Raw genomic sequence first — 975,175 nt, 5'->3', positions numbered from 1 at the left:
TGTTGCCAGATTGGTGGGGGAAAGCCAAGGAAAAAATGAGGAGGAGCTCGATCTTCATTCGCTATCAAGGCTGTGCGCAGATTGACCAGGTCGATGGCCAATGGGCGAGGTGATTCCTTCCATATTGCATGAAACCCGTCGCTAGGGAGCAACCAGGAGACGCAACGCCTTGTGTTCGCCAGGAAACGGCGACTAACAACTTGAGCCTGTGTGAGAAGAAAGCGGACAGCTCCTCGGCTTTCCCCAACTTCAACACAATTACAACAAAAGTGTGTCATCCGCAAGTTACATTCGGGAAACATTAGATATCCAGTTTTTTTTTAAAAAAGTTTTCTTTCATTTTTTTTTCTTTCTTTACAATTTTCGTCTCTTATTTGAAAATAAAAAAAATAATAATTACCCCAGCATTTGTAGCACAGAGACACGGGAGGATATTTTTGATGGCGTCTCAGCAGTCTCGAATTCAAACCTACCTGGAGAAAAACAAGATTGGTCCTCTGTTCGAGGTGAGACTGATGATCACATTTGAAATGGGTGAGAACCGGGTACATGAGAAGCGAAAGGTGAGCAGAGTAGGCGTTGGAAACTGGAGTTACTCGAGATGTCAATTTAGAAAGGGTAACACAAAAACACTTGGAGTATTAGAGCAGTTTACATGTAATGTGTAGCGTATTCTTGGCAGAGAAGGGGATCTCTGTGAAATGTTTGATCTCTTGAAATCTACTGTCATCTCTCCCTGAAAGTATTGGACAAGCCGCCTTAAATGTGGCTGCATGTTATGTGGGGATCCTTATCACTGGAAGGTCTTTTAGCAACCTGGTAGTGTAAATTGTTCTTGACAATTCAGCGATATTTAAAGTAGGAATTGGTTACTGGATCGTGCAGTAGTTTTATTTTCTTTCTCGCCGAAGTTACCATATTAAACTTCCTTACGTTAACAAATCACCACCTTATTTAAAAAAAAGAATGTTAAATATCTCAGACGTTGTGAACTTCTCGTTTTGTCAGAGAGACAAACATGTCAGCACTAGAAAGGGAGATACGGCAAGTGGAGAAACGGTACTTTGATGAGTAAAGCTTTTCCCTGCCCCAGCACTTTCACAATTTTGCTGATCTACACATCATCTCGCTAGGCTTTTATCCAATTACTGTCTTTATTTTCCATGCTTTAATTTCTGGTTTTAAAAAACCTCCATGATCACCGACAGAATAACCTGTCCCACAGCCTGCGGGAAACATCCCTTTTTTTTATTAAAAAGGGATATTTCTGCAGCAAGTAGGTTGAAGAAACCAGCACAAAGTGCAGAGAGAGTCCCTTCAGTGGAAATGATGGGCTGTGGGAATCGTGTGTGTGCGCGCACGCGTGTTTCAGCAGCAGCAGCAGTAAGGGCTACAAGTCAATTGGATTGTGTTTTAAAGGGATACTGACTTTATGAAATAACTGAATATTTTTCGTTTGTCTTCTGGAGTGGGCTGTTTTTAAAAGGTCAGTGCCTTCCTGACGAAATGGTGACACTTTCCTTGAAAGGAGAACAAAACGTTTGTCAAACACTTCTGAATGCGATGTCCTTTTATCTGTTTCCTTTTTATTCAGTATTTTCAGAGTCAGCAATCGCACAGTGCTAAGCACATGCTGTTTTAGTAATTAAAATGAGCAGACGCAGTCATTTATATAAGCGCAACAGCTAAAATGCCATTACAGATAAGACTGTAGTTTCCTTTGGTGTTTTTCTTTGCTTCTCCTACTTTCCAATTTTTCCCCCAGATTGTTATTAACTTTTGTTCGTAAAGATCGTGGGATTTACTTTAAGTTCCTTGTCAAGATCCTCTTCGTTTTATTTGTGTTGAATTATTTAAGGGATAGATTTATTTTTAAAAGTAAGACTAGTTGTGTGCGTGTTTTAAAGACGTTAAAATTGTTGGTGAATTGCCTGATTTTCAGTTTTGAAGTCTTTAATTAGTAAATTTGAACACTTATCTTTGGGACAGGGATGTTCTGGCATTTTTGGTAGTGTTAGTGATGGTAACACCGTCAATCAATTGTAATAAAATGTTACACTATTACTGGCGAGGATAGCATAAGGCAGCAATTCTGTGCTCTGGACAAGACTAAGGTGCTTTTGTTGCTAAAGGCTCCAGAGCAATAGAAACCTGTAAGTATGTTCTGTTATTTGTCACAGTAGGAGGACCTTTGGTGTGCATTCTGCAATGGTACTGTTACCTGTGAATAACATACTCCTGTTAGTTAATTGTGATCAATCATAATCACAATAATAATGGACTTCTAGTAAATTTTGTAAAAAGTGACAACACGCCTGGTTGCATGTTGTGAATGTACTGTGAATAACACCTATAGTGAACAAACTCATTGGAGTAATATAATTAGAACATTGCACAAATTGCATTGCAGTAGTACACATCTTGAGCAGCAAGCTAGTTTTTGGAGAGGGGTGAAATGTGGTACTTTAATTTGTGTTCTGTAACATTTCACAAAGACTAAATAATTGTGATTTTTTAAGTACAGTATATCGAAAACTAATCCTATAACAGCTACCATTATGAATGATAAACTAGATTTCATGCAGATGAAGGTTTACTGGAAAGATTACTCGAAACAACTTCCAGAGAACAGCTTATTATGTCTCGCTCATGTTTTGCTCGCCTACAAAACATAATGACTGCACTTCAGAAGCAAATTATTGGTTGTATTGTGTTTTGAAGGCAAGCAAAACAGCCAATTTGCATACAGCAAACAGTAACTGACCAGAAAATAATTTTTTTTTTTTTAGTTAAGGATGGCTGGCACCCAAAGCTTTCTGATCAAAAATAGGATTTATTTTCTATTTATGAAATGATTTCATGTCCATCTTTCTAAAACGCAGCTTCAAAGCCTGCTGTACATATTCACAGAGCCACTGTCCAAACTATTTTCACAGTATTGTTACGAAGATCTGGTTCATGGTTTGTATGTTTTAGAATATAAATTTTAGCTTGAGGAAGTAATGTTTTAACTGTGGACAAATGGGGACATCTGATTTGAGAAACTGATAAGTAATCCTTAAGTCAATGCAATTTAAACAAGTTTGGAGTTAATTAAACTTAAAGATAACTTAAGGGGGAAGAGTAACAAGTGAAACTTGTGTTTATAACATTTTAATCCTATAGTATTAAGGCTTGTGGTGTTTGTTTTGTTTAACAGTTAAGTTTGTTTAAAGATGTGAAAGCTTGTGACGTAGTTCTGTTAGTTAATTACTGGGTGTTGGGTGTTTGGATTTCTTCTTTAAATGTTAACGGTCCGTAACAGGATTGTAACAGTGTCAAGGTTTTTCCTTTTAACCTGCAGTTTCACTTTGGATGTAGGATGTTTGAGGTTAAGAGTTTTGCATGCTAATAATAGATATGACCAATTAAAACCATTTTACCTACTGGTATTACCACCTTATGGTCAAAGGAAGAATAGATAACTGATTACATTTTGTCAGATTTCCTGATTGTAGCAGAAATTTTTTCAAGATAGAAACTGTATTTTTTCCTTTCACTTGGATTGATCTGTTTTGTCTTGGAGGCATGAGTTGTGCAATTTTAAGGGTGTTTACAGTGGCAGTCAGGAAAAAGGTTTGTGAGAGACTTTACCTATTGCATGTTGGCCTTTGTAATTTGACCATTGTCCAACACACTCTTAACTGTGTTTAATGGGAAAAGGTAGCTTTTAGAGTTCTCCACTTATAAACCAAAAGTTAATCGTGTGTAGTGAAAGGGAATATCATTCAGGATTAATGATCTACCCTGGCTCTTTTCAGAAAAAGTACTGGTTGATACAGTGCTGCTTACCTAAGTGAAAAATCATCATAATGACAGGTCATATAATTGAGACTAAGACTACTTGGTCAACTTCATTGTAAGACAAAACTTAAGATGAAAGCAAACCAATCAAATGGCAATGCAGAACTAATAATTTAAACTGAAACCAAATAACAAGTCTTAGGAAGACATGTTTCTAGCTCAGTGTAGCTCAACAACTCTACATTGACATAGATTTGCCGTCCAAACAAGTGAGTTATGATCCCTGAAGAGACATGTGTGAATTTCCAGTGACCTACGCAAAGAACCACAGAATGAGATTTCTCGTTTTAAGACTTTTACTGTAAGAAACCAAATGAAATTAACATTGACTAAATATTACTTAGGCAAGCAATGCACTAAACTACAAAGATCTCCCCCTACCACAACTCCTTAACTTATTAACACAACTGAAAACCCCATGCTATGTTTATACATTATACCGCACGCTCCTTAGACATGTAATCTTAAATTTAAAGTCCTCCTGACGTTAACAGGATGTCTTCTCCCTGCTTTGCCAAAGTGAATCTTTGTGTCCTTTAGAACCAAGCCGTCTTCACTCAAATCTTTGAGCATAAAAAAATGGACTCTAGATTGTAAGGTTGTAGACACCGTGGCTCCAACTTTTCACAATCTTTTGTCTCCTCAATCATGGGTTCCGTCCTCACCAGCCCTCTGCTTGATGTTTAACCCACAAGTAATCCTTTCTTCTGCTTGGCATAGCAACACCATTTGTGGGTTCTCTTTTCCCAACTCCTTCTGTCTGACTGATTCTGAGAGACTACAGCAGTAAGGCCAGCTGCCTTTTCCTTTATGTCCAGTTGTTAAAGCGCTCATTTATTTTTGAATAAAATTTCAATTTGGGTTTCTGTCTCCATAATAAGCCAGTTATATGGGGTTTGTCTCTGGGCAGAATGAGAAGCTCGCATTCCCCTCGCTATTACTTCATTTTACCTTGAGACAGTTTAAACATGACCATCGTATAAAGCCTCACATTCAGGTTATTTGAAGAACATCAAGCATTTTTATGTCAACTTTTTATGCCACTGACACTAGTCTAGAGACTACCACAGTTTTACCATCAGTTACCACCCTGATAGATCACTCAGTATGGCTAAAGACTGTCCCATTGTCTGATAATTTATTTAAACAATTTTGTTTTTCCAAAGGCAGTTTGGACTTGTTGTTGACTGGTGCTTTTATGAGGAAAGACAATTTTATTTCCAACCTAGTTTGTTTCTTTTTGTACTTTAATAAAACATACATTTTCAGTTATAATCTGCAGCAGGATGAAGTCTCACTTCTGCCACAGGCCCAACTTTTCTACTCAGCTGGAAATTCTACCATTACATTACCTGCAATTCTGGCTGCATTTATCCTCGAGGCACTCAACTGGATCTGAGAGTACCATGCAAAGTGAAAAGTGCAGTATAAAGAATTTGGCAACCGAGTAATCTGGAAACACACACTGACTGTAAAATGTAATTCTTGGTCTACAGTTTTGAGCTTATGGCTGGTGTAAATTTTAAATATTTATGGTCAAGGTGAGGGACATTAGTGCTGGGCAATGGAACACCCGAAATAAATATAAAACAAAGATCCTTCCAACTATTATTAATCTCCCCGGGATTATCAATTCTGTGCTGAATTTGATGCAACTTTGAGTTAGGGGTTAATTCCCAATGGGAATTGGATGGAGACCCCCTGAACACATTCAATATAAATAGTCTTGCTGTCAGCTAAATGTTTCTGAGGCAGATACTATAGGTAGATTTTGAACATGGAATTTCAAACTCACTCTCATTGTAATTAAGAAGCCTTTATGTCGGTGCATGTGTTAATTGACTGGAGATGGGACTTCCATCCCTCACTCGAAATACTGCCTCCGAGAGCTTCCAGCTAATCAGATTGACTGGGATAAAAGTAAAATACTGCGGATGCTGGAAATCCAAAACAAAAACACCTGGATAAACTCAGTAGGTCTGACAGCATCTGCGGAGGGGAATACAGTTTACGTTTCGAGTCCATATGACTCTTCAACAGTTCTGTTGAAGAGTCATACAGACTTGAAATGTTAACTGTATTCCTCTCCGCAGATGCAGATTGATTGGGAACTCTGTTATCCCATCAGCGCCAGTGGCAGTAGTGGCCAGGACTAGAATTGCAAGCATTCGGCAGACTCTAAGTCCCGGAGTCCAGGATCAAATAAGTGCAGGGGATTTTGCAGAGGGGAGGTGAGGCCTGGGCTTGGGGGTGGAGTGGAGGGGGAGAGAGAGTAGTGGGGTTGGTGGCAGTGGGAGCTTCGATGGAGAGGCCAGGGGATCTGGTAGCACCCGCAGGAACAGACCTTGGCAGGGGTGGGGGTGTGTGTCTTTGATGTGGAAAGGGGATTGTTGAGCGAGGCGTCCTTTCTCCCCGGAACACCTGAGACCCAAGCATGGTGACCTGCCAGGCTCCATCCTGACCCTGCAATCCTTCCACCAGCCTCAAAATTGAGGTTGGATGGGAACCAGCCCTCAAGACCACTTAAGGGGCTCAATTGGGACAAGGGCAAACCCACCCCATGTGAACTTGTGGATAGGTCAGGGCAGGTGGGAAAGTGGTTGGTTGGTCACCTGGGGAATTTTATGGCCCCACTTCCTACCAGCTGCCAGCAGGGGACCATAAAATTCAGCACATAAACTTTCAAATTATTTTTCCCCTTAGGACTTTATAAAATGTAACTTATGAATTCTTCCCTATCCGTTACATCTGTCAAAGGAAATTCTGCATAAGCTCTCTTTCTCTTTCTTTCGCGCTCCCCTCGCGCTCCCCCTTGAGGGTTATGTTTTATAAAAATTATTTGGCAAAGATCCTTTCTAATTAGCCTTTGCAACATTTCCTTTATGATTTTGACATCCCAGGTGCACATTGGAAAGCGCCATGATGTAGTGGCCAGGGCCTTCAACAAAGCATTTGGTAAAGTCCTACAGACTTGAGGATATCCTGGATGTATCAGTGGACAGTGATGTGAGGCTGGAACAATACACTAATGGAGTGGGCCCTTGTTTTTCCTTTAATCAGTTTTAAAAGCACAAGTTAGGTCTACTTATTTAAATAGCAGTACAGAGTATGCATGGGTTTGTGTGTGTAACCGCCCAAGGGACTATAGAAGGACCTAAATAAACTTATAAATTGGGTACAGCAATGGCAGGTGAAGTTAAATATAAGTACAGGTTTTGCATATCAGAAGAAAGAGATTATATTGCAGGACAGTGCTGCTGGTTATTACATGTGTCTATCTTCTGCTTCCAAATCTCATCCTGTGTTCTCCATTTGGAGGATATTAGGTTTTAGAGACAGTTTAAGTAAGCCATATTTGTATTTGTGGGTTTTAGGGATAAATTTTAGCTTTAAAGCTTAAGTTCTATTTGTATTTTTGTATTTGTATTGGGAAAAGTTCAAGTTGAGTTTAGTTTCACTTTAAAAGGTGAAACCTGGGATCTAGTTTCATTTGAGGAAGACAGGCCTAAAGTTGATTGTATACCTACATTTCTAATGAGTTTTATGATTCTTGGGGAGATGTTAAAGCCAGCACGAGTAGCTGTTGCCTAGCACCAGAGAGGCAGGCCAGACACACACTAAAGGAAGCAATTTTAAGTTCAGCTGGAAGAAGGTTCCAGGACATGCAGGACATGAAAAGGGACAGATAGCAAGTTCCACACTAAAAAAGAAAGTTCCCGTATACAGGGGAGTGGAACAGGAGAAAGTCCCAAGAAGATCTTCTAGTCAAAGGAAGGACAAAAACCTGGAAAAGTTCCTGTTAAGAATGAGAAGCAGAGGAAGGCTTCAAGCTTAGAGAGAAAAGCTGCAGGAAGCAGACTTAAAGTGAGAATGGCTTGTGAGAAGCCAGAAGGTCCAAAGAGATAGCTGAAGGTTTGTAGCTCTTTGCTGTGGGCATGTGAAGCAGTGGTGTACTGTTGATGGCTAAGTCGGTGAGCAAATGCATGGAGGAAAGCTTGAATGCATGTGTAGACCCAGGGGAGAGGAACATCAGAAGGAGAGTTTGAAACCCTGGAGGTGGACCCTTGCAAAAGGCTTCTGAGAGAAAGCATCGGTTTGGGGGAAGACTACAAATCGAGTTCTTGGAGAATGGACATTGGATGGAGTGAAAAATGGAGTTCAGTGAGACTGGCTAGCTCATGGTGTGACAAGTGTCTGGGGGAGCTGATTAAATATCCATAGCATCTGTTTGGAGTGGCATCTGGCACTTGGTTTCAGAGTGTGACGCCTGACCCCAGGTTGCCAATTGGTTTACATGGACTGTGTGCTTACTGTGAATGTTCGAGTGTTATCCTTACAAATCTGTATATATCCATAACGGTATAGTTGTGGGTGAAGAAGTATTGTAATATAGTTCATCTTGTTAAATAATTGGTTTATTCTTTTGTTAAAAGTTCATCCGCTGTCTCCTGTGACTCTGTTCTGTTGCTACTCTCCACGTATCTAAACAAAAAACAAAAGTTAGGATCTATCGAGCCGGGTTCCACCCTGGGATCAGGCTTGTTCAGTTGAAACATCAGCTGGGATCATAACAAGGAGAAGTAAAGTGAACAACTGCTTGATGCCAATGAATGACTGCTTGGTGCCAGTACTTGCCTAGCATCTAGACATGACTGACCGTTGCAAGGACAGTTAATTCCTATATATTGGCACATGGATTGCAGCAGTTCAAGAAGGGCTACCACTTGCTTCTCAAGGGCCACTTGGGCTAAACAGTAAGTACTGGCCCTGCAGAGATGCTTGCATCCCAAGAATGAATAAAAGTAAAATTATTTAGCACTCCTAGCAAGCATTCATGGCTTGTTGAAAACAGGCCACAATTTCAGGATTGGGATTTATGGTGCTAACAGCTCTTGCTTGTTGTTCTTAAAATTTTACTTTATTTTTGACAGAAAAATTGTGGAGTAAGAATGCTTCCATTCCATAATCAGACATTTGAAGTCCTGCTGCAGGAGAGAGATTGAAAGGCACAACCAATTTATTTCCTTATTTATAACTTTATTTCTTTAAGTTGTATTTTGAAGGCAAGCAAATCCTCTTTGAAGGAACCGGATAGGAAGGGAGGGTAGCAGAGGACCTCTGGCATGTGGCTGCCTGCCTTTTTGAGGGGTGAAGGGAGGGGATGATATTGGAGTCATAGTTGGTGATGGGCATGAGGAGAAACTAGAAGGGCAACCCAGGTGGAAGGTAGGATTGTTTTTTTTTGAAGGGTTGGGAATTACAAGAGGAAAGGGAGGGTAAAGAAGGTATTCTGGACTGACTGTCCCATTTTCCCTTTCATATTCACTGCAGTCAGTAATTTCTTAGCCTGCTATTATACAATGGCACCCACCAGTTCTGATTGAAAGGGAAAAAAGAGAGATAGAAGACTGAGGAAAAAATAAGTAGAGCCAGCGAGAATGAAGAGGGATAAGTGGTACAAAGAAATAGCAACATGACGATAGCAGATCAGACAGAGTCCGTATTTGCTGACTTTCAGTGTGCAACGCTATGGAAAATTGACTAGCGATAAAAACACTTGAATACAGAAGACAAACTATTCTAACCATGTATCTTAACTTTCCCTATTCCATTATTTACACAGCAGTTTTAAATGTCTTCAAATACTAAATATAGCCAAAAGCCACTATTGTATTTTGTAAATTTATTTTTCTTGCTGTCTCAGCATTACTAGGTGCTATTATTTTGTTATGAATATGCTGGTGTCCCAAATTAATTCGATAAGTCTGTTTATGTTAATCCAGACCATTCCAGTTTATGGGATGTAAGGGATGATTTTGCTTGATGATCTTGTTAAGACAACACACAATGGAAATCTTTCCTAATATTTGTTGAGGAAATCTTCCCCTTCTGTGTAAACAAAAACCAAGCGCAGAGAGGTGTTGATGCTAATGAAGATAAATGTGGGTCAGACAACTGCAGTGAAAACCAAATGCATTTCTTTCTTATTAACACAAAGGAAGCCATTCCAATTGTGTTGTATTATTCCCAGTGGCTCAAAGTTTGCAAGTAAAAAATTTCTGCTTTAAATTGGAGGGCATTGCACAGGGGTATCTGAAGAAGACTTCGACAAAATACAATACATTAATAAACTTGCAGAATGAATGTATAAATGGCAAATTAATTCAATAGAAGTGTGAGGTGCATTTTGGTTGGAGGAATAAACATATGTAATCTTTGGAAAATAAGTTTTTACATGTGTAAAGGAGCAAAGGGATCTAGGAAGTATGGATGCACAATATTAAAAGTAGGAACATAAGTAACAATGTCAGTTTAAAAATATAATTGCAATAAAAGCACTTGGTTCATTTCTAAACAAATGGAAATAGAAAGCAGGGAACATACGGCTTAGATCCTTGGTTTGACCAACTCGTGCACTGAGCCATTCTGGTGTCCATATTGCAAAAATGACAGAGGCACTAGAGAAGGTGCCAAAAAGATTTACAAGGTTAGTACCAGAGTGAGATGATGCCTATGGGTGGAAACTTGCGAAGGCAACAGGAGTCTCATCCACTGCCTGGCGAGCTGTGTTGTCTCTTTTATGAAGGCCCACTGTATCTTCTGCCACCTGAGAAATTTAATAGGTCAATGTCAGGCCTTCCTCTGTGGGCTGAAGTACTGCCCACTGAGCATTGCTGGCCAATCAGAGGCCGGCAGCTCTTCTGTAATAGCAGCACCACTCAGGAGGTGGTGGCTGCTGTCGGTACTACATCCACCCATGGCCTCTGGTCATCGAGGGACCCAGCTACAGGTGAGTGGAAGGAAGGAGGTCGTGGGGATGGGAATTCGGCAGCAAATGGAGGGGGTGGCTTTTGTGGGCCACTGATGCCAGGTCCCTCAATCAGGCACTGAGTACCTTTTGAATGAGGTATCCCAGCCCTGGGAATCCATATCCAAACATTTTTTGCATTCCCCGTATCACAAGTCTCCCGCCCATCGCTGGGCTAATACCAGTGGCAGTGGGTGGGACCCTTAAATGGACATTAATTGTCCACTTAAGCACCTCAATTGGTGGTGAGGCTAGAAGGCCACCCATGGGCCTTCCCACCCTGAACTTAACTGAGGTGGAGGTAGGAAGGTGATGGGGTTCCCACCTGCTGCCCTCTCACCACCAAACTCACGATTGGAGGGGGCACAAGATTCCACCTTATGTGTCTGCCAAATGGGAAGACTGATTAGGCTGGGATTCATTTTCCTAGAAAAGAGAAGGATGAGGGGTTTGCTTAATAATAGAGATCTTTTAAAGTTATAAAGTTGTTTGCTAGGGTAGATGTTGAGAAAATATTTCCACTTGTGGCCATGAATATAAGATGGTTCCGAATAAACCTGGATAAAGAAGTTTCTCTTAATTCTTTATAGGAGTGTGGTGAAAATGTAGAACTTGCTATCACATGGACTAGTTTGTCCAATGAGATAACACCTTTTAAGGGCAGATAAGTAGATAAAAGGTCATGGATCTGGAACATTAACTCTGGCTTGGATTTTCACTCTGGAGTCGGGTAATTTCCCAGCTTGCAACATCCACCTCGGGAGAAACTTCCCCTGAATAGTCTGATCTTTGCTCTGGGGGTGCAGGTGCAGCATGGAATGCACCCCGCCTCCAAAGAAAGATTGGAAGCAGCCAACTTGGTGGGCTGTTTAAATGCCCACATTTGTTCTCTGGGACTTTGTCCCAGTTGTTTGCTCATCTTTTAGGCCTTCTAACCCTCAATCATCACACCCTACACTCTGTACCACCTCATACCTGCACCCACCCTCAATGGCCCCTCATAGCCTCCATATAAATTCATGCCCCCACCTGAACCCCACGGGCCCTTATGGCCTCCATGCCAACTCATGTCCCCCACCCAAAGCCCTGGTCCCTTAGAGATCACAATGCCAACTCATGAAAACCCACCCACCATCCTTTACACTTACACTGTCCATGCCAGCTCACCAGTGTCCACCATTGTTAGACCTCAGGAGCCATTTTGAGATGAAATGAAATAAAATGGAGTTCTAAATATTTATTACAGCCTTCACCCTTTTTAAATAAAAAGTCTCTGTTTATGAAAACCTGTTCAAAACTTTTAAATACGCTTAAGTACTTAATCCTTTATTTAAAAACAGATTTGAATTCATAATCCCACATCAAAGTCGGTAAGTCCTTTAATAACCTCTTTTGAGCTGTCAATCAAACTTAGAACCCCCTACAGAGATAGTGATAAGTTGTGGAAAGCAGCCAAGCATTAATAATGGCAGAATGATAACCCTTGGGTGCAATAGCTGTTTGCTGACATTGCCCTGCTAGACTAGATTTTTTTTTGATTCTTTCAAGGGGCATGGGCATCACTGTCTAGACCAGTAATGTCATTGTCTATCCCTAATTATCCTTGAGAAGGCGGTGGTGAACCACCTTCTTGAACCAGTACAGTCCATGTGGTGTAGGCGCACCCATAGTGCTGTTTGGGAGGGAGTTTTAGGATTTTGATCCAGCAACAGTGAAGAAATGGTGATATACTTCAAAGTATATTTTGGCAGGTGGTAGTGTCCCCATGCATCTGCTGTCCTTGTACTTCTAGGTGGTAGAGGTCACAGGTTTGGAAGGTGCTGTTGAAGGAGTTTTGGTGAGTTACTGCAATGCATCTTGTACATTGATGTACAGTGGCAGCAATGTTTAAAGTGGTGGAAGGGTGCCAGTCAAGTAGGCTGCATTGTCCTGGATTGTGTGGAATTTCTTGAGTGATGAAGCTGCACTTATCCTGGCGAAGGAGAATATTCCATCATATTCCTGACTTGTGCCTTGTAGATGGTGGACAGGCTTTGGGGAGCCAGGAGGTGAGTTAGTCTCTGCAGAATTCCCAGCATCTGACCTGTTTTTGGAGCCACAGTATTTATATGACTGGTTCAGTTTATGGTCAATGGTAACCCCCAGGTTGTTGATAGTGGGAGATTCTGCGATGGTAACATCAAGGGGTGATGGCTGCATTCTCTCTTGTTGGACATGGTCATTGCCCAGCACATATGCCACGAATGTTACTTGCCACTTATTGGCCCAAGCCTGAATATTGTCCCGGTCTTGCTGCATTTTGACATGGACTGCTTCGGTATCTGCGGTGTCGTGAATGGTGCTAAACATTGTGCAATCATAAGTGAACATTCCCGCTTCTGACCTTATGATGAAGGGAAGGTCATTAATGAAGCAGCTGAAGATGGTTGGGCCTAAGGAACTCCTGCAGTGGTGTCCTGGGACTGAGATGATTGACCTCCAACAACCACAGCCAACTTCCTTTGAGCTAGGTGTGACTCCAACCAGCAGAAAGTTTTCCCCCTGATCCCTATTGACTTCAGTTTTGCTAGGGCTCCCTGATGCTACCCTCAGTCAAATGTGACCTTGATGTCAAGGGCAGTCACTCTCCCTTCCCCTCTGGAGTTCAGCTCTTTTGTCCATGTTTGAACTAAAGCTGTAATGAGGTCAGGAGCCGAGTGGCCCTGGCAGAACTCAAACTGAGCATCAGTGAGCAGGTTGTTTGAGTAAGTGTCGCATGATAGCACTGTCGACAACACTTTCCATTACTTTGCTGATGATCAAGAGTGGACTGATGGGACGGTAATTGATTGGGTTAGATTTGTCCTGCTTTTTGTGGCCAGGACATAGCTGGGCACATTTCCACTGCTGGGTAGATGCCAGTGTTGTAGCTGTACTGGAACAGCTTGTCTAGGGTTGCAGCTAGTTCTGGAGCACAAGTCTTCAGTACTATGGCTGGAGTATTGTCAGGGCCCACAGCCTTTGCAGTATCCAGTGCCTTCAGCCATTTCTTGATATCACGTGGAGTGAATCAAATTGGCTGAAGACTGGCATCTGTGATGCTGGGGACCTCTGGAGGAGGCCGAGATGGATCACCATCCACTTGGCACTTCTGGCTGAAAATTGTTGCAAATGCTTCATTGTTGTCATTTGCACTGATGTGTTGGGCTCCCCCATCATTGTGGATGGGGATATTTGTGGTGCCTTTTCCTCCAGTTAGCTGTTTAATTGTCCTCCACCATTCATGACTGCATGTAGCAGGACTGCAGAGCTTAGATCTAGTCCGTCAGTTGTAGGATCGCTTAGCTCTGTCTATCACGTTGCTTCTGCTGTTTGGCATGGAACTAGTCCTGTGGCTTGACCAGGTTGACACTCATTTTTAGTCTGTTGTTCCTAGCATGCCCTCCTGCACTCTTCGGTGAACCTGGGTTGATACGCTGGTTTGATGATAACGGTAGAGTGGGGAATATGCCGGTCTACGAGGTTACAGATTGTGATTGATTACAATTCTGCTATTGCCGATGGCCCACAGCACCCCATGGTTGCCCAGTCTCAAGTTGCTAGACCTGTTTGAAATCTTTCCTATTTAGCGCAATGATAGTGCCACACAACACTATGGCGGGTATCCTCAGTGTGAAGATGAGGTATCCTCATTGTGAAGATGAGGGTTCGTCTCCCCAAGGACTGTGCAGTGATCACTCTTACCAATTGTGTCATCAACAGATGCACCTGTGACAGGTTGATTGGTGAGGATGAGATCAAGTATGTTTTTCCCTCTTGTTGGTTCTCTCACCACCTGCCTCAGACCCAGCCTGGCAGCTACGTCCTTTAGGACTTGGTCAGTAGTGGTGCTACTGAGCCATTCTTGGTGATTGACATTTGAAGTCCCCTGCCCAGAGTACGTTCTGTGCCCTTGCCACCCTCGGTGCTTCCTCCAAGTGGTGTTCAACATGAAGGAGAGGGAGGACGGTAAATGCTGATCAGCAAGAGGTTTCCTTGCTCAAGTTTGACCTGATGCCATGAGACTTCATTGGGTCCGGAGTCGATGTTGAGTACTTCCAAGGCAACTCCCTCCCTACTGTATGCTACTGTGCCGCCACCTCTGGTAGGTCTGTCCTGTCAGTGGGACAGGACGCACCCAGGGGTGGTGATGGTGGTTTCTGGGACATTCTGTAAGTTATGATTCCGTGAGTATGACTGTCAGGCTGTTACTTGACTAGCCTGGGAGACAGCTCTCCCAATTTTGGCACTAGCCCCCAGGTGTTAGTAAGGAGGACTGGCAGGGTCGACATGGCTGGGTTTGTAGTTGTCGTTTCTGCTGCTGAGGTTGATGCTGGGTGGTATGTCCAGTGTCATTCCTTTTAGACTTCGTAGTGGTTTGATACAACTGAGTGGCCTGTTGTTCTGTTTGAGGGCAGGTAAAGAGTCAATCAAGTTGCTGTGAATCTGGAGTCACGCGTAAGCCAGGTAAGGATGGCAGATTTCCTTCCCTAAAGGGCTTTGATGATCCAGATGGGTTTTTACGATAATAGAGAATGGTTACTACTACTGAGTCGACTAGCTTTTAATTCCAGATTTATTCATTCAAATTAAATTCCACTGGCTGCCATGATGGGATTTGGTCCCATGTGCCCAGAGCATTCGCTTGGGCCTCTGGAGTACTAGTCTGGTGACATTACCACCACCTTCCCAATTCTCATTGATACAGGCAGGCTTTCTAAAAAATTATTTTTAAAGGGTTACAGATTTAACGAGCTTGACAGTTTTACAGACCACCTCTGCCCTTCAGGAGCATTTACATCTACTCTTAAAAATTCGTAAGAGTTGAGGCCCTTACAACAGCAGAGATGGGGTCTGTTTGAACTCCGCACTGAACTCAGCCCATTTCCTCTACTGGCGGAAATGTGATCTGGTGGAAATGGGGGCTGGATTAATGAATTGGGACCCCACCTACCATTTTTTTAAAGGTTTGCAGACTCTCCACAACTTTGCGAAAATCCAGGGCGCACTCTCACTTGCTCTTGCACTCTAGCTCGCACGCACTGGCTCACTGTACGGATGCTGCTGGACCTACTGAGTGTTTCCAGTATTTTCTTTTTATTTAAGAAGCATACAATTTGCTTTCCATGAAGTCGGATGTAAGGAGGCTCACGTGGAGCATTATCAGCAGTGTCAACCATGCAGGTCAAATGGTCAATTTCTATGCTGTGAATTCCATGTTACTTGTCAGGAAACCACAAAGTGAAATTCAGAACAGAAACAGAACACTAGAAATATTCAACAGGTAAAGTAGCATCTGTGGAGAGAAAAAACTTAGCGTTTCAGGCTGCCAGTTCTGACGAAAGCTCATTGACTTGAGACATTTAAGTTTGTTATGTTATCCACCAATGCTATCTGGTCTGCTCAGTGTTTCCAGCATTTTCTGTTGTTATGTAAGGTTTCTAGCATCTGCAGCATTTCTTCTATTTTTAAGGTGGTTCTCTTCTAGTGAATAATTTTGCTAAACTCAGGAAATCAGTGTTTGAGAATGGAATACTTTTGCCCAGGTTAGTCTTCATCTTCAGTTTAGTTATGGTATGGCAATATGTAATACATAAACACTCTACCATTTTTAGCAATGGGGTAAATTCCCAGATCTCAGTAATGTTTCATGAAGGCTAGTAACTCATTGAAAGTATTGCAGTTTACATCAACTTAGTGTACCATTATGAATGGAGCTTTTCATTTTTGAACATAAGGAATTGTTTTATGAAATTGTTAGGAAATGGCAGTGCAGTCCCTTAACCAGTGAAGGATTAAATCCAATTCCATATTGTTGGCAGTTTCTGATTACTAAGGGGATGTACTCAGAAAAAAGCTGCCATCCCAACTTCATCCTTCATGCGCAGTAAATGTAATTATGCGGCAAAAGTTAATTTGCTGTTGTGATTAATCAAAATGGATTATTTGGCTTGGTCAGATTGAAGAAATACTCCCCTTTTTAATTACTTCTCTCCAATTTGGCTTCCTACAGTGTTACATAAAATGCAAACATCTGTCATGAGTTTGGCATTCAACTGACAGCCTGCATGATTTTAAATCCATTCACTTTCATTGCCTGAAGCTCTATACTCAACACTACCTCACTTTTATGCCCATATGCAGCAAAACCTGGACAACATTCAGGCTTGGGCTGATAAGTGGCAAGTAACATTCACACCATACAAGTGCCAAGCAATGCCCATCTCCATCCACAAGAGAGAATCTAACCATCTCCCCTTGACATTCAATGGCTTTACCATTGCTGAATCCCTCACTATCAACATCCTGGGGGTAACCATTGACCAAAAACTGAATTGGCCCAGCCATATAAACACTGTGGCTACAAGAGCAGGTCAGAGGCTGGAAATTCTGTCTCCTGATTTCCCAAAGCCTGTCTACAAGGCACAAGTCAGGAGTGGGATGAAATATTCTCCACTTGCTTAGATGACTGCAGCTTCAACAACACCAAAGAAGCTCAACACCATCCAGGACAAAGCAGCCCACTTGACTGGCACCCGTTCTACCACCTTCAATATCCACTCCCTCCACCACCAATGCACAGTGACAGCAGTTTGTACCATCTACAAGATACACTGCAGCAACTCCCCAAATCTCCTTCGACAGCACCTTCCAAACCTGTAACCTCTACCACCTAGAAGGACAAGAGCAGCAGATGCATGGGAACATCACTACCTGAAAGTTCTGTTCCAAGGGGCACACCATCCTGATTTGGAACTATATTGCCATTCCTTCACTGTCGCAGGGTCAAAATCCTGGAACTCCCTTCCTAAAGCACTGTGGGTGTACCTACACCACATGGACTGCAGCAGTTCAAGAAGGCAGCTCACCGCCACCATCTCAAAGCCAATTAGGGATGAGCAATAAATGCCAGAGATGCTCACATCCCATGAAAGAATTTTTTAAAATTAAATTTACCTCTTTAAGAAAGCAGTTATGAAGTTGCTACTCATAGCTCTTTGTCAAGTGGAGAGTATTTCCTTTTCTGATTTTAAGATTGGTTTAGTGTATGTATGACTAATCATTTTTTTAAAAAAATCTTGAACTTTATCCATGAACACCTTGAAAATATCATGCTGTGATGTGTTTTTTGAATGTTTGTGAAGTGGCCTTGAATTAGGATGATAGGTTTCCATACGATGTTACATTAACAATGACAAAATGAAAACCTTCAAGGGGTAGAAACATTCAAGCAAATTAGAAGTACACTGTGTATGAAGCATCCAAATTTTAAAACTGCACCAATTTCGATCCTTTGCAGTTGGTAGATGCAAGTTGCAAAATTGCAGTGTACTGAATTTTGCAAGGTGTAATTTGGTTGGGGGAAAAGACACTATAGAAAAGGCCACTCCTAATGTAAATTCTCTAATTGCTCAAATGCTAAATTTCATATCTGAACAAAGCTCCACCTAGCGTGCACCTCTTTGTATAAAATGGATGCTTTACGCTTTAACATAATAGTGAAAGCACACTTGCTGTTATTGGATGCAGTGATGCACTAACTGAGCATTTACCCACCACCTGTATTTAACATTTTACAACACTGCTCTGTAAATGTTTTCACTCTGCAGTCTTTTTCATTTACTGCTGTATTGCAAGTTTCCATCCAAACTGATGATGGGGATCTCTTTTTTTAAGTGTTCTCACTGTGCTGAATGAATTGAATGAGAACAACAGTTCCAAGGATTCATAAATGTATTTACCAGGCATTGATTTCAGAATCTCAGAATGATTACAGCAACAACCATTACCCAGGAACACTTTGCATTTCCACTCCTCTCACCTCACCTTCCCTGTCCCTTTGCAATAAATCATCACCCTTAACATTTGCAAGATCATCTTACTCTTGTCTAAACAAGTGTATTCCGCTTCATAGCACATTTGTTAAATCTGCTTTACAGATACAGAAACTGTCAGAACAGGATTGCTCTGCTGGCATTACTTCATGGAAATTGAAAGATGATCAGTACTCTGTATTTTCAAAGACAATGCCCGCCTGAACAAATGTTTCAATGTTTCTAAACAATGACAATTGATTTGGAAGCATGTATTCATTCTAAAGAAAAGTGAAATTATTTAAAATCAACTAAAATATAATCCACTTAAGCTAAAAGATGTCGGTAAATTCAGCAATCCTACTATTAAAGCAGGTAGCCATATGCTGGTGCTTTCAAGTGTGTTGTAGCTGTCTCTCCGGTCCATGCTCCCTTTGAGAATAGTTTCTTGCTGGGAGGGAATCATTGACATCTGCCTACTCTGGGTACCAGAAGGCTCTGGGATAAGTGTGGTTAAGTGTACTGGTTCACATTTGAAAATCCAAAGTCATTTTCTTTTACTCTCTTGGGTTGATTGCCTCATGCCTGAAATCAGACTGCTCTTCAGGAATCTACATTGTTAAAACATAAGCCCATCATGAGTTTTGAATTGTGGATGTACTAATATTTGAATATATATTTGGTTATTTCTTAATCTTATAGTCTGACAAGTATGCACAGCCATAGAATATTCATGAACAAATGTGGGCCCGTTATAGGCAGAGTCAGGACAATTTATAAGGGGGAATAAGGAAATGGAAAAGAAACTAAACAAATGCTTTGTGTCTGTCTTCATGGAGGAAAATACTAAAAACATCCCAGAAATAATGGAGAATCAAGGGACTAGTGTAAATGAGGAACTGCAAGACATTAGTATTAATTTTAAAAAGCACTAGAGAAATTATTGGACTTAAAGTTGATAAATCCCCTGGACCTGATGATCTACATCCAAGAGTGTTGAAGAGGTGGCTGCAGAGATGGTAGATGCATTGGTAGTCATCTTTCAAAACTCTGTAGACTCTGGAATGGTTCCTGATGATTGGAAGGTGGGAAATGTAACCCCACTATTTAAGAAAGGAGAAGAGAAAATGGGGAACTACAGACCTGTTAGCCTGACAACAGTAGTAGGGAAAATGCTAGAATCGATAATAAAGGATGTGATAATAGGGCACTTGGAAAAAAAATAATGGCAGGATTGGGCTGAGTCAACATGGAGTTATAAATAGGAAATCATGTTTAACAAACCTGTTGGAGTTTTTTGAGGATGTAACTAGCAGAATAGATAAGGTGGAACCAGTGGATGTAGTATATTTAGATTTCCAGAAATCTTTTGATAAGGCCCCACACAAGAGGTTAATAAACAAAATTAGAGCACATGGGATTGAGGGTAATATACTGGCATGGATTAAGAACTGGTTAATGGACAGAAAACAAAGTAGGAATAAATGGGTAATTTTCAAGTCGGCAGGCTCTGACTAGTGGGGTACCACAAGGATCAGTGCTTCGGCCCCAGCTATTCACAATCTATATCAATAATTTGGATGTGGGGAATGAATGTATATTTCCAAGTTTTCAGATGACATGAAACTAGATTAAAGTGAGAGTTGCAAAGAAGCTTCAAGGAGATCTGAAGAAGCTAAGCGAATGGGCAAAAATTTGGCAGATGGAATACAATGTGGAGAAATGTGAGGTTATCCACTTTGGTAGGAAAAACAGAAATACAGATATTTCTTAAATGGTGAGAGGCTGGGAAGTGTTGAACTTGAGGGGTTTGGGTGTCCTTGTTCATGAGTCACTGAAAGCTAACATGCAGATACAGCAAGCAATTAAGGCAAGTGGTATGTTGCCTATTATTACAAGAGGATTTGAGTCTTGGAGTAAAAATGTCTTACTGCAGTTATGTAGATACTTAGACCACACCTGGAATGTTGTGTGCATTTTTGGTCTCTTTACCTAAGGAAAGATATGCTTGTCATAGAGGGAGTGCGTCAAAGGTTCACCAAACTAATTCCTGGGATGGAGGGATTGTTCTATGGGGAAAGATTAAATAAACTGGGCCTTTTATTCTCTGGAGTTTAGAAGAATGAGAGGTGACCTCATTCAAACATACAAATTTCTTACAGGGCTCGACAGGGTATATGCAGGAAGGATATTTCACTTAGCTGGTTGGGGGAGGGTGGTCTAGAACCAGGGGACATGGTCTCAGAGTAAGGGGCAAGTCATTTAGGACTTTGAAGGAATTCCTCCACATCTGAGGGTGGTGAATCTTTGGAATTCTCTGCCCCATGGGGCTGTGGAGGCTCAGGCATTATTATGTTCAAGACAGAGATCGCTACGTATTTAAGAACATTAAGAGATATGAGGGATAGTGCCGGAAAATGGTGTTGAAGTGGAAGATCAGCCATGATCTAAATGAATGGTGGAATGGGTTTGAAGGGCTGAATGGCCTACTTCTGTCCCTAATTCTTATATTCTTTCTTAAAAGCTTGCATTTATATGCTTGATCATAAAAGTTAAGAGGCGTTTAACAAGTGAATGGGAATATTGAAACTGAACCAAGGGAGAGATTGGTTTCTAAAACTTGCATAACCCCTGAAAATGGACTTGGGGATTGTGATGTGCAATTAACCTGCACCTGTTGATTGAGATACAGATAAGCACCTGAATTTCATGATGCCCACTCATTCTACATACTGGCAACACTAACTACAGTTCATTGCCTGCATGTATCAGCAGGGTCCCAAACAATCATAACTTCCTAGTACTTTAATAAAGCTAACCTGCACCTCTTAAATAGGAGGTGGCTAAAAGGTGCTGCAAGTCACGAAGGAAATGATTCTATCTTGGGGAATTGTGCAATTTCTTACTATGTGAATGAGTTGGCTCCAAGGTTTTTGGATGCTGCACTCGAGGTCCTGGTAGAGAAGGTAGAAAAAGTGGGACATGTCTTGTATCCACAGGGAAGAAGGAGGTCCTCCAGGCCTACTGTCAAATGGCAGGAGGAGCAGATAGCTGTGGAAGTTAATAAAAGGAGTCAAGCCCCACAGACATTGTTTCAAGTTCAATGATTGAGTGCTTTCCAGTCTGAAGTCTTTCGTTGAGCTGATCTAAAACGGCAGCCTACAGACTGAGTGCCTTGTGGCAGAGGTCACATGACTATGGAAAGCCAGATAGGACATGTAGTACTGTTGCATTTCAAAACCCAAATATTCCCCCTTTTCCTAATGGACCGAAGACATATTTATATGCGTGATCATGTGTAACTAAGAGTTGCCTAAGTTATACACTATACATCCACTATTCTCCGGCATTAACAACTCTTTTTCTACTAGTCAGTCTCTGCAACTGCATTGCATACATAGTCTTTAAATCATGCAGGTCTCTTAATGGTAGTGGTGACTTTGGCTGTTCGCCTGGGTGATGTTCATTGTCCGGAATGTGCCATTCACGTGGCACTTGTTGCCATGGTAGCCGTTGTTCCATTTCCATTGTTGGTGACACGCGGACGTCTGGGATTGAGAACTTTTAAGTTCTGTGCTCTACATTTGGTGAGATCCCATCTTCCTGACTGGCCAACTGAGGTGAAGGAACAGCTTTGCTGGTTGTTTGTATATGTCTGCCTTTGCGCTACTATATTTGGTCATTCGCTTACTCCATGTACAATCAAGGTGACAGTTTCTCTATGCATATCTCAAGTTGCCATGTGGGCTGACTCATGCTGAGAGCTTTAAAGGTTTGCACCCTGACTGGCTTTGCAATGCTCAGCTCTGGCAATGGTTTGGCAGTCTTGTCAAAATGAAATTTGGCTTTCTGCTATTTCACTTTCATTTTTCACTTGTGCCTGTTCCTACTTCTGGTTTCAGTAGTTTTTTTTTGCAATTGGAAGAATAGTTTGTGTGCGGCATGGCATTAGTCTTTGGACTGGACTACATTTCATGCCTTTAGCCAGTGTGTTTCTCCACTTGAGGATTGCTTGATTTGCTCGACTTCTTGATGATTCCTTTGGAGATTTTCACTGCCGCCTCAGCCTTCCCATTTGACTGGGGATAGTGCAGAGATGATGTATAGTGTTGAATTTCCCAATCCTCTGTGAAGCGACTGAATTCTTCACGCATGAACTGAGGGCCATAATCACTCATCACAATATCTGGAATGCCATAATGACTGAAATGTGTTTTTAGGCATTTTACTATTTCCCCTGTTGTCGTTAAAGTCAGCTAGACTATCTCCCAGTAGTCAGAATAGTAGTCTACAGTGACAAGATATTCAGACCCTGCCATAGTGAAGAGGTCTACTCCCAGCTTCATCCATGGTCTGTCTGGGATGTCATGTCATCAACGGCTCTCTAGCTTGCTTAGCTTGGTACTCTGTTACAAGCACCGCACTGGCCGATGTGGTCTTTAATTTCATTGCTCATGTTTGGCCTGTAGAGTACTTGTCTTGCCTTTCTCAAACTTGATTCAATTCCTTGATGGCTTGCATGAATGTGCTTCAGCATTTCTCCTCTCATCTCCTTAGGGATGCTGACTCTATTTCCTTTTGTACGAGACGCCATCTTGGGTTATTGATTTATCTCAGTGTGCCCAATGTGCTCTTGTGACCATGGGTGTGTCCTTGATGCTCTTAGACCATCCTTTCATCACTACTTCTTGTAGCATCTTGTTGGATAGTTCTCTTGATTTGAGCAAGATGCTTGTCTCTGAGATTCAATGTCTTCGTTGGGTTGATGACTTCTTCTAGAGTATGTCGAGTTCATGCTTCATATCGAACCTCTCAGTACGTTTAGGGTTACCAGCCCAAGCTTTAGACTTTAGTTGAGGTGAGTGGCTGTTGCATCCCATCTATCATCTGGAACTCTAGATCTTCCATCTTGCCATTGTATTGGGCTCTGATTAATTTGTCCCCTCAGTATGAATATCGTGCCATCATATTAGGTAGAAAGTTAAAAAACAGGACCTTTAGGGTTGTAATCTCAGGATTGCTCCCTGTGCCACATGCCAGTGAGGCTAGAAATAGGAAGATAGTGCAGCTGAACACAAGGCTGAACAAATGGTGTAGGAGGGAGGGTCTCTGATATCTGGATCAGTGGGATCTCCTCCAGGGCAGGTGGGACTTGTACAAGAAGGACGGGTTGCATCTAAACTGGAGGGGCACCAATATCCTGGCTGCGAGGTTTGCTGGTGTCACTCGGTAGGGTTTAAAGTAGTATGGCAGGGGGATGAGAACCAGAGCAATAGGTCAGCAGGTGAAATAAATGACTGGGAACCAGTGAATATGGCCAGTACGACTAAGAGGAAGGGCAGGCAGGGAGAAATTACTGAACACAGTGAGACTGGGGGTCTGAAATGCATTTGTTTCAATGCGAGAAGTATAACAGGCAAGGCAGATGAGCTTAGAGCTTGGATTAGTACTTGGGACTATGATGTTATTGCTATTACAGAGACTTGGTTGAAGGATGGACAGGATTGGCAGATAAACATTTCAGGATTTAGATGTTCCAGGCAGGATAGAGAGGGATGTAGAAGAGGTGGGGGAGTTGCACTGCTGGTTAAGGGGAATATCACAGCTGTACGACAGGAGGACACCTCATTGGGCTCATGCAGCGAGGCAATATGGGTAGAGCTCCGGAATAGGAAGGGTGCAGTCACAATGTTGGGGGTTTACTATAGGCCTCCCAATTGCCGGCGGGAGATTGAGGAACAGTTATGTAGGCAGATTTTGGAAAGATGTAAAAGCAATAGGGTTGTTGTGGTGGGTGATATTAACTTTCCCTATATTGACTGGGAATCACTTAGTGCTAGTGGTTTGGATGGTGCAGAATTTGTAAGGAGCATCCAAGAGGGCTTCCTGAGACAATATGTAGATAGTCCAACTAGGGAAGGGGCAATCCTGGACCTGGTATTAGGGAATGAACCCGGCCAGGTGGTCGAAGTTTCAGTAGGGGAGCATTTCGGGAAAAGTGACCATAATTCAGTAAGTTTCAAGGTACTGGTGGATAAGGATAACTGGAGTCCTCGGGTAAAGGTGCTTAATTGGGGGAAGGCTAATTACAACAATATTAGGCAGGAACTGAGGAATCTATACTGGAGGCGGATATTTGAGGGCAAATCAACAACTGACATGTGGGGGGCTTTCAAGCGTCAGTTGATAAGAATTCAGGACCGGCATGTTCCTGCTAGGGTGAAGGATAAGCATGGCAAGTTCCAGGAACCTTGGATAATGAAGGATATTGTGAGATTAGTCAAAAAGAAAAGGGAAGCATTCATAAGGGCTAGAAGGCTGGGAACAGATGAAGCCCGTGGAGAATATAAAGAAAGTAGGAAGAAACTTAAGCAAGGAGTCAGGAGGGCTAAAAGGGGTCATGAAAAGTCACTGGCAACCAGGATTAAGGAAAATCCCAAGGCCTTTTATACATATGCAAAAAGCAAGAGGGTAGCCAGGGAAAGGGTAGGCCCACTCAGCGACAGAGGTAGGAATCTGTGTGTGGAGCCAGAAGAAATGGGAGAGATACTAAATGAATACTTCTCATTAGTATTCACCAAAGAGAAGGACTTAGCGGTCGATTTGTCTAGGGAAGAGTGTGTAGGTAGCCTGGATCATGTTGAGATCAAAAAAGAGGAGGTGTTAGGCGCCTTGAAGAATATTAAGGTGGATAAGTCCCCAGGGCCAGATGGGATCTACCCCAGAGTACTGAGGGAGGCAAGGGAGGAGATTGCTGGGGCCTTGACAGAAATCTTTATATCCTCACTGGCTACGGGTGAGGTCCCAGAGGACTGGAGAATGGCCAATGTTGTTCCATTGTCTAAGAAGGGTAGCAGGGATAATCCAGGAAATTACAGGCTGGTGAGCCTTACGTCAGTGGTAGGGAAATTATTGGAGAAGATTCTTCGTGACAGGATTTACTAGGTCGTGTCTCACTAACTTGATCGAGTTTTTCAAGCAAGTGACAAAGATGATCTACGATGGAAGGGCAGTGGTTGTTATATACATGGATTTCAGTAAGGCCTTTGACAAGGTCCCTCATGGCAGACTGGTACAGAAGGTAAAGTCGCACGGGATCAGAGGTGAGCTGGCAAGATGGATACAGAATTGGCTTGGTCATAGAAGACAGAGGGTAGCAGTGGAAGGGTGCTTTTCAGAATGGAGAGCTGTGACTAGTGGAATTCCACAGGGATCAGTGCTGGGACCTTTGCTGTTTGTAGTATACATAAATGATTTGGAGGAAAATGTAACTGGGCTAATTTAGTAAGTTTGCAGATGACAGTAAGGTTGGAGGAGTTGCAGATAGTGAAGAGGATTGTCAAAGGATACAACGGGATATAGATCGGTTGGAGACTTGGGCGGAGAAATGGCAGATGGAGTTTAATCCGGATAAATGCGAGGTAATGCATTTTGGAAGGTGTAATACAGGCAGGAGTTATACAGTAAATGGCAGAACCCTTAAGTGCATCGACGGGCAGAGGGATCTGGGCGTACAGGTCCACAGGTCACTGAAAATAGCAACGCAGGTGGATAAGGTAGTCAGGAAGGCATATGGCATGCTTGCCTTCATTGGCAGGGGTATTGAGTATAAAAGCTGGGAAGTCAGGCTGCAGCTGTATAGAACCTTGGTTAGGCCAGACTTGGAATATTGCGTGCAATTCAGGTCGCTACATTACCAGAAGGATATGGAGGTGTTGGAGAGGGTGCAGAGGAGGTTTACAAGGATGCTGCCTGGTCTGGGGGTTATTAACTATGAGGAGAGGTTGGCGAAACTCGGATTGTTCTCACTAGAGCGACGGAGATTGAGGGGCGACTTGATAGAAGTTTACAAAATGATGAGTGGCTTGGATAGAGTAGATAGTCAGATGCTTTTTCCCAGGGTGGAAGAGTCAATTACTAGGGGACGTAGATTTAAGGTGAGAGGAGAAAACTATAGAGGAGATGTGTGGGGCAAGTTTTTTATGCAGAGGGTAGTGAGTGTCTGGAATTCGCTGCCAGAGGAGGTGGTGGAAGCAGGTACGATAGTAGGGTTTAAGAGGCAGCTTGACAAATACATGAATAGGATAGGAATAGAGGGATACGGACCCCGGAAGTGCAAAATGATATAGTTGACGGGCAATATGATTCGGCGCAGGCTTGGAGGGCCGAAGGGCCTGTTCCTGTGCTGTACTTTTCTTTGTTCTTTATATAACCTCAGCCTTACTTTTGAGTGTTTCAGTTTTGGATTGCCATGTTGAGCCACTTCACTCAGGTCTGTGAAGGTCATTATGTTGCATGATGCACCAGTGTCTAACTAACTGTTCTTGTTCATTTGATACACTCCTCTTACAATCATCATTGTAACAGTCATGAACCATTTCTCACCTATAGACTTGACAGAACCAACCTGTTGTATCGTGTGTAGTTCATCAAACTCTTCTGATAACTCTCCAGTGGCTATTTGTATTGGCTTGTTTTGCTTATCTCTCGCTAAACATTTGTTTGCGAAACGATTTCGCTTCTTGCAATTAAAACGCTGGATTCTCCATGCTGGGCAATCCTTCTTTTCCTTTATGTGATGTCCTCTGCGGTATTTACATCCTACCCTTTGTGATTTCTCTGCTCCTTCAGCCTGGAATGTGTCTCAGCATAATGTATCTCCTGGACTACTCTGCCATACATATGCTTTAGCTGATGTTTTACAAGCTCTGCCTGTCTACACACATCTACACTTTCCTGACATTAGTTTCCCCTCTTTTAGTTGACATTCTCTCACTGAGGTGCCTCGTATGCCTAAGAATATTCTATCTTTAATCAGATCATCCACCAGCTTTCAAGGGCAATTAGGAATGGGCAATAAATGCTGGCCTGGTTCATTTATGTTTATGTGCAATATGGCATGATTTTGTTTATAAAATTGGTTTGAAATATTTTGTGGTGGCTTTTATTTTTGCATTGTAGCCGAGTGGATGCTGTAATGGTCAGTAACAGAGAGCAGGTAAAGTATGGGGCTGTTGGAGGATTGGGGAATTTGGGTTGCTGTTACTGTTATTCCATGTGAATTCATTTTTCACAGACTATGCAGAAAGAGGCAGTCTCGGTTGCCTCCTTGTCTTCCTTCACTCCTTCCCACCTCCCCTCTTTCAGCAGCTTGTCCTGTTTTGAGTGGCCTCAGTTCATTCTCCCAGTTATGCAGTATGGCACCCGGAAAGATTCACAGCAGAAATGCACATGCACATTAGGTGCTATTTTGGTCTCTGAAAGACAGGCAACACATTCAATTTTATGCCCAGGAACCCAGAGATGTTTGAAAGATCCACCTCCAATAGTGAGACAAAGGGAGGATGAGGCACAATAAGCAGATATTTAAGGAATGGAATTTCCAGGGAAGACATAGGTCTGAAGGTGATTGTAGAAATTGATGAATGAAATCATTGAAAAAGTCAAAGGGTGATTTTTTTAAATTTAAGTCTTGGGGGTGGGGAAGCTAACTTAGGTTAGCAACAACCAGGCTAAATAGCAGCAGGACTCTGGGGCTGGGTATATGTGGCAGAGTTTTGGGCAGGTTGTAGTTTGAATGTTACAAAAAGGGAGGGCAGCCAGTACTGTGCTGGAATAATTTGTCTTGCATTCACAAAGATTATGCATGTGTTTAGAATGGTGAAGAGGCTGAACTAAGTACATGCTTATTACATGCCTGAATTTTTTTTGGATCATAAAATAAGGCGTAATAAGGGTTAGGAACAATGAAAATTTGAATAGTAACAAAGGACCTTTTGACTCAGTAACTTCCTCTTTTACTTTATCTCATTTGCCTTCTCACTACTTCCCTCAATTCCTTTCTCCAAAAATACACCATTGTTTCTATTTTTGATTGTTTATTTTGCATACTTATCACCCTTTGTGAAATAGTTCTGCAAGAATTCCCATCTCTTCCTAAATTTTAAAATATGTTCCCTTTTTAAAATTTGACAAAGGACTCAATGTCCTGGATTTCATAGTTTGTGGCAAAGCAACCGCGCACACTGCTGACCTCCTAAGAAAGCTGCCCACAAGAATTAACTCCCCTCTCTTCTATGAATTTCCCATTTCCCTGTTCCTGACTTGATATTTAAACTGTCAAGGCAGCCAGGCATTCAGTAACAGTGCACTGGGTTTAACTCTGTTCTGCTGCTGGATTGTAAGGCGGGGAGCAAGCTAAATCCATTGGGTGGCATGCTGTCCCTACCCCAACTGCAATTTTACCTGCATTGGAGGGTGTCGGGTAGCCTGCTTCCCAGTGGGTCAATTGAGGTCCTTAAGTGAGCATTAATTCCCTCCTTAAGGGCCTCAATCCTCCACAGCTGGGATTTGACTGATGACAGGAGAGGCCCATGCCAGGTGCCTAGCCCTGGAGAGTTCCCTGGACTGCTGGCGGGCAGGGGTGTTTCTCCTTAACGGGTCTCCCCCAGGTCCCCCTCCCTTTCCCACCCCTCTTATTTCTGCCTCCCACTTCTCTGGGGCCAAACTGTGAGGCCCCAGCGAGACCCCCAAACACTCACCAGCTTGGATCAAGCACCTCATGCCGTCTCCTGGCATGAAGTATTGGAGAGCTGCTGGTCTCTGTCTTCCTGACCTTGAGAGGCAGAAGTCCTACCTCCAGGCTATTGATGACCATTGACTGTTAAATGGCTGTGGGGCAGTCGTTCCTTTTTCTGGGTGGGCTCTGACCAACATTTTAGTTGGTGGTGGGGACTGGAGCGCTCCATTAAATTCTGTCCTGTGATGTCATCAAATAGGATAAACAGCCAATCACATAATCAAGTTGTAGCATTCTTACAGGCAGCAAACAAGGAAGTAACTGAACTTATCATCCATCATTTTAAATGTTAGAGAGTGAAACAGATGATTGAGTCAGACACTTGTGATTAAGATAGAAGGTGAAATATCACAAACTTAGGGAAAAAATCAAAAATGCATGGAATTTCTTATCATACTTGGTGGAGTTTCAAATTTCTCCATTATGAAAGTAATTTTTCAAGGCCAGTGAGACTGTTTTAACACTCAAAGTTAATATGTTGTTATAAGTCCAGCTGTGCGTCATTAAATTGTTGCACGTTGTTGAATGAGGTAAAGGATTTTTGCAGCAAGATTATTAGTGTGGAAAAGCATGTTTCGTCAGTTCAGTGACTTCTAATTGCAGTCTGCTGTGACTCCAACATTGCAAACAATGGAGAAGCATAGGATCACTGACGACAACTTCTGGATTTAATGTTTGCCCATCTGTGGACTACAGAACTCTGTTGATTTCAGTGGAGTAATGACATCACGATCATGAAAGATCCAGGCTATTATTTTTTAATTTTGAAGAAGCTATATTGGGTCACTTGGAATTCCCTTTCCTCTGAGAACAAGTCCAAGCCAAATTGTCTTATTCCTTTGTTCATATCTTTACAGTTGTCTTTGACAGAATTTTTTTAATGTTCTTCCATTACAGCGTTTTCTATACTTTGGGACATCCTGAGGTCATAAAGCATTTATATTGCAGGCCCATCCTTTTCCTCTTTTCCTACTTGCGGTCTTTCTTTCTCATCCTCTCCGCCCCTGCTCTGCCCTCTCAGTCTTATACACTTGTGCTTTCTCTTGCTTTTGTGCATATTTTTCCTATCTCACGTGCTCCTGGTGGTGGAGCACTTTAAGACTTGAGATGTTGAAGAGACCAGAATTGGAAGAGTACACAACCTCTGACAACCAAAACTGCACACAAATATTCAGAGTGCGGGTTGCTTAAATGTTTTATTAAATTGTAGGACAGCTACACTATTTTGGTTCAATGTTGACCTTTTTGTACATTCCATCATTTGATTTGCTTCACTTGTTGCTGTTGGGCTTTGACAATAAATGAAACGATTACAACAATCACTTATTTTCCACGCATGTTAACTTTTTTCCGAGTAACAGTTCCTTGATTGTTACGTCATCATGTTAAAAACATTGGAATTGGGCAGAAATTCAAAGTAATTCCACATCCTCTTGTAGGTTATAGTTTTGGAGTCTACCACTATCCTTGCATCATCTGAAGATTTATCCATTTTACTTGTGACATTCCTACAGGTCATTTGAGGTGGTATATAACCAGAAATTAAACATCTTGTCTTTTAGCTATTAATTTGGATTTTTTATTACTGGGTAATGATAAATGAGCTAAAAGCCTGAGTTCTCAAACTCTCAGCTTTTTCAATGAACACAAGCTCCTTGTGTGCTGTTTTACTAGATTCGATGGAACACTCAAATCTGTTGGTTCTATCAAACATAAGATGGATTTAAAATGTGTAATGTACTGTCGGTATTAATTGAGTAGTAACCATGATAACTGTGTGGATGGTTCAAACTTGTGGACAATACCTTACAGAATTTGCAAATAATAATTGTCCGTTTAAGTTTATGACATAGGAAGAGGCCACTTGACCTAGCTTGTTTGTGCTGGGCTTATCAGAGGACCTAAAACTATCTTCACTACCCTACTGATTCCCTACTGTTCTATGTATTATACTTCAAATTTTTATCAATTTTTCCCTAAAAGATTAAATAATTTTCACCTCAATTTCTCCCTCTGGTAATTAAAGCATGCCATGCTCCAACAATGTTACGTAAGAAATTTCTTCTCAGACTTAACAAGAACTTTAAATTGATCACTTCTTGTTGTTGATTCCCTTTTCCCATTCATTCTATCAAAATCCTTCTTAATTTTAATTAAACAACAGTTAAATCGTTTGGATGCCTCTACTCAAGTGGAAATAATCCCAGTATCTCCAGTGTCTCCTCGTGACAATGGTTTCTGTATCATTCTAGTGAGGCTATGATGCAGTTAAGGAAAATGCTGCATTTTCTTTAATAGTGGGAGTGCAGAGTGTGTGGGAGGCAGGAGTCTGGTTCTTTATTTCAGTATGTTTTCAAAGCTTTTGGAAAGATCTTTCTGTGGCTGAATTTACTTTTGGAGTTGGCCACCAAAGCAAGCAGAGGGTCTGGGCCAGTTTGATTCTGGAAGTGTTTCATTGTGGTTTCATCATGTAAGAAGCGAACAGACATTTGGAACGAGGATTAACATTCAAAGATGGCTGAGTGATTTTTGTTTTTGTTGTTCTGACACATTGAGATTAGTTACCAGAAACTCGTGTAAGCACACAGATTTCTTTTATCCGTTCTCTGCTGAATAAACTATTGGTTTTTCCTCTGGCTTTAGTTCGATTTAGAGTTTGCATACAACATGCCTAACAAAGATAAAGGATCACATGCAGAAATGTGATATATTTTAAAACAGTAGCAAGGGTGCTCTGGCCAATAGCTACTTAAGCAACAGCAAGCCCTGACAATTGAATAGTGAAAAGCGCATTGTTGCAGATGTGAGGTCAGCTTACATGAGTGATTAATAATGCTGAATCCCAAGTAGAATAGCTGCATATAAACCCGAAAATAACTTGTACAGTGACAAAAGCATTTAATTTTGCTCTGTATTGTATTGTATTGCAAATACAGCTATTCCCGTTGACTTCTTTCCTCAAATGCGACCATCAAGAAGATGTTTTGTGTAGAAACATCACAAAGCTTTTAAATCTTTTCTGATCTTAAGTGTTCTAGAACCATTCAATACATTTCACATGTATTGCAAAGACAGCTTGTTAAGTAAAATAGCCCTGAAAATAAAGATTAGGAGCTGGATTTTCCCTCCAGGGTGGGATTAGAAGTTGGGACTGTTTATAGGTCCCAAATCTGTCCTGAAGTGTGGGTGGGGGGTGGTGGGGATGGGGGTGGTGAAGGGACCAGTCAGTCATTGGGCTTTTCACTGAGGTACCCCCTTATAGGCCTGGAGACAGGCTCCCTGCCCAATTAAGGGTGAGGGGTGGATTCATGAATCTGTAAGGCCAACCAGCTAAATGGATGCGGACTCCTAGCAGCAGACTGGGGTGGGGATGGTTTTGTGGAATGAAAATGGGACCATGGCCAGGGCAGGCAGTCCCAATGACTTCCCTTAAAGTGTTTCCTCTCTGATACTGGCTCCCTTGAGGTTTTTTTTTTACTTACTTACTTAGTTGATGAGGTCTCCTGCATACCTCAGCAGCAACTATCTCTCTTGTTGGCACTGTTGAGGCTTCAGAGCTTCTAGTCCTCTGAATGGGCTGGCAGCACCAGGAGCCTGTTTTCCATCCTTAATTGGATGGCAGACCCACAGGCAGCCAATTAGGAAGCCAACTGTAGTTCAAATTGCCAATCAGCTCCTTCTGCCAGCAAGTACAGGCTCAGGAACCACAATTTACCTTAGTATCAAGGTCAGACACCTCTTGTAAAATTCAGACCATAGGGCACTAAAGGAGGTTGTGCAGAACCTTCATGAAACACTGGATAGGCCCCAGCTGCAGTACTGTGGCCAATTCTAGATATCGCACTTCAAGAAGGATGCCAAGGTCTTGAAGAGAGTGAAGAAAAAATTATTAGAATGGTATCAGGGATGAAAGACTTCAGTTTCATGGAGAGACTGGAAATTGTGGATTGCTCTTACTAGAGCAGAGGAGGTCATTAAGGGAAAATTTCGTAGAGATGGTCAAAATCACAAATGGTTTCGATAGAGTAAATCAGTGGCAGAAGAATGTATAACCAGAGGACACAGATTTAAGGTAAATGGCAAAAGAACCAGAGCCAACATGAAGATTTTTTTTAAAAGCGGAGTTATTATCTGGAATGCAATGCCCAGAAGGGTGGTCCCTAGAATGGAAGAGTTTCAACAGTAACTTCCAAGAGGCAGTTGGTAAAATACTGGACAAAATATTTTCAGGGGTATGGAGAAAGAGTAGGGGTGTGAGACTCATTGGATATCACTTTCAAAAGAACCAGTACATGCATTATGGGCCAAATGATCTCATGTTCTTATCCATCCAAGAATCTGTGAATCAACAATCTCCTGCCTTGACCCCAATTCATGAGTCCAGATCGAGGAAAATGGATCCTGCAGAATGAGCTCCTGTAAGTGCCTTTGCTCTGTGGAACTGAGGGAGCCCACCACTGTTAATGCTAAAATGAACCAGGGGCAGAATTTTACCCTCAGGTGAGCTCGTTGGGGTGGGGGGGGGGGGGTGGCGGGACCGGTTGGGAAGCCGACCGCCACCCGCGATCGGGGCCGGACCGCGATTTCACGCTGGTGGACCAATGAAAGCCCACCCATTGTGAAACACGTGCTTTAGTGCTTCCTGAATGGGGGTTGGGGGAAGAGGGCAAGCGCAAACTTCCATGCATGTGTGCACAGGAAATGCTCCCTGAGGCATGGGGCTGTTCATTCATTAGCTACAATGGCTGTATCATTAAGGAGAGATGGCCTGTATGTATATGTATGTGATATTTATATAGGCTGAGATGCATCGGAGTGCATTGTAGCACAGAACTGCCTCGGAGATGAAGATGTGAAAAATTAAAAATAAAGCATTGTTAGAAGTTAAAAAACATGTCCCCTCATGTGACTGTCACATGAGCAGGGACATGTTAGAAATTAGTGTGAAAATTTTTAATTTTTTTTAATGACTGATCGAAACCTTACCCCGCCCGTGGATGAGGTTTCGCAAAAATACAAAGGCCGCTTGGCCTTTTCACTTGCCAGCCAACCGTAAGGTTGGACAGGCAGAAAATATTTAAATCAATTGGATTGTTAATGGCCTTAATAGGCCTTTTGATTGTCGGCGCGTGCATTGCCAACTCCCGCGTGCGCCCACCGAGCGAAATATCATGAATGTGTGATGACGTTGGGGTGCTCGCCCAACGTCATTGTGCATCATTTTACACTCATTTGGTCAGGCACGCACCCGCCCGACAAGCGGAAAATTCTGCCCCAGAGCTCCAGTAGGACACTCACTGCAGCTGAACTTTAGAAAGGCCAGTCATCCTAATAATGCCAACAATCTTTACTTCTAATTGTTTTGCATTGAGCTCATTAGAGGCTGCAGTCATGGAGCATGCACTCATGAGAAGGAGTTGATCAGGACCAGGTTCTCTTCCTCCTTCAGTCCATTCAGCACCAAGGTACCACCTTTGTTCTAACCTGGTGGTAGTAGCACACAACTGCAGGAAGGCAGGGGCTTGATTTCCAAGCCCCAACTGCCCTGCGCCACCACTGCAGCTTAATGTGGGGTCAGCAGCAGAGGTCCCTATTTGGCGGGTGAGGGAAGAGACGAGTGAAGAAAATTTCCTGTGCTAATTTAAGGTTCAGGATCCAGTGGCAGATCACCACCCCCTTTTCCAAACAAAATAAAATAAATTCTGCAGACATATATTTTTGTTTAAAAGTCTCCTTGTGTTATTGTAACATTATTTTACAATCTGGAGTTTGTCCTTTGTTTAGGGTCACTTTTCCTTCATTTTGAAGTTAAAATTGCCTATCAAGCTTAATTAATCTGAGTCTTGAAATAAAAATATTTGACCTATGCAATACTGCAGACTTCCATCTATTTATTGAAGTTTAAAATACATGAGAATCTCCATAACTACTGTATTCTTGCTTCTCGTGGACCTTTTTAAAAATAGTGATACTAAGTAAGTGCTTGGTGAAAAGGACAGAGCTTACAATGGAGTTATCAGAATGTTTGCTAAGGTGCTAACACCTTGCACTCCAATTGGTATTTCAAGCCAGGTGTACCAAAGCACATGGTAAATCAAAGGCAACCTTTTGGCAGTCCCTGCGAACAAGTTCACAGCAGTCTGCATGTCAACAACCCAAAAGCACACTCTTGCGCTCATGGAAACATCATTGCCTGCACATTTTCCTGAAAATCAGACATGGTTTTGACTTGGACGCACATTCCCATTCTTTCACCACGAGTAGATCAGAATCCTGAAATCTTCAACCTTGCACTATTGTAGAAAACTGCAGCTGTTCAAGGAAAAAATCCTCCATCGCTCCCCAAGATGGGAATTAAATACAGCTTTGCCAGTGTTGCCCAAATCTGAGAGTGCCTCACATAAAAGAATTAGTGTCTTGGCAGATAGTGATCCTATCTTGTAAATATCAAGGCAATAAAAAGTTAGGATTATTTTTAAATTGTGTATTTTTACATTAGATTACAAGTGTTGGTGTCAACTTAAACAAATGCTGCAGGGCAACATTCAGATTTCTTGTGTGAAATATAAAACTTTCCAAATAATTATTCCAAGTCCTAGTGCTAGTTTTTTTTTAGAAGTTGGTAGAAGATTATTAGATGTGTTACATATTTCAAAGTATTAAAATGCTCCAGATGATTGAGTATTACACAATTCTCATGGTCTCTGAACTAAACTAACTACTGTTTAAAATGGTTCAATAAGTCTAAGGATAGAACAATCATTTGGTTAAGAAGTTACTGTAAAGATGAAAAGGAGGGAGAGAATGCCTGACACCAGAGAGGATTACAGCAATTAGAAACATAGCTGAATGCTTAAAGGTGAACTGTGGAATTTTAATATTTGAACTTGAACACAATGTGTTTTTTAATTTTAATTTGTAGATGCAATTGAACTGATTTGAAACATCAGACATTTTAAGCACAAATTGATAGAGCAACAAAATGAAATAGACAAAGAGTTGGAGTTGGCACAGGAGTATCACATTTGTTATGGACAGGAGAGGGAGGCAAAACCAAACTCCTTTATTTTCTCAATGTCTGTCCATAAGCAGAGGTGTTTTACTTTTTGAAATAGGTTGTGGCGTGTTGCCCCAAACCGTCGGTTTACGAGGTCAATTTTTAAAGTGGTTCGCAGCAAACTCTCCTTAGGGTTAAATCAGAAGTATAGTTTATTCACACATTGAAACCCGAGGAATAGTCGCAATTTTATACGCACGCACACACACAAGCGCACAATAAGGAGATAAGAAAGAAAAGGGTTTTACAACTGAAAAAAACAAAGATATGGATATTAATTCATGTGATTGACTTTCTGGACTCTGGCAGAGTCTAGTGAGATTCCTTCACGGAGGAACTACAGTTTAGGCGAGTTCAGTTAGCTGAAGCAGGATTTCACAGAATTTCTTTAAAGTTGATGGTGATGCAGTGAGATGAGGTTGGTGTACAGAGACCTGGTCTGCTCGGCAGATGATGGCAGAAATCTACCAGAGAAAATAGGCACTGAAGACTTAGACTTGGTGCAGGCTGTTGGTCAGCCTGGAGTCCTGCTCTGATGTTTGCAGGCTGGAGTTTAAACAGCAGACTGAGCTGAGAGTCTGAAATGTAATAACGAATCATAACTTCCAAGCTCCAGGGCAGTGTAAGTGGGGACTATCCAAAGATGCACTGGGGAATGCCCACCCCCAGAAGTTCCCAGGTAAGGGTTGCATAGTAATTGCCTGGGATTTATCTCCAACAACCCCCGCCCTCCCCCAGGCCAGACTTGTGAAGCTGTCCCCTCCAGGCCTGAATCTGACTTGGTCTTCCCCCACACCCAACCCACAGCCCAATTCTCTTCTCTTTTTTTCCCACTCCCCCTGGCCCAGCCAGGCTGGTGCCCTCCCTCCCTCTCTCCCTCTCGGACTCACACCCTCCTTCTCAGGCTCCTGGGCTCTTTTCCCACCCAAACCCTTGCTTTCTCCCTAGCTTGTCAAAGACCTTTAAACTTTGCTGGACTTTTAACCTTACTTGGTTTATGGCAGCTAGTGCCGTACAAAAAGGGGGCGCGGGTTACATACCATTCAACTGAGCTGATCTCGACTGTAGGTCCCAGGAACATGCTGCACTGCATAGATCTCACCTGGCCTAAGTCAGAATGCCAGGGGAGATAGGTAAGTAATTTCAAGCAAAGCAGCGATCTGACTCAATTGCCACTCCATCGGAAGCTACGGCCCATTAAAATGTTCCGTTGGCCAGAGACTTCGGTCATGTGATGCCCACTAATGAGGCAGTTGTAGGCTAGCAAGCAGTTTCTATGTTTCTTGTCAAAATCCATTGTTCACTTTAGGAGATAGATGGATGGCTTTTAGTGCCCCTGCAGGTATAACGAGTTTCAATGGCTCTCCCTTTGTTACAGTCCAGGCTAGGGAGGCAAATTATCTGCCGGTCCCTGGTTTTTGTTGATTGTAAAGTGTCCTCACAATGAGAGGTGGGAGATTCCACAAGGATGAGGGTTGAGTTTTTGTCTTGTAACTGCTATTGAACATTTTCAGAAACTGTAGCCAACTTGTGAATCATGTCCTGTTGGAGCCATCTTTTGGTTCAGCAAGGTCCACTTTCTAAATTAGCAAAAACGTAAGGTTTGATTTAAACAGTTTATGATCCCTTTCATGTCTTAGGGACCTGACACATGGTTACAGTGACAATCAATTGATTTATTTATTTTTGAACAAAAGGTCAAGTATCAGTTCATGGATATAAAGGGAGTATCTTTGCAGACTGGTTTAAGAAGAAATTCAACTCCAGGCTGCTTGCATGTTTTGTGTCTGCAGCTGAAAATTGGGGGTGTGGCTTAGTTTGTGCCCTAGCATCCCCTTTGTCATCTGCAATGTTCAACTGGACCTGTAAGTAGGCAAGTAGCATGTCCTGAAAGAGGTTCAAAGCTGCTTACATAAGCAAATCTGAATCCTATGCTGGCTGTAGTATCCAATTGCAAAATTCAGGTCCATGTGGGCAGAATGCACATTACACGTGTGTGGCCTAATTGTACAAGGCATTGAATGGCCAACCTGGGCCAAAAAAGAAGTGTTTGAGGCTGAGGCCACACCCCCACCCAGACTGAACACTGAGCCAGCTGTTAGGGTATGTGCTGACTGTTGTTCTGCCCTCCCACCACTGGCAAACTGCAACAGAATGCTGATTTGGTGCTAGCAGCATTTAAGTGAAGCCACAAGTGAGTGAAGGGGTCGCTTCACCAATCTTGTGCCCATTTTAGATGGAGGTCCAATATCTCAGTGTTCCATCCTTTCATTGGTGACATTGGGGTGGGGAAGGGGGAATTTTCCACTAGCATTTTTGGTGGTTGCATTTCCCTGACAGCAACACATACTTGTAAAATTGCTTCCATTGTTCAAACAGATATTCCTTCCTGCAGGAAAATATCTCCAATTGTGCATATTAATTTCCCCCAGTTTGAACTGTTACAGACCAGAGGGGGATTAATTTGAACAGACCCCATTTCTCCTCTCTCTACCCGTCCGTAAACAGAAAGGTGTTTTTGATCTTTGATTTCTCCCCTTTATAAGTGGTGATGTATTTTCCCCAACCCTTCAGTTTGGAGTGATCCAATCCTCTACTAATAACCTGACGGCAAACTCGTGGTAAGCTAAAATAAGAGGGTTGGTTTATTTCTCTCCCTCACACACACAAATGTGGGGAAAGGGTTTTGCAATGTCTGCCTCTTCTTGTACTCATACAACACAAAAGGGATAAAGAAAAGAAAGGGGTACAAGGGCAAGACTGCAATATACATAAGTTATGGTTTCACATGAGTCCAGAATCAAAAGTCCAATGACGTGTTCCTTCACAGGGTAAGAGGCTGACTATTGCAGGGTGATCCATTTTTACAGAATTGCAGACTTCCACATTGGGAAAAGGCACATAGGGATGGTTTAGTCTTGAAGGCAAAGATACAGAAGTTCCAATGTTCCAGTAGTTTAGTGTAGATGAAGGCCAAGCAATTTTAAACCTGGTCAGAGCTCTTCCTGTTGCTACCTGTTAGATGATAAAATGGCAACTGCCTGGGTTCAGTTCCACACAGCAATATTACTGGTTCTAGCAGCTTGGGGGGAGGTCATGTGACATACCTCCCACCACTTCTCCTGGGTGTTGGATAAAAGATGTATTTTCCCAAGTCTGGAATCTTGAGGTGTTTAATAGAGGAGTCAGGGTCCCTTTTGACTTTTGCACACATACCATCTGTGGCTGGTGCATTTCTTTGGAATTTGATTGTCGACAGTCACAGGGGGCATTAGCGCCTCATTAAAGATAACGAGGTTCCTGCTGGTTTCTGAGGGTTAGAAATTCTTCTGGTATGAGTCATGGCTAATTACGGTAAAGCCCTTGTGCATTTTCAAAATAAAAAAAATAACAATTTTATGAAGTAGCCAGGTTGACATATATATTTTCCTTCCTGTCTTCTGGTTGGGACATCTGTTGTATTTATCAACGATGAAGGATTTCTAGTGCCCAATAGGAGTGAATACAGAAGTGGGCAGGCATAAAAATTCACATCGCTGGCCTGCATGCAAAGTGGTCAGCTCTATCTTGCCCCTTGGCCCTTTTCCTGGAGGTGGGATGAGGTGGAGTAAGGCAGAGCCACCCACCTGAAGGCAACAATACCGAATTAAGCTACTTAAAGGCTACTTGAGAACCAAGCCAGCTGTCTAGAGGTGACTTTCCAGTGGAAGCCAGGCTAGCACCCAAGCCAGTCTTTAAGGCCCTCCCCACCTGCCTAGCTTCAGCTATATCTGCAGGCCACCCAGCTGCTGATTCTATTTTTTAATTTAAAAGGTAAAGTTGGAGAAAAGGTGCTTCCATTTCTCTCTCTCTCTCACCTGAAAAGGCAGCCTGCTGGTTCTTCATTGCTGAAGGGCTTCCTATTGGCCAACAGGGGTGGGAATTTAGCACTTAATTGGCATAATTAATTGGTTTCCTCCATTGGTAATATCCCATGGTAGTGGAAAAACGATCTTCCCTCTCGCTCCCATTTTACCAGCCCTCCCGACACCCAGCCAGCCTCTATCTCCCAGCCATTGACAGAGTGCTGGTAAAATCTAGCCCATAGTTTGAGGAATGCAAACAGGAATGTACTTGCACTGGAAGCAGATCAGATGGCTCACTAGGTGGATTTCTGGGATGAAGGGGTCGTGTTCTGAGGAAATGTTGAACAGGTTGTGCCTATACTCACTCATTAGAGTTTAGAAGAATGAGAGTGATCTTATTGCAAAATATAAGCTCCTGAGAGGGCTTGACAGGATAGAGGCTGAGAGAAGCTTCCCCTCGTGAGGGAATCTAGAACTAGGGGAGGTAACTTAAAAATAAGGAGCTCCCATTTAAGATGAATGTGAGGAGGAATTTCTTATGGGGGTCATTAGTCTTTAGAATTCTCTTCCACAAGAGAACAGTGGACGCTGGATCATTGTATGTATTCAAGGTTGACTGAGACAGATTTTTGATTGATTGACAAGAGAGTCGAGGGTTATGGGAGAAAGGCAGGAAAGTGGAGTTAAGGCCACAATCAAATCGATGGGCCAAATGGCTTACTCTTTATCATCTTGCAAGTTGATTTTTAAGGAAAAAATGTTGAAAGTTTGTTTCTGCTGTTTGAGCTATTGCATTGTTAGGTTAAAGATTCTCATATATTGGCAGAATTTGGAAGTACTTGAATGATGTTTGGCAAAGCAGAATTTCCAGGTTATTCCTGGGTCTCCTTTTGCCTGAACCTCTTTGAATTCAGTACCAAAAATTCCGTGATCTGCATTTCTGTGGAAATAAATTCTGATGAGTTTCAGCAGTGTTTGTTTTGTAGACTATTTCTGGAAAAGACACTTAACTAAATGTTGATGCTCACAGTAATACTGAATAGTTAGAAACCAGCAATCTTTGGAGTGCACATGAGTGTAAGATGGACTTTCCTTTTTATTAGTGTGTGCTTGATATGGAATTTTTTTATCCCAGGGATTAAAGGCTATGTGTTAATTCACTTTGGCATCAAAATTCTCCTAGCGTCTCGTATCAACAACTCGATAAAGGGAAAGAAATTGTATAAGCGTGGAAAAAGCAGTCTCTTGTGACTTAAAAGATTCAATGAAAAAGAAAAACCTCCTTTGACAAAGATTTAATTTTTTTTGACTTATGCAGTGAGATTTGAACTGAGTCTGTAGACAGGAGGGCACTTGAAATAAAATGGCAAGTGCGGTGCTTTCTCGCCATTTTCACCAGGGCCTTCTGGACAGCGAGGGATATTGTATTCCACAAAGCCAGTTGAAGGATTATACTGGAGCCAGTCTATGCTCGTCCTTATATTTATTTACAAAGTGAAGAATACACCTCCTACCTCAACCGCATCACAGTTTGTGTCTTTATAAATGCTCACATAAAACTCCAACTAATGCCCACCACCTGCATGTAATTAAACACAATTGATATGCAATTAATAAAGAAGCCCTCTTGAATCGGGTCAGAGGCTCATTAATCTAAACGAATTTGGGTCCTATAATGTACATGTTACCCTGATGCACGTTTAAGGATCTAGTGAGAGTGAGCAGAATGCACACTATGGATGTACCTCAGTAACTACTGATGGTACAGAAGATGTCCTAAAATGGTAAGTTTAAAACTATTTTTGTGGGCCCAGGATGTGCAGGAATGTTCCTCCCCTACAAACAGGAATAATGTTTAGAGGTGCTGTCCTGGGTTCCACGCCCACCTCTCCATGATGATGTTCACCAATGGGCTTACCTTCCTGTTGAGTACCATGTTGTCCAATGATGCACTGACTGAGAGCTGGCAAGCTGAATCAACACCAATGCCCCTGCTGTTGCACATCAGACAGCCAGTGAAGACTGCTGCGCCCCATCCTGACATGGTGCAGTCTGAAGCTGGGCCTTCTAGGCCAAGAGCTACTAGAGACCATCCTCCAGGGCCATCAGGTTTAGCCCCACCTAAAGCTAGCTTTGCATCAGACATGCTGCAGCTCCTGGGATAGTTTGTTTTCTAAATTTGGTTTGGAACGGTTATGCTATAATGGCTTTTAGTACAAACAATAACAGTAGGACTGTTGACGAATGGTGAATTGGGATTACGTTTATTGGTGGAGGATGCAGCCTGCAAAAGATAGGCAGGAGTGGGCAAGAACGCAGAAGGTTCATATAATTTGGGGAAATATGAAGTTATTTACTTCGTGGAAAAACAGAAAATGATTTTTTAAAAATAAGACCATAAGACATAGGAGCAGAAATTAGGCCATTCGGCCCATCGAGTCTGCTCCGCCATTCAATCATGGCTGATAAGTTTCTCAACCCTATTCTTCCGCCTTCTCCCCGTAACCTTTGATCCCCTTGCCAATCAAGAACCTATCTATCTCGGTCTTAAATACACTCAATGACCTGGTCTCCACAGCCTTCTGTGGCAATGAATTCCATAGATTCACCACTCTGGCTAAAGAAGTTTCTCCTCATCTCTGTTCTAAAAGGTCTTCCCTTTACTCTGAGGCTGTGCCCTCGGGTCCTAGTCTCTCCTACTAATGGAAACATCTTCCCCACGTCCACTCTATCCAGGCCTTTCAGTATTCTGTAAGTTTCAATCAGATCCCCCCATATCCTTCTAAATTCCATCGAGTATAGACCCAGAGTCCTCAAACGTTCCTCATATGTTAAGCCTTTCATTCCTGGGATCATTCTCGTGAACCTCCTCTGGACCCTCTCCAGGGCCAGCACATCCTTCCTGAGATACGGGGCCCAAAATTGCTCACAATATTCTAAATGTGGTCTGACCAGAGCCTTATAAAGCCTCAGCAGCACATCCCTGCTTTTATATTCTAGTCCTCTCGAAATAAATGGGGAGAAACTATTAAATTTTGATGTTCAGAGGGATTTGGGTGTCCTTGCAATTAGCATGTTGATGTCTGTTGCAATGGGGTTGGAATACAATTCGAAGTCTTGCTGCAAATTTACATGGCTTTGGTGAGGCTATACCTGGCGGTCTCGTGTACAGTTTTAGTCTCCATACCAAAGTACTAAAGAAGGATATACTTGCCTTAGATAGGGGTGTATGAAAGTTCTAAATTGATTCTTGTGAGAGAGTGAGTAGAATGGGCCTATGCCCTTTGGAGTTAAGAAGAATGAGAGATTATTTCATTGACCAGGCTAGATGCAGAGAGGCTGATTTTCCTGGCTGGAGATAGTCTAGAACTTTTGAGGGAATCGATATTTCTGGGAATTTTTTTGTCTTGTGTGTTTTATAAGTTAGCACCTGTCGGGAGTAACCTTTGGTTGATTGGAGATTGTAACATTTAGGGTACAGAATGTACTCAGCTTGGATACATTAGACCCTGCTTAGGAACAGGGGTGGAACCTGTTTGGAAATGTTAATACGTCGTTATAGATCAGCTCAAGGGGCAGAATGAACCCATTGAATGCAGACAGAGTGGAGAGTCAGCTCCATGTAGCTGAAGTGCTGCCATTAGCTCCAGGCTGCTGAAGGGATTGGGGCTCTCAGTTGTCCCGGGAGCATTTGGTAGCTCTGTGCTGCTAAGAGTTGGGGCTCAAGGAAGCCTGTGAGCAGTATTTGCTTGGTGCAATTGAGAATTGGGGTTCAGGAGACCAGCAGCAGTGTGATGAGAAGCTGGGAATGGGCTGGTGTTTAGGTGCTAGAGTGAAGCCTGGCCAACACCAAGGGAGTGGGGGGGGTGGGGAAATGCAGTCTCGGTAAGAGGTCAGCTCAGCTGGAAAAGAAGACCGAGGAGTCTGGGCCTAGGAGCAGATTTGAGAGAAATCTCTGGAATGGTGTGCCTTTTGAATTAAGATTGTACCTGTGGAACTCAGGTACAGTGGATCTGCTGTTGGCTGGGGAACAGACTAGTTCTTTGAAGGAGAGGAGCTGAAATCTCTCGGGAGGAAGACTGAGTTTTGAAGAATTTTTGTGACCGTGATGACTGACATTTGGATGAATTCCTGAGAAATTTTGTGACCTGTCTTAGTTGTATCTGCTATTTAATGTGCAGTTTATGGTGTGACTGACTGTAGTTTTCCTGTTAATTCATGTTTACCTTATGTTAATTCTTAATTAGAGTATAAAATAGTTGGTATTGATTGCTTCACTGACTTTTGTATAGTAAAATTTCTTGTGTTTGTGGCTTTATTCCCTTTAGTGAGTACCTGGGATTTCAAATTTTGCTTACCTTAACAAAGAAAAAGTTATTGGTCCCTAAATGGATCAAAATGAAATTTGGGGGTCTCATCTGGGATCGTAAAAAAATTTGAGGGCCTGGTCTGGTAACAAGCTAGAAACACAGGCCCAGATTTTCACTCCTGAGGTGGGTGCGCAGAGTTGAGAAATCTTGCAGCTTGCCTTGCCCAACTCGAGGTGTGTGTGTCTGTGTGTGTTTTGTGGTGGGGGGTGGGGGGCAGTGGCAGTGGTGGAAATGTACCACAAATGGTAGAAATTTTGTTCCATGGGAATGGGTGAGGGATGGATGCGGGCTCACTAGCCCCAGAACCAGAATGAAGTTGGCCACAGGTGCTGCTGAATGTTGAGGTGACTGTTTAAAAGGCCCACCTTGGTTCCCTGGGACTTGATCCCAGTTGCTTCATTAAATTTTAGGCTCTAGCTCTCGTCATGCCCCATAACCCCACCCTCATGCCAACATAATTCCAAGTCATATCAATCCACCCACCACCCTTGGCCCTTACACCATCCATGCCAACTTACCCAGTATCCAACCTGGGCAGACCTCAAGAGTGCACGTTGGATTAAATAAAAATAAAGGTCCAAATATCTATTGCAGTGTTCACAATAATAACATACCCATTCTTGAAAGCCCATTCAATAATTTTAAGTCTCCTCATGCTGAATCCCTTATAAAAACAAACTTCTATACATAATCCCACATCAAGGACAGAATCTTCCAATAACCTCTTTGATCTGTCAATAAATCTGTGAACGTGGAACTCCCGCTGAAATAATTATAGCTTGTGGAAAACAGCGAAGCATTCATAATGATATAGGCCTGGATTTTCACAAGAGTCGTGGAGACTCCATGGTGTAGCCAAAATGGCAGATGGGACCCAGAAACAGAAGTCCCATTCCCATATCTATCTGGCAGTAACCAATTTTGCCAGCAGTTGGGGAGGTAGAGTAAAATGAGGAAGGATGTGACTGCCATATGTGGGAAACCTAAATCGGGGCCATTTGAACTCTGCTGTGTTCAAAGAGACCCCATTTTCACTGCAGCAAGGGTCTTGTCCCATAGTGTGGGAGTTATGAAACTTTAGTGAATGTAAATGCTCCTGTAGGGTAGAAAGGTATGTAGAACTGTCAAGTTATTTAAATACACAACCTTTTAAAAGTTGAAAAAAAAACCTGCTGGTATACGAGTGTTGAAAAAAATCTGTTCTAGCAGTTTCAATAGTTGTTTGTTGACATCACCCCAAGGTTCATCGATATGTCATTATGAATGTTTGGCTGCATTCCACAACCTACATTTATCACATTGTGGGGTTTTAAATTCAGTTTTATTGACAGTTCACAGAGCTTATTTAAAGGATTAGTTGTTTTTGATGTGGATAAGGTCTGTTTGTTTTGGTAACTGATTAAGTACTTGAGGAGATTTAAAAGTTATGAATGGCCTTTCATGAATGGGAGTGTTTTTGTATTATAGTGAAAGCCATAATAAATAATTAGATCTTTATTTAATCTCAACATGGTTACTGGTCTGCCCATGGTGGATATTGGTGATTTGGCATAGTGCGTATGTAAGGGCAATGGGTGGTCTATGGGCAGGCACAAGTTGGCATATGGATTATAAGGGGCTGTTGAGATGGGGGTATTTATTGGCAGGGAGGGTATGAGGGGCCATTGGGGTGAGTGGGGAGCAAGGGTTGGCATGTATGGGCAGGTTGCGTGTGTGGAGGGGCACAGAGTTTGAGGATTATGGGGTCTTACGTTTAAGAAAAAACCAGGACGAAGGCCTAGAGAACTGAGGTGGGCCTTTTAAACAGCCTGCCTCTCACTTGGCGACCCCTGTTGTCACTTTTTTGATCTGCATCCAGGGATGGTGGGCCCAACTCCATCCAACACCCACCCATTCCATCCACCGACCCCTACCACCCCCCCCAACAGCACAGAACGAAGATCCTGCCATTCGTGGCCATTCCCAAGGCAGGTGTGTTGTGCCAGGAAATTTCCCGACTTCCACTATCTGATTTGGGAGCGAAAATCCAGGCAATAATAATCGTTGGAGAAAATGTCAACAAACAGCCATTGTAACTGCTAGAACAGTTTCTTTTTAACTTGCACTGACACAGGCAGACTTTTTTAAAACTTTTCAAATGGTTAGAGATTTAAATAACTTCACACCATGTCAATTCTACAGACCTTATCTGCCCTTCAAGAGCATTTGTCTACTCAAAATTGTGACTCTGACACTATAGGTTAAAGCTCTTGCTACAGCAAAAATGGCGTCTGTTTGAACTCTGCACTGAATGGCCCTGCTGAGTTTGGGCTTCCCTCATGTGTGAATCACTACCTGTCCCTTTACCCTACTGGAGAAAATGAGATCTGTTGGAAATGGAGGTAGAATTTCCACATGTCAAGGGCAGTCCATGTCCATGCTTGGACCAAGGCCGAAATGAGATCAGGAGCTGAGTGACTCTGGCAGAACCCAAGCTGAGTACGAGTGAGAAGATTATTGTTGAGTAAGTGCCGCTTGATAGCACTGTCAATGACATCCTCCGTCACTTTGCTGTTCGAGAACTGAGGTGGTAATTGGCTGGGTTGGATTTTTCCTGCTTTTTGTGGGCAAGACAAACCTGGGTAATTTTCCAGATACCAGTGTTGTAGCTGTACTGGAACAACTTGGCTTGGAGTTGAGCTTGTTCTGGAGCACTGAAGTCTTCAGTACTACTGTGGCAATGTTGTCAGGGCCCATAGCCTTTGCAGTATCCAGTGCCTTCAGCTGTTTCTTGACATCACGTGGAGTGAATAGAATTGGCTGAAGACTGGCAACTATGATGCTGCGGACCTCAGAAGGAGGCTGAGATGGATCATCCACTCAGCACTCCTGGCTGAGGATGGTTGCAAATGCTTCAGCCTTGTCTTTTGCACCGATGTGCTGGGCTCCCACGTCATTGGGGATGGGGATATTTGTGGAGCCTCCTCCCCCTGTTAGTTATTTAATTGTCCACCACTACTCAAATTTGGATGCAACAGAACTGCAGAGTTTGGATCTGATCCGTTGGTTGCGGGATTGCTTAGCTCTGTCTATCGCATGCTACTTGGCAGGCAAGTAGTCCTGTGTTGTAGCTTCACCAGGTTGACACCTCATTTTAGGTATGTCTGGTGCTGCTCCTGGCATGCCATTCTGCACTCTTCATTGAACAGTGTTGATCCCCCAGCTTGATGATGGCAGAGTGGGGGATGTGCCAGGACATGAAGCTACAGATTGTGGTTGAATACACTTTTGCTACTGATAGCCTACAGCGCTTCATGGTTGCCTAGTTTTGAGTTGCTAGATCTGTTTGAAATCTATCCCATGTAGCATGATGGTAATGCCACACAACACGATACAGTATGCTCAGTGTGAAGACAGGACATTGTCTCCACAAGGACTGTCTGGTGGTCACGCCTACTGATACTGTCATGGGTCAGACAGATTGGTAAGGATGAGATCAAGTAGGTTTTTCCCTCTTGTTTCCCTCACCACCTGCGGCAGACCCAGTCTAGTAGCAATGTCGTTCAGGACTTGGCCACCTTGGTCTATAGTGGTGCTACCGAACCACTCCTGATGATGGACATTGAAGTCCCACATCCAACGTACTCTCAGTGCTTCCTCCAAGTGGTGTTCAACATGGAGGAGCACCGATTCATCAGCTGAGGGAGGAGGGGGCAGTAGGTGGTAATCAGTAGGAGGTTTCCTTGTCCATGTTTGACCTGTGCCGTGAGACTTCATGGGATCTGGAGTCAGTGTTGAGGTCTCCCAGGGCAACTCCCTCCCTACTGTATACCACTCTGCCCCCACCTCTGGTGGGTCTGTCCTGTCAGTGGGACATGGAGTCACTTAGGCTATACCAGTTAAGGAGGGCAGGTTTCCTTCCCTAAAGGGCATTAGTGAACCAGATGGGTTTTTACAACAATCGACAATGGTTTCATGGCCACCATCACTGAGACTAGCTTTTTTAATTCCAACTTTATTAATTTAATTTAAATCCCATCAGTTGCTGTGGTGGGATTTGAGCCTGTGTCCCCAGAGCATTGGCCCGGGTCTCTGGCTTGCCAGTCCAGTGACATTATCATTATGCCATTGCCTCCCCATTTTTACTGCGATTGGAACCAAAACACATCTGACTGATATTACCAGAGTACTTTATATATAATTTATATATGTTTTTCCTGAACACCAGTACGTGCCAACTAAAATATCATTATTAGGCAAATAATGAGAAAAAGTTTATTTCTTCTTCCTTCCTACATACTTTCAATTAACCTATCTGGCTTCTTTCTCTTTCAGTCTGGGTATCTCTCTCCATAGCTGATTCTGTGCTCTCAAAAACTCTGCCAACTCTGAAAGTCAAACCTGAACTGTTTTTGACTACCAGCTCCACTCAATGGTTGGGCATGTGACATTTGACTTGCCTTAACCAAAGACCCTGACTCACTTTGCTATAGCGATAGATTCTGTGATATCAGCAAACTTTCAGTCTCTTTTTGACTTTCACTTTCTTTCTGACTTTCGCTTCACTTTGGACTGTAGGAGGAATTTTGACTCTTGGAGGCTTATTATGCTTTCCATTTGTCAACTTTCCTCTTTCAAGCAAATGATCTATATGACATTGATGGAGTCTCTCTCCAATCTTCATTTAGATATGTGAATGCACCTAGTCTCTTTATAGTATTCCAATTACACTTCTCCTTTTCTCCTCAGTGGATTTTCACCATGACCTTCTGACCAGCACTGGACTCTCTAAAGCTTCATGACTCATATTCACCTTGTCTTGCTTTTCTCTTACTTTGCTATTGATGTCAGGCTTAGGCAAACTAAACCTTGTCCTAGGAGCATGTTTAAACACTAACTCGTAAAATGAACAATCTGTTGTAGAATGTGGGGTTATTCTATAAGAAAACAGAAAATTTCCTACTCTTGTTTTGAAGAGAAACATGGAAATTACTGCCTAGTTCTGTCACCTAGCAAATACTTCTGCAAAGACCTCTTCACAATTGGTACACTTTTTTCTGCAGCACCAGTCGATACCGTAAGATATGGTGGTATTGGAGAGTGTTTGAGTCCATTCTTACTCAGAAATATTTCACACTTTTGTAACATAAACTGTGGGTTATTATCTGATACCAACACCTCTGACAGCCCCTATGTTGCAAAACAACTTCTCAAAACCTTAATGTTTTTGGCATTTGTGGTATGGGGCATAGCCTAAACATTTATCCACTTGCTATATCTACTGACCAAAACAAGGTACTCTTTCCTTTGCATTTCGAGGAAATTAACTTGTGCTCATTCCCACTCATGACATAATTGAACACTTTACTGAGCAGCACATCCTTGCAAATTTCTTTGTTAATTTATTTGGCAGACACTGGCATGTTATTTGTGCAAGTAAAGTACTTCACAGGTAACAGTGGCTAGAAAAGAACCAGTCTTCATGGGAAATATTGAAAGAACATCTGCATTTGCATGATCTGACTTATTTACAATATTTATTATCACACTGCCTAATTTTATCATTTCGTCCTCCTTGCTCAAAGACCACTTTGTCATTAAAGAAGTGTGAAGAGACCATAGATGTACTCCTACTGATCCCTACCGTAAATAACTCTGCCCAGTTCAACCTTAACTTCTTAAACCAATTTCTTCCCATTAGGTAAACTTTGTTCCCTCTGACTGCAGTTAATGATAAGAAATAGGATGCATCATTGTAGTCCACTCTAACAATAACTTCACCTAACACTGGAATACTGTTATTGGAATAATTAGTCCGTTTTGCACCATTTTTGTGTTAGGGGAGTGTGACTTGGGGATTTCTTCCTTCTGTGATAACAAACACTGCTGCAACTGTATCTATGATGAAAGTAAGTTGTGAATGTCTGACTTTAATTTTTACAACGGGCGCTGGAATTGTATCATCAGCAGTTTTACTCATCTTCCATGTGCTGTTATGTTTTTTGTGCTCTTTGACTGAGTACAACTTTTCACCTTTCACCTCCTATAACATCAACTTCTGTTTCAACATCTAGCATGTGCATATTTGAGGATTTTGAGACTACTGAGCTAGTTCCAGATATACCACAGCCTTGACCTGGTGCATGGCTTTGATCTGGAGCTTTACCACACCCTGGAGCATTCTTGTTTCCCCTACTCCTGCATGCTGTCTGAATATGACCCACTTTCCCACAGAAATGGGGATATCATAATTACACAATTGTGGCACTACAGATTTTAAAGACAACTATTTGAAAGGTACATTTCTGAATTCAAGCATTTACATTGAGTTTAAAAGACTTTTTCAAAATGAAAGTATGAACAGACAACATGGCACCTTTCTGTCTTAGTTCAAACCTTGTCAGACTCTTATCTCTAGAGCTTAACTATGGAGAGTCATTAAAATGCAAAAGGCTTCTCTAGAGGTGTCCTCTGCACCCTCTAAAAGGTGTGAAAATTGCTCGACTTCTGAAAGAACAGGAGACAGAACGAAACTTTAAAGAATCGCAACGTAATTAACTTCTATGCCTGGTGGAACAATGATTCATCAAAATTACCACAGCAGCCATTTTGTTCTTGGTTGTGATAGACAGACTGTAAAAACCATGGCCTGAATCTTACCTTTGGTGGGCGCGTGCGATCGGCGGGCCCGAGAGTGGTTGGGAAACGGGCCCCTAACCGCGATGGACCCCTGATTGCAATTTCACGCTGGCTGGCCAATTAACAGCCAGCCAGTGTGAAACACACACTGCAAAGCTTAGCGCTGCTTGAGTGGAGGCAGGAAAAGGTCAGGTAATGACATTTCTGCAGGCACGGGTGAGTGCTGCAAGAGAGCTCCCTGAAGGTAGACAGCTGTCTCAGGGAGCTGCAGACCTGAAAAAGCTTAAATAAATGTTTAATAAACTGCAAAAAAATTTCCATGCATCGCAATCAATCACCTGAAGATATAGCTGATAAAAACACTGTTCACAAATGTTTATTTTTATGTTATTTCATAACAGAAGTTTCATCCCGCCCTTGGGGGAGGTTTGATAAAAAATGCAAAGGCCGGCTGGCCAATTTGCCTGCCCGCCAACCGTAAGGTTGGACGGACCACGAAAAATTGGAGACAATCGCATCATTAATGGGCTTAATTGCCTGCTTAATTATCGGTGGGCACGCTTCTGAATTTTGTACACACCGGCCGAGCGAAACATTGCGCAAATGCGCAATGACTTCAGGACGCTCGCCCGATGTCTTCTTGCATGATTTTATGCCCAATTGGGTCGGATGTACACCCGCCCACGGGCCATAAAATTCAGCCCCGTGTGTGCAGAACCCCCAGGAAGAACTGGAGAGACATCAGAGGAGTTTTCTCTCTGTCACCGAGAGTCGAAGATGAAGGTATTCAGAAATCAACTGCTATTCTGCTGAAAGAGTCCAGGCAATCTTTGAGTGTCGTAACCACAGAACTAGTGAGGAACAAGAAACCTCTCTCTCTCCCAGAACCTGCTTGACCTGCTGAGCCCATTTGACAAACACTGATTAGTTGACTGCAGAAGCCATCACAGTTGCTAAACAAAATCTCAAGCTTCAGTCCCTTCACTTTGGAAAGAAGGAACTCGAGTAATGGGCCTGCAGCAATATCTGTCTGATTTGAAAATCTAATCTTTAAGTATCTGCATTCTAATCTTTGTGCCTGTATTAAGTAATAACTTTATCATTTTTACTTCAGTAACTTAAAGCAGTAGTATCATAATAAACTAACCTTTTACCTTTAAGAATAAAGCTTGAGTGCTGCGTTATTTTTTTTTAGATTGAATCACTTGCAAATTAAAAGGGGCTGCATGTGCATGCACATGCATTCTTAGCTCTCCACTTAGGGGAAACTCATTTTTTGTGGCTGTGTCAGGGGGCATTAACATTGTTGGTGGTGACCATGGTAACAGCAGCATCGAAATTTACGACTGAGTCTGTGAACTTGGCTGCCTTGGCTTGGATCCCATTGAAATCCAATGGACCACCTCTGCTGGCTCAGGAAAAGAGTCACCTTGCATTTTGCAACTTTCTATTATTTCCATGGTTGTGACCTCATCACAGGCCTTTTTACACGTTAGCTTATTACCTTTGTTCAAAATCTTGGCCTGGATTTTACTGTTCCTCCAGCAAATGTATCCCTAAGGTAAATTTCTGAGCTTGCACCATATCCACAATGTCGGGAGAATGTCTTTAATTCAGAATGGTCCATAGCACTGGGGTCTTCTAGGCAACATTGGTTAGACAGCACCTCCAAAAACAGTTTGCCCCATCATGGTGAGGAAACACCTACTTGATCTTCATCTCCAATTTTATTCCCTCCCAGCTAAATGTGTAACCTTCTTTCTTAATAATTGCAGTCCTCTCTTTGTTAGGATTGAATTCCCCATTGTCCCCAAATATCCTTCAGTGTTTTTTTTTAGTTATGTTCTGTGCTGATTCACTTATACCTGAGTATGATGTGCACACAGCTCAACTTTTAAATTGTTCAAAAGTCCTCAAAATCAACTTTGAGTTCCAAAAACGTGTCACAATGTTCTTCAATCCTTAATTTCTCAAATGAAATGGAAAAGAAAATTCCATCCCTGTCTCGTTGTCAGCTTTGTTGTGTATTGCACTGAGAGGAACTCACCAATGTGGATTGACTATAAGCAGCCATTATTGAACTAACTTCATTTACACCTCCCCAGAAGAAAGGGAAATATAAAGTGCTCAGATCTTGCAGTATACTACAGTAATGCTGATAAACCAAATGCCAAAGAGCTGAATTTTGTGGCCTCCATTTTTTTTTTCTGAGTAAGAATTCCACACCTGACTCCTGGCACTCTCCGCCCTACCCCCAACCACTAACCTGTCCTGAGTGGATGTGTGAACACGTTTTTGAAAAAAATTTCTATCCCCAGCAAAGGACTGCACGTCATCTTTTAACATGAAGTCAGTGCGCAGTCGACAACCACAGAATCTTAATGGATTGGCAATCTTTATCCAATGGCAAGGCAAGCCATATCAACTAGTGTGTCAGCCTCACTGCTTCTTCATCTACTTTCACAGTCATTGATGTGCGCATATGCCTCACTCATCCACCAGTTCTGCCGTTGAGATCTTGGTTTGTGTTTTAATAAAGGTTCAACCATCTTGATGATGCAGATGAGAGTAGCAAGCTTACCTTGTTCAGGTTTTAGCTGTGACAGTCTTGGTGGTACATGAATAAACATTTAACCAATTTTACAAATTACTTTCATTATATTTGGCACATTGAATATTTTGTCCACCATGGAATGAAGCTGTTTAGGGACCAAATCAAATCTCTTATCTCCTAGAGTTTACTTGGTCTGAGTTGGGAGAGATTAATGGCTCAACATTTGGAAATCTGTTTCAGATCATAAGGGAGTTTCATAAGTACATACTTGGGTTCAGTTACCACCCTGGCATAGACAGGGCACTGAGAGTCATGTTCAGTTGTTTTTACAGAAACAAAAGTAGACAACAAGACCATTTAAGAAAGTGACTGAAACCACTGAGTTTGAGTAAATAGCAGACCTTTTAAAATTGCTCAATCCTGGAGTAAAGTTAATTTTAGAAGCTGCTTTATATCCTTTGTGGATAACGTTATCCCCCTCACAACAGGTGGGAAACAGACAGTGGGGGTGGTTAAATTGACAAATTTGCAAAACTTGACTCCAACCTACCACAAATACGCTTTCTTCTGTTTTGACTGTGGCAGCTTTTGGTCATCCAAATAGCCTATTCTGGAGAAATGGATCTGTCGTTGAAGTTAAATAGGGGCCATTCTTGATATTTTGGCAGCTATTTGAAATATGAGGGTGGTTGGCTGGCCATAATATCCAGTTCTTGGAAACTGCAAGATTACATGGAGATGGGAGTAGCTGGATCCTACAGCAAAGTGCTTCAGTACTGCTTCAATGCCAGAAGGAGCAGGAATGTTCTTTCCGCTATCCACCTGCTGCTGCCATTGACTGTTGGTCTCCACTTTCTTTCCAACCAGCCAGCCACCAATGTGGATTTTTTTCTGGATGCCAGGGACTGCCCCAAAATTCTACCTCTGGCTTTCCTATCTAGCAGCTGGACACTCTGTCAATATTTCCAGGTATTGGAGGAAAATAAATACAGTGGAGGTCCTGCTGTTGAATTTGCCGGGATTTTTGCAGAGTCATGGAGAATCTGTGCATATCTAAAATGGCAGAGGGACCCCAGATCCTGAAGTCCTGCACCATATCCAGCAGAAACCGTTTTTGATGGGGGATTGGGGAGTGACTCCCATACGTGGGGAAACCTGAATTCAGCAGAGCCATTTGAATGCAGTGCTGAGTTCAACTGACTTAATTTTCTCTGGAGCAAGAACCTTATTACTCAGTGTATGTATCATGCATTTTTAGAGTGGACATAAGTGCTCTTGAATGGCAGAAAAGACCTGTAGAACTATCCAAGTTATGTCAATCCCCTGCCCTTTTCAAAGTTAAAATAAACTGCCCGCCTGTGTCCGAGTGTAAAGAAAACTGTTCTATCAGGTTCAATAATTGTTTGTTGACAACTCAAAGTGCTATCATTACAGCATTATTAATGCGTGACTGCTTTTCACAACCTATCATCACAGTGAGAGGTTGTAGGTTCACAGTTTGCATGGCAGCTGAAGTTGTTAAAGGACTAGTTGTCTTTGATGTGGGGTTATGAACGCTTTGTTTTGGTAAGGGGCTAAATACTTGAGAGGATTGAAATGTTTTTTTAAATATCTGTTAGTTGTCCCCTTAAGCTTCTCTGCTCTGAGGGAAAAATCTTAGCTTTTCCAATCTCTCCACATAACTGAACTCCCTTTGCCATAACATTGTCCTAGTAAACCCCCTCTGTCAAGGCCTTGACTTCCTTAATATGTGGTGTCAAAAATTGTACATAGTACCCCACCTGAGGACTATTAAACATAGCTCAACAAGCAAAAATAATGCAAATGCTGGAAGTACTCAGTGGGTCAGGCAGTATCTGTGGTGATCTAGAGTTAATAAATTAACTGCTGGGGTGGGTTTGGGCGCAGGTGGGAGTTAAAACTCCGAAATGTGGCATCAGGTGTGGAACCGATTATCCCACCCACTTCTGGGTTTAACATTCGTGGGTTTGCAGATGATCAGGGAATGCCCATGCAGCTGTTTCAGAAGTAATTAAAATACTTAAATTCCCAATGAAGTCAGGATTTAACCCAGCATTCTGGCTTTAACAGCTAGCACATGGGCTTCCTGAGCTACATGGACTTGCCAGGATCAACCAGATGAGAATACAAAGGGGAAGGCTTGTTCACTGAAACTGACAGACTGGGAAGCCTTCAAACAGTGAAACTGAAGAGCTGTAGCCCTGACCTACTCGCACTTCTGAGGGCGTGTTCTTCCTGCTTGACAGGTGATTTCCAACTTTTTGAAAGTCAGTTCACTTGTTTTGAACTTCACTCACCTTTAAACTGCACTCCCCTGATGTCAGCCTTCACTGCACCATGGAACAGCTTATGCAGTTCTACCTTTTACCTCTGCAGCAGCAACAACACCAACATCACCAGCTTCCTTCTCATCCACATGCCATCCCATGTGTTGCCATCCTTCCACCACCCAGAGATAATGGACACGCAGCAAACAGTCTATTTAGCTGGAGTGCCTTCTCTTGGTGCACCTTTGCTAATGGCTGTGAAGGCCAACCCTTGAGAGGCACGTTCTGCCACAAGGGGTACACATGAAGTTGACAAGTTACATTGTGGGTTGTTGTTGTTTTTGGCATTGCCAAGCGGCTGTAGCCACTGGCTGTCATGGTGGTGCACACCAGCCCAGAGGAGGTGTCGCCGTTTCCTGCTTTCACCCACTAGTGACTCCCAGGTGATGTTAAGGCCTTCCTATCATGCTCGCAATTTTCCTTGAAGGCATCTGGCTGAGTCTGCCTCACTATGCAGAATGTCCTTGGGTGTGCGACTGTCTTCCATCCTGCGGACGTGTCCAATCCACCAAAGCTGCCTCCATTTAATTACTGCCAGCACACTTGGAGCTTTGCCTTTGACAGGACTGCTGCATTTGTGATTTTGTCCTGCCAGGATCTACCCATAATGTGCCGTAGACAGAGAAGATGGAAATTATTGACCTTTTCCTTGTTGTCTCTCATGATTCATAACGATACAGCAAGGTGCTACAGCAAGATAACACCAAGCTGATGGTTTGTAAGGTCAGCTTGGTGTTATCTCATGTGTGTTTTGCGAGTCAGCCAAAGGTGGTAGCTGCTTTCCCTGTGGGTGGAATTGTCCAGTCCTGTCATACTCCTCCACTGTCTCTTGCAATCTGAGCGCACCAGATATCCCTTCCTGATGTTCCCATGATTGCCTTTGCAGCTCCACCAGCTGATTGAGGACCGAGTCCAGAGGCTCATCATCTGACTCGCTCAGCAGATTCCTTGGCTCCAGCAGTGCTCCGTGTGCTGGTGTCCAAGGATGTCCCTGCCTCCACTTGCTGTGGATCAGATTGTGTGCTGTGCTCCCCAGATAGTGAACCCAAGGCTACTCTACACCTTGGTCCCACTGAGGTATATGTGGCTGCACTGGTGGAGGATGTGGATGAGTGCCATGACAGGTTTTCAATGGTGCTGCCCTCAGTGTCTTCATTAGAGGTCGGCTCTGGGGTCATGGTCACAGTTGCCTGAGGGTGCTGTGTCAGATATGCCTAGGACAGAAAGGGAGATTATTAGTGCTTGGCAGCTGCGTCGAACACCGAGCAGTGGACTCAGTAGTGTTCAGAGAGGGATGATGCGATGCAGGATCCTCACATGGGCATCCACCGCTGGCCTCAGTCACTGCAGGAACGGTCGAGGTCCTCTCCAGCCAGTTTCAAAGCTCAACTCTCGAATAAAGTGAAGACCTTTGATGTCCGACACTCCACCCCCAGCCTGGGACCTCTCCAGGCATTTTGTGTGTGTTCTTGTCCTGCATAAAGACAGGTGGAGAGGGTGAGCAAGGCGCATGCCAGGACAAATGAGAAGGCTGGTAGGCGTGCGTGTGGGCTGAGTGGAGCCATGGGCAGGATGAGGAGGCAGTCTTCAGAGGTGATGAGGCCAGATGGAGATGCGAGGGTGTGTGTAAGAGAGTGAGTGGTGATGTCCCTTGAGCTGGCAGTGAGCGAGATGAGAACGATGTGTGGTGGGTGAGTTTAGGGTGATGAGATGGTTGCCTTACCCTGGTGGCCTGGGTGAGATCGTTCACCCGTTTTCTGAACTGGATGGCCAAGCGCTATGCAGTGTTGGCACTGACCACCACTGCCACCGCCTCCCAAGCTGGAGTAGTGAGACTGATGGGCCTCCTGCAGCCAGAGCTGTGGTTGAGGACTTCATGGCATCCAGAAGTTGTCCCAGGGATGCGTCACTGAATTGGGGGGCTGAGATTTTCCTGGCTTTTGGGAGCCATATCTTCACTGGAGGAGTCCTGGGCTGCAAGCATTGAGAAGTGTGCACACTGCAGCATTTTAAATATGGTGCCTGGCGTGAGGACGCGATGAAGTAACGGCATGGTGGGCCAATTGGAGACCTGCCACCAGCAATCTGCCATGTTTCCCGCGACTGTATATTTTGAGGCGGAAAGGGGACGAAACGACACGAAAACCTGCCATCGCAGACGGCAAGTAAAACAACTTAATTCACGCCCACTATCACACGTAGGGTGGAATCATCCTAGATTTTCACTGTGTGTTTATTGAGCTCTGCATCAAGGAACAGATTGTCTGTCACAGTGGACCCAAGGTCACAGAATTTGCTAACCGTTTCCAATGGGATGTTATTTAGTCTTATCAGGGGCAGAAATGCAACACCTTGTTTCATGACTGCAGTTTTCTTTATGTTCATAGTCAGGGAGAACACGTTACAGGCATGGGAGGGGCAGTAGCTGAGTTTCCATGTGGATGACTAGCACAGCATTGTACAGGAGTTTCCTGATCAGGGCACTGATTTTGTCTTTGTTGTCAGTCTTACTAGATTGCTTGCCATCTGACCAATTATTATCCAAGGTTTACCAGGAAACCAAGAGTTGTATGGATAAAGCTCGGAAGACACTAAGCTCCATATCTGCAGCAAAGGTGAAAGCCTGGAGCTTGGAGCAGTAGATACCAAACAGAGTGGCAGCTTGGACACAGCGCTGTTTCACTCTATTCTTCACTAGAGCTGCCAAGAATGGAGCTATCAAACTGTAAAGTGCAGTGCATGTTGTCATGGAAGAAGTGGATGATGCTAAGGAGCTTTGGTGGACAGTCAATTTTTCCAAAAATCTTTTATAGCCCTGCTCTAGTGATGGCGTTGAATGTCTTAGTGAGATCTATGAAAATGAAGTGAAGGGGAATTCCCTGCTCCCTACACTTCTCTTGTCACTGGCGTCTGAAGAAGATCAGTCCATGGTAGGATCTGCCGGCACGGAAACCACACCATGCTTCGGGGTAGACTCTGTCTGCAAGTTGATGGAGCCTTTTAAGTATGACCCTAGCAAAGGCCTTCCCAGTGACACTGAGGAGTGTGATAGTTGTTACAGTCTCCTCTGTTGCCTTTGATTTTGTTTTGTGTGATGATTTTAGTTTCATGCATTTCCTGTGGAATTTTCAGCAGAGAAGGAGAAAGTCATAAAGTTGTGGCAATAGGTGGGACTTTCTGTGCTTGAGAAGCTTGGCTGGCATTCCATACTTGCTGGATGCCCTTCTGTTTGCTGGGTAGTCTATGGTCTTCTGGAGCTCAAATAATGAGGGTTCTTCATTTAGCTCACTCATGATAGGAAGCTGAGGGAGAGTGTCAAGTGCAGACTGGGACATGTCCGACACTCGAGCACAGCTCTCAGTAGTGTTCAGCCCAGCAGAATATATTTACTTCTCTCAGTAAGTACTTCACCATCTGCCGACTTTAGAGGAGCAACTTTGGTGATGTCAGGGCGTAGCGCCTTCTTGATCCCTTCATACATAGCTTGTAGAATTCCATTGTCACAGTTTGGATTTCTTGATGCAATTTTATCCAGTGTTTATTTGCACTGTATTTTCCTGTCTTTTGTACGGCTGTCTTGGCTACCTTAAGGTTGTGGAGTGTTTCAGCTGTTCAAGGTTTATTTTATTTATTTATATATTTTTTGAGATCATAGCTTCTTTTATTTAACAAAGAAAGTGGCAAGCAATTAATATGATAATGTTGGAATACAAATTAACTTCTTCCTTTATGTTGTGCATCATGTAGGCTTTGTTTTATTGAATCAATCACAGGTGTCATCTCAGCTGAATTGGTCTCAAACCAGTCCTGGTTGCAGATTCCTCCTTTTACCAAATGATGCTTCTGCTGTTTCATGACTTAGTGACATCCAGGCTTCATCCATACCAACATTGGCGCTTCCTGTTAAACCTTTGTTCTAGTGATGGTGCAAAGTGCTGGCATTTGACATCATTATTTGTGCAAGAGATGTTGTTTAGTGACCATAGTTTTTGGAATTGTGAAACTCTGGGGAGTGCACCTTCCCCTACTGACGAGAGATAAGGTCAGTGTCGCAATCGTTGCCGTGGTAGATGTGGGTGTGGAGAACAGTGGTCAGATTGTGCCTTCCTGTGATGACCAGGTCTAGTTGATGCCAATGTCCAGACTTTGGGTGACGCCATGATATGTTACAGTGATGTTGGCACAATAGAAGGTGTTGGTAATGCAGTGTTCATTCAGTGCACAAAGCTCAAGAAGGTGTTCCATCAGAGAAAGGGAATAGACACAAAGATTGAACTTGAAGGAGGTGAGACTTCCAAAATAGGTTGTACAGGCAGAGGAGGATCAACTCTTTCAACATATGTGAGCATCCGTGCCTCAGGAGATTCAGGCTCTCCTGACTGGTCATTGCTGGCATCAGCAACCACCTGGAGGAAGACCTCCTTCCCAGTGACCATCAAGGTGCCTTTCACTGTCACAATAGTCCATTTCCCCCCTGGTTCTCCTACCTCTCCCTTGGAGTTCTACACTATCTTCTGCAAGGAGAGACAGTAGAGGAGACAGTGTTTGTGTCTGTGTGTGTGTGTGTCGCTGTGTGTGTGAAATGACCAATGCAGTTGGTAAAGCAGAGTTATTTAAAAATCTCAGGGAAACTTCAAACAACTGTCATAACCTATAATTTTAAGTGTTATGTTTGAGATGCAACTCTAAATTCAGGAATCAGACCATCAGTTCTCGAGATTTTACATTAAACTAAGTGAAATATTTTATTATTTTATACAGGTTAAAATATATGTACACGTGGCTACAAATTACTACTATCATAACTTTTAACAAATTCCCAAGCTAATCTCCATTAAGGCAACAGCAACCCATAGACTTAACTAAACACCAGGCAAAGCATTTTCACTTCATGAATTCAAAATGAGGTTCTTTTCACTGTGGAGCCAGTTGGAGGCTTGCAGCTGCCTTTTGATCTTACATTGCCTCTGCACACCCGAAAACTACTGAAGTTATACCTACCACCACTGAATTCAAATTCTCATTGTCTCACCAGTCTCTTTGAACTTTTACCTTTTAACAATGAAACCTCATTCATTGTACCAATTTTATTAATAATATAAACATATTTCTTGGCAACTGTTAGAAAGGCGTCAAGTTTTCACCCCACTTCTTGAATGCTCTATTCATAAAATGCAAATGCACGCTATTTCTCTTACATATCAAAACTAATAAATATCAAAGCACCCAGACTAGCTGGTTTTAAGCCAGTTAAGACACGCCCGCAGATAAAACTATTTTAAAAGAATATTTTCCAAAATATTATGTGCATTAATAGCTTCATGACTGTGTGTGTGTGTGTGTGTGTCTCTCTTTCTGTGTCTCTGTGTGTGTGTGTGTGTGTGTGTGTCTATTTGGAGAAGAGAGAAGTAGAACTTTTGTGGAGTGTAATTTTGAGTCAAGGTTGAGTGCGAGTGTTCATTGTTCAGTCAGGGATGTAAGCAGATGCCTGGAGCGAGAGAAATGAATGTAGCTACAGGGTGTGTTCTGAGGAGTTTTGTGCAAGGAGAAGTCAAAGTGCGAGAGTTGGCACCTACAAGTGTTAAGTGTTTCACATTTTCTGTCCTCCTGAGGTCCATGAATCTTTGTGCACTGTCTCCAGGCACCACACTCTGCTACTCACTTCCTCAACAACTTTAGCTTGAAAGGCTAGCCTCCCCCACCCATCTTTGGCAAACATAACCTCATTTCAGGCCCTCAGATCTCACTGCAGGACCTGCAGGTAAGAGTCAGAGATTTTGGAGGCAACTGTCCCAGATCTCCTTTCCATTACTGTGCTTGCTGAAGGTTCAGGAATTAATGTACAATTCAGCTATTCTGACCCTTGTGGGATGCCTTTAACAAGAAATCCTTCCTTCACAGATTCAGTGCATCATTTCATCCACTCTGGTTGGGAAACTCAGAAGTAGGATGCTGTAGGCATGGTTGACTTAAAGACTAACGGCAAAGCCTGCGTCAATGACAAATGGGTTCCCAACTGGCTACTGGCCCTCCCGTTGTGTCAGGGTCTCTTTAACTAAAAGTCTGCTCAATGTTTCAGGTCAGAAGCGGTTATGGGAGCATGGGTTCTGGCTCAATCAGAGGTGAGGAAGTGACCAGAGTCTAGGGGCACCTCAGAGAGTCCTCATTGCCACCATGCCTGCCTCCCTCTGACCTTTCTGGGCCCACTTACACTTCCCTGCTAACCAAGAGCAAGAGGGCACTTGTCTGCATTTCCAAGGGGTTCTGAGCCATCAAAGCAACTGACTGATCAATGCTACCCAGAGTTGCCATCATAGTGGGAGGCCATAGCGTTGTTCCTGCATCCTCTCATTGGCCTGTCACATATGACTGTCCATTAGGTTGGCCACTCACTCAACGTAGGAGGTCATGTGCTCACATGCCTGAGAGATTGTGGCACTCATGGCATGGTTGAATTCCTCCATCTTTTGCGCAAGGGGCTGCGTTGTCTCAGGAAACTCTGACAGATGGCCACACGTCTCCCTTTGTTCTCCACAAGTACCCACTTTGTGTATGACCCCCAATATTCAGCATCTCTGTGGAGCTGGCAGAAGTTGTCCTTATTTCTCCAATGGGTACTCTCCACAATTTTCACTGCCTCCATTACCTGCTCCTCTTCATACTTGAAATGTTAACAGGCTTGTGCCATCTGTAAACCATGGGATTGAGGCTCCATACCCAGAACGAAAAAACAGTAAAAACTGGGAAATAAGGATACTACTCTGAACTGGTTTTCTATACCTTAAAACGGAATACCAGTGAAAACTGGGAAATAAGTGCGCTGGCCCAAACTGCTTTGTCCTATTGGGTAGAGGTAAGTGCATCTGCACTAGTGGAGGGTATGCATGAAACTCATGTCACACTACTTCCTCGGAGTGTGCTGCTCCCTCTCTTGAGGTCCACGTTCCCTCCACATGTCACTCCAGCTGCCTCTGGCATTGTCCCTGTGGGAGAGGTAAGACCCTAGTGAAGCAATAGTGGTTTCACAACTTTGCATGTTGCTAGGCTTGTAATGTATACTCATGGAGACAACTGCCAGTTCAGCTCAGATCTATTTCCATGATTGCAATGTCACGCTTTCACTTTCTCTTTGCTGCACCCTACCTCTCCTTCGCTGAGCTGGCCTGCTGCCAGCCTGCCAATCTCCAGCTCGTCTTCCTCCATTGGCATCAGGATTGGAAGAAACAGGATGCCTCTCTCAGGAGTTATGTGCGTTCAGTTGTAATGAAACAGGAAATAGTACAGCCTTTAAACAAGTATTTTGTATCTGTCTTCACAGTAGGAAACACAAAAAACATCCCCAAGAATAGTAGAAAAGCTGGGTGCAAACGGGAGGTGGGGGGGAACTTAAAACAATCACGATTACTAGAGAAAAAATTCTAGGAAAACTAATGGGACTGCAGGCTGACGGGTCCCCTGGACCTGATGGTCAGCAGCCTAGGGCCCTAAAAGAAGTAGCTGCAGAGACTAGATGCATTGGCTGTAATCTTCCAAAATTCCCAAGATTCTGGAAAGGTCCCAGCAGATTCGGAAAACCACAAATGTAACACCACTGCTTAAGAGAGCAGGGAGACAAAGAAGAAGGAGACAGAAAGCAGGAAATTATCAGCCAGTTAGCCTAACATCTGTCATTGGGAATAGATAGAATCCATTATTAAGGAGGTTATAGGATACTTAGAAAATAATAATACACTCAGGCAGAATTGACCTGGTTTTGTGAAAGGAAAATAGTGTTTGACAAATTTATTAAAGTTCTTTGAGGATTATAACAAGCAGGGTGGATAAAGAGGAACCAGTAGATGTAGTGCCCTTGGATTTCTAAAAGGCATCCGATAAGCTGCCACATAAAAGGTTACTGGACAAGATAAGAGCTTATGGTGTTGGGTGTGATATCTTAACATGGATAGAGGACTGGCCAAATAACAGGAAATGGAGAGTTAGGATAAATGGGTGATTTTCAGATTGGCAACTGTAACTAGTGAAGTGCTATAGGGATCAGTGCTGGGGCCTCAACTATTTATGATCTAAATGAATGACTTGGATGAAGGAACTGACTGTATTCTAACCAAATCTTCTGATAATATGAAGATATGTTGGAAAGCAAGTTGGGAGGAGGATACAAAGAGTTTGTAGAGGGATACAGGTTGGGTAAGTGAGTGTGCAAAATTTAGCAGATGGAAAAATGTGAGGTTGTCCACTGTGTCAGGAAGAATGGCGTTATAAGGGGCAGGCATGAAAGTGGAGTTAAGGCAATCAGATCAGCCATGATCTTATTTAGCAGCAGAGTAGGACTGATGAGCCAAGTGGCCTCCTGCTCCTATTTCTTATGATCTTTTGATTTATGAGAGAAAGCAGTGTGTTAGTAATATAAGGGGTGCAATGTGCAGGTCACAAGGTGATGCAACATTTGTTGGACCCCACCGTGGATTGGGGTGTGCAAGGTCACGCCTTTAGGGATGAATGTGAGCTCAGTGTATATGACCGTATATGAAGGATGATGAAGGGACCTTGTGAGACAATCTCCTTGTTGCTGTAAATAATGTGCCTTAAAGACTTCCTGGAGACTGCTAAAGGTATGAGGGGGTAATGGCTGCAAATTGAGAGTTGCAGGGCACATCTTCCTAACCCTCGATTGTTAAAGTGCTTCCTGCACTCTATTCAGGTCCTGTTCATCACGCTACAGCTGCTGACTACCTCAGCTCCCTTCAGCTTTGCCTGCTTGGTCATGCTGGCTGGCCTGCTTGTTCCATTCTCCGGAAACAGCACCTGCTTCAATGCCTTCACCACTTGTAATGTAACTTCCAGAGAAGCAATGGCGAAATGTGGTGCAGCCCTTCTTGCTTCTATTTCCTGCATAAGGCACTTGTCACTGCACCACTGTGAGGCTGCTGGTGAATTTAATATAAAAGAAAATGTATGCCATAAATAATGTCCTGTATTTTTGAGAACCCTACAGTCTCTGGAAACCCCCAAAGCTGGTTATCGATAAAGAAAAGCATTAGTCACCTGGCTGATACTTGAGTGATGACTGCATTGCTCATTAATTATGCCCACTTGGCAGCCTGGAAACAGCCAGGGGCAAAAGTACACAGCCGCCTTTCTTGCAGCAGCCTGTGCCATATTTGCCTAGAGGATGGCTGCAGGTGACAAGTATCTTACTGCCTTACTGGAGAAGCATACACTCAAGAATTGCTATTCAGTTAAGTAAGGAACGCAGACTGTACATTTAGTTGGGAGAGTGGAGGTGGGAGCAATCAAGCTCCCTGACACCCTGTCAACAGCTTTCCTGTGTTCTTCCTCTTACTGCAAATACAAAAAAAGTGAGATACCAGGAGGGAAGGGGCAGTTAGCTCAGTTGGCTAACTGGCTTGCGTGTGGTTCAGAATAACACCAATACCGTGGGTTTGATTCCTGTTCTGGCTGAGCTAGACTTGGGACCTGCCTCCTTGTGCCTAAGAGTGGAAGGCAATGGCAAACCACCACTGACAAAAGCTGCTAAGAAAATGATTCTGGATGAAGTATCAGCAATTAGTCAAGGACCTGCCTTTGGGCAGAGCATATATAGATGAATGAACCTGGAGGGACCAAAGGGGTAAACGGCTTGCAACAATGGACCTTGGAAAATTTGCTCCTGGAAATGCTTTCACACACCCAGCTGCCTCTGTTCATCAAATTGCTTACTGCAGACAAACATAAATTCAAACTTACTGTCTACGTTTTTGGGTTATTCTAGTGTTCAGCATCACTGGTCCATTATGTAGATATCCCAAGTAGACAACATGACTTGACAACAGAGCATCAGACTGGATAATCACACTTACTAAATTGAAACTACAGGCTATGAACCAGAGTGGGTGGTGGGGGGGGGGGTTATTTACATGAAATAGATGAACAAATTGTACAGTTTAACAGTGAAATATATTTTTGTGCTTCATATATAAAACAAAGAAGCAATTTTCTTTCTTTCTAAACAACTGATCTAAGTCTATATGAAGTCACTGGTCACACAAGCATCAAATCAGAGGACTTGAGGGACCTGCCCTTTTCCCAAAGGTCCCAAACAATCTGCCAATCGAAGGCAAACCCTGCCTATCCTTTTGGTGTGAGCTTCCTGCAGTGATGTGATTGCATGACATGTTGGGGGAATTGAATAGAACAACAGGTTAACCTTATGGGTGTTCCTGAGCACTGCTGAAATGCAATGTGAATTTGACAGTAGCACAAGATGTTTTGGATTGCAAATAATTGCCCTCTGCATTGGTCAACCAACTTCAGACCACCTTAGTCTTTTCCCAGACAGCACATCTGTATTGAGCTGAAACATGTGCGGATGTGAATGCCCTGAGGGACCTTGAAGGTTAACTTTACCTGTTGCTTCAGGCAGAACAAAATATAAGCTCAATTTAAGAAAAAAATTGAAAGTAGACAAAAATAAACTTTATTGCAGTAACTTAATCTCGTAAATCCTCTGCATAGATTCACACCCCAGAAGTAAATAAACCATTTGGCCTATCCTGGCTGTTCAGGCTATTTGAAAGAGCTGTCCAGTTACTTGCTTCCCAGTAGTCCTGCAAATCTTTCCTTCTTAAGTTCTATCCACTTCCTTTTGATAGTTACTATTGAAATCTCTTCCACCACATGTTAGGAACTAGAGATTGTTTTAAGTAAGTTGTATTTGTGGGTGGTTAGGAACAAGTTATAGCTTTAAGTTTTTTTATATTTCTGTACTTGTGTGTTAAAGGAACCTGAGTTTTTTAGTTTCACTTTTAACTGGTGGCTGCAATTCTGAGGGGTTTGTTTGTATACCTGCATTCTAATGAGGTTTTATGATTCTTGAAGTAGAAAAACTATGCTGTTGCCTAGTAACAGGAGGATCCACAGAGACAGAACAGCAGTTTTAGTTCAGTTGGAAGCAGATGCCAGGAGAAGCTGGGCACAGGAGAGGGTACTGCAGGAAGCAGGTTCCAAAGAATGAAAAGTCCCAAAACCAGGGAATGGAACAGGAGAAAGGTCCCAGAATGTCAAGTGAGAAGAACAGGAACTGAGCAAGGTCCTGTTCAGTGAAGTTAAAGTAAGGAGCGGAGGAGAAAACTCCAAATTAAAGATAAAGCTGCAGGAAGCAGACTTGAAGCAAAATAGGTTTGTGAGAAGCCAGAAGATCCAAGGAGGCAGCCAAAGGTCTGTAATTCTTTTTACTATGGGCATGTGAAGCAGTAGTATTCTGTGGGCATGGCTGACTATCTGAGTGAGAGTGCATGGAAGGCGAAGCTTGAATACACATAGCGATCCGGGGAGAGGAACCTCTGAAGGAGAGATCAAAACGCTGGAGGTCCTTATGGAAGGTGTGCGAGAGAAAGCATTGTTTTGGGGAAGATTCTAAAGTGAGTTCTTTGAGAGTAATGATTGGAAACCTTGTGCAACAGACGGAGTTCAGTGAGACCAGTTGGCTCATGGTGTAACAAGCATCTGGGGAGAGCTGATGAGAGGTCCATTGCATCTGTTTGGGGTGGCACCTTGGGCAGAATTTCCCCTTTGGCATGTGGGGGTGGGACCCGCACGCCGATGCATAAAATGATGCATAGTGACGTCGGGTGAGTGTCCCGGCGTCACTGCACGCCATTGCGATATTCCATTGGGCGGGCGCATGATGATATCCGATGCGTGCCCGCCATTAATTAACAGGCCACTTAAGACCCTTGAGGCGCCAATTGACGGCGATTTTTCAGCGCCTGTGTGATCTTCGGGTCGTCACACGGGCGCAACAGGCATTGGGTAGGAGACGTTTGTATAAAACTCATCCACAGGTGGGATAAGAGGGCTTAGTGGGGCCGCGGGTGTGGTCTGTCAAATATTTAATTTGTAAAGTTATTGATAGTTGCCTATGTGAGCTGCAATACTTCAAAACACATATCAGCTGCTTGGACTGGACTCACAACCTTCAGATCAGCACTGCAGTGAAGAATCGTTTCTGGACCCGCAGGTTTCAGAAAGCCTTCCCTCAGCCTGGGAATGGAAGTTGAACTCTCCACTGGAGGCACCTCCTCTGAGGAGGAAGGGAGGGCTAGAAGGAGGAGGAGGCCAGGATTGCACATTAAGACTCCAGGGGAGCCACCTTTGGGAGGAGGGGCACAAGGGGCGCAGGGCCAAGAGGTAGTCCAAGGCAGAAGGGACCGCAAAAGACGGTACTATCCTGCTGCCAGGGTTTACAGGTGGCGAAGCAGCTACCTCAATATGGCGGAGGTGCAGTGCCGAAGGAGGCTCCATCTCAAGGGAGATAGCCAACTATATCTGTCAGATGATTGGGCCTGAGATCTTCGCTAACTGTGTGGGTGGACACTCCATGCCAGTGGCTCTAAATGTCACAGCTGCCTTCAACTTCTATGCCTCTGGCTCCTTCCAGGGGTCGGTGGGTTATCTTTGCAGTGTCTCCCAATCAGCTGTCCACACTTGTGTCAAGCAGGTTACAGACGCTCTGTTCAGGTGTACGTTGACCCTCATCCACTACTGTTGGGACAAGGCAAGCCAGACACAGCGAGCCAGAGGCTTCGCGGCGATTGCTGGCTTCCCCCCACGTCCAGGGTGCAGTAGGCTGCACACATGTGGCCATCAAGGCGCCAGCAGGTGAGTCTGGTGCCGCCTTCAATAGGAAAGGCTTCCACTCCATGAACGTGCAGATAGTGTGTGATCACAGGATGCAGATCCTGCAAGTCTGCACAAGGCACCCAGGCAGCTCCCACAATGCCTACATACTCAGACATTCCCAGGTTCCAGGGCTCTTCAGTGCTCCAGCCCGGCTGGCTGGACGGCTGCTGGGTGACAAGGGCTATCCCCTCAGAAGGTGGCTCATGATGTCTCTCTGCCACCCAAGAACAGAAGCAGTGGTATAATAGGAGCCACACCTCCACAAGGGCTGTGATGGAGAGAACCATCGGTCTTCTCAAAACACACTTCTGATGCCTGGACCGTTCAGGGGACACACTCCAGTACCCACCAGATTGTGTGTCGGTGATAGTGGTTGCATGCTGTGCTTTCCACAATCTTGCGCTGTAAAGGGGGGGATGCTGTGGACAAAGAAGATGTAGACACTGGCTGCGGCTGCACATGAGTCCAGCAGTGAGTCCGAGGATGAGCACGCACAGGGAAATGCTGAGGAGGTAGATGCTGACCCGGGCATGCTCCAGGGAGGCAGGGATACCGGGAGACTTGAATCCAATGAACCTTCAGCTAGCGCACCACATATGGACCTCCCAGGACAAGCCTGTGCTGCAGGCTCCATACAGGAACATGAACTAAGGGCCTTGTCAATAAAGCTGAATGTCCCACAAATCATTCATAACATTATTGGTAACCATCCACCTGCAGAAGAAAAGAGACACCCTCAGTCATGGTGACATGTCTGAATTTAATGGTATAACAAAAGGAACTTAAGAGAACAAAATGACAAAGGTGTTCAGCATCACACCAACTCAAAGACCTCATTGCGGGCCAACACAAAAGCACCAGTGATAAACCCGTGGTGTGCCTAAGGTGCCTTAAGCTTATGCTTTCAGTTGCTACATCTTGGTGCTGCCCCCCCGCTGGGACTGGCACTTGACACAGCCTGCTTACTCTGTCCTGTTGGCCTCTGACCTTGGCGGACGTCCTCTGGCCTGTGGAGCCTGTGCTGGCCCTGCTTAGGAGGGAGCTGCCAGTTCCACAGCTAGCACTTCCCCAGTCATTGCAGCCTTATCGGATGCAACAGTCACTGGCAGAGGGGTGGAGGAGTTGCTGCCCTCATCCGGAGTGCCCTGAGAGGAGCCTGCAGAGACAACAGGCAGCTGCTGTGCTGACGTGAGGTTGCTTCGGACCTCCCTGCTCACTGTGGATGGATGGACATCGAGGTAGGAAACTTGGTGCCCAGACCATCTCCCACACTAACGCTGATCAGCCAAGGTTAATGCCGATGTGAGGGCTTGCTTGTCCGAGCGCATCCCTCGGAAGCCCTGATTTGGTCTCCTAGAGGAGCCTCTCCACAAGAGTCGCCAGTCTCCATGGAAGATGCATGGTGCTCGGCCACGTGGCTCATTTCATCAGCGATGGTCCGCGTAGACTCCTCCACCACGGACACCAAGCCAAGCATAGCCTCATGTATCTCCTCCAGATGCTCCCGCACACCGTGTTTGCTGTGTCGTGAACGACTACAGAGGCACATCATCAGCCACCGACTGAGCATGTGCCTGGTCTCCTGCAGTCCTCCGACTGCTGGAGCCATGGGCACTCTGTCTCTGCCAGCTCTTCCAGCGACTGTGAAGTGCCCTCACCACTGTGCCCCGGGACACTAGCCGATGATCTAATTCCCACCGAGGTGCTAGTATCTGCGCTGGTGCCTGCCTGCCTGGCAGAAATGGTGTGATGCTGGTGACTCTGAGACTTCAGGGCCCTCAGGTGTGAGAGGGGGCCTCTGCTGCTCCTCCTCCTGGCCCTGCTCCGCTGATGCTGAAAGGAAGAACAAGGATTACTTAACGTGTTGACAATGTCAACGTGCATCCCTCTTTCCTGGATCGTTATGCGCTCATCCTTCCATAAGCAATGGTCAAGCCATGTTGCAAACTTCAATCACTGAGCATTCAGCACTGCCATGGCTGTTGGGAGACAATGGTGACCTCAGTGCTGGGCAAACATACCTGCCCGTGGCACCCCAGCCTCACTGACACTGGTCGACCTGGGTGCATGGCGCCTCTCCAAATCTAGGGCCTCCTCGAACCAGCTAAACATTGCCATCTGGACTGGCCCTCCGCCAGTCCTCACCCACTCCTCGACATTATGTGCATTCTTCTCCTGAAAAGAAGAGCTTTGATTAGTGCTACTTGTACCTGAATTCTCTTTGTGGCTAGCCCACCCCAAACAGAGTGGGACATTGCAGGGCTTCAGTGCTGCTGCTGAACACACACAAAGATGCCAAGCCTGTACCTCCACCCCCCAGCCAAATGCTGCCTACATCATATTTGGCACCACACGGTCTCACCTTACATAGCAAGGAAGCGCAAGCACGTGGAGAGCAGAATGCAGCAGATTGATCGGTGCCATGCCACCTTGAAGCTCCCGTCCCAGCCCTATATTTATAAGGCAGTGACCTTAACAACTTTACTAACTTGACCAGCTACCTTCAAAGGTTTTTTGTGTGATCCCATTTAAAATTGTTCTATTCAATTTAAACTGCTTAGGTTCATTTTTCTTTTAAAAAGAAGCGCTTCATACTATTTGCATTAAATTGCATCTGCCATTTGTCTGCCCGTGTCACTAGATTGTATGCCCTTCTGAAGTCTGCTCCTGTTCTCCTTATTGTTTACTACATTTCCAAGCTTTGTATCGCCCACAAACTTTGAAATTATGCTCTAAACCCACGTCCAGGTCATTAACATCTATCAAAAAGAGCAATAGTCCCAATGGTGGAGGATATTACTGAAAATGAATGATTCACCATTGTCCTCTGCTTTCAACCAATTTCACATCAATGTTGCCATTGCTCCTTTCAAGCTCGTGGGCTTCAATTTTGCAGCAAGTGTAATGTGGCAGTTCTCAAAGATCTTTCAAAAGTCCATATATGCACCATTTAAATGCATTATATAAATCCATATATACCACTACCTTCAACTCTTTCCATTTTTTCATTAAATAACTCGATCAAATTTTACTTGCTTTGGCTTTAAAAATCCATGTTGACTGTAATTAATCCATGTCCTTCTAAATGACAGCTAATTTTGTTTTGAATTATTATCTCAAGTTTCCCCACCACCAATATGGGGTTGATTGGCAAGTAGTTTGCTGGTATTATCCCCTCTTGTTTTCTGTAAGGGATTTAATGTTTGCCTCCAGTCCTCTGGCACTGTTCCCACATACAAGAAAGACTCAAAGATTGTATGGCTAAATCTTTCTCAAACATAATGGTTAACTGTGTCCCATTCTAAAGAAAAATCAGACTTTAACTATGCTCTTGGTTTGAGGGCAGGAACTGGCATTATAGGAGAATAATCAAAGTAAGCCACTGTTGATGTCATTTTGGCCATGTTTAAATAAATAGCTGAAGTTCCCATCATTTTCATTTGAGGGCTTTCACCTTCCCCGATCAGAAATTGAAGCATTAGAAACCCAAAAACCATCTGAACATTAACACTGTTAATTTCTGTAGATAGGTGACTGGCTTTGTGTTCCAAATCTAAACAAATCCAAATTAAATAATCTTGTACAATCTTGTAATCTTAGAGTCTGATCTGCAGACCTTAGATTATGTAGAAATTTTGAGTTGGTAATGGTCAGGGGCAGGAGGGTGTGACTGTGACTGAGAGGCAGGTATGGAGATCCAGCATGTAGTGGTGGAGGAGCCTTCGCTCTTGTTTTTGATTAACAGTTGCAAGGTACTTGCTACCTGTGTGGGTGAGAACAAGGAGTAGTGTGGATGAGCAAACTGACCATGGCACCATGATGCAGCATTCAAGTGGGGTAGTGAAAAGAAATGTGGCAGTCATAAGGGACAGCATAGTCAGGGGATTAGATACTGTTATCTGCAGCTGAAACCAGGAGTTCCAAAGGTTGTGTTGCCTGTCTGGTGCCAGGGCTAAAGATATCTCCTTGTGGGCTGGGGGTGAACTTGGAATGGGAGGAAGAGGATCAGCTGTTGTGGTTCATGCAGGAACCAATGGTATAGGTAGAATTAGGAATGTTCTTCTGAGAGTTAAGGTCCAAATTAGAATGTACCTCAAAGATTCTCTGAATTGTTACCTGAGCCATGCACCAATTAGCATAGACCAAGCAGATCAGAGAATGGATTGTGTGGCTCCAAGAGTGGTATGGGAAGAGGGGGTTTTTGATTCATGGGGCATCGGCACCAATACTGGGGAAAGAAGGTGCTGTTCATTGGGATGGTCTCCACTTAAACCTGCCAGGAATCAGCATCTTGGCAAATTGTGTAACTAAGGCTGTGGATAGGGCTTTAAATTAAAAGAGGGATGGAGGGATCAGGTGAAGGAACATCTAGAAATCTAAAGAAAAAAGCTGAGGCAATAGAACAGTGTAGCAATTTGGGTAAAGAGAAGCAGAGTATGACAGGAAGAGATAGAGAATGTAATGTAAGAGTGCACCAGCAAATAGGGTCAATGCAAAGAATAGTGGTTAAAAGCAATTTAAAGCTCTTTATCTGAATGCAGAAAGCATTGGCAACAAAACGTGTGAACTAGTGTCACAAATGGAGGTAAATTGGTTTGAGATAATCACCATTATAGGGACATTAGAGGGTGACCAAGGTTGAGAAATGAATATTTTTGGGCTTCACATTTTGAAAAGATAGGCAGAATGGAAAATGAGGAGGAGAAGACCTGAAAGTGAAGGATGACATAAGGACAGTAATAAGGTCTTGGCTCAGAAAAGGTAGAGTAGAGGAAGTAAGAATCAGTTTGGGTGAAGATTTGGACTAACAACTATCAATTGATGCTGATGGGAGTAGTTTATTGATTCCCTTACAGCATTAAGCAAGAAAAAAATAGTTTTTAATCAAGGCAATGTCATAATCATGGGGCACTTTAATCTTCATATGGACTGGATAAATTAAAATGGCAAAGATAGTCAGAAAGATGAGGTTGTGGAATGCTTTCACAACCGTTTCTTGGAACAATATGTTGCAGAACCACTAGGGACAGTCATTTTAGATCTAGTATTGGGCGATGAGGCAGGGTTAATTCATAACCTCATAGTAAAAGATCCACTGGGAAAATGTCAGCATGATACAATTGAATTCTATATTAAGTTTGAAAGCAAGACATTTAAGTCCAAAACAAGAATGGTCAAACATGGAAGTGGGGGGGATCAGGTCAGGTTCTTAACCTCATGCCACTTCAAGAATTTAACCTCGCAACTCGGTCCCCTGACAGTTAAAACTTGCCCCAAGAGTTTTCTGATTTCTATTTACAACTGCCATGTTTTCTGGGTAAATTGCTTTTGACAAATTGCCAGTCTTGGGGCTGCAGTTAACTTTGTTAGAGTTGACTGGTGCACTGTATGAACCATTTTGCATTTTGCTGCAGGAAGGATAATTACTGACCGGTACGTAGATATTGTAATTCCTGAAAGTGAAGGAAACCTTAAAACTCCAGGACTGAGAAACAATACATTTAGATCTTTTAAAGTATTTATCAAATTCAAGTTCCTCTTGAATAAACCTGCTTTCATCCAGTTATTTAGACATTTAACATGAAAATAACAGAAATTAAGACACTGATGTATACAGTCAGAGCATTAATACTCAACACTTGCCTCTTTCTTGAGCATTGTTTGTGGAAACAATTGTCCTGCTATTGGCAGTGAAGAAACAGGGCACAGGCCATGAAAGCTGGGAATGCAGAGAGCTTGCTGCATTTAATGACAGGACCTCATTAACATTTATTTACTCATGTTTTGATCCAGCAGCCAGCCAGATAGTGAAGCTGGCGAGAAAGGCAGAGGGGCACAGATGCAGCTGTGGACCACTGTCGACAGAACAAAGCGATCATAAGATCATAAGAAATAGGAGCAGGAATCGGTCATTTGGTCCGTCAACACTTCTCTGCCATTCAATAAGTTCATGGTTGATTTGATTTTGGCCTTAACTCCATCTTCCTGTATGCACCAACACCTGCCCCCCTACCCCCCTTTACCCTTGTAGATCAAAAATCCATCAAACTCAGCCTTATTCAACGATCCAGCCTTCATTGCTGGCTGGGGAAGAGAATTACAAAGACGAATGACCCTCTGAGAAAAGACATTTCTCTTCATCTGTCTTAAATGGTAGACCTCTTATTCTTAAACTGTGCCCTCCCCCAAATTCTAGATCCCTCCCATGAGGGAAACATCCTCTCAGCATCTAGTCTGAAAAGCCCCCTCAGAATATTATACATTTCAATCAGATCACCTTTTGTTCTTCTGAACTCCAATCAGTATAGGCCCAACCTGCTCAATCTTTCTTCGTAAGACAACCCCTTCATCACAGGAATCAGCCTTCTCTGAACTGCTTTCAATGCAAGTATATCCGTCCTAAAGGATGGAGACTAAAACTGCACACAATACTCTTTGTGTGGTCTCACCAATGCCATGAATAGTTGTAGCAAGACTTCCCCACTTTTATACACCATTTCCCTTGTGATAAAGGCCAACATTCCAGTTGCCTTCCTAATGATTTGCTGTACCTACATGCTAACTTTTTGTGATTCAGCTACAAGGACACCCAAAGCCCTATGTACTGCAGCCTGTCTCCATTTAAATAATAGAAATAAAGAAGATTTGGGTGGGAAGGTGGGTGATGTGTTAGTTGATCCATGGTGTGGTAGAGATTCCGACAGAAAAGGTTTGTTTGTCTGGTGGAAAGCATTCCTGCTCCACCTGCAGTGCTGGAAAGGCACTTGCCTCCTGAATCCGATAGCTCCCAACTCCCTGTAGCTGCTGGGTAGCCCCCAAAGCCTTTGCTGAAGTAAGCATGCTCCTGGTCAGTTGGGATTGGTTCAAACATTTGTAATATCATCTGGGTTTTTTTGACCTCCCCCTGGCTCTCTACAGCCTGTCATGGGAAGATGAACATTCTTCTCTTGTGTGTTTGTGAAGTATTTTCAAGGTAACTATTTAAAATGTTTTCAAATGTAGCCAATGCACTGTTAAATAGGAGGATAGAATATGTGGAGTCACAAGGTTGAAGAGGCAAAATAAACTTTTTTATGCATTTTTAGTAATTCCATTTCTTTCCTCACAATGCCTTTTGTTTCATTCTTGGTGGATTAGTAACTCATGTACATAGTGAAATATTGAATGCACTTTTAGATAATGATCTTCCCATTGGTTTCTTGACCCTGTCAGCCCATGGGAGTAAACACCAGACATAATTTTGGTGCTGTATAAAATGTATTAATGCCACATTGTGTGGTGCTTACTTTGTACCACTGGAAAAATAAAGTGCTGTTTTTCCAACACTGTTAACAGCAATGTGCTTTGGTGCTCAAAGTGACAGGACAGGAACATCAGTCACTGTTTGAGCTGATGTGTCATAAACTGGATCCTTTATTTTAAAGTCCATAGGCGTTGACACGAAGAAGGCTGCATAAATATATTTTGTTTTAAATAAAATAGCTTGACTTAACTATATCAGTGTTCTCAAATGGATAAAGGTTGAAAAGATTTTGATGCAAACCTTTTTGGGCATCCATTCAGTGTTTCACCACTAAGGAGGAATATTAACTCCAGGGTGTTAAGCTATCAGAATGTTCATCTGGGGACATTGGGGCTGAAATTCAACTTGCCAAAAGAGCAATAGAACCAACCCTTTTTCTGTTCCGTTAACTACATGAAAAACTGGGTGGGATATAAAATGGACAGCTGATTACAACCAACTGTTTTGCACCCCTGCAGAAGTTGAATTTCATCTCCATTAACTACTGGGCCTTATTTATATCCCACAAACCAATTTCCCATCCACAATTGGTGTAAAGAGAAAGCTGGCTGATACTTGGATAAGTCATCGGGAGTAGGGGTGGAGTGGAGGTAATGTGTGGTAACGGGCTGGCAGGGTTTTATAGATGAGAATTGGGGTGCTAGTGGCAGCAGAGGCCACACCTTTTACAGTTTTAACTTCTACCTCAACAGACCTTACTGAGCTGGACACCCTGCTTAGTAAGTCATTGAAATGCAAATGTATGTCATAGGACCCCATGTACCATATATTAATTGGCTAGTTAGTCACCAGAAAAGATAGCAGTTTCAATTTCTGGGTGGGGGTGTGAAATGGAGTAGTTAATAAAACCACTCTATTTTAACTTTCATTCTGCCTGTTTTCTACTGGGTGGAGGGAGTTAAAATTATCAGTCTAGTGTTAAGTTAAAAATGAAACTTGGCACTATTTCTGTGAATGATTGAGTATATTAAAATTAGAAAACTGAAAACTTCAATGAGCTGGTAGATGTTAGCAGTTCAAGAAATATTAAAATGTTATAGATATAGAGATATAATATATCTACTTGGTAATAAATATTTTCATTTGATATAATTTTGGAATTCTTGGAACATCTGAATGGATTATTAATTTATGAAAGTGAAGAAAAATATTCTTTTTTGGCTGTCAATATTTGTATTCCAGAAAATGTTGCTTCCAACTTTTGGATTCACTTGCCTGAATATTATACATATTTTAGCTCATTTTATTTACGACATTCATTCAGATTTAATACATTCACTTCATTTTGGTGTGTGAATGCTTTATCTATTTATAATGTAGTTCAATGTATGATATAAAGTGATAATTTTTGAATTAAACCTACTGAAGTAATGAGCATAGTGCAGGAAACTTGGTAAATGAACATTATTTGCTTATGATGTAATTACACTTCAATATTAGACTTCTGTTTACCTTAGTTACAGTTTTTAAAAAAACTTGGTACTATATTTAAAGTTTGTATTTTATCAACTAAACTCATTGGAGAAGAATTATCAGATTACATTTAGCTTCATCCTCATTATAAGCTTTCATTGTATGGTTTCAACAACTGAGCAAGATCTGCAGAAATCCTTTTGGAAAAACTCTGTTCTCTTTATTTTAGCATAATTGATGTTGGAGAATTGTTTCATCTTAACAATAACCATTTTGATCAAATAATGCTTTCTCACTACATTTGAAGGTTCTAATCTTTCTTTTCAACTAATCCTCACAGTAATTTCATTGTAACGAATTGAATCATAATTGGATCACGCAAGAAGTTAATTATCCTTTTAATTAAAATAAATACTTGAATTTATATAGCGCTTTTCATGGCCACTGGACGTCTCGAAACACTTTACAGCTGATGAAGTATTTTTGAAGTGTGTCACTGTTCTAATGTGGGAAATATATAATGCTAGTACATAATTATAGAACATAAAGATCTAAACTTTGAAATAAAAATCAAATGCTGGAAATACTTAGCAGGTCAGATTTACATCTGTGGAGAGCGAAAAAAAGAAGAATCTTCTCTTAGGGCAAGATCTTACCTGTGTCGGGCAGGCTGGGCGGGAGTGGGTGGGTGTGGAGCCGATCGGCTACGTATCGCCATTTTATGTGGGCGGGCCAATTAAGGCCAGCCCATCGTGACGCACGGCCGGTAGCACTCAGCGCTACCTGTGATGGCAGAGGGAGGAGCGAGAGTCGGGGCCTGCGGAGCTGCCTCAGGGAGATTGAGTTGATAGTACAAATTTTTAATAAAGGATCTGAAAAATTATTTAAACATGTCCCCTCATGTGACAGTGTCACATGAGTTGGGACATGTTTCTGCATTTCGCAAATTTTATTTAATTATTTTATTAAACTTTCAGGAAACCTCATCCGCCCGTGGATGAGATTTCCTGAAAAACGCAAAGGCTGCTTGGGCTCTTCGCCTGCCTGCCAACCTTAAGGTTGGACGGGCAGCGCTGTTAATTAGCTAAATTACTTTCCTAATGGCCTTAATAGGTCATTCAGCAGGCGCGCACCAGCCAAACAAAATATCTAAATGACATGCGATGATGCCAGGATGCACGCCGAACGTCATTGCGTGTCGGCATGTCGGGCCCACCCCCACACGCCAACAGCAATATTCTGGCCTTAGTTTTCAATTTTCAGGTCCGGAACCCATCTCGCTGATGTGCACACCTGGCTGTTGCACTGTTCCAGGGCAAACTACTTATCATCCCTGGGCCCTGTAACCAATTAGGGAGGGCAAGATAATAAGTCTACCCTGTTAAAAGAAGGATTTCTAATTAAAGTCAGCATTTGTTACAAGGACTCACCAGCACTTGAATTTGTGAGGCTGCAGCAATCAGTCATGGAGAGGGGACCTGAGAAGGCTGTCTCAATTTTAGCTGGAGTTCCTGCTATTGGATCTGAAGGGCTGCAGTGAGGTGAGCTCTTCCAAGGATGCGAGGAAGAAAACAACCTCTCCAAAGAAGCAGATGTGGCTGGAAATGGCCGAGGAAATCAGCAGCAGGAGTGTGGTTGCTCCAAACTGGAGACAGTGCACCAAGAGGATGCAGGACCTCAGGATGGGAGGTAAGGTGAGTGGCAGAAACTGTCAGGTGCCAAGCCACACACACTGACTTTCTTGGCATTTGATTGCAGAGCACGTCTCAGGCCAACACATCTTGCAGCTCCACGTATTCCTTTCTCCTGGCATCTTTCATCCCCAAATGCTGAAGCATTCGCAACAATCTTCAGCCAGAAGTTCAAAGTGGAAGATCCATCTTGGCCTCCTCCAGAGGTCCCCACATGACAGATGCCAGTTTTGAGCAAGTGGCAAGTAACATTCGTGCCACACAAGTGCCAGGCAACGATCATCTAACCGTCACCCCATGACATTCAATGGCATTACCATCACTGAATCCCCCACTATCAACATTTTGGGGGTTACCATTGACCAGAAACTGAACTGGACTAGCCTTATAAATACTATGCCTACAAAAGCAGGTCAGAGGCTAGGAATCCTGCAGCGAGTAACTCGTTTCCTGACTCCCCAAAGCCTGTCCACCATTTACAAGGCACAAGTCAGGAGTGTGATGGAACACCCTCCACTTGCCAGGGTGAGTGCAGCTCCAACAACACTCAAGAAGCTTGACACCATCCAGGACAAAACTTGATTGGCACCCCATCCACAAACATTCACTCCCTCCACCACCAACGTACAGTGACAGCAGTGTGTACCATCTACAAGATGCACTTCAGGAAATCACCAAGCCAGCTTAGCATCTTCCAAAACCATGACCACTACCACCCAGAAGAACAAGGGCAGCAGATACATGGGAATACCACCACCTGGAGGTTCCCCTCCAAGCCACTCACCATCCTGACTTGGAAATATATTGCTATTCCTTCATTGTCACTGGGTTAAAATCCTGGAACTCCTTCCCTAACAGCACTGTGGGTGTACCTACACCACATGGACTGCAGCAGTACCAGAAGGCAGCTCATCACCACCTTCTCAAGGGTAATTAGGAATGGGCAATAGATGCTTGCCTAGCCAACGACACTCTCATCCCATGGATGAATAAAAAAAAAAGTAGCCAAGACTCAAACTCCCCCTCACTTTTTTCCCTCTCACCTATGGCTCACAGCCACTTCCACAAATAGTGTCTTTCCCTTCTCTCCACACAAGTCATAATGGATATTCACTGCTCTCTGCTTTTTCTCCGGCACAGGAAAACAGCACAGAACTTGGCAAGAGGCAGGGACCAGTGGGTGGTGAGTGGCCTTGTGTTGTCAGGCATCTTGTTGGCCACTGGCAGTGTGACAATGTCACACGAGATGGAACATGTTAATAAACACAAAATTTATTAAATTTTTAAAAAACGGACATGAAACTTCATCCCGCCAGTGGATGAAGTTTCATTAATAATCTGCAGCCTGCTGGGGCTCCTGGCCTGCCCGCCAGCCTTAAGGTTGGCCGGGCAGGGTGTTTAATAAGGTTAATTAGCCTGTCAATGGTCTTAATTGGCCATTGACAGGTAGGTGGGCGGACAACTGATTTCGCTGTCTGCCCGCCTTCGTGAATATTTAAAGGGACCGAGATGACGTCAGGGGTTCCTCCTGACGTCATCCCGCATCATTTTCCCCTCGGTGAGTGGGCCCCGCCCCCAAATCGCCAAGGGGAAATTCCCGGCCTTTCTCTCAACACTACTCCCGCTCTCTCCCCATAACCTTTGATGCCTTAGAGTCTAGAAATCTATTTCCTCCTTAAATATATTAAGTGACTTGGCCTCCGCAGCTTCTGTGGTAAAGAATCCACAGGTTCACCATCCTTTGAATGAAGTTTCTCCTCATCTCAGTCCTAAATGGCCTGCCCTGTATCCTGAGATTGTGACCCCTTGTTCTAGATCCCAAGCCAGAGGAAACATCATCCCTGCATCCAGTCTGTCCAGCCCTGCCAGAATTTTATACGTTTCAATGAGATCCCCTTTCATTCTTCTAAACTCCAGTGAATACAGGCCTAGTCGACCCAATCTCTTCTTATACGACAATCCTGTCATACCAAGAATCAGTCTGGTGAACCTTCACTGCACTTCCTCTATGGCAAGTATATACTTTCTTAGGTAGGGGGACCAAAGCTGTGTACACTACTCTTGGTGTGGTCTCACCAAGGCACTTAAGACCATAAGGCCATACAGCGTAGGAGCAGAAATAGTCCATTCGGACCATCGAATCTGCTCCACCATTCGATGAGATCATGGCTGATCTGAAAATCCTCCACTTTCCTGCCTTTTCCCCATAACCCTTGATTCCCTTACTGATTAAAAAACTGTCTATCTCAGCCTTGAATATACTTAACAACCCAGCCTCTACAGCCCTCTGTGGTAAAGAATTCCACAGATTAACAACCATCTGAGAGAAGAAATTCCTCCTCATCTCTGCCCTGTACAGCTGCAGTGAGACATCCTTGCTCCTGTACTCAAGTCCTCTCACAATGAAGGCCATGATGCCATTTGCTGCCTTAACAGCTTGCTGCATCTGCATGTTTATTTTCAGTGATTGGTGTACAAGGTCACTCAGGTCCCTTTTGTAAATCAACATTTCCCAATCTATCACTATTTAAATAATACTCTGCCATTCTGTTTTCCTACCAAAGTGGATAACTTCACACTTTTATCCATGTTATACTGCATCTGCCATGTATTTGCCAACTCACGCAACCTGTCTAAATTGCCTTGAAGCCTCTTAACATCCTCCTTACCACTCACATTCCCACCCAGATTCGTGTCGTCAGCAAACTTGGAAATATTATATTTGGTTCCTTCATCCAAATCATTGATATATTGTGAACACCTAGGGTCCAAGTACTGATCCCTGCGGTACCCCACTAGTCACCGCCAACCACTCCAAAAAAGACCCATTTATTCCTACTCTATTCCTGTTTGCTAACCAATTCTCAATCCATGCCAATATATTACCTCCAATCCCATCTGCTTTAATTTTACACACTAACCTCTTACGTGGGACTTTATCAAAAGCTTTCTGAAAACCCAAATACACCACATCCACTGGTTCTCCCTTATCTATTCTGCTAGTTACATCCTCAAAGAGCTCTAGTAGGTTTATCAAACATGATTCCCCTTTCATAGATCCATGTTGACTTTGTCTAATCCCATTGATATTTTCTAAGTGTCCTGTTATCACACCCTTTATAATAGTGTCTAGCATTTTCCCTATGACTGATGTTAGGCTAACTGGTCTGTAATTCCCTGTTTTTTCCCTCCCTCATTTTTTAAATAGTGTGGTTACATTTGCTACCCTCCAATCTGCTGGGACCGTTCCAAAATCTACAGAATTTTGGAAGATGACATCCAATGCATCCACTATTTCCATGGCCACCTCCTTTAGCACCCTGGGGTGTAGATTATCAGGTCCTGGGGATTTATCGGCTTTCAGTCCCATTAATTTTTCTAGCACTTTTTTTTAGTAATTCTAATTTCCTTCAATTGCTCCTTCTCACTAGACCCTTGGTTCCCTAGCATTTCTGGGAAGTTATTTGTGTCTTCCTCCATGAAATCAGAGCTAAAGTAGTTGTTTAATTGCTTTGCCAATACAGATGCTTCGGGGGGAGGTGCAAAAGTATATTAGAGAAGCGAAAAGGGATTATGAGAAAAGACTGGCAACCAACATAAAGGGGAATCACAAAATCTTCTATAGGCATATAAATAGTAAAAGGGTGGTAAAAGGAGGAGTTAGGGACCTAAAAGAGAATTTAGACATGGACAAAGGGCCATGGCTGAGGTATTAAATGAATACTTTGCATCCGTCTTTACCAAGGAAGTAGATGCTACCCAGGCCATGGTGACAGATGAGGAAACTCTATCACTAGAAGGGTTCAAAATTGATAAGGAGGAAGTGATGAATAGACTGTCGGTTGACAAGGAACCAGGACCGAACGAGATGCATCCAAGGATATTGAAGGAAGTGACAGTAGAAATTGCAGGGGCACTGGCAATAATTTTTCAGTATTCCCTAGACTTGGGAGGTGCCAGAGGACTGGAGAATTGCAAATATGTTGTTCTTGTTCAAAAAAGATTGTAAGGATAGGCCCAGCAATTACAGACCAGTCAGTTTAATTTCAGTGATAAAAACAAAAAGCTAAAAGCTACTGCGGATGCTGGAAATCCAAAACAAAAACAGAATTACCTGGAAAAACTCAGCAGGTCTGGCAGCATCGGTGGAGAAGAAATCAGTTAACGTTTCGAGCCTTCACGGCCCTTCAGCAGAACTGAAGCATAGTTAGGAGAAAGGAGAAATATAAGCTGGTTTAAGGTGGGGGGGCGAGGGGGGGGGGAAAGAAGTTGAGGGTGTGGTGATTGTGGAGATAAGCAAGCAGTGATAGGAGCAGATAATCAAAAGATGTCACAGACAAAAGGATCAAAGAGGTGTTGAAGGTGGTGATATTTGTCTTAAGAAAAGTGCTAATTAAGAATGGAAGACAGGACACTCAAAGTACAGCTCTAGTGGGGGTGGGGTGGAAAGACTAACAAGGTTTTAGTTTTAGATTTAAAAATAATGGAAATAGGTGGGAAAAGAAAAATCTATATAAATTATTGGAAAAAAAGGGGAGGGGGGAGAAACGTGGTGGGGATGGGGGGAGGGGGAGTTTAAGATCTAAAGTTGTTGAATTCAATATTCAGCCCGGAAGGCTGTAAAGTGCCTAGTCGGAAGATGAGGTGCTGTTCCTCCAGTTTGCGTTGGGCTTCACTGGAACAATGCAGCAAGCCAAGGACAGACATGTGGGCAAGAGAACAGGGTGGAGTGTTAAGATGGCAAGCGACAGGGAGGTTTGGGTCTTTCTTGCGGACAGACCGCAGGTGTTCTGCAAAACGGTCGCCCAGTTTGCGTTTGGTCTCTCCAATGTAGAGGAGACCGCATTGGGAGCAACGAATGCAGTAGACTAAGTTAGGGGAAATGCAAGTGAAATGCTGCTTCACTTGAAAGGAGTGTTTGGGCCCTTGGACGGTAAGGAGAGAGGAAGTGAAGGGGCAGGTGTTGCATCTTCTGCGTGGGCATGGGGAGGTGCCATAGGTGGGGGTTGAGGAGTAGGGGGTGATGGAGGAGTGGACCAGGGTGTCCCGGAGGGAACGATCTCTACGGAATGCCGTCGGGGGGGGTGAAGGGAAGATGTGTTTGGTGGTGGCATCATGCTGGAGTTGGCGGAAATGGCGTAGGATGATCCTTTGAATGCGGAGGCTGGTGGGGTGATAAGTGAGGACAAGGGGGACCCTATCATGTTTCTGGGAAGGAGGAGAAGGCGTGAGGGAGGATGCGCGGGATATGGGCCGGACACGGTTGAGGGCCCTGTCAACGACCGTGGATGGAAAACCTCGGTTAAGGAAGAAGGAGGTGGGCAAGATTCTAGGAACAATTATTTGGGATAGAATTAGTAGTCACTTGGAAAAATATGGGTTGATAAGGAAGAGCCAGCTTGGATTTCTGAAGGGGAAATCATATTTAACTAACTTGCTGGAGTTTTTTGAAGAGGAACAGAAAAGGTCGATAAGGGTAATGCTGTTGATGTGGTGTACATGGACTTTCAAAAGGCACTTGATTCAATAGACTTGAGAAAAGTTATTGCTCATGGGAAAAAAAGGACAGTAGCAACATGGATACAAAATTGGCTGAAAAATAGGAAGCAGAGAGTAATGGTCAATGGATATTTTTTGGGCTTGGGGAAGGTTTGTAGTAGAGTTCCCCAGGGGTAGGTATTGGGACCCTTGCTTTTCCTGATATATATTAATGATCTAGATCTTGGTTTGCAGGGGACAATTTCAAAGTTTGCGGATGATACGAAGCTTAGGAGCGTTGTAAACTGTGAGGAGCTCAGTGTAGAACTTCAAAAGGACATAGACAAGCTGGTGGAGTGGCCAGATAGATGGCAGACGAAGTTCAATTCCGAGAAATGTGAAGTGATGCATTTTGGTAGGAAGAACATGGGTAGACAATATAAAATAAAGGGTGAAATTTTGAAGGGGGTGCCGGAGCAGAAAGACCTCGGTGTATATGTGCAGAGATCATTGAAGGTGGCAGGACAGGTGAAGAGAGTAGTTAATAAAGCATACAGTATCCTGGGCTTTATTAATCGGGGCATAGAGTACAAGAGTAGGGAGGTAATGCTGAATTTATATAAGACACTCAATAGACCTCAGCTGGAGTATTATGTACAGTTCTGGATGCCACATTATAGGAAGGATGTGAGCACATTGGAGAGAGTGTAGAAGAGATTTACAAGAATGTTCCAGGAATGAGAAACTTTAGTTACGAAGATAGATTGGAGAGGCTGGGACTGTTCTCCTTGGAGAGAAGGCTAAGAGGAGATTTGATGGAGATGTTCAAAATCATGAGGGGACAGAACAGAGTAGATAGGGAGAAAGGATCAAGAACTAGAGGGCACAGGTTTAAAGTGATTTGCAAAAGTTGCAAATGTGATGTGAAAAAAAGCTTTTTAACACAATGAGTGGTTCGAGACTGGAATGCACTGCCTGGAAGCCTGGTGGAGGCAGGTTCAACTGAGGTATTCAAGCGGGCATTAGATGATTATTTGAATAGAAACAATGTGCAGGGGTATGGGGAAAAGGCAGGGCAATGACATTAGGTCATAATGCTCATTTGGAGAGCCGGTGCAGACAATGGGCCAAAAGTGAATTAGCAACCCAGAGCTTGTTTTCTACCATGACAATTTGTGAGACTGAATTCTGAGGTCGGTAATTTGTGGGTTAGAATTAGAAGAATAACTATGAAAAGCTTCCAGATTATTAATAGCCAACTGGTTCATTTTTTTATTCATTTTTTTATGCCCGAGTCACTGGCAAAGTCAGTATTTATTGCCCATCCCTAATTGTCTACATCCACAATTTCTTCCATGGAATGGAGCCTCTACCAGCCTCATCTGGTCTGGCCTACATGTGACCCCAGTCCCACAATAAATGTTGAGACCCTCTGTCTTCTGAAGTGGCTATGTAAAAGAAAAACTACTACAAAACTAAACCACCATCACTGTAAGACTGCAGCAGTTCAAGGCTTCAGTAACCACCAGCTCCTCTAATCAGCTGAGTAAAGGCAATGAATGTCTGCATCACCCACATGGCAAGAACAAATTAAACATTTATAGTTCAGGTATAGCTGCACACCTTGCATTCGGAGCAAAATTGGAACTGTAGTTTTTATCAGCTCGGTTTTAGCTCGAAGCTTCCCCAAACCATGTTCCTCTTTGTTCACGATGGACCTGCTGTGAAATGGAAAGTAGACATTGAGATTTTCAAGGTCATTTAATGCAAAACTGAAAAAAAAAATAGAATTAATATCTGGGCTTCAGACTGAAGTTTAACCACTATGTGGCTTTAATTTTGGTGGCTGCAATAAATATGCATAACTTACAGGGCATTCAGAGAGAAGTTCAAGAAATGTAGCTGCCAGATTGACAGAAACTAATTGGGGCTCTCATATACACTGCCGCACGGGTGAAGGTTAGAGAGGAATACAATTACCAGGTAGGCCCATAATCTTGAAATATCCTAGAACAAATAATAAAATAATCACTGTAGTACTTATGAACAAATTTTTTTAAAAATAACATTTTATTCAGTGAATGTTGAGAGTTAGGAAATAGTTGATTTTTTATCAGTATCTGTGACTCAATTTTGGAAATACTTAATATTAATAGCCAACAGAAGGATCTACGCCATTAGATTTAGGTAAACTCACTACCTGATGAATGGAATTAAGACCATGAGAATTCCAAAATTATGCTGTAAGCTATTGGATCTAGGACAGAGTTGCCTTTATTATTCATCAGCTTCCTAACACTTTGTGACTTCATTAGGTTCCCTAATGAAGAATTGCCACTTGAGTGAGATTCTTGAAACTTCTATTGCTTGTGGAACAGTACCTCAACACGAGTTACTCCATTTGGAAGAGGCAAAGAAATTGAAGAAGAAAAGTAAAGAAAGAAGATATAGGAACCAACTAGAGACAGTTTTCTTAAAAAAATTCTAGAATGCAATAATGCACTTGTAACATAATGCTACCATCCTGTATTTGTCAATTTACTAAAGCTAATGGATACTCGAGCTGTTTTCAGTATGTACCATGAATAAAAATCAAAGTTTAAAATGGTAAATAATGTGAATAAATATATTTTTGAAAGTGGCAGGGTTATTTCAAACAAGAAACAATAAGCTAATGCAACATCTATTTTGCTAAATCTGCCAAATGCATACCCCACATTTGCACCATAAATTGAATAATTCAGCCCATAATAGTATCATTTCAGCTTCTACTACATGATGTAATAGAAAATGCTGATAAAATCATTTGCTGTTTTGAAATTCTGAGTTCTCGAAGAATTGTTTATAAATTAGTGAAACATCTCTAAAGCTGTCATTTCTATATGAGAGGGAAGGAATATTTGATTTTTTTTTTTAAAGAGACTGTCTAAGACACAAATTAGGTTTTGTTTATTTGTTTTTTTCCAAATACAGTAGTAATCTTAAAAAAAAAGTCCAACAAGGAAAGCAGCACGAAAATTGTTCTTTGATCCAATGAAGATATGGATTTGAGTTTTGTGGCAAAGGGAAAGAGGTAGCTGCACAAGATGGAATAGAACCAGGATAAAGAAGTGTTCGGAAGGTGACCGACAGAGCAAATGTAGTGAAGCAAAATTGGATAGTTGTTGATGTTGAACATGACAGAGGAAGTGCAGTAAGTCCCATCACTTGGATTACCAACATTGGCTGGAGGTATCCCTGGATAAAAACAGAATTACCTGGAAAAACTCAGCAGGTCTGGCAGCATCAGCGGAGAAGAAAAGAGTTGACGTTTCGAATCCTCATGACCCTTCAGCGGAACTGAGTAAAGTTAGGAGAGGGGTGAAATATAAGCTGGTTTAAGGTGGGGTGGGGGGAGAGAAGTTGGGGGGGATGGGGTGGTTGTAGGGACAAGCAAGCAGTGATAGGGGCAGATAATCAAAAGATGTCACAGACAAAGGAACAAAGACGTGTAAAAGGTGGTGATATTATCTAAGAGAATGTGCTAATTAAGAATGGATGGCAGGACACTCAAGGTACAGCTCTAGTGGGGGTGGGATGGAAAGACTGACAGGGCATTACAGTTATAGATTTAAAAATAATGGATATAGGTGGGAAAAGAAAAATCTAAATAAATTATTGGAAAAAACAAAAGGGAGGGGGAAGAAACGGAAAGGGGGTGGGGATGGGGGAGGGAGTTCAAGATCTAAAGTTGTTGAATTCAATATTCAGTCCGGAAGGCTGTAAAGTGTCTAGTCGGAAGATGAGGTGCTGTTCCTCCAGTTTGCGTTGGGCTTCACTGAAACAATGCAGCAAGCCAAGGACAGACATGTGGGCAAGAGAGCAGGGTGGAGTGTTAAAATGGCAAGCGACAGGGAGGTTTGGGTCTTTCTTGCGGACAGACCGCAGGTGTTCTGCAAAGCGGTCGCCCAGTTTACGTTTGGTCTCTCCAATGTAGAGGAGACCACATTGGGAGCAACGAATGCAGTAGACTAAGTTAGGGGAAATGCAAGTGAAATGCTGCTTCACTTGAAAGGAGTGTTTGGGCCCTTGAACGGTGAGGAGAGAGGAAGTGAAGGGGCCGGTGTTGCATCTTCTGCGTGGGCATGGGGTGGGGGTTGAGGAGTAGGGGGTGATGGAGGAGTGGACCAGGGTGTCCTGGAGGGAATGATCCCTACGGAATGCCGCCAGGGGGAGTGAAGGGAGGATGTGTTTGGTGGTGGCATCATGCTGGTGTTGGCGGAAATGGCGGAGGATGATCCTTTGAATGCGGAGGCTGGTGGGGTGATAAGTGAGGACAAGGGGGACCCTATCATGTTTCTGGGAGGGCTGACAGTATGATGTCTGATCATATGACTCTGAAAATGCTATGGGGCTAAATTTTCCCAGAAATGCATTAAGTGCAGTAGCGGGCGGGTAAAATGGAGTCCTACCCGATATTGAAATGGCGGGTTTTCACGCCATATCTTCCCGAGTCCGCATCATTATACATTCACTCATGTGAAACATGCCGTTTTCATGGCAGGCGGGCTCTCATTTGCCTGCTCGCCATCACCCCGCTGTTGCATCATGCCGGCCGCCATCTTTAAAAGGTAGCCGCCAGCAAAGCACTCATTGCCACCAGCTCACCACCGCTGCCTGGGAGACCTCGCCAGCAAAGGCAAAAAGACTGCAGCACCCCCCACCCCCCGGGATGTCCTCTACCCCAGCTCTGGCTGCAGGATGGGCAGCAATGTCACCAACCCAGCTTGGGAGGCGGTGGCCAGTGCCAACGCCCTGCAGAGGAGGACAGCCACCCAGTGCAGCAAAAGGATGAATGATCTCCTCCGTTCCGCCAGGGTAAGTCACTCTTTTCATCACTCCCAACTCTCTCACTCACAAACCCACAGGGCCCTCACTCATTGCCAGTGCAAGGGACATCACCATTCACTCTTTCACACACACCATCATTGTCCTCATCCCGTCCATGGGATCACACACCCCCACACAGGCCAGGCATACTTATCATCTGGCCCGGCAGGTGATACACACTCCCCATCTCTATCCATGCAGGACAAACTGTCTCACGACAGGAGGGAAAGGTCGCAGACAGGTGGAAGGATGCCGGAATTAAAAGTTCTGACAGAATTTGAAAATAGAGCCATCCCGCTGGCTGGCGATGACCGGGACCGGTCCTGTGCTGACGGTGAGGTCGGCGCTGCTCTATCAAGTGAGGATCCAGCAGTGCAACATCCATCAGATAACCATGCTGTGAGCGATGTGTCCTGTTTCACATATCACTGCCATGCACTAATTACCTCCCTTTGCTTTCATAGCCACATCTGGGAAGCAGCAGACTGAGTTCACGACCCGGAGCCTCCAAGCAACCTCTGAAGAAACCTCCGAAGAGGAATCTGAAGGCACCCTCCCTGAAGTCCTGTCACAGCGCTCACCGACACCCTCCACCAGCGCAGAGACACACATCTCAGTGGGACCTAGCTTTAGAGTAACCTCGGGACCGCAATCTGTTGAGCACATCGCACTGTCTGATCCACAGCAGGTGGAGGCAGGGACTTCCCAGGTCCCTGGCACTCGGAGGACTGCTGGAGGCCAGAATGTTGCTGAGTCCGTGTCAGATGACGAGTCTCTGGACTCGGTCATGGCACAGTTGCTAGAGCTGCAAAGGCAAGCTCGGGAACATCAGGAAGGGACGGCCGCTGGACTCCTCAGATTGCAAGGCACAATGGAGGAGTCTGTCCATCTTCAGGCTGAGGTCATAGCGCAGGCATTGCACCGAGGTCAACACTGGCAGGATGGCGGTCACATGGATTCCTTGGTCCAGGAGGTCATTGCTGCGCGGGCTTAACTCCATCGCTGATGCCATAGTAGGCCTCCAACAGTGTTTACATGAGAAGGGTAGTGGGCAGCTCGATCTCACTCCAGCTACCCCTTCCACTCACGGAGTCAGCCAGGGTCCCTCGGGCACCCGTAGGGAGAAGACTCAGCAGGTGCATACTCTGGGGCTCTCTGCCCAGGTGCCTCTGGGAGTGACCGGCCCATCTGACTCCCCTCTTCCTGTGACCTCCGCAGATCCCGCTTCAAAGACCAAGGAGGATGCCATGGCCACACAGCAGGACCCTGAAAGCAGACCGGGGCCCTCCTAAGTCTCGGCCCTCCAGAGGATGCCCACCAAAGTCATCACATACAGGCGTCACAGTCAGCAGGCTGCCTCCACTTCTGTTGCGAATGTCTGGGGAGCACCAAGATGTAGTGGCAGGGTTAGTAAAGTTAAGGAGAATTAGTTGCACAGCCTTGACACGGGTGTTAATCACTTGTATATAATGTTCATTATTGTCAATAAACTCCCAAGAATGTCTCCCTGTCTATGGCTCCTTGTTCTGATGAGCAGTGTCCTTGTCACTCAGATGTGAAACCTTTCTGCACAAGATAAAAGGCAGGTGTCTCAGTCCAGGGCCTCTTCCCTGTGCTCTGTGCAGCCTTCAGACCAAAGTGATGGTCCAGCCTCACATTCCCTGGAAACATTACTGATGCCTGCACCTCGGCAGTGCTGGTCATTGCTGCCAGAATGTAGTGGGCAGGCGCCACAGAGTTCCCTCGTTCTTTCTGTGTGCTCTCAGCACTTTTAAGGTAGGGCTGGCCCCGATCACACCAGCACCTGCGACCAGTGATGCTGTGCACCAGCTCCTGAAGGGCTGAGGTGCTGAAGGTGGACACAGCATCAGATGCATTTAAAGTTTCATGGCTGCATCTCTGAGATGGCCCTGATCATGGAGCACAAGCGAGCTGTCCTCAGCCGACAAGAGTCAGACATTCTCAGAGGCTATGTGAAGATCTCTGGAATGTCCTCACTGCATGTTGTCATCATCCTCCTGCGATCGAGCGACTAATAGAGACTATTAGTCTTCATGAGAGGAGCATTCCCTCTGGGGGTATTGGCACTGAGATAAGTCTGACTGGAGTCAAATGTTCACAACTGCGATGTGAGGATCTACGGGGACACCTCACTGCATATTGTCATCATCCTCCACAAATCTGGCAGTTATAAGGGCCTCCCATGGGCGCCTGCCAGTCATACCCGTCATTGTCAACACCGAGGACCCCCTCGCCCTCATCCCTGTCAACGTTCTCCTCATTGGAGGAGACGTGCAGCTCCTCCATCTCCTCAGCCAGTTCCTCACCCCACTGCAGCACCAGGTTGTAAAGTGCGCAACAGAGGACAATGATGTGTGACACCATCTGCGGACTGTATTGCAGGGCTCCACCAGACCGGCCCAGGCACCAGAACCGCATCTTCAGCATCCCGATGGTCTGCTCCACCAATTTACGAGTTACAGCATGAGCCTCATAATAGCGCCAATGTCATCAGCCACGGACTCTGTGGGTAGCCCTTGTCCCCAAGGAGCCAACCCTGCAGCCTCTGTGGACCCTGGAAGACTGCAGGGATCTGCGAGTGACTCAGGGTGTAGGCGTCGTGCACACTCCCTGGAAACTGTGCGCATACCTGCAGGATACATTTCTGGTGGTCGCATACCAGCTGCACGTTCAGTGAGTGGAAGCCCTTGTGGTTGATGAAGTCCACTGAGTGTAGCGATGGAGACCTGAGCGCCACATGAGTGCAGTCAATCGCACCGTGCACCTGTGGGAATCCTGAGATCAGGGTTAATCCAATGGCCCTTGCATCCTGGCTGTCCCAGTCCTGGGCAAAATGCACAAAGTTGTGTGCCATGGAGAAGATGGCATCCTTGACCTCATGGATGCATTTGTGGGTGACAGATTGTGAAATTCTGCAGAGGTCACCTGTGGAGCCCTGAAAGGAGCCACTGACATAGAAATTGAGCGCTGTGATCACTTTCACAGCCACTGGCAGTGATGCTCTCCATGTCCACTTGGCGCCAAGTCCTGCAGTAAGTAGCAAATGTGAGCCACCAGGTCCTTAGACATGTGCATTCGTTGGCAACACTGGTTCTCAGTCATCTGCAGGAATGGCAGGCGGCATTTATAGACCCTGGGTGCCGCTAGGCGCCGACCAGCATGGCTCGCTGTTGTTCCTGGGCAACATGTGCAGGAGCCCCTGCTGCCCCTTCTCCATGAGGTTGCTGCTCCTGCCTTTCCACAGCCAGGTACCTCAGTCGCTCTCTCCTCTGTCTTCTACGGTCTCTGTAGGCCATCAGGCATACAGCTAGGTCACCAGGATCCATGATCCTGACGCTGTCCTCCTCCAGCATGAAAGAGAGAGAGACGTGGGTGACAGATAGTGAAATTCTGCATGGCTGTACTTAGCACCTTTCCTGACCCTGTGTAACCGCCCCTTAATGCTTCCCGGAGAGTGCTGCTCACCCCTCGAATGGCCAGGGATGAGTGCGTTGCATGGGTGCCTGTCAACCTGCGACATGGGGTACACTGATCCAAACCAGGATGTGAGCACATCCAGCAGTGACTGCTACATGGCTAGCGTTGGTGAGAAGATTGTGCAATGTCTGTAGTCCAACTGCTCTGTGGTCCAATAAAGCAGTAGCGGACTCAAAATCTGTGCCGGTGGGGGTGTTTGGGGGAGTGGGGGGTAAGGTATGGAGTGCTTGGTGGACCTTGGTGCCACTGTGTTGTTTGCATGGGTGGGCAGGCTAGGAGCCTGACCCCAATCATATCACTGTGGCTGTGCCTGACCTGTCTTAGTGGCTGAGGCATGGTCAGTTTATACAGGTGTTCCTAATGCGTGGCCGTTTCCCTCGCTTACCCTGCCCATCACACCCACCACCAATGGGCTTGGAAACTTCAGCCCATTTGTCTTTGCTTTAAAAAAGTGTTGGATCCTCTCTAGTTTAATATCTTTGTGAGTGCCAGCAGCTGTTTTTTGGTGAGTAGTTCAGAGAACCAACAAGCCACCCAAGAGCAGGTAAAGAAAGGAAACCAAAGGACGGGGGAAAGATTCTATGTAAAACCAACAACTCTGAACTGGGAGCTTCGGTTAAAAACACTCTGTACATGGACTTCCCATGTCAAAACCACTTTAGAGTGTGACTTGGACCAAGCAGATTGCACAAAGAGCACTGGGCTTAATGTTTGGGGCTCTTCCCAAAGGGCATGTCATCCTAAACTCAGTTCAGCACCAACATTTATAAACCACTGCCTGGGCTCAGGCTTGAAAGGAGAGTTTCCATAATATTATAGAAATTACAGCACAGAAGGAGGCCATTCGGTCCCTTTTGCCTGTGCTGGTTCATGTTCATTCCGATTCGTTTGTAAATGATCTAGTCGGTGCCTCTATAGCTGAAATTGGTGAAGCATTCCTTGGTGTAATAACTCTTCCATTTCCCTTCCTTCTTTGCTTTTCTGGTGAGAATCTTCAATTTTTGCCCTCTTGTTCCCCATATATCCACCAGTGGAAATGATTTCATTATTTGCCCACAGTAAAATCCTAGCTTTCACTCATCATTTTATGGGCTGTTCCTCTCTAGTCACTAATCCCACTCATCACATTGCTGTTCCTGATTCTGCAGGAAATGCTGAGCCCTGGCCCACCCCATCCACATACCTTTTATCACCCAGAGCTCAGGCTTGCCTTCTCCCACCATTCTCCCGTTTGCAGATGACCTCTTGAGCCCCAGTCTCCCCCTCTCACCCCCTTGTCACTATTCCCTCGATCCCTATTGTGTTTACCCATTCTTCTTTTGTGTCTCTTTCTCCCCCTTTCTCCCTAGACACCTGCAATCGGCCAGTTTTGGATGCTCCTAAGTGGGGTCTGGCTGTCTACTGAGGTGGGAAGCAGATGATGTTACCTAGCAGGAGTCTTTGCAGTAGCAACCAGTAATATCCAGAGCAAGGAGACCCTGCTGCAGTTGGAAAATTAGAGAGCTAAGTTCTAGCGGCTGAGCATGCCCTGTTCAGGAAGATTCACAAACAATGCAGTCGATGTCTGGACCACACCTTATCTATTGCACAAGATGTCAGAGGTAACTTTAACCAGCCTGTGATATGGATACTCAAAAAAAAAAGATCAGAGGATTTAAATTGGGAAAGATGAGTATAGATCTATACTTGAATGGTAGAAGTGTTCAAGACATTGAGAAGAAAGATCAGTTTGGATACAAGCAAAAATTCAAGAACAATGAGAGACTATTTTGAGAATAAATCATGGTGATTTTGGATAGGTGAGGATAATGCCAATGGAAAGGGGCATGTTGGCAGACATAGGACAGAAGTTTAGGTAAACTGTAGAACAAGGAAATACCTGTACAACAGACAGCACATGGATGTGAAAATTCTTATGCTATGCTACTGTGCTGCAAATTTGTTTAATCAAAATCATCTTTTGTGTACTAACCTAGTAAAATAGTCTTTCAGAGTAGTGCACAAGAAGGCAGCACCTCCTTAAAGAAAACAGGCCCAGGACAAATTTGTTGTCAAGAAAGAAACCGGGAATACCGAGCAAAGCTATCTCAGCAAAATTAGGTCACAGGAAATCAGTTGTATAAAATGTTGCAAAGTGGTTAATGGGATGCACACCTAAAGTACTGAAATAGTTTTTATGCTATTTGCCAAAAAAACCACGAAAATTTAAATGCAAGTTAATTTTCAAAGATTTTTAATGTTTCCAATTTAATGTAATCCAAAGATACAAAAACATTTTGGGTAGGATCTTCCCCCCCACCCCCCCCCATCAGGGGGGTTGTGCGTTGACGTGCGCCAGGAAGCGCTATGTGCTCCCTGTGCGGGCGGGGGGGCGGGGAGGATTCCCTGATCCGGGAGTGCCCTCTTTCGCGTATGCGCGCAAAAGAGCGCACAGATCTCCCTGAGGCAAAGTGCTCAGGGAGATCGGTTCAGGTTTGAAAGTTTCAATGTAGAAGGGGAAAAAAATTACTGACGTGTCCAGTCGTGCCACTGTCACATGAGCTGGAATATGTCAATTTCTTTTATTTAAACATTTTATAAAAATTTAATACCCTCATGAATCCTCATCCTGCCTGTAGATAAGGTTTCATGTTTTTTCAGAAGCCCACCTGGGCTCCCGGCCTGCCTGCCAACTGTAAGGTTGGATGGGCAGGTCCATTAATCATGTTAATTACTTTTTTAAATGGCCTTAATACGCCTTTGACAGTTCGACGGGCCCTGCTGCACGCCCGCCAAACTGAAAATCTAAATGACGTGGGGTGACATCGGAACGCATTGGCAAGCGGCCCCCACCCCCCTACCCCCCCAGCTCGCTGAACAGAAGATTTTGCCCTTCAATTTTGAAGCATTTTTAAGAAAAACAAATTATAAACTCAGCTGCGACAAGCCGATGGTAAATTTGGGTAAATTTGGGTAAATCAGTCAGAAGGTAACCCTTCTGAATGACATACACTCAAAAAGCTGTCTAGAGGTTAAGATTGTGAGCGAATGCTGGTGGTGCTGTTCATGGGAAATTGAATTGTTTGTAACCTGCAGTCTTAAGACTCAACTAATAGCTTTGGGTTACCAAGACTGTGTTTTTCTTTGTTTCTAGTCTGAGGATTTTAAGTTTATATTCTCTCTCCTTTACCATGGACTTCAAATATATCCATAAACTCAACTCAACGGTGTAGTTATCCAGAATGTACAACCTTCAGGAGTTTTCTGTAAGCACACAGCTCTCTTTTATGTTTATTTTTATACTCATGATGGATGCTTGTCTACTTCCTGGAAAAGGAGGGAACATTTTCCTTTACTTGATCATCTTTCATTCCTTTAAGTTAAGCCATACCATTTAAACTAGACATCACTTTCTGTCTCTGATTCCAAGATGTGTCGGATTCAATAGAAAACGCTGAATGTTTGAAAATGAGCTCATTTCTGTAGCTGAGTACAGTGGCTAAGATCCATGATCCATCACTATAACAAATTTTCAAAATCCTTAATAATTAATATCTATTTCAGTCAAAATATGGTCAACTATTTTGACATCTCAAACCATGTGTTTGTGTATGTGTAAGTATTTATAATGACTATTCTATTAAGCATGTCAGAAATGTACAGAGAACTATTTTCAAAGATCACAGCTTTTAAAGTCATCCATTTGCATAGAATATGCAATACTCAAAATATCAAGCACAAAGTATGAATAAGTGAACTGTTTAGAGGTTTTTGCGTTAAGTTTTAAACAAAATAGGGGACTGAAGAAAAATACGAGTCTTGGCTAGGTATGGGAATTGTCTGTTAATTAATCAATATGTGAGGGGAGTAACATTTTATACCGCTTTGTATTTCATTGAATCAGTACCACCTTGTGGAATAACAGACATTTGTATGCTGCTAAGTTTGTTGTTCACAAAAAAGGAATAGAAAAGCTCTGCTACACAGCAGCGGCCCACTGAATATCGACTATCAGGGATAGTTACTTTTTTAGCGTTCCCTCAGTACTTGATCCTTTAGCTGTAAATTAGATTAAAAAATGCATTCTGAATAAATATTAATTTATGGGAAGTGAATTACATATTGGAAATCTGGGGAAAGGAAAGCAAGTTTTTTTTAAGCATTAGATCCTTTGGCAGAATTAATTTGAACCTGGCCAGTTGCTTGAGCCCAATATTGCGGCCTTCAAACAGCTTGGACTTTCACATTGTTGCAACATCCATTCATCCCAATATGAGCCTCTCCATTATAGGGGGTGTGATCAGATTTGTATTTCTTTGCCCACAGCCTAGCATCTGCTATGCTGCTAGTTTACCAGGTAAAAGGACTCTTGAAGTTTCCCCACTTTTTTACATTTTGCTACTTTCCCTTATTAAGGGGACCATCTTCTGGACTATTGGCACTGGCTGGCCTACAAGTGACTCTCCATAAACTCTTCCACATCCCCCCCCGCCCTATCAAAAAAACTGTACTGTGTACCTAGCATTTGTCATAAACCCCTCTTGCGTTTTATTTTAAGCTATATTTTCTTTGCCATCCAGGAAGCGCTAGCTTTGGATGCCCTGTTTATCCTCCTTATGGGAATCTGCTTAGTCCCCAATCTATCTCCAGCTTGAAAGTTCAATTAGTGTTTTCATGGCCAATCTTTGATTCCAGTAGACCTGTGCTAGATCCCTTCTCAAATCACTGAAATTGGCTTTCTTCCAGTTGGGCATTTTTTTTTACCTTATCAAATGGTAGAGCAGGCTTGAGGGGCCCAAATGACCTACTTCTGCTCCTAATTTACGTAACCACTTTATTATGTTATGACCTCTATTATCCAGAAGTCATCCCAGCCAAAAGTTCACTTGCACTATCTTCTTGTTTCTGCACCCATTAGCATTTGCCACTGGGAGTAATCCACGGATTGCCATCTGTTGAGGTTCTGTTCTTTAATCTTTTTATCTTTTTACTAGCTCCTGGAACTCAAAGGATGTTAAACCTTTTCCTCCTGATGCCAATGCCCCCAACATGAACCACGACTTCTGGCTGTTCCACTTACCCTCACAGAATGTTCTGAACCTGTTCAGTAATAGTCTTTATCCTGACATCAGGAGGTAGCACAGGACTCCATTGTGTGTCTATTCCTATAACAATTTTATTTCTACACTTTCTTATGCCCTCCCGTACAACCATGTCTCCCTCAGGGCTATGGATTTATTTCTGACTCCACTGACCTGAAATCTCTCTCTATTATTCAACACTGATTTCTAGGGGTATTGCCTACCTGTTCTTCCTTGTCTGCCTAATGGTCACCAATTCCCTCTCCTGAAATCTCTCGCCACGGGGTGACCATCTCCTGAAATGTGCTATCTATAAACTTCTCAACTTTCAGTATGCACTATAGTGATGCCAACTGCCTCTCAGGCTCTGAAACTCTTATATTGTTTTCCAGGACACAGTGTTCTGGAGTTTTTACATGGCACAAGATGTACTGACAATAGACCCTAGCTGTGTTGCCATATCGTAAATTATTTAAAACAGTTTGTTTAACTTTATGGCTACTTAACTGTTCAGTTAACACTAACACATTAACCACTAAAATCACTAACCACTTAATAAAGCACTAACCACTTAGAAAAATGAACCTATGAATTAAATACACTGACTTACTATTTGCTGCTGCTCCTTGTGTTGTGACAATTTTTTTGCTGTCTCTTTGAGAATCATCATTTCTTGGTGCTCTCATGCTGCTCTGCCGTTGCTGGTTCTCTCCTCCTCACATTGCTGCACTGCAGGCCTTTTGCAATGACCATAAAGTATTCCATTCCCATAAATTCAGAAATTGACCAGGTACTGAAACTCAGATTAAACGTGTGACCCTGGGAGATCCCAGAGAGAGGGCCAAGACTGTAAAGGAGACCTCTTACCGGCATTTCTGACTTTTTTCAGATATATGCAAATTTCTATTACTTTAAAAATGTTGCTTTTAACTGTATATGTGCTGACCTAACTGGAGAAGAAAATAGTGCATTGGAAGCAATTACGTAAGTGATTTGATTCATTTTGTGGTGCTGGTTTCTACATTTGAAAAGTAATTGTGTGACTTGAATGAGTAATGATGCTCAGCAAAGTTTCCTTGTTCCTGATTTCCTGATTCGTAGCTTTTCTTACCCATCAGCAGGGTTAGTTAGCTCAACAGACAGAGGGAACCTCCAAAAACATGATTTTAATGCTACAGAAAGATATAAAGTATGGTGTACTTTGAAACACAAGAATTGTAATTTTATAGACAGATTGGACTGAATTTTCCTGGCCCCCTGAAGGCAGATTGGGAGATATGGGGCATGAGGAAAAATGGGTGGGCGGGGGGTGGGGGGGGGGGGTGGGGTGGGGGGGCTGCGGGAGTCGACTGGGGGTGTCTCCCCACTGCTTTCCTGTCGCCAGGGAACTTTCTCAGGGCAGCCTGGGAAGTGGATAGCCTGTCTGCTCCATGCAGGGGAAAAGCCAATTCACGCAGGGTCTCAATTAGGGGAGATCTTGCAGCCTCACGGGCAATTGGTGGCAGCTGAGTGGTGCCACCAGCTGGATGGAGGCGGCCACCCGACAGCAGGGCTGAGGCATCACCGGATCTGGAGGCTTTGTGCTGCAGAGAGTGGACTGAACCAATGTAGCTAAGGGATTTCCCCCCCCTCTTCATACCTACCTACCAGCCTGGATCCTTTTTATCTGCTTACTGTTAAGCCACCCTCGTGGTTTATTGCCGGCAGCACCTGTCCCGGCTGCGCTGCCGAGGCTGCCTCTTTGACTGGGCGGCCACCATGGAGGGCCCGCCTGCTGGACGTAACTGGAGCAGCCAATGAGGAGGCCACCTCGGGAAGATTGCTCTGCCGGTCTTGCTCCTGGCAAGTGCAGGCTCGAGACTCTCCGTTTGGTTCCGATACTGGGATCCCGAATCCTGCAGTAAAGTTCATCCCATTGAGTTGAAATTTGGGGGAGCTTCTTGGGGTCCCTAGTACTCCATCTTAAAATCAGAAGGTGTTCGCTTTTATTACCTGTAGGACATGATCTGCCTACTAGAGGTGAGATGATATGCATGTTGGAGCCATGCAGACACCCGTGTTATTTTCAGCACATCTGGAGCACATGCCTCAAATACGGAGGGTTATTTTGCTCTGATACTTTGTTACTTTGTTATTTGGCTTCCTGTGCTAGCTGAAGATGTTCAAAAAATGGGTGGCTGTTTAATCAATTACAGTAGGAATTCAGCTTTTATAATTTTCTCTTCATGGTCCCTTTGCAGTGCTGGAGTGGTGCACAGCAATGTCATCACACATGCCAGGAAAGCAACATAAAATGTATTTCCCTCATTTAGACCATAAGATATAGGAGCAGAAATTAGGCCAATCGGCCAATCGAGTCTGCTCCGCCATTCAATCATGGCTGATAAGTTTCTCAACCCCATTCTCCCACCTTCTCCCTGTAACCTTTGATTCCCTTACCAATCAAGAACTTATCTATCTCGGTCTTAAATACACTCAATGACCTGGCCTCCACAGCCTTCTGTGGCAATGAATTCCATAGATTCACCACTCTCTGGCTAAAGAAGTTTCTCCTCATCTCTGTTCTAAAAGGTCTTCCCTTTACTCTGAGGCTGTGCCCTCGGGTCCTAGTCTCTCCTACTAATGGAAACATCTTCCCCATGTCCGCTCTATCCAGGCCTTTCAGTATTCTGTAAGTTTCAATCAGATTCCCCCTCATCCTTCTAAACTGCATCGAGTATAGACCCAGAGTCCTCAAATGTTTCTCATATGTTAAGCCTTTCATTCCTGGGATCATTCTCGTGAACCTCCTCTGGACCCTCTCCAGGGCCAGCACATCCTTCCTGAGATACGGGGCCCAAAATTGCTCACAATATTCTAAATGTGGTCTGACCAGAGCCTTATAAAGCCTCAGCAGCACATCCCTGCTTTTATATTCTAGTCCTATCGAAATAAATGCCAACATTGCATTTCCCTTTCTAACTACCGACTCAACCTGCAAGTTAACCTTAAGAGAATTCTGGACTAGGACTCCCAAGTCCCTTTGCACTCCAGATTTCTGAATTCTCTCCCCATTTAGAAAATAGTCCATGCCTCTATTCTTCCTACCACTTCCCCACGTTGTATTCCATCTGCCACTTCTTTGCCCATTCTCCTAACCTGTCCAAATCCTTCTGCAGCCTCCCCGCCTCCTCAATACTACCTGTCCCTCCACCTATCTTTGTATCATCTGCAAACTTAGCCAGGATGCCCTCACTTCCTTCATCTAGATCATTAATGTATAAAGTGAAAAATTTTGGTCCCAACACTGATCCCTGCGGAACTCCACTAGTCACCGGCCGCCATCCTGAGAATGACCCCCTTATCCCCACTCTCTGCCTCCTGCCAGACAGCCAATCTTCTATCCATGCTAATACCTTGCCTCTAATGCCATGGGCTCTTATTTTACTGAGCAGCCTCCTGTGCGGCACCTTGACAAAGGCCTTCTGGAAGTCCAAGTAGATAACATCCATTGCCTTTGTCTAACCTACTTGTTACCTCCTCAAAGAATTCTAACAGATTTGTCAGGCATGACCTCCCCTTGATGAAACCATACTGACTTTGCCCGATTTTACCATGCACTTCCAAGTATTCTGAAATCTCATCCTTAATAATGGACTCTAAAATCTTACCGATGACCGACGTCAGGCTAATCAGCCTGTAATTTGCCTCACTCCTTTCTTAAACAGAGGGGTTACATTAGCGATTTTCCAGTCCTCTGGGACTCTCCCTGACTCCAGTGATTCCTGAAAGATCACCACTAACGCCTTCGCTATCTCTTCAGCTATCTCCTTCAGAACTCTGGAGTGTAATCCATCTGGTCCAGGTGATTTATCCACCTTCAGACCTTTCAGTTTTCCTAGCACCTTCTCCTTGGTAATGGCCACCATATTCACCTCTACCCCTCCGACTCTCTTGAACTTTGGGGATGTCACTCGTGTCTTCCACTGTGAAGACTGACGCAAAGTACCTATTCAGTTCCTCCGCTATTTCTTTGTTCCCCACTACTACTTCTCCAGCGTCATTTTCCAGTGGCCCAATGTCCACTTTTGCCTCTCTCTTACCCTTTATATATCTAAAAAAGCTCTTGCTATCATCTTTTATATTACTGGCTAGTTTACCCTCATATTTAATCTTCTCCCTCCTTATTACTTTTTTAGTTGTCCTCTGTTGGTCTTTGCAGGCTTCCCAATCCCCTGGTTTCCCACTGCTCTTCGCCGCATTGTATGCTTTCTCTTTAGCTTTTATGCTGTCCCTGACTTCCCTTGTCAGCCATGGTTGCCTCGTCCTCCCTTTAGTATGCTTCTTCTTCCTAGGGATGAATTTTTGCTGTGTCTCCCAAATTACTCCCAGAAACTCCTGCCATTGCTGTTCCACTGTCTTTCCTGCTAGGCTCATCTCCCAGACAATTCTGGCCAGCTCCTCCCTCATGCCTCTGTAGTTGCCTTTATTCAACTGTAATACCGTTACATCTGATTCCAGCTTTTTCCTCTCAAATTGCAGGGTAAATTCTATCATATTATGGTCACTTCCTCCTAAGGGTTCCTTCACCTTAAGCTCCCTTATCAAACTGCCTCATTACACATCACTAAATCTAGAATTGCCTGTTCCCTAGTGGGCTCCACCACAAGCTGCTCCAAAAAGCCATCTCGTAGACATTCCACAAATTCCTTGGGATCCACTACCAACCTGATTTTCCCAGTCTGCCTGCATATTGAAATCCCTCATGATCACTGTAACCTTGCCTTTCTTACACACCTTTTCTATCTCCTGGTGTATCTTGTGCCCCACATCCTGACTACTGTTCGGAGGCCTGTACATAACTCCCATTATGGTTTTTTTACCTTTGCGGTTCCTCAGCTCTACCCACACAGATTCTACATCATCTGACCCTACATCATTTCTTGCTATCGATTTAATTTCATTTCTTACTAACAAAGCAACCCTACCCCCTCTGCCAACCTGCCTATCTTTTCGATAGGATGTATATCCTTGGATATTTAGCTCCCAATCCTGATCCCCTTGCAGCCATGTCTCCGTGATGCCCACCACATCATACCTGCCAATTTCAATCTGTGCCACAATCTCATTTACCTTATTTCGTATACTGCGTGCATTCAGATACAACACCTTCAGTCCTGTATTTCCCGTCCCCCTTCTCATTGTCGTCCCTTTATCTGATGTGCTTGAAGTTAGATTCCTAGCCCTTTCCAAACACTCTGTCCTATTTTGTGTTCTGGAGACTTTAATAGCCTCTCCTGGGCTCTCCTTTCTTTTCAGTTTTTTCATAATTTTCCATGAAGTTGAATCTACTCCCCCACACGCTAACCTGCTGCTTTGTTTCCCATTAGTAATGCTTCTTGGAGTTTTACCCTTCCCTTCCCCACCACTTTCTCGTTTAAGGTCCTGTTGACCACCCTATTTACTCTTTTCGCTAGAACATTGGTCCCAGATTGGTTCAGGTGGAGACCGTCCCAACGGTACAGATCCCTCCTGTTCCAATACTGATGCCAGTGCCCCACGAAATGGAACCCCTCTTTCCCGCACCACTCCTTTAGCCACATGTTTACTTCCCTTATTCTCGCGTCCCTATGCCAATTTGCACGTGGCTCGGGTAGTAATCCGGAGATTATAACCCTTGAGGACCTGTTCTTTAATTTAGTTCCTAGTTCCTGATAATCCCCAAACAGGTCCTCTTTCCTAGTCTTACCTATGTTATTTGTCCTGACGTGGACCACAACAACTGGATCCTCCCCCTCCCTCTCCAATATCCTTTCAAGCCGGTCAGAGATGTCCCTCACCCTGGCACCGGGCAGGCAACATACCATGCGGGACTCTCAATCCTGCCTGGTTCATCCTACAGCCCTGTTCCTCATCCACACAGGGAGCAAGTACCTCGTATCTGTTGGACAAGGTCAAGAGCTGAGGCTCCTCTGTTCCTGAACACAGGATCCCTCTACCTGCCTCACTTGCAGTCACACCCTGCTAACCCTGACCACTGACCGGACTTGAGGTACTTAATCTACCAGGTGCCTCCTGATACAAAGTGTCCAGGTAACTCTCCCCCTCCCGGATGTGCCGCAGCGTCCGGAGCTCGGACTCCAGCTCATTAATTCTGAGCCGGAGTTCCTCCAGCAACCAAAACTTGCTGCAGATGTGGTCACTGCGGCTCATAATGGGATCTACCAGCTCCCACATCATACAGCTACAGCAAATCATCTGCCCAGCCATCTCTACTTAGATAATTAATTTATTAATTAGCTTTGCAATTTTTTTGTTCAAATTTGGTGCAGATTTCCTACCAACCAATCAGGTTACAGCATTCCTGTGACGTCACTTTTTCAGTTTTGGCTTCAGTTCCTCTGTGCCCCGAGGTCACCGCTCCGGTGCTCCTCCCTCCGAGTCTGCTCCCTAGAGACAAGGCCGCGAATCCTCGAGGTAAGCTAGATTTATACTCATCGCTCCGGTGCTCCTCCCTCCGAGTCTGCTCCCAGGATTACTCACCAATCAGCTGCTTTTTCTTTAAAATCCACTTTCAGAAGAGTGTCCCTCGCAGGTCTGGTGCACTCCTGAAGGCACTGCCTCTTCCTCTCTTTTTAGGTTTGAGGAGGAGGGAGGGATGGAAACACTACAGCAACGTAATGTTTGGGGCTATTCCATTCTTTGACGGTGGGTCCTCCTCGGTGGCTGCGATGACTTCTCCCAGAATGCTTCAGTCACTTCTCACCAGCACCCTCTGTTGGATGTATTTGTATCCCATCTTAATTATCTCACATGAGGATAGGTATCAACCTCAAATACACCAGAATTCCTCCATGTGCACCCAGAAAATACTCATTTTACAGTCTCAAAGCTGTGGAATTTTGGACCCTTTTTGTATTAAAGAAGGGAAAATAAATAAATAAATCCCCACTGACCTCAGCCGCCATTTCACACACGATTGAACATCAGTTGGCTGCAGGTGGGACTTCTGCCCCTCACTCAGGAGGGAATCCTGCCTTAAAGAACTGCCAGCCAAACAGGTTGGCCAGCAGCTCTCTAGTCCCTGCAGTGACAAGAACTGCAGTGGACAGAAGAGGAACTTCAGGAAGATGCCTGAGCCAAAGTCCTGGAACTGGAAGGCAAGGCAAGTTTAGGGGGTCCCTGGGCGGGGAGGGTCGGGAAGGCTGGGGGGGTGGGGAGATCCAGCGGCCACTGGACCTTTGTTGGGGTGCCCAAAGTCAGAAGGAGGCTTCTAATGGAGCACCACCCCCCACTTTCTCACCTGAGATCTAAGCCTGTTTATTTTTGGGCTTCTCCCATGCCAGGTAAATCCTCCTGCTAAAAATTGCGGCTGGGTGGGAAACGGTCCTCAAGTGGTTGCCTCAATTGGGGCAAGAGCAGGAATCCCATCTGAGGCCTTGCCTGCCCCAGCATAAAATCGCTGTGAGGTAGGGGCGGGCGGGAACCTAGAGGGAATCCCGTTCTTGTATTTCAGACTCCCCACCTGCCCCATGCACCTGACCTAAGAACCTGCCAGCTTGGAAGCGTGAAATTTAGGTCTTGGAATAAGTGTCACCCAGTTCGAGATGCCAACTCTGCCAGATACCTACCAGTGAACCAAGATCTCTTAATAATTGCCATATCGTCCATATGTGACCGCATCCAAGAAACCAGCTAACCAAATCAGCCGCAGCAATTAAAATCTAAGCCTCAAGCACAAAGGACACTTAACTGTATATTCTTTTACCTTTTCTTTATTTGACTCTATTCCCCTTATTTCTGATACCTGTGTGTGTGGGCCCAAATGATTGCATGAGGGTCAAATGTTTGACATTGCGTTTTTATTATTTTTCTCTGGTTTCGTGGTTAATAAGATTGTTCAATGACAAAACCTTGTTTGATTGACTCATTATTGCTCACAACTTAGTGAACTAAATATATTCTGATTTTGAAAAGGCATATCCTCAAGGAAAAGAAACTTAAACCTTTGTTGTGACCAACCGAGAAGCTTGAATCGAGGGGAACCAGATCATCCCTTCTCACCTGGTCATAAAGGTATGTAAGTTTCTAAGTATGAAGGGTAAGAAACTTTGGGTTAGCACAGTTATTCTGTGAGTTTGTCGTCCTTTCAATAACTATTAGTAAAGTATTTGATGGGGTTCGGTCTTTTGCATAAAAGATCTTGTGTGAATGACAGTTATGACTGTGGTATTTCCATGATAACTGGAAGTTCTTGATTCCTGCCTTATCAGTCTTGTAAAAGTCCCCAGAGAGGAAGCACAAGTTCAGCTACAAACACTGGCCCTGACTCACGATTAGATTCCACACAGCTTTTACATCTGAATGCATTACACCACCGATTGTTTTAAAATAAAAGATACATTTGTTAAGAATTGAATTGTGCTGCTTTGATAGTGTGGAAGTGGCACCAAATAGATGATCATTCATTAAGATCAATGTGGCTAAGTAACAATCTGTGGATATTATTCAGTCTTTCATACTGTTAATGGAGCATAAATTAACTTTTCCATGCAGCATTATTTACCACATTTAAAGTGTCATCCTTGTGTCTGTGGCAGCGCTCTTGCATCTTGAGTTAGACGGTTATGGGTTTCCAGCCCCTTTCTGGAGCACGTATCTAAATGACACTAGAATGCTACACTGTTGGAAGTGTAATCTTTCAGATGAAACATAAGGCCCCTTGTCTGGTAGATATAAAAGCTCCTGGTACTGTTCAAAGTAGAGCATGGGAGTTTTCCCATCCCAGCCAACAGTTATCCTTTTAGTATTTGTGAAAACTCGCTGATTTGTCCAAGGTGTCTGATTCCCAGATCACCGCTGGATAAAAACTGCTGAGGGAAACAGCAGCTGCCGCACAGCCATATAACAGCCAAATATAGTGGAGGCAGGACTATTGCCATCCTGGATCAGGAAGTCCTGCCTCAGAGTGCTACTGGCCAATGTCGCTGGGTGCCAAGCTGTCAGGCCCGGGCAGGGGGGATGGGTGGCTGGGGGTTTTAGAGGCCATAGGGGAGGGGAGGGCAACCTGGGGGAGCATAAAATATTGGGGTGAGGGGCCTCCGATGAACCCAGGTGGCCTGTTATGGAGGGACACCCCTCCCTCCCCCCCGGTTGACCACCTGCCACCAGCCCACACAGGAAAACCTGTCAGGCTACCCACTTGACATGAGCCTCACCCGCTGCCGGCCAGTGGGCCACCTGACACCACTCCAGCTGCTAGCATAATTGGGTTGGGGAAAGGGGTGGTTGGGTAGGTAGTGGGCAGGTTATCAGTGGGGGAGCGTAAAATCCAGACCTGTGTTTTATAAAAGTGTCTACACTTCTAAAACTATTTAGTTGTCTATGAAGTACTTTGACATGTCCTGAAGTCATGAAAGCATCTATAAAAAAATCTTTTTTTCTATCTCTCTCTCATAGACATCTGTGTGTGTGTGTGTGTGTGTGTGTGTGTGTGTGTATATATGTTATATATATTATTCATTATCTATGCTGTATCTCATTTTAAGCATCTGCATCCTCCCTGTAACTCACACCCAGATATCTATAATTGCAAAAAAGCTCACAGCAAATATTTCTATTGTTTAGTTTCAGTTATTGCCTCATTTGAAATGTAATCATGACATATATCCATTCATGTTACCCAATGTAACAATGATCCATCTCCCTTATTAAAATTATGAGATTTGTAAGATTATATTTTGGGATTGTAGCTTTAAATTTAGTGTAGATGAAGTGGGTAATATGACCTGTTCTGTAGTCTGTTTGATAGTAAGCCTGGATGGTTTTATTGTTAGAGATCAAAGGAAGGCTTAGATTGTTTCACTGAGAAGAAGGTGCAAAATATTTACACTTGGAGACAATGGCAGCAGCCTCTGACTTTGCAGTGAACTTACTCTGAGTCTCCCAGTCACAGAAACGGGGAGGTACTGGGTTGCATATAGTTATGCTGTAAACTATCCATTTACTTCTAGGATGAAAGGAAGTTGGGATCAAAGGTAGCTAATTAGCATTTCTATCTGGGTGCAAGGTTAATATGTTTCACATTGCGGTGGGGAAGAGGGCAGAGGAAGCCATTTTGAGATCAGGTTACAAGCTTCCCTACAAATCAATGAATATCACAGACAGCAGAGAGAAAAGGCTGCTTGATTTTGCAAACCACCACAGCCAGATGTGGGAGGGAGACAGTCTGCAGTCAAAAGGATGTATCCTGCAGTCTTCTATGGATTCCAAGAAATTTGTTCTGGCATGGGAAGGGGAAGAAGAATATTTGGAACAGGCTTTACTACTGGTGGTGGATTTAAGAAATTCTCTGAAAACTGAGAAAAGCACCTGGAGACGGTTGGTCACTTGAAGTTAGTACTCAGCAAAATCGGGATACGGGAACCCATTGGAAGCTGGGAGTAACTGTGGATTGTTTGGTAAAAGGGCTGTAATTCTGTGGAGAATACACTGGGTGCTAAGTATGCAAGGGGAGTGTCATTTACTGTAGTTTAAAATATAAGTTGGCTACAAAATGAAAATAGTGTTTAGTTAATAGCTTTCTTTTTAGTCATTTCTCACAGTAAAAGTGTTAAAACGTGAAATTTTGTCAGGTAATTCTTTAAGTTAATAACTGGAAGTTTGAATCTCTTTTGGTCCCTACAGAGATCTTAACAACCCCAACCTCCAGAGAATCATTCTTGGGTTCCCATTAGCTCACTTTCAGGGATCCATTCGATCCACTATAAATCAGTTTCCGGCATCTGTTATAGAATTACATAGAAATGACAATCTGGAAATTGCAAGTTTGACCAAATCAGCCTGTATTGATGATAAAGATCTACATGAGCAATGGAATCCCATGTACACAACCTATTCCCAAAATCCCTTTATTCTCCATTACTTTGAACATTTATTCTTTAAAGTTGCCATGGTTTTGGTTGTGCATTCTGCAGTGCCTCAACCCTCTGTTTATGATTTTTAAAAAAAAGTTCATTCTATTCTCTCTCCTAAATATCTTGCATCTAATCTTGTACCTAAATTCCCTCATTCTAATCCCCTCTACCATTGAAAATAGACTGTTTCTAAATATATTCTATCCCTTGAATTCATAATTTTTATACATTTGATTCAAATTCTCCATTCTAACAAAAACTGCCCAAGTTCAAGCGTGGCTGTGTATTTGTATTTCCTTATCAGGCAGTACCCTCATGAATCTGCACTGGACCCTCTCTAGTGCATCAACTGTACTAGTCTCATTACAGTTTTTAATGCTTTCACCATCACATTTTGACTTTTATATTCTATACTTTTGTGCATTCCATTAGAAAGGCCCTTGACCTGAAATGTTAACTCTGTTTCTCTCTCCACAGATACTGCCACAACTGCTGAGTATGTTCCGTTTTTATTTCTGCATTCCATTAACTTTTTTCATGGCCTTATCCACATCAGGTGGTGTTTTTAATGTGTTGTGAACCTAAACCTTCAAGTCCTCTGATCTGCCATATCACTGAGCCATCCCCCATTCAAATCCTACTTCTTACCTTATATTTTTTAAATAGAACTACCATTTCACATTGAGTGAAATTAAAATTTTGCACTTTTTATGGTTTCATCAGTAGACAATTGCAGTTTCCTTTGATGTTCAATTATTTATCATACCTGCTATTTTAGTGTCATTTGCAAGTTTGGACACCACTCCTTATAGTTCTATATCGGTTCATTAATGTATATAGTGAATGGAAGAGGCCCCAGAACAGAAGTCTGAGCGACACTGCTAACCACTTCCAAACACTGAGAAATTATTCATATCTCCGACCTGCTGTTTCCTCCCTTTTAACCAGTCTTTAAGCCAATTTGCTACCTTCTTCCTAATTCCATGCCCTTAATCTTCTCTGATGGACCCCTGTGTGATAATTTTTTTAAAGGTTTCCTGAATATCCATGTATGCAACATCCATTGCCTTTTCCCCATCCCGTCATATCTGTTATCCCCTCACAGAGCTCTTATCGGGTTTGTTGGGAATAATCTTCTTTTCTGAAACCCAAGTTGGGTTACTTCTAATTATTTTCTCTTTCTGTATTATTAATAATTGCAACTTTAAATAAATATTCCATACTTTTCCCTACCATAGATGTTAAACTAACTGGTCTGTTGTTATCTAGGTTAGTCTTGCTTCCCTTTTTAAAAATGGGTACTACACTCGCCACATACCACTCCTCCACATATGTACTCCCAATGGAATCCTGAAATATAACTTCTTGGCCCTATGCTGCTTCCTCTTATCTGCTTTATAATTCAATCCCCAATATAATAATTCCAATTTATTTTTTCATTTTCTCCTAAGTTGTGGGTGACATGCCTAGGTCACATTTATCGCCCATCCTGTCTCCCCTGAAAAGGTGGTGGTGGGTCACATTTTTTAACCTTATGGTAGTAGAAGCCCCATAATACTCAGATATTTACCCTCCTCTATTTAATTAAGTTCCAGGAGAATATATGCTTCAAGTCAAATGATATACAATAAAATATGTTTTGTTCCACACACTAAATTTTGAAGATAGGCCCATAAATCTTAGGAAAAACTCTACTGCATAAGAAAATTTGGAACTGGTGTTTAAACAAATAAATCTGAGCCTGTTTTACACTGATGCCACCCAGCAATCTAAAAATAGCATGTGGTTGTGTTTCTTCTTGCCGTTAAAAGGTGCTGTGGAACAGCTCAGTGGAACCTGTTCATTGATATGATCTCTTTTCAAATCTGGGCACATGGGTTTTCAGTTGAAAAATTTGAATTGGGAGGAGTGAGGTGGATAAAGGTCCATCAGCATAGAGCTATTAAACAATTTCCTTCATGGTCTGAATGATTATGAACAGTTTAACATGAAGCAAGGCAGGAACTTAATGGCCAAACAAGAAGCCATTGACTAGATTGTTGTTTCTACAGCAGCATGCAGGCAGAGAGAGAATGGGTGACTGCCAAGCAGTCCAAGAGAACTAGGCAGATAGTGCAGGAGTCTCCTGAGTCAATCTCGCTCGCTAACCAGTTTCCCATTTTGGAATACTGGTGAAGGTGATATTTCCTCAGAAGAATGCAACAAGAGCCAAGCCTGTGGCACCATGGGTGGCTCAGCTGCACAGGAGGGGAGAAAGAAGAGTGGAAGAACAATAGTGATAGGGGATCCATTAGTTAGGGAAAAAGAGAGGCATTTCTGCAGCTGTAGATGTGACTCCAGGATGGCATGTTGCCTTCCCGATAGCGGGCTCAAGGATGTCAGAGTGGCTGCAGGACATTCTTCTTGGGGAGGATGAACAGCCAGAGGTTGTGGTCCACATTGGTACCAGCAACATGGGTAGCAAGAAGGATGAGGTCCTGAAAGCAGATTTTAGGGAGATAGGAAAGAATTTAAAAAGCAGGACCTCAAAATCGGTAATCTCAGGATATACTCTCAGTGCCACGTGTTAGCATAGGAATAGGAAGATTGAATGATTGAACACATGGCTGGAGAATTAGTGTAGGAGGGAGGGCATCAGATTTCTGAGGTGGTGGGACCTGTACAAGATAAACAGGTTGTACCTCAGCAGGACCGGGACCAACATACCTACAGGGAGATTTGCTGGTGCTGTTGGGGAATGCTGGCAGGGGATGGGAACCTGAGAGGGAGCTCAGATTGGAGGGAAGCAAAACTGGTAACTGGAAACAGAAAAGTAGTAAGTGAAATTAGAAGGCAGATGAAGTGAAGACAAGTATCAAATAGTGTCATACTGCAGAATAATGTCAAGAAGACAAAGTTAAAGGCACTCTATCCGAATGCACACAGCATTCACAACAAGGTAGATGATTTGAATGTACAAATAGATGGATATGATTTAATTGCCATTGCAGAGACATGGTTATAGGGTAACTGAGACTGGAAACTGAATATTCAAGGATGTTCGTTGTTTAGGAAGGATAGGCAAAAAGGAAAAGGGGGTGGGGTAGAGCTGTTAATAAGGGACAGGATCAGTACATTAGTGAGACAGGATCTTAGATCGAAGGATCAAAATATAGAATCAGTTTGGGTGGAGCTAAGAAACAGCAAGGGCCAGCAAGCATTGGTGGAAGTTGTTTTTAGGCCACCAAACTGTAGTGATAATGTTGAGTACGGTATAAATCAGGAAGTTAGAGCTACAGATAACATGGGTAATACAGTGATAATGGGCTACTTCAATTTAAATATAATGTGGAATCACCTAGCCCTGTTGGCATCGGGCGTCATGACGGGGTGGGGGGAGGAAACCAGTTTTCTGCTCCACGCGTCAATGGCAGACCGAGTTTCCCACCACTGCACGCCGGGAACCTAATTTCAATACTTTAGCATCTCATTATAAGCCCTGCTTGCCGGAATCATCCCTCCACACTATCGTCCGGGCACGCCGGCTTGATTGCACGCCGACATGTTTCACAACTGTACATGAGCGACGTGCACCTGGCAACCTGAACTTAGAGGGGAACTCAGAGGTGACTGCACACAACCTTGCACAGCACTTGCAAGCATCACCCGTAGGAAGAAGCACCATGCATTCGGGGGTGGGATGGTGTGTGGGCGCACAGGCGAGTTGCTTAATCCCGGCTGGCTTTCAGTGCAGTGCTGGGGCAAGGGCTCCAGTACAGGTCAGGCTGGAGGAGGGAGTTGGTGGGGGGCAAGGCAGCACAGACTGAAGGAAGTACACAAGCACATGCGGAGGATGCGGGAGGGGAGTGAGGGAAGCGGCCACACACTTGGAAAAGCTTGTCAAAAGTGAACATTCTTCTGCAGCTGAGACTGTTCAGCTGCAGCTCCATTGACATGCCTGGAGTCAGGCCTCTGAAACTTTTCTGCTCACTCAAGCAACACAAATACATGAATGTGCCACCAAATGCTCCAAAACTTTTCACCCCTCGGGCACAGATTGCAAATTAATGTACATTTTTAGGGGGCAGCAGAACAATTGCCGACTGGCCAAGTTGTAGTATCCCCTTGCGAAAGCTGGCCATGGTGCAGTCACTGGTGGAGGTGCTCAAAGACCCTTGCAATGCCTTTATTAAGGTGTGGACCAGTATCCTTTGTTGTTCAAGCTAACAGCACGGCCTTGCAGTGCGGATTAGGAGAATGCCTGAGCTGAGAGCACAGCATGCAGTCTAGTGGCCGAAGCTGTTGCCAATTGGTCGTGGAGTGGGATGGAGGTGGGTGGGGTTTCGGACAGCCAAAAAGTGCACTTTGTGCATTTCACCTGGGATCAGGAAAGCCAGGAAGCATGAGCGCTGGGATTTGCGCAGATATCTGGTTTCCCACAGGTGCAGAGTGCCATCGACGACACTCGTGGCGCTTAGACCTCCATGGCAACAAGCCATCAGCTATGTCAACCGCAAGGGCTTCCACTCGCTGAATGTTCAGCTGCTGCGACCACAACAAATGCATTCTACAGGTCTGTGTACGATTCCCAGGGAGCATCCGTGACCCTACATCCTTAGCAGGTCTCGGATCCTTGACGTCTCCCAGGGTCCACAGAGGCCACAGGGTTGTCTCCTCGGGGACAAGAGCTACCCACAGAGGACGTGGCTGATGACGCCTGTGCAGTGGCCTCAGACTGTAGCAGTGAGATGATATAACGAGGCTCTTGCCGCCACCCTGACTTTGGTGGAGCAAACAATAGGCATTTTGAAAATGATGTTCCAGTGCCTCGACAGGTCCGGTGGAGCACTGCAATACAGTCCCCAGAGGGCGTCGCATATCACCTTCACTTGCTGTGCACTACAGAAGCTGGCGCTGCAATGGAACGAGGACCTGGCTGAGGGAGAGGTGAAAGAGTTGCACGTCACCTCTGATGAGGAGGACGTTGAAGGGGATGACGGTGATGAGGCCCTTGAAGGCGAGGATACTGGTGATGAGGCCATTGCACTGGCCAGACGAGCCAGGTATGCTCGGGAGGCCCTCAGAGCAGATTTGTGGAGGGTGCCTCCAGCAACCCTCCGAGTACTGGAAACCTGGGGAGTGAATAAGACAGTGCAAAGTGCTCACCAAATTGTGACCCCAAGGCTACCCTAGAACTAAGTCCCACCAAGGTGTGTGTCTCTGCGCTGGTGGAGGGTGTGGGTGAGCACTTCGACAGGTCTTCAATTAGAGTGTCATTAAATTCTTCCGGAGCTTGAGTCTAAGACCTGGCTTGTGGACCCCCTTGGCTGGTTCCCAGATATGCCTGTGAAAGTAAGGAGAGATAATTAGTGCATAGCAGGGGACTGCGGAACAGGGGAACTCATTCACAGCATAGTTGCCTGATGGATGTTGCACAGCTAGTTGAGCACCGCCGATCTCACCATCAGCACAGGAATGGCCCAGATCATCACCAGATGGATGACTCCTTTCTCAAAGTCTGTGAGGACCTTGAAGTTAGGTTTTCTTCCACCAGTCTGCAACCTCTCTCTTTTGTTGTGGCCCACTTGTCCTGCATGAATACAGGTGGAGAGAGTGAAAGCAGGGCACCAGCCAGGCCAGATGAGAAGGATGCCTGGCATTTGTGGCTGATGAGTGGTGCCATGGACGGGATGAGGACACAATCCGCGGGGCTGATGAAGGTGTGTGTGAGAGAGTGAATGGCGATGTCACTTGGACTGGCAGTGAGTGAGATCCCTGTGGATATGTGATGGGTTTGTGTGTGTGTGAGTTGAGAATGATGAGAAGAGTAACTTACCCTGGCGGAATGGAGATCATTCATCCTCTTTCAGCACTGGGCAGCTGTCCTGTTTTGCAGGGCATTGGCGCTGACCACCACTGCTACTGCCTCCCATGCTGGATTGGTGACCTTGTTTGCTGATCTTCATCTAGAGTGGGGGTAGAGGATTTCACGGCCTGCCTATAGTGTATCCAATAGGTGCCCGAGGGAGGCGTTGCTAAATTTGGGGGCAGCATGTTTCCTTCCTTTGGCTGCCATGACTTTGCAACTGCTTCCGATCCCTGAGAGAATGTTAGCTCTGCGTCCTTTAAATATGGCGCCCAGATTACTAAATGCCTGATATGATGGCAGGGCGGGCGAATCAAAGGCTGCCCCACCAGCGACCTGGCGTGTTTCCCGTGAATGCATTATTAATGAGCGAAGTGCACTGGAAATGGGATGATATGGTGTGAAAACCCGTCATTGCGGCCAGCGATTAAAACTACTTTTTTCATGCCAGCTACCACACCTAGTGCAAACCTGGGATGATTCCCCCCCATAAACCTAATTCGCACTAATGCTGTAGAGGATGAATTCCTGGAATGTGTGCAAGGTGGATTTCTGGACCAATGCGTTGAAGAACAAACTAGGGATTGGGCTGTTTTAAATTTGGTATTATGTAATGGGAAAGGATCAATTAATAACCTTGCTGTAAAAAAGCTTTTAGGAAATAGTGATCATAATATGATAGGATTTTACATCAAGTCTGAAAGTAATATAGTTCATTCTGAAACTAGGTTCTTAAATCTGAACAAAGGATGCTATGAAGGTATGAAGGATTGGGAAAATGCACAAAGATTTAATATTAGACAGGCAATGGTCATTATTTAAAGAAGTATCACATAGCCTGCAACAAATAGATATTCCTCTAAGACCCAAAAACTCAACAGGAGAGGTGAATCAACCGTGGCTAACAAAAGAAAGTAAAGGTTGCATTAGATCAAAGGAAGTGGCTTATAAAGTTGCCAGAAAAAGTGGTAAGCCCAAGGATTGAGAGCAATTTAGAATCCAGCAACGGAGGACCAAGAAACTGATGAAGTGAAAAGTGAATATGAATGCAAGCTAGCGAGAAACAAAAACAGACTGTAGAAGCATCTATACATAAGTGAAAAGGAAAAGATTAGCAAGGACAAATGTAGGCCCATTACTGGTGGAGACTGGAGAATTTATAATGGAGAAACTAAACAATTACTTTGTGTCTATCTTTCCAGAGGAAGATATAGAAAATCTCCCAGAAATACTGGGAACTAAAGAGCTTGTGAAAATGAGGAACAGAAATAAAACAGTATTAATAAAGAGGTATTACTCGCAAAATTAATTGGATTGAAGGCTGATAAATCGCCTGGACCTGATGAGCTATATCCCAGAGTGTTGAAGGAGGTGTTTATAGAGAGAATGGATGTATTGGTGGTTATCTTTCAAAATTCTATAGATTCTAGAAAGGTTCTTTTAGACTGGAAAGTAGCAAATGTAACCCTCATTGTTTAAGAAGGAGAGAGAAAAGGGAGAACTGCAGATCTGTCAGTTTGATGTCAGTAGTAGGTTATATGTTAGAATCTATAATAAAGGATGTGATAACTAGACACTTGGAAAACAATATTATTGGGCAGAGTCAACATTGATAGATGAAAGGGAAACCATGTTTGACAAATCTTTTGGGGGTATTTTGAGGATGTTGTTTGCAGCATAGGTAAAAGAGAACCAGTGGCTGTGGTGTCTTTGGATTTTCAGAAGACTTTTGAAGGAGGTTAGTAAACAAAAAAAATAGAGCACATGGGTTTGGGAGTAATATACTGAAATGGATTGAGAATTGCTTAACAGACTGTTATGAAGCCCAACATACCTTAGTCTTGAGCTCAGAGGTCAGAACTCAAAGTCCTGACAGTATTCAAACTTTCTGCACATACACAGGTCAGGAGTGGGCTGCACATGCGCAGTTCAACACCTTTACGTTCTTCAGGGCCAGGACAGGTCCCAGGTGCCCGCACATGGAAAAAAAAGAAGGGCATGAAAACCTAGGTCAGGTGATCTGGTGTGGAGTGCCATAGCCAGCAAGTGTCCCAGAGAGAGGAACAAGGGAGGGGGACAGGGAGAGGTCCCAAAAGGAAGTTCCAGGTAAGGGACAATGACAGGAGACAGAAACAGGCCCCAGTTAAGTTCAGTTAAAAGAGAGGAGCAGAGAAATTGGCTCCAAGTTAGGAAAAGGGCTGCAGGGAGCAGACTTTAAGTGAAGTGGGCTCGGGAGAAGCCCTGAAGATCCAAGAAAGCAGCTGAAGGTTGGCAACTCTGTGCTTTGGGCCATTGGGGCAAAGGTACACATTGGGCTGAAAAGCTGAAATTATGCTTGTGAATTAGTGTTTGACTGTACTCGGGAATCCAGGGGAATGGAATCTTGGAAGGTGAGATTGAAACCCTGTGAGGTAGCTGTCATTGAAGCTATTGAGTTGGAGCAACTTTTGGAGAGAATTCCAAGGTGGGATCTTTGAACGTGAACATTGGAAACCCTCGTGAGAGAGACGGAGCTTCAGTGAGATTGGTGGACTCTGTGTGACTAACATCTGGATGGGTTGTTGAGAAATTCATGGAATCTGTTTTGGTAGCATCTGTCAACTATTGTGTAGTGTGGTGTGTCTGACCACAGTTTACCTGTTAATTGACATATACCTCGTACTTGCCCTGAATGTTAAAATATTTGATAGATATTGTAAATTGTTTTACCTTTCTGACCTTGTATAGTAAAGTTTATTTTTGTTTGTTTAAAACCCATGGACTCTTGTGGCTTTATTCTATTCGTAAGTGTCTTGAATCTCAAACTTTGTCTACATACCAAAACATTATTGGTACCTAACCAGATCTCACCAACAACTTGGGGGATCATAACAAGACAGAAAACAGAGAGTAGGAATAAACGAGTCATTCTCAGGATGGCAGCCTGTTACTAGTGGGGTACCACAAGGATGAATGCTGGGGCCACAGCTGTTCAAAATCTATATCAATGACTTGGATGTGGGGACCAAATGTAACATTTCCAAATTTGCTGATGACACAAAATTAGGAGGGAATGTGAGCAATGAGGAGGATGCAAGGAGGCTTCAAGGGGTCTTGGACAGGCTAAATGAATGGGCAAGAACACAACGGATGGAATATAATGTGAGTAAGTGTGAAATTATTCACTTTGATAGAAAAAAAAGGCAGAGTATTTCTTAAATGGTGAGAGGTTGGGATGTGTTGGTGTCCAAAGGGACCTGGATGTCCTTGTTCATGAGCCACCAAAAACTAGAATTAGGTGCAACAATCAATTAGGAAAGCAAATGGTATGTTGCCCTTCATTGCAAGGAGATTTGAGTACAGGAATGAGGGAGTCTTAGTGCAGTTGTATGGAGCCTTGTTGAGACCGCACCTAGAGTATTGTGTATAGTTTTGGTCTCCTTATCTAAGGAAGGATATACTTGCCATAGCGGGACACAACGGAGGTTCGCCAGACTAATCGTTGGGATGTCGGGATTGTCTTATAGGGAGAGATTGAGGAAACTGGGCCTGCATTCTCTGGAGTTGTGAAGAATGAGAGGTGATCTCACTGAAACCTAATAAATTCTTAGTTTGTGACAGGGTGGATGTATATAGGATGTTTGCTCTGGCTGATGAGTCAAGAGCCAGGGGACATAATCTCAGAATAAGAGGCAGGCCATTTAAGACTGAGATTAAGAGGAATTTCTTCCCTCAGAGGGTGGTGAATCTTTGGAATGCTCTACCCCAGAGGGCTGAGCATGTTCAAGACAGAAATCGATAGATTTCAGGATACAAATGACATCACGGGATATGGGGATAGTGCAGGAACGTTGAGATGATGATGATGATCTGTCATGATGTAACTGAATGGCAGAGCAGGCTCGAAGGGCTGAATGGCCTACTCCTGTTCTTATCCCAAAGCCAGGATGAATTCTGAGTCAGGAACCCGGAGATGCGGCAGTGGGAACTTGGAAGTGATTTTCAAGGAGGCAGGCAATTAAGTAGCCACCTCCAGGAGACTCATCTAATTAAGGAGTGTGGGCAGGCTCATGAGGCTGGGGGCAAATAAGATGCCCTCAAGAACTGAAAGATCAGCACCCCACAGTCAAAGATGGGAGCTGATGTCACGTGTCAGTGCAGACTCGATGGGCCGAAGGGCCTCTTCTGCTCTGTTTGATTCTGTGATCTCAAGATGGAAGCACCCTCTGGAGACATTTGTACAACTTTATAAATACTAAGAGGCCACATCTTCCAGGCCATCATAAGCTGCAGCTTTGGCAATGGTGGATGGAGTTGTGCCACCTCATTCTGCCTCTGGGAGGCTGCCCCTTGTCTTTTGGTGAAGGTCACACAGAAACCTGAGCATTACTTAGACAAAAAAGTCACACTGTAGGCATCTGTAAAACCTATGTTTCAGTAAGTAATCAGAGAGGCAACAAAGGCACTAATAAAATACCAAATTAGATATAAAAGAAAAACAAAAATGAATACCATAATCCGAAGAAACATTGATCACAATTAATACAAACATATTCCGCTTTCAAAGGAGCAAGAAGAATGTAGAATTAGGTGTTCTCTTTTATAATTCGTTGTATCGATAATCATTTTAAAAGCTGCTTTTATATATGGTATACTAGAATTCCATACACTGCAATTCTTCAGTGACATTTAAATGCTACGCTTCGCTCACTCTTTGCATGACTAACTTTTTACTAAATTGATCACTGTTGGCTTTATAGTAACAGGATTTCAGGATATACAGGACTTACAGCGCTCCTAAACCTCTGATTCATTGCAAGTTCCTATAAGGTTTGTAGCACATATTTTCAGTCATCAATCCTGGCTCAGCAGTTTTGGGAGCTTAAACTGTGGTGTAGGAATTGAGCCTGAGTGATCTGTATATTTATTCCCAAGTCAGGTTTTTCCTGCACGCTAGTGTTTTCTCTTCTTCTCTACTTCTCCCTGGGATGTCTTGCTGTATACCTTGGCCAATCTCTGCAACTGTTGTAGCCACACCATACTTTGCCAGAATCGCTGTTTTTCATTTGTGAACATAGGTGATAAGTGTCAGAGAACTAGTTAGCATTGCACATCCTGACCAGTTGTCAGACAGTAAGCATCTGCAGATTGTCTGCAAAATATTTCAAGTACAGGAATCTGGATTGACTTGAGCAGGGGACTGCATTTAATGGATGTTCGATAACTGAATGAAGGAGAAAAAAAATTATGGCAATAGGGTTAGATGAAGATGATGGGAAGAGATTCTTCTGGAGCAGAATCATTGGCACAGACCAGTTGAGCTGAATGACATGTTTCTGTGCTGTATATTCTATGTAACCACAACTGAACTCTATTTTATCCTCACCTGCGAAGATTATTTCTTCTTGTCACTATGGACCAAAAATCCGGGGTTCTGGCAGTGCTGGCAAAAAATGTAGTCCCTGTCTGTCCAAGTATAAGATATAACCCTGTCCCAAATTGATGGGTCAGCCTGGCCTGTTAGTACCTGCAAAGGCATTTTGGCAGCACCTGCCTTTACTTATATTTGCATCCCACACTTCAATACCCATACACACACCACTTGCTCCCACACCCACGCACACACTCACTCCCACACCTGCACCTCACTCCCATACCCCCACACACGCACAAACACACACACTCCCATACCCACACACACACTCACTTACTCCCATACCCATACACACTCACTCTCTCCCACACGCGCACTCACCGTCACACCCGCACTCACTCCCGTAACCATGTACGCACTCACTCCCACTCCCACAATCATGCACATATTCACTCACTCCCTTATCCACACACACACTCACCCCCCACACCCATGCCCACACTCACTCACACCCACACCCTCGTGCATACAAACTCACTCACACACCCACATTCGCACTCACTCACTCCCACACTCACACTAAATCACACACACTAACTCTCCCGTACCCTTGGGCAGTGTATCGTTTCATCCTCACCACGCACCCCCACCACCCCGCTTGCATCCTTGCATCCAACCCCATCATTTCATCCAACCCCTTCCCGCCTGGAGTGAGTCCCTCCCCACTGCCTTGGCCTTGCCCACTTGTAAGCCAATCAGCAGCAAATGCGGGAGAGCAACAGCCTGTGATTGGAGGAATACGTTCTTTAAGAATCTTTCACTGCGCTTACTTCGGCGGGCCACATTGTGGGGCTTCGTCCCATGGGCCGGAGGTGGATAAGCCTTTTCTATATTATCTCATTTTAATCTTAAATCTACATTGAAACCAAAATAAGCAGCAGTCGTTGGGCTGTATTATCTTACAAAGCTCTTGGATTTATAGTGCATCCTGCGTTTTGGCGCTCCCCTGTCATTTGGGGCCCCTGTGCCATGACACGGTGTGTTTCATTGTAAATCTGCCCTGTTAAGCTCTTTTTCTCCTATAAAGGGAATGTGTTTATGATGGGCCGAAGGCGGGGGCACAGCACGATCAGCTGTCCACCTACCGATCTGTCAATGGCCAATTGAGGTCATTGACAGGATAATTAAAACAATTAAAGGACCTGCCCGTCCAATCTTAAGGTTGGTGGGCAGGCCAGGAGCCCCGGCGGGCTTCTGAAAAAACATGAAACCTCATCCACCGGCGGGATGAGGTTTCATGTCGATTTTTAAAAAGTTTATTAAAGTTTTTGTGAAATTTATCAACATGCCCCATCTCGTGTGACATTGTCACATGAGGGGGACATGTTAATGATTGTTTTATTTTTCTATTTTTAGAGTTTCAAAAACTTTCAGTAATCTCCCTGAGGCAGCACTTAGTCTCAGGGAGATGTGCGCTCTTTCGCGTGCATGCGCGAAAGAGCGCACACTCGCACTTGGGGAATCTCCCCCCACCTGCACAGGAAGTGCATAGTGCTTCCCGTCGGGCATCATGCTGGGCGGGCCTTAATTGGCCCATCCACTTAAAATGGCAGCGGGGCCCGTTTTGGCAGCGGTGATCAGCTGCCCGCCCGCTGCCGAGTCGGTCTGGCCCGCCCACCGTCAAGGGCAAAATTCAGCCCAATGTTGTCGTACGGGCTGTCAGGGGAAATCATCCATGCTGATGTCAAGACTTGTATGTTTTCTCAAAGAGGTCAATAGGTAGTGATCATGAGCAGAAAATCTGCCTGATTTTTGCCCTCCCTAGACCAGATGCACCGAGGACAACTAATGTTCACTGACTGAGTTCACCTCTTCCAGTATAGACGGGGTATCAGGAAGACATTCTTGATGTCTGTAGCTCAATGATAAACTGGATAATGCATCGAAACATTGAGCCTTTGGAGTAGCTGATGTGTCTTTCATTATATACAGTCATAAAATATGCACTAGGACAGTTATCAAAGCATTGGGTCAGAATTTGCTGACAAAGTAATGGCACAGCTAACGGTACTCCTCATTATTTATGGATAAATGGTACAGCAACATCAAGCAAGCAGCAGACATGAATGTGAATAAATGTGAATACCCAAAAGTTGCTTTACAAATTGTGCCACTTCACTGTTATCTTTGCGAGAGTGGCATTTTGTGCTTAACCTCCCAATTGTATTTAGAAATCTCCTTTCTTACTCCTTAATTATCCATTAAGCTTGCCACAAAGTTAAATCTTGTCACTAATAGCTTAAGTAGCCTTTCAATTTTGTGATAAGTGTTATCATAGAATCATAGAACAGTTACAGCTTAGAAGGAGGCCATTCTCCCTGTCAGGTCTGTGCTGGCTCTCTGCAGAGCGATTCAGCTAGCCTCACTCATGTGCCCTTTCCCTGAAACAGTGCATTTTTCTTTCCCTTCAGGAGCTCATCTAATTCTGTTTTGAAAGCTGTAATTGAATTTGCCTGCACCATGCTCTCAGACAGTGCATTCCAGATTCTAACCACTTGCTACCTAAAAAAATGTTTTCTCATGTCACCTTTGGTTTGTTTGTCATTCATTTTAAATTGATGTCCACTGGTTCTCGACCCTTCTGCCAATGGGAACAGATTATCTCTATCAGCGCTATCTGAGCCCCTCATGATTTTGAAAAACTTCTATCAAATCTCTTCTTAGTCTTCAATAAGGAGAACAATCCCAGCTTCTCCAATCTATCCTTTTAACTGAAGCCCCTCATCCCTGGAACCATTCTCATCAATCTAAATAACTGCCAGTGAACCACTCGAGCACCAAAAATTTAACTCCTCCCTGTGTGGAGTCTCATACCATATATTAGATTTTTGGATGAAACGCAATTGGAATCAACCCAATTCACCAGTAATTCATTTTAACTCTTGGGTTTCGAATGAGACTTTAGACCATTAGTATAAGACAAGACTGTTCAGATAATGAATTCAAAGAGGTTTAGTACAGAGTTGTAGTATAGAATTATGGAATTACAATACAGAATTAATTAAATAAAAATATATAAGAATCATACAGCCATACAATTAAACCTTCCCATAAGTATCATTCTATGTCTTCTTTCCATGCTAAACGAATTTCAAGTACATCACCCAAAAGGATATAAGCAGACTCTTCATATCCAAAAGACTTCCACGACTTTTGACGGGTGATCAGTTCCACAAAAGCATGTATCTTCTTATCTTCAATCAGAATACAGATAGCTAACGGTGTCTCTGGAGATGGGATTTTTAATCTTTAGAAGGTTCAAGACCCTCGCTCTCCACGTGTTAATGGGATCTTGTCACCCATTGATTGGCTGACATATTCTTTAATTTAGCTTAATTGGACTTAGCCTTTGTGTGTAATTAATCTTGATAATAGAATAATGAACTTGTTCATTGTGTTCTTTTAATCTAATTTCAGACATGTGACTTCATATTTTGTAAAACTTTGGTTTCTAAGATTTCTTCTAATCTGATTTAAATACATTCTTTTGTAACCATTTTGTGTCTAATTTTAACTTAAAGTTTGTGAGAAGACTTTATTTCAAACATAAGATCTCTTTGGAACATACCTTTATTAATTTGTGTAAGTTTAAAGACCAATATTGTGATAAAACTACCAATTAATTAATAGTTATTTAATTATAAACTTAGATTCAATCTTAGTTTCTGGGCTGTGATCCAATCATTCATATGAGTTGATGCACCAAGTTCTCACCTGTCCTTTTCTCTTGTTTCCATAGCTACGTACATTCTAATAGTGCAGATCTGTATTGTTCATTTAAAACTACAAGAAGTAATTGTAGCAAATTAATCTTATTTTTTCTTTACATTTAAATTAATATAACATAGCTAAAGTTATATACCTATAAAAGGTAAACTAATAATGCCAATTCTCTTAATGATCCAGAGTTAAATCTTTGTTTTTAAGAGTCACACTGTTTGCAATTTTGACATTACTGGCACACGTTTCTATACATTGTTATACATTGTATCATTGTAGGGTACATGATGCAATTATGTTAAACTTGGCAAAAGTTATCATTTTTTCAGTGTGTCAGGAAGAGATATTAATGTATATAATGTTATTGGAAATTATTTTTTAAAAATAGAGGTTTAGTCTGTGTGTTTGTGTTAATTAGATTAAAGCTAGCTAGTCTGGGTGCTTTGATGTATAGTATTTTTGAGATGTAAATAGAGGTAGAAGGTGCATTTGTATTTTATTGAATAGAGCATTCAAAAGTGGGAGTGAAATCTTGCACCTAGCTAGGAGACACCAGGCAATGTTTATCTTACTAATAAAATTGATGCTATGAAAAGGGTTCAAAAGGCCTGGTGATACAATGAGAATTACATTCAAAGGGGAGTGCTGGGTATAACAGAAGGAGTTTTGTGTGTGCAGGTCAGAGTCAAGATCTAAGCCTGTAAGTCTACAACTGTCTGCAAAGGAGCCAAATTGAAAGGAACCTCATTTTGAATTTGTAAGGTGAAAATGCTTTGCTTGGGGTCTGGTTAAGTCTACTGGTTATTGTTGCCTTAGTGGAGAATAATTTGAGAATTTGTTAAAAGTTATGATAGTACTGATTTGTAGCCATGTGTATGTGTTTAATTTGTTGTAAATTAATAAATGTCTAATTTAGTTTGATATAAAAACCTCTTGCGAACTGGTGGTCCTATTGCTGAATTTAGAGCTGCAACTCAAAACATACCAATTGAAAATATAGGTTATGATAGTTGTTTAAAGTTTCCCTCTGGGGTTTTAAATAACTCAGCCTTTAACAACTGCTGTGTTATAACAAATGGGGGCTCTTCGCGGGATAATATTTGTAATTCCTTGATTGGTTTGGAATTGGTGAATCTTAATGTTACGAGTACGAGAAGCACTTTGAATTCAGGAGTTGGTGGGGTATTTCAGAAGTGGTGAGACTGCAAGATGGCTTTGGCAATTGCTAAGACTTGTCTGGGAGTAGAAGAGATAATTCTGATTGGGTTGCAACAAATAACCAAGGGTAAGTTAGCAGAGTTGGCAGATAAGTTAAAATTGGGGCTACCTGTGGGGACTAAGAAATCAGATATAATTAAAGTATAGCACAGCATCTACAATTGGAAGTGAAACCTGACACTGGTGAGTCACAGCTGGAGGTAGTGAGACTTCAGTTACAAATGAAGACGCTTGAATTTGAATAAGCAAAGGAACTGAAAAAACTTGAATTAGAAGCAAAGGACGGAGAAATGGCTTTTATAAGGGAGCAGGTAGAAAGGCAGGAGGGAGAAAGAAAACAGGAAAGGGAATTTGAAATTGTGAAGGTAGAGAGGGAGGAAAGAAAAAAAAAGAGAGGGACACTTCCAACTGAGAATATTGGCAGTTAAAAAAAGATGTCAGGTGGTAAGGAAAGACTTGTCTCCAGAGTAGAACCCAGTGGGGAGATGTTTAGATTTGTACAAGCCCTTCCAAAACAGAGAGTGGGTGAGCATGTGGACTTTATTTAAAACAGAGCACGGGGTGAGTGAGGATTTCATTTAAAACAAAGAGCAGGTGAGCATGTGGACTTTATTTAAACAAAGAGTGGGTGAACGTGTGGACTTTATTTAAAACAGGGAGTGGGTGAGCGTGTGGACTTTATTTAAACAAAGAGTGGGTGAGCGTGTGGACTTTATTTAAAACAGAGAGTGGGTGAGCGTGTGGACTCTATTTAAAACAGAGAGTGGGTGAGCGTGTGGACTTTATTTAAAACAGGGAGTGGGTGAGCGTGTGGACTTTACTTAAAACAGAGAGTGGATGAGCTCGTGAATTTTATTTAAAACAGAGAGTGGGTGAGCGTGTGGACTTTACTTAAAACAGAGAGTGGATGAGCTCGTGAATTTTATTTAAAACAGAGAGTGGGTGAGCGTGTGGACTTTACTTAAAACAGAGAGTGGATGAGCTCGTGAATTTTATTTAAAACAGAGAGTGGGTGAGCATGTGCACTTCATTTGAAACAAAGCAGGGAGACTTCAATTAAAAAGAGTGCGGAGAGTAGCTGATTGGTGAGTTGGATTGGTGAGTATTTCTAGTCTTTAGATTAAAATTAAGGTCTATAGTTAGTGTTTAGATCTCTAGTCTTTATTTTCTGTTTCGTAAAAATAGCTTGTTAAGTACTGGTGTAAATAATTAATTTCAATAAAGAGCAGGAATACTAGAGTAATTAAGTAATAGACTAAATAAAAATAAGATAGCGATGGCAGGACAGGCGATGTGTTGCTGCTACAACATGTGGGAGCTGTTGGATACCAAGGTGATCGGGAGCAAACGCACCTGTAGTAACTGCTCGCAGCTCGGGGAACTTCGGATCCGAGTTAAGGAGCTGGAGTCAGAGCTGCAGACATTGCGCTACATCAGGGAGGGGGAAAGTTACCCAGACACTTTGCTCGAGGAGGCGGTCACACCCTACAGGTTAGATCATTCGAATTTGGCCTGTGATCAGGGGCAGGAGGGTGTGACTGCAGGTGAGGCAGGTATGGGGACCCAGCGGGTAGCATTCAAGGAGCCTCAGCCCCTGCAATTGTCCAACAGTTATGAGATTCTTGCAAGCTGTGTGGGCGAGACTGGGAACTGCAGGGAGGATGAGTGAACTGACCATGGCACCGTGGCTAGCAAAAGCAGAACCTTCAAGGTAATAATCTTGGGATTACTACCTGAACCATGGGCAAACTGGCATAGGGCAAATAAAGTCAAGGAGTTAAATGCGTGGCTCAAAGATTGGTGTGGGAGGAATGGGTTTCAGTTCATGGGGCACTGGCATCGGTACTGAGGTAGAAAGGAGCTGTTCTGGCGGGATGGGCTTCACTCGAACCATGCTGGGACCAGTGTCCTGGCGAATCGAATAACTAAGGCTGTACAGAGGGCTTTAAATTAAATAGAGGGGCGGAGGGTTCCGGATAGGGGATAAGTAGGTTTACAAAGCAAAAGGACATGGTGGCATTGCAGGGCAGCTACTTATGTAATGATACATAGAGTGTGACAGGAAGGGACAGAGTACACAAACATTTTTTAAAAAAGCAGCAAAGAAGGTCAAAGGGGGAAAAAAATGGTAAAAATGCAAAATTAATGGCTCTTTACTTAAATGCACATAGTATTCTGAACAAAATAAATGAATTAACGGCACAAATAGAGGTTAATAGGTACGATCTTATACCATTACGTAGACATGGTTACAAGGGAATAAAAGTTGGGAACTAAATACTCAAGGGTGTGTGACTGTTTGAAACCGTCAGACAGGAAGGAAAGAGTGGTGGGGTAGCTTTGTTAGTATGAGATGGAATAAGTACGATAGCAAGAAATGATCTTGGATCGGAAGATGTAGCATCCATATGGGTGGAGGTAAGAAATAACAAGGGGAAGAAGACCCTGGAGGGAGTAGTCTACAGGCCCCCGAACAGTAGCTATGCTGTCGGACAGAGAATAAATCAGGAGATAATGAGGGCATGTAAAAAAGGCAGTATATTAATCATGGGTGACTTTAATCTTCATGTAGACTGGGAAAATCAAATTGGCAGAGGTAGCCATGAGCTAGAATTCATAGAGAGTATTTGGGACTGTTTCTGAGAACAATATGTTGTGGATCCAACCAGGGATCAGGCTATTTTTGATCTGGTAATGTGTAATGAGGCAGGTTTAATAAATGATCTCAGAGTAAAAGATCTCCTAGGAAACGGTGACCATAGCATGGTGGAATTTAGCATTCAGTTTGAGAGTGAGAAACTTAGTTCGGAAACAACTGTGCTAAACTTAAATAAGGGTAATTACAAAGGAATGAGGGCAGAGTTGGCTGGAGTGGACTGGGAAAGGAGATTAGCAGAAAAGATGGTTGATGAACAATGGCAGACGTTTAAGAAAATGGTTCATGACTCACAACAAAGATATATCCCAGTGAGGAAGATGGATTGTGGTAGAGATAAACCAACCATGGTTAACCAAGGAAGTTAAAGATAGTATCAAAGTGAAAGAAAAAACATACAATGTGGCAATGATTAGTGGCAAACCAGAGGATTGGGAAAGTTTTAAAAACCAACAGAAGGTGACCAAAAAAAAGAGGGAGAAAATAAAATTGAGGGTAAACTAGCAAGTAATATAAAAACGGACAAGAGCTTCTTTAAATATATAAAAAGGAAGAGGGAGGCCAAAGTCAGTATAGGCTCCTTAGAGAATGAGGCTGGAGAAATAATAATGGGGAACCAGGAAATGGCAGAGGAGTTGAATAAATACTTTGCATCAGTCTTCACGGTAGAAGACACTAATAGCATTCCAAAAATTCTAAATAATCAAGGGGAAAAAGGGCGGGGTGGGGAAATAAATGCAATAATTATCACTAGGGACAAAGGAAAACTAATGGGGCTAAAGGCCGATAGATCACCTGGACCTGATGAGTTGCATTCTTGGATATTAAAGGAAATAGCTGAAGAGTTAGTGGATGCACTGGAAAAGGCCCAGAGGATTGGATAACTGCCAATATAACACCCTTATTCAAAAAGTGAGGGAGACAAAAAACAGGTAACTATAGGCCAGTTAGCTTAACATCTGTCATTGGGAAAATTTTAGAGTCTATTTAGAAAAGCATAATATAATCAAGCAGAGTCAGCATGGCTTCATAAGGGGGAAATCATGCCTGCCAAATTTATTAGAATTCTTTGAGGAGTTAACAAGCAAGATAGATAAATGGGAACCAGTAGATGTAATATATTTGGATTTCCAAAAGGCGTTTGATAAGGTACCACACAGGCTACTTAAGATAAGAGCCCATGGTGTTAGGGTAGAATATTAGCATGGATAGAGGACTGGCTAACTAATAGAAGACAGAGATAAAAGCAAAATACTGCGGATGCTGGAAATCTGAAACAAAAGCAGAAAATGCTGGAAAAACTCAGCAGGTCTAGCAGCATCTGTGAAGAGATAAACAGAGTCAACGTTTCGAGCCTGTATCACCCTTCTTCAGAAGACAGAGTGTGGGGATATGGGGGGCATTTTCAGGATGGCAACCTGTAACTAGTGTAATGCCACAGGGGTCAGTGCTGGGGCCACAATTGTTTGCAATATATATTAATGACTTAGATGAGGGAAATAAATGTACTATCACCAAGTTTGCGGATGACACAAAAATAGGTGGGAAGGCAAGTGGTGAGGATGACACAAAGAGTCTACAGAGGGATATAGACAGGTTAAGTGAGTGGGAAAAAACTTGGCAGATGGAATATAACGTGGGAAAATATGAAGTTATGCACTTTGGCAGGAAGAATAGAGAAGTTGAATATTACTTAAATGGAGAAAGACTGCAGAAAGCTGCAGAAGAGGGATTTGGGGGTCCTCGTGCATGAATCACAAAAAGCTAGGATATAAGTTCAGAAAGTAATAGGGAAGGCAAATGGAATGTAGGCCCTTATTTCAAAGGGAATGGAGTGTAAAAACAGGGAAACTATATAAGGCACTAGTTAGACCACACCTAGAATACTGTGAACAGTTTTGGTCCCCTTATCTAAGGAAAGATACACTGGCATTGGAGGCAGTCCAGAGAAGGTTCACTAGGTTGATCCTGGGTATGGAGGGAATTTCTTATGAGGAGAGATTGAGTAGGATGGGCCTGTACCCATTGGAGTTTAGAGGAATGAGAGGCAACCTTGTTGAAACATATAAGATTCTTACGGGGCTAGACAGGGTAGATGCTGAGAGGTTGTTTTCCCTTGTGGGAGAGTCTAGGACCAGAGGGCATAAACTCAGAGTAAGGGGTTGCCCAATTAAAACAGAGATGAGGAGGAATTTCTTCTCTCAGAGGGTATTTAATCTGTGGAATTCTTTACTGCAGAGGACTGCAGAAGTTGGGTCGTTAAGTATCTTCAAGGCAGAAGTAGACAGACTTTTAATCAGTAAGGGAATCAAGGGTTATGGGGAAAAGGCAGGAAAGTGGAGTTGAAGATCATCAGGTCAGCCATGATCTCATTGAATGGCGGAGCTGACTCGATGGGCTGAATGATTTACTTCTGCTCCTACGTCTTATGGTCTTAAAGTTTGCGAAAAAGATATTGAAGCATTCTTTATTTCATTTGAGGAGCTAGCTAAACAGATGAAATGGCCACAGGAAAACTGGATGTCACTATTACAGTCTAAGTTAATGGGTAGAACGCATGAGGTATATGCTTCGCTATCAGAAGAAATATTGGTGAATAATGAATAATGATGTGGTGAAAAAGACTATTTGGAGAGCATATGAGTTGGTTCCTGAAGCCTACAGGCAGAAAGTTAGGAATATGATAAAACAGCCTGGGCAAACTTGTATTGAGTTTGAAAGAGTAAAACAAACTAATTTTGACCGGAGGATACAGGCGTTAAAAATAGAGACAACATGTGCAGCTCTAAGGGAAGTAATTCTTTTGGAAGAATTTAAAGATTCAATCCCTTCAGTAGTGAGAACTCATGTGAAGGAACAGAGGGTTGATTCTGTAAGACAAGCAGCAGAGATTGATGATGATTATGAATTCGTTCATGGAGTTAAATCTTTTTTTCATCACCCTTTCAAATTGGAAAAGGATAAAAAGTGAGAAGGTGAAAGGAAGGTAGGTAGTCAGGGAAGAGAAGGAGTAGCTGGAAGTTCCCAGGAAGTTTTTTCTCAGAATAAAAAGGAAGGTGCTGAAGGTGAAAGTGACATTCGAAAATTGATGTGTTTTCATTGTAATAAAGTGGGGCACACGAAGTCAGTGCATTGGAGATTTCAGGAAAAATCTGTTGGAATTTTTGGGGTACAGAAAAACTCTGGAAGTAAAAGTACTGTGGGTTCTGAGGTTCAGGCACAGGAGAAACCAATGGTTTGTGTACAGGTAAAACAGGGAGAATCAATGACGGGTGAAGAAGTGGGAATATGTTCATAGTTTACTCCAGAGAATTCTGAAGAGCAGGCTGCAGAAATGTTTAAAGATTTTGTGTGTGAAGGGAAAGTCTTTCCACGTGTACAGGGTGGAGTAGGTAAATTTGTTAAAATGTTAAGAGACATGGGGTAGTCAATCCTTAATGTTGTGGGATAGTCACATTTGCTGTTCCGAGGGAGTATTGCAGGAGCAGGGAATAATAAGTGGGGTTCATGGAGATGCTAAATCTATTCCATTGTGGAAGGTAAATTTGAAGAGCAAATGGAGGACAGGTGAAGTTATAGTTGGAGTGTTGGAGAAATTGCCCATTGCAGGGTTTCAATTTATTCTGGGTAATAATATAGCTGGATCACAAATGTGGGTGATGCCTATGGTAGTTGAGCAGCCTGTAGAAGTGTTTTCAACTGAGATGTTACAGAAGGAACATCCTGGATTGTTTCCTGATTGTGTTGTAATGAGTTCAAAGGATCACAGTAAAGAACAAGATAAACAAGAAGGGCAGGCGGTTCAAAGGCTAGAAGAAGATGTCAAAATCCAATTAGCTGGCACTATGTTTGATAACAGTGTTCAGGAGAAAAGAATAAAGGACAATCCAGTTGAAGTGCTTAACTCAAGGAGATTAGTGGAGTTACAGAAAAAATGATTTGCAATTAAAGCAGTATTATCAGAAAGCTTATTCAGAAACAGAAGCAAAATGTATTCCAGTAAGTTATTATCTTCAGGGAGATATTTTAATGAGAAAATGGAGGCCAGATCATGTCTCAGCATGTCTGAGACCATGTCTGAAAGCTAGAGTGAGGTGCATCAGATTGTTATCCCAGTTGGGTATAGAAATGAGATTCTGATGATTGCTCATGAAATTGCAACGGGGGACATTTAGGAATTAGGAAAACACAGGAAAAGACACATAGGTATTTTTCTTTTGGTCAGGATTGCATAGGGATGTAGTCAAATTCTGTAGAACTTGTCATACATGTCACGTAACAGGAAAATCACAAGAAGTGATTAAGCCGGTGCCTTTAATCCCAATACCAGCATTTGAAGAACATTTTACCAGGGTCATGACTGATTGTGTAGGACCCCTCCTTAAAACTAAAAGTGGAAGTCAGTATTTACTGACGACAATGGATGTGACTACCAGGTTTCCTGAAGTGATGCCTTTGAGAAATATTACAAGCAACAAGATTGTGAAGGAGTTAATTAAATTTTTTACAAGGTATGGTTTACCTAAGGAAATACTATCAGATCAGGGGTCAAATTTCATGTCACAGCTGTTTAAGGAAGTAATGAACAGTTTGAGGATAAAACAGTTTATGCTAACAGCTTATTTTCTGGAGTCACAAGGAACTTTGGAAAGATGACATCAAACTTTAAAATCTATGATGAGAGTGTCAGGATTATCCACAGGATTCGGACACAGGAACTCCATTTTTGTTATTTGCTATTAGAGATGCTCCTAATGCATCGACTGGTTTTAGCCCTTTGGAACTTGCTTATTGCCATGAGGTAAGGGGACCACTGAAACTGATTCATGAGAAATTGCTAGGTCAAAATTCAGAAACTGTTCTCCTGGATTACTATCAAATTTCAGGGAAAGATTGAACAGATCATGTGAGTTGGCTAGGGAACATTTAAAGATATCACAGCAAGTGATGAAAATTAAGGCAGATAAGAAGCTAAAACTCGCAGTTTTGTTTCTGGAGAGAAAGCACTAGTTTTGTTACCAGTACTAGGTGATTCATTGAATGCAAGATTTAGTGGGCTTTACAAGATTGAAAAGAAGTTTAATGAAGTAAATTATTTAATAAGTACTCCAGATAGAAGAAAAAAGCAGAGGGTGTGTCATTTAAATATGCTTTAAAAGTACTTTGACAGGGAAGAAGAACAAAAAGAGATATTAGTGATGGTGGATGATGAGAGTGAGGTAGAAATGCAGGACTCTGAAATTGATTTTCCTCTAATCAAATTGAATAATGAGAAGATGCTTGAAAATTTAAATGAAATAATGAGTTATCTTCCAAACAAGTGTCAAAGTGATTTGGAAAAGCTATTGCAGTCACACAAACCTATTTGTGGAAATAAATTGGGAAAGACACATTTAACTATACGTGATGTCTCGGTACAAGTTTTATCTTCAATAAGGCAATATCCTTATCGATTAAGTCTGGTAAAGTTATCACAAGTATAAAAAGAAATTGATTTCATGCTTCAAAATGATATCATTGAGTCTAGTTGCAGTAACTGGAGTTTGCCTATTGTACTGGTGCCAAAACTGGATGGAACACAAAGACTTTGTGTGGACTATCGAAAGGTGAATGCGGTGACAAGAGCAGATTCATATCCTATACCATGGTTGGAAGATTGCATTGAGAAAGTGGGACAATCAAAATTTATCATAAAGATTAACTTGCTAAAATGATATTGGCAGGTACCGTTGTTGAAGAGAGCAAAGGAGATATCAGCTTTTGCAATGCCAAGTGAACTATTTCAGTTTAAAGTCATGCCATTTGGTATGAAGAATACACCTGCGACATTTCAAAGACTGACAAACAAAGCAATTGTGCTGTTTATATTGATGATCTAATAGTTTTCAGTCAGGCGTGGTAGGAGCATTTACAGCATCTGGAATAATTATTTACTCAACTATAAAAAGCTAATTTGGTGATGAACTTGGCTAAAAGTGAATTTGCAAAAGCACAAGTTACATATCTAGGCCATAACATGGGACATGGTAAGGTGGCTTCAAGAGATGCAAAAGTCAAGGCTATCATGGATTTCCCAGTGCCGACAACAAAATGAGAAGTTTTGAGATTTCTGGGCATGAGTGGGTTTTACCAGAGATTTGTATCAAATTTTAGTCGAGTGGTTGCTCTACTGACTGAACTATTAAAAAAGAATATGAAGTTTCAGTGGACACTGGAGTGTCAGAAGTCATTCGATAGTTTGAAAAATGTATTAACTATGACACCAGTTTTGGCAGTACCCAATTATGCCAAGCAATTCAGATTGGCCATTGATGCAAGCAATATAGGCATTGGGGCTGTACTGTTACAAGAAGATGACACTGGAATTGAAAAACCGATAGGGTATTTTTCAGGGAAGCTGAATGTACAACAGAGAAGATATTCAACGATCGAAAAAGACACCCTGGGTTTGGTGTTAGCATTGTAGCATTTTGAAATTTATGTTGCAAACATTCATCAGAAACAATTGTTTATACAGACCATAACCCTTTAAAGTTTCTGGACAAATTTCGAGACAAAAGTGCAAGGCTTTTCAGGTGGACTTTATTACTACAACTATTTAATCTATGGATTATACATGTTGCTGGAAGAGAGAATCTGTTCGCAGATGCGTTATCAAGGGCAGAATTTTACGAGTGGGCGAGTGGGGGCAGGGCCTGTTCGCCGACGCGTCAAATGACGCGCGGTGACGTTGGGCGGAACTCCCGACGTCACTGTGTACTATTTAAATTTTCAGGAAGGCGGGGGCGCAGCAAACTCAGCTGCATGCCCGCCGACCTGTCAATGGCCAATTAAGGCCATTGACAGATCAATTAAAGTAATTAGTGGACCTGCTCGTCCAACCTTAAAGCTGGTGGGCAGGCCAGGAGCCCTGGCGGCAAGTAGAAAAAACATGAAACCTTATCCACTGGCGGGATGAGGTTTCATGTAGGGTTTTAAACATTTTAATGAAGTTTTTTTGGAAATTATGAACATGTCCCAACTCATGTGACATTGTCAAATGAGGGGACATGTAAGTGAATATTTTTTTTTCGATTTTTAATATTTTTGAACGTAGAGGCAATCTCCCTGAGGCAGCACTTATCCTCAGGGAGATGAGCACACTCTTTCGTGCGCATGCGCGGAAGAGCGCACTCTCGATTTTAGGCATTTCCCCCGCCTGCAAAGGGAGAGCGTAGCACTTCCTTGCGGGCTTCACGCTGGGCGGGTCTTAATTGGCCCGCCCATGTAAAATGGTGCCGTGCCTCCGATCGGGGGCGCTGATCGGAAGCGCACCCACACACGCCCCCCCCATCAACTTCCCCCCTGACAGGGGGAAGATTCAGCCCCAAGAGTTTGAAGTTTAAAGGAAAATTGGGCATTTTTAAAACCTGAGTGACCTGGAGTGATTTCTGTTGATACCAAGGACTTGTGTATATATATTATGTTAATTCATGCATCTGGTAATGTAATAGTGTAATAAGTATAAAAGATAATGTGAAGTGGGTTATTAAAAAATGAAGCCATCTTCTTAAATTATGATGTTTCATTTTTCGATAGGAAGGGCGATGTCAGGAAGAGATATTAATGTATATAATGTTATTGATATTTTTTAAAAATTGGAGTTTTAGTCTGTGTTTGTGTGTGTGTTAATTGGATTAAAGCCAGCTAGTCTGGGTGCTTTGATGTTTAGTAGTTTTGAGATGTAAACAGAGGTAGAGGGTACATTTGCATTTTGTTGATTAGACCATTCAAGAGTGGGAGTGAAATATTGCACCTAGCAATGTTTATATTACTAATAAAATTGGTACTATGGAAGGTGTTTAAAGGGCCTGGTGATACAATGTGAATTTACATTCAAAAGGGGAGTGCTGGGTACAACAGTAGGAGTTTTGTGTGTGCAGGTCAGAGGCCCACAAGATCTAAACCTGCAAGCCTACAACTGTCTGCAGGAATCAAATTGAAAGGAGCCTCATTTTGAATTCGTAAGGTGAAAATGCTTTGCCTGGGGTGTGGTTAAGTCTATTGGTTATTGTTGCCTTAGTGGAGTGTACTTTGGGAATTTGTTATAAGTTGTGACAGTAGTAATTTGTAGCCATGTGTATGTGTTTAATTAGTTGTAAATTAATAAATGTCTCATTTAGCTTGATATAAAAAACCTCTCGAGAACTGATGGTCTTATTGCTGAATTTAGAGCTGCAACTCAAAACATACCAATTGAAAATATAGGTTATGACAATTGCTTAAAGTTTCCCTTTGGGACTTTAGATAACTCAGCCTTTACAAACTGCTGCATCATAACACAGTGTCATGTATTTTGTCAAAATACTTTTAAAAAGGGAGTTAATATAGTCAAGCCTTTTTTAAAAAAACTATTGATTCACCTTAATGTCTTCATTAACTTAATTGAGGTTCACTGTCTTAAGATCATCTGTTGCCGACTTGTCTAACTGATTGTCAGTATAACAATGTATAAAGTGATTACCTTCAAGGAATCACATGTTACTTTTAAGATGGCTTCCTTTGGCCCTGTTAATTTATTCAGTAAATCTAAAAAAATCACCATCTAAGCTTACTTCCACTTCAGGTTTTGAACTTTTTTATTAAGAGCTTTGCAAATGCCTTTTTAAAAATATTTATTTTAAATTTTATTTTCCTTTCTGTCTCTTATTCAATATTTGCTTCTTTCTCGTTCAGTAGCCTGGTGTGACATTGAATTCATTCCCTTTAATTCATTCTCTTTCTCAGCATTTCCTGGGTTTATTTTCCAATCCTTAAAAATCGTTGGTTAAGGAGATAACTTAGATTCACTTGGGTTTTACTGTCAACAGCTTTGTGGACAAATATATTTTGGAGCTGGAAGGATATAGGGAAAGTCTTAATTAATGGCAGACTTCATGCCCTGTCACTGAAAATTCTGATCCAAATTTCTGTAGTTGTAATAATAACACTAAGAATATCCTGAGGCCTTAAAACTAATATTTGAGATGCAGTTGCAACTTAATGCATTATTGTAACTTGTGAACATGAGGCAGATTGTAAAATTGTGTCTGTCAATATTTTTGAAGTTTCAATCAAATAGATTGATATTGTTGGAAGTTTGATTTATAGGGAGCAATTGGTGGTTGGGGGTGCATTCACAATGCAGCTATAGAGTTGGTGAATGTGATTCTGTTTTACACTGATGATGCTATTGTTATCGTGTAAATGCAGCTGAAATCTAGAACGTGACCTGACACCAGAATAAGGAAGAGTGAGAACTCCTGGAATAGGCAATCTCGCGCTGCTTTGCTCTGACATTTGCTATAGGCAGGACGGGGGTTAATTTAAACAGCACTAATTTCTCCTCTCAGCACTCATCCATATACAGAAGGGCATTTTGATTTGTTTCACTTTTTATAAGTGATGGTGTGTTTCCCAATCCCTTGGTTTTGGTGCGATCAAATTTTTAATCAGTAACCCCACAGCAAACTTGAGATAGGATGAACTAAAGGGTTAGTTTATTGCATACATTCAAAACATGAAAGGTGGGTCACAGTGTTGCCTCCACATCAGACAGTAAAGAGATGGATAGAGAAAAGAAGGTTTTATAGTATAGAGACCACAGAGAAAATAAATATTGTTTCATGTGGGTTCCAGATCCCTGAATCAAAGCCCAATGAGGCAATACTTCATGGAGGTTGGTGGGTTGAAAACCGATGCTGGATAATTCATTTTTCTGGTGATGCTGACTTCACACGATGAGATATGCATGCAGAGATGAATCAGTCTTGTCGGTGATGGTACATCATTTCCAGCAGAAGCAGTGTAGATGGGGGCCAGGTATTCCACCTGGACAGAACCCCTAGTTTGTGAGGCTATTAGTTAGATGGTAAATGGCAGACTGAGCTATGCAATTCAGCATGGCAATATTACTTGTTCCACAAGCCAGAGGCCCATGTCACATGACTTCCACGTCTCCACCAAGTCTTTGACAAAGGATTTTAATCCATTGTCTAGATTCCAAAGATTGTTAAATGCCTCAGCCATTAGGAATTGAAAGGAAGGTTGTGGGGCCTTTGTGTGAAGAGATGATTCATCTCCTTCTGGCAGCCTGGGTTACTAAATGAAGATAGCCTTTGTATAGCTTTCTTTGAAGTTGGCCTGTACAGCCCACAGGTGATTAGGGGAGAAAAGAGTTTTCCATAGAATTACATAGAATGCACAGCACAGAAATAGGCCATTCAGCCCAACTAGGCTGTGCAGGTATTTATGCTTCACATGAGCCTTTTTCCACCCGACTTCATCTAACTCCATAAGTATAACCTTTCATTCTGTTCTCCATCATGTGTTTAAACTCAACATGCAGTTTTATCCAAGATTTGTTTTTTTTTATATGAGGCTTTTGTAATAATTTGTTCTATAACTTTGCATTACTGGACAACATGGAGAACAAATTGCTTTATTTTATTTTCATTTACCAGATTTGTTTTTTATGAGGCTTTTGTAATAAAGGTATGAGTTTCTATGTTGTTATATGACTTTGCATTACTGGACAACATGGAGAACAAATTGCTTTCTTTTATTTTCAATTGCCAGAAGTAAGAATATTTGTTTAAAGGTGGCATGGTCTGGCATCTTTATTTTTGCCTCTTTATTTTCCAGCCAGTTTTCATCCCTCTCCTCTTCAGGTTTGAAGGCGTTACCACTTGGTATTCTTCCGCACGTGTTGTCTGATTTCTGGAAATTTATTCTACTGAGCTTTGCTGGAAGTGTACGTATGTAGATCGTATACATGCCAACTTGCAAAGCTTGGAAAAGCTAATAAACAGTTTCAAAATAGCTGATAACTCAAAATGAAAGTGCACAACTGAAAAATGATCCTGACTAAAGACCAATAAATAAGTGCACTATTTCAAGACAACTGTATTAATTGCATTTGTATTACCAATAGATTTCAAGGTCTTGATTAGAAATTTGGGATCTTATTCCAGAGTTCAAGATAATCTTCTGTTAAAACCAAAAACTAGTGGTTTCAAGTATGATGTCTGAATATATTTAGTTGAAATTGAAGTGTCATGGGGCATGAACTTGTCATGACTTAAGTTTGCAGTTATTTCCAATTTTGTAGGTGTATTATCGAGGCGGCGAGGTGGGGAGTGGGGGAAAGGAGAAAACACTGAGGTACGCAAGTACAATTTTTATATTTAGTAATTTTCTGGAAATTAACCTGAGGTCTGGACTTTTGTGGAGTTATGGAGACTCCATAGACTTTTACAAATGGTGGGCAGCACCCGAATGCAGCAGTGCTGCCCCCATTTCCACAGATTCCATTTTCTCCAGTGGAGGAAAGGGGGCGTGACATGACTCACATGAAGGGAAACCCATACTCAGCAGGGGCATTTAAAATGCTTGATTCAGATAGACCATATTTTTTCTGTAGCAAGGGGCTTAACCCACGGTGTGGAAGTCCTAGACATAAATGCTCTTGAAGGGCGAATAAGTTGTGTAGAATTGTCATGATGTGCAATTATTTAAATCCCCAGTCCTTTAAATATTAAAAAAATACAGGCGGGCTGTGTCAGTGAGAGTTGAAGAAAACTGTTTTATCAGCGACAATAGCTGTCTTGTAACAAATACCCAACAGCATCATTATGTCATTATGAATGCTTGGTTGCTTTCCAACGAGTTATAATTATCAGGGGGCCATAAGTTCACAATGTGATTGACAACTCATAGGTTATTAAGTATTAGCTGTCTTTGATGTGGGGTTATGAATAAAAGTTTTTTTTTAATAAAGGATTAAATGCCTGAGGAGATTAAAAATTTTTGAATGAGCTTTCATGAATGAAGGTGGTTTTTAAATATAGTGAAGGCTATAATAGATAGTTAGATCTTTATTTCATTTCAATATGGCTCCTAAGGACTGCCCATGGTGGATACTGGGTAAGTTGGCATGGAGGGTGTAAGGGCCAGGGGTGGTGGGTAGGTTGGCATAAGTTAGTATTAAATTGGTATAGCAATTATTGGGGGTCATGGGAGTGAATTGCAGGCATGGGTTGGCATTAAGTTGGCATGAGGGTATGGAAGTGACATGGGGAGTGGGTGAGGGTGGTGTTGGGGTGCGAGAGATGAGGGCTAGAGGTCCTGAAATGTAAGCAAACAACCAGAACAAAATCCCAAGAGAACCAAGGTGGGCCTTTTAACCAACCTGCCTTGACATTACCTTCGATATAATTCTGGGGGTGGTGGGGAGGACTCTATCCCACCCCCCTCCTCATTGGAGGAAAAGTTGGCTGTGACGGGGCACTTTCTACCCAGGCAGGTAGCTGTAAATTTTCCTACTCAAGCTACCTGCCTGGGTAGAGAAAATCCAATGCCGAGCGTTGCAAAATTCATTTCCTGGCGGGGTCTGTGAACAGGTGAAGTTGACACTGAACTTTTTGTACAGGTGTGCTCTTCACTTGCATGCGAGTGTGCTGTACTGTCCAGGAGTCTTTGACACCAAAGAGAGAAAACAAACGTTGTACCAGCTTTTCAACATGGCTGGTTCTGTGATTACCAGTCTGAAATGGGTTATGTGTTGTTCGGACAGTGTCAGCAAGATCTACCCCAATGCATATAGAGCTTGCCCCTAAATGAGCAGTGATTTGTTTGGAGAGAGCAGCAGTTGATTCCATATACAAAGCATTAATGAGTGCGCCAGGTGACCCTGAGGATGATGATTTCCAGTAACTGTGAACAGTGGTGCTGATGGCCTATAGCTCTTAATGTACGTGTATTTCCAGTGCATTTTTACTGCAGCCACAAATCTCCTCTAGCTTTATAGGGCACTGAGCTTGAAGTGCTTGAAAATGGCAATTTTAACGAAAGAGAAAAAATGAGCCTTCGGTGTACCGTTACTTGGTTCCAAGAATGTTTCATTTGAAATCAGCTAAGGGAACTGAAAATTAGGAAAAAAGATCAATAACAGCACAGTTAGTGCTTTTTTAAGTGTGAAAGGTAATCCTTTGCAAATCTGAGAAAAAAAAATTTTCTTCAGTACTTGGCGAATAACAAATCAGAGTTGTCCACACTGTTAGGAAATGCCAAACAGCTGTACATACTACCAATTTCCAGGCCCTTTACACACAAACTGAAAAGCTTGATGAGCTGGCTCAAGGTTAGCCTCAAACCCTGCAATAGACTATGAGGTGACTTGCCAGTGAAAATTAGCTGTGTTTCAGGTCCCAATCTGAACAGCACCAGGTAAAGCTGATGCCCATATCAAATGAGGATGGTTGGAGTTGACATAAATGCTATAAAGTAGAGGATAAGGCTCATGAAGAAAGTGCTGCCTCTTCAAATAAGTGATCAATAGAGCTGTAAATCAGGAAAGAATGTAGAATGATAAAAGGAATTAAATTCACAGGAATAGAGATTAGAAAGAATGGAGCATAGACAAAATGAAGATAAGCAAATGGAGGCAGAGACAAACAAAGATAACAACCTGGAACAATGCAACACAACAAAAGGGGACAGGAATCAAATTAACAAGTAAAAAAATGGGCCTGAACTTTCTCGGAGTGGCAATCGGCGTCAGATTGCCACTCCATTCCCAGTTTCTTACCTGATTTTCTTCCCCTGCCTATCTCGTCCAAACCATCCAAAAGTTCCTTCGCCTCCATCGCATCTGTTCTGATGATGCCACTTTCAAAAACAGTTCCTCTGACATGTCTTCCTTCTTCTTTAACCGAGGTTTTCCACCCACGGTGGTTGACAGGGCCCTTAACCGTGTCCGGCCCATCTCCTGCGCATCTGCCCTCATACCTTCCTCTCCCTCCCAGAAACATGATAGGGTCTCCCTTGTCCTCACTTATCACCCCACCAGCCTCCGCATTCAAAGGATCATCCTCCGCCATTTCCGCCAACTCCAGCATGATGCCACCACCAAACACATCCTCCCTTCACCCCCCCCTACCCCGGCGGCATTCCGCAGGGACCGTTTCCTTCGGGACACCCTGGTCCACGCCTCCACCACCCCCTACACCTCAACCCCCTCCCACAGCACCTTCCCATGCAACCGCAGAAGGTGCAACACCTGCCCCTCTCCCCTCTCCTCACCGTCCAAGGGCCCAAACACTCCTTTCAAGTGAAGCAGCATTTCACTTGCACTTCCCTCAATTTAGTCTACTGCATTCGCTGCTCCCAATGCGGATTCCTCTACATTGGAGAGACCAAACGCAGACTGGGTGACCGCTTTGCAGAACACCTTCGGACTGTCCACAAGCATTACCCAGACCTCCCCGTCACTTGCCATTTCAACACTCAACCCTACTCTCATGCCCACATGTCTGTCCTTGGCCTGCTGCATTGTTCCAGTGAAGCTCAACGCAAATTGGAGGAACAGCACCTCATCTTCCGACTAGGCACTTCACAGCCTTCCGGACTGAATATTGAGTTCAACAATTTTAGATCATGAACTCTCTCCTCCATCCCCACCCCCTTTCCGATTTTCCCCCTTTTTTTTTCCAATAATTTATATAGATTTTTCTTTTCCCACCTATTTCCATTATTTTTAAATGTATTTCCATCCATTGTTTTATCTCTACCTTTTAGCCTATTTCGATCCCTTCCCCCCATCCCACCCCCACTAGGGCTATCTGTACCTTGCTCGTCCTGCTTTCTACCCTTAATTAGCACATTCCTTAGATAATATCACCACCTTCAACACCTCTTTGCCCTTTTGTCTCTGACATCTTGTGGTTATCTCCGCCTATCACTGGCCCTCTATCCAGCTCTACTTGTCCCATCCCCTCTTAAACCAGCTTATATTTCACCTCTCCTATTTTTACTTAGTTCTGTTGAAGGGTTATTCAGACTGGAAACGTTAACTGTGCTCCCCTCCGCAAATGCTGCCAGACCTGCTGAGTTTTCCAGGTATTTTTGTTTTTATCTCGTCCAAACGTTTGACTCAGGCCGGGCTAGATCCAGGCAGTGCAGCACACCCCAGGGTCCAGTGTCGAAGTGCAGGACAGTTAAAGTGAAGGAAGCCATGTCCCCTTTTTTTAATGGTACTACTAATTGCCCTGTAGAGAGTGGGATGGGGATGGGGGAATGTCCTGACAGGTTGGTGGGAAGAGCCTCCTGTGGGGTGATCGGGGTTAGCTGGCAGGTGGGCAACCCCCCCCCCCCCCCCCCCCGCCACCCCCAGCCCCCCCCCGCGCCCCCTGGGGGAAATTGGGGTTAGTTAGGCTGGTGGGAGGTGTCCACTGGAGGGAGTTCCCTCCACTCCCCCTCCCCTCCCATCCTTCTCCTCCCACCCCTCCCCTCCTTCTCCTCCCTCCCCTCCCCCTCCCCTCCCCTCCCTGCCTTCTCCTCACTCCCCTCCCCTACTTCTCCCTCCCCTCCCTTCCTTCTCCTCCCTCCTCCTTCCCCTCCCCTCCTTCCGTTCCCCTCCCCTCCCCTGGCCTCCTCTCCCCAACTTCCATTTCCCTCCACTCCCCTCCCTTTCCCTCCACTCCCTTCCCTACACTCCCCTCCCTTCCCTCCACTCCCCTCCTTCCCCATCCCTCCTTTCGCTCCCCTCCTTCCCCCCTTCACCCTCTCCCTTCCCCACTCCTTCCCTCCCCCTTCACCATTCCTTCCCTCCCCCTCCCTCCCCTCCCCCCTACCCTCCCCTCCCCTCCCCTACTTCCCCTCCCCTCCCCTCCTACCCCTCCGCATCCCTCTCCTCCTTCCCTCCCATCCTTCTCTCCCCTCCTTCCCCTCCCCTCTTTCCCCTCCCCCTCCTCTTCCCTCCTCTCCTTCCCTCCCCTCCCTTCCCCTCTCCTCCTTCCCCTCCCTCCTTCCCCCTCCCACTTCAGCCCTCCCCCTCTCCCTCCTTCCCCTCCCTCCTCCCTCCTTCTCACCTCCCGCTCCTCCTTCCCTCCTCCCCTTCCTTCCCTCCTCTCCCTCCTACCCCTCCTTCCCTCCTCTGCCTCCCTCTCCCTCCTTCCCCTCCCCTCCTTCCGCTCCCCTCCCCTCCTCTGCCCTCCTCTCCCCTACTTCCATTTCCCTCCCCCTCCCCTCCATTTCTCTCCCCTCCCTTTCCCTCCCCTCCCTTCCCCTCCACTCCCCTCCTTCCCCTCCCCTCCTTTCGCCCCCCTCCTTCCCTCTTCACCCCTCCCCCTTCCCACTCCTTCCCTCCCCCTTCCCCCCTCCTTCCCTCCCCCTTCCCTCTCCTCCTTCCCCTCTCCTCCTTCCCCTCTCCCTTCACCCCTCCCCTCCCTCTTCCCCTTCCTCCCTCCCTCCTTCTCACCTCCCGCTCCTCCTTCCCTCCTCCCTTCCTCCCCCTTCCTTCCCTCCTCCCCTCCTCTCCCTCCTTCCCCCTCCTCCACCCCTCCTCCCTCTCCCTCCTTCCCTCCTCCGCCTCCCTCTCCCTCCTTCCCTCTTCCCTCCCTCCTTCCCTCCTCCACTTCCCCCCCTTACCCCTCCCTCCTCGCCCTCGCACCTCCCTTCCTCACCCACCACCCTCCCACTCATCCTCCCTTTCCACCTCCTTCTGACTCTCCACCTCCTCTCCCTCTCAACCCTCACCCTCTCCCTCCCTCTCCCTCCCCTCCCCCTCCCTCTAACAGCCTCCCTGTCCCTCCATCACCCTCCCTCCTCCCTTTCCCATCCCTCCTCCCGCTCCCACTCCCTATTCCTCCTTCTCCCTCCCCCTCCTCTTCCCTCCTCCCTCCTCCTTTCTCCCTCACCCTCCCTCTCCTCTTCCACCTCCTCCACCGCTCCCTCCTCCCCCTCCTCCTCCCTCTTCCTCTTCCCCTCCCTCTTCCCTACTTCCTCCTCCCTCTCCCTACCTTGTCCCCTACCTCCTCCCCAACACCTCCCTGACCCTCCAACCTCCCCACACTCCTTTCCCTCCACCAGTCCTTTCCCTCCCCCTACTCCTTTCCTTCCCCCAACCCCTTTCCCCCTCTCTGTCCCTCTTCCTTCTCCCTCCTCCCCTATCTCCTCCTCCCCGTTCCTCTCCTTCCCCTTCCTCTCACTCGCCCCTCCCTCTCCCTCTCCCCTTCCCCATCACCCTCCCCTTCTCCCTCCCTCTGCCCCTCCCTTTCCCTCTCGCACACTCCCTCCCTCTCCACACCCCTCCCACTCCCTCCTCTCCACCTCACTCTCCCTCCACCCCCTCCCCTCCCCTTCCACGTTCCTCCCCTCCCCACTCACCCTCCTCTCCCCCACCCTCCTCCCCCTCCGTCTACCCCTCCATCCCCCACTCTCCTCCTGCTCCCCTTCCCCCCTCCTGCTCCCTCTCTCTGCTCCTGCTCTCCCTCTTCCTCTCTCCCTCCTCCGCCTCTCTCCTCCCCCTCCCTCCTTCCTCCCCCACCCCTCTCCTCCCCATCTCCCTCCTCTCCTCTCCCTCTCTCCCTCATCCCCTCTCCCTCCCCTTCCTACCCCTCTCCCTCCTTACCCCTCTCCCTCCCTTTCCACCCTCCACCTCACTCCTCCATCCTTCCTCCTCCCTCTCCCTCCTCCCTCTCTCCTCCTGCTTCCACTTCCCCTCTTCCCCCTCCCGTGCTGTACTCCTGCTCCCTCTCCCTCCTCCTGCTCCCCTTCCCCTCTTCTCCCTATCCCCCTCCCCATCCCCTTCCCCCTCCCTTCCTGTTCTCCTGCTTCCTCTCCCTCCTCCCCCTCCCTCACCCTCCTCCTGCTCCCTCTCCCTCCTCCACAGCCCTGATCTCCAGCCACTGCAGTGATTTTAATATTGAGCATGAGATGTAAAGCACAAGATGTTAGTGATGTACTTGGATCATCACAAATTCCCTAATTACAGCACAAAACTCACTAGATCATTCATCGCAACCAGTGGCATAGAGAAGTCTCATGCTGTTTGATTTGAAATTCAAATTGTGTTCTCAGAATACAGGTCTTTAATATGGTTTAATAGTTGTATCAGTGTCAAGCCAATTAGATTCCATTTATTTACTAATCTGTCTTGTAGTGTTAAGGAAGTGAGAATTCAGGGTATTATGAAGAGTTATTTACTTATCCTCTTTGGGACGGTCTCTGACTATAAAGTTATCATGTGATTGGAAACGGCAATGGTTGTATTTTGTTTAGATTTATGCAATATAACCAAATATTACTTAGAAAGTGGTAAATAATACCTTCTATTATCATTTTTCACTGAATTAATTTTTTACACTTTGTTAATTGTTGAATAAAAATAAAATTTTAAATTCTGATCCTGCTTTCTGATATGCTTTAGTTGGTCCCTAACTGACGCAAGAGATGGACTAACAAGCTGTGTACTCTGCATCATGAATCTCTGGAAAAGAAAGGGAATAATGGAAGGAAATGAGTGTCTACCCAAGTCAGTTGATATGGGTTTCCATAGTTGAGCCCCTTGCACCAGCGTTTGCTGTCTTCAGATGCTTGCAGGCTTCCCATCCCTTATCTTACATGAACTCCAACTTATACAAAACCCTGCTGCACTTTTTTCTGACTTGGTCCAAGTTTTGTTTAGCTCTCAGTCCAGTCCTACACTGCCCTCTGTCTCCCAATGAAATATTTGAAATATAAAGTAAATCAAATACAGTAATTAGGGAACATGGTCATTTTATTAGTACATGCAACACAATGGCCAAGATTTTCCATTCTGGGCCTAAGTCCCGTGGTGGGGATAGGAACTAGGGGTGTTTCCCGCCGTGGACCCCGGTGGGAATTCGCACCAAATTGGGCACTGCTGGGCTCATTAATAATGCAGTTGGGGGTTTCCTGATGTATTGCACGTCGGGTGGGCTGGATGACGCACACCCCTCCGTCATATCCAGCTGCCATATTTAAAAGGCACCCGGATATCAACTTCTTTGTCGCGAACCCACCATGGAAGGAGAAGGTGGCCCAGCAATCCAATGGAGCTCTGGCCCCCAGATTCAGCGGCACTTCCCTTGATGTGCTGCTCAATGTAGTGGAGGCCAGGAGGCCTGTCCTGTACCCCAAGCCTGGAAGGAAGAGGCTGAGCCATGTGACCAGCCCTGCAAGGGTGAAGTCGCCAGGGTGGTCAGTGCCCATGGCCTCTACTGGAGGACTGCCCTGCAGTGCCAGAAACAGATGAATGACCTCATGCGCACCACCAGGATAAGTGAACCTTCAACTGCTCACACTCACCATACTGAATGAGAGGGAGAACATGAATCTCAGTGGCACAGGCACCATCCATGTGGTCCGTGCATAAAAGAGGTACCTAAATTGATAAGGTGATTGCTCATTGATCCACTGCAGTCCACTAATCTGCAGGCGGAGAGGCCCTGACCTTTCCACACACAGAGCACAGATGCTATCTGGGGGCGGGGAGGGGCGGGTGTGTGATAGTGCGGGGTGAAGGAGTTAGGCATTGAGGGCACCAGCAAGTGCTGCTACTGACATGCCTCTGTGAGCCTTATCCTTCTAAATGCATGAGCTCACTACTCTGGAGGGTGCAGCCCCAGAGCCCTTGTGGACCTTGCTGCAGTTGGATCACACGGCATCTCAACCTCAATCACATGGCACACAATCCAGTGGGTTATTTGTAAGAGTGGAAGCATGAGAGAGATACCTGAAACCCAATTGCTCCCAATCCCATCTTTAGTCTTTGTGGAGAAAAAGTTACAGCACAACAGGAGAGATAGAGAAGATGAGAGGAACCTTACAGAGTTCAAGGAGTGGGCAGCCTGAGCCTATGCAGATGGCGAGATCAGCGGGTGGCCTCCATCCAGTAAGGGTCCATGCATAATGTAGTCATATGGAAACCTAAGGGTCATGTTGGATGCAGCTCATGCAGTCACTTGCTCTCTCTCATCTCTCCCTTACAGGTGCCAGCAGGAAGAGGGGTAGGCCTAAAGAGGGAGCCCTGTCCACGAGGTCCTCCAGCCCATAGAGGACCAAGGACATTGGGGAGGAGGAAGAAAGTGCACCTGTAGAGGCGTCACAGCAGTCGCCTACGCTCTCCACCAGACCAGAGAAACACACATCAGTGGGTACTAGATATAGTTCAGGCAGTGTCTCACATTCTGGTGGTCACCTCATGGACACATGTCCGAACAGGAGGAGGCAGGATCAGCCAAGCTCACTGGCACTCAGAGGACTGCTGGAGAAGAGGCATCTGCAACACCCAAGTTGGATGACGAGCCCCTGGGATTGGCCCTGCATGAGATGCTGGAGACGCTGCGAGAGGCGGGGAAATGTCAAGTGGAGGTGTCAGAGGCCCTTAACAGAGTGGCAGTTGAGGCAGAGGGGTCAACCTGCATGGTCTCTGATGAAGTGGTCCTCCTCAAAGACTCAAGCAGGGACCCTCAGGCACCCAAAGGGAGGAGGAGCAGCTGTTGGACACCCCTAGGGCCTGCACTCAAAACTCTCTGAGGGTGTCCGGCCCTTCAGAATTCCCCTTGCCTGTGGCCCCCTTCAGCTTTGTCCTATGTGACCGCAGAGGGAGCAGCTGCCCCACGGCAAGACAGCCAAAGAAAACCAGGGCCCCCCAGAGGACGCCCGCCAAAGTCATCCAAGACAACAGGGCACACTGGTCAGCAGGCTACCTCCACCCCTGCTGCGGATGTCAGGGCATCCCCTAGAAGAAGCAATAGGGAATGAAAAATTATGATTTCTCATGTGTTTGCACTATAATTGTTAATATCCTTACACTTTTGTAAATAGACTACATTTGCATTTTACTGAGATCTGATGTGGTTTGATTGTGATTTGGAATCATTAAGTTCCCTCCCACCTCTTCCCCCTCCCCCAATCTTGAGGGGGCACCCCTGGCTGGGTCTAAGTACCCTAGAATCATGATGTGCAAGGAAGCAAGGATCGTTGCCAGGGCCCTTGATGGCCCTGTGCAAGAAGCCTCCATGCATGGTGAGCCTTTGCCCTTCACTCACTCATCCGTTGAAATGCCTTAGCATTATCAGTGTTACATGCTGGGATTCCCCTTTAGTTGTCCAGTTGAATTGACCTGTTGCTCCCCCCACACCCGCTGACCCAACTTCCATACAACATCACGAGATCTCCACTTTGGGGCTGTAGATAGTTGCAAGCAACAATGTGTCACTTTTCAGGTAGAGTCCAATGCCTTCCAACCTCCCCCCCCACCGTGACCTGCACCCTCTCCCCATAAACCTCCTGGTGTGACCTTAGACCTCCCCACAGTCACCCTACAATCCTCCCCATCACCTTTTGTCCCAGACAGGTGAATGTCCATGTCCCCTACCTTCCCGAGGAACCCGTTCATGTGACACTAGACTTGCACCCCCCCCCTCATCCTGCTGACCCTCAGAATCCAGTTTTACTTCTGTGTTGCCTCCAACAGCCCTCTGCGTTTCTTCATTCGTCATCACAGGAAACTCACCCTCCCACCCAACCCGCTCCCACTGCCCCCTTTAACCTTCACCATCCCTTCCTACCAACAATTCCCTCAGTGTACACCCCAGGAATCATCAGTTGACACCACAGACCCCCTCCCTCTAAACCCCTTTCACCTCTTTCCCCCCCATGCCCATTTAGATTTGCACATCCCCCATACTGCTTCACACTCCCCCATTTCCGTTCATACTCTCCCATACTGTTCCACACTCCCCATGCCACTTCACACTCTCCATACTGCTTTACACCCCACCATGTCCCTTCACACCCCCCTTGCAGCTTCACACCCCCCTTGCAGCTTCACACCCTCCTTGCTGCTTCACACCCCCCCTTGCTGCTTCACACCCCCCTTGCTGCTTCACACCCCCCCTTGCTGCTTCACACCCCCCTTGCTGCTTCACACCCCCCTTGCTGCTTCATACCCCCCTTGCTGCTTCACACCCCCCCTTGCTGCTTCACACCACTTGCAGCTTCACACCCCCCCTTGCTGCTTCACACCCCCCCTTGCTGCTTCACACCCCCCCATGTCCCTTCACACCCCCCCATGTCCCTTCACACCCCCCTTGCTGCTTCACACCCCCCTTGCAGCTTCACACCCCCCCTTGCTGCTTCACACCCCCCATGCGTCTGCACACGCCCCCATGCGTCTGCACACGCCCCCATGCGTCTGCACACACCCCCATGCGTCTGCACACACCCCCATGCGTCTGCACACGCCCTCATGCGTCTGCACACGCCCTCATGCGTCTGCACACGCCCTCATGCGTCTGCACACGCCCTCATGCGTCTGCACACGCCCTCATGCGTCTGCACACGCCCCATGCATCTGCACACGCCCCATGTCCCTTTACACCCCACCATGTCACTTCATATCCCCCCATAGTGCTTCACAACTCCCATGCTCTGCAAAACCCCCCATTCCCCTTTGTGTCCCCCCAAGCCCCTTCACACCCCCTCATTCCCCTTCACACTTGCACCCCGCCCCATGCCTGCTCACACCTTCACAACCCCACCTCCCCAACGCGCACTCCACCATGGCCCTCCCCACCTTCCTGCTCCATAAACCACCTCACCCATTCCACAAGCCCCACAGCATCTCTCTCTTTCCCCAACCGCCCCAACCTCCCCTGTCCCCCTCTGAGCCTACACGTCCACCCACATCTTCATTCTTCTCCTCCCCGTGTTATCCCACCCCAACCCCCCAGCACAGACCATTGCCTCCCAGCAGTACCTATGCAGCCAACTGCATGCAGTGAGAAAATCCACATCCTGGAAATTCCAGCAGCCCAAAGATCCACATCCTGGAAATTCCAGCAGTGCAAAGATCCACATCCTGGAAATTCCAGCAGTGCAAAGATCCACCTCCTGGAAACTCCAGCAGTGTAGAGATCCACATGGCAGATGCTCCATCCACCCACTGCTGCACATGATGTCCCAGGTTCCATGGTCGCTCTATCTTCCACTCTCTGCAAGGTGCCCCAGGCTGCCTTCCAGGTGAATCCTGACATGTCTAGACGTGTTCTGGACCAGCATGATATCCCGCTGGCGACGTGGATAATTGGACAAGGGGGTCAATTCCAATTGGGGCTTCATCTGCATCCCATTAATGGGATGCAAAATGGCTTAATGATAGTTCTGGCAGGAATGGCGACCACCCCCATGATGGGTGGGAGTACAGGTTCCTACCGGCATTTCACGCTAGCAGGAAACCGATTTTTCAGCTGCCGCCACATTGATCCCCCCTCAGCCACCTTTACACCCATCGTTGTTGGGACTGGAAAATCCTGGCCATTGGATTCAAACCACGTTCTTTTTTCAATTCATTCATGGGATGTGGGCTTCACTGGCTAGGCCAGCATTTATTGCCCATCCCCAGTTGCACTTGAGAAGGTGGTGCTGAGCTGCTTTCTTGAACTGCTGCAGTCCATGCAGTAGGTACACCCACAGTGCTGTTAAGAAGGGAGTTCCAGGATTTTGACCCAGCAACAGTGAAGGAACGATGATTTATTTCCAAGTCAGGATGGTGAGTGGTTTGGAGGGGAACTTTCAGGTGGTGGTGTTCCCATCTGTCTGCTGCCTCTGTCCTTCTAGATGGTAACAGTCGTAGGTTTGGAAGTTGTTGCCTAAGGAGCCTTGTTGAGTTCCTGCAGTGCATCTTCTAGATGTTACAGACTGCTGCTATTGTGTTGATGGTAGAGTGGATGTGAAAGTGGTGGATGGGGTGTCAATCAAGCAGGCTGCTTTCTCCTGATGCTATCAAGCTTCTTGATTGTTGTTGGAGCTGCACACATCCATGCGAGTGGATAATATTGCACCACACTCGTGACTTGTGTCTTGTAGATGGTGGACAGGCTTTGGGGAGTCAGGAAGTAAGTTATTTGCTGCAGGTTTCTGAGCCTCTAACCTGATCTTATAGCCACAGTATTTATATGGCTAGTCCAGTTCAGTTTCTGGGAAACTTTAACCCCCAGGATGTTGATAGTGGGGGTTTCAGTGATGGTAATGCCATCAAATGTCAAGTGGCGATGGTTAGATTCTCTCTTGTTGGAGATGGTCATTGCCTGGCACTTATGTGGTGAGAATGTTACTTGCCACTTGTCAGCCCAAGCCTGGATATTGTCCAGTTCTTGCTGCATTTGGACACGGGCTGCTTCAGCATCTGAGGAGTCACTAATGGTGCTGAACATTATACAATCATCCGCAAATATGCCCACTTCTGGCCTTATGATGGAAGGAAGGTCATTGATGAAGCGGCTGAAGATAGACAGGGCCTTGGTGAGACCACACTTGGAGTATTACATGCAGTTTTGATTTCCCTAGCTAAGAAAGGATATACTTGCCATAGAGGGAGCACAGCGAAGGTTCACTAGGCTGATATCGTGGATGGCAGGATTGTCATATGAGGAGAGATTAGGCCTATATTCACTGGAGTTTAGAAGAATGATTGGAACATATAAAATTCTAACAGGGCTAGACAGACTGGCTGCAGGGAGGATGTTTCCCCTGGTTGGGGAGTCTAGAACCAGGGGCCACAGTCTCAGGATACGGGGCAGGCCATTTAGGACTGAGATAAGGAAATATTTCTTCACTCAGAGGGTGGTCAACCTGTGGAATTCTCTACCACAGAAGGCTGTGGAGGCCTGGTCACTGAGTATATTCAAGAAAGAAATTGATAAATTTTTGGATATTAGGGGCATCATGGGGTATGGAGAGAAAGTGGGAATATGGCATTGAGGTAGAGGAACTGCCATGATCCTATTGAATGGTGGAGCAGACTTGAAGGGTCGAACGATATATTCCTGTTCCTAGTTTCTATATTTCTATGATGGTTGGGTCGAAGACACTACCCTGAGGAACTCCTGCAGTGATGACTTGGATCTGAGATGATTGACCTCCAACAACCATCTTCTTTTGCACTAGGTAAGACTCCAACCAGTGGAGAGATTTCCTCCTGATTCCCATTGACTCCAGTTTTGCTAGGGGTCCTTGATGCCACACTTGGAAAATTGCTGCCTTAATGTCAAGGGCAGTCACTTTCACTCGGGAGTTCAGCTTTTTTGACCATGTTTGAACCAAGGCTGTAATGAGGTCAGGAGTTGAATAACCCTGGCGCAACCCAAACTGAGTGTCAGTGAGCAGGTTATTGCCAAGCAAGTGCTGCTTGATAGCACTATTGATGACCCCTTTCATCACTTTACTGATGATGGAGATTAGACTGATGGGGGTAATTGGTGAGGTTGGATTTGTCTTGCTTTTTATGTACAGGACATATCTGGGCAATTTTCCACATAGCCAGGTAGATGCCAGTGTTGTAGCTGTACTGGAATAGCTTGGCTAGGGGCGCGGCAAGTTCTGGAGCACAAGTCTTCAGTACTGTTGCCGGAATATTGTCAGGGCCCATTGCGTTTGCAGTATCCAGTGCCTTCAGCTGTTTGCTGATACCACATGGAGTGAATCAAATTGGCTGAAGACACACCTGTGATGCTGGGGACCTCTGGAGGAGGTTGAGATGGATCACCTAATTGGCACTCCTGGCTGAAGATTGTTGGGAATGCTTCAGCCTTATCTTTTGCACTGCTTATGCTGTTTGGCACGTAAGTTGTCCTGTGTTGTGGCTTCACTAAGTTGAGACCTCATTTTTAGGTATGCCTGGTGCTGCTCCTAGCATGCCATCCTGCACTCTTCAGTGAACCAGAGTTCATCCCTTGGCTTAGTGGTAATGTTAGAGTAGATGATATGCCGGGCCATGAGGTTACAGATTGTGGTTGAGTACAATTCTGATGCTACTAATTGTCCACAGTGCCTCATGGTTGCCCATTCTTGAGTTGCCAGAAGTGTTTGAAGTTTATTGAATTTAGCACAGTGATAGTGCCACACAACATGATGGAGTGCATTCTCAGAGTGAAGACAGGACTTCGTCTCCACAAGGATTATGTGATTGTCACTCCTACTGATACTGTCATAGACAGATGCATCTGTGGCAGGCAGGTTGGTGAGGATCAGGTCAAGTATGTTTCTACCATTTGTTGGTTCCCTCACCACCTGCCACAGACCCAGTCCAGCAGCTAGTCCTTTAGGACTTGGCCAGCTCTGTCTGAAGTAGTGCTACTGAACCACTCTTGGTCATGGACATTGAAGTCCCCCACTCAGAGTACATTTTGCACTCTTTCCATCCTCAGTGCTCTCTCCAAGTGGTGTTCAACATGGAGGAGTTATTGTAATATTAGCAGGTACACGGGAATACCATCACCTCTCGGTTCCCCTTCAGGTCTCACATCATTGCAATTCAGTTTGGGTTCCACCAGGGCCACTCAGCTCCTGACCTCAATACAGCCTTGGTTCAAACATGGACAAAAGAGCTAAACTTCAGAGGTGAGGTGAGAGTGACTGACATTGACAGCAAGGCAGCATTTGACTGAGTATGGCATCAAGGAGTCCTAGCAAAATGGAGTCAATGGGAACCAGTGAGAAAACCCTCTGCTGGTTGGAGTCATACCTAGCATAAAGGAAGATGGTTGCAGTTGTTGGAGGTCAATCATCCCAGTTCCAGGACATCACTGCCAGAGGCTAGGAATCCTGCAGCAAGTAACTCACCTTCTGACTCCCCAAAGCCTGTCCACCATCAAAAAGGCACAACTCAGGAGTATGAGAGAATTCTCTCCACTTGCCTGGATGAGTGCAGCTTTGAAAACACTCAAGAAGCTTGGCATCATCCAGGGCAAAGTAACCTGCTTGATTGGCACCCCATCCACAAACATTCACTCCTTCCACCACTGATACACTCTGCTGCCACTGTGCATCATCTACAAGATGCACTGCAGGAACTCACCAGGACTCTGTAGCCAACACCTTCCAAACCCACATCCACTACCATCTAGAAGGACAAAGGCAACAGATAGATTGGAACACCACCACCTGGAAGTTCCCCTCCAAGCCATTCACCATCCTGACTTGGAAATATATCACTGTTCCTTTGCTGGCACTGGGTCAAAAACCTGGAACTCCCTCCCTAACACCACTGTTGGTGTGCCTACAACACACGGACTGCAGCAGTTCAAGAAGGCAGCTCACCACCACCTTCTCAAGGACAGTTCGGGGTGGTCAATAAATGCTGATCTTGCAGTGATGCCCACATGCCATGAATGAATTAAAAAAAACTTGGACATATATTGACCAGCAGATCATGAAGACTGTTGAGGTGCTGCCATATAAGAGTGGCAGTGACCACGTGGAGGACAGATCTGCTGTCCTCTCTCAGGATGACATTATCTGTGGTGTCACTATGGCCACAATGGCAGTCATACATGGCAAGGTAATGCAGTCCAAAACTGGGCCGCCTTGGCCCAGATTTGACCGAGGTGGCCCTATAAGGCTATCTGTAGACTCCCCCGGTAAAAATCGGTAGCCTTTGGCTAACTATGCTGCTGCTATGGGGAGCACTCTGTAGGGTAACTAGGACAGGCAAGAGCAACTGCACAATAGGCACCAAAGCAATGTACAAGAGTGAATAATGCATTGTTGCTTGTATAATTAGATATGTTGTTGGATAAAGATGTTTTGTAAAGATTTTTATTGCTGAACATTGGGCAAGGTGATATTGTGATATGGAGCATGAAATGGATGTATAGGTGGTTATCTGTGGGTCCAGATTGGGTAGTGGAGTTTGTTTGAGGAAGCAGAGGCTCACATTCTACTTTGTCATGTGGAGTCCAGTTATACAGAGTCCATGATGCATCCTCCCTGCTTCCTTCTATTTCTGCTCTTTTTTTCCTCCTCATAATGGCCTCTCTACCATCTCTGTGCCATTCCTTGGTGCTGTTGCAGACCTAGAGGCAATGAAAGAACTTCCACCATACCTGGGTCGCATAGTCATCTGTCATCCTTGGCTGCTGTCCTAAAGTGGCACAAAATACTTCCAGGAAACAAGCACAGAGTACAACAAACACAGCATAAGGAAACGTTCATGAAAACCACCTCACTTGCAACTTGTGGAGTAACCCTTTCATTTGTACAGGCTCAGGTCTCATCTTGCAGCTGCACGCTTGATCTTTGTTGAATGATGTATAAATTTGTGGGTTGGCCTTCCGTAAAGAAAGTTTTGAATGCTGGTGTTCCATCAGCTAAGTTAGGTGTGTGACATCAGGATAGCGTGGGATCAATCTGTACATACACAGCTGCATGTGCCTGCTTTTTGCCACAAGCCATGCAGGCCATATTTGGGAAGCAGTGCAATGCCACCACAATGCTGATGAATTTCTAGCCCTTTAATTGTGATTTTGACTCATTTGAGAGAAGTGCTACTCTTACAGTTCACTGAATGTTAAAAATTAGGCACTTATAGAATGGAGATATGAAGCCACCCAGTCAGCATAGAGCACCATTAATTTGGTCTGCCAGCTGTACTTGGTATTCTTCTGGTCTGAAAATGGTGCACTAATATAACTGCAGCTTATGGGCAGAAATTTTCGTTTGGCGGATGGGCACGCCCAACCCGCTCGAGCGTGAAATGATGTGCGTTTACGTCAGCCGAGCGTGCCAACGTCAATGCACAGTCGTGCCATAGTTCGGTCAGCGGGTGTGCGCCAGAGCCGGCAGTGGGCCCAAGGACAACTAAAAGACTTGATAAGGTCATTAAATAATCAATTAAGTTAAAACTTTTGCTGCCTGTCCAACCTAACGGTCAGCGAGCAGGCAAAATGGCCAAGTGGCCTTTGCATTTTTTTGGAAACTTCATCCACGGGCGGGATGAGATTTCCAAAAGCAAAAAAAAAATAAAAGTTTTAAAATTTAATTAATATCATGTCCCTGCTCATGTGTCATGAGGGGACATGTTGTATTGCATTTAAAAATTTGGCCTGCCAGTGTGAAATTGCGGTCTGGTGCCGATCATGGATGGCGGTCGTCCCCGCCGAGCACCCCAGCCAAGGGCACAATTCTGCCCTATGTGTTTCCGCAGTATCTCTTACTCAGCTATTACAGAAGGTCCCCTTCACAGATGTAACAGCTTGCATTTGGTGACCTGGTCTCAATTAGTCTCACCTACTGCATTTGGTTGAACTCAAATCCATATACTTCCCTATAATACTTTGTAATTTTTTAACTGTACTGCTGGTAAGTACTTCTGGGGGAGAATTTTCCCCCCTTCCGGGGGGGTTGTGCAGGGGCAGGCGCGAACCTGATCAGGTCCGCGCTGCCATTTTACATGGGCGGGCCAATTAAGGCCCGGCCAGCGTGACGCGCACCCAGAAGCGCTGTGCGCTCCTGGGGGGAGGGGTTCCCTGAGTTGGGGCCTGCGCTCTTTTGCACATGCCCGCAAAAGAGCACAGAAATCTCCCTGAGGGGCGCCTCAGGGAGATTAGTTTAAATTTTAAACATCTAAATAAAGAAAATAAAAAATTTTAAGACATGTCCCCTCGTGTGACAGTGTCACATGAGCTGGGACATGTCAATGAATTTTTTTGAAAATTTTTATTCAATTTTTAAACACTTCATGAAACCTCATCCTACCCATGGATGAGGTTCCATGAAAAATGCAAAGGCCACCTGGGCTCCTTGCCTGCCCACCAACCTTAAGGTTGGACGGGCAGCTCAGTTTATTAGTGTAATTAGTTTTTAACAGGCCTTAATAGGCCTTTGACAGCTCGGTGGGCGCACAGCCAACTCGGCTGCGCGCCTGCCAAACTGAAAATCTAAATGACGTGTGGTGATGTCGGGTTGCACGCCCAACGCCACCCTGCGTCATTTATCACCTCGGCGAGCAGGCCCCACCCCCACTAGCTGAGCCGAAGATTCTGGCCCTGGTGTGTAGGCACTGAATTTGTCTGTACATGTGTAAAATATAGTAGCTTTGGTTTGCAATGGACGTCTTTCATGTAATCAGTGAGGTAGGCAGATTAGTTTGTTTTGAACTGATAGGGTGGGGTCAGGCACAGTCATTTTATGTGAGAGACTCACCATAATTTTCACAATCTTATATAGGTATGGTATCCTGTACATTGATGGAGTGGAGTAGGACAAGGTTTGGGGATAGTGTTGTGAATATACTGGAGGATAAACTGGGCCAAGTTGCTGCAGGGCTTCTCCATACTCCTTGACATTATGCACAGGCTTTATCAGTGGGTTTTCCAGTTTACCAAGCATTTGGTTGTGAAAGTTGATGGGCCTACTTTTGGAGCCAGGCCTATCAAAGACATCATCTGTTTTTTCTGCAGCAGAACCAGTGTGCAACCTTGCCATTCGGAGAGCTGACTCCTGCGCTACCTTGCTCTGTCCTGATTCTTGCACACCTGTGCCTATTATTTCACTATTTCACTCCTCTACCTTAATCTCTGCACATGAAGTGTCAGCACTTGAACTGGTGGCTGCGAGTGATCATCACCTTCATTGTCATCTTCCTCTTCCTCTTCCTCCTCTGGGAAGGTTCCAGCTGTCAGGTATCTGAAATGAAAAAAGGACAAGGGTTGGAACATGACAGGTAAAAACAAAAATGCATGCTGACACCATCTGCAGCTTAAAAGTCAAGATAATTTGAGGTGAAGGAAAAGTGGGAAGAGAGAAGAGGGATTAGGTATGAGGATGCCCTCACCATCAAGTTGTTCATTGCCACCAGTGGTCATGACCTCCGTGATGACACTTCCCATGATGGCCAGCACTGTGGGTTAAAACGTGCAGGCATGTTTGTCCTACTCCAGCTCTTTTCTGCTGCCTTCTGTTATACACCACTTAATCCTGTAAGAAAGAAGGAAGTGTGTCAGTGAGTGTCCTGCACTATGTTTGGATGATGAGGCTGCCCTGATAGAATTGTTGCCATTGTTTGAGAGCTGTGGATTATGGATGACAGGTTTGCATAAGTGCTGTGTATGAATATGAGGCAAAATATAAGAACTGAAGAGTTGAATACTGCTTGATTGATGATGTTGGTAGGTGGGTGAGGTGGTGTAGTGAATTGGGCAGTGGATGAGGCTAGTGGTGCAGTTGGTAGGATATGCCATTTGAAGATTGAACTCTCTCATCTTGACAACTTTTTTCAGATTGTTAAATTTCTACCTGAGCTTCACTACTGTTTCAAGGCCTCCAAGACATTGTCAGAAAACCTTGGTGCACACATTATTGAATTGAGCAATCATAACAAAAACTTTCAAAATAACTTATTTCCTGACACCATTCCTAGCAGCCACAATGCACCACCCACCCGTTCAAGAGGTGCAGGTACTTTAAGTAGCATGAACCATCCACAGTATCAGGTCCCTTGCTGATGCATGCAGCCAATGAAGAGCCCAGATCATCCTGTCTGTTCGCAGAAACTATGGAAATCAGCAGGCAGCACAAATTTAACATTCAGCCTGCAGCATAATGAATGGGTGTGGGTTGGTCACATACAGGTATCCCCTTTTTATTTCCCTCTTGTCTAACTTAGCCCCAGTTGAGATTACTTAAGGCCTGGCAGAGACACTGTGATAAATCGGAATTTAACCAACTTTTGGATTATTGCATGTTTGGTTACTTGAATTCTCTCCAGATTCTTCAAAATGAAGGAGCACAACTGCTGTCACTGTTCATACTGGGAACAAATACTTGTCCAGAATCAATCCTGTACACCTGTAGTTTGGTAATACAGTCCTTTGTTTTGAGTCAAGCATGAGATTTACTGAATTGCATTCCAGTGATTTTCTTGCTGTTTGTACTTCTTCCAGTCTACTTTCAATTCAAGTTGAACTGATGCCCATTCTTGATTCCTTTGTATTCTTGTTTTCCTTGTTGGCTGAAATTCAAGTCAACTAATTAAGCAATGTATTTTTGTTTTATCTTTGTCTTTTTATTTAAGTATTTGTTGATAATAATATTGTATAGTTTGAAGGAGTTGATGAGCCTTGGCTGAGTAAGCAGGTTGAATTGATAGCCTTAGTTGGGAGGAGTAGCACTGTTAACGTTAATTAATTTCCTTCACACAGATTACCAGTGACGTAATACGTGCAATCAATGTTTAAAGATAAATTTGTTTTCAAAAAATAACATACATTGTCCAGAGAAAGAATATCTAAGATGTTCAGAATTCTTAAGCATTTAAAAGGAGGAATGATAATGGCAGATTAGTGCTGATATACAGGCCACTCATGCTTGCTCTATAGAAAAAATATATAATTGGATGCAATGCATTAGAATGCTTTCTGAATAACACAATTAAGATCAAAAACCACACGGGAGGATTTTGCCACAGGCGCTAAAATCAATCCTAATTATCAACAGCAGGGTAATCTTGGCTTAATTCTATTCTGTAATATTTAGTAATGAATACTTTACACTTGCTACTTAAATATGTTAAACACCTTAAACTGGATAATTCTTTCAACTAGGTGTAAAAATGCTGCTGCTGCTCTCCTTGGAGTGTCAATGCAACTGACATCAGAAAGTCAGAATTTATGGCCTGAATTTTTCAGGCGTTGGGCGGGCTTGGCGGGAGCAGGCAGCGTTAACAGGCCATTTAAATATTGGTGGACGTGCAGCCGACTTGAGACAGCACGAAGACGTTGGGACGCATGCCTGATGTCATCGTGCGTCATTTTCCGCATCGGCGTGTCGGGCCTGCCCCTGCATGCTGACTGAAAAATCCTGCCCTATGTTTCATTCTGTTAGTAGCACAACAAATGGTTAAATTATGTGACTGCATAGAATAATTCCAAAAAGAAATTTCCTGGCTGTTTTGCTGTTAAATACTGTGAATAACTTGTATAGAACTCAATGGGCATATTTATAAAATTAATGTCCCTACGTTTTTATAAAATAATTGTTGAATGGAGATGGTTGAATGTAAAGCTGTTGATGTTTGAAATTGGAATCAGATTTACTGTTGTCACTGGCAACACTGGTAGAGCTGCTTTGTCTGAATGAAACACAAACATAAGGTGATTATTTTATGTTGTGTAAAAACAAATTGTAATTGATATCAGAAAATCTGCACATGAATCAAAAGCTGAATTTCACACTCCCCCGCTGGCAGGATTGAAGGTTGCAGGGGGGCCACCTAAAATCCAATGGGTGGCCTTCCTGCCCTCCCCTGACCTGTTTGAAACTTTACCGTTGGCAGGCGGAGGCCCATACCGTGCGAGAATCCCAGCAGCTTTAGCTGCACGGGCTGGTGTCAGGCAAGATTGGAAAGGGTACCTCCTTTGCTCCCCTTAACACCCCCCTAATGCCATGCCTCCAACCCCCCAGGCCCCCACAACAGACCACCTGAACTGAGAAAGGGATGGAAGCCTTGCCTTGTAGCAATTAATGCTGCTCTGAGCACTAAATTGCTGGGGGGCAGCCATCGGGATTGTTGACGGGTGTCAGGGGTCGGGGCGGGGTGGGGGGCTAGTGTGGTGTGGAGCGGGAACCACGATAAACCATTGTATCTAGCCCAAAGTATTGCAATAGACAAACTTTATGGGTTGAGTGGTTAGAATGTTTTAAAAAAGCTAAATATTAGTCTTTAAAGATTCCCTTGAAAGTGATGGTTTGCAGTTATTTGTTTGGAGCAGAGGAAACTATGGTAAACGTAACACAGCAGCAGACGCAAAAGAATAGTTGCACCATTTATCAAAAATGCATTTGATTTATTGTTGCTACTCAATGTTATGCAGCAAAATGCATTATATTAATTGGTTTTAAACCAATATAATTTAAACATAATTTTATGTGCTTTCGAAGCAAACTGATTTAATTAATGAGTGAACCTGAGATCTATTGAAGCAGTCTGATGTGTAAGACATATAAGAGGGATTTCAGCTCCCTCCTCCCAGTGGAAATCAGGCAGTACCTAAGTTAAATTCAGAGTGGTAGACATACAGTTGGTTATCTGTCACTTTGCTATCTTCCTTCCACAGGCATAACAGCAGCTGAGGCAGCTGCCTGATTCAGGTGAAAACCTCATGAATACATCTAATTCAGGATCCTGTTATTCATAGATAGCACACTGAAGGAATGTTTATGGGCCACTGGGTAAAGCATCTGCTGCAGTCACCCTATTCAGTAAAGCCTATCAGCAAAAAAGCAATGGCTCTCAAGTTAGGAAGAAACATTATTTTGTGGTCAGCTTGGCAAGCCCCAGCGAGGGGGATGGGGGCTAGGGTTTGAGAGGCCATGGGGGGAAGATCAAGGGGCGAGTATGACTTTGAGGGAGACGTCTCCGATGGACACAGGGGACCCACAAAGGAAGCCCCCTCACAACTTGCCAGACACCAGCCCATGTAGAAAAAGCCAGTGGGCTTCCCATATGGCATGGGCCTAACTCTGCTACAGATAAAAACTGCTGGGGGTGGGATAGGCCCAAGCGTGGGCAGGCCACCCAGTGGATTTTATGAGCCCCCTGCCTTCAAACCCACCAGCAAGGGAACTTAAAATTCAACCTGTGAAAGCACCCTGAAAGCAATCCAAGTGCCTTTATGTGATTTTGTACTTTTTCATTTTTATTGACCCAGAGAATATAAAGTGCTGAGAAGATAGAATACTCTTGCATCAACAATGTACATTCCAGCCATATATGAGAGTGTCTTCCATGGATTAGAATAGTCATTCCTAATTAGTTATGAGGGCTGCAATGATTTATTAGTTCAATGATTTATTTGGAATCATGGAACAAGGCAACAGAGGTAGTGAGGGGTGAAGCTATCCCACCCATACCTCACCAAAGCAAAACTTCTAAGTACCCTGTACCTCACAGTGTTATTCTTGAATTCACCTCATCTTGTTTAAGTTCAGGGTTCTTTTTAACTTTTAAGTTCATTGCCATGATTTAAGCCTTTGGTTTTCTTTTCCAGGAGATGTAAATTTAGTACTGCACCCTTTTGTGCAAGCAGTTCATTTTCCTGTCAAGTAAAAGCCTCTTTAGCTGCTTTAAGAACTTTGTTAAGGTCATTTTGGTCCTTAGCAGCTAAGAAAACTTGATACTCCTTTTTATTCAGTTCACTAATTTTCTTAATTTCTTTTTGGTTTTCTTCCTCTCATTGAGTCTGAGTTTTTGTTCTAGCCAGCGCAATTTCCTATTTGTTTTGAAGTTTTATATTCAAGAACACATATTCTCCCTTGCAGCTCTATAGTGTTAGCACTGGATTCAGCTTTTGCATTCTCTAAAACATTTATTTCCTTTGTTTCATCATTAGCTTTGATTATTGTTGTTATCTGCTTTACCACACATTGCTTATGTTTTCCCTGCTTTTTTAATTCAGATGGCTCTAAATTGTCTCCAACTGCCGTTAACTCTCCCTTCTCAGCCTGATGTTCCAATATCCTTTTTAAATTAGGAAGCGAAGTCTCTTGACTCTTTGGACACATCTTGAGTTGAAACATTAATTCCCTCAGTAGTTTGACAGTAAATCATAGATTTGTTTCTGTCACTTGACTTTTCCTGTACAATTTCAGTTTCAACAGCCTCAGCGGACTTTCCTGAAACTACTGGAGCTGGCAATACCTTATTCCCAACCGAATCATTTCCAAACAAGAAATCTAAACCTTCAAAAGGAATATTATGAGCAATACCAACAATTACAGTACCAGCAATTGAGTCACATTTTAAATTAACTCTAATTCTGTACAAAAAAGGTGTAAGCAATTTCTATCAATACCTTTTTATTTGGCGAACCTTCTGGAAGGAAATTCCCATTACTTGCCAAATTCTGTGACTGTGCTGATCCTGGACCACTAAGAATAACAATTGATTTCCTTGCCTCACCAGACAAAAGTGAGGACACTTCATCATTAAACAGAAAACTTACATAATTTCCTGCATCCTGATCCACTCTTATAGTAAACACAGAACTTATAAGTTGCCATAAACTTTATGCACTGGGGCAATGTTTTCATGGGTACAGATGCTACTGTCTTGATTTTTTTGAGTTCCAACATTCAGCCTTCTCATGCCCTTTTCTATGACAAAGATAACATGTCGGTCCTTTTGAATCAAACTTATCTTCAGACTGTCTCTCTTACTGCTCTAACAAGGCCTCTTTCTTCACCCTGGACTTTATCTTCACTTTGAAAAGATTTCTTATCTCTCCAGTTTCTCTGGAGTTCCCAAACAAAGGTCTGTTATTAACTTGTTTGTAGATAATTTGCACTCGTTTACCATTATTATATACCATTATTATAGTCTCCTTTATCTTAGAAACATTTTGATTGTTCCAAGTGGGACCTTATTCCCAAAGGGACACTATTATTTAATTCTTCCATCAGAATCACCTCTCTATGGTTTTTAAAATCTTGTTCAACCTTCATTGGCTGTACCATTTATCGAACACCATTTCCTTTTCCCTAGCACATTCCACAGAAGTCTGACTCTGTTTCTTCTCTAAATTTCTGTCTGTAAGCCTCTTGGCAGTAATGCATAGGCATTGAGAACAACAGTTTTCACCGCATTATAGTCACCAGACTGTTCATCTGAAAGAGATGAGTACATCTCCAAAACTTTCCCAACGAGTACACTCTGTAGAAAAATACTCCAATTTTCTTAAGGCCACTGCAGCTTTGTGGCAATTTTCTCAAGTGATACTAAAATACATTTTCACTTCTTCCTTACTGAACATTAGCACTTAGTGAATATTCCTTACCAAATCTGAACTAGGTATTAATTCTGAGTAATCCGCAATCTTTACTGTCACCCAATGTTCACGTAAGCTAGGTTTTCCTCTGTTCAATTCAAATTTTGTCTCCTCTGGGGGAGGCAGTGGCATAGTGGTATTGTCACTGGACTAGTATTCCAGAGGCCAGGGTATTGCTCTGGGGACCAGGGTTTGAATCCCACCACAGCAGATGGTGAAATTTGAATTCAATAAAAAAAAATCTGGTATTCAAGATGATGACCACAAAACCATTGCCGATTGTTGTAAAAACCCATCTGGTTCACTCCATATAGGGGAGGAAATATGCCATCCTTATCTGGTCTGGCCTACATGTGACTCCAGACCCACAGCAATGTGGTTGACTCTTAAATGCCCTCTGAAAGAGGGCAATTAGAAATGGGCAATGAATGCTGGCCTAGCCAGTGACACTCACATCCCACGAACGAATAGATAATTTTAAAAATTCTCTCTTTCTCTTTGGAGTACTAATTCAAGTTTTTGCATTCCTTTTTCCACTCTTTCCAATTCAAGTTTTGCTCTTACTAACTCCAATTTAAATGAAACAACTTAATTTGAAGTCTAGCCAATTCAACTTGAATGCTATTAGTAAACCTTTTCCTCCTCAAGATTGAAGTGTTGAGTCATTGCTTTGACAATCTCTTCCTCCCTTGTCCCTGATGTCAAGTCGACCCTTAATTCCTCTGCCACAGCCTTTAAGTTAACCTTTGTTAACTGTAGTACAGCAGCAACAATGCTTGAGCATTGAAAGCAGCTATGCTGATCTCCCATTTAATATGGCAAAAGTAAATGGGAAATCTTGTTTGTTTAAAAAAAAAAGATTTTTGGAATCTTTTTTGAAAATTCCAGTGTGCCTATTTTACAGCCTCTGGGTTCTATCCTGCAAGAATCCCCAGTTTGATGCAATCCCCGTAGAGACCGATTAACTTTAAAAAAAAAGACAGGAATTTCCCAGTGACCAACGTAAAGAACCAAAGAACAAGATTTCACTTTTAAGACTTTTACGAAAACAATCTAAAATGATCAAAGATCAAACATTAATTAAATTCCAACTAATCCATCAACCTAGAGAGAAATGTAAGTTTTGCATTCACTAACAAAGGCATCCAAAATATGTTTTACAAAATGTTTTTCCTCAATGTCACGCTTCTGGCAGATAAGTAGCATTAAAGAACAGTCCCACAGTCACTCCCAGCTCTCTAGCGGAGGTTCACTTCTCCCTGCCAGGCCAGGTTGAAACTTCCAGTGTCCTTAGACAATCGTTCTACTCTGCCCGAGTTTTCCTGGCAATGCTTATCATCAACAAATCGCACCTCGAAGACTCCCTGTTCCTTAACTCTTCAAGAGCCGGTGTGTTCTGTTCCCCTTCTCTTGATTGGAAACCAAACTCTGAAAAGCATGCTGTTTGGTCGCTAACACTAAAACAGCTCTTCCTTCTTTTCCACAGCAGTAGCTTCTTTGTTCCTGCGACTCAAACAGCAGTTGACCTTTTTTTCTGTGAGATACTGTGAAAGGTGTTAAAACTACCATCAGTGGGGTTCTATTTAAGTTTCTCTCCCCAAGGCAACCAGTTCACTTGGGCATTTCTCTGAATTGAGGTGATTAAAGGGGACATAATCGCCTTGTAAAGTTCTGTGTTTGTGACACTATGAAAAGTAAAAAGCAGACCAATACAGTCATAAGATGAAGAGAAAGAACTCACTGTACATTTAAAGCTGTTGCTGTCGAGTGTCTCGATATAAATTGTTTCATTCTGGGCTGCATTCAATGACTTACAGTTGCCCAGACAATCCAAAAGACAGCCTGCTAATTTCATAAGCTTATTTTGAGTCTTAGTGTTATGAAAGAACTAATACTCGCACGTCTTCCTCGTCACATTAAAAGTTGTCCACCCAGAGAGTTGACCTCTGTGCATGTCTTCCAAGCACACCAATACAATATGGTTTTGTTAAGATCAATGCAACCAGTAGTGAGATGTAGTCAGCAGTATGAATTAGATTTGGCATTTTCAAAATTTGATCTGTAGATACTTTGAGGTCACTAACTGTGGTATTATGGCCCAAGAGACTGAAGTTGAAATTGTTAGCAAAGTATGAAGTGTATCCCTGCTCATGCCTTAAAATGAAAACATGCCAGAGTAACCAGCTGAAGCTACAACATGAACACACATTTCAGTTTTGATCTTCCCAGAGCTGGAGAAATGCTTAAAGCATCAAGTTCTGAAGCACACAAACAATATTTTCTGACCATGAACTGCTCACAATTAGCAGATCTGCCAAAGCATTGCCATTGGTGAGCCAGAAGTAGTACTCAGATGTGGGGTTGGGAGAGGGGTCACTAATGTACTTGTAAAGAAGTTGGTAAGTGATGTTCACTAAGGATAGTCACTAAATTAATAATCTGGGTTGAGAAGCTTGAATTAAGTGGAGGTACTAGAGTAACTGGACTCTTATAATTAGAAGATTAAGAAGAGACCTGTTCAAAATTTTGAGGGTTTTGATCTAGTCAATAATAATTTCTACTGGCTAGTAATTTGATGAAGGCATAAATTTGAGATTCTGTGCTCTCCCTTTGCTCTTTTGATGGTTAGAACATGTGAATAAATACTTGGACAAGAAACACTTGAAAGAGAATGGAGAAAGAACACTGAAATAGGACCAAATGGATATTTCATTTGGACAGCCAGCATGGGTACTTTATTCTTTATGATACCTGAACATCTTTTGGACATCTTAAGGATTTTTCTGACTTTGACCATCAATCAGGTGTTTACTGATAGCCAATGGTAGAAATGTTTCAGTACATTTTGCAAACATTTCAATTTACAATGACATTTGCCTCTGTCACACTCTTCCTATCATATTTGGACTGCAAATTGTTGCCAGTTCTTTAAATTATTAGTTAAAACACTGTTTATCAACATTTCTCAACGGAGATGTTTGCTAGTTCTGGTTACTATTACTCCTTAAGGTAGGGCTGCAATGTAATATTTTAAAAAGCACTTTTTCACATTTGTGTGGTTTCATGCATGACTCTTCATCAAAAACACATTTTGGTCAAAACCTTCACTTCCAGACACTATATAGTGCTTATGAAGATGGGGTAGGGGCTCCAACAGCAATTTAATATGGCTAAGGGAGGAGCCTTGCCATGAATCATCTTAAATAGTTAAGTTTTATTTGTTCTATTTCCTTTTTATTGTTGCCATAATTGGTAGGCCTCATATAAGGAAATTATTTCAGTTATTCAGCCTAACATGAGGAAACTGAATTAATGTTAACAAAGAGGCTTCCAAAATTTTGTCTCCAACGTTTAAAATAATTCAGTTCCTCCTGTAATCTTTTGTCTTCCTCCACTGGAAGATTCCTTTTCCATGCTTCCTCCAAATCAGTTACATTGAATTGTTTTCAAACAAAAAAATACAAATGAAAGAAAAACGAGATGTTCAAGACAGTCATAACGTATTTAAAGCATTTGGCTTTTAACCAATGCAAAAAGTTGTTTTTGATGGTTTGTAATGAATTCTAGCATGAAGATAAGCGTCCTTTTTTTTCCCTCTGAGTCATGTTATGGCCTGATGAGAAGTGTTAGAATGGCTCCTCTCTCTTTCCGCCTCTCAGTTAACTGCAAGAGACACTTAAAAAATAATTTGCTTGTCAAATTAGTGGGTGTTTAATTGTTTAAGGGATGTCCCTATAAAAGACACATACAGGCAGATGTTCTGGTAAATTTTAAAGGAAATGCATTTGACGTAGTCTACTTGGACTTCAGCAAGGTTTTTGATAAGGTCCTGCATGAGAGACTGATAATGAAGGTAAGAGCTCATGGGATCCAAGGCAATTTGGCAAATTGGATCCAGAATTAGCTGAGTGGCAGGAAGGAGAGGTTGATGGTCGAGGGTTGTTTTTGTGACTGGATGCCTGTGTCCAGTGGAGTTCCACAGGGATCGGTGTTGGGCCCCTTGCTGTTTGTGGTATATACAAACGATTTAGACTTGAATGTAGGAAGGTTGATCATTAAGTTCGCGGATGACATGAAAATTGGTGGGATGGTAAATAGTGAGGAGGATAGCCTGAGATTATGAGAGGATATAGACGGGCTGGTCAGATGGGCTGATCAGTGGCAAATGGAATTTAATCTGGATAAGTGTGAGGTGTTGCGCTTGGGCAGGTCAAACAAGGCACGGGAATACATGATGAATGGTAGGACCCTAGGAAGTACCGAAGATCAGAGGGACCTTGGTGTGCATGTCCACCGGTCCCTTAAGGTAACGGGACAGGTAGATAAGGTAGTTAAGAAGGCATATAGAATACTTGCCTTTATTAGCCGAGGCATAGAATATAAGAGCAGGGAGGTTATGCTGGAAAATGCTGGTTAGGCCACAGCTAGAGTATTGCATGCAGTTTTGGAATCCGCATTATAGGAAGGATGTGATTGCACTAGAGAGAGTGCAGAGGAGATTTACCAGGATGTTGCCTGGGCTGGAGAGTTTTAGTTATGTGGAGAGATTGGATAGACTGGGGTTATTTTCCCTGGAGCAGAGGAGAATGAGGGGGGACATGATTGAGGTCTATAAAATTATGAGGGGCATAGATAGAGTAGACAGGAAGGAACTTTTCCCTTTGGTGGGGGGTCAATAACCAGGGGCATAAGGTAAGGGGCAGGAGGTTTAGAGGGGTTGTGAGGAAGAATTTTTTCACCCAAAGGGTGGTGGGAATTTGGAACTCACTGCCTGAAAGGGTGGTAGAGGCAGATACCCTCATAACATTTAAGAAGTATTTGGATGTGCACTTGCGATGCCATGGCGTACAAGGCTATGGGCCTAGTACTGGAAAATGGAATTAGAATAGTTAGGTACTTGTTTGACTGGCACAGACTCGTTGGGTCAAAGGGCCTCTTTCTGTGCTGTAGACCTCTATGACTCTGTGACTCTATGAAGAGGAAATAATGTTTATTGTCCTTAATAACGGATAAATTAAAAATCATAGAAACGCTCCAACTCAGACATGCGCCCACGAGTCTCACACATGAGCCCATGAGTCTCACACACACGAAGAAGTAGGCTACAAAGAAGGAGGGTAGGTTAAATTGTTTGAGTGTCCTAAAGGAAGTCAGTCATATATGGATCTTTAGGTTGATGCATTTGATGATTTCAGGCTTTGCTTGATTAATTTTCCTGGATCCTGCATAGAGATGATTTAAAGTCTTGATGGATGATGTCTGCCTTATCTTCTGAAGTCAGCAGTTGTTTGGTGTACATTAATGATGCTGCCTGCAGTGTTTGACTGGCCATATACAGGCAGGGCACATGCTTGCAGAACGGCTGGAGAGGGAGAGGAACCACGAGTTCTCTTATCACTGTTACTCACTCACTCAGGGTGGAATTTTATGCCAGCAGGATTTTACAGTCCTGCTGAAGTCAGTGGGCTTTTGAACGGCTCGCTGCATTTTACGGCCCTGCCCCAGCTGCGACGGGGCTGTACACCCGCTATCTGTGACTGACTCAGTCTGGAAAAGCAGTATACTTTTAACACAAAGGGTTAGCTTGCTGCCACATGACCTCTATTCACAATTAAGCCAGCTAATAAATATGGCCACGGCAAGCTGGGAAACTCTTATTTCAGGTCCATTGTTTATGTGTTAATTGCTTACTGCAGTGAGTTGTCTCAATGATCCAGGGTGGAGACCCTCCTCAGCTGGGATCCATTGTCTAAAGTGATCAGATTAAATGGTTGGTGGAGCCCTGTCTCAGGCAGGGTCCATTGTCTAAAGTGATGAATTTAGCTGATCGGTCCACAGCCACTTGGATAAACAAATTGGCCAGAATTTTATGCTGAATCACGTGAAATCACATGAGAAGACATCAAGCACGTGTCCCGACGTCATCACGCTCGCACGCAACAATATGGTCGGTGGGAGTCGGAAAAGCACCCGCCGACAATTAAGCGGGCAATTAAGCACATTAAGGAGCCACTTGTCAGTGATTTTACGCCGCCCATCCACTTTTACGGTTGGTGGATGGGCCAAACGGCCAGGCGGCTTTCACGTTTTCACCACAAACTACATCCAGGATGGGATGACATGCCCGGGGTTAATTAAAATAAAAGGAGATGTTTGAGGGATGATCTGCTATGTAGTCTGCTGCCAGGTGCTCACATTTACAGTGTTGTCACAGTTTGCAGCAGTTTATTGAGCTCATTTCACTTTTAAATTACTGCAGCTCCCTGAGGCAGCTCCACAGCAGCCGTCAGCCTCCAGGGAGCGTAAGCCCACACCTTCCCTTCTCTCAGCGGCTGCCCTCTTCCCGCACTCTCCTGGCAGAGCGTTTCTCGCTGACTGGTCATTAATTGGCCAGCCAGCGTGAAATTGCGTTTGAGGGCCAATCATGGGCAGAAGCGCATTTCACGTCCGCTTCCGTTCCCGCTGACCGTGTGCGCTCGACGAACATAAGATTCAGGCCATTATGTCGGGATGTTTATGACTAGTTCAGTGGAAGAGCCATTCACGCTCATTTAAGCCAATTGTTCTAGTCCATTTCCAGATGGCATGTGTCCTTTCTGAAGGCTTTATAATTTGCAAGGTGAAGTTATATAAATATTTGACCATGTTAAGAATGCTGTTTAGGCTAGTGAAAAATACTGTTGTAATTCTTTTTAAAACTTATCCTATGGTATCAGTCTACTCAATAAATAATAATCAGTTCTGTTGAAGGGTCATTCGGACTCGAAACGTTAACTGTGTTCCTCTCCGCAGATGCTGCCAGACCTGCATAGTTTTTCCAGGTATTTTTGTTTTGGATTTCCAGCATCCGCAGTTTTTTGCTTTTACTCAATAAATAAAGTTATTTTCTGATAAAAAATACATGGTTTTATAACAGTCACAATAAGTAAACCTGTCCCTTTTTGCTGCTGCCTCTCACAGGTGCAGCTCTATGTTTGTAATACTTTGCCTTCAATTGAGCATATGCTTGTCATTCCATGAGAAATTAATGTATACAATGTTTACTGTGCAAGCACTCGACACATTTATATGCAAATCCTTTCCCTATTATAAAATATATTAACTCATTAACTTGAAGTAGATTAATAAAAAAGGAATTGCATAGGAATTGGTATGATCCTAGATCAGACTCCCAAGGTCTTGGTAAAATCTGGTTAGGGACCAATAACATTTTGTTAAAAACAAAAACAGAATTACCTGGAAAAACTCAGCAGGTCTGGCAGCATCGGCGGAGAAGAAAAGAGTTTACGTTTCGAGTCCTCATGACCCTTCGGCAGAATTGAGTAAAGTTAGGATAGGGGTGAAATACAAGCTGGTTTAAGGTTTGGGGGGGGGGTGTGGGCGGGGAGGTGGGGTGGGGGGAGAGAAGTTCGGCGGGGGGTGGGGTGGTTGTAGGGACAAGCAAGCTGTGATAGGAGCAGATAATCAAAAGATGTCACAGACAAAAGGAACAAAGGGGTGTTAAAGGTGGTGATGTTATCTAAGAAAATGTGCTAATTAGGAATGGATGGCAGGACACTCAAGGTACTGCTCTAGTGGGGGTGGGGTGGAAAGACTGATGACAGGGTATTACAGTTATTGATTTAAAAATAATGGAAATAGGTGGGAAAAGAAAACACATCTTCCCTTCACCCCCCCGGTGGCATTCCGTAGGGATCATTCCCTCCGGGACACCCTGGTCCACTCCTCCATCACCCCCTACTCCTCAACCCCCACCTATGGCACATCCCCATGCCCACGCAGAAGATGCAACACCTGCCCCTTCACTTCCTCTCTCCTCACCGTCCAAGGGCCCAAACACTCCTTTCAAGTGAAGCAGCATTTCACTTGCATTTCCCCTAACTTAGTCTACTGCATTCGTTGCTCCCAATGCGGTCTCCTCTACATTGGAGAGACCAAGCGCAGACTGGGCGACCGCTTTGCAGAACACCTGCGGTCTGTCCGCAAGAAAGACCCAAACCTCCCTGTCGCTTGCCATTTTAACACGCCACCCTGCTCTCTTGCCCACATGCCTGCCCTTGGCTTGCTGCATTATTCCAGTGAAGCCCAACGCAAACTGGAGGAACAGCACCTCATCTTCTGACTAGGCACTTTACAGCCTTCCAGACTGAATATTGAATTCAACAACTTTAGATCTTAAACTCCCTCCCCCATCCCCACCCCCTTCCCGTTTCTTCCCCCTCCCTTTTGTTTTTTCCAATAATTTATATAGATTTTTCTTTTCCCACCTATTTCCATTATTTTTGAATCTAACTGTAATACCCTGTCGTCAGTCTTTCCACCCCACCCCCACTAGAGCTGTACCTTGAGTGTCCTGCCATCCATTCTTAATTAGCACATTTTCTTAGATAATATCACCACCTTTAACACCCCTTTGTTCCTTTTGTCTGTGACATCTTTTGATTATCTGTTCCTATCACTGCTTGTTTGTCCCTACAACCACCCAGGTGTGGACCTGATCCAATTAAGACCTGCCCAGCATATTTGCTGACTCCCATGGAGAGCGGGAGTGTGCGGGCGGTGGCGGGTGTGCACAGACCACTGGGCCCAATGGCGACCCGGCAGTCTGTTTAAAAGAAGGCCTGGCAGCCTCCTGTAGGCTGGTGACAATGGCCAGTTCGAGGGCGCACCACAGGTGGTCAGCTGAGCAGGCCAGGCTGGAGGGAAGGGCAGAGGAGCAGGACAGGCTGCAGGGTCTGCCACAGGAGCAGGCCAGGCCGGAGGGAAGGGCAGAGGAGCAGGACAGGCTGCAGGGTCTGCCGCAGGAGCAGGCCAGGCCGGAGGGAAGGGCAGAGGAGCAGGACAGGCTGCAGGGTCTGCCGCAGGAGCAGGCCAGGCCGGAGGGAAGGGCAGAGGAGCAGGCCAGGCTGCAGGGTCTGCCACAAGAGCAGGGCAGGCTGCAGGGTAGGCCAGTGGGGGGGCTAATGCGCGTTTTTCGGATGAATGCCTTGCTGCCCTCGAAGAGGTGGCCGCATGGCGGGAGGTGTTGGTCCCCCGGGATGGGAGGAGGAGGCCCCTCCACATGACCAAACGTGCCTGGGAGGAGGTGGCGGAGGTGGTGAGCTCCCGCGATGTGGTGCGGCGCACCTGGATCCTGTGCCATAAGCACTTCAACGATTTGTTGCGCTCTGTCAGGGTGAGTACTACGTTGGCATTGGGCATTTAACCCAGCATGTAGCCTTAGCCTTTGGGGACTCCCCCACCCCCCCAAGTCTTACTGTCGTGACTGCATTGAATCATGTTGGGCATGTTTCCTACGCTGGGTGGGCAAGCAGATAGTGCCCATGCTTAGATCAGCCTGAGTGGTTCATGAGGAGATGAGTTCTCCCCCGCACCGTGTGTTGCTGTTAGTCGCACATGACTAGTTTGGGGGCAACCTGCAGGAGATGCAGCTAGGCGCATACTCAGAACCCCAATGCATGTCCTATTCAGGGTGATGAGATGGTGGAGGGGGAGCCTCAAGGTGTCATGGCCAAGAACCATCTGCTGCCCTCGACGCTGCATGTAGGTGCACTTCGTTGCTATGGGAGCGAAGACCGTGTGGTTCCTAAAGTTATGTACGCAGCATGTGTCCAAGGGGCCGTTGGGGGGTTGGAAGCAGGCGAACTATCTTTGTGTGAATGATCAGTGGGGAGAGGAGGCATTGGAGGCCTGATATGGCCCACTGTGGTTGGAGTGCGGTGTGCGTGTGCAGAGACCATGTGAAATTTGCCATAATGAATGGTGTTCTTTCTTTCCCAGGAGAAGAATGCTCGTAATGTCTCAGAGCGTGCGAGGACTGGAGGCGGCCAGACACACCTCCTCATGTTAAGCCGCTTTGAGCAGGACGCCCTTGAGCTTGAGAGGCGCCATGCGCCCAGGTCAGCTGGTGTCAGTGAGGCTGGGGTGGAACGGCCAGGTATTTGAGGCCAACAGTGAGATCCGCAATGTCCTCCCAACATCCATAGCACTGATGATGGTTAGAATTGTTATTGTTGCAACATTGCTCGGTCACAGAGTGATAGAATCAGAGGTGTGGAGCATAGAAAAAGGCCCTTTGGCCCATCGAGGATGCGCAGGTCAAACATGTACCTAACTATTCTAATCCCATTTTCCAGCACTAGGCCCATAGCCTTGTATGTCATGGCATCACAAATGCACATCCAAATACTTATTACATGTTAGGAGGGTTTCTGTGTCTACCACCCTTTCAGGCAGTGCGTTCCAGATTCCCACCACCCTCTGTGTACAAAAGTTGCTCATCACATCCCCTGTAAACCTCATGCCCCTTACCTTAAATCTATGCCACCTGGCATAGATCCCTCCACCAAGGGGAATAGTTCCTTTCTGTCGACTCTATCTATGTCCCTCATAAGTTTATACACCTCAATAATCTCGCCCCTCAATCTCTTCTGCTCCAGGGGAAATAACCCCAGTCTATGCAATCTCTCCTCATAAGTGAAACTCTCCAGGCCAGCCAACATCCTGGTAAATGTCCTCTGCACTCTCTCCACTGCAATCACATCCCTCCCATAAAGTGCATTTCAGAACTGCACGCAGTACTGTAGCTGTGGCCTAAGCAACGTTTTCTGCAGTTGGAACATTACTTCCCTGCTCCTATATTCTATGCCTCGGTTAATAAAGGCAAGTATGCCATATGCCTTCTTAAAAATCTTATGTACCTGTCCCGCTACCTTAAGGAACCAGTTGACATGCACACCAAGGTCCCTCTGACCCTCATTACTTTCCAGGGTTTCTCACTGGTGCTTTTGTGTTGGCCCGAGATTAGGTCCTTATAATTTATTTTTGCTTGTGCCAATTGTTTTGCAATTGGGAGAACATCTGATGTTAAAATTAAAATTCAGATGTGTGACCATGGCTGAGGGCGGCTCGTTTGTTTTGCATGTGTATGTTTAAGAAAAATGTCATGAATGTTTGTTTGGACATGCAAATTTATGTCCAAGGCCCTTAGTTCCTGCTGATGACCTGGCAGATTTTGCACTTAGGTGCTGAGTAAGGATGCGCCAGGCAAGGCTGGTCCTGTTGATCCATTTGTGGTGTGCTAGCTGAAGTTTCATTGGATTAAAGCTTCCTGGGTGTCCCTGTCTCCTTGGTGTAGTCCCAGGTCAGCGTCTACCCCCTCATCATTCCCCTATGCATGCTCATCCTCAGAATCAGTGTTGGACTCATCGAGTGCAGCCGCAGACAATGTGTCGACATCTTCATCGTCTACTGCTTCCCCCCTTTCCAGCACAAGATTGTGGAGAGCGCAGCATGCAACCACTATCAGCGACACACAATCTGGGAGGTACTGGAGTGCGCCCACTGAGTGGTCCAGGCATCAGAAGCGCATCTTGAGAACACTGATGGTTCTCTCCACCACAGTCCTTGTGGAGCCTCGGCTCCTATTGTACCGCTTCTGATATTGGATGACGGAGAAGCATCATGAGCCTGACGCTTCTGAGGGGATAGGCCTTGTCACCCAACAGCCATCCATCAAGCTGGGCTGGAGCACTGAAGAGCCCCGGCACCTGGGAGTGTCTGAGGATGTAGGCGCCGTGGAAGCTGCCTGACGCTCGCCCGACGTCACTGCGCGTCATTTTATGCTCGGACATGCGGGGCCCACCCCCGCACGTCAAACTGAAAATTCTACCCACTGTTTCCTTGATATGCTGTATAACATGAGGTAAAGTTAATGTTTTGCCCACATATGTAAGCTCTGAGTGCTTGATTTTTCTCCAGAAGTATGACCATACAAGATATGAAAGGTCCATGGAATAATTTCTATGGCCAGGATTTTCCTTGCCTGCCGGTGTTGGGCATCTTCAGTGGTGTGAGCGGACAATGTGGCGAAAAGGCCAAAAATTGGTTTCACAACGTCATGAAACCAGTTTTCAACCATCCGCTCTGCCCGTCAATGGCAGGCTGCGTTCCTGTCCATTGGACATCGGGAACCTGATTGTAATACATCAGCATATCATTATAATGCCAGCCCGCCGGACTCATTCCCCCCCCCCCCGCTAGTGTGTTTTTCCATCGATGGGTTTCACAACAGCATATATAAGGCGTGCACTTGGCGGGCTGCACTTCGCTTGGGACTTGAAGGTTTGTGTGCCTACCTTACCTCGGTCAGTATGCGTAGTGTCAGTGTCAGGCTTTACAGACAAAACTGCATCACTTTTAGGAGGGGCTCATGGGTAGGTCTCTACCTATCAGTTCAACCGTTTGTGGGTGGCTTTTCAATGGCTGCAGGACAAGGTCTTGCTTGGGGAAGAGGGAGAAGTGGCCTCAGGCAAGGGAAGAGGTGAAAGGATGAGAACTGTACTGGGGAAGGAGGGTTTCCAAGGGTGTGTGTGGGGCACATGTTCATCTGTGCAAGTATCCTCAAGATTGTGAAGGCTGAGGAGGTAGTCTCCACTGGAGATGAGGCCAGATGGACATGTTAGGGAGGGTATGTGTGTGAGAATGGGTGGTGATGTCCCTTGAGCTGGCAGTGAGTGAGATGACAGTGAAAATGTGATGGATTTGATTGTGTGAGTTTAGAGTGATGATTGCCATACCCTGGCTGCACAGATGAGACCATTCATCTCGAACAAAAACAAAAATACCTGGAAAAACTCAGCAGGTCTGACAGCATCTGCAGAGAGGAGTACAGTTAACGTTTCGAGTCCGTATGACTCTTCATTCATCTCTATCTGTATTAGATGGCCAACTACTCCTGTGCAACATTGGCACTTATAACCACTGCTTTGGCCTACCAAGCTGGTGTGGTAATGTAGTTGCCCACCTGCAGCCAGTGCAGGGGTAGAGAACATCCCGGTGGGCCTTCACAGCGTCCAAAAGGCACTCGATGGCTGCAGTCCTCGGCTGGAAGGACTAAGCGCGGCCGTACTTTAAATGTGGTGCCTGGCACGATGAAGCGGCGAGGTGATAGCGTGGCGAGGGAATCAGAGATTGCCCACCATCGAAACAACGTGTATGCCGGGAATGCATAATTAATGCGGCGGGTTTGGGATGATACATCATGTAAAGCTCCCATTGCAGCTGGTGGGTAAAAGCTTGCTGCTGCATTTAGCGCAAATCTGGGTTGACTCCGCCCTATGGACGGGATTTTCCGCACCCACCCGCTGCCATGACCTTCCGGTCAAGTCAATTGATTCCCTGGCTGGGGCGCTGCCTCGCCGCAGCGGGTCCCGCCCGCAACGGGGCTGGAAAATCCCAGCCCATGTCTTTTGTGTGGTGATATTTTAGCTAGTTGAAGCATATTTGCTTATGCATTTTAACTTGTAATTTTTAGGCAAAGTAAATGAAGTCAAGTAAATGTCGTGCAATACTAGGGAAGAGTATTCACAACATAAAAAGGTTTAAGATAATGGTTGAGAAAGCCATAAGGAAGAATCAAGTGATAGATTATAAGATTATATGGGGGGATGAGAAATGAACTGGGAATAATATTGACAGGGATTAGCAGTGGGAAATATTTTAAAAGGTGATAGTGTTATGATCCCAGCTTGATAGATCCTAACTTTTAATTTGTTTGTTTAGATACGTGGCGCCTTCTGCAAGGGTTCACCTCCAGGGTTTCGAACACTCCTTCCAATGTTCCTCTTCCCTGGGTCACCACATGCATTCAAGCTGTCGTCCACACAATCTCTCTCACCAACTCAGCCATCAACAGCACCACTGCTTCACATGGCCATAGCAAAGAATTACAGACCTTCAGTTGTCTCTTTGGACCTTCTTGCCTCTTGCAAGCTGTTTTCTCTTTAAATCTGCTTTCTGCAGCTTCAAACTTTAAACTTGAAGCTTGGAGCCTTTCTCTGCCCCTCACTCAACTTCACTTAACAGGACCTTTTCCAGATTCTTGTCCTCCCTTTGAATATAAGGCCTGCTTTGGTCTTTCCCCTCTTCCACTCCCCTGGATTTTTTGGGGTTTTCCTTAGCTTGGAGTTGGTTATCAGCCTTCTAGGCTGCTCCTGCCTGGCAGCTATCTTCAAAATCTGCCGAACTCCAACAGCTTCCAAATCAAACTGCTGTCTTTCTTCTGTGTGTATCTGTGGGAGAGATCTGCCTCTCGGACCCCTTGTTGCTAGGCAACAGTCCAATTCTTCTACCCTTGTTTGTTTAACCTAGCTGCAACAGTCGTAAAAAACCTCATTAGAAATGAAAGCACCTTGATAAAAGTGAACCTAAAACTCAGTTTGGCCTTTTCTTAACACACACATACAGAAATACAAATCAAACTTTAACTGTAAAGCTAAAACCCATGCCTAACACCTACAAATACAAATATAATTTACTTGAACTATCTCTATTTCCTAACAATAGAGTTCAGCAGGAATATTCCACTGAAGAAATTCACCACCAATAAGGAAACACCATGGATGAATAGAAAGATTAAGGTAAAATTGAAACTAAAGAAAAGGCAGACGCTAAGTAGATAGACAGTAAAGGAGAGGACGACAAAGGGAATATGAAGAGATTAAGGAAGAAGTCAAAAAATAATTAGGAAGATGTTGAAATTAAATTATCAAAGAATATAAAAATGAATAGTGCAATATTCTACACACACATGAATTACAAAAGGAATATTAAAGTGGGAATACAGCCACTAAAGGATGCATAAATAAAGTCACAGATAATAACAGGGAAATGGCAGAAATATTAAGTTACTTAGCCTCGATATTTACCAGGGAAACTAACAAGGTGAACATGACATTAAAAAAGGAGATAAAAAAAATAACAAAATATTAAAGTTACAAAGGGGGAAGATAATAAATGAGTGAAGCATAGAGAGGATCCAAGCATATTAAAAGAAGCTAGGGAAGAGATAACAGAGGTATATGTTAAAAGGTAGATATATGGTTAGGAAACTAGAAACCAGTTAGCTTAAGATCAATGGTAAGAAAGATAATGAAATATTTACTCAAATATGAAGTAAAAAAAACATTTATTCATCAAAAATATAATAAATGGTCAGCCAGATTTTAAAAGGAAGGTCATGTTTGACCAACCTTATTGAATTCTATGAAGAAATATAAAGAGTAGATAATCGCCCGCCCGCCCGCGCCCATACCTACCCCTGACGTGAGGGACATGTTTCCCATAGACAAAATAGTAGAGCATAGGTCTTAAGAAGTTATGATGAAGCATTATAACTTGATTATAATATGGGTCATTCATTTGGAGCACTGTGTGGTTTTGGTGACCATACTTCAAAAGGACATCAATGTAGTGGAGGGAAGCTAGAGGGAAGGTTAATCTTTATAGCCAGAAGGTCATATATTCAAGTCCTACTCCAGGATTTAGCACATAATCTAGGCTGACAGTTCAGTGCCATACTGTATGTTGACCTACATTCTTCCTTCAACGAACAACACCAAAAGGGTCATTTATCTTATTTCTCTTTGTGGGACTTTGATGTATGCTACTAACGTAAACCAAAATAACTAGCTAGCGGTTCTGTGTATTTTTTTTAAGTCATTTTCAGTTATTTAAAATGGGGTTACAAATGGTGGAGTGGACATTGATTAAAGTGTTTAATTTTTGTGATAAGCCCATTTTCAACAATATTAATCGAACTGCAGAGATTTACCACTCTTAAATATGGTTAAGATTTTTTTCAAGCAAAAACATTTACTTTAAAAAAAGCTTCTTAAAATACTGTCTACTTGAACATAGGAACAGAGGAACATAGGACTTAGGACCTGGAGTAGGCCATTCAGCCATTTGAGCCTGCTCCGCTTTCTTGTTTACACCCTCCTCCCCCCTAATAACCCTTGACTCGCTTGTCTATCAAACATCTGTCTAACTGAGCCTTGAATAAATTAAATGACCCAGCCTCCACTGCTTTCTAGGGAGGATAATTCCACATACTAACCTTTTGAGAGAAAAAAAATTCTCCTCATCTCCGTCTTAAAAGGGAGACCTCTTAATCTTAAACTGCATCACCTAGCTAGTTCTAGTCTCCCTCACAAGAGGAAACGTCCTCCTGGTGTCCAGTCCATCAAGTCCCATCAGGATCTTATATGTTTCAATAAGATCACCCTTTATTCTTCTAAACTTCAATGGGTATAGGCCTAACTTGTTCAACCTTTATTTGTGAGATAGGTCCTTTATCCCAAGAATGAATCGAGTGAACCTCCTTTGAACTACAACAATGTCCTTTTTCAAATAAGGAAACTGTACATGGTATTCCAGATGTGATCTCACCAAGGTCTTGTACAGCTGCAGTAAAACTTCCCTACTTTTATATTCCCTTTCCCTGGCAATAAAAGCCAATATTCCATTTGCCTTCCTAATCATATGCTGTACCTGCATACTTACTTGTTGTGATTCATGTACCAGGACATCCAGATCCCTCTGTACTGTAGAGTTCTGCAATCTCTCTACACTTAAGTACTATACTGTTTTTCTATTCTTCCTGCCAAAGTGGACAAGTCCAAATTTTCCCAAGTTGTACGCCATCTGCCAAATTTTTGCCCACTTACTTAACCAATCTATATCCCTTTGCAGACTCTACCTCCTCTTGACAACTTACTTTCCTACCTATCATGGTGTCAACGGAAAATTTAGCTACCATACATTTAGTCCCTTTATCCAAGTCATTCATGTAGATTTTAATAGTTGAGGCCTCAGCACTGTTCCCTGTGGCACTCCATTAGTTACAGCTTAGTAACCCCAAAACAAACATTTATCCCTACTCTCTACTTCCTGTTAGCTAGCCAATCCTTTATCCATGCTAGTATGTTACTCCTGACATCATGTGCTCTTTTGAAGTAATCTTTGATGTTACACCTTATCAAATGCATTTTGGAAATCCAAGTATGCCACAGCTATAGGTTCCCCTTGTTTGTTACTTCCTCAAAGAACTCTAATAAATTAGTTGAATGCAATTTCTCATTCACAAAACCATGTGGCCTCTGCCTCTCCCCATTATGATTTTCTAAGTATCCTGCTATAACCCCCTTAATGATGGATTCTAGCAATTTTCCTATGACAAATGTTAGGCTAATTGGCCTACAGTTTCTTGCTTTCTGTCTCCCTCTGTTCTTGAATAAAGGTGTTACATTTACTATTTTGCAATCCATTGAAACCCTTCCTTGGAAGATTATAACCAATGCCTCTACTATCTTTGAATCCACTTCTTTTAAGACCTAGGATGCAGGCCATCAGGTCCTGGGGACTTGTTAGCCTTCAGGTCCAATAGTTTTCCCAGCACCTTTTCCCTGGTGATGGTGATTGTTTTGAGTTCCTCCCTCCCATTCATCCCTGATTTTCATGCATCTTTGGGGAGTTTTCTAAATCTTCTATAGTGAAGACAGACAAAAATTACCTGTTCAATGCTTCCACCGTTTCCTTGTCTTCCATTATCAATTCCCCAAACTCTCACTCGAGGACCAAACTCGGTTTAGTTACTCTTTTCCTATTCGAATACTTGTGGAAACCCTTTCTATCTGTTTTTATATTTTCAACTAGCTTTCTCTCATACTCTGTTTTCCCCCTCTTTATTTTTTTAGTTATTCTTTGTAAATGGTTCTTAAAATCTGTCCAATCTTCTGACCTACCATTAATCTTTGCAGATTTGTACAGTGTTACTTTCAATTTGACACAATCCTTAACTTTCATATTTAGCCATGCATGATGCATTCTTCTCAGAGTCTTTCTTTCTCACTGGCAAAAATCTTTGCTGAGAGTTATTGAATATCTCCTTAAAAGGCTGCCACTGCATCTCTACTGCCCTACCTTTTAACCTCGTTTCCCAGTTCACTTTAGCCAGCTTTGCCTTCATACCCTCAGAGTTACCTTTATTTAGGTTTAAAACATTAGTCTCAGACCAACACCTCTCCCCTTCAACTGAATGTGCTTGCACTGGTTCATGATAAATTTTATGTTCAGCGATATGCAAATTAGTTTGATCAGAAACTTGAAGGGGAAAAAACACTTTTCAGAACTAGCTTAAATACTACCTGAATCACTAATTGTGCCAGAAGCAGAAACTCCATGCTACTATATTTTATTCTACAACATGTATTTAATACTCTCACATGTAGTTAAAGCAGAAAGTTTTAATAGTTTTATCAAACTTCTGTTTACTTCAACCCATTTGATGAACCAATCACACTTCATTAGGGTTACAATTAATTAAAACTACATGGGGATGATTTTTCCCTGATACTTTGGACAATAAAGAATCTCCGAGGAGGCCAAGATTGGGTTTTAGCTGAAATGCCAGTTTAGTCCACATCTAGCGCAAGCTGTTTTCTTATTAAAGGAGTTGAAGCTTGCAGTAGGAATAGCTGCCTGAAGGATTGTTAAGCACCTGATTGCCACTGAAATTGCCTTCTACATGGCAAATGCTTGATCTAATGCCTTCCCTTACAAACGAACATACAAAATAGGAGCAGAAGTAGGCCATTTGGCCCCTCAAATCTGCTCTGTCATTCAATAAGATTCAATGGCTGAATTGTTTATGTTTTGAATTCCACATTCCCATCTACCCCCGATAATCTTTGATTCCCTTGCCTAACAAAAATCTATCTACCTCTGCCTTAAAAATATTCAATGACCCCACCTTTGGATGCAGAGAGTTCCAAAGTTGCACAACCCTCAGAGAAAAAATTTCTCCTCACCTCTGTCCTAAAAGGGTGGCCCCTAATTTTAAAACAGTGCCCCCTAGTTCTGGACTCACCCAACAGAGGAAACATCCTTTCAATGTCCATCTTGTCAATACCGTTCATAATCTTATATACTTCAATCAAGGCACCCCTCACTCTTCTAAACTCCATTGGAAACAAGCCCAGTCTGTCTAATCTTTCCTCATAAGACAACCTGCTATTTCCAGGTTTCAATCTAGTAAACCTCCTGTGAACCACCTCCAACACATTTACATCCTTTTTTAAATAAGGAGACCAAAACTGCATACAGTATTCGAGATGTGGACTCACCAGTGCCCTGTATAACTGAAGCATAACATTCTTATTTTTATGTTCAATTCCTCAAGTAATCAAGGATAGCATTTCATTAGCCTTCTTAATTACTTGCTGCACCTGCAAACTAACTTTTTGTGACTCATGCACTAGCACATCTAGATCCCACTGCATCTCTGAATTCTGCAGCTGTTTTCTGTTTTAAGTTAATACTTTGCTTTTTTATTCCTCCTGCCAAAGTGAACAACTTCACACTTTCCCACATTATGGTCCATCTGCCAGATTTTTTCCCACTTACTCGACCTATCTATATCCGTCTGCAACCTCCTTATGTCTTCTTCACAACATACTTTCCTACCTACTCTGTGTCATCTGCAAATTTAGCTACCATTCCATTGCTCCCCTCATCTAAGTCATTGATAGAAATTGTAAAAAGTTGAGGCCCCAGCACAGACTCCTGTGGGACTCCACTTGTCACGTACTGCCAATCAGAAAAAGACCCATTTATGCATACTCTCTGTTTTCTTCCAGACGACCAATCTTCTACCCATGCTAGTATGTTACACCCTACATCATGAGCTTTTATTTTCTGCAACAACCTTATGTGGAACCTTACCAAATGCCTTCTGGAAATCCAAGTACAGTGTGTCTACAGACTCCCCTTTATCTACAGCACATGTTACCCCTTCAAAGAGCTCCAATAAATTGGTTAAACATGATTTCCCTTTTACAAAGCCATGCTGACTCTTCCAAATTACCCTGAGTTTCTCTAAATGTTCAGCTATAACCTCCTTACTGATCGATTCTGACACCTTCCGCACAACAGACGTGAAGTAACTGGCCTGTAGTTTCCTGTTTTCTGCCTCCCTCCCTTCTTGAATAGAGGGGTTATATTTGCTACTTTCCACTCTGATGGAACCTTTCCAGAATCTAGCAAATTTTGGAATATTAACACCAGCACATCTACTGCCTCATCTGCCACCTCTTTCAAGACCCTAGGATGAATTCCCTCAGGACCTGAAGACTTGTCAGCTCGCAGCTCCATCAGTTTGCTCAGTACCACTTCCTGATTGATTGCAATTTCACCAAGTTCCCCTTTCCCTTCCACCTGCTCTGTAGTTGGTTCCAGAATGTGTTGGTCTAAAAAACTATCTCAAAAGCATTCTATGAACTCCTCATCCAAGCTACTACTGCCAGTCTGATTTTTCCAGTTTATATGTAGATTAAAATTACCAATGATTATTGCTGTCCTTTCATCACAAGCACCCAATATTTCTTCTTATATACTTTGTCCTACATTGTGGTTACTGTTTGGGGGCCTACAGACCATTCCCACTAGTGACTTCTTTCCTCATCTCCACCCAAATGAATTCTACATCCTGATCTCCTGAACCAAGATTATCTCTAAATATTGCACAATTGCCATCCTTGATCAACAGTGCTACCCCACCACCTTTACCTAACTTCCTATTCTTCTTGGATATCATATACCCCTCAATATTCAGGACCCATGTCTCCATAATGGCTATCAGATCATATTTATTTTCTTCAATGTGCACTATCAATTAATTTGCTTTGTTATGAATGCTATATGCATTCAGATACAGGGTGTTTAATTTTCTCTTTTTGTTATCTTTGTAACATCTAGTCTTGACTATTGGTGTATTCTTAGGTTTTATCTTTCTGTCCCTTCCTGCTATTCTATGACCCTCATTTCCCATACTACTATTATGGTCTCCTGCTATTAATCTACCCCTTAATTTGCCACATCTACCCAAGCTTGATCCCTCACCTCGCCTTTTTGAGTTTAAAGCCCTCTCTACGTCCCTAGTTATGCGATTCGCAAGAATACACGCCCCAATGGTCGAGCTCCCACTTTCCCCAGTTCTGGGGCCAGTGCTCCACGAACTGGAACCCACTTCTCCCACACCACTCTTTGAGCCACGCATTCATATCTCTAATCTTGTTTGCCCTGTGCCAATATGCACATGGCTCAGGTAATAATGCAGAGATTATTACCTTTGAGGCTCTGCTCCTTAATTTGGTACTTAGCTTCTCTCATTGACTATGCAGAACATCCTTTCTTGTCTTGCCTATGTCATTGGTATCTACATGGACCACGACGACTGGATCTTCCCCCTCTCCAGCAGTTGTCCCAAACTCTGGCACTGGGCAGGCAATACAGCCCTCTGGACTCTTGCTCTTTGCTGCAGAGAACAGTGTCAATACCCCTCACTATACTGTCCTCTATTACTGTGACATTCCTGTTTGCTCTCCCCGCTTGAATAGCTTCCTGTACCCTGGTGCCATGGCCAGCCTGCTCATTCACCTTGCAGACCTCACTTTCATCCACATAGGCTGTGAGCACCTCAAACCTGTTTGACAATTGCAAAGTCAGAATCTCCTCAACTACTGTCTGCTCTGTCCCATTACCTGCCTCACTGATGGTTATATCTTCCTGACAAAAACAGATGACCCTATTCTAAGAGGCATGACTGTCTTCTGGAACAAAGTGTCCAGGTATTTCTCCCTCTCCCTTATGTTGCACAGTGTCTGCAGTTCGGCTTCCAGATAAATAATCCTGATCTGGAATTCCTCTAGTGCTTACACTTTCTGCAGACATGTTTGTCACGGATTGCCTTGGCATCCAAAAGGCCCCATATTCCACAGCTGCAACATAATATCGGTCCTGCTTTTATTGTTCCTTATGTTATTTAGTTAACTTAATTTAGTTGATCATTTAATTAACTTAGAATCATTCCTAAGTATGCCACACCTCTTTCCCCTGTGCACCAAATTCCCACGTGAACCTAATTCGCTACTCACTCAGTCTCCGTCTCACTCTAGTGTAGTCGCCTGTCTCCTCACGTGTCACTTAACAGTGACATGCAGGTTGTGAGTAAACAAGCCATTGCAGAGAATTTCACTCGCTACCTAAAGATATATCACTTTTTATTGTTCACTTCCTGCTGGAGGTTTGAAGAGAGCTTTCACAACATTTCTGGGGAATTCTGTCAAGATTTTGCTCACCAACATGCTATCAACATTTACTCTGGAAACCATTTGAGAATTTCACCTAAAAAGATTAAATGTTGTGTTACTATACCTTATTGGGTAACTTAGAGGAGCCACCATGAAAAAGGCAGCATCTTGCTAGAGGTCCCCCTTGGTATATAGGAACGGAAGGGTGACATGAGGCTATCAGGGCAGTGACAGCTGCTGGAGGAGAGAGGAATAGGAGGGCGAGGTGAACCCTTTCCCTCCTGTGGGTAGGGGGCTTCCTCCCGTGGCCTCCAGTGCTGCATCCAAGAGCCTGTGGACCCCCTCACCCGATATAAGCAAAGAACTGCGGATGCTGGAAATCCAAAACAAAAACAGAAACAGAAATACCTGGAAAAACTCAGCAGGTCTGGCAGCATCGGCAGAGAAGAGCACAGTTGACGTTTCGAGTCCTCATGACCCTTCAACAGAACCCCTCACCCGATCCTTGAACTGCTTTGAAATGTGCTGTTGAGTATCAGCTATCAAAGTCCACCCCTTCAGTGGAGCCCAAATATATTATTTCACAAATATTGCAACTAATAAGTAATGAGTGCTAAACCTGCAGGCTTCTCTGTTTTAGTACCTTAGGCAAGTTCAAATTATGGTAATCAACAATTAGAACCAATATTGTGCCAAAACAGATTTTCAAACGAGTACAGTATTCATTTAGCATCTGTTTTCACCCTTTCACCAAAGTAACCCCCTATACATTTATAAAATTGAAGTGTCTCAATAACTTACCTGTTTTATTGGAAGTTAGCAAATACTTTTCTCTAGAAAAGAGAAAACTGAGGGGTGAGCTGATAGAGCTCTTTAACATTCAAGAAAGGGTTTGATGGAGTAGACATGGAGATGTTTCCACCTCTGGAAGAGACCATTACTAGGATCTATAGAAATATGGTGGTCACTGATAAATCCAATGGGGAATTTAGGTCAAACTTGCTTACCTTGAGAATGGGTAGAATGTGGAATTCGCTCCCACAGAGTAGATGAGGAGCTCTCTTGGAAGTTAGGACATACAGGCACATCTGTTCCCTGCTGGTTATGTGCTGCTGGTTATGTGCTACTGCTTGCAGTTGTGTGCCACCTTGTTCTTTAAGAAAGAGGGAAGTCCATCAGTGAGCGTCATGCAATCTTTTTTGGGTGATGTGGTTGTCATTGTTGAATGGCTGACAGTGTGTAGGTGGAGAGATGTGGGTTTGAGGCTTGCATCATTGCCAAATGCATGCGGGTGAGGCAAAGCTATGAATGTTATCCATATCCCCTGGTTGACAGAGGTTGTTGCTGAGTGAGTGATGGTGTGGTGATTTGAGCAGTGACTGAAGCTAGTGATGCTAGTGATTGCATTCAATGACCTTGACTATTTGTGTGAGGTTATTGAACTTCTTGTGTACCACCTCCAGGTCCTTGAGTCTTGAATCCTGGCATTGACATCTATAGCTGGTCCCATGCCTTTTGAGCATATGTCTGAGGGCCTCTGGGCCCCCAGTGGATGCATGTCATCTCTCACACTTTGCACCTCCTCCGTGCAGCATCTGAAATTCTTGGAGCCCGTGGTCTTCCATGTTGTGCCATTTTTCACTGTTGCCCAGGTCAGATTCACTTCCTGCAATGACAATCAGCACCTGCTCCAGATACTGCATCTCCCCTTTAAGAGGTGCAGGCTCACTTTATTTGGGGCTGGAAAGTTACAATTTTGGACCCTGTGTTGATGCATGCAATCAACAAACAGCACAGTTACTGCTGACTGTATGCAGCAACCATTAAAATGAATAGGCAGCTTGAACTTTCTATGCTGTCAGCATTATATCGAGCAGACACAGGTAACTGAGCATCATGATCCCTGCTTCCTTTCTCGGAGGCTATTCTATTTAGCCCCCAAAGTATCGGTGGTTTAATTATTGTTGTGTATTGTGTTGGCTGATCTCATTCAGGACAGCAATTGGGATGTTACAACTGACCACAGTGCCATAGCTTGGTGACAGGAAAAATAATCAGACAGGATCCCTGCTCCTAACACCACTAACCAGCGATTCTTGTTATAAAGAGTATTTGTGTGGACATATGGCTAGAAAATCAGTAAACTGGATTGTAATGTTCTGCACTGATGACTAGCCTCTTGACACTTACTGCTTGAGCTTATATATAAAGAATGATTGTTTGGACAATGTACTGTTAAGGACCCATATTTATTCCAGCAAGGTCTTCAGTGTGAGGAAAATAAGAATAGAAAATTGGCAAAAATAAACATCACACAAAGTTATGATATCTCTGAACTGCTTAAATCTGTTGACATAAGATCTTTGGACAATTTAAGACTAAATTATATTGGAACATTTGATTGACTGTGAAATGGTTACCAATAGTATTTTTTTCAATGGGTTTATCCATGTTCTAATCACTCCTATAGAAATGGATGGTTGATGATTGGATGGCATCAGTTGCTGTGGCACCAATTGTGATCCTGAGTGAAAAGTCTGAAATATGAGGAAAAATTAGAGGGGAAAAATGGTAGGAGTAAAAAAGATTTAAACAATTGAAGAAAAGAAGAACTCAGAGAAACATATCATTCTTATTTACAAAATGAAATATTTTGTTTACCACACAAGTGGTAATAATTTCCTGAAAAATTTCTACTCAGATTTAACCAAATTATAATGCTTTGTGCTACTAGTTTTTGCAATGATCTATTCATATAGACTTACATTAACACATCAGAGAACATCTGCATTAAGTGACTACGATTCATGAAGGAGACAGTGAGAGAAGTATGTAGTTTCCTGGAGTGAAATCTTGTTGCAGTGGTGAGTGCGCCAGAAGTGAATGGGACTTCTGCTCAGAGACAGAACTAATACATGTAGCTGTTTTTACATAAATTGCAGGGCATTATTGATGGCATAAATTCTATTTCATTGGAACAAAAGTAGATTATTCACTCCCTTTGAACCTGTTTCACAAATCTTAGTGATCTCAGTCTTCAGCATTTCAATTGACCCAATATCCACACGCGCTTGGAAGAGAAAGTTCCAAATTTCCACTACCGTTTTTGTAATGAGATTGCTTCGCGATTCCAGTCCATTTACCCTTCGTTTTAAGATTGTCGGGCACATCCAGAACATGGGACAGAGGAAATAGGTTCTGTTCATTTATCCAGTTGAATTCCTTTATCATTTAAAAAAAACTTTATTAAATCATCCCTAACATTAGAAAATCAAGGAAATATACAAGTGATATTTGTGCAACCTGTCCTCTAGTCAGGCCTGCAATTAAAATAGCATTCAGACCCTAATAATATAAACAGAGCCCAACCTGCAAATTTAAAGAAGGGCCTCTTGTGTTTGGGGAGAATTTTTCCTATGGTGGGCGGGCTGGGCGGGAGCGGGCACAGAGCCGATTGCCGCCTGCAATTGGCTGCGCGCCGCCATTTTATGCGGGTGGGCCAATTAAGGCCTGCCCAGCGTAACACGCAGCCAATCGTGCTCACTTGCAATTTCTACCTGTGCGGGCGGCGGGAGGAGGGACAGTCAGGGCCTCCACTCTTTCACGCATGTGCACGAGAGAGCGCAGAAATCTCCCTGAAACACGGAGCTGCCTCAGGGAGATTGAATAGATTAGAAAACTTTTTAATAAATAAAGTAAAAATTTATTTAAACGTGTCCTCTCATGTGACAGTGTCACATGAGCTGGGACATGTTTGTGAAGTTAGGAAAAATTATTTATTTATTTTATAAAAGCTTCAGGAAACCTCATCCCGCCCATGGATGGGGTTTCCTGAAAAATGCGAAGGCCGCTTGGGCTCTTTACCCACCTGCCAACCTTAAGGTTGGACGGGCAGTGTTCTTAACAAGTTTAATTACTTATTTAATGGCCTTAATAGGCCGTTGACAGTTTGGTGGGTGTGCAGCCACCTCTAGCGCTTGCCCGCCGAATGAAATATTGAAATGATGCTCGATGACGTTGGGACGCACGCCTGACATCATCGCGTGTCATCTTACGTGTCAGTGTGTCAGGCCCGCCCCCGCACGGCGACTGGAGGATTCAGCACTTTGTGTCTGCTGACCTTACCGCCTGCTCAGAAGAGCAGAATAAGATTAAAGTCTGCGGGATGAGAATTGGGCCTCAGTTGGTAAGTCTCCTGACCAATTTTAATTGCCTATCTGATGTGCAAAAAATACTCCATATGATTTTAATATGGGTAATTGAATAAAAAGAACCTAATATGTAAATATTAAAATACACATAGCTTAATTTTGCAATAGGTAAGTATTTTAACATTAATTCAATGGCATCCATTGCAATAATGTCCACACTGGATGGCAGACATTGCCACATGTTATGAGGCACAAGTTTTTGTGGTTCAAAGTTTGCAATTTGAACAATAAAGCTTAAAAAACAAATGATACAGTTGCTAAAAGAATTTTCTGGGGGAGGGGTGGCATGCAAATAATTGTACCATTGCACTAGAAATAAAGCTGCTAAAGAGCATAATAAAAAACAAGTAATGCTGGGAATACTCAGCAGGTCAGACAGCATCTGTGCAGAGTTAATGCTTCACACCTTTCATCAGAACAAAGGTCACTGATCTGAAATTCTGCTTTCCACAGATGCTGCCTGACCTGAGTATTTCCTTCATTTTCTGTTTTATTTCAGATTTCCAGCATCTTCAGCATTTTTTTTATTAGCTCTGCTAAGGAGCAAGTTTATTGAGGGAGGAACATGGGAGCCCAGAATCTTAGGATCGTGTACAGTTTTACTGAAATATACAATATAATTTTGGGATTTCTTTGTGACATTACCAAGAATCATTTGGTTGGTGTGTGTGTACCTTTACAACTGAACAGGTAACTTAGAAATAGTTTGTCAGTAAGGCAGAAGAAAGATGAAATCAGCTTATTAGTAGAGTGGGACATACTGGGATGGGATGAGTAGTCTTTCTCATTACTGCATTGTCTCGCACATTTTTATCGTATATTATTGTGTGGTTGCCACACGGATAAAGGGAGTGAGCAGTACTCTAACTATAAAGCATGAAAACTACTTATCATATTGGAAAAATGCCTATATTGAGATGCAACATTGCAGTATTGAGGACATTTGCTTGATAAAGCTATTGCCTTTGGCTAAAGTCACAGTAGAGTCCTGGGGGATAAACTTGGCTTTGTGGTGTTTGTTTTGTAGGTGCTAATTGGCTTCCCAAAGGTCAAAAATTGGGTCCTAGATGCCCACACATTTCTGATGGGAAGTTAGCTGTCAATTTACACATTTAATACACTGTGAATCTGTCAGCGCCTGGCAACGTAGCTGTGGGGAAAACTACCACTGCATCTCTCATTTCACAATTCTCGTGAGCAGCACAACTCCTAATAGGCAAGTCAAACATGGCATTAGTGTTGGAAGCAACAAGATGCCTCTGATCCATTCTCTTATTATCTGAGCTAAATTTTCAAAAAGTAGAAATTTAATGCTGAGAATATCCATTCAAGAAAAAAAGGGAAATTACACATCGAGGTTTATGTTTAATTCTGATAAGAGATTTTTAGGAAGGGTGATGGTTTACATGCTCACTTATTTGCTGCTTTCTAAAAGTCAGTCATGGATGAGAACAGAATGATGAATGTTCTCTTCATAGACTGTACTTGACAGGTGTCATGAATGCAGCACCAGCAGGATAGATGTTTCTTCTGACAGAAGACCCAGTTAGACTGCTGGGCACTCAGTCAAAATAGTTGAAGGTTGACGAAGAAGGTTGGCACAAGCTACTTAGAGGTGGAGTAAAAGACATTTCTTATTTACAAAATGAAATATTTTGTTTGACACACATGTTTATCACTGTTTTGAATTGATTAAATTTATTTCCCAACACTGCCTCATTTAGCTGTAAAATGCTTTGGAATGTCCTGAAATACTGAAAGATACTATATAAATGCAAGTCCTTTCTTTTTTTTCATTATTTAGTAATTTTGTCAGAATTCAATATTGTCTTACAGCTCTTAATTGGTGAGACATGCAGTCTGTTTTTTTATATTGGTCAATTATTCCAAATTGGAAAACCGTTTGAGGTGCACTGGCCATGTTATTTTTATAATTTTATATGTTCTAGCAGATATACTGTGGTGTTGCTCATGGTAAGTCACCAGTTATACTGGGTTATATCTTGGAGTGCACATTGTATTACTTAGCTGCTAAGACAAATCTGCAGATGAATCTAATTTCTATAAATAGGTATATTTGAGTGCTAATTCGTGGCAATTATTCCTGTGAATATTGAATGTCAATTAAATAACAATAGTTTTGCTTTTGATTGGCAGTTGATTGTAAGCTATTGCTCATTTTCCTCTGCCCATCACTAACTTCAGAAAGAAAAACAGGACCTACCGGCACCGTTTCACAATTAAGACTCTTTCTATTAAAAATTGCTTTTACATCTCTGACTAAATATGGTGCTTTGAAGTGTGACAGATTCAAAACTTGAATATGTAATATTAAAGTATTATGTGCACAAACACTCCCTACTTCATATTTACCCCTATAATCACAATTTTCTCATATTTCTATTAGTTTTGTCACTCCTCACCTCTCTAAACTACCCAGATGTACCGTTACACTTGTTTTTCAGTCATTCGACTACTAGGCGGTGTTGTTTTCTCCAAACTGCTCAGCCTTGCCCATGATAAACATTTCTGCTTGTTTTTAATATTCAGATATGCCAAATCTTGGGAATTTATAATGAGACATGGAGCATGAGTTTTGTCTCAGGCTTGAGAAACCCAAGTCGGGGACATTCCTGACTTCAGAAACCAAAGCCCATCACCTCTGCCCAAACCCACCATATTTTCATCTCCTGAAGATGCAGGCAAGTGGGATTTAATTTTTCTGAGTCATGAGGCAGTGTCAGAGGAATGTGGGTGCCAAGGTGGGCCTAGTTAGTAGGCCTGCCTCGGTTCGCTGGGACATTTCCACATTGTTCTTATGCCCCTCACCCTCATCCCCTCCCACCCCAATGCCGTCTCATATTCCCCATGTCACCTCCACGCCCCACATGTATCCTCCATAGCCACTCAACTATGTCCTCAGGAGCCCTGAAATAGCAATAGGAATCCTATGAAATGGATATTTAAAAAGGACACGTCTAAGAATCTAATACATCTGTAAGTGAAAAAAAACAACCGTCCATATTTTTAAAAAACCCTGACACAATGAAAAAACCTTAAATTCCCTCTAGTGGTCAATCTTTTGTAAAAACAAACAAGCTTCTATTCAGCAACCACATCAAAGACAAATAACCCTTTACTAATCTCTTAAAATTGTCAAAGTCAAACCGTGTACACAGCATTCTGCTGAGATAAGTGGTTCTATAGCATTAAGACTTAGTGGGCGGGTGTACAGGGTCATGACCCAAGTATTCCCGACCAGCGAAATGGAAAAATAAAAATGAACTGGGGTCAGGAAGGCACAAGAAATTCAAAATTGTTTTGAGAAGAACAAAGATTTTGCACTCCTGACCCCATTCCCGCCTCCATAAAGGGCCAGAAATTTCTAAGTAAAACTAAAGGAAAAAAAATTTCCCCGTGGGGGGGGGGGGGGGGGGGGGAGTGCGGGAGTGGGTATGGGCGGGCGTACCTCCGATTGATGCCCCCAATTGGGGGCGCACCGCCATTTTACATGGGTAGGCCAATTAAGACCCACCCAGTGTGACGTCCGCCTGGAAGCTTGCGCTTCTTGTGGGGGGTGGTGGGGGGGATTCCCTGAGCCAGGAATGCGCTCTTTTGCACATGCATGCGAAAGAGTGCACTCTTCTCCCTGAGGCTAAGTGCTGCTTCAGGGAGATTGGCTCCAAATTAAAATTTGCACTAAAAATTATAGAAAAATTTCTCCCCTCATGTGACACTGTCCGTAACTTTAACTGAAACCTTTATCAAAAATTTAAATACCCTCAGGAAACCTCATTCCGCCCGTGGATGAGGTTTCATGTTTTTTCTTAAGCCTACCAGGGCTCCCAGCCTGCCTGCCAACCTTAAGGTTGGACGGGCAGGTCCATTAATGATTTTAATTAGTTTCTCAATGGCCTCAATAGGCCGTTGACAGGTCGGCGGGCGCACAGCTGACTTGGCTGTTCCCCCACTGACCTGAAAATGGAAATGACACAGGGTGACATCGGGAGTTCCACCCAACGTCATCCCGCGTCATTTTACGTGTCGGCGATTGGGGCGGGGACCGGAAGATTCTGCCCTTAATCTCAGTTGCGACCTCATGAGAAGGCTCTAAAATCTCTGGATTTTTCACAGGCGTTTCCAAACTGGATTGATTACTTATCAATCCTTCTGTGCATGTACACTCAATTATTCACATCTCTGCATGTACCTGAGCTCTGGAGAGCCAACTACAGAGGAAACCTGAAGTCTGCTGAAGCATAGTGCTTTACTGAGTTTAGAGCCCCCTTGTCTGAAGTGTGTGGAGCCTGGGGCCTGAATTTGCTGTGATTGTGCTGGTCTTTAAAGTTGTTTGCTGTTTGAAACTTGATACCTTTGGCTGAGTTTTGTTTTGTAGTCAACCACGTAAGTGTTGTATGTAGTTTGCGGCTTTAATTGTTAACTTTAATAGTAATTTGCAGTGTTATGGATTGCTGCTTTAATCGTTAACTTTAATAGTAAATTGTAGTGTTGTGGATTGCTGCTTTGATCATTAATCTCAATATTAATAGGTAGTAGTATTGCTAGAAATCAATCATTGTGCTTAAATTGTGGATTGTTTGCTGCTTTGATAACAACAGTACTTTATGAGTTTATAGTTGGTGAATGTTAACATAAGTGGTGGGGTGATGAGACACGTGGTTTTGTACTGGACAGCTCGGTTTCACTGCAGCAGGGTCATCTGGTACTGGATGACCTTCTGTCCAGTTTTTCACAAGCTGAGACTGAAGCATGACCATTACTGAAGTTCACTATTACACGACATTGGTACACTGAGGATGATGATGAAAGATCCATGTAAAACTTTTCCAGCTTATTTATTTAAATTAAAAGATTGTCACTTACAAAACTTTTATGTCAGAAATACTGTTCCATGATAAGATCTAGAATGCACATTTGGGCTGTTAGTTGTTCCATTGATCCCAGTGTTAGTCTAAGAGATCAATGGTTGATTGTACACTCATTTTCTTATTCACTCTGATTAAGTTAAAATAAAAAAAACTACTTTTTAACAAATCAAATAACATTTTCTGGTAATCCTTCAATTTGTTTAGTGTAGGTGTATAGCACTGTAGAATTATTAAGAATTTCTAGATTCGTCATCTCGGATTTTTCTTTTTAATTCACAGCTGAACTTTCAAGTTTATTGCTGGGTGAAAACCTTTATTTTCTCCTTCAAGAAACATAAAAGCTTGTCTTGTTCTCCTTATCTGTGACTCTTGTTACAATACCTGTAGAGACCAATAACTTTTAAAAGAAAGAAATCGCCACAAAGCCAGCGGAAAGAAAACTGCTGGACAAGATTTCACTTTTTAAATCTTTTACTGTAACGAGCAAACTAAAATCAGCTTAATTCAAACATTAATTAACAGGTGAAGGATATTTCAAATAAAAAGCTAGATTTCATTTTGAACAGGCGATACAATAAAGATATGCCTCATATAGTTACAAGCACTCGTATTACTTCCCATAAATGTGGGACAACATGCAATCTGTCTTTCCAACTCAGGTATCATTTTTTAAGATCCCTCACTTCCTCTCCAATCATTTTGGCCCTTGAGTTGCATTTACCATCCATAGTCCCTAGAAACGGTTACCACCAATAAGGCACCCGTCTACGAACCCTGGGCAGTCTGGTGGGCTCTAGCAACACAAACAGCAGCAATGGGTATTGTCTAATCCACAATCCCTCACCTGTTCTGTCTTTAGGATTCTGTCCTTTCCATTTGTAGAACACACAGTAACACAGTCTTTGCCCTGTTCTCAGAGCCCTGCTTCAATACCAGGGGCAGGATTCTTACCTCGTCGGGTGAGCCCAGGAGTGGTTGTGAAACTGACCGCCACCTGTGATCGGGCCCCGACCACGATTTCACGCTGGCTGGCATATTCACAGCCAGCAAGCGTGAATCACGCGCTGCAATGCTGAGCGCTGCTGGGGTGAGGGGGCGGAAGGGGGATAAGTGCAGACGTTTGCGCGTTTGCGCAGGTGCACACACTAAAAGCTCCCTGAAGGCACAGAGCTGTCTCAGGGAACTGAAGATTTTTAAAACCATAAATAAAGACTTCAAAAATGTTAAAGATATGTCCCTTCATGTGACCCTGTCACATGAGCAGAGACATGTTATAAATGAGATTTCAACATTTTAATTTTATTTTTAATTCCTGTTGGAAACCTCATCCCACCCGTGGATGAGGTTTCATAAAACATCCACAGGCCTCTTGGCCTTTACACCCGCCCGCCAACCGAACGGTTGGACGGACAGCGGAAAATCAGATTTAATTAATTGATTAAGGGCCTTAATAGGCCTCTTAATTGTCGGCGGTGTGTGCTGCCGCCTCTGTGTGTGCCCGCCGAGCTCGGCAGGCCACCTCTTGTTTGGGTCGGGTGCGCACCCGCCCGACGAGAGAAAAATTCTGCCTAAGGATCTGTTCTTAAACTGCCAAATAGGAAACCATTCTATTTGGCAAGAACCTTGTTTGTTTTCTCTTTAAATGAATTCTATGTGTTCTGAACTGCCAAACAGAAAACACTGACTAAAACCAAACCCACTGCAATTAGCTTTCTATTTCCCTTTGCTTCTTAGCTTTTTATCCCCATGGCAACCCCATGTCACATGTGCATTTCTTGGAACCAAATGATGTCATAATCAGAAAACTAATTAACCCGCCACTGAATACTTCCCAAGCCCTCTTGGGGCACCTCACAAAAAGAAAATACAGCTTCCCGAGGCAGATGAGTCATCACACACTTTTAAAATTGGATGTCCACACTGAAAAAGCTTTGGTACGTTTTTGATAGGAAACCTCAGATATACAAGCAGTTTTATAGGGCACAAGAGCCCAGTGCATTTGAGTGCAATGGTCTGCCTGATGAAAATGAATTACCTTCTGGCTTTCCACAAATTATGTGAGATCATGTACCAGAGGAGAAGTACCTGTGCAGCTTTTATCAAAATGTCTTGGAGAAAGCATAACAAACATTGTGTGGACATTGATACTGTTGGGCATGTGTCGAGCAGACTAATTACAATAGTAAGCTAACCTCGTAGCCATTTTTACATTTGCGCATGTGTGGGGGTCGGTGGGCCAATGGTGTATGGTTTGATTGGGTATTTCTGGCTTTCGCTACCTTAATAAGTAGTAATCTTTGGCAGCTAACAATGAATTGTTTGCTTGCATTTTTTTGTGTTACACATGAGGTGATTGTGCACTGCTTGCTGCTTTAATCACAGTAATGATTTGAGGCTTCCTTACAGTTGAATCACTGTCATTAAAGCAGCAATCGATCCTTAATTTAAGCACAAAGATTGATTTCCAGCAACACTACTATGAATTACTACTGATGTTTACTATTAAAGCAGCAACCTACAACACTAGTAATTACAATCGAAGGTACTGAAAAAAAACTTTAAGAATTTCTTCTTACTGGATTTGCCATTTCCTTTGCTTTTACACCTTAGCCATCCTTTTAAATTACAATTGGCCTAGATTTCCATTCCCCGGTGGGAGTCGTTCCCCAGAGGTACCCCAGAAGATGCGCTGGGGGGACCCCCTGGAAGTCCCAGTGCAAGGACTGCATGGGAATTGCTCGGGAATTACCTGGAAAATTAAAGCATCCGATGGGCAATTACCTGATACCACCTGGAACCACCTGATACATCGATTTAAGTCGGAGACATAGGATGATTCCAACGCACTCATCAGATTAATTACCCAGGAAAGGTTAGACGGATTGAAACCACTTATAACTCCTGGGTAACCATGGTACTGACCCCCTAACCACTCTCTCCCCCCGATCCCTCACCGGACACCTAGACTACCCCTGCTGACCAGACCCCCTGGACTAACCCCACACACACCCAACTACCCCCTTGGCACCCACCCCAAAACAACCGATTTCTTTCCCCCCGACATCCAAACTCCCCCGACTACACCCCACCCCACCCCTACCCAGCCATCTGACTACACCCCCACCTCTCCCAACCAACCCCCCACAGAGCCTCCCAGACCCAACCCCTCACCCCTACAGACTACACTTCTGACCACCCTCCCCCCCGACGACTGTCTAGAACCCCCAACCACCCGACTACACCCCTACACCTCCCAAACCCCCACCCTTCCCCAAACTCCACCTCATCTCTCCTAACTAGCCCCCCACCCCTCCAAACTACCCTTCCGACCACCCCCCTCCCAACCACCAGACCGACCCTCTGTCCACCCAAACCCCTCACCCACTTTGCATAATTACCTTCTCAGGGTGGCTGGGCCCTTTACACTACCGCTTTACAGCAGCTAGTGCCATAAACAAGGAGCGTGGCTTCACTTCCGCTGATGCTGCTGCCCTACACAGAATGAATTCTAGGAGCTGCTGTGCTGCACATTTCTCGCCAGGCCCAGGGTGGAAGCTCGAGTGAGAAATGTGCAGCTCCTGGCCTGGGTAAGTTAAAAGGAGCAGAGTGGCAAACTGCCAGTGATTGCTACTCCATGTAAGTTCTGGGCCAATAAATTTCTGGCACTTCTAACCTTTTGCGCTACAGTGAGAAGAGATTTGGTGAACTAGCAAAAGCGACTCATATCCAGTTTTAGGAAGTTTTTAGCTATAATACTATCAAAATAGAATATTCCTAGAAATCTGCCTCATTCACCAGCTCTACAAACCAGAGATATTCGACCAGAAACCATGACCCTATGTTAAGACAGTATGGATAACAGGTAGAATTTTGAAAAAGATTTTTGTGCAGCATTTTAGATGCAGCAATATAATTTTTTAAGAGCTCTGACCTGTTAGAGATTAAATAAGTCACTAATGAGGTTTATGAATCAACTCAAAAACAAAAATACCAGGAAAAACTCAGCAGGTCTGGCAGCATCTGCGGAGAGGAACACAGTTAACGTTTCGAGTCCGTATGACTCTTCAACAGAACTAAGTAAAGATAGAAAAGAGGTGAAAGATAAGCTGGTTTAAGTTGGGGGGGGAGGGTAGAGCTGGATAGAGGGCCAGTGATAGGTGGAGATAGCCAAAAGATGTCATAGACAAAAGGACAAAGAGGTGTTGAAGGTGGTGATATTATCTAAGGAATGTGCTAATTAAAGGTAGAAAACACGACAAGCAAGGTACAGATAGCCCTAGTGGGGGTGGGGTGAAGGAATCGAAATGGGCTAAAAGGTAGAGACAAAACAATGGATGGAAATACATTTAAAAATAATGGAAATAGGTGGGAAAAGAAAAATCTATATAAATTATTGGAAAAAAAAAGGGGGGGGATAGGAAAGGGAGTGGGGGTGGAGGAGAGAGTTCATGATCTAAAATTGTTGAACTCAATATTCAGTCCGGAAGGCTGTAAAGTGCCTAGTTGGAAGATGAGATGCTGTTCCTCTAGTTTGCGTTGAGCTTCACTGGAACAGTACAGCAGGCCAAGGAAAGACGTGGGCCCATGTCTGTCCTTGGCTTGATGCATTGTTCCAGTGAAGCTCAACGCAAACTGGAGGAACAGCACCTCATCTTCCGACTAAGCACTTTACAACCTTCCAGACTGAATATTGAGTTCAACAATTTTAGATCATGAACTCTCTCCTCCATCCCCACTCCCTTTCCGATCCCCTCCTTTTTTTTCTCCAATAATTTATATAGATTTTTCTTTTCCCACCTATTTCCATTATTTTTAAATGTATTTCCATCCATTGTTTTGTCTCTACCTTTTAGCCCATTTCGATTCCTTCACCCCACCCCCACTAGGGCTATCTGTACCTTGCTTGTCCTGCTTTCTACCCTTAATTAGCACATTCCTTAGATAATATCACCACCTTCAACACCTCTTTGTCCTTTTGTCTATGACATCTTTTGGCTATCTCCACCTATCACTGGCCCTCTATCCAGCTCTACACCCCCCCTCCCCTTAAACCAGCTTATATTTCGCCTCTTTTCTATCTTTACTTAGTTCTGTTGAAGAGTCATACGGACTCGAAACGTTAACTGTGTTCCTCTCCGCATATGCTGCCAGACCTGCTGAGTTTTTCCACGTGTTTTTGTTTTGGATTTCCAGCATCCGCAGTTTTTTGCTTTTATCTATGAATCAACTATCCATCTATATTGGTTTATATTTGAAAAACGCAACAACTTATATTGATCCCGAATCTCTTGAATAAGAGCTTGCCTCTTAATTTGAGAAATATGATTGATATGTCTATATATGTTTTTAAATTAATGAAACTTTTAATTGTGGAACCAGTCTCAAATTAGTGAAACAAAGATACCTTCCAACAAATAGAATGAGGCTTCAGGTGAGCTGGGCCAGCTGTAAATAAATTAAATAAACGTGGCCTCAGAATTCAAGATGGAATTCTGTAGGGTGAACAAACTGCAGATTAGGCCAGCCATGAAATAATGAAACAAATACGCCCTTAATTTAAAAAAATTCATTCACAGGATATGGGCTTCGCTGGCTGGGCCAGCATTTATTGCCCATCCCTAGTTGCCCTTGAGAAGGTGGTGGTGAGCTGTCTCCTTGAACCACTGCAGTCCATGTGATGTAGGTACAACCACAGTGCTGTCAGGAAGGGAGTTCCAGGACTTTGATTCAGCAACAGTGAAGGAATGGTGGTATATTTTCAAGTCAGGATGGTGAGTGACTTGGAGGAGAACTTCCAGGTGGTGGTGTTCCCATCTATCTGCTGCCCTTGTCCTTTTAGAGGTTAGTGGTCATGGGTTTGGAAGGTGCTGTCTAAGGAGCCTTGGTGAATTCTTGCAGTGCATCTTGTAGATGGTACACACTGCTGTTACTGTGCATTGGTGGTAGAGGGAGTGAATGTGGATGTGATGCCAATCAAGCAGGCTGCCTTAATATCTGGCCTTGAAATAAATAAATAAATATGCCTGTTCTAATCTGACTTCATGCCGGATAGGCCATTTGCAAATTAATAAGTTAAATACAGATAAGTGTGAATGGGCTACTGGGGGAACAGGCAGCTAGAATTTAATGAGTTAAATGTGCTCTGAATAACTGCAAAACAAATCAAATTGGCTTTTTGGCAAGCATCAGAAAAGCCAAATATTAATTAACTAAATGTATCCTTAATATATGCAGTGTGATTTTGAGAGCAGAGTAGCTGCAAATTAATTAGATAAATAAATGGAGGTTGAATAAATAAAATTGAACTGTCCTTTCACCCAATCTTTACTCCTCTCTCTTTACTCCAAAGTCTCACCTTAATGTGTAAGAAGAATTCCTTCCGCACACCTTCAACCTCTACAATTTTACTTCATCCCTGAGCTGCCCCATCCTCTCTTTAGATATTTTTTTGATTTTTATGTGCTTATAAAAAGCCTCACTAACTTCTTTCATATTCCCTCTAAACCTTTTTAATTTCTTTTCATTTCCCTGCTACACTTCTATATTCTCCCTAATTATCTTTATACTTATGGCCCTAACTTTTATCATAGGTATTCCTTTTAAGTTTCTGTTGCTGTTTAATCACTCTGTTTATCCATGAAATTCTCTACTTTGATGTACCCCCTATTTAGTTTGTAGAATATTTATTTTGTCCTCTATTTATCTTGTACTTCAAAATTTCCACTGCTAATCCATTGGCTTATTTTGCTAACTTTTTTTTGCAGATCCTTCCTTACCTCACTGAGCATTGTTTTATTCGGTTCACCAGTCATCTTTTACTCTTCATCCTTTTATCCTTTTCTTGTAAAAAAATTTTTTTTGGCCTATTCACCATTCTTTACATGGCCTGGTGATACTGGATTCCTCCGGGGACGTCAAAACGATGCCCAGCTTAGTGAGGATGCCTGATCGGCATAGTCCACAGCAGCGCAGAGCTCCTGGCCTTAAACAATCCGATAGCCTCAGCCTCTGAGTCGCCGGATTACAGGCGCGCGCCACTGCGCCCGGCTAAGAGTCGCATGCTTTCTTGACTGAGCTAACTGAGCATCCTAAAGCATGAGCACTGCTCACGCAGCACACAGCTGGAACAAGGGCTTTCCTTCCCGTCGGGAAATTGAACCCTGGTCTCCCGCGTGAGAGGCGAGGATACTAACAACTATACTAACAAGGAGAGGCCTCTAAAGATACCAGTTTTACAGTCACCTACAGTTCTCTGCTCTACCAGCTGAGCTGTTGAAGGGAGCCTAGATTCAGCGACAAGCATGAATTATACAAATCACCCTCATTATTTAATGAGTAAGTTTTGATAATGTTTCTGCCTGGTTATGAACCGGGGACTTTTCGTGTGTTAGGCGTACGTGATAACCACTACACTACAGAAACTATTCTTACATTTTATGTAATGGTCACAATTTCCAATTGTTCTACTCTGACATTGGCTATTTGCCTCATTTAAGCTCCAAGAATTAAATTAAATGATGCTTCTTATTGGACCAGAGACATAATGATCTAGAAAGCATCCTGGATGCATTCAACAAATTTTCCTCATATTTGATAACATCCATTGCCTTTATTTTGTCAAAATAATGATGCAGCTAATGCGCTGTCATATATGTGCAAATGGTACAGAAACTTCAGGCACAGTTCAACTCAAATGTTCAAAAGTTGCTATCTAACTTGCTTTGCTAGCTTCGCAAAAACAAGATCTTATTGTCTGCCTTACCAATGAGTGTGTGAAGTTGCTGTTTTTGCATGGTAGACATGAATGAAACTCACCACAGAAATTTAAATTTTGATCAATTCATTCTAAGTACATTTTTAATGATGTGATAAGCCTTAGTTACTGCCAATTACTGGTGCTAAAAATTAACTCATCCAGGTGGGAAGTCTCATTCCTTCAGGTTTTAATTGTTGGAGATGTTACAAATGGAAAATTTTTAATGCTTTTACTTTTCTGTCTCTTTTTGTTGTCTCTCCTAAATTAATCCCTGGATCGGACTCTATTTCTTTCTCTGTACCTGATTTGACATTGAATTCACCCACAGTTCTTCAGACTTCCATTTTAGTTCTTGCACTGTTAATTATTTCACAATTCTTCAATCTGATTGCTTATCCTGTTCACTGAGCTCCCAGATGCCCAGTTTCCCTTACTGTGACATTACCAGCTTGCACTTTAAGCAAATTGACATGAAAAAATCTCACCATACAAGAGCAATCTAATTAATGGTAGACACTGTTAGATGCCCTGCCACAGCAAATTATGGCCCCTTATGTTCCAGTGCTGTTTTAGAACTTTTAATTAATGCAGCTACCCATTCCTCTCCCCTCACCACCAACCCCCAAGCCTCCTGAGAATGCTATAATTAGGAATGTGAGTTTTCAGTCTTGCCTGCAAGCCTCAGCCTAATCTCCATTATAACTACTATGTCATACCCCTGTATTGTGATTGGTGCTTCTCACAATTTTATTTTGAATGCTTTGTGCATTCACATACAAATCAATTAATCATAAGTTAATTTTTTGATAATTGTTAAAATCTGGAAAAAATAATTTGACCTTTTGAAGACCTTTGGTCCTTCTGCAACAATGCTTTTATCACCAAATGACTCAGCACTTGTTAATTTCTCTTTCTTCACTAACAATATCTTCTCAAATTCATTTCAGCAAAGCCTGCCGTCTATATTCAGAGTTTTCTTCAAACTGCTCTGCCCCTCTAGCTTCAGAAATAAACTAACATGGCAGGTGTGGGTTTTCTTTTATTTGTTCATGGGATGCAGGCATCGCTGGCCAGGCCAGCATTTGTTACCCATCCCTAATTGCCCTAGTTCAAAGGACATTTAAGAGTCAATCACATTGCTGTGGGTCTGGAGTCACATATAGGCCAGGTAAAATTTCCTTCCCTAAAGGGCATTAGTGGACTGGATGAGTTTTTACAACAATTGACAATGGTTTCATGGTCATCATTAGACTTTTAATTCCAGATTTTTATTGAATTCAAGTTCTACCATCTGCCAGGGCAGGATTTGAACCCTGGTCCCCAGAGCATTACCCTGGATTACTAGTCTAGCGACAATACCACTACGCCATCCAGAAGGACAAGGGCAGCAGATAGATGGGAATACCACGACCTGGAGGTTCCTCTCCAAGTCACTCACCATCCTGACTTGGAAATATATTGCCGTTCCTTCACTGTCGCTGGGTCAAAATACTGGAACTCCCTTCCTAATTGCACTGTGGGCGTACCTACACCACATGGACTGCAGCAGTTCAAGAAAGCAGGTCACCACCACCTTTTCAAGGACAACTAAGGATGGGCAATAAATGCTGGCTCAGCCAGCGAAGCCCACATCCTGTGAACGAATAATAAAAAAAAAACCCAGACTTTGGGAAGACCTGGATACTGTGGTAAATTCCATCTCAAAGACTTCAAATGTACTTCTATTTATGTCATTGGTTCCACATGGACCATGACTCTCATCTGTTCCTCCCTCCCTTTCACTTTAACTACTGCAGCCTCACACTGCCAGAGGAGGTGCTTCATAGGTTGATCTAGCAAAGGGGGACAATCTAGCCTCTATCTGATGCATAGTAACCAATTGTGCTTACACAATAAATGACTCTCATAGATCAAGCATCCACTTCAAGAGAAACAGGAAGGATCCAAACATCCCATACTGTGCTGCTATCACCCCATCTCTTTTGGCTATTTCGATATCTTCCTGATCTCCTTCAACCTTGCAACCACCTGAGATTTCTGCACTCCTCCAATTCAAGCCTCTTGCTCCACCTTTGGTAGTGATGCCTTTAGTTGCCTAGGCCACAGACACTTAAATTCCTTGTCTAAACCTTTTCACCTCTCTACCTCCCTCTCCTGCTTTGAGATGCCACTTAAAACTACCTCATTATGACGTGGCAGATGACGTGTGCCAGGCGGACCAAATCCACAAGGGAAATTTGGTCGCGCTATCACAACGGTTTTGCAATTTGTATTTATTATGAGAAGATGTGTGCACTGAATTCAGAAGTAATGAGTCCACCAAGATCTTTACCAGTTGCTTTAAAAATTAAATTAAAATATTTATTAACAAAATAAAAAATTTCAAGCACATACATACGACTACAATTACTTACTACTATAACAAATCCTAGGGGAGGATTTTTCACTCATTGGGTGGGCTCAGCAGGAGTGGTCGGGAAACTGACTGCCGCCCGCAATCGGGGCCAGACCATGATTTCATGCTGGCAGGCCAATTAAGGCCCACCCAGCATGAAATGCAAGCGGCAGCTCAGCGCTGCCTGTGCTGAGGGTGGAGGAGGGCGAGCGCGAACTTCGCGCGTGTGTCCGGGTGCACGCTGGAAATACTCCCCGAGGCACAGAGCTGCCTCAGGGAAATGAACAGTTTAAAACATTAAAAATAAAGATTTTAAAAATGTTATATAACGTGTTCCCTCAGGTGACTCTGTCACATGAGCAGGGACATGTTATAAATGAAATGTTAAAATTTTTGTTTTATTTCTATTTGCTGTTGGAAACCCCATCCCGCCCATGGTTGAGGTTTCCAAAAAAATGCAAAGGCATTTGGCCTTTTCGCCTGCCCGCCAGCCATAAGGTTAGATGGGCAGTGAAAAAATTCTTCAATTACACCTTTAATGGCCTCAATAGGCCTTTTAATTTTCGGCGGGTTCGCTGCCAACTCCGGCACGCGACTGCCGACTGAAATATCATTCGAGTGCGAGATGACGCTGGGATGCTCACCCAACATCATCGCGCGTTGTTTTATGCTCAGTTCAGAATCACAGAATCACACAGTGCAGAAGAGGCCCTTCGACCCATTGAGTCTGCAGTGACACGTGAAACACCTGAGCTACCTAACTAATCCCATTTACCAGCACTTGGCCCATAGCCTTGAACGTTACGATGTGCCAAGTGCTCATCCCCAGGTACTTTTTAAAGGATGTGAGGCAACCCGCCTCCACCACCCTCCCAGGCAGCGCATTGCAGACCGTCACCACCCTCTGGGTAAAAAAGTTTTTCCTCACATCCCTCCTAAACCTCCTGCCCCTTACCTTGAACTTGTGTCCCCTCGTGACTGATCCTTCAACTAAGGGGAACAGCTGCTCCATTTCCATCCTGTCCATGCCCCTCATAATCTTGTACACCTCGATCAGGTCGCCCCCTCAGTCTTCTCTGCTCCAGCGAAAACAACCCAAGTCTATCCAACCTCTCTTCATAACTTAAATGTTTCATCCCAGGCAACAACCTGGTGAATGTCCTCTGCACCCCCTTCAGTGCAGTCCATCGTATAATGTGGCGACCAGAACTGCACACAGTACTCCAGCTGTGGCCTCACCAAGGTTCTATACAACTCCAACATGACCTCCCTACTTTTGTAATCTATGCCTCGGTTGTCCCATATGCCTTTTTCACCACCCCACTAACATGCCCCTCCGCCTTCAGAGATCTATGGACACACACACCAAGGTCCCTTTGTTCCTCAGAACTTCCTAGTGTAATGCCGTTCATTGAATACTTCCTTGTCAAATTACTCCTTCCAAAGTGTATCACCTCACACTTTTCAGGGTTAAATTCCATCTGCCACTTATCTGCTCACTTGACCATCCCTTCTATATCTCCCTGTAGCTCAAGACACTCAACCTCACTGTTAACCGCTCGGCCAATCTTTGTGTCATTTGCAAACTTACTAATCCTACCCCCCACATTGTCATCTATGTCATTTATATAAATGACAAATAATAGGGGACCCAGCACAGATCTCTGTGGTACACCACTGGACACTGGCTTCCAGTCACTAAAGCATCCTTCTGTCATCACCCTCTGTCTCCTACAACTAAGCCAATTTTGAATCCACCTTATCAAACTATCCTGTATCCCATGTGCATTTGCCTTCTTTATATGTCTCCCATGTAGGACCTTGTCAAAGGCTTTGCTGAAATCCATATAAACTACATCAACTGCATTACCCTCATCTATACACCTGGTCACCTCCTTAAAAAACTCAATCAAATTTGTTAGGCATGACCTCCCTCTGACAAAGCCATGCTGACTATCCCTGATCAAACCTTGCCTCTCCAAGTGGAGATAGATTTTCTCCTTCAGAATTTTCTGCAATAGTTTCCCTACCACTGACGTGAGACTCACTAGTCTGTAATTTCCTGGCTTATCTCTATAACCCTTCTTAAATAGCAGAACCACATTAGCTGTCCTCCAGTCTTCTGGCACCTTCCCCGTGGCCAGAGAGGAATTAAAAATTTGGGACAGAGCCCCTGCGATTTCCTCCCTTGCCTCCCTCAGCAGTCTGGGACACAAATCATCCGGACCTGGAGATTTGTCCACTTTTAAGCCTGCCTCCAATACCTTGTCACTCCCTATATCAATTTTCTCAAGAACCTTGCAGTCTCTTTCCCCGAGTTCCATACCTTCATCCTCATTCTCTTGGGTGAAGACGGATGTGAAGTATTCATTCAACACTCTACTGATGTCCTCTGGCTCCACCCATAGATTTCCCCCTTGGTCCCTAATAGGCCCTACTCTTTCCCTGGCCATCCTCTTCCCATTGATATACTTCTGGAATATTGGGTCAGGTGCACACCTGCCAGACGAGCTAAAAATTCTGGCCCTAAAATTCCTAACTGACCTGACTACCAGTTACATACCCTCTGTAAAACAACAGCCCAAAAATAGATTTTAGATTTAAAATGAACCCAGCAAGTCAACACAGTACCCACTTGACAGTGGAATTCCAAATTGGTGTCTGCAACTTCAGTTGCTTTACATAGCAGACTTATGCACAAACGGCTGGAAATTTCTTGAAGGTTGTTTCACACACTCCTGTTAGATTTTACATGGCCTTCCCCACATAGCCTTTCATTCTCCTTTATATATGTTATTCTCTTTTTAATATGTAAGTTCTATTGTTCCATATGTCTTTAAACCATATCTTCCTCATAATTTAAAAACTTTCATGTTGCCAATACTGTCAGTAACCTTTGAGAAAAATAAACACACTCCTTAGTCTTGCTTATCTGGCTAGTGATAAACAAACTAAGATCCCTTTGAAATCCAAACAATCCCTTCATTAATCTAAAAATGCAAATTCCCTTCACACCTTACATGCTAAGCCAGCATCCATGTTTATTCATTAGCATATCAAGCACATTTCTATACCTAGCTTCTTTTGATGATTTCAAGCTTGCAGTCTACTTGACTCCAAATATAATTAAACCACACATATTGAACAACCTATATTTACCCCCATAAACCTACGTCACAATAAGCCAGAAAAATATTATGAAAATTATTATACTTGTGTCACAAAGTTTTTGGTCACTCAATATCATGTTATGTGAGTTTGTGTGCAATTTTATTAACAAATTATCGTTGTTATGTGAGACTGCATCAATGACTCTTCTTCTGGACCAAACTGTCCTCCTATGCCCTCCCTCCCGATTACCTCAATGTGCCCTTCCCTCCCCCATACCCCATCAGGGAGGCCTGCTCCTCCTCTCTAGTTTGGAAACTGCTGATCTACTGCATAGCTGTAGATATTTTGTCTGAGTTAAAAAGTGCACACTTGCACATTAACAATGCCCTTCACACTGTAAAAATCATGGCTCTTATAAATTACTTCCAGTAGGAAATGTATAACCATGTTATCTCCTATAAACAATCTAAAAGGAATGGGATCAAATTGTGTTGAGAGACCTAAAATCACTTTCTGATTTGCTACCTTTGCCTTGTCAAAAGTTTTGCGGAGATAGATTACTGTATGGTTTGTATTGGGTGATTGCAGGCTGTGAAAGCGCACTGTCTGTTTTCATCAAGAAGTGCATAATTCACCATGCCTCAGGGATTCAGCACAGTGCCAAATGAAGGAATTATTTATCATGACCAATCCTCATTTGAGGGTGGTGTCTATTTTAGTCATCTTCTAATAAATTATCAATGAGACGTGAGCAGTGACAGTTTTATTGTGCTTTAGGAGAATTTAAATTTATTTACTAAACGCCTAATTAAACAGCCATATCTGATTAGTTTTATTTCCAGTTGCATCTTTATGTAACTATTTTAAAATGTATTAAGCCAGCAAGTAATGCGAAATAATCATCCTGGAAAATAAAGCTGCATCAGTTAAGTGGTATGTAATTGTACATTAGTGGTAGTCTCACTGTGTTAGCACTGAATGCTAAGCATTGTATTCAATCCGAGTACTTATGTTTTTTTCTTTTATGGAAAGCCCCTTTTTATAAACTTTACTCTTTGCTCAGATAGAAAAGGGTATTTTGTTTAATTCTAATTAAAACAGTTCATTCATTACAAACCAGAAACGTAATTATATTTGTGCTATTCTGAGCTGATGCTATGTGATAATTGGATGTAATTTAACCTGTACACTTCAATTACATTGAATTGAATGGTAGAAACAGTGGATTATTGATGAATGGTTAGTTAAGATGGTCGATTCACTGCCCCTATGCCTGATGCCTTTCACAGAGAAAGTTTTTATTAGCTCTTTTTTGCCTTTCCTTCTCTTGTGGTGGCAGTCTCAATGATTGCATTAACTCCTGAGGTGTGAAGGTGGCAAATGATCTGTTCCAGAAACCTCCCCCAGTGGTGCTTCTTGATCACCCAGAAAGTAGCAGACAACAGGGAGTCAAATGGAGCCAAATTAGAACAGAGACAAATGAGAGAGGGAGGAAAATGAACCCAGACATCAGGGGGAGAGAAGCAACCAATAACAGAGGGAGAAGAGCAAAAATGCTGGAAATACTCAGCAGGTCAGGTAACATCTGTGGAAAGATAAACACAGTTAACCTTCCAGGTCAGTGACCATTCATCAGAGCCGGGAGCGCTTATAGATGTAACAGTTTTTAATAAAAGGCAGTGAAGGTTGGGAGGGGAGGAAAGAACTAACTGAAAGGTCTGAGATACGGTGAAAGAACATATGGACATAAGAAATAGGAGCAGGAGTAGGCCATTCGGCCCCTCAAGCCTGCCCCATCATTCAATAAGATCATGGCTGATCTACCCCAGGCCTCAACTCCTCTTTGTGCCAGCTCCTCATAGCCCTCAGCTCCCTGATATTTCAGAAATCTATCTACCTCCACTTTAAGTACTTTCAATGATCTAGCTTCCACAGCTCTCTGGGGTAGAGAATTCCAGACATTCACCACCCCCTGAGAGAAGAAATTCCTTAGCATCTCAGTTTTAAATGAGTGTCCCCTTATTCTGTAACTATGTGCCCTAGTTTGAGATTCCCCCACCAGTGGAAACATCTTCTCAACATCCACCCTGTCAAGCTCCTTCAGAATCTTGTACGGTTCAATAAGATCACCCCTCATTCTTCTAAACGCTACTGAAAAATGCTTAACCTGTTTAGCCGTTCTTGATAATTCAAACCCTTCACCCCAGGAATCAGCCTAGTGAATCTCTTTTGAACTGCCTCCAATGCCAGTCTATCCTTTCTTAAATACGGGGACCAAAACTGTACACAGTACTCCAGGTGTGGCCTCATCAACACCCTGTACAGTTGTAACAAGACTTGCCTATTTTTAAACTCCAAGCCCCTAGCAATGCAGGCCAAAATTCAATTTGCCTTCCTAATTATTTGCTGTGCCTGCATGCTAACTTTTGTGTTTCATGCACAAGAACACCCAGATCCCTCTGTGCTGCGCTTTTTTGGAGTCTCTGTCCATTTAAATAATAGTCTGTCTTTTGATTTTTCCTACCAAAGTGCATGACCTCACACTTTTCTACATTAAACTCTATCTGCCAAGTTTTTGCCCATTCATTTAACCTAACTATATCCCCTTGCAGACTCCTTATGTCCTCATCTCAACATGCCCTCCCACCCATTTTTGTATCGTCAGCAAATTTGGATACATTACACCCTTCTCCTTCATTAACATAGTAAATAATTGAGTCCCTAGGACTGATCCTTGTGGCACTCCACTAGTTACATCTTCCCAACCTGAAAAAGACTCATTAATCCCGACTCTCTGTCTTCTATGTGTTAACCAGTCCTCAATCCATGTTAATACATTACCCCCAGTACCGTGAGCTCCTATCTTGTGCAATAACCTTTTATGTGGCGCCTTACTGAGTGCCTTCCGGAAATCCAAATATACTACATCTACTGGCTCCCCTTTCTGCTCGTTATATCCTCAAAGAGCTCTAGCAAATTTGTCAAACATGATTTCCCTTTCACAAAACCAGGGAAACCCTTTCACAAAAAAAGGGAAAATATTGGAGCCAATGTGTAACAAAACAAACAAATAGGGGGAGATAAACAGACTGATGGGTGAGAAATGTGAAGACAAATGTAGAGACTCAAAATATAAGTAAAAAGTAGAGCTATGGAATATAAGATTTAAAAATAGGAATAAACAAGGCAGTGGATAAGATTAGGCAAGCATGACAATTTATAAATAGCAATAAAGCAATTGGGCAGACAATAAGTATTTATTTAAGTTGTATCAAAAGACAGCCCAAAAACCTCTACTTTCTATATGTTATTCAGTGATCACTTACAGATAAGAATGAGTGCAACTTAAAAAAAATGTTTGCTCAGCTCTGTTGGTAGCCATCTTCACTCCGAGTTATGACTTATTATGCACTTCAGTACTTTACTGAGTCAGTGCTGTCGTTGAAGGTGACGGGCTTTGGAAGAGGTATTTGAGGCAATGGGCTGGATTTTCATTTTGGGTTCAGGAAATGCAAATAAAGGCAGTTCCCCACTTTGCCAACCTGAACCATCACCACCTCCCATGCACACCATATTTCCATCTTCTAGAGATGTGGGTCTGCTGCCTTATTGGGTAAGCCTGAGGCAGTGTTGGAGTAGTGCAGATGCCAATGTGGGCTGATTAAATGGCCTACCTCCATTCTTGGGGACATTGGTCCAGCTCTCCAAATTATTCCTATGCCCCCCATGTATCCTCCACTCCATAGCCATTCACCCAGTATCCACTATGGGTAGACATCAGGAGTAATGTAATAGCAATAGGAAATCTTTGAAATTGACATGAAAATAAAATTAAACCTCTAACAATCTAATAGAACTGTCACTCAAATACACAGCTATTAAACATGAAAAATCTCCAAAATTGAAAAAAAAATGTTTAATTCCCTCAAGTGGCCATTCAGTTGTAAAAACAAACATCTATTAAGAAACCACATTGAAGACAGATAATCCTTTAATAGCCTTGACAAACAGTTGATCAAATTATGTACACAAACCCCTGCTGAGCTAAGTGGGTTATAAGCTTTTGAAACTCAGCCAAGCATTCATAATGGGTTCCGTTGTCAAAACAAACAATTACAGCTCCATATAATGGAGCCTATTGAAACTGCAATAACAGATGGCTCGGTTTTTTTCTCTCTAAACTACACCAGATGGCCTGTCAATCAAAGAATTCCAGGAACATATTGCTTTTTTCATTCTAGGTTAAAGCATCAGGCTATATTAAAGCACTGTGGACATTTAACTCACTTCAGATCATGACACGAGAGTTCCTAGGCACTGTTTCCTATAGCTTTTAACCAATAGTAGCACTTTTCCTTTGGGAAAATATTCTAATGTATCTCAACACTTACACAATGCTGTCAATGTAATTGTCCACTTAACTTTTCAGGACAAAGCTCTATGATCAATCACTGTAGAGAAACACATATAATTTATAAGACAGCATCTAATAATGAAATTTGAAGTTGTCAAAGGATTTAACACTTACCTGTCAGAATATTCCTGGTTCCTCAGCAGGTTCCTGAACACCATTACCTGATGGCGTTCCCAAAGTCTTTCAAAATCCGCCTGACCTGATAAAAATTCTATGGGACAGGAAAAACAAATTTCCCTTAGGCCTGTCAATGGCGACTCTGCATCATAGGTCGTGCATGCGGGGTCACGTCCTGAACATAGCCAAAACCTTTTTGTGCCTATGGGAAGTTTGTGTGGGTCTCTTTTTGAGGAGCAAATTCAAATTTCCAGGCCTGCGGCCTTAGTTTTTTCAATTTCTGCACCCATTCCCAACTTCCTTGGAGCATGAAAATCTGGCCCCATGTTTTCTTGTCCAGATAGATCTAAAAGACTCCAAGGCATACCTTAGAAAAGAGTGAGGGGCAGGGGAGGGGCTGGTTCCTCCAGTATCCTGACAAATATTAATCTCTCAATCATTGTCACCAAAACAAATTTAAGTAGTCATTTTTTTTAAAAAATGTATTCGTTCACAAGAAGTGGGTGTTGCTGGTTAGACCAGCATTTATTGCCCATCCCTAATTGCCTATCGGAAGGTGCTAGTGAGCCACCTTCTTGAACCGCTGCAGTCCATGTGATGTAGGGACACCCACAGTGCTCATTTATCTCACTTTCCTTTTCTTTAGGACCTTGTATGTAAATTGGGTTCTGCATTTGTTAACTTAAAAGTCGTCACTACATTTCAAAAAAAGTAATTAATTGGCTATGAAGCATTTCAGAGCATCGAAAATATATTTTAAAGTGAACCTTGTGGGAAGCTTATTTTTGTTGGAAAGGAGAAGCAGGGACATAGAAACATAGAAACTAGGAGCAGGAGTAGGCCATTCGGCCCTTCGAGCCTGCTCCGCCATTCATTATGATCATGGCTGATCATCCAACTCAATCATCTTCTCCCGCTTTCTCCCCATACCCTTTGATCCCTTTCACCCCAAGAGCTATATCTAACTCCTTCTTGAAAGCATACAATGTTTTGGTCTCAACTACTTTCTGTGGTAACTAATTCCACAGGCTCACCACTCTCTGGGTGAAGAAATTTCTCCTCATCTCAGTCCTAAATGGTCTACCCCATATCCTCAGACTGTGACCCCTGCTTCTGGACTCCCCCACCATCAGGAACATCCTTCCTGCATCTACCCTGTCTAGTCCTGTTAGAATTTTCTAGGTTTCTATGAGATCCCCCCCTCATTCTCCTGAACTCCAGCGAGTATAATCCTAATCGACCCAATCTCTCCTCATATGCCAGTCCCGCCATCCTAGGAATCAGTCAGGTAAACCTTCACTGCACTCCCTCTATAGCAAGTACATCCTTCCTCAGATAAGGAGACCAAAACTGCACACAATATTCCAGGTGTGGTCTTACCGAGGCTCTGTACAATTGCAGCAAGACATCCCTGTTCCTGTACTCTAATCCTCTGGCTATGAAGGCCAACATACCATTTGCCCTCTTTACCGCCTGCTGCACCTGCATGCTTACCTTTAGTGACTGGTGTACATGGACACCCAGGTCTTGTTGCACATTCTCCTCTCTCAATTTATAGCCATTCAGATAATAATCTGCCTTCCTGTTTTTGCTACCAAAATGGATAACCTCACATTTATCCACATTATACTGCATCTGCCATGCATTTGCCCACTCACCCATCTTGTCCAAATCACACTGAAGCATCTCTGCATCCTCCTCACAGCTCACCCTCCCACCCAGTTTTGTGTCATCTGTAAATTTGGAGATATTACATTTAATTCCCTCATCTAAATCATTAATATATGTTGTGAATAGCTGGGGTCCCAGCACCGATCCCTGCGGTACCCCAATAGTCACTGCCTGCCATTCAGAAAAAGACCCGTTTATTCCTACTCTTTGTTTCCTGTCTGCCAACCAGTTTTCTATGCATCTCAATACACTTCCACCAATCCCATGCGCTTTAATTTTACACGCCAATCTCTTATGTGGGACTTTGTCAAAAGCCTCCTGGAAGTCCAAATGAACCACATCCACTGGCTCCCCCTCATCAACTCTACTAGTTACATCCCCGAAAAATTCCAGTAGATTTGTCAAGCATGATTTCCCTTTCATAAATCCATGCTGACTCTGTCCGATTCTGCCACTGTTTTCCAAGACAGAGCCAGCTGAAATAGATGGTTTGAATCATAGTAACAAAGATGTACATGGGCTCTGCATGTTTTAGAGGTGAGGGTAGAGGATACAGGGGAGGGGTGCTTAAGCAGATTGGAGAAAAGATCATAACATCTGCTCCCTTTTTTTGTTTTTCAACAGCAACTGTTGATAATCATGCTGTGATTTCCCATTAACACCTATATTCATATCTGTTGCCTCTTTACTGTGCCATACCACCCTTTTTTTGCCTTGCACTGCCATTTCTTCTGTCTTGGAATCTCGCCTGTTTTCCACCCTCTTACAGACCTTCTAGTTTTTGTTTTCCTCTCCTCCCCCATTCCTAGCCTCTGTGCATGCTTTAAGTCTGTTACATCTCTAACTTTTTGCAGTTCTAATGACTTTCTCACTTCACAGATCTGACAGACCTGCTGACTATTTCCAGCATTTTGTTTTTATTTTTTTTGCTTTTGTAAAGGAAGACAGGCATTGGTTTTGCATTCTAGGATGATCCTGGAGCAGTAAGTAGCTTTGGCAGAGGGGAGCAGGTTCTGATAGTACTTCATGTGGTTCAGTCTGATCCTGCAATGAATGGCTAAAGCAGTTATGCACCATGTTCCATTATGTTATGTTCCAGTCTGGGCCCCTTGGATGAGGGAGCTAAGATGGAAGAGCAACAGTTTTACTGTGGGTAAGAGCATCAAAGCCCTGTAAATCTGTCATAGATGACAGCATCCTGCAGGAGGAGCTTTCCACAATACAAACACTCGGATCAATACTTGATGAGGATATTCACTGGCTTCTATCAACAAGTCTGGTTTGCATTAATAACACCATCAGAATCCACACGGGCTGCTGAGTTAATGGATGAAACCTTTATGCCACCATCAAAAAAGGCGGCTGATAATAAAGTAATAAACTGGCAAGTGTTGATTAACCTCAGAATCATTAACAGTACTTAAACATTAAATATGCAGATATTTAATAGAAAGTTTTATATAACAAAATGAATAACAGAGGCTACAAACAGTTCAGTAATATAGTTTGTAGCTGGCATTTTGTAGTTTGATTTGTGATCTGATTCCTTTCATAATGAGTTTCTTGCACAATATCTCTCAAACTTAATTGGAAAAACTCATCCTTAAGAGCTTGTTGTCTGGCCTCCCTCTGGAATAATGGTTTTAACCTTCTGAGACTTCTCATTGATGAAACTACCTCTGTAAAGTTGATAAAAGCAAAATACTGCGGATGCTGGAAATCTGAAACAAAAACAGAAAATGCTGGAAAATCTCTGCAGGTCTAACAGCATCTGTAGAGAGAAAGATAGAGTTAACGTTTTGAGTCAGTGTGACTGACTCTTCAGAGCTAAAGAGAAGTAAAAATGTGATGAAATTTATACTGTTTAAGGGGGGGGTAGAGCAGGTGAAGCTGGATAGAAGGCCAGCAATAGGTGGAAGCAAAAGGGAAATTGCCAGAGATGTCATGAACAAAAGAACAAAGGGGTGTTAATGGTAGTGGCACTGTCTAAAGGAGGTGCTGATGTGGCATTAAGGGTAGAAAGCAGAATGTGGTAATAGCAGGACAAGGTTAAGCACTCTGGAAAGAACAACATGAACAGGGGTGGGCTGGGGGGAGGGACGGTGGTGGGAAAAAAGTTCGAAAATAGGATAAAAGGTGGGGATAAAACAATGAATAAAAATGAAAATAAATAAAAAATGGATAAAAAATATTGAATATTGAAAAAAGGGGACAGGGAGGACACTGTCACATGAGCTGGGACATATCAAAGAATTATTTTAAAAGTTTTGATTGAATTTTAAAACACTTTATGAAACCTCATCCTGCTCGTGGATGAGGTTTCATGAAAAATGCGAAGGGCTCTTCGCCTGCCCACCAACCTTAAGGTTGCACGGGCAGCTCATTTAATTGCTTAAATTAGTTTTCAACAGGCCTTACTAGGCCTTTGACAGTTCCGTGTGCGCACAGCCGACTCGGCTGCGCACTCGCCGACCTGGAAATATAAATGACGCGCTGTGACATCGTGATGCCCGCCTGACGTCACCGCATGTTATTTTACCTGTCGGCGAGTGGGCCCCGCCTCCTATTTCTCAAGAATTCAGCCCATGGAGTATTCTGTGCAGTATTATGTCACACGCTAAAGTGAGTGTTTTGAGGCTTTAAAGCACATACAACACTGATTCACTAGAATGCTGCCTGGTATGAAGAAATACAAATATGGAAAAAGTTCAAATGTGGTGTTTTTTTTCATTGGAGTAATGCAGATTATGGGAGAATATTATAAAAGTGTTTAAAAATATGAAAGCATGGGATTAGGTAGATTGAAGCAGATCTTTTTCAGTAGTTGAGGGATCATGAACAATTGGCCATAGAGATAAGATTAAATGCAAGATATTTAGAATCGAGAGCAGAAACAACACCTTTACACAGAGTTGCAAAGCTGTGAAATTCACTTCAAAGGTTAGCAGTTGAGGCTGAAACTACATGAACATTGAATGACAGGTGGACAAAGGAGGCAAAGGGATTTGGGGGCAAAGCAGTTAAATGTGATTAGAACTATTTTCTCACATAGTGTCTATGGACTGGTTGAGCCAAGTGGTTTGTTTCCTTAAAAACAAAAAACTACTACGGATGCTGGAAATCCAAAACAAAAACAGAATTACCTGGAAAAACTCAGCAGGTCTGGCAGCATCGGTGGAGAAGAAAAGAGTCGACGTTTCGAGTCCTCACGACTCTTCAACAGAACTGAGTATAGTTAGGAGAGGGGTGAAATATAAGCTGGTTTAACGTGGGGAGGGGGGTGGAGAGAGAAGTTGGGTGGGGGGGTGGTTGTAGGGACAAGCAAGCAGTGATAGGAGCAGATAATCAAAAGATGCAACAGACAAAAGTATCAAAGAGGTGTTGAAGGTGGTGATATTATCTAAGAGAATGTGCTAATTAAGAATGGATGGCAGGACACTTAAGGTACAGCTCTCGTGGGGGTGGGGTGGAAAGACTGACAAGGTATTAGTTGTAGATTTAAAAATAATGGAAATAGGTGGGAAAAGAAAAATCTATATAAATTATTGGAAAAAACACAAGGGAGGGGGAAGAAACGGGGTGGGGATTGGGGGAGGGAGTTTAAGATCTAAAGTTGTTGAATTCAATATTCAGCCCGGACGGCTGTAAAGTGCCTAGTCGGAAGATGAGGTGCTGTTCCTCCAGTTTGCGTTGGGCTTCACTGGAACAATGCAGCAAGTCAAGGACAGACATGTGGGCAAGAGAGCAGGGTGGAGTGTTAAAATGGCAAGCGACAGGGAGGTTTGGGTCTTTCTTGCAGACAGACCGCAGGTGTTCTGCAAAGCGGTCACCCAGTCTGCGTTTGGTCTCTCCAATGTAGAGGAGACCGCATTGGGAGCAACGAATGCAGTAGACTAAGTTAGGGGAAATGCAAGTGAAATGCTGCTTCACTTGAAAGGAGTGTTTGGGCCCTTGGACAGTGAGGAGAGAGGAAGTGAAGGGGCAGGTGTTGCACCTTCTGCGGTTGCATGGGAAGGTGCTGTGGGAGGGGGTTGAGGAGTAGGGGGTGATGGAGGAGTGGACCAGGGTGTCCTGGAGGGAACGATCCCTACAGAATGCCGTCAGGGGGGGTGAAGGGAAGATGTGTTTGGTGGTGGCATCATGCTGGAGTTGGCGGAAATGGTGGAGGGTGATCCTTTGAATGCGGAGGCTGGTGGGGTGATAAGTGAGGACAAGGGAGACCCTATCATGTTTCTGGGAGGGAGGAGAAGGCGTGAGGGCGGATGCGCGGGAGATGGGCCAGACACGGTTGAGGGCCCTGTCAACGACCGTGGGTGGAAAACCTCGGTTAAGGAAGAAGGAGGACATGTCAGAGGAACTGTTTTTGAAGGTAGCGTCATCAGAACAGATGCGACGGAGGTGAAGGAACTGAGAGAATGGGATGGAGTCCTTACAGGAAGTGGGGTGTGAGGAGCTGTAGCTGAGGTAAAGGGACTCCTGGAAACCTTTGGTTAATGAAGCCTCAGTATTCAAATGTGCCAGGCCATGCTTGCACTCTTCTTGCTTCTCTTTCTTTAAATGAGCTACATACTTATATCCGCCCGAATGTGAAGTTTTAGGGCCTGTTTATGAATTTTGCTTCCCTGTAACAATGAGGAATTCTTTATTTTTAAAGGCTTTCATGTTTTTAATTCGCATTAGCCATTTTTATTTCCCAATGTTTAAGCCCAACAACTGACCTCAATTTAACGAAGATATTAATGGACCGGTCAGGTGGGTAGGAAAGTGGTAATTGGAACTCAGCCCAGAGATAATGAGGTAATGCATTTGGAGATGGTGACCAAGGCCTGGGAATACACAATAAATGGTGAGATACTGAGAAGACTAGAGGAGCAGTAGAAGCTTGGAATGCATGTCCACAGATCCCTGAAGGTAGAAAGACAGTAAATAAGGTGCTTAGGAAGGCATATGGGACACTTGATTTTATTAGCTGAGGTATAGAATATAAGAACAGGGGGGTTATGCTAGAACTGTATAAAATACTAGTTAGGCCAAAGTTAGTGTATTGCATTACAGGAGGGATGTGATCATACCAGAGAGAATACAGAGCAGATCGGCAAAGATTTTGCCAGTAATGGAGAACTTTAGTTATGAAGAAAGATTTAATAAGCTGTGGTTGTATTCTTTAGGATAGAGGAAGCTGAAGGGAGGTTTAGTTGAGGAACATAAGTAGAGTGGTAAGAAGGACCTATTTCTGTTAATCGAGAGGTCAATAACCAGGAGGAAAAGATTTAAAATAATTGGTAGAAAGAGAGAGGAGTTGAGGAGTAATTTATTTCACTCAAAGTGTGGTGGAAAGTTCTTGAAGCGCTCTAGCCTATGAGGATTCAGACAAAGAACTGGAAAGACCATATTGCTTTTTCTTATAACTGCCATAGACACGACAGGTCAAATAGTCTCCCTCTGTGCTGTAATGTTAACTCTGTTTCTCTCTCCACAGATGCTGGCAGACCTGCTGAGCTTTTCCAGCATTTTCTGTTTTTATTACAACAAAATTTTCTGTGTACAAATCTGTGGTAATGCCTACCTTCCTATATGCCAGTTCTACATGAGATGCCTTTGGAACATCATGGGCATCAAATAGGAGGACAAAATGCCCAACACTGAGGTACTTTAAAGAGCAGAAATGTCTGGAATTGAAGCTCATCATCAGAGCCCAGCTCAGATGGAGTGGACATGCAGTATGTGTGACCGATGATAAAATTCCTAAAGCAGTCACATATTCACAACCTAATCTTGGACACCACCTGTGAGGTCAGCTGAGGTTAAGGTTCACGGACCTGTTGATGGTGAGCTTCAGGAAATATGGCATATCCACACAGGCTGAGAAATGTTGCATAGGAAAGAACGACCTGGGGAGCAATCTCAAGTAATGGCATTGTTTCTTTCGAACAGCAAAGAATACAGCTAGCAAAAGACAAAAGGCAAATAGAAAGACTGAGTAGTCCCAACAAAATCAGACAATTCATCCTTGCCCATATTGTGGAAAATCATCCACTTGTTCCCCTTTATCTACAGCACATGTTCTTTCCTCAAAGGACTCCAATAAGTTGGTTAAACATGATTCCCTTTCACAAAACCATGCTGACTCTGCCTGATTACCTTGAACTTATCTAAGTGCCCTGCTATAGCTTCTTTAATAGTAGCTTGTAACATTTTCACCATGATAGATGTTAAGCTAACTGGCCTGTAGTTTCCTGCTTTCTGTCTCCTCCCCTGTTTGAATAATGGAGTTACATTCACTATCTTGCACTCTAATGGGAACTTCCCCGAATCTAGGGAGTTTCAGAAAATTATAATCAATACATCAATCATCTCACCAGCCACTTCTTTTAAGACCCTAAGATGAAGCTCATCAGGAACTAAGCACTTGTTAGCCTGCAGCTCCAACAATTTACTCAGTACCAATTCTCTGGTGATTGTTAATTTCCTGAGTTCTTCCCTCCCTTCCAGTTCCTGATTTATAGCTGCTTCTAGGATGTTACTTGTATCCTCTATAGTGAAGCCTGTTGCAAAATACCTATTCAATTCATCTGCCATTTCCTTGTTTTCCATTATCAATTCTCCAGACTCACTTTGTATAGGACCAACGCTCACTTAGTTAACTTGTTTCTTTTTTAAATAGTTATAGAAACTCTTCCTGTCTGTTTTATATTTCTAGCTAGCTTTCATTCATACTCAAACTTTTCTCTCCTTATTAATCTTTTATTCATCCTTTGCTCTTCTTTATATTCTGTCCAATCTTCTGACCTTCCACCTATCTTTGCACAATTACATGCTTTTTCTTTAAGTTTGATACTATCTTTAACATTTCTTGTTAACCACGGATGGTATGTTCTTCCCTTAGACTTTTTCTTTCTGGTTGGAATGTGTCTATTCTTTGTATTCTGAAATATCCCCATAAATGTTTGCCACTGCATCTCTATTGACCTATCCCTTAACCTAATTTGCCAATTTACTTTAGCCAGCTCTTCTTTCGTGCCCTCATACTGCCCTTACTTAAGTTTAAAAACATTGTCTCGGACCCATTCCTCTCTCCCTCAAATTGAATGTAAAATTCAATTATATTATGGTTGCTGCAACCTTCACTATGAGATCATTAATTAATCCCATCTCATTGCACAATATCAGGTCTAGTATAGCCTGCTCTGTGGTTCCAGAACATGCTATTCTAAGAAACTAACCTGGAAACATTCTAAGAACTCCTCAGACAGGGCCTTTTGCCCATCTAGCTTTTCCAGCCAATCTGTAGATTAAAATCTCATATGATTATCATTGTGTCTTTCTGACAAGCTCCCATATTTCTTCCTTTATGCTCTACCCTACCATGTGGTTACTGTTAAAGGGCCAGTACACGACTCTGACAAGTGACTTCTTGCCTTTACCATTTCTCATCTCTACCCAAACCGTTTCCACATCCTGGTTTCCTGAACTTAGGTCATCCCTCTCTATTGTGATAATACTATCATTAACTAACAGAGCCAACCCTCCATCTTTTCCTCGCTCCCTGTCCTTCCTAAATGTCCTATACCATTTAACATTCAGGCTCCAGTCCATGTCTTCCTGCAGCCATGCCTCTGTAATGGCTATCAAATTGTACTTATTTATTTCTATGTGCACTCTCAGTTCGTCTGGTTTGTTTCAAATGCTTCATGCATTCAGATACAGAGTCTTTAGTTGTATCCTATTATTCTTTTTATAACTTCTAGTCTCATCTGTTGATTTACTGTTAGATTTGTACTCTCTATCCCTTCCTGTCAAGTCTGTTTTTCACTTCCTGTAATACCTTTCTCTCTTGCCTTGCCTCTTTGATTTACCACATCTTCCCAAATTTGATCCCTTGCCCCCACTACTTAGTTTAAAAGCCTCCCTACTTCCCTAGTTATATGGCTCACAAGAACACTGATCCCAGCACGGTTCAGGTAGACGTTCCAACGGTACAGATCCCACTTTCTCCACTACTGGTGCCAGTGCCCCATGAACCGGAGCGCACTTCTCCCACACCAGTCTTTGAGCCATGCATTCATCTCCCTAATCTGATTTGTCCTATGCCAATTTGCACATGGCTCAGGTAATAATCTAGAGATTATGACCTTTGAGGTTCTGCTTCTTATTTTGGTGCCTAGCTCATCATACTGACTATGCAGAACCTCTATCTTTGTTCTGCCTATGTCATTGGTACCAACTTGGACCATGACAACTGGGCCATCCCCCTCTCACTGCAAGTTCCTCTCCAGCCCTGAGCTGATGCCCCAAACCTTGGCATCCGGCAGGGAACAAAGCCGTCTGGACTCATGCTCTTTGCTGCAGAGAATGGCGTCAACCCCTCTGACTATACTGTCCCCTACTACCACTACATTCTTTGTAACTCCCCCGTCTTGCATGGCGTCTTGTACTACGGTGCTATGGCCAGTCAACTCACACACCCTGCAGCCCCCACTCTCATCCAAACAAGTTGAAAAAACCTTAAACCTGTTGGACAATTACAAGGGCCGAGGCTCCTGCACTCCTGCCCACTGGGTCCCCTTACCTGCCTCACTTGCATTCACACCCTCCTGTCCCTGATCACTGACCAAATCAGAAGACCCTACCCTAAGGGATGTGACTGCCTCCTGGAATAAAGCGTCCAGGTAACTTTCCCCCTCCCTGATGTGCCGCAATGTTTGCAGCTTGGCTTCCAGCTCAGTAACTCGGAGCCAGATTCTTGCAGCCGCAAACACTTGCTGCATATGTGTTTGCCCTGGATCACACTGGTATCCAGAAGCTCCCACATCCTGCCATCACAGCGTATCAGCTGCGCTGCCAAGTCCAATACATGTTAATTAATTAATTATTGCTAATTAATTAATTATAATCAATAAAGTTTATGCCTCCCAATAGGTTTTGGCACTGCCAGTAAACTTTACAATACTGATAAAACTAATAATTCCAGTTACTGATTTATCTGCACCACCTTCTGCACCAAAGTAGAAATCAAATACTGGAGGCTGAAGAAGAATAGAAGAAAAAACACCTTCTCCCTGCCCTTCACCGAACTCCCCACTCAGCATTCTCTACTCCTTGCAGTAAACCTAATCTAAAACACCTCTTTCCCCCTATGCACCAATTCCCACTTTGAAGCAAATTCCCAAATATACTCACTCGGTCTCTGGCTCACTCTCACTCAAGCCGAAGTGTCCTCTCACTGACCATGTGCCTCTTACTGACAAGTTCCAGCATTTACAGCTTTCAAGTCAAAAGCCACAGTCTTCATTTCAATACCTAAACTACAAGCTGCAATTTCCAGCCTAGACAATGAACATTTTGCACACAAAACTTGTCTCAATGTTATTAAACATATTCAATAAGATTTTTGTAATAAAGTATTCTTAAACAATCAATCTAATAGAATCTGTACAATAAAGATAGCTGAAGTTATATTTAGAGTTAAGTAAAAAAAAAGGTTTGTTGTGATCAGATTATTTAAAGATTTATTTCAAGTAACAGCTTGAGTGTAAATGTGCAATAGTTGTTCATTGTACTTTAAAGTTTGAAGTTATTCTTGAGACAGGGATTTGTGGCATTCTCAGTGGCCCACTTATACGACACATTCCCTCAATGCCAGCAAGTTTGCCTTTGAATCAAGGTAATTAAGATTAAGTCAGCAGAGAGTGTTGCAGAACTGGCAATGTATCTCAAGCCAGGCCAATCATGTCATTCGAAGAGGTTACAAGTTCCAATGGGTGGAATTTAACTGCCTCCTCTGCCCCCAGAGGTCAGGGGTGGGGGGTGGGGTGGGGTTTGGGCTGTACAATCAGGAGCAAAGGCAGGGATGGAATGAGGTCAGTGGTGGGGAAGGTCAAGGACAGCCTTCCTCAGAGGCAAATTGAAGCTCTTACTGGGCAGTAACAGCTAGCAGCCTCTTGGGGGTGGCTGGGGTGGGGAATGAGTGGTTGGAAGTAGGGGACTGGGAGTGGATTTCTTTGGGCCCCTGCTGAAAAATCGTATTTGCTCACCTCAGTGATATTCCCCCTCTACCCTGCCAACTCCCCCAGAGTGCCTGACAAATTCCAGCAAGCCCTACCAACTTGCTACACTCCAGGGCCTCAGGGCCTTCTCCATGGATGTGGTTCCCGGTAATGCTGCTGGGACTGAGCAACCACCAGCACTCTGATAGATGGCAGCTCTTGGAGGTGGGATTGCTGGCCTTGAAGGCACAGAAGCCCCAATGGCAGGCAGTTAACTTCCTTAATGGCATCGAATTCCTGTGGGGCCAAGGTGGGGTTTACGGCCCAGCTTTCCGGCCAGAGGACAGGGCCTCCACTGTGGCCATTAAATTCAGCCCAATGAGTGCCCTGAGATACCAGCTGAACAGTAATATAGGTTGGAGTCCTGTGAATACAGTCTTAGAATAATCAATTGTATGGCAGTAGAAAGAAGGAGCCACTCCATTTTGACATCTAATTTATGGATTGGTCCTTGTTTTTAACTGGTGCCTGAGAATCACTGGGAAAGTACTGGCTCCTGCGGTGACTTCTAACATCAGTAATATTTGTGCCACGTTTTCTTCTTCTTATTTCACTATAAGTCAGCAATTTATATATCAGAAGTATATAAATATGATCGCTATGTTACTGAATCTTTAACTTGTGATTCCAATTGATTTGTTTTTACTCGCCCTGATCCCAACTGGATTCTTCAGCCATTGTACATAGCCTCCATTATGTGCCAACCTGAGTTATGTCCCTGCATTCATGTAGCCATAATGATATATTGTGTGAATAAGTTTTATTGGTCGGCATTGCTACAGGGCTCTAGAGAACAGACACATTTGTACGTGTTTGGCAAATAACAATGTGGTAAAAGATGTACACCTGGTGGCACTAAGTAACAATGACTTCAAATAGTCATTTTTCTTTTCCCTTTTTCACTCAGGAAATGATGACAAAACTGATAACAGAAACACCAGACCAGCCAATTCCTTTTCTAATAAGTCACCTACAAAATAAGCAAGGAAGTCGCAGCCAGCTACAAAGAACACTTTCAGGCTCAGCTGCTCTGTGGGCTCAAACTGGTAATGGCACAATTGTCTTCAGCACAGTTCTTCAAACATGTAGAGTCTTAGTAATTCTTGAATGTTTTTTTCTTTGTTTAAGAGTTTAGTTCATACATAACAGGTCATTTTACTATCTTATGCTTTGTTGTAAAGTTAAATTATGTAAAAGAACACTGAACTAGAAATTTCACACCATCATGAACATTACGCCCTGTTTACCGACCAGGGAAGAACAGAAATTTGAGGCAGTACCCACTTCTGCTGGGTTTTTTTGCACTTTATTGGCACCCATATGAACTTCTGATGGAAGTAGGAGTTGAGTGTTTCTTCTTCCCTGTTCCTTTGAAGCTGTCAGGATCTCAGGCTCTCCCGGATATCCTTCCATTTGCAACTTCTGCAAACAACATTAAATTCTGCTACATAAAGCAGATGTACCTAATGTATATTGGGCTGAGGCTATTATTGAAGAATGGGAGAGTGTTCCAGGGACATAGGGCCAGCCGAAGGAGATCAGAGGTAGGAAGAGGTAGTTAAAGGTGAATACAAGAAGTTTAAAATTGTGTGAGTGGGATGCAGAAAGCCAATGGAGCTTGATGATGGTAGGGGTGATGGGAACACAGTCCTTACTGTGAGCAAAGACACTAGCTGTAGCATTTTGTGTAACTATTCAAAGTAAGGAGACCAGCAAGGGAAGTTCTATTGAGTAAAAACATGGGGCGGAATTTTACGGCCCTGTCACGGTGAGGCAGGGCCCAGAAATGCGGCAAGCCGTTACAAAGCCCATTGACTTCAGTGGGACCGGAAAATCCCACCAGTGGGAGGGGCCGTAAAATTCCAAGGATGGATTCTGATTTCAGTAGCAGAGGTGAGAGATAAGGGCAGTGGGGTGGGTGACAGTGGAGGGGAGTTGATTTGTGGTTTTTTTTGTGTATTCTTTCATGGGGTGTGGGCACGGGATGATCGCTGGCTATGCCAGCATTTATTGCCCAAGCCTAATTGCCCTTGAGAAGGTGGTGGTGGTGAGCTGTCGCCTTGATACGCTGCAGTCCATGTGGTGTAGGTACAGCGACAGTGTTGTTAAGGAAGGGTGTTCCAGGATTTTGACCCAATGACAGTGCAGGAGCGGCGATATATTCCAAGTCAGGTTGGTGTGTGGCTTGGACGTGAACTTGTAGGTGGTGTTTCCATGCATCTGTTGTACTTGTCATTCGAGGTGGTAGAGGTCGCAGGTTTGAAAGCTGCTGTCGATGGAGTCTTGGTGAGTTGCTGCAATGCATCTTGGAGATGTTTCACACTGCTACCACTGTGCGTCAATGGTGGAGGGAGTGAATTTTGAAGGCAGTGGATAGGTTGTCAGTCAAGTGGCTGCTTGGTACTGGATGGTGTCAAGCCTCTTGGTGTGGACCAGCAAGCATAGCTTGGGGGTGACCATTGTGCCAATGTTACATCTCACCAGAGATGACAGCTGGAGAGCGAAATGGAGCCAAGGCCAATAATGCGTAGGTGTTTGTGTAAGTCAGAGAATAGTTTCAATTTTATGAACATTAATCTGGAGGAAGTTTTGTTTCGGGCTTTAAAGTCAGATGGGCAGTTGGTGAGGATATGATGGCAACAGGTATGGGTTGTTGGAGGAAGTGATGAAGTAGTGCTGGAAGCTGTCAGTATAGACATGATGGCTGACCCTGTACCTCTGGATAACATGTCCAAAAGATAAAATGTAAATGATGAAGAGGATGGGGCGGGACAAGAATTACACCTAATGTGGGGATGGAAGGCGAAACTTCGGAGTTCAATTTGAGGTGAAAATTGGAGGTGGAGTAATGTGTATAGAGTGACTGATAGAAGTAGAATCAGGAGAGAGCAATGCCACACAGTGGGTTGTGGAGGAAAGATATTTGAAGTGCGTAGAGTGATCGACAGTGCTGAATGCAGAGAATGGAAGCCTCCAGCAGCACTTAAAAGGGCAAAAAATTTCAGGGCTGACCATTGGCAGGTTCCCTCATACTAGTGGGGATCCTAATGGGAATCCACCATGCAAATTCAGCCATGCATGTTTATCCATCACCAACTCCAGAGAAAGGCTCAGGGTTGAGACAGCTTCATGGGATGTCTACCACATGGAGGTAGACAGGTGGATGCCTACCCCATGGAGGTAGACAGGTGGATGCCTACCCCATGGAGGTAGACAGGTGGATGTCTACCCCATGGAGGTAGACAGGTGGATGTCTACCCCATGGAGGTAGACAGGTGGATGTCTACCCCATGGAGGTAGACAGGTGGATGTCTAGCACATGGATGTAGGCAGGTGGATGCCTACCCCACGGAGGTAGACAGGTGGATGTCTACCCCATGGAGGTAGACAGGTGGATGTCTACCACATGGAGGTAGACAGGTGGATGTCTACCACATGGAGGTAGGCAGGTGGATGTTTACCACATGGAGGTAGAGAGGCGGATGTCTACCCCATGGAGGAGAATCCAGCCTATATATTCTGATGATATCTGGTGTAATAAAGAAATTTTATAATAACAGGTAGCTGGAATATTGAACAGTTTGAGAATACATTTGGGCCCTTAAATAATTTAATGCCAAAACCTCCGAGTGTAACAAGCAATAATAAACATTCACAGGTTTCTTACTAAATAATTATTCAATTAGCTAGTTTCCAGTTCCTCTTTGCTGATTTAATGTTTGCTTTTCTCCCAGAAAACAAAGGGTCACGGCGAGATTCTAGAGGTTATGATAAACCATGGCTAACAAATGCCAAAAAACCAAAAAAGTCTAAGAGCGACCTTGCTGTCTCCAACATATCGCCACCATCACCAGAATCAAAGTCCTGTAAGCATCATTTTATTTAGCTACTCTTGCTTTGGATTATTTATTTCATTTCAATGGTTAGTGCTGCAGCTCTTGTGACCTCTTGAAATGAACCCGGATATGTCCATACGTCTAATATTTTGGGATTACTGGAACTCTGTACAATATCAAAAAACAGAAGTCTCTTACGACTGGTTGTTTAGTAAGTTCATTTCTGGCTCTATTCCAGATCAATCTAATGATGTGAGCTAGCTTTAATTTACCAATGATACTGTTGATACTGATAGTGAACCAAGTGATGTATAAGCTGTCATTCAGACTCAAAATTGAATTGTATTGTCGATGTCTGAAATCTAGGGAAAAGGAGCTTCTGAAAATATTATAACCAGCAGGACAGTGTTTGAGATAAAAAGAAGACAATCCACATAGATAAAATAATGTATATACCGTGTAAAGCAGAAATTGGTATCTTTTAAACAACATTCTCACCTAAATGCAAATGTTTACAGATAAAATGAATTTAACAATTCTTCTTTCCAATTGGGATTCATGTTCCAGATCATGTATTATTTAGTTAAATTAGTTGGTGGACAGGGTCAAACAAAGTTAATGAGAAAATGTGCATAATTCAGTGAGAAATAGTTGCTGACTTGAATTTACAATTTTCTTAATGTTTGCAGTGCCAAGGTCAATAGAACATGCTGCATGGGACTGGCGAACAAAACCAGAAAGCCAGAACTTTGATGAACTGAATCACATCCTTCAGGAAAGCAAAAAGTTAGGCAAGGCCCTGGAGAACCTTTCTCGCAGTGAGTATTATTTGTGATGGTTAACATAGTGACAGGAAGTCATACTCAACCTTTTTAAGAGGAGATCACAATCATTTTATTTATGTTCTACAGTATTGTTACAAAATACTGTTACACTGGGCCGGAGTTTCATTTTAGTACATTTAAGAATAATTTACGTTGTGATTTTTTAAAAAGCTTTCTTTGTACCTGTGATTGGGTGAGAAGGGATAAAAGACATAAGAATAACCACATAACAGGATCACTTAGCCCCTCGAGCCTATTACAGCATGTGATAAGATCATGGCTGTTCCATGTCATAACTCCATATACCTGCCTTTGTCCCATATCCCTTCATATCTTTGATTAATAATTTTAAATCTGAGATTGACATTTAACATTTGACCTTGAATCAGTTGCCATTTGTGGAAGAGTGTTCCCAACTTCTACCACTGTGTGTGTGGACGTGTTTCCTAATTTCACCCCTGAAAGGTCTAGCTCTAATTTTTAGATTCTGCCGCCTAGCACTTGACTCCACAACCAAAGTAGTTTCTCTGCATCTATTCCCTATCTGTTCCCCTTAATATTTTGATAACATCTATCAAATCACTCCTTAACCATTTAACGTTCCAAGGAATATAATCCTAGTTTATGTAATTTCTCCTCATACCTTAACACTTTAAGGCCAGATAGCATTCCTGTAAATTTATGCTGCACCCCCTCCAAAGCCATAATATCTGCCAAAAAAGTGGTGTTCAAGGTGACTTCTACTTCCTTGTATCTTAGACCTCGAGATATAAAGGCCAGCATTCTCTTCACCTTTTGATCATTTTCTTTAACTGTTCATACATTTTAATGATCTATGTACCTGAACCCCCAAGACTCTTTGGTCCTCTACTGTTTCCAGTGGAACTACTCTGTTCCATCCTTTTTAGGTTCAAAGTGAATGGCCTCACATTTACCTGAATTGAAATCCATTTGCCACAGTTTTGCCCATTTGTGTAATTGATCAATGTTTCTTTGCAATGCAATGCTTCCATCTATACTGCTTACAAATTTGGCAAATTTGAATATGTGGCTTTCTATCACATCATCTATGTCATTAATAAATATGGTGAATACATGAGATCCCAACATAGATCTTTGTGGGAACAACTAGTCACATCTTGCCAATTGGTATTCCTGTCCTTTATCTCTACTCTGCTTCCTACTGCTCAGCCAATTTCCTAACCAGGAAGAAAATGGTATTAACCCTTAGCTTGGCAGAAAGCTTCAGCTTCACCATGTCCTTGATATCCTTCTAGGCAGGAAGTTTAAGAGGATTACTCAAGGAAATCAAGAGTTTGGTAACCTTCTCCATTTTGGGTGTTCCCCTTTAGTATGTGCCATCTGATCTTGCAACCAGAGACAGCAGTTTTGAATGTTGTGAATTTAAGGAACACGTGCAGTGACTGACCAACATGCAGCCCAACTTGTGTCATTAACTGAAAATACAGCTAGTATGTGCTGCAGTAAGTTCCTTTAAGATTTCATTGTGACAGTTTTAGACGTAAATTTCAGCCTGTTAATGTGCCATGCTACCACATAGCTATGCATGTTATGCATTGAATGGGCTGAGAAAGATGAATAGAAGCAGGTCAGACTTTCGCAGAGTGAGAAGTGCCTCCCTTATTCCCAGGGAAGTCTAGGTAATAGTCTAACATTATAAACTCTTTCATTTGACTAGGCCCAACTGTGTTCCACAAATGCACTTCCATAATCCCAGCATCATAGAGCACTTGCTTGTCTATGTCTCTATTTATGCCAATGTCCTTTAAACCATACACATGCTTTTTCCTAAGGGCCAAATCAACAGAATATTAGCTAGCTTTGCTGGGAGTCTATTATACCATTGCTTCTAATCCCTCATCTCACTTAAGTGATAATTTTCTACTTGTGCCTTCCGGTTCTGCAGCCACAGTTTTAATAACCTGCTTACATCTGGGAAATCTGCTTACATCTTTGGCTCTCTCATGTAGGCAGCTGATACACTGCTGCAGTCGCTTGGGTTTTTATTTAATAAATCAGGATTTAGAGAGCCAATTAAACCGCTTACGCTTTTTAAAATATTTGTTCATGGGATGTGGGTGTCGCTGGCTCGGGCAGCATTTATTGCCCATCCCTAATTGTCCTTGAGAAGGAGGTGGTGTGCTGCCTTCTTGAACCGCTGCAGTCCATTTGTTATAAGAACACCCACAGTGCTGTAAAATTACTTTCCTGGCAAATGCTATGGGTTAGCATTTTCAGGTTTTTTTTTAGTTCTGAGTGCTTTTTTGACATGCAGTTGCTTTATGTGTCCTGTACATGATCTGATATCTTCAACAGTTCCTTCAGTATATAACCATCATGCACATCAGTACCTGGATGCTAGTAAGGGATCTCACTAGATTTATTGATGTCATTAAAATCAATATTACCAACAATTTTATACTGAGCCTGGCTGAAATATTGGGCCTGATCTTCCTCAGAGTGGCAATCAGTGTCAGATTGCCACTCTATGCCCAATTTCTTACCTGAATTTTTTTCCCAGTCTGTCTTGTCTGACTTTCCAACTCAGGCTGGGTGAGATCCAGGCAGTGCAGTGCGTCCCCAGGGCCTAGTGTCGAAGTGAAGGAGGCCATGCCCCTCCTTTTTTTCTACAGCACTAGCTGTCATAAAGCAGGTGAGTTTAAAGGTCCATTGAAATGTAAAGGTCCTTGAAAGGCCAGGCAGAAGGTAAGTGTCTAAGGTCAGTGGATAGGATTTGGGAGGTAGGGGGGAATCAGAGTTTGGGATGGTGTGGAGGGAGGGGGTTGTGGGGGGTCGGGTCTCAAGTCAGACCTGTTGGGGGTGGGGAAGAGTCCACTGGGGAGAAATACCATTGTCTTGTGCAGGGGGAGGGGTGTTGGGGGGAGACCCCTGGGGGGTCAAGGTGTTGAGGTGGGTGGTGGGGGAGTACCATGGGGATGGGGGTGGGTCTGGGTCTGTACAATAGTTACCCAGAAGTTAGAAGTGGTTTTATTCCTTCTAAACTTTTCTGGGTAACTATTAGTGTAACCTAATTGGAACCATCCGAAGTTTATGATTTAAATTGCATTTTCCAATGGTTCCCAGTGCCAGGCAATTGCCCGGGGGAAATTTGCTTTTCTGGGCAATTGTTGTGCAGAACTCACCTGGGAGCTTCCAAAAGGGATTTCCAGCGCATCTTTGTGGTACCCCTCCCAATACGATGCTGGGGAGCTTGGAAATTACGGCCCATTGGGCACCCTAATTATCTCAACAATGCTGTTTATTTCAATAAAAAATGTACCCTTGTCTGTAATCGGGTTTATATTACTTGAAACTGCCAGCAGTGAGACCACTCATTCCATCCCAAACCATATGTAATTCCAAGTGCACAAGACAGCATCTGTTAGACCAGTCCTGGGGTTTGTTAAAATAGATATGTAATAGGAACTCAACAGACCAGCAGCATCTTCCCATCAAATTGATAAATTAGCAAAAGTGGTTACATTATCCATCAGACTGTTTGACTTTCTAGCTCCTTTACTAATGAAATAAGATTTTCACTGCAATTGGTGTTCTGATTGTTTTTGCATACTCTATTACTTTTCATTAATTAAGTAATTTAAAGGATTTACTGGAATTCAAGTTAATAAAGATTCCAGAGATTTGGAACAATGATGCACACTGCATTTCAATAGCACTGCTACAATTTTATGTTTTCAATTACAGTCATAGTAAATGTGAAAGCATGGGCTGAATTTTACCAGCCACCAATGGGCGACAAAAATTAGGGCACTGTGGCATTAGGGGTGTGCTCGGTGTTGGCTAGCCCATAACCCCCCACTACCGCTGTGATTTTGAGTGGCGGGGAGGAATCAGGTAGGTCACCCACCTGCAGCCCAATTGAGGTCCTTAAGTGGGCAATTAATGTCCAATTAAGTACCTCATCCACTTTGATTTAACAGGTAGTGGGAGAGGTTGGGGCTCAATATGCAGCCCGGCAGCTTTCACTCTGCAGACTATGGACCAATTAAAGGGGGTGGGTTGCCTCTTGTCAGACCCCTGGTGCCAATCAGTGCACTCTCCTCACAGTTTTACCTCCCCATGTGCACCCCTCCCCCATTGCCCTGTCCAGCATGCTCCCCAACAACTTTTGTTGGGGCTTGTTGGCTCATAGCCCCAGTGAGACCCCAGCCTCACCTGAATGTCTAGATCCATCACTGAACGCCACTTGCTTGACCTACCTGCAGCACCAGCAGTGGCCACTGCTACTGCAGGCATGTTGCTATGTAGAGCTGCTAGCCTCCGATTGGCTGGCATCTCTATGAAGTGAGATTTCCTCCTGGAGACAACTGGAAGTCCCGGCTCATACTAATTAAAGGGCCATCGCCCAAAAAATAAGAGTAGGGTGAGGCGGCTAAGCAGTGGTGGACTTGCCCCTGTCTTTTACGCTGGGATGCAGGAACCCTGCCCTCAGCGTATAATCCAGCCCCATGTTTTGTACAAGGGAGGTTGGCAATTGATGCTTTAATCAGTTTTCAGTCCTCTATCCCAGTGCAAAACATGGAATTTTCAGTGTTCCCATGTTAGCACATAAAATATTTTAAACCGTATACTCCCAGTGATGATGAAATATTTTAAGCTGGTCCACTTAAGTATCAATATTTGTGTACAATCTATGAACTCAGAAGCTGAATTTTAAGTATCCAGTTTATCAAGTTTAATTCTTAGTGTGTAAACTGAATTGTGGGAATACTTTTTGCAACTGAAGGACAGTGAATTACAACACATCATGCCATAGTACCGAGATGGGACATGAACTTTACTACCTATCACATAATTGATTCCCTGATCTCTCATTTCTGAAGGAGCAAAGGCGACATTTTCTCATAGCAAGGGAAGGAAAATAATCTAGAGCAGGCATGTTTGAACATTTTGCTATCATGGGCCATGTTGGTGTTTGTAGTAACTGAAGGAATAGGCTCTCCTACTGCCTATCGGGGTCATGTGATTGTTCTTGAAGGCTCCGATCAATGAGCCCTAAGTGCGGGTAATCTGGGGGGCGGGGCCTCTTGTCGAGGACCTGGTTCAAGCATGTAGCATCTGAAAAGCTCTCTGTAATAAAGTTATCTGTTTCTTGTTGCAACCTGCCTGATATGTCAAGTCATTATATTTGGCGACGAGGGTAAAATGTCTCCAACACTGCACCTCGCCTTGTCAACGTGAGTACATCAAATCTTAAGAGAAAAGGAAAAAACACTCACCAGTCATGCCACTCTTCGGCAGAATCGATCCTGTCGAGCACCTTGGTTTTTATTTCGTAGCGAACAAAATTACCACGGAAGAAAAGCAGAAAGCAATCTTTTTGAGTGTATGTGGCAGCAAGATATGCAATCTCATCCGCAGCCTGACGGCCCCAATTCTAAGTCCTTTAATGAATTAGTGGACCTCGTCAAAATGCATTATCAGCCGAAGCCATCCATAATAATGCAGAGGTATAAGTTTAATTTCAGAGTAAGGGCCCCGGGGGAGTCAACTGCAACCTATATAGCGAAGTTGAAGCAGTTGACAGAGCACTGCGACTTCGGAGACACACTCAATGATATGCTATGGGACCAATTTGTTTGTGGAGTTTATACTGATGCCATTCAGCACCGTTTACTTGCAGAAGTGGACATTGATTTGAATCATGCCCTGGAAATAGCACTAGCCATGGAAAGTGCTGTGAGAGACTCGCAGGCTTTACAACACAGACAACATGGCGCTACTCTATGTGGGGTGGGAACCTACCACCGGGTGTGGTGTGAAAACCAGAGACTCAGCAGCGAAACGAGAAGCAATCTCCAATGTTAGAAACATGACAAGGCCTAGAAGAAACACTGCAGCAGCGACTCCAAGGTTAACCTATTATAGATGTGGGGGTGACCACGTACCGGACACCTGCAGATTCAAGGAGGCAGAATGCTTTTACTGCCATAAGAAAGGTCACGTAGTAAAACAATGCTGGGCAAAGTCGAAACAGCCCGTAAAGCAGCAAACCATTATGATTGAATTAAGTAATACAACAGAACCTGAAGCTGCCGACACTTACATATATTCCCTATATAACATTACTGCTGTAAAAACCGAACCTATTACTGTCACAATCCAAGTTAAGGGGAAGCCACCAATAATGGAGGTGGATATGGGAGCCTCAACCACAGTGTTGGAGAGCGCACATTCAAGTACTTAAATGAAGGTACCCAGCCACTGAATCTGGATTAGACAATGGCTCAATTGAAGACATACATTGGAGAATCCATACAGGTAAAGGGCATTGCCACAGTACCTGTGTCTTATAGGCAACAGACAACCCAGCTTCCAGTGATAATAGTGACAGGTGAAGGACCTAGTCTTCTGGGCTGAGATTGGTTACAAAAAATCAAGCTTAACTGGTCTGAAATATTTCACTGAGATCAGGAGGAGTCCCTGAACTGCTAAGGAAATACAACAGTGCATTTCATGACGAATTAGGGAAGTTAAAAGGCTTGCAAACAAAAATATATGTGGATTCTCAGGCTACACCCCATTTCTTTAAGGCCAGACCTGTGCCTTATGTCTTAAAGGAGAAGGTGGATGCAGAACTCTGCCAGTTAGAAAAGCTGGGCATTGTCTTACCAGTCCAATTCTCGGAATGAGGAGTGTCCATAGTCTCAGTGATGAAGCCCGGCCTAACTATACGCATTTGTGGGGACTATAAATTAACCGTGAACAAGGCAGCCAAACTAGATAAATATCTTATCTCGAGGATAGACAACTTGCGTGCAAAGCTAGTTGGAGGGAAATCCTATACAAAACTGGACATGAGCCATGCTTACCAACAATTAGAGTTGGATAGCACATCTAGAGGTTATGTAACCATTAACATGCACAAGGGTCTTTATCAATATATTTGTCTACCCTTTGGAGTATCGTCTGCATGTGCAATCTTCCAAAGGACAATGGAGAGTTTTTTGCAAGGACTTCCCTGAGTGTAGTGTAGAGTGTAGATGATGTTCTGATCAGAGGGTCAACTGAAAACAAACACTTAGCCAACCTGGAAGAGGTGCTAAGAAGGTTCATGGAAGCTGGCGTACGATTAAAGAAAGAGAGAGAAATATACATTCCAAGTGCCAGAAGTTACTTACCTGGGTCACAGGGTGGATGCTATAGGCTTCCATCTGGTAGAAGAGAAAGTTAGGGCAATCAAAGATGTGCCCTCTTTGTCCGGTGTAACTGAACTCAAGTCTTTCCTGGGTATGATCAACTATTACAGCTACTTCTTGCCAAACTTGTCAACAGTGTTAACACCATTACACTTGTTGTTAAAAAAGAATCATCGTTGGTCATGGAATTCAGTACAGGAAGAAGCCTCTGTGAAAGTTAAGAAGCTGTTAAATTCATTGTGTTTATTGGTACACTACAACCCATTGAAAGAATTGCTATTAACATGTGATGCCTCTCCTTATGGTGTGGGAGCCACGTTATCACATAGTATGAAAGATAGATCAGAAAGGCCAATTGGCTATGTCTCCAGAACTCTCTCCATAGCGGAGAAGGGTTATTCCCAACTAGAAAAGGAAGGTTTATTGGTGATATTCGGAGTGAATTCCACCAGTATCTGCATGGACGACATTTCACCATTGTGTCGGACCACTAACCATTAATGGGTTTATTCAGTGGGGATAAGGCCATTCCATCAGCAAGAATTCAATGTTGGGCTTTGATATTATCTGCATATGAGTATACCTTTATGTACTGCCCTGGCTTACATATTGCAAATGCGAATGCACTCAGTCGTCTCCTGTTACCAGGTAGCGTTGACATGCTCCAGTGCCACAAGAAGTTGTGCTTGTACTGAATTTCTTGGATTTTCACCTGTGTGTGCAAAGCAAATTAGAAATTGGACAAACAGAAATCCAATCTTGCCTTAAGTCAGAGGCCTTGTACTGCAAGAGTGGTCAAATTCATCAGTGTCTGAAGAGATGAGGCCATTCCTTGCCCGAAAAACAGAGTTAAGTTGTCAAGATGGAATCTTGTTGTGGGGATCAAGAGTTGGCATCCCTTCGCAAGGAAGAGAACCATTCTTGACAGAGCTTCACAGTGCGCATCCAGGCATATCAAAGATGAAAGTGCTTGCGTGAAGCTGTGTCTGGTGACCAGGCATTGACAGTGACATTGAAAGCATGGTCAAGCACTGTCTCCATAGTCAGCAACAACAGAAGTTGCCTGTTTCAGCTCCACTGCATCCGTGGGAGTGGCCTGGTTGACCCTGGGTTAGATTACATATTGGTTATGTAGGACATTCTTAGGTATCATGTTTTTATTGCTCCTAGATGCATATTCTAAACGGATGGATGTGTAAGAAGTCAGATCACTAACATCGAGCGCAACTATCGATAAACTACGTCCTTGTTTTACTTATACATGGCCTACTGGAAGTCGTTTCTGATAATGGTACAGTCTTTACCAGTACAGAGTTTCAGAGATTCATGAGTTTAAATGGAATCAGACATATTAAAACAGCACCATATTTCCCTTATCAAATGGTTTAGCTGAGAGAATGTTTAAACTTTCAGGTCTGGAATCAAGAGGTTATCAGAAGGTACTCTAGAAACTCGACTTTCCTACTTTATTCTCAGTTATCATATGACGCCTCATTCAACTATGGGTTCAATGCTGTCTGAATTGTTGATGAAATGCTGCCTATGTACAAGGTTAAGGCTGGTGTTTCCAAACTTAGAGGGGAAGGCAGAGAAGAATCAGAGTAATCAAAAATTGAATCATGATATTCATACCAAAGCTTGCAAATTAACTGTAGGAGACACAGAGCAGGATTTTCCCTCATTGGGCGGGCGCGGCAGGCGGGCCTGGGAGTGGCCGCGAAATGGACCACTGCCTGAGATCAGGCCCCGACCGTGATTTCACACTGGCTGGCCAATTAATGGCCAGCCAGCATGAAACACACACTGATAACCTCAGCGCTGCCGGGGTGGGGGCGGGAGGAGTGCAAGCGCGAATGTGTGCACGTGCATGGGGGAGTGCACACTGAAAGCTCCCTGAAGGCACAGAGCTGCCTCAGGGCGCTGAAGAATTTTACAATGAGAAATAAAGATTTTAAAAATGAAGAAATCATGTACCCACATGTGACTCAGTCTCATGAACAGGGACACATTAAAAATTATGTTTAAATTTTTTAAAATTACTGTTGGAAACCCCATCCCACCCGTGGATCAGGTTTCCTAAAAAAGGCAAAGGCGGCCTGGCCTATTCATCCGCCCACCAACCATAAGGAAAATGCAAATCAATTGCTAGTTTAGTCTGTCAGGGGTCATGTGATTTTTCTTGGAGGCTCTGACCAATGACCCCTAAATGTGGGTAATCTGTGGGGTGGGGATTCTTGTTGAAGACCTGATTCAAGCATATAGCACCTGAAAAGCTCTCTGCAATAAAGTTATCAGTTTCTTGTTGAAACCTGTCCAGTACATCAAGTCATTACAGTGTTCTACCGGGGATCCCTGTGGACTGTATGTAAAACTTAAATCAATGTCCCTCTTATTTTGCATGGACCTCAGACAGAACCTTGATGTTCAGAGTTAGATGTATCTACTAACAAGAGACTAATGCTAAAAACATATCCTTCCCAAGCTGACGGCAGTGAAATTTAAGCTAGATAGCAATGAAAGAATATAAGCATGAATAGAAACTGGATGCACGTGTTGTTGAATCCAGGCTTGTGAGCCATATGTGGTTGTGCTTTTCTTCTTCTTGTGCTTACTTGGTAGATAAACTATCAAGGTACCAACACTGGTTAACACAAACATATGTAGGTTTGTTCATTAAGGATCTGAGAAGTTAGTAGCAGTGTTACATAGCTGGAGAACTTTTACACATGTAGCTTGAGCAAAAGTAGCTTGAGATTGTTGAATTTTCTCAGTGGTCTGTGGGAGCGTCAGGCTTGGATGTTGCTTTTAGATTTTGCCTTAGGTTTTGTCCCAGATGCAACGGAATTGCATGGTGGTTGACGATCTGGTGCTTCCTTGATTTGTTCCTCTGTTTCATCTGATGACCTCATTTAACCTCGGCTCCGGACAGAACCTTATCTCTTCAGCTGGTTGCCATCCATCTTCCGTGGGGTGCTGAATTTGAACCTTGCTTTAAACTTGGTAACTAAAAGCGTTATATAAATGCAAGTTGTTGTTGCCTGTGACCTCTCTTCAAAAGGGTTGAGAGTTAGGAATTTTGGAAAGCCTATGAAGACTGCAGATAGTGTTGTGTTTTATGTTTCAGGGGGCAGAATTTTCTCGTCGGTGTGCCAGGGCGTAAGATGACGCGCGGTGACGTCGGGCATGCGTCCAGATATCACCGCGTGCCATTGCGATATTTGGGAAGGCAGGCACGTTATAAGTTCAGATGCGTGCCTGCCATCAATTAATGGGCCAGTTAAGGCCCTTGAGGCAGCAATTGATTTCGATTTTTTGTAGCCCATGTGATTTTCAGGACGTCACAAGGGTGCAATGGGTAGGCGGATAGGAGACATTTGTATAAACCTCATCCATGGGCGGGATAAGAAGGATGAGTGGGGTCGCGAGTGTGATGTTTGAGGTATTTAAGCATGAAAGTAACTAATATTTGCCTATGTGAGCAAGAAGGCTTCAAAACTCATACCAGCTGCTAGGACAGGAGTAAAAGCCTTGGTCAGGACTTTACAGTAAAGATCACTTCTGGGGCCTGCAGCTTTCAGGAAGCCTTCCCTTAGCCTGGGAATGGGAGTTGTGCTCTCCACTGGAGGTATCTCCTCTGAGGAGGAAGGGAGGGTCAGAAGTGGGAGTAGGCCAGGAGTCTACATTCAGCCTCCAGGGGAGCCACCTTTGGGAGGAGAGGCGCAAGCACAAGGGGTGCACAGCCAACAGGAAGTGCAAGGCGGAAGGGGCTGCAGAAGACGTCAATATCCTGCTGCCAGGGTTTACAGGCGGCGAAGCAGCTATCTCAATATATCTGAGGTCCAGTGTTGAAGGAGGCTCCGTCTCCCAAGGGAGTCAGTCACCTCCCTCTGTCAGATGATTGGGCCTGAGATCTCCGCAAACTGTTTTAATGGGCAACCCATGCCAGTTGCTTTTAAGGTCACAGCTGCCCTCAACTTCTATGCCTCCGGCTCTTTCCAGGGGTTGGCGGGTGATCTTTCTCTTCCAATCCGTTGTCCACACTTGTGTCAAGTAGGTGACGGATGCTCTGTTCAGGCGTGCATTGACCTTCATCCACTTCCGTTGGGACCAGGCAAGCCAGACACAGTGAGCCAGAGGCTTCGCAGCCATTTCTGGCTTCCCCCGCGTCCAGGGTGCAATAGACTGCACACATGTGGCCATTAAGGTGCCAGCAGGTGAGCCCGGTGCCTTCGTCAACAGGAAGGGCTTCCACTCCATGAACATGCAGATCGTGTGTGATCGCAGGATGCTGATTCTACAAGTCTGTGCAAGGTACCCAGGGAGCTCCCATGACGCCGACATCCTCAGACACTCCCAGGTGTCGAGGCTCTTCAGTGCTCCCGACCGGCCTGATGGATGGCTGCTGGGTGACAAGGGCTATCCCCTCAGAAGGTGGCTCATGGCGCCTCTCTGCCATCCAAGATCAGAGGCTGAGCAGCGGTACAATAGGAGCCATGACTCCACAATGGCTGTGGTGGAGAGAGCCATCGGTCTTCTCAATATGAGCTTCTGATGCCTGGACCACTCAGGAGGCGCACTCCAATACCCGCCAGATCGTGTGTCGCTAATAGTGGTTGCATGCTGCACACTCCACAATCTGGCGCTGGAAAAGGGCGACGCAGTGGATGAGGAAGACATAGATGCAGTTGCTCTGGATGCACACGATGAGTCCAGCAGTGAGTCCGAGGATGAGCACTCACAGGAAAACACTGAAGGGGGTAGACGCTGACCCGGGCATACTCCAGGGAGACAGGGACACTCGGGAGGCTTTAATCCAAAGAATCTTCAGCTAGCCCACCACAGATGGACCTTCAGCACATGCCAGGGCTGCAGGCTCTACACTCGATACCTGAGTGCTAAAGCAGCCTGGATGCTAACATTAACTAAGGCCCTTGTCAATAAAGCTCAATGTCAAAAAACTCACTCATAACATCATGGCTTCTCCTACATTTGCAGAAGTAAGGAATCACCCTGAGGCATGGCAACATATCAAAATTTATTGAGTGAACAAATGTAACTTCATAAAGCAAATCAAAAACAGTGCTGGACATCACACCGAGTCTTCGTCAAAGTACTATGGGCAAACATAAAAGCATCAGTGAGAAACCCGTGGTGTGCCTAAGGTGCCTTAAATTTATGCTTACGGGTGCTACATCCAGGTGCTGTCCCCTCGCTGACACTGGCATTTGAGACAGCCTGCTCACTGTGCCGTCCTGTTGGCCTCGATAACCTTGGTGGATGTCCTCTGGCCCCCGGAGCATTTGATGGCCCCGCCTGGGAGGGAGCGGTTAGTTCCACAGCTGGCTTCTCCCCAGTCGCCACAGCCTCATCGGATGCCACAGTCACTGGCAGAGGTGGAGGAGTTGCTGCCCTCATCTGGAGCGCCCTGAGAGGAGCCCGCAGAGACAACAGGCAACTGCTGCATTGACGTGAGGTTGCTTCGGACCTCCCTGCTCACCGTAGATGGATGGGCACCGAGCTGGGATACTTTTTGCCCAAACCATCTCCCACACTGGCACTGACCAGCTGAAGCCAATGCCGCTGTGAGGGCTTTCTGATCTGAGTGCAACCCCAGGAGGCTCTGATTGTTCTCCTGGAGGAGCCTCTCCACGAGAGTCACCACTGTCTCCATGGAGGAAGCATGGTGCTTAGCCATGAGGCTCATTGCATCAGTGATGCTCTGTGTGGACTCCTCCAGCATGGGCACCATGCCATGCATAGCTTCACATGTCTCTGACAGATTGTCCCGCATACCCTGCTGCACTTCCAGCATTCGCTGCCTCACGATGTGCCTCTGGAGTCGTTCATCAGCCACCGACTGAGCATGTACCTGGTCGCCAGCAGTTCTCCGACTGCTGGCGCCCTGGGCACTCTCTGTCTCTGCCCGCACCTCAAGCGAGTGTGAAGTGTCCTCACCGCCATGCCCCGGGACATTAGCTGAAGCTCTAATTTCCAGTGAGGTGCTAGTTTCTGCGCTGGTGCCTGCCTGGCAGAGATGGTGTGATGCTGGTGAGTGGATTTGCTCTGGGGCTTCAGGGGTGAGAGGTGGCCTCTCTGCCTCCTCCTCCTGGCCCTGCTCCGGTGATGCTGAAAGGAAGAAAAAGCACATTTGATTAGTTACAGTGGAGACAATGTCAATGTGCATGCTGCTCCCCCGGATCATTATGCGCTCATCCTTCCATAATCAAGAGTAAACCCATGTTGCTAACTTCAATCACGGAGCATTCAGCAGTGCCATGGCTTTTGGGACACACATGGTGACCTGACTGCTCGGCAAACATACCACCCCTTGGCACCTGAGCGTCACTACCACCAGTGGACCTGGGGGCATGGCGCCTCTCCAGATCCATGGTCTGTTGCTCGAAAGCCGTTAGGATGGCCAACTGGGCCTGCCCTCAGCCAGTCCGCTTTCGTTCAGAGGCATTGTGCACAGTCTTTTCCTGAAAAGGAGAGAGGAGTATTGATTAGTCCAGCCTGCACCTGAATTCCCATCGCATCCCTGCCAACCCAGCCAGAGTGGGGCATTGCAGGACTCCAGTTCTTCGACACCCCGCAGCTACCGCACACTCACCCAAACAAGCCAGGGCTGACCCCCCTCTTGCCCAAATGCTGCCTCCTTCACATGTGGCACCACAAGGTGTAACTTTGCTAAGCAAGGAGGCACAAGCACGTGGAGCGCAAACACCAGCAGGTGGATTGGTGCTCTGCCAACTGGAAGCTCCCCTCCCAGCATGTTAGCACCCTGACTTTGACATGCTTCACAGTTCCAGCACTCTGCCTAGGTACAGACCCTTGACTTTCAAACCCATTCTGTACTTTGGGTGTCAGTGTCACACATGCTCTGGATGCAGAACACATCCTAGCTCAACCCTCTCAGGGTGAACTGGGCATGGGCAATCTCTGCTGTCACACCCAGTGAGGGATACATGCCGTGAGGGATTCAATGCCGTTACTGTACTCAGAATTGCTGGAAGGGGTTTGAGAGAAAGGGTGACGGCTACATGAAGTGACTTGAGGCAACATGGCACCCTTGCCAAGCACAGGAGATTATTGAACCTTTTGTGGCACTGGAGCCATATGTGCTGCACCACATCATGGGAGCTAACACTCTTGGCCATCTCCTCCCACGCACGTTTGGTCAGGTGGGGAGGCCTCCGCCTCCCATCCCTCGGAAGAAGGACCTCCTGCTGCGCTGCCACCTCCCCCAGGAGGGCAGCTAGGTACTCATTTGATAAACGAGGGGCACACTGCCCCTATGGCCTACCCTCTGGCCTGGCCTGCCCCGACGGCCTACCCTCTGGCCTGGCCTGCCCCGATGGCCTACCCTCTGGCCTGGCCTGCCCCTCTGGCCTACCCTCTGGCCTGGCCTGCCCCGATGGCCTACCCTCTGGCCTGGCCTACCCCGACGGCCTACCCTACAGACTTGCGTCATGAGCATTGCCCCTCTGCTGAGCCCTTCTTCCAGCCATTGTGAGCAACCTTTCTAAGGCTGCCAGGCCTTCATATATACAGGCCACAGGGTCGCCATTAGACCTGGCGCCGCCTGCCCACTCCTGCTATTCATGGGAGTCGTGAACTACGCTGGGCGGGCCTTAATTCGCCCGCCCACGTAAAATGGTGGCGCGGACCCAATCGTTGGCGGCGTTCGATCCACCGCTCCCGTACGGCCCGCCCGACATGGGGAAAATTCTCCCCAGAGATGTGTAGAGATGACATACATCAGTTTCTATGTCTGAACAGGAGTTTATTTAATGCTTTAATGTGTCTGTTCTCATGCTTACAGCTTCTTGCTTCAATTTGGTTTCTCTTTCTCAGTAACCATGCCCTGGCTTGACTAACAGGACATAGAACAGAGCAGAGACAACAAGCACACACAAACACCAAACAATTGAACAATTCAATATTACATCGGGCAGAATTATCCCAGATTTGCACAAAGTGTGGTAGCCCAAAGCAAGGTGGGTAAACAAACCTCGAAGTCTCGAATGAAGTGCAGCTCACCAGGTGCACGTCACTTGTGTACAGTTGTGAAACATGTCGGTGTACAATCACACTGACCTGCCCAGACGATCCAGTATGGGCGGATGATTATGGCAAACAGGGCTTAAGTATTGAAATTAGGTTCCCAATGTGCAGTGGTGAGAAATACGGCCCACCATTGACAGGTGGAGTGGATGATCGCAAATTGGTTTCACAATGGCATGAAACTGATTTTTGGCCTTCTCGCCACGTTGTCCCCCCCAACCTGCCATGACGCCCAATGCCAACGGGGCCGGAAAACTGCAGCCATCATTTCTTCCTTTTAGAACAAAACCTGCCTCATTTTAAATTAAACCATCATTAACAACATACATATATGCATTGAGTCATTTCCTAGAGTTCAGTGTATCTGCTTTCTCTAAGTACGGAATTAAGGTTGTCGATGACGGTGCTGAGATCTATGAATATGAGAGAATTTTTTCCTTATTCATTCTTGGGATGTGGGGGTCACTGGAAAGGTCAGCATTTATTGCCATCCCCAATTGCCCGTGAACTGAGTGGCTTGCTAGGCCATTTCAAAGGGCAGTCAAAAGCCAACTACATTGCTGTGGGTCTGGAGTGACATGTAGGCCAGACTAGGTAAGGGTGGTAGATGGCATCGTGGTATTGGGAGGCAATGGCGTAGTGGTATTGTCGTTGGACTAGTGATCCAGTGATCCCGGGTAATGTTCTGGGGACCCGTGGTTCGAATCCTGCTGTGGTGGAATTTGAATTTAATGTCTAATGATGACCACAAAATTATTGTCGATTATTGTAAAAACCCAACTGGTTCACTCATGCCCTTTAGGGAAGGAAATCTGCACTCCCTTATGTCGACTGGCCTACATGTGAATGTGGTTGACTCTTAAATGGCCTAGCAAGCAGTCATTCAGTTGTAACAAACTGCTACAAAGTCACAAATGGGAATGAAAGCAGACAGACCATCCAGTTTCACAGAAACGACAACAGCAATCTCAGCCCTGTCAACCCTGCAAAATCCTCCTTACTAACAGCTGGGGGCTAATGCCAAATTGGGAGAGCTGTCTCACAGACTAGTCAAGCAAAAGCCTGACATAGTCATCCTCACGGAATCGCACCTTACACATAATGTCCCAGACACCACCACATCCCTGCACAGTGGTATACAGTCGAGAGGGAGTTGCCCTGGGAGTCCTCAACATCGACTCTGGACCCCATGAAGTCTCATGGCATCAGGCCAAATGTGGGCAAGGAAACCTCCTGCTGATTACCACATACCACCCTCCCTCAGCTAATGAATCAGTGCTCCTCCATGTTGAACACCACTTGGAGGAAGCACTGAAGATGGCAAGGGCGCAGAATATACTCTGGGTCAATGTCCACTAATGTCCTTTAGGGAAGGAAATTTGTCCAAGAGTGGCTCGGTAGCACGACTACTGACCAAGCTGGCCAAGTTCTAAAAAATAGCTGCTAGACTGGGTCTGCAGCAAGTGGTGAGGAAACCAACAAGAGGGAAAAACATACTTGACCTCATCCTCACTTCCCTGCCGCAGTTGCATCTGTCCATGACAGTATAGGTAGGAGTGACCACCCCACAGTCATTGTGGAGACGAAGTCTCGGCTTCACACTGAGGATACCCTCCATCGTGTTGTGTGGCATCACCGTGCTAAATGGGATAGGTTTCGAACAGATCTAGCAACTCAAGACATGAGGCGCTATGGGCCATCAGCAGCAGCAGAATTGTACTCACACACAATCTGTAACCTCATGGCCTGGCATATCCCCCACTCTACCATTACCACCAAGCCAGGTGATAAACCTTAGTACAATGAAGAGTGCAGGAGGGCATGCCAGGAGCAGCACCAGGCATACCTAAAAATGAGGTTTCAGCCTGGTGAAGTTATAACACAAGACTGCTTGCATGCCAAACAGCATAAGCAGCAAGTGATAGACAGGGCTAAGTGATCCCACAACCAATGGATCAGATCTAAGCTCTGCAGTCCTGCCACATCCAGTCTTGAATGGTGGTGGACAATTAAACAGCTCACTGGAGGAGGAGGCTCCACAAATATCCTCATCCTCAATGATGGAGGAGCCCAGCACATCAGTGCAAAAGATAAAGCATTTGCTACAATCTTCAGCCAGAAGTGCAGAGTGGATGATCCATCTCGGCCTCCTCCGGAGGTCCCAGCATTACAAATGCCAGTCTTCAGTCAATTCGAGTCACTCCACGTGATATGAAGAAATGGCTGAAGGCACTGGATAAATTTCAGTTTAGTTCAAGAGTATAAGCTAACATGACTTCTGTTGGTTAAATGTTGTATAGTTTGGAGAATGGTGGGATAGAGATTCTGAGTTATTATTAAGATAATTATAATTCCTAATTAAAGACTGATTTAAGGTGTTAAACTTCTTTTGAGCCGTAAAATCAGAAAACAGATGATAAAATATGAATAGCTGGCAGTAATGATATTGATCTGGTAATGGCAAGTTAATTATGTAGCTTGTAGCATCTTAGAATATACAGCTGTTAAATGGAATGAAAACACTTTTTATCAATATCTTTCAAGTAAAAATGGGAAGGTTGGTTTGAATTAGGGTCCTGCTTCTTCTATCTATTCCACTTTACAAATCTGTAACCAACTTTTAACCTGGACAGTGATGAAAAATTAGAACTTAGAAAAATTGAAAGAAAACATGGGATAAAGGTGGAGAAGTGCAAAGGTTTCAGGACTAAGTTCCAAAAAATAGCATCAATGTGATTAAGACTGCTATCAGTGGTGGACAAATGGAGAGAGGACTGCAGTCAATGAAACAAAAGATTTGAGAATCGGGGGAGGTGCGGGGGAGGCTTTTAGGCTGGAGGAGATAAAATGGTGCAAGGTCACAAATGGATTTATAGATAAGGACAAGGATTTCAAATTTAATGCTATTTGAAAATGGATAGCAAATGTAAGTCTGCAAGGGTGAGTATGATTAGCATGTGGTACATATTGAAATATGGGATACTTGTGGGATAGGACAAGTTGTGGAGGTGGAAGATGAGATGTCAGCAAGCAGAGCACAGGAGCAGTTCAGTCTAAAAGGCATGTATCAATGTTTCAGTGATAGAGAAGATGAGTTGCATGAGGAAGTGAGTAATGAGAAAAAATTAGAAAAGTACCAGGAAGCCTGAGTCTCCCTTTTAAAAAATACAAAAGATTACATTTTGCAAAGTATTAGTTGTTAAAAGCAGAAAACTAAATAAATTGACAGAAGCGTTGTCAAAATAGAAGGCACCCTGGAGGTAATTCTTCTCTTGAAATTACAGGTGCAAGATGTAAAAGGAACGCTACCTGTCAAATTAATTCATTTTTCAGGAGAAAATGTTATCATCCATTAAATTTTGATTACCTTGCATGTTAGGAGAAGTGCAAAGATTTCAGGAGGGAGTTTCAGAAAGTAGCATCAACATAATTGAGACCGCCACTAGTGGTGGATAAATGCTCATCTCTGCAATATAATGCAAGAAAGTTGAACACTGAATAAGCTTTTTTTCAGCTCTTACCAGGTTTGAAATCTGACCTATATTTCGCAGTTGCAATATCAGCTCTGCATTGTACTCCAGATTGCTAATATGCCAGTCACTTCTGAATGGCAGAATTTATGCCGTTTAATTTGATGCAGGCATTGAGTACAGAAAATGTTATAAGTTACTATCCATGAACCCTATTTTCAAATTGTTATTGCGATGCAATCAAATTTTGCCTTGCTTTAACCATCATTTCAAAGCTCCATGTTGTAGCCTGCCAACTAATTTACGTAGGTTGTGAGCTTCTGAAAACTGCAATAAATCTTTGGATTATGTATTGGAAAGAGAGCAGAGGTGGACCCTGAGAAAAAAAAATCTTTGATGGATAAAATATTATTTTAATTTCAAAAACATTCATGGTTGCAAAATTTCTTAAATACGATATGGAGAAATGAGCAATAGGTTTGCAGTTTGATTTGGCCTTTGATGTTGGCATAGGGTCTCTTCCCAGTACCACAGTAGCGACATCTGTGTAATGAAAAAGGTTGAAATTTTTTAAAATGATAATTTTTTTACAGATCTGGGACCTAGTAATTCGTATTTCATCACAGTTTTTCTGCTGAAAGGAATAACACTGCCACTGACATTGCTTACAGTTCATGTCAATTTATTAAACTTAAAATACGAATTTAAAAATGATCCAGAAATAATGCAGTCCATTTGTCATAAGGATACAGCCTTTTCAATTTGCTTTTATTTTAATTTATCTTTTGTTTGTTTGGTCAGGTATTGCCACTGACGAATTCGATCAGGTAAGTGTTATTTTTTATTCTGTTTTCCTTGTATAAAACAGCAATAAAAATTGTAAAGGACTAATTATTTTCACTGGTACAATCTAGTTATGCTGAAAACTTATAAGCCTGGATTTTAGTGACTAAATATTATGAACCAAGAATATATTTTCATTTTTAACAACTTGCATGAACTGTACGAATAATACTTTTAAGCATTGCGCAGGATTATTTTGTGGGTAAGGAACTGGAAGATGATACTTACATTAACAGCTGCCAATAAATATTGTTGATGCTCCAAACATTGACTGGTTTTATCTAACATAAATTCAAATACAAGAATAATAGAAAACTGGCCAGTCATTGCATATGTTTATTAATCCTCATCTCAAGCAGCTTCATTGATGGCTAATTGGTGTAACTGGTGAATATGTTGCTCATTTAGTTGCTGATTGTGAAAGCTTAGTTAAATGATTAAGAAAGAAGTTTATATCATAGAGCAGAGGGTGATTTTAACCAAATATTTAAATATGAAAGAACCTCTGAGGTGGCTAAGATGGCAGGGTTTTAAGCTTCAACTGTGGTTTAGCCTGTATTAAACACAAGACTTCTTGGAATTGAACGCAGCAATAGGTACAGCAGCCAGGAGACTTATTAAACAGCTGATTGCCACTTAAAATGCCTGCTAGCACTCATTAGAAATGCTGCACATAATTTTGGTAGCTGCTGCTTCAATTAAAGCCCTCTCCTAATAATGGCCAGCTGATTGGGGGTAACCACGTCGTTGCTGAGGATTTTGCACACCACTTAAAGGCATATCACCGTTTAATGCTCGCTTGCTGCTGGAGGTGAATGGAACATCATGAAAGGGTACAAATAGACAATTTAAGTTACCAGCCTCTTAAAGATCATCCAGGTGCCGTGGAGCCTCTTTAATGCCTGAAGGAACCATGGAAAATTGTCCTTTGTATGTCATATGGAGTTGTTGACTACCCTGGAAACATACAAATGGTAAAGAATAAAGTTTGTAAGTGAGTTTTGTGGATCTTATTAAATGGAATAACTGTCTTATCTTGTACTGTGCTATATCTGTATGCATTGTAGTTTTATTTTATTGAAATAATTAAAATAATAAGTTTTTAGTAATGGAGTTGTAGTCAGATATGATAGTTTTTGTTGTGCAGAGCCAGAGTTGATTTTAGTTATGTCAATGGCAGCCTCTGTTGTAAGGTGTTGGTTATAGTTCAGTAGGTCTGAAGAAGCCTTCCTCATCATATGTAGGTTAACTATAAGTCTTTACTGACTCTTAGAGCTACTTGCAAATATACAGTAAAGGCTACAAGCTAGGAGCTATCTCCATGCTTGCTGGTGTACACTGCTCTATCCAACACCACACTGACCCTGGATGTTGGTCAGGTGCACACTTACATCACTGTGTGGGCGATACTGGCTCAGTCCCACATTAACCCATTATGTGCCAGATCCTTACACTTTACCTACCTCCCAAGTCTTTATCCAATGCATTTTAAGTGATTATAGTTTACCTTATGCCTTACATTATGATTACTATCATACGTTTACATTGTCATTAGTACATTATCACTATCCCATCTCCACCCTTCAATTCCTCGGATTCAAAGGTTCAGGCGGTCTGGAGGCCTTGTAACCCTTCCATATCTCATTTACATTACTGTCAGAGGAGTGGTAGGCTCTGTTGCTGCTGGTTCTTCATATAAGTTTGGAGGTTGTTCTGGAATCTGGGCATGTTCTCATCCTTTTCTTCCATTCTCTTGTGTTGAATCACACTTGGTCGGCTCGGCTGTTGCGCTGGTTGGTGGTTGCTATCCTAACTGGTTTCTTGCGGAATGGATGACCATTGTGCTTATCTCCATGCCATATTTTTCATCTGTCATTCTGTGGTTTGTGGCGATGTCCTCTGTGGCAGAGGACAAGCATTCCTGTGAATAGAATGAGGTTTAGTGGTATACTCACCTCTGTGTTTTGCTGTTGGTGGCTACTACCAGGTTCCAGCATCTTTTGTGGCTTTGGCATGCTGGCTGGGAGTTGCAGCATATATTTGGTGGTTGCATTGTTGACCTGCTGCACTGTCATCGCAGCTGGAGGTGAGGTTCAGCAGAATGCTGGTTGCTCTCATTTACATCCTCCATTGGAGACAACGTGGTTACCTCTTGGGTGATTGACTGGTCTCACCATTGAAGGTTTTCTGGCAGCTATAATGAAAATGGACAAACCTGCTCTACAAAGAGGGAGAATGGTTCAGAACTGAAGTCTTAGTCAGGATACGCCTTTTTTAGTTTGTATACTCAGGAACTTGCAGTTCTGTATGATTAATGACAGTCGTTGCCTTGACATCTGCCATTTTATGAAGGTCCAGGGCTACACATACATCTCTGTTCAAGAGAAAGAAAAGCTGGTTATGGCTGACGAACTTCAGCTCGAAGATTTGTTTGTTGCCATGCCTTAGTGGTTCCAGAATCATACCAATGAAGTTGGATTCCTCTGGGGCCCATTGTGTCTGTTGTTTGAAGCTAGAGGTCTGTTAGTCATAGTTATTTGTCTGACAGGACTGTTATCCTGACTCCTGTGTCTAGGGCTGAAATTGGAGGACATTGGTTTCACCTGCAGGGACACTTTTCTACGCAATGGTGGCATGGTCACTCTGAATCAAAGAATTTTAATGGCACAGAAGGAGGCCATTCAGCCCATTGTGTCTGCACCGGCTCTCCAAATGAGCATTATGACCTAGTGCCATTGCTCTACCTTTTACCCATACCCGTGCACTTTGTTTCTATTCAAATAATCATCCAATGCCCTCTTGAATGCCTTGATTGAACCTGCCTCCACCACACTTCCAGGCAGCGCATTGCAGACCCAAACCATTCGTTGTGCGAGAAAGGTTTTTCACATCATAATTTGCTTAATTTGCAAATCCCTCTTGTTCTTGATCATTTTACAAGGGGGAAAGCTTCTCCCTATCCAGCCCCCTCGTGATTTTGAAAATCTCTATCAAATCTCCTCTTAGCTTTCTTCTCTCCAAGGAGAACAGTCCCAACCTCTCCAATCTTTCTTTATAACTGAAGTTTCTCATCCCTGGAACCATTTTTGTAAACCTCTTCTGCACTCTGTCCAATGTGTTCACATCCTTCCTATAGTGTGGTGCCCAGAGCTGTACACAATACTCCAGCTGAGGTCTAACAGGTGCCTTATATAAATTCAGCATAACTCCTTGCTCTTGCTCTGCTGACTGGTTCGGTTATTGCTTCCCCTGGCCTAGAATGTCCCTGTGTCTTTGTTGCTTAACAAGCTGAACTGTGGGTTGGCCTCTGCACCATGATTTATTCACTCCCCTTAAAATGGTTCTGTGCTGCTCACAGAATTCTGACTGTCTAACTATCTGGATTGCTTTTTCCAGGGTTAGACCTTCCTTTGCTTGCATGAGGTCAGAGAATGCATCGTCCACTACTCCTACCACTATCTCTATTTAAATCTCTGTATTTGCAACCTTCTGCAATCCTGTACAGATCATTGATGAATGAATCAACAAGTTCTCCTGGCTGCTGGACTCGCTTGCTAACTTTAGCTCTTTCAAGTCTTTTATTGCTTTTTAGATTAAAATAAATGTGGAATCATTTTAGTACCTCTTCAAATTTAGCTGATGATTCATTGATTCCCTGCCTTACAATAATGTTGCCCACAATTGGGCTTACCGAGTAAAGCAGTGTGTTAATCTGCTCTGCTTCTGACTTGTTGTCTAAACCTGAAACTATGCTGTAACTTAGGAATCTTTTCCTCCAAAGTCCCCAATTATGTGATTGATCTGGGCCTTGGATTAACCTGAATTGATTTGGAAGTGTGGAATTTTGATCCATTGTTAAATTTTTAAAAGTGTAGGTTCTGCTTTAAGAGCTTTCAGAATTTTAAGTTGCAGAATTTTCACTATGGAGACAAAGGGATTTCCCACACTGGCTGGTTTTGGCGGGGCCCACAACAATGGCGATCGTGCTCAGCTTGAAAAGATTTTAAATCATGGCTGCTTGGATCGACTGGCTGCAGACTCCTCCGTTTCAGTGCTCTGCTTTCGGGTCGTGAAATCACCGACTTCTGGCCATTGCTGGTCTTTAAAGCTGATTCTTTAGTCACAATTTTTCCAAATTAATCAATTACTTTTTCCTTTTTTGGAGCTAGCACCGATTCGTTTGGGTGCAGACTCGGAATCTGGTTTTTCTGACGAAGTATTTAAATGGCAATTTCTGACCACTGAACTATTTAAGTTTCTCAGGACTTGCTCTGTCCTGGAATTTAAAAGTTTTAGCTCACCTCTGCAAGGCCTGCTGATTCTGCACTCTGGGATCTGAAGCTGAACTTCCAAAGGATATTCCATGGAGTCTTCCGTTTTTCCTCAGAAGACAAAACCTTCATCCCAGAATCAGCCTAGTGAGCCTTCTCTGAACTACTTCCAATGAAAGTATGCCCCTCCTTAAGTAAGGTGACTAAATCTGTACACGGTACAATGTGGTCTTACCAATGCCCTGTACATTTGTAGAAAAACTTCCCTACTTTTATACTCCAATCCCCCCCTTGCTGTAAAGGTCCATCTTGTATTTACCTTCTTAATTACTTCCTGCACCTGCATGCTGACGCTTTGTGATTCATGTACATGAGGACACCCCGATCCCTCTCTCCATTTAAATAATATTCCACATTTCTATTCTTCCTGCCAAAAATGAACAACCTCACATTTTCCCACATTATACTCCTTCTGCCAAATTTTTGCTCACTCACATAACCTATTTACATCCCTTTGCAGAGGCTTTGCACCCTCCTCACAACTTGCTTTCCTACTTATATTCATATCATTGGCAAATTTACAATGCAGTTAGTCCCTTCATCAAAGTCATTAATACAAATCGTAAATAGTTGAGGCCCCAGCATTGATCCCTGTGGCACTTCACTAGTTTCCATCCTGAAAACAAACCATTTATTTCTGCTCTCTGTTTTCTGTGAGTAAGCCAATCTATCTATGCTAATACATTGCCCTCAACACCATAAGCTCTAATCTTTGTGTAGTAACATTTTATGTAGCACCTTATTGAATGTTTTTGGAAATCCAAATACACGACATCTATTGATTCTCTTTACTCACCCTGTTACATCCTCAATGAACTCTAATAAATCTGACAAACACAAAACCATGTTGACTCTGCCTGATAGTATTATGATTTCCTAAATGTCTTGCTCCTATCTCTTTAATAATGGAGTCTAGTATTTTCCCAATGACAGATGTTAGGCTAACTGGGCTTTAGTTTCCTGCTTTCTGTCTCACTCATTTCTTGAACAGAAATGTTACATTTGAGGTTTTCCAATATGCTGGGATTTTCCAGAATCTAGACAATTTTGGAAGATTACAACCAATGCATCCACCACCTCTGAAGTCACTTATTTTAAGGATACAAGCCATCAGGTCCAAAGGACTTGTCAGCCTTAAGTTCCATGAGTTTCATTAATTTTACCATTACTTTTTGCTCTAGTGATTGTGAAGTTCCTCCCTTGCTATTTCCTCTTGATTTTCTACTATTCCTGGGATGTTTTCTATTGTGAAGACCGATACAAAATATGGGCAGAATTTTACACCTCACGAGCGGGTGCGCGCCCGACCCCAATCGGGTGTAAAATAGCACGTGAAGGCATTGGGAAAGCATCCCGATGTCTTCCCACACGCGCGCAATCTTCAGATCAGCAGGCACCCACGGGTGTCGGAGTTGCGCCTGCCGTCAATTAAAAGGCCATTAAAAACCCAATGGAACACAATTTTACGTTACCCATGCGATTTTGAGCTCGTCGCACGGGTAAAATGGGCAGGCAGGCAGCCCACGTTTTGCAAAACCTCATCCAAGGGTGGGATAAAAAGGGTCAGCAGCATTGCCAGTGTGAGTAGTGAGGAGTTTAGGAGATAGTTTTCTGCTGGTTGCTTATTCGAACTTTACAGCTTCATCTCAGTTCTATGCTTCATTCTTAGCATTTCTAGGCTTCATTTCAGGACTCATTGGTGTCTCCAAGGTCCCCGGAGGATTTTACGTGTGGACCCTTCAAGGTATCAGACAGCCTTCTGTTACCGTGGTAATGGGGATTGTGATCTCTGCTGGAGGCATCTCCTCTGAGGAAGAGGGAGAGAAGGGAGAGGATGCCAGGTGTCCCAATGATGCTTCCAGGGGAGCAACCTGTGGGAGGAGAGGCACAGGCACAAGGGGCGCAGAGCCAGCAGGTAGTCCAAGGCAGAAGGGGCCGCAGAAGACGTCACTATCCTGCTGCCAGGCAGCAATGCAGTTACCTCAATATGTCCGAGGTGCAATGCCGAAGGAGGCTCTACCTCTCCAGGGAAATCGTGAACTCCATTTGTCAGATGATTGGGCCTGAGATCACCTCTAACTGTGTGGATGGAAACTCCATGCCAGTGGCTCTAAAGGTCACAGTGGCCCTCAACTTCTATGCCTCCGGCTCTTTCCAGGGGTCAGTGGGGGATCTTTGTGGAGTGTCCCAATCAGCTGTCCACAGCTGCATCAAACTGGTGACAGTAGCTCTGTTCAGGTGAGTAATGACATTCCTCCATGTTGAGCACCACTTGGAGGAAGCACTGAGGGTGGCAAGAGCGCAGAATTTACTCTGGGTGGGGGACTTCAATGTCCATCACCAAGAGTGGCTAGGTAGCACCACTACTGACTGAGCTGGCCGAGTCCTAAAGGACATAACTGCTAGGCTGTGTCTGCGGCAGGTGGTGAGGGAACCAACAAGAGGGAAAAACATACTTGACCTCATCCTCACCAATCTGCCTGCCACAGATGCATCTGTCCATAACAATATCAGTAGGAGTGACCACCGCAAAGTCCCGCCTTCACGTTGTGTTGTGTGGCACTACCACCATGCTAAATGGATAGATTTCGAACAGATCTAGCAATTCAAGACTGGGCATCCATGAGGCGCTGTGGGTCATCAGCAGCAGAATTGTACTCGAACACAATCTGTAACCTCATGGCCCGGCATATACCCTACTCTACCATTACCATCAAGCCAGGGGATCAACCCTGGTACAATGAAGAACGCAAGAGGGCATTCCAGGAGCAGCACCAGACATACCTAAAAATGAGATGTATAACTTAGGACTACTTGCATGCCAAACAGCATAAGCAGCAAGTGATAGACAGAGCTAAGAGATCCCACAACCAATGGATCAGGTCTAAGCTCTGCAGTCCTGCCACATCCAGTTGTGAATGGTGGTGGACAATTAAACAACTCACTGGAGGAGGAGGCTCCACAAATATCCCCATCCTCAATGATGGGGGGGCCCAGCACATCAGTGCAAAAGATAAGGCTGAAGCATTTGCAACAATCTTCAGCCAAAAGTGCCGAGTGGACAATCCATCTCGGCCTCCTCCAGAGGATCCCAGCATCACAGATGTCTTCAGCCAATTCAATTCACTCCACATGATATCAAGAAATGGCTAAAGGCACTGGAGAATGCAAACGTTATGGGCCCTGACAATATTCCGGCAATAGTACTGAAGACTTGTGCTCTGGAACTTGCTGCACCCCTAGCCAAGCTGTTCCAGTACAGCTACAACACTGGCATCAGCCGGCTATATGGAAAATTGCCCAGGTGTGTCCTGTACACAAAAAGCATGACAAATTCAATCTGGCCAATTACTGCCCCATCAGCCTAGTCTCGATCATCAGCCAAGTAATGGAAGGGGTCATCAACGGTAATATCAAGTGGCACTTGCTTAGCAAAAACCTGTTCACTGAAGCCCAGTTTGGGTTCCGCCAGGGCCACTCAGCTCCTGACCTCATTACAGCCTTGGTTCAAACATCAGCCTTGGTTCAAACATCAACAAAAGAGCTGAACTCCCGAGGCGAGTTGAGAGTGACTACCCTTGACATCAAGGCCTCATTTGACCAAGTGTGGCATCAAGGAGCCCTAGTAAAACTGGAGTCAATGGGAATCGGGGAAAGCTCTCCACTGGTAGAAGTCATACTGGCACAAAGGAAGATGGTTGTTGTTGTTGGAGGTCAGACATCTCAGCTCCAGAACATCACTGTAGGAGTTCCTCCGGGTAGTGTCCTTGGCCCAACCATCTTCAGCTGCTTCATCAATGACCTTCCTTCCATAAGGTCAGAAGTGGGGATGTTCGCTGATGATTGCAGTGTTCAGCACAATTTGTGACTCCTCAGATATTGAAGCAGTCTATGTCTAAATGTAGCAAGGTCTGGACAATAACCAGGCTTCGGCTGACAAGTGGCAAGTAACATTCGTGTCACACAACTGCCAGGCAATGACCATTTCCAACAAGAGAGATTTTAACCATCGTCCCTTGTTGTTTAAAGGCATTACCATCACTGAATCCCCCACTATCAACATCCTGGGGGATACCATTGACCAGAAACTGTACTGGACCAGCCATATAAATACTGTGGCTACAAGAGCAGGTCAGACGCTAGGAATCCTGTGACAAATAACCCACCTCCTGACTCCCCAAAGCCTGTCCACTATCTACAAGGCACAAGTCAGGAGTTTGATAGAATTCTCCCCAATTACCTGGATGAGTGTAGCTTCCACAGCAGTCAAGAAGTTTGACACCATTCGAGGACAAATCAGCCCACTTGATTGGCACCACATTCACAAACATTCACTCCCTCCATCATTGACGCACAGTAGCAGCAGTGTGTACCATCTACAAGATGCACTGTAGGAATTCACCAAGGCTCCTTAGACAGCACCTTCCAAACCTACAACCATTACCATCTAGAAGGACAAGGGCAGCAGATAGATGGGAACACCACTACCTGGAAGTTCCCCTCCAAGTCACTCTCACCATCCTGAATTGGAAATATATCGCCATTCCTTCAGTGTCACTGTGTCAAAATCCTGAAACTCCCTTCCTAACAGCACTTTGGGTGTACCTACACCCCATGGTCTGCAGTGGTTCAAGGAGGCAGCTCACCACCACTTTCTCAAGGGCAACTAGGGATGGCAATAAATGCTGGCCCAGCCAGCAAAGCCCCCATTCCATGAATGAATTTTTAAAAAAAATCGATCAACTGCATACATGTGGCCATCAAGGCGCCAGCAGGTCAACCGGTTGCCTTCATCAATGGGAAGGGATTCCACTCGATGCACATGCAGATAGTGTGTGACAACAGGACGCAGATTCTGCAAGTCTATGCAAGGTGACCTGGCAGCTCCCATGACACTTATATCCTGAGACGTTCCCAGGTGCCAATGCTATTCAGTGCTCCACCCTACTGATGGGTCACCAGGGCTATCCATTGAAAAGGTGGCTTATGACGCCTTCCCGCCACCCAAGGGAAGAGCAGCGTTATAATAGGAGTCATCCCTCCACAAGGGCGGTGATAGTGAGGACCACAGGTCTTCTGAAGATTCGCTTCCGATGCCTGACCTCTTCAGGGGGAGCACTACAATATTCTCCAGAGCGGGTGTCACTGATAGTGGCTGCATGCTGCTCTCTCCACTATCTGGCACTGGCAAGGGGGGACCCACTGGAGGAAGAAGATCTTGAGGTGGATAAACAGGCCACAGAGGATAAGTCCAGTAGTGAATCAGGAGAGGAGTACAGTGAGCAGAATACTGAGGGCGTTGTTGCAGACCTATATCTCTTTCAGGAAGGTAGCGACACCAGGGATGCCTCGATCCAACGCTCCAAAGATCTGCTTACACCTCATGCCAGGGCTGCCGCTTCCATCCCAGATGTCTGAAATGACACTTTCATTTGAACCCAAAGTCCACTCAGTGCCTGAGCAATAAAGTTTAGAGCCACCCACATCCAGCATTACATACTGGCGTGCCCTGCACCAAAAAAATTAAAATGTGATGCATACTCAGGCCTTTACGACAAAAACAAAATTTATGTCATTTTCACAATCCAAACAAATTAATAGAACCTTCTCTGGTCTTCATTCCTAGGCCAGTAAACATAAGTAAAACATTATAGAATAAAAGATCACCCATGACCAGTTGTTATTATGCTCCTGGTGCCTTAAAGTTACGTTTGCAAGTCCTCCGTCTTGATTCCCTCCCTCGCTGGCATCGGAATTGGAGACAGCCTGCTGACTCTGCTGTCTTGTTGGCCTTGATGACCTTGGTGGTTGTCCCCTGGCCAGTGGAGCCTGTGCTGGCCCCGCCTTGGAGGGAGCAGCCAGTGCATGGCTGGCATCTCCCGAGTCACTGCAGCCTCATCAGATGCCATGGTCACTGGCAGAGGGGCGGAGGAGCTGCTGCCATCATCCAGAGTGCCCTGAGAGGAACTCGCAGAGACGACAAGCAGCTCGTGTGCCAATGTGAGATCACTTTGGAGCTCCCTGCTTGCCATTGACGGACGGACACATAGCTGAGATACTGGGCGCCTCATCCATCTTCACACTGGCCACCTGAGGCTATTGCCTTCGTGAGGGCTTGTAGGTCCGAGCGCAACCCCAGGAATCCCTGATTCTGTTCCTGGAGCTGCATCTCCATGAGAGTTGCCAATCTCTCAATGGAGGAGGCAATGTGCTTAGCCATGAGGGTCAACGCAGTGCTTATGCTCCACATGGACTTCTCCACAACAGAGAGTATGGCAAGCATACCCTCATGGATCTCCACCAGATGGTCTCGCACATCCTGTTGGACACCCAGCATCTGCCACCTATTGGATGACTCCAGAGGCTTGTCACCTGCCTTCAACTCAGCATTGTCCAGGTCTCTAGCAGTCCTCCGACTGCAGGCACCCTGGGCACTCTCTGCCTTCGCCTGCTCCTCAAGCGAGTGTGAAGTGCCCTCATCACTGTGCTCCAACGTTCTAGCCGAAGATCTAACGCCCACCAAGGTACTTGTATCTGCGTTGGTGCCTGGTTCAGAGAGCGGGTGTGACACAGGTACAGCCAAAGCCCAGCAGTCCTCTGGCGTCATGGGTGGCTCATTGGGATCCTGAGAATGAGTGCGTGCTGGTGAATTTAAGGGAGAGCAACGACGTGTCATTAGTTTAAATTATCACACTGTCACTGTGCATGCCAGGCACCCTGGCGAGACAATGGAGATCTGCATCACGGTGCCATCGTCTTTCAGTGATCAATGGGGACTCCAGTTTTGATGCTCCCATTAATGAAGAGACTACACAAGTATGTTTGCACCATCCAAAACTCTCACCTCTGTACACTGCACTCTTAACTTTGTCTGATATCTCTGTCTCTCCATGACCAGCTGACTGAGGTGCGTGGTGCCTCTCCAGCTGCAAGGCGTCCTGCTCAAACCTTGTCAGGATTAGGAGGTTTGGGGGGCCTCCGCCTGTCCACGACTTCTCTATGTTTTTATGGCTCATCTTCTCCTGAAAGGACAGAGGAGCATTGATTAGTCCACTCTCTACCTGCAGCACCATTGCAACATGGCCAACCCTACCTAAGGAACACCTTGCAGGGCACATCAAGTCGTGGCCCTCGAGCCACAAGGCACTCAGTCCAAGCAGCCAGGGCTCGCCCCATTGGCCAGCTCCAGCATCATTAACGTTGGCACTCAGACTCTAGCACCCCTGAGCTCCATGGGGGATGGCCAGACCTTAACACTTCAACATACTGATCCATGCCAACATGGTACTCGCCCTTGCCGAGCGCAGCAGGTCATTAAACCTTTTGTGGCACTGCACCCATGTGCGCTGCACAACGTCGTGGCTGCTGACCTGCGCTGCCACCTCATCCCAAGCTCTTTCTTTCAGGTGCAGTGTCCTCGTCCTTCCATCTCTGGGGACGAGGGTGTCCCTCCTGGCAGCCACCTCCTCCAGGAGGACCGCGAGGCACCCATCCGAAAACCGGGGGGCTGAGTGCCCACCTGACCTGCCCTCCCACCTGGCATCTCCAGCCTCATTTTAAGCCATAGTTTCATTCTTCAGCACACAGAAGATATGTTCTTCCCTGGCAGCCTTCAAGGAGCTGCCTGTTCCGTTTTTAAACTGCCTGCCAGGTCGCCATTGGACCCGGCGCCCAACAGACATCCACCCCTGCCCAGCCCTTCCCACCCATTAGGAAGATGCATTTTATGCTGGGTGGGCCTTAATTGACCAGCCAGCGTGAAGTCATGGTCGGGGCCCGATCGCAGGTGGCAGCCCGTTTCCCGACCGGTCCTAGGCCTGCTGATCACGCAAGCCAGAAAGGGTAAAAATTAGGTCCCTTGTTTAAAGCCTCTGCCACTTTGTCATTTCCCATTATTAATTTCCAAGTCTCACCATCTAAAGATGAATGCTCACTTTAGCTACTCTTTTCTTTTTTATATACTTGTAGAAGATTTTACTGTTTGTTCTTATATTTCTTGCTAGTTTTCGCTCATACTCCAACTTCTCCCTCTTAATTACGTTTTTAGTTATCCTTTGCTGGTTTCTATAACTTCCCAAACCTTCTGGCCTGCCACTAATATTTACAGCATTTTGTGTCTTTTCTTTCAATTTGATACCACCCTTAACTTCCTTAGTTAGCCACAGATGGTGCATCCTTCTGGTAGTGCCTTCCTTCCTCAATCCTTGTTGAGGGTTATGAAATATTTCCTTAAATGTCTGCCACTGCTTTCCTACCAATTTTACCTTTTAACCCATTTATCCAGTCCAATTTAGCAAACTCTGTATTCATACCCTTATAATTGCCTTTATTTAAGTTTAATACACTAGTTTCAGACCTATATTTCTCACTCTTAAACTGAATGTGCAATTCTATCATGCCATGAACACACTTGCCTGGAGGATTCTTTACTATGAGGTATCAATCCTGTCTCATTACTAGCTCCAAAATGGCCTGTTCCCTGGTAGGTTCCAGAACATATTGTTCTAAGAAACTGTCCCAAACACACTCTATGAATTCATTCTCCAGGCTACCTTTGCAGATTTGATTTGTCCAATTGATATGAAGATTAAAATCACCCACGGTTATTGCAATACCTTTCTTGCAAGCCCCCATTATTTCTTCATGTATACTCTGTCCTATTATGTAGCTACTGTTAGGGGGCCTATAAAATACTCCCATCAGTGACTTCTTTCCTGTGCTATTTCTTATCTCCATCCAAACTGATTCTACATCTTGATCTTCTGAACCAAGATCATTTCTCACTACAGTACTGATCTCAACCTTTATAAAAAAAGCTATGCCACCTCTTTTTACTTTCCTCCTGTCCTTACAAAATGTAAAATACCCTTAAATATTCAGGTCCCAGCCTTGGTCACCTTGCAACTATGTCTCTGTAATGGTTATTATATCATACTCACTTGTGCTATCAATTCATCTATGTTGTTATATATGTTATGAGTGTTCAGATAAAGAGCTTTTAATCCTGTATTTTTATCATTTTTGCCTACTCTGACCTTAGTTTCTGGTGCTCTTTTCTGTCTCTTCCTGTTACACTCTGGTTAACATTACTCATATCATTACCCTGCATTATTACCTTGTCTTTTCTCTTTAACTTTCCAAATCTCCCCTCATGTGAACTCTCCCCACCCACATTTAAGTTTAAAGCCTATAATGAAACCATTTTGGAGAAACAGGCGACTGGCCATCTGTCTCTGTTGACGTAATTCATAGATGGTCTCATTATGAATGCTTGGCTGAGCTCCAAGACCCTTGAATGGATTCGCTCAGCAGAGTTTTGTTTTGACAGGTAGAAATAGACAGTTTGGTTTGATTTAACAAACATTATTAAAGCCTGATAAATATGTGTGTTTATTTGGATAAGATTAAGATGTGTGAAGTGAAAGAAAGCTTCTGTGATTTGATATTATGAAAGTCTCTTTCTGATTGACACTTTAGGGACAGCATCTTTTTTAAAGCAGATTTCTGAATGGGTGTTTTTTTCCCTCAGCATTTCAACTCTTGCCATTGTTATTAGATGGCTCATTTGTTCTGTACATGGTGCATACTGGTGAGTGAGCATGGAAGGGCCATGAAGGACAATGAAGTAGCACAGGAATCTGGAGGGGGCATCGGGATGGGGAGTAGGTGGGTGATGACAAAGTGTGAGGGTGTGGGCCAGAGCTTTTAAAACAACTGGGACAAAGTTCCAGAGAACCAAGTTGGGCCTTCCAACTAGGCTGCTTTGGCACTTGTCGCCCCCCATAACCACCTCCGATCTGCTTCCAAGCTCAGCGGGCCTGACTCAATCATGCCCCTGCCTTCCCAGAGTGAAAATTGCATGTGATGGAGCCCTTTATATTGAGGCTAAGTTGGGAAATTTCCTGACTCGAGCCACCTGCCTCGGTTGTGAAAAACTGGCCCTTAAACTTAATATCTCGAAAAACCTGCTAACTGAAATGAAGAAGAAGTGCCGTATTCAGCATGTTAATGCCTTTCCAGCACTGCTTGTGGGCCAGGAGGAGCATGAGCCATTCCCACAGTCCAATTGGCAACCATTCTCCCGTGATCCAAACTTTCACCTCTCTATTTTCTACTACACCCCTTCCCGTTCCAGATTCCATCCATAATCTACCCTGACCTTACGTACATGATCCCTCCCTGATCTTTACCATGATCTCCCTCTCACCTATCATTTCACCACCTATCATCTGCCCCTGCAATCTTTGATCCTTGACTTTCCATCCAAGATCACCTCCCCAGCCTTTTATTCATGATCTCTTCTGATCTTAGATTTAAAATCCCCATTGACTTTTCATCCATGGCCTTCGCCCACCCCCAAACTAATAGCCATGATCTCCCCCTGATCTTCCATTCACTATCTCACACCAAGCCTCCCATCCAGGATCTCCCTCCCCAAACCAGCCCCCCATGACATTCCTTTCAGGATCTCCCCTCTGACCTCCTGTCCATGATCTCCCATGCCTCGACCTTCCATTCACAAATTCCCCTGGATATTCCATCCAAGAATGGTGGAGCAGACTCGATGGGCCGAATGGCCTAATTTCTGCTCCTATGTCTTATGGTCTTATGTTCTTATGATCTCCTTCTGACTTCCATCAACTGTTTCCCCTGCCTGAATCTTCCATCCAGGATTTTCTCCCCTGGTGCTCCATGCATGATTTCACGCCACCTGCCCCCTCCCCAACATAATATCCATGATATTCCCATGAACTTCCATTCACAATCTGCCTTCTGACCTTCAATTCCCAATTCCTCTTCCAATGTTCCATCCACAATGTAGTCTCGGAACTTCTACCCATCATCCCCTCCCCTGACCTTCCAGTGATGATTTCTCCATCCACAATGTCCTCCGAGCTTCCATCCACCATCTCTTTTTGGACTTCCTTGGAATCTCCCCCCTGCCTTCCAACACCACATGGCCATTCATCCATCTTGCCCTCTGACCTTCCATCCTGACCTTGATTTTTCCCTGACCTACCATCCATGACCTTTCCTCTGACCTTTCATCCATTATCTCTCCTTTGACCTTCAATCCCTTCCCAAATCTTTTTGCAGCTCCACCTCTCTTTCCTCCTTTAAAACTCTTCTTGAAACAGATATTTTGTGACCAAGAGTTTCGTTCTCAGTCCTAATGCCTCCTCCTTTGGCGTGGTGTCATTTTTGATTAATTATTTTCCTGTGAAGTGCCTTCAGGCTTTTTATTATGTTAAAAGTGCTATGTGAGATGCTGTTGTTTTGAATGGTATTTCATACACTGCAATGAGTCAGCAACTTCAGTAGACAAGGAAGGTTAACCATGAAGGGAAGGAATTGGTCAAATATTGCATTTATTATCTCCAAATTAAATACTAAAATACAAAGTCAAAAGTGATTAGTTTATCCAAGGTGTTATTTTGATTTCCTGATGAATTTATTTTGAGTGGACTATGATTCACCCACCAGTCTTTATTGATGATGAGCTTTGAATACTTGCAACTACAGTTGCAGACTATATATAAGTTAACTTTCACTGACTGATTTTCTGAAGGCTTATCTTAAAACTGCACCTTAAAGCAGATGAATGCAATCTATCAATACTTCTTCAGTAACCTCACCACTGGTATTATATATAGTACGGTTTTTTTCATAGTTTTATACTGGCACCAGTACTTTATTTTCCTCTTAAACCAACCCCACCTCATCAATTTTCCATATTGGTCACTCTGCAGAGTCCATGAATTTATTGGATTAATTCAAATATGTGGCACAAGTCAAGGAGATAATACGAGCTCTTTTTTGCATAAGGTTGCTTGAGTGGATTTATAGGCAAATTAGGAATGATGTCTCATCTATAAATGATTACTTCAAGAGGAAGTTCTATTTGATTATTGATTGCTTTTTCATGCTCAATGCACACTAAGATGTTCCAACACATCACTATCAGAAGGATTTCAAACCAAATAAAACAAATGAGTCTGAACTTAAATTGGTGTCTTAATCTTTCCTAACTAGTGCTGACAGAGCTTGAAGGACAGTGTTTCAAAGCCAGAAAATTGCAAAATTTAGATCTGTTTATCAAAATGAAACAGCATTTTTTTTTGTTGGGATCCCCTTCTCTTACATTGTACTATTGGCCCTCATTTGCAGCCTGTGACTAAACAGATTGTCTTGCTTTTGGGAACAGCTGCTGCAAGCATTAACCAGAATAGCAAATATCAACTTAAGACAGGGGTGTCAAACGTCCAGCCCATGAGACAGTTTTATCTGGTCTGCAGTGTGCTGGGCTGAGTCACCTGGAATTGGTCATGCATTTCCCAGTCACTGCTTCTAGCAGTCCAGGATGACTACATGGGTTGAATGTTTTGACCTCCCTGCTGGCGTATTTGAATGCGTAAAATAAAGCAGGTTGCCAGCCTGCCACCGCCTTGCCCATCCCCGACCTGTCCCGCATAATACGAGGGTTGGGTAAGGCATCAGGCAAGACCACCTGCCTTTAGACCTATTGAGGCCTTTAAGTGGACAATTAACTGCCACTTAGGGCTTTAATCTGCCTCCATTGCAATTTTTTGGCCTGCAAGGGAATGAGGGGCAAGGCAACCAACCCGACATCTTGGACGTGGGCTGCTGTTGGGCAGGAAGGGGGCTGGAGGGACTACCTCTTTAGGGGGGGAGTCCCCTGCTCCTGTTGGAGCAACCCCCGAAGATCATACCCGCCCCTTCTATCTTTTTCCCCCACTGGACTCTCTAACCTGATCCCCGCTACCCTCCCCCGCTACCCTCCCCCGTCCCTCATTGGTGTCTCCCAGCCAGGCCTGTCCAAAATCCCCGGACTTGCCTCAAGACCAGGAGACATCTTTTCTTCTTTGGGGCTGCTTGTAGTCCCAACAGTGGCCACTGCTCTTTTCTGGCACTGCTGGGACTACAGAGCTTCCAGCCAATCAGATTAGCCTGCAGCTCTCTAGAGCTCCCTAGCTTCCTGATGGGGCTGGTAGTCCCACTCTGACCCAATTAAAGCTGCTCCCAGTGTAATATCACTGTGGGGCAGCTGGATTTCTGGTTGGCAAAGAGCCGGCCAACTTTTAGGTTTTGGGGGTGGGTAATCCGTCCCCCTGCAAAATTAACCCCCATCATTTAAATGTTATGCTGCAGCAGCCCGCACTCTGCATCTCACCATGATGTCTCCAACACTAGGAGCCGCCCAAATGGCTTGACACAGAGAGCCAGCACTCATTCAGGATTGATCAGGAATAGAACAGGTTGGTGGGGGGTCAGAAAGATTGAACAGGGAAGAGGGTGTGGACTTGCGGCTGGGTTGAGCTGGAAGAAGGTAAACAAGGACTTGAAGTGGATTGGGATTTTGGGGACACCAGTGGGAGTGTTTGGGAGAGTGGGGATAATAGATTTGAGAGATTGGGGCTCAGAACGTGGAAGGGTTACAGGGGTTTGGACATGGAGTCAGAGAGGGTGATGGACTGAAGATTGGGGTGAGGGCCAAGGGAAGTAATAGAAACTCGCAAACAGAGGTTGAGAGATGGCCCAGCAGGGTCAGAAACTGGATAATAGGTGTTGAGAATGGAGGTTTGGTGGAGAGGATGGAGACTAATGAATGTGGCTTGGGACATCAGAGCTCAAGTGGTTTGGGAGAGGAAACTGGGGATTAAGGGTTGGAGGATTGGGTTTGAGTGGGGAGAGGATGGTGGGCATGAGAAAGGACTGAGGAATAAGTGGGTGAAGTAGGTGTATGACAGAGCAGGAGTAGCAACATGGTGCAAGGGAGGGCTGCTGAAAGAGAGACAGCCAGTAAAGGGGTAAGTGAAACCTTGGGAAAGACCATTACTGCTGCTGGGTGAATGGCAAACAAGCAGACAGAGGCTAAGATTTTCCATGCACGGAATGGGAAGTAAAAAATAGATTCCCTACTGTCTCTTCAGAGGCTTCCAGGGTTTCTTTTAAGAGCTGCTATTCTGGCTGCTGTAGAATTACATGGCACATATTCCACATAGTTTTTCATGCATTTTACAAAAGGACTCTAAAACAGGCACATGACTCTTCTTTGTTTAAATTAATCCAACATATATTTCAGGTGGCTGACAGGTGCACCTAAAATAGTGAGGACCAGTGTGGCAGCAGCCATACTGATGCACAAAAAAGGCCCAGAAGCCCAGAAATTGGTATGTATTGGGCTGGATTTTTATAGAGTTGTGATGACTCGGGGGCCGTTTAATAATAGTGACCGGGACCCGATTCCAGGATTCTCCACTCCATTCCCAGGGCACTGAATGGTTTGGGTCAAAAGCCTGCACCCTGCAATCTCAACTTGGCTAGCTCCATTGTGGGAACAGGCATGTCCTGGACCTCCACAATTTTCATGGAGTCAGGCCAGGGTTTCAATTAGTTGTGACTGGGTGCCATGAACCATAGTCTGAATGAGGGAACCTATTAAAAGATACGTTCAATAGGTGTTTCTAATGCCCTCCATGCCAAGGTATGCCTCCCATACAACTCCTATGGTCCCTCATGACCCCATGCCAATCTGTGGCACTTCCATGCCCACTGACACACAGAAACTGTATAGAACCAGTGAACCCTATAGTGATAGTAGGATCTCATCGTGATTTCATTGAAACCTACAAAATTCTGAAGGGGCTTGATAGGGTGGATGCTGAGTGATTGTTTCAACTGGTCGGGGAATCTAAAACATGGGGGCGCACTCTCTCAATAAGGGACCAATCATTTAGGACTGAGATGAGAAGAAGTTACTTTACTCAAAGGGTTGTGAATCTTTGGAATTCTCAACCCCAGAGGGTTGTGGATGCTCCATCGTTGATTATATTTTAGGCTGGGATGGATATATTTTTGGTCTCCCAGGGAATTAAGGGATATGGGAAGTGGGTGGGAAAATGGAGTTGAAGCCCAAGATCAGCCAATGTCGTATTGAATGGCGGAGCAGGCTTGGTGGGCCATGTAGTCTACTCCTGCGCCTATTTCTCGTGTTCTTGTGATATATCAAAAAAAGCTTTTAAAAAGCAGTCATTCATTCATAATTTTTCCATAATGTTAAAATGAAGTCCTTTTACTGCAGGGCAATAAAAGTATCAATGATCCACAAACTTTAACATTTCAATTGCTAAAACTGCATGCACTGGAAACCTCTTACCCTTGTGTAAATAAACATTGTCTGGAATCAGAGATCAGAGAGCCAGAGGTTTGAGTCAAGCAATTTCTTTTTCTGGGGCTCAGATGTTTCAGTACTCTAATGGATGCCATGATTCTGATGCTGGGGACCTCCTCCAGAGGTCCCCAGCACCACAGATGCTAGTCTTCAGCCAATTTGATTCACTCCATGTGATATCAAGAAATGGCTGAAGGCACTGGATACTGCAAAGGCTACGTGCCCTGACAATATTCCAGCAATAGTACTGAAGACTTGTGCTCCAGAATTTGAAGTGCCCTAGCTAAGCTGTTCCAGTACAGCTACAACACTGGCATCTACCCAGCAATGTGGAAAATTGCCCAAGTATGTCCTGTACACAAAAAGCAGGACAAGTCCAAACCGGCCAATTATTGCCCCATCAGTCTACTCTCGATCATCAGTAAAGTGATGGGAGGGGTCATCAACAGTGCTATCAAGCAGCACTTGCTTAGCAATAACCTGCTTACTGACGCTCAGTTTGGGTTCTGCTAGGGTTACACAGCTTCTGACCTCATTACAGCCTTGGTTGAAACATGGACAAAAGAGCTGAACTCCAGATGTGAGGTGAGAGTGACTGCCCTTGAAATCAAGGCAACATTTATGTGGCATCAAGGAGCGCTAGCAAAACTGGAGACAATGGGACTCAGGGAGTCATACCTTGCACAAAGCAAGGTGATTGTAGTTGTTTAGCACATTTGCAATTCCTCAGATACTGATGCAGTCCAAGACCAAATGCAACAAGACCTGGACAATATCCAGGCTTAGCCTGGCAAGTGGCAAGTAACATTCACGCCACACAAGTTGACAAGGCAATGACCATCTCCAACATGAGAGAATCTAACCATCGTCCCTTGATATTCAATAGCATTACCATCGCTGAATCCCCCACTGTCAACATCCTGGGGGTTACCACTGACCAGAAACTGATCTGCACTAGCCATCTAAATACTGTGACTACAAGAACAAGTCAGAGGCTAGGAATCCTGCAGCGAGTAACTCGCCTACAGGCTCCCCAAAGCCTGTCAACCATCTACAAGGCACAAGTTAGGAGTGTGATGGAATACTCTCCACTTGCCTGGATGAGTGCAGCTCCAACAACACTCCACAAGCTTGGTATGTTTCAGAACATAGCAGTCTGCTTGATTAGCACTCCTTCCACAAACATTTAGTCCCTCTGCCGCTGACAAACATTGGCAATAGTGTATAACATCTTCAAGATGCATTGCAGAAACTAACCAAGGCTCCTTAGGCAGTTCCTTCCAAACCCACGAGTGCTACCATCTAGAAGGACAAAGACAGCAGATACTTGGGACTACCACTACCTGGAAGTTCCCTTCCAAGCCCCCCACTCACCATCCTGACTTGGAAATATATCGCCGTTCCTTCACTGTTGCTGGGTCAAAATCCTGGAACTCCCTTCCTAATAGCACTGTGGGTGTACTTATACCACAGGGACTGCAATGGTTCAAGAAGGCAGCTCACCACCACCTTCTCAAGGGCAATTAGGGATGGGCAATAAATGCTGGCCTAGCCAGTGATACCCACACCCCATGAATGAATAAAAAAACTCTCAGCCAGGAAAACATAACAAAGAAAACATTGGTTAATTGACAGCTCTGACTCTCTGACCTCTGCTGTCAACTACACTATTTATTTACAAAGGTGAAGAGGTTACAGGTGCTTGCAGTTTCAGCTATTGAAACTTTAAAGGGTCTGGGTAACACATTTATTGCCCTGTAGTAAAGAGGAGTTTTGTTTTTAACACAGTGGATACTTATGAATGAATTGCTGTTTGTTAAAAACATTTTTATACATCCTTTTGTCACTTTGGGGTTGATTGGTTCTGTACTGTATATAGCGGGCCAATGGGCATGGAAGTGCCACAGCTTGAAAGGAGGCACAAGGGTTTATGGGGGGTAGTGGGTGGAGGAGCCTGGAATAAGGGACCATTGGGGTTGGCATGGGAGCATGGGCAATAGGGGTAGGTGGCGTGAGGCAGAAGTGTATAGATGGTGAGGGACTGTGAGGGTTAAAGAGTCTTCCCGTTTTTATTTTCATTGGGACAAAGTCCCACAGAACTGAGGCAAGCCTTTTAAACAGCCAGCCTCAGCACCTGGCAGCTCCTGTGACTGCCTCCATACATTTTTCCTGGATTGGTTGGCCCGACTGCAGTCTTCACCCCTCCCCCCATAATGAAAATCCCATCCTTTCTCCCGAGGCAGGTGGGCCAGCCGGGAATTTTCCTGACTCCCGCTACCCGCCTCGAGAATGAAAATCCAGGCCACTGAACGTGCTTATGTTCAAAATACCAGATCTCAAAGCAATTTCGGTGTTTCAAAATATTGTTTGCTGAATGTGGCTGATATCAAGCGCCAGAATGTCTGACGCCTAAATTAAGTACTTCACCCTGGTATAACATCTTCATCATGGCACCTGCAATAACAACACAGACTTGCATTTGTTTGGTGCCTTTAACATAGTAAAAAGTCCCATGGTGCTACACAGCAGCATTATCGAATGAAATCTGACACTGAGCCACATTAGTGAATATTAGACACACGACATTAGAAGATATTAAGGTAGATGACCTAAAGCTTGATCAAAGAGGTCGGTTTCAAGGAACATCTTAAATGAGGAGAGGTAGAAAGAGCCAAAAGAATATCAAACCAAGGCGGGGAACATGTTATAAAACTTTGGAGCAGGGGAAACTCCTTATAAAGCACATTGTTGTGGAAGAGGCAATGTGATGCTCAATCCAGATGCTGTGGCTTCAAAATGGTACAGAAGATCTGAAAGGAGATCCTTGTGATTTTTTTTCTGCGAGAACATTATCTAGTGCTGGCTCATTGCAGAGGTGTGTGGGGGGTCTGTGATGAAAAATTACTTTGATGTGATCATGAACTTTTGATTCGCTTTAATGAAACAAAACATTGATTCACTACAGTGGAATTATAAATATTTAGCTCACTCTGGAGAAATTAAACACATTAAATCACTGAAGCTGAAATTAAAAATGCTATTCAACTGGAATAAATCAATGCAAATTAACTGCAAATAAATATTGTTAAATAATCTCCTCCGCAAGCTATATTTCAAAACTAGATCCTTAACCTACTACATAATTGTACATGTACGTTACTATTTCTTTTCATTGCTGCAAAAGTGATCATAATCTTGCCTATAGTTCTTGCACATAACGGCTATTCACGTACATGATTACATTGCAGAACGAGCCATCCCTGGCCAGGTACATTTATTTTTTTGATTTGTGTGCTATCATGCGGGAAAGCACTGCGCAAAGGCTTTGTTAGGTTTTGCTACTGTATTGAGTATTATCAAGTCTTGAGTCTGTGATATATTCCCTTATACTAAAATAAATAAACCACACTACTGAATCATACAATCACACAGCACAGAAGGAGGCCATCGCTTGTGCTGACCTCCTTGAAACAGATATCCAAATAGTCCCATTCCTCTACCCTTTCCCCATTGCTGGCAAATATTTCCTTTTCAAGTATATACCCAATTCCCTTGTGAAGGTTATTGTTGAATTTGCTTCCACCCTTTTCAGGCAATGCATTCCAAATCATATCAACTCACTGCATAAACAACTATCTCTACTGTTTTAATATACTTACTAACATTTTATGAAATAACTGAGGCAGTTGTTATAGATGGTGTTGAATTCTATGGCATTATTTGCTTACACCAAAGAGTGTTGTTTATTTCCGGTTTCAACTCAAAACATGTTAAACCTGCCCAACAGCAATATTTCTTTCATCTCTTGGAGTAATTAAGGAGCAAATTTTAGGAAATCAGGACACCAATACAATACAATGAGCTGAAACACAGCAGTAATTACATTTATGAATAATGTATTTTCATAGTGTTTTGTTTTGCCTAATCTGACAGTCTTATCCAAGAATGCAAGCCTGCCATTATTTGTTTAATAAGCTATATCAGATTTTGACTATCTGATGATTGTTAAAGTTAAGAACAGCAAATTTTCAGACTAAAATGATAACATTTAAAAGTTATCTTGAGAATTTTTCAAACTCGTTATGATTTTCCTGAAAAGTCAAAGTGATTTGTTTGGGTTAAGATGAAAAGACAGGGATTGTTTAGTTTGTGTTGGCATTGCTAGTGGTAAGGCAAGTTGTCTCAGGTATCTCAGCAGTCCTAGCTCCTCTTGCAATTTATTTATTATTTGCATATGAAAGCTTTGATTACAGTTGTTTCCTATTGCCTGATTTCTGCTCGCTCTTGATTTATTCAACTTGGTGGCTCCAACATAGATTTCACATCCCCCATCTCATCCTATAACTTCCCAAAATTCAAAACTGTATCCTACAGCACTTGAGATTGTGTCTCGGGTTTTTTAAGTATTTTTGTCGGCTGCCTTTCTCCCTTCATCTCTGAGAACAGTATGGTCTTGGGAATCTAACACTCCTATTACAATTACACCCAACCACATTTGTATATTTAAATAAACATGAGACTGGATTTTCATCTTGGAGACAGGAATTGGAAGTCGGGAGATTTCCTGATGTCGCGATCCCACCTCTTGACCAGCAGTGCCTGCCATGTCATTTTCATGGCAGGGGGTCGGGGATGGGATGGAGTCGGACCTGCTGCCTCTGGCAGCAGCTTGAGGCAGAGATGGAGGTGGGCCAGTACCAAGGTGGCCAGATTAAAAGGCCCGCCTTCATTTGCTGAGACAACAACCCAGTTCTGGAGATGAGTGTGAAATGAGCAGAGATGTGACAGATGGAATTTATCACAAAGAAGTGTAAAGTGATAGATTTTGGTAGGAAGAATGGGGGGAGGTAATAAGAACTTAATGGAACAATTTTAAAGGCTGTGCAGGAATAGTGAGACCTATGGGTATATGCTCAGAAATCTTTGAATGTGGCAGGACAAGTTGAGAAGGCTGTTACATATGCATATGGGGTCCGTGGCCCTCCTTACCTCTGTTATCTCCTCCAATTATCCAAGATAACTGCTTCTCTAATTCAGACTTCTTAAGCATCCCTGACTTTAATTGTTTCACCATAGTGGGCATGTCTTCGGTTGCCAAGGCCCAAAGCTCTGGGATTCCCCATTAAAGCTCTCTGCAGCTTAATCACTCTTTTTTCCTTTAAACTGCAAATTAAAACCTACCCCTTTGACCAAGCTTTTGGTTATCTTCCTATTATCTCTTTATGTGACTCACCATCAAACTTTGCTCTTGTGAAGCATCTTGAGACATTTTACTAAGCTAAAGGTGCCACATAAATAATACAAGTCACTGTTATTGTTGAATAGACTACAAAAGCAAGAAAGTTCTGCTAAACCTTTAAAACACTGGTTAGGTCTCAGCGTGGAGTATTGTGTTCAATATAGAGCACCACATTTTAGAAAAGATGTCGAGGCCTTGGAGAGAGTGCAGGAGGGATTTACCAGAATGGGACGAGAGTTGAACGACTTTAGTTACGTTGAGAGATTGAAGAAGCTGGGAAGGTTAAGCGGAAATTTGATAGTGGTGTTCAAAATCTGGATAGAATAAGTAATTTTTTCCAGTGGCAGAATGGGTGGTGCAGGTACAGATTTAACTTGAGAATTTTTTCACCTTGACACAGAGTAAATATTCCTATACTCTGCCCTAGCACGCTACCTGAGACCCAACCTAGGAACAAACATAGCAACAGCTCGATCCTCTTCTCTGATCTCACACTTAAGCCATCAGCCTGCTCCATGAGTTTAATTTTAGTAACAACTTTTTGAGGTGGGCCTACCCTATTCAGCAATGGGTTGAGATAACTCCAGCCCATTTCACACTCATCAGTAAAAGTCAAATTTAATTTCCACTCACACACCAGCCATCTCTCAGCTTGCCAATTCACATAATGCTACAGCACAGCTAAAAGCTATTCATTCATTATATCTCTGCCGATTCTTAGTGCTTCCCAACTAATCCCATTCCCATGCCTGTTTCCCATTGCCCTGTAAATTTTTCCCTTCAATTATTTGTCCAATTTCTTTCTGAACGACACCATTGAATCTGCTTTCATCACCTTGTCAGGCAGTGCTTTCAAGAGCAAAACAACTTGCTAATTTAAAAAAAAATTCTCATGTAGGGTTGTTTGAGGTCATCAAGTTTGAAGCCAAGATAGTTCAGAGTAATTTTTAAATCGTGAGAAGCTATGAACTGTGGAGGAGTATGGAGATTTAAGGGTCCATTGTAAAGAATCACTGAAAATGAATTAACAGGTTCCTGAAAACATAATTTAAAAGGATAATGGAACATTAGCCTTTATATCAAAAGGGCTGGAATATAAATTGGTGGAGTCATGTTGCAATTATATGAAGTTTTGCTTAAACCCCATTTTGAGTACTATGCTCAGTCCTAGGCACTGTATCTTACAGGATATGTTGGCCTCAGAGGTGTGCACGAGGGTTCACGAGAATGAGACCAGGTTAAATTATTAGGAGATATTACATAGGGCAGAATTTTTCGCTTGGCGTGCAGACATGCACCTGACAAGCTCGAGCGTGAAATAGCGCGTGATGACATCGAGCGAGTGTCCCAATGTCATCACACACTCGCGTGATATTTCAGTCGGCGGGCGCGCACAAGAGTTGGCAGAACACCCAACAACAATTAAGAGGCCTATTAAGGCCATTAACATTGCAATTACCAGGGATTTTTCATTGCATGTCGAATGTTACGGTTGGCAGGCGGACGAATCGGCCAGGCGGCCTTTTTGAGGAAACCTCATTCAAGGGTAGGATGAGGTTTCCAAGATTAATTTTAAAAAAGATAAAAATGTTCGGACAGAATTTTCAGCATCCATATGTTTAGGTGACTCATTCTGATGTGTGGACACTTTTTTGCGGCATTTTGAAATCTTTATTTATCTTTATTTTGGATTCTTCAGCTTCCTGAGGTAGCCCTCTGCCTTTAGGGAGCTTTCTGTTAGTGCTCCCCCTCGCCTGTGCTGACTTCAGCGCTCGCCCTCCCCCTGCCTCCACCCCGGCAGCGCTGAGCATTTCAGCGCGCCTTTCACACTGGCTGGCTGTTAATTGGCCAGCAGCGTGAAATCGCAGCGGGAGACCGATCGTGGGTGGCGACCCGTTTCCCGGCTGCTCCCGGGCCCACTGACTGCGCTCGCATGCCGAACTCAAAATCCTGCCCATAGACTAGTCTTGTATTCCAAAGAGTCTAAAAGATTATGTGGTGATCCACTTGAGGTGATTAAAATGATTTAATCAAGTAGATAGAGAGAGAACCCATTTCCTTTGGTGGGGTGTCCAGAGCAAGAGGAACAACCTTAAACATTAGAGCTAGGCCATGCATGGGTGAAGCTATGAAGTATTTTTTCATGCAAAGAATAGTAGAAGTTTGGAACTGTCGTCCCCCAAAAGGCTTTTGAAGCTCAGTCTTTTCAAAATTTCAAAACTTCATCGATAGATTTTTATTATACAAATGTGTTAAAGGATATGGAACCAAGGTAGGTGAATGGGGCTCAGGCACAAATTATCCATAATCTCATCAAATGACAAAATAGGCTTTTGGGGCCTACTCATGTTCTGATGTTCCAAAATCATTTCTACCTGTTAGGACCCTGCGTAAAATACAGTGTGCTTTGGATGAGTGTTCAATAGGAATGGTGAGACTGTCCAAACTGATTTCAGTTCAAACCTTTACAACCTGAAGGGATTCATGGCCTCTGTCCGGATGAATAACAAAAAGGAAAAGTTCCAGCTGACGATCTTTGAGGAAGTTATTGAGAAAGTAAATAGCAGAACTCCCAGTGATATTCTGGTGAGTCTACACTAAATGGTTTCTGTGCATCCCCTTTCTATAATAGGGAATACAAAACTGCACACAGTATTCTGACTGTGACCTAAGCAATATTTTATACATATTGGGCGTAATCATCTCATATTTGCACTAAGTGCGGTAGCGGGCAGGTAAAACGACATTTTACCTGCCGGCCGCGATGGTGGGTTTTCACGCCGTATCATCCCAAACCTGCCACATTATTTATGAATTTCTGGAAAACACGCCGTTTCCATGGTGCACGGACACTCATTCACCCGCCTGCCATCAACTCACTGCTTCTTCACGCCGGACACCATATTTAAAGTCCAGTCGCGCGCACATATCGCAATGCTTCCAGCCCATGACTGCTGCAGGGAAGATGTCCACGAAAGTCAAAAAGACTGCAGCCTCCAAGTTCAGCGACACATCACTGGAATGTCTTTTGGATGTCATGGAGGCCCGCCCCGATGTCCCCTACCCCCGCTCTGGCCGGATGGGCAGTGGCATGACCAACCAGGCTTGGGAAATGGTGGCAGTGGTGGTCAGTGCCAACGCCCTGCAAAAGAGGACAACCACCCATGTGCTGCAAGAGGATGAATGATCTCCTCTGTTCTGCCGGAGTAAGTCACACTTCTCATCACTTTCAAACTCGCACACTCACAAACCCATCACACATCCACAGAGCCCTCTCTCACTGTCGATTCAAGGGACATCACCATTCACTCTCTCACACTCACTGTCATTGTCCTCATCCTATCCATGGGAACACTCACTGCCACCGACACAGGCCAGGCATACTTATCATCTGGCCTGGCAGGCGTCCTGCTTACACTTTCTCCATCTCTATTTATGCAGGACAAGCTGGCACAGAACAGCAGTGAGAGGTGGCAGACCAGTTAAAGAATGTCCAAAATCAAGGTCCTCATGGACTTTGAAAAGGGAGCCATCCAGTTGGCCGACCATGATCTGGACCGTTCCTGTGCTGACGGTGAGGTCGGTGGTGCACTACTAACTGAGGGTCCAGCAGTGCAACATCCATCGGACAACCATGCTGCGAGTGATGTGTCCTGTTTCACAGGCCACTGCCATGCACTAATTAGCTCTCCTTGCTTCCACAGGCACATCTGCCCAACAGCTGCAGAGTCCATGACTCAGGGCCTCCAATTAAGCCCCAAAGAAAGCTCTGAAGAGGAATCTGAAAGCACCTTCCTTGAAGTCCCGTCAAAGCACTCACCCACACCCACCACCAGCGCAGGGACATATGCCTCAGTGGGAGCTAGCTTTAGAATAGCCTTGGGATCACAACCTGGTGAGTACATCACACCGTCTGATCCACAGCAAGCAGCGGCAGGGACTTCCCTGGTGTCCAGCACTCAGAGGACTGCTGGAGGTCAGAAATTTGCTAAGTCTGAGTCAGATGACGAGCCTCCAGAGTCCATCATGTTACAGTTGCTGGAGCTGCAAAGACAAGTTCGGGAACATCAGGAAGGGATGTCAGCTGCACTCCTCAGATTGCAAGGCACGATGGAGTAGTCTGTCTGCCTTCACTCTGAGATGATAGCTGCGGCATGCCAATGCACCGAGGTCAACACTGGTAGGATGGTGGCTGCCATGGAGTCCTTGGTCCAGGATGTCACTCCTGCACTGCTGCGCAGGATGAACTCAATTACTGATTCCATAGTTGACCTCTAACAGTGTGTAGGCGAGAGGGGTACATGGCAGCTCGATCTCACTCCAGCTACCCCTCCCCTTCAAGGAGTCAGCCTGGGGTACTCGGGCACCCACAGGGAGGAGGATCAGCAGGTGCACACTCCAAGGCCATCCATCCAGGTGATTCCAAATCACCTCTTCCTGTGACCTCAGCAACTCCAGCTCCACAGGCCGAGGAGGGTGCCACTGCCACATAGCAAGATCCCGAAAGCAGGCCGGGGCCATCCAAGTCTCAGCCCTCCAAAGGATGCCCGCCAAGTTCATCACAGACAAGGCGTTGTAGTCAGCAGGCTGCCTCCACCCCCGCTGTGGATGTCCAGGGGGCAAGGCATAGCGGCAGGGTTAGGAAAGTTAAGAATTAGTTGAACAGCCTGGGCAAGAGGCTGAAGAGATGGGGGCCAGCCCCACCTTAAAAGTGCTGAGAGCACACAGAGAGAATGAGAGAACTTTGACGCCTGTCCACTACATTCTGGCAGCAATGATAAACACTGCCGAGGTGCAGGCATCAGTAATGTGTCAGGAAAGTTAAGAACTGGTTGAACAGCCTGTACATAATGATGACTATTGTCAATAAACTCCCAAGAATGCTTCCCTGACTATGGTTCCTTGTTCAGGTGAGTAGTGTTCTTGTCACTCAGATGTGAAACTTTTCTGCACAAGGTAAAGGCAGATGTCTCAGTCTAGGGCCTCTTCCCTGGGCTCTGTGCAGCCTTCAAACCAAATTGATGGTCCAGCCTCACACTCCCTATACACATTACTGATGCCTGCACCTCGGCAGTGTTTGTCATTGCTGCCAGAATGTAGTGGGCAGGCGTCAGAGTTCTCTCATTCTCTCTGTGATCTCTCAGCACCTTTAAGGTGGGTCGGCCCCCATCTCTTCAGCACCTGTGACCAGTGACGCTGTGCTCCTGAAGGGGTCAGGTGCTGAAGGCAGACAAAGGATAAGATGCTTCTAAAGTTTTATGGCTGCATCTCTATGAAATGACCCTGATCACAGAGCGTAAGCGAGCTGCCCTTGGCCAGACTGAAGTCAGACATTCTCAGAAGCAATTTGAAGATCTATGGAGTGTCCTCACTGCATGTGGTCATCATCCTCCTGCAATTGAGCAACTATTAGGTCCTCCACTCTGTCTCCATGATAGGGGCATTCTCACAGAGGGTATTCACGCTGCAATAAGCCAGATTGGAGTCAAATGTTCGCAGATGCAATGTGAGGATCTATGTGGTCACTTCACTGCATGTTGTCATCAACCTCCACAAACCTAGCAGCTATGAGGGCCTCCCAAGCATGCCTGCCTCATCTAGCCAGTGCGAGGGCCTCATCCCAATCATCGTCGCCTTCGAGGACCTCCTCACCCTCATCCCCCTTGGCGTCTCCCTCATCAGAGGAGACCGCCAGCTCCTCTATCTCTTCCTCAGCCTCCCCATTGGAGCGCCAAGTTGTAAAGGGTGCAACAGACAACAACGATGCATGACACCCTCTGCGGACTGTATTGCAGGGCTCCATCAGACCAGTCCAGGCACCGGAACCTCATCTTCAGCATCCTGATGGTTTGCTCCACCAAGTTGCGAGTTGCAGCATGAGCCTCATTATACCTTCGCTGCCTGAGGCCACACGCTGCATGGGTGTCATCAGCCACGGCCTCTGCAGGTAGCCCTTGTCTGCGAGGAATCATCCCTGCAGCTTCTGTGGACCCTGGAAGGATCCAGGGATCTGTGACTGACCAAGTATTAGGAGTCGTGCGCACTCTCTGGAAACCGTGCACTCAGCTGCAGGATGTGTTTCTGGTGGTTGCACACCAGCTGCACATTCAGCGAATGGAATCCCTTGTAGCTGACATAGTTAACCGTGTGCTGCGATGGAGATCTGAACACCACGTGAGGGCAGTCGTTGGCACCCTGCACCTGTGGGAAAGCTGAGATCTGGGCAAATCCAATCTCTCTTGCATCCTGGCTCTCCTGGTCCTGGGTAATATGCACACCTGTGTGCTCTCACAAAGATGGCATCCATGATCTCCTGGATGCATTTCTGGGTGGAGGCTTATGACATCCCACTGTGGAGCCCTGAAAGGAGCCACTGGCATAGAAGTTGAACACTGCGGTCAATTTCACGGCCACTGCCAGTGGATGCCCTTCATGTCCCCGTGGCACCAAATCCTGTAGTAGCTGGCAGATGTGACCGACCAACTCCCTAGACATGCACAGTCTTCGGCGACACAGGTTCTCGGCCATCTGCAGAAATGAAAAGCAGTGTCTATAGACCCTGGGTCTAGCTCGCCGCTGACCAGCGACGGCTCGCTGTGGCTCTTTGGCAGCGTGTTCAGGGAGCACCAGCTTCCCCTTCTTCTAGAGGGTGCTGCTCCTCCCTCTGCACAGACAAGAGCCTCAGTTGCTCTCTCCTCCTTTGCCTTCACTCTCTGTAGGCCATTAGGCATGCAGATAATTCACCAGGCTCCATGATCCTGATGTATTCCCTCTGCAGGATGAAAGAAAGAGACCCATGTTTAGCATGGGTTGACTAAGAAACTGTCCTGATTAAGTGTGAAGGTCCCTTAATGCATCCCACAGAGTGCTGGCCACCACTTGGATGGCCATAGATTAGTGCGCAGCATGGCTGCCCGAAACCCCACCCACCTCCACCCCACTCCACCCAACCGATTGGCAGCAGCTTTGCCCATTGGACTGCATGTTGTGCTCTCAGCTCAGGTGCAGGCATTCTCCTAACCCACACTGTAAGGCTGCGCTGTTAGCTTGAACCACGGGGGAGACTGGTCCAAACCAGGATGCTGACTTTGCAAGGGGCTGTGAACGCCCCCACCAGCGACTGCTCCATGGCCAGCTTTAACAAGGAGATTGTACAATGTACCCAGTCATCCAACTGTTCTGCAGTCCACTAAAACGCTCATGACTTTGCAGTCTGTGCCAGGGAGGGGGGGGGGGGGTGAAAAGCTTTGAAGCATTTGGTAGCACTTTGATGCCTCTGCATTGCTTGAGTGGCTAGATAAGCTAGAGGCCTGACTCCAATCATATCAATGTGGCTGCGCCTGAACTGTCTCAGCTGCTGACAAATGGTCACTTTCTACAGGTTTCCCTAATGCATGGCTGCTTCCCTCGCCCACCCTACCCTCCCACCCCGAATGCTTGTGCGCTACATTCAATGGCAAGGCAGCCCTTGCCCACCGCCCCCCGACCAACAAGTTGCCTCAACGGCAGGGCTATCTTTACCCTCCCCCTGCCCCACAAGGTGCCTAAATTGCAGGGCTTCCCTTAAACCACCCACCCCCCCACAAGTAACCTCAACAGCAGGGCTGTGCTTAACCCCATCATCATTCCCACCCCACCCCACCCCCAACACCCTTCAAACTTGAAGTCCAACAGGTGACCCTGGCGAGCGCTGAACAATGTTGCTGTGTCCTCACCTCCGGGTTCCTCTCAGAGTGCAGCCCGCTAAATGCACACCTTTTATGTGCTGTTGTGAAACGTGTCGGCGCGCTTTCCCCCCAACGTGGATGGACGACAATTCTGGTGGGCTGGCCTAATGATATGTAGATGTATTACAATGAGATTCCTGACGTCCGATGGTGGGAAGTGTGGCCTGCCATCAGCGGGCTGAGTGGACAATCACGAACTGGTTTCACGACGTTGTGAAACCAATCGTGCCATATTGCCTGCTCGTGCCACCGAATATGCATCATGCCAACGGGAACGGAAAATCCCAGCCATTGTTACGGACAGTGTTATGATCCCAGCTGAGATTACCCCTGAACAAGCCTGATCCCAGAGTGGAATCCAGCTTGATAGATCCTAACTTTTGTTTGCTTGTTTAGATATGTGGAGACTAGCTACTGAACAGAGTCACAGGAGTCAGCTGATGAAGTTTTAACAAAAGAAAAAAACATTTATTAAACAAGAAAAGCTGAACTATATTACAATACTCCTTCACGCACAACTATACCTTTGCAGATATATACAGATTTGTAAGGATAACATAAGTTACGAAAGCTATCTTATACTTTAATGTCCACAGTAAGTACACAGTCCATGTACCAATAGGCGACCTATGGTCTGAAACCAAGTGACGGATGCCACCTCAACCAGATGCTATGGATCTCTCCTCAATTTCCCCCAGTCACTTGTCACACCATGAGCCAACCGGTCTCACTGCACCCCATCTTTCACACGAGGGTTTCCAATCTCCACCCTCCAAGACCTTGCCTTGGAATCTTCTCCCAAACTGACCATGCAATGTTATAACCTCTCAGTCTTTTAAGGCATGGATGTTACTACCTTTTCTGCTGCTGTGCCTTTCTGAAAACAGAACTTAAAGGTTATAAAGGGACAAGCATGACTGCTTTACAGTGTGATTCCTCACAGTGGCAGTTCCTTTTCCAAATGTGGTGGTAGTCTTGGGTTGATTATCCCCATCCTGATTTATTGTTTAAAGACATTCATCCAGAGGAGGTTTGGACAATAACCTCCTTTGTTTCAAAAATCCCCATTCAATTTAGAAATATTTCCTGATGGTTTTAGGATGGGTGCATTGACAACTCTTAGGCCTGAATTTTTCCCATGTCAGGCAGGCTCGGTGAGAGCGGACGGGGGCGGTCGGGGAGCTGACTGCTGCCCACGATTGGCTCCTCACTGCCATTTTATGTGGGTGGGCCAATTAAGGCCCGCCCAGCGTAATACGCAAGCGGTAGCGCTGAGCGCTACCTGTGTGGGCAGGGGGAGGAGGGAGAGTTGGGTCCAAGGCTTTTTTGTGCATGGAGCTGCCTCAGGGAGATTGAGGCACTTCCGAAAAAAATAAATACATGCTATAAAAATTTAATGAAACATGTCCCCTCATGTGACTGTGTCACATGAGGAAACATGTTTTTATTTCTCTCAAAAAGTTTTTATTCAATTTGTGAAAGCTTTAGGAAACTTCAACCCTCTCATGGATGAGGCTTCCTAAAAAACATAAAGGCTGCTTGGTCTTTTCGCCTGCTCGTCAACTGTTAGGTTGGACGGGCAGCGTAAATTTGAAATTAGTTCCTTAATGGCCTTAATAGGCCTTTTAATTATCGGCGGGCACGCAGTCGACTCCGGCGCGTGCCTCCCGAATGAAACATTGCGAGACAGTGCGATGACGTCGGGACGCACGCCTGACACCATCGCGCGTCATTTTATGTGCCAGCGTGTTGGGCCCGCCCCTGTGTGCCGAATGTAAAATCCTGGCCTTAGTCTAGAATGTATCCTTTGTCCTTGTGAGACAGTGAGGCATGCAGTTCTTGAATACACAAGCCAGGTCATCTGACCTTCGGCCATCTTAACAGCACATTGAAATTGACTTTTCCTTTAAAGAGTGGACAAAGGTTTGTATCTTAAAAGTTAGGAATATGATATATCTTTACTGGGCATGGCAATATTTATTACCATTTCACTCTTGTACTCTGTTTGAACTTTTTGGTTTCTAACAGGTGAGGGTGGAAAATCGGACACATTGCCACTAATCATCCCCGCTAGGATTTCCCATCAGAACTGAAAGCAACCATCCAATAATACTACCTGCATATGGGTGGATGTGTTCAAAATACACTTAAGTATCAAGTGTGTTTGAGTGTTAGAGTTTTAATTTTTTTCTTCTCCACATGTCTCCTGATGGTGGAAACTGGATGACTGGCTATGAAGGATTCATGGGGTTGGTTGGGGAGGGGGGGCAGCAAGGGAGATATGTGGGGGCATGGAGTGGGCATGGGGTCATGGGGGTGCAGATGGGGAGGAGAGGGGTGATGGTTTGAGGGCCTGACATTCATTACTGGAACTGGGCCACTTTCTTGCCAGCCTGCCATACGCCTGCCTCCATTTGGCAGCGGGCCTGGCTCCATCCTAGCCCACTTCCCCGACATGAAAATAGACAGGTCTGCTGGGTACGGAAGTTCGAACTCCCTACCTCCTCCACAGAAATCTGGCCCTTAAAGACAAAGGGGATCATGGTGCAGGACAAATGGGGATGATATTGGCAAAGTAAAGAAACAGTTGATATGTCTAGAAGAGATGTGAAAAAAAAAATAGCAGAATCATCACCAACAACTACCACCACAAAATGGGAGCAGAGGTTATCATCTGAAATTGTTGAACTCAATCAGGGGTGTAGTGCTAAATTTTGAGGTGTCAAAGCTCTAAAAAGATATGTTGGCCATATCATTTCTAAATCTACTATTACATTATTTTCCTATGTGTTAACCATTTGAGTGCTCAAAAGTCAGTAAAACTATTCTTTTTAAGTAAAAAGTATTAATACTGGTGGGCATTTTATTTTGAACCTTATGGCATTTTGAATCACTAGTCTTTAGCATAGCTAGAATTTCATTATGCAATAGTTTAATTATTTAATTCAAGCCTATTAAAAACACGAATTACAGAAAGCTTTTCTTACTCCTGACTTGGGGATGGTATGTAGAGGGGAGGGGACACTGCTTTTCTTGATTTATATTAATAACCTAGACCTGGGTGTAGAGCGCACAATTTCAAAATTTGGAGATGATGCAAGTCTGGGAAGTATTGTGAACTGTGAGGAGGATAGTGATAGACTTCAAGAGTTTATAGACAGGCTGGTGGAATGGGCAGATTTTTGGCAGATGAAATTTAATGTAGGGAAGTGCGACGTGATACATTTTCATCAGAAGAATGAGGAGAGATGACATAAAAGGAAGGTCACAATTCTAAAGGGAATGCAGGAGTAGAGAGACATGGGTGTATATGTGCATAAATCATTGAAGGTGAGAGGACAGGTTGGGAAAGTAGTTAATAAATTATACTTAATCCTGGATTTTATAAATAGGTGCACAGAGTGCAAAAGCAAATAAGTTATGAACCTTCATAAAACATTGGTTCACCCTCAACGGAAGGATGTGAAGGTTTTAGAAAGGGTGCAGCGGAGATTTACGAAAATGGTTTAGAGGACAAAATACTTCAGTTATGTAGATAGATCGGTGAAGCTGGTGCTGTTCTCCTTGGAGAAGAGAAGGTTGAGAGGACATTTATTAGATGTGTTTAAAATCATGAGAGGTCTGGATAGAATAAATGGGGAGAAACTATTCCCACAGGCAGAAGGTCAAGAACCCTGAGATGATTAACAAAAGAATGAGAGATGACATGAGGAAAAACTTCATTATGCAACAAGTGGTTTGGATCTGGAATGCACTGCCCGAAAGCGTGGTGGAGACAGAGTCAGTTGTGGTTTAAAAAAGGGAACTAGATAATTATTTGAAGAGAAATTTTTATAGGGCTGCAGGGACAAGACAGAGGACGGGGACTAGCTGATTGTCTCTGTGTCAGTTCTCTGCAACACAATGTGTTGAATGGCTCCTTCTGTGCTGTAACCATTCTATCATTCTAGCTTAGATACATTCAAGGAACTTTATAAACACATGAGGAAGAAAGAAGCTGAAGGTTACCCTGACAGCATGATCGAGAAGGGCGGCAGGAGGCTTACGTGAAACATAAATATCAACATATTGGTCTGCTCCTGTGCTGTAAATTCTATTTAAATCTGCCAGTGGGGATTACAGTAATTATATCACATTTTACGTTCTCAGGCCATCACAGCCAATGAATTAACATTCAGTAGGCAAACTATCAATAGGTTACGATACTGCTTTAGATTCTGGTAACCTTGAGTTTCAAAGACCCTGAAATGCCTGTTTATGAGAAAGCTGTGTGTAGGGAGTTGTAACATCTGGTTTTTTTTACATTGGCTCATAGATATTCATCAGTAGCGGCGGGAGGCCTGGGACCCTGGGCCTGGCCTTCCCTCTGCTACCTCTTACCATCCCCAGGCTCCGGATTCATTGTCACACCGTGAGTTCCGGACACTCTGGTCAACTCTTACCATCTGGTCTGACTCAAACTCAAGGAACTCGTGGCCAAACTTGCCTTTGTGCCTCATATAATAACACAGCTAGAAATCACTCAACAGGGTCCCTATGCTGTCCGCCTCTGCATCACACATCACGCAGCCCCACATAGCTGCGAGAGAATTTCTCTCTAGTACTGCATGTGTTGCACCTGGAAGCAAGTAACTTCAATATTGGAGGCAATGAGGATTAAAATCAGCACCAACCATACAGATTGAAAGTCCAGCCTGACAATTAATAGAGTGGATTCCACTGAGGTCAGTGGAAAGAAAAATCAAGTGGGGCAAAATAAGAGAGGAGTTGAGATTTGGCTGACTCAATACCTGACCAATTACAGCTTCCATGGTCCCTGTATTCTGCTGGGCCAAAAGATCATTATCCATCATATATATCTTGTGAAGAGCAGAATGGAGGTTTCTGCCATGCACCTGTCAGTCAACACTTGCAGTCAAATCTTCACCAAACAGAGGCAAAAGCAAAAAGTTGAGCTGTTTCACCGAATAGGATTGAAGAAAATCACATGACAACAGTATACACACACACACACGGATCTAAAGCAGTATCGTAACCTACTGATAGTTTGCCTACTGAATGTTAATTCCTTGGCTGTGATGGCCTGAGGATGTAAAATGTGATATAATTACTGTAATCCCCACTGGCAGATTTAAATAGAATTTACAGCACAGAAGCAGACCATTTGGCCCACTTCACGTATGTTGATATTTATGGTCCACATAAGCCTCCTGCCGCCCTTCTTGATCACACAAACATACTGTATGTATTTCCTGTACATAAGAAGTGACCTTGCTTAAAAACTGCAAATTTCCCATTCAATTATCTGATAATAGGTGCTTGTTTTCAATGAAAAAAATCAAATAAGGCTTTATCTGGAAAATAGACTGATTTCTGTAATTTTATAAGACATCAGATTAAGCCACTGATATTGAAAAAACTATATCTATAGCTGAACAATAAAGATTATTGATTTGCTTAGAATCTCAATACTTGTATTATGCAGTGCACTAATTGAAAGTGTATCTATAATAAACAAAGGTATAGGTTTATGTAATTACCATGTAACAAAATTTCATGTCTAAATTATGTTGTGTTCTGCAGCACCTAATATATGAAAGCAAAGTGTTAAAATAATACATACGTACAAATAACTGTTGAGTGGAACATAGCCTGCGCTAAAAGCCAGCAAAAATTGTTGCTTGTCAAAAATGAAAGCCAAAGATCGAGACTCATTTGTACTTACGGAGAATGAATAAGACAATTAATTGTTCACCAGTGACCAGTTATTCTGCATATGCAACACAATATACTTTTAAGGTGGAAGTAAACTACCTTTTAATTTGCATTTTACTGAAAGCTAGTAAATCAATGTCCAAATATCATTTCAATTCAAATAAAGTGGGGGTTTGATTTGTAATTTGATTGAACTGGAAAAACATTTCTAACAAACAACACCTTTTTGTTGTAAAATGCTGCCCACACATTGTTTAATAAAAGGCAGAACTAAGGTGCATTCACCCTGTTTCTAATGTAATTTAATTTACTTTATACTTCTTCCATCCCAAGACAATGTTGACAAATGAACACTACCACCAGCTCTGCAACACTTGCTCCAGTGGACTGTATCAAACTGCTCCTCTTTGCTACAAATTATAAAACATCATCGCCAAGGGAATGTTTGACGGGTTCCATCTTTTATCTTTTTACCTGTGAGGTATTCACAGTGTCCAGCTGTAGACAGACAAGCTTCTTTTCCTGCTGTCAAACCTTTAATTATTGCCACTCTGGGGGACAATAGCAAGTTATGATTGATTAACTTCGAAAAGTCTAATTTGGGATGCAAATTAGGTTTCTTAAATAATGTTAGCGAGGTCAGTGGAAAGAAAAATCAAGTGGGGTATATAACAGATGGCCAATCAGCAAAGGAGAGTTTACCATTCAGCAGTGAATATTAAAGCCTATCAGTAGAAGGTGCTGGAGTGGCACTCTGGTGTGCTCCGGCAGCACTACACCCCCAAACTCGATGCTGAATCTAGAATGTTGTGCTTAATTAAATAAATTGTAATAGGGTAGCAAGAGGAGGGGTGGAGCTGATCAGACACTAAAAAGAGGATCTACTCATGGAGGCAGAGGGCATGGATGAGGTGCTAAATAAGTACTTTGCATCTGTCATTAACAATGAAGAAGATACTGTCAGAGTCACAGGGCGGATTTGCACTAAGTGCGGTAGCAGGCGGGTAAAACGACGTTTTACCAGCCAACCGCAATGGTGGCTTTACCTGCCGTATCATCCCAAATCCGGCCCATTAATTATGCATTCCCAGGAAAGGGCGCTCATTCTCCCACCACGCCATCACCTTGCCACTTCATCAGGCTGGGCGCCATATTTAAACTCCAGCCGTGCGCACGCCTCTCAGTGCTTCCAGCCCATGACTGCTGCAAAGAAGACATCTGAGAGGTAAAAAGACCGGAGCCCCCAGGTTCATTGACGCGTCCCTTGAGTGCCTTTTGGAAGCAGTGGGGGCTGGCCGTGATGTCCTCTATCCCTGCACTCACTGCAGGATGGGCAGCAACCTCACTAATCCGGCTTGGGAGGTGGTGGCAGCGGTGGTCAGTGCCAACGTCCTGCAAAAGAGTGCAGCCACCCAGTGCAGCAAGAGGATCAATGATCTCCTTCCTTCCAGCAGTGTAAGTCACTCTTCTCATCACTCTCAACTCTCACACTCACAAACTCATCACACATCCACAAGGCCCTCACTCACTACCAGTTCAAAGGACATCACCATTCAATCTCTCACACACACCTTCATTGTCCTGATCCTGTCCATGGAACCACTCACCACCCACACAGGCCAGGCCTACTTATCATCTGGCCTAGCAGGCATCCTGCCTACACTCATTCCACCTCTATACATGCAGGACAAGCTGCACACAGCAAGAGGGAGAGGTCGCAGACTGGAATGCCCAAAATCAAGGTCCTCACAGATTTTGAAAACAGAGCCATCCAGCTGGCTGGCAAGGATCTGGACCATTCCTGTGCTGACGATGAGGTCGGCGCTGCTCTATCGAGTGAGGATCCAGCAGTGCAACATCCATCAGACAGCCATGCTGGGAATGATGTGTCCTGTTTCACAGACCACTGCCAAGCACTAATTATCTCCCCTTGCTTTCGCAGACACATTTGTCAAACAGCCGACGGAGTCCACGACCCAGAGCCTCCAATCAAGCCCCGAAGACACCTCTGAAGAGGAATCTGAAGGCTCCCTTCTTGAATTCCCATCACAGCACTCACCCACACCCTCCACCAGGGTAGAGACACACGCCTTAGTGGGACCTAGCTTTAGAGTAGCCTTGGGATCACAGTCTGGTGAACACATCACACCGTCTGATCCACAGCAGGCAGCAGCAGGGACTTCTCAGGTCCCTGGCACTTGGCAGATTGCTGGAGGCCAGAAATCTGCTGAGTCCAAGTCAGGTGATGAGCCCCTGAACTCAGTCATGTCACAGTTGCTGGAGCTACAAAGGCAAGCTCGAGAACATCAGGAAGGGATGTCTGCTGCACTCCTCAGATTGCAAGGCATGATGGAGGAGTCTGCCCGCCATCACTCTGAGGTGACAACACTGGCATGCGAGGTCAACACTGGTAGGATGGCAGTTGCATTGGAGACCTTGGTCCAGGACATTGCTCCTGCACTGCTGCGTGGGCTCAACTCCATTGCTGATGCCATAGTTGGCGTCCAATTGCATGTACGCGAGATGGGTGCAGTGCAGCTCGATCTCACTCCAGCTACCCCTTCTCCTCAAGGAGTCAACCAGGAGCCCTTGGACACCCACAGGGAGGAGGATAAGCAGATGAATACCTGGGGCCATCCACCCAGGTGACTCCAGGAGTGTCCAGCACATTGAAACCCCTTTTTCCTTTGACTCCAGCAGCTTCAGCCCCACAGCTCGAGGAGGGTGACACTGCCACACAGCAGATCCCCGAAAGCAGGCTGGGGCCCTCCAAGTCTCGGCCCTCCAGAGGACGCCCACCAAGGTCATCACAGACAGGGCATATCAGTCAGCAGGCTATCTCCACCTCCGCTGTGGATGTCCAGAGAGCACCACAGCGTAGCAGCAGGGTTAGGAAGGTTAAGAAGATGTAGTTGCACAGCCTGGGCATGGGTGTTAATCATTTGTACATAATGTTTACTATTATCAATAACTGACAAGAATGTCTTCCTGCCTATGGCTCCTTGTTCTGATGAGCAGTGTGTGTGTCACTCAGATGTGAAACCTTTCTGCACAAGGTAAAGGCAGGCCTCTCAGTCCAGAGCCTCTTCCCTGTGCTTTTTGCAGCCTTCAGATCAAAGTGATGATCCAGCCTCACACTCCCTGGACACATTACTGATGCCTGCACCTCGATGGTGCTTGTCATTGCTGCCAGAATGTCTTTGACATGCGTCACTGTGTTCTTTCATTCTCTCTGTGTGCTCTCAGCACCTTTAAGGCGGGGCTGGCCCCCATCCCTTCAGCATTTGTGACCAGTGATGCTGTGCTCCTGAAGGGGGAAGCTGCTGAAGGCAGACAAAGGATCAGATGCTTTTAAAGTTTCATGTCTGCATCTCTATGATATGGCCCTGATCACAGAATGCAAGCGAGCTGCTCTCAGCCAGACAGGAGTCACTGGTGTAAAAATTGAGTGCCACTGTCACTTTCATGGCCACTGGCAGTGGATGCCCTCCATGTCCCCATGGTGCCAAATCCTGCAGTAGCTGGCAGATGTGACCGACTGGTTGCCTAGACATGCGCAGTCTTCGGCCACACTGGTTCTCGGTCATCTGCAGGAATGAAAAGCGGTGTCTATAGACCCTAGGTCTAGCTCTGCGCCGACCAGCAAGTGCTCGCTGTGGCTCTTCGACTGTGTGTGCGGGAGACCCAGCCGCCCTTTCTTCCAGAGGGTGCTGCTCCTCCCTCTCTGCAGCCAGGCACCTCAGTCGCTCTGTTCTCCGTCGTCTTCACTCTCTGTGTACCATGAGGCAAACAGCTAGTTCACCAGGCTCCATCATCCTGGTGTACTCCTCCTGCAGGATGAAAGAGAGAGTTGCATGGGTTAGCATGGATGTACTAAGAACCTCTCTTGGTTAAGTCTGAAGGCCCCTTAATGCATCCCACAGAGTGCTGGCCACCACTTGGATGGCCAGAGATTAGCGCTCTGCATGTGGGCCAAAACCCACTTTCCTCCACCCTACTCCACCTGACCAATTGGTGGCAGCTTTGCCCATTGGGCTGCATGCTGTGCTTTCAGCTCAAGCGCAGGCATTCTCCTAACCCACGCTACAAGGCTGCACTGTTAGCTTGAACCATGGGGGAGACTGGTCCAAACCAGGATATTGACATTGCAAGGGGCTGTGAGCGCCTCTACCAGTGACTGCTCCATGGTCAGCTTTAGCAAGGAGATTATACAACATGTCCAGTCATCCAACTGTTCTGCAGTCCACTAAAATGCTCATTAGTTTACTGTCTGTGCCCGAGGGCTGAAAAGCTCTGGAGCACTTGGTGGCACTTGCATACCTCCGCGTTGCTTGAGCGGGCAGATAAGCTAGAGGCCCGACTCTACACATTTCAATGTGGCTGTGCCTGAACTGTCTCAGCTATAAAGGAATGGTCGCTTTATACAAGGTGTCCTTAATTCTTGGCGGCTCCCCTCGCCCGTGCTTGTGCGCTATCGTCAACTGCAGGGCAGTCTTTGTGCCATCCCCCCCCCCGCCCCAATGCATCTGAAACTTGAAGTTCAACAGGAGTCCCTCATGATTTTAGTATTCAGGACAAATGTCCCACGCCTGTAGAGGCGTAAGCTCCAAAGAGGTGCCAGGAAATCAGAGTAGCACCCTGCCAAAAGCCATTATCAGGCCGGAGATTAATAATAAAACCAATAGCTAGTGCCATATTTCCTGCTCCTCTTACTTTGCGCTTAAGATGCACCCTTCATTCTGCATGTGCCACATTTGGTCAGACAACTGGATTCCAAGGTCATTTACGGACTGAAGATTACATGTGTTCTATAGGTGCCCATTGTTGGTGCCCATTGTTAAATTGAGCCTACATTCTTGTGCAATGGTCAAGAAAAAAACTATCTAACATTTCAATCTTTTTGTTTAAGGATCTACGGGCTTATAATTCATCCCTTGTCAGACCAAGAGTTGTTGGAGAATGGGTTGGTCGTGAGGAAACTGATGCTGATCCTTTGGCTGCAGAGATGCTGCAACCTCCAGTACCCAGGATTAAGGATGAAAATGAGGACAGCCACAGCCCAGGAAGGTAAACACTAGGAAATATGTTACCAAGGTTCCCAGTGCCTGGTATTCCCTTCTAATTTTAATTTTTAAATGGCCAGTATTTTACAGTTATAATATCAATAAATAGTATTAAATGTAACAAGATCAGATAGATAATTTTCTAAGCTTGCAAGTGGATTGAGCATCTCGTTAATGTCTTTAGCATATTATCAAAACATTTGTGTATTCACTGTGCAGCAGTTGACCGAGTGTGGCATCAAGGAACTCTAGTAAAATTGAAGTGAATGGGAAATTTGGGGAAATGCTCCTCCGGTTGTGAATACCTAGCACATAGGAAGATGGTTGTGGTTGTTGGAGACCAATCATCTCAACCCCAGAGCAATGCTACAGGAGTTCTTTAGGGCAGTGTCCTAGACCCAACTATCTTCAGCTGCCTCATCAATGACTTTTCCGCCACCACAAAATTCAAAAATGGGGATGTTTGCTCATGATTTCAATGTTCAGTAGTATTCACAACTTCTCAGATACTGCAGCAGCTTATGCAGATAGCAAGAACTGAACAACATTCAGGCCTGGGCTGAAAAGTGGCAAATAACTTCTATGTCACACAATTGCCAGGCAATGACCATCTCTAACAAGGGAGAGTTCAATTGGCTCCACATGACATTACAACGACATTACTATCGCTTAAGTCCTCATACTCAACATCCTGAGGGTCACCGTTGACCTGAAACTTAACTGGACCATCCACATAAATACTGCAGCTACAAGAGCAGATCAGATGCTGGGTATTCTGTAGTGAGTATCTCACCTCCTGACTCCATGGGCTGAGTTTTCCCAACCCTGTAGTTGCAGGTTTGGAGGCCTGAAGGAGCCAGATAAATAGCAGGAAACATTGTTGTGATGGTTCCCAATGCTTTCCCATGCTGGGGAACTTTCACTTGGGTGGGATGGGAAGCAGATCGGCTGCCTGTGCCATGGCAGCCAATTTGCTTAGCTAAGGTCCCAATGCAGGGTGATTTTATGACCTCTCCGCCATTTTTTGGTGGCAGAACAGTACCCTGGCACGTGCAGAGATGGCCTCCCTGTGGTAGGCTGGATGGCCATTGGAACCAGGAGCTTTGTGTGCAAAATGGGAACTGAATTAACAAAAAGCTGCAACTATGGCCCAGACAGATCCAATGGAGGGATGTCCTTCCAAGCCAATTGTCCTATGAGGCGAGATTGTGTAGATGAGGCCTATATTCCCTGGAATTTAAAAGGATGAAAAGAGATCTAATTAAGAGTTGAATTCTTAAGGGTCTGACAGGTGAATATTGAGAAAATGTTTACCATGGCTGGGAAATCTGGAACTCAGGGCCACAGCCTCAGAAAAGGAGGTTGGCCATTTAGGACTGAGTTTGGGAGAAATTTCATCAAAGTGTTCTGAATTTTTGCAGTTGTCTACCCCGGAAAATGTGGAAGCTCACTGACTATATTCAAGTGGTCAATAGATTTTTGGATACTAAAGGAATTGAGGGATATGTGGATAGTCTGGGCAGGCGAATTTCAGGCAAATGATCAACCATGGTCTTATTGAAGGGTGGGTCAAACATAAAGGGCCAAATGGCCTACTCCTGCTCCTAATTCTTATGTTTTTATGTAAATCTTGATGTGGCTCAGGAAGTCTGAACCAGATTAACAGGATAATGTGAGTAGAGATAAGTTCTGCCCTCCAACCTTGAGGAGGTTCTCTCAAATTTGAAAGAGATGTTGCTCTATCTGTAAATAGTTATAAACCATTACCCTTGATTGTGAAGGACACTTTAGAGTGGCATTATGCAGACTACGTAGATTCCTTGGGGTCAGACAGCACTGTGGGCTGCTAACCACATAACCATGTGTGATTCTCCATCAGTATCATGAAGAAACTCAGGTTTCACAGTTAATAACCCATAGTGCCGCCTGTCCCCAGGGAACCTGTGTTGGCAGCACTAGCCAAACAAATTTTTCCTCAGGAGGTCTTGACCAGTGTTGATGTGTTGTGCTAATTTGGGCTGACTGCAGCTATAACTAGAATTTCCCCAAACTAATTGTCACTCCTGGGTTTTCAGCATCCTCATCAATCCAATATTATCAGCAATTACTTGAAGTCTCAAATTTTGCTGAGAAGTTATTCATGAGTTAATGTTTATTCTGCTTTCACTTAAAATGATATCTGCATGATAACATTCTAAAAATATAATGTAGGGCTGGGTTTCATGTTTCCGCCCGACAGTTGGAGATTTGGTGTAAAACCTGGATCGCTTCATTGAGGAGGCCCGACTGAATTAAGTGCCTCTCAGGCACTTAACTGGCCAGCGCCAGGCCTTCTCTGGGATTTAGGACCCTGCCAAGAGCTGCCAGCCAATCAGGGCCTAGCAGTGTCACTGGGCGCAGTGGCTGCTGCTGGTAATAAAGTGAGGCATTCACCAGAGGTCATCATGGGATCCCTGGAGAGAGGTGAGTAGGGCAGGTTGAGGATTTGCGAGGAGGGGGGGGTCGCCTGTTAGGGGGAGGGGGGGTGTCACATGCAAGGGCAGAAGGGTGGCTCTCAGCGGGCACTCAATTTAGCTCATAGTTTCTAATGCTTTCATTGAAACAATGCAGAGCTCAAAATGGGTTTATTGTGACTATCTTTTAGCAGTTGATTTGAACTACCTGTTGCAGGCATTTGTTGTAGATTGGTCATTCAAAATTACCAAGTCATTCCAAAATGTTCTTGCAGCACAAAATTGGAGCAGAAGAGTAAAGGTTTAAGACAACAGCAGCAGCAGCACAAGAAGCTTTTAGCTGCAATGCTATCCCAGGAATCCTTTGATTCTGTGCATAGTGCTACACCATCTGTACCAGAAGAAGATATAGAGGATGAGGATGACGCCATGGAATTACTAGGTAAGACACCTAGCTCTATCATAACACTCAATTATAGGAATATATTTATAAGTGCCAAATTACAGATTTTGTTCAAAGCATTCCACGTAACCATCTGTAAAAAAAAAAGATATATTTCCAGAAACTGCAATGTTTTGCTTTTGTGTAAGGCTCCTGTGATCCACAAGCTCTACATTCTTACTGCTCAGTAAGAGGATATCTTTCATCTCAGCATGAGACCATGCAGTATGGTACAACATATCATAATTACAACCTTCTCTATGTCAGCTATGGTCTAAGTTTATTATGGAGTTCATAAGTTTGAAAGTGCCGGAATTACATCAGCATCTGGAAAGGGAAAATACAGTTAACGCTTTGGCTGGAGGTGTTTTCATCAGAACTCTTTCAGGAGAAGCACCTTTTGAAACCTAAGTAAAGCAAAGGAGAGGGGAAAGCAGTTCAAAATGAAAAGTGGAGCTATGCATATTGCAGCATTGCCAACTCTTTTGATTCACATGCAAGTGTCACAATTAGCAGACTGTTTTTTTTTGCCTGCCGTTCATGTGAAAAATTTAAATGTAGCTTTCTGCATATTTAATTTCCCATGTGACTCTCAGAATTAAATAAACTTTTACATTTCATAGGAATTGTATGCGATTCTGGGTTAATAGGAAGTCAGCATTTAAAAGGTGACCCACTTTATTTTGTGAAGAATCTCTGAAAAGTGGCCAAACGGCCAAATTAAAAGTAATGCATGCAATCCGAAATGAGATACCCTATCCCCCAAGATCTTTCATTGTATAAAAAGAACCTCTCCCTGTATTGAACTCGACAGCTGTGTAGTAGTGCAGCAAACTGTTCGGGTTCACCAAATTCACCAGTGAAAATTACATTATTGCCCCCTCTGGCCTGATGGGCCGAATGGCCTCCTTCTGTGCTGTAAATGTCTATGAGCCTATAAAAAAGCTCCTCAAGGAGCTAAATGATTTTCTGTTCACTCCCCCAACTTCATTTTGAAAATCAGTGTGTCCCGGAGATGCTGGGATCCAGAGACATTCTCTGCGAATGTGATTTTTAAATCCCGTCCACCCCCATTTCCAACCTGCTAGCAATTGAAAATCCAACCCAGAGTGCTTATACAAATCTGAGAGGAAAAAGGGTGCTGATGGGGGGAGGTTTGATCCGGGGTCGGGGTGGGAAGGTGGTTAACTGACAGTGGGTAGGGGGATCAATCAGGGTTGGGTGGTGGAGAGAGAAGGGAGGGTCAATTATGTGACTGATGATCCTGGGATGGGCAGGGGTTGGGATGGGATTGTCCGAGGCTTTGTGGTGGGAGTGAGTGGGATTTGGAGGCTTTGAGATGGGGTGGGAAGCCTTGAGGGAAAGATCAGTATGGGGTGCCCCATTATGGAGGCTTCTCAGGCAGGAACCTTGTTCTAGGAAATAGGAAGTATCATGTTAAATTTCCAGCCCAGCTCCTTGGATCAGATAGTTGGCTGTCCATCTTCCAGCCACAGTTAAATCCAGAAATGGGCAGGTTGGAGGCAGGTTTTGGTTGTGAATCCGATTGTTCATACCCCCACACCCAACCCAAGCCCAGCTTCTTTTTAAGTTAAAATTCCCCCTAAATTCTTTCTAGCTTAATGGAAGCTGAATGCAAAAGCCACCTTCTGGAAACCACATATAATGGAACACGATGGCCATTTTATACCTTCCTCAGCCTTACCTTTGCAGTTATTTAGGGAAGAATGTGTTAATTATATTTATAAACAAAACTAGTCCTGCTTCTATAGTAAGTCCCCTTTCAAGTTGTCACATTTTAAGTCATTCTGCTTTAATGTCAGTTAACAGAGCCCGTATTTGCATTTACTGTTGGACGTTTTGTTTTGTTGTTGTTTCATGTCAGCTCTGACATACGGTCATGTGACTTGGTTGGTGTCATTTTGGAGCAGCCTCTTCTGCTCCCTGACCCATCTGGTTGCCGCCAACCTTCCCTCTTACTGACCTTCCCTCTCGCTGCTTACAGCTCACCTCTGCAACTCAAAGCTGCACTTCCTGCCTCTCACCATTCACCTTGCACGCCCTCGCCACAGCGAGAGTTCAGGTAAGGGAAATAGTGAACAGAAGGTTCAGCGAGAATGAGGGTCAGTGAGAGGGAGGGTCGGTGAACACGATCAGCCGTAACCACGAGGTTCGGGGAGCAGGAGAGGCCGCGAGCCAGAGTGTCAGGAAGTCGGAGGTTTGGGAAGCAGGAGAGGTGGGGAGCTGGAGGTGGAGGACTGGGAGAGGCACCAAGCCGGAGGATGGAGGAGCAGGAAAGGCAGCGAGGCAGAGGGTCGGGAAGGTGAGCCAAAGGAGTGGGCAGGCAGCAGGCTAGAGGATAAAGGAGCAGGCAGGGAGCAGAAAGGTTGGGAAGCAGGAGTGGCAGTGAACCAGAAGGTCAGGGAGAGGCAGCAAGCTGGAGGATCGGGGATCAGGAGGGTCAGGAAGCAGGAGTGATGGTGAGCCAATGAGGCAGCAAGCCAGAGAGTCGGAGAACAGGAAAGGCAGTGAGCCAGAAAATCAGGGAGCAGGAAAGACAGTGGGCCGGAGAATTGGGGAGTAGGAAAGGCAGCAAGCTAGAGGATCAGGAATTGGGAAAGGCAGCCAGCTGGAAGATCAGTGAGCCGGAGAATCGGGTCGGTGGAGAGAGAGGTGATGAACTGGATGACTGGATGATTGGATGGTGGTGGTGGTGGGGTGTGGCGGCAGAGGCAGTGAGCTGAACAGGCAGTGAGCAGGAGAAGGCAGCGAGCCGGAGGTAAGTGGAAAAAGTCAGCATATTTCTTTTATATGTATAAATTTATTTTATTTTAAAAGTTATTTCATTTACAAAGATAGGAATTTAGCAACGTAAAGTATTTCAACTAACAGTGCATAATGTTTTAATTTTTTTTCTGATGAGAAAGGTCCTACAGAACCTAACTGCAGCTGTTAAATTGGTTATAATGGGAAAATCTGATTCGCTTAATATTGTTTCATTTAAAGTTGCACTTTTGAAGAATGTAACTTCAACTTTAAGTGAGGACTTACTGGGCATCTGCCTTTATGATGGTGAGGTACCTTCTATACCACTCATTATCTGCACAACATTCTGATGCAAACCCTCCTCTTATACACATTTTAAGGCAAAGCTCTCTGAAAATTTCAGTAAACTCCAAGTAGCATACCATTAATCATGGCATATAGGTCAACTCGACATATAAGATGACACAATTTTTCGGTCCACAAAATTGTGGTTTTGCTTTTTCTTGGAGTATAATTTGACCCCCTCTCCCCTTTTCAGACATGACATCCTATACTCGCATTAATAGTTGGTCTCAATCTTTCGCTTCAGAAATGCATGTTTTACTTACCTTATAACCGGGAGCAAGGGATCGAGCAGGCGAGATGGGCTGTGTTCAGAACATGCGTGGGAGTTTAAGACATGTCTGCACAGAGCAAACCCCACATGGTAAATGATGAAGAGAAATGAGCCTTCCAAATAAACACATGAAGTTTTAAATTTGTTTCCAACCTATAAGTCGTAACGTTCGCCTACTCATCAAATAACTGTACTGCAGTGAAGGAATTCGGTGTTAGTGGAAAAACTGGTGCAAGAATAGAAGAAGAAGGAATCTGCCCTGAAGAAGATGCCCAAGACCAAATGCACCATGTGAACAGGGATCAGCCACTGGCCTGACCCTGAGACGCATGTATTATAATGAATTGAAAATCGTCAGATTAGTTACATAGTCACCAGAAATGTAATGCATATATCAGCACTTAAGCGGGCAAAATCAAACCCTGAGTCCAGCAAAGATTTCAGAGTAAAAGCTAGTTGGTGTAGCCGCTTTATGAAGCAAAAATGTCTTTTGGTGCAGGAGAAGGCCAAGATCACTCAAAGACCGCTAAAAGATCTTGATGCCAAATTACAAGTTTCCAGTGATTCATCATCAGATAGCAGCAAAAACATGAGTATCCATTATGTTACATCAGCAACATGGATGAAATGTCCATGAATTTCGATATGGCCACCAACTGAACTGTAGATTGGAAAAGTTCAAACACAGTTCTAGTAAAAAACCACAGGATATGAGAAGATTCATGGTGGTACTAGCCTGCATGACCAACCGGACAAAATTAGAATCTATGGTAGTTTTCAAACATCAAACCATGCTGAAAATCAAGTTTATTGCAGGAGGTTTTGTGCACGTCCATGACAACGGTTGGATGGATAAGGATGGAGTGAAGTTGTGGATCAATAATGTGTGGAATAGGGGTCCCGCTGGCCACGTGAAGGATGCAGCTTATCAATATGGGACACGTTCAGGTCCCATGTAACTGATTGAATTCAAGAGGTGCTTGTGAAGATATAACACCCATTTTGCAGTTATTTCAGGAGGCATAATGTCTGTAGCTCAACCTTTGGATGTGTGCCTCAACAAATCATTCAAGGATCATGTTTGTGCTAAATGGAATAGGTAGGTGGCTGATGGAGAGAGAACCTTCACAGAGCGGAAATATGTGCACTACCCTGCTTAATGTTTTGTTTGATTTCACCATCAAATCATAAGATGCTATTTGTACACAAACAGTCATCAGATCATTTTAAAAATCGAATATCTAATTCAAAGGATGGAGAGAAAGATGCTTTGGCTGTGGCGGGATGATTCTGAAACCAGGTGTGCCAAATCTGATCCAAAGTGGGATCCATATAACGATGCCATAGCCAAAGTGACTCAGAATGAATTCCATGACCTCTTTGCATTGGATGCTGAAGACAATGAATTTGAAGGGTTTTAATTTTTTTTCATTGTGGCTAAAGGTATCTTTGTACAATAAATTTATTCAATAAACTGTGTCACATTAATTTAATATGAATTACAGGTGTTAAGCTTTTTTTCCCCACATTTAAAAATGGCGACCACCAATACCACTGGTTCACATTTTATACTCGCTGTATCAGTTGACTTCCATTTTTGGAGGCTTCAAAGGTTGGCTTATGCGCCAACATATACAGTAATTAAAAATCTCACATCTACCTGCACTTCCTGTCAACTTTTCCAATTTTAATTTCCTGCTTCCGTAGTTATTACAGAAATTACACATGTAAACTTGTCATTCTATAATTACATTCTCTTGCCAGTCATGGCATTGCTGGGTTGACTTGCAAAGGGCCAAGCTTATATAGGCAGTTTTAATTAAATGTCTAGCTATAGAAATTATTAATGGAAGAATTGACGAAAGTACAAGATGTACATGTATAGCCACAGAAGAGCCTGGCAAAACTACCCCATATATATTGTTCAGACAGAAATGGGTAAGGGCCACTTCAAACAGAAAGTACTTCCCTGGGTTTCATATTTAAAAACAAACACCAATTCTGAGATCCTGGCATTTGCTCTTAGCTATTCCAAATACAAAGACAGCAGAATATAAAGTGGCTTTCTTTAATTGGTAAGCCAGGAGCTTAGGAGACCTATCTTCAGTTCATTCTGTTTCCATTTCCTATTTTTAAAATTCAGGCTTAATATAGACTATTTAAGAATAACTGTATTTCAACTGATTTTCTGGGAATGCCAATGACAGGAATTATTGCTATCTAGTTTCTTTTGAAGAACACTATTCGAAGGTTGTCTGATATATATTCCTGTTCAAGGATATAATAACTTCTTTAAAAATATTTTGTAAAATATGTTTCAAATAAAGATTAAAAAGTAGTTTGGATCTGGGAACCAAATACTCTGGTCTGGTTGCTTTGATCTAAGAATAGTGTTACCTCCTGTTTTGAAAGAGATAAGATGAAATCAAACTTGCAGCTCAGAGGATTTGATTCTTTTAAAGGGCACCTTGTATTTCAATTGTTTGGCTTTTCTGGGATAAAGTAGAATAAATCTACAGCAGCAAGTTACATGGTTGTGCTTGTTAGTAAGAGCTATAAGAACTTGCTTGTTTGAGTACTCGACCAAATTCTCCACAATAATTTTCAACACTTTTGTCAGATGCACAGTTTATTGAACCCTCTATTTTTAAGTCCATACTTGTTTTCCTTCTTTCCGCGTATTGTTAAAGATATAGTTCCTGCATTCAATAAAATTGAACTGTGCCACAAAATAGAGATAAATAGGCTATGAAATTCAATATGATGTGAAAACAGGGATTATGATACATGATGCCATGCTTGTTGCTTCTGATGCATGTCGCACACAAGCTTCAGGCTGTCTGCTGATTAAAAGGATTGCAGTGTGCAGCTAGCGCTGAATATGCTGTTGAGCGGCCTCACACCAGGACAGGGGGTGCAAAATCATGACAGGATAGCATGTGTTCAAGTTAGCCTGCACTACTTAAAGCCAGCATGCACCACTTAAAGCCAGAATGCACCTCTGCTCTTGTATAAGCTTAGCCTGCTGACAAGAAGGCTCACACTTCTGGCATCATAGCTTCAGATACCAGTGTTCAAACAGACTTCTAGTGTGTCACAGCAGTCCAGCAATCTGTCCTCAAGTTCATTGCCAGGATTGGTGAGGTGCCACCCCAGGAGAGTGGCAGTGGCACCATGGAGTGCAAACCTGTTGTCCTCTGTCAGGATTCAATATTCGTTCTCTCACCAATGCCCTCGTTGTTGCCTGCCAGCAGACAGCAAAAACTGTTGTCTCCCATGCTGAGGTGGTACAGCCTGAAGTCAGGCCTTCTAGGCCAAGAGCTATTTGAGCATGTTCTGCAAGGCCATCTGACAGCCAGCAGACTTCCAAGGCAGAGCAGGTACTAAGGGAATACATAAGGGTGATTAGTTGATGTTTGTATATAATATGGCAATATTTGATTTATAAATTTGGTTTGGGATGTTTATTCTGTAGTGGCTTTTATTTTATCATTATAGTCAAGCAGATGCTGTAGGGACTTGGTAGGATAGACACAGAGGTTATTTCCCCTGGCTATGCAATCTAGAATACAGATGCACAGGCTCAAAGTAAAGGGCTGAGATGAGGAGAAATTTCTTCACTAAAGGGGTTTTGAATCCTTGGAATTCTCTACTCCTGAGGCTTGTGGATGATCCATCATTGACTATATTTAAGGCTGACTTAGATTTTTAGTCATGCAAAGAATCAAGGGACATGGGCAAGAAAATGGAGCTGATGCAGAGGATCAGTCATGATGGTATTGAATGGTGGAGCTGGCTTGAGGGTCTACTCATATGGTCTGCTCTTGTTTCTATTTTTTATGTTTTTATGTTTCTATAGTGTGATGGTCAGTATCAGAGGAAAGGTAAGAAGAGTGGGAGTGCTGTTGAATGGAGTATTGGGGTTGTGTTCACTGGTACCACAGTCAGATGAGTCGATTATGGGCAGATTAATTGTGTTGGGCCATTGGGCTGTGATGGTTGCCTCCTCCCTTCCTCTTGCTCACCCCCTTCTTCCTCCTCTTCTTCAGCAGATCACCATATTGCTGGTGGAACAGGCTGGGCCTTCATGGTGGTGAAGTTGTACAGCATGCAGCAGACCTTCATGAATCTTGACACCCACACTGCCTAGTACTGCAGGGCACCTGCAGAGCTTCAGATAATGGAAGCATTGCTTAAGCACCCCAATGCTGCTCTGCACAATCACATTCCCTGTGGCAGCATGGCTCTCATTATCTGCTCGCTGCCCACATGTGTTTGGGTTGCGCACTGGGATCATGAGCCATGTGGTCAGCTTTTGTTGTCCTATTTTGTTGCAGTGGCTCAAATGGAGCTGATACAGCAGATTGCCGCAGAATGAAGGCATCATGACTGCTGCCAGGATAGTGGGTATTGACCTGCATGATTCGCTGAGTATGGTCACACACTAGCTGGATATTGAGGGAATGGAAGCCCTGCTGGCTGTAGTACATCCCAAAATTGACATGTGGTGCTTGCAAAGCTTTGTGCATGGCATCAGTGGCACCCAGCCCATTTGGGAAGCCTGTGATCCTTATGAAGCCGCTTATTTTATCTTCCTGCTTTTCTCTGGCAACAGAAAATGAGATGTATTCTGCTCTCTTGGAATACAGAGCTTCAGTGACCTCTATACAGACCTCTATACCTCAATACAGACCTGGTGAAGTGGGAAATGTGCAAATATCCAGCCCGAAAGGAATGAGGTGTATAAAAGTTCATGACCACAGTCACCTTCACAGGAACTGGCAATGCCATCCCCATCTCCTCAGATGTCAGATTCCAGTGAGGATGTCCTTAGTGAAGTGGAGACATCTGACAAACTGTTCCTTACCGAACACCCTGAATCCCCTGGGCATATATGTCCTCCTGCTGAGAGCCCTTCTCCCCTTCCTCCTCCCTCTTCCAGCAGCTTGTCCTGCTCTGTTGCCTCTACTCGTTCTCCCTATCATGCTGAAAGGCCATGGGGGGTGCAAGCTACTGCACCAAGGTCTGGAAGCAAACTTTCTGTACAGGATACTTGAAGTAGGGACAAAGTGCTTCAGCTAGTGACACATTACTCTCTGTGGGCTCAACAACTTTAAATATCTCTAGAAATGACCAAACCCTTCCAGAATTGCAGCAAGAACTAGTATAAATCACTTAATAACTAACCTGAAAGTAATTGATGATCCCATTAAACAGTACAAGTTAGGGGGCAGAGCTGCTGGGGGGAGCGGGGGTAGTGCAGTGGTGTGGGAGGAAGTGGTGGTCCTTCCTATTGCTGAACATGTGTCCAGTTGTGCAGAGTTAGGAGAGGTCAGTGGCTGGAGTATTAAACTCCGAAATGGCAAAGCTGATGTCAAATCCATCATGATCTTCCTGCTGCATACTTCTGGCAGACCCACCTAGTATGTGTACTACTGCCCACGTCAAAATGGCGACTGCTGTGGCCAGCACCCTTAAGTGTGCATGTGTGCTGCAGACACTGTTTTGGAGACAAAACAGCATCCACAGTATTGAAGGAATGGGCGTTATGCATCCGAATTTTGCAACCATAATTTCTTTGCGTAAACTCAAAGGAAAATTTATCTTGCTAATCTTAGTGATATAATTTTCCACTAACTTTGCCTACGAGTTTTCTATGTATTTTAGTTCTGCTGAAGAGGATCATGCTGGAAGTCCATATTGTGCAGCTTGCCTGATTTTCCATCCATTTAAATTATTGAACAGAAAATTGTCTAACAGGCATGTGCCCTCTACAACTAGTATTCCTATATATGTTCTTGACAGGAAATTTTCTGCGACTGGAGTGCAGAAATGAAGATCAACCTTATACTACCATGACATTGTTTAAAAAAAAGCATCATGTTTTGCTATTCATAGTGAGGTCTATCTGTAGTGACTGCAACTTCATGGGCAGAGTCTTCTGTTTGGCGTGCGGGGGCGGGTCCTGCATGCCGATGCGTAAAAGGACACGTGGTGACGTCAGGCGTGCGTTCCAACGTCACTGCGTGTCATTTGACCTTCAGTTCAACGGGCGCACACCGGAGTCAGTTGCACACCCGCTGAACTGCCAAAGGCCTGTTAAGACCTCTAACGAGCTAATTAAAGTACTTGTCAGGGCTGTTTGTCCAACCTAAAGGTTGGCGGGCAGACAAAGAGCCCAGGCGGCCTTCGCATTTCTCATGGAACCTCATCCATGGGCAGGATGTGGTTTCATGAAGGGTATATTAATTAAATAAAATGTTTTATGAAAATTCATAAACATGTCCCAGCTCATGTGACAATGTCTGAATAATTTCTTTTTTTTCCCATCTTTATGACTGAACTTAATTTCTGCTCTCTTTCATGCGCATGCGCAAAAGAGCGCAGGCCCCGACTTCCAACTCTCCCACCTCCACCCCCCCCCCGGCCCGCACAGGTAGCGCTGAGTACTTCCGGGTGCGCGTCATGCTGGGTGGACCTTAATTGGCCTGCCCACGTAAAATGGCGGCATGCAGCCGATCGCAGGCAGTAATCAGCTCCGTGCCCACCGGCTCCCGACCCGCCCGCCCGACGGGGAGAAAATTCTTCCCATGTGTTCTTTGCTGGGGTGGTTTCCTAACACATGTTTGACTCTTAGCTCATTAATGAATTATTGAGATCCAACATTAGGTTTTCAATGTAACCCTCTGTTACTTTACAAAAGAGTCTAGTATCAGGGCTTGCATTCACATTGAGGATACCTACCATTGTGTTGTGTGGTAGCACCACCATGCTAAATGGGATAGATTTCGAACAGATTTAGCAGCTGGGCATTCATGAGGCACTGTGGGCCATCAGCAGCAGAATTGTACTCGACCACAATCTGTAACCTCAGGGCCCAACATATCCCCCACTCTACCATTACCACCAAGTCAGGGGGTCACCCCTCGTTCAATGAAGATTGAAGGAGGGCACACGAGGAGCTGCACCAGGCATACCTAAAAATGAGGTGTCAACAGGGCTACTTGCAAGCCAAACAGTGGAAGTAGCATGTGATAGACAAATCTAAACAATCCCACAAACAACAGATCAGTTCTAAGCTCGACAATCCTGCTGTATCCAGTTGTGAATGGCGGATGAATAAACAACTCACCGGAGGAGGAGGCTCCACAAATATCCCCATCCTCAATGATGGAGGAGCCCAGCAAATCAGTGCAAAAGATAAGGCTGAAATGTTTGCATCAATCTTCAGCCAAAAGTGCCAAGTGGATGATCCATCTCAGCTGTCTCCTGAGGTCCCCAGCAACACAGATGCCAGTCTGCAGCCAATTTGATTCACTGCATGGGATATCAAGAAACGGTTGAAGGCACTGAACACTGCAAAGGCTATGGGCCCTGACAACATTCCAGCAATAGTACCGAAGACATGTGCTCCAGAACTTGCTGCGCCCCTAAGCAAGCTGTTCCAGCAGAGATACAAAACTGGCATCTACCCAGTAATGTGGCAAATTGCACAGGTATGTCCTGTACATAAAAAGCAGGTCAAATCCAACCTGGCCAATTACCGCCCCATCAGTCTACTCTTGATCATCAATAAAGTGATGGAGGAGGCCATCAACAGTGCTCAGCAATAACCTACTCACTGACGCCCAGTTTGGATTCCACCAGGGCCACTGAGCTCCTGACCTCACTACAGCCTTGGCCCAATCATGGACAAAAGAGCTGAACTGGAGATTCGAGGTGAGAGTGACTACCCATGCCATCAAGGCAGCGTTTGACCAAATGTGGCATCAAGGAGCCCCAGCCAAATTGAAGTCAATTTTGAGAACTCTGCTGGTTGGAGTCATACCTAGCACAAAGGAAGGTGGTGTGATTGTTGGAAGTGAATCATCTCAGTCCCAGGACATCACTGCAGGAGTTCCTCAAGGTAGTGCCCTGGGCCCAAACATCTTCAGCTGCTTCATCAATGACCTTCCCTTCATCATAAGGTCAGAAGTGGGGATATTCGCTGATGATTGCATAATGTTCAGCACCATTCGCCACACATCGGATAATGTAGTAGTACAACCTGGACAATATTCAGGCTTGGGCTGATAAATGGCAAGTAACATTTGTGCCACACAAATTCTAAGCAATGACCATCTCCAACAAGAGAGAATCCAACCATCTCCCCCATTCAATGGCATTACCATTGCTGATTGCCACACTATTAACATCCTTGGGGTTACATTGACCAGAAACTGAATTGGACCAGCCATATAAATACTGTGGCCTCAAGAGCAGGCCAGAGGTTGGAACTCTGGTGAGTAACTCACCTCCTGACTCCACAAAACCTGTCGACCACCTACAAGGCACAAGTACGGAGTGTGATGGAATACCCTCCACTTGCCTGGATGATTGCAGCTCCAACAACACTCATGATGCTTGACACCATCCAGGACAAAGCAGCCCATCTGATTGGCACCCCATCTAGTACCTTCGACATCCACCACTGATGCACCTTGGCAGCAGTGTGTACCATCTCCACGATGCACTGCAGCAACTTACCAAGGCTTCTTCAACACCTTCCAAACCCATGACCTCCACCACCTAGAAGGAAAAGGGCAGCAGATGAATTGGAACACCACCACCTACAAATTCCCCTCGAAGACACACACCATCCTGACTATATTGCTGTTCCTTCATTATCACAGGATCCAAATCCTGGGACTCCTTTCCTAACAGCAATTTGGATTTATGATCACCATAGAAGTGCAGCGGTTGGCTCACCACCACCTTCTCAAGGGCAGTTTGGGATAGGCAATAAATGCTGACCTTGCCAGTGATGCCCACATCCTGTGAAAGAATAAAAATAAATGGAGTTTTGTTGGCTCCCTGTCGTCTCTACCACTTCCTACATTTTGCATTGGAAACAATGTCATATGGTGTATTCCCATCATTTGAATCTTGTAACGCACAGAAGTCAATGCTGAATGCCTGTAGACTGTGGAGAATAAAATTTAAAATTTAAAATCCTCAAAACGAATTGAATCAATTGCAGGTGACAGATTAATCTGCCAACCATGTGATTTGGAGAAACATAAAAGCTGTTTCACAGACATATTGTTGCCATTCTCCAGCTGCTTGCAGGCAGTTGCAGTACTGAGGGAGTGCCGCATGGTTGGAAGTACTGTCTTGCAGATGAGATGATAAACTGAGGCTTTGTCTGCCCTTTCAGGGTGGATGCATAAGATCCCATCACACTATTTGAAGAAAAGCAGGAGAGTTTTCCTGATGTCCTGGCAAGAATTAATACCTCAATCCATTACTATAAAATTGATTATCTGGTCATTTATCTCATTGCTTTTTTGATACTGCTTTTCTTGCGTTACAACAGTGACTATACTTCAAAAATACTAATTGGCTGTGAGATGATTTGGGATGTCCTGATGATGTGAAAGGTGCTCTATAAATACAAGTTCTTTTTTTCTATTCAAGTACTTCAAATGAAAGTGGTTTGATAATATTCTGAAGCTGTTGGTGCTATGACATGGTGAATGATCTAGAATCCACAGCACTATTGACAAGGCACAATTATTTGAGAGTTGTAACTTCTTCCCTTTGGCTGGACAAGATAGGTACAAATGAGCAGTTAGGATCTGCTGATCCTTGCTAAGTGTAGGTGAACAGAGCGCTTGTCTGATCCACATTTACAGCTACATTCTGCTAACAGCAGAAATGTTAAGAGAAACATTGGTCCAGATCTTCCGATGGCCAGTGGCAAATGTTAAGACTTTTCCTGCTTTTAAAAAATTCATTCATGGGATGTGGGCTTCGCTGGCTAGGCCAGCATTTATTGCCCATCCCTAGTTGCCCTTGAGAAGGTGGCGGTGAGCCGCCTTCTTGAACCACTGCAGTCCATGTGGTGTAAGTACACCCACAGTGCTGTTAGGAAGGGAGTTCCAGGATTTTGACCCAGCGACAGTGAAGGAACAGTGATATATTTCCAAATCGGGATGGTGAGGGACTTGGAGGGGAACTTCCAGGTGGCGGTATTCCCATCTATCTGCTGTCCTTGTCCTTCTAGATGGTAGTGGTGGTGGGTTTGGAAGGTGCTGCCTAAGCAGCCTTTGTGAATTCCTGCAGTGCACCTTGTATATGATACACACTTGCATGTCAGGACCCTGAGGAAGTCCAGAGACACGTAGCTGTGCAGTATTCACTCGGGAAGTTTAAACTTCCAATGGGCGGAATTACGCTGCTCCGGCCCCTCCAAAAATGTCTTTGACACTGACCTTAGCGTCAGAGACTTAACATACACAGAAAGTTACCCCAGGACACTCATGTTGTTAATCATAGGTGTAAGACCTGGGTTGACAGAGGAAGCTGTATCGGGAAGGTCTAAAAAGTTAACTAAACATGAACAATTAACACCCACCCCATGTCTTCATTTCAGTATGTTCCCTCTCTGCTGACTGGAAGGTCTGGGCCATTGGTGATGAAGGCATTGCTATCCCTTGAAACAGCTCTTGGTGCTTCTTGAATCAGCAGTCCCTCCTGATTTAACTTACAACAGTGTTGCTAAAGTCACAATTACTTTTAGCACCTGTGTAGTAACTTAAGTTACATCCATTAAATAATAGAGATGCAACATTTAAGAGCTGCACTTCAACCAGAATTATATCATTGACCAGCTGAAGTGATGTGTAAATGACATTGCGAATGATGCTGATGTAGCAGGCTTTCAACGTTCAGGTAAAAGGCTGATTATTGATAAATGGACAGTTTAAGATATTTTATTACTAAAATGTAATCCTTTCAGACTTTTCAAAAAAAACTCCTATCAAAATTCAATGGGAATGCTTGTCAGAAATGTATTCAGATTACTTTTACTCATAGGTTAATTACTGCTTTGGGGCTTAGTGCAGATGAGACTGATCTTTGTGTTCACACTGGTAAATAGTATTGTATAGCAGGTGCTTTGCAGCTCAGTAATGGTCAACCATATGAAGCTCATGGGTTGCAAATGGCTCTTCTGTTGCTGAAACACAACCTTTTGATCTTTCAGTATGATTAGTGGTAGTGCAGCTCTTTGATGTTTGGGAAGCATCATTTTTTATGATCCAGCGTTCTCAAGAATGGAGCCTGAATGTAAATGGGATGGAGCCTGCATTTATGAGCAAGACTGCAGTGCAACCTGCATTTTCAAAAGAGGAGAAAGCATCAGTCAGTGTTTTGACTAGGCAACTGTATCAAGAAAGCAGTAGCATTGTGGGAGGAGTAGCTTGCAAACCAGATAATTTTGTGATGGACAAATGTTTATAAATGACTGGTTAAGCCTCAATTGGAGTATTGTTCTCATGTCTGGTCGCTACACTTTAGGAAGGATGTGAAGACCTTGGAGAAGTTGCAGAGGGGATTTATTAGTATGTTAACTTGAGGAGTTGGAATTGTTCTCCTTCGAACAGAGAAGGTTAAGGGGAAATTTAATACGTGTTCAAAATTATGGGTTTTGATAGAATAGGGAGAAACTGTTTCCACTGGCAGGAGGGTCGAAAACCAGAGGACACAGATTCAATATAATTACGTAAGTACCAGGAGCAGATAAAGTATGAGCCATAGCTAAGTCGGTAGCACTCTCACCTCTGAATCACAAGGTCGTGGACTCAAGTTCCACTCCAGGGCTTGAGCACAAGGCTGACACTTTAGTGCAGTACTGAGAGAGTGCTGCACTGTGGGAGACCGCATAAAGGGGATTTATGCACTGTGTCCTGGCCGACGTTTATCCCTCAATGAACATCACAAAAATGGATTATCTGGTCTTTATCACATTGCTGTTTGTGGAGTTTGCTGTGCTCATTTTGGCTGCTGCATTTCCCATATTACAACAGTGACTACACTTATCACTTGATGGACTACATTTAGCACTTCATCAGCTGTAAGGTGCTTTGAGATGTCCAGTGGTCATGAAAAGGGTTATATAAATACAAGTCTTTCTTTTATTGCAGTGAGTTACAGTGATCTAGAATGTACTGTTTGACAAAGTAGTGGAAGCAAATTCAGTAGTAACTTACAAAAAGGAAAAATTGCAGGGCTATGGGGAATAGGAATGAATAAGAAAACTAACTTCTTCCTTTCTGTATGGTTCTTGATTATAAGATCAATAAGATTTTAGCTTCAAAGGCATAGCCTGTTTCTCGTAATAATTTTGTAGAGTTTTATGCTTAATATAACTGAAATGCTAAAGTGTTGAATGTCAAGTACTGTTTAATTTAAATCTTTATTGGGATTGGGAAACTGAAGTGAACCTAGTTGTAGGACATCAATAGATTAAACAAATAACATTATCAGATTATGAACTTCTGTTCCCCCGTCTCATTAAGAAACAAAATGGCTAGAAGCAGTGGGTTTAAATGATGCAAGCTGTGATAAAAAGTATTTATTGCTGGAAAAAGAAGGAGACATGCTTTTGAAGAGAGACATGCTGTTGAAGCTTTTTGTCTTGCAGTCATCAGGACAGACACAAAAATGCCAAATTTCAAAGGGAGCAACAATTTATACTGCATGAGAAAAGGGTGCTGATTGGTTTCAAAAACAATTAGGTTGAGTGAGTTGCTACAATCAGTTCTGAGTGAATTTTCCAATGAAGGATTCCTTCAACTTTGTGAAGACTATTCGCAACCTGCAAATCGTTAGCAATGCTGTGTCTATGTGCTCATTTGAAACTGTGAGCCTCTTCACTAATATGTCACTTAAGGAAGCCATAGACATTTGCGCCATATTGATGTATTATGGTAATGTAGCCACGCTGCCATTTTCTGAATTTGTATTCATCGGTGGAACTCACACAGTTGAGTTCAGCTTTAATGACTCTCTATATATCCAAATAAATGGTGTTGTCATGGAATCCCCTGTAGACCCATCTCTTGCTACATTTTTGTCAGTTTCCATGAGAAACGCGTTTTTATCGGAATGACCTTCAACCTCCTTTTTGCATATTTCCAATGCGTGGATGATATGTTTGCTATATTCAAATCTGCGGCTGCATGAAAGAATTTCCTTACACATCTTCATGTGCTCCATCCTGCGTTCACCTTTGAAATGCAGCAGTCTAACAAGCTCCCTTTCCTTGACATGCTAGTTGAGAAATCTGCTAATAGGTTCTCTACTACTGTCTACTGTAAACCTACCTTCACTAGTCAATAGACGTGTTGGGATTCCTACAGCTCCAGGCACTATAAGATTGGCTTTATCTCATAAATTGTGCCCGAAGTATTTTCTCATCGTGCTATCTTAACACCGAAATAGGGCCTTGCATTGAACCTATCCTGAGGGATAATGATACCCCGATCAGATCAATGTTCGCTGTGCATCATGCATACTCACAAATGGGCCTAAGGCCGCCACTTCATATCTAAAAAGTGGCTAGTTTACCTTAAATTACCCTTGAAGGGTAGAGTATCTCAAAAGAATTTGGGCGACAGGTGAAGCTAGCTGTTTCGCAATGCTACTATGCAGTAGCAACCCAAGTGGTATTTTCCACTAACAAGATGCTGTGGTCAAGCCAAAAAGATGTTCTGCCTACCACACAAATGAGTAATATAGGATATGAATTTTAGTGCCAGTGCAATGCCAGGTATATTGGCCATACGTCCAAATGATTGTATCAAACAGCACGCCCTTTTGGTTATTCGCTAAAGGCAGAGTACTGACCGTACTCAAGGAGCTTGTACTTGCAAAACTCTAAACTCTAATGTTAGATGTGATTCCGTCATTGGACAGCACTTGCTGAATGATCCAGATTGCACTAAGAATTGCACTAACAACCAATTTAAGATTATAAATCGAGCTCGCAATGTGGCTCACTTGCATTTCTAGAAGCTACGTATATTCACGCGCAGGGACCTGTCATCAGCAGGTAAAAGGAATGTGTCCAGGCATTGCAGCTTTTTTGAGTTAACAAGAACCTGGGGGGACATGCTATATCTGTATATGCTAGGTCTGTGGTGCTTTCTCTATGGCAATGCCTTGACAAATCAGAGTCAACTTGCCAACCAATCAGCACCCTTTTCTCATGCAGTGTAAATTGTTGCTCCCTTTGAAATTTGATATTCTTGCTTCTGTCTTGATAACTGCAAGGCAAAAATCTTTGACATATGCCTCTTTTTCCAGCGATACTCAAGTTCTGTACTACCAAGTGACTAAAGGTATTTATTAATGTTGACGCTGATCTGAGCTCTTTCCTTTATGAAGTCTATGAGCCAGGGTGGGCTGCAGATCATTTAAAAAATATTGGTTCCGAGTTGAATTTCAGATGGTTGTGTCATGTGGAAATTCCATTCAACAAAAATAATTTTCCATAGATTATGTGGAAAGTATGCATACCTTAACTTAAGGCACCTTTGCCATAATGGAGTGCCATGGGCTGCAAATGTATAGCTCTCAAACTGAGAGTGCCATGCCTAAATTTAATTGACCCAGCCCCTGTGGAGCTTCTGGCAGTGAAGATTCACTTACGTTGCACTCTCCCACAACCAGTCTTAATCTAAAAGTGCTTGAACACTTGCAGCTCCTTGATAAATAGAATTGCCTTTCTGCAGCATTTGAGCTTGTTAAGGTTGGTTACCCCTAACTTAGCTAAGTAATGATTGCTGTAATGCTTAAGTGATAGATTGAGGGCAATAAAACTACAGTGCTTCAAGACATTTTCTTCACATAAAGTTTAAACTAAAGAAGCCTATTCAAAAAAAAAGTTTTGAAAGCTAGGTGTTTTTGCATTTTTTAAATATAAATGATGTTAACCAGAGATTGTCATCAGGAACTATATGGAGCAGGATATTTCCAGTCCCAGAATGGTGGCTGAGAGGTGGGGTTGGGGAGGGGCTGGGAAAGTGATGGGGAGCAGCATTCGGATGGTTTCCTGCAGATATCCTGCTGCCGGGGACTGACTATGAAATGGCTGCTCACTGAACAGAGGTGAGCAGCCACTTGAAATACTTAGTCACCCTGTCGATTCTTCAGCCCAATTGGCATTTAGCCGGTGGTGGAGTGATCCTGCCCACTGCATGGGGAGCTGTTTGCTTTGCGGAGGCAGCCTCGCTGTGGCATCATCGGAGCTGGAGCATCCATGGCTCAAAGAGAGGCTGCAGTCAGGGGAGGCCACCTCCAATGGGCCAAACAGAGGGTCCTGCCTCCCAGGCCCCTCTAAATTTTGATTTTAAACTTAGCAGCATGCATCCATTTTGAAGTGCCCTTTTGATCTCCGACATGCTTTAGCAGTGCCCACCTCTCCCAGTCGGGCTGCTGAGGCTCTGCAGCTGCTGTACCTCTGATTCAGTGGCATCGTGATCCTGCTTGCCATCCTTAATTAGATGGTGAACTTGGAGGCAGCCAATTAGAAGGCTGCCTCGGGAAAACGAGCCGGTCTCACTGCCAGCAAACGCAGGCTCAGGGTTCACGTTTCATCCCCCAGAAGGGAAAAAAAACAATAAAAACTGGGAAATAAGAATACTGGTCCGAACTGGTCTTGTATACCCTAAAATGGAATACCAGTAAAACTGGGAAATAAGAGTACTGGTCAGAACTGTTTTCACTTTCTGGGCCTGATGTTGGGGTCCCAAAACCTGTGGGAAAATCCTGCCTGTGGTTTCTATAGGTGTGGTGCTGACCTGTCGTTTTTTTACCGATGTATTTTAGTTGATCATCATTTTGAAAAATTCAGTGGCTTTGTTTCTTAATTTTCTAACTGGACTTCGCTTTTTCTGGGATATTTAAGAGACTGAAGATCAGAAAGCACCAGGATTAAAGTCAGAACAGGTAACCACATCAGACAAAGTGGATTAAAAGTGGATTAAAACACATGGGATCACCTGCACATTCAGGAGTAGAGAATTGGAGGGAAGTTTCCCAGGCCCTTGAAGATGGGTTTGGAGGTGGTGGGGCTGGGGTTGGGGGGAGGGGGACAGGCAGGGACAAGAAAATTTAGGGAAAAAATGTGTCAGACTTGTTTACTGATTTGTTCTTGCCTCCAGCTACTTTTCCCAGGGGCAGGCTGGTGTCTGTCACGGGAAGCGAGTTAAGGTCGTTAAAGGATCAATTTTCAACAAGTTTTCTTAGCTCAAGGCAATTTTGCCAGTGTCACACAGGCCCCCTGCTGTAGCAACAACTTGGCAAATCAGAGGAGGCAGATGCATGGCGGGATATCGGAGTCATGGTGCGAGATTTCAAATCTTTTTAATGTTTACCGGCATCAAATGGCAAGGTTGATGCATTCCCATGTCAGAGGACTGCCATAGGGTGAGGATTTCCTGGAGACTGATGTTTCCAATAGTGCTGGAACTGCCTGACCATGTTGGTATCCCCCACTGTGACCTAAAGACTTGCTTGGTATCCAGCTCCCTCCTCTGGACCCCACCCACTGTCCCGAATTGGATAACAATTCTGGAACTAGGCTCTTAATTGTCTGGCTCACTTAAAATTACCCTAGGAGGTGAGCTGTTGGTTCCGACAATAATATCATTCTGAATTCATTATATTTAATAAATTTCCTCCCATCCGCTAGCATTGTCAGGGTAATGCATGATATTATTCTGTCATTATTGTCTCATTTAAATATGCCCACCAATATTGCGATGCCAAAAAATCTGACACAAATGGAATTGGATCGGACAGAAAGATTTCTGCCTCATTTTCCACCACTACCTTCCCCCTCCTCCTCCCCCTGCATCACTGGAAAACTGGCATAAACGTTGTAGAACATTTAACCCCTCATGTTTTGTGTGACCTGTTATGTTATATTTTTCTATATTTATAGTGACCATGGTATCCTAAGATTAGTGTTTATTTTGTTGATTCTTATATAATTAATGTAAACTATTGCAGACTGTTAAATGCAATTTACTTAAGCATATAAGAACACTTACAGCTATACTTATATATACACACTTTTATATTATCTATATATGTATATTTCATGTTGCAAAAATGCCCAACATGACAGCAGAAGTAATATCTGGAGGAACAAATATTAGAGTTCAAAACCACAAATTTGAATCATTGCATTTATCTTGTATGAATATCAGTGTAAAAGCCCCTTAAATATTTCTATCAACTTCCTTTTTCCACTTTTAATGCACGTTTTAGGCCGTTCATTAATTCCATTCATGTAATGCAACTTCAAAGCTTTATTGGGTTGGATTCCCTGTTCTTTACTGACATTGGTGCCACTGCCAGTGCAGAACAATGGGTGTCTAGAAACTTGGGCAGATATTCACCTTACCACATCTGTGCCTTTCTTGAACTGTATGTCATCTTGCAGCTTTCCTTTAAAGTCAGACTAGAGTGCTCTAACCTAAATTGCATGAAAATGTAATTTAAATGTAATAACACAGTATAAAGGGATTGAATTAAAGATGGCATGATTCTTTGATGCTCTTGCCAGAAATGTGCTGTGCACTTACTTTATCCATTTTAATAGGAAAGGCATGTTCTTGGTTGACAATTCATGTTTAAAAGTGGTCTAACAGAAGTTTTCTTTGGAGCACTGAGCGGGCTTACCTTTATTTCTTTGGATCTGAATTTTTCTCTCAATTTCTTTAGAGCAGCTTGTTTATTTGTAGAGATTTTTGACAGCAAGATTTATATTTGCTGCTATTACCATCATATACCTTATCTACTTGTCCAGCGGTCATGGTTTAATTTTAAATAGTGCTCAGGATTAAGCTTTCTATTCAATTTTGCATCTTGTATACCTCTGTAAAGATTCTTTCAAACCATGTGCTAAACCATCTTATTTCAAGGCCAAAGAGTCCAAGTTATTTCTGACCTCCCCTCAGATCAATTTCGCATGATAGTAGAGCCCAGATTTTCCAGTCGTATGATGGTCGTGCCCCAGATGTACCCAGGAAGATGCACTGGGGGACCACTCACAAGTCCCCATGCACTGACTATATGGGAATTCCCTGGGAAGTTTCAACTTCCATTGGGCAATTACCCTGCGTCTAGAATCCTCTGAAGCTCTGATTTAAAGTCAGACTTCGGATGGTTCCAATTTACTTGCCAGAATGGTACCTGAGGTTAAAAGGGTTAAAACCAGTTCTACCCCCTCACCCTGACCCATCCTACTTCGTCACCCACTTACCTTACACACTCACCTTCACTCCTTAGCTTGTCAAAGTGGCTTTGGGCCCTTTAAACTTACCAGTATAGGGCAGCTAATAGCGTAAAAAGGGGGCATAGCTTGGCCTCCCCCGACATGAATTACGAGGGGAGGACTCCAGGAGCACGTACGCTCCACATTTCTCAGGCAACCCAGTTCAGAAGTCTGGGGAGAAATGTGGAGCTCCTATGCGAGATAAGTAAAAAGGAGCAGAGTGGCAATCTGGTGGTGATTGGCAATCCTCGGAAGATTCGATAGGTGAAATAATTCTTGCCTGTTCTTTACACTGATTCAAGCAGTTGGATGTTTCTGTTATACCTTGGTAACCAGGATGTGAAAGGAGTGTTGAAGATGTAGCTAAATGAGATATCTATATAACTTCAGCATGCTGCCCTCAAACCTAAACAGCACTGATTTACAATGTAGCTCAGCGTTGCTTATTTTGTTTATTATTTCTTTGCAATGACTGGACATGGTATAGAGTCTACAATCATTGCCAGATTCCTTTCCAACTCTTCCCGAATTCATTCAGCACCTTTCATTCAACAAGTATATCCCTAATTTGTTTTCCAAATAATAATGCATTGCACTTAACTATTAAATTTCACATCACTGTTATGTGAACTGGATTATAATCCAAGTGCCTTTTTGGGACTATTTTGGATCAGGTGTCATCCTTGGATGATCACTCTCACTTAAGGTTGAGAAATACAGGCCTCACAGACACTAAAATGGGTCTGAAGAACTGATCTAACTCTTCCTGAAGGAAAGTAACCACCAGAGAATATTACAATCCTCCAGATAGCCTTTTTTTTTTACACGTTTTAGCTAGATTATAACAACCCGGATATTATAAGAATCCGGGCATCTCTCCTCAACAATGAACCTCTCCACTGAAGAGTGTATGGAGATGGGTTTTCGAGTTTGGATACAGAAGACTATATGAGACAATATACTTTCTAAATTTTATAGAAGTTTATAAAAGATCTGAATAGAGAGGTCAATTGCCAGGGTGCACATATTTAAGGTGATTGGTAGAAGGCTTAGAGGGGATATTAGGAAAGAAATTTCACCCGGAGGGTGGTAGGTGTCCGGAATTCGTTGCCCAGATTGGTGGTTGAGGCAGAAACCCTCAACTCATTTAAAAGGTACCTGGATCTGCACCTGAAGTGCTTTAACCTGCAAGGCTATGGACCAAGTGCTGGAAGGTGGAATTAGAATGGGTAGCTAGTTTTTTTCAGCTGGTGCAGGCATGATGGGCTGAATGGCCTCTTTCTGTGCCATAATTTTTCTATGGTTCTGTATGGGGAGCAGGCAGGAAAATGGAGTTAGGGCAAAAGATCAGCCTTGCTGGGATTTAATGCACTGCAGCTCTTTGGAAAAAAAATTGACAGGTTCCTGAATGAAAATGAAAGTTACAATTATGGAAGGTAATTAATTGGGATGATGATTATGAACACAAAAACAAAAATACTGCAAATCTGAAATAAAAACAGAAAATGATGGAAATACTAAGTAGGGCAAGTAGCACCTGTGGAGAGGGAAACAGACATGATGGTCGGGATTTTCCAGCTCTATCATGGCAGGACCCGCCGATGGGAGAATCAGCAGCCCAGCCAAAGGTCCATTGACTTTGAAGCCCTTTGAATCATCTGCTGCTGTGTGACAAAAATGGGAGCAATGGTTATATCTGAAATTGACAACAATGTAAAGTGCCTAATTGAAAGATGAGGTGCTGTTCCTTAAGCATCATTAGAACAGTGTAGGAGGCTAAGTATGCAGAGATGAGATGGGGGTTGGGAATTAAAACCTGAGAAGACTGAATACTAAAAGTCATGCTTGTGAACTGAATGGAGGCGTTCTGCAAAATGATCATCCAATCTGCATTGGTCTCCCTTTCCTAATAAAAATCCAACAATCTTACTTTGGTATTGCTGAAAAAAGAGACATGCTGTCATCTTTTTCATCTTGCACTCATCAGGACAGATTCACAAGCATATCAAATCGAAAGGGACAGCAATTTATACTACATGAGAAGACGGTGCTGATTGATTTCAAGAGGACTCTGGTTGGTAGAGGCATTACCATAGAAAATGCACCAGGGAACAATTAACTGCCTAGCTTTTGTTTAAATTCAAACCAGGCAGGTTGAGTCTGACTGGTCAAGGCATTGCAATGGGGAATGAACCAGGGAATGGCTGTCTCCTTAGCTTTTGTTTAGTTGAAAAAGGCACAATTCATGGGGCTGAAATTTCCCCCCCCCCGTTGTGAGGGGTTGTACAGGGACGGGCAGGAGCGAGCGCAAACCCGATTGGCACCCCCGATCGGGTCCGTGCTGCCATTTTATGTGGGTGGGCCAATTAAGGACCGCCCAGCGTGACGCACACCCGGAAGCGTTGTGCACTCCCTGTGCGGGCAGGGGGGAATTCCCTGAGTCGGGGCCTGTGCTCTTTCACGTACGCTCGCGAAAGAGCGCAGAAATCTCCCTGAGGCATGGAGGTGCCTCTGGGAGATTAGTTTAAGTTCTGAAAAATTTAACAAAGGAAAAAAAAATTTTGAGGACATCTCCCCTCATGTGAAACTGTCACATGTCTATTAATTTTTTCAATTTTTAAAATTTAATTAATAAACCCTTCATGAAACCTCATCTGGCCCATGGATGAGGTTTCATGAAAATTGCGAAGGCTGCCTGGGCTCTTCGCCTGCCCGTCAACCTTAAGGTTGTACGGGCAGTATTCTTGACAATTTTAGTTACTTTCTTAATGGCCTTAACAGGCCTTTGACAGTTTGGCCCTGCCGAACTGACAATCTAAATGACGCGCGGTGATGTCGGGACGCCCGCCTGACATCACCGCCCATCATTTAACGTGTCAGCGAGCGGGCCCCGCCACCACCCCCGCTCGCCAACTGGAAAATTCTTCCCATGGACAAGCTCTTTCTGTCTGCAAAGGATAGGGCCCTGTGTGAGAATATATGTAGCTTCTAGCATGCAGAATCTAGAACTGGGGGCATAGTTTCATGGTAAGGGCCTATCATTTAGAACTGAGATATAGAGAAATTTCTTAATTCAAAGGGTTGTGAACCTTAGGAATTCTCTACTCCAGAGGGTTGTCGATGTGCCATCATTGAAAAAAATAAAGGCTGAAATAAAGAAATTCTTGGTCCCTCAGGGAATCAAGGGATATGGAGAGAGGGCGGGAGAGTAAAGTTGAAGCACAAGATCAACCATGATCATAATGAATGGCAGAACATGGGTCTTCTCTCTTCTCCTGCTTCTATTTCTTATGTTCTTATCTACCCTATCAAATCCTTCAATCATTTTAATCATGACAAATGGATCACCCCTTCATCTTTCATATTCAAGGGAATACAAAACTAGCCTATGCAACCAGTCCTCATAATTTATACCTTTTAACCCTGGTATCATTCTGGTGAATATGTGTTGCACCCCTCCAAGGCCAATATATCCTTCCTGAGAAGTGAAGTCTGGAACTGAATGTAATACTTAAGCATTCTAACCAGAGCTCTGAACAGGTATAGCATGGCTTCTAGCCTCCTGTATTCCATTTCTCTTGAGATGATGGTCAACATTCCATTGGACTTCTAAAATTTTTTTGTACCTGTCCACTAACTTTTAGTTATTTTTGTCCCTGAACTCCTAAATTTCATTGCCGATCTACATTTCTTAACTTGTTGCCTTTTAGAAAATAATCTGATGCAACTTTCTTATCCCAAAGTGAATGATCTCACACTTTCCCACATTGAGTACCATTTGCCGCTCACTTAATCTATCATGTCCTTTTTGCAACTTTCTGCTCACATCTGCACTATTGCTAAGCCACCAAACTTCTTGTCATCACCAAATTTAGATAAATGACTCTGTCTTCCTTCATGCAAGTTATTTATAAATATAGTTAAAAGCTGTTACTCCAGTACAGATCATTGGGGAATACCACTAGTCATATCGTGCAAATTTGAGTATATATCCATTGTCCCAATTCTCTGTCTCCTATCTCCTAAGTAATTCTATCCAAGTCAATCCGTGTGTCCTTATTTCTGTTAACAATCTCTTATATAGAACCTTGTTAAATAACTTCTGGCCGCCCCTATAAATAAAATCCATGGACACTCCCTTATCAACCACTTTAGTGACCACTTCACAAAATTCAGCTTGATTTGTTAGACATGACCCACCCTTTACAAATCTATGCTGGCTTGCTCTGATCAGCTCATGTTTGGCCAAATGTTCAGTTACTCTGTCCAGAATAACAGATCCTCATCCCTCCTCCACAACTGACATTGAGACTAATTGGCCTAAATTTCCTAGTTTATCTTGCTTGCTCTTAAATAGTGGAGTGTACTTGGCAATTTTCCAGTCAAAGGGGATAATTCCTTTCTTATCCTTTGCCCTATTTCCTTATTTCTTGCTCTTTTTAAAATTAAATTCTTTCATGTATTATTAACAATATTTACTTTCATTGACATTTTTATTCACATTTACCTTTCTTAAGCTAAAATCAATTGAATATGTATTTCCAGCGAGAGGTTTGTTAAAGTATGCCTTAATCTTAGCTAACCGTACTTTATTTATTTTGTCTCTGTCCTATTTTCAGCTTTGGTGCTTTGGACTATTAAGATTTAACTCGTCACCAAGCTTTGTTAATTTAAAAAACCCTCATCAATTGTGGATAATGCTAAGTGTCATAATTAGACTTTTGGCATGAGTGTGGAACAATTAAAAGGCACATGTACCTTTAGCTTCCTCCTGATGAAGTAAAATACATGGTTGTTTTCTGCTTGGATGGTGGATGGTGCATCAAAATGAAATTGATCCATCATACACCTGTTCCCAGCTTTTTCATGGAGTTGTGGATCTTTAAAAATAGCAGGGGGACTCTGATCTGGAGATCCCATTGCCATTTCTAACAGATCCTATTTCCGGCAGTAGAGGAAAGGGGTAGGGCGTGACTCACACGAGTGAAACCCGAACTCCGTGCTGAGTTCAAACAGACCCCATTTTCACTGTAGCGAGGGCGTTAACCTGTATTGTGGGAGTTACAAATTTTTAGATTAGTCATAAATTACAAAACCTTTATTAAAATTTTTTAAAGCCTACATGAAACCTCATCCTGCCCGTAGATGAGGTTTTATATTTTTTCCAGTTCCCGCCAGGGCCCCTGGCCTGCCCACCAACCTTAAGGTTGGACAGGCAGGTCCTCTAATTACTTAATTGACCCTGTCAATGGCCTCAATTTCAATGCACGCCAGCAGATTATGGTCAGTGTAGATTAGTGTTTCTTGGTTATTGTGTCGGACATAAACTTCGAAGTGTTGAAGAGACAACAACAATGCTAGAGTTTCTTTTTCTACTGTAGAGTACTTCCTCTGATATTGATTTAGTTTCTTGGAAAAGTACCCCAACGGCTTCTCTATCCATAATTTATTATCTTATAATAGCACTGCACCTACCCCCAAGTCACTAGCGTCAATCGCCATTTTAAAATGTTTTGTAAAGTCAGGGGCGGCCGACACTGGTTCATTTATTAAGATTGCCTTCAGCTTTTCAAAGGCTGCTTGGCATTCTGCTGATCATACCACTTTTGCCTGTTTGCTTAACAAATTGGTGCCAGGTACATCTATTGTACTGAAGTTAGGCACAAACATCCTACAAAACCCACACATTCCCAAAAACATCATAATTTCTCATTTAGTTTTAGGAATGGGAATTCTATTAGAGCTTTCACTTTTGCTGTTCTTGGAAACACTTGCCCTTGTCCTACACTGTGACCTAGGTAAGTTACCCTTGCTTTGGCAAATTTGCTTTTGGCCAGATATATGACTAAGCCAGCCAACTACAATTGCTGAAACAGGTCCCCTAATTGCTTTGTATGTTCTTTCCACGTGTTACTATATATTACAACATCATCTAAATAAACCACACAGTTATGTACTTAAGTATGACCTGATTCATAAGTCTCTGGAATGTAGCTGGGGCATTTTTAAACCCAAATGTTACACCAATCCACTTGGTGTAACAAAGGCAGACATTTTTTTAGCCCTTGATGTTAATGGCACTTGCCAGTGCCCTTTCAATAGTTCAATTTTAGAAAGAAATGAGACACTGCCAGCCCTATCGACGCAATCTTCTAACTGAGGAATTGGGTACGAATCCGTCCTCGTTACTGCACTCACTTTCTGGTAGTCTATACAAAATCTAGTGGATCCACCCGATTTATGAACCAGCACTACCAATGAATTCCAGCTGCTTTGCCTAGGCTCAATCAATTGATTTTCCAGCATATTTTGGATCTCTGTTTCTACCTGAGCTTGTTTCTTGGGGCTCAGCCAATAAGGATGCTGTCTTATCGGCACTGAGTCTCCTACGTTCACATCATGTTTAACTAATGTATTACATCCAGTTGTATCCTTACAAATTCCTTTATACTAACTAAATAACCTTATTAGATCTTTCCATGGTCCTTCCTCTAAATATAAGAACACAGTGTCTAACTGTCCCAGTATTTTCATATTGGTTAGTCGAATTGTTGGAGGTTTGCTTTGTGCATTGTCTACTTCTACTTCTATCTTACTCTTACTGTCTCTGTCATCCTCCATTGCTTTACCACCTGGCATACTTGCTGTTTCCCATCATCTCCTCTGCAATGATATTGCTTCAACATTGTTTATGTGACATAACCGTTTCTTCTTCCTATACCAGGAGTATTTATCAGATAAGTCACTTTACTAACTCTCCTAACTACGTTGTAGGGGCCACTAAATTTCACTTTCAGGGGTTCACCCTGCAAAGGTAACAAAACCAATACTTCATCTCCTACTTGGAACGTTCTAGTTGTAGTATATTTGTCTGTCCAATCTTTCATTTTTGCTTGTGAAATTTTCAAATGCTCTCGTGCTACTATATATGCCCCTGTGAGTCTTTCTAGAAACATGGACACGTAATCCAACATGGAGCATTCGTCTTTCTGCTTTAGAAACTTTTCCTTAATCACTATTAATGGACCTTTTATTTCATGACCATAGATCAATTCAAATGGACTAAATCCAGTAGATTCATTTGGAGAATCTCTGGTAGCAAATAGTAAGAAATCTAATCCTTTGTCCCAATCCTTTGTTTATTCATGGCAATAGGTCTTAATCATAGTTTTGAGAGTCTGAAGGTATCTCTTTAAAGCTCCCTGTCTTTGGATGATAGGGGTAGACTTTAGTTGTTTGATACCCAAACTGCTGATTATGTCCTGGAAAATATTAGACATGAAGTTAGAACCTTGTATTGTATTGTATTGTATTTCAATTGGTAGGCCATAATGAGTGAAAAACTGAGTTAACTTTTCCGCTACCACCTTAGCTGTAATTGTCTTTAAAGGAATAGCTTCTGGAAATTGGGTTGTCATATCCATGATTGTAAGGATATACTGATGTTCTGCTTTTATTTTGGGTAATGGTCCTACACAATCTACTAGTGCCCGACTGAATGATTCTTCAAAAACTGGTATGTGTATTAAAGGTGCTGGTTTGATTACATTTTGAGGTTTACCTACTACCTGACATGTATGACACTTTTTACAAAATTGCACTATGTCCTTACGAAATCTTGGCCAGGTAAAATGCCTGTTTATCATTGTTTGGGTTTTCCATATTCCTACATGTCCTGCCACAAGGATTTCATGTGCTACTCGCAATATCTCCTTACGATATTTGGATGGTACCACTATCTGATGAACGAATGTCCATTCCTCATCCATAGGTCTGTGATGGTGTCTCCACTTCCTCATCAGAACTCCATTTTTAATGTAATAGCACTCCGGACCTACTTCTGTCTCAGCTTCAGTGTGAGTTGTCTGTGCTAACTTGTTTAACTCTGGATCTACTTCCTGAGTAGAAGATAATGATGATATGCCAAACACTTCCTTTGAATTATCCTCATCTTTAAAGAAAGTTTTGGCTACTCTAACATCTGCTCGTGGTATTACTTTGACGCCTGGTGATGGACTTTATTTAGTCATTGCACTGGTGACCACACACGATAGAAAAGTACCAGGAACTTGTTCTTGTAATTGCTTTGTCTCTTTAGCCTCTCTTGGACTTGCTGTAATTATGGGCAAAGCTATAACCCTCACTCCTGCCAACTCATTCCCCAGGAGTAAATCAACTCCATCCATGGGTAATTTCTTAACCACTCCTACAACCACCTATCCAGACAACAAATTACACCCCAATTGCACTTTGTACAATGGAACCGGGATATACATTCCACTTATCCCATTTACCAATACTTTTGCTTTCATTGAACTCTCTGGAGGGAAAACTAGGTCCTTCTCCAGCAGAAGAGTTTGAGTAGCTCCTGTGTCCCTTAATATAGTTATGGGTTTAGCTGCATCATTTGATGAAAAGGGGGTTATCTTTCCTTTATTCAAAAACCCTTTATCTCTCATCTACCTTATTTACTTCACCTGCATTCACAGAAGTGTTTACCTCCAGTCCCTTATTTGTAGTTAAAGCTACAATTTGATCCGTGGCATTTTCTTTTTGAGTTTCCTTTTCGGACTCACCCTTACAAACTCCAATAAGTCCCATGGGCTTCCCTCGCAACTTCCAGCATTCTGAATGAATGTGTCCCACATTATTACAATGGAAACACTTAGGCCTTCGAGTTTCACCTCCACCCTCAGTACCTTCCTTCCTGATCTGGGGAGGAGATCTCAAGCTTTTCCCAGCTATCCATTCTTTACCCTGGCTACTTGCCTTCCTTTCACTCTCCCTCTTTCTATCCTTTTCAAATTTAGGGGGGTGATGGGAAAAAGGTTTAGTTTTATGGATCAGCTCATAATCATCAGCCATTACTGCTGCCTGCCTAACAGTTGCAACCCTTTGGTCTTCAACATGGGTTCTTATTACAGAAGGTAGGGAATTTTTAAATTCTTCCAAGAAAATGGTCTCACTGAGAACTGCAAAGAGAGTTTCAACTCCTAATGCTTGTATCCACCTGTCAAAACTACTTTGCTTAACCTTTTAAAACTAAATGTAAGTTTGCCCAGGCTGTTTCCTTAAATTTTGAAACTTTTGCCTTTATGCTTAAGGGACCAACTCATAAGCACTTAAATGGCCTTTTTCACCACATCATAATCCCTAGAAACCTCCTCTGACAGTGAAACATAAATTTCCTGTGCTCTACCTGTCAATTTGCTCTGCATGGGCAATGTCCAGTTTTCCTTTGGCCAGATCATCTGTTCAGCTATCTTCTCAAATGAAATAAAGAATACTTCAACATCCCTTTCCTCAAAATTTGGAAGAGCGTGTACAAACCCACTGGGTTCTGATCTGGGAATAAGTCCTGCCTCATCTACTGGTGTCTCTTTTTTAACTACCAGCATTCTAAGCTGGAATTCTCTCTCTTTTTCTCTTTCCTCCTTTTCTAACTTCGCCATTTCTAACTCCCTTTGGAATGCCCTTTCTATTTCCTTTCCTTTTCCTTTCTTTTTCTGCTGCCTGTAGAACCACCCCTTGGAGAACTCGGTCTCTTGGGTATTCCTTCCGGGTTTAAATGCTGTGCCATCACTTTGATTATCTCTGCCTTCCTAGCTTTGGCAGGCAATCCTACTCTTAATTTACTTGCCAATTCAATTGACCTGGCTTTTGGGATCCCTTGTAAAATTGTCAGGGACATTTCTTCCACTTGCAAGAAAGTTTTAGCAGTTTCCAGTGCCATCTTATTTTTGACAGTACAAACCTGGGCCAGAATCTTACGTTCGGTGTGTGGGGGTGGGCCCTGCTTGCCAACGCATAAAATGACACACAGTGACGTTGGGTGTGCGTCCCGATGTCACCACGTGTCATTCCGATCTTCAGTTTGGCAGGCGCACACCGGAGTCGGCTGTGTGCCCGCCGAACTGTCAGAGGCTATTAAGGCCATTAATCAACTAATTAATCTGATTGTCGGGGCTGCCCATCCAACCTTAAGGTTGGCGGGCAGGTGAAGAGCCCAGTTGGCCTTCGCATTTTTCATGTAACCTCATCCATGAACGGGATGAGGTTTCATGAAGTGTTTATTAATTAAATAAAATGTCTTCTGAAAATTCATAAACATGTCCCAGCTCATGTGACAATGTCACTTGAGGGGACATGTCTGAGTAATTTTATTTTCTCTTTTTTGTAATGCTTTATTATTAAATTAATCTCCCTGAGGCAGCTCCGTGCCTCATGCTTTTGAGTGCGCGTCACGCTGGACAGGCCTTAATTGGCCCGCCCATGCAAAATGGCGGCATGGAGCCGATCACAGGTGGCGATTGGCCCCATGCCTGCTCCTGAGCCGTCTGCCCGATGGGGAGAATAGTCTCCCCCTGGTGCTTCCTTTTAGCTTTTATTACTTACTAAATCTACACCCAAATTGTTGTTGTCTTTTGTTCCAAAATATCCTGGACCCGAGATCCCAAACTTTGTCAGGACTCACTGGGGAAAATGCGCTGCAATATCAAGTCCCACTGCTCCCCGAGCTGCAACAACTGTGGAAAAGTCAGATCAACCCACCTAATTGTTTAATTTAGGTTAGTTAGGCTAGAATACGAGCACCGGGTTTGTAAACTTAATAAGTAAATAAATGTTTATTGAACAAATTGTCTTTAACCAGTGTCAAAAGAAACAAATATAAACTGCTAACTTCTAACTCTATAACCTAAACTCTACCCCTTCTTAAATCCCTATACACACATATACAAGACACATAAGACACACAAAAACATGGATTTTAAGGGTGGGATAAACCAGTTCAATAGCACCAATTCCGGAGTACAGGATTTGATGGGATGATTTTGATTGATGTCTTCCAAATTCCTTCAGTTCTTTGTTGATGACACGAGGTGCTCTTCCAGCATTTTCAGTATTTAGTTCACAGGTTACTGTCACTTGCCTTTCGATGTCTCTAATGGTGATTTTTTTCCCTTGCCTCTTGTCAGGAGTTTTCAGAGAGAGAGCAGGTTATAGTGGTATGAGGAAAAAAAGTCAGTTCGCTATTATTTTGGAACTACTGGAATCTTACATATACAGGAGCAAGAGGTTTTAGGACTTTTTCCTTTCAAGCTAGGAGCTATTCTGCTGCACTGCTCACACACAAACCCTGGTCACCTGGTCAGGAGCCAATTAAAACATTGTTGCCAGGCATTCCCCATTAGACCGGGCTCCTCCTTGGCACCATCCTGTCTTTCGTGGCACTCCCTGTTCCAGGACAGCAACATTGTATATATCCCTCATACTGTTCCAGTGGACATGTCTTTCAAACTGCAGCCATTGTAATTTTAATCCACAGTCCAACAGAAATAAAAAGATATGTTCTTTGTAGGGGGCAGTGGGGCTGGGTGGGGGGCTGGGCTGGCATAAATTGGAATGGTTGGGACATGAGGAGGGTGTGTGAGGGCTAAGGGCTAGAGGGTCTAATATTTAACAAAATAACTGGGATGAAGTCCAGAGAACGGAGGCAGGCCTTTAAATAGCCACCTTGCCACTCAGCAGACCTGTGGCTGACTTAAATCTGCATCCAGTGGCTGTGCGCTCAACTACATTCTATACTCAGGCCCACAGAATGACCTCCATGGGGCTCGCCCCACACCCCCAACCACAAGGATTCTCCCCCAACCCACAGGCCCGCACCTTTGATTGCCCCCGTGGTCCCAACCTGAACCCCGACCTCCGGTCTCCCCCAACCCCCACGCCGCTCTGACATCCGACCCCCACCCCACCAACATCCGACCCCTCCCACATCCCCCCAACATCCGAACCCCACACCCCAATATCCGACCCCCTCACTGCCCTCCGATCCTTCCACGCCCTCCGACCCTTCCACTCCCCCAAAATCCTATCCACTTACGTTAGACACTTACCTTCTCCCTGGCCTGTCAATTTCACTGAGCTTTTTAAACTTACCTGGTTTATTGCAGCAAGTGCCATAAAAAAGGGGATGTGGCCTCCTTGAATCTGCTGGAGCTGCACTTCGCTGGGGCCTGCGAGGAGTCTTTCGATGCAGACCCCAAGCAGCTCCGATGATCGCAAGTGTCAGTGTAATTTTCAAGGGCAGAGAAGTATGTAATTTTTTAATCCTAATTCCTGTGGGCCATCTCTTTCCTGCGCTAGTCTTAAATTACGGCCCTATGTTTTTTATGTATTAGTAGTCATCGCATGGTGTTGCTCATAATTAATCATTATCTACATTGAAATTTGTGTCCTTCTGGTTATTGTTGTGATTTGTTTGTGTTATTTTGTATGTCAATATATTGATTTATGTGTGTGTCTATTTCTGCTCTCTTTGTCTGTGCTCCTATCTGTCAAGAAATGGGCTAATCCCTAGGTTGGAGTGATTAAAGTACAGAGGAGGCTGTACAGGGCAGCACTGATACAGTCATCAATGTACTAATAAAAGAGGTGAGGAAGGCACCTGAGTAAGCCAGGAACAAGGAATGTTCCATGTGCCCCACAAAAAGGCAGGAAAAGCTAGGACCCATGCGGGTACCCATAGCAATACCTTTGATTTGGAGGAATGGATTTGAAGGAGAAGTTGTTCAATGTAAGAATAAGTTCAGCCAGGTGGATGAGGGTGGGGATGGATGAAGACTGGTTGGCCTCCATTCAAAGAAGAAGTGGTGGGCGCTCAGACTGTCTTGGTGGGTATGGAAGTGCAAAGGCATTGGACGCCCAGAGTGAATAGGAAATGGTTGCAGCCAGGATACTGGAAACTAAGAGGCGGGATGAGGTTTTGTGTCGGTTTTTAAAAATTTAATAAAAGTTTAATTAAAAGTGATGAACATGTCCCAACTCATGTGACAGTGTCACATGAGGGGACATGTCAGGGAAATTTTATTTCTCTACATTTACCATTTTTGAATTTGGCGCTGATCTCCCTGAGGCAGCACTTGGCCTCAGGGAGATGAGTGCGCTCTTTCATGCGCATGCACGAAAGGGTGCACTCCCAGCTTAGGGAATCCTACCCGCACAGGGATCCTTAACTGGCCCGCCCATGTAAAATGGCGGTGCATCTCCAATAGGGGGTGCCGAACGGAGGTGCGCCCGCTCCAGAACTTCCCCCACAACAGGGGGAAAATTCTTCCTTTAGAAAATACTGGTAGGATTGGGCAGAGACAAGACAACATGGATTTGTGAAAGAGAAATCATGTTTAACAAACCTGGTGGAGTTTTTGTGTCCTTGTTCATAAATTGCTGAAAGCGAAAATACAGGTTCAACAAGTAATTAAGAACGCAATGGTATGTTAGCCTTTATTACAAGAGCATTTGAGTACAGGAATAAAGAAGTCTTGCTGCAATTGTGTAGAGCCTTGGTGAGACCACACCTGGAGTATTGTGCACAGTTTTGGTCCCCTTAGGCGGGATATGCTTGCCAATGGAGGGAGTGCAACAAGGTTTACCTGACTGATTCCTCAGATGATGGGATTGTCCTACGAGGAGAGATTGAGAAGACTGGGCCTGTATTCTTAGAGCTTAAAAGAATGAGAGGCAACCTCTTTTAAGTGCGCAAAGTTCTTACAGGCCTCAAAAGGGCAGATGCAGGAGGGATGTTTCCCCTGGCTGGGCCAGAGTGGGGGTGGGGTGGTTGTCTAGAACCAGGGTATACATCAGAGGTAGGCCACTTAAGACTGAGATCAGGAGGACTTTTTTCAGTCAGAGGGTGGTGAATATTTGGAATTCCCTACTCCAGCAGGCTGCGGAGGCTCAGCTATTGATCAAATGCAAGACAGAGATGATAGATTTCTGGATATCAAGGATATCAAGGGTTATGGGGATAGTTTGGGAAAAGGACATTACAGTAGCAGATCAGCCATGATCTAACTGAATGGTGGATCAGGCTCAAGGGGCCGACTGCCTACTCCTGCTCCTGTGTTCCTCTCTTCGTATTGAAGTGATACAAACATACGAACAAAGGAACCAGGAGCAGGAGTAGGCCATTCTGCCCCTCGAGCCTGCTCTACCATTCAATAAGATCGTAGCTGATCTGATAGTAACCTCAAGTCTGTATCCCGCCTACCCATGATAACCTCTCACCCCCTTGCTTACCAAAAATCTATCCATCTCTGCCTTAAAAATATTCAAAGATACTGCTTCCCCCGAATTTCAGGAATAGAGTTCCAAAGACTCTTGGCCCTCTGAGAGAAAATCTTTCACCTCATCTCCATTTTAATTGGGCAACCTCTTATTTTTAAACAATGACCCCTAGTTCTAGATCCTCCCACAAGAGGAAACATCCTCTCCACATCCACCCTGTCAAGACCCCTCAGGATCTTATATGTTTCAATCAAGTCGCCTCTTACTCTTCTAAACTCCAGCGGATACAAGCCTAGCCTGTCCAACCTTTCCTCATAAGACAATCTGCCCTTCCCAGGTATTAGCCTGGTAAATCTCTGAACTGCTTCCAATGCATTTACATCCTTCCTTAAATAAGGTGACCAATACTGTACACAGCACTCCAGATGTGGTCTCACTAGTGCTCTGTATAACTGAAGCATAACCTCCCTACTTCTGTGCTCCATTCCCCTTGCAAAAAATGATAACATTCTATTAGCTTTCCTATTATTTGCTGTACCTGCATAGTAGCCTTTTGCAATTCATCTACTAAGACACCCAGATTCCTCTGAATCTCAGAGCTCTGCAATCTCTCACCATTTAGATATGTTTCTCTTTTATTTTTCCTGCCAAAATGGACAATTTCATATTTTCCCACTTTATACTCCACTTGTCAGATCTTTGACCACTCACTTAACCTATCTATATCTTTTTGTAACCCCTTTTTGTCCTCTTCTCAACTTACTTTCCTACCTATCTTCGTGTCATCAGCAAATTTGGCAGCTATCCCATCGATCCCTTCATTCAAGTCATTTATATAAACTGTAAACAGTTGAGGTCCCAGCGCTGATCCCTGTGGCACATCTTGCCAACCTGAAAAAGACCCATTTATGCCTTCTCTCTGCTTCCTGTTGGCCAACCAACCTTCTGTCCATGCCAATATGTTATCCCCTATATCATGAGCTTTTATTTTATTCAATAACCTCTGATGTGTCACTTTATCAAATGCCTTCTGGGGGGCAATTAATCTAAGTACTGTACCACCTTGAGTTCCCTTTTATCCACAGCACATGTTACTTCCTCAAAGACAGAGGACATCAAAGAGTCATGGATGTAGGAAGTAAGAGGCTGGACAAGGGGAGAAAAAATAGAGTCAAGGTAGGAAGAAATAAGTTGAGTAGGCAGGAACAGGCTGAAACAATGGGTCAACCAGGGCTGTCCTGTTTATGGATTTTGGAAAGGAGGTAGAACTGGGCTGATTGGGTTTGGGGGACTATGAGGTTGGAGGCTGTGGAGTGAAGATCGCTAGAGGAAATGAGGGCAATGTCAGTCCTGGCTTGATGAAGGAACGTTCACTGTGCCCTGATGTTCTGGACTCTTGCAATCAACTGAACTGATATCCATATTTGTGATGCTTTTTCTTTTAAGTTATTCATAGTTGTAAAAACTCCTCTTTCATATCTTCTGATTATGTGTTTGTTTGTGTGCATGAAGTTGGACCATTGAATGTGTGAATAAGATATATTTCTGATTTAACCCGAAAGAGAGTTTGCTGCAATTCACTTTAAAAATGGACCTCACTAACAGAGGGTTTGGGGGAACATGCCACAGCCTATTTCAAAAATTTAAACACCTCTGCTTACGGATAAATGGCGAAAAAATGAAGGAGTCCGGTGTCCACCTCAGAGGCCTTTTTAGTGCCTGAAGTATCCAGGGAAATTGCCCCCTTTATCTTTGGACCTGTAGTGTTACTTTCAGAAAATGTAAATTCAATATGAAATGCTGGTAAGTAACTTTGCAAAAATAAACTGCTTTACAGTTTTATAAGGATGTTTGTTTGTGTGAAGCATATTAAATGGTGAGCAAGGCAGCAATTCATTATTTCAAGCAACTGCTTATGTATATACAGAAATTGGAATTGCTAACATCCACAGCAGCTTCACCGTATGTGCACACCCAGTAAGCCCAGACAGCAGCTCCCTCCAATACAAAAATACCTGGAATAACTCAGCAGGTCTGGCAGCATCTGCGGAGAGGAACACAGTTAACGTTTCGAGTCCGTATGACTCTTCAGCAGAACTAAGGAAAAGTAGAAAAGAGGTGAAATATAAGCTGGTTTAGGGGGTGTGGGGGGGGGGGGTGTGGGACAGGTAGACCTGGATAGAGGGCCAGTGATAGGTGGAGATAACTAAAAGATGTCATAGACAAAAGGTCAAAGAGGTGTTGAAGGTGGTGATATTATCTAAGGAATGTGCTAATTAAGGGTAGAAAGCAGGACGAGCAAGGTACAGATAGCCCTAGTGGGGGTGGGGTGGGGGGAAGGGATCAAAATTGGCTAAAAGGTAGAGATAAAACAATGGATGGAAATACATTTAAAAATAATGGAAATAGGTGGGAAAAGAAAAATCTATATAAATTATCGGAAAAAAGGGGGATCGGAAAGGGGGTGGGGATGGAGGAGAGAGTTCATGATCTAACATTGTTGAACTCAATGTTCAGTCCAGAAGGCTGTAAAGTGCCTAATCGGAAGATGAGGTGCTGTTCCTCCAGTTTGCGGTGAGCTTCACTGGAACATTGCAGCAGGCCAAGGACGGACATGTGGGCATGAGAGCAGGGTGGAGTGTTGAAATGGCAAGTTCCCAGAGCTCAGGAAATGTGAAAAACAAACACACAGCCAGGCTGGGGATCATTGGTAGGGGGATGGGGAGGAGGGAGATACCTTATCTGCTGTTACACTGATTAAAAACTCAGCCTGGTGAACTTTGAATCAATCCATCTAACTAAAATGACATGCAACAAATTGTAGAACAGTTCTGAATGAACTTTTCTTCCAAAATCCCAGCAGCAGTGCTTGGAAGACGAACTGCTGATTTTGGGAGACTCCAGTAGGATGTTTAGGAACCATATGATAGATTGACATTGGCAAGTAGAAGAATCCTGCTGTGTCAGAGAAAATCCAGCCACATAAACATAAAGGTAGGGATGATTGCATCCCACACTCACATGCATAAATGGTCTGAGGAGAACAATACAATCTACATCTACAAATTGAAACAACATTTAAAAAACTCGATGCTTGAAGGTACATGTTAAACTCTGCAATTTGATTAAATTCTACAGTCCTGGCATTTGTGATTTGGAGATCTGTTGTGACATTTTTCATCGCATAAAAACAGTCAATACACAATGATGGAAAGGATCTGTACACACCGTCAAAGTCTTTCAGGTGTATAAAATCTGGATGAATGAAACAGCAGCATTACATCTACAATGGGTGCTGTTTAGTGTAAATAACCTTGTCGGCTACTATTTTGATCATACAAAAGTAATAATTTTGTATAACTATCAATGTTCATGCTTTATAATTTCAAATGTATGATTTTGATTATTTAAAAATTTTTCATTGATTAAATATAAATTGCAAGTACAAAATTTAGTTTGTACTTTGTCACATGGCCAAGTGATAACATTGAACAAGGAATTTATTCAAAATTTAACGGCCTAGAAATTGTATCGTGCATTGTCTGTTTTATGTGTATAAAGGATCTAAGAATCCAAAGATCTAATATTGCGGGTGGCATGTGCACACTCATTCAGTGCCAGATATGCGCTGACCACTATATTGGATCCACAGGTGTTGGAATATAAAAGCTTTATTATCATATTTAAATAAAGGTCCTATGTAGCCACAAAATATTTGAAAATCACTGGCAATTCACTGATAATTTTCCAAAAGCACTGGCTATATGCAAGGTCCTGCTGCTAGCACATGGCCTCACAAAATCTACCCTCAATGTAAAAACAGCTGAATTTTCACCATTCAGTTTAGCTTTTCTAAAACATTACTGTAGTAATTACAGGCAGAAATCCCCCCGTGTTGGGGGGATTGTGCGGGGGCGGGCATGAATGCGATCGCCGTCCCTGATTGGGGCCGCCCTGCCATTTTACGTGGGCAGGCCAATTAAAGCCTGCACAGCATGACACTTGCCCGGAAGCGAGCATTCCTTGTGCCTCAGGGAGATTAGTTTAAGCTTTAAAAATTTAAATAAAGAAAAGGAAATATTTTAAGACATGTCCCCTCATGTGACAGTGTCACCTGAGCTGGGACATGTTCATGAATTTTGATAAAAAATTTTATTTAATTAATGAAACCTTCATGAAACCTCATCCCGCCCGTGGATGAGGTTCCATGAAAAATGCAAAAGCCGCCTGGGCTCTTCGCCTGCCCGCCAACCTTAAGGTTGGACGGGTAGCCCTGTTAATTGTTTTAATGACCCTTTAAATGGCCTTAATAGGCCTTTGACAGTTCGGTGGGTGTGCAGCCAACATGGCTGCACGCTCAGCGAACTGAAAATCTAAATGACACACGGTGATGTCGGGATGCACGCCTGACATCACCGTCCATCATTTTATGCGTCGATGAGTGGTCCCCGCTCGCTGACCCGAAAATTCTTCCGTATGATTTTATTTAGTGTGTAATGTACCTTTAAGAATAATACTTGTTAGGCAAGATCTCATGATCTGTAGTAACCAATAGGAGAGTAGCAGGGGATATCTCAGCAGTCAGTGTAGAGATAGAGTTGGAGTTGAAAGCACACGTTGCTGCTGAGTATGTTGTAAATAAACTTAATGGGCAGAATTTTCCCATTGGTGTGCGGGGGCGGGCCCTGCATATCCACGTATAAAATGGCACGCGGTGATGGCAGGCAAGCATCCAGACGTCACTGTGCACCATCGCAATATTTCACTGGGCAGGCGCGCGATGATGTCCGACGTGCGCCCGCCATTAATTAATGAGCCACTTAAGGCCCTTGACTCACCAATTGATGCCAATTTTACAGTGCCCATGCAATCTTCGGGTCGGCACACAGGCACAACAGGCAGGTGGGCAGGACACATTTTTATTAACCTCATCCATGGGCGGGATAAGAGGGCTCACTGGGGTCGCAAGTGTGCTCTGTCAAATAATTATTTTTGAAAGTTTTTGAAACTTGCCTGTGTGATCTGCAGTACTTCAAAACGCATTCCAGCTGCTTTGTCTGGACTCTTAACCCTCAGGTCAGCACTCTGCAGTGAGTAATCTTTTCTGGACCTGCAGGTTTCTGGAAGCCATCCCTTAGCCTGGGAATGGGAGCTGAACTGTCCACTGGAGGCACCTCCTCTGGGGTGGAAGGGAGGGCTAGAAGGGGGAGGAGGCCAGGAGTGCACATTCAGCCTCCAGGGAAACCACCTTTGGGAGGCCAGGCACAGGCACAAGGGGCGCAGGGCCAAGAGGTAGTCCAAGGCAGAAGGGGCTGCAGGAGACACCACTATCCTGCTGCCAGGGTATACAGGCGGCGAAGCAGCTACCTCAATATGTCTGAGGTGCAGTGCTGAAGGAGGCTCCGTCTCTCAAGGGAGACAGTCAACTATATCTGTCAGATGATTGGGCCTGAGATCTCCGTTAACTGTGTGGGTGGACACCCCATGCCAGTGGCTCTAAAGGTCACAGTTGCCCTCAACTTCTATGCTTCTGGCTCCTTCCAGGTGTCGGTGGGTGACCTTTGTGGTGTCTCCCAATCAGCTGTCCACACTTGTGTCAAACAGGTTACAGACGCTCTGTTCAGGCGTGAATTGACCTTCATCCACTGCCGTTGGGACCAGGCAAGCCAGACACAGCGATTTTTAGAGGCTTTGCGGCCATTGCTGGCTTCCCCCATGTTCAGGGTGCAATAGACATGTGGCCATCAATGCGCCAGCAGGTGAGCCCGGTGCCTTCGTCAACAGGAAGGGTTTCCACTCCATGAACGTGCAGATAGTGTGTGATCACAGGATGCTGATTCTACAAGTCTGTGCAAGGTACCCGGGCAGCTCCCACGACGCCTACATCCTCAGACACTCCCAGGTGTCGAGGCTCTTCAGTGCTCCAGCCCCGGCTGGGTGAATGGCTGCTGGGTGACAAGGGCTATCCCCTCAGAAGGTGGCTCATGACACCTCTCCACCATCCAAGAACAGAAGCTGAGCACTGGTACAATAGGAGGCACACCTCCACAAGGGCTGTGGTGGAGAGAACCATCGGTCTTCTCAAGATGCGCTTCTGATGCCTGGACCGCTCAGGGGGCACACTCCAATACCCGCCAGATCGTGTGTCAGTGATAGTGGTTGTATGCTGCACTCTCCACAATCTTGCGCTGGAACCGGGGGGACGCTGTGGACGATGAAGACGTCAGTACAGTGGCTACGGCTGCACATGATGAGTCCAGCAGTGAGTCTGAGGATGAGCATGCACAGGGAAATGCTGAGGGGGTAGAGCTGACCCGGGCATACTCCAGGGAGGCAGGGACACCTGGGAGGATTTAATCCAACGAACCTTCAGCTAGCCCACCACACGTGGACCTTCAGGACAAGCCTGGGCTGCAGGCTCCATACTCAATTCCTAAGTGCCAAATCTTCCAGGTTAGGAACAGTAACTAAGGGCCTTGTTAATAAAGCTGATTGATGCACAAAGCACTCCTAACATTTTTGGAAACCATATACATGCAGAAGATAAGAGGCACTCTCTGCCATGGTGACATATCTGAATTTAATATGTCAAGCAAACCAACTTATTCCAAAAAAAAGACAATAATGTTACAAATCAAAACAAATCATAAGGGTCTCATCTTAGGCCAACACAAAAGCACCAGTGAGAAACCCGTGGTGTGCCTAAGGTGCCTTATGTTTTCGTTTCCGGGTGCTATGTCTTGGTGCCGCCCCATCGCTCGGAGTGGCATCTGAGACATCCTGCTGACTCTGCTGTCTTGTTGGCCTTGATGACCTTGGCGGTCGTCCTCTGGCCCATGGAGCCTGTGCTGGCCCCGCCTGGGAGGGAGTGGCCAGTTCCAGAACTGGCATCTCCCCAGTTGTCGCAGCCTCACTGGATGCTTTGGTCACTGAGAGAGAGGCGGAGGAGCTGCTGTCCTCATCTGGAGCCCCCTGAGAGGTGCCCGCAGAGATGCCAAGCAGCTGCTGTGCTGACAGGATGTTGCTTCAGACCTCCCTGCTCATTGTGGGTGGATGAGCACTGAGCTGGGAAAGTTGATGCCCAAACCATCTCCCAAACTGGCACCGACCAGCTGAGGTCAATGCCGATGTGAGGGCTTGCTGGTTAGAGCGCATTCCCAGGAAGCCCTGATGGGTCTCCTGGAGAAGCCTCTCCACGAGAGTCGCCACTCCCCATGGAGGACGCATGGCGCTTGGCCATGTGGCTCATTGCTTTGGCGATCGTCCACGTAGACTCCTCCACCATGGAGACCAAGCCAAGCGTAGCCTCATGTATCTCCCCCAGATGCTCCCGCACACCCGGCCGCATTTCCTGTATCTGCTGCGTTGCGGACGACTCCAGAGGCACATCATCAGGCAACGACTGAGCATGTGCCTGGTCCCCTGCAGTCCTCCGGCTGCTGGCGCCATGGGCACTCTCTGTCTCTGCCAGCTCCTCCAGCAACTGTGAACTGCCCTCACCGCTGTGCCCCGGGACACTAACTGATGCTCGAGTTCCCGCCGAGGTGCTAGTATCTGCGCTGGTGCCTGCCTCGCAGAAATGATGTGACGCTGGTGACACTTCAGGGCCCTTAGGTATGAGAGGGGGCATCTGCTGCTCCTCCTCCCAGCCCTGCTCCGCTGATGCTGAAAGGAAGAACAAGGACATTAGATCAGTTAACGTGGAGACAATGTCAAAGTGCATCCCTGTCCTCCGGATCATTATGTGCTCATCGTTCCATAAGCAATGGTCAAGCTATGTTGCAAACTTCAATCATTGAACATTCAGCACTGCAATGGCTGTTGGGAGAACAATGCTGACCTCAGTGCTGGGCATAAATACCTGGCTGTGGCACCCCAGCCTCACCAACACCAGTGGACCTGGGCGCATGGCGTCTCTCCAGAACCAGGGCCGCCTGCTTGAAGCGGCTAAGAATGGCGATCTGCGCCTGGCCGCCATCAGTCCTCGCATGCTCTGCTGCGTTATGAGCATTCTTCTCCTGAAAATAAGAGGCGAGCATTGATTAGTGCAAACTGCACATGGACTCTCTTCACGCATGGCCCACCCCAACCAGAGTGGGACATTGCAGGGCTCCAGTGCCTCCTCACCCCGCTGCTGCCGAACACTTTCACAAAGATGCTAGGCCTGCTCCCCACCGCCCCCCTTGGACACATGCTGCCTACATCACATTAGGCACCACATGATATATCCTTCCATAGCAAGGAGGCGCAAGTACGTGGAGCGCAGAGGGCAGCAGATCGATCGGTGCCACACCACCTTGAATCTCTCCTCCCAGCATCTCATCACCCTGACTTGGACATGTCCTGGAGTTCAAACACAGCGCCGAGGTGCAGCTCCTCCAGGTTGCTCCCAAACCAGTCATGTGGGACTCAGTGTAACACATGCTGCGGGGGCAAAACACATCTCTTCACCACCCTCACAGGCTGACCTCAGCATGGGAAATATCTCTGGTCTATCCTGTAAAGGACACATGCTATCAATGCTTCAATGTAGTCACTACACTCAGACTTGGGGGGGTCGGGGGGAGCAGCATGGGGGTAAACCAACCTGCTGGGTGAAATGACCAATGCCAACATGGTACTCACCCTGTCAGAGCGCAACAAGTCATTGAAGTGCTTGTGACACTGGATCCAGGTGCTTCGTCCCACGTCACGGGAGCTCACCACCTCCGCCACCTCCTCCCAGGCACATTTCGTCATGTGGAGTGGCCGCCTCCTCCCATCCTGGGGAACCAGTATTTCCCGCCGTGCTGCCACCTCCTCGGGGAGGGCAGCAAGGCAGTCATCGGAAAAACAAGTGGCACACAGGCCTCCTGCCCTACCCTCCAGCCTGGGTTGTCCCGCTGCCCTACCTTCTGGCCTGGCCTGGCCTGCTCTGCTGGCCTACCCTCAGGACTGACCTGCTCACCAGAAGCCCTCTGGTGAGCCCTTCCACTTGTTATTGTGAGCAGACTTGCAAAACCTGCCAGCGCTTCATATAAACAGGCCGCCAGGTTGCCAATGGACCTGGTGGTAAGTGCACTCCCACTGCTGCCCGCCCACTCCCGCTATCCTCGGGAGGCACGCATTATGCTGGGCGGGCCTTAATTGGCCCACCCATGTAAAATGGCGGCACAGACCCGATCACGGGTGGCGATCAGGTCCGCGCCCGCCCGCTCCTGCTCCGATCCCCCACCAACCACAAAATTCAGTTCGATGTTTCCACCCAAGAAGTATCTGCATTTCAACTTTACCATTAATAGCTCAACTTGGCCACCTCACAACAGTTACAATGTTGAAGAACATATTTTAAATTTAGAAAGTAATAATGAATATTGGATTTATAACTTTCAACTGATGTGATATATAAATCCTACTTTCTACAGAAACATCTCTCTTGTTTATGGCTTTGATTTTTGGCATGTTGACACCTCAGACAACTATTATGTAACTAAAAATCCCACACTCCTAGTTGTAATTTAACAGCACTCAGTAGTACAAGGTTATCATTTTATGGCAGATCTTAACATTGCTGACCCGTCAGGAAGCATTGCTACGATCCAGAAACTAGCTGCTGGAACGTTGAAATAAACAACAATCTAGAATCTACCAGATGGAAGGAAGTTTTCAAGTTAGGCTGGACTCAAGTGTTTAGTTAGATCAGAAGTGAACTGCCTCCCTCTGGTGGTATTATCTGGAATGGCAGCAGTACATAACTTTTTCAAAACACCCAAATAGTGCAAGAATCAGTGAGCCTGAATTTTTCTGATCACCATAATTATAGATGAGGTGGGTCATTGCACCTCGTAGCCAAGTTATAAAGGTGTCCTTGAGCAGCATTATATGTAATACTCTGCAGTTTGTTCATTAGCTTCTCTGACTTGTATGCCACTGTTTTGGCTATGTATTTCAGCATTGTATAGAGCTGTATGATGGCTGCTTTGCATTGGCTGGACGGACGTTTCAGTGTCAAAGTTGCCTTGATCTTTTTCAGCAGTATCCTTAGCTATTTAAATTGGAAAGGATGTAAATGCATTGGAGGTGGTTTAAAGGAGCTTTACTAGATTGATACTTGGAATGAGTGGGTTGTCTTATGAGGAAAGGTTGGACAGACTGGGCTTGTTTCCACTGGAGTTTAGAAGAGTGAGGGGTGATTTGATTGAAGTATATAAGATCCTGAACACCTTGACAAGGTGGATGTCAAAAGGATGTTTCCTCTAGTGGGTGAGTCCAGAACTAGGAGGCACTGTTTTAAAATTAGGGGTCGCCCTTTTAGGACAGAGATGAGGAGAAATTTTTTCTCTCAGAGGGTTGTGCGACTTTGGAATTCTTTGCCTCAGAAGGTAGTGGAGGCGGAGTCATTGAATATTTTTAATGCAAAGGTAGATAGATTCTTGTTAGGCAAGGGAATCAAAGGTTATCGGGGGTAGATGGGAATGTGGAAATCGAAACACAAGAAGATCAGCCATGATCTTATTGAATGGCGGAGCAGGTTTGAAGGGCTGTTCCTATTTCTTATGTTCTTATTTCAAGGCTAATCGTGGAGTAGATGTGACATCTATTCTTCCTTTGTGTTGTAACATTTTGCATTTTTCTCCAGTTACTTCCACCTGTTTTGTTCTATTCATTATGTAACTTGTCCAGCTCATTCTGTAATTTCTGAGCTGCTGCTTCCAATTTCACTGTCCTTCCTCATTGGGCTTTTTTTGGCAAATTTTACCACTTTGTATTGAGTTCCTGAATCAACTTCATTTATGTTAATTAGAAATGGCAGTTGTGTCAGCAGTAACATTCACGTCCTCCACTGAGTAAGTCCTGAGTACTCCATGGCCTGAATTCGATGCTTGTCGGGCCTGGGAGCAGACGGGAGACAGAACCCCGACTGCAATCGACCCCTCATTGTGATTTCCCACTGGCCGGCCAAGTAACGGCCAGTCAGTGTGCAACGCACACTGGAAAGGCTCAGCAGTGCCGATGGGGGCGGGAAGAGGGCGGGCGCCAACATCACTGTAGGCGCTAGTGAACACTGCCACTGAGCTCCCTGAAGGCAGACAGATGCCTCAGGGAGCTGCAGACCTCCAGACAATGAAAGAAATTACAAAAATTCTGCAAAAAATGCCTATGCAGCACAATCAAGCACCTGAAAGCAAATCTCATAAAAATGCTGTCCCCAGATATTTATTTTCATTTTATATCCTAACGGAGATTTCCTCCCACCCATAGATGAGGAAATGATTAAAACCTGAATTCCAACCCACCCTTTGTAACCGTGCAATGAGTTACAAATCGCACGGGCAATGTAAAATAGCGGCCAATAGACTTTTTAATGACCTTAATTGGCCCTTTAATTGTTGGCGGGCGCTGCTCCGATTCCCGTACACGCCCACTGACTTCAATACTGCATGCCTGCACGCTTACGTCGGGATGCATGCCCGACGTCATTTCGCGCTGTTTTACATGTGTTCAGGTCAGGCACGGCCCAACCTCGGAACACAAGAATCAGGCCCATAGTGTACAGCACTGGAAAAGGATGTGGTAGCTGAGGGTTCAGAAACAGAGTCTACGTGGTTAGCATTAAGGAACAATAGAGGAGTTATTATACTGCTCTGTGTACACTATACGCCACTTTAGAAGAGATAGTGGAGCAAATTTTGAGAAAGATGAAAGAACTATAGAGTACTGGTAATGGAGGAGCTTCAATTACCCAATATAGTCTGCAAAAATAACAGTGCAAAAAGCAAAGAGGGGGAAGAATTTGTGAAATGTTCACAAGAGAACTTTCTTGATCAGTATGTTTTCAGCCCAATGAGAAAGGAAATGGCGCTGGATCTTGTTCTAGGAAATGAAGTAGCATTTGGGACACAATGCTGTATTAAGTTTAGAGTCGGTTTGGGAAAGGATAAAAAAAGTCAAATGCAAAAATACTCACCTGCAGGAGGGAAAATTTCAATGAATTGAAAAGTAGGGAAGCGTTGCTGCAGCTGTGCAGAGTCTTGGTGAGACCACATCTGGAGTAGTGCACGGTTTTGGTTTTCTTACATAAAGGATAGAATTTCATTAGAAGCAGTTCAAAGAAGGTTCACGTAGTGGTAACAGTAAAGTGGACAGTAGCAAACGTGGATACAAAATTGGCTGAGGGATAGGAAACAGAGAGTAATGGTCAATGGGTATTTTTTGAGCTGGAAGAAGGTTTGTAGTGTGGTTCCCCAGGGGTCGGTATTGGGACCCTTGCTTTTTCTGATATATATAAATGATCTAAATCTTGGTGTGCAATTTCAGTGTTTGCGGATGACACAAAACTTGGGAGAATTGTAAACTGTGAGGGGTACATTGTAGAACTTCAAAAGGACATTGACACATTGGTGGAGTGGGCAGGTAAGTGGCAGACGAAGTTCAATGTGGAGAAGTGTGAGGTGATGCACTTCACTACAAAGAACATGGAGAGACTGTATAAAATAAAGGATACTATTCTAAAAGGTGTGCAGGAGCAGAGAGACCTGGATGTATATATACATAAATCATTAAAGATGGCAGGACAGGTAGAGAGAGCTGTTTTTAAAGCATTCTAGGTTTCATTAATAGGGGCATGGAATACAAGAGTAGGGAGGTTATGATAAACTTATATAAGACACTGGTTAAACCTCAGCTGGAGTATTGTGTATCGTACTGGGCATCACACTTCAGGAAGGATGTGAACGCATTGGAGAGAGTGCAGAAGAGAATGGTTCCAGGGATGAGCTTTAGTTATGTGAAAAGATTGGAGAAGTTAGGACTGTTTTCCTTGTAGAGGAGAAGGCCAAGAGGAGACTTGGTAGAATTTTTCAAAATCATGAGGGGTCTGGACAGAGTAGATCGGGAGAAACTGTTCCCGCTCGTAAACGGATCGAGAACCAGAGGACACGGTTTTAAAATGTTTTGCAAAAGAAGCAAATGCAAGGTGAGAAAAAGCTTTTTCACACAGCAAGTACTTAGGGTTTGGAATGCACTGCCTGGACTGTGTTGGAGGCAGGTTCAATTGAGGCATTCAAGAGGGCATTGGCTGATTGTTTCTGTTTAAATAATGTACAGGGTTACGGGGAAAAGGCAGGAGATTGGCACTAACTTAAAATGCTCAGAGAGATGGTGCAGACATGATGGGCTGAATGGCCTCCTTCTACACTAACAATTCTGTGATTCTATGAAGTGATTCCTGGGATGATTCCTCATCTTATGAAGAAAGATTGAGCAGGTTGGGCCTACGCTCATTGGAATTTAGAGGAATTAGAGTTAATCTGTTTGAAAGAAAGTCCTGAGGGGTCTTGACAAGGCGGATGCTGAGAGGATGTTTCCACTTGTGGGGGAATCAGTTTAAAAATTAGGTGTCTCCCATTTAAGACTCAGGTAAGGAGATTTTTTTTTCTCTGAGGATTGATACTCTGCAATTTTCTTCCCCAGAAGGCAGTGGAGGCTGGATCACTGGATACATTCAAGGCTGAGTTAGATAGATTTTTGATCAACAAGGGAGTCATGGGTTATGGGGGCCAGACAGGAAAGTGGAATTGAAGCCACAATCAGATCAGCTATGATCTTACTGAATGGCAGAGCAGGCTCCAGGGGCTAAAATGGTCTACTGCTCCTAATTCTTGTTTGCTTTGATTTGGCAAATCAGAATCAAAGATTGGCGGGTAAAATGGTGAATGAGCAAAGAGTCAATAGTTAAAGCACAGGCAAGGCACATTCCCATGTAGGGAAAAGCAAGGTTATCCAAAGAGCTCCCTGAATGACCAAGGGATAAAGATTATAATGAAACAGAAAATGAGGGTTACGATTAATGTTAGTTACCTAAAACAGTTGAGATCTAAGCTGAATATAAAAAAACAGAGGAGAACTGAAAAAGGAAATTAGAAGGGCAAAGGGAATGTGCAAGAATATGCTAGTGGGTAACCTAAAAGGGAACTGAAAAGTCTCTTAGGCTGGATTTTACGGGGTTGTGCATTGCATGCCCACCCCATTATAAAAGTCATTCATCAGCCGACTGACTTTAAAAAGGGCCGCCCCACAGAGGTAACATGCAGAGTGGCACTTTCATCCCTCAGTGGTAGGAAGTCCTGCCCTCGAGGGTTGCTGGCCAATCTGATTGGCTGGCACTCTAGCAGTTTCAGCTCAGTAGTGGGCACTGATCAGACTGCAAGTAGCCCCACAATGAAGGGAGTAATGGATGCTGGGCTCGGGTAAATCAGGGATTTTTGAGCAGGGAGTCATCAGGAAACCTGTGGAGGGGGTGGGGGTGGGGGTGGGTGAGTTTTGGAGGCTCGGCAGGGAGGCACAAAGTGGGGGTGTATCACCTTGGGGGTGCTTTAGAGACACACAGGGCACCCCCCAAAGGATGGACGCCCCTTTCTTCCCACTTTTTCACCTCAGATAGTGAAAAGGTGGACTCCCCAGTCTTGTCTGCCTGCCTATGCCAACTGCATTATGGCATGGGAAGTGTAATATTCGGGTCCATTGACTTGTTGAAAAGACCAATTACCTGTTAATGTATTTTTTAAATGGTGGGTGGGCTGCTGATTTTGACGCCCACCCACTTACTGCATTATGGGAAACCAACGTGTTGATGTCAGGCTCGTGACCCGACATCATCTCGCCGGATTTTATAAATAAGCGGGACGGCAGCAGTCCCAATTTGCAAAAGTAAAATGCCGGCCCATTTAAATAGTAAAAGGAAAGTCAAAGGAAGATTGGGGCCAATTAGGGACTGAAAAGGAGACATTCTTGTGAAGGAGGGGGGCATGGCTGAGGTACTAAATGAAAAATTGGATGGGATAAATATAAAAGTTTGGCTTGCTCAAAGTAGAAAAGTTAGCCTACCCAGATGGGATGCATCTTAGGTTACTAAGGGAAGCTGAGGTGGAAATTGTGGCAGCTTTGGCCACAATCTTTTACTCATCCTTCATTATGGGAGTGGTGCTAGGGGATGGGAGGTTTGCAAATGTTACACCCATGTTTAAAAAGGGAAGAGGGAAAAACCTTGTAACTGCAGGACAGTCAGCCTGGTGGGGAAATCTCTAGATATAATAATCCAGGTCAAAATTAATTGGCCCTAGGTGTTAATAAATGAAAGCTATCATGGGTTCGTTATAGGAAAATTGCATTTGACTAACTTGACTGAATGGTTTGAAACAATGGAGAGGGTGGATGAAGGTAGTGTGGTTGATGTGTTCATGGACTTTCAAAAGGAGCTTGACAAAATAGAATTGGAACTCATGAGATTAAAGGGCAGTAGCTTCATCGATACAAAATTGGCTAAGGGACGGAAAGCAGAATGTAGTGGTGCATGGTTGTTTTTCAGATTGGAGGTAAGTGTGGAGTGGTGTCTCCCAGTGTTCCAATATTAGGAGCACTGTTCTTTTTGATATACATTAATGACCTGGACTTGGGTATCCTCCTCCACCTCCTTCAGGTATCTATGCCCTAAGAGGGTGTTGGTGACCATGGACTTCCATCGATAAAGGCAAAATACTGCGGAAGCTGGAAATCTGAAACAAAAACAAAAAGTGCTGGAAAAACTCAGCAGGTCTGACAGCATCTGTGGAGATAAAGACAGAGTTAATGTTTTGAGTCCATATGAGTCTTCTTCAGAACTAAAGAGAATTAAAAATATGGTGAAATATATACTGTTTAAGCGGGGTGGGACAGGTGAAGCTGGATAGGCCAGTGATAGGTGGAGGCAAAGGAGAGATTGCAAAAGATGTCATAAACAAAAAATCAAAGGGGTGTTGATGATGGTGATACTGGCTAAAGGAGGTGCTAATGGTGACATTAAGAGTAGAAAGCAGAATGAGCAAGTGACAGATGGTCCTAGTCGGGGTGGGGTGGGGGGAGGGGACGATGGTGGGAAAAAAGATCGAAATAGGCTAAAAGGTGGGGATAAAACAATGAATAAAAATGGAAATAAATTAAATAATAATAATAAAAATAGATGGGAAAAAAAGGGGTAAAGACGAAGGAGAGAGTTCATGGCCTGAAGTTGTTGAACTCAATGTTAAGTCCGGAAGGCTGTAAAGTGCCTAATCAGAATATGAGGTGCTGTTCCTCCAGTTTGCGTTGAGCTTCACTGGAACATTGTAGCAGGCCAAGGACGGACATGTGGGCATGAGAGCAGGATGGGGTGTTGAAATGGCAAGCGACAGGAAGGTCTGGGTCATGCTTGCGGACAGACTGAAGGTGTTCCACAAAGCGGTCACTCAGTCTGCGTTTGGTTTCTCCAATGTAGATGAGACCCCATTGGGAGCAGTGAATGCAGTAGACCAAATTGAGGGAAGTGCAAGTGAAGCCCTGCTTCACTTGAAAGGTGTGTTTGGGCCCTTGGACAGTGAGGAGGGGGGAAATAAAGGGGCAGGTGTTACACCTTCCGTGATTGCATGGGAAGGTGCCGTGGGAGGGGGTTGAGGTGTTGGGGTGATGGAGGAGTGGACTAGGGTGTCCTGGAGGGAACGGTCCCTACAGAATGCCAATGGGGGGGTGAAGGTAAGATGTGTTTGGTGGTGGCATCATGCTGGAGGTTGGTGGAAATGGACTTCCATTGGATTGGTCCATGATTATGCTTGGCAAAGCACTGTAGTGGTTTGCTGTTGCCTTCTGCAGTATGGCTGACCAGGAAACTTTCACGCTCTTATCGCCTGCTATGAGATGCATTGGAAGGATTTACAGGCTGTTAATCAACCTGTGTGGCCATGTTATGAATGCACCTTCCCCAGAGAGGGACTTGAACCCAGAGCTCCTGGTCCAAGGTAGGGATGCTACCAATGAGTCACAAGACCTCCAGACTTGGGTATACAGGGCATATTCTCAAAGTTTGTAGATCACATGAAACTCTAAAATTTAGTAAACAGTGCGGAGGACAGTAAGACTTCAGGATGACATAGCGATGAAATGGACACACTTGTGGCAGATGCTTTAACGCAGAGCAATGTGAAGTGTCCCATTTTGGCAAGAAGAACGAGAAGAAGCAATAAAAACTAATGGATATAATTTTAAAGGGATTCTGGGACAATGAGCCCTGTGTGTGTACATAGAAAAATCTTTGAAGGTGGCCAGACAAGTTGAGTGGGGTGTCAAAAGAATGTATGGGATCTTTGGTTTTACAAATAGCGGCATAGAATATAAAAGCAAAATGAGGAAGTGAAGCCTTTATAAAACATTGGCTATGTGCCAGCTGGAATATTATGGTCTGTTCTGGGCACCACAACTTAGGAAGGATGTCAAGGCCTTGTAGAGGATGAGGAAAATATTTACTAGAATGGTAGTAGGGATGCAGAAATTCAATTTTGTAGCGTAATTAGAGAAACTGGGATTGTTCTCAGAGCAGAGATGGGGGATTTGATAGAGGTGTGCAAAATCACTATTCGGTTTTGATAGAGTAAATAAGGAGAAACTGTTTCCAAAAGCAGAAGCATCAGTAATCAGAAGAGACAGGTTTAAGGTAATTAGTAAAAGAATGAAGAGCAACATAAGAAAACTTTTTTAAATGCTGCAATTGTGATCTGGAATGTGCTGCCTATAAGGGTGGTGGAAGCAGATTCAATATTAATTTTTCCCTCTTATCGCATTTATTTTTTGCTTTAATTCATGTAAAACTCTCATTATTTAGACAACAATTGTTGGTTTTGGAATTAATTTATCCTGAATGCTCAGAATTATTCTTTTTATATTAAGTTTATTGAAGTATCAAGTAAAGTAACTTTCCTGTTCTCAAACACTCCTGCTATCTCTTCATAGAGCAAATTGTTCCCCTTATTTTGACCAGGGGTCCTGTAACATTTCCTTTTTTGTAAACATGGATTTTTTTCACATTAGAGTGTCGAACCAAAGTAGTTCGTTTCATAACTGTCTACAAGATCAACTTTTTTACTTCCTAGGCATGTCAGACATATAGGGCAAATACTTTTGATCACTCTGTCTTCTCTAAACACTCTATATCCTTGAATATTGTATTTGTTTTCATCCCCAGTATGTAGCCTTGTTTCTTATATTTAAATCATACCATTGTATAGCTGTCACATTAGACTTCAGGTTTTCTTTGGTTGTATAGATACTGAACATCCAGATAATGTACACGTGATTAGTGGCTGCTAGTTAGAAGGGACATTTTGTTTTTGTCAGTAGCATGGAGAGTTAAGTCTAATCATTAAAGGTTGATTACCAAATAAGGAAGATTGCATTTATTTTGGTCCACATTAAATAAAGCCAGTGAATAATTTAGGTTTTATTTCAGTGTACAGGGAACTATCAGTTGTGAATTATATAGAAATTTTTACATAGAAATTGACCTTTTGGGCCAACCAGCCCATGTTGGTGTTTATCATCCACACAGACAGTAGTCCTAATCCTATGAGCCCACTCAGTTTCCATATCTCTTCATTGCTTTCATGGAATCAAAGAATGGTCATGGCACAGTCGGAGGTCATTTGGCCCATCGTGTCTGTGCAAACTCTCTGGAACAGCAGCACACCTAGTCCCACTCCCCTGCCTTTTCCTCATAGCCTTGCAAATTTTTTCATTCATAATTATCCAATTCTCCTTTGAAGGCCTCAGTTGAACCTGCCTCCGCCACACTGTCAGGTAATGCATTCCAGATTCTAATCACTCGATACATGAAAATATTTCCCCTCATGTCACTGTTGCTTCTTTTGCCAAGCACCTTAAGTTGGTGTCCTTTGGTGCTCAATCCTTCTGCCTCAGACCCCTCATGATTTTGAAAATCCCTATCAAATCACTTAATCTCCTCTTCTCCAAGAAGAACATTCCCAGCTCCTCTAATATATCCATGTAACTGAATTTCCTCATCTACCACCCCATCTCCAAACTCTCGAAGGGCCGAATGGTCTACTCCTGCTCCCAAGTCCTAAGTTCCTCTCTTTCCTGTCTAAAGTCCTTGAACGTGTTGTTGCCTCCAAAATCCATGCCCATCTTTCCTGGAACTTCATGTTTGAATTCTTCCAATTAGTGTCCACTCTGCCACAGTATTAAAACAGCTTTTATCAAAGTCACAAATAACATCCTATGTGGCTATGACAAAAGTAAACAAATCCTCCTAATCCTTCTTGACCCTGTCAGCAACGTTTGACATGGTTGACCACACCATCTTCCTCCAACATCGCTCCACTGTCATCCATCTGGGCAGTACTGTTTTCACCCTTATCTATCTGATCGCAGCTAGACTAACATTTGTAATGACTTCTCTTCCTGCTCCTGCAACAAAACCTCTGGCGTCACCTAAAGATCTATCCTAGCCCCCACCTCCTATTTCTGATCCACATGTTGTCCTTGGCAGCATCATCTGAAAGCATAGCATGTACACTAATGACTCCCAACTCTACCTTAGTAGCACCACTCTCGACTCCTCCACTGTTGCTAAATTATCAAACTTATTATCCAAAATCCAGTACTGGTCGAGCAGGTATTTCCTCCAATTGAATATTGGGAAGATTGAAGTTTTCAGTCCCGGTTTCAAAATTCAATTCCTAGCTGCTCACTCCATCCCTCTCCCTGGCAACAGTCTGTGACTAAATCAATCTGTTCCCAACCTTTGTGTTATATTTGACCCCAAGATGAGTTTCAGAGCACATATTCATGCCATCACTAAGACAGCCTGTTTCCACCTCTGCAATATCACCTGACTTTGCTCTGTCTCAGTTGATCTGCTGCCGAAACCCTCATTCATGCCTTTGTCACCTCTAGATTCGACTATTCCAATGGGCTCCTGGGTGGTCGTCCACATTATACCCTCTAAATTTGAGGTCATTCAAATTTCTGCTGCCCATTTCTTAATTCCCACCAAGTCCCATTCACCTATCACTGTGTTTGCTGACATACATTGGCTCCTAGTCGAGGAATGTCTTGATTTTAAAATTCTCATCCTTGTTTTCAAAACCTTCTTCTCTTTCACCTCTCTCTATCTTAGTAATCTTCCCCAACCCCACAACCCTGTGAGATATCTGCACTCATCTAATTTTGGTCTCTTAGGCATCCCAAATCTTAATTGCTCCATCATTGTGCCTTCACTTGCCTATGCCCTAAGCTCTGGAATTCCCTCTCTGTACCTCACTGTTTCTCCCAACTCACTGAACCCACCTCAGTAGAAAGGCCTCCAAATGGCCTGATCTTCACTCTGGGATGGGGTTTGGGGTGGATGTGGAGATGGTGCGAAAGCGGGTGTGGGATGGAGCTGGACCTACTACTCTGGAAGAAGACCAGAGGTGGCCACAGGGTGCCTGAGTGCTGAGAAGTGGGTTGCTTAAAAGGCCTTCCTCAGTTCTTTTTGACTTTGTCCAGTTGTTTGGTTATATTTTAGGTTCTGCATGCCCTCACTGCTCATACCCCAACACCCCCACCAACTCACCAGGGCCCATTATGGCCCCCATGCCAACTTATGGCCCTTCTATGCCCCTTCCCCCAATATACAAGCTGTAAAGAACCAATGAACCCTATAGAAACAATGACATGTGCAAAACTACTTAGAAAAAAAGCACCCATTCATAATTCCTGGGAAGAAAACTGGTGTTCCATAACCCTAAAAAATTATCAATTAACAGACCATTACAGTTTCAATAACAAAAGATTTAAACCCTTCAGACCTCTTAATCTTACACAAATGAAAATTGAGACATTGACAAAAGAGATCACAGGGGAAATAACTTTTTATAACCACATAAAGATGTCAATCAAACAAGGTCAGTAGTTTCCTCCAGCTGTACAAACAAACTCCCGATCACATGATCCTTTCATGAGTCTGGGTCTCAGCCAAGCATGCATAATGGCTATCCTGATCAGATCATCATGCGCTGTGTATATCACACTAACTCATGAATGGGCCTATGGCTGCCACTTTCGGTCTTGAAAAGTGCAAGGTCTACCTTGGATTACAGAGTAAGATGTCTAAAAATTTTGAGCAACAGGTGAAGCTAGCTGTTTCACACTGCTACTATGCAATAGCAACACAAGCGGTATTTTCCACTAACATGATGTTGCCATCAAGCCAAAAAGACATTCTGTTTATCACACAAATGAGTAATGTGGTATGTGAAGTTCAGTGGTGATGTGATGCCAGCTATGTAGGCCGTATGTCCCAACAATTGGTGGAAGGTATCAAATAGCCCATCCCTTCAGCTATTCACAACAGGCAAAGTACTGACCATACTCAACCAGCCCGTGCTTGCAAAACTCAAAACAGTATCCAACATTAGATGTGATTCCCTGATTGTTTAGTAAGCGTTGTCCAGCCTCGGTGCTAAGAATTACACTAACAATCAATTTAAAATGATCATTTGAGCTCGCAGTTTGGCTCACTTATGCATGCTAGAAGCTACATATATTCACATGCAGGGCCCTGTCCTTTGCAAAGCAAGAGAACATGTCCACGCATTGCACTTTTTTAAACTAAACAAAGCTTGGGGGGGTCAACTGTTCCCTTGTTCATACCCCAGCGAGGAGCAGCGAGGACCACGTCAATGAGGAAAGTATTGGGGAATTTGAGGGGGGGACCGGTCGTTGTTGAAAGAGGTTGGTGAGGCCTGAGGCTCAGAGACTGGTGGGAGGGGTGGGGGGGAGGGAGTTTGGACATGGGTGGGTTAAAAAGGAGAGTTTGGAGGCTAGAGGAAGAGAGTCGATACTGAAGGGGGAGAGATTAGACCCTGATATTGGAGGCGGGGAGGGGAGGGCATGAGAGAGTTTAGACCCTGTTGTTGGGGAGAATTTAGACCCTGGGACCTGGGGTTGTGTGAGTGGAAAGTATAGGCCCTGAGATTAAAATGGATTAAGAACTGGTGGGGGTCAGCTGATGCCTTCAAGCATTACTGTGTAGCGGAATGATTCTTTTGGACAAAATGAAAAACTGAATAAAGTCATATTATTTAAGTAATTAATTTCCTTGTATTTTTCAATGCAGATTGCTGAGTGCATTTGATAGCTTTGAGCACACTATCAAATTTGATGTCAAATTTATTCCAAATTGGAGCTTATGATGTCAAATTGTAATTGAGAACATTGAGCTTACTTTAAAGCAAAAATGATGTTAAATTTTCAGGTCGAGATATCTCCATAGGTGGCTCGGTGTCAAATTTTGTTTCATAATGCTCCTGTGAACCACCTTGGGATGTTTTATTATGTTAGAGGCACTATGTAAATATAAGTTGCTGTTATGGAACTCTTTCCTAATAGCTTTAGACAGATTCTACCTACTTATGAATTTTTTTTTTCTTTCATGGGATGAGAACATCACTAGCAGACCAATATTTTTTGCTCATCCCTAATTTCTCTTGAGAACGTGATGGTGAGCTGCCTTCTTACAGTCCATCTGGTGCAGGTACATCTAAAATGCTGTCAGGAGTGGAGTTCCAGGATTTTGGCTCAGAAACCGTGAAGGAATAGCAATATAGTTCCAAGTCAGGAGGTGTGTGGCTTGGACTGGAATTACCTGGTGGTGTTCCCATGCATATACTTCCATTGTCCTTCTAGGTGGTAGAGATCTGTTAAGGTACAGCTGATGGTAAATGCTGAGCTGCTCAAATCCCAAAGGGAAACTTAAAACAACTGCCACAACTGTTTTGCAATTTGTGTATATTTCGATATGTGTGCCTTGAATTCAGTAGTAATAAGACCACCGAGACTCATAGGTTTCTTACAAAACTAAATTAAACCTTTATTAAATAAAAAAATGATTTTAAGCACATACATAGGTTTGCAAATTATTACTATGATAACTCTTAGCTCCCCTAGTTAATCTAACTCCCAGTTACACCTCTGTTAAGGCAACAGTAAAACAACATAGATTTAAACAGACCCAGGCAAAACACATACCCTGGATAGTCGAATTCAAATTGAGTTTTTCTCAGCTTTGGTTCCTTGTAGACTGCAGCTTTAGATTTAGATGCTGGAGGCTTTTCACACTTGTTAGATCTTCCTTACACACAACCTCATCTTCTTTATACAGATTTCCTCTTTGAATGCAGATTCCCATTGTTTTGCTAAGTCTTTGGACTTTACCTCTTTAATAATAAAATTTATCATAGTACCAATTTTACTAGTAATCTTTGGGAAAAATAAACACACTGTTTCTTAACTTCCCCTGGCTAGGTAAAACATTTCACCCCCTCTTTTAAATTCAAGCTAGTCTGGTTTATTTAAAAATGCAAATGTTCCCCTGACACCTTACATTCTAAAACTTCCCCCCTATTTACCTACTTAACATTTCAAACCTAGCTTATCTTCTGAGACATCAAAGCCTTCAGACCAGCTGCCTTTAATTCAACTAGGACACACACACACACACACACACACACACAAAGACAATCTGAGCATTTTGTTATTTTGCTCTTTTTACTGCCATCTCTGTTGGGGATGTACAAATAAAATTAGTTCAATAATGGCTGCCTGCTGTGAATCCACATTGGTGAGTGACTCTCAGTGCAATACACAACAGAAAGATGACGACAAGGCCGAGATTAAAATTTTCTTTTACATTTCATCTGAAGAACTGAAGGTCTGTAGAACATTGTGACACATTTCTGGAACTTCTAAAGTTGTTTCTGAGGAAGTTTGAGTAGTTTGAAAGATTGGTGTGAGCACCTAGTATTCAGGTACACAGTAAATCAGCACTGAACATAACTGGGTAGTTTGCACTGAAGAAGTATTTGGGGACAATGGGGGAATTCATTCCTCCTAACAAACAGGATGGGGGTAATTATGAATGGAAGTTACACATTTGGCTGAAAGTGAGTAAAGGAGATGAGGATAAAGTAAATGTTTTCACCACCATGATGGGTCCAGCTGCTTTTGAGATTGAGTCTAACCAATGTTGCCTGCGTGACCCCAATACCAAGGACAGTTCCAAAATTAATGATATTCTGGACTCACATTATGGCAGGACTAAGAATGAGATTGCACTGAGAGTTGCATTCCATGAAAGGAAGCAATTGTCAAGTGAGACTGTTCTAGAGTACATTCTCGAATTAAAGAAACTCTTATTGCTGTGGGTATGGCGCGAACTTAGAAATGAACCTGAGAGACACATTTGTAGCAGGTTCAAAGAACAATAAAATCTAGGCCAGCCACTTGAGCAAAATCAATAAGCTGATGTGGAATGAGGCCTGTGACAAGGCCACAGCCATGGAAATGCCAGAAAGAGATGGTTCCAAAGGGAGTTCTTTTCTTGAGTCAGGAGGAAGGTTCACTGGATTTCAATGGAATACAAGCCATGGCAGCCAAATTCACAGACTCAGGGCGGAGTCGCCCCAGATTTGCACTAAGTGCCGTAGTGGGTGGGTAAAATGACGTTTTATCCGCTGGCCAGAGCGGCGGCTTTTCAAGCTGTATCGTCCCAAATGTATTATTTATGCATTCCCGGGAAACATGCTGTTTTGATGGCAGGTGGGCTCTCATTCACCCACCATGCCACCACCTCACCACGCTTCACGCCAGGCGCCGTATTTAAAGTCCAGCCCTTCGCACATGTCTCAGTGCTTCCAGCCCACCACTGCTGCATGGAAGTCATGGCCCCTAAAGGCAAAAAGACTGTAGCCTCCAGGTTAGTGACGTGTCCCTCGAGCAACTTTTGGACACTGTGGAGGCCCGCCGTGATGTCCTCTACCCCGGCTTTGGCCGTAGGAGGGGCAGCAGCATCATCAATCCAGCATGGGGGGGCAGTGGTAGCGATGGTTAGCGCCAATGCCCTGCAAAAGAGGACAGCCACCCAGTGCCGCTATAGGATAAATGGTCTCACCCATTTCGCCAGGGTAACTCACTATTCTCATTACACTCAACTTACACATTCACAAACTCATCACACATCCACAGGGATCTCACATCTCAAGTGACAACACCACTAACTCTCACATGCACCCTCACATCTCCATCAGACTCATATCCTCTCGAGCTCGCATTTTCATCCTGTCCATGGCTCCGCTCACCACACAAACATTCCATGCAGTGCCATATGTCCTGCCCACACTCTCTCCATCTGTTTCCATGCAGGAGAAGCCTGCTCACGTCAGCAGGGAGAGATCCCAGACCAGAGGGTGGAGTGGCCCACATTAGGCCCCTCACTCACTTTGAGGAGCGTGCCATTGTGCTGACTGGTGAGGACATGGACCCTGCCTGTGGCAACAGTGAGGTCTGCGGCAAACATGCTTGTGAGGATCCTGCACCACATGATCCCTGTCTCAGTGCAACTGTGACTGCTCTCTCTCCTGCTTTTGACTCTGCTGCCATGCACTAATTATCTCTACTTCGGTTCACAGGGAGCTCTGCCAAGTGACCGACATCCTCAGCCAGCCAATCCCTCAACTCCATTCACATCCTCACCTCCAGCCAAGAGGACAGCTCCATTGGAGAGCTGTAAATAAGCAGCCTGGAAAACCCGTCAAATTACTTATCCACACGCTGCACCAGCGCAGAGACACACACTTCAGTGGGACCTAGATCTAGAGCAGACTCGGGTTCACGACCTGGTGGTCACCGCATGGACGCGTGTCCGCAGCAGGAGGAGGCGGGTTCAGCCGAGCTCGCCGACACTAGGAGGACTACTGGGGAAGAGGCAACTGTGAGGTCCAAGTCAGATAATGAACCTCTGGATTAGGCCTTCCAACTCATCCTGGAGAGTCAGCAGAAGATGGGGGAACATCACACAGAGCTGTTGGAAGCCCTCAACAGAGTAGCTCGTGAGTTGGAGGAGTGTGTCCGCCAACCCTCTGATGAAGTGGTGCCCACATGTGCACATATGGAGATCTCCATGGGGAGGATGGCGGATGCCATGGAGACCCTGGTCCAGCAGAATGCAGAGATGCACGGAGACATGCACTCCATCATGGGAGCTATTGGCAACATGAAAGGAAAACAGGGCACCTTGACATCTTTCCAGGTGTTCCTTCCCCTCAACGAGTCAGGCTGAGGCCCTCAGGCACCCGAAAGGAGGAGGAGCAGCAGCTGGACACTCCTGGGTCATCCACTCAGGAATCTCAGAGGCTGTCCTCTCCCTCCGAGTCCCCTTTGCCTGTCAGCCGCTCAACCTCATCCTCTGTCACTGCAGAGGGAGCAGCCGGTGCACAAGTGATTCTGGAGGGAGAAGCGTGTGTAAAGCAGGGCCTTTCGGAGCCTCGTGTAAGCACTCTCCCACATACGTAGACCCTTCCCGCATCACACTCATTTCGATGTCCTGAGCATTTTCAATGCTGCCTGCTGAGGTTCACTTTCAATTGTTTATCTGAGCTGACTTGCATCTCCGCTCACCCACTGATCACACTCCCATGCAGCACCTGATTTCGCCCACTATGACTCGTTTCACTTTCAATTTAGACAGCATGGTGCTAATTCAGTTTTGCTTTCGCTCCCCTGCCCTTTACCCTCCTCCGGTCACCCATTTCCTTTCCCCAAAACATTTGGCTCCTCTGGCATCACCTTCCACCTCCCCTCCATGTCTTACCAGCCGCCACCCTTTTCCTTCGGGGATGTCCAGGCGAATGTGCACGTTCCCTTCCTGCCTGAAAACCCCACCCCCAACCACATTCACCTCCCCGACCTCTTCCTTCCCATCCCCAGGGTCCGTGTCTACCTCCAAATCTCCACCAACCACCCTCGCCATTCCTTCTGCTTCTACCGTCCAACCCTTCCACCCTACTGCCTCACTCTGCCCTCGGTCATTCTCACCATTCCCCCAGGAGGCAACCATGGACCCATTAGACCCCTCCCTTGCATGTTCATCTGGACATTCCCCCACCCCCACCAGACCCCTTCCCCCGCTGGAACCTCTTCCCTCCCCCTTAGTCTTCCCACCCTCCGGACTCCCCCTCAACTTAGTCCCTCCCCCCTCCTGACTCCTCCCTCCAGCCTCACTTCTTCCTCCAGCTTTAATCCTTACCCCTTCCCAATTCCTTCACCCACCCTTACTTGTTCCTCCACCCTTACTCCCTCCCCTCTCTGCACTCCTTCCTTCCCCCCTGGACTCCCTCCCATCTCCGCACTCCTTCCTTCACCCTTATGCCCTCCCTTCTCCACACTCCATCCTCCCCCTGGACTTCCTCCTCTCTGCACTTCTTCCCTCCTCTGAACCCCTTCCCTTACACCTTCCACCTCCCTTACACCTACCTCTGCAGTTGCCATCTTCTCCCCCATTAGTCCCTCCCCCCCTCTCAACCTCGCCCCCAATACCTTCATTAACTCCTCCCAACCTCACCCCTCAATACCTTAATTTCCCCCCCTCCCAACCTCACGCCCCTCCCCTGACACCTCTTCTACTCCCAGTCAATCCTAGACCTTCCCCTCCTACCCCCTCGACTATCATCTGTTGTGAACATCAACGGTGACTTTCCAACTTCCGTGAGCTGCTTCGCAGCAGAGCCATGTCCTTGAGAATCCACCCAGCATGCCATTGGACGTTCCTACAGTGTGCCATTGCTGTTGGGCTCCAGCATCTTCTGCTCCTCGGATGTCCGCAATGTGAGCAAGGCCCTGGCGGTAAGTCCCAACTTCTGCACGTCACACTTGTGAAAATGTGTTCTGCACCGGTGTGTTTTCCTGCTGACGTGGGCAGACGATCCAGTGGGGAGGGCTTGAGTCCGGCGGGCTGGCCTTATGCTGCTGTATTACCATGAGGTTCCCAACGTCCGATTGTTGGGAATGTGGCCCGCCATCGATGGGCTGAACAGACGATCGCAAATTGGTTTCCCAATGTTGTGAAACTGATTTTTGATCTTATCGCCATATTGTCTGCCCGCGCCACCGAACATGCCCGATGCCAGCGGGCACAGACAATTCAGCCCTCAGAGCCGGAAATGTAGAAGTTACCATTTCCATGGTAGCTACCAACCACTTACATACCCACATTTCCAGTCAGTGCTATGCCTATGCTATGCCTGTGGGAAAGTCAGCCATATCCAGATAGAATGCAGGAGTAAAGGAAACAGTAATGCTTCAGGTCATGGTAAAGCTCCAGGTCACAGAAATGCACCAGGTTGAGGCTGTGGTAGATCTAAAGCTAGTTCAGGAGTCTTGAAATCCTCAAATGCACATATAAAAGATGTGGAAACAGGCATTGATGTTATTGAGCAGGAAAATCAAGAATTGTATTCAGCCAGAGAGCAAGAAAAAATGCACATGGAAGAGTAAAAGGGTTGAATATATAATTTCATCAGCCATAGTAACAATGAAAGCCGGAGATTCACAACTTAGCTTCACCATTGATACAGCTACAGCCATGTCTGCTACCTCAAAGAAAGTACAAGAAATCCTAGTTCACATTCCCTGAACGCAAACTGCTGTGAAAATGACAGTGATATAAATGATAGTTATTCTTATAACAGTATTTCAGTGTTAGGTCGAGTTAGTATTCAGGTGGAATATGATGATACATCCTATTTCTTACCATTTCTAGTAGTAGGAGAGAACAAAGTCTCCCTGATGGGAAGACATTGACTTAAGAAAATACGGTTAAACTGGGCTGAGCTATTTACATTAGGGACCAGTTACAGTACACCTGTCATTGAGAAAGTTCTAAGAGAACATAAAGTGATCTTTGAGCAAGGAGCACCAAATGATAAAATTAGGCATCACAAGGCCAAAGTCAAGATTAAGGACAATGAAGAACAATTAAGGACATTTTGCAAAGTTAGGGCAGTGCTGTATGCCTAGTTAGAAGCAGTAAGTAAAGAGCTGAATAGATAAGAAAGTAGGGCAATAAGAAGGTGAGGAGCAGTGAACAGGCTGCACCTATTATGGTAGTTCAAAAAGTAGACAGGTCCATTTGGATCTATGGAGGTTATAAGCAAACATTAAATATCGTGGTCGAGAATGATATTAACCATTGCATACCAGTGAAAATTTGTTTTCTAATTTAGCCAATGGAAAGATGTTCAGTGAGATAGATTTGTCAAATGCATATTTGTAATTAACTGTAATTGTAATTAATTAGAGTTAACTGACAAGAGTAAGGAACTGCTTACCATTCGTACAGACAAAGGGTTGTACCAATACGAAAGGTTACCATTTGGGGTGTTCACTGCTTCTGCAGTGTTCCAGAGCATCAGGGATAAATGGGATGATAGGAGTATGCTGCTTCTTAGATGACATTCTAATGAGCAGTAAGACAGAGAAAGAGCACATTGTAAAGTTGAACAAAGTCCTGGATCGACTACAAGAGTATGGCATCAAAGCTAAAAAGCACAAGTGTTGCTTCATGGTGTCAAGAGTAATATACCCTAGGGTCACCAAATAGATGGTGAAGGTATTCACCAAAATCAGATGGTTGAGGGAATTTTGAAAGCAAAGAGATCAGAAAACAAAGAAAAAATTAAAACATTCATAGGGATTGTTGTATATTATTCTAAGTTCAGTGTCAGAAAACATTTGAAGAAATGAAGAAAGTACTGACTTGTGATGCTGTTTTGACCCACTTTGATTCCAAGAAACAGTAGGTTTTAGTCTGCGATGCCTCACCACAGGGATTAAGCGCAATGGTGTCTCACATAATGGAAGACGGTGTGGCCTGTAGCATTTGCTTTACATACTTTAGTTAAGTCAGAGCAAAATTACTCAAGTTGAGAAAGAGGCATTAGCAATCCTATATGGCGTTATTAATCTCCACAAATACTTGTACGATAGGAAGTTCACTTTATTAACTGACGACCAAGCTCTTAACAATCATATTTCATTCAAAGAATGGAATACCATCCCTAGCAGTAGCAGCATGGCTTCAGAGATGGGCGTTGAATTTGATCATCCATCAGTACAATATTAAATATTGTTAGCTGGCAGATCATGTAAATGTGGACATTCTTTCAAGATTTCCCATGAAGACTGGTTCATTTCTAGCTGCTGAGTTACCTGTGAATTACTTTAATTACAAAAATGTCATGCCAGGGTCTGCCAGAGAAATTAATGAAGAAACTCACAAGTATGTGGTACTCAATAAACCACTCAATTATGTCATGAATGACTGCCTAAAGAGTGTGATAATGAGAAATTTCAGGAGTTTTTACACATAGAAATGAACTGAGTGTAGATCAAGGCTGACTCCTATGGGGTTTAATAATCATTATCCTGTCAAGGTTTAGAGAAACTTCGTCAAGCGCACACAAGGATAGTCTGTATGAAAGCAGTAGCAAGAAGCTATTTTTGATATCCCAAGGTAGATAGACATATTGAAGAGTCGGTGAATTGTGTCGCAGAATGAGAAATGATCCGACCAAGGTTCCTTTCATTCTGTGGACAAACACAAGAAAACCGTGGGAACAAGTACATCTCCATTTCTTTGAAGTGGAAGGGAAAAGTATCTTGTTTTGGTTGATAGCTTTAGCAAGTGGATAAATGTTGAGTCTCTGCCCAATACCACAAATGCCCAAACTGTTAAGGTTTTGAGAAATTGGTTTGCAATTACAGGGTTGCCAGATGTGTTGGTGTCAGATAATGGCGCACAGTTTACATCAGTAGAGTTTGAAATATTTCTGAATAAGAATGGAGTCAAACATGCTCTCAAACCACCATAACACCCAGTATCAAATGGTACTGCAGAAGGAAGTGTACAAATTGTGAAGAGATCTTAATTTCTTGTCAAGTTATGATATTTTGTTAAACATATACAGCTGTTAAGGAAAAACATATTTTTTAACATGTAAATTACTCTGGTAATATCAGTCATAAACGTTTTGGTGGGGATTACAGTAAAAACAAGTATGCAATCCAACCTGTTAAATTTTCAGGTATTGTTGATGTTGGTTTAATCATATATTCTGGGAACTTATGTACAACTACCATTTTACATTTTAATGTATAGGTTCTTTTTAAGTTGGGAGGGAGTGTGTATATTGTAAAATTTGAGCATTTTGTTGTTATATTGCTCTCTCTACTGCCCTCTCTGTTGGGGAGGTGTAAATACATTCAGTTCAGTAATGCTGCTTGCTGTAAATCCACATGGTGAGTTTTTCTCAGTGCAATACACACAGTTAGATTCTCTCTTGATGGAGATGGTTATTGCCCGACACTTGTGTTGTGTGAACGTTACTTGTCACTTATTAGCCCGAGCCTGAATGTTGTCCAGGTCTTGATGCATATGGACATAGACAGAACATTCTTCTGGTGTAGAATTAATTGAACACTCTTACCCTGTGATTTTGAAAAAGTCTGTGCTGTCCCTACTTGGATCCTTAGGTGAAGGCCAAGACCCTTCCAAAATTAATTAAAATAACCTGACCTTAGCTTACGACAAAGCCAAACATTTAGACTGCCTACTGGTAAAATTATAATAACTCATAAAGAAATCAGTGGAATTCTAAAGTATAGCACAGATTTTGCTTTTCTAAAGCATGATGTAGCTATGTGATATTGTGCTTATCTATCCAGAAGAGAAAGATTATCAATATTGTATTGGCTAAGTTAAATGAAATTGTTGCCATTAGGGAATTTTTTTAAGTAAGATATGTTTCCTTTCTTTAATTGTCATTTAAAACTCAGCTGCATGTCCCCCTGCCATTTTCATAGGGCAGGAAACTGTGCAGTTAGCATCAGGAAATTGATTAGACTAATTTTTTGAAAATGTTAATGTTTTATTTAGAATGTTCTGTTTTTAAGCTAGATTTGGGTTGCTTCTCTGACAAAACATAAATCTGTGTATGCACCTTACTCACATTTTTGAAAAAGATGAGCCCCAGCATTCTGTAAAATAGGGTATTCTGATGCTACCATTGACAGATCTCTCAACTGTTCCTTAATGTCTACCTTGCTTAAAAGCTATTTATCCTTATATTATTTCTGGTAACTCAAGTAATTTTGTACTACAGGAAGCCTTCTTAAAATGGAAATGATCTTCTTTGTGAATTTGATTACGATTGATGCAGGTTGTTAAGTTGTTGTGCTCACCCCTCTCAACAGACTTGCTGAGTGCCTTGCAAGCTGCCTTCAACAGTTGTCCCTTAGAATCACGAGAATATACCAGAGTAGAAACTGGCATGCATTCTATCTATTTTACAGGAGTAAAATGGGTGGAACGATAACAGATTTAGAGTAGATGCCTTGCACCCAATTTGTGAATGTGTTTTTTTGGCTTAGAGGACCTATTCTTTAAGACAGCCACTTGAAACAGGTGCAAGGACCCTAACATTTAAATAAAGGTCTAACGCCTGCAGAAGGACAACTCTGGAAAATTTGTTTATCATGACTGGAGCATGTCTGCCCCACTCTATTTTCTGTGGAACTAGTTGCCATTAAGAATAGGTAAGTTTTCTTAAGAGTGCTCACCCGACTCCACAATAATCACTAACACCCCGCCCTCCTCCCCCAACAATGTCCACTAAAATTGCTCTGTTCTTCAGCTCGCTTCTTGTAAGCCAAATGGCTAGACATTCTTTCCCTTCTAGGGTTAAGAGCACAGACTTCTCATGTTTGCATCAGATGGAGGCACTATAGTAAGTAACACCCAATATCATTTGTAATTAAAATTATAGCTGCTCTAAAGTTGTGCATGCAGGTATCGTTGCAAATGCTTGGGCGTTGTTTTCATCAATTGGTATGAATATGCAATCTTGGTAAGTTGCTATATACAAATGTAAACAATGCTCTATTAGTGATGGAAGGAGGAAATTGTAGGTATACTGTTAATGCAGTGACCAACATAGAAGTCAAAAGAAGATCTCTTGTTGGAGAGCATATACCAGGCTGAAGAGCAGCACTGCAAGCACATGGCACCGTACCCAGACTATACAACTGGATGTGTTGTGACATTTGTACATTGGGAAATTTCTGTAACTTAAGCCAAAACAGCTGTGTATACATGCTTCAAGCCAGTTGGAGGGCTCTGTGTCTAACAGCAGACCTTTCAGATATTTTGTGCAGCCCATTTTCATACTCACTAATGGCAGATCTTCTGAGGATATCTCCCCGTTTAGACTGTTACAGACATATACACTCAAGAAGTTGGCTAAGTTTTTGAGAGAATTCCTGCTTGCTTACTTGTTTTCCATTCATCTTTTCTGCATTTCTCTCATCATTCATTGAAAGTTATTCCCAAACGAAAGAGGTCCAAATATAGATTTCTACATTCACATAGAAACATAGAAGCTAGGAGCAGGAGTAGGCCATTCAGCCCTTCAAACCTGCTCTGCCATTCAATAGGATCATGGCTGATCCTCTATCTCAACGCCATATTCCTGCTTTCTCTCCATACCCCTTGATGCTCCTAATATCCAAAAAATTATCAATTCCTTTCTTGAATATACTCAGTGACCCGGCCTCCACAGCCTTCTGTGGTAGAGAATTCCAAAGGTTGACCACCCTCTGAGTGAAGAAATGTTTCATCTCAGTCCTAAATGGCCTGCCCGTATCCTGAGACTGTGGCCCCAGCTCTAGACTCCCCAACCAGAGGAATCATCCTCCCTGCATCCAGTCTGTCTAGCCCTGTTAGAATTTTATACTTTCAATCAGATCCACTCTCATTCTTATAAACTTTTGTGAGTCGAACCAATCTCTCCTCATACAGCAGTCCTGCCATCCCCGGTATCAGCCTAGTGAACCTTTGCTGCACTCCCTCTATGGCAAGTGTATCCTTTCTTAGGTAGGGAGACCAAAACTGCACGCGATACTCCAGGTGCAGTCTCACCAAGGACTGTATAACTGCAGTAAGACATCCCTACTTCTGAACTCAAATCCTCTTGCAATAGAGGTCAACGTACCATTTGCCTTCCTAATTGCTTGCTGCACCTGCCTATTTACTTTCATTGACTGGTGTACAAGGACACCCAGATCCCATTGTAAATCCACATTTCCCAATAAGTCACCATTTAAATAATACTCTGTCTTCTTGTTTTTCACACTGAAGCATATAACTTCACATCTATCCATGTTATACTGCATCGGCCATGTGTTTGGCCATGCACACAACTTGTTTAAATTGCCCTAAAGCCTCCTTGCATCCTCCTCGCAACTCACAACCCCGCCCAGTTTTGTGTTGTCAGCAAACTTGGAAACATTGCATTTGGTTCCCTCATCCAATTTATATATATCGTGAATTGCTGGGGCTCAAGCACCGATCCCTGTGGTACACCACTAGTTACCACCTGCCACCCGGAAAAAGAACCGTTTATTCCCACTCTCTGTTTCTGGTCTGTCAACCAATTCTCAATCCATACCAGTATATTACCCCCAATCCCATGTGCTTTAATTTTGCCCAGTGGCTTCTTAGGTGGGACTTATCAAAAGCCCTCTTGAAATCCAAATACACCACATCCACTGGTTCTCCCTTATCCATCCTACTAGTTATATCCTCAAAGAACTCCAGTAGATTTAGTTAAGCATGATTTCTCTTTCATAAACCCATGCTGACTTTCTCTAATCCCGTTAGTGCTTTTCAAGTGTTATGTTATCATGTCTTTTATAATAGACTCTAGCATTTTCCCTGCTACTGATGTTAGGCTAACTGGTCTGTAATTCTCTATTTTTTCTCTCCCACTTTTTTTCAATAGTGGGGTTACATTTGCCACACAATGTGTAGGAACTGCTCCAGAGTCTGTGGAATTTTGGAAGATGACCGCCAATGCATCCAATATTTCCAGGGCCACTTCCTTTAGTACTCTGGGGTGTAGATTATCAGGCCCTGGGGATTTTTCAGCCTTTAACCCCATTAATTTCTCTAGCACCATTTTTTGACTAATACTGATTTTCTTCAACTCGCCCCTCACACTGGACCTTGGTATCCTAACATTTCTGGGAAATTATTTGTGTCCTTTTTTGTGAAGACAGAATTAAAATATGTGTTCAATTCTGCCATTTCTTTGTTCCCCATTATAATTTCCCCTGTTTCTGACTGCAAGGGACCTACGTTTGTCTTCCCTAATCTTTTTCTCTTCACATATTTAAAGAAGCTTTTATAGTCAGTTTTTATGTTCCTTGCAAGTTTACTGTCATACTCCATTTTCCCCTTCTTGATCAACCTTTTTGTCCACTTTTGCTGAATTCTAAACTGCTCCCAATCCTCAGGCTTGCTGCTTTTTCTGGCAACTTTTTGTCTTCTCTTTCGATCTAATACTGTCCCTAATTTCTTTTGTAAGCCATGGTTGAGCCACCTTTCCTGTTTTACTTTTGCACCAGACAGGAATGAATAATTGTAATTCATGAATACGTTCGTTAAATATTAGCCATTGCCTATCCACTTTCAACACTTTTCGTAAGATTCCCCAATCCATCATTGCCAATTCGCACCTCATATCCTTGTAGTTCCCTTTATTTAGATTCAGTACCCTAGTTTTGGATTCAACTTCTTCACGCTCCAGCTTAATGAACACTTCTGTCATTTTATGGTCACTCTTCCCCAAGGCCAATGTACCATTAACAATTAACAACAAGATTGATAATTAACCCTTTCTCATTGTACAATACCCAGTCTAGGAAAGCCTGCTCTCTAGTTGGTTCCTCAATGTATTGGTCTAAAATACCATCATGTACACATTCCAGGAAATCCTCATCCACAGTATTATTGCTAGTATGGTTTGTCCAATCTATATGTAGATTAAAGTCAACCATGGTTACAGTTGTACCCTTATTGCATGCATCTCTAATTTCCTGTTTAATGCCTTCCTTTACATCTCCATTACTGTTTGGGGCCTATAGACAACCCCTACCAACATTCTCTGCCCTTTGGTGTTTCTTATTTCCAATCAAACAGATTTCACATCATGATTTTCTGAGCCAATATCCTTCCTCACTATTGCATTGATTCCCTCCTTCACTAACAGTGCTACCCCACCTCCTTTCCCTATTTGTCTATCCTTCCTAAATATTGCATACCCCTGGATGTTCAGTTCCCATCCTTGGTCACCCTGCAGCCATGTCTCCACAATTGAAATTATTTCATAACCGTTTAAATCTATTTGTGCTGTTAATTCATCTACCTTATTGCGAATGCTCCACGCATTAAGATACAATGCCTTTAGACTTGTCTTTTTAACCTTGTTAGTCATCTTAGCTTTATTTTGCACTATGACCCCATTTGTTTTTCACCCTTGTTTTTTCTGCCTTCCACTTTTGCTTCTTACTTTCCTGTCTTTTGTTTCTATACATGTTTCCCCCTCCTCTATCTCTCTGCTTAGGTTCCCATCCCTCTGCCATTCTAGTTTAAACCCTCCCTAACTGCACTAGCAAACACCACCACCCCCGTCCCCGAGGACATTGGTCCCGGTCCTGCCCAGATGCAACCCATCCTGTTTGTACTGATCCCACCTTCCCCAGAACTAGTCCCAATGTCCAAGGAATCTGAATCCCTCCCTCCCTACACCATTTATTCAGCCACATATTCATCTGATATCTCATGTTATTTCTACTCTCGCTAGCACGTGTCATTGGTAGTAGTCCTGAGATCACTACCTTTGAGGTCCTACTTTTTAATTTATGCCCTAACTCCCTATATTCAGCTTGTAGGACCTCATCCCTTTTTCTTCCTATGTCTTTGGTACCAATATGTGCCATGACCACTGGCTGTTCACCCTCCTCCTTCAGAATGCTCTGCAGCCTCCCCGAGACATTCTTGACCCTGGCACCAGGGAGGCAACATACCATCCTAAAGTCTCTTTTGCAGCCCCAGAAAAGCCTGTCTCTTTCCCTTACTATTGAATCCCCTATGATTATAGCCCTGCCATTCTTCTTCCTCCCCTCTTGTGCAACAGAGCCACCTGTGGTGCCATGGACTTGGCTCCTGCTGCCTTCCCTTGAGAAGTCGTCTCCCCCAACAGTATCCTAAATGGTATATCTGTTAGAGAGGGACTCCTGTACTGGCTGCTTTCCTGTACTCTGCCTGGTGGTCACCCATCCCCTTTCTGCCTGTTCAGTCTTTACCTACGGTGTGACCACGTCACTGAACATGCTGTCCATGATAATCTCAGCATTGTGGATGTTCCACAGTGAATCCACCTGCAGCTCATGCCCTGAAATGAGGTTAGCCAGTAGCTGCAGCTGGACACACTTCCTGTACACATGGTCACCAAGGACACTGGAAGTGTCCATGACTTTCCACATAGTGCAGGAGGAGCATATCACAGGTGCAAGCTCTGCTGCCATGATTTCCCTTTAGATTAGGCTCATCAGTTACTCCCTTTAAAGAATTCTAATTACACGAGGGGCCTCATTCCACTCCAAACACTCCCACTACAGTCCAAAGTCCTCACCTTATTTTGTTTAAGCTAATGGCTGCAGCAGTTTAATTAGTAGAAAAAGTAGAAGTACTCACCTGACCCTACTTACCAATCAGCTGCCTCCCCGCATTGCATCACTTTTTGAATCGTCATGTCCTCACGCCGCTTTCAGCCCTGAGTCCAGCTCCTACTCTTTTTAAATCTCCAATCTGACTCTCAGCTCCTGCTCTTTTTAAATCTCCAATCTGACTCTCAGCTCCTGCTCTTTTTAAATCTCCAATCTGACTCTCAGCTCCTGCTCTTTTTAAATCTTACCAAGGCCTCCGCTCCTCTCGCACTGCCTCCTGGTCCCACTCTGGGGGACCACCAGCTGTTTTATCTGCTCCCCCCTCTCGCCCTGTTTTATCTGCTCCCTCCTCTCGCGCTGTTTTATCCTCACCCTCCTCTCGCGCTGTTTTATCTGCTCCCCCTCTCGCCCTGTTTTAACTGCTCCCTCCTCTCGCGCTGTTTTATCCTCACCCTCCTCTCGCGCTGTTTTATCTGCTCCCCCCTCTCGCCCTGTTTTATCTGTCCCTCCTCTCGCGCTGTTTTATCCGCTCCCTCCTCTCGCGCTGTTTTATCCTCACCCTCCTCTCGCGCTGTTTTATCTGCTCCCCCCTCTCAACCTGTTTTATCCGCTCCCCTCTCTCGCGCTGTTTTATCTGCTCTCCCCTTTCGCGCTGTTTTATCCTCACCCTCCTCTCGCCCTGTTTTATCTGCTCTCTCCTCTCGCGCTGTTTTATCTGCTCCCCCCTCTCGCGCTGTTTTATCCTCACCCTCCTCTCGCGCTGTTTTATCCGCTCCCTCCTCTCGCGCTGTTTTATCTGCTCCCCCCTCTCGCGCTGTTTTATCCTCACCCTCCTCTCGCGCTGTTTTATCCGCTCCCTCCTCTCGCGCTGTTTTATCTGCTCCCCCCTCTCGCCCTGTTTTATCCTCACCCTCCTCTCGCGCTGTTTTATCTGCTCCCTCCCCTCTCGCCCTGTTTTATCTCCTCTCTCCTCTCGCGCTGTTTTATCTGCTCCCCCCTCTCGCGCTGTTTTATCCTCACCCTCCTCTCGCGCTGTTTTATCTGCTCCCTCCCCTCTCGCCCTGTTTTATCCGCTCCCTCCTCTCGCCCTGTTTTATCTGCTCCCTCCTCTCGCCCTGTTTTATCCGCTCCCTCCTCTCGCCCTGTTTTATCTGATCCCTCCCCTCTCGCCCTGTTTTATCTGCGCCCTCCTCTCGCCCTGTTTTATCTGCTCCCTCCTCTCGCACTGTTTTATCTGTTCCCTCCTCTCGCACTGTTTTATCCGCTCCCTCCTCTCGCGCTGTTTTATCTGCTCCCCCCTCTCGCGCTGTTTTATCCGCTCCCTCCTCTCGCGCTATTTTATCTGCTCCCCCCTCTCGCCCTGTTTTATCTGCTCCCTCCACTCGCCCTGTTTTATCTGCTCCCCCCTCTCGCCCTGTTTTATCCGCTCCCTCCACTCGCCCTGTTTTATCTGCTCCCCCCTCTCGCCCTGTTTTATCTGCTCCCTCCACTCGCCCTGTTTTATCTGCTCCCTCCTCTCGCCCTGTTTTATCTGCTCCCTCCACTCGCCCTGTTTTATCTGCTCCCTCCACTCGCCCTGTTTTATCTGCTCCCTCCTCTCGCCCTGTTTTATCTGCTCCCCCCTCTCGCCCTGTTTTATCTGCTCCCTCCTCTCGCCCTGTTTTATCTGCTCCCTCCACTCGCGCTGTTTTATCTGCTCCCCCCTCTCGCTCTGTTTTATCCGCTCCCTCCTCTCGCCCTGTTTTATCTGCTCCCCCCTCTCGCCCTGTTTTATCTGCTCCCTCCTCTCACCCTGTTTTATCTGCTCCCTCCTCTCGCCCTGTTTTATCTGCTCCCCCCCTCTCGCCCTGTTTTATCTGCTCCCTCCTCTCGCCCTGTTTTATCTGCTCCCTCCCCTCTCGCCCTGTTTTATCTGCTCCCCCCTCTCGCCCTGTTTTATCTGCTCCCTCCTCTCGCCCTGTTTTATCTGCTCCCTCCTCTCGCGCTGTTTTATCTGCTCCCCCCTCTCGCCCTGTTTTATCTGCTCCCTCCTCTCGCCCTGTTTTATCTGCTCCCTCCTCTCGCCCTGTTTTACCTGCTCTCTCCTCTCGCCCTGTTTTATCTGCTCCCTCCTCTCGCGCTGTTTTATCTGTCCCTCCTCTCGCGCTGATTTATCTGCCCCGCCGATCTCGCTCTGTTTTATCTGCTCTGCCGATCTCGCTCTGTTTTATCTGCTCCCTCCTCCTTGTGGGCAATGTGATAATAAAACTTTTGAACAGCATGACTACTTGATCTCAGAGCTGAACATGTATCATTTAACAGTTCTATTCTTGTTTGGCCACCCTGTAGCCATTGCATTCATTTGTCTACAGTTAAGATATATTTCCAACATGCCCAATCTGTAATTATTGCAAACTCAGACCCTCATGGAAGGAAAACAATAAAACATACAAATAAGTAGCTAGCTGCAGTTTCAAGAATGATTTATTAAAACTAATATATTTTAACAAATTTGTAACACTGGAAATGATGGTGATGTGCTAATATCACTGCACCATAATTCATACTGTTTCATAGAACAAAAGAGAATAGACCCAATAGATAGTAGTGTTCTTCACTAAAATCTTACAAACAGGAAAGGATGAGTAGCCATTAGGCAACTTTAATTGGATTCTGGACATTCACTATTTTTTTGAATGAGTAGGGCATAAAATATTGTACAGTGCCTTTTGATGGTTGTTACTGTGGGTGGAATTTTCTGTCCTGGAGTCTAAGTGCAGCGGCAGACAGGAAACTCAACATGATTCCCGCTGGGTGGTGGGGCAAGTTCTCGCGCCAGATTGTCCACTTTTCAGCTTATTAATTATGCATCAGCGAGGAGTTTGTCGAATCTTGGAGTGGACAGCAATTTGTTACCTCATGGGGTCAAAGGTCTGGGCACCATACTTAAATGGCACCCACACACACAATCACTCTCTGCAGGCCAGGACTTGTTGTGGTGAATATAAAATGGCCCCAAGAAGAATCAAGCCGCTGCCCCCTGGATCAGCGACAAGTGCCTTGAGAGACTCTTACCCTTGGGATGGGCTGAAGGTCCTCCAATTTCACCACGCTGGCCTGGGAGGAGGTCGCCAGGGAGGTCAGTGTGTGTAGACCTCAAGAGAACTGCAGGAAGAGGATGAATGATCTCAGCTGCTCCGCCAGGTCAGCAAACCTTCTCTTCCCTCCGAACTCTCACTTTCATAAGATCAGCAGACAGTCTAAGGGTTACAGTCCACAGGCATGTCACCCACTAGCAGCAGAAGGAACATCAGCACTGATTGTCTGAAAGACACTTTAACGTCATCGTTTCATGTAACATCCTGCACAAATGGCATCTTCAGCTCTTACTGGGGAGGACTCAGCACTCACAGCAGGCATGCATGCTTATGATCTTCTCTTCCATCCGTGGTGCTCACAGTCAAATCCATCTGTTTTTATGCTGGACAAGATCTCTCACAACAAGAGAGAGAGATCGCAGACCGGAGGTGGGATGCTGGGATTGAGGCCAGTCTTCCTTTACAAGGTTCAGGCGGCAGAGCTCATGGACCGTTCCTGCATGAAAGGTAAAATCGGTGTCCTGCACAAGCCAGTGGGAGTCCATCCAGAAGGATTCGACGACACGCAGACAATAACTGTGAGTGACCTGTAATGTAGGTGCTTGCAACCCAAATACTAATTGTATCTTCTCTTCTTGCTGGTGACTGGAATAGGTAGAGGCAGAGTGCCAGCCAGTGCATCATTCCCAGCCCCACATCACCTCCCAAAAGGATCCTGCAGAAGCATTCAAGGAAGAGCCGTCACTGCGTTCACCTGCACCCTCCACCAACGCAGAGAAACACACCTCGGTGGGTCCCAGTTCTAGAGCAGGCTGGGGGTCACAATCTGGTGAGCACCTCATAGACATGGGACAACAGCAGATCTCTGACACTTGGAGGACAGCTGGAGACTAGGCACCTGCTGAGTCAGAGTCTGATGACGAGCCTCTGGAATTGGCCCTCAGAGAAATGTTGGAGCTTTAAAAGCATGCAGAGGCCCAGCAGGCAGGGTTGTCAGAGGCCATCAGCAGATTAGAACAAAGGATGGAGAAGTCCATCCACATTCTTTCTGATGTCATGGCTCCAAAGGGTGACAGCCACCTTGAAGACCCAGGTCCAGCAGTTTCTGCTGGATTTGCACTTGGACCTACACACCATCGCTATAGCCATGAGTAGGATCCATCAGTGGCTAGACGAGAGGGAGACGGGACACCTTGACCTTCCTCCAGATGCCCTTCTCCCCAAGGAGTCAGGGAGGGGCCTTTGGACTCCCACAGGGAGGAGGGGTGTCAGCTGGACATTGTGGGGCCATCCACCCAGGACACTCCAAGGGTGACCAGCTGCTTGAAATCCCCTCTGCCTGTGACCCCATCAACTCCAACAGGTCAGGCCGAGAAGTGTGTACCCGCCCCAGAGCAAGAAACCCTTATCAGGCCAGGGCCCTCCAGGCCTTGGGCCTCCAGAGGATGCCTGCCAAGGTCTCCTCTGAAAATGGCATACCAGTCAGCAAGCTTGATCCACTTCTGCGGATGTCGGGGCTGCACCTAGACATACCTGTAAGGTTAAGAAAATCAAGAAGTGCTGAGAGCACAATGGTGGCATGGGTATTCACTCATTGTATATACTTTGAGCCTTTGTGAATATATTTTGCCTCTACCCCTAAACGTCTAGGATACTGAATGCCTCTTCCGTGTGGTACAATGTTCCGTGGTCACCCAAGGGTAACAGATGCCCCCTCCCACCCTTCCCTCACCAAGTATCTCCCATTGTGTCCCACAGATCTATGCTGTCTCACTCAATCTCAGCTCAGTCAGTCGCCTTAATGTGCACATAAGCAAAATGAACAAAGCCAGTTCCTATGTGAACAATAAAGGTCGGACAATACTTATGTAATGATGCTTAGCAATGAAAGTAGTTTTGACTGGTGACTCTTGAAATGTCTGCTAGGCTGTATGAGTATGCACCTCATGTGTGCCTAACTTCATGCTAGTTCGCACCTGAAGGTCTAGCTAGCGTGGCTTTACAGAATCCCTATGCTATGTCTCATAAGGCCAATCGACATGGATCTCTGAATGTGACAGTACCATTAGTGTATTAGGCTTCCTCATATACATTGCATTCTGGTAGAATGAAAAATGTGGAAGACAATAATGAGAGTGAAGTTCTTGCACATTTTTTTGAGTGGTCTTTAGTATTTACAAGGGTACTAAATTATCCTTAAATGCTGTGTTGGCATTGCCTTGGCATCTGGGAGAGACGTGGCCCAATGCTGGACCTGAACTTGGGAAACTCCTGACAAATGCAGGGTCATAAGTGCTTGTAAATGATCAGACAATGGCCCTGCTGAAGCACACTCTGTGCACACAAAGGTAACCTGACTCGCAGGCTCACTTCCATCCTATAGAATGACAGATCACAGCATCCTGAGGAGCAATGTCATCCTGGGGGTCAGTATCAGGATGAGGCCTGACCATTAATCATGCATGAGAGATGGCATTTGGAGTGATGCCACTGTCTGGATTTAGATCCATCCTCAAACAGCCAAGTGATAACCAGTGACTGATGATTTTCCTCCCTGAGGCGTCATGCAGTGCACCAGGCATACTGCCATGAATGCATTGATGTTTGCAGTGACCTTCCAGCCTCTTGAGGGCTGCCATAGCCAGTGAAATGTTGGCACAATGCTGAAAGGAAAGTGGCATGTCTACTTCTATCAGATTGAGCGCTGGTGGTGTTCCTATCCCCTCACTGAATGGCCATATGCTGCTTAGGCTGCTTTGCCTTCCAGTGATGAGGCCATTGTGACACACATTTGTGACTGCTCATTCTGAGATTGATGTCCTTCGTTGAGATGTTGAGGATTACAAAGAAGGTCTTAATGTCTAACTTGCATTAAAGGGACAAGTGAAATGCACTCATATGAGCTAGTCTTCATTTTAATTGCCTTGGAACCATGATGCTATAAGGGTCTCACTAGCAAGTCTGTCATATCTTTCCCGTGTAGTGGCCTCTTCCTGTGGGGCATCATCATCCTTGCCCTCTTTGATGTCATCCCTTTCTGTGTCCTCCTCACCCAAGGAGACTTGCAGATCCTCCATCTCTCCACGTGGCAACTCATTCCCCTCCCCCCTTTGCAGCACCAGATTGTATAGGGTGCAGCGAACCACAATGATGTGGGACACAATCTGTGGAGAGTACTGTACAGCACCACCTGATCGATCCAGATATCTGAACTGTATCTTCAACATTCCAATAGTCTGCTCAATTAAAGACTGTGTTGTAGAATCAGCCCCATTGTACCTCTCCTCTGATGTAGTCTATGGCCACCGAACGAACGTCATTGGCTACGTCTTTGGAGGTATCCTTTGTCATCGATGAGGCAACACTGAATACACTGAGGGCCCTTGAAGATCTGTGGGAGTGACTCAAGATTTAAGAATTGTGCAAGCTCCTAGGGTACCTTGCACAAACCTACATTATTTGCTTTCGGCGATCACAGATCAGCTGCACATTGAGAGTCCCATTCCCTTCAGAGTGTCTGTCTAGAGGTCTCCCCTACCCCTGTGCTTGCCCACTCACCCCCCCCCATTCCACCCACCCAACCTCCCACCCACCCCATCCCTCTGCATCCCCTGCCGCCCCCTCTCATTTTTTTGAATTCCTGGACTAAGGGCTCCACCACTGCATCAGAGAACCTGGGAGCCCTATCTCTGATCTGCTGCTCAATTGGTAGTCTTATTACTTCCCTGAAATCTTTTCAAAAATATTTATACCAGTTGCTGCAGGCTGAATGCACCTCCCTTTTAGAGGTGCAGGTTGACTTAAAGGGGTGTAACCGATGCTTGTCGTGCGCACACCTGGGATCCCTGCTAAGCATGCAGCCAATTAGTCAGCAGTTTTCACCCTACGGCCAAGTAAACCCCTCAATGTTTAAACTGCATAATGTTGCCACAAGAGGGAGTAATAGAATTAGTTTGCAGGAACTTTATCTGCTTTGTTATAACAGATAGAATGTCTTCATTAAAATAGTGGATGGAGAATTTCACGCAAACACATTTGTTACTAATATTTTGTGGTACAATTTTAAGGCCCAAGAGAGTGGGAATAATATGACGAGCTGGCAGCACAAAACCTTTGCTAACAGTACATTTTGGTAAAGTTGGTATAAATTGGGTGGGTGAGATTCCTTACCATCAGCACATTCTGAGCAAATTAGTCCCTTTATATACATTTTTTCTTGAAACTGAAGTGCATTTTTTCAATTTGCTCAAATTGCTTTTCTTCAATTTGCTGAAATAGTTTGTGTTTTCTATTTAGTTGCCCACGGGACATCGACTATCTTATACCTTGCTCTCTGAGGCAGTGGTAGAGCCCTTTGAATCAACAATGGCTACAGTTTGAAAATAATTGGCTGTAAAGTGCTTTGGAATGTCCTCAGCTTGTGAAAAATGTTATACAAGTGTAAGTTCTTTCTTACATGTTGAGGTGATGTGTGATAACAAGCAAGCTGCTTGCACCTAACCCTAGTCTCAGACTAATCAGTTAGAGAGTGATCTTATAGTATTGTTAGATCATAGATTGAGTTGTGAAGCTACTGTAAATTTTGTGATTTCACATTTGGAATCTTCAGACAATTTTGGGCACTTTACCTCCAAAAGGATGAGATATTGGACATAGATCGCTATGGGAAGAACTTGCTATTTCAGACTTAGAAATCTAAGTAATGGAGAAAAACCCTTAAAAAACTGAATTTGCTTTCTTTGGAGAAAGTGAATGAGAACATGGTTATGGTCTTAAAATGTTGAAACATGTAAGTTATTTGACTTGATGGTGAGCACAGAGTTAGCAGGCACAGATTTAAAACTAAGAATTTTCAAGCAAGATGGATATTAGAAGAAACACTTTCATATATGGAACAGTAGGTATGTGCAATGTGCACCTAGTAAAATCAGTTGAGGGGCAAGACCATAAAGGCATTTAAACAAGAGGATGGGAATTTTAAGTATGGGAGACCAGGAGCCAATGTAGGTCAAAAACAAAAACAGAAACAGAAATACCTGGAAAAACTCAGCAGGTCTGGCAGCATCGGCAGAGGAGAGCACAGTTGACGTTTCGAGTCCTCATGACCCTTCAACAGAACGGAAGGGTCATGAGGACTCGAAACGTCAACTGTGCTCTCCCCTGCCGATGCTGCCAGACCTGCTGAGTTTTTCCAGGTATTTCTGTTTCTGTTTTTGTTTTGGATTTCCTGCATCCTCAGTTTTTTGCTTTTATGCCAATGTAGGTCAGCAGGACCATGGTTGATGGGTGAGTGGAACTTGGTGCAATGTAAGATATGGGCGGCAGAGAGCTGAACGTGCTGAAATTTACAGAGGGTGGAGGATAACAGGGAGGTCAAGCAGGAGAACATTAGCAGTGGATGAGGATTTCAGCATTTGTATTCTGTTTCACATGAACCATTTTGTCTGTTGCCTTCTGCTTGTTCCCCATTGTCTTTAATATTTCTCTTTCTTAGGCAACTATATAACTTTAAAATAACTTATTGACTGCCTCAATAATAGTTTTTGGCAGAGAACTTTACATTCTAATTGCCCTCTGTGTAAAGACTTCATTCAGTGAAACATTTAGTGCTATTTACTTTATCAATAATCATTCATAGTCTTGATCATGTCACTATTTACACAGCAGTGCCACATTGTGAGCAGAGTGAGCAATACCACCTGAGGTATACATTTGAGACTCCTTTATGTTCAGTGACCCATCTAGTACGTTAGGCTAATAGTTGCACTGCTTCTGCTGTCAGCAGTTTAGCTGGCTCCTTGTCAACTCCTGCAGCTTTGCTGTTCTTTGGTTCATTTGATATTCTGATACTTCTGGTAAAGGTGATGAAACTCTTTCATAGTACTTGCCAATAATTTGTTATTTATAAATTGTTTCTTACGCATTTGATTGTCAGCAATAAGAGGAATTTGTAATTCAGAAGATTTTGTATTCACTGTGAATAGAAGCATCCAAATTACCTAGAAAGTAATAGCTACCTGTCACAAAGTTCAAGAGCTATTGTGATTTACTACTGTCATCTGAACACTAAGATATAATTACAACCTGAAATCATTCCAGGAAGCAGGTTTTTTTATGGTGTACACACTGAAGTCTATGGGAGAGGCATCTATTTGAGTCTTTTTCTTTCCTATCAGTGATTGTTAGTAACTTATATTACTTTGAAAAAACATCAATGACTATTTCAAGGGAAATTCTGAAAAATGTAGGAATTAAATACAAGTTCTAGGCTTATGAAAATTCATAATTTTGGGCTCCTTTCCTTCTTTAACAGTTTAAATGAAGCGAAGCCTGTGTCAAGGACAGGCCAATTCGTTTCAATAAGGGCCATAGACAGGCCTAGGAAGAGATCTAAAATCACTCGACTCTTAAGAAATCATTCCATTGTCTGAATACAATTGTATGCCCAAAGATGGTTTTGGTGGCTCGGGATCAAATTCCTATTCAGGACTGAATGATGCTCTAGGACGCCAATGACTCCTCCTTGTATCAAATTTCACTGGAACAGCTTTGGAGAGAATTGGCCTTAAATGGTGGGTCACCATGATGTCAGTGAATTGACAACTTGTACTTTTCTAACTTCTTCTTGGAAAACGATTGGGAATGTTCTTTGAATAAAAAAACTGTTTAATTCTATTTTTCTTAACCTTTAAAATGGTGATGTTACTTATAAATTAAACCTTTCTCACCGGCATCTGGCATGGGGGCCAAATTCGGAGAGCTGTTTCACAGCCTATTCAAACAACAATCTAACATTGTGATGCTCATCTAAGGTCTGATTTCCATCTGATTGGGGATGGACCTGGGGCTGAAGCACTCTCACATAATTAGGACTATTTACTGCATTTTGTGCACCCCAAGATGCTGAGTGTCCACCACTTTATTCAAATTAAGTGACATCCCTCTAAACTTCACAAGCCTTTTCAGGATTACTGCCAGAGGTCATGGGTGTTAAATATATACTAATTGTATTTAATTGTATGCAGATGGTGGGCATTAGCTGGGGATTCCCTTGTGTGCCTATAAATAGGAGCAGACAAACTTTCATTGTTGAGTAAGGAGGTGTATGTTTATAATGTGTATCTCATGAGTAAATGCTGTAGGATTGGCTCTGGTTCTAGCCTATTGGGATCATAACAACAACCCAGCATTTATGCTAGCGATAATGGCTCCATAGGTTTTTGGACCTTCTGATTTTACTAGTTATTTTTCTGTGGCCTTGAACTAGTGTCCAATCCACATTTGAATGCATATTTCTACAGTGATTGATTTTAGAATATAAATAGTAAATGAGTAACATGGCAGAATGGATTTAATTAATTTCAAAGGAATGAACATTCATCAAGCTATACAATGAGTGGCCAATCCACTTTGCCAGTGTGATACTAAATCAAGCAATCCAACAATTATTTGCTTTACCCCAATGTGGGTGTTAAAATTCTATGCAGTTCAACTGGGCTCACACCGGAACACTGGAAGGAGACGAACTGAACCCCCAAGGACAATGGTGAAGTGGCCATTTTCAGTTGTTGATGCCATTTCCCTGCTGTATAGTTTATTATATGGGATTTAGTGCTACCTGCAATATGCTACCTAATTTCATAATTTATTATGGTCCAACTAATCTGCTTTTATGCTTGACCTCGATCAGTCCCATCTTCTATTTTTCTACAGAAGTGTAGAAATGGTGGTGGTGGTGTGTTCCGATTCACTCAGAGTCAGTTGCTGTGCCAACATGAATTTTTATATGCAGTTTGTAATCTGGAGCTATGGATAGTGAAAGTAGAGGCTCCAACTTTCTTGCCATCACATGACCAAGAATCTCTCCTGCCCTTACCGCCTGCCATTGGCATGTGTTGGAAGGATTTGCAGGTTGGTAGTCTGTTTGGCCACATTATGAGTACACTTTCCTTGGCCATCAAGTCCTAGGGTGGGACTCAAACCCAGAACTTTTGGCTCAGACCCACTGCGCTATGAGACCTCTTAGAAATAGTAGATCAGACTTATTGCGCACCTAGTTTCATGCTGTAACTAAGATGTCAGTGAGTACTGCTGATATTGTGTAATGAGCAACATGACCTTTCCCGCTAAATACAGAAGGCTAGAATGCTAAATACTTTAGAATTAAAATGAGATGATTTATATGTTATGTGTATATACATTATGTAAGTTTTACCAGGTCTGATTCAATTCAAAGTTTGCAATGAAATCTTATTGCTAAATTTGTGGCCTGATTATCAGAATGGTATCAGTGCTTCAATAGAAATAGGGTGCCAATAGTGTACCTTAGTTCAAATTCAGAATGTCCCATTCACTGGTGGAAAACTTCCAGTTCCAGCACTAGCTATTTTCACAGCTTGCCTAGCATTGCCCGTTCTTTTCTGTTAAGTTTCCATTGCAGGGACTGCATCTAGCATATGTCTGACCAACAGTAACAAACATACACAGTCTGCATCAGTGGCATTTGGTACCAGTTCACATTTTTGGTCTAAACTTCTAATTTCTCAGCTGCCTGACAAACAATAACAAACACTTCCATTTATATAGTGCCTTTAATGAAGCAAAACATCCCAACGTGATTAACAAGAGTGATATTAAATAAACTTTCATGATACTGAGCCTCAGAAGGAAATATGAGGACAGATGACCAAAAGCTTGGTCAAAGAGGTAGGCTTTAAGGAGCATCTTAAAGGAGGACAGAAGTAGAGAGACAAAGAGGTTTAGGGAGGGAATTTGCAGGCATAGGGTTAATGCAGCTCAATGTATAAAATACCCATTCCCTCTTGTGGGCTGATCCTTCTGTTCTCTGAAAATTGCCACTTTCCCTATAAACCTATCTAGTAGAAATGCTGTGACTTGGTGCTAACTGCCTCTGTGAATATTATGCCTGAATTGGCCTCTTGTGGCTTTCTATGGCTTAGTCCTTGTTAATATTCTCAGCTTTATTGTTGATTAGTTAACCTTGCTTCAGTCATTCAACAGGTTACGGATTTGTAAGTTTTTTGTTTTTACATTATTTTAATTTTGATGCACTGAACGTGACCTATCTTTTTTATTCTTTTTGTACTTTTGCTCATCTTTCTTCACATGTTGCAGCTGTTCCTACCTAATTTAGAATTCTAAAAATGAAAAGTTAAAAAAAGATTGCTATCGTCAAAGAATTAAGTGAAACAGCTTAAATTCATTTCGCTTTGGATCTTTTTGTCCATCAGAGCATGTGGAAGCTTTCATCTCATCAGTGGCTGAAATCAAACCTAGATACAAAGAATTGAATGGACATGGTGTAAATCTAGTCTGCTACTCAGTGCTTGTATCTAAAAACATTTGGTGTGTGCATTCATTTCGGGGTGAAAGCATTTCAGGCATTGGGCTAGGGCATGGTTTCTAGTTTCACTACATCTTCACCCTGGATAACACTTTATTAGTGTGATGGAATGCAACGCAAAGCCAAATAAGCTCCTTTGTGGCTTTCCAGACAGCTGACTCCCAGTAATTACTTCCTTCTGGAAACCTGACAGCTCTGGTATATTCTGAAGAAACCTCTTCAAATGGTTGCTGAATGGTTTCTGTAGTTACCAAATTGCCGGTTTTCCACAATGATTCTATTTATATCAAGTCAATAATGTTGCTTTCTTTACTGACTAGTTTTTAATATCAGCAAGATAGAATTCTTTTCATCAAATCATAGGACAGATGCCTTAACACTTTTATGTAGTAGTTTCACAGAGATAAATATACTGCTGTCTGAGAGAACTTCATGGGGCTCTTTTTTAAATCAGCAGGCAGAGGGTGATTTTGCAAGGCCATTGAGTAGAAATTGGTATGCACTGTGCATTCTGTACAGGCATTTGACCAAGCTTTTGGTCATCTACCCTAATATCTCCTTATTTACCCAGGGATGTTCTTTTGTCACATCAATAAGACTTTCCAATGCCTGGTATATAAAGATCTCAACCTAAAGTTGCCATTGTAGTTGGCATAATTTGCATTTATTTATTAATCTCATTTAAAGCAGCTGTAAGATCTTTGTTAGTCCTTCATGGTTAATAGGCCTATGCCAAATCAGCCTATTCCCAATTATTACTAAAGCTATGGTTGCAGCCATAAATGTACTACCAAGTAACACATTGTCACCAATAACTTGCCTGCCAAAGCTTAGTTTGGGTTCTGCCAGGAGCACTCGTCTCATTACAGCCTTGGTGGATACAATGAGGTGAGAGCGACTGCCATTGAGATCAGCGCAGAGTTCAACAGGAATGAAGAAGTCTTAATAAAACTGAAGTCAATGGCCATCATGGAGAAGAGTTTCCAGTCACTGGAGTCAAACCTAACACAAAAAGATGGTTGTAGTTGTTGGCGGTCGATCATCTCAGCTCCAGGACACTGGTGCAGGGCAGCATCTAGGCCCAACAAGCTTTAGCTACTCCATCATATGGTCAGAAATGATGTTGTTTGCTGATGATTACATAACATTCAGCTCCGGTCAGAACTCCTCAGATAACAAAGCAGTCCATACCCGCATGCAACAATACCTGGACAACATTCAGGCTTGGGCTGATAAGTGGCAAGTATCATTCATACCACATAAGTGCCAGGGAATGACCATCTCCAACAACAGAGAGCCTCACCACCTCCATTTGACCTTTTATAACATTAACATTCTTGAATTCCTCCACCATTGATATCCTGGGGGTCACCATTGATCAGAAACCCAACTGAACTAGGCATGTAAATGTTTTATCCATCAGAGTAGGTCAAAAGCTAGTTATTCTATTGAGTGACTTACCTCTTACCTCCCCACCACCAACAGTGCACAAGCCAGGAGTTTGATACAATGTTCCCCACTTGCCTGTAAGGGTGCAGCTGCAATACAAAGCTTAACACTGTGCAGGAAAAAGCAGTGCTCTTGATCAGCGCTTCTTCTAATAATCTAAACATTCGTTCTCCTCCATCATTGGTGTATAGTGGTTGCAATGTGTTTGATATCCAGGATGCACTGCAGCAACTCACCAAGACTTCTTTAGCAGCACTTCCCAAAATTGGAGCCTTCACTACCTTGAAAGAAAAGGGCAGCAGGTGCATAAGGAGACTGTCACCTTTAAGTTGCCCTCCAAGTCACAAACCAGCCCCACTTGGACATTTTGGTTGTTTCTACATTTTCCCTGGGTCAAATTGCTAGAATTCCCTGCCTAACACATTCATTACATGGAGTGTATCCATTCAAGAGGGATGTCCAACACCATCTTCTCAAAGGTGACTAGGGATGTGCAATAAATAGCAAACTTGCAACGATGTCCACATTGCAGGAGTGAATAAAGTTAATAGGTTTGTTAACCCTTCCCTCTTTAGAGAACGTGAGGAATGGAAAATGTGCACCGTGCAGTTTAAGGGGTCAACTTTACATTCTGGTTCATGGAAGATGTACATCCCCATTCTTTTTAATGGCCCATCATCTCTTCTATTCTCCACAATTTCACTTGTTATGGTTTTGGCATCCTGATGCTTTCTAATTGATGAACCCTCAAGCCCAGACTCTCAGCCGATGCGGATATATAGATATGTCCCTGATAGAACCAGATTATAATAACAAACTAAAAGTTAACTGTTCATTGCCTTGATTATGTCCTCAACACAGATCTGGAGGTGTTTAACAGTTCACAAGACAGTAGATTGGGATGATGTTCTGTAGAGCTAATTGCAATGCTTTCTCCATCAAGTCCCTTCTTGCTCTACTCCTACAGTCAGGCTGAATGGCATGCAATATCTAGTCTAGACTGAATGGCACCATGCAATTGGCTCTTTCTTGCCTGAGTAGCTTCTTGCAACTAAACAAAATCAGTGGAAAGCAATGCTTTGGCTGCAATTGTCAAATCGCTGAGGCACCTTTTAACAAACATATCCACCAACACCTTTCATAAACTTCTGCAAAATCTATTGAAATGAACTTTGAGACTTAGTTGACCTCTTCTGAACTTGTTCCTCCTGCCCCTGAACCACTGGCGAGCCACAGGCACGTACAACTATAAAATTTAACAAAAGCTAACCAATGACTTTATATTTTGAGATTTCAGGATTTTTATGGATACTTTTGTGATGTATCCCATGACCCCCTCCATCTTTCTCTGAAAACCAAATCCCATTGCTGTTACCTTTGATTTGAAAGTTAATTGTTAATACCAGCAATGTGGTAGAAAAGGGTTAGTTGATAATAACAAGCTTCTGAAAAGTCTAACATAGGGCTGGATCTTACAGGGCACTGATCCCCGCCCTCTCCCAGCTAACAAGTCAGTCGGGTGACCGCCATTAAAAAATCCAGCTGAACTGCAGCTATTTTGCACTCAGTGGGGTGTTAATTGGCTCAGAGTGAGAGTCCTGCCCCCATCGGGTTGCAAGTCCCACCTGAGAGATCTGCCAGCCAATCCGACTGCCAGGTTCGAGCAGTGGCCACTGCTGGCACTACAGGCAGTCCCCAAAGAAGAGGAGGCCAGACTTCAGGTAAATCCAGGGTAGTGGTGAGGCCTGGCTGGCAGGTCCAATGAGGGGTGTTGGGGATCAGGTTGAGAGGCTGGGGGGAGGAGTTAAAAAGGGCTATGGTCTTAGGGAGGATGCTCGAATGGGCATGGGCCCTTCCCCTTCACCCCAAAAGACATCACACACTTCTTGCCTGACACCAGCTCGCCCCGTAAAACCTGCTGAGCTACCTGCATAGCCTGGGCCTCCCCCGTTGCGGATAAAATAGCGGTGGCCAATAATTGACCACTTAAGGGCCACATTAGACTCGAGGGCGAGCGGGCCACACAACACCTCCACGACCCGCTGTAAATGCGAGACAGGCCAGGGGTGGGCAGAGAGCCAGTGGGCAGGCTATACGCTGCACCTTATGAACCCCCTGCCTTCAGACACAGCAGCAGAGGCCCATAAAATCCTGCCCATAAAATTACATCTATTGGCAGAGTTTGAAGAAGTGTGTGAAGTTTGAATATAATTGATTTCAGCAACAAATGTGGCAAGTGAACATTGGTTGCCAAATGTTGATAGTCCAAGAAAAACGCTTGGCATGTATGCAGAATGCTAGTTGATTTGCATGCACTGTGCATCTTCTTGGTTACATTGTGCCAGAATGTATGTTATAGCAGAAACCAGCTTTTTATCTAAAGCCTTTCAATTTTAAAATTTTAAGGAAATGAGGGGTTCACTTGAAACTTGCTAAAATTGTTTAAGAATACATTCTTGATCCACATCTGCTACTTCAGTTTGTCATTTGCTATCATGTTGATCAGCGCTTTGTCCATTGAACCTAATTTATACTCCTGAACTAGAAACATGTTATGTGAGAACAGTGATGAGGTCCTCCGTGGTGGGTGGTCTATCAATGCGGATTATGTGGCCTACTTTTTGCCAACAAACTTGAACAACCTACAGAAGTTATTAAATCTTTTGCAATAATCATCCCTTTGACCTGAAGGTCACAGTAATTTGGGCTGCAATTATCTCCAATCTCCTTTTTCTCTTTATTAGATTAGGGCCTCAGTTAGAAGTACAAAATACTCCCAAAGACTGGAACTGTTCTTTCCATACCTGAGGAGGTCACAGTGATTTTAAGTTTCGATGCAATAGGATACTTTCGGGTCACTGCAGGGATATATGCCAGATACAATGATCTGCATCATCACCAAAACCAACACAAACCTCTGTAAGCTGAAGCATTTTGATATGCAACAGGAGCAAACATGCACCAGAGCAGCACGGGGCTGCAGATCCACAGGAGAAGGAAGACCTGGAGGGAATCAATGTATAGACAGGGAGACTGGTGCAGAACTCAAGAATTATTTCCTGTAAAGGAAATAGCTTGCCACAGGCCAATTTTGTTTTTGTTATGAAAACCCACACATCAGGGGCCCTTTTAAGTATTGAAGTGTGCCTAGTTGGAGTGGACGGTAGTACACTGCAAGATTTTTCATTGGAAATCTGGCAGGTTTAACTACTGGTGCTAATTTGAATGCTGCTCAGCTTGTCAGCCCAATCAGTTTACATATTTTCCTTGTGTAGTGAACATATGTAAATGATAGGATAGAGCTTGCGTGCCAATATTTACGAGGCATGTGCTCCTGCAGCTGATGTGCCTGTGCCACAGGTGGTGCAACTTGGAATTTGATGGTCTCCCAAAATCAGGGTCCTAGGCTCCAATGATCCCAACTCATGCCATATGGCTCAAAGACCTGTGCCACGCTGCTTCCTAAAAGATGTACAGTGTTAGAATCATATCTCTCAAGACTGAAGTTCTTTATTACAAAATGGAAGGACAAGGCATAATCTGGATGCTAACCTGGGATTTTTTTGTAAAATAAGGTCATAAGTTCACCTTGGAACTGTCAACAAGCAGGCCTCTTTTAAGAAATCACTTGACCTATATTGTATTTGAGAAGGAGTTGTTTGTGTTGAACTGCAAAGAACTTTAATTAATATAAAGCTGGAAGACAAAAAGGCAATCACATGGGAGAGAGGGAAAAAAATTTAAGTTGTGAACCTGCTTGTTTTGAAGGCAGTCTTGTTGGAGAACAAGCTGAGAAAGGAAGGCTACCTGACTGGTTCCCTCTCTCTACCTTGCCTAAAATTGCATGTGGTGATCAACCTGTAGCCAGAGGACCATCATCTGCGTGTAACTAATCTGAATGTAGACCTGAAAAGTTGAGACCAGTGGTGAGAACTTCCAGGCCGACAGCGTCGAGACCCTTCAGACTTTATACTTTATTTTATAACACCCATCATCCAAAGCCCATCTCTGCAGAGAGACTCTATCTATTTTTCCTTTGTTTTTCTGTGTGTGTGTGTGTGTGTCTGTGCCTATGCTGGGGGAATTCTTTAGGAAGAGTTAGATACTTATACTTCCTGATTACAATTGTGTGTTAACCAGTACTTGCAACTTGTTAAAAGATGTTTTGTTTTAAAATAAATTAATCATTCTGAATTCTGAAGAAGCCTGGTCAGATTCTCTTTTATTCTGGGTACTAGAGGTATACATACCCAATTGGCCATTTCGATGAGAAAATTAAACATTTAAATTAATGGTACAGCCTGCAGAGTAGTGAGGCTTGATAATTCGCGCATTCCTCCCATCCCGGTCCTAACAACAGATTTTAAGGATGCTAATCAAAAGCATTTACACAACATGTAGGGTTTCATTGGATAAAACAACTTTGTTTGGCTTTATTTAATTGCTTGTGGTTTTGAAATAAAAGATTGAAAGTAAAGTAAACTTTGTATAAGGAAAATTGAGGAGGAATGATCCAATGACATGGTTACTATGTAGATAAATGTCTGAAGTTCAGCTGACTCCAGCTATAACTGACCTTGGGCACTTGATGGTATCACTTGGTGCAAAATGGGGAAATCTTCCATTCCTAGCACTGTCATGTGTCACCTCAAATAGTGCATGCTACTTGCAGATTTATTTAACCTTTCCAGGAGAACAGAAATTTTTGTTAAAGCTGAATAAATTCTTTCAAGTAATAAGTACAGTGTAAGTTTTACTGAGACCCCTGAATTCTATGCAGTGAGTACATTTTGAGACATCTTTTAGTATGCCCAGTGTACAGAAAATTGTGCTCACTCAGAAGCTCTTATGATAATTTAAAACAAATTCTCAACACCTATGTGTTGTGTGATTTTAAAATCCTTGCTTTAACTATTTTTTTGGACTAATTACATCAGATGTGATTATCCCCTGTTTAAATATAATTTAGCAGAGTGTCTTATTGAAAATGGCCATTGTTTAGTTATAAAGATTAGCACTGTTGGCCTCACCGAATACTATTTCTGTTCCCTCATAAGAATTAGTAAAGTTGGCAAACACAAAGTCAGATTGTTTGACGCCAGCCCATATTGCGGGATCCAGAAAACATCTCAGTTTCCGTGAGAATTGTCCAAATAAAGTTTATCTGATTCATCTGGTCTCCGGGTTTTAGACAAGACAAATCTAAATAATCCTCAAAAATTGATGTCAAAAGAACATTGTTCAAATAAGGGGAAATCAATCACCAGAGTATATACTAAATGAAGAAAAATTCCTTTTTTGAGCCGGATGAGTCATTTTGTGTTCTTTCCTGTTTATCTAACTTGCTGAAGGAATGATGGTGACTGTAGAGATTGGTTTATAGCACCTAACTGGTTGAAAGAGGGCCTGCTAGTGATGCATTTGGACAGCTGGAATGGAAAGATCATTGTACAGTATCATACCAAAGCATTTATAAGAAGCAGATGGAAGCAGTGTCCTGTCTTGTTCCACACCTGCCTTTATTGTTAATGGTGCCTGTCACTTTTTGAGAAAACGAGTGCCGAAAAATATTTTGATATCCTACCAAAAGTCAAATATGTCAGCAGGAAAGTATGACCTCAGCACAGATTCAGTACAACCGATATATGCTTTACACACCAGAATATATTGCCTTAATTGTTCCTGTGAGGAAGCTTGGAGCAGTGTGTTCTGTTATGCACGTTTTACAAAAAAGATTTTGCCTTGAACTTTGCTTCATTTAACTTCTCGTTTGAACACAGGAGTGTTAAACTGCAGCAGGCCATAGATAGTATTAATTGTGTCCAGTATCTATAGAGCAAATGAGCTATGTGGCTAGTCTTGCCTAATCATGTTGAAAACTTCATTCCCTTTATACTTGTGGGCTGCATCAGAAAGGTCTTTAGGGATAACTATAACATTCAGGATTTAGATTACCTTTTGAAGCAAATCCGTAATCATTCCTTTTTGAAGTATTTTCACAGGAAGGACTTTTCTATAGAGTTTAAACCTTCACGAGCATATATGAAGACCTGGAACTGAGGAATGTGTGTGAAGCACAGATCTTTTCAATGAATTACAGCACATAGATGACTTTGTACACTTCCCAGTGCCATTAACTATTTGAGTACGTTCAAAATACTCCGGCTTTTCTTTCTTGCAGCATCTGCAAATACAGTTTTCTGTAATATTTTACTGCTTCAGATCATTAAATAAAACAATGGAAATCGTGGAATATTTTTTATGGATCAAACTAGGATTGCATTGTGGAATACAGAAAAAACAAATATTAAAATTTATGTGACAAATTCTGCCCATTTGAAGTTGACAGTAATGAAAAATCATGTAATTTTAAGATCAGTTAGTTGGATAATGGAATAAAAATGATTCAAATAATCCTTCCATGATTGAAAGGGACATTCAAAACTTTGATTTGCTCCCTGGGTTGAACGGCTTGAGCTCACACTATTTGCGATTCACAGCAAGCAGAGATAGAGTTTTTCTACCTGCTGACATCGCTCTTTTGGAAAGTTGTTCCCTCTCCAAAGTAGGAGAATTGTCAAAAAAATAGCAGATAAGGTCAGGAAACAAAATAGTTGTGATCTTAAAATCAGAAAATGTTTTAATTTCTTTTTATGTTCACATGAATAAACAAGCTATCCTTAAGGTCAGTGATTTTGGCATTTGAAAGAAAAGATTATGTAACAGTTTATGGGCGAATCATCCCAGATTTGCACCAAGTGCGATAGCGGGCGGAAAAAGGATGTTTTACCCACTGACTGCAATGGTGGGTTTTCGCGCCATATCATCCCAATCCCACCTCATTAATCATTCATTCCCGGGAAACACGCTGTTTCACTGGCGGGCAGGCTCTGATTCACCTGCCACACTGTCACCTCATCGCTTCCTCACGCCAGGCACCATAGTTAAAGTGCAGCTGCACGCACACCTCTCAGTGCTTCCAGCCCAGGACTGCTGCACAGAAGACTCGGCCCTGAAAGGCAAGAAGACTGAACTCCCTGGTTCAGTGATGCTTCCCTGGAATGCCTTCTGGTCACCGTTGGAGCCCGCCACAATGTCCTCTAACCCCGTTTTGGCTGCAGGAGGCCCATCAGTGTCACCACTCTGGCTTGGGTGGCGGTGGCAGTGGTGGTCAGTGCCAACGCTGCACACAAGAGGTCAGCCATCCAGTACAGAAAAAGGATGAATGATCTCATCCGTGCCGCCAGGGTAAAGCAACCATATCATCACTCTAAACTCACACATTCACACACATTCACTGGCATCTCACTCACTGCCAGCTCAAGGGGCATTGCCACTCACTCTCTCTCACACACCCTCACATCTCCATCTAGCCTCATCTCCTCTGGAGACTGCCTCCTCAGCCCTTGCCCTCTTGAGGATACCCCCCTTCACTAGTACAGCCCTTGCCCTGCTGCCTCTTCCCTTGCCTGAGACCACTTCCCCCCCTCTTCCCGAAGTAAGCCATATCCCTGCAGACATTGAAAAGCCACCCCCACCTTAGGGCTGGTCGCATAAGTAGACACCTGCCTGTGAGCCCCCCTAAAAGTGATGTGGTGCTGCCTGCAAAGCTGATGACCACGAGTGCTGCCCAAAGCAAGGTAAGTCAAGAAGCCTCAAAGTCCCGAGCGAAGTGCAGCTCGTCAGGTGCAAGTCGCTTATGTTCAGTTGTGAAACATGTCGGCGTGCAACCACAATCATGTTGGGACGATCCAGTGCGGGGGGTGATTCCAGCGAGCTGGGATTACGATGATGTGCAGATGCATTACAATGAAATCGCTGGCGTGCGGCAGCGGGAAATGTGGCCCGCCATTGACGGGCAGAGCAAACGTTTGCAAATTAATTTCACGTCGTCGTGAAACCGATTTTTGGCCTTCCCGCCATATCGTCCACTCACTCCTGCCATGGCGCCCAACGCCAGCAAGCATGGAAAATTCCGCCCTATATCTCAGAAGCATCTCAGAACATTTAATGTACAGTAATGTCCAGTGATTATAATTGTGTATGCAAGCAGGGCAGAAATTTACAGACATGTCTCCCAAACAGAAATGACCCAGTTAATCTGTTTTTATTGCTATGGGTTGGGGAAATAATATAAGCCTCTTCGAATATTGCTGCAATTTCAGAAGGAATGCTGGTGAAGTCAGAGCAGCTTGAAGGAATCTCCTGACCTTACAATTTATTAATCATTTTAGTCAGGAGTTTATTTTGTACCTCTTAAACATGTAGGAAGAATGGGAAGAATTATAATGCAAAAGATTTAATGGCCGGGATTTTCCGTTCCTGCCCACCACATGCCAGCATAGAGACAAACACAACTGCCATACAGTGAGTAATAGTCTTGTGGTGAGTGTAGACTGACTGATTTTTCAAAAGCTAAACACATTGATCTTGCATTTGCGTGAGCTATGAATCTATTCACTGGATTGGCATGGCAGTGGGAGGAATGGATTGCAAGAATGGAGATTTCCCGCACTACTAATTAAAAACACAACAGGTTTTGCATGGCCATATTTTTGCCAAATGAACCTTTTATTTGCTTGTGGAACATGGAACAAATAAGTGTCAGAAGAAGAAATCATCATGGCTCTGTTTTTAGCTACTGCAAATAAGGTACATGTGCAGGAAGTGATGGTTGCTCTCTTTGAGGCAGAAGGACACAGTCAACTGTCCAAACAACTGTTTTCAGTATGTGGGAGGAGGCTGTGGAAAAAGACTGTGGGAGTAAATGGGTTACAAATTTGGCAACCAGTGATTGCCAAGATAGATGTATTGGACATTTGGCTTCCTAAAGTATTCGTGATGTATACTACAAAGATTTTATTTTCAACCTAGTTGGCATGAAAAGTAGTCAAACAACATTTCAACTCTTTTACATATATACATTGCTTTGAAATCTTTGAAGCTCCATCCATAAAGAGAGCTTCCAACAAAAGATAGGCGGATGCTGTATCTCCAATGACTCACACCCAAATTAGAATGTGTTTTAATTTTCGATAAACTAACCATTGTAGCAAACATTATTTACTACTTTAAATATTTAAAGCATTTATTCTCAGATCAGTTCCTTGTTGAATTGCTTGCTAAAAAATGTTATCCAGACAGCTGTAGTTAACACAATCATTGCAGCTTCACACTTCACAATTGTGGTTATTAACAAATGACTGTGTTCTAGCAAATAGGTCTCTGCTTGCTGGCTCCTTACAGCTACTAGCTTCTTGCAGAGAGGTTAGAGATACAACTCTTGTTCCAAAGGTTGTAATCTCTAGATTGTTACCCGAGCCACACACCAATAGGCCTAGGTTCAAGCAGATCAGAGAATTAAACACATGGCTCAAAGAGTTGTGTGGGAAGAAGAAGTTTCAATTTATGGGGAACTTGCATCAACACTTGGGAAAAAGGGAGCTGTTCCATTGGGATGGGCTCCACTTAAACTGGGCTGGGATCAGTGCCCTGGTGAATTGTATAACTAGGGCTGTGATGTTAAAAGAAAATTCGATGCAATAGAACAGTGTAGCAATTTGAGTAAAGACAAACAGTGGCACATAGAGTTTTACAGTAATAGTGCATCAGCAAATAATGTGAGGAGATGGTGGCATAGTGCTAATGTCACTGGACTAGGCTCATGCCCTGGGGACAAAGGTTCAAGTCCCACCATAACAGTGGGTGGAATTTAAATTCAATTTAATTAATTAAATTCAATTAATTAATTCAATTGATTAATTTAAAAATTTCCAAACATTGTCACCTTGTAAACATGTCTCTGTAATGGCAATTAGACCTAAACCATTTTTCTCTATCTGTGCCACTAGTTCATTTATTCTAAAGTAAATGCTTCAAGCATCTAGATAAAGAGCCTTTAATTTTATTTTATTACAACTTTAAAAAATGTTTTTTGTGGGTTATGTGCTTCACTGGCTAGGCCAGCATTTGTTGCCCATCTGTAATTGCCCTTGAGAAGGTGATGGTGAGCTGCCATCTTGAACCACTGCAGTCTGACTGTTGCAGATACACCCACAGTGTTGCTGGGAATGGAGTTCCAGGATTTTGACCCCTGCAGCAACAGTGAAGGAATGGCGATATAGTTCCAAGTCAGGATAGTGTGTAGCTTGGAGGGGAAACTGCAGGTGGCGGTGTTCCCATGCATCTGCTGTCCTTGTCCTTCTAGATGGTAGAGATCTTGGGTTTGGAAGACACTGAAGGTGCTACCTAAAGAGCCTTGGTGTGTTGCTGCAGTGCATCTTTTAGATGGTGTGCACTGCTACCACTGTGAGACAGTGGTGGAGGGAGTGAATGTTTAAGTTGATGGATGGGTTGCCAATCAAGTGGGCTACTTTGTCCTAGATGATTATGTTGAGTAAGTGCAGAGTATTCTATCACAGTCCTGATTATGCCTTTTAGATGCTGGGCAGGCTTTGGGGAGTCAGGAGGTGAGTTACTTGCCAAAGAATTCCCAGCCACTGACCTGCTGTTATAGCCACAATATTTAGATGGCTGGTCCAGTTCTGGTCAAAGGTAACCCCTGGGATGTTGATAGAGGGGGACTCAGTGATGGAAATGCCATTGAATGACAAGGGAAGATGGTTAGATTCTCTTTTGTTAGAAATGGTCATCACCTGGTACTTGTATGCATGGCTGACACTTGCCATTTATCAGCCCAAGCCTGAAATTTGTCCAGGTCTTGTTGCAATATTGCCTTCACTACTTCAGTATCTGCAGAGTTGAGAATATGAACATATGGACAAGGAGCAGGAGTAGGCTAATCGGCCCCTAGAGCCTGCTTCGCTATTTAATAAGATCATGGCTGATCTGATAGTAACCTCAAATCTGCATCCCTCCTAACCCCGATAATCTATCACTGCCTTGCTTAACAAGAATCTATCCATACCTGTCTTAAACATATTCAAAGATTCTGCTTCCACCACTTTTTCAGGAAGTTAGTTCCAAAGACTCACGACCCTCTGAGAGAAAAAAATTCACCTCATCTCCATTTTAAATGGGCGACCCCTTATTTTTAAACAGTGACCCCTAGTTCTAGATTCTCCTACAAGAGGAAATATCCTCTCCAGACCCACTTTGTCAAGACCCCCAGGATCTTATATGTTTCAATCAAGCTGCCTCTTACTCTTCTAAACTCCAGCAGATACAAGCCTAGCCTGTCCAGCCTTTCCTCATAAGACAACCCGTCCATTCCATGTGTTAATATGATAAACCTTCTCTGAACTGCTTCCAAAGCATCCTTCCTTAAATAAGGTGACCAATACTGTACACGGTACTCCAGATGTGGTCTCACTAGTGCTCTTTGTAACTGAAGTATAACCTCCCTATTTTTGTATTCAATTCCCCTGCAGTAAATGATAACATTCTACTGGCTTTCCTAATTACTTGCTGTACCTGCATACTAGCCTTTTGCGATTCATGCACTAAGACACCCAGATCCCTCTGCATCTCAGAGCTCTGCAATCTCTCACCAATTAAGTAATATGCTTCTGTTTTATTCTTCCTGCCAAAATGGGCAATTTCACATTTTCCCACATTATACTCCATTTGCCAGATCTTTGCTGACCCACTAACCTGCCTATATCTTTTTGTAGCCTCCTTTTGTCTTCTTCACAGCTTAATTTCCAACTTACCTTTGTGTCATCAGCAAATTTGGCAAACAGCTCATCCATCCCTTCATCCAAGTCATTATATAAATTGTAAACAGTTGAGGTCCCAGCACTGATCCCTGTGGCACACTACTTGTTACATCTTGCTAACCTGAAAAAGACATACTTATGCCTACTCTCTGCTTCCTGTTAGCCAGCCAATGTCCTATCCATGCCAATATGTTACACTCTATACCATGAGCTTTTATTTTCTGCAGTAAGCTTTGATGTGACACTTTATCAAATGCTTTCTGGAAATCTAAGTACAGTACATCCACCGGTCCCCCTTTATCGACAGCACATGTTACTTCCTCAAAGAACTGCAATAAGTTGGTTAAACATGATTTCCCTTTCACAAAACCATGTTGACTCTGCCTGATTACCTTGAACTTATCCAAGTGTCCTGCTATAGCTTCTTTAATAATAACTTGTAACATTTTCCCTATGAGAGATGTTAAGCTAACTGGCTTGTAGCTTCCTGTTTTCTGCCCCCCTCCCTTTTTGAATAATGGAATTACATTTGCTATCTTCCAATCCAATGGGACTTTCCCTGAATATAGGGATTATCAAAAAAATTAAAACCGATGCATCAACTATCTCACCAGCCACTTCTTTTAAGACCCTAGGATAAAGTGCATCAGGACCCGAGCACTTGTCAGCCCGCAGCTCCAACAATTTATTCAGTACCACTTCTCTTGTGATTGTAATTTTCTTGAGTCCCTCCCTCCCTTCCATTTCCTGATTTATAGCTGCTTCTGGGATGATACTTGTATCCTCTATAGTGAAGACTGATGCAAAATACATGTTCAATTCATCTGCCATTTCCTTGTTTTCAATTTTCCAGACTCACTTTGTATAGGACCAAACCTCACTTTGTTAACTTGTTTCTTTTTAAAATATTTCTATCTGTTTTTATGTTTCTGGCTAGCTCTCTCTCGTACTCTAACTTTTCCCTCCTTATTAATCCTTTCTGTTCCTTATATCCTATCCAATCTTCTGACCTTCCATCTATCTTTGCACAATTATATGCTTTTTCTTTAAGTTTGAAACTATCTTTAACCTTTCTAGTTAAACGCGGGTGGTTTGCCCATTCCTTGGACTTTTTCTTACTCGTTGGAATGTATGTATTCTGAAATATCCTCTTAAATGTTTGCCACTGCATCTCTATTGACCTATCCCTTAACCTAATCCTGCCAATTCACTTTAGCCAGCTCTGCTTTCATTCCCTCAAAATTGCCCTTACTTAAGTTTAAAAACATTGTCTCGGACCCACTCCTTTCCCCCTCAAACTGAATAAAAAATTCAATCATGTTATGGTCGCTGCTACCTACAGCGTCTTCACTATGAGATCATTAATTAATCACACCTCGTTGCTCAGGAGGAGGAGGAGGAAGAGGGGGAGGCAACCGGCATATCCACATTCTAGTCCAGCTGTCCACGAGTACATAATTCAACTCTGGTTCCCATCAATACAACCCCAGATCTGCAGTGCACAGCAGTCCCACACCTTTCATCCCTCAGTTACGGACCATCACAGTGTCCTCTTAGCCACAATCCCAAAAAAAAGCCACCACAAAACAACCATTCTAACCAAATGTTCAGTATTCTATGAAAAACTCAAATAATTACTCTTGTGCATTCTCTTGTGCCTTGTGGATGCCTTTACCTTGACCTAGTGCTCCCAGTCATTGCTGCTTCCCTGGTGGCTGCAGCTTGGCCGATGTAAAGCTCCTGATTTTTCATGGCAGAGACTGCAGATGATCTTGCTGAATGCACGCAGAGAGCAGCGGGGACTTCAGTTTCCAAAAGGCGCTGAGAGCGGCGGGGACTTCAGTTTGGGTACCTTGGGCACCTTGCTGGGAGCCAGGGCGGAGCAGAGCAGAATGCAGGAGACAGTCGGGAGCTGAGGAGTGCGCTGTTTCACTGTTCCAGCTGCTGTGAGGCAGCAGTAGTGGAATAAAGAAGAAAAGCGACTGTGGCGTCACAGGAAGCTAGTAAGGTGATTGGCCGCTAAGTGCTCCATCTAAGGGACCGTGTGTGAGAAACCAGCTTAGGACGGGTGAGCTAAGGTAGATCTATAAATAAAAAGAACTAAAACTTTAAAATAATAAATCAAAATTCGAAAACTTTAAAATTAAAATCAACCAATAAAGATAAAAAGCTATAAAAATACAGTAATTTAAACAAGCATCTAAAATACATATCTTGTAATTAAGAAGCATATACCTTTACTTGTCAGTGGTACTAGCATTCAATAAATACACTAAATTGTAGCATAGATATGAAGAAAGTAATTAAAGTAAATTAACTAAATAACATAAGTTGGAATGGCGGAACAGGTGTTATGTTGCAGCTGTGGGATGTGGGAGCTTTTGGACACCAAGGCGATCCATGACAAACACGTCTGCAGGAAGTGTAGGCAGCTAGAGGAATTCCGGATCAGGATTATTGATCTGGAAGCCGAAATGCATGCACTGCGCAACATAAGGGAGGGTGAGAAATATCTGGATACTTTGCTCCAGAAGACAGACACACCTCTTAGAATAGGGTCATCTGTTTTGGTCACCAGTGAGGGACAGGAGAATGCGACTGTCAATGAGGCAGGTAATGGGACTGAACAGCCAGTAGGGGAGAAGCCTCAGGCTTTGCAATTGTCAAACGGGTTTGAGGTGCTCACAGCCTGCGTGGATGAAAGCGATGACTGCAAGGTGAATGAGCTGGCTGGCCTTTGCACTGTGGTATAGGAAGCCATTCAAGTGGAGGGAGTAAAAGGAGGGAGTGGCAGTAGGGGATCGTAAAGTGAGGGGGAATGACATTGTTCTCTGCAGTTAGGAGTCCAGACGACTATGTTGCCTGCCCGGTGTCAGGGTTCAGGGCATCTGCTCAGGGCTGGAGAGGAACTTGCAGTGGGAGGGGGAGGATCCAGTTGTCATGGTCCATGTAGGTACCAATAGGTAGAACTAGGAAAGAGGTTCTGCAAAGTCAGTATGAGGAGCCAGGTACCAAATTAAGAAGCAGAACCTCACAGGTAATCATCTCTGGTTTATTACATAAGAACATAAGAACTAGGAGCAGAAGTAGGCAATTCAGCCCCTCAAACCTGCCCCGGCATTCAATACGATCATGGCTGATCTCATTTCGGCCTCAACTCCAATTTCCCGCTCTCTCCCCATAACCTTTCAACCCGTTACTAATTAAAAATCTGTCTATCTCCTCCTTAAATTTATTCAGCGTCCCGGCATCCACTGCACTCTGAGGTAGTGAACTCCACAGATTCACGACCCTTTGAGAAAAGTAATTCCTCCTTATCTCTGATTTAAATCTACCACCCCTTAGCCTAAAACTATGGCCTCTCATTCTAGAATGTCCCACAAGGGGAAACATCCGCTCCACATCTACTTTGGCTATCCCCTTCAGCATCCTTATACACCTCTCATCGTCTAGCGAGTATAGGCCTAAACTGCTCAATCTCTCCTCATAAGACAAGCCCCGCATCTCTGGAATCAATCTAGTGAACCTCCTCTGAACCGCCTCTAATGCAACTACATCCTTCAAGTAAGGGGACCAAAATTGTCCTGAGCCATGTGCAAATTGGCATAGGGCAAATAAGATAAGGGTGATGAATGCGTGGCTCAAAGACTGGTGTGGGAGAAGTGGGTTCCAGTTTGTGGGGCACTGGCATAAGTACTGGGGAAAGTGGGGGCGGTTTTACACCTCAGCCATGTTGGGACGAGTGTCCTCGCAAATCGCATAACTAGGGAAGTAGAGAGGGCTTTAAGCTAAACAAGAAGGGCGTGGGATCAAGCTTGGGCAGAGGTAGCAATTCAAGATGTAGAGTCAAGACAGGAGAGCAAAATAGTAATATGAGAAATGAGAGTCAGAGAATGGCAGGAAGGGACAGCGAGAAAGAAACCTAAGAATACATCAACAGTCAAGACTAGATGTTACAAAGGTAGCAAAAAGACAAAACTGAAGGCTCTCTAGCACATAGCATTCATAACAAAGTAAATGAATTGATGGCCCACATTGAAGAAATAAATATGATCTGATGGCAATAACGGAGACGTGGCTGCAGAACGATAAAGATTGGGTCCTTAATATTGAAGCGTACATGACATTCAATAAGAATAGGAAGCTAGGTAAAGGTGGAGGGGTAGCACTGTTAATCAAAGAAGGCATTGGTGCAATAGTTAAAGATGACCTTGGTCCAGGAGAATCAGTTTGGGTGGAAAGGAGGAGTAGTAGGGGGGAAAAGTAATTAGTGGGAGTGGTCCACAGGCCTCCTAACAGTAGCCACAGTGTAGGACAAAGTTTTCAGGAGAAAATATTGTGTGCTTTTGATAAAGGGACAGCAATAATCATGAGTGATTTTAGTCCACAAATAAACTGGAAAAATCAGATTGGCAGTAGTAGCTTGGATGAGGAGTTCTTAGAATGCTTTTGAGATAGTTTCTTAGAGCAGCATGTTCTGGAACCAACCCGAGAGCAGGTTATATTAGATTTGGTATTGTGTAACGTGACAGGATAAATTAATGACCTCAGAGTAAATGCACCCCTAGATAGCAGCGATCACAATATGATTGAATTTTACATCCAGTTTTAAAGGGAGAAGAGTGGGTCTAAGACTAGTATCTTAAACATAAATAAGGGCAACTATTTGGGAATGAAAGCTGAGCTAGCTGAAGTGAACTGGGAAACTAGGCTAGAGGACAGATCTATAGAGAAGCAGTTGCAGACATTTAAGGGGTTATTTTAGAGTATTCAGAATAAGTACATTCCTACTATAAAGAAAAATTCTAAGGGGAGGACCCACCATCCGTGGTTAACTAAAGATGTTTAAAAAAGCATCAAACTTAAGGAAAAAGCATTCAACTCCGCAAAGTTGAGTGGCAGGACAGATGACTGGACAGAATATAAAGAATGGCAGAGAATGACTCAAAGGTTAATCAGGAGAAATAAATTAGAGTATGACAGGAAGCTAGCTAGAAATGTTAAAATGGATAGCAAGAATTTCTACAGGTACTTAAAAAGGAAAAGAGTAAGTAAAGTGAGTGTTTGTCCTCTAGAGAGTGACAGTGAGGAGTTAATAGCAGATAATAAGAAAATGACGGAAGAAATGAACAAATATTTTGCTTCTGTGTTCACTATAGAGGATACAAAAAACATTCCAGTACTGGCTACAAATCAGGAGGTGAACGGGAGAAAGGAACTTGGTGAAGTTGAAATCTCTAGGGAAACGGTATTGAGCAAATTGGTGAAGCTGCAGGCTGGCAAGTCTCCGGGTTCCGATGGACTACATCCTAGGGTCTTAAAAGAGGTGGCTAATGAGGTAGCTGATACGCTGGTGTTAATTTTCCAAAATTCGCTAGGTTCTGGAAAGGTTCCATCAGATTGGAAAGTAGCAAATATAATCCCTCTATTCAAGAAGGAGGATGGGGGGGAGGCAGAAAACAGGAAATTATAGGCCAGTTAGCTTGACATCTATTGTGGGGAAGTTATTAGAATCAATCATTAAGGAGATTATAGCTGGGCATTTAGAAGAGCTCAAGGCAATTGGGAAGAGTCAGCATGGTTTTGTGAAAGGAAAGTCATGTTTAACCAATTTATTGGAGTTTTTTGAAGGAGTAACATGTGCAGTGGATAAAGGGGAGCCTGTAGACGTACTGTACTTGGATTTCCTGAAGGCATTTGAAATGATGCTACATCAAAGATTATTACAGGAAATAAAAGTGCATGGTGTAGTGGGTAACATATTAGCATGGATAGATAATTGGCTGGCTAGCAGAAAGCAGAGAGTATGCATAAATGAGTCTTTTTCTGATTGGCAGGATGTGATGAATGGCATTCTACGGATATCCGTACTGGGGCCTCAACTTTTTACGATTTATATCAATGACTTAGATGAGGGGATTGAAGATATATTAAATTTGCAGATGACACAAAGATAGGTAGGAAAGTATATTGTGAAGAGGACATGAGGTTGCAGATGGATATAGATAGGTTGAGTAAGTGGGCAAAGATCTGGCAAATGAAGTTTACTGTGGGAAAAGGTGAAATTGTTCACTTTGGCAGGAGAACAAAAAGCAGAGTATTACTTAAAGTGAGAGCGGCTCATAATTCTGAGGTGCAGAGGGGTCTAGGTGTTCTAGTGTATGAGTCACAAAAAGTTAGTATGCAGGTACAGCAAGTAATTAATAAGGCTAATGGAATGCTATCCTTTGTTATGAGAGGGATTGAACATAAAAGTAAAGGATGTTATGCTTCAGTTATACAGGGCATTGGTGAGACTGCACCTCAAATACTGTGTGCAGTTTTGATCTCCTTATTTAAGGAAGAATGTAAATGCATTGGAGGTGGTTCAAAGGAGGTTTACTAGATTGATACTTGGAATGGGTGGGTTGCCTTTTGGGGAAAGCTTGGACAGACTGGGCTTGTTTCCACTGGAGTTTAGAAGGTGAGGAGCAATTTGACTGAAGTATACAAGACCCTGAACAGTCTTGACAAGGTGGACGTCGAAAGGATGTTTCCTCTTGTGGGTGAGTCCAGAACTAGGGGGCACTGTTTTAAAATTAGGGGCCACCCTTTTAGGACAGAGGTGAGAAGAAATTTTTTCTCTTAGGGTTGTGCAACTTTGTAATTCTTTGCCTCAGAAGGTGGTGGAGGTGGGGTCATTGAATATTTTTAAGGCAGAGGTAGATACATTCTTGTTAGGCAAGGGAATCAAAGGTTATCGGGGTTAGATGGGAATGTGGAAATCGAAACACAAGAAGATCAGCCATGATGTTATTGAATGGTGGAGCAGGCTCGAGGAGCCGAATGGTCTACTCCTGTTCCTAAATCCCAAAGACTAGCAGATCATATCACGGCATGTCCCAGCTGCTGTTCACAACAGGCAAGGTATAGACCGTACTCAACTAGCCTGTGCTTTTTAAGCTCAAAACACAGCATCCCACATTAGATGTGATTCTGTGATTGGACAACATTTGCTAAATAATCCTCACTGTGCCAAGATTTACGCTGACAACTAACTTAAGATTGTCAGTCTGGCTCGCAGTGTGGTGCATTTGTTTGTACTGGAAGCTACATAGATTAATACACGGGGCCCTGTTCTTTGCAGACAGAAAGAACATGTACACACATTGCACCTGTTTCAACTAAACAAAATAAATGACAGCCATTCGCTGACTCATTCCTCAGAGCAATGCCTTGACTAATCAGAGTCAAGCTGCCTGGTTTAAATGTCAAACAACGCTTGGCAGTTAACTGTCAGCCCCCTTCAATTGGTGCATTCTCCATGGCAACACCTCTACCAATCATATTTCACTTGGCAACCATTCAGCACACTCTTCTCATACAGCATAAATTGTTTTCCTCTAATACTGGTATTCTTGCAAAGTGTCCTGATGAGTGCAAGATGAAAAGCTTTGGCATGTCTCTTTTTTCAGCATTACCCAAGTTCTGTATTACCAAATGAATATTAATGATATTAATTAAATTTCTCCTACATTACAAACTGAGCATAAGATTCCACTGAAATATATATTGCACAATTGTCTCCTGCACCTGCTAAATGCATCTGAACTGTCTTTCTAAAGCTGAACCTTTCATTGAAACTTTACAGATAATACACCATTGATAATTGCTTGGGATAAAGCACCCCATGAGTTTTTTTGAATTTTTATCTTTTCTGAGTTGGAAAAGAAGCCTCACTCATTCCTTTATCTGTAATAAAAATCTAAGACCTTGAATGTTGCAATGCCATAGGCTAAAACTTGCAAATAATTCTGTTCGATACTGCAGGGACACATGGGGAAGTGGTGGAATTTTAAATATTTTTTGGTTTATTTTGGTGTGTTTGCTACATAAACTGTTTTTGTAAAAATGTTGATATTGATTTTATATATTGGTCCATTGATACATAAGACATAAAACTTAGTAAGTCCAATTTAGTTCCCAAGTGGGCATAAAGGTAGATTTTAATCATCTTCAGATCCTTTTAAATAACAGTTATTAATTTAACTTTGGCTATTGCTTTCTGTTTGATCCATGACTCAACTTTGTTCTAATGTTTTACTGTTTTGTCAGCAGAAGTATGTTATTGAGTAACACAAATGGAAGAGCTGATGTGACAACAACTAAGAATCATAATCCCCTTCAAACCTGACTAGAGGGTCAGAAACTAATGAATTGTGTGGGAAAACACATTTGGAGGAATAACAGCTGCAAAAGATAAAAGTTCTAACTATTCAGCCACATTAACCTTAATCCATCTGATCATTACAGCTGTTGAAGTTTAAAATGAGTTTTCCACACCTGTTCTTTGGTAATTTATTGGTGGATTTATTCAGATATTTCTCCACATTTCTAACATGCAGAGTAGATCCACCTTCTTCACCCAATAGGTGGTCTCACAATATTATTCTAATTCAAGTCACATTCTGCCTGAGTTTCTGAAAATGTGTTTGATCTGAAAATATTTAGGTTTATTACATATCATGCTGCGTGTCACATTTACAGCAGCAGCAACAACTTATATTTATATAGGGCCTTTAACATAATGATACATCCAAATGCGCTTCACAGGAGCATTATAAAACAAAGTATGACACCGAGCCATATAAGGCTCATCAGATGACCAAAAGCTTGGTTAATGAGGTAGGTTTTAAGAAGTGTCTTAAAGCAGGAAAGTGAGGTTGAGAGGTGTAAGGAGGGAATTCCAGATCTCTGGGCCTAGGCAACTGAAGGCACGACCATCATTGGTGGAGCGATTATGATTGAGAATACACAAGAGACCAGAATTAGAGGAGCGCAGATATCTCAGAGGATCACAGGGTTGGAGGAGATTACAGAGATAGGGAGGGGCGAGGCCACTAAACAGAATTATTTGGAAGTTTTAGCCTATGGCATTGCAGCATTCAAGATCTCACATTTTTATAAAAAAATAAAAGAGTGAGTGAGCCTTCTTTTCCAAATCAGAGAAGATAAAAATTTTTAAAAAGTGAAGAGGGGTTTGAAAACGGAAGAGAATTTTATCATTAAGACATTCCTTGACCGGGAGCCAATGAAGGTCGACAAGCACAGGCGATGGGGAAATGGCACTTGCTGTGAGTTAAGACACAGACAGCAGAGTTTTGGATGATCTCAAGTTTACAGAGAGTAGGATGTGGGAGAGCAGGAGTGTGTTGGAATAGTCACATCTAGAAGTAATGAAGGCATGGATGACAGTTTCAGCAGCAGATAAGCTGAGACAGGGGTGAAGTTGAGCAATGTTGCCAAGTTGAAAAGAGGCAGTCTCAGAGATGGCAAGAACATAAGGTTGGAAGCTTATCCCAGGATCAATTGTGACACCAAGATTGCAAACAGATTGGTTTAATTTCAGATTATTGCCAGGGAGAGGGATGGAATCAGGAGTTAGGGAATGGAGTTTGGAGTGGGGACCAAAAACAATGTCTCAGCCTTTCCAGTGTTTGCTTGGAGGAAATTTCTGCCATTCTAGTGCTGAATGTTGGATAAACTGTCTGATAACTTAGCAATAGTGAATGAGTCAAGAGAGGTGGTGGTGAGGTAGAGCTGGGTGTCATCAGCGTACATGTGAAAACTAATACTGTACCTTTGGATGATGTTGGAAAGAGGCAGCATTCACATGAGAAATAGGAGGGGGGCCAAGGATTGATCCTTGTGGCACACCAGAGGCAATGGTGCAGAGCAAGACGAGAAGCCATTGTAAGTGATTCTCACAAGTAGATTCTCACAATTGGCTACAGTTATATAGATAAGAATAGAACCAGTTGAGAGTAATCCCGCCTAGCTGGATGGTAGTGGCGAGGCATAGGAGGAGAATGGTGTGGTCAACTGTGTCAAAAACTGAAGACAGGTCAAGAAGTATGAGGAGGAAAGGTTTATCTTTAGCACAGTAAGATAGGATGTAATTTGTGACTTTGCTAAGAGCTGTTTTGGTACTGTGGAGGGACAGAAACCTGATTGGAAGGGTTCAAACCTTTAGCTCTGGGAAAGATGGGAATGAATTTGGGAGGTGACAATACTTTCATGAACTTTGAGAGGAAAGAGAAGTTGAAGTTGGGGTGGTATTTAAACTTCTGATCTTGAACCGTATAACACAAGCATACGAATATGCACAAGCCTTTCCAAAGATTGATTACATATAACTTGACCTTAATCTGCCTAGTGAGAAACTGACCAGTATAGGTATGACATTTCTATTATACTTTGTGCCATTTTTCTTTCCATTGGCTTTAAAATGATGCAAATCACAAAACGAGTGGTTAATATACATTGATTAGTTTTCTGCCAGGCGAGTTAAGTTAAAATTACACCACTTGTATTGGTGCATATTATAGAATCATAGGCAAGAAATTTCCTGTTGGCGAGCAGGGCCGGGGCCCGCTCGCAGACGCGTAAAATGACACGGAATGACGTCGGACGGAACTTTTGACGTCATCCCGCGTCATTTGCATTTTCAGGTAGGCGGGGGCACAGCCGAGTCAGCTGTGCACCCGCCGACCTGTCACAATTAAGCTCATTAGTGGACCTGCCCGGCCAACCTTAAGGTTGGTGGGCAGGTCGGGAGCGCTGGCGGCCACATGAAAAAACATGAAACCTCATCCACGGGCGGGATGAGGTTTCATTGCTGAATCGAAAAATTAAGAGACACCTTTAATTAACTTTATGTCCATGTCATTGTCACATGAGGGGACATGAATGGTGAATGAAATTTTCACTGCAGTAACTTTTTTACTTTGGGAACCAAAGGCAGCACTTAGTCTCAGGGAGATCGGAGCGCATGCGCGTGAAGGAGCACACTTCCGATTTTCGGAATATTCCCCCCCTACTCCCTGCACAGGAAGCGCATAGGGCTTCCCTGTGGATGTCATGCTGACTAAAAATGGCGGCGCCCCCCTGCCCCGATTAGGGGCGCGATCGGAGGGCCGCCCACCCATGCCCGCCCCCGCACTTCCCCCCCAACGGGGGAAAATTTTGCCCATAGAATGGCTACAGCAAAGAAGGAGGCCATTCAACCCATCGTGTCCTTGCAGGCTCTCTGCATGTGCAACTCACCTTGTCCCCTTTTCAGTGCAGTCCTGCATTTTGTTTTTCTTCAGATAATTATCCAGTTCCCTTTTGAAAGCCACTATTGAATCTTCCTCCGCCACACTCTCAGGCAGTGTTTTCCAAATCCTAACCACTCACTGCATAAAAAAGTTTTTCCTCGTGCCACTGTTGCTTCTTTTGCCAGTCACCTTAAATTAGTGTCCTCTGTTTCTTGATCCTTCCTCCAACTGGAACAGTTTCTCCCTATGTACTCTGTCCAGACCATCCACCATTTTGAACACATCTATTAAACCTCCTTTCAATCTTCTCATCTTCAATGAGAACAGCCCAACTTCACCAACCAATCCACGTCACTGAAATTCCTTATTACTGGGACCATTCTTGTGAATCTTTTCTGCACTCTTTCTAATTACCTTCACATCTTTCATAAAGTGTGGTGCCCAAAACTGGACAGAATAACCCAGTTGAAGCTGAATCAGTATTGCTGGACATGCTGTGTCAACTGAATGCACAAAAACACCAGATAGTAAAACAGTATACAATTCAGGAAATAAACAAAAAGACTTCTGAATTGATGGATGTAACCAAGCTAATAACTTTAAATCATTTCATATTTTTGGTCTGTTCCTGTAAATGCAGGGGAGGGATGATGATGTGTGGTTAAAGGATATCTTAGAGGTGGGAAAATATGGTAAGCACTTGGAAGACTGCTAAAGTGGCTAACATGACTATGATACTTGTATTGCTTATGCAGGGAAAACATTATTGCCTGCATTGCTTGTAGCTTTGCAATATCACAGCATAAGGGCCGGACTTTTGTGGACTCACGGATTTGAAAAATGATTGGTGAGACCTGGGTGCGGAAATCCCACCCCCATTTTTGACAGATCCAATTTTTGCTAGCAGAGGGAAGGAAGTATGGCATGACATACACAGAAGGGAAGCACAAACTCAAGCAGGGCCATTTTAACTTAGTGCTTAGTTCAAGCAGACTCCATTTTGGCTGGTCCAAAGGCCTTAAACCACAGTGGGAGTCACGAGTTGATGGAGTAGACCTAAATACTTTTGAAGGATGGATAAGGTCTGTTTAAGTGACATGACCTGAAGTTTTTCAAATCTCACTCTGTAAACATGAAAAAAAACAGACTGATGCTGTCAGTGAGAGTTCAAAAAAACTCCACTGGATTGCTTTGATGGACAGGCCATCTAGTATAGGTTAGAAAAAAATCTGTTTATACAGTTTCAGTAAAGGTCTTTGTTGACATTTCTCAATGGCTATTGCTACATCAATATGAATGCTTGGCTGAGTTTCAAAATCTCCAGTTATCTCAATAGGGAGTTTTGAGTTCACAGCTTGATTGACATTTTAAAGAGGCTTTTGGAGAATTAGTTTTCTTTGATGTAAGGTCTGAATAGAAGTTTATTTGTTTTTACAAGAGATGAACTAATACTTGAAGAGATTTAAAAGCTTTGAATGGGTTTCATGAATGGGAGTTTTTTTTTCATTATCAAGTGTGTATGAGTGGGAGCTATATTAGATTGTTAGTTTATTTATTTTCATCTCCGCATGGCTCCTGATGTCTGCCCATGGTGAATACTGGATGAGTGGCTATGGAGGTAGCATGGGAAGTATGAGGAAGCATGAGGGCTGAGTGAGGGGCATGAGTTGGAATGGAGGTAGCATGGGTATATGAGTGGCATGTGGTGGGTGGAGAGCATGTGTTGGCATGGGGCTTATTGGGGAGGATGATGACGTATGAGGGATGAGGGCCATAGTGCCTAACAGCTTCTAAAATAAAGTCCCAGAGAACCAAGATGGGCCTTCTAGTCAGCCTGCCTCGGCACTTACCCTCTCCTGTGGCTGCCCAGAATCTGTTTCAGGGCCACTTGACTTGATTCCAACCTGCCCCCACCTCCTTAGAGCATAAATTGGGTCTAATGGAGCCCTTTAAATCAATGCGTGTCTGCAGCGCTGGTAAATTTCCCAACTCAAACCGCCCACCTCGTTAGCGAAAATCTGATTCCTCGTGTTCGTACCCCCATTATACCAGTGGGTTTGTTGTCCATTTCTAAATGATAGAACAGTAGGATATATCAGACTATTCAAACTGCTCTATAATCAACAAATTATGTGTTGATAATAGGGAACTCTCTGCCATTTCTAATTAGCTAGGGTTACAGATTGCAAAACGATTCATTTATCAGTGTTTACTTAAGAGTGACATATATCAAAATGAGTCATCCTTTAAAATAAAATAGGTCATTGCCTTTACAAATTAATTAGCATAACCTTGTTTGTTCCATAACTCCTTTGCCGAATAAAATCAAATATTAAAATGTACTAAATACAGTTGTTCTGCACTGGCAATGAATGGGGAAATTGAATAATTCACCTTTTTTCTCCCTTGAGGTACTAGTGCAAAACTATATGAAAACTCATTGATTTAAACCTCAGTACTTATGTCAAGATTCACTTTCTAATTGATTGTAACTCACTAATTCAGATGGCCAGCCTACATCTTGGGAACTGCACACTGGTGTTCTTTGTTTAAATGCAGACCTTTGTCAGCTTCCCAATACACCCAATCCACCTCAATGTAAGAGATGCAGATTAGGAAAGGATTGCCCATAGCAAAACACAACACTCCTTCCATTCTGACTCCCAAACCTTCATTTTTATTGAATTGTAGTAGTGATCTGCTGAAGAGCACGTCCTCTGCTTATTTTTCCATTTCTTGTGGTCTTCCGCTTTCCTCTTCAGTTGCTCATAGAAACCTCCCATTTTCCATTTCAAATTGTCTAACATCATTATTCTCTTTCTCCCTCTTGGTCTACATCCCTCTAATCTTCCTTCAGTCACCTCCTTCATCACGTTCCCATGTCTTAGAACATGGTCAATCCAACCTTGCTGCCTTACTTGATGATATTCATCTTTCCTACTCCACTATCCTGAGAACTTCCTCATTGCTCTTGTTTTCTCTCCAACTGACCCACTCCATCCTTCTCCAAAATCACAATTCACAGCTTTCTAGCCTCTAGATGTCCGCTTTTCCTAAGCTCCACCTTTCAGTCCTGTACAGCAAGACACTCCAAATCAAAGTCTTGATAATTCTGAACTCATGCCTTTGCTGAGCAATTCTTTATCTTTGGAGAATGCATTCTTTGCCATTGCCACTCTAGCTCTGATTACTTCTGACAAGATGCTTCCCAGGTACTTAAATAGTGATTCCTGTTCTAGTTGTTGACCACTTATCTTGGCCTCTGCTTTCCCATCATTATTTCTTCAAACCGTCAGAACTTTTTTCATTATTTTTTCATTTCGTAAACTTTCACCACTTCATTCATTCTATCCATTAGTATCTGTAGATTCTGCTGTGCTAACCACTTAATGAATTATAATATATTAAATATTTGGTACCATGTGTAATATGAGCTAATGCTTATATAGCAACACACTAATTAGTTTATGGGCCCAGAATTTCCTTGAGGTTGCTCTCTCTCTACAGTCATAAGTTAGCTGGAAATGTGGCAGAAATATGTTCATGCCATTTCCTTTGCCAGAGTGATCAAGAGAGCCACAGTGGAATTTTAGGGCTCTTTATTTGCCTCATATCCAACCACCCCTTTAACATCAATGATGATGGATTAAGTCAATTTTATTTGAATATTTGTTATCTCAAATATGTGTGGTCATCTTCTTGATATCAATAATGTTACATAAACTGTGTGTAGCTTGGCAAAAGGTAAAGTCTTTGTAAAATGGTTTCCTTTAAAGTTGATGAGACTCTTTTCTACAACATTCAGTTCATTTAATTCCAATCTTCAGTCATGAGTTTGACTAAGTTTTTTTTAATCTAGGTTGTAATTCAGAATGCACAAAGTTTACCAGCCTGATGTGGTTGTGTTTATCCCCCTCCACCCCTACCACCAAATTTCTGCTGCTGCATTCTGGCTTATCCTTTTTCTCATTGATGACTGCTCTGAAAGTTTAACTTTTTGTGTAACAAAAGTTGAAAACATGACTTATATCAATCCAACATTACATAGATTGAAAGGCTGTTTTGATAAGTTAAGACATTTCATAGTTTCAGATACTTGAACAGCAGCCATCAATTGAAAAATGTTCATTTTGGAGAGTGGAGAGGAAATAGAATAGTTTAGAACTATAGTAAATTAAGGTATAAAAAGCCAGAATAGTAGAATTTGTCATGAGATTGTTGCCAGGAAAAATCTTTAAGCTATCTTCAGTGTACTACTTTGTCAGGGGACTGCATCGAAATATTTTACTTAAAATGTTTTATTGTTTTATTAGGGTTTCTGGATCAAGTTTCTGCTCCACTCTTAGTTGGCTTGTGCATCTGGCTGCACCAGGCATAATTCCACCTCAAGACTCTCAGAGGGTTGGAAAGATGGGAACTCCTGATGTAAGGAATTTCCACATTTCCATCCCCTCTGCTGTCAAGCTTTGTTAGGGAAAAATGAGACCTCTGACTCTGACAGACCATCTCAAAACCTCATGTGTAAGCCTACGACTTTATGTCTCAAGCCCGGGCATAATTTCCAGTCCCTTTGGTGCAGTCCTGCCAAATTAGTGGAAGCAATATACCAGATAGGCATGCAACATTGGTCTCCAAGACTATTAAAAGATTCTGGGCAGAATTGTCCGTGCCCGCTTGTGTCGGGCGTGTTCGGTGGCATGAGTGGACAATATGGTGAGAAGACCAAAGATCAGATTTACAACGTCATGAAACCGGTTTGCGATCGTCCGCTCAGTCCATCGATGGCGGGCCGCGTTTCCTGCGGGCGGATGTCAGGAGCCTCATTGTAATACATCTGCATATCATTGTAAGGCCAGCCCGCTGGAATCGTCGTGCCCTGCTGGATCATCCATCCACCCAATCATGCCAATGTGTTTCACAACAGCACATATTAAGTATGCACTTGCGTGCTGCACTTTGAAGGGAACTTGCAGATGAGTAAACAATAACGTTGCGGAGCGCTCACCTGGGTCACCTGTTTGACTTCAAGGTTGATGCACATTGGGGTGTGGGCAAGAGTTGCCTTGTGGTTGAGGTGTGCTGGGAAGGTGGGGCAAGGGCTGTCCTATGGTTGAGGCGCATTGTTTGTGGGAACAAGGCTGCTCTGCGGTTGAAGGTAGCACACAAGCTTGAGCGGGGTGGGGTGACTAGGTAAGGGAAGCATCCACACATTAGGGACCCCTTGTATAAAGTGACCATTCCTCTGCAGCTGAGGCAGTTCAGGTGCAGCCACATTGATATGACTTGAGTCCAGCCTCTAGCTTCTCTGCCCACTCAGGTAACGCAGAGGCATGAAAGTGCCACCAAGTGCTCCAGAGATTTTCACCCCTTGGGCATAGACTGCAAAGTAATGAGTGTTTTAGTGGGCTGCAGAACAGTTGGATGGCTGGGCATGTACTATCTCCTTGCTAAAACTGGCTGTGGACCTGTTATTGGTGGAGGTGCTCACAGCCCCTTGCAATGTCATCATTCAGGTTAAGACCAGTCTCCCCCATGGTTCAAACTAACAGCGCAGTCTTGCAGTGTGGGTTAGGAGGATGCATGCACCAGAGCTGAGAGCATAGCATGCAGTCCAAAGGGCAAGGGTACCACCAATCGGTCAGGTGGAGCTGGCTGCGGAGGAGATGGAGGAGCTGGACGTCTCCTTGGATGAGGAGGACGCCGATGAGGGTGAGGAGGTCCTTGAAGGCAAAGATGACGGGATGAGGTCCTCACACTGGCCAGACAAGGCAGGCGTGCTTGAGAGGCCCTTATAGCTGCTAGATTTGTAGAGGATGATGACGACATGCGGTGAGAAAACACCATAGATTCTCACATCACATCTATGAACGTTTGACTCTAGTCTGGCTTATGGCAGCACACATACATAGGCTCCTATCATGGAGACGCAGTGGAGGCCCTAATAGTTGTTCGATTGCAGTGAGGACACACCATAGATCTTCACATACCTTCAGAGAATGTCTGACTCCTGTCTGGCTGAGGGTAGCTCGCTTACACTCTGTGATCAGGGTCATGTCATAGAGATGCATCCATGAAACTTTAAAAGCATCTGACTCTTTGTCCACCTTCAGCACCTGACCCCTTCAGGAGCACAGCATCACTGGTCACAGATATTGAAGAGATGGGGGCCAGCCCCACATTAAAAGTGCTGAGAGCACACAGAGAGAATGACATAAATCTGTGATGCCTGACCACGACATTCTGGCAGCAATGAAAAGCACCATCAAGGCACAGGCATCAGTAATGTGTCCAGGGAGTATGAGGCCAGACCGTCACTTTGGTCTGAAGGCTGCAAAAGCACAGGGAAGAGACCCTGGACTGAGACACCTGCCTTTACCTTGTGCAGAAAGGTTTCACATCTGAGTGACACAAACACTGCTCAGCAGAACAAGGAGCCATTGACAAGGAGATATTCTTTGGAGTTTATTGACAAGAGTGAACATTATGTACAGGTGATTAACACCCATGCCCAGGCTGTGCAACTACATCTCATTAACTTTCATTATCCTGTTGCTTGATGCTCCCCAGCCATCCACAGCGGAGGTGGAGGCATCCTGCTGACTGCCATGCCCTGTCTGTGATGACTTTGACGGGTGTCCTCTGGAGGGCCAACAACTGGAGGGCCCCGGCCTGCTTTCGGGGCCCTGCTGTGTGGCAGTGGCACCCTCCTCGGCTTGTGGAGCTGGAGCTGCTGGGGTCACAGGAAGAGGGGAGTCGGATGGGTCGGACACTCCCAGAGTCACCTGGATGGATGGTCCCGGGGGTACACCTCCTGACCCTGCTCCCTATGGTTGCTAGGATGCAATAGGGTGGCAGGTCCAGGTGAGAGTTTGGTAGGTGAAGGTCTCATCAGGGGTGGGTCATGGTGACTTGAACAACAGGAATGGGCAGGGTCAGGGTGGGCATGGGGACAGTAATGGGTGTCAACTCTGAGGAGAGGCAGGGCATGTGGAGGTGGATTGTAGTAGAGTCCAGGGTAACGGGGAGGTTCAAGGATGACAGAGGGGAGAGGAATGGTGAAATTGGGTGGGTCTAGGGTAATGGGGGGCTCTTGGTGGGTGACAGGGGGATGATAGAAGATGGTGGACCAAGTCTGAAAGGTGACATGAACCATTTTTCCAATCTGACCTTGGCCCCGCAGTTAGTCAGTAAGTGAGATCCCTCAAAGTGGGAGGAGGGTCTTTTTGGGTGGGCAGAGTTCAAGGTCAGCATAAGTGGCCAACTAAAGGGACACCCTAATAATTATGAGGCAGCTACATTTCAACCATGCTCAGTTGTGCTCTGCTGTCTATCATGAAGCACGTTGCAGCAGGTTTGTTCCTGACTCATGGTCTCATAACATTGAGATCTCAGCAAGGTGTGGAGCTGCCGTTCATTCTGTGCCATTTGCCATCAGCTGCAGTCAGAGGCTGGGATGAAGGGAGGGAGGCACGGCTGGTGGACGGCAGCCAACTTGCAATTCCAAACCTCCATCCTCCCAAGTGAATGGTCCTGGCTGACAAGAGCTCCGGAAGATTCCGCCCAAAATCTCCCACACCCTATTCCCAGAAACTTTCAACCTTTGACTCTGTCGAACATTTTAAAATACACTGTCATTTAGCCTTAGAAACCAAAAATAATACATACTGCACACAATTTTAGGTATTAAAATAAAGCATTTGTTTTATGTAACAATTGACTCTTGATTTTTGTAATAAAAAAAATAACACATAATGAGTATAATTGGCTCCCATGAATTACGAGGGCATGAAAGTCAACACTGCAGACATTCCCCAGTCATTACTTTGAGGCGTGTACACTCAACAAAAGCTTTTATTCTCATTTACTTTTCTAGTGTATCCAAATATCTTCATTAAATATACTTTCCAGTATTTTCACCCACTCTTGCCTGGTTCACTTTGGACAAAAAGTTTTTTTTGATTTATTATGCCAGGAACCGTAGGGTCACTTCCTATATTGTATTATTATCTTTTCAAGTTTTGTTTGGTGAGTGTATGGAGGATTACAATGCTTGACCTGTTCGCCGTGTTTGGTTTGCATTTCTCATTTTTAAAACATTTCCTGTCCTCAAGATTACCATGGTTCAATTGTCGGGCTGTCTTCCAGGTGAAGTAAACTATTCAGTGTGGCAACCTCTTTAAAAATATTTTTCTGCAGTAACCAAGTACATTAAGTATAGTACTTATAAATTGAAAAGGAGAAATGTTGACTGTCAGCTTGAAGTGCAATAAATGCACTCTTGCTATTTAAATCTTGAGAACAATTGTTGGTGTGAAGAAAGAGGAAGCTGCAATGGAAGCAAATAAGGGAGACTAAGGGCTGAATTTTAACATTTCAAACCACTTGCAGCAGGGGAAGCCGACAGGTCAGGAACCTGGAAGTTTGCGCAGTGGATTTGTTGATAACTTCTTAACTGAGCCACATCATTAACACTCTGCTTCCAGGTTTCCCAACCAGTTAGGCGCACATGTGTGATGACACCTCACAACTGGCTGTTGAAGATTCACAATTTAAAGGATCCCTGCAAGGGTCAGATTGGGAGCATTTTGCAACTGTCAGGAGTGAGCCAGCTTCTTGTGTGATAGACTCTCAATGACAGGAGGCTGCCCCTCATTACTGAAGATGAGGAGAATGTTCCTTGTTGTGAACAAATTAACAGGCTATTCTTATATTTGAGCATTCTTGTCTCTGCAATTATGGACCTGGCAATGTCTAGAAATAAAATAAAGAGCAAATTGCGGTGGCCATATGTTTTATGTATTGCACTTTGAATTGCAGTAGGCTCCAAAATACCCCATATTGCACCAAATCAAGTGTCAAAAATCATAACTTTCTGCACATGGGACCAGGCTTCCTTAGAAAATAAAATCTCATTCCTTCAACACATTGCCTTTGGTAATTTCTAAATCTATTGCTGCTGTAAACCTTGCTTTTACATATTGCTTGCATAAATTGAAAGAAAGCCAAGGGATCAGTTTTCAAAAAAAATCACTGTTATCACTGCTACCGTCCATTGTTGCAAAGCTTATAGTGTTATCTATATCTCTAGAATTGTCGCTCGGTAGTACAGAACCTGAATATTGCTGAAAAGAGAGGCATGTTGCTGAAGCTTTTCATCTTGCACTCATCAGGACAAATGCAAGAATGCCAAATTTCAAACAATCACAGCATTTTATACTATTGGAGAAAAGGGTGCCGAGTGGTTGGCAAGTCAACTTTGATTGGCTGAGGCATTGCCATGGATAAAGCAATGGGGAACTATAGGATCCCAAAGTTCCCAGGTAATTTTAAAATGGTGTAAGGCTTCAACGTATTCCTTTTTGCAGAGAACAGATCCCTGCACATGAATGAATGTTGCTTTTAGCAAACGTAAATGTACCACGTACAAGCTCAACTGATTATCTTAAATTTATTGTTGGTGTAGCTATTAGCGCACTCAGGATTGTTCAGCAAGTGCTGCTCAGTTGCAGAATCATATCTAACAGTAGTCATTTAGTTTTGGGTCTTTCAAGCGCAGGCTGGTTGAGTACAGTCTATACTCTACCTATTAAGAACAGCCAAAAGAACATATTGTTTGATTCAATAAGCTAATCGCTATGGTGTGCGGCCTATGTACCTGGTATTGCATCGGCACTGATACTCATACACAACGTTATTCAATTGTGTAGTAGGTTTGTACTGACAGCAGAATCCTTTTAGCTACAGTGATATATCTCCCTTTTCAGCAATCTCTAGAATTCATTAGTAAGGATGTATGAAAATCATGACTTTAATGCAAAATCAAATCAGATCCCCATATATTAGACCTGAAAAGATGAAATTTGATAAGTTATAACTAACGGGAAGTCAGTTGGCAGAATTTAAATGGAGCCCAGGAATTATCCTTTGAAAATTGGTGCTAAATAGCTGAGCATAATTTTTTCCTTAATTCCTTTATCTTCAGGGAAAGATCTCACTTCCTCTTCTCCAACATCACCCACACTTCCCACCTCCCAGCCCAGGTCCCTGCCCCACCCACCACACTTTGGAGCTTAGACCTATAGGCCTTTTTATCAGTGTATACAGTGTACATGACACTTTCATTCCTCATAGAAATTGATCTTCATTTCTCCATGAGAGTTTCATGGTGTTTCCTTCAGGGTGTTATGATAACAATCTCATTTCTCTCAGAAATCTTCAGAGGTAATATGACAGAACATTTCTTTAACTCTAACATTGGTACTTCTAATACTGCCTGGTTACTTTAAGTTCAACAATGTGTCCTGCTTGACAGTACTTAAAACAGCTGAGTAACACATTAGTAGGGATAGGCATTTGAGTGCACAGTCCTGCGCTTCATATTATGAGATATAGAGGCATCGGAGAAGGTGCAAAAAATATTATCAATCTTGGCTGAGAACCAAAACATCCACTTGACTTTGAAACACCTGAGCCCCAGGGAAAACATTGCTTGATTGACAGCTCTGGCTCTCTGATCTTTGCTGTCAATTGCACAATGTTTATTTACACAAGGTTAAGGGGTTTCAAATGCTTGCAGTTCCTGCTGTTGCTACTTTACAGGGTCTGGATGATTGATATTTTTATTGCATTGTAGTAAGAGAACTATTTTTTTCAATATACTGGAAAGCTATGAATGAATGACTTTTAAAGATTTTTTTACACATTATCATAACTATAGGGTTCATTGGTTCTATACAGTGTATAATGTGTCAATGGGAATGGAAGTACCACAGCTGAGCATAGGGCGCATGAGGAGAGACATGGGGAGGTGAGTGGAGGGATATAGCTCGGCATAGGGGGCATCAGGGGCCATTGGGTGTTGGTGGAATGGCTTGGCATGGGTACATGGGGGGCCATGGGGGTGGGTGGAAGGCAGAACCTGGCATGGGGGCATGAGGAACCATGGGGTATGGAGGAGCATAAAGTGGCATGGATGGAGCGGGGGAGTATGTGGAGTGGGGGGGAGCGGGGTGTGGTGAGGAGGTGTGAGGATTGAGGACTAGAGGATCTTACACTTTTAATTACAGTTGGGACAAAGTCCCAAAGCACCAAGGAGGGCCTTTTAAACAGCCCACCTCGGCACCTGGAAGCACCTGTGGTTGCCTCCAAACTCTCCCAGGTCAGCAATGAAGATCCCATCTTTGCAGATACTTTATCTCAAGGCAAATAGCGGAGCTGAAAATTTTGTTGACTCCCACTACCTGCCTCAAAGCTGAAAATCCAGGCCTCTTCTATCCTTTTCTATCCCAAAACCAATTTTGCTCCTTCTGTTACTGTCACTTTCATCCCATGGATTTCAACTTTGCTAACAAGCATATTATGTATGTGGTACTTCAGCAAATGCACTTTAAAGATCTATCTGCACACCAACTACACTGGCCTCATCTGCTCTCTCTGTTATTTCATAAAAAACCTCAATCAAATTAGTCAAGCATGATTTGCCTTTAACAAATCAATGCTGATTCCCTTTTATCAGTCCATGCTTGTCCAAGTGGCTGGAAAGTTTCTCTTGAATTAATGTTTATAAAAGCTTCCCCAGCACCAATGTTACAAACTGACTTGAACTTGCCAGATTTATCCTAATCCCTTTTTTTGAACAAAGGTGTAACCTTTGCAATCTACTAGTCCTCTTGCACCACACTTCCTTCTGAAAAGGATTGGAAGATGGTGACTAAAACCTCTGCAATTTCTCCCCTCCTTACTTCAGCAACCTCTGATGCATCTCATCTAGACCAGGGGACTTATCCACTTTAAGTACCGCCAGTACCTTCTCTTTAACTATTTTGATTTTATTGAGTATCCTGGCAACCTCCTTGTTTACCGCAGTTTTGGAAATGTCCTCTTTGTTGGTAAATGCAATATCAATTTCAAAACTCAGTCAATGGAAAGGTTTTAAGTGAAGGGGAGGCAGTGGAGTAGGGGTAATAAAACTGGGTGAGTAATCCAGTGGCCCAGACTAATGCTCTGGGGACACAGGTTTGAATCCCACCACGGCAGCTGGTGGAATTTCAATCAATTAATAAATTTGGAATTTTAATAAAAAGCTATTCTCAGTAATGGTGACCATGAAACCATTGTCAAATTTTGTAAAAACCCTTCTGATTCACTAATGCCCTTTTAGGAAGGAAATCTGCCATCCTTACCTGGTCTGGCTTACATGTGACTCCAGACTCTCAGAAATGTGATTGACTCTTAAATGCCCCCTGAAAAGGGGTAGCAAGCCATTGTATCAAACCACTAGAAAGCTGACAAAAAGGAACGACACTGAATAAACCACTTGGCATCAACATAGGCACCGGAAACAACAACAACAAACCCAGCCCTGTCAACCCTGCCAAATCCTCCTTACTAACATCTGAGGGCTTGTGCCAAAACTGGGAAAGCTGTCCTACAGATGAGTCAAGCAACAGCCTGATGTAGTCATGCTCTCATGTTCATACCTTACAGACAATCCCCCTAACACCACCATCACCAGAGGTGGCGGCACAGTAGTATACAGTCAGGAGGAAGTTGCCCTGGGAGTCATCAACATTGACTCTGAACCCCATGAAGTCTCATGCATTAGGTGGGCAAGGAAACCGCCTGCTGATTACCATGTATCACCCACTTTCAGCTGATGAATCGGTACTCCTCCCTGTTGAACACCAATTGGAAGAAGCACTGAAGGTGGCAAGGGAACAGAATGTACTCTGGGTGGGAGATTTCAATGTCCATCACCAAGAGTGGCTCAATAACATTACTACAGACCGAGCTGGTCGCATCCTAAAGGACATACCTACTAGACTGGGTCTGTGGACGTGGTGAGTGAACCAACAAGAGGGAAAAGCCTACCTGGCCTCATCATCAATCTACCTGTCACAGATGCATGACAGTATTGGTAGGAGAAACCACTGCACTATCCTTGTGGAGACTGAGTCCCATCTTCACATTGAGGATACCCTCCATCATGTTGTGTTACTAACACCATAATAAGTTGGATAGTGACCTAGCAGTTCAAAACTGGGCATCCATGAGGTGCTGTGGGCCATCAGCAGCAGAATTGTATTCAACCACAGTCATGACCCGGCATATTCCCTCACTCTACCATTACCATCAAGCTGGGGGATCAACCCTAGTTCAATGAAGAATACAGGAGGGCTGGGTAAGAGCAGCACCAGGCATACCAAAAAATGATGTGGCAACCTGGTGAAGCTACAACACAGGACTACTTGCATGCCAAACAGTGGAAGCAGCATGCAATAGACAAAGCCAAGTGATCCCACAACCAATGGATCAGATCTAAGCTCTGCAGCTCTGCCACATCCAGTCATGAATGGTAGTGGACAATCAAACAAATAACAGTAGGAGGAGGCTCCACAAATATCCCCATCCTCAATGACGGGGGAGCCCAGCACATCAGTGCAAAAGTCAAGGCTGAAGCATTTGCAACAATCTTTAGCCAGAAATGCCAGATGGATGCTCCATCTTGGCCTCCTCCTGAGGTCATCAGCATCACAGATGCCAATCTTCAGCCAATTTAGTTCACATCTCGTGATATCAAGAAATGGCTAAAGGCACTGCATACTGCAAAGGCTATGGGCCCTGACAACATGGTAACTAGCTGCACACCTAACTAAGCTGTTCCAGTAAAGCTTCAATACTGGCATCTACCCATCGCTGTAGGAGTTCCTCAGGGTAGTGTCCTAGGTCCAACAATCTTTCATCAATGACCTTCCCTCCATTATAAAGTCAGAAGTGGGGATCTTTGTGGATGATTGCACAATGTTCAGCACCATTTGCGACTCCTCAGACTCTGAAGCAGTCTGTGTCCATATGCAGCAAGACCAGGACAATATTCAGGCTTGGACTGACAAGTGGCAAGTAATATTCCGGCTACACAAGTTCCAGGCAATGACGATCTTCAACAAGAGAGTATCCAACCATCTCCCCTTCACATTCAATGGCATTACCATCGCTGAATCCCTCATTATCCACATCCTGAAGGTTAGCATTGACCAGAAACTGAACTGGACCGGCCATATAAACTCTGTGGCTACAAGAGAAGATCAGAGGCTGGAATTCTGTGGAGAGTAACTGACTCCCCAAAGCTTGCCACCATCTAGAAGGCATAGATCTGGACTGTGATGGAATACTGATAACGACTGGATGAGTGCAGCTTCAACAACACTCAAGAAGCTTGACACCATCCAGGACAAAGCAGCCTGCTTAACTGGCACCCCATCCACTACCATCAACATTCAATCCCTCCACCACCGACGCACAGTAGCAGCAGTGTGTACCATCTACAAGATGCACTGCAACAACTCACCAAAGCTCCTTCGACAGCACCTTCCAAACCTGTGACCTCTCCTGCCAAAAAGCACAAGGGCATAGATGCATGGGAACACCAACACCTGCAATTTCCCCTCCAGGCACACATTTTCCTGCTTTGGAACTATATCACCGTTTCTTCACTGTTGCTGGGACAAAATCATGGAACTCCCTCCCTAACAGCACTGTGGGTGCACTTATGCCACATGGACTGCAGCGGTCCAAGAAGGTGGCTCACCACCATCTTCTTGAGGACAATTAGAGATGGGCAATAAATGCTGGCCTAGCCAGAGACACCTACATCCCATGGACGAATAAATAAATTTTAAAAATCTGACATTAATCCAGACAAGAAGATATTAGGACAGATGACCAAAAGCTCCATCAAAGAGATAGGTTTAATGGAGAAGAAAGAGGTAGAAATGTAGAAAGTTTTAGGGGAGGGTATTCCAGAGCCTAGAGCCCAGAGCTAAAGATATCGTCATCAGCGGTGGGAGGGAAGGAAACGGGATGTGTAGGAGATCAGAATCGGAAAAATACCAAGTTCTCAGAGAATTGTCGGGCTGGCAGAGGTTACAGAGATAGGGAGAGACAAGGTCATGGAGGGATTCGAAAACAAGGATGAACATTTTAATATCAAGTCATTGCCAGACTGGGAGACAAGTACATAATTTGTTTTTTGTTTTTAGTTGATACTTAGAATGTTTCACTTGTCTTGACTGCAGTAATGGAATGAACATCATGAACTGTCTCATTGCTGTTAAAAAAAGCACTCATATTGAACCTTATCACATGCTCAAGATGTCCGAAGTGCTTTGAAGTATAGTCACTGTTATAGACAAAAGGGGCAGCAAGTTGCACATAGCAAGATTCCACAAATGGGCTAGATGAATGATCAGTTAGCTAATCTGGTTTTAAGTTATGTTGGTTGAGAGAAATATTGTTCAGGAACTCTGGACAAACTATTTGAATCACACACTGATCAAACTAGGCTGTTCTTTGCATGCTGTATTATTCCACTTATTTGATAACAAGCCTACTCTAAGCAGAATGTGACTGTAACATAAATTGTGGCATCTTCTACCAGTAGAAGGAAGTGCAGTGATGTCCTGCATTGATCACTTAACACACTCACTTTGACTTTTTAAGTAAAACTTTTTAAAATTTACTTTACTCTTTACACATTTCGCTAATGATCCTTCTGTCTAACAGTAGCCCAAATTGTTATTTTACATGGCTTTTGAACTTGATAACAGGTAGCTTCCTGTTAAATTTTCAGATATCATTAGGTTCTGATTTCAGAGTTTCCGTTTTAACACTGGGTTATTTAAACTGGCTACTTGAACTAATAACTTAATTTACTAACATTCTGCATGAACAGTATTTTAATTATATAAATCCTTTAACCTGAATACTTAAGTTATTTTTTTCAGAAAATTTAAATCTAAGTTTAAATACTTGTGAAAACATCTCATCTCAGTTACACTGCACAAGCAGTACCAAAAAGGTTTCATTGTATTGCTGGTCTCTGGTACATGTTATATAAATTCAATTTATCTCCAAATAAAATCAATATTTTTTCCAAGTGTACAAAACACATGGGGGAGAATTTTCTCCCCGTCGGGTGGGCCGGACGGGAGCGGGCGAGGGCGGGCACGGAGCCAATCGCCGCCCGCAATTGGCTGCATGCCGGCATTTTACGTGGGCAGGCCAATCAAGGCCTGCCCAGTGTGATGCGCACCCAGAAGCGCTCAGCGCTACCTGTGCAAGCAGGGGGAGGAGGGAGAGTCGGGGCCTGCTCAGAAATCTCCCTGAAGCAGCTCTGTGCCTCAGGGAGATTAACTTCAGTTTTAAAGTTTAAAGACAGCGTCCCATGAGCTGGGACATGTTTATGAAATGTTTAAAGAAATTTTATTAATTTAATAAACCCTTCATGAAACCTCATCCCACCCGTGGATGAGGTTTCATGGAAAATGCAAAGGCCGTCTGGGCACTTCGCCTGCCTGCCAACCTTAAGGTTGGATGGGCAGCCCTGTCAAATTGCTTAATTAGTTTATTAATGGCCTTAATAGACCTTTTGACAGTTCAGCGGGTGTGCAGCTGATTCTGGAGCGCACCCACCGAACGAAAGATTGGAATGACTCGCAGTGACGTCGAGGGACACGCCCGACATCACCGCGCGTCATTTTTACACGTCGGCGTGTGGGGCTTTCCCTTTTCCCTTTCCTCCAGATTTAACTCTGCAAGATCAGCACTTGTATGTAGCAACACAAAAGCAACATGTGTTTATTAAGCGCCTTTTACATAATAAACAATGAACAGGATCACTATAAAACAAAATTTGGTACCGAGCCATATAAGGAGATGTTAGGACAGATAACCAACAGCTTGATTAGAAAGGTAGGTTTTAAGGAGTAACTTAAAAGGTGGAAAGAGTGGTAGATAGGTGAAGAAGATAATGGATGGAATTTCAGAGCTTTGAGTCTAGGCAGCTGAAGACATGGCCTCCGATGGTGGTGTGATTAAAATTGCAGATGCTCAAGTGACCAGAATTTGGATAGTGCAGATATTTTGGAGAATTGTGGGGCTGAAGTAACTTTATAAACTTTAAAAGTCTTTAAAACTTTAAAAAATGTTGAAAATTGTGACTAGCCTGTTACAGAATATATCCCAAATGACTTTAGATTATGATGCTATTATCTGTTATAAATGGAGTTCCACAAAAGCCTGTACTGTGATCTATTCATAATAAATTAGAGGGAGATCACTTTAAGCCATTTTATACCATTTGACAGCATTAGGCCTTGGGTTGGGTGACCAGTGTTCAGAACGTCAATGCATTCAAAAAAATCTGGCCAAATTATGTTATGGAATTGAACATGAAAAGGTATAATCCGAAAGAAATTAGTTATGGTGAACAATGGGTACCCCAACCAGGAACCCTGAGGCCAACTCAAAATTGGTCCTTGAGCCTCTTTATCATTATTTTGTTGAGTTGTCAACACCCATTACGTCTCCACATGCATCTTGCCCTTTCCTAAAGATTATTGCAAGTCAGGGGGACTGGGGTGGAGCGGCAATGGGTGGAAGTGGTTTGGGATGCTGTGTGCTGTGTTGTCAGGGAGCACACCTGCTCCTCCTGGATCCACAGCTCCAATTTCTGAATTTTAAAGGTAAGAAACTTGCCTTTGATCCTTTCATTGGTGGTTGCAGACATCACTGATGAAACGTGAGCAGAGTAGGCCTGACTTCTTTTCTGCTTATCATCTAGTTTCTGCAAGGGAACCTAAAATATGCTTTAGGCTGCTCATCTGTAAGGCTCTAATCCCTGTTTCAGACAACTTCTAAAGATGCCTCAAACATGGGCCTGACAAATTTAGCAGTGATCCAAACCTGTGTGCAGATTGAGTGCTGACAGTCCACTGCTAAATTGGTCCTTGTGCCCGTTTTATGCTTGTAAAACAGATGTGAATTTAACCTCCAATATCCTGTTGAATTATTCTAAGTTACAAAGAATTTAAATCCCTGAAGTAAAATTTGGCTTCCACTGAATATGATGAAGTATCCTTTCTTAATTCTTCAGAAGTGAATTTTTGACAGTGATATAAATCTGATGGAGAATGGACCCTGTGTATAGTTACCAGTAAAAGATTGCGTTATTGTTAAAATACGTTAATATAATTAAATTACATGAGTAGGTGTAATTGAATTTTCACTTGTTTCCTCTTGTGTTTTTATCTTATTCCATCTGCAAACAGACCTTTCATTAAATTCTCTTTGAATTACAGAGGACTTGGATGATTTGAGGATGGAGGGCATAACTGACCACGTGCCTTCTGGCAGCAGGTTTAGCCAAGGCCGAAGTTTGTATTCTGCAGAACCTCAAGCCAAGGTCACACTCAACATCTGCTCGAGGTGTGCCAGGTATAGTAGGAACCAATACAACATTATCACTGCCAACATTTTTCAGTTGTAAAGCTATTCTTTTTGCATTCCAAGTATGGAAGTCATTATGCTTTCTGTACTTTGAGCAGCACAGCGTTTAAGCTCCATCAGAATGTTTGGGTTATATTTTTAAACAAGAAATCTTCACACCCACACAATTCACTGCTATAATATGCCTAGATCTCTAGTTGTTGCCACAAAGCCCAGCTGCTGAGCACCATGTTACAGTTTTGTTTCTACAGTGTAGGGCTTTCAGGTATTCTAGCAGTAATAATTTCAGATATCACAGTGAAAAAATATCACAGAGGCCTTAATACCTAAACAATTACAAAACACTGAAGCATTATAATGTTTAGATCTTGATATTTTGAAATTCCTATGTTGATTTAACATAATTTCCAAATTCAGTTAGTAGGTCATGCTAGCCCTCCTTTTCAACTTGACGTTTTTTAAACTGAGTATCATTGTAATTCCGGCTCCCAAATCTTATCTAGAGCTAGTTCATCTCCACAGTTGTCTAATAGCATCATCAGTCTCCTCTCGAGCTACCACAGATGGCTGGTCGTATTATTATATACTTAAACATATTTAAACATAGCTGAGGACTACCATGGCATCATTGTTGTGCTTTGTTATGAATACTTTTGCATTCAGATACAGAGCCTTTAATTTTGTCTTTTTGTTATCTTTGTAACATTTAGTCTTTACTGTTTGTGTATTCTTAGGTTTTTTTTCTCTCTGGTGCTTCCTGCTATTCTCTGACTCTCATTTTCCATTTTATTATTTTGCTCTCCTGCCTTGATTCTGTCCCTTGATTTGCTACATCTACCCCAAGCTTGATCCCTCAGCCCACTTGTTTAGTTTAAAACACACTCTACTTCCCTAGTTATGTGGCTTTCTAGAACACTTGTCCCAGCAGTTCAGGTGCAGACCATCCCAACGGTATAGCTGCCACTTTCACAGGTACTGATGCCAGTACCCCACGAACCTAAACCCACTTCTCCCACACCACTCTCTGAGCCACAAATCCATTTCCCTGATCTTATTTGCCCTATGCCAATTTGCACACGGCTCAGGTAACGATCTAGAAGTTATTACCTTTGAGGTTCTGCTTCTTAATTTGTTGCCTCACTCTTCAAACTGACTAGACAGAACCTCTTTCCTATTCCTGCCTATGTCATTGGTACCTATGTGTACCACGACAACTGAATCCTCCTCCTCCCACTGCAAGTTCATCACCAGCCCTGAGCAGACATCCCAAACTCTGGCACCAGGCAACACAGACGTCTGGAGTCTTGCTCTTTGCTGCAGAGAACAGTGTCAATCCCCCTCGCTGTACTATCCCTTACTACCATTACATTCTATTTGTTCTCCCTGCTTGAACAGCTTCCTGTACCCTGGTGCCATAGCCAGACTGCTCATCCACCTTGCAACCCTCTACTCTCAATCAAGCTAGCTGAGGGTCCCTCAAACCTATTGGGCATTTGCAGAGAATGACACTCCTGCCCTCTGGGCCCCCTTACCTGCCTCAGCTGCAGTCACACTGTCCTGTCTCTGATCACGTTCCAAATCAGAAGACCCTATCCTAATGGGTGTGACTGCCTCTTGGTGCAAAACATCCAGGTAACTTTCCCCCTCCCTAATCCGTCACATTGTTTGCAGCTCAGCCTCCAGCTCAAAAGACTCTGAGGCAAAGCTCCTCAAGCCGCCGACATGGTTTTTGATAGTTGCTTTTGACAGCTCCCTTGACACTTCCAATGAGTTTATTAAATTTCAATGAACATTCATGCCCACTTTTGGTAATCACAAAAGGCACCGTACCTCTCCAAAAAGGCAGCTTACCTCTCCCAAACGGCACCTGACCTCCACCAAAGGCATCCGGGACCATACCCAAAGGGGTACCCTGCCTCTCCTAAAGGGTACTCCGCCTTTCAAAAGCACTCCGCAAAGTTTAGACCTGCTCCTACCAGGTCTAATCGGCACATCCCATGTTTCTCACTCTTGGCTAATGAAAATCAGACATGACTGGAAGCAGCTGTTATTTTATATGAAACGCGTATTCGCCAATCCTGAGCCGGCCCCATTCCCTCTGCCACGAGAACGGTAGGTAATGTTTCGGGGGGACTTCTGGATTGCCACCTCTTCTACAATTTTTTGCCATGACGGTGTGGCTCTCTGTCGTTGTGAAAGTTCAGGCCTTTGTAGTCGAGCATTGTTTACTTGACTGTTTCCAAATTACATCTATATATACATGGAGTATACCGTATTTTGCACCTCCAACTTTAGTGCAATTGGATTGGATATATTGAATTTGAACTTGGAGGTCAGTGCATGGGTTTCTATCCATTAACATCTGCAAAGGTCTGCACCAGAAATACTAAATGGTAGAACTTGCTTCTCGTGTAGCAAATGGGAATTTCTAATTTCCACAAACCAAAAAAGTTAATGCTTGATGGTAACTACCAAACAACGCATACAGGCTTGAACCAGCCCATGAGTCTTATTTCTGAAGGTTTGCTTAACCACATTTAAACAACGCAGCTGTGCTAAAGATAATGACCCAGTTAATTAAGAATATTGTACACGCAAATTCATGTTGTTTCCTACAGTTGTGAGCACCTGATTTAAGCTGTCAATTTTATTTTTGAAATTTTACTAACATAAGATTCAGCAATGATGAAATCTTGGCACTGACGGAATCATAGAATAGTACTGCACAGAAGATGGCCACTTGGCCCTCTGGGTCTGTGCCAGCTCTATTGAAGAGCAGTCCAGTTAATTCCATTCCCCTTATACCTGGGCCAGAATTTTCAGATTGGCAAGCAGAGGCGGGGCCCGCTTGCCAACACGTAAAATGACGCGTGGTGACGTCAGATGTGCATCCCGACATCACCGCGCATCATTCAGATTTTCAGTTCAGCGGGTGTGCACCGGAGTCGGCTGCGTGCCTGCCGAACTGCCAAAGGCCTATTATGGCCATTTAAATATCAATTAAAACAATAAACTTAGCTGCCCGTCCAACCTTAAGGTTGACGGGCAGGCGAAGTGCCCAGGCGGCCTTCGCATTTTTCATGAAACCTCAACCACGGGCGGGATGAGGTTTCATGAAGGTATTTAAACTTTTATAAAAATTTTTAATAGCATTCATACACATGTCCCAGCTTATGTGACACTTTCACATGAGGGGACATGTCTTAAATTTTTTTTTTCTTCATTAAAATTTTCAGAACTTAAACTAATCTGCCTCAGGGAGATTTCTGCACTCTTTCACGCTCATGTGCAAAAGAGCACACTCCCTGACTCAAGCAACCCCCCCTCCCCTTCCTGCACAAGGTGCACTCAGCGCTTCTGGGCGTGCGTCATGCTGGGCGGGCCAAAAAATGGCGGTGGCGAGCCGATCCCGGGTGATGATCGGCTGCGTGTCTGTCTGCGCCCGTTCCCGCCCAACCTCCCCCCGACGGGGAGAAAATTCTCCCCCTGCAGTGTTTTCTTCTTTAAGTATTTATCCAATTCCCATCTGAAGGCTAATATTGAATCTGTATCCACCATCCTATCAGGCAGCCCATTCCTAATTCTAATCACACATAATTTCCTCAAGTTGGGCGCCTTTCGCCAATCGCCTTAAATCTGGGTATTTTGGTTATTGACCCTTCAGCCATTAGAAACATTTACTGACTCTATCTAAATCCTTCACGATTTTAAACATTTCTATCAAACCTCCCTTTAGCCTTCTCTGTTCTAAGGACAATAATCAGGCTTCTCCACTCTATCACATAAATGTAAGGCGGAATCGTCCCAGTTTTGCACAAAAGTGCGGTAGCGGGCAGGAAAAAAGGGCAATTTACCTGCCGGCTGCAATGGTGGCTTTTCATGCCATATCGTCCTGTTCCTGGCATGTCCTGCCTCATTAATAGTGCACTCCCGGGAAACATGCCGGATCGCTGGCGGAGCGACCCCTGATTCACCGCCCTACCATCAACTCAGGCCATCAGTAAGCGGGGCGCCATATTTAAAGGGTGCCCCTGCCCAGAGCAAGCTCTCTCTAAGAGATCAGAAGCTGCTGCAAAGTCATGGCTGCTAAAGGGAGGAAACAGGCTGCCCCCAAATTTAGCGACACCTCCCTCAGTCAGAGGAGGCCCGGTGTGAAGTCCTGTACCCCCAACTCTGGGCGTAGACTGCCAGGGACTTTTCAAGTTTCCGGCACTCGGAGGGCTGCAGGAAGCCAGAAATCTGCTGAATCTGAGTCAGATGAGGAGCCTCTGGACTCGGTCATCCCTCAGTTGCTGGAGCTGCAAAGGCAAGCTTGGGAACATCAAGAAGGGATGTCCGCTGCACTCCTCAGATTGCAAGGCACAATGGAGGAGTCTGTCCACCTTCAGTCTGAGGTGATAGCACCGGCATGCCAATGCACAGAGGTCAACACTAGTAGGATGGCGGCCAGCATAGAGACCTTGGTCCAGGACATCGGTTCTCCACTGCTGCGCGGGCTCAACTACATCACTGACGCCATAGTTGGCCTCAACAGTGTCAATGCAAGAGGGCTGTGGGGCTGCTAGATCTTACTCCAGCTTCCCCTTCTCCTCAAGGAGGCAGTCAGGAGCCCTCGGGCACCCGTAGGGAGGAGGGCAGCATGCACACACCTTGGGGCCATCCGCCCCAAACCCCCTTTCAGCAGCTCCAGCTCCACAGCTCAAGGAGGATGCCAATGCCACACAGCAGGACCCCGAAAGCAGCCTTCCAGATGACACCCGTCAAGATCATCATAGACAGGGCGTAGCAGCCAGCAGGTTGCCTCCACCCCCGATGTGGATGCTCAGGCAGCACCAAGACGTAGCGGCAGGGTTAAGAAGATGTAGTTGCACAGCCTGGGCACGGGTGTTAATCATTTGTACATAATGTTCACTGCTGTCAATAAACTCCCAAGAATGCCTCCTTGCCAATGGTTCCTTGTTTTGATGAGCAGCATTCGTGGTACTCAGATGTGAAACCTTGGTTCCTGCACAGGGTAATAGGCCTCTTCTTTGTGCAGTGTGTAACCTTCAGACCAAAGTGATGGTCCGGCTTCACACTCACTGGCCACATTCGTGATATTTGCAGCTTGATGGTGCTTGTTATTGCTGTCAGAATGTCGTGAGCAGGCGTCACAGAGTTCCGTCATTCTCTCTATGTGCTTTCGGTACCTTTAAGGTGGGGCTGTCCCCCATCTCTTCATCATCTGTGACCAGTGACGCTGTTCTCCTGAAGGGTTGAGGTGCTGAAGGCTGACAGTGGATCAGATGTATTTAAACTTTCACAGCTGCATCTCTATGATATTACCCTGTTCACAGAGTGCAAGCGAGCTGCCCTCAGCTAGACAGGAGTCAGACATTCACACAGGCAATGTGAAGATCTATGGAGTGTCCTCACTGCATGCCGTCATCATCCTCCTAGAATCTAGCGACTATTAGGGCTTTCACTGCGTCTCCATGACATGAGTCAAAGCACTGAGGGTATGTGCACTGCCATCAGCCACACAGAAGTCAACCCTTCACGGATGCAAGGTAAGGATGTCAGGGCTGTCCTCATTGCATCTCGTCATCTTCCTCCATGAATCTTGCAGCTATGAGGACCTCCTGAGCACGCCAGCTTCATCTGGCCAGTACGATGGCCTCATCACCAGCATCCTCACCTTCAAGGACCTCACATCAGAGGATGCGTGGAACTCTTCCACCACCTCCTCAGTCAGGGCCTGTTGCCGTGCCAGGTTGTGGAGTACATATCAAGTGACGATGATGTGTGACATCCTCTGGGGACTGTATTGCAGTGCTGCATTGGACCTGTCGAGGCACCGGAACCTAATTTTCAAGATGCCTATCATTTGCTTTACCAAAGCCCGGGTCGCAGCAAAAGCCTTGTTATACTGTCTCTCTGCTGCAGTCTGAGGCTGCTGCATGGGCGTCATCAGCCACATCCTCTGTGGGCATCCCTTGTTCCTGAGGAGCCAACCCTGCAGCCTATCTGGACCCTGGAAGATGTCAGGGATCTGAGACCTGCTAAGGATGTAGGAGTTGTGGACGTTCGCTGGGAATCATGCGCAGACCTGTAGGCTGTGTTTGTGGTGATTGCACACCAGCTGAACATTCAGCAAGTGGAAGCCCTTGCGGTTGACGCACTGGATTGCTTGTTGCCAAGAAGATCTAAGTGCCACACGAGTGCAGTCGATGGCACCTCTCACCTGTGGGAAACCTGATATTTGTGCAAATCCCAGCGCTCTTACTTCCTGGCTTTCCTGATCCCGCGCAAAATGCACAAAGTTCTGTGCCTTTGCGAAGATGGCATCCGTGACCTCCTGGGTGCACTTGTACGTGGAGGCTTGCGAGATCCTGCACAGGTCACCTGTGGAGCCCTGGAAGGAGCCACTGGCATCGAAATTGAGCACTTTCACGACCACTGGCAGTGGATGCCCTACATATACTTGTGGCACCAAATCCTGTAGCAGGTGGCATATGTGACCGGCCAGTTCCCTAGACATGCACAGCCTTTGGCGACACTGGCTCTCAGTCATCTGCAAGAATGACCGACACCATCTATAGACCCTGGGTCTAGCGAGGTGCCTACAAGCAATGGCTCTCTGTGGATCTTCAGTTGTGTGTGCAGCAGGCCCTGCCGCCCCTTCATCTTGAGGGAGGTGCTCCTCCTTTTGCCAAGCCAGGTGCCTCCGCCACTCCCTTCTCCTTCTTCTTCTTCTCTGCTCTCTGTAAGCCATGAGTCATACCGTTAAATCACCAGGCTCCATGATCTTGATGTTCTCCTCCTACACGATCAAAGGGGGAGACGCGTGGGTTAGCGTACGTACTAAGATCCTCTCTTGGTTAAGTCTGAAGGCCGCTTCACCACTGGATGCCTAGTGTGTGGTGTGCTCATTGACTGTCTGAAACTCCACCCACCTCTTCCCCACTCCGCCTGATTGATTGGCAGCAGCTTCAGCCACTGGACTGCATGCCCGAGCTGAGAGCACAGTATTATCCTAACCCGCACTGCAAGGCTGCACTGTTAGCTTGAACCATAATGGATACTGGTCCAAACTTTAATACAGACATTTCAAGGGGCCGTAAGTGCCTTCACCAGTGACTGCGCCATGACCAGCTTTCGTAAGGGGATTCTACAACTTGCACAGTCGGCCAATTGCTCTGCTGCCCCCTAAAACACACATTAATTTGCAGTCTGCGCCCGAGGGTTGATAAGTTCTGGAGCATTTAGTGGCACTTTCATGTTTTTGCATTGCTTGAGTGGGCAGAAAAGCTTCAGAGGACTGGCTCCAAGCTTGTCAATGGAGCTGCAGCTGAACAGTCTCAGCTGCAGAAGAATGCTCACTTTTTGCAAGCTTTCCTAAGTGCATGGCCGCTTCCCTCACCCCCCCCCCCCCCCCCCCCCACCCCACTAACATGTGCTTGAGTGTTTCTTTCAGGTCTGTGCTGCCTTGGCCCCAAGCTACCACCTATCCCACCCCACCTCCCCACCCCAGCCTGACCCATGCTGGAGGTCTTGCCCCGGCACCATCTGAAATCCAGCTGGGAAAAAGCGACTTGCCTGTGCCCCCTGCAAATGTACAGCACCTCTTCCTCAATGTGCTATGGGCGATGATCATGAGTGTTGCGCAAGGTTATGTGCACTCACCTCTGAGTTCCCCTCGAAGTTCGGGTCGCCAGGTGCACATCTTTTAAAGGCAGTTGTGAAGCAAACCATTCTGAAGCCACGCCGACATGGGCAGTAAATTTGATGTGGGAGATGATTCCGGCGAGTAGGGCTCATAATTAGATGCAAATGTGTTAAAATGACGTTCCCGACATGCGTCAACAGGAAATGTGGCCCGCCATTGATAGGTGGAGCAGACAACTGCAAACTGGTGTCATGACGGCATAAAACCAACTTTTGGCCTTCTCGCCATATTGTCCCCTTACTGCCCCCATGACGCCTGACATCAACAGGGCTGGAAAATTCCAACCATACTCCCTCATCCCTGGAATTATCCAAGAAAATCTCTTGTGTATGCTCTCACATCCTTCTGAAAGTGTGGCACCAAAACTGGATGCAGTACTCAAGTTAGGGCTGTACTCATGTTTTGTATAAATTTAGCATAACTTTCTAGTTTTTGTATTCATTACCTCGACTTACAAAGGCCAGGATCCCATATGATTTATTATTTGCAAACCTGTACTATCACCTTCAAAGTATTTTCCACAAGCATCACTAGGTCTTTCTCCTCTTGTCACCTCTTTAAATTGTACCATTTAGCTTCCATTGCCTCTTCTCACTCTTCCTATCAAAATGGATCACCTCACATTTTGCTGCGTTGAATTCCACCTAGCATGTGTCTGCCCATTCCACCAGCCCATCTGTGTCCTCTTGAAATCTATTCTTATCTTCCACACTATTCACTATACATCTGAGCTTCATATGATGTGCAAATTTTGGAATTCTGCCCTGTACCACCACCCCCTGCTGCCCCCACCAACTCCCTCCACTCCAAGATCAAGTCATTAATGTATGTTGAAAGCAGCAGTGATCCTGGCACTGAACCCCTTGGGAAACACCACTGTATACCTGCCTCCAATGCAACAAAAACAACCATTCACCACAACTCTCTGTTTTCTAACCCTAAGTCAATTTTGTGTCCATGTTCCTGTCACTTTTATCCCATGTGCTTCAATTTTGCTCACAAGTCTAATATGTGATACTTTTTGAAAGTCCATATGCACACCATCAACTGCACTGCACTGCCTTCATTCACATACTCTCACCTCATCAAAAAACTTAATCAAGTTAGTCAAACATATTTTGCCATTAATAAACCTGCGCTGACTCTCCTTTATTAGTCCATGCTTGTCTAAGCGGTGTTAATTTTCTTCTGGATGAATGTTTCTAAAAGATTCCCCACCACTGGCTTTATCCTTCTCCCTTTTTTTGAATAAGGGTGTAATATTTGCTGTCTACCAGTCTTCTGTATCTAAGGAAGATTGGAAGATTGAGGTCAGCACCTCTATTTCTACCCTTACTCCCTCATCAGCTAAGGATAATCCCATTTGGACCAGGTGACTTATCTGCTTTAGGCATTGCTTGTCTTTCCAGTGCCTCCTCTTTATCTATTTTTATCTCATTTAGTTTCTTGATAACCTCCTCGTTCATCATAGTGTTGGCAAATTCCTTTTCCTTGTTAAATACCGATACAAAGTACTTGCTTAGTACCTCAGCCATGCCCTCTGGCACCAGTGACAGCAATACTTCCTTCCTCTTTGGGCAGGAAACATACTGATCAAGAAAATTCTCATGATCACACTTCAGAAATTCTTCCCCTTCTCTCCACTAAACACAATCACTGCCTCATTCAATATTGGGGCAGTTAAAGTCTCCCATTATCACTATTCTACAGTTCTTGAACCTCTCAGTAACTTTTTTGCAAATCTTCTCCTCTATCTCCTTCCCACTATTTGGTGGCCTATAAAGTACACCAAGTAGCATAACAGCTCCTTTCCTATTTAATGCCAACCAAAGATATTCTAACTTTGACCCAAGGATATTCACTCTTTCTAGCGCATGCTCCTGGAATTGATAACCTTCTAAAACTATAACAGTCACAGTCTGAAAGTATAATAGCTTTTAAATACTCATAAAACAATTTAAATGATAAGCAATAAACCACCTTTGGTATGATAAGTGAGAGAATACTCCTTTATTGTCTTTAACATTAATTGTGGAGAATCTACTTCAAGCAAAACCAGGAACCAATTAGTGTTCATCTAATTACTAAAGTTGTTTGAGGAGGTTACTAAGTCAGTAAGTAAATTTAAATCTATCCTTTCCATACGTTTTCTTAAAATCCTAAATGAGTGTTTAAACAAAAACTGAATGAGGCTCATTGAATGCTCCTCCTGGCCTTAACAGGGAGCCTTGGGCCTCCCTTGTGCCAGGGCTTCCACCTTCTGTATTAGGTCCAGAGTTCCTTTCATCACCTACTTGGGGCCTGGTTATGGCATCCTGCCACCAAATTCCCAGTCCCGCCTGCAGGTGGTAGTGGATCTGAATCTAGCCAGGTTTGGGCGGGTCAGTGAGAATACTTATAGTAATGAGGCCTGGCTGTTAAGATGGTCAGAACTCCACCTTCACAAACTCCCTGGTTCACCGCCCATCCTGTGACCTGCATACTCCATATCTGCCCTTTCTTTAAAATAAGAGCCCAAGTCTTACCCAAGTTCCATGTAAAATAATGAAATCAACTTTTCAAAGTTAACTTGAGAAATATCAATGCAGGAGTGAAATAGAAACACAAAATTTATGACACAGAAGTAGCCCATTTCACCCATTTGTGTCTGTGACAGTTGAAAAAAAGTTATCCAGTCTAACCCACTTTTCAGCTCTTGCTCCATAGCCATGTAGGTTATGGCACTTCAAGTGCATTTCCGAGTGTTTTTTAAATGTTGGAAAGAGTGGCTTCTGCCTCTTGCAGCCTTTCAGGCAATGAGTTCCAGGCTCCCCCCCCACCCTCTGGGTAAAAAATCTTTTTGTCAATTTCCATCTAATCTCTCTACCATTACTTTAAATCTCTGGCTCCTGCTTATTGACGTCACTATTAACAGAAATAAGCCCTACCTATCCACTTTATCTAGGCCCCTCATAATTTTATATACCTCAGTTAAATCATTCCTCACATCCTCTGTTCCAAAGGAAACTACTGCAGTCTATCCAATCTTTCCTAATAGCTAAAATTCTCGATTCTAGCAATATCTTCATAAACCTCCCATGTACCCTCCCTAGTGTGAGTACATCCTTCCTGTAATGCAGTGACCAGAACTGTATGAAGTACTCTATCTGCAGTCTAATTTGTAATTTGTACAGTTCTTGCATATTTTCCCTGCTCTTATTCTGTGCCTTGGCTAATTAAGGAAAATATACCATATGCCTTCCTAACCACCTTATCTACCTGCGCTGCAGCCTGCAGGGATCTGTGGACACCAAGGTCCCGCTGTTCCTCTGCACTTCTCAGTATCTACCATTTATTGTGCACATCCCTTGATTTATTTGTCCTCCCCAAATGCATTACCTCACCCTTCTCCGGATTTAATTCTATTTGCCATTTTCTGTTCACCTGACTAGTCTCTTGATATCTTCCTGCACTTTACAAACTACAACCTTCTTAATTATGACCCTTATGTTTAAGTCTAAATCATTGATATATACCATGAACAGCAAGTGACCCAGCACTGAGCCCTGCAAAATCCTACTGGAAAGAGCTACCCTATCTCAAAACAACCATTGACCATTTCCCTTTTCTTCTGACCACTGAGCCAATTTTGGACTCAACTTTCTACTTTCCCTTGGATCCTATGAGCTTTTAATTTTATGAGGAGTCTGTCATGTGAGACCTTATCAAATGCACTGCTAAAAATTCACGTAGACTACATAAAATGCGCCACCCTCAACGACCCTCCTTATTACCTTCTTAGAAAGTTCAATCAAGTTAATCAGCCACAATATTCCTTTAACAAATCAATGTTGACTATCCTTGATTAATCTAAGCAAAATAGTATGGATGTTGGATATCTGAAATAAAAACAGAAAATGTTGGAAATAATCAGCAGGTTTGGCAGCATCTGTGGAGAGAGACACAGAGTTAACATTTCAGGTCGTGACCTTTCATCAGAACTGGGAAAAGTTAGAAATGGAATATCTTTTAAGTAGGTGAAATGATGGGAAGTTAGTAAAAGAGCAAAACAGTAGATCTGTGATAATATGGAAGACAGGAGACTTTAAATGACAAAAAGAGTTGATGGGGCAGAGCCAAGGGCAGTCGTTATGAGACAAGTAAAGAAACAAAAGATGGGTCCAGTGGAAGTGCGAATGGCAGTCCTGCTGAATACTGCCTTGATGAATCCATGTCTTTAAAAATGATGATTTATACTGTCTCTCAGAACTCGTCCAATAATTTGCCCACCACAAAGGTTAGGGTGACTGGCCTGTAATTACTTGAGCTATTCCTTCTTCCCTTTTTAAAAAATGGTACAATGTTAGGGCACCACACCTGTAGCCAGAGAGGATTGGAAAATGATGGCCAGAACCTCCACTTTTTCTTGTCTTGCTTCTCTTAATTTCATCCAGGTCTGTGGATTTATCCACTTTCCAAGATGATAAACCCCTTAATATTTACTCCTTCACTATGTTTATCCCCTCCAATATTTCACACTCCTCCCCCTTAATCGCAATATCTGCTTCACCCTTTTGTTTTTTGTGAAAACAGACACAAAGGGGAAAATCTGGCTCTTCAAGGCAGGAATCGCGAGCTGAGCCATTTCCTAGCAGTTCTTGCCCATGCTATCTTCATGGCGGGGACGGGCTGGAGTTGAGGCCACCACCTCCTGAAGTAGGCCCAAGGTGGAAACAGAGGCATAGACGCCAGGTTTGGAAGGGTGAAAGGTCCCTGGGATGCTGGACCATTAGCCTAATTTGGTAGATAAGTGTGAGACCCCCTAACTCTCACCCATCTACTGTCCTCACCTCTACCCACCCCCATATCTCCTCCATAACCCCCTTACCCTCATTACCCCATGCCCCCTATACTCTCCCATATCCCCCTCACCTCATCCAGTATCCACTATGTAAATAACTCAGGAGCCCTATAATAACATTACAAAATCTTTGAATTGTTCATAAGACTGTCAAGATGAAGTGATTCAAAAACCACTTCAAAAAAAAATATCCCCTTAGGAGCTCATAAAATTGTCAATATAAATAAACTCTGGCCTGAATTTTTGCAGAGAAGGAGAGGCTCTTTGTCTTTGTGAAAATGGCGGTAGAGACATGAATCCGGAAGTCCCACTCCCAAACCTGGCTCCCTGCCATTTTCACTGCGGGAGGGGGGTGGAATTATGCTGGGTTCTAAATTGCACATCAGTGTTTCAGCTGCACATGTTAAAGTACAGCTCCCTCAGTTAGATCTGATTTTGGCTGGTGGGATGTCTAAAATATAACTTGTGCACTTTAGACCTGGTAGGAGAAGGTCTAAAGCTGCCGGAGTTCTTTGGAGAAGTAGGGTACCTTATTGGGCAGGTAGGGTATTCTTTTGTATATGGTTCAGGGGCACCCTTTGGGAGCGTTGAAGTGCCCTTTGGGAGAGGTCAGGTACGCTTTGGAAGAAGTCAGGTGCTCTTTGGGATTGTTAAAATAGACATGAATGTGCATAGAAAGTGCATAAATGCAGTGCAACTGTCAGGGGAACTGTCAAGGTATTTAAATATCCTGCCCTTCAAATATTCTGCAATGTTAAAAAATCAGTGCTTGCTATTTCACTCTGTCTTTTGACATAAGCCTGAGGGTTGTTATTATTACAGGATTAGTGCTGCAAGACTGATTTCACAAGTGTTCATGATCATAGTGGGGTGCCATTCAGTTCACAGTTTGATTGACAGCTCCAAGTGTATATAAAGTCTTTGAAGTGGGACTATGAATACAAATGCTTATTTTTATAAGGGATTAATGGAAGCTAAATGTAGTGAATGGCATTGACTCATTTTTATCAATGAGAGTGTTTTTTTGAAAAATTCAATTCATCAATAGACACTTAAGAGCTTTATTTAATCTTAGCATCGGTCCTGAGGCCTGCCCATGGTGGATTGGCATGGTAAGTGTAACGGAAAAGGGTGGTGAGTGGGGGCATGGGTTGGCATGAGTTGGCATTAAGTTGGCATGGGGGCTATAAAGGGCCATGGTGGTGGATAGAGGGGCATAGGTTCGTGTGGAGGGTATGAGGTGCATGGGGGTGAGTTGAGGGGTAGAGGTTGGCATGGATAGAGCATGGGAATGTAAGGGGTGAGGGCTGTTTTTTTTTGTTTTATTAATTTTTTCCATACCTTCGACAAAGTGCCAATGTGCCAAGGCTGGCATTTCACACAACTCACCTCTGCACCCAACAGCCTCCATGCTCTTTCTGGGTCACCCACTATGACTCCTATTTTCACCTACCAATCCCCCATTCCACCACCCCATAACCCCCACCCACCATGCCAGACTGAAAATATGACCTTCTGGGGGCACTTTTTCCCGAGTAACATTTGTGGAGCCAGAAACTGTCTCGACTCTGCACTCCTGACCCAGGACTGAAACTTCAGGCCTCATTGTTCCTTAATAGCTGTGTCAAACAACCTTGCTGAGATGAATCCATTAGGGTTTGGAGCTCAGCCAAGAATTCATAATGAGATTTCATTGCACAACTATGAAATAAAACTCCAGAGCCGAATACATTAAAGCTTTTGAAGTCATTCAGAGAGCTCAGCCATGATGATTCTATGATTCTGATCAAGCTTTGTAACAAGGAGACTGATGTCTGAGTTGTCAATCAGTGAAAAGGTGAAACACAAGGGACAGTTGATACAATAAAATCTGAATTTCAATATTGCTCAATGCATAAGAATACTTTATCCAGTGGATAATGTATGCTAATGCACCTGAAGACTTTTCCGCTTTCACAATGCTGTTCAATTTAATGGTCGTTTACATTTTCAAAACAAACCCCTATCATCAATCACTGCATTAAACATATTTAACATATCATACAACATTTCATTGTGACATGTGAAGTTGGTAACACCTTTTGAACTTACCTGTCAAAAGGTTTCCAACTCCAGAACAGGGTACCCCTATGGTACATGGCACCACTGAGCTGGTGTGAAACCCATTGCTTTCAGAAGCCAGCTCAACTCCATCAAAATTCGGGGAGTCTGAAATACCCAACTCCTCAATGGATGCCGGGACCTTTGGGTGAGGGCTCATGACCCACACCCTTATCCCACACTGTTGAAGATTGCCTGCAATGGGAATGGAGGCGCAAAAACCTGATTCCCACTCGCCATTTTTAAAGCTTGTCCGAGGAGGAATGGCAAAAGCATTCAGTAAGAACCATGCCCACTTTGTTTACTGCTGCACAAAAGACACCTTTTTGGTCTGTAATTGAATTTATTCTTTCCTTATTATCCTTTGGCTTTTTATATATTTGTGAAATATCTTTAGGTTTTCCATGTTTTTACTTGCCTCATGAAGGCATGCCTCCGTGCTTTGCCCCATGTTTAATTTGGAGCGGCATTCCTCAAGCTCTGTAACCACTTGTGTCTCTCCAGAAAAGAGAGTTGCCTCTGGTCCTCATGGGCTATGTCTAATTATCCTAAACCTTGTCATACCCTTCTTTGCATTCCTAATTTCCTTTCCACTCCTCACCACTGTGTTTTCTGTACTCCTCAAATCTTTCTCTTAGATTGATCTCTCGGTATCTGACATAAGCTTCTCTTTTTTGCCTTATCTACTCTTCATGCTCTTTGACATCCAGGGGCTGATTTGGGAGACCTACCCTTTTCTTAATGGGAACATTATTTGTTCTGAACCCTTTCCATTTTCCCCTTTGAATGCCTCCCACTGCTCTAACACTGATTTATCTTCAGGTAGCTATTTCCAATCCACTTTTGTCAAATCACATCCCCGCTTGGCAAAATTGGCCTTTCCCAATATTAAACTTTCACTCCTGGTCTATCTTTATTCTTTTCCATTACTACTCTAAAACTAATTGAATTATAATCACTGCCACTAAAATGTTCTCGCATTGATACCCCTTCCAGTTGCTCAGCTTCATTCCCTAAAACTAAGTTCAAAACTGTCCCATCTCTTGTTGTGCTTGCTTCCAATTGATAAAACCAGTATCACCTTACTTAATAAATAATAATCAGCATGGATTTCAGGATTTCAAAGACGAGAATCTTCTCTGAAACTCCTTTGAAGAAGTGAGCACCCAAAAGGACTGTGGGAATCCCTGCAACATGGTGCACATAGACTTCCAAAATGCATTGCATAAAGTTCCAAATAAAAGGCTACTAGTTAGGTAAAAGCTAAATCTGGGAAATGGAAAATAAATTAGCTGAAGAATAGAAAACAATGGATACTTGCTAGAGAAGAAAGGGGTAGACAGTTATGTCCTGTACATAAAAAGCAGGACAAATCCAACCCGGCCAATTACCGCCCCGTCTGTCTACTCTTGACCATCAGTAAAGTAATGGAAGGAGTCATCAACAGTGCTATCAGGTGGCACTTGCTTAGCAATAACCTGGTCATTGATGCTCAGTTTGGGTTCCACCAGGGCCAATTAGCTCCTGACCTCATTACGGCCTTGGTCCAAACATGGACAAAAGAGCCAAACTCCAAAGGTGAGGTGAGAGTGACTGTCCTTGACATCAAAGCAGCATTTGACCGAGTATGGCATCAAGGAGCCCTAGCAAAACTGGGGAGTCAATGGGAATCAGGGGGAAAACTCTCTGCTGGTTGCAGTCATATCTAGAACAAAGGAAGATGGCTGTGGTTGTTGGAGGTCAATCATCTCAGTTCCGGGACATCACTGTGTTTAAGAGGAATTAGCAATAGGGGTGCCACGAGAGTGCCAGGTCTCCATCTTGTTTCTTTGCTGCATTTCAAATCCCGTTTTAACCTCAAACCCATTTCTGCTCCCATTGTTCAACATCCAAGTCTGCAACAATGCTGATTTGAGACCAGAAATTGAGCTCTCGACATTTTTTGAGTGCAATTATAGGTTTGATACCCATGGATAAAAGATCACTGTGCTGGAACTTTTGTGCGTTCCGTGTGTTTTAAACCTGTGTTACATTTTGGCATAGTTGGCAGGATTCCACATTGCAGGCACCTAACCAGGGAATCTTTCTTTGAGTGTGGCCCAACAGGGCAGTCACCTCTACATAGTGGGTATCATAGGTAAAGCCAGCAACGCTCAACATCTTGTATTACGGTCAGTGTCTTAATCACGGCAGATGAGATGGAGAAGTGCTTGGCAGAAATGGAGTAGATAGTTGAGGGACTGAAAATGGCCAAGTTAATGATAGAGGCCAAAGCAGCTCCAGCGGGGACACAGGCTTGATGATGTTGTCGAGTGTTTAAGCTAAGACCAGAGAAAGGCTCCCAATGTGTCTTCTTCCCTTAATTCAGTGGAGAAGGGAACAAGTATCCCTGCATGAATATTCTATTTACAAACTAGAAGGAAGCTAGATAGATTTGGAGGGAGACCAAAAACATCAAGCGACCCTTCAACCGAAGACTGGATCAAAGACGCGCAGTTGGTTATGGCATCCAAGGACCTCCATGAGAGTGAACAGATGGCATTCTTGATGGAGCATCTGTTTGGAAGAGGTGTTCACGTCCAAAGGAGTCCGCAACAGATCTTCAATGTCCTGACAAGCGTGTTTGGTGACAGCAGTAGTCTGCCGCAGCTGCAGCAGAAATTCTACAGATATAAGAAGTCTGAAGAAGAGGACTTGGTCTCAGTATCCCTTGAGATTGTGAATTTGTTTGACTGAATCATCCTCCAAGATCATTTCTACAAACCAACAAAGGGAATGTAGCTGAAAACCTACTTAGTTGAAACAGTAAGGGAGAAGAACGTCCAGATGAAGCTGAGAAGACTTAATAGCGACAAGCCCCAACAGTTTTTCTTTGATGTGTGTGATCACATTATCCAGCTCATTGGGAAAGACAGAACTACTAAGACCAGGAGGGAGGCCTCCATCAGGGAGTGTTGGTGCTGATGGGGACATAAACCTTATGCTGAAGAGACAAGCAGAGCAGATTGCTACACAGCAAGCGCAGATCCAATCCTTGCTGTCCTACCTCCAAAGCAAGCCTTGAGGTTGATCACGTCCAACACCTCGGCCAATCATAATTGACTTGCCAATAAATCAGCACTAATTTCTTTTGTAGTTTAATTTGTTGTGATCATTTGAAATTTGGTATTCTTGCATTTGTCCTGATGAGTGAAAGATTAAAAGTTTCAGCAACATGTCTCTCTTTTCAGCAATATAGAATACTATTTCAGTGGATGAAGGGAACTTAGATTAAAACTAGTGTAAAGTAAGTTTAGGATTGATATCAAGAACTACTTCTTCATGCAAAGATGACAAACATATTTGTGGAATTCCAGGTGAAGCAAAAACCTTTGAATTATTTAAGCAACAAATAGATACTGAAATAGCAGATTGCAGGGTCTTTCTAGATGTATGAATGGGCTGTCTTCATCCATAATTATCTTGATCTTGTGATCTGTGATGTCTCTCCAATGTCTCTTCAAAATCCCATATCCCTAAAAATAATATGACTTTCCCCACAGATGTTCGAGATCAACCCTGTTTGCTAATTAAGTTATCACTCTCTTGCTAAATTTACCAGGGTTTTATAATGATTGCATTTTTGTAGTCTCAGTCTCTTCTCTCTGATTCTCTATGTCTTTCTTAGTGCTGCTTATCCTGATGCCATTCTACTCAACTGATGAGCTGAAACTTCTCTAACCATCAGCCTGCCACTTTATCTCACTATGAAACTTTGACCTAACCTCAGCACCACACCAGCCAGTTACATCAACTCATCATCAAGTGTACTCCTTCTTGAACCTCAGCCTTAGCCCTCTTTTGATGCTATGGATAACCCAAGCAAGAAAATAACTGGAGAAAGTATTAGCAAAACAAAAGCACTGAATACAATCTATACTTCTGTGCGTTTATAGGTCAAAGTGAAGGGCAACTATAAATGCCTTTAACCCCAGTAAAATTTTAACTTCCATGGGTATTTATTATTGCTTACTAGCTTTTAATATTCCATATCCAGTAGCATTGCCAAAAGTGATAATCTTCAGTACATTTATAATTTCATTTTTTAAATACAATGGCAGGGCTATTACTTGGAGTTGTATACTATCAGTGCTTCACCAGAAGTGCACCACAAAAACTGTTTACATGCATAAATTGGGTTTCCGCTACACTCTGATGAAGTAAAGGTGGTGGGTCTGATAGCAGCTCTGGTGAATGTCACAGACATTGGGCTGAATTTTACGTCCCGCAGGTGGGCACGTGCCCTACACCGATTGGGTGTATAAATACGAGAGAAGATGTTGGGCAAGCATCCCGATGTCAGCGCACATTCGCATGATATTTCGCTTGGCGGGCACGCACAAAAGTCGGAAGCGCGCCCACTGACAATTAAGAGGCCAATTAAGCTCATTAATGGCGCAATTGTCTCCGATTTTTCGTGGCCTGTCCAAACTTATGGTTGACAGATGGGCGAATCGGCAAATATTAGAGATTTAGCATTTGCAGCAATGGTTGGCTTTCCTCATGTACAGATAGTTATAGACTGCACTCATGTAGCCATCAAGGCACCGCCAGTCAGCAGCTTATATTAGTTGGAAGGGTTTAATTCTATTAATGTCCAATTGGTCTGTAAACACTGCAAAAGAATCATGCAAATCAGTGCAGTCGCGACTTCTTAACCCTGTGACAGTCAATCATCACCCTGCTACTGCACCCTCCAAGAATGTTAGAGGGATGGTACACAGGGTCAAAGGCAGAGATTCTGCGTTTAGTGTATTTATTGAGATTGGGATGATCCATGATGCAAACAGGATAGGGAGGTGTTAAATAGAAAGCAAGTGACTGGAGTGTAGGAAGCAGTCATAAGGGGACTTAATTGTTTTGCAGTTGCTAGCATGTGAGGATAGAATGCTGCTCATGGCTACTCTGAAAGGAGGAAAAAGCAAATGTAAGTGAGAGTGTGTCCTTGTGATGGGTGGAGATAAATGTGATGCGGTATAATGAATTGTTCAGAGTTGTTGAAGAGAGGGGGAGTGTCCACAGGCGCTTTTGAGAGAGGTGAAGAAATGAAGAGCTGTGCTGGCACTCACTACCTTTGTGAGGTCACTTAACATTTGCTACATTAAACCCAAGTCCTGGAGATGATGCTCTGAAACTGACTGCCACCTGATTTATGTATTTCTTGGGAATCTTCTTCTCACTTGTGGGTTACAGAACTTCCTCACTTACCTTTAATACTCGGATCTCCAGGGAGAGATCAGTGGATTTAGAGGCAGCCAACCTGCCAGAAGTTAATGCAATCTGCTTTAAATCGACCTCTGGAAGCCTGTCAGAAATTGTGCCTGGAAAGTGAATGACCTATTTCTGACATGATTGGGTGGGCAGCCTTCCAATCAGATTTAATTCCAATCCAGGAATTAAAAATAGCCTGGGCCTCAAAACAGATGGCATTAGATAAGTAGTCCCAACCCCAGTCCAAAACCTTCCCAAAGTCCTTCAATGTGTTGTTGCCTCCCAAATCTCAATTCTCTTTCCCACAACTCCCGAATTGAATCTCTGTAGTCAGGTTTCTGCCCTTATCCTAGCATGGAAATCTCCCTTCACTTGTTGCACCATTGGCAGCTGTTCTCTCAGTCACTTAGATGCCAAGCTTTGGAGTTCCCTCACCATTTGTTTCTGATCCTACCTCTGAGGCATGTTGTGATGCTTTTCTATATCAAAAAGGAACAATATAAATGCCAAGTGTTTTAGTTGCATATCCAGCAAATGTAACAAAAATATCAAACAAAAACAGAAAATGCTGGAAAAACTCAGCAGGTCTAACAGCATCTGTGGAGAGAAAAAACAGAGTTAACGTTTCGAGTCCGTATGACTCTTCTTCAGAGCTCTGAAGAAGAATCATACAGGCTCGAAACATTAACTCTGTTTTTTCTCTCCACAGATGCTGTTAGACCTGCTGAGTTTTTCCAGCATTTTCTGTTTTTGTTTCAGATTTCCAGCATCCACATTATTTTTCTTCTATCTTAATAAGAGTTTCATTCACCAACATTGTAACAAGCAAGAGAGCCGGAATATACACCAGGAACTACACCACAGCCTTCTGTTTATTGCAAGTTAGTTTTCAATCCAGTGTTCCAGTTTATCATTAGTTCCTGTCCTTTCATCTTTCTACAAGAGCTTCGTTGCAGAATTTTTTTTAATTGCTTTTGAAAATGTAAATAAATTATACCTGCTTAGATGGTCTTCTCCATCAATTTAGTTACCTCCCCAAAGAATTCTTGTAGGTTCATGAGGCATGACTTATTGCTTGTAAAACCAATTTGGTTATATCTCTTTGGAGAAATATTGGTAGTATATGCCTTAAAATTCCTTTGAGCGTTTTCCAGTATTACAACAACAACTTCAATTTATAGACTGCCTTTATGATAGACAAATAACATCAAACATTGTTTCACAGACCCATAAGGAAACAATTGATACTGACTCAAAAAAGGAAATATTGGGAATAATGATCAAAAGCTTGGTCAAAAAGATGGGTTTTACAGAAAGCCTTAAAGGTGGAGAGTTCAAGATGTGTTGTATGGCTGGAAAAGGTTACAAAGACAGAGAAGAGAAAGGCCTTGGAGGGATTTAAATATAAGGATATTTAGGGATATGGCTTGGTCATGACATCCAAGGGATTTTGGGGAAACTAAATGAATGTTTAAGGAATATCTTGTAAATCACCCCACCAGCCTCCGCATTCAAAGGATCATCCTCCGCCATTTCCGCCAACTCCAGCATGATGCCACCACCAAACACATCTTCCCTTCACCCCCCTTGACGGCATTCCGTAGGGATCGTTCCCTCCGGGACACCCTGGTCCACTCCTCCATCACCCCCTACTCCTCAACCCCCACTTATGGCACCTCCCCATGCCCACGCAGAAGATGCAACACCTGCCCCTTCACTTCCTCTCTCCTCACCGTCCAAGGGCCCAAACACTCCTTTCAAGTGAAGCAGCATTTCACTTGCATTTCCCCTAACTTAGTCTACTGCATTCGTTGCTCCCAATGCGGTCTCCTCTACATTGGAGAGACCAAACGCAAACTGGGCGACCGTTTTGCGGAACACCTGCGGTCTGTCCGCAAGAAAGACCCAAACCTCCCTGTCGCTTGCCATTTTAACACCCCACCCTGTTCTCTTGCCAACATGTCTGTCCTTGGCTTGCTGCATTGTTCCAGTGAAGCCCAACGCAAACTGGAGGAACAGCACCTCATCTTCCGACTAGGCACTTTACAGCCCTCTGGGCTGAATATTGAATTCAACAACTTTAGATCTTAAACTCCCCCTCCCCCCATCCCCACCCCATTTTTTTCCCCCCCCACCCGCTTTTTTTTCAATAATTTATATAGATTCTTCTTTCCCCACCTATTTCCATTATTTTTAAATCTAAAACTAAAACCTTTAGTCTTTCCACCCCACCCCCACTAGAGCTGTACTTTGAATATCCTGTTTTCCATTCTTAATTAGCACTTTTCTCAGACAAAGACCACCACCTTCAACACCTCTTTGACCCTTTTGTCTGTGACATCTTTTGATTATCTGCTCACACCACACCCTCAATGTGTCTCTTCCCCCCCCCCCCCCCCCCCCCCCACCCACCTTAAACCAATTTATATTTCTCCCTTGTTGAAACTATGCTGCAGTTCTGCCGAAGGGCCATGAAGGCTCGAAACGTTGACTGATTTCTTCTCCGCCGATGCTGCCAGGCTTGCTGAGTTTTTCCAGGTAATTCTGTTTTTGTTTTGGATTTCCAGCATCCGCAGCAGCTTTTAGCTTTTTGTTTTTATCTTGTAAATTATGATACATGAATAAGAGCTTAGAAAGCAGACATAAAAAAGTAAGAACATGCATGGGTATTCATTGAGAAAGGTGTATAAATGGCATGTGCTTATTCACTGATTGAGTCTAATAGAGTACTCGGCCACATTTCATTATGGTAAGCAGATTTTAATTTTTAACCTTGGATACTAATCAATGAATCAATATTTGGAACATAGTCTGTTGTTTTGGCCATCCTTAAAAAAACATTGGCGAGGAATTAGAGAAGGGCAATTAAGGTGATCTTAAAATTATAGAATTGAAACTGCTTTCATTGGAGAAAAGAGAGGCAAAGTGATTTAAAATTTTCAAATTTAGTAAATCTGTGAAATTAGAAAATAATTTAATTTAATTTGAAATAGTAAAGCTAGAATCCTAGCTAAGACCATCAATGGTCTCTGAGTACCAGCGCCTTCACTGACAATCTGGTAGGTTGGCCAGGAATTTCTGCTTGACAGTCTATTTGGGCATCATTGAGTCTTTTCCCAGACATTTTCCCAGGTTTTCTTAATCACTAGAATAGATATCAGCTGCTCAGTGAGAATGTTATATGTCTGTATATCGAATATTGAGCATATTGGTTATTTAGTGAACTAGTAAGCCTGGACTAATGATTTTGAGACATGGGCCTGAATTTTTCAGGTGGCGGGCGGGCTTGGCAGGAGTGGGCGGGGGTGGTTGCGGAGTTGATTGCCGCCCGCGATCAGCTCCGCGCCACCATTTTACGCAGGTGGGCCAATTAAGGCCCGCCCAGCATAATACGCAAGCGGTAGCGCTCAGCGCTACCTGCGTGGGCAGGGGGGGTGGGGAGGAGGGGGGACACGGAGCTGCCTCAGGGAGATTAAATCGATGTTCGAAAAATGAAATAAAAGGTTTAAAAATTTATTTAAACATCTTCCCTCATGTGTCTGTGTCACATGAGATGGGACACATTTTTATATGTAGGAATTTTTAAAAATTTATTTCATAAAAGCTTTAGGAAACCTCAACCCGCTTGTGGATGAGGTTTCCTAAAAAACGTGAAGGCTGCTTGGCCTTTTCGCCTGCTTGCCAACCTTAAGGGCAGCGTTAACAATTACCTCAATTACTTTCTTAATGGCCTTAATAGGCTGTTTACATATCGGCGGGCATGCAGCCGGCTCTGGCACGCGCCTGCCAAACAAAATACCGCAGGACTGCGCTATGACGTTGGGATAATTGTCTACTGGTAAATCTGGAAACTACCACACAGGACTACTTGTATGCTAAACAGTGGAAGCAGCAAGCATTAGTCAGAGCTAAGTAATCCCACTGCCAATGGATCAGATCAAAGTTTTGTTGTCCCCCCCACATCCAGTTATGAATGTTGATGAACAATTAAACAACGCAGCCAGAAGTATGAGTGGATGATCCATCTCTGCCTCTTCCTGAGATCCCCACTATCACAAATACCAGTCTTCAGGCATTTTGATTCACTCCATGTGATACAAAGAAACAAAGGCAGTGAATACAGCAAAGGCTATGGGCCATGACAACTTCCCAGTTGTAGCACTGAAAACTAGTGCTCCAGAACTAGCTGCACTTCTATCCAACCTGTTCCAGTACAGCTACAATGCTGGCATCTACCTAACGATGTGAAAATTTGCCAAGGTATGTCCTATCCATGAAAAGCAGGACAAATCCAGTCCAGCCAATTACTGCCCCATCAACCTACTCTCAATCATCAGCATAATGTCCAAAGGTATCAACAGTGCTGTTAAGTGGCATTTACTCAGCAATAAACTGCTTACCAATATTAAGTTTGGATTATGCCAGAGCTACTTGGCTCCATATCTCATTATAGTCTTTGTCCAAACATGGACAAAAGCGCTAATTTCCAGAGGTGAGGTGAGAGTGACTGCTCTTGACATCAAGGCAGCGTTTGACCAAATGTGGCATCATGGAGCCCCTGTAAAATTGAAGTCAATGGAATCAGGAGGAAAACTCTCCAATGGTTGGAGTCATACCTAGCACAGAGGAAGATTCTTGTGGAGGCCAATCCTCTCAGCCCCAGGACCTAGCTGTAGGAGGTCACCAGGGCTGTGTCCTAAGGCCCAACCACCTTCAGCTGTTTCATCAATGACCTTCCCTCCATCATAATGCTGGAAACGAGGATGCTCATCAATGATTGCACAATGTTTAGTTCCATTCACAATTTCTCAGATAATGAAGCAGTCCGTGTTCATATTCAGAAAGACCTAGGTAAAATTCAGGCTTGGACAGATAAGTGGCAAGTAACGTTCATGGTACACAAATGCCAGGTAATGACCATCTCCAACAAGAGAGATGCTAAGCACCACTCCTTGACATTCATAGCATTGAGATCATTAAATCCCCTGAACTAGCCACATAAATACTGTGGCTACAAGAGCAGGTCAGAGGCTGGGCATTCTGTGACAAGTTACTCACTTCTTGACTCCTCAGAATGTTTCTACCAGCTACAAAGCACAATTCATGAGTGTGATGGAATACCCTCCACTTGCCTGGATAAGTGCAGCTTATCCCAAGAAACAACACCATCTGGGGATTCTTGATTGCCATTCCATCCACCACCCTAAGCATTCATTCCCTCCACCATTCGTGCAAATTGGCAGCAGTGTGTACAGGATGCATTGTAGCAACATGCCAAGCTTTGACAACAGCTCTCAAATCTGAAACCTCTACTGCCTAAATGAACAAGGGCATCAGGTGCATGGGAACACCACCACCTGCATGTTCCCATCCAAGTCACACAACATCCTGATTTGGGAATATATTCCTATTCCATTAGCATCTATGGGTTCAAATGCTGAAAATGCCTACCAAACTACACTGTAGGAATACCTTCACCAAGTAATTTGCAAATCCCATGAATAATTCTTTTAAAAATGAGTTTTGAGGCTCCTATGTGCCTAAAAACATTAAAAGAAGTACTGCCTTCTCTGTGTTCCCAATTTCTTTAATTCAACCTCTTGCACTGTATATCGGGGCTTCTGGCTCCTTTGGGCCAAGGTGCCATGTAAGACAATGTTATTTTCAATCAGCTTTACTCTGCTATAACTTGCAGGTTTCAACGACCTAACTGTCAACTAGTTTAACCAGTTATTACCAGCTACTTTTGACTAGAAGAATTAACTTATCAAAGAGACCACATATGTCAGAATGTAGGAAGTGAATTTAGAATCTAGTCATAATTAATCAGAGCAATTTAATTATCTCCAATCATTTTTATGAAAAATAAATATAGGTATAGTTAGTTGGAAAGATATTTCAGTGAATATTTTAAAATTATTATTTGGGAGAATATTTAACAAAAAAAATGTTTTATGTACCAGAAAAGCAACTCAGCACAGCATTGGTCAGTGTAAAATACCCTAGTTGACCTTCTAACCACACTTAAAGATTAACTATGGTTTTGCATCATTGATCTTTTCAATCTAATGTCATCCAGTTAAAACTGTATCATGTTACTACACTATATTGTGTCATGTCTGGAGGACAGCATCACGTTTAACCAAACACAGTGACACAATTCTGGAATTCATGTGATTCTATGAGTGTTCCATCCGTCCAACTTAGAAACAAATTCTATAAATACGCTAAGTTGCAACCTCATATTAAGTTTTTAGTTCCAATTTATAATCAAGAATCAATGTCCTGTGATGTGCAAGGAATGTGATACAATAGCAATTCTGTCCAAATCTATGATTTCAACATAGCAGTCAATTGCCTTGCATGATTATATGACACTGTCATTTCTGATGATCTCCCACCAGTTTAACAAAGCTTGCTGAAAATGGAATTAAATTGCCCAAGAATTTCATTTGTGAAATTCAACAGTATTGTACAAGGATTGGAGTGTGTTTTACAAATATGCTCACATCAACGTGCTTTTCATTTGTCACAGTCAAGAATATTAAGAATATTAAAAACAGAATGAAAGCCTCAATCAATTGCAATATATAAACACCAGGATAGATCTGCTACTGTTACAAATAAATCTCGAGGAGGGGTATATGTATGTAAGTAAACATTGGTGCCAAAATGTTCAAGTTAAGAAACACATCTGTTTCGCTAACATTGGATTACTGTGTATGGCTTCGAGATCCTTTTATCTGTCACATGAATTCAATCAATTGCATATTATTTTGGGAACTATTCCACCGATGCACTTGTGGAGGAGGCGGCTGGAGTTGTTTATGAAACTGTCCAAGAAATGGCTGCCCCTTCTCCAGATTCACCAGAGATCATCCTTGGTGATGTCAATCACTGTGAGGGACACTCTGTAACTGCACTAGGTATGCTGACAAACCAACTCATGGAGAGATGACACTGGGTCAATGCTTTAGTTCAATTCCTGACCCTTACAAGTCTTTGACTTGACCAGGGATTGGAGTTTCAGATCATAATGTTATGCATCTCTTCCCTAAATATCAACAAAACCAAAAACAGTAAAACTCGGCGGGAAAGAGGTTAAAGTTTGGGATGATGTAGCCATTCAAAATCTGCAAATATGCTTTGATAACATGAATTGGGGTATTTTTATAGAGGGTAAAGAACTAAATGATTATATCATCTCCTGTGAACAGCTTCATGTCCAAACTAAAATGATCAAGATATATCCAAACGAGAAACCCTGGATAACAAAGGACTTGAAAGTAATAACGAAGGAAAAACAAATTGCATTCAGTGTAGGGGACAAAGACAAACTTGATGAACTAAAAATCAAGGTGAGAAAGGAAATTCAGAATACTTAAGATATAGACTCAGGCTGCATAACAGTTTTTTGGCATATAATCCTAGAGATCCATGGAAGTGTAAGCGTAACATATCAGGCTTCACATTGAAAAAGAGAAATTACCTCTTTTTGTCCACAGATAATCCTCATGGTGTTGCAAATGAATTGAATGGATTTTTAAAACAAAAACAGAATTACCTGGAAAAACTCAGCAGGTCTGGCAGCATCGGTGGAGAAGAAATCAGTTAACGTTTCGAGTCTTCACGACCCTTCGGCAGAACTGAAGAACTTGTTCAGTTCTGCCGAAGGGTCGTGAAGACTCGAAACGTTAACTGATTTCTTCTCCACCGATGCTGCCAGACCTGCTGAGTTTTTTCCAGGTAATTCTGTTTTTGTTTTGGATTTCCAGCATCCGCAGTAGCTTTTAGCTTTTTGTTTTTATATATGAATGGATTTTTAGTTGGTTAGAAAATGATGAATTTGAGGCTGGAACATATGATTCTGCAGCAGCCTTCACTTCATGAACTAGAAGGATCTCATTGCTATTGTCAATAAATGGATGGTAGAGAAACAATTCAAGCGAGTGAATTCATGGAAAGCATGCGACCCAGATCAAATCAGCGGAAAAATTCTTAAGGAATGTGTTCATCAGTTGGTAGTTCCCTTCTCTCAGGTCTTTCAGAAATTGTTCGACAGGCACACTGTTCCTTAATGTTGGAAATCAGCATTATTGTTCCAGTTGCTAAGAAGTCACAACCTGCTAAATTGAATGATCACCAACCAGTTGCTCTCAGATCAATAGTTCTGAAGTGTTTCGAGCACATTGTTTCAAAGTGTCTTTTAGATCCTCTTGTTCCACAGGTTGATCAGTTACAGCATGCCCATCAACCTCCTAAGTCAGTGGATGATGCTGTTCTGATCTTGGTCCATCTGATCCAACAGCACATGGATAGATTAGGCAACTATGCTCGTGCTACCTTTGTTGATTTCTCTTCAGCTTGTAATATTATGCAACCATTCAAGCTTATTGAAAAATTGAAAATCCTTGATGTCAATTCTACTCTCCTACTTTGGATTCGTAATTCCCTTCATATCAGGACCAAATGGACGTTAGCTTCCAGGATTTACTTGGAGCCCACATTAACACATACTGGATCTCCTCAGGGCTGTGTACTTTCACCTTTTCTTTCCATCCTCTGTACGGATGCTTATTGATTAGAGTATGACGACATAACGATCCGGAAGAATGTTCATGCTACAGTACTTGTGGATCTCATAAGGAATGATGAAGGAAACTCTGGAGAGAATTCTCCCCCCATTGGAGGAGTTGTGCAGGGGCAGGCGCGGGCGGGCGCGGACCCGATCGGTGCCCCGATCGGGTCTGCGCTGCCGTTTTACGTGGGCGGGCCAATTAAGACCCGCCCAGTGTGGCAAGAACCCGGAAGCGCTGTGTGCTCCCTGTGCAGGCGGGTGGGGTAGGGTTCCCTGAGTCAGGAGTGCACTCTTTTGAGCATGAGCACGTAAGAGTGCAGAAATCTCCCTGAGGCACAGACAACCTTAAGGTTGGATGAGCAACTTTCTCAATAGGGTTAATTAGTTAATTCATGGCCTTAACAGGCCTTTGACAGTTCGGCGGGCGCGCAGCCCACTCGGCTGAAAATCTAAATGATGTGCGGTGATGTCGGAACGCATGCCTGACATCACCCCACGTCATTTTAGGCCTCGGCGAGCGGGCTCCGCCCCCCCCTCGCCAAGCTGAGAATTCTCCCCTAAAGGAACTCGGTGGAGAAGTTTGTAAAATGGTGCAATAACAATTCTCTTAAACTGAATGAAAGCAAGATGAAAGAGCTAGTTATAGACTTTAGGAAAAAGCTAGCTAATGATATTGTTCCCATGAAGATTCATCGTGTGAACATTGAAATAGTTACTAACTCCAATTATCTAGGTAACAAAGCAGATGATAAGTTGAATTGGAGGGAACAGTGTACAGATGTGTGGCTAAGGGACGTACATGATTATACTACCTCAGAAAATTAAAATCCTTTTGAGCAGATCCCACAATCATGAAACTCTTCTATACAGCTGCAGTTATCCTTTTCTTGGCTTGGCGAGGGGGGCGGAGCCCGCTCGCCGAGGCCTAAAATGACGCGGGGTGATGTCTCACCTGGTATTTTTGTCCTAGGAAAGTAGCCTCTTTAAGGGCCCAGATATTATTGAACCAGGCAGAAAGGGTATTTCTTGGTGAAATCTGCTCTTGAAAATTTTTGGCAGAAGCAAAATGACAATCACTGTCTTGTTTTAGTATTACTGCTGGTTGCACTCAGGGAAAAGGCTTTCATCCCTCAGATGTGGGATAAATCGGTTCCTGAACTCATTTGTGCCTTTTTCCTTGAGAACTTTTAACAAGTTTAATGTATGGATGAGGATATGCACTCATGGTTGGACTCACTGACCGATTACTTTAGTACATTTGAATAGATTTTAATACATATTTTAATTGACATTAGATCCCTGTGATAGAGTAAATTTATTTATTTTTATTGGCATCATTCATTTATATGTAATATTTTAACGAATGAGCAACATACCCAAAATGAATTTCTGGATGGACAATAAAGCGAATTGATAATTGATTGACTGAACTCGAGAAGCTCATACAAAACTGAAAATAAAATTATCAGCCATCATATCTGTGGCCTCTGACTGACCTCAGCAATTACAGATAAAAGAGGAAGAAATCCAAGCTTTTAATTTTTTTAATTCTGAGTTGCAGCTTGATACTTAGAGGCAGTGATCAAAATTTCCTTACTAAGTTGTAATGAAACTCTGGTAGAGCTCACCGATATCTATTTAACAGCAACAGCTGTTAAAGGGACTTAAACTTTAGTAGCAGAGGTATGCATTATGTATTATATGATACATTCACTTGATTTAATCCCTCTATTGAGATGAAGCCGTGTATTGTTGACCATGAGCAACATCATTAGAAATCATTAGTATTTACATGAAAATGCTACATATTTGCGTGCTTTGCCGATCACCCTTCAGACATCACATTTGACTTCACTTTTACTTACATTAATTTTACAAACACTTCCATGTAATTGACTCAAATTTCATATCCATGAACCCGCAACAACATTGGATTTGAAACCAATTAAGAATTTCAAAAGTGTACAAATCAAAAATGAATAGTCAGCAACAGCTACCAATAAAAACAATCAGGCTGTTCTTAACATTAAGGAGAATTTGTCTGAGGTTTAGTAGGAACATTATGAAAGCTGGGAAACCCCTTCAGTGGCTGAAATCATAATTCACACAAAGGAAAATGGTCATGATTGTTGGGGGCAAATCATCGCAGCTTAGCACACTATTGTAGGGGTTTCTCAGAAGCATCCTTAGCCCAAACATTTTTTGCTTCACCAATGAACCTCTATCGTAAGGTTAGGGGTAGGATAGTTTCTTAATGTTTCTACAGTTTTCACCTCCATTCATTACTCCTTCAAGAATGAAGCAGCCTACAAACGGAATTGGATAACATTCAGGCTTGGGCTGACAAGTGGCAGATCGTATTCATGTCATGTAAGAGGCAGTTAATGACCACTATGGGCAGAATATTGCGCTCGTCGGGCGGACACGTACCCGACCTGAACGAGCGTAAAATGACGTACAATGATGTCAGGCAAGCGTCCCGACATCATCGCGCACAGTCGCGATATTTTGGTTGGCGGGTGCGCGCAGGAGTTAGCAGCGCGCCCGCTGACAATTAACAGGCCTATTAAGGCCATTAACGTTCTAATTAAATGAAATTTTTCACTGCCCATCCAACCTTAATGTTGGTGGGCAGGCAAAACGGCCATGCAGCCTTTGGATTTTTTGCGAAACCTCAACCACGGGCGGGATGAGGTTTTGATCAGTGATTTTTAAAAATTTAAAATTTTCAAACTAATTTCTAACATGTCCCTGTTCATGTGACAGAGTCAGATGAGGGGACATGTTATTAACACTTTAAATTCTTTATTTTTAATTTTCAAAATTCTTCAGCTCCTTGAGGCAGCTCTGTGCCTCAGGGGGCTTTTAATGCGTGCACCCCTGCGTATGCACGAACTTCAGTGCTCGCGCTCCTCCCGTCCTCACCCTGGCAGCACTGCAGCGCACATTTCACACTGGCTGGCCGTTAATTGGCCAGCCAACGTGTTATCCATGTTGGGGCCTGATCGCGGGCAGCAGTTGGCTTCGCGACCGTTCCTGGGCCTGCCCGCCATGCCCGCCTGACGAGGGAAAAATTCTGCCCTATGAGTATCAACAGCACCATCATTGCAGGGCCCTCATTGTGGCTCACTCCCGTATCCCTATTTACCATCTACATGGCTCAAGTCTGAATTGTGATGGAATATACTTCCACGCACCTGAATAGGCGTAGGCATAACAACACTCAAGAACCTCAGCACCATCCAGGACAGAACAGTTTGCTTGATCAGTGCACCCCATATCACTATCCATCCCCTTCATCATTGGTACTCTGGCAGTAGTATGTGCAACCTACAAGAGGCAATGCGGTCACTCACCAAGATTGCATTGACAGCATCTCCCTAACTGTGATCATCATTGCTGAGTCCCTGTAGGGGCTGACCTCCTGATCCCTATTCTATCTACATGGCTCAAATCCAAAGTGTGATGGAACACTCATTACACACTTGAATGGGTACAAGACAAGACACAGTAGCATGACCTGAGAAGGATAAAAACAGCAATGTTATGGGAACACCACCTCCCAGTGTGCATTCAACTCACAAACCATCCTGACGTTTGCATATATTGTAATTCCTTCATCATTACTGGATCAATATCAAGGTGCAAGCTGACCAGCATCTTCCCAGGGCAACCTTGGATTGATAATTAATGCAGATTTGACAACACCGTCATATCCTGAGAATTTTTTTTTAATGTAAATTTCTTAAAACCTTTCCAAAAATTCTTTTCACCCACGGAAACTCCATTAAACTGTGCATACTACTCGAACATATTAAAGACATAAAATGTTATAATATTTACAAGAGTAAAATTACCATCCCAGTAAAATTTTCTAGGGAACTCCATCTTTCAGATTTTTCTGAGATAAGGCTGAAAATAAAATGATGCATACTATATGCTACTTTGCCTCCATCAAACATAGTCAAGAGCTGAATACAGATAAAGAGAAATCTGGGAAATAGGAAAGTAATTGAGCAGAAATTTATCTTAGTATTTTAAAAATCCCATATATGTGCACTTTTCCTATCCACAAACTTCAACTCCCGTGGACATGAATTTTGGCCTTACTTTTGTTTCAACATTTATTACCACAGGTGCCTATGTTATAAGTTATACTGAGCAACTCCCAGTGTGTACAACAGCTGGTTGCAGGTTACAGCCAAAGGTGGGTTTGTGAAGGGTCTTTGACAACTCTATCCCTACTCCCCCTGTATAAAACTTATTTGTAGCAATTGACCATGGCCAACATCATAGCCAGTTTGCTCAGATTTATGAGTTGGACTTGGTATTTCATCATGGGGCAGAAAAAGCAATATGTATGATTTTCTCAGAGGGAGGGAGGCAAGAGCTGAGAAATGTAAGTGTCTTGAGATGAATATTTATTGCCAGGTTCCCTTTCTCTATCATCTCTCTCAGGGCCCACCTGTGCTCCCCTGCTAGATAAGATCTGGAGAGTAATTGATTGCATGTCAGAGAGATGCTATGCATCAAGCCAAGGCTTTCCTCCAACCTGTGTAAAGTGGCAGTCAGGATGGGCAGGCCACCAGTCTAGGCCAGCATGCACTCGCTTGCCTGCTGGCTCTTATTCTCCATGTAGGTAGCCACTATTTCCATCAAGGGGAACATCAGCACAAATACCTGAGGCATCAAGGTACTACACCATTCTCTCACCAAGTGTGCACACTACCTCTGGAAATGCTGACAGAAAGATACACATTTCCCTTTGCAGCTCCACAAGTTGCCTTTTCATGGATGATCCCTTAGGTTTAGCATCTATGTCCAGCTGAGTAGAGCTTGGAATGTCCTGTGCCCTGCAACGGCGACTCTCCAAACTGCCTGTCTCCAGCACCTGCTCCTGTTCACATGTTATGTCCTGCTCACCATGTGACAACCCAGCTATCTCTACTGCAATATCCACTGAGGTGTGGGTACCTGCACTGGTGAAGGGTGTATGTAAGTCAGGTGACAGTGCATCCTCAGAGTGCTTGTACTCCTCTAAGGACTCCACGGCCTCTCCCATATCAGCTCCTCCATCACCCTTCAAGGACCCTTGGGAGATCAAAGAGATGAGTTAGCACTGCCACAGGGAAAAGATTCAAATTTGATATAATACATATCATGACAATTCAGTTAGTGATAACATCAATTCAGTATGAGTGGCTGTGTCAAGTGGCTGTGCATCATTTAATGCTGTCACCAGATCTGTGGGTGATCCCCATCTTTCCATCACTGAAGTCTAACGCCTGTGTAACCCTGCTAATCTCCAAAGTATCCTCCTCCATTGTGGTCAGAGTGGCAATGGCTGCAGGACCACCCCCAGTTGTCTGCCTGGAAATGTGGGATCACTTCTCCTGCAATGAGAGAAGGCAGAGAGCTATGAGTGTGAGAAGTGGAATATGTGTTGAGGATGGAATGAGAACATTTGTTCTGACTGTGAGACATGGATGTGAGAGGGCAAAGAGGGCATGTGTCTTTTGAGGTGAAGGTTTGAGGAGGTGCCTGGAGAGAAAGGAACATGTGAATGTGCAAGATGTGGCAGTCACAGGAGTGCTGTGCAGGAGAATGCTAGGAACATCAGAGAGTGATGGTCGATGCCTGAATGTGTTGTGCCTCTCACCTTTCCTGACGTATTGAACTCATTAAACCTTTTGCAACATTGTAGCCAAGTTCTGGGCACCACATTCCTGCTGCTCACAATCTCCACTACTTCTAGTCATGCCTGATTGTTAGGGGTCTGGCCTCTTCCTCCCATCCAGGGGAAACAACTCGTCCCTTCTGGTCCTCACTGTCTTCAGCATGACCTCCAGGATAAACTCAAGAGAACTGGGGAGCCTTTTCACATCTCCCTTCCATATCTGGCTGGGAATTTCCAGCCCCGCTATGGTGGGACCCGCCGTGGGGGGTGCAGCAGGCTAGCCAAAAGTCCATTGACAGGCGGGGCTAGAAAATCCTGGCCTTTGTCTCTACAAGCCTTCACACCACAGGTTTCCTGTAGCCATTCTGACCGCGACTGGGATGCCTTTACATAGAAATTCTTCCTTTGACAGATTTGGCACATCATGCCGTCTGCCTTCTTCAAATGGTTGGGAAATCTGGAAACAGGATGTTAGTGTTGAGACTGAGTTGAAGCGTCATAGCAAAGCCCTCTTCAATAGCACATGGGTTTCTGACCCACTGCTGTCCTTCCCTCTGCATGCGGGCCTGTTTAGATAAAATTCCACCTCTAATGTCAGCCAAGATTAAAATTTGAGCTCATTTATATATCATAGATGACTCTCTCCTTTTATCACTCAGGGCCATGTAAAACTCACTTGTTTTACAAATTTCACAACATTCTCATTGTTGCATTTAAGACTTCCTCTGGTACACCCATCGGAATCTATTGTGAAAGTTTGTTTATTCCTCGGTTTCTTGCAAGATTTTCTTCTTTTATCTCTGTCAATGATCCTTGGTTGACTGGTTATTCTTTCTGCTTCATACAGTAGCAAACAGATTTGAATTTTGGTTTAATATGCTGTTTAGTTTTCTCAGTTCATGCTCTGTTGAACACTGATTCCAGAGCCTGATAATCAGTGCTGGAGATACAGGTCACTTGTGAACAGTCAGCCACATTCTCAGCAATTCATTCAACAGACAGTTCAAACGTGTTTATCTTCAGTGCAAAACGTTTGATTTTATTTACAGGCACTATTTTAAAGAACAAGAATTAAAGACTTGCCAATTTCACATGTGGTTTTACAGTTTGATTTCATTCAGGAAATGTCTTGTTTTGGGCACTTAGACTGAGCTTAGTCATCATCACTTGCAAGTGAAGACAGTTCCACAAGAATGAATAAAGTCTTTCAAAGCTGTAGTTAATAAAATAGCTCAGTAATTAAAATGTGTTTTGGTACAACATGCTTCCTTCCTCTATAGACTAATAAGTTTCTAAGTAAACTAGATAAGCAATAGCATACAGTGATTTGAATATTGACCTTAGTGTGTCAGAAAGGTTTATAGCAAAATGTTTGCTCATAATAGGCAGCAGGCAACTGTTTTGAAACCACAGATATTTGAGTAATACACTGAGCTCTGCAGTTTATTTCTTTTGGGTTTATTTTCTTTTACATATAAGAGACAAACTGCCTAACCAGATGTATAGAAAATAGGGAAAAGAGTTTTTTATCTGTAATGTGAATTCTTCTTTAACATCTGCTAACACAGCTTCTCTGTTACTTCTTTTGCAAGTTAAGCCCCGTAGAGCCAGACAGTTCAGCTTTTTTTGTGCTTTTTAATGTTTTTTTCGGCTTAAGTAAATTAAAGCTATGGGGCTGAATTTTCTGTTCCTGTTGGGAGTGGGAACGGAGGCAGGCAGGGGACGAAAAAATTGCCGCTTGTTGGAATTCCAGTTTCCCAATGTTCCGGGCGCTGATGATTTTCACGGGTGCAGGACTGGCCAGCCCCGGAACCTGTTGATCCATTAGGAAGACAAATTAACATTGTTAAAGAGCACATAGAGATCTCATTAAACGGTATGTTCTGATTTTGATGGGGGCGCTTGAGTTGCATGTGCTGTCTGGGGCAGACCAGCTGAATGGAGGTGGACACACCGAGGGGAGCCAATCAAGATTGCCTCGCTGCCTCAGGGAATTAACTGGGCCCCATGAAAAGGTGAACAGCCCAGACGGGGTTCGGCTATTGGAGAATAGGAGCCATTGGCTTAGTGCAAGTGGTGGGCAAAGTGGGCAGTAAGTGCTCGGACAGTGCTGGGGTTATCACCCTCCTGGTGTCATGGGGGCATAAGAAGAGGGGACAAGGCTGCCAAAGATAATTAGGGGACCACCTGGGCACAAGGAAAGCAGCACCTGGCAATGGGAGAATGACTCAGATTTTGGGCCCAGTGGCGATGATGAGATGAACTCACTGCAGAGAGGCAGAGCCCTGGGCATCAGGAGAGGGACGAGGGCAGGAAGGACATGGAGGCCATACCCTTAGTATAGGATCTATCAGTGAAGACAGAGCTTCTTTGGAGCTTCTTCATAGCAAAGAACCAGTGCTGCTGGAGACTGTGATTTTCAGGCAGGTGGTCACAGACATCTGTTCTTGGCCATCAAAGAGATCACACCTCACAGTACTACTCTCCATGCCCTGCCAGTAGTCATAAAAGTCACTGTGGCCTTGAACGTTTTCGTTTCTGGCTCCTTCTAAGGATCAGCTGTGGACCTTGGTAGCATTTTGCAAATGGCTGCACACCAATGTATTGTGTAGGTCACTGTGTCCTATTTTCTAGAGCTGGACAATGCATCCAATCACAGACAAATTGATTCTTGCAGGGACAAAGGATAGTGGGTTTTACTGCCATTGTAGGATTCCCCCCATGTGGCAATCAAAGCACTGACTGACTGCCCAGTCAGATTTATGAACAGGGAGAAATTCAACTTCCTCATTGTCCAATTGGTCTGAGACCACGACAAGAGCTTCCTCCATGTGTGTACTTGTTTTTCACGCAGCTGCATGACTCCTACATCCTCCTTCAATCCAGGCTTCTGCAGCTCTTCACTCCTACTGCCTCAATATATTCCACTGAGTAAGAAAGACTCTATGAGAAGGATGCACCATCCATGACTGACTAAAGAAGTTGGTATCAAATTGAAAGAAAAGACATACAATGCTGCAAAGATTAGTGGTATGCCAGAAGGTTGGGAAGACTTTAGAAACCAGCAAAGGATGGCTAAAAGAATAATAAAGAAGGAGAAATTGGAGTATGAGAGAAAACTAGCAAGATATATGAAAAACAGACACTAAAAGGTTCTACAAGTATATGAAAAGAAAAGGAGAAGCTAAAGAGCCAAGTGTGGGCAAAAGATTGGCATATGGAGTTTCATGTGGGGAAAATGCGAGGTTGTCACTTTAGTAGAAAGAATAAAAAAGCAAAATATTATGTTTGTATAGATAGATTCTTGACTAACAAGGGAATCAAAGGATACCAGGGATAGGCAGGATAGTGGCATTGAGGCCACAATCAGATCAGCCATGATCTTACTGAATGGCGGAGAAGGTTCAAGGGGCCAAACTCCTGCTCTTAATTCGTATGTTTGTATGTTCATAAGAGAGCATTGGTTGCTTAGAGGATGAGACTGGGGAAGTAATAATGGGAAGCAAGGAAATAATAGAAAGCAAGTATTTTGTATCTGTCTTCACGGTAGAAGGCACCAAAAGCATCCCAAGAATAGTAGAAAAGTAGAATGCAAGAGGGTAAGCTAATTGAATGTTATTGTTTATTGCGAGGGGAATTGAATACAAAAGTAGAGAGGTTATGCTTCAGTTACACAGGGCATTGGTGAGATCACATCTGGAGTACTGTGTACAGCATTGGTCTCCTTATTTAAGGAAGGATGTAAATGCATTGGAAGCAGTTCAGAGAAGGTTTACTAGAATAATACCTGGAATGAGTGGGTTGTCTAATGAGGAAAGGTTGGACAGGTTAAGCTTGTATCCAATGGAGTTTAGAAGAGTAAGAGGTGACTTGATTGAAACATAGAAGATCCTGCAGGGTCTTGACAGGGTGGATGTGGAGAGGATGTTTCCTCCTGTGGGAGAATCTAGAACTAGGGGTCACTGTTTAAAACCTATTTAAGACAAAGATGCAGAGAATTTTTTTCCTCCCAGAGGGTTGTGAGTCTTTGGAACTCTCTTCCTCAAAAGGCAGTGGAAAGAGTCTTTGAACATTTTTAAGACAGAGCTAGATAGATTCTTGATAAGCAAGGGGGTGAAAGGTTATTGGGGGTAGGTAGCAATGTGGAGTTGAGGTTACAACCAGATCAGCCATGATCTTCTTGAATGATGGAGCAGGATCGAGGGGCCGAGTGGCCCACTCCTGCTCTTAATTCATATGTTCATATAAGAAGGAGGGATGAACATAAAACAACACAATCACTAGAGAAAAAGTGTTAGGAAAACTAGTGGCTGGCAAGTCCCCTGGAACTCATGATGTACATCCTAGGCTTTTAAAAGAAATGGCTGCAGAGACAGTGGATGCATTGTTTGTAATCTTCCAAAAACCCCTGGATTCTCGAAGGGTCCCAACAATTTGAAAATCGCAAATGTAACAACACTATTCAAGAAAGAAAGAAGACAGAAGGCAGGAAACTATAGGCCAGTTGGCATAACATTTGTCATTGGGAAAATACTGGAATTGATTATTGAGGAGATAGCAGCAAGACATTTAAAATCATTATACAATCAGGTAGAGTCAACATGGTTTTGTGAAAGGGAAATCATGTTTGAGAAATTTATTGGAGATCTTTGAGGGTGTGACAACAGGGTGGATAAAGGGAAACCAGTAAATATAGTGTATTTGGTTTTCCAACAGGTATTCGATAAGGTATCACATAAAAGTTTACTGCACAAGATAGGAGATCATGATGCTGGAGGTGAAATTGCAGAATCACAGGCAGAACTTTACGCCTCGTGCGCCCTACCCGATCAGGCGTGAAATCGTGCAAGATGACGCCGGGCAAGTATCCCGATGTCATCCTGCATGCGAGCAACCTTCAGGTCAGCGGGCGTGCCCAGGTGTGGAAGCCATGCCCGCCATTAATTAAAAGGCCACTTAAGGCAATTATTCGCGATTTTTCGTTACCCATGTGGTTTCGTGCTTGTCACATGGGCAAAATGGACAGACAGGCAGCCCACACTTTGCAAAACCTCATCCAAGGGCAGGATAAAAAGGGTCAAAAATATTGCCATTGTGAATAGTGAGGAATTTAGGAGGTAGTTTGCTGCTGGTTGCTTATTTGAACATGACAGTTTCATCTCTGTTCTGAGCTTCATTCTTAGCACTTCTAGGCTTCATTTCAGGACTCATTGATGTCTCCAAGGCCCCTGGAAGATTTTAACCGTGTGGATTCTTCCAGGTATTAGGACAGCCTTCTGTAAGTCTGGTAACGGGGATTGTGCTCTCTGCTGGAGGCACCTCCTCTGAGGAGGAAGAGAGGAGCAGAAGGGAAAGGAGGCCAGGTGTCATAATGCAGCTTCCAGAGGAGTGACCTGTGGGAGGAGAGGCGCAGGTGCAAGGGGAGCAGGGCCAGCAGGACGCCCAAGGCAGAAGGGGCTGCAGAAGATGCCCCTATCCTGCTGCCGGGATTTACAGGCAGTGATGCAGCTACCTCAGTATGTCGGAGGTGCAATGCTGAAGGAGGATCCGCCTCTCCAGGGAGATCGTGAACTCCACTTGTCAGGTGATTGGGCCTGAGATCACCTCCGACTGTGTGGATGGAAACCCCAGGCCAGTAGCTCTGATGGTCACGGTGGCCCTCAACTTCTATGCTTCCGGCTCTTTCCAGGGGTCACTGGGGAATCTGAGTGGAGTGTCCCAACCAGTTGTCCATAGTTGCATCAAGCAGGTGACAGAAGCTCTGTTCAGGTGGGTAATGACATTTCTTCATTTCCGTACAGACGAAGCTGAGCGAGCCAGAGGCTTTGCAGTGATTGCTGGGTTCCCCCGCATCCAGGGTGCAATAGACTGTACACGTGTGGCTATCAAGGCACCAGCAGGTCAGCCGGGTGCCTTGTTAACAGGAAGGGATTTCACTCCATGAACGTGCAGATGGTGTGTGACTACAGGATGCAGATTCTACAAGTCTGTGCAAGGTACCCTGGCAGCTCCCAAGACAGTTATACCCTCAGACCTCAGACACTCACAGGTGCCGAGGCTATTCAGTGCTCCAGCCCTACTGGATGGATGGCTGCTGGGTGACAAGGGCTATCTGTTGAAAAGGTGGCTTATGACGCCTCTTCGCCATCCAAGAATAGAGGCAGAACAGCGTTATATTAGGAGTCATGCCTCAAGGACGGCGGTAGAGAGAACCATAGGACTTTTGAAGATGTGCTTCCGATGCCTGGATCATTCATGGGGAGCATTACTATACCCCCCAGAGCGGGTGTTACTGATAGTGTTTGCATACCGCGATCTCCACAACCTGGCACTGGCAAAGGGGGACCCACAGGAGGAAGAGGATCTTGACACAGCTGCACAAGGCACAAAGGATGAATCCAGTAGTAAGTCAGAAGAGGAGCGCGGTGAGGAGAACGCTGAGAGCATAGAGGCGGACCTCTGTATCCATCAGGGAAGCAGGGACACCAGGGATGCCTTGATCCAACGTTCCTTCAGCTAGGTTGCCAAACATCTGCTTCCACCTCATGCCAGGGCTGCTGCCTCCATCCCAGATGTCTGAAATTACCCCTTCATTTGAACCCAAAGTCGACTCAGTGCCTGTGCAATAAGGTTTAGAGCCACTCACATCCAGCACTACACACTGGCGTACCCTGCACCAAAAAAAAGGTGAAACATACTCAGGCCATTAAGACAAAAGCAAAATTTATGTAATTTTGACTACTGAAAACAAATGAACATTATCAAATCTGGTGTTAATGCCCACACCAGTAAACATATAAATAAAACATTACAGAACAGAAGATCACCAGTGAACAGCCCCTCTTGTGCTCATGGTGCCTTAAACTTACGTTTATGAGTGATGCGTCTTGGTGCCTCCCCTCGCTTGCACCGGCATCGGAGACAGCCTGCTGACTCTGCTGTCTTGTTGGCCTTGATGACCTTGGCGGTCAACCCCTGGCCAGTGGAGCCTGCGCTGGCCCTGCCTGGGAGGGAGTGGCCAGTGCCATGGCTGGCAACTTTCCAGTCATCGCAGCCTCATCAGATGCCACCGTCACTGGCAGAGGGGTGGAGGAGCTGCTGCCATCACCCAGAGCTCCCTGAGAGGAGCCCACAGAGACAACAAGCAGGTCATGTGCCAACGTGAGGTTGCTCTGGACCTCTCTGCTCGCCACTGATGAACGGGCACCTAGCTGGGATACTGGGTGCCTCGTCCATCTCCCATACTGGCACTGACTGCCTGAGGTCATTGCCTGTGTGAGGGCTTGCAGGTCTGAGCGCAACCCCAGGAACCCCTGATTCTGTCCCTGGAGCTGCCTCTCCATGAGGGTCGCCACTCTCTCAACGGAGGAGGCAGTGCGCTCAGCCATGAGGATCAGCGCAGTGCTCATGTTCCGCATGGACTCCTCCACAACAGAGACCATGGCACGCAGACCCTCATGGATCTCCGCCAGATCCTCCCGCACATCCCATCCCGCTGGATATCAAGTATCAGCCGCCTAATGGACGGCTCTAGAGGCTCATCATCTGCCTTTGACTCAGCATCGTCCTGGTCTCCAGCAGTCCTCTGACTGCCGGCGCCCTGGGCACTCTCTGCCTCTGCCTGCTCCTCAAGTGAGTGTGAAGTGCCCTCACCGCTGTGCATCGACATTCTAGCCACTGATCTAACACCCACCGAGATGCTAGTATCGGCGCTGGTGCCTGGTTCAGAGAGTGGGTGTGACGCAGGTGCATCTGAAGTGCACCAGTCCTCTGGCATCAGGGTGGATCTTGGGGTCCTGCTTATGAGTGCATGCTTCCGAATCTAAGGAAGGACAACATGTCATTAGGTTAAGTCATCACACTGTCACTGTGCATGCCAGGTGCCCTGGCGAGACAATGGAGATCTACATCATGGTGCCATCATCTTTCAATAATCAATGGGGACTCCAATTTTGAGGCTCCCATTAATGACGAGACTGCACAAAAACGTTTGCACCATCCAAACTGTCACCTCTGTGCACTGCAGTCTTACCTTCGTCTGATACTCCAGCCTCTACACAGCCGGTTGACTGAGGTGGATGGCGGCTCTCCAGCTCCAAAGTGTCCATTTCAAACCTTGTCATGATTAGGAGGTTTGGTGGACCTCCACCTGTCCTTGACCTCTTGAAGGTGTTATGGCTCCTCTTCTCCTGAAAGGACAGAGGAGCATTGATTAGTCCATTCTCTACCTGCAGCGCCATTGCAGCCTGGCCAACCCCGACTGAGGAACACCTTACAGGGCACATCCGAGTCGTGGCCCTCGAGCCGCAAGACACTCAGGCCAAGCAGCCAGGACTCACCCCCTTGGCCAGCTCCGGAGTCATTGACAGTTGGCACTCAGACTCTAACACCCCTGAGCTCCATGGAGGGATGGCCAGCCCTTAAAACTTATCCACACTGATCCATGCCAACACAGTACTCGCCCTTGCCGAGCGCAGCAGATCGTTGAACCTTTTGGGGCACTGCACCCATGTGCGCTTCACAATGTCGTGGCCGCTGACCTCGGCTGCTACCTCCTCCCAAGCCTTTTTGATCTGATGCATTGGCCTACCCCAGCCATCCCTGGGCAACGAGGGCGTCCCACCTGACACCCACCTCCTGCACAAGGACCGTGAGGCACTCGCCCGATAAACGAAGGGCTGAGTTCCCACCTGGCCTGCCCTCCCACCTGATGTCTCCAGCTGCTGTTGAGGCCATTGCTCTAATCCCCACAGCGCAGAATGATTCTCCCCTGGCAGTCTTCAGGGTGCTGCCTCTGCTGATTTTAAACCGCCCGCTGTGTTGCCTTCGGACCCGGCGCCCAACCGGCCCCCGCCCGGCCTTTCCCGACCATTGGGAAGACACGTTTCACACTGGGCAGGCCTTAATTGGCCAGCCAGTGTGAAATCACAGTCTTGGGCCAATCGCGGTCTGGGGCCTGTTTCCCGGCTGCACTCGGCTCTCTGAATGGGCAATTCACTTAGTGCCATTCTCCCACTTTCTCCTCATAACCCTGCACATTCTTCCTCTTCAGATAACAGTTTAATCCCCTTCTGAATGCTTTGATTGAATCTGCCTCCACCACACTCTCAGGCAGTGCATAAACATTAACCAATCACTGTGTGAAAAAGTTTTCTTCTCATATTACTTTTGCTTCTTTTGCAAATTGCTTTAAATTTGTATTAGCACTGACAGAGGATTGGGTAACTAACAGGAAACAGAGTCAGGATAAATGGATCATTTTCAGGTTGGCAAATTGTAGTTAGTGGAGTGCCACAGGGGTCAGTGCTGGGACCTCAATCTATTTTAACGACTTTGATGAAGGGACAGATTGTATTTTAGTCAAATTTGCTGATGATACAAAGAAAAGTAGGTAAACAATTTGTGGGGAGGACACTACGAGTCTGCAAAGGGATTTAGATAGATTAAGTGAGTGGGCAAAAAATTGGCAGATGGAGTATAATGTGGGAAAATGTGAGGTCACCCACTTTGGCAGGAAAAGCATGTCAGGACTCACTGGGGATGGTGCACTGCAATATCAAGTCCCACTGCTCCCCGAGCCACGACAAATGTGAAAAGGTTTGATCAACCCACCTAATTTTTAAATTTAGGTTAACAAAATACGAGCACCAGGTTTGTAAACTTAATAAGTAAATAACAGTTTATTGAACAAATTGTATTTAACCAGTGGCAAAAGAAAGAAATATGAACTGCTAACTTCTAACTCTATAACCTAAACTCTACCCGTTCTTAAATCCCTTTGCACACATATACAAGACACGTGAGACACACAAAAACATGAATTTTAAGAGTGGGATAAAACAGTTCAATAGCACCAGTTCCGGAGTACAGGATTTGATGGATTGATTTTGATTGATGTCTTCCAAAATTCCTTTCAGTTCTTAACAAAAACAAAAATACCTGGAAAAACTCAGCAGGTCTGGCAGCATCTGTGGAGAGGAGCACAGTTAACATTTCGAGTCCGAATGACCCTTCAACAGAACTAAGTAAAAATAGAAGAGATGTGAAATATAAGCTAGTTTAAGGGGAGTGGGGGGGGGGGGGGTGGGACAAGTAGAGCTGGATAGAGGGCCAGTGATAGGTGGAGATAACTAAAAGATAGACAAAAGGACAAAGAGGTGTTGAAGGTGGTGATATTATCTAAGGAATGTGCTAATTAAGGGTAGAAAGCAGGACAAGCAAGGTACAGATAACCCTAGTGGGGGTGGGGTGGGCTGAAGGAATCAAAAAAGGCTAAAAGGTAGAGATAAAACAATTTCAGTTCTTGTTGATGACACGAGGTGGTCTTCCAGCACTTTCAGTATTTAGTTCACTGGTTGAGCACTTGCCTTTCAATGTCTCTAACAGTGATTTTCCCCTTTTACCTCTTGACAGGGGTTTTCAGAGAGAGAGCAGGTTATGAGAGATACGAGAAGAAAAAACCAGCTGGCTATTATTGTGGAATTATTGGAATCTTCCACACACAGGAGAGAGAGGTTTTAGGTCTTGTTCCTTTCAGGCTAGGAACTATTCTGCTGCACTGCTCTCACACAAAACCTGGTCAATTAAAACATTATTGCCAGGCATCTCCCTTGGTCCAGGACTCCTTTCTGGCACCATCCTATCTTTCATGGCACACTCTGCTCCAGGACAGCAACATTGTATATATCTCTCATCCTGTTCCCGTGGACATGCCTTTCAAACTGCAGCCATTGTAATTTTAATCCACAGTCTAACAGAAAATAAAAAGATATGTTCCTTACAAACAGAAAATTATTTAAATGGAGAGAGATTGCAGAATGCTGGGGTACAGAGGAATCAGCTGCCCTTGTATATGAATCACAAAAATGTTAGAATGCAGGTACAGCGAGTAATTAGGAGGGCAAATGGAATGTTGGCTTTTTGTGCAAGGGGGATAGAATATAAGCGTAGGGAAGTCTTGCTGGAACTGTATAGGGCATTGGTGAGACCACACCTAGAGTACTATGTACAGTTTTGGTCTCTTTACTTAGATACAGATATACTTGCATTGGAAACAGTTCAGATAAGGTTCACTAGGCTGATTCCTGGGATGAAGAGGTCTTATAAAGAAAGGTTGAGCAGGTTGGGGCTATACTCCTCGGAATTTAGAAGAATGAGGGGTGACCTCATTGAAACATTCAAGTTTATTAAAGGGCTTGAAAGGGTAGATACTGAGACATTGTTCCCTGTGGCTCGGGAATCCTGAACAAGGGGGCACGGTTTCAGGATAAGTGGCCGATCATTTAGGACTGAGATGAGGAGAAATTTATTTACTCAAATCATTGTGAACCTTTAGAATTCTCTACCTTAGATAGTTGTGGATGCTGCATCATTGAATATGTCTAAGGCTGAGATGGACTGTTTTGCATTTTTGCTCTCAGGAAATCAAGGGAAATGAGGAACAGGAGGGAAAATGAGGTTGAAGCCCAAGACTAGACATGACCTTATTGAATGGCAGATCTGGCTCGACAGGCTGTATTTTATTCTCTTACTTGTATTTCTTATTTTGTTCACTTCTCCCTGGAGAGCTTAAATGAAGTGACTTCAATTAAAATGGTATATGAAGATCCATGTTCTCAATTAGTCTTATCAATTGAGAGTGGGAAAAGAAATCCATGTAACATTACAAGCAGATATTCCTGTGCTGATTTTTCCTCTTGACCTGTGACCCCCATTGCCCAATTTATCCGGAATGGCTAATGCAGATTCAGATAATTTGCATTTGTTGAATGAGCCCCAACCCAAAGTCAGGGCTCACTCAAATTAAGGAGAGGTTATGCGTTGCTGAAATTCCCAAAAACAAGGAGGGCTGTACAATCTTAATTTTGGTTTATTAGTTGGCAGCTTTCAGAAACAGCACGGAAGACCCATGGGGGAAAATATTGATATTTATTGTTTGGGTGGTGAACGAATGGATTTCCTGTCTGTCATAGAATGCACCTGAATTTTCAGCCTATTGAATTCATATTTTGAAATGCTGGCAAGTAATTAAAATCTCTAAAGCAAAGACCAACATATTACTCATGTTTTTAAATATCTATGGGCCGAATTTTAAAGGGACGACAGAAGCCCTGCTGTCGGGGTCAATAACAGGAGGCGACCCTGCTTTGGCGGGCAGCTGATCCCAGGGAGGCATATTCCTGGCTGTGTCAATTAAGAGACAGCCGCCGGGGCTGCCACCAGTTAAGGATGGAGGCCTGCCCCCAAGAGCTGCCAGCCTAATCACATTGCTAACGGTGGTCACTACTGAGGCTGCAGTTGCATATTGCCTCAATGGCCGGGCATCCTTAAAGAGGGGTAAAGTGGCATTGGGGATGGATTGGGGTAGAGGGAAGTGTTATACGGTGCACTGGTGGCGCCGTTGCTGTAGGGGCACCCACTGGTGCCAGGGCTCTTCTGTGGGCCATGGAGCACCCAAAAGAGGACAAACCACCCACCCACACCCCACCCTGGAGCCTGCTGAGAGGCCACCAGGTTTTTCTGGGTTGTCTCCCCATGCAGAGGTGGGCTGTCACATATGGGCAAGATGGTGTGAATGTTGGAACTAACCCTTAATTGGCCACTTAAGTGGCTTAACTCAGCTGCCGCCAGATAGCCAATCTGTCAACTTTTCTGCTGCTGGCATCTCTTTTGATTTTCATTTCCATTTGAAGTCATGTGTAATTAATAGCACTCATTTTACATTATCACCCAAAGTAACAATTACCCCCAGTGGATTTTAAGTTACAGTCTCTTGTTGCTGATTCAAAAACAATTACAAAAGAAAGAATTTTGGATTTGTTAAGAGGGATGAATTTCATGTCTTGCATATCAATTCCAAGTGCAATTTTTCATCTCAGTGCTACCAACAGTGGGAAGTACTTGATGTTTCCCCATAAAAAGAGAAAAACATGAGCTGACGAACAAAACTGTAATATTCTTCTGTTCCCCCTCATGAATGGCTCATTGCCTACCATTCTCGCTTGAATTACGGTGCCTGTACCACAACATTTTATGCCTTGTCAAAGCAGTAGAAGGTTGGTAAAATGTGTTTCTCTGACTAAGGAAAGTGCTGGAGGTTATATTGCCTGAATAGCTGTAATTTCACTACTTTAAAGTCCTGCCTTGCATTCTTTTTCCATCACTAAGTTTCTCACAGGTTCACACAAACTGACACAAGGCACTGAATTTTAACTTGCAGGAGAGCATGGATTTGGAAGTGGCTGGGAGCTTAAAAGTGGGACAATTGACACTGCATTGGGAAGCCAACTCCAACCTGCTGACTTCGACCTTTAACTGCAGCATGTTAGGCCACATGCACAGAGGCAGCTTATCAAGTTCAATACGTTAGTCACTCAATTACAGCAATGTTAATAAGGTTTTTGCAATTTAACTGTGGGTCTATTTGTTTGGCGGACTTCCTAGAACGTGCCAGAGAAAGCAAGACAAGAACACTGTGGCAATTGAAGACTGAAGACATGACAGGAAAATATGCCAATAGGTACTGACAGCTCATAGTTTCTTTCTTGCTTGTGTGAAAAGCTCACAGTACTTGTGCTGACAGGTTACTTTCACAATCTGGGATGTTACTTTGACAACTATAGCTATTTCACTTTAAACCTCAAATGAGAAGCAAAATGACAGACAGTGTCAGCAGGAGTAGCAGGAAGAGCGCCAGCATGGGTCTGCTACTCACAGACATGCAGTTCCACAGGACACAGGGGATGACAGAGAGAAGCTGATCATGGGAGCCAATAACCACAACACAGGGGGCAGAAATTTCCCCCCGTTAGGAGGGTTGTGTGGGGGCGGGTGCGAACCCGATCGGTGCTAACGATCAGGGCCACGCCGCCATTTTATGTGGGCAGGCCAATTAAGACCCGCCCAGCGTGATGCGCGCCTGGAAGCATTGAGTGCTCCCTGTGCAGGCAGGAGGGGGATTCCCTGAGTCGGGGCCTGCGCTCTTTCACGCATGCGTGCAGAAGAGTGCAGAAATCTTCCTGAGGCACTTCTGTGCCTCAGGGAGATTAGTTTAAGGCTTAAAAATTTAAATAAAGAAAAGGAAATATTTTAAGACATGTCCCTCATGTGACAGTGTCACATGAGCTGGATCATGTTCATGAATTTTGATAAAAAATTTTATTTAATTAATGAAACCATGAAACCTCATCCCACCTGTGGATGAGGTTCCATGAAAAATGCAAAGGCCGCCTGACAGCAACTAAAAATGGGAAATTCGGGAAAGTGGTGTATGTTTATGTGGATCAAAAATAAAACAGAAGATCAACATTCTAAAAATGTGTAACACAGTCATGTGTATGCCCTTGTGCAACTACACATCTTTACATTTCCTCTTCCCAGCACTTCTGCATTATGCAATCGCTGCGGTTCAATCACAAGCTGCTCAGATTCCTGCTCTGACTGCTCAGATGCTCTTGGCTGGGTTTTGGAGCTCATGAGGGTCCTGCCAAAGACTGCTCCACCTGGGGGCCGCACACTTCCCTGGTGGCAATGAGCTGGAGAATATTTTGCTGCAGATCAATAGGGTAATTAATGGCCAAGACTAGATTTTCATTCATCCTATTTAAATTAGTATTCATAGTGTGCAAACCATTGGTGAGGGCCTGCATACATTCGTTTGATGGCCACCTTTGATGCTGCATGCTGGTGACCACTCTTTCCAGGGATGAAGAAATCGTCACAAAGCTCTGCATTATCATGCACATCATACTTGAGACAAACTCCTCCAATCTCTTCTAGTGCACATTGTGTGGCTGAGAAGCCTGCGTACTTAGCACATTCTTTGCTACTGCTCCAGAAGTAGCCTCTTCTCCTACACTTCCCAAGGGTCAGCATCTGCATCCAGCTGAGGGAGCTTGGAGCATCCTGCTCCTCCCTGTCTCCATTATCTGCCATTGCTCGCTTGTGATGTGTGAGATACCAGATGAAAACACAACTATCTTTCTAACTGGTCCCACTGAAGTGTATGTATCTGAGCTGTTGCATGAGCTGCATTAGTCTTGTGATGGTGCATCCTCAAAATGAGTAACTTTCTTTGAGGAAACATCGTTCTCCCGCTCCTGGACCATCCTCTGCAGGATGGATGATGACTCTGTGAGAGATTAAAGACATGAATAAGAACTGTCAAGATAAAAGCACTATAAATGATTATCATGAACATGATCATTTTTCACTGGTTGCTGACACCAAGCTAACGTAAGTGAATGTTGGATGCTCTGTGGCTGTGTGATTTTTATCTACATCACCAAGTAGCTGGGAGGCACCTATCTCCGATGGTCACGTACACAGATTCTGTTGATGTCCAGCACCACCACCTCTGCGGCTATCAGTTGCATGATGGCTGGAGGACCATTTCTGGTTCTCTGCCTCTCCCTTATGTTCTGTGCTTTCTTCTCCTGCAAGGGAGGGGAGATGAGGAATAAATAAGAGTGATAGCATATGTTGAATGGATGGATGGTGAGCATTAGTTGAGGGTGCCTACAAGGTAATGGCATGACATTGTATAAAGGTGAGGTTGAGTGTCAGCGATGGCTAATCAGATGGGTACGTGAGAAAGTGCATAGCCAGAGAGTGGGTGCACCTGAACGGTCAGTCGGCATGAGGAGTGATGTGCTAGAATAGACTTGAGAAGGCAGAGTGAGGAGGTTGATGTGATACATCAAGATGTAGTTGAATGTGCCACTGTTCTCACCTTTTCAGGCCTGCTTAGGTTATTAAACTACTTCAGCGTTCAATCCACTAGTATGCCATCACATTCCTTTTGCTGAACTCATGAACAACCTCCAACCATGCCTTCTTTGTTTCACTGCTTGGTTTCTCCCTATCATCAATGGAGAGCAGTATCTCCGTAGGGGCCAATATAGCCCCTAGCATCACATCCAGGGAGGCATCACTAAAACGAGACGCAGTATTTGAAGTTATGCACTCTATTCTGTCAATACCTTGTGTTCTGCTCCCAAACTCCACAACTTATCAAATTTCGTATCTGCAATGACCCTTTAAATAGTGGAGTTTGAATTGAGTTATACATGTGCCATTATCATACCTACTCAAGCTAATTGGTTGGGAAACCAGGAAATAATATCGTAAAACAATGGTGGAGTTAAATTGCCACTGACAGGTACATTGCATTTGCTTCCAGGTTTTACGCAAGCTACAGATGTTTCCCCACCCCACCTGGCTCCTAGCACTTCAAGAACCTAAAATCCAGCCCACACACACTCCAAAGATACTGTAAAATATTCATGAAATAATGCATGTGGAGAACATGTACAAAAAAGTTGATAAGTACGTAATTACAACTCCAAAAACAAGCCATAATTTCTAAGACTGTTGCCTACATAGTTTCTGTCATAAATGTCACCCATGAACATGAGAATAATGCCAAAAATTTATTCTTATTGTTCATGACATCCCAACTGATTATAGCAAAATTTTCTATTATGCAGCTTTGGTGTATGTACGTCATTATTACATGCAAGATTCCCCCTAGGTTAGGTTAGATAACTGCACAGTTATAATGAACTAGCCCACTTGTATATAAGTTTGTCTTTGTGCAAAATTCTTTGTCTGATTTTATCAATTTATTGAGAAAATATTTTGGGAAGGTTCATATTGTTTGATTATTCATAATCAAATTTTATTCACTCTGCACAATCTGTTCTGGTAAGTCAACTGCTTTAAGGTACAGTGGCACTTTCAAACTCTGGCTCCTATGATTTACTAAAGCACGATGAAACTGAGCACTAAAATAATAATACATGTTTCTATTGATTTGTTTAGATTCCAGGGAGATAGTTTAATGGAAGAATCTGATGCTGGATCACAGATGTCCCACTCCCCTGAACAAGCAGTCCCTGAGGCCCAAACAGTCTGTGAGTAAGAATATTTCTATTCCAAAAAATGCTACTTCTTTTGAATAAAGCAAAGAAAAACAGAAAATGCTGGTAAAACTCAGCAGGTCTGGCAGCATCTGTGGAGAGAGAAACAAAGTTAACGTTTCGAGTCCATGTGACTCTTCTTCACAGCTAAGGAGAAGTAGAAATGTGAGGTGGTGGAGCAAGATAGAAGGTCAGGGATAGGTGTCTTGTCATGGACACAAGACAAAGGGAGTGTTAATGGTAGCGGTAAAGTGTAAAGAAGGTGCTGATAGTGGCATAAAGGTAAGATAGCAGAAGATGTTAATAGCAGAACAAGGGTCAATACTCTGTGAAAGCACAACAAAGAAACAAGTGACAGATGGCCCTGTGGGGAGAGGGGGGTTTTGGGGAAAAAGGATTTTAAAAATTAACAAATAAATAAAATAAATAAATAAACAAACATTGGATTTAAAAAGGGGTCAAGATGGAGGAGAGAGTTCTGAAGTTGTTGAACTCAATGTTAAGCCCGGAAGGCTGTGAAGTGCCTAATCTAGAGCAACAGGTAAGTTACCAACTCACAATGCTAGTCACCTCACAGAAGTTGTCCCAGAGTTAGAATATTAGGTACTACAAATCCTAAGGGTTGAGCATATGATCATGCATGTACGCTAAAAATCTTGGTCCTCAAAATCAACTCAACATCAGCAGATGAATTACTTCCACACTGTCTGTCAACCTTCATACCACCCCCACCTTCTCAAGGGCATTTAGAGATGGGCAATAAATGCTGACCCAGCCAGCGAAGCCCACACCCCGTGAATGAATTATAAATTAAAAACACAGTTAAATATTAAAATCAATGATTTGATGTCTCCAAAAGATTTGGGGAGATCTGAGATTTGCCCAAGAGTTCCAGTGGTGTTGAGTGGCAAAGCCCCTCTTATATTTTAAGCATTTCTGGAAGCAAAAGAATGACTTTCTTTGCAAGATAATGCTGCTGTTCACCTGCCTTCGGCAAGATTGTCCAGAGCCGGGAACGTGCTGGCCCACTGACCCATTGGGCTAATATGCAAGTTGCTCCCTGTCCTGCCTTTAAACCCACCTCTGCAGGCCTGGGTAGATTCCACCCTTTATTTTATACTATACATTATACATTATTATATAGAACCTTGGTTAGACCATACATGGCGTACTCTGTACGGTACTGATCCACATATGATATAAAGGCTACAGAGACACTAGAGATAGTGCTAAACAGATTTACAAGGATGATACCAGAACTGAGAACTTATACTTATCAGGAAAGATTAAAAAGGCTGGGGCTTTTTTCTTGAGAAATGAGAAGACTGAGGGATGTCCTGATACAATGGCCTTGATATTTAGAGGAAGGTAGGAAGCGTGGTGGGGAGCATGGGGGGAAAGGACAAGCCGGGAATGTGGAAAACCTGCTGAATTTAATGGCAGGGCCCCATTCTAACTTTTCTCTTCCATTTCTCAAATTGCCATCGTCAGCTGCCCCTCAATTCAAGGGTGACCTCAACTCAGTCGTGAACTTCTGCCATGGGTCTTCAAATGACCTAACAGGCTGATTCTCGACCCACAGATCTTTGATCACATGGGGCAGGACATTCCATGAGGCAGTGGGATCTGGAGTGTGGGATTTGCTTCCTATTCTTTACTTCTTTGCTGCTGCTCTGTCTCATCATTAAGGCGATTAGACTTAAAGCATGATGCAGCTTGATGAACAAATTGTCACCATTTTGAACGATTTGTAGCAAGCTCCTCCCAGTCACTGATGTCAATGCTGCTGTGCTTCAAGGAGAGTTTCAGAGTGCCTTGATAGTGTTTTCTTTGTCCTCCCATGGAATGCTGGCACTTGAGAGTTGAGAAAACAGCACCTGGCAGGGTAGACAGTTTTTGCCCAACTGGGCAAAGTGTCCAGCCCATTGAAGTTGATTTTGCAGGAGCTTTATCTGAATGCTTGTGGAGCAGGCCTCAAGAAGAGTACTAGCACTTGTTTGACGGTCCTCCCATTGAATCTGGAGGATGCAGTGGAGACATTGCTGATGGAACTCTTCTGGCGCTCTTATTTGTCGTTCTTATGCAGTCCACGACTCACTGCAGCACAGGAGTGTGGTGACGACAACTGGTCTGTACACCAGGACTTTTGTTGAGTTGCGGAGGTCTATGTTGTCAAACACTCATTGCAATAGTTCGTAGAGGTGGAACTGATGCAGCTGATTCAATAAGATAAAAACAATATACTGCGGATGCTGGAAATCTGAAGCAAAAACAGAAAATTCTGGAAAAAATCAGCAGGTCTAACAGCATATGTGGAGAGAAAAACAGAGTTAACATTTTGAGTCCGAATGGCTCCGGAGAAGAGTCATATGGACCCAAAATGCTAACTCTGTTTTTCTCTCCACAGATGCTGTTAGACCTGTTGAGTTTTTCCAGCATTTTCTGTTTCTGTTTCAGCTGATTCATTATTGGAAATCCTCATCAATGGTGGCCTTTTGAGAGAGCTGGCTGCCAAGGAATGGGAAGTATCCAACACATACAGAGTCTCTCCTTCAACATATATGGGAGGCAGAATATTTGGCTGACCAGGTGTGGGTGGATATCTGAGTTTTGTTTTGGCAGCATTCAAGGACAGGCTGAGTATCTTGAAGAACTGAAGAGATCAAGGGCAGAATTTTCTGCTCAGCGTGCAGGTGCACGCCCGTCACACTCAAGCATGAAATAGCGTGCGCCAACATTACAGTTGGCGGACGGGCAAATCGGCCTGTTGGCCTTTGGATTTTTGAGGAAACCCCAGCCAAGGGTAGGACGAGGTTTCTGATAATTTTTAAAAAATGTTTGGGCACAAGTTTTATCATCAACATGTTTAGGTCACTGCTTCTTATGCATGGATATTTTTTCCGGTATTTTGAAACCTTTATTTAAGGGTTTACAATTCTTAAGCTCCCTGAGGTAGCTCTCTGCCTTCGGGGAGCTTTCATTGCGTGCTCCCCCGTGCCAGCGCAAACTTCAGCGCTCGCCCTCCCCCCGCCCCCACCCCGGCAGTGCTGAGCCTTTCAGCATACCTTTCAGGCTGGCTGGCTGTTAAATGGCCAGCCAGAGTGAAATCATGGTCGGGGGCTGATTGCGGGCAGTGGACAATTTCCCAGCTGCTCCTGGGCCCGCTCACCGCGCCTGCCCGACGACACGAAAATCCTGCCCCAAGATTGGCTTGCAATTCTGATGCAGAGTGGGCAATGACATTGTAGTCATCCAGCAAACTGTAAATCATGTATGACTATAGTGATTAGTTTAGCTTTGGCATGGAGTTGACTGAGGTTAAAGAGTTTTCCATCTAGGTAGTTTTTAATACTCACACCAGGGGACAATTGATCTTTGATGAGATGAATAGCCACTGTCAAGTAGATTGTAAATAGTATGGGGCTATCACACAGCCTTGCTAGACCCTGGCCTGGATTTTGAAGGTGTCTGTTTCAGATCTCCCACTCGACAGTTACAATCATATCATCATGAAGCGATTGATGGATTGTAATGAAGTTTTTTTGGACATCTAAATCTTTAGAGCACAATCCACGGAGCCTTGCGATTTACTGAGTCAAATGCTTTGGTCAGGTTGGTGAATGCAATGGAGAGTTCCTGGTGTTGCTCTCAACATTTTTTGGCTTTGTCTGGCAACAATGACTATGTCAGAGGTTCCTCTGGAAGGTCTAAACCTGCACTGTGCCTCTGGGAGGATTTCCTAAGCCACAGTAAGTAGTGATTCAAGAGAATGCATGTTCAGGATTTTTCCTGCTATGGACAAGAGGGAAATAACTTGGTGGTTTCTGCAGCCTGATGTATTTACCTTCTTGGAGATAGTTATAATCGTTGCATTCCTGAGGTCAGGTGTGAGGGTGGTGGAGGGAGAGTTCTTTTTCCTCCCAAATCCGTAGGCTGAGAGCACATGGAGTCTTGATATGAACTAAAGGCCACCAGCTTTGAAGACCTCAGCTGGAATACCATCGGGACTGCAGGCTTTATTGTTTTTCATCCAATTGATTGCTTTTTGCAGTTCTTCCTTATTGGTAGTTCACCTGTGGATTCTACCACAGGGCACTGGGGGTAGCTTGGAGAGAATCAGCTACTTCCGTGGATTCATGGTTGAGGAGTTATTGAAAATGTTCTTTCTAGTGTTGGCAGATGGCATTGTCATCCTTAAGAAGAGAAGAACCATCCTGTGAGTGGAGGGGATTTTGTCCAGTTGACCTTGGTCTACAGATGGCCCTGGCGGCTTCCAAAAGGCTTTGCTTGTCATGATGATCAGCATATTATTGGATCTCTCAGGCTTTCTCTTCCCACCACTTGACCTTTATCGTCCAGGTTTGTCTTTGGGTGTCATCCTTGAGCGGTTGCAATGCTGCCTTCTTGATTTGTGACCTTGGCTTGTTCTGTCAGACAATGAAGGCTACTCATTTTTGTTCCAGGAGGTCACACATTTTAGTATTGTTTTCATTGAACCAGCCCTGGTGATGACGATGCTCAAACCCAATGGTGTGGACACAGGAGTCTAGTACAACTGACTTGATTTGTTCCCACTTTCCTGAAATGGATTTGGATGTGTGAAGGTTTTCCAGATTGGTTGTGAGCTGCATTTGGAATTCCTCTCTTTGTTCGGGTTGCTTTAGGGCTGAGATATTGATCCTCTTCCTCTTAGATTTTTGGGTTTTGCAATATCTTGGTGCTAGATAGATGTTCATCACAGATCGAACAAGTTGATGACCTGTCCAATAAGCATCAGCCCCCTGCATGTATCAAGATTTTTTTATTCGTTCATGGGTTCTGAGTGTCTCTGTCTCATCCCTTGAGAATGTGGTAGTAAGATGCCTTCTTAAACCACTGCAATCCATGTGGTGTAGGTATATCCACAGTGCTGTTAGGGAGGGAGTTCCAAGATTTTGACCCAGCGACAGTGAAGGAACGGCAACATATTTCCAAGTCAGGATGGTGTGTGGCTTGGAAGGGAACTTGCAGGTGGTGGTGTTCCCATGCATCTACTTCCTAGTCCTTCTAGATAGTAGAGTCCATGGGTTTGCAAGGTGCTGTCTAAGAAGCCTGGGTGAGTTCCTGCAGTGCACCTTGTGGGTGGTACACACTACTGCCACTCTGTATCAGTGATGGAGGGAATTAATGTTTAATGTGGTGGATGGGATGCCAATGAAGTGGGCTGCTTTGTCCTGGATGGTGTCCAGGACATCATTCTTGAGTGTTGTTGAAGCAGCACTCATTCAGGCATGTGGAGAGTATTCCATTACACTCCTGACTTGAGCCTTGTAGACAGGTTTTGGGGAGTGAGGAGATGAGTTACTCACCACAGAATTCCCAGCCTCTGACCTGTTCTTGTAGCCACAGTATTTATATGGCTAATCCAATTCAGTTTCTGGTCAATTGTAATCCTCAGGATATTGAGATAGGTGAATTCAGCTATGGGTAATGTCATTGAATTTCAAGGCGCAATGGTTAGATTCTCTCTTGTGGGAGATGGTCACTGCCTGGCACTTGTGTGGCATGAATGTCGCTTGCTACTGATCTGCCCAAGCCTGGACATTGTCCAGGTCTTGCTGCATTTGGACATGGACTGCTACAGTATCTGAGGAGTGGCAAATGGTGCTGATAGATGTTCATCACAGATCGAACAAGTTGTGAATCATCAGCGAGCATTCCCACTTCTGACATTATGATGGAAGGAAAGCCATAGATGAAGCAGCTGAAGATGGTTGGGCCTTGGGACACTACCCTGAGGAACTTCTCAGCAATACTCTTGGAGTGATTTTTTAAAATTCGTTTACAGAATGTGGGTGTTGCTGGCTGGGCCGGCATTTATTGCCTATCCCTAATTGCCCTTGAGAAGGTGGTGTTAAGCTGCCTTCTTGAACCGCTGCAGTCCCTGTGGTGTAGGTATGCCCACAGTACTGTTTGGGAGGGAGTTCCAGGATTTTGACACAGCGACAGTGAACGAACGGCAATTATTTCCAAGTCAGGATGGTGAGTGGCTTGGAGGGGAACTTCCAGGTGGCCGTGTTCCCAAGTATCTGTTGCCCTTGTCCTTCTAGATGGTAGCGGATCACTTAGATCTTTGACTTAAACTATAATAAAATCCAGGAGGTGCCAATGCTTTGATATTGGATTCCTCCATGTGGTTTTGTATTTGTCCTTCTGGTGGAAGAGGATGTTTGTTATAAATGAGGCCTTGCTGAACACACTTTGTCAGCCGGAGGACACCATTTGCATTGGCTTTTCCCAACCTGTTTTTCCCAGTGGTATCTCTCCAGACATTGGAGTCACGGCCAACCCTGGCATTAAAGTCCCCAGGAGGATGACCTTTACTTCTTTTGGGATGGCAGTGAGGACCTCATCAAGATCAGATTGGAACTTTCCCTTAACATCTCAATTGGAGTCAAAGGTCAAGGCACAAGCGTTGATGATGATGATATATTGATTCCGGCTGAGCTGTAGGTGAAGTGTCATGAGCATTTCATTTATACAACTGGGGAGTTCTGACATCTTATCCAAGATCCCATTCTGATGGTAAAATCAAGTCCTTGGACATGAGGGTTGCTGTCAGCCATTCTTTGTCAGTAGAAGGTGTATCCCCCTGCGTTTTCCTTCAGCTGCCCCTCTGCAGGAAGTTGTTGCTATTCTTGCAGATTCTGTGGACGAGAACAGGGACTGACATAGCATCATGGTGCAGGAAGCCACTCAAGTTGGGCGAATTAAACGGAATGCAGTAGGGGTAGTGGACAATATAGTTGGGGGGATAGACACTGTTCTCTGTAGCCATAAGTGTGAGTCCTGAAGGCTGTGTTGCCTGCCTGGTGCCAGGGTTCAGCATATCTCCATTTGTCCAGTGTGGCAGGAAGAATAGAAAAGCAGTATATTAGTTAAATGGAGAGAGATTGCAGAACTCTGGGGTATAGAGGGATCTGGATGTCCTGGTGCATGAATGACAAAGAGTTAGTATGCAGCTACAACAAGGATTAGGAAGGCAAATAGAATATTGCCATTTATTGCAAAGGGAATGGAATATAAAAGTAGGTAAGTTTTGTTACAATTATACAGACCACAGGCGGAATCATCCCAGATTTGCATCAAGTGCGGTGGCGGGCAGCAAAACAACATTCTACCCATTGGCCACAATGGCAATTTTCACGCCATATTGTCCCAAACCCGCCACATTAATTATGCATTCCCGGGAAACACGCCGTTTCCATAGTGGACGGGCTCTCATTCGCCCGCCACGCCATTACCTCACTGCTTCATCACGCCAGGTGCCATATTTAAAGTCCAGCCGCATGCACATCTCACAGTGCTTCTAGCCCACGGCTGCTGTAAAGAAGACATGGCCCTGAAAGGCAAAATGACTGCAGCCCCCAGGTTCAATGATGCGTCCCTTGAGCGCCTTTTGGACACAAGAGGAGGCTTGCTGCGATGTCCTCTATCCCCGCTCTGGCCACAGGTTGGGCAGCAGCCTCACTAATCAGGCTTGGGAGTCGGTGGCAGTGGCGGTCAGCACCAATGCCCTTCAAAAGAGGACAGCCACCCAGTGCCACAAGAGGATGATTGATTTCCTCTGTTCCACCAGGGTACGTCACTCGTCTCATGACACTCAACTCATACACTCAAAAACCCATCAAACATCCACAGACCCCTCATTCACTGCCTGTTCAAAGGACATTACCATTCGCTCTCTCTCACACACATCTTCATTGTCCTCATCCCATCCATAGGACCACTCACCACCCACACATGTCAGGCATACCTGGCAGGCATCCTGCTTATATTCTCACCATCTCTATTAATGCAGGACAAGCTGGCACACAACAAGAGGGAGAGGTTGCAGGCTGGTGGAGGAATACCTGAAATCAAGGTCCTCACGGACTTTGAAAACAGAGCCATCCAGCTGCACCGGTCCTGTGTTGATGGTGAGGTCAGTGGTGTTCTACCAAATGAGGATCCAGCAGTGCAACATCCATCAGGCAACCATGCTGTGAGTGAATGGTCCTGTTTCACAATTTTTTATTTGCAATAATTATCTCTCCTTGCTTTTGCAAGCACACCTGGGAAACAGCCAAGAGAGTCCACAACCCAGGACCTCCTATCGAGCCCCGAAGAAACCTCTGAAGAGGAATCTGAAGGAACCCTCCATGAAGTCCCATCACAGCGCTCACCCACAACCTCCACCAGTGCAGAGACACCTCGGTGGGACCTAATTTTGGGGTAGCCTCGGAATCACAATCACACATCGTGAGCACATCGCACTGTTTGATCCGCAGCAGGTGGCGGCAGGGAATTCCCAGGTTTCCAGCACTCAGAGGACTGCTGGAGGCCAGAAATTTGGTGAGTCTGAGTCAGATGACGAGCCTCTGGACTTGGTCATACCTCAGTTGGTGGAGCTGCAAAGGCAAGCTCGGGAACATTGGGAAGGGATGTCTGCTGCACTCCTCAGATCGCAAGGCACGATCCATTTTCATACTGAGGTGATAGCGCCGGCATGCCAATGCACCAAAATCAACATTGGTAGGATGGCGGCTGCCATGGAGACTTTGGTCCAGAACGTCACTCCTGCACTGCTGCGCAAGTTGGACTCCATTGTTGACGGCATAGTTGGCCTCCAACAGTGTGTATATGACAGGGGTGTGGGGCAGTTCAATCTCACTCCAGCTACCCCTTCTCCTCAAGGAGTCAGCCAGGAGCCCTTGGGCACCCATAGGGAGGAGGATCAGCAGATGTAGTCCCCCCACCACCCTCCCCCCTCCCCTCCAACCAAGGCCATCCATCCAGGTGACTCTGGGAGTGCCCGGCCCATCTGAATCCCCTTTTCCTGTGACCTCAGCAGCTCCAGCTTCACAGGCTGAGGATGGTGCCACTGCCACACAGCAGGACTCCAAAAGCAGGCCAGGGCCCTCTAAGTCTCGGCCCTCCAGAGGACACAGCCAAGGTCATCAGAGACAGGGCGTCACAGTCAGCAGGCTGCCTCCACTCCTGCCCAGGGAGCACCCGGATATAGTGGCAGGGTTAGGAAAGTTAAGAAGATGTAGTTTCATAGCCTGGGCACGGATGTTAATCATTTGTACATAATGTTCACTATTATCAATAAACTGCCAAGAATGTCTCCCTGCCTGTGGCTCCTCGTTCTGATGAGCAGTGTTCTTGTCACTCAGATGTAAAATCTTTCTGCACAAGATAAAGGCAGGTGTCTCAGTCCAGGGCCTCTTCCCTGTGCTTTGTGCAGCCTTCAGACCAAAGTGATTGTCTAGCCTCACACTCCCTGGACACATTCCTGATGCCTTCATCTCAATGGTGCGTGGCATTGCTACCAGAATTTTGTGGGATGGCATCATGGAGTTCCATCATTCTCTCTGTCTGCTCTCAGCACCTTTAAGGTGGGGCTAGGCCCCATCTCTTCAGCATCTGTGACCACTGACGTTGTGCTCCTGAAGGGGTCAGGTGCTGAAGGTGGACAAAGGATCAGATGCTTTTAAAGTTTCATGGCTGCGAATCTATGATATGACCCTGATCACAGAGCGCAAGCGAGCTACCCTCGGCCAGACAGGAGTCAGACATTCTCAGAGGCTATGTGAAAATCTATGGAGTGTCCTCACTGCATGTCATCATCATCCTCCTGCAATCGAGTGAGTATTAGGGCCTCCACTGCGTCTCCAAGACAGGAGCATTATCATAGAGGGTATGTGCATTGCCATAAACCAGACTGGAGTCAAATGTTCATAGGTGCAATGTGAGGATCTATAGTGTCTCCTCACTGCATGTCATCATCATCCTCCACAAATTTAGCAGCTATGAGGGCCTCCTGAGCACACCTGCCTCATCTGTTCAGTGTGAGGGCTTCATCACCATCATCGTCACCTTCGAGGATCTCCTCACCCTCATCCCCATCGGTGTCCTCCTCATCAGAGGTAGATGCTTGGAGGATGTTTTCCCAGGCTGGGGAGTGTAGAACTAGCTGTCATGGTTTCAGAATAAAAGTTGGCCACTTAAGACTGAGATGAGGAGAGATTGTTTTCACTCAAAAGGTTGTGAATCTCTGCCTCAGAAAGCTGTGGATGCCCAGTCATTCAAAACAGAGCTCGATGAATTTTATATTAAGTGAATAAAGTGGTATGGGGACAATGCGAGAAGTTGAAATTGATGTAGAAAATTAGGCATGATCTTATTGAATGAGGCATCAGGCTCAAAAGGCCGGAGGACTACTGCTACTCCTATTTCTTCGGTTCTTATAGCTTGCGAAATTAATATTAAGGCCAACACAGTTCTAAAAATCAAACTTTAGCAATTAGTTTTAAGGATAAAACAATTCAAAGTTAAAAAGTTTAAAATAAGTTATACACTTTATTTCAATGTTTAACCCATGTATAACATTATTGATCTTGATTCAAAATCAATTGAAACATGTCTAAAATTACACAAATATCCAAACTCATTCATCAGGCGGAAGATCCTATATAAAATTGATCTCTACCAGACAGCTAATATACCCACTTTCAAACAACCTTACAGGTTATTGATTTAGAAAAGCCAAACAGTACAGATTCAATCACTAAACACACTACTGATGCCATTCTTTTCCAAACAGTTGGACGGTGCAATTCTCGGAAAGAAAAATATATTTCGTGTTGTATGATTCAATCCAACTTTTCTGGTGGAAACACTGCCCTCCTTTGAATGTGATTGGTAGAAAGATTGCCAATCATTGTTTGAGGGCCATGCAGCTGGTTCGGCTTTGCTGCTGATCATTTCGTGTGCACAGAAAGGGTTTTATTTTGCTTATTATGAAGCAAAAGATGGAGAAGGATGGGTTGGATTTTGTTGAGCTCACTGGAGCGGGCAAGATGGCAGGCGAGCATGGAGAATTGCATGGGAGGTTGCATGTCAGAACCCCAGCAAAACTATATGGGATTAATTCAGTGGCAGGAAGGTGATGAATTGGGAAACTTGCCTGTTTTGGTGGGGACCTCATTGTCATTTATAATGGCCCAGTTACATGTAATTTAAATGTCCTTCGCCGGGATTTAATTCACCCTCTCCAATTTAGTGAAACTGACACATGTTTCTTGTGCCTTTAATGACCGCCCATTAAATGTCTGGGCTGCATGTGACTCCAGGCCCACAGCAATGTGGTTGACACTTAAATGCACTCTAAAACAAGGAAAATTAGGGATGGGCAATAAATGCTGGCCTAGCCAGTGACGCCCGCATCCCATGAATTAATAAGTCCCTCGGATGGAGCCCCACCATTCAGCTCAGCGGCAACCTCCATCCAGGCCACCTTGGTCATTCATGAGAGCCTTTTGCAGCCATCAGCAGGGAACGGTATTTCTCTATGCTCTTGGACAGCCTAGAGGAGACCACACAGTGAGCCTTTGCTGAACTGTGGGGCAATGTACTGGCTGGCGTTGACATCTTAGACCTCAGTTGAACTCGTTGATGCCACCGACTAAACTTGTGTGACAGTGGAGGGTTCTTCTCACTGGGCCTTGGAACATTTTTGGTTTTTGGAGCACCAAAAATTCAAATGCTGGAGACTTCAAGTTCACAGCTCCCTTAGAAATCCTGTAGGAGGAATTGTAACACAAAGCTGCCTGCCCTTTTAAATATACGCCAGCTCCTGCATGAGGATCACATGATGCAGGCTTCCCGAAGTCATAGCCGCTCTGCCACGTGATCTGGTGGCAAGCACGTGTCACCTGCATTCGTGAGTTGACTGCTATGTGATCAGGTTCAGCCAGCTGCCACCTTCTCGTGCCAGGGCCCCAACTATTTCCATGCCTGTCATTGGAGGCAGCAACGGTATGACTAAATCCAGCCCATCTTGTGTTGTTCAGGAACTCAGTGTACCAGAACTAATACATTATTTTCCATTAGTTTAGAGCACATTTAAGTGAGGTTGTGAGATGGACAATAAATCTGTGAAGCTCATGGAAAATATGTGAGAGTTGGCATCACTGCTACTAATGGTTACTGCAAACCTACCAGTGCTGTTTTACGCTACGACAGAGGAAAGAAAGACCTTGCATTTATATAGCACGTTCACAACCTCAGGAGATAAACCTTGGCCAGGACACTGGGGAGAACTCCCCTGCTCTTTTTTGAATACTGCTATTGAACTTTTTTGTTCATCCGAGAGGGGAAGTGGGGCTTTGTTCTAATGTTTCATCCAATACAAAGTGCAGAACTACACGCAGTGTCAGTCTGGATTATGTGCTCAAGTCCCTGGAGTGGGGCTTAAACTCATGACCTTCTGTCTCAGAGGTGAGTGCTATCACTGAGCCACGGCTGACCCAACAGGAACTCAAACTAATTAAAGAACTTAGCTGCAACTAGTACTCTAATGAGTTCTCTGTTCCATTCAGCATAGAACATGCTGAAACATTTACTATAACCATATAATTGCTATCCCTCGTGCCTAAAGAAAAACATGCCAGTGCAATTGCTAGAAAAACACTGTTCATCTTGATATAGTCACGTTAAACTGAAAATCCAACTGGATTGTCTGCAGCGTAAATTTGAGACATGTATTAACTACAAAGGAGTCAAAATTCCAGTGTCCAGTAATTGTAGCAAAGAAATGGACCTGAATAAAAAGTGACAGAATGAACAGAGAAAGTGTAAATGGGCTACTTTGACAATTCTTACCCACTGAAAATAGAATAGTGAACCCCAAGGAAAAATGACAAAAGCCTTTCCATGTTGAAGTCATAAAGCATTCTGCAACCGTACAGTTCAATCAAAAAGAAAAGTTATTTGACCGTATATTAGATCTATTGCTGGGTAAACTGAAGGAATAGTCAATTTTAATGACCGCTAGCTAGGCCACATGTAGGCCTGCTGTTTTCTGAATACAGTCAGCTCAGCACTGGCTGCATTCAGGGCAAATCAGGATTGCACAGAGGACATCAATCAAGTGTTAGGCTGTGTATTTGCTCATGCAAAAGGCCTAATACCTGTTTCAGATGCAGGGCCTGGGACTTTCTGTTGATGCCTGTACTAATGTAGAGGGCAATGCTTATTCAGCTCAGAGTGATCATGTGCGCATATTGCTCAGCACATTGCATGCTTCCATGCTTGTTTTGTGTTAATATAATGGATGCAGAGTTACTGAATTTCTCGGCCATGTTCTTTTAGGCACTACAAAATGATAGAAAGATATGGGGCCCGATTTTGTTCTCTGTGGTGAATGAATGGTGTCAGCGATTCATTACACTTGTACTTGCCTACAGACTTTCTATGAGATTTTGCACTTGTACTAATTGTAAATTAGAGCACTGAAATGGTGCAGCATGCTCCAAAGAGGATCATGGAGCTGCCTGAACAAAGTAAGGAATGGAGTGTCTCTTATCTAATCAGATCAAAGAATCATTAATGAGCAGTGCAAAGACTGGTCCAGGAAGTATAAGTTATAATATTTAATTGAATGACAAGCCAGCTACAGAAAATGAAATAAAGAGAGGGAAATAAAGACAAGATTAAAAGAGAACAATCAAAGAGATAGAGAGATAAATTTTTTTTTAAATCTCCAACAATAATTGAAATCTAAAGGAATAAGATTCAACACTTGTAAAAGTTAATTTGCAATATTGGAAAGTTTGTTTGGCTGTAATTAGGACATATCAAGCCAAACATTAAAATATTGCTTGTCCTGGAATGGGCAAGCCCTAACTTTTCCTAACGAGGTTACTGGGTATCTATCATGTAACTACAGCAAATTCATGCCTTTCAAGCAAACTTTCCAGTACTGAAAATGAACTTTTACAAGTGTGGAATCTCATTCCTTTAGATTTTAATTAGCATTGGAGATTTTTTTTTAAATGATTATTTCTATCTCTTTGATCCTTCTCTTTTAACCTTATGTTTATTCCTCTTTCACCATTTCACTTTCTCTACCCGATTTGACATTCAATTCAATATTACAACTTACACTTCCCGATCCAGTCTCTGCATTAATGATTCTTCAATCTGATTAGTTTAAATGCTGACTCTGCTGGCAAGTGTAGTGCAGCTTTTGGGGGAGCAAGTCAGCTCAGACAACTACTTCCTGCTTTCCACATTTAATTGTACCTGTGCAGTGACCAGAAGTTACTGTCCAATTAACATTTTAATAATGTTAAATTATTAATGTTACCCTCAATGTTATTTCTACAGCAAAATTCAACCCATAGTGAGAGTAAAGGAATTTTATCAAATTTTGTAGGGATAGTGATGTAAATATCTGACATTTCTTCCTGGTTATTTGTATTGTGACTTTCTTCAGATTGGTTGTCTACGATGTCTCAGGATCCCTCTATCACAGCTACCTGTAAGAAATCTGGGTTTTAGTATCCTGACATGCCAAGACACCAGATAATCCTTAATTCCCTTCTTTAACACTTTTCTGATGTAATATCTGGGGATCTAGCTCCCAGGGTAGGCCTAGGGATGAAGATGCCTGACTTGATGCCAACACCATCTTATGCTAACCAGTTTGGATCAAAATAAATATAATTTACTAACCCTTGATTAGGTCAACCCCTCAGGTGCTGAGTGAGTGAATTAACCCTTGCTAAATCATCAAAAAAGAAAGCAGACCACAAGTCATTCAGTAAATGTTACTTATTAGTTAAGAATCACAACTAAAAATTGAAGCTGGGTATACAAATGCTCAATAGACATGCATAAATATAATTAGAGTTAACTGGTAGTTGAGCAGCAGGTCATTTGTGGGCAGAGTTACTTAACCAAACAAGCAACAAGGCCTACACATGGAGTTCAGAGGTTTTCTGTAAATGAACACTAGCAGATGGTAAGCATTAACCACAGCAGTGTCTGAGGCTATAAATTGGTGAGATTAGTTTAAGAATATATCCTTAGGTAGCTGACAATTAGCAACTTTGAATAGCCTGTCTACCAAATAGCTCAGACCTACTTGTGTGGCTCAGAATGTTCAGAGATTGCACGTTCATCCTCACAGATGTTGTGATTCAATCAATCTCTCTCCTTCCTTGGGATACAAGTGCTGGCTTCTAGAATGTTGAATTGACAACCTCCTTTACAGTAGTGTTATCTGTTTCACTTTCATCTTTGGTTCTGACTGAACCCATCTTAAACTAGAGGGGTGATAGCTGAGCTGGCTTTCCCCTCGTCTTTCTTAATCCCTGATAAAAATTGCAATTAAGTGACACCTTTAGCTCTGTTTATAAGGGCATGTAAGAAATATTTGCCTATCAGGTGTAAGGGTACAAGGTAGCTTTATGGACAGGTAATCAGAGGAAAGAAGTTAAATTGTGGCTAAATTTAAGGAGGAGGAAGCGAGAATGCAACCAACACCACCCCTCTCCAGTGGGTTAGTCTTGATCTGACTGCGGTACCAGTGAATGTGACCCCAATTCCCCATTCAGCAACCTCTTCATCTGTTACTAATGACTACAGCATCCTCTTGACCATAATGTAAAGATAAAAGCCACAAAACAAACATTCCAAACCAACTTTATCAATCAAATGACCCAATATTCAATACAAAAGTAAACTAAAGGTCCTTGTGAATTCCCTTATTGCCTGTCTTCTATTCGTCTTTGCCTGTCCTAGTACTCCTACACTATATTACTGACTTTCTGTTGGGGAGATAGCAGATTCATGCTCCATGGTGTTACTACCAGGCTGGTGCAGCAGTACTGTTAGCAATGCATTGGAGGATAGATTGTTGGGCCATTGGGATACCTTGTAAGCCCCCTGCACACTGGTATCCACAGCTATGATAGCTGTGGTCTGGCTGTGTGTGGTAGAAAGCTGAGCTTGAATGACTTCAGTCTGAATTTCCGCTGCGGCATATAGGGTAGGCAGCTTCTACCTGTGCTGCAATGGAAGCTGAGAAATCGGCCATCAGATACTGCATCATCTTTAGATCTGCAAGTGTGTTGATGGTGTTGGCAACCACTTCCACACCGGAAGGGATGTGCTCCAAGCTCTGTGCAAAGCCTTGTGTATGTTGGTGCCAGGCTTCTCCGTCTTCTTTGATATTGACTGTAGGCTTTCTGACAGGCCTGCCAATGAACAAAGCAGTACCCATCAGCATTTTTCTGTTCAGCACACCATTTGAGTCCCCTGCAGCAGAACACATGTGCAATTTTGCCATTTGGAGGGATGGTTCCTGCTCCCTTGTCCCCTGCTCTGGCTACAAGCCATTTGTGCCTGGTGCCTCACTTCATGTAGATGCCACCTCTAAACTACACTGTAAAAGACACACATTGTCAGTATTTGAGCTGGGTGCTGCAAATGTGAGATTGAATGAGGGTTCTTCTTCATCATCCATTTTTTATAACTCTTTCTCTTCTTTCTGTTCCACCACTGCCTGGTCAGGTTGCAGCACTCAGGTACTCGAAAAAAGAAAGGTACATGGTAGGGTTGTGGTTAGTGGAGATGGGGAGAGCAAGAACTGCATGATTACACCACCTGCAGCTTGCCAATCAGAAAGAATTGTGGGATGAGTGAGGAGTGGGATGTGAGAAGGAGAATTAGGAATGAACAAGCCTTCATTTTCAGTCCTCTCAGCCTCTCTGCTAGTTATGACCACAGTCATGGCTGTTTCAGTGATGGCGACCACCATTCTGCTGCTTCTAGTTATGTGCCACCTCATCCTGCAGGAGAGAGGGATGTGTGTTAGTGAGTGCAATGTATTTAGTTGATGTACTAGTTATTGAATAGTTGGCATTGCATGCCAGCTAAATGATGCAGAGTGTGAGGCTTGTGCACTGCTAAGTATGTGAAGGTGAGTTGAAGCAATGCACGTTAGGTATGAGTTGTGATGGACAGAGATCATTGGTAGATGAGTGAAGGGGACTTATGAATTGAGGCTAGCCGTTCACTTGTAAGTATATGACATTTGAACGCACTGACCTTGACCACTCTTGTGAGGCCATTAAACTTCTTGCAGCAATGCATCCATATCATTGAGGCCACACTGCTTGTGTTGACTGCAATGGCTGTCTGGTCCTACTGCCTTCACAATATCTGTCAGGGGTGATTCCTGGCTCCCTGTGGATAGTGGATATCCCTCCTTCCCTCCAGGTGCTGCACCAAGGCCTCCATCTAAGAACCTTGAAGAATACTCTCTCTCCCCTGCTGTGCCACTAGTGACCTTTCATACTGTTACCTTTCCCAAACACTCCCAGTATCTGCTACAATCAGAATGCATCTCCTCTTTAAGAATTGTTGACTGGTTTTAATTGGTGCTAATCTCACATGAAACTGGGCCCCTCCTAAGGCATGTAGCCACTGGACATCATGTTTAGCACTGGCCTGCACACTGAGCAGGTAGCACAAAGGAACGGGCATAGGTTAATCAAACATTGTGATCATGGCGGCCACCTGAATTTGGCTCCAATACTTTTACATAGAATTTTACAATATAGAAACAGGCCATTCAAACAGGGCTACGCTGGTGTTAATGCTCTACATGAACTTCCTCCCACTTTCACCTTATTATGTCAACATCTCCTTCTATTCCTTTCTCCCTCTTACATGTCTAGCTCTCCTTAAGTACTACTATGCCATTTCCCTCAACTATTCAGTGTGATAGTCAGTTCCACATTCTCACCCCTTTTTATGTCAGCTGTGGCTTTGTTGGTAGCACTCTTGCCTCTAAATCAGAAGATTGTGGGTTCAAATCCCACTCTTGGACTTGAACTCAAAAATCAAATCTGATACCCCAGTGCAGTACTGAGGGAATGTTCCACTGTTGGAGGTGCCATCATCCAGATGAGGTGTAAAAGGTCCCATGTCAATATTTTGAAAAAAATCAGGGAAGTTATCCCCAGTGTCCTGACCAATAGTTATTCCTCAATCAATATCCGCAAAACAGATGATCACATTACTGTTTGTAGGAGCTTGCTGTGTACAATATTCGTATGATGGGAATGTGGAATTCAAAACACGAACAGATCAGCCATGATCATACTGAATGGTGAAGCAGGCTTGAGGGGCCAAATAGCCTACTTCTGCTTCTATCTCATATGTTCGTATGTTCATATGTTCATAAATTGGCTGCTGCATTTCTTACATTACAACAGTTACAACACTTCAAAAAGTACTTAATTGGCTGTCATTTGGGATGCCTGGTGGTTGTGACACGTGCTATCTAATTGCAAGACTTTTGTTTTTTTTTCTCTGAGTTAAAGAAATTTCTGAATTCCTTATTGCATTTATTAGTGACTGTCTTATATTTATGGCCCCTAATTTTGGAATTGCCCTCAAGTGGGAACATTTTCTTCCTATCAAACCCACTCATAACTTTAAAGATTCTATCAGGTCACCTCTCGGCCTGCCCTATTATAGAGAAAAGGGAGCCAGTCTGTTCAGACTTTCCTTTCAGACTTATTTGCATTTTCTTCAGCCCTTTTATATCATTTTCGTGATATGGAGACCAGAACAGTGCGTAGTATTGTAAATGTGCTCTAACCAAGCTTCTAGATAAGGTTAATATAACATCTCTGTTTGTGACTTCTGTTTCTATAGAGATGAATCCCAGTGCTTTGTTTGCAATTTTTATGGCTTTGTTAGCCTGCATTGCTAATTTTAATGGTTTGTTAACTTAAATCTGTAACCCTGAATCTCTCCACTTTTACCCAATTTAAACTCTTATTTTCCAAGATAGCAACTGGCTCCTTATTCTTCCTATCTAAATGTATCACCTCAAACATAATATATATATATTACATTCCCATTTGGCAAGTTTATTCATATATAATGATCATTTATAATTATAACAAATAATTGTTTCAATATAAAATAATATATCTTATAATTTGTCACTGTGTTCCTCAGTATTAACTGCACCTCCATTGGCATGATTCATAAATCTTGAATTTGTACATCAAATTGCAAATCATTTATTTAACTGGTGAAAAAACAATGGTTCCAGCACTGATCCATGGGCAACGCTATTTCCAACCTTTTGCAGTCTGAGTAACTTTCATCCCTACTCTTTGATTTCTGTTTTACATCCATCTCCCTATCCAATCTGCTGCTTGCCCCCTGACACAACTAAGAACATAAGAGGATAAGAAATCAGATCAGAAGTAGACCATATGGCTCCTCAAGCCTGCCCTGCAACGTAATAAGATCATGGCTTATCTTCGACCTCAATGTTACTTTCCCGTCTGATTCCTATATCCCTCAATAGTCCAAATATCTATCCATCTTAGCCTTGAATATACTCAACGACTGAGCATGCAGAGCCCTCCGGGATAGAGAATTTCAAAGGTTTACAACCCTTTAAGTGACAAAATTTCTCCTCATCTCAGTCTGAAATGGCTTACCCCTTTTCTTGAGTCTATGCCCCCTAGTTCTAGACCTTCCAGTCAGGGGAAATAGCCTCTCAGCATCAATCCTGACAAGCCCTCTTGGAATCATATATTTTTCAAAGAAATCATCTCTCATTCTTCTAAACTCTTCTACTTAGTGCCTCCTCAAAAGACAAATCCCCTCACATCAGGAATCAATCTATTGAACTTCTGTTGCGTCCCCTCTAAGGCAAGCACCTTCCTTAGGTACAGAGGCCAAAACTGCACATAATCCACCAGGTGTGATCTTACCAAGGCCCTGTACAATTTCAGCAAGACTGTCTTACTCCAAGCCCATTGCACTAAAGGGCAACATTCTGTTTGCCTTCCTAATTTCTTGTTATACCTACATGTTAACTTTTTGTGCTTCATGTACTAGCACACCCAAATCTCTCTGAACACCAGCATTTAATAATTTCTCACCATTTGAAAAATATTGCCTTTCTTTTCTTCCTGCTGTTACTTATGCCTAATTTTTTAGTTCATATATTTTAGAGGTTATAGCCTTTTCATTTTAGAAAAGGAATTTTAAATTTAAGTTCAGAGGGAAAAAACCCTGGTAAGCATCAAGAGGCTGGCAAATCACACAGACTTAAGATAATTACAATTCAATAGGTAACTTGTGTTCCCTGGATAAAGTCAGAGTAAAAGGGTGAGAGTCTTAAAATGTCAGGTGATCTGACTTAGCTAAAGAATTGAAGACATGACATCTGCAGTTATTCCAGTAAAAGAGGTAAGATTTTCATGTGTTTTCCCAGAATTAGGGGAAGCTTTGGAATTAAAAGGTAGTTAATTTGCATTTCTACTTGGAAACAGGCCGTGTGTGTGACATTGCCATGGATATGGGTAGAGCTTAGTGAGATTCTTTGTTTTGATTTATATCTGTGACTTCACTTAGAATACAGCCAGCAGCAAGACTGATTGAGAACAGCAGCTAAGAGATTGTGTCAGCTTTGGGTTTTATGTAGCTTGTAGCTCCTTGGAGGTCAAGAGATAAAGCCAGACCTACACCTGAAGTAGAGTAAATTTATCGTCCATGATGCAGTCTGTGATTGGGAATTGGTATTCAGTATAAGACAAAGTTAGAAAGGGGAAACAATGACTGGAAGATTTGTTTAGCTGGAAGCTAAGAGAAGAAATCTACAGTAATCCTCCCAATGAAAGGCAGTTAACTTTGTTGCAGTTGGGGTTCTGGAAGTAATCAGCTTGGTTCCAGATTGAAACCACAGCAAAGGGCTATTGGAAACCAAGGGTGTTTTCTGGTGTTTTAAGCCGCTGCATAGAAGTCACAGGGAGGCCTGTGCTGGAGCTGTGGAATCCAGAGTCGTGAGGTTGGTAAACAAATTGGAGGATCGCTTATCCATAAGCTAATGGAAGGATCCTCATGAAGTCTTGTACCTTAGTGAATAGACGGAATACTGAAGAGAAATCAGTGAATTCCGGAGAGCGGTGATATAGTTTTTAAATTGGTCCCAGGAAAAGGGAAAGAACCTTAAAGATTTCATAAGAAAAGGAAACTCTTGGGGATGGGAATAGAAAGTAGAACTGAGTTTATAGCATAAGTCTGTATACGCTATGATGTTAAGTTAGTAGAGCTTGCTTTGTTTAATTCTTTTTGATAAACAATAAAGTTTGCTTTTGGTAGAAAACATTAAATCTTGTGACTTAGTTCTGTCAGTTATTTACTGGGTGTTCAGATATCTTACTTAAAGGTTTACTGACCCTAACAGAATCATAACAATACCAAAATGATTAACCTCATACTTCTCCACTTTCTACTTCATCTGCCACTTTCTTATTCACTTACTTAACCTTTTTATATCCCTTTACAAACTCTTTGCATCCCCCTCACAACTTATTTTCCCAACCTAGCTTTGCATCATTAACAAACTTGGATACGTTACACTTGTTCCCTTAATTTAAATCATTGATAGAGATTGTAAACAACTGAGGCCCAGCACCGATCCTTGTAGCACCCATAGCATTACCATCACTGAAACCTCCACATCAACATTCAGGAGGTTATCATTGACCAGAACTTAACTCAACCAACCATATGTATACTGTGGTTACTACAGCAGGTCAGCGCCTGGAAATTCTGTGGTGACTAACTCACCTTCTGGCTCCCCCAAAGCCTGTCCACCATCTACAAAACACAAGTCAGGAGTGTGATGGAATATTCTCCACTTACCTGGATGAATATGGCTCCATCAACACTCAAGAAGTTTGAAACCATCCAGGACAAAGCAACCTGCTTGATCAACATCCCAGCCACCATCTTAAACATTCACTCCTTCCACCACTAAATCGCAGTGGCAGCTGTGTGTGCCAGCAATTCACCAAGGCTCCCTCAACAGCACCTTCCAAACCCATGGCCTCTACCACCTAGAAAGACAGGCTGATTCTTGACTCACGGGTCTTTAAGCACATGGGGCAGGTTGCCCCACAAGGTAGTGGGATCAGCATCTGCATCTTCTTCTTTCCTCCTCTGCCATCACTCTTCCTCATCATTAAGACATTTGGACTCAAAGTGTGATGCAACTTGATGGACAAGTTGTCACCATTTTGAATGAGTGGTAGCAAGCTCCACCCAGTCATTAATGTCAATGCTGTCACACTTCAAGGAGAGCTGCAGAATGTCTTTGTAGCATTTTCCTTGTTTCCCCACTGGAATGCCATCCATTTGAAAGTTGTGACAACAAGATCTGGTGGGGAAACAGATTTTGGCCATCCAGACAAAGTGTCCGGTCCATCATAGTTGATTTTTCAGGGATTTTGCCTGAATTCTTATGGAGCTGGCTTCAAGAAGGATACTAACATTTGTTCGACCGTCTGGAGGATGTGGTGGAGGTTTTGCTGATGGAATTTCTCTAACATTCTTAGGTGTCGCTGATACACAATTCAGGTCTCACTGCAGTGCAGGAGTGTGGCAGTTGTCACCTTCATCAAGGTCAGAGTAGAACTTTTCCTCAGCATCTTAAGTGGAGTCAAGGGTCGGGACATAAGCTCTGATGACAGTAACAAATTGATTACAGCTGAGCTGTAGTTGATGTCTATGAGCCTTTCACTTATACAATTGGGATGCTCTGGCAGTGCATCCAAGATCCTATTCCAGATGGCAAAACCAATGCCATGGACATGAGGGTCGCTATCAGCCTTTCCTTTCCAGTAGAAAGTGTGTTATCCCCTGCTTGTTCCTTCAGTTGTCCCCCCCCAGGAAGGCAGGTCTCACTGAGGTCAGTGATGTTAATTCGGAGTCCTGATAGCTTACATGATACAATTGCAGTTCTTCTTTCCAGGTGGTCACTCTTGGGGTTAACTATGAGTGTTCTAACATTCCCAGTTTCAAAATTTAAAGTTTTGTTTCTTTGACAACAAAGATGGTGTTCCAACAAGGTGTGGATCCAACCAGGAGAAAGTGGGACAGCCTATTTTTAGGGCACTTTTTCTAGTTCCCTCTCCATTTGGGTTGAGCAAAGGGTATCCTGAAGAGGACTGCTGAGTCACAGATGCTGCTGCTCAAAGACACCTGTCCCAACACTGGTGTCCAATGACCTTCATGCATTTGTTGCCTGTGTGGAGATTCTTGACTAGGGACTCCCAGGTTCACAGCCCTGTCCCTGTTGCCAATTCTCCATCACAAGACTTGGCCAATGAATTCTGGTGTTAGCCTGCACTTCACATTGTTTAAGATGGGGACCTTGAGCACCGTCATTGTCAACACAACCTTGTTGGGTTGGTGGTCAGATTTCAGTGATGTGTTGAGCCACAATGACTGGGACCACCTTGTCACTGCAGCCTTCTTCCATCCTTGCAGCCAGTGAGACACAAGGTCTTCCTTCACTTGTGCTGCCATTGAGGACTTTTTGGACTGCACTTTGTCTGGCATCTCCCCCTTACTTTGTGCCATAGGTGGCCCTACCAAGGGCAAGGAGCTCCTGATGGCATCACACGAGGGATCATTGGAGGACCTGGGCATGTCCCACACTAATAAGCTGCATTCTTTAAGTAGGTCACTAGGATGGCTATTCCACACATTTTCGATCCACAACTTCACTCCACCCTCATCCATCCAACCGTTGTCATGGACATGCAGAAAAATTCCAGCAGGGAACTGATGTTTGACATGGTTTTACATTTGAAAATTACCATAGGCTTTAATTTCATTCTGTCAGCCATGCAGGCTAGTACCACTGTGAACTTTGTCTTCTCATGTCCTGTGGTTTTCACTGGAACTGTTTTCAAATATTACCACTTCATAGTTTGGCTGCTGGGCATATCGAAAGTCATGGTCACTTCATCCATGTTGCCAATGTGACTTAATGACTTGTATTTTTGCCACTTCCTTTTTGCATAAATATAGAGGCTCTTACAATCTGTTTTTATATTTCTTTCTAGTTTACTCTCATATTCCATTTTCTCCTTTATCAATTTTTTGTCGTCCTTTGCTGGTTTCTAAAACTTTCCCACTCAGGCTTATTAGTCTTCTTGGTAATATAATAAGCCTCTTCTTTTAAATGAACACCATCCTTTACCATGAAGTTATTTCTCAATGGAATGTATAATCACTGAGAATTACAAAGTATTTCTTTAAATGTTCACCATGTTGGACATGGTTCTACTATGTGGTATCTTACTAAAGGCCATTTGAAAGTCCATTTATGTTACATCCACTACATAACCCTTGCCTATTCTTTCTGTTACTTCTTCAGAATTCAGTAAGGTGTGTCAAGCATGACCTTCACATCTGAAATCTATTCTATTTATGTTTTTAGTATCTAGACTTTTTTGTTGCACGTTTGAGTAAGGATTCTAAATCTGAGTAAGGATTCTAATTCAACTTAATTTTTAATACGACTTCATGATTTAATTGTTTAAAAGCCTATATTAACTATTTATTTCCCATAATTGAGTTCAACGGTTGAACTCCATATTGTATGGACACACTCAGACACTTTACAAAATTATTGCTCTTATGAATCTTGAAAGCAACCCAAGGTGCAATTTTATGTGGCACTGCTCCGATAAACTATGACAACTGTATCTTGCAGATTAGACCTGCCAGGCATCATAGCAGCAATGGAAGTGTGTCCTTGGTCTGCCTGAAATCGATACTGGAGATGTCACTGGTGTTGCATTTTGCTCAATAACAGATTGCAGTGCAGACAGCTTTTTCTTCATGACATTATTTGTGGCAGAAGAACAATATATTGGATGCTGATTTCCCCTCCTCCATCCAGACTATGCAAGCAAGCATGTCCCTCCACATTATAGCCTGGATTTCCTTGGCAAAACTGCTAATATTTGGATGGTTTCAAAGTGCACCAAATACTGAAGGAAAAGGGGATGATCTGCCAGAACTCCGCCATGCCCACAAGCATATTGGACGGAATTTTACTACCCCGTCGCAGTGGGGCCGGGGCCATAAAATACGTTGAGCCGTTCAAAAGTCCATTGACTTCGGCGGGACTGGAAAATCCTGCTGGTGGGAGGGACTGTAAAATTCTGTCCCTTGTCTATTGTAAACATGCCAGTGATTTAAGTTGCCTGTTCTGAGCCTACCTCACCACATGTAACTGGCTGCAGACTTATGCATTCTTACCCATGTGCCTAGTAGTAGCTAAGAAAATTGTGACTGATTTGAATGGCAGATAAGAATAGGATGTCAGCTAATAATAGGATATAAATCTACAACGAGAGGATTATGAAATGTGCATTTTATCTGTTATCCAATCAACTCCAATTACACCAGGTTATTATAGCAGCAGCATGTGTGTAAAGCAGGAGGCTGAAAGAATATCTAACTGATCTAAGCTAAATCCTGAACCAAGAGTAGAATTACAATGGCTTGTACACGTAAATCTCATTTCTAAACATTGAAGTCTTGATCTAGGCACAACATTCATCCAAACGGGTTATTGATTTCTCAATATTTGAATGGATATGTGCTGTAAACATTAAATATATCATTTAAACTATGTTCCCTTTTATACTGGAATCCATAAAGTATTCTGCAACCATGTTTCCCAGATTTTTGTTAGCATTGTTTTAGAAAAGCAAATGAATGTGAAACTGACAATATAGCTTATCACAGCAACTTGTAAATATGAACTATATACTGTTGTTGATGTTATTTAAAATAAACACGTTACCTACATTAAAATAGCAGAGAGAGGAATTTGGTACATAAGAACTAGAAACTTAAGTCAGCCTTCGGGCCCATTGAACCTGCTCTGTCTTTTGATATGATCGTGACTGATCTTCTGCCTCAACTCCACTTTCCCACGTTACCTCCTAACCCATGATTCCTTCGTATCCAAATGTCTATTCATGTTGAATATATTCAAATACTGAGCATCCATAGCCCTCTGGAGTAGAGAATTATAAAGATTCAAATACCTCTAAATGAAGAAGGTTTTCCTCATCTCAGTCCTAAATGGGTGACCCCTTATTCAGGTACTCCCCAGCCAGGAAGCCCTTAAGAATTTCATATGTTTCAATAAGATCTCTTCCCATTCTTCCAAAATCCAGAGAACATAGGCCTAGTCTACACAGTCGCTCCTCGTAGGACAAAGCCTCTCATCACAGGAATCAGTCTAGGTGTAACTTCTTTGCACTCGCTCTATGACAAGTGTATCCTTCCTTAGGTACACAGCAGTCAGGGTATGGTCTCATCAAGGCTCTATATCATTGTAGTGAGACTTCCTTACTTCTATTCCCTAATTCTTTTGTAATAAATTCTAACATATCATTTGCTTTCCAAATTGATTGCTATATCTGCATGTTAACTTATTGTGATTTACCCACAAGGATACCAAAGTCCCTCTGAGTACCGACATTTCCAAATCTCTCACTTTTAAAAGTATTATGCTTTTCTATTTTTCCCACCAACGTGGATAGCATTACATTATATTCTATCTACCATGTTGTTGCCCACTCACTGAACCTGTGTATATCCCTTTGCAGCATCTTTCTGTCCTCCTTACAGCTCACTTTCTCACCTAGCTTTTTATCATCAGCAAACTTGATACATTATTCCATGACCTCATCTAAGTCATTAATATAGATTGTAAATAACTGAGGATCAAGGTCTGATCCTTACGTTACTACAATGGTTGCGGTCTGACAATCCAAAAATGATCCGGTTATTCCTACTCAATGTAACCTGTCCTTTAACCAGACGTCAACCCTTGCTAATATGTTACCAACAATCCCATGAGCCTTAATTCTGTCTAATAACCTCTATTTAGTACTTTATTGTATGCTTATTAAATCCAAATACACTACATCCCCTTATTCCTTCCCCTTATCTACCCTGTTGGTTACAACCTCAAAAAATTCTTAACAGATCTGTCAAATACAGTTCCCTTTCGATAGATGTGTGTTGACTCTGCCCAATTATAATATTATTAATTGCCCTGTTGCCAACTCCAAAATAATAGATTCCAGCATTTTCCCTACTGTCCAACTAATTGACCTATTGGGCAGAATTTTGCCCTCGGATGGCGTGCGGGCCCCACCGACTTGGCGGCAGGCGGCCAGCCGACCCCCGCCACTGAAACGGGGCCCACCGCCATTTTAAGTGGGTGGGTCAATTAAGGCCCGCCCAGCGGCATCCCCGACAGGAAGCACTATGCTCTTCCTGTTCCGGGGTGAGGAGGGATTCCCCATCTGTCAAAGTGTGCTCTTTCGCGCATGTGCGAAAGAGCGCAGTTCTCCCTGAGGCAAAGTGCTGCCTCAGGGAGATTCGTGACAGGTAAGCTAAGTGTAAAAATAGAAACATTAAAAAATTATTAACATGTCCACCTCATGTGACAATGTCACACGAGATGGGACATGTTAATAAAAAACACATAAACTTTATTACTTTTTTACAAAACGGACATGAAACTTCATCCCGCTGTCCGCCCGCCTTCCTAAAAATTTAAAGGGACCGGGATGACTTTGGGGGATTCCTCCTGACGTCATCCCGCATCATTTTCCCCTCGGCGAGCGGGCCCCGTCCGCAAATCGCCGAGGAGAAAATCCTGGCCATAGTTCTGGTTTCTCTCTTCCTCCCTTCTTAAATAGCAGGGTTATTGCTACCTTCCCTTCTGCAGGGACCATTCTAAAATCCAGGGAATTTTGGAAGATCAAAAACAGTGCATGTCTCTGTAGCCACCTCTTTTAAAACCTGATGATGTAGACCACTCGGTTCAGGGGATTTGCTGGCTTTTAGTGCCATTAATATCTTCAGTACTGTTTTTTGCTAATGCTAATTTGTTTAAGCTCCTCATTCTAACTATACCTTTGGTCCCCCATCACGAACTCAAGATTGTTTAATGGTGCTGCCATTCCCTTATTCGCCATTATAATTTCTCCTGCCTCTACTTGTAACGGATGCACATTCACTTTTACTAATCTCTTCCTTTTTACATATCTATAGAAGTTTTTAAAATCTATTTTTATGTCTCTCACTTGTTTATTCTCATATTCTATTTTTCTCTTTTTTATTCCTTGGCCATCCTTTGCTGAAATTTAAAATCCTCTCAATCCTTTGTATTAGATTTAACTCAGAGACTTATGATGATACCAAAATAGTAATGAGCCTATCTTGCAATTCTCTTGTTAGGCACAGTTGAACAACTCCTCCCATGGGTCTTGTTATTCCATAAGGGAATCTGTGTCCATTGAAATTTATTTATTAGTTCATTAAATGTTTTCCATTGATTATCTATCGTCATATTTTAACCTTTAACCTATTTTCTCAATCTACCTTAGCCATTTTTAAAATTCATTCTTGGGATGTGGGCATCGCTGGCTAGACCAGCATCTATTGCACATCCCTAATTGCTCTTGAGAAGGTGGTGGAACTGCCTTCTTGAACCGCTGCAGTCCCTATATTGTAGGTACACCCACATTGCTGGTAGGGAGAGAATTCCAGGATTTTGACCCAGCGACAATGAAAGAACGGTGATATATTTCCAGGCCAGGATGGTCTGTAGCTTGGAGGGGAACTTCCAGGTGGTGGCGTTCCCATGTGTCTGCTGCCCTTGTCCTTCTAGATGGTAGCAGTCGTGGCTTTGGAAGGTGCTGTCTAAGGAGCCTTGGTGAATTCCTTCAGTGCATCTTATAGATGGTACCCACTGCTGCTACTATGTGTCAGTGGTGTAGGGAGTGAATGTTTGTGGAAGGGGTGTCAATCAGGCTACTAGTCTCTTGCTAATTTACCCTGTACTGTGTACCATTTTGGTCTCTGTGCCTACGGAAACATATACTTGCCTTAAAAGGGAAGGCTCTAAAGGCAAATGCTCACAAGATTGATTTCTGAGGTGAAAGGGTTGTCCTATGAGGTGAGATTGTGTGTCCCTATACTCTCTGGAGTTTAGAAAAGAGGTGATTTCATTCTCATTCTGAGAAGGCTTGACAGAGTAGATGCTAAGGCTATTTCCACTGGCTGAAGAGTCTAGAACTAGGGGGTACAGTCTCAGAATAAGGAGATTGTAATCTCAGGCTAAAATGAGAGGAAACTTCTTCATTTAGAGGGCTGTGAACCTTTGGAATTTTCTACTCCAGTGAGATGTTGATGCTCAGTTATTCAGTACATTCAAGGCTGAGATAGATACATTTTGGACTATCAAGATATATAGGGATCAGATGGGAAAATGGAGTTGAGGTCGATGATCACCCATGATCATATGAAATGGCAGAGCAGGTTCAAGGGACTCCTGTTCTTATTTCTTATGTTCTCCAGTTGCAAGGTGATGTCTTTAATCCCCCTGGCACAAGACAAGCAACATAACCATCAGAGCTCCCGGTCACAACTACAAAGAACACTATCAATGTCCCTGACTATACTATCCCCTACCACTACAACATTCCTTATTAGTCCTCCCTCTTGAATGGCCTCCAATGCCACAGTGCCGTGGTTAGTTTACTCGCCCACCCTGCAGGGATTTTCCTCATCTACGGAGGCATCAAGAACCTTGAACTGAGGACACTACAACTGAGTTCCCTTAGCTGCCTGACTCGCAGTCTCACCCTACAGTACCTAACCAGTAACCAGACCAGTACCGCTGCCTAACCTAAGGGGTGTGACTGCCTCCTGGATCCAAATGTCCAGTAACTCTTCCCCTACCTGATTCCACGCAATGTCTATACCTTGGACTCTAGCTCAATAACTCTGAGCTGAAGTTCCTTGAGATTCAAATGTTTACTGTGGTTGTCCAGATTGGCAACGTTCTCTACAAACTCCCACATGCTTTAGTTGAGGCAGGCTACCTGAACTTTACCTAATGGTTTTTATTTACATAGGCCAGGATTTTCCGGTCATCGGGCAGGCTCAGCGGGGGCGAGTGGGAGCGGCTGCGAATCAGACCGCCGTTTGCTATCGGGCCGTGACCGCCATTTCATGCTGACTGGCCATTAATTGGCCAGCCAGAGTGAATTGCATACTGCAACGCTCAGCGCTGCCTGTATGGTGGGGGGGAGGAGGGCGAGCGCGGAACTTCACTCGCGCGCACGAGTGCGTGCAGGTAAAAGCTCCCTGAGGCTCCTCAGGGAGCTGAAGCTTTTTGAACATAAAAAATAAAGTATTTACAATGTTAATAACATGTCCCCTCATGTGCCTCTGTTACATGAGCAGGGACATGTTACAAATTAGTTTGAAATTTTTTAATTTAAAAAAAATCAGTGATCGAAACCTTATCTTGCCCGTGGATGTGGTTTCGCAAAAAAATCCAAAGGCCGCTTGGCCTTTTCGCCTGCCAACTAACCATAAGGTTGGATGGGCAGCATTGTAATGGCCTTAATAGGCCTGTTAATTATTGGCGGGCATGCTGCTGGTTCCTGCGCACGACTCCCGACCAAAATATCACGTGGTTTCACGATGATGTCAGGATTCTCACCTGGCCTCATCGCGCGTCATTTTATACTTGTTCAGGTTGGACGTGCGCCTGTCCGACGAGCTCAATATTCTGCCCATAAAGTTTGTTTTTAATCAGCTCAGCACATAATTATGGGTTTAAACTAATTCATCTAGCTTGTTATAGGGAGATTAAATTCAATATTTACCTGTAACAACCTTGCCGTCCCTGCTTGTGACACCAATTTGCCATTTCTCTCCTGTCCCATTCACAGATCACCCTGTTCTCGAGCTCCTCTCTCAGCTTTGGCCTTTTCTGCCACTTTGCTCCTGGCCAGTCCCTTGTCTTACGTATGTTGCACATGAGATAGCATAAACTTGAGCTGATTCAAAACTCTGCTGTCCATATCCTAGCTCACACCACATCCTGTTCACCCATTACTCCTGTGTTCACTGATCTACAATGACTCCTGGTCAAGCAATGCGTTAATTTTAAAACTTTTATCCTTGTTTTCAAATCCTGCATGACTCTCATCCCTCCCTATCTCTATAGACTCCCTCAGCCCAAAACTTCTGAGATCTCTGCACTGCTCCAATTCTGATGTCTCACACATACACACAATTTTAATAGTTCCACCATTGACAGCTGTGCTTTCAGCTATCAGCTGCCTGTACCCTAAACTCTGGAATTCTTCATTTCTCTCCCTCTCCTCCATTCAGATACTCTTTAAGACACACCTCTTTGTGAAAACTGTTCATTATTATTGTTAAAATTATAAATATATTCTTTGTAATTACAGTTATGAGATCCTTGTAAGTGTTAAAAGCTTCCTCCAGTATGAGGAATTCAAGGCAGGAACTTGGATGTTAATACTCTGTGTCATACTGTATTACATCCCTCCCCATGTATTGTTAGAAAGGGTATGACAAAAGGCAAAGTACTGCAGATGTGGAAATCTGAAATATAAACAAAAAAAGCAAGCAGCAGTTTCCTGACCTGCTGAGTATTTCCAGAATTTTCTGTTTATATGTGTTGTAAATGGAATGTTCTAAACTGCGCCAGACAAGTTCTTTGCTTCATGGTACTGTTTAGTTATCTACAGTTAGGGATAAAAATGGGTAACTCTAGTGGTGGAAAACAGGTTAATGGTGAATCAGCAGCTGGTTTTACATCACAATCAATTATTTTATCCCATTGAAAATCAGTGACGAAACATGATTGAAAGCTGGCTGCTAATTCACTGTCAGGGCATTTTGAGTTACTGGCATTGAACAAATAACTCCCAGTTATAATTAATGCCTAAAATGGAAGCCGTGAGGATACTAATGTAAACAGCACTGTGACTACCCCACATTATTCCACACAAGGGTGATTCCTTTTGAATTGAAGAAAAAAGTAATTTTTTTCAAATTGGAAATTAACTTTTGTTGATGTTAAAGAAAACAAATTAAAAGCATTGGTTGATGCTGATGCATGAAAGTTTACCCCATGCAAGTTAGATCTGGGCTGATTTTTCAGGTTTGGGAATAAGTCAGTTCTAAATAGTTAAAGCAAATCTCACAAGGATAGTAAAGCCCTGATGGAACTCAGTTCTCCTGGAGGTGAAAGTTCCACCCTCCAGGTGCTGCCAGGCAGCTAGAGGTTGGCAGCTCTTCTGTACTCAGCAGCACAGCCGGGGAGACAATGGCAGCTGCCGCTACCATGTCCAACCCAGACCTCAGATCGAGGAAGGACCCAGCTACAGGTGAGTGATAAGGAGGGCATCACAAGGGAGGTGGAGAGGGGTGTCAGCAGCAAAGGCAGGGAGGGTAACTTTAGTGGGTACCCGTACCCTGCCCCCTGGTTCCCAATGCTGGGTCCCTCAATAGGCAATGAGCACCTTTGAACAATGGGCCTGTCCTCAGGAGTCCACAAACAAACACATTAGGGTTTGCTTGTTGTGCTCCCCATTTGGCAAACCCCTGCCAGCAGCTGGGCTAATACAAATTGGTGGCGGGGTGGGAAAATTGCCTATCAGCCTTACCGCCCCAGACTTAATCGGGTGGAGACAAGAATGTGGCGGGGCCCTCACCTGCCACCCTTTCACCCAAGTAAATGCCCCTAGCCACCAATTTTGCCATGGGGGTGGATGCAAGATTTGGCCCTGTGACCCTGGGAGGATTTCGTTAGCCACAGGAAGTAGGCAATTCAAGAGAATGAGTGTCAGGATTTTTCCTGCAACGGACATGAGGGAAATACCTCAATAGTTTGCACAGTACGATTTATGTCCCTTTTTAAAGACAGTTACAATTGTCACATTCCTGAAGTTGGGGAAGAGTTCTTTTTCCTCCCAAATTCGTAGGATGAGTGCATAGAATATTAATGTGAGGAAAAGACCACCTGCTCTGAAGACCACAGCTGAAATACCATTGGAGCCGCAGGCTTTGTTGTTCCTCATCCATTTGATTGCTTGTTGCAGCTCTCCCATTGAAAATGGTTCACCCACAGGGTATAGCCTAGAGAGTTTCAGCTGCCACTGTGGATTCACAGTTGAGGAATTGTTGAAAACGTTCTTTACAGCATTAACAGCTGGCATTGTCATCCTTAAGAAGAAAAACACCAAACTGTGAGCGAAGGGGATTTTGTCCATTTAGCTTAGTCTTTAGATGGCCCTGGTGACTTCATAAGAGTGTTGCATGTCATGGTGGTCAGAATATTGTGGTATCTCTCAGGTTTTCTCTTCCCCATGTCCTTTTCCGTCTGGATTTGTCTTTGGCTGTCAGGCTGAGCTGTTAGAATGCTGCTGTCTTGACTTGCCACCTTGGGTTGTTCTGTCAGGCAATGAAAGATGCTCATTTTTGTTCTAGGAGGTCATGTATTTCAGCATTGTTTTCACTGAACCAATTCTGGTGACAACGATGCTTATACCCAATGGTTTGTACACAGGAGTCTAGGACAGTTGACTTTATTTGATCCCACTGTCCTGGGATTGAGTTGGATGTGTTAAGAACCATCTAATATACTATCAGGCCTTCAAATATCACACCTGAGCCATCAGACCTTTTTTTACATCTTTCCTTGCGTGTTGGAGGCTGTGAGGCACCTAACCTTTCACCTATTCTTTTATCTGACCTTTGCTGGAAAAAGAGTTGTGAGGAATCTCCATTAGAAAGTTGATGGGAAGCACCACTGGAGCTGAGAGAAAAGGAAGCAGTGGAGAAATGACCACAAAGATTATGAAAGTCTAGGTGGAAGCAGGAAATAAAGCAAAAATTCAGAAAATCAGTGCACAAATTACCTTCAACAGCAGAATGAATCTTATCATTCATCTCCATATAGAGTCCAGCAGCCTGGATTGCCAGATATATAGTATCCTCATTAGCAAGTTCTGCTAAAAGAGCCAGAAATCACATTAGGACCTTAACTTCAACATTATATAAATATTATTAAAAAGCTCCCGCCAGATTTTTGTGGGAAGTTCTATCACCTGCCTCAAATCTCTCCAGAAACTTTTGGCACACAAAATGGGTGTATGTCCATTACGACACGGATCATGGGCCATTTTTACATTCCCATGCAGCCTTTCAGTGCTCATATCGAGAAAGCCAGAGACTAATCCTGAAAATACCCTTTAATGTACTCATTTGGGTCTTATTTATTTAACACACATGTTTATGACTATCTTGTTTGAGATTAATTATTGCTTAAAGATGATACGAGTGTTTAGAAATGAGTTATGTATTCTTTTGGAACAGCTCCATTGCTTGGGGTGGAAAAAGTGATGCAAGATGAAGAAGAATTTGAGAGTGCTTCTCAAGTGTCAGGGCCTGTAAGTAGATTGAATTACAGATGACTTTGTCTATCGTGATGGATGATCTGTCATGATAAACCTGCTTGCAAAATCCATTACCAGTCTGAAATTTTGCTTGAATTGAATATTTAGTTAAATTTTATTGCAAGTATTATGCAAGCCTAAGGGGGGAAATCTGTATAGATTTTTGCATGATAAAGTCAGTAATATCTGCAGACTATTTGCTGAAAACAGCTTGATTACAGGAAATTGATAAAGAAGCTCCGGAATCTTTGAAGATTAATTATCTTTTTTCAGATTTCTTTTTCACAGATTAAGCATTTTTTGTCTATATGTTTATTTTGTTAACATAAATGTGTAGGAAACACATGTCATACCCTCAGTTATTAAATTTTTGTCCAGATATTTTGTGCCAGCATTTCATGACTTAATTTTGTTTATGTGCATTTAAAAAAATAAACATTAAAGAAAGATCTTCCATTTATATTGCACTTTTCATCTCCTCGGGACCATCTAAAGCACTCCACAGCCAATCAAGTATATTTTGAAGTGTAGGCACTGTTGTACTGTGGGCAAATATGGCATCAATTAACAGCAAGGCTCTACAAATAGCAATGATATAATTGACGAGCTAATCTAATTTAATATTGAAGGCTGAGGAATAAATGGTGGCCAGATCAGCAGGAGACCTCCCCAGCTCTGTTATCATTAGATAGGGTCTTCGATAGGGTTGTTCATGGTGTGCGTTTACAGATGTTGCTCGAGGCAAGGCTGTTGGTAAATTGTACCTTTTATTTAATACTATACTAACAATGTACAACACGGACTTAGCACAAGGCTCCACATAGAACTAGCTCACTCCATGCTCTGTTGTCATGTGATCTTATATCACTGATGATGTAGACTATATATTTATATATTTAACAATGACCCTTTATACTACTTAGCCACCCCTCTCCAACACCCCCCAACTCTCTGATTCCCCTAAATACTATTTACATTATCTTACATCTCCCCCTGAAGTGTCTGCCTTCATCTCTGGTTTACAGAGATAAACGCGGTGGTTTCACCAATTTGCCGAACCTTGTTCTCTCTCGGATGTTGCATAGGATCCAAGTTCTCCATGCTCTGTCTTGAACTATCAGAGATAGTTCAGGGTTGTCTTCCTGATCATATGGATAGGTAGTCTATTCCATTGATGGCCGTCTTGTTGTCGATACAAGTGCGCTTCTGTTTCGTCTCACTATCCCGTTCATAGGGCGGGATTTTCCGCACCCGCCCGCCGCCATGATCTTCCGGTCCCGCCCAATTCAATTGACTTCTGGCTGGGGCACTGCCTCGCCCATGTCGGGGCCAGAAAATCCAGCCATAGTCGCAACAAGATAGGATCTCGGGTTTTTTATCTTTTCCAGTACTTGGCCTTCTTGATTCTGGTCTCTAACCCAGACTAATTCACTTAGTTGGAGTTCTGGTAAATCATACACTCTATGGCGTTGATTGTAGCTTCTGGTTTTATTTTCATAATATTCCTCCTCCTTCTCCCTTACTGCCTCAAGATCAGTTGCTTTTAAGACATAGAATGAGGATGTGCGGAAGAAAAAGGATTTGAATCCATAGTCTTTTTCCCATTAGAAGATCTGACAGAGCCAACCCACTCTGAAGTGTGTGGAATGGTAGCTCAACAGCGCTAAGTTGATATCATCATTCTTTTCCAACAAAGCTTTTCCCGTTTTTACGCCTTTTGGCCTTTCCATTTGCTTGTGGGTGAACTAGTTACATGGACAAATTCATAGTCTTCTGTAAATTTCTTGAACGATTCATTCACAAACTGTGGACCATTGTCTAAAATGACAAGATCTGGAATGCCATGTGTGGCAAAAATTTATTTTAGTGAATTACTGACTGATTCTGAGGTTGTACCGTGAAGACGTTTAACCTCAATCCATCTGGAGTAGAAGTCAACAACTATGAGGAATGTCTTCCTCTTGAGCTCAAAAAGGTTCATTCCAAGATGTTACCACAGTCTAGATGGAAAGGAGGATACCATCAATGGTTTCTTTTGCTCTTGGCAATGAATTGCATAGGTAATGCAGCTCAAAATCATTTCCTCTCGAAATTTTGAGACTCCTGCCCACCAGACTGAATTTTGCACTCTAGCACGGCAATTTGTAATTCCGAGGTGTCCGTGGTGTATTCTATGAAGGACCTCGAGTCTGAGCACTCCTGGTATGACCAACCTTTCATTATAAATTATTAAGTCATCCACAACACTGAGACGTATGCATTGCTCGAAGTATTGTTTCAGGCAAGTATTGTTTGTAACATATTCTGGTCTTCCATCTGTGCAGTATTCTCTCATTTTAGACCATTCTTCACTTGCTTTTTGTGCTTGTCGGATTTCATTCAGCCTCTGTATTGTTGCTGGTCGGAATTTTGTAGTCAACGAGGTACATGATTCTACATCCTCAATGAAATTTTTGTCCTGTTCAAGCTTCTCAATAGGAATGCATTTGTTGTTGTTTATTGTTTGCCTTGGACATATTCATCTTTTGGCTTCTTGCTTGATGAAAGCTGCTATTCCATGTGAAGGATTTGTGATTCCTTCACCTGCTGTTCATGGGAAATCTTCCGCCTGGCTTTCTCCAGGTTTTCACATTAGGCTTCAGTGCTCCCTCTTCAGAAGACTAGTTTCAGTCTACTCAAAATCGGAGAGTAGTTTTCGGAATTATGACCTGAATTCTGTCGACTTTTCTGGGCTTCTTAATTCGTCGACTTTGTAGATGAGTTGTAGAAGTGTGCATGCTTTTTGACTTGTGAACAATCTTGGTTGAGGATCACATACAAAGTTTATGTGATTTCTCTTTCTTCATACTGGAGTTTAGCAGTCAACTGTCCCTTGACCTTCAGTTGAATGCCTCCTGGACCAGGGAATCTTACAGTCAATGGCTTGAGGAATTCTGGCTTCAGCCACTGTTTGTTGTCTGAAAGAATTGGAACTCCTGTCCCAGTGTCTAATTTGAAATTTGTTTTGTGTCCATTGACCACAATGGCTGTGCTCCAATAGTTCCCATTTGTAATACCAGTGATCAGAGTATGACCTCCAGCAGTCGAGCAATCTGTCTACCAGTACGTTGGGTTATTTCTGAGCTGCAGCCCTGGAGGAGTGGCATTAGCTCCAGGGACCATGAACCAGCTGTCCTCTCGCAGGATGATACATTTGTCCTCCCACCACTGCCATTCTGCCAGTACTCTTGCAATTGCCTCATAGCTAGTCTATCCATGTTGAGATGATGCAGTCCAAAACTGGGCCTTCTAGGCCAAGAGCTACACAAGATCATCCTGCAAGGCCATCTGCAGTCTCTCCAAGTGAAAGACATAAGAACATAAGAAATAGGAACAGAACTGGACTATTCAGGCCCTCGAGCCAGCTCCACCATTCAATAAGATCATGACTAATCTCCTTGTGTTTCGATTTCCACATTCCCATCTATCCCTGATAACCTTTGATTCCCTTGACTACAAGAATCTGTCTTAAAAATATTCAATTTTCCCGCCTCCACCACCTTCTGAGGCAGAGAGTTCCAAAGTTGCACAACCTTCTGAGAGAAAAAAAGTCTCCTCACCCCTGTCCTAAAAGGATGACCCCTAATTTTAAAACAGTGCCTCCTAGTTCTGGACTCACCCACAAGAGGAAACATCCTTTCAAAGTCCACCTTGTCAAGGCTGTTCAGGATCTTGTATGCTTCAATCAAATCACCCCTCACTCTTCTAAACTCCAGTGGAAACAAGCCCAGTCTGCCTAACCTTTCCTCATAAGACACCCCACTCATTCCAGGTATCAATCTAGTAAACCTCCTTTGAATCACCTCCAATGCATTTACATCCTTCCTTAAATAAGGAGACCAAAACTGCACACAGTATTTGAGGTGCGGTCTCACCTGGAAGACAGCAGTCTTCCACCAGCCACTGGGGAAGCACTGAGTACTAGGACAGGCAAAGGCATATAAAAGGCAGGCACTGAGGGAGTGCACAAGGATGACTTTTGCGTGGAATTTTGGCTGTTTTGATTGAAAAATTTGGTTTTGAATGGTTGTTTTGCAGTGCCTTTTATTTTGGCATTGTGACCAAGAGGACACTGTGATGGTTAATGACAGAGGGAAGGGGAGGTGTGGGACTGTAGTGGAATGGGGAATTGGGGTTGTGTTCACTGGTACTGCAGTCGAATGAGCTGATCATGGACAGCCAGCTGGAAAAGGGACATGCTGGTTGCCTCTTCACTCCCTCCTCCTCTCTCCTTCCTTCTCATCAGCTGCTTACCATATTCTGGGTGGCAAGATCCATAACCCTGTGATGGCAATGTTATTGAGAAGGCAGCAGACCACTACAAATCACGACTCACATTATGGAGAGTACTGCAGGGTTCCTTCAGAGTGGGTTCAGGCAGTGGAAGAGTTGCTTAAGCCGTCAGTGATCTACTCAATGAAGTTTCAGATAGTAGTATATGGCTTTTGTTATAAGCATGCCTCACACCAATACATGGATTACACCAATGGAGTTATGAGTCAGGTCGTCAATGGATAACCCTTGTCGCCCAGTAGCCACCCTCTGGTTTCTCGTGATGGCTCAAACACATGGTACAGCAGACTGGCGGAAAGATAAAGGATCATGACTGCAGCCAGCATACCGGGCATTGATCTGCATGATACACTGAACCCCAGCTCCGCTTTGAAAGATTTAACTGTATCCACTCAAATTGGACAAGGTTGGACTCAGGCAAGCATTTCCGATCATAACAACTCACTGCGTGAAATGCTTTTCCTCATGTTGCTTTTGAAAAGGAATTAAGTAAATAGTTGAAATAGTTCGAGTTCATAACTTTGCAGGACTTTTGAGAAAGGGCAGGGGAATGGGATTAATTGGACAGTTCTTTCAAAGAGCTGATACAGGCACGATGGACCGAATGCCCACCTGCTATGCTGTATCATTCTATGATTCTACATGGGCACTCCTTTTGAATTTACTCTCTAAATAGCATAAACATTGTTTTCCTCAGGTTCCCTCTGGTTCTTTGTTTCTTCATATATCCATGTCCCCTGGCTACTGACCTTCCTGCCAAATGGGCTAATTTTCCTGGTTCTGGATAGCGAGCTTGGAGAAGGGGAGCCAGGGAAATAGGGGACAGTCTTGTCGGGATGGCTCCCTAACACACACTGCTCACCAATGAGTTTTCCCAGAGGTGGGCTGCAAATCAGATCAGCTTCCTGCCAGAGCTGGGCAACCAATTACATTGGTCAAGACAGCAGTGAGGGGGGAGTTTTGTAGCCTCAGTGGCAGTTTGGCGCTGATGGGGTGGCCACCTGCCACCAGCGGAGGCAGCCAGCCCAAAGGAAGCAGCCTCCCTGCAGCAAGTTGACATCAGAGCTGGAGGCTGCATGCCCCTTTCACAGGGCTATGAGCAGGGAAGACTGCAATCACATCTGAGCTCGATCCAGCAGAGGAATTTCCCCTTCATTCCAATGGACCTGCTGCCCCCGAGCTTCTTTATTTCTTCACTGCTGTGCACTGTGTTAAGGTGCCTCGCTGTCCCCGACCTGCCTCAGCAACACCCACCTCTCCTGGCGGGACTCGCAATACTTCAGAGCTGCTGGGACGTTGATTGGCCCAGCAGCACCAAGAGCCACCCGGGGGAATGTGGAAATGGCAGATTAGAAAGCTGCATCCTGGAAGATTACTGAGCCTGTCTCACTGCCTGGAGGTGCTGACTCAGAATCCCTATTTAATCCTGATGTCAGGGTCCCAAAGACCAGTGAAATATCCAGCCCAGTTTCTTATTGTTTACTCCATCAAAACCTTTCATAATTTTTAATATCTATATCAGATCTCCTCTTAACCTAAGCACACTACTGCAAATGTCGGAAATCTGAAATAAAACAGATAACATTGGAAATATTCAGCAGGTTTGGCAGCATCTGTTGAGAGAGTAAAACGGAATCATTGGGGGAATTTTACAGCCCTCGCCACCAGGGTATTTGCAGGTATGGAGGGGTGGGCATGTAAAATAAAACAGGTGGCTAGCCCATCGTCTTCATGCCCACCCCTGACATGTCCTTCATATTATGGTGAGCAGGTAAAGTGTCAGCCAGCCCACCCACCTTTAGGCCAATTGAGGTCCTTACGTGGCCAATTAATGGCCAGTTCAGGGCCTCATTCTGCCTCTGCCTCAATATCCAGAAGGAAAAAAACAGCTTGGAGCAGTACTCTTATTTCCCAGTTTTTACTGGTATTCCATTTTAAGGCATGCAAGGCCAGTTCGGACCAGTACTTTTATTTTCCAGTTTTTACTGTTTTTTCAATCTGGGTAATATGTGTGGCTTGGGAAAGCAGAATGAAGGAGGCCAGCCCGCTACTTTTGCAATTCGGGCTAAAAGGCGGGAAGGGGGCTACCTCCTTTGGGGTGTCCCCTGTGCTTATATTCCAGAACTCACTGGATTTCAGGAGGGTCCCAGCGGATTGGAAAACTGCAAATGTGATGCCCCTGTTCAAGAAGGGAGGGAGACAAAAAGCAGGAAACTATAGGCCAGTCAGACTAACATCTGTCGTTGGGAAAATACTAGAGTCCATTATTAAGGAAGAAATAGCAGGACATTTAGAAAAGCTTAACACAATCAAACAGAGTCAACATGGTTTTGTGAAAGGGAAATCATGCTTGACAAATTTGCTAGGGTTCTTTGAGGATATAACAAGCAGAGTTGCTAAAGGGGAACTGGTAGATGTAGAGTATTTGGATTGCCAGAAGGCATTTGATAAGGTGCCATATTATAGGTTATTGCACAAGATAGGAGCTCACAGTATCGGGGGTAATGTATTAGCATGGATTGAGGATTGGTTAATACACAGAAGACAGAGAGTCAGGATTAATGGGTCTTTTTCAGGTTGGAAAGACGTAACTAGTGGAGTGCCAAAGGATCAGTCCGAGGCCTCAATTATTTACTGTTTATATTAATAACTTAGAGGACAGGGCAGAGTGTAATATATCCAAATTTGCTGACGATACATAAATAGGTAGGAGGGCATGTTGTGATGAGGACATAAGGGATCTACAAGGGGATATAGACAGGTTGAGTAAGTGGGCAAAAATTTGGCAGATGGAGTTTAATACAGGAAAGTGTGAGATCATGCACTTTGGTAGGAAAAATCAAAAGGCAGACTATTATTTAAATGGACAGGGACTCCAAAAAAGCGCAGCACAGAGGGATCTGGGTGTTCTTATGCATGAAACACAAAAAGTTAACATGCAGGTTCAGCAAGTAATTAAAAAGGCAAATGGAATTTTGGCCTGTATTGCCTGGGGGTTGGAGTTTAAAAATAGCAAAGTCTTGTTACAACTGTACAGGGTGTTGTTGAGGCCACACCTGGAGCATTATGATCAGTTTTGGTCCCCGTATTTAAGAAAGGATATACTGTCATTGGAGGCAGTTCAAAAGAGATTCACTAGGCTGATTCCTGGGATGAAGGGGTTGAGTTATCAAGAACAGCTAAGCAGGTTAGGCCTTTATTCATTAGAGTTTAGAAGAATGAGGGGTGATCTTATTGAAATGTACAAGACTCTGAAGGGGCTTGACAGGGTAGATGTTGAGAAGATGGGGAAATCTTGAACTAGGGGACATAGTTACAGAATAAGGGGACACTCATTTAAAACTGAGGTGCGGAGGAATTTCTTCTCTCAGAGGGTAGTAAATGTCTGGAATTCTCTACCCCAGAGAGCTGTGGAGGCGAGATCACTGAAAGTATTTAAAGAGGAGGTAGATAGATTTTTGAAATATCAGGGAGTTGAGGGCTTTGAGGAGCTGGCACAAAAGAGGAGTTGAGGCCTGGGGCAGATCAACCATAATCTTATTGAATGGTGGGGCAGGCTTGAGGGGCCAAATGGCCTCCTCCTGCTCCTATTTCTTATGTTCTTATGTACTCCAGGCAGGGCCTAACCAATGTTTTCTAAAGGTTTAGTGCACCTTCCTGAACTCTACGCCTCCAGTAACAAAGGCAAAAATTGCCTATGCCTTTTTAACAACCTTTTCAAAGTATCCTGCCGCCTTCAAAGACATGTGTATGTGCATCCCCAAACTCTCTGTTCCTGCGCCCCCGTTAAAATTATACCAATTAGTTCATATTGCCTCTCCTCATTCATCCTACCAAAATGAATTCATTCTCACTTCATTGTGTTAAATTTCGTCTGTCATGCGTCTGCTCATTTCACGAGAACTCCTGGGCTGAAGTCTGAGCTCATTTTGTGGGTCCGGTGGGTGGAAGCGGACATAAAGGCTGCTCCCACCCACTCCCGACCGCTGACTTCAATCACAGGCTGGTAGGCCAGGGGCAAATGATGCTGGCAGTGGGAGATTTAAAAGGATGCCGACAGTGTCAAATCACATAGGGAGAGGGAGGAGGAGAAGACCTGAAAAGAAAACATTTGCATGAGAGCTGTTCTCAAAGGGTTTATTGTTGCCCTGTCAGCCCCATTGCAGCTGGGAGACTTTGTACAAAGGAGAGAGGCTTAAATGTTTTGAGGAGATTCACACACAAACGCTATCCTTCGGCAATGTCACAGGGCCCTGTACGTACGGCCCTATGGTTTACCGACGAATCCTACGTAGCCGCCTCCTGGCTGTTAGCAAAAGGCTCACCTCCTTTCTTTTTCCTCTCTCAGAGAAGGAGAGGGCACACAATGACATGAACGGTCCATGACCGATGGTGGAGTGCCCAACTTGGCAGTGCTGACCTCTGTGGAGGAGTACACATTTGAACTCGTCAGTCAGCAGGAGCCAGATCGTATGAGATGGGTGAGTGCGATAGGGAGCCACTTTTGGCAATCGGGGGGGTGAGGGACTTTGATGAGCACAGGGGAAGGGATGGGTAATTGTTGCACACCGTTTTGGGATTTCCAGAACGTCCTTCGATCTAGAGGGTCTGGCACTGACCTCTGTGGAGGAGGAAGGGACCTCAGAGGGTGCACCATCCCTTCCTTGCCCTGCACCTAGTACCAGCTCAGATATAGCACCTGGGTGGGGTTCTGCACATCTGGTGAAACAGTTGGAGCACTGCAGAATCGCTGGAGCAGCTGCCGGAGGCTACTGTAGCCCAGGCCTCTGACTCTCAGAGGAATGTGGGAGATAGGTGAGTGCACATCTACAATGGGGAGTAATATTAAATAAAAGGAGTGTGGGAGACCAGGAAGATGTTGATCCCCAGGCAGATGATGAGCCTTTGGTGTCATCCATCAGGCTGCAAATGTTGGATGTCCAGCAGGAAGTGCATAGAGATCTGGTGGAGCTTCAAGAGGGTATTTGCACCTTGGCAAGGATAGTGGAGGAGTCCAAACTAGGCATGAGTGCTGCAATCATCCTCTCCTTGGAACACATGGCTTCCTCCATCGAGAGATTGGCAACTCTCATGGAGAGCCAGACCCAGCAGCTTAATCAAGGGTTTCTAGTTATACGTTTGGATCTTCAAGTCCTCGCATTGTCAATGACCTCAGTTAGGTATTGCCAGTTTGAGAGAAGGACAGGGCACCTGGAGTCCCAGCCAGCTTCTGGTTTATCTACAGTGAGGAGGAAGGTCCAAGTGAACCTCACAATAGCAGATGGGCAACAGTTGCCTGCATCTGGGGACTCCTCTCCAGGTGCCTTTAATGGTGATGGTGGCTCCTCCATTCCTCTGCCAGTGATACCAGCACCTCAGAATGCCATGGTGACAGAGGAGGCTCCTGTATCTGTGCAAGAGTGTCATGCAAGGCCTCGGCCCTCACAGCCTCAGGCGACCACGATCATCCGGGCCAAGGGAGCATCAGTGTCAGCAGCCTGCCTCCAGCACAGCTGATAGTGATAGGCCATTCCTGTACTTGGGAAAAAATGAATAAAACACTTTAGATACATAAGGGCCATCACAGGTGATATATAAGTGTGTAATTGGAGTGTGATGTTGTTCAGCTGTTCTTTATTAAATTTTTGTTTTCCACTAGGTGTTTTTGTGATACTTATGAGTGGAATGAAGGCTCTCTTGTAGGGTTGCAAAACAATGGCATATCCACACTAAGATTCAGAGGCCCTTGAGACAGATGTGCATGTAGAGAACCCTAAGAAGGTTCAGCAAGGGTCTTCTGGCCAAAGGTCTTAATGTGGCACCTTTGAGATGTTTGAGCAGGCCTGTGACATCCTATTGGAAGCACCTCAGAATCAGGGTCTCCCCTGTCTCCCGAGCATCACGAACTTGCTTCCCTGCTTATTCTTCCACATTGTGCTGGCACTCCTCAGGTTCCTCCTCTGAGTCACTGGATGACTCTTCCTGTGTTGTTTCATGGTGACCCTCCATGTCCTCATCCTAAATGTGCTCACCCTGTGAAAGAGCAAGAGCACAGCAGAAGGCAATGATTAAAAATGAACAATTAGGTTGCCACCCCCTTAGGCCTCCTGCTTGTTACTGTGGAGGTAATGACATTCATCTTCCTGGTGTCAGCTGTGGCTCAGTTCATAGCACCCTCGCCTTTGAATCAGAGGGTTGTGGGTTCATGTCCCACTCCTGGAAACCAAGAACTGTGAATGTACTCGAAAAGAGTTACATGCGATCTGTTGATAACGCGAAAGAATTTTTAGAGGTGTCAGCTGTGGCTCAGTTCATAGCGCCCTCACCTTTGAATCAGAGGGTTGTGGGTTCATGTCCCACTCCCGGAAACCAAGAACTGTGATTGTACTCAAAAGAGTTGCAATCTGTGACTGTTGATAACTCGAAAGAGTATCCCCCTATAATTTTTGGAGGTGTCAGCTGTGGCTCAGTTCATAGCACCCTCGCCTTTGAATCAGAGGGTTGTGGGTTCATGTCCCACTCCCGGAAACCAAGAACTGTGATTGTACTCGAAAGAGTTGCAATCTGTGACTGTTGATAACTCAAAAGAGTTTCCTGGTGTCAGCTGTGGCTCAGTTCATAGCACCCTCGCCTTTGAATCAGAGGGTTGTGGGTTCATGTCCCACTCCTGGAAACCAAGAACTGTGAATGTACTCGAAAAGAGTTACATGCGATCTGTTGATAACTCGAAAGAATTTTTAGAGGTGTCAGCTGTGGCTCAGTTCATAGCGCCCTCGCCTTTGAATCAGAGGGTTGTGGGTTTGTGTCCCACTCCCGGAAACCAAGAACTGTGATTGTACTCAAAAAAAGAGTTGCAATCTGTGACTGTTGATAACTCGAAAGAGTTCCTGGTGTCAGCTGTGGCTCAGTTCATAGCACCCTCGCCTTTGAATCAGAGGGTTGTGGGTTCATGTCCCACTCCTGGAAAAACCAAGAACTGTGATTGTACTCGAAAGAAGTTGCAATCTGTGACTGTTGGTAACTCGAAAGAGTTTCCTTGTTCCTGAAGGGAAAGAGGGCCCACAATGCAAAAGAAAGGGCCCAGACTGGTGGCAGGATCCCAATTCTTGCCATTCTGATGCCCAGGAAGAGGAGGCTCTTTACCTGGCAAGACAGCAAGGTGGCTGCTCCATTGTGAGCGGTGAGCCATGAGTGCAGTCACAGGATAGTGAGTAGCCTCATGAGTGGGCACAAGGGAGCCTTAGGTGAGCATGAGGGATGCTATTCCTGTGTCATGCATTGCACACACATCGATCTGAACACGAGCCAATTCTGAAGGCTTATGTTTGGAAGATCAATACTCTTTGATCAATCAGTTCTTTCCCATGGGTCAATGACAGGAACGGAGAACTGCTATCTCTAATGGTCAGTTAGTTGTCTCAGAGGAGGAGGAGGGAAGCTCAGAAGCTGCAACACCACATTGTTCCCCCACACCCCCCACCAGCGCAGATACTCTTATGGTGGTGGGTATGCACTCACACTTAGGTTTGAGCTCACAAAATGACAGAAGCACCAAAAACGCACCCAACCAGCTGTTGGAGGCTGTGACAGCCAAGGCCACTGACATTTGGAAGATGATGGGGGGGCCAGGCTCATGCTGATGACATGCCTTCTGGAGTCACCTGTGAGGTAGCAGATGCTGGAAGTTCAGGGTGAGGTGCATGATGACCTGGCAGAGATTCCAGAAGGTATGTGCACCCTGGCTTGGACAGTGGAGGAGCCCCATCTCAGGTCAGTAGGGAGTTACAAGTCTGCCATGCAAGGGAGAAGGGGTGACTGCCTTCTGCTCCTGAGAACTCCTGTTAGGGAGCTTCAAGTGTGGACACCGGCTCCTCAGCCTCTCTGCCAGTGACACCAGCCCTTCAATGGCAGAGGAGGCTCCTGCATCTGTCCAGGACTCCTCATCATGCCAGGGCTGCCAGCCAGGCCTCAGGCAACCAGAGCATGGCCCCCAAGGTCAACTCAAGCCATGGGACAGCAAGCTCAGCATTCTGCCTCTACCACAGCTGGCAGCAAAGGGGGAGAACCACATAACAGCACTCATAAAAGAACTAAGAAAGCACTGTAGATGCACTTGGGCTAACAGCTGAATAGATAGTGAAGGTACTACTGCCTGTATGTCCCAAATTTTGTAATAAAGGTTTTCTTCATTTTGTCGACATTTCCATCCATTGTTGGAAGCCCCCTGGAAGTGCAGGAGTCACATGACACGCCCCAGTGGCTGTTTGGGAAAGACCATAGCATTTGTTATTGTCTTTATAACTATGCAAAAGCACCAGGTGGCACTGGTTTCAGAAGCCTGGGCTTATACCTGAGGTGAATAGCAAGAGTGGGAGGGTGAAATGGGTCTTTATTTGGCTGGAAGGATGATGTGGGAAGGGTAATCTGAAAGGTGTATGTATGAGCACTCCTGACCCTTCCTATGACATTGCACCCTCTTTGTGGTCCCTCATATACTTGTGCTTGCTGCAGCTGGTAATCAGCTTCCTCATCAGCTTCCTTAACTGAGGATGCCTCATACTCCTCTTTATGCTCATTGGCCAGGCATACCCTCTCTGCAGCCTAAGGCTATGTAAAGCACAGCAGACCACCACAATCTGGGAGGCCCTTGCTGGGGCAGATTGAAGTGCCACAATGGAACAATCCAGGCACCTGTATCTCATCTTCAGGAGACCTATGGTCTGCTCAATGGTGGCTCAGGTTGCCATGTGGCTGGTGTTTTATCGCTCCTCTGCCTCTGTCCTAAGGTTCCTCCATGGAGTCAGTAGCCATCTCTTTAAAAGGGAGTCCTTATCACCAAGAATCCAATGTTGAAGGCCTGCAATTAGGGGTTGGGGGAGAGTGGGAGTAGTGAAAAGCTTGGACATCTGAGAGTGTCTGAGTCTGTAGGTATTGTGGTTGCTCTCAGGCTACTGAGCACACACTTGCAGGATCTGTTGATGGTGGTCACAAACCAGTTAGACATTGATGGAATTCCTATCCCTATTAATGAATAATTAATGGGAGTGTTGATGGCCACAGTGTGTGCAGAAATTCCCACCTTGCACTTGGGGGAATCCAGTGAAGGCCCTGAATCCTCTGGCTCTCTCAGCCAGACTGACTGGATCAGTACGATACTGTATGTATCGAGTGGCCCTCCTGAAGAGGGCATAGGTCATCACCATGATGTGTAGCTGATTGAAAGATGCCACACATATTTCCAGTGGGCACATGAAATGAACAAGGGTCACAGTGACCTTCATTGGCACTGGCATTAAGTGACCACCAATGCCAATAGAGCTCAGCTCATTCTTCATTGTGGCACAAACATCTGTGATGGCCTCTTGGGAGAGGCACAGCCTTCACTGACACTGCCTTTCTGACAACTACAGGTAGCTCATCCTCTGTATGTATACCCTGGCCACAGGAATCTTTCTCTCCGTGCTGGCACTTGCTCGCAGTCCCCTCTGTGGCCTTCCACACTTCCACACCCTGAGGCTGCCCCTGCAGGTGGCCATGAGGTTGCTGCTGTCCAGATCCCTGTGGCTGCAACCCCCTTCTTCTCAGGTGCACCTCCTTGCTGGAGGACCCACTTCCTGAGTGGACAATGCTTATGGAGGGTGGACATTGTCACTGTTACGGGCTACACTCCCAGATGCTTCCTTCAACCACCTCACCAGCTTTTCTGAGCTTCCTTTCAGTGCACCCAGGTGGTACCATGGAGGCTCGACCCCAAAACCATGGCACCTGAACTCCATCACCTCGTTGCAAAATACTGTGGCTGCACTGCCCTAGCCTTCCTGTGAAGGTGCACTGCCTCACCTGACGGCTGCCAAATGCAGCAACGATCTGACCTGCCACCTCATTGCTGCCCTGATATACCTGTTAGAGCTCTGGTACCCTGTGCCGCCAGTGCACTTCTCGGAAAATTGGAATGGGCCCATAAAATACCAGCCAATTGCCTTAACAACCTTGTTTTCAGAACTGCACGTTGTTCCCACTAAACCCCAATCCTAATATTTGGATCTGGCACAATGACATCAGAACAGAGTTCCAACGCCACCCCACCTGCACCCACATAGCCTCCAAGGCCATACGTGAAAGGGCTGGAAAATCCAAGCCTATGTTTTTAAGTTTTTAATGCTTCTTCTTTATCTATTTTAATCCTATCCAACTACCTCCTCTTTTATAATGACATTGGCTGTTTCCTCTTTAGTGAAGACAAGTGCAAAGTACTGAATTAGTCTCAACCATCCCCTTTTCCTCCATAGAATGATCTGATTTTTGTCCCTCATCAGCCTCACTCTCCTTTTTACCATTATATATTCTTAAAAGAGTTTTGGATTTCCTTTTAGGTTACCCGCTAACCTATTTTTAGAAATTCTCATTGACTCTCTGATTTTATTTTTCAGTTTTTCCTGTACTTTTTGTGTTCAGCTTGTTTCGCTGCTGAATTATGAACTCAACATATTTTAAATTAATTTAAGGGACATGGGTGTCGCTGGCTAGGCCAGCATTTATTGCCCATCCCTAAATGCCCTTGAGAAAGTGGAGGTGAGCTGCTTTCTTGAGCCGCTGCAGTTCCTGTGGTGTAGGTACACCCACGGTGCTGTTAGGAAGGGATTTCCAGGTTTTTGACCCAGCAATAGTGAAGGAACAGTGATATATTTCCAAGTCAGGATGGTGAGTGGTTTGGGGGGGTAACTTCCAGGTGTTCCCATGTACCTGTTGCCCTTGTCCTTCTAGCTGGTAGCAGTCATGATTTTTGAAGTTAGTGCCTAAGGAGCCTTGGTGAGTTCCTGCAGTGCATCTTGTAGATGGTACACACTGCTGCCACTGTTCATCAGTGGTGGAGGGAGTGAATGTTTGTGGGAAGGGTGCCAATCAAGTGGACTGCTTTGGTGTCAAGCTTCTTGAGTGTTGTTGGAGCTGTAGTATTTATGTGGCTAGACCAGTTCAGTTTCTGCCAAGTCCACTCAGTCCCTGACCTCATTACAATCTTAATTCAAACATGATCAAAAGAGCTGAACTCCAGAGGTGAAGTGAGAGTGACTGCCCTTGACATCAAGGCAGCATTTGACCAAGTGTGTCATCAAGGAGCCCTAGCAGAACTGAGGTCAATGAGAATCAGGGGGAAAATTCATCATTGGTTGGAGTCATATCTAGCACAAAGGAAGATGGTTGTGGTTGTTGGAGGTCAATCATCTCAGCCTCGGGACATCGCTGCAGGAGTTCCTCAGGGTCGTGTCCTCAGCCCAATCATCTTCAGTTGCTTCATCAATGACCTTCCCTCCTCCTTAAGCTCAGAACTGGGGATGTTCACTGATGATTGCACAATGTTCAGCACTATTTGCGACTCCTCAGATACTGAAGCAGAATGTGCAACAAGACTGGGACAACAGTCAGACTTGGGCTCATAAGTGGCAAGTAACATTTGTGCCACACAAGTGCCAGGCAATGACCATCTCCAACAAGAGAGGATCTAATTTTCCCTTGACATTCAATGGCATTACCATTGCTGAATCCCCCACTATCAACATTCCTGGGTTACCATTGACCAGAAACTGAACAGGACCAGCCACATAAATACTGCGGCTACAAAAGCAGGACAGAGGCTGGGAATTTTGCAGCAAGTAACTCACCTCCTGACTCCCCAAAGGTTGTCCACCATCTATAAGGCACAAGTCAGGAGTGTGATGGAATACTCTCCACTTGCCTGGTTGAGTGCAGCTCTATCAACACTCAAAAAGCTTGACACCATCAAGGACAAAGCAGCCCACTTGATTGGCACCCCATCCACCATGTTAAACTTTCACTCCGTCCACCACCGATGCACATTGGCAGCAGTGTGTACCATCTACAAGAAGCACTGCAGCAACACACCAAGGCCTTTTCAACAGCGCCTTCCAAACCCGTCACCTCTACCATCTAGAAGGACAAGGGCAGCAGATGCATTGGTACACCACCACCTACAAGTTCCCCTCCAAGCCACTCACTGTCCTGACTCGGAACCATATCATCGTTCCTTCACTGTCACTGGGTCAGAATCATGGAATTCCCTCCCTAACAGCATTGTGGGTGTACCTACACCAGATGGACTGCAGCTCACCACCTCCTTCTCAAGGGCAATTAGAGATAGGCAATAAATACTGGCCTAGCCAGCAACGCCCACATCCTGTGAATGAATAAATAACAAAAAACACAAATGCTGTCACCCTGAGAGAGATCAGCAGGTCCATGTTCCATGGAGCCACTGCCACTCCCGTCTATTTTGTTATTTAGTGTGTGCATAGTCACAGAGCCAAGCAATAGCATTGTCAATGGCTAGATGGAGTTCTTTAAACCCTCCTTCAGGTTTAGTCAGTGGACACTCCTCAACAATGTGAGTTATTGTTTGGACTGCACCATAGCTGCAGCCTGGATGGTCTTGGCGACTCCACAGATGTTGGGTGGCTACACAAGGGCCTTTGCCATTTTGGAAAATGTTCATATAGGCCCCCTGTTGCTGGTGAGATCAAAGCCATGTGGATGAGCAGAGGGGTCTACAATGAAGACGTGATTTCTAGTGGATGTTTTCTCCTGCCAATCATCCTGCCATAGGTCCTCATCTGTTACTCCTTGACATGGTGGGTTTACCCATATAGGGTGATGTGAGGGAAGGGGTACTGCTGGTGGATTGAGGAGGTCATTGAATAAGGGAGGCTTGGGTTGGAATAGACGTTCTCCAATGGTTTGCCTGTTGCAATTATCCTCCTGGGGTTGGGCAATGTTGCTTCCGAGCCATATAACCATAGAAAAGTTACGGCACAGGAAGAGGCCATTCAGCCCATTGTGTCTGCGTTGGCCAAAAAAAAGTAAAAAACTAGCTGCCCATTCTAATCCCACCTTCCAGAACCCGGTTCATAGCCTTGCAGGTTACAGCACTTTAGCTTTTTGAATGAGTTGAGGGTTTCTGCCTCCACCACCAAACCAGGCAACAAATTCCAAAAACCCACCACCCTCTGGGCGAAGTTTTTCCTCACGTCTGCTCCAAGCCTTCGACCAATCACCTTAAACCTGTGTCGCCTGGTAATTGACCTTTCCGCTAGGGGAAACAAGGCATCTCTGTCTACTCTATCAAGGCCCCTCATAATCTTGTACCCCTCAATCAGGTCACCCCTGTGCCTCCTCAGTTCCAAGGAAAACAATCCCAGCCTATCCAATCTTCCCTCATAGCTGCAATTTTCAAGCACTGGCAACATTCTTGTAAATCTGCTCTGTTCTCTCTCCAGAGCAATTATGTCCTTCCTGTAATGTGGTGACCAGAACTGTAGACAAAATTCCAGCTGTGGCCTAATCAGTGTTTTATACAGTTCCATCATTACATCCCTGCTTTTGTATTCAATACCTCATCCAATAAAAGAAAGCATTCCATATGCTTTCTTTACCACCATATCTACCTGTCTTGCCACCTTCAGGGACATGTGGACATGCACACCAAGGTCTCTCACTTCCCCTACTCCCCCCCACCAATATCCTCCCAGGTATTCCCTAGTTTTGTTTGACCTCTCCAAATGCATTACTTTGCACTTCACTGGATTGAATTCCATCTCCCACTTTTCTGTCCACTCAACCAAACCATTGATATCATTCTGGAGACAACAACTATCATTTTCACTATCAACTACATGGCCAATTTTTGTGTCATCTGCAAATTTTCCCACATTTATGTCCAAATCATTAAGATATACCACTGGGAGCCAGAGGAGGTGAGTTGGTGGAAGAGTAACTGTGATAATGCGCAATGAATCAACGTTCTTGCCTTGCCACCCATCAGTTCCCAGCCTATACAGCCTATACCAGTGATCGCCCTAGCAACCGAATTCAACAAGTCTGCACTGGAGGAATCCTAGTATCACGGAATCAAAAGCTGCCACTCCCCTGGGGTAGCTTTTCGGCAACCTTAGTAATCTGATGGAGCACTGATTGCTGAACTGTTGCAAAAGCCTGCATGCCTTTGAGCACTGAGATCCACAACCATGATGACAGCAGCCTGAGTCTGTTTCTTATGATCTCCATCTGAGCTTCCGTTGCAGCACTGAGATGTTGGTGGCTTCCATTGTGTCTCAGTGGAAGCTGAGACAATGGCCACCAGATGCTGCATCAAAGGCGCATCTGCAAGTGCTGTCATGGAGTTGACCACTACTCCCACAGTGGAAACGATGTACTCCAAGCTACATGGTGCCTTGTGCCATGTTGGAGCCCACTCCTTCAATCCCCTTGATAGTGACAAGAGGCTGTCTGGCAGTCTTGCCAATGCACCAAGCCTCCTGTTGTGCATCATCATCAGTGTTTACTTTAGGCCATTCCATCAAAGTCCTCATCTGAGTTCCCTGAGTAGCAGAATTTGTGTCTGACCTCGCCCGCCGGTGAACTGGCACACAAGCTACTTACTCACAGATTAGATATTTACTTACAGATCTGTGATCTGGGTATGCCTGCTTCTCACAGGTGAGTCTGCCTGCCCTTGTGCACTTCCGTCCAAGGTGAGACAGCCGGCCTACTCTGTACTGCACATGTGTGGCTGCACTCAACTCCAGTTTCCCAGCTTCCGTGTGCCATTCTTCTACAGACCCCCTGAAAAGTCTCTATGGACCACCCAGGGGTTCACAGACCCCAGTCTGAAAACTACTGCTAAAGTACATGCAGTGCCAGTATCTGAGCTGGTGGCTGCAAATGTCTGGCCAAGTCATGGTGTTTCTTCATCAGTGATGTGATGTTTCTCTTGGTTTTCCTCCCAACTCTGTGACTGTTCTTGGATGTCTGAAAGAAGAAAATCAGAAGGAGAAAGTTGGGGTGAGGGAATGGGGTTTGGGGTGCAAAGTGAGTGGTCACCTATCAGTAGCTTGTACCAAATGCTAGTTAGCAGGAGTTGAGAAGGGGTATAAGGCAGCAACATACCATCATCCTCAATGCTTTCAGCAAAGTCAAATGCAATTCTGTCACCGCTGGCTCCATGAAGTGGAGCACCATGTCTTCTGTAGGGACTAGGAGATGTAGGCATGCAGTCTCCTGCTGATTCTGTTCTACTGCCCATGATTGTGGGCGACCTAATCCTGCAAGAGAGAGAGCCAAATGTCAGTAATTATATTGCAATGTGTTTGGGTTATGCTATAGCTGAATAGCCGAGTCGACCTATCTTAAAATGGGGGGTGGAAGTATAGCCGAGTCAAGCTATGTTATAATGGGGGGTGGAGGTGTAGCCGAATCAAGCTATCTTAAAATGGGGGGTGGAGGTGTAGCCGAGTCGAGCTATGTTATAATGGGGGGTGGAGGTGTAGCCAAGTCGAGCTATGTTATAATGGGGGGTGGAGGTGTAGCCGAATCAAGCTATCTTAAAATGGGGGGTGGAGGTGTAGCCGAGTCGATCTATGTTATAATGGGGGGTGGAGGTGTAGCCGAGTTGATCTATGTTATAATGGGGGGTGGAGGTGTAGCCGAGTTGAGCTATCTTAAAATGGGGGGCGGAGGTGTAGCCGAGTTGAGCTATCGTAAAATGGGGGGTGGAGGTGTAGCCGAGTCGATCTATGTTATAATGGGGGGTGGAGGTGTAGCCGAGTCGAGTGTTTGTGGAAACCGTGAGGGTGATTGTGATATTTGAATCATTGGAATATGCATGAGAGTGAGTTGAAGGATCTGATGGTAGACCTGATTGCTGACTTTTGTGGACTGCTGATGAGTGAATGATGGGGGTGTGGTGCAAAGAACAGTGTGAGAGGTTGGTGTGTAGTGGGTAGGAGATTTCCATTCTAAATGCATCCGCTGACTTTGATCATCCGTTTGAGGTCATTGAATGTTTTGTGGCACTGCTGCCAGGTCCTCAGGGCCAGACACAGGAAGTTGACCGCCTGGGCTATAAGGTCCCATTCCCTCCTACGGGTGTTCTTTGAAGGCCTCCAGACCTCTTTCTTTCTGTTGACCCCTATCACTAAGGCATTGGTTTTTGATATAGTTTTATATTAATTGTTTAGCTTAAAAGGGGATAAAAAAATATCCTTTGTTAGGATGGATGAAGTAAATAGAGTGAGGAGTCTTGTGCGGGGCATAAATATCAGTTGGGCCGATTAGCCTGTTTCCGTGCTCTAAATTCAATGTAAAAAGAAGAGTAGAATGTATCTCATAGATCAATGGAATCTGGAGTCTCTTGGTAGAATGTGCTTAATCTCTGTCTACAGATCGACAGATCAATAGAAACTGGTGTCTCCAGGCAGAATACGCATAATCTGTGACTGTGTGCCAACTGATCTGTCGATTACATTTTTTTTAAAAAGTGTTCATTTCAGTCTCAGGATTGCAATCTTCTTAAGAAGCACACCATTAGTTTCAGTAAGGAGTCAGAGCTGAACCTAATTGTTTGCTTGACTAAATGGTTGCAATGGCCATGTCATGTGTTTATGACTTCAGAGTAACTCCACATGCACAATCCTTGCACATGTTCAGTTCCTTAGGGTTACCAAATCCCCTTCACAGAAATAGAAGCAGTCTAATACTTCAGTACTTCAATACTCAGTTCAGTACTTGAAGTAATTTTAATAAAACTCTTTAAACTACCATTTATACTGATTTTTTAAAAATTCATCCTTGGTAATGTGATCGCTGCTGACAAGGCCAGCATTTATTGCTCATCCCTAACTGCTCTTGAGAATGTGGTGTTCAGCCATCTGCTTGAACTGCTTTAGCCCATCTGGTGTATGTATACCCACGGTGCAGTTCGGATGGGAGTTCTAGAATTTTGACCCAGCAACATTGAAGGAACGGCGATATATTTTCAAGTCAGGATGGTAAGGGATTTAGAAGAGAACTTGCAGGTGGTGATGTTTCCAAACATCCTTATGTGGTCACAGGTTTGGAATGTGCTATCAAAGGAACCTTGGTGAGTTACTGCAGTGCATCTTTTAGATGCTATATACTGCAGCTACTAGGTGCTGCTAGTGGAGGGAGTGAATGTTTAAGGTGATAAATGGGGTACCAATCAAGTTAGCTGCTTTGTCCTGTTGGTGTTAAGTTTCCTGAGTGTTTTTGGAGCTCCACTCATCCAGGCAAGTGGGGAGTATTCCATCACACTTCTGCCTTGTGCCTTGTAGATGGCGGACGGGCTCTGGGGAGTCAAGAGGTGAGTTACTCGCTTCTTTCCTGCTCTTGTAGCCACAGTATTTATATGGCTAGTCCAGTTCAGTTTCTGGTCAATGGTAACTCCCCCAGAATGTTGGTAGCGGGGCATCAGCAATGGTAATGCTGTTGAATGTCAAGGGGAGGTGGTTAGATTCCCTTGTTCAGGACCGTCACTACCTGGCAATTGTGTGGCACAAAAGTTTTTTGCCACTTATCAGCCCAAGCCTGAGTGTTATCCAGGTCTTTCTGCACATGGCCATGGACTGCTTTAATGTCTGAGGAGCTGCTTTGTCCTGTTGGTATTAAGTTTCCTGAGTGTTGTGAGAGCTTCACTCATCCAAGCAAGTGAGGAGTATTCCATCACACTTCTGCCTTGTGCCTTGTAGATGGTGGACTGAACATTGCAATAATCAGCAAAAATCCCCACTTCTGATCCCATGATGGAGGGAAAGTCACCAGCTGAAGATCTTTGGACCGAGTACATTATCTTTCTTTCTCCAATATTCTTTATTACTCCGGTGAAGGCAGTGTTACATTTCAGGCTACAATTGCACGGGTGCCAGCAGCCCTCTGATGTATTACCCAAGTGGCCATCTTTTGTGTTTTTTTTTCATTCCTTCAAGGGATGTGGGCTTCGCTGGCTGGGCCAGCATTTATTGCCCATCCCTAATTGACCTTGAGAAGGTGGTGATGAGCTACCTTCTTGAACTGCTGTAGTCCATGTGGTGTAGGTACACCCACAGTGCTGTTAGAGTGGGATATATTTCCAAGTCAGTGAGCCTAATTAGTTTTAGAAAGCAGAAGACATCATAATAAGCCTAATCCTTGATGTCCATCTTTTCACTTTCAAGGAGAGGTAACAGAATCACAACCAGGAACTCTGGCTGAATTTTGTCACACCCATTGTCAATTATAGTGTCCATGTCACACCAATCCCAGCTCAGATTAGTTCATCAAGCAGTTGATTAAGGTATACTGTTGCTTAAATACAACAAAGTTGCTTTTCCTCCTGAGTATTACAAATATGAGATTTGTAAGAATGTTATGTTTTGACACTGCGTCTTTAATTTATGTAAGATGAAGGGAGTCATGTGACCTGTTCTGAAATCTGCCTCATAACAGGCCTGGGTGATGGGACTGTTAAAGATTAAATGAAGGCTCAGATTGTTTTACTGGTAAGGTGCAAGATGGTTGTACTAGGAGACAATGGCAGCAGCATCTGTGATTACAGTGGACAGACTGCTAGTCTCCAAAGTCCCAGGAAGTTGTTGAAAATATCAGGTTGTAAACAGTTGTGCTTTAAACAGTCCATTTTATTCAATGACAAAATAGAGTTGGGCTCTATAAGAATACCAAATCAGCATTTCTAACTGGATAAAAAACCCACATGATTCATGTTGCCATGGTGGTGGCGTTTGAAAGGAAAAGGATGCAGAGGAAGCTATTGTGATATTGGGGTACAGCTTTCCTAAAATATCACTGATTATCACAGACAAATTAGTCTGCCAGTGTCTGGGAGAGAGGGCGCATCTAGAGGCCTAAAGTCTCTATGCTTCCCCATGCAGGAACGCAAGGGGGGAGCTTGTGCTTGGATTGAAAAGACCAAATATGTGAGGATTTGAAACGAGGCTGCAAGATTTGCCTACCTTGCGCTAAAGGGAGAATTGGCAGGAGAAACCCTCACTGTGAAAGACAGTTTTAGGGCTAAAAGTTACCAGGTTGTTAAAGGAAAGGAACGGAAGAAACCCTTGAGAGCTAACAATCACTTAGGACTGGGTACACTGTGAATGGATATGTTAATAGAATCCAAGCCGGGTGGTGAAACAGAAACCAAGACACAGAGCTTTTTTTTATTCAGATAATTTATTGACTTGTGCAGTCTCACAGCTCTCCTCTCAATCAACCCAGTGTCCCACTTATCTCCTATGTATATGTGCTCAACTAATACTCATCACCTGTTTCTTTTAATCTGAACAATGTAATTAACAAACCTTAACAATGTAATTTGACAAGACATTAACAGACAACTTGTACAGAGCTACCACTGCTCAATAGGTGCCTTGAAAGTCACTCTTAAGATGACACTTCTACAAGCTTCTCACACTGACCAATAGCACCTATGAACCTGTGCTCAGAATCAGTGGGCTGTAAAGGCAATAGATATCATTGTGTCACCATTTCCTTAAAGTCATTTTCAATGACAGATTATGAAGGAAGTTCAGACTCAAGTCTAGCACCCAACAATATTACGAGAATGGGAGCTGGGCCCTTAAGGACAGCAACTTTATTGGGATCTGAGTCATGTCAGTTTTCAAAGATCCTGGGGAAATGTGTCTAGCTACTCACTTATCAACTAGAAATACTCAGCATGTCTGGCAGCATCTACAGAGAAAAACAGAGTTAACATTTCAGCTCTATGACTTTTCGTCAGAAACTTGAGGGGTATTTCTTTGAAGCAGCAGACTAGGAACTTGTGCATTGCACTGAGAAAAATTCACCAGGCATTAAGTGTGGTTGCAGGCGAGAAAAAGGACATTTTACATCCCCAAACCGCCCCGCGCCACCCGGATGCAATGGCGGCTTTTCACACCTTAACGCCCCAATCCCACCTCGTTAATTATGCATTCCCGGGAAACATGCCTTTTCGATGGGGGGGCAGGCCCCTATTCACCCGCCACACCGTCACCTCGCCGCTTCATCATGTCATCCGCCACGTTTAAAGTGCAGTTGTGCGCACACCTAATAGTGCTTCCAGCCCAGGACTGCTGCAAAGAAAACATGGCCCCGTAAGGCAAGAAGACTGCAGCCCCCCCAGTTTAGTGACGCGCCCCTTGACTGCCTTTTGGGTGCCCTGGAGGCCTGCTGTGATGTCCTCTATCCCCGCTCTGGCAGCAGGAGGGGCAGCAACATTACCACTCTGGCTTGGTAGGCAATGGCAGTGGTGATCAGTGCCAATGCTGCACAGAGGAGGATGGCCATCCAATGCAGATAGAGGACGAATGATCCAATCCGTGCAGCCAGGGTAAGGCAACCATCTCATCACTCTAACCTCATACACTGAAGCCCATCACACATTCACTGACATCTCATTCACTGCCAGCTCAAGGGAGATCACCACTCACTCTCTCACACACACCCTAACATCTCCATCCGGCCTCATCTCCTCTGGAGACTGCCCTCACCATCTTAAGGCCACTTGCACAAGTCAACTTGTGCCCCCACACACACCCTGAGATACCCCCCCGTCCCCAGTACAGCCCTCACCCTGCAGCCTCTTCCCTTGCCTGAGGCCACTCCTCCCCTTTCCCCAAGCAAGCCCATGCCCTGCAGCTGTTGAAAAGCCACCCCTGCCTTACCGCTGGTCTGGTAGGTATAGACCTGCCTGTGAGCCCCCCTAAAAGCGACTGTCTGCGAAGCTTGTCACTGATGACTGCGAGTGCTGCCCGAAGCAAGGTAGGCAAACAAACCTCGAAGTCCAGAGCAAAGTGCACCCCGCCAGGTGCACCTCGCTTATGTACAGTTGTGAAACACGTCGGCGTGCTATCACACCGACATACTCAGATGATCCAGCTGGGGTGGTGGGGGGGAATGATTCCAGTGAGCTGGGATTATAATGATATGCAGATGTATTACAACGAGGTTCCCAACATTCGACGGTGGGAAACACAGCCCACCATTGAGCAGAGCCGACAATCACAAACTGGCTTCATGATGGCTTGAAACCGATTTTTGGCCTTCTCGTCATATTGTCCGCTCATGCCGCCAAATACGCCCGACTCCAGTGGGTACGGAAAATTCCACCCACCATGTGGATTCACTGCAAGCAGCCATTGTTGAACTAACTTTTATTTATAACCCCCAACAGAAAGGGCAGTAAAGAGGCAGTATAGCAAAATGCTCAGATCTTGCAATATACTACACTCCCTCCCCACTTAAGAAATAACATGCCATTAAAATATAAAATGGTACATGTACATAATTTCCCAGAATACAATATGACTAAACCAACCAGGTAGATAAGGTGGTTAAGAAGGCATATGGGATACTTGTCTTTATTAGCCGAGGCATAGAATATAAGAGCAGAGAGGTTATGCTGGAACTGTATAAAATGCTGGTTAGGCCACAGCTAGAGTATTGCGTGCAGTTCTGGAATCCGCATTATAGGAAGGATGTGATTGCACTAGAGAGAATGCAGAGGAGATTTACCAGGATGTTGCCTGGGCTGGAGAGTTTTAGTTATGAGGAGAGATCGGATAGACTGGGGCTATTTTCCCTGGAGCAGAGGAGATTGAGGGGGGGCATGATTGAGGTGTATAAAATTATGAGGGACATAGATAAGGGAGACAGGAAGGAACTTTTCCCCTTGGTGGAGGAATCAATAACCAGGGGGCATAGATTTAAGGTAAGGAGCAGGAGGTTTAGAGGGGATGTGAGGAAGAATGTTTTCATCCAGAGGGTGGTAGGAATCTGGAACTCACTGCCTGAAAGGGTGGTAGAGGTAGATACCCTCATAACATTTAAGAAGTATTTGGATATGCGCTTGCGATGCCATGGCATACAAGGCTATGGGCCTAGCGCTGGAAAATGGGATTAGAATAGTTAGGTACTTGTTTGACCGGCGCAGACTCAATGGGCTGAAGGGCCTTTTTCTGTGCTGTGGACCTCTATGACTCTATAACATCAACAATACCTGAAAATTTAACAGGTTAGATTACATATTTGTTTTATTGTACTCATAAGCAAAACATATATGACTGATTCAAAAGTAATTTGCATGTAAAACAAATTGTGTTTCCTTACCACCGGCACTTGACAAGAAATAATGAAAAGAGCAACTTATTTCTTCCTCCTTCCTACATATTTTCAATTAACCTCTCTGGCTTCTTTCACTTTCAATCTGAGTATCCCCTTAGTTTCTCCATTAGTTTGTCTCAACATTCTTAACATCATACATGTATCAAATATGAAATTTGACTTTGACTACCAACTCCACTTACTTACTGGGACTGTGATATTGATTGATTTTGTGATGAGGCCCAAAGAGAAAGGAAAAGAAAACTTATCTTTTAAAAACGGAGACAGGGCCTCAGAGTTTGGGAACTACAGTTCCTATTGGGCCCCAGCAGTCTCTGTGCAAGTGCCAGCCCTGGAATGGCCGCACATGCGCAGATCATTTTTTTTTACCGTTCTTCGGGTTCTGCGCACGTGCTGGCTGGAGGCTTGGTGAGGAATCTGTAGAAACTTGGTTTTGGAGTGTGGTGTGGCCAACCACAGTTCGCCTATTGGTTTACATGGGCTGATAGATTTTGTAACTTGCATTAACTTTACAAATGTGTATATATCTATAAAGGTATAGTTGGGGTGAAGGAGTAGTGTAATATAGTTTATCTGTCCTTGTTTAATAAATGTTTTATTCTTTTGTTAAAATTCATCAGCAGGCTCTTGTGACTCTGTCCAGTAGCTGCTCTCCACATTTCTAAATAAAAATAAAAGTTAGGATCTATCAAGGCAGGTTCCACCCTGGGATCTGACTTGTCTAGTGGTAACATCAGCTAGGATCATAACGCTTTGGAAACTCTCTTCAATCTTCACTAGATATATGAATGCACCTAATCTTTTTACAAAAACTCCAATCACATACTTCTCCTTATCACCTCGGTGGTTTTTCATGATAACCTCTGACCAGCACTTAAGTTTCATGCCTGGTGTATCATGACTCATCTTCACTTTGTCTTGCTTTTCTCTCACTTTGCTATTGACGTCAGGTTTAAGCAAACTAAATCTTGTCCTAGGATTGTGTTTAAACACTAACTCATAATGTGAGCAACTGTTGTAGAATGTTGTAGGGTGGAATTTGCTGATAGATCTGTTACTTGCCATTGGAAGTAGTTGGAGGGAACAATGTTTTTCTTCAGTTCTTAATTTCTCAAATGAAGTGTAAAAGAAAACTCAATTCCAGTCTCGTCATCATTTTTCTGTTCTTTATTGTGCTAAGAAAAACTCACCATGGCGATTCATAGCAGGCAGCCATTGTTGAACTAATCTTATTTACGCCAGCCCAACAAAGAGGGCAGCAGAGAGGCAGTATAACAAAATGCTCAGATCTTGCAACACACTTCAAAACTAGAGCAAATAAGTCAGCTGCCATAACAGGTAGCCTCAGTAGTATTGTATAGAATGTATAGCACAAAAACAAGCCATTCGTCCCAACTAGTCTATGCCAGTGTTTATGCACCACTCAAACCTCTTCCCATCCTTGCTTATCTAACTCTATCAGCCTAACACTATTCCCTTCTTCCTCATACGCTTATCTACATAATCTGCATCAACTATTCCCTGTGGCAGTGAGCTTCACATTCTCAATACACTCAGGGTAAAGATATTCCTATTTGATTTCTTGCTGACAATCTCATAATGATTGCCTCTATTTTTCTCTTCAATAGAAGTGAGCCCTCGTCCCTCACCCCAAGCCCTCACCCTTTACACCCTGTCACACACTCCCCCCTCCCCATCCATGCCAACCCGTGCCACCTCATGCCCCCCACCCACTCCCCATAGCTCCATTACACCCTCCATGCCAGCCTATGCCCCTCCGCCCACCCCCAATGGCCCTTTACAGCCTCTGTGCCAACTCATGCCAACCCATGTCCCCCACTCACTGCCCTTTTTCCTCACACCCACCATGCCAGCTTACCCAGTATCTACCATGGGCAGATCTCAGGACCCATGCTGAGATTCAATAAAGTTATTAAGTGTCTATTGATGAATTCACTATTTAAAAAAAACACTCTTATTGATAAAACCCATTCACTACCTTGAACTTCCTTCAATCCCTTATGAAAACTAGCATTGGAATTCATAGTCCAACTTCAAAGAGTTTATAGCCATTTGGAGCTGTCAATCAAATTGTGAACTGACAGGCACCCCACTGATCATGAAAAGTTATGAAATCAGTCATGCAGTACTAATCCTGTAATAACAACCCTCAGGCTTTTGTCAACAGGCAGATTGAAATAGCAAGCACTGATTTTTTAACATTGTAGGTTTTTCCGATTATTTAAAGGACAGGAGTTTTAAATGCCTTGACAGCCTGACTGCTCCCTTTGACAGCTCTGTTGATAGCTCCTTTTGACAGTTCCTTTTAACACTTCTCTTAACAGTTCCCTTTGACAGCTGTCTTGACAGTTCCAATGAGCTTGACAGTTCTAATGAGTTTATGCACTTTTAATGCACATTCACGTCTAATTTTAACAATTCCAAAGGGTACCTTACTCTGGAAAAGGATGCCTTATCTAATAGCAGCTTACCTCTCCCAGAGGGCACATGACCTCCTCCAAAGATGTCCCTGGACCATATCTAAAAGGGTACCTTACCTCTGCAAAAGGGTACCATACCTCTCCAAATAAATCTGGCAGCTTTAGACCTTCTCCCATTAGGTCTAAAGTGCACAAGTTGTGGTTTGGGCACCCCATTAATGAAAATCAGATCAGCCTGAAGCAGCTGCACTTTAATGTGCAGTTGCTTCCGTGAACCACGGATGTGCAACTTTGAACCTGCCCCCATTCCCCCACTGTGAAAATGGTAGGTGCCGTGTTCCAGGGTGGGACTTCCGGATTCAACCCTCCACCGTCTTTTTGGTAGTGATGGAGAGACTCTCAATCTTTATGAAAATTCAGGCCACTGTCTCACCTTACTCTATCAAAACATTTTATAATTTTAACTGTCTGTATTGGGCCATCCCTTAGTCTTTTGTTTCAGGAGGAAAGGAAACAGTCTGATCATCCCTTCCTGATAGATATAATCTCGCTATTCTGGTAGTGTCCTGGACCACACTGACTTCAGTGTTAATTTTTCTTATACGCAACTTAGTAAACTGAGCTGATGAAATGTGGGACTTCTACTGTTGAGATATAGTGCAGATGTTTCTGATAATGCAGGCCTTAATGAAGTAATTGAGGTTGGGAGGGAAAGTAGCCAAGTGAGAAGGATTTTTAATTTGTCATCTAAGGAATTTTTTTTTAATATTGAAAACAATTAACAATAAATTTTCCAGCTATGCATTTGCTCCACCGCTGAAGCCTCCTTCTGATGAAAGGAGCCTCAGCCTGTTCAGAATTTCCGGATCATTCTAACCTCAGTTCAGACATTATCCTTGAAAATCCCTGTTACACCCTCTCTAATGTCTCCAGAACTTTTTTGTTATTTGGAGACCAGAGCCGTGCACAGGACTTTAAGTGCTCCCTAAACAAATTCTGTACAAGTTTAACATAACTGCTTTTCAATTCTATTCCCCTAGAAATGAACAGCAGTGCTTTGTTTGCATATTTATGGACTTATTAACCTGTGTTGCTACTTTTAATGGTTTGTGAATCTGTACCTTTAGATCCCTCTGCTCCTCTACCCAATTCAAATTCTTATTTTCCAAGAGGTCGGTTGCTCATTTAAGACAGAGATACGGAGAAGTTTTTTTCTCCCAGACATTCGTAGGTCTTTGGAACTCTCTTCCTCAAAAGCCAGAGCTAGATAGATTCTTGATTAACAAGGGGGTGCAAGGTTGTTGGGAGTAGGCAGGAATGTGGGGTTGAGGTTACACTCAGATCAGCCATGATCTTATTGAATAGTGGAGCAGGCTCAAGGGGCCAAGTGGCCTACTCCTGCTCCTAATTCGTACATTTGTATGCCTACTAATTCCTCCTACCAAAATCTCAGTTATCTATATGAAAATTCATTTGCAATTTGCATGCCCATTCTGCAAGTTATATCAATGACTTCTTGCATTTTGTTGCAGTCTTTCTCAGCATTAACTACAACCCAATTTTGTTTTATCCACAAATTCTGAAATTGAACTTTGGTTTCCTGAGTCCAATGCTTTTATGAAAATAGTGAACAACAGTGGTCCTTATGGAACATGATTTCCCACCTTCTGCCAGTCTGAGTACATATTTTTATTCTGCTATTCTTGCCAATATTTATATATTATTGGTAATTATTATGCTGAAAATTTTAAGGACAGTTTGATCATGCTCATTTGCATCCATTCTTATGTAGTGGGGCAGGCTCAGGTTAAATCACATTAGCAAATTGTGGGTTTTCTATGATCAAATGATGGTGATAATTTGTTTGAGGCAAGGGTTTGGCAGTAAGATCCAACAGCTCATTTTATTCTTTTTACTGTTGGATCCTGGTCACCAGTTTGTTGGGACTTGTGGATCCTGATTGCACGCTTGTTTTGGGATGGCTGAGTTGGTACAATAGACAGAGTAGGTCAGTAGACACTTCTTAGGTGAAACATATTCTGTTTATTTACAAAGTTGTTCAGCAGCTACACTTGTGTACTTACAACTCAAACTCTGTCTCCACATTAACTAAGACTCTAACTATAGACTACTGACTACTAACTACTGAGGTAGCCCACGCTACTCTTCTATTGGACACTAAGATCAGGTGATCCTCCATTATAACATTCTTCTTAAAAGTATATTTCACATCAGATTACCATATCCCTCCCCCTTTACACAGAATTACAATTACAATTTTCTCAAAATATCAAATTATTTACACAGATAAGTAATTTACACATTCAGTCTTTCAGGGGGTTTCCTTATGCGTGTAGAGCGTCTCAGCTCTACAGCTCAGATGCTTTGTCAGGAACCTCCTTTTCTGGAGCTTTCTGAACATCAGGTTCTTCAGTGGGCACCTGCAAATCTGTTTCCTCAACTCTTGCAGGTACAGCCGACCCTTCAGACACATCTGTACTTGGTTGAGTTCTCTCAACAGGAAATGTTGACTCAGTCATGGAATCATTTCTTGGCGGATGGTTTCTCTCCTCGTTATATGATCCACAAGTCTCCGTATGACCCAGTCTTCCACCTTCACGTGGTAAGAAAGAGGTCCAGTCACTGCACTTATTTCACCTGATAGCCACTTTGGTCCTTCTCTAAAATTCTTTACATATACCGTTTCTCCTACTGTAAACTTCCTGTCATGATTATGCCAGTTGTGTCTAGTTTTCTGACTTCCCTGACTCCTTTCCACATTCCCCCCTAAATTTGGCATTATTAAGCTCAATCTCATCCTGAGATGGCGTTTCATCAATAATTCCGCAGGTGTGACACCTGTTGTTGTGTGAGGGGCAGTCCTATAATGGAAAAGAAAGTATGCTAGCTTGGTTGCTATGGAATCTCCAGTTAATTTGTTCATACCAGGCTTAAATGTTTGAACCGCCCTTTTGCCAGTTCATTTGATGAAGGGTGGTACGGTGAGGTTTTTACATGAGTGATACCGTTAAGGTTGATTAACCATTGAAACTCAGCACTCGTAAATGTCGTGCCGTTATCAGAAACGAGCACTTCTGGTATCCGTGAATGGCAAAACTTTGATGTAGCTTCTCAATTGTAGCAGAAGACATTGGTGACTTCACCTCATATATGTCCATCGATTTTGAGTGGGCATCAACAATAAGCAGAAATATTGTTCCCATGAAAGGTCCCACATAGTCAATGTGTAATCATACCCATGGCCTTCCTGACCACTCCCAAGGGTGTAACGGAGCTGTTGAAGGTAACTTTTGCACTTGCTGACACTGAATACAATTCTTCACTAAGCTCTCTGTTTTCCCATCTATCCCAGGCCACCATAGATAGCTATGCTGTGCATTGGTATACTGCCTCCTTGTTATGTCACAGCAGTTGGTAAAGCTGAGTTATTTAAAAATCCCAGAGGGAAACTTTAAACAACTGTCATAATCTATATTTTCATTTGGTATGTTTGAGATGCAGCTCTGAATTCAGGCATAAAACTACCAGTTCTTGAGAGGTTTTTATATCAGATTACATGAGACATTTATTAATTTACACAAGTTAAACACACACACATGGCTACAAATTACTATCATAACTTTTAACAAATTCCCAAACTAATCCCCACTAAGGCAACAGCAACCCATAGACTTTAAGCAGACACCAGGCAAAGCATTTTCACCTTACAAATTCAAAATGAGGTTCCTTTCAATTTGGTTCCAGTGCAGATAGTTTGTAGGCTTACAGCTGCTTTGATGTTACATGCCTCTACTCTGCACACAGAAAACTGCTGTCTGTTATACCCAACACATCTCTTTGAATGTAAATTCTCATTGTGTCACCAGCCCCTTTGATCTCCACCTCTTCTAACAATAAAACCCCTATCATAGTACCAATTTTATTAATAATATAAACATTGTTTGGTCTGTGTTATCTAGGTGCCAGATTTCACTCCCCTTCTTGAATGCTCTATTCAACAAAATGCAAATGCACTCTACCTCTCTTACGTCTCAAAACTAGTATACATCAAAGCACCCAGACTAGCTGGCTTTAATCCAATTAAGACACACCCACAGACTAAACCTCTTTTTAAAATATAATTTCCAACAATATTATATACATTAGTAGCTTCATGACACTCCTGAAAAATTAAGCATTGTTGTGTCTTCTCTGCCAACTCATACTTAGAGAAGTGCAGAACTCTGTTGCTCTTCATACTTTTCCAGAGGTACATACTTAGACAGGAGGGAAACTGGTAGTGTGCGAAGGTCTTTTGGCAGGTTTTCACTTTTCTTTCGGAGGATGTTCACCTTGATTTGGACTCTGTCCCTCAGGATGGTCTCTCCTAGTTCTTTTTGCTGTTCTCCCGTGCCTTTGTTTGAAACATCTTGTATTTTTTTAGGTTGTTGAACCTTTACACACTCCGTTTCCAAAACAGGAGCGTTTTCATCTTCCTTTTGGAATCTCTGTGACAAATCAAGGTTGATTTCCCTTATATAAAAACAAAAAGCTAGGGTCATGAGGACTCGAAACGTTAACTGTTTTCTTCTCCACCGATGCTGCCAGACCTGCTGAGTTTTTCCAGGTAATTCTGTTTTTGTTTTTGATTTCCCTTAGCCAGTTTCATCCTAGGAGGCTTGGTCCTCTGCCTCTCAACACCAACACTGGTAACTTTACTGATTGGCTTCTGTAATGAACAGTAACTCTGCTTATGACTTTGACTTGTATGTCTTCTCCCATGTAAGTTTTTTATTTGGCATCTGTTACTTCCAAATTTAAATTATGTTCACCATAATTCAGATATTTGAAGATGTGTTCACCAATCACTGTAGTGGAAGCTCCTGTGTTCACTTCCATTCTAACAAGTCTGCTATTTATCTTCACTGTTACATATATTGGGTCTGTTTTCCTAACCTTCAAGTTATACAATGAATAAATATCTGAATCTGTTACTTCAAGCTCTTCTACATTGTAGATCTCACAGGGATTTTTTCTTTTGTTTGAAAGTCTGCCTGATTCTTTCCTTGCACTGTCTCATTAGGTGCCCGTGTCGATCATAATAAAAACATTCAATTTTTTTAAACTGCCAAGGTTGTCTGTTTCCACCTCTGTTACCATTATTCCATATTTTCACTGCTAAATCACTCCTTTTTATTTTTCTGCTAGCGGTGGCTGTTTCCTGCTTCTTGGCAGAGCTTTGTATTTTTGCGTCCTTTTTGGCTGAAGCTTCCCATCCAGTGAGGAGGACGGCGCCATTTTGCACTCCCTGTATGGCTTTTGAATTCCTTACTGTGCTTTCCATGGCCAGTGCTATCTCTAGCGTCTTCTTAAAATCCAAATTTGTTTCAGACAGCAATCTCTTCTGAATCGTGTCCTCATTTACACCGCACACTAAACGATCTCTGAGCATGTCATTTAAAGGTGTACCAAACTCGCAATGTTCTGTTAATTGTTTCAAACTTAGCACATAACAAGCAACTGGCTCCCCCATGGCTCTATTTCTTGAGTTAAATTTCAACTTTGCATTGTTACCAGGGGCTTTGGCTAGCAATGACTTTTTACGAGGTCCACCAGTTCATCAAAACCTTTTAAATCAGGGGCACCGGGTGCCGTCAGACTTTGAATCAATCCATAGGTTTTAGTCCCACACATGGATAAGAGGGTTGCTTGCCTCTTCTCTACCCCGCAATATTGTTTGCTTGGAAAAAGAATGTGAGGCTCTCAATATGATGGGACCAATCGTCTGTGGCTGGATCGAAAGGATCAATTCTTCCAAAGTGCGGCATTCTGTGAGGGGATTGCTTCGCCGATTAGGATGGAAATTCTACTTACAATTCCCATGCGAGGTTCAGCCTGATTTCATTTCTCTTGATTTCGTTTGTTAACTTGTTTTATTCTTGAAGATAGTTTATTGTATTTTCGCTGTTTTCCTCACTTTTTTCTTGCTTTTTCCTCATCGCCAGATTGTTGGATCCTGGACACCAGTTGTTGGGACTTATGGATCCAGGTTGCATGCTTGTTTTGGGATGGTCGGGTTGGTACAATAGACAGTGTAGGTCAGTGGACACTTCTTAGGTGGAACACATTCTGTTTATTTGCAAAGGTATTCAGCAGCTACAGTTGTGTGCTTACAATTCAAACTCTGCCTCCACACTACAGACTCTAACTATAGACTACTGACTACTGAGGTAGCTCGCGCTACTCTTCTATTGGATACTAAGATCATGTGATCTTCCATTATAACATCCTTCTTAAAGTTCTATTACCCATCAGATGACTAAATTTACCAACTACCAATTGTTTATTTTCTAATGGAGGATGCAGCTTTTGTATTCTACTCTTCTGGCAATAGACCCCAGCATTTTCTTTGATGTTTTAATTGCTCCACCATTCTTGTTATTGAGAGTGATATGACAATCAACACTGCCAGGCTGCTTGTTAATTCAATCCCATCCACTGTATATTTATGATGCTCATTTTTGGCCAACGTGCTGTAGAGCAAATAGGAACTTTCCATAGGTTATTCCACTTAGTCACATGATGAAGGAATTTGGATCCTCACATTTTTTCTTCACAATAAATTTCACATTATTAGTTTTCATTTTAATTATGTTCTACTGGACATTTTACAGCATTAACGGAAACAAATCTAATTTTCATGGTTCCACACCTTTAAGCAAGGTCAAAGCTGTAATTGGATCTACTTTGATCACTGCCTGAAGCAAACAAAAGTAGAGGCAAGGTTTTGCTCTCACTATCATATTATGTGCTCTGAGACTTGATGGTAACTTTCTACTGTGGGATTTGGAGGAAGAATGAGAAAGCTGGATTTAAAATGACAGAGTGCAAACAACTTTTCCCATTTACTACCGACAGAAAAATGCATGTCTCTGAAATTGTGCAAGGGATTCTCCTGGTCTCCTAATTTAATCCTGGCAGGAGGCTTGTGAATGCTGAAGGTACATGAAGTCAATAATTGAAAAGGACCCTGCTGGAAAGTGTTCCCTTATGAATGGCAAGTGAGGACAGAACTAAGCAAAGCTGTGATTCCATGCAGTTTGCCAGCATTCCAGCCCTAAAACCCTGTGGGGATGGCCATAAAAACATAAGAAATAGGAGCAGGAGTAGGCTATTTGGCCCCTGGAGCCCACTCCACCAATCAACAAGATCGTGGCTGATCTGATGTGGCCTTAACTCCATTTTCCTGCCTGTCCTCCATAATCCTTGACTCCCTTGTCAATCAAAAATCTGTCTAACTCAGCCTTGAATATATTCAATGATCCAGCCTCCACTGGTCTCTGGAGGAGAGAATTCCGAACAATAACAACACTCTGAGAGAAGAGATTTCTCCTCATCTCTGTTTTAAATGGGAGACCCTTTATTTTGAATCTGTACGCCCTAGTGTGAGATTTCCCCACGAGAGGAAACATTCTCTTAGTATCTACCTTGTCAAGCCCCCTCAGAATCATATAAGTTTCAATAAAATCACCTCTCATTTTTCTAAACTCCAGTGACTATAGGCCCAACCTGGTCAACCATTCTTCATAAGATAACCCCTTTACCCCAGGAATCAGCCTAGTGAATCTTCTCTGAGCTGCCTCCAATGCAAGTGTCTCCCTCCTTAAGTAAGGAGACCAAAACTATACATTGCAGTGCAGGTGTGATCTCACTACCATACGGTTGTAGTAGGACTTCCCTACTTTTATACTCAATCTCCCTTGCAATAAATGCCAACATTCTGTTTGCCTTCTTAATTGCTTACTGCTGACTTTTTGTGATTTATATGCAAGGATACCCAGGTCACTCTGTACCACAGCATTCTGCAGTCTCTCCATTTAAATAATATTCTGCTTTTCTATTTTTCCTGCCAAAGTGGACAATCTCACATTTTCCCTCATTATACTTCATCTGCAAAGTTTTTTGGCCACTCACTTAACCTATCTATATCCCTTTTCAGGCTCTTTGGGCTGAATTTTACCCCCGTTGGGGGGGGTTGTGCGAGGACAGGTGGGAGCGAGCGTGAACCCGATTGGTGCCCCCATTTCACGTGGGTGGGCCAATTAAGGCCCGACCAGCGTGATGTTCGCCCGGAAGCGCTAAGCGCTCCCTGTGTGGGTTGGCAGGGGGGTGTTCCCTGAGTACGGGCCTGTGCACTTTCGTGCATGCACGCAAAAGAGCGCAGAAATCTCCCTGAGGCACCTCTGTGCCTCAGGGAGATTTGTTTAACTTTTAAACATCTGAATAAAGTAATTAAAAACTTTTAAAACATGTCCCCGCACATGAGCTGGGACATATCAATGAATTTTTAAAATAATTTTTATTGAATTTTTAAACACTTCGTGAAACCTCATCCCGCCCGTGGATGAGGTTCCATGAAAAATGTGAAGGCCGCCTGGGCTCTTCGCCTACCTGCCAACCTTAAGGCTGGATGGGCAACTCATTTAATTATATCAATTAGTTTTTAACAGGCCTTTGACAGTTTGGCGGGCAGGTAGCTGGCTGAACTGAAAATCTAAATGATGCATGGTGATGCAGGGACGCCCGCCTGATGTCACCGTACGTCATTTTACGTGTCAGCGAGCAGGCCCTGTCCCAGCTCGCCAACTGGAAAATTCTTTCCATTGTATCCTCCTCACAACTTGCTTTCCTACCCATCTTTGAATCATCAGCAAATTTGGCTACAATACAGTCAGTTCCTTCATCCAGATCATTGATATAGATTGTAAATAGTTGAGCCTCAACACTGATCCCTACAGCACTCCATAAGCTACGACAAGTTTGCCAAGCTGAAAATGACCCATTTCCAGAATACAGGAAATTTTATACAATTACAACCAATGCATCCACTATCTCTACAGGCCATAGGATGCAAGCCTCCAGGTCCTGTTAGTATTCCATTACTTTTTCTCCTGTGATATATTGTTCTAAGTTCCTCCCTCCCTTTTGCCTCTTAATTTTTAACTATTTTTGGGATGCTTTTTATGTTTTTACTGTGAAGACAGATACAAAATACTTGTTCAAAGTCACTGCCATTTCCTCATTTTTCATTGTTATTTCACCAGTCTCACCCTCTAAGGGATGAATCTTCACTTTAGCTACCCTTTTCCTTTTCATATGCTTGCAGAAGCTTTTACTGTCTGTTTTTATATACCTTGCTAGTTTTCTCTCATACTCCAATTTCTGCTTATTATTTTTCAGCTATCCTTTACTGGTTCCTATAACTTTGCCAATCATCTGGTTTACCACTAACCTTTTTGGCACTATGTGCCTTTTCTTTAAATTTGATACTACCCTTAACTTTCTTAGTTAATTTTAATAACTTCCCTTTATTCTATTTCTCTGGGGGTTCCACTGGTCCTCCAATTAAGTTACAGGGGAAGATTAGTTGAACCTCTTTGGAATTTCAGAGCCTCCCTGTCTAGGTTCATCTAGGGATAAGATATCAAAGAATGGCTGGCATAGGTGGAATTGTGCTCCAGTACAAATCAGCTCCCTTCTATAGAGGAGGAGAACATAGGAGCAAGAGTAGGTCATTTAGCCTCTTGATCCTGTTCCGCACCATCATTGAGGTCATGGCTGATCCTTGATCTAACGCCTTTGCCCATATCCCTTAATACCTTTGGATGGCCAGAGATTAGTGCGCTGCATGGTTGCCCGAAACCCCACCCACATCCACCCCAAAGCACCTGACCAATTGATGGCAGCTTTGCCCATTGGACTGCATGCTGTGCTCTCAGCTCAGGTACAGGCATTCTCCTAATCCACGCTGCAAGGCTGCACTGTTAGCTTGAAGCATGGGGGAGACTGGTCCAAACTGGGATGATGACATTGCAAGGGGCTGTGAGCGCCTCCACCAGCGACTGCTCCATGGTCAGCTTTCGCAAGGTGATTGTACAACGTCCCTAGTCGTCCAAACTTTTGGCAGTCCACTAAAACATTCATTAGTTTGCAGTCTGTGCCCCAGGGGTGAAAAGCTCTGGAGCACTTGATGGCACTTTCATGCCTCTGAGTTGCTTGAGTGGGCAGATAAACTAGAGGCCCAACTCCATGCATGTCAATGTGGCTGCATCTGAACTGTCTCAGCTGCAGAGGAATGGTCACTTTATACAAGATTTCTCTAATGCATGGCCGCTTCCCTCCCCACTTCAACTTTGCACGTGCTTGTGCACTACCTTCAACCACAGGGCAGTCCTTGCCCCCCCCCACCCCCCAAATGCACCTCAACCGCAGGGCAGCCCTTGCCCCCACGCCTCCAAAGCACCCCCAGCTTTAAGTCCAACAGACGACCCGGGTGAGCGCTGTGCAACATTACTGTGTACTCACCTCCGAGTTCCCTTCAAAGTGCAGCCCGCCAAGTGCCCGCCTTATATATGCTGCTGTGAAACATGGCACGCAATCACGCCAACGTGGGCGGATGATCCGGCGGGAAAGGGGAATGTTTCCGGCGGGCTGGCCTTATAATGATTTGCAGATGTATTAGAACGAGGTTCCCAATGGGAAACACGGCCTGCCATCGATGTGCAGAGCAGACAATCGCAAACTGGTTTCACGACGTCGTGAAACCGATTTTTGGCCTTCTCACCATATTATCCTGTCACACCACCGAACACACCCAAAGTCAGCAGGGACGGACCATTCCGCCCCTTGTGTTCTATTCCTCTAGATCAGGCTTGTCCAACCTTTTCCCGTGGGGGGCCACATTTCAATTTTTCTCACACTCCGGGAGCCAATGAGCAAATTTCAGAAAGATAAAGTTTGGCACAACATTAAACATGAATTTCATAAAAAAAAGATGATGTATGAAAAGAAAAAACTTGCTGAGCAAAAAAAAGGTCACAACAATAAATTGGTAATTAAAAAAATTAGTAATAAATATAGGTGACCATTAGAGTGTGAAAGGGTGAGAGGGAAGTGGGTGTCTGGCTCACTCCCAGTCTCATGGTGCTCACTCATTCACCCTCACTCACTGTGAGAGTGGGTGAGAGCGCCTGTTGGTGTGTAGGAATGAGGGTGAATGAGAATGCTGAGGCTGGGAGTGATTTAGACACACACACTTCCCTCCCTCTCACCCCCCTCACACACACACACATTCACCCTCACACACACACCCTCTCCCTCACGCACGCACACACACACTCACCCGCTCCCCCTCACACATGCACACCACACTCACCCTCACACATACGCGCACACACACTCACCCTCTCCCTCACCCCCCTCATACTCACACTCACCTTCTCCCTCACATATACACACTCACACACCCTCACACACGCGCACACACACACTCACCCTCTGCCTCACACAAACACACACACTCACACAAGTGCACACACACTCACCCTCTCCCTCACCTGCACACACACACCCTCTCCCTCACATGCACACACACACACTCACCCACATACACACACACTCACTCTCTCCCTCACACACACATTCACCCTCTCCTTCACATGCACACACTCACTCTCTCCCTGGCACACACACTCACCCTCTCCCTCACATGCACACACACACACTCGCCCACATGCACACACTCACACTCACCCACATACACACACACACACTCACCCTCTCCCTCACCTGCACACACTCACCCTCTCCCTCACCTGCACACACTCACCCTCTCCCTCACATGCACACACACACACTCACCCACATACACACACTCACTCTCTCCCTCACACACACACTCACCCTCTCCTTCACATGCACACACTCACTCTCTCCCTCACACACACACTCACCCTCTCCCTCACAGGCACACACACACACTCGCCCACATGCACACACTCACACTCACCCACATACACACACACACACTCACCCTCTCCCTCACACGCACATACTCACCATCTCCCTCACACACATACAAACACACACACATGCTCTCACCCTCCCCTCTCCCTCACACACACACACATTCATCCCTCACAAACACTTAAACCCCCGCCACACACACACACGCCCCTCACTAACACTCACCCCTCACACATACATTACTACACACACAGTCACCCCTCACACACACACACACCCCTCATATACACTCAGGCAACACACACACACACTTACAATTAACATTTTAAGAATGGGCAGTCCTGTGTTTGGATGAGTAATTACGGTAAACATTAGGTCAGTCAGGTATCTGGATTGGATATTTACAGTAAAAGTTATGTCAGTAATCCACATGGACGGGTGTGCAATGCTCAAGTTTTACTAAGACAAAATGTATTGTTCTGTAACAGACAATCTTAGTTGAAAATCCACCTATTTCAAGGTTCAGGGACATTGTGTGTAAACCATCCACCCTCACCCACCTACCCTCATCCTCACTCAGTCAACCGCTTACCCTCACCCTCACTCACCCACTCACCCTCACCGTCACTCACCCACACACCTTCACCCTCACTCAACCACTTACCCTCACCCTCACTCACCCACTCACCCTCACTTACCCACTCACCCTCACCCTCACTCACCCACACACACCCACTATCAGACTCACCCACTCACTCACACCCTCACACTCACTCACTGACCCACCCTTACACTCACTCACCCGTGCCCCCCCCCACCCCACTCACCCACTTTCACACTCACCCACACATCCTCACTCAGTTGGGGGGATGGGGGTAGGTGCAATGAGAGCAGAAGAGAGACCTGGGCGAGGCCTGAGGCCTAGCGGCACCCAAACACGGGTCCCTGCTGAGGGGAGGGCTGAGGCAGAGAGCCGGAGGAATACGGGGAGAGCCAGGGGAACATGGGAAGAACCAGGAGGAAAGCAATGAGGGCCCTGGACAGAGCAGATAGGAATAAACTGTTCCTGCTCATAAACAGATCGAGAACCACAGGGCACAGTTTTAAAGAAGCACATGCGAGGTGAGATAAAACTTCTTCTCACAGTGAGTAGTTAGGGTTTGGAATGCAGTGCCTGGAAGTGTGGTGGAGGCAGCTTCAATTGAGGCATTCAAGAGGGCATTGGATGATTATTTAAATAGAAACAATGTGCAGGGTTTTGGGGAAAAGGCAGGAGATTGGTGCTAAGTTAGAATGCTCAGAGAGCCGGTGCTGACATGATGGGCCAAATGGCCTCCTTCTACACCGTAACGATTCTATGATCCTGTGAACCTCTTTGATTATTTCAATAAATTATTTAAATAATTAAAATAGTCAAATAAAACTCACAAAATTGAATTGTAAGATGTATTCCCTATTTTCTGTATGTACAGCGCCAACCATTCTGGGAATCCTGCACGTTGTCTAGCCAAAGTGGAGGGTCTTTGAATCAGAAAGAGTCAAAAGATTTCACAGCCTCAAAGGAACTGTTAGCAGTGGAGAAGTATCTCATTGGTATGTATGAATTCCTCCTGTATATAGTTTTTTTAAATAGAATACCCTGGTAAGATATTATTAATGTTCACCTGTGAGTACTTCAATAATTATGAAAAATGTGCATGACAAATTATAGATTATTATACAAAAACAGAACAGCATTATTTCCATTTGTAAAGATATTGGCCCTGAGGGTTCTCTGGCTCATCGTCCAGCTTCAATGAGGCAGCATTGCTGCTGCTGACCCTGCCTGAGTGGAACAGGATCAACTTGGTGTTAATACATTAACATATATTAGGATGGCTGTAAGATTCGAGTTTGGGAGTCACATGTTGCCCAAAAAAGGGGGCAGAGTTCATAACTGATTTTAAAATGGTTTATATAGAAGCAACAGTTTAAAAATGATGAATAATCTAAATAAAAGGGAAAATCATACCACCCGTGACAGGTGAGAATGGTTTATCGGACCCGGAGGACAAATGGAAGAATGGCGCGGAGTGAGCATCGATCTTTGCAGCTGGTGACGGCAGCCTTCTGCTCTCCAGCCAAAGTGTTAGGCAGCTCTTCCTCTGATCTTCCTCGCTCTTCCCTGGTGTTGCTCCATCTGAAAAAGGCAGCAACCTTCCCTTATAAGCTCCAGTTTATATACTTTATTTCTAGGGGCTGGTGGCTTACCCCATGTCAATCATTTGTTCGATCCCATCTGACAAATTACCCAGGATGAGTATCCAAGGTAAACTCTCCCCTTATCCATTGCTTTGACTCGAGGTCATCCTTCAGCTAATTGCATGCTAGGTGCCACTAGTTAACTCTAGCCAGGCATTGGTCTCAATCAGAGGGAACAAGACTCTGTCCGATTGGCTTAGGACTGTCCAGGAGACCCCGATATGAGACCCTTGAAAGCACCATTTGCCTTGGCTATTATCTTTGTTACCTCTGTCGCTGACTGCTAAGAACTATTTTTTTCACAGAGAAAAGAAACAATATTCCGTCAGTTGATCACAATACGATGGACAGAATCGTCCCAGATTAGCACTGTTATCCGCTGGCCGCAATGGCGGCTTTTCACACCGTATCGTCTCACACCCACTGCATTAATTATGCATTCCCGGGAAACATGCCGTTTCCATGGCGGCCTGGGCTCTCATTCACCCGCCACACCATCACCTCGCCGCTTCATCATGCCGGGCACCATATTTAAAGTGCAGCCACGCGCACACATCTCAGTGCTCCCAGCCCATGACTGCTGCACGGAAGACATGGCCCTGAAAGGCAAGAGGACTGCAGCCCCCAGGTTCAATGACACGTCCCTTGAGAACCTTTTGGACGCAGTGGAGGCCCGCCTCCACTCTGGCTACAGGGTGGGCAGCAACATCAAAAATCCGGCTTGGGAGGTGGTGGCAGCGGTGGGCAGTGTCAACGTGCTGCAAAAGAGGACAGCTGCCCAGTGCCACTACAGGATGAATGATCTCCTCCGTTCTGCCAGGGTAAGTCGCTATTCTCATCACTCTCAACTCACACACTCACGAACTCATCACACATTCACAGGGCCCTCACTCACTGCCAGTTAAAGGGACATCACCATTCACTCTTTCACACACACCTTCATTGTCTTTATCCCATCCATGGGACCACTCACCACCCACAGATGTCAGGCATACTTATCATCTGGCTTGGCAGGCATCCTGCTTACACTCTCTCCATCTCTATTCAGGCAGGACAAGCTGGCACACAACAAGAGAGAGAGGTCACAGACAGGTGGAGGAATGCCTGAAATCAAGGTCCTCACGGACTTTGAAAACAGAGCCATCCAGCTGGCCGGTGAGGATCTGGACCGTTCCTGTGCTGACGGTGAGGTCGGCGGTGCTCTACCAAGTGATGATTCAGCAGTGAAAAATCCATCAGACAACCATGCTGTGAGTGATGTGCCCTGTTTTACAGGCCACTGCCATGCACTAATTAGCTCCCCTTGCTTTCGCAGGTACATTTGGGGAACAGCTGCCAGAGTCCATGAGCCAGAGCCTCCAGTCAAGCCCCGAGAGAAACTCAGAAGAGGAATCCGCTAAAACCCTCCCTGCAGGCCCCTAACAGCGCTCACCCACACCCTCTACCAGCGCAGAGACACACACCTCAGTGGGACCCCGCTTTAGAGTAGCCTCGGGATCACAGTCTGGTGAGCACATCACACTTTCTGATCCACAGCAGGCGGAGGCAGGGACTTCCCAGGTGTCCGGCACTCAGAAGACTGCTGGAAGCCAGAAACCTGCTGAGTCTGAATCAGATGACGAGCCTCTGGACTCAGCCGAGTCACAGTTGCTGGAGCTGCAAAGGCAAGCTCAGGAACATCAGGGAGGGATGTCTGCTGCGCTCCTCAGATTGCAAGGTACATTGGAAGAATCTGTCCGCCTTCAGGCTGACGTTATAGCACCGGCACGCCAATGCACTGGTAGCATGGTGGCCGCCATGGAGACCTTGGTCCCAGATGTCGCACCTGCTCTGTTGAATGGGCTGAACTCCATCACTGACGCCATAGTTGGCCTCCAACAGTTTGTACACCAGAGGGGTGCGGGGAAGCCTGATCTCACTCCAGCTACCCCTTCTCTTCAAGGAGTCAGTCAAGAGCATTTGGGCACCCTTGGGGATGGAGGATCAGCAGGTGCCCCGGGGTCATTCATCCAGGTGACTCCGGGAGGGTCCAGCCATTCCGAGTCCCCTCTTCATGTGACCTCAGCAGCTCCACCTCCACAGCTCGAGGAGGGTGCCACTGCCACTGAGCAGGACCCCGAAAGCAGGCCAGGGCCCCCAGGTCTCAGCCCTCCAGAGGATGTCCATCACGGTCATCACAGACAGGGTGAGCAGTCATCAGGCTGCCCCCACCTCTACTGTGGATGTCCAGGGAGCACCAAGACGTAGCGGCAGGGTTAGGAAAGTTAAGGTGAATTAGTTGCACAGCCTGGGCACAGGTGTTAATCACTTGTACATAATGTTCACTATTGTCAATAAACTCCCAAGAATGTCTCCCTGTCTATGGTTCCTTGTTCTGATGAGCAGTGTTCTTGTCACTCAGATGTTAAACCTTTCTGCACAAGATAAAGGCAGGTCTCAGTCCAGGGCCTCTTCCCTGTGCTTTGTGCAGCCTTCAGACCAAAGTGATACTCTGGCCTCACACTCCCTGGACATATTACTGATGCCCGCACCTTGATGGTGCTTGTCATCACTGCCAGAATGTAGTGGGCAGGTGTCACAGAGTTTCATCATTCTCTCTGTGTACTCTCAGCACCTTTGAGGTGGGCCTGGTCCCCATCTTTCCAGCATCTGTGACCAATGATGCTGTGCCTCTGAAGGGCTCAGGTGTTGAAGGCAGACAAAGGATCAAATGCTTTTAAAGTTTCATGGCTGCGTCCTCATGCTATGACTCTGATCACAGAGCGCAAGTAAGCTGGCCTTGGTCAGACAGGAGTCAGACATTCTCAGAGGCTATCTGAAGATCCATGGAGTATCCTCACTGCATGTCGTCATCATCCTCCTGGAATCGAGCGACTGTTAGGGTCTCCACTGCATCTCAATGACAGGAACATTCTCACAGAGGGTATGTACGTTGCCGTTCGCCAGACTGGAGCCAAACATTCATAGATGCAATGTAAGGATCTATGGTGTCTCCTCACTGCATGCCATCATCATCCTCCACATATCTAGCAGCTATGAGGGCCTCCTCACATTCATCACTGTTTACATCCTCCTCATTGGAGGAGACCTCCAACTCCTGCATCTTGTCCTCAGCCAGCTCCTCTCACTTTTGCAGCGCCAGGTTGTAAAGGAAGCAGCAGGCAACGACGTTGTGTGACACCCTCTGTGGACTATATTGCAGGGCGCCACCAGACCAGTCCAGGCACAAGAACCTCATTTTCAGCATCCCAGTGCTTTGCTCCATCAAGTTGCGAGTTGCAGCATGAGCCTCATTGTACCTTCGCTCTGCTGCAGTCTGAAGCCTCTGCATGGGTGTCATCAGCCACGTCCTCTGTGGGTAGCCTTTGTCCCCTGGGAGCCAAACCTGTAGCCTCTGTGAATGTTGGAAGACATCAGAGATATGTGACCGACTGAGAACGTAGGAGTCATGCACACTCCCTGGGAATTGTGCGCAAGCTCACAGGATGCGTTTCTGGTGGTCGCACACCAACTGCAAATTCAGCTAATTGAATCCCTTATGGTTGACATAGATCCCTTCTTGTGACGGAGATCTGAGCGCCACATGAGTGTAGTTGATGGCACCCTGCACCTGTGGGAAACCTGAGATCTGGGCAAATCCAATTGCTCTTGCATCCTGCCTCTCTTGGTCCCGGACGAAACACGCTAAGTTGTGTGCCCTCACAAAGATGGCATCTGTGACCTCATGGATGCATTTGTGGGTGGAGCCTTGTGATATCCCACAGAGGTCACCTGTGGAGCCCTGAAAGAAGCCACTGGTGTAAAAATTGAGCACCCCAGTCATTTTCACAGCCACTGGCTGTGGATGTCCTCCATGTCCCCTTGGCGCCAAATCCTGCAGTAGCTGGCAGATGTGAGCCACCAGGTCCCTAGATGTGCACAGTCTTCGGTGACACTGGTTGTTGGTCATCTGCAGGAATGAAAGGCAGCATCTATAGACCCTGTGTCTAGCTAGGCGCCAACCAGCGATGGCTTGCTGTGGCTCTGAATGCCCCTTAACACATTCCAGAGAGCGCTGGCCACCACTTGCATGGCCAGAGTTTAGTGCGCTGCATGGCTGCCTGAATCCTCAACCACCTCTGCCCCACTCCACCTGACTGATTGGCAGCAGCCTTTCCCACTGGACTGCATGTTGTGCTCTCAGCTCAGGTGCAGGCATTCTCCTAACCCACACAGCAAGGCTGCACTGTTAGCTTGAACCATGGGAGAGACTGGTCCAAACCGGGATGATGACATTGCAAGGAGCTGTGAGCACCTCCACCAGTGACTGCTCCACAGCCAGCTTTAGCAAGGAGATTGTACAACGTACCCAGTTGTCCAAGTGTTCTGCAGTCCACTAAAACACTCATTAGTTTACAGTCTGTGCCCAAGGGGTGAAAAACTCTGCAGCACTTGGTGGCACTTTCATGCCTCTGCGATGCTTGAGTGGACAGATAAGCTAGAGGCCCAACACCACACATGTCAATGTGGCTGCGTCTGAATTGTCTCGGCTGTAGAAGAATTGTCACTTTATACAAGGTTTGCCTAATGCCTGGCAGCTTCCCTCCACCCACCCACCCTGCACGTGCTTGTGCACTACCTTCAACCGCAGGGCAGCCCTTGCCCTCACTCCCAAGCTGCCTCAACCGCAGGGCAGCCCTTGCCCCATCCCCAAGTTGCCTCAGCTACAGGGCAGCCCTTGCCCATCCCCAAGTTGCCTCAACCTCAGGGCAGCCCTTGCCCCCACGTGCCTCAACTTTGAAGTCCAACAGGCAACCCGAGCGAGCGCTGCGCAACATTACTGTGTACCCACCTCCGAGTTCCCCACAAAGTGCAGCCCACCAAATGCCCACCTTATATATGCTATTGTGATACAAGTCAGCGTGAAATCATGCCAATGTGGGCAGACAATCCAGTGGGGGAGGGTGGGGATAATTCCAGCAGACTGGCCTTGTAATGATATGTAGATGTATTACAATGAGGTTCCCGACGTCCGATGGTGGGAAACGCAGCCTGCCTTCGATGGGCTGAGCAGACGATCGCAAACTGGTTTCACAATGATGTGAAACTGATTTTTTGCTTTCTCACCATATTGTCCGCTCACATCACCGAGCATACCTGACGCCAGCAGGCATGGATGATTCCGTCCTATGCCTGCTAATTCTATTATATTCTTAAAGATACCATTTCTTACATGGCATGTATCCCAGTGTGTTGGGCTCCTGATGCAGAAGGGAAGGCAGGAAGCATGGCACCAACAGGTCACTTTGGGAACTCTTTGTGGCCATCCATGGACTATAGGCCATCTCACCAATTGGTCTCCTTTCCAACAAGGCCTAACTAAAACTTTCCATTGTTTGATTTCAACCCTGTCAAGCCCTGCTTCCATCCTTGGCTAATCTGTGTATTGGTTCCATTTCAAGTCATTGGGCAATAAGAAGGTAATGGTTGAGGAAATTCATTGTGTATAAAATCCTTTCCCTCAGCTATACTTCCTGTGCTATCAGAGGCCATGTTCAGGGGATTGCCAGTTTCATCTATCCCAGACCCTGCACAAATTGGAAGGCAGCAGTCTTCTAGATGGAGAATTTGTCCATTTCTGGTCCTGCTCAAATTTAGGATGGAAAATCAAATGTACACTGCTTGCTACATGCATGTAATCCTCCCGTTCACATTTCCTCTGTGTATATTAACATAGGTGATCCATCATGACCAATCACAGTAAGTAGAAAATATGCTCCATTGTGTTTTGTATTGCTTTTATAACATTCTTCATTTCATTGTGCTAACACAGAATATTTACAGAGTTTGCTGAGGTAAGGAAAACATTAATGTTATTGGAACACCTAGTACCGTAGGTTTCCTTGTCATGAAGTCTACAAGAGAGAGCACGATCATGAGACATTGCATCACTTCCTGTGACGGTGTATGTTGTGTCTCATTAGCATATCGCACAATTAGAATTAACCCCTTATACTACAGTTTTAGTCTGATAAACAGCAAGGATTCTTTTCATTGTGGTGCTAAAATCATACTGGTATAATGGAAATTTGAAACAAAAATACAGGACTATTGATGTAAGTAATATGTTGTATTGATAAGAGCACTGAATGCCACAAACAATATTAAAACTTAGTTAAGAATTAAGTTATTGATTTCTCCGGTTTAATCATGGTGGTTCAAGATTGACCTATGCATAGGGAAGTTTTGGAAACAGAAATGCAAATATTAACTGCAAACCATTGTAAAAATTTGTATTGCCACAATGGTGTTTTCTAGTCTTGAAGGAATGGTGTTAAACTGGAGTCTGTCCTGCAAGTATGATAGCAAGGGTATACATACACATATATGGCTGATGAGAAGATTATTACCCATTACAAAAGCTTTGGTCCCTGACAATAGTACTGAAGAACTGTGCTCCAGAACTAGCTGTGTCCCTAGCCAAGCTGTTCCAATACAGCTATAACACTGGCACCTATCCGACAATGCGGAAATTGCCCAGGTACGTCCCTGTTCACAAAAAGCAGGACAAATCCAATTTAGCCAACTACATCCCCATCAGTCTCCACTCTATCATCAGCAAAGTGATGGAAGGTGTCGCTGACAATTCTATCAAGCAGCACTGACACAGCAATAACCTGGGCACTGAGGTTCCTCCAAGACCACTCAGCTCCTGACCTCATTACCTTGGTTCAAACATGGACAAAAGAGCTGAACTCGTGAGGTGAGAGTGACTGCCCTTGACATCAAGACATCATTTGACCAAATATGGCATCAAGGAGCCCTTGCAAAACTGCCAGTGGGAATCAGTGGAAAAACTCTCCACTGATTGGAGTCATACCTAGCACAAAGGAAGGTGGTTGTCGTTGTTGGAGATCAATCATATCAGCCCTAGGACATCAACGCAGGAGTTCCTCAGGGTAGTGTCTTAGACCCGGCCATCTTCAGCTGCTTCAACATGACTTTCCCTCTATCATAAGGTCAGAAGTGGAGATTCGCTGATGATTGCACAATGATCAGTACCATTTGCGATCCTCAGATATTGAAGCAGTGCATATGCATATGCAGAAAGACCTGGACAACATTCAGGCTTGTGTGGCTTGCTAGGTACTTGCCACTTATCAGCCCAAGTGCCAGGCTTGGCCATCTCCAACAAGAGAGAATTTAATCATCTTCTGTAGACATTCAACAGCATTACCATCGCTGAATCCCCCGCCATCAATATCCTGGGGGTTACCATTGACCAGAAACTTAACTGGACCAGCCATTTATATAATAAAAACAGAAAATGCTGGAAAAACTCAGCAGGTCTGACAGCATCTGTGCAGAGAGAAACAGAAATAACATTTTGAGTCCATATGACTCTTTTTCAGAGTTAAAAAGAGGTAGAAATGTGATGGAATTTATACTGTTTAAGGGGGTGGAGCTGTTAAAGCTGGATAGCAGGCAAGCGATAGATGGGGGCTAAGGAGAGATTGACAAAGATGTCCTGGACACAAGACAAAGGGAGTTTTACTGGTAGTGGTGAGGGCTAAAGAAGGTACTAATAGTGGCATAAAAGTAAGAAAGATTCTGTGGCTACAAGAGCAGGTTAAATGCTGAGAATTCTGTGGCAAGTAGCTCACCTCCTGAGCCTGTCCATCATATAAAGCACAAGTCAGGAGTGTGATGGAATACTCTCCACTTGCCTGGATGAGTGCAGCTCCAACAACACTCAAGAAGCTTGACACCATCCAGGACAAAGCAGCCCACTTGATTGGCAGCCCTATCCACCATCATAAAGATCCACTCGCTCCATCACCAGTGCACAGTGGCAGCAGTATGTACTACATACAAGATGCACTGCAGCAACTCTTCAAGCCTCCTTTGACAGCATCTTCCAAACCCGTGACCTTTACCTCTAGAAGGACAAGATCAGCAGATGCATGGGAACACTACCGCTTGCAGCTTGCCTTCCAAGCCACGTCCATCTTGACTTAGAACTATATCACCATTTTTTCACTGTTGCTGGGTCAAAATCCTGCAACGCCTTCCCTAACAGCACTGTGGGTGCTACACCACATGGACTGCAATGGTTCAAGAAGGTGGCTCACCACCACCTTCTCAAGAGCAGTTAGGATGGGAAAGAAATGCTGGCCAAGCCGGTGATATCCCATATCCTTTGGAAGAATAAAAAAGAAGTCACAGTACGAGAACTCTGTGCCATTGCCTTCAGATAAAATGTCCAAATTCAATAATGTGCATTAGCTCTCTTTAATTAACTGTGTCTGGAAGCCCTTTCTTTAGCTGTTGTAACCTAGATGTAGCAGAGCTAACCAATAAATCAACTAAAGGAAATGCAGCGCTCATAAAATGATCCACAAGGCACTCTAAATATGGTTGTTCTATCTCACACTAACATAGCATTCCATCTAGCTCAAGCATCAGGCTCTCAATTAAACTGGGAATTTTAGGATTGATAGCCCTTTCCAAATGAGACAAATCACAATTATCTTGCATATTCTTTTATCCTTTGCATACTTTGGCATAATCTGTAAGTACTGACAAACATTATCAGGGTAGATGCATTTATTAATCCAGTTATTTCAATATGTTTTTAATTTGATTGAATAGTATATGCCAAGGGCTCCATACTTACATCATCGGGAAAACAAAGTTACAGAAGTGGCAGGTCCTTACAGTGAATTTTAAAATGGAGCTGGAAGTGAACAATACTTTATGTTGCCAGATAACCCTATTTTTCAATTATCAAATTGTTAACTAACTCTTGTCCAATTTCACATATTTTTCCAAGTATAAAAGCTGGGAAGTCATGCTGCAGCTGTATAGAACCTTGGTTAGGCTACACTTGGAATATTGCATGCAATTCTGGTCGCCACATTACCAGAAGGATATGGAGGCATTGGAGAGGGTGCAGAGGAGGTTTACCAGGATGCTGCCTGGTCTGGAGGCTATTAGCTATGAGGAGAGGTTGGAGAAACTCGGATTGTTCTCACTAGAGTGACGGAGATTGAGGGGCAACTTGATAGAAGTTTACAAAATGATGAGTGGCATGGACAGAGTAGATAGTCAGAAGCTTTTTCCCAGGGTGGAAGAGTCAATTACTAGGGGACATAGATTTAAGGTGAGAGGAGAAAACTTTAGAGGAGATGTGTGGGGCAAGTTTTTTACGCAGAGGGTAGTGAGTGTCTGGAATTTGCTGCCAGAGGAGGTGGTGGAAGCAGGTACAATAGTGGTGTTTAAGAGGCAGCTTGACAAATACATGAATAGGATAGGAATAGAGGGATACGGACCTGGAAGTGCAAAATGTTTTAGTTTGGCAGGCAATATGATCGGTACAGGCTTGGAGGGCCAAAGGGCCTGTTCCTGTGCTGTACTTTTATTTGTTCTTTGTTCTTTGTTCTAATGATAAAAACCCCCAAAAAATGACCCATTAAAATAAATCTTATGATACCAAGGGTTTCTGTAGTTCCTGAAGCAACCATTTTTTTAAACACTAGTTAATCTCTCATGGAATTAGGACAGCATTTTCTTAAAGGTCCCTTTCTTCCTCTTTTTCTTTCTCTCTGACTCCCTCTCTCTGTTTATCTCCCATCATAACCAATTTTAATTAGAAAGATAAAAGCAAAATACTGCGGATGCTGAAAATATGAAATAAAAACAGAAAATGCTGGAAAAGCTCAACAGGCCTGACAGCATCTGTGGAGAGAGAGACAGAGTTAACGTTTCGAGTCCATATGACTCTCCTTCAGCTCTGAAGAAGAGTCGTGCGGACTCAAAATGTTAACTCTTTCTCTCACCACACATGCTGTCAGACCTGTTGAGCTTTTCCAGCATTTTCTGTTTTTATTAATTAGAAAGATTTTCATCATAATGTGTTGCTCTTGAAATGTTCATTTTGTTGCTTTCTGGTGCTATGACTAAAGAAAACAAAACTGTTCCTATTTCAGAACTTGACAAGGATCTTGCTACAAAAGTGTTAACAATTGAATCTGAAGTGCAGAGGAATTCGAATATCCGAAGTACATTAAACATGTCAAATTACCACGGAAGTCTGTCACGGACATTACTGGGCCAAAGTTCTAGACCTCAAACACCACCAAGTCTTTTTTGGAAAGGACTTCCACCTCAGAGCCAAAGAAATGAATTACCACGGAGCTCCAGTAACCAAAACAGTAGACCTGAGTCTCCCAAAAGCCAGTATAACAGGCCTCAGACATCATTAGCTCAAGGAAGTAGGCCTGGAACTCCTAACAGTCAAACTGCAATTTCTAACAACCCTGGCCGTAAAGAAGAAACCTTCAGCAATCCAAATAGAATGGCAACACCTACCCGTCAAGTTGGAAGACAACTTAGTTCTCCAGCTAACCAGCCTGGCATTAGTATTGAGAATCTTTCACAAAGGAGCCATTTGTCTGAGGTAAGAAAATATATAGATGCTTTTGATCATTGGTAATAAATGATTAAAAGAGTAAAGAAGCCTGCAAAACAGATTTGGAAATTAAATTTTTTACTATGCAAATAAACTTATGAGAATGCTGTCAGAAAATAATTGAAGGGTGAGGAAACTTTGGAGAAAGGGTGTCGTTTTGATGTGAGCATTGCAACTAAATCAACCTAAGTTGATATTAATGAGAAGCATTGCCTCCCTGCAATGTTGCCAAGGAGTGCAAGTGGCTCAAGCATACTTTGAAAGTACAATCTGAACATTTACTTTCACATGGGATATGAAAAATAAAAGTATAAATTACAGAAAATAAAGTGCTCTTATGTTTGATGACTTCACCTTTAATCCCCATTCATCTATTTTACCTCTTCATGTTCTTATACCTCATCTCAAATGCAACACTCACATCAACAGCATAACTCCATGGGCAGAATCTTGTGCTCACGCCCATGGCAGGTTTGGTGGCATGGGGAGCATTTACTCGGGCAGGAGGGTGATGGGTGGGGATCCCACCTCTACCTCAATTAAGCCCGTGGTGGGAAGGCCCATGGATGGTCTTCCTGACCTGCTGCCAATTGAAGCCCTTAAGTGAGCAATTTATGCCCTTTTAAGTGCCTCATCCTGTTGCTCCCAGTGGAGTTTGGGAGACGCACCATGTGGGGAGCATGACAAGCAAAGACTGGTGTGTTTTCTTGCAGGCTCCTGGGTAGGGGCGTGAGGTCCCTCGTTCAAAGGCATTCAGTGCCTAATTGAGGGACACAGCATCAGCAAAAAGTGGGAGGTGGTGCAGCTGAAAGCCACACCCCTGTCCTTGATGCTGACCCCCTCCACCCCCCATCCCCATGACTGCCATCTCGCGATCCCCCTCCCGCTATCATTCAGCTGTACCTGGGGTCCCCCCCTCGATCCAAGGCCTCAGGTGGGTGTAGTGCTGACAGTAGTCACCGCCTCCCTGGTGGTGCTGCTGAGCACAGGAGAGGTCTCAGCAGATGGGACCTATGCCCTTGGGGTCCTTAATCTGGCCTGTTAAGTACCTGAATGGCACAAGATTTGGCAGGCCTTCTTGAAAAGAGGTGACATAAGGGTCTCGCCGACTTTCGAACCAGCAGCCAAGATCCCCTTGCTTCCATAAGATTCCGCTCATGTGTCTCTGGGAAACCTTCTTTCTCATGCTAAAAGTTAGGATGATTACAAGATCAGCTTGTCAGCCATGACTCGGTGGTAGCACTCTCATCTGTGAGTCAGAGCTCATGGGTTCAAGCCCCAGTCCAGAGATTTAAGTACATAACCTAGGATGACCCTTCATAACAGTACTGAATGAGTGCTGTGCTGTTTGAGGTGCCTTCTTTTGGATGAAACATTAATCCAATGGCTCAGTTGCCTTCTCAGCTGACATAAAAGATCCCATGGTAATTTCCAAAGAAGAGCAAGGGAGTTCTCCCAATGTCTTGGCCAGCATTAATTTGTCAATCAACATCTAAAAAATTATCTAATTATTATCTAATTTCTGTTTGTGGGACTTTGCTACTTGCAAATTGGCTCCCACAATCTTTACATTACTTCAAAAATTGGCTGTAAATCACTTTGGAGCACTCAGCAGTCATGGAAGATCTTATATAAATATTACTCTTTGATTCTTTGGTGCATCCATCCACAAAAGTCCTACACCATCCCCACTGTAGCATTAAATTGTTTCTTGTATGTTTCCAAGGCAGTCATCTCTATTTGGGAGTAGATCCCATATGTTGAGCATTCCATGTGTGAAAACAAGGTTCTTAATGTCCTTTCTAAATTTGTCTTCTGACAGGTTGAATCTGTCCTTGTTGAACATATTTTTATTCTTTCATTGAACATGAGCATTGCTGGCAAGAACAGCATTTGTTGCTCATCTCTAATAGACCCTGAGAAGGTGGTGATGAAACGCCTTTTTGAAGGGCTGCAGCCCATTTGATTTAGGTACACCTATTGTGTTGTTCGGAAGGGAGTTCCAGGGTTTTTACCCAGTGACAATGAAAGAATGGTGATAAAATGCCAAGTCAGAATGGTGTGTGGATTGGAGGGGAATTTGCAGGTGATGATGTTCCCATGATTCTGCTGTCCCTGGTAGAGGTCGTAGGTTTGGAAGGTGCTACCCAAAGAACCTTGATGAGTTTCTGCAGTGCATCTTGTGGATGGTACACGCTGCTGCCACTGTGTCTCAGTGGTGGAGGGAATAAATGCTTAAGGTGGTGGATGGGGTGCCGATCAAGCAGGCTGCTTTGTCTTGGATGGCGGGAAGCTTCATGAGTGTTTGTGAAGCTGTATTCATCTAAGCAAGTGGAGAGTATGCCATCACACACCTCACTGGTGCCTTGTAGATCGTGGACAGGCCTCGGGGTGTCAGGAGGTGAATTATTCGCTCCAGAATTCCCAGACTCTAATCTGCACTTGTATCCTTGGGGAACATTTTCTCCCTGTTGGGCGGGAGCGGGTGGGCGCGCAGCCGATCACTGCCCGTGATTGGCTGTGTGCTGCCATTTTACGTGGGCGGGCCAATTAAGGCCCGCCCAGCATGGCACGCACCCGGAAGCGCTCAGCGTTACCTGTGTGGGCGGGGGGAGGAGGGAGAGTCGGGGCCTGCGCAGAAATCTCCCTGAGGCACGGAGCTGTCTCAGGGAGATTAGTTTGATTATGAAAACTTGCAAAAAAGAATTTAAAAAATTATTCAGACATGTCCACTGATGTGGCAGTGTCACATGAGCTGGGACATGTGAATGAATTTTAATAAAAATTTTTATTAAAGTTATAAACCCTTCATGAAACCTCAACCCACCCGTGGATGAGGTTCCATGAAAAATGCGAAGGCCGCCTGGGTGCTTCGCCTGCCCACCAACTGTAAGGTTGGACGGTCAGCCCTGACAACTACTTCAATTAGTTGATTAATGGCCTTAATAGGCCTTTGACAGTTCGGCGGGCGCGCAGTCGACTCCGGGCGTGCTCGACGAAATGAAAATCGGAATAACGCGCAGTGACGTCAGGACGCACGGCCGACATCACCGCGCGTAAATTTACTTGTCAGCGTGCAGGGCCCGCCCCCACACTCCGACCAGAAGATTCTGCCCATAGTTTTTATATGGCTGGTCAAGTTAAGTTTCTGTTCAATGATAACCCCCAGGCATACTTGCTTAGATGAATACAGCTCCACAAACACTCATGAAGCTTCCTGCCATCCAAGACAAAGCAGCCTGCTTTGTTGGTGTGGGGTTCAGCAATGGTAATGCTGTTGAATATCAAAGGAGATGGTTAGGTTCTCCCTTATTGGAATGATCATTGCCTGGCACTTAGGTGGCATGAATATTAATTGCCACTCATCAGCCCAAGCCTGAATGCTGTCCAGGTCTTTCTGCACATGGACATGGACTGCTTCAGTATCTGAAGAGTTGCGAATGGTACTGAATACTGTGCAATCATCAGCGAACTTCTGACCTTATGATGGAGGGAATCTTATTGATGAAACAGCTCAAGATGGTTTGACCTGTGACACTACCCTGAGGAACTCCTGCAGTGATGTTCTGCAACTGAGATGATGGGCCTCATATAACCATCTTCCATTGTGCTAGTTATGGCTCCAACCAGTGGAGAGTTAGCCTCCTGATTCCTATTGATTTCAGTTTTTCAAAGGGCTCCTTGATGCCACCTTCAGTCAAATGTTGCCTTGATATCAAGTACAGTCACTCTCACCTCACCTCTTGAGTTCAGCTGTTTTGTCCAAGTTTGGACTAAGGCTGTAATGAGGTAAGGAGCTGAGTGATCCTGGCAGAACCCAAATTAAGGGCGGAATTGTCCATGCCTGCTGGCGTCGGACCTGCTCGGAGACGTGAGCAGACAATATGGCGAGAAGGCCAGAAACTGGTTTCATGGCATCATGAAACCAGTTTTCGATTGTCCACTCAGCCTGTTGATGGTGGGCTGCGTTCCCCTTCATTAGAGTTGGAAACCTCATTGTAATACATCTGCATATCGTTATAAGGCCAGCCCGCCAGAATCATCCCCCCAGCTGGATCGTCCATCCAATCACGCCAACGTGTTTCACAACAGCATATACAAGGCGTGCACTTGACTGGCTGCACTTTAAGGGGGATTTGAAGGTGAGTGCACAGTAATGTTGTGCAGCGCTTGCCCAGGTCACCTGTTTGACTTCAAGGTTGGGGCGTGTTGGACGGGGGGTGGGGGCGGCTCTGCAGTTCAGGCATGTTGGAGGTGGGGACAAGGGCTGCCCTGTGGTTGAACAGAGTGCACAAGCATGTGCGTGGTGTGTGGGTGGGAGGGAAGTGGCCACGCTTTAGGGAAATTTTGTATAAAGTGACCATCCCTCTGCAGCTGAGATAATTCAGACGCAGCCACATTGACATGCGTGGAGCTGGGCCTCTAGCTTATCTGCCCACTCAAGCAATGCAGAGGCATGAAGGTGCCACCAAGTGCTGCAGAGATTTTCACCTCTTGGGCACAGACTAATGAATGTTTTGATTTCGCCCAGGACTAGGACAGCCAGGATGCAACAGCGATTGGATTTGTACAAATATTGGGTTTCCCACAGGTGCAGGGTGCCATTGACTGCACTCTCCTGGCGCTCAGATCTCCGTTGCAACAAGAGGTCAACTATGTCAACTGTAAGGGCTTCCATTCACTGAATATGCAGCTGGTGTGTGACCCCCTGCAGGTCTGTGCAGGGTTTCCAGGGAGTGTCAATGACTACTACATTCTCAGTCAGTCACAGATCCCTGACATCTTCCAACATCTACAAAGGCTGCAGGGTTGGCTCCTAGGGGGCAAGGGCTACCCACAGAGGCCATGGCTGATGACACCCATGCGGCGGCCTCAGACTGCAGCAGAGTGAAGGTAATAAGGAGGCTCATGCTGCAACTCATAACTTGATGGAGCAAACAATCGGGATGCTGAAAATGAGGTTCCGATGCCTGGACCAGTCTGGCGGTGCCCTGCAATATAGTCCACAGAGGGTGTCACGCATCGTCGTCGCCTGCTGCACCCTTTACAACCTGGCGCTGCAACGGGGGAGGTTATCTGGCTGAGGAGGAGATGCAGCAGTTGGAGGTCTCCGCCGATGAGGAGGACGTAAACAGTGATGAGTGTGAGGAGGTCCTCAAAGGCAAAGATGATGGCGATGAGGCCCTCACACTTTCCAGACGAGGAAGGCACGTTCGGGACGCCCTCATAGCTGCTAGATTTGTGGAGGATGATGACGACATGCAGTGAGGAGACACCATAGTTCCTCACATTGCACCTATGAATGTTTGACTCCAGTCTGACTTGTGGCAGCACACAAAGCCTCTGTGATAATGCTCCTGTTATTGAGAAGTGGTAGAGGCCCTAATAGTCGCTCGATTGCAGGAGGATGATGACAATGTAGTGAGGATACTCCATGTATCTTCACATAGCCTCTGAGAATGTTTGATTCCTGACTGGCCAAGAGCAGCTCGCTTGTGCTCTGTGATCAGGGTCATATCATAGAGACGCAGCCATGAAACTTTAAAAGCATCTGATCCTTTGTCGGCCTTCAGCACTAAGCCCTTCAGGAGCACAGAGTCACTGGTCACAGATGCTGATGAGATGGGGTCCAGCCCCACCTTAAAGGTGCTGAGAGTACACAGAGAGAATGAGAGAACTCTGTGACATCTGCCCACGACATTCTGGCAGCAATGACAAGCACCATCGCGATGCAGGCATCAGTAATGTGTCCAGGGAGTGTGAGGCCGGACCATCACTTTGGTCTGAAGGCTGTACAAAGCACAGGGAAGAGGCCCTGGACTGAGATACCTGCCTTTCTCTTGTGCAGAAAGGTTTCACATCTGAATGACATGAACACTGCTCATCAGAACAAGGAGCCATAGGCAGGGAGACATTGTTGAAAGTTTATTTACCGTAGTGAACATTATGCACAAGTGATTAACAACCATGCCCAGGCTATGCAACTACATCTTCTTATCCTTCTTAACCCTGCTGCTACGTCTTGGTGCTCCCCGGACATCCACAGCGGAGGTGTAGGCAGCCTGCTGACTGCAGCGCCCTGTCTGTGATAACCTTGGCGGTCGTCTTTTAGAGGGCCGAGGCCTGGAGGGCCCCGGCCTGCTTTCGGGGTCCTGCTGTGAGGCAGTGGCACTCTCCTCGGCCTGTGAAGCTGGAGAAGCTGAGGTCACGGGAAGAGGGGATTCAAATGTGCCGGACACTCCTGGATGGATGGCCCAGGACTGTGCACCTACTGATCCTCCTCCCAATAGGTGCCCTGGGGCCCCTGGCTGACTTCTTGAGGAGAAGGGGTAGCTGGAGTGAGATCAGGCTGCCCCGCACCCCTCTGGCATACACACTGTTGGAGGCCAACTATGGCATCAGTGATGGAGTTCAGCCCGCGGAGCGGTGTGGGAGCGATGTCCTGGACTAAGGCCTCTATGCTGGCCGTAATCCGACCAGCATTGATCTCGGTGTGTTGGCATGCCGGCGTTATCACCTCAGCCTGAAGGCGTACGGACTCCTCTATTGTGCCTTGCACTCTGAGGAGTGCAGCGGCCATCCCTTCCTGATATTCCTGAGCTTGCCTTTGTAGCTCCAGCAACTGTGACATGGCTGAGTCCAGAGTCTCGTCATCTGGCTCGGACTCAGCAACGTTCTGGCCTCCAGCAGTCCTCCGAGTGCTGGAGACCTGGGAAGCCCCTGCTGTGCCTGCTGTGGATCAGAAAGTGCGATGTGCTCACCAGATTGTGATTCAGAGGTTACTGTAAAGCTAGACCGCACCAAGATTTGTGTCTATGTGCTGGTTGAGGGTGTGGATGAGTGCTGTTTTTTTTTAAGCCCAAAGAGTTTAATACAATATGTACAAAGATATTCAGAGTGCATTATAATCTCACAGCTCGTCTGTTCCCAGTCGGTTCACGTCTACAAGAATTACATGACACTCAAAGGGGACATCTATGAGGGTGCCTTAAAATTCCTCTTCAGAGGTTTCTTCAGGGCTTCATTGGAGGCCCTGGGTTGTGGATTCCGTCAACTGTTTGGCAGATGTGCCTGTGAAAGCAAGGGGAGATAATTGGTGCATGGCAGTGGCCTGTGAAACTGGACACATCACTCACAGCATGGTTGTCTGATGGATGTTGCACTGCTGGATCCTCACTTGACAGAGCAGCGCCGACCTCACCGTCAGCACAGGAATGGTCCAGATCCTCGCTGGCCAGCTGGATGGCTCTGTATTCAAAGCCTGTGAGGACCTTGATTTCAGGCATTCCTCCACCAGTCCATGACCTCTCCCTCTTGTTGTGTGCCAGCTTGTCCTGCATGGATAGAGATGGAGAGAGTGTAAGCAGGATGCCTGCCAGGCAGATGATAAGTATGCCTGGCATTTGTGGGTGGTGAGTGGTCCCATGGACGGGATGAGGACAATGAAGGTGTGTGTGAGTGAGTGAATGGTGATGTCCGTTGAACTGGCAGTGAGTGTGGGCCTTGTGGATGTGTGATGGATTTGTGAGTGTGAGAGTTGACAGTGATGAGAAGGGTGACTTAGCCTGGCGGAACAAAGGAGATCATTCATCCTGTTGCGGCACTGGATGGCTGTCCTCTTGGCGCTGACCACCGCCTCCCAAGCTAGATTGATGATGCCACCCATCCTGCAGCTAGAATTGGGGTAGAGGACATCACGGCGAGCCTCGACAATGCCAAAAAGGCGCTCGAGGGATGCATCATTGAACCTGGGGGCTGAAGTCTTTTTGCCTTTCAGGGCCATTCCTTCTTTGCAGCAGTCCTGGTCTGGAAGCACTGAGATGTGTGTGCGCAGCTGCATTTTAAATTTGGCGCCTGGCGTGATGAAGTGGCAAGGTGATGATATAGCAGACAAATGAGAGCCCGCCCCCCATGGAAACAGCGTGTTTCCCAGGAATGCATAATTAATGTGGCGGGTTTGGGATGATACGGCGTGAGAAGCCACCATTATGGCCAGCACTTAGTGCAAATCTGAGATGATTCCACCATGAGTGTCAGTGAGCGGGTTATCACTGTGTAGGTTCAGCTTGATAACCTTCCATTACTTTTGTGATGATAGAAAGTAAACTGATGAGGCAGTAATTGGCCAGGCTGCACTTGTCCTATCTTTTATGGACGGGACATACCTGGGCAATTTTCTACATTGTTGGGTGGATTCCAGTTTTGTAGCTGTACTGGAACAGCTTGGCTAGGGGTGCAGCAAGTTGAGGAGCCCAATGCCTCTGTACTACAGTCGGGTTGTTGTCAAGCCGCTTTGCTGTATCCAGTTTAAAGTAACTTTTCAGATTTACATTTTCTGTACTGTTTTAGATCTTATATTCCTAAGATTGCATCTCAGATGTCTCTTTACAATGGTGAAAACTTGATGGGCGGAATTTTATGGCCCTGTTTCGGCGGGGACGGGGCCATAAAATGCAACGGGCCGTTATAAATGCCATTGACGACAGCGGGAACGTAAAATCCCGATGTCGTAAAATTCTGCCCGATGTTTCTCCCGGTTTCCTCATAACTCCGACTGTTGAAACGTTGTACAGGACATCCAGGGCTTGAAGATTTCCCATCATTCTTAGTGATCAAAGCTGAATATTTAAACATTCAATTGTTGTCAATGATTGCTGTTTTCTATTACTAGGGATATTCTAAACATTAAGGCCCAGATTTTCATGGAGGTGTGAAACTCTGTGGACCTTTGAAAACAGCGAGCAGGACCACGATCTCGAAGTTTTGCCCCCATTTCTGACAGATCCCATTTTCACCAGTAGGGAAAGGGGGTGGGACGGGAGTCAGACATGAGGAAACCTGAACTCAGGAAGGCCATTTGAATTCAGTGCTGAGTTCAAACAGACCCCAGTTTCACTCTACCAAGGGCCTTAACATGTAGCGTGGGAGTTACAAATTTTTAGAGTGGACCTAAATGCCCTTGAAGGGCAGATAAGATCTGTAGAACTTCCAAGCTGTGAAGTTATTTAAATCTCCAGCCTTTTAAAAATTAAATAAACAGCATGCCTGTGTCAGTGAGAGGTAAAAGAAAATCTAGTCTAGCAGTTACATTTTCAGTTACTGTTTATTCACATTACCCTAAGGGCTATCATTATGTCATTGTTCATACTTGGCTGCTTTCAACAACCTATAATTATCTCAGCAACGGGTCCTAATTTCACAGTTTGATTGCTAGCTTATCGAGGTTATTAAAGGATATAACAGCTTTGTGCTGTTGAAACAGTGGGGCGAATGTAATAGTTCGAGGAATTCTCTACCCCAGAGAGTTGTGGAGGCTAGAGCACTGAAAGTATTTAAAGAGGAGATAGATAAAATTTTGAAATATCGGGGAGTTGAGGGCTATGAGGAGCTGGCACGAAGGAGGAGTTGAGGCCCGAAACAGATTAGCCATGATCTTATTTAATGGTGGGGCAGGCTTGAGGGACTGAATGGCCTACTCCTGCTCCTATTTCTTATGTTCTTACAATAATACACAACAATTCCCGTGAATCTTCTAAGTTCTTGTTTGTTCTTGATCTCTTTGCTTTCAAATTCCACTCAACCTTCTCCTGAGTTGTGTGGATCTCTTCACCATCTATTTGGCAACCCCGGTATGTTACACTAGGTACCATGAAGCAACTCTTATGCTTTTTAGCTTTAATGCCATAGTCGTAGGGTGGAATCATCTGTTGCCATTGGCGGTGGGCATCATGGCGGGCGTGGGCGGACAATATGGTGAGAAAGCCAAAATTTGGTTTTACGCCATCGTGAAACCAGTTTGTGATTGTCCGCTCCACCTGTCAATGGCGGGCTGCATTTCCAGCCACCGCATGTTGGGAACCTAATTTCAATACTTTAGCATTTAATTATAAACCCTGCTGGATGGAATCAATCCCCCATGCTGGGTCATCCGGGCACGTTGCTGTGACTGCACGCTGTGTTTCACAACTGTACATAAGCGACGTGCACCTTGTGAGCTGCACTTCACTTGGGACTTCAAGGTTTGTTTGCCTACTTTGCTTCAGGCAGCACTTGCGGCCATCAGCGCCAAACTTCACAGACAGCACCACACCACTTTTAGGGAGGCTCGGGCATGTTTCTACCTACCAAACCAGCTGAAAGGCTGTGGTGGCTTTTCAGCGGCTGCACAGCTAGGGCTTGCTTGGGGAAGAGGGAGAAATAGCATCAGGCAAGAGAAGAGGCTGCAGAGCGAGGGCATTACTGGGCAAGGGGGATATCCCAGGGTGTGTGGTGGGGTACATGTTGATTTGTGCAAGTGGCCTCAAGATGGTGAGGGCTGAGAAGGCAGTCTCCAGAGGAGATAAGGCCAGAAGGAGATGTGAGGCTGTGTGTGAGGGAGTGAGTGGTGTTGTCCCTTGAGCTGACAATGAGTGGGATGCCTGTGAGTGTCTGATGGGTTTGAGTATGAGAGTTTAGAGTCATGAGATGGTTGCCTTACCCTGACAACACAGATGAGATCATTCATCCTTTTTCTGTACTGGATAACCGACCACTTGTGTGCAGCGTTGGCACTGACCACCTCTGCCACCACCTCCCAAGCCCGAGTGGTGAGACTGATGGGCCTCCTGCATCCAGAACAGGGGTAGAGGACATTGGGGCAGGCTTCCAGGGTGACCAGAAGATATCCCAGGGAAGTGTCACTGAATCGCGGGGCTGAACTTTTCTTGGCTTTTGGGGCCATGTCTTCACCAGAGCAGTCCTGCGCTTCAAGCATTGAGAGGTGTGTGCATGGCTGCAGTATAGTAGCATTGAGCTTCTGGCTCTGAGACTGTGAACCTGGCTGCTGCAGCCTGGATCTCACTGAAATCATCAATAAAGTGATGGAAGGGATCATCAACAGTGCTATCAAGCGGCAGTTGCTTAGCAATAACCTGCTCACTGACGCCCAGTTTGGGTTCCACCAGGACTACTCAGCTCCTGACCTCATTACAGCCTTGGTTAAAACATGGACAAAAGAGCTGAACTCCCGAGGTGAGGTGAGAGTGACTGCCCTTGACATCAAGTAGCATCAAGGAACCCTAGCAAAACTGAAGTCAATGGGAAAACGGGAAAACTCTCTGCTGGTTGGAGTCATACCTAGCAAAAAGGAAAATGGTTGTGGTTATTGGAGGTCAGTCATCTCAGCTCCAGGACATCACCACAGGCGTTCCTCAGGGCAGTGTCCTTGGCCCAACCATCTTCAGCTGCTTCATCAATGACCTTCCTTCTATTATAAGGTCAGAAGTGGGGATGTTCACTGATGATTGCACAATGTTCAGCACCAATCGCAACTCCTCAGATACTGAAGCAGTCCGTGTCCAAATGCAGCAAGACCTGGACAATATCCAGGATTGGGCTGAAAAGTGGCAAGTAACATTCACACCACACAAAAGTGTCAGGCAATGACCATCTCCAACAAGAGAGAATCCAACCAACGCCCCTTGATGTTCAATGGCATTACCATCACTGCATCCCCCACTATGAACATCCTGGGAGTTACCATTGACCAGAAACTGAACTGGACTAGCCATACAAATACTGAGGCTACAAGAGCTGATCAGAGGCTAGGAATCATGTGACGAATAACCCACCTCCTGTCTCCCCAAAGCCTGCCCACCATCCACAAGGCACAAGTCAGGAGTGTGATGGAATACTCCCCACTTGCCTGGATGAGTGCAGCTCCAACAACACTCAAGAAGCTTGTTACCATCCAGGACAAAGCAGCCCACTTGATTGGCACCCAATCCACAAACATTCATTCCCTCCACCACCGATGCACAGTAGCAGAGTGTGTACTATCTACAAGATGCACTGCAGGAATTCACCAAGGATCTTTAGACAGCACCTTAAAAACCCACGACCGCTACCATCTAGAAGGACAAGGGCAGAAGATACATGGGAAAACCACCACCTGGAAGTTCCCCTCCAAGTCACTTACCACCCTGACTTGGAAATATATCGCTGTTCCTTCACTATCACTGGGTCAAAATCCTGGAACTCCGTCCCTAACAGCACTGTGGATGTACCTACACCACATGGACTGCAGTGCTTCAAGAAGGCAGCTCACCATCACCTTCTCAAGGGCAATTGGGGATGGGCAATAAATGCTGGCCCAGCCAGCGAAGCCCGCATTCCGTGAATGAGTTTTTAAAAAATCCAGTAAACCTCCCCTGGTGGCTTGGGAAAAAGATTGCCTTGCAATTTGCAACTACCTCTTACTGCCATTGCCATGGCTGTGACCTCATTGCAGATCTCCTTCCACATCAGCCTATTGCCTTTATTAAGTGCGTCCATGCCAGATGGTGGAGTACAAAACAAGACACAACTCTTTTTCTTGGTGTATGTTTATTCACAGTATGCAGCCTTACAAATCACTGCCTCCTAACTACTACCCTAGAGGCCCAGCTGACTCTCTTTATACTCTTTTCAAGAAATAAAATACACTAATTTATTAATGGGCAGCCCCTTAGTTTAAGGGGCACTGTAACAAAAAGATAAAACTTTAAAGGAAACTTATCCAATCAAATTGAAATGTTGTTTCCTGGGCTGGTGATGAAATCCAGCCCCTGTGGTGCCACTGGTTGTGGAAGGCCTCAAGCATACTGGAGGACACCGTGCTCTCCCTCTCCATGACCACCCTGGCCTAAATATAGCCATGGAAGAGGAGCAGACAATTGGGTCAGATGACCCCCCTCAATCATTGACTATCTTTATACTCTTTTGAGTACAACAATTAAACAAATGGGAAAATTAATAAATTAATCAAAGTGACAGCCCCTTAAAGGGGCATTGTAACAGAAACAAAGCTCCAAAGGGATTTTGTCTAATTAAATCAAAATGTTGTTTTGGGGTCTGATGAAGCACTCCAGCCCCTGTGATGCCCACCAGTCATGGAAGGCCTCAAGCATACCAGTGGACACCACATGCTCCCTCTCCAGAGACAACCAGGTGCGAATGTAGCTGTGGAAGAGGGGCAGACAGGATTACCCCCTCAATCCTTGACTGCCTTTACATGTGATCCCAGTCCTTAATCAAACAATGCCCATCACCTGTATATCTTTAACAACATAATAAACAAACTATTAGCAGATTTACCTTTCTTTCTTTAAGCAAAAAAATCTTTATAACATACTTAAACATAGAAAGCAAACAAGGAGAAGAAGTTGTTTTTCCTTAATTCTTATAACTCATCATAACACAAGACGTCCCTCTTCGAGGACATCCAATAATTTATTGGAGCAAACATTTCTTTTTGTATAACAGTCTGATAATTGGTGACTGGGGTCAACCTATTTTCTTTTAGAAATCTCGTTTCTTTCCAACCTTCCCTTTATACTAGCAAGGTCAATCTTCAACCTATTTTCAGTGGCACTCTTTCTTGAATGAACATTATCCCAAAGAGAACAGTTATCCACAAAGTATTCTATGGGTAAACTTTTTTCAGAATGCTCCTTGTATTGGATTTACTTTAGAATGTTAGATAAATCCAATCCTATATCTATCCCTTCTATTAGTGCCAGTGGTAGGGATTTTCCGGCCCTGTCATGGGCGGGACCAGCCACGGGCGATGCAGTGCCCCAGCCAGAAGTCCATTGACTTATGGCGGGACTGGAAGATCGCGGCGATGGGCGGGTGCCGAAAATCCCGCCCAGTGTTTCTGCACCTGGGCTGTTTTTAAGCACTGTTTTTATTTTCTTGGCTTCCCAGGCCAAGGGACAACTCTTTCTATTTTTCCCCACCAAGAGTATGAGAAAGCCAGCCATATTTGAAAATCCATCTGGACAATTGGTATGGGAAGCATCACTAAAAAGGACTAACTTCATATTTTTCGTGTCACCCAAGGCTGGGAACTTAAATGCACATTTCTCTGAATTTAATTTTTTTAAGGTTTTATTTACCCTCAGAGCCTCCTCAACTGTAGCGTGTTTCATTATAGTACTCAGTTCCAATGTGTTATAACTGGCTTCAGGTCTTGTCTTAGTGCACAGCCAGTTTAACCGTCCAATCAAACTTCATAAGTGGCCTGTTTCTTCCCTGGATGCAAGATTATCTTTGTATGGGGATCTGGCCTGATTTATGGGGATACAGTTAAACACTTTCTAGATATGATCTTTGATTTAAGGTTACTCCCGACCTAGTCTGATTAATGTCCAACCCTATATATTTAAAAGCCCCAAAGCCAAACTCACAATCTTATGTTCCTCTTTCATCTTATCTGTAACAAATTTCTCAAATTCTGCAGAACCTCCCCATAGAAAATCATCAACGTGCATCATAATGATACCTGCGGGTTTCTCTTTGTGATGCCAGTTGAACATTGCTGGGTCTGCTTTCAGCTGAATAAAACCTACTTACAGAAAGACAGACCTAACAGAGAAATACTATATCCTTGATGTGTAATTTAATCCACAATTACATTTATTTAATTTCCACTGCTTGTTTCTGTACCACCTGCTTCTTTAGATGGTTTCAAAAACTCTTCTCTTTGAAATTTTTCACTCTGAAAAATGCGGCTTTTATATCGATCAACTTACATCCCCAAAAATATGTGGCTAAGAGAGCTAAGAAAATCTTCAAGATCACTTTTCCTGCAATGGGGGAGTCCACTCTAACATCTTGATCAGTAAGCCTCTCTTCACTGCAACAACTCACCCGTGCTCCCGCAACAGCACCTTCCAAACCCACAACCCCCACCACCTAGAAAGACGAGGGAAGCAGATGCATGGGAACACCACCATCTGCAAATTCACTTCCAAGCCACTCACCATCCTGACTTGGAACTATATGGCCATTCCTTCACTGTCGCTGGGACAAAATCCTGGAACTCTTCCTATTAGCATGGTGGGTTTACCCTATACCAAGTGGACTGCAGCGGTTCAAGAAGGCAGTTCACCACCAACTTCTCAAGGGTAATTAGGATGGGCAATAAATGCTGACCTGGCCAACAACTCCCACATACATAGAAACAGGAGTAGGTAATTTGGTCCTTGGAGCCTGCTCCACCATTCAATATAATCATGGCTGATTCTCTGTCTTTTCCCATACTCCTTGACGCCTTTAGAATCCAGAAATCTATTTCCTTCTTAAATATATTCATTGACTTGGCCTCCACATCCTTCTGTGGTAGAGAATTCCACAGGTTCACCACCCTCTGAGTGAAGAAGTTTCTCCTCATCTCAATCCTAAATGGACTACCCCATATCCTGAGACTGTGACCCCTTGTTCTAGACCCCCAGTCAGAGAAAACATCATCCCTGCATCCAGTCTGTCCATCCCTGTCATAATTTTAAACATTACAATGCGATCCCCTCTCATTCTTCTAAACTCCAGTGAATACAGGCCTAGTCGGCCCAATCTCTCCTCATATTACAATCCTGCCATCCCAGGAATCAGTCTGGTGAACCTTCGCTGCACTCCCTCTACGGCAAATATATCCTTTCTTAGGTAAGGAGACAAAAACTGCACACAATACCCCAGGTGTGGTTTCACCAAGGCCCTGTACAGCTACAGTAAGATATCCTTGCTCTTGTACTCGAGTCCTCTCGCAATGAAGGTCATTTGCCTTCTTAACTGCTTGCTGTACCTGCATGCTCACTTTCAGTGCTTGGTGTACAAGGACACCCAGGTGCCTTTGTACATCAATATTTCCCAATCTATCACCATTTAAATAATACTCTGCCATTCTGTTTTTCCTACTGAAGTGGATAACTTCACACTTATCCACGTTATACTGCATCTGCCAGGTATTTGCCCATTCACTCGACCTGTCTAAATTGCCTTGATATTTGCCACCCTCCGATCTGCCAGGACTGTTCCAGAATCTACAGAATTTTGGAAGATGACAACCAGCACATCCACTATCTCCATGGCCATTTCCTTAGTACCCTGGGATGTAGATTATCGAGCCCTTGGGATTTATCAGCTTTCAGTCCCATTAATTTCTCCACTTCTATTGTTTTAGTAATACTAATTTCCTTCAATTCCTCCTTCTCACTAGACCCTTGGTTCCTTAGTTTTTCTGGGAAGTTATTTGTGTCTTCCTCTGTGAAGACAAAACTAAAGTAGTTCTTTAATTGCTTTGCTATTTCCTTGTTTTCTATTATAAATTCTCCCGTTTTGGACTATAAGGGACCTACTTTTGCGTTCACTACTCTTTTTAATTTTACACACTTATTGAAGCTTTTACAGTCTACTTTTATGTTCCTTGCAAGTTTACTCTCATACTCTATTTTTCTCCTCTTAATCAATTTCTTGGTCCACCTTTGCTGCATTCTAAGCTGCTCCAAATCCCCAGGCTTGCTACGTTTTCTAGCAACTTTATATGACTCCTCTTTAGATCTAAAACTATTCTTAATTTATTTTGTTAGACATGGCTGGGCTGCTTTTCCTGTTGTGTTTTTGCACCAAAAAGGAATATATAACTGTTGCCATGCATACATTCATTCCTTAAATATTAGCCATTGTCTATCCACCAGCATGCCTTTTAATGAAGTTTCCCAATATATCTCAGTCAACTCACACCTCATACCTTTGTAGTTTCCTCCGTTTAGATTTTGGACCCTAGGCCAGAATTTTACATCTCGTGGGCGAGCTGAACAGACGTGAATAGTGCAAGATGATGTCGGGCAAGCGTCCCAACGTCATCCTGCACGCGAGCAACCTTCAGGTCAGTGAGCGTGCGTGGGTGTCAGAGCCACGCCCGCCAACAATTAAAGGGCCACTTAAGGCCATTAAAAAGCCAATTGATCTCAATTTTACATTGGCCGTGCGATTTCGCGCTTGTCGCATGGGCAAAACGGCCACTTTTAACGAAATCTCATCCCAGGGCGGGATAAAAAGGGTCTGCAGCATTGACATTGGGAGTAGTGAGGAGTTTAGGGGATAGTTTACTGCTGGTTGCTTATTTGAACTTGACAGCTTCATCTCTGTTCTGAGCTTCAGTCTTAGCATCTCTAGGCTTCATTTCAGGACTACTTGGTGTCTCCTAGGCCCCCGGAGGATTTTGACCATGCGGACCCTTCCAGGAACTAGACAGCCTTCTGTTACCCTGGTAATGGGGATTGTGCTCTCCACTGATGGCACCTCCTCTGAGGAGGAAGAGAGGGGCGGAAGGCAGAGGGGATCAGGTATCCTTATGCAGCTTCCAGGGGAATGACCTGTGGGAGGAGAGGCGCAGGCACAAGGGATGCAGGTCCAGCAGGTAGTCCAAGGCGGAAGCGACAGCAGAAGGTGCCACTATCCTGTTGCCAGGGTTTACAGGCGGCGATGCAGCTACCTCAACATGTCCGAAGGAGGCTCCATCTCTCCAGGGAGACCGTGACCTCCATTTGTCAGATAGTTGGGTCTGAGATCACCTCGCACAGTGTGGATGGACACCCCATGTCAGTTGCTCTGAAGGTCAAGGCGGCCATCAACTTCTATAACTCCGGCTCTTTCCAGGGGTCAGTGGGGGATCTTTGACCCAATCAGCTGCCCACAGTTGCGTCAAGCTGGGGATGGAAGCTCTGTTCAGGTGGGTAATGACATTTATTCATTTCTGTATGGACAAGGCCAGCCAGGCTGAGCGAACCAAAGGCTTTGCAGTGATTGCTGGGTTCCACCGCAACCAGGGTGCAATAGACTGCACACATGTGGCCATCAAGGCGCCAGCAGGTTAGCCAGGTGCATTTGTCATCAGGAAGGGCTTCCACTCGAGCATCTAGATAGTTTGTGACCACAAGATGCAGATTCTGCAAGACTGTGCAACAAGGTACCCTGGCAGCTCCCATGACACTTATATCCTCAGACACTCACACGTGCCAAGGCTGTTCACTGCTCCAGCCCGACTGGATAGATGGCTGCTGGGTGACAAGGGCTAACCCTTGAAAAGGTGGCTTCTGACCCCTCTCCGTCACCTAAGAGCAGAGGCAGAGCAGCATTATAATAGAGTCATGCCTCCACAAGGGCGGTGACAGAGAGAACCACAGGCCTTCTGAAGATGTGCTTCCGATGCCTGGACCATTAAGGGAAAGCACTACAATACCCCCCAGAGTGGCTGTCACTGAGAGTGGTTGCATGCTGCACTCTCCACAATCTGGCTCTGGCAAGGGGGGACCCACTGGTGGAAGAGGATCTTGAGGCAGCTCCACAAGCCACAGATGATGGATCCAGTGGTGAGTCAGAAGAGGAGCCTGGTGTGCAGCATGGTGAGGACTTGGAGGCAGACCTCTGGATCCTTCAGAGAGGCCTGGACACCAGGGATGCCTTGATCCAATGTTCCTTCAGCTAGGCTGCCAAAGATCTGCTTGCACCTCATGCCGGGGTGCCACCTCCATCCCAGATATCTGAAATGACCCTTTCATTTGAACCCAAAGTCCACTCAGTGCCTGTGCAATAAAGTTTAGAGCCACTCACGTCCAGCATTACATACTGGCGTGCCCTGCACCTACAAAGCAAGCGAAGTGCACTCAGGGCATTAGGACAAAAACAAAATTTAAATCATGTTGGCACTCACAACAAATGTACATAACAAGATAAGGTGTTAATGGTCACACCGGTAAACTTATTAACAAAACTTGGCAGGATAGAAGATTACCCATGAACAGTCCCTTTTGTGCTCACAGTGCCTTAAACTTATGTTTGTGAGTGCTGTGTCTTGCTGCCCCCATCTCTCTTTAAATTATCACACTGTCACTCTCTGGCAGCGGCATTGGACACAGCCTGCTGACTGTGCTATCCTGTCGGCCTTGATGACCTTGGTGGTCATCCTCTGGCCAGTGGAGCTTGTGCTGGCCCCACCTGGGTGGGAGCGGCCAGTGCCATGGCTGGCATCTCCCCAGTCATTGCAGCCTCATCAGATGCCACGGTCACTGGCAGAGGGGTGGAAGAGCTGCTGCCATCATCCAGACCGCCCTGAGAGGAGCCCGCAAAGATGACAAGCAGCTTGTCCGCCAATGTGAGGTCGCTCTGGACCTCCCTGCTCACCATTGATGGACAGGCACCTAGCTGGAATACTGGGTGCCTCATCCAAGTCCTACACTGGCACTGACTCCCTGCAATCATTGCCTGTGTGAGGGCTTGCAGCCTGAGTGCAACCCCAGGATCCCCTGATTCTGTCCCTGGAGTTGTCTCTCCATGAGAGTTGCCACTCTCTCAATGGAGGAGGCAGTGCACTCGGCAATGAGGGTCAACACAGTGCTCATGTTTCGCATGGACTCCTTCATAACAGAGACCATGGCACGCATATGCTCATGGATCTCCGCCAGATCCTCCCAGACATCCCGCTAGACATCCAGCATCTGCCGCCTAATGGACGACTCCAGAGACTCATCATCTGCCTTCGAATCAGCATCGTCCTGGTCTCCAGCAGTCCTCCGACTGCCGGTGCCCTGAGCGCTCTCTGCCTCTGCCTTCTCATCAAGTGAGTGTGAAGTGCCATCACCTCTGTGCAACGACGTTCTAGCCGACGATCTAACGTCCACCAGTGCTGATATCTGCATTGGTGCTTGATGCAGAGGGGTAATGTGACACAGGTGCACCTAAAGTCCTGTGGTTCTCTGGCTCTTCGGGGTCCTGCGTTTGTGGATGAGTTGGCGCTTCTAGGGGAGAACAATGACATGTCATTAGTTTAAATTATCACACTGTCACTGCATGCCAGGGACACTGGTGAGACAATGGAGATCTGCATCATGGTGCCATCATCTTTCAATGATTAATGGGAACTCCAGGTTTGAGGTTCCCATTAATAATGAGACTACAGAAGAATGTTTGCACAATGCGATACTCTCACCTCTGTGCACTCCACTCTTACCTTCTTCAGAGACCCCTGCCTCTCCATGACCAGCTGACCGAGGTGGGTGGCAGCACTCCAGCTCCAAGGCATCCATCTTGTAGTTCATCAGAATGAGGAGGTTTGGGGGGCCTCCGTCTGTCTTAGTTCTTTCATTTGTGTTATGGCTTCTCTTCTGAAATGACAGAGAAGCATTAATTTGTCCACTCTCTACTTGTAGCTCCATTGAAGCTTGCCAAAGCCCCGCTCTGGGACACCTTGCAGAGCACATGCAAGTCGTGGCTCTCGACTCGCAAGGCACTCAGGCTAAACAGCCAGAGCTCACCCCCTTGGCTGGCGCCAGTGTCAGTGACAGTTGGCACTCAGACTCTAACACCCCTGAGCACCACGGGGGCACGTCCAGCCCTTAACACTCTGCACATTGATCCATGCCAACTTGGTACTCACCCTTGCTGAGTGCACCAGATTGTTGAACCTTTTGCGGCACTGCACCCATGTGCGCCACACAACGTTAGGGCCGGTGACTTTGGCTGCCACCTCCTCCCAGGCTTTTTTGGTCAGATGCGGTGGCCTCCTCCTGCCATCCCTAGGCACTAGAGTGTCCCACCTGATACTGACCTCCTCCACTAGGACCGTGAGGCACTCCTCCGAGAAATGGGGGACCAAGTGCCCACCCGACTAGCCCTCCAGCCTGACTTCTCCAGCTGCTGGTGAGGCCATTGTTTGAACAAAATGGTTTCCTGGACAGGCCCCAAAGATTCTCCCCCGGCAGGCTTCAGGAAGCTGCCTCTGCTGGTTTTAAAGTGCCTGCTGGGTCGCCATTGGACCCAGCGCCAGACAGGCTCCCGACCCCGCCCGGCTCTTCCCAACCATTCAGAAGATGCGTTTCATGCTGGGCAGACCTTAATTGGCTATCCAGCATGAAATCATGTTTGCAACGCAACAGCTGCCGGGAGTGGATTCCTCATCCACTTCTGCTCCCGCCAACTTGGCACGCACGCCAAGCGTAAAGTTCAGGCCCTAGTTTCAGATCAGATTACTTCACTTTCTACCCTAATGAAGAATTCTATTATGTTATGGTCACTGTTCCCTAAATGATCCTGCACAACAAGATTATTAATTAGCTCCTTCTCATTGCACAATACCAAATCTAGGATAGCTTGTTCCCTAATCGGTTCCTCAACATAGTGGCCTAAAAAAGCCATCTCGTACACATTCCAGGAATTCATCTGCCACAGTGTTATTGCTAATTTGATTTGTCCAGTCTATATGTAGATTAAAGTTACCCATGACTACTGCAGCACCCTTGTTACGTGCATCTCTAATTTCCTGTTTATTGCCGGCGCCTACCTTATCCCTACTGTTTGGAGGCCTATAGACAACTTCCACTAATGTTTTCCACCCCTTGTTGCTTCTTAACTCCACCCAGACTGATTCTATATCTCGATTTTCTGAGCCAATATCCCTTCTCACTATTGTTATTAGCTAACAACGCCACGCCATCTCCTTTTCTATTTTGCCTGTTCGTCCTAAATATTGAGTACCCTTGGATATTCTGTTCCCAGCCTTGGTCACCCCAGAACCATGTCTTTGTAATCGTAATCATATCATACCCGTTTACGTCCATTTGCGCTGTAATTCATTTACCATATTGCGAATGCTCCGTGCATTCAGATACAGTTCCATTCGACTTGTGCTTTTTTAACATTTTTACACTTTTTTTGTACTATGGCCCTGTTTGCTGCTAGCCCTTGTTTCCTCTGCCTTCCACTTTTGCTTTCTACTTTTCTGTCTTCCATTCCTATTTTTGTTTCCCTCTCTTGTGTCTCCTCGCTCAGATTCCCATTCCCCTCCCAGTCTAGTTTGAACCCTCCCCCACAGTACTAGCAAATACCCCTGCGATGATATTGGTCCCGGGAGTGGCGTTCAATATATTTCACACATGCGTAGCTCACAGAGGCAGTAGCACAGTTATAATTATCTCTCCCTTCACTCAGAAGCAATTTTAGTCACCGAATTTCTGAAACGTGACTCATGGGATTTATGAATTTGAGGAAAAGGTCTAAACCTAGTGGAGTGCTTTGGAGAGGTCAGGGACCCTTTTGGAGAGGTACGGTACCCTTTTAGGATTTTTAAGAGTAGATGTTAATGTGAGTAAAATGTAGAATCAGGTCTGTGGAACTGTCAAGTTATTTAAAGCCCCTGCTGTTTAAATTTTGGGAAAAAAACAGTCTGCTGTGTCTCTCTCAGGTGAAAAAAAATCAGTGCTTGCAATTTCAAAAACTGTTTGTTGATGTAAGCCTGTGGGCCATCATTATAGTATTCATACTGCTTGACTGCTTTCACAACCGAGGCCATTATCACAGTGGGGGCCTGTAAGTTCAAAGTTTGATTGACAGCTCGGAGAGGTTATTAAGGGATTAGCTGTCTTTGATGTGGGGCTATGAATGCAAATGTTTGTTTCTTTAAAGGATCAAGTACTTTAAGGGATTTAAATATATTGATTGAGAATTTTTTTTGTATATAGTGAAATCTGTAAGATATATCAAGCTTTTTTTAAATTTCATCACAAGGTGGCTCCTGAGCTCTGACGATGGTGGACACTGAGTGAGTTGGCATAGAGGGTGTAAGGGCAAAGAGTGGTTTGTGGGGGTTCAAGGGTTAGCATGAGTTGGCGCTTAGTTGGCATAGGGGCTTTGAGGGACCATGGGGATGAGTGGGGGAGTGGGTTGGCATGAGTTTGCACCAACTTGGCATGGAGATCATGAAGGGCTGTGGTGGGCAGGTGAGTGGGGGGAATAATATTGCACAAATTGGCATGAGTGGGGCATAGGGAGTGTGGGGGGGTGGGGGTGAGGGGGTGTAAGGTATGAGGGCTAGAGGGCCTAACTACTTTCAGTACAACTGGGACAATGTCCCAGAGCACCATGACCACCTCGACATTCAGCAGCCCAGGTAGCTGCCTCTGCACTATTTCCTTGGATGGCAGGCCCAACTCCAGCACACACTTGCTTCCTAGAATGAAAATCCAACTGCTCAGGCATGTTTCTCCTGAGTCAAGTTTGGGGAGTCAGGAAATTTTCCAACACCGCACACCTGACTCAGGAGTGAAAATTCGGGCCTTTGACTTTGGTTAGGAATATTTGAGTGGAAACTCCTTTAATTGAGAGTTCCTCATCCTTTCTTATGTCACAGGCTTTATTAAAGGTGGGTGGAGGCATTGCTCCTTAAAGGGGCCCATAGAACCTCATGTTATCTAGATACGGCTTAGTTTGCCAGTGTTATGGTAGAATTGTGTCAGAAGGGATTATTTTTGTACTTTCACTGGAGTGCTGCTTTAGAGGGCTGCATTAGAATGCTTCAGCTGGAGTTTGGTGAAAGATAGACCTTTAAGGGTTAATTTCTATCTAAAGTCTAATCCTTCTATAATTTAGCAACTAACCAAAAGTTGCTCTTTGGGTTGGGAGAAGGTGAGTTTTAGTCCAGCTTCGAATCAAGGGTTATACAGACTCTGCTTGCAGCTGCAGTTAGTTAATTAGTTAACTGGCTTAAACAGATTTTCAGAAGCTAGATTCAGATAGCATGAAAGCAAGCCATCTACAAAATGCTGTTTGTCTGCACTGGAGTGCTGCTTCTGGCGACAGTTGGAGTTTGGTGAGAGAGGGAGTTCGCTGAAGAGGGAGGGTGAACAGCCAGAGGTTGTGGTCCATATGGTTACTAATAACATAGATAAAAAGAAGGATGAGGTCCAGAAAGCAGAATATAGGGAGCTAGGAAATAAATTAAAAAGCAGGACCTCAAAGATAGTAATCTCAGGATTATCCCAGTGCTACATGCTAGCGAGATCAGGAATAGGAGAATAAACCATGTGAATGTGTAGCTGGAGAGATGGTGTAGGGGGGAGGGATTTAGATTCCTGAGGCATTGGGACCGATCCTGGGGAAGATGGGACGTGTACAAGCTGGATGGTTGCACCCCAGCAGGACCAGGACTAATATCCTCGCAAGGTTACTTTCTAGTACTGTGGGGAGGGTTTAAACAACCTGCCCTGCCATGACCTACCCTTTACCTTTAATTCCTCTAATTTAGAGAATATTAAGGACAGAAGAAATACTCACCAGGTCCTACTTACCAAAGCCACCGCTCTTCTTACTGAGGAAAGGTAGAAAATGAAAGGGTCCCTCCTGCCCTCTTCAGTGAACTCCCTCTCTCACCAAACTCCAACTTAAGCACTCTAATGGAGCCCAAAGCAGCACTCCAGTGCAGACAAAGGCAGCATTTTGTAGATGGCTTGCTTTCATGCTGTCTGAATCTAGCTTCTGAAAATCTGTTTAAGCCAGTTAACTAATTAACTAATTGCAGCTGCAAGCAGAACCGGTATAACCCCTGTTTCAAAGCTGGACTAAAATTCACCTTCTCTCAACCCAAAGAGCAACTTTTGGTTAGTTGCTAAATTATTAAATCAGGTGTGCAGTGTTGGAAAATTTCCTGACTCCCCAAACTCGACTCGGAGAAACTTATCTGAGCAGCTGGATTTTCATTCTAGGAAGCAGGTGTGTGCTGGAGTCGGACCCGCCATCCCAGGAAATAGTGCAGGGGCAGCTACCTGGGCTGCTGAATGTCGAGGCAGTCTGTTTAAAAGGCTGGCCATGGTGCTCTGGGACATTGTCCCAGTTGTATTGAAAGTAATTGGGTCCCCTAGCCCTCATACCTTACACCCCCTCACCTCCCACACACTCCCTGTGCCCCATTCATACAATATTATTCACCCCACACACTCGCCATGGCCCTTCATGATCTTCATGCCAACCTATGCCCCTCTACTTGCCCTCCATGGCCCCTAATGGCCGTTATGCCAAGTGAGTGCAAACTCATGCCAACCCTTGAACCCCCACTCATCCCCATAGCACCTTAGAGCCTCTATGCCAGCCTAGTGTGAACTAATGCCAACCCATGCATCCCACTCATCCCCATGGCCCCTATGCCAGCCTAGTGTGAACTAATGCCAACCCATGCCTTCCACTCATCCTCAAGGCCCCTCATAGCCCCTATGCCAACATAGTGCCAACTCATGCCAACCCTTGACCCCCCCCCCACTCTTTACCCTTACACCCTCTATGCCAACTCACTCAGTGTCCATGGGTGAGATCATTCATCCTCTATTTGCATTGGATGGCCTACTTCATCTGTGCAGCATTGGCACTGATCACCACTGTCACTCCCTCCCAAGCCCGGTTTGTCATGCCTCTGCCCATCCTACTACCAGAGCTGGGTAGAGGATATTGCGGCGGGCCTCCACGGCGTCCAAAAAGGCGTTCCATTGATACATCACTAGACCTGGGGGCTACAGTCTTTTTGCCTTTCTTGGACATCTTCCCTGCAGTAGTCCTAGGCTGGAAGCACTGAGATTTGTGCACGCAACTGAATATGGTGCCCGGCGTGATGAAGCGGCAATGTTATGGCGTGGCAGGCAAATGAGAGCCTGCCCGCCGTGGAAATGGCTTGTTTCCTGGGAATGTATAACTAGTTCGGCAGGTTTGGGACGATATGGCGATGTGGCAAAGCCACCATTGTGGCCAGCGGGTAAACCATCATTTTACTCGTCCACTATCGCATTTATTGCAAATCCGGAATGATTCCGCCCATTGTCTTTGGTCCCCACCACAAATGTGTTATGACCGGTCCCCAGGCGAGACACTTGAATTTGTTATGATCCCAGATGAGATACTCCAAATTGTTAACTTCCCAAATGGGACCCCAATTCTGTTATGCTCCCGGGTGAGGAGGAATGAGCTGGCTCCCCTTCTTTATTCAAACCTCTCAGTTGGTCGCAACAAGGTTAATTCAAAAAGGATCCCTTACCTCGTGGATACTTTTTCCCAGTTCAAATGTATTTATGTTCTAAAAGGAGCCTATTTAACCAGGCTTTCTTGGCTCAAAGAAAGAGTAAGTTTATTAGCTACTAAAAACCCAATAAAAATAATAAAATCACAACACATATACATACAGATCAGAAATGAGAAGTTGAGCCCAAAAATAAAAGTTAGAGAAGGTATACGAATCAGCCTTTGGCTTGTCCATGAGGAGGAGATGGCGAAACGCTACGGCTGTTAAGTTGGATGATTCTAATAGAGCTGACCTTGGCAGTTGAGCAGTTGCTTTGGAGACACTTGGTTCTGCAGGTTAGCTGAAGGAGTTGTTGTGTTCCCTTTTTGACTGTGGATTTTGCTGACCTGTGACATGCCTCAAGCAACAGAGAGACAGGAGAGAGGGACTTTCACCTGCAAGCTGCTCTTCTTCTCCTTCACAACACATACTAGCACACCAGAACTAGAACACACAGGTCAGGTTTGCAGCTGGCTTTTTAACCCCTTCTCTTATGTAATCCTGGAAGGGAAAAACAAACATGTATTTTGCCCAGAATCTGCTTTCTTTCAACTCATATCATGTCCACATTCTGAGACATAACATAACAGCAGATGGTTTCTGCTGAGTTGTGGTCATCAGTATCCATTGTCTCTGCAACCACAGGAGATAAAAGTTCAGTCTTTTGCATTGTATGTCTCCCTTTCAAGCGTCTCTGTCTGAAGTAGGCCTTGACACCTTTTTACGTGCGACATTCCATGGTTTCTCTGAACTAGTCAGTCAAGTATAATCCACATAGGAATTTCCCAGAAAGTGGTTACTTTACAGTCTCAAGCCAGCTTTTGCTTCTGTGTCCTTTTTAAAAAACGCATGTCTTCTTCAAAAAGTTCAACATATCTGTAAGTAATTCAGGCTTTGATCCACTGTCATGACAAATGCTATGCCTTTTCCCTTGATTGCATCCTCTTCTCTTGACATAAACATAAATATTGTTCACAATCTCAGCATCTTATTTGACTCCAAGCTGAGCTTCTGACCCCATATTCTCTCCATAATAACGAATGCCTACTTCTATCTCTATAACATTGCCCAGCTCAGCTGTTACTCAACCTATCTGCTGCTGAACCTTTATCCTGCTTTGTCACCTCCAGACTCAGCTATTCTAATGCTCTTCTGATCGGCATGCTATCCTCCATCTCTTTGTGCTTTCGCCCAGCAAAACCCTGCTGACTTATCATATCCCATGCCACATTCCGCTCACCTATCATCCCACCGCTTGATGAGAACCTAGTCTCCCAATGCCCCAAAAACTTACAATGCTAACTCTTGTATTTAAATTTCTTCTTGGTCTTGCCCCTCCAAAATATTGTAATCTCCTCCAGCCTGAGAATTTTGTGTGCCTCTGACACTGGCTTCTTACAAACCCTCCATTACCTTTGGTCCACTGCTGGCAACCGTCGCTTTGATCATCTAAGCCCCACACACTGGAATTCCCTCTCTAACCCTCACAATCTTACTTTACTCCTTTAAGACCAACCTTAAAACCTAACACTTTGAACAACCTATCCACTCTTTGGCTTGGCATCCATTTTTGTCTGAGTGCCTTTCTGGAAGGGTACTGGTCACTTCAGTGGTAGAGATAAGCCTTTTTGGGGTCCAGGCTTGGGTCGCTGCCTGGATCCCAAGGACTTGGGTAAAAATGACGTTGGCCGGGATTTTCCCATCCCACCCACTGCGGGACCCATAGTGGGCAAGATGGAAAACTTGTCAAACCAGCAATTGACCAACGTGACCCAGTGATCCATTGACTCTCAGTGGGAAATTCTGGTCCTGCCCCTAAATCCCAGTCATTGTTATCGCCTCTGTAATAAAGATACCAAGGGATACTTGCGGCTGGTTGCAGGGCAGCCTCCAAATTCTAGTAACCTAGTACACGTCAGCCACAGCGTGGGCAGGTATCTGCCCCAAATATGCTCTGAGTGGCCTGGATGGCTGCCAGGCTATCCAAATGAAGAGAGGTCCCCTTGACCCCCACAAACTGTGGCAGAGTTAGCGCCGGAGGTCCTGACTAAGCACATCCCTGCTTCTTATGCCAGGATACAGCTCCTATGGATTTTCAGTCCCACTAGGAAAATAACATTCATTTGTTTTAAATCGCACTTTCTGTTGATTTTATTTCAAATCTCAATCTATTAAATAAGTTCATCAGTTTTGATGTTGGTCAAGAATTGTGTCCATGAAGCAAAACCACTTCAACAGTTTCTATAAACCATTAGAATGCGCAGGAAATAAATCTGTTTCTGTGCAGCATTTTCAAAAAGAATACAAAGACATGCAAAAGCCTTCCAAAATGCCAGTCAGATAATCAATAAATATCTTCACAGTCAGCATTTTGCCACAAATTGAATTTAATAAGAAAAACGCGTGTAACTTCAGGTCTTATGAATTTTCATTTATCTTAAATCAGACAGATAAATATTTGTGAAAGTATATGTTTTATGTTTGTGAATATACATTTCACAAAATGAAACAATTATGGAGGAGAGTGTATTGATCCCCCCCTCCCGCCACTGCCCCATTGGAAAAGTTGGTCACAAACTGACTGGCTTTTAAAAAGGCTGCTCCACAGCAATAACAGACTGCGGGCGACCTAAACAAGCTCAGCATGAGGCTTCCACCCCTCAGTGGGAGGAAGTCCTGACCTCGAGAGCTGCTGGCCAATCCGATTGGCTGGCAACTCTAGCAGTCCCAGCAGTGCCAGAACTCGGAAGTGGGCACTGCTGGCGCTGCAAGCAGTCCCACAATGAAGAGAGCAATGGATCTTGGACCCAGCTAAGTCTGGGATTTGTTTTGGGAGGGAGGCAGCCTAGGGAGGGGGGGTGAGGGTGTGGTTTTGGGGGTGAAGGAGGTCGGGGTTGTGGGTTTTAGAGGCCAGGCAGGGAACCATAAAGTGGGCTATCACCTTGGGAGAGGGGTGCCCCTGATGCACACAGGGCACCCCCAAAGGATGTACCTCCCTTCCTTCCCATTTTTTCATCTCAGATGATGAAAAAGCAGACTCCCACTCTCACCTGCCTGTCCACACCACCGTATTATGGTGTGGGCAGCGTAATATTTTGGTCAATTAACTTGTTAACAAGCTCAGTGCCTGTTAATTACTCTTTTAAAATGGCGGGCAGGCTGCCAATTGCGGCGCCTGTCCACTTGCCGTATTATGGGAAGCCGGCATGTTGACATGGGGTTCAGGACCTGACATCATCATGATAGATTTTACACGCGCACATGACGGCAGCAGTCCCGATTTGCAAATGGAAAATCCAGCCAAGTATATTAGATAGAACATCATGGTGAAAATCCACTGCAGTGACAGCTTTCTGGGGAAAATAATTGCCTGTCCCTTAAGCAGTGAGCATTAATACCGTAATTCCTTTTTGCACATGTCCGATTGTACTGATCCTGTTCCAACTCATGTATTATTTAGGCTGGTTACTTCTGCATTTTAGCTGTGGGCAGTTCTTCATTTCTTTATTTTTTTAACTTTAAAGAGCTCAGAGTAGTCTTGGCCTTTGATTCTTGGTGTTATTAACTCCAGCAGAGAGCTCCAGCTTATATTCACAAACAATCTTCTCGCACAGTATTTAATCTGGGCAGAACTTTGTGATTTTGTTTAAAACAGAAACATGTGTGTTAATTTGTATGGAGAAAAGCATTCAGATGTGGTCCCTCAGTAAGGTTTGAGCCATGTCAGTGTCTGTTTTCAATTTTACATGGAAACGTATTGGGGCTTTAACCCTTTGAGAACTACACTGAAGTTTTTGCACCTTGACCAAAAAACAGAAAGTATGAGCAATCAGTTTGGTTTGACAATGCAATAGGGCCCTTTACTTCAGTTAGTCAGAGAAAAAAAAAATAGGCTGCAAAGTTGGATAGCGTCTGAAAATGGATGCAGGCATTGCAATGTGTAATTAATCCACACCCATTGCTTCCAATGCAGGCCTTGTGCTCACTGCTGATTTACACGACAACTATGTGCAGCAAGCACTAAACATGCTATTGAATGACTGCACACCTCAACAAGGGGAGAGTCAGGATTGTGTGAAGCTATAACCACTTAAAGCTAGCCTGCATTACTTAAAACCAGCCTGTTAAAGGGGTGGTACATTCTGGCTGAAGCATGGTGCTAAAACTTGTTGCAGAATTAGAGAGTGTAAGCGAAAAGAACAGGGAATTATGGCACTATGGGGAGGGAGTCAGAGTGATTTGAAGTTCTCTGACGCTTTGCTGAATGCCTGGTGCTCCACCACTCCGAGTGGAGAGGAGGAAAGAGGTTCTCTATCCGTGGGCAGCCAGAAGGCCCACCCGAGAAACTCTGCAAAGGCAGTGGGACCAGATGGTTGTGATGGTCAATGCAAGGAGCCCAGCCCAAGAACCTGGATGTAGTGGCACAAAGAGTTCAATGACCTCACATGAATAATTAAGGTCAGTGAATTCATATTCAAATGCCAAATCCCATTAACTGTACCACTAGCCTCACACATTACACAATACATGACACTCCCACCAGTCACCTCTAACATTCATAGGGTCAAATTACCTCACTTGGCATTGCTGCAAATTTCACATTTGCATCTCACAACTCGCACACAATACCAGTTATTCACGCATGACAGGCACATCATCCAATTACATTGCATCAGTGATTTAATAATACTATGTCTGGGTGAACAACTGAATAACTGGAGGCATGTGAAGAGGTGGGGCTGAGGCTTGCTTCATTGGAACCTGTATGAGGATGAGTCGGAGACTCTGAATGTTTGATTTGCTTCCTGATTGCAGAGGTCTGCTGCAGGGTGAGTGATGGATATGTGGTGTATTGAATAATGTGAGAGATTGGTGGAGCTGTGGGTATGAGAAATCTTTTGAAGTTGCATCCATTGACCTTGACCATGCACATGAGGGCATTAAACTTTTTTCAGAACAGCTGCCAGACTCTGGGAGTTGACCTCCATGGCCACCCACTCCCATTCCCTCCTGAGGGTGGTTCTTGAGGACCTCCTGGGTCCCTATGGAAACTATCCTGTCCTGTCAACTTCCATCACTAAGGCCTCCAGCACTGTATGCATGAACCTGAGAGCCCTTTCTGTTCCTGGTGTTCTATTCATTTACCAACTACTTGTAGGCACATACACTACAGGCAGCCAACAGCAGCTTCCTTCTAATGACTTTGGCCCCTCTTTAAGAGGGGCAGATTGCCTTAAAGAGCTGCAGGCTAGCTGGAACATGTTCTAGCTTTACATGCTGCGGGCTCCTTGCTCAACATTCAGCCAGCCAGCAGTGCTGGTCATGCTTGGCTGCAATCATTTTTATGAGAAGACAGCGCAAACTTTGTATGCTGTCTACCTCAACTAGACTAGGAATGGGCAGATCACAAGTTCCAACCCCCACCGCCAAAAATGAGAGGAGAACAATTTTTACCCTGTCAACTTCCCCATACCTTACAAACTCTGGCAGATCTTGATTCCTAGTCTGTCCATTCCGACATGTCAGGATCACAGCTTTGGGACCAAAATATCTCTCACAGAAGCCACAAGGATGTGGAGGAATGGGGAATCTCATTTGATACAGATGCAAGTATTTTTGTGAGGCTGTAGTTAAGGTACATTGATTTGATGTGAATACAGCCACACTTTGCACATGACTAATCTTATCTATCTTTTGAGTTCTCCATGCTAACACTGGGCACCTAAAATATTTTTATATTTCTAAGCATTAATATCCTTCACTTCAAATTTAAAAATTGAAAAGAAATGTTTCTTTGTATCATAGCCAAGACCGATCAGTTTCCATTTATGGAGCTCTAGCATAAGACTGCTAACATTCTCAATCCTCTTATCATCAGCATCTTAAGTGAAATCTCATTCTTTTGACTCTATTCTGCCATGATGTCAATGATAAGGTTCCAGACAGCATTTTACTCAGATCTGATGATGTGAATGTTTGTGTAACGAAGACTTTAGTGTCAATGCCATCCTGCAGACTGACTGATATTAAGATACAGTAATGTTAATGTAAATGTTTGTGAAATGAAAGTTTCAGCTTTGTCTCAGCAGTAGCATTCTCGCCTCTGAGTCTGCAGGTCATGGGTTCAAAGATTCAAGTTCCATTCCAAAGACTTTACCATATAAGTTAGGCTAACGTGTCAGTGCAGATGTGAAAGATGTGAAACCAAGGCCCCATCTTCCCTCTCATGTGAACATAAGAAATTCCAAAGCACACTTCAAAGAATTGGGAAATTCTCCTGGTTTCCCAGCTAACATTTACCCCTCAACAGATACCATGAAAGCAGAATGTCTGGGCATTTATCTCATTGCTCTTCATGGGAACTTGCTGTTTGCTAATTAGTTGACTCACTTCCTTACATTACACTAGTAAAGCTCTGTTTATAGCTTGATGCAGGAACTGCTCACCCAAATTGGATGCCTAAAGGCAGCTTGCTGGATTTAGGCCTGTGATGACCCAAAGGCCCTCAGGCACTCCGGTCCTCAGGCTGGCAGTCAAGGACATCTCAGGAGGCAGAGGGGCTCATTTTCAAGGGTTATATGAATCAAAAATGAGGGGAGCACAAAATAGAAGCAGCTCCAACTTTCCTTATGACATTCTGAGCTCTCATGCTGCTCCACTGGGTGTCCGCTGCATTTTACTGAGCAGCACATCTGCAGCAGATGCTTCACTCAGTTGGCACAGATGTTGCAATGGTGTTCTAATGGCATCATACGCCCAGATTTACATGTATTCATGCCTGAGTCAGAAGGGCAACTCAATCACAATCCATACCCCGACACCCCTCCCCACCACTACCTTCCCGCTCCCTAAGAATATAGCAATGTTAAAATGGCTATGGAGCAAGGCAGAGGGCATTAAAATTTCCCCTGTTTCAAATAGATGTAGCTGGCATGAATAAAAGCACAATATTGAGAATTGACACACAACAAGAATGTTGATGTCCCAATCATTTTATCTTTATTTTTGTACACTTGGCTAATTTATCTTTTCATTTCCTCCCCTAAAGTCAATATTATCCAACTATAACCTTGTATACCCCACACTATACACTAAGCAATAAATCATGTCATCTCAAAGAATTCATAGTCTACTCCCACTTTGTCACAACCATCCAAAACACTGAAGAAACTATTGTCAGCCTGAGGCCATCTTCAGAGCTATTAATCATGACTGTAGTACAATCTGAGTCAAAATAATGGTTATAGATATATTGTTTCTCAGTGGTCTGCAACTATGCTGATACTGTGTATTTCAGTGACTTCCAGAGCTGTTAACATCAGGGAAATATTAGGAATGAAATTTATTACCAAGAAGAGTGAGACAAATGCAAATCCATTTCAGCATAGAGAATAATGTTCACTTTTCATATTGGAATACATTGAAAGATTCCCATTTTTCAATTAACATGAGCGAACCTGCACAGATTTGTTAAAATGTTTGGAGGATGGATTTGCCAATGTTATTTGATGGCACTAAACTAAGCAAAATATTTTCTGGTTATAAAATTAGCCTGTCATCCTTTCAGATGGAAATTGTTTCCTAAGACGGAAAACAAGTGTGTCATTTTATATATTTTTAACTATTCCAATTTCTTTTCAGACATGTGACCCATTTGAAAGGCCTTGAAATTATACAGTGGGATGCTAGCTGAATAACACTTTCCTCTGTGCTATGTTGGCAGAGACTTTAACCTGTTTATTTTAAATGAATTAATGCCTCCACTAAAATAGCAAACTGAAGAAGTTCAGATAACCATTTAAACATTATAAAGTATACATTATACATTAGCATCATTCCATATACTAAGTATAGGGTGGAATATAATCCTGAAGGTGCATTACTATATCATCAATTTTGAGCCATTGTGTCCTTACACATTCAATATTTAAGTCATAGCATATTTTCATAATTTTTATCAGAACATTTTATTTTGGTAGACTAGAATGAATTTTTGTGGAGCAATTGTTTGTTGCTCTCCTGTCAGCTTTTTCAACTTCCAGAAACCAATTGACCTTTCATCCAAATTCACATTTAGTTCAATAAATGATTCATGTTCCACAGAGTGATTGTGTGTGTCACACAGAACTCCTGAAGTTCAATGCGCCATTGGAGTAAATATAAATCTTTTCAGCCTATCTGACATAAACATGCCAAACTATTCACCCAGTTTCTGTAAGATCAGTGTTTGGTTTTTGTGACTAGCCATCTCCAGAACCACCAGTTTGCAGTTTCTGAAAAAGTCAAATTTTCCTTTTCTTTCATGGATTATGAGATTTTTGTTTTATCAGTATTTCAGGAATTATGGGGATAATTTCCACATCAGCGTGTGGGGGCGGGCCCCGCACGTTAACATGTAAAATGACATGCAGTGATGTCGGGCGTGCGTCCCGATGTCACCGTGTGTCCTTCAGACCTTACGTTCGGAGGGCGTGTGCCGGCTGAACTGTCAAAAGCCTGTTAAGGCCATTTAAAAACCAATTAACGTCATTATCAACACTGCCTGTCCAACCTTAAAGTTGGCGGGCAGGCGAAGAGCCCAAACGGTCTTCGTGTTTTTCATGAAACCTCATCCACGGGTGGGATGAGGTTTCACGAAGGTTTTATTAAATTAATAAATAAATTTTGCTCAATTCAAAAACATGTTCCAACTCATGTGACGCTGTCACATGAGGGGACATGCCTGAATAATTTTAATCTTTTTTTCAAACTTTCAATCTGAACTTAATCTCCCTCAGGCACTTCCATGCCTCAGGGAGATTTCTGCATGCGCGAAAGAGCACAGGCCCCGACTCTCCCTCCCCCCACCGACCGCATTGGTAGCAAGCGCTACCGGGTACGTGTCACACTGGGCAGGCCTTAATCGTCCCGCCCACGTTAAATAGTGGCGCGTAGCCGATCACGGGTGGCGATCAGCTCCGTGTCTGCCCACGCCCGCTCCCGGTCCTGACTGGCCCGCCCGACAGGCAGAACATTCTGCCCTATGTTCCAAATTTCCTCCCAGTTATAATTAGGCTTATTGGTATATAGTAGCTGAATAAGTCGCTTTCAATTTTATTGCGGTATATTGTAGCATTTATGAGATTTCTACTGGTGCTTTTTGGATTTGTATTAAGCTCATGGCTGATCGCCTAACTCAGCTTCACCTTCCTGCATTATCCCATATCCCTTAATTCCCTCAGAATCCAAAAGCCTATTGTACTCTGTCATGAATGTATTGACTGAACATCCACAGCTCTCTGGGGTAGAGAATTCCAAAGATCCACAACCCTTTCAGTGAAGAAATCTCTCCTCATCTCAGTCCTAAGTGGCCGACCCCTTATTCTGAGACTGTGATCCCTACTTCCATACTCCCCAGCCAGTGGATCAGCCTTCCAGCTCTACCCTGTCAAGCCCCTTAAGAATTTCATATCTTTCAATGAGATCACTCCTCATACTCCAGGGGATATAAGTCCAGTCTATTCACCCTCTCCTCATAGAAAAACTCTGCCATCCCAGGAATCAGTCTAGTGAACCTTTGCTCTCTATAGGGCAACTATGTCCTTCCTTAGGAAAGGAGTCCAAAACTACACACAGTACTCCAGGTGTCATATAACCAAGATCCTATATAATTGCAGGAAGACTTATAGACAATTTGCTTGCCTAATTGCTTGCTGTACTTACATGTTAATTTTTTGTGATTCAAGGAAACCCCGATCTCTTAAAATCCTGGAACTCCCACCCAAACAGCACCGTGGGTGTTCCTACACCACGTGGACTGCAGTGGTTCAAGAGGCAGCTCACCATCACCTTTATTCATTTATGGGATGTGGGCATCGCTGGCCAGGTCAGCATTTATTGTCCATCCCTAATTGCCCTTGAGAAGATGGTGGTGAGCTGCCTTCTTGAACCGCTGCAGTCCATGTGGCACAGGTACACCTACAGTGCTGTTAGGGAGGGAGCTCCAGGATTTTGACCCACCGACAATAAAGGAACGGCGATATGTTTCCAAGTCAGGATGGTGAGTGACTTGGACAGGAACTTTCAGGTGGTGGTGTTCCCATGTGTCTGTTGCCCTTGTTCTTCTAGGTGGTAGCGGTTGTGTGTTTGGAATGTGCTAACGAAAGAGCCTTCTCAAGGGCAATTAGCGATGGGCAATAAATGATGGCCTAGCCAGCGAGGCCCACATCCCATGAATGAATAAAAAAAGTAATTTCCCATTCTCTCACCATTTAAAAAATATTTTGCTTTTCTATTATTCCTCCCAAAGCAGATAAAAGTAGGTAGCTTCACACTTCCCCACATTATGGGCTGAGCTTAATGGCTGCAATGGTGGCTCTATCCACCAGCTGGAAAGCCAGGGGCAAACACTCCACCATCCCCCCACCCGCCCCACACCTCCCGCCACCTCCCCCACCCAGCCATTTTCCAAAGCCCTGATAGAATTCAATGTCAATCAGGCAGCTAACTGCCTGCAGTCAGAGATTAGCTCCTTTAAGGACAAAGGTTCTACCTCCAAGAGCTGCTGGCCAATTGGAGGGCTGGCAGCACTTCAGTCCCAGCAGTGCCTTGGAGAGTGATGGCCACTGCAGGTATTGCAGCAGGCTCTGGAGAAGCCAGCTTGGAGGAGGCAGGTAAGTTGGTTGAGCTCGTCGGGGCCAGTTAGGCAGGCCCTGGTGAGACAGGCCCCAGTGAAGGGCAGAGGATATTGTAATGGAGGGTAGGGTGTTCTTTCAGGAGGGGCGGCCCTTGCTGTGGAGGGATACCCCCCCTTGACCACAGGGTGCCCAATCAGGGGGACCCCCCCTCAACGCAATCCCGCAGGGAGGCTGCCAGCTTTTACTGGATGGCATCCTCAAGCGGATTACTCCACCTGCCAACCCCTGGTAGAATACCGGCGGTGGCAGGATGAGGGGTCATTATTTGACCAGTTAAGGGCCTCAATTCGCCTCCAAACAGGAATACCATCCTCGATCTTCCCACTCCTCACTTAATTGGAGGGAACCAGGAAGGCGATGGGCTTTCCACCCTGCCAAGCCACCTGATTCTATATCACGCCACCGTCCCCACCTCCAAGCCCACTACCAGAGGTGAAATAAATTGTGCCTATATTCCACCTGCCATGTTCAGCATCATACTGAAGTGAAGCTAAAGTGCTCTCCAGCTCTTGGCAAGAAGAGGTATGGATGGGCCATGAGAGGGAAGATGAAGAAAGGGAACAAGGAAGTGGGGACTCTGCTAAAAGAGCTTCAACTTCTGATCCTTTGGCCTTGCCCTCACACCAACATTCAGAACCCCACATGAGACCTTTAATCCTGATGGCATGTCTGTCCCTGCACAACTGGAGTTTTTGGTGGGACCATCATGGCTTCCCAACTCCAGAGAACATAGGCAAAGGACACCTGAGCTGTCCAAGCAGGCATCTAAGCAGCTTGCATCTGGCTCTGCTGAGGGCAGAAGGATAGCACCATGTAGAAGTAATATGGTAGAGAAAGGATTTGAAATTGCACAAAAGTGTTCATTTGGGTGTTTACTACAGTGTTGCATTATCATATTTCTGTTTCATGTTTTTCAGTCATAAAATTTATTTCACTGGTCTGTGATCCTTTCTTGTCCATTTTTGCTTGCCCCCTGCCAAGAAGCATTCTGCTTGTGAAGAATGGTATGACAAGAGTTCAAGATGAACAATGGGTGTCAGTGAGATAGATGGGTTGCTGATTGTGGAACTGCTTCATGCTGGGGGCTGTAAGGGGGTGTAGTATATTGCAAGATCTCAGCATTTTGTTATGAATGGCTGGCCTAAATAGAGTGATGATGAGAAATTGTAGGAGTATTTCACATCCAGAAATGAACTGAATGTAGATCAAAGCTGTCTCCTATGAGGTTCAAGAGGCATTGTTCTGCCAAGGTTTAGAGAGAGATTGTTAGAGGAACTTCATCAAGAGCACAAAAGGATGGTATGTGTGAAAGCAGCAACAAGTTGCAACTTTTAGTATCCAAAGGTAGAAATATTGAAGAGTTGGTGAAAAGTTGTGAATTGTGACTTAGAATGAGAAATGATCTAACCAAGGTTTCTTTCAACCTATGGTCAAACACAAGAAAACAATGGGAATGAGTACATGTTAATTTCTTTAAAGTTTGAAGGGAAAGAGTACCTTGTTTTGGCCAATAGCTATAGCAAGTGGATAAATGTTGAGTCTGTGCCCAATACTACAAGTGCCAAAACTATTGAGGTTTTGAGAAGTTATTTTGCTATTTATGGGTTGTCAGAGGTGTTGGTGTCAGATAAATGTCCACAGTTTATGTCAGAAGATTTTGAAATATTTCTGAGTAAGAAAGGAGTCAAACTTAGTCTAATGCTACCATATCACCCAGCATTAAATGGTGCTACAGGAAGAAGTGTACTATTTGTGAAAAAGTCTTTGCAAGAGTATTTGCTTGGTGACAAGTTAGGCAGTAATTTCCATGTTTCTCTTAGACACATGGGCCAGAATTTTTCGCCGGTCGGGCAAGTGCGTGCCCAACTTGAACAAGCATAAAATGATGCGCGATGATGTCGGGTGAGTGTCCCGACGTCATCATGCACTTGCGCGATATTTTGGTTGGCGGGCATGCGTGGGAGTCGGCGGTGCATTTGCCGACAATTAACAGGCCTATTAAGGCCATTAAAGTACCAATTAAATGAAATTTTTTGCTGCCTGTCCAACCTTATGGTTGGCAGGCAGGTGAAAAGGCCAAGCGGCCTTTGGATTTTTTAGGGAACCTCATCCATGGGCAGGATGAGATTTCCAACAGCAATTAAAAATTTTAACATTTCATTAATAATGTCTCTGCTCACATGACAGAGTCACATGAGTGGACATGTTTTTTTAACATTTCAAAATGCTTTATTTATTTATGTTTAAAATCTTCATCTCCCTGAGGCAGCTCTGTGCCTCAAAGAGCTTTCATTGTGTGCACTCGCGTGCATGCGTGAACTTGCGCACTCGCCCTCCTTCCGCTGCCCACACAGGCAGCACTGAGTGCTGAAGCGCACGTTTTATTATGGGCGGGCCTTAATTGGCTTGCCCCCGCTGGGCCCGCCTGACAAGGGCAAAATTCTGCCCATGGTAAACAATTTTCTGTTCTCTTTCCGAGTAGCCCCACAGTCTACAATGGATTGTTCACTTTACGAGTTGGTGTTTAAGCATGCTTCTAGGACAAGGCTTAGTTTGATTATCCTGACATCAAAAACAAAGTAAGAGAAAGTGAAGATGAGTCATGATACAGGAGGAATGTAACTGAGAGAGTTCAGTGCTGGTCAGAATGTCAAGGTGAAAAACCACCAAGTTGTTAAGAAGCATGTGATTGGAGTTGTTGTATTGAGACTGGTACATTCACATATCTGGTGAAGATTGGAAAGGGACTCCCTCAGAATCATGCAAGTCATTTGCATGAAAGATGAAATCTGACAAAAAGAGAACCTCTTATAATCCAAATTCCTCCCATAGTCCCAAGTGAATGTCAGAAAGAAAGTGAAAGTCAAAAGATACTGAAGATTTGCTGGTATCACAGAATCGACCAGCAGAGCAAAATGAGTCAGTCTTTGATTAATTCAAATAAATCAATGTCACAGTCTCAACCATTAAGAGGAGTTGGTAGTCAAAGTCAAAGTTCATATTTGGTACAGTCAGAGATGTTGAGAGCGCAGAGTCAAGCTCATGGAAATGGAAGAAGATACCCAGACAGAAAAAAAAGAAGCCAGATAGGTTAAGTGGAAGTATAATGAAAGGAAGAAGAAATAAGTTGCTCTTTTCATTACTTCTTGTCAAATGATGATATTTTTGTTAAACACATGCTGGTGTTAAGGAAAATAATTTTTTCTTTACTCTGTCAGTAGCGATCACATATGTTTTAGTTGTGATTACAGTAAAAACAAATATGCAATCCAACCTGTTAAATTTTCAAGCATTGTTGGCATTGGTTTAGTCATATTGTATTCTGAGAACTTATGTACATGGTATAAGTTATTTTGTTTGTAATTAGGTGGGAGTGTAGTATGTTGCAAGATCTGAGCATTTTGTTATACTGCTTCTCTGTTGGGGAGCTGTAAATAAAGTTAGTTCAACAATGGCTGCTTCCAGTGAGTCCATATGGTAATTTTTCCTCAGTGCAATACACAAGTTCTTAGTCTGCTACTTCAAAGAGATGTCCCTCAGGTTTCTGTTGAAAAGTCATAGACCTGAAACGTCAACTCTGTTTCTCTCTCTACAGGTGGGGAGGGAGTATAGTGTATTGCAAGATTTGAGCATGTTTTTATACTCCTCTCTCCGCAGCCCTCTCTTTTGGAGAAATGTAAACAAAATTATTTCAGTAATGGTTACTTGCAATTGAATATGTGTTACTCCATGCAGTACACTACAGGGGCCACAGTGGGTTCAGAATTTGTGTTTCAGATATCTGCACTGTCTGAGTTTAACTGAACTGTTTATGAACCAGGCTAACTCAGGCATCCCTGGCAGCTATGTGCTACTGCTGCCCTCAGCACATCATACTCCTCCTCTGAAGGGGCAAAGCACTCATCATCTTCCTTCTGGAGATCCAGTACTCACTGCTGTGCAAGATGCACCATATCATTATCATTTCGGATACCCTTGCTGATGCACACTTAAGAGTGCACCCTGATATATCCAGACACCTGAATCACACCTTTATTTTTCAGATTTCTTCCTCAGTTGCAACTCCAGTGTTTTAGTGGCATCTACTGAAACTCTCCTAGGTGTCAGTGTTTGGACTTCTCACCAGTATCATCAGCTATGTCTTTAGTGGGTAGCCATTGTCTCCAAGGAGCCATGCCTTAACTCTGCTTTGGGGTTTGAATATCTCTAGGGGCCTTGAGTAGCGCAGGATGAATGTATCAGGCAGCTCCCTGGAAATCTGGTGCAAACATGCATGATAATACTTTGGTGGTTGGAGCTGAACATTGATGGAGTGGAATCCACTTCTGCTGATGAAGTCTCCTGGGTAATCTGGGGGCCCCTTGATAGCCACAGGTGCGCAGTTGATAATTTCCTGGACCTGTGGACATCCAACCAGTTGCAAAGTTGCACAGGTGCTGGCCTTGGCAAACATGGCATGGGTCACCTGGCAAACGTACTTGTTGGTAACAGATTGTGAAGTTCAACAAATGTCACTAGCAGATCCCTGGAAAGAGCCAGAGGCAAAGAAATTCTGAGCTGTGGTGACTTTGACCATCATTGATAATGCATACCCACTTGGTCCACTTGGCAGAAGCTCTGAGCCTCCTAAGGCACTGGTGCTCAGTCATGTCTGGGAAGCTTATCGTCTGTCTTTATAACCAGCGTTGAGGGTATCACCCCTGTGAGCTGGACCTGCATGCTCACTCCTCTGTCCTGTGGAGCGGCCTGCATTTGAGGAGAAGGTCTGAGTGGTGCTGCTCCTGCTCTCGCTGGTATTGCTGCTGCTGCTGATCCTCTTGTTCCTCTACAGACATTCAAGGCAGAGCTGCATAAGTGGCTCCCATGCTGATCTTAAACTCAAAAATGCAGATAAAAGGTAATAGAAATAACCTCCAAATCAGTGAAAACAAACTCTCAGAACAAGTGCTGTGAAGCAACTCACCAAAGCTCCTTTGACAGCATCTTCCAAATCTGCAAACTCTACCATTTAGAAGGACAAGGGCAGTAGATGAATGGGAACACCACCACCTGCAAGTTCCTCTCCAAGCGACACACCATCTGAAACTATATGGCTGTTCCTCCACTGTCAATGGGTCAAAATCCTGGAACTCCCTTCCTAACAGCAGTGTGCGTGTATCTACACCACACGGACTGCAGCAGTTCAAGAAGGAAGCTCACCACCATCTTCTCAAGGACAATTGCGGATGGGCAATAAATGCTGGCCCAGCCAGCAATGCCCTCAACCCACGAAAGAATTAGTTGTCAGATCTCAATATTTAACACATTTCTTGCTTGTCAATTGCTCAGCCTATCAAATCCAGCTGCGCTCTTGCCTTGTTTTCCCTGGTGAGTTCCAAGAAGCTTGGGAAACCTGTGCATGCAGAGTTAAATTCAGAATCCTGGGTAAAAGAAGCAGCTAATGAGCAGTTTACAATAGCAGACCCATGGAGGTTGCCCATGTGTTCCAGATCGCACTCAGGTTAAAGGCGGAAGTCAGCAAGTACTTGTCAATTTCCTGACATGCTGGCAGTTTCAGCTGTTTTAACTTGTCAGCTGGTCCGAAACTCACCCACCTTGGCAGGTTAAAATTCCCCTCTAAAACCTAGATATTCTGCTCCTGCCTGGCCGTTGTAACAGACAGTAAGAACTAGAAAATGAACTCTATTAGTTTTGCACATGTGATGTTTTCCATGTTTTCCATTTCTGACGCTTCCATTATTTTGGGAAAGTAACTAATATTTTTGGGAAGTTTCTATTGTGAAAAGGAGGGAATGGCATTGTGATCGTATATTTTTCACCCTTTCCAGTTCATTAACATCACCCAAATAAAGCAAATGTTACTAAGTGCTGCTAAAATGGTGGCTGTGAGCTTAAAGAGCCCAGCAAATGTATATTGAAGCCTTGATGAATTATTATTTCTCATTTGATTTTGGACTTTTCTTTGAATTTTTATTGTTACAGGCTTAACCTCCCTCCCAGGGGCGATGTTTGCTTTTTGGTAGCCCTGTGAAAACATTCAGTTTGTGGCCCTACCTTTTAATAGATAACGATATTAAATACTACGTACTTAATCTAGTGTCAAACCTGAATCAGCATCTGGGCAGAGAAAGCATTCTCTATTCTCTAAAAAGGTCTCCACTCAAACATTAAAACCGAAAGATTTGCCAAAGAAATTCCAGCATTTTATGGTTTGTTTTTTGAGTTCTAACTAGTCTGTGTGTGTTTTGTTTTTAGTTTGACTCAATTTTAGAGACATACCTTCATACTTCTCCTCTTTAGATAAAGTAGACGACCAAACTGAAAATTGGCAGACTGGTCAGGGGATGCTCGAGGCAGAATGCACCAACCCACTTCAGTACCTGTAGGCAGTGTTACTCCTACCTTCACATGTCCAAAGATTAGTGCAAGTGGAGATTTATAACAGACACTTTCAATGTATTATGGCACATACAGCAACCCAATCTATAGCCCAACTCCACCACAGCATCTGTTAAGGTCATAGCTACCCTGAAATTTAAGCTATGGGATCAGATATAAGTAGGAAACAATTTTGTACCAAATTTCTGTGGGGTTAAAGCATCATGGTTAAGTAAAGGAACATTTTCAGATATGAAGAACACTTTAAGGTAATATGACAGGGAAATCATTGTTTGTGGCTTCAATGGAAAAGAATGTAAGGTGCAGTGTAAATTAGGCATTCACTGTGGCCCTATTTTGAGCTGCTGGCAAAGACCACTTTCACTTTCTGCTCCCCCAACCACAAGGCTTTCCTCCTTATTTAGCTGTTGCAGTCAACACTAGCCAAACATTGTAACACAGGCAGCTGACCTAAGTTTTGAGTAATGTAATTTTTCTATAAGCTACAAAAACTTGCCAGTGGTGCGCAGTTTCAGTAGGTGGAAGCATTTATCATTTATTTGAATCCCTCCCTGGACATGTTACATGAATTCTATAATAGGTGTTTTAATACATTTAACTCTCTCCTATTTAATAAATTCTGCACTTTTTTGAATATATGTAATTTTGGTGAATGTAAGTGCTTATTTAGCTGATGGTGTTAGTGTTGGGAAATTGAATATTTCTGATTTTTGTTCTTCCGAGTCAACATGAAGTAGTCTCAGGTCAGGTATGGATTGTCTGATGTAAAGTAAAGCTCCCTATTATCCATCAACCGAAATGAGCTTCTGACAGTCATCACTAAGACTGCCTATTTCCATCTCCATGATATCGTTTGACTTTGCCTCTGTCTCAGCTCATCTGCTGCTGAAACCTTCATTCATGCCTTTGTTACACCTAGACTTGAATATGCCAACACATTCCTGGCTCACCTCCCACATTCTACCTTCTGTAAACTTGAGGTTATCCAAAATTCTGCTGCCCATGCCCTTACTTGCGCCGAGTCCCGTTCCCCAATAATCCCTGTGCTCACTGACCTACATTGGCCCCAGAGGCAGAATCTTCTGTTCGGTGTGCGGGGGTGGGCCCTGCACGCCAATGCGTAAAATGATGCACAATGATGTCGAGCGTGTGTCCTGACGTCACCATGTGTCATTCTGATCTACCGTTCGGCGTGCGCACACTGGAGTTGGCTGCGCGCCCGCCGAATTGTCAAAGGCCTGTTAAGGCCATTAATCAAACAATTAAGCCAATTGAGAAAGCAGCCTGTCCAACCTTAAGGTTGACGGGCAGGCAAAGAGCCCAGGCGGCCTTCGCATTTTTCATGAAACTTCATCTATGGGCGGGATGAGGCTTCATGAACGGTTTATAACATTAATAAATATTTTTTGAACATTTGAAAAACACGTCCCAGCTCATGTGATGCTGTCAAATGAGGGGTCATGTGTAAGTGATTTTTCAGCTTCTTTATCTAAAAGTCACATTATCACATTAATCTCCGTGCCTCAAGGAGATTTCTGCGCTCTTTCGCGTGCATGCTGAGCGGGCCTTAATTGGCCCACCCACGCAAAATGGTGGCACGCAGCCGATAGCGGGCGACGATCGGCTCCGCGCCCGCTCCCGACCAGCCCGCCTGATGGGGAGAAAATTCTGCCCCAGGTGAAACAAGGTCTCGATTTTAAAATTCTCATTCTTGTTTTCAAATCTGTCCATGGTCTCAATCCTCCCTACCTCTGTAATTTCCTTCAGTCCCGCAACCCTTCAGGATATCTGCAGTGCTCTAAATCTGGCCTCTTGGGCATTCTCGATTTTAATCACTCCACCATTGGTGGCCATGCCTTCAGTTGTCTAGGTCCTAGGCTCTGGAAAACCCCCCTACACCTCTCCACCTCTCTACTTCACCTACCTCCTTCAAGGCATCTCTTGAAACCTACCTCCGTGACCAAGCTGTTGGTTATCTGCCTCTAATATCTCCATATGTGGCTCAGTATCATGCTTTCTTTTATAATGCTCCTGTGAAGTGCCTTGGGACATTCTATTATGTTAAAGATTCTATATAAATATAAGTTTCTGTTGTTGTTAACCCTAAACTCTGAAGAGCAACCAGTACTTTTCCAATGTAATTTTGTCAGCATCCCTTTTAGCTAATGTGAGCAATGTTGACAATTTTGTGCCAAAATGTGGAAGATTTATAGATACTTGGAACTGGCTGCGGGTGTTGAATTTCTTTTCATGTCAGGCCCTTACAGCCAGCAGATATGTAGAAGACTTTTAGCTAACTTGTCTGGCTTGGTTTTAAATACAAGTACCGAGGCTCACTGTTCAATTGCTAATCCACTATGCCACCCAGTCTCTCCATTAAATACATTTTAAGCTTATTTATGGACAGTTTAAAATGTTAGATCCTGATGAATTAATAAGAAAGTACGAAAAAGGAAAATCTATTTATCTTATGATCCCACTGCCTCCGACATATAGTGCATAATTTCTATTATCAGCATCAACACTTCATTTATTTAATTACACTGAGGACGATGAGTAAATATATATAACTTCCAAAAATCCAAAACAACAATCATCCTCGAGATAATAATGCCTTTCCCTGAATAATAATGGGTCAATGTTACACAGTAACATAAGAAAGTACATTACAGCAATTATGAAACTTTTAAAAGTAATTGTGAAATAGATTTTGAAATGAAATGCAAAATTATTTATTGCTCATATGCATGATAAAGAGTTGATGACTACTGTGTTTTTTCAAAAGCATTGTAATTATATTACAATCATGTCAACTGAGTTCCAGCAGGGATTTGGGGCAAAAAGGGGCCTCGGGGTTAGCACTCCTATCAGTGCTTCAGAAGATTTTAGTTTCAAGTCACACTCCAGGACTTGAGCACATAATCTAGGCTGATACTTCATTGAATTACTGAGGGAGAGCTGCATTGTCAGAGGTGCAGTCTTTCATGTCAAATGCTAAACTGAAGCCCAGCCTGCCCTCTCAGGCAGATTCCAGGACACGACTTAAGGAGGTGTAGGAAAATTATTCTGGCCAACATTTATCCCTCAAACACCAGCAGCATAAAATATTAACCAGTTACTATAATATAAAAGCAAAATACTGCAGATGCTGGAAATCTGAAACAAAAACAGAAAATGCTGGAAAAACTCTGCAGGTCTAACAGCACCTGTGGAAAGAAAAACAGAGTTACATTTCAAGTCTGTATGACTCGATTGAGTTTTGACGAAGAGTGCGGATAGGGATTCGAAACGTTAACTCTGTTTTTCTCTCCATAGATGCTGTTAGACCTGATGAGTTTTTCCATCATTTTCTATTAACCAATTACTTACCTCCTTGCTGTTCTGGAACCTTTGCACATCATAAATAATTAATTGCTGAAGAAGAGACATGATGTTGAAGCTTTTCATCTTACATGCATCAGGACAGATGCAACAATTTATACTGCATGAAAAGAAGATTCTGATTGGTTGGCAAGTCAACTCTGTTTGGTCGAGGCAACTCTGTTTGGTCGAGGCATTGCCATGGCAGATACACCTAGGGAACTATTATTTCACATTCTTTTGTTTAATTCTAAAAAGGTACAATGCCTGGACATATTCCTTCTACTTGCAAAGGACAGGTCCCTGCATATGAATATATATAGCTTCTAGCAAGCATAAGTGAGCTACATTTTGAGCCCGACTGATAATCCTAACTTGGTTGTTAGTGTCATTCTTAGCACACTCAAGATTGTTCAGCAAGTGCTGTCTAATCACAGAACATAATGTCTAATGTTAGATATGATTCTAAGTTTTGCAAGCTTGGGCTGATATAGTCAGTATATATGGTAGTATATATTTTATATATATATATATACATATATATATATATATATACACACACACATATATATTAAATACCACATATATATGTGGTCAGTACTATTGCGAACTGATGAAGAAAGATGCTGTTTGATATAACCCGCCAGACATTGGGACATATGGGCTGTGTACCTTGCATCGCACTGGCACTACAATTCCTATACCACATTATTTGTTTGCCACTCATGTTGCTACTGCATAGCAGCAGAGTGAAATAGCTAACTTCACCTGTTGCTCAGATGTTTGAGACACCTTACCCTTCCAAGGTTTGAGGTATACTGGGAAACTTTCAGGTCTGAACGTGATGTCCTAATTAATTAACAAAAAAACAAAGAACAAAGAAAAGTACAGCACAGGAACAGGCCCTTCGGCCCTCCAAGCCTGCGCCGATCATATTGCCCGTCAACTAAAACATTTTGCACTTCCGGGGTCCATATCCCTCTATTCCCATCCTATTCTTTTTTTGTCAAGCTGCCTCTTAAACACCACTATCGTACCTGCTTCCACCACCTCCTCTGGCAGCGAATTCCAGACACTCACTACCCTCTGCGTAAAAGACTCGCCCCGCACATCTCCTCTAAAGTTTTCTCCTCTCACCTTAAATCTATGTCCCCTAGTAATTGACTCTTCCACCCTGGGAAAAAGCTTCTGACTATCTACTCTGTCCATGCCACTCATCATTTTGTAAACTTCTATCAAGTCGCCCCTCAATCTCCGTCGCTCTAGTGAGAACAATCCGAGTTTTTCCAACCTCTCCTCATAGCTAATAACCTCCAGACCAGGCAGCATCCTGGTAAGCCTCCTCTGCACCCTCTCCAACGCCTCCATATCCTTCTGGTAATGTGGCGACCAGAATTGCACGCAATATTCCAAGTGTGGCCTAACCAAGGTTCAATACAGCTGCAGCATGACTTCCCAGCTTTTATACTCAATACCCCTGCCAATGGAGGCAAGCATGCCATATGCCTTCCTGACTACCTTATCCACCTGCATTGCCACTTTCAGTGCCCTGTGGACCTGTACACCTAGATCCCTCTGCCCGTCGATGCACTTAAGGGTTCTGCCATTTACTGTATAATTCCTGCCTGTATTAGACCTTCCAAAATGCATTACCTCGCATTTGTCCGGATTAAACTCCATCTGCCATTTCTCCGCCCAAGTCTCCAACCGATCTATATCCCGTTGTATCCTTTGACAATCCGCTTCACTATCTGCAACTCCTCCAACCTTAGTGTCATCTGCAAACTTACTAAATAGCCCAGTTACATTTTCCTCCAAATCATTTATGTATACTACAAACAGAAAAGGTCCCAGCACTGATCCCCGTGGAACTCCACTAGTCACAGCTCTCCATTCAGAAAAGCACCTTTCCACTGCTACCCTCTGTCTTCTATGACCAAGCCAATTCTGTATCCATCTTGCCAGCTCACCTCTGATCCCGTGCGAATTTGTTATAAAGTACTTTGAGATGAGGTGCTATGTAAATGTAAATTCTTCCATTTTTTAATGCCAATCTGCTCCTTATCATGATATATGAAATAAATTAAATGAATGCTTCAGGATGCAAATAAGATAAATCTAATTTGGTTTGCAGTTTAATGCAAATGTAAAGTATAAATAAATTTCTCATGGCTACAGTGAATAAAATAATTAAAATGAAATGATAGTCTTATCATATTGATGGTGTTTAATATTAATAGGTGCATAGGTTCTAAGATATATTTTAACCTTTTTTAGGATGCATCTTTTCAACAGCTGTTAATTACTCGCCAGCCATGGACATTACCAAGTGATACTGACAGTGAAGGTGTGGATCTAGGTCCAGATAAAGGTGAGTATAGTTCACAGAGACCTGGGACACAAGGGAATGGTTATGCTCTTTATATTATTGCCAGTGGAAGTCCCAACTTTGATGGCAGCTGTATAATAAAACTGATGTAGCCTGCCTCTCCGATCTTTGGTAGCTTGGAGCACCACTTTAAAAGCTGACATTTGCATATACTACCAGAGCTACAGCACTAATGGTAAAAAGTATTAAGTGTTCAGTTCAGTCTTTTTTGCCCCACACCCTTTGGTGGAACTCAGGTCTCTCATTGCTGGTCTGTATGAACCTTCTATATACAACGGGGAGAGTCTGCAGCCAGATAATAAAAGCCACAATTAATACTGTTAAGCAGCTGCATTTGTGCAAGCTTGTATGTGCCCTCCATTGTTGCTTGTGCTGTGGAGTCCCCTAACAATGTTAGTATAGGCAGACTCCTGAGCAACAGGAGCCCTTGCTGAACCATTTTAGATGAGAGCAGTTTTATAATGAGGTGAGAAAAAGCAATAAAACTTATGTCACTGTTTTGAGATATTTATGCTTTAGCATTTCCTATAAGGTATACTGCGTGAGCTCTAAATGTTTGATGAGGCTGATATTGTTCATATAGAATCTAAAAGGAAGTTAACTATCCTTTATCATTGAGATTTATCTACATTCACTGCCAAGGGATATAGAGGATTATCTTACCTGGTGAATGATGGTGTTGAAAATCAGTCACTATATTAGCAAGGATAGACATACCTGCATATCCCAAGACAACCTGAGGCGTTCAGTAAAGCAGTCAGTAATTGGAGATAAATCTTACTACCTCCAGCAAGTTTATAGGTATCTGTCACCTCGAGACTGGATTATTCCGGTGCTTTTCTGGCTGTCTTCCCAACCCTATTCTTTCAGCTCATCCAAAATTCTGCTGCCTATTTCCTATTCCACACAAAGGGCAAAATTTTTACCTAACTAAATGTACAAGATTCTGAAGGGGTTTGGCAGGTAGACACTGAGAGGCTGTTTCCCCTGGCTGGGAAATCTAGAACATAGGAGAACTGTCTCAGGATAAGGGGCCAATCATTTAAGACTGAGATGAGGAGAAATTTCTTCACTCAATTGTGAATCTTTGGAATTCTCGACTCCAGACCCTTTTGATGCTCCATTACTAATTATATTTAAAGCTGGGATTGACAGATTTTTAGTCTCTCAAGGAATTAAGGGATATGGGGAGTGGGTGGGAAAGTGGAGTTGAAGCCCAAGATCAGCCATTATCGTATTGAATGGCAAAGCAGGCTTAACAGGCCATATTGTCTACTCCTGCCCCTGTCTCTTGTGTTCTTGTGTTATTGTGGCCCACTCTCAGAGTTGGGGGTGGGGGGAATGGGAGCATTGGCAACCTGTTTGGGTTGACAACCTGTTTCTCAGACAAGCTGGCTTTGCCGACACTGTTCAATTCACCATGGTGCGAGCATCCCACCTCCAGACTTCCTGACCAATCAGAGTGCAAGTGTGATGATGACCTGCATCTGTTAATGGAAAGATTTCTAATTAAGGGGATCCTGGCGTGGGGTCAGAATGTCTGCATTCTACATCAATTCTTCATGCTTCAGCAAGCTACAGAATGGAAGAATGCTGTAGGCTGTGAGGGCTGGCAGAAAAGTATTGCTTCCCGCAGACAGGAAGAAAAGACCAGCATCTCAGACCAAGCATGCATGGATGGAAGTGGTGAATGCAGCCAGCACCAGGAATAAAGTCCCTCACACCTGGATTCAGTGCCGCAAGAGGTTCCAGAGCCTCATGGTGGCAGGAAAGGTGAGTGGCAAAGTACTTCAGATTCCATCCCTACACACTGACTTTTCCAACATTCTCCTGCAGGGTGCTCCTCAGACCAACACACCTTGCAACTGCAGCCATTCCTCTCTCGGGGTACCTCCTCACATCCCGATCTGAACAACCAACACCCTCATCTTATTGACATCTCACATCCAACCCACACAGTCACCCTCCACACACGCTCTCACTCCATCCTCTCCACTAAATCCATTTCTCACGCTCATAACTCTGCTTTCTCTCCATGCAGGACTCCACGGAGAGGCAGAGAGCTGGGGATTGCCCTCCAGTGATCGCTACTCTAACTGCTGCAAAGGAAGAGGCCTTGAAAATCAGCAAGGTAACAGAATGCTTGGCCATTGGTCATGGAGAAATGGGGGTCTCACAAGTGACTGGTGTCAGAATTGAAAATTAATGAAAAGAGAGACAGGTTGCTGAAGCTTTTCATTTTGCAAGAGTCAGAACAAATGCAAGAATGCCAAATTTCAAATGACCACAACAATTTATTCAACATGAGAAAAGGGGCACTAATTGGTTGGCAAGCCAACTGTGATTGACTGAGGTGTTGCCATCGAGAAAGTGAAGGGAAACTTTTGGCTCCCCAGGCTTCCAGGTAATTCAAAAAAGGCAGCAGGCTTGAACTCCGTCCTCTCGTTTGCAGACAACAGGCCCCTGCATAAGAATATATGTCGCTTCTAGGAAGTCTAAATGAGCCACATTATGAGGTCGACTTCTACGAATTACGTCATGCTCCAGTCCTTGCACCTTCAGACAATGTCAGTGATTGGCTCTTGGAGACAAGGCTACCCTCTAAGGATGTGGATGATGGCAACTGTGAGGAACCCAATATTGATGCTAAGGGAAAATTCAACCGGAGCAATATGAGCATAAGAATGATCACAGCACAAACTATGATCTGGGGGCACCCTTCATTTTTTACCAGCAAGAGTGTCCAGAATTGTTGTGGTCTGATGTACCTTGTACAAAATTGTCTTACGGAAAGGACGGGAGCTTGCAGGAGGAGGATGGTGATGATGGCTCTGTACCATCAGGGAGGGGAGGAGGAGGAGGAAGATGAGTGGGGGAGCAGCAGCACATGAGGAGGAGCCTGTTGTGTCCAGCTTCTTGCAGCTGCTCACCTAGCTGCCAGAGAAGCCTGTGGCAGATTCATCCAGGCAAGATTCAGCTAACCTAAGGCTGTGAAGCCTTATGGCACAACAATGCTGAATCAACTGTAACCATTATGCTGCCCCCAAAACACAAACATTTCCACAGCCAGAAATTCCTCCATCTCATTGCTTGTCTTCCACTCTGGTCATGCCATTCTCCTCAAAGCTAATGTCCAAAGCTGATGGGAGGAAACAGTCGAATGACTGGACAATGGAAATTTGAGATAAAGTGCATTATTAATTGAGAAGAAACCCCACTTCCATGTGCCTTTTTTCCATCTTTCCTTTCATGGCCCACCTACACTTCCCTGCTAGCCAAGAGCTGGAAGCATTTTGCTTCACTTCAGTGAGGTACTTAGCAGCGAAGGTGAGGCTTTCCCCCAGCCTATTTAAAGTGATAGATTGAGTCTGCAGGCTCATTGCACAGAGCAAGCATGTAGTGTCTGGTTCTCCATGTAGGTGACCACTCTTTCCATGGAGGTAGACATCAACACACAGTCTGAAACATGCTTCTTGGGTAATTCAAAAACATACCTTGAGCATATTCATTTTGTTTGCCATTCAGGTTGAAGTAGCTCTGGAAAGAAGGGATTTCTGCCCACCAGTGAACTAGTTCATTGATCGTGCTGCAATTCCCAGAATCAGCTTATTAGTATAATAGGCCATGAGTGCAACCTCTGTGTAACAAGGGAATGAAAGCCTTTTGGGAGATGGGGAGGAGAGGAAACTTGTTGCTGCTGACACTTGCACCCCGGGAATGTCGATAGAGTAGATGAAGATATTTGAGCAAGTGACTCGTGAGGCACAAGGGAATGGGAGGAGCACAGAGTGGCTGAGCACTTCCCAAGGTGTGCAGAAGTTGAGGAGGGATAGCCGGACCCACAGCTGCAGCTGCACTCTGTTTTGTTTTGCTGTTTTGAGACAATGGGTCGTAACTTCTGAGCTCCAGAACAGTGTAACTGGGGAGTACCCCAAAGATGCTCTGGGGAACACCCCCGCCACTCCCCCAGAAGTTCCCCGACAAGATTTTCATGGCAATTCCCCGGGAAGTGCAAACTTTCCCTGGGCACTTGCCCTGCATTGGGAACCATCCAAAAATGTGTTTAAATCACAAACTTTGGGTGGTTCTGACTGTGTAACATCAATAGTTATCCAGAAAGATTAAAACCACTTTTAACTTCTGGGTAACTATTGTACAGACCCACACCGACCTCCCCAACCCACCCCCCACCCCGAATCCCCAGGGGACTTCCCCCTGCCCCCCTCCCCCGATGAACTCAGGGAATCTCAATCCCCACAAAGACTCCCCGCTGCCACAGAATCACAGGATTGTTACGGCGCAGAAGGAGGTCACATGGCCCATCATGCCTGCACTGACTCTCCGAATGAGCATTATGACACAGTGCCATTCTCTTGCCTTTTCCCCGTAACCCTGTTTCTATTTAAATAACCATCTACTGCCCTCTTGAATGCCTTGATTGAATCTGCCTGCACCACACTTCCAGGCAGTGCCTTCCAGACACAAATCGTGGGATTCCCCTCCACAGGATTTTCCCGCATGGGAATCTCTCCCTATGGAACCTGCCCCACCCCCTCCACCCTCCACAGAACTCCCACAGGATTCCATCCCCACCCCTGGGACTCCTCCTACGCACCACCCCCCCCCCCCACCCCCAACCACCACCAGCACCATTGGGACTGCAACCCCCAAGACCCGACTCCCAACTTTTGTTGTCCCTCTCCACCCCCGAGGTCCGACCCGACCCCCACCGAGGCCCAACCCAATCCGACCTACCCAGCCCACTGAGGCCTGAACCCCTCCCCCAATGAGGCTCAGCCCGACCTGCCCCTCCCCTGAAACCTGGCTCGACATCCACCCCCAGAGCCTTCCAAATCCTCTCCACTTACTTTATACACTTATATTATCTCTGGCCTGACCTTTAAATTTGGCTGGACCTTTAACTTACCTCGTTTACAGCAGCTAGTGTCATAATAAAGGGGGCTTGGCCTCCTTACGTCCAACTGAGCTGCCCTTGTTTCTGGGCCCCGAGGATGCACTGCCCGGATCTCACCTGGCCTGAGTCAAGAGGTTGGGCGAGATAGGATCGAAAAACATTTTAGATAAGGAAGTATGGGCTGAGTGACCCAGGATGTCTTTCCAGGGGCAGTCCTATAGCAGAGGTGTCCTGGACCATGTTCACAGACTCAGACATGATAATCAGCCGCAACTCGGCCTAAACAGGCGCAGTGCATTTGGATGCATTGTGCCTGTCCAGCACCATGCAGAGAAAGGCCAGGAAGGTCAGTGCCATAATGTCATATGGATTGTGGAAATATGGTTCAACTCACAAGGTCAGAATGAATTCAATATGTATTCATGTTCGGAAAATACAGAAAAGCCAGCAGGATATGTTCAAAAGAATTAGGATTTCAAAGAAATTGAAAGAAAAGAGGAAAAAGATGCATACTGCTAGAGCTAAAGCATGTTAGAGCACTGGGTTAACAAGAGGAATGTGTGACAGACATCTGGTGCATATGAGATGAAATAAGAAAGAGTAATATGGTAAATAATGTTGCAATAATAGTTGACCCCCAACCTACTCAATATTAATGGACGTGTAACTATAGCATCTCAGCTTGCAAACATGGTACAAGGGTGCTTCCTTGGGGATGATTTTCACTTTAGATAGATTTTGGGCTGGTGGTGAGTAGAGGTCTCGCACTGCCCACCCAAAGTCCTGACTGGGAGGCCAGATCCATTTAGAGGCCTGATTTCCTTATGTAGGGTGAGCTGTGACATTAGGACCAGTACTGAAGGGCAACTGTAGGTTTTATGGGGGAAGGGGGCAACTGGAGGGAGTTGGGGTGGTAAAATCTAGAACCTCCGATATGGAACCAAGCTGGGTGTTGGGATTTAAAGGGGAAGGAGGCAATTGTGGGGAAGTGATGCACATCTGTTCGTGCTTCTCTTGGTCCCACATACATTCCTAATGAAAGGTTTTGTTTATCTTTTTCTGAGGTCTGCAGCAGTCCCTTTAAAGACTGCTGTCAGGTCACTCAATACCAAGTACAAATAAAATAGGTAGTACAAGTCCTTATGATGTTGTTTATTGGATTTTCAGATGGCCTTTGACAAAGATCCACATCACAACAGGTAGGGTAGAGTAATAGTCATGTTAGGTGACCAAAAACCCATAGAACTTGTGTTCAAACCCCACCATACTTCTTAATGGGGAAAAATTGAGAATTTGAATTCAGTTAGAATAAATGTAGAAATAAACTGATATCAGAAAACAACTGTTCTTTATGTCCTTATTAATGTCCTTTTATGTCCTTTAATTAATGTCCTTTAGGGAGGGAAACTCAGTGTCTTATCAGGTCTGACCAATATATGATTCCTGTCCCACACGCGTGCTTGGTTTTTAAACTGCCCCCTGATGTGGCAAAGCAACCACTCAGTTGAATCAAACTAGACCATCCAAGGATGGACAGGATATCAGGTATGATAGCACAGTAGTTATGTTACTGGACCGGTGATCCAGAAGCCTAGAATAATGATTCAGTGTCAGGAATTAAAATCCCTTTATGGAGTTATGGAATTTAAATCCACATAATTAATTAAATCTGAACAAAACAACCATCAGTAATGGTGACCATGAAACAACTGGATTGTTGTGAAAACTTGAACAAAAACAAAAATAACTGGAAAAACTCAGCAGGTCTGACAGCATCTGCGGAGAGGAAGACAGTTAATGTTTTGAGTCCGTTGTGAAAACTTATCTGGTCCACAAATGGCCTTTGTGGCAGGCGTTCTTAACCATTTTGCTTTTAAGGTGCCACCTCCACCCCTCCCCCACCCCCAACACCCCACCCCCACCACTGTGTTATGAAAATTCTACGGACCATTGTAACATAAGTATTTTTCTCTATAAAAATAGTTCTACAATTAAACACACATTTATTTTTATTTTAGTTACTTAACATTAAAATTAGTCCTGGTGATGAGCAACAATTCTGTCAAGATATGGAGTTATCAACAAGCACACATATATGTCCTGGTCAGTACTATCCTGGCTTGTACTTCTTTCCATTAGTATCATTGCTGAAAATCCAGCTTCAATTACATAGGTTATACTAAATAAAACTAACACTTCCAATGCTGAAAAAAGCAGTGGATTTTCAGCAGTGATGCGACAGAAGGTGGCAGTTTAGCTTCAATTTTCTTACTAATGGGTTTTGTACCCGATAGTGTGAAACAGATTGTTCCATTGTGAGTTCAGCCAGCCAGTAATGCCAGCTTTATCCAAGAATCAAAATATATATTACAAATATTCCTGCCCTCATCCAAACCCTGAATGGGTCAATATATCATTAAATACTCAACATGTTGGACAAAGCAAGACTGGAATTTACCTGGAAGTCATGGCTTTATTTTCTTCACGCGAGTTGCTCCTACTGCATGCACTTCCGTCTCTAGGTGTGTCCATCACTTTTTTGCACCACTTTACAGTGACTCACCTTTGTGAAAATTGAGGCTGCTGCTGGTGACTTGGTGTCTACTTTCCAGTGACCTCACAGTACCCCAGTATGGAGTTGTACCAATTTAAGAATGGCTGCCATTATATTTCATTAGTCAGAAAAGGTATTACTTTTACCTACACTTTGGTGAATACCTTGAAACCATCTCATGGGCCGTGGAGCCCCAGTTGAGAATGTCTGCTTTAGGGAATGAAACCTGTCCTACTTACCTGGTCTGGCCTATATGTGACCCTGGACCCACAGCAATGGTCAACCATTGACTTTTAACTGCCCTCTGAAATGGCCCAGTAAGCCATTCCATTGTAGTAAAACTGCTATGAAAAAGTATAATAAGAATAAAATTGGATGGACCACCTGGCACCAACCTTGGTATCGCATTCGGACATGACAAAGGCACATCCAGCCTAATCGATCCTGCAAAGTCTTCCTAACGTGTTAAAATTGGGAGAGCTGCCCCACAGACTAGTTAGGTAACAGCCTAATATAGTTAAGGTCAAAGTCACTGATACTGAAAAGGATATGGACCCTAACAACATCTTAGTTTTAGTACTGAAGACTTGTGCTCCAGAACTAAATGCACCTATAGTCAAGCTTTTCCAATATAGCTACAACACTGGCATGTGCTCAACAATGTGGAAAACTGACCAGGCATATCCTGTCTTCAGAAATCCAATTTGGCCAAACCCACCCCATTAGCCTACTCTCAATCCTCAAAAAAGTGATGGAAGGTGTCATCAACAGTGCTATCAAGAAATGCTTAGGCCTAAATTTCACGCTTGGCATGTGCGCTAAGTCGGCGAGAATGGAAGCGGATGTGGAATCCATCTCGGCCGGGCAGGTGTGGGAGCCTGTCGGGCACCGGGTCCAATGGTGACCCAGCAGGTGCTTTAAAACTGGCAAAGGCAGCTCCCTGGAGGCTGCCAGGGAAGGATCTTTGGAGTCTGCGCAGAAGACTGGCCTCACCAGTGGCTGGAGACATCAGGCGGGAGGGTAAGTCTGGTGGACACTCGGCCCCCCCGTTTCTCAGATGAGTGCCTCGCAGTCCTTGTGGAGGAGGTCAGTGTCAGGCGGGACACTCTTGTACCCAGGGATGGCAGGAGGAGGCCACTGCATCTGACCAAAAAAAACCTGGGAGGAGGTGGTAGCTGAGGTCAGTGGCTACGACATGCAGTGCACACGGGTGCTGTGCCGCAAAAGGTTCAATGACCTGCTGTGTTCAGCAAGGATGAGTATTGATTTGGCATGGATCAGTGTGGAGAAGTGATAAGGGCTTGCCACCACCACTGCATCCCACCCCTCACCCCCGCCCTCCCCTTGGAGCTCAGGGGCGTTAGAGTCTGAGTGCCAACTACCACTGACACCGGAGCTGGCCAAGGGGATGAGCCCTGGCTGCTTGGCCTGAGTGCTTTGCAGGTCGAGGGCCATGACTCAGATGTGCCCTGCAAGGTGTTCCTCTGGTGGGGTTGGTCAGGCTGCAATTAAGCTGCAGGTAGAGAGTGGACTAATCAATGTTGCTCTGTCCTTTCAGGAGAAGGGAAACCATAACATAACACAACATAAGCCATAACATTGAAAGGTCAAGGACAGGCAGAGGCCCCCCCCAAACCTCCTAATTTTGATGAGGTACAAAATGGATGCCTTGGAGCTGGAATGCCACCCACCTCGGTCAGCTGATCATGGTGAGGCAGGGGTCTCTGACAAAGGTAAGAGTGCAGTGCACAGAAGTGAGAGTGTTGGATTGTGCAAACATTCTTGTGTAGTCTCATCATTAATAGGAGCCTCAAACTTGGAGTCTCTATTAACCATTGAAAGACGATGGCACCATGATGCAGATCTCCATTGTCTCACCAGTGCCCCTGGCATGCACAGTGACAGTGTGATGACTTACATTAATGACATGTCGTTGTTCTCCATTAGAATCGCCAGCTCACCCATGAACGCAGAACCCCGAAGAACCACCCTTGATGCCAGAGGACCACAGGGCTTTAAATGCACCTGCGTCACACCCCCTCTCTGAACCAGGCACCAGTCCAGATACCAGCACCTCGGTGGGCATTAGATCATCGGCTAGATTGTTGGTGCACAGCGGTTAAGGCACTTCATACTCGCTTGAGGAGCAAGCGGAGGCAGAGAGTGCCCAGGGCGCCGGCAGTTGCAGGACTACTAGAGACCAGGACAATGCTGAACCGAAGACAGATGATGAGCCTCTGGAATCGTCGATCAGGTGGCAGATGCTGGATGTCAAGCAGGATGTGTGGGGGAGGTGGTGGCATAGTGGTATTGTCACTGGACTAGTAATCCAGAGACCCAGGGTAATGCTCTGGGGTCCCCGGCTCAAATCCCACCACGGCAGATGGTGAAATTTGAATTCAATAAAAATCTGGAATTAAAAGTCTGATGATGACCACAAAACTATTGCCGATTTTTGTAAAAGCAAATCAGGTTCGCTAATGTCCTACAGGGAAGGAAATCTGCTGCCCTTACCTGATCTGGTCTACATGTGACTCCAGACCCACAGCAATGGCTCTGATCAGGGCAATTAGGGAAGGGCAATAAATGCTGGCCTAGCCAGCGACGCCCACATCCCATGAACGAAAAAATCTGGTGGAGATCCATGCGTGCCATGGTCTATGTTCTGGAGGAGTCCATGTGGAGCATAAGCACTGCCTCTTCCATTGGGAGAGTGGCGACTCTCAGGGAGAGGTAACTCCAGGGACAGAATCTGGGGTTTCTGGGTTGCGCAAGCCCTCACACAGGCAATGACCTCAGGAGGTGAGTGCCAGTGTGGGAGATGGATTAGGTGCCCGTCCATCCCTGTAGAGGCGGAGCATCCTTTGGCATTGCCCCCTCAGACATATTGAGGTAGCTGCAACACCGCCTGTAAACCCTGGCAGCTAGATAGTAGCGCCTTCTGCAGCACCTTCACCTTGGACTACCGGCTAGCCCTGTGCCTCCTGTGCCTGTGCCTCTCCTCCCACAGGTCGCTCCCCTGGAAGCATTATTGGGACACCTGACCTCCCCTCCCTTCTGCCCCTCTCTTCCTCCTCAGAGGAGGTGTCTCCAGTGGAGAGCACAATCCCCAATAGCAGGCTTACAGAAGGCTGTCTGATACCTGGGAGGGTCCACACGGTCAAAATTCTCCTGGGGCCTTGGAGACACCGATGAGTTCTGAAATGAAGCCTAGAAATGCTAAGACTGAAGCTCAGGACAGAGATAAAGCTGTCAAGTTCAAATAAGCAACCAGCAGCAAACTATCCCCTAAACTCCTCTCTACTCATAATTCCAAGGCTGCAGACCCTTTTTATCCCACCCTTGGATGAGATTTAGTTAAAAGTGGACTGCCCATCTGCCCATGCGATGAGCGCAAAATCGCACGGGCAATGTAAAACCGCAAACAATTGCCCTTTTAGTGGCCTTTTAATTGCTGGTGGGCATGGCTCCGACACCCGCGACTGCCCACTGATCTGAAGATTGCTCACTTGTGAGATGATGTCGAGACACTTGCCCAATGTCAGCTCACGCTATTTCACATTCGTTCAGGTCAGGCACATGCCTGCCCGCAAGGCATAAAATTCTTCCCTCACTCACCAATAACTTGTTAACTGATCCCTAGTTTGAGTTCTGCCAGGATCACTCAGCTCCAGGCCTCATTACAGTCTTAGTACAAATGTAGGCAAAAGAGCTGAATTCTAGCAGTGAGAGGAGAGTGACCCTTGACATCAAGGCCATTCTTAACAGAGTATAGCATCTAGGAACCAGTGCGGGTGGAAAGCTCTGCACTGGTTGGAGTCATACCTATCCCAAAGGAAGTTGGTTGTGGTCGTTGGAGGCGAATCATTTCAGCTCAGGACATCATTGCAGGGACTATCACATGGACAAATGCAGGTTGATTAAGGAAATCCAGCATGGATTTCTTAAGGGAAAATGATGTTAACTAACTTGCTGAAGTTTTTTGAAGTGGTAACAGAGAGGGTCCATGAGGACAATGCTATTGATTGGTGTACGTGGACTTCCAAAAGTTGTTTGATACAGTGCCGCACAACAGACTTGTGAGCAAGGTTGTAGCTCATGGAATAAAGAGACAGCAGAAACACAGATACAGAATTAGTTGAGTGACATGAAACAGAGGGTAGTGATTAATGGGTGTTTTTTGGGCTGGAGGGAGGTTTGTAGTGGAGTTCCCCAGGACTCAGTGTTGGGACCCTTGCTTTACCTGATATATATTGATGACCTAGGCCTTGGTGTACAGGGGACAATTTCAAGCTTTGCGGATGATACACAATTTGGAAGCATTGTGAACTGTAGAACTTCGAAAGGACATAGAAAAGTTGGTAGAATGGGTGGACAGATGGCAGATAGAGTTCAATGTGGAGAAATGTGAACTGATTCATTTTGGTAGGAAGAACATGGAGAGACAATATAAAATAAAGGGTACAACTTTAAAGGGGACGCAGGAGCAGAGAGACCTGGGTGCTTATGTGCATAAATCATTGCAGGTGGTAGGGCAGGTTGACAGAGCAGTTAGTAAAGCATATAGTATTCTGGGGTTTATTAATAGGGGCATAGATGCAAGAGCAAGGAGGTTATGTTGAATTTGTATAAGTCAATAGTTCGGCCTCAGCTAGAGTATTGTGTCCAGTTCTGGGTGCCACACATTAGGAGGGATGTGAAGGCATTGGAGAGGGCGCAGAAAAGATTCACGAGAATGTCTCCACAGCTGAGGAACTTCGGTTATGACGATAGATTGGAGAATTTAGGACTGTTTACTTTAGAGAAAATAAGGTTGAGAGGAGGGCCAGGATTTTCCCCACGCGATTTGGGGGTGGGGCCCGCTCGCCGAGGGGAAAATGATGCGGGATGACGTCAGGAGGAACCCCCGACGTCATTCCGGGCCATTTAAATCTTAAGGAAGGCGGGCGGACAGCGAAATCAGCTGTCCGCCCGCCAACCTGTCAATGGCCAATTGAGGCCATTGACAGAGTAATTAAGATAGTTAAATGCCCTGCCCGGCCAACCTTAAGGCTGGCGGGCAGGTAAGGAGCCAGCAGCCTGTAGATTATTAATGAAACTTCATCCACTGGCGGGATGAAGTTTCATTACTGTTTTGTAAAAATGTAATAAATTTTATGAGTTTGTTATCAACATTATCACAAGAGGGGGACATGTTAATAATTTTAAAATGTCTCTATTTTTTGACTTTACTTACCTTTCACTAAGCTCCCTGAGACAGGACTTTGCCTCAGGGAGCAGTGTGCTCTTTCGTGTGCAGGCGTAAAAGAGCGCACTTTGACATTTGGGGATTCCCTCCCCCCCCGGAACAGGAAGCGCATAGCGCTTCCTGTCGGGCAGGCCGCTGGGTGGGCCTTAATTGGCCCGCCCACTCAAAATGGCGGCAGGTCCTGTTTCGGCAGTGGGGTTCGGCTGCCCGCCTGCCACCGAGCCGGTGGGACCCGCCCGCCAGCCAAGGGCTAAATTCTGCCCGAGATGTGATAGAGGTATTCAAAATCATGAGGGGTCTGGACAGAGTAGATTAGGAGAAACTGTTCTCACTCATGAAAGGATCAAAAACTAGAGGGCACAGGTTTAAAGTAATTAGCTAAGCAAAAATGACATGGGGAGAAATTTTTTACACTGTGTGTGGCCAGGGTTTGGAATACATTGCCTGAGAGTGTGGTGGAGGCAGGTTCAATTGAAGCATTCAAAAGGGAATTAGACTGTTATCTGAAAAGGAATAATGTTCAGGGTTAAGGGGAGAAGGCGTCGGAATGACACTTGGTGAGTTGGTCAATTTGGAAAGTCAGTGCAAACGCAATGGGCCAAATAGCCTCCTTCTGCACTATAACAATTCTGAATTCCTCAGGGTAGGATAGGTAGGCCCAATCATCTTCAGCTGCTTCATCAATGACCTTCCCTCTATCATAAAGTCAGAAGTGGAGATGTTCCCTGATGATTGCAAAGTGCTCAGTACCATTCGTAACTCCTCAGATAATGATGCAATCCATGCTTACATGCAGCAAGATCTGGATAACATTTAGGCATGGGCTGATAAGTGGCAAGAAACATTTGCACCACACAGGTGCCAACAAGAGACACCCGTGCTAATTTGCAGTCCATAGCAGGGCCCAGAGCTGCTCAATGTTGTCCTGCAAGATCATCTGTATTCTTCCCCAGTGAAAGTCAGCAGCATTCTACCAGCCATGCTACAACCACCCAGGTAGCACTGTGCAAGAACACTCGGACAGAACAGCACGTGAAAGGCAGGCACTAATGGAATGCACATGGGATGATTCCATTTATGAATTTGGTTTTGGATGTTTATTTTGTATGACTTTTATTTTGGTGTTATGGTTAAGCGGACACCATAATGGCCAATTACAGAGGGAAGGTCAGGTGTCGGACTATTGCAGTTACTGGGGATCACACTCAGATAAGCCCAGCCAAAAAGGGGCTGCTAGATTGCCTCTTCACTTCATCTTGCTCTTAATCCTGCTGCTCCTCTTCATTGTCCTGTTCCTCAGCTGCTCGCCATTAGCTGGTAGTAAGGGCTGCCCTTTCATGATGGTGAGGTTGTGCAGCATGCAACAGACCACCACGAATCTTGACACCTGCTCTGCCAAGTACTGCAGGGCTCCTCCAGAACAGGCCAAGCATTGTTTCTGCATGCCAGTGGTTTGCTCTGTCACATTTAATGTAGCAGCATGGCTTTCATTGGATGCATGTTGCACATTTATCCATGGGTTGTGCACTAGGGTCATCAGCTATATCATCAGTAAATAGCATTTGTCACCCAGTAGCCATCCTTTGGCTTGCCCTATTAGCTCAAATGCAGTTGGCATGGTGTGAATGAAGGCACCATGACTGCTGCCAGGATACCAGGCATTGACCTGCATGACTCACTGCCTATGGCCACACACCAGCTGCATAGTGAGGGATAGAATTCCTTTCAGCTCCATTGTGGGGCAGAGTTGACATGCTATGCCTGTAAAGCAATGTATGTACAGTCAGTGGCACCCTGCAATCCTCACAAAGCAGTGTGATCACTCTGCAAGGTTGTCTCTGGCAAGGAAGGATGAAACATAGCTAGCTCTCAGTGGATAGAGATTCACAGTGAATCCCTTACACAACAGTGGATGGAAAGCCTCGAGTGTTGCAAAGACCTTCAGCGCCAACCTGGAAGGAGCCAGGCACATTAGCTAGTCTGGCCGACATGTGACTCCAGAACCACAGCAATGTGGTTGACTCTTAAATGCCCTCTGAACAAGGGCGATTAGGGAGGGGCAATAATTGCTGGCCTAGCCAGTGACGCCCACACCCCATGAACGAATAATTTTAAAAAAGCAGTTTATCACCATGGTCACCTTCATCACTACTAGCAATGTAGTCCTTACCTCACCCTAAGGATTCAGTTGTGGCTGTAGCAGGCAAATTTCAGTGAGGATGTACTAAATGAAGAGCAGACATCTCACTCCTCACTGTGATTTAGGTGGGAGAATTGCTCTCTGTTAACTCTGGACAGATGTGGCCCCTCGCTGACAGCCCTCTCCCTCCTCCTCCTCTTCCCTTTTCTAGCAGCTTGTCCTGCTCTGGGTAGCCTGTGTTCATTCTCAAGTCCTACTGTATTCCAGGGAGAATGGATACTAGTGCACGCATGTTTTGGAGCAACTGGTTTATGCAAAGGCCTTAAAGTGAGTAAATAGCCTTCAACATCTGCCACACCACTTCCTGAAGATTTTTGCAACTTGAAACTCCTACTTGTAGAATCATAGCAACAGCCAGAAGAAATCAACCAGCTACTAAACTGTAATTATTTGATGATACTTTTAAATATCATTAGCGGGGCATCCTTCCTACTGCTGAGCATGTGTCCAATTATGCAAAGTTACGAGAAGATTAAAAGAAAAACTCAGGAACACCATTTAAAAATTAGGGGTCTCCCATTCAAGACTGAGATGAGGAGAAATCTTTTCTCTTAGATGGTCATTAGTCTGTGGAATTCTCTTCCCCAGAGAGCAGAAGAGGCTGGGTCAGTGAATATATTGAAGGCTGAGTTGGATAGATTTTTGATCAACAAGGGACTCAAGGATTATCGGGGGCAGACAGAAAAGTGGAGTTGAGGCCACAGTTAGATCAGCTAAGACCTTATTGAATGGTGGAGCGGGCTTGAGGGGCTGAATGGCCTACTCCTGCTCCTAATTTTTGTGTCTTGTAAGCTGAAGCATTCAGCTCCAAAATGACATTGCTGTCTGCAAATCAGCATTGCATACTGATTGACATCATGACCTGACGGCAAAGCATTCTTCTGGTAGCCATTCACTGCTAATGCCCTCACTGATGTGATTCCAATGATATATGCTCCGTAAATGGGCACGCATATTTTAGTTGCCATTTTGGAGTTCTAAGGGCACTCGTAGCACTCTAAAAATAAGTGCTAACAACCGAATTTCACATCTATTCTTTTTCATGATCCATAAAGAGTACTGGATTTCACCCCTAATGATTCCATTTGTGGATGGTTTTTGCCAGGGCTTGAGTCTTTTATTTAATGCTTTTGATTTGAAGGCAAAGCCATAATATGATCCAGTATTGTGTGGGCTTAAGAAGCTGTCATTATCACAACTTGAATCCATCAATTTTCTATTATGCTTTATAGAGGTTAGAAACCTCTTTTTTGTATTTTGTATTCAAGTATCATACAATGTAGATTAAGTTTGACTTATATAATTAAGAAGAGAGGTAAACTTATCTAGAATTTATAGCCAATCAGCTATTGCAAGTGGTTTAGGTTTACTGTGGAAGGTGGCATTTTAGATGTTAAGTAGAAGTTTTCACATTCAAAGGAATTAAGTAGCATCTACCTATCTCCCACCAGAACTGCTTACCACTTTATGTATAACTGTCTTACATCACTACTAATGTTTGTCAATGCAATTTGTAATTTTCCTGATCAGCACCCAGCATAAGTGGAATGGCTAGAGTCTGCTTTCATATACCTGTCCTCCTCTGCTGATGATGGTTCATTTAACCTTTCCAAACAACTTGTTCAAATGCTTGCTCATTTGCTGTGAAGACGCAGTACCAGATTGCACACTAGCTTGCAATGTCGATATAGTCTGCTGAATAGTCATTCGAGTATTCAGGAGCTCTAGAATTAGGGTATCCTTGGTCCTAAGAGGTTCACAGGTGGATCTCAGGTAGCACCTTGGTACATCACCAGAATAGTTTAAAAACAGCACATTGAGACACCACCACAGGCATACTGATAAGACAAAACACCTGATTTAAGTATATATGTGCATAGTAAAACCACTTTGTAATAAGTAGGCCATTGTTTCAAGGTGCACCTTTTTTATATTTCTGTATTTGGAACAATGGTAACACAATTAATATGTACAGTTCCTTCCATGCCATTTTAATGAGACAGTCCTCCTTAAGCAAGATCACTTCTGATGCATTCTAAAAAGAATACCACAGTTTGATACCTCCTATTTGATTGTCTTCTCCTTTGGTGTGGCTGCCTGCACATCTTTTTCATTGCTACCGCTGCCTACATCATCAGGGTATATGTGGAAATAATTATAATGAGACTGATAATAAGTGCATCATGACAAACGGTGGGAAGAAAAACATTTTTAAAGCTGATGTTTAGACAAAATTTGTGAATACTCAGAGCCTGTGAGCTCAACCACTTATGGATTACGAAGTCATGCAGGTAACTTACCCATCTTCTCCACAGGCTGAAGTTAAGGATAAGCTACAGAATTTCTGGTACAGTAGCTATTTCCCTTATTATCCTGTTCTTAGCATAAATCCACCACATTCTTCTGATAGCATCCAATCCCACTGTAATTATCACATGTTATAGAGTAGCTATGCCTCACGCATATCTGACTTTGCTTCAAATTCCAATACTTTACCTGGGACAGCACAACTTATGTCCCAGAATGATCATAGATTTTTGGATCCAAATTGTCTGACTTTGTATTTAATTTGCATACTTGCTCTAAACAATCAAATTAGTTAAAACTTGAAAGCGAGCAGAAGGCCTTTAATTATCAACTGCTGAACTCCAGCATTTTGCTGATAGTTGACAAATGCAAACATTATAATTATTGAACCCCATGAGACAGTGAGAGGCAGATAGTCTTTTTCCTTCAGTTTTGATGAAAGATCATTGATCTGAATTGATAAGAGGGATAGAAAGAAAGACAGGTAGAAATATACATCCAACATCCAAGCACCAGACACAAAGTATTTGGGCTCTGGGATTGCAAAGAGCCAGTATCCTCAAAGAAGTGGTACTGACCTAATACTTACATCCATCAATCCACTTCAGGTTTGCCCTACCATTACTCATGGGGAAGAATTTTCCCCCCGTTGTCGGGGGGAAGTGCAGGAGCGGGTGCGGGCAGGAGCGCCTCCAATTGGGACCCCCGATTGGGAGCGCGTGCCATTTTACATGGGTGGGCCAATTAAGGCCCACCCAGTGTGACGTCCGCTAGGAAGTGCTATGTGCTCCCTGTGTGGGCTGGGGGGGTGGGGGGGTGGAATTCCCTCAGCCGAGAGTGCGCTCTTTCACGCGCATGCGCGCGAAAGAGCGCACTGATCTCCCTGAGGCTAAGTGCTGCCTCGGAGATAGACTCCAAATTTAAAAATAGTAAAGGTACAAAAACAAAATTGCCCTGACGTGTCCCCTCATGTGACACTGTCACATGAGTTGGGACATGTCCATCACTTTAAATCAAACATTTAAAAAATTTTTTAAAACCCTCATGAAACCTCATCCTGCCTGTGGATGAAGTTTTATGCTTTTTTTGAAGCCCGCCAGGGTTCCTGGCCTGCCCGCCAACTCTAAGATTGGACAGGCAGGTCCATTAATGAGGTTAATGACTTTGTAAATGGCCTTAATAGGCTGTTGACAGGTCGGCGGGCGCACAGCTGATTCGGCTGCGCTCCTGCCGTCCTGAAAATTGAAATGAATCGGGGTGACGTCGGGAGTTCTGCCCAACATCATCTCTTGTTATTTTACGCGTCGGTGAGCGGGCCCCGCCCCCTGCTTGCCGACCTAAAGATCCTGCCCATGGAGTAAGCTTATTTCATACTCAGTGCAATACAATTCCTAAATAACACAGTAGGAGTGTTTACTACCCAGACCAGGAACTCCTAACATAGCACCATAGAATATGAGTATTCTGTTTGAACATTTTCATCCATTTTTCAAGTTTCCCTGTTGCTTGAAGCTAAAGTGCACTGCCCCTTTAAGTGATACTAGCTGCCTTTAAGCAGAATCAATGAAACTCAATTTCCTGTCTCCCAAATAGACATACAGCCAGTGAACAGCATGAACAATGCTAGCTGCATGACAGAGTCACTGTAATGAGCTCTCAGCACCAATCTCACATCCTGACTTGAGCATATGCCACCATTCTTTAATTATCACATCATGGAATTCCCTATCCAACACCATCGTGGGAGCAAACCTTACCACAGAAATTGAGGTGGTTGAAGGAGAAGGCAGCCCATCATGACCTTCTCAGGGAAATAAATGCAGCCTAACCAGCGCTGCTCAAATCCTGAGAATTAATTAAAAGGTCTTTTGCAGTGACACCACAGCTGGATGTTAACAAATTTATTTCAATAGATGACTGCACCATAAACAGTACCCTTTTGAAACACATCACTTAAGTGGAAGCAGTTTGGCAACACAATTAATGATCCCATTAAACATGTAACAAATCTCTCTGACCATATACTCTCAGAAAGCGAAGAGTTTGTTCTTGTGCATGGTTTCAGTTTTGGTGTGCCTTCATCCCAAATCAAACAGGAAGAGGTATTAGCTGAGCTTGAACTCCTCTACTCCACAACAAACGAGCGTCCACTGAAGATACTGAATCCTTGAAAGTGTGTCTAGCTGATCTAACGCACTCATATTGTGGGATTCCGACCGATCTGTCCAACTTTCATATGCAACGCGAATGCCTAACAGCATTGCAAGGCCTTAAGACCAACCTGGGCATACGCATCAGTAAATCTGACAAAGGGACGGGAATAGTTATCTTTAACAAGCGTGACTATATCAACAAAATGCATGCCATTCTTAATGACAGGCCTAAATTCATATCCATTGAACCTGCCACACAACATGCCCGGACAGCCTTGCTCAAAAGTAAGCTAAAAAAAAACTTGCTAGAATTGTGTAACAGTGATGAGCTACTGCGTGATATACATGACAGGGTTCGTCCTCACAGTTCGCCACATGCGCGTATGTTTGGACTACCCAAGGCACACAAAAGTGATATTCCTCTATGTCCCATCTTAGCTATGACCGGTTCTGCACAACATGAATTGCTGGGTAAATTGTTACAACCAGTTTTGACCAAGCTTTCCATATACGCGGTGAAAGACTCCTTCACATTTGTGAAGGCCATACAGGACTTGCATATCGATAGCAATGCTGTGTCCATGTGCTCATTTGACATTGCTAACCTATTCACCAATGTTCCACTTAAGGAAGCCATAGGTATTTGCATTGCAACACTATATCATGGTGACCCAGACCCACCACCATTGCGTGAATCAGTATTCATTGAACTTATGAACTCGGCAACTCACACAATTGAATTCAGTTTTAATGATACCATGTATGCCCAAATAGATGGTGTTGCCATTGGATCCCCTCTAGGCCCAGCTCTTGCAAACATCTTTGGTTCTATGAGAAACGTGTCTTCAATAGAATGACACCTAACCTCTTACCCATCACATATTTCTGATATGTGGATGATACGTTTGCTATATTTAAATCTGCAGCTGCATGTAATAATTTCCTTACATGTCTTAATGGGTACCATACGGCACTCAAATTCTCCTTTGAGATAGAGCAGTGAAATGAACTCCCCTTCTTTGATGTACTAGTTGAGAAATCTGCCAGGGAGTTCTCTACCATGGTCTACCGCAAGCCTACCTTCACTGGGCAGTATATGTGTTGGGATTCTTACAGTTAAACACGCTATAAGATTGATCTTATTGGAAACCTTGTAAATAGGGCCCAAGCTATTTACTCACCATACAAGCTTGATACTGAAATAGAGTGTATCAAAGGCATCCTGCAGGATAATAGCTACCCTGATCAGATCATTTTGCGCTGTTTTTCATGCAACTCATGGATGGGCCTAAGGCCATCACTTTCAGCCCTGAAAAGTGCCAAGTCTACCTCAGATTACCCTGGAAGGGAAAGATATCACAAAAATGTGAGCAACAGGTGAAGCCAGCTCAAAAACAAAAAAACCTGGAAAAACTCAGCAGGTCTGACAGCATCTGCAGAGAGGGGATATAGTTGACGTTTTGAGTCCGTATGACCCTTCATCAGAACTAAGACATATAGAAATGAGATGAAATATAAGTAGGTGGAAGAGGATGGGACAGGAGAGCTCGATAGGGGGCCAGTGATGGGTGGAGGCCAAGAAGAGACTGCCAAAGATGTCATAGACAAAAGGACAAAGGGGTGTTGACGGTGGTGATATTATCTAAAGGATGTGCTAATGGGGACATTAAGGGAAGCAAGCTAGTGGCAGATGGCCCTAGTGCGGGTGGGGTGGGGGGGAAGAGATTGAAATTGGCCAAAAGGTGGAGCTTAAACAATAAATAAATTTAAAAATAGGAGGGAAAAGAAAAAAATATTGTTGTAAAAAAATTATGAATTATTGGAAAAAGGGGGATTGGAAAGGGGGTGGGAATGGAGGAGAGAGTTCATGATCTGAAATTGTTGAACTCAATATTAAGTCCGGAAGACTGTAAAGTGCCTAGTCGGAAGATGAGGTGCTGTTCCTCCAGTTTACGTTGAGCTTCACTGGAACAGTGCAGCAGGCCAAGGATGGACATGTGGGCATGAGAGCAGGGTGGTGTGTTGAAATGGCAAGCGACAGGGAGGTCTGGGTCATGCTTGCGGACAGACCGAAGGTGTTCCGCAAAGTGGTCACCCAGTCTGCGTTTGGTCTCTCCAATGTAGAGGAGACTGCATTGGGAGCAGTGAAGCCAACTGTTTCATGCTGCTACTATGCAATAGCAACATGAGTGGTATTCACCACTAACAGGATTCTGCCGTCAAGCCAAAAAAGCGTTCAGCCTATCACACAAATGAGTTATGTGGTATATGAATTTCAGTGCAAGTGTGAAGCTAGGTACGTAGGCCATACATCTCAAACACTGGTGAATCGTATCAAACAGCATGTCCCAGCCTCTGTTCGCAACGGGCAGGGTACAGACCATACCCAACAGGCCCATGCTTGCAAAACTCAAAACACAGTGTCCAACTTTAGATGTGATTCCGCGATTGGACAACATTTGCTAAATAATCTTCGATACATTAAGGGTTACACTGACAAACAATCTAAGATTGTCAGTTGGGCTTGCAATGGCGCATTTGCGTGTACTAGAAGCTACATATATCAATACACAGGGCTCTATTCTTTGCAGACACAAAGAACACGTACATACGTTGTGCCTGTTTCAGTTAAACAAAATAAGTGACAGCCATTTGCTGACTCATTCCTCAGGGCAATGCCTTGACCAATCAGGGTCAAGCTACCTGGTTTAAATTTCAAACAATGCTTGGCAGCTAATTGCCAGTCACCATCAGTGGTGCATTCTCCGTGGCAACACCACATGCCAAACAATCAGCACTTTCTTCACATACAGTACAAATTGTTGTTTTCCCCCTTCTATTGGTATTCTTGCAAGTATCCTGGTGAGTGCAAGACAAAAAGCTTAGACATGTCTCTTCTTTCAGCAATACTCAATTTACTTCATTTAAGCTGTACAGATTTAATAGTGTTGCAACAGCCCTAATGTCATTAGATGTGGAGCTGTATTCCATCAGCGGATTCCTACCATAACAATGGCAGAGGTCCACATTATTGCTCAGAATAAAACTGGGAACTGGGTGTGCCAGGTCCTGACCTTAATTGGGAAATCCCAATTAGACTTATAAGTGCAATTTCCACCTGCCTCATATAAAGCCAGCTATGTAAAAGAGGATAGGGCTAGTCATGGGATCACCCCATACTGTGAGTTCCTGCTTTTTCAACCTGTAATTGGAGTCAACATAACACTGGAGATTGAAAAAGGAGGAAGGACAAAAGTGGACAAAAAGTTTAAAATAAAAACAGCAAGTGCTGGAAAAACTCAGCAGGTCTGACAGCATCTGTGGAGAGAGAAAAAGAGTTAACATTTTGAGGCCAAAATGACTCTTCTTTGGAAGTTTCCTGGACTCCTGTAGATGAAAGCTCCATTGCTCAGCTTGCACAGGAATTTTCAGCAGCATAGCACACAGATACCTGAGATGTACCCAGGAGGTTGCCAGCCCCATACAAATGAGATGTCGTGCTGTAGACCCCAGCTGGGTCAGGGCTAGAGGGTACCAGTTGGTGTGATCCTAGTGTAGCTAATATGATTGGGGCCCATGAATTTGCTATTTCAAGATCATTTGCCGGAATTCTATGTTTAGTACAGCACCAATAATCTGTGCTTTCTGTTTCTTCAAGGTTTATGACCTAAAGCAGATACCTTCAAGACAGACTTAACACTGATTATGCAACTGAAGACAAAGTGAAAGTTTGAATATCTTCTTTATATTGAATTAAAGCTACACAATTTTTTAATATTTTATAAGTACAACCACTGTTAATGAGGAATCATATAAGGAATGTAATAGAATATTATCATGCATTTACTGTGGCCTGTTGCAATAAATCATTTAAATCAAGTATGACAGGGTCTAAAATTGTGTTGGAAAGCCTTGTATCCTACATTGGGGAAATTTTAATATTTAATATCAATGCATTGTCATAAATGTTCATTGTACAAGCACATTTAGTTCCACAGATCTTATGCAAATCATCGGTGTCAAATGGATATCTATTCATTAAGTATAGTAGTAGATCCTTGCTTTAAGGGCTTTTTAGGAGACTTCAAACAACAGATCTATCTATTAGATTTACTGCTGCTTAATGGTTGGCATGATGGGCTCTCCTTTGGCTATTATTACATATAAATAATGAAAAGAGCTTTTACTTTACTTAAAAAATGATATGTTTGGCAAAATATCAATGTGTTTTTATTTTGTAATTGAAGGTAAAATAAAACTTTAGAACAAAAGGAATATTGATTTAAATATGGAGACATTTATTGTAGTTTCCCTGGTTGTTAATAATTACATGATAAGAATTAAAGTAAATTACTGAAATCCATGATGCAAAGTTCTGATGAATACTGTTGTATTTTCCCATCTGGGATTGTCTGTAAAAAATCTGATCACTTTTCTGCCCATGAAACCTGATAACACTAAATTCTGTTATTTATTTATTTTCACACTTGCTACCACATATCTTGAAATGCATATTGTACATTTAATACTTTTAAGTACATCAGTACACTCTGATTGCATTATGCTATTTTTAAAAATATTTTCATCCGATGATTGCAATAATTATTTCTATCATAAAAATACATTGTTCTCTTAATTGCTCTGAAGTGCAAACCTGGCAGTTACATCTTATATAAATGCAAATTCTTTCCTTCTTATACTGGGATCATGCCTGCCAATGACTACCAGAATATTTGGGATCAGGGGGATGTCACTAGAGGAGTCATCTTCAATTCCCACCAGCCCCCACAGGCAAGAGAGTCCACTGACACTCTCCCAGCATCCTTCATGTCCCCAAAGGTATTTTCGTGGCCTCAGTTGTGAGCGGGTTGATATTATCATTCATTAAAAACATTTAGGCCAGGATCTTTAGGTTGGCGAGCGGGGGGACGGGGCCTGCTCACCGACGTGGAAAATGACATGGGATGACGTCGGGCAGAACTCCTGACGTCACCCCGCGTCATTTTAATTTTCAGGTCAGCGGGGGCGCAGCCGAATCAGCTGTGTGCCCGCCAACCTGTCAATGGCCTATTGAGGCCACTTAAAAAGTAATTGAGATACTTAATGGACCTGTCCATCCAAGCTTAAGGTTGGCGGGCAGGCCGGGAGCCCTGGCGGGCTCAGAAAAAGCATGAAACTTCATCCACGGGCAGGTTGAGGTTTCATGAAAGTTTTAAAAACTTTAATAAATGTATGCTTTAAAGTGATGGACATGTCCCAACTCATGTGACAGCGTCACATGAGGGGACATGTCAGGTAAATTTTATTTTTGCCCTTTCACCATTTTTAAATTTGGCACTGATCTCCCTGAGGCAGCACTTAGTCTCAAGGAGATGAGTGCGCTCTTTCACGCGCATGCGCGAAAGAGCGCACTCTCGGGTGAGGGAATACCCCCCCTGCCCGCACAGGGAGCACATAACTTAATTGGCTCGCCCACGTAAAATGGCAGCGCGCCCCCAATTGGGGGCGCCGATCAGAGGCGCGCCCGCCCGCACCCACTCCTGCACGTCACCTCCCACGCCGGGGGGAAAGTTCTTCCCTTAGAATTACCTTGTCTTTGGGGTTCAAATCACTTACCTGGCCTGACTGCAACGTCCTGATGGGGTGTCATTGGCCTTATCTGGGGCAAGGTTGTGTCATTAAAACAAGACCACCAGAAGCTCCATCATAAGACCAGAACCCAACATATTACGTGTTACTATCCCCGTAGAGACTGCTAACTTCTAAGAATTCGAACATCCAGTTATTAGCTGAAAGGATAACACATCAAGGTTTCATGTTTTAAGATGTTTGACCATAGGACATAGGAGCAGAAATTAGGCCATTCGGCCCATCAAGTCTGCTCTGCCATTCAATCATGGCTGATAAGTTTCTCAACCCCATTCTCCCACCTTCTCCGTGTAACCTTTGATCCCCTTACCGATCAAGAACCTATCTATCTCGGTCTTAAATACACTCAATGATCTGGCCTCCACAGCCTTCTGTGGCAATGAATTCCATAGATTCACCACTCTCTGGCTAAAGAAGTTTCTCCTCATCTCTGTTTTAAAAGGTCTTCCCTTTACTCTGAGGCTGTGCCCTTGGGTCCTAGTCTCTCCTACTAATGGAAACATATTCCCCACGTCCACTCTATCCAGGCCTTTCAGTATTCTGTAAGTTTCAATCAGATCCCCCCTCATCCTTCTAAACTCCATCGAGTATAGACCCAGAGTCCTCAAACGTTCCTCATATGTTAAGCCTTTCATTCCTGGGATCATTCTCGTGAACCTCCTCTGGACCCTCTCCAGGGCCAGCACATCCTTTGTGAGATACGGGGCCCAAAATTGCTCACAATATTCTAAATGTGGTCTGACCGGAGCCTTATAAAGCCTCAGCAGCACATCCCTGCTTTTATATTCTAGTCCTCTCGAAATAAATGCCAACATTGTATTTGCCTTCCTAACTACTGACTCAACCTGCAAGTTAACCTTAAGAGAATCCTGGACTAGGACTCCCAAGTCCCTTTGCTGAATTCTCTCCCCATTTAGAAAATAGTCTTTGTAACAAACAGACTAAAATTACTATTGACTAAACGTTGCATTTCGAGGCAACTTGTACTTTAAACCACAGAACAGAAATTTTAACACAACCGAAAAGCTCATTATGGGCATAATGGTATACACTGTCCCTTAAGTAGAAAGTCAATTATCCCGGAACTAGTTCAAGGTGATTCTTAGCTCCTGAGGACTTAGTTCCATTATTTTCCTTTCTCAGCCTGGTAACTTTTAATCTCAGAACTATCTTTCACAGTGAGGCTTTTTCCCCTGGAGATTCTACCTCTGTGCAAGCTAGGTGAATCTTTCAGGGTCTTTTTAACTGCTCAAGAATTTGGTCTTTCCAATCTAAATGAAAGCTCCCATTCGCATCCTGCACACTGAACCATAGAGACTTTTGGCCTTTAGCTTCTCTGTCACAATCTGTGACAGACTGACTGTGTTGTGAGTTTCAGGGATATCTTAGAAACCTTTCCCCTCTCAAAACCCAACTCCATGGCAACATGAATCACATTAGTCTTGTATCCAGGTAGAAACACTGGTTAGCTATCCTGAAGACACAAACTCTCGTTTACCTTGGAAGTAAATGGACAGTTCAAAGCATAACTGTTTACAACCCAATATTGTCAGCATCTTCCTGGGACTTTGGAGACTAGCAGTCAATTCGCTGTAAACACAGATGCTGCTCCCATTATCTCCAAATGTGAACACCTGACATCTTCTTCCCAAAAAAACAATCTGGGCTTCCTTTAATATTTAAAAGCCCCCCACCCAGGCCGGTTGGCAGGCAGACTTCAGAACAGGTCACATGACACCCTTCATTTTTACCCTAAATGAAATACAGCCCTAAAACATAACAATCTTATAAACCACCCAACTGTAACACAATGCCCAGGCAAAATTTGCAATGATTCTACTAGACTCTCACTGGAGGTATGGTCAGAATCAAATGACCAGCTGACTAGCTTGTTGGGGGAGGCATATATCATTTTGAAAAAAATATATTTCAGAGATACATGATTTTGGAAGTATTTTGGCCTAATAGATCCATTTGTTAAAACATGGGAGCCCCAAAGCTGCAGAGGCTTCTAGAGCACTCCCATTGAAAGTTGACAAGGGTGCAATGGAAATCCTGCAACATTGCCCAGATATATTGGGCCCCAGACATGGACTGCTACTTTTTGCAGGGTTTTGTTTGATGTGCAAACTCTGTCCAGCCTAAACATGCTGTGATGCATCGGAGAAGGGGGTATCTGGGGGTGTCCTTGCTCAGAATTTCCTTAGCTCCGCCTGGTTTTTTGCTGGGCAGCAACTGAAGGGCATCCAACCATACTTAGAAGCAGCAATTTTATCAATCATGCTTCAGATCTGGAGCCTCACAGTCCATGGGCAGGATTTTGACCTCGGTGTGTGGGCGCGTGCCCATTGGAGCATAAAATTGCGCGTGATGACGTCGGGCGAGTGTCCCGACATCATCGCACATTCACGCGATATTTTGGTCAGCATGCCCACCAACAATTAAGAGATCTATCAATTTAGGCCTCTTAATTAACAGGCCTAAATTAAAGTTTCAATGAGCGGGGATTTTTCCTGTCCAACGTTACGGTTGGCGGGAGGGTGATTCGGCCAGGCGGCCTTTGCATTTTTGAGGAAACCTCATCCAAGGGCGGGATGAGGTTTCCGAGATTAATTTTAAAAAAGATAAAAATGTGTGGACATAATTTTCAACATCCGTGTGTTGAGGTGACTCATTCTGATGCGTGGACATTGTTTCCGGATTTTACATTATGTTTTTATTGATATTAAATTCTTCAGCTCCCTGAGGCAGCTCTCTTCTTCAGGGAGCTTTCCTTCCATGCTCCCTGCGCCCACGCTGACTTCAGCGCTCGCCCTCTTCCCGCCCTCACCCTGGCAGCCAGTGTGAAATCACGGTCGGGGGCCGATCGTGGGCGGTGGCCCATTTCCAAGACGCTCCCGGGCCCATCTGCCACACCTGCACACTGAGGTCAAAACCCTGCCCCAAGAGTGTGTTTTGGGAATTCAGGTGTGTCCCACAATTTTCTGTAAACTAAGCCATTAATGCCAGGCTACAAAATTCAGAAAACGTGACAAGTCAGCAAAACATGCCATGAGAAAAGGCCAATGACCAAGGCCATTGCTTCAAAGCAACCGAATAGATTGAATTTCTATTTATTACATCAGATTTCAAAATCTATTACCTATGCCTTGGAATTTCATTCTGCAATTCAACTTTTTTTTTCCTGTGGTTTGAGCAGTACTAATCTCCATGACTGCGGTGCTGGAGAATTAATGCTGAACTCAGGACTATATCAATGACTTTATCAGCATTCTGGAGTGATCATAATATTTTTTACATATCCCCTCATTACTGTATTAAACCATTTGAAAACAAAATTACCTTGAGGAACTGTTTTTAGTTTTCAAAAGGAAAAGCTCCTTTCTAATCTCCACAATCCCAAATTTTCCCAAATGCAGTTGTAAATGGTCCAATTCTGGGCTTTTGGCTGCTTGGCTTAATTTGACATTGATCTGTAACCGTGATTTTGGTGACTGCTCAAGTTATGAAGGAGAGACTGAATGAGTGTCCCAGCTAGCACTTAACCCACAGCCAACATCACTAAAACAGTTTATCTGGTCTTTGGGTTTGATTTTACATTCATAATGACAGCAAAACTGTCAGCATTTGCCGTCACTGCTCTTTTGAAACTCAGCAACTTCTAGAGTTCGCACATGTGAAGTGGAAATTCAGAATTTGCTGTCAATGATTGTATTATGCTTCCCTATAGGGTGCCCTGTTGAAGTCCCCCAGAACACAATTAATTAGTAATCACTGAACTGACAAGAAACTTGACCTTTTACAACAGTCTTGCTGCTAAAAGACAAAAAATTACACTCTGTTGAAAGTGGCGTAATTGGGTTTTTAACAGTGTAACTAAGTCCATAATTACTGTTCAACAGCCTCTGGGCTAAAAAACAAATGCGATATTTGTGAACTATCAAATTTCTGCATGATGATAAAAAAATCACTATTATTTTAGAAGCTTTTTAAAGTTTGTTTATGATATTGCAACTTCTACCTTAATCCCAAGTGTATGTCCCAATCATTTATTTTGTTCTCTGTAAAATTTTAATTAAGAGCGAAAAGCTCAATACATTGCACCTTCTCATTTGCTGTCCGTGAGAATACATCAATTTGATTGGCTGCTTACCCTAATTGATTGGATACTGGGAGATCTCCTAGGCATGGTGGCAGATTCAAATTCAGATCGGAAAAGGGGAAATCTATGCAATCCGGGCCACTATCTCAATGCTGTTGTGGGGCCTTGCTGTTTGCAAATTGGCTGCTGCAGTTCCTACAATAGTGATTACACTTCAAAAGTACTTCATTGGCTGTGAAACCCTTTGGGCCATCCCGAGGTTGTGAAAGGTACTAGAAAAATGCAGTACTTTCTTTTACCCAGCACAAAGAGTAAATCAGGGGCTGAATTTATAACACGCCAGGGTGGGTGGGTTTTTGCTGGTGGCGTATTAAAATACCAGAAACTGCTGGCATGTCGGGTAGCTAGCAGACCTTGAACATGAGTGCATTCATTAGCGTTCAGGAGATCCCCGTGGGACAGACAGGTCTACATAGGTTAAAAGGCAATTAAGTGGGGTTTTAACTCTGGATTCTGTCTTTAACTCTGCGCGCATGGATTTATGTGGCTTTTCGGAACTCGCCAGGCTGACCAAGGTGAGAGAACAGTGGAAATTGATGAGCTGAGCAATTGACAGGCAAGTAAACCTTTTATATACTGAGATACTAGTGGAGATGCGCATAACATTTGCAGTTAAATTAATATCTTTTTAGAAATAGTACTTCTTTAAATCCCCATCTCATGCCAATCCAACCTTCACATGCCATCCCTCATGCATTTCCCATCCCATTCCTTTCATCCTTCTCACAACATCCCTAACCTATCCCATATCTCACCCCTTCTTTCTGGGCCGTTTCCATCCCCCATTCCATCCCTCCCAGGTCGTCCAAAGATCATAAGAAATAAGAGCAGGAGTAGGCCATTCAGTCCATTGACCACTTCGTCATCCAATAAGGTCTTGATTGTGGACTGTGGCCTTAACTCCAGTTTCATGTCTGTCCCCCATAACTCTTAAATCCCTTGTCGATCAAAAATCTCTCTAACCCAGCCTTGAATTTTTTTAATGATCCAACCTCCATTGTTCTCTGTGGAAGCGAATTCCAAAGATTAATAACACCCTGTGCCGCCTAGATCTAGATTTCCCCCAGAAGAGGAAACATCCTCCCAGCAAGTACCCTCTCAAGCCCCCTCAGAATCAAATACATTTCAATAAGATCACCTTCATTCTTCTAAACTCCAATGAGTATAGACCCAACCTGCAAAACCTTTCCTCCTAAGACAACCTCTTTATCCCAGGAATCAGCCATGTGAACCTTCTCTGAATGGGTTCCAATGCAAATATATCCTTCCTTAAGTAAGGAGACCAAAACTGTACACAGTACTCCAGATGCAGCCTCACCAATGCCCTGCATGCTCTTAGCAAGACTTACCAACTTTTATACTCCATATCCCTTGCAAAACAGGCTAAAATTCCATTTGCCTTCCTAATCACTCGCAGTAGCTGCATGCTTTTTGTGATTATTGTACAATGACACCCAGATCCCTCTCTGCAGTCTCCCTCAATTTAAATAATATTCTGCTTTTCTATTCTTTCTGTCAAAGTGGGCAACCTCACATTTTCCCACATTATAATCCATCTGTCAAATTTTGTCTACTCACTTAACCTATATAAATCCCTTTGCAGATTCTTTGTTTACTCCTCACAACTAGGGTGGAGTTTTCTCAAATTTGCACTAATTGCGATAGCGGGCGGGTAGAACGACATTTTACCCGCCAGCTGCAATGGTGGGTTTTCACACCGTATCGTCCCGAACCCGCCTCATTATTTATGCACTCCTGGCAAACATGCCGTTTCCATGGCGGGCAGGCTCTCATTTGCTGCTGCATCACGCTGGGCGCCATGTTTAAACTCCAACCACAAGCACGCATCTGAGTGGCTCACCATTGCTGCATGGAAGACATGGCCATGAAACTGAAGAAGACTGCAGCCCCCAGGTTCAGCAACGCATCCTTCGAGCACATTTTGGATGCCGTGGAGGCCTGCCAGGATGTCCTCTACCCTAGCTCTGGCTGCAGGATGGGCAGCAACAGCACTAATCCGGCTTGGGAGACGGTGGCAGCGATGGTGCCAATGCCCTGCAAAAGAGGACAGCCACCCAGTGCTACAAGAGGATGAACGATCTCCTCCGTTCCACCAGGGTAAGTCACTCATCTCATCACTCAGCTCACACACTCACAAACCCATCACACATCCACAGGGCCCACACTCACTGCTGATTCAAGGGACATCATCATTCACTCTCTCACACTCACTTTCATTGCCCTCACCCCGTCCATGGGCAGGCATACTTATCATTTGGCCTTGCAGGCATCCTGCTTACACTTTCTCCATCTCTATCCATGCAGGAAAAGCTGGCACACAACAAGAGAGAGAGGTCGCAGGCTGGTGGCAGAATGCCCGAAATCAAGCTCCTCACGGACTTTGAAAACAGAGCCATCCAGCTGGCCTGCGAGGATCTGGACCGGTGAGGTTGGCGCTGCACTACCAAGTGAGGATCCAGCAGTGCAGCATCCATCAAAAACCATGCTGTGAGTGATGTATCCTCTTTCACAAGTCACTGCCATGCACTAATTATCTCTCCTTGCTTTTGCAGGCATATCTGCCAAACAGCCAACCCAGGGCCCCCAATCAAGCCCCAAAGAAACCTCTGACGAGGAATCTAGAGGCACCTTCCCTGAAGTTCCATACACAGCGCTCAGACACATCCTCAAAAGTCGCCTCAGAGCTCAGGGCTGCACTTTCCCCCTGATCTCCCCAACCACCTCCCCCCACCCCCCGCCACCAGTCGGGCAGGGCGGCATTGAACCCTGACCCCCGGCCCCCATGAAAAACAACAGGCCCCCCGGCGAGCTCTGCAGAACATTGCTGCGCATTCACCTCTAGTTCACCCAAAGTGCAAGGCTGCCAAATGCACGTGGCCTCTGTGCTGTTGTGAAACACGTCAGTGTGCTTTCCCGCTGACGTGAACAGACAATCCAGCAGGGGTGCAAGAGCCTGGCGGGATGGTCTGAAAATGATATGCTGATGTATTACAATGAGGTTCCCGATGACCGATGGCAGGAAATGCGGCCCACCATTGGTGGGCTGAATGGACAGTCGTGACCTGCCTTCCCGCTGTCGTGAAACTGATCGCACCAAATTGTCCACTCATGCCACATATCACACCCGCCACCAGCGGGCATGGGAAACTCTGCCCTGAGTTTTCCTACGTATCTTTGTATCATCAGCAAATTTGGCTACATCTATCTGCCCCTTCGTCCAAGTCATTGATACAGACTGTAAAGAGTTGAGGCCCCAGCACTGATCACTGAAGCACTCCACTAGTTACAGTTTGCCAACCTGAAATAACCCATTTATCTAGAATCTCTGGGCAGAATTTTCCCCCTGTCGGGGGTGGGGGGGGGAGTGGGCGCTTGGAGGCGTGCCTCCGACCGGCGCCCCCGATTGGGGCTGCGGCGCCATTTTACATGGGCGGGCCAATTAAGGCCCGCCCAGCGTGACGTCCGCAAGGAAGCGCTATGTGCTCCCTGTGGGGGAGGGGGGGGATTCCCTGAGCGGAGAGTGCGCTCTTTTGCGCATATGCACGACAGAGTGCATTGATCTCTCTGAGGCTAAGTGCTGCCTCAGGGAGATCGGCTGGCTCCACGTGAACAAATTTTAAAAACAGAAAAAAAAAATTCCCTGACATGTCCCCTCATGTGACACTGTCACATGAGTTGGGACATGTCCATCACTTATATTGACACTTTTATTAAAAATTTGAAAACCTACATGAAACCTCATCCCGCCTGTGGATGAGGTTTCATGCTTTTTCTTAAGCCCACCAGGGCTCCTGGCCTACCAGCCAACCTTAAGGTTGGACGGGCAGGTCCATTAATAATGTTAAATACTTTGTCAGTGGCCTCAATTGGCCATTGACAAGTTGGCGGGTGCACAGCTGACTCGGCTGAGCCCCCGCCGACCTGAAAATTGAAGTGAGGCAGGATGACGTCAGGAGTTCCGTCCAACATCATCCCGCATCATTTTATGCCCCCGCTCGCTGCCTGGGAAATCCTGGCCCATGTTTCCTGGTAGTTAGCCAATGCTCTATAAATGCAAATATATCACCCCCAACACCATGAGCTCTTATACTGTGCAGTAACCTTTTATGTGGCACTATTGAAAGCTTATGTGTGATGGTGGTGGAAGGAGTGAAGGTTTAAGGTGGTGGATGGGGTGCCAATCAAGCAGGCTGCTTTGTCCTGGATGATTTTTGAGGGTTGATAGAGCTGCACTCATTCAGGCAAGTGTAGAATATTCCATCACACTCCGGACTTGTGCCTTGCAGATGGTGGACAGGCCTTTGGGAAGTCGGGAGGTGAGTTACTCTCCACAGAATTTTCAGCCTTTGAACTGCTCTTTGTACTTATATGGCTAGTACAGTTCGGTTTCTGGTCAATAGTATCCCCCAGGATATTGACTGTGGGGATTCAGCAATGGTAATGCCATTGAACATCAAGGGGAGATGGTTATATTCTCCCTTGTTGGAGATGGTCATTGCCTGGCACTTGTGTGGCATGAATGTTACTTGCCACTTATCAGCCCAAGCCTGAACATTGTCCAGGTCTTGTTGCATTTGGACACAGACTGCTTCAATATCAGTGAGTTGCAAATGGTGTTGAACATTTTGCAATAAACAGCCCCACTTCTGACCGAAGTCAGTTGAGCAAAGGTCATTGATAAAACAGCTGAAGATGGTTGGGTCTAGGACACCACCCTGAGAAACTCCTGCAGAGATGTCCCAGGACTGTGATGATTGACTTGCAACAACCAAAACTTTGTGCTAGGTATGACTCCAACCAATGGAGAATTTCCCCCCTGATTCCCATTGACTCCAGTTTTGCTCGGGCTCCTTGATGCTACACTCAGTTAAATGCTGCCTTGATGTCATGGGCAGTCACTCTCGCCTCACCTCTGGAGTTCAGCTCTTTTGTCCATGTTTGAACCAAGGCTATAATGAGATTAGGAGCTGAGTGACCCTGGCAGAACCCAAACTGAGTGTCAATGAGCAGGTTATTGCTAAGCACTTAATAGCACTATCGACGATACCTTCCATCACTTTACTAAGGATCGAGAGTAGATTGATGGCGCGATAATTGGCCAGGTTGTATTTGTCCTGTTTTTAGTGGACAGGAAATACCTGGGCAATTTTCCACATTGCTGGGTAGATGCCAGTGTTGTAGCTGTACTGGAACAGCTTGGCTAGGGGCACAGCCAATTCTGGAGCACAAGTCTTCAGCACAATTGCCGGAATATTGTCAGGGCCCATAGCCTTTGCAGTATCCAGTGCCTTCAGCCGTTTCTTGATATCACGTGGAGTGAATTGAATTGGTTGAGGACCAGCATCTGTGATGCTGGGGACCTCAGGAGGAGGCCGAAATGGATCATCCACTCGGCACTTCTGGCTGAAGATGGTTGCAAATGTTTCAGCCTTGTCTTTTGCACTGATGTGCTGCACTTGCCCATTATTGAGGATGGGGATATTTGTGAAGCCTTTTCCTCTTTTTAGTTGATTAATTGTCAACCACCATTCATGACTGCCTGTGGCAGGCCTGTGGAGCTTAGACCAGATCCGTTGGTTGTGGGGTTGCTTAGCTCTGACTATCACATGCTGCTTCCAATGTTTGGCATGCAAATAGTCCTGTGTTGTAGCTTCACCAGGTGAACACTTCATATTCAGGTATTTCTGGTGGTGCTCCTGGCGTGCCCTCCTGCATTTTTCATTGAAGCAGGGTTGAGCCTCCGGCTTTATGGTAACGGTAGAGTGGGGATATGCTACATATTGTGGTTGTATACAATTCTGCCATTGCTGCTGGCCCACAGTGCCTCATGGATGCCCCATTTTGAGATGAGGATCTAGACGATCCTTTACTATGAGGTTATTCATTAATCCTGGAGGTACTGTCAATGGGCTTATGAACCAGTCCCACCAGTGACTTCCTTCTTTTGCTATCTCTTACCTCCACCCAAACTGATTCTACAGCTTGATCCTCTGAACCAAGATAATTTCTCACTACTGTCCTGATCTCATCCTTTATTAACAGAGTCACCCCGCCTCCTTTTCCTTTCTTCCTGTCCTTCCAAAATGTCAAATACCCTTGAATATTCAAGCCATATTCATGGTTACTTTGCAACCATGTCTCTGCAATGTCTATCATATCATATTAATTTATTTCTATTTGTACTATTAATTTATCCAACTTGTTGTGAATGCTGCTTACATTCATACAAACAGCCTTTAATGAGGGTGCCAGTGACATAGTGATATTGTCACTGGACTAGTATTCTAGAGACCCAGGGCAATGCTCTGGGGACCTGGGTTCAAATCCCACCATGGCAAGTGGTGAAATTTGAATTCAATTTTAAAAATTTGGAATTAAAAAAAGACTGATTGTGACCATGAAACCATTGACAATTGTCATAAAAACCCATCTGGTTCACTAGTGTCCTTAAGGGAAGAATTCTGCTGTCCTTACCTTGTCTGGCTTACATGTGACTCCAGATCCACAGCAATGTGGTTGACTCTTAAATGCCCTATGAACAAGGACAGTTAGAGATGGGCAATAAATGCTGGCCGAGCCAGTGATGCTCACATCCCATGAACGAACAAAAAATAATAATAATAGTTCTATATTTTTACCATTTTTCTCTTCTCTGACCTTATTTGCGGCTGCACTCTTATATTTGTACACTCTGTCCCTTTCGGTCACACTCTGGTTATCATTACGCACATTGCTACCTTGCACTATTGCCTTGTCCTTTTTCCTTAACTTTCCACATCTCCCGCCACGTGAACTCTCCCCACAAGTATTTAAGTTAAAGCCCTCTCCATATCCGTCCAGAATTATACAATTCGTTTGGCCACTAATTCTAGCGCAGTTCAAGTGCAGGCCATCCCAATGGTAGAGCTCCCACTTTCCCCAGTGCTGGTGCCAGTGCCCCATGAATCAAAACCCATTTCTCCCACACCAATCTTTGAACCATGCATTCGGCTCTCTAATCTTATTTACCCTGTGCCTATTTGCCAGTGGCTCAATAGTAATCCGAAGATTATAACCTTTGTGGTTCTGCTTTTTAATTTTGTCCCTAGCTGCTCATACTCCCTCAGAAAAACATCTTTCTTAGTCCTACTTATGTTACTGGTACCCACGTGGACCATGACAACTGCATCCTTCCCTTCCCACACCAAGTCCCTCTCCAGCCCTGAGGAGATGTCCTTAACCCTGACATCAGGAGTGCAACAGAGCCTTCAGGACTCATGCTCTTGGCTGCAGAGAACAAATATCTATTCCCTAACTATACTGTTCCCTTCTACAACTTTGTCCTTTTTCACTTCTCCCACACGAACGGATTCCTGCACCACCACATTGTGATCCAATTGCTCATCCTCCATGCAGACCCTGCTCTTGTCCATACAAGTTGCAAGAACCCCCTGTACCTGTTGAACAAAGAGCTGAAGCTCCTCTAATGCTAGCTTCTGGATACCTTCTGCCTCACTCGTACTAACACTCTCCTGTCCCTGACCACAGACCAAATCTAAAGTGTCTTGCCTAAGGGGTGTGATTGCCTCCTGGAACTAGGTGTTCAGGTAACTTTCCCTTTCCCTGATGCATTGCAACGTCCCAAGCTCAGACTTGAGCTCATCAACTTGGAGTCAAAGTTTGTCAAGCTGCAGACGCATAGTGCAGATGTGGTTGCTGAGGATCATACTGGTCCCCACCAGCACCCACATGCTACAGCTGCAATAAATCATCTGCCCTACCATCTTGATTGTGTTTAATCTAACTAATTAGGTTTCACATTCAGGAATATCACTTAACTGTTGTCTATAGTCATAACAAGTAGTTTAACTGGTTAAGCTATAATTTTAATGCATTATTTAACTCTCTCCAGTACCAGTTTAAACTACCGCCAGCATTTAGGGACATAAAATCTTGAAAACTCAGCAAACAATCACCTACCTGCTTACCTAATTAAAGACTTGAACACTCACCAACTTTTGGAGGCTGAGAAAATAGATAAGAAAAGCAGCACCTCCTTCTTCCTCTGCTTTTAATTTCCACTGGCATCAAGTTAGCACTTGTACCTCATTGCACTCAGGTTTCATCATATCCTGTGCCCCCACAATCTGGGCAATAACAAAGCCTGTCTACTTTTATAGAGAACTGATGACTCACACCTAAGTTACATCCTCAGTGAGTCCTGAGTGGAGGTCCCTTGGGGTGTCCAACAGCTGCTCCTACTCCCTTTGGTTGCCAAGAGGCCCCTGCCTGACTTCTTGAGGGGAAAGGGCACCTGGAGAGAAGTCAAGATGCCCCATCCCCTCTCGCGTAGCCACTGCAAAAGCTCACCCATGGCTACAGCAATGGTGTGCAGGCCTGTGCACATCTCTAGCAGAAACTGGGCATTCTGATGGACTAGGTTCTCCATGGCATCCACTACCCTCCCCATGGAGACCTTGATGAATGCACATGTCGGCACCACTTCATCAGAGAGCATGCGGATGGACTCCTCTGCCTCACATGCTACTCTGTTGAGGGCCTCTGACATCTCTGTCTGATGCTCCCTTGCCTCTTGCAGCATCTCATGCAGGGCCGATCCAAGGGGCTTGTCATCCAACTTGGACGTCACAGATGCCTCTTACCCAGCAGTCCTCTGAGTGCCAGTGAACTTGGCAGACCCTGCTTCCTCCTGCTGTGGATGCGTGTCTGTGAGGTGACGAACAGAATGTGAGATCCTGCCTGAATTACATCTAGTACCCACCAGGGTGTGTGCCTCTGTGGGCAGTGCAGGTGACTGCTATGATACCTCTACTGATGCACTTTCTTCACCCTCCCCAATGTCCTCAATGGCCTGGATGAACTACTGGACTGGGCTTCCTCTTATTCTCTTGCCCTCTTCCTGCTGGCACCTGCAAGTGAGAGAGGAGAGAGTGTGAGTGCATGAGCTGCCTCCAACATGAAGGGAAGTGTGACCCTCAAGTTTCTACGGGACTACATTATGCATGGATCCTTACTGGATGGAGGCTACCCACTGACCTCTCCATCTGCACAGGCTCAGCCCAGTTCCCCCCCCTGTCAGCTGGGCTGCCCATTCCTTGAACTCAGTGAGGTTCTTGAGGTCAGGCCTCTCCACCTGCAGACTAGGTGGACTATAGCATTTTTTTATTCATTCATGGGATGTGGGCATTTCTGGCAAGGCCAGAATTTATTGCCTTGCTCAGAGGGTATTTAATAGTCAACCACATTGCTGTGAGTCTGGAGTCAGATGTCAGCCAGACTAGGTAAGGACAGCAGGTTTCCTTCCCTAAAGGACATTAGTGAACCAGATAGATTTTTATGACAATTGGCAATGGTTTCATGGTCATCATCAGACTATCAATTCCACGTTTAATTGAATTCTGTGGCGGGATTCAAACCCAGGTCTGCAGTGCATTACCCTGAGTCTCTGGAATACTAGTCCAGTGACAAAACCACTATGCCACCTCCTCCAACTTATCATGTTGAGTAGCTCTTTTATGCATGGAGCTCACAGATGGTGCCCTTGCCACTGAGGCTCATGTCACCTCTACCATTCTGTGAGGTGGGTATGAGCAGTTTAGGGTTCACTTACCCTGGAACTGCAGATGAGGTCATTCATCCATTTGCAGCATTGCAGGGCAGTCTCTGGTGGAGGCCGGGGCCCTGGAGACTTCCTCCCATGCAGGGTTGGTCTAATGGCTCAGCCTCCTCCTTCCATCCTCAGGGTAGAGGCCTCCACTGCATTGAGCAGCACTCGAGGGATGCGTCACTGAATCTAGGGGCCAGAGCTCCCTGGGATTGGCAGGCCATGTCCTCCTTCAGCAGTGGGTAAGTTGATTTCCAGGCGCCTTTTAAAATCGGCACCCAGGTATGACAGCGGGGTGCGCACAATGCAGCCGGCCCTGCCTCGTAAAACATCAGGAAACCCCCGACTGCATAATTACTTATGCCAGCATCGCATGATTTGGTGCGAATTCCCACCAGCCTCCGCAGCGGGAAACACTCCAGATCCTACCTCCACCATGGGACTTAGGCCCAGAATGGAAAATTCCACCCTTTGTGTTTGTTTTCATGGAGGAAGATACAAAAGACTTCCCTGAAATATTGGAGAGCCAAGGGGCTAGTAAAATTGAGGACCTGAAAGAACTAGTATTCATAAAAAAGTAGTACTAATGGGACTGAAAGTTGATAAATCCCCTGGACCTGATGATCTACATCCCAGAGTGTTGAAAGAGATGGATGTAGAGATAGTGGATGCATTAGAGATCATCTTTCAAAATACTATAGACTCTGGAACAGTGCCTGCAGATTAGAAGGTGGCAAATGTAACCCCACTATTTAAGAAAGGAGGGAGAGAGAAAACAGGGAACTACAGACCTGTTAGCCTGAAATCAGTAGTAGGGAGATGCTAGAATCTATGCTAAAAGATGTATTAACTGGGCACTTATAAAATAATGGTGAGATTGGCAGAGTCAACATGGATTTATGAAAGGGAAATCATGTTTGACAAACCTGTTAAGAGTCTTTTGAGGATGTTACTCGCAGGATAGCTAAGAGAGAACTAATGGATGTGGTGTATTTGGATTTTCAGAAGGTTTATAAAGCAAAATTAGAGCTCATGGGATTGGGGGTAATATACTGGCATGGACTGAGGATTGCAGACAGAAAGCAGAGAGTAAGGATAAACGGATCATTAACAGGCTGTGACTTGGGGGGTACCGCAAGGATCGGAGCCTGGGCTGCAGCTAATTACAATATATAGCAATGATTTGTAATGTTTCCAAATTTGCTGATGACACCAGGCTTGATGGGAATGTGAGTTATGAAGAGGATGCAAACAGGCTTCAAGGAGATTCAGACAGACTAAGTGAGTGGGCAAAAACATGGCAGATGGAATATAATGTGGAAAAATGAGAAGTTATCCACTTTGGTAGGAAAAACAGAAATGCAGAGTATTTCTTAAATGGGTAGAGATTGGACCTGGTTCTTGTTCATAAATCACTGAATGCTAACATGCGAGTGCAACAAGCAATTAGGAAGGCAAATGGTATGTCAGTGTTTATTGCAAGGGGATTTGAGTACAGGAGTATGGAAGTCTTGCTGCAGTTGTATAGAGTCTTGGTGAAACCATACCTGGAGTATTGTGTGCAGTTTTGTTCTCCTTTTCGAAGGAAGAATATACTGGCCATAGAGGGAGTGCAACGAAGGTTCACCAGACTAATCCCTGGGATGGTGGGATTGTCCTCTAAGGAGACATTGAGGAGACTGGGCCTATATTCTCCAGAGTTTAGAAGAATGAGAGGTGATCTTATTGAAGTGTAAAATATTCTTACTGGGCAGGACAAGATGATGCAGGAAGGATGTTTCCCCTGGCTGAGGGGTCTAGAACCCCAAGGGGACATAGTCTCAGAATAAGAGGTAGGCCATTTAGGACCAAGATGAGGAGGAATTTCTTCAGTCAGAGGGTGGTGAATCTTTGGAATTCCCTATGGCGCCTCAGTCATTGAGTATGTTCAAAACAGAAGTCAATAGATTTCTAGATACCAATGACATCAAGGGATATGGGGATAGTGCAAGAAATAGCTTTGAGATAGACAGTCAGCTATAATCTAGTTAAATGTTGGAGCACGCTCAAGGGGCTAAATGGCCTACTCCTGCTCCTATGTTCCTATGGTCCTAACTGCTAAGTCAGCTTCCTGCAAACTATTCACTTTCAATTGTTTGACAGATAACTGCCACTTCCAGGTTGTTTCTGTTAACTAGGCTCCTTAACTAACTTGCAGCTTTAAAGTCCTAAGTTAGAGTCTGACAGCTGATCTAAATTATAGCTTGAGAAAAACTTACCAGAGAGATTCCCACCTGCACAAATTTCTCAAGTTAGCACTTGTACCTCGTCGCAGTCAGGTCTCATTACACTCTGTCTTCCTCCCCTCCCTCCCTCCCTGCACCCCACTATCATGGTACCATCCGGGCATCCTCAGAGTGAGTGGCCTCCTCTGAGTCTTCATCCTACTCCCAAACCACCTCCTGATGGAGACTCACAGGACTCGTGAGAGATGAAAGATATGAATTAGAATTGACAAGGTGAGAGGGCTCTAAGTCGACATAGTGCAGTTTGTCATATTTTAGTGGCTGCCGACATCAAGTCATCTTGAGTGAGTGCCATGTGCCATACAACTACATTATATTTAATTCTGTCACCATGGAGCTGGGAAAGCATCCCGCCACCAAAACTCGACCCCCCCCCCCACCCCTACCAAACCTTGCACCCAACCCCACACCAACCCTCCACATTTTTCCATCACTAATGGTCAGGCATTCTGAGACCTGGCTTATTTCAACATTTCCTCTTCTGCTGATGTCAATGTGGTGATGGCTGGAGGGGCACCTCCAGTACCTGGCCTCTCCCTGATGATCGATGCTCTCTGTTTCTGCAAGGAAAGAAAAAAAGAAACTAATGAGTGTGAGGATTGGAATGGTTTAAGAGAATGGAAAGACAGCATTTGTGGAAGGTCACTGTGAGGACCGGATGACATTGCAATAACGTGAGGGGGAGCATCAGTGGTTGATCAGGAGGGATGTGAGGAAGTGCCTCATGAGAGAGAAGGATGCACCCGCAAGCTTTTTTGGTCTGAATGTATAAGAGAAGGCTGGGGAAGGCTGAGTGAGGAGTTTATACTTGAATGTGCCATGTCACTGACCATTCCTGCTATGATCAGGTCATTAAACGTCTTGCCACATTGTATCCAGGGGTGAGGCACAACACTCCAGCTGCCAGCCTCCTCGGCAACTTCCAGCCATGCCAGCTTTTACTCTACAGCAGGCTTCTTCATCCAGCCATGAGGAAAAGAATCTCCCTGCAAGCCCTTACTGTCATAACATGATTGTCCAGGGAAGCATCGGAGAATGATGGTGCATTGAATGGAATCATTCTTTCCATGTTGACACTCCACCAGACAATTTGCTGGTTCTATTTTGACAGTTCTAGAAGGATTCCATTGAATCTCTCACAGGTCCCTCCCTTTTAAATAGTGGAACCGATGAAGATTGCTGCAGGTCGTCATCATGCTGGCCTGCTCTAATTAGTTGGAAACTCGGAATTCAGATGCAAATGCTAGAGTTGGGTTAAAAAGCCACTAGCCAGGGCACTGCTGAAATTTCTGCATTCCCGACACACTGTCTACCTCCTTCACTGCGAGCGGGTCTGATAGTTGAAATTTAGCCCATTATTTATGTTTATGCCTAACTAATTAAACCAAACTCAATGTAGAAAGTAATTTTCATTTGACATGATTGAAGAGGAATTGGAAGATACAATTTATAACCCACATGCACTTATGCATCTTTAGTTCATTAATTGCAATTCCTGGTCCCAGTAATCTTCTGAATGCCCTGACTATTGCAGTCATAAAATATGGGCTGTAGTAATTGGCAAATGTCATGAACAACAACAATAATTTATATTTATATAGCACCCTTAATGTAATATAATGTCCCAAGGCACTTAACAGGAAATTTATAGAACAAAGTGACACTGAACCTTATAAGAAGGTAATAGGTCAGACGACTAAAAGCTTGGTTAAAGAGGCAGGTTTTATGAATGGTGATAGAAATAGATTGCAGGTTATGTAGTCACAGTGATTAAGCAAAGGCTCCTTAGTTGAATAGTTACAAGTTCAAATCACACAGGAGGGTACAGATTTAGCAGTGATAAAACCCACTGAACTGAAGCGGACCAATGTGAAACTCAAGAAACCCTGAGACCTGTCCTGAAAAACATTCAAACACGAGTGACAGGTAGCCCTAGGATTCTTCAATAAAGATATAGATTAAACTGTGTTATATATTTGGTCAATGCATAAAGATACCTAGAAGACATACCTAGGAATTGGCAGGGGGTTGGGGGGGGGGGGGGGGGGGGGGCGTATTTTGAAATGGAAATCTAATAAACAGTCAAACAAAAAAAAAATGGTCTCTGGGTTTGATCAACCTAGATCAAGCTAGCTGAAAAATATTAGAAATGTTACTTCAAATGTTCTCCCTTCTATATTTTCTTTTAAAATCTCTGATAGATTCAGTGTGATCTGTCTTCCAATTCTGACACCAAGAGCATTTGTTATTGGCTGAAAAATTGCTGCCAAAATAATGACAACTTATTAATGTATAAAAAGTCCAGCAGCTTGTGGTGAGGAAGAGATGGCCTGTGAATTGTGAATCAGCACAAGCTGCTGGACAAACTGTGCTGCCCTGCCTTTAGTCTTACAAAAACAGCTGCTCACCCCCAATCTCCTGAATGCTTGATGTTGTTGCTGCATGTGCGTTTAATTGCCAAATAAACTTGCTGCAAAATTAGGGTTGGAACCCAACAGCACAAGCACCTTTTTAATGATGAAATTTATATTTCTGCAATGCCACTCAACCTTTCTGTACCAGAAAAGGATCTGTGGAATGTCATTCCAAAAAGTATTAAATTATCGTTAGAGATGTTTTATCTCTTAATTTTTTGTTGTTTTTCCTTTCTGTCTCTTTTCTCTCTCTCTTAATTCAATCTTTCTTTTCCTCTCTTTATTCCTCTTCCTGTACATTGTTTGTTATAGAAAATATAAGATCTTGAAGGTATTTGACGGGGTGGATGTTAAGAGGATGTTTCCCCTTAAGAGGGAGACTAGAACTAGGGGACACCATTGAAAAATAAGGGATCTCCCATTTAAGACGGAGATTAGGAGGTTTTTTTTTCTATCAGAGAGTCATTAGTGTGTGGAATTCTCTTGCCCAGAGAGTGGTGGAGGCAGGGTCATTGAATGTTTTTAAGGCTGAGTTAAGTAGAATCCTAATTAACAAGGGAGTCAAAGGGGGTAGAGAGAAAAGTAAAGTTGAGGCCACAATCAGATCACCCATGATCTTATCAATGGTGGAGCAGGTTCGGGGGGCCGAATGGCCTACTCCTAATTTGTATGTTCGTATGCATGATTTGACTCTAATTCCCCATATTCCCTTCTCTGTCATTTCTCTGTTTCTTTCTCAATCCTTAAATTTTACTAAAGGAGTTAGACTGTTGGCCCCACTGTTTACTAAGATCCTCATTGCCCTCCCAGCAGCTTACAGGGCAAAATATTTTTGAACTGAAGAGTGAGGGAAAAAATCCAACTAACTGGGCAGGCTGCAAGACACCCTGCTCTAGTAAAATCTGGGTCATTAAGTTCAGTTGTTAACAAACAATAAAAGACTCCAGGGCTTCAAAGAAGGACTGTTTATTGAATGGAACTGTTAATCATACAAATACTTTGTAGTGAAAGAGAACAGCCAAGGAACATCCAGTACTCAACTATAGATTCAAAGTTACACCAACTTCAACCACAAAAATCACAGATTCATTCTTAAACAGCACTTTGAAGTTGGGAGTCAGCTTCATGATGGGCATGCCTGTTAGTTAAAGTACTTTACGTGGAGACCTGGATTGAGCAATTGGTGATGTGCAAGCCTGGTAAGCAACATTGAGTTTATATACATGAATGATTGACATACCCTAAAAGTTTGTCATACAGCAGATGAAGAGACTAGGCACAAAGCTGCTGGAAGGCATGAGCTGGAAGCTGGATATGAGAAATTGCACTCATATGTGCACAGATTGGTACCTCATAAGAAAATGAATGATTCCTCCTGGATGCTCCACACGTCCAACTGTTGAAATCTAAGTTAAATGTTGTATGGTGTGTGTGTTTGTGCTATGATCAGAAGAGTGGTAGAAATATCCTCACACATTTTATGAGGAGTTGCACTGCTCATCATGCTTGAGAAGAGCATCTGGTAGTTTCAGTCTGCCTATCAATGGCTTAAACCTATGTTTCTAATGGGACTAATGTCCAAACAGTTACTATTCTTGTTGATATCAATTTGGCTCTGTCACTGTCAACTCTGAGTCAAAAGGTTGTGGGTGCAAGCCCCACTATGGATTTCAAGCACATAGCTTAGGCTGGCATTGGTGCTAATGCACTGCTGCATTGTTGGAAGTATTATCGTTTAGATGAGACATTCAGCTGAGGCCACTTCTGCCTTTGGCACATGCCAGGGCTCTGCAGCCCAAGCCAAAAAAGAACAGGAAGTTCTCCTAGTGCCATGGCCGACATTCCTCCCTTAATCAAAACAACCAAAAATAGGTTATCTGATTAGTCAATCATTTGCTTAAATAGCAATAGCGCCTACACTTCAAATGAAATCATTGTTTGTAAAGTGCTTGGGACATCAATAAGATGCTACATGAATCAAAATTCCTTCTTTGGAGCAGGTAGGTAAATGAGGTCTCCTTAATTCAGAACTGACATGTCAGCAGATGGAAGAATGGAACTGCATCAGCCTTACATTGCAGATTTAGTGATCTGAAATCTGGGCCAGTCAGGCTCACAATACTTCAGAGCACTATTAATGAGAGACCAATTAGCCTGGGTCGCAAGTGAGATCTGGAACAGTAGCACATTGAGGCTTGGATTATTCTCACTTGGCCCCAGGTAAACCTGCAACTGCCCTAATTGGTGGGATGGTCCTAGCTGGAAGGATGGCCGGATGGTTATCAGTTACAATTTTAAAAAGTAAATCCATGCAACTTACCAGCTGATAAACTATAAGAATTTACCTACTAAAATTGTAGCAATATCCTGCACACACTGGCAAACCTGCACCTAAACTCTCTGGACTTGGCTAAGTGTGGTATGTCTCTTTAGAAGGAAAATGGATAATATTCTAACTTAAATGCTTGGAAAATCACATGAAACATGCAGCAAATATTTGACATCTGCTCCTGGCTGCTGACAATGTGCACACCAGGGTAAACAGAAAATCCAGGTGAAATTCTCAGTAGCTTAGTTGGAAACTATACAGCACAGTGATTGGATTCTATGGGCGGAATCATCCCACATTTGCACTAAGTACAGTAGCGGGCATGAAAAACGACGCTTTACCTTCTGGCTGCAATGGCGCAGTATCGTCCGCTTCCAGTTTCATTAATTATGCAGCCACAGGAAACACACCATTTTGCTGGTGGGTGGCCTCTGAATTGCCCACCACATCATTATCTCACCATTTACTCACTCTGGGTGCCATATCTAAACTGCAGCCACGCACACAGTTCTCAATGCTTGCAGCCCAGGGCTGCTCCAGTGAAGACATGGCCCTGGAAGCCAAGAAGAATTCAGTGATTCGTCACTGGAATGTCTTTTGGAGGCCCGTCGTGTTGTGCTCCACACCCCCTCTGGCTGCAAGAGATCCAGCAACCTTACCACTCTGGCTTGGGAGGCGGTGGCAGTGGTGGTCAGTGCCAAGATTGCACATAAGAGGTTTGCCATCCAGTGCAGAAAGAGGATGAATGATTTTGTCTGTGCCACCAGGGTAATACAACCATCTCATCACTCTAAACTCACACACTCACAGGACCATGACACATTCACTGGCATCTCACTCACTGCCAGCATCACCACTCACTCTCTCACACACACCCTCAAATCTCCATCTGGCCTCATCTCCTCTGGATATTGTCTCCTCAGCCCTCACCATCTTGAGGCCACTTACACAGATCAACATGTGCCCACACACACCCTAGGATAATCCCCTCCCCCAGTACAGCCCTCACCCTGCAGCCCCTTCCCTTGCCAGAGGCCACTTCTGCCCCTTCCCAAAGCAAGTCCTAGCCCTGAAGCCTTTGAAAAGCCACCCCTGCCTTACGGCTGGCCTGATAGGTAGACACCTGCCCATGAGCCCCCTTAAAAGTGATGTGGTGCCTGGATGATAAGGGCTCACAATGAGATGCTAAAGTATTGAAATTAGGCTCCCAAGGTGCGGCAGCAGGAAATGCGGTCCGCCATTGATGGGTGGAGCTGACGATAGCAAACTGGTTTTACAACGACGTGAAACAGATTTTTGCGGTTGCCAAATATTTTCCCCTCCCGCCCGCTATGACACCCACTGCAAATGGGAGCTGATGATTCGCCCCATGGCCTGAATTTTTTCAGTTGTCGGGCGTGCGCGACTGGCGGGTCCAGGAGCAGACGTGAAATGGGCCACTGGCCGTGATTGGCCCGATTGTGATTTTATGCTTGCTGGCCAATTAATGGCCAGCCAATGTGAAATACGCGCTGAAATGCTCAGCGCTGCCGGGGTGGGAGTGGGAAGAGGGCGGGTGCCGACGTAACTGAGGGTGTGGGTGAGCACTTCAAGAGAGCCCCTTGGAGGCAGACAGCTGCCCCAGAGAGCTGCAGACCTCCACAGAATAAAGGACATGACAAAAATGCTGCAAAATACGTCCATGCAGCACAATCAAGCGCCTGAAAGCATACCTCATAAAAAAACAGTATCCAGATATCTCTTTCTCCCCATGGAGATTTCATCCCGCTCTGGATCGAGGTTGAGCAAAAATGTGAATGCCACCTTGGAGAATGGCCTGTCCACCATTCGCCAACTGTAAAAGTGGACGGCCACATAAAATCGCTGTTGATTGCATCGTTAATGGGCTTAATTGCCCACTTGATTGCGCGAAATATCGTGCGAGTGCATGATGACGTCAGGACGCTTGCCTGACGTCATCCCATGCTATTTCACGTCCATTCAAGTTGGGCACAGGCCCGCCTGCGGGACGTACAATTCTGGCCTATGTGGTTAAGACATCTGCCTAATCAAAAACAAAACTTAATTCAATAGAACTATTAGACACAGTTTCTTTAATCTTTCTATGGGAAAGTGCATGGGCTCCATTTGGTAGCCGTCCACAGTGGCACAATTGAAAACTGGAGCTCACTGTATGTTAATTGCACTTGCAGACATGCCCACCATCATTAGTCCACTGTGCCGCAGAATTCCTAAAAGCAAGATATTGTGTGATGCTAGATAAAAGGTTAAGAGATTAGCACTGATCTCAGTGATGGATATGTCTTGCTGCCAATAGTTTCAACAGTAGATCTAAAGTATTAAGAGTGTGTTGTGAATTATTTTTACACCAAAGACAAGAAATCAATGGAAAATCAGTAGTCAAGTGGTTAAACAATTCTTTACAGAATAACTACAAAGTGCATGCAGTTACCACAACAAATGCTGTGAATAATACTTTTAAGAGTTGTGAGGAGCTCTGGAAAAGATTACAGTTCTAAACTTGTTTTGTGTTAATGACTGAACTCAGAATAGTGCTTCAAAGAAGAAACATACTTCATATACACAAACTCCACATGTAAAGAATGAGTGTCTGTTTTTAATGACTGCCTTACCCTATAATTTCAAACTGTCAGAAATTAAAGGTGCTGGATTTGCATTTTAAGCACTTTAGCTATTTTGAAATGTAGTATTAAATTTCCCTCAAAAAAATCTGGAATGTCACCAATTATCTATGATAGCATTTCATATGACGGCCATGTACATTGAATCTGTCAAACCTGTTGACTGTGGAGCAGTCAGTTGGTTTTCTTCTTTCTCACTGATTAAGTGTTTAAATCACTTTTGGCTGTTGCTTGGGTTAAACAATATGTGCAACATTAGCTTCCAAATGCACACATTCATGAGAAATTCCTTTGTCAGCTACTTTAATACAGGTGTTAATCCATTTAAAATAACTGCCCATGTTAAAACAGCGAAAAAGGAAATTTCATCCAAATGTGTTACACTCGCATGATTTTAAAGCCCATTTGTTTTTTTCCCTAATTAGTTACTTGCTATTTTCGTTATGCACCAATCATATTTCCCAATTTCAATTCTGTCCCCAGTCACTTTCTGCCCATTTTCTTTTTACCCAATCATAGTAAATCAAAACAAATTCTTTGCTACACATATACTTGGCCTATTGAACACAGTTTGTCATTAATATTGGTCATAAAAGCACCAATTCCATAAAATAAACTTCTGTAAGATAAAGCTACATTAAAGTTCACTGCCACTTGGCCCATCTAATCGAGGCTCTACTGGAGCAACTTGTTCATCAAAAATGGCTTGGCCATGACTATTTTATTACAGTGTGCCCATCAAAAATTCTCTGTCTCCTTCTGCCACCCCCAAACCCCAGCCTATTTAAAATGACTGTATGAAAACTAATGAATTTTAATAGTTAAATAATCTCAGTGCACTTTGCAGTTTCAGCTGAATTCACAATTTTGTTAAATTACTTTGAAGCTGTGAGAAAGTAAAAGGTCGACATAGCAGGATACCAACCAGGCCAGAAGCAATACAGATGTACAGTAAATCAGGTCAGAACAGAGCTATGTAGTGGAGAACAGCAATTAAAAGAAACTAAAATAATAATCTGAGAGAGAGAGGCAGGGAATGTTTAGAAAAACGCAATTAGTGAGGTAGGCAAACAAGAGTTTTAACTGCCAAGGGGAAGCGAGTTCAGGTGTGGGGTTAAATCCCTGAAAAGTAAGGTTGGGTTAGGAAGTCAACATGATTCCATCCACTTCCAGATTTAACCCAGGCAGCTTTGCAGGTGAGTGCAGCTGTCATAAGTAATTAAGATATTCAAAGAGGCAATTAAATGTGAATTGAATCCAGCATCCAGGCTGTAACAGCCAATCCATGGGTTTCCCAAGCTGTGTGGAACTTGCCAGGGTCAATGAGGCAAGGACACAGCGAGGACTCATTGATCAATAAAACTGACAGGCTAGGAAGCCTTTAAAGGGTAAAATTACAAGGCTTGCGGCCAGTCTCTTTGAAAGGCTTGTGCTTGCACGTTTTGCTCTGAGATGCCTGAAATCTCACCGCAGAAGGTCATTTCCAACTTTTTAGAAGTAGTTTTAACTACCTTGGAGTTACCCACCTTCACCTCACCTTCCTTTCTATCAGTCTTCACTGCAGTATGGGAGCAACATATGCAGCAGTTCCTGGAACGCTGATGAGGAGCAACAGGAACAGCCATACCACCAGCAGCAGAACCAGGAGCCACAAGAACAGATGCAGCACCAGAAGCAGCAACAGCATCAACAAAAACTTCCTCCTCTGCAGCCACCTGGTTCTCTACATGACAGAGGGGATAGGCACTGAGCTCCAGATCAAAGGAGGCGATACCCGCAGCACAGGGTCTACAGACAGAAAATCAGCTTCCTGGATGACTGAGCAACAGCACCCCAGGAGGCTCAGGCTTTTGTGGCAGGTTGTTGCTGAAATCTGCAGCCTCCAGGAAGAAGAACACCTTCGAAGAGAACCAGGTGGACACACATTGCCAGTGGCAGTCAAGGTCACTACAACCCTAAATTTCTTCACCTCGAAATCCATCCAGGGATCTTCTGGCGACATCTCAAGGATCTCTCAATCTGCAGCCCATGTGCATTTCCCAATTCACCAATGCCTTGTTTTCCTAAGCCACCACTTATGTGAGCTTTGATACTGAGCAGGCCAGTCAGAGAGCTGTCGGCTTCACTGCAGTGACTGGATTCCCTCAGGTACAGGGAGTCATTGACTGCACACATGTGGCAATCAAGGCACCTTCAGATCATCCTGGAGTCTTCATTAATCACAAGGAATCAACTCCTTCAATGTTCAGATAATTTGTGATCACCAGACGGTTATCAACATGTCTGTGCCAGATATCCAGGGAGCTGCCGTGATTCCCTCATTCTGCGGCAGTCACATCTCCCTCAGGTTTTCACACCTTCACACAGCATCGATAGTTGGCTCCTTGGAGACAAGGATTACCCTCTGAAGGTCTGGCTGATGACTGCTGTAAGGACTACTAATATTGAACCAGAGAAGAGATAGAACAGGAGCTACAGCATCACCAGATTGATAATAGAACAAATGATTGGGTTGCTCAAAATAGGCTTCAGTATGCCCCATCAAAATCTCCAGAATGTTTATGCTCTACTCTGTGCCCATCAACATTATGATGCTGAGAGAAGTAGAGCTACAGGAAGTGGAATGTGCAGAATAGTCAGCACCTGGGGAGGAGCCTGGTGTGGCCATGTTGCCTGCAGTCACTCACCTAACTGCCAGAGAAGCCTGTGGCAACCTCATCCAAGCATGCTTTACTTAACCTGTGCGTGTGAGGCCATCTGACCATGCTACCATGAACCCTGTGCCCACTGCCCTTTGCCCCTGGCAGAGACAATTTATTACAACAGTCAATAACCAACCATCACATTGAGATCCTTTCATCTTCATAAAAGCTGATCTTAACATTCACCTGAGGCTCCTGTACAGGGTGAATGGGGGATGCAACAATGCAGAGACCAGGAGAATGAGGAGTTCAGATAAAGTGTTTAATTACTTAAAATAAATTTCAGAATAAGATCATTAACATTGGTATAAGCACCCAAGTTAATCTCCTTATGAAACTATGAAGTCTTTCTCAACTCCTGCCTCTTAACGGTGCAGCCCTTGTGGCTTCAGCAGATCATGGGGAAAGTTGCTTGTTCCCCTGCTCTGACAGATAAGATCTTGTGATGGATGTTTTCTGGGTTTTGATTCCAACAAAGACTGCCCCACCTTGATCTGTGCAGGATCAGACCCTGTCAGCAGGGCAGGAGGCAGCATATCAAGCTCAGTCTGAGGTGGGGGATGGTGGGGTAGGCAAGGGATGAGAAGTAGGGGTGCAATCTTCCCTCTCAAAGCCTGCTGGCCAAGATCTGGAGAACACTTGCTGCATTTCAGTGAGACGTTGAGCCATCAAGGCTTTCCTCCACCCTATTTAAAATGGCAGAATGTGCTGGCCATTGGTTGGGCCAGCAGACACTCGGTTACCTGCTGCACCTAGCTGGTGGCCATACTGGTGGCCATTCTTTCCGGGAAGTGGACATCAGCACAAATGCCTGAGACATCATGAGTAAACCACCTTTAATCTCTCAACAAGAATGAACACTACGTCTGGGGAATGCTGACAGAAAGACACACATTTCCCATTGCTGATCTAAAAGGGGTAGAGAGAGAGGGATGGAGGGTCAGGGTTGAGAGAGAGAGAGGGAGGGAGGGGGAGGGAGAGGGAGGGAAAGAGAGAGAGAGAGAGAGAGGAAGGGAGGGAGGGGTAGAGAGAAAGGGGGAGGGAGGGAGGTGTGGTGAGAGAGATAGAGAGATGGAGGGAGGAGTAGAGAGAGCAAGAGAGAGAAGGAGGGGTAGAGGGAGGGAGGGAGAGGTAGGGAGAAGGGGGAGGGAGAGGTAGAGAGGGAGAGAGAGGAAGGGAGGGGTCGAAAGGGAGGGAAGGGTAGAGACAGAGAGAGAGAGGAAGGGGTAGAGGGTAGGTACATTACTGGCAGGCCTGAGAGGAAGGGGAAGGGTCCGGGCCATCAGATCTGGGTGCTGGGTGTTGCTGGCTTACAGCAGAGAAAGTGGGATCCAGGAAAAACTGGGCTTGGTTGGGTGTACTGCAAGATTGTTGTTTTTAGCCATGTATTGGGCGATATCTTGTTTTCTTTAAATTTTCTTTTATTCACATTATCTTTTTACCTTTTTCTTATCTTTCAGGCATAAACCTTGCTGGGATGTGTGGTTTTCTTGGGCTGGCACAACCTGGATGATGCGGAGGACCCCTCCCTGGGCTATGGTGACTCCCCCCGGCTGCTTGCTGAGTTCCTTGTCATTGCTGATAGCGAGCTGCAGGTGGTGGAGGCTGATGTGGGTCGTCTTGTTGCCCCAGGCAACATTGCCCGCCAGCTCCTGACCTCGGTGATCTGGTAATCAAGAACAGCAGCCAAGTAGACAGGGGTTGTTATGAAGGGAGTTCCAGGATTTGACACAGCGGCAGTGAAGGGATGGCAAGTTAGGATGGTGTGTGTCTTGGAGGGGAACTTGCAGGTGGAGTTGTTTCCATGCATCTGTTGCCCTTGTCCTTCTAGGTGGTAGAGGTCGCATGTTTGGAAGGTGCTGTCGCAGAGCCTTGGTGAGTTGCTAGATATTGTATTTTGTTACATACTTTTAAATTTAATTCCACTGCACTGTTACTTCTCAATGGTGCCACATTTACTTTGTTATATTGTTGACTATTTCCTTACCGCACTGCCTCCCGCACCCCAGAGAAGCATCCCTTGTTTTTCCCCAAAGTTGGTGAAGGCATTAGTCCCTTGAATTCCCAAGCGCTTCCAATTACTAATGAACGCCTCCGGACACAGAAGATCGTTTCCACAACCTTGACAAACTACAATGGCTTTCGAGTGTTTTTGAGCATTTTTAATGAATCCTATAGGGCACGATCATGTTTTCGAGCGCTTCAATACTCATTCCAAACTACACAATTTGATGTCAGATCAGCAGCGATTGCTTATGAACTTTTATAAATGCTGAATCGATGTCAGATTTTTCAGAAAGGGACAACTCATTAACCACCAGCATGAATCACACAATCTCAACAGGCACTGTGGCACAGATTGTCTGGTTTGCATTGGTAGCAGGTGTAACTCACCACCGTGCTTCAGATTGATACAGAATTTCGAACAACTGGTTTGGTGTTTGTAGCATAAATGTGGGGAAGACTCAAAGCCTAGTTGCATCTTTCCTCTAAAATAGACAGTGGATGTCAGCATGTAGTAGGTATGGGGGACAGAATTTTCAGGTTGGCTGGTGGGCGCGATCGGCAGGCATGGGCTCAGCCGGGAAACAGGCCGCTGCCCGCAATCAGCCCACCACCGCGATTTCCCGCTGGTGGGCCAATTAAGGCCCACCCATCATAGAACGCGGCTCCCCAATGGTTAGGATTGGGGCATAAGAACATAAGAAATAGGAGCAGGAGTAGGCCATTCTGCCCCTCAAGCTTGCCCTGCCATTCAATAACATCATGGCTGATCTGCCCCAGGCCTCAACTCCTCTTTCTTGCCAGCTCCTCAGAGCCCTCAACTCCCGATATTTCAGAAATCTATCTACCTCCACTTTAAATACTTTCAGTGATCTAGTATCCACAGCTCTCTGGGGTAGAGAATTCCAGACATTTACTACCCTCTGAGAGAAGAAATTCCTTAGCATCTTAGTTTTAAATGAGTGTCCCCTTATTCTGTAACTATGTCCCCTAGTTCGAGATTCCCCCAATAGTGGAAATATCTTTTCAACATCTACCCTGTCAAGCCCCCTCAGAATCTTGTACATTTCAATAAGATCACCCCTCATTCTTCTAAACTCTAATGAATAAAGGCCTAACCTGTTTAGCCATTCTTGATAAGTCAACCCCTTCATCCCAGGAATCAGCCTAGTGAATCTCTTTTGAACTGCCTCCAATGCCAGTATATCCTTTCTTAAATATGGGGACCAAAACTGTACACAGTACTCCAGGTGCGGCATCACCAACACCCTGTACAGTTGTAACAAGACTTCCCTATTTTCAAACTCCAACCTCCTAACAATACAGGCCAAAATTAAATTTGCCTTCTTAATTTCTTGCTGCGCCTGCATGCTAACTTTTTGTGTTTCATGCACAAGAACACCCTGATCCCTCAGTGCTGCACTGTTTTGGAGTATCTTTCAATTAAAAAATAGTCTGTCTTTTGATTCTTCTTACCAAAGTGCATGACCTCACACTTACCTACATTAAACTCCATCTGCCAAGTTTTGTCCACTCACTCAACCTGTCTATATCCCTTTGCAAATTCCTTATGTCCTCATCACAAATGCCCTCCCATCTATTTATGTATCATCAGCAAATCTGGATACATTACACTCTGCACCCTCCTCCAAGTCATTAATATAGATAGTAAATAATTGAGGCCCTGGGATTGATCCTTGTGGCACTCCACTAGTTATGTCTTTCCAACCTGAAAAAGACCCATTATTACCAATTCTGTCATTTGTGTGTTAACCAATGCTCAATTCACACTAACACATTATCCCCAATACTGTGAGCTCCTATCTTGTGCAATAACCTTTTTTGTGGCACCTTATCAAATGCTTTCTGGGAATTCAAATACACTACATCTACCGGTTCTCTTTTATCCACTCTGCTTGTCATATCCTCAAAGAACTCTAGTAAATTTGTCAAACATGATTTCCCTTTCACAAAACCATGTTGACTCTGTTTGATTGCATTAAGCTTTTCTAAATGTCCTGCTTTTTCTTCCTTAATCATGGACCCTAGCATTTTCCCAACAACAGATGTTAGGCTGACTGGCCTATAGTTTCCTGCTTTTTATCTCTCTCTCTTCTTGAACAGGGGCGTCACATTAACGGTTTTCCAATCTGCTGGGACCCTCCTAGAATCCAGTGAGTTTTGGAATATTTTGAACAATGCCTCCACTATCTCTGCAGCCACTTCCTTTAAAACCCTTGGATGCAGGCCATCAGGTCCTGGTGACTTGTCTGTCTTTAGTCCCATTAGTTTGTCAAATACTTTGTCCCTCGTGATATAGACTGTTACAAGATCTTTCCTCCCATTAGCTCCTTGCTTATCTGATATCTTTGGGATATTTATAGTGTTCTCCACTGTGAAGACCGATGCAAAATATTGGTTTAAATTACCTGCCATTTCCCTGTTCTCCATTATCAATTCTCCAGTCACATTCTCCAAGGGTCCTACGCTCACTTCAGCTACTCTCTTTTTACATACCTGTAGAAGCTCTTGCTGTTTGTTTATATATTTCTTGCCAATTTACTTTCATAATCAATTTTCTCCCCTTTATTAGCTTTTTAGTCATCCGCTGCTGGTTCCTAAAAAATTCCCAATTCTCTGGCCTACCATTAGTTTTCGCCATTTAGATTTTGATTGGATACTTTCCTAGACCAGCTTTGTTAACCATGAGTGGTTCATCCTTGTCATCGAGTCCTTCTTTTTGACTGGGATAAATTTTTGCTGAGCATTTTGAAACATCTGCTTAAGCATCTGTCACTGCTCATCCACTGATCTTCCCCTTAATCTATTTTCCCAGCCCACTTTAGACAACGCTTTCTTCATACCTCTGTAATTGCCCTTATTTAAGTTGAGGACGCTCGTTTGAGACCCGAGTTGCTCGCCCTCAAACTGAATTTGAAATTCTACCATGTTGTGATCATTACCCACTAAAGGATCTTTAACTACGATATCTCTTATTAATCCTACCTCATTACACATTATTAGATCTAAAATAGCCTGTTCCTGAGTAGGTTCTGGAATGTATTGCTCTAAGAAACAATCCCTGATGTACTCAACAAATTCGTCTTCCATGTTACCCCTACCAATCTGATTTGTCTAGTCAATTTGCAGATTAAAATCACACATGACAATTGTAGCGCCCTTCTTACAAGCCTCCATTATTTTCCGATTTATGCTTTGTCCTGCAGTGAGGCAACTATTCGGGGGCCTGTAGACAATTCCCACCTGTGACTTCTTCCCCTTGCTATTCCTTATTTCCACCCAAACTGATTCCACATCATGATCCATTGCACCTATATCACTACTCACCACTGCACTGATATGTTCCTTTATTAACAAAGCTACAAAGCAGACAGGGGCGGGTGCCTGTCAGCTGCCGGGTCCAATGGCGACCTGGCGGCCGGTTTAAAAATGGCACTGGCAGCCCCTTGAAGGCTGCCATGGAAGAACGTCTATTCTGCATTTTCAATATTCAAGTTATGGAGTCGAGTGCGGCTGGACATAGCAGGTGGGAGGGCAGGTCCGATAGGCACTCAGCCCCCCACTTTTCAGATGAGTGCCTCGCGGTCCTCCTGAAGGAGGTAGCTGCCAGGAGGGACACCCTTGTCCCCAGAGATGGGAGGAGGAGGCCACTGCACCTCACAAAGAGGGCATGGGAGGAGGTTGCAGCCCTAGTTATCAGCCATGACGTAGTGCGGCGCACATGGGTGCAGTGCCAGAAGAGGTTCAATGACCTGCTGTGCTCAGTAAGGGTGAGACCCGTGTTGGCATGGATCAGTGTGCAGAAATGTTAAGGTGCGGCCATCCCCCCATGGACCTCAGGGGTGCTAGAGTCTGAATGCCAACTGTCAGTGACATCGGAGCTGGCCAAGGAGGTGAGGCCTGGCTGCTTGGACTGAGTCCCTTGCGGCTCGAAGTTCATGACTTGAATGCACCCTCCGATGTGTTCCTCAGCTGTGGGTGCCTGGGCTGCAGTGGTGCTGCAGGTAGAGAATGGAATAATCAATACTTCTCTGTCCTTTTGGGAGAAGATGAGCCATAACCAAGCAGAGAGTTCACATACAGGCAGAGGCCCGCCCAACCTGCTGCTGCTCACCAGGTTCAAGCAGGATGGCCTAGAGCTAGAGAGCCGGCACACTCCACGTGCAACCAGGAGTGGAAAGGCGGGGGCGCTAGATGAAGGTAAGAGCGCAGCGCGCAGAGGTGAGAGTTTCGGATTGTGTAACCATTCCAGTGCAGTCTCTTCATTGATGAGAGCCTCAAACTTGGAGTTCCCCTTGATCATTGAAAGATGATGGCACCATGATGTAGAATCCCATTGTCTCACCAGGGTGCCTGGCATGCACAGTGCCAGTATGATGACTTAAATAAATGACATGTCCTTGTTCTCCCTTAGGTTCGCCAGCACGCACTTGCTCTCTGGACCCCAAAGGGCCACCTCTGATGTCGGAGGACCATTGGGCTCTACTTGCACCTGCATCACACCCGCTCTCTAAAGCAGACACCAGTGCAGATACCAGCACATCGTTGGGCATTAGTTAGGCAGCCAGAATGTCAGTGCACATTGGTGAGGGCACTTCACACTCACTTGAGGTGCAGGCGAAGGCAGAGACTGCCCAGGGTGCCGGCAATCAGAAGATTGCTGGGGACTAGGACGATGCTCAGTTGAAGGCAGGTGATGAATGTCTGGAGTCTCCATAAGGTGGCAGATGCTGGATGTCCAGTGGGATGTGCGGGAGGATCTGGTGGAGATCCAAGAACCCTAACCCTAACCCTCATGGCCGAGCACACTGCCTCCTCCATTGAGAGAGTGGTGACTCTCATGGAGAGGCAGCTCCAGGAACAGAATCAGGGGTTCCTGGGGTTGTGCTCAGACCTGCAAGCCCTCACACAGGTAACGACCTCAAGTGGTCAGTGCCAGTGTAGGAGAAGGCTGAGGCATCCAGTATCCCAGCTAGATCCATCAATGGTGAGCAGGGAGGTCCAGAGTGACCTCACGTTGGTGCATGAGCTGCTTGTCGGCTCTGCGGGCTCCTCTCAGGGCGCTTTGGATGATAGCAGCAGCTCCTCCGCTCCTCTACCAGTAACCATAGCATCTGATGAGGCTGCGATGACTGGGGAGATGCCAGCTGTGGAACTGGCCATTCCCTCCCAGGTGGAGCCAGAAAGGCTCCACTGGCCATTGGACAACTACCAAGGTCATCAAGGCCAACAAGACAGCAGAGTGAGCAGGCTGTCTACAATGCTGGTGCTAGTGAGGGGGGGCACCAAGACGTAGCACCCAGAAATGTAAGTTAAAGGCACCATGAGCACAAGAGGGACAGTTCACGGATGATTTTCTTTTAATTTATATTTGGTTTATATGTCTGCTGGTGTGGTAATGTCATTATGCATTCAAATGTGACAATAACATTAAATTTGCTTTGGTTCTGATGGCCTGAGTATGCTTCACTTTTTTTTTTAACTGGTGCAGGGTACGCCAGTTTGTAATGCTGGATGTGAGTGGCTCGATACTTTATTGCACAAGCATTGAGTGGACTTTAGGTGCAAATGAAAGGGTCATTTCAGACATCCAGGATGGAGGTAGCAGCCCTGGCATGAGGTTGAAGCAAATTTTTGGTAGCCTAGCTGAAGGATTGTTGGATCAAGGCGACCTGGTGTCCTTGCCTCCCTGGAGGTTACCGAAGTCTGCCTCCACGCCCTCAGCATACTCCTCACCGAGCTCCTCTTCTGACTCACTACTAGATTCATCCTCTGTGGCCTGTGGAGCTGCCTCAAGATCCTCTTCCTCCAGTGGGTCCCTCCCTTGTCAGTGCCAGATTGTGGAGAGGTCTACAAATTCACCAAAAGTCTTCAAATAGGGAGCATTCAGGGCTATCAAACTTTGGATTAAATTATAGGTTTTACTCCCACAAACGCTTAGGAGAAATACTCTCCTCTTTCCTCCCCCGATATTTTGTATGCCTGGAAATAGAACCTGAGGCATATTGACAACAATCCTCTGTGGATAGTTCAAAGGGGCCAATCCTGCCAAAATGTGGCACATCTAGTGAGTATATCTTCCTTTTCTTATGTTTAAACAAGATACTCACAGTCACTGGGCGAGGGACAACACCGGGCCTGATTTATTCTTATCGCCAGTTTATCAACTTGATTTTCCAGACAGGTTTCTCATCAGAAACACTGAACTTTATTTACAGGCTGCAGCAGCAGTTACATGCTTCCAACAATCTCCACAGCTAGAAGAACGCCCACTCTAAGGTTCCCCACACTTAGAGCTGATTCAGTCACACTGTCATGTGATACTATACAACACAATATGTCTTAATGCTACAGTCACTACATTCCTTAAAACTACAATTATTACAGTATCCAAGTTTTATCCTGCATGTGCTGTTTATATACATATGGAACCTTGGGACCCTCGCATAAAATTGAAATGCATGGTCTCATGTAATTTGCGTGTATCTAAAGCTGCTGATATGAATGATCTTGATGTTCTGATTCAGGATTTATCAACCAGTGTGGCAACCAAGACAATGACCTCTGAAAACCAAACTCGCAGGCTTACAAAATTCAAACAAGATGAACCAGCAAATGAGAAATATAAGCACAGATTGGTCTAAGCTGTTAAGACTTGGAGCATATGGGGTCTTAGAGCTGAAGATTGGACACCTCTTCAGTCGGCCAAATTTGCATTGATTTTGACTGTACAAAATCTAGGAAAAAGAGTTGGCTCCCAGATATTCCTTCCAGCCCCAAAAGGGCTGACAATTTATAAACAGCCCCATTCCCTAAGAATGGGTCAAGGTTGTGGCAAAGTTGACAAGGTGGGTGGAAGTCCTGCCCCAACATTCCTCCATCTACCAAGGCATTTTCACTTTTTAGCAAATGCTATAGCACATCTTTCATCAATTCAGGGCTATGAGCCAATGCCAATATTTGAATAGGATATGCCTTTTCTCAAGACTGAATATGATGTGTTTGGTCTGAGTTCAGATGAAGTCTGGATGTTTTCAAATGGTAGGTGGGATACCCATCCAAGGGAGCAACTTCCTCCTTGAAACTGTTCCACCTGGCCCTGATGATCCTTGTGGTCAGTATTTCTTTCAACATACCACAGAAGTCTGCTTGGTTGCAAACCAAGTTATGGTCAAACAGACCCAACTAATATTTACATTTCCTTTGCCCAACTTGCCATTGAATGATCCAGCACGCACATGCAGTGCTGTACATAAATCAGATTCAGCTATTCAGATTGTACAAAACTGGGCCCATTGGTTCTATGCTCAGAGCATGAATATCACCTTTAGGCGCTTGAATTCAGCCCAGAATTTGCCAGCTTGGACAAGTGGATTCAGATTGTCATATTACCCTGCCTTATCATAATAGGTCCTTTGACATGGGTGGCAGACTATGCAGAGGGGCAAAGTTTCAACTTTGAATGCAATTGGCAATTCCGGCACAAATTGCACCCAAATCTGCGCCCGTTTTAAGAAGTGTTTTTTTTTAAACTGCAAGCTCCTGTCACTGAAGGAAAAATCTGCCATAAACCAGTGCAACCAGGCAGCATTTTAAAATCTATTTTTTAAAAAATTGATGTAATCAAGGTACTTTAACTAATTAAGGGATTTGATAGGGTTGATGCTGAGAATCTAGATCCTCTGATGGGGAAATCCAGAATAAGAGTACATAATCATAAAATTAGAGTAATTTACTGACCTCCTTGACCTCTCTTCAGCTTTTGATATGGTCGACCATACGTCCTCCAACGCCTCTCTTTCACTGTCTGGTTCAATGAAATTGCCCTTGCTTGGTTCCACTCTCGTCTATCTGATCATATTCAGGAATAACCTCTCTTCCCATTTCACACTGTTGCCTCCAGAATCCTCCAAGGATCTCTTCTTGGTTTCTACATATGAACATGCGAATTAGGAGCAGGAGTAGGCCATTCGGCCCCTTGAACCTGCTCTGGCATTCAATAAGATCATGGCTGATCCGATTGTAACCTCAACCCCACATTCCTGCCTACCCCCAATAACCTTTCGCTCCCTTGTTAATCAAGAATCTATCTAGCTCTGCCTTAAAAATATTCAAAGACACTGCTTCCTCTGCCTTTTGAGGAAGAGAGTTCCAAAGACTCACAACCCGCTGAGAGAAAAATTTTCTCCTCATCTCTGTCTTAAATAAGCAACTGCTTATTTTTAAACAGTGACCCCTAGCTCTAGATTCTCCCACAAGAGGAAACATCCCACAAGAGGAAGCATGCACTCTGTCAAGACCCCTCTGGATCTTAAAGGCTTCAATTAAGTCGCCTCTTACTCTTCTAAATTCCAGTGTATACAAGTCTAACCTGTTCAGCCTTTCCTCATAAGACAACCTACCCACTCCTGGTATGTAGGGGGCCATGGTGGCATAATGGTATTGTCATTGTACTGGTATTCCAGAAACCTATGGTAATGCTCTGGGGGCCGGGGTTAAAATCCCACCATGGCAGATGGTGAAATTTGAGTTCAATAAAAAAAAAACTGGGATTAAAAGTCTGATGATGACCAAGAAACGATTGTCGCAAAAGCCCATCTGGTTCACTAATGTCCTTTAGGGAAGGAAATCTGCTGTCCTCACCTGGTCTGGCCTACATGTGACTCCAGACCCACAGCAATGTGGTTGACTCACTGCCCTCTGAATTAGGGATGGGCAATAAGTGCTGACCTAGCCAGTGACGCCCACATCCCATGAATGAATAAATAAAGAAAAACCTTCTCTGAACTGTTTCTAATGCATTTACATCTTTATTTAAATAAGCAGTACTGTACTCAGTACTCCAGATGTGGTCTCAATGCCCTGTACAACTAAAGCATAACCTCCCTACTTTTGTAATCAAGTCCCCTCACAATAAATGATAACATTCTATTAACTTTCCTAATTACCTGCATACTAACCTTTTATAATTCATGCACTAGGACACCCAGATCCCTCTGAATCTCAGAGCTCCTCAATCTCTCACCGTTTAGATAATAAGCTTCTGTTTTATTCTTCCTGCCAAAATGAATGATTTCACATTTTCCCACATTATGCTCCATTTGCCAGATCTTTGCCCACTCACTTAACCTATCTATGTCCCTTTGTAGCCTCCTTATGTCATCTTCACAACTTACTTTCCTTCCTATCTTTGTGTCATCAGCAAATTTAGCAACAATTCCTTTGGTCCCTTCATCCAAGTCATTTATATAAATTGTAAAAAGTTGAGACCCCAGCACTGATCCCTCTACTCGTGACATCCTACCAACCAGAAAACGACACATTTATGCCAACTCTCTGCTTCCTGTTAGCTTGCCAATCTTCTATCCATGCCAATATGTTACCCCCTACATCATGAGCTTTCATTTTCCACAATGATCTTTGATGTGGCACTTTATAAAATGCCTTCTGGAAATCTAAGTACAGTGCATCCATCGTTTCCCCTTTATCCACAGCACATGTGACTCCTTCAAAGAACTCCAATAAATTGGATAAACATGATTTCCCTTTTACAAAACCATGTTGACTCTGCCTGATTGCCTTGAATTACCAGCTGATTTACACTTAGGTTTGTACTCTCTGTCCCTTCCTGTCACAGTCTGTTTATCATTTCCCATATTAACACCTGTCTCTCTTGCCTTGTCTCTACTCTTTGGTTTACCACATCTTCCCAAATTTGATCCCTTGCCCTCACAGTTTAAAACTATCTCTACTTCCCTAGTTTTGCAGCTCGCTTGGACACCAGCCACAATGGTACAGATGCCACTTTCCCCAATACTGGTGCCAGTGCCCCACAAACCGGAACCCACTTCTCCCACACCAGTCTTTGATCCACGCATTCATTTCTCTAATCTTATTTGTCCTTTGCCAATTTGCACGTGGCTCAAGTAATAGTCCAGAAATTACTGCCTTTAAGGTTCTGCTTCTTAATTTGGTGCCTAGCATGTCATACTGACTATGCAGAGCCTCCTTCCTCATCCTGCCTATGTCGTTAGTACTACATAGGCCACTACCACTGGATCCTCCCCCTCTCACTGCAAATTCACTCCAGCCCTGAGCAGATGTCCCGAACCCTGGCACCAGGCAGGCAACAAAGCCATCCGGACTCTCGCTCTTTTCTACAGAGAACAGTGTCAATCCCCCTTACTACACTGTCCCCTACCACCACTACATTCCTTTTTGCTCCCCGCACTTGGATGGCTTCCTGTATCACGGTGCCATGGTCAGTTTGCTCATCCACCCTGTAGCCACCACTCTCATCCAAACAAGCTGAGAGAACTTCAAACCTGTTGGACAATTGTAGGGGCTGACACTCCTGCATTCCTGCCCTCTGGGTCCCCTTACCTGCCTCACTCATAGTCACACCCTCCTGTCCCTGGCCATTGACCATATCAGAAGACCCTATCCTAAGTGCTGTGACTGCCTCCTGGTATAAAGCATTCAGGTAACTTTCCCCCTCCCTGGTGCGTCGCAGAGTTTGCAGCTCAGCCTCCAGCTCAATGTATCTGAACCAAAGTTCCTCGAGCTGCAAACATTTACAGTAGACGTGTTTGCCCTGGATTACAATGTTATCCAGGAGCTCCCACATGCTGCAGCCTTGACACATCACCTGTCCTGCCATCCATAATGTGTTTTAAATAATTATTTAAATAACTAAATAACTTAATAATGTTAATCACTTATTTATGTTGCTTTCTTATATTTTGTATTAACTTTACCATCAAATTATGTACTATTTTAAACCTTAGGAATAGAATCGAACTTACCCATTTACCAGATACTCACCAAACAGCTAGCTCTTTTCCCTGTAGTACAGCAAGAACCAAACTCCAAGAGCAAAATGTTCCCCGCCGTTGGGGGGGAAGTTCAAGAGCGGGCATGTGAGGTGTGCCTCCGACCAGCACCCCCAATCGGGGGTGCGCTGCCATTTTACGTGGGCAGACCAATTAAGGCCCGCCCAGCGTGATGTCCGCACGGAAGCCCTGTGCAGGCTGGCGGGCGGGGGGGGGGGGGGATTCCCTGAGCTGAGAGTGCACTCTTTCGCGCATGCGCACGAAAGAGCGCATTCATCTCCCTGAGGCTAAGTGCTGCCTCAGAGAGATCGGCTCCACATGAAAAAACGTTATAAACAGAGAAAAAAAAAACTCCCTGACATGTCCTCTCATGTGACACTATCACATGAGTTGGGACATGTCCATCACTTTTAGTTACGCTTTTATTAACTTTTTAAAAACCTACATGAAACCTCATCCCGCCCATGGATGAGGTTTCATGCTTCCTCTGGAGCCCATCAGGGCTCCCGGCCTGCCTGCCAACCTTAAGGTTGGATGGACAAGTCCTTTAAGTACTGCAATTAGTTTTTAAATGGCCTCAATTAGCCATTGACAGGTCGGCGGGAGCACAGCTGATTCGGCTGCGCTCCCGCCGACCTGAAAATTGAAATGACGTGGAGTGACGTCGGGAGTTCCACCCAACGTCATCCCGCATCGGCGAGTGGGCCCCGCCCCCCGCTTGCCGACCGGGAAATCCTGGCCCAAGTCTTTCCTCAGTTAGCTTAGCTGTACTCCATTTCCCCAGGCTGCACGAAAGAACCCTGAATTTATAGTAAATTGCACTGGGGTTACAGTAACCAGATTCAATCAGTTGGATAATTAATTACTCAGCTCCTACAGCTGAGAGTGAGCTTACCCTGTTTAAACTGCAAGAAAGAAAGAACTTTGCCTGCAAAATATTTAATTCCAGATTTTTTAATTGGATTCAAATTTCACCATCCCATGGTGTGATTTGAACCTGGGTCTCTGTTTCAGTGATGATACCACTATGCCACTGGCTTCCCCCCCCTTTACTGTTTCTTTCTCTTCTTTATCTGCAAATCAATCCTTAGTGGCATTATCCAAAGTCATGGGGTCAGCTTCACACATACCTTTCCATTACCATTCCTGTCTTGACCCTTTCATTGCCTCTGTGCTGCCAGATTGCTTGTCTGACACCCAGTTTTGTATGAGCTGTAATTTCCTCCAGTTAAAGATTGGAGGAAGATTGAAACCAGAAAACCTGTGGAGGACAGAGTTCATGGTCTGAAGTTGTTGAACTCAGTGTTAAGTCCAGAAGGCTGTAAAGTGTTTAATCGGAAGATGAGGTGCTGTTTCTCCAGCCTGCGCTGAGCTTCACTGGAACACCGTAGCAGGCCAAGGACAGAAATGTGAGCATGACAGCAAGGTAGTGAACTGAAATGGCAAGTAACCAGAAGGTCAGGATCATGCTTGCCTACTGAACAAAAGCGTTCCGCAAAGCGTTCACCCAGTCTGAGTTTAGTCTCCACAATGTAAAGGAGACCAGATTGGGAGCAGTGAATGCAGTAGACTAAATTGAAAGAAGTGCAAGTGAATCACTGCTTCACCTGGAAGAAATGTTTGAGGCCTTGGAGGAAGGAGGTAAAGGGGAAGATGTTACACCTTCTGTGATTGCATGAGAAGGGGATGAGGTGGTGGGGGTTCCTTGAGGATTGGATCCAGGTGTCATGGAGGGAATGGTTCCTACAGAATGCTGGCAAGGGAGGTGAGGGGAAGATGTCTTTGGTGATGTCATCATTCTGGAATTGGCAGAAATGGTGAGGGATGATCCATTCAATGTGGAGTCTGGTGAGGTTGAAAGTGAGGACAAGGGGAACACTATCATGTTTCTGGGAGGGAGGGGAAGGGGTGAGGGTAGAAGTGCAGGAAATGGGTTGGTCACAATTGAGGGCCCTATAAACTCAGGGCTGTGGTAACTCAGCTCAGGAAAAAGGAAGACATGTCAGAAGCACCGTTATGGAAGGTAGCATCATCAGAACAGATGCAATGGAGACAGAGAAACTGGGAGAATGAGATGGAATCCTTACAGGAAGCAGGATGTGAAGAGGTGTAGTCAAGGTAGCTGTGAGAGTTGGTGGGCTTGTAATGAAGATTGGTAGATTATTTATAGCTTGTTTTCTTTTCTAAAAAATAGTATTCATGGTATCACTTAAGTTGTAGGATCTTGTGCCTCCATCTTGTGGATTTGACATTCATCATTCTCAGTGATGAGTTGGCATGTTGTACTGGCATTGTTGTGCCTAGTGTTGTAGGAGTTGTGCATTCTGTTGCTGATGTTGTGTCGCTAGCTATTGATGTAGTGCCGCATGTGGGTGATGGGGTTGATGTTACCTCGCTTGTTAGTGATGTTGCAGGTATTGTTGATGACCTTTTCTGTTTTTCCAGCTCAGGTGTAGTTGAATATGGACTCTGTTCCTTCTTATTTGCTTACTGATTTCAATCTTGATGGTGTATGATCTTGGAGTCTCAGTTTCACCAACAACTTTTGCTAGATTCTAGGTTTTCATGATTGAATCCTGTACATGTATAGTTTGTCCTCTCAACAATTCAGGCAGCAACTCAGCATGTTTGTTGAAGTGTTGACACCTTTTTACCTGTGCATCAGTCAGTATTGTCTTACTTCCCTATTTAGAGGATGTACCTTGCTTGGCAGTTGGAAAGTGTATCTTGCTTGGCAGAGTTTTCTTGTACTTTCTTCCATTCAATAACTTGGCAGCTGATTTCATGTCAGCCTTGAGAGGTGTCACTTGGAGTGACAATAAGGCAAGGTTTGAGTCTTCCTTGGCATTTCGTGATGGTTTTCTTGATCAACTGGATGTATATTTCTATAAACCTGTGTCACCTTGGGTAATATGGTGATGAGGTGATGACGTTGAACCCATACTGTTCAGCAACTTCCTTAAATTCCTTGGAGGTAAATTGGGTTCCATTATCATACATTACTCTTTTAGGAATCCCCTGCTCAGCAAACAGAACTTGTACCGTTGAGATGATTGTTGCAGCTCTCAAATATTTCACATTTCTGATGAATTGGAACTTTGAGTAGTAGCCAGCAACTGTGAGATACCATTCTTGATTGTGTATGAATAAATCGGGTCCAACAGTATGCCATGGTGTTACTTCAGTAGCTATCATCTCCTATTTCTGCTGTGTATTTCTATCCTTCTGGAAATTATTGTATGCAGACACCAATCTTTCGATGTCTTGCAGATGCCTATCCAGCACACAGCTGATTTGGCTCTGAGCTTACACTTCTCCAATCCCATGCCATTCTCCATTCTATGTGGCCTTCATCTGATACGTTCTCTCTGCATTGTTATCTTCCAGGGTATGGATGTTTTGGTTTATTTTATTTGTTATTTGCCCTGTTGATTTGTCTCTGGTAACTCTTTTAACATCTTCCTGTTTTCTGCACATCTCTTCCCAGTGATTGGGCTTTCCAAAAGCTTTGCAGTTTAATCAGTATGTGGGACATTTGCTTCTATTTGTAAACTCACGTGGTCATCCACATCTCTTGCACATTTATGTCTCTGCTTGGTGTACATTCTTTTGTTGTTGTTTCACCACATCAACCCTGCTGCCCTTCCCTTGACTTAACAGAAGGCATCTTCATCTGTCTACTTGTAGTTTCATGACAGTATCTACAGTCTGCGATATTGTGAGTTTCCAATCAGATTTTCTTTGTACTCCAGGGTGTGCAGAGCCCCAAGCTCACCCCCAGAGCTAATCTACCAGCCATTCATATGTTTCCTTGAATTTACATTTGCTGGCTTAACTTCTCAATCTGGGTAAGGAATTGTCAACAGTTTCACCTGGTTCCTGCCTCAAGCTCTGAAATTCATTGGAGTGGATCCAATGCTTTGACTTTGGCCATGTCCCCTCACCACAACTCCCCCACCCAGAACTAAGTAACTCAGTAGTCCTGTAACTCTGGCCTTTGTGCATCCATTGGTCCCTTAACCCACCACTGGGGCCTGTGCCATTGGCTCTCTGGACCCTACTCTGAACCCTACTCTGAAATGCCCTCCATAATCTCTCCATCTCTCTTTTCTCCTTTAAGACCATCCTTAAAACCCACCTTTTATTTATCAAGCTTCTAATCTCCCTTCTTAAAATCTCCTCCTTTTGTTCATTTTTATCTGAGAAGCGCAATGGGACATTTTACTATGTTCAAATCCTACAAAGGCAGTGATGGTTTTGCTGAATCACCTTTCCTATTCTCATTTAGCATTGAGTACTCATCAATGATGAATCCATAGACAGAGAAGCACTAGGAATAAGAGTCTGCAGTCAGATAAGTGACACATATAGATACAAATGCTTTAGAAACCCACTTTAATTTTATAGGAACAAACAATTTCAACCGAGTGGCTATAAACCATGCACTATTGGTTTTCTACAGTTTGCTCATGCAGTACTATTGAGTCACAGACTTTATGCTGAATCCGCACAATTTGATGCACCTTTTTGCTAATACTATTTCCTTGATTTGTACATGATGCAATGGGTAAGGGAACCATACATTCTCGTCAGATGTATTTATTTGCTGGGAGAAAAAGCCGTTCCACTGGGGAAATCTGGGAGGCTTGGTAAATATTCTTAGTTCACATCAAAGATGCAAGATAAACATACACAGCCCATTCCAAATATAAGTTGGTTTCATTGATGTGGCCAGCACTAGGAGCGAGCAACGAAGCCAACCATGAGACAGTGTTAACCCGTTGGCAACTGAAAGATCTTCGATGTTCCTATTTTTACCTGGGAGGTATAGAGTTTTGTTTAGATGACAAGTGTTTTTCATTTATTTTCATTTATATTTGCCCGTGGAACACTATTTTATGCAATTCATTTATTAAATGGAAGAATTGGAAAGAAGAATTAAGGTACACGCTCCAAAAAAATTGCAGTTGAATTGAGTGTAATGCAATTGAATGTATACAGCATTCAGAGCAAAATCAGGGAATTAGAAACAGTAACAACAAAGAGGAATATCATATGGTTGCTCTAAAGGAGGCAGTGCTTTAGACAGGATTTGGACTCAGTATTCCCGGTTATAAATTTGTCAAGAAAAATTGACAGGGAAAATGCATGGTAGTTTTAGCAAAGACTTTTATCACATTGCCACAACATAAGAATGTCCTAGAGGGTTGTGTTAAAACAGATACCATAGAGACAATGCAAAGAAATAGGAAGGGAAATGGTATGAAACCAGAAATGCATGGGTATGCATATCAGGAAAGGGTTAACAGGTTGGGTCTCTTTTCTTTTGAAAAAAGGCTGAGGGTGACCTAATAGGGGTCTTTAAAATTATGAAAGATTTTGATAGAATGGGTACAGAAAGAATGCTTCCTCTTGTGTGGAAGAGCATAACCAGAGGCCATCAATATTAGATAGTCACCAAGAAATCCAACAGGAAATCCAGAAGAAACTTCTTTACCCAAAGAGTGGTGAGAATGTGGAACTCACTACCACAGGGCGTGGTTGAAGCAAATAGTAGAGATGCATTTAAGGGGAAGCCCAATAAGTATATGAGGGAGAAGGGAGTAGATGGTTACGATGATAGATTTAGATGAAGAAAGAGGGGTGGAGACTTGAGTGGAGCCTAAATGCTGGCATGGACTGGTTGGGCCAAATTACCTTTATCTGTGCCCTTTATCCTATGTAGTCCTTTGTAATTAATGTGTTTTATGGGTCACCAGACAGAGGAAAGCATATAGAGGTGGAAATCTGCAGACATTTGAGACAGATATTTAAGAACAATAGGACAATATCATAAGACAATATCAGCCATCTCAGTATGAACTGGAATAAAGGTAATGCATGTAGTCATGTGGAAATTCTTTTTCGAATGTACCCAATGCTACTTCCTACTAGTAGATTTCTAGTCCAACATAGAAAGAGCAAGTGTGATTAAAAAACAAAATACTGCAAATTCTGGTGGTCAAGAAACAACATTGGAAAGTGCTTGAAACACTCAGCAGATCTGTTCAGAGAACTGACAAGACTTTTTTGAGTATAGATCTTCTTTAGAACTATTAGCTATTGACATTTTTCAATTAATTCACAAAATTCTTGGTATTATCTTGAAAACACTAAATACTATACTTCAATATCAGTGTAGAGGTACTACTGTAGGCTACAATGCATTAAAAGAAGTAATGTTATACAGATAATAATAAAGACAAGGCTGAAGCATTTGCAATCATCTTCAGCCAGAAGTGCTGAGTGGATGATCAATCTCGGCCTCCTTCTAAGGTCCCCAGCATCATAGCCAATTGGATTCACTCCACATGATTTCAAGAAACAACTGAAGGCACTGGATACAGTAAAGGGTATGGGCCTGACAACATCCTGCTGTGGTACCAAAGACTTGTGCTCCAGAACTAGCCATGCCCCTAGCCAAGTTGTTCCCATACAGCTCCAACACTGATATCCAACCAGCAATGTATAAAATTAAACAGGCATGCCCTGTCCACAAAAAGCAGGACAAATCCAACCCGACCAATTACCACCCCTACGCTCAATCATTAGAAAGTAAAGAAAGTTGTCATTGACAGTGCTACCAAGCAGCACTTACACAGTAATAACCTGCTCACCAATGCCCAGTTTGGGTTCTGCCAGGGCCACTCAGCTCCTGACCTCATTACAGCCTTGGTCCAAATATGGACAAAAGAGTTTAACTCAAGAGGTGAGGTGAGAGTGACTGCCCTTGACATCAAGGCACAATTTGACTGAATGTGGCATCAAGGAGCCCAAGCAAAACTGGAAACAATGGGAATTGGGGGAAAACTTTCCACTGGTTAGAATCATACCGAGCACAAAGGAAGATGGGTGTGGTTGTTGGAGGTCAAATATCTCAGTCCCAGGAGGTCACTGCAAGAGTTCCTCAGGGTAGTGTCCGGGGCCCTACCATCTTCAGCTGCTTCATCGATGACCTTCCCTCCATCATAAGGTCAGAATTGGGGATGTTCACTTATGATTGCATAATGTTCAGTAAAATTCATGACTCTTAAGATACTGAAACTGTCTGTGTGCATATGCAGCAAGACCTGGACTACATTCAGGCTTGGACTGATAAGGTGCAAGTACCATTCACGCTACATAAGTACCAGGAAATTCAATAGCATTACCATCCCTGAATCTTCCACCATCAACATCCTCAGGGCTACCACTGACCAGAAATTAAACTGAACCATCCAGATAAATATTGTGGCTACAAGAACAGGTCAGAGGCTGGGAATTCTGTGGAGAGTACCTCACCCCCTGACTCCTCAAAGCCTGTCAACCATCTTTAAGGCACAAGTTAAGAGTGTGATGGAATACTCCCCACTTGCCTGGATGAGTGCAGCTCCAACTACACTCAAAAATTCAATACTACCCAGGATAAAACAACCCACTTGATTAACACCCCATCCACCATCTTAGACTTTCACTCCCTCCACCAACGACCCACAGTGGCAGCAGTGTGTACCATCTACAAGATGCACTGCAGCAACTTACCAAGGCTCCTTTGACAGCACCTTCCAAATCCTTGACCTCTACCACCTAGGACAACGGCAGCGGATCCATGGGAACACCACCACCTGCAAGTTCCCCTCCAAACCACTCCAAACCATCCTGACTCAGAAATATATCACTGTTCCTTCACTGTTGCTATGTCAAAATCCTGGAATTCCATTCCTAACAGCACTGTGGGTATACCTACACCACATGGACTGCAGAGGTTCAAGAAGGTGGTTCACCATCAACTTCTGAAGGGCATTTAGGGATGAGCAACAAATGCTTGTCTTGCCAGCTATACAAAGACATGCTCTGTTTTTGTCTCTGAAAAATAAATTTGAGATTTTAGAAAAATATTTCAAATAATCTAGTACAATGCGGGTATTAAAATTCCTGATTTGCCTCGTTGATTCAACCAATTATATCTCCTATAAAACTCAATCAATACCTTTCCTGACCTTAAGAGTAATGTGCACTGATGTAAGGGCTGTAATAGGAGTTAGCCTTTACTGCTGATCTTATTTTGTATTTTACTTTAAATCTTTTACAAGGGCAGAATATATCAGCTTAAAATAAAGTTTGCTTATACTAATCTGCTGACTTGTCATTGTGCTAGACCATTAAGTTATTCATCTAAAACACTGGCTGCATTGTGCAATAGAATACCTAACTTGCACCAGTTTAAAGTTCCTAAAATGACGCAGATCTGTTTATTATTCAACATATGCATAGCCAATATCAAAGGGGAGAGGCAGGGGCCCTCTCTAATTCTTCAACATACTGAAATCTTCTGAGTCAGAGGGGTTACCACATTATGGAGAAGTCAGGTTCTGGACAGGGCTATGGGCATGCAGATTTTTGTTAGTTCACTTGAAGCTCAGTATCTTCGTGCTTTGTTATAAAGATGAATAAGACCTGACTCAAGTTTAAAATGGAAGCAGAGTCTGAAAATAACCCCTTCATTCTTTTTGCAGTTTATTTGAGACACCAAGCTGTAAACAGCACAAATATCAGGCTGTCTTGCTGCACAAATGCTCCCAGGGCATTTTGTCACCAATTGCCAAGTCTGTGCAAAGGCACAATGTTGAAGTGTACAAAGAGACCTGTGTTATATAGGACACTTCAGCTGCCTATGGGAAGCTTGTTTTTTGCCTTTTACTAGAACTGAAAATTAATTTTGAAGCTTGATCCATTTTAATTAATTCTTATTAAATAGTGCCTATTAACACTGTCTGGTATGTAAATTAAAATATTCTGGCTGGTAGTAAAGCAAAGCTATGTTAATATTGTTCAAGTAGTGACAGTAGCAGTACATTCATTGCCTTTGTACAACTTCATTTATTGAGTATTGCTGAAAAAAGAGACAAATTTTGTTGAAGCTTTTTGTCTTGCACTCATCAGGACAATTCGCAAGAAAATGCCAATGTCAGGGCAACAACACTGCAGACATGTTGCTTCCCCTGACATTGGTGTATTCTTGTGAATTGTCCTGATGAGTGCAAGATGAAAAGCTTCAACAAAAATGTCTCTTTCTTCAGCAATACTCAGATTCTGTACTACCAAACGACAATTTCATTTCTGCAAGTGCAAACTTTAGTTGCTTTACAGCACAATGTTTTGACAGACATTGGGGGAAGGAAATTTAACATTCCTATGGCTGTTTTTTGAATGTAGAATCAGAATTGCGGAGTGAGGGGGGGGCAGAGGAGGTTGGGGGAGTGGCAGTCAGGAGAGAGGGGTGGCAGGATAAATCTTGTGTTATGATCTCACATGCCTGATCTCTCCTGGAAGTGCACTGGCCACAATTTTAGATCTGGTAGTTGTCCCAGCTGGTCACTTGTAAGGAGCAAGAGCAGATTTTTTTTCAATTCTCACATGCAGTTTTTTTCAAATGGCCATTTAAATAACTTGACAGCTTGACAGTTCTACAGGCCTATCTGCCCTTCATGAGCATTTACGATTTCTTACACCCATACTCCATGATAAGGCCCTTGCTCCAATGAAAATGGGGTCTGTTTGAATTCAGCACTGATTTCAAGTTGGCCTGCTGAGTTCAGGTTTCCGATATATGGGCCTCATTTCCCACCATGACTCCGTGAAAATCCAGGCCAATGTCTCCACCACTGCTCTGATAAGGCAAACCAATGACCTTATAAAACAGAAGGCTTCTGATGACTTGACTAATCTGAAGGGCTCCTTTCATATAGACCCAAGAGGGTCTCCAGAATTGTTATCGCCTGACCTATTCACAACATCATCCTACTAAGGGATCAAACCTTGGAACCACATCCAGAAGGAAATGTGGAGGAGCAAGATAAAGGAGACTTCATTGATAATTGACAAGAAACTTATGGGGGTTGGCAGGGTAAAAGTTAATATAATCTCAACAACTTTACATAAGACAACTGGGTGAGCCAAATTTATGCATCGTTAACTCCTAAGCATAAATTAGGTGACAAACACAAGGCAGTCAGAGATCATGGGGACAGAGTAGGAGATCATAAGGGTGAGAATATCACCCAATGCAGGCTCTGAAAAGTGGTAAGCTTGTTGGGCTTTGAAGAAGCACTCCTGCTCTGACCTGCTTCTCAGGAATGTGTTGGCGTCCTACCCACTAACCCACTTCTGTTAAAACTCGGGCCCAGAACTTCTGATCTCCGAATAGTCAGAGACCAGATGTACCCCAAAAGATCTGCGTTGGGACCCCTCAGAAGTCCTAATGCACTGATTACGCTGGAATTGCCCAGGGCGTTTGGATTTCCGATGGGCAATTCCCCTGAGTCTGGAATCCTTCGAGAAAGTCTCAAACCCTGAGTTAGAGTCAGAGACTTCGGATGATTCCGACTCATTTAGTAGAATAGTTACCCAGGCAATGTTAGACTGAAAAAAGGTCTAACTCCTGGGTAACTATACAACTGACCCTCCCATTTCACACACGCTGAAGCCCCCTCAGCTCCCCACTGATTCCCTCAACTACCCCCCTGACCCTCCGACTAACCCCCCCGACTCCCAAACCCCTTGACCCACTCCCCCTGACCCTCCGAACACCCGACCCCAGCCACCCTGACCCTGCAACTCCTCCCTGACCTGACAACCCAACCGCCCTGCTGCCCTACCCACTCTGTCACCCTACCCACCCTACCACCCTGCCACCCTACCACCCTGCTATCCCAGATCCCCCCCGAGCCACTCACCATCCTGACTGGGAAATATAGCACCGCTCCCTCAGTTCACTGGGTCAAAATCCTGGAAACCTCTTCCTAACAGCACTGTGGTTGTACCTTCACCACATGGACTGCAGCAGTTCAAGAAAGCAACTCATCATCAAGGGCGATTAGGGATGGCAATAATAGCCAGTGATGCCCACATCCCAGGAAGGAATAAAAAAACCTACCCACCCTACCACCCTACCCAACTTACCACCTTACCACCCTGCCATCTGTCCCAACATACCCACGTACCTCACTCACACTTATTCATTAATGGACTGAAAATCTATTTAAGTGTTCCAAAGCTTTTCAGTGTGTTAGTGAACGAAGCCTGACAGGAATACGGCAGCTAGTGTTGTAAAAAATGAATGTGACTTGGTTTCCCCCAGTGATCCTGCACTATGAGGAAGGACTACAAGAACAGGTATGCTCACATTTCTGAAGAAGCTGTTTAGAATACCATGCCAGAAATGCAGTGCTCCATCTAAGTACAAAAAAAGGAAGCCAAGTGGCCATCTGATCGTGATTGCCACTCCTCAGAAGATTCAACCTTAGATGTGGGCGGGTTGGGGTCAGTTTGAGATTTAAAGAAACATTTATTTCCCACCAGTTCACACTCACTTGCTCTTAGGAGGTTAAACGGCACATTTCCCTCTCCTCCAGGAATCTTACCTTAAAAGATGTTTAATAAAAGAGTGTAGACCCATACTGGTAATGAAGACAGAGTTTATTAAGTGGTTCAATAAAATTAATTACAAAGACAGGTGGGCATCCTGGCCACCCAGCAATTTGCCCTCCTGAAGGTGGCATCAGGAGGAAAGGGAGTGGGCAAAGAATAGCAAGCGATCCCTCCCCATTTTTGGGGCACTAACACCCTGCTTTCTGCTGTTGGTGCCAGTGAAAAACTCCCAATAGTCCTGCCCCACTGCGAATACAACTCCAACTATGTTGTGGTGGGAAAAAGTGAAGTGGCAAGCTGATAAGGGTCGTGTGGCTGCCCATTACCTCCTCCAATGTTAAGGAGCAGAATTGAATGTGAACTGCAATGCCATCCACTGATTTCAAATGCATTTGCACCACTCACGCGTGATGGCGTTAGGGCATTAACCACAGTTTGGCTATACAAGGCAGAATGAATTCACCTGATGGATTTTACTCTGCAAATTGGCCGTCCAAAAGATGATTAAATGAGGTGTTCTTAGGGTCTGTTGAGGACATTCAGATTGCTGTTGTTTTATGTACACTGATGTGAAGATTAATAAAGAATCTGCATGGAAGATGAGGCCCCCGAGGAAGAGTGTGCACATCATAAAGCATATCTGGAGAACTACTGATCAAAGCATACTTTAAAAATTGGGATTAATGACATTTCTAGATGCCAGCCATGGAACAATGAGCTTGTTTTCTGTCGGCAGCTACACCAAAGGCATATTGAAGAAAAATCAATGACTGATTATTTCTTTTCAATGAATTCATTGTGAACACCCGTGTGTTTTCTCTCTAAGACTCTTTGTGAAGCATTATACTGTCAGTTCCAAATTTAGAAATCAAAACCAGACACTCAGTACATTCAAGACTAGACTGATCATTTTTACTTGACTTAGTACTTTTTTTTATAAACTTTTGATGTGCCAGTGCGAGATACTACTTGTGCATAGTCTCTCTTGATAGAAGTGATTTAATCTTTTTATAACTGCTTTCAGCCACCTGTAAGGAGACCAGAATCTTAAACTATTTTATGTTCCCTCAGAAATATATGATGCTGTTACCTGCCAAACTGATTGTAGTTTTGGTAGCATTTGGCAAACAGCAGCTAGGTCGAGAGCAGATTTCCTTCTACTTTGCAGTGTAGGATTTAACCAGAACTTAAACATTTGTGAAGTTTTAGAAAATACTACAAAATTTTGGTGCACTGTCTCACGGATTGATCTGTCTGACTTTACATGCAACCTTCTTTTTTTCAATGGTATGCAGTCAGATATCTTGCATAAATATTGAATATTAACAAATAGAGCCTTGTAGCACTACAGCAAAGACATTAAATGATTTTATCCAATCAGAGTTTATAGTACATAAAAAACATAGGCCTGAATTTTTCGGTCATCGGGCATGCGCCAATTGGTGGGCCCGGGAGTGGACAGGAAATGGGCCACTGGCCACCAATGGCCCCTGGCCAATTAACGGCTAGCCAGCGTGAAACGCACACAGAAATGCTTAGTGCTGCCAGGGTGGGGGCCGGAGGAGGGCAGGCGCCAACGGAACCGAGGGTGTGGGTGAGCGCTTGGAGAGAACTTCCTGAAGGCAGACGGCTGCCTCAGAGAGCTGCAGACCTCCACAGATTAAAGGACACGACAAAAATGCTGAAAATATGTCCATGCAGCACAATCAAGCACCTGAAAGCAAACCTCATAAAAAAAGTAGTACCCAGATATCTCTTTTTATTTTATTTCATCCTGCCCTGGATCGAGGTTTGAGCAAAAATGTGAATGCCGCCTCAGAGAATGGCCCGTCAGCTAACCGTAAAAGTGGACGGGCCACGTAAAATCGCTGCTGATTGCATCATTGCATCAATGGGCTTAATTGCCTGCTTAATTGTCGGCAGGCGCACTTCCAACTGCCGCGTGCCCGCCAAGCGAAATATCGCGCAAGTGCACAATGACGTCGGCACACTCGCCCGACGTCATCTCGTGCTATTTCATGTCCATTTGGATCGGACGCACGCGCGCTGGCAGGATATAAAATTCTGGGCATGTTCTTTAGGATAGTCACTCCTTTCACAGACAATGCATAATCCATTTCATGGTGGGCTATCAAACCCATTTAACCTACAAGGAAAGATCCTGCCAATTTTCTCCCTACCATCCAAAGAGTGGTCAAGCAAAACTCCAGAACTCCTATCTAATTTTCATCTTACATTATTTTTCTCTGTTGCTTCAACTTCCCCAGCATGATATTTTCAAGGCCTCAGCAGATCTGAAACCTTCATATTCAAGCATTATTCAATAACTGTAGCATCACATTTAGATTCATGTGTTGTATAATGGGAGGCTCAGGGATTTGGGGGAGATGCAATATAAAGAGTTAATTCTAACTGTGTGGCATGCTAATGAGACACAGTTATACATCAACACAGGAAGAAATGCAATGTTACGTGATCTTGCTCTCTCTTTTGTTGAACCTCATGGCAGATGAAGCCACAGTAAGTTGTTTCTTAATTAAGTTAGTATTTTCCTTAATTCAGCAGACTCTGTAAATATTCTGTGTTAGGACAACGAGACCAAGAATAATGTGGTATACATTTTCTACATTGATCGTTACAGGAAATGTCGGCATTTTAATTTGGTAATGTTATTTTTGACAACATTCAATTTTAAACTGGCAATGGCTTTTGCAGAGATCAAGGCCCTGACGTTAAGAGAGTGGGTGGAGCCCTGTAGTGGATGACTCATTGGCCTCATTTCCATAAATGTTCCTACAGCCCTGCCAGAAACACTAGTAGGTGCAAATTTAGCAGGAGTCAACAGCTTGTAGAAACAGTTCCTGATGGATAGGAGAGGTCCAGAGGTCTGCGGAAGTTCTAGCCATGATTAGGAGGTGTGGAGTCTTGGAAAGAGGCCCATAGCTTCCTTGTGAGCCATGCCTGATATTGGTCCATAAGGAAATGTAAAATAAAATTTTTAAAACTTATCTGCTTGGCCTTTTCTGCCTTCTTGGCAACTGTGGCCTGACAGGGAAGTATCACTGCTCCCTCGTTCAGCCTTCAACTAAAATTGTAGATTGGCTCTTGATGACATCATCGGACACAATTTACATATTTAAAGAAAGATCCCACTTGCTTCCTGCAGGTGTCTGGCTCACTTGTTCAGGACAACAAGTGTTGGCTGGTGTGGTAAAGTGGAGTACCATGTACGTTTAAGAGAAGGAAAGTGGACTAACCATGTGACAGTACTGACCATTCACTGTACAGCACTGGTTAACCAAATCTGGAGCTGGAGTTAGCAGTGGGCACGCAAGGATTTAGTGCTCTGCCTTCTGTTGCAATTAACAATCACAGTTCATTCTTATGTCGGTCTCGCTCCGTTATTGATAGTGAGCATCAACTAACAAGTGTATTTGAAGGCATGCAATTCGAGTTTACTCGACTAGTGAACTCATAGACTCAAGGCATAAAAGTTGAGAAGGCAGCAGGAGCTAAGTGACTGGCATGATATTATTCTGCTCGGTTTCCAAAGACTGGGCAGTTAAAATCAGAAACAAAGGGCAGAATCTTCTGGCTGGCGTGCAGGTGGCAGAGCCTGCACGCCAGCGCTTAACATATCGCACATTGACGTCACGTGAGCATTCTGACGTCAGCGCGTGGCATCGCGATATTTCGGTCGGCGGGCACGCTCAGCAGCGGGACGCGCGCCTGCCATTAATTAAAGGCCTCGTTAAGGCCCTTAACTTGCCAATCGTCGACGATTTTGAGGGGCCCGTGCGAACTTCAGCTCGGTGCATGGGCCCAACTGGCAAGCGGGTAGGTGGTTTTTTTACAAACCTCATCCAGTGGCGGGATGAGGTTCGATAGTGGTTTTTAAAAAGTTTAATAAAGTTTTTGTTTATTTCATTAACATGTCCCATCTCGTGTGACATTTTCACATGAGGGCGACATGTTAATGAATTTTTTATTGTTCTATTTTTTATATTTGCCAGCCTTTCAGCGATCTCCCTGAGTCAGCACTTTGCCTCGGGGAGATGTGCGCTCTTTCGCGCGTATGCGCGAAAGAGCACACTCTGACAGTTGGGGAATCCCTCCCCCCCTGTACAGGAAGAGCATAGCGCTTCCCATTGGGCGGCCCTCTGGGCGGGCCTTAATTGGCCCGCCCACTTAAAATGGCGGTGGGGCCCATTTTGGCGGTGGAAATCGGCTGCCCGCCCGTCGCCGAGCCGGTGGGGCCCGCCTGCCCAACAAGGGTAAAATTCCACCCAAAATGTTGGATTTTCCTTTGTGATGCAACCCTAAATGGGGCGAGATAGCAGAGGAGAATGATGAAAACTATGCAAATGCCAGCAAAAAGGAATGGGCATACGTCATTCCTAGCCCACTTCTTTCTTATCCTCTCTAGTTGCTGCCATTTCCCAGGATCACTATGTGGAAGACAGCAGTAGGATTGGGACAGCAGCAATAAAGGCACCAAGGTTAAATAATGGAGGGAGAATGACGAGTACAGGCCTTCCATCCTTCTGACCTTGCTCCCACATAGTTGCCTCAATAGGCCTACAAGTGTGCATCTTCATTGCTCTACGGGGCTTTTCTGTCTCTTTAAATGCCTGGTACTTCCTTTGGTATTGCAGTGGTAGTGCCACCATTGCTGGACACTCACATGCATCCGCATAATAATGGGACTCCAATTGAAAATCTATTACAATTCTTCAATGATCCCTGATCCAAGAAAATGGCTTGGGGCTGGGGCAGAATCTAGGTAGGGGCAGATGAAAGTCCTACCCTTTTACTAGTCTGCCCCAAAGCGATACACGGTACCTGACAGAACACAGTAGTGGAAGTCAGTGTGGGCCTTTGGGCTGGGGTGTTGCTAAATTTTATTCTGGGCTTTGGTGAGTGTGGTATCAGGTTAAGTCACAAGACTTTCTTTATTGTTAAATTGTTTCCTCCCATTATTTTCAAAGACTCCATAAGGTGTAGTGCATGCACAGTAGATTTCAAATTACTTAATTCATGACAAACAGATAGAAGGTGAGAAATTGATCACTGGGATTAGGCAGCTGAGTTATGAGCATAGGCTGCAATGTCTGGGAAGGGTTACACTGGAGGGAGAAAGGCAAAGGTTGATCATATAAAAGTACACAAAATTCAAAAATTCATAGGTAAAATAAATGTCAATATGGTTAACATAGTCAAAGGGTGGAATTTTCCGTGCCCACTGGTGTCGGGCATGATGGCGGGCTTGAGCGGACAATATGGTAGGAAGGCCAAATATCGATTCACGCCGTCATGAAACACATTTGCAACCGTCCGCTCCGCCCGTCAATGGCAGGTCATGTCTCCCGCTGCCGCACATCGGGAACTTCATTGTAATACATCTGCATATTATTGTAAGCCCAGCTCACCGGAATCATCTCCCTACGCTGCATCATCCCAGCACCTCAGCGTGACAGTACAATGTCAAGTTTCACAACAGCATTTATGAGGCGTGCAGCTGGCAACTGCACTTCGAGGTGAACTCAGAAGTGAATGCACAGTAATATTGCTCAGCGCTTGCGAATGTCGCCTATTTGACCTCAAGGCTTAGGTGCCGCACATTCAGGGAGGGCACAGGCAAGTCGCTTTTTCTTGGCTGGCTGACAGTGTGGTTCCGGGGCAAGGGCTGCCCTGCAGTTGAGGTGTGTTGGGGGGGGAGGGTGGGGTGCAAGGGCTGCATTGTGGTTGAGGCTAGTTGGGGGTGGGGGCGGGGGCGGGGGGTGGGGGCAGGGGCTGCACTGCGGTTCAAGTGCATTGTTGGGGGGTAGGGAGCAAGGGCTGCCCTGCGGTTGAGGCGCATGGTCTGCAATGTGGCTGATGGTAGTGCACAAGCACGTGCAGGGGCGGGGAGCAGAGGGAAGCAGCTATGCATTGGGGAAACCTTGTATAAAGTGACCATTCCACTGCAGCTGAGACAGTTCAGGTGCAGCCACATTGACATGCTTGGAGTCGGGCCTCTAGCTTATCAAGCAATGCAGAGGTATGAAAGTGCCACCAATGCTCCAGAGCTTTTCACCCCTCGGGCACTGACTGCAAACTAATGAGCATTTTAGTGGACTGCAAAACAATTGGGCAACTGGACACATTGCTCCACGGCCAGCTTTAGCAAGGAGATTGTACAGTCATTGATAGAGGTGTTCACAGCCCCTAGCAGTGTCATCATTCAGGTTTGGACCAGTCTCCCCCATGGTTCAAGCTAACACTGCAGCCTTGCAATGCAGTTTAGGAGAATGCCTGTGCCTGAGCTGAGAGCACAGCATGCAGTCCAATGGGCAAAGCTGCCGCCAATCAGTCAGGTGGAGTGGGGCGGAGGTGGGTGGGGTTTCGGGCAGCCCTGTAGCACACTAATCTCTGGCCATCCAAGTGATGGCCAGCACTCTCTACGATGCATTAAGGAGCCCTAAGACTTAACCAAGAGAGGTTCTTAGAACACCCAAGCTAATCCACATGTCTCTTTCTTTCATCCTGCAGGAGGAGTACATCAGCAGCATGGAGACTGATGACCTAGCTGTATGCCTCACAGCTTACAGAGAGCGAAGATGAAGGAAAAGAGAACAGATGGAGGAGCAGCACCCTCAGGAAGAAGGGGCAGCTGGGGCTCCCACTCACACCCCGAAGAGTCACAGCGAGCCATCATTGTTGACGTCTAGCTAGACCCAGGGTCTATGGACACCACCTTTCATTCCTGCAGATAACCGAGAACCAATGTCATTGAAGACTGTGCATTTCTAGGGAACTGGTCGGTCACATCTCACACCTGCTGCAGGAATTGACGCCACATGGACATGGAGGGCATCCACTGGCAGTGGCCATGAAAGTGACCATTGTGCTCAATTTTTGCCCCAGTGTGTCCTTTCAGGGCTTCACAGGTGACCTCTGTGGGATATCTCATGCCTCCACACACAAATGCATCCATGAGGTCACCACGCCATCTTCACAAACGCACAAAACTTTGTGCATTTCGCCCTGGACCAGGAGATGCAAGAGCACTGGGATTTGCCCAGATCTCGGGTTTCCCACAGGTGCAGGATGCCATCGAATGCACTCACATGGCGCTCAGATCTCCGTGGTAACAAATGGTCAGCTATGTCAACCGCAAGGGCTTCCACCCACTGAATGTTCAGCTGATGTGCGACTGACACAAATGCATCCTGTAAGTCTGCGCACAATTCCCAGGGAGTGTCCCCGACTCCAGCTCTCAGATGCCTGACATCTTCCACAGTCCACAGAGGCAGCAGGGTTGGCTCCTTGGGGACAAGGGCTACCCACAGAGGACGTGGCTGATGACACCCGTGCGCAGCCTCAGGCTGCAACAGAGCTAAGGTATAACAAGGCTCATGCTGCAACTTCCACCTTGGGTGGAGCAAACAGTCGGGATGCTGAAAATGAGATTCCAGTGCCTGGACCGGTCTGGTGGAGCCCTGCAATATCGTCCACAGAGAGTGTCACACATTATCATCGTTGCCTGCTGTGCCCTTTATGAAGGTGAGGATGCTGGTGATGAGACCATCGGACTGGCCAGATCAGGCAGGTGCGTTCGGGAAGCCCCCATGGCTTCTAGATTCATGGAGGATGATGACAACATGCAGTGAGGAGACACCATAGATCCCCACATTGCATCTGTGAACATTTGACTCCTGTCTGGCTGATGACAAGGCACATACCCTCTGTGATAATGCTCCTATCATGGAGATACAGTGGAGACCCTAATAGTCGTTAGATTCCAGGGGAATGATGACGGCATGCAGTGAGGACACTCCAAAGGTCTTCACACTGCCTCTGAGAATATCTGACTCCTGTCTGGCTGAGGGCAGCTCGCTTGCACTCTGTGATCAGGGTCGTATCATAGAGACGCAGCCATGAAACTTTAAATGCACCTGCTCCTTTGTCAGCATTCAGCCCTGAGCCCTTCAGTAGCAGTGTCACTGGTCAGAGGTGCTGAAGAGATGGGGGCCAGCCCCACCTCAAAGGTGCTGAGAGGACACAGAGAGAATGACAGAACTCTGTGACTCCTGTCCATGACATTCTGGCATCAATGACTAGCACCATCGGGGTGCAGGCATCAGTAGTGTGTCCAGGGAGTGTGAAGCTGGACCATCACGGAGCTGGAAGTTGAAACGCAAGAAGATCAGCCACGATCTTATTGAATGGCGGAGCAGGTTGGAGGGGCCGAATGGTCTACTGCTGTTCCTATTTCTAATGTTCTTATCACTTTGCTCTGAAGGTTACACACTGCTCAGGGAAAAGGCCTTGGACTGAGTGTCACAAACACGGCTCATCATAACAAGGAGCCATAGGCAAGAAGACATTCTTGAAAGTTTATTTACAATAGTGAAAATTGTGTACACATGATCAACACTTGTGCCCAAGCATTGCAACTACATCTTTTAAACCTTCCTAACCCTGCCGCTACATCTCGCCGGCCATCCGCAGCGGAGGTGGAGGCAGCCCGCTGACTGCTACGCCCTGTCTGTGATGACCTTGACATGTGTCCTATGGAGGGGACCCTGTTTTCAGGGTCCTGCTGTGTGGCAGTGGCGCCCTCCTTGGACTGTGGAGCTGGAGCTGCCGGGCTAACAGGAAGGGGGATTCAGATGGGCCAGACACTCACTGAGTCACCTAGGTGGATGGCCCTGGGGTGTGCACCTGCTGATCCTCCTCCCTATGGGAGCCTGAGGGCCCCTGGGTGACTCTTTGAGGAGAAGGGGAAGCTGGAGTGAGATGCAGCTGCCCCACACCCCTCTCACTTACACACTGTTGGAGACCAACGATGGCGTCAGCCATGGAGTTCAGCCCAGTGCAGGACCAATGTCTCCTGGACCAAGATCCCCACTGCAGCCGCCATCCTATCAGTTTTGACCTCGATGCATTTCAGTGCCGGCAATATCACCTCAGACTGAAGGTGGATGGTCTCCTCCATCATGCCTTGCAATCTGAGGAGTGCAGCGGACATCCCTTCCTGATGTTCCCGAGCTTGTCTTTCTAGCTCCAGCAACTGTGACATGACCGAGTCCAGAGGCTCATCATCTGACTCAGACTCAGAAGTTTTATGGCCTTCAGCCATCCTCCGAGTGCCAGAAACCTGGGAAATCCCTGCCTCTGCCTGATATGGATCAGACAGTGTAATGTTATCACCAGATTGTGCCCCCGAGGCTACTCTAGAACTAGCCTAGGTCCCACCAGGGTGTGTGTCTCTGCGCTGGTGCAGGGTGTGGGTGAGCGCTGTGATGGGTCTTCAGTTGGGGTTTCAGCAGGTTCCTCTCCTGAGATGTGTTCGGGGCTTAAGTCTAGGACCTGGCTCATGGATTCCCTCGTCTGTTTCCCAAGATGTGCCTGCGATAGCAAGGAGAAATAATTAGTGCACGACAGGGGACTGCGGAAGAGGGGAACTGACTCACAGCATGGTTGTCTGATGGATGTTGCACTGCTGGATCCTCACTTGTTTGAGCAGCATCAACCTTACCATCAGCACAGGAACGGTCCAAATCTTTGCCGGCCAGCTGTATGTCAACCACATTGCTGTTGGTCTGGAGTCATACAAGGCCTGACCAGGTAAAAATGGCAGATTTCCTTCCCTAAAGGACATTAGTGAACCTGATGGGTTTTTATGACAATCAACAATGGTTTCATGGTCATCATTAGCCTTTTAATTCCAGATTTTTTAAAATATAGAATTCAAATGCCACCATCTGCCATGGGTCTCTGGATTACAGTCATTGCTTTCCCATGCTGGCTAACTCTCTAACAGATACTATCTGACCTTCCACCACAGGTCAGGTTACCCCATATGTAGTACAGCATGTACCTTATGGTACCCTACCTGGGTACCATATACTATCTAATACTCAAGTCCAGGCACACAATCAGCTATTATCATGACAGTTATCATGGGCACAATGGGCTGAATGGCCTCCTTGAGTGCTGCAAATTTCTAAGATTCTATAACTTAGCCCCTCATGCCTTTTCCAACATCAGTGAGATCACAGGTGATCTGCAGCCTAACTTCATAGTCCACCTTTTCCTCAAATCACTTAATAACTTGGTCAACAAAAGTCTATTAACCTCAGATTTAAAATTTATAATTGATCTTGCATCACTTACCATTTTCAGAAGAGGGTGACAAGCTTCTACCACCCTTTGGGTTGAATTATAACTGAGAAAGAACAGGAAGTGGGTGCCACTTCCACACTGTTGCTTTTAGAGGTTCCCATGCGATTATAATTAAAATTTAAAGTGCCGACGGTGTCCACTGGAGGCACGTGTAATCATGCAGATGGGGAAGCTTTTCAGTGGTGAAACCCACCGTGAGCTGACAAGACAATGGGTACAGGTGAGCTATAAAAGCCTCCTGGACAAATAGGGAGGCTCTGCATCCTGCCCAACTCCACTGCCATTAACACAAGAATTATTGAGAGCACAAAGGTGGCACAGGGTTTTTCAAATTTAAATTTCACTTGTAAATATTTCACAATACATTGGTTTCACTTTATTCATATTAGCATCATCGTTTGTTGAGACTAGTCAAAAAGCTAAGTGTACTGGCACGCCTCATGGCTGGCACACATTGATGATTCCAATGGAGTTAGGGGTATTTATTTATTGTGGAAGAAACAATGGCATGCTTTTGCATTCACTCTTTAAATGTTCATGTTCATGACCACTTTTGTACTCACTATTCTGTGGGACATGGCTGAATGTATAGGCTCAACTGGCCACCCCTTCTATGTATTGTAAATGATAAGTTTCATATTCAAAGACAGCAGTGCTTCTTAGTGTTTTTCTGATAGTAAGCCTTTATTGAACCGATGTAAAATGGCAACCAACATAGAGAGTGCCTCATGGCAGAGGTCACATGACTACAGCAAGCCAGGTAGGACACGTAGTACTTTTGCATTTCAAAACCCAAACATTCCCCTTTTCAGAACACACAAAAGACACAAACATCCCCCTTTTCCTACCAAACAAAAGACAAATTTGCATGTACGATCATGTGTAACTGTGCGTTACCCAAGCTACCCACTATACACCCACTATTCTCATGCGCTAACAGCTGTTTGTTTTACTAGTCAGTCTCTGTACCTGCATTGCATACATAGTCTTTAAATTGTGCAGGTCTCTTAATGGTATGCTTGCACATTGTCATTGGACGTTCACCTAGGTGATGCTCCTTGTCCGGAGGCTATTGTTCCCATGTCACTTATTGCCGTGGTAACCGTTGTTCCATAGCCATTGTAGGAGACGCATGGACCTCTGGGATTAATGGTAGTTCTGTACTCAGTCCAGCTGGTGAGATCCCTTCTCCCTGACTGGCTGACTGCGGTGAAGGAACAGCTTTGCTGGCTATTGATATATGTCTGCGGTTGTGACCGTATATTTTGCCATTCACATCCACCATGTATGACTGAGGTGTCAATTTCTCTACGTATGTCCCAAGTTTCCAAGGCTGGCACCTGTTGAGAGTGTTGAAGGTTTGTACTCTGACTGGATCTCCAATGCTCAGCTCAGTTTGGCAGTCTTGTCAAAATGAAATTTGGCTTTCACTCATGTCTGGTCTTACTTCTGGTTTCAGTAGCTTTTTTGTTATTGGAAGAGTAGTTTGTGTGCAATGTGACATTAGTCTTTGGACGGGACTACTTTCCATGCCTTCACTCAATGTGTTTCTCCACTCGAGGATTGCCTTGTATTGTATTGCCTGTGCTGATTTCGTGATGAGTCCTTTCACGGTTTTCTCTGTCACCTCAGCCTTTTCATTCGCCTGGGGGTTAGTGTGGAGATGATGTGTAGTATTGAACTTCCCAATCCTTTTTCAAGTGGCTAAGTTCATCACTCATGAACTGAGGGCCATTGTCACTCATCACAATCGGCGGGATTTTCCGCACCCGCCTGCCGCCATGATCTTCTGGTCCCACCACAAGTCAATGGATTTCTGGCTGGGGCACTGCCTTGCCCTCGGCAGGTCCCGCCCGCGACGGGGTCAGAAAATCCTGGCCAATGTCTGGAATGCCGTAACGGCTTGTGTGCTTTCAAATATTTTACTATCTCTCCTGTCGTTATTGAAGTCTGCTGGTCCAAATCCCAGTAATCAGAATAATAGTCTACAGTGACAAGATAATCCATTCCTGCTATAGTGAAGAGGTCTACTCCCAGATTTATCCATGATCTGCCTGGGGTGTAATGTGTCATCAATGGCTCTTTGGCTTGTTTAGATTGGTACTTATTACAAGCACTGCACTGGCTCATGTTTAACCAGTAGAGCACTTCTCTTATCTTTCTCAGACTCGATTCAATTCCATAATGGCTTAGATGGATGTGCGACAGCATCTCTCCTCTCATCTCCTTAGGGATGATGACTCTATTTCCTCTGTACAAGATGCCATCTTGGGATTCTCACTCAGGGGTCTTGCAATTTTGGTATTATTTTTTAAATGTCGGGAGTGCTCTGGGAGATTTCTCAGCCATTTGGATCGGGGCCCATTTTTTTCTTTAAAGCAACAGCATACCTGGTGAGTATATCTTCCTTTATTTTTAATTATCTTAGATACTCACAATCGCCTGGCGAGTGACAGTACCAGATCTGATTTATCCTCATCGCCAGTTTGTTGTAGAGTGGCTGAGTTGTACTATTAATGATAGAGTTAATCTGCAGACACTTGGGTGGAAACATTAAGTTTATTTTCAATATACTCAGCAGCAACCATACATCAACTCCAACTCTAATTCTACACTGACCGCTGAGGTAGCCCATGCTATTCTCCTATTGATTACTATAGTATCTTCCTTAACAAGTATTATTCTAAAAGGTACATTGTACACTAAATAAAACAGGTAGTAAAGATCTTTTGCCTTGGCGAGTTGTGGCAAAATTCCTTCGATGGTTGGCATGGGGTAGTGAGATCTCTTCAGTGCTTTATTTAGATCCTTTAAGTCTAAGCTTGTTTGTTTCACTGCTACCATGATGCTAATCCAGCCTGTAGGAGATGGCACTTTCCTGATTACTCCATTCTTTTCCAGCTCTTCTATTTTGCCTTTTAGGCTTGACTTGAGGATAGCTGGAACTCCTCTCGGCAGATGCTGAATTGGTCTTATACTCTCATCTACTTCTAAAGGACATTCTCCTGGTAGACATCCCAACCCTGTAAACAAAAATTTCGAGCTAAACACCTGTGTGCAAAATGATTCATCTTCTTGCAGTTAAAAAACTGCTTCCCCCAGGCTGGGCAATCCTTCTTTTCCTTTGTATGGTGTCATCCTCAGTACTTGCAACCTGCCCTGCTTCCGCGATTGTTCTGCTCTTTTGGCCTCGAATGTCTCTCAGCATAACATATCACCTGGTCTGTCCTGCCATATATGTGCTCTAACTGATGTTTTACAACCTCCACATTTCTTCGCACATTGATTGCTTTCCTGAATGTAAATTTCTCCTCTTGCAGTAGACTTGTTGGTCTAAGACTATTCGATCTTTAATCAGATCATCTTTTAGCTGTCTGAATTCACATGATTCTGCAAGCTGTATTACTACAGCCGCGTACTGTTCAATGGCCTTGTTTGCACATTGAGCTCTGGTGTTGAATGAATAGCATTCATAAGTAACATTCACTCAGGCTTCAAAATTTGCATTCAAGGCTTTCAAAATTTCTGTCATCTGTTTCTTTTGTTCATCCAATGGATTTAGGGTGGAATACAATTTGTAGCAGTCCCTCACCAAAAGTGTTGAAGTGTGGCTGCTCTTATTGGCTCTGGCTTGTTAATTAAATCTGTTGCCAGCTCATAGTTTTTCCATTGCAAGTGGAAAATCTGCCAGTTCATCCACGTATCACCTTTCATTTCAACAGGAACTGGGAGGGGGAGATTTACAGCCATGTTAATTCACCCAATATTTTACTTGTATCCTTTGGTTTCTGTTTGCTTTTCCTTGTCCTTTTCAGCAGCTTTTAGCAGTTTTGAACATGTCTGTGTGTCTTTCTAAGCTGTAGCTTTTCTGAGGAATTTCCAGGGTTTCAAAACTATATTTTAAATCCCACTCCTGACACCATGTTTCATGTTCAAAGACAACAGTGCTTCTTAGTGTCTTTCTGATAGTAAGTCTTTATTGAACTGATGTAAAATGGCAGCCTACAGAGAGAGTGCCTCCTGGCATGGCCACATGGCTACAGCAAGCCAGATAAGATATGTAGTATGTAGTACTTCCATCCATTGTTTTATCTCTACCTTTTAGCCTATTTCAATTCCTTCACCCCACCCCCACTAGGGCTATCTGTACCTTGCTTGTCCTGCTTTCTACCCTTAATTAGCACATTCCTTAGATAATATCACCACCTTCAACACCTCTTTGTCCTTTTGTCTATCTTTTGGTTATCTCCACCTATCACTGGCCCTCTATCCAGCTCTACTTGTCCTACCCCCTTAAACCAGCTTATATTTCACCTCTCTTCTATTTTTACTTAGTTCTGTTGAAGAGTAATACGGACTCGAAACATTAACTGTGTTCCCCTCCGCAGATGCTGCCAAACCTGCTGAGTTTTTCCAGGTATTTTTATTTTTATTTTTGTTTTGGATTTCCAGCATCCGCAGTTTTTTGCTTTTAAGACATGTAGTATTGTTGCGTTTCAAAACCCGAACAGACGTTGTCTGAGATATCTCTCAGCGGGAATAATGGAAACATTGTAGGTGAACTCAAAGCGATGTAAGTAGTCTGCCAGCCAAGACCCTGAGATGGACCCACATGTGTATAGTACTGACACTGCCCTTTAGGCCCCTCATTTTCTTACCATGACTAACTGTTCCCACCACCTCCCATCACATCCAGAAGGCCAAGCCCTTCCCTCTTTCACTCCTCCATGCTCCCGATCTCACCATCTGTCATTCCTTGGATCCATCTTCCACTGCTTCATGCCACGCCCTCACTCCACAACCCCCGCCCCTCAACAGCCGAGGCTCCCTGCAAGCTACCATTCTCCTGGTCTCATAGACTCATAGACGTCTGCTACACAGAAGGAGACCATTCGGCCCTTCGTGTCTGTGCTGGTCAACAAAGACCTGACTACACTAATCCCATTTTCCAGCGCTTGGCCCATAGCCCTGGAAACTAGGGTAACACAAGTGAATATCTAAATAGTTCTTAAATGTTACGAGAGTTCCTGACTCAACCACCCTTTCAGGCAGTGAGTTCCAGACTCCCACCCTCTGGGTGAAAAGGTTTCTCCTCAACTCCCCTCTTAGCTTCTACCTCTTACCTTAAATCTATGCCCCCTGGTTATTGACCCCTCTACTAATGAAAAAAGTGCCCTCCTATCCACCCTATCTATGCCCCTCATAATCTTATACACGTCTATCAGTTCCCCTCTCAACCTCCGCTGCTCCAAGGAAAACAACCTCAGCCTATCCAATCTTTGCTCAAAGCTCAGACCTTCCAGCCCAGGCAGCATCCTGGTAAATTTCATCTGCACCCTCTCCAGTGCAATCACATCCTTTCTATAATGGAGGTGACCAGAACTGCATGCATTACTCCAGTTGTGGCCTAACCAGTGTTTTATACAGTTCCAGCATTACCTCCCTGCTCTTGTATTCTATGCCTCTGCTAATAAAGGCAAGTATCTCATATGCCTTCTTAACCACCTTATCTACCTGCCCTGCTACCTTCAGGGATCTATGGATATGCACACCAAGGTCCCTCTGATCTTCAGTACCTTCCGGGGTCCTACCATTCATAGTATAATCCCTTGCCTTGTTAGCCTTCCCCAAGTGCATTACCTCACACTTTTCCAGGATGAATTTCATTTGCCACTGCTCTGTCCACCTGACCAGCCCGTTGATATCCTCCTGCAGTTTACGGCTATCCTCCTCACTATTTACCACCCTACCAATTTTCGTGTTATCCGCAAACTTCTTGATCATACCCCTCCATTTAAGTCCAAATTATTTAGGTACACACAAACAGTAAGGGCCCCAGTGGAACCCCACTGGAAACAGACTTCCAGTCACAGAAACATCCCTCTACCATTACCCTCTGCTTCCTGCCTCTCAGCCAATTTTGGATCCAACATGCCACTTTGCCCTAGATCCCATGGGCTCTTACTTTCTTGACCAGTCTGCCATGAGGGACCTTATCATAAGCCTTGCTAAAGTCCATGTAGTCCACATCAAATGCATTACCCTCATCAACACTCCTGGTTACCTCCTCAAAAATTTTGATCAAATTTGTCAAACACCACCTTCCCTTAACAAATCCATGCTGACCATCCCTGGTTAATCTGTGTCTCTCCAGGTGCCGATATATTCTGTCCCTCAGAATTCTTTCTAGTAACTTCCTCACCTCCAAGGTTAGACTGACTGGCCTGTAATTTCCTGGTCTATCCTTTCCTCCCTTTTTTAATAATGGGACAACGTTAGCAGTCCTCCAGTCCTCTGGCACCTCACCTGTGGCCAGAGAGGATTTGAAAATTACTGCCAGGGCCCCTGATATCTCTTCCCTTGACTCCCTCAACAGCCTGGGATACATCTCACCCAGGCCTGCGGATTTATCCACTTTTAAGGCCGCTAAACCCACTAGTACATCCTCTCTCTCAATGGCAATTTCCTCTAATATTTCAGTCCTCCACCTTGATGTCTATATCTGCGTGGTCATTTTCCATTGTGAAGACTGGCATAAAGTATTCATTGAAGACTGTACCCATGTCTTCCGGTCCACACACAGATTACCTCTATGGTCCCTAATTGGCCCTACTCTTTCCCTAGCTATTCTCTTGCTCTTTATATATTTTAAAAACCCTTTTACTCTACCCACAAATGCTTTCTCATGCCCTCTCTTAGCTTTCCTAATTTCTTTTTAAGTTCCCCTCTGCACTTTTTATACTCCTCCAAGGACTCTGTCGTATTGAACCCTCGGTATCTGCCATAAGCTTCTCTTTTTTCCTTAATTCTAAACTTTATGTCCTTGAGATCAAGGGTTCTCTGGGCTTGCTCACCACCCCCGCCTCCACTTCATCTTTACGGGAACATATTTGCCCTGTACTCTCGCTATTTTCTCCTTGAATACCGCCCCACTGCTCTAACACAGTTTTATCTGCAAGTAGCTGCTCCCAGTCCACTTGGGCCAAATTGCATCTCACCTTAGTAAAATTAGCCTATCCCCAGTTTAAAACTTTTATTCCTAGCCCAACCATATCCTTTTCCATAATTATCCTAAATCTAACTGAGTTATTGTCACTATCTCCAAAAAGGCCTTCTAGTGATATGCTTTCCACCTGCCTGGGCTCATTTCCGAATATTAGGTCCAGAATTGCCCCCTCTGTTGGGCTTTCTATACTGGCTAAAAAAGTTCTCCTGGATGCAACTAAAGAATTTTGTTCTCTCCCTACCTTGCACACTAAAACTACCCCACTTAATATTTGGGTAGTTAAAATCCCCTACTATTATTGCCCTATTATTCTTACACTTCTCTGAAATTTGATTACATATTTGATCCTTTATCTCTCCTTGACTGTTTGGGGGCCTATAGTACACACCCAATAGCGTGTTTGACCCTTATGTGTTTTTTACTTCTATCCACATGGCTTCATTTGATGATCCTTCCAAGATATCAACCCTCCTCACTGCTATAATTGATTCCTTGATCAATATTGCAGCCCTCCCTCCTCTTCTATCCCCCTCTCTATCTCATCTGAATACCCTATAACCAGGAATGTTGAGCTGCCAATCCTGCCCTTCTTTTAGCCAAGTCTCGGCCATAGCTATGATATCATACTCCCACATGCCTATCTGTGCCCTCAGCTCGTCTGTCTTATTCCTCAGGCTCCTTGTATTAAAATATATTCCATTTTGCCTTGCTAAACTCACTTCTTTCTTATCTAGCCTATTTTCCTCTACCTTCCAAACTCACTTACTAGCATTTTAACTTCTAATTTCATCCCAGCTGCTCTCCCCTCTGAACTACTTTTTAGGATCCCATCCCCCGGCCAATTTAGTTTAAATCTGCCCCAACTGCATTGGCAAACTTCCCTGTGAGGATGTTGCTCTGTTCCTGTTCAGATGTAACCTGTCCAACTTGTACAGGTCCCACCTCCCCCAGAAATGGTCCCAATGCCCTAGGAATCTAAAACCCTCCCTCCTGCACCATCTCTCGATCCACACATTCATCTGCTCTAACCTTCTGTTCCTATACTCACTACTGCATGGCACCGGGAGTAATCTGGAGATTACTGCCTTTGAAGTTCTGCTTTTCAATTTCCTACCTAACTCCTGAAAGTCTGCTTGCAGGACCTCATTTCTCTTTCTTTCTACGTCATTGGTCCCAACATGGACCACGATCTCTAGTGTTCACCACCCCCCCGCCCCCATTCAGAATGTCTTGCAGCTGTTCCGTAACATCCTTAACCCCGACACCCGGGAGACAACATACCATTCTGTCGTCACGTCTATGGCCGCAGAAGCGGCTATCTACTCCCCTCACTAATGAATCCCCTACCACTATTGCCTTCCACACTTCTTCCTCCCGCCCTGAACAGCTGGACCACCCACAGTGCCATGGCCTTGGCTCTGCTTGGCCTCCACAGAGGAACTGTCACTCTCACCATTTTCGAAGGCCAAAAAATGGTTTATGAGCAAGATGCATTCAGGGGATTCCCTCACTACCTGCCTAGTCCCCTTCTTCTGCCTGGCGGTCACCCATTCTCCCTCTGCTTGCACGTCCTTAAGCTGCGGGGTAATCACTTTCTGAAACGTGCTCTCCAAAAACCTCTCAGCCTCGTGAATGCACCATAGTGCCCCCAGCTGCCGTTCAAGCTCCAAAGCCCGGAGCTCGAGTTGCTCTAGCCGGAGGCATCTCCTGCACACATGGTCATCCAGACCACCAGGATCATCTAGGATTTCCCACAGAGTGCAGCATGTGCAAATCACGGGACTGAGCTTGCCAGACATATCTTAGCTAAACAGAATATGGACCCTTGCTTTTATTTTACCCTTACTCCTACTTGAGTACAGACTAGGTGCTAGATCCTCTAGATAGACTAGATTCTCTAGGTGCTGCTGACCGCCTGTCCCAGTGTCCTCCTCTCACACTCACCTTGGTGGGTGTTAGATCCTTGGCTAGAATGTCGGGGCACAGCAGTGAGGGGACTTCACACTCACTTGAAGAGCAGGCGGAAGCAGAGAGTGCCCAGGGTGCCGGCAGTCAGAGACCAGGATGATGCTCAGTTGAAGGCAGATGATGAGCCTCTGGAGTCGTCCACTAGGCGGCAGATGCTGGATGTCCAGCAGGATGTGCAGGAGGATCTGGCGGAGATCCATGAGATTATGCATGCCATAGTCTTTGTTGTGGAGGAGTCCATGTGGAGCATGAGAACTGCGTTGACCCTCATGGCCAAGCACATTGCCTCCTCCATTGAGAGAATGGCAACTCTCATGGAGAGGCAGCTCCAGGAACAGAATCGTGGATTCCTGGGGTTCTGCTTAGACCTGCAATCTCTCACACAGGCACTGACCTCAGGTGGTCAGCATCAGTGTGTGAGATGGATGAGGCACCCAGTATCCCAACTAGGTGCCCGTCCATCAATGGTGAGCAGGGAGGTCCGGAGTGACCTCACATTTGCATGAGCTGCTTGTCATCTCTGCAGGCTCATCTCAGGGCGCTCCGGATGATGGCAGCAGCTCCTCCGCACCTCTGCCAGTGACCGTGGCATCTGATGAGGTTGTGATGACTGGGGAGGTGCCAGGTGTGGCACTGGCCGCTCCCTCCCAGGAGGAGCCATCACAGGCTCCACTGGCCAGAGGATGATCACCAAGGTCCTCAAGGCCAACAAGGCAGCAGAGTCAGCAGGCTGTCTCCAATGCTGATGCCAGTGATGGGGGAGCACCTAGACATAGTACCCATAAACATAAGTTTAAAGCACCGTAAGCACAAGAGGTATTGGTCACGGGTGACTTTTTATTCTCCCATTTCGTTTTACTTATTTTAATGGTGTGACTATCAACACCAGGTATTGTTCTGTTCTATAATCTGTGACTTCCAACATTAAGTTACATTTGCTTTTGTGTTATTGGCCTGAGTATGCCTCATTTGTTTTGCAGGTACGCCAGCATGTAATGCTGGATGTAGGTGGCTCGAACCTTTATTGCACAAGCACTGAGTGTATCTTGGGGGCAAAGGAAAGGGTCATTTCTGTAATCTAGGATGGTGGTGGCAGCCCTGGCATGAGGTGGTAGCTCTTATTTGGCAGGCTAGCTGAAGGAGCATTGGATCAAGGCATCCCTGGTGTCCTGACTCCCTGGAAATTTCCAAGGTCTGCATCCACGTGCTCCCCACCGTGCTCCTCTTCTGACTCACGAATGGATTCATCATCTGGGGCCTGTGCAGCTGCGTCAACATCCTCTTCCTCCAGTGGTTCCCCCCTTGCCACTGCCAGATTGTGGAGAGCGCAGCATGCAACCAATATCAGTGACACCCACTCTGGGGGGTATTGCAATGCGCACCCTGAATGGTCCAGGCATCAGAAGCGCACCTTGAGAAGACCTATGGTTCTCTCTACCACAGCACTTTTGGATGCAAGGCTCTTGTTGTGCCGCTGCTCCGCTTCTGTTCTTGGGTGGTAGAGAGGCATCATGAGCCACCTTTGCAATGGATAGCCCTTGTCAACCAGCAGCCATCCATCTAGTCCAGCTGGAGCACTGAAGAGCCTCGGCATGTGCCAGTGTCTCAGGATGTAAGCATCATGGGAGCTGCCTGGGTACCTTGCACAGACTTGCAGAATCTGCATCCTGTGGTCACACACTATCTGCACGTTCATGGAGCGGAATGCCTTCCTGTTGATGAAGGCACCCGGATGTCCCGCTGGCACCTTGATGGCCACATGTGTGCAGTCGATGGCAGCCAGGATATGGAGGAACACAGCAATCGCCGCAAACCCTCTGGCTCACTCAGCCTGGCCGGCCTCGTCCGTACAGAAATGAATGAAAATTAATACCCACCTCAACAGAGCTTCTGTCTCCAGCTTGACGCAACCGTGGACAGCTGATTGTGAGACTCCACAATGATCCCTTGCTGACCTCTGGAAAGAGCTGGAGGCATAGGAGTTGAGGGCCACGGTGACCTTTAGAGCCACTGAGCCATCACGGTCTCCCTGGAGAGACGGATCCTCCTTCAGAATTGCACGTCGGACATATTGAGGTCGTTGTATCGCCACCTGTAAACCCTGTCAGCAGGATAGTGGCGTCTTCTGTGGCCCCTTCCGCCTTGGACTTCCTGCTGGCCCTGCGCCCCTTGTGTCTTCGCCTCTCCTCCCACAGATCCCTCCCCTGGTAGCTGCATCAGGACATCTGGCTTCCTCTCCCTTCTTCCCCTCTCTAGCAGCGAACTATCTCCAAAACTCCTCACGACTCACACTGGCAATGCTGCTGACCCTTTTTATCCCACCCATGGATGAGGTTTTGCAAATTGTGGGATGCCTGCTTGTCCGTTTTGCCCATGCGACAAGCGAAAAATCGCACAGGAAGCGTTAAATCACCGTCAGTTGGATTGCCAAGGGCCTTAACTGGCCTCTTAATTAACGGCGGGTGCCGCTCTGACACCCATGTGCGCCCACTAACTGAAATATCGTGCGAGTGCGCGATGATGTCGGGACGCTCGCCCGATGTCCTCGCGTGTTATTTTGCGCTCATTCAGGTCAGGCGCACACCCACCCGATGAGTGGAAAATTCTGCCTCTGGTCTCCTCTCCTTTCTGCCCCTCTCTTCCTCCTTCGAGGAGGTGCCTCCAGTGCAGAGAACAATTCCCATTACCAGGGTCACAGAAGGCTGTCTGATATCTGGAAGGGTCCACACGGTCAAAATCCTCCAGGGGCCTTGGAGACATCAATGATTCCTGAAATGAAACTTAGAAATGCTAAGAATGAAGCTCAGAACTGAGATGAAGCTGTCAAGTTCCAATAAGCAACCAGCAGCAAACTATCTCCTAAACTCCTCACTACTCCCACTGGCAATGCTGCTGACCTTTTATCCCGCCCTTGGATGAGGTTTTGCAAAACTTGGGCTGACCGCCTGCCCATTTTGCCCATGCAAGGCGTGTGAAATCGCATGGGCAACATAAAATTGGCTTCAATTTTGTTTTTAATGGCCTTAAGTGGCCTCTTAATTGATGGCGGGCACAGCTCCAACTCATGCACGTGCCCGCTGACCTGGAGATTGCACGTGTGTGGGATGACGTTGGGGTGCCCGCCCGACATCTTCTCGCGCTATTTTACGCCTGATTGGGTCTGGCACGCGCCTGCCCATGAGGCGTAAAATTCTGGCCACCTCTTTGCAGATTTCTCTGGTGGAATCTTGTGCTCTCCCCTATGGTGACTTTGGTGTCAGGGGTCTATTTAATTGGGTGAGAGGGTAAAAGGTGGCGATCCCACCACCTCCTGCCTCCACCCCAATTAAGTCTGGGGCGAGAAGGCCGGTGGATGGCATTCCTGCCCTGCCACTAACTGAGGCCTTTAAGTGGACAATTAATGGGGAGGGTGGGATGAGGGTTACCAGGCAGGGAGCACGATGAGCAAACCCTGGCCTGTTTGCTTGTAAACTCCTGGCGCAGTCCCTCATTCAAAGACACGTGCCACCTGATCGGGGGATCCAGCATTGGGCAGGCGGGGCCACTAAAAGGCACCCCTCCCCTTGCTGCCGACCCCCCCACACCCTCCCTCCCCATGACTCCCACCCCGTGACCCTCCCGCCATCACTCTCCTGTACCTGGGTTGCTCCTCCACCCTGGCTTTGGTGGCTTAGTACCACCGGCAGCTCTCGGCAGGCAGGACTTCTGCCCCCAGTGTCCTTGATCCCAAGAGGAGGCCTGTCATTGGCCCCTTAAGTGCATGACTGGCACAAGATGCAGTGGCCTTCTTGAAAAGAGGCGACATGGCGTTCTCGCTAGTTCTTCAGCTGAAGGCCACGATCCCTTTTACCTCCACAAGATTCTATCCCTTGTCCTCACAACTAGATTCCTACTTGCCTTTGTATCATCAGCACATTTGTCTACAAAACACTCGGTCCCTTCCTCTAAGTCATTAATATAGATCGTAAATAATTGAGAAAATGATCCATTTATCCTGACTCTCTGTTTCCTGTCAGTTAGCTAATCTTCTATCCATGCTAATATATTACCCCCAACACCATGTGGCAACTTATCAAACGCCTTTTGGAAACCATATGCACTACATCTACTGGTTCCCCTTTATCCAGCCTGCTTGTTACATCCTCAGAGAGCTCTAGTAAATTTGTCAAACACGATTTCCCTTTCATAAACTATGTTGACTCTGCTTGATGGTATTGGGATTTTTTAAATGTCCGGCTACTATTTCCTTAATAATGGATTCTAGTTTTTTCCGTAACAGAGGTGAGGCAAAATGGCTTATATATTCCTGCTTTCTGTTCCCTCCTTTCTTGAATAGAGATGTTACATTTGCGATTTTCCAATCCATTCGAACCTTTTCAGAATCTAGGGAATTTTGGAAGATTACAACCAATACATCTATTATCCCTGTTGCCACTTCTTTTAAGCTCCTAGGTTGCAATCCATCAGGTCCTGGGGACTTGTCAGCCTTTAGTCCCATTAGTTTTCCTAGTACTTTTTCTCTAGTGATTGTGATTGTTTGAAGTTCCTCCCTCTCTTTTTCCCCTTGATTTTCTACTGTTATTGGGATGCTTTTTATGTCTTCTACCATGAAGACAGATACAAAATGCTTGTTCACAATCTCTGTGATTTCATTGTTTCCCATGATTAATTCCCCAGTCTCACCTTCTAAGGAACCAAAACTTATTTTAGTTATTCTCCTCCTTTTTATATACTTGTAGAAGCAGTTACTGTTTGTTTTTATATTTCTTGCTAGTTTACACTCATACTTGAATGTCTCCCTTTAATATTTTTATCGTCATCTCCAATCTTTTGGACTAGCATTAATCTTCACAGTATGCCTTTTCTTTTAATTTGATTCTGTCCTTAATTTCCTTAGTTTGCCACAGATTTCTTCTCTTGAGGTCATTCTTGTTATGATGCCAGCTGATGTTACTACTGTACAAGCCAGATCTCAGGGTGCAGCCCAGCATGATAGGTCCTAACTTTTATTTTTTGTTTAGATACGTGGAGAGGGGCTACTGAACAGAGTCACAGGAGTCAGCTGATGAACTTTTAGCAAAAGAGTAAAACATTCATTAAACAAGAAAAGATGAATTATATTACATTACTCCTTTACTCACAACTATAACAAGAGATAAATACAGATTTGCAAGGATAACGCAAGTTACAAAAGCTATATTATACTCTAATATTCACAGTAAGTACAACCCATGTAAACCAATAGGCAACCTGTGGTCAGGCACCCCACACTCTGAAACCAGGTGACAGATGCCACCCCCAATGGATGCTATGGATCCCTCATCAACTTCCCCCAGACACTTGAGACACCAAACGGTCTCACTGAACTCCATCTTTCACATGAAGGCATCCAATCTCTACTGTCCAAGAACTCACTCTGGAATCTTCTCCCAAACCGACCCTTTCTCTCAGATGTCTTCCGCAAGGGTCCACCACCAGGGTTTTGAACTCTCCTTCCAATGTTCTTCTCCCCTAGATCACCATGTGCATTCAAGCTTTCTTCCACACACTCTCTCTCTCAATGACTCAGCTGTGCCAACAGAATACCACTGCTTCAAATGCCCATAGTAAAAGGTTATAGACCTTTGGCTGTCCCCATGGATCTTCTGGCTTCTCTCAAGTCTATATTGCTTTAAATCTGCATCCTGCAGTTTTCTCTCTTTAAGCTTGGAGCCTTTATCTGCTGCTCACTCTTCACTTAACAGGCCCTTTTCCAGGTTCCTGTCCTCGTCTTTTGACTTAACTGTCCTCTTGGGACCTTTCCTTTTCCACTCCCCTGGATTTGGGGACTTCCTTCTTTAGTTTTTGGAACCTGCTCCTTGCAGTTCCCTCTCCTGTGTCCAGCATCTGTGGAATCCTGGCTTCAACAGAACTAAAATTACTTTTCTGGTTTTCTCTGTCTCTGTGGGTCCCTCCCTCTGGACCCCTGTTGCTAGGCAACAGCACAGTTTTTTTTTAACCTTGTGTTTGTTTTAACTCCCCTCCAAGAGTCATAAACCCTTATTAGAATGCACGAAAATAAACAAAGCCTTAAGTGCTGCCTGCACTCAAAAATAAAACTAGATCCCAGGTTTCACCGTTTTAACCCACAAATAGAAAAAATATAAATTAAACTTAAAGATATACCTTATTCCTAACACACCCAAACATGTATATAACTTACTTAAACTATCTCTACTTCCTAACATTCTTCTCAATGGAATATATCTTTTTTGTGAGTTATGAAATATCTCCTTAATGTCTACCACTGTTTCACTACTGTCTTATCTTTTAACATAACTTCCCATTCCACTTTCGCCAACTCTGTCATCATACCTTTGTAATTGCCTTAATTTAAGTTTAAAACACTAGATTCAGGTCCAGGTTTCTCACCCTCAAACTGAGTATGAATTTCTATCATGCTATGATCACTCTTGCCTAGGGGATCATTCACTATGAGATTATTAATTAGTCCTGTGTCACAACACATTACCAAAAAGCCTGTTCTTTGGTTGGTTCGATTGTATTGTTCTAAGAAATTGTCCCGAATACACTCTATGAAGTTATATTCATGGCTACCTTTGTCAATTTAATTTGTCCAATCTATATAAAGACTAATATCACTCATGATTATTGCAGTAATTTTCTCACAAGCCCACATTATTTTTTGATTTGTACTCTGTCCTACAGTGCAGCTACTGATAGGGGGCCTAGAAACTACTCCCACTTCTTTCCTTTGGCATTTCTTTTTTCCAACCAAATTCTACATCTTGATCTTCCAAGATGAGGTAATTTCTCACTATAATACTGATCTCATCCTTTCTTATCAGAGCTACGCCACCTCGTTTTGCTTTCTTCCTCTCTTTCCGATATGTCAAATACACTTGAATATTCAGGTCCCGGCTTTGGTCACATTGCAACCATAGACTGGATTTTGTGGAGCCTGTTGAAGCGGGAAAGATGGTGTGCGGGCATGGAAAATTGCACAAAGGTCCGCACATCAGACACCTGGTGGTGGGAAAACCGTAACCAACTGAGTCAGCGGTGGGAAGGTAACAAAATAGTGCATGTAAAAGATCCCATGGCACTATTTGAAGAAGAGCAGGGGAGTTGTCCCTGGTGCTTTGGCCAATTTTTATTCCTTAACCAACACCACTAAACAGATGAGCTGGTTATTAATTAAATTGCTGTCTGTGGGAGCTTGCTATAAGCAAATTAATTGCTGCATTTCCCAAAATACTTAAGTGACTGTAGTCCAAAAGAATATAATTGATTCTAAAGCACTTTGGGCTGTCCTGAAGTTATTAAAGCCGCAATACAAATGCTTGTCTTTCTTCCTTATATGAATCAATCTTCTGTAACCCTGACACAAGAAATATACCTATAATTTTAACCATGGTAAAGCAATATAGAAATGTAATATTACAGAAAGATTTCTATTTTAGATGCTAAGTGTGATTTTGCACTTGGCAAAGGGAATTATAAGTAGGTATACATCAGAGACATGTGTGTTTCACCTACTTTACAATTCGTGATAAATTTTAGTGGATTGGATGAGCACCTGGGAATTGAAAGGTTAGCAGAAAGCACTGCAGGAAGGGAATAGGGTTGGGAACTGTGGAATGCCAGCTTACCTGGTTCAAATGATGAATCAGGAACCACATAAATTTACAAGCTAAACCTGCAGACAGAAGACTTGCTGTCAAGGTGCCTGGAACATTTCTCCAATGCCATATTGACCGGCTCTAAAATGATTGAAGGGGTCATGACTCCCTGGTCCCCCACTAGTACAAAGTTTATTTAAAGGTGGGCTTCTGTTCAAAGCAACTTCAGCTAAAAGCAAATGTTATATTGGATTTTATGCCTCCTCAGAAAAGAAATTAATTGCAGTCCATTTTCATGCTATGATAGGTAGCTTGCTTGCCTGACCTAAGTGTTGAAAACCAGCTGCATTCCACTTGTCCAATACAAACAGCAGGCATTAATTAAAGCGGGTCAGAATGCACTGGATCAATGTAAAATGTCTGTGCAAGTATATGTGTACATATATATACACCTCTAAGTGTTTTGTATTTTATTTGTGATTTCTTCCGTATTTATTTGTTAGGTATGTAGCACACAGAGAGAAGGTAGCACAAGGTAACACAGAAAATTACTTAGAACTTAATGAATTGTACGTAACATGCTGTATCTGTATTCAAATAAAAACAGACAGAATGTGCAAATGTTCAGCATTGGAATTGGTTTCAAGCTGAGTGGTATCACATGTAACAATGTTACATTAATGATTTGAAACAAATACACATGGATATTATTTTGGTTTTTTTTTACTATTTGCCTTTTTGGAATAGCTTTCTGATCTGCATCAAAGGAAATGCAGAGGTTTTAATTTGAGTTTGGTACATATAAAGCACCCTTTTAATATTGATAAGTTTTGCCCTTTTAATTTAGTTGATGGGAAATTTAATTTTATGGGGTATTTTTAGTTTAAGGGCCCAGATGCTGAAATTCATGACCCAGTTTTTTCATTGAAACTTTACAGATTGGGGATATTAATCTTCATACTATATTATGATTTCAGTCAACCTGCTTTACAGTGTTTATCTGGCAATATGTCTGGCAATATGTGCAACCAACACCCAGCTTCAATAAAAAATTCATCCATCATTCAAAAATAATGGGTGGAATCGTCTATGTCCGCTGGCGATGGGCGTGTTCGCTGCCGTGAACAGACAATAAGGCGAGAAGGCCAAAAATTGGTTTCATGATGTTATTAAACCAATTTGCTATCGTCTGCTCAGTCCATCGATGGCGGGCCGCGTTCCCTGTCATCGGATGTCGGGAACCTCATTTTAATACATCAGCATATCATTATAAGGCCAGCCCACCGGACTCATTCCCAACACCCCACCCCCTGGCTGGATCGTCCACCCACATCAGCAGGAAAATACGCCAGTGCAGAACACATCTTGACAAGTGCGACGTGCAGAAGTCGGGAGTACTGCCAGGGCCTTGCTCACAACACGGACATCCGAGGAGCAGAAGATGTTGGAGCCCAACAGCATGGCACACTGGAGGAACATCCGTGGCATGCTGGGTGGATTTTCATGGACATGGCTCTGCTGCAAAGCAGCTCACGGAAGTTGGAAAGTTATCGTTGATGCTCACAATGGATAATGGTCAAGGGGGTGGGAGAGGAAGTGTTGTCGGGGAGGGGGTGAGGGTGGGAGGGAGAATGAAGATGTCAGAGGGTGAGGTTGGGGGAGAATGCAGGTGTCGGGGGGTGAGTTTGGGAGGGGGGAATCTCGGTGTCGGGGGATGAGGTTTTGAGGGGGGAATGAAGGTGTCAGAGAGGGAGGTTTGGGAGGGGGGACGGGATAAGGGGAGGAGGGGGTAACGGGGTGAAGATGGCAACTGGGGAGGTAGGTAAAAGGGGGGTAGAAGGTGTAAGGGAAGGAGCTCAGTGGGGATGAGGAGCGCAGAGAGGGGAGGGAGTCCAGGCGAGGTAGGAGTGCAGGTAGGGCCCCAAAAGAACCAATCGTTAGATTTTTTTTGACTGATTTGGGAGGGTGGTCCATTCCATTGTCGTACTCTCTGCCAGGCACCATCCCAGTAGTGGCTACCACTCCCAATGGTATGGCTGAGGCTGCTGAGCTGCCAGCCATCTCATTAGCTGGAAGCTCTTGTTGGGTGGGTGGGGGGAAGGTGGTTTTGGGGGGCAGTCATTCTTTAAACTAATTAGTTGCTGCACAGCAGGAAACTGTGACTGAGGGTGGCACAGATGGCTGAGGCAAAGTTGTCTCCAGCTTTTGTGCTCATCACCTGGGCCCCTGCCGTGCCACCAAAATTCTGGCCATGGACACGGAGCCACATTAGCAGCCTGATAGTATAATGCAAATGGCAAAAACTCATGGATGCTGGAAATCTAAAGCACAAACAGAAAATGCTGAAAACGGCAGCTCAATCAACATTTGTAGAGAAGACAGATGAGTTAACATTTCAATTATAGGCCCTAAGGGGGAGAAATTGGGCTTGTGCCAAAAATGAGATATAGGTTAACAGATGATTCAGCCTCAGATCTCTTTTAAATAGGAGCAGTGAGCAATGAACATCTATCACGTGTCCTGCTGGAGCTTGCTGGTTAGGGTTTTCAGGTCACCTGGTCACCAGTCAGGCAGTTCACAATAAGGGGGGTGGGGGAGGGGGTCTGTTGTGATTAGTGAGGACAGAAGGGTTTGACATGCAGTGACCATTTTACTGGGGGGATCCCTCTGTTGGCCAGTGTGCCTAATGAGGAGCCCCCCTACAACCCAAGCCTGCAAAGAGGCCGCTAGGTTTCACTAGGCGGTCTCCCCATATAATGGAGCGCCCACCTGCTACTGCTTAAATGTCAGTGGTGATGGGAAGAGGCCCTTAATTGGCCACTTAAGTGGCACAATTGGCCTCTCTGTGGCAGCATCACCTTCCGCCTCTGCCATCGCTGGTAAAATGCCATGGCAACAGGAAGGTGATGGGCGCTGCACACAACCCCTCCCCTCACAACTTTCACTTGCCATTTTAAAGGCCCCTCCACCTCCCAATCCTTCCCAGATTGGAATGGTCAAATCTAGTCCCCTGTGTGAGGTCAGTAACATTTATTTTGCAGATTGGAAGGTATCCTTTAATATTAAGCTCTTATTCAGTGATTGACTTTCTTTCTCAATCATTTTGTCATTTGCAGCTAAGCACAAAACACAGATCACCTACCCCTCACACACCCCCCCCCCCCACCCCACCCGCCCGCCCCCCGCCCCCACACACACACACACACACACGCACGCACACACATACATATATAAAAGTGCTATAGCATTGCTTGTGCTGAGCTCGATGATATGCTGTGTTTTATACCATTTAGGGCATTGTACGTATGGCATTATAACAAGGGTAATAACATAACTAAATAAGTTAAATTCTGTTTTTTCTAACATGGCATTCTGATACTTCTAACCAGTGCTTTTGGGAATCAGGAACTGTGATTATGTCAGTAATTCTGTTAAAACTATAAAAGAAGGAGCTTTATTTTGCACATATTCATTTTCACTTACCATTTTAAAGCTATAAACTCCAAAGGTGACATGCAAGATTCATCAGTGTAAGGTAAGGATCAGGGGCAAGGAATACCATGTAGTGAGCTGCCTCACCTTTAGGCCAATGATAAATGAGCTGTGACCACGGGTTTTGTGGACAATTTACTTGAGAATGTCCCAAGTTTGGTCATTTACATATCTATTGGAATAGTGATTGGTGTAAAATGAGAGTAATCTGCCATGATGCATTGAAATTTGGTCACAACCTCCACCCATACATCTTGCACTAGGGCTTTTGATGGGGGGTGGCTGTCAGCCCCAAAAAATACCTTTGTTTGATGCAAGTGTTGCACCAGAGCACCCAATTCACTGGCATCTAAAAGATCACTGTATCCCAAATGGCTCTGCTGTGCTACAATGAATACTTAGTCCAATATTATATTACCAATTCCCCTTTAATGGTAGACTGAAGCCTTTTAACAGTGATTGCTTTATCAGTAGTCTGTTCAAATTAGTGAGAACTCCCATTACAAAGTTTAGTAAAAATTGTCTACTTAATCATTGGTGCAGATTTTTTTATTCTTTCACGGAAGTTGGACATCATGGATAAGATAAGCATTTGTTGTATGTCCCTAATTGCCCTGAGAAGGTGGTGGTGAGCCACCTTCTTGAACTGCTGCAGTCATTCTGGTGCAGGTACATCCACAGTGCTGTAAGAAAAAGAGTTTCAGGGTTTTGAACCTGTGGCAGTGTAGGAATGATGTAAGTCAAGATGGTGTGTGGTTTGGAGGGGAACTTACTGGTGGCGGTGTACCCATGCGTCTGTTGCCCTTGTCCTTCTAGGTGGTAGAGGTAGCAGGTTTGGAAGGTGCTGTCAAAGGAGCCTAGGTGAGTTGCTGCAGTGCATCTTGTAGATGGTACACACTGCTGCCACTGTGCATGGTGATGGAGGGAGTGAATGCTTAAATTGATGGATAGGGTGCCAATCAAGTGGGCTGCTTTGTCCTGGGTGGCGTCAAGTGGAGAGTGCATCATCATACTCTTAACTTGTACCTTGTAGATGGTGGACAGGTTTTGGGAAGTAAGGCGGTGAGTTAATCACTGCAGAATTTCCAGCCTCTGACAAGTTCTTATAGCCATAGTATTTATATGGCTGATTCAGTCAGCTTCTGGTCAATATGATATTCCCAGGGGTGTTGATAGCAGGAGATTCAGCGATGGTGATGCTATTGAATTTCAAGGGGAGATGGTTAAATTCTCTCTTGTTGGAGATAGTCATTGCCTGGCACTTGTGAGGCACGGATGTTATTTCCACTTATCAGCCCAAGCCTGAATGTTGTCCAGGGATTGCTGCATATGAGCATGTACCGACCGCTTCAGTACCTGAAGAGTTGCAAATGGTGCTGAACATGGTGCAATTATCAGCAAACAGCATCACTTCTGATCTTATGATGAAGGAAAGGTCATTGGTGAAGCAGCTGAAGATGGTTGGGTCTAGGACACTACCCTGAGGAACTACTGCAGTGATGTCCTGGGGCTGAGATGATTGACCTCCAACAACGACAACCATGAATTTGTGCCATAAGCCAACTCAATCCCATTTTTGCTTGATGCTGGGAAACCAGTGCAGAGAAACCAAGAAGCCAAAGGAAGGATTGTGGGTCAATACTCCAAGAATCGGGAGAAAGGGGTAAATAATGGCAGCAGCTGTGGTGGTGGCAGAGTTGGGCAGTCACAATTTGGCCTTCAAAAAAGTGGGAGAAAGGAAAAAGAACAAAGTGGGTCTTACAAAAAAAGACAAAGGCCTTGACAAAAAGATCACAGATCTTTAAAAAACAGTATAGAAACTTAAGAACACACGAGTAAGAAAAAAGGAAACAGTAAGCAGGGAATGAGGAAAAATGGTAAAACTTGCTTGGAGACAGGCACTGCTGGTTTTAGTTTTTCTGGTCTATGATGGAACTAGAAATTACAGGCAGAAGAATCGTGGCCAAGCGGGATAAATAGAAGGAATGGGATTTAAAATTGCATTGGTTAGCTTTACAGGCAGCCATAATTTGCATGCACTTACTGTCAATCTTTTCTATTATGAATTCCTATGTTCCTATTTATGATAGAAGCTACCCATTTACTTCATGTAACACATGGTATCCTCCCAGTAGTGCTGGTATGTACCACCACAAATTACTCCCAGCTCCTCTGCCTGCACTGCACAGAAACCCTTATGCTCCAACCAACTGTATTTCTATGGGCAAAACTTTTCATCCCACGAGCGGGCGCATGCCCGACCTGAATGGGTGCGAAATTGCCACTCTCATGATCTTTCGGTAGGCAGCAGAGCACCCACCGACAATTAAGAGGCCTATTAAGGCCCTTAAACAAGTAATTCATTTGTAATTTTCGCTGCCCACTCAACCATTCGGTTGGCGGGTGGGAGAATAGGTCAGGCGGCCTTTGCATTTTTTACGAAACCTCATCCACCGGCAGCATGAGGTTTCCAACAGTTACTAAAAAAACAAAAATTTTTAACGTCACTTTTAACATGTCTCTTTTCATGTGACTGAGTCACATGTGGGGACATGTTTATATCATTTGTAAATTGTTCATTTTTCATTTAAAAATTCTTCAGCTCCCTGAGGCAGCTCTGTGCCTTCAGGGAGCTTTCTGTGCACTCCTCCGTGCATGCGCAGGCTTCAGCGCTCGCACTCCTCCTGCCCCCACCCTGGCAGCACTGAGGCTCTTAGCGTGCGTTTCATGCTGGCTGGCCGTTAATTGGGCAGCTAGCATGAAATCGCGGTCGGAGCCCGATCATGGGTGGCGGTCTGTCAATGGCTGTTCCTGCATCCGCCCTATGCTTTTCAAATTGCCTTTTGTCTGGCTATTTGACCACAAATAATTAGATCAAAATAAAGTCAAATATACATATGATGCATCGTTAACTTCCAACTGGTGTCGGAAAGTGCTGGCCCGCAGAAATTATAAGAAATAAATGCACACTTACCTGGTCTTGAAAACTGCGTTGCAACTTCCATCCTCCGGAGCTGCTTGGGGGCCTGCATTGAAAGAATTCTCAAAGGACCCAGCAAAATCTAGATCCAGCATATTCAAGGAGGCCATATCCCCTTTTTTACAGCACTTGCTGCCGTAAAGCAAGTAAGTTTAAAGGGCCTGGGAAATTGACAGGCATGGGGAAGGTAAGTGTCTAGGTAAGTAGATAGGATTTGGAAGGGTGGGGGTTGAAACGGCTGGAGGTCGGGGTGGGTTGGGGGGTCCGGAGATCGGGTGGGTGTTTGGAGGACCGGAGGTCGGATGGGGCGAGTCCAGAGGTTGTTGGGGGAGGTCTGGAGGTTGGAGGGCTGGAGTTCGGGTGGGGGAGGTGAGGGCGTTCAGAGGTTGGGGGTGCCAAGGTCTGGGCGGCGGGTCCGAGGTCTGGGTGGGGGGGTAGTAGTCTGATGTTGGGTGGGCTGATGTCAGTGGTGGGGGGTGGAGGTAAGGTTGTCGGAGTTCGGGGAGGGAGGTGGGGTGTCCTTTGAGGGGGCTGTGGAGGAGTCTCATGGGGTTTGGTCTGGGTCTTTACAATAGTTACCCAGAAGTTAGAAGAGCTTTTAATTCTTCTCACTTTTTCTGGTTAACTATTGGGTAAACCCGATGGAACCATCAAAGTTTGTGATTTAAATCGCATTTTCAGATGGTTCTCAGCGCCGCACAATTGTCCAGAGGAATTGTTCTGGGCAATTACAGCACTAACCCTTGCCTGGGAACTTGCCAGAGGGATTCCCCAGCGCATCTTTAGGATACCCCCCCACCAAATCCACGCTGGGGAGCGCAGAAGTTACGGGTCGATGATACAATAAATTACTTTCAGATAGGAACTGAATTACATCTGTGTGCCTTGACTTAATTGTCCCCCAAGTTCTCCATTTTAAAAAATTCTTTCATGGTATGTGGGTGTCACTGGCAAGGCCCGTATTTGTTGCCCATCCCCAATTGTCATAACTGAATGAGTTGCTAGGCCATTTCAGAGGACAATTAAAAGCCAACAATATTGCTGTGGGTCTGGAATCACATGTAGGCCAGACCAGGTAAAGATAGCAGATTTCCCTTCCCTAAAGGACATGAGTGAACCAGAGTTGTTTATAACAATGGTAGTCTCACGGTCATCATTACTGGGACTAGCTTTCATTTCCAGATTTATTAATTGGTTGCCTTTAAATTCCATCAGTTCCTATGGTAGGGTTTGAACCCAGACCTCCCCCACCAACCTCCGGACTTGCCCCATCCAGATCCACCCCACCACCTCCCCCCGCCCACCGACCTCCGGGGATGTGGCCTCCTTGAATATGATGGATCTAGACTTTACTGGGGCCTTTGAGGATTCTTTCAATGCAGGCCCCAAGCAGCTCCAGAGAACAGAATTTGCAACGCAGTTTTCATGACCAGGTAAGTGTGCCCCAGAGCATTGGCCTAAGCCTCTGAATTACTAGCTCAGTGACATTACCACTATACCACCATCACTGTACTTGTGGGGTTGGGGATGGGGGATTTTAACCCCAGCAAAAACAGGCGGCTAAGCAGTTAAAATCCATTCACCCCACCAATGCTCCACCTAAATTCTGCCATTGCAATTTTTACTGGTACTTGAAGATAAACAGCTCAGCCACTTAAAACAGATGATGTCCTTTTTAAATCAGATCGGGGTCTGATGACACTTTGGGCCGCAACAGCAATTTTAATGCTTGCTTACTTTCCTTTGTTGGTCTAGGAGGAACAGCAGTACTCTTCCAGTCCCCTGTAGTGATTGTAGGTATAACCCTTCCCTACTGCCTTTGGGGGTCACGTGATTGTACTGACAAATGAGCCCTAAGTACATGCAGTCTTAGGGGCCGAGTATTCTAGTTGTGGACCCGGTTCAAGCATGTAGCTTCTAAACAAGCTCTGTAATAAAGTTATCTGTTTCAAGTAAGAAACCTGTCTGGTACATCAAGTTTATTACAATTGGCAACAAGGGTAAATAGCTCCGATGCTGCCTTGTGAATGTGAATACATCAATTCTTAAGGAAAGAAAGAGGAGTATACCAGTCATGCCACTCTTCGGTAGAATCAACCCTGTCCAAAGAAGGCCGGAGCCACTACATAGAGCACCTAGGTTTTTATTTCATGGCGAATGAAATAACAGCGGAAGAGAAGCAGAAAGCAATTCTTTTAAGTGTCTGTGGTAGCAAGACATATAACCTCATCAGTAGTCTGATGGCCTGAAAGTGCCCAATTCTAAATCTTTTAACAAATTGGCAGACCTCATGAAGACACATTTTCAGCCGAAGCCATCAGTAATTATGCCGAGATTTAAGTTTAACTGCAGAGTGGGGGCCCCGGGAGAGTCCATCGCAACTTGTATGATGAAGTTGAATCAGGTGACTGAGCGCTGCGACTTCGCTAATACACCCAGTGACATGTTGCGGGATCAGTTGGTTATGGCGTTCATGACGACGCCATTCAGTGCCATTTACTTGCAGAAGTTAAGATTGATTTGAAGCGTGCCATGGAAATAGCGCTAGAAATGGAGAGTGCTGAATGGGACTCGCAGGCTTTACAGAATGTGCAACATGGTGCAGTTTTTCAGTTGGGGCAGGAACCTACTGCCAGGTGTGGCACGAAAACCGGAGAGACAGCAGTGAAGGGGGAAACAGTCTCTGCTGCTTGAAAAACAAAAAGCCATAGTGAAAGCATCTCAGCAGTGGTTCAGAAATTAAACTGTTACCGATGTGGGGGTAACCATGTACCGAAAACCTGCAGATTCAAGGAGGCAGAATGCCATTACTGCCACAAAAAAGGGCATGTAAGAAAGCAATGCAGGGTGAAATCAAGACAGCCAATCAGACAGCAGACCAAGGTGATTGAAGTGCACAATATAACAGAACCAGAAGCTGCTGATACTGATGCCTATTCCCTGTACAATGTCAAAGCAGTAAAAATTGAACCAATAACCATCAATCATTCTGATGGCAAAAATCAATTGTTTAGCATTGAGGTTCTGTTGTTAAGAAGGGCTAATACCTCTAATATCTCTATTCATTTTCATCAATTCTTTGATTGTTTGAATTCCTCTTTCGGTTTCTCCATTCAACTGAGGATATCTGGATGAGCTAGTTACATGCATGAAACCACAGTCCTGCACAAACTTATGGAATTATTTGTTGGCAAACTGAGGACCATTTCTGACACTACAATGTTCGGCATGCCATGTGTTGCAAAGATTCTCTTCAGTGATTGAGTGACTGCCTCCACCATGATGATGTGCAATCTGTTCACTTCAATCCTTTTGGAGCAGCAATCAATGATGATGATAAAAACTTTTCCTTTAAACTCAAATAAGGAACTCCCATGGCCTCAAAGAAAAAGTGCAGGGTGCCAGTGGTTTGCTCTACTGTTGGGTGTTCACTAAACAAGTAAGGCAATTCGAGGTTAACTCTTCAATAGAATGACTAATGCCTGTCCACCACACTGACTGCTTGGCTCTTGCCCAGCAATCTGCTACCCCAAGTGACTGTGATGTCTTTTTTGTGGAATTGTTTTAGAGATGACTAGTCTGTTATTAAAAACTAAGAAATCATCAACAATTGTGAGTTTTTTTCTCTGTTCAAAGTACTAGCATAGCACTGGGTTGTTAGGAGTATAATCTGGCCATCCATCCTGGCATAACTCTTTTTATTTAATCCCTTATAGGCTCTTCTCAGTGGCTATTAAGTGTTTAGTAATGAGTGAAATATATACTCCCACTTCCTCAATGAAATTTATATCTTCCTGTTTGACTCCTTCCACTGGCAATCTTGATAGCACATTTGCTGTCATCTGGTACTTTCCTTGAACTCAGTCACCGAATCATATCTCATCAGTTTGAGTCTGAAGCATTGAATTCTATGCAGCATTTTTGAAATTACCTAAAGGCTAAGAAGAGTAACCAAAGGTTTGTGGTTGGTTTCAATTTTAAATCTTAATCCCATGCACACCCATATGGATGCCAATGCTTCATTCTCAATGGTTGCATAGCTTTTCTCTGTGTCCATGAGAAATCTTGAGGTGTAATAAACTGGTCTTCTTTTTCCATCTTTTGAACTTGAAACAAAACTGCACCCAAACCTGTAGACGATGTGGCCACTGCTATAATTGTTGGCAATTCAGGATCGTAGTGCATTAGAATTTCAGGTGAAATTAGAAGGTTTTTGATCTTGTCAAAAACATTTTGGTGGTTCACAGTCCAGCACCACCTTGTCAGAAAAGCTGTCTGAACGGCTCATTGATTTTCGTCGAGTTTGGTAGGAACTTGCCAACCTTGGTTGATTTTCCCAAGGAAGCTTTGCAACTCTGTGATGTTCTTAGGCTGGAGGCACTCTCTAATCACCTTGGTTTTCTGTGGGTCAGCTGTTATTTTTGAAGCTTGTGTAACGCATCCTAGGAATTTTATCATAGGCTTTGCAAATTCACATTTCTCATTCAATGTCAAACTTGCTTCCTGTAGAACTTTGAGGACTGCTCTCATCCCATGGTTGTGTTCTTCCCTCAATGAACCATGTACAAATATATCATCCATATGGCATATTACTCCTTCCACGTTTTCTAGCGTCTAACATATTGTTCTTGGGAATATCTCTGGTAGAGATGCAATTCTGAATGGTAACCTGTTAAAGCAATAACAACTGAATGGTATTATAAAAGTGGTCAGCAGTCTGGATTCTTTGTCCAGAGACAATTGCCAAAAGCCATTATTTGCATCTAATTTGGTGAAGGGGCTACTTTTTGCTAAGTGGTAAGACTTTCATCCACCGATGCCAATGCATAGGTTTCCCCCTCTACTGATTTGTTTAATTGAGTCAAGTCCACACAGATGCTAATTGAACCATTAGGCTTTGGTACTGTGACCATTGCAGAACACACTTCATCAGTATGATTACTGGAGAGATAATCATCTGCTGTAACATGTGCTCTATCCTACGAGTGGCTGAGGGATTTAGCATCAGCTTGTAGGGTTATGTGATATTGCCTTCAGCTTTCCTAAGCCTGAAAATAATGTTTGGAATTCATTCATGAATATATGTTTGGATTGCTCATCAGCAATTGCATCAGCCTTGTAAATCAGCCTCAATTGTAGGCATGCTTTCCTGCTTAATAATAATGATTCTTGGTTCTATATGACATACAAAGATCCAATGATTTCTTTATCCTTGAACCTTAATGTTGTCAAGTGTTGACCTATTACTTACTATGTAGTCCCTCCTGGACCTTGTAACTGGAAATAGAGGGGCAAATCTGTAGGCAAACATGACAGAAATGTAAAAATGATACAGCAAGAATAGTAGGGGCCGTTAATTACCTTAATATACACTGGGGGGAAATAGAGTAAAGGGCAAAGAGAATGAAGAATTCCTAAAATGTGTACACAAGAACTTCCTTCATCAGTATGTTCATAGCCTCACGAGGAAAGAAACAGTGCTGGATTGAGTTTTGCAGAATAAAATAGGGCAAGTGGAGTGTTTTGCAATAGGAGAACAATGGGTAATAGTGATCAAAATATAACTAGTTTTAAAGTAGTTATGGAAAGGGGCAAAAGTAAAATCAATAGTGAAAAAGTCCCTGACTGAAAGAGCCATTTAGAGTGATTTGAGAAGGTTTAGAATACAATGAAAAACAAGGCAGAATGCAGACTGTAGGGAGAAATGGAAAAGGGATATAAGAAGGGCAAAGAGAGAGAGAGAGAGAGAGAGAGAAACACATTTTGCTTTTATTCATTCTCGGGATGCAAGTTCGCTGGCGGGGCCAGCATTTCTTATCCATCCCTAGTTGCCCTTGAGAAGATGATGGTGATCTGCCTTCTTGAACCACTGCAGTCCATGTGGTGTAGGTACACCCACAGTGCTGTTTGGAAGGGAGTTCCAGGATTTTGACCCAGTGACAGTGAAGGAACGGTGATATATTTCCAAGTCAGGATGGTGAGTGACTTGGAGGGGAACTTCCAGGTGGTGGTGTTCCCATCTATCTGCTGCCCTTCTCCTTCTAGGTGGTAGTGGTCGTGGGTTTGGAAGGTGCTGTCTAAGGACCCTTGGTGAATTCCTGCAGTGCATCTTGTAGATGGTACACGCTGCTCCTAGCCTCTGACCTGCTGTTGTAGCCACAGTATTTATATGGCTAGTCCAATGCAGTTTCTGGTGTCATGAAAGTATAATAATTTTCATAATATTATATTGATTTATTATAAAGTAGATTTATAGAGGATTGTGTTTTTCTATCTGTGTGTGATTTAATTACATTTTGTAGCCAAGCAGACTGCAAGTTGAAGTGTCTTTGAAATGCTAAGTAGGTAAACATGGTTGGGGTCTTAGCATGTAAGGTGTGAGGGAAATTTGTATTTTTAGATAGATAAAGGGAGGTTTGAAATTCAGAGTGGTTAATGAGAATATTGACAACATGAACAGATTTATATTATGAGAAAGATAAAGTTCCAAAGACATATGGAAACAAAAGGAGCTTACATATTAAAAAGAGAGGAACACATAAAGGAGAATGAGGCTGTGTGTCAGAGGAAGGCATTGTGAGATCTAACAGAAGCGTGTGAAGTTGCCTTAATGAAGCTTCCAGCATTTGTGCATTAGCCAGCTATCTACAGAAACCGAAGCTGGAGAAAGACATTTGGAATTCCACTGTCCAGGGTGTTGTGTTAATTTGCTGTACCTGTTTAAAATCTAAAATCTATTTTTGGACCATTGCCTTAAAGGGGGTGCAACTGGGAGTCAGGTTAATTAGGGATTTTAGGAGTTATTATAGTAGTAATTTGTAGTCCTATGTATGTGATTGAAATCTTTTCTTTTGCTAATAAGTATTTTAATGTAATTTTTAAATCTCTAAAAGTCTTGATGGACTTATTCTTTCTGAATTCAGTACACGCATTTCGAAAGAAATACAAATTGCAAAACCATTGTGATAGTGTGATTAAGTTTCCCACATGGATTTGATCTGCCTGGCACACATCATCTGCTGCGTCATAACACTGGTCAATGGAAACCCCCAGGATGTTGGGGGATTCAGTGATGGTAATGCCATTGAACATCAAGGGGCGATGGTTAGATTCTCTCTTGTTGGAGATGGTCATTGCCTGACAGTTGTGTGGCACAAATGTTACTTGCCATTTGTCAGCCCATGGGCTGCTTCAGTAACTGAGGAGTCACGAATGGTGCTAAACATTGTGCAATTATCAACGAACGTCCCCACTTCTGACCTTATGATGGAAGGAATGTCATTGATGAAGCAGCTGAAGATGGTTGGACCAAGGACACTACCCTGAGGAACTCCTGCAGTGATGTCCTGGAACTGAGATGATTGATCTCCAACAACCACAACCATCTTCCTTTGTGCTAGGTATGACTCCAACCAGTGGGGAGTTTTCCTCCTGATTCCCATTGACTCCAGCTTTGCTAGGGCTCCTTGATGCCACACTTGATCAAATGCAGCCTTAATGTCAAGGGAAGTCACTCTCACCTCACCTCAAGAGCAATCACTCTCACCTCACATCACCACCTTTAACGTGGATAGTGTGAATTGATTCAAAAGGCAATTGGACATGTACTTGAATTGGCAGGGTTATGGGGAAAAACTGGGGCGTAGGATTAAATTGGACAGCTCTTTCAACTAGTCTGAACATGCATGACAGGCCAAATGGTCCCCTTCTGCACTGTAAGATTCCATGAATGTTGGCGACAGTCAGACTGAAGAGAAGTTCTCTGGCGGGATTTATATGAGGCTCAGTGGTTAAAATTGGCCAGAGCTCATTCTGCCACAGGCAAGCGGGAAATTAACTCACCAGAGTGATTTCCTGCTAAAAACATGTTGGCACTTGAAATTCAGACCGCAATCAATTCAAAAGCAAATCACTTTCCCATAAGATTCATTTATACAGCTGCAGTGGTTAAGTTGCAGTATTTATTATTTGTTCTAAAGGGTGCATGGATCAGAGATAGGGTTACAACACTAACTCCAAATTATCAACCTGTGCTCCCACTAAGAGTGTTGGAGTGCTGAATTTATCAGATTGTTACTTATCTAGCATCCACCTCAGGGATGAATTGGCTAACTAAGCCTTTTATTCTGTGTGCCTCAGGGCTGAATTTCTGAATGTACACTTCTGACAGGGAATCTTGATTACACAAATGGAGAAATTACGAGCATGCTGGCTGTAATTAAAATGAATGGGTATAAACTCATGGGCAGCTTGACTCCTATTAGTAATACACATAGAGGAGAATTTTCTCCCTGTTGGAGTGGGGGGGGCTAAGCAGGAGCGGGCGTGGGCGGGCACACAGCTAATCGCCACCCGCAATCAGCTGCGCGCTGCCATTTTATGTGGGTGGGCTAATTAAGGCCCGCCCAGTGTGACGTGCACCCAGAAGCGCTGAGCACTCCCTGTGCGGGCTTTTGGAGTAGGCTGAGTCGGGGCCTGCGCTCTTTCACACATGCACGCAAAAGAGTGCAGAAATCTCCCTGAGGCACAGAGCTACCTCAGAAAGATTAGTTTGATGGTCAGAAATTTTAATAAAGAAAAAAAAATTTTTAAGGCATGTCCCCTCATGTGACAGTGTCACATGAGCTGGGACATGTCAATGAACTTTAATAAAAATTTTTACTCAATTTATAAACACTTCATGAAACCTCATCCTGCCCGTGGATGAGGTTTCATGATAAATTCAAAGGCTGCGTGGGTTCTTTGCCTGCCCACCAACCTTAAGGTTGGATGGGCAGCTCTGTTAAGTGTTTAAATTCATTTTTAAATGGCCTTAATAGTCCTTTGACAGTTCGGCGGGCACACCCGCCGAACTGAAAATCGGAATGACGCGCGGTGACGTCGGGACACACGCCCAACATCACCGTGCGTCATTTTACGGGTTGAAGATTCTGGCCATTATTTTCTATGACCGCATTCATCATATGGAACATAGCAACCTTTAATATCTTCTACAATGCTTCATAAGAAACTATAAGCTAGTAATCCATTAGTTATATGTTATTTGGGGACGTCCTGAGGTTAAGATATAGTGCCAAGTTAATTCAATTTTTTCTAACTAAATAAAATAAACTTGAAAGATAGTCATCTGCAATAAAAAAAATCCAACTGCTGGATCCACTTTATAAAATTCAAACATCCTATTTTGAAGAAGTAAAAAATAAAGTTTGGCAGGGGTTCACGCTTTACTTGAAATTAATAGGCTTGCTAGACAAGGGTGGAGGAAAGACTATGTGCACTGGACTGTAGATTAACGTGTGCCAATTTGATCATCTGGCATACAGATATTGGAGTGCTTTCTCCCGAGAGACCTTAGAAAACATCACCATCAGTCAATTCAGATTCGAATTTGAATTTTCTACAGAAATGCTAGTTATTGGCAGCAACAACATGTGGAAACCATAACACAATATTTGATATTGTTAACTATGGCCTGAATTTGACAACTTTGATGGTGGTATCAGTTAGGTGATTAGGATTTTAATGTAATTTCTCTTTGATTTTTTCAGTTACTGAACATATTATAAAATAGCCTCCAATGTTGATATATTGGTGCTGAAATATTGATTGCACACAAGGGAGTTGAAATATCTTTTTTTCTAGCACACAAATAAAGAAATAATAAAGCTGTTCAAAAATGAATGGCTTAATGTCTTTGAATTAAACGATTGAATGCACTATTTTAACAAACTCATTCTGAAAAAAAGCTAGAGAAATTTCAACCTTTAATACTTAAATGCAAACATATGAACATGCGAAAAAGATGGACAGGAAAAGATCAGCTGGCTCATCAAGTCTGAGCCCTTTAGACAAGTTGCAACTGACTAACAGGACCCTCAATGCTCCAACACTCCAGCAATCAAGTAATCTTCTGGAAGAGGCAAAAAAAATCTTTAGGCCAATTCAGCAGGAAAAGCATTGAGATACTGACCCCTGAAGGTGATCAAAAACAAATTCCAGGAGATAACAATGGCCACAAGGTGCATGACTCAACATCAACCTATGTTTAATGTAAAAGCAAAATACTGTGGATGCTGGAAATCTGAAATAAAACAGAAAATGCTGGGAAATCTCAGCAGGTCTGGCAGAATCTGTGGAGAGAGAAACAGAGTTAATGTTTTGAGTCCGTATGACTCGTCTTCAGAGCTTCTTCAACCTGCGTTTGTTGTTCTGCAAGTCAGTCCCCTCCAGGAATTTGCCTGCCCCCTTTCTGAACATTTACCGTGGAGGTAAGATACAGGTCAGCTATGATCAAATTGAATAATAGAACAGCCTGGAGGGGTTGAAAAGCCTGTTCCTGTTCCTAAGTTCCATTGAATCCTTACTCAATGCAAATACAACCATGTTAACTATCAAAAAAACTACAGTTGAACACTTGCCCTGCTCTGTCTCAGCAATATCGGATAGAGCTGTCAATCAAAATCACCATCTCCTTGTTGAGGGATGAATATTTGCCAGATGTTAATTTTGATTGATTGGAAAAACGTCCTGATCTTCTTCAAAGAATGCCTAAGAGATTTCACATCCTCTTGAACTGGCAAATCCTCAGTTTTAACGTCTCATGTGAAGGAGGACAACATTGGCAGTGTAGCATTCCCTCAGTATTGCATTAAAATTTCAACCTAAATTATATACTCATGTGACCCCAGATGTGTGTTAAAGTATGGTGAAGGTAATATTTAAGATTTAGCAGTATGAAAACTGCATTCTTCAACATATTTAACATACTTCACCAGCACCAGAGTCAATAGCTTAACTTCAACAGCTTTGCCATCTCTCATGTTAAAGCACTAGAACCTATTTCTTTTGTGTTAATGAAGAATTAATTAAGTTATCACAATTCATGTTTCCCCAGATACATTTTTCTCATAGCATAAAGTATTCTGGGATCGAAACTGAATATGCTGGAAATATACAGCAGGCCAGTCAGCTTTGGTAAAGGGCAAAAAGTACTTTTCAGGTATGCACCCTTCATCAGATTACCACTTTCCATCCGAGAATGTCAGCCTTAAAAGGCTCTGGATTAAATCTACGAATTAAACTATACATCTCCATCACTTCAGAAAACAATATCAGTTTATCAAATATTTTTTTAACTGATTATGAATATACAAACCAAGTATGTTCATAAAGTAACTTACAGCAACAATCAGTTGTTGAAATCTGTTCAAACGATAAAGTTTTGAACTAGTTCATGAAGCATTAAACATACAGGCCAATCAAGTGCATTCGTTTGAATGCCATTTTTTACATATCTTTCTAACCAGCAATGGAAAGATGTTCCTCAGAACGGGAAGATTTACTTGATGCCTGTTGGCTATAGTCTTTCCCAGAATTACATGGAGTTTTGCCCCTCCATTGATTATGGCCAAGACAAAATTGTAACTAAATTACAACCTAAAATTTTCTCATTTTTAAACCCCTAAAACCCTTTGAAATACAATCTCACACAAGGAAAATGCAATGTTCTCGTGAACCTGTGCAGCTTTATGACACTATCATTACCCTCTATAATTTCAATTGCTGCAAAATTCAGTTGCATAGCGCTGTATTTTCAGTGCAGCACGCGCTGTTTCAGGCCCAAATCAGCATCTACTGCTGGTACGAGCGGTGCCGGACACCATCTTGGGTAGGTTGCTAACCTGGGCCCTGACAGAGTATGCAGAGTTGGAACATTGTAATGTCAGTCAACGTGTAAAACTGATCTGACTCAATCTGTGCCATTTCTGACCTGAAAGCTCCAGCTAATGCCTTCTCTTAACTTCACAGAGCTGAACATGTGCGCAGCAGCAGGCAAGACAGTCTACAAACACCACTTAAAGGAATCATCAACTATTTTCAACTTAGTTGTTGATTAATTTCTACCAACTGATGCTGAGTTAGTGAAAGCATTTGGAGGTTTGTACTGCTAGTTGAAGGTGCTGAAGTCTACAGAGTGGTGTGGCATGAGGTGAAGGCCTTGATTCTGATTTCAAGGGTCCTGCTCAAACCACTTGCTTCCGATCATGGATGCTGTGATTTCTATCCCTTTTGGCCTGCAGCATGACAGGGTAAATGGGCAGAGTTGACACCACATTGAACAAGGTGCTGAAAGAGGGATGAGAAGGAGAACAGGAAGAGGGGCTCTCGGCAGGAGGCCATATCCACCCAGGATCTTCTCAACCTAAAGAATAGTGAGCTGGATTTAACAGGGTGCCAGGGTCCCCAGCCCCTGGCGAAAAGTCAGAGGCTCACCCAGCAGCCACTCAACCATCAGAGCAATGATAACTACTTTAAGGCAGGACTTCTTCCCCCATCTGGCTTTAAGAGGTGGAGGTTGGCTTCAAACTGTGCAGGCTTGCTTAAACTAATACTAACCTAAGTATTGCTGAAACAAAGGCACATGTTGTTGAAGCTTTTCGTCTTGCACTCATCAAGACAATTCACAAGAATACTAAACAGAAAGGGAACAACAATTTATACTTCATGAGAACAGAGTGCTGATTGGTTGGCAAGTGGACTCTGATTGGTAGAGGTGTTGCCATGGAGAATGCACCATGTCAAGTCCTTCCCATCTCCGACTTGATCTTGGGAGGTTTTTCCGTTGCCAGGTAACTGATGCGTGGCCTCCCGCGCGATTTATTGGGCCCAACTGCCATGTCGCCAGTTGCGGCAGGCTGGATGAAATCCCATCCTCAGTTACACCTCATTCAACACTGATGACTGACAGTTAACTGCCAAAATTTGTTTAAATTCAAACCAGGCAGGTTCACTCTGATTGGTCAAGGCATTGCCCGGGGAATGAACCAGAGAATGGCTGTTGTCTATTTTGTTCCGTTGAAACAGGTACAATATGTGTACAAGTTCTTTCTGCCTGCAAAGAACAAGGCCCTGTGCATTAATATATGTTGCTTCTAGGACGCGTAAGTGTGCCACACTGCGAGTCCGACTGATAATCTGGAATTGGTTGTCAGCGTATTTCTTAGCACACTCAGGATTGTTTAGCAAATGTTGTCCAATTGCGGAATCACATCTAATGTCTTTTACGTTTTGCATGCACTGGCTGATTGGGTATGGCCAATATCTTCCCTGTTGCAAACAGCTGGAGGGACATGCTGTTTGATACAATCCACTCAAACTCAGTAAGTATGTCTTCCCCTTTGATTTGGGATGAAGGCACACCAAAATTGAAACCATGCGCAAGAACAAACTTCCTGCTTTCAGAGAGTACATGGTCATAGAGATTTACTACTTGTTTTGTGGCGCCGTTAATTGCATTGCCAAACTGATTCCGCTTAAGTGTGTTTACAAAACAGGTGTGTTTCAAAAAGGTATTGTTTATAGTGCAGTTATCAATTGAGGTAATATAGTGGCATAAGCAGATCAAATCAAAAAATGAAAGAAATTTGCGCACCTCAGACCAAGTGTAGTGTCGGGCACAATGTAAATTAGTAACTCTATTACCAATCTGTTCAATCTCATCTTGCATAAACACTCACTCGATCGTAGGACTGTGTTGCACTTTAGTATAATCAATACACTTGGAAATGAAAACTGGCACAACCTTGGGTTTAATACACTCTCAAAGAAATTCAATAAATAGCTTACCTGTTCTTAACTTACCCTGAGTCGAACTATGTTGTTGATATCCAGAATTTGATCTTTGTTGTACCGCTTTCTCGGGTATATAAATAGTCATTTGATAGTACAGAACTTGAGTATTGCTGAAAAAGACACATGTTGGAGTTTTTCATCTTGCACTCATCAGAACAATTCGCAAGAATACCAAATGTAAAGGGAACAACAATTTATACTTCATAGAAGAGAGTGCTGATTGGTTGGCAAGTGGACTCTGTTGGTAGAAGCCTTGCAATGAAGAATGCACCAGTTAACTGATCAGAGAGAGTAATTGCCAAGGTTTGTTTAAATTCAAACAAGGCAGGTTGACTGATTGGTCAAGGCATTGCCCCTGGGGAATGAACCAGGGAGGCTGGCGTCTATTTTGTTCAGTTGAAACAGGCACAATGTGTGTACAGGTTCTTTCTGTCTGCAAAGAACAATCATGTAACTGATCAGGCAGTAAGAAACAGGAATGCAGTCCACATCAAAAGGAAAGGGCACAGTAAATTAATTGTGCATTGTGATCCTGGTGTCTGTTTACAGAAGTTATTGAATTTTGCCACCAATGTTTTTTTAGTATTCTTCTATTTAAGGAATAAGATAGAATTGTTGGTAACAAATTTATGAAGATCATGGTCCCAAGATTTCAAGGGTACGAGACAACAGTATGACTGAGGGTTCTCCAAGCTCATGAGTTATACTGTAAAGTTCACTGTCTTTCTGAGAGACTGTCAGATTATCAATCGCATGTTGTACATCACAGAGGGTATAATTACATGCAAGTAATGCTGAAGATGTTGTTTGAGGCAGTGTTCTGATATTTTATTTATTGTTTTTTAAGTCCAGGAAGAAAACTTATCTGCCATAGTTTCCTCGAACAAGTCAGCGCCCTACGTCATCATCAGCCTGAACTTTGTGGTTGTAATGATGGCAAAACTGTCAGCATTTGCTGTCTTTTCTCTGCAAAACTGATGGCCACTTCTGGTGTCTGCACAATATTCAGCTAAACATGGGAATCCGCAAGTTGTCAGGAATACATTCCTCCTCGGCAGGGTGTGCTGGTGGAGTCTTCACACATGCAATCAACGCAGAAATCAGCAACTTGATGTGAACCTCAACTTTTCATGCAGAATTCTCGCTGTAAAATGACTGAAAATGTTGCACCTTGTTAAATGAGGTGTAACTGAGGATGGGATTTCATCCAGCCTGCCGCAGCTGGTGACATGGCAGTTGGGCCCAATAAATCGCGCGGGAGGCCACGCATCAGTTACCAGGCAACGGAAAAACCTCCCAAGATCAGGTCGGAGATGGGAAGGACTTGATGCGCGCATCTCATCCTCTAGTGGCGGGCAGGTAATTAGGCTCATTAATGAGCCAGCTAAAGCAATTTAAAACTGAAGCCACCACAATTTAGTGGTGCTTTTGTAGTTCAATGTAAACCCTGTGGGTCTCCCTCAGCTGTTGAAAATCGTCCAGTGAAACCTTATGGCTTTTAAAGGATTTGCCTAATAGGCTGGGGGTTTGGAACTGACCTGTATTTCAACTGACACCATCACTGAGCTTGTATCCAGGCTGAATAAGTTGAAGGTCTAACTGGCTGACCTCAGGTGTGGATGGGCGGACCCTCTCACAGGAAGATGTCCTCTGTCAGTCACAGGAACAAGCCTTTAAAGTGGCCGTGCTTACTGGAGGAGCGGAGGTCCAGCTTTTAAGGTGGCAGTGCACAAATAGGTAGGTGTGCCATCAGTTTGGAGGGGTTATACCATCTTCAGTACCACTTGCCTGTAATTATACTGTTTGTGATAGGTTTCTCCTGTGCATCACCTTGCACAGTTCTTGTTAAGGAAAGACAAACACGATTAGGTCTTGTGATTATAAACTATGAAATACCGACCACAGGTGCAGTGCTCTCCCATTGCGGTGCAAGCTAATTGCAAAGAATACAAGGTCCTCACTGTCCACTACCAATCACTTACAAATTGAATGACCCTTCTGGCTCTGCCTACATTTCATCCACAGTCAGCATAGCATTCACTCACTCTTGCACTCATCCTCTTCCTGCACAGGATTCAATTCACGACTGGACCCCTCAGCTGCTCATTTCCACCACAACCTGTGACCAGGTCTCTTTGGTCATACAGAATGGCCGGTACCGGCCATTTAATGGGAACAGAATCTCCTTGCAATCTCTAACCAACTGGCGGAATTCAATAAACAAGGCACCGCTGAACCTTGGGGCAATCCAATATCCACTCTGCAATATCTCTTCCATTAATAAGTTTTAGTCACAGTTGATTTATCTCAATGTTTCTTGAATGGAAAGCTCCTGATGGGTACTCATAAGTTTTCTGCAATGATTATTCCCTTTCACATACAGCTCCTCTCACTTGCGCAGGAGCCCTCAGTTTCACCAGCCTTTTATACTGAGTGCTGGTCTGGCTGCCTTTTAGAAAGGCCAGCGCCAGCAGGTGTGTGGTGCTCTGCGGGACTTTGCTCCCAGCAGGTGATCGCATGGGTCCACCCACATCATTTCCATTAATTGGCCGGCTGACATGTGATCTCACTTAGCCAGTCACTAGAGTCCCGTTCCACATTGCCGCCACCTTCCAAACCCAGCAGTGGGAGCCAGGCCATACCAATTAGAAGCAAGAGTAGGCCACAACTAAATTTTGTCCTGAATTTACAATCATGTTTTAAATCATTATGACAAGTGAATCTGGAGTGCCAGTCTCACCAATCCATGATAAAGATTCCAGAGACTTTTAAAATAATAAATAAAGTTTGGTTATGATATTTCAGAATCTATGGCACGATTTTACGTCCCGCAGGCAGGCACGTGCCCAACCTGATCAGGCGTAAAATAGTGCGTGACGATGCTGGGTGAGTGTCCCAATGTCAACGCGCACACGCGCGATATTTCGGTCAGCGGGCACACGCGAGAGTCAGCAGCACGCCCGCCGACAGTTAAGAGGCCTATTGAGGCCCTTTATCAATTAATTTAAACATATTTTTCACTGCCCGTCCAACCTTGCAGCCTTTTAATTTTTAGCAAACCTCATCCACTTCCGCCAGAAGTACCGAGTAGGTGATCCATCTCGGCTTCCTACAGAGGTCCCCAGCATCACAGATGTCAGTCTTCAGACAATTCGATTCGCTCCACATGATATCAAGAAATGACTGAAGGCACTGGATAGTGCAAAGGCTATGCAGCCTGACAATATTCCAGCAATGTAACTGAAGACTTATGCTCCAGAACTTGCTGCACCCCTAGCCAAGCTGTTCCGGTGCAGCTACAACACTGGCAGCTAACCGGCTATGTTGAAAATTGCACAGGTATGTACCGTACACAAAAAGCGGGACAAATCCAACCAGGCGAATTACTGCCCCAGCAGTCTACTCTTGATCATCAGTAATGTAATGGAAGAAGTCATCAACATTGTTATTAAGTGGCACTTGCTTAACAATAACCTGCTCACCAGGGCCACTCAGCTCCTAACCTCATTACAGCCTTGCTTCAAACATGGACAAAACAGCTGAACTCCAGAAGTGAGGTGAGAGTGACTGCCCTTGACATCAAGGCCATATTTGACCGATTGTGGCATCAAGGAGCCCTAGAAAAACTGGAGTCATGGGAATCAGGGGGGAAACACTCCGCTAGTTGGAGTCATACCTAGCACAAAGGAAGGTGGTTGTGGTTGTTGGAGGTCAATCATCTCAGCTACAGGACATCACTGCAGGTGTTCCTCAGGGCCCTTGGCCCAACCATCTTCAGCTGCTTCAGCAATGACCTTCCTTCTATCATAAGGTCAGAAGTGGGGATGTTCGCTGATGATTGCACCATGTTCAGCACCATTTGCAACTCCTCAGATACTGAGCTACATGTCAAAATGCAGCAAGACCTGGACAATATCCAGGCTTGGGCTCACAAGTGGCAAGTAACATTTGTGCCACACAACTGTCAGGCAATGTCCATCTCCAACAAGAGAGAATCTAACCATCGCCCCTTAATGTTCAATTGCATTACCATCACTGAATCCCCCACTATTAACATCCTGGAGGTCACCATTGACCAGAAGCTGAACTGGACTAGCCATATAAATACTGCAGTTACAAGAGTAGATCAGAGGCTAGGAATCTTGCGATGAGTAATTCACCTCCTGACTCCCCAAAGCCTGCCCACTATCTACAACGTACAAGTCAGGAGTGTGATGGAATATTCCCCACTTGCCGGATGAGTGCAGCTCCCACAACACTCAAGGAGCTGGACACCATCCAGGGCAAAGCAGCCCACTTGATTAGCACCACATCCACAAACATTCACTCCCTCCACCACCGACGCACAGTAGCAGCAGTGTGTATAATCGACAAGATGCACTGCGGGAATTCACCAAGGTTCCTTGGACAGCATCTTCCAAACCCATAACCACTATGATCTAGAAGGACAAGGGCAGCAGATAAATGGGAATACCACCACTAGGAAGTTCCCCTCCAAGTCACTTACCATCCTGACTTGGAAATATATCGCTGTTCCTTCAGTGTTGCTGGGTCAAAATCCTGGAACTCCCTTCCTAACAGCACTGTGGGTGTACCTACACCACATGGACTGCAGCAGTTCAAGAAGGCAGCTCACCTTCCCATTGGCAACTAGGGATGGCAATAAATGCTGGCACAGCCAGCAATGCCCACATCCCTTGAATGAGTAAAAAGTAAACTGTCACACTGATCCATTAACCTTTTTCCTTTTTTCTTTTGGTCAATCTGATAACAGATTTTGTTGCTTTCAACTGAATCAAATACCTATCTCTATTCTCTTGGGAATTGTTTGCCTTATACCTGGTCAAGTATTCCTGCTTTAGTTTGGGTTGTTTAGACAGTTAACTATTTTGTCTTTGTTGTAGCACAAACCCTTCGTTTGACCATGAGTCTTATATGGCTTCCTTATGCATAGAGTGTTTTTAAATTACATAATTTTTCATTCATGCTGCAACTTTTCCCTCCCCAGCCAACCATACTCAAGTTGTCTTCCTTTTTATAAATTTAGCCTGATGTACTATTAATTTTTAAACAATATTCGCTTGGTTGATCAAGTTGAATCTAATGATATTATGGTGGCTGTTGCTCAGGTATTCCCCCTCATGGAGACCTATACAGCATTGAGGTCCCTATCAAGAATTAGCTTGAGTACATGATTCGTCCTAATATCATCACTAAAATACAGTGTAAGCAAACAATCTTTTATAACATATGCAAATATTTCTACCCTGTGCTCATAATATTTGATAGATCATTATTGAACCCCCAAAGAAAGAAAGACTTGTGTTTATATAATTCCCTTTCACATCCCCAGAATGTTCCAAAGCAATTCACAGCCATTTAAGTACTTCCAAAGTGTAGTTATAATGTAGGGAAATGTGGCAGCCATTTTGTACATAGCAAGGCCCCAAAAACTGCAATGAGAAAAATTACCATATAACTTGTTTTATTGATGTTGATTGAGGAATCCACATTGGCCAGGACACTGAAAGAATTCCAATTGTTCCATGAGATCTTTAATGCTCACCTGAATGGGCAGATGGGTCTTGGGCCTATTCAAGAAAAGGTACCTCTGATGGTGCAGCACTTCCTCAGAGCTGGCACTGGGAGTACCAGCCTAGATTATGGACTTAGCGGCAGCTTGAGTTTACGCCCTCCTGGGTCAGAGGGGAGAATGGGAACCATTGATGTCCCACTCATGTTGCAGAACCTGGTCAACTCGTAAGATCCATGAGCATGTTTCTCAATTTACTTTTAACAAGCTATTCATTTTCTATTGTTCATGTGAAATCAAAGAATTTCTTGTACATTTGTCGATGTAGCACATTTCCCAACATTGAATGTTTGGATGCTTAAAATTCCCCCTAACACAGACGTGACCTGATTCTGCAGTTTTCAAAATTTCTGCCCAGAGTGTCTCATTTGGATGGATCCATTGACCAAGAGGCATATAAGAGGTACAGGTGATCAATTTTAGACCAATAGCTTGATCGACCAACGCCCAATTGCCTCAGCTTTATTATTGCTGAAAAAAGAGACATGCTGCTGAAGCTTTTCATTTGGATTCATCAGGACAGATGCAAGAATGCCAAATTTCAAAGGGAACAACAATGCATACTACATGAGAAAAGGGAACTGATTGATTGGCAAGTCAGCTGTGATTGGTCAAGATGTTGCCATGGCGAATGCACCAAGGAGCTATTGTCCCCCATGCTACTGTTTATTCGAAAAAGATACAATGTCTGGGCTTGTTCCTTTTATCTGCGCAGGACGGGTCCCTGCATATGAATATATGTAGCTTCTAGCAAACGAAAGTGAGCTACTTTGCAAGCCCAACTGGATAACCTTAAATTAGTTGCTTGTATAATTTTTAGCATATTCAGGCCAAAAGCATGGGGGACAATTAGGAATCACCTGTCAAGCAGTGATAGCAATCTTTGAGAGAAAAAAGTGCTTTTAACACCAGCCTCTCACCTGACCATGGCTGGAGCTCTGATCAAGGCCTTCCTAGTTTGTCATTTTCACTGAAGTATATGTAGCTGTTTCCAACATGCATTCACATTGGTGACCCTGGTAAGTGGTTAACAGTCAGGAGACAGATCACCTGGCTGGGAAATCCAGAAATTAGGGTTAGAACACCTCCCTAACTACTGAATTGCTTACCTGACAAATCTAAGGGGTTTCTCCACTCGTCTTAAATCCTGCTCTGCAGAAATGGAACACAGTGGGTGGATGTCAGAATGCAACCCAACATCAATTTCAGGGGCTTTAATTCCCTGCAAACCCTCTTCCCTTGGCTGAGAAAGTTCCCCCCATGCCTCAAAGATACATATGATATCTAAGTTCTCCATTTCTGCATATGACTATAATAGTAATATTTTATTTAATAATTCTAGCATTAATCTAAAAATTCAGAATCCATATGAACTTGCTATTCAGAGACCACTCCCCATTTTTCCCAAAGCTTATGGACAAATCTAGCTGAGACTTTTGCACTATTTTGATCTATTATTATTTATTAACTTCAAAACAAAATTGGAAGGGCATTAGCTGGCTGCAAATTTATGTTTGCACATATTATTCCACATGAAGGCAGAGAGCCAGGCACATGCAATTCACAGTTAGTCTTGCAAGTTATCATTTGTCTCAACTACTGACAGAATTAACACTCAATGCCAGGAACCTGGTAAATAGCTAACATATGGGTAATAGTGCCATGTGCATTATAGACTACCAGCATATCTACAGAGCACAACTCTTTACATTTGTGGAAAAGGACTGGGCTCTCTCGAGATATATTTATTACTCTCAGGGTTATGGAGCAGTCATAAAAAAATGTATTTTCTGATGCAGCTCCCTTGTTTCTGGTAAATGTATGCCCACCCTATGCAAACAATCAGTATAGTAACTTGGCTGAAGCCTGTAGTAAAGTCTGAAGGACCTCAAATTTACCAGAAGCATAGGAGATATGAGCAGCATTAGCATTAATTGTACTGGCAATTGTAGTTCACTAAAAGATCTGTTTCTAAATCAGTCTTCAACCCCTGGGGCAGGATTTCCCCTCGTCGGGCAGGTGTGAGAGTAGGCCCGGGAACGGCTGTGAAACAGACCATTGCCCACAATCAGGCTCCGACTGTGGTTTCATGCTGGCGGGCCAATTAAGGCCTGCTCACTGTGAAACACGGCTCCTCACTGCCCCGGAAGGGCCGAGCAGGGGCAGGGTCTGTTGGCTGCTGGGCCCCTGGAAGGCTGCCATGGAGGACGTCCACGAATATTCACGATGGACCCGAGTGTGGCTGGACACGGCAGGCGGGAGGACAGGTGGGGTAGGTGGGGTGGGCACTCGTTCCCCCGCTTTTCTGATAAGTACCTCGCCGTCCTTCTGGAGGAGGTGGCTGCCAGGAGGAATACCCTTGTCCCCAAGGATGGGAGGAGGAGAGCACCGCACCTCACCAAGAGGGGATGGGAGGAGATGGCAGCCCAGGTCAGCAGCCGTGCGGTGCAGCGTACATGGGTGCAGTGTTGTAAGCGCTTCAATAGCTGCTGTGTTCAGGAAGGGTGAGTATCGTGTTGGTGTGGGTCAGTGTGCAGAATTGTTAATGTCTGCCCATCCCCCCAAGGACCTCAGAGGTGCTAGAGTCTGAGTGCCAACTGTCAATCACACCAGTGCTGGCCAATGGGGCGAGCCCTGGATGCTTGGACTAAGTGCCTTGCGGCTTGAGGGCCACGACTCGGATGTGCCCTGCGAGGTGTTCCTCAGCTGGGGTTGGCCAGGCTGCGATGGAGCTGCAGGTAGAGAGTGGACTAATCAATGCTCCTCTGTTGTTTCAGGAGAAGACTGCCCACAACAAAATAGGAAGGTCGCGGACTGGCGGACCCCCCACTAGCCTCCTAATCCTCTCGAGATACGAGCAAGACGCCCTGGAGCTCAAGAGCTGGCACGCCCCATGTGCAACCGGGCGGGGAGAGGTGGGGATGCAAGGTAAAGGTAAGAGTGCTGTGCACAGAGGTGAGACTTGCGGCTTGTGCAACTATTCTAGTGTAGTCTCTTCATTGATGGGAGCCTCCAGATTGGATTCCTCATTGATCATTGAAAGACGATGGCACCATAATGCAGATCTCCATACACAGTGACAGTGTGATGACTTTAACTAATGACATGTCCTTGTTCTCCCTTTTAGCACGCACTCGCTCTCCGGACCCCAAAGGGCCACCCCTGATACCAGAGGACCACCAGGCATCATTTGCACCTACAACACACTCGCTCTCTGAAGCAGGCACCAGTGCAGATACCAACACCTCAGCGGGCATTAGACTGGCAGCTAGTATCCCGGTGCACGTTGGTAAGGGCACTTCACACTCGCTTGAGGTGCAGGCGGAGGCAGAGAATGCCCTTGGTGCCAGCAGTCGGAGGATTGCTGGGGACTAGGATGATGCTCAGTCGAATGCTGATGATGAGCCTCTGGAGTCGTCCATGAGGCAACAGATGCTGGATGTCCAGCGAGATGTGTGGGAGGATCCGGCAGAGATCCTGAGGGTCTGCATGCCATGGTCTCTGTTGTGGAGGAGTCCATGCAGAGCATGAGCACTGCATTGACCGTCATGGTTGAGCGCGCAGCCTCCTCCATTGAGAGAGTGGTGACTCTCATGGAGAGGCAGCTCCAGGGACAGAATCAGGGGTTCCTAGGGTTGTACTCGGATCTGCAAGCTCTCACATGGGCAATGACCTCAGGTAGCCAGCGTCCGTGTGGGAGATGGATGAGGCACCCAGTATCCCATCTAGGTTCTTGCCCATCAATGGTGTTCAGGAAGGTCCAAAGCGACCTCACATTGGTTCACGAGCTGCCTGTCATCTCTGCGTGTTCCTCTCAGGGCGCTCTGGATGACGGCAGCTACTCTTCTGCCCCTCCGTCATGGCCTGAGTATGCTTCACCTTTTTGTTTTATTAGTACAGGGTACGCCAGTATGTAAGCTGGCTGTAAGTGGCTCTGAACTTTATTGCACAGGCACTGAGTGTTCTTTTGTTCAAGTGAAAGTGTCCTTTCAGACATTCGGGATGGAGGCGGCAGCCCTGACATGAGGTTGAAGCTGATCTTTGGCAGTTTAGCTGAAGGTGCGTTGGATCAAGGCTTCCTTGGTGTCCCTGCCTCCCTGGAGATTACCGAGGTTTGCCTCCACGCCCTCAGCATTTTCCTCACTGTGCTCATCTTTAGACTCACCACTTCGCTCATCATCTGTGACCTGTACAGCAGTGTCAAGATCCTCTTCCTCCAGTGGGTCCCCCCTTGCCAGGGCCAGATTGTGGAGAGCGCAGCATGCAACCACTCTCAGTGACACCCGCTCTGGGGAGGTATTGTAGTGCTCCCCCTGAATGATCCAGGCACATCTTGAGAAGACCTATGGTCCTCTATATCACTGCCCTTGTGGAGGCATGACTCGTATTGTAACACCGCTCTGCCTCTGTTCTTAGGTGGCGGAGAGGTGTCATGAACAACCTCTTCAATGGATAGCCCTTGTCACCCAGCAGCCATCCATCCAGTTGGGCTGGAGCACTGAAGAGCCTCAGCACCTGGGAGTGTCTCAGAATGTAAGCGTCACAGGAGTTGCCAGGGTACCTTGCACAGACTTGCAGAATCTGCATTCTGTGGTCATACACTATCTGCACATTCATGGAGTGGAATCCCTTCCTGTTGACAAAGGCACCCGGTTGACCTGTTGGCGCCTTGATGGCCACATGTGTGCAGCCTATTGCAACCTGGACACGGGAGAACCCAGCAACCACTGCAAAGCCTCTGGATTGCTCAGACTGGCTGGCTTCATCCATACGGTAAAGAATAAATGTTAGTACCCGCTTGAACAGAGCTTCTGTCACCCGCTTTACGCAACTGTGGGCAGCTGATTGGGAGACTCCACAAAGATCCCCCACAAACCCTTGGAAAGAGTTGGGGGCATAGAGGCTGAGGGCCACTATGACCTCCAGAGCCACTGACATGGAGTGTCCACTCACACAGTCGGAACTGATCTCAGGCCCAATCATCTGACAAATGGAGGTCACACTCTCCCTTGAGAGGAGCATCCTCCTTCAGCATTGCACCTCGGACATATTGAGGTAGCTGCATCGCTATCTGTAAATCCTGGCAACAGGATAGGGGCATCTTCTGTGGCCCCTTCTGCCCTGGACTACCTGCTGGTCCTGTGCCCCTTGTGCCTGCGCTCCTCCTCCCACAGGTCCCTCCCCTGGATGCTGCATTGGGACACCTGGCCTCCTCTCCGTCCTGCCCCTCTCTTCCTCCTCAGAGGAGGTACCTCCAGTGGAGACCACAATCCCCATTACCAGAGTAAGGGAAGGTTGTCTGATTCCTGGAAGGGTCCACACGGTCTGAATCCTCTGAGGGCCTTGCAGAGAGCAAAGAGTCCTGAAATGAAGCCTGGAAATGCTAAGAATGAAGCCCTGAACAGAGATGAAGCTGCCAAGTGCCAATAAGCAACCAGCAGCAAAATATCTCCAAAACTCCCCACTACTCATACTGGCAATGCTGCTGAACCTTTTTATCCCACCCTTGGATGAGGTTTGTGAAAATGTCGGTGCCCGCCTGCCCATTTTGTCCATGCGACGAGTTGGAAATTGCAAGGGCAATGAAAAATCGCATTCATATGGACTCTTAAGTGCCTGCTTAATTAATGACGGGCATCACTCCAGCACTCGTGCGCCCGCCGAGCGAAACATCACACATGTGCGCGATGATGTCGGGACATTCACCTGACATCATCATGCACTATTTTACTCCCGATCGGGTCGGGCACACGCCCGCTTGCGGGACATTACATTCTGAGCCTGATGGAAGTCAAGAATTGTTTGCTTTGACAACCAACATCACACGAGACATTGGTTGTCTGTCAAGTCAAAAAATTCTACTGCATGTTTATAAGCCCAAACAATAGGATATCACTGCCTCTGTATTCTTCACTCATCTCATCTTCTATAAAGAAACTGTACTAGCAGTGATGTGAACTATTTAATACAGGAATCATTTGATCGCTGACAAATTAATAGAATTGCCAGTGATCATAACAAAAGTCAAATTCATTTGTATAAGAGTTTAAAACACAACTTCACACAGAAGATCCCGAAATTGCGAGACCATTCTTGGCACAGACGTTCAGCTGGTAGAAGCACAAATTAGAGCATTGAGTATACAGGTCAGCATGTTCTGTTCACTGCACTCTTGATTTTATGGCCAATAAAATGAGGCACCAGCAGTCCAGTCATGGTTCAGTGATAATCTTGCCTCTGAGTCAGGATTGTGGGTTTAATTGGGAAGAAAGAAGACATTATCTTTGATCCCTTGTTACTGACTTCATCCCTCTCCCTGGCAACTGTCTATGGCTGAACCAATCTGTTCACAAACTTAAACCAGAATTTTCTCGCAGACGGAGAACATCCCTGGCTTAGCCAAAAGGCACCGGAGGCCCGAGTCCGGAAGGCCCGCCACCACCCCCTCCCCTCTCCCCCGAACCCAGCCCCCACCACTTTCACACGGATGGGGGAGGAAGAGGAGCAGGTTGCACTTTGCATATCCCTGGCACCCGGAGGCAACTGCATATGTTAAAGTACAGCTAACTTCAGTCAGATCCAATTTTCACTCGTGGGATGTCCAAAACATGACCTGTGCACTTTAGACCTATCAGTTAAGTCTAAAGTTAAGAGAGTTCTTTGGAGAGATAGGGTACCCTTTTGGAGGGGTGAGGTACCCTTTTGGATATGGCCCAGGGACACCTATGGGAAAGGTGAGCTTCCCTTTGCAAGCGGTGAAGTGCCCTTTGGGAAAGGTAAGGTGTGCTTTGGTCATGTGAGATCATGTGCCCTTTAGGATTGTTAAAGGTGGACATGAATGTGCGTAAAAAGTGTATAAACTTGTTGAAACTGTCAAGCTCATTGGAACTGTCAAGGGACCTCTCAAGGAAACGATCAAGGGAGCTGCCAAGGGGAACAGACAAGGGAACTGTCAAATTGTCAAGGCATTTAAATTTCCTGCCCTTTAAATATTTGAAAAAGCTGTCTGCACTGTTAAAAAATCAGTGCTTGCTATTTCACTCTGCCAGTTGACATGAGCCTGAGGAATATCATTACAGAATTAGTACTGCATGACTGATTTCATGACCCCCTCATTATTACAGTGGGGTGCCTATCAATTCACAGTTTGATTGGCATCTCCGAGTGCTTATGCAGCCTTTGAAGTGGGACTATGAACACAATACTTGTTATAGCGGATTAAGTGGTTGAATGAATTTAAATGTAGTGAGTGTTTTTTTTTAATCATTAAGTGTTCTTTTAATAGTGAATTCATAAATAGACACTAAAATAGAGCATTATTTTATTTCCTCTCAGGATGGGTCCTGAGGCCTGCCCATGGTGGATACCAGGTGAGTTGGCATGGAGGGTGTAAGAGCAAAGGTGGGTGGGGGCATGAGTTGGCACTAAGGTGGTATAGGGCCTAAAAAGGGCCATGGGATAGTGGGTAGAGAAGCATAGGTTGGCACGGAGAATATGAGGGACCATGGCATGGGTGGGAGGCATAAGGTTGAATGCGTTGGCATGGATGAGACATGGGGAGTGTATAGAGGGTGTCAGGAGATGTAAAGGGATGAGGGCTAGAGTGCTGTTTTGCGTTTTACTTTTTTTTTGCTGCTGGGAGAAAGTGTCGATTACCGAGGCTGGCCTTCAGCCCAGCTCACCTCCACACCCAGCAGACCCTGTGCTGCCTCCGAATTGTTTCCGGGGTCAGTGGGTATGACTACCACTACACCCTGCACCCCAGGAATGAAAAGCAGGCTATCCGGAGCTGTTTTTCGTTCATGGAGCCTGGAATTCTCCAGACCCAGAAGCAAAAATTCAGGCCTTAGTGTTTTGTGCCATCCCCAGATAAGCTTCCTACAACATATCCATACCACCTCTAGTGCTGCCTATTTCTACCTCCGTGTCATTGCCTGAATATGCCCCTGCTTCAGGTCATCTGCTATTGAAACTCTCATCCATACCTTTATTAACCAACCTCTAGTTGAACTGTTCTAACACACTCCTGGCCAGCCTCCCAGTTCTACCCTTCACAAGCTTGAGGTCATTCAAAATTCTGCTGCCTCTGTCCTAAGTTGCACCAAGTCCCGTACACCTATTTCCCCTGTGCTCACTGACCTTCATTGGCTCCTGGTTAAGTGACAGTTCAATTTTAAAGTTCTCATCCTTGATTTCAAATCCCTGCATGGCCTAGACCATCTCAATCTCTGTAAATCTCTTCAGGCTTACTTTAATGCCTTTACCATCGATGCCTGTGCCTTCAGCCCTAAGCTCTGGAATTTCCTTCCTAATTCTCTGCCTCTCTTTTCTCCTTTAAGACACTCCTTAAAATCTACCTCTGACTTTTGGTCATCTCTCCTTATGAGGTTTGGTATCAAATTTTGTTTGATAACCCTTGTAAACATCCTTGGGACATTTTATTATGTTAAGGGTGCTTTATTAATGTAAATTGTTATCGTTGTTCAAGCTGCACTCCAAACCCTTGAGCACATCATCGAGGCTAACAATTTGTTGCAGCGCTGAGGGACTGCTGCATGGTTGGTGCTGCTGCCTTTTGGATGAGATGTTGAATAAAGCCCCCTGTTTGTGCTCCTGGCTGGATGCACAGATCCAAAAGGTATAATTTGAAGAAAAGCAGAATAGTTCTCCCCTGTGTGCTGACCAATCTTTCTCTCTCAACCAACATAACTATAAAAAGTCTGTTTGGTCATTTATCTCATTGGTGCCTGTGGATTGCTGCCAGAGTTCCTACATTGCAATTGCAATTACTTTTCATACTTCATTGGCTGTGAAATACTTTGGGATGCCTTAAGGTTGTGAAAAGTGCTACATAAGTGCAAGCTCTTTTTTTTTGCCTCATCAAAGTAGCAGTTCACCATGTTTCATCTCCAAGAGTGAGTTTTGACGGGCTGTTCAACTGTGGGAGGCACTATAACCAAGCTTGATCCCGTCCTCATCCGAAATGTTTTCCAGCAGGAGTCATGAAACAGAAGTCAGGAGGAGTTCAATTTCTATTCTTCCAGAGACACTGAGGTCACTGCATTGGAGCTTCCTGTCAGCCTGATGTAATCAGCTAACTCAGAACAAACTGTATTTCAAACCTAAGATCCCGCCGATCTGTAGCGCTGGGCATTGCATGACATTTACCCATTGAGGCAATTTGTTCTGTAATAAAACATGAAAACAAAGAATCACTGGAAGAGTTTGCACTGTTGCTAATCTTGCAACGGATTGCAGCAGCAATCAACACATGGGCTTTAGCTGAGTTTATAAATTAGGTTATTCCTAGTTGTACCATAAACTTGTTTAATGGAAAAGAACTTCTAACTGCAGCAACCGTGGCCTTGTTCCATTCTGTTATTAGATATACATATAATTAAATATAAGCTTGCTGTTTTTATAATCTCTGACACAAGTCTTTGGATTCAATCATTCCCTTTCCAAACTCACATTATCACCCTTGGAGCCATTTAGAACTTACAGTGCTTTTCCCAGCTCCCTGACAGCAGCTCTGTAATTGCTGGACAATTATCTTTGGATGCAGTCTAAACAAACTGAACCACATATATTTTAATCCAGTTCTAGCTCTGTTACTTAAATTTGTGAATGTTGCCTGCACACTAATCTATTGACAATACAGCCCTAATTGTAAAACGCTATTTTTTCAGATCAAGTTTCCTTAAAAGGGCAACATCACAAATTACTAGTCAATGAAAAAAATAATCATTAGATTTTCTACATTAGAGAGCATGTGAGGTTGTTATTAAGTGTTCTCCTTTACCACTCTTTTTGTGAAGAGATTTGTTTTTGACTGATAACATAAAACAGGTGATATCCAATCAGTCACCCTATAGGTCTCCAATTTTCATTTCAAAAGACCACCACCCTGGCTACATATCCCTGTTTCAAGGACATGAATGGTGGGTCCCCTGTAATTTGTTTCTACTCACCCAGATTGCCAGTTCCTCTGATGCTGCATTTGTCTCTTTAAGGAACATCAGGTTTTATGTTCTGCTGCTGTACTGAGGGCTGGATTTTATGCTGAGGGTGGGCTTCCTGTCCCCAGCATAAATTTCAGGGGCGAGCCCACACCCTCTTAACTGGCTCACCCCGCTTTAATTTTTTGGGTGACGGCCCTTTAATTAGTAAAAGGCGGGACTGCTGTACATCTCCAGGAGGACGTCCCACCTCATAGAGCTGCCAGCCAATCAGAGGACAGCAGTTCTGCACACCTGCAGTGCCATGTAGGAGCAGTGATGACTGTTGGCACTGTAGGTAGGCCAAGGAGGTGGCATTCAGTGATAGACCTGGACATTCTGGTGCATCCAAAATCTCACTGGGGCCAGGCTGACAGGCACAGTAAGATGCGGGTGCATGGCATATTGGACAGGGCAATGGGGGGAGGGTGGACATAAGGAGGCAAAGCTATGGGAGTGAGGCCTCCAATTGACACAGCGGGCTAGGGAATGAGGCACTTCCCTCTTTCACTGACCAGCAGCCCACAGGATTAAACCTTGGACCTCTCCCATTGCAGCGGCAGCATGAGGCCCTTAATTGGGCGTTAATTGTCCACTTAAGGGCCTCAATTGGGCCACAGGTGGGCGGCACACCTCCCCTTTGGATTCCAAAGAGTTTTAGCCATTGGCCGGAATTTTCTGCCCTGTTGTCGTCGGGCGTCATGGCGGGCATGAGTGGGCAATTTGGCGAAAAGGCCAAAAATTGGTTTTATGCATTTGTGAAACCAGTTTACGGTCATCCACTCTGCCCATCAATGGCAGGCCGCCTTTCCCACCATCCAACGTTGGGAACCTATTTTCATCTCATCACCTTGCCTGCCTACCGGAATCACCCCCCACGCTGGATTATCTGGGCAGATCGGCGTGATTGCACAGCGACATGTTTCACAAGAGCTTTTAAAAGGTTTGCAGCTGGCAAGGAGAACTTGGAGGTCAGTGCATACTAGTGTGGCGTAGTGCTCGCAAGGGTTGCCTGTTTGACTGCAAGAAGAGGCGCTGTGCATTCAGGCAGGGGCACAGGCAAGTCGCTTTCCCCAGCTGGCCGACAGTGTGGTGCCGGGGCAAGGGCTGCCCTGTGGTTGGGATGAGGTGGGTGCAAGGCAGCACGTTTTGATGGTAGTGCGCAAGCACATGAGGTGGCGGGTGGGAGTGGAGGGGAGTGACCACACATTAGGGAAACGTTGCATTAAGTGAGCATTCTACCACAGCTGCGACAGTTCAGGCTCTGCTGCATTGACATGTTTCAACACCTCTTTGTTCTTTTGTCTGTGATATCTTTTGGTTATCTCCTCCTATCGCTGCTTGCTTGTCCCAACAACCGCCCCCCTCCCCTTCTCTCCCCCTCCCCCCCCCCCCCCCCCCCCCGCTCCAAACCAGTTTATATTTCACCCCTATCCTATTTTTACTTAGTTCTGTTGAAGGGTCATGAGGACTCGAAACGTCAACTGTACTCTTCTCCGCCGATGCTGCCAGACCTGCTGAGTTTTCCGGGGTATTTTTTATTTTTTGTTTTGGATTTCCAGCATCCGCAGTTTTTTGTTTTTATTATTGACATGTTTGGAGTCTAGCCTCTAGCTTATCTGCCCACTTAAGCAATGCAGAGGCATGAAAGTGCCACCAAGTGCTCCACAGCTTTTCACCCCTTGGGCACAGACTACAAACTAATAAGCATTTTAGGGGGCTGCAGAACAATTGGATAACTGGGAAAGTTGTACAACCTCCTTACTAAAGCTGGCCATGGAGCAGTCACTGATGGAGAAATTCATACCCCCTTGCAATGTCTTCATCTGGTTTGGACCAGTCTCCCCCGTGGTTCAAGCTAACAGTGCAGCCTTGCAGTGCGACTTAGGAGAATGTCTGTGCCTGAGCTGAGAGCACAGCATGCAGTCCAATGGACAAGGCTGCTGCCAACCGGTCAGGTGGAGAGGAAGACGTAGTTGGGGTATCAGGCAGCCATGTAATGCACTAAACTCTGGTCATCCAAGTGGTGGCCAGCACTCTCCGACATGCATTAAGGGGCCTTCATACTTAACCATGACAGCTTCTTAGTACACCCATGCTAACTCACGCATCTCTCTTTTTCATCCTGCAGGGGGAGTACATCAGGAGCATGGAAACTGGTGACCTGGCTGTATGCCTAATCGCTCACAGGGAGTGGAGACAAAGTAGAAGAGAGCGATGGAGATACCTGGCTGGGCAGATGGAGGAGCAGCATCCTCAAGAAGAAGGGGAGGCCGGGGCTCCTGCGCACACCACTGAAGAGCCACAGCGAGCTGTCGCAGGTTGACGTCCAGCTAGACCCCAGATCTACAGACAGTGATTATCATTTCTGCAGAGGACTGAGAACTAGTATCAACGAAGGCTGCACATGTCCAGGGAACTGGTCGGCCACATATACCACTGCTGCAGAATTTGGCGGCACGGGGACTTGGAGGGCATCCACTGCCAGTGGCAGTGAAAGTGACAGTGGTGCTCCATTTCTAAACCAGTGGCTCCTTTCAGGGCTCCACAGGTGACCTCTGCGGGATCTCACAAGCATCCACAACAACTGCATCCATGAGGTCATGGACACCATAATTGCGAAGGCACACAACTTTGTGAATTTCGCCTGGGATTTGGCAAGCCAGGAAGCAAGAACGCTGGGATTTGCACAGATCTTAGGTTTCCCATAGGTGCAGGATGCCATTGACTGGCGTGGTGCTTAGATCTTCATGGCAGAAAGCAGTCAACTGCGTCAACTGCAAGGGCATCCGCTCGCTGAATGTTCAGTTGCCATGCAACCACCACAAATGCATCCTGCAGGCCTGCGCACAGTTACCAGGGATTGTCCATGACTCCTACATTCACAGTAGGCCTCAGATCCATGATATCTTCTAGGGCCCCAGAGGCTGCAGGGTTGGTTCTTGGGGGACAAGGGCTTTCTGCACAGGGATGGCTGATCATGCCTGTCTGGCAGCCTCAGAGTGCAACAGAGAGAAGGTATAATGAGTCTCATGCTGCAACACGCACTTTGGTGAAGCAAACCATTGGGATATTGAAGATAAGGTTCCGGTGCCTGGACCGGTCTGATGGAGCCCTGCGATATAGTCCACAGAGAGTGTCATGCATCACTGTTGTCCACTGCGCCCTTCACAACCTGGTACTGCAACGGGTGGAGGAGCTGGCTGAGAAGGAGATGGAGGAGCTGGAGGTCTCCTCCAATGAGGAGGACGTCAATGGGGATGAGGGTGAGGAGGCCCTCGAAGGCAAGGATGATGGCAATGGGGCCACCGCACTGGCCAGATGAGGCAGGCACTCAGGAGGCTTCACAACCACTAGATTTGTGGAGGATGATGACAACATGCAATGAGGACACTCCATAGATCTTCACAAGTGAAGTGTGCTGGGAAGGTTGCATACAGCACAAGTGTGAGGCCTGGACTGAGAACTTGCTTTTACCTTGTGCAGGAACCAAGCTTTCACTTCAGACTGACAAGAACACTGCTCATCATAACATGGAGCCATAGATAGGGTGACATTGTTAGGAGTTTGTTTACAATAGTCAGCATTATGTACAAGTGATTAATGCCCAAGCCCATGCGGTGAATCCATCCACAGCAGAGGTGGAGCTAGCCAGCTGACTCCTACACCCTGTCTGTGATGACCTTGATGGGCGTCATTTGGATGACCGAGACCTGGAGGGCCCCGGCCTGCTTTTGGGGTTCTGCTGTGTGCCAGTGGCACCCTCCTCGGCCTGTGGAGCTGGAGCTGCTGGGGTCACAGGAAGAGAGGATTCGGATGGGCTGGGAGCTTCCTCCTGGGTGGACGGCCCCAGAGTGTGCACCTGCTGATCTGCCTCCCTATGGATGCCCGAGGGCACCCCTCTCGCGTTGACACTGTTGGAAGTCAACAATGATGTCAGCAATGGAGTTCAGCCCATGCAGTAATGCAGGACCGATATCCTGGACCAAAGTCTCCATGGCCACCATCCTACCAGTCTTGACCTCGGTGCATTGCAATGCCGGCGCTATCACCTCAGACTGAAGGTAGATGAACTCCTCCATCATGCCTTGTAATCTGAGGAGTGCAGCGGGTGAGGAGGCCCTCGAAGGCAGTCCTTCCTGATGTTCCCAAGCTTGTCTTTGCAGCTCCAGCAACTGAGGTAAGACCGAGCCCAGAGGCTCCTCATCTGACTCGGACTCAGATTTCTCGCCTCCAGCAGTCCTCTGAGTGCTGAAAACCTTCAAAGTCCCTACTGCTGCCTACTGTGGATCAGACAGTGGGATGTGCTTACCATATTGTGACCCCGAGGCTACTCTAAAGCTAGGTCCCACCGAGGTGCGTGTCTCTGCGCTGGTGGAGGGTGTGGGTGAGCACTGTGATGGGTCTTCAATTAGGGTGTCATCAGATTCTTCCTCCGAGGTGTTTTCTGGGCTTGAGTTGAGGACCTGTGTTGTGGACCCCCTCAGCTACTTTCCAGATGTGCCTGCAAAAGCATGGGGAGATAATTTGTGCATGGCAGGGGACTATAGAACAGGAGAACTCATTCACAGCATGGTTGTCTGATGGATGTTGCACTGCTGGATCCTCACTTGGTTGAGCTGACCTCATTGTCAGCAGAGGAATGGTCCAGATCATCGCTGGCCAGATGGATGACTCTGTTTTCAAAGTCAGTGGAGACCTTGATATCAGGCATTCTTCCACCCGTCTGCTCTTCCTTTTGTTGTGTGCCAACTTGTCTTACATGAAGAGAGATGGAGAGTGTGTAAGCAGCACACCTTCCAGGCCAGATGAGAAGCTGCCTGGCATGTGCGGGTGGTGAGTGGTGCCATGGACAGGATGAGGACAAGATCTGCAGCACAGATGAATGTATGTGTGAGAGAGTGAATGGTGATGTCCCTTGAACTGGCAGTGAGTGAGATCCCTGTGGATGTGTGATGGACTTGTGAGTGTGTGAGTTGAGAATGATGAGAAGAGTGACTTACCCTTTTTCCCACCCGCTACAGCACTTAGTGCAAATCTGGGATGATTCCGCCCATTAAGAATTGAAAGGAAGGTTGCGTGGCCTTTGTCTTAGCAGACGATCCATCTCCTTCTTGCCAACCTGGGTTATTAAATGCAGATGGCCTTTGTATAGCTGTCTTTGAAGTTGGGCTGCACAGTCCACAGGGGGTCATTAGTGGCTCCTCAGAGATAACGAGATGTGAGTTTTCCTAAAACTGCCAAATGGCTTATTTTGTTCAAGGTTCAAAGACAGACACAATTTTAGCCATTTTAAAGGTCTTTGTTCAGTATTTAAAAATTTTGCAATAGCAATGAGCATATTGATATATATTTTATAAAAATATACAGTGTGAGGTCTTAGTTCCTCACACTATAAAAAAAATACTTCTGGTGTGCTAATCAGAGAGAAGGAAATGAAAATACGAACTAGTTTACTATCCTAGTAATGCTAATTAACTATAACAAACCAGAAATCAAAACTTAACTTCTTGATAGAAGAAAGATTTGGGTCACAAAGGCATAAGTGGATCACAGTGTAGACCACTGACATTTATTTATTAGGTAGTGTGTAAAACCTCATGCTGCTCAGGGTGGCCTCGGAGCTGCAGCAGAGCATTGCTTCTAACCACAGGACCTGAATTTGGATTCCAGCCTAAGTTCACATTTGCACTGAATGGGTAGTTTTTGCTAGTTCTTGGCTGGGTTGTTGGATATAAGCCAGTGTTTCTGTTGAGTGCTGCATCTCTCATGGGAGGAAGACAAACTGGCACACACTGTCCCGTCCATATAAGCATGTCTCCTGCTGACTGATCATTAAGCACCATTGACAGCAGTGATAGAGAGTTCTGTAGTCAGATGTTTCTGCCCAACTAGTGCTCCAACCAGAACATGGGTAATTAGGAGTGAATCGCTTTCAATTTTAAAATAGCTTATTGTGAAATAACTGCATAGATAAAGTTGTAATGCTATTCAACACAGCATGATTGATTTGCTTCTGGAAAAACATTCTACAAGTCTGTCAGTCTGGACTAATCTGGATTGCATAAAGACAAGTCTTTAGTTAATACTTTTTAAATGAAAATTTTGTAGCTCAGAAGCCATAAATGGCAGGTATGTTCTTAAGACGAGGCACATAAACAATCATCTCCTGATGCTGGTTTGAAACTAGTTCCAAAGCAAATAGATTTGAATCAGCCTGGTGTAAATAGTCTGATTCAAATCCCTGTTGGTCGCCTGGTCTTCCTGGCACGTCAATGCATGCATCCAGCAGCTAACTTGACAGCATCCTGCATAAGTCCAGTTTGAGGGCACAGAGAAGTGTAAACTTTAGGGAGATAAATTCAGCCTAGTTAAACAGATCACTCTGTTCCTGGGGTAACAGCGTATAGCATGTGATCAACGACCAGAAATACATTAGTGGCAAGATCTGTTGTCTGACAGTTTGGCTTTGAGAGAAGCAGAAAGGGATGTTGACACTGGCTGTCAATGACCTTGCAGCACTGAGAGAAATCTTAATCTCTTTATTCATGTGGAGATGAGAGTAGGTTTCATCTTGCAGCTCACATATTATGTATGAAGTCAGTTGCTAGGCTTTCGTTGAGGTTCATTTCCATGTGTCTCAATCATTTGAATGGGTGACTCCTGGAACCTGGATTGTTTTAAACAGACACAGCCATTCTTTCCGTCTGTTTGAAGAAACCTTGGTGGAAGGAGAAGTAGAAATGGCATGAATTTGATTAAATCAGCAATACTCCAAAAACTGGGATTGTCAATGTTAAAGTATAGGCTGTGAGAATTGTAGGCTCAACATGTATTAGCTGTGTGAAATTTAGAAACCTGCCAGGAAAATATGGCACCAGATTTGTCCAGTTAGCTCTTTACATTTCTTACTGAATTAAATACCTACTGATTAGGAGAATCCATTTTTAGAAGTATTTTATTTTGAGTGTTGTGAAGTTAATTTAAACAAACTGTGTGGAGCAACTGACCAATGTACCAGTTTGCTGCCTAGATATAGACTTACAATTCTGTTACTTGCTGTGTAACGAAGCTATTATAATGGTTCCATCATTTATCAACCTTTTGAGAAAAGGAATTATCTTTGACCATACTTCAAATCACAATTGGCTCAGTCAGAAACTTTTGTCAGTGTTTATTATAAAATTCTGACACTTGGGGTGGAATTTAATGTTTGGAATGGGGGTGTTGCCAGCTGGCTGGAGAACCAGTGGGAGCCCTTGCCTCCTCCATTGAGGAAGGCCCGCCATATTAAGTGCCTTTAAGTTGCCAGCGTTGTGCCTTCCCCAGCATTAAAGACCCAGGACCAGGGAGAGAAATCATGGGACCTGGTGCTTCTCCTGTTTCTGGGCCTCTTATCACCTGCACCCCCCAACTCTCCCTCTCAAGCATGAATGATATTTTCCCACCTTCAAGATTCACCAATCAATTCACCAAACAATTACAGAAAGGCCCTAGTAAAATGATAATGCCCATTGTTGGCATCTGGTTACAAATATCATCTGATATATATGCGACATGGGTCATTAGTACATAAGAACAGCAACAATATAATGCACTGTATGTGATCCCACCACGACTATTAAGCAGTACAAATTTTACTTTAACAGCATCATGCAATATTATTAGTTCAACAGGAAATATCCCATTAGTTATTTATAACACTGCAGACGATAACACTGATTTTGGTGACTGCCTCTGCCCTCATTAACATGTCCTGCACATTGCACCATATGGATGCGGTGACAGTAAATTCATATTTAGGGGTAGATTCAATCCTTGAAACCCAGATGAACTGCAGTCACTTCTTTTCCATTCTGCAGAAGAAATAAAAGACTTTCTCCTGCCTGGTTGCTTGATATTATTCAATATACATACAGGGGGTGAAATTGGACTCTATTTTATCAGTACTCTCACAGGGTAGAAAGAGCAACAAAGTGAAATGGTTGAACAACATAAGTCTTCGCTGTCAGTGAAAAGCATTGGAGCCCTCAGGATTCTCTGTGCGACTTAACTTTTAAGAGGCCAGAGGACAAAGACTGAATGGTTCATAATTGTATCTCTGTTTTCTTGATCAGCCAGTTTGAAGATTCTGCTAATTGTTGCTTCTCACTGCAATATATTTTCAATATTATGCAAGACAACTTTATCACAACATTTCAATGCCTCACAAAAGCACCAAGGTAGAGTGGGATAATAGGTAAGTAGACAAAAGGACAAGATTGAAGTCAATGGAAAAGACTCTTGAGAATCATGTGCAGTGTAAAACAGGTTACTGATTCACTATGAGCCCATTACGCACTCTTGTCCTGGCAATCTCACCCCACAAAGCCCACTCACAGTAAACTTCTATTAGCAACAAAATAAACAGAACTCCAGCCATGATTCCACCCTCTGCAAGATAATTATGGATGACAAAGGCCATCTAGCCCAGTTCATCTTATCCATTCAGAATGACAGAGGAACATACATATTAGGAGCAGGAGTAAGCCATGTGGCCCCTCGAGCCTGCACTGCCATTTGATAACATTGCCCACATTATGTCAGCGACTAAAACTCAAAAATACTTAATTGGCTGTAAAGCAAGTTGGGACATCATGAACGGTGTTGTATAAATGTAGGTTTTGTCTTTCTTTCATTATAACTGCATGCAGTAGGCAGAGTGACTGCAGCAATAGTGAAATTGTAGGCAGAATGCTGATCCTGTAGGGATAATTAATCACAGAGCTGCATCTTCAGGCAGCTTTGTGGTTTCCTGGCGGGCTTTTCAACAAAAAATCTTAGGAGCAGCAGTGCAGCAACTATCAGTGAAACTGACTTGAAAAATCGGTTTTGAAAGAAATAGGAATTGTCAGGCTAACAGGGACCTGTGAGAGCAAGGACAGGGCAATGGCTTTCAGTGACCCTTCCTCCCTTGATGCCAGTTTCCTTGATCAGACAGTGCCTTTGAATGAGGGACTCCTGGAAATCCCCCGCCCACCACTGTACATAAGGGCTTCAATTGGTTTCTGGGCGGAAAGGCCATTCACAAGCCTTCCCATCCTAATTTTAATCAGGTGGATTAATCCATTCCCAGGCTCCCAAGGCCTCAAAGGAAAAGTGGAAGGCACCAATGGTTCGCTCTGCTGTTGGCTACTCACTGCACACGTAAGGCAATTCAAAATTAACCCTTCAGTGGAATGACTAATGCCTGGCCACCAGACTGACTGCTGAGTTCTTGCTTGGCATTTCACTATCCCCAAGTGGCTTTGTAGGACTTTCTGGAGAATTTTAAGTTGAAGTATTTTAGGGATGACTAGTCTGTCATTCAAAACTAAGAAATCATCAATGATTGTGAGATGTTTTCTCTGTTTGAAATATGGGCGAAATATTGTGTTGTTAGGAGTATAACCTGGCCAACTCTGACAATACACTTTCATTTGGATGCATTCGTCATCATGCTGTTGTGCTTGCTTAATCTCTTGTAATTTCTTTTCCATGGCTGGTAAGTGTTTAGTAACGAGAGAAGTATATGCCTCCACTTCCTCAATAAAATTTAAATCTTCCAGTTTGACTCCTTCCACTGGTATTCTTGATACTTGCAGTTGACTGGTACTTCCTTTGAACATATTCAGTAATTGAATCATATCTCATGAGTCTCAATCTAAAATGTTGAATGTGAGGCGGCATTAATCTCCTTTAGGTTAAGAAGACTAACCAAAGGCTTGTGATCAGTTTCAATATTAAACCTTAATCCCATCACATAATCAGAGAACTTCTCAGGCTAATGCTTCTTTCTCAATGGTTACATACATTGTTCATCAGAGACCTTGAGGCGTAATAAACTGGTCTTCTTTGTCCATCTTTTTGAATTTGAAACAACACTGTGCCCAGGCCTATAGATGATGCACCCATTGCTACAATTGTTGGTGACTCTGGATTGCAGCACGTTAGAATTTCTGGTGAAATTAGGAGATTTTTGATCTTGTCAAAAGCATTTTGCTGGTCTGCATTCCAGCTCCACTTTTGGCCTTGTCTCAACAGCTGTCATAACAGCTTGTTGATTTCCGCCAAGCTTGTAGGAACTTGCCTACTTTATTAACCATCCCAAGGAACCTTTGTAATTCTGTGATGTTCTTAGGCTGTGGAAACTCTCTAATCACCTTGGTTTTCTGCAGGGTGTCAATAATTCCTCAACCTTGCACAATGTAGCCTAAGAATTTTACAAAAGGCTTTGTAAATTCACATTTGTCATTTATGTCAAACAGTTTTTTGTAGAATTTTGAGGGCTGCTCTCGCTCAACAGTCCTGTTCTTCCCTTAATGAACTGTGTATGACAATATTGTCCATATGGCATATTACTCTTTTCATGCCTTCCAGGGTCTGAGACATAATTCTTTGGAATATTTCAGGTGCAGAAGCAATTCCGAATGATAATCCGTTAAAACAATAACAATCTTTTTCTCCAATTGTCCCAATGTTGAGCCTATTGCGAGCCTTCAGCACTTCAGAAAGATTCTGGGATTGGCAATGTAGACTCCATGATTGTCCAAAGCTGTGGATCTGTTGCTGCTTCAGGGGTTTGGCTTGTAGATTGTGATCCGCACTCACTCCTGTCTGGATTTTGGGTTTGTGTGTCAGCTTGCATTTGCTGCACCCACGATGCTCTGTTCTCAGGTGAGTCTTCAATCGTTTTTCTGCTTATCCTTTTTACAAGGATTTGTAGGTCCTTCAGGTCTGCAGCCTTCACTTGGTGCTTTTCTGGGTCTTATATGCTCTGTCCACTGCCACCATGTTTTGTCTTGAGTTCGGGGTCTAGCTGAGGTTTCTTTAGGATTGGCTTGTTTCCCTAAGAAAACTAGTTTAGTCTGTAAATCATAAAACCCATTCTTATTTATTTACGGATCTATATACATCTCAGTAACTCTGCACGATGTTGTACTTCTGCTTCCCTCCAGATCGCAGGTTCTTAGTCATGTGAAATTGCATCGTAGTTACATCAGTATCAGCTGCTCCTGATGTTAATCCTTTACAGTTTCTGTTTCACAATAATGTTAAACTGTATAATGCAAATCCTGAGTCAAGGCCCAGCCTGTTTACAGGGCCTTTGGATTTACTTATATACTTTTTTATTTATTCTTTAACAGGTTGTGGATCAGTCTTTATGAAGGACAAGCCCACACACAATAAAAGGGAGAGTTCCCAGACCAGGGGTGGCATGCCAGATATCAAGGTCCTCACTCACTTCGAAGACCACAGGTTAGAGCTGGCCAGAGAGGATGTGGACCATTCTGCGGCGACAGCCACACCGGTATCAAGCATTCAACTGAGGATCATGCACCAGGTCATCCCTCTGGCAACTCAACTGTGAGACCACTGTTCTGTGTGTCTCGGCAGCCATGCACTAATAATCTCCACTTTCTCTCATAGGCACATGTGCCACATCGCCCTCAGGCAACCTTGGCTCCGACTCCAGTGCCGACTGCACCTCGGATGAGGACCATGAGGACAGCAACCTCGAAAACCCGTCACAGCGCTCACCCACACCCTCCACCAGCAGAGCGACACACCCCTCGGTGGGACCTGCACATACAGCAGGCTTGGTTCACTATCTGGTGAGTGCAGCACACAATCTGTTCCACAGCAGACGGGGGCAGGGACACCCAAGGTTCCCGGCACTCGGAGGACCGCTGGAGGCAAGGAATCTATTGAATCCGAGTGATATGATGAGTCTCTGGACTCTGTCCGCAATCAGTTGTTGGAGCCGCAGCAATAATCACGGGAACAGCAGGAAGGGATGACAGCTGCATTCCTCAGATTGCAAGATACATTGGATGAGTCCATCCACCTTCAGTCCAAGGTGATCGTGCCACTATGCCAATGCACTGAGGTCAACACTGGTAGGATGGCAGCTGCCATGGAGATCTTCGTCCAGGACATCGCTCCTGCACTGCTGTGCGCACTGAACTCCATCACTGACGCCATAGTTGGTCTCCAACAATGTCAATGCAAGAGGGGCGTTGGGCAGCTCCATCTCACTCCAGCTTCCCCTTCTCCTCAAGGAGTCAGCTAAGGGCCCTGGGGCACCAACAGGGAGGAGAATAAGGAGGTGGAAACCCCGGGGCCATCCACCCAGGTGACTCCGGGAGTGCCCGGCCCATCTGAATTCCCTCTTCCTATGACCCCAGAAGCTCTAGCTCCACGGACCAAGGAGGGTGCCACTGACACAGAGCAGGACCCCGAAAGCAGGTCGGGGCCCTCCGTAGGACACCCACCAAGGTCATCACAGACAGCAAATAGCAGTCACTGTGGATGTTGGGGGAGCACCAAGACATAGCAGCAGGGTTGGGAAGATTAAGGTGTAGTTGCAGCCTGGCCACGGGTGTTAATCACTTGTATATAATGTTCACAATTGTAAATAAACTCCCAAGAATGTTTCCCTGCCTATGGCTGATGTTCTGATGAGCAGTGTTCATGTCACTCAGATGTGCAAACTTGGTCCCTGCACAAGATTTAGGCAGGTGTCAGCCCAGAGCCTCTTCCCTGTGCTTTATGCAACCTTCCCCATTGTAGTGCCAGTTGTAAAGGATGTAGCAGGCGACAACAATGTGTGACACCTTCTGTTCACTGTATTGCAGGGCTTCACCAGACCGGTCCAGGCAATGGAACATCATTTTCAACATTCCGATGGTTTGCTCCACCAAGTTGCGAGTTGCAGCATGAGCCTCATTGTACCTTCACTCTGCTGCAGTCTGAGGCCACCGACCAGTTCCCTTGACATGCGCAGTCTTCAATGACAGTGGGTCTCAGTCATCTGCAAGAATGACAAGCACTGTCTATAGACCCTGGTTCCAGCTAGGCGCCAACCAGTGACAGCTCACTGTGACTCTTCAGTGGCGTGCATGGGAGCCCCAGCTGCCTCTTCTTCTTGAGAGTGCTTCTCCAACACAAGAGGAAAAGTGGCCCAACCATGGCTAATAAAAGAAATTAAGGATAATATTAGATCCAAAGAGGAATCATATAAAGTTGCTGGAAAAAGTAGAAAGCCTGAAGATTGGGAGCAGCTTAGAATTCAGCAAAGGAGGACCAAGAGATTGATTAAGAGGGGAAAAATAGAGTATCAGAGTAAACTTGCAAGGGATATAAAAGAGGACTGTAAAAGCTTCTATAAGTATATAAAAAGAAAAAGATTAGTGAAGACAAATGTAGGTCCTTTACAGTCCAAAACGGGAGAACAAGGAAATAGCAGAGCATTTAAACAACTACTTTAGTTCTGTCTTCATGGAGGAAGACACAAATAACTTCCCAGAAATGCTAGGGAATCGAGGGCCTAGTGAGAAGGAGGAATTGAAGGAAATTAGTTTTACTAAAAAAACAAAGCTGGAGAAATTAATTGGACTGAAAGTCGATAAATTCCCAGGGCCCGATAATCTACATCACTAGGGTTTAGTATCTGAGACCTACTGAGATGAGGGGCATTATGAGGGGCATAGATAGGGTAGACAGGAAGGAACTTTTCCCCTTGGTGAAGAGATCAATAACCAGGGGGCATAGATTTAAGGTAAGGGGCGGGAGGTTTAGAGGGGATATGAGGAAGAATCTTTTCACCAAGAGGGTGGTGGAAATCTGGAACTCACTGCCTGAAAGGGTGGTAGAGGCAGAAACCCTCAAAACATTTAAGAAGTATTTGGATGTGCACTTGCGATGCCATGGCATACAAAGCTATGGGCCTAAGTCTCAGGGTACTAAAGGTGGTGGCCATGGAAATAGTGGATGCATTGGTTATCATCTTCCAAAATTCTATAGATTCTGGAACAGTCCCGGCAGATTGGAGGGTGGCAAATGTAACCCCACTATTTAAAAAAGGAGGGAGGAACAAAACAGGGAATTACAGACTGGTTAACCTAACATCAGTGGTAGGGAAATGCTAGAGTCTATTATAAAGGATGTGATAACAGGACACTTAGAAAATATCAATGGGATTAGACAAAGTCAACATGGATTTATGAAACGGAAATCATGTTTGACAAACCCACTAGAGTTTTTTGAGAACATAACTAGCAGAATCTTTAAGGAAGAACCAGTGGATGTGGTGTATTTGGATTTTCAAAAAGGTTTTGATAAAGTCCCACATAAGAGTTGAATGTGCAAAATTAAAGCACATGAGATTGGGGATAGTATATTGGCATGGATTGAGAATTGGTTAGCAGATAGGAAACAGAGAGTAGGAATAAATTGGTCTTTTTCAGAATAGCAGGCGGTGTCTAATATGTTCCTGAAGGGATCAGTGCTTGGGCCCCAGCTATTCACAATATAGAACAATGATTTGGATGAGGGAACCAAATGTAATATTTCCAAGTTTGCCGATGACACAAAACTAGGTGGGAATGTGAGTGGTGGGGAGGATGTTCAGAGTCTTCAAAATGATTTAGACAGGTTGAGTGAGTGGACAAATACATGGCAGATGAAGTACAATGTGAATAAGTGTGAAGTTATCCACTTTGGTCAGAAAAACAGAATGGCGGAGTATTACTTAAATGGTGATAGATTGGGAAATGTTGATGTACAAAGGGACCTGGGAGTCCTTGTACACCAGTCACTGAAAGCAAGCATGCAGGTGCAGCAAGCAGTTAAGAAGGCAAATGGTATGTTGGCCTTCATTGCAAGAGGATTTGAGGAAAGGAGCAAGGATGTCTTACTGCAGCTGTACAGGGCCTTGGTGAAACCACACCAGGAGTGTTGTGTGCAGCTTTGGTCTCCTTACTTAAGAAAGGATATACTTGCCACAGAGGGAGTGCAGCAAAGATTCATCAGATTGATTCCTGGGATGGCAGGATTGTCATATGAGGAGAAATTGTGCTGACTAGGCCTGTATTCACTGGAGTTGAGAAGAATGAGAGGGGATCTCGTTGAAATGTATAAAATTCTGACAGGGCTGGACAGACTGGATACAGGGATGATGTTTCCACTGACTGGGGGGTCTAAAAAAGGGGGTCACAATCTCAGGATACGGGGTAAGCCATTTAGAACTGAGATGAGGAGAAGCATCTTCACTCAGAGGTTGGTGAACCTCTGAAATTCTCTACCACAGAAGGCTGTGGAGGCCAAGTCACTGAATATATTTAAGAAGGAAATAGATTAGTTTCTAGACTCCAAAGGCGTCAAGGAGTATGGGGAGAGAGCGGGAATGACCTACTCCTGCTTCTATTTTCTATGTTTCTATGTTTCCTCCCTCTGTCCAGCCAGGCGTCTCCATTGCTCTCTTCTCCTTTATCTCCCTGTAAGCCATGAGGCATACAACTAGGTCACCAGGCTCCATGCTCCTGATGTACTCCTCCTGCAGCATGAAAGATAGAGACATCTGGGTTAGCATGGTTGTACTAAGAACCTCTTTTGGTTAAGTCTGAAGGTCCCTTAACACATCCAAGAGAGTGCTGGCCACCACTTGGATGGCCAGAGTTTAGTGTGCTGCATGGATGCCTGAAACCCCACCCACCTCCACCTGACCGATTGGCAGCAGCTTTGCCCATTGGGCTGCATGCTGTGCTCTCAGCTCAGGCGCAGGCATTCTCTTAACCTGCACTGCAAGGCTGCACTGTTAGCTTGAACCATGGGGGAGACTGGTCCAAACCAGGATGACGACATTGCAAGGGGCTGTGAATGCCTCCACAGCTCCATGGCTAGCTTTAGCAAGGAGATTGTACAGCTTGCTCAGTCCAACTGTTCTGCAGTCCACTAAAACCCTCTTTAATTTGCAGTCTGTGCCCAAAGGGTGAACATCTCTGGAGCACTTGGTGGCACTTTCATGCCTCCGTGTGCTTCAGTGGGCAGATAAACTAGAGGCCCGACTCCAAACATGTCAATGTGGCTGCATATGAACTGTCTCAGCTGCAGAAGAATGGCCATTCTACACAAGATTTCCCTAATGCGTGGCCGCTTCCCTCGCCCACCCCCCCACCCCGGCATGTGCTTGTGCACTACCATCAGACCGGTCTGCCTTTCCCACCTCCCCCCTCCCCCACAGTTTGCTTCACAGTGGCTGCCTTGCCCCCCAACTCACCTCAGATGCAGTGCAACATTTGCCCCCCCGAACTTGCCACACAGCGTGCTGCCTTGCCCCCCTCCCCCCCCAACTTGCCCCCCTCCCCCCCCAACTTGCCCCAACCGCAGTGCAGCCTTTGCCCTGGAACCGCACTGTCAGCCAGCCAGGAAAAAGCGACTTGTCTGTGCCCTCGCCTGAACGCGTGGCACCTCAGCCTTGAAGTTGAACTGACAACCTTCATGAGCACTGTGCAATGTTAGTGAGCACTCATCTCCGGGTTCCCCTCGAAGTGCAGCTTGCCAGGTGCATACCTTATAAATGCTGTTGTGAAACTTGTCATCGTGCAACCGCGCTGGGAGCTGAAGACCAGAAACAGCAAAAATAAAGATTTCAAAAGCTGAAAAAAGTGTCCATGCATCATAATCAGTCACCTGAAAATTTAACTTATGAAAATGCTGTTCATAGAAGTTTATTTATATTTTATTTCATCATGGAAATTTCATCCCACACGTGGATGAGGTTTGTTGAAAAATGCAAAGGCTGCCTGGCCGATTCGCCCATCCACCAACCATAAGGTTGGACGGGCTATGTAAAATGACAGACAATTGCGCCATTATTGTCCTCTTAATTGTAAGCAGGCGCACTTCCGACTTTTGTGTGCGCCCGCCAACCGAAGTATCGCACGAGTGCAGGATGACATCGGGATGCTCGCCCAACATCATCTCGCGCGATTGCACACCCAGTCAGGTCGGGTGCGCGCCCACCCGATCAACGTAAAATTCAGCCCCTCAGCAGAGGTTTCCATTCAGTTTAGCATAAATATCAGATTTATCAAGTTCCCGGGATTAGTACAGGGTGTAACAGGTGGCACTTGATGTTGTATTGTGAGTAAACTCCAAACTTTCTGAATAGAAAGGGCCTCCAATCAATGAATGCACAGATCATATGTGAGCAGATGCAAAGAATTTTACATGTAAATATCACATTTTCTGGAAGTGGCCATGACATCTTTTCCCACAGAAATGTTGCCTTCCCCGATTTCCTCGAGGAAGAATCTGAAGTAAACAGATTGCTTGCAGGCAGCAGCGATTATCTCCCGTAGCCTCCCTGAGACTTGCCAGGCCAGCAGCTGAGGAGCACTTTAATAAAGCAGATGTCTTTACAGGAGTTGCAATTGAGAGACTGTTAAGGGTTTAAATGTGTGCTTTCATTGCCTCGGCAGATCTAGAGGAGCTCTGCCATATGCTGTCAAGTGGGAGCCTGCAGAGCAGTAACTTGATATGCCCTCCATTATTTGCAGTCTAAAAAGGCCTAAGTGTGGAATTTCTTGGGGAGGTGACACCATCTGTTTTGGAGGTAGAAAGGTATGGAATGGAGCATCATGAAGACCATGACCCAGAAGACCACTCAGTTGCAATGGACACCAATGCTCAATTTATCAGTCAAGTCTTTTCATCGATTTAACGGACTCCCTTTGTAACCACTGCTTTTACTCCATTTGAATTGTCTTTGCATAATTCCCAATTCCTTCAGTGCTTCTCAGCATATCAGACCTGTTTGTTCATATTTGACTATGTCCAATCTTTAAAATCTCTCTGAACAACTGATCATGAAATAAGTTCACCTGCTCAAGTGAGCATAAGCCATCCTACTCCTTGCAAAAGCCGTGCTTCCCTGGATGTGCATTCAAGCTAAAGTGTCTAAAAACCAATCTGCATTGTGCTGTGTAATCTGTTCCCTACATCGCCAGGGCATTTATACCTCCATGGGGCAAAAAGCAGGAATTATTCCCTGGGCACTTTTAAAGTGGGCATACCAAAGTAGATTCCAATGAAGCTGCCATATGACCCATTGATAGTTGCAACAAAAAAAAAGCTCCCATGATGTTCCCAAAAATGATGACTGTAGACTCTAGACTTACAATTAAATTCAGTTTGATAAATTTGCTTGTCATTTCAGGGACTGATTAAATAGCACAATAGCCTTGTCAGCCTACTGGGCTATGAAATTAAGGCTGTGTTGTTCTATATCTCCTCCTTTACTATAACAATCTACTCTCAATGTCATAATGTTGTGCATGTACCTAAATTAAAGTTTTGTCCTTTCCTATGGAGAGACAGAAAGGAGCCATGGTGACTGACATCTCAAAGTCTACAGTAAGCAATTATCTAATCACTATTGTCTGAGCATCTGAAGGATAATTCATCGAAGACAGATTTAATGTTCATTGTAATTAAAGCTGTACAGTAGGTGCACACTAAAGCATATCAAGTTTCAGAAATCTAGTTTTCAAATAGAACTGCTGCTTGAAATAATTGAATGCCGTCTATGTGTAAGACATTCATCCCTTTAAGGATTTTGTTGAACACAGGATTAAAGTGTCTATTACTGCAGTGGGATATTAAAATTTAATTGCTTATGCCTCTTTGCTACCCCTCTCCAAACACTTTGGGATAAAATGTAGCTTCAAAATAGTTCTGCAGAGGGCATTAATGCCAAATCAGTCAGTAAATAGTTGAAGATAATCAATTCCCAAAAAAAAGCTAGTTCATTATCACCACAAACCCCACCTTCCCCAGTAAGATAAGAATGGCATGCTGATACTTTACTTAGGTAAAGCCTAAGACTGAGGTCAGAATTTTCTGGCCCCGTTGGCATCAAGCATCATGGCAGGTGGGGAGGAAGACAGTATGGCAAGAAGGTCAAAAATCGGTTTCATGCTGGCATGAAAGCACAGCGGGATGATCCAATAGCGTCCGCCATGATGGAATGCCAATCCCGCAGGAGGCTGGCGTGAACCCCATTTGCATCCCAGTAATGGGATGCAAAGTAAGGCCCAACCAGAATCGTCCCCCCATGCCAGGTTTACTGTCGCACCGGTAGGAAAACATGCCAGCCCAGAACACATCTGGAGAAGTGTGATATGCAGATGTCAGGATTTACCGTTAGGGCCTTGCTCAGATTTTGGACATCTGAGGAGCAAGAGATGCTGGAGCCCTACAGCTAGTGGAGCCTGGAGGAACACGCGCATCGCGAGCTGGGTGGATTCTCATGGATATGGCTCTGTCACGAAGCAGCTCATGGAAGTTGGGAGGTCTTCATTGATGCTTCGGGTCTGCTATGGAACATCACAGTCTTGGGCATGGGCTTGCACCAGCTTCCATGGTATCTGTTGCTACTTCGGGTCTGCTTCGGAACCTCATGGGTTTGGCCATGGGCTGCTATGGATGATCAACGGTGGGGGGAGAGGAAGGTCCAGTTGTGAGTGGGAGAGGAAGATAAATCAGGTTAAGTGGGGGTGGGGGGGTGGGGGGGGGCGTGTTTGTGGGAGAGGGGATTGTGACTGGGAGATGAAGGTGTACTGGGTTGGGTGAGGTTAGGGGTCGGGAAATGAAGGTGTTGGGGGTTGAGGTTGGAGGGGGGGACTAAACTGTCAGGGGTGATGTTGGTAGGGGGAGGAGGGAATATGGGGGAGGAGGGTGTAATGGGGCAGAATGCAGTAAGTGGGGAGGAAGGTGTAAGGGAAGGAGTTCAGAGAGCGAGGAGTTCAGAGGGGGAAGGAGTTTGGAGGGGGCGAGGAGTTCAGAAGGCGGAAGAAGTTCGGAGGGAGGAAGGTGTCTGAGGGGTGGGGATGTCCAGGTGAATGTGCAAGGGAGGGGTCTGTGGTGTCAATGGCTGCCTCCTGGGGAGCAAACTGAGGGTGAGCGTGGCAGGAGGGAATGGCGAGTATGAAAGATGGCAAAGGAAGACAGAAGGGTGGGAGGGTGAGGATGCATCGCTGCTGGTAGAATGAACGGCAAGGGTGATTGGTGGGGACTTGGAGGCAGACACTGAACCTGGGGTGGGAAGGAGGAGGTTGGGGAGGTCAGTGTGGATGGGGAGGGATTCTCAGGAAGGAAGGGAACGTGCACGTGCACCTGGGTGTCCTGGAAAGGAAAGAGTTCAGGTTGGTAGGTGACAGTGGGGAGGTGGAAGGTGATGCCAGGGTGTTCAACAGTGATGGGGGAAAGGAGATGGATGATTGGGGGAGGGGTAAAGATGGGGGAGCTGACAATATACTTGACCATGACTATGGTTGTTGAAATCAAAAGTGAGCGGGCACAGGTGCTGCATGGGAGTGTGATCAGTGGGTGGGCAGATGCAGGTCAGACGGACAACTGAAAGAGAACCCCAGCAGGCAGTATTGAAAATGCTCGGAACAGTGAGATGAGTGCAATGGATGAAGGCTCCATGTGCTTTTGAGAGTGTTTGCACAAGACTCTGAAAGGCCCTGCCTCACACATATTTCTCCCTCCAGAATCACTCATGGCCAGGCTACATGCGACTGAACTGCTAGTGGAGCGGACACAGTAGGAGGACTCACGAAGCTTGTCAATGACAACATTACACATTATTCAATGAAAGTGAATATATTTTCTGGTAATAAAGTGACAAAATGTGTTCACCCGTGCAACCACTTGTGATCAGAATTTCTTAACTTTTCTAGGCCTACAACTTCTTCTAGGTGCTGCCCTGACATCTGCAGCAGGGGTGGAGACAGCCTGTGCAATGGTTGGCTCTGTTGCCTCTGATGACTTCGGCATGCATCCTCTGGAGAGCCGAGGCCTTGAGGGCCCCGGCTTGCTTTTGCTGTCCTCCTGTGGCTCAGCTGCTCCCATTGCAGTGACGGAGGATGAGGTTGAGGGGGTCACAGGCAATGGGTACTCAGAGGGAGAGGACTGAGATTCCTGAATGGATGGCCCAGGGGTGTCCAGCTGCTGCTCCTCCTCCCTTCAGGTGCTCGAGAACCCCAGTCTGACTCCTTGAGGGGAAGGAGCAACTGGAGGGACATCGAGGTGCCCCATTTCCCCTTTGCATTGCCACTGCAGGAACTCACCCATGGCTACCGCGATGGAATACAGGTCTTCGCGCATCTCCACATTCTTTGAGACCAAGGTCCCCATGCCGTCCGCCATCCTTCCCATGGAGAGCTCCATGCACACACAATGGACACAGCTTCATCAGAGAGCAGGCAGACTCACTCCTCCAACTTGCATGCCACTCTGTCGAGGGTGTCCAACAGTTCCAGGATGACTTGGAAGGCCGAATTCAGAGGCTTGTCATCTGACTCAGGCCTCACGGATGCCTTTTCCACACCAGTCTTCTGAGTGTTGGCGAGCTCGACTGAACCTGCTTCCTCCTGCTGCGGACACATGTCCATGTGGTGACCACCAGATTGTGAAACTGAGCCTGCTCTAGATCTAGGTCCCACTGAAATGTGTGTCTCTGCACTGGTGGAGGGGGTGGTTGAGCGCTGTGATGGGACTTCAATTAGGATGTCATCAGATTCTTTTTCTGAGGTGCCGTCGGGGCTTGAGTCGAGGACCTGGCTGTGGGCCCCCTCAGCTGCTTCCCAGATGTGCCTGTGAAAGCAAGGAGAGATAATTAGTGCATAGCAGTGGCCTGTGACAGAGGACACATCACTCACAGCATGGTTGTCTGATGGATGTTGCACTGCTGGATCCTCACTTGGCTGAGCACCACCAACCTCACTGTCAGCACAGGAATGGCCCAGATCCTCGCTGGCCAGCTAAGTGACTCTGTTTTCAAAGCCTGTGATGACCTTGATATCAGGCATTCTTCCATCAGCCTGCAACCTCTCTCTTTCATTGTGTGCCAGCTTGTCCTGCATGAAGACAGATGGAGAGACTATAAGCAGGATACCCGCCCGGCCAGATGAGAAGGATGCCTATCATGTGTGGGCATTGAGTGGTGCCATGGATGGGATGAGGACACACCCCACAGGGCAGGTGAAGGTGTACGTGAGAGAGTGAATGGTGATGTCCCTTGTACTGGCAGTGAGTGAGATCCCTATGGATGTGTGATGGGTTTGTGAGTGTGTGAGTTGAGTGATGAGAAGAGTGACTTACCCGGGTGGAATGGAGGAGATCATTCATCCTCTTTCGGCACTGGGTGGCTGCCCTCTTTTGCAGGGTGTTGGCGCTGACCACCACTGCCATCGCCTCCCATGCTGGATTGGTGATCTTTCTTACTAGCCTTCACCCAGAGTGGGGGGTAGAGGCCTGCACGGTGGGCCACCACTGTGTCCAGTAGGCACCTGAGAGAGGTGTTGCTAAATTTGGGGGCAGCATGTTTCCTCCCTTTGGCAGTCATGACTTTGCAGCAGCTTCTGCTCCTTTAGAGACTGCTACTCTGTGCAGGGGTACACTTTAAATCTGGCACCCAGATTACTGAAGCCCTGAGGTGATGGCGGGATGGGTGAATCAGAGGCTGACCTGCCATTGATCAGGCGTGTTTCCCAGGAATGTATTATTAATTAGGTGGGATGTGCCAGGAAAGGGATGATAAGGCGCAAAAATCCACCATTGCGGCCAAAGGGTAAAACGTCCTTTTTCCCTCCCATTACTGCACTTTGTGCAAATCTGGGTGGATTTCGCCCTGAATGTCAGATGGGGTTAGTTTCTTCATTGAGAGACCAGAACTGTGCATTTGCACGGTCGAGTTAACCTGTTATATTTTAACATCATTTAACTGACCGCTTTTATATTTCTTTCATGCAAAGTCATAATTATTAAAGAGATTAGAAAATCTTAGCAATATTTTTACTAAATGCATTAGCATGCTCATGTCAAATTTATCGCTCTGACATTTATAACTAATCCCTTAACCCACTTACTTTAAGCGGGTGAACTCATGCATTCAAATAGCACATAGAAAAATGCCTTGAAAGCTGGTAACCCCCTATGTACAGATACCACTGAGAGTAATTTCCAGCCCCGCCCGCCCTCCACAAGAGCTCCTGAAGTGCTGTATGGAATATAAAATAACAGTGTATGGATTGTTTTTCCTTACTGATCTTTATATCACCTCAGTTGCTCTGGAATGGTACGAACATACAGAAATGAAGGGCAGAAAAAGACTAGCTACCCCAACAAGCCTGCCCTACATTCATGATACCGCAAGCATCATGAATGGACTCTTCCTATCCTTTACCCCCCACCACTTTGCACCCCATCTCCATAGGCATCAAATCTGCTTGAAAAAGTAAAAAAACAGATAAAAAAAGCAGTGCCAATAAGAGGGTGAAAACCTGAAAAATTTCTTTCTGACTCTCTCAAGTAATTAAAACCAGCCCAGGAGATCACATTGACTATTTATTTTCTATATAGTGTGATCTGTGGCCTAGACAAGAACTAGTCCAGTTCCCTCTTGAGGATCCGTAGATGTCATAGAATTTGACAATGTATTCCAAAGGACTTCATTATTCTCTGGGAAAGAAGAACTGCCTAACATCTGGCTTTTCCTATTTCTGTGTAGTTTACATGGATGCCTCCTGGTCCTCTCCACTCTCCCAAACTGAAATTATCAATAAGGAAGCAACCCAGCCCTTTCATTGTTTTCCACATCTCTATCAGATATCCTCTAAGTTTGCTCTGCTCTGACATACATAGAGCCAGCTTTTTAAGCCAATCTGAATAACTAAGGTTTTTTAAACTAGATAACTTTCTTGTAGTTCTCTTCCAAACCTTTTTCAGTGTAATTATATCACATATCATGTTAGGGAACCAAATGGCTATCAATTAGAAGACTTAAAGGATTAGATGCTCAACGTACCCCTCCAAAATAGAGCTGTGATTGGCAAGGCCAATGTAATGGTGAACTAGATAACCAGAACAGAAGAATACACATCAGAGGTAGTTGCAATTGAACTGTACAGTACTGAAGCGCTGTCCAGTTTAGATTGCTGAGCACACAAGGGTGAGTGACATTCAAATGTTAAAGTCAGTACAGAGGAGAACTGATGCCTTGAGTTATTCAAAAAGGCCATAAAAACTTGAGCTTTTCAGTTTGGAAAGGGGACAACCTTGAAGTGACTTACCAAGATGTATAAGCTGGTAAAGGAAATGGAAAAGATAAGATTGGAAAATTAGTTTAAATTAAATATCGAGAGTTTGAACAAGAGGTCACACGTTCAAACTGGTAAAAGATAAAATTAGAATTGATGTCAAAATTTTAATATTTGCACAAAGAGTGGTTAATGTGTGCAATAAACTTCTAGATAGAGCAGCGGAGGTGAAAACATGGAAATCATCTCAAAAACAATTGGATGTGAAATGGGTGGACTTTAAAATCTTTGGATAGATTAATTAAAATGGATAAAATGGCATTCCTCATCTGTAATTTTCTGCTGATATTGTGATAATGATTGTCATTTAAACAATGCCAATCTCTTGTATTTGTTTATTTGCCACTTTCAAACAAATCACCATGCATCTATGAGACATGATTCATCAGTAATGGCCACTGCCTCTGAATGCTAAATAACATTTTATTTTCTCTTTTACAAATGGGACAAACAAAAATCTAGGTTATCTCTAAATAGAATATATAGAGGTCCTTCCATGTATCCAATGTCTTCATTTAATTATGATCAGGGTGATACAATCTGAATTCATATTTACCTGAGCAGGTCATGGTGTGAAGAGTTTTAAGTTACCACAAATAATGACAGGCAATTCACCAGGATCATTATTCTGCCCTAACATGAATCTGGGCCATCACAGTGCAATTGAAATCCAATTCCCCAAAACAGGACCAATTACATTGAACTAGCATTGGCACAAAGGATGTTTTGTCTTCTATTCATTTGAAGTGTCATGTTATCCAAATCTGTTCTTAATTGTACTTGAATCCAATCACTCTGCCTTTGTTATTAACCAACCCAACCAGTGTACAAAAATGATGCTGTTGAACATCAATGGTGTGATAGAGGGCAAATTTAGAGAGGGTGATATCAGGGATGAAAGGATATTGCTATGATGAGAGACTGATAACTAGGCTTGTACTCACAGGATCAAGAGATCGGGATGGTTGGGAGGCTGGAATGGGAACAGGACTTGGTGGTAATGGGGGTGAAGCTAAAAGAAGTGCTCAAAATTATAAAAATGTTTAAGAGGATGGATATACTACATTCTCTGAAACAAGGAAACATGAACTCAGAATCAGAAATGTAAAGGGGAAGACAGTAAAGTTTTCCTTCACTTAGAAGTTGAATAGAACATGGAAAGCAGTAGCACAAATAACCATTAGCAATGAATCAATTGCATAAGATAAAGCAGAATTAGATAAGCATTTGAGGGTAAATTTCGACAAGGGTTCCCTTACCTAGCTACCATAACATCAGCACCTAGCCACAGAAAAATGGCATTAACATGGTTATTTTTCTGGGTGCTCCATGGCTCCTCCAGCAAAGTTATACCAGACAAGCAAATGGAATTCCACCCATTAGAAGAGGGAAAGTATTGAAGGCTCCATGGATAGAGCAGGAAATGGATTTGAAGAAATAGCTCTGATGTACAACTAACACAGGTATGATGGTCTTCTTTCAGTACTCTAATGTCTCTGATTCTATGATTTTTAATTCTAAGTAATGTGCTGTGTGTCTACATCGGATTGTCACAGGATTGTCTTCAATGTTGCAAGTCACGTCACTATTGCTAATGCTGTCTGCAATAGCAGTACAGCTAAGCACGTCAGCCAATCGGTTGTATGAACCTGTTAGATACCCAACCTCGAAATTGTACTGTTGAAGCTGATCTGACCATCTGTAGATGTGAAGAGGTTGAAAACCAGATCCTGATATGCCTAACAATGTAATCAGCACTTGATAATCAGTGTAGAGAATGAGCTTTCTACCATAGAGACACGTGCCAATGTTCACAAGTGTAAATGCAGGCTAGTGCTTCTCACTGTCAGTAGCGTATTTGTGTTCAGTTTTTGACAATGGGTGTGAGTGTGAGCGATTGGTCATTCACTTCTTTCAATATACTGTGAGAGTACAACTCCTATCATATTTCCTGATGCATCTGTTATGACGTACATTTCCACATGTGAGGACTGGCTGAGATGCTATTTTTGCCTCTAACGTGTCAAACGCTGTGCTATTGTGCACTCCCATTGTGCATCTTTGTGTAGTAGCTTTCAAAAAGGCTCCACGACCTCTGTGTACTTAGGAATGAGTTTGTGATAAAAGTTGGTAGCATCGATGAATGATGCCAACTTATTCACATTAGATGAGGTCAGAAGCGCATAAATGACTTTGGCGCACAACTTGGGCACATTTTTAGGGATACCAGACTGTGATGGGCTCCCTGGCATCTCTGGCGAAATATATACCATTCAATCATGACACTGCATATACTTTGCCCATTTGTATTTCGTGATCAAGACTCTACAATGGCTTACAATTTTGATTTGCATATTTAAATTTCCCACTCGAAGCAGTCAATTGTGTAGTTTGCCCATTCAGGACACCTGAAAATCACAGTAGACTAGCATTGCAGTGTTTTATGCCTCTGAGAAATGCAGAAATGATAAAATCCAGGGTTAATGTCTTCACAAAGAGTTTTATAATGTCTGTTCTCTCATGCTTACAACAGCTTGCCTCAGTTCAGTCTCTCTTTCTAACTAATCACATCCAGGCTTAACTAATCACACACAGAGAACATAGAACAGATATTAGAAATACATAATCAAACACCGAACAATTGAATAGTTCTCTCTGCCCATCTGTATTAAATAGTGAGCTGTTTAACCGACAGTTCTTAAAGGGACTTCTGGTGGCTATGGGGAGGTGGCTGTATAGTGGTATTGTCACTGGACTAGTAGTCCAGAGACCCAGGGCGATGTCCTGGGGATCCAGGTTCGGATCCCAACATGGCAGATAGTCAACAAAAATCTTGAATTCAAAGTCTAATGATGACCCATGAAACCATTGTTGATTGTCATAAAATCCATCTGGCTCACTAATGTCTTTTAGGGAAGGAAATCTGCCATTCCCACCTGCTCTGGCCTACATGTGACTCTTAAATGCCCTCTGAAATGGCCTAGCAAGCAATTCAGATGTATCAAACGGTTGAATGAAACAGAACGGATCACCTGGTATCGACCTAGGAAGTAGAAAATCAGTCTTGTTGATCCTGCAAAGCCCTCCTTACTAACATCTGGGGTGTTGTGCCAAAATTGGAAGAGCTGTTTCACAGACTAGTCAAGTAACAGCCTGACATAGACATATTCACAGAATCACACCTTACAGATAAAATCCCAGACACCACCATCACCATCCCTGTCCTACTGGCAAGACAGACCCAGCAGAGGTGGCAGCACAGTGCTATACAGTCAGAAGGGAGTTGCCCTGGGAGTCCTCAACATTGACTCTAGACCTCATGAAGCCTCATAGCACCAGGTCAAACATGGGCAAGGAAACCTCCTGCTGATTACCACCTACCGTCCCTCCACAGCTGATGAATAGGTACTCCTCCATGTTGAACACCACTTGGAGGAAGCATTGAGGGTGGCAGGGCTGCAGAATGTACTCTGGGTGGGAGACTTCAATGTCTATCACTAAGAGTGGCTCGGTAGCACCACTACAGACTGAGTTGGCCAAGTCCTAAAGGACACAACTGCTAGAATGGGTCTGCAGCAGGTGGTGAGGGAATCAACAAGAGGGAGATACATACTTGACTTCAACCTCACCAACCCGCTTGCCGCAAATGCATCTGTCCATGACAGTATCAGTAGGAGTGACTACTGCACAATTCTTGTGGAGGCAAATTCCCATCTTCACATTGAGGATACCCTCCATCGTGTTGTGTGGCTGTACCACTGTGCTAATTTCGATAGATTTTGAACAGATGTAGCAACTCAAGACTGGGCCACCATGAGGCACTGTGGGCCACCAGCAGCAGAGTTGTACTCAACCACAATCTGTAACCTCCTGGCCCAACATATCCCCCACTCTACCATACCACCAAGCCATAGGATCAACCCTGGTTCAAAAAAGAGTGCTGGAGGGCAGGTCAGGAGCAGCACCAGGCATACCTAAAAATTAGGTGCCAACCTGGTGAAGCTACAACACAATTCCACAACCAACAGATCAGAGCTAAGCTTTGCAGTCCTGTCACATCCAGTCATGAATGGTGGTGGACAATTAAGCAATACACTGGAGGAGAAGGCTCCACAAATATCCCAATCCTCAAGGATGGTGATGTCCAGTACATTAGTGCAGAAGATAAGCCTGAAGCACTTGCACCAATTTTTATCCAGAAGTGCCGAGTGGATGATCCATCTTGGCCTCCTCCAGAGGTCTCAGCATCACTGATGCCAGTCTTCAGCCAATTTGATTCACTCCATGTGAAATGGCTGAAGACACTGGATACTTCAAAGGCTATGGACCCTGACAATATTCCAGCAATAGTAATAAAGACTTATGCCTCAGAACTTGCTGCGCCTCTAGCCAAGCTGTTGCAGTACAGCTACAACACTAGCATCCACCAGGCAATGTGGAAAATGTCCTGTACACAAAAGCAGGACAAATTCAACCCAGCAAATTATTGCCTTATTAGTCTACTCTCGATCATCAGCAAAGTGATGAAATGGTCTTCAACAGTGTTGTCAAGCTGCATTTGCTTGGCAATAACCTGTTCATTGACATCCAGTTTGGGTTCTACCAGGGTCACTCAGCTCCTGACCTCATTACAGCCTTGGTTCAAACATGGACAAAAGAGCTGAACTCCAGAGGTCAGGAGAGTGTGACTACCCTTGACATCAAGACAGCATTTAAATGAATGTGGCATCGAGGAGCCCTTCAAAACTGGAGTCAATAGGAATCAGAGGGAAAACTTTCTGTTGGTTGGAGCCATACCTAGCACAAAGGAAGGTGGTTGTAGTTGTTGGAGGTCAATCATCTCAGTTCCAGGACATCACTGCAGGAATTCCTCAGGGTAGTGTCCTAGGCCTAACCAACTTCAGCTGCTTCATTAATGACCTTCCTTCCACCATAAGGTCAGAAGTGGGGATGTTCACTGATGATTGCACGATGTTCAGCACCATTCACAACTCCTCAGATACTGAAGCAGCCAATGTCCAAATGCAGCAAGACCTGGACAATATCCAGGCTTGGGCTGACAAGTGGCAAGTAATATTCGTACCACACAAGTGTCAGACCATCTCCAACAAGAGAGAATATAACTATTGCCCCATGACATTCAATGGCATTACCATCGCTGGATCCCCCACTATCAACATCCTGCAGGTTACCATTGAACAGAAACTGAACTGGACTAGCCATATAAATACTGCGGCTACAAGAGCTGGTCAGAAGTTAGGAATCCTGTGGCGAGTAACTCACCTCTTGACTCCCCAAAGCCTGTCCACCATCCACAAGGCACAAGTCATGAGTGTGATGGAATACTTTCCACTTGCCTGGATGAGCGCAGCTCCAACAACACTCAAGAAGCTCAACACCATCCAGGACAAAGCTACCTGTTTGATTTGAACCACATCCACAAACATCCACTCTCTGCACCACTGATGCACAGTGGCAGCAGTGTGTACCATCTACAAGATGCACTGCAGCAACTCACCAAGGCTCAATAAAAATCACCTTCCAAACCCATGACTGCTAGCATCTAGAAGGACAAGTACAGTAGATGCATGGGAACACCACCACCTGGTAGTTCCTCTCCAAGCCACACACCATCCTTACTTACAAATTTATTGCCATTCCTTCACTGTCACTGGGTCAAAGTCCTGGAGCTCCCTCTCTAACAGCACTGTGGTTGTACCTACACCACATGGACTGCAGCGGTTCAGGCAGACAGCTTATCAGCACCTTCTCAAGAGCAATTCCAGATAGGCAATAAATGCAAGCCTAGTTAGCGATGCCCACATCCCATGAATGAACAAAAAAAATACACAAAAGGACCCCAAATCTTTTTTTAAATTTTTGTGGAGCATGGTATGTTTTATATCTCAGAGCTATTCAGAGATGACACAAGAGTCTATGTGTGTAAAAGGTTTTATTTGCAGTATTTAAAATGTCTACTCTATGCTTCTAGTTCTGGCTTCCAGCTCTTTCTACAATTTGTTACTTTTCTCTGGCTCCACACCCAGGCTTAACCAATCAAGCACAGTCAGCATCAATAATAAACAGGCTCACATAATCAAATACAGAAAAATTGAACACTGCATGGAACACTCATGCTCCTCCTGGCTTTATAAAGGTACTATGGCCTGCTGTCATTCCATGCTCGCTGATTGCCAGGATCAGCTCCCGCCTGCCCATTGCAATCTACCAGCCTGCTCAAGACAGGAGCAGCTGATTTCTTGCCACTCCCATCATCCAGAGTTTCTGAGTTGCAGTCAAGCAACAATTTGGTGCCTCCTACATTAAAATGCGGCCCAAATCCAGAAAAGGTTCAGGCAGATGGAATGTCTGCTCTGCCCACATCATGCCCGTGAAAAACTTCCCCCAACTGTCTTACAGCTCTCACTCAATAATGGAGAGAATTGTTAAGCTCCCTCCTCAGAACATCACTAAAATCCCAGAATAATAATTGATGAAAATGGAATTTGACTTATTTTGTAGCTGTAAGTCAATTCTGCAGATATTTTCCTTTACATGGCATAAGAACTCCAGCTGTTAGAAGACAAAAAATTCTCTGACTCATATGATCATATGAATATACGATTTAGGAGCAGGAGTAGGCCACTCAGCCCTTCAAGCCTGTTCCACCATACAATGAGATCATGGCTGATCCGATTGTAACCTCAACTACACATCCCTGCCTACCCCTGATAACCTTTCACCCCCTTGCTTATCAAGAATCTATCCGCCTCTGCCTTAAAAATACTCAAAGACTCTGCTTCCACCACCTTCTGAGGAAGAAAGTTTGAAAGACTCACAACCCACTGAGAGAAATAATTTCTCCTCATCTCTGTCGCAGAATCACTGAATTTTAACGGCACCTAAGGAAGCCATTTGGCCCATTGTGTCTGCACCAGCTCTCCAAATGAGCATTATGACCTAGTGCCATTGCCCTGCCTACTCCCCATGCCCCTGCACATGTTTTCTATTCAAATAATCGGCTAATGCCCTCTTCAATGCCTCATTGAACATGCCTCCCCCACATTTCCAGGCATTGCATTCCAGACCCGAACCACTCATTGTGTGAAAAAAATTTTCTCACGTCACATTTGCTTCTTTGCAAATCACTTTAAATCTGTGCCCTCTCGTTCTTGATCCTTCTACAAACAGGAACAGCTTCTCCCTATCTATTCTGTCCAGGCCCCTCATGATCTTGAACATCTCTATAAAATGTCCTCTTAGCTTTTTTCTCTCCAAGAAGAACAATCTCAACTTGTCCAATCTATCCTCATAGCTGAAGTTTCTCATCCCTGGAACCATTCTTGTAAACCTCTTCTGCACTCTCTCCAATGTGTTCACATCCCTCCTATAATATGGCGTCCAGAACTGTACATAATTCTCCAGCTGAGGCCTAACAAGTGTCTTATATAAATTCAGCATAACCTCATTGCTCTTGTACTCTATACCCCTATTAATAAAGCCCAGAATACTATACGCTTTATTAACTGCTGTCTCCACCTTCAATGATCTATGCACATATACACCCAGGTCTTTCTGCTCCTGCACCCCCTTCAAAATTTCACCCCTTATTTTATATTGTCTGTCCATGTGCTTCCTACCAAAATGCATCACTGCGGAAGCACTCTCCTGCACTTTCTCCAGCACACTCCTTAACCAATACCACCACCTCTCCTCCTTTCCTATCTTTTCTGAACACCTTGTACCCAGGAGTATTTAACACCCAGTTCTCCCCTTCTTTGAGCCAGGTCACTGTTATCACCACAACATCATATATCCATGTGGCAATCTGCGCCTGTAGCTCCCCGGTGTTATTTACTATACTCCGTGCATTCACATACATGCATAGTAACCCTGATTTAGATTTTGTTAGTTTCTCCCTTACTATTCTCTATACTAGTGCTATTTGTCCTTCCCAATATTTTGTGCACCCTGGTATTCCTCTCTAATATTTTCTCTTGATTCCCACACCCCTACCAAGTTAGTTTAAAGCCCTTCCAACAGCACTAGCAAAACTCACTCCCAGCTCTGTTCAGGTGCAACCCGTCCGGATTGTACAGGTGCCATCTCCCCCAGACGCAGCTTCAGTGTCCCAGGAATCTAAAGTCCTCCCTCCTGCTCTATCTTTCCAGCCATGTATTCATATGCCTTATCCTCCTATTTCTGTACTCACTGGCACGTGGCATTGGAAGTAATCCAGAGATTACTACATTTGAGGTTCTGCTTGCTAATTTTTTACCTAGCTCCCTAAATTATGATTGCAGGAGCATATCCCCCTTCCTCCCTAAGTCATTGGTACCAATGTGGACCATGACCTTTGGCTGTTCACCATCCCCCAGAAGAATGTCCTGCAGCCACTCTGTGACATCCTCGACCTTGGCACCAGGGAGGCAACATACCATCCTGGAGTCACATCTATGGCCACAGAAACACCTGCCTGTTCCCCTAACCAATGAATCCCCTATCACTATTGCTCTTTCTTTCTTCTTCCTCCCTTCCTCTACAGCGAGCCGCTCTTGGTGCCACAAACTTGGCTCTGACTGCCTTCCTCTGAAGAACCAGCGCCCTCACCAGCTTCCAAAATGGAAAACCCATTTGTGAGCGGGACCCCAGAGGACTCCTGCACTACCTGCCTACTTTTCTTGGACTGCCTGATGGTCACCCATTCCCTCTCTGTCTCCAGACCCTTAAGTTGAAGTGTGACCACCTCTGAATGTGCTATCCACGTAGCTCTCAGCCTCGCAAATGCGCCACAGTGACTCCAGCCGCTGCTTGAGGTCTGAAACCTGGAGCTCAAGTTTCCGCAGCTGGCAGCACTTCCTACATATGTGGTTGTCTAGGACACTGGTAGCGTCCATGACTTCACACATATTACAGGACATGCATTCCATTCGACTGAGCTGCCCTGCTATGTCTTAATTCTATTTCTCTTATGTTAACTTTATTCTACTTTGGATTATTTATATTACTTTATTATATTGGCCCTGAATTTCCCTTGTTCCTGGCACTTCTCAGTTAAATCCAAGTACTTGTTTAAAAATATTATACTTTCCTAATATACTCACCAGGTCCTAGTTACCAAGACCGCCACTCTCCTTTCTGAGGAAAGGTAGAAAAGGAAAAGAGCACCTCCTCCCTTCTCACCAAACTCCCTCAGTCACCTCTGCTCTCAAACTTTCGCCACTTCTCGCGCTGTTTTTATAGCTCCTCTGCTTTCCTCTAAGTGCTGCTGACTGCTTGGCTCGGGGTTCTCCTCTTGCACTCCTCTATAAATGGGCGACCCCTTATTTTTAAACAGTGGCCCCTAGTACTAGATTCTCACACCAGAGATAACATCGATCCCGTCAAGACCTCTCAGGATCTTATATGTTTCAATCAAGTCGACTCTTACTCTTCTAAACTCCAGTGGATACAAGCCTAGCTTATCCAACCTTTCCTCATAAAACAATCTGCCCAATCCAAGTATTAGTTTAGTAAACCATCCCTGAACTGCTTCCAACACATTTACATCCTTCCTTAAATAAGGACACTAGTAATTGTAGCTTTAAGGAATGTAGTGACTGTAGCTTTAAGACTTATGATGTTGTATAGTATCATGTGACAGTGTGAATGAATCAGCTCTAAGCATGGGGAGCCTTAGAGTGGGAGTTCTTCTTCTAGTTGTGGAGCTTGATGGAAGCAGTTAAGTGCTGCTGCAGACTGTAAATAAAGTTCGATGTTTCCAATGAGAAACCTGTCTGGAAAATCAAGTCCATAACAAACTGGTGACGAGGATAAATCGGGTCTGGCATTTTCCTTTGCCCAGCGACTGTAAGTATCTTGTTTAAACAGAAGAAAAGGAAGATATACTAACCAGATATGTCACATTTTGGCAGGACTGACCCCTTCAAACCATCCACAGAGGATTGGTGTCAATATGCAGAATGCCTTGGGTTCCATTTCCAGGTAAATGAAATAACGGGGGAGGAAAAGGGGAGAGCAATTCTTCTCAGCATTTGCGGGAGTAAAACCTATAATTTAATCCGAATTTTGACGGCCCCAAATGCCCCTGATTTGAAGACATTTGGTGAATTGGTAGACCTCTTTAAGGGACATTTTCAACCCAAACCCTCAGTCACCATGCAGAGGTTCAGGTTTAACTCAAGGGTTAGAGCCCCGGGGGAGGCCATTGGAGAAATTTAAACAACTGACTGAACACTGTGATTTCAGGGAGACCCTAAGCGATATGCGGTGTGCAAGATGATGCCATTCAATGACAATTATCAGCTGAAGTAAACCTCGATTTTAAAAAAGCATTGGAATTAGCGTTCATGATGGAAAGTGCCGAACAGGACATGCAGGCTATACAAGGTGCACAAAATGGCGCCATTTTCCAGTTGTGCTGGGAACGGACAGTCGGCCATGCGTGAAAAGCTGGGACTCTACCGTAAAGCAGGAGACAATCCCCACTATCCGAAAATTTGGAATAAATACAGGAAACAGCTCAGTAGCAAATCTGAAAATGAATTGTTACAGATGTGGAAGCATTCATATCCCTGAACCTTGCCGTGTTAAAGAGGTGGAGTGCTATTATTGTCATAAAAGAGGGCACATACTGAAGCATTGTAAAGCAGGATTGAGACAGACTCCCAGGCAGCAAACTAAGTTAATCAAAGTACATAATGTGGAAGAACCAGAAGCCACAAATTCTGATATTTACTTCCTATTTAATGTAAAAGTAGGGAAGACAGAACCAATCGCTGTTACTCTGCAGTTAAATGGAAAACCTTTAATGATGGAAGTGGACACTGGTGCTTCAACCACTGTAGTGGGACAGCACACCTTCAAATATTTAAACAAGGGTACTCAACAATTGAATTTTGAGCAGGCTTCAGCCAAATTGAAACGTATACTGGCGAAGCTATCCAAGTGAAGGGTATTATCACTGTACCTGTTCATTATAAGTACCAAACAGCACAGCTCCCAGTGATAGGAGTAGAAGGCAAAGAACCAAGCTTTCTGGGTTGCAATTGGTTGAGAGAAATTAACTTTGATTGGCCAGTGTGATTTCAAAAGGGAGCTGGAAGAGTTCCTAAGTTGGGAAAGGAACAAGGCTAAGTATTTCAGAATGAGCCTGGAGAGTCAAAGGAGCGCAACTGGATACAAAAGGAGTGTGTAGCTATTCAGCAACATGAGGAAATGAAGACTGGCTTAAACAATGACATGGAAGAACAGCAGAAGAGACTCAAGGAGATTCTGCTGAATTACAGAATTCAAGATGAAGCAAGTAAGTTCCGCAAAGAAAAGGAAAACATGTTGAAAGAACTTCACACACGACAAGGATCCTTCAGGTCAAAGTTTGTACCTCTGGAAAATTAAGAAGAGAAGCAGAAAGAATTTAACATCATTCTGAACAAACTGAAGAACTGGTTCGCAGAGAATATGCAGCAATGTTCAAAGTTCCAGGAGGAAGCCAACAGATACAAGAAGGAGACAGAAGAGCTGAAGAATCAACTGATTCAAACAAAAGAGGCATTAGAGGAAAAGTGGTGGAACTTTCCAGAATGCAAGTGGGCGAGGAAGCCATGGGTAGCTCAACGTCTGAACGGGACCAAGTTGAGATTTCACCTGAGAGAAGCCTGGACGACTGTGAAGTCAAAATGAAGGACGAGACTAAACTCTGTGGCAGACAGAAGAAGACAAGATGGAAGATGTTTCAGAAAAGACAATGAACAACCCCCCCACACTTCTACAGGTTCAACACTTTCAAAGTTACTTATGAAGCAATGCCTTTGAATGAGGTTAAGCCGGATGCTTCCCAGTTTTGGTGGGAAGATGGACAAAAGTCAAGGGAATCAAAAAGCGACTCATGATTTGCATAGCCGTGAGCGAAAATTTACTGTTGGTGACACAGTATATGTACGAAACTTCAGTGGTGGAACGACTTGGTTACCTGATGTAATAGTTTCTGTGACCGGGCGCTTGTCATAGAAATGGAGGGCTGGATCACCCGCAAACACATGGATCATTTGAGAAGAAGGGAGATACTCCAACAAAATGATATTCTACCTGTAACCATTGTAGAACCTGTGGTCGGTGTTGAAATTGTTCAACCAAGGATAGACATATCAGATGTCTCTGTCAGAGTAGATAACACTGAATTGCCTGTGCCTAAAGAGGTACCTGATGTTGCTGTGGTTCCAGATAATGTGGATCCTGTAAGAGATTCGGAAGTCATGCAGCTACGACATTCCACCCGGACCAGGAAACCACTTGAGAGACTGAACTAATAATTCCATGCCCCATGTATATATTTGTAATGTAATGAAGGTAGATGTTCTTGTATGTACAAACTATACAAAAAATTTAAAGGGGGGGAATGTAGTAATTGTAGCTTTAAGGAATGGAGTGACTGTAGTTTTAAAACTTATTGTGTTGTATAGCATCACAAGACAGTGTGAACGAATCAGCTCTAAGCACGGGGAACCTTAGAGTGGGAGTTCTTTTAGTTGTGGAGTTTGATGGAAACATGTAATTGCTGCTACAACCTGTAAATAAAGTTCAATGCTTCTAATGAAAAAACTGTCTGGATAATCTAGTCCACAACAGAGATCAATATTGTACACAGTACTCCAGATGTGGTTTCACCAATGCCCTGTATAACTGAAGTATAACCTCCCTACTTTTGTATTCAATTCCCCTTGCAAACGCAAATGGTCAGAGTTGCATAGTGTAGATCCTGGTGTTGGACCAGGATCCAAGAATAATATTAGGGAGGTAATTTTTTAATGAGTTTTATCATCTTACAATTTAACTGTTGTTAGTCACTTCCTACTCATTATCCTGCAGGTACTGGGTTGAGAATAATCTGTTTATATTAATGCCATCCTCAGTTATATCATCTGCTGTACTTTGCTATCTGTCCAGGGAAAATCGAGCTCAGAGTTCTCTGATCCCAGCATCAGAATGCCAATTAAATATATATTTTTTAATTCATTCATGCAGTGCAGGCTTCGCTGGCTGGGCCAGCATTTATTGCCCATCCCTAATTGCCCTTGAGAAGGTGGTGGTGAGCTGCCTTCTTGAACTGCTGCAGTCCATGTGGTGTGGGTACACCCCTAGTGCTGTTAGGAAGGGAGTTCCAGGATTTTGACCCAGCAACAGTGGAGGAACAGCGATATATTTCCAAGTCAGGATGGTGAGTGGCTTAGAGAGGAACTTCCAGGTGGTGGTGTTCCCATCTATCTGCAGCCCTTGTTCTTCTACATGGTGGTGGTCGTGGGTTTGAGATATAATATTGAGAGATATTTGCTGCCACCATCAAAATAAAAGCAGAAAAGTTTACAATTGATCCATGAACAGCCTGAGAAACTTTTAAACCCTACTTTGTACCAGCTGTGATTACATTGAAGTCAATGACATGGAAGCATTTCCTGCTGATAATCTCACACTACCACTTAAATCAGATTTGTACTATCTGTAGTATAATCGGTTTATAAGTAAGTTGAAGAAACCCACAATTGGACAAACTGAAAATGGGATTGGTAGGCCCAAAGACCTCATGACAAAATCTATTTTCTTATGTTCTTGTTTCAAAGAAAAGACCTTCTGTTATTGTGTTAATAAACAATGCCAGGGGAAAATGCATTCATTTTAGACAATATTAGCAATTTACACAAGATTTATCTTGTTTTGCAGATAACAGGTTGTTGCCTCAGGCATTTTTAATAAATATGATGATAATTTGAGTGTATATTTTTAGTTAATTTCCTATCTGAGTCCTAACAGGATAAATCTTGGGCATTAATTAGAATAGACAGCTCTGAATTGCTGGAGTTAGCCCCAGTGTTCTGGCCCACATTTATTCCTCATCAACAATCACAAAAACAAATTGGCAGATCATTTTCACATTGCTGTTTGTGGGACTTTTCCATGCACATAGTGGCTGTTGTGTTTGAGATGGCGGGCCCAATGACCTCATCACAAAATCTATTTTCTTACGTTCTGGCTGTTGTGAAAAGTGCTATATAAATGCGTCTTTTTTCTTTAATTGAAGACATGTTGTATGTTTAGACATTGCTCTAGAACCCTCTCAATAAAGTTCTACCTTTTAACTTCAAGATTATGCAGAGACTGAATAGGGGAAGAAGCTGAAAAAGGTTTTTGACCTGACTCAACAGTGATTGTTTGTAAAGGTTTCAATGGACGAATCTAACAGTTCTTGGCTCCCATTAGAAGTTAGGAATTAATTCAAAAATAATTCTGCAATGAACACAATCTTGACACTGTCAGTTAACATTATAACCACTCTCAATTTTGCTATAGGTATCTTTCAAGGCCTGCACAATGACACCTCAACACCCAGTTGGGATATGACAATGGTATTGATGAAGGTAACAGGTCATTCAATGTGGTTTTTATCACAACTTTAGGCAGCAACGGGAAGTTAAAGAACTGGATAACATACTCAGCTTCCTCAAGTACTGAGAAAAAGACTGTATACTGTACTGCCATAGAGAGCATTCTTTTCCTGGAATCAGAGAGTTGCACTCTGTGAACATGCAGCTAGGCAGTGATGTCAAAAATGTCATCACTCATTTGCTGGCAAACTTCCCAGGATACTGCCACAATGCATTTATTTTACCTCAATGGTCTCTTTACAAACACGTTCAGACAAGATAACAGCCTGAAGGGCTATTGATGCGTGAGTATTCAACTCTTTCTCTCGTGGATAAGATTGGCCTGTCATGGTATGATTTGCAGTCGAAGGATTTTTATTTTGCTGGTGACAATAACTGATTGAAAACTGGCTGCTGACCTTGCTCTAGTCTAGCACTTTCTCAAAAGAGAAATAAGTGGAATTCTTCCTACCGATAGTGCTGAATTTTCAACACCACCAAGAACCCCCACCCCCCGCACATCGTGCCCACCCCACCCCCCTCAAACTCTCCAACCCCAACCCCAACTTCGGAGGGTGGAAATGGAGGCGGGGGGCTCCAAAAAGACCAGCAATGGTCAGAGTGTCAGTTTCAGGCTCTCTTTCTCGGTGCCGGCAATGTTAACCAGGGCATGAGAGTGGTCCAGGAATCTAGCAATCCTGTTCTTCTCCCAGCTGAGGCCATTTAAAGCCATTTAAAAGCTCATTAAGAGCTTGTCAAAGTTGAAGGGTGAATTTTTAAAATGGGCACAAATGCACATGCCTTCTGTTACAGATCAACTGAAGGAAGGAGGGTAAAGTTGGGAGCCAGTTATGGCTGCCCCAGGACATCACCCCAGCCCCATATACAGTCAGCGGGGCAAAGGGGGACTCGATACTCAATGGTGCTGCGCAAGTAGCAGGGAGAGTGGGTACTCAGCACCCAGGCACTGAATGGAGTGGGCAGCTCCCTGGCTTTATAGACAGCTTTACCCCTGCTCTTCAGCCCCTATCACAAAAGGAAGACTGCAGCCGACATTGAGGGAATGACTGCCAGACATTGGGCCCAAAGACCAATGGCAATGAAGGGTAACACCCTCTGCAGGAAGGGCAGCACTTTGAGCAGCAGGGAAATGAAAGAGGGGCAGGAAGGCAGGAGGTCAAACCCTAATCACAGGATCGACCACTGAAGACAGAGCCACCTGGAGATGACCAAGCACCAGGGCTGCAGGACAGTGTGATTCTCCAGACAAATAGTCACAGACATCTGTGCATTTGTTTCTAAAGACCTCACATCTCACAACACTGTTCATTAAGCCCTGCCGGTGGCCATAGGACTTCTCTACTTTTGGCTCCTTCTCAGGATCTGCTTGCAGACCTTATAGCCATCTCACAAGCGGCAGCACACCACTGCATCTCAGTGGACAATGGTGCTCTCTTTGCTAGAGCTGGACATTGCATTAATTTAACCACAGGGCAGAATTTTCCATGCCCACTGGCATCGGGCATGTTCGATGGTGTGAGCAGACAATATGGCGAGAAAGCCAAAAATCAGTTTCATGGCGTCGTAAAACCAGTTTGCAGTCGTCCGCTCTGCCTATGGTGGGTCATGTTTTTCACTGTCAGATGTAGGGAATGTCATTGTATTACATCTGCATATTATTATAAGCTGGATCATCTGTCCATGTTGGCAGGAAAACACGTCAAGACGTGTCCTGCACCAGCAAGTGTGACGTGCAGAAGTCGGGACTTACTGCCTGGGCTTTGCTCACATTGCAGACATCTGAGAGCAAAAGATGCTGGAATCTGACAGCAATGGAACCCTGGAGGGATGTCTGTCGCATGCTGGGTGGATTCTGATGGACATGGCTCTGCTGCAAAGCAGCTTGTGGAGGGTGGAAAGTCACCATTAAAGGTATTCTCAGTATATTGGCCATGGTCTGCAATGGATGCTCATCGAGGAGGTGCAGAGGAAGATGTACCGAGGGGTGGGAGAGGAAGGTCTAGGTTCTATTGGGAGAAGGTGTGTCGGGGGATTGAGATTGGGAGCAGGGGAGTGAAGGGGTCGGGGGTTTGAGATGGGGGGAGCGAAGGTGTTGGTAGAGTGAAGATGAAAGGGGGAATGAAGGTGTTGGGGGGGTGAGGTTGGGAAGGGGAGGGAGTACAGATAGGATGGGGGTACCACGGGAGAATACTGGGGAGGTAGGTGTAAGGGGAGATGAAGGTATAAGGTAAGGAATTCAGAGGGGCCAAGGAGTCCAGAGAGGGGAAACAGTCCACAGAGGGCAAAGCGGGGAAGGAGTCAAGGAATCCAGGAGGAGGAAGGAGTCCAGAGAGGGGAAGGAGTAGGGATGGAGGAAGAAATAAGGCTAGAGGAAGGGGTTCACAGAGGGGTGAGAGTAAGGGTGGAGAGTGGAGGAAGGAGTCAGGAACGGGGAAGGACTAAGGAGGCAGGGATGAGTCCGACGGGGGACAGGAGTCTGGGGTGGGGAGGAATCCGGGGGGGAAGGAGCTCCAAGGGGGGAAGAGTTCCAAGTTAGGGAGGAGTCCAGAGAGGGAGGGATGTCCAGGTGAACGTGCAAGGGAAGATTCTGTGTAGTTGATGACTGCCTCCTAGGGAGCGAACTGTGGGTGGGTGTGGTAGGAGGGAATGGTGAGTGTGAGAGGTGGCAGAGGGAGCCAGAAGAGTGGGAAGGTGAGGGTGCAATAGTATCAGTAGGAGGGACGGCAAGAGTTGTTGGTGGGGACTTGGAGGCAGACACAGACTCTGAGGTGGGAAGGAGGACAGGGAAGTTAATGTGGATGGGGATGGATTTTTGGCGAGATGGGGAATGTGCACATTCACCTGGACATCACCAAAAGGAAAAGGTTGTGGCTGGTAGGTGATGGTGGGGAGGTGGAAGGTGTTGCCAGGGGAGTCGATAGTGATGGGGGAAATGAAATGGGCGACTGAGGAGGGAAAAGGACAGGGGACCTCAAGAAAAACTGTAGCCCTACCATACTTGTTGAATTGAAAGTGAAAGACTCGTGGTAGGTGAGAACAGGTGCTGCATGGGAGTGTGATCAGCATGGGCGAAGATGCAGCTCGGATGGACAACTGAAAGTGAACCCCAACAGTCAGCATTGAAAATGCTCAGGGCATTGAGATGAGTGTGATACGGGAAGGATCCACGTGTGTGGGAGAGTGCTTGCACGAGCATCCAAAAGGCCCTGCCCCACACACTTCTCCCTCCAGAATCACTCATGGGCCGGTTGCGTGCAGCTGAACTGCTAGTGGTGGGTGGGGGGTAATGCAGGGGACTAACTCGCAAAACCAGTAAATGAAAGACACCATTACACATTATTCAGCGAAAGTGAGTATATTTTCAGATTGTAAAGTGACAAAATATGTTCGCCTGTGCAACCAAGTGTGATCAGAATTTCTTAACTCTTCTACGCCTTAGACTTCTAGGTGCTGCTCTGACATCCGCAGCATGAGCGGAGACAGCTTCTGCAATGGTTGGCCCTGCTACCTCTGATGACTTCGACATGGGTCCTCTGGAGAGCAAAGGCCTTGGGGACCCCGGTTTTCTTTGGCTGTCATCCTGAAAGCCAGCTGCTCCCTCTGCAGTAACAGAGGACAAGGTTGAGTGGGTCACAGGCAAAGGGGACTCGGAGGGAGAAGACAGTCTCTGAGATTCCTGTGTGGATGACCCAGGGGTGTCCAGCTGCCACTCCTCCTCCTTTCGGGTGCCTGAGGACCCCAATCTGATTCCTTGAGGGGAAGGAGCACCTGGAGGGAGGTCGAGGTGACCCATTTGTCTCTCACATTGCCACTGCAGGAACTCACCCATGGCTACCGTGATGGAGTGCAGGCCTGTGTGCATCTCCGCATCCTGCTGGACCAGGATCTCCATGGCGTCCGCCACCCTTCCCATGGAGATCTCTAAATGCGCACATATGGGCATCACTTCATCAGAGAGCAGGCAGACGCACTCCTCTGATTCGTGTACCACTCTGTTGAGGGTTTCCAACAGCCCTGCGTGACGTTCCCCCGCCTTCTGTTGACTCTCCATGATGATTTGGAAGACCCAGTCCAAAGGCTCATCTTCTGACTCGGACCTCACAGATGCCTCTTCCCCTTCAGTCCTCCGAGTGCCGGGGAGTTCGACTGAGCTAGCCGCCTCCTGCTGCGGACACGCGTCCATGCGGTGACCACCAGATTGTGAACTGAGCCTGTTCTAGATCTAGATCCCACCGAGGTGTGTGTCTCTGCACTGGTGGAGGGTGTGGGTAAACGCTGTGATGGGTCTTCCAGGCTGCTTATTTCCAGCTCTCCAATGGAGGAGGCGTCCTCTTTGCTGGAGGTGAGGACATGGATGGAGCTGAGGGACTGGCTGGATGAGGGTGTCGGTCACTTGGAAGAGCTCACTCTGTACCAAAGTAGAGATAATTAGTGCATGGCAGCAGAGTCAAAAGCAGGAGACAGAGCACTCACATTTGCGTTGAGAGAGGGATGATGTGGTGCAGGATCCTAACATGGGTGTTCGCCGCCGACCTCACCATCACCGCAGGCACAGTCCATGTCCTCACCGGTCAGCATGATGCCATGCTCCTCAAAGTGAACAAGGGGCCTAATGCGGACCACAACACCCCCTGGTCTGGGACCTTCTCCCTGCTGATGTGAGCCAGATGGAGACAGTGTGAGCAGGACACATGGCACTGCATGGACTGTTTGTGTGGTGAGCAGAGGCATGGACAGGATGAGGACGCGAGCTCGAGAGGATATGAGTCTGATGGAGATATTAGGGTGTGTGTGAGAGTTAATGGTGTTGTCCCTTGAGGTGTGAAGTTCCTGTGGATGTGTGATGGGTTTGTGAGCGTGTGAGTTGAGAGTGATGGGAAGAGTGACATACTCTGGCAGAATAGAGGAGATCATTCATCCTCTTTTAGTACTGGGTTGGCTGTCCTCTTTTGCAGGGTGTTGGCACTGACCACCGCCTCCCAAGCTGGATTGGTGATGTTGCTGTCCCTCCTGCAGCTAGAGTGTGGGTAGAGGACATCATGGTGGGCTTCCTTGACATCCAAAAGGTGCTCGAGGGATGCATCACTAAACCGGGGGCTGCCCAGTGTGATGAAGTGGCGAGGTGATGGTGTGATGCGCGAATGAGAACCTGCTCGCTATCTAAACGACCTGTTGAGCTTTATGTGATATTACTTTATGCCTTAGAACAGTGTTAGTCTTGTGCTTATAAAAAATATCACCAGAGGAGCTTCATATTCCAGCAGCATCTGCACAAGGTCTACAGTTCAAGAAAAATTACAGAATCACTCTTTATATTCCTCGGTTCTGTGGTGCCAAAGCTCAGCTGCTGAATTTCAGCATGATAACAATAACCATACAAAAGAAAATACTGTGAATGTGAGAAATCTGAAATTAGGAAAAATGAAAATGCTGGAAATACTCAGCAGATCTGGCAGCATCTGGACAGAGAAACAGAGATAACCTTTCAGGTCATTGGTCTTCCATCGGATCATGGAGAAAGTTAGAGATGCAACAGGGTTAAAGCAAATACTGAGGCAGGGAAAGTAGTGAGGCAGGGAGGAGGTTGGGGAATGTGAGGAACAGAATTAAAGGAATGGTCTATGATAGAGTGGAAGTCAGAAGAGATTAAATGACCATAAAACAGGATGATACAAGATAAAAGTAATGGGACAAGTAAAAAAATTAAATAACAAAACTTTCTAGTGGGGGTGTTAAATGGGAAAATGCAGTATCATTACCAACAGCTACCATCCATAAACAAACGGAAAAATAATTTTAATTAGCTTCCGTGACAGCCTTCCAGACTCAACATTGAGTTCAGCAATTTCAGATTCTAACCTCGGATCACATTTTTTTGTTTGATTTTTAATGGCAGTTGTTGGTAATGATTCTGCATTTTCCCATTTAACACCCCCTGTAGACAGGCCCAATTACCACCCCCCTGTTTGCTGTGCACCATCATCTCTGTGGGAGGTGTCAGCTGTGGCTCAGTTCATAGCACCCTCGCCTTTGAATCAGAGGGTTGTGGGTTCATGTCCCACTCCTGGAAACCAAGAACTGTGATTGTACTCAAAAGAGTTGCAATCTGTGACTGTTGATAACTCGAAAGAGTATCATCTCTGTGGGAAGGGATTCAATTACCCATCTGACCTGGAAACTCATCGGCACAGTCACACAGGGGAGAGGCCATTCACCTGCTTGCAGTGTGGGAAGGGATTCACTCAGTCATCTGACCTGCTGAAACATCAGCGAGTTCACACTGGAGAGAGACCATTTACCTGCTCCGAGTGTGGGAACAGATTCACTGAGTCATCCACCTTGCTGAAACACCAGCGAGTTCACACTGGGGAGAGACCATTCACCTGCTTGGAGTGTGGGAAGGAATTCACTATGTCTTCCCATCTGTTGAGACACCAGCGAGTTCACACTAGAGAGAGACCGTTTACCTGCTGCGAGTGTGGGAAGCGATTCACTCGGTCATCTGCCCTGCTGAGACACCAGCGAGTTCACAAGCAACTATAGTGAATGGATTTTGCTGTTAATCACATCCAGGACTGAACCATGTTCATTGGGGTCTGTTTCTACTGATGTTAATAAACTCCAGTCCAGTTATAAGTGTTAAAATTCTGGCCAAAAATCAAATACATTAGCTTTGTGTTAAAAAAAAAATCATCTCTTTTGTAATTTAATCTCTCCTGTCTTCCACCCTCTCATAGACCTTCCCTTTAGTTCTTTCCACCTCCCTTTTTCTGCCTCTGCAGTTGCTTAAAATCTGTAACATCTCTAATATTTTCCAGCTTTGATGAAAGGTCATTGACCTGAAATATGAATTCTCTTTCACTCTCCACAGATCCTGACAGCCTTTAGTTGTAAAGTTGTGATCAATCTTCAGCTCTGACTCATGCTTTTTCTTGTTTTTTGATTCCTCGAGAGGATGTGGGTGGATATCTTCTCTACCCTTCCTGGCATCCGTACAGTTGACCCTCTCACCAGTTTGTGTGTACTCTGGCTCTACATTCCAGTTAGCCGCACAAAGCTGGGACACAGATAGTTTAAAGGAAAGTGTTTTGAAGAGATTGATAGTAGTTTATCATATTACAGGAGCACCATGCCCTGAATGCTTAAATTTAATGTGATTTACTTTGTTACAATGCTATGTTGGCTTCACCAAAGAGACTGTGGTCAGCTGCCAAATCATGCTCACCTCCCATTGGCTCCCCTTCTGCAAAACTGACCTAACAGTCAGCACGAGGAAGAACTGTCCTCACTGGAACATAAGAAAACTGCCACTGAGTCTAATTAAGGTTTGAGATAATAACCAATCTTGAACAGGCAATCTTCTAACATAACAACATTCTGTCATCTCTCTCCTATTCTAATATAACTAGTCATTTTTGGGTGCATGCACTAGAAGAATAAAACCAGGAATTGATCTAGGCACTGGCAATGACAAAGGCACACCCGGCCCAGCTGGCGAACTGCGAAGTTCTCCTCACCAACATCTGGGGACTTGAGCCAAAATTGGGAAAACTGTCCTACAGATGAATTAAGCAACAGCCTGACGTAGCCATCACCAAAGCATAACTTACAGCCAATGTCCCAGACACCTGTCCCACCGGCAGGGCAGACTCAGCAGTGATGGTGGCACAATGATATACAGTCAGTAGCGAGTGGCCCTGGGAGTCTTCAAGGTTGATTCCGGACCTCAGGAAGCCTCGTTAGCATCAGATCAGACATGGGTAAGGAAACCTCCTTCATGTTGGATACCATTTGGAAGAAACATGAGTGTGGTAAGGGCACAGAATGTACTCTGAGTGGGATCTTCAATGTCCACCACCAAGAGTGGCTCAATAGCACTACTATTGACCGAGCTGACTGTCCTCAACTTGAAGATCTACGGATACATCTCCTGTATTTGCTGGGTTAGGCAATCTGCTAAATGTATCCGATGTGACAATCAAGTTACCTGGCTTGTCCCTAATCTCACACCTGTAACCTTGAATCAAGAGATGTTACAACCTTGGTGGTGCACTGGTCAATGGTTTTCACCAAATCATCTCCAAGGGCTTGTGGTCGGTCTCTACCACAAATCCTTTGTTAAATAGATAGGCATGAAAACGCATGATTCCAAACACTGAAGCTAATGTTTCCCACTCAATGTTAGAGTAGTTGGATTGGGTTATGGACAGAATTTGAAGCAAATGCAATCATCTTGCCTTTTTGTAGAATGCATACTCCCAGACCTTTATGTGAGACATCTAATTCCAGGGTAGGTGTCTTCCTAGGATCATAAAATTGCAATGTTGATGCTTCTGGTGATGACTGTTTCAGGGTTTCAAAGAGGCATTGGTGGTCTTTGTGCCACAGGAAAAGCACATCCTTTCTCAACAATTCCCACAGTGATAAAGGTTTTTGAGCGAAATTGGAAATGTATGAAGATAAGAAATTAAAGAGGCCTATTGAAGATCGTCCTTATCTGGAGGAGTTGGCATGGCTTTAATATCTTCTATTTTACTTGGATTGGGACATATGCCAGCACTGGAATGGATAGAACTAAAGAAATAAATCTTTTTTATATTCATTCATGGGATGTGGATGTCGCTGTCTAGGCCAGCATTTATTGCCCATCCCTAATTGCCCTTGAGAAGGTGGTAGTGTGCTGCCTTCTTGAACTGCTGCAGTCCATGTGTTGTGGGAAAACCCTCCTTTGCTCTAGTGCACTACCCCAACCAAAGTCCCTGTCTGCCATATGCCTTGCAGAATTGATGAAAAGCTGGGCATTCCCTTGGTGCATGTAGAAGACCAGACCTTCCACATGTCTTGCTAGATCTGGGTGTTCTAGTGAGTGTGTCAACAATTGGGATTGCACTTAGGACCTGTAAGCCTAGTTGACCTCCAAGGATCACTTCATACTTGCGTCCATCCTTGAGTAGCTCTTCGATGCTACACATTTTGGGCTTGTCTAGCTTCTGGAATGCTTCCATGGAAGTGGATATGATCACCAACTCAACAATTCTGTTTGCTTGCTCTGCGTTTGAAAAATCACAATACGAACCCTTTTCTCTGCATCTGCTGACAAAGTGGTCTATAGATTCTGTATAAAAACAAAAAACTACTGTGGATGCTGGAAATCCAAAACAAAAACAGAATGACCTGGAAAAACTCAGCAGGTCTGGCAGCATCGGCGGAGAAGAAAAGAGTTGACGTTTCGAGTCCTCATGACCCTTCCGCAGAAGTTCTGCGGAAGGGTCATGAGGACTCGAAACGTCAACTCTTTTCTTCTCCACCGATGCTGCCAGACCTGCTGAGTTTTTATAGATTCTGTAGGTTGTTGTCAAAATGACATGAACTTTAGTCGATAAATAAGGGAGCTTAGTCCATATCATTTGGGGATCCTTTAGCTCTTCTAATGTTAATCCTGATGTGTTCAGCCTGTGTAGACCTTCATTTAGAATTCCTAGGTGATTTTTTATTACTTGCTTGTCTGGCTCAGACACACCTGAATCAAGAAACCATCGCTCTGTACGTTGTTTAAACATTTTAAATGTGGATGGTAGGTCAGCTGCATACCAATTCAAACTGGGGATTTTTGTGGACATTTTGACAATACCCTTTCCTGCTTCTGTAGTACCTGGGATGATTGTCTCTGTAGCTGCTTTCACGTGCTTTTCCAAAGCTCCACCCATGAAGATGAGTTATGGCAGGAATGCACCATGGAGTGATGGTGTCTTTGCTTTTTATTCAAGCTATTGTTCAGCAAATCCTGAAGCCGCCCGTTCTAATCGCAGCCTTCTCTGGCCCGATCTTTATGACTTTTTTTGAGGGTTTTTTTGTTTGACTCGCCCTTGCTCAGTATCGATCTAGCCCACACCCTGGTCACTCACCCTTCCTGACTGAGCTAACCCAGTGCTCGTCCTCTTGACACACTGTCCCACTCAAGCAACTGACAGGCTACAATTTCACCACAAGCGATCCATCTGCTCACCAAATATTTATTTGAGCATTAGCTCAGCACTGTGTCTCCAAAGCTTTTCTTCACAGTGACCATCCTGCATTTTTAACACTCTCCAACACTGTGACCTTGCTGCAGCCTGGCCAAAATACTGAGAGTCTTCTCGTGCCATGTATTATGATCTACGGTTGTTCATGTCGTACGTGCACTTAATCTTGCTGCCACCTGTCTTACCAACATCTGATCATCATGTCATGTTTTTATAATGTCCTTGAGCTTATTTGCTGTATAAGATGCAAGGCACCAATCATTCATAAGGGATTGGGTAAACACATTGTGGGTTCATTTATTGAGACTAGGCACATGAGAACAGTCTTACATTGTCGTGTAACTTGGAGATACTAGGAACTGTTTGCTTTGCTGCTTAAAGCAAAAGTGAAACTAAGACTGGACCACATGACACATTTCCACTGTAATGATGTTATGCTGCTATCTCTTAAAGGCACATTACAACAGTTCTCACCTACCTACCTGTTTTAGATCCATCTGTCCATGACAGTATTGTTAGGAGTGACCACTGCACAGACCTTTTGGAGGTCTTTTGTCTTTACATGGAGGACTCCCCTGCTGTGCTGTGTGGTACTACCACCGTGCAAAATGAAACAGAATGGAGCTGATAACTTAAAATTGGGCATCCGTGAGGTGTTGTGGGCATCAGCAACAGCAGAATTATATTCAACCCCAATAGGTAATCCCATGGCCCAGCACATTCCTCACTCTACCATTACTGTAAATTCAGGGGGACAACGTTGGTTCAATGAGGACTGCAGGAGGGCATGCCAAGAGCAGCTCAAGGTATACCGAAAAATGCGATGCCAGTCTGGTGGAGCTACAACACAGGACAATACATGCCAAATAGCGGAAGTAACATACTATTGACTAAGCTAAATGATCCCACAACCAACCTCTAGCTGAAGGAGAAGCCTCCACAAATATCCTCATCTTCAATGATGGTGATGCCCAGCATGTCAGTGTAAAAGACAAGGCTGAAACATTTGCAATCATCTTCAGCAGCCAGAAGTGCCATCTTGGCCTCATCCTGAGGTCCCCGCCATCACAGATGTAAGTCTGCAGCCAATTCGATTCACATGATATTAAGGATCAGCTGAAGGCACTAGATACTGCAAAAACTATGGGCCCTGACAACATCCCAACTATCATACTGAAGACTTGCAGTCCAGAACTAGATACATCCTTAGCCAAGCTGTTCCAGTACAGCTATAACATTGGCATCTACCTGACAATGTGGAAAATAGCACAGGTAAGTCTTATCCACAAAAAGCAAAACAAATCCAATCTGTCCCATCAGTCAACACTCCTATCATCAGCAAAGTGATGGAAATTGCTGTTGACAGTGTTATTAAGTAGCACTTACTCAGCAACAATCTGCCCACCAAAGTTTAGTTTGGCCACTCAACTCCAGATCTCATTACAGCCTTGGTCCAAAACATTGGCAAAAGAGCTGAATTCCAGAGGTGAGGTGAGAGTGATTGCCCTTGACATCAACATGTGAACAAACAAATTGGGAGCAGGAGTAGGCCACTCAGCCCCTCGAGCCTACTTCACCATTGAATGAGATCATGGCTGATCTGAAAGTAACCTCAAACTCATATTCCTGCCAGCCCCGATAACCTTTCACCCCCTTGTTAATCAAGAATATATCCAGTTCTGCCTTAGAAATATTCAAAGACTCTGCTTCCACTGCCTTTTGAGGAACAGAGTTCCAAAGATTCAGAATCCAATGAGAGAAAAAATTTTCCTCATCTCTGTCTTAAATGAGCGACCCTTTGTTTTTAAACAGTGACCCCTCAAGGCAACACTTGACAGAGTGTGGCATCAAGGAGCCCTAGCAAAACTGGTGTCAATAGGATTCAGGCAGAACTCTCCGCTGGTTGGATCCCAGTCCCAGGACACCACTACAGGAGTTCCTCAGGGTAACTAGGCCCAGCCATCTTCAGCTGCTTTATCAAAGACCTTCATTAAGTCAGAAACATAGATGTTCACTGACAATTGTATGGTGTTCAGTACCCTGATATTCAGATACAAAAGAAGTCTGTGCCCGTATGCAGCAAGACCTGGACAACATTCAGATTTGGGATGATAATTGGTAAGAGCAATTAGGGATGAGCAAATCGCTGGAACGAATAAAAAAAAGTCCAGTCCTGACAAGGTATCCCGAAAATAGTGTGGATGGCAGGAAGCTGGTGGAATGACTCTCCGTCCATTTTTCTTCCTCTACCCACCCAGCTTTGCAGGAGAAGTCCATGCTGGCATCAATTCACCTTTGGTAAATGTTTAAATGGCTTCCTTACAGGCTCTGCGCTCTACAATAATAAGAATCAAATGAAAAGCATTTTCAGGGGGCTGGTCATCTCCTGCAGTTAATTGAAAGTAATGAAACCTAGCCGCAAGGGTGGCACACTTGGATGTAGCTTCAGCAAAGTGAATGTTAGCACATTTTCATATTCATTAACACTCTCGCCGGCACCCCCCCCCCCCCCCCACCCCCACCCCCGGAACCCACCAACCACAACTCTCCATGGTACCTGCAAGTCAGATAAACTAGAATGTTCCAATAGCAGCCCTCACAGGTTCAAGCTGGCCTTGATAATCATAAGGGTCTCAGAATGAGGAACAGCAGCCTTCCGCTAACTATGGGAGCACCTAGTAAGTGTATTAGAGTTAATAAACCTTCCTTAAAGACAAGTACAAAGGGTTAATAGCTCCAGCAAGAAATGAAGGGAAGGGATTTATTATATTTTACCATTGAATTAATCATCTGGATCACATTTTGGGTTGTGGTCTACAGGATGGCTTAACTGAACCATTGTCAGAACGTTAGAGAAATTTTCTACATGGTTTGAATGTTTGTAAGTGATAGAAAATTAAAACTAACACCATCTCACTGCAAATCCAAAAGCTTTTATTAACAAAAAGCTTAAAACGTACAGGGCGGAATCATCCCAGATTTGCATAGAGTGTGATAGCAGGCGGCCAAAAGGACATTTTACCCATCGGCCACAATGACCGGTTTTCACGTCGTATCGTCCCATCCCTGACCTCATTAATAATGAATTCCCAGGAAAAACACCGGGTCACTGGTGGGGAAGGCCTCTGATTCGCCCACCCCGCCGTTACCTCAGACCTTCAGTAATGCGGCCGCGAGATTTAAAGGGCACACCTGCACAGAGCTAGCAGTCTCCAAAGGAGCAGACACTGCTGCAAAGTCATGGCTGCCAAAGGGAGGAAACATGCTGCCCCCAAATTTAGCAACACCTCCCTCAGGCACCTATTTGATGCAGTGGAGGCCCACCTTGAAGTCCTCTACCCCTGCTCTGGGCGAAGACCAGCAAACAAGATCACCAATCCAGCATGGGAGGCGATGGCAGTGGTGGTCAGCGCCAACACCCTGCAAAAGAAGACAGGACCCAGTGCAAAAAGAGGGTGAATGATCTCCTCCGTTCCACCAGGGTAAGTCACTCTTCTCATCATTCAACTCACACACTCATAAACCCATCACACATCCACTGGGCCCACACTCACTGCCAGTTCAAACAACATCACCATTCACTCTCTCACACACACCTTCATCTGCCCTGCAGATCATGTCCTCTCCTATCTATGGCACCACTCACCGCCCACAGTTACCAGGCATCCTTCTCATCTGCTCTGGCACGTGTCCTGCTTATACTCCCTCCATCTGTCTTCATGCAGAACAAGCTGCCACACAACAAAAAGGGGAGGTTGCAGTCTGGTGGAGGAATGCCTGACATCAAGGTCTTCATGGAATTAGAAAATGAGCTGGCTGGCAACGTTCTGACTGTTCCTCTGCTAACAATGAGGTTGGCGGTGCTCAACCAAGTGAGGATCCAGCAGTACAACATCCATCAGATGACCATGCTGTTTGTCAGTTCCCATGTTCCACAGTCCCCTGCCATGCAGTAATTATCTCCCCTTGCTTTTGCAGGAAAATTGGGAAGCAACCGATCGAGTCCATGACCCAGGTCCTCAACTGAAGCCCTGAAGACACCTCAGAAGAAGAATCTGAATACACCCTAATTGAAGACCCATCACAGCACACACCCACACCCTCCGCCAGCGCAGAGACACACATGTCAGTGGGACCTAGCTCTAGAGTAGCCGCGGGGTCACAATCTGGTGAGCACATTGCACTGTCTGATCTGCGCAGCAGGGACTTCCCAGTTTCCCATCAGTCAGAGGACTACTGAAGTGCAAAAATCTGCTGAGTCCAAGTCAGATTAGGAGCCTCTGGACTTGGTTGTACCTCAGTTGCTGGAGCTGCACAGGCAAACTCCGGAATATCAGGAAGGGATGTCCGCTGCACTCCTCAGATTCCAGGGCACAATGGAGGAGTGAGTCCGCCTTCAGGCTGAGGTGATAGCGCCGGCATGTCAATACACTGAGGTCAATACTGGTAGGATGGCAGCCAGCATGGAGATCTTTGTCCAGGACATCGGTCCTGCACTGCTGCACCAGCTGAACTCCATCACTGATGGTATAGTTGGCCTCCAACAGTGTCAACGCAAGAAGGGTGCGAAGCAGCTCCATCTCACTTTAGCTTCCCCTTCTCCTCAAGAAGTCAGCCAGGGACCCTTGGGTGCTCACAGGGAGGAGGATCAGCAGGTGCAGGGTAAGTCACCTAAACCCAACCACCTTCAGCTGCTTCATCAATGACCTTCCTTCCATCATAAGTTCACTGATGGTTGCATAATGTTCAGTACCATTCACAGCTCCTCAGATACTGAAGTAGTCCATGTCCAAATGCAGCAAGACCTGGACAATATCCAGGCTTGGGCTGACAAATGGCAAGTAACATTCATGCCACACAAGTGTCAGGCAATGACCATCTCCAACAAGGGAGAATCCAACCATCAGGACCCAGAGACTTTCAGCCCGCAGCTCCATCAGTTTGCTCAGTACCACTTCCCTAGTGATTGTAATTTCACCAAGTTCCCCTCTCCCATCCACCTCCTGATTTATAGCTATTACTGGAATGTATTTTATATTCTCTATAGTGAAGACAGAAGCAAAATATTTGTTCATTTGATCCACCATTTCCTTTTTATCTACTATTAACTTCCCACTGTCACTCTCTATAGAACCAACAATCACTTTACTTACTCATTTCCTTTTTAAATACCTGTAGAAACTCTTACTATCCATTTTTACATTTCTAGCTAGCTTTGTCTCATACTCTAACCCCTTTCTCCTTATTCACCTTTTAGTCATTCTCTGCCATTCTTTATATTCTGACCAATCAACTGACCTGCCACTCATCTTTGTGCAGTTATTAGCTTTCTCCTTAAGTTTGATGCTTTCCTTAACTTCTTTAGTTAACCACGGATGGTAGGTCCTCCCCTTAGAATTTTTCTTTATAGTAGGAATATACTTATTCTCAGTCTGTGTCCATATGCAGCAAGACCTGGACAATATCCACGCTTGGGCTGACAAGTGACCATCTCCAACAAGAGAGAATCCAACCATCGCCCCTTGATGTTCAATGGCATTATCAACGCTGATTCCCCCACTATCAACATCCTGGGGGTTACCAGTGACCAGAAACTGAACTGGGACTAGACATATAAATACTGTGGCTACAAGAGCAGGTCAGAGGCTAGGAATCATGTGATGAATAACCCACCTCCTGACTCCCCAAAGCCTGTCCACTATCTACAAGGCACAAGTCAGGAGGTGATGGAATATTCCCCACTTGCCTGGATGAGTGCAGCTTCCACAACACTCAAGAAGCTTGACACCATCCAGGACAAAGCAGCCCATTTGATTGGAACCACATTCATAAACATTCACTCCCTCCACCACCGACGCACAGTAGCAGCAGTGCTTACCATCTACAAGATGCACTGCAGGAATTCACCAAGGCTTCTTCAACAGCACCTTCCAAACCCACGACCACTACCGTCTGGAAGGACAAGGACAGCAGATAGATGGGAACACCACCACCTGGAAGTTCCCCTCCAAGTCACTCACCATCCTGACTTGGAAGTATATTGCTGCCTCTTCACTGTTGCTGGGTCAAAATCCTGGAACACCCTTCCTAACAGCACTGTTGGTGTACCTATACCACTAGGACTGCAGCAGTTCAAGAAGGAAGCTCACCACCACCTTCTCAAGGGCAATTAGGGATGGGCAATAAATGCTGGCCCGGCCAGCGAAGCCCACATCCCGTGAATGAATTTAAAAAATCTTACTCTGAGTATTCTGAAATACCCCTTAAATGTCTGCCACTGCTTTGCTATTGATTTATCCTCTAGACTAGTTTCCCAGTTCACTTCAGCTAGCTCAGCTTTCATGCCCACATAGTTGCCCTTATTTAAGTTTAAAATACTAGTCTTAGACCCATTCTTCTCCCTTTCAAACTGGATGTAAGATTCAATTATGTTGTGGTCACTGCTACCTAGGGATGCCTTTACCCTGAGGTCATTAATTAATCCTGTCACATTGCACAATAGTAAGTCCAATATAACCTGCTCTCTGGTTGGTTTCAGAACGTGTTGTTCTAAAAAACAATCTCGAAAGCACTCGATGAACGCCTCATCCGGGCTACTACTGTCAATCTGATTTTTCCAGTTTATATGTAGATTAAAATCATCCATGATTATTGCTGTCCCTTTATCACAAGCACCAAATATTTCTTCTTGAATACTTTGTCCTACATAGTGGTTACTCTTACAGGGCTTGTAGATGACTTCCACTCGTCACTTCTTTCCTCTATTCCTTATCTCCACCCAAACCCATTCTACATCCTGATCTCCTGAACCAAGGTCTCATAGAATCATAGAAGCATAGGCGTTTACATCACCGAAGGAGGCCATTCGGTCCATCGTGTCCGCGCCAGTCAACAAAGGTCTGGCTACACTAAGATAAAAGCAAAATACTGCGGATGCTGGAAATCTGAAACAAAAACAAAAATTGCTGGAAAAATTCAGCAGGTCTGACAGCATCTGTGGCGAGGAAAACACCCTAACCCCACTAGGGCCAACTGTTACTTGCTCATCCTGCTTTCTACCCTTAATGTCACCATTAGCACATCCTTTAGCTAATATCACCACTGTCAACACCCCTTTGACCTTTTGTTTATGACATCTTTGGCAATCTCTCCTTTGCCTCCACCTATCACTGGCCCTCTATCCAGCTCTACCTGTCCCACCCCCCTCAAACAGCTTATATTTCACTACATTTCTATTTCTCTTTAGTTCTGATGAAGAGTCATACGGACTTGAAACATTAACTCTGTCTTCCTCTCCACAGATGCTGTCAGGCCTGCTGAGTTTTTCCAGCAATTTTTGTTTTTGTTTCTGGCTACACTAATCCCATTTTCCAGCGCTTGGCCCATAATACAGGAGGCTAGGTCATCTCTAACTATTGCAGCAATGCCATCCTTGATCCACAGTGCTACCCCTCCATCTTTACCTAGCTTCCTATTCTTCTTGAATGTCATATACCCATCAATGTCCAGGACCCAATCCTTGTCATCCTGCAGCCACGTCTCTGTAATGGCAATCTGATCATATTTATTTACTTCAATGTGCGCTATCAATTAATTTACTTTGTTATGAATGCTACGCACATTCAGATACAGAGCCTTTAGTTTTGTCTTTTTGTTATCTTTGTAACATCTAGTCTTGACTATTGGTGTATTCTTAGGTTTTACCTCTCTGTCCCTTCCTGCTATTCTATGACCCTCATTTCTCCCGTTACTGTTATGGTATCCTACCTTGAATCTACCCTTTGATTTGCCACATCCACCCAAGCTTGATCCCTCACCCCCCACCCCGCCGCCGTGTTTAGTTTAAAGCCCTCTCAACTTCCCTAGTTATGTGATTCACATTAACACACATCCCAGAGGTTTCAGGTGTAGACCATTCCAACGCTACAGCCGCCACTTTCCCCAGCACTGTGCCAGTGCCTCATGAATCGGAACCCACTTCTCCCACACCAGTCTTTGAGCCACACATTAATCTCTCTAATCTTATTTGCCCTATGCCAATTTGCACATGACTCAGGTAATAATCCAGAGTTTTGAGATTCTGCTTCTTAATTTGGTACCTGGCTCCTCATACTGACTTTGCAGAACCTCCATCCTTGTCCTGCCTATGTCATTGGTGACTATATGGATCACGCCAACTGGATCCTCCCCCTCACACTGCAAGTTCCTCTCCTGCCCTGAGCAGATGTCCCGAACCCTGGCACCAGGCTGGCAACACGGCCTTCTGGACTCTGCTGCAGAAAACAGTGTCAATCCCTCTCATTATACTGTCCCCTACTACCACTACGTTCCTGTTTGCTGCCCCCAGTTGAATGGCTTCCTGTACCACAGTGTCATGCCCAGCCTGCTAATCCACCTTGCAGACTTAGCTTTGGTCCACACAGGTTGTGAGCACCTCAAACCTGTTTGACAATTGCAAAGCCTAAGGCTCCTCGGCTACTGTCTGCTCGGTCCCATTACCTGGCTCACTCACGGTCAATCCTGTCCCTCACTGGTGACCAAAACAGACGACCCTCTAAGAGGTGTGGCCATCTTCTGGAACAGTGTCCAGGTATTTCTCCCCCTCCCTTATGTTGCACAGTGTCTGCAGTTTGGCTTCCAGATCAATAAACCTAATTTGAAATTCCTCTAGCTGCTTACACTTTCTGCAGACGTGTTTGTAATGGGTCGCCTTAGCGTCCAAATTACCCACATTCTACAGCCGCAACATAACACCTTTCCTGCCATTGTTACCTATGTTTATTTAGTTAACTTAATTTAAATACTCACTTAGTTCACTTAGAATAATTCCTACGTATACTACATCTCTTTCCCACATGCACCAAATTCCCAAGTAATTTGATATTTGCTTAGTCCCTGTCTCACTCCGGTGTAGTGGCCTGTCTCCTCACATGCCACTTACTGATCATGCAGTTTGAAAAGCCTGTCTCATTTATAGACCCTCTGATGAGTCACTAGCTAGTTTAGCTTCCTGTTACAGTAATTAACACCATTTGAACCAACTGCTTTCAGGTGATTGATAGCTAACTACCACTTCAGGCAGGATCAAAGAGAGAGATGCGTGGGTTAGTGTAGGTGTGCTAAGAACCTCTCTTGGTTAAATCTGAAGGCCCTTTCATGCATGCATGAGTGTGCTGGCCACCACTTGGATGGCCAGTGTGAAGTGCGCTCGTTGGCGGTCCAAAACCCCATCCACTTCCGCCCCCTCGACTTGACCTATTGCTGGCAGCTTCAGCCACTGGACTGCATGCTGTGCCCTCAGTTCAGGCGCAGGCATTCTCCTAGCCTGCACTGCAAGTCTGCGCTGTTAGCTTGAACCATAATGGATAATGCTCCACACCTTAATAAAGACATTGCAAGGGGCTGTGAGCACCTTCACCAGTGACTGCCCCATGGCCACCTTTCGCTAGAGGATTGCACAACTTGCCAGTTAGCCAACTGTTCTGCTGCCCCCTAAAACACATATTGATTTGCAGTCTGTGCCTGAGGGGTGAAAAGTTCTGGAGCATTTGGTGGCACATTTATGCTTTTGCACTGCTTGAGTGGGCAGAAAAGCTTCAGAGGCCTGACTCCAGGCATGTCGATGGAGCTGCAGCTGAACAGTCTCAGCTGCAGAAGAATGCTCACTTTTGACAAACTTTACAAAGTGCATGGCCACTCCCCTAAACCTCCCCTCCCCCCACACCCCCAGCATGTGCTTGAGTGTTTCTTTCAGACTGTGCTACCTTGCCCCCCCACCACACCCTGACCACGCACCCCCCCCCACCCCCCCGCCGGCCTAACCCGCACTGGAGGCCGCACAGCAGCGCACTGAAAGCCAGCTGGGAAAAAATGACTTGCCTGTACCCCTCACAAATGTGCAGTGCCTCCTCCTTGATGACCTACAGGCGATGCTCACGAGTGCTGCGCAAGTTTGTGTGCACTCACCTCCGAGTTCCCCTTGAAGTTCAGGTCGCCAGGTGCACACCTTTTAAAGGCAGTTATGAAGCGCAACGTTCTGAAGTCACACTGACATGGGTGATAAATTTGACATAGGGGGATGATTCTGGTGAGCAGGGCTTATAATTAGATGCAAATGTATTAAAATGACGTTCCCGACATGCGGCGGAGGGAAACACGGCCCAACATTGACGGGTGAAGCGGACGATCAGAAACTGTTTTCACAATGGCGTAAAAACAATTTTTGTCCTTCTCGCCATATTGTGTACCGCCCCCACCCCACCCCACCCGCCATGACGCCTGACGCCAACGGGGCCAGAAAATTCCGGCCAAAGAGTTACAAAGCAATTTTAGAAAGCATACAGTTATCCCCTAGGACTGATCCGCTTTCCAGTGGGGACCTCCTTGATGTTCTTGCTCCAATGGCACAGTGTTGATGAGGGTTTTTGGCCTTCTTTTAACCTTTGGCTGCATAGCAACTGTCTTAATGTTCGATCCTTCTGTTCCCCTTGATTTGTTTCTCGGGTATGTGATAAGTCTCTAATTGGGCCATATCAAACTGAACTTAGTGCAAAATATCATGCATAGTTGGTTTTCCCTGACATATTCCTCCTGCACCTAGCCGTTTACCCATAGAAGGTCCGGTGCACCTGCCTTTTGTTCTTTCAGGATTCAACAATCTCACAAGAGGTATGTCAACTGCCCATGAGTCATAAATGAACTGTCTCTATCAAAGGTCACTTGAAAAAAACACAACTGCAGCAGTTCTTTAGAAAGGACAGTTTGGCAAGACACAACATTTTAAAAAATTGTAACATGTTCCGTGAATTGTCAGCTTATTTCCGCTGCACCTTTGCGATAACTTTAAACATTGTCTTACATATTCTGCAATGCAGGATGAAGGGAATGCTGAAGAATCTAACCAGGATTGTTATGCAGAGGGGTTTTGTGTAATTTCTCAGGCCAGGGTGTGACAGTTGGAATCACTGAGTTATGAGGTAATCCCTGACATCTCTGGCTGCAAGGCGTTGAGCTAGCTTCCCTACCTCTGCTGCACCCTCTCTTCCCAACCAGCCCCAAACTGCTTGGCATTCTCGAAGATGAGGATTCATGGAGGTTTCTCAGCAACGTAATGTTTTACAATGTAATGTTTTACAAGATGACACGTGACATTCATTCTGGGCTATTACAGGGAGTGCCTCCCCACCACCCCTGCCTCCCCACAAACAGTCCAGACATCTGAACCTCTGCTTGAGCATTCTATAATATGCTTTATAGGGATTCTGCTGGTGCCCTGTTATTGAATGCAGCTTTGCTGCTTGTGGGGGGTGGGACACCATCAGCCAGGCCTGCAGGGGGTATCCTTTGAACCTCAGAAATTAGCCTGTTGCATTCTTCTCTAGGAAAGGTAGCAGGGGATGGTGGAGTATCTAAAAATCATGGCAGCTGCATGGGTTCCTTGCATTGACCAGTATGATGTTGTTCCTGCGTTCAGCCACTAGCTGTACATTGACAGTATCCTATCCTTTCCTGTTAATGAATATTACTAGCTCATGGACCAGCGCTTTCATGACCGTGTGTGTACAGTCAATCACACTTTTGATATGACGGAAGACAACCAATGCTACAAGCTTTGTCCTGTTGACTGCTGAGGTCAGTGGGGAAGTTGGCGTGCAGCCCAGCCTGGCATACAAGGTATTGGTCACCTACTTAATGCAGCTGTGAACTGCAGACTAGACAATGTGGCTGATGTTCACCTGAAAGGATCCAATGGTGTAAAAATTCAGAGCTGTGGAGTCTTTGAGAGGCACTGGAATGCTTCCCATGTCCCAGATGCTATTCTAGGAGGGTGCAGAGGCCTGTGATTGTCTGCCTGGGGAAGGGCAACGTCCTTCTGCACTGCACCTCAGTTAAGTCTGAGAAGTTTTTTGGTCTGTCTGCTTTGCCTGTGTGCTGGGCAGGACTCCAGCTACAGCCTTCTCACCTGACACCTGAGAGGTCATGTGGTGGCTATGGTGGTTGCTGAGGCTGCTCCTCTTCCAAGTCTTGCTCCATTAGAATAAGGAAGCAACACTGGCTCTGGCAATAAACAGTGTAGCAAGAGCGATCTGGAAGCTCCTGGCAATACAGAGAAAAGATCCTGTGATCCAATGAGCTACAGCCAAGGGGCCTTTTAAAACTGTTTCAGGAGCTCTCAGACAGCAATCCTGCTGGGTTTTGTTGTTGTGTCCATCAACGGGTGGAGCATCTGTGCATTTGAGTTAAAATATGGGTGAGGAGGTATGACATAATTGGGGCAGGTTTTTGACCTTTAAATTAAGATCTTGCTTGCCTGGGTGGGTGCCTGCAATGCGGCCATAAATAGGTCCGTTAAACTAGTAGGGGAGAAATGGTGCTGGCCATTGATTCACTTATTACCACCCACCTGCACCATTCATGCTGTGCGTGGGGTTAGAATCAGTCCTTAGGTGTTAGTAAACTGATGAGGGGCACTGGTGATGGACTGTTCTTCCCTTACTCCTGTTAGTCATATCTGAAAATTGGTGCAGTCAGGGTAATGAAAACAAAAATTAAGTGTGCTTGTTAAGGACTATGAAAGCCTTGTTAAAGGGCAAACATAATGAAATTGTCCAGTTTTGCACAGGACAGAATAGAAAGGAAAGTGAGTGTCCTTTGCAGATTGGGATATTGGGATTAGAGGTATGTAGGAAGGGCAGGATCAGTGCAGCTAGCACTTACATCTTAAACATAATCAGTGATGGGTTTCAAGAGGATGCAGTCACATTGTCTTTATTAACCTGACTCCCACTGGCAGTACTGATGAGCCAATCCTCAAAGGCATATTCAAAGGTTCTTTGTCACTGATAGAATTTCATTCATTCATTTCTACTTGTGAACAATACGTTCTGTAAAAAAAAGTTCCATTAAATATTACATTCCAACAGAAGATTAGGGATTTTACAATTCTGATCACAATAAATCATAATCTATATATAAAATGTAACGTGTTCAAGAATATCAGTTAACTGCAATGAATCAATTGACACTCAATGTGTTGGTGAATCTGTATAGGTAAAGGCACAGTTGGAGTCATGTGTGCAGGTTGGGGTAACACACTTTAAGAAGGATATTGAGGCTTCAGATTCATGAGAGTATTGCCTCGAATTACGGAATGTAATACACAGAAGGATCTATCAGATAGGCCTGTAATTCGGAACCAATTACAACTGAAAATAAGCATTTTCTGTTATGTGCTGATTTGCATTTTCACACAATAGTTTAATGATAAGTTATAAACTGCAAGAAGGCACTTCTTATCATAATAGGAAAATTTCTGACTTTATTTCATGCAGTGTTTCCAAAAAAGTAAGAATTCAAATAGAAGCTCACCTCCCTGGCCACATGGTGAATAGGAGATAGATCATCTGCAGAATATCAACCAGATTTCAAATTAGTTAGGATTCATGAAAAAAATTTCACACACCTTTTAGCAGCCTAGAGCAGTCTTCTGAGGATATAATATCCTGATTTCGATATTTAAGTAAGTACTTTGTGTTTCAGATGGTAACTCCAGCCACCTATTTTGAGGCCTGTCTGTAAATCATGTTGGGCAACGATTGAATGGGCAACTTTTTTGAATTATTAATTTCCAGCCATCGATTTTTCCAGTGTTATTGAGACAGGTGACTGTGGAAAATGCTCCATGTTATTGAAATTTTACATCACATATTCATTGTCTACTGAGTGACAAACCTGGTAATTTCATCACAAATTTCAGCTGATTCTCAGGCGATGCATATTTCGCTCAGCTGGTGGGCGCAAAAGCCAGAAGAGTGCCCGCCAACAATTAAGGGGGCAATTAAGCTCACCAACGGCCCAATTGTAAACAATTTTTTGTGACCTGGTTGGCAGACGGGTCAAACGGCCAGGCGGGCTTTACATTTTTGATGAAATCTCATCCAAGGGCGGGTTGCAATCTACGTTAGGATATAAAATAAAAAGGAATATCTGGGGACTGTTTTTTTATGAGGTATGCTTTCAGGTGCTTGATTGTGCTGTATGGTCATTTTTTGCAGCATTTTTGTGCTTTCTTTTATTATTCGGAGGGCTGCAGCTTCCTGAGTCAGCTGTCTGCCTTCAGGAAGCTCAGTGGAAGCACTCACCAGCACCCGCTGTGATGTCAGCGCCCGCCCTCTTCCCACCCCCACCAACAATGCTGAGCCTTCCTCATGGCGCGTTTCATGTTGGCTGGCCATTAATTGGCCGGCCAGTGTGAAATCGCGGTCAGAAGCAAATCGCGGTTGGGGGACCATTTCCCTCCCACTTTCAGGCCCGCCGATCGCACATGCCCGACGAGCGCAAAATTCAAGCCCATGACCATTACATTACTTTTCCCCATATATGTCATGTTTATTGTGGCCTGTGTTTAGTCAATAACGTTAGAGTTAGAAATGGGAAAACATTAAACAATGGATGGCGCCTTCCTGAGTTCCCTAATGGAGATAAAATGTCTTACAGTTGTCTTCATAAGGGGCTTTAGTTATTCATGCAATTCCCCAGACAAAAGAAAGGTTGGAGAGCAACTAGGAAACAAGGAAAATTCTTCAGTATTCTTATATATCATATAGATCAAGGACAGGTTTGGGAATTTAAGTTGATTAGTTGAAATCTCTATCTGGGACATCCGAGGTGTGCCATGTTGTTGTGGGGATAGGTTTCAGGAAACTACGCTTTTTTCACAGAAAACAGGCATCTTACGGCTGGAGGTGAAATAGCTTGTAAACAGACAGCAAGAGAAAGCTGCCAGCAGTTGCAGTTGGAGCCTGGAAGCAGCTTTGAGAAGCAGAGAGAGAGAAATCTGCCAAAAGCTGTAGACCACTAAGCCAGAAGACAGTGAGGCTCATGCTTAAGTTGGGGAGTCCACAATCATGAGGTGCTTAAGGGGAGTTAGAGAGTCACCTAGCCGAATGCTAGTGGAAGGGCCCCAAGAAATCTTATAGAAGGAACACTGAGGAATAATGAAAGTGAATTCCTGAAATCTGTGGCACACCTTGGTTTGGTCCCAGGAGATGTGAAGGAAGCCTGAAGATCCTGTAACATATAGGTGAACTCTTATGTGGAAGTAAAATAGAACAGGGAGTGTCCTGTGAGATATTTGGGTTTAAAGAATAAGTGTTTACGAAATATAGTGTTGGGTTAATACTTGCTTTATTTAACTTTTGTACAGTAAAAGTTTTTGTTTAAAACGTGAAATCTTATGGTGTAATCCTTTCCGTTAATAGCTGGGGGTTTGAATTTCTTTTTAAAAGTTTGTGCTGTCCCACCAGCAGCTGCATGCTCATTCACAGGGCAGATGGAATGGACACCGAGATCCAGCTGGAAGGGGAATGAAACCTCTAAGGGTGTACTAGCAGAGTTAACATTTCAGGTCGATGATGACCCTAGTTCTGATAAAGGGTCATCATGGACCTGAAACATTGGGCTGAAGTTTATGGGGTGCTGTTGTCCCCACCACACCTCCGGCTAAGATGTTGGGGGTGGAGTCCGCCCTCGATCCTGATTGCTATCCCACAGTGATTTAACACTGGAAGCAGCATTAAGTACTCTAAGATGAGATTTTGCCCGACAATGTCAGACAGGAGCGGTGGCAACTGCTGGGATTGAGGCACTCCTACCATGTCGAAGAGCCCAGGTAAGTTCGGGATCAGAGCTTTCATTGAGAGGGTCTGGGGCCAAATTCAAGTGTCCAGGAGGAGGGTTACAGGAGAGTTTGACCTGATGGGGGGACAGGGGGATGCCTCCAATGGGTCCAAGGGGCTCACAAAGAAGGTCCCCCACACCAGCCCGCACAGCTGAAGTTTCTGGGCTTCCCACATGGCATGGACCTCTCCCCACAATGAGTAAAATGTCAGCAGCAATAGGATGAGGGCCTTAAATAGCCATTAATTGGCCACTTAAGGGCCTCAATAGGCTCATCATCCCTATCAACATCAGTGTACCAGGAGGCCCAGGCTCTCACAACTAGTGGCTGCTTACACTTCATCCTCCTGGAATAAGAAGTATTGCATTGCCAGCGGCCAACAAGATCCGCATCACTGTAAGGCCACATGTCCAATCCAAGATCTCTTCTTTTTGCTGAGTTGTGTATTCTCTTCCATAAGAAGAGAAAACAGAGAGATGTGAATACTCATAATTGCTTGTGAGAGGAGGGTACTAGTGAGCCCTTGTAATCCATGTCGTGGTCTGTTTAAGTCCTTTGACAGAATGGGTGCACCATTCCTTCCTACCCTTCGTAATTGGTCTTGGAGGTCGGAGGCAGGATGCCAATGCAGTGGCTGAGTTAAAGAGCCATGGCTAAGCCTGCCCATTAGTAAATCAGGTTCCCAACTTGAAAATGGTCCTGCCATTCTGGCAGGGCCTAAGTCCAGAAGATTGCGCCCTACATATTTGATTTGTCATGCCCTCCTTGAGCTATGTATAGGTAGCTAGCGAAGCCCTGATATTCTCACTAATAATATTTTGTTTGCTCCATTACCTTTCGTTTTTACATGATTTTGCATCTGACCTCTCCACCAAATATGTACTGAGATCATTCCATGATAAAATTAGTAAAAGTGCCTGTGTTGTTGCAGCTGAGCCATTCTTAGCTGCAATTAAATACTCAATTGCTAGATTCTCCAGCTTCTTGAAATATGTAAGGATCAAAGAGGTTCATTAGGTACATTGGAAATAAAAAAAGGATTTTATTTGCAGGTGCCTTATGATACTCTTTAACTTCCACAATCTAAACTGCATTTCTCATAGATGGCATTTAGAAATATCAGGTGTCAACTGTTTATTCGCATTTTTTAAGAATATCAGGAACATGTTTTCTCCTTCATTGATGAGAGAATGCAGTCATTTTTCAAATGGTAAATCCTGCAGCCAGGGAATCTGGCCAATTATTTTGAATCATCCGCCTATACTTATTTGAGCTGGAAAAGCATTCTACATCCAAAATCCATTAATTTAACCCACTTTGTGCACATCTCCAGCGATGTCATTGTCTCTCAGCTATTGGTGAAACTTAGAGCTATCCAGTTCAGGTTCAAAAACTTCACAGGTTCTAAGACCAGGTACAAGTTGTCCAGATTTTGTTTTACATGTTACGAAAATGGATTTATTTCTTTACTATTTTTGGGAATATGGTGGTATTCTGTAAAGAAGACTGTGTATGTGTCCATAATTAGTTAAACTGGGGAGGAAGGTTAGTAAAGACAGCTTATCTTTGAGAACTGAGAGATGAAAGGTAAAGAAAGCTAAATGCATGCATTTGTAATGAGAGGCTACAGTGAAGTTAGAATTACAAGTAAATAGGTTGGGTTTGAAATTTGCATTATAAGATAAGTAGGGACTTGACTTTTCAGCTGTTAAATTTCAAAGGGAAGTTTAGAAGTGACAAGGGACTTTTACAACTTACAAAGGTACCCTAAGAAAACAAGGGAAGGTTATTAAATTTTATTTGACCCAAAAGTGGAGGCAACAGGAAGGCATGAAAGATTTTTACATTTTGGAAAAGTTGAGTTCAAAGAGATGCTTAGGACAGTGGAATCTAAGATGAAAGGGGAAAAAATATTTAAGGAACGATGTTTAGTTGAGTTATGGTGGCTGTGTGGGGGAGATGGCCTGAGATCAGATTTGTGCTGGGAGAAGGTGTGAAAGTTGTGAATTTGAAGCAGCCATTGAGTTTTCAAGCCAGAGAATTCTTTGTTTTCAGAAAGCAGACTGTTTGTTTCTGAACCTTCTTTTTGCATTTCCACAGCAGAGTGGAAGAGAGTGAGAAGTTTTGTGGTATACCTTTACTAAAGTGACAACAGTTATTGCCTTGGGTAATATTACTGGATTTTTATCGTTAAAAATCTGTAAGGGAGCTATTGCCAAGTAGTTTACTTGTATGTTCTGCCCAAGTGGTTTTTTTGGCGGGATGTTTTGTAAAACTGTTTTAATCTTGTGCACTTAAGTTTTTTTTCTTCTTGTCAATAAATCTTTTGATGTTCAAACCCTAAAAGTGTTACTGGGATCCTATGCTTCTGGGATCAGTAGTTCTTTACCTTGTCTTCAAAATACAAAAAAAAGGCTATAATCAGTAAGACAAGCTTCCCTCTGGGATTTAGCGTGCTCAGCAAATAACATCAGCTGTGGTCATGACAATATATAATGTAATCTGCTGTCAGTATTTTTCTTCCATTTCTATGCCTGTCACTGTTAATATGAGAGATTGCATTGCACAGCTTTGCCATCATAGTCAATAGTATGTTCACCGCAGGGGACTTTGTTGAACCCCTTACACTTACTACGCTTCGGTACTCACAGCAGGGACTTCATTCTGAGTAGACCTATTCTTCTTAAAGACCTGATGGCTTCCTGTTGCTATGAGAAGATGGATGTGTTACAAACACTAGTAGAGATATAAAGCAAAGAATTTTGCTTATGTTATGGCTCAAAATAAATCAAAAGAAAGAAATACTTAGAATTATATAGTGATTTTCACAAACTCAGGATGCCCCAAAATGCTTTAGAGCCAATGAAGTATTTTTGAAGTGAAGTCATTGTGTAATGTAGGAAACGGCAGCCAATTTGTACACAGCTAGCTCCCACAAACATTGATGTGATAATGACCAGATAATCTGTTTTAGTGATGTTAATTGAGGGATAAGTATCTTGATCATCAGGGATAACTCCCCAGCTCTTTTTAAAAAGATAATACCATAGGATCTCATGCATTCACCTTGATTTAATGAAAGGCTTCACTCTCTCATTCCTAGTTTAGATTTTTGTGCTTAATTCTCTGGAGACAGAATTGAACCCACAACCCTCTGACATTGAGGCAAGTGCACTGCCAACTAACCATGCCACAGCTAGCCAATAACTGGCTGAGCTATAGACACCAGAAAGGGTTCATGTTCAGTCCCTGCTCTATTTTGAGTTAGGTTGCCAGCCAGCACTCTACAATCAGCCTCACTGGCCCTGGGTTAGGAGTAGATGATTGGTTAGATCCATATCCGATGAGTGAAGAGGGCACTCAGTAGAGTGCATGCCTCCACTGTGCTGTTTTAACTGAACATTCTTACAATTATGCAATTCTTCCTTGAGGCTTTTCCCTGCCTGGTTGATGTTCTGTAACTACAAAGCTGAAAAAATAATTTAAAAAAAAACTTCCATCTCACTGAGGCGGCTTCAGGCCAATCCACATCCAACAACTTGCTCTGAAAACTCTGCTCACATTTTGACAGCTGTGATAAATTCCATCACAGCAGCTGAGACGATCCACAATATTCGAAAACAATCAGCAACATTCTGAATAAAACAACCCACAACATTCTTTTAAAAAAATCAATTCACATTATCTCCCAATATTAATGGATCCTTTTTTTAAAAATCCAGTATCCGGATCCACATCTTTGCATCAGTTCTTCCTTGGGATATACTCTACCTGTGTACCAAATTTTGTTAAAATCCATCCATTAGTTTTTGAGATATATTGCTTATAAACAGACTAACAAATGAACAAAAACATTACTTCCACCCACTTTACTAATAGAATGTTGGGTGAGAACAGGTTTGACTTAACTGCAATGTCTTGTGGCCATGTAGCTTGCAGGTACTTGCTGTGAAGAATATATAAAAAGCAGCCAATCTGGGAATTGTGAACCATGGAAATGTATATCAATAAAGAGCTAAAGCCATCAGAAGCAGAAGGCAGAAAATGGGTGAGGAATTAAAAGAAACCTTCATCAGTATCACAGAAACAACATTTCTTAATGATGCTAAAAATTGTATTGGAATAATTAATAATAATATTCTGCTCATTTGAGGCAATAATTACAATCAACTTCTGATGGGATGTCTATTATCATCATCAAGTTCTCAGCCTTAGCTCAGTTGGGGTGTTCTTGCCTCTGAGTGAGCAGGTTGTGGATTCAAATCCCATTCCTGAGGCCAGAGTGTATGGGCTGAATATTCTGAGTGACAATCACCATTGGATCTGCTCCTATTTAATTACCTTGCATTGGAGCTCCACATTTCTTGTCCAGACTTCAGAGCCAAGCATCCAGTCCTCCTCTGTAGTGCAGGAGCACAGGGAAGCCAAGCCATGGCCCTTTTTACGGTACTAGCTACCATATTTCGGTAAGTTTAAATGTCCCAAAGCCACTTTGAGAAGCTACAGAGAGAAGGTAAATATGTAAGGTAAGTGGCCGAGGGGTTAGGGTGGCAAGTGGGTGAGGGGGTAAAGTGGCAATTAAGTGGGTGAGGGGGTAGGATGGTTCAGGGTAGTTGGGATGTCGGCGGGTATTCAGGTCAGGGAGTAATTGGGGGGTAGGGGCTAGTTGTGGGGTTGTCAGGTAGTCTGGGGGTTGTTGGGGAGTAGTCAGGTAGGGGGATGAGGGGGTAGTCAGATTGGGGGATGGATTGGTGGGTAGTCGAATGGGGGGTAGTCGGGGGCAGCCAGGTCGGTGTTAGTCAGGGTCAGCAAAGGGTAGTCGTGGGTGGAGGGGTGGGGGACGGCCAGTAACTCCCAGGAAATCAGGAGTCAGTAGTATAGTTACCCAGGAGTTAGAACTGATTTTAATCCTTCCAATTTTTCCTGGGTAACTATTCAGGTTACTAAGTCAGAACCATCCGAAGTCTCTAACTTTAACTGTTTTGGAGTGTTCCAGACGCAGGTTAATTATCCATTGGAAGTCTAAACTTCCTGGGCAATTCTTGCGTTCTCAGTGCTTGGGAACTTCTGAAGGTTCCCCCAGCACGCCTTGGGGGCTACCTCCAGGCTACAACCTGTCGTGGGCCTACTGATAATTCGAAGCAGAACTAAGGGAGTGCTGCACTGTCCAGGATGCTGTCTTTTGGATGAGATATTAAACCAAGACCCTATCTGCCCTTGCAAGTGGATGTAAAAGATTTCATGGTGCTCTTTGGAGAAGAGCAGGGGAGTTGTCCTGGCCAATATTTAGCCCTCAGCCAATGTCACTAACATAGATTATCTGGTTGTGTATCTCATTGCTGTTTTGGGGAGTTTTATTGTGTGCAAATGGCCACCTAATTTCCCTGCAATCCAATAATGACCTCATTTTAAAGTACTTCTTCGCAAAGCATTTGGAATGTCCTGAGGTTGTAAAAGACATGAAATAACTTCAAGTTCTACCTTTTCTTCATTTCTATAGTAATTACGGTTTTATTTAGTGTGTAATGTGCCTTTAAGAATAATACATGTTAAGGAAGATCACATCATCTGTAGTAACCAATAGGGGAGTAGCGCAGGTTACCTCAGCAGTCAGTGTAGAGATGGAGTTGGAGTTGAAAGCACACATGTAGTTGCGGCTGACTATGTTGTAAATAAACTTAATGTTTCCACTCAAGAAGCGTCTGCAGATCAACTCTATCAACAATAGTAGCAACTCGGCCACCCTTACAACAATTTCAATATCAGTGGACAAGATTTTCTCTCATTGTGATAGATGCTTCAGTAGGGTGCACTCAATGGATAAGGCCAGCTGAAATTTGCCTTAAAAGCTAATTGAAAATTAGTTCAAAAGTATTTGTTTTTCACAGCTTGGAAGGCAACATAAATTTAACAGAATGTAGCCATCACAGTGGTTATGCCAGAATTGTGTCCAGCTGGATTTTGTGGGGTCATTGGGAGGGCACTTAAATTACGTGGACCAATAGGCAAAAGCACCACTCTGGGCATACTTCTCCCTGTTTTTAAGTGGACGTGCTGTCTATGCCCCCTAACCTGAGCCATGACCCTCTCAGACCCCTATATAAGTCTCCACTCCCAGCTCAGCCGCCCGATGATATTTCCTTTGCAGGGTTGGGAGTACCTTTCATACAAGGCACATTTGAATCAGCAGAGACCCACCGCAACTAGTTCTCCAGTGGGGTTCCACCAACCTCCCATTGGAGTTATGGCAGGACACAGGTAGAATTCCCACGGATTTCAATGCCCATCTTTTTATCTTTTCATTGAGCACCACGTAACAATCATCCTGACTTCCCTCTTTGTATATTATCTGTAGGCAGTTAGCAACAGTTGTTAGGCAGCAGTTCACAGTACTGCATCTATGTAAGAGAGTTACATTTCAATCAAATTTAAATTAAGGAGACTAGCCAGCTTAGGAACCATCATAACTTCAAAAATACAGCACTGACTGTGAAACACTTTGTCATATCCTAAGACCATGAAAGTTACTGTATAAATGCAACCTATTCCTCTCTCTCTAATATTTTCCTGGTCAGGAAATACTGGAACCTAGAGAACCCTAGAGAAGGCTTCAAAAATTAACTGAACAATAGAAGCAAAAAAAGTGAGTTTGGAGCTAAGTAAAGGGAGTTTCCAATTCACCCTAACCTTTCAGGTCAGACCTGAGAATCAATTTCTATCAATTGCGATTTCTATTTCAATGCCTTTTCGGTTTGGACGCAATGCAGAGTCTGGATTTTGGGGGAGAATTATTCCTACTCCTCCATAGCTCACATTCACTTCCTTTCTGGATGATATTGAAAAATAAGGGTTGATTTTATACTGTGAACTCGTACCCTGTACAAATTGATTTGGGGTTGCCCAAACTCATTTCACAGCCAAAAAAAAGAGGATACTTTCATTTCATGAGTCTGGGCTACATTTCCATCCAGATCCCAGAGGTAAAAGGCATGTTTTTATGAGAGGGGCCTAATTTTAGGAATCTTACCCAGCGATCAAGAGACGTGGGCAGAATTTTCCATTCTGGAGACTAAATGCAGTGGTGGCTAGGAAAAGCGGCGCATTTCCCATCGGCTGGCGTGGCAGGTTTCCACGCCAGATTGTCCGCTTTTCAGCTCATTATGTATGCATGAACGTGAAGCACAGCTTATCTCATGGTGGGGCAGGCTTGAATTTGTCTGCCCTGTTGTGACCGCATCGGGTCATCTTTCCAGGCATCATATTTAAGCAGCACCCACACACATCATTCAATATCAGCAGCCCGGTACTGGTGTGGAGAGTGATGGCCCCGAAAGGTAAGAGGCCTACTGCCCCTAAGTTCAGTGACAATGTGCTGGGGGCACTTCTGGATGCTGTGGAGGTACACCGGGATATTCTTTACCCCCGTGATGACAGAAGGAGGTCCACCAACCTCACCATGCCGGCATGGGAGCAGAACGGTCAGCGCCAATGCTCCTCAGAGGAGGACCACCATCCAGTGCGGGAAGAGGGTTAATGATCTCATCCACTCCACCAGGGTAAGTTAACCTTCCCCTCACTTTCAGCTCACACTCACACAGGTCCACGCAGCATCCAAAGAAGCCAGGCATCCATATCATCTGCCTTGGTATCTGTCCTGCTCACAGTCTGTCCATTTGACTTTCTGCAGGAGCAGATCACCCACAACAGAAGGGAGAGATCTCAGACTAGAGGGAGGTTGCCTGGGCTCAGGGCCCTCACTCACTATGAAGAGCATGCAGCAGAGCTGGCCAGTGAGGACCGGGACTATGTCTGTGCTAAGGGTGAGACCGGTGTCTCTCAAACCAGTGTGAACCCATCAGCAGCTCATCAATCACCCAATGAAACTGTGAGTGCTTTGTAATGTTATTGACTATGCAGCAAATCACTAATTATCTCTTCTCTCTTTGACAGGCACCAGGAGGAAAAGGAAGAGGCCCACAGCCAGCCTGCCCATCAGCCACAGCCACCACACCACCTCCAATGAGGATCCTGAGGACACACTGGGTGAAGACCTGTCACAGCATTCACGTGCACCCTCCACCAGCCCAGAGAAGCACACCGCAGTGGAACCTAGTTATAGAGCAGGCTCAGTGGCAAACTGGTGAGCAGAGCACAGATTTGGGTCCACAGCAGGTGGAGGCAGGGACATCCAAGGGCACCGGCCATCAGAGGGCTGATGGAGGCCAGGCTCCTGCAGATGAAGAGCCTCTGGACTCGGCCCTAACACAGATGTTGGAGCTGCAAAAACAGAGACAGAAACATCAGGCAGGGCTGTCAGATGCAGTCACCAGATTGCAATGGATAATGGAGGAGTCCATCTGCATTCAGTCTTGATGTCATTGTGGCGACATAGCAGTGCACTAAGGTCAAAACTGGTAAGATGGCGACCATCATGTCCAGGTCATTACGCTTAATATGCACCAGGACCCGCACACCATCACTGTAGCCACAGGTGGGATCCATCAACGGCTAAGCAAGAGACGGATAGGGCAACTTGACCTCACTCCAGGTGCCCCTTCTCCTTAAAGAGTCAGCCAGGGGCCCTTATGGACCCAAAGGGATGGGGACTGCCAGCTAGACACCCCGGGGCCGCACACCCAGGTGACTCTGAGGGTATCCAGCCGATCCCAATCCCCTCTGCCTGTGACCCCATCATCTGCATCTCCACAGGCCGAGGAGGGTGCACCAGCCCCATAACAGGAGACCCAAAGCAGGTAGGGGCCCTCCAGGCTTCGGCCCTCCGAGAACGCCCATCAAGGTCATCACAGGTAACAGGGCTGTCTCCACCTCTGCTGTGGATGCCGGGGATGCACCTAGATGTAACGGTAGGGTAAGAAAAATTAAGAAGTACTAAGAGCACAAAAGTAGCACGAATGTCCACATTCTGTATCGAACTTGCACAAATGTAAACAGATTTTGACTCATTCCACTTCTCATGTTGTGTATGCCACTTCCATCTGATGAAGTGTTCCGTGGTCAGCCAAGTGTCACAAATGCCCACCCCCACTCCTGACCCTCCTCCCAGATGTCCCATCGTCTGCCTCCTCTCTATGGTGTCTATAACCATCTCATCATGGTGCCTGACTGTTCTCTGCACAGTATCAACATGAGTGAAGCACCTGCCTCTAAGAAAGTTGTAATGGCCAAGACATCTCTGAGACCTGCTTCAGAGGTTCATATAATGTTGCATCGTGAGTCTAGAACCTGGAGGTTGCTTTAGGCCACTGATACTTCTGCATTGTAGAGTGCTCAATGTGGATCTTACAGGATTGACTGGCGACGTGCATGGAGTTGCTGCATTTTTCATGAGCCTCCATGTACTTTCCATGAGCCTTGAGTGAGCTTCATGTATGAACCCGAAGCTGGAGCTCTTAAGCGCTTCTGTATCCTACTGCGTTACCTCATGATTGTGTGTACATCTGAACATCACCCCAACATTAGTGTTCACTTTCAAACCTAAATGATTTAAAGGTATAAGCCTTGCGAAAAGATGTTGAGCCTTGTGATTCCTGCTAGATGGGTAAAAATGTGCAATCTAGGAGTTGTGTGCAGAGGTCCCAGATGCTTGACTTGGACATGGGAGGATGCAGCACTGGGTCAGAAGGTCTGGCTAGCATCTTGTTACATTAGCACCCAGCTCTGAGATGGTCAATTGACATGGTAATGTGCAAGTGACCATCACATCAGTGTGCCTGGGTTCCATGTGCATTTGTCATGACTATTGGAATAAAAATGTGGAGATCTCGAATGGGATCAGAGTGAGGCTCCGAGACATCCGATGAGTGTTCTTTATTAGCAAAAATTGGGGTTCTTAAGGCCTAGATGGAGTGTCATCATTTTCTTTAGGGCCCACAAATGCCAAGACAAGACAACACAGGACACTGGGAGACTCCAACTGGAGGCATGGTCATGAGCCCTTGACAGATAGTGGGGAGGCAAGGGCATAGTGGTATTGTCGCTGGACTAGTAATCCAGATACCTAGGGTAATGCTCTGGGGACCTGGGTTTGAATCCCGCCACAGCAGATGGTGGAATTTGAATTCAACAAAAAATCTGGAATTAAAAGTCTGACAATGACCATGAAATGATTGTTGTACAAACCCATCTGTCTCAAGAATGCCCTTTAAGGAAGGAAATCTGCCTACATGTGACTCCAGACCCACAGCAATGTGGTTGACTCTGAAATGGCTCTCAGCCTTACAGATGCGCCACAATGACTGAAGTAGTCCTTGTCCAAATGCAGCAAGACCTGGACAATATCCAGGCTTGGGCTGACAAGTGGCAAGTAACATTCACGCCATACAAGTGTCAGGGAATGACCATCTTCAACAAGAGAGAATCCAACCATTGCCCCTTGATGTTCAATGGTATTACCATCACTGAATCCCCCACTAACAACATCCTGGGTGTTACCATTGACCAGAAACGGTACTGGACTATAAATACTGTGGCTGCAAGAGCAGGTCAGAGACTAGGAATCCTGCGACGAGTAACTCACCTCCTGACTCCCCAAAGTCTGTCTGCCATCTACAAGGCACAAACCAGGAATGTGATGGAGTACTCCTCACTTGCCTGGATGAGTGCAGCTCCTAAAACACTGAAGAAGCTGGACACCGTCCAGGATAAAGCAGTCTGCTTTATTGGTACCACACCCACAAACATTCACTCCCTCCATCACCAAAGCACAGTAGCAGCAGTGTGTACCATCTACAAGATGCACTGCAGGAATTCATCAAGGCTCCTTAGACAGCACCTTTCAAATCCATGACCACAACCATCTAGAAGGTCAAGGGCAGCCGATAGATGGGAACACCGCCACCTAGAAGTTCCCCTCCAAGTCGCTCACCATCCTGACTTGAAAATGTTCCTTCACTGTCACTGGGTCAAAATACTGGAACTCCTTTCCTAACAGCACTGTGTACCTACACCACATGGACTGCAGCAGTTCAAGAAGGCAGCTCACCACCACCTTCTCAAGGTCAGCTAGGGATGGGCAATAAATGCTGGCCCGGCCAGCGAAGTCCACATCCCGTGAATGAATTGAAAAAAAATATCAGGCTATGCTGCTCCTGAAGGTTCCACTGTCCACTGAAAAGTGAGCTGCAGTGCAGCCTCGCAGCCATTGCTGAGAGTTACAGATAACTGCATCCTGCAGAACTATCTAATGCTGGGGGCTGATGCTGAGGCCTGAACATTTGTCTTGCCTGAACGATTGCCTGTGTGGACAAAACACAGTGCAGATTCAGAATCAAACTCACACATGAAGGTGAGAACCACTGAGTGATGATTGTCATCCTGAAGGCACCTTGCCAGACTGCAGGCATACTGCCACAAGAGCACCGAGAATTGCAGTGCTGCTCCTGCCTCTTGAAGGCAGTGGAATGTTGGCAAAATGCTAGAAGAGGCTGCACCGTCTCAGATCTGCTCACAAAACATCATGTTACAGACATTATCCCATAACAGAAAGGCCGCGTGCTCCCGAGCCTGCTGTACCTTCTAAGGATGAGGCCATTGTGACACAAGATTGTAACTCCTTGTTCAGAGATGGATATGCTGCGTTGACCTGCTAAGGTTCGCAACCAAGGTGGTAAGGTGGACCCAACATAGAGTGCACTGTTTAAAGAAGCGATTTGTCATCATCCTCCTGGAACTTGGCTGCTATAAGTCTGTCACATGCATGTCTCCCTCGTCTGGCCCATGCTATGGGGTCTTCCTCTGGAGTCTCAGCTTCCTCACCCTCACTGAGTTCAGCCCTCCCAATGCCCTCATCGTCGGATGAGATGTGCAGCTCCTCCATCCCTCATTGTGGCAAGACAACCCCACTTTGGAGCGCCAGATTGTGTAGAGCTACAATGATGCGGGAGACCCTCTGGGGAGAGTACTGGAGAGCACTGCCTGACCTGTTCAGCCATTGAAAAGATATCTTTGAGTTGCCAATGGTCTGCTCAATCAATGAATGTGTTGTAGAGTGAGCAACATTATACTTCCCCTCTGTGGCTGCTGAACAAGTCTCATCAGCCACATCTTTTGCGGGTAGCCTTTGAAACCAAGGCGCCAACCCTGGATGCACTGAGGACCCTCGAAGATCTGTGGCACCTGCGAGTGACTCAAGGTGTATGAGTCGTGGGAGCTTCCAGGGTATCTTGCATATACCTGCATTATCGGCTTCGGGCGATTGCAAACCAGCTGCACATTGAGCGAGTGGAACACTTTCCTGTTGATAAATCGTAGTGGCTGCTGCCAGGGAGCTCTTAAAGCCTCATGTGTGCAGTCGATGGCACCCTGCACCTGTGGGAATCCAGAGATCACTACAAACTCCACTGCTCTGGCAGCCTGGCTGGCCTCATCTAAGAAGAACTGGATGTAATTGTGCGCCTTGGCTAAATAGGGCATCTGCAACCTCTCGAATGCATTTGTGAGTAGGTGCTTGAGAAATTCCACAGAGATTCCCAATGGAGCCCTGGAATGAGCCACTCAGGAAGAAGTCCAGAGCGGCAGCCACTTTTAGAACCCCTGGCAATGGATGGCCTCCCAGTCCCTTTGGCATCAACTCATCCCAGAGAATGTGGCAGATGTGAGCCACCACATCCCTAGACATGCAAAGGCATCTACGGCACTTTCTCTCACTCAGCTGGAAGCATGAGAGGTGTCCTCTGTACACCCTTGGTCTTGCCAGGCGCCTCCGCTCAATGACTCTGTCTGCTGGCCCTTCTTCATCAAGGTGAGGCTCTTCCCTTAACCCAGCCTGGTGACGACAGGCCCTTCTTCTCTTCCTTTTTAGTAGCCAGATTGTCAGGATGAAGGCAACGTTGCCTGAAGAGGCACTCATGCTCGTGTCTGTGGAAACATTGAACAGAAACATGAACACAAACCTGCAATGGTTACCTCCCAGTCACTAGCTAGGGAGTCACGGTGGAGCCCATGGGTCCCGGACATTACATCCCCACTGAGTCCCCTGGAGTGCTATTAGAGTCTTCAGGAGCACTAGTATGGGACCCACACCACCCCCTCAGCCCAGACCCCTCCATCCCCACAAAATGACACAGGCATGACAGGGCTTTGCCACAGGGGCTGGGATCTGACTGAGTTCTGCCAGGCAAGAGAAGCCTCAGTCTTGTCTCATCCCATCCCACCCGCCATTGAAGCCTTTACTCCAGCACATTTCCTTGCCTCTATCTTGTCTCACCACCCTCGCCCCACCCAGTCCCAACCTATGCCCTCCAGCACCTTCCACTTCCCCCGCCTTCCTGCTGGTCTCGCATAGTAAGCCTGGGCTCTGAGCCCTCTCTGTTGAGTTCCCGTTGGTCTTGCCTGTGCAGCCTTGGCATGGAGTTGGAGCATACTCGAGCGCAGTGCAATAAAAGGTAGGTGAACATACCTCGAGGTCACAAGAGAAGTGGTGCCTGCCAGATGCACATCACTTTATATCCAGTCATGAATCACACTGGTCTATTTAGCCGCCAACGTGGCCATTTGATCTGGAGTGGGGTACGATTCTGGTGAGGTGCCTTTTTAATGAGTATTCATGATATTCAAATGAATGCAAATACAGTTCCCAACATGGCGCAGCAGCCTACTCGACCCGCCATGAAAGTCAAGAGCGGAAAATTGCAAACTCTTTTTATGCCGGTGGAAAACTGACTTTTGGCTGTTCTCCACATTTTTCTGTCTCGCCCACCACGACACCCATCACTAACGAGACTGGAAAATCCCGTCCCATGTCACTCTTGCTTTCAAATTCAAGATAGGTGTGGGCAGGACTTTTTGGGAGTTTCTGAATTTCTTGCAGTATGCCTCAGGTACTAGCTCGTAAGCATTTAAATGGCAGGTTTCCTTTGCTCATAATCCAGAGAGCTTTCTTCTGCTAACATGGAATATGCTTTGTGAGCTCTTCCAGCTAATTAACCCTGCAAGAGTAGCGTCCAAGACTCTTTTGGCCATTTTAGTCTTTTTGCAATTTTCTTGAAGGAAATGAAGTTGGATTCAACTTTCTCTTCACTGAATTTGGGCAGTATCTGTAAATGTTTCCGAAAATCAAAGCTCTGCTCTGAATCCAAATCAGAATTTTTAGAGGAACCTGCACTATCCAATTTTAGTTTCTCCTCTGCCAATTTAAACTGCCAGATCTCGCTCTCCCACTGCAATTTCATTTCTCTTTCCTCTTTTTTTCATTTCTCTTTCACTTTATTTTCCCCTTTCCATTCTTTGCTCTTTTTCCCTTTGCATTTCAAACTCTAATTCCATTTTTCTTATGGAAATTACTCTCTCCATTTGGATTCTAACTAACACTGCTTTGTCAGTTTCTGGTTCTAAGTTCCGCCTCTGGTTCAATATCAAAGTGATTAGCCAAGAGAGTGCAAGAGGAGGACCCCTGGACAGGCAGTCAGCAGCATCTAAAAGAGAGTATGAGAGGAGGACCCTGAACCAGGCAGTCAGCAGCACCAAGCACCTAACATCACAGGAGAAACATACGTTCATTGGTTGGTGAGAAACTGCTGTTAGGGAGTGTCATCAAATGGCTGAGAATTATAAAAACACATTCTTTTAAAAAAAGAGCCTGCTTACGTTTAAGTAAGAAACACAAGCATCAGGTAACTAAAGTTAAGTCAAGGCCAGGTAAAATAAAGTTGCATAAGTAAACAAAAGTAAAATAAAGTTAACGCAGGGGAAGTAAATTGAAGCCATGGCAGGATAGCTTGGTTGTGTGGAATGTGTGTCCTGTAATATGTTGGAAGTCATGGATGCGACCAGTGTCCTAGATGACCACATGCGCAGGAAGTGTCACCAGCTGCATAACCTTGAGCTGCAGGTTTCGGAGCTCAAGAAGTGGGTGGAGTCATTGTGGCGCATCTGCAAGGCTGAGAGCTACGTTGATAACACATTCAGAGAGATGGTCACACTGCAGTTTAGGAGCCTGGAGACAGAAAAGGAATGGATGACTGCCAGGTAGTCCAAGAGAACTAGGCAGGTAGTGTAGGAGTCCCTTGGGATCCCGCTCACCAATCGGTTTTCCATTTTGGATACTGGTGAGGGCATTGGTTCCTTGAAGGAGTGCAGTCAGACCCAAGTTTGTGGCACCATGGATGGCTCTGCTGTCCAGGGGAGGAGAAAAAAGAGGAGAAGAGCAGTAGTAATAGGAGGTTCATTAGTTAGGGGAACTGACAGGTGTTTCTGTGGCCGTTGATGTGGCTCCCTGGTGCCAGGGTCAAGGATGTCATGGAGCGGCTGCAGGACATTCTTTTGGGGGAGAGTGTTCAGCCAGAGGTCATGGTCAACATTGGCGCCAATGACTTAGGTAGGAAAGGGGATGAGGCCCTTAAATCAGACTTTAGGGAGCTAGGAAGAAAATTGAAAAGCAGAACCTCTAAAGCAGTAATCTCAGTGTTACTTCCAGTCCCACATGCAAGCGGGTATAGAAATAAGAGAACTGAGCGATTAAACACTTGGCTGGAAAGTTGGTTTAGGAGGGAGGGGATCAGTCTTCTGTGGCATTGGGACGGGTTCTGGGGAAGGTGGCACCTGTGCAAGCTGGGCAGTCTACACCTGAACAGGACTGAGACGAATATCCTCGCAGGGAGATTGGCTAGTGCTGTTGTGGGGGGTTTAAACTAAATTGGCAGTGGGATGGGAACCTGAGGGCAAATTCAGAGCAAGGGACAGGAGATGGAGAATTAGTGCGTGACCCTGAAAGACAGATGCAGCACATGTTAAAAAGTGTACAGCACAGGATTTTAACAGCATTAAAAAGATATATGTAAATACAATGAGCATAGTAAATAAAGCCGATGAGCTGAGGGCACAGGTAGGCACATGGTAGCATACTATCCTCGCTTTAATGGAAACTTGGCCTAAGGAGGGGAAAAATGGCAACTCAACATCCCTGGAAAGAGTTTTCAGGCAGGATAGGGAGGGGGATAAAAAATATGGGGGTATAGCATTATTGGTTAAGCAATCAATTAAAGATGTAAGGAAGGATGATATACTAAATGAAACATTAAATGAGGTCATATGGGTTGAGCTCAGAAATAAAAAAAGGGGCAGCCACACTGCCAGGACTGTACTATAGACCCCCAAATAGTGGAAGGGGGTTAGAAGAGCAAATATGTAGAAAGACTTCCAAGTGCAAAAACAATAGGGCAGTAATTGTTGGGGACTTCAACTACTCTAATATCAGTTGGGATACGAACAGTGTGAAGGGCACAGAGGGCGCAAAATTCTTGAACTGCATTCAAGACAACTTTTCTAGCCAGCATGTTACAAGCCCAATGAGAGGGGGCACAATTCTAGATTTAGTCTCAGGAAGTGAAGCTGGGCAAGTGGATGAAGTAGCAGTGAGGGACCAATTAAGAGATAGTGGCCATAATAAAGTTAGATTTAGTATCATTATGGGAAAGGACAAAGATAGAACAGGAGTAAAAGTTCTAAATTGAGGGAAGATAAATTTTACAAAGCTGAGAGGTAAGCTGGCGAGAGTGGACTGGACACAGCTACTAGAATCAAACCAGTGGGATGCATTCAAAGGCGAGATTCTAAGGACGCAGTGTAGACATGTCCCCGCAAAGCAAAAGAGTGGTGCTGCCAAATCTAGAGGCCCCTAGTTATCCAGGAGCATACAGGCCAAGATAAAGCAGAAAAAGAAAGCCTATGACAGTAACAAAAGACTTAATACTGTAGAAAGCCTAGAGGAGTATAGAAATTACAGGGGTGAAGTAAAAATGGAAATTAGGAAAGCAAAGAGAGGATACGAAAATATATTGGCAGGTAAAATCAAAAAATTGTTTTGTTAGGGGAAGATCGTGTCTTACTAACAATAGAATTTTTTGAGGAAGTAACAAGGAGGATTGATGAGGGTAGTGTAATGGATGTTGTCTACATGGATTTAAGTAAGGCATTTGACAAGGTCCCACATAGTCGGGAAAGTGAGATCTCATGGGATACAGGGGAAGGTGGCAGGTTGGATCCAAAATTGGCTCAGTGACAGGAAACAAAGGGTAACGGTCAATGGATATTTTTGCGAATGGAAAATGGTTTCCAGTGGTGTTCCACAGGGCTCATGTTGGGGCCCTTGCTGTTTGTTGTATATATTAAAGAAAAGTGCGAGGTAATGCATTTGGAGAGGGCAAACAAAGGAAGGGCATACCCAATAAGCGTGATGTTATTGAGAGGGGTTGAGGAAGTGAGAGACCTTGGAGTGCATGCCCACAGGTCCTTGAAGGTGGCAGGACATGTGGACAAGGTGGCCAAGGTGGCCCTTTATTGGGCCAGGTATTGAATACAAAAGCAGAGATGTAATGATGGAACTGTATAAAATGCTGGTTAGGCCACAGCTGGAATTTTGTCTACAGCTCTGGTTACCACATTACAGGAAGGACATATTTGCTCTGGAGAGAGTGCAGAGGAGATTTACAAGAATGTTGCCAGGGCTTGAAAATTGCAGCTATGAGGAGAGATTGGATAGTTCGGATTGTTTTCCTTAGAGCAGAGGAGGCTAAGGGATGACTTAAATGAGGTGTACAAAATTATGAGGGGCCTAGATAGGGTAGACAGGAAAGGCTTGTTTCCCCTAGCTAAGGGGTCAATTACCAGGGGGCATAGATGTAAGGTGATTAGTAGAAGAATTACAGGGGACATGAGGAAAAACTTTTTCACCCAGAGGGTTGCGAGTGTCTGGAATTCACTGCCTAAGTTGGTAGTTCAGGCTGAAATGCTCAACTTATTTAAAAGGTACCTAGATCTGCATCTGAAGTACTGTAACCTGAAAGGCACGGACCAAGTGTTAGAAAGTGAGATTAAAATGAGTGGCTAGTTTCTTTTTCTCTTTTATGCTGGCACAGACATGATGGGCTGAATGGTCTCTTTCTGCACCGTACCTTTTTTATGGTTCTATGGATTTGGATGGTTGCAGCTTTTTTTACTTTTGCTCATGTCTATCTGCTTGCCAAGAGCTCTTAGTTCTTCAATATTTAATGCATTAATGCAGTCCAAGTTACCTCTCCCTGATCTACCAAGGTTTTAGCATCAAATGTGGCCACCTTAAATATTTGCTACAGTGATCCTGCAAGAAAGCCTGATCATTGATTTTTATTTTGGTTTTTCTCAGTTCTAATAACCAACTTTAACCCCTGCCTCCAGGTTAATCAGCGTCCAATGGTTTTAAATATGGACCCGAGCCCCCAATCTGTTATGGATGGAGAGAGAGATGGTGAGATAAATTTAAACCTTTTGAGCTTTGTGATTTTCAATAAAAAACACAATGCAGGCTTTCAGGTAAATTTAAATCAGAAGGGAAGATAATTCACACAACACCCTTAAATGTAAACACAATGAAAAACACATGGGATGGGGGCTTCACTGGCTGGGCCAGCATTTATTGCCCATCCCTACTTGAGCATGAGAAGGTGGTGGTGAGCTGCCTTCTTGAACCCCTGTAGTCCATGTGGTGTGGGTACACCCACAGTGCTGTTAGGAAGGGAGTTCCAGGATTTTGACCCAGCAACACTGAAGGAACAGCGATATATTTCCAAGTCAGGATGGTGAGTGACTTGGAGGGGAACTTCCTGGTGGTGGTATTCCCATCTATCTGCTGCCCTTGTCCTTCTAGATCATAGTGGTCATGGGTTTGGAAGGCGCTGATGAAGGAGCCTTGGTGAATTCCTGCAGTGCATCTTGTAGATGCGACACATTGCTGCTATTGTGTGTCGGTGGTGGAGGGAGTGAATGTTTGTGGATGTGGTGCCAATCAAGTGGACTGCTTTGTCCTGGACCATGTCAAGCTTCTTGAGTGTTGTGGGAGCTGCACTCATCCAGGCAATAATGCAATTGATTCTGATTTTACATTTCCCGTGCGATTTTCTGGATGTCACACAGGCAAAAAGGGCAGGCGGCCAGCCAACATTTCCTCAAGCGTCATCCAAGGGTAGGATAAAAAGGGTCAGCAGCATTGCCAGTGTGAGTAGTGAGCAGTTTTGGAGATAGTTTGCTGTTGGTTGCTTCTTGGTACTTGACAGCTTCATCTCTGTTTGGGGCTTCATATTTCCGGGCCTCATTTCAGGACTCATTGCTCTCTGCAAGGACCCCAGAGGATTTAGACTGTGTGGACCCTTCCAGGTGTAAGACAGCCTTCCCTTACCCTGGTAATGGGGATTGTGGTCTCTGCTGGGGTCACCTCCTCTGAGGAGGGAGAGAAGGGAGATGAGGCCAGTTGTCCCATTGCAGTTTCCAGGGGAGGGACCTGTGGGAGGAGGGGCGCAGTCATTAGGGGCGCAGGGCCAGCCAATACTCCAAGAAGGAAAGGGCCACGGAAGACGCCACTATCCTGCTGTTAGGGTTTACAGGTGGCGATGCAGCTACCTCAACATGCCTGAGGTGCAATGCTGAAGGAGGCTCCTCCTCTCAAGGGAGAGCATCACCTCCGTTTTCCAAATGACTGGGCCTGAGACCAGCTCTGACTGTGTGGGTGGATAGCCCATGCAGTGGCTCTGAAGGTCACAGTGGCCCTCAACTTCTCTGCCTCTGGCTCTTTCCTGGGCTCAGTGGGGGATCTGTGGAGGAGTGTCCCAATCAGCTGTCCACAGTTGCGTCAAGCTGGTGATAGAACTCTGTTCAGGTGGGTAGCAACATTTATTCTTTACCGTATTGATGAGGCCAGCCAGGCTGAACGAGTCAGAGGCCTTGCAGTGATTGCTGGGATCCCCAGCATCTAGAGTGCCATTGACTGCACACGTGTGGCCATCAAGACACCAGCTAGTCAGTCACGTGCCTTTGTCAACAGGAAGGGATTCCACTCCATGAACGTGCAGATAGTGTGTGATCACAGGATGCAGATTCTGCAAGTCTGTGCAAGGTACCCAGGCAGCTCCCAAAACACCTACATCCTCAGATATTCCCAGGTGCGAAGGCTTTTCAGTGCTCCAGCCCGGCTGGATGGATGGCTGCTGGGTGACAAGGGCTATCCGTTGAAGAGGTGGCTAATGATGCCTCTCTGCCACCTAAGAACAGAGGCAGAGAAGCGTTACAATACGAGTCATGGCTCCACAAGGGCGGTGGTAGATAGGACCATAGGTCTCCTCAAGTTGCTCTTCCGATGCCTGGACCGTTCAGGGGGAGCACTACAATACCCCCCAGAGCGGGTGTCACTGAGAGTGGTTGCATGCTGCGCTCTCCACAATCTGGCACTGGCAAGGGGGGACCCACTGGAGGAAGAGGATCTTGACACAGCTGCACAGGCCACAGATGATGAGTCCAGTGGTGAGTCAGAAAGGGAGCTCAGTGAGGAGAATGCTGAGGGTGTGGAGCCAGACCTCGGTAACCTCCAGGGAGGTAGGGACACCAGGGACGCCTATATCTTACACTCCTCCAGCCAGGCTACCAAAGATCAGCTTCAAAAGCATGCCAGGGCTGCCGCCTCCATCCCGGATGTCTGAGAGGACCCTTTCATTTGAACACAATGAGCACTCATTACCTGTGCAATTAAGCTCAGAGCCACCTACATCCAGCACTACACACTGGCGTACCCTGCACCAATTACATAAAAAGGTGAAGGGCCATGATGACAAAACCAGATTTATTTAATTTCCACATGTATAGACTTCTGAGATCAACCTCTCCAGTCTTAAGTTCCAGACCAGGAGACAGTAACTAAACATAAATGAACATAAAATCACTCGTGACCTGTTCCTCTTGTGCTCATCGTGTCTTTAACTTATGGTTGCGAGCGCTATGTCTAGGTGCTCTCCCCTCACTGGCACCGGCATTGGAGACAGCCTGCTAACCCTACTATCTTGTTGACCTTGATGACCTTGGCAGTTGTCCTCTGGTCAGTGGAGCCCGTGCTAGTCCCCCCTGGCAGGGAGCGGTCAGTTCCACAACTGGCATATCCCCAGTCGCCGCAGCCTCATCAAATGCCACTGTCACTGGCGAAGGGGCGGAGGAGCTGCTGCAGTCATCTGGAGCGCCCTGAGAGGAGCCCACAGAGACGACATGCAGCTCATGCGCCAACATGAGGTCGCTGTGGACCTCCCTGTTTGCCGTTGCTGGGTGGGCACCTAGTTGAGATACTGGGTGCCTCGTCCATCTCCCGCGCTGACACTGACCATCTAAGATCACTGCCTATGTGAGGGCTTGCAGGTCTGACCACATGCCCAGGAACCCCTGATTCTGTCCCTGGAGCTGCCTCTGCATGAGAGTCGCCACTCTCTCAATGGAGGAGGCAGTGCGCTCGGCATGACAGAAAATGCAGTGCTCATGCTCCGCATGGACTCCTCTATCATGGAGACTATGGCATGCAGACCCTCATGGATCTCCGCCAGATCCTCCTGCACATCTGGCTGGACATCCAGCATCTGCTGCCTTACAGATGACTCCAGAGGCTCATCATCTGCCTTCAAATGAGCATCGTCCTGGTCTCCAGCAGTCTTCCGACTGCCGCCGCCCTGGGCAGTCTCTACCTCCACCTGCACTTTAAGCGAGTGTGACGTGCCCTCACCAATGTGCACCGAGTTACTAAGATAAAAACAAAATACTACAGATGCTGGAAATCTAGAACAAAAACAAAAATACCTGGAAAAACTCAGCAGATCTGACAGCATCTGCGGAGAGGGATACAGTTGACGTTTTGAGTCCGTATGACCCTTCATCTGATGAAGGGTCATACGGACTCGAAACGTCAACTGTATCCCACTCCGCTGATGCTGTCAGACCTGCTGAGTTTTTCCAGGTATTTTTGTTTTTGCACTGAGATACTAGCTGCCGAACAAATGCCCACCGAGGTGCTGATATCTGCGCTGGTGCCTGCTTTAGAGAGCAGGTATAACGCAGGTGACAGGGATGCCCGGTGGTCCTCTGGTATCAGGGGTGGCCCTTCGGGGTCCAGAGGCCGAGTGCGTGCTGGTAAACCTGAAAGGGAGAAGAAGGACATGTCATTAGTTACAGGTCATCACTGCACATGCCAGGCACCTGGTGAGACAATGGAGATCTGCATCACGGTGCCATCGTCTTCAAATGATCAATGCGGACTCCAGGTTTGAGGCTTCCATCAATGAGGAGACTACACTGGAATGGTTGCACAATCCGAAAGTCTCACCCCTGTGAACTGCACTCTTACCTTCGTCTGGCACACCCAACTCTCCCCACCCAGTTGCACGTGGAGTGTGCCGGGTCTCGAGCTCCAGGGCATCTTGCTCAAACCTGGTAAGCAGCAGCAGGTTGGGTGGCACTCCACCTGTTCGTGCCCTCTTGGCCCGGTTATGGCTTGTCTTCTCCTGAAAGGACAGAGGAGCATTGATTAGTCCACTCTCTACCTGCAGCGCCATAGCAGCCTGGCCAACCCCAGCTGAGGAACACCTCGCAGGGCACATCCGAGTCGTTGTCCTCGAGCCACAAGGCACTCAGCCCAAGCAGCCAGGGCTCACCCCCTTGGCCAGCTGCAGCATGATTGACAGTTGGCATCCAGACTCTAGCACCCCTGAGGTCTATGGGGGTACGGCCACACCTTTACACTTCTGCACACTGACCCATGCCAACGTGGTACTCACCCTCCCTGACCGCAGCAGGTCATTGAAGCGCTTTTGGCACTGTACCCCAGGAGTGCTGCACCACATGATGGCTGCTCAACCAGGCTGCCACCTCCTCCTATGCCCTCTTGACGAGTTGCGGTGGCCTCCTCTTCCCAACTCTAGAGACAAGGGTGTCCCTCCTGGCAGCCACCTCCTCCTGGAGGATGGCGAGACACTCATCGGAAAACCGAGAGGGCCAAATGCCCACCCAACCTGCCCTCCCTCCTGGCGTTTGCTGATGCATGCGACTGCATCGTCCGTCTCACTGGCACCCAGAGGACCTTCCCTGGCAGCCTTTGTGGGGCTGCCTGGGCCTTCTTTATACCAGCTGCCAGCTGAACCCAGGAGCTAACAGACCCCTGCCCTTGCTCAGCAATTCCTCGCCAGTGCGGTGCTGCAATTCACGCTGGGTGGGCCTTGATTGGGCGCTCCTGGGTGCCCGCTGGGCCCACTCGACAAGGGTAAAATTCAGGCCCTGATGTACTCACATTCCCAAGGTGAGTTGTAACGTTGGAGCTATCTTACCCACGTCGCCAAATGTAATGACTTGAAGTTTTGGTCAGGTGTTTGTGTGAAACAGATAACTTTATTTATAGAACTCTTTTAGAAGCTACATGCTTGAACCAGGTGCATGACAAAAAATTCCCCCCCCCAGATTACCTGCGCTTAGGCCTCATTCATCAGAACAATCATGTGACCTCTAATAGGCAGTATGAAAGGTTATACCTTCAATCACTACATTATAGGACACCACATTTTCTCCCAGGTGGTTCACTTGCGTGGAGATATTTCTGACTGCCAACTGCTAATTTCATGGAAAAGTCACAAAAGCCCAGAGGATAAAAGATGTAACTGTAAATAGATACCCCAGCAGTGGCTCTGATGCTTTCATCTTGCAATTCTGCATGGTGGTGCCACAACTATTTAAAGGAGTTGGCTGAATGGATGGATGGCTATTAAGAGACCAGGGATATCCCTATATTCTCTGGCTGTTAACACCAGTCAGCAAGTTCCACACTGAGGCCAAAAGAAAATCCAAGAATTCTGGTGGAACATAGGAATGAGATGCTGAAGCAGCTGTTGTGACATATGAACAAATCAGGTGGGGTCCCACTCTAAAGCTCGGAAAAAGTATCAATCTATATAGCTTTACCATTGGGAGTGGAACCCAAGCAGTCTGAAGGTGTGTCTGTAAATTTTCCTGAAGAGGAGCAAGAAGAAGAGGCAAGAGAACGAAATGTTGGAAGGAAAAACAGCTTCAGCTGATGTACAGCCAAGTAAACTAGTGAGTCATGGACTGACTGACAGACTTTAGTTAGAAAACCCTACATGAACAATCCTTTGGACTTCTCCCCCAATACCAATAAGCTGGGTTAAATCTTCTCTACCTTTATTACTATTGCTATCTCCCAATGCCGACAGTCACATGTTTCTCCTGCCCAAAAAACTGTTGTCACACATTCAGAAGAATCTGTAATCAGTTTCATTCTTTCCTCCTCTGATGTCCTGGCATCAATGTTTTCCCTTAGTGGCAGCATTAAGATATTTACGGTCGGATTTCTAATTTCCTGTACCTCCTACGTGCTCCCTTAGTGGAAGGAGTGGACTTGACTCTTGACTTGTCTATGGAGAATGTAATGATGTCCCATGAGATGACCCTGCTACTACTGGCAGTACCTCAGCTGTGGGATACTGAGGTTGGCTTTAGTGGCCTCCTCATTAATGCCTTTGTTAATATCCCTTGGCCCTTATTTTTAACCCACATTTATGGGCCATCTTTAAACTTCCTGTCCTTTTATGGTTATTGATATAATTTGTGCATTCTTTACTATTCCTGGTAATTTTTGAAATGCTTAATGCTTTTTGGTTTGTCTTCATTCTGGCACTTCTATGCCCAATAGTTGCAGTCACTCGGTTGGCAGGAATCTTTCCTAAATTAATTGTTTCAATAATTTGTTTAAGCTGTCATCCTTGAACCAGAATATTTTTGTACAGGTTTGGTTTTGCATGCCATTCCACGAGGTTGCACTGGTTTTTTTCAGTACAAGTTGCATGAAATTGGCAAAACCATTGCAAAACAGGGAGGCAGTGGCATAGTGGTATTATCACTAGGCCAGTAATCCAGAAACCCAGGATAATTTTCTGGGGACCTGGGTTTGAATCCCATCACAGCAGTTGGTGGAATTTGAATTCAATAAAATATATGGGATTAAGAGTCTAATGCTGACTATGAAACCGTGTCAATTGTCGTAAAAACCTATCTGGGTCAGGCATACCTAAAAATGAGGTGTCAACCTGGTGAAGCTACAACACAGGACTACTTGTGTGCAAAACAGCAAGTGATAGACAGAGCTAAGCGATTCCACAGCCAACGGATCAGATCTAAGCTCTGCAGTCTTGCCACATCCAGTCTTGAATAATGGTGAACAATTAAACAACTCACTGGAAGAGGAGGCTCCACAAATATCCCCATCCTCAATGATAGGGGAAATCAGCATACCAGTGCAAAAGATAAGGCTGAAGCATTTGCAACAACCTTCAGCCAGAAATGCCGAGTGGATGATCAAAAACAAAAATACCTGGAAAAACTCAGCAGGTCTGGCAGCATCTGCGGCGAGGAACACAGTTAACGTTTCGAGTCCGAATGATCCATCTCGGCCTCCTCCGAAGGTCCCCAGCATCACAAATGCCAGTCTTCACCCAATTCAGTTCACTCCATGTGATATCAATAAATGACTGGAGGCACTGGATACTGCAAAGGCTATGGGCTCTGACAATATTCCGGCAATAGTACTGAAGACGTGCTTCAGAACTTGTCGTGCCCCTAGCCAAGCTGTTCTAGTAAAACTACAACACTGGCATCTGCCCGGCAATGTTGAAAATTGCCCAGATATGTCCTGTAAAAAAAAAAGCAGGACAAATCCAACTGGCCAATTACCACCCCATCAGTCTACTCTTGATCATCAATAAACTGATGGAAGGGGTCATCAACAGTGCTACCAAGCGGCACTTGCTTAGCGATAACCTGCTCACTGACACTCAATTTGGGTTCCGACAGGGCCACTCAGCTCCTGACCTCATTACATTCCTGGTTCAAACATGGACAAAAGAGCTGAACTCCAGAGGTGAGGTCAGAATGACTGCCTTGACATCAAGGCAGCATTTTACCAAGTGTGGCATCAGGGAGCCCTAGCAAAACTGGAGCCAATGGGAATCAGGGGGAAAACTCTCCACTAGTTGGAATCATACCTAGCACAAAGGAAGATGGTTGTGGTTGCTGGAGGTCTGTCATCTCAGCTCCAGGGCATCACTGCAGGAGTTCCTCAGAGTAGTGTCCTCAGCCCAAACATGAAGCAGTCCATGTCCAAATGCAGCAAGGCCTGGACAATATCCAAGCTTGGACTGATAAGCGGAAAGTAACATTTGCACCACACAAGTGCCAGGCAATGACCATCTCTAACAAGGAAAAATCTAAGCATCTCTTCTTGACATCCAATGGCATTACCATCGCTGTATCGCCCACTGTCAACATCCTGGGGGTTACCAATGACCAGAAACTGAAGTGGACTAGCCATATAATTACTGTGGCTACAAAGGCAGGTCAGAGGCTAGGAATTGTGCAATGAGTAGCTCACCTCCTGACTCCCCAAAGCCTGTCCAACGTCTGCAAGGCACAGGTCAGGAGTATGATGTAATACCCTCCACTTGCCTGGATGAGTGCAGTTCCAACAAGGCTCAAGAGGCTTGACGCCATCCAGGACAAAGCAGCCTGCTTGATTGGCACCCCATCCACAAACATTCACTCCTTCCACTACTGATGGAAATGTGTATCATCTACAAGATTCACTGCAGGAACTCACCATGGCTCCTTAGACAGCACCTTCCAAACCCACAATTGCTACCATCTAGAAGGACAAGGGCAGCAGACACCTCCAAGCCACTCACTGTCCTGACTTGGAAATATATTGGCCGTTCCTTCAATGTTGCTGGGGGTCAAAATCCTGGAGCTCCATCCCTAACAGAACTGTGGGTGTACCCACACCACATGGACTGCAGCAGTTCAAGAAGGCAGCTCACCACCACCTTCTCAAGGGCAATTAAGGATGGACAATAAATGCTGACCTTGCCAGCGACACCAAATCCCATAAATGAATTTTAAAAAATTGGTGAATTTTAAGCACAAATTGCATTCAGCACAGCTCGATGTCTATGATTTCTGTCTCTAGATTAAAAACTATAGTGTGAGAAACTGGCCACACCCACAAAACTGGCCATGCCCAGATCAAATTAATGTAAGTTATAAATGGTTTCTGACCGTTTTGAAAATCATTTTCTATTATTCAATATTGGGTTATTTACATGTGGTGGACTTGACACTGATTAAAAATACTTATTTTTTCTAACCCAATTTAAGCTATATTAATAAAGCCACCTTACTGTTATTAGATATATCAAGGGATATTTTTAATGCAAAGATATTTTTTAAAAACATCACATTCTAAAACATTGTCTAGTTGTGTTGGTTCATGGCAGATCATACATTCAGCAATATGCTAATGAATTTGAGAGGGAACTTGAGGAAAGAAAGCGCTTTGAAAAACAAGAAGAAATTTAAGTGTGCAATTTGCACCTGGAGTGTCAACTGTGCCTGAAGCAGAAACTATTGTCCCTTACGTTTACATTAGTACACAATAAACTAAGCACATTAATGAAGGTCAAGCAAGTATGTTTCAGTTGTAATGCTGTTTAATTAGAATAATTGGATGTTGCCTTTCATCAGGTCACTTAATCTAACTTCAGTTTAAAAACTGCCCTTGAAAAAATGCTAGGAATACCAGACAAATGGCTTGGCAGCAATTAGACATGCCCAGCACATGTTAGTACCTAAAGAATTTTTGCACCGACACAAAATATTATTTAGTCTTTAGTCTTCTTGTAAAATATATTCTTTTGTAAAGATTAAAGGGAAGAAAACATATCTGCCTTTTAGAATTCTTTTCTTCAATTGAAAAATACTAATCTATCATTTTCAACATAATTACTGCACTATTCTATTTCACCAGGAAATTGCAATGCAAATCTGCCAATCATTTTCAGCAGACATGAAAAGCCCATCCATACTATGATCCAGGTTTAGTGGGTTTTATGCCCGCACAGTTTATTGTTATGGCTGCTTCCAAGGTCACAATGAGAGCTAACGCAGGAAGTTCTAGACATAACTGGTTTAGGGTCAGAGACATTCACCAAGCTTCAGGCCCTGCAGGGAATGAATGTGGAAAACATAAGGGTGAGTGACATACTTTCCCATCGTTATTACTTTAAACATTAGAAAATGGAATTTAACGTTCTAACCTTGTGTTCATTTTGCAGCCACCTGAATGTGTCATTTCATGTGATAGACCCAGAAGATACTTGTTGAAACAGAACCTATGGGTTGCAGCTATTGCCCAAGTTACAGTGTATAGCTGAATTAGTTTATATTGAAGTACCAAATTCTCAATGAATCTAGATTTCTGACATGTTCCCAAATAAGTATTGCAGATCAGCAAAAAAAAATCTTGTTTTCTCTCTGATAAAGTGTAGTAAAGTCTATAGATCCTCATCAGCCTTGGCCATAATCTATAATTATAAGCAAATAATGTGAAGTCACAATATAGATATAGCTATTATTATCTCACACAGACAAAAACTATTTGCTCAAAATAAAGCAACTTGATATATGTGAACACATTATGCATATTACGTATTTATATTAAAATAGACAAATGTGACTTTTCATAGCCTCGACGACCTATATGCTGAGTTTCCGATCCCATATTCCCTCCATCATAAAAATCGATTACTTGCACCTCCATAATAATGCCCACCTCCACTTCTGCCTCATTGAGCACAATTGTCTGAGATTTGCATAAAGTGCCGCTGCGGGTGGGAAGAAAGTCGCTTTACCCGCGAGCCGCAATGGTGGGTTTTCGTGCCATGCTGTCCCATTTCAGCCTCATTAATTATGCAGTTACAAGAAACACGCTGTCTCACTGGCGGGTGGCCTCCATTTGCCTGCCACACCATTACCTTGCTGCTTCCTCACACAGGGATCCATATTTAAACTGCAGCCATGCACACACTTCTCAATGCTTGCAGCCTAGGACTGATCCGGTGAAGACATGGCCCCAAAAGCCAAAGGGCCATCCCCTGATTCAATGACGCATCCCTGGGATGCCTTCTATACACCATGGAGGCCCGCTGTGATGTCCTTTACCCGCACACTGGCTGCAGGAGGCCCATCAGTCTCACCACTCCGGCTTGGGTGGCGGTGGCAGAAGTAGTCAGTGCCAATGCTGCACACAAGAGGTCAGGCATCCAGTGCAGAAAACAGATGAATGATTTTATCCATGTCGCGAGGGTAAGGCAACTATCTCATCAATCTAAACTCACACTCACAAGGCCATCACACATTCACTGGCATCTCATTCACTGCCAGCTCAAGGGGCATCACCACTCACTCTCTCACACACGCCCTCACATCTCCATCCAGCCTCATCACCTCTGGAGACTGCTTCCTCAGCCCTCACCTCCTTGAGGCCACTTGCACAGATCAACATGTGCCCTCACACATACCCTGGGATACCCCCCTTCTCCAGTACAGCCCTCACCCTGCAGCCTCTTCCCTTGCCTGAGGCCACTTCTCCCCCTTCTCCAAGCAAGCTCGAGCCCTGCAGCCATTCAAAAGCCACCCCCACCTTACGGCTGGTCTGGTAGGTAGAGACCTGCCTGTGAGCACCCCCTAAAAGCTATGTGGTACTGCCTGCGAAGCCTGGCACTGATGACCGGGCATGCTGTCCGAAGTAAGGCAGGCAAACAAACCTCGAAGTCCCAAGTGAAGTGCAGCTCGCCAGGTACACGTCACTTATATACAGTTGTGAAACACGTCACACCAATGTGCCTGGATGATCTAATGTGGGGGGATGATTCCGGTGAGCAGGGCTTATAATGAGATGCTAAACTATTGAAATTAGCTTCCCAATGTGTGGTGGCGGGAAGCGCAGCCCGCCATTTACAGGTGGAGTGGATGATCGCTAACTGGTTTCACAACGGTGTAAAACCAATTTTTGGCCTTCTCACCATATTGTCCCCCGCCCATCCACCAAGACACCCAATGCCAACAGGGCTGGAAAATCCCAGCCAGTACTTTTGTTGCCATAATCTTCGCCCAGGCCTTTGTTGCTGCCAAGCTTGACTGTTCCAATGCTCTGCTGGCCAGCTCCAATTCTTGTCACCTCCTCCAAAACTCAGTTGCCTATATCCTGTCCTGCATCAAGGCACATTCACACATCACCCTATTCTCAATTAACTACAAAGCTCATGGTCCCCAATATCATTAATTAAAAATTTTCAACCTTGTGCCTAGTCCATTTATGGTCTTGCTCCTTTCTATCTCTTGCAGTGATATTGTCACTGGATGAGGAATCCAGAGACCCAGGCTAATGCTCTGTGGACCCGGGTTCGAATCCCACCATGGCAGATGGTGAAATTTGATTTCAATAATGATCTGGAATTAAAAGTCTAATGATGACCGTGACACCACTGTCAATTGTCGTAAAAGCCCATCTGGTTCAGTAATGCCCTTTAGGGAAGGAAATCTGCTGTCCTTACCTTGTCTGGCCTATATCTATCTCCAGATCCACTGCAGTGTGGTTGACTCTTAAATGCCCTCTGAAATGGCCTGACAAGCGACTCAGTTGTATCAACCCACTAAAAAGTCAAAAAGAAATGGAACCAGACGGACCACCCGGCATCGACCTCGGCACTGGAAATGACAATGGCAAACCCAGCCCTCTTGACCCTGCAAAGCCCTCCTTACTAACATCTGGGGGCTACTGCCAAAACTGGGAGAGCTGTCTCACAGACTAGTCAAGCAACAGCCTGACATAGTCATCCTCACGGAATCATACCTTACAGATAATATCCCAGACTCCACCATCACCATTCCTGGGTATGCCCTGTGCAGGACAGACCCAGCAGAGATGGCAGCACCATGGTATACAGTCAAGAGGGAGTTCCCCTGGGAGGCCTTAACAATGACTCTGGACCCCAGGACATCTTATGGCATCAGGTCAAACGTGGGTAAGGAAATCTCCTGTTGATTACCATGTACCGCCCTCTCTCAGCTGATGAATCAGTACTCCTCCATGTTGAACACCACTTGGAGGAAGCACTGAGAGTGGCAAGGGTGCAGAATGTACTCTGGGTGGGGGACTCTTGGTCCATCACCAAGAGTGGCTCGGCAACACCACTGCAGACCAAGCTGGCCTAAAGGACATAGCTGCTAGACAAGGTCTGCAGCAGGTAGTGAGGGAACCAACAAGAGGGAAAAACAGAATTGACCTCATCCTCACCAACTCACCTGCCGCAGATGCATCTGTCCATGACAGTACTGGTAGGAGTGACCACTGCACAGTCATTGTGGAGACAAAATCCCATCTTCACTTTGAGGATACTCTCCAACGTGTTGTGTGGCACTACCACTGTGCTAAACGAGATAGATTTCGAACACATCTAGCAACTCAAGACCGGACAAATATGAGGCTCTGTGGGCCATCAGCAGTAGCAAAATTGTACTCAATCACGATCTGAAACCTCATGGCCCGGCATATCTCCCACTCTATAATTACCATCAAGCCAGGGGATCAACCCTGGTTCAATGAAGAGTGCAGGAGGGCATGCCAGGAGCAGTACCAGGCATACCTAAAAATGAAGTGTCAACCTGGTGAAACTACAACACAGGACTACCTGTGTGCCAAACCACATAAGCAGCAAATGATAGAGAGGGCTAAGCAATTTCACAACCAACGGATCAGATCTAAGCTGTGCAGTTCTGCCACATCAAGCCATGAATGGCGGTGGGGAATTAAACAACTCACCAGAGGAGGACGCTCCACAAATATCCCCATCCTCAATGATGGAAGAGCTCAGCACATCAGTGCAAAAGATAAGGCTGAAGTATTTTCAACAACCTTCAACCAGAAGTGCCAAGTGGATGATCCATCTCGGCCTCCTCCGGAGGTCCCCAGCTTCCAGTCTTCAGTAAATTTGATTCACTCCAGGTGATATCAAGAAACAGCCAAAGGCACTGGATACTGCAAAGGCTATGGGCCCTGACAATATTGTGGCAAATGTACTGAAGATTTGTGCTCCAGAACTTGCCACACCCATAGCCAAGCTGTTCCAGGACAGCTGTAATGTTGGCATCTACCTGGCTATGTGGAAAATTGCCCAGGTATGTCCGGTACACAAAAAGCAGCAGAAATCCAACCTGGCCAATTACCACCCCATCAGTCGACTCTCGATCATCAGTAAAGTAATGGAAGGGATCATCAACAGTGCTATCAAGCTGCACTTGCTTAGTAATAATCTGTTTACTGACGTCCAGTTAGGTTTCCGCCAGGACCATTCAGCTCCTGACCTTATTACAGCCTTGGTTCAAACATGGGCATAAGAGCTGAACTCCAGAGGTGAGGTGAGAGTGACTGCCCTTGGCACAAGGCAGCATTGGACCGAGTGTGGCATCAAGGAGACCTAGCAAAACTGGAGTCAATGGGAATCGGGTGGAAAACTCTCTACTGGATGGGGCCATACCTAGCACAAAGGAAGATGGTTGTGATTGTTGGAGGTCAAACATCTCAGGTCCAGGACATCACTGCAGGAGTTCCTCAGGGTAGTGTCCTCAGCCCAATCATCTTCAGCTGCTTCATCAATAGCCTTCCTTCCATCTTAAGGTCAGAGGTGGGGATGCTCACTGATGATTGCACAATATTCAGCACCATTCGTGACTCCTCAGATACTGAAGCAGTCCATGTCCAAATGCAGGAAGGCCTGGACAATATTCAGGCTTGGTCTGACAAGTGGCAAGTAACATTCACGTCACACAAGTGCCAGGCAATGACCATCTCCAAAAAGAGCAAATGTAACCAGCACTCCTTGACATTCAATGGCATTACCATCACTGAATCCCCCACTATCAACATCCTGGAGGTTACCATTGGCCAGAAACCGAAATGGACCACCCATATAAATACTGAGGCTACAAGAGCAGGTCAGAGGCTAGGAATACTGTGGCAACTAACTCACTTCCTGACTCCCCAAAGCCTGTCCACCATCTACAAGGCACAAGTCAGGAGTGTGATGTAACACTCCCCACTTGCCTGGATGAGTGCAGCTCCCACAAAACTCAAGAAGCTTGACACCATCCAAGACAAAGCAGCCCACTTGATTGGCACCTCATCCACAAACATTCACTCCCTCTACTACCAACGCACAGTAGCAGCAGTGTGTACCATCTACAAGATGCACTGCAGCAACTCACCAAGGCTCCTTAGACAGCACCTTCCAAACCCACGACTGCTACCATCTAGGAGGACAAGGGCTGCAGATACATGGGAACACCGCCACCTGGAAGTTCCCCTCCAAGCCACTCACCATCCTGACTTGGAAATGTATTGCCGTTCCTTCACTGTCGCTGGGTCAAAATCTTGGAACTCCCTCTCCAACAGCACTGTGGATGTACCTACACCACATGGACTGCAGCGGTTTAAGAAGGCAGCTCACCAACACCTTCTCAAGGACAATTATGGACAGGCAATAAATGCTGGCCCAAGCAGCAACGCCCACATCCCATGAACGAATGAAAAAACACCAAAACTCTACAATAAATAAAAGCAGAAAATGCTAGAAATATTCAGCAGGTCAGGCAACATCTGTGGAGAGAGGAACAGAGGTTTCAGGTCTCTGACCTTCCGTCAGAGCTCTATGGGCAAAGTTTTACGCTCCCTGCCATGTTTATAAGTGTGAGGTGAGCGTAAAATTTCATGGATGGGCTTCCCGCTGGGCTCCTACCCACCCTGAACCCCCTGCATTTTTACACTGGGTCAGGCGAGGCCTTGGCTGGCCTTCCCACTCTCACCCCAATTGAGGCCCTTAAGGGGCCAATTATTGACCACTTAAGGGTCACTTCCTGCCCAGCATCGATTTTTAGGCTGGCAGGAGTTCCAGGGAAGCCCGAAAATAATCAGGTTCAGGCCTCAGGCTGGAAGGGGTGGGGCGCCTCCATCAGCAGCTCGCTTTTAACATCGGGTGCCCCCCATTAAGGTCTGTATGACCTCCATAGCCCCACTACCCTCCCTGCCCTGAGACCCCCAAAACTTACCTCTTCCTGGAATTCTGGGCCTTTGGCTCTGGGGACTGCTGGCAGTCCCAGCCCTGTCCACTGCAGCTTCTGTTGCTGCAGGGACTAGAATGCTGCCGGCCAATCAGATTGGTGACCAGATCTCTGAAGCAGAACTTCCTCCCGTGTGAGGGGCGGAAGTCCCACCTCCAGCCAATTAACGCTGGTTGGAGCGTGAAATTGGTGCAGGGGAGACAGTGTCAGAGCAGATGTGTTGCCCACTAAAACCCCGCCATCTGAAAAACCCTGGCCTATGTTAGTTTGGCTCTGGCAGCTTGTGCATCCCCACCTCCCGTTACCCCATCTCCGGAACTCGGTCCCTAAACACCTGCAACTTTCAATCTACTTTTCTTCTTTTCAGGCCCTTCTTAAAATCCACCACTTCCACTAAGCTTTTCTTCACCCCTCCAAGAAACATCCTTATTAGAGTCTGCCTTCCTTTTTGTCCTTATGCCGCTGGGAAGATCCTTGGGATGCTGTTTCTATGTTAAAAGCATGTTATGTTATTGCGAGTGATTACTGTTGTTGAAATGAGAGAAACAATATGAAGGACTTATGGAAACAGGAAAGAAAACAATTGGGCATGTTCTTTTTCTTTAGATCAGTAACACCGAGTTGCCTTCTCACCGAGTCCCTCAATCCTTTCCCAAATCCAGAAATCTATCTAGTCATCTCTTAAAAATCTTTTCAGCGGTTTTGGTGTCATCTGCAAATGTATTTCACAGACATAATTCTTTTTATCCTCCCTAAAGCAAAATGTTTTAATTTGGCTTAAAAGGATTCAAATCAATTCACCCTTTATGCTGTAAAGGAAGTTTTGTTAACAAAGATTACATGTCTATGCAGGAGTACATAGTCTAATAAACTGCACCAGTTTTGATACGAATAGTTGAAAGTTGACTATTTGAGCACGGGGTGCCATCATCTGTAGTTTAAAAACCAAACATTCATAAAGAATTATCATCGGCTTTCAGTTATTATTGATGCATGAGCATGGACTCCATGCCAAAAGAAAAGTGGGAGTAACTGCCCTCAACATCAAGGGAGAATTTGATCAAGTATAGCACCAAAGAATCCTTGCAATATTTAGATCAAAAATGAAACAAGGTCGGGGGAGGGCAGCAGTGGGGGGGTGGAGGGTGTGCGGAGGTGAATGATGGGAGTTGGGAGTTCTGGGGAGGAGGGAGGATTAAGGAAAAACCTGCTTTGGTGGCAGTTATGGCAGAAAGGAAGATGCTCATTGTTGTTTGAGGCATCATGGCAGCCCCAATCTATCACATAAGGTCAGGGCAGCATCTTCAACTGCTTTATCGGTACCCTTTCCTCCATCACAAGGTCAGGAAGAGAGTTGTTTGTGTCAATTCTGTAGTGGGCATCATTCTCTGCCTCTCTGATAATGAAGTAGTCCATCTGCAGCAGCAATCTGGACAACATCCAGTCTTGGGCTAACAAGTGGCAAGTGGCCATCTCCAAGAGCAAATTGAGCAATCACCAACATCAGTGAAACCCAACCATCAGCATCCTGGCCATCAGCATTGAGTACAAGCTTCACGTGTTCATGTGAAATTCATCTGATTGGTAGTTCAACTTCTTTCAAATAACTGGATGAAAAGGTTCATTAAAATAACTGGCAAAAGAATTTCAGGCAAATGTAGTTGTAACAGGAGCTGTTCTCACTATTTAAGTGAATATGCAGTATGCCATCTTGGCCTATTCCTGAAGTCCTTAGCATCACACATGATAGTCTTCAGCCAATTCAATGCACTCCATGTGATATCAAGAAATGGCTGAAGGCAATGGATACCTCAAAGGCATGGATCTGACAATATTCCATCAATTGTACTGAAGACTTGAGCTCCAGAATTTGCCACGCCCCTAGCCAAGCTGTTCCAGTACAGCTACAACACTGGCATCTACCCGGAAACGTGGAAAATTGCCCAGGTATGTCCTGTTCACCGAAAAGCTGGACAAATCCAACCTGGCCAATTACCGCCCCATCAGTCTACTCTCCATCATCAGTAAAGTGATGGAAGGTGCAATCGACAGTGCTATCAAGCAAAACTTACTTAGCAATAACCTGCTCACTGAAGCTTAGTTTGGCTTCTGCCAGCGGCACTCAGCTCCTAACCTCATTACAGCCTTGGTCCAAACATGGACAAAAGAGCTGAGCTCAAGAGATGAGCTGAAGGTTACTGTCCTTGACATCAAAGCAGCATTTGAGCAAGTGTGGCATCCAGAAGCCCTAGCAAAACTGAAGTTAATGGGTTTTGGGTGAAAAATCTCCACTGGTTGGAATCATACCTAGCACAGAGGAAGATAGTTGTGGTTATTGGAGGTCAATCATCTCAGTCCCAGGACATTGCTGCAGGAGTTCCTCAGGGTAGTGTCCTATGTCTAGCCACCTTCAGATGCTTCGTCAATGACCTTCCCTCCATCATAAGTTCAGAACTGGGGATTTTTGCTGATGATTACACAATGTTCAGTACCATTCGCAACTCCTTAGATACTGTAGCAGTCCATGTCCATGTGCAGCAAGACCTGGACAACATTCAGGCTTGGGCTAATAAGTGGCAATGACATTCACATCACACAAGTGCCAGGCAATGACCATTTCCAGCAAAACAAAATCTAACCATCACCCCATGGCATTCAGTGGCATTACCATTGCTGAATCCCACAGTCAACATCCTGGGGTTACCATTGACCAAACTGAATTAGACCAGCCATATAAGTAATGTGGCTACAAGAGCAGGTCAGAGGCTGGGAATTCTGCTGTGAGTAACTCACCTTCTGACTCCCCAAAGCCTGTCCACCATCTACAAGGCACAAGTCAGGAGTGTGATGGAATACTCCCCACTTGCCTAGATGAGTGCATCTTCAACAACACTCCAGAAGCTCAACACCATCTAGAACAAAGTAGCCTGCATGAATGGCGCCCCATCCACCACCCTAAGCATTCAATCCCTCCACACCGATGCAGTGGCAGCAATGTGCACCATCTACAAGATGCACTGCAGGAGCTTACCAAGGCTCTTTCGACAGCACCTTCCAAACCGTGATGTCTACCACCTGGAAGGAGGGATGCATGGGAACATCACTACATGCAATTGCCCCTCTAAGCCACTCACCATCCTGACTTGGAAATATATCGCCGTTCCTTCATTGTCGCTGGGTCAAAATCCTGGAACTCCCTTCCTAACTGCACTGTGGGTGTACCTACACCACATGGACTGCAGCGGTTCAAGAAGGCAGCTCACCACCACCTTCTCAAGGGCAACTAGTGATGGACAATAAATGCTGGCCTAGCCAGTGATGCCCATATCGTGTGAATGAATAAATTTAAAAAACAGTTCTGGCAATATGTAAAACTTCATCATGAATTTCTGTGACAATTATTTTGGTTGCAACTTCAGAATGATTTAAAAGCTCCAAAAATGTTTCCTTTTGCTGGCTCATGGTCATTTATTAAAAATAGAAGAAGCACATAGGGTGCATGTTTATTATAGATTTTAAGCTAAGCCACCAGGTGCATCCATCGTTCCTACACCACTTTGACCAGATGAATAAACCTTTCTCCATAGGGAAACTGATAACTGAAAACCATTGTTGGCATGTAACTGCATGGGTCTACCAAAGACATCAATTTACCAGTCAGATTTTACTAAAAATAAAGCTTTATTTCATGTAGTGATCAAATCTGAGAGAAATTAGGTCTTAAGCATATAATTTTTGGAACTGCATTTGACAAACCACAGTTTGTTTAAGTGATATTGATAATATGCTCATAGATTTAACGTGGTTGACATAATGTAGCTTTTGGCCCAGTACACACTAACGTTTTCATCTGAATGAAAGTTGTAACTATACAATAATATTCTGAGTGATCACCCATACCACACCGAATTCGCTATAAAACATGTAGTAGCAACTTAGCTAAGTTCAGCTGTTTGGCCTCCTACTGAGAGAGTTATAGAAGGCCTTGCATTTTATTTTTAATTATTATTACCTGACTGTCATTATTCCATCAAATGCATTTTGTGACTTTGTGCCAATAGCAACATGAGTTACTCCATCAAATTTATTTTGCGACTTTCACATAAATCTCAAATTGAAATTGTAAAACAAAACACTAAGGGCGGAATTTTCCATGCCCACTGGTGTCGGGCGTCATGGCAGGCGTGAGTGGACAATATGGCAGGAAGGCCAAAAATCAGCTTCACAATATTGTTAAACCAGTTTGCAATTGTCCACTCCGTCCACCAATGGCAGGCCGCATCCTGTGCATGTCTGGAACTTCATTGTAATACATCTGCATATCATTATAAACCCAGCTCACCGGAATCATCCCCCATACTGGATCGTCTGAGCATGTCAGCTTGTAATCACATTGACATGTTTCACAACAGTTCATAAACGATGTACACCTACACTTGGCTCAGAGCTTTGAGATTTGTTTTCCTACCTGACTTCGGACATCACTCACAGTCATCAGTGCCAGGCTCCGCAGGCAGCACCACATCACTTTTAGTGGGACTAACAGGCAGGCCTTTACCTACCAGACCAGCCATAAGGTGGGGGAGGCTTTTCAACGATTGCTGGCTAGGGTTTGCTTGGGAAAGGGGGAGAAATGGCCTTAGGCAAGGAAAGAGGCTGCATGGTGAAGGCTTTACTGGGGAATGGGGGCATCCCAGGGTGTGTGTGGGGCACATGCTGATCTGTGCAAGTGGCCTCAAGATGCTGAGGGCTGAGGAGGCAGTCTCCAGAGGAGATGAGGCCGGATGGAGATGTGAGGGTGTGTGTGAGAGAGTGAGTGGTGATGTACCTTGAGCTGGCAGTGAGTGAGATGCCAGTGAATGTGTGATGGGTTTGTGAGTGTGTGAGTTTAAAGTAATGGGATGGCTGCCTTACCCTAGCGGCACAGATGAGATCATTCAACCTCTTTCCACACTAGATGACCAATGTCTTCTGTGCAGCATTGGCACTGACCACCACTGCCACCACCTGCCAAGCTGGAGTGGTGAGATTGCTGGACCTCCTGAAGCCAGAGCAGAGGTGGAGAACATCATGGCGGGCCTCCCAAAGGCATATCAGTGATCATTAAACTCTTCTTGGCTTTCAGGGCCATGTCTTCACTGGAGCAGTCCTGGGCTGCATGCATTGAGAACTGTGTGGGTGGCTGAGTTTAGATATGGCACCCAGAGTGAGGAGACAACGACGTAACGGTGTGGCTGGCAATTCAGAGGCCGCCCGCCAGCATGATGGCGTGATTCTTGTGGCTGCATAATTAATGAGGCAGGGAATGGATGGTATGGTGTGAAAAGCCACCATTGCGACCGACAGGTAAAAAGTCCTTTTTCCTGCCCGCAAACTAACTAAGTTCCAATTAACAGTCACAAATTTAAAGAAATCCTCACCAAACACAAATATCTTATTCTATGCAGCCATGATTAATGACACAGTTTTATCTAACTTCTGTCATACTATATACCATAGGATCACAGACTGCATTGATATTGTGATCAGTAAAATACTTAGTAAATATTGCCAGACGCAAGATAAGAAAACACCAAAACAAAACAAAAACAGAATTACCTGGAAAAACACCAACTACTTTCTTATTAATCTCAACTGGACTAACATGGATGAAATTACCTTGTTCCTATGCTGTTTCAGTGTAGAATCTGAGTTGCATTTTAATTTAGAAATGAATTCAAATGATTAGATTAATTGATATGTAGGTAAAGGAATGTTCTAAACACAATAACAGCTTACCTACTAATACCACCAGCTCTAATTTACAGATTTTTTTTATAGAATTACATTTTGGGCAATATAATGTACATTTTAAAAATTCAGAAAGTATTCTGTAACAAATCTGATATTACCAAAAATCTGTTTTTGGAAATTAACTCCGAGTTAGCACACTCAAATATTCCTTCAGCCAAAACAATCATCACCTTACATCTTCCTGATTCTGCTTTTTACTTTGAGTTTGTAGAGTTTGTCAAGCACAGTTTGTTTTGATGACAAGTAACAATAGCATATAATAGATAAAGAAGTTAGAGTAAAGAGGATGAACATTTCAGAACCTATTATTAAGCTGCATATTTATACTTGTGGGGAATATAGTTTTGCATATTGAAACATTGTTAATCTATCTTTTATGGCTGCTCTGACAGAAATATGACTTTCTTATTTGTTGTCTGCTACATTGCACTGATTATGGCTGACCTCATTTAATGAATTTTCAACACGTTGCAAAACTGGAAAAACTTAAAGGACTGATAAGAGAAGTAGACCTAAATACCCGTGGATGCTTTTGCTAATACTCCAGAAGGCCTTGATGAGTGACTATCGTAAAACATCAGTATCTGCATCATCTGTGTTGAGTCTGTCTGGTATGGGTTCGTTCTGAAATCCACAAAGGTAGCAAAAGTGAAATAATTTTTTGCTATGATATAAGAGAAACTTTGTAGACGACTGTGATTGGAGTAATGGATAATTCCAGAATTTAGAAGCTCTGAATAGACAGATTCAGAACTGAGCTTATTTCCATTAACAAAAGGAAGATTAAGCTGATATGATTCAGGATTTCAAACTGATGAGAGAAATGAATAGCTTTATGAAGAGCTTAGATAGAGTAAATAAGGAGAAACTGATTGGTAGGAGAGGCAATAACCGGAATTAACATAATTGTCAAAAGAACCAGAGGGGAGATGAGAAGGATATTTGTACACAGCGAGTTGTTATGTTCTAGGAAGCACTGCCTGAAAGGATGGTGAAAGCAGATTCAATATTAACTTTCAAAAGTATATTGGATCAATCAATACTTGGAAAGGGAAAATTTTCCAGGCTGCAGGGAAAGAGCAGGGGAGTGGGATTAAGTGGATAGCACTTTCAGAGAGCCATCACAGGCACAATGAGCTAAATGTCCTTCTTCTGTGCTGCATGATTCTATGATTGATGTAAATAGGTATTTAAATTAGACTATGAATACAGAATAGAGAAAATGATGATAATATAAACAACGCTCAACCAACTTGAAATTAGAATGCATCTTCTCCGAATGAATAATGGAAATATGGACTCCCAGTCAAAAAATAGTTAACACTGAATTACCTCCTTTTTAAAAAGAACTGGATGAACTTCACTAAGATAAAAGCAAAAAACTGCAGATGCTGGAAATCCAAAACAAAAACAAAAATACCTGGAAAAACTCAGCAGGTCTGGCAGCATCTGTGGACAGGAGCACAGTTAACGTTTTGAGTCCGAATGACTCTTCAACAGAACTAAGGGAAAATAGAAAAGGGGTGAAATATAAGCTGGTTTAGGGGGAGGGGTGGGGTGGGACAAGAAGAGCTGGATAGAGGCCAGTGATAGGTGGAGATAACCAAAAGATGTCACAGACAAAAGGACAGAGAGGTGTTGAAGGTGGTGATATTATCTAAAGGAATGTGCTAATTAAGGGTAGAAAACAGGACCAGCGAAGTACAGATAGCCCTAGCGTGGGTGGGGTGGGGTGAAGGAATTGAAAAAGGCTAAAAGGTAGAGATAAAACAATGGATGGAAATAGATTTAAAAATTATGGAAATAGGTGGGAAAAGAAAAATCTATATAAATTATTGGAAAAAACAAAAAGGAGAGGGAAAATCAGAAAGGGGGTGGGGATGGAGGAAAGAGTTCATGATCTAAAATTGTTGAACTCAATATTCAGTCCGGAAGGCTGTAAAGTGCCTAGTCGGAAGATGAGGTGCTGTTCCTCCAGTTTGCGTTGAGCTTCACTGGAACAATGCAGCAGGCCAAGGACGGATATTTGGACATGAGAGAAGGGTGGAGTGTTGAAATGGCAAACGACAGGGCGGTCTGGGTAATGCTTGCGGACAGACCGAAGGTGTTCTGCAAAGCGATCACCCAGTCTGCGTTTGGTCTCTCCAATATAGAGGAAACCGCATTGGGAGCAACGAATGCAGTAGACTAAGCTGAGGGAAGTGCAAATGAAATGCTGCTTCACTTGAAATCAGTGTTTGGGCCCTTGGACGGTCAGGAGAGGGGAAGTAAAGGGGCAGGTGTTGCATCTACTGCAGTTGCATGGGAAGGTGCCGTGGGAGGGGGTTGAGGTGTAGGGGGTGATGGACCAGGGTGTCACGGAGGGAGCGATCCCTACGGAATGCCGCCAGGGGGGTGAAGGGAAGATGAGTTTGGTGGTGGCATCATGCTGGAATTGGCGGAAATGGTGGAGGATGATCCTTTGAATGCGGAGGTCCAACCCTGACATTGTCATCAAACCCGCTGACAAGGGTGGTGCTGTTGTTGTCTGGCGCACTAACCTCTACCTCGCAGAGGCTGAGCGTCAACTTGCAGACACTTCCTCCTACCTCTCCTTGGATCATGACCCCACTACTGAACATCAAGCCATTGTTTCCAGGACTGTTACTGACCTCATCTCCTCTGGAGAACTTCCTTTCACAGTTTCCAACCTGAAAGTCTCCCAACCTCGGACGGCCTGCTTCTACCTCCAACCCAAAATCCACAAACAGGACTGTCCCGGCTGACCAATCGTGTCAGCCTGTTCCTGCCCCACGGAACTCATTTCTTGCTATCTTGACTCCATTCTCTCTCCCCTTGTCCAGTCCCTTCCCACCTACATCTGTGATTCCTCTGACACCCTACATCATATCAACAATTTCCAGTTGCCTGGCCCCAACCACCTCCTCTTCACCATGGATGTCCAATCCCTCTAAACCTCCATCCTCCACCGGGATAGTCTGATGGCTCTCCGCTTCTTCCCCGAACAGAGGCCCGAACAATCCCCATCCACCACTACTCACCTCCATCTGGCTGAACTTGTTCTCACTGAACAATTCCTCCTTAAACTCCTCTCACTTCCTCTAAATAAAAGGTGTGGCAATGGGTACCCGCATGGGCCCCAGCTATGCCTGTCTCTTTATGGGGTATGTGGAACATTCCTTGTTCCAGTCCTACTCCGGCCCCCTCCCACAACTCTTTCTCCGGTACATCGATGATTACTTCAGTGCTGCTTCATGCTCTCGTCCGGACCTGGAAAAATTTATTAATTTTGCTTCCAATTTCCACCCCTCCATCATTTACATATGGTCCATCTCTGACACTTCCCTTCCCTTCCTTGACCTCTCTATCTCAATTTCTGGTAATAGACTTTCCACCAATATCCATTACAAGCCTACCAACTCCCACAGCTACCTCGACTACAGCTCCTCACACCCCGCTTCCTGTAAGGACTCCATCCCATTCTCTCAGATCCTTCGCCTCCGTCACATCTGTTCTGATGATGCCACTTTCAAAAACAGTTCATCTGACATGTCCTCCTTCTTCCTTAATGATGGTTGACAGGGCCCTCAACCGTGTCTGGCCCATCTCCCGCGCATCCGCCCTCACACCTTCTCCCTCCCAGAAACATGATAGGGTCCCCCTTGTCCTCACTTATCACCCCACCAGCCTCCGCATTCAAAGGATCATCCTCCGCCATTTCCGCCATCTCCAGCATGATGCCACCACCAAACACATCTTCCCTTCCCCCACCCTCAGCAGCATTCCATAGGGATTGTTCCCTCCGTGACACCCTGGTCCACTCCTCCATCACCTCCTACACCTCAACCCCCTCCCACGGCACCTTCCCGTGCAACTGCAGAAGATGCAACACCTGCCCTTTTACTTCCCCTCTCCTGACCGTCCAAGGGCCCAAACACTCATTTCAAGTGAAGCAGCATTTCACTTGCACTTCCCTCAACTTAGTCTACTGCATTTGTTGCTCCCAATGCGGTTTCCTCTACATTGGAGAGACCAAATGCAGACTGGGTGACCGCTTTGCAGAACACCTTCGGTCTGTCCGCAAGCATTACCCAGACCTCCTTGTCGCTTGCCATTTCAACACTCCACCATGCTCTCATGCCCACATGTCTGTCCTTGGCTTGCTGCATTGTTCCAGTGAAGCTCAACGCAAACTGGAGGAACAGTTTGGAAGAACCTCATCTTCCGACTAGGCACTTTACAGCCTTCCGGACTGAATATTGAGTTCAACAATTTTAGATCATGAACTCTCTCCTCCATCCCCACCCCCTTTCCAGTTTTCCCCCTCCTTTTTGTTTTTTCCAATAATTTTATATAGATTTTTCTTTTCCCACCTATTTCCATAATTTTTAAATGTACTTCCATCCATTGTTTTATCTCTACCTTTTAGCCTTTATCGATTCCTTCACCCCACCCCACCCCCACTAGGGCTATCTGTACCTCGCTGGTCCTGTTTTCTACCCTTAATTAGCACATTCCTTTAGATAATATCACCACCTTCAACACCTCTCTGTCCTTTTGTCTGTGACAACTTTTGGTTATCTCCACCTATCACTGGCCTCTATCCAGCTCTTTTTGTCCCACCCCCTCCCCCCCCACCAACCCCGCCCCCCCCCACACCCCCACGCCCACCCCCCCCCCACCCCCCCCCACCCCCCCGCCCTTAAACCAGCTTATATTTCACCTCTCTTCTATTTTTACTTAGTTCTGTTGAAGAGTCATGCGGACTTGAAATGTTAACTGTGCTCTTGTCCACAGATGCTGCCAGACCTGCTGAGTTTTTCCAGGTATTTTTGTTTTTGTTTTGGATGAACTTCACCTTGGAAATGGGATTGGGGATCACAAGGGTGAAAATAAATAGGAATGATCAAACAATGTGTGGAATATTGTGGCTCTTACACTGTTGGAGTAATAGAAGGACCATTTCCAAGACAGCTACCAGTGGAGGGTAAATAAGGTAAGATGCAAGTTTAGCTAGACATTCCAGAAGGAAAAAACAGAAAACACTGGATAATAAGAATATTGGTTTGAACTTGTCTTGTATACATAAAAATGGAACACCAGTAAAAACTGGAAAATAAGAGTACTGATCCAAACTGTTTTTTTCCTTCCGGGACAATATTTGAGATTTTGTAGAATCATTACTAAGGAGACTAAAGGGGAAACAGAGTCCATGGTCTGAATTTCGCTCTAGTTGGGCATGTGTGATCGACAGCCTGGAAGCAGCAGCGATGTCCACTTCCACCCGCAAATGTCGAACAGCACGATTTCACGCTGGCTAGCCAATTAAGGTCCAGCCAGTGTGAAGCGCACCGGGGCATTGATGCAGCGCTGTTGGTGGGGGCAGGACCATGGCGGGCGCCGGGTGGAATGGTGACCTGGAGGGGGTTATAAAATGAGCCCAGGCAACCCCCAGAAGGCTTTCAGGAGTTGGGGAGAAGCCTAACAGAGCAGTCGACAAGAGACTGGAAAATTTGGCATAAGTGATGGCCTCAGCACCCGGTGGACACGGCAGGCGGATGCTAATGCTGGTGGGCGCTCTGTCCCACGATTCTCAGACGACTGCCTGCGCACTCTAGTGGAGGCAGTGAGTGCCCAGTGTGAAATACTTATGCTGCAGGATGGCAAGAGGAGGCCACCCTGCCAGACAAAGAAGGCCTGGACGGAGGTGGCTGCCGAGGTGAGCGGGCATGATGTGGTGCGCTGCACATGGATCCAGTGCCGGAAACAGTTCAATGATCTTCTGTGTTTCACAAGTGTGAGTACCAACTTGGCATGGAAGTGAGTCTAGATGCCTTGGAGGGTGGCCGCAAGTTATGGTGCTCAGGGGTGTGAGATGCATAGTGCCAAATGCCACATATCCCTGTACCTGTCAAGGGTGGGAGATGTTGCTACTCACCTTGTGTGTATAGAAGGGTGAGGAGTGCCAATCTGATGAGCACCTCAAGCTAGCTGTCCAGGGTCGTGGTTCACCAGGCTGGAGTGGTGTTGCAGGTAGAGGATGTTCTAATGAATGCACTTGTATCCGTACAGGAGGAGGAAGCCATAACGCGCAGGAGCACACGCGAATGGGTGGTGGGGTGCCCAACGTCCTGATCCTGTCCAGGTTTGGGATGGATGCTCTGGACATGGAATGCAAGCAAGGATCAAGGTCCACAGGCCTCAGAGAGGCAGGGCCTCAGAGGATGGTAAGAGTGCAGTGGGTAGATGAGAGGTTGGGGGAGTGTGCAAGAAATGTAGGGTCATAACATCTCTAATGAGAAGTCAAACCCAGAGTACCCATCGCCTGGCCACTCACAGTGCCCCAGTGAGGCACATGTCCATTGTGCCAAGCAGCCGTCGTGCTTGCACAGACACTTAGTGATGATGTTCCTAACTCACATATTCTGTTTCTCCCTCAGAAGTGCCACCTGCATGACGCACGGCTGACCCCCAAGGACACCACTTGACACCCGAGGAGGAACTTCTGAGCGATGACCCGTGTCCCATCCACTCTCTACACCAAGCACCAGTGTAGATACAGGCTCGTTGGTGGGCTATAGCGCATCGGATCCATTTGGAGTGCACTGTGGTGAGGGCACATCACACTCACAGGAGGAGCTGACAGAGGCAGAGAGTGCCCAGGGCGCTGGCAGTCAGAGGACTGCTGGAGACCAGGCCCATGCTGAGTCTGGGGCAGATGACGAGCCTCTAGTCCATCAGGCGGCAGATGCTGGATGTTCAGCGGGATGCGTGGGAAGATCTGGCAGAGATCCCTGAGGGTCTGCATGCAATGTTATCTGTCATGGAGGAGTCCATGTGCAGCGTGAGCACTGCGTTGACCCTGAGAACCGAGCATACAGCCTCCTCCATTGAGAGAGTGGGGAATCTCATGGAGAGGCAGCTCCAGGAACAGAATCAGGGGTTCCTGGGGTCGGCCTCCGACCTACAAGCCCACACACAGGAGGTCACTGCCAGTGTGAGAGATGAATGAGGTACCTAGTCTCTATGCTAGGTGCCCATCCATCAGGGGTGAGCAGGAAAATTCAGACATACCTCACACTGGCAGACGAGCTGCAGCAAACTTTATTACAGAGGTTGTGAGGTGACATTGGGATCATGGCATTGCCTTCTCAGAAATGTGTGTGACGGAAGCTGCGCCCTTGCACTGAGATGGAAGCCAAGCCCTGACAGCCTAGCTGAAGGAGCATTGAATCAAGGCCTCCCTGGCGTCCCTACCTCCCTGAAAGTTCATCAAATCTCCCTCCTCGTCCTCACTCTGTGTCTGCCCGGGGTCCTTATTAGATCCATCTGTAGAGCCTTCCCCTGAGGCATGTGGAGCTACTTCAGTATCCTCGTCCTCAAGTGGGTCCCCCCTTGTACCGAGTGCAGCAGACCACGACGATAAGTGACACCTGCTCTGGAGGATATTGTAGGTCACCCCCGAAACAGTCCAGGCAACGGAACGTCATCTTCATTGGCCCTACTGTCCTCTCAACCACTGCCCTTGTGGAGGCATGACTCCTATTGTACCTCTCTTCCGCCTCTGTCCTAGGGTGCCAGAGAGGCATCATGAGCCACTTTTTCAACGGATACCCTTTGTCACCCAGCAACCAATCATGCAGCTGAGCTGGAGCCACAAACAGTCTTGGCACCTGGGAGTGTCACAGGGTGTATGCATCATGGGAGCTGCCAGGGTACCTTGCACAGACTTGTAGAATCTGGGTCTGGTGGTCACATACTATGTACGTTCATGGAGTGGTAACCCTTCCTATTCACAAAGGCACCCGGCTGACCCGCTGGCACCATGATGGCCACATGAGTGCAGTCTATGGCACCCTGGATGCAGGGTAACCCAGCAATAGCTGCGAAACCTCCAGCTCACTCAGCCTAGCTGGCCTCATCTGTACGATAATGAACGAATGTGAGGACCCATTTGAACAGAGTGCCCATTACATGCTTGATGCAGCTATGGACAGCTGATTGGGACACTCCACACAGATCCCCCACTGACCCCTGGAAAGATCTGGGTGCATAAAAATCGAGAGCTACTGTGACCTTCAGAGCCACTGGCATTGGGTGCCCACTCACACAGTTGGAGATGATCTGCGGCCCAATCACCTAGTATAATGATGTCACGGTGTCCCTAGAGTGGCTGAGCCTCCTGCAGCGCTGGATCTTGGACATTTTGAAGTAGCAAGATCACTGCCTGTACACGCTGGTAGCAGGATAGTGGCATCTTCTGCAGTTCTGTCTGCGTGCTGTCCCTGCTGGCCCTGCATCCCCTGTGCTTGCGCCTCTCGTCCCACAGGTGTCCCCCTGCATTGCTGCCTGCAGGCACCTGGCCTCCTCTCCCTTCTGCCCCTCTTTTCCTTCTCAGAGAAGATGCCCCCAGCAGAGACCGCAATCCCCACCTGTTGAGATGCAGATGGCACTGCCCCATGCGCTGAAGGCTGCACTCGGCAGAAATTCGCCAACAGAGTTGAAAAAACAAAAGGGCCCTCAGAACAAAGCTAACAAAGGAAATACTCAGGAGAAACCAGAGGAAAAGGTCTGAAATCTCAACCATAAAGCCAAAGTAAACTCGCACCTGAACTCCTAACAACTCAGACAGCCAGTGCTCCTGCCTCCTTTTATCCCACCTTTACATGAGAAAAGTGAAAAACGGGAAAGCCACCTGCCCGTGCGCCAAACGATAAATTGCACGGGAAATGTAAAATTCAAGTCAATTGCCCTTTTAATTGCCTTAAGTGGCTGTTTAGTTGTCAGCGGGCGCGCTGCCAACTCCCACGGTTTAACATTCTTCCGGGTTGGCCGCGAAACTAGCACGTAAAATTCTGGACCATGAAACAGAATGGCTTCTGAAGGATTATTTTAACTAATTTTCTCATTCTAGTTTATTAAGTTCCCACACAAGTATGGTTAAGATTTGTCCTTTCTTTGGGGTTGCAGTTATACTGACGTTCTGGTCCCATTTCTGCAGAGCATGATTTGCAGAATTAGGTTGCAGCTACAAGTTGCCAGGAGAGAGATCTGTGCATGGTATTTACGCACATGTAAAGAGCTTCAGGTCTGGATATTTTGAAAGAAAAACTTGCATTTATATAGCACCTTTCATGACCTCAGGATATCCCAGAGCACTTTGCAGCCAATGGAGTACTTCTGATGTGTAGCCGCTGTTGCAATGTAAGAAACACAGCAGCCAATTTGTGCACAGCAAACTCCCACAAACAAAGATTGTTGTTAAACTGTTCATGTTTTATCTAAGTTGTCAACAACATAATTAAACAAACTTTTTGCTCTTTCCAGATTACTATGAAGAACACAAAAGGTGGAGTTGAATAATCTGGGACTTGCACAGTAAGTGATTTTTATGAACGCTCATTTTAGAAAAAATGCTGAAGTTCAAAAGTGAGTTCTGTGGACAACTGCAGTGTAAAGAACTGTAAGCAGGCTGACAAATAAAAGCAAACAATATTTATGTTGACAACTTACATGATAATTATCCAATGCCAGCCCACAAAATATTGAAATCATTTTAACTCAAACCCCTTGCAACCTTCTCGTCAGAACTTAAATCTTTGCCAAAAAAAGTTAGAGTTTTATTTGACCGGTACACGATTATGACTGAATGTGTATTCTCCCATGAGTCTCACAAGGAATAGGCTATGTCTTACTTTTGCCTTATAAAATGAGCCGTGGAGGCAGACACATTCTGTGCAAGATTTTGTTCTAGAGTTTGGGATTTTGTTCTAGAGTTAGGTGCTATAATTATTATTTAGTAAATGGCCTTTTGAATGGAAATTCAATTCTTTCTGTGCTATTTGGAAGATGGGGAGGAGGATGAAAGAAACAAGATGAGGAAGGTCAGATTGCACCAAAGGTGAACTGCCATTAGATCATGTCACACCTACCTTGGAATGCCAGAGGAAAGCTAATTTATCCAACTGTGTTACACTGAGGTAGTAATGGAGTTGTGCCAGCTCTTAGCATTTGACCTCCAGCCAACCTCATCCTGATAGTGGCTGTCACAGACCTGAATCTTCATATATCTGACACATTCCAAACTATCACGGGGTGCACCAATATCAATCAATCTAGAATGTATACTGACTTCAAACAAATTACCAAATTCTTGTTCACCATGGGAAAATTGTCATCACTTTCCTCATGGGCAGCTTATTAGCATATTTTCAAAAGCCCAGGCAGCAGTGATAGCCCCCATGTGGCCCAAGTGGTTGATGAGCTGGTGTCCAAACTTCTGATACTGCGATGCACCAGGGACGGGGAAAGTTACTCAGACCAGGAGGCAGTCGCACCCATTAGGTTAGGTAGATCAGATTTGATCCATGGCCAGGGGCAGGAGGATGTGGCTACAAGTAAGGCAGGGGATTGAGAAGGTAGAAATGGAGGAGCTTTGGCTCTTGCAATTGTCCAACAGGTTCAAGGTTCTTGCAGCCTGTGTGGATGTGAACAAGGACTGCAGGGAGGTTGAATGAACTGACCACAGCACCTTGTTATAGGGTTATATTCAATTGGGGTGGGGAGTTAAAAAGGAATTAAGTAGTAGGAGGGAACAGTGTAATTAGAGGGATAGATACTGTTCCCTGAATCTGAAAGCATTAATCCTGAAGCCTATGTTGCGTACCCAGTGCCAGGTTTAACAACATCTGCTCAGAGCTGAAGAAGAACTTGAGTGGGAGGGGAAGGATCCAGATACCATGGTCCACATAGGTACCAATGACATAGGTAAGACTAAGAAAGAGGCTCTGCTGAGGAAGAATAAGCAGCTAGGGGCTAAATTCAGGTAACTAAGGTAATAATCTCTGGATTACCACATGAGCTATGAGCCAATTGGCATTAGGTAAATAAGATCATAGAGTTGAATGCATGGCTCAAAGATTTATGTGGGAGAAATTTTGATACATGGGGCACTCGCACCTATACTGTGGAAAGAGGGAACTGTTCCATTGGGGTGGCCTTCACTTGAACCATGCTGGGACCAGTGTCCTGGAGAATCATATGACTAGGGTTGTAAAGAGGGTTTTAAACTAAATAGTGAGGGGGGGTGGATTCTGGTGACAGGAGAATTAGAAAGTTAACGAGAAAGGACAAGGCAGGGTAGCAATATGGATAATGATAATGATGGAGATAAGAAATAGCAAGTGAAAGGATTCACTGGTGGGAGTAATTTATAGGCCCCCTATGCTGTGGGACAGAGAATACATCAAGAAATAATTGGGGGATTGTAAGGAAGGAACTGCAATAATTGTGGGTTTTAATCTTCAAAAAGATTGGGGGCATCAAATTTGCAAAGGTATCCTTGAGCATGAGTTGATGGAATGACTCTTAGATCAATATATTCTGGAACCAAGCACAGAATAGGCTATATGTGTAATGAGACATGATTAATAAATAATCTCATAGCAAAGAATCCCCTGCGCAAGAGTGATCATAACATGATAGAATTTCATATTCAGTTTGAGGTGAGAAACTTGGGTCTAAAACTAATGGCTTAAACTTAAATAAAGGCAATTACAAAGGTTAGAAGACAGAGTTGACCATGGTGGACTGGGAAAATAGGTTTAAAGGTAAGATGGTACATAGGCAGTGGCAGACATTTCAGGCAATATTTTGTAACTGTCAAGAAATATCCATTCCATTAAGAAAGAAAGACTTTATAAAAGGCATGCACCATCCATGGCTAACTAAGGAAGTTAAGGATAGTATCAAAATAAAGGAAAATGTGTATAATGCTACAAAGATATTTGGTAGGCCAGAAGATTGGGACAGCTTTCGAAACCAACACAGGATGTCAAAAATAACTGAGGGAGAAACTAGAAAATGAGAGTAAATTAGCAAGAAACATAAAACAGACAGTAAGAGCTTCTACAAATGTATAGAAAAGGAAGAGAGTTACTGAAGTAAACATTGGTTTCTTAGATGATGAGACTGAGGAATTAATAATGGGAAATGGCAGAGACTTTGAACATATCTGTCTTCATGATGTATGACACAAAACGCATAGTGGATGCATTGATTGTAATGTTCCAAAATTCTCTAAATACTGTAAAGGTCCCAATAGATTGGAAAATCGCAAATGTAACACCTCTATTCACAAAAGGAGGGAGACAGAAAGGAGGAAACTATAAGCCAATTAGCTTATTTCTGATCTATGTTAATGACTTGCATGAAGGGACCAAGGCTATTGTAGCCATAATCAGATTAGCCATGGGGAAGGATTTTCCCATCGGCGAACAGGGGGCGGGGCCCGCTCGCCAACACGTAAAATGACGTGCGATTGCATCGGTCAGAACTCCCGATGTCACTGTGCCCCATTTAAATTTTCAGGTAGGCGGGGGTGCAGCAAAATCAGCTGTGCGCCCGCTGACCTGTCACTGGCCAATTACGGCCATTGACAGAGTCATTGAAGTAATTAATGGACCTGCCCGTCCAATCTTAAGGTTGGTGGGCAGGCCAGGAGCCCTGGCGGGCATTAGAAAAAGCATGAAACCTCATCCACAGGCGGGATGAGGTCTCATGTAGCTTTTTAAAAATTTAATTAAAGGTTTTAAAAAGTTATGGACATGTCCCAACTCTTGTGACAGTGTCACATGAGAGGACATGTCAGGGATTTTGTTTTCTATTTTTAATATTTTTTATTGTAGAGCCGATCTCCCTGAGGCAGCACTTAGCCTCAGGGAGATGAGCGTGTCTTTCGTGCGCATGCACGAAAGAGCACACTCTCGGGTTTAGGGAATCCCCCCCGCCTGCACAGGGAGCGCAAAGTGCTTCCATGTGGATGTCACGCTGGGCGGGCCTTAATTGGCCCGCCCACGTAAAATGGCTGCACGCCCCCAATTGGGGGTGCTGATCGGAGGCGCGCCTCTTGTGCATCCACACTTCAACTTCCCCCCCAATGGGGGGAAAATCCTGCCCATGATCTTATTGAATGGTGGAGCAGGCTCTATGGGCCGAATGGCCTACTCCTGCTCCTATTTCTTAATCTTATAATCTTACTTAAAAAGGAAGAAAATAGTTAAATTAAAAGTTGATCCCTTAGAAGCAGAGACAGGAGAAATTATTATGGAGAATGAGGCAATGGTAGAGATATTGTACAAATATTTTGTGTCTGTTTTCAGAGTAATTGCATACCAGTAATAGAGGGTAACTTTAGTGCTAAAAAGTGTGAGGAAATTAAAGAAATTAACAGCAGCAGAGAAAAAGTACTGGGCCAGAATTTTCGGCTCAGCGAGTGGGGGTGGGGCCCACTCGCCAAGTCGTAAAATAACATTGGGTGACGTCGGGTGTGCATCCTGACGTCACTGCGCATCATTTAGATTTTCAGTTCGGCGGACGCACAGCCGACTCAGCTGTGTGCCCGCCAAACTGTCAAAGGCTTATTAAGGCCATTTAAAAACTAATTAAACCAATAAACTGAGCTGCCCGTCCAACCTTAAGGTTGAAAGAGCGTAGGCCCTGACTCAGGGAATCCCCCCTGCCTGCACAAGGAGCACTCAGCACTTCCGAGTGCGCGTCATGCTGGGTGAGCCTTAATTGGCCCGCCCATGTAAAATGGCAGCGCAGACCCAATCGGGGGTGCTGATCGGGTTCGCGCTTGCCCCCGCACAACCCCCCGCGACAGGGGGGAAATTCTCCCCCTGGAGAAAATTAAAGGATTAAAATCTGACAAATCCTCAGGACCTGGTGGCCTACATCCTAGAGTTCGAAATGAGATAGTAGCAATAGGGGTAGGCACCATCCAACTCGGGAGATGATGGACTGCGCCCGAGGTGTATGTCATTTCTGGATTGAACATTTTCTGTTGTAGCTATAGAGGCCAACAAGTGAGTGGCAGTCTCTTCTACAGTTGGCACAGATGAATAGCATTGGCCTGAGGTCAACTGATGTTTTTTCCTTCCAGTGCTCTCTTTATTGGCACCTGGTCATTTCCTTTATCCTTTGCTTTTTCCATGCCCTTACTGACTGCTTGTCTCCAGGCACTCCGGTCAGCAGCGAGGGCTTCCCAAGCATTGACTCTGATCCCGATCAACTTGAGGTCTGGCTTGCAGATGTCCTTGACTCGCAGACACGAGCAACCTCACCACAGAGCATGTCTTTGGGAATGCAGCTGTGTTCCATTCAGCACACATGGACCCACCAATGGAGTTGCCGCTGACTCAAGAGGGCAAACATGCTGGAGATCATATTTGGTACTCTGTCCTGCCAGGAGATGCCCGATATTCATTTGAAGCAGCAGAGGTGGTAGCTGTTCAGCCGCTTTTCTTGGCTTGCATAAATTGTCCATGCTTCTCTATTGTGAAGGAGGCTGTTGAGCTGCAGAGATAATTGATGTTCGGGCTATGATTTTTCAAAATTCCCTAGATGCTGGAATGGTCACAGCAGATTAGAAATTAGCAAATTAGCTATTCAAGTAAGGAAGGAGAGAGAAAACAGGGAACTACAGGCCATTTAGTCTGACATTAGTTGGCAGGAAATTACTGGAATCTATCATTAAGGAAGTCTTAGAAAATTATAGCATGATCAGACAAAGTCAACATGGCTTTAAGAAAGGGAAATCATGTTTGACAAATTTATTAGGCCAGAATTTTACGTTCTCCCACTGACGGGTTTTTAGGTGGGGGGTGGGGAGTGTGAAATTGAAGTCTCGGAATTCCCTCCAGGTCCCCGCCCTCCCCAACCGCACAGCGATTTTACGCTGAGACGGGCAAGGCCTTGGATTGGCAGCCCGTCCTTGCCCCAATTGAGGCCCTTAAGTGGCCAATTTTTAGGCTGGTGGGAGGATTGAGCTGGCATTGGGAAAGACTGAAAACCAAAAGAGTTAGATCTCGGATGGGAAGGGAGGAATACCTCCATCAGAAGCCCCTTTCTGAAGTTGGGCACACCCCCCTTAAGTCCCAGTGACCTCCCGACCTCCCTCCTCCCTCCCCCCAGTCTCTCACCTGAGATTCTGATCGCCACCTCCCAACCCCCCAGGCCTTCCCTACCTCCCCTATCTTGGCGCCCCATCAACTTACCTGAGCCTCTGCTCCCCAGATTTAGGCTCCAAAGTCCTCCTGAACTTCCTCTTCTGTCCATTGCAGTGCTGTCATTGCAGGGACTGAAGAGCTTCCAGTCAATCAGATTGGCTGGCAGCTCACTAAGGCGGGACTTCCTCCCGAGTGAGGGGTGGAAGTCCCATCTGCAGCCATTTAACATTCATTCAAGCATGAAATGGCTGTGGGGCACTCAGAGTCGGTGGGAATGTGGCGGGAAGCAAGACCCCGCCATCTGAAAAATTCAGGCCTTAGAGCTTTTTGTGGATGTAACTATTAGGGTGGATAAAGGGGAACTAGTAGATGTAGTAAACCTGGATTTCCAAAAGGCGTTTGATAAGGTGTCACACAAAGGTTAAGAGGCAAGATAAGGGTTCAAGGTATTGGGGGTAATATATTAGCATGGGTAGAGGTTGGTTAATGGGCAGGGAGCAAAGAGTAGGCATAAATAGGGCATTTTCAAGATGGCAGGTTGTGACCAGTGAAGTGCTGAAAGGATCAGTGCTGAGGCCTCAGTTATTTACAATCTATATTAATCACTGGCTTGATTTGGAGGTAAACTTAATTCCAGCGAGGTAGCCTTTCCATGAGCATGCATGAGATACTAATACACACAAATGGAGTTCTTGACATTATTTGTTTGAAGACTTGCCTTTAACCCATCTTGAAAGTCAGTAGAACAAAATTCAAACAATTTATTCTGTATCTGGAAACATGTTTTTTGCCTCCCGCCAAATTAAGCCTGCCACAATTCCCGCTGCTGGCAGGACCGGAAGATTCTGCCCAAAGAGACAGAGAGTAATGTACCTACGTTTGCTAACAATACAAAGCTAGGTGGAAATGTAAGTCGTGAGGCGGACACAGAGAAGCTGCAAAGAGAAAGAGACATATAAGTAAATATTTAAGTAAGTGGGTAACAAAATGGCAAGTGGAGTATAATATGGGGAAGTGTGAGGTTATTCACTTTGGTCATAAGAATAGAAAAATAGAATATTTTTTAAAGATGTGAAACTTCTAAATGTTGATGCTCAGAGAGACTTGGGCATACTCTTACAAGGAATTGAGGAAGTTAGCATGCAGGCACAGCAAATAAAGGCAAATGGCATGTTGGCCTTTATTGCAACAGGATAAAGAAGTCTTGCTACAATTGTACAGGGCTTTGGTGAGACAATACCTGGAATGCAGTTGTCTCCAAATTTAAAGAAGGATGTACTTGCATTGGAGGAAGTACAGCGAAGGTTTGCTAAATTGGTCCTTGGGATAAGGGGTTTGTCCTATGATGAGAGGCTGAGTAAATTGGGCCTATACACTCTGTAGGTTTTGGGAAGAGAGGTGATCTCATTGAAATGTACAAGATTCTGAAGAGGCTTGACAGGGTAGACACCGAGAGGTTGTTTCCGCTGGCTCAGGATCTACATCATGGGGCACAGTCTTAGGATAAGGACTTAGATGAGGAGAAATTTCTTCACTCAAAGTGGTGTGAATCTTTGCAATTCTCTACCCCAGAGGATAATCCATCGTTGACTATATTTAACACTGAGGTAGACAGATTTTTTGTCTGTCAGAGAATCAAGAGATATGGGGAGCAGGCAGGAAAGCAGAATTGAAGCCCAAGATCAGCTATGTTTGTATTGAATGCTTCTATCTCTTGAGTTGTTGTGACCACTGCTTTTCTTGATTTGTATTAATAACTAGACTTGGGTATGGTACAATTTCAAAATTTGCTGATGACACAAAACTTGGAAGTATAGTGATTTGTGAGGAGGATAGTGATTGACATCAAGGGACATAGACAGGTTGGTGGAATAGATGGGCACACGACAGATGACATTTAATGCAGAGAAGTGTGAAGTGATACATTTTGGTGGTGGATTGGGAGGGGAGTGGGACAAGCTAAATTTCTCTTGTAGAGAGTTGGCACAGGCTAGACAGGTCGAATGTCCTCCTTCTGTGCTCTAACCGTCTGGAGAATCCCTCCATCATGTTGTGTGGCACTACCATTGTGCTAACTGGGATAGATTTCAAACAGAACTAATAACTCAAAAGTGGGCAGCCATGAGGCACTGTGGGCCATCATCAACAGCAGAATTTTACTCAACCACAATCTGCAACCTCATGTCCCAGCATACCCCCTACTCTACCATTACCATCAAGCTGGGGATCAACTCTTGTTCAATCAAGAATGTAGGAGGGCATGGCAGGCACAGTGCCAGGCATGCCTAAAAATGAGGTGTCAACCTGGTGAGGTTACAACACAGGACTACTTGCATTGCCAAACAGCAGAAGCATCATGCGATAGACAGAGCTAAGCAATCCCACAACCAATGAATCATATCTGAGCTCTGCAATCCTTCCAGAACCAGTTATGAATGGTGGTGGGCAATTAAACAACTAACCAGAGGAGAAGATATCCCCCTCCTCAATGACTGGCAGCACATCAGTGCAAAAGACAAGGCTGAAGCATTTGCAAACATCTCAGCCAGAAGTGCCGAGTGGATGATCCATCTCAGCCTCCTCCAGAGGTCCCTAGCATCTCAGATGCCAGTCTTCAGCCAATTCACTTCACTCCTAGTTATATCAAGAAATGACTGAAGGCATTGGATACTGCAAAGCCTATGGGCCCTGACAATATTCCAGCAATAGTGAAGACTTGTGCTCCAGAACTAACTGCTCCCCTAGCCAAGCTCTTCCAGTACAGCTACAACACTGGCATCTATCTGGCAATGTGGAAAATTGCTCAGGTATGTCCTGTCTGCAAGAAGCAGGATAAATCCAACTCAGCCAAGTACTGCCCCATCAGTCTGGCCTAAATCATTAGCAAAGTGATGAAAGATGTTGTCGACAGTGCTTTCAAGTGGAACTTACACAGCAATAACCTGCTCACTGATGCTCAGTTTGGGTTCAATCAGGGCCTCTTATCTTCTGACTTCATTTCAGCATTGGTCCAAGCACGGACAAAAGAGCTGAACTCAAGGGTGAGGTGAGAGTGACTGCCCTTGACATCAAAGCAGCATTTGACTCGGTGTGGCAGCAAGGAGCCCTAGCACAACTGGAGTCAATGGGAATCAGGGAGAAAATTCTCTGCTGGTTGAAATCATACCTAGCACAAAGGATGATGGTTCTGGTTGTTGGAGATCAATCATCTCAGTTCCAGGACAACACTGCAGGAGTTCCTCAGGGTAGAGTCCCAGGCCTAGTCTTCATGGTTGGACAGGTCCAACCATCTTCAGCTGCTTAATCAATGACCTTCCTTCCACCATAAGATCAGAAGTGGGGATATTCGCTGATGATTGTACAATGTTCAGTACCATTCACGGCTCCTCAGATACTGAAGCAGTCCATGTCCAAATGCAGCAAGACCTGGACAACACTCAGGCTTGGGCTGATAGGTGGCAAGTGGCATTTGTGGCAGACAAGCACCAGGCAATGATTATCCCTTTCAAGCGAAAATCTAACCATCTCCCCTTGACATTTAATGGCATTACCATTGCTGAATACCCTCTATCAACATCATGGGGGTCATTATTGGCCAGAAACTGAACTGGACCAGCCATATAAATACTATGGTTACAAGAGCAGGTCAGAGGCTGGGAAGTCTGCGGTGATTCATTCACCTCCTGACTCCACAATGCCTGTCCGCCATCTACAAGGTACAAGTCAGGAGTGTAATGGAATACTCTGCACTTGCCTGGATGACTACAGCCCCAACAATACTTAAGAAGTTTGACACCATCCAGGACAAAACAGCCTGGTTGATTGGCACCCCATCCACCACCTTAGACATTCAACCCTTCCAGTACTGATACACAGTGGCAGCAGTGTGTACCATCAACAAGTTGCGCTGCAGCAACTTGCCAAGGTTCCTTCGACAGTACCTCCAAACCCACAACCTCTACCACCTAGAAGGGCAAGGGCAGCAGATGCATGGGAACACTACCACTTGCAAGTTCCCATCCAAGCCACTCAGCATTCTGACTTGGAAAAGTATCACAGTTCTGTTATTGTCGCTAGGTCAAAATCCTGGAACTCCCTCCCTAATAGCGCTGTGGGTGTTCCTGCACCACATGGACTGCAGCAGTTTAAGAAGGCAGCTCACCATCACCGTCTCAAGGGCAATTATGGATGGGCAACAAAAGCTGGCCTACCAAGTGATGCCCACATCCTATGAAAGGATAAAAAAATTCTCTGGTGCTATGAAATCGTTTAAATGAGGCGTCAACAAAACACCTGCATGCCAATTGCCTCAATGCAGCAAGTGCAAATTCTGACACATACGCCTAAAGATATGTGCAACTTAACAATATTTAGAAATAGGAATTGTCTGATAATGTGTTATGTTGTAGTCATTCAATTTTGCACTCTTGTTGATGATCAGAAACCAATTCTTGCAGTTGATTAGACCATCAAAACCATTTTGTCAAGAAGGGATTTATTCTTCTATTTAAAATGCAGTAGTTACAAATATTTATTTCAGCCTGTTTATTTCTCCTTTCTGTTGATGTTTGAAGTGTTATGTTTTAAACTGAGTGTTTATAATATAAGTCAATGAACTGATTGGTGAGAAAGCTGAATTAGTTTAGATGACTAAAGCATCCTCAGTTAATGACTAAGGATAGGATACTTCCATGATTATAAGTAGGATAAATATACTCATGCAGATAAGGATGACATTTTCCTCATGTATAATATGCTCTTTAAAATGAAATCTTGCCCACTGTTGGTAACTCAAGCCATTTCAACTTTCAACTATGCACTATTGCTCAGGCTCAGTAACTGCAGTATTGAACACAATTAACCTCATTATGTGGTGTTGGAATTATTGCAGAAATGATACTGCATCCTAGGCCAAGATTTTGTTCTGCAGTTTCATTTAAGTGCTGTTTGTAATTGATAAAGCTGCTCTGGATGTGTCACAAGCACTGCTGCACATTAGTTCACTTGCAATTTTTTTTCATTGTTTCTGGAACTTGATTTGACAACTTATGTTGCCAAAAAAACTTCAATTTTGCTAATGCTTGGCCTCAACAGTTATAAAGCACCAATTTAAGATGAAGCAAAATAAAGTCAGACATTGCTGAAAGTTACCTATTCAGAATATTAATTTGCCACGTTAATGCAAGCTGTGAGAAGGACTCACTAAACTCTCTTCCTGTATGGGGTCATTTTAGTGAAAATAAAACTGATTTGAAGTGTGTCAATAAATTTAAGGTGCCAAGTGCCATAATTACATTGGCTTCCTGTCAAGAGTGATGCAAGGCTCTGGATAAACTGAGACAGGACAGATTTTCATGCCTGCATTTTGCTAATGTCCCAGAGCTGCAGTAACCAGATGCTTGTGTCATTCGGCAGTAAAACAGCACTGACATGTCTACAGATAAAGCCAGAATGCAAGATTTATAAGCATTTTTAACACATTTTGTAACATTGCAGCTGTTTCTCCTCACTACTCTTGGCAGCTTGAAATTTTTTTTCTTTAGTAAAAGGTAGACCATTCCTTATATATAAAATAGAATAGTGAACAGTCTGTGGTACTCTACAAAGGTGCAAGTACTTGACACATGTTGCATTGTCATGAAAATGATGAGCTGATGACTATGTGGCATAAGAGATGCTCAATTGGGTAAATTGTGAAGAGCACATCGACATATTGCATACAAAGGATTTACAGTAGAGAAATAAGCTATTCTGCCCAACTGGTGTTTGCTGATATTCACGTTTCATATGAATCTCTTCTCACTCTACTTCATCTAACTCCTATCTGTGTATCCTTTTATTCCTTACTCTCTCATATATCTAGCTTCCCCTTACACTCTATACTATTCACCACAACTACTCCGTGTGATAACAAGTTCCAATCCCTGGGTAAAGAGTCACGGAATAATGCAGCACAGAAGGACGCCTATCAACCCATCGAGTCTGTGTTGGTTCTTTTGAAGAGCAATCCAGTTAGCCCCAATCCAAGCTCTTTCACCGTATAACTGCATTATTTTCTCCTTCTGTTGAATAGGTACGCACCACACTGTTGCACAGTGCATTCCAAATCTTAACCACTAGTGTAAAAAGGGTTCTTCACATGTTTGCCAATCTCCTTTAATCTGTGCCTTTTGGTTATTGAACCATTAATAACAGTTTCTCTTTACTTATCCTAGTTAAAACCTTCATGATTTTCAATACCTGTATCAAATCTCACCTTGGCCTTCTCTGATCTAATGAGAATAACCCCACTTTCTGCAGTCTACCCACATAACTGTAATCCCTCAGCCCTGGAACCATTCTGGTAAATCTCTTCCCCATCCTATGAAAAACCATCACATCCGTCTTAAAGTGGTGCCCAGAATTGGACACAATAATCTAAATGGGATCGACCTTGTGTTTAATGCGTGTTTAGCAAAACTTCCTCACTTTTGTGTTCTATGCCCCTATTTATAAAGTACAGGATTCCACATGCTTTATTTGGCACTTTGTTAACTGGTCCTGCCACCTTCAAAGATTTTTCCACAAACATCCCCAGGTCTCTCTCTTCTTGCCAAAATTGTACCATTTAGCTTATGTTGTCTCTCCTGATTCTTCCTACCAAAACACCTCACACTTTTCTGCATTGAATTTCATTTGCCATGCATCCACGCACTCCTCCAATCTCACTATGTCCTCTTGAAGTCTATTACCATCGCTGTTTACTACACTTCCAAGTTTCATGTCATCTGCAAATTTTAAAATTGTGTCCAGTGCCCACAAGCTCAAGTCAAAATGTACATCAAAAACTGCAGTGTCCTAATACTGATCCCAGGAACATCACTATATATCTACCCCCAGTCCAAAAACATCCATTCCCCACAACTCTCTCTTTTCTATTCCTTAACGAATTTTTTATCCATGCTGCTACTGCCCCTTTTGTCCCATGGACTTCAACGTTGATAACAAGTCTAATACTTGGTTCTTTATCAAAGATCTTTCAAAAGTCCATACAGGCAACATCAACTGCACTGCTGTCATCTACCCTCTCTGTTATCTCATCGAAAAACTCACGGCAGGGTTTTTGCAGTCCTACCAGCGGCTGGCATTGTTATGGGTGGGATGGAAAAGTTTGGAGAGTTGACTTTTGGCCGCTCTCCAAATTTTCCCATCCTGCCTGTAACAATGCCTGCTGCTGGCAGGACTAGAAAATCCCACCATCAATCAAGTTCATCAAAATCTTGAATTTTTTATTTGATTTACATTAAATAGATTGCCACTCAACTATTTACAACTCTTGAATGTCCCACAATGGCCCAAAATTAGTTAATCAACATTATTCACGTTTTATGGCTGTAGAATTGGAAGTGAGGCACTTTCCCTGTGCACATGATATGAATTAATGATAGCACAACTGAGACTCACAAGCCTGTTTTTCAGTGAAATAGTACATAATCGCTTGCATAATAAAAATTGAAGCCAGTGTTCTTCGCTGTTTAAAAAAGACCAATTGTAAAAGCCTCTCAAAAAGCTAGGGCAGGATTTTCTGGTCCCACCAGCAGCAGGCACCATTGCGAGCTGGATGGGAAAATTTGGAGACAGGCCAAAAATCAACTGGCCACTCTCCAAATTTTCCCGTCCCACCCACGACGATGCCTGCCTCTGGCGGGACTGGAAAATCCTGGCCCTAGTCATTGTCAGAAGGTTTATAAATATACAAATTATAAAAAAAACAGATACTGTTTCTAGAGAAAAAGTACTAGGGAAACTAATGGGGCTAAAGGCCGATAAGTCCCCTGGACCTGATGGGTTGCATCCCAGGATATTAAAGGAAGCAGCTACAAAGATAGTGGATGCACTGGTAGTAATCTTCCAAGAATCCTTAGGGGAGAATCTTCGGCTCACCGAGGCGAAAAATGATGCAGGGTTCTGTCGGGCATGCGTCCCGACGTCACCACATGTCATTTAGATTTTCAGTTAGGCAGGCGCGTAGCCAAGTCGGCTGTAGGCCCGCTGAACTGTCAAAGACCTATTAAGGCCATTTAACAAACAATTAAAATAATTAACGGAGCTGCCCATCCAACACTAACGTTGGCGGGCAGGCAAAGAGCCCAGGAGGCCTTCGCATTTTTCATGGAACCTCATCCATGGGTGGGATGAGGTTTCATGAATGATTTTAAATTTTCTCAAAACTTTGTACTGAAATTAATGCACGTGTCCCAGCTCATGTGACAGTTTCACATGAGGGGGACATGTCATAAACATTTTTTCAACACTTTATTGAACTGCAAAACTTAAAACTAATCTTCCTCAGGCACCTCTGTACCTCAGGGAGATTTCCACACTCTTTCGCACGCATGCGCAAAAGAGCACACTCCCGCCCTTAATTGGCCCACCCATGTAAAATGGCGGCATAGACCCGATTGGGGGGCAGATCGGGTCCGTGTCTACCTGCACCCGCCTCCGCAGGTCAGCAACTTAATAAAACTGATTAGGCTATAAAGTGCATCAGTCACCTAACCACATGCCCATACTACAGCTTGATGATAATAAAGAGGCTGGCTGAAATGATCCTGCACAATGCAAGTTGAATGTTGTTGTCACCTTCACATCCACTGAGAGAGCACTGTTAGCAAATGGGCACAGCCTAATAACTTTTTGGTGAAGTTCTACTGAAACACATTTTCTCACTAAGGTCTTCATAGGGCCTGGATATTATATGGGGAGTGGTAATGTCTGGACCCTCCCTAAGTGCTGTTTTCCTCATTTTTCCTCCAGCCTCTGCTGCTTCTCCTTCACCATTTTAATAGCAAACAAGGGTTCACCCACACTTTCCTGTTTCTAAGAAGCCCTCAAAGTTGTTGAGGCTGGTATCAAAATTCCCTGCTGCTCAAAGACGTAAATTCTGTGAGAAACATATTCCAGGGCGTGTGGGCAGAATCTTAAAAACACCAGTCGAAAATGTTATTTCAAGTTGCAGTACCACAACACAAATGCCGGGATTTCATGTGGGCCAGCAACTGTCCAATACTGGCAACACCACTGGGAGCAGTGGCACTGCCAATATTACATTGGGGTCTACCATGAGCATCGTCACTGGATCCCCAGATGGAGGTGAGTGTGGGCAGGATGAAGGTTGTGGGGAGGGGGTCACTTATGAGACAGGGGGGTGATGTCAGAAACAAGGGTGGGGGATGTGACTTCCTGCAGTTTCCCCACCTCCTTTCCGTGCTGTGACCCTCGATCAGGCACAGAGTGCTTGTGAATGAGGGACCCCCAAGGTAGGCGGCTAGCAAGCCAGGTAGGGTATGGTGCTGGTCTTCCCAGATGACGAGTTCCCTTGTCTACTTCTGGTTGAATACCAGCAATGATGGGATAAGGCTTTTAAGTGACCACTTAAGGGCCTCAGTTGCCCCCAGGTAGGAAGGCCGCCTGCAAGCTTTCCCACATCGGACTTGATTGGAGGGTGGCAGGATCTCCATTCCTCACCCTCCCACCCAAGCACATGCGCACCCACCACCCCCCCACACCCCCACCACGCCCCCACCCCCTACCCTCCCCCATCTGTGAGCTTACCTAGGGGGGACATTAAATCCTGCCCAAAGTCTCCACATTCTTCAAAAGCTCTTCAGTTCCTCCTGACTCGTGATTCTGGGAGCAGTTGCACCCTACCTTTCTCATAAATTAACTCTAATGCATGGTGAGTAAAAGACTAGGAAACCTGGAGCAGTAATACCACGGTTCCTCATTACCATATATTATAAGCTCATTTGGGACTCCATGAACAAGTTGAAAGGTGGGCCAATTCATGTAGGAAACTCAGAGGCCGATGTTGCAGGTCATTCTCTGATACCCTCTTCAACCACCTAATCCTCATCATCTAGGCTGCTTTGATCCTCAGAGATGGGGGAAGAAACCCAACCCCTTTGACCAAGCTTTTGTCCTCAAATCTCTTTATATGGCTTGGTGTCAAATTTTGGATGATAACCCTCATGTGTAGCACCTTGGGACTTCTATTCTGTGTTAAAGACATAAATACAAGTTGTTGCTATCCATGTGGAACTCCCATGGCAGTTACTCTAGGTTTATGACAAAGTTCCTGGTGCCTCAGCTACTCCATTATTCACACAAAATGAAAGCCAAGGCTTGAGGTCTTTAGCAATAGCTTAGTAATTACAAAAATGTTACAAGAACTACCAGAAAATAGTCAGGAGTCCAGATATGCCCCTTTAAATCAGTGACTGCTTCCGATTAGGATGGGTTGGTCCTGGCAAACATACCTTAATACCTTAAGTACTTAATACTTTACCAGCGTATCTGGAAAGCAGAAGTTATGAAATGTATTACTGATGTTATGTTATTGCATCATTGTTCATTATTTGTCTAAGTCTTTCAGGAGTTTCTGACATCTAATCCTCTCCCCCAATGGAATCAATAATGGTGTAAAAATGGGGCAGAATGCTAGATTCTGTCCCAAATTCTGCTCCGACATATCATAAGGCCATTGCACCAAACTCAGGAACTTCATGTGAAGTCAAGATTAGGTAAAGTTTTATATATTTTGTATATCTGAATTAGCCTAATTCAGCTACCTTCTATCTTTTGCTCATCATTACCCTCTGTACCTATACACCTATTTATAAGTGAGTGTCACCAGCTTCGCAAATAATAAGGTTAAAAACTGCTGGTGTGTTCTTTGGCCTAGTTTAATTTTCTTTGCTGCAACTGAACACTTGTTGTAAAAAGTGTTGCTGGCTTTTGGTTAGTTCTGGTTTCCAAGCAGCGTTGTGTAATTTATCAACAATGCTTACTAACCAGCAAGAGCAAGCGGTTTGATTCTGTTTTGGCTGCTTCTGTTTGGCTCTGAAGTATATCTATAATTAAAATGGTTTGGGCCTCCAGTCAGGGGGTGGGTGGGAAAAGCCTGACTCTTGCTCTGGCAGCCTCACTTTTGCCTTAAGTTACATTTAGTGGTGGAGGGATAGTGGTGGAAAACATTTCTCCGATAACTTCCTCGATCTCCCACAGAGGTTTTGACAGGGGTTCAGGAGAAGCTGCATGAAAATTCAGGGCCACTTTGTTCCTAAAAGAAGTGGCCAGTGAGATAGTTGATGCGTTGGTTTTAATTTTCCAAAAATCCCTAGATTCAGGGAAGGTCTCATTAGACTGGAAGATAGCAAATGTAGCTCCTTTATTCAAAAAAGGAGAGAGACAGGAAGCGGGAAGCTACAGACCAGCTAGCTTAACATCTGTCATAGGGAAAATGTTAGAAGCTATTATTAAAGAAGTTTTAGCAGGGCGCTCGGATAAGTTCAAGGTAATTTGGCAGAGTCAACATGGTTATGTGGAAGGGAAATCATGTTTAATCAATTTATTGGCGTTCTTTGAGGAAGTAACATGGATAGCTATGAATAAAGGAGAACTGGTGGATTTACTGTGATCAGATTTCCAGAAGGCATTTGATAAAGTGCCACATCAAAGGTTATTGCAGAAAATAAAAACTCATAGTATAGGGGGTGACATATTGGCAAGGTTGGAAGATTGGCTGGCTAACAGGAAGCAGAGAGTAGGCATAAATGGTTCTTTTTCAGTTTGGCAAGATGTAACAAGTGGTGTTCCACAGGGATCAGTACTGGGACGTCAACTGTTTACAATTTACATAAATGACTTGGATGAAGGGATGGATGGGATGGTTGCCAAATTTGCTGATGACACAAAGATAGGTAGGAAAGTAAGTTGTGAAGAGGACATAAGGAGGCTACAAAAAGATATAGATTGGTTAAGTGAGGGAAAAGACCTGGCAAATGGAGTATAATGTGGGAAAATGTGAAATTGTCCATATTGGCAGGGAGAATAAAAGAGAAGCATATTATCTAAATGGTGAGAGATTGCAAAGCTTTGAGATGCAGAGGGATCTGGGTGTCTTAGTGCATGAATCGAAAAAGGCTAGCATGCAGGTACAGCAAGTAAATTGGAAAGCTAATAGAATATTATGATTTATTGCAAGGGGAATTGAATACAAAAGTAGGGAGGTTATGCTTCAGTTATACAGAGCACTAGTGAGACCACGCCCGGAGCACTGTGTACAGTATTGATCACCCTATTTAAGGAAAGATGTAAATGCCTTGGAAGCAGTTCAGTGGTTTACCAGGCTAATACCTGCAATGGGCAGGTTGTCTTATGAGGAAAGGTTGGACAGACTAGGCTTGTATCCACTGGAGTTTAGAAGAGTAAGAGGCGACTTGATTGAAACATATAAAATCCTGAGGGGCCTTGATAGGGTGGATGTGGAGAGGGTGTTTCCTCTGTTGGAGAATCTAGAACTAGGGGTCACTGTTTAAAATTAAGGGGTCACCCATTTAAAACGGAGATGAGGCGAAATTTTTTCTTTCAGAGGGTCGCGAGTCTTTGGAACTCTCTTCCTGAAAATGTGGTAGAAGCAGAGTCTTTGAATATTTTTAAGGCAGAGGTGGATAGATTCCTGGTAAGCAAGTGGGTGATAGGTTATTGGAGGTAGGGGAAATGCAGATTTGAGGTTACTATCAAATCTGCTATGATCTTATTGAATGGCGGAGCAGGCTTGAGGGGCCAAATGGCCTACTCATACTCCTTGTTCATATGTTCGTGTGCGGCTGTGTGCGCACACTCAAAAGTGAATGCATGTATGAAAGAATATATATAATATACATACATATAAATTAAACATATGCATATATATGTTATGTATAATATACACACAAACATACGCACACATCTACATATAAGGTCACATAATTCATAAAGAGTTATGTGTTATCATGAGGAAAGTTTTAATAACTGGGACACTGAGGGATTATTAGTGTTGAGCAGTTTGATTTGGAACAGATTTTTGAGCTGAAAAAGGTAGTGCACATATGTTTTCAGAATGAATGTTTCCCCTGTGACAGAGGAGCACATCTGGAGGGTGATGCAGTCTAAACAAGTAGCTGATAGGACTAAATGAGTACAGTGCTCAGCAAATGCCATTAGGAATGAAGTAACAGCTGAACATAAGTAGCCGTGTTTCATAAAATTATAGCTTTGAATGTTAAACAGACAGGCATTTATTTTTATTCAGTTTCACCTATTTCCAAGTATAAGTTGGGAATGTGTTTCCTGCAAAGTTTCTAAAGACATTGTCATTTCGATTGGCTGCTGCTTAAACCCAGCCTGTGGCATATGGATGTGAAATATTTCAAGCGACTGCAAAGACTCAGGTACCATATCTTATTTAGTCACTTTCTTTCTCTTACTATGTTCAAGTATATCTGTGTTAATCCCACTTATGTTTTGAATTAATTTTTGCAGACAAGTGGGTAGGTCTTTGCATCATTTTTCTTTCATGCATGTTTACATTCTATAATAAAGTTACATAATGGTGTGAAAAGAAATAATTGACATATTGCACTAAAGTAGAATCTTGTAGAAATAAGAATAATGTTTTCATTTGGTCATATAAATTTTGGAAAGCTTCATCAATTTGACTTCCATTTGATTAGTATTGCCTAAAGTAAAATACCAATATCAGGCTTCAAGACAGTAGGAATGTGATGTGTCCACACAGTCTGCACAATTTTCATAAATTTGCTTGAAGCTGAGTTTGCTTTCTTTCTTGTCATAAAAATGAGGGTTAGAAATAAAGCTAGATAGAAACTTCAGAAAAATAATCAACAAAATCAGTTGACAGTAATACAGCAACTTGCATTTATATAGCACCTTGAACACACAAATCTCACAAGGCACTCCAGAGGAGTGTTAGCAAGCCAAATTTGACACCAAAGGAGAAATTAGGGCAGATGACCAAAAGCTTGGTAAAAGCTTTTAAGGAGGGTCTTACGAGAAAAAAGAAAGATAGAGAGATCGAGAAGTTTTAGGGAGGGATTTTCAGAGCCAAGGGCCTAGACACTGAAGGCATGTCTCCCAGTGGTGGAGTAATTAAAATCAGGAATGCTCAAGAGGCAGGAATAGAGGAGCACAAAAATCTCAGAGGTTGTAGGCTGGAGGAGATTGCAGAGATAGGGAGGGGCCAGACAGAGACCCTAGAGGGATTTAAAAATAAAGATCAGAATTCGAAAATCGCAGCATTGCTTAACCAGGACCCAATTAGATAAACGAGAACAGGTCTAATGGGTGAATGAAAAGTGGTGCAAGCAAGGGCACGGGCAGCAGATTTATGGATGACCTCAATTTTATGTTGAGAGTGGAAGACTAAAGGCCAGCCAAGAGTTTGTTGGAATAGTCAAGTCTAGAGGTGATGAAGGAATGGTTGAGGGTTTCAGCAGCAGAAAAGCTGAGACAGGAGTGGAGCTGGGCAATGTTATAAAGGTAGAAACAGGCAGTCTTTGTGATGCTGCAAATGCGTGGTCAGATGCTCATCTTGGAACCAAATGTGACACTAAGGTTGTGAACAGCCTGGTTCAGCCTCAGACAGTTGCCACGGAAAGAGATCGGTGGCTAACAATTAGAGCTTGAGGCAGAGACCAAAGACAATGACTTTGGTCTTGCCAATGGTTGGAGGAAATTCCTGCTCATCAATGCTGGATGTCAGGCAGGTAGTCTTAACAATTTAGGGACAGTGGTGGAGGTGGTGAGGGGTGGTTGAGAGAGGTGAAAAACTGGTGTCACAGCATACACATGGAAACTGACACTGCTTTCTGTTATGACACAGCAGTTGGTAAAGCTGAGTTATTTAAAAATCCCAGAGGGAAACTTTAAACAACTGTCATTACCTATATTTTTAAGTGTTAAAATTACCCACCCCCACTAGAGCTGTACTTTGAGTGTCCTGTCTTCCATTCTTAATTAGCACTTTTCTTAGACAAATATCACCACCTTCAACACCTCTTTGATCCTTTTGTCTGTGACATCTTTTGATTATCTGCTCCTATCACTGCTTGCTTATCTCCACAACCACCCCACCCTCAACTTCTCTCTCCCCCCGCCCCCCCACCTTAAACCAGCTTATATTTCTCCCCTCTCCTAACTATGCTTCAGTTCTGCCGAAGGGCCGTGAAGGCTCGAAACGTTAACTGATTTCTTCTCCACCGATGCTGCCAGACCTGCTGAGTTTTTCCAGGTAATTCTGTTTTTGTTTTGGATTTCCAGCATCCGCAGTAGCTTTTAGCTTTTTGTTTTTAAGTGTTATGTTTGAGATGCAACTCTAAATTCAGGAATCGGACCATCAGTTCTCAAGAAGCTTTATATCAAAATACATGAGATATTTATTAATTTACACAAGTTAAATATATACACATGGCTACAAATTACTACTGTCATAACTTTTAACAAATTCCCAAACTAATCTCCACTAAGGCAACACCAACCTTTGGACTTTAAGTAGACACCAGGCAAAGCATTTTCACCTTACAAATTCAAAATGAGGTTCATTTCAATTTGGATCCTTTGCAGACATAGTTGTAGGCTTACAGGCTTTAATCTTACATTGCCTCTGCCCTGCACACACACAACTGCTATCAGTTATACCCAGCACACCTCATTGAATGTAAATTCTCATTGTATCACCAGCTCCTTTGAACTCCACCTCTTCTAACAATAGCAGCCCTTTCATAGTACCAATTTTATTAGCAATATAAACGTTGCTTGGTCGCTGTTATCTAGGTGCCAGATTTCACTCTCCTTCTTGAATGCTGTATTCAATAAAAAGCAAATGCACTCTACCTTATGTACATCTCAAAACTAGCATACATCAAAGCACCCACACTAGCTGGCTTTAATCCAATTAAGACACACTATCAAGACTAACCCTGTGTTTTTAAAAAAATAATTTCCAACATTACATACATTAATAACTTCATGACATTTCAAATGCTGTTGCTGAAATGTAGCATATAAATGAGAAATGTGCAAGGGTATGGGGAAAAGATGGCAATGGCACTAGGTCATAATGCTCATTTGGAGAGCCGGTGCAGACATGATGGGCTGAATGGCCTGCTTTTGTGCCGTTAAGATTCTGTGATTCTGTGAAGTAGGAGGAGATCAAGGATGTATCTTTGGAGGACAACAGAGGTAATGGTGAGGGAGTTGGAAAAGGAGCCAGGGCAGGTGATTATCTGCTCACGACTGGATAGATAAGAATGGAACCAGGTGATCTCAGTTCCATCCAACTGGATGACTTGGGGAGGCATTGGAGGCGGAAGGAATGATCAACTATGTCAAAGGCTGCAGACAGGTCAAGAAGAACAAGGGGGAAGAGTTCATCACAGTCACATAGCACGTCAATTGTGGGTTTGACAAGAGCTCTTTGGGTATTATGGCAGGGCAGGAACTTGATCGGAAGAATTCAAATATGTGGTTCCAGGAAAGATGGATATGGAATTCGGTGGCAACAACACATTCAAGGACTTCTGAAATCGATGGAAATAAAAATCTAGCATTTTTTATAACAGGTGGCTAACCTATAGTGCCAGTTTTACCTTAGCCAACAGGTTGAAAATCTATCCCAAAGTGTGTGGCCTGAAACTTGTTAATAGGGGAAATTTTAATTCCTTCCGCCCAGCAGAAACTCAGTGGAATGGGAGTTAAAATCTAATCGAGACATTTGCCGCTCTTTTACCTACTCATGACCATTTTAATACCACTATTTTCGAGGCCAGTTGAAACAGCCACCTGACTGAGGTTAGAACCACATGAACACATGCGGATCTGGGCTTTATGATGTCCATGGGGCCTCAGAGTTATTTTAATGCCCATTGGGCAGAGCAGCTACTGCAGGCACTCCATTTAGTAAAACCTGATAGGTACGAAGTGAAGGCATTTACGGTTCAGCATGAAAGCGATTTTTCCCCATGCACCAGGAGGGACCCCACAAAGAGAGTTTGGGCTGATGCTGCTGCAGATTCCCACCTTACAGTCACAAAACCTATCCTCAGCCTCCTCCTTACCAAGTGTTGGCCAGGCAGTCCCTAGGCCACCTAAGATTCACTGATTAGGTCCTGGAAAGCTGCCTCTGGATACCCATTACAAATGAGCAGTTCACCATATCCTATGCAAAGAGGCCTGCCTATCAGTATAGATCAGGGCCTTAGTAGGACCTCTTGGGCAACAGGGCCACATGTTCCATTGAGAGATTGCCCCGGAAAAAAAACATTGTTATCTCATTCTGTTTTGCTTCTCAATAAAATGTGAAAAGAATTCACCATTATTTTTAACCGAATGCAGTTGATGTAATTTATATGGATTTCAGCAAAGCCTTTGACAAGGTCCTACATGGGAGACTTATAAAGAAGGCAAATGCACATGGGATACAGGGTAATTTGATAAGGTGGATTCAAAATTGGCTTAGTTGTGGGAGACAGAGGGTGATGACAGAAGAATGCTTTAGTGACTGGAAGCCAGTGTCCAGTGATGTACCACAGGGATCTGTGCTGGGTCCCCTATTGTTTGTCATTTATATAAACGACATAGATGACTATGTGGGGGGTAGGATCAGTAAGTTTGCGGATGACACAAAGATTGGCCGGGTGGTTAACATTGAGGTTGAGTGTCTTGGGCTACAGGAAGATATAGACGGGATGGTCGAATGGGCAGATAAGTGGCAGATGGAATTTAACCCTGAAAAGTGTGAGGTGATACACTTTGGAAGGAGTAATTTGACAAGGAAGTATTCAATGAATGGCATGACACTAGGAAGTTCTGAGGAACAAAGGGACCTTGGCGTGTGTGTCCATAGATCTCTGAAGGCGGAGGGGCATGTTAGCGGGGTGGTGAAAAAGGTATATGGGACACTTGCCTTTATCAATCGAGGCATAGATTACAAAAGTAGGGAGGTCATGTTGGAGTTGTATAGAACCTTGGTGAGGCCACAGCTGGAGTACTGTGTGCAGTTTTGGTCGCCACATTATAGGAAGGATGTGATTGCACTGGAGGGGATGCAGAGGAGATTCATCAGGATGCTGCCTGGGATGAAACATTTAAGTTATGAAGAGAGGTTGGATAGACTTGGGTTGTTTGCGTTGGAGCAGAGAAGACTTAGGGGCGACCTGATCAGGATGTACAAGATTATGAGGGGCATGGACAGGGTGGATAGGGAGCAGCTGTTCCCCTTAGTTGAAGGGTCAGTCACAAGGGGACATAAGTTTAAGGTGAGGGGCAGGAGGTTTAGGGGGGATGTGAGGAAAAACTTTTTTACCCAGAGGGTGGTGACGATCTGGAATGCACTGCCTGGGAGGGTGGTGGAGGCAGGTTGCCTCACATCCTTTAAAAAGAACCTGGATGAGCACTTGGCACATCATAACATTCAAGGCTATGGGCCAAGTGCTGGTAAATGGGATTAGGTAGGTAGGTCAGGTGTTTCTCATGTGTCGGTGCAGACTCCATGGGCCGAAGGGCCTCTTCTGCACTGTGATTCTGTGATTCTGTGATTCTGTGAAATGAGTGATCGTACCTGCAGCAATTTGGGTTGATGTAAAGTTTGAATGCTTCAAATGAATTTTATTAATAGTGTGGTAGTACAGAGCTTGAGTAAAAAGAGCCATGTCTAAGCTTTTTGTTTTGCACTCATCAGAACACTCGCAAGAATACCACTATAAGGGGAAAACAGCAATTTATACTGTATGTGAAGAGAGTGCTGATTGGTTGGCAAGTGGCATTGCCATGGAGAATGCACCACCAGTGGTGAATGACAGTTAACTTCCAAGCAGTGGTGCATTCTCCATGGCAATACCAATTGCCAACCAATCAGTACTTTCTTCACATACAGTATAAATTGTTGTTTTCCCCTAATATTGGTGTTCTTGTGGGTGTCCTGATGAGTGCAAGATGAAAAGATTAGACATGCCTCTTTTTTCAGCAATAATAGTGTGTGGAGTTGGGCTTGAGTGAGTCATTAAAATCAGCAAAAATGTCAGCGCGTCCATAAGGCAACTCTAATACACCTATTTTCCAGTTTAGCTCAGGCATATTTCAATGTGTTTGCATAAACCCCACTCTGGAGAGACAAGCTACTGCCTATAGTATCCAAGGCTTACACCAGCATTCAAATTTGTCATGAGATGCCTGGGTTTCCCAGCCTTCATGAAACTTGCCATTGAAACAAAGGCTGGAAGACTGAATGGTAATTCATGGGACTCATTAAATGTCATGCATATAATAAATACTCAGTTTTCATAGCTGCTGAGAAAGGGTTTGTTGAGAATATTGTGTTGTGCATTTCTGAGGTATTGAGCCTGGGGTTCAGGTTGGGTGGCACCATAATTGTCTTAGTTGGACCTGGGATGAGATGCAAGGTGACCGTCAATGGTAGCAACAGCAGCTGTAGCGAGACCTCCAGCTGGTGAGAATAGTGGAGAGTAGCAGAGAAAGGAGCAGCCGAGGGGGTCGCACTTGTAGGAGTCACTAGCCATGTAACAGGGTCTAGAGGCAGAGGCTTAGTTTATTTGACCTTTGCTTTCCTTGATCAGATTTCTGGGGAGCTGCCATGGTGCTTTCATCCTGTGGCAATGCAAATTTACTGACCACTTTGAAGCTACAAGCTGATTTAAGGAGTGCTGCTAGAAGGAAAAGGCACTTCAAACTTAACACCTGTGAGAACCCCAATCAATGAAGTTCAATAGCGGTGCCATATGACCAGTATTGGCATGTTCATCGTGTGCTTTCTGTGCAAGGACAGTTCTCACCGGCCAAGGTCTCCAGAATGATCATAATGTAGTGTGCTCCACACAACATTGTGCAGCAGCAAAGAGTGCAGCTTCAGGGGGAACAAGGCACTCAGCACACAATGTTTGCAGGCATATTTAATGAAGAGTAGGAGGTGTAGGAAGAAGAAGAGGTGGAGGAGTGTGAGGAGGAGGAGGATGGTGTCCCCGACAACAGTTGTTCACATTGTTGCCTAGGATGCCAGGGATTCCCTTATAGCTGCATTGTGCAGTAAGTCAACACCAATGGACCAATGTAACAATCACACTCTTGGTAAGAATGTCACATCTTAGAATTATAAAGATGATCATATTTCACTCACTGTTGAAATCAAACTAACATGGATGACATGTAGGTCATTGATTTTTAAATTCTGTCACCAGGTAGCTGCAAGGCCCAAATCTCTCTACCTCCAATGACCAGAGACATCAAAATGCCACTAATGCCCATCAAGTCCTCCTCTGCAGCTGTCAAATGCAAATCTGTGGAGGATCAACTCCAGCTCTCTGCTTCGCCCTGGTGCCCTGTGCTTTCTTCTCCAGTAACAAGGCAAATAACAGGCCCATGAGTGAGTGTAATGGAATGGGTTTATCCGATGGATTCAGTGATGTAGTGAGGGTGACTATGAGGGAGAGGCATTACATTGTGTAAGGATGAAAGTGAGTGCTTGTGGTGGATAGATAGGTAGGGATATGAGGAAGTGTACAGAGAGAGAAGGATGGCACAGGAAATGGGTCTGAGGAGAGTATGATGGAATAGTCTTGACAAGGAAAAGTGAAGATGTGCACAACAGGATGTGGGTGAATGTGCAACTGCACACACGTGAAGTAACTGTGAAGTTATTCACTTTGGTTGTAAGAATAGAAAACCAGAATATTTTTTAAAAGGTGTGAAACTTGTAAGCATTGATGTTCAAGGAACACAGAAAGTTAGCATACAGGTGCAGCAAGCAATTAGGAAGGCAAATGGCATGTTGGCCTTTATTGCAAGGGGATTGGAGGGCAAGAATAAAGAAGTCTTGCTAGAGTTGTACATGGTTTTGGTGAGACCACATCTGGAATACTGTGTGCAGTTTGAAGAAAGGATATACTTGCATTGGAGGCAGTACAGCAAAATTTTACTCAATTGATTCTTGGGAGGAGGGGGTTGCCCTATGATGAGAGGCTATGGAAATTGGGCTTATATTCTCTGGAGTTTAGAAGAATGAAAGGCAATCCCATTGAAACCTACAAAGTTATGTGGGAGTTTGATAGGGTGGACACTGAGAGATTGCTTCCACTGGTTGAGGAACCTAAAACACAGGGGCGCAGTCTCAGGATAAGGGGCCAATCATTTAGGACTGAGATGAGGAGAAATTACTTCACTCAAAGGGTTGGAATTCTCTACTCCAGAGGGATGTGGATGCTCCATCGCTGAATACATTTAAGACTGGGATCGACAGGTTTTTGGCCTTGCATGGAATTAAGGGATATGAGAAGCAGGCAGGAAGCTCAAGATCAGCCATGACCATATTGAATGGTGGAGCAGGCTCAATGGGCCATACAGTCTACACCTACTCCTATTTCTTATCTTCTTGTGGTCAGGTCATTAATGCACTTCCTGAACAGAAGCCAGGGGTGTGGCACAATATTTCTGATGCTATCTCCTCAGCCAAATCCAGCCATGCCTTCCTTGTAGCAGCTGCCGGTTTCTTTCTTCCTGGTATTGAGCAATTAGATAGGACTAATTGATAAACTCATAGTGAAGGCATCCCTAGGTAACAACGATCATAATATGATTGAATTTTATATTCATCTTGAGGGAGAAACGAGTCCATCTAAGACTAGCATTTTAAACTTAAATAAGGGCATTTAAGAGGGCATGAATGCAGAGCTAGCTAAAGTGAACAGGCAAATGAGGTTAAGGGATAGATCAATAGAAGTTCAGTAGCAGACATTTAAAGGGATATTTCAGAATTCACTGAATAGATACATTCCAATGAGAAAGAAAAATCCCAAGGGGAGGGCTCACCATCCGTGGTTAAATAAAAAAGTTAAAGACAATATCACACTTAAAGAGAAAGCATATAATTACGCAAAGACAGGTAGCAGGTCAGGAGATTGGAAAGAATATAAAGAATAGCAACAAATGACAAAAAGATTAATAAGGAGGGAAAAATTAGAGCATGAGGGAAAGCTAGCCAGTAATATAAAGATGGAAAGTTGAGTTTCTGTAGATATTTAAATAAGAAAAGAGTTAACAAAGTGAGCATTGATCCTATAGAAAGTGCGTCTGGGGAACTGATAATGGAAAGTAGGGAAATGGCCAATAAATTAAACAGGTGTTTGCTTCGGTCTTCACTACAGAGGACACAAGTAACATCCAGAAATAGCTGTAAATAAGGAAATGGAAGGGAGGGAGGAACTCGGGAAAATTACAATCACCAGGGAAGTGTACTGGGCAAATTGTTGGGGCTGCGGGCTGACAAATCCCCAGGTCCAGATGGACTTCATCCTAAGGTCTTGAAAGAAGTGGCTAGTGAGATAGTTGATGCATTGGTTTTCATTTTCCAAAATTCCCTATATTTGGGGAAGGTTCCATTAGGTTGGAAAATAGCAAATGTAACTCCTTTATTCAAAAAGGGAGGGAGACAGAAAGCAGGAAACTATAGGCCAGTTAGCCTAACACCTGCCATAGGGAAAATGTTTGAAGCTATTATTAAAGATGTTATAGCAGGGCACTTTAGAAAAATTCAAGACAATCAGGCAGAGTCAACATGGTTTTGTGAAAAGGAAATCATGTTTAACCAATTTATTGGAATTCATTGAAGGAGTCACATATTCTGTGAATAAAGGGGAGCCAGTGGATGTACTGTACTTAGATTTCCAGAAGTAATTTGATAACATGCCACATCAAAGGTTACTGCGGAAAATAAAAGCTCATGCTATAGTAGGTAACATATTGGCATGGATAGAAGGTTAGCTAGCTAACAGGAAGCAGACGGTTGGCATAAATGGGTCTTTTTCTAGTTGGCAGGATGTGACATGTGGTGTGCCACAGGGATCAGTGCTAAGGCCTCAACTTTTTACAATTTATATAAATGACTTGAATGAAGGGACCGAAGGAATGGTTGCTAAATTTGCTGATGACACAAAGATAGGTAGGAAAGTAAATTATGAAGAGGACATAAGGAGGCTACAAAGGGACATAGATAGGTTAAGTGAGTGAACAAAGATCTGACAAATGGAGTATAATGTGGTGGAGTATAATGGAGGGCAAATGTGAAATTGTCCATTTTGGCAGGAAGAATAAAAAAGAAGCTTATTATCTAAATGGTGAGAGATTGCAGAGCTCTGAGATTCAGAGGGATCTGGGTGTCCTAACGCATGAATCACAAAAGGCTAATATGCAGGCACAGCAAGTAATTAGGAAAGCTAATAGATTGTTATCATTTATTGTGAGGGAAAATGATTACAAAAGGAGAGAGGTTATGCTTCAGTTGTACAGGACACTGGTGAGACCACATCTGGAGCATTGTGTACAGTACTGATCTCCTTATTTAAAGGAAGATGTAAAGGCATTAAAAGCAGTTCAGAGAAGGTTTACTAGACTAATATCAAGAATGGGTGGGTTTTCTTATGAGGAAAAGTTGGACAGGTTAGGCTTGTATCCGCTGGACAGTAAGAGGCAACTTGATTGAAACATATAAGATCCTGAGGGGCCTTGACAGGGTGGATGTGGAGATGTTTCCTCTTGTGGGAGAATCTAGAACTAGGGGCCACTGTTTAAAAGTAAGGGGCTGCTCATTTAAGACAGAATTTTTTTCTCTCAGAGCATTATGAGTCTTTGGAACTCTCTTTCTCATAAGGTGGTGGAAGCAGAGTCTTTGAATATTTTTAAGGCAGAACTGGATAGATTCTTGATTAACAAGGGGTGAAAGGTTATCGGGTGTAGGCAAGAATGTGGGTTGAGGTTAAAATCAGATCAACCATGATCTTATTGAATGGCGGAGCAGGCTTGTGGAGCCAAGTGACCTACCCATGCTCCTAATTCGTATGTTTGTGTTGTTGAGGGAGAGTATCTCTCCTATTCCTTACCCAGCAGCACATCAAGGGCTGCATCATTAAGTGTCCTCAGCATGACCTCATTCTAATAAACATCACCTTTCGCCAGAAGGACAAATACAAAACTACATGGAAGCATCCTAGATCAAAGCATTGGCACCTCCATTGCTTGGGTCAAAGATCTTAGTGATGTTTGTATCACTTGATCATTGCGGGGGACTGATGCCTGCTGGACAACTTGTTTGATCAATGATGAACATCCACCTGGCACCAAGACATTGCAAGGCCCAAAAATGCAAGAGAGAGAAGATCAATGTCTCAGCCCTAAAGCAGCCTGACCGGACAGACAAATCCCAAGTACAGTTCATGACCAATCTGGAAAATTTTCACACATTCAGCTCAATTCCAGAACAGTGGGATCAAATAAAATCAGCTGCACTAGACTCCTGTGTTCATATCATTTGGTTCAAGCACCATCATCACCAGACTGCTTCAATTCTGCATACAAGAAACTTGGCCTGTTCTTGAATGTTACCAAAACAAAACTCATATATCAACCCACACCTGGTCAACCAAATATTCCACTTCTCATATATGTTGAAGGAGAGACTCTGGAAAATGTTGAGCACTTCCCATACCTTGGCAGCCACCTCTCTCAAAAGGTCAACATCAACAAGGAAATCCATCACCGGAGCAGCTGCGCCAACTCAGCCTTCGACAAACTACAGCAGCGAATGTTTGACAACAAAGACCCCACAAATGGACAAAAGTTCTCATATACAGACCAGTTGTTGTCACCACATTCTAGTGAACTGCAGTGAGACTTGGACTGTGCTTCAGCGACACATAAGAATGCTTGCGAAATTCCATCTGCAATGCCTTTACTGCGTGCTCCGGATTCAATAGAAGGATCATCGAACAAATGCTAGTGTCCTTCTTGAAGCCAGCTCTACAAGCATTCAGGCAAAACTCCTGCAAAATCAATTTTGATGGACTGAACACTGTGCCCTGATGGTTGAAAAATGCCTCCTCCGCCAGGTCCTGTTTTTTCAACTCTCAAATAGTCCAGGGGAGGATAAAGAAAATGCTTCAAAGACAGGCTGAAGCTCTCCATGAAGCACACAGCATTGACATTCACGACAGGAAGCAGCTTGCTACCAATCGTTTAAAATGACGACAACTTGTTGATCAAGTTGCATCACGCTGTGAGTCGTAAGATAATGGTGAGGCAGAGCAGCGGCAGAGAAGAAAAGAAAAAGGAAGCAAATCCTTCGTGCAGGGCCCCACTACCTTATGGGACACTCTGTCAAAGATCTGTGGGTGGAGAATTGGTCTGTGCAGTTACATGGAGACCCAAGGCAGAAACTCGTGACACTGAGCAGACAACATCCTCGAATCGAGGGCCAGCCGACGATGGCCTCTTTCAGGCTTACACCCAATATTGCACTCTCCAGCCCTCCACCAACTCCAACTCTGAATTTTATTATTATCAGGTCCTTTATAGTTTTCGATACTTTGTAGAAATATTTTGAACATTGCATGGTATATACTATGTCTATTATATGGGATATACTGCAGGGCGCATTTTAATTATGACAAAGCATAACTCTTGTTGCAGGCCTCATTCCTCAATGCATCCAAATCAGAAATAGGATTTTGAATATAAAGTATCATATCATTCTCAATATATCTGCTGAAAAATAAGGGCCCTATTCATATAGCTTTCCCCACTCTTCAATAATGTGAAACAGAGAAATGAAATGTCCTGCAACTTATGTCTCTTGATACCTTTTACGCAAAATGTGGAATTGTATTTTCTTCTGTGGTCAGTTGCTCAATGCAATGAGAAGAATAATCCATACCAAATAGCTTTAATGACACTGAGATATGTGTGAACAAAAAGTTAGTTCCATTAAACTGCAAGTGGTGTTCCCTACATGTGAACCTTCTAGGTTAATGATTAATTTTAGCAGTTCCCATGGAAGATTTTGTATGCTTGCTTCTTTAAGGACAGAATTTTCAGATTGGCGAGCAGGCGGCGGTGCCCGTTCACCGACGCATAAAATGACGCGCGGTGATGTTGGGCGTGCGTCCCGATGTCACCACACGTCATGTAGATTGTCAGTTCGGTGGGCGCGCAGCCGAGTCAGCTGTGCGCCTGCCAAATTGTCAAAGGCCTATTAAGGCCTGTTAAAAAGTAATTACCGTAACTAACTGAGCTGCCCGTCCAACATTAAGGTTGGCGGGCAGGTGAAGAGCCCAGGCGGCCTTCGCATTTTTCATGAAACCTCATCCACGGGCAGGATGAGGTTTCATGAAGGGTTTATTATTTAAATAAAAAATTTTGATATAAATAATGGACATGTCCCAGCTCATGTGACAGTTTCACATGAAGGGACATGTCCTTAAATTTTTTCCCACATGAATTCAAATTTCCATAAGTTAAACAAATCTCCCTGAGGCAGCTCTGCGCCTCAGGGAGATCTCTGTACTCTTTCTCGCGCATGCGCGAAAGAGCATAGGGAACTACTCAGGGAATTCCCCCCTGCACCTGCACAGGGGGCACTCAGCGCTTCCGGGCGCATGTCACGCTGGGTGGGCCTTAATTGGCCCGCCCACGTAAAATGCTGGCGTGGCCCTGATATGGGGTGCCGATCAGGTTCACGCCCGTCCCCACACAACCCCCACAACGGGGGGAAATTTCTGCCCTAAGAATATTTCTGGAATGCTCCCTTTGTTTGGCTCCTTTCCTCCCATGAGCATCAATGACTTCAAAGAGGCTCCCACATTTGTGTTCAGGAAATATTTTTCATCTTCCTAGTTTTATTTACCAGGATATGTTTATCAGTTTATAAATATTTTTAAATTAAATTCTGCCATTAAAATCTATGTTTGTTGTGGGAAATTATTATGATGTTCAATAGCTCCAATTGTTGCCTGTATCATGTCATGTGCTTTGACAGGGAACATCAGGAAAGGGCCAAACAGTACTAACTACAGTGCTCTGTTCAAGCCTTCAAGGGAGAAATTCCTGAGATGGCAGTAACAATACAGCTGAGGACATAGGATGTTTAGTGTGAGACTCATTATAAAAGGAGAACAAATATCATACTAGCATGTGGACACTGTCTTCAGAAAAGGCCTCTGCTTGGGGGTGAAATTGGTCTTGGGTAGGAGCATAAGCTGGGTGATAGAAAGTTAACAGCTCATTTTATGCCCTGCTCCATTTCCTTTTCCAAGGGTGGAGTCATCTGGTCCCTTTGGCGACGGGCGTCATGGCAGGCGGGGTGGGCACAATTCAATGTGAGGAGCTGAAATTAGCTTTGTGCCAGCAGAAAATCACAGCAGGATCATCTGGAGGTGCCGCCACGGCGAATCCCGCTGGAGGCTGGCGTGAACCAGATTTGCCTCCCAGTAATGGGGTGCAAACTAAGGCCCTACCTGAATCGTCCACCCAACGCCCAAATTTATCATTACGCTGGTGAGAAAACACATCAGCCCACAGCGTGTCTGGGCAAGCAAGACGTGCAGGAGGTGGGACTTACCTTTCAGGTCTTGCTCAGATCACGGATATCAAAAGAGAAGAAGATGCTGGAGCCCTACAGCTACCGGACCCTGCAAGAACACGTGCATCGCATGCTGGATGGATCCACATGATAACGGCTCTGCCAGAAAGCAGCCCTCGGAAGGTGGAAGGTCTCCATTTATGCTTCGGGTCTGCTTTGGAACATTAGTGTCTTGGCCATGGGCTGCTAAGGAAGGTTGGCGAAGGGGTGGGAAAGGAAGCTCCAGCTGTAAGCGGAAGAGGAAGGTGTACTGGTGGGGGGAGGTGGGAGAGGAAGGTTGAGGTTTGACTGGGAGAGGAAGGAGGAAGGGGATCGGGGGTGAGGTTGGAATGTGGGGAACAAAGTTGTCGGAGTGTTGGGTGCAGTTGGGAAGGGGGAGGGGGCAAAGGTGTCAGGGGGTGAGGTTGGGAGGGGGGAAGAAGGTGCCGGGGGGTGATGTTGGGAGGTGGGGAACAAAGTTGTCAGGAGGGGGTGATGTTGGGGGGGGAGAAGGGAGTACAGGGGAGGAGGGCATAATGGGAGGTAATGCTGCAAGTGGGAAAGTATGTGCAAGAGGGGGAGGAAGATGTAAGGGAGGGATTTTGGAGAGGTGAAGGTGTCCTGGGGGAAGGAGGGTATTCGGAAAGGGGAAATTGTCTGGGGGGAGGAGGGAGTTCGGTTGGTGGAGGGGGGGGCGGGGGGGCGGGGGCGGTGCCTAGATGCTTTGGGGGAAGAAGGAGTTTGGTGGGGGGATGGTGTTTGGGGATGGAGGAAGTAATGGTGGAAGAGGGAATATGGGTGGAGGAAAGAGTAAAGGGGGTGATGTCCAGGTGAACGTGCAAGGGAGGCGTCTGTAGAGTCAATGATTGCCCCCTGGGGAGCAAACTGACGGATGGGCATGATAGGAGAGAATGGTGAGCCTGAGGCGGGCAGAAGGAGCCAGTAGGGTGGGAGGGTCAGGGTGCGTCAGTAACAGTAGATGGGATGGTTGGTGGAGACTTGGAGGCCGACACAGACCCTGGGGGTGGGAAGGAGGAGGTCGGAGAAGTCAATGTGGATGGGGGTAGGATTCTTGGAAAGTAACGGAACGTGCATGTTCACCTGGACATCCTGGAATGACAAGCGTTCAAGCTGGTGTGTGACAGTGGGGAGGTGGAGGGTGATGCCAGGGGGTCAACAGTGATGGGGGAAAGTACATGGGTGACTGGGGGAAGGGAAAGGACTGAAGAGCTGACAAGATACTTGACCACAACCATGGTTTTCGAAATCGAAAGTGGGCGGAGCCCTGTGTTGGGCGGGCACAGGTGCTGCCTGGGAGGGTAATCAGTGGGTGGGCGGAGATGTAGGTCAGATGGACAAATGAAAGAGAATCCCAGCAGGCAGCATTGAAAATGCTCAGGCTAGTGAGATGAGTATGATGAATGAAGGCTCCATGTACGTGGGAAGAGTGCTTGCAGGAGGCTCTAAAAGGCCCTGCCACACACACACTTCTCCATCATCCTTCCCATGGAGACCTCCAAACATGCACATGTGGGCACCACTTCATCAGAGAGCAGGAGATGTACTCCACCGACTCGCGTGCCACTCTGTTGAGAGCTTCCTACAGCTCTGCATGATGTTCCCACACCTCCTGCCGACTCTCCAGGATGAGTTGGACAGCCAAATCCAGAGGCACGTCACTTGACTCAGACCTCACAGGTGCCTCTTCCTCAGCAATCTGAACCTGCCTCCTCCTGCTGCGGACACGTATCAGTGCAGTGACCACCAGATTGTGAACTCAAGTCTGCTCTAGATCCAGGTCCCACCGAGGTGTGTCTCTGTGCTGGTGGAGGGTGTGGGTAAGCGTTGTGATGGGTCATCTAGGCTGCTTATTCCAGCTCTTCAATAGAGGAGGTGTTCTTTTGGCTGAGGTGAGGACCTGGATGGAGCTGAGAGACTGGCTGGCCGAAGGTGTCGGTCACTTGGCAGAGCTCCCTGTGAACCAAAGTAGAGATAATTAGTACATGGCCGCAGAGTCAAAAGCAGGAGAGAGAGCAGTCATAGTTGCATTGAGAGTGTGATGATGTGGTGCAGGATTCTCACGTGATTGTTCGCCACCAACCTCACCATCACCGCTGACCTCACCGTCACCGCTGACCTCACCGTCGTTGCAGGCACAGTCCAAGTCTACACCAGTCAGCGCGATGGCACACTCCTCAAAGTGATGAGGGGCCTAATGTGGGCCACTCCATCCCCAGTCTGGGACCTCTCCCTGCTGTTGTGAGCCAGCTTCTCCTGCGTGAAAACAGATGGAGAGAGTGTGAGCAGGACACATGGCACTGTGTAGAATGTTTGTGTGGTGAGCGGAGCCATGGACAGGATGAGGATGCAAGCTCGAGAGGATATGAGCCTGATGGAGATATTAGGGTGTGTGTGAGAGTTAATGGTGTTGTCCCTTGAGGTGTGAGATTCCTGTGGATGTGCGATGGGTTTGTGAGTGTGTGAGTTGAGAGTGATGAGGTGGTTGACTTACCCTGGCAAAATGGATGAGATCATTCATCCTCTTCCTGCACTGAATGGCTGACCTCCTCTGTGCTCCAGTGGCACTGAATGCCTCTGCCACTGCCTCCCAGGCCAGATTGGTGACTCTGGTGGACTTCCTGTGGCAGAGCGGGGTTAGAGAACATCGTGGCAGCCTTCCACTGTGTCCAGCAGGTGCCTCAGAGATGCATCGCTACATTTGGGGGCTGCCGCCTTCTTTGCGTTCGGGGCCACCTGTCACCTGGAGCCATCCTGGTTTGTGGACATGAAGTAGGCTGCGCTCTGGTGCGCTTTAAATATGGCACCGGAGCAAGGAAGGGTCACGATGTGGCAGACAAATCTGACCCTGCCTGCCAGTGATCAGAATGCATTAGAATTCCCACGAATGCATTATTAATGAGGCGCTGGGAAGTGGACAATACAGTGTGAAAATCCACCATTGTGGCAAGTGAGTAAAATGTTGTTTTTCATGCCTGCTACTGCACAGTGCAAATCTGGGACAATGGACAATTCCGTGCCAGTTTCACCCCCCCCCCCCACCTCCTCCTTGTGTTTATGTTGTACTTTATTGCACTAGGCATGACTACTTGGTGCTTCTTATCTTATAAGGAGAACCGGAAGTACAAAACTAGAAGCATAATCCTTTCCTTGTACAAGACTTTGGTTCAGCTGCATCTAGCCTAATGTACCCATGGAAAAGGCCAAAGGAGGGCTAATTGAACGCTACCTAATTTAAAGGCCTTTGTAATCAGCATAATCAATAGGGAGCTGGGGCTTTTACGCATAGGCTCCAAGAGTACAAGATTAAAGGTTTTTAAGATAATACATTATAGAAGATCAGTTGGGCTAGATTCCGGGTAATAGCTCTTCTTGCAGAATCATTGATCTCCAGTGCATTGCGGTGAGTGTGAGTTTACTGGAAGGTGTTCAAAAGGTAACTTGATGAGTTTCTGCAAGTGAAAAGCATCTCATATTATAGAAAGTAGGTGGATTAATTGACTACTGACATCAGTTGCCATGGGTGGGGTTGTGATGCGTAAGGGTTACAGTACGTTAGGTTAGTACAGGCTTGTGTTAATTGTATATTAATTGTGTTTAATTATATGAAGATAATTATTTGCAATGAGTGGACAAAAATTTGGCAGATGGACCATGAAGTGGAATAATGTGAACTTGTCCACTTTGGCAGGAAGAATAAAAAAGCAGCAATTATTTAAATGGAGAGAAATTGCAGACTTCTGAAGTACAGAGGGATCTGGGTGTACTGGTATATGAATAACTAAAAGTTAGTAAGCAGGTACAGCAAGTGATTCGGAAGTCAAATGGAATGTTGTCGTTTATTGCAAGGGGAATGGAATAGAAAAGAAAGGATGTTTTGCTACAGTTGTACAGGTCGTTGGTGAGACCACATCTGGAGTACTGTGCACAGTTATGGTCTCCTTATTTAAAAAAGGATATTAATGAAGCAGTCCAGAGAAGTTCACTAGACTGATACCTGGGATGGGGGGGTTATCTTATGAGGAAAGTTTGGACAGGCTGGGCCTGTATCCATTGGAGTTTAGAAGATTGAGAGGTGGTCTTATTGAAACATATAAGACCCTGAGAGGACTTGACAGGGTGGATGCTAAAAGGATGTTTCCCTTGTGGAAGAGACTAGAACCAGGGGACACAGTTTAAAAATAAGGGGTCTTCCATTTAAGATGGAGATGAGGAGAATTTTTTCTCTCATAGTGTCAAGAGTCTTTGGGACTCTCTTCCCCAGAGAGCAGTGGAGGCAGAGTCATTGAATATTTTTAAGGCAGAGGTAGATAGATTCTTCATTTTAAGGAAGTTATCGGGGGTAGGCGGGTATGTGGAGTTGAGGTCACTAGACTGGCCATGTTCTTATTGAATGGTAGAGAAGGTTCCTGGGGCTGAATGGCTACTGCTGCTCCTAATTCATATGTTCATGTGCATGATGGTGGACATTGTATTGGCATTTCACATGAGCAGTAGCTGAGTTAGGAGATGTATGCTTATAATGTTTCACTCTGTAAATATATGTAAGACTGAGTAAAGACTGGTTCTGGCTGTATCATTCACCTATTCATTTTCTTGACTGTAATACTTGATAGGTCAACTGGGTGTTTCCTGTCCTTTTTCATACTCTCATGTGTGATTACTATAAATCTGTAATGCGTTATTGCTGCTGTTGACTTGGTCATTTACTAGTTAATTAAACAAGTTGGCAGCTTATTGCCTAAACCATAGTCTTATGAAGTATTTATTCTATGATCAGGCACTTGCAGCTAAACACAGCACTTCAGGGAGCCCAGTGTAGGAAGCCTTAGGTCAACAACTCACAATTGTCAGGATTGTGGCATACAGGCCTTTTATGTGAGTCCCCTTAAAACATTTCTCCTAAAATGTTCAGAAAGAAATTTTCCAGTTATCTTCCCCTAATTGGCCTGAGGTTTTTTTTCTAGTTTGTCACCTCATCCAGATTACCTAACTTCAGGTGGATATGGAATGTCTGTATCGTGCCATATTAGGTTCACAACAATATAGGGAAACCTAGAGGGACTAGTGGGTCTTTTTCAGACCGCGATTCTCATATTTTTGAAAAGATATCACTTGTGTGAGTAGTACTGCCTCAAATTCCGCCCTCAAATTGACTGTCAGAAAATTGGGTGCCCTGCAAATCAGGCGCTCAAGGTTGGGAACCCAACTTACCAACTTGTCCTGCTGTCAGTCACAAACAGGGCCTCTCAAACCGGGCCTTTCATTTTTAGGTCCAAATCTCTCTTTAAACATTTCCTTCTCCCAGCGTCTGTCTTTCTGACCTCTTGGCCATGGGTCAGCTCACCAACACAAAAGTATACAATTTGCTGCCATTACCATGGCATTGCAACAATACCTGCAGCTGACCCACTGCATCATTGCTCGGCAAGAGATTTTAAAGTGTGTTATAAGTAAGCAAAAATTGCCAAAATCATTTGCAACGTTTATCATTTATTGAGCCTTTGATACAATTCCTTATACGAGAATTGACTAAAATTATGAAAGACATGATGATACAGATTGATGGGCTCGACTGCTTTTTGTAGTCACTCCACACACTTCCACAACAGCCGCAGCAGTAGTCGGTGTCAGGCACCCTAATATTCATCTCTTTATTTGAACTGTGGTAGAAAAATTGAAAATGACTGAATAATGTGGCAATTGAATTTGCTAATGATGTTCTAATGGTTTATATGGTTTATTCTACTTGTAATCCTTTCTGGATTCTCCAAAAAAGAATTATAAAACTCCTTTAAGGGTGCAGTGAATCAGAAACTGGGTGATCAGCCCAGACAGGCAGGATTCATGCCTCTTCTGTGGCTATGTGAAGTAAGTTTAGGCAATCCCAATTTAGATTTCAATGTGCATGGGTCTACAAAACAAAACAAAACAGCCACTAATATGCAATGTCACATTGGTGTACTAGGAGCAGTTTTTTGCAGTGCAGTGGAAGGCATGTTGTGCTATACTGTCTTTCCTTTTTCAGCTTTTCCCATATTACATGGGGTCACCACCTTCATATCAACCATCATTTTTTGGATTTGGCAGATAGTTTTATAGCCAAGTGCCCTCCTGCCATTAAGCCAACCCCATTTATCCAGGCTGGGGACCAGCACCAGCCACTCCAGCTTCCTCTGTTGTGCTATGCCTGGAAATGCATAATGGAGACAGAACACAGCGAAAAGGGAAGATATTCCAATCTCCAGCAGTAACATACCTCACCCTGAGAAGTATCAGGGAAAAATCAATTGTATAAAAACAAATTCAGTAAGATACTGCAGGTAGAGTTTTTTTGTGTACTGCCTGCGCAATCTGTATTGTTCAACGGATGATTGTCGAGGAGGCGGAGAGGAAGGTCCAGCTGTGTTTGGAAGAGGAAGATGTACTGGGGGGGAGGGGGTGGGGAGAGCAGGAGAGGAAGGCCTCAGAGGAGTGAGGTTAGGAGGGGGGTAAAACAAAGGATTCAGGGGTTGAGTTTGGGAGGGGGAATGATGGGGTTGGGGGTGAGGTTGGGAGGACGCTAGGGACTAAGGAGGAGTGGATTACGGGGAGAAGACGGCAACTGGAGAGGTAGGTATAAGGGGGGGGGGTGAAAGGTGTAAGGGAAGGAGGTCAGAGGGGAAAGGAGTGCGGCGAGGGGAAGGAGACCAAGGGGAGGAAGGAGTCCGGGGGGAGGAAGGAGTGCGGAGATGGGGAGAAGTCCAGTGGGGGGAAGGAGTCCAAACATACGAACAAGGAGCAGGAGTAGGCCATTTGGCTCGTCGAGCCTGCTCCATCAGTTAATAAGATCATGGCTGATCTGATAGTAACCTCAAACCTGCATCCCGCCTACCCCCAATAACCGTTCACCCTCTTGCTTACCAAGAATCTATCCACCTCTGCCTTTAAAATATTCAAAGACTCTGCTTCTACCACATTTTCAGGAAGAGAGTTCCAAAGACTCACGGCCGCCTGAGACAAAAACTTTCACCTCATCTCCGTTTTAAATCCCCTTATTTTTAAACTGTGACCCCTAGTTCTAGATTCTCCTGCAAGAGGAAACATCCTCTCCACATCCACCCTATTAAGACCCCTCAGGATCTTATATGTTTCAATCAAGTTGCCTCTTAATCTTCCAAACTCCAGCAGATACAAGTCTAGCCTGTCCAACCTTTCCTCATAAGACAACCCACCCATTGCAGGTTTAGTCTCGTAAATCTTCTCTGAACTGCTACCAATGTATTTACATCCTTCCTTAAATAAGGTGACCAATACTGTACACAGTTCTCCAAATGTGGTCTCACTAGTGTCCTATATAACCGAAGCATAACTTCCATACTTTTGTATTCAATTTCCCTCGCAATAAATCATAACATTCTATTAGCTTTCCTAATTACTTGCTGTATCTGCATATTAACTTTTTTGAGATTCATGCGCTTAAGACACCCAGATTCCTCTGCATCTCAGAGCTCTGTAATCTCTCACCATTTAGATAATAAGCTTCTCTTTTATTTTTCCTGCCACATTATACTCCATTTGCCAGATCTTTGCCCACTCACTTAACCTATCTATATCTTTTTGTAGCCTCCTTGTGTTCTATTCACAACTTATTTTGCTACCTATCTTTGTGCCATCCCATCCATCCCTTCATCCAAGTCATTTATATAAATTGTAAAAAGTTGAGGCCAAGCACTGATCCTTGTGGCACACCACTCGTTACATCCTGCCAACCTGAAAAAGACCCATTTATGCCTACTCTCTGCTCCCTGTTAGCTAGCCAATCTTCTATCCATGTCAAGGGAAGGAACCCAGGGGCAAAAAGAAGTGCAGAGAGGGGAGGGAGTAAGTGTGGAGGAAGAAATAACAGCGTCTGAAGGAGTCAGGAAGGGGGAGGACTAAAAGAGGGGGGTCAAAGCCTGGGAGTTGGGAGAGGGGCTGTGGGGAGGGGGACAGTGGTAAGGACTAAGGAGCTTCAGGAAGTGGGGGACGGAGCTCCAAGGGGGAAGGAGTTCCAAGGGGCAAAGCAGTCCAGAGGGGCGAAGGAGTTCTAAAGGGGTAGAGAGTCTGGTGGGGGGTTGGGGATGGGGGTGTTGGAGGGGAGGGAGGATGTCCAATTGAATATACAAGGGAGGGCTCTGATGAGTCCATGAATGCCTCCTGGGAAGTGAATTGAGGGTGGGCGGGTACGAGGGAATGGTGAGAATGACCAAGGTCAGAGTGAGGCAATAGGGTGTGAGGGTGAGCAGCGGTAGAAGAGACAGCAAGGGTAGTTGTTGGGGTCTCGGAGGCAGACACGGACCCTGAGGGTGGGAAGGAGGAGGTTGGGGAGGTGAATATGAATGGGGGTGGGATTTTCGGGAAGCAAGGGAATGTACACATTCACCTGGACATCCGGAAAGAAAAGGGTTGTGGCTGGTAGGTCACGGAGGGGAGGTTGAAGGTGATGCTGTGGGTTCGACAGTGATTGGGGAAAAGGAATGGATGACAGGGGAAGGGGAAAGAATGGGCGGAGCAAAAGAAAAACTGTGTTACTACCCTGCTGGCTAAATCAAAAGTGTAACAAGGGTCGTGGTGGGCAAGAGAAAATGCTGCATGGGTTTATGATCAGTGGGTGGGCGGAGATGCAGGTCAGCTCACACTGTCAACTGAAAGCGAACCCCTGCAGGCAGCATTGAAAATGCTCAGGACATTGAGATGAGTGTGGTATGGGAAAGATCCACGTGTGTGTAAGAGTGCTTGCTCAAGGCTCCAAAAGGCCCTGCCATACACACACTTCTCCTTCCAGAATCACTTGTGGGCTGGCTGCGTGCAGCTGAAATGCTAGTGGACGGGGGTGGGGTTGGGGTGTGGTGGCGGGGGCTGTGGTGTTGTGGAAGGACTTGGGAAGCCTGTCAATGAAGCTGAAAGACACCATTACATGTTATTCAGTGAAAGTGAATATATTTCAAAAATGACAAAATATGTTCACCCATGCAACCAACCATGATCAGAATTCCTTAACTTTTGAATGCCTTAGACTTCTAGATGCTGCCCTGACATCCGCAGCAGGGGTGGAGACAGCCTGTGCAATGGTTGGCCCTGTTACCTCTGATGCTTTCAGCATGGGTTCTTGGGAGATTGGGGGCTCTGGCTTGCTTTGGTTGTCTTCCTGTGGGCCAACTGCTCCCTTCGCAGTGACAGAGGGCAAGGTTGAGGGGGGGTCACAGGCAAAGGGGACTTGGAGGGAGAGGGCAGCCTCTGAGATTCCAGAGTGGATAACCCAGGGGTGTCCAGCTGCTGCTCCTCCTCACTTCAGGTACCCGAGAGCCCTGGCCTGACACCTTGAGAGGAAGGAGCAACTGGGGGGATGTTGAGGTGCCTTGTTTTCCTCTCGCGTCGCCACTATGGGAACATACCCATGGCTCCCACGATGTAGTGCAGGTCTGCACACACCTCCACACTCTGCAGGCATCCGCCATCCTCCCCATGGAGACCTCCATACACACACATATGGGCACCACTTCATCAGAGAGCTGGTGGACACACTCCTCCAACTCATGTGCCAATCTGTTGGGGGCTTCTAACAGCTCCGCGTGATGTTCCCCCGCCTTCTGCTGACTCTCCACGATGAGTTGGAAAGCCAAATCCAGAGGCTCATCATCTGACTCGGGCCTGATAGACACGTCTTCCCCAGCAGTCCTCTGAGTGCCGGGGAGCTCGGCTGAACTTGCATCCTCCTGCCAAGGAAACGTGTCCAGATTGTGAACCCGAGCCTGCTCTAGATCTAGGTCCCACATGTCTGTGCTGGTGGAGGGTGTGGGTAAGCACTGTGATGGGTCTTCCAGGCTGCTTATTTCCAGCTCTTCAATGAGGAGGAGTCCCCTTGGCTGGAGGTGAGGTTTTGGATAGAGCTGAGGGAATGGTTGACTGAGGCTGTTGGTCACTTGGCAGAGCTCCCTGTGAAGCAAATTAGAGCTAAGTTGTGCATGGCAGCAGAGTCAAAAACAGGAGAGCTCTCACATTTGCATTGGGAGAGAGATGATGTGGTGCGTGATCCTAACGACGGCGTTTGTTGCCAACCTCACTGTCACCACAGGCACAGTCCATGTCCTCACCAGTCAGTGCGATGGCATTCTCCTCAAAGTGAGTGAGGGGCCTAACGAGGGCCCCTCAACCCCCGGTCTGGGACTTTTTCCTGCTGATGTAAGCAGGCTTCTCCTGCATGGAGAGAGTGTGAGCAGGATGCATGGCACTGTGTGGAATGTTTGTGTGGTGAGCAGAGCCATGGACGGGATGAGGATGTGAGCTCCAGAGGATATGAGCCTGATGGAGATGTGAGGGTGCATGTGAGAGCAATGGTTTTGTCCCTTGAGGTGTGAGATCCCTGTGGATGTGCGATGGGTTTGTGAGTGTGTGAGTTGAGAGTGATGAGAAGAGTGAGTTACCCTGGCGGAACGGATAAGACCATTCATCCTGTTGTGGCACTGGGTGGTTGTCCTCTTTTGCAGGGCATTGGCGCTGACCATCACTGCCACCGCCTCCCATGCTAGGTTAGTGATACTGCTGCCGATCCTGCGACCACAGCAAGGGTAGAGAACGGCACAGCAGGCCTCCACGGCATCTGAAAGGCGCTTGGCGGACACATCATTAAACCAGGGGGTGGCAGTCTTTTTGCCTTATGGAGCCATGTCTTCTGTGCAGCAGTCCTGGGCTGGAAGCACTGAGAGGTGTGCGCGCGGCTGCACTTTAAATATGGCGCCCGGCATGATGAAGCGGCGAGGTGATGGCGTGGAGGGTGAATGAGATACTGCCCGCTATCGAAGCAGCGTTTCCCGGGAACGCATAATGTGGCGGGATTGTTGTGAGAAGCCGCCTTTGCAGCCAGCAGGTAAAACATCATTTCTCCCACCCACTACCACACTTAGTGCAAATCTGGGACGATTCTGCCCTTAGAGCTTAAACATCTGTCAATTGCCATGTGTATTGAGGCCCTGATTTTAATTTAAATTACCAGCTATACCTATAGTATTCATTTGCTTGGCACCCACTGCATGGAATGTCTTACACCTTCAGCTGGGTCTTTGCCTTAAAGATGTATTCTTGATTTCCTGATTGCTGTGTAGTTATTTGTCATTCATTCTTTCTGTACCATGTTAATGTTGTGGAGAAAGCAAGTTAGTGAAACTTAATGGGGCCTTGCTGACGGCTTCTTAAAGCCGCATTGTATTTATTGTCTGTGCCTGTACCCCCATTGAATAGTCATTGTGTGCTGCTTTGAAAGAAGCTATGGGTATTCTCTGACCATCCCTCTGTAATGCCGCATTCTGGAGGTGGATAGGGAGGATCACAGGGGGCAAGCACCTAAGGAGGTCATTCAGCATTTTCAGATCCAAAATCAGTCCAAGTGTTCTCAAGCTACCATTTTCTTTGTCACAAAATAATTATAGGTGGAGAATTCTGGAAAAGAAGCTAAAGCAGACCTTAATCTCTCAAGAAACAGAGGTGTGAATGTAATAGCTAATAGCACATATGCATTGAAGAAAATTACTTCAAAACGTTTAGTGAACAATGAGAGCATTTAACAAAGTAAAACTAAACTAAATTAATATTTCCAATAAGTATAGACCCCTCAAACTGAGCCAGTTAAAATGTAACATCTGGACATTATTTCCTTGCTATTTTTAATATTTAGGACAATGTGTATAATGTTCAAGCCAATCTTTTACAGGTATCATTTATTGATTTGAAAATATTGTTGTCTCTAAAATGTTAAAGCAAGCTTAAGGAGAGGAAATAATTTGCATTCTGCTTTGCTTTATTAAAATGCAATACAGTACCTTAGGTCAATGATAGGTTGTGTATGAAGCTTTGAACTGGTTTTTGAATCTGGAAATGTTTATGAAATTCCAAACTGGTTACAATTGCAAACCACAACACAGCAAATCAGTTGCTTGGTAATTGTACACATCACTTCATAAGTTATATTCAAGTCACATTTGTTTTTAATATTTGTTCTTTGCATTAATATACATGGTTCAACATAGCAAGATCTTGCCGGTTGAAATATCCCCACCCACATTGTTGGTTATTAGACTAATTCAGTGGTTATAGATTGCAATACAGAAATTAAGTGATATTTTAAAATAGATATTATTTCAATTCATTTTTAGCTCGCTAATTCATACTAAATCATTGCCTCTTCTCCACATTACTATTTTAAAAGGTGAGATCATTTGGTACGGAATACAAGATGATAATTAGAACCATAGAAAAGTTACAGCACAGAAGGAGGCCATTCAACTCATCTTGTCCATGCCAGCCTGAGGACACCCAGGTGCCCTTTCTAATCCCACTTTCCTGCACCCAGCCCATAGTCCTGCAGCTTACAGCACTTAAGGCGCAGATCCAGGTACTTTTTAAAATACTTTAGAGTTTCTGCCTCTACCACCAACTGGGGCAGCGAATTCCAGACACCCACTACCCTCTGCATAAAAAAGTTCTTCCTCATGTCCCCCCTACACCTTCTGCCACTTATCTTGAATCTAGGTCCCCTGGTTCCATAATTCTCCACCAAGGGAAACAATTTTATCCTGTCCACTCTATCTATTCCCCTCATAATTTTGTACACCTCAATCAAGTCACCTCTCAGCCTTCTTTGTTCTAAGGAAAATAACCCTAACCTATCCAATCTTTCCTTGTAGCTACATTGTGCTATCTTTTGTTTTTTAAGCACTGACTCGGTTGAATAATTAAGAGCAATGTAGAGATTACATTTAGAAGATAATCTGTTGGCTGTATTTTTGACAAATGCCCAATTTGGAATGGAAGTCTTAACTAAACTATTAAACTTATCAATTACAGTTAAGGCAGAATTATCCAGTCCCATTGGCGGTGGGCGTCATGGCGGGAATGAGCGGACAATATGGCGAGAGGCCAAAAATCAACTTTATACCGTCATGAAACCAGTTTGCGATCGCTGCTCCACCCGTAAATGGCGGGCCACGTTTCCTGCCGCCACACATCAGGAACCTAATTTCGATACTTTAGCATCTCATTAAAAGCCCTGCTCACCAGAATCATCCCCCAAACAGCAATGTGCATCTGGCAGGCTGCACTTTGCTCAGGACTTCAAGGTTTGTTTGCTACCTTGATTCAGGCAGCACACACAGTTGTCAGCACCAGGCTTCGCAGGCAGCACCACATCACTTTTAGGGGGGGCTTACAGGCAGGTCGCTACCTAACAGACCAGCCGTAAGGCAGGGGTGGCTTAGGGCTTGCTTAGGGAAAAGGAGAAATGGCCTCAGACAAGGGAAGAAGCTGCAGAGCAAGGGCTGTACTGGAGAAGGGGGTAATCCCAGGGTGTGTGTGGAGGCACATATTGATCTGTGCAAGCGGTCTCAAGATGGTGAGGGCTGAGGAGACAGTCTCCAGAGATGAGGCCAGATGGAGATGTGAGGGTGTGTGTGAGAGAGTGAGTGGTGCTGTCCCTTGAGCTGGCAGTGAGTGAGATGCCAGTGAATGTGTGATGGGTTTGTGAGTGCGTGAGTTTAGAGTGATGAAATGATTGCCTTACCCTGGCAACATGGATAAGATCATTCATCCTCTTTCTGCACTCAATGACCAACCTCTTATGCACAGCGTTGGCACTGACTACCGCTGCCACCACCTCCCAAGCCGGAGTGGTGAGGTTGCTAGACCTCTTGTGGCCAGAGCGGGGGTGGAGGACATCACGACGGGCCTCCAAAAAGCATTCCAGTGATGGGTCACTGAATTCTTCTTGGCTTTCAGCGCCATATCTTCACCGGAGCAGCCCTGGGCTGCAAGCATTGAGAACTGGGCTGCAGTTTAGGTATGGCACCCAGAGTGATGAAATAGCGAGGTAACAGTGTGGTGGGCGATTCAGAGGTCACCCGCCAGCGAAACAGCGTATTTCCTGTGGCTGCATAATTAATGAGGCAGGAAGTGGACGATACAGTGCGAAAACCCACCATTGTGGCCGGCGGGTAAAACATTGTTCTTCATGCCCACTATAGCATTTAGTGCAAATCTGAGGCGATTCCACCCTTAGAGTTGAATTATGTTCTTTTTATACATATCAGCACTGACACAGCACAGTCCTCCATGCAATATGGCACAAAAGATTTATTTCTGTTGTCATGTGAATACATTTATAAAATAATATGTCTATAAATTATCCTGTTCTCTTCAATATTTCAACCAAATACAACTATACAATACATTTGGCACTCCAACATGCAGCAGAATGGCTGTCACAGTGACCAATGTCAATGTTTTCACAGGTATGTGGATGACGCCCAAATCTATCTCTTAACTACTAACTACCAGTTGGAAATCATGGCCTCGATTTTTCCTATGGCGGGCGGGCTGGGTGGGAGCGGGTGGGCGCAGGAGCGGAACCAATCGGCTGCACGCCACCATTTTACGCAGGCAGGCCAATTAAGGCCCGCCCAGCATAACGTGTGGCCGGTAGCGGAGCGCTATCTGTGCGGGTGGGGAGAGGAGGGAGATTCGGGGCCTACGCTCTTTTGCGCATGTGCACGAAAGAGCGCAGCAATCTTCCTGAGGCAGCTCCATGCCTCAGGGAGATTGAATGAGTTAGGACATGTTTGTAATGGTGAGAAAATTTATGTATTTATTTTATAAAAGCTTCAGGAAACGTCATCCCACCTGTGGATGAGGTTTCCTGAAAAACGTGAAGGCCGTTTGGGCTTTTTGCCTGCCTGTCAACCTTCAGATTTAACGAGTAGCATTCTGAACTACTTTAGTTACTTCATTAATGGCCTCAATAGGCCTCCAGCGCGCACCCGCCAAACGAAATATCGAGATGACGCCCGACTCACGCCCGACATCATCGCGCGTCATTTTATGCATCAGCGTGTCAGGGCCGCCCCCACACACTAACCGGAAGATTCAGCCCCATGTATTAGTTGTAGCTTTCACTAGCTCAATATCAGTAAAACTAAGGTAATCCTTCTCAACTGCTAGCATTTCAGCATTTCTGCATCATTCTCTATCAAATTCTGCTGTACTGTACCAACTTGGACAAAACCAGATGCCACATAAGCTTGGTGCTCCATGAGGTAGCCATCTTACCCCAAAATCCAGGCAGTTATCAGAACTGCAATTTATCACTAATCTAAAGGGCTGCTTACTTGCACCATTACTGCCCTCCCTCTGCTACTGAATCTGCAAGGCTTGATTCCCAAATTCAGCCCTCACCAGGCTCTTCCCCTCCACTTTTCACAAGTTCTATTTAGTAGTTTTAGCCCTCCCCTAAACCTGAACAATTGCATTGAAAGTCTTTTCAAAACTTTGCTGGCTTTTTGACCCTAGTAGAGTGATTTCCAAGTCTTGGCCCTCATTTACAAATCCATCTGCACTTACGCCACATGATCTGAGCAATCTCCTTCCCGCATTGACCCAGATTGTGGCCCCCTATTTTGGTACAGTTCGTAAAGTTGCGGATTTTGTTTACCATACTCTTACTGAGCCACTAAGCATTTGTCAATTTTTATAAAAGTTTTATAAGCATCCATCACGTCTGAAGTGTAAAAACACAAGGGGAGGATTTTCCCCTTGTTGGGCGGGTGTGGTGGGCAGGCCCGGGAGCAGCCGCGCAATGATCTGCTGCCCGCGATCGGCTGGCCCAGTAACAGCCGGCCAGTGTGAATCATGTGCTGCAACGCTCACACTGCCTAGGTTGGCAGGAGGTAGGGGTGGGGCGGGGGGGGGGGGGGGGGGGGGGGGGGGGGGTGGTGGTGGTAGTGGAGGCCGGAGGGCGGGCACAGAAGTCAGCACATGCGCGCGGGCGCACTCACAGAAAGCTCCCTGAAGGCACAGAGCTTCCTCAGGAAGCTGAAGATTTTTCACATGAAAAATAAAGTTTAAAAAAAAGGAAAACATGTCCCCTCATGTGACTCTGTCACATGAGCAGGTTCATGTTAAAAATGAGTTTCAAAAGTTTTTTTTTTTAATCACTCTTTGAAACCTCATCCCGCCTTCTTAAGCTCATCCAGCTCTCTTAATTGTTGGCGGGCGCGCTGACGACTCCCGCACACGCCCGCCGACCAAAATGTCATGCGAGGGCGATGTCACCACGCGTTATTTCATACTCATGTGCGTCAGGCATGCGCCTGCACACCGAGGTCAAAATTCAGCCCAAAGAGTTAAGGCAAACTGTACTGTTTATTCCTGACCTGTAGCCATAAGTTTGCTATGGTAACTTTCTCTCATCAAACAGACTTATTTAGACCACTTATGCATTGGAAAATAATCATAAAGGAACAAGCCATGTTAACAACTAAATCTCATAACCATGTTTGATGGTGAGTGATGATGCATAAGATCAGCTTTTGTAAACAAGTGAGGGCGCAGACAAATCCCTGAGATAGTTTCATCTTATAAGCATAATAATTCTGATTTGTAGCTGCCCTCTGCTTCCTCTTTTGAGGCAATTTTCTATTCAGCATTATGCTGCCACCATATGTACTTCTCCAATCTGCTGACAGGTAGTCTGATGAACACTTTAGTTTGATAAAGTAAAATATAAATTATCAAGTAGATTTATCTTACACACAAGTGAATGATCAGAGTAAGAATTATAATGAATTGTAAATTACTTTGTAAAATTTCTCACAGCCATTGTTTTTCCACTAACCGCAAAACCTAGCCCAGTGTTTCTCTGCATTTTTTTTACCTTTCCTCCCCAAACCCATTCCCCTATACTTGCAGTTGAAGGTATCCAATTCTGGGCACAAACAGCAATGCATTCTGTGCATATGACTGTGTGCATCCATGTTTAAGATGAATATTCTTCTTTCTGTGCACACATCTCTTTGTATTGACAACCAGGAGTTATAGCAACTTCAGAAATCTATGGTGCTTGTATTACTGCACACCCTCTATTTTTAAGTTCTACTGGACAAATGCTAAGCAAGGACAGTAGTGTAAGATCATAAAACCAATCCGTTGGGCACTGTCATTGCCTGGAGATACTTAGCAAAGGTCAAACCAATATGGAACCCAAAGCCACAGGGTGAAGATCTTTCTTCAAATCTCTATAAGAGATTACAGTATAGTATTTGATTTGAATAGGCCTCATAATGGATTACTCTTTCCAATATAAATGGAAACTGTTGTTATGTGCTATCTGCTTTTAGTGTTTTGTTTCAATGATTGAATTGGTACCATAGAATGCAAAATTAATAAATATTATATGTACTAAATGAACCATCAAGTACCAAAGTCTTGGCCAGTCCTCTAAGATGTCCTGCTAGACATTGGAGCAAATCCATTGTCTTGCCCATGGACCTGAATTGTGTTTCATGTTAAACTTATGCTTAAAGCCTTCAGTTTACCCAATGGAGAGTTGTTCACAGGTTCACAATGAACAAAAGTGAATTTCAATTTGTCTTTTTTTTCCCAAAGTAGGAAAGGCCATTGTCTCAATTAATATGGCTTCTATATCTCTATTGGTCTTTTATATTGCATAATGTCATTGTGACATGCTGTCATCATAGTCACTAACACCAGCTTGCTTATTCACGTTAATGATGTTTGGTACCCTTGAGCCCTGCCCTGGGAATTAAATAAGTTGACTTTGAATTCCTCCTGTTTCACCCATTGCTACTCATCTAATCAATCTGAGTTGTCTGGATTTACCTTAGGGTTTCTTTAATTCAAATACAAAGCTTAAAGTGAATATAAATCATGCAGTCAGTTCTCTGGACTGTGGCCAGATGTAGAGGCAAGAGTGTGAACCACTAAGACAAGACTGGCACTCACGTCAGTTGCTATGCTACAACATGTGCTCTTCACACATTTTTGAACTATCTCAATTATTTTCTGTGTTTTAAAAAATGGTCAACATTGTCACTGAGCTTTTGAAGGGCAATTACAATGTGCTGAATTTGGTTCTTAAGTGTATTATTCACAACAAAATATTTTAGGTGAATTAGTAAATGCTATTGTCGCCATCTCTCACAGAGCTCCTATCAGGTCAGTATTACAAAGATGTTTTTCTGAGGTTGAAGTTATCAATATATTATCAAGTCATTCCAATCTGACTGATGTAACATTTATCCAGCATTCAATGCTGTTTTTATTCAGCACTGTTACCCTCCCTTTGGGAATAAAACAATTGTTCATGTGGTCCAATAGTTTCAACATGCCCTAGCTAAGTATAATTTACAATTCAATACTTCAGAAACTCCAATTTAAGCTTAGAGTTGTCAAGGAAAATTATTCTTTTAATCCATGTTTAACAATGACTATAATTTTAGTCAATTTCAGTGTTATATTTTAGCTTTGAATGCATTTTGATCTATTTAATTACTATTTGCTTTGAATATATGTTACTAAAGTGCAATTAATGCTTGATGTCCTCAGTTCCTGAGTCTGTAGTAAATATTACAACTATTTGATCTTTAGAAATAGACTTTAAGCAGCACAGTGGTATGGAACTTTGTTATGTTGAGACTGGGGAATAATGCATGGCACATCGTGACTTAAAGACAAGAAAAAACGTTTTAAAGAGGGCAGAAATAAAACAGTTTAAATTAAACTCATACAGTGCCACTTCTCTCTTCTTAAGGGAATTTGTCTCCAGGAGACAGGAAAAGGTTGCAATGTTTCCTACTGCTTTATGCTGGATACAGTTCCCTATGTGCCAGTGAAGGACAAGTCAGATAAAAACAAAAAACTGCGGATGCTGGAAATCCAAAACAAAAACAGAATTACCTGGAAAAACTCAGCAGGTCTGGCAGCATCGGCGGAGAAGAAAAGAGTTGACGTTTCGAGTCCTCATGACTCTTCAACAGAACTGAGTAATATTAGGAGAGGGGTGAAATATAAGCTGATTTAAGGTGGGGGGATTGGGGGGAGAGAAGTTGGGGGGGAAGGTGGTTGTAGGGACAAGCAAGCAGTGATAGGAGCAGATAATCAAAAGATGTCACAGACAAAGGAACAAAGAGGTGTTGATGGTGATGATATTATCTAAACGAATGTGCTAATTAAGAATGGATGGCAGGACACTCAAGGTACAGCTCTAGTGGGGGTGGGGTGGAAAGACTAACAGGACATTAAAGGTATAGATTTAAAAATAATGGAAATAGGTGGGAAAAGAAAAATCTATATAAATTATTGGAAAAAACAAAAGGGAGGGGGAAGAAACAGAAAGGGGGTGGGGATGGAGGAGGGAGTTCAAGATCTAAAGTTGTTGAATTCAATATTCAGTCCGGAAGGCTGTAAAGTGCCTAGTCGGAAGATGAGGTGCTGTTCCTCCAGTTTGCGTTGGGCTTCACTGGAACAATGCAGCAAGCCAAGGACAGACATGTGGGCAAGAGAGCAGGGTAGAGTGTTAAAATGGCAAGCGACAAGGAGGTTTGGGTCTTTCTTGCAGACAGACCGCATATGTTCTGCAAAGCGGTCGCCCAGTTTACGTTTGGTCTCTCCAATGTATAGGAGACCGCATTGGGAGCAACGAATGCAGTAGACTAAGTTAGGGGAAATGCAAGTGAATTGCTGCTTCACTTGAAAGGAGTGTTTGGGCCCTTGGACGGTGAGGAGAGAGGAAGTGAAGGGGCAAGTGTTGCATCTTTTGCGTGGGCATGGGGAGGTGCCATAGGTGGGTGTTGAGGAGTAGGGGGTGATGGAGGAGTGGACCAGGGTGTCCCGGAGGGAACGATCCTTATGGAATGCCACCGGGGCGGGTGAAGGGAAGATGTGTTTGGTGGTGGCATCATGCTGGAGTTGGCGGAAATGGCGGAGGATGATCCTTTGAATGCGGAGGCTGGTGGGGTGATAAGTGAGGACAAGGGGGACCCTATCATGTTTCTGGGAGGGAGGAGAAGGCGTGAGGGCGGATGCGCGGGAGATGCACCCGCCAAACTGTCAAAGGCCTATTAAGGCCTGTTAAAAACTAATTAAAACAATTAAGTGAGCTGCCCGTCCAACATTAAGGTTGGTGGGCAGGTGAAGAGCCCAGGCGGCCTTCGCATTTGTCGTGAAACCTCATCCATGGGCGGGATGAGGTTTCATGAAGTGTTTTAAAATTCAATAAAAATTATTTTAAAAATTCATTGACATGTCCCAGCTCATGTGACACTGTCACATGAGGGGACATGTTTTAAAAATTTTTTTCTTTCATTTAAATTTTCAAATATCAAACTGATCACCCTGAGGCGCCTCTGTGCATCAGGGAGATTTCTGCGCTCTTTTGCACACATGCGCGAATGAGCGCAGGCCCAGACTCAGGGAACCCCCCCCCAGCCCACACAGGGAGTGCTCAGCGGGGGCGCCGATCAGGTTCGCGCTTGCTCCTGCCCGCCCCCGCGCAACCCTCCCAACAGGGGGAAAATTCAGCTCATGGACTTCCAAAAGGCATTTGATACAGTACCACACAACAGTCTTGTGAGCAAGATTATAGATCACGGAATAAAAATGGCAGTAGTAACATAGATATGGAATTGACTGAATGACAGGAAACAGAATAGTTGTTAATGGATGTCTTTTGGACTGGAGGAAGGTTTGTAGTGGAGTTCCCCAGGGGTCAGTGTCGGGACCCTTGCTCTTCCTGATGTATATTGATGACATAAACATTGGTGTACAGGGCACAATTTCAAAATTTGCGGATGATACGAAACTTGGAGCATTGTGAGGAGGATAGTGTAGAACTTCAAAAGGACATAGGCAAGTTGGTGGAATAGCGGCTAGATGGCAGATGAAGTTCAATGTAGATAAATGTGAGGTGATTAATTTTGGTAGGAAGAAAATGGAGTGACAATATAAAATAAAGAGTACAACTCTAAAGGAGCATAAGGACCTGGGCATAAGTTATTGAAGGTGGCAGGACAGTTTGAGAGAACAGTTAACAAAGCATACAGTATCCTAGGCTTTATTAATAGGGGCTTAGACTACAAGAGCAAAGAGGTTATGTTGAACTTGTATAGGACACTAGTTCGGCCTGAGTTGGAATATTGCGTCCAGTTCTGAATGCTGCACTTTAGAAAGGATGTAAAGGCATTTGAGACAGTGCAGAAAAGATTCAGGAGAATGGTTCCAGGGATGAGGAGCTTCCGTTATGAAGATAGATTGGAGAAGTTGGGACTATTTTCCTTGGAGAAAAGAAGGCCAAGAGGAGATTTGATAGAGGTGTTCAAAATCATGAGGTACCTGGACAGAGTAGAAAGGGAGAAACTGTTCCCACTCATGAAAGGGTCGAGAATGAGAGGGCACAAACTGAAAGCATTTGGTAAAGAAAGCAAAAACGACATGAAGGAAAACTTTTCCACACTTAAGATCTGGAATGTATTACCTGACAGGGTGGTGGAGGCAGGTTCAATTGAAGCATTTAAAAGTGAATTAGACAGTTATCTAAAAGGGAGGATTGCGCAGGGTTACGGGGAGAAGGCAGGAGGATGGCACTAGGTGAATTGCTCATTTGGAAAGCCAAAGCAAACATGATGGGCCGAATGGTCTCCTTCTGCACTGTAACATTTCTGTGATTCTGTGAATCAACATGCAGATAAGAGATGAAGTGCCAGCATGGCCTGGGGATGGGGAAACAAAAGAGGACCTTTTTTTTATGCATTCATGGGATGTGGGCGTTGCTGGCTGGGCCAGCATTTATTGCCCCTCCCTAATTGCCCTTGAGGAGGTGGTAGTGAGGTGCCTTCTTGGACCACTGCGGTCCATGTGGTGTAGGCTCACCACAGTGCAGTTAGAGAAGTAGTTCCAGGATTTTGGCTCAGCGACAGTGAAGGAATAGCGATATATTTCCAAATCAGAATGGTAAGTGTCTTGGAGGGGAACTTCCAGGCGGTGGTGTTCCCATGTATCTGCTGCCCTTGTCCTTCTAGATGGTAGTGGTGAATGGGTTTGGAAGATGCCATCTAAGGAGCCTTGGTGAGTTCCTGCAGTTCTTGTAGCTGGCACACACTGTTACCACTGTGTGTTGGTACTTGTTTCAAGTGTCTGTGGTTCTCTGAAGTACCTATTTCCAGCCTCATATGCCATTCAATTGATAGTACATCTGTGCGGTCTCTGCACTCCATAGAGTCCACTAATATCCCAGGCATTCCTAGTAACCTAGTTATGAACTGGTTGGCTTGTAATTGGGTCAAAAACACCTCACAAACTGAGCACACCAGGAGTAAAGTGAAATAAAAAAATGAATTTGAAGCAATGTGGTAATTTAAGCAACCAGTAAAACATGAATAGATCTGTGGGGCAAATTAGCTGAGGTTTTGAAAATTGAGAAAAGGAAAGCAGAAAATGACTATACAATTAAGTCTAATTAAATTGGGGCTGGGGAATTGTGTCACTTAGCAGCAATTTTCAAACCATTTTAGAGATGGCAGTGGTAGAATGTGGTAGAAAATTATCTGTCTCACCTTTAGAGTACTTGTAGATAGCAGGTTTTTTTAAAGATTCTAAAATCTTAGAGTAACCTGAATAATTAAGATTGCTGTATGAAGTATAAACAGCCATTAACTAATCTAAATTGGCGAATGACTACTTGTATGTGCATGGTATTTTGGCATTACGTCTTGATTAGCAGAGGCTGTTGTCCCGTCTTATTTGAAATGTAATTTCGATAAATGTGAAATTACTTATCAGTGACACCAAAAAGCAGAAGACACATTAATTTTAAAATGGCAAAGTGAAACAAATGTATATGACTCATTTGATTAAAATGACACAGGTCAGCTTCTTGAAGACCTGTTGCATCATCCACAAGTGAGAACCCTGAATATCCTGCGCTTGAGATTTCTATGTTCCTCTGAGCAGGTACATAGTCCACAATAATGCTAGAAATTCAATGCATCTCAAACAAAAACATTCTTTGTCTCAATTGCTCTATCATTGATCTTTTAAAACCTCCCCTTTTAAAAAAGGCCTCTCTGCCTCAAATCTCTTAAACCACATTTTGATAGATTGACATTCTCTGCAGTTTACAGGCTGGTTACTTAGTAAATCAGATTGGTTATCAGCAACTCTCTCCACTCCCAATCTCTGCTTTAGAATGTGTGCAAGAATATAAGCAGAATAATTTGAAGATGGTAATCTTCATTCTTACTGGAACTATAGTCAGGAGTGCAAACATTCAGAAGCAGTTTTGTAAGCAGCTTTAAAGGAACACCCAGTGACCTTCCAGAATTCTTCTTCCACATCAGTCCACTTTATCAATCTCATCACACCACACCCTGACTGAGTCTTATGTCCACAAAGAATGGCCATCTTGTCCCAAATACAATAATAAATTACACTGCAGTTGATGACTGCTAGATCCTTAGGTTTACAATTTAAAGACCTATACATTGTCAGAATGGTTGGTAATTATCCTTTCAGCCTTTCAGTTGGGTCACTGCCTGGTTTTGCAAGGTTACCTACTCATGTGGAACAAAATTTCAGTTAGGATGCTGCTGCCATGTTCTTCTTATTTTAGCCAGGATACTGCTGGCTATCATGTTGTAGTAGTCTTGGGATTATTCACCCATGAAATCCTAATATAAAATACTGTTTTGGAGCACAAGGCCAAAGTCTCAGGTTTTAACGTGTATTCATTTGATAGCTCTTATTTCTCTGGCTTGAATTTCTTATTTTGGAAGATGCATTTACCATGGACATGTTTAAATGTATTTGGGTCAGATTCACTTAAAAAGCAGTTTACTTCAGAGAAACAAGATCAGACAGCTGTTGGGTGCAGTGGAAAGGAAAAGCAGGCAAAAATTGTGCTGACACTATTGTCTTTTGACATGATATTGATCAATTCTCCTCTCTCAGCAAAGACAAGCTTGTGAGAGTACAAGGTTAATGGTCTAGCACTAAAAGATTTCCTTTCTGGCTTCTTAGTGCTGATTGAAGTGGTGAAGAGTGAAAGGCTATTTGGATTCTGCTGCCATTAGCTGAACACAACAGTGTTTACATAGGGTGTTGATTCAAGCTTGTCATTTTATTTTTCTCTTTCTGTTAAAGAGGCTCTGAACTGCCTGATTGCAAATCCAATGCATAAATAGCATTTTTTCTAAGCTCTGCGCTAATGCTAAATCACAATTTTTCCACACTTGGCATGAACCCTTACTGATACGCCTGAGGTACATATCCTGAATTGAAGCGACGTGAGAAGATGACTAAAGGCTGCCTTCTTCCTGCCAAGTGATTGTGCATGGACAATAGAGAATAATAGATAGCTGTCAGTGAAATACAAATCAGCAATTCAAACAGGCTGGTTAGATGATGTCATGCAACAAAATAGCTTTACAAATTCACAGGATTTAAAGGGTTTATGGCGTCACTTAAACATTGAGACCAGGATAGTTTCAAATTCATTGGCTGTTACCTGTTTTCCTTCATACTTGTACAACAACTTGTGAATTTTCTTTATGTTATTCTTTGTCTCCTCTTTCAAGTCTTATTTCAGGTTCTCACTTGCTGTTTCAAGCTGCAAATTGATATATATATATATATATGTATATTGATTTTACAACATAGAACCTGTAGCTTTATTAGTTTAGTGATACAGGGCCTAAAGCTTTATTAGATTGGTGTCAAAGGATTTGCAGCATTACTAGATTATTTTTTACAGTGAGTTATAAGAAAGCTCTCCATCCCATGTGCATGATACAATTATTACCCATACAGCTTCCTGATATAAAGTGGTACAGTATATTAAATCAGCAGGCATTTCTTGAGCAATGAAAGTTGACAAAGGCAAAGAGGAAGACAAATGTGACTAATGGCTTCCTTGTACTATAAACACTGTTGAGATATGTACTGATGAGGATTCGCTGGGAAGGTTATTGCAGCAAACTATTAGAAGCTGTGTTAAAATAAGCAGTTGCTTTGAGTTGCCAAACAAACTAATCTTATGACTGAAAAATATACAAATGAAAATCTAAGCTCTTTCTTAAAGGTTCTGCACTACAGCAGACAATCAAATTATATGCTGAATATGGAAGTATTAAGTGCAGGCAGGTGAGGGACCTGCAGCTGCGCAAGGGCCTGAAGAAGAGAGACAACAACAGCAAGCTGGCTATGGTAGGAGAAGACACCATCCTGCGCAGAGAGTGTACAGGCAAAGGATGAATTACCTTCAGCTCTCAGAGCGCCAGTGTCTTCACAGACTGCATCTCTCCAGGGAGACAGTGACATCCCTTTGTGAATTGCTGGCTGGGGAGATCAGTTCAAATTGCAATTGGTGGCCACCCTATCCCTGTCACTGTCAAGATAATAGTGGCCTTGAATGGAGGAGGCGATGGCGTAGTGGTATTGTCGCTGGACTAGTAATCCAGAGGCCCAGGGTAATGCCCTGGGGACCCAGGTTTGCATCTTGCCACAGCAGATGGTGGAATTTGAATTGAATAAAAATCTGGAATTAAAAGACTAATGATGACCATGAAACCATTATAGATTGTTGTAAAAACCCAACTGGTTCACTAATGTCCCTTAGGGAAGGAAAACTGTTATCCTTACCTGGTCTGATCTACATGTGACTCCAGCCCCACACCAATGTGGTTGACTCTTAAATGCCCTCTAAACGAGGGAAATTAGGGATGGGCAAGAAATGCTGGCTTAGCTAATGATGCACACATCCCTTAAATGAATAAATTTTAAAAAAAACTTTTACGCATCGGGATCATTCCAGGTATCAGCTGGAGACCTTTGTGGCATCTCACAAGCTTCAGCTCATCATTTCGTAGGCCAGAGTTTTCACGTTGCGTGAGGGGGTGGGCCCGGCACGCCGACATGTAAAATGTCGCGTGGTGATGTCGAGCGTGCGTTCTGACATCACCGCGCGTCATTCAGACTTTTCGTTCGGCGGGCACATGCCAGAAATGGCCGCGTACCCGCTAAACTGTCAAAGGCCTGTTAAGGCCATTAAAGAATCAATTAAAGTAATTATTAATGCTGCCCGTCCAACCTTAAAGTTGGCGGGCAGGCGAAGAGCCAAAAGCGCCCTTCACATTTTTCAGGAAACCTCATCTACGGGCGGAAAGAGATTTTATTAAATAAATAAATATTTCTTTCACTGTCACATGAGGGGACATGTCTAATTAATTTTTATCTATCTTTATTTAAAACCTTCAATATGAACTTAATCTCCCTGAGACAGCTCCATGCCTCAGGGAGATTTCTGCGCGCTTTCATGCGCATGCGCGAGAGAGTGCAGACCCTGACTCTCCTTCCTCCCCCCTGCCTGCACAGGTTACGGCTATTTGTCATGCTGGGCAGGCCTTAATTGGCACACCCACGTAAAATGGCCATGCACAGCCAATCGTGGGCAGCAATCGGCTCCGCTCCCGCCTGCGCCCACTCCCAACCATCCCACCTGACAGGCAGAAAATTCTGCCCATTAAGGTAGTGACAGATGCAATATTTAGGCAAGCAAATGGCTTTATTTCATTCAGCACAGATAACGTTAGTCAGATCAAGAGAGCCAGAGGCTTCGTAAGTGTAGCCGAATACCCCAAAGTTCATGGTGTCATCGATTGCATACACATGGCCATCAGAGTTCCATTGGGACAGCCAGGGCCATTTGTGAACCAAAAAGACTTTCACTCCATCAATGTGCAACTTGTGTGTGACCATTGCCAGGGGATCAAGCAGATGTGTACCCACTATCCTGGGAATAGTCATGACTCTTACATCCTTCAGCACTCCCAAGTACCATGGATGTTCTGTCCACCAGAGCCATTGGAGGGCTGGCTTCTTGGAGACAAGGGATGCCTACTGAAGAGATGACTCACGACCCCTGTGAGAAATCTGTGTAGAGAGGCTGAGATGCGGCACAAAGGGAGCCATGCATCTACCTGGGCCATCATTTTTCAAAATGATGCTTGGACTGTGCAGGTGGCTCTCTGTAATATTCTTCAGCTCATATTTCACTAATTGTCATGGTTTGCTGTGCCTTACAAAATCTGGCGCTCTAGAGATGGAGGCCCTGGCAGTGGATGATCCAATGGAGTGAGCCGCATCCTCTGACGATGAGTCTAAGGGTGAATCTGAGGATGTGGAGGAGAAGCCATGCCAACCAGCAGCGGGACCCAGCATACAACAGTCTTAGGATGTGACAATTTAACTGAGAAGGGAAGTTGGGTGGTTAGCAGTTTATTGGGATTAGAATCGAGGGAACAGGAGTTGGGTCTCATGGACAGGATGAGCTCAGAGAGGGCATGAGGGAAGACAGGGGAGAAACCAGAGAAAAAAGTAAGTTCAAGGGCAGGGGAGAACTTTAGGGGAAGTTGTTCCAGTGGGCTAGCCGAAGGGAGGAGAGTGGTAGAGGCAGCTGCTCCGATAAATAAACCCGTTTCATAGCTGGTTATTGCTTATCAGTTCACTTATACTGAAAGAGAACATCTGTTCCAGTCCATGTGAAGCTCATTTTTTGAACTAGAATGCTCACATCAGCCACCTGAGAACTGTTTATAGAGTCATAGAGTTATACAGCACAGAAACAGGCCCTTTGGCCCATTGTGTCTGTGACAGCCATCAAGCACCCATCTATTCTAATCCCATTTTCCAGCACTTGGCCCATAGCCCTGTATGCTATGGTGTTTCAAGCGCTCATCTAAATACTTCTTAAATGTTGTGCAATGTTTCAGTGGGGAGGATGGGCAAATATATCTTTGTATGGAGCAGTCTGGAAGATGGGGTTTCTTTCACACACAGGAATCCTTGTGGTATCTGGAGCCATCAGTATGGCTGCGGATGTGAGTTCCCTAGGTAGAGGACACCATATACAAACCTGCATGTTGCTACCAGTGGGTGTGATGAACTAAAGGCATCCAACACACTAAAGCCTCATAGCACATTCCAAAGAATATTTGTAATGTGCAGAAAAATAGTGGAAAAAAGATAAGAGCTTTTGCCCGAAGCTAAAAGCTTACATCATGCTTACCTTATACAATAGAAGTGTGTTTTCACCATGTCAATCTGCACTTATGAAAATACATTGGGCTAAAGACAGCATGAAAATTGTTATCAGATTATTCCAATTATATTTTTGTGTCTGTAGCATGAGTTTGTCTGTAATATAAATGTCTGTTGAACTGAATGCTTGGTTCTGAATGCTGTATGCTGTGATAAATAGGCAGCCTTTAATCACTAAACCTGAACACAATGTGCACTGTGTTTTTCTAAAGAAAAATGCTTACGACGTTCAACAATACATCTTTATTTGGTACTGTGCACAGTTGTTACCTTCCAGCATTTAGTGTAATCATATGAATCATTAGTCGTAATGAAGAAAAGTATCTGAAATTTGAGGATAAACCAGTAATTGTTCACTCAGCAGGACTATGACATTCGAACAGTATTGCAACCATTAGAAAAGCTCCTCAATTGACTCCAAGTCACTTCAAAGGTCAGGAATGAGGGACATTGCATGTTTTTCAAGCTGGTAAGATAGAAAGCATTTTCATCTGTTTTGGAAGAGGATGTGGGAATAAATACAAGTTTCCATCTTATCACTGACTTGACCACAGTTCTTCCTGTTGGTCGACAGTGTGGATAATCTTCACTCTTCAGACCACATCATTACCAGCCTTGTAATTCTGACTTTTTTTAAAGTATACTTTGAATACATGTTAAGCCTTACAGTTTCAGGGGTACAAATGAACACATTTCTCAGCTTATCAGAAAACAGAGTGAATTAAATTGAAATATTTGATAGGAAGCCAGATGTTTATCTTTAAACCAAAGTGTTCCAATATTTATCCATATGTGTAGATATTTACCATTAATGAATACCTTAAACAGATTAAAGTAGCATTGCTTCAAAATTCAGTTTTTCAGCAATACAGGTGCCGCTTTGCCTTAAGTAATGGTGCCTGAGGTGCATACACTTCTGGCTGCCCCGGACACCATTTTGTGAGGGCGCTAGCAGCCGCGTATAAAACATGCACCGGAATTATGCAGAGTAGGCAAATTGTGACATCAATCATTGTGTAACACTGATTTGGCACTGACAGTGCCATTTTGTAGCTCAGTGCTCTAGCTAACTCCCTCTCTTAACGTCACACAGCTGAACATTTGTTCAACAGCAGGAAGGACCAATGGTATTTCAATGGATCATCAAGTACTTTCAGTATCTTAATATAATAGTTAAAGTGTTTGGTGGTTTTGAGCTTCCCTTCGACTAGCCCACCAGGACAACTTCCCCTAAAGCTCTCCCTTGCCACCAATTTAAAGCAGCTGGAGTCTACAGGGAGTCTTGTGGCACATGCTGAAGGACTTTGTCCTGACTTCAAGAATTCTGCACAGCCCATTTGCTCCCAGACATGGGTGCAGTAGTTTGTATTTTGCTTGCAATACAGCATATCAGGGAGAATAAGCAGGAGCGGCCCAAAACAGGACATGTTTCTGGAAGAAAGAAAAAGTGGGTGAAGGGCCATATCTGCCCAAAATGTTCAGAGAGCCATTTTCCCTCCATAATCTCAGCAAGGAACAGTATGTCAGATGTGTCCATTTCATTGAGGATGCTCACATTGAAATCTGCCACTTGCTGCAGCCACAACTGCAGCCTCAGAGCAAGGCAGGGACAGCATTGCCAGGATCCATGATGGTGACCATGGTAATGAACTTTTATGCATTGGTCTCCTTCCTTTGTTATATAAGGAAGGTCACTGAGGCTCTTCATTCCAAGAGAGCAGAATACATTTCATTCTCTTTTTCCAGAGAGAAGAATGCAGAGTGAGTGCATGGCTTCACCAGGATTGCAGGCTTCCCAATCGTGCAGGGTGCCATTGATTGCATGCATACCACTTTGTGGGTGCCATATGTCAACTCTGAGATGTTTATTTGAGAGAGGACAACAAGTTTACTCTCCACTGTGTCACTGCCAATCCCAGCGGTGGCACCTCAGCAGCCTTTTAAACATTCTTTTCGCAGGATGTGGGCGTCACTGGCTGGGCTAGCATTTATATTGCCCATCCTTAATTGCCCTTGAGAAGGGGCAGATAAGCCACCTTCTTGAACCCCCACAGTCCATGTGGTGTAGGTACACCCACAGTGCTGTTAGGGAGGGAGCTCCAGGAATTTGGCCCAGTGACAGTGAAGAAAGAGGACAGATTGCTGGATTGCTATGATACCCTGAAAGTCCTTTTGAACACTGGTACCCGCAGTTATGATGGCAGTAGCTTGAGTCTTTGTACCAGCAAGCTAAACTTGCATGAGAGTAGTCTGAGTTTGTGTGGCAGCAAGCTGACTTTGCATCACTTTGGTCTGAGCTTCCAGTGCAACACCTGCGCATTGGGTGGCTTCTGCCTGTGTTGCAAAGTAAGCTCAGATATCAGCCATCAAACACTACATCATGGTTGGGTCCTCTAGTTGTGTCATGGAATTAGTTACTGCTTCCATGCTTGAGATGATGGGATTCAAACTCAGTGCAAAGCCCTCTGCCAAGTTGGTGTCGGACTCCTTCAGGTTCTTTGACATCGAATACAAATTTTCTGACAGGCCTGCCAATGCACCAAACATTTCAGTGTGCACAACCATCAATCCTCATCTGCGTCCTCATATGTCACCTGGCACTCTGGCTAGCTGGCACCTGTGCTACCCTTGTCCACTTCCCTGGCTGAAGCCCACTTGTCCTTACTGTCGTACCACCTGCCTCCTGCCTCTAAGGCATCCATGAAGAATTTACAGTTTCAGTTCCTGAATTGGTGGCTGTAAGTGTGAGAGCAAGTGACGATGTTTCTTCATCATCACTTACAGCTCTTCCACCTCTGCTTGGTCAGAGTTATAGTTCTTGGGTATCGGAAAGGAGAGAGGCACAAGGGTAGGTTTGTGCTGAGGGGAGTAGAGGAAGCCAAGAGGTGCATGCTTACACCATTCAAAGTTTGTAAATTAGAAGAGATTGAGGGGTAAGGAATAAGAGGGAAGTTGGTTGTGAGAAGGAGGATTAGGAATAATCATAACAACATCATTAATAGTTTCAGCCTTGTTTCAGGCCACAGCCTCAGTCATGGCCACTTCAGTGATGGTGAGAATTGTCTCCTCCATGGGGATGAGGACATGCCATCATTGCTGTGGATACCAGTGTTCAAATAGGTTTTCAGGGTGCCTGACTCCTGATGTTTTGGTGCAACACCTTGTTGGTTAGGCAGCACCTTGTCCTGCAAGAGGGTTTAGTGTGATGTGTTTGGGTGATATGGTTGTTGTGATTGAATAGCTGTCAATGTGTGCAAGCTGTGAGGTGTGGGTGTGAGGCTTGCAGCAATCTTTAAGTGTTCGAGGGTAATGAATGTTAGGTATGAGCCATGATTAATGGAGCTTGTTTGTAGCTTAAAGTTAGGAGTGTCGTGCACTGAGCAGTGGTGCAGTTGGTGGGTTTGTCATTTAAGGATGCATTTCCTGACCTTGACCACTTGTGTGAGGTCATTGAATTTCTTGCAGCACCGCATCCAGGTACACAGGGCTAGTTTCCTGGCATTGGCCACCACAGCTATCTGATCCCACTGCCTCCAATGAGTTTTTCTCTGGATGACATATCTCCTCCTCTGCACCTTCTCAAGCAAGGCCTCCAGTGCAACATTGCAAAATCTTGGCACGCGCTTGTTGGACCATTCTTGTGTCTGTGTCCAGAGGAAATTCACTTTTAAAATGATGGACAGTACCTCCTTCAGCCAAAATACACCTGTTTAATGGATACAGGCTGGTTTTAAGTAGTGCAGTCTATCTTGAACTCATGCTAGCCTTTCACAGTTTTGAGACCCTGCTCAACTGTGCAGCACTCAACAATGTATTTAGTACTGGCTGCAATTTACACTCATTTAAAAGCTTGTGTACTGCCTACATAGGAAGCAATGGACAAGGGTTAAGCACATATTAGGATCTCTGTGCCCATCCAGAATCAAATTTTGGGCCCTAAAATTTTAATGCCGCATTTTCACATGGCATATGGCCATAGCGTTTATGGACGCTGTTTACAGTATTCCTTAGGTACTCTCTAGGCATCTAGGAATTTTAAACTGTATAGTAAATCAAACTTTGAATGATCTAATCAAAAGTTTAAAAAAACTAAGTTCTTATTTAGAAACCTTTCTTGCTTTTCAGTTTATTTTTATTCTGTAACATCCTTTGTTTGTAATCAGTTTCAAAGCACTGGCAATCACTGACATTTTTTTTTTAAAAAACCTCAACGGCTTGTGATAAAATATTCTTCTTGTAACCAGTTGGCTACAAGTGAGCCTCCATCCCTCCCTGTTGTATTTAGAGTTCAGCATTATAGATAAGAAGTTACTGTTAAAAGCTACATATGTAGCTGTTGTGTATGGTCCAAGATGCAGAAGACTGCATCTGTGACTGAACAAATAAGTTATGATTGTTTTCCAATCAGAGTGAAAAGAGTTGCCAAGGGATAAAACACAATCAGTTGACTGCAGTGCTTTCTATGTTAGTTTTGAAAATAATTCACAACAAAATTAGGTTCTTACAACAGAAGGGTGTCCTGCCACACCAGTTTTTCTCTCCTCCTCTCATGAAGGTACCAACAATTCCACGAAAGTAACTCAACCAAGTGACCATTCTTCATGTCAGGGCCTTGGTACTAGGATCTGGCAAGGATTAAGTCATGGAGTTTAGGGAAGATGGACCACATCAGAATCTAAACCTCTCCTCAACTAGTTTCCACACTTGTTCGCCGATGGTCACTGGATCGTGATTAAAAGCAGGAACCCTATCTGATTTTCCTCTACCCATGGCACTAAGGCCAATTATATTGCCCCAACCAGCTGAATTAAGTGACCTGAATACAGTCAGGGTATCTAATTTGGTGTACATTCATGTGTGGGAGTACATTTATCAACCAAGTTTGGAACAGAAGTTCACAGAACTTTAAAAAAAACATTTTATAAATCTCACAGTTTAGGCCTGTTCAACAAGAATCATGTATTTAACAGCTGCAATAACTTTGGGGTAAGGAGGAAGGGGTACTGTGGGACCAACAATGTCTGGATACCTTGTCAACATTTGCACCTGAAAGAGCTGACTTCATGTCGTAATACGAGCTCAGCTCGTGAACATAATTTGATAGTGTTCCAGTAAATGGTGTCAAATGCACTGGATTACCATGGGGTCAGGAGCCAGAATGCCGGGCAGCAGTTGCCATGGAAGGCTCCTGGCTGGTGAAGACCATTACAAAAACCTAGAAGGAAAGGAGATTGCATAAAAGAAGACAATAATCCAGGATCAACATTTTTTACTGTCACCTGGTGACTGAAGCGCTGCTGAGGTGACTTGTTCATATAACTGAGAGGCCCCTCACTTGCATAATATTTGGGGCTTCAGTGAGTCTTGTGCACAGTTTGAACACATGCTACACCGTGATTGGTTGCACTTTGACACATTGCACGAGTCATTGCAATATTGATCCCTATATCATTATGCCATATCATTTACCTGTTATAATTAACATTTAACGTTTCAGGCATGTAGTGGCACGGTAATTATCATTCCTCAATGTAGCATTGATGACTGCTCAGCTCAGGTATATTTGCAGGCCAGACAACCTCCTCCTCCCAGTGTGGGGAATATGTAATAATTTTTTAAGCATTGTGACCATATGGTAAGTGCCCTATACAGCTTACATTTAAAGGACTAGGAATTCAGGCCTGCCCATTTTTGAGGATGCGCAGGGACAGGGGTGGGAGGGGTGCACTGAGCCATCCTTGTACCCGAATGGTGAGGCCTAAGGCACATCTAATATTTGGCACTGTACCTCATTAGCATCAAGCTGGTGAGCTGCGGACACTAACACTAACAGAAAACGTCTAAAGCCCAGGCCCTGAGGAAAGTGGTTAAAGGGGCTATCAAGAAGAAGGCATACCAGGAAGTGGGGTGATTGGGTCAGGAGGTAGTAATGGCTGAGGGTGAAGTGCATGGGCAGGGGTAGCAGTGACTTTATAACTTATAAAGAAAAGATATTTTGTAACTAACTTTATATGCTTAATGTAAGTTCTAAGTTTCTCATGACGTGAAGTAAAAATTACCACTAGAAAGTTCCTTGGCTCTACTGTAACATAAGCAGAAAATCAGCCAAAACCCCATTTATATGTCTACCTATGGTTTCTGAATATCATCTGTTCAATTTACAATGGCCAGTTGGGCGAATGCCCGAGGAAACTGTTGGCAGTACAAATTGTGAGAGAGCTTTGAAATAAAAACAAAAAACGCTGGAAAAACTCAGCAGGGCTGGCAGCATCCATGGAGAGAGAAACAGGGTTAACGTTTCAAGTCTAATGTGACACTTCTGAAGAATATGCTGCCTGACCTACTGAGTTTTTCCAGCATTTTCTGTTTTTATTTCAGAGCTCCAGCATCGCAGTATTTTGCTTTTATTTTGTGAGGGAACTTTGCTTGGATCTCCTGATTCCTCACCGCAAATGTGTCTCACCAGAATTTTGGTGGAGGCATGAGTCATTTTGTACTTTCTTTTGGACTCAGTGGAGGGTTCCAGAAAACCCTGGTCGCCAGCAGCTACCTGTCTAGTTAGGTCGTTCCTTCAAATTCAGTTGGTGCCAAGGATTTTGCAAGATGTTGATATCATGGCTATTGCTAGGGTATCATACATTATTCTGATCCTATGGTCTGACACCAACAACTTGCATTTATATAGCACCTTTAACATAGTAAAATGTCCAATGATGTTTCAAAGGGCATTATCAAACAAAATTGACAGCTATATGAATATATATTAGGACAGGTGACCAAAAGCTTGGTCAAAAAGGTAAGTTTTAAGGAGCATCCTAAAGTAGGAAGGAGAGGCAGAGAGGTGCTGACGTTTAGGGAAGGAATTTGGAGCTTGGGGCTAGGTAACTAGGCACAGTCATCAGTGGTGGAGTGATGAAAATTGGGATATACGAGAGGCCAAAGTTGGAGGAGTGCAGAGACCTTGGAGAGTTCTAAGGGTGGAAGAGATTACAGAGCTATGACGGGTTTTCGTGCCATTCCAGCCTCATTAATTATGCAGCCACAGGAAACACACTGTCTCACTGGCGGGTGGCCTCCGATTTGCCCACCACGCCGTTATCTCGCCGCTTCCTCGCACAGGGCTCCAAATTTAAACTGTAGCTGCGCGCACACTTCTCAATGCTTACTGCCCAGAACTGCTCCGGTGAAGACATGGCCCCAAAAGCCAAGAAATGCAGCCCCACCCAATTCAATGACGCATCTATAGGATGCCTCCTGGACACCGTGGGGGCCTACAAACTGGGACCAGAGAAGCTAGTTTAACATTTCCCTTTTAGATCATACCCATCTTTCAGTCGTGTTGGGGAAAGGGACATCCTAGCAAGTGGCCTGCAGTGATGTCCACTACCCCACTCTCGCCACAGGAGGCCCATCGGCCTCACCACTCCGGCTTGAGAGGCGGTGGCAGAGGTGGTCAGTGCCAATGCTGCACACAAGAGTTTGGCCATCCATGCAGAAAATGGATGAATGATCTCATCCGTGCCACCAGGGTAAGGCAACCATCTTATCACTATAAACTCACACACTCGCAAGCCCATCATACATTCACTGGCATCTCACTCGCTGCCAGCTCAAGGCACATCACCGCTCAATCTCTCACACACACCCTCACATCTCCATCTGGCCTCATCTCCTCTGGAGACTGTCTCCTCAGCTCTCAATATCTTAAGGCCTCTTGCACAGATCAACATGTGCCCCCACACACACCCTGGAATACCCTCCTTCCCCAGTACAGCCCTCGCCCTGCTCTTCCCTTGCCCGAGGCCACTTCACCGCCTTCCCCAAGCAAGGCCTAGCCTTGCAGATTGTTGAAAGGCCACCCCTGCCTTACTACTGGTCTGGTAGGTAGAGGCCTGCCCGTGAGCCCCCCTAAAAATAACGTGGTGCTGCCTGCGAAGCCTGATGCTGATGATCACGTGTGATAGCCAAAGTAAGGCAGGCAAATCAACCTTGAAGTCCTGAGTGAAGTGCAGCTCACCAGGTGCACGTCGCTTATGTACAGTTATTCACGCCGACGTGCCCGGATGATCCAGCGTGGCGGGGGATGATTCTGGGGAGCAGGACTTATAATGAGATGCTAAAGTATTGAAATTAGGTTCCCGACATGCGGCGGCAGGAAACGCGGCCCGACATTGACGGGTGAGGCAGACGATTGCAAACTGGTTTCACAATGGCGTGAAACCAATTTTTGGCCTTTTCGCCATATTTCCCCCAACCCTCCCGCCATGATGACCAACAACAAGATGGCTGGAAAATTCGGGCAAAAAGGGTATAACCACTTGTAGCTGTGAAATGGAAGGCACCCTACTATGGTAATGGAAGTTTGTAAAATCAGTCATGTAGCTCTAATCCAATCATGGTAACCCTTTATATCGACAGAGTGAAATAGCAAGCAATGATTTTTTTTTAAAAACTCAAGACATTTTTTTTTGAAGATTTAAAGTGCAGGAGTTTTAAATTCCTGGAGAGCTTGACAGTTGCCTTTGGTAGTTCATTTTGGCACTTCTGATAGTTCCAATGAGCTTGACAATTAAGGAGTATATGCACTTTTTATGCACATTCATGCACTTTTGACAATCCCAAGGGATACCTTACCACTCCCAAGGAGCACCTGACTTCCTCCAAAAGTGTCCCAGGACCATATACAAAGGGGTATCCTCCCTCTTCAAAGAGCTCCACAAAGTTCAGACTTGCTCCTACCAGGTCTAACCTGTGCATGTTGTGTTTCACATTTTCGGCTCACAAAATTAGACATGAATGGAGGCAGCTGCTGATTTATATGGGCAGTTGCATCCACAAAATGCTCATGCACAAACCCCGTCCTGGGCCCACTCCTGACCCCCCAAAAATGGTAAGTGCCGTGCTCGAGGGCAGGACTTCTGGTTTTCAGCCTCTCCTGCCATTTTTGCAACAACAGAGTAACTCTCCATCATTCTGAAAATCCAGGCCTCAGTTTAAAGTTATGTCCACATTGTCCTAGGTTCTCCAACTAGTGAAAAATGTTTCACTCTATGTAATTTATCAACTGCTTTCAAAATTCTGAAACCATTAGTCAAGTTATCCCTTAACCTTCTATATTACAAGCCTAGTTTATATAATCATTCTTCATTAAAATATTTTTATGATGGATCTGCTTCTGGAGTGCAGATTAGTTACCTCACCTGCACCACCTCCCGCATCCCACCAAGAAGCCAACCCACCTGCCTTAGCTTAAGCCAAAAGGGCCTTATTGGAGGTGTGTTGGAGTCAGCTTTCTGTATTCAAGTGTGCTCGAACCACACTGGCTCAAATTGAAGTGTTGAAATGTTGCAACAAGCAGCATGGAGGTCACCCAGCACCTGGTTTAAATAGATGAACAGCACATAAAGAGCTGTCAGGGAGGAAGTCACAGGCAAATCCTTGTGGGACCAATTTACAATGATTAAAATCATTTTCAGGGCTATAATGAGTCCTGCGCAGATCTGTAGCACATCAGCCTCAAAAAGCCTTTCAATTTCTCCCGCAGAGTTGGGGCTGTGATGCCACCTGTGTCCAACCTGCCTGGTCCATTTCCTCACTGCTTGCCTTCAGTGAGCAAGGTGCCTCAAGTACAACATTGTGAAGTTGTCCCTTTGTGATAGAAATTAGTAAAATTTAGAACTTTGAAGTTATCATTCAGATTTCATATATGTAATTTAAGTACTCTTGGTGAGGCCATTGCAAATATAAATATTTAAAAGATGTTTTGAAATATGTTTTCTTTAAGGCCTGATTATTCAGAGATTTTCGACCCTTCATAGTTTTTAAATTGCAAATATTGCAAGCTGAGATTTCATACTGACTAGGAATATATTTCTCAACTAGGAACCATTTTAAAATGTGTCTACAGCACTTTATTTTTTTAGCTGTTTGGTTTCCACTGGGATATCTCAATTAACCAGCATCAACTATAATTAGACTCATAATTCAAAAGGACCTGGCTTTTTTGTGTCTTTGAAACATTGCTTTCTGCGGGAACCCATTCTCTGAATCCTCCTGTGCTGATTGTAACTTTACTGTTCCGTCCCCTCCCCCAAATCCAGTGTTTGCTCTTAAGTTTTAACCCATTTGGCCTGCACACCCTATGCTTATTGTGAGGCCAGCTGTCCCTTACAGTGTGACCAAGCAATGCCTGTTTCTCTCTGATAACATTACATTCATCTTCATCCACTCAGGCACTTGTAGTCATATGCAGCAACGAGTGGCTGTTTTTTCTCCATCAAACTTAAAATGTAATTTACTGCAGAGCACTCCTGTTGCCCATTTGTATTAATCCTTGCTAATAGATTTATGTTGAATTGAAAATGGAAAACATTATTCCTGGAGGAGATGTCTCAGGCAGCAATGCAATTCCCTTTTTATTTTCACAAATGAAGGTGACCAGACGTCATGTGTGAGTTCTTTTTAATAACTGTTGTGTATTTTATTTCAATTCTTTGGACAAATGCTGAGCATTTTATTTTTGCCCTTGGTTGCGAAAGAGCTGATTAGATTGATTTGGAATAATTTTGTCTATAAAATCCATCTGTTTGCTTACATCAACTGGGGGAAGGGTTTGCTTGCTACCTGCATGGAACTTATAAGGAGGCTTACATGTAGCCTGTAAGGGTTTAATGGTAGCAGTAAGTGTAGCTGATGATGTGACAACTGTGGAAGCACAAGTTTTATTTCCACAGTTGCCACACCACACAAGCATCATAAAATATTCCATAATTTGAATCACAAGAGCAAAAGGTAGCACTAATACTGGTGCAGAAAGTAAAACCAGGAGAAATGGGGAAGACAGAAGAGACACGGCTGTCTCCCAACTTTCAAGGTGAGGTCAATAGCCCAGCCTCGGCATAAAAGTCACATTGTTCCTCCACCCCCCAACCACCCCCCTGCCAACAAAAGAATTTTACACGCCCAGTTGGCAAATTGAAAATCTGTCCCATTGTATTCGTACCATAAAAATCCTGCTGTAGGTGAGACCCATCTCAGTAGTTGGTTCTTTCAGTGATGCTTATTCACATGTTTGCTGGTGAAAACAAAATGAAATCCCTATCAAATCCTTCTCTGCAGCTAAACGTTCCTGACTTCCATTAAGATAACATTTAAGATATTCTTCAAGTTAACAGCTGATTGTACATTGAGTTAGCTGATCTTAGCTGTGGCAATGGGAAAGGCACTACAATTATCCTAACAACTCTGAAATAGGGAATGAAAATTCCACCAGAGCTCTGACTCATGATGACTCTCCAGTGATCCTTGCTAGAAGTGTGCACATGTGAACGTTCGGTGAAAACTGGATTGAACAAGGTGTCAGAGGGTGACCACTGCCTGTGGAATAGCCAAGCAAGGAGTCAATGGCCTGAATTTTTTGGTTGTCGGGCACGCGCAATTGGCAGGCCCGGGAGCAGAAGGGAAATGGGCCACCGGCCTCGATCAGCCCCCGACCACGATTTCACGCTGAGGAAATGCTCAGCGCTGCCGGGCGGGGGGCAGGAAGAGAGTGGGCGCCGACGTAACTGAGGATGCGGGTGAGCACTTCGAGAGAGTTCCCTGAAGGCAAACAGCTGCCCCAGGGACTTGCAGACCTTCACAGGCTCAACAGGACACAACAAAAATGCTGCAAAATGTGTCATACAACACAGTCAAGCACCTGAGAACATACCTCATTAAAAAAACAGTACCCAGATAGCTCTTTTTATTTTATTTCCCCACAGAGATTTCATCCCGCTCTGGATCGAAGCTTGAGCAAAAAATGTGAATCCCTTGGAGAATGCCCTGTTCGCCATTCGCCAACTGTAAAAGTGGATGGGCCACATAAAATCGCTGTTGATTGCATCATTAATGAGCTTAATTGACCACTTGATTGTCGGTGGGCGCACTCCCAGCTGCCGCGTGCGCCCACCGAATGAAATATCGCACGAGTGCACGATGACATTGGGACGCGTTATTTCAAGTCCATTCAGGTCAGGCGCACGCCCGCCCGCGGGATGTAAAATTCTGGCCAACGTCTTCAGGAAAAATCATAGAATCATATAGCACAGGAAATTCCATTCAGCCCATCGTTCCTATGCTAGCTCTATGAAATAATTATCTAATTATTCCCACTCCTTCCTCATAGACTTTCCAATTTTTACTTTTCAAGTACATATATATCCAATTCCCCTTGAAAGTTATGACTGAATCTGCTTCCAGCACTCCTCTAGGCTATGCATTCCGGATCATAGCAACTTGCCGTTGAAAAAGAAATCGCCCCTCATCACCCACTTTGGTTCTTTTTGCCAATTACCGTAAATCGATGTCCTCTGGCTCCAGCTCTCATTAGCACCTCTATTAAATCTCCTCTTAACCTCTGGTCTAAGGAGAACAATCCCAGCGTCTCTAGTTTCTTCTCTTGGCTGAAGTTCCTCATTCCTTATGTGAGAAAATTGGTGAGGAAAAAAATATAAAGGTAACAGTTTGTATGCGTGAACATGCACATAGACAAAAGAAAAAAACATTTTTGCTGTTGAGTGCACAGGGTCACTTATTCCACCTACAGTGGTTCAAAGCAACAAGCCTGGTTTATATCACTGCAGTCCTAATATAATCATAGATTCTGGTTGGAAAACCAGCCTCCCATTTGCACTGTTTACTGGAAAAATGAGTCAGAGCAACTTCAGTTCTAAAAATCACTGTAGGCCTTTAGTGTTGTGCATTTCTTCACCAACTGCCGCCTCTGCCCCCAAACTGTATAATTGGGCTTCGGGATAATCTGACTCTTAAGGATCAGTAGACTAAATGGTCTCTCTGTCGGAAACTTGAATCTCTATCTCGAGATTGAGTCTGGCTGACAGCAGATACTTGGCACATGTACATTGCGCCTGACGTTGCCATGCTGGCATCTGTACTGTCTTTGTGCATGTTACTGAGTGTTTGCAGTCTGTGTGTAGAGTAGTGTTAAAACAGCTCAGATTGATTTTCAGCTCTGCACCAAGTGACTCTTGTAGCTGTTTCATTTGGGATACAGATGTAAATGTATCTATAGGCAGAGATACTGAAGGAAGCCAACACAGACAAATGCCCTGTTTATACCTGAGTTGCAAATTTAATTTTCTGTATGGTAACTCCCAGCCAAAAAAACATAGTGCAGTGTTATTTACTCTGATGGTGGGTTTGATTAAAAACCTGATCCTGAAGTTGGCTTGAGTTTGAAGCAAGTTCATATTCTAATGAATAGCATGATTCTAAAAATCTCGTCTGCCTATGTGTATCCGTTTGTATGTGTGTTTATCAGTGTTTGTAGTGGGTGCGTGTGTCAGTGTGTCTATCTCTGTGTGTCTTTCAGCATGTATGTGTGCTGGTGTATGCATATGTCAGTGTGCGTGGCCGGAATTTTATGGCCCCGTCGCAGAGGAGACGAGGCTGTAAAATGCGGCGAGCCACTCTAAACATTTTGACAAGACCGTAACATCCCACTGGCGTAAAATTCCATCCTGGGTTTATCAGTGTTATGTGTATGTGTGGGCAGAACTTTTTGTCCCACGGGCGGGCGCGCGCCCGACCCAAATGGGCACGCACGAGAAGCAGCAGCGCGCCTGCCGACAATTAAGAGGCCTATTAAGGCCCTTAGGCTATGAATTAAGTTGTATTTTTCACCACCCACTCAACCATTCGGTTGGTGGGCAGGAGAATAGGCCAGGCGGCCTTTGCATTTTTTATGAAACTTCATCCACAGGCAGGATGAGGTTTCCAACGGTTACTAAAAAAAAAATAAAAAGTTTTTAACATCATTTTTTTCATGTTCCTCTTCACATGACTGAGTCACAAGAGGGGACATGTTTATATCATTTGTAAGATGTTTATTTCTGTATTTAAAATTCTTCAGCTCCCTGAGGCAGCTGTTTTCGTGGCCCATCCAACCTTACGGTTGGAGGACAGATGAATCGAACAGGCGGCCTTTACATTTTTCATCAAACCTCATCCAAGAGCGGGATGAAATCTCCATTATAGAATATCTGTGGACAGCATTTTTAAGAGGTATGCTTTCAGGTGCTTGATTGTGATGCATGGACAGTTTTTTGAAGATTTTTAAACCTTTGTTTCACCATTTGAAGGTCTGCACCTCCCTGAGGCAGCTGTCTGCCTTCAGGGAGCTCTCTCCCAGCACTCACCTGCACCCGTGGTTACGTCATCGCCCGCCCTATTCCCCCCCCCCAATCCTGGCGGCGCTGAGCTTTTCAGTGCGCATTTCAGGCTGGCTGGCTGTTAATTGGCCAGCCAGTGTGAAATTGCGGTTGGGGGCCGATCGCAGTCAGGGGTCCGTTTCCCAGACGCTCCTGGGCCCACCGATCGTGCACGCACGCCAAGGGTAAAATTGAGGCCTATGGATCGTTGTGGTGTGTGTGTGTGCGTGTGTGTGTGTCAGTGTATGTATCTTTTTATGTGTGTGTGTCAACCTATGTATCTTCTTTGGGATGTATGTGTGCCTGTGTGTCAGTGTATGTATCATTGTGTGTTTGTGTTCTGTTATCTATCTTTGTATGTATGTATGTGTGTGTGTGTGTGTGTCAGTGTATGTATCTTTGTGGTGTGTGTTTGTGTGTGTTTGTGTGTGTCTGTGTCTGTGTGTGTGTCAGTGTCTGTGTGTGTGTCAGTGTGGGCACAAACTTAAGCTTCGTGGGCGGTTGCGTGCCTGACCCAATCTGGCGTAAAATAGTGTGACAAGATGTCGGGCAAGCGTCCCGACGTCATTTCGTGCGCTTGTAATCTTCGGGTCGGTGGGTGCGCGCAGGTATCAGAGCGGCTCCTGCCATCAATTAAAAGGCCAGTTAAGGCCATTAAAAACCCAACTGACCACAATTTTACGTTGCCCACGTGATTTTGGACTCATCGCACGGGCAAAATTGGCAGGCGGGCAGCCGAAATTTTGCAAAACCTCAACCGAGGGCAGGATAAAAAGGGTCAGCAGCATTGCCGGTGTGAGTAGTGAGGAGTTTAGGAGATAGTTTGCTGGTTGCTTATTTAAACTTGACAGCTTCATTTCTGTTCTGAGCTTCATTCTTAGCATTTCTAAGCTTCATTTCAGGACTCACTGATGCCTTCAAGGCCCCTGGAGGATTTTGACTGTGTGCACCCTTCCAAGTATCAGACAGCCTTCTGTTATCCTGGTAATGGGGGTTGTGGTCTCTACTGGAGGCACCTCCTCTGAGGAGGAAGTGAGGGGCAGAAGGTAGAGGAGGCCAGGTGTCCCAGTGCAGCTTCCAGGGGAGGGACCTGTGGGAGGAGAGGCACAAGCACAAGGGGCGGAGGGCCAGCAGGTAGTCCACGGTGGAAGGGGCTGCAGAAGACCATTATCCTGCTGCCAGGGTTTACAGGCGGCGATGCAGCTACCTCAATATGTCCGAGGCGCAATGCCGAAGGAGGCTCCACCTCTCCAGGGAGACAGTGACCTCCATTTGTCAGATGATTGGGCCTGAGATCAGCTCCAACTGTGTGGGTGGACATCCCATGTCAGTGGTGCTGATGGTCACAGTGGCCCTCAACTTCTATGTCTCCGGCTCTTTCCAGGGGTCATTTGGGGATCTGTGTGGAGTCTCCCAATCAGCTGTCCACAGTTGCATCAAGCTAGTGACAGAAGCTCTGTTCAGGCAGGTACTGGCCTTTATTCTTTACAGTACAGACGAGGCCAGCCAGGCTGAGCAAGCCAGAGGCTTTGCAGCAATTGCTGAGTTCCCCCGTATCCTGGGTGCCATCGACTGCACACGTGGCCATCGAGGCACCAGCGGGTCAGCCGGGTGCCTTCATTAACAGGAAGGGATTCCACCCCATGAACGTGCAGATAGTGTGTGACCACAGGACGCAGATTCTACAAGTCTGTACAAGGTACCCTGGCAGCTCCCATGACACTTATAGGAGACACACCCAGGTGCCGAGGCTCTTCAGTGCTCCAGCCCGACTGGATGGATGGCTGCTGGGTGACAAGGGCTATCCATTGAAAAGGTGGCTTATGATGCCTCTCTGCCATCCAAGAACAGAGGCAAGAGCAGCATAACAATAGGAGTCAGTTATAGAGAGGACCATAAGTGGTCTCAAGATGCACTTCCAATGCCTGGACTGTTCAGGGGGAGCACTACAATACCCCTCAGAGTCGGTGTCACTGAGAGTGTTTACATGCTGCGCCCTCCACAATCTGGCGCTGGCAAGGCGGGGCCCACTGGAGGAAGAGGATGTTGACGCAGCTCCACAGCCCGTAGAGGATGAATCCGGTAGTGAGTCAGAAGAGGAGCACGGTGAGGAGAATGTTGAGGGCGTGGAGGCAAACCTCTGCATCCTTCAGGGAGGCAGGGACACCAGGGACGCCTTAATCCAACGTTCCTTCAGCTAGGCTGCCAAAGATCTGCTTCCACCTCATGCCAGAGCTGCTGCCTCCATCCCGGATGTCTGAAATGACCCTTTCATTTGCACCCAAAGTCCACTCATAGCCTGTGGAATAAAGTTTAGAGCCACTCATGTCCAGCATTACATACTGGCATACCTGTACCAAAAAAATAAAAAGGTGAACTATATTCAGGCCATTACGACAAAAACAAAATTTATGTCATTTTGACAATCCAAACGAATTATTACGACCTTCTATGTTCTTCATCCCCACACCAGCAACCATAAACAAAACATTACAGAACAGAAGATCACCCATGACCATTCCCCTCTTGTGCTCTTGGTGCTTTAAACATATGTTTGCACGTGCTATGTCTTGGTGCCTGGTGCCCCTGCCCCCCACGCTCACCTCGCTCGCAGCGGCATTGGAGGCAGCCTGCTGACTCTTCTGTCTTGTTGGCCTTGATGACCTTGGTGGTCGTCCTCTGGCCAGTGGAGCCTGTGATGGCTCCGCCTGGGAGGGAGCGGCCAGTGCCATGGTTGGCATTTCCCCAGTCATCGCAGCCTCATCAGGTGCCACAGTCACTGGCAGAGGGGCGGAGGAGCTGCTGCCATCATCCAGGGTGCCCTGAGAGGAGCCTGCAGAGACAACAGGCAGCTCGTGGGCCAATGTGAGGTTACTCTGGACCTCCCTGCTCGACAATGATGAACGGGCATCTAGCTGCGATACTGGGTGCCTCATCTATCTCTCACACTGGCACTGACCACCTGAAATCATTGCCTGTGTGAGGGCTTGCAGGTCCGAGTGCAACCTCAGGAACCCCTGATTCTGTCCCTGGAGTTGTCTCTCCATGAGAGTTGCCACTCTCTCAGTGGAGGAGGCAGTGCGCTCAGCCACAAGGTCGCACAGTGCTTATGTTCTGCATGGACTCCTCCGCAACAGAGACCATGGTACACAGACCCTCATGCATCTCCACCAGATCCTCCCACACATCCCGCTGGACATCCAGCATCTGCTACCTAATGGACGACTCCAGAGGCTCATCATCTGCCTTCGACTGGGCATCGTCCTGGTCTCCAGCAGTCCTCCGACTGCCAGTGCCCTGGGCACTCTCTGCCTCCACCTGCACCTCAAGTGAGTGTGAAGTGCCCTCACTGCCGTGCTCTGACTTTCTAGCCAAGGATCTAATGCCCACTGAGGTGCCGGTATCTGCGCAGGTGCCTGGTTCAGAGAGCGGGTATGACGCAGGTGTACGCAAAGCCCAGTGGTCCTCTGGCGTCAGGGGTGGATCTTCGAGGTCCTGTGATTGAGTGTGTACTGGTGAATCTAATGGAGAACATTGACACGTCATTAATTAAAGTCATCACACTGTCACTGTGCATGCCAGGCACCCTGGTGAGACAGTGGAGATCTGCATCATGGTGCTATTGTATTTCAATGATCAATGGGGACTCCAGTTTTGAGACTCCCATCAATGATGAGACTACACAAGTATGTTTGCACCATGCAAAACTCTCACCTCTGTGCACTGCACTCTTAACTTTGCCTGTCACCCCGACCTCTCTGTGACCGGCTGACTGAGGTACATGGCGCCTCTCCAGCTCCAAGATGTCCTGCTCGAATCTGGTTCAGATTTGGAGGTTTGGGGGGCCTCCGCCTGTCTGCGACCTTTCAATGTTGTTATAGGCCGTCTTCTCCTAGAAGGACAGAGGAGCATTGATTAGTCCACTCTCTACCTGCAGCACCATTGCAGCTTGGCCAACCCCGCCCGGGTTGCAAAACACATCTGAGTCGTGGCCCTCGAGCTGCAAGGCACTCAGTCCAAGCAGCCAGGGCCCACCCCCTTGGCCAGCACTGGGGTCATTGACAATTGGCACCCAGACTCTAACACCCCTGAGCTCCACGGGGGGACAGCCACACCTTCACACTTCAACACACTGATCCATGCCAACATGGTACTCACCCTTGCCGAGCGCAGCAGTTCGTTAAACCTTTTGGGGCACTGCACCCATGTGCGCTGCACAACGTCATGGCTACGTCGCTGCCACCTCATCCCAAGCTCTTTTTGTCAGGTACGGTGGTCTTCCTTCCATCTCTGGGGACGAGGGTGTCCCTCCTGGCAGCCACCTCCTCCAGGAAGAATATGAGGCACTTGCCCAAAAACTGGGGGGGACCAAGTACCCACCCAACCTGCCCTCTTGCCTGGCTTCTCCAGGCGCATTTGAGGCCATGGCTTCGGCCTTCAGAGCACAGAAGGTATATAAGAGTCATAGAGGTATACAGCACAGAAAAAGGCCCTTCAGCCCATTAAGGCTGCACAGGTCAAACAAGTACCTAACTATTCTAATCCCATTTTCCAGCACTAGGCCCATAGCCTTGTATGCCATGGCATCGCAAGTGCACATCCAAATACTTCTTAAATGTTATGATGTTTTCTGCCTCTACCACCCTTTCAGGCAGTGAGTTCCAGATTCCCACCACCCTTTGGGTGAAAAAATTCTTCCTCACATCCCCTCTAAACCTTCTGCCCCTTATCTTAAATCTATGCCCCCTGGTTATTGACCCTTCCACCAAGGGGAAAAGTTCCTTCCTGTCTACCCTATCTATGCCCCTCATAATTTTATACATCTCAATCATGTCCCCCCTCAATCTCCTCTGCTCCAGGGAAAATAGCCCCAGTCTATCCAATCTCTCCTCATAACTAAAACTCTCCAGCCCAGGCAACATCCTGGTAAATCTCCCCTGCACTCTCGCTTGTTCTTCCCTGGCAGCCTTCAAGGAGCTCCCTGTGCCATTTTTAAACCACCCAACGGGTTGCCATTGGACCCGGCGGCCAACAAGCACCCCCCCCCGGCCCTTCCCGACCATTGGGAAGACGCATTTCATGCTGGGTGGGCCTTAACTGGCCAGCCAGCGGGGGCTAATCGCGGGTGGTGGCCCATTTCACAACCGGTTGCAGGCACACCGATCGCGCGTACCTGCGAAGGGTAAAATTCAGGCCTGTATGTATCTTTGTATGGGCAGAATTTTGCACTTGTCGGGCAGGCTCGGCAGGGGGGCGAGCGGGGGTGGTCGGGAAGCTGACCACCGCCGGCGATCGGGGTTGGACCGCGATTTCACGCTGGCAGGCCAATTAAGCGTGAAACACGTGCTGCAGCGCTCAGCACTGACTGTGCAGGGTTGGGGAAGGGGAGGGGTAGGGGAGGGTGAGTGGAGAGCTTCTCACATGTGCACAGAGCTGCCTCAGGGAGATGAAGAGTTCTGAAAAACAAAAATAAAGAATTTTTAAATGTTAAAAAACATGTTCCCTCATGTGACTCTGTCACATGAGCAGGGACATTTTATGAATGAGATGTAAAAAAATTTTATTTTATTTTTATTTGCTGTCGGAAGCCTCATCCCTCCCGTGGATGAGGTTTCCTAAAAAGTGCAAAGGCCGCTTGGCCTTTTTGCCTGCCTGCTGACCGTTAGGTTGGACGGGCAGCGAAAATTTTAAGTTAATTAATGCTTTAATGGCCTTAATAGGCCTTCTAATTGTTGATGGGCACGCTGTCGCTTCCCATGCAGGCCCACTGGCCGACCTATCGCGCGACTGCTCATTGACATCAGGACGCTCGCCCGACGCCATCGCGCGTCATTTCACGCTCGAGCGGGTAAGACGCGAGTCCACCCGCTGAAGTAAAAGTTCTGCCCTATGTGTTTGTGTGTGTGTGTGTGTGCCAATGTATGTACCTTTGTGTGTGCGTGAGTGTATGTAGCTTTGTATGTGTATGTGTGTCTGTGTGTGTGTGTCAGTGTATGTACCTTTGCATGTGTACGTGTGTGTGTGTGTGTCAGTGTATGTATCTTTGTGTGTGTGTGTGTGTGTGTGTCACTGTATGTACCTTTGTGTGTGTGTGTGTGTACCTTTCAGTGTGTATGTTTGTGTGCATCAGTTGGCTGTAGTTTCCAATGGAGGTGGGGTGCGATTGGCTAGCTTGCCCTGCAGCCATTAATTGCCTTGAGGTTGGCCTTCTGCAACCTTCTGAGGAGCAATTCCCGCCTCCAAGAGCTGCTGACGAATGAAATGGTTGGCAGCTCTCTGGTCCCAGCAGTACCACTGGGAGTGGTGGCCACTGCTGGGACTGAGCCTGTGCCAAAGAAGGTGTTCAGTGATGTAACCGGTCTTTAAGGTAACTCCGAGATCTCACTGGGGCCAGACTGGCAGACCCTGGTGGAGCTTGGCAGCCCAAAGTGGACAGAACAGTGGGAAGGGGAAACGAGGAGGTGGGAAGACCTTGGGGAATCCTCCAAAGGGCACAGGGTTCCCGTAAAGATAGGCCCCCACTTTGGTTGGCCATCAGCCTGGGCAGTGAAACCTGCCAAGCTGCACACATGCTGTGGGCGTCTCCCACCACGGATAAAATCCCAGCAGTGGCCGAGGAGGCCCTTAAGTGGTCATTAATTGGCCACTCAATGGTCTCAGTTGGCCCTTGAGCAAGCAGGCTTCCTGATCCCTCCCGCGTAACTGGTAGAATTGAGGTAGGGGTGGGTGAGTACGTGTCGGGCATGGCGCCCATGGCATGGCACCTGATTGTATGGCTCCCCAATTTTCAACCCATCCCCAGGGGCTGTAAAATTCTACCCTGTGTGTGCATCTATCTTGGTATGTGTGTGTCTGTCTATCTGTGCGTCCGTCAGTGTGTGTGTGTGTGTGTGTGTGTGTGTGTGCGTCTATCTTAGTGTCTGTCTATCTGTGCGTCTGTCAGTGTGTGTGTGCGTGTGTGTGTGTGTCTAGGGGAGTGATTGCAGAAGTGGGCAAATGCACCTCCATCATGGATTATTAATATATGCCATGGATTAACTGGATTTTAGCTTGGGTGCAAATCCTGTTGATGATATAGAGGGGACAGTGAGGATTCAGGTTTGCTTGGTTTCCTATTTGGCAGCTTCTGAGTGTAAGGGAAGTAAACCTGCAACACTGCAAAATATTCTCAGCATTGGCAGAAGGCTAGGAGCAAATTGTTTGTTGTGCTGTCTGTTGAGGCCTTGGGTCCAGCACGTCAAATCAGAGCAAGAGAGAAAAAGTCAAAGCAATAAATTTGAACAATAGAGAGCAAGAGTAACTTTTTAAAAAATGATTATCACCAATGGTGTTGGATCTCGAAGAAAACGTGTTGGCCATATCATTTCTAAAGCTACTATTCCGTTGTTTTCTTGTGTATTAATCATTTGAGTCCCCAAACATCAGTAAAACTATGCTTTTTAAGTGAAAAGTATTAGTACCTGTAGGCATTTTACTTTGAACCATGTGGTATTTTGAATCATTAGTCTTTAGCATAGCTAGAATTTCATTATGCAACAGTTTAATTATTTAATTCAAACCTATTAAAAACATGAATTACAGAAAACTTTACCTACTTCGGACTGGGGGATAATACATAGAGAGACCGCTGCTTTTCTTTATATTTATAACTTAGACCAGGAAGTACAGGGCGCAATTTCAAAATTTGATGATGATGCAAGCCTTGGAAGTTTTGTGAACTGTGAGGAGGATAGTGATAGACTTCAAGAGGAGACAGACAGACTGGTGGAATGAGCAGACATGTGGCAGATGACACTTAATGTAGGGAAGTGTGAAGTGGTATATTTCGGTCAGAAGAACAAGGAGAGGTGACATGAAATAAAGGGTACAATTCTAAAGGGAATGCAGGAGCTGGGAGTCCTGGATGTAAATGTGCATAAATCATTGAAGGTGACAGGGCAGGTTCAGAAAGCAGTTAATAATTTATACTGAATCTTGGATTTTATAAAGAGGGGCACAGAGTACAAAAGCAAGTAAGCTATGAACCTTCATAAAACACTGGTTCACTCTTAATGGGAAGGATGTGAAGGTTTTAGAAAGGGTGCAGAAAAGATTCACGAGAATGGTTCAGAGGATGAGAGACTTCAGTTATGTGGATACATCGGCAAACTGGGGCTGTTCTCTTTGAAGAGAAGGTTGAGAGGAGATTTGTTAGACATGTTCAAAATCATGAGGGATCTGGATAGCGTAAACGGAAAGGAACTGTTTCCATCGAAGGTTGAAAAACCTAAGGTAATTGACAAAAGAAATAGAGACGGTATGAGGAAATGCTTCTTTATGCAACAAGTGGTTTGGATCTGGAATGCACTGCCTGAGAGTGTGATGGAGACAGATTCAATTGTGGCTTTCAAAAGGGAACTGGATAATAATCTGAAGAGAAAAGATTTTACAGGACTACAGGGAAAAGGCAGAGGAGTGGAACTAGCTGAGTTGCTGTTGCAGAGAACTGACACAGAGACAATGGGCGAAATTGCCTCCTTCTGTGGAGTAACCATTCTATGGCTGGAGTTTTACGGCAGTGAGATTTTACATTCCTGCCAAAGTCAATGGAGTTTATAATGGCTCACCGCATTTTACAGTCCCGTCCCCACCGCAACAAGGCTGTCAAATTCTGGCCTATGAGTCTAGTCTAAATACAGTCAAGGAAGCTGATAAACACATGAGGAAGAAAGAAGCTGAAGGTATGATCAAGAAGTTTGGGAGGAGGCTTGTGTGGAACATAAACATCAAGATAGATGAGGTGGATCAAATGGCCCATCTCCATGCTGTAGATTCCATGTAAAGCTGCCAGCAGGGAATACAAACACTATACCACGCTTCGCTTCACATCCTCAGGCTAACACTGCCAAGGAATTAATGTGAATTTCCCTCTCCCCCCAGCCCCTCACATTCTCACCCCCCTCACTCCCTCACACTCCCTCCCCTTGCATTCTCACCCCCATCACCCCCTCACATTCTCACTCCCCTCACTTCCTCACACTCACTCCCCTCATCCCCTCTCACTCTCTCCCCTCACCCCCTCATACTCTCACTCCCCTCACCCCCTCACACTCTCACTCTCCTCACCCCCTCACGCTCTCACTCCCCTCACTCCTCACACTCTCTCTCCCCTCACCCCAACACTCTCACTCCCCAAAGTCTCCAGTTACTATCTCAGAAGCCTGAATCCCGCTCCTCCCGTTGTCTCACCTGGACCCCGGCCCTCTGGTTGCCTCGCCTGGACTCCGCCCCCCCCCGCTGCCTCGCCTGGACCCCAGAACTTATCTTCAAAACTTACCATCCTATTGTTTGCTGGTCATCTAATCACAGGTTTCTCCCTGTGTTTGCCTATTTATGAGCCTATCAGCAGTAAATGCAGGGAGGAGCCAGCCTGTGATTGGATGAGCAACTTACAGTATTTTTCAAATATAAGTTCCTTGAATGTCAGGCTCGGCACGATGCTAAACTTTTCTTCCATCGCCTTGGTCTCTGTGCTCACTTCTTTGGACAGGTGTCCTCCCCCGTTCAACGGATCTTTCCACCCGCCTCCAGTATTCTCTCTCTACCTGGTCCCCTCCCTCTGGCCTCTTGCCTGCCCTTGCTCCTTTCATTGAGAACTGTCAACGTGACATCGGCCATCTTAATTTCTCTGCTCTTCTCACCCACTCCAGCCTGTCTACTTCTGAACTTGCCGCATTCTGTTCCCTCAGGTCCAACCCTGTCTTTGTTATCAAACCAGCCGACAAGAGTGGTGCTGTTGTTGTCTGGCATACTGACCTCTACCTCGCAGAGGCTGAGCGCCAACTCTCAAACACTTCTTCCTATCTCCCCCTAGACCATGACTCCACCAACGAACATCAAGCCATTGTTTCTAGGACTGTCACTGACCTCATCTCCTCTGGAGATCTTCTCTCCACAGCTTCCAACCTCATAGTCTCCCAACCTCGGACGGCCCGCTTCTACCTCCTACCCAAAATCCACTAACAGGACTCTCCTGTCAGCCTGTTCCTGCCCTGTGGAACTCATTTCTTCCTATCTTCACTCCATGCTCTCTCCCCTTGTCCAGTCTCTTCCCAGCTATATTCACAATTCCTCTGATACCCTGTGTCATATCAACAATTTCCAGTTCCCTGGCCCCAACTGCCTCCTCTTCACCATGGACATCCAGTCCCTCTACACCTCCATCCCCCACTGGGGTGGTCTGAAGGCTCTTCGCTTCTTCCTTGAACAGAGGCCCAAACAATCCCCATCCATCACCACTCTCCTCCCTCTGGCTGAACTTGTCCTCCTATTGAGCAATTTCTCCTTTAATTTGTCTCACTTCCTCCAAATAAAATGTGTGGCCATGGGTACGCGCAAGTGTCCCAGTTATGCCTACCTTTTTGTGGGGTGTGTAGAACATTCCTTGTTCCAGTCCTACTCAGGCCCCCTCCCACAACTTTTTTTTCGGTACATTGATGACTGTATTGGTGTTGCTTCATGCTCTCGTCTGGACCTGGAAAAATTTGACAATTTTGCTTCCAATTTCCACCCCTCTATCACCTTCACGTGATCCATCTCTGACACTTCCCTTCCCTTCCTTGGCCTCCCTGTCTCCATTTCTGGTGATAGACTGTCCAGCAATATTCATTACAGGCACACCCACTCCCACAGCTACCCCGACTACAGCTCCTCACTCCCTGCTTCCTGTAAGGACTCCATCCCATTCTCCCAGTTCCTTCACCTCCGTCGCATCTGTTCTGATGGTGACGCCTTCCAACAGCACTTCTGACATGCCTTCCTTTTTTCCTTAACCAAGGTTCCCCCACTGTGGTTGACAGGGTCCGCAACTGCGTCTCTCGCACCTCTACCCTCTCCGCTTCTCCCCCCTCCCAGGACCATGATAGGGTCCCCCTTGTCCTCACTTTTCACCCCATCAGCCTCCGCATTCAAAGGCTCACCCTCCACCATTTCCGCCAACTCCAGCATGATGCCACCACCAAACACATCTTCCCTTCACCCCCCTGGCGGCATTCCGTAGGGATCGTTCCCTCCGTGACACCCTAGTCCACAACCTCCACCACCCCCAACACCTCATCCCCCTCCCACGGCACCTTCCCATGCAATCGCAGAAGGTGCAACACCTGCCCTTTTACTTCCGCCCTCCTCACCGTCCAAGGGCCCAAACACTCCTTCCAGGTGAAGCAGCACTTCAGTTGCACCTCCTTCAATCTGGTCTACAGCGTTCACTGCTTCCAATGCAGGTTCCTCTACAGTGGGGACGCAGGCTGGGTGACTGCTTTGCAGAACACCTTCACTAGTCTGCAAGCATAACTCAGACCTCCCTGTCGCTTGCCATTTCAACACACCACCTGCTCTCATGCCCACATGTCCGTCCTTGGCCTGCTGCAATGTTCAAGTGAAGATCAACGCAAACTGGAGGAACAGCACCTCATCTTCCTATTAGGCACTTTACAGCCTTCTGGACTTAACATTGAGTTCAACAACTTCAGATCATGAACTCTCTCCTCCGTCTTTACCCCTTTTTTAATCCAACTTTTAAAATGTATTTATTCATTTAATTTTTTTTATCCTTTCTCCCCCTGCCACAGGGCCATCTGTCACTTTGTTTTTATGTTGTGCTTTCACAAAGTGCTGACCCTTATTCTGCCATTAACACATTCTGCTACCTTACCTTTATGCCACTGTCAGCACCTCCTTTAGGTCTTTAACACTATCATTAACACCCACTTTGTCCTGTGTCCGTGACATTGTTGTCAAATTTCTCCTTAGTTCCCACCTATCCCTGACCTTCTACTTTGCTCCACGTGTTCCACCCTTTCTTAAACAGTAAAATATCCATCACATTTCTGCTTCTCTTTAGCTCTGAAGAAGAGCCATACAGACTCAAAACATTAACTCTATTTCTCTCTTCATAGATGCTGCCAGACCTGTGAGTTTTTCCAGCATTTTTTGTTTTTATTTCAGATTTCCAGCATCCACAGTATTTTGCTATTATCATTTGAATGTCCAACAGTTTGATGGGCCGCATTGAGTTAGACAAGCCTGCCTTAAATAGAAGGTGCCAGAGTGGTGCTCTAGTGCACTCCGGCAGCACTACACCATTGATCATCAGAGCAAAGTTCAATGGCGTTAATCTCAGTTTGTTGCTAGGAAAGGTAAAATTTCTCTAAGCAGCTATAATTGCAAAAACAATTAATATTAGAAAAGTTTCTGATTTACTCAGACCCAGCTTAATCTCTGGCCTATACAAATCCAGTTGATTTCAACTGGGCAGTTGTTGGGTATTGCAAATTATCCAGATTGATATCCAGGTTGTTACAGATGACAATGCTTATTCAAGAGCAAATAATTAAATAGTCTTCCAATAATCAATGTATAAACAACTGGAACTTTGGACCTATCCTTCTTCTTAGGCATCCCTCAGGATGGAGGCTGACTTGCTTCCACTCCAATTCGATGGGTTTTGATATGGCTGATAAGTCCAATGTGCGACCTGCAGACTCTGCCACATGCAGGGTAGGTATAGTGATTGGAGGTTTGGGTAGATGGGTTGTTAGGAGGTTTGTGTGGTCTCTCCAGTGCCTCAACTTTGCCTCTGCACTTTCCAAACTAAGTCACTCAATGTGTTTGGTGCCTTCTCGAGTGAATTCTCCATTTTGATCAGTCACAAGCCAGAATCTCCCATGAGTCGGCAGGCACGTTTGACTTCTTCACGAATGCTTTGAGGACATCCCGAAAGTTTCTGCTGTCCTCCTGGTAGTGTCTTGCCCTCATCGAGTTCTGAGTAGAGCATTTGTTTCGGGAGTCTGGTGTCAGGCATACGAATGATGTGTCTTGTCCAGCGGAACTGGTTCTGAGTGATTAGCTTGGGATAGTTCGCTGCTGTTGGACTGCTTTTCATACCACCAGATTTGGAGGATACTGCAAAGGAACACTGGTGATACTTCTCCTGTGCTTTGAGTTGCCTGCTCCAAGTCTCTGAAGCATATGGAAGCATGCGGATCACTGCTGCCCTGGTAAACAATGACCTTAGTCTCGGGTTTGAGATCATGGTCCTCAAATACTCTTTTCCTCAGTCAGCCAAAGGCTGAGCTAGCACATTGGAGACAATAATGAATTTTGTCATCTATATCTGCCTTAATTGAGAAGAAGATCCTGCAATTTAAAAATGGTCCCCATTTCCAGGATCCCACCACTAATCTTAAACCGGTAGGGAGAGGTGTTTTGCTGTGGGAGTTGGTTGGAAGAGGACCTTAGTTTTCCAAGTGTTTAATAAAAGGCCCATGTTCTCATATGCTTCGGAGAAGGAGTCAACAAAGACCTGGAGCTGTTCAAGAGTCAATGAGACCAACTTTCCTTCCATGGATGTTCCAGTGAGGATAAATAGGAAGACAGCCATAATCCCAGGCATCAACCCTCATTCTAATGCACATTTCTGGAGGCCAGAGAGAGGATGCAGCAATACCCGAGGCCTGCCCTGCCCCTTTCCATACTTTACACCTTTTCCAAGGCATGAGAAAATAGCATCCATCTCACAGTTGCTAGCTGACAAGCATAAAAGGGCTACAAATAAATTTCTTTTCACTGAATTGAATTCAGTTTTGACCTATTATTCTTATTTTATTCCTCACTGCACATAGGTCCTCATGAACCTTTATATCATATTTTATATTTTCTTTCTGCAGCATCATTACAACCATCACTGGGTTTCCTCCACTATGAGGTGTTGAGCAGGGCCATTCCCCTGAAAGAATTCCATAAGTAGTGCTTTGCACCCATCTGCTTTTACATAAATAGATGATCAGGCCTCGCTTTGGCTGATGATTAATGCTCCAGTTCTCAAGGTGGGCTGTGACAACAGCCATGGTGAAACAGCTATTTATGCAGGGCTGACTTAGGTGGGGGATTTTTTTTAGAACTACTCAATCTCGGCACATCAAGTTTTTTCTGGCACTGCATGAAAGAAGATATGCAAGGGAAGCCAGCATTGCAAATGCCACAAAACCACATTTGTAGGCTTTGTTGCACCTACTTGTGGAAAAGTATCTTCACAGATTATAACAGAGACAGGTGACACTGTACCATTTACTAAAATATAACATTTACTATAATACCACCTACTGTTAAAATGCACAGTAAGCGACGGATCCAGCCAGCTGCAGCATCAAACTTGCACCTTTCGCTTTTCTTCCCTTTCTTCTTTGCCTAGAACATCTTTTCATTTTTGGCAAAGGCTGCTAAAGGATAAGGTGCCTGTTCAGATTTTCTAAAGGCTTTCAGAGCTACTTTTCCTCCATTATGACACTTTCATAATCTTTAATAATTCCTAACCCTTTAACTTCACATACACAAACATTTCTTCTTTTAATACTAGGGTGCTCTCCGTACTTATCTAAGTCTGCACCTGGTTCCGAGAATAAAGATAAAATTTAACTGAGTGGTCTTAATGCATTACCTTGAAGGCCCATTTAGCACCAGTTCTTGATCTTTGGAGATGACTTTTGTCAGAAGAAGCAAATCAGCCCTGGTGTCTTCAGAAGAGGAAAGAGAAGGCTGAAGAAAAAAAGTATTGATTAGAAGTATATGCTGCTAGGGTGAGATGACAAAGAGTGGAAAGAGGCTTGTGTGAAGCGTGAACGTGGTATAGACCAAATGGCTCATTTCTGTGCTGTAAAGTCTAGGTAATTGGTACTCTGGTTAGAAAAGAGAAAAAAAATTGCAAATGCTGGAAATCTGATATAAAAATATAAAATATTGCAAATATACTGGAAATCAGCATTTGAAAGAGGAAAGGCAAATTAGCGGTTTACGTATATAAGCTTTCATCAGAGTTCTTGGTTCTGAACCTGTTCAGCTTTTCTTCCAAAATGCACTCGTCACATTTTAACAGATAGCCCCTAAACATAATTAATCTTCCAACACTTAATATTTTGTTATTGTGGTAAAAATTGATTTTTGCCTTTGCTGAATTTTGATCTTTTTGTATTATAAGGTGTTAAAAGCAGGATTACACAGAGTGTTTTACAAAGTAGAATATATTCATTCAGTTCCAGGTGATCAGGCTCCAGTATTCTTCACAAGTGTGAACTGATAAGACCAAAGACAATGAAAGGTTCACAATGTCAATTGGTTGGAGCTATCACATTCAGGTGATAAACATCTCATGTTATTGTCAAAGATTGCCCACATTCAATATTGATGAATAGTTGTTTGGTCTAATTAAGAGATGCAGCCATCACCTACTTTTGTTTTCGGATTGCTGTAGGGATAATCAAAAGCCATCTGGATGCAGGTCAAAGGATGAGGTGAAACCTGGGATGATAATTTTCATTGACAACAGTTTTTGAGACCTTTGAGAAGTGGTAGGGTCGTTGATTGGAATTGTTAATGTTAATTGAGAGGTCAGGGTCAAACTTCTCATATTACAGAATTATATCGGGAACCCGTTATAATAAGCAAACTGTTTTAATTCGCCAACCATCGCCAGATGTCTCAATTTTCTTAACAGTTTCAGTGCCAGTTTAGCAAGGGAAGTAAGTCAGGCTAGATTGATGTTATGGTAAGTGTCCTACATTATAATAGTGACTACACTACAAAAAGCACTTAAGTGGTAAAGCAAATTGTGGCCATGAAAGGTGCTGGGTGGATTTTTTCGTGCCTGCTGGTGTCAGGCGTGTTCAGCTGCGTGAGCGGACAATATGGCAAGAAGGCCAAAAATCAGTTTCACGATGTCGTGAAACCAGTTTTCAATTGTCTGCTCTGCCCGTTAATGGCGAGCCGCATTTCCTACTGTTGGACTTTGGGAACCTTATTGTAATACATCTGCATATCATTATAAGGCCAGCCCGCCAGAATCGTCCCCCGACGCTGGATCATCCGCCCACATCGGCGGGAAAACAAGTCGGTGCAGAACACGTCTTGACAAATGTGATGTGCAGAAGTTGGGACTTATCGCCAAAGTCTTGCTCACATTGCGGACATCCGAGGAGCAGAAGATGCTGGAGCCCGACAGCAAAGGGACTCTGGAGGAACATCCATGGCATGCTGGGTGGATTCTCATGGACATGGCTCCATTGCGAAGCAGCTCATGGAAGTTGGAAAGTCACAGTTGAGGGTCTGCTCACAACGGATGATGGTTGAAGGGGTCAAGAGGAAAGTCCAGCTGTGTTTGGGAGATGAAGGTCGAAGATTGACTGGGAGAGGAAGGTCAAGGATCAACTGCGAGGTGTCGGTGGGGGGCTGAGGTTGGGAGGGGGGGGAACGAAGGTGTTAGGTGGTGAGTTTGGGAAGAGCGAACAAAGGTGTCGGGGAGGGTGTGAGTTTGGGAGGGGGGAACGAAGGTGTTGGAGGGGTGAGGCTGGGAGAGGTGAATTGAAGGTGTCAGGGGCAGTTGGGAGGGGGGAGGGACTATGGGGAGGAGGTGGTAACTGGGGAGAAGATGGCAACTGGGGAGGTGGGTGTAAAGGGGGTGGAAAGGGAAGGAGTTTGGAGAGGGGAAGGAGTGCGGAGAGGGGAAGGGGTCCAGGGGGAGGAAGGAGTCCAGGTGCAGCAAGGCATGCGGAGAGGGGAGGGAGTCTGGGGGGAGGAAGGAGTAAGGGTGAAGGAAGGAGTCGGGAAGGGGGAATGACTCAGATGAATGACTAAGGTGAATCTGGGATGTCCGGGGAGGGCGGTGGTGAAGGAAGGAGTTCTGGGGGGGGGAGGGTTTCCAAGAATGGGAGGAGTCCGGAGGGGAAGGAATTCCAAGGGGGTAAGGAGTCTGGGTGGGAAAAGGAGTTCCAAGCAGAGAAGGAGTCCGGAGGGAGGAACGAGTTCCAAGAGGGGAAGGAGCCCAGGGAGGGGCGGGTTATGTCCAGTTCAATGTGCAAGGGAGGGCTCCAATGAGTCCATGACTGCCTCCTGGGGAGTGAACTGAGGGTGGGCGTATATGAGGGAATGGTAAGAATGACCGAGGGCAGAGTGAGGCGTTAGGGTGGGAGGGTGAGGGTTCGATGGTATTGGTAGAAGGGACGGCGAGGGTGGATGGTGGGGATTTGAAGGTAGACACGGACCCTAGGGGTGGGAAGGAGGTGGTCGGGGAGGTTAATGTGAATGGAGTTGGGATTGTCGGGAAGGACGGGAACACATATGTTCACCTGGATATCCCCAAATGAAAAAGGTTGTGGCTGGTAGGTCACGGATGGGAGGTGGAAGGTGATGCCACGGGAGTCGACAGTGATGGGGAAAAGAAATGGGTGACTGGGGGAGGGGAAAGGATAGGATAGCGAAAGAAAAATTATGTTACTACCCTGATGGCTAAATCGAAAATGAAACGAGAGTCATGGTGGACGAGATCAGGTGCTGCATGGGAATGTGATCAGTGGGTGGGTGGAGATGCAGCTCAGATGGACAATTGAAAGTGAACCCCAGCAGGCAGCACTGAAAATGCTCAGGACATTGAGATGAGTGTGAAGCGGGAAGGATCTGCATGCGTGGGAGAGTATTTGCACGAGGCTCCGAAAGACCCTGCCATGCACATACTTCTCCCTGCAGAGTCACTCGTGGGCCGGCTGTGTGCAGCTGAACTGTTAGTGAGGGATGATGCAGTGGGAGGACTCGTGAAGCCTGACAATGAAAGACACCATTGCACATTATTCAGTGAAAGTGAATATATTTCCAGATTGTAAAGTGACAGAATGTGTTCACCCATGCAACCAGCTGTGATCAGAATTTCTTAACTTTTGAATGCCTTAGTCATCTAGGTGCTGCCCTGACATCCGCAGCAGGGGTGAAGATAGCCTGTGCAATGGTTGGCCCTGTTGCCTCTGATGCTCTCAGCCTGGGTGCTCTGGACATCCAAGGCCTTGGGGGCCCCGGTTTTATTTGGCTGTCCTCCTGTGGGCCAGCTGCTCCCTCTGTGGTTACAGAGGATGAGGTTGAGGGGGTCACAGGCAAAGGGGACTTGGAGGGAGCAGATAGACTCTGAGATTCCTGAGTGGATGACCCAGGGGTGTACACTCAATGGGGTGGCCTCTCAATGTCCTGAGCATTTTCAATGCTGCCTGCTGAGGGTTCGCTTTCAGTTGACCATCTGAGCTGACCTGTGAGATGCGGGTGCCTGAGGGCCCCGGCCTGACTCCTTGAGGGGAAGGAGCACCTGGGGGGGACGTTGAGGTGCCCCATTTCCTTCTTGCGTCGCCACTGCAGGAACCCACCCACGGCTACTGTGATGGGGTGCAGGTCTGACACATCTCCGTGTTCTGCTGAACCAGGGGCTCCATAGAATCCACCATCGTCCCCATGGAGACATCCATATGCGCACATGTGGGCTCCACTTCATCAGAGAGCTGGCAGACACACCCCTCTGACTTGCAAGCCACTCTATTGAGGGCTTCCATTAGCTCTGAATGATATTCCCCCACCTTCTTCTCACTCTCCTGGATGAGTTGGAAGGCCAAATCCAGAGGCTCGTCACCTGACTCGGACCTGACAGATGCCTCTTCCCCAGTGGCCCTCCGAGTGTCAGGAGCTCGGCTGAACCTGCCTCCTCCTGCTGCAGACACATGTCCATGCGATGACCACCAGGTTGTGAACCTGAGCCTGTTCTAAATCTGGGTCCCACTGAGGTGTGTGTCTTTGCGCTGGTGGAGGGTGTGGGTAAGCGCTGTGTTGGGTCTTCCAGGCTGCTTATTTCCAGATCTTCAGTGGAGGAGTTCTCTTGGCTGGAGGTGAGGACGTAGATGGAGCTGAGGGACTGGCTGGCTGAGGGTGTTGGTTGCTTGGCAGAGCTCCCTGTGAACTAAAATAGAGATAATGGGCAGTTGGGTGTGGACAGCGCGCCCGCCAATAATTAAGTGGCCTATTAATCAATTAATTGAGTTGAATTTTTCACTGCTCGCCCAATCGTTTAGTTGGCAGGCGGGCAAAAAGGCCAAGCAGCCTTCGCATTTTTGGCAAAGCCTCATCAACGGGCAGGATGAGGTTTTGACCAGTGATTAAAAAAAAATTAAAACTTTTAACACCCCTATTTAACATGTCCCTGCTCACTTGACATAGTCACGTGAGGGGACATGTTTTCATTATTTTAAATGTCCTTATTTTTATGGTTAAATATCTTTTTACAGCTCTGTGCCTCAAAGAGCTTTCATTGCGTGCATGAGCGAACTTCTGTGCTTGCGCTTCTCCAGCCCCCCAGCCCGGCAGCACTGATCGCTGCGGCACACGTTTCACGCTGGCTGGCTGTTAATTGGCCAGACAGCGTGAAATCGCAGTCGGGGCCCGGTTATGGCCGGTGGTCAGCTTTGCGATCACTCCCAGGCCTGCCTGACAAGGGCAAAATTCTGCCCAATGAGTGCATGGCAGCAGATTCAAAAGTAGGAGAGAGAGCACTCACATTTGCGTTGAGAGAGGGATGATGTGGTGCAGGATCCTCGCACCACCGACCTCTCCGTTTCCGTAGACACAGTCCACATGCTCACCAGTCAGCGCGAAGGCACTCTCCTCAAAGTGAGTAAGGGGCCTAATGTGGGCCACTCCACCCCTGGTCTGGGACCTCTCCCTGCTGTTGTGAGCTAGATTCTCCTGCATGGAAACAGATGAAGAGAGTGTGTGCAGGACACATGGCACTGCATGGAATGTTTGTGTGGCGAGTGGAGCCGTGGACAGGATAAGGACGTGAGCTCCAGAAAATATGAGCCTGAGGAAGATGTAAGGATGTGTGTGAGAGCTAGTGGTGTTGTCCTTTAAGGTGTGAGATCCCTGTGGACGTCTGATGGGTTTGTGAGTATGAGAGTTGAGAGTGATGAGAAGAGTGACTTACCCTGGCGGAACAGATGAGACCATTCATCCTGTAGCAGCACTGGGTGGCTGTCCTCTTTTGCAGGGCATTGGTGCTGACCACCGCTGCTACCACCTCTCAAGCTGGATTAGCAATGTTACTGCCCATCCTGCAGCCAGATCGGGAGTAGAGGACATCATGGCAGGCCTCCACTGCGTCCAAAAGGCGCAAGAGGGATGCACCATTAAACCTGGGGGCAGCAGTCTTCTTGCCTTTCAGGGTCATGTCTTCTTTGCAGCAGTTGTGGTCTGGAAGCACTGAAAGGTATGCGCGCGGCTGCACTTTAAAAATGGCGCCCAGCGTGATGAAGCGGCAAGGTAATGGCGTGGTGGGCGAATAAGAGCCTGACCGCCATCGAAACAGCATGTTTCTCAGGGATGCATAATTAATGCGGCGGGATTGGGATGATACGGCATGAGAGGCCGCCATTGTGGCCGGCGGGTAAAACATCGTTTTTCCTACCCACTACCACACTTAGTGTAAATTTGGGACTATTCTGCCCGTTATTTCTTCTTTCATTTTCATGAAGTGAACTTTTTTTAGTGTTTGCATCCATGGATGAAGAGAACATTTGTTACCTCTGCCACTGAAGTTGGGTGGAGGTAATGTTTTTGGCCCTCTGTCTATCTATAAATAATATATCTCAAAAACTAATGGAGGAATTTCAATGAAATTTGGTACACAGTTAGGGTACAGCCCAGGGAAGGAGTGATTACTTTTTGGTCAAGGTGCAGATCTGGATCCTGGAATTTTTTAAAGGATTTGTTAACGCTTGGAGATGGGGTAAATTGACTTTTTTAACAATGTTGTGAGTTGTTTTATTTAGAATGTTGTTGATTACCTTAGAATGGTGGAATTTGTCACCACTGTCAAAATGTGAGCAGAGTTTTAAGAGCAGGTTGTTGGATGTGGAATGGCCTGAAGCCTCCACAGATGGAAACTTCTAATAAAGCATTTTCTTTTTTTCAGCTTTGTAGTTACAGAGCATCAACCAGGCAGGGAAAAGCCTCAAGGAAGACTGCGCATTTGTAATAACATTGAGTTAACACAGTATTGTGGAGGTATGCCCTGTACTGAGTGCCCTCTTCACTTGTTCTTTTATATATCATGGAGGGTAGAGAAAATATCTCACTATTTACATAAGAATATAAAAAATGTGAGTAGGAATAAGCAATTTTACCTCTCAGGCCAGCTTCATCATTCAATAAGATCATGGCTGATCTAACTGTGGCTTTAACTCCAGTTTCCTGCCTACCCCCTTAACCCTTGACTCCTTTGTAGACCAAAAGTCTGTCTAACGAAACCTTGAATAGATTCAATGACCCAGCCTCCATGGCTCTCTGGGGTAGTGAATTCCAAAAATTAATGACCCTCTGAGAGAAGAAATTCATCCTCAACCCCATCTTAAATGGATGGCCCCTTATTTTGAAACTTTGCCCCCAGTTCTAGTTTCCCCTCATTTGGAAATGTTCTCTCAGAATCTACCCTGTCATGTCCCCTCAGAATCATAAATGAAGGCTTTGTTGCCTGATTGGGTTAAGGACATTTCATTGGGGCTGGCAAGAGATCCAGTTCTTGTTTTTTATATTATTTGTTCAGTGGATATGAGTGTTGCTGGCTAGGCCAGCATTTATTGCCCATCCCCAGTTGCCCTTGTTCAGAGGGCATTTAAGAGTCAACCACATTACTGTTGGTCTGGAGTCACATGTAAGCCAGGCCAGGTAAGGGCAACAGATTCCCTTCCCTAATGGACATTAGTAAGCCAGATGGGTTTTATGACAATCAACAATGGCTTCATGGTCATCATTAGATTTTTTTAATTCCAGATATTTTAATCCCATCTGCCATGGTGGGATTTGAACCCAAGTCCCCACGGGATTACCCCGGATTACCAGTTCAGTGACAAATTCACTACACCACTGCCTCCTCCACTGTTTCCCACGTAGGTATCAATGACATATGTAGGATTAAGAAAGAGGTTTTGTTGAGGGAGTATGACCAGCTGGGGGCTAAATTAAAAAGCAGAACCACAATTTCCTGGAAATTTTTGGCATAACAATAGGTTAAGAGGAGAGTTGCATTGTGCTTTACCAAGGAAATTTGCATTAAAAGATTTATATTAGTTTAACCTCAAAACTGCAGTGTGAAAATTTTCTTGATTGATTACACCATTTCCAAGATAGATTTGCCAAACCCTGCTGTTTCTCAGTTACAATTTGGCTATTTGCAAAGGAACAATTCATGCAAGTGTCCTGGATTTACACGAATAATGTACTTGTGTAGAATTATGTCCAAGATTTGAATGCAACATGGCTCATAGCTAAGATTTTATGAGTCTGGTAGTAATTTCTTCACCATAGTTTTAAAATATTTCTCGTTGAGACCTGTACTATACTTCATCAAAGTGCTGGAAATCTCAGAACACCCAACATGTCTGGGAAGCTGCGTTCACCACCCTGCCATGAAAATGTGCTTTATACCAAATAATGACTTTTACTCCACCAGCTGGAAACATAGATAAAACTTTTTTAAAAAGACCTTTTCAAAAGATAGACTAAAGCGGCTTAAACTCACAGCCATGATGGCTACCTAATTTGCATTACTGTATATTCCACATTCCCAATGTGGAATACTGTACAATCTCATTGGATTGGAGACAGCATGTCTGCAAAAACCCATCAAAGGCAATGACTTCAAAGGAATGTGAATGAACCATATTTCCTATTCCATTAGCACAACGTCCGGCTACTCAACTGGGTGGAGACAAACCAGCAGACCCAATCATTTGAACAATGGGATCCTGGCTAAGAGGGAGAATTCCCAGCCTTAATCCAATCAAGTTGCAATTAGAATACCCAATCATGTCTGAATTACTAGCCAGTGGAGAGGGCGGTCACATGATAAGCCAGCTCTGTATGTTTTAAGCACATGTTTTCTCAGCAGAACTGAGGACAAGCAGCTGAATAGCTGAGAGAAATCCTTCCTCTCTCTCTCTGCCCAACTTACAAGCTTTTAGGCCCTGCCTGCTCTTGATTCTGTCCATGTGCAGCTGACAGAGATTTTAAAGGAAGAACTCAACTCCACAGCTATGTCACCAGAAGAACAGATAGAACATCCATCTACAGTTTTAAACCACCTCAATGCTGAAAGCAGAAGACCACTGAGAGAAAGCAGCAGGACCACCAGATGCAGCCTGAAGCCAAATGAGTCACCAAACTATGGGCTGTGAATTCCTTTTAACTTTAGTGGACTCTAATTTGGCCAACCTATCCTTTTCCACTCTGTAACCTGTAGTTGTGTGTGTGTGAACTTCGAAAGTTGGTGTGTATTTTGTTATTTTACTAAGATCGGTTTAAGTATAATAAAGTTAACCTCTTTCTTTGTTAAACTCAAGAAGACCCATCTTATTGGTTCCTTTATGATCACAGCGTGTAAACAGTTAATTGGTCACTGAATTGGCAAGAATATCCTTTTCAAACAAAAAAAACCAGTTGCAGACAAACAAGGAGAGGACAAAAAGGGAAGACATTCCACCCCTCTTCACCTGGTCATAACAATCCCCACAACACCCCACATGTTCAGAGGACTGGGCAGCTGGAAAGTCCTTAAAATGTCATGAACAGGTGCAGAAAATAATCGAAAAGGCTAACGGAATGCTGACACCCGTATTCTAGCCCTCAAAATATAATAAATAGAAGTGGGTAGAGGTCATGCTTCATCTGTCCAAAGTTCTAGTTAGACCACACCTGGAGAACCTGGGCATCATTCCTGAAGAAACACATATTAGCCTTGGAGGGGATGCAGTGTAGATTTACCAGAATGATACCTGGTCAGTTAAATTGCTAGGAGAAAATTCACAAACAAGGGTTGTATTCCCTGGAATGTAAGTTTAAAGGGTGATTTGATTGAAATTTTCAGATATTAAGGGAAACAGACAGAGTAGATGGAGAGAAACTGTCTGGTTGTGGAGTCCAGGACTAAGGTTGGTAAACTAAAAATTAGCATCAGACCATTCAGGAGTGAAATTAGGGAATAAGGAAGGTGGTAAAAGTTTGGAACTCTTCTACAAACAGCAAGTGATACTAGATTAGTCGTTAATTTTAAATGTGATTTTTGTTAACCAACGTTATCAAGGGATATGGAGCAATGCTGAGTTTATGGAATTAGATCATAGATCATTCACAATCTCACTAAAAGGTAGAACAGGCTCAAATGGTTAAATGGCCTACTCCTGTTCCTATGTTCCAATGTTCTTTCCTGATACAATATCCCCATTCTGAATGATGATGGTGAGGAACAGCACAGGCAGTAGGCTTGGCAAGTTAGGCGAGAGAGGACAGGCCAATAATTTCCCCTATTGGTGACACTGCACTTAAACTTGTTTTATTCTTTTAGTTTATATCCTGGTAAATGAGCACCATAGGAAATTAGAGTGTAAGTTTTTGCTGGTGTTATTGACATAGAAATAATAACAACCACAACAGCAACTTATATTTATATAGTACCATTAATGTAATGAAACATCCCAAGATGCTTTACAGGAGCATCATAAAGGAAAGTATGATACTGAGCCACATAAGGACATATTAAATTAGAGCAAACAGCTTTGTTTTAAGGACTCCCTTAAAGGAGAAAAGTGAGATAGAGGTGTAGGGAGGGAATTCCGGAGCTTGGGGCCTAGCCAACTGAAGGCATTGCCACCAATGGTAGAGCAATTATGATTGGGAAGCAATAGACGCCAGAATTAGAGGAGCAGAGATATCTTATAGGGGCATGGGAGTGGAGGAGGTTACAAAGATGCGGAGGGGCAAGGCCATGGAAGGCTTTGAAAACAAGAATGAGAATTTTAAAATTAAGACCTTGCTTGACTTGGGGCCAGTGTAGGTCAGCAGGTGCTAGGGGAACGGGACTTACAGCGAATTAAGACATGGGCAGCAGAGTTTTGGATAACTTCAAGTTTATGGGGGGTAGAATGTGGGAGACCGGCTAGGAGTGCATTGGAATAGTTAAGTTTATAAGTAACGAAGGTATGGATGAGGGTTTCAGCAGCAGATGAGCTAAGATGGGGCAAAGTCAGGCAATGTTATGGAGATGGAAATAGATGGAAATTTGCTGTAATTTCTGTGTTAGTGCGATCTCAGAAATTTCAGCCTAAGATGTTTAGTTCTCAGCTGACCAGCTAGACTGATCCCGACTGAGTCAGTTGCATAAATCTGACTAAAAAGACAACTTGTGATGATTTTTTTGGAAATTACTTTGGTATAAACTAAATGACATGGCTTCAAGAAAGGGTTTCACTTATAAGTTACTCTCAGAGTTGAAGACTTTGCCCTAAGTTTTAATGTTGTAAAATATCTAGCAAATGTGTTCTATTTCTCGCTACAAGTAATGATAATGGAAATGACATGCTTAACTGTCAAGTTATGTCCAATATTAAGGCCGCCTGTGCACTTTTTGAGATAGCAGTAATTGAGATTTATCATACATAAAATCTTTCCAACTTTCTCCAAGCTAGTTCATTGGATTTTGAAAATTGCAAACAAACACTATTTTGTTTATTCTATTTTGATGTTAAGGGTTAGTTTGGTTTGGAAGACTTCAATAAAAATATGGGCAAAAGGCCTCAACACAGGCATAATTTGACCCAGATGGATAAAACTATGCATGATGACGGTAGATTATACATAAATTATGAGGTTAAAAATGCATTAAATATAAAGTACTGAAAAGTGCTTATTATAATCCAAGTAAATGACACAGCATGGGGATTAGAAAAGATGGATACTGGAGATATCAAACAAAAGAAAGCATATTGTTATATGTCTCCGGGTAATGTCAGAAATTTTTCGGGAAAGTTCATTGGTTCTATTTGGTGCTTCTGGAGAAATTTTGGAGAATGTTAACTGTTGGCAGGCCTTAAAAATAAAATAAAACCATTGCTCCTAGCCTAAATAACAATATTCTCTCATTCCAATTACAATGTTTTTTCATTAAAATCTGCTGATATTGTCCTGGATTTTTGCTCCCAAGGTGGATGCGCAGAACCAGGACATCTCCTGGCTCACCACACCCACCTCAGGAATAGGTGCACCAGATGGCGGGATCTTCATTCTGGGAGGGGCGGTGCGGGATGGGGTCGGGCCTGCCACCTCAGGACGCAGGTTGTAGGTGGCCACAGAGGCTACCGAGTGCTGGGACAGGCTGTTTAAAAGACCCACCTTAGTTCTCTTTGTCCCAGTTGTTTTCTTAAACATTAAGCCCTCTAGCCCTCACACCTCACACACCCCTCAGCCTCCACCCACTCCCATGCCATACATGCCGACACATGCCAAAACATGCCCCCACCCAACCCAATGGCCCCTTATAGACCCTATTCCAGCTTAATACTAACTCATGCCAACCCATAACCTCACCCATCCCCATGGATCCTTATAAGTCCTCTGCCAATTTACCCAGTATGCTGTATGGAAAGACCTCAGAAGCCATGCTGAGTTGAAACAAAATAAAGGCCAGGATTTTACAGCCCCTCCCGCCTGGCGGGATATTACAGTCCCACCAAACTGAATGGAGTTTTAAATGACTTGCCGCATCCACCAGGAGGAAGAGGCTGCAGTGGGGCCATAAATCCTGGCAAAAGTTATAAATCCCTATTACAGACTTGACTATATAAAAACTCTCATTCATAAAAGCCTATTGAATACATTTAAATCCCTTCAAGTACCTAACCACACATAAAAATAAATAATTGTATTCATAACCCCACATCAAAGACAGCTAATCCTTTAATAACATCTTTAAGCTGTCAATAAAGCTGTGAACTTACAACTCTTCACTGTGATAATGATAGGCTATGGAAAACAGTCAAGCATTAATAATGCTATAATGATAGCACATAGGATTATATTAACGAACAGTTATTGAAACTGTTAGAATAGATTTCTTTTACTCTCACAGACACAGGCAGGCAGTTTTTTTTTTCATTTTTGTTAAAGGGCTGGGGATTTAAATAACTTGACAGCTTGACAGTTCTACATACCTTTCACCCCTCAAGAGCATTTATGTTTACTCGAATAATTCATAACTCCCACACTGTGCGATAAGGCCCTGGCTCCAGCAAAAGTGGGGTCTGTTTGAACTCAGCACTGAATTCAAATGGTTCTGCTGATTCCCACATGTGGAAGTCACTTCCCACCCCCAATCCACCCCCCTCCCACTGCTGAAAATGGTTTCTGCTGGATAAGAGGGCGGGTCTTCTGGATCCATTGTTCACCCGCCATTTTGGTTATGTCACAGAGTCTCCACGGAAATTCAGGCCATCATCTAAATAGAGTTGTGGTGTAAAACACGACATAGATTGCTTCATAGGCCTGTTATATACAAACGTTCACTTGATGTGATATCAAGAAACGACTGAAGGCACTGGATACTGCAAAGGCTCTGGGCCCTGACAATATTCCGGCAATAGTACTGAAGACTTGTGCTCCAGAATTTGCTGCACCCCTAGCCAAGCTGTTCCAGTACAGCTACAACACTGGCATCTACCCGGCTGTGTGGAAAATTGCCCGAGGTACATCCTGTACACAAAAAGCAGAACAAATCCAACCGAGCCAATCACCACCTCATCAGTCCACTCTCGGTCATCAGTAAAGTAATGGAAGGGGTCATCAACAGTGCTATCAATCGGCACTTGCTTAGCAATAACCTGCTCACTGATGCCCAGTTTGCATTCAGCCGGGGCCACTCAGCTCCTGACCTCATTGCAGCCTTGGTTCAAACATGAACAAAAGAGCTGAACTCCAGAGGTGAGGTGAGAGTGACTGCCCTTGACATCAAGGTCGCATTTGACCGAGTGTGGCATCAAGGAGCCCTAGCAAAACTGGAGTCAATGGGAATCAGGGGGAAAACTCTCTGCTGGTTGGAGTCATATCTAACACAAAGGAAGATGGTTGTGGTTGTTGGAGGTCAGTCATCTCAGCTCCAGGACATCACTGCAGGAGTTCCTCAGGGTAGTGTCCTTGGCCCAACCATCTTCAGCTGCTTCATCAAAGACCTTCCTTCCATCATAAGGTCAGAAGTGGGGATGTTCACTGATGATTGCACGATGTTCAGCATCATTCGCGACTCCTCAGATACTGAAGCAGTCCATGTCCAAATGCAGCAAGACCTGGACAATACCCAGGCTTGGGCTGACAAGTGGCAAGTAATATTCGTACCACACAAGTGTCAGGCAATGACCATCTCCAACAAGAGAGAATTCAACCACTGCCCCTTGATGTTCAATGGCATTACCATCACTGAATCCCTCACTATCAACATCCTGGCATTACCATTGACCAGAAACTGAACTGGACTAACCATATAAATACTGTGGCTATGAGAGCAGGTCACAGGCTAGGAATCGTGTGACGAGTAACTCAACTCCTGACTCTCCAAAGCCTGTCCACCATATACAAGGTACAAGTCAGGAGTGTGATGGAATATTCCCCACTTGCCTGGATGAGTGCAGCTCCCACAACACTCAAGAAGCTTTACACCATCCAGGACAAAGCAGCTCGCTTGATTGTCACCACATCCACAAACATTGACTCTCTCCACTACCGACACACAGTAGCAGAAGTGTGTACCATCTACAAGATGCACTGCAGGAATTCACCAAGGCTCCTTAGACAGCACCTTCCAAACCCATGACCACTATCATCTAGAAGGACATGGGCAGCAGATAGATGGAAACACCACCAGCTGGAAGTTCCCCTCCAAGTCACTCACCATCCTGACTTAGAAATATATCCCCTTCACTGTTCCTTCACTGTCGTTGGGTCAAATTCCTGGAACTCCCTTCTTAACAGTGCTGTGGGGGAACCTACACCACTTGTACTGCAGTGACTCAAGAAGACAGCTCAGCACCCCGATCTGAAAGGCAACTAGGGATGGGCAATAAATGCTGGCCCAGCCAGCAAAGCCCACATCCCGTGAATTAATGAAAAAAAACACATGTATGAGTGCTTCAGAAAGTAATGGATTCCAAGGGCTAAAACTATGTCTGTTGGTGCATATGCATTGTGATTGATGACCAGCCCGGGTTCAGTCTCACTGAGGCAGACAACATGCAAATTTGGTGCTGCCTCCTCAATTCCATGATTATATCATTCAGCTAAGCAGGACGGCTGGCTGAGTGCTCAACAGGGGCCCTAGCAGCACACATGGTCCAGCTAGCCTCGAGCTCTTAAAGGCAGCCTCCTCCTTCAAAAGGGAGCTTCATTAGCTGAAAGAAAGCTGCTGCTGACTGTCAATACTGCAATTGGAAATGAAGCAGCTGAAGCACCAGGGCAGTAAGAGGACTCCCAGGTTCACAGGATGGATACGGCCTTCTATGGAGATCCCTCCTCCTCCTTCTGTCGTGAGCTTCCCCACTCTGCAGCTCTCTGTTCCATTTCTCAATTGTGTTGCAGACACAGACGCACTGCAACTACAGCCACATACCTCCTGTGGACTTTGAATGGACAGACGACCAAACCGTTTACCCTCCCTGAATGGTTGCATCAATTCACCAACAGACCTCCAAATACAAATCACAGTCCTTCAAAACTTTACCACAGCAGTAATAAGTCAAAAGCACCTTAACTGCAGGCTGGATGGCTGGTCTTTTACGTAGCACTAATGAGGTTTTCCTTGTGCAACTGAACCCCAGTTCAGCTGAGTGATTGGCACTGGCATTCACTGGACCTGCACAGTCCAGGTTTCAAAGATGGTCTGAGCACTCCTGAGTTTTCCCATGCACACATGGCATGCCTGTGCCAGTGTCCTTCCCAGCATGGGGTGCAGGGCCAGCCATGTCAGAAGTGTCTGGAAGCATGGTGCACACTATTTACCAGTGGCACTGCAGAGCCCAATCATAATGTTTAGAGCACTTACATTTTGTTTAACATAGTTGTATTATTTTAATAATTTGACAATGGATGATAATCATGATAAAGAGTCAGTTATTTAGACCTCCCTGTCGCTTGCCATTTCAACACTCCACCCTACTCTCATGCCCACATGTCTGTCCTTGGCTTGCTGCATTGTTCCAGTGAAGCTCAACGCACCTCATCTTCCGACTAGGCACTTTGCAGCCTTCCAGACTGAATATTGAGTTCAACAATTTTAGATCATGAACTCCCTCCTTCATCCCCACCCCCTTTCCGATTTTCCCCCTCCTTTTTGTTTTTTCCAATAATTTATATAGATTTTTCTTTTCCCACCTACTTCCATGATTTTTAAGAGTATTTCCATCCATTGTTTTATCTCTACCTTTTAGCCTATTTCAATCCCTTCCCCCCCCACTCCACTCCCACTAGGGCTATCTGTACCTTGCTCGTCCTGCTTTCTACCCTTAATTAGCACATTCCTTTAGATAATAACACCTCTTTGTCCTTTTGTCTGTGACATCTTTTGGTTATTTCCACCTATCACTGGCCCTCTATCCAGCTCTTCTTGTCCCACCCCGCCCCCCCCACCCCCTACCCCCCACCTTAAACCAGCTTATATTTCACCTCTCTTCTATTTTTACTTAGTTCTGTTGAGGGGTCATTCGGACTCGAAACGTTAACTGTGCTCCTCTCTGCAGATGCTGCCAGACCTGCTGAGTTTTTTCAGGTATTTTTGTTTTTGTTTTGGATTTCTAGCATCCGCAGTTTTTTGCTTTTATTTTAAGTTATTTAGATATGTTGGAACTGGAAGAGTACCTTCAATTCTGAAATGGTTATAAGTTTCAGGTGTCACTATGTTTAACACAGAAAATATGATATTTCCAAAAACTATATTACGTGCTTTCAGGAGCAATAAATGTCCAGATTTATTGAAGAATCAAAACACAATGCAAGAATTAAAGTACAGGGCTGTACAATACTGTAAAGCTTGAGTTAAGAAATATATGGCCCCTGATGCAAATTTTAACTTGGTGGGTGTTATAATGAAGTTTACAGAACCTTGGGATGTAACTCTGAAGTTGTACTTTATTTAAACAAGCTAAGTAAAATGTTCATAAAATTAACATGACAAGCTGATTTACAGCTGAAGCTGTGAGACAAACAACAGTTCTCTTTACAAGTTTCAACTAATTTCAGTGCATTTGGTTGCTGATATTGTTACCTTTGCCGGGTACACTTTTTAGGAAGCAGGATAAATTGTGTAGTATATTATTCATAGCATAAAGACTTTTGAGGCCTAACTTGCTCAGCACCAAAACCAGGAACAGTGAGGCCCACGGGCCAAAGTAAGTTTGTCCTTGGGCCTCATCAGACTAGGTAAACAGCAGGCAGCTATTCGGCAGCTTGACACAGCTCAGCTGTCAGGGTCTTATGAAGTTCAGACATACCAATCCCCAGAGGTAAATCCAGGAGGAGGTGATCAGAAGGTGCACAGGGACACACGCCTGCAGTGGCTACAATGTTTTGTGGATTTAGGTAGAGCAATTCTGCTTCTTCCAACTCCACAAAAAAAATCATATTTTGGAGGTTTTGTGACCATTTTGGATAAGCCTCCTGCAATCACTTTAAGGACTGTTGGTTAGGCTGCTCAGGAACCAGAAATTCCAGTCAGACCAGCTTGCTCTGCAATGACTGGAGCAAATAAATTTAATCCAAATCTGAAATAAGTGCAGGAGCCTCAAACAACCTTAGCAGTGTCCCAAACATCAATCACGATCAGGCACGGTCTTAAACTGCTAAATTGGTTATTAAGAAACATAACAGGAGCAGTCATTGGCCATGCAGCCCCTTGAGTCTTCTCTCTGCCATTCAAAATGATCATGCCTGATCTACTTCAACTCCACTTTCTGCCTGATCCCCATACAGCCTGATTCTCTTGGTGTACCGTCTATAGGCCCATAAAATACTTTCAACAGTGTTAAATTTAGACCCTTTAAATGAAATTCTTACAGTGTTATCGTATCACTCTTCCCAAAAATTGTTTTTATATCATGGATATGGTTATTAGGATCATAGAATAGAAAAGGAAAAAAAGATGTATCTTTTTAGTATGCTCTTAGTTTAGGCTCAGTGTCTCTGAAAGGATTTAAAGTTTGTCGAAAGAGCAGGACCTGTTGTGGTTGAAATTTTTGCAATGTGTCATCCCTTCCAGTGTCCTCATCAGTTAATGCTGGAAACGGTGGCAAATTGAAATTGTATCACTTCCAGTTAAAACTGTTACAGAAATGGATGTGGAAAAATGGCTGGAATATTTCCCCTGGTTGTGAAAATATGAAAGGAGATGGCAAGTTCACAAGTTTCGATATTAAAGTTGTATTGTTTGCATGTGGGTGAATTTTATGTGACCAATTTGTTCCATGGTCAATAATAAACTGATTCATTTTGTTAGGCCTGCCATAATAAGCATTATGCACTTATGAATCACCTAATGAGCTAATTAAAGGTTGGCAAGAGCAATAGGTTGCTGGTGTTCACTGTATAAAGCCATGTCAAGCACATTTTCCCATGGACCCCATATTTGTTGATTAATGTCTGGCTGCTGAACCATGTGTTTGTATCACAGTGGAAATTACACAGATTGGGGCAGGTTTTAACTACCAGGCGGCTGACCGGTGGAACGCGCCTGCTGGTCTCTGAATGGTGGTGACAGGAGTCCTTCGTTCAAAGGCATTCAATGCCTGATTGAAGAGACTATCTATATCCTGCCATATCCTTTGGCAACCCTGGGGCTCAAGTGTGTGCATTACCAGCAGCTACCATCGCTTCTCTTGTGGCGCTACCAAGCAATGCACAGCTGCCAGCCCCTGATTGGCCGGAAACTCTCACAGGCAGGATTTCCTCCCTTAAGGTCCTTGATCCCAGGGAAGGCCCGCTGCTGCCCAGTTAGGTGCCTAGAGGCACTAAATTTGACAGGCCTACCTGGAAGGAGGCAATGCGGGGCTCTGGCTAGCTCTCCAGCTGACAGCTGAGGCTCCCCATTGCCTCCCTTAAATACTGCCCATAGATTTGTGTAACTTTCCATGACAGGCATTAGAGTAATAGGAGACTATTTCCTAGTTTTCTGGCTCATCCTTTTTAAATACTGGAATGACATTATCAATTTTTTCAATCTAAATGGATAATTCCTGAATCGTGAGAGTTTCAGAAAATCCTGACTACAGCATTTACAATTTCCTCATCTGCTTCTTTTAAAACACTGGGATAGGAACCATCAGGTCCTGGGGAATGTTTATCTTTAGTCTCATTCTTTACTCCATTGCCTTTTTTTTTACCTATATTAAATATAGTCAGTTCTTCCCTTTGAATTATGCTTAGTTTGCCTTGTATCTCTGGTACTCTATCCTCTTCCCCCACATGAAGACCGATACAAAGGATGCACTTAGCAAGTCTGCCATTTCCTGATTTTCAATTACAATATCACCTGCATTTGTCTTTAAGGGGTCCATATTATTCTTAGCCACCTTCTTTCTCTTAATATACTTGTAAAAATCTTCAGTGTTTTCCTTGCTTTCTCTCACCAGTTTTTTTTCTCATATTTCTTTTTGCAGCTTTTACTATTTTCTTTGTATCCTTTTGAAGTTCTTGATTTCTCTCCCAGTCTGTGGGATCTCCACTATTTGCATTTGTGTAGGTTCTTTTTTTCAGTTTTATACTGTCTCTGACCTCTTTTGTTGATCAAGGTTGCTGAATTATACAAGTACAGTTCTTACCCTTTAAGGGTATGTGCAGGTATTGAACCAAATGCTTCTTTGACCAAATCCCATTGTTTACTTATAGTTTATCCATTAATATGTTCTACCCAGTATACTGTGGTTAATTGCTGCCTCATCCCTCCAACGTTCACTTTGCTTAAATGTAAAACCTTGGTTAGTAAGTCACCCTTCTCTCTCTCAAATCTAATATCAAATTCGATTATGTTATGGTCACTGTTAGCAAAGTGTTCCCTTACGTGTAAGTTATTGATTAGTTCAAAACAAAAAACTACTGCGGATGCTGGAAATCCAAAACAAAAACAGAATTACCTGGAAAAACTCAGCAGGTCTGGCAGCATCGGTGGAGAGAGTTGACGTTTCGAGTCCACATGACCCTTCAACAGAACTGAGTGTAATTTACAGTTCTGTTCTCTCAGTTCTGTTGAAGGGTCATGTGGACTCGAAACGTCAACTCTTTTCTTCTCCACCGATGCTGCCAAACCTGCTGAGTTTTTCCAGGTAATTGATTAGTTCAAGTTCATTACTCATACGGAATCTAATACAGTCTAATCTGTTGTTGATTCAGGAAGATATTGTCCCAGAAAGTTGTCTCAAGCCCATTCAAGAAACTTGTTGTCTTTGGAAGTCTAGCTTTTCCCAGTTTGTATGAAAATCAGTTGCTGTTATCCCTCTGTTTTTGCAATAAACTTTTCCAGTCTCTGTGTCTATGCATCCCTTTAATATATCACTTGCTACAATCCCCGTAGAGATCTATAACTTAAAAAGAGATTCAAACTTCCAGTTGATAGCTGAAAGAATGACACAAGAGTTCACTTTTTTCACAACTTTTATTATAACAAATGACTAAAAGCACCATAAGCTAAACACTATTTTCTATGTTAAGGCAACTTTAAACTAAAAAGAGGAACATTCCTCTTTCATATTTATCATACTGAACAGGTCACATGATCCCTTTCATTTACCCTAAATTTAAAGCTACAGCCCCAAAGTATAACAATTTTATAAACCTCATAATTGTAACACAATGCTATCAGAAAGATAATTCCCACCAAAGTCTTGCATCCTTTTCTATTCCTTAGTTTGCCCATGCATTTCTACTACCTGTTTACCCTAACTGCTATTGAATTATAATTTTAATGTTATTCAGAGTGATTATTGCAATATAATTAGTACTTTTGACAAGCAATATAACAGACCATTCTACATATTTTATTAAACCTATTTCTCCTGACAGTGGGATGAGAACCATGCTCATTTTCAAATCCCTCGACACCCTTACTCCACATACTTTTAAGGCCTTTTATGTCCCAGCACACACCATCCACTTTCCTGACTCTGTTCCACCATATCTCGAACATCGCTGGCAGGGGTATCAGCCATCAGATCCCCACAATCCGAAACTCACTTCCTAAACACTTTTGCTTTGCTTCATTTTCCTCCAATGACTGTTTTTTGGAACTGTAAGGTGACAATGGTGAATTCTCCATGGCAACGCCTCTACCAATCAGAGTCCACTTGCCAACCAATCAGCACTCGCTTCTCATGAAGTATAAATTGTTGTTCCTATTACATTTGATATTCGTGTGAAGTATCCTGATGAATGCAAGATGAAAAGCTTCGACAACATGTGTCTTTTTCAGCAATTAAGTTATTCTTTAACTATATAAGAGAGAGAAAACTGTAAGGTGACAATAATTACCCTTTAAATCAAGTAAATAATCTACTCATGTAAGGTACATTGTTGTAACTTAATTTAATAATTAAGATTTTTTTTAACTATATAACAGAGAGAAAACTATCACCTACATTGATCAAGGATAATCTGACCTTTCAATGCTGATCTATTGTTGAAAACTAACCTGTTGGCTACTGTCTGCTACTCCTGAGAAGGCTCTCAGGAGTGTTTTGGAAATATTGGTTTTCCTTCAATCAAATGGACAAACTATTTTCTTTTTGTCAAGCTCAGCTTTTAAAAGATGCTGAAGTGAAATCAAACACAAAGCAATGGGCCACAGAGAAACACATAAGTCAATATGGCTCCAAGGTTGTTAAATTAAGTTTTCCCTCCTCCTTCTCCTGCTATGTAAGCACAAGTATTCATGACAGCAATGAAGGAATTAAGAACCAGAAATGATTGAATGTTAATCACTTTTAGTTTAACTCCTTCCTGGATGGTTCGTTATTGCGCTACAGACCTAAAGATCTCAGACTGCATAATGGACACCCAAAATAAACTGAGCTACTCATTTTGTGGCATAGTTCAACCAAGACAGTGCTGAATCATTGGAGCCCATAGATATGTTGAGACAATTAACCTAAGCATTTAGAACCATTGTATTTTGATCTTAGATCAAGCATTTGAGAATTTTAGAATATATTTAATTGGATGATCTAATCATGCAGAAATGTGTGCAATGCATTGCTTTATCACATGAGATGTTGTTTAAGCAATTAAGATACATTGAACAAATTAACTTGCAACACCTGCTGGCCCTTGACTCCTTCTGGCTGTGCCTCTCAGTCCTGAAGGCAGACTCTGTTACAGAGCCTGTGGGCAATTGGCCTCCCCTCCCTTCTTGTCTTCTCCTCCTCATCCAAGGAGGTCCCTCCAGCAGAGTACACAATACCCATGTCAGACCTTATGCTTGTACAGGTTTGAACAATGAAGGGGCCTGTCTGCAGAAAGCCTCTGCAAAGATTTAACCCTCCTAAGATTATCCAAATGAATAACACTTTTCAAAAAATTAACTATAATCCACACACTCCCAACCCACTTCAATACTCCTACCTCCTCATCTCTCCACACCTTCTGGGCCTTTTATCCCACCATGGATCTAGAATGATGAAAAATGTGAAGCCCGCTTGCCCAATTGGCCCACGCGCCAAGCATAAAAAGCACAAGGGCCTCTCAAAATCGGGGTCGATTGGATTTTTAATAGCCTTAATTGGCACCTCCAATGGTAGCGGACACATTTCCAATATTCATGCGTGCCTGCCAAACAAATTATCATGGGGCGGCATGTTATGACATGGCAGATGATGTGTGCCAGGCAGACTAAATCCACAAGGGAAACTTGGTCGCGCTATCACAATGGTTTTGCAATTTGTATTTATTACAAGATGTGTGCACTGAATTCAGAAGTAATAAGTCCACCAAGACCTTTACAGATTTTAGAAATTAAATTATTTATTAACAAAATATAAAAGATTTCAAGCACATACATAAGACTACAATCACTTACTACTATAATAACTCCTAAAATTCCGAATTAACCTAACCCCCAGTTGTGCTCCCTTTAAGGCAACAGTCCAGAATAGATTTTAGATTTAATACAGAACCAGCAAGTTAACACAATACCCACTTGACAGTGGAATTCCAAATGGCTTTTCCCCAACTTCAGATTCATTATATAGCAGACTAATGCACAAATGCTGCAGGCTTCATTAAGACTATTTCACACGCTCTTGTTAGATCTTACATGGCCTTCTGACGTGTAGCTTTTCATTCTTATTCATATATGTTTCTCTCTTTTTAATATGTAAATTCTATTGTTCCATATGTCTTTGAAACAGTATCTTCCTCAAAATGGAAAAACTTGCATGTTGCCAATATATTGTCAGTAACTTCTGGGAAAAATAAACACACTCCTTAGCTTTACTTATCTGGCTAGTTGTAAACAGACTAGGATCCCTTTGAAATCCAAATCTCTTCATTTATCTAAAAATGCAAATTCCCTTCATACCTTACATGCTAAGCCATCATCCATGTTTATTCATTAGCATGTCAAGCACCTAGCTTCTTTTGATGATTCTAACCTTGCAGTCTACTTGACTCCAAATGTAATTAAATCATACAGACAGACCTAACTATACTTACCTCCATAAACCTACTTCATAATAAACCAGAAAAAAATACGAAAATTATTATACTTTTATCACACGGCGCGATGACATTGGGAAGGCCAGCTGACATCATCACGCATCATTTCGTGATGCATCGTGACTGTCACACACCCGCATGGCAAACGTAAAATTTAGGCCAGAGATTTCCTTCAGACTACTTTAATATCGATAACAAAAGAGCATACTCAGGGGACTAAAGATTTGCTGAACAATCAGCCAAGACAAGCTCCACAAGTGACCTCTTCATAGATCTCACGAGCTCAATGCTTTTTCCAGTTTGAAAAAATACACCACATCTCCCCTGCCAATACCTTATTTATCATAGCAAATTCCTGTGACCAGAATGATGCTCGAGAGAACAATGCGTGAAGCCAACTGATGATCACAAACAAATAATTCAAAACTGTATCAAAGTTTCCTATCAATTCTAACTTAAAACCCCTGACACTCAGCGCCCTCCATCCATACTGAGCACCCACTGAGCACCCACTCGAACACACTCAGCACCCTCCTCCCCTACACTCAGCACCCTCTTCCTGTCTACACTCAGCGATCTCCTCCCTACACTCAGCACTCTGCTCCCCTACACTCAGCACCCTCCTCCCCTACACTCAGCACCCTCTTCCTGTCTACACTCAGCGATCTCCTCCCTACACTCAGCACTCTGCTCCCCTACACTCAGCACCCTCCTCCCCTACACTCAGCACCCTCTTCCTGTCTACACTCAGCGATCTCCTCCCTACACTCAGCACTCTGCTCCCCTACACTCAGCACCCTCCTCCCCTACACTCAGCACCCTCCTCCTCCCTACACTCAGCACCCTCCTCCTGCCTACACTCAGTGATCTCCTCCCTATACTCAGCACTCTGCTCCCCTACACTCAGTACCCTCCTCCTGTCTACACTCAGCACCCTCCTCCCCTACAATCGTACCCTCCTCCCCTATACTCGGCACCCTCCCCAAATACACTCAGCACTCTTCTCCCCTTACACTCAACACCCTCCTCATGTCTACACTCAGCGCCCTCCTCCCTACACACAGCACTCTGCTCCCACTACACTCAGCACCTTCTTCCTGTCTACACTCAGTAACCTCCTCCCCCCTAAACACAGCACCTTCCTCCCCATTAAAGTCAGCACCCTCCTCCCCCCTAAACTCAGCACCCCCTCCCCCTACATTCAGCACCCTCCTCCCCTACAATCATACCCTCCTCCCCTACACTCAGCACCCTCCTCCCTAAACTCAGCACCCACCTCCCCTACACTCAGCACCCTCCTCCCTAAACTCAGTACCTACCTCCCCTACACTCAGCACCCTTCTCCCTACACACAGCACCCTCCTCCCTACACTCAGCACCATCCTCCTCCCCTACAAGTCAGCACCTTCCTTCCCCTACACTCAGAACCCTTGTCCCTACACTCAGCACCCTCCTCCCCTACACTCAGCAGCCTCCTCCTCCCTACACTCAGCATCCTCCTTTTTTAAATTCATTTATGGAATGTGGGCTTCGCTGGCTGGGCCAGCAATTATTGCCCGTCCCTAGCTGCCCTTAAGAAGGTGGTGGTGAGCTGTCTTCTTGAACCACTGCAGTCCATGTAGTGTAGGTACACCCACAGTGCTGTTAGGAAGGGAGTTCCAGGATTTTGACCCAGCAACAGTGAAGGAATGGCGATATATTTCCAAATCAGAATGGTGAGTGACCTGGAGGGGAACTTTCAGCTGGTGGTGTCCCAAAGTGTCAGCTGCCCTTGTCCTTCTAGATGGTAGTAGTCATGGATTGGACGGTGCTGCCTAAGGAGCCCTGCGAGTTTCTGCAGTGCATCTAGTAGATGCTCCACACTGCTGCCACTGTTCGTTGGTGGTGGAGGGAGTGAATGTTTGTGGATGGGGTGCCAATCAAGCGGGCTGCTGTGTCCTGGATGGAGTCAAGCCACTTGAGTGTTGTTGGAGCTGCACTCATCCAGTCAAATGGAGAGTATTCCATCACACTCCTGACTTGTGCCTTGTAGATGGTGGACAGGCTTTGGGGAGTCAGGAGCTGAGTTACTTGTCACAGGATTCCTAGCCTCTGACCTGCTCTTGTAGCCACAGTATTTATATGGCTAGTCCAGTTCAGTTTCTGGTCAATAATTGCCACAA

At 44.5% G+C, this 975,175-nt stretch overlaps 1 protein-coding gene across 1 annotated transcript; it reads left to right on the top strand.

Moving 5' to 3' along the window:
* The first annotated feature begins 200 nt into the window (after positions 1–200).
* Positions 201–633,337, top strand: c4h8orf34 (chromosome 4 C8orf34 homolog). The gene is made up of 14 exons (XM_078540385.1): positions 201–506; positions 225,469–225,607; positions 228,296–228,427; positions 229,087–229,215; positions 248,738–248,763; positions 291,894–292,051; positions 294,776–294,942; positions 422,508–422,643; positions 473,630–473,721; positions 507,670–507,743; positions 549,784–549,904; positions 560,521–560,990; positions 609,387–609,480; positions 632,534–633,337. The coding sequence occupies exons 1-14, from the start codon at positions 441–443 to the stop codon at positions 632,539–632,541; spliced, it is 1,812 nt and encodes a 603-aa protein (XP_078396511.1). The 5' UTR covers positions 201–440; the 3' UTR covers positions 632,542–633,337.
* Positions 633,338–975,175: the final 341,838 nt, after the last annotated feature.

Source organism: Cetorhinus maximus, chromosome 4 (genome assembly GCF_964194155.1).
Source record: "Cetorhinus maximus chromosome 4, sCetMax3.hap1.1, whole genome shotgun sequence".
NCBI classification, from domain to species: Eukaryota; Metazoa; Chordata; class Chondrichthyes; order Lamniformes; family Cetorhinidae; genus Cetorhinus; species Cetorhinus maximus.
This window is presented reverse-complemented; position numbering and strand designations above follow the sequence as displayed.

Excerpts from the sequence above, each read along its gene's own strand:
- c4h8orf34 (XM_078540385.1), top strand. The coding sequence starts at position 441 with ATGGCGTCTCAGCAGTCTCGAATTCAAACCTACCTGGAGAAAAACAAG. Across the intron at positions 248,764-291,893 it reads CCACTGACGAATTCGATCAG|GATCTACGGGCTTATAATTC; the intron begins GTAAGTGTTATT and ends TTTTTGTTTAAG. Across the intron at positions 549,905-560,520 it reads AGTGGAGAAGTATCTCATTG|AACTTGACAAGGATCTTGCT; the intron begins GTATGTATGAAT and ends TTCCTATTTCAG.